At 46.6% G+C, this 1,153,433-nt stretch overlaps 3 protein-coding genes across 27 annotated transcripts in view; 1 reads left to right on the plus strand and 2 right to left on the minus strand.

Moving 5' to 3' along the window:
* The window catches only part of kcnip4 (Kv channel interacting protein 4), a 1,191,104-nt gene extending 1,093,526 nt beyond the window's left edge, over positions 1-97,578 (plus strand). For all 7 annotated transcript variants that reach the window (XM_038791487.1, XM_038791491.1, XM_038791492.1 and 4 more), the window contains 6 exons: positions 27,848-27,917; positions 66,587-66,657; positions 78,173-78,280; positions 83,481-83,585; positions 87,259-87,321; positions 96,945-97,578. In XM_038791487.1, the coding sequence (XP_038647415.1) occupies positions 27,848-27,917; positions 66,587-66,657; positions 78,173-78,280; positions 83,481-83,585; positions 87,259-87,321; positions 96,945-96,992 (465 nt within the window). In that variant the 3' untranslated portion in view covers positions 96,993-97,578. The remainder of the gene's footprint in view (positions 1-27,847; positions 27,918-66,586; positions 66,658-78,172; positions 78,281-83,480; positions 83,586-87,258; positions 87,322-96,944) is intronic.
* Positions 97,579-114,624: 17,046 nt separating this feature from the next.
* LOC119963029 (PACRG-like protein) lies at positions 114,625-168,569 on the minus strand. Of its 3 annotated transcripts, none has more exons than XM_038791496.1 (8): positions 168,415-168,569; positions 163,820-163,986; positions 148,949-149,016; positions 146,008-146,098; positions 136,460-136,594; positions 130,806-130,913; positions 128,734-128,814; positions 114,625-114,893 (listed from the first exon to the last, which is right to left on the minus strand). In XM_038791496.1, exons 2-8 carry the CDS (start codon positions 163,964-163,966, stop codon positions 114,837-114,839), a joined length of 687 nt encoding a protein of 228 aa, XP_038647424.1. In that variant the 5' UTR covers positions 163,967-163,986; positions 168,415-168,569; the 3' UTR covers positions 114,625-114,836. The 3 variants fall into 3 exon arrangements, with proteins under 3 accessions (XP_038647424.1, XP_038647423.1, XP_038647425.1); XM_038791495.1 differs by having other exon boundaries at positions 168,374-168,519; XM_038791497.1 differs by lacking the exon at positions 130,806-130,913 and having other exon boundaries at positions 168,374-168,520.
* A 114,093-nt stretch (positions 168,570-282,662) lies between these two features.
* slit2 (slit homolog 2 (Drosophila)) lies at positions 282,663-820,210 on the minus strand. Of its 17 annotated transcripts, XM_038791508.1 has the most exons (42): positions 819,114-820,210; positions 817,255-817,326; positions 816,048-816,119; positions 791,465-791,536; positions 509,923-509,994; positions 492,412-492,483; positions 489,899-489,970; positions 488,296-488,459; positions 487,275-487,286; positions 485,440-485,584; positions 457,116-457,187; positions 453,458-453,529; positions 447,308-447,379; positions 434,156-434,299; positions 431,328-431,491; positions 430,961-430,984; positions 425,701-425,718; positions 424,204-424,354; positions 419,634-419,708; positions 413,277-413,420; positions 403,917-404,060; positions 400,230-400,396; positions 393,983-394,115; positions 376,960-377,028; positions 375,313-375,384; positions 375,058-375,129; positions 371,928-371,999; positions 369,680-369,843; positions 369,341-369,373; positions 367,966-368,090; positions 359,768-359,865; positions 352,880-353,019; positions 345,698-345,724; positions 333,862-333,955; positions 322,085-322,222; positions 315,456-315,696; positions 314,678-314,808; positions 297,358-297,512; positions 296,277-296,565; positions 288,611-288,822; positions 287,802-287,890; positions 282,663-284,434 (listed from the first exon to the last, which is right to left on the minus strand). In XM_038791508.1, the coding sequence occupies exons 1-42, from the start codon at positions 819,296-819,298 to the stop codon at positions 284,342-284,344; spliced, it is 4,632 nt and encodes a 1,543-aa protein (XP_038647436.1). In that variant the 5' UTR covers positions 819,299-820,210; the 3' UTR covers positions 282,663-284,341. The 17 variants fall into 17 exon arrangements, with proteins under 17 accessions (XP_038647436.1, XP_038647426.1, XP_038647427.1 ...); XM_038791498.1 differs by lacking the exon at positions 287,802-287,890; XM_038791499.1 differs by lacking the exons at positions 287,802-287,890; positions 487,275-487,286.
* Between the last annotated feature and the right edge of the window lie 333,223 nt (positions 820,211-1,153,433).

Below are 1,153,433 nucleotides of genomic sequence, written 5' to 3' on the forward strand. Positions count from 1 at the left end.
TGCCCAGCCGAAGTGAATGATAATCTACAGAGCATGTAGTTTTTAAAATAATCAATTATAGAACAAATTGCGTGGTAAGATAACTAGGATATATTAATTAACAAACAACTAACACTAAACACCTCTCCTTGAACTACTGCAAATACGTCTATCTCCCAGCAAGACCAACTCTCAACCCCCAGATCACATGGTGAGTTTACAATGTCACTTAGCGGTCGGAGATCATGCATAACATTATGTTAAAAGTTATGCATATCATCACATCCCCTTTCCTTTGTAAAAAGAAAATTATTTACAAACTTTGAACGTACTTTTTAACATTTCAACATGATATGCATAAATATATACACGTGCCCCTGTATACAGTTCACTACACATTCAGTCTTTCAGAGTAATGCCATCTTCTCGTTGGTCTCCTAAGCATTGATCGAATATGTGTTCTTGTTCCTTTTTTCGAAAGACCGGTTTTCTTTCTGGTGGTTGAATCATCAATTCTTTCAGCCTTTAGTTCAGCCTTTTGAAATTATGCTTTTTGTCTTCTCCTTTTCTTCTAGGCTTTAGTGCCATCATCCGTGAAATTGGTACGGTCCACACTCACATCTGCCTGTGCACCCAGAGCATCATTCTTGCTACTGCTCACAACCATCTGTTTCTGGATCTTCTGCTATTAAAGTAGTTTCTGGAGCCTTTGCTGGATTGAGGAGTTTTGGTTGATCCATGGTGCTTGCACTCGAACGCTGTACTGCATGCCCATCAACTTGTGATGCATCTAATGTCAGCATACCTTTGGACGCGTTCAAAGTTGCAGGCAAGTGTGCGACTTCAGGAATGATCTGTAAACCCTCGGATTCTGGTATCTGAGTTAGATCAATGTCCTCAACATTAGGCATTTCTTCGTCAATTTGTGGTTTAGCCTCATTTAGTGTTTCGTCCTCATCTGATAAAACGATACATGCTTCGTCTTTTGCGAGAGAACTGCACGAAGATGTATCCATCCGGTCTTCCTGCAAATATTTTGATGGACTGGCCTTGAGTACTTGGGAATCCATTGCAAGAGATAATCCATAAGCATAGGATTAATCGCCGTGCTTCTCTGGATCCAATTTCTCGAAAATGGGGATTATTTCTTCACTTTCCAGTTGGCTGTTCGCAGTTGATGTGCTGCAGCTAATTTGTCTCCAGTTGCACTCCTATTTTCAGTCTCTGCACACTCCATCTTTGAACTTTCACACTGATCGTTGTCCTCACAAATGGGATGCTACTTGTTATCACCTCGTCGTGAATGGCAAATACACTAAATAAACTTTCAGTCTTCCTCTTCTGGCTCCTTTTTTTTTCATCTCTTTTCTCTTCCTCCACCTTGATTTTTTCTTTCATTTCATCTAATAACTCCTCCACTTCATCTTGTTGCTATTTGCATTCATCCTTTGTCGTAGCGCTGTCTGGAATGTACAGCCGCCCAACTAGCTCCAATGCCTCACACCCTTCTGCTCCTATGATGGACTCTTGGTCCGTGTCCAAAATGGAAACTGGTATGGTGTGAAGTCTGTTGTGTATCCATGCTTTGAGCTCACATGTGCCTAATATTGAGATTTTGTTACCATTATAATCTTGCAATAGTACTGTTCTGGGAGCTATTTTTGGCTGAATTTGCAGCTTCTTAACATCAAACAGTTTGATAAGGTTGGCCGTCGCACCAGTGTCAAGCTTGACTTTTATTACTGTGCCATTTATTTTTAATGGCACCATCCATTTATCTGTATAATTATCTGCCTTCAATTCAGTATTGCATCAGATTGGAACAAGTATATTTCTGTTTGATATACCATCAGTCACTTTGTCTTTGCTGGAGATCACATCTAAAAAGAATGTGTTCTCTAGACACACCTCATCAATGGCGCCGATACTCTTTGTTTCTTCAAGCCTTTTTCTTGTATAACATTTTGGTGCAAAATGATTCCTGACGTTACAGATGGCACATGTCTTTCCATAAACAGGGCATTGCTGTGGCATATGCCATTTGCCGTTTGCCACATCGCGGACACAAAACGGAGGATCGGGTCGGCTGCTCAAAATCGCCACTCGTTTGCGGCCACAGAATCTCCTGTCTGTCCCTCTAACTACCGAGTCTCCTATCATTGCGGTCCTTTTTACCTTTACCCTTTCCTGCTGTGCCCCAGAGCCAGTCGTGGTGCCACAGATCTGGCTACTGCTGTTTTCACCTGAACACCGCCAAACAAATGAGACAACGATACTACGCCACTTATATGCACACCAAGAACAGGAAGCTTGAGAAACTCGGCATCACCACCAGCAGCAACCAAGCTTCCTCTGGTACCACAGTAGAAAACAATACAGGGAAATCTATTGTCAACTTGTCGGACTACACCCTTCAACCAGACGAAATCGAAGTCCTCAGCAGAGGGCTCAATCTCTGCACCACCACCAAAATGGACCCCATCAGACGAATGAGGCTCCGGGAATTCTTCCACAGACCCCAAAAGGCCGACAGCGAACCCAAGGAGACTACCAATGAATCGGAACAGCAGACCGAGAGATCTGCGGTGCGTCAACTGAAGAGGAAAGAGTCGAATTGGACCCCTCCGAAAGGCCGCTGCCCGAGACTCGACATGTATGCTCAAGCCGTCAGGAGTCGCGTCAATGCCAGATTCATCAGTCGCATTCACAAGACAACAGCCCCGAACATCACCCAAGCACACCGCCTCTCCTCCACCGTGTTCAGCCTGCCAGGGTGCCACTCTCCTCACTGTCACCTTATTGACTGGGATAAGTGTGTTTGGGGAGTGCAGTGTGTATATGTGGCTGCAGCTTGTCAACCTCCCAAGTGTCAATCTTGGACCCAGCGAATCCTGCACCATTTCTTATTGGAATCGATGGTGTTCCATGTGGCGCTGGTGCTCGTCCCTTTAACAGTCGCTGAATCGGTCCAGGTGTGGCGCCAGTTTTGCTGCCCTGGAACTCCACAAATCCTACCCTGGCGTCTACAATTAGTCTCAAGAACAGAGAATCCAGCCAAAGGTGTTTTCTGCAGTCTTCAGCCAAAAGAGCCAAGTTGATAATCCATCTCAACCTCCTCTGGAAGTTCCCAGCATCACAGATTCCAATTCAATTCACATCACTTTATATCAAGAAATGGTTGAAGGCACTGGATACTGCAAAGGCTATGAACCTTGACAACATTCTGGCAATAGTAGTGAAGTGTTCCAGGGGAGGAGGTGGCGCAATGGTATTGTCACTGCATAGTAAACCAGAAGCCTAGGGTAATGCTCTGGGGACCCCGGTTCGAATCCCACCATTGCAGATGGTAACATCTGAATTCAGTAGAAATCTGGAATTATAAGCCTAATGATGGCCATGAAGCCATTGTAGATTGTCAGAAAAACCCATCTGGTTCACTGATGCCCTTTAGGGAAAGGAAATCTGCCATCCTTACCTGGTCTGGCCTACAAGTGAGAGCAATATGGTTGACTCTTAACTGCCCCGCTCAAGGGCAATTAGGGATAGACAATGAACGAATAAAAAATAACAATTGCCATGCCGCTAGCCAAGTTGTCTCCAGTACAAGCCTGGATAATGTCTTCAGTATGAAAGGAAATGAGAATGTTGCTGAACATTGCACAATTAGTGAACATTCCCACTTCTGACCCCATCAACACCGAGGTCCCGCCGGCTCAGAGGATGTTAGAACGGCGCCGGCGGGACTCGGCTTTTTGATGACGGCTGCTAGTCCCATCCGGGCCGGAGAATCGGCGTGCCGGCCCGGGCTGGAGAGTCGGCGCATACCCCAACCGGCGCCATGCCGACCACACCGGCCCCAATGGCGCAGCGGAGAATCGTGCCCTGGCACCAGGGCGGCATGGCGCGATTCGCGTGGCTCGCCGCCAATTTTCCAACCCAGCGGGAGGTCGGAGACTTTCGCCCAGGGTGTATCATGGCTTTTTGCGGATGATACAAAGCTGGGAGGGAGGGCAGGTTGCAAGGAAGATATAAATAGTTTACAGAGAGATATTGACAGATTAAGTGAATGGGCACAACATTTGCAAATAGAATTCAATGTGGGAAAATGTGAGATTGTGCATTTTGGAAGAAAGAATGTGAAGGCGGATTTTTGTTGAAATGGAGAGAGGCTGCAGAAAGCTGTAGCACAAAGGGACTTGGGTGTCCTTGTTCATGAAACCCATAAAGCTAGCATCCAGGCACATAAGGTAATAGGGAAGGCAAATGGAATGCTAGCTTTATTTCAGGTGGCTAGAGAATAAAAGTAGAGGTATTGCTGCAACTGCACAAGGCACTAGTGAGGACCCATTTAGAATACTGTGTACAGTTTTGGTCCTCCCATTTAAGGAAAGGTATATTATCATTGGAGGCAGTGCACAGGAGATTTACTAGGATTATCCTGGGTGTGGAAGGGCTGCCAAATGAGGTCAGATTAACCAGGTTGAGTCTGTACTCCTTGGAGTTCAGAAGAATGAAAGGTGATATGGTTGAAACATTTAAGATTCTTCGGAGTTAGACAGAGTAATTGTTGGGCTGATGTTTCCTCTAATGGGAGAGTGTAAGACCAGAGGGCATAGTCGCAGAGTAAGGATGTGCTCATTTAAGACAGATTTGCAGAAGAATTTGTTCTCTCAAAGAGTGGTGAATCTTTGGAATTCTTTACCCCAGGAAGCTGTGGAGGCCGAGCCCTTGAACATTTTCAAGGTTGACATTGGTGTATTTTTACAAAGGTTTTATGTTGTTACACTGTACATTCATTAAAGATACATGAGATGGTTACAATGTACAGGTTGTTCTTTATTGGTGTCGTGCCCCCCGCCCCCCTATCTCCCTTGTGTGAGTGATGAAGTTGTTGAAAAATATCAGGTAACAATCCAGGATGATGCCTGCCTTTACAAACAACTCAAATAAAAGGAAAATATTGCGAATGCTGAAATTTGAAATAAAAGCAGAAAATGCTGGATAATCTCAATGGGCGGGATTCTCCGACCCCCCCGCCGGGTCAGAGAATCGCCAGGGCGGGGTGGGCGGGGACAGCGTGAATCCCGCTCCCCGCCGGCTGCTGAATTCACCGGTGCCGGAGATATGGTGTGGACGGGAATCGCGCCGCGCCAGTCGGCGGACGCTAGCAGTGCCCCCCCGCCGATTCTCCGGCCTGCAATGGGCCCAGTGGCCGCCTGTTTTCGGCCAGTTCCACTGGCGTATGTCACACCAGGTATTTGCCAGCGCGACCTGGCTGCGCGAGTGGCCTCCGGGATCCTCAGGGGGGCGTGGGGGTATCTGGCCCCGGGGGGTGCCCCCACGGTGGCCTGGCCCGCGATCGGGGCCCACCGATCTGCGGGTGGGCCTGTACAGTGGGGGCACTCTATTCCTCCGCACCGGAGGCTGTAGCCGTCCGCCATGGCCGGTGCGGAGATGAACCCCTCTGCGCATGCGCTGGGCTGACGCCAGCACACGCTGGAACTCCCGCGCATGCACCAACTCGCGCCTACCCGCCGGCCAGCGTGGCGCAAACCACTCCGGCACCGGCCTAGCCCCTGAAGGTGTGGCGGATTCTGCACCTTTGGGGCGCCCTGATGCCAGAGTGGCTCATGCCACTCTTCGGTGCCGGGACCCCCCGCCCTCCGGGTAGGGGAGAATCCTGCCCAACACGTCTGGCAGCACCTGTGGTTATATGACCCTTTACATCTTCCCCTTATCCTCCCCATCAGCATTCTGCAGGGAACACTCCCTCCGTGCAAATTGGTCCACATCGCCATCGCACCCAACCCTTCATCCCATTCCCACAGCGCCTTCCCATGCAATCCCAGAAGGTGCAACACCTGTCCCTTTATCTCCCCCCTCATCACTGTCCAAGAGCCTAAACAGTCCTTTCAGGTGAAGCAGCTCCTTCAGTTTAGTCTCCTGTATTCACTGCTCCCAATGCAGCCTCCTCTACATTGCAGAGACTAAACACAAGCTGGGTGACCACTTTGTGGATCACTTTCGCTCCATCCACAAGCATGACCCCAACCTTCCAGTTTCTTGCCATTTCAACTCAGCATCTTACTCTCTTGCCCATATGTCCATCCTCACCTGTTGCAATGTTCCAGTAATGTCCAACGCAAACCGAAAGAACACAACCTCATCTTCCGATTAGGCAGGTTACAGCCTTCAGAACTCAACATTGAGTTCAAAAACTTTAAACTGGGAACTTTAGCCTCCATCTTCACACCCTCAATACAACCCAGCCCTCCCCACCAGGCCACCCGCCCCTTGTTGTTCAGTTTTTCTCCCACTGAACACTGCCCTTTGTTTTCCTACTAACACATTCTGCTATCTTACCATTTGCCACCACTAGCTCTCTTCAGTCCATAAGGGCACCATTGACACCCCCTTTGTCTTGTGTCCATGGCATCGTTGTCAATCTTTTCTTTATTGATACCTATCCATGTCCTACTATTCTGCCCCACCTCCACCAACTATATGATTCATTACATTTCTATTCCTCTTCAGTTCTGTAGAAAGGTCATATGGACTTAAAATGTTTCCTTTGTTTCTCTCGCCACAGATGTTGCTAGTCCTGCTGAGTTTATCCAATATTTTCTGTTTATATTTAAAGATGACTCTCTGGTAGATGCTTAGCTTGCCTCAATAATGCCAAAATGGTCCCTTTTCTTTGTAGATACGCTGAATTGGATCAAGCCATCTATCTATTAGGGGCCTCACGGTAGCATGGTGGTTAGCATCAATGCTTCACAGCTCCAGGGTCCCAGGTTCGATTCCCGGCTGGGTCACTGTCTGTGTGGAGTCTGCACGTCCTCCCCATGTGTGCGTGGGTTTCCTCCGGGTGCTCCGGTTTCCTCCCACAGTCCAAAGATGTGCGGGTTAGGTGGATTGGCCATGCTAAATTGCCCGTAGTGTAAGGTTAATGGGGGGATTGTTGGGTTACGGGTATACGGGTTACGTGGGTTTAAGTAGGGTGATCATTGCTCGGCACAACATCGAGGGCCGAAGGGCCTGTTCTGTGCTGTACTGTTCTATGTTCTATGTTTTATCTATGATGGTTGTCTACAGTTTCTGCAGTGTAGACGCTTCTGCCATTTCTTCTTGCAGTTGCACACATTTGCGTTGAGCAAAACGTACCAGATCAATTTGTGAAACAACTTCCAGTTCAATGCCAGTGAAGTCAGCTGTAGATCCAAGAATGTATTTTCCATTATCTCCATGTTAGGCAATCTGCACAGTGTATCCTGTGTGACTATCAAGTTGCCTGACTTGTACATAACCTCAGGTATAACCTTGACTCTTTATCAAGAGGCATTGCAATTTTGACACTGCACTGGTCAATTTGCCAAATCATCTCCAATGGCCTGTGATCAGTGTGTACTTCAAATCTTTTGCCAAATAGATGGGGATGAAAGTACATGATTCCAAAGACAATAATTCCAGCTCCATGTTGAAGTATGTCATTAGAGACAGTATCATCTGAATGTGGCACAAAATGTAGTAATCACTTGGGACTTCTCTGCAAGTTGTGTTGAACTGTAACCATGCTTGGTGTCAAGCTTTGAGGAGAATATTTTACCTGTAATAATCAGATTTAACTTCAGTTTTTGTTTTTTAAAATTATTTTTATTCATTTAGCCTTAGCCCTCTCCACCGATACTGTGTCTTAGATACCCGAGTTATTCCCCTCCTCCGACCCTGCGAACGAAAGAACCCTTTCCATTAATGACACCACAATTAATGATCGAGTCAGACTGCAAGAGCCCAAATCTTCCTAACAACACCTCCAAACTCTCAAGCCATCCCTCCAAGAACAGTTCTCTCATTCCTTCCAACCCCTTCTCTTCCCATTCCCCGAACATGGCATCCAGCCTTGCAGGTTCAAACCTATGATTCGTGCAGATCAAAGCCAGCTTCGATACCATCCTGAATTGAAACCGTTGTCGAAATTGTCTCCTGGGGCGGGATTCTCCAACTCCCCGCCGGGTCGGAGAATTACCGGGGGGTGGCGTGAATCCCGCTCCCGCCGGCTGCCGAATTCTCTGGCGCCGGTGATTTGGCGGGGGCGGGGATAGCGTCGCGCTGGTCGCTGGTAGCGCCCGCCCCGCCCCCCCCCCCCCCCCCCCCCCCGGCGATGGGCAGAGTGGCCGCCCGTTTACAGCCGGTCCCGGCGGCGTATATTACACCAAGTATTTGCCGGCGGGACCTGGCTGTGCGGGCGGCCTCTGGGTTCCTCGGATGGGCGCGGGGGGATCTGGCCCCGGGGGGTGTCCCCACGGTGGCCTGGCCTGCAATTGGGGCCCACCGATCCGCGGGCGGGCCTGTGCCGTGGGGGCACTCTATTGTTCCGCTGTGGTCCGCCACAGTGGCCGATGCAGAGATGAAACCTCCCCCTGCGCATGCGCTGGGATGACGCCAGCATATGCTGGCGCTCCCACGCATGCGCCAACTCACGCCGGCCGGCGGAGGCCCTTCGGCGCCGGTTGGCGTGGCGCCAAGCCCCTTCCCCGCCGGCCGGCACGGCGCAAACCACTCTGGGGCCGGCCTAGCCCCTGAAGGTGCGGAGGATTCCACACATTTGGGGCAGCCCGACGCCGGAGTGGTTCACGCCACTCCGTCCTGCTGGGACCCCCTGCCGGGTCGGGGAGAATTCCTTCCCATATCTTTAGGGTGGGGACAACCACTGGATTTGACAAATATTTCGCCGGTGAGAACGGGAATGAGGCCATCGCTAGTGCCCTCAACCCATACCCGCTACATAATTGCAACTCCATCCATACCCAAGTAGCCTCCGGATCCCCACACTAACCCAACACCTTCTCTGCATTTGCTGGCCAGTAATAACATAATAGGCTTGGATATTTTGTGTATTTTGCAAGGCTAACATTTCAAAAATGCATTTAAATGTCATGGAGTGAAGTCTACTATCAATTATCTGTCCTTCTTCATGACATGTGATTGAGTTGCAACAATCTATGTGCTTTTGTACTCTTCTGATGATTTTACCTTTCTCCATTTTGTCTAGTTCGGTATCCAATATGTCGTGTATGAGGATGCTGCACCTATGTAGCAGATTAATTGCATTCTCCTTCAAGTATAATTTTGCAGCTCTCTTGAAACTGCCAATTTTGTTGAACATTCTGAATATTTCGAAGTTCAGTCGTGAACTGAGGTGATAGGAGTAGATTCTGAGGTTGATCTGTCTTGTGATGCCTGTCATGATATACAGGCAGCTAATGAACAGAGAGAACGGGACATGACCAATGAGCAGGCAGGACACTCAGGGGTGGTATCTTACTAAAAAGGCACAAGGCACTCACACTCCGCCTCTTTCCACTGATGAACATCTACAAAGGGAGTCAGGGTGTATGTATAGTATCAGACCTCCAGCACGTGGCTAAGAGCTAGTCTGGTCCAGTCAGACAGAGTAACCACACTTAGGTTAGCAGAGAGTCGAACTCATAGAGAAGTGTGATAACTGTGCTACTGGTTCAATAAATCAGATTGAACTAACTTCAAGGTCTGGAGTATATTTTGGTTAAAGTGCATCCAGTTGCAGTCAGTGTTATCCCAGAGTACATAACACGACAATGCCTGACTGATTAAATGGATTGTGAATTGTATGAGGTCTCGACATGCTGGTAGGCCAGTGATCACTGGGCCTTTAATGTCCACAATGTAGAACATCTGTGACACCCAGGAGGATTGATTGTACTTGCTCTCTGGAATGATGGATCCTGCCCATGGAATTAGTGAACAGTTGAATGCAGAAGTAGGTTTTGCCATGGCCTTCCACGTCTGTGGATACATGTCTTTCAGAATTCAAAGAGTTGGGTATGTTGGCACTTTTCCGTGTGTCAATCTCAGCCAATAACGAATAGTTACTTAGAGCAGATAATCTGAATTTTTGGAAACACTTCAGACGGTGTGATAGCATTTAACATTTCCATGAGATTGACGGTGTTAAACATATGTTGATTGTTATTTGTTTCATTGTGCACATTATCGTTATTTTCTCGTTTGCCAGTCATCTCATGTATATGTTTCTGACTGGATACCTGATGGTCAATCTTATTGCTGAAGGTACCTGTTGTGTACCATCTGTTTGGATCAGTGCACAGCTCTTCGTAGCTACATCAGCTTATGCTGTAGTCCTCTGCCACTGCCAGTGATCCTTTCTGCCAGGTACCTTGTTGGTTTTGGGTGTTCTAGTAACGGTATCAACAATTGAGGTTGCACTTAGGACCTGTAAGCTTTGTAACCTGTGAGGGTCACTTTGTACTTGTGTCCATCCTGAATTAGCTCTTTGATGCTATCAATTTTGGGTTTATCCAGAAGATCTTTTTGGAATGCTTCCATGTGAGTGGATGCGATCAACAACAATTCTTTCTGATAGTTCTGTGTCTGAAAAATCATAGTACGTCGCCTTTTCTCTGCATCTGCTGACAAAGTGGTCTATGGATTCTGTAGGCTGTTTTTGAAGTGACACAAACATGAGTCAATGAATATGGAAGTTTAATCTGAATCTGAACCAGGCTTGAAACCCATGTCTTTTAGTGATCTTTTACCTGTTCTTCTGTTAATCCTGACATGTTCAGCCTATAGATCTTTATTCCCAATTGCTAGGTAAATGTTTATGGCTTGCTTGTCTTGTTCAGACCTTTCTGAATCAAGAAACTGTACGCTGTTGAGCCATTTTGAATTTGTATAGTAGGTCAGCTGCATCCCAATTCAAACTGGGAAATGTTGGCGGACATTTACTTTTTCCTTCTTCCTTCTGTAGTATCTGGATGAGTATCACTGTGGCCACTTTCCAAAGCCCCACTCATAGAGATGGGGTGTAATGCGAACATACCACAGAGTAATGATGTCTTTGCTTTTAACTTAGTTATTGTTCAGCAACTCCAGGAGCCAGGTGTTATTCGCCATCTTCTCTGGCACAATTTTTATGATGGTTTCTTTGCTTTTTTTTGTTTGACTCTCCTACTCACTATCAGTCTACCCACAGTGGTAACTTGCCTTTCTTCTCAACACACTCTCCCACTCACTGAACCAACACGTTATGTGCTGCAACCTTGCCACGAGGGATCCATCTGCTTACAGCTCTTTATTTGGGCACGAGCTGAATACTATATCTTCAAAGCTTTTCTTCGCAGGCACCACACTGTGTTTTCAACCCTCTCCGGTTCTGCAACTCCATTGTGATCTGACCACAACATAAAGGGTTGTCTCAGGCCATGTAACATGAACTACGGCTGTTCGCCATGTTGTGCTTGTACTTACTCTTGCTGCCACCTGTTTTTCACCAATACTGATCATAATGTCATGCTATTAGAATGATATAATACCGAATCGCTCATAAGGGAATGGGTAAATGTGTTGTGGGTTCACTTAATAAGATTAGGCACATGAGAACAATTGGACATCGGTATAGAAGACGGTGCAAAGAAACAAATCCACGTGTTTCCCAACCGAAACCCTGGATGAACAGGGATATCCACTGCTTGCTGAAGTCTAGGTCTGAGGCGTTCAAGTCAGGCGACCCTGACCTAGACAAGAAAGCCAGATATGATCTAAGGAGATCCATCAAAGATGCCAAAAGACAGTACCAGACCAAGCTCGAGTCCCAGGCTAGCCACAAGGATCCCCGCCGACTATGGTAAGGTCTGCAATAATGAGCTACAAGATGAAGGCATGTAAAATCACCGGCTCCAATGCACCCCTCCCTGATGAGCTCAATGCATTCTATGCCCGCTTTGAACAAGAGGTCAGCGAGAGCAAGCCCTCCACCCCAGAAGCCTCGGATGAACTTTTATCTGAGATCACCACTGCAGACGTCAGAGCAGCATTCTTGAAGGTCAACCCTCGGAAAGCCACTGGCCCGGATGGGGCACCCGGACAGGCACTCAGGTCTTCCGTGGATCAGCTGGCGGGTGTATTCACAGACATCTTTAACCTCTCTTTACAACAATCTGATGTCAATATCTGCTTCAAGAAGATGACCATCATCCCTGTACGAAACAAAAGCCAAGCAGCGTGCCTTAATGTCTATCGTCCAGTGGCTCTGACATCCATCATCATGAAGTGCTTCGAAAGGTTAGTCATGACACGAACCAACTCCAGCCTCCTAGATTGCCTTGATCCACTACAGTTCGCCGACCGCTGCAACAAGTCCACAGCAGACGCCATCTCCATGGCCCTGCACACGACCCTGGAATACCTAGATAACAAAGACACCTATGTGAGACTCCTATTTATCGACTACAGCTCAGCCTTCCACACCATCATTCCTACAAAACTCATCTCCAAACTCCATGGCCTTGGCCTCGGCTCCTCCCTCTGCGACTGGATCCTGAACTTTCGAACCCACAGGCCGCAATCAGTAAAGATAGGCAACAACACCTCCTCCACGATCATCCTCAACACCAGTGCCCCACAAGGCTGTGTCCTCAGCCCCCTACTATACTCCTTATATACCTATGAGTGTGTGGCCAAATTCCCCTCCAACTCGATTTTCAGATTTGCTGATGTCACCACAGTAGTGTGTCGGATTTCATACAATGACAAGACAGAGTATAGGAATAAGATAGAGAATCTGGTGAACTGGTGCAATGACAATAATCTCTCCCTCAATGTCAACAAAATGGAGGAGCTTGTCATCGACTTCAGGAAGCGTAGTGGAGAACATGTTCCTATCTACATCAATGGGAACAAAGTAGAAAGGGTTGAGAGTTCAAGTTTTTAGGTGTCCAGATCACCAACAACCTGTCCTTGTCCCCCCATGCCAAAACTATAATTAAGAAAGCCCACCAACGACTCGACTTTCTCAGAAGACTAAGGAAATTTGGTCGTCACCTACGACTCTCACCAACTTCTACAGATGCACCATAGAAAGCATTATTTCTGGTTGTATCACAGCTTCATATGGAGCCTGCTCTGCCCAAGACCGCAGGAAATTATAAAAGGTCATGAATGTAGCCCAGTCCATCACGCAAACCAGCCTTCCATCCACTACTCTATCTATAATTTCCGCTGCCTCGGAATGGCAGTCAGCATAATTAAGGACCCCACGCATCCCGGACATACTCTCTTCCACCATCTTCCTTAAGGAAAAAGATACCAAAGTTTGAGGTCACGTACCGACCGACTCAAGAACAGCTTCTTCCCTACTGCGATCAGACTTTTGAATGGACCTACCTCGTATTAAGTTTATCTTTTCTCTGCACCTTGCTATAAAGTAACATTATATTCTGCAGTCTCTCCTTCCTTCCCTATGTATGGTATGCATTGTTTGTACAGCATGCAAGAAACAATACTTTTCACTGCACACTAATACATGTGACAATAATAAATCGAATCGAATCAAATAAAGAAACAGACATCAGAACTCTATGTCTGTGCTCTGTTCGAAGGAATATTGAAACTAAGAATGGATCATATGTCGCATTTCCCGTCTAGTGATGTTATCCCTTAAAGGCATATTACAATAGGAAATACACATTCAATCTCTCCTCATAAGTCTCCTCTGTACCCCTTCCAGTGTGATTACATCCTTCCTGTAATGTAGTGACAAGAACTATATTCAGTACTTTCGTAGTGACCTAACTGGTATTTAATACAATTCTAGCAGTACCTCCCCCCTTTTATGGCCTGTGCCTTAACTAATGAAAGGAAGCATTCCCAAATCCCCAATGCTTTCCTAACACCTTATCCATTTGTCCCACTAACTTCAGGAATCAGTGGACATGCACTCTCAGACCCTCCTGCTCTATTACAATTCTCACTATCCTACTATTTATTGTTTACTTCCTTGCTATATTGCCCTCCCCAAATACACTTCTCCTGACTGAACTCCATTTGCCACCTTTCTGACTACCTCACACATCCATTGATATCTGCCTTCAGTTTTCAATTTCCCTACTCACTATTAACTACATTTTTGAATCAGCTGAATGTGTTCTGATCATGCCCTTACCTTTAATTCTAGTTATTGATATGCAATAGAAATGTAAAGGGAATCCGACAGATTTGTCCAAGGACACGATAGCCCCTGATAATTTTTTGGAACAAAGCAAAATGATTGCGAATGCTGCTGGATTTTGTTAAAAGTCCAACTGATTTATTCACATCCTATGGGAAGATACTGCTATGCTATTGTACCTGATCTATGTACGGCCTGTCTCACACCATATATATGGCCCTTACTATCTTCAGTGTAACTAGCAATGGTAAATAGATACTGCAAAGATCAAGTAAAGTAAATATAGCTTTTTAAAAAATGAGCAGTGTGCATTTTCCTACAAATCAGCTTTAACAATGATTGGTTTCATTGTTCAAATGAGGCAGTTTGTGATTTGAAAGAAATTCAAAATCGCTCGTCTCTTAAGTTCTGAAGAAGAGACATATGGACTCAAAACATTAACTCTGTTTCTCTCTCCACAGATGCTGCCAGACCTGCTGAGTTTTTCCACATTTTTTTTGTTTTTATCTCATTGCTATTGTAAATGGCTTGTTCACCTTTATACAGGGGGAGGCGGTGGTGTAGTGGTATTTTCACTTGACTCGTAAACCAGACACCCTGGTGACCCAGGTTCAAATCCTGCCAGTGTAGATGGTGAAATTTGAATTAATTAAAAATCCAATAATTTTAATAAATCTAATAATGCAAAAGGAGGCCATTTTGCCCATCGAGTCTGCACAGGGTCTTTGAAATAGCACCCTACTTAAGCCCACACCTCTACCCTATCCCCTATAACCCTATAACCCAGTATCCCCGCTTAGCCTAAGGGCAATTTAGCATGGTCAATCCACCTAACCTGCACTAACCACACAAAGATGTGCAGGTTTGGTAGATTGGCCTTGATAAATTTCCCTTAGTGTCCAAAGGTTAGGTGGGGTTACTGGGTTGCGGGGATAGGGTCGAGGCATGAACTTAAGTAAGGTGCTCTTTCCAAGAGCCAGTGCAGACTCGATGGGCTGAATGGCCTCCTTCTGCATTACTAGATTTCTCTGCACTGTAAATTCTATGATCTATGATCTTTGTACTGTGGTAAGAAACCAGAGGAAACCCACGCAGACACGGGGAGGACATGCAGACACCGCACAGACAGTGACCCAAGCCGGAATCAAACCTGGGACCCTGGTACTGTGAAGTAACAGTCCTAACTACTGTGCTACCATGCCGTCCATAATGATGACCATGACACCATTGTCGATTGTCACAAAAACCCATCTGGTTCACTAATGTCCTTTAGTGAAGGAAATCTGCTGTCCTTACCTGGTCTGGCCTACATGTGACTCCAGACCCACTGCAATGTGGTTGACTCTTAGCTGCCCCCTCTAGGGCAATTAGGGATATGCAATAAATGCTGGCACAACCTGTGACGCCCACGTCCTATGAACTATTTTTTAAAGGCTTTTCTCCCTTTGGGGAATAATGGGATGGATTGGAGGCTAATTATCAACCTGTTGGAATCCATCACAAACACTTCTCCTGTAGTGGGACTTGAACTCACAACTTTTGCTTCCATGGAGTCCTCCCACTGACTAATTGCGTATGCACATGCCGTTCATACTGTCGCTGCTGGCACATGTGCATCTTTTCCTATCACTTTTTCAAATGAGGGCCAGAGTTTGGATCAATAGAAAAGAAAAACTGATGTCTTTCACACTACATTGGAGCCTGCAATGGAACATTTCCCATGGGAATTCTAATGTTAAAATATAAACTTATATGTATGTATGTTGCCAGTAATATTGCCAAATGGCATTACAATGTGAATTCCCCTGTGGCATTTCTTTGTGGCTCTATAATAAATAGAAAAACGTGATTTGCTGGCAGCAATTCAGCTCAGATCCCATCTGTTAAGGGATCACTATCTCTATGAGAATTTTGAATGCTGCCTCCTTAAGCTTGATCCAGTGTATTAAGATTTTGTGCAGGGAGCCCGGGTAACTCATTTGATATATAATGTGACACTTAACCCCAAGACCATCATTTCAAACCCCAGATTGGATAATTAATTTTTTACTTAACTATTTTAGTCAAAATACTTCTTTTGTTGATTTTTACAAAAAGGTTTAAGATCTCCTTAAACTAAATATAACAATTAATTTTCCACATTGGAAGATGACAATCTCATCCACTGAAATTTCATGATTATAAATCTTGACCAGGTACTGAATCATCCACATGATCATGTACTTGATCATCCACAGAATGGATCGCATGAAGGCCTCAGGCAAGTCGAAAGATGGGGGTGTTTGCCTCCTGATCAACACCTCCTGGTGCTCGGATGTGGTGTCCCTGGTGTGCCATTGCTCCCCAGACCTAGAATACCGAACTGTGAAGTGTCGCCCTTTCTACCTCCCACGTGAATTCACCTCTGTACTCACCACAGCAGTCTACATCCCACCCCAGGCCCACTTGACGAACTACATTCCACCATCAACAACCAAGAAACAAATCACTCCGAAGCCCTGACAATCGTGGCTGGAGACAAATCAACCAGGCCAACCTCAGGAAGGTCCTACTCAAACGCAACCAACATATCTCCTGCTCCACCAGAGGTGCAAACTCCCAGGACCGCTGCTACACAAGCATCAAAGGTGCCTACCGCTCCATTCCCTGACCAAACTTTGGCAAATCCGACCACAAGTCGGTATTCCTACTTCCGGTTTACAAACATCAACTCAAGAATGCTGAGCCAGTCAAGAAAACTGTGCAGTGCTGGTCCGAGGAATCTGAGGACATCCTCCGCGACTGCTTGGAGACTGTGGACTGGACCATATTCAAGTACGCAGCAGCTAACCTGGACGAATACGCAACCACCATCACAGACTTCATCAGTAAGTGTGTCGAGGACTGTGTACCAAAGAAGACAATGCGGGTATTCCCCAATCGGAAACCCTGGCCCAACCAAAGGGTTCACTCCCTGCTGATGTTCCGGATTGAGGCCTTCCTGACGACCCTGACCGATTAAGAAATCCAGGTACGATGTACGGAAAGCCATCAGGGATGCAAAAAGACAATACCGCATCGAACTAGAGTCCCAGGCCAACGACACTAACCCATGACGACTATGGCAGGACCTACACAAGATCACAGGCTATAAAGCAAGGCCAGGTGGAATATCTGGGGCTGGAGCATCCCTGCCTGATGATCTGAACAGGTTCTATGCCCACTTTGAGCAGTCAGCCAATGTATCAGTGCCACCCGCCCCAACAGCCCTGGACACACCCATACCCACTATTACAGCCTCAGAGGTAAGAGCTGCCTTCTTGAAAGTGAATCCACGGAAAGCAACGGGCGCTGATGGGGTCTCTGGGCGAACACTCAGAGCCTGCGCAGAGCAGCTGGCGAGTGTACTCGCAGATATCTTCAACACCTCATTCCTCCGCTCTGAGGTCCCAACTTCCTTCAAGAAGACCACCATAATAGCAGTACCACGAAGAACAAGGTAGCGTGCCTCAACGACTACCGACCGGTGGCCCTAACGTCTGTTATCATGAAATGCTTCGAGCGGCTAGTCATGAGACGGATCATTGCCAGCCTCCCAGATGGTCTCGATCCACTGCAGTTTGCCTAACACCGCAACCGGTCCACAGCAGACGCTATCTCACTGGCTCTGCAATCAACACCTCGACAACAAGGACACCTAGGTAAGACTGCTGTTCATAGACTACAGTTCCGCCTTCAACACCATTATCCCAACAAGACTAATAACCAAACTCCGCAATCTTGGACTTGATCCCTCCCTATGCAGCTGGATCCTTGACTTCCTCACCAACAGACCGCAATCTGTCAGGCTGGGCAACAGCACCTCCTCCTCAATAGTCCTCAACATCAGGGCCCTGCAAGGATGTGTGCTCAGTCCTCTACTGTACTCCCTATACACACACAACTGTGTGGCAAAATTTAACTCCAACTCAATCTATAGGTTTGCAGATGATACGACTGTGGTGGGCCGTATCTCAAACAACGAAGAATCAGACTACAGGAGGGAGATAAATCACTTGGTTGCACGGTGTACCAAAAATAACCTCTCTCTAAATGTTGGAAAGACCAAGGAACTGATCATTGACTTCAGGACGCGCAGCGCAACGACAGACTCCCATCTGCATCAATGGCTCTGAAGTAGAGATGGTCGATAGCTTTAAGTTCCTGGGGGTCACCATCACCAACAGCCTGTCCTGGTCCACTCACGTTGATGCAACAATCAAGAAAGCCCAACAACGTCTCTACTTCCTGCGGAAGCTAAAGAAATTTGGCATGTCTGCATCGACTCTCACAAACTTCTACAGATGTGCGATAGAGAGCATCTTATCCGACTGCATCACAACCTGGTATGGCAACTGCTCGGTCCAAGATCGCAAGAAACTGCAGATGGTGGTGAACTCAGCCCAACGCATCACACAAACTTGCCACCCCCACGTTGCTTCTGTTTACACCTCTCGCTGCCTCAGGAAGGCAGACAGCATTATCAGAGACCCCGCCCACCCAGGCATTGCTTTCTTCCAGACCCTTCCATCAGGCAGAAGGTACAGAAGTCTGAAGATTGCACATCCAAACATAGGAACAGCTTCTTCCCCAGAGCGACAAGACTCAACAACTCCCCCTCGGACTGATCTGTTCGCTGTAAGAACACTATTCACGACACTCTATGCTGCTCTTGCTCATGTATTTGCTTTGTTTGCTCTGTTTGGTCCCTTGTTCCGCACTGTAACCAATCACTGTTTTGTCGATGTACCATTTATCAATGTTCCCTGTTGATTATTCTTGTGTCGACTATGTACGTACTGTGTACGTTTCTCAGCCGCAGAAAAATACTTTTCACTGTACTTCGGTACATGTGACAATAAATCAAATCAATCAATCGAATTGTTAGAAGCATGTTATGCCAAGTTAACTAAATCCAAGCTGCGGTATTCTTCGTCGGCGGGATTCTCCGTTTCGCCGGCAGCGCACCCATGCCCACAGGTTTCCCGACGGCGTGGAGTTGGCCACAATGGGGAACCCCATTGTCTGCTGCTGGTGGGGACACACCACGCCAGAAAATGAGGCTGGTGAGACGGAGGATCCCGCCCATGAATTTCCAATTGGTAAAGAACTCACAGACCTACAAAAGGAGAACTGGAAGTCAGTGTCAAGCCAACTTATTTTGTTTTAATCAACACAGCTTCCACCCTGACAGCCCACTGAAATTGCAACTTCGCGTACGCAGTTATGTGTTGAGCCTCGGGCTCAGGGGCATTGACAGCACCCACTGAGGATTATGACCTCCTTCTTGTAAATAACTAATTGCCCAGCAAGAGGATGGAAACTAATTATTGAAGAGACAGAAGAAATGAACACTTGCTTCTTTTATGATGGAACCGGTCAGGACCACTGGAAGGGTTGGCAGAAAAAGCCAATCTCATTGGTTCATAACTTCCTAACTTCCTCGGAGTGGAAACCTCCAGAAGATTGCCACTCTCGACGGACTAACCCACTCTGGGATTCCAAAGCCCCTCCCTCACCTGTACTTTCTCACTCAGGCTGCGTAAGACAGAAGCAGCAAAATACGGCCCTGGCTGTATTGGTATCGAGTAATTGGGTTGCAGAGAGGTAAGAAACACCCCCATTTTATGATACTGGCTGCCATAAAGGAGGTGTGTAAAGGGACAATTAGAAGGTAATGATCGGACAGCGGGGTGGGGAGGGGTGGTTGGGAGTCGAGTTGGGAGCAGGGGGCTCAGGTCTGGTTGGGCTGGTGGTGGGATGGGCACATTATTGGGCCAAGGTGGGGGGGGGGGGGGGGCTGTTGAGGTTCGTGTCAGGAGGGGAGTCAGGTTGGACTGGAGGGGTGGTCAGGTCAGGGAGGAGAGTTTGGGTTGGGAGGGTGGGTCAAGTCGGGCGTGGGGGTGGTGTGATGCTTCCCTTAGTGGATCGTACATGGAGGGTTGCCCCATGCAAGGCTGGGATGGGGTTTTTAAATGTTATTCCAGAGTTAGAAGTGTTTTTTCCCCTCTAACTCTTTCAGAGTAACTACGAGGGTAAAACCGGCAGAACCATTTGAAGGTGGAGATTCAAATAATTTCTGTCAGATGGGTCCCAGCCCAGCATAATTGCCCAGAGGAAGTTAGCACTTCAGTGCAATCCCTTCAGGGTAAACCCTTATGTAGGAATTTCCCAGCGGGATAGCCCAACGCATCATTGGGGTCAGGAAATTATGAGTCAATATTGTGCCCATCAGCATGGAGATTGCAGCAGATTTATTCTTTTTTTTGCAAGGGTTAAAACTGAATTTAAGAATAATAATCTTCATTAGCATCACAGGTAGGCTTACAGTAACACTGCAATGAAGTTACTGTGAAAATCTCCTAGTCGCCACACTCCAGCGCCTGTTTAGTACACAGAGAGAGAATTCACAATGTCCACTTCACCTGACAAGCACGTCTTTCGGGACTTGTGGGAGGAAACCGGAGTACTTGGAGGAAACCCACGCAGGCATGGGGAGAACGTAAAGACTCCGCACAGACAGTGACCTAAACCAGGAATTGAACCTGGGAACGTGGCGCTGTGAAGCAACAGTGCTAACCACTCTGCTACTGTGACACCCATTTAGATTGGAATATAATTGTATTTATTCTGTTTGTTCACTTAACAATTTTAAAATAGTTTGTTGACTTAGATTTGGTTTCATCTCACCAACGTGTTAATTAGTTCACCTTTGAGAAGCTCACGTGATAACTGTATATTAATTGCGTTTAATGTTAGGCAGGTTTATGGACATTAACTGGGGATTCATTTCTGTCCCTAGAAAGTAGACTGATTTCACAATAAGTGGGCATCAGAGGGACTGGCTTGCACCATGGACTTTGGGAATGCCATTTTAATTTATTTCCTTTTGAGTTTTGATTTGTTTTTGTTTTGTTTCTTTTTGTTAAGTGGTTAAGAAAGGGACACTTTATTGATAATAGGTTCTACAGAAGAGGTATCAGTAGACCAACATGGGCAGCACGGTAGCATTGTGGATAGCACAATTGCCTCACAGCTCCAGGGTCCCAGGTTCGATTCCGGCTTGGGTCACTGTCTGTGCGGAGTCTGCACATCCTCCCTGTGTGTGCATGGGTTTCATCCGGGTGCTCCAGTTTCCTCCCACAGTCCAAAGATGTGCAGGTTAGGTGGATTGGCCATGATAAATTGCCCTTAGTGTCCAAAATTGCCCTTAGTGTTGGGTGGGGTTACTGGGTTATGGGGATAGGGTGGAGATGTTGACCTTGGGTAGGGTGCTCTTTCCAAGAGCCGGTGCAGACTCGATGGGCTGAATGGCCTCCTTCTGCACTGTAAATTCTATGATTCTATGAACTGTGGTTGTTGGGTGGGGGTTGCTTGTTTGTAATCTCTAACTGTGTCGGTGAAGAATTATAAAAGCGTGCCAAGATTGGTGAACTGTGGTTGTTTGGTGGGGGTTGCTTGTTTGTAATCTCTAACTATATCGGTGAAGAATTATAAAAGCGTGCAAAGATTGGTGACAGTTCTATCCTTCACAAAATTGTTTTCTGGAGCAGAACAGTTGTTGCTGAATAGCGTGGAGAGATATTGCTAGGATTCTGCAGCGGCTTGAAGGATAGAGAGAGAGATGGAGGAAGGAAACTTTCTGAGCTGCTTTGCTGCTGACTGTGTGTATGTCCTCCTAAACATTATCCAGGCTGCACAAAAAAACCTCACCTCCCCATTGCCTGACCCGGGACAGTTGAAGCTATTTGGCTGGAGTTTCCTTTAATCTCGTCAATAAGAGGAAGTGGAAAGGATGGTGCCTGGGCATCACTCGCAAGAAGATTACCATCAGTAACTTCAAAAACCACCAATCGTGCACCCCTGCAGTAGCCCCCACCAACCCACTGAGCCTGACCTTTGATTGGTGTCCTACCCAATAACCTTCCCCCTTCCCTTCTTTTCCCCTCCTTTGTTTTCTCACTCGATCACTCTGAGAGGCAGCTGACTTGACCCCTTTGGCCTCCTCACTAATTATTGTTACACCTTAGAACTACACATAGGGGAGAAAGCCACTCTCCCATTCCAATCAAAGGAAAGGGTGGTTTTCATTTTTCATTGGCCTTCCATCTAGACGAAGGCTGCATTCAGCAACAGCATGCCTGAGACTTGTGGTGGCGACTGCTCACAAAACTTCAATGCTAACTTGTTCCTCACTGGCGGCAGGGTCTGTGAAGGCCTCAGCAAGAGTGGCAGCTTCTGCTGCCCCTTCATCATTTACACATAAGTAACCAAAAAACCATGGGGTGAAAATCTACACTCACACCAACACAGCAATTGAGACACGTCAGAGATATGGCTGGGGTTGTCGGTCCCTCAACCACGACGGCCTTGATGATGCGCAGGGTGTCTGTGTTCCTTCTGAAGGTGCCCTTGATCATCCCGAGGTGGCTCACAGTGGACGGGACCCTCATGATTTCAAATGTCCTGCCCTTTATTCCGGGTGTGTCCCTCCTCTCCACCTCCACCAACTTGGGGAAGTGAAGTCCGGGATAGCGTCGATCCCACAGGCCTTCGGAAAAACAGGCCTTCTGGCAGTCTTTCCTTCCGGTGCCAAGTCTTTATACAGGTCAAATTTTCTACCCAGCACCAGGAGGCTACTGGCCATGTCTTCTGGACATTGAGCAATGTGTGGTACCATGTCTGTTAGGAGGTGGAGCACGTATGGAAAACCTGCCCCATACCGACGCTACTAAAATAACCCAGATGACCAAGCATGCCATTTCCACTCCTGCACCCACTCCAATTCCAGTGTCCAAACCACCCGGCATGCAGCCAGAATCAGTGGCCAATGTCACCAGAGCTGCTGGAGGAAGGAGGAGGTTGTTTGTAGGCAGAGGAATTATATGGTCAGAAACTAAACCTTCGAGATGAACCAAGAGTGGTCCCTGCACCCACTTATGAAAAATGCTTATGCACCTGTGTCCATGAATGAACCCACATCTGTCCCCATGACCACACATGTCCTGGTCTGTGCGAGTGGTACCACTTGTGTCTCCCATGCCTATGCTTGCCCCTGTGGCCCAATGATCTTGCATGTTTTCCCACGTGTGACTTTTTAAGCGTGCCTGTTTTGGAAGAACGTACAGACACCTTGGCCAAGCTTGGGTGTTAGAATGAGAGAGGGTGCTGAGGTGACGACATTGACAGATGTGGAGGTCTCCTTCTATCTGCATCCTTCCAGAAAAATGACGGTCTATTCCTTGGAAGCAGGCAGAGGCTGGAAAAGCAATCATTCTCTTGGAAGTGGGATTCCGTAACCATCCTCCCCACCCCCCGCCCCCACCATGCACACTCCCCACCCCGCACAATCTCCATATGCTGCCAGAAGATGTCTATCCCTCAGGGAAGGGGAGACTGTCGGGCATCAATCTCCTGGGGATAACATGGGGTAATTTCCTGTAGGGGATGGGGGTGCTTTGGAGCATGCACCTAGTTTGACCCAGTCACTCATTGCCAGGTGGCAGGTTGGATATCCATGCGGCTCACATGGAAATGGTTGATGAAACTGAACCCCTTGGTCTATTGACGACATTCCTCAGAATCTGATCGACCTAATGCAGGATTTTAATAAAATGACCTCAAACTCTGGGTCACTGGCAGGTGAGTTGAAGCTCCCCATTTGCCATATCTTACATTGGCATAGGGTGAACTGATACTGGGGAAGGAGAGTTCCCTGAGCCGCCATGCGGTCCAAGATATTAGGCAACGCTAGGCCTTGAGCCACTATTGCTCTCCATCCAGACCGCCCCAGAAGAGTATAGGAAGGACCCTTATGTCATTGAACTGGGGGGTGGGATAATGATGGGGGTGGGATAATGATGGGGGTAGGACTGAATACTGTGACTTGGTTGCCCAGTGCATCTTGGTGGGTGGGTTGATCGCTGACAGTGACTTGGTGGAAGGCACCAGGGATGATTTAGAGCACTTTGCCAGTAAGGTGGTGGACACTCTTGGGCTGCCTACTGAGTATCCCCTTGTCCACCTAGCGGAACATTGAGAATCCCTGGCCGATGGGTTGGACCACCATGGCAAAGTCCAGCTGACCAATGGTCCGAACTAGTGCTGCTCCTCAGGTCCATCCACTCTGCTCTGAAGACTGCGAGCATGAGCAAGGACATGAACCAACTCGAGCTGTGCTGTGTCAAGTCATTCCTCACCAGGCTAATGAGGGAATGGAAGAGCGCAAGTGACATTGCTCCCTCTCCACAGTATGATGATGCTGGTGGTTGCACTACACCAGATGGGGAATGAAGACAGCCACAGACAGCCTGACCATCTATGGCAGCAGAGGGGCAGACTGCAAATTTTCAACTTCTCGCTTCTTGAGGAAGGGAATACGTAGTGTGCCTCTGTAGAAGATCCATGTCATTCTAGAAGACAAAACCACATGGCTCCTGGGGTGACAAGGATGGCTCTACATGAGCCAATCTGCTTCCAATTCAGGCAGGGTGGTTATTTTGATAGCTCCATATTTTCGGCTGGTGTGACTGAGAGGTCATGGAGCCAGTGCCAAACTGCTTGCTCTGTCTCACCCTCCAGCTGGGGGATGTGCCACTTCACATACAGGGAGATTTCAACTCTACCCTCAAGGTTAGGGAATTCCGCATTGCGGAATATCGATGGGGAAGTTGTGGGACTTAGGGCGGGATTCTCCGACCCCCCCAGCAGGTCAGAGAATCGCCGGGGTCAGCGTGAATGCCGCTCCCGCCGTCTTCCAAATTCTCCAGCCCCCCAAAAATCGGGTGAGCGTGAATCGCGCCACCCGCCTCGGAGAATGGCGGGTCCGGAGCAACTCAATGGGCCCCGGGGCTGCCCGAATTCTCCGGCCTGTAATGGGCCGAAGTTCCGCCCGTTTTTTGCCAGTCCCGCCGGCGTGAATTGGAGTAGGTCCCTTACCGGCGGGACCTGGCGGCGCGAGCGGCCTCCGGGGTTCTTAGGGGGATCTGGCCCCGGGAAGTGCCCCCATGGTGGCCTGGCCTGCAATCGGGGCCCACCGATCCGCAGGCGGGCCTGTGCCGTGGGGGCACTCTTTTCCTACGTGTCGGCCGTGTCAGCCTCCGCGATGGCCAACGCATAGGTGACCCCCCCCCTGCGCATGCGCGGACTCTTGCCGGTCGGCCGAGTCCCTTCGGCCCCGGCTGCCGTGGGGCCAAAGGCCTTCCACGCTGGCCGGTGCGGCACAAACCACTCTGACGCTGGCCTAGCCCCTGAAGGTGCGGAGGATTCCGCACATTTGGGGCGGGCCGATGCCAGAGTGGTTCACGCCACTCCGTCCTGCCAGGACCCCCTGCCCCGACGGGCACGGGAGAATCCTGCCCTGTGTCTTTGTAAATGTCTGACAAAATCTCCATCCCGACTCCAGCGCTTGCACTTTTGTGAGGTCTGGTGGAGGGCAGTCTGGAATTGGTCACCTTTACAATTCTTGGGCAAACAATTCCTGCATTCCAGCAGCTTCCATGCTACTGGGCCCATGCTCTGTCCACTGCCTGATGTAGGCAGAACTGGTTCCAATGCACACATGGATGGGGTCTACAGACTGGCATTGTAACTACACGCTGCTGGATGATCAGCAGTTCCAGCTCTTAATCGCTTAATTCTGGACAAATTGGAGAAGGAAAAAGGGAGGCCAGGTGGGATGGGGCAATGCTCACATTTGTGTATTCTGTCAGGATTATGTCAGGGGGTCATCAAGGTTGGAGTAGGAAGTACTTGACCTGGAATCTCGTCGCAAACATGCTGTTGAAGGTTTGACTCTGCGGAAGGTGTACACTGGGAAAAAAGGCGCACTGAGGGACTGGGGCTTATCTGGTTCAGAAAGGTGTCTGTGAGGTCCTGTAGGGCCTAGGCCGGGGTCCCGTATCTTCTACTCACTGGAAAAAAGGCAAAGGGCCCATATGCAGTTCTTAGGGCTGTTGCCTGATGGCAGATCCCTGGAACTGAAATAAATGGCATCCAACAACCACAACTTTTGTTCTATGTATCGCTCAAGCCATTGGTGTGCTTTCCCTCGGTTCCCAATGACTTCAATTTTATTCAGGCTCCTTGATGCCATACTGGATCAAATGCTGACTTGGTGTCAAGGGCAGTCATTCCCACCTCACCACTGGCACACAGCACTTTTGTCCATGTTTGGATCAAGGCTGTAATGACATCAGGACTCAGTGGCCCTGGTGGAAAAGGTGAGCAGGTTATTGTTGAATAGGTGCTGAGAGTTGTATGTAAGGTGCTACCATTCATACAACCATAATGCTGTTACACGTTTCAAGAAGGAACGGTGCAATCCAAGAAAGTTTCCTCAAGAACTCTCGTTGCAGTTTACTTCAAAGTAAATAATTGTTTCAACGGTCTGATTTGGTTTTGTAGCGTACGTCCCAGAAGGAGAAATGGGGAAAGATGAATACCGGTGCAAACTGTTCTTTCCACTGACACTACAAAACATCTATTGCTTTTTTCCCTTTTTTTTTGTCCTTCTGTTAGGTATCTCCACAAGGACAGTAGTTAATCTGCTTCCTGAGTTCTGTTGATGTCCTCTATGAAGTAGTCACTTGGAGTTCGAGAGCAATACGTACAGTCTTAATCTCCATCTTCTTCTCCTCAATTATGTTGAGGAAGTATCTTGACTTTACACCTCAACTCCCTGATGATCAGAGATCATCTTGTTTTTTAGAGCATCTTGTGTGTAAATTGACTTGCAAACACCTCATAAAACATCAACATATTTTGCCATATGCCTAAAAACGCTGCCATCTTAAGACACCTTTAGAAGCCGAGAATACCACAAGTCAACTTGATAACTGCAAAGTTAACTGGAGCTCAACAATTGCTTTTTATAGTAGTGCATGCGTAAAAGACTAAAGAAAAGTTTTATAAATTTAAAACGAAGATTAATAATTAATTCAAGAGTAAACTACTGTAGATGCCGGTAATCTAAATTGAATACAGAAAATGCTAGCAGTAATTGCCAGTTCGGCAAATTCAGTTGATGGAGAAACAGAGGAAATGTTTCAGGACAACCACCTTTCATTAGAAATTAATTGTTGTACGATCATGAGAAATATGAACATGTCTATCTTCAAACATAACACTTCCCTGTCAGTTAAAAATGGTGTTTTTTTTAAAATTAGCTTTCTGTGGATGTTCCCACAATTTATAATCACCTTCTGCAGTGACGGTAGAGCAAATAAGATGCATAGTGAGAAAACATCTACTGTGGTTAATAATTTGTCCTCCAGAAATTTAATTGTCATCTCAGTTTTTGGTTCAAGTGAAATGTTTTTGCAGGCAGCCCAGCACAGAATCCCTGCAAGATATTTGTGCATTGTCTTAAAATGCCAGTCAAAGTCCTGATGCAGAAAATGTGTCTGACATAATGGAGCTTTCATTTGTTTGAAATCACTGGATAATTGTAATTGATTTGCACAATATATTTTAGCTGTACTAGAAATATTTCACTTGCTCGGTAACATTGTAGGTAATTTCACAATTTGTCAAACCAGTAACTATTTGTTGCTATTAATTTGGAGAACAGGAAAAGGCAGTACTGCACCAGGAGCAAAATCAATATTTAAATAGCAGCCTGATCCTAGTGCCAGACAAGAGAATTAAACTTGACATTTTAGACATCACAACAGCATCAGATAATTTCTAATGTTACCCATCTTTTTCTTGGCTATGAGCACAAACACTGATGCATAAAGTGCACATTTTACTGTGGTTGTGAAGTTAATACACAAATAAATGTGGGATTATACTTGGTTTTAGCATATAGGATTTATTCATTTTGTTTGTGCTTATCCACAGGAATGTCCCAGTGGGATAGTCAACGAAGAGACATTCAAAGATATTTATGCACAGTTCTTTCCCCAAGGAGGTGAGTATTTATATTACTAACGCCAATTGTTATGTAAAAGAAGGAACTTGTATTTATATGGCACTTTTCATGACCCTCATGTGTCCCAGCATTATTGCTAATGAAGTGCTTTTTGAAGTGTTTTTCATGCCTGCATTATGTCCCAAGGTGCTTTCTAGCCAATTAAGTACTTTTTGAAGTAAAGTCACTGCTGTAATGTGGGCAAATGTAGCAGTCAATTTGTGCACAGCAAGATTCCACAAAAGCAATGATAGGCAGGGTTTACCCACCAACCCGTAACGTGTTTTTCAACAGCAGAGGCGGCCCACCAACAGGATCTGCTGGCCCCGCCGTTGTCAACGGGATTTCCCGTTGACTGCACTCCTCGTCGGCAGGAAACCTGTGCACTGGCATGGGATCGGAATATCCCGCCGGCATGAGCAGCCAGTAAATCCCACCCAAAGGCCCACATATTCCAAGCAGTGGCAATGATCATCCAATTGTCAATGGTAAATGGACAGGGGTATAGGTGGGTTAGTGGATAGGTGGGTGAGGTTGGTGAGCTGATTAGGTAATTAGTGTAGGTGAGGTGGTAGCCTGGTAGGGTAACAGGTAGGTAGCGTGGCAGGTGAGTGAGGTGGCACATGAATGAAGTTACAGGTGGGTAGAGTGAGTGCAATGGTGGTCAGGTGGTCACGCGTTGGGAGGTAGTCAGGTTGGACAGGGCAGGATGGAGCAGGCAGATCGGGGGATAGTCACTTCATGTCAGGTCGTGGATTGTTAGGTTCGGGTGGAGCAGTAATTGGATCAGGGTGGGGGGTGTACTCTGGTCAGGTGAGTCCGGGGAGTAGTCAAGTCTGCAGTGCAGTCAGGTTTTCTGGGGTTATAGTTGGATCGAGCCGGGGAGAGTGTGGTCAGGGGGTGGGGTCAGATGGGGTGATGGAGGAGTCAGGGCGTGATTGGAGTGTTGCTTTTATCATTACCCAAATGTTAGATTTGGGGAAGGATTTTGTGCCCACCCTCGCCCCGCACGCCCTGCATTTTTTTTTCTGGCAGTGGACTCACCATTGGCCACCAGTGGGATCTTCTAGTCCTGCTGATGTATATGGCATTTTGCGTGGCACGACCATCCCACCATGGGGGGACCAGAATATCCCACTGGCAGGAAGGGCCAGAAAATCCCACCCTGGGGGCGGAATGAGTCAGGATGAAGGAGGAGTCCTGTAGGGGTTCTGAAGGCTATGGTGATTGCTCCGCTGCCCCTGGCTCCGGGGAAGTATACGGGGAGCCCAATGGTACAGTCGATGGTTAGCGTATGGAATCAGCTATGGAGATATTTTAATTTGGAGAAATGTTCGTGCCAATGTGCGGGAATCACAGGTTTCAGTCGGGGGAGATGGATAGAATGTAGAGGAAGTGGAGGGAGGCGTGGCTGGTGAGGGCGAGGGACTTATACATAGAAGGGGAGCTTACAGGTCTGGATGAGTTGCTGGAGAGATTTAGTTGCAGAGGGGGGTGAATTTAGATTAAAGCAGGTGAGGGACTTTATGCGAAAGGAGTGGAGGGCATTTCCCAGGTTGCCAGTGTACACCTTATTGGAGCAAATGCTGCTCCTGGATGAGTTGGGGGAGGGTAGGATTGGGGATATATATGGGTGGTTGGGGGAACGGGGTAGGGGACACAAGCATTGAGGAGCAAGAAAAAATGGGGAGAGGAGTTGGGGGAAAAATAACTTGGGAACTATGGTGTGAGGCGATGCAAGAGTGAATTCAACCTCCTCTTGAGGGAGGATGAGCTTGCTCCTGTTTAAGATGGTGCATTGTGTACATATGACCTGGGCGAGGATGAGTGCGTTCTTCCAAGGGGTGGCCAATGAGGCGAGAAGTGTGGGCGAGGGCTGGTGAATCATGCACATATATTTTGGGGTTGCGAGAAGCTGGAGAGATACTGGGAAGCGGTGTTTGGGACATTATCTAAGATTGTGGGGGTTACGTTCAGGCGGGACCCAATAATGGCAATCTTTGGGATATCGGAAGTGCCGGAGCTGCTGGAAGGAAAGAGGGCCAATGTTGTGCCTTCGTCTCCCTTATTAGCAGGCGATGGATCCTGTTAAAATGGAGGTTGGATGTGCCGTTGGGAGTGGTGGCCTGGCAGGGGACTTGAATGATTTTCTCCGGTTGGAGTTAAGTTTAAGTTGAGGGGGTTAGCAGAGGGCTTTGAGACACGGTGAGGGTTGTTCATGACAATGTTGAGGAACTGTTCATCGTGGCGCTGAGGGCTAGGGGAGGGGGATTGTGTGGGGGGGAGGGAAGGAGGTAAAAAGGAGAAAAATTGTACAAACTGTGGACCGTGAGTTTGTGGAGTGTGGTTGTGTATGTTGCTTTCTTTTACATATTTGGAATAAAGTACATTTTGTAACCTGCAATAAAGACAATCCCACCCTGGGTTTAAATCTGTCCAACATTTCCTGAAGAACTATCCTGAAGAATTACTGCAGAAAGAGCAAAGTTCTAGCTTAGAGTTGACGCCATTCACAGAGAGTTCCAGTGAGCAGGGGAATTGCACTTCAGAAGTGTATATTTCCTGGGCAATTCCAACATAGGTCAATAGTGCAGCATTTCCGCAGGCCCCCGACACTCCTCACAGTCTTTTGTCTGGTCTCCAACAACCCAGAGATCATAACATTTGAGGCATTATATCTACACATGTCTGTTTTCATGATGTTGGTTGAGGAATAAATATGGTTCACCCGATATCTGCTAAATATTTACATTGTGTAGTTATCATATGTCCAATGTTTTAACATGTATGGAACGATCTGTCTGGACTGTACGCAGAACAATACTTTTCACTGTACCTCGGTACACGTGAAAGTAAATTGTAGTAATCCACGGGAGGCAGGAGTTCCGTCACCACACCAATATTTATTTACAATAACGATATTACAGGAGCAGCTACAAACAGTGCTGCTAGCAGTCCAGTCAACTTAAGACTGGCTCACAAAGCCTACACAGGTGATTATATGGTCCCCCTCAATGAGCTATCATTGAGGGAGCTCATACTCCAATTGGCCAACCAATAAAGCCAATTGGAGTTCATTACATAACTCAAATCTAATCCAAATCAAATCCAAATATTAGCCAGGACTCTCGGGAGGTTGCTTTTCAAATAGTACACAGGGGTTGGATTCTCCGCCAGCGGGGTAGTCCGTTGAACCAGCAGGGCACCGCCGGCGTGGGATGGCTACAATGGGAAATCCATTGGCAGGTGGCGGGAACTGAAAATCCCGCTGACGGCGTGGGTGCGCCATCCAGGAAAACCCGGCTGGCAGACTGCAGAAGCCAGCGAGTAGAAAATGCCTCAGTTTAACGTATCATCTGAAAGTTTCTGACAATGCAGCACTCTCCACTAAAGTGACTGCCTGAATTAAGTGGCCGACTCTATGGAGTGGGATTTAAGTGTAGAATCTTCTACTTCAGATGAAGAGGAGTCTGTTGCCACTAGGTCAAGAGTGGGGAATTGTAAGACTGTAAATGGATTAAGTCAGGAATGGAACATATTCGCTGGGGATGAGAATCACTTGATACTTACTGTGTTTTACCAATGGTAACTTAATTTAAATATATATATTTTTATTAGAACATTTTCGATTCTAAAGTACACAAAGGTCAAACAGATTTCATAAAATCGCTACAATGCAGAAAGAGGCCATTCGCCCATCGAGTCAACACCGACTCTCCGATTGAACACCCTATCTTGACCCAATTCCCCGCATTATGCCCATAATCCCACCTAACCTAACACTCAGGGCAATTTAGCATGGCCAATCTACCTAACGTGCACATCTTTGGGCTGTGGGAGTGTGTTATTGTGGTAGTCACCACTGTTTGTTTAATGTGTATATCAGAGGTAATATGGTAAGGCTCCTGCACTATAGGCACCGGGGTAGATCCCTGTCTGCTGGCTCCGCCCAGTAGGCGGAGTATAAATGTGTGTGCTCACTGAGCTGCAGCCATTTCAGCAGCAGCTGCAGGAGGCAACACATCTCTGCTTAATAAAGCCTCGATTACTCTCTACTCTCGTCTCGTCGTAATTGATAGTGCATCAAATTATTAAGCAGAGCTTTTACAGCGATGGACCTTCGCATTCAGCCAGATTACCTGCAGCCGCATCCTCAAGCAGACAACGCCACGTCGGCCTTCGACCACTGGCTAGCTTGCTTTGAAGCCTACATCGTATCAGCTACAGAACAGCCCACAGAAGCACAGAAACTCCAGATCCTGTACTCAAGTGTGAGCTCCGATATTTTTCCCCTTATCCGGGACACGCCCAACTACACTGAGGTCATGGCGTTTCTGAAAGGGAACTACATCCAGCCGATCAACAAACTCTATGTCAGGCACCTCCTGTCCACGAGGCAACAACTCCCCGGTGAGTCATTAGACGATTTCCGGCGTGCCCTGCACATCCTGGCAAGGAACTGCGATTGCCAGGCACTTTCGGCCGTGGAACACACACAACTCTTAATCAGGGACGCTTTCATTACAGGCATGCAGTTGGCGTACATCCGTCAGCGCTTATTAGAAGGGGGTACGCTTGACCTCGCGATGACCAGGCAACTAGCGAATTCACTAACAGTAGCCTCCCGCAAGGTACAGTCGTACGCCCCTGACCACACGGCATACACCCCCGACCGCACAGCGCCCTCACGGACATCATGGGGCCCACCAGCGGCCGCCCCCAGCCAACCCCAAGCCTGCGCCGCGCGGCAGCCAGCCAACCCCGGGGGGCCCCAAGTGCTATTTCTGCGGGCAGACAAAGCACCCCCGACAACATTGCCCAGCGCGGAGCGCAACCTGCAAGACCTGCGGAAAGAAGGGACATTTTGGTGCCGGGCCCGGTCGATCGCCGCTGTACCCAGGCCCATTGTTCCTGCACCCCCCACGTGCGACCCGTGGGCACCGCCATTTTCGTCCCCGCAGACCACGTGCAGCCCGTGGGGGCCGCCATCTTTGACAATGCCTGTCATGGGCGCCAAACCATCGTAGAAGCTGTGCAGCATTGGAGGTATTACCTGGCCGGCAGCAGATTCACTCTTCTCGCTGACCAACAGTCGGTTGCCTTCATGTTCAATAATATGCAGCGGGGCAAGATCAATAATGATAAAACCGTAAGGTGGAGGGAGGATCGAGCTCTCCACCTATAATTACGAGATTTTGTATCGCCCTGGTAAGCTCAAGAGCCCCCGATGCACTATCCCAAGGTACATGTGCCAGCGCACAAGTGGACCAACTTTGGGTCTACACGGCAGCCTCTGTCACCCAGGGGTCACCCGGTTCTTTCACTTCATAAAGGCCCGCAATGTGCCCTACTCCATCGAGGAGGTCAGGGCTACCACCAGAGACTGCTAGGTCTGCGCAGAGTGCAAGCCGCACTTCTACCAGCCAGACCGTGCGTGCCTGGTGAAGACCTCCTGCCCCTTTGAACGTCTTAGCATGGACTTCAAGGGGCCCCTTCCTTCCTCTGACCGAAACACGTACTTCCTGAACGTGGTCGATGAATACTCCAGATTCCACTTCGCCATTCCATGCCATGATATGACGTCTGCCTCAGTCATCAAGGCCCTCAATACCATCTTCACTCTGTTCGGTTTCCCTGCTTACATCCACAGCGACCGGAGTTCCTCCTTTATGAGTGACGAGCTGCGTCAGTTCCTGCTCAGCAAGGGCATTGCCTCGAGCAGGGCGACCAGCTACAACCCCCAGGGAAATGGGCAGGTGGAGAGGGAGAACGGGACAGTCTGGAGGACCGTCCTGCTGGCCCTACGGTCTAAAAATCTCCCGGTCTCCCGCTGGCAGGAAGTCCTCCCCGACACGCTCCACTCCATCCGATTGCTACTTTGCACTGCAACTAATGAAACCCTCCATGAACGTTTTCTTGCCTTCCCCAGGAAGTCTACCTCCGGGGTCTCACTCCCAACGTGGCTGGCAGCTCCACGACCCGTCCTCCTCCGTAAGCATGTGCGTCTCCACAAGGTGGACCGGTTGGTCGAAAGGGTACAGCTGCTGCATGTGAACCTGCAGTACGCCTATGTGGCGCACCCCGACAGCCGCCAAGACACAGTTCACTCAGGGACCTGGCACCAGCTGATTCCCCACCCCCCCCCCTCCAATTGCCCCGGCGCCACCCATCCTTCCCCAGCGCACCTCACCATAGCCCCCACTCCAGGACGATCCGTCCTCCCATTGATTCCACCCGGGAATGAAGATGAGGACTACATGCTCCCGGAGTCACCGACGACCAAGCCGGCGCCTGCATCACCACCAGGACCGAGGCACTCACAGCGAAGGATCAAGGCACCTGACCAGCTAAATTTGTGAACGTTCACCAAACTGTACACTTTAAAATGCTCACATACCATGTAAATAGTTTTCCACCACCCCCGCTGGAATCTTTTTTTTAACAGGGGATGAATGTGGTAGTCACCACTGTTTGTTTAATGTGTATATGAGAGGTAATACGGTAAGGCTCCTGTACTATAGGTACAGAGGTAGGTCACTGCCTGCTGGCTCTGCCCAGTAGGCGGAGTGTAAATGTGTGTGCTCACTGAGCTGTAGCCATTTCGGCAGCAGCTGTAGGAGGTAACACATCTCTGCTTAATAAAGCCTTGATTACTCTCTACTCTTGTCTCGTCGTAATTGATAGTGCATCAGGGGGAAAAACAGAGCATCCAGAGGAACCCACGCAGACAACGTACAAACTTTACACAGTCACCCGAGGTTGGAATCGAACCCAGGTCCCGGGAGCTGTGAGACAGAAGTGCTAAGCACTTTGCCATCGTGCCACCCATTATATAATTTACACAATTTTTATAAATCAATGCCCACAACCCAGCCCCACCTTTCCCGTATTTACCCAGAACCCCCCAGCCCCTCTCTCCCACCCCCACCTAACCACCCCACCCCTGTAATTGCTGACAGCAACCAGAAGGTAATGAATGGCAGCCACCTGGAGTAAAACCCCTCCTCCAAACCACTTATGGCATACTTTATCTTTTCCAACTACAGGAATTCCGCTAAAACCCACCACCATGCTGATGCATTAGGTGGTGACGATACCCTCACCTGAGTAAGAATTGCCTCCGGGCTATTAGTGAGGTGAAGGCAAAGACATCAGCCTTCTACCCTCCGCAGTCCCGGCAAGTCTGACACTCCAAAGATCACCATCGTTGGGCACGGCTCCACTCTGACTCTCAAAATCAGGACCAAAACAAACGCATGTAGTTCGCCGCTCAACGCCCCCCCCCCCCCCCCCCCCCCCCCCCACTCCTAGCAACGCTCAAATCTGTCCTCTACACCTGGAAAGAGCCCACTCATATGTAACCTGGTCATGTGCACCCTACGTTCATGCTCAGTCTTGCACACAAGTATGTAAAATTGATTATGCAGAGCCTCGTTCCACCCCCCCCCCCCAAGCCAAACCAACTCTTCCTCCCATTTCCACTTTACTTCCTCCAGTGAAGCGCTCTCCTTCTCCATCAGCTGCCCATATATATCTGATATCCTCCCTTGCCTTATCTCATCAAAAGACAGCACCGTATCCATTAGAGAAGATGCTGGTAACCGACAAGACAAAATGAAGAGAGTTCCTTTTGCACAATGTTCCATTCGTGCAAATACAGAAAACATTCCCTCCCGACAACTCCTCTAGCCCAGAAAACCTACCCTCCATAAACAAATCCCTAAACCTCTCGGGCCCTCCCCGCCCAAACAAAAGTCAAAATTGACTGGTTAATCCTACTAAAAAAAGATTGAGAAAGAATGGAAGACATTGAAACACAAACAAGATCTTTGGAAGAATGTTCATCTTAACTCTCTGAACCCTTCCCACCAAGGACAATGGGAGGGCATCCCATATCTTCAAGTCCGTCTTCACCTCCTCTACTACAATGGCCAGGTTCAACTTATGTAATTATCGTGAGCCACCCGTATTCCCAGGAACCTAAACGTAGACCCGGCCAGCCGGAGCGGTAGCATCTGCAGATCAGCTCCCTTCCCCGAAGGGTTCCCCGGAACAACCTCATTCTTGCCCACGTTCAATCTATATCCTGAGAAGCAACCAAACTTTCTAAGCATCTCCATTATCTTCCCCACATTAGAGAGAGAGTCTGTGATATACAGCAATAAATTGGCCATGTACAGGTACACCCTATGCCCCTACCTCCCCTCCTTTCCACCCAGCCGACAACCTAAGTGCGATGCCCAACAGCTCAAGTGCCAAAGAAAACAGTAAAGGGGAAAGTGGACATCCCTGCCTTGTACCTCTACACAATCGTAAGTATCCCGAACTTAATGCACTGGTACAAACGCTCACAGTAGGACCTTGTCAAAAGCCTATCCCAAAAATGAAATTAGGCCCAAAACCAAAGCTGTGCAGGCTAGGTGGATTGGCCACGCTAAATTGCTCCTTAATTTGAAAAAATGAATTGGGTACTTAAATTTATTTTTAAAAAGTGAACACTTCACACAACTCAAGTGGATTCCCGTGGTGGGGGGCCATGTAGCTTGTGGGAGTCATTGTCTAGCATCCCAATCCGACCGCGATGCCTAGATGCTGAGCCTGAACACTGCGGGAGGCAAGATTACACACACAGCAGCCAACATCTGGACACCCAAGGGATGGGACAACTCCGGGGACATGTCCATGGCAGGAGGATGGGTGACGCAACCGGGAGGGAACCAACACCCGGTCCAGGTGGCGTTACATGTTATATCTGGGGTACAGGGTCTGTCTTCCATCACCCCAGTCACCTCCAGGGTCCATTCCTCGAATGTGGTGAGGATTCTTATGTTTGGCACCCCACCGCCAGTCGGGGCCCTCTCCTGACGACTGTGGGAGAGCTTCTCCTGTGGAGACACAGAGACAGCATCATTAGTCGAATGCGTGGTTCACAGTGGTCAAGGCAGCGGGATGTGCAGGAAAGGTTGGGGGGTTTTGAAGGGAGGATGAAGGGATGGTTGGGGGCTGCGTGACAGGTTGGGGGGTAGATGCTCGTGGGAGGCGCAAAGGTCTCAGTGCAGCGGGGGGGGGGAGCAACTCACCAGTGCCACTTGGTGTGGGTCGCTGACTTCCCTGCGACACTGGAGGCCAGTCCTCCTGGTCACACACCCCAAGCTCAAGGCCGCTGCCACTTCGTCCCAGGTGGCACTCGTTGCTTTGTAGCTCACCCTCCAGGACCCTCGGGGAAACAGCACATCCCTCCATCCTCCACCACTCCGAGGAGCCTCCCCAGGTCTGCATCTCCGAAACTTGGGGCCGGTCATCTTGACACCATGGCTGTGAGCTGAGTGGGGCTGGCTGTGCAAGTTTAACTGCTGCACAACCTTCTTCGTGGGGACAAGGGGGGGGGGGGGGGGGGGGGGGGGCGGCGGGGGAGCGCAGTCCTGGCAAATTAGCTGGTGAGCCTTCATTTGTGAATAGCATTTGTGAATAGAATTTGTGAAAAGCTGGTGGCGGTTCCCGCTTGCTACCACACTTCGAAACCTTTCCGGAAAATCGCGCCCTAAGTCTCACTTTGGGTGAGTTTGGTGGGGCATTTTCTGTCACAGTTTTGGGTGAGATTCAGACCAGTGTTCACCCACACTTAGTTTTTTTGGGCCGTGGGGAGTTTGCCCCCGGTCTAGCCCACGCTTGGAAATATTTTCAGCTGCGGGGAGCTGAACCCATTGGCGAGCCCGTCTCCTCAGAGATTGGGGTGCCCTTTTGAAAGGGTGCCCAATCATTAAGTGATCTTGAAGGTCTCCCATCACCACCCACCATGGACAATGGCAACTCCCACAGACATAAAACTTACCAGCCCCCGCCCCCCTCGCCAAGTGTGCATACCCCACTATGGAGTCACTGTCGGCTCTTTCAGCCAGACCACCTTTAGGGACCCTCACTTCGACCCCCCCCCCCCCCTCCCACCCTTTATACCTTCCCTCCACCTACTCCCAGCGCAACAAGATCGGTGCTGGCTGCACTGTGATGGGACATGCACGCCCCGCATTTATTTATTTATTTTCATTAAGTGGAAATTTTACGTGGCCAATCCACCTACACTGCACATCTTTGGGTTTTGCAGACTCCACACGGACAGTGGCCCAGGGCCGGGATCGAACCCAGGTCCTCGGCGCTGTGAGGCAGCAGTGCTAACCACTGCGCCACCATGCCACTCTGCACCCCACATTTATTGAAAATGTGTTCAGTCTCTATTGTACTTTCAGGTCTGAAAGGCTCATGAGACCAATAATAAGTCAAATTTGTGTCAAGATTGTGCTTTAAGATTAGAAAAAACATCAAAAGGTTTTAGTTTCCAGGGACACAGGAGCGGATCTGTATAATTTGGGACATGTACCAGCTGGATAGGTTGCACTAGAACAGAACCAGGATGAGTATCTTTGCAAGGGGATATTTTGCTGCGATTGAGGAAGGTTTAAAATATTTGGCAGGGATGTGGGAACCAGGAGGCAATACCAGAGAGTGATATCAAAGTACACCAGAGATTGGGACATTGGAGTAGGAAATATTAAGGTGGGGGGAGATTAAGAGAGAATGTAATAAGGATTAAAGTAAGTTTAGAATGTATGGGTGGAATCTACCGGTCGAGTGCGCCCAAAAAGCAGCGCGCCGCAACACAACCAGTAGATGCCAGGAGATCCAATTGCCGGGATCTACCCGGCTCACCACGCTCACCACGCCTCGCAAGATGTACCGCGATCTCGTGAGATGCTGCGATGTGAATCCAGCCCATTGTGGACGGGATCACTTTCTGGCAAATCTGCATATTAGAGTGAGACAGCTAGTCTCAATCTAATATGCAAGGCATGGGATCTAACTTCCAAGATTCTCTTAAAGTCAATGTGCAGGTTCAGTCGGCAGTTAGAAAGGCAAATGCAATGTTAGCATTCATGTTGAGAGGGCCAGAATTCAAGACTAGGGATGTACTTCAGAGGCTGTATGAGACTGTGGTCAGACCCCATTTGGAGTATTGTGAGCAGTTTTGGGCCCCGTATTTAAGGAAGGATGTGCTGGCCTTGGAAAGAGTCCAGAGGAGGTTCACAAGAATGATCCCTGGAATGAAGAACTTGTCGTATGAGGAACGGTTGAGGACTCTGGGTCTGTACTCGTTGGGGGTGGATGAGGGGAGATCTTATTGAAACTTACAGGATACGTCGAGGCCTAGATAGAGTGCACGTGGAGAGGATGTTTCCACTGGTAGGAAAAGTTGGAATCCAAGGGCCTCAGATTGAAGGGACGACCATTTAAACTGAGATGAGGAATTTTGTCAACCGGAGGGTGGTGAATCTGTGGAACTCCTTACCGCAGAAGGCTGTGAAGACCAAATCACTGAGTGTCTTTAAGACAGAGATAGATAGTTAAGCACCCAAATTGTAATGTTCTCATTGGATGGCCTTATTTATTACAAGAACACTTGTAGTTAAAGCTATAAATGATTTATTAACACTAAGTGTGGGTAAACTATATACAAGGGAACAGATGAAGAAACAGTTAAATCATGCACAAGGAGCTTCTCTCTTTGACTTCCTCTAGCCAGTCTGAAGGGTCAGCTGACTTTAACATTCACTAATATACTAGTCAGACTCCTAGTGGCCAGTCAGTAAATTACAACACAACCATCAGATCACTGCATCCCCTTTCCTTTGAAAGAATAAATGAATACTTTATCATCCGTATACTTACGTGTGATATCATGAGCCTATGAGTCTAACAGTGTTAGCATAGAACATAGAACCTGGATGCCGAGATCTCTCTGTTCATCTACACTACCAAGAATCTTGCCATTAGCCCAGTACTCTGCATTCCTGTTACTCCTTCCAAAGTGAACCACCTCAAACTTTTCCGCATTAAACTCCATCTGCCACCTCTCAGCCCAGCTCTGCAGCTTATCTATGTCCCTCTGCATCCTACAACATCCTTCAGCACTATCCACAACTCCACCGACCTTCGTGTCATCTGCAAATTTACTAACCCATCCTTCTACACCCTCTTCCAGGTCATTTATAAAAATGACAAACAGCAGTGGCCCCAAAACAGATCCTTGCGGTACACCACTAGTAACTGAACTCCAGGATGAACATTTGCCATCAACCACCACCCTCTGTCTTCTTTCAGCTAGCCAATTACTGATCCAAACCGCTAAATCACCTTCAATCCCATACTTCGTTATTTTCTGCAATAGCCTACCGTGGGGAACCTTATCAAATGCCTTACTGAAATCCATATACACCACATCAACCGCTTTACCCTCATCCACCTGTTTGGTCACCTTCTCAAAAAACTCAATAAGGTTTGTGAGGCATGACCTACCCTTCACAAAACCGTGTTGACTATCGCTAATCAACTTGTTCTTTTCAAGCAGGAGAGGATCTCAAAGAAATCACTCAACGTCCAGGGCTACTGGTCCTCACCGGCGGGGAGATGATGTCTGTTAAAGTCCCAGACCATCTCTCCACTAAACAAAGGAAAACATCCTTCCTAAAATTTATCAAAACAGCTACACAGCCCATTTAGGCTGGACCTTGTCCAATAATACTGTTTATAGATTACATACATTAGATATATATCCAATTAAATTTGACATTATGTGAAATGGGTCGGTATCTTACCAGCCCCTAAATTCATGAGGAAGTCACTCATACTAACTGTTAAAGTTATGTCTCCTCCCTGCACCTGGAGACTTGAGCTGGTGAAGATACATAATGCTCTCCATCCTGTGGAGCTATCACAGTGGCTAGTAAACTATTCCCTAGAAACTCCCATGTCTGTGTCCCATTCAATGCCTTGATATAAATCATTCCTGCCTCCCTAACTAACTCTGCTGTCTGTAATTAAATTATGTTGTTTATACCAGTTTGCAAGTAACCCAGCTAATGATGGTCCAGGAATGTGGCTAATTCAGTTAAAAGCCATTTTGTGTCTTTCAATATTGCTAGCTCAGCTAACAGCCGTTTTGTTTCCTTTCTGATATTAGTAATCCTTAGGTTATAAAATCACGAGCATTGTGTAAACACCATCTATTCCTACACATTGCTCCTTATACAAGCATCTAAGCCAACGGGTACCTTTTGTCGAAAAACCTTTCTCAATCTGACTTCAACAAACAGTATGATTTTTTTTTAAATTGGTTCAGCAACTAACTATACATACATATATATATATATATATATGTATAGACACAAGAACAGCACGCATCATGTGTACAAATAGTCCAAATCTACAAATTCAGTCGATCAGGTTTTCTTCTCAATCTGGTTGACCTTGCTGCTCAGAACTTGTCGATTCAATGTTCTCCCTGACATCCTCATGCTCAGGAACTGCTGAACTATCTGACACTGCAGCTTGCGTTGATTCTGAAGGAGATTTGTCACCCATCACGTTGTTGCGAATGCCTTCTCTGGTTTTCAAGAGTGCGCAATGATTAAATCCAACCCTTCCTCTGGCTGTACATTATAGGAACAAGGTGCTACTTATTCAAGTACACTGGCTTTTCTCGACCTAGTGCCTGAATCTTCTATTCTCACAATGTCATCACTACTCAGAGGTGATAAAGTTCTAGACACTCTATCATAGAACTGCTATTGTTTTGCTTTAATGTTTTGCATTTCCTGCGGTACCATTGCATTCTCTTCCTCCTTTGCCAAGTATGGAAACGTGGTACAAACCTTCTATTCATGAGTATCTCTGCTGGTGACCTACCATGTGGTTTAGCTCACTCGGCTAAATCGCTGGCTTTTAAAGCAGACCAAGCAGGCCAGCAGCACGGTTCGATTCCCGTACCAGCCTCCCCGGACAGGCGCCGGAATGTGGTGACTAGGGGCTTTTCACAGTAACTTCATTGAAGCCTACTCGTGACAATAAGCGATTTTCATTTTTTCATGTGACAATGGTGACGCTCTGTAACTCAATAGTGCGCAATATGGATCAGATTGGCTGTCCATTGCTTTTTTCAAAAATCACTTAACAATACGTACACCTTTTTTAGCTTTTCCACTGGCTTGAGGGTATAACGGATTCAACGTGATGTGATTGAAATCTTACATGATTGTGAAGTGTTGCCACTCTTTACAGCTAAAACAAGGACCATTGTCACTCACGGCGACTTGCGGAATTCCGTGTCTAGCAAAAATTCATTTGGTATGCAGTATTACACTGCTTTGTCGTTATGCTTGACAGTAGAGCCATTTATGGATAGTTTGAAAAATAGGCTGTGACCATTAAATAATCTTTCCCTCGTAGGTGAAAGAGATTCAGAGCTACTTTCTGCCATGGTGCCGGAGGTAAATCAGATATTTGCGTAGGTTCTCTTGTTTGCTTGCAATGATGCGTCTGGCATGTGTCACAACAACTGACCATCCTGTCATTATTCTGGTTTATACCTGGCCAGTAAACAGGGCCACAAACTCTGTTTCCTTTTTTCAATCCCAAGATGTCCTTCATGTATCCTCTTTAATATATCCTTACAAAGAGATTGCGGTGTGACTATTGTGTTCAAACAACGTTCCACTCCATTAATGATACTGAGTTCTGATCTCATATTGTAGAACTCAATACATTGACTTCTGGGCCATTGTGAGTTGATGTTCCTCCTAACCTCTTGAAGAGTTTGATCCTTCCTGGCCTCTTCTTGGATCCCATGTAGTTTTGCATCTGATACTGGTAGCTGTGTGGAAATAAGATTGACATGCAAGTCTACATCCTCAGTAATCTCGCCACCAATACTTTGCATCGGCGCTCTCAATAATGCATCTGCTAAGAACAAATATTTACCTGGCGTGTAGATGAGATTGAAGTCATAGCTTTGTAACTTCATTATCAATCTCTGAATGCATGGAGACATTTGGTTGAGATTTTGTTTATGATATTAACCAAAGGGCGATGATCTGTCGCAACTGTGAAAGTTGGAAGCCCATAGACGTAGTCGTGGAATTTCTACGAGCTCACAACTAAACCCAGGCATTCTTTTTCGATTTGAGCGTACCGTACCTCTGCTCTGTTTTCGTCATGGATAATGATGCGTATGGGACTGGTTTCCACTCGTCATGCTTGACACGAACTGCTCCCAGACCATTTTTGGACTCGCCTGTTGACACTTTAATCTGCTTAGATGAGTCAAAAAAGTTAGAACTGACGTGGTGGTGAGTGAAGTCTTGAGCTTCTTCCATTCTTGGTCATGTTGCTCAGTCCAAGTGTTTAATACCTTCCAGCCCCTGTACCATGTAACTTGCCCGTCGGATGGCCTTATTTATTACAAGAACACTTGTAAGTAAAACTATAAATGATTTATCAACATTAAGTGTTGGTAAACAATATACAAGAGAACAGATGAAAAAACAGTAAAATCATGCAAAGCAGCATCACTCTTTGATCTCCTCACTTATATACTAGTGAGACTCCTAGTGGTTAGTCAGTGAATTACAACTCAACCATCATATCACGACACCTGTGATGAAAATAATTCTAAGGGCACAAACTACCGGCCATGCTGTGGCTGAAAAGCAGCGCGCCGCGACGCAGTAATGCTTCACGAGGGAGCCGGGAAACCCGGTTCGATTGTGGCCCTGTGTGCAGTTTGCACATTCTTCCTGTGTCTGAGTGGGTTACCTCTGGGTGCTCCGGATTCCTTCCACAGCCCAAAGGTGTGCAGGTTAGGTGGATTGGCTATGCTAAGTTATCCCTTAGTGTCCAAAGGTTAGGTGGGGTTATGGGGTTATGACGGGGAGTTCAGCCTAGGTAGGGTGCTGTTTCAGAGGGTCGGTGCAGACTCGAACAAATCTGCATATTTGAGCGACCCAGCTACTCTCACTTTAATATTCAGTTCCCTGAGGTAACCAAGACGTTGGGAACTATTCCCCTTGTCTTGGAGTCCTCTGGCGAGAGCAGTTCAGTGATGGTCTCCACAAACGGGGAGCAGAAGGAAAAGCATTCGGGGGGTCTCTCAGGGGATTGGAAGCCCCCAGGTGCTTGCCCTCTGGGCATGGTGGTGCCCTAGCACTGATGGTGTCACTTGGGCACCCTGGAATTGCCAGCCTGGCACTCTGGCTCTGGCAGCCTGGCACAGTGGCAGTGCCAACGTTGTTTCAGCCTGCCACTGCCGAGGTGTCCAGGTGGCACTGCCAGTTGACAGGAGCACTGCCCTTACAGTGAATTGGGATTGGAGGGGTTTGGGGGCCACGTAGGAGGCTTGAGAGATCGGGATGCCTTTTGAAAATGGTCTCCTGATCTATCGCTACACTGAGGAGTTCCGCGCTGAAAACGGAATTAATTGCGTTTATGCCAGGGCATTCCCCATTGGGGCCCCGAATCTAACAAGAGTCAAGTTATATAGAGTTGTGTTTCTCGCTACTGCGAGCACCAGGAAATAGTGGCTAAATGCACTCACTATGGGACATAGTTCCCATTTGGTTAGATTGCGCCCTAAGTGTGCCCTCTCCCCAAACCGGCGAGAAACTCCCCAGGGCCCAAAAAAGTGACTCAGGATTTAATTAAATGGGAACAAAGTTCCATAACGAGTGCGTTTAGCCACATATTTCCCAGCGCTCACAGTGCCGAGAAACAAAATGCTATTAAACCTCACTCGGATTAGATATGAGGCCTCAGCGGAGAACACGTGACTGAAGTTGTACATAGCCCCGTTTCCTGCACTGAGAAGCTTCACTCATCGGAACTCCTCTGGCGAGAGGTCACAATGCTATTTAACAATGATGTCCTGATCCCTGGAGCTCCCGACATTATCCTCGGACCCTCCTAAGCTCATCTCACTGTGAGGAGGGGACTGCATGACAGCCAGGCCTGCAATCGGGGGCTACCGATGCATGTTCCGGCACTGAAACTGCCACCACGCGCATGTGCCGGCATGGAAACGGCCACCATGCGCCAGCGCGGAAACAGCCACCACGCACATGCGCGGACCTGTGCCGGCAGTGCAGGGCCATGTATCGGCACTCTGACGCCATGCTGGACCCCTGTGGCCCACTGAATCGCTGGGCCAGGAGGCCCATTGACACCGGCGTGCAACACTCCAGTGTTTGGAGAATCCCGGTAAATAGAGGATATCTCAAATGAGTTAAGGACAGAATCTATTTTGTGGAATTAAGAAATAATAGGAAAACCATTCCATTGCTGGGTGCATTGTAGAGGTAATCAACTAGTGGAAAGTTATGGAGGAATGAATTTATAAATATGAAGATGCTATAGTGGGGCTGTCTAAAAGCACTGGACTCAAGAGATGAGGTGAGAGGGACTGCCCTTGACATCAAGGCAGCGTTTCACTATGTGTGGCATCTCAAGGAGCCCCAGCAAAACTGAAGTTATTCGGTGTCAGCGGAAAAACTATCTATTGGTGGGTGTCAAAGAAAGATGATTGCAGTTGTTGGAGGACAATCATCTCAGTCCCAAAGTATCACTGCAGGAATTTCTCAGGGTAGTGTCCTGGCCCAATCATCTCAGCCTCTTCTTCAATTATCTTCCTTCCATCATAAGGTCAGAAGTACAGATGTTCACTGATGATTGCACAATTTTCAGCACTATTCGCGATTCTTCAGACACTGAAGAAGAGCATGTCCAAATGCAGCAAGACCTAAACAATATCCAGGCTTGGTCTGATGAGTGGTATCATTCACAGCGCACAAGTGCCAGACAATGTTCTAACTCCAACAAGAGAGAATGTAACCATCTCCCCATGACATTCAATGACATTATCATCACTGAATCCCCTACAATCAACATGCTGGGGTTATCATTGAGCAGAAACTAAACTGGACTAGTCACATACATACAAGAGCAGGTGTAAGACTGGGAATTCTGTGAAGAGTAACTCACTCCTGACTCCCAAAAACCTGCCCACCATCTACAAGGTGCAAGTCAGGAGTGTGATGGGATACTCCCCATATCTGGATGAGTGCAGTTCTAATAATACTCAAGAAGCATGACACTATCCAAGACAAAATCGCCTGCTTGAGTGGCATCCCATCCACAACATTCACTTGCTTTATCACCAATACACAGTGGCAGCTACAAGATGCACTGCAGCACCTTCCCCCAGGGCAATAAATGTTCTCCGAGCCAATGACACCCAAATCCCATTAAAGAAAATTTTTAAGCAAAACTGATAGCAATGGGAAATAGACCATCTCCTTAAATTCATCAGCTTTAATATTTTTAGCCAGTGCTGTTTCTCACAAGGGCTTTAGTAGGCGTGATGACCTCTCCCCACTGGGCCAATAGAGGTTAAACCACTGCCGTTTCGCCAGTACATTCCTGTACATAAATCCTTTCCTAATACGCCACCAGAGATCAGTACAATAGCCTCCGTGCCAAATCCTTGCAATAAGACATATGCCATTAGGTTACCAGAGGTCCACTCTTCTATTTTTATAATTTCTCGAGTTCTTTATAATGTTGTTTTGTCGAATAGTTTGAATCTGAAGCTGAAGGGGACAGTTTTAACCCTATCTTCCCCACAGAAACCAGGCAGCTTGGCAATTTGAATCAATTCCAGTCACTTGCACTCTCTGGAGTCTCCAGAAGCTAATCCATCGTAATTTTAACCTGCTTTCTTTTTTGACATGAGCATGCTGGGTACTAATGACATCATCAGGCTTTCACTTGGGTGGCCTGAATGAGAAGGGCGAGGGAGCTTCTCGACAAGTCAATAAATGGGGAAATGGATTAGGGCCAGCGAAGACCTGTAAATGTAATTTTAATGCCATTTTACTTCTAATATAGACTGGGAAAACATACTGCTGAAAATATGGAAGGAAGGAATTTCTGATATGTGCAAAAGAGAATTTTCTCAATCAATAGGTCTACTGTTCAACAAAGCAGTCATAGAAAACAAAGTGGGAGAAGTGGAATGTGTTACAGTGGTCAATCATCTCGCGAACAGTTACCTCAAAATAATTCAGTTTAATGCATTCCTGCCAATCACCACAGTCCCACAGCCATTTAACTTTCCGAAAGCATTAATTGGCTGGAGAAGGGACTTCTGCTGCACACTCAGGGAGACGTCCAATCAGAGAAAGCTGTCAGCCAATCTGGTTAGCCAGCCCTCCCTAATTCCAGCAGTGCTAGTGAAAGTAGTGGATATGACCAGGACTACAAGCAGCCCTGGAGTCCAGGAGCAAATAAGTCCAAGAGAATGTTAGAGCAAGAGTAGGCCATTCAGCCCCTCGAGCTTGCTCTGCCATTTAGTAAGATCATGACTGATCTTATCAGTCCTCAAATCTGCATCCTGCCTCCCTGATAATCTAGCATCACTTGCTTACCAAGGATCTATTGAGCTCTGCCTTAAAAATATTCAAAGACTCATTTCCACCAATTTTTCAGGAAAAGAGTTTGAAAGTTGCACGACATTGAGTGAACATTTTTTGCCTCGTCTCCATTTTAAATGGGCAACCCCTTATTTTTAAAATGATGACCCATAGTTGTAGATTCTCCCACAAGAGGAAACATCCTCTCCACACCCACCCTGGCACGACCCCTCAGGATCTTATATGTTTCAATCATGTTGCCCCATACTCTTCTACATTTCAGCAGACGCAAGCCAAACCTGTTCAACCTTTCCTCATAAGACAACTCACCCATTCCAGGTATTAGTCTGATAAACAGGGGAGACAGTGGCAGAGTGGTATTGTCACTGGACTGGTAATCTAGAGACCTGGGGTAATGCTTTGTGGTCCAGGGTTTGAATCCCACCACAGCAAGTTTGAATTTGAAATCTAGAATAGTCTAAAAACCATTGTCATAAAAATCCATCTGGTTCACTAATGTCCTTTAAGGAAGGAAATCGACCATCCTTACCTGATCTGGCAGCAATGTGGTTGTGGTTGAGTCTTAAAGTCAAATCAACTCAGTTCAAGGGCAATTAGACTTGGGCAATAAATGCTGCCCCAGCGAACATTTCTCTGAACTGCTTCCAATACATTTACAACCTTCCTTGGATACTGCATACTGTACACTAATGTGGCCTCACTAGTGTCCTGTGCAACTAAAGAATAACCTCCCTATATTTGTATTTAGTTCCCCTCAGAATAAAGGCTTCAAATGCATATTCAAGTGTTTTCTTAAATACAATGATGGTTTCTTCCTCTATTACCCTTTCGCAATGAGCTCCAGGTTTCCACCATCCTATGGATGAAAATATTCTCCTCCACCTCCCTTTAATCCTTCTGCTAATTACTTTAAGTCTATGTCCCCAATTAGTGACCTCTCTGCTCCATGCAATCTACCTAAACCCCTCATAATTTTATAAACCTCAAATTAAATCTCCCCTTCGCCTCCTTTGTTCCAAAACAACACCAACCCATCCATTCTTTCGTCATAGCTAAAATTCTCCATTCCGAAACATCATTTTCATTCATCGCCTCTGAGCCCACTCTGATGTGAAAACATTGTTCCATTAATGCAAAACCTTAAACTGTATGCAGTAGTCTAGCTCAGGCTGAAGAGTTTTAACCTCTCTGCTCTCCTAGTCTACAGGTTATTTTTAAAACAGCATCACATTGGCTTTCTTGGTCGCCTCATTTATTTGCCCTGCTATTTTCTGGTGTGCACTCCAAGGTCTGGAATACCCTACCTGTAAAGGTGGTTGAAATTGATCCCATAAATAGTTTTAAAAAGGAATAAGACAGGTAATTGAGGCTGAGGAATTCACAAGATTATATCTTGGGAACGTGGAAATAAGCCCAACTGCTCTTTCAAAAAGTCAGCAACGTCACAATAAGGCAAATTAAGTTAATCTTCTATGATTCCCATTTTTTTTATAACTTGTGCAGCTAGAGAAGCAAAGTAATCCTCCAGACCCCACATGGAAAGCATTGGTTTCCTGTGTCGCAATCCCAGCATGCACCTCCTGATTATGGGCATCCGTGAGGGATGGCCTCGTAGATTCAGGTGTTTAAAAACTGGAAGCCACATTTTTGCAGCGGAAGGTGAGTTTTTAACTGAAGCCAAAACACAACTACAGAAAATTGGCCCTCAGAAAGTTTGAATTTTCAGAAACCTGAGGTGCTTTTGCCCTACATCTAATGTCAAATAAATTCTATCCAGTTCTGACCAGTGTGGATCAATTCCTCCCACTATTCCCTGATTAATCTCAGCAGTAATGGTTCACTGGTGGGACTGACTATCATAACTCACCAACCTCATTATAGCAGTTTCAGGCTTCAGGGCTGTGTAGTCACACACCAGCACCAGTGAGCCACTCTCCACTTAATCATCTCATTCCATATCAAACTGAAAGAGCCCTGGTGTGACCATTAAGCAATTACTAGCAACATTTGGTAGGAAATTCAGAAGTATTTGAGTGATGCTTCTATGGGGCTAATCTGTAGTGTTCTTTCTGAATCAGATTTACCTCAACTGCTGACCTGACTTCTCATACAACAAATGTGATGCTATTGTCAGTTGTACTGGTATTGTACTGTAGCAATAAAACTAAAAAAGAGACAACAAAAATATTAATTAATTCCCTATTCAGTCGATTTGTGAATTCTACATCAGGTAACCACTTCTCTCCCAATTTATTAAAGTAAAACATATTCGCAAAGTGGTGAATAAAACACTCCGGCTGAAGCTAAAGGTTAATGCAATGTTTGTTGATTTCAGGCCAATTTTAGTTTATCTTTTCAGACATTGGAGATGATTTACATGAGAAATTAAAATCATGATTTCAATGTTATGATACAAACTTTGAGATGACTAAATCCTAAATCACTGTGTCAGGGCAACACAGCAGAAGAGTGTCCCCTGGCTTGAGGGACCAATTGGGACTGAGACTGAATAATCACCCCAGGGGGTGGCATTCTCTTAGGCAAGAGGCATCCAGAAGACATGTAGGGACTGGGGAAGCCGGCTGGGCTGTTCTAGGACAGCCGTGAGACTGTTGGCCTCTGTATAGTTTTTCTTATTGATAAATAACTTTTGTCTTTCTAAAGGCGTCTGTGAATGTGCATCACTACATCCCTTTAAACCACATGGATGTTTGTTCAGCTAACATGAATATTCATGCGTGTTCTTTGTGGGTGAGCGGGTGACATTGGGCACATCCTGGTGGTGTCAAGAGTTTGAGTTGCTGGCAGAGGAGTCTTGAGGCAATATATGCCAGCAACTGCAATGCTCCCTGTCTCTGCCATTAATGCTCTTGAACCAGGTCCATTAACTTATCAAGGCACAGCGAAGGAAGTGCATCCTTAACCTTTGGGTCTCTCTGATGCTGCCTACAGGTAAATTTGCTCCTCAGCCATTAGTATCTAGAATTCAATGGATCTCTGACTTGAACATATCCGATGACTCAATGGCAAGTATATATTCCACAGGGGACCAAAATATACTCCAGGTGTGGTGTAATCAAGCAAGGCATCTTTACTCCTATACTCAAGTCCTCTTGTGGTAAAGGCCAACACACCATTTGCATTCCTAATTGTTTGCTGCACCTGCATGTTGTCTTTCAGTGACTTATGAACTCAGGTCACTTTGGGCATCAACATTTCCCTATGTCCCACCATTTAAGAAACCATCTGGTTCCTCCTATCAAAGGGGATAATCTCACATTTTTCCACATTATATTCCATCAGTCATGTTTTAGTCCACTCACTAAGTCTGTCCAAATCGCCTTGAAATCTCCTTGCATCCTCCTCACAACTCGCATTCCTACCTAGTATGCTATCATCATATAAGGGGACCTTCCTGTTGATTCCCTTATTTCCCCTTTCTTTATTTTTGCTGTTATCACTTTCGATCCATGGACACTTAATGGACATATATCTTTAAGTCAAACAGCAGAGAGAAGGAGGAATTTAAAAAGTTGCAACATAGCATTTGGTACTAGTGTCCGAACAGGAGAACTCAAAATTTGCGGCACCCAAGAAATAGGGTTGGACTCAGTTCGATCGGTTGACTGGTGGCCAATGAATTGGCCAAAAGGCCATATTTTGCCTGGTAACAGGAGATTAACCCTACCAGAGTTGGATTCCTTTCAGAGTCCTAAGGAAACTCAGTTTGAGTCGTAGACGCTGAGAGACAAGGATCTTCTCTCTCTCTCTCTCTTTCTTTCTCCAAAAAAGGTGCAACGGTGTTCTGTTGTACAAAGAACCTGAATGAGTAAATCTATCATGAAAACTGATACAGACCTCAGAGACCTTGACCTGAAAGGTTCATTTGAAGGAAGATGTGCTCAAAGACAACCATGTGAAAAAAACTCTTTTCTTTTTCCTTATTATTTTCCCCGCTCACTTCCCTTCTGTGTTTGTCCGTCATGTGTGTATGTAGTGGGTGGGGAGGGAGGGAAATTAGATAATAATTAACCAGTTGTATTTGCTGCATATTTAATCATAGTTGTTGTTTAATTAAATAATGAAAAGTAGTCATTTAGTTTTTAATTTTCAGCTATTTAGAGGCACTTCTAAATGGCAATTAATCGCCAGCCAAACATCTAACAGTTTCCTGTGGTGTCACTGTTTGATTCGTTTTTCCAAACCCAACCAGCTCCTGAAAGGCACGGCTCCTCTCGTACTAAAATCTCCCTCTCCCTGAAATCATTCTGGCCCTGAAATCACTCCCGTCCAGAAATCTATCCCGCCCTGAAACCTCTCCCTGCCCCAAATCTCCCAGCCCCCAAATCTCTCCTACTATAAAATCTCTCCCACCTTGAAATCTCCCCGCCCCAAAATCTCTCACCCCCCCAAAATCTCCCCACCCCAAAACCCCATCATCCCAATCTCCCTGCCTCTAAATCGCCCGCCCCCTGAAACCTCTCCTGCCCCAAAATCTCTCCTTCCCAAAATGCCCCGACCCAAAATCTCCGCAACCCCAAAATCTCTCTCTCCCCAAAAAAATCTCACCTCTTTTCATCGTTTCTTTCACCATAAAATCTCAGCACCTTTTAAGGTTTGGAGGGAGCATGTTGGTTGGTGGTTTAATGTTATTTCTGTTACATTGTGAACCATCTGTGTGCTGTTTATTTAATTTATAATGGGCCCTGCACTGTCCTGTTTTCTCCACACTCCCAAGCTCCTTAATAGGAGCTGCTCCATTATTCTATTGATGATGTCAGATATCCCTGCCCAGAATGGATGGCATGCTCAAATACCACACCATCCATTCTAGAGAAAACTGGTCCTCAGCTACAAAAGGAATTTGTGTGGCACTGTAGGCCTTCAGCAGCAGCAGATTTTTATTTCACCACAATGAAACCTCATTGCCGAGCATATTCTTTACCCGAACATTATGATCAAGCAAATGGATGAACCCTGGTTCAATGAGGAGTATAGAAGAACATGTCAGGAGCAGAAACAGTGGTAGCTAAAAATCAAGTGCTGATTTGGTGAAACTACAATATAGGATTACATGCATACTAAAGAGAGTGAATGCAACGTACGAGAGACAGGGCTAAGCAATCCCACGACCAACAGACCAGATCAAAGCATGGTGGTCCCGTCAAATGTAGTCCTGAGTTTCGGTAACCAATTAAACAACTACAAGGAGGAGGCGGTTTCTGGACATATCTATCTATACAGCCACTTTCAGGGGTCTGTGCACATCTATTCCTCTATACCTTTCAGAATCTAAGCCTTTAGCATGGATTTCCTTGCTGTGTTTGCGTTCCCCAAATGTATTATCTCCCGTCTTTGGATTGAATATCATTTGCCATTCTTCTGCCCACCTAACCAAACCATTAACATCTTCCTACAGGTTACAACTTTTATCCTCATGGCCAATTTTAGTCTCATTTGCAAATTTCTTAATAATAGCCCAAATAATTTATCTCCAGTACTCATTATTGAGCCCTGAGAATCCCCATTTCAAACAGATTTCCAGTTGCAAAAACAGCTGTTGCCATACCTTTTGCTTCCTGCTTGTGAACCAATTTTTGATCCAACTTGACACTTTCCTTTGGACCCTGTGAGCTTTCACTTTTTTTGAAGTTCATTTACAGGATGTAGGGCTTGTTGACTTGGCCGGCATTGATTTCCCATCCGTATTGGCCTTGAGAGGTTGGCAGTGAACTGCCTTCTTGAACAGCTGCAGTCCCTGTTCTGTAGGTGCTGTTAGGGAGGGGTTCTAAGACTTTGACCATGCGACAGTAAAGAAACGGCAATATCTTTCCAAGTCAGGATGGTGAGCAACTTGGAGGGAAATATCCAGGTGTGGTCTGCTACCCTTGTCCTTCTAGATCAGGGGTGGGCAAACTATGGCCCGCGGGCCGCATGCGGCCCGCCAAAGGTTTTTATGCGGCCCACCAAGTCATTAAAAAAAAAAATTTTTTAATTTTTTTTTTTTTTTAATTTTTTATTATTTTTTTAAGGTTAATGGGGGGGCTGTTGGGTTACTTACTGGTATAGGGTGGATACGTTGACTTGAGTAGGGTGATCATTGCTCGGCAGAACGTCGAGGGCCAAAGGGCCTGTTCTGTGCTGTACTGTTCTATGTTCTATATGAGGCGCCCAGAATCATAACCGGGTGAAGTAATTATTTTACTTAATATACTATGCGGCCCTTTAAAATTGTGAATTTCTGAATGTGGCCCTTGCACGGAAAAGTTTGCCCACCCCTGTTCTAGATGGTAGCAGTAATGGTTTTGGAAGCTGCTGCCTGAACATCCTTGGTGAATTCTTGGCCGGGATTCTCCCCTACCCGGCGGGGCGGGGGGTCCCGGCGGGATGGAGTGACGTGAATCACTCTGGTGTTGAGTCGCCCCAATGGTGCGGATTTCTCCACACCTTTAGGGGCCAAGCCCTAACCTTGAGGGGCTAGGCCCGCGACGGAGTGGTTGGCACCCTGCCGGCCGGCGGGAAAGGCCTTTGGCGCCACGCCAGCCGGGGCCAAAGGGAATTTGCCGGCCGGTGGAAGTCCGCGCATGTGCCGGAGCGTCAGCGGCAGCTGACGTCATTCCCGTGCATGCGCAGGGGAGGGGGTCGCTTCCGCCTCTGCCATCGTGAAGACCATGGCGAAGGCGGAAGGAAAAGAGTGCCCCCATGGCACAGGCCCGCCCACCGATCGGTGGGCCCCTATCACGGGCCAGGCCACCGTGGGTGCACCCCCCGGGGCCAGTTCGCCCCGTGCCCCCCCCCCCCCCCCCCCAGGACCCCGGAGGCCACCCGCACCTCCAGTCCCGTCGGTAAGGTCGGTGGTTTGATTCCCGCCGGCGGGACCGGCATGACAGCAGCGGGACTTCGGCCTATCGCGGGCCGGAGAATTGCCAGGGCAGCGCCCACCGACAGGCGTGACGCGATTCCCGCCCCCGCCGAATCTCTGGTGCCGGAGACTTCGGGAGATGGCAGGGGCGGGATTCACGCCCCCCCCACCCCCCCCCCCCCCCACCCCGGCGATTCTCCGACCCGGCAGGGGGTCGGAGAATCCAGCCCCAGCATGTTTCTGACCAATCTACCATCTGGGATCTCACCCAAAACCTCACTATCATCTATATAGGCTACATCAAATGCATTATCCTCATTGATTATCCTTCTTAAATCAGCCACGAACTTCCCTTAATCAATCCATGCTGACTGCCCTTGATTAATTTGTGCCTAAATGATGATTTATATTTTCTCTGTGTTTTTACCAATAATTTAGCCAGCACTGGAGTTTATGTTACTGGCTTGTAATTGTTTTCCCTATCCTCTCCTCCGTTTTTAAACAACTGTGCCTTGTTTCGTCCCTTGGCAAATGTTTTCTAAAATACAAATATACCACTTTCACTGGCTTCCCCCTATCTATCCTGTTTGTTACACCCTCAAAAACTCTGATAGATTTTTTCACAGTTACCTTTCATAAAACCATGTGAACTCTGTGTGCAAATTAATTAATTGACTGTCAGGCTGTTATTGAGGAGATCCAGACACAAAATGTTTTTCCAAAAAATGCTTTGGAACACCCTGAAGTCGTGAAGAGATTTAACACTTCACTGTTAATAAATATACATATTTTTGGAATGTTCAAGTTTCAAACCCCTTTTCATCTGACAGAATATGAACACAGTAGGTTTAAAGGGGGATGTAATGATGGGGTTGGGGAATTGATTGAGGATGTTGCAAACATTCTTAGTAATGTGACAGCAGCTTGGGAAGATTCCAGACATGGAGGACAAGAAACTAGTCAAGGTCAATTTCAAGCATGGTTGTCATGATCCGTGATTGGTTCACACCCATCCCCAGGCTAGACACAACTGGCACTGTCTCCTCATCCAAGATTGTTACACTGGACTGAGTGAGATCCATGCAGCTAGCTGCCTCAGCACTCAGCAGGGGGACATGTAGCATGTGCTGATAGTACATGATGCATACAGCCTGCCCTTCCTAAAGGCAGTCTGTCCCTCTTAAAGGTGAGCTGCACTCAGTGGAAAGAAGCTACTTCGAACTTTGTGCACTGACACTGGCTGCAAATGGGTGCTGCACAAATAGGGCAGCAGTAAAGAAGCAGGGCTTTTAGATTCACAGATATAGCAATGGTGGCCTCACTGGTGATCAAAAGAAGGAAAGTGTTTTAAAATCATAGAATCCTTACAGTGCAGAAGGAGGTCATTCGGCCCATCGAGTCTGGACCGACCCTTCGAATGAGCTCGCCATCCATTTATGAGTGTTCATCTTGCCCTATCCCCATAATCTCATAACCTAACCTGCACATCCCTGGACTTTAAGGGGCAATTTGGCATGGTCAATCCACCTAACCTGCACACCTTTGGACTGTGATTATATATTGTATGTTTTGTTTTTCTTGCTGAACATTGAAAGCCAATGCAATGTGGGATCACAGAATTCATGGTTTCTTAATAACTCAACTGAGACAGCAATGAAGAACAGTTGCAATGTTAATCAGTTCCTGCAGCTACTTGTGTGCTGATTGAAAGGTAAAAGGACCAAAAACACAACAAACTGGCAATGAGGATGATGGATCTTTGCCTAATGTTCCTTGAAAAGTGAAACTAAAGTGAGGAAACTTTCATTTCCACCTGAACCACATGTTGGAACTCAACAGAAAAAAAATGGTGGTTAAATACAGGGACCTGCAGTGTTGCAACAACAAAAAAACCTGCAGACGTTTAAAAAAAGGAGCCTGCAGAGTGTAGTAAAAAAAAAAGAATTGCAGCTGTTTGGAAGATTTAAAATAAAATGGCAAACAGAGGCCCTGTTTCTTTTAGATAACATAAATCCAGGACATTAAAAAAAAACAGCAAAAAGCTTGTAAAAAGAAATTAGGAATGGAAAACGGCTGGCAGTAGCAGAAACATTAAGTTTACAAAATATTGAGGATCGTGAAAAAGCATGGAAAACCAACAACAAAGGAATGCAAACAGGTCCCGAAGTAAACAAAACCCAGAAGAAAGCCTGTAGTACTTTGGAAAAATAAGTGAGAAGTCCTTAAAAAAATAATTTCAACGCAGCCACGATTGCAGGTCTCCCAAAGAAGCTCAAAAAGAACGCAGATTCAAATGGCAGCTGCAGAGACAGCTGAGGAAAAAAAAGTGAGTCTTGAAGAGGCAATATACTTAAAGTGGCAAAACATTCAAAATGGCAACACAGCAGCTGACAAAAAAGAAAAAAGAAAAGGCCAAAAATGGCCACATTTATAGGATCTCTGGAACATTTCAATGAGGCTGTTGAATAGTGGAGCTCCTACACTGAACATTTTGAGTTATTTGTCTTTGCAAATGGATTTGAAAATTATAGCAAGGTGGCAACTTTCTTCAGTGCAATGAGACCTAAAACCTTTGGCTTATTTGTTTGTGCTGCCTGACAAAGCTGGCACAAAATCATGTGGGAACAGTGCAAATGTCCTGGAGATGCATTTTCCCTGAAGCCACTTGCCATAGCCTAAAGATTTAGGTTTCACAAAAGAAAGCAAGAAGAGGGAGAAACAATTGCACAGTATGATGCGAGTACTTAAAAAGCTCTCTGAACATTGTGAATTTAAAGAAGTAGTGAACAATATCCTCCATCACAAGTTGGTCTGTGGCCTTCCTAGTGAAGCAATTCAGAAACATCTCCTGACAGAGGCCAACTGCACTTTTCAGAAAGTAATAGAGATTACAGTCTCGGCGTAGCTGGCTGCAAAAGAAGCACAGCAGTTGAATGCATCAACTTGACTACCTAACGTGACAGTTGATCATGCACACAAGATAGCAATTAGCCTGGAATGTTACTGTTGTGGAAAACCTAGCCACCATCCATCTGAGCGTTGGTGCAGAGACTTTGAATGCCATCAATGTGGCAAGAAGGGATATGCTGAGTGTACATGTAAAAACAAAAAAAGAAGCACTGAATCTGAAGAGTAAACCAGAGAAAAAGCCATCTGCAGTCCGGTGTAACAAGAAGAAAAATCCATGTGTCATACAGCAGGAACAGGAGGACCAAAGTGACACCAAGGACGCGATTCTCCGCTCCCACGCCGGGTGGGAGAATCGCGGGAGGGCCGCTCTGGCACCCCCCGCGATTTTCCCACCCTCCTCCCCCCCAAAATGGCGTGTCGCGTTTTGCGACAAGCCGCTCGGAGAATCGCAGGCAGCCGTTTTTCACGGCGACCCGCGATTCTCCGACCCAGATGGGCCGAGCGGCCTGCTGTTCCCGACCAGTTCACGCTGGCGGGCGGCAACCACACCTGGTCACTGCCGGCGTGAACAGCGCGCCAAAGGTGAGTATGGGGCCTGTGGGAGGCGGAGAGGGGAGTGAGCACCACAACCGTGCTCGGGAGGGGACTGGCCCGCGATCGGTGCCCACAGATCGTCGGGCCAGCGTCTCAAAGGGACGCACTCTTTCCCCTCCGCCGCCCCGCAAGATCAAGCCACCATGACTTGCGGGGCAGCGGAGGGGAAGACGGCAACCACACATGCGCGGGTTGGCGCTGGCGAACCTGCGCATGCGCGGCTGACGCCATTAGGCGTGCCGGCCGGGTTATTCTCGCCGCGCCGGGCCTTGACGCCAGCGACAAGGCCCCGCGGCCGAGATTTACGGCACGGCCCTCCTAGCCCCCCCCCCGGGGGGTGGGGGGGGGGTAGAATAGGTGGCGAGGAGCGGCCTCCGACGCCGTCGTGAACCTCTCCGGGTTTCACGACGGCATCGGACCTTGCGGAGAATTCCGCCCCAAGTCTGAAGAAGAAGGGACCCTTCCACATGTTTAATCCCTCTTTACCTCCACAACTTGCAAATGACCCGCGTCGCCCGACTGACCCCCCAGCAGAACTTTCCAATCGCACCCTTCCAACCAGAAACCCCAATATCAAACAGCTGGCTATGATTGACAGTTCCTGACCACTTCAAAAGCAGGGAAGTGCTTTCTGCTGAGAAAAAGGAGTGAAAGCACTTAGCTTCTAGATGTTTATAAATATTGTAGTTAGGTTCAAAGCAGGTTACTTGAGATGCATTAAAGCCCAAAGGAAAATTAAAATAAACAATCCAGACACCTGGCTGTCTGGGAACTATTATCCTGTGAATCTCACCCTGCTATTAATGATGGAGAGGGGTCTCTGATATGGGGGTCTCAAATGGAATGGGGTGGTCACTGATATGGGGGGTCTCTGATGGTGGGGTCTTGGATATACCGGTTTGATAGGGGGTCTGATGGGAGTCTCTGATGGGCACTTGTGATGGGAGTATCTGATGTGAGTTTCTGATGGGCGTCTGATGGGAGTCTCTGGTGGGGGAGTCTGAGGGGCTGGTCTGATGGGGGGACTGGGGGTGCAGTGGGCAGGATTTGTGTTCTGGGGGGAGGGGGTCTCCGATGGGCTCAGGGGGCAGCTACGTTAAAAACGTATCCCTTTGACCCAACGAGAGGCCCATAGCATTAGGGCCACGCTGGTAAATACTTGCACCAATCCACGCCTGCCTGAATCTCGGCCAAGAGTGTCGGAGCATCACGGAGGCATTGAGAATCAAATGTCCAGCCTGTTAATAAGATGCAAATGGATTAAAATTACCCATTTGTATCCTCTCGCCGCCACGGGAGCTCAATGCCATCACCAGCGGGAGACAGGCGCATTACAACAGGGCCCGACGCATGATTCTCCGCTATATCGGGATCTCTACTACCTGTGGTGGAGAATCCACTATATTCCGTAAGTTCTCAGTAAGTAGGCAGTCAATGTAAACCAACAGGCCAACTGTGGTTAGACACACCACACTCTGCAAACAAGTGGCAGGCACCATCCAATATAACTTAGAACATAGAACATAGAACAGTACAGCACAGAACAGGCCCTTCGGCCCTCAATGTTGTGCCGAGCCATGATCACCCTACTCAAACCCACGTATCCACCCTATACCCGTAACCCAACAACCCCCCCCTTAACCTTACTTTTATTAGGACACTACGGGCAATTTAGCATGGCCAATCCACCTAACCCGCACATCTTTGGACTGTGGGAGGAAACCGGAGCACCCGGAGGAAACCCACGCACACAGGGGGAGGACGTGCAGACTCCACACAGACAGTGACCCAGCCGGGAATCGAACCTGGGACCCTGGAGCTGTGAAGCATTTATGCTAACCACCATGCTACCCTGCTGCCCCAAATGTCCAGCCTTTGATGAAATAGCCAACTTCTGTGGCTATTTCATCAAATTCCCCCAGATGATTATCAGATTGTGAGTCAAGTGGTCTCATTGGAACTCATTTCCACATGTGTTTCCAAAATCCATTCTTAAAACATGCCTTAGAATCTTCTCCCAAATAACGCTGTCTCTCAGATGCTTCACCACTGATCCACATCCAAGAATATGACCTCTCCTTTCACTATTCCTCTGCCTTGAGTGGCCACATGCATTCAAGTTTCCACATAATCTCTAAGGCACCCAGCAGTGCCAACAGAACACTACTGCTTCTCAGCCTGCATTAAGATAACACTAACGTCAGGATTACTTCAGATATCTGGCTTCTCGCTGGTCAACTTCACCAGGTCTGCACCTTGAAGCTCTGTCTTTAACTGGGAGTCTCTCTCTCTGCCCCTTCCTTTAACTTCAGTGAACAGTATCTTGTTCAATCTACAGTTCCATTGGCTTCAATCTTCCTGGGATTTCTCTTTTTATGCCTTGGTTTCCAGAACTAATTGTTCTTTAGCTTCTGCAATTTGCTTTCTTCCCATTACTTCATTGTTCTATTTCTCTATTTCTGTTGGCTGCTCCTGTAAGAGTTGCTTCTTCTCCAGCTAGCTGGCTCCAACTGCTACTGGCTTCAGTTTAAAATAAAACTCAAAAATGCTCTCTAACTTATAGTGACCCCTGGTTGCTAAGCAACAGGCTAGTCTTCCTTTAAACTCTGTTTTCACTTCATAAACTCGCTACTCATAATGCAACCACAGTTTGTATAACCCCCCTGTACATGCAAGCACCTTTGTTGACTGTGAGTCTAACCAAAGTTTCAACCGTTTCATGCACAGAAACACACAGTTAAACTCACGTAAGTCTATACCGTGTTTCTAGTACCCAAAAATACAAATATAGATTACTTAAAACTACCTCTGTTTCCTGATAACATTGAGGAAATCAGTGTTGGACCATAGAAACATAGAAAAGTAAAAAATAGAAGCAGGAGGAGGCTATTTGGCCCTTCAAGCCTGTTCCGCCATTCATTATGATCATCAAGTGCAATAGCCTGATCCTGCCTTCCCTCCATATCCCTTGACCCCTTTAGCCCCAAGAGCTAACTTTGATTCCTACTTGAAAATACCAACTGGATTCAGGACACTGTGGAATCGTTCACATGAAAGAGATCACCAGAAACTGCTTTTGGTGGCCTTGCCTGGACCAAGAAATTGAAAGCAAGCAGGATCTTGTGCTTCATATCAGAGTGTGAAGAACATACCTCAATTGGCACCCCTCCATCCTTGGCAGCACATCCACATCGATTTTGCTGGTACATTGGAAGGAACAGTGTTCATGGTGGATGTGAATGCTCATTCCAAATGGCCAGAAGTTTCAGTGATGTCCTCAATTACTGCGGAGAATATAATTCAAAGGTCAAGAAAAATGTTAAATTATTATGGATTACGAGAACAACTTGTAATAGACAATGGATTTCAATTTGCCTCGCAGGTGTTTGAGAATGCTTTGAGGCATAAAGGAATTATTCATCACCTCTGCACCCTACCACCCATCCACCAATGTATTAGAAGAGAGATTTGTTCAAACCATGAAATACACTTTAAGGTTGTTGCAAGGACATTCCTTGATTCAAAAGTATCTAGACACATTTCTGCTGACATAACGAAACACGCCACAGCTGGAATTGTCAGTTGCTAGTTCACCCTGCTACCGCTGTTAACGGAGATGGAGAATTTGACGCTCAGCCTAATCTCCCATTCAGTGCAGCAGGAGAATCTCGCTGCCATGAACGCTGGAGAATCCCACCTTACATGTTACAACCAAAGCATCTCCAGCATTCCTACTAATGGGATGGGTAACTGCGTACTCACAAAGATCTTCTGAGACCAATGAAAACATGACAAGATCAAAAGCATGACCAAGTGAAAAGAAGAGTACAAAATTCAAAGACAAGAATTTTCTGTTCGGGACAAGACGTTCTAGCTCATAATTATGCTGCTGGAGTTAAATGGGTTCCTGATACTGTGATTGCTCAGACAGGACCTGTTTCATACACAGTCCAAACGGCGAATTATCTCACCTGGCGGAGACATGTTGACCAGCTATTGCCAAGTCAAGCTCCAACTAAGGATACACCACTTATGGAAGAGCCTGATTTCACCACTCCCACTGAGCCCTCTCCAAATCAAGGAATGCCAACTCCAGTCTCACCTCCTCAGCCTTATCGACTGAAGTTGAAGTCCTCACCTTCACCGGCATTAGATAAAACTTCAAATTCAGCTACAAGTCTTAAATTGACATCAGTTAAATGAACATTACTCTATAAAAGCATCAGAAGTCCCCCATAACACTAGAGAAGACCTCCTGAGTGTCTGAATTATAGTTAAGGTGATCCAAAGAATAACCAGGCAACATGCCTCAATGACTACCGTCCGGTGGCCCTGACATCAGTCGTAATGAAGTGCTTCGAGATGTTGGTCATGAAGCGCATCACCTCCATACTGCCAGATCGCCTTGATCCACTGCAATTCGCACACCGTCACAACCGGTCCACAGCAGATGCCATTTTCCTGCCCCTACACTCATCCCTAGAGCATCGCGACAAAAGGACTCCTACATCAGACTCCTATTTATTGACTACAGCTCCGCCTTCAACACCATAATCCCAGCCAAAGTCATATCAAAGCCCCAAAACCTAGGACCTGGCTCCTCACTCTGCAACTGGATCCTCGACTTTCTGACCCACAGACCACAATCAGTAAGAATGACCAACAACACCTCCTCCACAATAGTCCTCAATGCCGGGGCCCTGCAAGGCTGCGTACTTAGCCCCCAACTATACTCCCTGTACACATGCAACTGTGTGGCAAAATTTGGTTCCAACTACATCTACAAGTTTGCTGATGATATGACCATAGTGGGCCGGATCTCGAATAACGACGAGTCAGAATACAGGAGGGAGATAGAGAACCTAGTGGAGTGGTGCAATGACAGCAATCTATCCCTCAATGCCAGCAAAACTAAAGAGCTGGTCATTTTGACTTCAGGAAGCAAAGTACTGTACACACCCCTGTCAGCATCAATGGGGCCGAGGTGGAGATGGTTAGCAGTTTCAAATTCCTAGGGGTGCACATCTCCAAAAGTCTGTCCTGGTCCACCCACGTCGACGCTACCACCAAGAAAACACAACAGCGCCTATACTTACGCAGGAAACTAAGGAAATTCGGCATGTCCACGTTAACTCTTACCAACTTTTACAGATGCACCATAGAAAGCATCCTATCTGGCTGCATCACAGCCTGGTATGGCAACTCCTCGGCCCAGGATCGCAAGAAACTTCAGAGAGTCGTGAGCACAACCCAGTCCATCACACAAATCTGCCTTCCATCCATTGACTCCATCTACACCTCCCGTTGCCTGGGGAAAGTGGGCAGCATAATCAAGGATCCCTCCCACCCGTCTTACTCACTCTTCCAACTTCTTTCATCGGGCAGGAGATATAGAAGCCTGAGAGCATGCACGAACAGACTCAAAAACAGCTTCTTCCCAGCTGTTACCGGACTCCTAAACGACCCTCTTATGGACTGACCTCATTAACACTACACCCTGTATGCTTCACCCGATGCCGATGCTTACGTAGTTACATTGTGTACCTTGTGTTGCCCTCTTATGTATTTTCTTTTATTTCCTTTTCTTTTCAGGTACTTAATGATCTGTTCAGCTGCTCGCAGAAAAATACTTTTCACTGTATTTCGGCACACGTGACAATAAACAAATCCAATCCAATCCATTTTTTTAAGGCAGTTTGCCCTCTTTAACTAATTCAGAAAATGTTTTGTTAAACTGAGATTTCCAATAAGGGAGACGGAATATGTTATGTATTGTATGTTTTGTCTGGCTTGCCATACTTTGCAAGCTAGTGTATTGTGGGGTGGCAGGATCTATATTTTCTTAATCGTCTTGCTGAGGCAGCAGTAAAGAACAGTTACAATGTTAATCACCCCTTGTGTCTACTTGTGTGCTGATTGATCTTGAAAGTTAGCAGTACCAAAGACGCAACAGAAAGGTGTCATGTTTCAGCGGTAGGGGCCTGGAGGATCTTGAGGAACAACTTCCAAAATGGCTGGAATTCGGTGGCAAAGCTCAATGCCCAGTGTTTGGTCCTGAGAACCTGTAAATAATGTTGCATGAAGTTCAATGACCTCATGTGAATAGTCAAGGTCAGTGAATGCATTTTTGCATGACATCTCTTACCCACTACAGCACCAACCCCTGGCACTGTTGAATACACTGCACACCCATCAGCAGTCCCCAGCAGTCAAGATTCACACCTAGCATATAGATACTCTACCCTCATCTTCTGTATCGCTTGATGCGCAACCTACTGATGCTGTGATTATGAACCTCATACTTTCCAAATCAACCCACATCCTTCATACCATCTTTTCCCTTCTGATGTTTTGCTTTCAGACATCGAAAAACTGTCACCCACACAGCAACCTATGGAAGAAGGGCAGGAACAATACCATTGATGAAGAAGCACATCACTTGATTCCACAGCTACCAGCCCAGATAACGGCACCCTCCACAACCTTTAAAGAGTAGTGTAGGATCGGGATCAGCACATCACGAGGCAGGGAGCTGAATAGGCTGCATTCAAGCTGGAGGGAAAGGATAGTTTGTGTCTTAGCTTCCCAGAGGATGAGTCCATGTATGAGTTCTGCAGAGAGGACTCCGCTGAGGACTGTGATGGGGCTGCCAGGAGGTGAGGCGGATGAAAATGCACACCAAGATACTTGGTGCATTGGCAGACCTGTCATACAGTGTTGTCATAGTCAAGGAACATGGAGGAGTGTAGCTCCAGCAAGGCAGAGATCACCCTTTCCATTGTAGAAGTGGTGGCCAACTCTGTGGCATCATTGGCGACCAACGTATGATTGGGATCCTTGTGGCAAGTATCTCAGTTTCCGTTCCAGCAATGGTGGGAAAGACCCAACATCTCAGTTCTACAATGGAAGCTCAGATCACGATCATGAAATCCATGCTTGCTATCAGGCAGATTTAGACTGCTGTCATCATGGTTGTGGATCCCAGCACTGAAAAGAGTTCTTGAGGTAGTCCAGCAATCTGACCTCCAATCGATTATTAGTATTGCTGAAGCACTGGGCAGCAACACCAAGCAGTGGGAGCTTGCTGTCCTCTCTCCGTAACAGTGTCCTTGTTATTACTATTAGCCAGGTGGCTTAGCCAACAACATGCCCATGCAGTCCGAAGATGGGTGCTCAGGCCCAGAGCAGCTTGACCATTTGCAGTCTGCCCTCACTGTAAGTCAGCTGCCTTCCACTAATCTTTCTGCAGCCACAGGGGGAGCACTGTTTGAAATACTAGGCCAGGCAAAGACACCCAGAAGTCAGACATTACGGGAGTGCATATGGGCGAATTGTTCTTTTTTTGCTTTTATCATTGGACCTGTTGTCTGAAAAATATGTTATGATAAGGTTCTTGTTGGTGAATTTATGGCGGAGGTTTGATGGGATATTGCACTCGAATGGCAATATGCGATATAGTGCAGCAATGGGGGTGAAAAGAAGCCCTCAAAAGACAATTGGAATTTGAGTAGGTGCTAATGGGCCGCCCTTCTCAAGTGAAGGCATCCCAGATGCCTCTTCCTTATTTTCTCCTCTTCCTGCTCCTCACTCCATATAAATCTTCCCTTCTCTGCAACACCTCTTTCACCTCCCTATTATGTTACAAATCTAGAAGCATTGCAGTTGCAGACCCCGTAACACTTTGACACTGTAACAGCCTTTATGTGGACAAGTCACCAATGCCTCTGCTGTTCCTGTGAGTCTGCAGCAACACTCCCTGTCAAATCCAGCAGTTCACCACACCATCTCCAAAAACACTCCACAGTGCTCCCATAAACTTTCCAACAGCAGCAATTACTCAAGGTTACCTCACCTGAAAGTTGTATGTTTGGCCACTTAAATGGAGTGGTGGGGTTTTGGGGGGGTGGGGGGGGGGGGGGGGGGGGGGGGGGTCACAAGCAAATGCATTGAGTGGACCTGATTATTCAACCTTCCAATATGTGTTGTCAAAGCTATTGCTATAATCATTGCCAGGCCAGTTGGGGAATTTCGGCACATCCACAGCATAGTTGAGTGAGCAGTCTTCTTGCAAAAGAAGCAGCTGAACACACTGAATTCCCCATTTGAAGAGCCTCCATCTTTTGTAGCACAGTGTTACGGAGCCAGATTTTTGAGCGAGAGTAACAGAGTGTACCTGTTTCTTCCAAAATTCAACACAGTTAAAGGGGATTGCTTAGAATGTGTAGGATAATTTTATACGGTTAAATTGCAAATTGAAGGCAGGTGTTATGGGGTTACATGTAATCTGTTGTGATATCACATGATCTTTTATCGCAAGATCAAAACTCTAAGGCACACGTTCAACCTTAATTGTTCACTCTAGATACAAGGCCTTCCAGTGTCAAAAGTCTCCATCATCACCCCAACTTCCTGAGACACAGATTCCCAAATAAGGGTTAGATAGAATTTCTGCCCCTTACTTAGTCCTGTTGGGATTCCCAGACCAGAGAAACCCTTGAGAAATTTCAGCCGCCTGGTATGTAAAAGCTAGATTAACCACAGACTACTTAAAATTCTCCACGTCTCCCCAAAAACTGCAGACCAGCCTTGTTTTAACAATACATTTAACTAACACAGAAGCAGCAGTGTCTACGTGATGGATAATTCATTAGTTTGTTGGCACAACAGACATTGTAACATCCATCAACTCAAGAAAGCATTGTGACTCTGGTTAATAGCACCTGATAACTTTTAATAGAGCGATAATGAAAATGTCAGTGACCAAAAAGTGATGAGTTAGAAGGTTGATTTACTTCCCAACGTGAAATTAAAAATATACAAGGTGCGAGAGAGTCAGTGTTCTCTTTGTTTTCATTTCTCTTCTGTTTATATGTTTAATATTATGTCAATTCGCTTTCACATCAAATCTGCTTAAATAAAATTTATCGCAATTGGAGATTTTATAGCATTTTTTTTAACAGGATTATTGAAAAAGTTACTTTTTTCCATTCCAGATGCATCCACATATGCACACTTTCTGTTTAATGCCTTTGACACAGATCACAATGGTTCAGTAAGTTTTGAGGTGAGTGTAATTTTATTGTTATGCAATTTAATAAATTTTAGTAAGCCTGAATAATTGCAGCCTTTGCTCAGGAGATCTGCTGTAATTTTCGTTCTAGTCCAAAAGGGTTCAATCCAAGGGTGTGGGGATTGAGGGAAGGGGCTGGAAGGGGCAATTGGAGGTTTTATGGGGAGATTAGAGGACTCAGTGGGGACATTAGGTCAGAGTTCAGGCAGGGGTGAGGACGGAAACCTCATTGAGGGCAAAGTCAAAAACTTGGAAGGGGGAGAATTGAAATCTGGAGATAAGAGCCTGGGAGCATACTGGACTGAGCCAATAGGTGGAGAGGTACTTACTGGCTGGTTTAATAGCCAGTGTGGTGGCGATGGGGACACCTCTCGAGGCCTCCAAGACCTGGCCATCCACAGTTAAATTCTACATGGTGAATACAAATAAGACTTATAACCTCATTATAATGACTACTCTCCCTGGAAGATCGGTATATTTGCTCCCACCCTGTTAAAACCAGGCAGGTTTGAGTCCAGATTCAAATGTTAACGCTTTTGAGCAGTATTCTCTATCCCGCCGCGTCACATTTTTGCCCCGACCGGCCAGTGGGATTCTCTATTACGCCAGCCGGTCAATGGGGTTTCCCATTGTGGGGCAGCACCACACCATCAGGAAACCCCCGGGCGCCGGTATAACGGAGAATCAAGCCGGCGGAGAATCACACCCTTACTATGCCACCTGAGCCAAACCTGTCCATGTTTTGTTACAATAATTAGAGAAACGGAGAACGAGAGGGACAATGCAAGGCAGAAATGAGTGAATGATCTGGAATCAAATGTGGATTCTGAGATATATGCTAAAAATTTCACATACATGCCAAAAGACCACAGAAGTGACGCTTGGAATTTCAATAACTCTAAAAAGTGACATCCAGAAAAGAAAATGTCAGTGTTTTGGTCATTTCATCAGAGCTGAAGAACTACAGAGACCTCCTCTCAAGGGGGACAGCACGGTAGCACAGTGGATAGCACTGTTGCTTCACAGCTCCAGGATCCCAGGTTCGATTCCTGTTTAGGTCACTGTCTGTGCGGAATCTGCACCTTCTCCCCGTGTCTGCGTGGGTTTCCTCCGGGTGCTCCAGTTTCCTCCCACATGTCCCGAAAGATATGCTGTTGGGTAATTTGGGCATTCTGAATTCTCACTCCGTGTACCCGAACAGGCGCCGGAATGTGGCGACCAGGGGTTTTTCACAGTAACTTCGTTGCAGTGTTAATGTAAGCCTACTTGTGACAATAAAGATTATTAAATTAGAAGGCAAAGTGGAGGACAACAGAAAGCAGAGTCGACCTATTGGAGCATTCAGGGCTAGTTGCTTATTGCATGTGTGGACAAATTCTGCAATTAGAACGTCCAAGTTGACAACAACATCAGGGTACACGAGGCCACTAAGTGGAGGGAGGGATGAGTAACGTTGAAGCAGCATGGGATATAACAGAGGCCTGAGCGAAGGTGCTGTGTCTGCAGTGACAGCCCAAAGGTCTGAAGGCTGTGTTGCCTGGTTCTGCACATCTCCTTACAGCTGGAGATGAACTTGGAGGAGGATGGGGGATCCAGTCGTCATTGTCGATGTAGAAACTAACCATATAGGTAGTAGTAGGAATGCGGTTCTGCTGAGGGAATTTGAGGAGCTACGATACAAATTAAAAACAACAAAATCAAAGACAATAATCTCTGGATTACTAGCTCAGCCACGTGAACATTGGCATATAGTCAAACAGATTATTAGAAAGTTAAATGCATGATTGAGAAAGTGGATTGGAAGGCTTAAATTTCATGGAGCACTGGCACCCGTACAGTGACTGGTGCAAATCCACTTAAACCCAGCTCATTCAAGTATTCTGGATATAAATATGGCAGTGGGTAGGGTTTTGAACGAATAGATTGGCGAAAATGGTGGGGGGGGGGGGGGGTGTATGGCTGGAGGGTTTAAATAAGGGGAAATTTATAAATCTTATTTTTTAATTTAAAGTACTCAATTATTTATTTCCAATGAAGGGGCAATTTAGCATGACCAATCCACCTACCCTGCACATCTTTGGGTTGTGGGGGCGAAACCCACGCAAGCACGATGTGCAAACTCCACATGGACAGTGACCCAGAGCTGGGATCGGACCTGGGGCCTCGGCACCATAAGGCAACAGTGCTAGCCACTGTGCTGCCCGGAAATTTATAAATCTAAATTTGGGGCAGCACGGTAGCATTGTGGATAGCACAATCGCTTCACAGCTCCAGGGTTCCAGATTCGATTCCGACTTGGGTCACTGTCTGTGCGGAGTCTGCACACCCTCCCCGTGTGTGCGTGGGTTTCCTCCGGGTGCTCCGGTTTCCTCCCACAGTCCGAAGATGTGCAGGTTAGGTGGATTGGCCATGATAAATTGCCCTTAGTGTACAAAATTGCCCTTAGTGTTGGGTGGGGTTACTGGGTTATGGGATAGGGTGGAGATGTTGACCTTGGGTAGGGTGCTCTTTCCAAGAGCCGGTGCAGACTCGATGGGCCGAATGGCCTCCTTCTGCACTGTAAATTCTATAAAGAGGGAGTTAAGATTATATAGCAGAGGGCGGCACAGTGGTTGGTGCTGCTGCCTCACAGCGCCGAGGTCCCAGGTTCGATTCCGGCTCTGGGTCACTGTCCGTGTGGAGTTTGCACATTCTCCCTGTGTTTGCATGGATTTCACCCCCACAGCCCAAACGATGTGCAGGGTAGGTGGATTGGCCACGCTAAATTGCCTCTTAATTGGAAAAAAATGAATTGGGTACTCCTAATTTTTTATAAGAAGGATATGTAGCGGAGTAGCAATTTGGACAAACTCAAGTGGAATGTGTAGGCCGATTCCGTGTCACCCATGTGCCGGATAGTTGTGAGCTCAAATCCTAATTTAGAAATTTGACAACAAAATGTAATCTAACATTCCAATGCTGCATTGCGGGATGTGAACTGAGATGTTAAACTGTGGCCTCATCTGCTCTCTCAGGTAAACACAAAAGATTCTGTGGCACCATTTCAAAAAAGAGGAGTGTTATCCTGGCGCCCTAGCTATTATTTATCAGTCACCATCACCATGAAGAAGAGATTTTCTGATTATTGTCACATTCCTGTTTGTTGGACCATACTGGGCACAAACTGGCTGCCATGTTTCCTGCATTACAATAGTGACTACTTCATTTACTGTAAAACAGTTTGGAATATCCTGAGATTATGAAAGGTTTTATGTAAATGTAAGTCAGTCTGTCAGGAATGGACAGACTGTACAACAAAAGTAATAGGGCATTAGTGACTAAGTTACAAGTCGTTAAAATTAAAGACATTTTATCTGAATATGTGAAGTATTCGTAACAAGATGATGAATCAGTAGTATAAATGGGTTTGAGTTAGTCGTCATTATAGCGACAACTAGGAAAAAGTCCGGAGTGATTTTACCCTGTTTTCCGGTGGGCACTGGGACTTAGTCCCCCAAAGGGAGAATCCAGCCCCCTATATTGGGTGCTAATATGCCAGTCTGCCTTTGCCTTTAACCAACTAAATGTCCAAAGAACCATCCAGGAATATGGGAACTCAATGCTGTTTATTTTTAACAAATTTGATATGTTACTGGTAGTAACTTACGTAGCAGTAAACATCGAAGTATTGCAACAACAGTGACTTTTTCTTTGTCCCATTGGTGGTAAGCCACTCAGAAAAAAGAAATGGCAAATATCTACCTCACACATCAACCGATGCTCAGCCCAGATATTGCTGTTTGTTTCTGGCAATCCAGCACAGACGGGTGAAAATTCCATTTCCAGCAGACAAAGGAAAATGCTGCTCCAAAAATCAGTTGATAGTGCTCTTTATCAACTAGATTCACTTCTTTAATTCCGGGAGGAAGGGAGGTACATGTGCATTGTTGAATTTTGTTTGTGAATACTCCATTGAGTAACACAAGTCATTTGCGCATTAACAATACTTTGGGCGCGATTTTCCAGAAAGATGGTAGTGAGCGGAAATAGCCGCGGGCTTCCCGACGCTTGGCCCAGCGAGGCAGGCAAAGCTATTCAAAGTTACTTAATGAGGCGCCACGGGCACCTTGCCACAAATGAAGCTCGCCAGCTGATTTGCCGGACTGTGCTCACCAACCCCCACTGTGAGCACCACGTTGCGGCTGAGGAACATTAGGTGGAGGCAGGAACCTCCAGGAGCGACAGCAGTCGGAGGTCTGCTGGATCCCAGAACCCAGCTGGACCCCAGCCTGATGCTGAGCCTCTGGAACAGGGTTACCAGGAGCTGATGGAGACGTTATGGTGCAGTCAGCACATTCAGAGGGAGATGTCAGCTGATTAGAGGAGTCCCAGAGGCTGTGGGAGCAGGAGATGTTACCGACAATACATGGCACTGAGGCCAACACTGCTAGGGTGACAATCGCATTGGAGAGCCTGGTGCACGACGTCGGCACCATGAGTGAAGGTGTCCAAGGCATCGCGCAGTCGGTAACGGCCAGGGCTGAGGGGCTCGGCAGAATGTCCGACTCGCAAGGGGATGTGATCCAGTACCAGATGGACCTTGATGAGATGCTGCGGGACATGTCCCACTCTCAGATGGGAATGGCCGAGGTGCAGCGGAGCTTGTCCCAATTGCAGGTGGGCATTGCTGAGGTGCTGCGGAGCATGGCTCAATCACTGAGGAGCATCGCTGAGGGCGTCAACAATTTGGTGCTGACATCGGGGTGCCGCCAAGGTGGCAGAGTCAGATGATGCAGGGACAGCTGGGCTGGAACCAGCTGGCCCTCCATCCCAAGGTGAAACCCAAACCCAGGGCCCTATGGGCACCGACCGGGAGAAGAGGGCACTGAGTGCCAACCTAGACCCATCCCAAGGAATGGTGATGGTGGCCACCAGCTCCCCCGAGTTCTACACTATCTGATGAGGTCATGTCTCGAGGTCAGTGCGCGAGTTAGGACAGCACCGCTGTGCATGTGCCGTCAACAAGTGCACCAGGGCTCTCCAGCCCAAGAGGACGCCCACCATGGGCTTCAAAGACCATGGGATCAAAGACCATGGGACAAGGTAAGGTCAGAACACCCGGAGGCCTTGTTCATCGTGGCCGGAGACTTCAACAAGTCCAACCTCAAGAGTGTACTGCCAAAATTCCACCAGCACATCTCCTGTCCCACCAGGGGCGAAAACAGTCTTGACCACTGCTACTCAAAAATCAAGGGCGCCTACCGTTCCATCCCCCGACCGCATTTTGGGAAATCAGACCATAAGACTGTGCTCCTTCTCCCGGCTTATAAACAGAAACTCAAGCGGGAGAAGCCAGCTAAGAAGGTTGTGCAGTGCTGATCTGAGGAGACAGAAGAGCTCTTACGTGACTGCTTAGAGACAGTGGACTGGTCCATATTTAAGAACTCAGCGACTAACTAAAATGAGTATGCCACCACCGTCACAGACTTCATCAGCAAATGTGTGGACGACTGCGTGCCAAAGAAAGCAGTACGTACGTTCCCCAACCGGAAACCATGGCTCAACCGCGAGATTGACTACCTACTGAAGGACAGATCTGAGACGTTCAAGGCAGACGACCCTGTCCTATACAAGAAATCCAGGTACGACCTCCGCAAAGCCATCCGAGATGCCAAGAGAGAATATCAAACTAAGCTAGAGTCACAGACAGACTCTCGGCAGTTGTGGCAAGGACTAAACAACATAACGGGCTACAAAGCGAAGCCAAGCAGTATCTCTGGCAGCAGTGCACCCCTCCCGATGAATTTAATGCATTCTATGCTCGGTTCGAGCAGGTAACCAACAATCCACTGTCGAGTGCCCCAGCTGCCCATAACTCACCCATACCCACCATCACAGCTTCAGAAGTCAGATCGGCCTTCCTGAAAGTGAACCCATGGAAGGCGACGAGCCCGGATGGGATCCCTGGTCGTGCACTCAGAGCCTGCGCAGACCAGCTGGTGGAGGTATTCACAGACATCTTTAACCTGTCCCTACTCCACTCCGAGGTCCCCACCGGCTTCAAGAAGACCACCATCATACCGGTACCAAAGAAGAACCAGGCAACGTGCCTCAATGACTACCGCCCGGTGGCCCTGACGTTAGTTGTAATGAAGTGCTTTGAGAGGCTGATCATGAAGCGCATCACCTCCATACTCCCGGAACGCCTTGACCCACTTCAATTCGCATACCGTCGCCACCGGTCCACATCAGACGCCATTTCCCTGGCCCTACACTCATCCCTAGAGCATCTCGAAAACAAGGACTCCTACATCAGACTCCTATTTATTGACTACAGCTCCGCCTTCAACACCATAATCCCAGCCAAGCTCATATCAAAGCTCCAAAACCTAGGACTTGGCTCTCCACTCTGCAACTGGATCCTTGATTTTCTGACCAAAGACCACAATCAGTAAGAATGAACACCAACACCTCCTCCACAATAGTCCTCAACACCGGTGCCCCGCAAGGCTGCGTACTTAGCCCCCTACTCTACTCCCTGTACACACACGACTGCGTGGCATAACTTGGTTCCAACTCCATCTACAAGTTTGCTGACGATACGACCATAGTGGGCCGGATCTCGAATAACGATGAGTCAGAATACAGGAGGGAGATAGAGAACCTAGTGGAGTGGTGTAACGACAACAATCTCTCCCTCAATGCCAGCAAAACTAAAGAGCCGGTCATCGACTTCAGGAAGCAAAGTACGGTACACGCCCCTGTCAGCATCAACGGGGCCGAGGTAGAGATGGTTAGCAGTTTCAAATTCCTAGGGGTGCACATCAGCAAAAATCTGTCCTGGTCCACTCACGTCGACACTATCACCAAGAAAGCACAACAGCGCCTATACTTCCTCAGGAAACTAAGGAAATTCGGCATGTCCACGTTAACCCTTACCAACTTTTACAGATGCAGTATAGAAAGCATCCTATCGGGCTGCATCACAGCCTGGTATGGCAACTGCTCGGCCCGGGACCGCAAGGAACTTCAGAGAGTCATGAATACCGCCCAGTCCATCACACAAACCTGCCTCCTATCCATGGACTCCATCTACACCTCCCGCTGCCTGGGGAAAGTGGGCAGCATAATCAAGGATCCCTCCCACCCAGCTTACTCACTTTTCCAACTTCTTCCATCGGGCAGGAGATACAAAAGTCTGAGAACACGCACGAACAGACTCAAAAACAGCTTCTTCCCCACCGTCACCAGACTCCTAAATGACCCACTTATTGACTGACCTCATTAACACTACACCCTGTATGCTTCATCCGATGCCAATGCTTATGTAGTTACATTGTATATCTTGTGTTGCCCTATTATGTATTTTCTTGAATTTTGTTTAATTCCCTTTTCTTCCATGTACTGAATGATCTGTTGAGCTGCTTGCAGAAAAATACTTTTCACTGTACCTCGGTTCACGTGACAATAAACAAATCCAATCCAATCCAATCCAATCCAGAGCACCTCAGGTGTGCATCCTAGGGAGACACCTAGATATGCGGTAGAGCAATGAAGGCCAAGCACATCAAAATCATTGAGTGCACTGGGGGAGGGGACAGAGGGTAGAAAGGGAGTACGTAGGGGGTGAAGGGGGGGTAGGGGGTGGTGGTGAGATTGGGCTGACACCATCGGTTGTGGGAAATTGTATGACACCTGTAACACATTAAAAACCCTTGAGTACAACTTGTATGATGCCTCTGTCACTTTCCTCCGCTATGCTTCCGACCTCCGAAACCTTGGCCCATCTTTCCAGGCATCGCGCTCTGCCCCTTAGCACTCGCCCACTCTCTGGCCCCTAGGCTTTTTGCCTGTGAGCAAAGATGGCTACTCACCACCTCGGCTCCCCGTAGAACGCCATCCACCACGTTCACATTTTTCAAAAGGACTACTAATTGGCACCAGTGTGACCACTTGCTGGGAGGACTGATGAATCATGGGAGGCCATTGGATATGGGGTCCCTCCCATTAATTGTATGGAAATACGGCCTAAGTGGTGCTAATTGGTTTCTAACCATGCTACGGTGAGATCCCGATTTCACCCAGGGGAGCAGCCGGTTGCATCGCAAACTGTTTGGCACCTGGCGCGGTTCTCGTTTTCGGGCCTCTCCCATTAGTCACTGGCGTAACGCGGCTGGAAAATCACGCCCTTCAAGTTAATGCTGTGTCAGTTAAACATGTTTAAATCAAAGCTGTATGAATGTCTGGTAAGTAGAAGAATAGAAGGTTGCAAGGATAAGTGCAGGTTCGGATAGTCACATGCTGTATGGAGCATGGTTTCCGAATTATGGAAAATTTGCAAATACCGTGCCCAGGTCTAGGATGCATTGTACTGGATAGATATCCTGACACTTTGCTGATTTACCATTTAAGAGGTGGAATGTATTTTTCAGAATCTTTGCTCAGAGATTGAATTGTTTGAATCATCTCCCACAGTAGAACAGATTATAAATTGTCTGTGGAAGGTTCAGGTTTCATGATCATATCATTCTTTTAGATAACTTTCTTGAAATGAAGACCATTGTTTACAGAACAGCTTATCATGGGCGGGATTCTCTCAGCCCCCGAGGGGCCAGGCCAGAGAATCCCTGCGACCGACGCGAATCACACCACGTTCCCCGACGCCGGCACGCGATTCTTCGCAGAGCGGAGAATTGGCGCCGGCATGGTTGGCACGGCGCCGGTCGGGGGCCACTCTACACAGCCGGCCCACCGATTCTCAGCCTGGGATGGGCCAAGCGGCCGTTGTAAAAACACCGAGTCCTGCCGACGCCGTCCACATCTACTCTCAGCCGGCAGGAACTCGGCGTGGAAGAGTCGGGGGGGCAGCCTGTGGGAGGAGGGGGGTCTGACCCCGGGGTGTGGGGGCCTCTCTAGTGGGTGGTGGGGGCCCTCGTTTCTTCCGCGCCAGCCCCTTTAGTCCTGTGCCATGTGTCGGAGCCGGCGCATTGAAGGAAGGCACTGCGCATGCGCGCGTTGGCACCGGTGCCACAGCGCATGCGCGGATCCCGCGGCGCCCAGTTCGTGCCGGGATCAGCAGCTGGAGCAGCATGAACCGCTCCAGTGCCTTGCTGGCCCCTTTTGCGGCCCAGATTTAATCGTGGGGTTGGCCCGTTTACGACGGCGTGGACACTCTGCCGCGGGATTAGAGAATCCCACCCCATAGCTCTGGGAACTGTCTCAAAGTTCTTAACATGCAACAAATAACTTTGAAGTGCATTATCTGCTATGTAGGAAGTTACAACAGTCAATTCACCTGAATCTTTACTGTCCAATTGAATCACTGGATTATCATTTTTAAAACTAATGATCTCTGCAGTTTATTAACAGTATTATCATATTTTATGCATAGTATTATCTTTTTTTAAATAAATTTAGAGTACCCAATCATTTTTCCAATTAAGGGGCAATTTAGAGTGGCCAATCCACCTAGCTTGCACATTTTTGGGCTGTGGGGGCAAAACCACGCAAACACGGGGAGAATGTGCAAACTCCACCCGGACAGTGACTCAGAGCCGGGATCGAACCTGGGACCTCAGCGCCGTTAGACTGCAGTGCTAACCCACTGCGCCACCGTGCTGCCCTGCATAGTATTATCTTGAATGTTTCTTTTCATCATAGAATTTCCACAGTGCAGAAGGAGGCCATTTGGCCCATTGAGTCTGCAGTGACCCTCTGGACGAACACCCTACCTGGGCCCAGTCACCCGCCCTGTGCCCATAACGCCACATAAACCGTACACCCCTGGACACTAAGGGGCAATTTTAGCATGGCAAATCCAGCTATACTGCACATCTTAGGACTGTGGGAGGAAACCGGAGCACCCAGAGGAAACCCACACAGACACGGGAAGGAAGTGCAAACTGCACACAGTCACCCAAGGCTGGAATTGAACCCGGGTCCCTGGAGCTGTGAGGCGGCAGTGCTAACCACTGTGCCACCTTACCTCCATATTTCTACTATATGCATTACTGTATTTCTATACTGTCTACTATATTCTATACTATACTTCAACTAGAGATCTCCCATGGTGTTGCTCAAGGCACGTTAGAAGATTTATTATTTTAAACCAATATATTTATTCCATATGACTGAATAAATCAAATATCACTCTTCTCAAATCTTATTTTGGTGATTTGGGGATTGAATTCCACTGTTGCCCAATGTACGTGAGAAGTGTCAGTGAGTCCCCTTTGCGTTCTGCAGACGCAAGTCAACTGCCCACGGTGTTGCACACAAGGAGTCAAGATTATGTGCAGCTAAGCAGGAATGAAAAATAGTGGGAAGAGAGAACAATGGCATGAGCAGGGCTGGAGGCAAAAGGAATGGGGGAATAGATTAGGGAGAGGATGGACAGTGGAGGCCACGATAAAGAATTAAAATAAACTGAAAGAATGAGAGGGAAGACAAGGAAGAAATAATTGAATAAAGTTGTTGTATTAATAAATTGAAAGGGTTCTTCGACACTAATGTTAAATACGAGCCAGACCTTGACCAATAAAATTAAATATTAACGTCAGGGTTATTATGAGAAGAGTTAATTAAATAAAGATTAATACTTGTCTGCGGAAATATATTTTAAAAATGAATATAGAATGGTTACAGATCAGAAGGAAGCCATTCAGTCCATCATGCAATGCTGGCTCGCTGTAATAGCTACAAAGTTAGTCTGATTTCCTGGCTCTTTCCATTTAGCCCTTAAAATGTTTCCTCTTTAACTGCTTCTTTAATTCCATTTTGATGAGTACAGGAAAGTGCAGTGTGATAATTGACTTCCACCAAATGGGTTGACAGGCTGGGGGGCGGAGGGGAGGGGGGGAGGGAGGGGGGGGGGGGGGGGGGGGGTGGGTGGGGGGGGGGGGGGGGGGTGGGGGGCGGGGGGCGGAGTGCTGGGCGACTGAGGCAAGTTGAGGGCCTGGCAGCAATCAACAGTCTGGTGAGGTCACCATGCAGGCCATCAGATAGGCTGATCAGCAGATTAGCGAGCAAACAATCAAATCAGAGTATCCAAGCAGCTGAGAAGACAAGAGGCAAGGTGGCCAAGTGGCCGCAGTAGCTATCTAATAAACACTGGAGAGAAAGGGGCAGCACAACAGTAACCAATACTGCGGCAAAAGCAAAGGATTTGGAAAGCAGAATAGATTCCAGAAGTGGAACTCACAATTGTTGGCAAAAACCGGAGCAGGAAATAAGCAAAAAGATGGATCTTTGTGGGCGCGGAATTGAGTACAAAGGAATTGTCATGACTTAGCTTGAGCTAGGTGCCTGCCTGCCACAATGCCACTCTGTGGTGAATCTTAAGTACTGCATTTACAATCGACATAAATAACTTGAGCTCAATTGATTGACAGTGACAACATGTTCGATGGAACAAGGTACTCTCACAGAGCCACCTACAAATATAATGTCATTAGAATGTTGAACTCACTGTTTTTCATGTATAATAAATAGGTTGAACATGTCTTAAACTTTTAATTCTTTGTTATTTCAGGATTTTGTTATGGGTCTATCTGTCTTACTTCGTGGAACGATACAGGACAAACTTAAATGGGCGTTCAACTTATATGACATAAATAAGGATGGATATGTAACTAAGGAGGTATATTATGTAATGCACTTCGCTTTCTGAGAACTTTTGTGTTGAATAAGTGATTCTTGGCACACTCACAGTGATAAACAATGAATTGTATTCCCTCCTTTTATGTCGAGTAATGTGCGGAGATTTTCCAGGATGTTTTGACTCGCTGCTTTGATTCTTTCTGAGCTTTTGAATGAGATGTAATAAAACTGTTGGATTCCATTCAAAACATAAAATCTCCCAGTATGCACAATAAACCTTCTGCCTGGAAGAAAGCTGAACATGAACAAATAAATGACTTAGAATGAGACAGCCCTGGCATAATCTGTCGAGGCAGGAATAAATAAATAAATAAATATAGCCCTTCAAGTAGATCACAGTGGAGAATATTATCATCAAATCTAAATTGCAGCAAAGATTTATATTCCTGGTACTTTGGTAATTATACTTTGATTTTTGTAACATATTTCTGTAATCGAGTCAATGTCTGATGTTTCCTGGCCGCCAAACCTCATCCTCCCCCACCCCCCTTTTTAAGGTGGCAGAGTATCTTTACTGTGAGTATCTGCAATAGCCTGTAATTAGAATGAATCCCAAACATTGGTAACTGCGTGAATGGGAACGATATTGCCAGAAGCAGTGAAACTTTACAGCTAATTCCTAATTGATGCATAACCAGCATGCCAAGAAAATGTTCTGCTTATGTTTGGCATTTGCATCAGGATTTCTGGAAACAGCAGACAAAATAACAAGCTTAAAATTTTTTATGCCATGCTCATGTAACTCCTCAATTAGCAGTGTCTAAAGCTGTTTCACCCTGAAGGCTGTCTTTGTACCCATCCCTGCCCCTTGAAATTATACATTTCCAAGATCAGGCAGCCGTATACAATAGTGGATGTGGCAGTCAGTTAGAAGGCACTCGCATGATGCAAAACAAGGAGACAGAGGGCCGTCTGAATCCCAAATGATTTCTGTCAAAATTCATCAGTCAATCATCAATCATCCTTCCATTCATCAGTTTGTGTTACCTGTTCAAGGAGCTAATTCTGCCTTTACTCTAACACTGCCGAAAGGTGGAAAAGCAGTGACAATAAGGAGCAAGATTAACCTGCAACCCTTGTCGACATTTAAATGTGATGTGCAAAGGATGGCCAGTGACCATCTCTTTGCATATGTTGGGAAATAAATCGAGATCTAGGTGGTGAGGTGGAAGTAGAACAGCTTTCTCTTTCGTTGTCCCACTAATTTCAGGCACAGGGTTGGAGACAGTCTGGAACATGTTCTCAACACTCTGCACTCCTTGTCCAGATTTGTCTCTGTTCTTAGCACCTACCCAGAGCAAGCTCACAAGATATTTAACTTTGTCATGGTTGCCTCTGGCAGTATCCCGTTCCTTTGCCAGCTCATATACAAAGAAAAAATCAACTGCATTGACAAAAGCATTAATATGTGTTTGTGGCTTCCTGGAGGCATTTTGTTCCAATCAATAAAAAGATTAATGTGCCAGAGAAGGTTCAATTGATAGCTGATGTCGTTGTTACTGATTTGTCTATCAATTAACTTTGGTTCAAAATAAGTTGTTCGCACTTGAATTTCAAAATGTTCTGAACATTAAGGAAATTAGGATTGATCTGTGTTCAGTAACTTATGTTAAAAGGTACATGAAATGTGTTCAAATATTTGTGGGACAACTTAAATTAGGAAAGTAATAATTTTTATTCTCACACGTAGGCTTACATTATCACTGCAATGAAGTTACTGTGAAAATCCCCCAGTTGCCACACTCCGGCGCCAGTTCGGGTACACAGAGGAAGAATTTAGAATGTCCAAATTACCGAACAGCATGGGCTGGATTCTCTGGTCGCCAACGCCGAAATCGCGTTTGGTGACGGGCCGGAGAATCCAAATTCCTGACAGAATCGGGGACGGGGCCGCTTTCGCGATGCTCTGCTGAGGCCATTTCCTGAGGTCTGCCCCCCAATGCTCCGTCCCCGACCGGCCAAGTTCGCGCAGGACATGTGTGGTCTTATCCATCGGGAACTCTGCGTGGCGGCTGCGGACTCAGTCCAGCGCCGTCACAGTCGGAGGGGCGATCCGCGGACGGGGGGGGGACATGTTCGGGGCTGGGGGCACTGTGGTGGGGCAGTCCGGGGCACTGCCGAAGTGGGGGACAATTTTGCAGGCTGGGTCTGCGAGCCGCCTCTGCCGTGTAGCACAGCGTGGCAGCTGCAGGCCGTCGCCATGCGCGTGCACGGCTATGGACCTGGCAATTCTCCAGGCCGTATCGGCAACTAGAACCGGGTGCTCTATGCTGCCTCGCTGCTAGCCCCCAGCAAAACGGGGCATCGGTGGCCACTTTGCGCCAGTTTTCCTCAGTTCCCACGCCGATGTGGTGACATAGGCTCCAAATCGGAGAATCCAGCCCCACGTCTTTTGGGACTTTGCGGGAGGAAACAGGAGTGCCCGGAAGAAACCCATGCAGATACAGGGAGAACGTGCAGACTCCGCACAGGCAGTGTCCCAAGTCTGGAATCGACCCTGGGACCCTGGCGCCGTGAAGCAAAAGTGCTAACCACTGTGCTACCATGGAAAGTAATATAGAATGAAAATTTACAACAAAGATAAGTTAGAAGAATTCTGATCATAGAGCCATTAAAACATGACGGGCTGGATTCTCCGCTGTCAGGATTCTCTGTTGCGTCGGCAGCCCGGGGATTTACCGATGGCGTGGGGCTTCCCACAAAGGGAAACCCCATTGGCTGGTGAGACGGAGAATCCCGGGTGCACACTGCAACAGATATCATGTGTAGTGGACGGTGAATCCCGCCAATCATATTTCACTGTAAGCAGTTAGACATTCCAACGGCAGAGCCTTGCAAGCAGTGGGTGTTACAAGTACAACAAAGTACCGAGAGCACAGAAACAGACCATTCTGTCCAACAGCTCTACGCTGGTGTTTATGCTGCCCACGAGCCTCCACCCATCATTCTTATAATTACCACAGGCAGGTATCTTGGATGGTGGGGTTTTCCATCCCAGATGGCAAGATACAGGGGAACTGATCCCTGGTGATCACAGCAGTCCCACATCGATTTAACACACTGGGAGTATCAATTGGCTGGAGACGCCCTCACTCAGGCAGAGGTACTGCCTCAGAGAGCCAACCTCAAAGAGCCCAATCTGGAACGGGAGCCATTGAGGGAGGTACCCTCCCACCCCTCCTCCTCTTTGTGCATGGGACTTGAGAAGGGTGACCTGCCAGGTGTCTTCTCATCCTGGAACCTCTTCTCCAGCCTCAACATTGAGGCTAGGTGAAAATGAATGGCCAATAGTTGGATGTCTCCCTAATCGTCATCCACCTCACGGACAATTGTAGATAATTCAGGGAAGGGCAGGACGGAGATGGCAAGGTCACACAAAGTATTTTACTGATATGTTAAGGGCGAATTACCTTGCGTTTTTTGATGAAGATAACATTGCTGATTTGGTATATATGGGGCGGAATTTGCCGCTCCCGCGAAAAATCGGGAAGGCCGTCGTAAACTCGGCCGAGTTTCACGACGGCCTCGGAGGCCGCTCCTCTCACCATATTCACCCCCACCCAGGGGGCTAGGAGCAGCGCTCCGTAACTCTTGGCCACCGGGCCTTGACGCCGTGCCGAGAATGACGCGATGGCGGCGCCTAAGTGACGTCAGCTGCGCATGCGCAGGTTGGCCGGCTCCAACCCGCGCATGTGCGGCTGACGTCATGACAGCTGACGGCTCAAACCCGCGCATGCGCGGTTGCCGTCTTCCCCTCTGCTGCCCCGCAAGGCGTGGCAGCTTGATCTTGCGGGGCGGCGGAGGGGAAAGAGTGCGTCGCTTTGAGACGCCGGCCAAATGATCGGTGGGCACCGATCGTGGGCCAGTCCCCTTCCGAGCAAGGCCGTGGTGTTCAATCCCCTTTCCGCCCCCCACAAGCTTCAAACGAGCATTTGGCGCCCATGTTCACGACGGCAGCAACCAGGCGTGGTTGCCGCTGTCATGAACCGGTCACGAACGGCAGGCCGCTCAGCCCACCCGGGCCGGAGAATCGCCGGTCGCCGTGAAAAACGGCAGCGCCCATTCCTCCGAGCGGGGGGGGGGGGGGGGGGGGGGAGAGAGAATCGCAGCGGGTGCCTGGGGGGGCGTGTCATGAGTCGCCCGGCCCTCCCACGATTCTCCCACCCGGCGTGGGGAGCGGAGAATCGCGCCCATGGACTTCCAAAAGGCATCTGTTAAAGTGCCGAACAACAGACTCGTGAGTAATAGTAGAAATAAAAGTAACAGCAGCTACATGTTTATGAAATTGTCTGGTGGACTGGAATTGGAATAGTGGTTCGCATTGTTTTTCTAACTCAAGGAATGTTTAGAGTGGAGTTCCCTGGGGCACGGTATTGGGAGCCTTGCTCTTCCTGGGCATTTAACGCATTCCGTGCATCTTCAGAACTTCAAACAATAAGTGAAGAAAAAAGAACAGCTGTGTCACACCCCAGATCATGCAGGATTTCTCCAATTGAACAGCGTTCTGGAATTGACTGGAGTCGGGCTATCATGTTCAGCTCAATTTCTTTCAGCTTAGAAAGTGGCGGAAAGAAGTCAGGTGGCAAGGTCTACTTTTGCATCCCTGCCCTTACAATTTCCCTCCTTACACTTCTGTAAGTTAATCAACTGCTTCTTCAATGCCCTGCTCCAAATCACTAACAGCAAAGGCCGAGAAAGCAAGACAATTTTTGAACCCGACCTCTACTTCCTCCAACTCCAGGCACTTAAGACTTTTCTTCTCTCGTATGTTCCCCCTTTAGTGCTGACACCCCATAGGAACCAATACTGTATTCACAGGAACGTCCAACACTGGAAGAGGGTTCAGGGTCACATTAGATAATTTCTGCCCCAACCAACCGGCGGGATTCACCGTTACGCCGGCCGGTCAATGCGGTTTCCCATTGTCGAGCAGCCCCATGCTGTCGGGAATTCCCCGGGCACCGGCATAACGGAGAATCATGCTGGCAGAGAATTCCGGCCATTGTGCGCAGCCAGAAAAGCGGGTGAATAATATTTGCATAAAATGTAATAATAATAATCGCTTATTGTCACAAGTAGGCTTCAATGAAGTTACTGTGATGTAATCATATGTATAATGGATAACTTTGCACATACTGGCTTTATCTAATCATATGTCTTTTAATCATTATGGCTTGCAGGAGATGTTGGACATTATGAAATCTATTTATGACATGATGGGAAAATATACTTATCCTATTCTCAGAGAGGAAACGCCTCGACAACATGTTGAGATTTTTTTCCAGGTTTGTGATGAACAATATTTTAGAGAACACGGAAACAGCACATTTAACCGAGAAAACGGAGGAAAATGCAACAATTAGTTCTTTCCATAGCAGTTCATTTTATAGCATTCTTTCAAAAGTATTTTAGAAATTTTTTATTCAATGAACATAGAAATCATATCAGCAATCAGATATATATGCACTATGTACGTTGCCAACAATATATGGAAGTTAATTCAAATTAACAAGAGGCTGATTCCCAATATCAGAGTCCTGAGCAAAGACTGAAGAAACAATGGGTTTTCAATTTGGAAGAGAGACCAGAGAGACCATAAGATCTAGGAGCAGATGTAGGCAACTCGGCCCATCAAATCTGTCCTGCCATCCAATGAAATCATGGCTGCCCTGATATAATTACTCCACATTCCTGCCTTATCCCTTATTTGCTGATTAAAAATCTGTCTATCTCAGACTTGAACATGATTAACGGCCCAGCATCTACAGCTCTCTGCAGTAAAGAATTCCACAGATTCACTACCCTCTGGGAGAGGTAATTCCTCCTAGTCTCTGTCTTAAATGGGTGACTCCTTACTCTGAGATTACGCCCTCTGGTCCTAGACTCTCCCTCAAGAGGAAACAACCTCTCAGCATCTACCCTGTCAAGCCCCCTGAGAATCCTATGTGTCTCAATAAGGTCGCCTCTCATTCTTCTAAACTCTAATGAGTACAGGCCCAACCTACTCAACCTCTTCTCATAAGAAAATCCCTCCACACCCTGGATCAACCTAGTGAATCTTCTCTGGACTGCCTCCAATGCCAGTACATTTTTTCTTAGATAAGGGGACCAAGATTGCTCACACTTTTCCAGGTGTGGTCTAACTAGTGCCTTGTGTAGTTTTAGCAGGACTTCCCTATTTTTTGTCACGGCACCCTGGGCTACTGCAGAGGTAATTCCAGCCCCACTTGTCCCGGAGTCACAACATAAGTGAATTAACCAAATATTCAAACTCTTTGGCCCTTGGCTGCCGAATAATTATAGTCACCAGATTGTTAAACGTAAACACAATTACTTGTTATTAATCGCAAATATGCAGCAAATACAACTGGTTAACCATTATCCAATTCCTAATTCCCCGCTTTAACTTGCCCCCACCCTCTACACATACACACACAAAACACAAACACATAAGAGTGGAAAGGGGTAAGAATAATAAGCAAAATGAAAAAGAGTCTTTGTTTCAGGTGATGGTTTCTCGCACACTTTCCTCCACAGCAAGCTTGTCCTGTGATGGTCTTCTCTGCAGATTTATTCATTCAGGTTCTCTTCAGTTTGAGGAATACAGAACTCAGGTTTTTTTTTTCTTGAGAGAAACACAGAAGGGAGAGAGTAGCAGGACCTGGACTTTGTGCTGCCAGGATCAAACAGCAACTCCTTGGGACTCTGAAAAGTATCCTACTGGGATAGGATCCAATCACCCCCCATTACTGGGCAGTGTATAACCTTTTAGGTCCTTTCATTGGTCACCAGCCAATCAAACCAACCCTCTCTACTGCCAACGCGTCTGAAGCCTCCTGTTCAAACCAGCAGGAACTAGTATTCCCTCCTGTAACTTATGAATTCTGCTGCTTAACTTAAAGATACATGCCCATTAATCATCCATGATCACAAATAGCAAAATAAAAGAAAGGGGAAATAAAGGAATAAACAGGAAGGACCCTGTGCGCGATTCTCCAATCGCGGGATAGAATATCCGCGCCATCGTGAACGCCGTCGCATTTCACGATGGCAGAAAATGGGTGCGGGCATTAGCGATTCTGGCCCCCACAGGTGGGTGCGACACCAACCCGTGCAAGCGCAGTAGCTTTACGGAATGCGCCAGCCCTATCGCAACATGGCGTGGGGTTTCTGGGGCCAGACGCACAATAAAGTAGGCCCGGGGGGGGAGGAGAGGCTGACCTGCCCCGATCGCGGGCCAGATCCCATCGGAGACCCTCCCCGGGGTCGGAGACCCCTCTCCCCCCTGACCCTTCGTGCAAAGTTCCCACCGGCAGCTCGGCCCATCCGGGCCGGAGAATCGGCAGCCCGGCCTCGTTCAGCGGCCCGTGACCGCGCCGCGCCAAACGCGCCGGCGCAAATGGCACCAATTCTCCGCATCTCGGAGAATCGCGCGCTGGCGTCAGGCCAGCGTGTCGTTGTTGCGCCAATTCTCCAGCCCGGCATGGGGCTGGGAGAATCGCGAGAATCGCACCACCTCACTTTATACTCCATTCCCTTTTAAATAAAGGCCAAAATTCCATTTGCCTTCCCAATTACCTGCTGAACTTGCATGCTAGAGTTTTGTGATTTATGCACGAGTGCCTCCAAAATCCTTTGTGCTGCAGCTTTCTCCATTTAAATAATATTCAGCTCCCTACCAAAGTGCATAACTTCACATTTTCCCACATTATATTCTATCTGCCAAGTTTTTGCCCACTCACCTAACCTGTCTATCCCTCTGTAAGCTTGTCATACTCACCACTTGCCTTTCCACCTATTTTTGTGTCATCCACAAACTTGGCAATAGTGCATTCACTTCCCTCGTACAAATCATTGATGTATATTGTGAATAATTGTGGCCCCAGCACGGATCCCTGTGGCACTCCACTAGATGTGCAGGGTAGGTGGATTGGCCACGTTAAATTGCCCCTTGATTGGAAAACCAGAATTGGCTGCTCTAAATTTTTTTTTGAAATGGAAGCAGAGCAAGAGCACCTTAGGGCGACCTGCCCACTGGCTGGGTGGAATGGAATGTTTCTTGGTATACCTTAAAGGTCAAAGCCCTGGAAATCCTCGACTGTTGCAGTGAACTTCCATGAGAGTTCCTGTAGGAATCCTGCAGAATGTGAACTCCAGCCGAATCCAGGAATAATGCTGACATGAAAGGAGTAGAGCTGATATTGGGAGTTCATGCTTTCCTGACCCCAAAGGGATCCAGTGTGTGTTTGAAGGCTTGTACATTGAAGGATGAGGCACATCGACCTCCTGAATGGTATAAAGATATCACACTGTGAACGCCCACGCCAAGCGGTGGTCTGGAACCCTGAAGGTTCAAAGTGGCTTTTTGTTTTATTTTTACTTCGGATCCCTTGTAAATTATGCCCTTTGGATTCTGATTTCTATATTTCCAGAGGAGCCAATACAACTTCCCTCCTAAACAGGCAAAGGCACTGAACATCCTGGCTCTAGGGGACAGATTGGGGTTCCTAAAATGCACCTGCAATGATGTGCATGACAACTGGATCCACACAAATTAGGTACCCCTCCCCCTAATCCCACATCCTGTTGATCGTGCTGAGCGGGAATAGTTGGGGTAAGTGCCAGTATTTGAGACCCACTGGAATTTGGCACTCAGAATCTTACCAATATAATCAGTAATAAGTACACATTTGCATCATGCTGTTGTGTGGCACACAGGCATCTCTGCTCGGTTATTTATGTGGCAGAATTGAGAACACTTTCAGCATCCCAAATATTTAAATAACCAGAAATGTGTTACTAAATATAAACTGTCATGCTTACTATTCTTCTATGTTTTTTTCTCAAAATTTTAACTATTTCCATATGTTACAAGGGATTATTTCTGGCTGGACAGCTTTATGTTTAGTTGGTCTTTTTTTGTCATAATGTTGTTTTTTTGCTTGATTCTTTTAACAGAAAATGGATAAAAATAAAGATGGGGTTGTCACCATTGATGAATTCATTGATACCTGCCAAAAAGTGAGTTGTTCACCATTTAGTATTGTCCATAATCTTGAGTGTTTCCCTGTCTCTTTCTCTCCCTCATTCTCACACTCAGAGTTCAAAGCGCTAACTATGGATGCTTTAGACATGTTGTATCGTGTGTTCCAATTGTAAATTTAAATCAACATCGATTTGTATTTATATAGTACCTTTCGTGCAGTAAATTCTCCCAAGGCACCTCACAGGAGTGTTATGAAATAAAGTTTGACACCCAGCCAAATAAGGATATATTAGAGCCAATGATCAAAAGGTCACAGAGGTAGATTTTAAAGAGTGTCTTTCTTTATTCATCCATTGGAGGTGAGCATTGCCAGGCAAGGCCAATATTTGTTTCCCATTACCCTTGAGAAGGTGCTGATGACCCGCTTTCCTGAGCCTCTGCAGTCCATGTGGTGTAGGTACAGGAGTCTCGGTGATACATCCACAATGTTGCTGGGGAGGGTGTTTCAAGATTTTGATAAAATGGCAGGTAAGGATGAGTGGTATCTTTTAAAATCAGGATGGTTAGTGGCTTGGAGAGGAACTTGCAGGCGGTGGTGTCCCCATGCATCTGCTGCTCTTGTCCTTCTAGGTCGCAGTGTGGGTTTTTTGACTCGATCAGGATTTAGTTTGACAAGACTAAAACCAGTAAGGCGACAAGTGACACTTTGATCTAGTAAATCAATACATTTATTAAGAAATGGAAGCTATATTTAACAAACCAAGACAGTGGCATGACAATTCATTGGATCTTTACTCTCTATCTGAGCCTTGGGCAGGTACACATGCTTCACTCTCATGTATTCATGTATTCACTTCTTTGTTCTGCAATGCCATTTCCTGGAGCTTCTCTGTTTACCAAGTTCCACCTCTGAGCCCTCTCCTTGTTCCTGCACACTGCGGCATTGTGGAACCTGACATTTCACTCTTTCTAATCACACTACCTTGCATTTGCCTGATGACTGGCTCAGACTTTATGATGTCAGTTGCTATCCTATATTCTTTGGGACTTGGAGTGAAGTGATAGGACACCTGCCAGCAACTGTGAAAGGCTGTATTCATGCAGGTTATCATTCTTTTGTTCTGACACATTAAATTTGTATTGAGTTATAGAAACTGATCCTTTGAACATCTACTTTATTAAAGCTACATTCAAGCTCTATTTTCAAGACAAACAATTCAATACACATCGAATTCAGATAACTCAATCAAGGTGTCATTAATCATGACTGAAAACTGACTCCTTTAACTATGGTGTCAGTATCACAGGCTGGATTCTCCAGTTCAGAGACCATGGCCGGGATTCTCCGACCCTTCGCTAGGTCGGAGAATCCCCGGGGGGAGGCGCGAATCCCGCCCCGACGCCGGTTGCACTATTCTCCGGTGCCGTTTTCCGGTGGCTGGCGGGATTCCCGCCAAGCCGGTCGGGGGCTGTTCACAGTGGCCCCGCCAGTGATTCTCCCGGCCTTGATGGGCCGAGTGGCTGTCCAGTTTTGGCCAGGCCCGCCGGCGTGAATTACGTGAATTACGTGTGAGGGCGGTCCTGGGGGGGGCACGGAGGGATCCGACCCGGGGGGTGGGCGGGGGGCACGGTGGCCTGGCCCGCGATTGGGGCCTACCGAACTGCTGGCGGGCTGGTTCCGTGGGGGGCCTTCTTTCCTCCACGCCGAGCCCCTGTAGGGCCCTGCCATATTGCCAGGGGACCAGCTCGGAGAAGAGAACCCCCGTGCATGCGCAGAAATACGCTGGCCGGTCTGCGCGTGTGTGGAAATACACCAGTCGGTCCGCGCATGCGCGAGATCACACCGGCCGTTCCGCGCTGGAGCAGTGCCAACCACTCCGTTGTCAGACTAGTGTCCGAAAAATTGGAGAATTCCTCACCGGTGTGGTTAGCACCGGTTTTCCCACCGGCGCTGGAACATAGCCCCATTTTCACAGAATCCCGCCCTAAGTGTTGACGCCGGGACGCAATCGGTGGACTTCTACGACAGCAAAGTTGGTGCTGTTCCCGGACCAATTTATCAGCCCTTAATTGACTAGTTCTGGTGCCACGTGGAACACAATAGATTCCAATGAAAATGGAGTCGGATTCACTGGGGTCAGGATGTACAGTCGTGAGGCTGATAAGTTGAAGCCGCATATTAGCACTCCATTCCCCACACACACTCATCCCAGGCAAGCAGATGGCAGCACGAAAAGCGGCACCCCAGTTTGCAGTGGAGGAGAGACAGTGGATGTTCCCGGGGGTAGGAAGGAGGTTGCCAACCACCACCATACACCAGGCTTGGACGCAGGTGGCAGCGGTCGTGAGCGCCGTGGGCCCCATCGCTAGGACCAGCCAGCAATGTTGGAAAAAACTGCACAACCTCCTCAGAAGGGCCAGGATGAGTAGGCAGCACTGTGCCCCTTGCACCAACCCCCACCCCACACACCCATAACCACAACCCCCTCCCGGAGGGCGACGCAACTCCCACCTTGCACCACATGCCAGCACCCAAGCCAGTCGTCATGACCAGGTGTCCTGGCCACGAAGGCCACCAGCTACACATCCCCTGTGCTGCATGCGTCCGATGTCTAACACTGTGCATTTTCTGTCTCCCCCGCCTCCCCACCCCCAGTAGAAGGCGGCCCACAACCGCCATGAGGGAGAACCACTGGACCTGCAGCCCCTTACCGCAGCAGAGAGGGCGGTCACCAGGGCAGGGGTCAGCATCGGGTGAGACCCCGCTGAGTTGTGGCTCCCCATGGTACATGTTTATTATAGAATTTACAGTGCAGAAGGAGGCCATTCGGCCCATCAAGTCTACACCGGCTCCTGGAAAGAGCACCCTACCCAAGGTCAACACCTCCACCCTATCCCCATAACCCAGTAACCCCACCCAACACTAAGGGCAATTTGGACACTAAGGGCAATTTATCACGGCCAATCCACCTAACCTGCACATCTTTGGACTGTGGGAGGAAACCGCAGCACCCAGAGGAAACCCACGCAAACACGGGGAGGATGTGCAGACTCTACACAGACAGTGACCCAAGCCAGAATCGAACATGGGACCCTGGAGCTGTGAAGCAATTGTGCTATCCACAATGCTACCGTGCTGCCACTCCTACCACCATCCCCACATCCCTCCCCAAACCCCACTCCACCACTACCACCCCTTTACCACCACCACCCTCACATCCCCTTCCTACAAGCCCTTCACCCCCACACCCCCTCCCCAAACCCTCCACCACCAAACCTCAAACCCTCACCAAACCCCCCTCCACCATCACCCCAACAACCCACACATCCCCGCACCACCCCTCCACCACCTCTACCCCCACACCACCCCTACACCCCCGACCAACACCACCCGCAACCGCAACCTGCAATCCAATCATGCGTCATGTCTTGTGTCGTGCAAGATCTCCTGGCGATGAGGCAGGCCCCGCCCCCGACCACAACGCCAACATTCTGGAGTCTCTCCTTCCTTTCCTATGTACGGTATGCCTTGTCTGTATTGCATTGTATTGCAAGAAAGTGTTTTACTCTGGTTTTTGCACCCGTTCCGGGACCCCATTCTGTGGACCACAGTGGGGTAGCATGGCGCTGGAGTGGTCCACGCCGCTCCAGCTGCCGATCCCTGCCTGAACCCGGCACCGTGGGGTCCGCACATGCGCAGTTAGGCTGGCGCCAACTGGCGCATGCGCAGTGGCCTTCTTCCCCGCGCCGGCCCTGATGCCAAATGGCGCAGGGCTACAGGAGCCAGCGCGGAGGAAAGGGGCCGGAGGGCAGAGAGGCCGGCCCGCCGATTGGTGGGCCCCGATCGCGGGCCAGGCTACTACGGAGCCCCCCCCCCCACCCCGCCACAACAGGCCGCACCCGGCCCTTTCAGCACCGAGGTCACGCTGGCTCAGAGGAGCTGTACTGTGCTGTGCTGTACTGTTCTATGTTAGTACAGCGCCAGCGGGACTTGGCTTTTTGATGACGGCCGCTTGGCCCATCCGGGCTGGAGAATCGGCGCGCCGGTCCGTGCGAGCCTGGGGTAGAGAGTCATCGCGTACCCCAACCTGCGTCGCGCCGACCACGCCGGCCCCAATGGAGCGGCGAATTGCGTCCCAGCATCGGGGCGGCGTTACGTGTTTCGCGCGGCCCGCCGGCGATTCTCCGACCCGGCGGGGGGTTGGAGAATTCCACCCAATATTTTCACTGTATACTAATACATATGACAATAATAAATCAGATCAAGTCAAACCAAACCTCAAGTGGATAGCAGCGCGGAAGAGGACATGGACAGAGCCGAGAACCCTTGACCCGCAGCCTGAGACACCCGGGAACACCAGCCCGGGGGCAACACTGACTTCCCAACACACCTGTCTCCAGCACCCTCCACCACCCCAGAGACAGTCATCTCGGTCCTCAGTTGGGCACTTTCGTGAAGATGCTCCTGGGCACCATCTTTTACGCACCACACATGCTGTGGTACAGCAGAAGGTGGTAGGAACCACCGAGGGGGTGGACGGTCGGTGGGCGGCCCAACCCCAGGAACTAGCTGCCGTCCAGATGGATTTTAGGCATCTGGAGAGGGCGGTCCCATTGATAGTGGAGATGCAGTCACAGAGCCAGGGTCTGCATGAGGGGTTATCAGCAACCTTTCAGCGAGTGCAGCTGAAGTTGGAGGAGTCCAACATTGGCAGGAGCTGGTGCTGACCATGCGTGCCACCCAGGCCAAGATTGCACGGGCGACATCCGTGGTGGAGGTCTTGGGACGAAGGTATCGGCCATGGGACGAGATGCCCAAGACTGGGAGCCTTCTGTGCGGGCAGTGGCCAAGACCTAGGATAGGGCTGCCCTGTCATAGAAAGCTATTTACCAGGGCCAGTCACAGCGGGTCATGACAAAGGGCATTGCTGGATTCACCTGGGCGCTGGCGATGTGGCAAAGACCCAGAAGATGGTGGCACTGTCACAGGGTGATGTGGTAGTCCCAGAGGGAGACGATCCACTCCCTGTTCTCTATTGCCATGAGCATTGAGACCGTGGTCGAGCGGGGAGCAGGCCACATGGACTGGCAGCGGAAGCTGGCTTGGGCGCCTCAGGGGTTACCTCCACTCACACCCCCATCCCAAGGAGTAGCCCATGGGCCATCGGGCACCACATCGGGCACCACGTGAGAGGAGGAGGTGATGCCATTGACTCTCGCAGATGAGGTACCGGAACACCACAGTGCCCACAGTGCTCCCTCTCCCCACCCTGTCCTTGGTCCATCTGATAGGCAGCAGGCTCACTACCACAGGGAGTGCAGCCCCATGCCACCTGGGAAACCTGAACAGCAGCCAGGCCCATCCAGGCCCGGTCGCCCATGAAGCCTGAAAGGCCAGAAAGATAGACACCAGTAGGGTTGGCACGGGTGCAGCAGACAGTATAGCATTAGGGACGAGGGCATGGATCTGTTGCACAATAAACACATGTTCACAACGTTTCAACCAGCTCTGTACTCTGTCAGACAGGTGTGAGGGATGTGCTAGGCTGGGCTGGGCTGGCTACAGATGGAGCGCTGGGGTGGGGGAGGGGAGTGATGGACGGTGGGCTTGGGTCAGGGACCCCAGTTCAGCCAGTGCTCAGTGCACGGCTCCGGTGCCCCATCCCCATCCCTCTCCATCCCATGGGACCATGTGTTGGAATGGCCAGCCCGCATGCAGGAATGACCCAGCTGGACGGTGGATAGTGCTACTGAGGGACAGGGTGTCTGTGTCGCTGACCAAGGCCACCTAGTCGGTGAATCTGGAGGTGATTAGAGCGCCCCATCAGCCCTGGCGCACCAATACACAATACGGCCAGTGTCATTCTGCCCGACCACAGGCCATGGAGGGCGGTCAGTGGGTGTGCAGCAAGCTGGCTGCTTTGCAGGCCGCAGCAATGGCGGTCCGTGCTTGGGTGCCTCTGTCCCAGGGACCATCAACTGATCACCCCTCAGTGTCTCCTCCATCCGCACCCCCCCCCCACTTCCCACATCAGGGGCCTTGCAGATGTTCCCCCCCACCCCACCATCACCACCAGCTAGCCCTGCCAGTGGTCTGACGGCCCACGGTTGTGCCTCTACATGTCCTCCCTCCTCTCTCTCTCCCTCATCGGCCTGATTTTGAAACCACAAGTGAAACCCGCCATTGATAATTCCTGCCAACAGAGGTGGAGCATTGCGGAGACTCCGGAGAATACCGGGTCAGGCTTGCTAATGATATGCAGATGGTGTTTACTGTTCATGTGGAGTAGAATGTATTGGCGCAGTTGTCGAGGTACTAGAGCATGGCATTTTGGCGGTTGCCCGGCGCCAGGCACGGTTTTGACCTCACGCCTGACTCTCCGCCCAATCGCCTTTCCTGATTCCGACCTCGACGGTCGGAGATTCCTGCCCTTTTTTTAAAAAGTAAAATGAAAGAAAGTTCTAACCAACCCCTTCAGCAGCTGGCTTAGTTCTAAATATCACTATAGAACATAGAACATAGAACAGTACAGCACAGAACAAGCCCTTCGGCCCTCGATGTTGTGCCGAACAATGATCACCCCACTTAAACCCACGTAACCCGTATACCCGTAACCCAACAATCCCCCCATTAACCTTACACTATGGGCAATTTAGCATGGCCAATCCACCTAACCCGCACATCTTTGGACTGTGGGAGGAAACCGGAACACCCGGAGGAAACCCACGCGCACACGGGGAGGACGTGCAGACTCCACACAGACAGTGACCCAGCCGGGAATCGAACCTGGGACCCTGGAGCTGTGAAGCATTGATGCTAACCACCATGCTACCGTGAGGCCCCTGTACTATGTACAGAACATTTGGAAGGTTATGTCGAGAGAGGCTTGGCAGTAGCTGGTACTATCCATGGTGGTGGAGAATGTGAATGTTTAATGTGGTGATGGTGTGACAACCAAGTGGGCTGCTGTGTTCTGGATGATGTTGAGCTTCTTGAGGTTTGTTGGAGCTGCTCTCATCAGGCAAGTGGAGAGTATTCCATTACAACTTGTGCCATGGAGATGGTGGACAGGCTTTGGGGAATCAGGAGGTGAGTTACTCATTGCAGAAATCTTAGCCTTTAACTGTTCTTATAGATACAGTATATATAGGTCATATGGCACAGAAACAGGTCATTCGTCCCAGTCAGCCTATGCCAGTATTTATACTGCATTTATACCTCCTCCATATCTTTTCTCATTTAAATCTGCCATTGTAACCATCTATTCGATTGTCCCATTGTATGCTTATCTAGCTTCCTCTTAAATGTCTACAACACTTCAACCTCTCCCTGTGGTAGTGAGCTCCACATTCTCACCACTTTTTGGGTAAAGAATTTTCTTCTGAGTTCCCTATTGGATTTCTCAATGACTAGCTTATATTAATGGCTTCTAGTTATGCTCTTCTCCACAAGAGGAAACATTCTCTCTGTATCCACTCTATTAAAGCCTTCCATAATTTTAAAGATCTTTACTCAATCATCCTTCAGCCATTTATTTTCAAGAAAAAAATAAACTCAGCCTTTCAATCCTTCCCTCAAATGTATACCCCACATTTCTGTGATTACATAGATATAGAACATACAGTGCAGAAGGAGGCCATTGGGCCTATCAAGTCTGCACCGACCCACTTAAGCCCTCACTTCCACCCTATCCCCGTAACCCAATCATCCCTCCTATTCTTTTTTTTAGTCGCTAAGGGCAATTTAGCATGGCCAATCCATCAAACCTGCACGTCTTTGGACTGTGGGAGGAAACCGGAGCACCCGGAGGAAACCCACACAGACACGGGGAGAACGTGCAGACTCTGCACAGACAGTGACCCAGCAGGGAATCGAACCTGGGACCCTGGTGCTGTGAAGCCACAGTGCTATCCACTTTTGCTACCATGCTGCCCCCATGATCATTTATAAATCTTCCCTACATCCTCTCCAATGTCTTCATATCCTCTTTATCATATTGCGACCAGAACTGCACACAGTACTCTTGAAGATAACTTTCCTACTCCTCAATTCTAAATAAACAGTATTTATATGACTGGTCTAGTTAAGTTTCTGGTCAATGGTAATCACCAATATGTTGATGGTGAGGGGATTCAGCAATGGTAATGCCATTGAACATCAAGGAGACTGTTTGGATTCTCTCTTATTGGAGATGTTTATTGCCTGGCACTTGTTTAACTTAACAGTGGAAGATAAGAAGCAAGGCAGAAGAGTTCAGGGAGGAATTCCCGGGATTAGGCCCTTGGCAGCTGAAGGCAAAGCTGCCAATGGATTCTCAAGAGACCAGCATTGGAGTGAAAAGATCTCAGGCAGCTTAGGGCTGGAAGAGAATACAGAGAAAAGGATGGGCAAGGTCAAAGATTGATTTGACAACAAGAATGAGATTTTTAAAGTTAAGGTGTTTATTCAGGCGTCAGTGTAGGTCAACGAGCAAAGAGGTGATGGATGAACTGGACTTCTGGCGAGTTGGGACATGAGCAGCAGTTTTGGATGACCTCAAGTTTACGGAGTGTGGATGTCAAAGAACGGGAGTGCATTTGAATATCTAAGTCTAGAGTTGACAAAGTTGTGGATAAGGATTTCAACAACAAATGAGCTGAGTCAGGGGCAGAGTCAGTCAATGTTACAAAGGTGAAATCAGGAGGTCTTACCGATGCAAAATACAATAGCTTGATATGTTACTAACAAGTGGTTCCATTTTAAGAACTGGCTATACTTTGATGCCAAGCACCAGATATCCATAGTTGATTATTTTGGTAGCATTGACTGTTAGGCAAGCTAGTTATTGACAGTTTTTTTGTTCTCTTTATTCCTGGTTTGATGTTAAAAATTGATTAAAAATAATAAATATGGTGGCCATTGTTCAGTTACAAATGAGAACTACTGTGCTCACTGCAAAAGTGTTTTCACTTTGTCGACAGTTTCTCCATGTGAAGAGTCTTGTTCTGGTAGTACTCTACAGATTTAGACATGGGTATTTACATATCTACTATGTATACTCTTAAAACATAGTGCCCCTAAATCATTTTTATATCATCTGAAATATCTGTGGTGCATAAATGAAACTTTATTCAAAAATACAAGGTGCCTACAAGTCCTGGTGAGAAGACTGTTCACTTGGATATGATTAATGTCCAAGCTATAGTCAGGAAGATGGTCACTCTTCTTATGATTCATTCACTCAAATTATGACGGGCTGGACCTCTACCATGTCTCTCGGAAGAAGTTCTTGGTACTTGCATTCACAACTGCCTTTGCCAGACATCTATCAGACGAGAAATTAATCTCCATTTTAGTAATCAGGTGAAGAGTTTCAAGGATGTGAAGGGCAACTTCAGACAGAGGGAGGAGTGCTTCTTTATAGAGCGACTGATTCACAGTACGAGAGGGAGGTACGAGAAAGTGAAGCTGAAGGCTGAAATATCTTAGACTGGATTTGTAATGGGGAGATATTTGTAATGGGTAGAGTTAGTATTCCACAGGGAGGAGATCAATGAGCTGAAGATATCTTTTAAAGATTCACCTGGCAAGGTTTTGTTCCCTTGGATTTACTGCACAGTGCACAACAGTTTCTGCCGCAGGTCAAAACTACATTGTCTTCTGTTTTCTTCTGCACAGGATGAAAATATCATGAAATCCATGCAGCTCTTCGAAAATATCATTTAAAAACAGCAACAATCAAGCACTTTAATGGACAACTTCACAGATTCTATGTTAAAGGATGAGTGACTGTGATCAGTGACAAAACCACTGCAACTAAAACTGAACTCAGCAACAGCTGAGATAATGTATTATGCAAACGAGCTTTGGTCAGATGTAAAGCTTTCAACTAGTAAATATTTTTTAGAGTTATGAACATATACATGTCATGAAATTAAGAATGGAGTCTATTATTTTAATATCTTTTTGAGTTAATTGCACATGTAGAATGCATGCTTTCCCAAACTAAGGCTCTGACACTTCTGAAAGATAACAAAGTCTATGGTTATGTCACTACTGTGGATGAGAAGCAGATTTTGTATGTGTGTGTATGGTTGTCCATGTGTATGGGTGTGTGTGTGTATGAGTGTGCATGTATGGTTGTGCGTGTGCACGGGTGTGTGAGTGTATAGGCGGGCATGTGTATGTGTGTATGTTATGGGTGTGTGCATATGGGTGTGTGTATGTATGGGCGTGTGCGCATGGGAGGGTGTGTATGGGTGTGTGAGTGTGTGTGCATGGATGGGTGTGTGTGCATATGGGTCTCTGTGCATATGGGTGTGCATGTGTGTGTATATTGGAGTGTGTGTATGGGTGGATGTGTCTATGGGTGGGTGTGCATGAGAGTGTGTGTATATCTATAAAAGCAAATTACTGCAGATGCTGGAATCTGAAACGAAAGAGAAAATGCTGGAAAATCTCAGCAGGTCTGGCAGCATCTGTAGGGAGAGAAAAGAGCTAATGTTTCAGGTCCAGGTGACCCTTTATCAAAGGTAAAGACAGATAAAGTGGGAAATATTTATTCTGTGGAGTGAGAATGAAAGATGAGTCATAGCCACACAAACCCAGGGAAACGGGATGCCGATAGAAATTAGCACCCTATTAGCACCCTGTTTCCCTGGGTTTCTGTGGCTATGACTCATCTTTCATTCTCACTCCACAGTATAAATATTTCTCACTTTCTCTGTCTGTTAGCTTTGACAAAGGGTAATCTGGACTTGAAACGTTAGCTCTTTTCTCTCCCTACAGATACTGCCGGACCTGCTGAGATTTTCCAGCATTTTATCTTTGGTGTGTATATCTATATATGAGTGAGTGTGTGTGTGTGTGTGTATGGGTCTGGGTGTGTATGTATGGGTGTGTGTGTTTTTATGGGGGTGTGTGTGTATGGTGTGTATATATGATTGTGTATGGGTGTGGGTGTCTGTGAGTTTGTATGGGTATGTGTGTGTGTATGGATGTGTGGGTGTGTGTATGGGTATGGGTGTGTGTGTGTGTATGGGTATGGGTGTGTGTGTATGTGTGGGTGTGTATGGGTATGGGTGTGTATGAGCATGTGTGTGTGGGTATGGGTGTGTATGAGCATGTGTGTATGAGTGTGTGGGTGTGTATGGATGTGGGCGTGTATGAGTGTGCTCGTGGGTGTGTATGAGTGTGTATGTGTGTGGCTATGTATGAGTGTGTGTATATGGGAATGGGTGTGTATGTGTGGATGTGTATGAGTGTGTGTGGGTGTATATGAATGTGTGTTGGTGTGTATGAGTGTGTGTGTGTGTATGTATGAGTGTGTGTGGATGTGGGTGCGTATGGATGTAGGTGCGTATGGACGTGTGTGGGTGTGTAGCTATGTACCGCAGCACCTCTAACTTGCTGCAGACTGTGTGGAAATGCAATAAGCAGCAGACTAAACAAACATGATCCAATAGCCCATTTCAATGTAATTTTAATAATGCATTGAACAAGTTGGAGAAAAAAGAGGCAAATGAAATGTAACATGCTATCCATTTTACATCATGGTTTCTTAACTAGAATAAACCAGTACCTTTAATCGATAAGGTAGGAGACACATTGCTATTTCAGGTATATGGATGTACAAGCTGCTCTGATTAATTCACAATGTAAAAATTGAGGAACAGTGCAGCCCCATTACATCTAAGATTTACGACAGTGTCTGTGTATTAATAGGTGTACATTTTGTAAAACAAACAAAAGTCCACAACAATAAAGAAAGAAAGTTTATCAAAGGGAACTTTCTGGTGTGATTTGTTTCAGTCCATAAAAGCCTTTGAAGATATTGCAACGTTAGAATACAAGGTTTATCCAAATGCTGAACACACAGATTACCTCAGAGTACGAATAGTGTTGAACCAGTGCAGGTTAAAATTGTGTTGTCTTCCTGCAGGGTTTTCCAATGGGCTCGGCTGCTGGATGTAAACATAAATCACTAGCTGTTGAAACCACATTTTGCAGATAGATGGGAAAGTTGATTATTTTTTGTGCAATGCATATTTTACCATTTGCATAATTTCAGATCTGTTCCCATGGCTATGCTTGCTCTAATTATTTTTTTTATTGTCGGGGGGGAGACAGGTAAATCTCAGTTGTCAAAGTCCCAGATGACCATAGGCTGCCTACCCCTTTTGAGGGAAAGAGATGACAGGTGGTGCTTTAACCTGAGGGTCACCACACCTCAGGCGAGGAGCAAGATTGAGAAGGTGGGTCTTCATGAATGACTTCAGTCGGTACGGGAATTGAACCCGTGCTGTTGGCCTCACTTTGCATCAGGGAACAGCCGTCTAGTCAACTGAACTAACCCGGCCCAGTTTAACACAGTTGGTTGGATGGCTGGTTATGGGCAGGACCCAGATCGGGACATCTCGCGAGATCTGGTTAGATATTGCGAGACATAACGGCCGTCGGGAATCCCAGGTAGGCCTCTCCCGGGATCTACCGGCCACGCCACGCCCGGGTTCCAGCTTGGTTTGTTGAAGACTTAGTTTATTGTGTGTTTACAACAGCTTACACTCAGCTGGAATCTTAGTCATAGAGTCACACTCATATGGTATACAGTAAGGAAAGAGGCCCTTCATCTCATCACGTCAAGGCCAACCATCAAGCACCTAACTATTTTGATCCCATTTTCCATTACCTGGAACTATAGCCTTGTATGTTACAGCATTCCAAGTGCTCATCTAAATACTTCTTAAAAGTTGTGAGGGTTCCTGCCCCGACCACATTTTCAGGCAGTGAGTTCCAGATTCCAACCACCATCTGGGTGAAAATGTTTTTCCTTCACATCTCCTCTGAACCTCCTGCCCGTTATATTAAATCTACACCCCCTAGTTATTGATCCCTCCGCAAAGGGAAACTGTATTTTCCTATCCACCCAATGTTCCCCATAATTTTATACACCTAAGTCAGGTTCCCCGTCAGCCTTCTCTAAATAAATGAACCCCAGCCTATCCAGTCTCTCTTGGTGACTGAAACACTCCAGCCCAGGCAACATCCTGGTGAATCTCCTCTGCACCCTCTCTAGTGCAATCACTTCCTTCCTATAGTGTGGTGCCTGTTAACTCTTCAGTTCAGCTCTGATGTGAACTTTTTCCTGTAGAACATCTACCTTCAGCTCATGCATTTCATTCCATTGATGTGGCTGGCAACCACCTTGTGGTTAACATGGATATTAGCTCCCGCTCTCTGGGGACTTCTGCCTCCCTCACTCTGGAGTCTTTTGTTTTCCTCTATCTCAGATAATTTTCTGCCCTTTCTCTGTTGGCATGTGCAAGGTTACCAACCCAAGCTATAAACATGCTCCAGCTGAGATGAGTGGCCATTGTGCCCTGTCTATGATTTAGAATTCAAGATTTTTCTTCTTGCCACTGCATTGAGTTGTCATATTAGTTATCTTCTCGGTATGAATATTGTGCTATTATGTAGCTTCAATCTTACTTTGTGGCTTTCATTTTCACATCTCTATGTTGAGCTACTTAACACAAATCTGTGAAGGTCATTGTGTTGCATGACAAACCTGTATCTGACACTTCTTGTTTGATGTGTTGGCTAGTGTAGACTTGAGAGATGAACAGACACTTCCAACACTGATGAAGGTTCAACTCAATTTTATTAACTACTTCTAACTAACTAACACACGATGACTGTGGGCTAAATAATGCTAACTTAAACTAGAGACCTAAGCCTTGTCCGAACCAGTTGATTCTCTCAGCACGTGGTGTGAGTCTGTGCTGGGCTGGATGAGTTCTTGTTACACTGACAGGCAGCACCCAGAATGAGCGGGAACCGTGGTGCCCTCTGCCTTTATAGTGTGTGTATTCTAACTGGTGATTGGCTGCGATGTTTGTACATGTTGATTGGTCCCTGTGTGTCCATCAGTGTGTGTCTGCATCGTGGTATACTGGTGTATATTATGACATCTGCCCTTTTATAAAAAATGTTGATATAGGCATGTGATAATAAATATTGTGGGTGTGTAGAGAATGTACCTAGCTACGTGTGAGGTGCGAATACATATGTACAAAGCTATATACAGGGTACAAGACTATTTACAGAGGAAGGTGCCTGGTACAGATGACTACCATGAACTGGAACAACCAACAAATCTATTTACAAATCACTGGATAATGAATGCAACAATGAAGGATATAGAAAAAAAAAACATTTCAGAAAGTTCACGTGTACAGAGTCCATAAATTCAATCTCTGAGGTGGGTGACGAACTCTGTTTGACCGCCTCAAGGGTGGGGCAATGGCTGGCGCATCAGGAGCCGGGAGGGCTGCAGCACCATCAGGGGCAGGCAGAGTGACCGGAAGCACCACACAGTCCATGGCGGGATCAGTAGAAAAGCTGGTCAGAGGATCCCGTGACGACCCTGGAACCAGGCGAAGAGCACGCCTGTTGCGGCGCCGAGTGGATCCATCCGGTAAGCGGACCAGGAAGGAGCGGGGGGCCACCTGCCTTAGAACGACAGCAGGGGCAGACCAGCCACCATCCGGGAGGTGGATGCGAACCTTGTCGCATGGATGAATGTCGGGAAGGTCAGCAGCCCATGAGTCGCAGGAAGTTTTCTGCTGCAGTTGAGACATGTGCATGTGGTGGAGCACGGAGACATAATCAAGGTTGGGAGTCAGAATCGATGGCACCCTCGTCCTGAGGGTGCGGTTCATTAGTAGCTGAGCAGGCGACAGGCCAGTGGAGAGCGGGGCGGAGCGATAGGCTAACAGAGCAAGATGGAAATCTGAGCCAGCGTTGGCGGCCTTGCTGAGGAGCTGCTTGACGATGTGGACACCCTTTTCCGCCTTCCCATTGGATTGGGGGTATAGGGGACTGGACCTAATGTGCTCGAAGTTGTAGTGTCGGGCGAAGCCGGCCCATTCCTGGCTCGTGAAACAGGGGCCATTGTCTGACATGACCGTCAGCGGAATGCCATGTCGGGCAAATGTCTCCTTACAACCCCTGATCACAGCCGAGGATGTGAGATCGTGCAGCCTGATGACCTCCGGGTAACTGGAGAAGTAGTTGATGATGATGACGTAGTCCCTGCCCAATGCATGGAACAAGTCGATGCCCACTTTGGACTAAGGCGATGTGACAAGCTCATGGGCATCAGGGTCTCCCATGGTTGGGCGGGCTGAAATCGCTGGCAGGTGGAGCAGTTGAGCACCACATTGGCGATGTCATCGTTAATGCCCAGCCAGTAGACGGCTTCTCTGACCCTGCAGCGGCATTTCCCGATTCCTAAATGGCCTTCATGGAGTTGCCCCAACAGTAGCTGGCACATGCTTTGTGGAATGATGATGCGATCCAATTTCAGGAGCACCCCATCGACAACCGCCAGGCCATCTCGGACGTTGTAAAATTGCGGGCATTGGCCCTTGAGCCACCTGACATTAGACGCATCACCCGCTGCAGAAGGGGATCAGCCGCTGTCTCGCGTCGAATTTGCATCAGTCGTGCATCCGAAGCTGGCAAATGGGAGGCTGCAAACTGAACTTGAGCATCTATTTGGCAAATGAAGCCGCCGTGATCACACGGAGTTGTGATTGACCTTGAGAGGGCATCGGCAATGGCAAGGTCCTTGCCAGGGGTATAGATCAGTTGAAAGTCGTACCTGCACAGCCTGAGTAGGATACGCTGGAGGCGAGGCGTCATGTCATTCAAGCCCTTTTTGATAATATTTGCAAGCGGGCGGTGGTTGGTTTCGACCATGAACTGCAGAAGTCCATAGACGTAGTCGTGGAACTTCACGACTCCAGTGAGAAGGCCGAGACACTCGTTCTCAATTTGCGCATAGCGCTGCTCTGTGGGGGTCATCGCCCGCGACACATACGCAACGGGGGCCCATGACGAGGCCTTGTCTCGTTGCAGGAGCACGGCACCAATCCCCGACTGACTGGCATCAGTAGAGATTTTGGTTTCTTTAGTGGGAAAGTCGAGAAAGGCCAACACTGGAGCCGTGGACAGCTTGGCCTTCAGCTCCTGCCATTCACGCTCATGAGCGGGGAGCCATCGGAAATCTGTGGTTTTGCGAATTAGGTCTCTGAGGGCCGTGGTGTGTGAGGCGAGATGCGGGATGAACTTCCCGAGGAAATTCACCATACCCAGGAACCGGAGGACTGCTTTCTTTTCCTTGGGCGTCTTGATGGACGTGATTGCTGCAATCTTGTCCTCGTCCGGACGCACCCCCGGTGGGAGATGTGATCCCCAGAAACTTGATACTCAACTGTCTGAAGGAGCATTTGGCCCTATTGAGGCGGAGTCCGTGTTCATGGATGCGCCTGAAAACGCGCTTAAGGCGGGCAATGTGTTCCTGCGGGGTGGTTGACCAGATAATAATGTCGTCGACATCTACCCGGACACCGTCGATCCCCTCCATCATCTGCTCCATGATCCGATGGAAAACTTCGGATGCAGAAATGATGCCGAATGGCATCCGGTTGTAGCAGAACCTGCCAAAGGGTGTGTTGAATTATACAGCTTCCTGCTTGACTCATCTAGTTGGATCTGCCAGAAACCCTTCGAGGCATCCAGTTTTGAGAAGAGTTTGGCGTGGGCCATCTCGGACGTGGGCTCCTCACATTTTGGAATCGGGTAGTGCTCCCGCATGATATTCTGATTCAGATCTTTAGGATCAACACAGATCCGCAGCTCGCCGGACGGTTTCTTGACACAGACCAAGGAGCTTACCCAGTCTGTGGGTTCCGTGACCCTAGAGATGACTCCTTGATCCTGGAGCTGTTGCTTGAGGCGGTCCCTGAGCGGGGCTGGGACTCTGCGAGGTGCGTGAACGACAGGCGTGGCGTTGGGCTTGAGTAAGATTTTGTATGTGCACGGGAGCGTGCCCATGCCTTTGAAGACATCATAGTATTGCTGGATGATGGAGTCGAGTTGCACCCTGAAGTCTGTGTCAGAGGATGCAGACACATCGCTTGAAGAGAGAGACTGTACTCTCTGCACGAAGTGGAGCAGCTTGCATGCCTGTGCACCAAGCAGGGAGGCTTTTGAGGCAGCAACAATCTCAAACGGGAGAATGGCTGTGTGAGCATGGTGTGTCACCTCAAGGCGGCAGGAGCCGCTGGCGGCAATGGCATTGCCATTGTAGTCCAGCAATTTACACGCAGTTGGCAGGCCAGCAGGCTGTACGCAGAGCTTGTGAAAATCAGATGACTCAATGAGATTGGCAGAAGCGCCAGTGTCCAGGTGGAACCTGACAGGGGACCGGTTGACCATAAGGGTGGCACACCACTCATTATCCTGGCTGACGATGTGGACGTGGACGGGTTCAGTGCCACGCCTGGGGGACATCCTGTTCATAGTAACGACGCCGATTTGGAACGGAACCTGTGGGTCATCGCAGGCACAGTCGGAAGCAAGGTCTGGAGTAGGTTCATTGATGGCAGGCTGGATAGTCCTGACGTCTCTGTGGGGCTGGGTGGACCTCCTAAAAGCAGCAGGCATGGAAGATCTGCACATTGCAGCGTAGTGGCCTCTTTTGCCACACTGCAGGCAGCATCGGGACTTCGCGGGACATTGCCGCTTTAAGTGGGCGGAGCCGCAGATGCCGCATGCCGGAGCGTCGGGACGTTTGTCGTGCCACCGCACATGTGCGGGGCGATCCAGCGTGACGCGCTCCTGCGCGAAGCGGTCCATTACGTCAGCATGCTCACTGCGTGTAAGCGCGGGACTCCGCGAAAAGCGCGCGAAATGATCCCCGTCATTCAGATCGAGAGCTTGAAAAGATTTAATAATTTGGACCCGTTCTGCCTCATAAGGGGCTTGCCTCGCCGTTTCAGCAGCCTGGATGCATCCAAGTTGGGATTGGAAGATTTACTGCAGCCATTTTTACTCACTCAGTAATTTTCTGGCAACCTTTATTTGCGTTTTGTCCTTTTTTCTGCAGCCAGGGACACTGCCAGGATACCAGGCTGGCAATGCTAACGTACCCTGGTGCCAAATTGCCCTTGACAGTGATTGGCTCCATGGGTGCCCTGCTCTTAAGAGGTGGGGTGGGGGGCCAAGGACCCCCTAAGTGGTAAGTTAGACCAGTGGGGTGTGTGGAGGCCACAGTATGCTGTCCGAGGGGGGTTGAGAGATCAGGCAGCATTTAAAAATGGCGCCCCAATCCCTTCCTGCTCGTCAGTGCAGGAAATTAGGTAAGTGCGGCCCTGGTGGAGCATTCCTGACCGAGGCCAGAAAAAAAAGAATCTCGTCTGATAGCTGGGTCGTTCTCAGCGCTGCATACGCTGAAAAGGACCGTGCTATACACACCCAAAGCAGGACTCTGTTTCTGTGCGTACTTTGTTTTTGTGCATAAATCACGCCCAGAGTATTTTATTTAAATGTTCATTCAGCATTCAGTAAATATAAAGAAAGGATAAAAGCAAAATACTGTGGATGCTGTAAATCTAAAATAAAACCAGAAAATGCAGGAAAACCCCAGCAGATTTGGCAGCATGTGTGTAGAGGAGAAGAGTTAGCAGGGGAGGAAGCGTGGCCGGATAGCGTGACAAGCCATTCAAATGCCTATTAACTGCATCTGGACTGGAAAATTCCGCTGGTGGGAATGGCCACAGAATTCCACCCAACGCTCCGAGTCCATATGAAGAAAAGACAAGGAAGTCTGAATCAAAAGGATAATTTTCTGTTTTTGTGCTCCTAATATGGGAAGCTCACCTCGTGAAAGCACAGGAAATATGGTCATCGATAGTGCAGGATTAGCTAACCATTTATTTCCAACATGTGACCCAGGTGGGTGACATTCCCCTACACTTGAAAAGTTGGAAAATTCTCTAAATATCATGCAGTCTAGATTATTGAGACAAGCAATTGTGATCAGACCTAAGTATGGACATATTTTTCACTTGCAATAAGAACTGTCATTGAAAGTTTTTTTCAAAATTAATACAGCAATTTAATCTGACAATTTTGTTGAATAATTGTGAAACCAGCGCCAGAAAGTAGCAGGATCAATCACAAGCTGCTCAGACACTTCAGTTTGATTAAACTTTCGTTCTCACCCATGAAGTTAACATTTCTTGTGAATAATGAGGTTCATTAAAGTAAACAAAAAGACGTCCATTTCCCTCCATAACAGATGCAGTTCTTATTTTTCTGTCTTCCATCATATATCACACAATTCAAGAGTAATATTTCACATTTTTCAGGCTATTATGAATTCATTTCTTCCAACGAAAGTGGTGCCCGAATGGGCAAAAGGATATAGTTAAAATGACTGAATGTGGCATTGTATTATTGCTAAATAAAATACATGAAATGGAAAGAAACAATGGTATCAACCACGACCTAAAGACATATAGTGCCGAGTAATATATATTTGTAAAAACACTGAGGACAGCCTCCTCATATCCTAGTGTAAATGTCAAGGATGAGCCTGCCTCAAGTCTGCCAGCTCCCCCCACCTTAATCTTTTGGCCAACAGAGACTTTTACCCGTCTCCAGGAGGAAGTTCCACCTCATAGAAGGCATCCCTCCAGTACTGACAATGCCACCGAGAGTGGTGGTTATTGCCGGTAGTACAGCTAGGTCAAGGACCAGGCATTCAGTGATGAACTTAGATCTCCAGTTAGGTCTGGGATCTTGTCGGGGCTGGGCTCAGAGGAACAGTGAGGGGGATGGAGACCATGTTGGAGAGTGTGGGAGAGAGGATGGAAATAGGGAAGGAAAGGTGGTTGGAGAGGGCTCTGATTGGCACCAGGGACCATTTAAGGTGCAGCCCTTTCCTGCCAGCTGTTAAATTCTGAGCAGAGGCAGAATTAAGCCTTCACGTGAGCATTAATTTCCCTCTTCAGGGCCTCAATTAGGCCACCGGCAGGCAGCCGACTCAATAGCTTTCCCACCTATCGGAAAATTGCGGTGTGGTACGATTGATGGCGGACATACTGTTGATGGTATGGAAGCACAGAAATCTACATAACAGGTTCACGGTATGCAGAATTAACCAGCATTTGCTGACTATGGAGGTTATCAAAGCCAACATTTGGAAATGCGGAAGCTATGGCTCCTCAGTGAGTACCCCAGGATACTCAAGTTGTTCTCCATCCCAAAAACCATCTGGATCAGATTTCTGAGTTCTGTAATTTTTTATTTTATTTGTTCGTGGGATGTGGACGTCACAGGCTGTGGCTTAATTGTACCTTATATGATATAGATATATATTTATTTTTTAAATATAAATTTAGAGGACCCAATTATTTTTTTTCCAATTAAGGGGCAATTTAGCATGCCAATCCACCTAACTTGCATATTGGGGTTGTGGGGATGAAACCCATGAAGACATGGGGAGAATGTGCAAACTCCACATGGATAGTGACCCGGGGCTGGGTCCTCAACACCATTGGCAGCAGTGCTATCCACTGCGCTACCATGCCTCCAAATATAGATATATATTTAAATATAAATAAAATCCTCATCTTTCAAGTCAAGAGTGGTACACCGTGAGGGAATTCTTGTTTATAGCTCTCACGCCTTTGCAGAAGAGGGGGAGTTACTGAATTCCCTGACTAACTTTATGGATATTCAATGAGCCAACTGCACATTAATATCCACCATTCACTTCCAAAGTGAAGATCAGTTTTCTTAATTTACATGCTTTTCTATGGTTCACAGGATTTTCTGACTACATTTAGAGCTCCACTGAGTAGCTGAATTTGAAGGAATATGATGCATTGCATTTGACCAATGGGAATTACATGTATCATGATATTATAAAATAGCCCAAGGAAGGAAGGCTCAAATCCGATTTAGATATTGGGCTTGCAGTGGAAAAATCAGATTCGGCCAATCTGACATTATTTACACATTCATTCATATGTGGTATACAAATAGCAAGTATATCCACAACACCTGTTATTATAAACAACATGTAACACGAAAATAATATTTTTGGCATGGTGGCACAGTGGCTGGGTGGGAGAATCGCTGGGGCGCCGAGCGAGTCCCGCCACCCACACGCGATTCGTCCACCCCCAAACCGGCGTGGCGAGATTCACGGCTGGCCGCTCAGAGAATCGTCACTCGCCGTTTGTAATGGGCGAGCAGCGATTCTCTGGCCCCGGTGGGCCGAGCGGCCTGCCCAATACGACGGGTACCCACTGGCACCGTCCACACCTGGTCACTGCCGGCGGGAACGCTGGACGGGGGTGGCCTGTGGGGGGGGGGGGGGGGGGGAATCCAGCACCGGGGCGGGCCTCAAAAGGGGTCTGGCTTGCGATCGGTGCCCATCGATGAGCAGGCCGGCCTCTCTGAAAGAGGAACTCCTTTCCTCCGCTGCCCTGCAAGATCCATCCGACATGTCTTGCCAGGCGGCTGCGGGGAGGACGATATTCCGCGCATGAGCGGGTTGGTGCCGGCCAACCTGCACATTCGCAGGTGACATCATTTACGCAGCGCCGCTTTTACGTGGCGCCAAGGCCCGTAAATGACGCGGCCCTGCTCCTAGCCCTTCCAGCCTCGGGATTTAGTCTCCTGATGGGAGAATTTTGCCCCAGAGTTCAATTCCCGCCTTGCGTCACTGTGTGTGTGGCGTTTGCACTTTATCCCTGTCTGTCCGTGGGTTTCCTCCGGGTGCTCTGGTTTCCTCCCACAGTCCAAAGATGTGGAGGTGTTAACCTTGGGTAGGGTGCTCTTTCCAGGAGCCGGTGCAGACACGATGGGCCGAATGGCCTTCTTCTGCACTGTAAATTCTATGTAAAAAATGTGCAGGTTAGGGTGGATTGGCCATTCTAAATTGTCCTTTAGTATCCAAAAGGGTTTGGGGGGGGGGTTACTGGGTTATGGGAATAGTGTGGCGGTGTGGGCTTAAGTAGGATGCTTTTTCCAACAGCTGGTGCAGACTCGATGGAACAAATTCCTCCTTCTGCACTGTAAATTCTATGATTCTATGATTAACACAGATAAGAACATTTAGTGATTTGATCATAATTAATTACAGACACCAGAACTGTTAGCACTGCCTTGCAGGGGCCCTTCTCCTATTGCCAATGGCTACGAATAAGCAATAATCTCAGATATATGGCGTGATTTAACCATCGCGTTGCACCCGGCCCCAATCTGGGCAGGCCGGTTAAATAGCGGAAAAGGCCAAAATCGAGATCAGTTTGCTATTTAACCAGTCCACTTCCAAGGACGAGTTCCGGATCACGTCCCAATATGGCGAGCATATCATTAACCCTCAGTTGCATTAATTTCCATCTCATTAGCAAGACTGAAGTCAAATATAATGGCCTAACAAGAATTAACCGACTCCCAGCGAGAAATCATGTGGGCAACGTTTACTACTCCGTGTTAAAAACGTGAAGCTGGCGGCAATGGCTGCTGAGGGGAACTGAAGAGGTGAGTAGCCATTTCCAAGTGCTATATTTAATTCCTTCTTGAAAACAATGGGTGGAATTCTCTGATAATGGGGCTATGTACCCACGGCCTCAGGAAAACGGGCGCGAATCACTCTGGACTTTCCTGGAGAAAGTCCAGAGAGATTCTCCAATTTGCAGGGGGCGAGCAGGGCCCTGTAGTCCACGCAGCTCCGGCTGCCAATATGGCGCCCTGCACTTCCGGCCGCGGGTCCGCACATGCGCACGACAGCCACTTCGCGCAACATGGCAGACCCACACCGCGGGCCGGCCCCAACAATTCAGGTGGTCCCGATCGTGAGCCTGGCTGTCCTGGAGGCCCCCCTCAGTGACGCATCAGAGTGGCAGCCACCACTCCGAGCCCCCGCCGGGTGGAACCATAAGTGAACCATGCCAGCAGGAACTCGGCCAGTTGTCGGGGGAGAATCGCACGTCTGACACCCATTCTCCGCCCCTGCGCCGAGCCCGATTGTGGCGCGGAGGGTCGGAGAATCCCGGCCAATGTTTCGGCCGCAACTGCTTCCTGTGGTAGTGAATTCTCCAGACTCATGACTGTCTGGGCAAAGAAAACTTTCCTCACCTCAGTCCTAAATGGTTTACTTCATATCCTTAAGACTATGAATCCTGCTTTTGGACTTCCCCATCATTGGGAACATTCTTCCTGCATCTATCCTGCCTAGTCCTGTTAAACTTTATAGGTTTTTATGAGATCCTCCCCCCCGCCTTCATTCTTTAAACTCCAGCAAATTAAATCCTAACTGACTCAATCTCTACTTATACATCAGTCCCGTCATCCCAGGAATCAGTCTGGTAACCCTTCTCTGCAGTCCCTCAATAACAGAAACTTCCTTCCTCAGATAAAGAAAGCAAAACTGCACACAATATTCCAGATGTGGTCTCACCAAAGTCATGTATAATTGCAGCAAGATATCCCTGCTCCTGAACTTGAATGCTTTCACTATGAAGGCCAACATACCATTTGCCTTCTTTACTCCCTGTTGCACCAGCATGCTTACTTTCAGCGACTGGTGTACAAGGACACCCAGGTCCATCTATTGGCACAATTAATTAATCCACATTATTACAAATGCTCCGCGCATTTAGGCACAAAGCCTTGAGGCTCGTCTTTTTAACATTCCTTGTCACGTTAGCTCTCACTGTGGCCCTGTTTGATTCTGGTCCTTGATTTCTCTATCACTTTTCTAATTCCCCTTTCTGTCTTTTGTTCTAGTTCATGCTTCAAGGGGCTGGTTTAGTACATTAGGCTAAATAGCTGGATTTTAAAGCAAACCAAGGCAGGCCAGCAGCAGGGTTCAATTCTTGTAACAGCCTTCCCAAACAGGCGCTGGAATGGGGTGACTAGGGGCTTTTCACAGTAACTTCATTTGAAACCTACTTGTGACAATAAGCGATTTTCATTTCATTTCAATTTTCATTTTCTCCCTCCTCTGACTCTTTGCATTGGTTCTGATTTCCCTGCCATTTTAGTTGAGACAAGTTATTTAGGTGGACGTCTGCAACTACAAAACGGACAATGAGCATATTTCAAACCGATAAAAAAAAATGTTCACAATGGATAGTTTGGACACATGCCAAATGAGAGCCACTTTCTAAGCCAGAGTATCCATTGCACTATAGGCAGCATGATTTATACCATGGAGCTTCATGGGAAACATACTAGGTGAAAATGAAAATCAGGTGAAATGTATAATGGGATGGCTGCTCTGATATCACTGTTACTTCACACAAGCATCCCAGTCAAAATTACCCTCAGTTAAACTCAAAGGCAATGTGAATTTTCTTCAATATTTAAGTGCAGTGTACTTGGATTTACCAACCAAAAAGGAGAATTAAGATAAGTCCTTTCTAATCCTCTGGTCTCTGAAAACTAAAACCAGAATGAAATCGACAAGTAAACATAGCAGATTACTATGTGAAGTTAAAGCGCATGGCAGTGGGTAATATCTTGAAATGGATAGAAAGCTGGTTAGCAGGTAGGAAGCAAAAAGTTGGAATAAATGGGTCTTTTCCAGATTGGCAGGCAGTGTCTGGTGGGGTGTCGCAGGGATCTGTGCTAGGACCCCAATTGTTCACATTACATATTGATAATTTGGACGAGGGAACTAAATGTATTATCTCCAAATTTGCAATGATACAAAGTTGGTTGGGAGGGTGAACTGTAAGGAGGATGCAGAGATGCTTCAGTGGGATTTTGAAAGGCTGAGTGAGTGGATATATGCATGACAGATGCAGTATAATGTGGATAAACGTGAGGCTATCTGCTGTGGTAGAAAAAAGTGAAGCAGGTTATTATTTTGTTATGGGCCAGGATTTAAAAACTCCAAAAGTATATTATGGAGTTCACCTGACCTATAACATTTGTTGATTTGGCTAGGATGAGCAGAAGAGCCTGCATCTTGAGGCTTATTCAACAAACTTCTTAGGCGCTTTTAATCAAAAAATCAGCTTTATTCTAAGAATTTAGTTCACATTTGTATAAACACACAGCAAGAATTTTATCAACTACAAATATAAAGACCCCACATAACTACAGTAATCTATGTATAACTCTTAATGAATTCCGCTTTAACTGCTCCAATTCATTAACAAAATCCAAATAAAACCAAAAACCTCTTTTCAAAGGCGTGGCCCAGCACACGGCATTCTCACTTATACAGGACCGTTGTTATTGACACTCTTGTTTCCCTTTTCAAATAGCAGGTTTTATTTCCTTCCAGAAAGCAATTATCTCTTTAAGTTACCAAGCAGTCTGGAAACAGCTTTTAAAATGTAGAGACACTTTTTCAAACTGTGCAGTTCAAACCAGTCCAAAAACCTCAAAGCAAAAGTAAAACTTTCTACACCCCAGCTCCACCCATACAATTACATCACCCATGTGATAAGACAAAAACATTTCTTAATGGGACACTCCCATGACATTATGAAAACAGGTATAAATTGAGGGGAATATTCAGCGAGATCTTAAGTGTCCATGTGCATCAGTCACTAAAAGTAGGCACGCAGGTAGGGCAAGCAGTAAAGAAGCCAAATGATATGTTGGCATTCTTAGTGAGAGATTTGGGTATAAGAATAGGGATGTTTTACTACAATTGTATAGGGAATTGGTGAGGCCACATCTGAAGTATTGTGTGCAGTTTTGGTGTCCTTATCTGAGGAAGTATGTTCTTGCTATGGAGGGAGTGCCCCGAAGGTTTACCAGGCTGCTTTGTGGGATGACAGGACAATCATAGGAGGAGAGATTAAATCGGTTAGGATTACATTCATTCGAGTTTAGAAAAGCGAGAGGGAATTTCATAGAAACTTATAAAATTCTAACAGGATTAGATAGGGTAGATTCATAAAGAATGTTCCTGATAGCAGTGGAGTCCAGAACTAGGGGTCATAGTTTGAGGATAAGGGATAAACCTTATCTGTGGAATTCACTACAACAAAATGTATTTGAGGTGAATTGTGTAATTTTAAGAAAGAATTAGATATAGTTCTTGGGGCTAAAGAGATTAAGGGATATGGGGGTGCGGGGAGGGACGAGGGATCAGGGTATTGAATTTGATGATCAATCAGACTATGACCTTAATAAATGGGAGAGCAGACTCGGAGGGCCAATGACCTCCTTCATCTTTGTTTTCTATGTATGTTTCTATGTAAACATAAATGTAACTGAATTAAAATCAGTTATTTCTGTGGCGAGAGAAACCAAGTTAAGTGTTCCAGATTGCTGGCCTTCCATCAGAATTATTTAGAAATGTAACAGGTTTTCAGCAAGTACTGAGGAAGGGAAAGGGACAGGAGGAAAAAACAATGGGGTTGTTTGTGCCAGCATGAAACACAGAAGAGATTAAATGACAACAGTGATGATGTTGCAAGGCAAGAGAGGGTGGTAATGGGACAGGGGTCTTGAGGAGATGTAAATGGAAATAGCAGAATCATTATCAACAGCTGCTGTCCCAAAAAATACGAGCAGTGGTTATATTCTGAAATTATGGCACTCCATGTTCAGTCTGGAGTGCAGTAAAACACTTAATTGAAGAGGAGGTGCCATTCCCCAAGTTTCCAGTGAGCTTTATTAGAAACGTATAGGTGGCCAAGGATAGAGAAGTCAGAGTGGGAGTAGTTCAGAGGCTTAAAATAACAAACGACTGGAAGATTGTGATCATGCATGTGGACTGAACGCAGGTGTCCAGAAAAACATTTGCTCCATGTTTCGTCTCCCCAATGTGGAGGAGAATAGAGTATAAAAAGTTGAAAGAAGTGTAAGTAAATTGCTGCTTCAATCTTAAAGAACGTTTGGAGTCCTGGATAATGGAAAGTGAGAAGGTAAAAGGCAGGGGCTACATCTCCTCCAACTTTTCCCTGTCTTTGTCCATGATTATAATCAGTCACATTTCTAACATTTTTCAGCTTTGATGAAAAGTCATTGACTTTATATTTAACAGTTTCTCACTTCACAACTGTTTGCTGATCTGCTGAGTATTTCCAACATTTTCTGTTTTTATTCCAGATTTCCAATATTTTGCTTCTGTACAAATATAACTGAACTGCCTAGCTTTGAGAGTTAGATTGTGAGGGCCCAAGGGTTAAAAATGGCCTGGAGGTTGTAGTTTGGAGTCTAGCACTGTGTGCAATGAATTTGTAAATTGTATTTGCGATCTTAACCTTCTGTTATGCCTTTGAAAGGCAGTGCTTCATTATAGCTGGCCACACCCTATTAAGGATGGATTGCAGATATTTCCATATTTAATAGCAGATATTATTCTTATCTATTTAAGTTTATTTGTTAATTATCCACCCCAATGTTAGATATTTCCAAATATTCCTGAAGTATGGCACAGGTTGAACTTGGTGTTATGTACAAATTCAGATAACTTGTAAAATACGTAATTCTTCACAGCAACGAGAAAAATAAATGGTTGACCAAGTCGACACAATTTTCTTCTTTATTAAAGAATAGTGTGACTCACCTTCATTTCAACATAATTTCTGTAAAGATATTTATTGGATTTCGTCTTCGAAACTACATAAAATTAAACAGTACATCACATTATTAGATAAAACTGCAAGATGTTGTCATCTATGATTTCTGTCTGGATGCAGAGATGTACTGACCGAAGGCAGAAGTTTTGCCTTTTTCTCAAGTGTAAATAGAGCAATAGGTTGGAATTTTGGATTTAATGATGACCAGACTCTCCTGCAACAAAAATGGAAAATCAGTGGAATATTTTAACGAATGATCAAACAAATTCTCAACCCACCCTCATTTCACATGGTTCAGCCAATGCCGCTCTGCAATTAATCACTCAGAAATGTGCAAAAACCCAGGTTCACCCAATTTTTCTTTACGTACTTGGCGATTTCCCCAATTAGCAGCACTAGTTTTGGCAAGAAGTAATACAAAAATCAAATAGTTCCAAAATCCTTCATACTGCAATTTAAACATATGTAAAAGTATGGGTGAAAGAATTTTGATCATCACAGTTAGCAATCAGCCATGAAACAACAATCTAACATTTTTCTACCAAAAGAGAATGAGAGAAAGGAGGACAATCAAACCAAATATTAAGAGGCCATTAGGTCCATAAAATAAAGTGAAATTCAGTTATGCCAGTGGAAAAAATGTAAAATACTAAGGGCGCGATTTTCCGCACACACGACGGGGCGGAGAATAGCGGGCGGCGCAAATTTTTACGGCGACGCTGGTCCGACGCCCTCCCGCTATTTCCCCCCCCCCCCCCCCCCCCCCCATGCCCGCCCCCCAACACAATTCTCCCCTGGCCGATTTCCAAGGCCTTTACGGCCGTTTTCACGATTTTTAATACACCTGCTATACCAGTTCGTGAAAACGGCCGCAAAGTGCCGTTCTGCACAACCATGCCACCGATTGGCAAGGCCGTGCCAAGGGTGGCATGGGCCCGCAATCGGTGGGCACCGATCGCGGGCAGCGGGTCCGATTCCCGCCCACACTTTCTCCCTCCGCCGCCCCGCAGGATAAGTCCGCGGGGCGGCTGAGGGGCATCACGGACCGCGCATGCGAGGGTCTGAAGCATATGCGCGGATAAGCCCGCGGTGCCGGAGTTCACGGGGCCGCGATGCTAGCCCCGACCGGGGAGCAGAATCGGGTCCCGGGAGGGGGTGCGGAGGCCGCCGTGAAACACAGCCGGTTTCGTGGCAGCCTTCACGACTCTCCGCCTTTGCGGAGAATCGCGCCCTAAATACTTCCCATTGCTTTAAAATGCTAAAGGCTGTAATATATTCTCATGATTAATGACTGAAACAAATCAATACCTTTTTCACAGAACCACAAATGTATGAAATATTCAGCAATTTGACTGAAACTAATTTCATTTAGAGATGCACATTTCTATTGTAACTGGAAAATTCATGGGGTTGTAAAATTTAATAGAACTAGACTTGGATATTTAAACTGTAATTTTAATCGATTTTTAAATTTAAAGAACCAAAGAATTATCAATGCTGCAATTCATTTTTGAAATAAATTTAGACGATGAGACCCACGCAGACACCAATGTGCAAACTCCACACAGACAGTGACCCGGAGCCGGGATCGAACCCAGGTCTTCTGCGCCGTGAGGAAGCAGTGCTAGCCACTGTGCCACCATACCATCCAAATGCTACCACTCTTATAGAATCACAAAATTGACAGCGCATAAGGAGGCCATTCAGCACCAGCCTTTGGAAAGAGCACCCTACTTAAGCCCATGCCTTTACCCTGTCCCCGCAACCCAGAAACCCCACCTAACCTTCTGGACATTAAGGGACCATTCACCATAGCCAATCCACCCAAGCTGCACATCTTTGGACGGTGGGAGGAAACCCATGCTGACATGGAAAAAAGTGCAAACTCCACACAGACAGTCACCCGAAGCAATTACCAATTAGAGAGGACAAGATGGTGGTGAATTCAGAGTGTAAAAAGCCAGGAGATGCAATATGGCGACTGAAATCACAGAGGACAAGATGATAAAAGAAAATTACTGCGGATGCTGGAATCTGAAACAAAAGAGAAAATGCTGGAAAATCTCAATCTCAGCAAGTCTGGCAGCATCTGTAGGGGGAGGAAAGAGCTAACATTTTGGGTCCAATGACTCTTTGTCAAAGCTAACAGACAGAGAAAGTGGGAAATATTTATACTGTGGAGTGAGAATGAAAGATGAGTCATAGCCACAGAAACCCAGGGAAATGGGGTGCTAATAGCCACAGAAACCATGGGGAAAGAGTGATAATGGCAGTCCCCAGAGAGAACAGAAGGTGTGAAAGGCCAAACAGCAGAGAAAAAAACATCAGAGGGTAAACTGTGACAGATGTAGGGGGAGGGGAATGGGGAAGCAAAGGGGAGAAAGGGCAAGGAAAGGTGGCTAAGATGGGGGTGGTATAAATATATATGGCAGGGTCTTTTGTTAAAATGGCAAGCAACAGGAAGGTCAGGGTCCTGTAGGTGCTCAGCAAAGCGATCACCCAGTCTGCATTTGGTCTCTCCGATATAGAGACCACATTGGGAGCAGCGAATGCAGTAGACCAAATTGAATGAGGTGCCAGTGAAACGCTGCTTAACCTGGGATGAGTGTTTTCGGCCTGAGATGTTAAGCATGGACGAGGTAAAGGGCAGGTGTTACACCTTCTGCGATTGCATGGGAAGGTGCCATGGGTAATGAGTGAGGTACTGGATATGGTGGAGGAGTGGACTAGATTATCTCAGAGGGAACGGTCTCTGCGGAATGCTGACAGAAGGAGTGAAGGAAATATGTGTTTGGTGGTGGCATCACTCTGGAGTTGGCGAAAATGGTGGAGGATTATGCTTTACATACGAAGGCTGGTGGGATGAAATGCAAGAACGAGGGGGACTCTATCCTTGTTCCGATAGGGTGGGGAGGGGGCAAAGGTAGTGGCGCGGGAGATGGACCGTGTGTTTGGTGGTGGCATCACTCTGGAGTTGGCGAAAATGGTGGAGGATTATGCTTTACATAGGAAGGCTGGTGGGATGAAATGCAAGAACGAGGGGGACTCTATCCTTGTTCCGATAGGGTGCGGAGGGGGCAAAGGTAGTGGCGCGGGAGATGGACCGCACACTGTTGAGTGCCCTGTCAACAACCGTAGGTGGGAAATCATGGTTGAGGGAGAAGAAACACATGTGCGAAGCACCATTTTTGAAAGTGGCATCATCGGAAAAAATGCGACGCAGGTGAAGGAGTTGAGAGAAAGGGATGGAGTCCTTACAGGGTCTTGAGTGCGAATAGCGAGGACAAGATGACAATAGGTGCAAAGGAAGATAGAAGAGAGGAATGTTACTTTAATTGCAACATTTAATGAAAGGATAATGTGTTGGATAAATTTACATTTATATTTAGGCAGAGTTACTTAAAGGGATAACAGTGGATAGGCAATGGCAAACATTCAAGGAACGCATGGGGGAACTGCAGCAATTGTTCATTCCAGTTTGGCACAAAAGCAAAATGGGTAAGAGGGCCAATCCATGGCTTACAAAAGGAAATTAGAAACAGTATCTGATCCAAGGAAGAAGTATACAGATTGGCCAAGAAAAATAATAGGTCCGAGGATTGGGAGCAGTTTAGAATTCAGCAAAGGACGAAGGGATTGATTAAGAAGAGGAAAATACAGTACGAAAGTAAGCTTGCAGGGAACATAAAGATTGGCACAAAGAGTTTCTATAGATATGTGAAGAGAAAGAGATTGGTGAAGACAAATGTAGGTCCCCTACAGACAGAAACAAGGGAATGTATAATAAGGGACAAAGAAATGGCTGAGCAATTGAAGATGTGCTTTGGCTCGGTCTTCACAAAAGGGGATACAAATCAGATCACCAAAATGTTGGAGAATGAAAGGTTTAGTGAGAGGGAAGAACCGAGGGACATTAATATTAGTAGAGAAATGGTGCTGGGAAAATTAATGATATTGAAGGTAGATAAATCCCCAGGTCCTGGTAATTTGCATCACAGAGTGTTTAAGGAGGCTGTTCTGGAAATAGTGGATGCATTGGTGGTCCTCTTGCAGGATTCTGTAGACCCTGGAAGTCCCTGCAGATTGGAGGGCAGTTAATGTCATTCCAATATTCAAAAAGGGGGGGTAGAGAGGGGGCCAGGCAATTATAGACCAGTAAGCCTAACATCGGTAGTGGGGAAAATGCTCAAATCCATTATCAAGGACTTTATGGCGGAACATTTAGAAAGCAGTGGCAGGATCAGTCAGAGTCAGCATGGATTTATGAAGGAAAATCATGCTTGGCAAATCTGTTGGAATTCTTTGAAGAGGTAACCAGTACAGTTGACAAGGGGGAACCAGTCGATGTGGTATATTTGGGCTTTCAGAAGGCGTTTGACAAAGTCCCGCACAAGAGATTATTGTGCAAAATTAAAGCGCATGGGATTGGGGGAAGTGTATTGAGGTGAATAGAAAGCTGGTTGGCAGAGAAGAAACAAAGAGTAGGAATTAATGGGTCCTTTTCAAATTGGCGGCAGTAACTAGTGGTGTGCCACAGGGATCGGTGCTGGGACCCCAGCTATTCACAATATAATTATTAATGATTTGGATGAGGGAACAAAATGTAACATCTCAAAGTTTGCAGATTATACCAAGTTCGGTGGGAGGGTGAACTGTGACAAGGATGCAGAGGTTTAATTTTTTTTTTCAATTTACAGTGCAGAAGGAGGCAATTCAGCCCATCGAGTCTGCACCGGCTCTTGGAAAGAGCACCCTACCCAAGGTCAACACCTCCACCCTATCCCCATAACCCAGTAACTCAACCCAACACTAAGGGCAATTTTGGACACTAAGGGCAATTTATCATGGCCAAGCCACCTAAGTTGCACATCTTTGGACTGTGGGAGGAAACCGGAGCACCCGGACGAAACCCACGCACACATGGGGAGGATGTGCAGACTCCGCACAGACAGTGACCCAACGGGGAATCGAACCTGGGACCCTGGAGCTGTGAAGCAATTATGCTATCCATAATGCTACCGTGCGACCGTTCCTACAGCATGATCTGGACATGTTGGGTGAGTGGGCAAATCAATGGCAGTATAATTTGAATAAGTGTGAGATTATTCACTTTGGAAGTAAAAACAGGAAGGCAGATTACTACCTGAATGGTTGTAAATTGGGACAGGGGAGTGTGCAGCGGGGCCTGGGTGCCTTGAGCACCAGTCGCTGAAGATAAGCATGCAGGTGCAGCAGGCGGTAAAGAAGGCTCATGGTATGTTGGCCTTCATTGCTAGAGGTTGAGTACAGGAGGAGGGATGTGTTGTTGCAATTATACAGGGCCTTGGTGAGGTCACACCTAGAATATGGCATGCAGTTTTGGTCTCCTTTTCTGAGGAAGGATGTTCTTGCTCTCGAGGGAGTGCAGCGAATGTTCACCAGACTGATCCCAGGGATGGCGGGATTGGGTTAGGATTGCTGTCGCTGGAGTTCAGAAGAATGAGGGTGGATCTCATAGAGACTTATAAAATTCGAACAGGACTAGACAGGGTAGATGCAGGGAAGATGTTCCCAATGGTGGGTTGTCCTGAACCAGGGGTCACAGGTCTGAGGATTCAGGGTAAACCATTTTGGACAGAGATGAGATGGTATTTCTTCACCCTAAGAGTGGTGAGCCTGTGGAATTAATTACCACAGGAAGTCATTGATGCTCAAACATTGAATATATTCAAAATGCGGCTAGATATAGCACTTGGGGGAAATGGGATCAAAGGTTATGGGGAGAAAGCAGGATTAGGCTATTGAGTTGGATGAAGAGCCATGATCGTGATAAATGGTGGAGCAGGCTCGAAGGGCCAAAAGGCCTCCTCCTGTTCCTATCTTCTGTGTATATATCAGTTTGAAAGATGTAACTTTGCTCAAAATATTGTTCAGAAATCATTTTGAGCACGTTGCATGGGGGCAATAAAATTGCAATCATGTGGTGGCAGTGCAGGAAGCTGTGACAGGTCCTTCTTCACAAAAATAAGTGGAAATTTAAACATTAAAACTTCCATAGGAAATTTTCACAAAGGAATGTCAATGGAGTAAGGACGGCAGGGTGGCGCAGTGGTTAGCACTACCACCTCACAGCACTGACGACCCGGGTTCGGTCCTGGCCCTGGGTCACTGTCCATGTGGAGTTTGCTCATTCTCCCCATGTCTGCGTGGGTCTCACCCCCACAACCCAAAAGGATGTACAGGATCAGTGGATTGACCATGCTAAATTGCCCCTTAATTGGAAAAAAAAACTAAATTAAAAAAAAAGGAATGTCAATGGAGCATCTGACCTATATAAAGAAACACATTACAGATGGTAGAAAGAAAACATATTAGCTTGCATAGTAAGTTGGTTGATAGAACATAAAGGAGTGGATTTTAACTTACGGACAAACTGAATGTGGGAGGGTTCCAGAGGTATGAGAGGGTTCCAGAAGTGTATAAGTAATCCAAAGTAAGTTTTTCTCATCAGCTTGTGGCACTATATCATATATGTCAAACTCAAGGCCCGCGGGCCAAATCCGGCCCGCGGTGGAATTATCTTTGGCCCGCGAGATAATATCTAATGACTTTTTAAAAAAAATTTAGATGAGCCAATTATTTTTTCCAATTAAGGGGCAATTTAGCGTGGCCAATCCACCTACTCTGCACATTTTTGGGTTGTGGGGGCGAAACCCACGCAGACACGGGGAGAACGTGCAAACTCCACACGGACAGTGACCCAAAGCCGGGATCGAAACTGGGACCTCAGCGCCGTGAGGCAGTTGTGCTAACCACTAGGCCACCGTGCTGCCCTAATAATATCTAATTACTATTAAAGCTGGCCCCAGCAATTGAAGCGCCTATGGCGTATGATATGGCTGATGCCGAGTTTATTCAGGTATAGTGTGAATCACAAAGTGTTGGCCTGTGGAAAAATGTTTTCATTAGAAATTACTCTGGAAAAGCTCCAGATAAAGCAATAAGAAATAAATGCAACTAATTTTTTTATTTATTTATTATTTAATGTTGTTTTTATAGGCAATAACCTAAGCTTTATTAGTTCCAGGTTCAATAAGTTCATTTCAATAAGTTTTGCAAAAAAACATTGAACCAGTTTGGCCCTCGACTTGTCCCGTATTTTTTATTTTAGCCCACGGTGTATTTGAGTTTGACACCCCTGCACTATATTAATGTATTATTTCTGGGTTTCCTGAACAATTCAGTTAAGCGGATGAGTTAATGACCAGTATTTAAAGGGATATGGCAAACATGAAATTTGATGGATTCTAGAATTAGGAGAACACATGGAAGTGACAGAATAGAATGTACATACTACATCTCACTTATTAACACCTTCCTGGATGTGATGCTGGGCCCCATAAGAGTCCACAGGAAATGCTATTTCCTATGACAAGAAGAATATGCCTGCCAATGAAACCAAGAAGGCATGCATGGTAGCAGCAGAGGAAACTAGCAGTTGAGGTGCAATGCCATGATCCTGGATCCAATGGCCTAAAGAAGCCAATAACACATTCAACAACATCATGCGTGCAGCACACTAACCCCTTTATTCTGCCTTCTGAAGCTTACTCCAGCACAATACTCCTCACACCCACTTATTTTGCAGGTGCAGCCATTCCTATGTCTATATACTTCCACATCTCTATCTGTCCATTTCCCATTAAACTCACATTTATCTCTACGTAATGTCCTGCACTCACTCATAGCAACCATCAACTAAGGTCTCCATCCATCTGGAGACTACATGCCATTGTTGTCATTCATTGGTTTCGGATTTCTCTCTTTGCAGAAAAGAGCACAGAACACCAGGGAGTGGCAAAATTGGAAGTGGCTCTTCAGCCATCTCACAACTGACCGCTGTTAGGAGAGCATGCAATGGGCAACACAGAGCCTCATAGTCCTTGGTCACTGGAAATAGGGACCTCCTGGTTACAAAGGTGCTGGTTTAGCTCACTGGGCTAAATCGCTGGTTTTTAAAGCAGACCAAGCACGCCAGCAGCACGGTTCGATTCCCATACCAGTCTCCCCGGACAGGCGCCGGAATGTGGCGACTAGGGGCTTTTCACAGTAACTTAATTGAAGCCTACTCGTGACAATAAGCGATTTTCATTTCATTTCATTTTTCAAAGTGACAGAATTACATATTATGCAATTACTCATCAACACTCACTCATTTATATTGAAGTCAGCAGTGAATGAAATATGAGCACGTGTATAATAATCTACTTCATTAAAATCTCTTAGGGGTTTTAAGCATCTCGAAGGTGATGGTGCAGGAGAATGACAATACTCCTCAGAGGTCATTCCTCTGAGGAAGTACTTTACCAGAACTGATGCAGGCAATTCAACGGCTCAGATACTCACATTTGATGGGACTCGTAAGGAAGATGATTCAGTTTTCACCTGGCAACTCATATCACAAGTGTGCAAGAGTAGGCGGTAGACAAGGATAGCATGGAGAATAGGTATTAGGGGACACAGGATGCCCCAAATTCCACTCAGATGTTGAACCTTGGGAGCTATCAACGAGAAATATTCTATTGTAGTTCAACAAGCTTCCAGCTACACTGTCCCATGGGTGTCAGTATGGATGTTCACAATAATAAGACAGAAGTTAGAAGTGGGTTCAATTCTTCTAACCTCACAAAAACCCAATAAAAAACATGTATAAAAAAAAAATTCTTCTAACATTTTCTAACTGTTGATGCAACTCTGGCAGAACTATCTGAAGTTTGCAATTTAAATCACATTTTTTGGATAGTTCCAAGCGCACAGCAATTGTCCAGAGGAAGTTTGTACTGCTAGGTAATTGCTGTGCAAATGCTCATCTCGGAGAGGCAGCATCCTGAATGAACGGGAAAAGTGATGCCCTCTGTCTTTATAGTGCGTGTGTTCTAACTGGTGATTGGCTGTGGTGTTTGTGCATGTTGATTGGTCCTAGTGTATGTCCATCAGTGTGTGTGTGTCTGCACCATGATATGCTGGTGTATATTATGACAGAAGTCAGCAGGTTGCAGTCAGCTGCCTAGACCACTGTCAATTTCTCCAGGTTTTAGCCCCACTTGAGGAGGCAGTGGTATTGTCATTAGACTAGTAATCCAGAGACCAAAGGCAAGATCTGGGGATCCAGATTCCATTCCCACCACAGCAGATGGTGAAATTTGAATTTAATAAGTCTAATGACGACATGAAACTATTGTCATAAAAACCCATCTGGCTCACTAATGAAAGCCAGATCCACAGCAATGTTGCTGACTCTCAAATGCGCTCTGAAATGAAAGGCAGTTAGAGATGGGCACTAAATGCTGGCCAGCCATCAATCGAAGGAGTTAGATGATCGGATTGAAAGTGATATTGAGTGCTGAATCTATGTTCATTCTGTGTAGATAGCAGGATTTAAACTTGGGCATGGTGAGCACAATTTTGAAATTTTCTGCTGACACAAAAGTAAGAGGTTTGGCAAATTGCAAGAAGACTGTAAAACCAAGACAGGAATCGGGAGACTGATGCAAATGCAATAATATAAACATGCAGGATATTTTTTTTGGGGGGGGGGGGGGGGGGGGGAACAATAAATGGGAATACCCGCATAATAAAAAGACATTGAAAGGTATAATCACGCAGACAGGTTGAGTGGTTTAAACATGAATTTACCCAACCGTGTAGGCATATGTACACCAACAAAATAGTTCAACAGTATTCGACATTTATTATTTCAGGAATAAATATGTGACTAAAAATAATAATAAATTAGCTTCAGTTAGGAGAATTTGGTTCAGTTTTAGAAAGCGGCATTAAGTATATACAGTGTAGGTTCAGCAGGCTGATATGTTTCACTGGAACATTGAAAAATGAGAAGATTTAATGGAGAGTTTTAAAATTGGGGGGGGGGGGGGGGGGAGGGGGAGGTGACTAAGGAATGACTACTCCCTCTGGTCAATTGCAAGGGGCCACTAATTGTTTTAAAAATTAGAAGAAAATTCTGTACACAGAGGGTTGTTGCAGCAGTGAACACTTTGTCAAGACCACTAAATCCAGTAAAGAAAAATAGGATAGATCTTTGAAGGAATGGAAGGTACAAGGCTGAGAGAGGCAGGGGCAGTGTGATCACTTTAGATTGTTCTAGAGTGAGGTAGTATAAATCCAATAGAGTCAAAATAATTTAGTATTGTAAACTTTTATGGTTTCACTAACCATTCTACTTTAAGCATGTACTAAAACAGTCCGTCTCTGGAATAAGAGAAAAATGGATCTCTGTTTCAGTCATGTTGTCTGTTCATTTACTAGCCCTGATAACTTGTTACTGTGAGATATAGTTTTGGCCCATCCATGACAATTAGCTGGTTGCTATAGGAGGAAAAAAGTAGTCTTAAAAATATAATGGGCTGGATGCTCCCGCCCGCCACTAGACTGCCACCGAGCCGCGTACAACGGAGAACTCCATTGACCTCTAGTTGCCAGGCGAATGCAGCCAGAGAATCCTGCCCAATGTAAATAAAAGAACTGTGACAGGGAAAAGTGATTTCTACATATAACTGCCTTCTATTTACCTTTTTATGATTCTTTTAATCAGATTTTATGCACTGGCATTAAAGTAAAAAAAGAAATGAGAATAAAAGGAAACAGTGGTAAAATCACCTCAGCACAAATAAACAACCCAAGAGGTGCTATCGTAAATAAGTTCAAGATGGCCCATTAAATTGGGAAGCACGAGTGAAGGTTCACAGTAACATTATCAGATATATATTTATTGACTTTATTGCACTAAATTTCCAGCTCTGCATTTGTGGTGGTCAGTCCATCAGCGGAAATCTGCACAATGTGCATCCCGATTTTCAAATTGTGAACTCAACGATTGACATTCCCTGTTATTCACAAAATGACCCTTTATTGGTTAGCTTGGAGTTGAATAAAAGTTTGAACATTGGTTTTTGAACTGCAGAACAATAAAATTTACGGAAAAAGTACAGGTTCTAACAGCACCCCAAGGAAAAATGTGATGTATGCAAAGGATATTTGAAGTAGCCATACTAAACAGCAACAAAAATACCAAAATTATATGCAAAATCACCCTTGAGGCATAGGATAAACAGCTGCAAGAACACATGCGAGGCTCCTGGTAAATGTGGGATTGTTAACAGGGCTACATAAATGCAATAATTAGAAAGGTTTCTAAACCAATGTCACGCTAAACCTTAAAATGTGACCGACCAAGAATAGACTTTGCATCATCAGGTTAAGACAGCAGACTGCCTCAGCCTGCAGACTATTCTTAATTTGGTTTAAATAAACATACACCTGTGATTAAAGAATTATGAGTGACTGATGGTTATTCTTCAGACAGCCACACAATCCCCATCAATTACTTCTTTGGCCCCAGGAATGGTAATGTGGTGTGCAGGTGGATTAATTGTAGCTCAACACAAATGATAGTAGTTGAATTATCTGGATGCAGTTAATGAATAACATGCAAACGCTGAAGAGAGCAAAGATCAGGCACTGTTGAAATATTTCAAGACAATGCCAAATTTTCAGTAGTTTATAAAGTGTTTAACATTCACATTGTATCACACAATGTTAGCCATGTGACTAGCAAATTATAAATGCAGAAAGACGCTCCACAAATAATAACAGGTGCAATTTTCAATTATTGTGCAAATTGTTCAGGCTGTGAGCAGGACATGTGCAACTGATAATATTGATGTCTTTAAGCTTCATCATTTTCATGGCTGAGCCTCATTTCAATTTCATAGAATTTTTTACAATACAGAAGGAGGCCATTCGGCCCATTGAGTCTGCATCGGCCCTTGGAAAGAGCACCTTACTTAAGCCCACACCTCCACCCTATCCCCGTAACCCCACCTAATCCTTTTGGACACTAAGGGCAATTTATCATGGCCAATCCACCTAACCTGCACATCTTTGGGCTGTGGGAGGAAACCGGAGCACCCGGAAGAAACCCACGTAGACACGGGGAGAACGTGCAGCCTCCGCACAGATAGTGACCCAAGCCGAGAATCAAACCTGGGATCCTGGTGCTGTGAAGCAACTGTGCTAACCATGCTGCTCAGTAAGTTGTCACCACTGGTAACGCAATTGGCAACTCCCAAATCTGGGCTGGGGGAATCCATATGCTCCTCCATAGAAGAGATGAGGGGGAAAGTAATCCTGCAGAGTTGGGGGGGGGGGGGGGGGGGGGGGGGGGGAAATGACCACAGAGAGAGGAACTGGCAATGTGCACGAGATCAGTGTGTGGGGCAGCAGCATGCTCCATCTAGCCCCACAAAATCAATCAGAAAAGCTGTTGAGGGTTGTTGATTTGGTTGATCAATGTTCAGTTCCAACAATAACATCACTTGCATTTATACAGCACCTTGGCCATAATAACAATTTTCATAAGTGTTACTGAACAAATTTGACAGCGAACTACATCTGGATACATTAAACAGGTGACAAAAGCCAGGTCGTAAGAGTAGGTTTTATGGAGGTTAAAGGAGGTAAGAGGAGAGAGATGGAAGAGTTTAAGGAGGGTATTCCAGAGCTTCGGGCTATGGCATTGAAAGCATTGCCTCCAGTGATGAAGTGATTAAAAAACAGAAATTCTCAAGAGGCCAGAATTGTAGCAGCAGAGAGTTCAGTGGGCTGCCGGATAGATATAGGGTAGGCTGCAGGTTAGACAATGGGAGGGTGAGGCCATGGTGCGATCTGAAAACAAGCATGACAATATTAGCAAAAGGACATTGCTGAGGTGGTAACCAATGTGAATGAGCAAGTAGAGGGGAAATAGGTGAGTACCATATGGAAAGCAGGATCTTGAATAACCTCCAGCTCTCGCAATGCACATTCAACCCATGAAAAGGCAACATTTGTATCAGGGTCTGAAACACTTAGATCTCAATTTAAATAATTTAATCATATTCCCAGCTATTTTTAGCAGGAACTCAGTGCCTAAATAGTAATTCAACAATCACATCAAGCAGACCTCAGGCATGAAAGTGGCAGAAAGGTTTTTAAAAATATGAGCAACTAGCTCAACACAACAAAAAAACAAGGTGCTCGGAAGACAAAAATTATCCCCTGTAAATAACTAATTGTCAACTTCCATTCAGATCCTAAAACTTTGTTCAATTTAAAGTAGAAAAGACAATTTAAATCAAGACAGTCACAGTAAATAAAGCAATCTTAGCCTGTAAACTGAACATGAATAATTTTGTGCAATTATGGCAGAATCCTTTAACGATGCAGCAAATATTTCCAATTATCAGACAATGAAAGAGTACGCATACTAGAAAAGAGGAGGCTGTGGTATACCAATTGTATGATGCTTGCATAATGTTTGAATCAGATATGCTTTTATTTTGTACAACTGTGATCATTCTACTTCAGCAACAAGTTGCAGGCTTTCTTTTTCAGTAACAAACTTCACTAATAATCCAACATGCCACGAACATCAAAAAAAACCTCTTTAAATATCAAGTGCTATACTTAGAACATTGCTTTAGTTTGGCTCCAAATCAGCATCTGCCCTCTCCCTCACCAGCCCCCCATTTACCCCCCACTCCCCCGCCCCCACCCCTGCTGCAAGCAAGGTACAAGCCTCACTTCAATTTATCATAAGGTTATTTATTTTTTAAAAGCATGCATGACATGCAGAATGGAACAGATGCAAAGCACAATTGGGAATTGTTCGTAATAAATCTATTGGCAGGTGCTAGGTAATATGTACGCACTTGTTGAAATCAACCCAGAGTGGTGCTGCTTGGGCACAGTTTTGGCATTTGTAAAATGTCAAGTGAATTGCTGTATTTAGGAAAGTGGATTTCAAACCAATTTTCAGTCTGACCAAACTTCCAAAGCTTGTCAAATACAACATTTATGGCTGATCACCAACAGTTTCAAAAGATCTTTGAGTGACAAGGATTTGATTAAAATTTATATATTGGCAATTAGCTGACTTTTTGAATAGTTCCACTATAAAACAAGGCAAGCTGAAATAATTTGGCTTGTTTGGGACCATGAATGCACACACTTACCTTCCCTCCATGCTGCTCTAGTCTCTGCAAAGCATCTGTGATCAGCTGCTTAAGTTTTTTGTCCATCAGTCTTTTTGACAGCTTTAATACACATCAAAAAAAATTTAACATTCTTTGAGTTTTAAAATTCAGACCAACAATTTCTCAACAAGATAAGTAAAAACCTGTATGATTGTTAAAAGAAAATTCAATGCAATATCAATTTACTGAATCTGTTGAATCATCAAACGAAACTGTCCCAGTTCGGATATTAACCCATATATTTGGCTGGATTCTCTGCTTTTGGGATGCTCCGTTTTGCCGGCAGCCCGGGAGTTTCCTGACGGCGTGGGGCTGCCCCACAATGGGAAACCCCATTAACCAGCCGGCGAAACGGAGCACCCCGCCAGCGTGCTGAACCAGAAATCTGGCGCGGCGGGACGGAGAATCCAGCCCATTGCGTTTGGTGCAATAATGATATTTCAGCATTTAAGCAACGATGTACAGTTTTAAAGTAGGTGGAAAGTAGCTGAAAAATGACAAATTCCAATTTGCAAACAACTCTGTATGTTAATAGCCTCAGCAACTGTATTAGCGTGGCACACTTCTGGCGTCATCAAGAAACTTCAGGCTTCTTTAGGAGCAAAAGGTATTTATTGATAAAGAGAAACTTTGTACAGGGGTTTGCAACTCTAGGCTGCCTTGGCTGTTCCATGGACTTCACCTTATGGAGTGATCACTCACTCTTCAGTTCCATTGTCCCTCAATCCAGGTGACCCTCTTCTATTGGGCTGTCTTAAAGAAACAGACTCCCCAATCATTACTGCAATGAAGAGTGCACTCTTTCCCCTAGGTTTCTGTGGCCATTAGCACCTGGTTTCCCTGGGTTTCTGTGGCTATGACTCATCTTTCATTCTCACTCCACAGTATAAATATTTCCCATTTTCTCTGTCTGTTAGCTTTGACAAAGAGTTATCGGACTCAAAATGTTAGCTCTTTTCTCTCCCCACAGATGCTGCCAGACCTGTTGAGATTTTCCAGCATTTTCTTTCTTGCCCAGTATTGACATCTGTTGGGATTGTAGCACCTTCCAAGGTCGTTGCACATGATCCCCCAGGTCCCTCTGCCCCTGCCTACTCTTGAGAACTGCTGTGTATCAAATCCCATCTGCTACTTGTCTGCCCATTCTGCAAACCTATCTATGTCCTGTTGCCATGATTATCATCCTCAGTGTTTGCCACACCTCCAAATTTGGTGTCAACAGCAATTTTTAAAATTTTACTCTGTATTCCAATAACCAAGTAACTGATATCACAAAAGCAGTGGTTACATCACTCATGCTTGGGAAACACCACTGTAAAATTCCTGGGTGACCTATTTCCTGCTTTCCCACCTACCGTCTGCACTTTTATCTGGGCTGGGCAAGGCCCAGCCTGCCCACTTTCCACCCAATTAAAGTCCTTCAGGGGTGAATCAACCAGTAAATGGCTATGGTTCATTCCTCAGGGCAATGCCTTGACCATTGAGAATCAAGTTGTCTGGTTTAAATTTTCCACTAATACTTGGCAGTTAATGGTCAGGAACCATTAAATGGTGCACTCTCCGTGGCAAGGCCTCTTATCCATCAGAGTCCACTTGCCAACGAATCAGGATTCTCTTCTCAGACAGTATAAAGTTGTTGTTTCCCCTGACATTAGTATTCTTTCAATTGCCCTGATGAAGGCAAGACAAAGTTTTGACAAAATGTCATTTTCCATTCAATGCTCAAATGCTGTACAACTCTTATTTAAAATTTAATCTTTAGAAAGGAGCTGTTTTAAAAGCCAAGTTTTAGATCTCGTTGAAGTTACACCTGATGCAGAGTCAAAACTAAGTAGTGGGAGAGTACTTCCTGCAAGGAGACACATGTTACATCTCACTGAATTCAGGTCTAGTTTGAGTCAGACTCATATGTAACTCCAGAACCGAGGTGCAGACTGCTTTGCAATGTAAACAGATCCTTAGCTGCCCGAAGAATCAACATTAAGATGCTTAAGCACAATCGAAGCCCACAGCAACAGATGTCATTTTAGAATCCAAATGTAAATACTTACACTAGTTAACAGATGTTTAAGATGGCCATTTACTGCAGGACCAACAACAGAACTCAGCTGGACCAAGGCATGCAATCCTCTCTCAAAAACCTCAACATCTGAATGTGCCTTTAAGGAGGAGAGCAGTAATGGTAAAAATATTGCTCAACTGTCGAAGGCTGAAAATTAATTAACTTTTTATTAGCTACTGTGCAATCTAATTGCCAAATTCGCTCCTTTTAATGTTATGCAAAGAGTAATAAAACAGAAATACTTAAAATTTCATTTTAGTTCACATACACCAGTTAATGAGCACTGGATATTTTTTAAATAAGGGAATAATGCATTGCCATACAGCGCAGAAGGAGCACCCGAAGAAAACCCACGCAGGCACGGGAAGAACATGCAGACTCTACACAGACAGTGACCCAGTAGAGAATCGAAGCTGGGGCCCTGGAGCTGTGAAGCCACAGTGCTAACCACTATGCTACCGTGCTGCATCAAACTAAGTTATGTGCAACTTCCGCTTCTCTTGTCTACACAAGCTATGCCATTAGTTCCATATTAGGGAAAGTTTATTCATATAGTACAAGATAATTCATCCATCCACAGAGAGACAAATGTGTACCCATTTGGACAGCCCATTGTTTCTAAAATGTTGCGTAGTTTTTGTCTCCACTAGAGGTAGGTTCTTTACCCAGAGAGTAGTGGGGGCATGGAATGCACTGCCTGTGGTAGTAGTTGAGTCGGAAAATTTATGGACCTTCAAGCGGCTATTGGATAGGTACTTGGATTAGGGTAGAATAAGGGAGTGTAGGTTAACTTCTTAAGGGCAGCACAGTAGCATTGTGGATAGCACAATTGCTTCACAGCTCCAGGGTCCCAAGTTCGATTTCGACTTGGGTCACTGTCTGTGTGGAGTCTGTACATCCTCCCCGTGACTGCGTGGGTTTCCTCCGGGTACTCCGGTTTCCTCCCACAGTCCAAAGATGTGCAGGTTGGGTGGATTGGCCATGAAAAATTGTCCAAAATTCTATGATTACACCTAGGACAAAAGTTCGGCGCAACATCGTGGGCCGAAGGGCCTGTTCTGTGCTGTATTTCTCTATATCTCTATACTCTATCTGCATTTTGCTTCCACATTAATCACACTTAAGCGGAAGAATCATTTTCTGATACCAGTCCTAAAATTACCTCTTGCTAATTTAAACCCATGCCCTTAGGTAACCCACTCTGTGTGTCTCCTTAACCCAAACTCTGACCTAATTGCTCTGATGAGCTAGTTTCGGATCCATTCCCAGGGTTTACCCTGAATCCACACAGCTTTGAGTTTAATTAATAATCTATCATGTGATACTTTGGAAGTTGAAGCTTCATAGCTTACTGTAGTCTATTCGGGCTGTCACATCCTCAAAGAAATCCCCATCATGATACGATGGAGATTTATAGCCCACAACTATCACCCTTTCTCATGTTGACAAAAGTCAAAAGGCTTTAGATAAGATACAAAATGTAGTTGAAGATAAAAACTGCTTTCTCTTGTTTTCTTGTAACTTTAAAGTGCCCTTCACCTTACCATGCCAATGTATACTTGGAGCACTTATACAAATCATACAGACTCACAATGTTAGATAAAAGCAGCCGACAGATTAACTGCATTTTACATTTTAATAGGAAGTCATTATGGCTAAACAACATTGGTCACAGCTATGTTTTGAATGCTTATTACTTAAAAGCCCATGTTGCTCCAGTCAAGTTGCACAGAATCCAAGGTGCTGGTGCAGTTGTTGTGTTATATCTAACACACATGATGATGGAAGAATTCAATGTCAGATCGTACCATTAAGAATCACCTACTATAATTACAGGAAAAAAACTCCTGGGATGCTCCAGGAATGGCAGCTGCAGGTTAATCAAATGTGACAATCAACGGAGATGTAAAACGAGTTCTGGGTTTTGGAAATCTAAATAAATCACGTCCACTGGTTCTCCTTTGTCTAACTTCCTTGTTACCTCCTCAAAGAATTTGAACAGATTTTTCAGACATGACCTCCCTTTGACAAAGCCGTGCTGACTCATTCCTATTTTATCATGCACTTCCAAGTACTCCGCGACCTCATCTTTAATAACAGGCTCTAAAGCCTAACAATGACCAAAGTCAGGCTAACTGGCCAATAATTTCCCGTCTTCTGCCTCCCTCCCTTCTTAAACAGTGGTGTTACATTAGCCATTTTCCAGTCCTCTGGAACCCTTCCTGCCTCCAGTGATTCCTGACAATTAACGGGAGTGACATGAGCGGGGTGATAGCCAATGGACCCAGTGATCAATCGACCTCCTCAGCAAGTGGTCACGCTGGCGCTGATCACTATTCCTTCTGAAAAATGTGAACCTGCCAGAAGAGTATCTGCGGGGAGCCGAGGAGGTAAGTAGCCACCTTCGCTCACAGGCAAAGAGGCCGGGGGCACTGGGCTTGGCACCCCAGTGTTTGTCAGGGGGTGGCACTCTCTGGAGGGTGGGCTATCATGGGAAGGGGAGGGGCTGGGGTTGGGCAACCGCTTGTGGCACTAGCATGCCAACCCCTGGATCATGTGTATTCGTTCCGTGGGCAACCATAGCCCCACTGACCACCCATAACCCCCACCAACTGCAGAGGCCTCTGGCCGTGCGACTGAAGGCTACTGCGAATAGGGAATTGGCAATTGGATTTAAGTGAGCATTTCACACAACCCAAGTGGATTCCTGTGGGTGGGCGGGCCATGTAGCCTGTGGGAGCCATTACCTAGCATCCCTATCACTCCTTGATGCATGGATACTGTGCTTGAACACTGCGGGAGGCAACACCACACATGCAGCAGCCAGCATCTGAACACCCAGGGGATGGGACACAGCTCCAGGGACATGTCCACAGCCTGAAGGCGGGCAGCACGGTAGCACAAATGGTTAGCACTGTGGCTTCACAGCGCCAGGGTTTAAGGTTTGATTCCCCGCTGGGTCACTGTCTGTGCGGAGTCTGCATGTTCTCTCCGTGTCTGCGTGGGTTTCCTCCGGGTGTTCCGGTTTCCTCCCACAGTCCAAAGACATGCAGGTTAAGTGGATTGGCCATGATAAATTGCCCTTAGTGACCAAAAAGGTTAGGAGGGGTTACTGGGTTACGGGCATAGGGTGGAAGTGAGGACTTAAGTGGGTTGGTGCAGAGTCGATGGGCCGAATCAGCCTTCGGCACTGTACGTTCTATGAGAGCTACAGGAAGCAGGAGATGCCTGGTTAGATGGGCCAAAGCTTTGAACGTTGGCATAGATTACGGAAGGAGGTGGCAGAGGCATCACACTGGTTGTAGACAAGGGTGTTTATTGTGTTTAACAATTCCCAACTCTTTCGAAGGTTCCGCCCCCCCACCCCCTCCTCATGCCCTACCTACTCTTGTGCTGAATGTGAGACGCAAACTCAGAAGGGTGGAGCTTGGGGGAGCTGATGACAACTGCTGACACTCCATGGGATGGGTTGGCACTCAGCGCCCCCCCCATCCCGGTCAGTTGCCACAGGGATGGAGGGGCAGCTGGTTTGAGCCCCGGCCCCAGCAGCTGCTCCAATGGTCAGTGAAAGAATGGGCTGCAGCGATTTCATAGTAGAGCTGCTCCCCATCGCTCTGACTGATTGCGGATTACCCGGGGCTCCCCTCTGCATCATCTAGCTCTGCCAGTCTTGATGGCTCTCGGCTGACCGAACTATCGTGCCAATACCCTCGGCAATGCTCCTTAGCGACTGAGCCATGCTCCACAGCACCTCAGCAATGCCCATCTGAGGGCAGGACATGTCCCGCAGAACCTCATCAAGGTCAGCCTGGCTTGGGAAACGTCCCCCAGCGAGTCAGACATTCTGCTGAGACCCTCAGCCATGGCCTTCACCAACTGCGCGACGTCTTGAACACCTTCACAATGGTATCAACGTCATGCACCAGGGTCTCCATTGCAGTCACCACCCTAACAATGTTTACCTTGGTGTCACGCGTTGCTGGCGAAATTTCCTGTGCCTGTAGCCTCTGGGACTCCTCCATTCGGCTATTTTGCTGGAGTATCACTGACATCTGCCTCTGAATGTCCTGACCGCTCCCCATCATCCCCATCAGCTCCAGGAATACCTCTTCCATGTGCTTAGCATCAGAATGAGACCCAGCTGGGTCCTGGAATCCAGCAGATCACCGACTGCTGTCTCGCCTGGGACTTCCTGCCTCAACCGGATGGAGATCAGGAGCTGTGTGATGCTCACTAGATTGTGCCCCAGATGCCTGACCACTACCATTTCCCATCGAGGTGTGTGTATGTGTGCTGGTGGAGGGTGGGGAATGATATCCTTGATCCTGTCTTCCTCGGAGCTCCCCTTTGAGATGATCTCCTGGGATTCTGGAGAGGGGGCCACACAGGATGGGCCAGACCCGTTGGCTTGAGGACCTGTGGGAGAAAGGACATGTGGTGAGTGGAAGGATGGGTCTGTCAGTCAGGCAGCAACAACTCGCGTTTCACCAGTCCTCCGGGTGGAGGCCGGTGGTTCCTCACCTCTGCGGCGTCTGCCAACCACTGTTGATGACCGCCCTGTCCTTGCCATAATTGTCACCTCAAGAGCCCGCTCCTTGAAGGAGGTGAGGATTTTTAAGTCCAGCACCCCGCCGCCAGTCTGGACCTTCTCCCGGCGATTGTGGGAGAGCTTTTCCTGAGGAGACAAAGAGAAGGCATCGTTAGCCACATGTGTGGTTCACAGTGTTGGTGGTGGTTTTTGGGGGGGGGGGGGGGGGGGGGGGGAAAGAGTGGGGTGTTGCGGTGGAAGAGTTTGAGGGGTGCATGGAGAGTTGGGGGGGTGGATGCTCTCATGGGGGTGGAAAGGTAACAGTGGGAGGCCTTAGTGTCTCCTCACTCGTGCTGCCCGGTGTAGGTCGTTGACCTTTTTTTTTTTAAGCACTGGTCACACTCCGGAGCTTACAGCCGCCATCATCTCGTCCTAGGCAGCGTTGGCTGCCCTGTTGCTGACCCTCTTGGACTCTCAGGAGGGCAGGACACCTCTCCTGGCGTCCACTGCTTCTCGGAGCCTCCCCAGTTCTGCATTCTCACATCCCCATATCTTGGGGCCGGTCTCCTGGGTTCCATTGTTGCAAGCAGACTGGAGTTGGCTTGACCATGTGAGCGGGGGGCTGGCAAGCACGGTGCCAGCGAATCTGCTGGGGAGCCTTTATTTGCGGCGAGAAGCCCCTGGGGCCTCTATTAACGCTGAATGGAGTTGCCGACCTTGCTGGACCAAGGGCCAGGAAGCTCGCGGCAGTTCTCACTCGCTACCACACTTTGAAACCTTGCCAGAGAATCCCCCCATAGTCTCACTTTAATATGCAGTTTCCCAAGGCACCCGAGGTGTTGGGATCTACCTCCTCTTCTCTGTCATAAACAAAGAATCCTAATATTTAAACTGTGACCCCTCATTTTATATTCCCCAGAAGAGGAAAAAACCTCTCTGCATCTCCCACATCAATCTCCCTCAAATCTTATGTTTCAATAAGGTCACCTCTCATCCTTCTAATCTCAAATTCCAACAAAATACCCACATAGGAATACATATAAAATTACAAGATGCAGAATGTCGGCAGTGATTAGAACGACTGACTTTTGTGAAGGTTTTACTAAAATACTTACCAGAGCAGCTTTTAATTTTGGAATCACCTTTGGAACTAGTGGAAGAGCTTTGTCAGCAGCATCTTCAACCTCCAGCAATTCTTTGAAACCTTCCTTGGCTACAAACGTGTAAGGATGTCTCGTTTCTCTTAATCCCTATGTTGGATAACAGGCAAAACATTATGTAAAGCAGGAGATTGGCTTTTTTTAAACACAATTTGTACTTTGATTCAACAAGGCATAGTCTTTAGAATACAACACCCCCACCCAGTGGTCAAAACAAGTATAATACTTTAATGGCATTCTATATATTGCAGCGGGCTGATGCATCCTTACATAGAATGATATCCAACACAATTGCAATTAAATACTGGGTATGAGAGAAAATGTTTTCTAACAAAAATAGTGGACACTCCATAATTCATTTATCAAAAAGGTAACGCATGACTGGTATGTTGCTTCATTACTTCGGCCGGCGGTGCCTAATGACGTCAGCCACGCATGCGCAGGTTGGCCGACTCCAACCCGCTCATGCGCAGTTGCCGTCTTCCCCTCCGCTGCCCCGCAACACGTGGTGGCTTGATCTTGCAGGGCGGCGGAGGGGAAAGAGTGCGTCTCTTGGAGACACTGGCCCGACGATCGGTGGGCACCGATCGCGGGCCAGTCCCCTCCCGAGCACGGCCGTGGTGCTCTATCCCCTCTCCGCCCCCCACAGGCCCCATACTCACCTTTTGCGCCATGTTCATGCCAGCAGTGACCAGGTGTGGTTGCCGCCGGCGTGAACCGGTCGGGAACGCAGGCGGCTCAGCCCATCCGGGTCGGAGAATCACGGGTCGCCATGAAAAACGGTGACCCGTGATTATCCGAGCGGGTGTCTCAAAACGCAACACATCATTTTGGGGGGGGGGGGGGGGGGGGGGGGAGAATCGCGAGGGGTGCCAGAGCGGCCCTCCCGCGATTTTCCCACCCGGCCTGGGCAGTGGAGAATCACGCCCAATGTCTATAATTAACAAGTCCACAGGGAACCCTCTTAATATAAAACAGAAATCCATTAGCCCAAACATTTACCATGTTTTAATTACACCTCTGGCTCCCCAAAAGCTTAGCTGTCTTGCAAACCAGGATTTTTAAAAACACTACTGCAGCAGTCATACATACACTAATCCAGGCTTTTAACCCTTAGTGCACCAAATATATATATAATATTTTGAAATCCCTACATTCATCACACTAGCGTAGACCTGTTGGGCCTGATGGTCTATTTTGCCCTGTATATTATCATAGAATCCCTATAGTGCAGAGGGAGGCCATCAGCCCATTAAGTTGAGTTATAGGATATTAAATTACATAGCATAAGGGTGTCAGAGGCATTAGCAAGTATACTTTATATTACCACAGCCATAGTGTCCCCAACATAAAAAGCACAAGAAAACTGACAGGTAAGGGAGGTCCCAAATCGGTTATTGTCCCCATTCTTGAAGTCACCACTGATCTTGGATGTGTCCACCAGAAAGTCAGTAGATTCAAAGCCATAGTTCTGTGCTGCCACCAAAAGCAGTTTGGAAACTCAAAATAAATTGAGCTCTGGATGCCACCAAGACCATCATTTACTTGACCACACAGGCAGTATATCATTGAGACTAGAGTAGTGACACAATGCCAGAATATCAGAAAATACATTAATCACCTGGTGGAAGGAACAGAATATAAAGTTTCCAAATTTGCCGAAGATATGAAAATAGGTGGAAGGGCATGTTGTGACAAGGATATTGTGATTCTGCAACGGGATATAGATAGATTGGGTGAAAACCTAGCAAATGGACATTAATGTGGGAAGTGCAAAGTCACAGGAGGAATCAAAACAGAGATTATCTAAATGGAGAGAGTCTGTAAATGAGTGAAGTACAGAATGATCTAGGTGTTCTAGTGCACGAGTCACAAAAAGCTAGCAGACAGGTCCAACAAGTGGTTAAAGTGGCAAATGGCATTTTGGCCTTTATTGCAAAGGAGGTGGAGTTTAAAAATAAGGAGGTCTTGTTTCAATTGTACAGAGGTCTGGTGAGGCCTCACCTGGAATACAGCATACAGTTTTGATACCCTTACCTAAAAAAGGATGTAGTAACATGGGAGGCAGTCTAAAAGGAGAGTCACTAAGCTAATTACCGGGATGAGAGATTTGTCCAATCAAGAAAAATAAATAGTCCGCACCTGTATTCCTTGGAGTTTAGAAGAGTGAGGGATGACCTTATTCAAACTTGCAAGATATGGAGGGGGCTTGGCCGGGTAGCTGGTGAGATGTTTTCACTAGTGGGAGAGTCTCGGACATGAGACACAGCTACAAGATAATAGGCTGGTCATTTAAAATTGAGGTGCATAGAAATTAACCCTTACCAACTTTTACAGATGCACTATAGAAAGCGTCCTATCAGGCTGTATCACAGCCTGGTATGGCAACTGCTCGGCCCAGGACCGCAAGGAACTTCAGAGAGTCGTGAATACCGCCCAGTCCATCACACAAACCTGCCTTCCATCCATTGATTCTATCTACACCTCCCGCTGCCGGGGGAAAGCGGGCAGCATAATCAAGGATCCCTCCCACCTGGCTTACTCACTTTTGCAACTTTTTCCATCGGGCAGGAGATTCAGAAGTCTGAGAACACGCACGAACAGACTCAAAAACAGCTTCTTCCCCACTGTCACCAGACTCCTAAACGACCCTCTTATTGACTGACCTCATTAACACTACACCCTGTATGCTTCAACCGATGCCAATGCTTATGTAGTTACATTGTATATCTTGTGTTGCCCTATTATGTATTATCATGTATTTTCTTGAATTTTATTTAATTCCCTTTTCTTCCATGTACTAAATGATCTGTTGAGCTGCTTGCAGAAAAATACTTTTCACTGTACCTCGGTACACGTGACAATAAACAAATCCAATCCAATTTCTTCTTGCGCAGGGTGATGAATCTCTGGAATTCTCTGTCCCAGAGGGTGGTGGAAGCTGGATCGTTTAAGTACTTAAAGTGGATAAACATTTTAAAGATCGATGAAGAGAAAGAAATGAGGAAATGGCACAGAAAAGGAGTTGAGGCCATCATAGATCAGCCATGATCATATTGAATGGAAGAGCAGGCTTAAAAGGGCCCAGTGGCCTACTCTTGCTTCTATTTTATGTGTTCTTGTTTACTGGGCACTCTTCGCGCAAGCGATCAGAAGTAATGCAATACAGTGACTTCCATCTTACTAGCTTTCTTTTTCTTTAATATTTAAATTTTTTTTACAAATCTCACAACAAAAAGAAAGTAACTATCAATGCAAAACTGGTACAGTACAGAACAGGAATTATTGCAAAATCAGGACAAATTAGCCATGATGAATTTAGAACAGATTTCTTAAGGAACTAGTACCTCCAATTTTCATACTGGCAATAACAGGTTAAGGAATGTACGGCCATACAAGTACGAAAGGATAACAATTCAGCAAACACTTTCATGTATTATGAGATCAAGACTTATGGCAAATGGACAGCCCAACAGGATAATTCAGACAAGGTGAAGCCTACAAATTTAAGATAGGGGTCCCATACTTGACTTAATGCATCAGACTTAGAACAGATCACACAGTCAGGTATTCCATAGGAATACAACTAATTTATGACAGTTTTGAATTGAAGGGTATTTGTCACTAATCCAACAGCAAAGGATATTCTTATGAGCTGTAAAAGTCAGAATATTGTACAGGCTTTTTTCATTTGCATCAGTGATTCTGGAAAATTAGGAACATAGGATTACGATCGACAGCTCTATCGAAAATCTTCTACAGCTTTCTGACGACACCAGACCAATAGGATTGAATTTTAACACAGGCCAACACGCAGTGCAAAGAATCAATCTTGACTACCAGGCCCTTTAGGCACATCAGGGATATAGCATGAGCAAACTTATGTCTAAGACGAGGCATGACATGCAAGCGGTGCAGTATCTTCAATTCAGTCTCTTTCATTTTATTGCAAACTGAAATTTTACTGGTATAATCCCAAATACTACCGCAAGGCTCCTCATCCATATTAATTGCCAAGTCTTTTTTCCAATGTACTAATGCAGGATCTAGAACACAAGCAATCCATAAGGAGCTGGTTTAGCACAGGGCTAAATCGCTGGCTTTGAAAGCAGACCAAGGCAGGCCAGCAGCACGGTTCAATTCCCATACCGGCCTCCCCGACAACAGGCGCCGGAATGTGGCGACTAGGGGCTTTTCACAGTAACTTAATTTGAAGCCTACTTGTGACAATAAGCAATTTTCATTTAATTTCATCCCTACAATGCAGAAGGAAGCCATTTGGTTCATCGCGTCCACACCAACTCTCTGAAAAAGTACCCTCTCTTGGCCCATTCCCGCACCCCATCCTCGTAACCACACCTAACCTGCACATCTTTGGACTGTGCATCCAGAGGAAACCCACGCAGACATGGTGAGAATGGACCAACAGTCACCAAGGCCGGAATCAAACCCGGGTTCCTGGTGCTGTGAGGCAAAAGTGCTACCCACTGTACCGCCATGACATGAGACATGGCATATGGTATGGTTCATATTAGCTTGGACGTACAGCACAAGATCTTCTGGCTGTTCATTCTGGAGAGGTCTTCTGGTCTCATCAACGGCCGCCACAGGTTTCCCGACAGTGGGGCGTAGAGTGAGGGGGGCGGGGGAGGGATAGGATGGGAAATTCCATTGACAGCAGATGGACAAGATCTCATAGGGCTCGTTTAGCTCAGTGGGTTAGACAGCTGGTTTGTGACGCAGAACAAGGCCAGCAGCGCGGGTTCAATTCCCGTACCAGCTTACCTGAACATCACTGGGACCACATCGACTGATCTCCCCAAGGGGCTCATGGAATACAAGCTTTCCTGCTGGTGAGCAGAGGCCCTCCCAGCCTTTAATTTATTAAATGTTGCTTAACTTACCTTTTCGGACCTCCTGAGCTTTTATAACAAAATATGATAAAACTTGCTGATCAACTGTTTAGGCTACACAGGGTTCAGGATTATTCTACTGGGAAAACAGAGGAGTGGACACACAAGTTTGTCATATTAAGGATAAAGTCACTAAGTTGGAATGTCAAATATCTTGGAATGTCAAATTGTTGGCGTAGTTGCTCAAAGGATGACAAGGGAGCATCTATGATCATGTCTCCCAGCCTATAAATGTCTCTATCCCTCCATGTATTGAATCCCTAGTACATAAGATCCGATGGGAAATCTGCGCTGCCCTGGATACGAGAGAGAATGGATGCAAGTTTAGATCTTCCTACTAATTGGCAGATCAATCTCCACTCAAGTGTATTAATAATAGGATTATCACATTCAGCAGAACCTGCTTTTTTCTGTCTCCATAAATAACAAGACCTGTAGAGGATAAGCTGACTGGTCTACTTCAATATCGAGCCAAATGGAGGTAACCTAGTACCTTATGAACCCACGGTGAGAAGCCAGTTGATACAGCCTAATACTTGGGGTGCCCAGACCCTGCTTAGTCCCCAGGAGGTGGAGCTTGTTAAACTTCAAGCGAAGCTTCTTCACGTTCCAGGTAAATAAACTGATCATCCCGTTGATCTCCTTTCAAAAACTTTAGCTGACGGCAAGATTCTATAATGAACCAGAAACATGCTCATTTCAATCAAGGCAATCCTGCCCACCTATGAACCCAGCAGGGATGACCAACAAGCCAAATCCCACCAAATAGAAGCAATCAACAAAGGGAAATTGGCTCCATATAGCTGCCTTATAAATGGGGGTAATCGTGACACCCAAGTACTTAAATCCCAATGGGGACCACCTAAAGGGGAAATTAGCAAGGATAGGGGGGAGGAGGTCTACCCTTCAGCTTCCCACAGACATAGCGTCTGACTTTGTAAAATTAATGGTATAACCGGAGTAGGCACTAATCTATCCATCACATTAATTGCTAGGTTTTTAATGGGCTGATGAGAATACAGAGAAGACCGACTCACAAGTTGCTGTCTCTACTGGAAAAATATTCTCCCTCTGCCTTACTATTAACATAAACACGAGCTCCTGCCAATGCAAGATGGTTGGTCTGCACATGCCAATGACGTCATTCTGCTGCGTCCAGCCTGCCAGTACACATCTGCACATGCACAAATAGTTTTGAAGCTCTACATCTGTTTGTAAGAGACTGCCAATAAATAAGAGGGCAAATCTCAGAGTACAGTTCAACCATCATTGTTTTACAAAATGTACTCAAACATGGTTGACTTAGAAGGTGAGGAAGAGAAACAGATGTTTTATCGATTGTGGTTTCTTTATCTATTGTTAAGAACCCCGCTGATGTTAAATGAGAGGGCATCCCACATTTGGGAAATCCCTCTTTAGTTTCAATGAAGGCGTAATCTTCTTAGTTAGAGTTTTGATTCTTAACCGGATGCCCGTTTAGCAATAACTTGTTTTCGGAAGAATGTTTCTGAAGCTGGATGTGGCTGTGATGGTAGCTGCTACTGGGTCTCTTTCTCCAGTTATTGTGCAATGGATAGATCACTCGTCCCCTTTGATGTTACCCACCTTGTTGATCTGGTTTTTAGCATATGCGTGTCAATTTCTTTATTTTTCCACTTTGCATGTACCTCTTCTATACCCCATTGTTTCCCCAGAGTCACATAGGTAAACACTTGCTTTTCTCACTGATATGCTAATTCGCATTTCAAAATCTCTTCAGACAGCTGCCCTAATCAACACCTTTTTAAAATTTATCCTAATTTCATTTTCTAATCTTAATTTTTTCCAATTCTGAACACGAGAAGGTGTTGTCACTTCGACCTCGCTTTCAATATTATTGGGGCTCAGTGGCTGAACACAAACTAGCTTAAAACCTTTCAAAGATTTAGACAAATAATGACTACTGGGAATGATGTCTGTAAATACAAAATTCAAATATAGGGGTGAAGTAATGGATGTGCCCAATAACTCAAACCTACCAGGTCAAAGGGAGAGGGGAAAAATGCAGCTATGATTATTTGAGCAGCACCATTTTGGATTCTGGCTGCTGTCAACTCTGTTGCTCTGTCACATAACAAGAGCAACAGAATCGACTGTGCAGTTCAGCATTGGCAGCAAATAAAGCCCAGCATAAAAGAACTCTGCAATGATGGTGCAGAAGAAATTAAGGAAATAAATCTGCAGAATCCAATAAGGATCTCAATATCCAATATTATACAACTCTTATGAGCTGAAACTTGTAAGTTAAATCTTAAAATAGGATTTTAATAAAATAGAGTTCTACAATCATACCCAAATCAATAGACGTATTGAGGCGGAATAGTCCACAACAAAGAAAATCATGGAATGTTATTGCGCTGCTGGGGTCACAAATTATAAACGCAGGGAACTGTGCACTATGTTTAACAAAATCACAAACTATTTTTTTTTTAAATGGGTTTGATATTTTTCATAACAAAGAAAATGTTCCTCCTTTGAAAGTTTCCTAACTAGTACAAATTAATAAAATTCAAACAGCATCTCAACATGACACAATAATCACAACATCACAGCTAGAATTCTCCACACCAATCCCAAAAGTATCAAATCCAGATTTGCTACCCGTGCAAAATCCCAAGCTGAAGAATAGAACATACTCAGAGCTCAATGGAGCTCATTATTTATGTTCAGAAATTAGTCTGCTGTTGCAAAAACGACCTGCACCAACTCAAAGGAACCACAATATTTTGGATGCACAATAGAATACTAAAAAGGAGGTCCTGATGATGTCTCTGATAGCCGAATTAACTAAATTTTGTACACACTACATCTCAGCAACAGTTTCATTTGGAAAGTAAAGCCATCCACAGATAATGCTCCTTTATGAAATGCAGATGGAAATGCATCTGCTTGTATATTCTGGTGCTGAGGTACTGACACACTGTCTGTGCATGAAGTGCGTCCATATCATCCTCATAAGGAGAGATGCAAGGAATTTTAAATAGGACTATGACTGTGCTTTGTCTGGAAGGAGAGGGAGAAATGCACAGAAGAGTAAAATTAGAAATCAAAGAGAACAGATAGGATCATCGGTTCAGAGGCATAGTAGAACAATAATAATAACATTTATTATTGTCACAAGTAGGTAAACATTAACACTGAAATGAAGTTACATTCGCCACACTCCGGCGGATGTTCAGGTATACAGATGAAGAATTCAGAATGTCCAGTTCACCTAACAAGCACGTCTTTCAGGACTTGTGGGAGGAAGGATTATGGGCACGATTTAGCCACCACATTTCGCCTGGCATGGATGCCGGCGCAACGAGTGAATCGTACGATAGCCGCAAATGGGGCTCTGTGCCGGGACGATCGCGAGTCACCCGAATCGCTCCACCCAGCGCAATCGGGATCTCACCTTGCTGGACGAGATCCAGATCTGCATGTTTAATTAAGCCATACCAAGACGCTGGATTCACCCGGCGCCCAGGACTCAATTTCCATGGTCCACACAAATGTGGACCAGGCGTAACGGCTCCTCAGGGGAGTCGCGCAGGTCATTGGAGACCGTCACATGATCGGGAATATGACAGTACCCTGGCATGCCATCCAGGCACCCTGGCAGTGCCATCATGGCACTGCCAGGATGTCCAGGTGCCAGGTTGGCACCATCAGGGGTCATTCCCAGGGAGGCCTTGCCCATGGGAGAGGGGTTCCCATTGCCGGTCAAAATGTCCCAATCTATGAACGGCTGCTCCTGCTCCCAAGATCAGCTCATGAGCAGGAACTCTCTTCAAGTGCGGCTCGGCAGGGAGAAACTCCCAAGGCCAAAAGACAAGGCCTTGTCAAAGTCCTGGAACTCCTTCACTAACAGGACAATGGGTGTACCTACACCCCATGGACTGCAGTATTTCACTACCACCTTCACAGGGACAATTAGAGAAAAGGGAGTGAATTAAAGTCAAATCAAGAATAGAGAAATAAATTAGAGGGAAAAAATATAGGATTAGGAGAGAGTGAAATAAAGAGAAAGACAGAAAAATAAAACAAAAAAACAAAAAAGGGAAATTTTTTAAATTGACATTTTTTAAAATCTCAGTACAGTACCGTGGGAAAATAATTAAACTCCAGACTTTTTCTGAGCCAGAGGTCGATTGTCATTCATTAACAATTATCTTGCAGTTAAAGGTACTTAGCCTATTAATCGCTAGACTTAATAAATTGCTGGAACTTCACACGACTAACAGAGACAGGTGACCTCTTCTAAGCTAACAGGAGACAGTACAATTATCCAGCAACCTGTGATGATTCCAATTCACATATTTGCACATTAATATCACATACATAATGTTTTCACAGATTCTGGCCCATTCTGCACGAGGGGTTGCTACACAAACAGGATATGGGTTTGTTAGCTAAGGTTCAAGGAAATGGCTGAACACGAGAAGGTACTAGTTACTGAAGTGTTGTCAGGTTGAGGAGATTAACTGAGTGGCATGCAACAAGAATTTATGCTGGAGCCTACACGGTTAAGTATAGAATAAAGGAACAGTGAAATTGGGCTGGTCTTACCTCAGCTAAGATAGTAAGAAGAGGGTCAAAGCAAACTGTCTCTGGCGGTTGATCCCACTGCAGTCTATGACTTACTGAACCATGAAACAACCTGGTGGAAAAAGGTGTACATAACAAAATATTTAACAAATTTGGATTTTAAATATTATCACAAATACTTTCATCTAACACATCAAATTGTTTCAAAGTATGTCATACAATAATCACTTCATAGGATCCCTACAGTGCAGGAGGCAATTCAGCCCCATTAAGTCTGCACTGACCCTCTGAAAGAGCACCCTATCTAGGCCCACTCCCCCGCTCTATCCCCGTAACCCTGGATACTAAGGGGCAATTTTAGCATGGCCAATCTACCTAATCTGCATATCTTTGGATAGCTTTCATAACTGTTGTTTTATGGTTCAAAGTGGGAACCATTTTGTGCAGAACAAGATTTCACAAATGGCAATGAGATGATTTGATCACGGGTAATCTTTTTGTCGACTAGTGGAGAGTATTTTTGATGTCTTTGTAATAGCTGCAATTTACAAATAAATCATTAACATGATTTTCACACTCAATTGTTGTGCATATAGTACCATTAGAACACATTTATTTTTTAAATTCTGTAAAACAAATGGAAAATCCATACATCCATATGTAACACCGATTGGTAAATGTGTAGTATTTGCTCTTCTTAAATATTAGTTTTCTGAATTTGTGTGCTCATTCATTGAGAGAAATAAAACACATTCTTCATTTTAATCCATCAGGTTTAACATGACAAACAGAATACCATTCTGTCCATATTGCCCACATCAAGTGGTTTGCCTCCACCTGTGATAATGGCCAAATGCGCCATATGATATGATTTCTTTCCAATTGTCTCTTCACTTCTACAGATGTGGGATAGAGAGCATCCTATCCGGCTACATCACAGGTTGGTATGGCAACTGCTCAGTCCAAGATTGCAAGAAACTGCAGTGTGGTGAATTCAGCCCAATGCATCACACAAGCTTGCCACCCCCACATTGATTCTGTATAAACCTCCCGCTGCCTCAGGAAGGCAGACAGCATCATCAGAGACCCCGCCCACCCAGGCATTTCCTTCTTCCAGACCCTTCCATCAGGCAAAAGGTACAGAAGTCTGATGACCCGCACATCCAGACACAGGAACAGCTTCTGCCCCATAGCTACAAGACTCCTCAACGACTTCCCCTTGGACTGACCTGTTTCCTGTTTTTACACTATTCACGATGCCCTATGCTGCTCTTGCTCATGTATGTATTTGCTTTGTTTGGCCCCTTGTTCTGCACTGTAACCAATTACTGTTTGTCGATGTACCATTTGTCATTGTTCTCTGTTGACTATTTTGTCCACTATGTACGTACTGTGTACGTTCCCGCGGCTGCAGAAAAATACTTTTCACTGTACTTCGGTACTTGTACATTAAATCAAATCAAAGTAGGGACTCAAATTCAAAGGCTATTGTGCACAGTTTTATGTTGCAGACTCCCTATCGCTGCAAACTACCCTCCCAGTTGAGTATTTTGCAGCTGATGTTGATCTTTCAATCAATACTTTGGAAGTATTTAAAGCCAAAGATAAAAGGCCAATATTTTACCCAATTCATTTCTTTTAATGTCAGTGATAGAATAACTGTCAAGTGTTTTCATCAATGTTCAGAGACCACCCGAGGAAATTAATGAGCAATACACACTAACCAACACAGATAAATTTCAGAGATTAAGGGGGCAGATGGTGCTGTAGACCACGACCTACGCGGCCTGCAGTGATCCTTATTGGTATAACTGAAGAATGCCACATGGATCACTTGCCTGTGTAGTGTACTTTTTAACATTTTTTTTCCTCTCAAGTGCATACCAAATGCAATACATGTCCACATCAATATGCCATAGGGCCACTATTTCATGTACAAGCTCATTATGTAATAATGGGATCAATATTTTACTTTGGTTACATAATACAACTGTTGGATTTTGTTTAAACCTAGTTATAAGCACGTAGGTGTCAGAGGATGCGCATTACAAATTAAAATTTATGAAAAATTCCATAAACTTCCATGTCAGCAGTAAGTTTAATAAAATCTACCATTTTGTTCCTTCTTTGAACAGACTGTGACCAGTATCATTGCAAAACAACAATAAAGTGATTACAGTTCATTGCAATTTGTTGATGAAAATATCATACTGATTAACAAGTAGAGCTATATATGCAATGATTTACAAATGTTATTACCCTCCTGTATTCCCTGCACAATAGGATTGAATGCTCAAATCTGGGCAGCAGGGTAGCATGGTGGTTAGCATAAATGCTTCACAGCTCCAGGGTCCCAGGTTCGATTCCCGGCTGGGTCACTGTCTGTGTGGAGTCTGCACGTCCTCCCCTTGTGTGCGTGGGTTTCCTCCGGGTGCTCCAGTTTCCTCCCACAGTCCAAAGATGTGCGGGTTAGGTGGATTGGCCATGCTAAATTGCCCGTAGTGTCCTAATAAAAGTAAGGTTAAGGGGGGGGGGGGTTGTTGGGTTACGGGTATAGGGTGGATACGTGGGTTTGAGTAGGGTGATCATGGCTCGGCGCAACATTGAGGGCTGAAGGGCCTGTTCTGTCCTGTACTGTTCTATCTATTTCTATCTATCTATCTCAATGTGCTAGGTATTTTAGACAGCTTTAACACTATCAACTAAATAAAGGATTTAAAATACCTGAGAGCACAATATAGAATTCACTTATTAAATTTATTGATACAATTGAACAATATTATAATAATTGTCATCATCACACAAAATGACACTTCAAATCTATAAAATTATCAGCAGACATTATACAAAATAAAAGCAACTAAGGAATGATACAATCATTTCTTTTTAAGTTATTTCTGATATTATCTACAACTGTCCATTAGATGGCACTGATTATTAATTATTCATTTTTAAGAATTACCTGCAGGGAATCTCTCTTTTAGCATATGCTGCGGCAAATACAGATTGTTGACACAAAGGGTCGCTGAACTGCAAGAAAGATGTCATTGTAACAGATCATATCGAATCATTACAATAAAGTTCATGTCCAACACAATACAATATGGTATGCAGCGTAGCTACTTCAATGATGTTACCTTTCTCTCAAGACACGAAGGGCAGTATTTTTCACATGTAGTGTTTCGTGGTGAAGGAAGCGGCCCGCCATTGGCGAGTCAACGGGTTTCCCGTTCTATGCACCCTCTGTTGCCAGGAAACCTGTGACAGAGGTTCATTGGCAGCAGGACTGGAAGATTCTACTGGCGAGAACGGACGGACAGTTCCCACCATAATGTAAGATAACACACTGGATATTGCCACGAATGGCCACAATATTCAGTTAACAATATCGCAATGCCTCCAGCAAAATAAACTGAATAAAGGCTAGATAACTGGTCATTAAGAATTTTATATTTATGTGAGCCAGAGGATATGCTTTTTTTTTAAGCAATCGCTAGCTAAAACATATTGCCCAGATTGTGCTGGTGTGCAGCATCTCGTGCTCTGCTAGTTAGACCTTTACTCTCATCCATCAGCTCTAAAAGCTTTTGCCCTGCAAGCTGCTTGAACTTCAAGCTGATAATGGCACTACAAAAACAATGGAGTCTCTGGGACATTGATGAGTCACTATTCTAGTTCCTTAAATCGATTAAATTAATGGATTGAGAAAGAAATAGAGAAGCAATGGAGGAGAAAGTAGCCATAGCAGGTGAAGAAAAATAAAAGGAAAGAACATTGGGGTTAAAAGATGGAAAAAGGGAAAAAAAAACAAGAAAATCTTTGAAAAAAATATTTCAAATTGTTTATCATCAGGAAATAAGCCGAGAGGCATTGCAGAAGCATTTCTATCAGATATCACATAAAAAAATAAGTTATTGTTCTGCAGTGAGTTTAATTTATAATTAATGTGCTAATGCGGCAACTTCATGAGGCTTGGAGAGATTGAGGGCAAGCCATCATTTCTGTGAGGCTAAGAACAGAGGAGCGTAAATCAGTAACTTGTGGTGATTCGCAATTCATGGGTATTGATCTCTTCCTCACCACAGGTTGATGGATATTGTACACATAAAAAATGAACTCTACTAAACTCATCATGATTTTTCCATCAGAATTTGGGCCAATGTATGGTCAGGTTAGAGGACATTATCTGGTATTCAGCAGGATTTTAGCAGCACTATGGTAGAGACCATGGAAGTTGCAGCAGAGGCAATGGTTGTGGTTCGACAATGCTCAGGAGGGAAACTGGAATTTGGCAGAAAGAAATCCACAGCTCCATAAATAAGGATGCAGGTTTTACTCCTGTGTTTGCTTCTCTGAAGTAGTAAATGAACAGAAGGCTGTGTTAATAAAATCTATTTTTATTTTCAGTTGACAAAGGGGTCAGTAATTATTTCACTTCTTCTAAAGAGGGTGAAAATTACAGCAATTTCTACTTTAATCTCGCCACAAAGATTTTGAAGAAAAAAATAGATGCTGTTAGAAGCAAAAGAGAAGAATTGTCACACGAGCAAACCAAATGCTACTAATAAATCTGAGAAATTGTCATTACATATGCTCAGTTTGGCTTCCACTAAGTTACACTGCGAGGTTAAACATCAGCCGGTTTCCTCCAGTTGGCAGACTTCAGCAGGACTGTCCTAATACCCAACAATATGAAACCACCACAAAAGGTGCCACAAGTTCTTCTCAGAAACCATGTCACCGTGCCTTAAGGGCAGGGTTCCCCCAGTCAGAAAGGTGGGCAGGGTTCCCCAGTCAGAAGGGTGTTTCTGCTAGTGGAACCACCACCACCCCACCCACATGTCTTCATTTATGTATTCCCCCTGCTGAGGTTAGGCGAGAAATTGCCTCAAATGGTCATTAATTTACCATTTCAGGGTCTCAATTGGCAAAGTGCAACAGCTGTCAAAGGTTAGTTCCCATGATCCCTGCAGGTTATGACCTGGAAGAGGAACACCAGAGTCCTGCAGTGGTATTGGGGCACTGACAAGTAACAGATACAGCAGAAAAAAGTCACATCTTACAAGTAAATCTCCAGCATCACATTACATTCATATCGCTGGGTCCTTGTGCATATTTAAATAGGATGGTACTAGGTGAAGAGCAACAAGTGAACAAAAGGATTGAACACAAGAAAGGAGGCCCTACTTAGGCCACAGATGTGCTCCCATGTGTCAAACTTGTCCAAGACAGTGTGGGGTCAAGGGCTGAGAATGGAGAAGTCCATTCACTTTATGTGCATCATCATGGCTCAAGGCTTTGAATATGAGCTCCGACATTGAGAGAATGGCCAACCTCATGGAAATCCATGTACAGGAATACTCTTAGTGTTTGCAAAAGCAGTACACTGACATTCACACAATGCAAGTTATATACTGTACCATGGACCAGTCAGTGGTGCTAATGGAACACAGGTGTTTGAGTTGATGGCATTTGTGCCCCAAGTGGTGCTCCCCTCTATCCAGAATGCCAGCCAGAGACTGAAGCACACAGAGGCGGTTGTGAACGCCACCCTCATGGGGCATTACCAGAGACAGAGACTGCCCCTGTACCGACACAAGTGCAGTGATCTTTGGTGATTCCCCCATTGGAACATGATAAGGAATAACTACTATATGCATCTCACCATCAGCATAGAAAAGTGAGCAGGCTGTCGCCACCTCATCCATGGCCACGCAGAAGTGGCCGAGAACAGAGACCACTAGAGTGGCTGGAGCACTGAGTGGGGCACTGGAGTTTGTCTCAACTGTAAATGTGCATTTGAAGACGCTATAAATATTGACACATGACACGGGACATGAGAGCTTCCATTCTTTAACAGTGAGACTGGAAAAGACGAACAGGTGGTAAAAGAAAGGGTAATTGAAGGTGGACAGTAAAAGCTCTGAACAGATCTGCATCACTCATTGGCGACAATATTGAATCTATTCCAGGCTGTGTCTTCAACAGAGGTGCTCTCACAGGCAGCTCGAAGTGAGTTCCAGTTCAAGCCATTCCCCTGGCTTACAAGGGATCTGCTGAAACATGCCTGGATCAGATGATCTCCATCATGAACACCATCCTGATGGGAGTCACATCCTGCATCAAGACCAGCCAACTCGCTGTGTAGCCTGGACACCAGTGTTCTGTATTGTCCTTCTCCTTATCCTCCAATGGGCTATGTTGTTCCAGCGATTTACCCATATCAAAGTCCACATCTCTCTGGAGGGCAAGATTATGGATAATGTGGCAGAGCACCACAATATGCAAGACCATTGCAGGAGTGTGCTGCAGGACAACAGCCAAATGGTCCAGACAGCAGCACTACTCACTGGCCTGTTCATGGTAGTACTTGTAATCAGCTAACTTCAGTTGTAGGACCTATGTGCCCTCGGTCTCAAGGTCATGTCAAGGGCATCCTTTTAGCAGCCATCGCTTCAACGGATAGCCCTCGTCTCTTAAAATCCATCCATGAAGTATACGGGTAGAATCAAGAGCTGTAACAACCTGGTCTCCCGGAGGATGGAGCCATGGAAGCTGCAAGGAAAGTGAGCACACACGAACAGAAAACTTTTTGTGGTCCCGGACCAGTTGAACAATGAGGTAGTGGAAGCCCTTCCTATCAATGAAGGCTGGTCAGTCGAAGGCTTGATGCTCATATGTTGATGCAATTAATGACACCCTGACCCTAGGGGAGTATCATGATGGCTGCAAAACCCAATGACCTTTGCACCTGTGAGGCCTCATCTGTCATGAAATGAATGTACCGTCCAGCTTTAACAAACAGGACTTCAGCGACATACAAGATGCAACCAAGGTATGCAGCTGATCTATAGAACGAGCCAGAGGTGAAGAAGTTGAAGGGCACAATGACATTGATGGCTAATTGCAGGGCATGACAAGAAATGCTGCGATTTCTTCCATCAGGAGGGCAAAACTCTGACCATCTGTCTGGTGCAGTCTCTTTTGGCACTGGTACTCTGACGTGTCCACATCGATCAGGCTTATGGCCTCCATTGCCTTCCTGCCCCTCATAACTCTCCTCTGCCCTCTTCAAGCCTGAGGCTGTACTTCTGCTGCTGAGGAAGTTGATAGTCATTGCCACTAGAACACTAGACTCACCATTTGAGAATCGTGCTACCATTATCAGCATTCGCCTTCTTTGTGCTCAGCTGGACTCCCAATTATGTCCGAAAGCCTTACTCCCTCTCCTTTTGTGTATGTAATGGAACCTACGAGGGAACAAGCGGTCCTAGATCTGGTCCTGTGTAATGAGACAGGATTGATTAATGATCTCATAGTTAGGGATCCTCTCGGGAGGAGCGATCAAAATATGGTGGAATTTAAAATACAGATGGAGGGTGAGAAGGTAAAATCATACACTAGTGTTTTGTTCTTAAACAAAGGAGATTACAATGGGATGAGAGAAGAGCTAGCTAAGGTAAACTGGGAGCAAAGACTTTATGGTGGAACAGTGGAGAACCTTCCAAGCGATTTTTCACAGTGCTCAGCAAAGGTTTATACCAACAAAAAGGAAGGACGGTAGAAAGAGGGAAAATCGACCGTGGATATCTAAGGAAATGAGGGAGAGTATCAAATTGAAGGAAAAAGCATACAAAGTGGCAAAGATTAGTGGGAGACTAGAGGACTAGGAAATCTTTAGGGGGCAACAGAAAGCTACTAAAAAAGCTATAAAGAGTAAGATAGATTATGAGAGTAAACTTGCTCAGAATACAAAAACAGATAGTAAAAGTTTCTGCAAATATATAAAACAAAAAAGAGTGGCTACGGTAATTATTGGTCCTTTAGAGGATGAGAAGGGAGATTTAATAATGGGAGATGAGGAAATGGCTGAGGAACTGAACAGGTTTTTTGGGTCGGTCTTCACAATGGAAGACACAAATAACATGCCAGTGACTGATAGAAATGAGGCCATGACAGGTGAGGACCTTAAGATGATTGCTATCACTAAGGAGGTAGTGATGGACAAGCTAATGGGGCTAAAGGTAGACAAGTCTCCTGGCCCTGATGGACTGCATCCCAGAGTGCTAAAAGAGATGGCTAGGGAAATTGCAAATGCACTAGTGATAATTTACCAAAATTCACTGGACCCTGGGATGGTCCCGGTGGATTGGAAATTGGCAAACGTGACACCACTGTTTAAAAAAGGAGGTAGGCAGAAAGCGGATAATTATAGGCCAGTGAGCTTAACTTCGGTAGTCGGGAAGATGCTGGAATCTATCATCAAGGAAGAAATAGCGAGGCATCTGGATGGAAATTGTCCCATTGGGCAGACGCAGCATGGCTTCATAAAGGGCAGGTCGTGCCTAACTAATTTAATGGAATTTTTTGAGGACATTACCAGTGCGGTAGATAATAGATGTGGTATATCTGGATTTCCAGAAAGCCTTCGACAAGGTGCCACACAAAAGGTTGCTGCATAAGATAAAGATGCATGGCATTAAGGATAAAGTAGTAGCATGAATAGAGGAATGGTTAATTAATAGAAAGCAAAGAGTGGGGATTAATGGGTGTTTCTCTGGTTGGCAATCAGTAGCTCGTGGTGTCCCTCAGGGATCAGTGTTGGGCCCACACTTGTTCACAATTTACATAGATGATTTGGAGTTGGGGACCAAGTGCAATGTGTCCACGTTTACAGACGACACCAAGATGAGTGGTAAAGCAAAAAGTGCAAAGGATGCCGGAAGTCTGCAGAGGGATTTGGATAGGTTAAATGAATGGGCTAGGGTCTGACAGATGGAACACAATGGAATACAATCTTTAACCTGTCCCTATTCCACTCCGAGGTCCCCTCCTGCTTCAAGAAGACCACCATCATACCGGTACTAAAGAAGAACCAGGCAACGTGCCTCAATGACTACCGTCCGGTGGCCCTGACTTCAGTCGTAATGAAGTGCTGAGAGATTGATCATGAAGCGCAACACCTCCATATCCCCAGAACGCCTTGAACCACTGCAATTCGCATACCGTTGCAACAGGTCCACATCAGACGCCATTTTCCTGGCCCTACACTCATCCCTAGAGCATCTCGAAAACAAGGACTCCGACATCAGACTCCTATTTATTGACTACAGCTCTGCCTTCAACACCATAATCCCACCAAACTCATAACAAAGCTCCAAAACCTAGGACTTGGCTCTCCACTTTGCAACTGGATCCTGAATTTTCTGACCAATAGACCACAATCAGTAAGAATGAACAACAACACCTCCTCCACAATAGTCATCAATACTGGGGCCCCGCAAGGCTGCGAACTTAGCCCCCTACTCTACTCCCTGTACACACACGACTGCGTGGTAAAACTTGGTTCCAACTCCATCTACAAGTTTGCTGACGATACGACCATAGTGGGCTGGATCTCGAATAACGATGAGTCAGAATACAGGAGGGAGCTAGAGAACCTAGTGGAGTGGTGTAGCGACAACAATCTCTTCCTCAATGCCAGAAAAACTAAACAGCTGGTCATTGACTTCAGGAAACAAAGTACTATACACACCCTTGTCAGCATCAATGGAGCCGAGGTGGAGATGGTTAGCAGTTTCAAATGCCTAGGGGTGCACATCTCGAAAAATCTGTCCTGGTCCAGCCACATTGGAGCTACCACCAAGAAAGCACAACAGCGCCTATACCTCCTCAGGAAACTATGGAAATTCGGCATGTCCATATTAACACTTACCAACTTTTACAGATGCACCATAGAAAGCATCCTATCAGGCTGCATCACAGCCTGGTATGGCAACTGCTCGGCCCAGGACCGCAAGAAATGAATAAAATGAAATGAAAATCGCTTATTGTCACGAGTAGGCTTCAATGAAGTTACTGTGAAAAGCCCCTAGTCGCCACATTCCGGCGCCTGTCCATAGAGTCGTGAATACCGCCCAGTCCATCACACCTCCCATCCATTGACTCCATCTACACCTCCCGCTGCCTGGGGAAAGCGGGCAGCATAATCAAAGATCCCTCCCACCCGGCTTATTCACTCTTCCAACTTCTTCCATTAGGCAGGAGATAAAGAAGTCTGAGAACACGCACAAACAGACTCAAAAACAGCTTCTTCCCCACTATCACCAGACTCCTAAATGACCCTCTTATGGACTGACCTCATTAACACTACACCCTGTATGCTTCATCCGATGCCAATGCTTATGTAGTTACATTGTATATCTTGTGTTGCCCTATTATGTATTTTCTTTTATTCCCTTTTCTTCCCATGTACTGAATGATCTGTTGAGTTGCTCGCAGAAAAATACTTTTCACTGTACCTCGGTACACGTGACAATAAACAAATCCAATCCAATCCAATGTTGACAAATGTGAGGTTATCCATTTTGGTAGGAATAACAGCAAAAGGGATTATTATTTAAATGATAAAATATTAAAACATGCTGCTGTGCAGAGAGACCTGGGTGTGCTAGTGCATGAGTCACAAAAAGTTGGTTTACAGGTGCAACAGGTGATTAAGAAGGCAAATGGAATTTTATCCTTCATTGCTCGAGGGATGGAGTTTAAGACTAGGGAGGTAATGCTGCAATTGTATAAGGTGTTAGTGAGGCCACACCTGGAGTATTGTGTTCAGTGTTGGTCTCCTTACCCGAAAAAGGACGTACTGGCATTGGGGGGTGTGCAGAGGAGATTCACTAGGTTAATCCCAGAGCTGAAGGGGCTGGATTATGAGGAGATGATGAGTAGTCTGGGTCTGTACTCGTTGGAAATTAGAAGGATGAGGGAGGGGATCTTATAGAAACATATAAAATTATGAAGGGAATAGATAAGATAAATGCGGACAGGTTGTTTCCACTGGCGGGTGAAAGCAGAACAAGGGGGCATAGCCTCAAAATAAGTGGAAGTAGATTTAGGACTGAGTTTAGGAGGAACGTTTTCACCCAAAGGGTTGTGAATCTATGGAATTCCTTGCTCAGTGAAGCAGTTGAGGCTCCTTCATTAAACGTTTTTAAGATAGAGATAGATAGTTTTTTGAAGTATAAAGGGATTAAGGGTTATGGTGTTCGGGCCGGAAAGTGGAGTCCACAAAAGATCAGCCATGATCTCACTGAATGGCGGAGCAGGCTCGAGGAGCCAGATGGCCTACTCCTGCTCCTCGTCCTTATGTTCTTTTCTGCGCCCAATTGCATACAAGTCTCTTTACCTGCAAACTCCAAACACCTGATGACACCCGAATGCCCTTAATGTCATGGTACAGCCGTGGCTGGCACGTCAGAGAGTTGCCAGGTCCTTGCACCTGGTATGTCCGTGACCCAGCATGCAACCCCATGAAATGTCCCAAACACGCCCTCAATGAGCCGACAAAAAGTCTCTCAATTGGCTTCACTGACGTTATTCCAAAATAGGGATTGCCAGGCCCCTTCTTGCACCCATCCCTTTTTTTTTAATTTAGAGTACCCCATTATTTTTTTCCAATTAAGGGGCAATTTAGCATGGCCAATTCACCTAACCTGCACAACTTTGGGTTGTGAGGGTGAAACCTTAGCAGACACGGGGAGAATGTGCAAACTCCACACGGACAGTAACCCAGGGCCGGTTCTTGCAGCTATCCTGAGGGAAATTGCAGGTAGCAGAGATGGTGATGGATAACTGGCTGGAACTACTATGCTGAGCTCCTTCAATCCAGGGCAAAGTTAAAGCAACCAAAGAGATTGTGGGTTGCGCAAACCCGAGCATGGCTCATTACAAATGTAGATTTCAGCTATGGATAGACTGGTTATTTGACACTGTTGTCATCCTAAAGAATTACTCTTAAAGAACTCTCACTAATGTATTACTTCAGATCAGTATCCATGATTACTACTAGTTATTGCCCAGCAACCATTAGTACCGATTATAGTGTTACACAGAACTACAACTTGTTTTAAGTAACATTGTCCATTAATGATTTGTTCTGTCGCCACCGAAGCTGGCCACTTCCCGACATAAAATGGAACATTGAGTTGCATGCAGGGAAAATTGGACAATGACAGAGAAGCAAGCAGGTTGCAGAACCTCTCTGTGGGTTCTGTCTGTGAAGAAACCAGACAGCATAGAAACTAGCAAGCTGCGCATATTAATTGAGCGATTCCTGGTGATTCCCTGGCACAATGGACACAATTAAGAATAACAAAGGCCAAGCTAGACTCCTCAGCACCAGCAGGAGTCCCGGACAATAAGATACAAACAGCCCCAAGAACCGCCCAGTGATCGAGGAACAGCCCCGTTATTGGGGAAATTCAAATCAATCGATTGGGAAGAGACCCAATCGATTGCAAATCGTCCATTTGGGTGGACGATAGAGGGTCCACCCAAATGGGCATGAAACCCAAAACAGTATAAGACAGAGACCCCGACCCCAGCTCTCTCTCTTAGCTGGCCCTCCCAGCAGAACACCTTTGCAGCAGCTCTCCAGGAACTTGGACGCGAGAAGGAGAGGCCTGGCCAATTGCTACACTGACAAGTAAGTGTCATACAACGCACGCTACAAGAGTAGACACTCCTGACCCCTTTAGTCCACGCCAACTGGAAGCCTGCGGATCCAGGACAAAGGAAGAGGCCATTGTTCCCTGATCCGGCAGTTCCCTTATTTTAGATAAGTATTGGCCTAATAGTGGTAGGAACAGTTTAGTCTTAGTTTTATATGCATGTGTAGCAAATAACTGTGTAATAATAAACGTGTCTTGTTTGAACTTACTAACTGGTGTATTGAGTCATTGATCTGAACTTGAACTTGAACCTCGTGGTGGTATCAGCAAGATACCTGGCGACTCTAGAGCTTAGGAATAAAACAGAGCCAATTGAGTGTAAAGCACACTCACCCAGAACGAGGAACAGTTCTCAGCTTGTAAGTAACTTATACATCTATTAAGCACTTATGCATTCAGCCTTAATTTAAAGCTGAGATTTGTGACCAATAGACAGGATTTAGAATAGAACATAGAACAGTACAGCACAGAACAGGCCCTTCGGCCCTCGATGTTGTGCCGAGCAATGATCACCCTACTCAAACCCACGTATCCACCCCATACCCTTAACCCAACAACCCCCCCTTAACCTTATGATTTGTGATCTGGTTTCTTCCAGATTGATTTGACAAGAAAGAGTTAATTCACTCACTCAACAGTGAGAGCAAATTATACGAAAGGTACTAAATTAAATTCACTTAATTCCAAAAATAAAGAAAACTGTGAATTCTGGATATCTGAAATAATAATTTCTGGGTATACTGGAGAGAAACCAGCCACAAACCCGAATGTTGGACTGAATTAAGTTGCGGGCTTCGACTTCCCATTTGGGTTCCGAAGGGTCCTGAGCCTGGACACAAGATCAGCAGAGAAATACTCCCAGATGCAGCTCCCTATTTGGCCAACTCCATGCTCGCCATCCAATTAGGCACAGTGGGCAGGCTCTCAAATGTTGCCAGCCCCTAATTGCAGTCTTCTCACCTCTGAGGAGCGTGAAGCTGATCCGCTTCACAGGCCTCCTTTGATTATTCTAACCTTGGTCCTTCCTATCTATTTGCCTCTAAGCACATTAGCAGAGAGCCAGGAACTTCCGGTGGCGGACATGAGCGGAGCGGTTGCATGAAAGGTGGCTCTCTCCTAGAAACTTCTGTTTAGACCTTTTAAACCCGTCAAATGGGCATCAAAAGTACAAAATGTTCCCCAGCTGGACCACTATTCGCTACTTGACTGACAAGCCTGCAAACCAGGTCACAAAACCAGTAAAAGAAGGCAGTGGGAATCCTCAATCACAAAACAGGGAGATCTGCGGGGTGGCCCAGACAGAACATGGTGGACCCAACGGATCGCCAACGCCAACCCAGCCAACGATGGAGAAGCTGACGGAGTTCATCACAATGCAACTCCAGAAACAGAGAGAAGCGATGAAAGAAGATCTCATGCTGCCAATGATGCAGAATTGGCCCCCATAAAGGAGGCAATGGACAAAATGTAGCAGAGACTGGGGTCCCAGAAGTCAACTATGCAGGACCTGAAAAAGGCAACCACGGACCAGGGGTAGCAGATCGCCTCGCTCGAAGCCAATGTGGCAAGCTTGGTGAGGATCCAGAAGGCATTTAAGGGGAAGGCAGACGACCAGGAAATCAGGTCCCACTGGCAGAACCTATAGATTGTCGGTCTACCGGATGGTAGGATCCCAACCCAATTTGTGGCGCGATGCTCAGAAAGCTGGTCAGGAAGGAGGGCTTCACCAAGCCCCAGACTGGGCCCACAGGCCACTCCAACAAGTCGGGAGAACCACCATGGGTAATGATAGTAAGGCTCCACAAATTCCAGGACAAAGAACAGATCTAGAGGTAGGCGAAGAGCTCAAGGTTGTATAAGTGGGAAGTACACACCATTCGTTTCTACCAGAACATTGGAGCGGACGTGGCTAAGCACCAGGCAGAATTTAAAAGGGCAAAAACCACACTGTTTAAAAGAAAGGTGCTGTTCAGCATGTTGTATGCGGCTAGATTATGGGTCACATACAAGGGAAAAAAACACTATTTCAACACAATGGAGGGGACAAATTAGTTTGCCCAAAAGAAGAACGAGCTCGGGAAGAAGCAGCGAGGTACAATGATCTTAATGCAGACTTCCATATCGAAGGGGTGAAAAGGTTAACTGTACTTGGGGACTGGCGAGGGGGTGAAGTCAGATGGATTGATGTAAAGAATCCATTTCCGGGGTGCGGAGAGCCACTAGCGAGCAAGCTAACCGGAGTCTTCACCCATCTTAAGAGCCTGATGGTCGACATAGTCGTTTTATAGCAGACACATGTAAGAGAAGGACCAACTGAGGGTGAGGAAAAGCTTGGTTGGACAGGCACACCAGACGTGCTTCGACAAGGGGGATGACTATAATAGCAGTTACAGCAATGAACATCATGGTGAGGGGGGACCTCACCTGTGTGCCAGGCCCAAAACCAGGCATATCCAACCCAAGGACGGAAGCCAAATCAGGAATGAAAAGAGTGAACCACCTTCATGGAGCAGATGGAGGAATGGACCCATGGAAGTTTAACCACCTGAGGGAGAAGGCGAACGTCTTCTCCCATGTACACAAAGCCTATTCCCACATAGACCTCTTCGTAGCGAGGTTGGTGCTTCCAGGGCTGGTAGGGTCGGAATACTCTGCAATAGTAATCTCACACCACACTTCACACTACACGAGCGCAAGGTTGGAGATGCCCAGTGGCCCCCCATGGAGACTGGATACAACCCTCCTTGTCGACAGGGAATTCTGCAAAAGAATGTTGCAAGCCATCAACAAATATGTAACCTGAAACCAAAATGAAGATCTCACCTTCCACATTCTGGGAGGCATGAAGGCAGTGATCAGGGGGGAAATAGGAGCATATAGGGTGCTTCGAGACAGGAAGGAAAGGGCAGCTATGCAGTGGCTGATCGACTCCATATTGGAAGTGGATCGGCGATATTCCACAGCACCGACCGTGGAACTACTGGCGGAGAGCAAAAAACTACAAATGGAACTTGACCTGCTCTCCACTGGGGAAGCAGTAAACCAGCTCCGCCAGACACAGGGTCACTTTATGAGCACAGAGACAAGGCCAACCGCCTAATGACATATCAGCTGAGGAAGCAGGCTGCCACAAGGCAGCTAGCACAGATAAAGAATGAGAATGGTAGGGTGGTCACACCTCCAGGTCAGTCCAACAGAGCCTTCACAAACTTTGACCAGGCACTGTACACCTCAAGAGTCCACGGAGGGTGACTTGAAAATGAAACAATTCCTCGACGAAGTGGACATACCAGTCGTGGGGAGGAAAGGAGACAGGAACTGGAAGCACCACTAGGACTGGAAGAGATCATGGAATGCATTGATTCTGTGCAGTCAGGGAAGGCACCGGGACCAGATGGGTTCCTGGTAGACTTCTAGAAGATGTTTGCAGCAGCACATCTGGGGATGCTGCCATTTAAACTGGCCCAAACCAGGTTCAGGTACATAGTGATATAGATAACTCATGACTGAATGCGGCACTGTAAATGGAATCTGTCCAGCCTGGTGGGGAAGGTGAACAGGGATCTCGAGAGATGGGGCTCATTCCCACTCTCTTTCGCGGGAAGAGTGCAGACGGTAAAAACAAACGTGCTGTCAAGATTCCTCTTACTCATCCCCAATTCCTTCTTCACCAGGGTGGATAAACTGATCATGGCCTTCGTCTGGGCAGGAAAGAACCCGAGGATAGCGAGAACCGTCCTGCAAAGAGGGCGGCACATGGGGGCCATGGCTCTGCTGAACCTCCTATTCTATCACTGGGCTGCAAGCACAGAGAGGGTTCAGAGGTGGTTGCGAGAGCCCGAGGTGGAATGGGTGCAGATGGAGGAAGTCTCCAGTACTGGGATGTCCCACTGGGTCCTGCCCACCGCCTCACTCACATTCCCCCCAGCCAGACGCTCGAGGAGCCCGGTGGCAGTAGCCACATTACGGACCTGGAACCATCTCAGAACCACTTCAAACCGAGTGGCATGTCTGTTGCAGCCCCCATCTGCAGGAACCACAAATTTATCCCAGCGAAAGTAGACGGCAACTTCAAAACGTAGAGAGAGGATGGAGGGATGTTGACAGTAAGAGACATGTACATGGATGGCAGGGTAGCGACCCTGGCGGAGCTAACAGAGAAGCTCCAAGTCCCGACAGGAAACAAGCTCCAGTACGAGACTTCCTCCGCAAGGAGACCACGACATTTCCCTGGATACACCCGACTGGACAAACTACTAGCATCCTGGAATTGCTAGGGGACAATAAATGTGATGACATATACAGACGATTGTTAGAAGAGGTAAGAGCCCCACAGGACGTGACACGGGAAAGATGGGAGGAGAAACTGAGCATGGAAATAGTGGGAGGACTCTGAATCGAAGCTCTGCACAGGGTAAACACCATCTCCTCATGCACATGGCTAAGTCTAACACAGCTAAAGGCAGTGCACAGGGTGCACCTGACCAGGACATGGATGAGCAGGTTCTTCACAGAGGTGGAGGTAAAATTTGCACAACGCACCGAAGGGTGTGGGTGCCCATGATGTACGGAAACACAACAATGCTGCCATACAAGGGCCTAACCACCATGCCAGAGCTCATCGCCTGTTCGCCTGGGGTGGGGTACTCATTGGGTATCCACCACCTTAGGCCACAAAGGGGCAACTCTGACCATATCTACACTACGCTGGTCACTACAATGTAAATAGACCACTTATCTCTTTTGTCAATTTTTTTCTTTTGCTCCCTGTTCTTGTTTGACAACACCAATGTAAATTTCGACCACATATATAATAGTAAATTATTTATTACTCGCAGTTATGATTAATGCAACTGTACAACTGAATCCTATGATAACAAACTCCAATAAAAACATTTTTTAAAAAGAGCCAGGAAAATCAGTTTTTAACATTGCTTCTCTCTTCTCAAGTGCTGACAGATCTGCTGAGTATTTCCAGCATTATTTTGTTTTTGTTTTACTTCAATCTAATCTGGTTAGTGCAAGATGATCTGGTAAACTAAATCATGCATCAGTCATTCCTAAAGTTACACTGGGAGCTAACAGCCCAGATGGTCCCTTAGTAAGCTTTCCTCTGGTTTCTTAGTAGAAATTTGTCAAGATACCAAACTCCAGCTGTCTTAAAACCAGCCCCCATGGCCTTACTCATTTGCAAATGACAATCTACGTCATCATTGGGAGTAGCTTTTTCCAACACTGCACTTTTCAGATTGAATTTAACCAGCAATAAATGGAAATTAAGGTTAGCCTCCAAAAAGAGCCAATGGAAACTTGCTGAAACTTACTGGATTGATGGTTTTTGGATTTAACCGGTCACTGGGCCTTGGATATGGCTTAACAGTGGCAGTGGTGAGATTACTTGTTGCTGACTCTGATGTCTTCTTTCTTTGTGCTTCAATTTTAGACTTCTCACGAGATGACGACAACGACATTCTTTTCACATAACTTCCAACTGCATGAAGAAGAAAAAATGCCTATTTATTCCAATGAAAAGCAATCTCTTCCTATTACTTGATGTCCTTTGTACCTGTGGCAGATGAATTGATTGCTCCCCATTACTCAGGCAACGCAGAGCCAAAAGGGATCTAAACTTTTCCAAGTGACCTTTAAGATAACTTTGTGATTTACTGATTTCAAGAAGCATTCTGTAACAGTACAGCAATAATCACTCTTCCTGTGAAAGATCTATTCAAATGCTTGGGGAGTCATCAATTTCAAATTGCTCCAAGAGTAGGAGGGCATAGAACAGGGAAATGTATTCACAAGTTGGGAGTGTCAAGTCCCTGCAACATCATACCTGCGTCATTTCTACAGGATATACAAGTGGAACAATGCCTTCACTTTCTGCGCCGAGGGCAGTTACCACAAAGGGGGCAAATGGCCTCTGCGCACAAAGTGGGTAAATGGCCTCTGGTTATGGCCTCGAGTCTCCCCAGATTTCTTCTCTTTGGAATCATATTTCAGCTTGAAAGGCATCCACCAAAGCATCATTAAATCTGGGAGCCCCCCTTCCCCTGCTGCTTACAAGCTCCCAAAGATACATGTTCCTGCCTCATTGGTGAAAGGTTTTTCTGCTCCCTGTTGAAAAGTGCATGTTCCTTAAATGATCTGTAGCATTTTAAACATTATTGAATTCTGCTCTTTCCAATGGTGGTAAACCAATAAGGATTGCTATCCCAAATACACAATCAGGAAACCTTCTAAGGAAATTTGAACAGGTGAGCAGCATCATGACGTGGGAATGGAAATCCTGCACTGCTGGCCACTAACCTGCCAATCAGAGTAAAATCTACTTGTCCTAAAAATGCTGCTCAAATTACTGTTGTATGTTCCTTACTTCATTACTGCTAACTCCATCACTAATTCAGGAGCAGCGCAGTCTCCACCTTACTTTCATCTATTCTGTAGAGGCAGTAGAACTGAAACGATAAAGTAAATGTGACCGTGGCACTGCTGGGCACAAACAGATTAGAATAGTTAGGTGCTTGACACAATGGGCTGAAGGACCTCTTTCCGTGCTGCAAAACTCTATGGCTCTATGAGACAACAAATTCAGCTTTTGTCTACAAATCAGTGACCAAAGGATCTTCCACATGCACACAGAAAGGTCCAGCAGCTGGAAAACAAAATGCAAGTTACAACTTGAAAAAAACTGTAGATACACATTTGTCCATCTATTGCTGACAATGCCATGCAACCTAAATAATGCCAACTGCAGTTGTTCTAGCACAATTAACAGAGCCACTTCCACTCCAAATGATACAGCTTAATATATTTAACCTGGTGCTGTAAGACATCTTACTGTGCTTAATTTATTGTCCTGAAAAGAATAATAGAACATTGACCAACTTCTCAAATTAAATCATCTCCCAAAAGTTGAAAGCTTGTTCAAAGTTGACATGAAAGAATCAAGCAAGAGTGACCAGTCAATAAATTTGAATATGTTCAAGACTGAGATCGATAACATATTAAAAACATCAAGTTATCTGGAGATACTGCAGGAAAATGGTATTGGAGGTAAAAGATCAGCCACGATCTCACTGAACGGTGGTGCAAGCTCGAAGGGCTGAATGGCTTACTCCTGCTATTTCTTATGTCCTTTTTTTTCCTGATGTAGCTACTTCGGTAAGGAAAGAAAATTGAATATCCATGATCGCTACTTGATCTCTAGGGAAATCAGGCCCACGCTGCTATCAGACATTTCCATTAAGAACAAACTGCTACCAAGGCCACGTATTGATTAAGAAGACTAACTCCTTTGATATGTGAGCATCTTTAGAAAGCAATAAAAATCATAAATACCCTTTTGGGAATAAATGCACCACTGTCCCTTAAGTCAGTGCCAAATAATTCACTCATAATTTCAAAAGGCATAATTCTTTAAAAGACAAGATGGAGAATAAAAAAACATAATATGCTCCCTACAGATGCCTAGTATAACAGAGTTGTGCTAGGGTTTCCCATTCATTGTTTGGCCTTCCTCAATGATTTCTACGAATAAAAACCTTGTCACAAAAGACTGAAGGATTACATTTTGAGGTTTGATGCCATCACATGGACAAACAATGTACTACTCCTTAAAAAACTCCCGATAACAACCGCATGGATTTATATAGTGCTTTCAAAGTAGAAAAATGTGCTTCAAAGGAATATATTTAAGATTAATATTATTATTGGGTGCAGATGGTCAAAGACCTATGTTTTAAGGAAGGTGCTAAAGTCTGTAGAAACAGGGGTGTTTAGGGCCAAGACAACTTGAAGGGAAGGCTGCTCAATATTGAGGTGATGAAATGGGGAGTTCACAAGGATCTGGGATTGTAGGGCTGGAAGAGGTTACAGAGTTAGAGAGGAAAGGCCAAGGAGATATCTGAACACGAGGATGATTATTATTAAATTATTGCATTCGTGGACCAATGTAGATCATGAGCACAGGTCAACAGAATTTGGTGCAAATGATATAAATAGAAACAGGAAAGGCAAGCCCTACTCAACTAGCCAACAGAGAAGAGGCGTTTGAGGTGTATGGTGCAGTCAGTCAGTCATGTCAATGTTGCAGAGAAGTTGAGAACGGTGAAAGATAGTGAACCACAGTCAGTCACACTGGATGTAATTTGTAACTTTTAGTGTCATTTCAATTATGTGCTGGGGCAGGGACAGTAATCCGATTGTAAAAATTCAAATATGTAATTGCAGGAAAATGGGCAGGGATTTGGGAAAGCAAATAGAGGTTAGATGTAGGACAGTATTTGTAAAGAAAGATCAAGGGTGGGTTATTCGAGGAAGAAGGGAGTGATTCGGGCACATTTGAAAGAGTGGGGGGGAATTTCTGAGTCAAGGGAACAGTGTATACCATCAAATAGAATGGGAGAAAGGACATTTTGTGGTCATGCTTTCGTGGGAATAGGATCAATAAAACAGAAAAAGGGTCTCATACACAAGTCAAGCTCAGAGAGAGCATGAAGGAAAATAAGAGAGAAACTAGAGGAAGTTGTAGTGTTGGCGCAGAGTGGAACTGGCTTGGAGGGATGCGAGGCAATTAAACAGATGGGTCTCAATCTTCTGGTGATATACCTGTGCACAGTTCTGTATATAGTTTGTGATGTGACCTCCAACCGATAGATTTCTATCATGTGACTCGAGACACCCACCAGTTTGTAGTAAGACATACAAGAGAAAATGGCACTCCTTAAGAGTAGCTCCAGGTGAACTCACTGAATTAATTTAGTAGCCACCGTCTGCATTTTAGTTTGTTAGTTATATTTTGACGTGTTTGTAAATAAATCATTATTCTACTTAAACAACTAGTTGGTCTGTGTACATCATTACCATGGTCATAACACAGAACACAACATGGTACCAGGTGTGGAGAACAATTAAAAATAACGACAGTGAAGACAGGGCAAATTAGGCTGAAGAAAGAAAAGAAAAAAATGCTTCCGCCGACCTGGTGAACTACGGCCATCTGGAACTCAATGCAATAAAAGATGGTGAACTTAAGAGATGGAAGGTCTGAAGGCACCAGACCAGCTTAAAGGCCACATGTTTGTTAATAAATCATCTTTCTAGTGAAACATCATTACCATGGTCATAACACAGACCAAGACAAACCTTAATGACAAATAATTCATCAGCTCTATGGATTCTTTGAAGGTGAAAATGAAAAGGGCAGAGGAGTTTAAGGAGGCAGTCAATAGTGGAGAACAGAAACTGGATTGCCATTGCATTTCATATTGATCCTGGAAATAGCGAACAATTTTGGAAGAGGAGAGTAGGACATGATGCATCCAGCCAGATCTGCCAAAGAACTAGAACATTTGTGGGTCAAGTTATATTCAAGTCTGTTCATTTTGGGATTAATGAAGCAAGGATTGGATCCACACAATGGGGGGGAAGGATAGGAGACAGCACTTCCTTAATACTCTCCAGCAACACCATTTCAATCAAAAGTCCACATTTAATAGCTTTGCTTTCAAAATAAATGAAATTATCGAAAGGTAGGTTTCTTTGGCCATCTTTTCAATGACTGAGATACTCTTTACTGATAAGAGTGGTTGAAACTTTAAACACCAAAATGGAGGCAGAGGAAAGGATAGGATCTTGTACAGAAATTACTCAATTAGACATTTCGCAATCAGCAACTCTTGTTCTCACACCCCCTCCCCCTCCCCCTCCCCCTCCTTGAAAATCTCTCCCCAGACCACTTGTTTGCATTTCTATCGTTATTACTGAAACCCTCCCACCTTCCCCTGCCTCTCTCCCACCCCGCCATTGTCAGCCAGTCTCTCTATCGCTCTCTCCGTTTAACATCTGTATTTTTACTTTCCTCCCCCCATTATTACCTTCTCTCTTTCTGGCGTTGAAACTTTTTCTTTATTATTACCTTCTCTCTCTCTCCGCCGTTGCCAGGCAGCCACTGTCTCCCCTCCTCTCTCTCTCTCTCTCTCTACGGAAGCCGCCGTTTGTATCCGAAACGCGAGTGTTGGAAATTTCAACGTGTGTCCGGCGACTTCTCTCACTCGGGGCTCCGTGTTTGCAACTTTATTGGCTTCGTTCACGCATCAGAAAATAATTAATCCCCCCCATGCGTCTGCGAAGATGTATTTTTGCTGGATTATGTTTAGAGCGTTTTGTAAATATCTCCTTCCTGTGGAAAATTTGGCCCCAGTCTCTCCCCCTGCCCCCCACTTTAGCCAATGTGGTAGCTTTCCTCCCACGGACACAGCGTTGAGTGTGGGTTCCATGTGAGAGTGCCAGGCCTCCACCTCATTTCCACCAACAATTTGTGCTGAGACAGTGCCTTTAATATAACAAAATGTCCCAAAGCACTTTACAGAAGCACTGATCCTGGTCCTTCACTTTGAGGATGGCTTCTACTCACAAGTCACAAGTTTCTGACATGAGTCTTGTGACTGAACAGGCCGATTCTTGACCGCAGTTCTTTAGGCACATGTGGCAGGACATCCCACGAATTAGTGGGATCCAAAGTTAGGATTTGCTACCTTTTTTTCGTTCTCTGCCAGGGAATTGAAATTGCTGCTCATAAGGAGGTAGCAATGAGTTCCTTGAGTCCTTTAGAGGATGAGAACACAGGGAAGTTGCAGGCTTATCTGAGAGAGAAGCAAGCCAGGGACAATAGCAAGAGAGCAACAAGGTCGACGATTGCTGGAGGGTTGGGGCAGGAATTTGGGAGAGTGGAGTCCCTGTGTGGGGAGAAATGAAAAGAAACATGATAAAATGAGAGGTTAAAAAAAGTGGATAAAAAGAGTAATAAAATATTAAAATACTTCAAATGAAGTGGTAAACTTCTCATTATTGGAAGATGTCCAGGCAGTAAGTGACTTAATCATTTTCTATAGGTCCTCTCATAACAACGGTCCATTGAGAGATTGTTATGGGCATCTACAGAACTATCCCGTTCCCCCTTGATTTAAATATTAGCTCACTGGGCTAAAATCGCTGGCTTTTAAAGCAGACCAAGCAGGCCAGCAGCACGGTTCGATTCCCGTACCAGCCTCCCTGGACAGGCGCCAGAATGTGGCGACTAGGGGCCTTTTACAGTAACTTCATTGAAGCCTACTCGTGACAATAAGCGATTTTCATTTCAGTTCATTTATTCTTCACTGCCTATTGAAGAACAATAGACATTCTTGGGGGGGGGGGGGGGGGGGGGCTACTTCAGTTGTGCCACCACTTGTCATCTTCTAGGCACATGGGATGTTGCGCGTTTGATGTACATGTTCCTCAAAGCATACTGGACTAAATTTTGTGGCTTGTCTCCACATGGGTCAATTGGCTGCATTGTTTTCTAAAGAAAAGTGGTCTGCAAGCAGGTTATTTTTTAGAGTGTTCTTCAATTGTACTGCCCACCATGATGTAATTTGTCCTGAAACTGTAGAAGGTGTCCTTGAGCATTCTGTAGCCATGTAGTCATCCATGATGGAAACATAGTTTGCCCATCAAGTTGAATTTTCTGGTCTCCATTCTGTGGAGCAAGAGTCTTGTGGTTTGCGATTTTGTCCTGCCATAGAAAAGATCAGGTATCTTTGGGGAAAGTGTTCCAAGCTTTAATGTAGCATCTGTAGAAAACCCAGGATCCTATGCCAGATAGCATGGTAGCATGGACAATGGCCTGGTAGAGTTTGATTTATTCTTCAGTTTAAAACCATGCTACTACCGGACATGATCACAGAATCAACCATAGGCATAACTTGCTTTCTGGGTGCGTGCCCTGAATGCCTTCATCGTTAGAGGTATCTCTGGAGAGTCTGATTTTCAGACCGAAATTTTTGTCAGCGTTCAATAATTTGCCATATTATGAGTGTCATCCTTGTCGGCAGCTCGGGCACATTCAGCTGTAAATAGAAATTCTCTGATTACTGTCTCTGTGACTTTAGGGAAGGTATGCAGTTTGGAGAGGATGTCTGAGGCATTGCAGCGAAGAAAAGATTGAAGAGTTGGAGAGCCACAATGCCTCAGTGCTTTACACCACTGGCTATCACAAAGGTATCAGACATTTCCCTACAGACACATACATTCAATAATGCCATCATGTAATAGGCACAAGATTTTGACCAACTTGCTTGGGTGTCCTGGCTTGGAGAAGAAGTGCAATTGACCAGGTTAACTTGCACTATCAAAAAGTTTGGTCTATGAGCAGCATATATAGATTCTGATGTTGCTCTCTACACTTTTCCCGTAATTGTCTTGCTAAACACTGGATCAATTTCCCCACAGCTCATTCTAAAAGCACACTATGATTCTGAAAGGACATCATCTTTGAAGCTGTCAGGGCAGCACGGTGGCCTAGTGGTTAGCACAACCGCCTCACGGCGCTGAGGTCCCAGGTTCGATCCCGGCTCTGGGTCACTGTCCGTGTGGAGTTTGCACATTCTTCCCGTGTCTGCGTGGGTTTCGCCCCCACAACCCAGAAATGTGCAGAGAGGTGGATTGGCCACGCTAAATTGCCCCTTAATTGGAAAAAATAATTGGGTAATCTAAATGTTTAAAAAAAAATCTTTAAAGCTGTCTAGTAGACAGTCTAATAGGACACACGTTAATACTCTTTCTTAGAATTGAGATAAAACTAATTTCTTAGGAGTTACCACATACATTTCTGCATCCTTACCATTTCCAGGTGCTGATTATGTTGACTTCCTTGAGATCCTGTGGAACCATATTCCTAATCCCAGATACACTTGAAGATGGCTTCTTGACAAGTTCTGTACTGTTACAATTTCAAATCTCTGCTGGAATGCCAGCACCAGGGGCCTGTGTTCATTTCCCGGCTTGGGTCACTGTCAGCGCGGAGTCTGCACGTTCTTCCTGTGTCTGCGTGGGTTTTCTCCGGTGCTCCGGTTTCCTCCCACAAGTCCTGAAAGATCTGCTTGTTAGGTGAATTAGACATTCTGAATTCTCCCTCAGTATTCCCGAACAGGTGCCGTAGTGTGGCAACTCAGAGATTTTCACAGTAACCTCATTGTAGTGTTAATGTAAGCCGACTTGTGACACTAATAATGATTATTATTAAAAGGTTAGGGACCTGGTTTTGTTTGGTTGATTTGATTGCTTTTATCACCTCTTCCGTGTAAGGAGAAAGAGAAAGGCTTTCTTTCTAATGCAGCTGCTCAATTTGCTGCAGTGAATCTACTGAAATATAGGCATCTCTGTTGAATAACTCGGTGAAATGCTCACAGTACCTCACCATCACAGGGCACAGCTAGAGGACTGTGTGCAGTCCCAGTCAGCACACTATAGGAAGGATGTGATTGCATTAGATAGGATGCCGAGAAGATTCACCAGGATGTTGCCTGGATTGACGCGTTTCAGCTATGAAGAGAGGCTGGTTAGGCTGGGTTGTTCTCCTTCAAGCAGAGAAGGCTGAGGGGGAACCTCATTGAGATATACAAAATTATGGGACACAGATAGGAAGAAACCTTTCCCCTGGGTACAGGGTCAAAGGCATAGATTTAAGGTAAGGGGCAGGAGATTTAGAGGAGATTTGAGGAAAGACCTTTTCATCCAAAGGGTGGTGGGAATCTCAAACTCATTGCCTGAAAAGGTGGTAATCCTCACAACGTTTAAGAAGCATTTCTTGAAACGCCATAGCGTACACGCCATGGGCCAAGTGCTGGAAAATGGGCTAAAATAGATAGGTGCCTGATGGCCGGACACGTTGGGCCAAACGGCCTCTTGCTGTGTTGCAAAACTCTATGACTCTATGTGGTGCATGGGGTGCCAATCAAATGGGCGGCTTTGTCCTGGAAGGGTGTTGAGCTTTTTGAGTGCTGTTGGAGCTGGACATCCAGGTGAAGAGTATTGCATCACACTCATGACATGTGCCCTTGTCGATGGTGGGAAGGCTTTCGGGAGTCAGGAGGTCAGTTTTTTATGGTCAAGGAGATGCCAATGCTTAGATCATGGGTGTTCTCAGGTTGTCTTCTATTTTTCCTTTGAGGCTAAACATGTATTGATTATGAAAATGCCATGCTTGGCACACAACAGAGTTCCCTTAGTGTTTTCCTTTTTGTTGACCAAGGAAGCCTGCCCATGTGATGTGATCATGTTGAACTTGGCATTGAAATAAATCATATGAATAATTTTGTCATCTTTAGGAATTGAACATGAGAGATGGTCCAGATTATCATAAAACAGTTATTTTACATTAACACTGCTAATCATTGTGGGAGCATATGCACTTAAGAATGTTGTATTCTCTTGTGTTATTGCAGAGGATTGCATAGGCTCTTCAGGTCACTGATGCCTTTGGGAAGGTTTCCGAGATTCTTTGCAATCTCTGTTCTGTTGGTGAAACCAACCTCTGCCCTTTTACATTCTGTAGGAGGTAAACCGCTCCAGAAGAAAGTGTATCCTGCTCCTAATGCTTCAATTTTGTCTTCTCCCACAAGTCTTGTCTCAGTAAGGTCAGCAATGTCTGCATCATACCAGCTAAGTACCCTGGCTACCTAGGTCTATTGCTGGTATGATGATCAAGTAGACTGTGTTCGTACCACCAAGTAATAGTTGGTGACTTTATGTTCGTCTTTGCTTTCTGCTATAGTTCATGCCACTGGATTGTGCAGGAAGCAGGCTTTGTTTTTGGTCTCTTTTTTATTGGCCTCTCCAATTAAAACTGGCTAGCTGTGAATCCTTTAATAGGGCAACTGGGTCTTCACATAGTGCTGCCTGTTGCTAATTCTGTTTCTGGGTAGATCTAGCAACCAACGGCCATCTAAGGGCCACCCACATGCAGGTTGAGGACTCCGGCTTCCATTGTGACTGTGCCTGTCATTTTGCCTTCTTCGGATCATTGAAAGACTTGTTTCTATGTCGGCAAGTCACACGTCTCTGTCTGCTTTTGCATGATCCCACTGCCTGAGGAAATCAAAGATGTCTTCTTAGTTTGACAGCTACAATAGGGCATTTCTTTGATTTTTCCCTTTCCAAAGTCCACACTGTAGCATTCTGCCACATCCACCAAATATATCAAATACTTGGAGAAACCACCATGTCACAATGGACTTTGTTTTGTCCTTCCAACATCTGTCCTTCCACTGTGAGCTAAAGGCGAACAGGGTTCACCATAAGAGGTATACAGGACTTGAAGTAATAGGTTATAGAATTGATAAGAACTTCCGGTCAGAGATCATCCTCTTTTCCACGAATGAAGCATTAGCTAGGACCTATCTGGTAAACAAAATGAGAGGTGCCTCATAACCTTTTCACCCCAACTGTAGAGATCTACCATGCGGTTCAAGTGCAGTCTCGCAAACACTATAGAACGCGGTAGAAATTTGAGTTACACTTCTTGGATGTAAGTAAGAATTTTTTATTGGCTCGACTGATTACAATTGAGAGAAACTTAAATCTATTCTCAATAAAGCCTTGCCAGCAAAATACTTAAAGAGAAGTAATTTATAAAACAAATCTAACTTTCAAAAATAATACAGAAATAGTTTATTGCTTAAAGCAAAACAGCTTGCACGAACTTCAAGAAAGATAGCAAGTAGTTAGATCAAAGTAGAGTGATCCTGGATAGAAAATGACTGTCTGAACTCTCATGTTTAAGAAAAATGTTATCAGTCTGAAGTCATCTGTCCATACCTCTAAGCCATCCTAATTGGTTTGGGTGAGTTTCAAATACATTTGATTCAATGGTTAACTGTCAATCCTCAATGTGCAACATAAGTTTTAAATGTTTCATGTTTGAATATTTGTGTGTGCTATGGAATGTGATTTTGTGCTGTAATCAAGTCTGGTTTTTACTAGTTTTCTGCTGACTTTCACTTTATCCATATTCTGAACAATAGTGGCTTCATATTGCTATGGTGCTTATTTTGACCTTGATCGTGATTACTGGTACAGCACATTTCTTAATATGAAACTTACTTTGACGAACAATAGTCCGTTCATATTGTCAGTACAAATGTAGTTTTTATCTTCAATTAGTTTGTGGATGTGTCAAGCTTTGTACCTCTGTTTAAGTTATGTGTTTTGTCATGACCTAAGGCTATGAATACTGAAATCCTTATTTAAAAATGGGTATTAAAGACTGGGCTTTAATATTTACATTAAAATGGCCTTTTACTTATCAGAAATAGCTGATTTCCTTCACCAACTTAAAAGATAACATTTACAGCCGAGCTATCACATTTAAACAAAAGAAAAATGTTCCTTTGCAAAAGTGAGACACATCCAACAGTACTGGGTGGTGTTTGTCAGTTCTAATGAGTGACTTTCCTTTCACTAAGTGACCACAGGATTGTGGCCACTAAGTGACCAGGGGATTGTGGCAATGAGGTGTATGTGCAGTGAGTGTAGTGACTCTGTTCCATTGCAATGACATACGTGCAATTTGTGCTATCTAGTCAATGAATGACTAAAGAAAGGTGACCAAGTGACGTTATAGCTTCTAATACAACAAGCACTGAAAAACACTGCAGCAATTTTCTGAGAAGTCTGTGATTTTTACTACTCTGATTTTCTGGCTTCCGTTTCTCCTGTTGCTGGAGGTTTGAGCAATTTCACAGAACAAAATTCCAAACCTTTGCAGTAAAACTTTGATTTGTTCTTCAATAGCTTGCACAGTGCCTACCAAGCTAAATGCGTGGAAATCTGTGTTCCCCACTGTGACAAGTGGAGGCCATACATTCATACATAGTGAAAATCAGGTGTCTCTGCTGGAATCTGTCTGAAGCAATTCAACAAAGCCAGTAAAATGTTTCAACTACTGACTGAACTTGACCCTGAAATCATTTAACTTAGCTTACATCATTTTAGCTAGAAACCAAGTGTTCTCGGTCAAATAATTATCTTTGAAGGCTGCCAATTCAACTAAATTCCCCAAATTCAACACAAGTAAATGATGTATTAGATCTTCAAAAATAAGATGGACCACTCGTCATTCAAAATTTTATTCAAGAAAATCCCTCAGCTAAAGTTTCCATTTTGTTCTCACTTCCACACCTTCTGCCATCCATTAATCTCAGTTTCATCTTATTTTAACCAGTGCATTGCTGCCATCTGTTGCTGTCAGCAATTATTCCATTCGGCTGTTCCAACACTGTGATATCGAAATACCATCTCACTCTCCTGCCTTCAACCCAAGATTTATCTGTTAATTTGCTGCTGAATTGACTCAAGATGACTCCTGGCTATTCAGATCCTGAAGCATGCATTTTCTTTCTGTGCAGCTCTATCCTTGACCATCTGCTGCCATTCTTTGCCTCTTCAATTGCCTTTCTTCCATTGTTTGCAATTCCCTGGCTGTATTAGTCAGAACATTTTAGCCCTAACTACAAGTTGACTTCTAGATTAAACTGCCACTACCCAATTTTTGACCATGCCTACTCTTTGTTTTGTCCTCTCAGTGAGCAATTATATATTTCTACGTATTTGGCTTCCATATTTCTGCACATCAACACTATACTTCAGTATTACATTGGACTACACCATAAGACCTAAGCCACTATTAGCCAGATTTACTCCTTAAAATGAAATGAAAATCACTTATTGTCACAAGTAGGCTTCAAATGAAGTTACTGTGAAAAGTCCCTAGTCGCCACATTCTGGGGCCTGTTCAGGGAGGCTGGTACGGGAATTGAACCGTGCTGCTGGCCTGCCTTGATCTGCTTTAAAAGCTAGCGATTTAGCCCAGTGTGCTAAACCCGCCCCTAGAGTTAGAAACCACAAGTCGGACCATTTTCCAATATTATGCTGCCAATATCCCATGAGATTTTGGTCTCCAGGAGTAGGGATCAGGCGGGAGTTGGGAATACTTCCTCCAAAAGCAAGCTAAAAGTGTCAGTGAAGGCATGCAGGTGGCAAGGAAGACTGGGTAGAAGGCATGTTGTACATGGCCCTCACTTCTGTCCCTCGACTCCACTCACGTGTGGACCCCCTCCATGCCACCGGATACCCCCCATGCCATCTGGAAAAATAGATGCATGATCATCTGTTCAGCCTGCTTTTATTGATACAATTGCCAGCTGCCCTCATTATGAATGATTGGTAGAGATTCAGGACTAACTAATGCATTCAGACTTGGAAGATGGAAAATGGCCATTCACATCACCTTGTGATAATTAGTTCCTTCATAACTCTTTTTGCAAAGTTTTGAGTTTACAGACATTAGTTGGAATTCTCCAATTATTCGCTGATAGCAGAATTCTCTGGTCCAGCCAGCAGTGCATCCCTGTCCATGGTTTTCCTGGTGGCATGGGATGGCTTCACTTGGAAATCCCATTGACAGCGGCGAGAAGAAGGTATCCTGCCATCAGCAAATGACGCGCCGCTGAAAAGCACACGGCTGGGAACATTATTGGGAACATACAGTGCAGAAGGAGGCCATTCTGCACATCGAGTCTGCACCGACCCAATAAACTCTCTTAACCTTTTTTGGACACTAAGGGACATTTAGCATTGCTAATCAACCTAACCTGCATGTCTTCGGACTGTGGGAAGAAACCGGAGCACCCGGAGGAAAACCATGCAGACATGGGGAGAACGTGTAGGCTCTGCACAGACAGTGACCCAGGAGGGAATCGAACCTGGGACCCTGGCGCTGTGAAGCCACAGTGCTATCTACTTGTGCTACTGTGCTGCCCACATAAGGGAGGCTGAATAATCCCACCCATTCTGTCTAAAGGGCTGTTGTATTTGAGTTCTTGTACATATCTAGACAAACAAATGACCTCACATTTTGAATGTATTTTCAAGGGAGGGTCTTTACATTTACATTTTCACGACTTTCAAGAAGCATGTTCAGACATAAGTTGATCCTTGTCTGTCTAGAAATCACAAATAGTAGTCTCCTCACTTTATGGCAGCCATTTTGAGAGACTACAGTGTCCTTTATCCATGTTCCTTCACTTTATTTTTAAAAATACAGAGTCCACATTTAATAGAGTTTGTAGCTTAAAAGTCAGGAATGTGACATTCATTTACTGGGCATGGCACTATTCCTGTGAAGCATCTTTGGATGCCTATTACATTAAATACATGGTGTTGCCGTTGCTGTAGTTGTGGCTGTTAGATGGTTTAAGATTAACAGAGTAGAGCTAATCACGTTCTGTATTTTTCTGATGGAAGGGTCATTTACCTGAAACATTAACACTGTTTCTCTCTACAGATTCTACCTGACCTGTTGAATATTTCCAGCATTTTCTGTTAGTAGTTCATGATGTATACTATACTTTTAAATTGTGAATGGTCTTAACATCATCATCTATTATCAACTTATTAATTTCATACCCTGATAACTGATCAGTGGGATGTCACACCTAATTCAGGTAAACAAGAAAACAAAGTCTGTGTAAAAAAAACAGCTGGTTGAAACCAATGAATTAATTAACAAATAATAAATGTGGCAGGCAGGTGATGTGTTGCACCTGCAGAATGTGAGAGTTCCTGGGTACCACCAGGGTGATCTAGAGAAAACACATCTTTTAGTAAATGTCGAAGACTTGAGGAGCTTCAGTTCAGAGTCATTGAGCTGGAGGCTGAGTTACCGACACTGTGATGTGTTAGAAGGGGAAAAGTTACCTAGCTACTTTATACCAGGAAGAAGTCACAGTGCTTAGAATAAGATCTTCTGATTTGGTCAGAAACAGGAGGGTGTGACTTTGAATGAGGCAGGTATGGGCACCCAAAAGGTAGCAGCGGAGGACCTCAGCCTTTGCAATTGTCCAAGTGTGGAGGTCCTCCAGCCTATATTGGTGAAATTTGTGTGCAGAGTGGATGTGTAAGTTGGCATGGCAACATGGTACAAGAAGCAATTCAAGTGAGGGGTGCAGTTAATAGAAATGCAGTGGTAGTTGGGGACAATATAATTAAATAACACTGTTCTCTGCAGCCAGAGGCAGGAGTCTAGATGGCTATGTTGTCTGCACAGTGTGAGGTTTCAGGACATCTGCTCTGGGCTGGAGACAAATTTACAGTGGGACGGGAAGGATGACCATGGTCCACATAGTACCATCAACATAGGCAGGACTAGGAAAGAGGTTCTCTTGATGGAGTATGAGCAACTAGGGACTAAATTAAAAAGCAGAACGTTAAAGGCAATACTCTTCAGGTTACTATCAGAGCTACAAGCAAATTGGCACAGGATAAATCAGATTAGAAAGTTAAATGCATAGTTCAAAGATTAGTGGGGGTGAAATGGGTTTCAATTCTTGGGGCAATGGCACCAGCACTAGGTAAAGTGGTTGCTGTATCATTGGTATGGTCTTCACCTGAACTGTGCTGGGTCAAGTGACAAATGATGATCAGAGCAAGGCAAGAAACAATAGAGTAAACAAACCAAAGAGTCTACCAGCACATAAGGCTAAAGATTACAAAGAGAGTAACAATACAGAACTGAAGGCACCGTACCTGAATGCACATAGCATTCATAATAAAACAGAATAATTTTTTTTTTAAATTCAGAGTACCCAATTATTTTTTCCAATTAAGGGGCACTTTAGCGTAGCCAATTCACCTATCCTGCACATCTTTGGGTTGTGGGGGTGAAACCCACGCAGGCACGGGAGAATGTGCAAACTCCTCATGGACAGTGACCCAGGGCCGGGTCCTCAGCGCCGTAGGCAGCAATGCTAACCACTGTGCCACCGTGCCGCCCATAAAACAGATTAATTGACAGCACAAATAGAAATAAATATGTTTGAGCTGATAGTGATTGCAGCGACATGGCTGCAAGATGACTAAGTCTTGGACTTGAATATTCAAGGCTACATGACATTTAGGAAGGCCAGGAAGCGAGGAAAAAGTGGAGGGGTAGCTCTGTTAATTAAGGATAACATTAGTACAATAGAGACCAGTTCTGGAGATCAAAATGTAGAATAAGTTTGGATAGAGAAAATAAATAAGTGATTTGTGGGAGTGGTTTATAGGCCCCTTAACAGTAAACACACTGTAGGATGGGATGGGTATACAGGAAGAAATAATGGGGGCTTGTGAGAAATATATGGTGATAATCTTGGTCTTTTTAATCTACATATAGATTGGACAAATCAGGGCCGGGATTCTTCCCTACCCGGCGGGGCGGGGGGTCCCGACGGGATGGAATGGTGTGAACCACTCCGGCGTCGGGTTGCCCCAAAGGTGCGGATTTCTCCGCACCTGTAGGGGCCAAGCCCTAACCTTGAGGGTTGGCGCCTGGCTGGCTGGCGGGAAAGGCCTTTGGCGCCATGCCAGCCGGGGCCGAAGGGTCTTCGCTGGCCGGTGGAAGTCCACGCATGCGCCGGAGCGTCAGCGGCTGCTGACATCATCCCCGCGCATGTGCAGGGGAGGGGGTCACTTCCGCGTTGGCCATCGTGAAGGCTATGGCCAACGTGGAAGGAAAAGAGTGCCCCCATGGCACAGGCCCGTCTGCCGATCGGTGGGCCCTGATCGCGTGCCAGGCCACCGTGGGGGCACCGGCACCCCCCGGGGCCAGATCGCCCTGCACCCCCCCCCCCCAGGGCCCTGGAGCATGCCCGCACTGCCAGTCCAGCCGGTAAGGCGGACTTCGGCCCATCGCGGGCCGGAGAATCGCCGGGGGGCCCGCCGACCAGCGCGGCGTGATTCCAGCCCCCGCCGAATCTCTGGTGCGGGAGACGGTGGGGCGGGACTCACGCCGCCCCCCCGGCGATTCTCCGACCCGGCGGGGGGTCGGAGAATCCAGCCCCAGATTGGCAAATGCAGTGTGGATGATGAGTTCAGAGAATGTTTTCTGGACAATTTTCTAGAGCAGTGCATTTGAGAAATAGAAAGCAGTATATACTAGACCTGGTAATGGACAATGAAATAAGATAATCAATGGCTTCATAGAGGCTCCGCTAGGTAGCAATGATCATAATATGATTGAATTTCACATTCAGTTTGAGGTAGAGGAGTGAATCTGAGCCTAGTGTTTCAAACTTAAATTAAGGGCAATTGTGAGGGCATGAAAGCAGAACTAGCTCAAGTGAGCTGAAAAAGTAGGTGAAAGGATAAGTCAGTCGAGATACAGTGTCAGACATTTAAGGAGATATTTCAACACACTCAGGAAAGATACATTCAAGTGAGGAAGAACGGCTCTAAGTGAAGGGCACATCATACATAACTAACTAAAAAAAATAAGGATTGAATCAAATTGAAAGAAAATGCATTTAATTCTGCAGAGATGAGTGGCAAATCAGAACATTGGACAGAATATAAAGAACAGCAAAGAATGATTAATAGATTAATAAGGAGAGCAAAATTAAAGTATGAGTGAAAACCAACCAGAAACATAAAAACAGTAAGAATTTCTACCGATACTTAACAAGTAAAATAATAAGTAAAGGGAGCCTTAGTTCTGCAGAGAGTGAGAATGTGAATTAATAATGAAAAATGAGAAAGGCAGATGAATAAAGCCGGAACTTTGCGTCAGTCTTTTACCCAAGAAGTTATGAATAACATTCCAGAAATAGTTCTGTATCCGGAGGTGAAAGAGAGGGAGGAACTTCAAAATAATCACAATCACCAGGGGAAGGGTATTGAGAAAATTATGAGAACTAAAAGCTGACAGGTTCCCAGACCCTGATGAACTTCATCCTATGGTTCTAAATGAAGTGACTGCTGACGTAGTAGATGCATTGGTTTTAATTTTCCAAAATTCCCTCAATTCTGGAAAGGCCCCATCAGATTAGAAAATGATAAACATGACGCCTCTATTCAAGAAAGGATGTAGACTGACAGCAGCAAACTGCAGGTGAGTTACCCCAACATCTTTCATAGGGAAATTGCTGGAATCTATTATTAAGGAAGTTAAAGAGGGAGCACTTAGAAAATCTCAATGCAATGAAGCAAGTTGGCATTGTATTGTGCAAGGGAAGGCATGTTTGACTAATTTGTTGGAGTTCTTTGAGGAAGTAGCAAGCAATGTTGATGAAGGGGAACCTTGGGATGTTTTCCAGAAGGCATTTGACAAGGTGCTGCATCAAAGGTTATAATGTGAAATACGAGCTCATGAAGTAGTGGGTAACATAACAATATGGATAGAGAATCGGTTAGCTAACAGCAAGCAGAGTTTAAAAGTAGGTATTTTTCGGGTTGGCAAGATGTGATGTGTCGGGTGCTGCAGGGATCAGATCTTGAGGCTTCAACTATTTACAATTAATGTCAATGACTTGGGTGCAAAAACCAAAGGCATGGTTGTCAAAATTGCTAAATAGGTAGGAAAGTAAGGAGTGAAGAGGAAATAAGGAGCCTGCAAAGTGACATAAATCAGTTAAGTGAGTGGTGAGTGGGAACATTTTGATAGATGGAGCATAATGTTGAAAAATGTGGACTAAAGCACTTTGTCAAGAAAATAAAAAAAACTGAATATTATTTAACTGGAGAGAGATAGCAGTACTCTGAGATACAGAAGGATCTGGGCATCCTGGTATGTGAATCACAAAAGGTTAGTATCCAGGCAAAACAAGTGATTGGGAAGGAAATTGAATGTTGTTCTTTACAGCAAGGGAAATGGAATATAAAATTGGGATATTTTGCTCCAGTTGTACAGGGCATTGATGATACCACATCTAGGGTACTGTGTACAGGTTTGGACTCCTTATTTAAGAAATAATGTAAATACATTAGAATCAGGTTCAGAGAAGGTTTCCTGGGAGTGGAGTATTTTTTACGAAGAAGGATTGGACAGGCTGGGATTGTATCCATTGGAATTTAGAATATTGCGAGGTGATCTTATTAACCTATAAGATCCTGAGGTATTCAACAGGATGAATTCTGAAAGAATATTTCCCCTTGTGGGAGAGACTAGAACTAGGGGACATGATTTACAAATTCGGTGTCTCCTGTTTACGATGGAGATGAGAAGAATTGTTTTCTCTCAGAGAGTTGTGTACCTTTGCAACTCTCTTCCTCAGAGAGTGGTAGAGGCAGGGTCAATGAATATTATTAAGGCAGAGGTAGATACATTTTTGACTATCAAGGGAGCCAAAAGTTATTGAGGGTGGGTAGAATATGGGGTTTAGGCCACAGTCAGATCAGCCATGATCTTGTTGTGAATAGCGGAGCAGGCTTGAGGAATCGAATGGCCTACTCCCGCTCCTAATTCATATGTTCGTAGTCAGGGTGCGGTAATGTAACAATGGTTACTGACTGGATTGTGACCCACTACATGGAGGACACCAGGTACAGTGAATCAAGTATAATGTATTAAGCAATAGTGTACTACTTAACAAAGGTGATTAACACCACAATCTTTGGTTCTTGCTTCCCAAGTCATCATGGCACAGGTGATGTCTTTGTTGGCCTCTTCTTTTTGTTTCTTGTGTGCCTCTTCCAACTGTGCTAATAATGGGCAGGAATTTTCTGCAACACCCCCTTCTTTTTGGCGGTTTTCTGGGGTTGGAGATGGTTCGCCTTTGATTGGTGATCCGGGCGATGACTATGGCAATTTGCATGGCTTTCTTGTTCAGCTGCAAGTCCTACTGAGGGGGTGGAGGGGTGTGGGTGTGGGGAGGGGGTGGGGGGGGGTCACAATTGGTGGGACTGGAAGATCCTGCTGCAGGAAGGTCTGGAAAATGCCGCCCATTATTTTTCAGCTTCCTTTGTTTATCTCTCTTTCCAAGTTCCTTCCGAACCATATTTGACCATCAGTTGGAAGGAAAACATTCAGTTAAAAGCATTGGAAAGGGTGCAAAGGACATTTACCACGATGCTGCCTGGTTTGCAGGATAGGTCTTATGACGAAAGGTTGAGGGAGCTCGGGCTTTTCGCTTTGGAGCGGAGGAGGATGAGAGGCGACTTAATAGAGGTTTATAAGATGATGAAGGGGATAAATAGAGTGGACGTTCAGAGACTATTTCCTCGGGTGGATGTAGCTGTTACAAGGGGGCACAACTATAAGATTCAGGGTGGGGGATATAGGAGGGATGTCCGAGGTAGGTTCTTTACTCAGAGAGTGGTTAGGGTGTGCAATGGACTGCCTGCTGTGATAGTGGAGTCGGACACTTTAGGAACTTTCAAGCGGTTATTGGATAGGCACATGGAGCACACCAGAATGACAGGGACAGGGAGATAGCTTGATCTTGGTTTCGGACAATATTCGGCACAACATCGAGGGCTGAAGGGCCTGTTCTGTGCTGTACTGTTCTATGTTCTATGTTACTTTAGAATTTAATACACCCAGCTAAACCTGGAGACAAGTCATCTGATGGGTCAATGACTATCTTGCAAGTACATTTCTCTCCACGTCCACTATTAATAGCTGAAATATTCCACTTTCACATCACTGCAAAAGCTAGCAAAGTACTGTGAATTTGGCCAGACGTTGGATAATACACTTTGCGATTGATTAGTTTATGGCCTCAGGAAAGAAGCCACCCATAGAATTATTACAGCGCAGAATGTAGCCACTTGACCCATTGTGTCTGCATCGGCTCTCCAAACAAGCATCATGACTTAGTGCCATTCCCCAGGTTTTTCCCTGATTATCCTTTCATAGCCTCCTTACTCCCTCATCACAATTTACTTTCTTATCTAACTTTGTGTCATCAGCAAATTTAATGACCATACCTTCAGTCCCATCATCCAAGTCACTTATATAAATTGTAAAAGGCAAAGGCCCTTGTGGCACATCACTAGTTTCTTCCCATTGACCAGAAGAAGACCAGCAGACCTGCATACTGCAATCTTTCTCAGCTCAGTTGGAAGAAAAACATTCAGTTAGAAGCATGGCTACTCTCTGTTTCCTGTTAGCTCGGCTATCTTCTATTCTTACCAATATGTTTCCCCCTGCACCATGAGGTTTTATTTTCCACAATAACCTTTGATGTGGCACTTTATTTTCCTGAGTTCCTCCCTCTCTTCCACTTACTGATTTACAGATGTTTCTGGGATGTTACTTGTGAACTCTATCCTGAAGACCAATGGTGATCAGTGGGTAATAAGATTGGAGGTGTTTAGGGAGACAAGGCCATATTGTGGAGCCATGATAGAGAAGAGGGAGAGTGAATACGTATTTGTCAAGACTCAGAAGAATGGAAGGTTCAAGCTGTGGTATAAAGCTGAAGGAGTTTGCATAGGCAGGGTTGTCAAGGAGAAAGCTTGTTACAAAAGTGAGGATTATGAATTCATTCATCTGGATTTTTGCTCCGGAAGTTGGTTTGCAGAACAGAGGAATCTCCTACACCTACTTCAGGAAAAATGTTCTTCAAATGGAGGGATATTCATACTTCATGGAGAGGAGTTGGGTGATGGAGTCAGGCCCGTCGCCCCTGGATGCAGTTTGGCAGCAGCCACAGTGCTTGCTAAGTACCAAAGTGGGCTGCTTAAAAGACCTGCCTCGGTTCTCTTGGCCTCACCCCTCACCCGACACCCCTTCCACATGCGCATACATGCTAACTCATACTACACCATGCCCCCACTCTCTCCATGACCCCTTGTTGTTCGGATGTCAACTTGATGCCAACTAATACCAACTCAAGCCCTTTCCCCTCATACCTTCCATGACAACACATCCAGTATCGATCATGGGCAGACCCCAAGCGCTATGTGAAATTAAATAAAAGAAAGTTCTTTTACAAACTTAACTAGATAAAAAATAGACTCAATTATGAAATCACATTCAATACATTTATATCCCCTCAAGTACTTAATCCATTATGAAAAAAAACAAAAATTGGTATTCATAATCTGCCCAAACTCCCAACCAAACGCTGTGATAAAGTAAAGTTGTGGGATGCAGTCAACCATTAATAATGATATAATAATAGTTAGGGTTATATCGAAAATAGCTATTGAAAATGCTCGGAAAATGTTTTCTTTTTTTAAAATAATTTTTATTGTAATTTTTTACAGAAAATATAAAATATAACAACAAACAATGAAATGCAACAAAATAACCCATAACAACTGTAACACCCCCCAGACCGTATCAACGCATCAAGTCCCCATCCTGGCTTGACCCTGGATCCCACCACCCTTGACACCGTCCTCGCCACCCCCTTCCAGAACTCCTCCAGTGCCGGGCATGCCCAGAACATATGGGCATGGTTCGCTGGACTCCCTGAGCACCTGACACACCTGTCTTCACCCCCAAAGAACCTACTCATCCTCGTCTCAGTCATGTGGGCCCGGTGCAGCACCTTGAATTGGATGAGGCTAAGCCGCGCTCACGAGGAGGAAGAATTAACCCTCTCCAGGGCAACAGCCCATGTCCCATCTTCGATCTGTTCCCCCAGTTCCCCCTCCCACTTAGTTTTCAGCTCCTCTACTGACGCCTCCTCCACCTCCTGCATAACCTTATAGATATCAGATATCTTCCCCTCTCCGACCCAGACCCCCGAAAGCACCCTGTCACTCACCCCCCTCGCGGGAAGCGAAGGGAATCCCTCCACCTGCCGTCTAGCAAATGCCTTTACCTGCAGATACCTGAACATGTTTCCCGGGGGAAGCCCAAATTTCTCCTCCAACTCCCCCAGGCTCGCAAACCTCCCATCAATAAACAGGTCCCTCAGCTGTCTGATGCCCGCTCTGTGCCAACCCTGAAATCCCCCATCAATGTTCCCCGGGACAAACCTATGGTTCCCCCTTAACGGAGCCTCCATCGAGCCCCCCACTTCTCCCCTATGTTGCCTCCACTGCCCCCAAATCTTGAGGGTAGCCGCCACCACCGGACTCGTGGTATACCTCGTAGGAGGGAGCGGCCACGGCGCCGTTACCAGAGCCCCCAGGCTTGTATCTCCACAGGACGCCCTCTCCATCAGTTTCCATGCTGCCCCCTCCCCCTCCATCACCCACTTGCACACCATCGACACATTGGCCGCCCAGTAGTACCCCGAGAGATTGGGTAACACCAGCGCCCCCCCCCCCCCCATCTCTACCCCGCTCCAAGAAGACCCTCTTCACCCTCGGGGTCCCATGCGCCCAAACAAGGCCCATGATGCTGCTGGTCACCCTTCTAAAAAAGGCCCTAGGGATAAAGATGGGCAAACACTGGAAGAGGAACAAGAACCTCGGGAGAACCGTCATTTTGACGGACTGCACTCTACCCGCCAACGATAGCGGCACCATGTCCCACCTTTTAAATTCCTCCTCCATCTGCTCCACCAGCCTGGTAAAATTAAGCTTATGGAGAGTCCCCCAACTCCAGGCCACCTGCACCCCCAGATATCTGAAACTCTTCACTGCCCTCTTAAACGGGAGCCTCCCAATTCTCTCCTCCTGATCTCCCGGTGTACTACAAATACCTCGCTCTTGCCTAAATTTAACTTATAGCCCGAGAAGCCCCCAAATTCCGCTAACAGCTCCATCACCCCCGGCATTCCCCCTTCTGGATCCGCCACATACAACAGCAGGTCGTCCGCATACAGCGATACCCGATGTTCCTCCCCACCCCGCACCAGACCCCTCCATCTCCCTGACTCCCTCAACGCCATAGCCAGAGGTTCAATCGCCAGTGCAAAGAGCAAGGGGGACAGGGGGCACCTCTGCCTGGTCCCACGGTAGAGCCTAAAGTACTCCGATCTCCTTCCATTTGTAACTACACTCGCCATCAGAGCCGTGTAGAGCAGCCTCACCCATTTGATGAATCCCTCCCCAAATCCAAACCGCTCCAGCACCTCCCACAGGTACCCCCCCTCAACTCTATCAAACGCTTTCTCTGCATCCAGCGCCACCACTATCTCCGCCTCCCCCTCCACTGCCGGCATCATGATAACATTTAGCAGTCTCCGCACATTTGTGTTGAGCTGCCGTCCCTTGACAAATCCTGTCTGATCTTCGTGTATCACCCCTGGCACACGATCCTCTATCTCTTTACCAGCAACTTGGCGTCAACATTGAGGAGCGAGATAGGCCTGTATGATCCACACTGCAAGGGGTCCTTATCCCGCTTTAGGATCAGAGAGATCAGTGCCCGCGACATCGTCGGGGGCAAAGCCCCCCCCCCCCCCCCCCCCCCTCCCATGCCTCATTGAAGGCTCGCACCAACAGGGGACCCACCAGATCCGCATACTTTTTATAAAATTCCACCGGGAACCCGTCCGGCCCCGGGGCCTTACCTGACTGCATTTGTCCAATCTCCCTGACTAGCTCGTCCAACTCTATCGGCGCCCCCAGCCCCTCTACCAGCTCCTCTTGAACCCTTGGGAAACATAGCCTGTTCATGAAGCTATCCATTCCCCCCTCTCCCCATCGGAGGTTCCGACCAGTACAGTTCCTCGTAGAAGTCCCTAAAGACCCCATTTACTTCTGTCCCCTTCTGCTCTACATTCCCACCCCCATCCATCACTCCACCAATTTCCCTAGCAGCATCTCGCCTACGGAGCTGATGCGCCAACATCCTGCTCGCCATCTCCCCATACTCATATACCGCGCCCTGCGCCCTCCTCCAATGTGTCTCCGCCTTTCTGGTGGTCAACAAGTCAAATTTGGCCTGCAAACGACGCCGTTCCCCCAGCAACCCCTCCTCCGGTGCCTCCGCTTATCTCCTGTCCACATCCAGGAGCTCCCCCACCAGTCTCTCCCTCTCCTTCCTCTCCCTCCTTTCTCTGTGGGCCCGGATGGAGATCAGCTCCCCCCGGATCACTGCTTTCAGGGCCTCCCAGACCATCCCCACCCGGACCTCCCCCGTGTCATTGGTATCAATATACCCCTCAATACTTCTCCGGACCCTCCTACACACCTCCTCATCAGCCAGCATCCCCACATCCGGGCGCCAGAGCGGGCGCTAATCCCGCGCCTCCCCCATCTCCAGATCAACCCAGTGCGGAGCATGGTCTGAAATTGCTATGGCCGAATACTCGACATCCTGCACCCTCGAGATCAATCCCCTGCTCAGGACGAAAAAATCTATTCGTGAATAAACCCTATGGACATGAGAGAAAAAGGAATACTCTCGCGCTCTCGGTCTCCCAAACCTCCAGGGATCCACCCCTCCCATCTGGTCCATGAATCCCCTCAGTACTTTGGCCGCCGCCGGTCTCCTACCCGTCCTTGAACTGGACCGGTCCAGTGGCGGATCCAGCACTGTGTTAAAGTCTCCCCCCATGATCAGGCCCCCTGCCTCCAGGTCCGGAACGCGGCCCAACAAGTGCCTCATGAAGCCAGCATCATCCCAATTCGGGGCATATATTTAACCAGCACCACCTTCTCTCCCTGCAGCCTACCCTTCACCATAATATATCTGCCCTCCTTGTCTGACACCACCTCAGCCGCCTCGAACGCCACCCTCTTCCCCACCAGAATCGCCACCCCCCCCCGGTTCTTCACGTCCAATCCTGAGTGAAAAACCTGCCCCACCCACCCCTTCCTCAGACGAACCTGGTCCGCCACCTTCACGTAGGTCTCCTGGAGCATAGCCAGGTCCGCCTTCAACCCCTTCAGATGAGAAAATACCCTAGTTCTCTTAACCGGCCCATTCAGCCCCCTTACGTTCCAGGTAATCAGCCGGATCAGAGGGCAACCCGCCCCCTCCCCCGCCGGCTAGTCATAGCTTATCGACTGCTCGCCCCAGGCCAGCTCGCCCCGTCTGACCCGTTCCCCATGGCGATAACGCCTCTCCTCTACCCCCCCCCCCCCCCCCCCCCCCCAGCCCACACCAGCTCCTTCCTGACCATTCCAGCAGCAACCCGGTATCCCCCCCCCCCCCCCCCCCCAAGGCTAGGACCCCTCCTAGCTGCGACGCACCCTCCATGGTACTTCCGTGAGTCAGCTGACTTCTGCTGGCCCCGGCAGCGCCCGCCAAAACCCATCCCCTCCCGGCATGGGGGCATCCCCCTCTTGCCACACCTCCTTGGCACCGCTTCAGCGCGGGAAAGAAAACCAGTAGAGGCCACGCCCCCACTGCCAGCTCCGCCCCCCCTGCCCCGCAGCGCGGACATCCAGAGGAAAGCCCGCGCTTTCACACTGCCACACCCCACCCTTCTGACGCAGCTCCCCAAAATCCAGTTTCACCCCAACCCCCAGCCCCGTACAGAAGAGAACATATAAAATACAAACCCCCAACATTCCCCACATACCCCACACCCATACCCAACAGACAGACCCACCCGGAAACAGAGCAAAAAGAAAACCAGCATAAAAAACACACATGTCAAAGTTAAAGAACAGCAACAGCGAAAACAGCAACGGCCATAGTGTGTCCCCAGACCCTAGTTCGAGTCCAGCGTTTCCGCCTGTACAAAGGCCCACGCCTCCTCTGGGGTCTCGAAGTAGTGGTGCCGGTCCTTGTATGTCACCCACAGGCGCGCAGGCTGCAGCATTCCAAATCTGACCTGCTTGGCATGCAGCACCGCCTTCGTCCGGTTAAACCCGGCCCGCCGCTTAGCCACCTCCGCACTCCAGTCCTGGTAGATTCTCACTACCGAATTCTCCCACTTGCTGCTCCTCTCTTTCTTGGCCCAGCGCAGCACACACTCCCGGTCACTGAATCGATGGAACCGCACCAGCACCGCCCTCGGGGGCTCATTTGCCTTAGGCCTCCTGGCCAGCACTCTGTGAGCTCCCTCAAGCTCCAGGGGCAAATGGAAGGACCCCGCCCCCATCAATGAGCTCAACATCGTGGTCACATACGTCGGGAGACCGACCCCTCCAGCCCCTCCGCCAGGCCCAGGATCCTCAAATTCTTTCGCCTCGTGCGAATGTCCAGCTCCTCCAAGCAGTCTTGCCACTTTTTGTGAAGTGCCTCGTGCAACTCCACTTTCCCCACGAGGACCACGGCCTCCTCCTCCCTCTAGGCGGCCTGCTGCTGCAACTCTCGAATGGACGCCTCCTGGGCCGCCTGGGTCCCAAGCAGCTTGTTGGTAGTCTCGTTCAGGGAGTCCAGCAGCTCAGCCTTCAGCTCCGCAAAACAGCGCAGAAGAGAGGCCTGCTGCTCCTGCGCCCACTTCCACCAGTCCTCGGGTGTTCCGCCTGCCGCCATTTTGTCCTTCTTCCCCCGCTTTTCTTGGGGAGCTGCTGCAGCTTTTTCCTTTGCCCCCACTCCGGGTGAGCACCATAAATTATGGGGAATGCTCCTCTAGACACCTTCCCCCACCGGAATTCATCGAAACAGCGCCATTTGGGGCCCTCAAATCGGCCCAAAAGTCCTTAAGTAGCGGGAGCTGCCGAACGTGCGGCTTAGCTCCGCATAGCCGCAACCGGAAGTCTCGGAAAATGTTTTTAACTCTCAGCCACAGGTATGCTTTTTACAATTTTTAAAGGGCAGGATATTTTAAAAGTCGGCAGCTCAACACATCTACAGACATTTACAAGAATAATTTCCACTCTGCAGGTTAAGGCCCCTGCTCTGTTGAACATGGGATCTGTTTCAACTCAGCACTGAGTTCAAATGATACTACTAAGTTCAAGTTTCCCTCATGTGTGAGTCATGCCCTTCTGAGTTCACCACCAGTGAAAATAGGATCTGTTGAAAATGTGGGCACAATTTCTGCATTTGGCAGTCAATCACCAGTTGTAAAGGTCTCTGGAGTCTCCATGACACCTCAAAACCAAAGATATCAAGTTGGGAGCAGGCAAATCAATGGAATTTCTTGAGGACATGGTACCTTGCACTGGAATAAATGCAGTTCAGTAAATGGTATGTGATTGGTCAATAGAACTTAGTACTGGATAAGAGGAAGCACAGAAAGAACTGAGTGGTTGGTTAGTGCGGTCTAGTACGGAATAGGATGGAATCCTTTGATATGTTTGTTTATATCCTTCAGTTAAATTGAAAGCAGATGAGATTATCTCATTAGAAACGTCTTTGAAAATGTTTCATTTTATGGATTTTAGGAGCAATTTTGTAAAACATTTTATGGAACCAGTAATAGTCATTAATTTGGGCAACTGCTGCATTCAGTAATTCGTTGTATTACAATGATTTAAAAAATGTTTGGAGTATTGCATGCATTAATCCCTGAGGTCCGCTTACAACTGACAAAGCTCAACAGCAGGAGCAATATATTATAAAGTATGCCTCTTGATTGGATTTTTAGCTTGTTTCAATAGCAACTCACATTGGTTGACAAAAGAAGTACACTTGCAACCTCCAATTATATTGAATGTCTTCAACCTGATGCATCCTGTTCACTTGAATGAAAATCCAATCTCCGATAACCGCGTTTACACATCACTCAGTACTGGAACAGCTTCTGACATTCTTTGATAAGAGTTAATGTCTTGTGGCCCAAAGAGATTTCCAAACCTTCAATATTTGAAGCAAAACAAAGGGCACACAAACTCATTTAAAAGCTGCTGCGTTTACAGAAATTCAAAAAGTTGTACAATATTATTTTGTGAAAATTCAATTTGGATTCACAGGAGGTTCGCTGCATCAATCATCAAGCACTTTGATATGCAGGATTCTCTGATGATTTTATACTATGATCATTTCAGTCCATCTGATCAGTCCCAGGATTGAGGAAATGTCATATTTCCCAATGGACACAAATTGGCTGCCAGGTTTGCTACATTACAAGTGGCTCGGCTTCAAAGTTACTTTATTGGCTGTAATGTGCTTTTGGGATATGTTGCCATTATTCTTTTTACTTTAGATAGACTGAGAATAGTATCCAGAATAGTTTAAAATTAAACCATATGTTGATGCTGTTATGATTTTGATTTTACTGCTGAAGACGTTTAAGAAAATGTGTTGATGTACTCTCTCATTTAGCTGTGACCAGCTGGATACATATTGATTTTCAGGACTAAATGAAGGCATCATGATCATAATGCGGAGCCCACAGGGAGTCAGCAGCAAAAGAAGGCGAATGACTAAAGCTATTTTCACTGCTCCTGCAGAGGTTATGATAATAACAGTGTGACTCATTTTAAAGTTCCTATGCTGACATATGAATTTGATGAACATATGTAGGCAGTTAATCCATCAAGTCTGCCCCATACCATGAAGCCTGGAACATCATGACTAAGCACTTCTTCCCTTCCCGACCCACAGCCATTTCCCACATCCCTGCAGATGTTGGGGTGCATTCTCCATTGCCCGATGCTGGTAATGGGATTCCTTATCGGTTGGAGAATGGATCATTGAGGGAACAAAGAGTGTGCCAAATCTGCTGTGATGCTCCGATCGATCCCTGCACGTTACCCATCCTGCCAGGGGGACGTAAATCACTGATCTGCACACCCCCCCTCCACTTTAAGAACTGACTCCCACAATCGGAAATTCACTGGCCGACCTCTGATGCAACATTTATGAAACGTGACCCTGATGATGTGGACCACGAGCTGTGTCAAGATAGTCACTACATAAATGAGGTGCCTCTCGAAGGACCCCCCTCCCCACTATGCTAATCCTGCTCGCCCCCCCCCCCCCCCCCCCACTGATATTGTCTCTCCCACCACAGGAATAATGGGTCACCCCTTCCACAGCATGTATGCATGAGGGTGACCTGACCCGACCTCATCAGAAACCTTCCCAACAGAGACCCCCAACAGAGACTCCAGTCAGAGACCCCCATCAGTCACACCGGCATGAAATCTGAAGAGCAGTCCAGGCAAAAGAGTGCAAAATCACTGCATTTTCCCCTACCTTCCCTAACATCTGCTGCCTCAAATAAAAGTGTTTAAAGCGGCTGCTGTTACAAATGTCAGAGGCCTCCTCCAAAGCCAAGTGCACTTGAAATGGCTTCAGACCCCTTGACAGCCTTTGAAATGCAAATCTTCCATTTAATTTCATACAGCAATACATTTCACTCGCCAGTGATTGACAGCTTTACTGATCTCTGTTGGGGTTTCTGATGAAGATCTCTGAGGGGGGGGTCTCTGATGGAGGTCTCTGACGAGGGTCTCCGATAGGGGTCTCTGAAGGGATCTCTGATGGAGGTCTCTGACGGAGGTCACTGACGAGTGTCTCTGATGGGAGTCTCCGATGGGGGTCTCTGATGGGGGTCTCTGATGGAGGTCTCTGACGAGGGTCTCCGATAGGGGTCTCTGATGGGGGTCTCTGATGGCGGTCTCTGACGAGGGTCTCTGATGGGGGTCTCTGATGGGGGTCTCTGATGAGGTTCTCTGATAGGGGTCACTGAAAGAAGTCTCTGATGGAGATCTCTGTTGGGGTCTCTGATGGTGATCACTGACGGGGTCTCTGTTGGGGTCTCTGATGGAGATCTCTGTTGGGGTCTCTGATGGAGATCTCTGATAGGGGTCTCTGATGGAGGTCTCTGAGGGGGTATCTGATGGAGGTCTCTGACAGGGGTCTCTGATGGAGGTCTCTGAGGGAGGTCTCTGACGAGAGTCTCTGATGAGGGTCTCTGAGGGGGGTCCCTGATGGAGGTCTCTGACAAGGATCTCTGATGGAGGTCTCTGACGAGGGTCTCTGATGGGGGTCTCTGATGGGGGTCTCTGATGAGGTTCTCCGATAGGGGTCACTGAAAGAAGTCTCTGATGGAAATCTCTGTTGGGGTCTCTAATGGTGATCACTGATGGGGTCTCTGTTGGGGTCTCTGATGGAGATCTCTGTTGGGGTCTCTGATGGAGATCTCTGATAGGGGTCTCTGATGGAGGTCTCTGACAGGGGTCTCTGATGGAGGTCTCTGATGGAGGTCTCTGATGGAGGTCTCTGACGAGGATCTCTGATGGAGGTCTCTGACTGGGATCTCTGATGGAGGTCTCTGACAGGGGTCTCTGATGGAGGTCTCTGATGGAGGTCTCTGAGGGGGTATCTGATGGAGGTCTCTGACAGGGGTCTCTGATGGAGATCTCTGATGGAGGTCTCTGATGGTGATCACTGACGGGGTCTCTGTTGGGGTCTCTGATGGAGATCTCTGTTGGGGGTCTCTGATGGAGATCTCTGATAGGGGTCTCTGATGGAGGTCTCTGAGGGGGTATCTGATGGAGGTCTCTGACAGGGGTCTCTGATGGAGATCTGTGACGGGGGTCTCTGATGGAGGTCTCTGAGGGGGTATCTGATGGAGGTCTCTGACAGGGGTCTCTGATGGGGGTCTCTGATGGAGGTCTCTGATAGGAGTCTCTGATGGAGGTCTCTGACAGGGGTCTCTAATGGAGGTCTCTGACAGGGGTCTCTGATGGGGGTCTCTGATGGAGGTCTCTGATGGAGGTCTCTGAGGGGGTATCTGATGGAGGTCTCTGACAGGGGTCTCTGATGGAGATCTCTGATGGAGGTCTCTGATGGTGATCACTGACGGGGTCTCTGTTGGGGTCTCTGATGGAGATCTCTGTTGGGGGTCTCTGATGGAGATCTCTGATAGGGGTCTCTGATGGCGGTCTCTGATGAGGATCTCTGATGGAGGTCTCTGACGAGGGTCTCTGAGGGGGGTCTCTGATGGAGGTCTCTGATAGGCGTCTCTGATGGAGGTCTCTGACGAGGGTCTCTGAGGGGAGTCTCTGATGGAGGTCTCTGATAGGAGTCTCTGATGGAGGTCTCTGACGAGGGTCTCTGCGGGGGGTCTCTGATGGAGGTCTCTGACAAGGATCTCTGATGGAGGTCTCTGACGAGGGTCTCTGAGTGGGGTCTCTGATGCAGGTCTCTGATAGGAGTCTCTGATGGAGGTCTCTGACAGGGGTCTCTGATGGAGATCTGTGATGGGGGTATCTGATGGAGATCTCTGACAGGGGTCTCTGATGGAGATCTCTGAGGGGGTATCTGATGGAGGTCTCTGACAGGGGTCTCTGATGGAGATCTGTAAAGGGGGTCTCTGACGAGAGTCTCTGATGAGGGTCTCTGAGGGGGGTCCCTGATGGAGGTCTCTGACAAGGATCTCTGATGGAGGTCTCTGACGAGGGTCTCTGAGGGGGATCTCTGATGGAGGTCTCTGATGAGGATCTCTGATTGAGGTCTCTGACAGGGGTCTTTGATGGAGGTCTCTGACTGGGATCGCTGCTGGAGGTCTCTGACGAGGGTCTCTGAGTGTGGTCTCTGATGGAGGTCCCTGATAGGAGTCTCTGATGGAGGTCTCTGACAGGGCTCTCTGATGGAGGTCTCTGATGGAGGTCTCTGATGGAGGTCTCTGATGGTGATCACTGACTGGGTCTCTGTTGGGGTCTCTGATGGAAATCTGTGACGGGGGTCTCTGACGAGAGTCTCTGACGGGGGTCTCTGATGGAGGTCTCTGACGAGGGTCTCTGAGGGGGGTCTCTGATGGAGGTCTCTGACGAGGATCTCTGATGGAGGTCTCTGACGAGGGTCTCTGAGGGGGGTCTCTGATGGAGGTCTCTGATAGGAGTCTCTGATGGAGGTCTCTGACGAGGGTCTCTGAGGGGAGTCTCTGATGGAGGTCTCTGATAGGAGTCTCTGATGGAGGTCTCTGACGAGGGTCTCTGAGTGGGGTCTCTGATGGAGGTCTCTGATAGGAGTCTCTGATGGAGGTCTCTGACAGGGGTCTCTGATGGAGGTCTCTCATGGAGGTCTCTGATGGAGGTCTCTGACGAGGATCTCTGAGGGGAGTCTCTGATGGAGGTCTCTGATAGAAGTCTCTGATGGAGGTCTCTGACGAGGGTCTCTGATGGGGGTCTCTGATGGAGGTCTCTGACAGGGGTCTCTGATGGGGGTCTCTGTTGGAGGTCTCTGATGGAGGTCTCTGACGGGGTCTCTGATGGAGGTCTCTGATGGAGGTCTCTGATGGAGGTCTCTGTTGGGGGTCTCTGATGGAGGTCTCTGACAGGGGTCTCTGATGGAGGTCTCTGTAGGGGTCTCTGATGGAGGTATCTGACAGGGGCCTCTGATGGGGGTCTCTGATGGAGGTCTCTGATGGAGGTCTCTGATGGTGATCACTGACTGGGTCTCTGTTGGGGTCTCTGATGGAGATCTCTGTTGGGGGTCTCTGATGGAGGTCTCTGACGGGGGTCTCTGATGGAGATATCTGTTGGGGGTCTCTGATGGAGATCTCTTATGGAGGTCTCTGATGGTGATCACTGATGGGGTCTCTGTTGGGGTCTCTGATGGAGATCTCTGTTGGGGGTCTCTGATGGAGATCTCTGATAGGGGTCTCTGATGGAGGTCTCTGAGGGGGTATCTGATGGAGATCTCTGACAGGGGTCTCTGATGGAGATCTGTGACGGGGGTCTCTGATGGTGATCACTGACGGGGTCTCTGTTGGGGTCTCTGATGGAGATCTCTGTTGGGGGTCTCTGATTGAGATCTCTGATAGGGGTCTCTGATGGAGCTCTCTGAGGGGGTATCTGATGGAGGTCTGTGACGTGGGTCTCTGACGAGAGTCTCCGACGAGGGTCTCTGAGGGGGGTCTCTGATGGAGGTCTCTGACAGGGATCTCTGATGGAGGTCTCTGACGAGGGTCTCTGAGGGGGGTCTCTGATGGAGGTTTCTGATGGAGGTCTCTGATGGAGGTCTCTGACGAGGATCTCTGAGGGGATCCATGATGGAGGTCTCTGCCGAGGATCTCTGATGGAGGTCTCTGACGAGAGTCTCTGACAGGGGTCTCTGATGGAGGTCTCTGATAGGAGTCTCTGATGGAGGTCTCTGACGAGGGTCTCTGAGGGGAGTCTCTGATGCAGGTCTCTGATAGGAGTCTCTGATGGAGGTCTCTGACGAGGGTCTCTGATGGGGGTCTCTGATGGAGGTCTCTGACAGGGGTCTCTGATGGAGGTCTCTGTTGGGGGTCTCTGATGGAGGTCTCTGACAGGGGTCTCTGATAGGGGTCTCTGATGGAGGTCTCTGACAGGGGTCTCTGATGGGGTCTCTGATGGAGGTCTCTGTTGGGGGTCTCTGATGGAGGTCTCTGAGGGGGTATCTGATGGAGGTCTCTGACAGGGGTCTCTGATAGCGATCTGTGACGGTTGTCTCTGATGGAGGTCTCTGAGGGGGTATCTGATGGAGGTCTCTGACAGGGGTCTCTGATGGAGATCTCTGATGGAGGTCTCTGATGGTGATCACTGATTGGGTTTCTGTTGGGGTCTCTGATGGAGATCTCTGTTGGGGGTCTCTGATGGAGGTCTCTGAGGGGGTATCTGATGGAGGTCTCTGACAGGGGTCTCTGATGGAGATCTGTGACGGGGGTCTCTGATGGGGTCTCTGATGGGGTCTCTGATGGAGGTCTCTGAGGGGGTATCTGATGGAGGTCTCTTACAGGGGTCTCTGATGGAGATCTGTGATGGGGGTCTCTGACGAGAGTCTCCGACGAGGGTCTCTGAGGGGGGTCTCTGATGGAGGTCTCTGACAAGGATCTCTGATGGAGGTCTCTGACGAGGGTCTCTGAGCGGAGTCTCTGATGCAGGTCTCTGATAGGAGTCTCTGATGGAGTTGTCTGACAGGGGTCTCTGATGGAGGTCTCTCATGGAGGTCTCTGATGGAGGTCTCTGACGAGGGTCTCTGATGGGGGTCTCTGATGGAGGTCTCTGACAGGGGTCTCTGATGGGGGTCTCTGATGGAGTTCTCTGATGGAGGTCTCTGACGGGGTCTCTGATGGAGATCTCTGTTGGGGGTCTCTGATGGAGGTCTCTGACAGGGGTCTCTGATGGAGGTCTCTGTAGGGGTCTCTGATGGAGGTCTCTGACAGGGGCCTCTGATGGGGGTCTCTGATGGAGGTCTCTGATGGAGGACTCTGATGGTGATCACTGACGGGGTCTCTGTTGGGGTCTCTGATGGAGATCTCTGTTGGGGGTCTCTGATGGAGGTCTCTGACGGGGGTCTCTGATGGAGATATCTGTTGGGGGTCTCTGATGGAGGTCTCTGATGGGGGTCTTATGGAGGTCTCTGACGGGGGTCTCTGATGGAGATCTCTGTTGGGGAAGGCTCTGGGGTGTTCTCTGTTGGGAGGTATGTTAGAGGTTGCTGATGGGGTTTTGAGGATGTCATGGGGGCAGATTGGGTCACCCTCATGTATGCGTGTTGTGGGTGGTGACCCGTTATTTCCATGGTGGGGGAGGGGAGGATGCTCCTATTTTCCATAGGGGCACAGGACTTCTGTTGTGGGGAGGGGGGCCTGCTATTAGAAATTGTTATTGAGCCCACTGCTCAAAATTACAGCCTTATACAGGGATTCTGATGGAATGTGAAGAGCTCTCCCACATATGCATAAATTATCATGGTGAAGGACAGAGATTCGTATACTAAGCCCTACGCCCAGCCTCAGCACAGACCAGTAGCGATTCTTTTCTTAAATTGATTTATGGGATGTGGCCGTTGCTGGCTAGACCAGCATTTATCGCCCATCCGTAGCTGCCCTTCAGAAGGTGGTGGTGAGCGATTTTCTTTAACTACTGCAGTCCCTGAGGTGTAGGCACACTCACAGTGCTGTTAGGGAGGGACTTCCAGGATTTTGACCCACTGACGGTGAAAGAACGGTGATACATTCCCAAGTCAAGATGGTGAGAGACTTGGAGGGGAATCTCCAGGTGGTGGGGTTTCCAAGTAACTGCTGCCCTTGTCTTTCTAGATGGTAGTGTAGTGGGTTTAGAAGGTGCTGCCTAAGGAGCCTTGGTGAGTTTGCTGGGGGTCCTAGATGCCATACTCGGTCAACTACTGCCGTGATGTCAAGGGCAGTCACTCTCACCACCTCTGGCATTCAGCTCTTTTGCCCATGTTTGAACCAAGTCTACAATGAGGTCAGGAGCTGAGTTGAGTGACCCTGGCAGAACCCAAACTGAGTATCCATGAGCAGGTTATTGCTGAGTAAGTGCCGCTTGGTAGCACTGTTGATGATTCATTCCATCACTTTGCTAATGATGGAGAGTAGACTGATAGGTTGGTAATTGGATGGGTTGGATTTGTCCTGTTTCCTGTGTACATGATACACCTGGGCAATTTTCCATATTGCCGGGTTGATGGCAGTTTGTAGCTGTACTGGAACAGCTTGGCTAGGGGTGCGGCAAGTTCTGGACACAAGTCTTCAGTACTATCGCTGAAATATTGTCAGGACCCATAGCCTTTGCAATATCCAGTGCCTTCAGGTGTTTCTTGATATCACGTCGGAATGACCAGCTCGGTCCGTTCTGGTACTACTGAGCCACTCTTGGTGATGGACATGGAAGTTCCCACCCAGAGCATATTCTGCACCCTTGTCACCCTCAGTGCTTCCTCCAAGTGGTGTTCAACATGGAGGACTATGGATTCATCAGCTGATAGAGGCTGGTTGGGATTGCCACTGTCACTCGAAATCAGTGAACCACTGAAGACATTTTTAAATCTTTATTATTGTCACAAGTAGGCTGACATGAACATTGGAATGAAGTTACTGTGAAAATCCCCCAGTCGCCATACTACGCTGCCAGTTTGGGTACACAGAGGAAGAATTCGGAATGTCCAATTCACCGAACAGCCTGGGCGGGATTCTCCCCTACCCGGCGGGGCGGGGGGATCCTGGCGCTGAGGAGTGGTGTGAACCACTCTAGCGTCGGGCCGCCCCAAAGGTGCGGAATCCTCAGCACCTTCAGGGGCTAGGCCGGCCCCGGAGAAGTTTGCGCCGCGCCGGCTGGTGGGGAAGGGACTTGGCGCCACACTAACTGGTGCCGAAGGGCTTCCGCCGGCCGGCGCATGCGCGGGAGCACCAGCGTGTGCTAGCGTCATCCCAGCGCATGCGCAGAGGGGTTCGTCTCCGCACCGGCAATGGTGGACCGGTACAGCTGCCGGTGCGGAAGAATAGAGTGCCCCCACGGCACAGGCCCGCCCGCGGATCGGTGGGCCCCCATCGCAGGCCAGGCCACTGTGGGGACACCTCCCTGGGGCCAGATCCCCACATGACCCCCCGAGTACCTCGGAAGCCGCCCGTGCAGCCAGGTCCCGCCGGCAAATACCTGGTGTAACATACGCCGGTGGGACTGGCCAAAAATGGGCGGCAACTCGTCCCATAGCGGGCCGGAGAATCGCCGGGGGGGGGGGGGGGGGGGGGCGCTGCCAGCAGCCGCCGACCGGCATGGCGCGATTCCTGCCCCTGCCAAATCCCCAGAGCCGGAGAATTCGGCAGCCGGCGGGGGCGGGATTCAGGCCACCTCCCCGGCAATTCTCCGACCCGGTGGGAGGTCGGATGAATCCCGCCTCATGTGTTTCGGGACTTGTGGGAAGAAACCGGAGGACCCAGAAGAAAACCCCCGCAGACACAGGGAGAACATGCAGACTCCGTACAGACGATGACCCAAGTGGGAATTGAACGTGGGACCCTGGCGCTGTGAAGCAACAGTACTAACTACTTTGCTGCCGTGCCACCCATGAATGGGAATGGCAACAGTGGCAAGCCCATATTTATCGTCCATCCCAGGGCTGAAGGGCCTGTTCCTGTGCTGTAATTTTCTTTGTTCCTTGTCTCGATAACGTGATGATGGGTCTTAACCTTGCATAGGTGCAGTCGATGTGATGATATTGCTCCCATGATGGTGTTAGATAATGACTTGCAGGAATTTGATCTAATAACATTGATTTAACAAAGGGAGATATCTGAGGGGGATGGTATGTGATTTGTTGTGTTTTTCTTTCAGCAACAACACATATTTCAAAAAGTTCTCAGCAGTTCTTCAAAATACTTGCCACAATATTTATTTTGGTCGTGTTTGTCTCATTCGCGTTGTGTTGAAAATGGAGTTTAATTCTATTATTAAATTGCCCTACAGCTTGCAACTTGGTGAAGTAATCTCCTGAAGAATGGTAGCGATAATAAAGAAGAGCTGGCTCACATTATCATGTCACGCAACCTCAATGCATTGTGAAGAGGGAAAATAATTGAAGTCAAATTTAAAATCTTTTTTAAAAATTTAGTCTTTACATGTTAATACTGTGGCAAAATTCATCAGATACCATGGTAATACTACATCAATGTTCATCTGACACTATGGCAAAAATATAGCAATATTCATCGGTATACCATGGTAATACTATAGCAATGTTTGTCAAACATACGTTGCTTTTGTAATTTATCATTCCATGGGCTTTATACTAACCATTCCACATGATGGCGCTCAGACCACTGCATTTCAGTGCACGTTGTTTATTTTAGATTACAGAATGCTTCCATCATTTTGCACACTGATTCAGCTTCAGTATTCAGCATCCATTTACTTCAAAAAATAAAATAAATTGAGCTACAAATTCACTGACCCTGTTTTTTTTGGCAGGGTGCAGGGTTCACGATTTGCAACACCCTTGTATGGTTCCGTTGGAGGTGCAGCACGCAGACTTGGTGTAGCCACTTCATTACCATGGTTGTAACAGGCGGCCAAGTGGTTCTGTTGCTTGCTGACTCTGAGCCACTGCTGCCTGCTTCTGCACTCAGCAGGGGGACAAGCAGCATTGTGCTGAGAGCACATTGTGTAGCCAGCTATCACTCTGAAAGGAAAATGAAACTGAATAATCCTTGAATTTAAAACATGGATAGTGGAACACAAGGGCAGGAGGAGGCTTCCAGAGGGATCGATGCAGTGCTGGAAGCATTAATAGTAGAAATGAGAAGAAGGAGTAATGTAATTGTTCCTCGAGGGCCAGGAGATGGCCAAGGACCACCCTCAGAAGGAAATGGGAGCAGGTGGCCAGGAAGGTTAACTTCCAGAGACAGGCTCTGAGAGCCTGGCAACTGTGACGCAGAAAGTCTAATGAGCTCATGAGTAGTCAAGGTCAGTGAATGCATCTTCATATATTTCCTACCCACCCTTCCACCAATCATTCACATTGTTCAATGCACCAAATCTCATCAGTCACCCAGCAACACTCCCTAATACTCAGGACTCACACCTCCCATCCAAATACTCCACTTCAGCTTTACTTGATTGCACGCCTCACATCCACCTCTCACTACCTCTACATATCTCCAGTCATTCAGCTGTGGCAGACATGTCTCTCAAACACAGCACTACATGGTTTCTGACATTCTTCCCTCCCTCTTACAGAGCAAGATAGCACACAGTGGAAGGGAGAAGAGCAGAACCATTGGAGAACATGAACTCCTGCATTTCCTGAGCCTTTGGAGGAGCTGGATCTCAGCATTATGGGGCTAGGAGCAACAGAACCTCTCGTATCTGTTGATATTGAGAACGTTGCAGATGATATGTTCCTGCCTTATGTCCCTATTAAACTTTCACTTCCCCCTCATCCTGCCATAACGAAAATCTGCTGATGGTGTGACCATAGTTCACACCTCAAACTACTCCCGCACCCCATCTTCTCCATCTGATTTACTGCCCAAGGGCATCCTGCAAAAACAGTCCGAAGAGGAAAAATGAGAGCAACAGCACTGCATTAAATCAATCTGACACTTGTAGCCACCGACTCAGATACGGACACTACACATATCTTGGAAGCTAGTATGGAGTTGAAATTAGCATATGGCAAGGCAAGTGGTCAATGGTAGGCCATCTGGTAGCTTATCAAAGGGTGAGATCACAGACAACTGAAGAGGGCTCAGGTAAGGACATTGATGGGGTAGCACGGTGGCACAGTGGTTAGCACTGCTGCCTCACAGCACCAGGGACTCGGGTTCCATTCTTTTTTTGAAATTTAGAGTGGCCAATTATTTTTCTTTTCCAATTAAGGGGCAATTTTGCATGGCCAATCCACCTAACCTGCAGATCTTTAGGGTTGGGGGATGAAACCCATGCGGACATGGGGAGAATGTGCAACCTCCACATGGTAAGAAGTCTTACAACACCAGGTTAAAGTCCAACAGGTTTGTTTCAAACACGAGCTTTCGGAGCTCTGCTCCGTTGAACCAGTTGAACCAGGAACATTCCTCGTCACAATGGATGTCTCGGCACTCTACACCAGCATCCCCCATGATGACGGCATTGCTGCAAAAAACCGCACCGACCTCCTCCGAAGACAAACACGGGACATCACTGACAGAGTACCCTTCATCGTCCAGTACTTTCCTGGGGCGGAGAAACTACAACATCTTCTTCGCAGCCTTCAATACATCATCAATGAAGATGAACATCTTGCCAAGGTCATCCCCACACCCCCACTACTGGCCTTCAAACAACCGCGCAACCTCAAACAAACCATTGTTTGCAGCAAATTACCCAGCCTTCAGAACAGCGACCACGACACCACACAACCCTGCCAGGGCAATCTCTGCAAGACATGCCAGATCATCGACTTGATACCATCATTACACGTGGAAACACCACCCACCAGGTACGCGGCACATACTCGAGCGACTCGACCAATGTAGTCTACCTCATGCGCTGCAGGAAAGGATGTCCCGCAGCGTGGTACATTGGCGAGACCATGCAGACACTGCGACAACGAATGAATGGGCATCGTGCGACAATCATCAGGCAGGAATGTTCCCTTCCAGTCGGGGAGTACTTCAGCAGTCAGGGGCATTCAGCCTCTGATCTCCGGGTAAGCGTTCTCCAAGGCGGTCTTCAGGACACGCGACAACGCAGAATCGCCGAGCAGAAACTTATAGCTAAGTTCCGCACGCATGAGTGCGGCCTCAACCGGGATCTTGGATTCATGTCGCATTACATCCACCCCCCACCATCTGGCCTGGACTTGCAAAATCCTACCAACTGTTCTGGCTTGAGACCATCCACATCTCTTTAACCTGTGATTATCCCTCTCTCTGGATCTGTAATGATTTGATTACCTGCAAATGTTCGCATTCCAAGCATTGTCCAGCATCTCTGACTTTGTCTATATAAATGTTTCTGGAACATACCTCTCCATTCACCTGAAGAAGGAGCAGTGCTCCGAAAGCTCGTGTTTGAAACAAACCTGTTGGACTTTAACCTGGTGTTGTAAGACTTCTTACTGTGCTCACCCCAGTCCAATGCCGGTATCCCCACATCAAACTCCACATGGACAGTGACCCAGGGCTGGGATTCGAACCCGGGTTCTCAGCGCTGCAGTCCCAGTGCTAACCACTGTACACATGCCACCTACGGGGTTCGATTCTGACCTCAGATGATTGTCAGTGTGGAGTTTGCACGTTCTCGCCGTGTGTGCGTGGGTTTCCTCCGCGTGCTCCGGTTTCCTCCCACAGTCAAAAGATGTACAGGTTAGGTGGATTGGCCATGCTGGTTTAGGGACTGGTTTAACACAGTGGACTAAACAGCTGGCTTATACTGCAGAACAAGGCCAGCAGTGCGGGTTCAATTCCTGTACCAGCCTCCCCGAACAGGCGCTGAAATGTGGCGACTAGGAGCTTTTCTCAGTAACTTCATTGAAGCCTACTTGTGACAATAAGCGATTGTTATTATTATTATTATTATTATTAATAATAATAAATTGTCCCTAAGTGACCAAAGGTTAGGTAGGGATACAGAGATAGGGCGGGGATTGGGTCTGTGTAGGAGGTCTTTGAAATGGGCGGTGCAGACTTGATGGGCCAAATGGCCTCCATCTGCCCTGTAGGAATTCTATAATTCTATGAAAATGTTGAGGGGAGGCACTGGACTAGTAATCCAGAGACCCAGAGTGCTCTGGGGTCTCAGGTTCAAAGCAGATGGTGAAATTTGAATTCAATAAAAGTCTGGAATCAAAAGTCTAGTGATGACCATGAAACCATTCTCTATCGTCGTAAAAACCCATCTGGCTCACTAATGTCCTTTAGGGAAGGAAATCTGCCATCCTTACCTGGCCTGGGCCTACATGTGACTCCAGACCTACAGCAATGTGGTTGACTCTTAACTGCCCTCTCAATGGCAATTAGGGATGGGTAATAAATGCTGGCACAGCCTGAGACGCCCATGTCCCATGGACAAATAAAAAAATGTACATACGTACCAAGATGCTGGGTGCAATAACAAAATAAAATGCTGGAAATCTTCACAGCTCAGTAAGTATCTGCAGAGTTAACAGGCAGAACTTAATATTGGCAAGGGCGATCTTGCCCATTGGCTAGAAGAATTGCAGAAACCCCCTCATCACCTCCCTCCTGGAAGGCATGTCAGAATTAAGTGCTCATCATGTCCTTAACTGGTCAGCATTCATCCTTCTCCCAGACTTAGGATGCCAGGGCCAGAAATCCCGACTCCCGAGAGTTTCCAGTCAATCAGAGTCCAGCAGTTTTCAATTGCCCATCACCACCACTAGGAATGGTGGCTGCTGCCGGCAATGCACTCAAAAGAGGCCTGGAATCAACAAGGGTACCTGGACCACAGATGGGTGAGACTGGGATGGGGCCAGGTGTTGGGGTCATTGGCGCATGCAGGAGGGGGTTAAAAGCAAGGGAGTGTGTGTGGCTCTGAGCAGGCCCCTTCATCATTCCCAATGCCAGCTCCCTTGATGTAGCACTGAGTGCCTTTGAACAAATGACCTCCCCTCCCTCACATCATATCCTGCAACTGCTTTTCTGGCTCCTTGCATGGCAACTCCACAGCTTGTTGCTGGTTGAACAGCAGTGGCAGCTGAATGAGACCCACGTAACTGGGCATTATTTGGGCAAAGTTGGCAAGATGGCAGGTTTTACTTCCGGCACCCTTGTGCCCCATTAACTGTCCTCCTCCTCTATGCCTGCCCAATGTAAGGTGACAGACATGAAATATTGAGTTTGTTTTTCTCTCCACAAGTGCTGCGTGATTTGCTGAGTCCTCCGTCACCTCCTTCAGGTACCATTCCCTCAAAGGGCATTGGCAATCATGGATTTCCATTGGATTGGTTCATCATTCTGCAGGCAAGGCACAGTATTGGTTTGCCACTGCCTTCTGCAGTATGGCTAACCAGAAATCTCTAGTGGAAGGGAAGGTCTGCAGGCCAACAATGAACATGTTTGACAATGCTATGAATGCAGACTTGCTGAGCAGGTTCAGCATTTTTTAAATTTTAGATTTTCATGATCTGCAGTATTTTGCTTTTGTGTTGGAGATGCTGTGTGAATTGGCTGACCTGCCAGCCAGCCTCTCATTGTTAAAGAGTGTGGAGGACCCCAGCTCCAAGTTGATAGAGTGTATTGTGCGGAGTTGCTCTGTCCATAGCCTCTACTCCGTCTCCCTGTTGTCCAGAGGTTCTGTCACTGCTGCTTCCATACCTGTTGCAACCTTTTGGTGGACTATCACTTGATGATAGGGGAGGCAAACAATACACCATTCTCAGGAGGGTACTCCTGCGTGAACCATGCAGTACACTATGCACCTAAAATGCAGCAGTACATTTCCCTAGACTACAGCGATGAAATTTGTGCCAATTGTTTTAAAATACATTTATAATTCTACTTTGATCGTACTTGGTATAACAGTATCATTTACCATTTATCATTGTGATGAATGTAGGCATTTCAGATATATTGTATTGTATGTATTTGTTGCAGTAAGGGCTAAAAGTCTGGGTTAGTGTATATATGACTGCTACAGTATATTTTTTTAAAATCCTGGTTTCAAAGATTTTGGGAGGCAGAGGTATAATTAAGGCATCATAAAAGCTTGGGCTAATGGAGTTTTGTTTGGATTATGGAGATTCTCTGAGGAGTTAATTAGATACATTGGGCTGGATTCTCCCACCCCACCTGCCGCAAGTATGCTACGGGCAAGACGCCGACAATGGAGAAATCCATTGACATGGGCAGGATTCTCCGGTCACTGGGCAGATGCGGCCGGAGAATCCCGCCCATTGTGTTTCAGCTTGGTAAATTGATGTATTCAATGGGAGGAGCTAAGGTATCAGGCATTTTGTAAAAAAGTAGTTTAGTTGAGTTTTAGATTAGAATGTGAGCAGTGATCACACATTGGCTCCCACTGCAGTTCACGTAAAGGTATGTCTGTAGACAGGTTAGCAGTTTATTTCCAAGCAGCTCAGAGTTGTGTGGCTGGAAGGTGAGCTAAAACAAGCTGAGAAGCAGCTGCTGAAGAAATACAGTCAGAGTTTCTGTGTGGTTCTGACAGGATTCAGGCCTTTTCTTTAAAGCAGGGTCAAAAGATCTCTCTTTCTCAAAGTAGAGTATCCAAACATCTCTGTATAGCAGGTATTTCTGATTGCTAACTGTATTTGAAAGTGGATTAAGAGCTGAGATGGTTTTGTTGTTTGAGTGGAAATAAATAAATATATCAGTTAAGAATAATTGTGTTAGTGTATTGATTAACATTGTTTAATGGGTAATTGTAAACTATTTTTCTTGTGTGATGTTAAAGATATTTTAATACTGTGTTAGTAGTAAAGTTTGCTTTAATATACCATATCCCCATTTTGCATGAAATCACTCCTACAGCGAGGTATTCTTTCCTCACAGTCTTGCAAAATAAAAATAAAAATTTGGGTTTCTGTCCTGTATCCTAGCCACTGTTGGGGTTTGGTTTGGGTTCATAATAATTATTTACAAAAATCAACCTTACTAGCAAATTTTGATAATCAAATGAAATAAAAAGATTGATATTTAACAAAAAAGGATTTTTGGCCTTCAAATTTATTCTGATGATTAAGGAAACTTTTACTTTTAGTAGGAACAAAATAATCCTAATGATCCTCTCACCCCTGCAAAGAAAAATCACTCGTTTGTGGCCAAACTGAAAAGCGTGGTGTAACCAGAATACAAATTGTGTAAATTGCAACTTACATTAGATATTCATTATTTTTGAATAAAAGAGACATGCTGTTGCTGTTTTTTGTCTTGCACTCATGAGGACAGACGCAAGAATGCCAAAGTTCAAAGGGAACAACATGAGAAAAGTGGTGACTTGGTAATACATATAGGCGGGATTCTCTCGTACCCGGCGGGGCGGGGAGTCCGGCGTCGGGTTGCCCCAAAGGTACAGAATCCTCCACACCTTCAGGGGCTCGGCCCGTCCCGGAGTGGTTTGCGCCCCACTGGCCGGCAGGATAGGGGCTTGGCGCCATGCCAACCGGTGCTGAAGGGCCTTCGTCGGTCGGCGGGAGTTGGTGCATGTGCGGGAGCGCCAGCGCGTGCTGGCGTCATCCCCGTGCATGCACGGGAGGGTTCATCTCCGCATCGGCCATAACGGAGGACCACAGCGGCCGATGTGGAGAAATAGAGTGCCCCCACAACACAGGCCCACCCACGGATCGATGGGCCCCGACCGCGGGGACACCTCCTGGGGCCAGATGCCCCCGCGACCCCCCAGAACCCCGGAGCCCACCCGCGTCGTTAGGTCCGGCTGGTAACGGACCTACTCTGATTTACGCCAGCGGGATTGCTACAGACAGGCGGGACTTCGTCCCATCGCGGGCCGGAGAATTCGGGCGGCCCCGGCGGCCATTGAGTCACGCCGGACCCCGCCATTCTCCGAGGTGGGAGGCGCAACTCACACCGAGCCGTTTTTTGGGGGACGGGAGAATTGGGAGGACGGCGGGGCCGGGATTCACGCCGACCCCCGGCGATTCTCTCACCCGGCGGGGGGTCGGAGAATCCCGCCCATAATCTTTATTATTATTGTCACACGTAGGCTTACAGTAACACTGCAATGAAGTTACTGTAAAAAAGAACCTCGTCGCCACATTCTGGCGCATGTTCGGGTACACTGAGGGAGAATTCAGAATGTCCAATTCACCTAACTGCATGTCTTTGGGGACTTCTGGGAGTAAACCGGAGCAAACCCACGCTGACACAGGGAGAACATACAGACTCCGCACAGACAGTGACCTAAGCTGGGAATCGAATTTGGGACCCTGCTCATCACTGTGCTACCATGCCGCCCATTTGCTCTGATTTGTCAAACTGTTGTCATGACTGATGCATCAGGGAGATATTGTCTCCCATGTTTTTATTTATTCAAAAAGGGTGCAATGTCTGGGCATATTAATTTTGCCTGCGGAGGACAGATCCCTGCATATGAAAATATGTAACTTCTAAGTGTAAGTCAACTACTTTGCAAACCTAACTGCCAATCTTAAATTGGTTGTTTGTGTACCAGATATAAAAAAAGCATGGGTTGGCGAGCATGGTGGCAATAGGCTCCTGGTGCATTCACCATGGCAATGTCGTGATCATTTGGTTGTCAACTTGCCAACCAATCAGCCTTTACTCATGCAGTATAAATTGTTGTTCCCTTTCAAATTTGGCAATCTTGCACCTGTCCTGGTGATTGCAAGGCGAAAACCTGCTTGTCTCTTTTTTCAGCAATACTCAAGTTCTGTACTGCCAAGTGATTATTATAATGATCATGCTATTACAAATAGCAAAAAAGCTGCAATCCTATTTGTATTGAAACGTTAAGTGAGACATCACTGCCTGAAGCAAGAAGGTCATTGGTTGGACAATCCATCATATTTGATAGACTGCACAAGCCTGCTCGCTCAACATCTGTGAGTAACAGACTTTGTTTTCTCGTTGATACATCAAGGTAACTCGGAGTTAAATGAATTATCTTTTTTTTAATCCTCTGTAGCATTTTGCAGTAGCCAATGATTCACATGTGGAAGAGAGGATTGACAAGAAAGAATTCGAAATTAGATCCGGATATCTGTGCCGTGTGAGAACATGGTACCCCCTAGCAGTCAAATGTTTATTTGTCCTACTGAAAATCAGAATGACAGGATCAGTAGAGGAATGGATAGCAAGTGACAAAACAGAAAACAGACCGCAGTTTGCAAAGGAAATTACATATCTGACAAAAGGTAGGCTCCACAAGGGTCTGTGCTGGGTTGCCAGCTGTTAACTATTTATATAATGATTTGGACTTGGGATTCAGAAGAATAATATATCAGTCCGTGAACAATGCAAAGTTAGGGGATCTAGATAATACGGAGGACTAAAATATAAATAAACATTCAGAATGGGTATGTAATTAGGAATATAACCTGTTTAATTGACACCCCATCCTACACTTCAAACATTCAATCCCTCCATCACCAGTCCACTGTATCTGCTGTGTGTGTCAAATATAAGTTGGCCTGCAACAACTCACCATGTCTTCTTTGACAGTACCTCATAGACCTGTCAGCATAAGATAGTAACCAAACAAATCAATAGGGATTTCAGATGAAGCTTCTTTACCAAGATAATGGTTAGAATATAGAATCATGGAATCCCTACAGTGCAGAAAGAGGCCTTTTGAGTCTGCACCAGCTCTTGGAAAGAGCACACTAAAAAGCCCACAGCTCCACGTAACCCAGCCTAATCTTTTTTGGACACTAAGGGGCAATTGAGCATGGACAATCCACCTAACCTGCACATCTTTGGCTATGGAAGGAAGTCGGAGCACCCGGAGGAAACCCACGCAGACGTGGGGAGAAAGTGAAAACTCCACAGTCACCTGAGGCCAAATTGAACCCGGGTCCCTGGAGCTGTGAGGCAGCAGTGCTAACCACTGTGTCACTGTGCCACCCACAGAAGTACCTTAGGCTAACAGCACAGATACATTTAAAGGGATGTTAAATAAACATGGGTGCTATGTCTTTTCGTCCGACGTCATTTCGTCCAACGACACTTCGTCCACGTCTTTTGGTCCAACGTCTTTTTGTCCGCACGTCTTTTGGTCCAACGTCATTTTGTCCGATGATTTTTTTCGTCAAAGACTTTTTGTGACTTGTTACGTTTTTTTGTTGGATGATTTTTTTTGTCAGACTTTTTGTAACTTGACTTATATTGCCAGAGTTGATCTCTGCATGGATTATTGAAATAGGGATTATATAAACAGAACATTTACTCAGTCTAAATTTGATCCGGCTCTGTAACTAGCAGTGGGGACATCACTGAAAACCGATGCTGCAATTTGTCATAATCACGCCATTCCTTGTGATACACCTTTCGTATGTGTTTTCCACAAGAAGGGTGTTTGCACTTTACCTAGCAGAGGGTTGAAATCTTATATTGAATAATGTATATTCTGATCATGTACGGATTGATTCAGATTTTGCTGTGTTAGTGTACTTACGGGAACCAAGTTCCTTCCGACAATCAGTTTAATATCTGCGAAACGCAAAGCTGTCATTTCACATTTTGCAAAGACCTTTGCATTAAAATATGCCAGGCGCCAGTGCCCCAAATGATGGATATATTTTAAAATGTCAATCACCGGAATTGACATTTCGGTGTCACCCTGCATATGCCCCCCTTAATGAACTATCAAACGTTCATTTAACAGAAGTTCACAGGCGTGAGGTGACAACGCTCTGCATGTCCCTCGCAGATTTTTAAAAATAAATTCAATCGGCTACATTTTATGAAGTTTTGTGGGAAAGGGTTGGTCCCGTTGATCAGACATTGGCCTTTCACCTAAACGCAACCCCAGTGCTGTCAGATGTAATGAGCTTGTAAGGGGCCAGGCTAAAGAGAGTTTGGGCAGTCTCCATTCAGTATCCAGTTGGCACGGACGTGTACCACAAAACTGTCTCTAATTGGGCACTAATTGGCAGCTCATTCCGAGAAGCCATGAATTTTAGTGTGGGAAATGGAGAAACTAATAATCTTCGCGCAGCAGCACACGCTGTTGGGACAAAATAGAAATAAGCTTTAATTCCGACCTGGAAGTGTTTGATGCTGACACCGGATGCCAAAAGCGAAAACAATTCAATCCCCAGCACAAACATGTATAAAACGAAAAGTAAGTTTTTGTCACCGGGTTTAGATTTAGGAATGTGCTTCGTAGTTACTAATTTAAATGGATTGGTCGTAGCTGACATTTATCGTTCAGAAATACTTTCTAGTTTCATGCACTTAACAGTCAAATAAGAGCATTCGAACTCTAAACAAGTATTTCTAACAATGTTTGCAATGTTTTCCATATTGTCTGTGTTACTGCACTACATCGAAGATAATTTGCAGTTATTTCTAGTTAAGAAAAATCACCAGGTAAGTCCAGCTAAATTTGTAATTGGATAATTGGACAAAAAGACGTTGGACCAAAAGACGTGCGGACAAAAAGACGTTGGACCTAAAGACGTGGACGAAGTGGCATTGGACGAAGTGACGTCGGACGAAAAGACGCGACACGATAAACATGTTAAGGAGAAAGGAATTGTGAGATATGCTACTAGGGTGAGATGAGAAGGGTGAGGAATTGTTCACCTGAAGGACCAATTGGACTGCTTGACCTGTTTCTGTATTTCATATTATATGTAATTTCACATTAGGTATTAACTACACGCCATTGACGAAATAGAAACCTATTAACATTCTAACTTGAAGAAGTCTTAAACAGTTGATATAGTAAGGCAGGGAGCTGGATTCTCTGGCCCCATAGCCACATGTTTCTTCATGGTCGCCATTCGCTGGTGGTGGGATTCTCTACTCTTGCTGCTTGACAATGAGGTTTCCCATTGAAGCCGCCCCTCACAGCTGGAAAACAAGTTGGGAGGGTCTGTGCTGCCTGCTGGAAAGGAAAATCCTAACAGCCGGAGAATTCCAGCCAGGGTTTCCCAAATGTTTCCAGCCGCAGAACCCTGACAGAACACCTAAGGAAAAATAAGTACAAACATACAAATCAAATTTATAAAAATCTTTTCTATTTCTTATTATGCATACATAATGGTTAAGCTCAGTGGGCTAGACAGCTGGTTTGCGATGCAGAACACGGCCAGCAGCACGGGTTCAATTCCCGTACCAGCTGAGAATTCTCCCTCTGTGTACCCGAACAGGCGCCGGAATGTGCCGACTAGAGGCTTTTCACAGTAACTTCATTGCAGTGTCAACTTATGACAATAAAGATTATTTATTTATTTATTTTATTTATTTATTATCATTAAAAAGTTATCTTATTCAACAAAATACTTAAGGCTTACCTTTTGTCATTTGTAAGGGAGGATTTGTGGCTGCTTCTTTTGCTCACAAATTAGTTTAATATTAGGAGAGCTGCTGGAGAACTGGATTCCCATTCAGACACACACACATACTCTTGTTCTCTCTCTCTACATACTCTCACAAACATTGTCACTTCTCCTCTCACACACAATCACATACATACACACTCAAATTTTCACAACTCTCTCACGCACGCACTCACTATCACATCTCTCTCTCACACACGCTCACCTCTCTCTCAGATACACAAACACTCACCTCACACTCTCTTGCACACTTACACTCTCACGTCTCTCTCTCTCACACACACACTATAACCTGTCCCTTTCTCTCACCTCTCTCTCACACACACATCCATCATATTCATGCATATATACACACATTCAAACACTTCCTTCCATCTCTCACACACACACATACTCACCCTCTCACCTCCCTCTCTCTTCCTCTCACACATATGCAATCACCTCTCTCTCTCTCTCTCACACAAACACACACGAACTCTCACCTCTCCCTCTCACCATTCACACACACACACTCTCACCTCTCACACACACTCTCACCTCTCACGCACATTCATATTCTCACCTCACACACACACACTCTCACCTCTCTCACACACACTCTCACCTCTCTCACACACACTCACATTCTCAAGTCTGTCGCACACACATACACACTCTCAGCTCTCTCTCACACACACACTAACCTCTCCCTCTCACACATACATGCTCACCTCTCTCTCACACACATATTCACACCTCTGTTACTCACACACGCACACTCACTCTCTCACTTCTGTCACCAGTAAACACACTCACACCTCTCCTACTCTCCATCACACACACACACACTCTCACCTCTCCCTCTCTTACACACACACACTCACCTCTCTCTCACATACACACTCACACCTCTGTCACTCACACACTTACAATCTCATTTCTCTCATACACACTCTTACCTCTCATTCACACAGGCTCGCACTTTCATCTCTCTCTCTCACATTGACACACTGACCTCTCCCTCTCACATTTTCACTTCTCACACACACTCACACTTTTGCTTCTCTCATACACACACACCCACACTCTCATCTCTCTGACACACACTCACACTATCACCTCTCCCTCCTTCACAAAGACACTCTCACTCTCACCTCCCTCACATACAAACACGCACTCACACTCTCACCTCTGTCATGCAAGGTCACACTTCTCTCTCTCATGCTCATTCACACTCGCACCTCTTCCTATCTCACACACATATTCACCTCTCTCACACACACACGCACTATACTTTCATCTCTCTCATGCACACACACTCACCTCTCTCTCACACACACTCACACCCTCACCTCTTCCTCTCTCATACACACACTCACATTTGTACATCTCTCTCACACGCACACTGACCTCACTCTTCTCACACATACAAACACACTCATACACTCAACTCTTTCTCTCTCCCACACACACTCACACTGTCATGTCTCCCCCTCCCTCACATACACACACTCACCTCTCTCTCACAGACATATTTACCCCTCTCCCTCTCACACACACTCATCTCTCCCTCTCTCCCAAAGACACTCACATGCACACACTTCACTCTCAGCATGCTCATTCAAACTCGCACCTCTTAGTATCTCTCACACACCCATTCACCTCTCTCTCATACACACATATATCTCATCTCTCTCTCTCTCACACTCACTCCTCCCTCTCTCACACAGCTACTCACACTTTCACCTCCCTCTATACACACACACTCACACCTCTCTAATGTACACTCACCTCTCTCCCATGCTCTCACCTCATAAACACACTCACTTTCTCACACACAAACTCTCACCTCTCCCTCTCACTCTTACACGCACACATATCCACTCACCTCATTCTCGCTCACACACACATGTTCACACACCTCTGTCACTCCACATACACTCTCCTCTCTCACACACACCCTCACCTCTCCCTCTCTCTCTCTCTCATATGCACATGCTCACACTTCCACCTCTCTCTGTCAAATACACACGGTAATGTTCTCTGGATGCACGGATGGCGAGGTCTTGTAGTTGAAGTGATCAGAGAACATACGGCTTTGTAAATGAATAAAACTGTTTATTAATTAACTAAAACATTAAAGGGTTTCTATGATGTTTACTAAGATTACAGTTGGATACGACGGCTAAATACAAACAACTATAATTAACTATTATTAATTAATGTTGACTCAGGAGCTGCTCAATCTGTGACTGCAGACTGTGCTGGCCAGGTTCTGTGTGCCATGTGGGTGTCTTCCAGTGACCTTCGCCTGTTGCCATGCCACCTGTGGTCCGATACTAGAATACGTCCTGTCTCCCACATGGTTGTCTTCCAGTAACCTACTCCTGTAGCCACACCACCTGTGGTCGGATGCTGGAATTATAATCTATGCATGCAGGCACTAATGTTTATATATAGTTTGGTTATTATGTTATAGACACAAATGATATTCTACATATAATTATGCACACACTGACCTCTCTTTCACATGCACACTCACATTCTCACCTGTCTCCCTCTCTCATACACACACTCACCTCTCCCTCACATACACATTATCCTCCCTCTCACTCATGCACACATAGTCACACACTCACCTCTCGCACGCACACACTCACATCTGTCTCTCACACACATACATACAACTCAACTCTCTCTCTCTCTCTCATACATACACTGCCCCTCTATCTCACATACACACACATTCACAATCCAACTTCTCGCTGTCTTACACACATACCACTCCCTCTCACACAGGCACTCACATTTATACTTCTCTCTCACACACAGACTTTCCCTCTCCCTCACACAGATCCTCTCACCTGTCTCTCACATACAAATTCTAACCTCTCTCTCTCTCTCAAATCCCACTCTTCCTCTCTCATACAGACATCACACTCTCACTTCTCTCTTATAGACAATACACACACTCACCTTTTTCTCTCTCACACTCGCACTCACATCTCCCTCTCTCATTCAGATACTCACTCTCAACTCTCTCTGATACATATATTCACACGTGCACATCTCTCTCACACACACTGACCTCTCCTCACTCATGCACATACATTCACATTTGCACATCTCTCTCACACGCACTCACCTCTCTCTCTCTCTCAGACATACACACACAACTCTCTCTCTCACATATACACACACTCACACTCTCACCTCTCTCATTCTCAAGCACACACTCACTCTCAGCAGTCTCACAATCACACAGTCACAATCTCACCTCTCTCTCTCTCACAACCACACACTCACACTCGCACCACTCCCTCTCTTTTATACACACATACTCACTTCTCTCAGACATACACATTCACCTCACCCTCTCTCACAGACACATACACACAATCTTGTCTCTCTCCCTCTCTGACATACACTCACTCCTCCTATCTCACACAGGCAGGCTCAATCTCACCTCCCTCTCATACACACACACTCAGACTCTCACCTCTCTCATGCATACACTCACCTCTCTGTCTCACGTGCATATTCACACTCGCATCTCTTCCTACCTCCCATACACACATTTAGCCCTCTCACAAGCATACTCACATTCTCAATTTTCTCACACACACATACGCACTCACACACCTCTCCCTCACACACACACATACTCTCACCTCTGACATACACTCACCTCTCTCACATACACATTCACGTCTCTCTCACACACACACTCACACTCTTACTTCTCTCTTCTACACACACTGCACTTTCACCTCCCACACACATATGCACACACATACACTGTCACCTCATTCTCTCACATACACTCACACTCTCACCTTTCTCTCTCTCTCACGTGCACTCATAATTTCAACTTTCCCTCTCTCATACACTCACACTCGGTACTCTCTCACACACACACTCATACATCTCTCACACATTTGCATTTGCACCTGTCTCTTACACACTCATGTCTCTCTCTCACATATTCACACTCTCACATCTCTCTCTCTCTCACAATCACATACACTCACACCTCTCTCTGTCTCTCTAACTCACACTCACCATTCTTTTACACATACACTCATAGTCTTACCTCTCTCTCATACACACAGACACATTGAGATACCCTCAATCACGACATAGGAGAGAAGATAGGTGATTCAAAGGCTTTAATCATCTGAGAACTATACAGCAGCCGAGAAGTGTGCTCATCACATGTTGCCTGAGTGAGCCTTATCTTATATACCGTTTCCTGGGGGCGGAGCCAGAGGCAGAGTTCCCCAGGGTTCCAATCCCGGTCTTAAAGGGCCAATGCATTAAAGGTAAGGTACCATTATATCAGCTACTGATAACATTCATCACATTCACCCCCTGTTTAAAATAAAACACATAGTCCGTCGGGGGTAAAGTGGAGTAACAATTCAGTCTTGCGGGTGGTTTGACCATCCGTGCTGACTTTCTCTGCTCCGGTGGTGGTGCCGTGGATACGGTCGGTATTGATGGTGGTATTTCAGGGAGCACGGTTGACTGAGCCTTTGCCCGCCTTGGAGGGGGGGGGGTAAACGGGATGACTAGGGTGATCGGTGCCGGCTGGGGGGCAGGGGGCGCTTTGGGGGGGCACTGTCGGGGTCGGCAGCCGGTGCGGGGAGGGGAGCATCGGTAGGGGGGGGGGTCGGTGGGGATTGCGTCGGGGTTGGTGGGCGAGCCAGCGGGGTCGGTGGGAGAGCCAGCGGGTGCCAGGTCTCGCAGGGAGACGGTGTCCTGCCTGCCGTCGGGGTGCTCGACGTAGGCGTATTGAGGGTTTGCGTGTAGCAGTTGGACCCTCTCGACTATGGGATCTGATTTATGGCTCATCACTTGCCTCCGGAGTAGAACTGGTCCCGGAGTCGTCAGCCAACGTGGAAGCAAGACCCCAGAGGTGGACATCCTGGGGAAGACAAACAAACGATTGTGGGGGGTCTCGTTCGTGGCCGTATAGAGGAGCGACATAATGGAAAGTAGGGCATCGGGTAGGACCCCCTGCCAGCGGGCGATTGGAAGACTCCTTGACCGTAGGGCTAGAAGGACAGCCTTCCAAACTGTCGCGTTCTCCCTCTCCACTTGCCCGTTTCCCCGCGGGTTATAGCTCGTCGTTTTGCTCGAGGCGATGCCCTTGCTGAGCAGATATCGATGCAGCTCATCGCTCATGAACGATGTGCCCCAGTCGCTGTGGATATAAGCGGAGAAACCAAACAGTGTGAAGATGCTGTGCAGTGCCTTGATCATGGAGGCCAAGGTCATATTGGGACAGGGGACAGCAAAAGGGAAGCGGGAGAACTCATCGATCATGGTGAGGAAATAGATGTTGCGGTTGGTGGACGGGAGGGGCCCTTTGAAGTCCACACTTAGTCGCTCAAAGGGCCCAGAGACCTTTATCAGGCGGGCCCTGTCTGGACGATAGAATTGCGGTTTGCATTCCGCACAGATCTGGCATGCCTTAGTCATGGCCTTGACCTCCTCTGTGGAGTAGGGAAGGTTGCGGGACTTGATGAAGTGGGCAAGCCGGGTGACCCCGGGTGGCAGAGGTCATCGTGGATGGCTCTCAGGCGGTCTTTGTGCGCGTTGGCGCATGTGCCGCGGGACAGGGCATCTGGGGGCTCGTTGACCTTCCCTGGGCGATATTTAATATCGTACGTGTAGGTGGAGAGCTCAATCCTCCACCTCAGAATTTTGTCATTCTTTATTTTGCCCTGTTGTGCGTTATCAAACATAAAGGCGACCGACCGTTGGTTGGTGACGAGGGTGAACCTCCTACCGGCTAGGTAGTGCCTCCAGTGCCACACGGCCTCCACTATACTTGTGCCTCCTTCTCGACTGCAGAATTTCCGAAGCGGTGAGGGTTCGGGAGAAGAACGCTACTGGTCTGCCCGCCTGGTTGAGGGTAGCAGCCAGGGCGACGTCTGATGCGTCGCTTTCTACTTGGAAGGGAATGGCTTCATCCACCGCGTGCATGGCGGCCTTGATGATGGCGGCCTTGATACGGTTGAAAGCCAACTGGGCCTCAGCCGTCAGGGAAAAAACCGTGGTCTTAATGAGTGGCCGGGCTTTGTCCGCATATCTGGGGACCCACTGGGCGTAATAGGAGAAAAGCCCCAAGCACCGTTTGAGTGCCTTGAGGCTACGGGGGAGGGGGAGTTCCTTAAGGGGACGCATACGGTCGGGGTCTGGGCCTAGGACCCCGTTCTCCACGACGTAGCCGAGGATGGCTAGCCGGGTTGTGTGGAACACGCATTTCTCTTTGTTGTACGTGAGGTTGAGGGTCCGGGCAGTCTGGAGGAACTTCCTCAGGTTTGCGTCGTGGTCCTGCTGATCATGGCCGCAGATGGTGACGTTGTCCAATTACGGGAAAGTAGCCCGTAAGTCGTACTGGTCCGCCATTTGATCCATCACCCTCTGGAAAACGGAAACTCCGTTTGTAACACCAAAAGGGACCCTGAGGAAGTGAAACAGCCGACCGGCTGCTTCAAACGCCGTGTAGGGGCGGTCCTCTGGGCGGATATGGAGTTGATGATAGGCCGATTTTAGGTCAACCGTGGAGAATACCCGATACTGGGCGATGTAAGTCACCATTTCTGCTATGCGGGGGAGTGGGTAAGCATCGAGTTGCGTAAAGCGGTTTATGGTCTGGCTATAATCCACTACCATTCGTTGCTTTTCCCCGGAGTGGACTACCAATACTTGAGCCCTCCAAGGGCTGTTGCTGGCCTCTATAACCCCCTCTTTTAGTAGCCGCTGAACCTCTGACTTGATAAAAGTCATGTCTTGGGTACTGTACCGGCGACGGGCTTACAGTCGTGAGTGAGGTTTGCGAAGAGGGGGGGTGGCGCAACTTTGAGTATCGCCAGGCTGCATACCGTGAGTGGGGGCAGGGGTCCGCCGAACTTCAGTGTCAGGCTCCGGTTGCTGCACTGAAAGTCCAGACCGAGCAGCAGGGGAGCGCAGAGTTGAGGGAGGATGTAGAGTTTAAAACGGGAGTATTCAGCGCCTTGAATTGCGAGGTCAGCGACACAATACTCCGTGATTTGGACCGAATGGGATCCAGAGGCGAGGGCGATAGTTTGGGAGGCAGGTTGGGTGTGCAGGGAGCAGCGTCTTACCGTGTCTGGATGGATAAAGTCGAATAGGCAGGGAATGTTGTAGCCGTTGATTTGCACCCGCATCATCGAGTTACGCAGGTGTTTCGGCCGCGATTGATCGAGCGTGATCGCTCCTAGTTGCGGGCAGTCAGAGTCCTCGGTTAAGTTGGACTCACAAAATGGCCGACTGGAGTCACAAAATGGCCACCGCCATCGGTCGCATGTGTCGGGGTTCGAAGATGGCCACCGCCAAGATGGCCGCTCCCATGACTCGCACAAGGTCGATGACACGTCGGAATTGGGCATGTCCGGCCGCCGTGCAGCCGCGTTGCGGGGCCTGTGAGACCGGGAGCTTAATTTCTGGGCCTGGTGAGGATTTTGTTTGTGGCCTTTGGGGCCAGCCAGACAGACTTTAGCGAAGTGCCCTTTCTTCCTGCAGTCGTTCCAAATCGCAGAGCGGGCCGGGCAACGTTGCCGTGGGTGCTGACCTTGCCCACAGAAATAGCATGGGGAACCCCCGGAGTGAGCAGATCGCTGCGCGGCGCAGGCCTGTAGTGTGGCCGAGTCTGGGGGGGATCGAGAAGGGTTTGCAAGGTCCGTGGAGTAAGTACGGAGGTTACGGTGGGCTGTTTCTAGGGAAGAGGCGAGCGCTACCGTGCCTTGCAGATCCTTTGCCCTGTCTTCTAGGAGCCGCTGTCGGATGTACGAGGACCTGATACCGGACACAAAGGCATCGCGAATATGCAAGTTCATGTGGGTTTCTGCCGTCACTGCTTTATGGTTGCAGTTCCTCGCGAGCACAGTGAGTCTCTCCACGTACTCATCTAGAGTTTCCCCGGAACGCTGGCTACAGGTTGAGAGCAAATGTCTGGCGTGTACCTCATTAATCGGCTTCACGAAGCGTTTCGTCAGTATCTCGACCGCAGCTTCGTAATTTTCCACGTTCCCGATCGCGGAGGAGAGTCGGTGGCCCACCCGGGCATGTAGTAAACACAGCTTGCGAGCGCCGTCGACCTCAGTCGCTGAGGAGTCAATATAGTCCTCAAAACACCGGAGCCAATATTTAAAAATTTCCGGGGCTTCTGGAGACCGAGCGTCCAGGTTGAGTTTCTCCGGCTTTAGAGCGCTGTCCATCTTGATGTATCAGATGATTAAATTGAGATACCCTCAATCACGACACAGGAGAGAAGATAGATGATTCAAAGGCTTTAATCATCTTAGAACTGTACAGCAGCTGAGAAGTGTGCTCATCACATGTTGCCTGAGTGAGCCTCACCTTATATACCGTTTCCTGGGGCGGAGCCAGAGGCAGAGTCCCCCAGGGTTCCAAGCCCGGTCTTAAATGGCCAATGCATTAAAGGTAAGGTACCATTATATCAGCTACCGATAACATTCATCACACACACATTCTCACCTTTCTGTCTCACACACACTCTCACCTCTCTCTCTCACAAAGACACTCACATTCTCACATACACATACACGCATACACACACGCTCTTCCTCTAACACACATTTTCATCTCTCTCACTCACACATTCAGTGTCACCTCTCCCTCTCTCACAGACACACATGCCTCTCTCTCTCAGACATACACATTAACCTCTTTCTCACACACACATACACTCTTGCCTCTCTCTCATGCACCCCCCACCCCCCCCCCCTCACACAGGCCCTCATACTCTCACCTCTTACTTCTCTCTCACACACACACTTTCACCTCTCACTCACAGTCACCTCTCTCTCTGTCACACACACACATACTAATCTCTCTCTCTCATACATACACATACATTCACCTCTCTCACACAGACACACTCACACTTTCACCTCTCCTCTCTCAGGGACATATACTAACCTCTCTCTCTCATACATACACACACTCTTGCCTCTCTCTCTCTCTCACACACACTCTCACCTCCCCCTCTCTCACAGACAAACTAACACTCTCACCTCACCCTTTCTCACATACATACATTCAGACTCTCACCTGGCAGAGGCACCGGGGGTGACGAAAAAAGTGGGTGGCATGGCTGCACATTGGTTAGCACTATTGCTTCACAGCTCTTGGGTCCCAGGTTCGATTCCTGGCTGGGTCACTGTCTGTGTGGAGTCTGCACGTTCTCCCTGTGTCTGTGTGGGTTTCCTCCAGGCGCTCCGGTTTCCTCCCCAAGTCCAAAGATGTGCAGGTTAGTTTAACTGGCCATGCTAAAATGCCCCTTAGTGTCCCAAATGTTGGGTGGGGTTCCTGGGTTACGAGGATAGGGCTTAAGTAGGGTGCTCTTTCCAAGGGCCGGTGCAGACTCGATGGGCTGAATGGCCTCCTTCTGCACAGTAAATTCTATGTTATCTATGAAATCTATACTTCGCTCACACGTACACAGTCACACTCTAATCTCTTCTTCCCTCACATACACACCTCTCACTCCCCCTCTCCCACTCTGACACACATACTCATGCTCTCCCTCTCTCATACACACTCTTACACCTTTCTCTCTAACTTATACTCTTACCTCTCCCTCTCTCTCACACACACATACACAAACATTCTCACCTCTCTCCCTCTCTCATACTCACACTCTCATCTCAATCTCCTGCACTCCGTGGCCTTTTCCCTCCCACCCTCTATGGCTGTTTCCTACCTCGCTCCGCCTCCCGTTCTGCCGGCCGCTCGACTTCACTCTTGCCCTTGTCTGGAATTTTGAATACTGGCTTTGCTTCTATTTTCAGCTCGCCCAATCGGAGGCCAGCTTTTAAGTGCATTGGCACCTGATAGGCTGACCAGTGTGCATAACTGTCGCCAACACAAGTTAAAACCTCCTCCAAATTGAATAGTTGGAAGGACAACCTTACTCAATTTACAATGCACAGATCTACTGCAGAACCCCTGGATGCCTCCAATGGAACCCAATGGTTCCGCGAAACCCAGTTTGGGATACAGTGGGCGGGATTCTCCCAATGGGAGTCTAAGTGCTGACGCCGGAGTAAAAACTGGAGTGTTTTACTCCGGCATTGGCGCCCATTCCCAGACCCCATTCTGGGGCCTCCGTGGGGCTGGCAGGGGCATGGCATGATTTGCAGGGGCGGGGCCTTGGCACGGCATCGGAGACCCGGCACCTTGGGTCCGACGCATGCGCAGTTGGCCAGGCGCCAACTAACGCATGCACAGTGGCCGTCCTCCCCCAGGCCGGCCTGCACAAAAATGGCGCAGGGATATAATATTGATGGCGGAAGAAAGGAGGTCCGCTGACAGAGAGGCCGGCCCGCCGATTGGTGGGCCCCGATCGCGGGCCAGACACCATCGGAGCCCCCCCCCCCCAGGTGAGGGAGCACCTCTCCCCCCACAGGCCGCCCCCTGAGAGTTCCCGTAGGGTTCCCGCCGGCAGCGACCAGGGGTGAACGGTGCCAGCGGGACTCTGTCGTGTCAGAGCGGCCGCTCGGCCCATCCGGGCCGTAGAATCGGCGGCACATGCCAAACAAGCCGCCGCAAGTGGCGGCGATTCTCCGCACCTCGGAGAATCGCGCGTCGGCATCGTGGCGTCGTGGCGCGGTTGCTCCTATTCTCCAGCCCGGCACGGGGCTCGGAGAATTGCCCCCAGTGTACTAAGATATGCTCAGCAGTAAGATTGTCTTTTAGCCTGATCAGTAATTCAGTGCTTTGGAATTTAATAGATTGTTATAGACGGGTTCTCTAAAAGTTGGGCAATCTGTTCTGCCAGGATACCGCCCAGGTGAGGAATGAAATTGTAGTTTGATTCACCTGACATCCATGGTTCCAAGACAAAAGCTTTTTTTCCCAGTTGCCTCTAAAGACATCACTTTCTCCACAATCTTATGGCGGATCTTGTTTTCTTAACCTGTTTAAATTTCTGACTGCTTTTTAATACAGCTCCAGTGTCCCGGGTTCAATTCCAGCCTTGGGTCACTGTCTGTGTGGAGTTTGCACATTCTCCCCGTGTCTGTGGTGCCTGTGTGGGTTTACTCCGGGTTTTCCGATTTCCTCCCCAGTCCAAAGATTGCAGGTTCGGTGGATTAGGTTAGGTGGATTGGCCGTGCTAAATTACCCCTTAGTGTTGAAAAAGGTTAGGTGGGGTTACTGGGTTACGGGGATAGGGTGGAGGCGGGGGCTTAAGTAGGGTGCTCTTTCCAAGGGCCGATGCAGGCTCGATGGGACAAATGGTCTCCTTCTGCACTGTATATTCTATGAGTATGCTGTAATAATTAAATAACATGGGAACTGCAATGTCACTGCTACATCCCTATATCTCAGTTCACTGGAAGTCCTTCTGTGCACAATAAAAGACTGCATCTCCAAACAGCACTCTGCACTGAGCTCTGTGAAGCTGAATGAGTAGAAAGGTTTTACTGCCAGATAGCAAATCTGGAAAAAATAAACTTGATCTCATTTTGCAAATTACTTTTGCGGCGAGTGGGCCGTGATGGGGGGAGGCAGACACTGGCATCCTGTAAATTTAAATTAGCTTTGTAACAAACAAGTAATGCATCAACCTTCTATCCTACTGTTAGACATTGAATGTTTCACTTCACATTTGTGCTGGAAATTTTCAAGATAACAAAACAACAACTAATTAATTCTGGACTGCTATAAAATCTGACCAATAACCTAGGGTACAAGTTTGTATATCTGGTTCCCCAACATTCCATGCTTTTAACTTCAAATTTACTGCCAGATGGTGACAGATGGTGACCAGTTATGCGCATTGACAAAACTGAGGCTCTCTCAGTGGTTTTCTTGATGTCCTACCATAAAGGGGTTCTATCACCTCCCGAGTGGAAACCTCAGCAGAATTGCCAAATTTGCTTCAATCAATGGCAGAAATGTTTCAACATCATGTTGTGAATGATTAGAGATGGGTCTAAACCTTGTTAAATAGCACACTATCAGACATTTTATAATCAAACAGATATTTGTGAATAGTCTCTAATTTGTTTTCTCTGTGCTTCCAAAAGAGGGAGCTGTTACACTGCAGAATGGATAGTCTCCATTTATTTCTCCCATTTGGTCATGTTATAGAATGGACTTGCTTTCCTCCCGTTCAAAGGACATACATTCATAAGAGATAGCAGCAGAAATAGGCATTCCGGCCCATCGTGTCTGCTCCTTCATTCGATCATGGGTGATATAATCCTGGCCTCAACCCCACCATCCTGTCTATTCTCCATAGCCCTTCAACCCATTACCAATTAAAAATCTGTTTAACTCCTCCTTAAATTTACTCACTGTCCCAGCACCCACCGTACTCTGGGGTAGAGAATTCCACTGATTCATAACCCTTTCGAAGAAGTCGTTTCTCCTTTACTCCATTTTAAATTTGCTACATCTTATCCGAAGACGAATGCCCCACAATAGGAAGCATCAGCTCCATGACTACTTAATCCATACCTTTTGGCATCTTGCATACCTCAATTTGATCTCCTCTCATTCTTCTAAACCCAAGAGAGTATAGGCCTAAACTGTTCAATCTCTCTTCATATGACAAGCCCTCATCTCTGGAATCAATCTAGTGAACCTCCTCTGAAATGCCTCCAATGCCACTACATCTTTCCTCAAATAAAAGGACCAAAACTGTGCACAATATTCGAGGTGTGGTCTAACCAATGTTATGAGCCAGGGTTTAGGGAATCCCAAAGTGTATCATGGAGTTCACCTGACCCACAACTTTTAATAGATTGTGGTATGGGGAGCACACGGCTCACTCTACAGGTATGGTGCAGCAGAAATGGACGATTATTTTTGAAAACAAAACAATGTTTATTCTATGAACTCAAGTTAACCTTTTTAAAACAAACAGTGACTATCTTAGCAACCATTAATTCAAATACGACACCAAAGACTACAACACTAGGTAACCCTTTTAAACTGTTCTTTTAACATCCAAAAGACTTAACAAAACTTCAAACAGGAGCACATTAGGTTTTACATTCAATACTGATACCTTTTACAATTCTGGGTTCACCAAATGATCTATAGATAGTCTTTGGATGGCAGAGAACGGCAGTACATCTGCTTTGTCTCTTCAGATGCAGCTCACTGAAAAACACAGACACACCCAAGCTTTTTCTCAAACAGAAACTAAAAAGCAGGAGTAGAGCTCAGCTCCACCCACACTCTGACATCACTCCAGGAAGATAAGCAGCTCCATTTCTTAAAGGTACATTTTTAAAACACCCATTTCTTAAAGGGTACGCTCACATGACACCAATGTCTTGTATAGGGGCTTTAGGGGCTGGTTTAGCTCACTGGGCTAAATCTCTGGCTTTTAAAGCAGGCCAAGCAGGCCAGCAGCATGGTTCGATTCCCGTACCAGCCTCCCCGGACAAGCACTAGAATGTGGCGACTAGGGGCTTTTCACAGTAACTTCATTGAAGCCTACTCGTGACAATAAACAATTTTCATTTTTTCATTCATTATAGTTGCAACAACACTTCCCGGATTTTATACTCTATTCCTTTAGCTGTAAATGCCAACATTTCATTTGCTTTCTAGTTTCCTGCAACTCATGAATGAGGATGTCTGGATCCCTCTGCAACAGAGTACCCCAAACTCACTCTCCATTTAGATAAGTTGCCTTCCTATTTTTCTGACCAATATGCATGACTTCACACTTATCCATGTTAAACTCCATCTGTCACATTTTGGCCCACTTTCCTAACTTATCTAAATCCATTTGCAAGGTTTTTATTTCTTCATTGTAACTTACTACCTCACCTATTTTTGTGTCATCTGCAAATTTGGCTATAAAATCTTCTGACCCTGTATCAAAGTCATTAATATAGATTGTAAAATGGTGCAGTCCAAGAGCCAAACCTTGTGGAACCCCACTAGTTACATCTTGGGGATTACGTGGAGCTTAATCAGAATGGGGAGGTGTCAGCGGCCACGTTCTGGGAGGCGTTGAAGGCAGTGGTCTGAGGGGAGATTATCTCTTTCAAGGCGCACAGGGATAGAAGGAGGAGGGAGGCAAGTGGACGCGATAGCCCAGGTAGACAGGGCAGCTCAGGGGGCCCTACTAAAGAGCAGTTGGCGGAGAGGAAGAGGGGCAATTTGATAGGTTGATGATGGGAAGGGCAGTAGGGAAGCAGCGGAGGGTGAGGGAGGTGCAATATGAATATGGGGAGAAAGCGAGCGGTATGCTGACCCACCAGCTGCAGAGGCAGGCTGTGACCAGGGACATTTTAAGGGTGCGAACAGAGAAGAGGGAGGATAAACGAGGTGTTCAGGGGGTACCATGAGAAACTGTACAGAGCTTAACCGGGTGGAGAGGAAAAGGATATGGGATGATTTTTGGATGGGCTGGCGTTTCCAAGCTTGCAGCAAGAGAGGAGGCAGTCGTTGGAGGAGCCACTGGGGCTGAGAGAGGTGATTGAAAGCATTAGGGAACTGAAGTTGAGGAAGGCTACAGGGCGGACAGTTTTCCAGCAGAGTTTAATCAGGTGTTTGAGCAGAGTTGGCACTGCATCTGTTGAGGATGTTGAGTGAGGCGTTGGAGAAGGGGGAGCTGCCAGTGACACTGACACAGGTGCCGATCACACTAATCCTGAAGAAGGGGAAGGATCCGTTGGAGTGTGGGTCGTACAGGCCCATTTCATTGTTGAACACAGATGTGGAAGTGCTGGCTAAGTTAGTGACGGGAGGATGGAGGGATGTGTGCCAGGGGTGGTCACTGAGGATTAAATGGGTTTTGTATAGGGCAGGCCGCTCTCTAGTACCATCAGGAAGCTGTTTAATGTGGTGATGACTCCATCAGGGAGGTGGGCTTCGGTGGTTATTGTTTCTATGGATGCAGAGAAGGCTTTTGATCGGGTGTAGTGATATTTATTTAAAATCTAGGGTAGGTTTGGGTTTGGCAGAAGTTTGTGGCCTCGCTGCATCTGTTGTGTGTAGCCCCAGTGGCAAGTGTATGTAGAAATGAGATGAGCTCACAGAATTTTGGACTGCATAGGGGAATAAGATAGGGGTCCACTGTTGCTGTTGATGTTCAGGTTGGCGATGGAGCCCTTGGCAATGGCCCTTTGGGGTCTGTGGAGTGGTAGGGGATTGTGAGGGGGAGCAGGGAGCACCAGATGTCAATGTCGTGGATGACCTGTTGCTGATTGTATCGGACCAAATTTTGGTAGGATTTGTCATGATATGCAAACATGCAACCAATGAACACTCAGAATAGGACACAACCAATGTGCAGTCAGGACACTCAGAGGTGGCATCACCACAAGGGGGCATGACATAAACACTATAAAAGGGATGAGGCACTCTCACCCTGCCTCTTTCCACAGACAGACATCTATAGAGTTAGACAGGGTTGATCAGCAGCATCACACCCCAGCACATGGCTCAGAGCAAGCTGGCACAGTTAGACTGAGTTACTACAGTTAGATTAGCAGAGAGTCGAACTCATTTGAGAACTGTGTTAATAGTTCAATAAACACGTTGATCTCCTTTCAGAGTCTGGAGTATCCTTTAATTAAGATTGCATCAAGTAGCAGCCTGTGTTATCTGAAGCAGCGTAACACAACATGATACCAGGAGTGACTGTTCAATATATTTAGTTCAACTCAGCAAGATTGTGACAACCAGCTACTGCATACAGGCACAATGGACAAGGTTCAGGCTCCTCATCAGCTCAGGACCACCTGCAATCTTAGTGCCAACTGGCAATCATTCAAGCAGAAATTTCAACTATACTTGGAAGCATTCGATCTCAAAGGCGCGACCGATGCTTGGAAGAGAGCTCTTCTACTCACCACTGCGGGTGACCATGCGATAAAGATCTTCAACTCCTTTCACTTTTCCGAAGGGCAGGACAAAACGAAGCACCAAACCATCCTGGACAAATTCGACAGCCACTGCGAGATGGACACCAATGAAATATTCGAGCGCTACATCTTCAAGCAGAGGATGCAAGGTAAAGACGAATCCTTCACCTCCTATCTAACTAACCTCAGACTGCTAGCGCGATCCTGTAACTTTGGTGATATCACTGACTCCATGATCAGAGACCAAATCGTTTTTGGAGTCCATTCTGATCCTCTGCGAGAGCAATTGTTGAAAACCAAGCACATGACCCTGCCAGTCGCGATTGAAATGTGTACTGTGCATGAGCACTCTAAAAATCGCTATTCACAGTACAAAATGGCAGAAAGTAAAAAACAAGCCTCCCACAAGGTGGAGAGTGTTCAGGCCACCTCCCGGATGCAGCGCCTCCACATTGATGAAAGTGGCCATTTTGCACGCTTTTCCCAGGACCCGACGCATGCGCAATGCGATTGGGAACACAAAGTGGCCGGAAACTACACTGCGCAGGTGCAGACGTCCAAGAACCGCACCGCGCATGCGCAAGGTTAAGGGGGGGGGGGGTTGTTGGGTTACGGGTATAGGGTGGGTTTGAGTAGGGTGATCATGGCTCGGCACAACATCGAGGGCCGAAGGGCCTGTTCTGTGCTGTACTGTTCTATGTTCTATATTCTAACGCCACACTGAGCGTCATGACGCCGACGTCATGACGTGTGCGAACTGTGGCACCGCCCATTTTTTAAAAAACTGCCCTGCAAGAGGCAAATGTTGTTTAAACTGTGGGAAACCAAACCACTATGCAGCCCTGTGCAGATCTGCAACACCAATCAGGAGGCAGCGCTCCCAATTCCGACAGCAGCGCATCAGAAGTGTGCAACACTGAATGCATGACCCTGATCCAGGCAGTGCGATAGATCCAGATGATGAGTACCTGGACAACACTTACCGAGTGGGCGTTATTACGAAGTGTGAATACGCCACACCGGACACATCGCAAGTCCAATCAATTCTGGGCCATGGATTCCGAGGACGAATGGCATGCAGTGATGAAGGTCAACCACTGCCCCATCCAGTTCAAACTGGACACAGGTGCCTCTGCCAACCTGATTTTGCAGGTGGACTTCAAGAGAATCAATAAGCCCCCCACAATCCTTCCAGCTGCCTGCAAACTCCTGGACTATAGTGGAAACACAATCAAGGCACTGGGGTCCTGCCATCTGCAGGTATCCAGCCGACACACACAGGCAAGCTTACGCTTCGAGATTGTTAAACCAGACAGGGCGTCCCTGCTAGGTTCGCACGCCTGCAAGCAACTGAACCTCGTTCAAAGGGTCTACACCATGACATCATCCCATTCAGATCTTCAGGCCAGCATTGACGACATCCTAACCCAGTACCCAGATGTATTTAGCGGGATGGGCACGCTGCTGTACGAGTACAAGATTCTACTGTGGTCTGATGCCACGCCAATGGTCCACGCACCACGACGATTCCCTGCTCCACTGAGAGAGCGTCTGAAGGCGGAGCTCATGAATCTACAACAAAAAGGCATCATCTCCAAGGTCACTGAACCAACCGACTGGGTCAGCCCGATGGTGTGCGTAAAGAAGCCTTCGGGATACCTACGCATCTGCATTGACCCCAAAGATCTAAACAAAAACATTATGCGGGAACATTACCCCATCCCAAAGAGCGAAGAAATCACGAGTGAGATGGCACACGCGCTTCTTCACAAAATTGGACGCATCCCAAGGATTTTGGCAAATCCAACTTGAAGAATCCAGCAGAAGGCTCTGCTCCTTCAACACGTCTTTGGCAGATTCTGCTACAACCAAATGCCATTTGGCATCATCTCAGCATCAGAGATTTGCCATTGCATCATGGAACAGATGATGGAGGGAATAGAAGGGGTTCGTGTCTATGTTGACAATATCATAATGTGGTCCACAACCCCAGAGGAATATGTGTTGCGACTCAAGAAAGTATTCCGCCGCATACATGAACATGGCCTCAAGCTAAACAGGTCCAAGTGCTGTTTTGGGACATCCACGCTGAGGTTCCTGGGTGATCAGATTTCGCAACACGGTGTGCGCCCGGACACAGACAAAATTAAAGCCATCGAGGCAATGAAAGTCCCCAAGGACAAGAAGGCGGTACTCCGCTTCCTGGGAATGGTCAATTTCCTTGGCAAGTTCATCCTGAATTTGGCCACACACACCACGGCCCTACGCAACCTGGTAAAAAAATCAACCGCCTTTGAGTGGAAGGCGGAGCACCGATAGAATGGCTGGAGCTGAAAGCCAAGCTCACCACTGCACCCGTCCTTGCATTCTCTGACCCAGACCGAGAGACCAAGATATCCACAGATGCGAGTCAGGATGGCATTGGGGCGGTGTTGCTTCAAAGAGATGACACGTCATCCTGGGTACCAGTAGCATACACGTCGCGGGCAACGACACCCACTGAGACAAGATATGCGCAGATTGGGAAGGAGCGTTTAGGTCTTCTCACCGGCATCCTCAAATTTCATGATTATGTCTGCGGCTTGCCAACATTTACTATTGAGACGGATCATAGGCCTCTGGTCCACATCATCCAAAAGGACATGAACGACACGACACCTCGTTTGCAGAAAATTCTGCTCAAACTCCGGAGGTTTGATTTCAATTTGGTGTACACACCTGGCAAGGAGCTCATCATCGCCGTGCATTGTCCTGCTCTGTCACCTCACCCAGTGAACCACTGGAGATCATCCAGCACATTACAACTGTGTTCAAGCACTCTCCCAGCAACAGATGAGAAGATTGTTCTCATCCGAGAAGAGACGGCCAAACACCCCCTGTTGCAGCGAATCATCCACAACCTCAGCAATGGCTGGCAGAGAGGGCAATGCCCTCAATTCTACAATGTCAAGGACAATCTGATGCTGATCGACAGCATCCTGCTGAGGCTGGACAGGATAGTCATCCTGCTATATCTCCAGAGCATGGTGCTGCGGCAGATTCATGAGGGACACCTGGGCGTAGAGATGTGCAGTCGCAGGGCCCGGCAAACTGTCTACTGGCCCGGCATCAACCAGGACATCACGGACATGGTACTGAACTGCAAAACCTGTTAGAGGTTCCAACCAGCGCAGAGCAAGGAGACGCTCCAACCACATGACCTAGAAACCTCTCTGTGGTCCAAGGTTGGCATTGACCTATTCCACGCGAATGGTCGCGACTATATCTTAATCATCGATTACTTTTCAAACTATTCTGAGGTGCTGAATCTGCCAGACCTCACCTCACGGACCGTCATCAAAGCATGTAAAGAGACATTCTCGTGGCATGGCATCTGGAACACCGTCATGGGTGACAATGGCCCGTGCTTCCACAGTCGAGAATGGTCCACGTTTGCCAAGAGCTACAGTTTCAGACATGTCACCTCCAGTCCGCACTATCCGTATTCCAATGGCAAAGTCAAAAAAGGGGTGCACATTGTTAAGCAGCTCAGCCGCAAGGCCTCGGACTCCGCTTCCAACATAGACCTTGCACTACTTGCATACCAGGCGACTCCCTTGTCAGCTCAACTGCTAATGAACAGGGACCTGTGGACGACGCTTCCAGCCATACACCTGCCCAACCTTGATCACCTCCCGGTGCTGCAGAAGATGCAGCAGCTTTGCGACAGCCAGAAGCAGGGCTATGATGTACATGCCACCGATCTGGATGTGCTATCCCCGGCAGACACGGTCAGGATCAAGACAGCGGATGGTGGGTGGTCTGCTCCGGCTGTCGTTGTTCAACAGGCCACGCTCAGATCCTATGTCATACGTATGACTGATAGCTCCATTCTGCGACAGAATCGAAGGATACTCCGAAAAGTTGCTTGCTCACAACCACTTTCCCCTCCATTTCCTCATGTTGAATTGCCACCTCCAGACACCTCGAACCACGAGGCCACCAGTCGTGCCTCCCACTCACCTGTCAAGACACCGTCATCCCCTCCACCACCTCTCCGGCAGTCGACGAGGATCAGGCGCAAGCTTCAGAGATTGGACTTCTGAGCATTTGTTTTGTTTGTTCTGTTCTGTATTCCTCAGTCAGTCACATTAGACAGACACATTCTCATGTATGTACATCTAAAAAAAACAACAAAAAATGGGGGAGATGTCATGATGTGCAAACATGCAACCAATGAACACACATAATAGGAAACAACCAATGGGCAGTCAGGACACTCGGAGGTAGCATCACCACTTGAAAGGGATGAGACACTGACATCCTGCCTCTTTCCACAGACAGGCATTTGCTCGAGAGTTAGACAGGGTTGATCAGCAGCATCACACCCCAGCACGTGGCTTAGAGCAAGCTGGTACAGTTAGACTGAGTTACTACAGTTAGATTTGCAGAGAGTCAAACTCATTTGAGAACTGTGTGAATAGTTCAATAAACACGTTGAACTCATTTCAGAGTCTGGAGCATCTTTCAGTTAAGACTGCATCGAGTAGCAGCCTGTGTTATCTGAAGCACCATATCACAACAGGATTATGGAATATTGAAGATGTTTGGAGCCTTCTCTGGGTATTAATTAAATGTTGGGAAGAGTGAGGTGTTTCCAATGAATACGGCGGGGTGGGGGTCCAACTTGGGGGTGTTTCCCTTTAAGGTAACTAGGTTTAGTTATTAGGGATTCAGGTGACGGGGAAATGGGCTACGATGCACAGGTGGAATTTGACTACATTGGTGGAGGAAATTAGGGGTGATTTTAAGAGATGGGTTACATCACACCTGCCACTTGCAGGGAGGGTGCAGGTGGTAAAGATGAATGTGCTGCCAAGGTTTCTGTTTGTTTTCCAGACCCTCACGATCTCTCTCCCTAAGGCCTTCTCTGGAAATTGGAGACAGTGATTTAGGAGTTTATATGAAATGAAATGAAAATCGCTTATTGTCACGAGTAGGCTTCAATGAAGTTACTATGAAAAGCCCCTAGTCGCCACATTCCGGCGCCTGTCCGGGGAGGCTGGTACGGGAAATGATATGGGCAGGGAAATTGCCGAAGGTAAAGAAGGCCCTGTTACAGAGGCAGAGACAGAAAGGAGGGTTGGTGTTCCCGAACCTGCTACACTATTATTGGCGGCAGATGTGGAGAAGGTGAGGTGATGTTCAGGGGGTGGGGGGAAGTAGTCCAGGTGGGAGTAGGAGTTCCAGTCTGGGGATTATGGTGACAGCTCCGTTTCCACTAGCTCCCAGGAAGTATACGGAGAGCCCTGTGGTACAGTCGACGGGCAGGGTATGGAATCAGCTATAGACATATTTTAAGTTGGAGGGGATGTCGGTGTTGACACCAGTGAACAGGAACTATAGGTTTAAGCTGCGGGAGATGGATGGGATGTATGGGAAGTGGAGGGAGGTGTGGCTAGTGAGGGCGACGGACTTGTACTTGGAAGGGAGGTCTACAGGTCTGGATGAGGTAAGGGAGAGCTTTGATTTGACAGAGGTGGAGTGAATTTAGATATATAGTGAGGGACTTTGCGTGAAAGCAGTGGAGGGCATTTCCCAGGTTGCTGGGATACACCTTATTGGAGCAATTGCTGCTCCTGGCAGAGTTGGGAGATGGTAGGATTGGGGATATATACGGGTGGTTGGGGGAGCAGTGGGAGAGATGCAGGTGGTGAGGATCAAGAACAAATGGGAAGAGGAGTTGGAGTGGAAGTAGGCTGGGGACTGTGGTGCAAAGTGATGCACAGGGTGAATTCAACCTCCTCCTGTGCGAGGATGGGCTTGATTCCGTTCAAGTTGGTGCACAGGGTTCATGTGACCCATGAGAGGATGAGTGGATTCCTCCAAGTGGTGGCGAATGAGTGTGAGAAGTGTGGGCGAGGGCTGGTTAATCATGCGCATATGTTCCGGGGTTGCGAGAAGCTGGAGAGATGCTGGGAAGGGGTGTTTGGGACGTTATCTAAGATTGTGGGGGCGGAGGTCAGACCAGATCCAATGGTGGTGATGTTTGGGGTGTTGGAAGTGCCGGAGCTGCTGGAGGAGAAGGGGCTGTTATTGCGGCCTTCGCCTGTCTAATTGCCCGGTGAAGGATTTTGCTAAATTGCAGGCTGGATGCGCCGCCAGGGGTTGTGGTCTGGCTTGGGGACCTGTATGATTTTCTCTGGTTGGAAATGATTAAATTTGAGTTGAGGGGGTCAGCGGAGAGCTTTGAGACGCAGTACGGGTTGTTCACGATAATGTTTGAGGAACTGTTGATTGTGGGTGTTCAGTGTGGAGGAGGGGAGGGGGAGGAGAGGGGCGAAAAGGGGAAGAATTGTACAAGCTGTGAGTTTGTGGAGTGTGTTTTTGTGTATGTTGCTGTTTTTTACACATGTTTGGAATAAAATACATTTTTTAAAAAACAAATGGCACTCGTCCTCCACCGTGAAAACTGAGGCAAAGTAATAATTTAGCATCTTTGCCATTTCTGTGTTCCCTACAACCCTACGCTATACGTCCAGAGCTAGAATCTGAACTAATGAGACTTCTGGATACAGGAATCTCAGAACCCATCACAACCAGTGATTGGGCAACCGCTCTCCAGTTTCACATTTTAAGTGTCCACCATTCACATTAGCGACTCTCTTCCCTTAGCGACTCTCTTCCCTTTTATATACTTACAGAAGCTTTCGCTATCCTTTTTGATATTTTGCGGTAGGTTCCTTTTGTAATTTATCCGAGCTGGTTTTATTACTTTTTTAGTTTCCCTCTTATAGTGGAAAAGGCCTTTATGTGTAATAATGGTGAGCAGGTGTTGAGATTCAGCTGCAATATCAATTTGTAGATAGGCCTGTGATAGATCAATCTTGCGGAACGTCAGTTTTCCTGCGAGGCCGACAAACAAATCCTTCAATCAATGGTAACAGGTATTGATCTGCGCCGAGAATCGGATTGATGGTTGTTTTGAAATCTCTGCTGATGCGAATTGTTCCATCTTGCTTCCTTACAGGCACAATAGCTGTTGCCCAATCACTGGTTGTGATGGGTTCTGAGACTCCTGCATCCAGAAGTCTCATTAGTTCAGATTCTCCCTCTGGACGTATAGCGTTGGGTTGTGCTTTAACTTTGAGATATTTTGACTGGTTATTTTGCTTGATCTTTAATGACATTTTTATTCCTTTCATGAAACCCAGTGTATCCTCAAATGCTCTGCAATATATTTCTAGGATGGTCTGTAAATCTGTTTTTGAATCAACTAAGTCATTTGCTGAAATCCAGTTTAATTTGTTTTTTTTCCAGCCAAGAGCGGCCAAAGGGAGCTGGAAAACCTCCTCAGACCACATGAAGAGGCAGCTCCACAGTTTGCCCACTTAACTCTACTTTGTTTGGGATTCACCCACGTAGTGGCACTATTTCATCAGTACAGGTCCTCAGGATGATATCTGCTGGCTTCAATGATAGGTGATTCAATTTCTGCTCATAAAATGGGTGGCACGATGGCACTGTGGTTAGCACTGCTACCTCACTGTGCCAGAGATCTGGGTTCGATTCCGATCTCGGGGGACTGACTAGGAGTTTGTACATTCTTCCAGTGTCTGCGTGGGTTTCCTCTGGGTGCTCCGGTTTCCTCCCACAGTCCAAAGATGTGCAGGTTAGGTGGATTGGCCATGCTAAATTGCGCCTTAGTGTCCAAAGTTTAGGTGGGGTTACGGGGATAGGGCGGGGGAGTGGCCTAGGTAGGGTGCTCTTTCAGAGGACTGGTGCAGGCTTGATGTGCCAAATGGCCTCCTTCTGCACTGTAGGCGTTCTATGAAATGGTCTCAGGAATTAAGGAGATGATAGCCCCTGTATCAACTTCCATTTTTACAGGTTGTCCATTTAGTTTTGGATTTACCCAAAACCGATGTAATTCACCTTGTACAGACAATACATTCAACGTCAGTTCCTCATCAGAACCATGTGCTGTATTTTTGTTGTTGTATTTCTTATTTTCTTCTGTATCGTGAATTTTCTTAGTTGAATTAATTTTGCTTCTTCTTTCAGAAATGTTCTGTGTTTTGCCTTGTACGTTCTTCTTTGGAGAAGTTATTTTACTCCAGCAAGCTCTTGCTGTGTGGCCTTTTCTGCCACAATTTTTGCAATGGCTATCCTTGCTCCAGCAATCAGCCTGTGAATGGTCTGTTTTTGCATATTGATGACTTGCCTGTTGCTTCTTAGATGTTTTCTGGACAACAGCCAGATTATGGATCCTCGTGCTAGCTCCAAGCTGAGAAGCATTTATAGCAACAAGCTCCATTGCAATGGCAATACCTAATGCTGTTTTATAAATTTAGATTTTATTCCGTTAATAATCTTCTCCGAATGGCCTCATTTCTCAACCCACAAATCAAGCGATCTCAAATGGTATCATCAAGTGAGTTAGCAAATTTACAAAACCCCACAAGGTGCTTAAGGTTAACAACAAAGTCAATGCTTTCCCGCTCTAGCTGACTCCATCAGTAAAATTAAAACATCTCCATAATAATTAATGGCTTTGGTGCATATTGGTCTTCTAATATTTTGACCAATTCGTATTAGGTTTGTCACCGGTTTTCTCAGGTTGGACCAAACGCGTGAGCAAATTAAAAGTTTTGCTTCCAATTGTATGAAGAAAAGCAGGGATCTGAATACCTTCTGAAATGTTACTGGTCAGAATATAATAGTGGAATCTCTCTGCATATGATTTCCAGTTTTATGGGTCTTCATCAAATGGACCCATGTTGCAAACTTTTCCCACCATTTTTCAGCGATATCGGAATGCTATTGCAACTTCTCTTATATCAATGGCCTATTTTAACTACAGTAAAAAGCCAATTGTATCATCTCGCAATGCCTGAATTTTTTTTCTTTATTTGCCCTCCCTACCTTTGTGTTTTACTCTATTGCATGTGATGAGCTCTGCAGCCTGAACTCCTTGGATGCTAGATTAAATTCAGAATCGGCCTTTCTGTTGAATTTATGCCCAAAACCTTACCGGTTCTGATGTCTGGTGCAGGCAGCTATGTGAGAGGTGCGATTGCTGACCCACTGTTGATCTGCCTCAATTTTTCACTTTGAAAAATATTTTTATTCCTGACCTGTTCCTTGTTGTCAGTTTAATTTTTTGTGTTGTGTACTGTGCTTGGAAGATAAATGAAATGAAATGCTCAAGCACTTGAGTTGAACACAATAATCAACAGAGGATTACTAGATGATTGTTAAGTGTGCTAAGGCAAAGTTTAGACTAACTATAAACCCTCAAAGTAGCCAATGACACTATGGACTCAATTCTTAATGAGACCATGCAACTGCACAACAATATCTTTTCAAACCAATTTTCCAATTAAGGGTCAATTTAGTGTGGCCAATCCACCTACCTTGCACATCCTTGGGTTGTGGGGGTGAGACCCACACAGATACGAGGACAATGTGCAACCTCCACACAAACAGTGACCCAGGATCCTCGGCACTGTGAGGCAACAGTGCTAACCACTGCACCACCATGCCGCCCCTCACAACAATATTAACCCACATATATAACAGTTAGTTTCCGCGTGACAATGCCATCGAAGAAGCACAATGTGGAAGGTGTGCACATGCCATATTGATAGCCACAAGATTCCAGGAGGAATAAGGTGCAGGCAATGGGAGACAGCCACATTCCTCCTTTTCCTTAGCACCGTACCAGTGAACTGAAAGGTCTTTACAACCAGTAACACTGAGTATGTTCAGCATTCGGACTGGCACCTTTAGCCTTCACTTTTCAACATGCCCTAAGCTTTGGAAGGGTCAATGGTGAAAATTGTGCCCCTACGGTCATTGAAGAGAAAATGGCACAACAGCGCAGATGAATTTGATGCAGACATCACCACTCCCACAATGGGAACACACATAGATACATATGGATGATGATTTCCAATAACAAGACCATTCTCATGAATTTCTAAAGTAGTTATAAATGTGCGTGAGATATATAATGATTGAACATCTGTGATCCAGAAGTAATGTCAACATTTTTTCTTCTTCCCTACTGCTCCACCAGGTTGCAGCCCCAACACCCATACAAAACAGGTGAAGGCAACCTACTGACTGCTATGCCCTATTATCTGAGATGACCTTGGTGAGCATCCTGCGGATGTCCGACGCCTCAAGGGCCCTAGCATGATAAGGGTCCCCTCCCTGCTCAGGTGCAAAGGCAGAGGAGATTCAGTGAGGACACCCTTGGAATGTCTTGTGCGAAAGCCTCTGCGGTGTCCAACAGATGCTCATCTCTGTTGACGCCCAACAGCCCCTCCCTGACTCCTTGAAACCACCTGGAGGGAGGTCAAGATGCCCCACCTCCCCATTGCCTAGCCACTGATGGATCCTGCCAATACCTATAATGATGGAGTGCAGGTCCAATGTCTTCAAGCGACTGCCACCCTTGCCATGGTGACCTGGGAGCCACAACATCAGTCAGAGCATGGATTGACTCCTCCATCCATTGGTCCAGTCTGTTAACAGCCTCTCGCTACTCTACCTGATGTTCCCCCAACTGTTGTTGCATCACTAGTATTCCTTTGGCAGCAACTTGCAGAGGCTGATCACCTGACTCACACTCAGTAGGTGCTTGTTCTCCAGCAGCCCTTCAAATGCCAGGGTGGTGGGCTGGCACTGCCTCTGACTGCCGTGGAGACATTTCAGTGAGGTGTACTCCAGCAAGTAACCACGAGCCTAATCTAGAACTATGAGGCACTGAGGTGTGTATCTCTATGCTGGTGGAGGGTGCAATGACAGGTCTGCTTCAGCTGGCTCCTCAACTTCCTCCAGAGGTGGGTTGGGGGATGGGCTGATGTTGACATGCCTGGACCTTTTGGTGCCTGTAAGAGAGAGAAGATAGATTGAGTTGATGAACAAACTGAATACAAAATCGCAAGTTACTAACTTTGAATTTCAGGATATGATAAGCTCATGGAGGGCTCACCTGCACTATGTAGGAGAAGCTGCTCTCTCCTCCCCGGCAGGAACGATTCCTGTCCTCCCCTGCCAGATTGGTGATAGCATCCTCAAGCTTGTGAGCTTGATGTTGGCCATCCCTCCTCCACATGAAAACAAATGGATGCAATGTGATGGGAAGGGATGGAGGACAGGTTGGGAAGCATGCATGCCTCCTGTGTGTGGTAAGCCCTACCCAGCAAGGGCTGAGGATGGAGTTACTGCTTGCATGATAGATGAGATCCCGATGATATGAAAGTGCTGATGTGTCTCCCACTGATATTGTATGATATCACTTTGCCGTGTAGCCCTTTGAGAGCATGAGGCCATGACGAGAGTGTGAGATTGGAGTGAGCTGAAGATTGACATAGCTTGGCAGAGTGGATGAAATCATTCTTATTTTTCCCACACTGGTTGGCGTTTCTGGGCAGGTACCCAACGATGTAACCTCCCTGGCAAGTCTCCTCAGCTGGCAAGGTCAGATTGGTGGGCTTCCTAGAGTTATCCCTGGAATAGAGGACATCTCACTGTTGGCAGGCAGCTTGAGGGCATTGTGGATAAAGCACAGATTAGTTTGCTGATGCAGCCATCTCGAAACGGTTCCTGAAGACAGCTGGGCTGCAGAGAGTGGATATGTGTGTTTAGGTGATGTTTAAATGTGGCACCTTGACCTTCAACCCCATTAGGTAATGGTAGGTCTCAACCGATGATTTGATTTGGAAAGATACTCACCTATGCATAATTAATTAATTTCTGACCGTGAAATCAGATGCAAGTTCCCGCCACTTCAACCAACGGGAAATACGCCACAGAACCTGTCCACCACAGCACTTACTTTCAAAAATAGAAAATTCTGCCCAGTGAAAATCATGGGAAATACACCAGCATTCCCGTCCCAATTTCCTGCACACTCAATTTTTATTGGTGTGGAATAAGGGTGATGTACCTGCACACTAAATACTCAACCTGACTGGCTCCATTATTCCATCAGGGGAAGGCACCTTCTAGCTCAACAGTTTTCCTGAAGTAAGGTTAGGTCAAAAGTTCTTAACCATGCCTTCTCCATGCCAACTCAGGCTCTCCACCCACCCACATAGCCCCTCATAACCCACATGCCCATGCCTACCCCCAATGGCCCTCATATGCTTCAAGCCAACTCATGCTCCCCCACCCAACCCCTCTGGTGCCTCATACCATCCATACCAACACATGCACCCCACCCATCTCAGAGCCCCTCATACTTTCCATGCCAGCTCATTGAAGTTGCATGCCTGTTCATGTAGTGTATGCTCCCTACAGACTCAATGAACCCTAAGCAACAATGGCATGTGTAGAATTACTTAGAAAACAACTATTCACAATTTTCTATAAAAAGAACTGGGGTTGAATTCTTCACTGTCGGGATTCTCCATTGCGCTGGCAGCGGCCCCACACTCGGAGATTTCCTGCCCACAGTGGAAAACCCCTCACAATAATAACATTCTATTTGCTTTTCCTATTACTTTCTGCACCTGTATACTAGTCTTTTGTGCTCATGCACTAGGATACCAGATCCCTCTACATTTTAGAGCTCTGCTATTTCTCTCCATTTAGATAATGTGCTTTTTTTTTTCTTGCCATGAAGAACAGTTTCACATTTTTCCACATTATACTCCATTTGCCAGATTTTTGCCCATTCAATATAAATATATATTTTTGTAGCCTCCTTATGTCCTCTTCACAACTTACTTTCTTACCTATCTTTGTGTATTTAACTAATTTTGCAACAGTCCCTGCAATCTCCTTATTTAAGTCATTTTATAAATTGTAAACAGTTGAGGTCCCAGCATTGATCCCTGTGGCATACCACTCGTTACACCTTGCTAACCTGAAAAAGACCCATTTATGCCAATCTCTGCTTCCTCTTTGCTCTAAAACATGTTGGGATGAAATATAGCAAAGTTCTAAATGTCTATTACAGCCTTCAATATATGTTTTAAAATTCCAATTCATGAAAGCCCATCCAAAACTTTTAAACCCCCTCAATTGCCTCATCCCTTATAAAACAAACACCTTTATTCATAACCCACATCAAAGACAATTTTAATAGCCTCTTTGAAATTTTCTTTAAACTGTGAATTTAGGACTCCCTGCTGTGACAATTATAACTTGAGAGATGCAGACAAGCAATAGTAATGAGATAATGATTCTTTTGGGGAAGTGTCAACAAACAGTCAAGCTGGTTCAAAGGCCTGCCTCGAATCTCTGGGTATTTGTTTCAGTTGTTTCATTAAGCAGTTAATTGCTAGAAATTTGTCAACTCCCATTGACACAGGTAGTAAGTTTTCTATTTTTAAAGGGCTAGCGGTTTAAATATCTTCACATCATGATAGTTTTACAGACCTAATCTGTCTTCAAGACCTGCAGGAAGATTTAGATCTACTCTGAAAGAAATAGTGGGCATGATCTAACTACCATGTTGTACTTGGCGTAGATCCATGTGAGCTGGTTAGATTGCAGGAGAGACCAAAACTGGGATCTGCGCCTGGCGTGATTAAATATTCCTTGATGTCAGGGCAGTCACTCTCACCTCACATCTGACATTCAGCTCCTTTATCCATGTTTGAACCAAGGCTGTAATGAGATCAGGAGCTGAGTGACCCTGGTGGATCTAAGCATCAGTGAGCAGGTTATAACCAAATAAGTGTCACTTGATAGCACTGTTGTTGAGCCTTCCATCACTTTACTGATGATTGAGACTAAACTGATAGGGCGGTAATTGGCTGAGCTGGATTTGTCCTGTTTTTTGTGTGCAGAACATAAGAGGGCAATTTTCCAAATTGCCGGTTGGATGCCAGTATTGCAGCTGTACTGGAGCAGCTTGGCTAGGGGCATGGCAAGTTCCGGAGCGCAAGTCTTTAGTATTATTGCCAGGATATTATTAGGGCCCATAACCTTTGCACTATCCAGTGCCTTCAGCCATTTCTTGATATTACGTGGGATGAATCAAATTGGCTGAAGACTAGTATCTGTGATTCTGGAAACTCTGGAGGAGACCGAGATGGATCATTCATTCGGCACTTCCGGCTGAAGATTGTTGCGAATGCCTCAGCCTTGTTCTTTGCACTAATGTGCTAGGCTCCTCCATCATTGTGGATGGGGATATTTATGGAACATCCTCCTTCAGTGAGTTGTTTAATTGTCCACCATTATTCACGGCCGAATATGGCAGGACTGCAAATCTGATCCGATGGTCGTGGGATCGCTTAGATTTGTCTATTGCTTACTGCTGTGTTGTAGCTTTATCAGGTAGTCACCTCATTTTTCATTATGCCTACTATGCCCTCCTGCACTCTTCACTGAACCAGAGTTGATCCACTGGCTTGGTGGTAATGGTGGAGTCGGGGATATGCTGGGCCATGAGGTAACAGTTTGTGACTGAGTACAATTCTGCTGTTGCTGATGACCCACAGCGCCTCATGGATGCACAGTCTTGAGCTGCAAGATCCTCTTGATTCTAACCCATTTCACATGATGGCAGTGCCACACAACACAATGGACGTTATCCTCAATAGGAAGATGGGACTTCATCTCCACAAGGACTGTGCGGTGGTTACTCTTACCGATAGTCTCATGGACATATGCATTTGCAGCAGGCAGGTTGGTGAGGATGAGGTTAAGTATGTTTTCCCTCTTGTTGGTTCCCTCACCACCTGTCATAGGCCTAGTTCAGCAGTTATGTCCTTTAGGCCTCGGCACCTTGGTCGGTAGTGGTGCTACCGTGCCACTCTTGGTGAGGACATTGAAGTCCCCAACCCAGACTACATTCTGCACCCTTGCTACACTCAGTGCTTCTGACAAATGGTTTTCAACATGGAGGCGTACATATTCATCAGTTGAGCGTGGACGGTACATAGTAATCATAAGGAGGTTTTGTCATGGGAGTGTCCCTTTAAGAAATGTTTTTGTCTTATCACATGACTTTAGTGATGTCATTGTGTGGGTGGAGCCGGGCTGTGGCGCTGGGGTTTTACTTTCGTTTTGAGTTTGAACTGGTTTTGTTCTGTACAGTTTGAAAGAAGGTTTTTTTTCCTCTATCTGCATTTTAAAAGTTGTTTCCAGACTGCTTGATAACTTGAAAAGAAATAATTGTTTTCTGGAAGAAATTCAAAGCTGCTGTTTTGGAAAGGACACAAGAGCATCCAAACCAGGTCTTGAGTGCCGTGTGCTGGGCCACACTTTTGAAAAGGGTTTTCTGGCTTATGGCATCTTGTTATTTAAGTGGAACAGCTTAAGGGGGAAATTTATTAAGGGTTATATATAGAGTACTGTAGCTGTGTGGGGTATTTATGTTGGTAGATGATAAAAATACTTACTGTGTGTGTTTATAAAAATGTTAACTTAATTCGTAGAATAAACTTTGTTTTTGATTAAACATGCTAAAGGCCTCTGTTGAATAACACCTGAAAGGCAGGCCCTTGTGCTCATTGTAACCAAAATAAATAAACAGTTGGAGGTCAGGTGAATTCCAAGATATACTTTGGAGTGTTCTAAACCCTGGCCCATAACAGTTTCCATATCCATGCCTTCATGGGATCCAGAGTCAATGTTGAGGTCTCCCAGGATAATTCCCTCCTAAATGTATACCACTGTGCCATCACCTCCGCTGGATCTGTCCTGCCAGTAGACAGGGATGGTGACAGTGGTGACTGGGACATTGTGGGTGGGATTCTCTGATTGCCGATGCCGAAATCGATCGCGTTTGGTGATTGGCCGGAGAATCCGTTTCTAGGTCCAAATTGGGGGCGGTGCCGTTTTTCGAACGCTCCACCCCGTCAAAAATGCAAAATCACTGAGTACGCCGTACAACGTTGGAACGGCCTCAAGACGTCACCTGAGGCCCTCCCCGATGTTCCGCCCCTGATGGCCTGATTTCCCAATGGCATTGGTCGCGTGTCCTCTCAGTTTTCGAGGACCTCGTGTGGTGGCTGCGTACTGTGTCCAGAGCTGCCACAGTTGGCGGAGTGTGGGGGGGGGGGAGCCGTTTCACTGACTGGGCGGTTTTGGAGGGGCTGGGGGGACTGGTGTGGGTTGGTCAGGGGGTGGCGAAGGAGATTACAGGAGAACGCCATCTGGCAGGGCGGCTGGGTCCACGCGCGGCTGGCGTCAAGTTGTACGGTGTAGCCGCCGCAGATTGTCGCCATGTGCATGCCCGGCCATTCACCCGGCCATTCTCCGTCCATATCTGCAGGTGGGCTTTTTGTGGCACAGCTGCTAGCCCCACACTGGGCGGAGCATCGGTGCAGGGGCGATACTGCCTTTTTGGTCATACGGCCAGGTGCTTCCTCCGGACATAGCCGCGAAAGCAGAGAATCCAGCCCTGTATGCAAGGTACGTATGATTATGTGGGGCTGTTGCTTGACCAGTCTGCAAGACAGCTCTCCCAATTTTGCCACAAGCCTCCAGATGTTAATAAAGTGGACTTTGCAGGGTCGACAGGGCTGGGTTTGCCATTTTTGTTTCCAATGCCTAGGTCGATGCTGAGTGGTCCGTCCGGTTTCTTTCCTTTTTATTGACTTTGTAGCAGTTTAATACAACTGAGTGGCCTTGTTAGGCCATTTCAGAAGGCATTTAAGAGTCAGCCACATTGCTGTAGATCACATGTAGACCACACCAGCTAAGGCTGGCAGTTTTCCTTCTCTATGTGGGTGAATCCAATGACCATGTTGTCCTGGCTTGCCTGGTCCCAGTTCAGGTTGATGTATATGTGGATTCTTGCATCGGTGATCTCCCTTAAGCACTTGTGCATGATTGACTGGGGTATCCCACAAATGTCACCCATGCAGCCCTGAAGCAAGCCACTTAGATACAAGTTCAGCGCAGCAGTAACTTGGCCAGGTGATGTGGTGTCACTTCTTGCATCATCTGGCACAGGTGTTGCACTGTCCAGCGGGACAGATGCAGTCGTCTCCAGCACTGGTGCTCTGACATCAGGAAATAGGAAGTTCAACATTGGAAGACTCATGGTTGCTAGTGTCTCCTCCGATACACCACTATCTGTGGCCCTGCTCACGAAGTGCAATGGACCCAGCCTTCCCCTCCTCTGTAGGGTGCTGTTCCTGGCCACATGCAGTGACACATCGACGTTGCTGCTGCTGGTTGGTTGCTATCAATAGAGTAACCAAATTGACTGGCACCCTGATTCTCCAGAATCATAAACTGAAGGAAAAGAACATCACAAGAGCGATGAGGATTCCTGACAGTGCCCTGCGACTTATCCGTCACACCCACTCGTGTGCTTCCCCCTTTTTATGTGCCTTTCAACTAAGCCTCACTCCCCCCCCTGCCCCCCCCCCCCACGCCCCCCCCCCCCCACGCCCCCCCCCCCCCCCCACGCCGCCCCCCCCCCCCCCCCCCCCCGTCACACAATAACCATTTCCCCACAGTTGTTCTACTCAACTCCAGCTGAATGATTCTTGAGAGTTTCAGCGATCCCTAACCGCTCCCCCCTCAGGCATGTGGTATTAGGGAAGTTGAGCACATTCAATGGACCAGCATTCTACCCTCATGGGAAATCAAGACGATGCCTCCTGTCATTGTCTTGAACGGAGGAATGATAAGCAGATTCACCATAATGCCTTGCATTGTGGGCAATATGTATGTCATCTCTCTGTTATGTAGATGTGAGTAGGAGCCTTGGGGCAATGCCTCCAAAAGGTAATGAATTGGGCGCCATTCAGTGACAATGCTGACTTAATTGGCACAATTGACTCATCAAGGAAGGGTCAAAGAGCTGATCAGTTGACTGATTTCCTCAGAAGAGTCACACTTGATACATGTTCAGACTGCAATTAAACAAACCTTCCAGCTGGAACGGCCAGCCACCCACGCACTAATCCCTAACTATCTGGCCTCCATAACCAGTACTGGACCTTGATCCTTCTGACGTCTCATGCCCTCTGGCTTCACACTGCTGCCTGAGTGTGAATTCATTCTCACTGCAGTCATCCTCCCCCCTATGTGAGGGTCTTCAGGCCTCAAGAGGTCTTTCTTCGAATCCCCCACTCTGCCCATGCAGCCAGGCATCGCATAGGACCACACCTAGGGACCTCACAGTCATTGCCAGTGCTGAACCTGTGGATTCACATCCTGCCACCCACTTTACTGCTGCCGCTCTGGAAGGGCAATCCCTCAGCAGTGATATAGTTACAAGCTCAGAAAGCAGAACATTAGAAGCAATGCCGACAAACCAACAACCATACCCCTGTCAACCTAGAAACTCACAGCCATGAAAGGCTGCTAAGGCCTGTGAGTGGCCTCGCCCCTTGAGCCAATATTGAACCCCCACCCCTCACAACCCCCAGCCCCACGTTGCCCTTATCTGGGTCCCCTGCGTATTCTCTGCTGCCCACTCTGCGACTGGTATGGCATTGGCGACCTGAGCGCTGACCTTTGATACCCCTTCGGAGATAAGGTTGCCAGGTCCTCAGTATCATACAGCTATTCTAGATCAAGGGGCCTGCAAAACCGATCTCGCCAGAGAGAATCGCATTTTCCGATTCTCTGCGAACTTGCCACCCATGTCACTGTTCTTACTGAAGGCTCACAAGGGGAACAAAATCACCCTCATTGGACACTTGCATTCTAGGATCCAAACTGAGTGAAAGGGGGAACCAACATTTAAAGGTTCAATTTAATCATGGGACTAAAGATGGCAGAAGAAACGAGAATTCTGGAAATTTCCACTTCATGGCAGAGCTCCGGCAGAGTGGGGCATCATTCTATCTCGTTGAATCAGGTTAAATCTTGATCCATTTCCTTGGGTCAGAATTACAGCTGCCAAGAGGAAGTCAATTGTTCGAAGACTAGAATCTCAATGGTGCCAGCGAGATTCAGAGAGGTGGAGAGGTTTGGTGCGAGGTGGGGAGGAACATAGGGTGTCGTTGTATGCCGATGACCTGTTACTGTTATGTGGCGGACCCGGTGGGTGGATGCCGGGGGTGATGGAGCTGCTAGCTGAGTTTGGGACCTTTTCAGGTTATAAACTAAATTTAGGCAAGAGTGAGGTGTTTGTGGTGCACCCTGGAGACCAGGAGGAGGGAGTTGGTGGGCTCCCGCTTAGGCGGGCAGGGGAGAGTTTTAGGTACCTGGGGGTGCAGGTGGCCAGGGACTGGGGGACTCTTCACAAACATAATTTCACCAGGCTTGTAGATCAGATGGAGGAGGAGTTCAAGAGGTGGGACATGCTGCCATTGTCGTTGGCGGGGAAGGTGCAGTCGTCAAAATGACGGTGCTTCCGAGGTTCTTGTTCCTCTTTCAGTGACTGCCCATCTTTATCCCCAGGGCCTTCTTTAGGAGAGTGACTAGAGTATCTTGAGCTTTGTGTGGGCACATGGGACTCCGAGAGTGAAGAGGGATTTCCTGGAACGAGGGAGGGATAGAAGCGGGCTGGCGTTGCCCAACCTTTTGGGGTACTATTGGGCGGCCAATGTGTCAATGGTGCGTAAATGGGTGATGGAGGGGGGAGGGGCGGCGTGGAAAAGAATGGAGATGGCGCCGTGTAGAAGTACGAGCCTGGGTGCCATGGTAACGGTGCCGTTGCCGCTCTCCCCTAAGAGGTTTACCATGAGCACGGTGGTGGCGGCGACCCTAAGAATCTGGGGACAATGGAGACGGCATAGGGGGGAAACAGGGGGCTCGATGGAGGCTGCATTGGGTGGCAATCATCGGTTCATCCTGGGGAACAAGGATGGGGGATTTAGGGGGTGGCAAAGGGTGGGCATCAGTAATTGAGGGACCTGTTTATTGGCGGGAGGTTTGCAGGCCTGGGGGAACTGGAAGATAAATTTGGGCTTCCCCAAGGGAGCATGTTCAGATACTTGCAGGTAAAGGCGTTTGCTAGGCGACAGGTAGAGGAGTTCCCTTTGCTGCCCTCGCGGGGGGGCGATGGACAGAGTGCTTTCGGGGGTGTGGGTCAGAGAGGGGAAGGTGTCTGACGTCTATAAGGTAATGCAGGAGGTGGAGGAGTCGTCAGTGGAGCTGAAGGCTAAATGGGAGGGGGAACTCGGGGAGCAGATAGAGGACGGGACTTGGACGGATGCCTTGGAAAGAGTCAACTCTTCCTCTTCATGTGCGAGGCTTAGTCTCATCCAATTTAAGGTGCTGCACTGGGCCCACATGTCCGGGACTAGGATGAGTAGGTTCTTTGGGGGTGAGGATAGGTGCACCAGATGTTCGGGGAGTCCAGCGAATCATGCCCATATGTTCTGGGCATGCCCAGCACTGGAAGAATTCAGGAAGGGGGTGGCGGGGACGGTGTCGAGGGTGGTTGGATCCAGGGTCAAACCAGGGTGGGGTCTCGCGATTTTCGGAGTTGCGGTGGAGCCGGGAGTGCAGGAGGCGAAAGAGGCCGGTGTCCTGGCCTTTGCGTCCCTAGTAGCCCGTCGAAGGATTCTGCTACAATGGAAGGATGCAAGGCCCCCAAGTGTGGAGACCTGGTTCAATGACATGGCGGGATTTATAAAGTTGGAAAGGGTCAAATTTGCCCTGAGAGGATCAGTACAAGGGTTCTATAAACGGTGGCAGCCTTTTCTGGACTTTCTGGCTCAAAGATAGGTATCTTGGTCAATAGCAGCAGCAACCTGGCGGGGGTGGGGGAGGGTGGGGGGGGGGGGGGGGGGGCAAGTGTTATGTAACTTAACATTGTATTAATTTGAGTTGTTGTTAATATGTTGGGTTGTTCATTGAGGATGGGCGAAGGTTTATGATTGTTGTCATTATTGTTATTGTTGGTATTTTAGTATGGTTTGATGTTGTATAAATTCAAAATTTTTCAATAAAAAATTTTTTTTTTAAAAGAATGGTGCCAGCGAGAGAGTTTAAAGATGGAATATATATTCCATTGAAGACCTTGACTTATCTGCAGGCAGGCAGGTGCTTGGGGGTGGAACAGAAGCAGACGAGGCTGCAACAAGGAACTTTTCTTTAGAGGATATTAGAGTTAACCGCCATCTTCCCAACGATGACCCAGGAAGGGCAGTAACACAAGCAGACAAGGGAAATTTGTCAGGAACTTTTTTCTTTTTCTTTTTTAAAATAAATTTAGAGTACCCAATTATTTTTCCAATTAAGGGGCAATTCAGCGTGGCCAATCCACCTATCCTGCACATCTTTAGGTTGTGGGGGTGAAACCCACACAGACATGGGGAGAATGTGCAAACTCCTCACGGACAGTGACCCAGGGCCGGGATTCGAACCCGGGTCCTCAGCGCCGTAGACAGCAATGCTATCCACTGTGCCACCATGCTGCCCCATTTGTCAGGAACTTAAGTGACATCCCTGCTTTTCTATCATTTATATCTGGTCTGAGATCGTAATGGAGCAGAATTGGGCCATTTGGCACATCGAGACTGCTCTGCCATTCAATCATGGAAGCTGTTTCTCATCCCCATTCTCCTGCCTTCTCTCCATAACCCCTGATCCCCTTATTAATCAAGAACCTATTTATCTCTGTTTTAAAGACACTCAGTGATTTGGCTTCCACAGCCTTCTGCGGCAGTGAGTTCCACAGATTCACCACCCTCTGATTGAAGAACTTCCTCCTCATCTCTGTTTTAAAGGATTGTCCCTTCAGTCTGAGGCTGTGCCCTCGGGTTTTAGTTTCTCCTGCTCGTTGAATCATCCTCTCCACGTCCATTCTATCTAGGCCTCTGTGGGAACAGAGTTAGCCAGAAATCAACAATGGTCAGCGAGAATGTGAAGGAAAAGAGCAGCCATCTTTGTTCCCAGCCTAGGAAATTTCCTCAGAAGTGGGAAGGCACCAGGGAGCCACCTCAATGCAGTTTCCACCTATTGTCCTGCCCTCCAAACTTGTATCCATGGAGTTGGGAATATTTAACCAATTGTGTGAGGGACCTCTACCTTGGCTGAAGTTAGTCATTCGAAGATGCATTGAGTGAATTCCGCATGATAACCTAAAAAGATTCCATGTGTGCCAACTGTGAACGTTGTCAGTACATTGAGCTCTGACTAAGCCAATCTCAACCAATAATGCACATGATGCACATGTAAATAAAGTGAAACCAATGTAATGTGAAATATATACAAGTGAAATTTAATTTTGAAATACATCCTTTGTACTCGCAATTCTTCTGTTAATAGCAATGTAGTTGGGCAGGAAAGCTGTGGCATTGGTGCAGAGCGTCCCTGTTTGACAAGGAAGCTCACTAGTCCACCTAGATATGCAGCATTGTCAGCTGACAATGGTTTTCGCCAATTAAATACTTGACCCGCCGCTAAATCACAGGGCTGGGATTCTCCCTTTTGGGGACTAAGTCCCCATGCCCACTGGAAAATGGGTGAGAATCACTCTGGACTTTTTCCTCGAAAGTCCGGGTGATTTTCCATTTTCCAGGGAGCGTGTGTCCCGCAGCTCTGGCTGCTGGCGGGGGCTCTGCTGTCCACACAGCAGGCCTGTGCGGAGGAAGGTAGCTCACCCCCATATCGCGATGGCCCGCTGATCGGTGGCCACCGCTGAGGCCCCCAACCAGGACCGCCACCACGGCCATGGGTCCGAGTTCCCGCCGGGTGGTATCAGATGTAAACCACGCCGGCGGGAGTTCGGCCCATTGCCCGCGGAGAATCGCCCCCAACCGGCGCCGCGGCGACCGGAGAATCGGCAGCCCGGCGTTGGAGCGGCGTGGCAGGAATTTCCCGCACCCCCGGCGATTCTCCGACCGGGCGAGGGCTCGGAGAATCCCGGCCCATGTGTTTGCCGCGTAGAATTTTAATTATAATCTTTTGTCCAGTTACAACATCAAGAATGACACGCTGTTGACAAAATTTCAGCCCTTCTTGCCATCACTTGCACATTCTGTGCTGATGGGAAGGGCACATTTCTGGTAAACATGCCCTGTTTGCACTGATATTAATTAAGTTCCTGACACTGTCAGGCTCAATAACTGCCCCAAAGTAATTTCCCCAGTGATGTTATTATTCCAAAGAATGAAGGATAATCTATTTTTTTTCCAATTGTTATAACATAATCCTAATTTATGCATTCAAAGCTTTGGCAGCAAATTAAACATAAGACGGGATTCGGCATTCCCCGCCACTAAGATCGGGCAGCGACTCCTGCGTCAGGACAAAAACAGCATCAGCAGCAGGCACAGTCCCATCCTCAGTCTCCACTCCTGCCCCACCGGCCGAAGCGGTCTTCTCATCCCGAGCCAGCAGGAAAGTGAAAACAAATGATTTGCATGGATCACAATACAATTAATGGGCTGGAAGCCCGAATCTTCGGTCCTCCGTTTCTGCTCTGACCCCTCCCTCCAGCTGGAACTCCACTGGGCAGGGTTTGGTTTGGCAAAGCGCAGTCCTGATGGCGGCACAGTAGCACAGTGGTGAGCACTGTTGCTTCACAGTGTCAGAGACCCGGGTTCGAGACCCAGGAGTTTGCACATTCTCCTCGTGTCTGTATGGTTTCCTCCGGGTGCTCCGGTTTCCTCCTACAATCTCGAAAGACGTGCTGTTAGGTAATTTGGATATTCTCAATTCTCCCTCCGTGTACCTGAGCAGGCGCCGGGGTGTAGTGACTAGGGGCTTTTCACAGTAACTTCATTGTAGTGTTAATGTAAGCCTGCTTGTGGCACTAATAAAGGTTATTATAGTGCAATGAGCCCCAGTGGGTCAAGGGAATTAGCCCATTGCTTATATGCCCCTCCTCCACTGCCAGGCTGCACAGGGTGGGTCTCCCAATGATCCTGAGTTGGGTGGGCTCAGGCAATGGGTAGGGTGTAGACACCGGGACCCACCCCAGGATGGGGGTCCTGGGTCTGGACTGACCCTTGGACCAGCACTGTGAAACCTGAAGATCATTCTTGGCATGTTGATCCCAGGCAGCCCTCAAAAGCATCATCCTGGTTTGACCTCTTTAAACTTCGAAGTGGCCTTCTCGCTCTGAGCTGCTCTGCCTGACAGCTGTAGAAACGTTCGGACAGTCCGTTGAAGATTGAAACCAGGAAGACTTCCCTTTTCCTCTAATCTGCTCCCTCAGCCCAAAGCTTTTAAAACTGCTGCTTTTTGAAGTGTCAGAGTCTTCCTAGAAAACCCACAATAGGCTTAAAAATCGACAAAAGGCTTAAAACCACCAGAGATTCTTTGAAATGATCAGCATTCATTTAATTTCACCTAGCAGTACCTTTCACTCGCCTTTGATTGACAGTTTAAAGGTTTAAACAGAGCTGCAGAAGGTTTATTTATTGATCATTACCTTAACGCTCAACTGAAATACTCCCATTGATTCTAATCCTGATGCTTGTCAACATTTTTGTTATGATTGACAGCCCCTGACCACATCAAAGCAAGGAAGTGATTTCATTTCCTTTTTTTGAACCGCACCCGAGCCCACTAAATCACCAGGAACCTGGCAGTGGCAAGGGAGCAATGAGCTCACCTCCTTGACCTCATTCGGTGTCCATCATACCAGGCTATGGTGTCACCACCAGTGTGTCAATGCCATCGTGCCATGGGGTAGTGCCAGCGCCGGCCCTAGGGTTGCTGGCGCCCCGGCAAGCTGAACTTCGGCGCCCTTTGGGGGGGGGGGGGGGCGGGGGGGCGGGCCCGAGGAGGGCGGGGCTGAGGCGGGGGGGGGGCTGAGGCGGCGGGGGGGCGGGCCAGAGGCGGGGGGGGTGGGCCGGAGGCGGGGGGGGCGGGCCCGAGGCAGGGGGGGTGGGCCCGAGGCGGGAGGGGGCAGGCCCGAGGCGGGGGGGCCGAGGGGCGGGGCCGAGGGGGAGGCGGACGGAGGGGGGCGGAGGGGGCCGCCCTGGGGGAGGGCGGCCACCGCGCATGCGCTGGTTGGCACCGGCCCAACTGCGCATGCGCGGGACCCGAGTCTCTGGCGTCCCCTAGCACATGGCGCTCCGGGCGACTGCCCGAGTTGCCGGTGCCTTGGGCCGGCCCTGGGTAGTGCACTGCTTACAATGCCAGGGGGTGGTGACGGAAGGGACGGCCTGTGGGGGTGCCCTGGGGAGGGGTGGCTGGAGAAGGGTGGTGGCTGAAGGGGAGGGTAGAGGGGGGGAGAGTAAGGGGATCAGCTCACCCTCATGCATGTGTGGTGTGCCGAGTTGTCCCATTATTCCTGTGGTGGGGGAGATAGAATACCCAATCTTGCTGAGGGGTTGGGGGTGCTCCCTTTGTCAGCAGGGGAGGGGCGGTCAACATTTACATTGTGGGTGCGAGTGGGGCCTAATGCTGGATGTTGGGAGTGGTGCGCCCGTTCAAAATGGCGGCCCGATACCAGGAAGGGAAACTCGTGCGCTTGCTGCCATGCATAAATTTGCATGGCAAAGGTATGTGAATAGCAACGCTCCTAGCACCAGCGGGGATCAGTGCCAATTCTCTGCTGATGGGCGCTCTTAGACAGAGGAACAGAGTTTCGCTCAGCATGTATAACATGTCAATTTTGGTGCATATTTTTCTTGCTCGTAAGAAAACCTAATCTCTTTTGTGAGAGGTAAATTGTAATTTTGCAGCGAACCATGAGGTGAAGTAGCAGTTTTCATCTGTTTTTCACAGATCAGTGCTACATTGCTGTCACAATGCAATGCGTATGCACACAAAGTAATAAGAATCAGACAGCAAACCAGTGACTGGTAGCCCTGGATATAAATGATGCAATCCATATGCTATCAAACAGAACCAATTTGTCAGAATGTAACTGCTCGGATAGATTTCCAAACCCCAGCGGAGAATTATTAGGGGTTTTTCTCTTGAACGTAGGATATTTCTCAATTTATGGGCTGTGGAAAGAGATAGATTTTATTAAGCTTTATTGTGTAATTGGACTTTGAACTTGTATCATTGCCACTCTTGTTCCCCAGCCTATTTATTGAGAACAGACCTGGAGTTAAAAATGATTTTACCCTGTTTTTTGGGTGTGGGGCGGTGACTCGTGATATGCCTGTGCCCGTTCCATTCAAGTTGCTAATTCTGTGCTGGCATCTCATTAGCATGATTGTAGTGTGAGGCTGAGCAACTGGCCCACTGCTGGCTGTCTGGCTGCACAGAATTCAGGGGTTCAATAGCATGTCGGCGCTAGCCTCCAGTCCTTAAAGGTAGACTGCCCCCCTCAAAGGAAAACTGCACTATTGTGCTGAAAGCGGACAGAAAGTGGTTTTAGAACACCGAAGGTCAAGTAAATCGACGCACCAGAAAAAGACGGAGAAGATTCCAACAATGAGTGACACTGCGTTGGAGGCACTAGTGACTCAGGAAGCAGGCCATCTTTCCTCAGGGAGCCACAAGGCCCTCTTACAGCAATCTTTGAAGGGAGTGCATGGAGTCTGACAGTGGTGCTACAAGAAGTTTAATTACTTCACATACCTGGTCGAGATTAGTGAGTGTATTCTCAAATGACATATCCTACACATCATATCATAAACCTCTCACACTGCTTAGTGTACAACACCCCCATTACTCACCCAGCAGAAGCCCTGAGCACTGAGTTCACACCTAACATTCAGGTACTGCGCCTTGCCCACAGACATCTTCCAATGATGCTGCAGGGAAAGATCATCCCTCCAGTAGGGAGGCACAGAGAAGCAGCAGTGGCAGGCATGGCTAGGGGAGGTTGTGTGGGATGGTCAGCACAACTGCAAACACTGAAGCCCCTTGTGGAGCGAGTGCTGTGAATCATGGAGCTGGCAGCAACAGAGGCAACGGTGTCCACAGACCACCCAGGATGATGTTAAATGGCCGTCTTCCCCCCCCCCCCCCCCCCCGCCCCAACTTCTCAACTCTGTCATCACCCTCATCCATGTGGCAAGAAGTGGAAGCAAAAGTTAGTACTTTTATCCGCACAAACAGCCAATGCTCACCCGAACCCTCCCCTTCTGCTTTTGTGCTTACAAGTGCCCAAGAACTTCCTTCTGAACAATGCAACCGGTTGAAAGATAAAAAGCAATCTTACACCGTCTCTTAAGATGACACTCGCAGCCACCAACTCAGACACTGGCACTGTGTTTAATTTAGAAAGTAGCAGAGAGATGAGATCGGCAATTGATGAGTCATTGGGCACTAGGGGGTGACAGTCAGGCCAGCGAGAAAGGATAGCACAGGTGCCAGTTCCCCGGGGGGCAGGATCAAACGTGAGTTCTGCTGCAGAGGACTCAGCTGAGCACTTTGATGAGGCAGTGTATAGAAAATAGTTGGGCATGCCCACAGAAATGCTTGATTCAATGACAACTCCGCCAGACAGTCTCCTGTCAATGTCAAGGAACATTAAAAAAAAACCAGCTCCAACTGGCACAGGGCTTCACACAGAGTTTTGAGTGCACCCTTCCCACTGTGGAAAGCTGGGCTGACTTTTACAGGTTAGCTTAGAAAAGTCTGTTAGCTGTTAAATGCTTGGGCAGAATAATACCGACAAGACAACAGCTGCAGAGAAAGGCTGTGTTACCTTTTAAGCACCGAGAAGTTTAAAGGTCTTTCCAAAAAGCCCCCAGCTTGATACCAGGGGCTGGATTCTCCCCATCTTGATGCCGAAATTGCGGCCGACGCGGGGCGGAGAATCCACTTTCCTGCACGGAATCGCATCTGGCGGCCGTTCCCAGATTCTGCAAGCCCCAAAAAGCGGCATACACGGGGAGTACGCCGCGCTGCATAGGACCTACCTGGGGCCATTGCCAGAGACCCGCTCCACCATTTTCCACCCCACACTGGCCGAAGTCCTGATGGCGTGGATCTAATGTGGTCCAGCCGGTCAGGATACTCGCGTGGCGGCTGAGGACTCAGTCCGCGGCCACCCTGGTCGGGGTGGGCCGATTGGAGAACAGGGGAGGCCTTATAGGCGGCCAGGAAATGTTTGTGCGGGTGTTGAGGATTGGGCGGGCGGCCGTTTGAGGGGTTTAATTTTAGGGTCCAGCTCTGCGGTCTGAGTCCACCATGGAGCACAGCGCGACCACTGGACGACACCCCCGTGTGCATGCACGGCCTCCGACCCGGAGTGGACAGCCCCACTTGATACTCAATCTGCCCATTTTTTATCTGTAGCAAAAGCTACGAGATCTACGCCGAGTCCCTGCTAGCCCCTTGCAGGGCTAGGAATTTGTGGCCCTTTGATGCCAGTTGTTCTGACGTGAAACCACCGTTTTGATGTCGGCGTGGGGATATAGTCCCAATAAAGGAGAATTCAGCCCTTTGTTCTCCCGCTGGAGTTGGATTGCATCAGTTTTACGATCCCCTTGCGGTCGTAAAGGAGGATGCAATTCAATATTCCATGCCATGCATAAATATGAGGGATTCCCGGCCGCTAGACCTCGCTATTGAGCCGCTTGGTCAAGGTAACAGCCAACACCCCCCCCCCCCCAACCGCACGTCTGCCCCAACACCCCCTCCACCGTACAGCAGCCCCCTACCCCGGATTGCCTGGGTGACCTCCACCACCAAGTACAGGGGGTGACCTGATCTCCCCCCTCAAGAAGGACCCCTCAAGGACACGTGTAATAGGTGAAACACCCCCCCCCACACCCCTCCCCCCCAATCCCCAGAGCGACCCCTCTATAGTGGGGGGCCCCCCACAGGGATCCCTGTCTAAAGGAACCCCCTTCACAGATCACCCCCCCCCCCCCCCACACACACACACACACAGACCCCCACCACACAGAACCCCCTGAGAATTTGGGGCTTTCAGTTTATCTCTCCTCTCCTGTCTATAACAATAGGTATGAATGCAAGTTGTGAGGAGAATACAGATTCTGGCAAGGGATATAGATTGGTTAAGTGAGTGGATAAAAAATTGGCAGATTGAGTATCAAGTGGGGTTGTCCACTTTGACAGGAAGAGTAAAAAAGCAAAATACTTTAAATGGATAGAGAATAGAGAATGTTGCAGTATAGAGGAACCTGAACATCCTTTTAAATGAATTACGAACAGCAAGTCATTAAGAAAACAAGGGGAATGGAGTATAAAAGAAGGGAAGTCTTGCCACAACCGTACAGGGAATTGGTGAGTCCACACCTATGGTATTGTGTTCAGTTTTGTTCCCATTACTTAAGACTGGTATATACTTGCATTGGGGGCAGTTCAAAGAAGATTCATTCAGCTGCTTCCTGGAATGGTCGTATGAGGAAAGGTTGAGCAGGTTGGGCTTATACTCATTGGAGTTCAGAAGACTGAGAGGTGATTTTCTTGAAACATATAAGATTGTGAGGGGCTTAACGGGATAGATGCTGGATGGATGGTTTCCCTCATTGAGGATTCCACAACTAGGTGGCACAGCTTAAATATAAGCAGCGGGATTCTCCGTTCCTGAGTGTTGGCGTCGAGGCATAATTTGTGGACATCCACGACAGCAAAACTGGCACCGCACCTGGACTGCTTCAACAACTGTTAATGGGTTAGCACCAGCGGCATGTGGAATCCAATCAATTCCAATGAGAAATGGTGCCGGATTCACCGGTTTCACCGGATTCGGGATTGACTCTCAGGAGGCTGACAAGCTCCCCACACACATCATCCCAGCCAACAAGATGGCACTGCCTGTGCTGGAGCATGCCCATCCCACTGTTGGATTGCCTGGGTTCAGAGGGCACCTGGGGTAGTGGCCTGGGAGGACACCTATACGGCCTGTGGCCCTAGGTTCACAATGGGCAGTTAGCGGCATGCGCAGCTGTATGGCTGGCTCGCAGGCTGTGACAATGTTGTTCCATGCCCTTCCACCTCAACCCCACAGCCCATCTACCGGCCAACCCCCACTACTCTCCCCGGCCCTCGAGAGACCCTGCGCCCCCCCCCCCCCCCCCAACCTCCGGCCAGCGGCATGACTGTCAGCAAATTATGGTGATGTTGGGCACTTTCCGTACCTCCTCTCTCTCTCTCAGCAGCCATGGCGCCTGTTTCACGATTTTTAAAAGCACAAGTGAACCTCGCTATCGGAAATTCGCCGCAGTAGAGGTGGAGAATCGAGCATGTCCCGGAGAATACCGGGTCAGGCCCACTAATGATATGCCGAAGGTGTTTACTGTACGTGCGGAGTGGAATGCAGTGTCGCTGCTGCCGAGGCACCGGAGAATTGCGATATGACATGAAACCGGCGCCCACCACGATCTGGGCGTCAAAACCGATTCTTCGCCATGTGAAATTCATGGGATATCTATTCTTCATCACAAATAGTTGGGGTTCCTAATGAACTCATAGTGATGGACATCATGGACTCTACACTATTTTCCCAGCAATTTTGGGGCCAATGCGATTAAATAGTTTTTTGACTGTCTGAATCATTATTAACTGCTCTAATATTCAAAACTGATGAATGGTGATGTTTAATAATCTGTAGGTAACAATTAACAAGTCCAGATTGGTCAGAAACATGTCTTCTGCGGAAGGTGAATTTGGTCTTTGTTTCCTTAGAGTATTGCAATTTAGCCCAAATGAATCATCCTGATTCACTTTATCTTTTGGCATGCACTATGGAAGGAAGAGAGAAGGGCTTATTTGTTCAAGTCGGTAAAATAAAACTTGGTGACTTAACTGTAAAGGATATTTTTCATCATGCAGATAGCCTGTCATGTAACTAACAAATTATCTTTATTTCTTGATAAACACCATCAGGCTGTAACAGCAGTTCAGTCTGGGCAAATTGCCTGTCAGAAAGAGATGAAAACAAGTGACTTTAAATAAACAAAACTACATCCTGATGCATTTTTACAGAATTCCCCAATACTATGATGAGTGCTCTGTGAGTTATGCCATTTTATACTAATTAATGGATGGGATGGCTTGTCTAAATGTAACATCCAATCAATTTGATGATGATGATAAATTTGCATTTGCCTTCTGTTGCCGTTTCATGCATGCAGGCACAAGGAGAATTCAAAAGCAATTCTTCTTTTTCCGTTCTCTGACTCATGTAGATGTAACTGAAACATTTCTACATGCCACGTTCGCACACATGGGTATTGTTTCCACCTATCCCAAGCTATGATGATGTATATCTTCTTACCAACTAATTGCATCCACCCAGTTTATAATCCCTCTGTGTTTATCATACTCCAGTGTTTTGTTATTTCAGTCTGTTCTAACAAAGAAATGTAATATTCATCCTTGATTACACTTGATAGTGAGTATAATATTTCAAAAGACGTTCAATTGATCACCAGAAGTTTTCATGCACCTTTCTGCAGTAAAATCCCAACACCTGGATAAATGAGTGATACATTAATTCATATTCTGTGCTGTTGGAGCAGACTTGAGCAGAGCTCACACTGATGGAGTTAAAACCTCCTTTTCTTGTCTGTAATAATTCTTTTTTCAATATCAATTCAGTTCACAGCCAGTGCGGGTTCAAAGCAGAGGCTAGACATTCAGTATTAAATGGTAGTAAATTGGCTATCCCACTTGGGTAGCTAGATTGGAAAATGGAAACGCCACATTGGTTGGGCCCTCACAGCTTAATGACTGAGGTTAAAATATATCACTGTAAGATTGTAAAGCAGGTTTTAAATTGCTTCTAAATATACCTTACCAGGATTATAAACACCATGGGCGGAATTCTCCATCACACGAGCCCCGTTTTCCAGTACGCGCATCCCCACCAGCAGCGGAATTCTCCGTTCCCACAGCCGGACAATTTGGCTTCCCATTGAAGCCATCCCCATGCCCTCAGTAAACCCGCGGGTGTGGGTGCACTGCCGGCGAAGTGGAGGATACCGCTGATGCAGAATGCCACAGCATACGTGGAAGAATGTTCCACTACCCAGCTTAGTGGATCATGAATAAAATGGGAAATTCAGAATTTGGTGAGTGGAAATTCCCTGAAGAGGCAGAAGAAAATGCTTCTTTTTGCCTTTAACACTTGCAGCAATTTGTGGAAATTTCATGCAATAAGTATTTAAAACGTTTGTGATATTTTTAAAGGATAGTCTTGCAGACCATAAAGATACAAACAAACAAGAGCTTTATTGGATAGGTGTTTAATCCACAGGCGTTGGGATAGACTACCCATTTGCTCGATGATGTTATCAATTCGTCACAAGATTGGGCTCATAAAGTGACCTTGTTCCATCTAGAAGCAAACATGAATACACAGCACTTTCCTCCCTCTTTACATGAGGGGTGTCTGCAATGAAACACAATATAACATTAATAATCAGAATTTCCAATATGAACAATTAATAAACGTAACACCAATATGTTAAACGTTTGGGAGGACTTTGACATCGTGCGGTTGTTGGCGAACTTCAGGTGTCAGCTTTTATATATTGACTGTAACCTCCGGTGTTTTTGTTCAGTTTGGACACTGTCTGTAGTTGTCTCAATCGGAGTCGACTTAGTGTTCGGAGGTTGACTCGGTGTTGAAGTGTCCTCACCTGTCTTCCACAGTTGTTTCTGGTATTGCCAGGTTCTCAAAAATGTCTAGGTCTTTACTTGGCACAGATTTTACGGACCATCAGTTGACTTTGTCCCTGGAAACTAGTTCTAGTTGCTAAAAGTTGATCAGCTTGAATTCTCCACACAACATCATCCTGATTATGAATGGTGTAAGAAGCCGGTTCTGTCTGTGTTAATATGATGGCAGGCATCCACTTCTCACTGATGCTATAGTCCCTTGCCAATACTTCCTGATCTTTCTAAAAAGCCCTGTTCTCATGTCGGAAAACCTGACTTTGCTGTTTTCTCTCAACCATTTCTCTTGTCTTTGGCGGCTTCAGCAAATCAACGCTGTGTGTAACTGACGTTTTACCATGAGTAATGCTGGAGAACTTTGGATTGCCGAGTGTGTTGTCATCAGGAATTAGCTTAGTTGTCGACAATGATCCTTGCTCATCAGTCATCTTCAAAGAACGCTTCATTGTTTGAACAAACCATTTAGCCAGCCCATTTGTAGCAGGATGATGAGAAGCAAATGGATGTGTTGGAATCCGTTCTCCTTTAGATAATTTGTAAATTCTTATGAAATGAACCCATTGTCGCTAACAAGTTGTTCAGGGTAACTGAATCTTGCAAAAATCTCACCCAGTCTTTCTATTGTTCTCTCCAAAGACTTCAAGCCATTTCGAGTTTCACAATGAAAAACATTCCTCTTTTGAGTAGTCTGGTATAATCTATATAAACTCTTTGCCATGGCCTTTCTGGCCATTCCAATGGGTGTAATGGCGTGAGTGACAGGTTTCGAACCTTTGTACAAGCTGAACACATGCCTGCCCTCTCCTCAATTTCACTATCGAGCCCTGGCCATCAAAAATAGCTTATGGCTATCTCCTTTATCCTTACTATCCCACAATGACCTTCATGAAGTTGGTTTAGGGCACGTTTCCTTAATAACGGTGGAATGATGACCCTTATTCCCCAGAGGAGACAACCAACCTGTATGGATAGTTTGAGTCTTCAAGTAACATATAGCTTCAGCTCTGGGTTTGCTCTCACAGTCTTGTCAAGAAGTACCATGCCCATATCTTCTGACAGTAGTGGATTCATAAGTCGCAGTGCAAAGTAGTAATCGGATGGAGTGGAGCGCGTCGGGGAGGACTTCCTGCCAGCAGAAGACCAGGAGATTTTTAGACCGTAGGGCCAGCAGGATGGCTTTCCAGACCGTCCCGTTCTCCCACTCCACCTGCCCGTTTTCCCTGGGGATTGTAACTGGTCATCCTGCTCGAGGCAATGCCCTTGCTGAGCAGGAACTGAGGCAGCTTATCACTCATAAAGGAGGATACCCGGTCGCTGTGGACGTAAGCGGGGAAACCGAACAGAGGGAAGATGCTATTAAGGGCTTTGATGAATGTGGCAGACGTCATATCGGGGCATGGGATGGCGAAGGGGAATCTGGAGTATTCATCAACCACATTCAGGAAGTGTGTGTTTCAGTCAGAGGAGGGGAGGGGCCCTTTGAAATCCATGCTGAGGCGTTCAAAGGGACGGGAGGCCTTCACCAGGTGCGTTCGGTCTGGCCGGTAGAAGTGCGGTTTGCACTCTGCGCGGACCTGGCAGTCTTTGGTGACCGTCCTGACTGTGTTGTTCCTTGTGCCTTAATAAAGCTCGTTGTCTCAAATTTGGAGTAGTTGCTTTATTGTGAGTTCGTTCTGTGAGCTCGTTGCCCGAGAAGAGAGCAGTCACCGATAATGAGGTTGGCTTGCACCAGAGAGGTGAGGATCTACTGCCCCTTCATCCAGATGACCTGTCCCAAGTCAGTTGTTAATGTCCCACACAATTATTCTTCCCTCTCACTGACCACATGTCCATCTCATGAGGCCGGGCCATCCGGAGTCATGTCTCACCTGCCACCCAAGAGAATACGTTGAAGGAGAGCTCACAAGCGATGCATCACAGCTATCATTCCCACCTTTCCCCAGCGCACAGACACACACCTCGGTGGGCGACGTGACTGGATAGGCTTCTGGGGAACTATCTAGTGAGCTCCACACAGTTGCTGATGGACATCAGGTGGAGACAGGAACTTGCAAGAGAGACAGCAGTTAAAAGTCTGCTGGATCCCAGGACTGAGCCGAGCCTCTGGACTAGGCCCCCCCCCCCCCCCCCTCCCCCCTTGCCCATGCTGATGCAGATTATAGGACACAGCCATGAGATTCAGGAAGGGGGGTCAACGATATTCTAGTGACTGCAAAGCGGATTGGAGGTGCGCCAGAGCATCAGGTGCAGGAGACGGTACCGGCAATGTGTGGCACCCAGGGCAACACTGCTAGGGTGGCGACGCAGTGGAAAACCTTGAGCATGATGAATGGTGGTGGCCAAGGCATGGCTCAGTCTGTGACGACCATGGCTGAGGGCTTAAACATCATGTCCTAGTCAATTAGTGGCATGTCCCAGATGCAGGTGGATATTGTTGAGCCACTCCAGAATGTGTCCAAGTCACTGAGGACCATTGCTGAGGGTGGCAACATCATGGTGCAGACAACAGAGAGCCTTCAGGATTTGGATTTGGATTTGGATTTGTTCATCGTCACGTGTACCGAGGTACAGTGAAAAGTATTTTTCTGCGAGCAGCTCAACAGATCATTAAGTACATGGGAAGAAAAGGGAATAAAAGTGAATACATAACAGGGCAACACAAGGTACACAATGTAACTACATAAGCATTGGCATCGGATGAAGCATACAGGATGTAGTGTCAATGAGGTCAGTCCGTAAGATGGTCATTTAGGAGTCTGGTAACAGCAGAGAAGAAACTGTTTTTGAGCCTGTTTGTGCGTGTTCTCAGACTTGTGTATCTCCTGCCCATTGGAAGAAGTTGGAAGAGTGAGTAAATAATAATAATAATAATAATAGTAAGCCGGGTGGGAGGGATCCTTGATTATGCTGCCCGCTTTCCCCAGGCAACGGGAGGTGTAGATGTATTCAATGGATGGAAGGCAGGTTTGTGTGACGGACTGGGCTGTGTTCACGATTCTCTGAAGTTTCTTGCGGTCCTGGGCCGAGCAGTTGCCATACCAGGCTGTGATGCAGCCAGATAGGATGCTTTCTATGGTGCATCTGTAAAAGTTGATAAGAGTTAATATGGACATGCCGAATTTCTTTCGTTTCCTGAGGAAGTATAGGTGCTGTTGTGCTGTCTTGGTGGTAGCGTCGATGTGGGTGGACCAGGACAGATTTTTGGAGATGTGCACCCCAAGGAATTTGAAACTGCTAACCATCTGCACCTCGGCCCCATGGATGCTGACTGGGGTGTGTACAGTACTTTGCTTCCTGAAGTCAATGACCAGCTCTTTAGTTTTGCTGGCATTGAGGGAAAGATTGTTGTCGCTGCACAACTCCACTAGGTTCTCTATCTCCCTCCTGTATTCTGACTCGTCGCTATTCGAGATCCGGCCCACTATGGTCGTATCGTCAGCAAGCTTGTAGGTGGAGTTGGAACCAAATTTTGCCACGCAGTCGTGTGTGCACAGGGAGTAGAGCATGGGCTAAGTACGCAGCCTAGTGGAGGCGCGGTATTGAGGACTATTGTGGAGGAGGTGTTGTTGTTCATTCTTACTGATTGTGGTTTGTTGGTCAGAAAATCGAGGATCCAGTTGCAGAGTGGGGAGCCAAGTCCTAGGTTTTGGAGCTTTGATATGAGCTTGGCTGGGATTATGGTGTTGAAGGCGAAGCTGTAGTCAATAAATAGGAGTCTGATGTAGGAGTCCTTGTTGTCGAGATGCTCTCAGGATGAGTGTAGGGCCAGGGAATTGGCGTCTGCTGTGGACCGGTTGTGACGGTGTGCAAATTGCAGTGGATCAAGGCGTTCTGGGAGTATGGAGGTGAAGCGCTGCATGATCAACCTCTCGAAGCACCTCATTACGACTGAAGTCAGGACCACCGGACGGTAGTCATTGAGGCACGTTGACTGGTTCTTCATTGGCAGCGGCATGGTGGTGGTCTTCTTGAAGCAGGACGGGAACTTGGAGTGGAGTAGGGACAGGTTAAATGTGGCCGCAAACACCTCTGCCAGCTGGTCCGCGCAGTCTCTGAGTGCACGACCAGGGATCCCGTCTGGGTCTTTCGCCTTCTGAGGGTTCACTTTCAGGAAGGCCGATCTGACTTCGGAAGCTGTGATGGTGGGTATGGGTGAGTTATGGGCTGCTGGGGCACTCGACAGCGGATTGCTGGTTACCTGCTCGAACCGAACATAGAATGCATTGAGTTCATCGGGGAGGGGCGTGTTGTTCGAGATGCTGCTCGGCTTCGCTTTGTAGCCCGTTATGTTGTTTTGTCCTTACCACAATCGCTGAGAATCTGTCTGTGACTCTAGCTTAGTTTGATATTCTCTCTTGGCATCTCGGAAGGCTTTGCGGAGGTCGTACCTGGATTTCTTGTATAGGTCAGGGTCGTCTGACTTGAACGCCTCAGACCTGTCCTTCAGCAGGGAGTCAATCTTGTGATTGAGCCATGGTTTCCGATTGGGGAACATATGTACTGCTTTCTTTGGCACGCAGTCGTCCACACATTTGCTGATGAAGGGCGGGATTCTCCCCTACCCAGCGGGGCAGGCCGTACCAGTGTTGAGGAGTGGCGTGAACCACTCCGGCGTCGGGCCGCCTGGAAGATACGGAATCCTCCGCACCTTCAGGGGCTAGGCTGGCGCCAGCAGGGTTGGCACCTTGCCAGCTGGTGCCAAAGGGCCTCCGCCGGCCGGCACGAGTTGGCGCATGTGCTGGGTTGATGCCAGCACACGCTGGCGCTCCCGCTACGGTGTTTCCACTGGCAGCAACACTTAGCCGCACTTTTAGAGAATCCCGTCCACTGTTTGTGTTCATGGTTGATGCGCATTCAAAGTGGCCAGAGATTACCACCTTGAAATTGAAAACAAAGGAACGGACCACAAGTTACCTGCAAGATTTAGGTGACCTAAATAGTTCTGTGTTTTGTTTTATCTTTCTAATTCTGTGAGCTAAGTCGCGATGTTCGGGAAGAAAAGGGGGGGTGTTTTTCTCTTGTGCAATTTGATTTTGATTTATTGCTTTATGTACTTGATTACAAAGGGAAAAACTTTTAATTGCGACGGGGCTGGGGGGGAGGGGTTTCTGTGAGAAAGATGGTTGATTCTTGCATGCATAATTTTGCTTAAGCTACCTGAAGCTTCTTCTATTGTGCTTGATTCTGTTTGAAGGTGATGAGACTGATGAGAATCGGTTAAAGGGGGAGGGCCCTGTTGCCTGCGCGTTGGGGGATGGTGTGTTTGCTTATGGGGATTGTTGTTACCATGTTGAGTGCTTGTGCTATGTTTAGGGGGGATAGGATCTGGCAGATGGCAGGTTTTTTGACGGCAGAGGGTGGTAGCTGATGGTCTAGCTGGACAGCTAGTTCACGGGAGCAAAGTGGGGTGAGAGCTGAGGAAAGACAAAGTGGGGAGGGTGCGGGGGGGGGGGGGGGAATGCTGACGGGTAAGGGACAGCTAAGAGACTGGAGATGGAGATCAGATGTTAGTCTTCGCCAAGGGACAGATCAAGTGAGGGGCTGGCCTAGGAAAGATCATGGCTGATCAACAGGGGAGGGGGGCAAGGCCTCTCCCCCATACTGACCAGACTGGTTACATGGAATGTTCGTGGACTGAACGGGCTGGTTAAGAGAGCCTGTGTGTTCGCACACCTGAGACAGGTAAAAGCGGACGTGGCCATGTTACAGGAGAGACATCTGAAGCTGGGAAACCAAATTAGATTAAAGAAGGGATGGGTCGGGCAAGTGTTTCATTCAGGACTGGACTTTAAAACAAGGTGGTTGGCTATCCTGATTAACAAAAGGGAGACATTTGAGGTAGGGAAGATAGAGGCAGACCCGAGACGCAGATTTTTATGGTTAGTGGGAAGCTGGAGGGAATGGCAGTGGTGCTGGTGAATATATATGCCCCAAACTGGGATGATGTCACGTTTGTCAGGAAGGTGCTGGGAAAGATCCCAGACCTTGACTCGCACGGCTGATCATGGGTGGTGACATTAATATGGTCCTGGACCCAAGATTGGACCGGTCGAGTGCTAGGTCGGGGGAACTATCAGCATTGGCAAAGGAACTGTGGGGGTTCATGGAGCGCATGGGAGTGGTAGATCCTGGAGATTTGAGAAGCCAAGGAGCAGGGAATATTCATTCTACTCCCATGTACATAAGGCGTACTCCAGGATAGATTTCTTCATGCTAGATAAAAAACTGTTAGCAGGGGTTGAGGTCACTGAGTACTCAGCAATTGTGGTTTCAGATCACTCACCACACTTGATAGACCTACGGGCAGGCATGGGAATGCCCCAGCGCCCACAGTGGAGACTAGGTACAGGGGTATTAGTGGATGAGGAGATCTGTGAGCGAGTAAGAGAGGCCATTCGGGGGTACATAAAGATCAATGACACAGGAGAAATTGTGGCTCGGGTGGTCTGGGAGGCACTGATAACGGTTATTAGAGGGGAATGCATTTCGATTCGAGCCCACAGGGATAAAACTGAGCGGTCGGTGGCGCAGTGGGTTAGCACTGCGGCCTCAAGGCGCTGAGGTCCCAGGTTCAATCCCGGCTCTGGGTGACTGTCCGTGTGGATTTTGCACATTCTCCCCATGTTTGCGTGGGTTTCGCCCCCACAACCCAAAAATGTACAAACTAGGTGGATTGGCCACGCTAAATTGCCCCTTAATTGGAAAAAATGAATTGGGTACTACTAAAAAAAATCTTAAAACTGAGCGGTCGGAGCTGGACAGCAGGTTGATAGGAGAAATCTTACAGGTGGACAGGAGATATTTGGAGTCTCCAAATGAGGAGCTCCTGAAGGAGCGTCAGAGACTTCAAATGGAATTTGGCCTCCTTTCCACTGGCAAGGCGGAGGGTCAGCTGAGGCGGGTAAAAGGGTCAACACAAGAGCATGGGGAGAAAGCCAGCAGGATGCTGGTGCATCAGCTGAGGAAACAGGAAGCGGCGAAAGAAATAGGGAAAATAAAGGATATGAGGGGGAAGATGGTGACGGACCCGGGGGCAGTGCATGAAGTGTTGCGGGTATTTTATAGTCAGCTATACGAGTCGGAACCCCCGGTTGGGGAGGAGGGCTTGAATCAATTCCTGGGGAGACTAGAGTTCCCAAAGGTAAATGAGGAGCCCGTGGAGGCCCTGGGGGTCCGATTGGGCTTGGGGAGGTGATAGATGGACTGGGGGCGATGCAATCGGGTAAAGCCCCGGCACCTGATGGATTCCCAGTGCAATTTTGTAAGGGGTTCTCTGGGTTACTGGGGCCGCTCCTGGTTAAGGCTTTTAACGAGTCCAAGGAGCTGGGAGTACTCCTCCCCCCAACGTTATCACAGGCATCGATTTCTTTCATCCTGAAGCGAGACAAGGATCCGAAGAGCTGGGGATCGTACAGACCAATTTCCCTCTTGAATGTAGATGCCAAATTATTGGCAAAGATCCTGGCCACTCGAATAGAGGATTGGGTCCCATAGATAATTGGGGAGGATCAGATGGGATTTGTAAAGGGCAGGGACCTGACATCCAACATTAGACGGCTTCTTAATGTAATTATGATGCCAGCAGAGGGGCGCGAGGCTGAGGTGGTAGTCACTATAGGCGCGGAGAAGGCTTTCGACCGGGTGGATTGGAAGTATCTATGGGATATTTTAGGCAAGTTTGGGTTTGGGCAGGGATTTGTGGAGTGGGTCCGGTTATTGTATCGGGCCCCGGTGGCAAACGTAAGAACTAACCGAGTTCGGTCGGAATACGTTAGTCTATGTCGGGGAACAAGGCAGGGATGCCCACTCTCCCCATTACTATTTGCCCTGGCCATAGAACCCTTAGCAATGGCTCTGAGAGCAGCGAATGCCCAGCGGGGTATAGTCAGGGGGGTGGCGGTGGAACACAGGAGGGTCTCTCTCTTTGCGGACGATTTGCTGCTTTATGTCAGGGTGGGGGGATGACTGGAATGAAGGAGGTATTAGGAGAATTTGGGCGATTATCAGGCTATGTTAAATATGGGAAAGAGCGAGATGTTCGTGATTCAGGCAAGGGGACCGGAAAGGAGGCTGAAGGAGCTACCTTTTAAAGTGGTTGGGAAGAGTTTTAGGTATCTGGGGATTCAAGTGGCCAAGGATTTGGGGCAGCTTCATGAGTTAAATTTGGGCAAAGCAGTGGATCAAATGAGAAGGGATTTTCGTAGATGGGACATGCTCCCGCTGACGCTGGCGGGGAGGGTTCAGGCGGTGAAGATGACTGTCCTTCCGAGACTGCTTTTCTTTTTTCAGTGTCTCCTGATTTTTGTCCCAACAGTTTTTTCAGAAGTATGAATGCGGCAATATCAAGGTTTATATGGGCGGGTAAAACCCCGAGAGTGGAGTCTTTAAGGTATAGCAGCGGGCAGGGATTGAGAGATTTGGGGATCTATTTATCCAGGAGGGCTTTCCGACATTGGAGACATTAGAGGAGGAGTTTGATTTGCCAGGTGGGAACAGGTTTCGGTACCTTCAAGTGCGGGACTTTGTATGGAGACACGTCCCAAACTTTCCTCGCCTCCCCCTGAGGGGACTACAGGATAAAGTGCTGTCAAAAACAGGGGTTGGAGGTGGGAAGGTTTCGGTGATATACAGGGAATTGTTAGTGTGGGAAGGGGCCCCTATCAGAGAGGTGAAGAGGAAGTGGAAAGAGGAGCTAGGTGGGGAGCTGGAAACTGAACTGTGGGAAAAAGCCTTGAAAAGGGTAAATGCATCCTCGTCCTGTGCTAGACTTAGCTTGATTCAGTTTAAGGTAGTCCACAGGGCCCACATGACGGTAGCTCAGATGAGTAGGTTCTTCAAGGAGGTGGAGGACAGGTGAGGACGGTGAGGGGGTAGCCCGGCCAACCATGTTCATATGTTTTGGGCATGTCCAAAACTGAGGGAATTCTGGCAGGGATTTGCAGATATTATGTCAGATGTCCTAGGAGGTAGGGTAACTCCGAGTCCAGATTTGGCACTATTTGGGGTGTCAGAGGATCCGGGGGCAAAGAGGGGGAGGGAGGTCGATATTCTGGCCTTCTACTCCCTGGTGGCCCGGAGATGGATCTTGCTGAGATGGAGGGACACGGAGCCCCCGAAATCAGGAGTGTGGGTCAGCAATATGGTAGGGTTTCTCAGTCTGGAGAAAATCAAATTCGCTCTAAGACAGGAATTCGCCCGGAGTTGGCAGCCGTTCATCGATTTCTTTAACAAAAATTGAATGTCAGCGGTAAAAGGGGAAAGGGAAAGGGGGGGGGGGGGATAGGGGAAAATAGGAGGCATGGTAATGTTAAATAAGGACAGGGAATTTAGTATACGGGTAATTGGGTTCAGGGCAGAAGTGAGGTACGTGGTTTATTGTTTGTTGTTCTTTTAGGGTGCATTTTGTGCGTCGACCTGCATGGTTGTTTTAGGATTGTCAACATGTTAAATTGTGAAAATTACAAATGCTTCAATAAAATATTTTCTAAACAAAAAAAGATTGAGGTGACCTGAACAACCTGTGGTTGATAACGGTACTCAGTTCCCATCAGCCAAATTAAAGGACTACCTAAAGGGATGTGGCATCTGCCATATCAAATCTGCCCCCAACCATCCAGCTACCAACGGCTGAGCTCAACATTTTGTTTGCAGTGACGGTTTCGAGGAATAAAGGTTCTCTACCTAAACATGTCAATAGCTTTCTAACGGCATACAGGAACACTGTGCATTCAACAACACAATGTTCACTGGCTACACTGATGTTCAAAAGGAAACTATGCCCACAGTTCAACTTTTTGACTTCCCCCTTCAACTTCAGAGATAGTCAGGTAAGCATCAGACCCAAGTGGCTCGAAGGTAACAACATTCCAAAAGCAGATTCTTTGACCGTGGGGAACGTGTTCTTGTGAGAAATTACACCTCAGGCGATAAATGGACTCCAACAATTGTATTAGCCAAAACGGGTGCGAACTGATGAATAAATTTGGCATCGGCACGCTGACTAATTAATGTCTGCAAACAGTGACAGTACAGAATCTGTATCAGATGTTTTCACCACAGAGTACAAATAGCGATATGCCTAATTTGAGCACTACAACTGCCGAAATGACAAAATCTGTTCCGACAGAATTATCCACATAAGCACAGACAGTTCCTGAGTTGGTTTCGCCAGATGTAAAACTGACCAGTGTAGAGGAAGACACTCCTCGTACCGCGAAGAGCCAAGTTCCTGAACATTGTGTTCTGCCAAAACAAGACAGATGTCCACCCAAAAGACCGTCATTATTAATTAATGGACATATGTATCCGTAACATAACATAATGTGTTGGATCTGTGTAAAAGTGTTTAGTTAAGTAAAAATGCCGGGGACACTAAAGGAGTGAAGAGGGAGGGCTGTTATTTATTAGAGTAGCACCATTGGCTGGTGTAATGTCACGTGTTATGCAATTACATCATTGGAGCATTTTGCAAGCTTTGTGGAGTTCACCATTGTACCCTGTTTGAGCAGCATTTTGTAAATAAACCCCTTTCACTATGTTATACAAACTCGATGTGTACCACCTATAATTCATTTTTTTGTGGCTACAAGAAAAATCATAACAGTATGGCTTGAGGGGTTGAATGGCCATCTCCTGCTCTTATTTCTTATGTTCAAAATTAATAGTGTCACTCCTCCTTTCTTTTCTTCCCTTCTTTATCTTTCTTGGACACTTAGAAACCAGAATGTTTATAGATTCACGGGTGTTTACAGTACAGAATGAGGCGCTCCAGCCCATCGTGTCCATGCCAATCAACAAAGATCTGACTAAACTCATCCCATTTTCCAGCGCTTGGCACATAGCCCAGAGGTTACGGCAGTGCAAATAAATATCCAAATATTTCTTAAATGTTATGAGAGTTTCTGACTGACTCAACCACCCTTTCAAGCAGTGAGTTCCAGGCTCCACTAACCTCTGGGGAAATGTTTTGTCCTCAACTTCCCTCACAGCCTTCTACCTCCTACTTTCAATCTATGCCCGATGGTTGTTGACCCTTCTACAAATGGAAAAAGTGCCTTCCTATCCATCCTATCCATGCCCCTCATAACCTTATTTTTTAACGTTCTAAACATATAGGGCTGGATTCTCCGAGCCTCCATGCCAAAATCGCGTTCAGCATGGGAGCGGAGAATGTCCATTTACCTGGAAATCGGGACCGGCGCCACTCCCGCGATTCTCAGGCCGCGAACTATGCGGTGCAGGTAGGGGGCAGAGAATCCCATGATTCTCCGCGCAAAACTGGCCGTGTTCCCAACGGCGTGGTTCTAACCACCTATCGGCCATCGGGACTCTTGCGCGGTGTGTGGGGACGCAGTCCGTGGCCGACCTGGTGGAGGGCAGGGGGTTCGATCACCAGGGGGATTGGGGGTGACCTCTGGATGGCCAGGGGAGCGATCAGGCATCACGGACCCACGGGCATGTGCAATCTCGGAGGGGCCTATAATTTTGATGGTGCTCCGACGGGAGGTGCGGGGCCCCATAACCGCAGCCAGAGCCCTACCCGCCCCCTGCAGGTTGGAGAACCGCTCAGGGCTTTCTTAAGGAATGTCCAGAGTGAAACGCCAGCGTAACCCTGGGGTAGCCCTGGGGATCCGGTTTCGATTCTTGAATTGGCAGATGGAAATTGAATCCAATAAATATCTGGGGCTGGATTCTCCGCAGCCCCGCTCCAAAATCATGTTGGTGTGTTAGCGGAAAATCGAAGTTCCCAACCGAGGGCCCTGGAGAATCGCTCACCCGTGAATTACGCCGCGCGGCTGGGGGGTCCATTGCCAAAGGCCCTCCTAGCGTTACTCCGCTCCTGACCAGCCGAGTTCCTGACGGCGTGGAACTAATGTGGTATGGCCGGTCGGGACTCTCGCCCGGTGGCTGCGTCTTCATCCGCGGCTGCCCTGATGGGGGGATCGAGCACCAGCCTTATATGCGGCCAGGGCAGCGATCGGGCCGGTCCGATGCAGCAGCGCGTAGCAAATTGTGGGGGGGGCCTACATTGTCTGAGTTGGTCCGTGATCCGAGTCTGCCATGGCACTCGGCGCGGCCGCTGGAGGCCGCCTCCGTGCACATGCGTGGACTCGGACCCAGAAGTGCAGAGTCCCGTATCCACAGCCAAAGCTGTGAGCTTCACGAAGGATCCCTGCTAGCTCCCTACAGGTAAGAGAATCACCTTTTATTTTGCGGAGGAAAGTGGGGAGTGCAACGCCAGCGTTTTTTCACTGGAGAATCCAGCCCTTGGAATTTAAAAGAAGTCTAACGATGGCCATGAAACCATTATCGATTGTCGCAAAAACCTGAATGCCTTTTAGGGAAGAGAAATCTGCAGTCCCTTTGAATAACACTAGTGTGGTGTACAAACTATTGTGGGAGAAAAGAACGTTTTGGTGGGTTTGAGAATCAGTGAATTCCACATGACAAAAGTCTGGCCTTTATGTGATTCCAGCCACAGCAATGTTGACTCTTAAATGCCCTCCAAAATGGTCCAGCAAGCCACTCAGTTGTATGAAATCTCTACAAAGTCAGTAAAAAAGGAAATAAACCAGACGGGCAATCCGGCATTGACCTAGACATTGGAAACAACAAATGCAAACCCAATCATGCAAAGACCTCCTTACTAACATCTGGGGGCTTGTGCCAAAATCAGGAGAGCTGTCTCACAGACTATTCAAGCAACAGTCTGCAATAGTCATGATCATGGAATTATATCTTACAAATAACGTTCCAGACACCACTACACCATCACTGGGTATATCCTGTCCCACCTGCACAGTGGGAGACAGTCAGGAGGGAGTTGCCCTGGGAGTCCTCAACATTGACTCTGGACCCCATGAAGTCTCATGGCTTCCGATTAAATATGGGCAAAGAAACCTCTTGCTGATTACCACGTACCAGCCATCAGTACTCCTCCATGTTGAACACCACTTGGAGGTAGCACTGAGGGTAGCTAGAGCATAGAATGTACTCTGGTGGGGGATTTCAATGTCCAATGAAAAACATACTAGACCTCATCCTCACCAGCCTGTCTGCCGCAGATGCATTTGTCATGACAATATTGGTAGGAGTGACCATGACACAGACCTTGGAGAGACAAAGTCCTGTTGTTACATTGAGGATACACTCCATTGTGTTGTGTGGCACTACCATTGTGCTAAATGGTATAGATTCAGAACAGATCTAGCAATTCGAGATTGGACATCCATAATGTGATGTGAGCCATCAGTAGCAGCAGAATTGTGCTCATCCACAATCTATAACATATCACCCATTCTACCAATAGCATCAAGCCAGAAGGTCATCCTTGATTAAATGAAGAGTGCAGGAGAGCATGCCAGTGGCAGCATCAGGCAGACCAAAAAACGATGTGTCAACTTGGTGAAGCTACAACACAGGACTACTTGAGTGCCAAACAACATGAGCAACAAGTGACAGACAAATCTATGCGATCCTACAACCAACGGATCAGATCTAAGCTCCGCAGACGTGCCACATTCTGTCATGAATGGTGATGTACAGTTAAATAACTTATTGGAGGAGGATGCTCCATAAATATGCCCATCCTCAATGATGGAGGAGCCCAGCACATCTGTGCAAACATCAAGGCTGAACCATTTGCAATAATCTTCATCCAGAAGTACCAATGATGTGGAGATGCTGCCATTGGACTGGGGTGAGCACAGTAAGAAGTCTTACAACACCAGGTTAAAGTCCAACAGGTTTGTTCCAAATCACTAACTTTCGGAGCACTGCTCCTTCCTCAGGTGAATGAAGAGGTAGATTCATGACTAATGATTTGGATGAGGTACAAAATGTAATGAAATGAAAATTGCTTATTGCAAACTAAGGGACAAATCAAGAGAGGAGCTCCTTAAAGGCACACTGCATAAAACAAAAACAAATCATAATCCCCTATTTATAAGTGCTCAGAGTACTTAATTAAACAAAGCCCGTCATCTGTGAATCTTAACAATATAATTAACAAAACAGTAACAAGAAACACTAGTCTAGAGTGACATTGGACATGGATCAGATGCAAATACATTGGTCTAATATTAGCTTGTACGGAAGTCAGTGGAACTGAAGGTTGAAGGCGTGATTTAACCATCGTGTTGTGCCTGTTGAAAAGCCCCGAGTCGCCACATTCCGGCGCCTGTTCGGGGAGGCTGGTACGAGATGGTAACATCTCAAAGTTTGCAGATGATACTAAATTAGGTGGGAGGGTGAATTGTGACGAGGATGCAGGGATCCTACAGCAAGATCTGGACAGGTTGGGCGATGGCAGATGCAGTATAATCTGGATAAGTGTGAGGTTATTCATTTTGGAAGCAAAAACAGGAAGGCAGATTACTACCTGAATGGTTGTAAATTGGGAGAGGGGAGTGTGCAGTGGGACCTGGGTGTCTTTTGCACCATTCGCTGAAGGTGAGCATGCAGATGCAGCAGGTGGTAAAGAAGGCTAATGGTATGTTGGCCTTCATTGCAAGAGGTTTCGAGTATAGAAGCAGGAATGTGTTGCTACAATTGTACAGGGCCTTGGTGAGGCCACACTTGGGAGTATTGTGTGCAGTTTTGGGCTCCTTCTCTGAGGAAGGATGGTCTTCCTCTCGAGGGAGTGCAGCTGAGGTTTACCAGACTGATTCCAGGGATGGCGGGACTGTCATATGAAGAAAATTGACGAGGTTGGGATTGTTCTCGCTGGAGTTCCGAAGAATGAGGGGGGAATCTCATAGAGACTTATAAAATTCTAACAGGACTAGACAGGGTAGATGCAGGGAAGATGTTACCAATGATGGGTGTGTCCAAAACCAGGGGTCACAGCCTGAGGATTCAGAGTAAACCATTTCGGACAGAGATAAGGAGACATTTCACACAAAGAGTGGTGTGCCTGTGGAATTCATTACCACAGGAAGTAAATTTTGAATATATTCAAGAGGCGGCTGGATATAGCTCTGGGGGAGAATGGGATCAAAGGCTATGGGGAGAAAGCAGGATTAGGCTATTGAGTTGGATGATTAGCCATGATCATGAGGAATGGCGGAGCAGGCTTGAAGGGCCAAAAGGTCTCCTCCTGCTCCTATCTTCTATGTATCTATGTAACCTAGTGTTGTCAGACTTCTTACAGAAGTACCGAGTGGATGATTTGCCTCGGTCTCCTCCGGAGATCCCCAGCAACAAAGGTGCGAGTCTTCAGCCAATTCGATTCACTCCATGTGATATCAAGAAATGGCTGAAGGTACTGGCTACTGCAAAGTCTATTGGCCATGACAATATATCGACAATAGCACTGAAGACGTATGCTCCAGAACTTGCCATGCCGTTAGCCAAGCTGTTCCAGTACAACTACAATACTGGCATCTACCTGGCAATATTAAAAATTGCCCAGTCATATGCTGTACAGAAAAAGTAGGACAAATTCGACCCAGCCAATTACCACCCTATCAGTCTACTCTCAATCATCAGCCAAGTGATGGAAGGGGCCATCAACAGTGCTATCAAGCGGGACTTAGCAATAACTTGCTCACTGATACTCAGTTTGGGTTTCGCCAGGGTCACTCATCTCCTGATCTGATTACAGCCTTGGTTCAAACATGGACAAAATGCTGAACTCCAGAGGTGAGGTGAGAGTGACTGACTTGACATCAAGGCAGCATTTGATTGAGTATGTAATCAAGGAGCCCTAGCAAAATTGGAATCAATGGGAATTAGGGGGGAAACTCACCACTGGTTGGAGCCATATGTAGCACAAAGGAAGGTGGTTATGGTTGTTGGAGGTCAGTCATCTCAGCCCTGGGACATCACTGCTAGTATTCAGGATAGTGTCCTCAGCTCAATCACCTTCAGCTTCTTCATCAATGACCTCCTTTCCAATGTGAAGATCAGAAGTGGGGATGAATCTCCCACTATCAACATCCTGGGGGTTACCATTGACCAGAAACTGAATTGGACTAGTCATATAAATATTGTGGCTAAAAGAGCAGCTCGGTGAGCAATTCGCCTGACTTCCCAAAGCCTGTCCACCACCTACAAGGCACAAGTCACAAGTTAATGGAAAATGCTCCACTTGCCTGGATGAGTGCAGCTCCAACGACACTCAAGAAGCTCAATGCTGTCCAGGTTATAGCAGCCCGCTTGATTGGCACCATTTCCACAAACATTCAATCCCTCCACCGCAAGTGAACAGTGTGTACTATCTACAAGATGCACTGCAGGAACTCATCAGGTTCTTTTGGCAGCATTTTCCAAACCACAACCTAGAAGGACAAGAGCAGCGGATACCTGGAAACCCCATCACCTGGAAGCTTCCCTCTAAGTCACTCCACATCCTGACTTGGCAATATAGGAAGGGGAAGGTATCCCCTTCCTAATAGCACAGTGGGGTGATCCTACACCACATGGACTGCAGCGGTTCAAGGTGGCAGCTCACCTTCTCAAGGGCAATTAAGGATGGGCAACAAATGCTGGCCTAGCCAGCGAAGCCCACATCCTGTAAAAAAAAATGTTTAAAGTCCCCTCTCAACATTCGCTACTTCCAGGAAAACAGCCTCAGCTTGTCCAATTTGTCCTCATAGCTCAGATCCTCCAGCTCAGGCAACATCCTGGTAAATTGCTTCTGCACCCTCTCTGGTGCAATCACATCTTTCCTATAATGTGGTGACCAGAATTGCATGCAGTGTTCCAGTTGTGGCCTGACCAGTGTTTTGTACAGTTGAAATGAAATGAAATGAAAATCGCTTATTGTCACGAGTAGGCTTCAATGAAGTTACTGTGAAAAGCCCCTAGTCGCCACATTCCGGCGCCTGTCCGGGGAGGCTGGTACGGGAATCGAACCATGCTGCTGGCCTGGTTGGTCTGCTTTAAAAGCCAGCGATTAGCCTTGTGAGCTAAACCAGCCCCAGTTCCAGCATGTCCTCTGTTTTTGTATTCTGTGCCTTGGCTAATAAAGGCAAGTATCCCATATGTCTTCCTAACTGCCTTATCTACTTGCCCTGCCACCTTCAGGGATCTGTGGATATGCACTCAGAGGGCCCTTTGACCTTCAGTACTTTCCTACCATTCGTAGTGTAATCCTTTGCCTTGTTAGTCCGTAACTCACACTTTCCTGGGTACCCTGTCCTGCCCTTCTTTTGAGCCTGGCCTCTGTCATAGTGATAACATCAAATGCTGATGTGCTTATCTGTGCCTGTAACTCATCAACATAGTTATCACGCCTATTGCATTTACTTACACGCACTATAAACCTAACTTCCACCCTATTCCTTCTTTGTCTGACCTTACCTACCTGGCTCTGTTGCTATCTGTCTCTTCCAATCTTTGTACACCTTTTGTTTCTCCTTTCTAACGTTACATCCTGGCTCCCACCCACAGCCAAGTTAGTGTAAATCCTCTCCAACAGCACTAACAAGCTGCCCAATGAGATGTTGGTCCAGCTGAACTACAATTCAGCTGGGCTGCACAGATTTCAACTCCTCCAGAACCAGTCGCAATGTCCCAGTAATGTAAAGGCTTCCCTCCTGACTCCCCAGCCATGCATTCTTGTGTTCTATCCTACTATTTTGATATTCACTAGCTCCTGGCACCAGAAATAACCTTAAGTCCACTAACTTTGAAATCCAGCTTGTTAGCTGACTGAGATCTGCCTGCAGGTCCTCATCCCTCTTTCTACCAATGTAATTGGTACAGAAACGGACCATGACCCCTGGTTCTTTAGTCTTCGGCTGTAGGAGCCATTCAGTTATATCCTGACTCTACCGCCAGGGATGCAAAGTACCATCCTGGAGTCACTTTTGCAGCCCCCCTCATCTTATCCTAACTTTCAAATACCCCCCCCCCCCCCCCCCCCCCACCCCCGCCTCTTTATTTCTCAACTTTCCTCCTCCTACTGTTTAGCTGTGCCAGCTTTGGTGTCATGGATTCCCCAGAGGAACCATCACTTTCACTAGTTTTTGGGACTGAATACCTGCAGCTAATGAGGGAACTTTAGCACTATCTGCCTGCTCCTCCTTCACTGGTTACCCATTTCTTTCGTGCCCCTACTTAATTTTCAGGACAACCACCTCCAGGAACATGCTCTCCATGTAGCTCTTGTCCTCACGGATGCTCCACAGTGATGTCAGCTACTGCACAAGCATGGAGAGCTGGAGCTGGAGCTCCTTTCACTGATGATGCTTCCAGCATATTTAGTTGTCAAGACACAAGACGATTCAGGAGCTCCTAAATGGAACAGGATGTATATTCCACAGGAATGAGGTGCACTTCTAAAACTCTATTTATTATATCATTAAATAACTTAACAGAAATAAACTTTAGGTTTAAAAAAAAACACTCACCATCTACAGGAGCTTTAAAAAAAGGAACAAAAAGCATTTTCAAACTTTCAATTGCATTCTTAACTCTCAGCAACTCATAAGGTCTCCTTTGGTAGCACTTTCCAAACCCGTAAACTCTACCACCTGGAAGGACAAGGCAGCAGGTGTTTGGGAACACCACTGCCTGAAAGCTCTTCTCTATGTCACACATCATCCTTCACTGTCATGGGATCAAAATCCCGTGGGCACGATTCTCCGGTCTCCAATGCCAAAGTCGCCTTCGGCGATCAGCCGGAGAATCCACATCAGCACCGAAATCGGCACCGCTTTTGCGATGCTCTATCCCCTCTAAAACAGTGTACTCCACGCCATCGGGATAGCCTCAGGATGTTACCTGAGGCCCTCCCCTGATGGACTGAGTTCCCGATGGCGTCGATCGCGTGTGGTATTTATTTTCAGGGATCCGGCTTGGCGGCTGCGGACTACGTCCAGCGCTGCCACAATCGAGGGGGAGCCAATCAGTGAGCGGGGGGGGGGGGGGGGGGGGGGGTTTGACAGGGGCTGGGCGCAATGTTGGGGGGTGGTCTGGGGTTGGTGATTCTGGACAAATGGGTCACTATTTGGCAGGCCGGGCCCGCGCGCGGCCGGTGCCATGTTGCATGGCGCGGCCGCTGTAGGCTGCCGCCGTGCACATGTGCGGCCACGGACCCGCCAATTCTCCGGCTGTATCCGCAGCTAGAGCCGAGTGCTCTACGCTGCGTGCTTGCTAGCCCCTCAGCAAACGGAGGATCGGTGTCTATTTTTCCGGTTATAAAACGCCACCGCTCCCACACCGGCGTCAGTATTGAGTCAGAATCGGAGAATCCAGCCCCGGATCTCTCTTCCTAACCACATCAGTGGGCCATGAAGAACCCACCAATAAAGCTCCTCAGAATTTCTCTTTGGACCAGACAGTCAGAGAGTGCAGCATCCATCTTTCCCCCGCTTCAAGTACGAGTACAGGTACAATCACTTCAATGGGTATCCATTTACAATTCAACAAATGCCTATTCTTTGTTGCCTTGGAATCATGGAAGTTGTTGGCATATTTAGCTCTTCTTTCTCAGATTCACTGTAATCCTCCTGCTGTTGCACCTCCATGTCTTCCTTAGCTGATTCCATGGTTGTGCTATTTAAAAGTTTGAAATTATTTTGCAGACGGCTTACCTGAATGGGGAGACTCTCAGACAGAAGGATGACTCCTGACCTATCCGGGTAATGTAACCTCTTGCCAATTGTCTGTTCAATTAGAACTGTAGTGCAGTTGTGACTGATTATGTTGCTCCTTATTTTCTGAGACTGTACTCAGGCTATTAGAAGTGCCATGATCCATGAATTTATGGGATACCCTTTGCCCTCGAGCAGTTAGCTTGTTTCTTGATAATCTGTGTTGATGTGAAGATGAACTGCATGCTGGCAATCGATAAATGCATCATGACTACTGCAAAGAAACCAGGAACAGTTCTGCATGATGAACTACCTATTCTCCTATCATAGTTGCACATTGAAAGAGTGGAACCCTTTCTGTCAATGAAGATACTGGGCTCTTTGTATGGATTATGCAAAAGAAATGCGAGTACTGTCATTTGACCTTGCATTTATGGGCAGCCTCCAATTATGGTAAAACTCAAAGCTCTTACTCCTTGGTTTGCTGCCACCAGGGGAACCTGATAAATTTGTGCTGCTCAGTGAGGAGGGCACCTGATACAACAGTGGACGGCAAATAGACTTGTGTTACTAATGTTACCAATTGCAGCCTGGAGTGACCCTTTGTGTAGCAATTAGGGGCTGAGGTTAGCTTTACAACCACTGTCAGAAATGCATGTACCTTTGGATGGTAGTTGGTGCTGCAAAAGGTGACATGTCTCTATCACAGAATCTCTGGTGAAGCAGAGCTGCCCGAAACATGGATTTTCAGTTACACTGAGGTAGGATGCCTATCTTTGAAAGACCCATGTGATATAAGCCTGCTGTACCCTTTCCTGTTTCACTCTCTTCTGCCATCAGCTTTTGGCAGCATCCCTCCAATTTCATAGAATTTACAGAGCAGAAGGAGGCCACTCGGCCCATCGAGTCTGCACCAGCTCTTGGAAAGAGCACTCTACCCAAGGTCAACACCTCCACTCTATCCCCATAACCCAGTAACCCCACCCAACACTAAGGGCAAATTTTTTTGGACACTAAGGGCTATTTATCATGGCCAATCCACCTACCCTACACATCTTTGGACTGTGGGAGGAAACCGGAGCATCCGGAGGAAACCCACGCACACACGGGGAGGATATGCAGACTCCGCACAGACAGTGACCCAAGCCGGAATCGAACCTGGGACCCTGGAGCTGTGAAGCAATTGTGCTACCTGCAATGCTACCGTGCGCTGAAGTCCCTTCACAGAATGAATCTTGTGCCTCCAAAAATTAACTTTCCAAAATTTTATCCAGATAAAAAGACAAAGGTCCAGTGGCAGCCTAGAAAGCCTAGCAAGAAATGTAACTGAATGGAGACAGAAATCCCTTTAATTACCACAGGTGGTGTATTAAGCTACTGTTGGTGACAAGAGCATCTGCGGGGGTCTTAAGTTGGAGTCTTAAGAATCAATGAATTCCACATGACAAAAGTTCAGTTTGGCATAAAAGGTTTAATACTGTTGTAGGACCCTAATTTTAATGATTTAATGAGAACACTGCTTACTGGCAGCTACCCAGGACAATTAAAATTTGTCTGATCCAATGTGGTCAGAACCCTTCCAGGGAGATTGGGCATAGGAAACCACAAACTGAAATTTTTGACCTTAATGCTGATTTAATGCTCAAAAGATGGGTGAACTAAATTTAATTTCTCCCCCCCCCCCCCCCCCCCCCCCCATGCTTCTTCTATCAAGCTGTTAAACTAGTAATCTAGTCAGCAAAACGATAGAATGATTCAAAAAGTGTGTTGGCTCTTACTTTTTAACCAACACGCAAGGTACTACATAACCAGTCAATAAATGCAAGGGTCAATCCAATTGAAGTTAATATCTGATTTAATTTACAAACATCAGTAACATTACCGATATCAGTCAACATGTACATCTAACCAGTTGTAAAAAGAAAGAAATCAAAGGAAACCAAGTTGTATTTACACAGGCGTTCCCCGACTTTAATTTGTAAAGAGCACAGCCCAACTACTTAAATTTATCAATTCTAAATCTGTGGTTTAGCAGCAACAAGTTACTGGAGGAGAACAAAGGGCTGACATGTAGTTTCAATAGTAAGAAAAGGAGACAATTCTGAACTTTACAGTCAGTCAGGAAGCTGAGGAACTCCAAACAATATCCTGATATGTAAAAACTTGTCCATCTTTAAGGGAAATGACATGTGTTTTAATTTTCACTTTGACTAAATTTCAGGGGATTGGGGGGAGTTGGTGGTTGTAACAAATCACTTCTATAACAAAAAGTCTAGTTTGTCCAGGCAGGTTCAAATTGAGCAGAATTCACAAAATATACACTGGTTTGTTATACCTGACATGGTTAGGCTGAGGTTATTTCCCAGGCTTTGTAAACCAAAACAATGTCATTGGTCAAAAGTACAGGAAACACAACTGATCAAAAAGATAACAAGACAATTCACCCCAGAGGACATGCTAGGTTGTTAGTTACTCTATTCCCCCCCCCCAAAAAAAAATAAAAAAAACTGCAATCTTTTTTTTAAATGTTTTTAACATACAAAAATATGAGGACGAAATATAAATTAATATATATTAAAGATTCAAAATGGAGTGAAAGAGAAGATCTAGCAAAGTTAGGTACACGTTTTTTGATACAATAAATACTTCGTAATGATATCTTGAATACTGCGTAAACTCATTTCAAAAAGAAAACCACAAAACTTTATCCAACTAAGTAATCCATACATCAATTCTCTATTGGTTGTATAGTCCCCCATTTATAATTATATTACAAAGAATTAATACTGGAAACAAGGCTTGCTAAAACACTTTGTAAGCTCGTATACGCTATTGTACACATTATACTGGGGAAAAGAAAATGACTGTTCACATAATCAAGATATGAAATGACAGCGGAGGTTCCAGGCTTCTTCATCGATGCACACTCTTGATTTCAGTTCCTTAAAGCACAGTTAAATCTATATTCCTGTTTCAAAGATGAACTGACATGACTGGCAGCTTGTCATCTTCTTCAAGCGGACATCGCCCACTTTCAGTGGTACAGTCCTCCTTTCCATTTCGCTTTTCCTCTCCACTGGATGTCAAAATATGGAGAGCTTCCTTTATGCCAAGTCAGGAAAAGTCGAAATCCAGTCCAAAGCGGTTTGGCATCTGACAGACACCTGTATGCATTTTGCAACAACTTTCAGTCAAAAGGACTTGAAACATTTTTGTAAATGAAGAAAATAGTCATTTTCTGATAATAAAAATAAGTCTGTTCTGTATTTTACAATATAATTCAAATATCTCCACCACGGAAGCAAAATACGTCCCACACAGTCACCAGGTGCACATAGTTTTGAAAAAGGGCGAGCGTTTGAAGCTTTTACAAAGAACATCGTGAGCAGCCGCATTTCACGACTTTTTCCACCTCCTCCACAAACGAAGAGCCGTCAGTGCATTGAAAACTGTATTTCCGTCGCTTGCTTCTCAGAGGTCCACAGCACTGTCTGTTGTCACATCCACCTCGGCACTCTAACCGCGAGACCTTTTTGGTTGTCTGGCAAGCGGCATAGCCTTGCTGCTTCTGGTAGTAATCTCGGATTCGTTCCCCTCGACAGGAGATTTCTGTAAGTGAGAATGAAAGGACCATTATTTGCTTCTAGTGATGACACCATCTAAGTGATGTATTTAGCTTCTTAGGCTATTCATGGTCTTAAATCAACAGGATCAATTAGCTTCTGTCTAAATGGTTTAGCCACTTGTGCAAGTATCAGTTGCCAAAACGGGACAAGATATTTGCATACTTAGAATGGAAAATAGAAACTCCCCTATCTAGGCTGCTGTTAGCTATGGAAGGCATGCTTCAGCACCAACCATTACCTTTCGAAGTCTGCATGTCTCATCATATAGAAAATATATACTACTGGACTGGTAAACTGTAAGTTATAAGTTCCCAGTTTGGGGAATCTTGGAAATCAAATGCAATTAATCTGGTGATTTGCAAAATGATCCTAAATGCTCTTGCAATCATAGCAGTTATCAGCACAGGCAATGATAGGTGATAAATGTGATTTTGCACTCAAGTCTGCTGCATTTGGCAGTTATATGGTTAAAGTGGAAGATTTATAACTGACTGCAGAATGAAAGGAACATGAGTAAAGTTTATTTCAATATCATTTATTGGGAATGGTGGTACGATGGTATTGTCATTGGACTAATACTTCAGACAGCCAGGTTAACGCTCTGGGACATGGACTCAAATCCCACCATAGCTGCTGGTGGAATTTAAATTCAATTGGTTAATAAATCTGGAATCAAAAGCAACTTTTAGCAATGGTGATGTTGTAAAAATAGATTAGGTTCACTAGTGCCCTTTAAGGAAGGAAATCTGCCCCTCTTACCTGGTCTGCCAGACCTGGCCTTTGGCAAATGGGGAGGGAACCATCCAGAGGGAAAACCTACTTGACCTTGCCCTCACCAATCATTGTCATTGATGGACCTGCCTGTGGCAACATTGGTAGGAATGTACACGGCACAGTCCTTGTAAAGGTGGAGTGCCCCGTTCACACCGAGGAAACCGTCTATTGAGTTGTGTGGGACTACCAATATTCCAAATGTGATGGATTCAGAACAGATCCAGCAGCTCAAAACTGGGCATCCATGAGGCACTATGGCCCATCAGGAGTGGCAGAATTGTATTCAGTCATAATGTGTAATCTCATGGTCCAGCATATCCTTCACTCTACCATTACCATCAAGCCAAGGGACCAATCTTGATTCATTGAGGAATGCAGGAGAGCATGCAAGGAGCAGCAGCAAGCATACCTAAAACACAGGACTGTAGGCATTAAGCACCCTGCTGAGGACAGAGCTAAACAATCTCACCAGTGGATCAGATTTAAGCTCTGCTTTGTTGCCACACCCAGTTGTGGATGATGGTGGACACTTTATCAACTAACCAGAAGAGGAGGCTCTTTAAATATTCCCATCCTCAATGACTGAGCTCAGAACATCAGTAAAAAAGGTAAGACTTTTGCAACCATCTTCAACTAGAAGTGTTGGCTGGATTCTGTATCTCAGCCTCCTCCTGAGGTCCCCAGTATCACAGATGTCAACCTTCAGACAATTCAATTCCCGCCATGTGATATCAAGCAAAGGTTGAGCACACTTGACACAGCAAAGGTTATGGATCCTGACAATCTAATCTTGTAGCTGTGGTGCTGAAAACCTGTGTTCTAGAATTAGCTGTGCCCTAAGCTAAGCTGTTCCAGTCAAGCTGCAACACAGGCATCTACCTGAAAATGTGGAGAATTGCCCACCATGCGTCCTGTCCGTAAAAAGCAGGACACATCCAATCTGGCAAATTATCACTCCATCAGTCCACTCCCAATCGTCAGCAAAGTGATGGAAGGTATCGTCAACACTGCTATCAAATGGCATCTATGCAGCAATAGCCTGCTTGCCAATGCTTAGTTTGGATGTTACTATCACGACTCAGGTCCAGACTTCATTTCGGCCCTTGTCCAAACGTGGAAAAAAGATCTGAATTCCAAAGGTGAGGTAGGAATGACTGACCTTGAAATCAAGGCAGTATTTGACCAAGTATGGCACCATGGTAGCCTTGCAAAATTGGTATCAAGGAGAATTGGAGAAAAACTCTCCACTGGCTGGAGCCAAACCGACCGCAAAGGGAGGTTGTTAGTATAGTTCAAAAAGGCAGCTCACCACCACTTTCTCAAGAATAATTAAGGATGGACAAAAACTGCTGGCCTTACCAGTGGTGCTCGCATTTCATGAAAGCATTAAAAAAACCTCATAAAATTAGGAAATTGATTATTCATACAAACCCTGCGACTGATTACTTAAGTAAAGTAATTTTGGAACCTGGGATACCCCAAAAATTCAAGATTTCAGTGCTTCAAGAATTGTTCTGTTAGTGGCCAGTTAAATAATTGGAAGTATTAATGTACCATCTATACGTGAAATATTTGTTAAGCGACACACTGGTTAGCACAGCTGCCTCACAACACCAGGGACCCAGGCTCAATTCCAGCCGTGGATGACTGTCTGTGGAGTCTGCACATTCTCCCTGTGTCTGCATGGGTTTCCTACAGGTTCCTTTCACAGTCCAAAGCTTGGGTTAGGTGGATTGGCCATGATAAATTGCCCTGATGTTCAGGTTAGGTGAGGTTACAAGGATAGGGTGGGGAAGTGGGCCGTGGTAGAGTGCTCTTTGGGAGGGTCGATGTGGACTCAATGGGCAGAATGGTCTCCTCCTGCAATGTAGAGATTTTGTGACAAGTTCTTTGAAAATACTGTCAAATGGGAAACAAATTTATCCTCGCACTTAATTATAGAAACAAACCACCCAGTGGAATTGAGGTTATACCCAGTTTTGGCACTTATGAGGGAGAGCGTCACAACTTTGTGACTTCTAAACTCTTTTTCACTTGCGGAACAAAACTGGGTAGTGACTGTTGACAAATACTCTTTTAAGGCTAGTTCTGTTAAATATATTTTGGATGAGCCATTACGATGTTAAATGTTATTCTAATCAGAGACCGCAAACATTGTGCTTTTCAGTAAAATATTGCAGCTTCATATGTACATCATGAACGATGAGCACAAGCTCCCTTCGCACTTCAATCTTTCCATGAGTTGTTATGGATACAAAAGGATTGATTTTTGCAACACGTTACACATTTATTGATTGACTATGCCTTTAGCCGTCTAATACGGAAACATGAACCAACAAGACATGGAAATAACTATCACTGACTGCATGCTTTAACACTTACAACAACAGAATAAGAAAACCAAACTCTACAAGGTAAAAGGGCAGGGTAAAGCTCTGAGCCAGGATCACGGGGGGTAAATAGATTTTATTGGATTCAAACACGTGAATAAGAAAGGAAAGGATTTTTAGAAAGGGTAACTAGCAGGAAGAGAGAGAGAAAAAGAAACGATTCACCCCTTTTCCCATTCGTCTCACCTGCAAGAGGTGCTGTGATTGGTCAGTTGAAGCTGTGAGGTCAGAGGTAGAGTTTGTACTAGGGTTAAATGCGGAATCATTGGATTTGGCTGCTCAGTCCAGGAAGATATAGAAATGTTAAAAGTGAGATAAACAGCAGTGAGGTTAAAGCTGATAAATGAAACCTATTTAAATGAGGGCTTTTGAATTCATTTAATTAAAGCTCATAATACGAAAACCGAATTAAACTGAGGCATACATTGACGCAAACAATAGTATTTGAAAGTGTGATGTAGGATACAAACATGCCCTTATTAGCATTCGGTACCATTCAGCTTGAAGGTTTACAGAGTGATCTGTCAATATTCAAAAGGAGGGAAGAAAATACAATTTGTAGACACTCTTTCTCACAGAGCAAAGAATAACTACTTCTGAATGAGCCATCAGACTTCAACTTGTGGAGGGGTGGAATACAGTGAATGATAAACATTTCTGTCACAGCCTTGTCATTAATTTTGAAAAAGTATATTATTCTGTATTGATGTTCGTCAAATTGCTTTATTGTGTATAACATACAATGTAGGCATTATTTCTGGACAGAGGAATTAAATCAGTCACAAAAGTACACAAACAATGGAAGTAAATTATTTCTGCACTGGTTGCTTTCACAATCTTGGAAATGCTTAAGTATAAGGAAAGCAAATGGTAGAGTAGTTCAAAATTAATGGTGGATTGAAATTACAACATTTCAGAAAATGTGCTTTGGTTAAACAAGCAGGCAAACAATAAAATCTATATTCAAAAAGTTACTTAAAATGAACTTCCCCTACCTTTATCACAGTTCTCTCCAGTGTATCCACTATTACATTCGCAATAAGGCCTGTTGACAGCTGAAAGCCTACATTTTCCATGCTTACACCTGATGTTCTGACAGGGGTTAAACAGTTCTTCTTCCTCATCACACAGTACATTTTTGAAACCCGTCTGGCATTTACAGCTGTATGAGAAGGCATTGATGGGCACACAAATACCATGTACACACCTGGAAACAGATTAAAATGCACTTAAATAATCAGCAAATTTAATCATTGCTTTTTCTCTTACAGTTCCCACTTTATTTTCTCTCCTTCCTGCCGTGTTTCATAATACTACTTTCTGCTACTCAAAGAGCGGGCAAGCAATATTAGTTGCCCAGATAGAATGTCTCACTCCCATATCTTAATCCATCCTGTAGTGGATTGTGAAGGAACACAACTGAGGTGGAGAAATTTGAGCAACTGCCTTGAACTGAAGACCGTGTGGGAGTGAACAAAATTCAGGTCATATTTTCATCTACTGCTAACTTTCTTTATCTGCTCACCTGTTTGAATGGTCTAGAGGTGAGGTACCACCAGTATGATGTGCCATAGTACAACATGAATCCCTACCCACAGTTCTGCAATACCAAATTCTCAATAGAAGTCAGGCCATCAGTTGGCTGAAGGCCCTTGGGGGTTTAATTTCCTTGCGCCATGCTTTTATGTCCTATTTTATCACAGTCATTGTTTCATTTGAATTATGCATGGAGCAATTTTGCAAAATGCATGAAGTAGTGCATTGTTAATGAAAATTAAACCTCCAGGTGAGGTACTGTTCCACATAAATCAGAAGCTCCCTCCTGTATACCTGTTCGCGGTGACTAACAGAACAGCAAAGGCCACATTGCTGACAGAATAGCATTAGTTGGGCACAAATTTAACAGTGAGGTTTTTTATCTGATGTAAATTCTCATTACTGAGTCTGAGTGCTGCAAAATTATACCTTATCTCTTTATTCATTAATGACAGTTGTGAGGAATGTATAATAATTCTTCTCCTTTTTCATAATGTCATCATTAATACCATTTGCATGTAATTAATGAGTCTTTATGTCGCAGCACCCACACAGATCTTTCCAGCCAAAACCAACTGCTTCATTCAAACAAGTTTAGTTTCATTCTGGATCAATGCTTCCAAAATCCAAAAATCACAGTAATACTATTTGCAGTGTTCCAATTAAAATAACCGACCTGAAATCTAGCAGTTAATTTTTACAGTATAACTTGCTTATTAGATGCAGAAAATCATTTAAAATATTAATTCCAAGATTGGGTGCATTCAAAAAACCTCAGTAAAAATGTGCTTTTGAGGAACAAGCAAAGCTGTAAATGTAGTATGGGAGCTTTATTGCACCTGGTTGCAATTCAAAACTATTGTCTTTTTTTTCTGTCAGTATTAATAACGTATATGTGCTCAGAGGAAAAGTGAGGCATGATAATTCCAAACTTCCTGCTTGAAGTGCTTCAAATTCCTCATTAGAGTGTACTAATCAGGTAAATTATTTGTTTGGATTTCTTGATTATGTTTCCAATATGTCTCAAAGGAACAATTAGCATCAGCTATACTTGACAATCAGGCCTAAATGAAACACTAGAGAAAAGTCCACACCAAATCATCTTAATAATAAACTTTGTGAAAACCTACGGTATATTACTTATTTCCTGATCATTTTCAAATGCATTTAGTACCATAGTTGCATTCTGAGAATATTATTAACTTTAGAGCATTCACTATAGGTTTGACTGTTGAGTTTCAGTTTTGCAGGGAATTTCACAGTAGCGATAATGAACTATAATGATGATTAATTGCTGTTAATTAGCCTTGCTTTCTAGTCATCTCAAAATCTCTGCATTTTACTATGATGTCCTCCTTCTTCTTCACTATTATATAGTTAATTCAGCGTATAATTATATTTAATTTCTACTTTCACAGCAGCATAAAGAAAACATGAATCATTTTCCTAGTGTACAGAAATAGGAAATATAAAGTATGATTTGTTTCTTATATGTAATCTTATAGGAGTGTTGTAAAGGTCCGCATTTAGATTAAAAACACAACACTGGACTTCTATTTCAATGAGACCAAAAGGGAACAAATTTCCCGAGCGACCGCATTTAGCCGCGTGTTTCCCGGCACTCACAGTGTCGAGAAACATGTGGCCATTCAACGCGACTCACTTTGAATAAGGGGCCTAAACGGGAAACGCACGGCCGAGGCCCCACATAATCCCCTTTTTTACAATGGGGAGCTCCGCTCGCTGGAACGCCCCGTTGTATCGAGAGACTGGGACGCCAGTTTTAAATCCCCAACCTCCCCCCAGCCTGAACGCAACATGGGAGATCCTCCGGCTCCCTCACCACCTTCGGAACACCCATGGCAGGCAACCCTGGCCCGATCACAGACACGCAAAAATGCAGCTTGGCACCTTGGCAGTGCCAACCTGGCAGTACCCCTGCCAGCATCACCTGGGCACCTGGGCACCTTGGCACTGCAGATGGCATCAGCAGTGCTAGGGCACCACCCTGCCCAAAGGGCATGCAACTGGGGGCCCCCATGAGTGCTGTTCCGTCTGGTCCCCATTTGTGGGGAGCAGTACCAAACAGCACTCACCTGAGGTCTCCAAGGAAAGAGGTTGAATTCCAAAGCCTCAGGTACCTTGAGAATCTGCACATTAGAGTAAGGCTTACTGCCTCGCTCTAATATGCAGATTTGGCAAAAAAACTGATCCCGCCCATTGTGGGCGGATTCCCCTTGCAATGTCTCGCAAGATTGTGTTGAATCTTGCGAGGCGTACGAGCTGGGTAAATCCCAGGATCAGGGTCTCCCGGATTTCACCGGCCATGCTGCGCCGCGGCGAGCTGCTTTTCCACTGCAGCGTGGCCGGAAGATCACACCTCAACTTCAAATCGTGAGAATTCCTTGCTCCGCAAGCCCAATCTTTAGAAATGGCTGCCCACAGTTCCAATTTCCCGGTTCAGATGGTTTGGGGGAGTGTGGAGAAGAGATGGGATTACAAGTAGCCCTGAATGGGTTCAGATACTGCTGGTTGTGGAGGTGGGATGAGCGGCGAACCTGCCTCTGTGCTCCAGCACCTTGTTGAATTAATTTTTAAAAAATGAAACAAGGTCATCCAGGCCTCAACCCAGACCCCCCCAACATACACACATTTCACATGTATGCCAACCTATGCTACTTCATTACCCTACCCACTCCCATTCAACATGCCTCCTCATACTCCCTATGCCAACTCATGCCCTCTACATAACACTCTTGGCCCTTCCTACTTCCATGCCAACTCACCTTGTGACCTTTGATATCCATGGCAGTTCTTTGATAGTTTTAACTGTTCCAATGGGTTTATGCGCTTTTTATGCACCATCATTTTTACTTTTAACAATCCCAAAAGATACCTCACCTATCCCAAAGGGTGCTTTACTCATCCTAAAGGGTTCCCAACTTCCTCCAAAGGTGGCCTGAAGCCCTGTTCAAAGGGGTACCTTACCTCTCTAAAGAGGTACCATAGCTATCCAAACAAATCCACCAAGTTCAGACCTCCTCTTAACTGGTTTAATCTGCACACTCCCGGGGCTGGATTCTCCGTTTTTGGGACTAAAACCCAGACCGTGAAAACTGTGGTCTTTTACCACAGGAAAACTGGCGTCAAAGGCCACAGATTCCCCAGTTTGCTGGGGGCTAGCTGGCAGCCATCATAGAGCTCGCAGCGCTAGCTTTCAATACGGCCTCTAGCACTCCGGGTCAAGGGCACGCATCTGCATGACGGCGGCCTCAGCCCGTGGACCTGGGCCAGCAAAATAGTGCCCCGCATCGGACGCTCGCATGCCCCGGACCGCCCGCACACATTTCCCCCAGCCCCAAATGAAGCCCCCCCTCCCTGCACGTCGATCGGCCCTCCCCGATTGTGGCGGCCCCGGACTGATTCCGCAACTGCCATGCAAGGGTCCCGGATGGAGGGACCATGAGAGACCCACGCCATCTGGAATTCGGCCGGTCGGAGACGGAGTTTTGCGGGGCGAGCCTCAGGAGGTGGATACTCGACGCGTTGTACTCCACAAGTACGCCGATTTTCAGGACGTGGAGAATTTAGAAACCCCTGCCGCTTCCCGATTTTGGTACCAAAATGGATTCTCCACCCCATCGCCGAAAGCGATTTCAGTACCGGGGAGCGGAGAATCCAGCCCCCGGTCTACCAAAATTCCAATTCAGTAGAGCAGCTGCCTCCGAACAGGCTTGAATACTGGCGTGGGCAGCACGGTAGCATTGTGGATAGCACAATTGCTTCACAGCTCCAGGGTCCCAGGTTCGATTCCGGCTTGGGTCTCTGTCTGTGTGGAGTCTGCACAAATTCCCCGTGTGTGCGTGGGTTTCCTCCGGGTGCTCCGGTTTCCTCCCACAGTCAAAAGATGTGCAGGTTGGGTGGATTGGCCATGATAAATTGCCCTTAGTGTCCAAAATGCTATGATAATCTATGATTAACCTAGGACAAAAGTTCGGCACAACATCGTGGGCCGAAGGGCTTGTTCTGTGCTGTATTTCTCTATGTTCTCTATGACTCTAGTCCCACTCCCATAGGAAGTGCCAGGTTAGGATTTCCAAGCTCGCCATGGTGGAGAGGCTCTCTGTTGTGGCAAATGTCTTGGCCGAAGACAACCATCATTGATTTTGGACACTAAATGAAGCATTTGGCAACAGATTTCTCCAGCTTGGAGTGGGAAGCCCACCGATTGGCACAGATTTCAGCTTCCTGCGGCCACCTGGCTGACAGATCATGGAGTGAATCTGCCATGTGCAAATATCTAAACCCACATCTGCCCAAGCTGAAGGACAGGACAATTGTACTGGGAAATTACAAAGCAATTGTATAGTTTACAAAGCAAAATTTAAAACAAGAGCAAGAGCGGAAGCTAACAAAAATAAAAGTCTGTTCGCCAGGATTAGAGGGGTCATTCCTGGCTACAAGTGCCAGGAACAACCCCGCTATCTAATGACACTGTTTTTTTCGGGCTTCAGCAGGGAGCGCCCCGCCCAATCTGCACTCAGTGGCATTTCCAGCACTGAGGAACTCCGACGAGCAGAGCTCCTCAGTGCAGGAAAAGATCAGAAAATGGCACCCGGATCTCTTGACTCCCCCCACCCCTGACTCGACCCCAGAAGCCCCCCCCCCCCCCCAATGAAAACACTTACCTGTTGGAAGGTCCTCGATCCCCCTGCACCCCACCTCATATGGCCAGGGCAATCCAGGCCCGATCCCCGGCTTGGGTAAAATGCCTCCTGGGCACCATGGCACTGCCAGTCTGGCACCCTGGCAGTGCCCCGTCAGCCTGTCAGTGCACCCTGTACACCAGAGCAGTGCCAGGCCGGCATTCAGGTGGCACTGCCAAGGTGCCAGCAAGCACTTCCAGAGTGCCAGGCTGACAGTGTCAAGGTACCCAGGTGGCATCAGTAATGCCAGAGTGCCACCCTGATCAGATACCAACCACTCGGGGGCCTCTGATTACCTGGGAGATACCCCCAAGTGCCAAACGGCGCTTGGCTGGGGTCACCTAGGCAAGACCAGTGAATCCTGGGAGCCGAATTGATCTGGCATCAGCATAGTTACGTGAGCTTAACTATGTGGGTGGGATACAGATCGCGAGATCTCATTAGATCTTGTCAGATGCAATGACCGTTGGAGATCCTGGAAGAGGTCTCTCGTGGGATCTACCGGCTGCATCCCATCCCGATTCCAGAGGGATAAAGCCGGTAAATCGCCCCCCAGATGCTGCAGGAGATTATCGGTGTTATTAAAAAGAGTCAAATAATGATGAAAAGGAAATACACAGGATGCTTTGTATTTTAAGATCAATATATTCCACTCCCAACGGTGTATGAAAATGTCTTTACAGTGTTTTTCGACAAGCTATGTTAAACATGACTTCTATGTGTGATGTCCTACTAACAGCATTTGGAAATGTTTGACATGTGCAAAATTAGCATGTTTTAAATGTTCGGTTAATAGTAGTGCATGGACAAGGTTATAAGTATCTGTGGGTTTAAGTTTCCCTATTTGTTATGATTAGCAGTTATCAAGAACACATATAATCTTGCCTCAGTTATTTTAATTAGTTGCTAATGTGCTTAAAACAAAGGGATTACAAACATATGTGACTATATTAACAATTGCATTGAAAATTACATGAAAAGGAAGTTAAGAACACCAACTTCCATTTCTTTAACGCAGTGAAACATCCTGTGAGCTTCACAGAAATGTAATCAGACAAACACCGTCATTGAATCAAAGGAAGTGATATTAGGACAGGTGACCAAAAGTTGGTTAAAAGTTGATTCTAAGGAGCATTTTACAGGAGGAGTGAGATAGAAAGGTAGAGAGGTTGGAGGGGGAATTCCAAAGCAGCTGAAGGCATGGCTGCCAATAGTGAGATTAAGTTGGTGGGGGGTCTACAAGCGGCCAGCATTGAAAGAGTGCAGTATTCTCAAAGGGTTGGCTGGCTGCAGGAGGTTACAGAGGTGGGGGAAGGAAGAGACCCTAGATGAAACCAGAATTTCAAAATAGAAATTTTGGTGAGCCATCACCCAATGTAGGTCAGTGAGCACAACCCAGAATGTCTCCTTGCATGAAATCACTTATGAATTTTGGTTAAGATTTAGTGAAACCCTTCAGAGCTAAAGTCATTAATGATGCATAAATAGACTTAGGACAATCTCCAGTGCATTCAACATCAAAAGCAATCAAGACGAGGGTGAAAAAGTCTCAAATCAGTGAAAAGCTTAAAAAATTTCCTGTTATTTAGATGACAAGTTGGCATTCACAGGCTGACATTTCTATAGACTGGGCTATAAAGGTCAATGGGTGCGATTTACTGACATGTCCTGCCAGAATTAGGATGGAACGTGTCCATTAAATCCTGCAAGAGGCCTCGTCTGGATTCCCGATGGTCGTTACGCCCGGCGAGATCTAACAAGATTATAAGAGGTGTCGTGTTATGGATCCCGCCCACAATGGGTGGGATCCAGACTTGCATTGTTAAGTGAACAGCTCACTTAACTATGCCTATGCCCACAAATGGGCGACCAGGTGGGATGGAATGGGGGGGTTTCTTCCAGGAAATCGGAGGCTGCTGGGTGGTCGGTCGCTTGGCAGAGTGGCACTGGTTGTCGAGAGATCGGGGCACCATTTAAAAATGGCATTCGATCTCTTCCTGTACTGGTCAGCAGAGCTCCTCTGTGGAGGAAAGGCAACTGAGTGCAACCTTGGCGGGTATTCCTCGCCTATGCCCGAAGAATAATAGAGTGCTATTCGATAACAGGGTTCATCCCAGCACTAATTATGCTTAGAAAGGGACTCTTTTTTTTCCCCATTAGATCGTGCCAAATGTTCAAATGTTTTCAAAGTCGTCACCTGGTCAAAGTAAAAGTAGCTGATCTGAGATTGAAAATATACTGGTTGAGAAAATTAAAGGGAATTTTTATCAACAAAGGTCCTAGCCTTTTTCTGGCTGGAAGCACTCGATGTTTCCACTGGAGTCCAAAAATTGGAAAATATTCCCATTTTCCTAAGTGCAAACAATGAGAATTTAACCAATAAAAAAATAAACAAATAGCAGGTTCCACAATTACTTACTTATTGCCCTGACATGGGTCGTTGGTTTGCTGATCACAAAGTGTCCCTGTCCAACCTCCCTCACACTCACAGGTGAAGCTGGACTGGCCAATAGAGTGACAGGTGCCATGCTGACACATCTTCTTCTGACAGGCTTCACAGCCTGGCAGAATGCCAATCTGCATGGGAACTTTCTTGAAGTCCTGCAGTTCATTGTTGATATACAAGTTACGAATGCAGCCATGGAAACTGGTGCCATTCTGGCCGGGTCCTTGGCGCAAAGCTGCAAAGTTTGTCTTGGTGGGCATACCTAAAAAGTAGCAACGTTATAATGAATAATCTGGGGCAGCAAATATACTTTTGAGTTATTACTAAAATCACGCAGCAATAATCAAGCATGTACCATAGATGTGAAAATACTTCTTGCAGTTAATTTCCTCAAATGATTAAATACTTATTAAAAATATCTTGCAACTCTCCTTTTCAGCTTACATTTCCAATTATTTTCTATCTTAGATCCCATTAACAATAATCTGTCAATCTAACCCTACAGTCAAGACGACATGTGAGCAGTATCCATTATGATAAAAACATTTTAAATTGGAGAATCACAGGCAGAAGCGTGAATCACATGAATCACACCACTCCAAGGCACAGTGAGTAGGTGTTCTGGAGAGCAGCCCTTGAGAGTATCGCTTAAACTATCTATAAAGGAGGCAAGTGTAATCACTAAAACAGTGCCCTAGGTAAGGCAGCATTATTTTGTGCAATTGCTTTGGTAAATGTTGCCTCTGCATGCAAATCTGTTGATCCATCAGTAGCCCTTAGCAAGAAAATTATCATGCAAAAGGTTCTGCTTTATTGATTAAACACATCTCTCCAATCGCCAATTTATAACATTTTAATTGTTGTTTCATTATAAACATATTTTTGAGTTTAACAAAATGAGCTGAAATACCCTGATATCTAACAGGATTTTGCTTATTGTGCATCTTGCCAGTTTGCTCTTTGGCCAGAACCGTGAAGGATTACACAAAACAGTCATTGGAAGGAAATCTCTCATCAGTGTAAATGTGAGTAATTTACTGAAAATTCACAATACCTCCAACATAGAGAGGGGAGTCAATGTTGAGTGTGGATTGTCTGGCTAAGTTGTTGATGATCTTTGGATTTCCTCCATCTATCACCAAGCTCAACATCTGATCAGCTGCTACCAGCTCCAGACTGTGAAAGTTACCATCATTGATTGTTTCCACACTGCAGAAAGAACAAGAGCAGTAAGTTACCTGGCTAATGGATACTTTACATTGTATTAAAATCAGAGGTATTTATGTAAATGGCTATCCAGAACATAATAAATATTTGCACTCAATCACATATTGAATGTATATTTTCCTAAAGATGAGGGAGGGATTCTCCGATCCCCCAGCGACGTGTTTCTCGGCAGCGTGCAGTTCGCTGGCAGTGGAATTCTCTCTTCCCGCCTCTTGTCAATGGGATGTCCCATTGAAGCCACCCCATGCCGCCAGGAAACCCATGGGCGGGAGTGCGCTGCCAGCAGGAAAGAGAATCACAATGGCCAGAGAATTCATGCCGAGATATATACTATTGCCTAACATAAAATATGTGATCACTTCAGAGGAATTATTCCCTTAATCCATTGGCAAAAGCTGACATTAGTATTAATCCTTGTCACCACCGATGCTGTCCATGAACTCCACCTCCATGGACAGCCTAGGATGAATGCCCAATTCTCATTACGCCAGAATGCATTGTGGCATGAAAGGGAAGGAGTTATGTTGCAATTTTATATGGCCTTTGTGTTTGCACAAACCAAAGACTATTTATTTAAAAGTAAATCATTCTAAAGTCGGCAGGGAAAAAAAGCAGAAACAAAGTAAACTGAAGTAGCAAAAAGACTTGAGAAACAGAAGCAGCCAAAGGAGAATGCTGAACAGACTGGAATTGCAAATGAAAATGGTAAAACACAAAGTAAGAAACAAATTAAGATCCAGAAAACATTATTTTAGTGACCAATTCAACTTTGAATTTAAATTTTTTAAAGGTACTTTTTCCCTTTGAGATACTGGGTAAGATAGTCTCATTAGAGGCGGGTTATGTCCTTGCCTCTGAATCAGAAGCTCCAGGTTGAAGGCCCACTTCAAGACTTGATGGGCAAGGAACGGACACTTATAATGCAGCTGAACAGGTGTCAACTTATAAATCCTTCCAACATTTGACAATATCAGGCGTTAAGAGTTGGAGAGATCCCTTGTGAGCCATCCTTACCTGAAAAACTTGATATAATTTGCGCTCATTTGATATCATTCGCACTCAAAAGCTATCACTTAACATCAGTTGCGCTCAAAACTAATCATTTAGCTTTCATTTAACATGACAAGTAACATAAGGATATCAATGTCATCAACTGCCCCAAACCATAGTGCTCAAACATTTATGATTCGCAACATCACTTAAGCATTCAAACACCAAAAACGATCATGCAGTTTATTTTCCATATTTCTCAATTTTGATTACTTCACATATTATGAAGCAAATCAAACTTTCGAAAAATCAGGCTCTGTTTTGATGAGTTTTTAAAATGTTTTTCTTCATAGCTTGGCTGCACAACCCTGCCTCCCAACCCCCACTCTGTCCACCCACTCCCTGCACAGGATTACAACAGTTTGTTTTCTTTATTCATGGGATGTGGACATCACTGGCTCGGGGATTAATTGCCCATCCCTCATTGTCCCCAAGAAAGTGGTAGTGAGCTGCCTTCTTGAACTGCTGCAGTCCATGTGGAGTAGTGCTGTTAGGGAGTGGGATCCAGGAATTTGACCCAGTTACAGTGGAAGAATGGTGCTATATTTCCAAGTCAGGATGGTGAGTGACTTGGAGGGCAACTTTCACGCTGTGGTGTTCACATGTGTCTGCTGCCCTGTCCTTCTAATAGTAGTGGTCACGGGTTTGAAAGGTGCTGTTTAAGGAGCCCTGGTGAGTTCCTGCAGTGCTTCTTGTTGATGGTAAACATTGCTGCTCTTGTGTGCCGGTGTTGGAGGGAATGAATGTCTGTGGATGGCTGCTGATCAAGTGGGCTGATTTTTCCTGGATGACGTAGAGCTTCTTGAGTGTTGTTGGAGCGTCACTCATACAGGTAAGTGGAGAGTATTCCATCACACTCCTGATCTGTGCCTTGCAGATGGAAGACAGCCTTTAGGGAGTCAGGAGGTGAGGGGGGGGCAAGAGATGTCAGGGGATTCAGAGAGGTCAAGGGGATGAGAGGTCTAAAGAGGGTCAAGAGAGGTTGGCAGGGTCAAGAGAAGGGAGGGTGTTGAGAGAGATGGATGTGTCAATAGAAAGCAGGGTCGTCAAGAGTGGTCAGGAGTTGGACAAAGTTAGAATTCATAGAATCATAGAATTTAACGTGCAGAACGAAGCCATTCAGCCCATTGAGTCTGCACATGCCCCTACAAAGAGCATCCTACTGTAGCCCACATATCTACCCTATCCCTGTAGACCAGTAACCCCCACTTAACATTTTGTGGACACTAAGGGCAATTAAACATGGCCAATCCACCTAACCCGCACATCTTTGGACTGTGGGAGGAAACCAGAGCAACCGGAGGAAACCCACGCAGACAACGTGAGAATGTTCAGACTCACCACAGACAGTGACCCAGCCGGGAATCGAACCTGGGACCCTGGAGCTGTGAAGCAATTGTGCTAACCACTACGCTACCGTGCTGCCCCTGAATTGAGCCGTGAAATGTTGGAGGGGGCCGAGGGATGTTAGTAGGATCTGTAGTTGGATGGCATTGGTGGGCCCTGATGTATTAGTCAGGCCCAAAGCCTGGGGACTGGAGGACGAGGGAGTTGAGATTGGGAGTGGAGAGTTTAGTTAGACCTTCAGATTAGAGGTGAGGGGTCAGAGTGTTTAGACCCTGAGAACTGTGGGGTGAAGAGGAAGGGCGAGACAGAGGAAGAATGTTTAGATCCTGGGACTGGGGTGGGTGAAGAATTTAAGTTTTGGCACTTGAACCGGGGCGGGGTTTGCAGAAACTTTAGTGTGTAAATTAAGAGCTGACAGGGATCTTGTGGGTGCTCTATAACATGATCTGTATAATGGAACATTTTTTTTGACTAAAATAAACACTGAATAAATTCAGATATTTTAATAGCTAATTTTGTCGTATTCTTCAATGCAGGTTGCTGAGCCCACTGGACAGCATTGAGCCCACTGGACAGCATTGAGCTCACTGGACAGATTTGAGTGTCTTTTGCAATTTACTGATTGCGATCAAACTCATTCCAAATTTGAACACTTGATGCCAAGTTATTGCTGGTCGTTTTTGAGTGCACCGAATGCAAAAATGTCAACTTCTTCAGGTAGGGATGTTATGGGAAACAACTTGAGGCTCTTCCATGACTGCCCATCGGGTTAAGATCCGGAACAGATTCGAATATTTGTTAGGATACCTGACAAGAACTCCAAACATTTATTAAAAGTTTCAAAACGGTGAGGAAAGGATACTTTGCTCCAGGAGTGATTCCCCTGACCTATGGGTATTGTTTATATTAAAACAAACGTAATTCTTAACACAGGATTAAACATATTAACATCACACAAAATAGTTTACAATTAACAGTTAAACAATTCTTAACAATTAAAGGATACACTTTAACTCCTAACTGATACTTTCTCCATCTTCAATTAAGCAAAGCCCATCACAGGTCAAAAGTCACTTAGGAATACATATTTTTTCAAATAAATTTAGAGTACACAATTACTGCCCCCCCCCCCCCCCCCCAACCTTAATTAAGCAGCAATTTAGCATGGCCAATCCACTTAGCCTGCACATTTTTGGATTGTGGGGGTGAGACTCATGCAGACACTGGGAGAATGTGCAAACTCCACATTGACAGTGGCCCAGGTCCGGGATCGAACCCGGGTCCTCGTTGGTGTGAGGCAGCAGTGCTAATCACCCTGCCACTCCTCTTATAAATAAAGTTAACAAACACAGGGATATCTTGATCAAGATTGCTTGGAAAAGACTGCTTGAAGAGAGAGAGAGATACCCTTTCAGGCACCAGCTGCAGGTCCTGCTGTCCTTTGGCGACTACAGCTTAACCTGGCAGCCTAGCAAAAACTAATAGTGAAACTGCCTGCTGCAGACCTGGCTCCTCCCATTAATTACATCATCTTAGCACATTAACTGGGTTATGACCATCTTACTAATGCTAACCACAACCCTTCAAGTATCTAAACCCAAGGAAACCTTTTTATAAACACAATTCCGTGGGCCTTGGATAGGTAAACAATATACATGGGTGGAATGAATGTCAATCTTACTTTTACAACATCTTAATTGCAATTTCTGCAGCCACAGTGCCTGGGAACCTTAACTTAGACTCTTTACTAATATTACTGCAATAGTTATCTATATCTGAACGTAAGCTTTTAAAAATATCACTGCAACAGATATCAAATGTAATATATCCAATTTCTTACATTCATCGTAAAAGTTTGAGGTGATAATATAGATATATAGATGTAAAGGTGGTATGTTTCCACAGCATCTCAGACTCATGGGGGCGGAGGCGGGGGGGGTTGGAGCAGTTGACTCAGCTGGCTGGATGATTGGAGTGGATCAGATAGATGGGGTTTGATCCCTATTCCAGCCGAGGTGGATCTGAGAACTGCGTCCTTGCCCCTAGCTGTGGTGAAGGTCATGGCACTGTGGGTCAGACATGCCTTTGACCAAAGAACGCAAAATGAGGATTACTAATGCAGACTCACAGAATGACACTGAGAGTTAGATTGTGAGAACTAGTTGCATAAATGTGGCTTCCACTCACTTGAGGTTCGAAGGGTTAAAGGTGTTTTAATTAAGGTGTATAGAAGTTTAAAATGTGGGAAGAGTGCAGATGCAGAAAACTATTTCCTTTGGCAAATGGGCTTAGGGTAGTTTGAAATCAGAGGGTGAATTCACATAAGACAGTTGAAACCTGGAACTCAAACAGCTACGGACACTGGAACAGCTGAAATGTTTCAGACGTAGATGAAGAGATTTTTACTTAATAAAGGTGTTGAGGAATATGAGTAAATGGAGCTGAGGCACAGATTAGCCAACATATAATAGAATCAAGCAACAGATCAGAGAGACTCCCGTTCCTGTGATATTTCCATAAATGGTTTCCAGGGTTTCTGTGTAGTGTTCAGGTGACAATAACTAATGTCACATTGTAAATGTGGACAATGAGGAACTAAATGTTTGTGAGAATGCTCATTTATTAAAGATGTGCATACATAGCAATGATTGGCTTTCACGTCTATTCTTCTGCAGAAATGAGCTGTTGAGTATACAAATGACCACTTATCTGATGTATGTAGAAGAATATTAGCCTCTTTTAGAGATGACATGCAAACATATCTGTATTGCCTTTGCTAGCTGCTGATCAGTGGAAGTGTGAAAAGCATTAGAATGGGGTGCTTAATTATGTGGCAGTGCCTCAGGGAGATGGATGTTTTCTATCTCACTCGGACTTAATGGAAGACCATTGTCACAGCAACAATTCACATATGACTGACAAGCACTATGCAAAGTGCTAACCCAGTACCTCACTGTCAACCTTATTCTGACTTTACTGATTAGTGGCACAGCTTGTTGATGTGCCATTTCTATTAGCAGGATGACAGCTTCATTTGTGAGATTAAAGTCTTAGCATATCGTTTAAACATGTCATCATTTTCATGGCAGAATGATCCAGGGCTGACGACAAAAGGACTGATTTGCAGCTTTTGGAAGAATATTCAAGCTTGAATAATGGTAAAACAAACCAGAAAATGTTGGAAATGATCATTACACCAAGCAGCAGTTGTGGTAGGTACAGACAAATATTAACATTTGATCTTGGCTATTCATCAGAAATAGACCTTTGGTATAATGTGTCTGTTCTGTCCACAAATGCTACCTAATCCACTGACTGTTTCTAGCATTTGTTTTTTTTTTCAAATGTCCAGCATGTGCAGTATCATGCTATTTATTTTAATCAAACTAGATCCACCATGCATGTGTAAGTACTTATCCATAATTACCCACATGAGTGTTATACCATACTACTGCTGTGTGACAGCTGTATTGAAAACCCACCATAATGTCGCCATTGACTGAAGTTGTCGTAATGAATGCTAAATGTAAAGAATCGCCGGCTTGTCAAGGCATTCTAATTGAGTTGAGTTAATTATTAGCAGGATCTGTGTGTTATGCAAGCCCACATATTGCCAGAAGGGCCTGTCACTATTCCGTATATGAGTGAAAAATTGGCTAATTAATGCCTTATAGCACAACATTTCTCTTTTCCCCTCTTTTGTGACTCTGCAATTAATTCTGACATCGCCAGTCTTGTTTGGTTGGACGAGTTTGGATGAATCACTGGGAATCAGCTAGTTTCAAGCATTTTGCTTGCAGCCTGTTCCTTTAGAAAGAACATTGCTGCAGATTAATTTCACAATGAATTGTCAAAATTCATTTTTTCCCTTAAAACATTAAAATCTTTCAACATTTTTACTTTTGTAATTGGGGTGCGATCCTCTAATTTCTTCCCATTCCCCTGGTTTTATAAAGGTTTCAGGCGAGTCTGAGATGAGCAATACTACTTGGAGCTGGTGTGAGCATGTCCAAGATGCAGTGCAGTAACTCATCAAGGTTCCGAAGGCATCACCTTCCAAATACATGACCACTGACATCTAGAAGGACAAAAGCAGCAGGTACCTGGGCACCCCACCACCTGGTGGTTCCCCTCCAAGTCACTCACCAACATGACTTGGAAATATGTCGCCATTTCTTCACTGTCACTGGGGCAACATTCTGGAACTTTTCTTTTCTCTTATTCTCTCTTGGCATTGTTGTAAAGTTAACTTGAAGGTTGAGTCATGGCAGGAGATCCCAGACCCGTGTCATGTTCCTCCTGTGCAATGGAAATTCAGGAACCCTTCGGGACCCTTTGGTGTCCCTGACTCCTTCACGTGCAAGAAGCGTGTCCAATTGCAGCTCCTGTTAGACCGCTTGACAGCTCTAGAGCTGCAGGTCTATTTACTTCAGAGCATTCGCGATATTGAGGAAATTGTGGATAGCATGTTCAGTAAATTGGTCACACTGCAGATAAACATTACTGAGGAAAATAGAGAATGGGTGACCACCAGACAGAGGAAGAGTAGGAAAGCAGTACAGATGTCCACTGGGGTCATCTCCCTCCAAGACCAATATACCATTTGGATACTGTTGGGGGAGATGGCTCACCAGGGGAAGGTGGCAGCAGCCAGGTTCAAGGCACCATGTCTGGTTCTGCTGCCTAGGAGGGCAGGGATAGGGGATTCAATTGTAAGGGGAATAGACAGGCATATTTGCGGCCGCAAACAAGACTCCAGGATGGTGTGTTGCCTCCTTGGTGCAAGGGTCAAGGATGTCTTGGAGCGACTTCAAGGCATTCTGGAGGAGGAGGGTGAACAGCCAGCTGTTGTGGTGCATATAGGCACCAATGATATAGGTAAAATATGGAATGAGGTCCTACAAGCTAAATTTAGGGAGTTAGGAGTTAAACTAAAAAGCAGGAGCTCAAAAGGTAGTAATCTCAGGATTGCTACCACTGCCACGTGCTAGACAGATTAGGAATGGCAGGATAGCTAAGATGAATATGTGGCTTATGGGATGGTGCAAGAGGGAGGGATTCAAATTCCTGGGACATTGGAATCAGTTCTGGGGGAGGTGGGACCAGTACAAGTTGGATGGTCTGCCCCTGGGCAGGACTAGATCCAATGTCCTAGGGGGAGTGTTTTCTCGTGCTTTTGAGGAGGGTTTAAACCAATGTGGAAGGGGGATGGGAACTGATATAGGAAGTCAGAAGGAAGTAAGGTGGGGACATAAACAAAAGGCAGTAAAAGGAAAAGTGGAAGGCAGCGAAACCACAGACAAAATTCAAAAAGGGCCGCATTACATCATAATTCTAAAAGGGCGGTAAATGCCAAAAAACTTAAAGAAAGCTAATTTTGATAGTATGAGACATGCATTAGCTAAGATATGCTGACAAAGGATACTTAAGGGGTTGACAGTGGATAGGCAATGGTAGACATTTAAAGAATACATGGATGAACTTCAACAATTTAACATCCGTGTCTGGCGCAAGAGTAAGACAGGGAAGGTGGTTCAACCATGGCTAACAAGGGAAATCAGGGATATGTTGAAGCCAAAGAGGCAGCATATAAATTGGCCAGGAAAAGAAGCAGCAAGACTGAGTACCGGGAGAAATGTAAAATTCAGCAGAGGAGGACAAAGAGTTTAATTTGGAAGGGGAAAATAGATGATGAGAGGAAGCTGGCAGAAAACATAAAAAAGGACTTCAAATGCTTCAGTAGATATGTGAAGAGAAAAAGACTGGTGAAGACAAATGTAGGTCCCTTACAGTTCGAAACAGATGAATTCATAATGGACGACAAAGAGATGGCAAGCCAGTTAAACAAATACTTTGGATCTATCTTGACTAAGGAAGACACAAATAACCTTTCGGAAATGCTAGAGAACAGAGGGTCCAGCATGAAGGAGGAACTGAAGTAAATTGTCATTAGTCAGGAAATTATAGACCGGTTAACCTGACATTGGTGGTGGGGAAAATATTGGAGCCAATTATTGAGGATGAAATAACTGAGCATTTGGAAAGTGGGGACAGGATCAGTCCAAGTCAGCATGGATTCACTAATGGGAAATCATGCTTGACAAATCTTCGCAAAAATTTTGAGCATGTGACCAGTAGAGTGGACAAGAGTGAACCTGTGGATGTTGTGCATCTGGACTTTTAAAGGGCTTTTGACAAGTCCCACACATGAGATTAGTGAGCAAAATTAAAGCTCATGGTATTAGGGGTAATGTATTAATGTGGATAGAGAACTGGTTGACAGACAGGAAGGAGAGAGTGGGAATGAACGGGTACTTTTCAGAGTGGCAGGCAGTGACTAGTGGACCCATGCTGTTCACAATATACATTAATGATTTGGAAGAAGGAATTGCATGCAGTATCTTCAAATTTGCAAATGACACTAAGCTGGGTGGCAGTGTGTGCTGTGATGAGGAGGCGAAGATTCTACAGGGTGACAGACAGGCTGGCTGTGTAGGCAAATATTTGGCAAATGCAATATTATGTGGGTAAATGTGAGGTTGTCCACTTTGGTGGCAAAACAGGAAGGCAGATTATTATCTGAATGGTGACAGTTCAGGAAAAGAGGAAGTGTAATGAGACCTGGGTGTCTTGGTGGAACAGTCACTGAAGGTTGGCATGCAGGTAGAGCAGGCAGTGAGGAAAGCTAACGGCATGCTGGCCTTCATAGAGAGAGGATTTGAGTACAGGAGTAAGGATGTCTTGCTGCAGTTATACAGGACCTTGGTGAGACCATACCTTGGGTATTGTGTGCAGTTTTGGTCTCCTAGTTTGAGGAAGGACATTCTTGCTATTGAGGGTGGCCAGCGAAGGTTCAACAGACTAATTAACGGGATGACAGGACTGACATATGAAGTAAGGCTGGATTGACTGGGCTTGTACTCACTGGAGTTTAGAAGAATGAGAGGGGATCTCATAGAAGCGTATAAAATCATGATGGCATAGGACAGGCTTGATGCAGCAAGAATTCCCCGATGATGGGGACATCCAGAACAAGGGGTCACAGCCTAAGAATAAGGAGTAAGCCATTCAGGACCGAGATGAGGAAGAACTTCTTCTCTCAGAGAGTTCTGAACTTGTGGAATTCTCTACCACAGAAAGTTGCTCGGACCAGTTTGTTGGATAGATTCAAGAGGGCGATGAATGGGGCCCTTGTGGCTTAAGGGATCAAGGGGTATGGAGAGAAAGTGGGGGTGGGATACTGAATTTGCATGATCAGCCATGATCATATTGAATACTGGTGCAGGCTCGAAAAGCCGAATGGCCTACTCCTGCACCTATTTTTTATGCTTCTATGTTTAACTCCCTCTCTCTCTCTAGCACAGCGGGTGTGCCTCAAGGACTGCCTCAGTTCAAGAAGGCAATTCACCACCACCTTATGAAGCTCAATTAGGGATGAGCAACAAATGCTGGCCAAAATGCGATGCCATATCCTGTAAATTATTTTTAAAAAATACATTGAATTGATTCTCTTGCTGGAGAAGTATTTTTGGCTGAACATCATGTGAATATGGTGTCAGATTCAGGCATGATCCCACCCGTGCATTCTGATAGTTGAATAAATTGGCAAGCACATGGATGGAGACTTAACTACTTGGGCAGGGGAGTGGAGTGCTGTTGCTAATCATGGACACAAATCCTATAGTAAACCATCTTTCAGGAGAGGAAAAGAGAGTAGAAAACAAGGGGAAAATAAACAACCTGAAATGACTTCCTCTCATCAAGCATCACAGGAGTCATTTCAGGAACTTTGGAGCCACTGGTGCATGCGTACCAAGAAAGAGTTGCAAGACATATAATACTGTCAACTGAGTGTTGTGCTTCCCAAAGCCACAAGTGGAGATGAACCACATCTCTAACCACACCGATGGAATAAGCGTCCGCACACAGCTGGATGTCTTGGATGGACAGACTAGATGTCGGGATGGACAGGCTGGATGTCGGGATGGACAGGCTGGATGTCGGGATGGACAGGCTGGATGTGGGGGATGGACAGACTGGATGTCGGGAATGGACAGACTGGATGTGGGGGATGGACAGACTGGATGTGGGGGATGGACAGACTGGATGTCGGGATGGACAGGCTGGATGTGGGGGATGGACAGACTGGATGTCGGGATGGACAGGCTGGATGTGGGGGATGGACAGACTGGATGTCGGGAATGGACAGACTGAATGTGGGGGGTGGACAGACTGGATGTCGGGAATGGACAGACTGGATGTCGGGAATGGACAGACTGGATGTCTTGGATGGACAGACTGGATGTGGGGGATGGACAGACTGGATGTGGGGGATGGACAGACTGGATGTCGGGAATGGAGAGACTGGATGGACAGACTGGATGTGGGGGATGGACAGACTGGATGTCGGGAATGGACAGACTGGATGTCGGGAATGGACAGACTGGATGTCGGGAATGGAGAGACTGGATGGACAGACTGGATGTGGGGGATGGACAGACTGGATGTCGGGAATGGACAGACTGGATGTCGGGAATGGACAGACTGGATGTCGGGAATGGACAGACTGGATGTGGGGGATGGACAGACTGGATGTCGGGAATGGACAGACTGGGTGTCGGGATGGACAGACTGGATGTCGGGAATGGACAGAATGAATGTCGGGATGGAGAGACTGGATGTGGGGGATGGACAGACTGGATGTCGGGATGGAGAGACTGGATGTCGGGAATGGACAGAATGAATGTCGGGATGGAGAGACTGGATGTGGGGGATGGACAGAATGAATGTCGGGATGGAGAGACTGGATGTGGGGGATGGACAGAATGAATGTTGGGATGGAGAGACTGGATGTCGGGAATGGACAGAATGAATGTCGGGATGGAGAGACTGGATGTGGGGGATGGACAGTGTAGCCACCTGGGGTGACCACTGCCCAAACACAAAATGGAAGATTGCAAGGAATGCAGGGAAAATGGACATGTTGTAAAAAGCAAGCAGCTTGCAGAGTGCTTGTATATTTGGACTGCTACAGAAACCAGTTTGGCTGTTGCTGAAACCAGACAACACTATGAAAAGAAACAGTTAGCATATTAATTAGGCGATACCGGGCGATCCCCAGGCACAAAAGAAACAAGTTAACACTAATCGATACATTGAATGGAAGGCCAGACGTTTTGGCGCCAAAGAAGCCCAAAACAATAAGTCCCAAGAACCGCCCCAGTGATCGAGCAACTGCCCTGCTATTGGGGAATTCAAATCAATCGATTGGGAAGAGACCCAATCGATTGCGAGAGTATAGAACGTCCGCCCAGGTAGGCGCAAGACCCGGAGTGGAGTATAAGCCAGAGACCCCGACCCCAGCTCGCTCTCTCTGTCAGCCTCTCCTTGACCAGCTAGCCCTCCCAGCAGAACACCGTTGCAGCAGAAGAACCTTGAGCAGGAGAGGTCTGGACAGAAGCCGCCAGCAAGTAAGTCACAACGCACGCTATGGGAATAGACACTCAGAGAACACAGAACAGTACAGCACAGAACAGGCCCTTCGGCCCTCAATGTTGTGCCGAGCCATGATCACCCTACTCAAACCCACGTATCCACCCTATACCTGTAACCCAACAACCCCCCCCCTTAACCTTACTTTTTTATTAGGACACTACGGGCAATTTAGCATGTCCAATCCACCTAACCCGCACATCTTTGGACTGTGGGAGGAAACCGGAGCACCCGGAGGAAACCCACGCACACAGGGGGAGGACGTGCAGACTCCACGCAGACAGTGACCCAGCCGGGAATCGAACCTGGGACCCTGGAGCTGTGAAGCATTTATGCTAACCACCATGCTACCCTGCTCCCCTTTACACTCCTGACCCCTTTAGACCATAACCACTGGAAGCCTGCGGACCCAGGACAAAGCTAGAGGCCGTTGTTCCCTGAATCGGCAGTCCCCTTATCTAGATAAGTATTGGCCTAGTAGTGGTAGGATTAGCCTAGTCTTATAGTCTTATATGTATGATTAGTAGATTACTGTAATATAATAAACGTGTCTTGTTTGAACTTACTAATTGGTGTATAGTTTTATTGCTTTGAACTTGACCTTGAAACTTGTGGCAGTACCTTAATGATACCTGGCGACTCCAAAGCTAAGTAACGAAACAGAGCCAAATTGAGTGTTAAGCACACTCACCCAGAACGAGCAACAACAGACTGAATGTCGGGAATGGACAGACTGGATGTGGGGATGGACAGACTGGATGTGGGGGATGGACAGACTGGATGTCGGGATGGACAGACTGGATGTCGGGAATGGACAGACTGGATGTCGGGAATGGACAGACTGGATGTCGGGATGGATAGACTGGATGTCGGGATGGATAGACTGGATGACGGGATGGACAGAATGAATGTCGGGATGGACAGACTGGATGTCGGGATGGACAGACTGGATGTCGGGAATGGACAGACTGGATGTCGGGATGGACAGACTGGATGTCGGGATGGACAGACTCGATGTCGGGAATAGACAGACTGGATGTCGGCATGGATAGACTGGATGTCGGGAATGGACAGACTGGATGTCGGGGATGGACAGACTGGATGTCAGGGTGGACAGACTGGATGTCGGGATGGACAGACTGGATGTCGGAATGTACAGACTGGATGTCGGGATGGACAGACTGGATGTCGGGATGGACAGACTGGATGTCGGAATATACAGACTGGATGTCGGGATGGACAGACTGGATGTCGGGAAGGGCAGACTGGATGTTGGGATGGACAGACTGGATGTCGGGGATGGACAGAGTAGATGTCGGGGATGGACAGAGTGGATGTCGGGAATGGACAGAGTGGATGTTGGGATGGACAGACTGGATGTCGGGATGGACAGACTGGATGTCGGGAATGGACAGACTGGATGTGGGGATGGACAGACTGGATGTCGGGAATGGACAGACTGGATGTCGGGGATGGACAGACTGGATGTGGGGGATGGACAGACTGGATGTTGGAATGGACAGACTGGATGTTGGGATGGACAGACTGGATGTCGGGGATGGACAGACTGGATGTTGGGATGGACAGACTGGATGTTGGGATGGACAGACTGGATGTCGGGGATGGACAGAGTGGATGTTGGGAATGGACAGACTGGATGTCGGGATGGACAGACTGGATGTCGGGAATAGACAGACTGGATGTCGGCATGGATAGACTGGATGTCGGGAATGGACAGACTGGATGTCGGGGATGGACAGACTGGATGTCAGGGTGGACAGACTGGATGTCGGGATGGACAGACTGGATGTCGGAATGTACAGACTGGATGTCGGGATGGACAGACTGGATGTCGGGATGGACAGACTGGATGTCGGAATGTACAGACTGGATGTCGGGATGGACAGACTGGATGTCGGGAAGGGCAGACTGGATGTTGGGATGGACAGACTGGATGTCGGGATGGACAGAGTGCATGTTGGGATGGACAGACTCGATGTCGGGATGGACAGACTGGATGTCGGAATGTACAGACTGGATGTCGGGATGGACAGACTGGATGTCGGGAAGGGCAGACTGGATGTGGGGATGGACAGACTGGATGTCGGGGATGGACAGACTGGATGTCGGGGATGGACAGACTGGATGTCGGGAATGGACAGACTGGATGTTGGGATGGACAGACTGGATGTCGGGGATGGACAGACTGGATGTGGGGGATGGACAGGCTGGATGTTGGGATGGACAGACTGGATGTCGGGGATGGACAGACTGGATGTCGGGAATGGACAGACTGGATGTGGGGGATGGACAGACTGGATGTGGGGATGGACAGACTGGATGTCGGGGATGGACAGACTGGATGTGGGGGATGGACAGACTGGATGTTGGAATGGACAGACTGGATGTTGGGATGGACAGACTGGATGTCGGGGATGGACAGACTGGATGTCGGGAATGGACAGACTGGATGTTGGGATGGACAGACTGGATGTGGGGGATGGACAGACTGGATGTTGGGATGGACAGACTGGATGTTGGGATGGACAGACTGGATGTTGGGATGGACAGAGTGGATGTCGAGAATGGACAGAGTGGATGTCGGGATGGACAGACTGGGTGCTTCACTTGAATAGAGTGTTTAGGGCAAGAGAAGGTGCACAGGGGGAGGTAATGGGGCAGGTGTTAATCCTTCGGCGATTGCACCGGAAGGGGCCGTGGGAAGCAGTTGAGTAGTTGGGGACAATGGAGGAGTGTATCCCGGAAGGAACGGTTCCTGCAAAATGCTGACAGGGGGTGTGAGGGGGAGAAGTGTTTGGTGGTGGAACCTTGCTGGAGTTGGCGGAACTGGCGGAGGATCTTTAAATGTGGGGCTTGTGGGGTGAAAAGTGAGGACAAGGGGGACGCTATCCTGGTTCTGGGAGAGATGAAAAGGGAGTAGGACTGCAACAAGGAATGTCCACATACCCCATAAAGAGACGGGCTAAACTGGAACCCATGCGAGTACCCATAGCCACACATTTGGTTTGGAGGAAACGAGACATGTTAAAGGAGACATTTTTCAGTGAGAGGACAAGTTCAGCCAGATGAAGAAGAGTGTTGGGATATGGGGATTGTTCGGGAATTGCACGTGTGCCAGCTTCCCTGAGGGTGAGGTTGTGGAAGAGCTCTGCTGCAGAGAAAGGTGAGGGCTTTGGAGTACAGGAAACAGTTGGTAGACGTGCACCCAGAAATTCTTGGTACACTGGCAGGCCTGCAAAAATTGTCTGTAATTGATCTGAACTGCCACCATGGGCTGAGATAGGATCCTTTTACCTTGGATTCTAGGCATGAGATTTGATTCTCAGGCATATTCTGGTATCTGCTTACCACTTGTTTATTAATAGCACTTCTACACAGGTTACAGAGTAGACATGTAGCTCTTAGGTATGATTCCAACCACTCTTGAGAGTGTAACAAGGCTGCCTAGTGTCAGTGGTACATCATCATCAATGTCATGCATCAGCATATCTCATCTGTTGGCCATTTACATTACAGTTGTTATCATCAAGGAGCAGGGAGGAGTCCGGCTCCAACTTACCACATAGCTTCACATAGAACTTGGAGTCTATCCTTTCTGCCTTGGGAATGCGACAATCTCCTTTACAGTTAACGAATGAGAGCAGATTTTCTGCTCGAGGGCTTCAAACCTCACTGACTTCCACTAATTGCAGCAACCTGCAGGCAACTCTAACTTTAATCTTGTTTTGTGCAGGCTATTCATTTAGGTGTGCGGACCCTTTAAATAATCTTGCATCACTGAGCACAGGCAACACCTACAGGGGCAACTTGTGTAGCTCAGAGTGAAGATCGTTCTGTAGCAGGAAAATAATAATAATCTTTATTACTGTCACAAGTAGGCTTACATTAACACTCCAATGATGTTACTGTGAAAAGCCCCTAGTCGCCACATTCCGGCACCTGTTCAGGTACACTGAGGGAGAATTCAGAATGTCCAAATTACCCAACAAGCCTGTCTTTCGGGACTTGTGTGAGGAAACCGGAGCACAGGAAGGAAACCCACGCAGACACGGGGAGAACATGCACATTCTGCACAGTGACCCAAGTGGGAATCAAACCTGGGACCCTGCCGCTGTGAAGCAACAATGCTAACTACTGTGCTAGAAAATCAAATTCACCTCGCCTGAAAATCATATGCTGATGACTTCAAATAACATGAGTGGGGGATCTCATGTAGCTAAACACACGGTCAACCGAGCACATTTAAGATAGGTTTCTAACAGGCCCTGTAAGGTCTGGCAATATATTAGAATTAGACGCTGACTAATGTCCCGATCTGCCACTCTTCATGCATCCAGCACCTGCACAGCAAGCCTGCATTATATTGCATTTTAATAGAATTCATAGAATCCCTACAGTGCAGAAGGAGGCCGTTCAGCCCGTTGAGTCTGCACCGACCCTTGGAAAGAGCACCCTACTTAAACCCACGTCTCCATCCAACCCCTGTAACCCCTCCTAACATTTTTGGTCACTAAGGGCAATTTATCATGGCCAATCCACCTAACCTGCACATCTTTGGACTGTGGGAGGAAACCGGAGAACCCGGAGGAAACCCACGCAGTCACGGGAGAAAGTGCAAACTCCACACAGTCACCCGAGGCCAGAATTGAACCTGGGTCTCTGGAGCTGTGAGGCAGATGTGCTAACAACTGTGCCACCATGTTGCCCCTGTGTCACTGTGCTGCCCGTGCCGCCGTGCTGCCCAAAGATGGCAAATGACGTGGGTTACGTTGAAAGTGACTGGTGGCCTATCTATTGTCAATTATAGCCCATTGAGGGCAGCACGGTGGCGCAGTGGGTAGCACTGCTGCCTCATGGCGCCAGGTCCCACGTTCGATCCCGGCTCTGGGTCACTGTCCGTGTGGAGTTTGCACATTCTCCCTGTATTTGCATGGGTTTCGCCCCCGCAACCCAAAGATGTGCAGGCTAGGCGGATTGGCCATGCTAAATTGCCCCTTAATTGGAAAAAATGAATTGAGTACTCTAAATTTATATTTAAAAAAATCTTTTTCCGGTGATGCCAAAACCAGTGGTGCTGAGGAGCCCAATTCCCTCGTATTACATGAAGAAAAATAAACCTTCTTTAACATGTCTCCTCTCTTTATCACATATTCAGTCTTCATTAGCCAAGCCGCTTCAGACGTTATTTGCAAGAGGACACACTTTTATAACGGAGACAGAGTCCACATTTTCCTCACCTGTAAATGGCTGATGCTGGATAGGTACCCGTGTCATAGCTGACACGTACACGCCCACGGAAAAGCTCCACAGCTATGTGATCACTGTCCCCTTTGTACAGTAAAATCCCATTGTCTTCATCTGTAGCAACCTGAGGAATATCAAATGGAAAGGTCAGCTAATCAGATCTTCATGGAGAGGTTAGGGTAGAAATTAATCTCTTGCAGTGGTACACAATGGGCGATACTGGACCAGCCACCCCAAATACGGAATGCTTGGTATTCAGTTCCACTGCAAGGGTTTCTTCGAAACAAAAGTCTCGGAGATCAAGGTCTCTTTGTCTCTATTTCAGGTAAAAAGGCATTACTGACAATTACAAGAAACTATATGGTAAATCTCTCAATGTTTGTTTCACAATTGTTCCCAGCATAGTCTCTATTGAAGCATAGATGACATTATGGTGCAGGAGAATGACAAATGTCCCTGATTATCATTTTTTGGTTCAGATAGGAGTTTTACTCATGTTAAATCTGAAATGAAGGCATGTTTTGTCTGCATTAAAAATGACTAGAGGCCTGAATACATATTTTGACTAGACTTCTCAAAGAACAGTAACTTTTGGTGCGAAAGGGAAAATGCTGGAAAATCTCAGCAAGTCTGGCAGCATCTGTAGGGAGAGAAAAGAGCTAACGTTTCGAGTCCGATGACTCTTTGTCAAAACTTTTGGTGGCTGCATTGACATAAGAATCTTTGATAAAGATATGAATCTAAGATGACTAATTGTAACATTTTCCTTACCTGGAGAGAGATATTGGGCTGAAGCTGTATGTTTGGTGAGGGAATCTGTAGGTAGGAGTCTCTGTTCACGAAGTTTACACTAACCAATTTTTCGCACTTGTCACCCTCATAACCAGCCAAACACTGACAAACAGGCTCATTTCCAATCTCAATACACTGGGCTCCATTCTGACATTCAAAATGGTCACAGGGGCTGGTGCGAGGCAAAACCATTGGGGGAGTCAGCTCACAAAACAGGCCACTGAAAAGACAATTAAAAAGAAAACCGTTTAGTGTTTTTGGAAAATGATGTGTAATAAAGCCTGCACAAACATGCTGCGTATCAAACGGTCTTACATAATATCTTCACCCAGTGAAGTGATCCTCACATTTACAAAATAGGGAATCTAGAAATATTTTCAACAAGCAAAATGCCCAAGAGTCGAAAAGGATATACTAGACTGGGATTACATTAGCAGGTAGAATTTAATTTATGGAATACACAGATTAGAGAAATTTAATCAGTTAATACAGTCTGTTGAAAATTGGAACTTTAGGTGGTGGCTGTGAACAAATAATACTCATGTTAATCAACGATATGGTCGAGCATTGGTTAAAGTACTTGATCAGCAAGCCAGCATTTGTGTGCAGTACACGAGAAATAGACTATAAAAACTGCTGGATTGTCATTGAAAATTCCATGAAATGTCTTTAAATTTGTAGATTCTATATTAGTAATGAGACCTCTCTGTGCCCCAAACATGGCCATCAGCAAAGGTTTTTTAAAATAAATTTAGATTACCCAATTATTTTTTCCAATTAAGGGGCAATTTAGCATGGCCAATCCACCTACTCTGCACATTTTTGGGTTGTGGGGGCGAAACCCACGCAGACATGGGGAGACTGTGCAAACTCCACATGGACAGTGACCCAGAGCCGGGATCGAACCTGGGACCTCAGCGCCGTGAGGCGGTTGTGCTAACCACTAGGCCACCGTGCTGCCCCGCCATCAGCAAAGGTGGGGAGAATGGGATTTTGCAAGTTCTTGGACCCAGATTCACTGGTTGGCAGAAGAACACCTGTTTTCCAGGATGCACCTGTTCAATCAGCTGATGGGATATTGTTCTTTAAGGTTCAAGCACTTTATAGTGTTGTGAAGGTGTGGTTTATGTTGAAAGTGACTTTATGTACAGACTGAAAATGACCAAGTTTTAAAAGTCTAAAGCAATAACTGCAAAGATAACTGCCAAGATTCAGGTGATTTTTGTTATTTCTTCACAGATTCAGACTTCCTCACGTCTCCAGAAAACACTCACTTAAATGACCATGATTACGATGCCCTCCCTTGAATAGGCTTGCTGGAGACAAAACCGCAGGTGAAATTTACACCTCCAGTTGTCCATGTATTTACTAAAACTCAAAATCCATGGACTCTCACACTCCATTAACCTCCACTGCGATCAGGAATCCCGATCGGAAGGAAAATGAAGTGTCCCCCGATAAATAGACACTAAAGCCTTTGTTGTGCTCCCATCTCCCGCTGTGGTGGTAACGAGCTACACGTTTTGCGCCGATGGGAACATGTAAGTATGCATATGCATGCAATTAAAAGACTTGAAGGCTTGAAGCCCGAGTCTCACGCCTCGCCCCCCACCCCCCCCCCCCCCCCCCCCCCCCACCCCCACCCCACATGTGATGCTCCGATCCACTCTTGGGGCCTCCACCAGGCGGGCTTTCGTGCGAGGTTGGCCAAGTGCAGCCCTTCCGCGGTGAAGCCTGAGAGGGGGTCAAGACATTGATGAAATGCCCCTCTGCTGCTGCCAGGCTGCAGAGTGTTGTGCCCCCTTTCCAGCCCACCCTTCAGTCTCCCCATCACACCCCTCCACTAGAGACCCATATCAGAAAACTTCCACCAGTCTACCCGTCTGAAAGCTGAAGCGCAGTCCAGGTAATACGGTGGAAAATCACTGTATTTTCACTTACGCTTTTGCTAACATTTGCTGCCTCAGAAAAAAACAGCTGTTGCAAGTGTTAGAGGCTTCCTCCAAAGCCAAGTACACATGAAAGGGATTCAAATCCATTGACAGCCTTTGAAATTCAAATTTTGCACAGCAATACATTTCACTCGCCAGTGATTGATAGTTTTATTGGTCCAGGCACAGGGGCTTGGTGGATTATTTATTTATCTTTCCCTTCATACGCTTGAATACATCTCTATTACCCTGCTTTGATGCTAACCAGAATGTTTATAAACAGTCTTGCTATGATTGACAGCTCCTCACATCAAAAGCAGCTTTCTGGTTTCATTTCTTTTTCACTTAGCTGCTTTTGATGTGATGAGGAGTTGCTAATCATGGCAAGAATTGAATGCTTTCATTTTATAAGACAGAGTGATTGTGTACATTGAGGCATGGGAGAGAGAAGACCTTGTTCTACTTGTACATTCACTGTCACTTGGTTTTTTTTTTGTTTAAAACGTGCTGCAAAATAGGAGAGCCAATGCGTGCGCATCTTTCGTTGTCTAATTTTCATAGAGAACCTTAGATTCTTTACAGTGTAGAAGGAGGCCATTCGGCCTATCGAGTCTGCATTGGTTTAATGTTAGTTCAACTTCCAAACACAGACAATTGCAATTGAATTTTGAACCCAAATGTTTATCTCCACCTAATATTGCTATTGGATGACACCATAAATTATACTCTCTAACATCCATTTAAAATCCATGCGATGAAGGAGGGGAAGAGAAGAACGGAAAAACAGAGAAGTTGAATTTTGAAAGGAAAGCCTTGTAGTGAAAGTGGCTCAGTAGATAGTTCCAAAGGGAAGAAGTGGGATAGTGATGATTGTGAGCGAGAGCTATTAAAGGTAATGGGCACAGAGAAGATCAGGGGTGTGATCACAGCAAAGGAATGGGGGAAGCAAGAATGTTTGAGGAAAGGAATAGAGAAGGACGCACTGAGGGCTACATTTTCTTCAGTGTAGCCTGTAGCCATTGGTGTTCCTGTTCCTGCCAAAGCATACCACAATTACCACTTAAAAGTGAAGACAGATGAGAAAAAAGGAGAAAGAAAAGATAATACAAAAGAAACAACATAGAAGTGAAAGAGAGAGGAGAAGCTGAAGAAGAAAGATAGCGAGATGTCAGGAATTTCAGTGGGGACTTCCAGTGGCGGCCATGAGCTGGACGGTCACACGAGCTTGGCCGCCAAGCCAAAAAGCCAGCTGAGACAAGGTGAGGGAAACCTCAGCCTCGGACCGGCAGCCACATGTGGAGGCACGGAACCGGGGAGGACTGACTCCACAGAGCTCCCAGCGCAGAATTTGAGAATCGTAGGGCTTTCACAAGGAACGGAGGGGAGAAATCCCACTGACTACGTAGCAGCGATGCTCGGGAAGCTAGTCAGTGAGAAGGGCTTTGCCAAACCCCCAGAGGTAGACCGCGCTCATAGGTCGCTTCGGCAGAAGCCCAAGGCGGGGGAGCCACCGCAGATAATAATGGTGAAGCTCCACAGATATCAGGACAAAGAGCGAATCCTGCGGTGGGATTTGAATTGCACAAGAGGGTGCAGGTGAGAAGGACATTCCATCTGCTTGTTCCAGGACATTGGTGCTAACCTGGCCAAGTGCTGGGCTGAATTCAACAGTGCCAAATCCACCCTGTACAAACGTGGGGTGTGGTTTGGCATGCTTTACCTTGCCAAGCTATGGGTGACATAGCAGGGCTAGGAACACTACTTTGACACCCCAGTGGAAGCCAACAAGTTTGCCCAGCAGAATGGTACGGGCAAACAAAGATAGAGGGCAATATCCAGAGCATGGGCTGCCAAATGATTAAGAAGGCGGGGCGAAAACAGGCGGAAGTGCAGAGAAAATGGGGGGGGGGGGGGGGGGGGGGGAAGGGAGGTAGACTGCAGGTTAAATAGAGGAACCTGATTAGAAGGAGAGCCACTACACCAGCGAGTAGGCTGGTGTCCGGGAGTACAGCGAAGGAGGAAGTCATGGCGCACCTCATAGGAGAGCCTGGTAGAGGAGAACGGAAAAAACAGAAATTCAGGAAAAACAAAGGACAATAAGAGGGTAGTCAGGGGAAGTGAAGAGGGGGTAGAGTGCTGGTTGCAGTAGACAACATGTGGAAAAGGCGAAAAAGAGGAAGTCGGTGACGGCCATCTTGAATGTCCCATAAGCAAGGGTAAGCCCGGACGAACAGGGCCAGGCCCACAGGGTGAGTATGGTTGACCCCACAGGAAGTGGGGGGGGGGTTCCAGATAGTAACTTGGAATGTGAGGGGCTTTAACGGGTCGGTGAAGAGATCCAAAATGTGCGCCCATCTCATGAGTCTGAGGGTGGACGTAGCCGTCCTACAAGAGACACACATAAGAAAGAGAAATTGACTGAGAGTAAGGGCTGGGTGGGACAAACATTTTGTTCATGTTTCAACACCAGGACAAGGGGGTGGCCATACTAATTAGTCGGGGTGTATCATTCACAGTGACGTGCACGGTGACGGACGCAGGGGAGCGATACGTTATGGTCAGCGGGACCCTGGAAGGGGCTCCTATAGTCTTTGTAAACATATATGCCCAAACTGAGACGATGCTGAATTTGTCAAAGAATTTTGGGCCAAAATCCAGGACCTAGGCACCCACCGACTCATCATGGCAGAGAGGGGACTTTAACTGTGCACAAGACCTAACAATATAAAAATCCAATCCCAGGGCAGGTAACATGTCATATCTGGCATGACAACTGGATGTCTTCATGGAGCAGATGGGGGGTAGACCCATGGAGGTTTAACCACCCAAGAGAAAAAGAATTCTCCTTCTTAACTCACGTGCAAAAGGCCGACACACGCATAGATTTTTTTTTGTCGTCGGGAAATGGTGCTTCCAGGAGGAACAAAGGGGGAAATCTCCGGCCACGCGCCACAATACATAGACGTGAGGTTGGAGAAGGGATGGGCCCATTGCCCCCCCATGGAGGCTGGACAGAGCACTCCCTGCACAAAAATATCCCAAGCCATCATTGGTTATGATTTCTGCAACCTGAAGAGGGAGGTCTCACCCGCTACGTTCGGGGAGGCACTGAAGGTGGTGGTCACGGGGGATATCACAGCCTACAGGCCCCTGAGGGACAGGAAAGGGCAACCAAGCAGTGGCTGATTGACTCCATACTGGAGGCAGATCGTCAATACTCTATGGCCCCAACCGTGGAACTGCTGGTGGAGAGGAAAAGGATGCAGATGGAATTTGACCTGAACTCCATGTGGAAGGCAGTCCACCTCCGCATCTCTGAACGATAGGGGGCGGGAGTCTCCATAGCCTGGCGCCATAATCGTGATCGGCGATTCTGCGGAGAATGGACTCCAATGCCGAAATTGGGGCCGTGCCGGTTTGACGCCAGTCCACCATGCTCCGGCTCCCTCCAAAATGGTGTCATTGTGACGCACGCCGCATGCCAGTTCAGCAGCGTTGGCACATCATTGGCTGGCCCACTCCCGATGGCACAGGATCCGTGTGGTATGAACCGACTTGATGGCTGCAGACTGTGTCCAGCGTTGCCACACTCAGCTGGGATCCTTGCTGTTGACCGGGGAGGGCTTCTGCTAGGGCTGGGGGGGACTGGTGGGGGTAGCCAGGGGGTAGGCTGTGTGGTTGCAGTTGGCGGGCTAGGTTTAGTGCACAGCCAGTGCTATGTTGTACAGCGCGATCGGTGCAGGTTGTCAGCCATGCGCATGCCCAGCCCGGGACCCGGCCATTTTCAGTACGATCTGTGGGACTTTCACTCGGTGCCGGTGCTAGCCCCTCACGGAATCGGTGAGGAGTCGGCGGTGAATTTCCTGTTGTGAAAGTTGACACATTCCATGCTGGCATCAGCACTTAATCTCCAGAATGGAGAATCCAGCCCAGGATTTCCTCATGAGTGACGGGTGGAAGTCTCACCTTATGCCAATTAATGTTCATTAAACGGTGATATAGCACTGGGGCTGCTGTAGTTGATGGGGGTGTGTTCCCCACTGTCTTTCCAGGTGGCGGGGACTAAGACTCTGCTGTCCTAAAAATTTCCCGTCTGCAACATCAAAGTTAGATCAGCAGAAACCAAGCTTATCTGTCTGTCTGCGGTTCACATCAGCTGACTGAAATTACAATGACCAAGAGAGAACAGTCAGCCTGGAGAGGAGCAGCAATGCAAAGGTGGCAAAAGCGTGTAAAAAAGTGACCACATTCTCCCATTAACCATGTACAAAGCACAGGGCATTAACTGGTCCGATTATACATCTGCTGAACATTCTGGCATAACATCAGTGTCTTGTGACTTGCTCAGATGTTGACTAAATCATCTGTGGAGGGTGGTTATAATACCGACCAGTAACAATAACTTGCAGGTGGTGGCCATTCCCTGATTCCAGTTTTGACAACAATTTTGTGGGTAACTTTGTTGTTTTTACAGTCACACAGTACTGCACTCACTGTTACAGCTGACATAAGCCAATCACTGACTTTACCTGCATACTGCAAACACAGGAAAAGGCTGAGATGGAACCAGTTGATGAGAAACAACATTGACAGCAAATCGCAGATTAACGTGTTCCTCAAGTGCTGTGCTTTGCCAAAATATTTTACATTCCCAGTGTCTCTCCAACTCAAACCTACCTGTAACCTTCTGGGCAGATGCATGTATACCCATTCACTGCATCAATACACTGAGCACTGTTTTTACACTTGTTCTCTTGGCAGTCATCATAGTCAATGTCACAGTGTTCACCAACATATCCAGGTGTGCACTCACATCTGTAAAACAGAGAGTAATCTCTAAAGGTCAGGTAAAACATCCATCAGTACAGCACTTCAAAAATCATGTTTTCTTTACAAAAGATGTTTCCCTGAATTAATTCTTCTTGCATGGTGTCAGATACATTTTGGTTGTTTTCCAAGTGTCGCGAGGTTATAGGAAATGTGACTTACAGCACTTGATGCTGTCAATGCCATTTGAGCACCAGTGAGAAAAAGGCCCATCTCCTAAAGCCATCGGTTTGGAGGGAAAATATAACTGGTATTTAAATTTTTAAAAAAGGATTCCGGTTTTGTTGAAGTCTTACGTTTCAAGTGCTGGGATCTCATTAACATGTGTTACATACTCTGTTAATGCAATATCATCAAAAAATCTGTAGGTTCTTCTTGAAATTTCAGTCTCCTTCATTGGAAGGCTAACAGTGACTGCTTAGAATTCGGACTGGCCCAGACAGCCAAGACAGCACATGCAATGCTGCTGGCAGAGTGCACAGTACGCACACCGTGGCACAAAAGGACTTCATGTGTAGGCGTGCAAGTACTATTCTGTACCTGTAGGCAGATAGGAAGTGCTATGGCAGCACCTGCTTACAGCTGGATGATGTCCAAGTTCAACATACAACTGTTGTTTTCTATAATTATGAGCACAGTGGAGAAGATATGCAACTTATTTATTAATATAGCAAAAGTCGTCAAAGGCACTGGGGTTTCCTGGAGAGATCCCCCCCCAACACCCCCTGTCCCAAATCAAAAGTTCAATTAAAACTGTAGAAAACTCTTACTTTCACACAGGCTTCCATTTTGATACACATTGATACGTCTCATTTTCAGTCGAATATTCCTCCCCTCTCTCTTGAATATGCAGAATGTTTTATTCCACAGCGAGCAGCTTCCCACATATATAAACCTATGCAGTGTCAGTAGACAAATTCACCACAGAGGGCATCATAGCTGAACCCTAATCCGTCTTTACCAACATTCATGAATGTATATTTTCCTGCAGCGGTCAGCACATACCAGTCATAGAATCATAGAATTTACAGTGCAGAAGGGGGCCATTCAGCCCATCGAGTCTGCACCGGTCCTTGGAAAGAGCATCCTACTTAAGCACCATGTCTCAACCCGATCCCCTTTATCCCCGTAACCCCACTCAACCGTTTTTGGACACTAAGGACAATTTAGCATGGCCGATCCACCTAATCTGAGCATCTTTGGACTGTGGGAGGAAACCGGAGTACCTGGAGGAAACCCACGCACACACGGGGAGAACGTGCAGACTCCACACAGACAGTGACCCAAGCCAGGAATCAAACCTGTGAAGCAACTGTGCTAACCACTGTGCTACCTTGCTGCAGTCAACCCTGGATTGTTTTTCTCAGGGTTGATAATTTACGATTACTGTTTCTGGGGAGGTCAGACAATTCTGTACAGCTTGGAGATGGAAATGTGAAATCCCACTGTTCATTATGGTACAGTTACCAACTTAATTACTTATTGAGCTCCCTTTTTACTATTATTTTTATAATTAGCCCTGGTTGCCCTACTCATACGTAAAGGTACCTTCAGGAGAGAATTGTTTGGCTGGCAATATTTCAAGTGGAACCATGCAGACTTAAAACCAAACAAGGTTCAGTTGAAATGAAATGAAATCGCTTATTGTCACGAGTAGGCTTCAAATGAAGTTACTGTGAAAAGCCCCTAGTCGCCACATTCCGGCGCCTGTTCGGGGAGGCTGTTACGGGAATCGAACCGTGCTGCTGGCCTGCTTGGTCTGCTTTCAAAGCCAGCGATTTAGCCCTGTGCTAAACAGCCCCTGGTGCACGCCAAGGAAATAACCAAAGGGCTGAAAGGGAGTCACTGAGAGGAATGTCACACAGATCTTGAGAGTGGGCGGGATCACAGTGCATATAGCGATTGCGGGCGCATTGTGGAGCGAAGGCATTTGAAAGGTGAAGGTAATGAGTTCTAGTGTGACGGGGGAAGTTTAAGGGTAACCGATGGGTGGGTGATGGTAACACCGGGGAGGGAGAGGGTGGATGATTATGGGGGATACAGGGTGGGTAAAAGGTGTTTGACATTGTCTGAAAGGTGGCACACACCATCCAGATCAGAATGTTGACGCCCTCAATGTTCAACAGAAACATTTCTCGCTGGGAGGACGGTCATTGGGTGCGTGGAGCTGAAGGTCAGCTCAACTGGACAACTGAAGGAGAACCCTGATATCTTTCCTGGCAAAAGTCTCTCTCTCGAGGATCTAGAGGGCAATGGAGGGAAGGAGAATGATGTGAATGGGAGGCTTCTCGCACACTGGCTTGTATGAATCTTGGCAAAGAGCAATGCCTCCAGGTGCAGACATGATTCAGGGGGACATAGACCCGACTTTGGTTGTTCCCTGTAAGGTGGGGATTGGGGGCGGGGGGGGGGGGGGGGGGGGGGGAGAGGAGGAGGGGGGGGCGGGGGGTTGGGGGAGACAGAAGGAGGAGGAGGAGAATAGGAGAGTGCATACAGGCAATAACACAAACCGCAGCAAGAAAAACCCAGGAGGCCTCCATGAAGTGAAATGATTCACTGACTTATAAAAGTGCTAAAACTTTATACAATGATCGTATACTTGTGCCACCAGTGTTAGGCCATAAGACATAGGAGCAGAATTAGGCCATTCGGCCCATTGAATCTGCTCTGCCGTTCAATCATGGCTGATATGTTTCTCATCCCCATTCTCCTGCCTTCTTCCCATAACCCCTGATCCCCTTATTTATCAAGAACCTATCTATCTCTGTCAAGACACTCAGTGATTTGGTCTCCACAGCCTTCTGCAGCCAAGAGTTCCACAGATTGACCACCCTCTGGCTGAAGGAATTCCTCCTCATCTCAGTTTTAAAGGATCATCCCTTCAGTCTTAGGCTGTGGCCTTGGGTTCTAGTTTTTCCTATTAGTGGAAACATCCTCTCTGCGTCCATTCTATCTAGGAACTTAATACATCTTAATTTTTCATATCCTACCACTGTGTCGAGGTGATACCCCGACATCGCAGCAGAGGTGGAGCAGCCTGCTGACTTCTGTTTCTTCTAGTCTGCAATGAGTTTGGTGGGTGTCCTATCAAGGGCCGAGACCTCGAGGGTCCCAGCCTTCTTTGGGTCTCGTGCTCTGGGGCAGATTCATACTTGTAGTCACAGAGACTGGAGCTGATGGGATCACTGCCTGAAGGGACTTATAATACATGGACACCATTGGAGAGTCCTGGCTGGAAGTCCCAGGGTTGTCTGCCTGATGCTCCTCCTCCCTTTGGGTGCCTCAAGAGGAAAAGAGTCAACTAGAGGTGCTTTATCCACCTCTCACATAGCACCTACGAAACTCACCCCTAGTTACAGTGTTAAGTAAAGTCGTCACAGTCCCAGATGACCACAGACTCCCCTGGGAGAGCTGACTGATGGTGATTTAACCTGAGGATCACCATACCTCAGGTGAGGGGCAAGGTTGAGAAGGTGAGTCTTCATGAATAACCTCAGAATGTACGGGAATTGAACCCATGAGGTTGGCCTTGCTCGGCACCATAAATCAATGGTAGAGTGTACATCTGAGCACATCTCTGGCAGAAATGGATGTTTTGCTGGATTGGATCTTCATCCTCCTCACAGGGATGTTAATATGTTACGTGTTGGAGCCATGTCATCAAAGAGCATGTGAATGCAGTCCTCCATTGCAAGTGCCACTCTGGCAAGGGCCTCTGACACCTCTGCCTGATGTTCCGTGCCACCTCACAAATGTTCCAGTGTCTTCTCCATGACCAATTCCATAGGCTCATCATCTGACTCAGACTTAGCAGAAGGCTCTTCTCCAGCAGTCCTTCAAGTGCCAGAGACATTGACTGTCACTACCTCCTCCTGCTTTGGGCATGTATCTGTGTGCTGACCACCGAAGTGTGAGCCCAACCTAAACTAGATCTATGATCCAGTGCAGTGTGTGCCTCTGGGCTGGTAGAGGGTGCAGATGAATGCTGTGACGATTGTACCAGGTGAGAAGACATCCTTTTCCGAAGTCTCCTGTGGACCAGACTGATTGGCCTCACCCTCTTCCTGCTGGCAATCAGAATGGAGAGAGGAGAGAATGAGTGACTGCCTAGACTGGCTTAAAATTGGCACTCAATAACCTTGGTTTGCCAAGGTTGTTGTTTGGATTACGCCTGCTTCCTCACTAGATGCTTGGGGGATGCTGACCTCGCCCTCAGCACAGACACGGTCCTCCGCATGAGAGCACAGCAGCCTGCTGTTCAAATTGTGTGAGAGGTAGGTCTCAAGCCATCCCCCTCTGCTGTCTTCTCCATCTTTTCTCTGCTTTGCACTGTCTTCTCCTGCACAAAGATAGTTTGATGGATTGTGAGCACTTCTGATACAGGAGTGAGGAATTGAACAAACGAATGTGATATAAAATAGGATTATTAGTTAGAATAATGTAGATGTGAGCCAGTCTGATGGTAGTGAGCTCACAGACAAAGAACAAAGGGATTCAGCAAAGCATGGGGGGGGGGGGGGGGGGGGGAGAGGGAGCCTCGTGCAGGGTGGTGGAAAGGATGCTGGGTAACAAGAGGCCCAGGGTTGAGGAATGCGAAGTGAGCCAATCAGCATATATGGCTAGGTCAGGAGGTGTATAGGATGACCTATGGGAATCTTGTATGTGAAACTTGATGCCATTTGAATGATATGTGCAGAGTTCTCTTTGTCTCCGACTTAACTCGTTCCTGGGGCTTCAGAAGACTGCATGTGTTCTGAATCTCTATAGAGCGGGTCAGCCCTGCAAGTTGTTTAAAAATAAATAATACTATACCTACAAATCCCTCTCAAGTTTTATTGAGGCCAGACTGACGGGTAAAGAACTTAATTTGTCAGGAGCAGGTCACATGATGCTAATTTTGTGACTGATATCTGATCTCCTTGCTCAAGTGAGGGATTTGAGGCAATACTGTCCACTTGCCTGGATAATTGTAGCTCCAACAGCTCTCAGGAAGCTGGACACCATCGAGAACCAAGTGGACCACTTCACTGGTGCCCCACAAAGCACCCTCAACATTCAGGTCCTCCACCATCGACCCATAGTGACCGCCGTGTGTGCTGTGTAAAGGATACACTGCTGATAGTCCTAAAGGCTACTTTGCAGCTCCCTCTAGACCCATGAGATGTGGCAGCTAGAAGGAAAAGGTCAACAGAGGCATGGCATCAGCAGCATCTGCAAGTTTCCTTCTACTGGCTGTGCCTTCAGTATGGCTGGGTCAGCAGCCCGTAGTTGCCCCCCTACCAGCAAACCACATGAAGTGGTGCTTTGAGGCAAAACCCCCTGTATCGTTGCAAGTATTCCAGGGATAGTTGACACAGATGGTGCTTTGCCATTGATGTCCACAGCCCACAAAGATTCAGAAAATTGTGAGGTAAGTAGAGATAGTAGAAGGTTCACTTATCACGGGGATGCAAATTAATGAATTCAGCAGTTTCCTGAACTGCAGGATGGCCCTTGTCCGCTGATCCTTGTGGCACTGATAATCCTGGTGACCTCCTCCCAGGCTGCTGTGCCGAGTTGGGTGGGTCTGGAAACAGGAAGTCTCTCCCATCCTCCCGGGCTTGGAGGACAGATTTCAGGGAGGCATCGCTGAAGTGTGGGCCCAGTGCTTGATGCTTCCTCGAGCTCACCTCAGTGCTCGGAAATTCCTGCATGCTGAATTACCAGCTGTCCGGGTACCTTTTAAATATGACGCGCAGTCATGACAGCAGGGCATGCCACTTCCATCCCACTCCAGCATGTGATGCATCGCGAACCATGCATGCATAATTAATCTAGCAGTGAGTAAAAGCCGCCATAGTCCCAGATGATCATCGGCTGCTTTCCCCTTGGCTGTTGGTGATTTAACCTGAGGATCATCACACCTCAGACGAGGGGCAAGGTTGAAAAGGCGGGTCTTCATGAATAACCAGCAGGGTGTACACAATTGTGTTTAACAGGCCACTCCAGTTCCCGCTCCCTCCACAGAACTTATGTGAGAGGAAATTTCCAGCCAATGAGTTGAAAAAGAAAAGTTGCTTTGTCCATGAATCTCATGTATGTAATAACGTCATGCACTGGCCAAGAATTTACACAGCGATGGCAGCTACTGGCAGGAAGGTTGGAAATAACCCTGGGCTGGATTCTCCGATTTTGATACAATGTCTCCACGCTGGCGTGGGAACGGTGGGATTTTACAACCGAAAATTTGTAGTAAAACAGCCACCGATCCTCTGTTTGGCTGGGGGCTAGCAGCCGAGCAGCATAGAGCACCCAGCTATAGCTGCCGATACGGCCCGGAGAATTGCCAGGTCTGTGACCGCACATGCGCACGGCAGCGGCTGCACAGTGCAACATGACGCTGGCCGCTCGCGGACCCGGACTGCAAATTAGTGCCCCCCCCCCTTTTGGCCGGCTCGCAAATTCCAAACCACCCCCCCAGCAGTATCCTCAGCCCTTGACAAAGTCTCCCCTGCTCGCGGATCGGCCTTCCCCCGACTGTGACGGCACTGGACTGAGTCTGCAGCCGTCACGCTGAGTTCCCGACGGATGATACCACACGCGACTGATGCCGTTGGGAACTTCGCCTGTCGGGGGCGGAGCATCGGGGGGTGTGCCTCAGACAATGTCCTGAGGCCGTTGATACGGCGCACGGCATAGTATGCCTGGAGGGGGCGGAGCATCATCAAAGCAGTGTATATGGGTATTCTACGGCCGATCGCTGAACGCAATTTCGGCATCGCCGACTGGAGAATCCCACCCTCTATCACCATCAGTCGTAGAAGCTCTGACTGAATTTTCCATTCCACAGGCAATTAACTGCCCGAGGACTTGGCAGATGGATGGCAGCTCTCTAGTTCCAGCATTCAAAATTCAAAGCCAAGAATTTATGTTAAGCCTTTATACAGAGCTTTGGTTAGACCAGCGTTTTTCAAACTTTTTTTCCCGGGACCCACTTTTACTAACCGGCTGACCATCGTAGCCCACACCGGCCGATTTTTGTGACCCATGGCGGCCGACCTTCGTGACACACCATTTCACCATTTTCACATACCTTTAATGCGACAGGTGAGCCTACTTGGCCTTCACAATCTCACTTGCTTTGTCATTAAATATTACATTTCTGATAAGGACTTCAGCTGAAGATTTAAGTTCTCGTTGCACCCTTTGAAAAAAAAAATCAAGTGGTTTATCCTCGAATTTGCCGAGCTTAATCTTCAAATGCATTTGATGTTTTGAGGGTTTTAAACTCTCATTTTCCAGTACTTCTCTGCATTTCGCACACATGGGCTTTGCACACTGATTTGCATTAGCACAATTAACAAAGCCATAATTCAAGAAATCATCTTTATCCTGATTTGATCCCAATTTCAGTTTCTTCTTAGTAAGTTGTTCACCAGAGACCCTGTAGCTCTGTATCTAGCCCACGCCAGCACTGCTTTGTCTTGCCGTGGACTCTCCTGTTCAGTTCTCTCCAGCAGATTCAGTTGCGATCCTAGCCTGCTTGTGTCTCTGGCCCTCTCTTCCTTATAACAAAATGATCATCTTCAGTTCTTCACAGTCCTGTCGACTTGCTTGCTCACAGCTACAAAGTGGAGGAATCTCTCCTCCATGATTTTGCGCCCAAAACTCGGATGTACAGGGGCCATGACTTCAGTGTATGTGCCGGGTGCATGACCTGTTCTCTCCCGCTGCTTCTGGCAGGAAATTTGCATCTTTCTATTCAAAAGCTGATGGTTATGCGACCGTCCCAACACCCGTCCATGATCCACCCGGGGGTTTGACCCACAGTTTGAAAAACCCTGGGTTAGCCATACGTAGAGAATAGTGCGCAGCTTTCTAGATCATATTGCAAAAAGGACATGGAAGCAACGGGGAGGGTATCCAAACATTGATAAAGATAAAATCAGATCAAAGAGGGCTCTCTAGAAAAGAGAAGACAGAGAGAGGTGACCGAACAGGCATCTTTAATTTGATGAAGGGTTTCAATAGGGTGGCCATGGAGCTGATGTCTGGGATTTTATCAAGCCAAGGAATGTTTTGCCCACCGGACAGAGAATTGGTGGGGACCACACATCAGTTCCAATGGGAATGCCCGATGGAATAAACAGGGCTGCATCAGGCCTCCTTGTAATTTATGGCCCTGGTGGCAGAAATTCTCAGCCGCTGAGAGCTTCTGGCCAATCAGAGGCTGGTAGCTTCTCTTCCGCCAGCGGTGGCGGCTAGCTGCGATGCTACCACCAGAGGTTCAGGTTCGTTGTGGGCTCCCAGATCAAGGTGAGTGAAGGCAGGACAGGGGTTGTGGGGTGAGGGTAAGGGGTGAGGCAGTTAAAGGCAAGCATTGGTTTTCAGCGGCCACCAATTGCCCAATGCCAGGTTACTTGATCAGGCATGGTGTACCTGTTAGCCAATGACACCCGGGGAGGTTGCTGGCAAACCTGAAGGTGCGGGAAAGCCTTGTGACCTCCATTGAATCCACCACTAAACTGCATTTTCGTCTAGGACATGGGTGTCAGTTGTCTCATTAATAAACCCAACTTACATCCCGCCCCAAGTGACTGGGAGTGCCGTATCAGCTCCTCTGCTATCCAACTCAATGGAGATGCTTCATGCTGCTGGGACATTGGCGTACGGACTCTCTCATAATTAAGTGAGCCCACCGTCATAGCTTTTGCTGCAGTGGGTTGAATTTAATCCAACCCATTGTTTCCATTTAGAGTCGTAGAGTCATAGATGTTGACAGCATGGAAACAGGCCCTTTGGCCCAGCTTGTCCATGCCACCCAGTTTCTATCACTAAGTTAGTCTCACTTGCCCCCATTTGCCCATACACCCCTATACCCACCCTGCCCATGTAACTGGTCTAACTTATTTTAAAAGATAAAATTGTACCCGCCTCTACCACTGCTCTGGCAGCTCGTTCCAGATGCTCACCACCCTCTGTGAGAAGAAATTTCCCCTCTGGTCTCTTTTGTATCTCTCCCCTTGCACCTCAAACCTATGCCCTCTAGTTCTAGACTCCTCTACCTTTGGGAAAAGATGTTGACTATCTACCTTTTCTATGCTCCTCATTATTTTATAGACCTCTATAAGTTCACCCCTACGCCTCCTACGCTCCAGGGACAAAAGCCCCAGCCTATCCAGCCTCTCCTTATAGCTCAGACCATCAAGTCCCGGTAGCATCCTCATGAATATCTTCTGCACGCTTTATAGTTTAACAATATCCTTCCTAAAATAGGGTGACCAAAACTGAACACGGTATTCCATGTGTGGTCGTACCAAGGGCTTGTACAACTTCAACAAGATGTCCCAACTCCTGTATTCAATAATCTGACCAATAAAACCTGGCATGCTGAATGCTGTCTTCACTACCCTGTCCACCTGCAACTCCACCTTCAAGGAGCTATGAACTCGTACCCCTAGATCTCTTTGTTCTGTAACTCTCCCCAACTCCCTACCATTAACTGAGTACAGTAAGAAGTCTTACAACACCAGGTTAAAGTCCAACAGGTTTCCTCAGGTCTGAGGAAGGAGCAGTGCTCCGAAAGCTCGTGTTTGAAACAAACCTGTTGGACTTTAACCTGGTGTTGTAAGACTTCTTACTGTGCTCACCCCAGTCCAATGCCGGCATCTCCACATCATGGCTACCATTAACTGAGTAGGTCCTGCCCTGATTTGTACCAAAATGCATCACCTCATATTTATCCAAATTAAACTCCATGTGTCGTTCATCGGCCCACTGGCCCAATTGGTCAAGATCCTGTTGCAATCTTATATAACCTTCTTCAGTATCCACTATGCCACCAATCTTGGAGTCATCTGCAAACTTCCTAATCATGCTTCCTACATTCTCATCTAAATCATTTATATATATATAACAAATAACGGTGCACTGATCCCTGAGTCACACCGCTGGTCACAGGCCTCCAGTTTGAAAAACAGTCCTCCATTACCATCCTTTGGCTTCGGTCGCCAAGCCAATTTTGAATCCAATTGGATTCCTTGAGATTTAACCTTTTGTAACAACCTACCATACGGTGCCTTGTCAAAGGCCTTGCTAAAGTCCATGTAGACAACACCGACTACAGTGCCCTCATCTACCTTCTTGGTTACCCCTTCAAAAAACTCAAAGCAAATTGGTGAGACATGATTTTCCCTTTACAAAACCCTGCTGACTTTTCCTAATTAGCCCTTGCCTGTCTAAATACCTGTAGATCCTGTCCCTCAGAATACCTTCTAACAATTTACCGACTGCAGAAGTAAGGCTAACTGGCCTGTAGTTCCCAGGCATAGCCCTACAGCGCTTCTTAAACAAGGGCACAACATTTGCTATCCTCCAATCCTCAGGCAGCTCTCCTGCGGCTGTCGATGATTCAAATATCTCAGCTAGGGGGCCGGCAATTTTCTTCCTAGCCTCCCACAACATCCTGGGATACACTTCAGCAGGTTCCGGAGATTTATCCATCTTGATGCGCTTTAATGCCTCCAGACCACTTCCTCTGTAATATGTACACACCTCAAGACATCACTTTTTATTTCCCCAATTCCCTAACATTCGTGCCTATCTCAACAGTAAATACTGACGAGAGATATTCATTTAGGACCTCTCGCATCTCTTGTGGTCTGCACATAGATGACCTTGTTTATCCTTAAGAGGCCCTACCCTCTCCCTAGTCACCTTTTTACCCTTTATGTATCTGAAAAAGCTCTTTGGATTTTCCTTTGGGTTATCTGCCAAGACAATCTCATGTCCCCTTTTTGCCCTCCTGATTCCTTAATTAACTCTACTCCGATAAGCCCTATACTCTTCAAGGGAATTCAAGAATCAGAGCCATAAACGCAAGATAGTCACTAATAAATCCAACCAGGAATTCAAATGAAACCTCTTCATTCAGAGAGTGGTGAGAATGTGGAACTTACTACCATATGAAGTGTGAACAATAGCATAGATACATTTAATGAGAAGTCACATAAGTAAATGAGGCAGAAAGAAAGAGGATACTTTGTTGATAGGGTGAGACGATGCAATGTAGGAAGAGACTCATCGAGTTTGCCTGATCTTTAAAATTATATGCAACGTATAAAAGGCAACAAAATAGAGTAAGGCTCCATGAATTGGTTATAAATATTTGAAAGAATCAGAAACCCTTGGGGGTAGAAATTATTAAGCATTTTGCCCATTTTCTGGGCTTAAAACATGGTGTAACAATTTAAAAATTTAGCATGGGACAATTGGAGTCGCTGCTAAATTGAGCAAGGCGATTATTTTAGGAACCCCCAAACGCCTCATAAACAGATAAGATAGTCTGTCTGTGTGTAAAAAAGAATCTGATGCCTACCTTAGAGTCCCTTCCCAAAATTGTTTGGGATGAACAAAACTGGAGCAACTAATCGTCTCCACTCAGGGTTACACAGCGACCCCAGTAGTTGTCAATGAAACGAAGTCTGGCCAAATTCCACCCCAAGGTATCTCAATCTCTCTCTCTTTCTCAGAATCAAGGATGTAACTACAATTTCTAAATTATTCATTTATGCTCGAGTTAACAGAAGAATTACATGGTGACCAAAAAATGACAAATTAATCATCCAGCAAATTATCATTCCACATACTTGAATCCCTTGACAGTCATGATACATTTGGAGTCATGTTGACAGGCATTCAGCTCCGGGGCACAGAAGTCCAGTTTCTCTTCGCATAGCTCACCTATGACAGAATAAGAAAAGGCTACATTTATCCCCTGTTGCAGCAATGAGACTTGACCTGAACGGCAAAATAATGGAAGAGGGGCCTGAATTATTGCTTGGAAACTCTGAGGTCTAAATTGTAAGAGAAAAATTGCTGAGACATTCTCCATCATCCTTAAAAGCTGCTGATGGAGTTAATGTGATGAATGATTTCATTACACAGAGCTAAATAGTGAATGTTTCTCTTCGTTGATCTTCCCTAGGTGCTTCCTGAAAGTACTGTGTTAGTCAATCCTGTGGAAAGGATGGACTGCACCAAAACCAGAAAAATCTGTAACTCCTGATCGATGGGATTGAGACACAAAACACATTTGAGTTACTAAGTATGTTTATCTACTAGTACAGGCCTATTTCTTTGGACCTTTAAATCTGAATGGTTGATAAATACAACATTTGACAATATAAGTTTCTGTTTATTTTAGTGTTATCACCATCTTGTTGACTTTCATTCTAGATACATACATTTACCACAAAGCTACTGTTGGGTTCTTACGATAAGGAAAGCAGCCACCACTATATATTTTAAAATGTTATCCTTATTGCTATTTATTTTTAAAATTGGTAATTTTCTGATGAACAAAGAAAATCAAGATGGCTGCTACAAGTCACCTGATCACGGGGTTAACCCTCAGTCTGAGCGCTGTCCCCAAGAGTTTAAAGGACAAAAAAATATTTTTCAGTTTCTGGAATGTCACACATTGTTATGCCAAGAGAGATACTACAAGACTCACATCAGAACTGGTACTGTTCAGATCAATTTGAAAGGGAGGTACAGGGATGTCATTTGTATTTGATAATCAACCTTGTTAGTGGAGTCAGTGAGCCTGCTGGGACAATGGCTTCTCAAATGTCAGACACTCAACATAGATTGTGCCACTTTCAACAACTAATAACTGAAACATAATGGGCGCGATTCTCCGACCCACCGCCAGGTCGGCGTGAAACCCGCCCCCGTGGCTGCCGGATTCTCCGGCACCGGAGATTCGGCGGGGGCGTGAATCGCGTTGCGCCGGTCGGTGGCCGCTCGCTATCCCCCCCCCCCCCCCCCAACCGATTCTCCGACCCGCGATGTGCCAAAGTCCTGCTGGTTCTATGCCTGTCCTGCCGGCGTAAATTGAACTAGGTCCCTCATGGCGGGACCTGGAGGCCCGGGGTCCTGGGGGTGATCTGGCCCCGGGGGGTGCCCCCACGGTGGCCTAGCCCATGATCGGGGCCCACTGATCCGAGGGCAAGCCTGTGCCGTGGGGGCACTCTTTTCCTATGCGCCGGCCATGTAAGCCTCCCCATGGCCGACGCGTAGGTGAACCCCCCCTGCGCATGTGCGGGGATGATTTCAGCGGCCACCAACGCTCCCGCACATGCGTGGACTCGCGCTGGCCGGCGGAGTCCCTTCGGCCCTGGCTGGCGCAGTGCCAAAGGCCTTCCACGCCGGCCAGTGGGGCGCAAACCACTCCGGCGCCGGCCTAGCCCTTGAATGTGCGGAGGATTCCGAATCTTTGGAGCGGCCTGATGCCGGAGTGGTTCACGCCACTCCGTCCCACCGGGTATGGGAGAATCCCACCCAATCAGTCCAGAAACCAAAGCCATCTACAGATTTTGGAAAAACATCCCATTTGAAGTCATTGTGAGGCTGGGTGCACTGTGGAGGTGCGGTCCGGGGCACGCGAGCTGGCCGAAGGGGGGTCTATTTTTGCTGGCCGGATCCGTGGGCTGCGTCTGCCACAAAGCACGGCACGGCCACTGCAGGCTACCACCGTGCACGTGTGTGGCCCTGGACCCGGAAATGCTCCGGGCTGTATCGGCAGCTGGAGCTGGGATCTCCACGCTACCTGGCTGCTAGCTCCCCCCCAACCCCCACGCAGGGAAGCGGTGGTCGGTTTGTGCCAGTTTTCCTTGCGTAAAAAAACACTGTTTTCACACAGGCATGGGGACTTAGTCTCCCGAACCAGAGAATCCAGCCCCCCATTGTTGGCCTTCTCAGTGAAACTGCTGTTTTACCATCAAATGGACATAACTCCAGCAGCCAGACTAGGTAAACAGTCTCAACATCTTTTTGATTTTTAAAAAGTCTCTGATCAACACCTGCCAAATTGTCAAAACATACAAAAGTCCATCGTGCAGCAGCATAATTTGTTTCAAGGATTTTCATATTGTTTAGACAACCAAAAACTCATTTGAAGGGAACCCTAGAGTGAACAAAACACCCTCATGTCTCGAACTGGATTCTGGAACTCACATAAACTAATATTCATTTTTCTGCGGTCTTTATAATGTAAAAATACTTTTCTCGACCCTCCCTTTTACTATGTGAATGTACAGTTTGGGAAGTGACAAACCCTCCTGTTTTCCTTCAGGTTTTGACTGTGTAAAATAAACTGAGCAGCACAGTAGCACAGTGGTTAGCACTGTTGCTTCACAGTGCCACGTTTGATTCACAGCTTGGGTCACTGTCTGTGTGGAGTCTGCACTTTCTCCCTGTGGCTGCGTGGGTTTCCTCGGGGAGTTCCGATTCCCTCCCACAAGTACCGAAAGACGTGTCTCTTAGGTTAACTGGCCATTCTATATTCTCCCTCTGTGTACCCGAACAGGCACTGGAGTGTGGTGACTAGGGACTTTCACAGTCACTTCATTGCTAATGTATTGTGACAATAATAAAGTTTATTATTATTAACATTTGGAGTTAATCCTAACTCGGGTTTGCTGTGGATTATTAGTACAATTGGATCCCAAAAATACAAGGAATTCAGAACACATGTAACCACTTATTAGTTTTAAAATATTAATTCAAAACACTTTATGCTTATGGAAAGGTGGGAAGAGGAAATCAGTGCAGTTTGAACTGTTGCTCCCCTGGCCGGAACACTATAGATTCAGTTTGATCAACTAAAACACACGTACATACACACACACGCATTTTGCCATTCTCTTGACACAATCTATGTACTGATGCTACTGAATTGATTTTCCAGAGAAAGCCTGCTAAACTCCTCCAAATTTATCCAACAACCCCTTATTTGATGTTGCATGTTATATCCATATTCTGTTTACCCAGGTCATGCTTAGATGATCTATGATGATCACAGTTAAAGGAATGTTAAGAGTGATTATTCTCTGCATGCCTTATTAAGCATTTCCCTTCACTAGTGACTATGAATTAAAAACTTTCTGAGACAAGACAACAGACTGAGAAGACCCCAACCACTCCCTCACATATGCACAGTCTTATATTTAGGGATAAACTTCAAGCACATGTTATGGGCAGAATTCTCCATTTTTGAGATTAAGAGCAATCACAGGTAGATCCGGAGGCACCTTTCCCACTGGCTGGAATGGTGGTGTCCCACGCCAGATTCTGTGCTTGGAATCTCAATAACTACGCACAGGAGAGTTCCCCTCCAAATCTCATGGCGTTCCGGGAGCTGCCGTGTGCAAAGCTCCAGGTGCCATATTTAAACACCAGTCCAGAAGATGCAGATCACTCTCTCCAGCCCACCGATCTTCAACAGACAATTAAGGATCTCAGCAACCCAGAGGGCAAAGGATAGCAGCCTCAAGGAGAAGTCTGTTCCTCGATTCAGTCACCCTCTCCCCGAACCCATTACCTGTGGAGCGTAATGCCCCACTTGGACCTCTACCCACCACATCAGGAGTCTTCATGCATCACCTTCCAGTAAACTATGTGATATCCTTTTGAGCCCTATGTTTGTGAACTTTTCATGCAGCTTTGTCAGGATCCAGCTTTCCGCTCTTCGGTCTTCCCTCTGCCTTCCATTGCTGTCATCTTCTTCCACCTCCTAACACCTCAATATGCCATTGTGCCCTCATGCAATTCCATCCCTCCCCTTCCATAGCCCTTCTTCCACACTGCCCCCCCCCCCCCCCACCCCATGTCTTTGTCAGCACCCACCCACCCCTGCCCTTACCTCAGACCCCCCCCTCTGGTCAAAGTTCACACCATTGGAGTGGAGGGTCCAAGAGTCCTGCAGCACAATGCTGTCCATAAACTCCAACTCAGCATAGAGCTGTAGGGCGCAACCCAGTCTGCCCCAGAAAAGTGGTGTTCAGTCCAAAAAGAGTGGTCCAGCGCTATGGCAGGTAGGATATGCTGCACTCACCTTGAGGTCTCAAATGAACTGAGATCTGCCTTTTGCATGTCACTCTTTCAAATGGGTTTGACACCAACATGATTTCCTGCTGATTTGACACAAGATTGGAAGGCCTGACGAGATTTTGGCGATCAGTTAGTTTACTGAGCAGTCATAAGACGCAAATGAATGCAAATGGTGTTCATGCCACCAGCGGTCGTACAGACCCACCACTTAGAGAATTGAAAAGTGCTTTTACGCTAGTGGTTAGTGGCTTTTCGGCTCCCTCTGGATTTACCATCCCTGCCCGCCTCCAAATACACCATTGTCACGATGGGAGAATTCTGCCCTATGGATAGAGCATGGTATTAAAAAGACTCGATTTTGCTGGCTTGGTGACAATAACTGAGACCATTGGCAATCACCTTTATGAATAGCTATTCTGCCCAAGCCAGACTGATAGAATGGTAGAATTGTAGCAAAGAGACTCATCAGGTGTTCTCATGACCTCAGCCCTGATATAGGGTCTAATATAAGGCAAGGATGCCCATTGGACATCAGTGACCTCTATGGTGGAAGTGGGTTCATCCGGGGGTACAGGTCAGAATCAAACAGATGTATTTAAGGATTTTGTTCAGAGCAGCTCTCAGATTGCAGCACTGCAGTAAAATGAAGAAATGTTCATGAGGAAGAAGCCTGACACCTCCCTCTCTGCTAGCCAGTACCTAGATTCCAACATCACAATTTGCCACCTTTTGAACAAGACTGGAGTTTTATTCAGGCTTCTAGATGCAGGCAACTGCCAGGATATTCAAATTAGGTGACCTCCCCCCAACCTGGCATACTCCACTGGGGCATGATCCTGATGTAAGTTTCAAGATCACTGGTCCACAGATTGATTTGGGCCCTGATCTTTTTTCCAGATTTCAAAGGTATCTTATTCCTGTGAGAGATACTAACGGGCTGCTGCTGCACACGCTAGTCACATTGTTGCAAAATCTATAGCACAGTTCACTCTTAATCTTACCAGTGAGACGTGGAAAATAACTCGCAGCGGAAACACTGACATATGAAGAATTTCTAATCTATACCTACCCATACCTAAAGGTTTATGAACAACACAAACAGATGTATTTTTTATGTAACCAGCAAGGTACATCTAGTATACCGCTGACACATAATTTAAAATCGTCATTTTTCTATGCTTCAATATGAAGAAAAAATGACCAAAAGTTAAAAACATGCTTCACTATTTTCCTGAACCACCAATGGAACCTTATTAAGCTCTGCAGTGTTGATATGCTTTAAAGTCAGAAGGTAAAAGAGTGACATTTCTCTTGATGCTAATTTGAGGCAGGAAGTCAGCATGTGCATAAAATGGGAAATCCGTTGTGTGCACAATCTGAAGTAAAATGATTCAGAAATGTTTCCCCTGAAGCTGCTAGTCACTGTCTAATTACACTAATTTTAATGCAAATCCACTGTGGAGTATTTCACCTGTTGCTGCCAGGGTTTTGTGCTGGCATATTCCCCACTCCACAATCAAGGATGTAGTTCCAAACAATGACTTTTGTGGCCTAACATTCTTCCGTGCAGTTTTTACTCACTGTTAAGTTGATGAAACGAGACCACCCACATCATACAAATAATCAAGTTTTGATTCAGTCACCCCTCTCTGACTTAAGATGAGAAAGATCCTAAGTGGAATGAGTTGGAGCATTCGCACCCATCTCCTAAACTGCCCACAATCCAGATGTTTCTCACTCAATAGACGATCCAGGGTGCAAAGTAGAGAAATTCACTATGGTGCAGTCGAGCAACTTCTTCTGAGATTGGGGTTAACGCACCTTTTGCAGAAAGGTTGGGAAGCTCTGAGGCTGATTCCGGGCTCCAATTCCCAGCACTAATAACCATCATTCCCTTTTATTAGCATAAAATGATTACTCAAAAAATGATAAATTAATCAGTTAAAAGATGTTGGAGAAGATAGCGCAGTCAGGAGAAATTATGCCGAATGTTTATCTCCTGCTCAAATTTTCTGTAAGTGGGGAAATATTGTTGCATGCAACTCAGGAAAATAACAGCAAGGTTCATGCAGGTGACGACCATCCATCAGGTGCAGATTACTGTAGTGCTCAAACAGCATCATGCAATGTACAATTACAATTCATTAAATATTGAATAGAATTGGAACCATATACTGAATTTATTTAAATGATTCCTAGGCTTGCCATATAGGGTACACCACACTGAAAATTAATCTGTATGCAGTTACTGAAAACTGCTTTTGAAACAGAATCTGACCTATGGCATCCCAATTTAGCACATCATATTGAAGACAGGCAATGTGCTGAACATAAGGAGCACAGCTCTTAACCAGAGGCATTGGGTTAACCTGCAAAGGGAACAACTAGGAAATTTGAGGGGAAGGTTAGCATGTTTTCTGCACATGTGGGTGTTGATGATCCCATTCTACCTGTATGAGAGGACAGATTGTTTTTATTTTATCTGCTTGCTCTGTCTATTGTTAGGATAAATGCAGAGGATTTGTGGCAATAATGTGGCAAAGAGTAGTGGGAAGTCAGAAGATTGGGAAGGCTACAAAAACAAACAGAGGATAACAAAGAGAGAAATAAGGAAGGAGAGGATCAAATATGAAGGTAGGCTAGCCAGTAACATTAGGAATGATAGTAAAAGTTTCTTTAAATACATTAAAAACAAACGGGAGGCAAAAGTAGACATTGGGCCGCTCCAAAATGACGCTGGTAATCTAGTGATGGGAGACAAGGAAATAGCTGAGGAACTTAATAAGTACTTTGCGTCAGTCTTCACAGTAGAAGACATGAATAATATCCCAACAATTCAGGAAAGTCAGGGGGCAGAGTTGAATATGGTTGCCATCACAAAGGAGAAGGTGCTAGAGAAACTAAAAGGTCTGAAAATTGATAAATCTCCAGGCCCAGATGGGCTACATCCTAGAGTTCTAAAGGAGATAGCTGAAGAAATAGTGGAGGCGTTAGTTATGATCTTTCAAAAGTCACTGGAATCAGGGAAAGTCCCAGAGGATTGGAAAATCGCTGTTGTAACCCCCCTGTTCAAGAAGGGAACAAGAAAAAAGATGGAAAATTATAGGCCAATTAGCCTAACCTCGGTTGTTGGCAAAATTCTAGAATCCATCGTTAAGGATGAGATTTCTAAATTCTTGGAAGTGCAGGGTCGGATTAGGACAAGTCAGCATGGATTTAGTAAGGGGTGGTCATGCCTGACAAACCTGTTAGAGTTCTTTGAAGAGATAACAAATAGGTTAGACCAAGGAGAGCCAATGGATGTTATCTATCTTGACTTCCAAAAGGCCTTTGACAAGGTGCCTCACGGGAGACTGCTGAGTAAAATAAGGGCCCATGGTATTCGAGGCAAGGTACTAACATGGATTGACGATTGGCTGTCAGACAGAAGGCAGAGAGTTGGGATAAAAGATTCTTTTTCGGAATGGCAACCGGTGACAAGTGGTGTCCCGCAGGGTTCAGTGTTGGGGCCACAGCTGTTCTCTTTATATATTAACGATCTAGATGACGGGACTGGGGGCATTCTGGCCAAGTTTGCCGATGATACAAAGATAGGTGGAGGATTGAGGAGGTGGGGAGGCTGCAGAAAGATTTAGACAGTTTAGGAGAATGGTCCAAGAAGTGGCTGATGAAATTCAACATGGGCAAGCGCGAGGTCTTGCACTTTGGAAAAAAGAATAGAGGCATGGACTATTTTCTAAACGGTGACAAAATTCATAATGCTAAAGTGCAAAGGGACTTGGGAGTCCTAGTCCAGGATTCTCTAAAGGTAAACTTGCAGGTTGAGTCCGTAATTAAGAAAGCAAATGTAATGTTGTCATTTATCTCAAGAGGCTTGGAATATAAAAGCAGGGATGTACTTCTGAGGCTTTATAAAGCACTAGTTAGGCCCCATTTAGAATACTGTGAGCAATTTTGGGCCCCACACCTCAGGAAGGACATACTGGCACTGGAGCGGGTCCAGCGGAGATTCACACGGATGATCCCAGGAATGGTAGGCCTAACATACGATGAACGTCTGAGGATCGTGGGATTGGAGTTTAGGAGGTTGAGGGGAGATCTAATAGAAACTTACAAGATAATGAATGGCTTGGATAGGATGGACGTAGGGAAGTTGTTTCCATTAGCAGGGGAGACTAGGACGCGGGGGCACAGCCTTAGAATAAAAGGGAGTCACTTTAGAACAGAGATGAGGAGAAATTTCTTCAGCCAGAGAGTGGTAGGTCTGTGGAATTCATTGCCACAGAGGGCGGTGGAGGCCGGGACATTGAGTGTCTTTAAGACAGAAATTGATAAATTCTTGATTTCTCGAGGAATTAAGGGCTATGGGGAGAGAGCGGGTAAATGGAGTTGAAATCAACCATGATTGAATGGTGGAGTGGACTCGATGGGCCGAATGGCCTTACTTCCGCTCCTATGTCTTATGGTCTTATGGTCTTATGGATTGAACCCAATGCACAGATTATGAGCTCCACAATAATGTGGTGTCACATAAGAGTGGATAAGAGTGGTCCTAGGGTGAATGTGCTAAATTGGAGGAAGGCTAATTATAACAATATTAGGCGGGAACTGAAAAACCTAGATTGGGGGCGGATGTTTGAGGGGAAATCAACATCTGACATGTGGGAGGCTTTCAAGTGTCAGTTGAAAGGAATTCAGGACTGGCATGTTTCTGTGAGGAAGAAGGATAAATACGGCAAATTTCAGGAACCTTGGTAAACGAGAGATATTGTAGGCCTCGTCAAAAAGAAAAAAAGAGGCATTTGTCAGGGCTAGAAGGCTGGGAACAGATGAAGCCTATGTAGAATATAAGGAAAGTAGGAAGGAACTTAAGCAAGGAGTCAGGAGGGCTAGAAGGGGTCACGAAAAGTAATTGGCAAATAGGGTTAAGGAAAATCCCAAGGCTTTTTACACGTACATAAAAAGCAAGAGGGTAGCCAGGGAAAGGGTTGGCCCACTGAAGGAGAGGCAAGGGAATCTATGTGTGGAGCCAGAGGAAATGGGTGAGATACTAAATGAACACTTTGCATCAGTATTCACCAAAGAGAAGGAATTGGTGGATGTTGAGACTGGAGAAGGGTGTGTAGATACCCTGGGTTACATTGAGATCCAAAAAGACGAGGTGTTGGGCGTCTTGAAAAATATTAAGGTAGATAAGTCCCCAGGGTCTGATGGGATCTACCCCAGAATACTGAAGGAGGCTAGAGAGCAAATTGCTGAGGCCTTGACAGAAATCTTTGGATCTTCACTGTCTTCAGATGATGTCCCGGAGGACTGGAGAATAGCCAATGTTGTTCCTTTGTTTAAGAAGGGTAGCAAGGATAATCCATGGAACTACAGGCCGGTGAGCCTTACGTCAGTGGTAGGGAAATTACTGGAGAGAATTCTTCGAGACAGGATCTACTCCCATTTTGAAGCAAATGGACGTATTAGTGAGAGGCAGCATGGTTTTGTGAAGGGGAGGTCGTGTCTCACTGACTTGTTAGAGTTTTTTGAAGAGGTCACAAAGATGATTGATGCAGGTAGGGCAGTGGATGTTGTCTATGTGGACTTCAGCAAGGTGTTTGACAAGTCCCTCATCGTAGACTGGTACAAATGGGGAAGTCACACGGGGTCAGGGGTGAGCTAGCAAGGTAGATACAGGACTGGCTAGGTCTTTGCAGGCAGAGAGTAGCAATGGAAGGGTGCTTTTCTAATTGGAGGGCTGTGACTAGTGGTGTTCCACAGGGATAAATGCTGGGACCTTTGCTGTTCATAGTATATATAAATCATTTGGAGGAAAATGTAACTGGTCTGATTGGTAAGTTTGCAGACGACACAAAGGTTGGTGGAATTGCGGATAGCGATGAGGACTGTCAGAGGATACAGCAGGATTTAGATCGTTTGGATACTTGGGCAGAGAGATCGCAGATGGAGTTTAATCCGGACAAATGTGAGGTAATGCATTTTGGAAGGTCTAATGCAGGAAGGGAATATACAGTGAATGGTAGAACCCTCAAAAGTATTGAAAGTCAGAGAGATCTAGGTGTACAGGTCCACAGGTCACTGAAAGGGGCAACACAGGTGCAGAAGGTAGTCATTGGCCGGGGCATTGAGTATAAGAATTGGCAAGTCATGTTGCAGCTGTATAGAACCTTAGTTAGGCCACACTTGGAGTATAGTGTTCAATTCTGGTCGCCACACTACCAGAAGGATGTGGAGGCATTAGGGAGGGTGCCGAAGAGATTTACCAGGATGTTGCCTGGTGTGGAGGGCATTAGCTATGAGGAGCGGTTGAATAAACTTGGTTTGTTCTCACTGGAACGACGGAGGTTGAGGGGCAACCTGATAGAGGGGTCTACAAAATTATGAGGGGCATAGACAGAGTGGATAGTCAGAGGCTTTTCCCCAGGGTAGAAGGGTCAATTACTAGGGGGCATAGGTTTAAGGTGCGAGGGGCAAGGTTTAGAGTTGATGTACGAGGCAAGGTTTTTTACACAGAGGGTAGTGGGTGCCTGGAACTCGCTGCCGGAGGAGGTGGTGGAAGCAGGAATGATAGTGACATTTAAGGGGCATCTTGACAAATAAATGAATAGGATGGAAATAGAGGGATACGGACCCAGGAAGTGTAGAAGATTGTAGTTTAGTCGGGCAGCATGGTTGGCATGGGCTTGGAGGGCCGAAGGACCTGTTCCTGTACTGTACTTTTCTTTGTTCTTTATTCTTCTGTTCAAAGATATTTATTTACGGATTTGGATTCAGCTCTCTAATATTAGGGATATCATGCATATTAAAGCTGTTTACCCTCGAGACACATTTTGTGCTACTTATTGCTGTTTTACTTCATTTCTACTCTGGATGCCGTAATTATGTCATATATCTTGTTTGTTTTGTTATTTTATTCTGGATGGCTAATATGTTATACATTGTACTCTTGTCTAGTTCCTGGTGAACATCAGATAATTGCATATTTGTCTTACTTGGTTACAGTTTGTTTTGCCAGAGGTGAGGCGTAATAATCTACATCAAAACGATCAGCAAGCAACACAGGATCGAGCGCAAACAGGCTCCATTAAGCAGCATCACCCGCAATAATTATGGCATAAGGAATGAAACTAGCTACCTCAATAACAAATACCACATGTCAATGCAGCTGATATATCACAATTGAATCATATTCATCTATCCAGCTGATGCAACAGACAGCATATAGGAAAGATCTAGTTGAATTGGGGCCGGTGCGACTATGATAAAGCAGAATTATGCTTCTGTGCAAGGTAGAAGGGATGCAATTTTTGAACAGCAGATGATTTTTGGCACGTCATGAGGATGAGATCCAGTTATCTCTCAAAGCTGAAGATTTGCTAAAGAGCTGCTTGACTTGATATCCTTACCTACCTCACCATAATGATTTCAAAATAAGAGGGGGAAATGACAGTCGTGTCAGGAGGTGGGGGTGGAAATCATGCACCTCATTTCCAAGGAACAAGCAGGTGACAGGAACAAGAAAAAATGATCTGAGTCGAACAGCTCGTGGGGAAGATAAAAGGGGAGAAACAGACTGCGACTGACCTTTTTCCACCTCATTCAGATTAGCAGCTTGCAGTGACAAGAGATAGAAGAAACAAGAGATTTTCTGAGTTTATTCTTCTTAAATACACTGGAACAATATAATTCATCAGAAAATAAAAGCTTAGTAACTATCTGAGGGTTTCATCATCATCCCTCTATATTTCTATTTTCCTATATTATTTCTGACTTTTTTTATTATCTTTTTATCAGGGACAGTCTACCCTGTAGATCACAGTAGTCCAATCCTCATGAAGTAATTATCTTGGTGTAATTCATTAACTATTTTGCTTTTCTTCATTTTAAATCCATTTCTCACCCACAATTTCCTTCCCTTTTTTCCTAATAGCACTGATTGTTGCTTGGATATGGTTCTGTTGGTCTGGTTATCCTGCAGTACCCCAGGCAACTGACCTTTCGCATGAGCAATGAGTATCAGTAGGATATCCGACCGTGGAGGCCATCGCATTTGAGCCTAATCCTGCTAGTCCCTTAACAATGCATGCGCTTTTCAGCAAGGTTTGTCTAGATCTAGAGCCAGGAGCTTTAGCTGATTTTTCCTCTCTCTTTTTTTGTGGAACTGAGGTGAACTGTAAAAGCAAAACTATCATTTGGTTAAATTTGGATAACTCAGCTCCGGCCAAGAATCTAAATGGAGACTTTCTTGACCTGTATTTACTCAGTAACACACTGAAATGTGCATCTTCACATTAAGCCATTGGGAGAGACAACTTTTCTCATTCCAATGACTGGTCAATGGGACACAATATTGAAGCAGTCTAATCATTCTTCACCTGACAAAGCTGTAGAAATATGTTGACAAATTCTAAAATCTCACCTCTGAATAAACCTAGTCATTCAGTGCTTTCAGCAAGTGTGTTTAAGTGGCGCTGGCAAATTATGGTACAGACCAGTAAACAAAATTAATTGGTTTAATTAGTGGCATACGTTGGTCATTTGATTTCTCTAGTTTCATGTGTTCACCAGATGTCAGGAAATTCCACAATTAGTTGCTATTTCTTTGTCTGTTGACAAAATCCCTAGTGTTGCAAAAATGAGTTGACAAAATGTACAGAACAGGTTCAAGTTACTCACCATTGACTAAGGAGGCCAGTTTAGCTCAGTTGGCTGGACAGCTGGTTTGTGATGTAGAGCGAGACCAACAGTATGGGTTCAATTCCTGTACTGACTGAGGCTATTCATGAAGGCCCTGCCTTCTTAACCTTGCCCCTCGCCTGAGGTGTGGTGATCCTCAGGTCAGATCACCACCAGTCAGCTCTCCTGGTCACAGGGGAAAGCAGCCTATGGTCACCTGGGACTATGGTGACTAATTGCCAAAGTGGTAATGACACTACTGGCAATGTTCTTGGAACTAGTGTTAATGGTTGCCAAGCAATAATTGGTACTAGTACTCTCCCCCTTTCTACAACGATGTGCAAATCTCACTACACAGCAATATTTTACAAATTGACCAACCATTAATGTTGCTACAACTCCATTGTTTTGAAGTACAAAAATGTAATTTTTAAAAATCACAAGAGTTTTAACAAATTGCTACAAGCCACAGAAAGATAATATAAATGGGTGACCAAAATCTTGGTCAAACAGGTAGTTTTTCAACAGCAATCTACAGGAGTGGCAGTGGTAGTGATCACGAGGAAGGATACTGAGGCAGTGAAAGGCAAGGCCACAGAAGGTTTGGTACACGAGGATAAGAATTTTAAAATGGAAGTACTGTCAGACAGCGAGTCAATGGCCAATATAAATCAGTAAGTACAGCATGATGAGTGAACAGGACTTAATGTGAGCTAGGATGCAAGAGCAGAATTTTGGAAGAACTCAGGTTTATAGTAGCTGAAGCGGGCGGCTATCAGTGGAAGGTCAGTTAGGAGAGCATTGAAATAGTCATGTCTGAAGGTACCAGAGATATGGCTGAGGACGTCAGCAGCAGGTTAAGATGAGACACTGAAGAAATGGACAATATGACAGAAATGTAAGGCTGCATTGGTAAGGGATAGGGCATGAGGTTGGAGGTTCAGCACAGTCAAATAAGATACTGAGGTTGCAAACAGCCCAACTCAACCTCAGGCATTTGCTAGGGAGAAGTATGGACTTGGTTGTAAGATGACAGAGCTTGTAGCATCAGATTGGATTAGAGCATTTCATCTCAGTAAATATTAAATTCTGGCTGATAATACAACTGAAATTTCAAATGAAAATTGGACAAGAGGTTTAAGAGTCATCTAAACCAATATTGTCCATTTTACATTTTAATATGAACTCCACCAACTGGAGGAACATAAATATATAAGTAGGAGTTGAAATAGACTGTTCAGCCCTTTGAGTCTGTTCAAACATTCAATAGAAAGATGGCTGATTAAACTTAACTTAACAACAAGCAACCAAGCTGTGTACATCATTTTTGAAATGTGGCCTCCTTAAAGGGGCCTGACCTTCACAAAGAGGTATTTAGCAAAAGTATTTTTCTTGTTGACAACTAGGCAATAACAATAAATATTCTGACACACTTCACTGCATCAGAAGCACATCATGTCTCTCTTCTCAAATGAATAAATTTATACCGAAATTTAATCATGCACTTTTAGGTGCTTACTGGTGCCTATGTTTCTCAGGTGCTGTAACTGAGCTGCCATCATTGGATGGTATGAGGCCAGTGTTAAAGCCCAACACTTTACTGGTGTTAGGCTGCACATGATAACCTAAAAGTGCTGGAGATAGAATATCAGATGCATCAACGAATGGCTGTCAGTTGTCTGATAATACAAGTTTCTGATATGGTGTGGAAGACTGTGCAAGTGGAAGATGGGATCCTGAATAACCAATGTTTCTTTCCTTTTATTGAAAGTGATCCTGCCTTCTATAGTGTTCCAGCCATATGATGTGGAAGCTAATTTATGGAATATGCCAGCCAGTGACCTTTGGCACTAACTGCTCCAAAGCGTGCAGAAGATTATCTCCTTTGCTTAATCTAGGCACCAGTGATCATCCTGTGTGCGTCATATGGGGGAATGGCAGAAAACCTATGGGGTATGCCAGCTCTGTGGGTGTGTGAATCCCAGCTGCTCCTGGACAATACTCTCAGTACCCTATTGGCCGTTTTTGTAAGGAGTCAAAAAGTAATGTTAAAAATTTCTCAATTTTTGAAGGCTCTTTTCAAGATCTTAGGAAGGCCCTTATATATTCGGCTGCAGGGTGATATGCCACCTCTCGCTTGGCCTACTATTGTTCAGTCAAGGACAAAGAAAGTGCCAGCTTGGAATTTTCCTTCTTGGCCATGCTCCCTCTAACTCAGGGGTGGGCAAACTTTTCCGTTCAAGGGCCACATTCAGAAATTCACAATTCACAAAGGGCCGCATAGTATATTAAGTAAAATAATTACTTCACCCGGTTATGATTCTGGGTGCCTCATATAGAACAGTACAGCACAGAACAGGCCCTTCGGCCCTCAACGTTGTGCCGAGCAATGATCACCCTACTCAAGTCAACGTATCCACCCTATACCAGTAAGTATCCCAACAGCCCCCCCCCCCCCATTAACCTTAAAAAAAAATTTAAAAAAAAAAAAAATGTTTAAAAAAATTTTTTTCTTTTTTTTTAATGACTTGGTGGGCCGCAGAAATACCTTTGGCGGGCTGCATGCGGCCCGCGGGCCGTAGTTTGCCCACCCCTGCTCTAACTCCTCTTTGGGGCCCCAAACAAGGCTCAGCAGAAACTGGGGGGGGGGGGCTATAAATTTATGTCATGGCCTATTTCTGGTTCTTCTGGCTTTACGTTCCAAGAGGCTGTAGGGTATTTCGTCCCAGACTCTGCGGTCAGTGCATAGGATGTCATGGATAACTGCAATCTCAGGAGCATCCATTGCTAGATTTTGCCTTTTAATATAGCATTAGTATGAAAATGTTGACTTTTATCATATTTGAATGTATTTGCACCAGAGGTTTAAAATAATCATTTAGTAGTTAAGAAATGGAATAATTGTTGAAAAGAGAGACATATTGCTGAAGGTTTCTGTCTTTCACTCATCAAGACAAAGGCAAGGATGCCAAATTTTAAACAATAACAACAATTTACACGACAGGAGAAAAGTGTGTTGATTGGGTAGCAAGCCGACTCTGATTTGCTGAGGCATCGTCACGAATAAAGTAACGGGGATATACAGGGGCACCAAGCTTGCGCATAATTCAAAGGCAGTGCATGGCTTGAACATATTGGGCGCGATTCTCCGCCCCCCACGACGGGTCGGAGAATAGCGGGAGGGCCTTCCCGACATTTTTCCTGACCTCCCGCTATTCTCCCCCCCCCCCCCCCACGAATCGCTGCTCGCCGTTTTTTTACGGCGATCAGCGATTCTCCCCTAGCCGATGGGCCGATTTCCCAGGCCTTTACGGCCGTTATCACGAACGGCAACACACTTGCTCTCACCGTTCGTGAAAACGGGTGCAAAGTGCCGTTCTGGGGAACCGTGGCACCGATTGGCACGGCCGCACCACGGCCGTGCCAAGGGTGCCATGGGCCTGCGATCAGTGGGCACCGATCGCGGGCAGTGGGTCCGAACCCCGCGCACTCTTTGTTCCTCCGCCGCCCCGCAGGATCAGTCCGCGGGGCGGCTGAGGGGCATACCGGCCCGCGCATGCGTGGGTTTCACGCATATGCGTGATGACGTCATCCGCACATGCGCGGCTGACGTCATCGTGCGCGTCAGCCGGCGTTAACTTCGGCGCGCGGGCTTAGCGAATTTCGCTAAGCCTGCGATGCCGAGGTTCACGGGGCCCCGCTGCTAGCCCCGACCGGGGAGCAGAATCGGGTCCCGGGAGAGGGCGCGGAGGCTGCCGGGAAACACGGCCGGTTTCACGGCAGCCTTCACGACTCTCCGCATTTGCGGAGAATCACGCCCACTCTCAATGTTTGCAGAGGATAGGTCCCTGTGGATGCATGAACATCACTTCTATTAAACGTAAATGTGCCATGTTACGAGTTTGACTTATTATCTTAAATTGGTTGCTGCTGTGGCTGTTAGCGCACTCGGGATTATTCCGCAAATTCTGTCCAATAGCGGAATCATATGTAATAGCAGACAGTTTGTTTCAGGTGTGGGCTAGTTGAGTACAGGCTATATACTGCCTATTATGAACAACTGAAGGAAAATCCTGATCAATTCAAGCAACATGTTGCTTTGGTTATTTGTAATAGGCAGAGTACAGACCATGCTCAACTAGCCCACGCTTGTGAAAGCCAAAAGAAAACATCAACTGTTAGATATGGTATGGTGCTTATACAGCATTTGCTGTATGATCCTGATTGTGCTAATAATTACACAAACAACCAATTTAAGTAAGTCAGTGGAGCTCATTCATGCTTACTAGTGAGACTTAGTCACACACAAGGACTTTTCTCTGCAAACAAAAAGAATATGTTCAAGCTCTGAGCCTTTTTTGAATTACTCAGAAGCTTGCAGGACCTATAGTTCCCCATTGCTTTCTTCATGGCTACACCTCGGTCAATTAGAGTCAACTTGCCAACCAATCAGCACCCCTTTCTTCTGCAGTAAAATTGTAGTGATCACTTGAGATTTGGCATTCTTGCATTTGTCCCAATGTGTGCAAGACAAAAAACCTTGGCAATGCAACTTTCTTTTCAACAAAATTTACATTCGCTGAAATAGCTACACTATCTGCATTATTTAATATTTAATACAAATCTGGAAGTAAAATAACTGCTATTGTATAAATAATTGTTTTAACAATGTATCTCCATGCCGCTCTGTTCCAATTTACTGTTATACATGGTGCATTAGTAATAAGACAATTTTATGATTCCAATGCAGAAGTCAAAACTGAAATCCTGACTTAAAACACCTGAAATCGGTGCAAATCTGAAAATTTCCATCGCAAAGCACATCTTTGGGAATGCTATACTGTGAAATACAGCAGGCAGCTTCCATATCATGCTTGCCTTCAGCTCTATTCCCCCTCAATTCACCAGCAAGCTGTGATATGTTTCTTGTGCTTATAGGAAACTGGATCACAGCATTCCAAATACACAACGGAACAAAGCAGTGCAGAGCTTTGACGTTAAAGTCTTTGTTCCTCTGTTTTTGTTTGCGGTTAATGCATGTGGCACAACTACCTCAAAGTAGTGCGTTGGCATCATCCTTTACTAAATTATTTTAAACTGTGCATCTTCAGTGGTAGAAGCCATCCAGACATCTGCCTCTCAACTCTCCAGATGGCTCCAAGTCTATAAAGTTGTGTATTTTTAAAGGAAACTTACATTGCAGTGGTAAACCAAATTACTAAATTACAACATTTCTTTCATAAACTACCATTTGTTAGACTGAGGCCAATTTTAATAGGTTCCTATTCAAACAACAAAGCAAACAGAATACAAATGGAACAAGGAACTAGAACACAGCTTGCAATAGGTTTTAAAGTACATTCAAACAAAATTACAGACAATGTGAAATTGCTACCTTAAGGTTTAATCATGTCAAACACTTCAAACAGTTAGGAATTTAAAATCTAGAAATTACCGTTTGCAATATCAGTGTCTGAACATTTCACCTAGCATCCTAAAAGGAATGCTTTACATTCACATGTTAGCGTTGCAAATAATAATTTTAGTTGCAAGTTTTACTGCATTCATTTTGGTTTAGAAATGAATGCATGATTTTCTGACATACACACATGTTCCATTCTGTGTTTTAAGTGTGGTATACAGTCTTGGAATGTTCTAGGTCAAATCTCTGGTCTAGGTTAAATTAGCTGATGTCAGCTGGGGTGGTGATAGACAAAACTGCTACAACTGGCCTCACAGGAAGAATATCCAGGGGTTGAATTACTGGAGGATTGCCACAGTTTGTGGAATCATGTCCCCGCAGTGCCTTCAGGAAAGACTAGGTCAGGGGAGAAAATGTGAGGGAAAAATATGGAAAAAGTATTCATTTAACAAATTATTGCACAAGCAGTCCACATTTAAAGAAGGAAAATGCTGGTTTATTTTAATATAGCTTGTTTCAGAGCAGAAAAAGAAACTCTGCAACTGTTGGCAAGTTTCTCATTACGCTTTTCTCACTGAAAGAAACATAATCTTACCCTCATCTCTTTAATATGCATCTATTGTTGGTTTTGGACTAATCAGATTGCCACCACCTCCTATTTCGCTTACCTGTAAATTCAGGCGGACAGAGGCAAGTGTAGTTATTGATCCCATCAATGCAGGTGGAATTATTCTCACAATCGTTGTCCTCGCAGTCATCAATATTTATTGCGCAGACCTCACCTTCAAAGCCATCAGCGCATGAGCACCTGAGAGAACAGGACAACTGACATTCAATCACGAGGAAGTTCAAAATGTAAAGTGTAAAACACGTCAAAATTGTTTTGATTAAACAGAATGGCTTATGCATATCAATGTTTCCTGCACACTCACTGTACTGCAATAGTCAAATCTTCAGAATTAATGGTCCAGTTAATGCAGACACAGGTAAGTGACTTCACTGCAAGTCTCTTTCAATCGTTGACCTAACCTTTAAAAGGGGTGACTAACATTCAGTCAACCAGTCTGCCACTAGACTGGCTACAGAGATCATGAGCTATCGCCATTTCACATTCTGCTCTCCCTTCCATCCTCAGTCACATTTTGTTTCAGGTTTTCCTGTACCCAGACCCATCACTTAATCCTTGGCATCCCTTGTAATTTTCCTATCAGGGACCCATTTAATCAACTTCTGAGCTTCTATTTGATGTGAGTGCATTGACAATAATTTGAATTGTGAGAAGACTGTTTTTGTCTTCCTACTGATATTTTGGCCTTCACAAACCGAAAGGGGTACCAACTTCATGACCGTGCAGCTGGTGTGTGACCACGTGATGCACATCATATACATCTGTGCCCGATACCCAGGCAGCATGCATAGCGCCTTCATCCTGGCACACTTGATAGTTCAGACACCTTCGAGGTGCACCCCCAGGTGAGGGGTTGGCTCTTGGGCGACAGGGGTTATCCAGATATGCCTATCCGGAGGCCACAGACCGATGCGGAGACTCGCTACAATGACGTTCATGTCGTGACCAGGGGCATGATGAAGTGGTGCATCGGTGTCCTGAAGATGCGATTCAGATGCATGGACCTCTCTGGAGGGGCACTAGGAGGATCAGGATAGGTAGAAGATGCAGCCTGGGCAGCCACAGGAGGTCGCTCAACTTGTGCGCCAGAGTCGCTGCGCATGGGATGCTCTAATTGCCTCCAGGTTCATCGACTAGGGGTCTGCCCGTTGGGTCAGCACGAACATCCCGTCCCATGTCCACACTCCTTTCCCCCGACTAACCACCCCTCCTATGTCCACCCTCCCTGCAACATGGCACCATGATTTCTACCTGCCTAACTATGGGGTGCAGGTCGTAGGTTGGCGGTATGAGTGGGTCTGGTTGCTGGGATGGAAGGTGATGACGACCCGATCTGTGATGAGCTCTGTTGCTCCGCATCGTTTGACAATGTTGGACTCCTGATCACATGTGGTAGTATGGCTAGAGAGATCATATTACCAAAGAACCAAGCTGCCATTGGTACAGCAGCCTCGCTGCCCATTGGCCCAGGCAAGTCATGTGCCTCTCTGCCAATTGGTTGTGGCTGGTCATGTGACTCCCCGCCAATTGGCTGAGAGGTTGGTAGCTCCGCCTACAAGGCAGGGTATAAGAGCTGGTACTGGCTGGCAGTCGGCCTTTCTCTGTATGACCACTGCCGGGCTCACATCTAGCGTATTAAAGCCTGTTGTTTGGAACTTCACTGCGACTCGAGTCCAATTGATGGTGCATCACCACAGTAATAATTTCCACGATCCGGATGGGTGATCCCTGCATGCCAGCTGGCCATTCCATCACACCGTTCCATCAAATCCATGGGATGGAGGAGGGGATGGTGGGACTGGGGGGTGGGGGCGAGGAAAGGGGCGGGAGAGGAGCGATGTGCGGTGGCTGACCTGGCAGCCCTGGACTGTGCCCAAGTGCAATGGCTCAATATCACCCCTCTCCCCATCGCCCGATGAACACCCCCCACCCCCTCTGCATCTGGCCCAGTCCAGCCCATCCCTCATACCCTTCTGACAGAGCATTGAGGCAGGTTGGAACGTTTGTGAGCAGGAGCCACCGGATATTCGGCGGGGCTAGGAATCGCGCCGTGCCGGTTGCCCCCCCCCCCGGCGATTCTCTGGCCCGCGATGGGCCGAAGACCCGCTGCTGTAATGCCTCTCCCACCGGCGTGATTCAAACCACCTCCCTTACCGGCAGGACTGGCGGCGCAGGCGGGCTCCGGGGTCCTGGGGGGGTGCGACGGGCAATCTGGCCCCCGGGGGGGTGCCCGCACGGTGGCCTGGCCCGCGATCGGGGCCCACCGAGCCGAGGGTGGGCCTGTGCCGTGGGGGCACTCTTTTCCTTCCGTGTTGGCCATAGCTTCCGCGATGGCTGACACGGATGTGACGCCCTCCCCTGCGCATGCGCGGGATGACATCAGCAGCCGCTGAAGCTCCGGCGCATGCGCGGACTTCCACCAGCCGGCGAAGTCCTATTGGCCCCGGCTAGCGCGGCGGCAAAACCCTTCTACGCATATGCGTGAAACCCACGCATGCGCGGGCCGTTATGCCCCTCAGCCGCCCCGCGGACTGATCCAGCGTGGCGGCGGAGGAACAAAGAGTGCGCGGGGTTCGGACCCGCTGGCCCATGCCACCCTTGGCACGGCCGTGGTGCGGGCGTGCCAATCGATGCCATGGTTCACCAGAACGGCACTTTGCGGCCGTTTTCACGAACTGCGAGAACAGGTGTGTTGGAGTTCGTGAAAACGGCCGTAAAGGCCTGGGAAATCGGCCCATTGGCTAGGGGAGAATCGCTGCTCGCCGTAAAAAACGGCGAGCAGCGATTCGTGTCGTGGGGTGGCCGTGGGGGGGGGAGAATAGCGGGAGGTCGGGAAAAATGTCGGGAAGGCCCTCCCGCTATTCTCCGACCCGTCGTGGGGGGAGGAGAGTCGCGCCCTAAGTCTCTGAAAGGGAGAATCCTGGCACATACGTGAGAACTGACTTGGAAGAGTTACTAAATGAGGGAGTGAGGTATGGATATGGTAGGTTATTCACGGTCCTCAGAGGTCCTATTTCCTTACCTAATGCATATTTGTGTATTTCCCCTGCACTGCAAGAATCAGCAACTCATCCAAACTAGTATCTCCAATAATGTAATCAGCATTACTACTTAAGTAAAGCTGTTCCAGATTGTGTGGTGGTGTAGTTTGCTGCCACATCAAAATGCTTAACCAGAAAATGGTAAGAAGTCAATTTACACCTATGACCCATACAACGTTGGAGAAGAATCAAGTAAAAATCAATCACTTCCCCACAAGCAAACCCAGAAGTGAGTTGATGATAGGTCACCTACTTGCAGTGCAATTGGTTTTACAGCAGAAGCCTAGCCAGGAGAAGCTGAAAGTTTGAACGTTCCTAGAGAGAGTTTCACCACTGAAAACTGGGCCGGGATTCTCCCCTACCCGGCGGGGTGGGGGGTCCCGCCGTGTCGGAGTGGAGTGAACCACTCCGGCGGGAAAGGCCTGTCAGCCGCGGGACTTCGGCCCATTGTGGGCCGGAGAATCGCTGCGGGGGGCCTGCCGACCGACACAGGGGGCCTACCGACCGGCACACGCAATTCCCGCCCCCGCCGAATCTCGCCGGCCCCAGGCGATTCTCCGACCCCCCTTCCACCCCTGATCTCTATTTACCATTCTAACATCACCAAAGATATTTTATTTTCAATTTAGTAAAGGCTTCTCAGAACTCAATTTCACACAAGATGTGATAGAGAGGTTCTCAGCACTGGATCCTTTATCTCCAATAGAGGATTTGGCAAGTCTTCCATTGCCTCTACAGGGTCTACCATAACCGCCAACGGTCTCTTGGATCAGTGGTGGCTGAAGCCAAACGAGTGATATTCAGCAGGAAACAGGGCCACATCTACTCACCATCATTAATTGTGGCAGGGTGATCTGGGATTGTGTAACCTGCAGTTAGGCATTGTGGGGCGGTGAGGGGGAAAGAGGTGAAGGAGGCCCATTGAAGGGTGGTGGGGGAAGACTCAGGCATGATTCCCTCTCCATATTTCCTCACTATTCTCCTCAATTTTGGACGGTCCAGCAAAGGAAGTTCCAGCCCAAAGCAACTGAAAGAAGAGTTTCTCAGCTTTACTGAGAAAAACTTTTTAAAAATAGCCAACATGGTTTGGTATTCACTGGTGACTCACTGCTTGAAGTAACTGTAACCAAACCATAACAAGAAGGCTCAAACCCTAATTTTAAGCCTGTGCTGACTGAGTTAATCTCAGGCAGAAAGGTGCAGATCTTGTGCCACAGAGTTCCTGGTCCTGTCTTATATGTAGGCATGGATGCCCTTTCAGCAGATGCGCCACGTTTACAACTGGCTATCTATTTGCGCAGTGCAATCAATGCCATAAAGTCATTGCAGTTATATACACTAGATTGTACAAACCCATGCAAATCGGTTGATTGTACCACCTATGTTTGAATAGATTTTCCACTATCCTTTTTATCAGTTATGCCCACTACTCAAACATAACCAATTGAAAAACCTATCTTACTGTTTTAGTGGAATAAAATAAATGGGATTATTGTAAATTACCCCATGCAAGCACCATTTAGCATTGCAGAAGATAAGGCAAGCCTATCCCTCAGTCGGACAAGCCCTTAATTGAAAATACATCTCAATGTAAATTTTCACTCTTTCCAGCAGAATATTTCATTAAATAGTTCAGCACATTTAGTAGCGGTAATAGAATAACTGTCCACAAATCAATAGCTACATAAAATCATCCTGCTGCTAAAACTGTAGCCGGTTCATCTTTCCACCCAAATAAAAAAGATTTTTATTATCTTAATGATGTATGCAAGTATGAAGCTGCACGTATACTTAACAACCTTGATGAATTAATTGCCATTCTCATGTGAAATTATTAAACTACGCTAATAAAGAGCACAGCTTCATAATTTATGAGCATGCAGCTGCACTCAGTTTAAGCTTTTATTTATCTGTGACGCTTTGAGGAGGTTTATCTGCTCTGCTGCAGCAGTTTGAGAACGACTTTCTCATCTTCTGTTTCACTGCAATAACATTCTATCAATTCTCACCCGACCATAGCAGAACACATTTGCGAAAGAATACTGCATGTCATTGCACTCTTCAACTGCGAGCATGCACCCTGTGCAGAGCCAGCAGGCAAACAAATGATTTAAAGCCACTGAAAATTCAATTTGATTTATGAGTGGCTGCACAGATGCTGAACAATGACCATCACTTGCACCACGTACAGATATTCCACTTTCGGGGAAACTGGAGCTCTTTAGTGTGGTGGACCTCCTCTAAGTAACAGAGATGCATTTCTCAGCCTTAGAGCTTTTGAAGTTTTTTTGATGGGCTTCCCGGCCTCCATCAGTAATGGAGTCGTGCTGCTGACACCATCATTGTTATCAACTTAAATATAATTGTTCAATTATTTTCATACTTAGTACCTACACAATTGCTTGGCAGTTTAATTTTAAATATGCATCCATGGGCGTGAATTTCAGACATTTTCATATCATTTTAACATGCACTTTTGGCGAGTGCCCCATCATCTCTCATGAAGCAGTGAAGCTTGCCACCCCCACATTGATTCTGTATACACTTCCCGCTGCCTCAGGAAGGCAGACAGCATTATCAGAGACCCCTCCCACCCAGGCATTGCCTTCTTCCAGACTCTTCCACCAAGCAGAAGATACAGAAATCTGAAGACCCGCACGTCTAGACATAGGAACAGTTTCTTCCCCACAGCTACTAGACTCTTCAACAATTCTCCCTCGTTCTGATCTGTTCCCTGTAAGAACACTATTGACGAAGCCCTATGCTGCTCTTGCTCATATATTTGCTTTGTTTGGCGCCTTGTTCCGCACTGTAACCAATCACTGTTTGTCGATGTACTATTTGTCAATGTTCTCTGTCGATTATTCTTTTTTTACGTACTATGTACGTTCCCTTGGCCGCAGAGAATTACTTTTCACTGTACTTCGATACATGTGACAATAAATCAAATCAATCAATCAATCAGCTGGCAGGAAGTGAAGTCAGTGAAGCAAGTTCTGAAGCATTTTGCAACTCACACCTGCTGGAGTGGCACAGTGTCCTGCTATAATTCAATGGAAAATACACCCAAGTACATACCATCTATTCTATAATTGTTAATTGGTTAATAACTAAAAAATTCTTCCCAGCCTTGTTTTTAATAATCAATGAAAATGAATCAGTAGTGGTGTAACAGAAGTCTGAATCTTCAATTGATCAATGGCACACACGCACAGTTTGCTAATGACACTTCCAAAAATGCTGGAATAAAATGATTTTGAATTAGCTCTTCCGTATCCAATTTATTTTATTTGCCGAAAAGTCTGGAATTTTATTTTTCTAATTAGACCAAAGCTTTAGGCCATTTAAAAACAATGATGGAGCGGAGGTGATTATCAGGTTAGAGCTCTGGTTTGAAAAAGACTCTTTAATTTTCTGTTTCACCGCACTATTATCTCATCAGTCCGCTGTTTTATTTCACATCTCTTTTGCAAATTAATCAGATGAAGCTCACTTTTATGGTTTTAAGTTGTTCCTTAGTGAGGCGATAAAATATCCATTTGCTCATCTCTTTTGGCAGTATTTCAATTCTACCTGCATAGCATTTCTCAATTGTTTTGCTTCTTCAGCAATTTCAAGATTTTTATTTATATACATCCATTTGTTATTATTATAAGATCAAAGCTTGCAGCACTGCTGAGATGCAAAACAAAGCTTGCTATTTCTTTTTTAGCTTTACACAAATATTTTATTATTGTTTAAAGTTTGCATTTCCCTCAGAGAGTCACTAATTCCTCAGTTGAGGTAAGTTAGAGTCTGTTGTACAATGGTGATTAGAGAATGCTGAATTTTTATAACATGCTCATCAGAATTTGTGATAAAATAACCATAAATCAAAATATACAAACCAGAAACCATCCTTTTCTCCTTCTTTAAGGTGGCAGGTTCCACTATTTTGGCATGGGCTATTAACACAGGCATGAATGGGAACATCACAGTCTTGTCCCTGTGGAGTAACAGAATACAGAGCAATTAATTACACTGGCTGGGATCTTCAGTGTCTGCCCACTAGAAGCAGGATTCGCAATGGTCTAATCCCGCATTGTCCGAAATCAGGATTTGCGCCAGGTGGCAAACCAGTTGCGTGTCTCTGTGCCCACCTCACTGGCTATAGCAGGTCTGTGAGATGAAGGCAAATGTTATCCCTTTAAAGTGGTGGAAACCTTTTGAATGGTTTTCACACAGTCAGTTTCATTTCTCTTTAAAGTATAGAAGTTTGTGTGTATGACTAGAAGGCTGAAAGCTTTGAACTTATTTGTTTACATTCAATTTCACACTCCATTGCCTGTTGAAAGATTCTTGATTGACAGGGTGAGGCAATGTCAAAGAAGAGAATCAGATTGTTTATCTTAACAACTCAGCAGGGATCCAGTAACTCAGGAGAGCAGGTGTTTTCTTAATGACAGCTTTTTTTATGGGTCTGCCTCTTTGTTCTCAAATGCTTCTAGTCATATTGCAGATTTCCCTGCACTGTTCCAACCTGCCATTTCCAACCTGTTCCAGGTGCAATGCCAGGGGTGGGTTCTCATGGGAGCCACTTGGGGGAGGGGCATTTATGTTTGCTGGGTGGGGGTGGGGCAGTGTGGACAGTTATGGGGCTACTTGCAGGCACGGAGGGTAGCAGACAGGGGGGAGGGGCCTGGACACCAAAGATACTTCCATGGTGGTGGTGGGGGAAGTGCGGAGTGGGGGGGGGGGGGGCGGAAGAGATCCCAATGACCGACGACTATGGCGATTGCCCCGTGGTGGGGAGGTGGGGGAGGGTGCCCCCGATTCCTCTGTGGTGTGGGCTGGGGGTTATTCAGTTTCAGTACTGATCGGGGCACCTTTTAAAGATGGCTTCTCCAATCTCTGTGGAACCGGGTGCCGGCTCTATCAGTTCCTGCATTGCCAGAGTGACAGCATAAACCCTGCCCACTCATTTTTTCTGCAGAGAAAAATGGTCTGTGCAGCTGGAGAGTTGCATGCCGGTTTTCAGTCTGAGCCTGACACTCTGACAGAATATGGTAAGATTCCACCTTATAAAGCTGTGGAGCAACAGTCCAATAGCTACTACAGGAATGGAGACAAGGTTCTAACTTAAACAGTCATTCCATCACTAGATATGACAGCACAGGAACAACAGTTCAACATAAACAGTCATTAGAGGAATGGGTGTGACTGGGAACAGCAACCTAATTCAGTTGTGCCACCAGATTTCTAAGTGAATACAGGGTAGCTGCCTTACCTGCTGCACTGATGACTTCAAAAAATGTTTCATTGCAAATAAAATTAAAACTAATTACACTTCCATCTCGTAAGATGATAGAGTTAATCACCATGACACAATCTATGTTAAGTCGTCCTGTTTACTATGCTGCCTCCTGTGTCATGTTATGATGTGTAGTGAAACTGGAGTATCCTCTCCAGGGCGTAAATCTGAGCAAACGTTTTAGAGATCCTGGCTGCCCAAATGTTAGATTCCCCTTCAGGAACTCCTCGCTGAGTTCAAAAGAATTCAAAGCATTATGTTTGCCACTTGCTTTTTTTTTTGCAGGAGTGGCCAGAAAGTGGCACATTTAGCTAGCCTTTGGGCTCCACTCCAGATTTTTGGCCAAGCTTACTCACTTAGCATTGAACTCTCTTGAGGCATGCACAAGGCAGTTCAGCTATTCGCCTAGAATGGGGAGTTTGTTTCATAAAAACCGGGGCATGTCCACAGACCGGTGGGCCTGTACACTGCTTGAGACTGAACAATAAGACTTCATACTTATCAAAAGATTATTTAAGTGGGTGGTCTGTTTTGACATCTGAAGAGCATATTCACTTTGCTTGATTGACATCTTTAAATTGTTATAATAAATGATAATTTTTTGATCTCTTTTGTCAATGTCCAAAGTATATTCTATAAGATTAGTAAGTGTGAAGTGTTTGAAGTTCTGTTATGGCCCACTGACTGACACTTTTGCAGCATTGTATAAACAGTAGTTTTTTCCCCCCCCAAAATGGTTTGTGAGAGGGTGTTTTTTTCTGAGCAGTTCTACAGATACCATTGTTACTAGATGGCTAATTTGTTTGGTACATAGTGTATACTGTAGCCACCTGGGGTGACCACTGCCCAACACAAAATGGAAGATTGCAAGGAATGCAGGGAAAATGGACATGTTGCCAAAGCAAGCAGCTTGCAAAGCGCTTGTGTATTCTGGCTACTGCAGAAACCAGACAGCACTGTGAATGAAAACAAGTTAGCATACTAATGAGGCGATACCGGGCGATCCCCAGGTGCAATGGAAACAAGTTAACACAAATCGATACATTAAATGGAAGGCCAGACTTTTCGGCGCCGAAAGAAGTCCAAAACAATAAGTCCCAAGAACCGCCCAGGGATCGAGGAACTGCCCCGTTATTGGGGAATTCAAATCAATCGATTGGGAAGAGACCCAATCGATTGCGAGTGAATAGAGGGTCCGCCCAGACCCTGAGAGAGGTATAAGACAGAGACCGCGACCCCAGCTCTCTCTCTCTCTGCCAGCCTCTCCTTGACCAGCCAGCCCTCCCTGCAGAACACCGTTGCAGCAGAAGAACCGTGAGGAGTAGAGGCCTGGACAGTAGCCACCAACACGTAAGTGTCATACAACGCAAGCTATGAGAGTAGACACTCCTGACCCCCTTTAGACCATAACTACTGGAAGCCTGCAGACCCAGGACAAAGCTAGAGGCCGTTGTTCCCTGATCCGGCAGTCCCCTTATCCAGATAAGTATTTGGCCTATTAGTGGTAGGATTAGCCTAGTTTTATAGTTTTATATGCATGATTAGTAGATTACTGTAACATAATAAATGTGTCTTGTTTGAACTTACTAACTGGTGTATGGATTTATTGCTTTGAACTTGAACTTGAAACTTGTGGCAGTATCTTAACGATACCTGGCGACTCTAGAGCTAAGGAACGAAACAGAGCCAAATTGAGTGTTAAGCACACTCACCCAGAACGAGCAACAATACTGTGTGAATGGGCATGAAAAGACCACAAGTTGGCATGGGGCCATGAGGTTGGGTGGAGAGGGCATGAATTGGTATGGAGAGTGGGTGGAGGAGTGAGGGCTAAAGGGTCTAACTCAAGCTCCTTGACTTGGTAGTGGCCCTAATTTACTGTAACAGGACATCTAATGGTGTCTGCTATGAGGTGGACTTGCCCTTGCATGTATGGATTTGAAACTGTTTGTTTGGCAAGTTGCTGATAACGCGGCAGAGTTTGGGCGGCATGTACGGTAGCACAGTGGTTCGCACTGTGGCTTTACAGTGCCAGGGACCGGGGTTCGATTCCCGGCTTGGGTCACTGTCTGTGCGGAGTCTGCACATCCTCCCCGTGTCTGCGTGGTTTCCTCCAGCTGCTCCGGTTCCCTCCCACAAGTCCCAAAAGACGTGCTGGTTAGGTGAATTGGACATTCTGAATTCTCCCTCAATGTACCCGAACAGGTGCCAGAGTGTGGCGGCTAAGGGATTTTCACAGTAACTTCATTGCAGTTAATGTAAGCCTACTTGTGACACTAATAAAGATTATTATTATATTCCAAGATGTCGGAGCAGTGTTGGCGAAGTGGCATGCAGCTTTTAATAAGGCGAAGTCAGTGCTATTCAGGAGTGGAGTTAGGTTTTGAGTGGTGTATCCAGCGAGGCCGAGAGTGAATTTTCAGTCGAAAGTTCACTTTTACAACACGTCGAAGGAGGTGGAGGCTTTTGTTAAGGAGCATGGAGTTGGGCTTGATTGAATGGATTCATAGGCACTTTAATGGGAACGGTTGATTAGGGAGGGGTTGTAGTTTGTATCTGTTGTATGTTTGGGATTGAAGGGGCTACAGTAGTTGGAGGATTGTGGTCAGGGAAACAGAATGGGGAGTATAGTGCCCCCTGGGGGAGTTTAAGTATTGTAAGGGTCTTGGGGGTTTGGTTACTCAGCCGCAGCTGGTAAAGGCTCGCAGGTACAGTTTTTCTTTGTTCTTTTAGCCTACACCCTCTTTGGGGGTTACTTTTGCTAGCTGCAAAGTTTCAGTCACTCTTTGGTTTTAAAATTACCGTCAACAGTCACTCTTCCGTTTTAAAATTACCGTTAAATGTCACACTTCGATTTTAAAATTACCATCAATTGCCACTTTTCTGTTATAAAATTACCATCAATTGCCACTCTTCTGTTTAAAAATTACCATCAACAATCACTCTTTCGTTTTTAAATTACCATCAACTGGGGAAGCATGGTGGCACAGTGGTTAGCACTGCTGACTCATGGAGGCGAGGACCCGGGTTCGATCCCAGCCCCGGGTCACTGTCCAAGTGGAGTTTGCACATTCTCCCCATGTCTACATGGGTCTCACCCCACAGCCCAAAGATGTGCAGGTTAGGTGGATTGGCTACGCTAAGTTGCCCCTTAATTGGGAAAAAAGAATTGGGTACTCAGAATTTATTTAAAAAAAATAAAATTACCATCAACTGTCACTCTTCCATTTTTTAAATTACCATAATCTATCGCTCTTCAGTTTTAACATTACTATCAACTGTCTAATGATGCACTTTCACAGACTTCATTAAAAACACAAAACGATTTATTAATATGAAGAATTGTTCAGCAGCCACGTAGCTGCACCTTCGGCCCCTACGTGTCTCTTGTCTAAGAGAAGACTAACTTTGGGATGATCAGCCATTCTGAGTCCCAATTGGTCACCTAAGCCACCTGACCCTTATTCTGCTGTGTTGAAGGGACAATCACCATAAATCACCTCAAACTGTCACTGTTCTGTTTTAAAATTACTGTCAACTGTCACTCGAGCAATATATTATTTCATATTCGATCAGGAGGATAGACAGCTGTAAGTTGCGCACGATTTGTCAGGTCAATCTAGCAGGCTTACTTGACCTGGCAGAACAAATGAGATACAAGGGGATGGTACCATCTGTGTGACAATGTTGAACAGTAATTAACTGATGTTCAGAGCTATCTTCTTGATGATGCACACTGATGCTTTCTTCAAAAACAAGCTGCTGTACAACACGAATGGCAGACAGCCAATTTTGTTCCCCTGTCACCCAGGATATGACTGAAAATGATATCCTTGTGAGTAAATTAGATTGCAAATACATGGGCACTAAATTCCAGGGATGAAATTCTAGGTTTCAGCCAGGACCACATCCAGTGGAGACCTGCAGAATTCCTGCCGGAATTTACACGATTGGTGCAAGATTGAGTGTGTGGGCCAAGTGGATGCAAGCACCACTTTGGGCCTATCTCTGGAAGCTGCTTGCCCTTGAAAGCCAGAAAGCCCAATGCCTGCTCAGGATAATGGGAAGTACCAAGCTTCCAACCAGATTTGTATCTTATTGGCCCTCTGCAGCAATTTTTGGTTTAGATTTTCATTCCTTCGGGTGTCTAGTTGTATTTTCTGCTCGGCTTGGGCCCCAGCAGTGCGTCAGAATGGGCTGGATTCTCTGATTTAGAGTCCATGGGCGGGATCCCATGACCCCCCGCCGGGCTGGAGAATCGCCAGGGGATGGCGTGAATCCTGCCCCACGGCTCCAATGCTGGCTGCCGAATTCTCCAGCGCCGGTTTTCGGGCGGGGCCGTCGGCAGCGCCCCCCCCCCCCACCCCCCCCCCCCCCCCCCCCGGCAATTCCCCGAGCCCCAATGGGCCGAGTGGTTGCCCGTTTTCGGCCAATCCTGCCGGTGTGGATTAGACATTGTCCATACCAGCGGGACCTGGCTTGGAGGGCGGTTAGCGGGGTCCTCTGGGGGGGCATGGGGGATCCGGCCCTGGGATGCCCCGCGGTGGCCTGGCCCGTGATCGGGGCAACCAATCTGCAGAACGGCCTATGCCGTGGGGGCACTCTTTCCCTCTGCTCCGGCCTCTGTAAGGCTCCGCGATGGCTGGCGCTGAGAAGAAACCCCCTGCGCATGCGCAGGAAACACGGCAGCGGTTCTACTCATGCGCCAGAACACGCTGGCGGTCCTGCACAAGCGCAAATGCGCGGCAGCCGGTGGAGGCCCTTCGGCGCTGGTGGCGCGGCACCAACCCCTCCAGCCCTGGCCTAGCCCCCAGAGGTTGCAGAGGATTCCGCAACTTCTGGGCATCCCAACACTGGAGTGCTTCACACCGCTCTTTGGCGCCAGTACTGTCCGCCCCGCCAGTTCCGGGAAAATCCCAGCCTATGTCCCCTCGCCGGCATGAAAACGGGCAGGAAAACTGGCGCTAAATGGCCACTGATTCCCCGTTTTGCTGGGGACTAGCAGGAAGTAAGTGTAGACCACCTGGTTTTAGCTGCCGATACGGCCTGGAGAATTGCCGGGTCGTGCATGTGCACGGTGGCAGCCTGCAGTGGCCTCACCGTGCTTCATGGCAGACGAAGCCCGTGAACCTGGCCCACGATATAGTCCCCTTCTTCGGCCAGCTCGACGCACTCTGGAACGCCCCACCACAGTGCCCACAGCCCTGAATAATGTTCCCCCTCCCCATGGATTGGCCCTCCCCCAACTGTGGCAGCACTGGACTGAGTCCGCAGCCGCCATGTTGAGTTTCCGATGGGTAAGACCATGAGAGACCCACACCCTTGGGAACTCGGCCGGTCGGGGGTGGAGCATCCGGGGGCAGGTCTCAGGCAATGGCCTGGATATGTGGATATGTGGCACGCTTTGGAGGGGGCGGAGCATCACAAAAGCGGTGTCACCCCCGATTCTGTCAGGAATTCAGATCCTGAGGCCGTCCATCGATACGTGACGTGGCGTACTCTCTGAGTACACGGCTTTGGAGGGCGCAGAGCATCGCAAAAGTGGCGCCTTCCTCAATTTGGTCGGGAACTCTGACTCTGATTCTCCGGCCGATCGCCGAACGCGACTTCGGCGTCGGCGACCGGAGAATCCAGCCCAACATCTTTGCTTTACTGCAAAATCATGTGGCTGATTCTGTGATCAACCTCTCTCAGCAAAGAGTGCTGGTAGGGAAATGTGGGTTTGCAGCTTGTGATTTTCCAAACATGAAATTTAATTCCCACTGGAGGAACAAAGAATCATGATCCGTGTCTTTAATATTTTGTAAGCCATGGTTAACATGAATTTATGTAGTTACCTCTAATTTAAATCACATATTCCCAGGATGAACGGCAAGTATAAAATTAACAAGCCTGCAATGAGACTTTTGATCACAAGGAATTATTTGTCCCTATTGAGTTGTAGATGCTCCTTGATTTTAAAGTAGAAACAGCTGGATAAATATCTGGCAAAGAATAGGATTGAAGGTTATCAAAGGATAAATCCTCGATGGAATTACATTTTTGCAGTCCTCGTGACTCAAGGAATATCATCTGTCGAATCAGGAATGAATAATGTAACATCTATAATGTTGAACCAACATGTGGATCTTTTGCTCGACTATCTTCAGGGAGATGTTTAATGAGTTTTTCCTTCTTGAAACCTACAAGAGATTAAGCAGGCTGGAGGAGTGATGCAACAGATCAAACAGTGTGTGGTATGTTAGGAAAAGTGAACTTGATGGAATAAATGCTTTTCTCCCCTCACTAAAATGACAAATGTTTGTGAAGTCGCTGCTTGGTCGAGGATATGCATCCACATAGGTAACAATTCAGAAACATAAATATTCGTCATTCATCATCCGTTAGTATTTATTTATTTTTTTATAAATTTAGATTACCCAATTATTTTTTCCAATTAAGGGGCAATTTAGCGTGGCCAATCCACCTACTCTGCACATTTTTGGGTTGTGGGGGCGAAACCCACGCAGACACGGGGAGAATGTGCAAACTCCACACGGACAGTGACCCAGAGCCGGGATCGAACCTGGGACCTCAGCGCCGTGAGGCGGTTGTGCTAACCACTAGGACACCGTGCTGCCCTATCCGTTAGTATTTATGCAGCACACAAGATGACGAGTAAACAAATTGTGAGCCTGAATCTGTTGTACATCCAGCATTAAATGTTTGCAAGTTAAATCTCACAAGGAACACAGTGGTGACTTATGATATAACAGACCTGGAATTGTTATTATTCTAGGCAAGATCTGAACATACCTTGAATCCATAAGGACAGGTGCATCTATAGAAATCCACTGGGTCATTGTTGCAGGTGCCATCATTTTTACATGGGTTAGAAAGACAAGGATTACACTTGGCTAGAATGTTGATGTCAATGGGACCTTGAAAAGTAAAATACCTGTGTCAGTCAAGCAATACCTGAAAGCTTAACAACAAAATGTGAGGACTTTACATTCATTTGTCTTCTTTACAGCGCCTTTGCAAAACAATTACTGCAATATCACAAACATTATGCCAAAACTCATAATCCCAAATGATCTGAAATCCCTGAATGGCTAATAATTAATATTGGACAGAAATAAATAACTGCAATTAATGACTGAACTTCAGACTTCCATAGAGTTCAATGATCAGCAATGGTACAAGATGATCAGGGCTCCAATTCTAAACTAAGTAAACAACAATTAACCTCATTTGATAGTATTTTAATAAAATCCTTTTTATTTAAGTTTGCAGAAAACATTTTTGCTTAAACTTCAAAGATGCATATTAACATATCAGCATTGACAAAGATACATCGTCACACACCACAGTGAGATATTCGCTTGGAGAGAATAATACACCAAGGGCACGATTTACCAGCCTCACCACGTCCGAATCAGGCTGGAGACTGACCATCCAGGGGCCTCTGATCGCCACACAAGTGCCATTCTGTTTGGTCCCCGTTTGCGGGGACCAGTGCTAAACGGCACTCAGCTGAGGTCTGCTCGGCGAGGCTGATAGATGCTGGGTGGCCATTCGATCTGGCAGTATCATAGCCAAGTGAGCTTTTAAGCTCTTTTGCCTATGCGAGTCTGGGTCCCACCCAGATCGAGACCTCTCGCAAGATCTTGTTAGATCTCGCAAGGCTTACCAACCATTGGGAATTCCGGGAGAGGCCTCTCTCAGGATCTACTGGCTACGTCACATTCTGATTCCGGTAGGACGCAGCCAGTGAATCGCACCCTAAGTATGGGTGCGTATCGGTGTAGATCTCACCCAAAAAGCCAGAGAGAAACACCACGTCAAACTCGCCCAAAATTACAATGAGAAATATTTTGGTCAAATCGTGTCCTAAATGTGGAATATAATCTTTGTCAACAATAATATTTTTAAAAATACAATAAAGACAATTCAACATTTAAGGAAGACAAACATTTATTTCACACTCATCTTTCAATTTCAGCTCAAACTCATGCACTTCATATTTAAGGTCAGAAGTTGGACTGACAATGTATAAACGTATATTCATATCAAATGGACATTGATTATTAAGGAAACAAGTCTGTTTGAGAGATTAGGGTGTTTCTTGGGATCACATTTAAGGAAAGGCAGAAGGTCTGTGTTCACCGGGGTGGGTCAGCTCTCTTACCTGGCACCAGAAAACTGCAAGGCCCTGGAATCTCTAGTGGCAGGGCATAGGATGTCAAAGGTCACAATTGAAAAATTTAAAAATGTTAAATTGCATGCACTATAGAAAGTCAAATTGCCAATTAACAGTTACATAAAAGTTTCATCAGCAAGTTAAAACCAAATCTCATTATAAACCTAACCAGTCAACCACAACCCAACGGTTATTAGTCAATCATTATACAAAGGCCAATCTGATAGATAATCCACATTTGCAAATTCTGATTTAATCTCCACTCCAAAACAAATACATTTTTTGATGTACACTCAACTCCATAGTCAAACTCAATTGGGACATTACCTTGGCATTCAAATTTCTTTGAAGGCGTAGTGAGCAGTAGCTTATCGGTCATATCACCAGGTCCAGCACAGCGAGCTATGCCTGGCTCTTTATAGCCCGATTTTACCCAGTCTGATAGCCATTGCATGTTACAGTCACAGTACAGGGGATTTGCACCAAGGGCTCTGATAGACAAAACAAATTGATTAATTGCTTTTCTACGCACGGAATAGTGTTCCAAAGTTTGTGATTGTGAATGATGTCAAAAACTGAGAGCAACTTCTGAAGACTGAACCTGCAAAGTTAAACGCAGAAATATAAAAGTTGCTGTCAATGGTTTTGTTCTTTTCCAGAGGTGAACTGTTAATATCCCCACGGGAGATAATCAATTAGAAATGATTGACATTACAAGAATCTGCCCTTTTATGCTCCAAGTCTTTCAGTAAAACCTCAGAAAAGATTGACCCTAGTTGAATATGGCGCAACTGGGTTTTTAATGATGTAGTAAGTTCACAATTACTGCTAAACAGCCTCATTTTATAGTTGTTGAATGTCAAATTTCTCCATTATGACAAATTCCACATTGTTCAGTGGTTGTTAACTTCTGGTTAGCTCTCTGTAATAAAACTCTGCAGTGTGATTCGCTACTTAATAATATCATTGTCGCTAAACATCTGGAAATCCCTTTGACTTGAAAAGGAGAGTCTGCACCATGGAGATTACTATATCTTTGTGGTCAGCTTTTTTCACGGTCAGTGGCAAATGCCATTGCCTCGCCGCTGACTGCAACATCCAGTCCATTAAAAGATCAGAAAAATAAGTACAAATTGGGCGATATGTCCCATTTAACTCATCCTTCCATAGAAACCAGTGTCTCCTCAGCTCCTCCCCGTATCACTATATTCAAATGCCACTAAAAGATTTTCAGACTTTTGGCCTCAACCGCCTCCTTGGAACAACTGGCATTCACTGTCCATACTCTGGCGAAGTGGTTCCTTGCCTCAATCGTGAACATACCTTTTCATAATGTGTGCTGATATTCCTTGTCCAATGGCAGTGCTATTTTCCTGAAGCTATGCCCCAGATTGGCATTTTATATTACAGTTACTCTCTTCAGTTATCGTCATAATGCCCCTCCACATTTGTCTCCTTTTAAAGCTGCAGATCCTCAGAGTTCTATACTTTAACAGGGTGTGACCCAATCAGTATACTGCACAGATTAAGCACGGCAGTCTCAGATGTCAAACAACCGATCTGACAACAATCGCCCAATTTTATGACTGCATGTTCACTCGAGAGCATTTCTTCTGCAGCTACCACAATATTAAGAGACACCCTGAAATGCATATTTTGTGACACATTTAAACGCCCTTTAACTCTTCTTTCTATGTGAGTTCATAACATGTAAGGGGTCAGATCAGATTTTGGGGGAGAGAGCAAATGAGCATCCTGTTTCAAACAGAACCAATTTTCTTTAGAGAACATAAAAACATAAGAAATAGGAGCAGGATTAGATCATACGGCCCCTCGAGCCAGCTCTGCTGTTCAATACAATCATGGTTGATCTTCTGCTGCAAATCCACTTTCTTGTCCACTCCCCATTTATTCTGATACCCGGAGCGCCCAAAGATCTGTCTGCTTCAGCCTTAAACATATTCAGTGATATATTTAATGTTTATCAATCCACAATTCTCAATGGTAGAGAATTCCAATGATCCATAACCCTTCGAGTGAAGCAATTCCTCATCTCAGTCCTAAATGATCAGCCCATTGTACTGAGAACTGTGCCTCTGTGTTCTAAATTCCCCAGCCAGGGGAAACAACCTCAAGTTTGAGGTCGTTGGGTTGAAATTCAAGCTGGGTGTAAAACAGGCTGCTGGTTCATTGTCACCTGCTTGATGCGGCCACCAAAGACCAATTTCACCTCTATATCATTCTGAATGAAGAAATAGCAAAAAACGGTTTCAGATCCTGAATCATTGCACCGCAAAGCTGTATGGTCCATTCAAATTAAATTCGTTATCGACAAGGGAATCAAATTCATTCCATGCAAAATATTATCTGGATAATTTGGTTCAGCAATATAGATCTTAATATTAAATTTTCAGTGCAAAAGGAAATAGCACATTAACTTGTAAAACTGCCAGAACCATTCATCTTCCCTGGTTGTTCCCTGCTTTGAGTTTCATCAACTGAAGGGAAATTCTATTTGCTTCAAGCTCAGAACGGGAAAAAAAAATAACTGGATCTTATTGAAGAATCGACTTACAAATGTGACAGCGATGAAAGGTCATTAAATGCTCCTTCAGGAATAGTGGAGATCTCATTTCCATGCAAAGACCTGGAAAATAGTTTATAATACACAATGAATGCAATCTACCAGAGACCTGCACAGATTCTATTCAGCTTCTCAAACAATAATGAGATGTGTTTCCATCTTAAGTTTGAGTTACATGGTTAGGGTGCTGCCAAACATTTAACAATTGGCATTCATATAGTTTGTGCCTGTACAATTTCTCCCATATTTACACTTCTTTTTTTAAAATTTAGAGTACCCAATTATTTTTTTTCTAATTAAGGGGCAACTTAGCATGGCCAATCCGCGTAACCTTGGGTTGTGCGGATGAAACTCATGCAGAGATAGGGAGAATGTGCAAACTCCACACGGACAGTGACCCAGGGCCGGGATTCGAACCTGGGTCCTCAGTGCCTCAGTCCCAGTGCTAACCACTGTGCCACATGCCGCCCTTACACTTCTAAATCTGCCGTTTTCAAATCAATCACAGGATCGTTCAGTTAATTTTAAACTAATTTGCAGTGTGGAAAACCCTCGGCAATGGCTGGAATTCAGGCCGGTATTTTCTGCCTGGGCTGCGGCATGTTCCTCCATGGTGGAAGTGGCGTGCCATGCAAATGTCCACTTAACTTTGGTGAGGCCAGAAGATCCCAGTGGCAGGAATAGCCTAAAAATCCCATCCTCTAGCTTTCCACCCAGCTCAATAGGCCCTGCATTGACTTGCACACCAAATCAAATTGCATGATTTGTAAAATTAGCATAGCATCCAATCTCAGCAGTTTCCAATGAACACGGGTTAAAATTGTCCCTGTGTGCTACTTTGTTGTGCTGGTAATTATGCCACTGGGAAAAGGCCACTGGGTTTGAAGTATAAACTCAGAAAGCCTGCATATGGGCAATGGTTTCCCATGCTACAAATTAGCAAACATGCCTCTGTAAAAGTGTCTTAACATCAATTAGCATTTCTTCTTGGCAACTCAACCACAACTGGAGAAAAATAAAATCTGCATTTCTGCATGAAGTTCTGACAGTGTGAGCAAATATTTGCAGCCCTGATTTGTCACCACACCTGCATGAGTGCAAATAAAAAGCAAACAGAATTTTTGTCAGATGTCAGCTGTGAGCAATCGGTATTCCTATAATTTGAGATTACTAAATCCACTGTCACCGAATTCAATTTTCAAATCTGTTGGCCTCACTGCAAAATACTGCAGACACAGGAAATCTGAAATAGAAACAGGAAATGCTGGAAAGACTCAACAGGTCTGACAGCATTTGCAGAGTGAGAAACAATATTGATGTGTCAAAACAATTAACTCTGTTTTTCTCTCTCCACAGATACTGCTAAATTGGCTGAGTATTTTCTGATTTTATTTCAAATCCACCATACTTATCAAGCACTGGAACTACATCTACTTTGCTCAGGCTTTTCCAGTACCTCCTGAATCTCTGTCCACTTATTTATTGGGGACAACCTAACTCGCCGGGTTGGAAATCCTCAGGATCAGGTGAAATATTATTTGCTGCAACACAATCTGTTTGTTTCTATGTATGCAAATCACCCCCTGTCCTCATAATTTGGGATTGGCCATGACCTCCTCAGGTAGGTGGCCTACAGTGGAATTTTACGCACAAGTCCATTTGAAATTCAGACAGAGATAGAGAATACTGCCCTTATATTGATTTTGTGCTGTGTTAGTGCCAATGGCTCCTAATGCATTTATCTCCTGTAGCCGTTGCATTTATCTCCTGTAGCCGAATTGCAGATTCACAGATATCAGGTTCAGCAATTCCCTCAGAGTTCATACAATCATAGAATTTACAGTGCAGAAGGAGGCCATTCAGCCAATCGAGTTTACCCTTGTAAAGCACACCCTACCCAAGCCCAGACTTCGACCTAACCTTTTGGACACTAAGGGACAATTTATCATGACCAATCCACCTAACCTGCACTTCTTTGTCAGTGGGAGGAAACCAAAGCACCCGGAGGAAACCCATGCATACAAGGGGAGAACGTGCAGACTCCACACAAACAGTGACCCGAGGCCGGAATTGAACCCGGGACCCTGGAGCTGTGAGGCAGCAGTGCTAACCACTGTGCCACCGTGCAGCCAAGCGTTGTCCCCACTCTGCTGCCATAAATGCTTGAATTGTAAAAATGTTTGCGCACATGAACAAAGTTACGGCAGCAGAGTTGGAATAACTCCAAGGACATTTCTGACTCCGGTCTTCTCAGCAATCTGTCATGGCATGTGGGGTGCGAATCTCCGCAAATACGGAGAATCGTAAAGGCTGCCGTGGGACAGGCCGTGACCCACGGCAGCCTCACGGCCATTTCCGGGGCCGATTCTCCCCCCCGGGCGGGGCTAGGAGCGCGGCCTTGATGACGGTCGTCAAGGCTGCATGTTAAGTGTCACGGCAGCTGATGCGGCCGATGACTTCAGCCGCGCATGCGCAGGTTGGACAACGCCAACCCGCGCATGCGCAATTGCCGTCTTTCTCCTCAGCCGCCCGGCAAGACGTGGCGGCTTGATCTTGCCGGGCGGCGGAGGGGAAAGAGTGCGTCTGTTTTGGACGCTGTCCCCTCCCGAGCACAGTCGTGGTGCTCCCATGCCAATAGGGCCTCTAGATGCCCCAAACAGGCATCTGGTGCCCGTTTCACGACGGCAGCGAGCAGGTGTGTTTGCTGCCGTGGTGAAACAGGCGTGAAGGGCCGGCCGCTCGGCCCATCGGCCTCGGAGAATCGCCGCTCGCCGTAAAAAACGGCGAGCAGCGATTCGTGGCGTGGGTCGGGCGTGGTGGGGGGGGGGGGAGAGAATAGCGGGAGGGCGTGAAAAATGTCGGGAGGCCCTCCCGCTATTCTCCCACCCGGCGTGGGGGGGCGGAAAATCGCGCCCGTGATGTTTGAGGAAAGGGTGGGTAGGCTGGTCACACTAGCATGGCGCAGGTCCAATAAAAAGACGACTAAAGTTATAGCATTGATTGGTAGAAGGGGCTGGGAAACTCTAAAACATTACTTAAGCTGACATAGATGCTGGTAAAGGTTAGCTGCAGCATTTAAAGTAATGGCAAAAGGAGCCATCTGATCTACTCGTGTACTTACAACAAACGTAGGGACTTCAAGCCATCGAATGTTCGAACTGGAATACATCTGAGCCGGTTATAACTAAGAATTCTATGAAAATAAAAATTAATGTTAGATGAAATATGGCAGCTTGTAAACATAAGCAAGCTGAGGGTAGTGTCAAATATTTCTCTATTTTGCAAATCTGCAATGGAGTTTAATATAGCCAGTTTAATCATTTTTCCTACAACGAACAGTAGTCCTAGTTTAGTGCCAAATAGAGATTATACTTACAAAGTCAGGAGCTCTGTCATATTGCTGAAGCTCTGGTTGTACAAAGTACTGATCCTGTTGTTACTTAAATCACTGGAAAACACAGTGGGTATAATCAGAACAGTTGGCAGAAAATGGCATCTATATGATTTACACGGACAGCAAGGGCCTATAAAGGGATGGTGAGCGCCTGCTGCATCGTACCTTCTGATACTACCGGATGTGAAAGCCTGAGGCCTACACTATGTCTAAGGCAGCTTGTGGTCAATCAGGGTTTGTAACTTGCAGCTTGGCATGCAAACTGCGCACGTGGTTCTTCAGTCACTTGTGCTAATTAGAAGATATTCCCACAGTGTAACCATATAACTTGAGTAAAGCTCCAGTCTTTGTGTGACTCTTCCTTCTGCAAATAACGCTGTGCTGTACAGCCATTTGCCGATCCAGAATTGTGGTTGCAGCAAACATAGATCTTGCTGCCAGCTTGGAGGCAAAGAACCTCCAATATATAAACAAACTTCCAAAGAACACAAATAAAAATGTGAGCTCTCACAAACCCAAAGTTTATTTATGAAAATACAGCTGGTCCCTCTTTAAACAAAGATTTCCAGGTGCCCCAGAATGGCTGCTTTTTTTTTTGAGAAATCTGACTGCACAGTGAGCAAATCACAGAATCACATCTGCGATGTTCCAATCTACTTATTATTCAGCGCTGCTTTAAAATGAATCTCTTACATGAATCGTGTTTAATTTCCCAGCGCTGATCACCAGTTTTGCTCTGGCACCCCCAGGCATGTTGGCTGAAAATCACTTGACCACCTGAATTTGCACTTCTCTAGATTTACATTATGAATGCTGTACACCACAGATTTATTCTGGGAGCTCATCTGATGGCGCAATGATTACTGAGCAACACAGATCAGGAATACCGTTCTGGCTCCCAAATGAAAGTGGCCACTAGAGGGTTGAGTGGACTTCTCCTCAGGGTTCCCAACTAGTGATTCAGCAGGAAAATGAGGCATTATACTGGGAACACCCCATCCTGCTTTGGAAGCAGAGTTGCAACTGCTCTAGGAACTGGACCAACTTACCATCTCGTACCCCAGATGGCCACAGAAATGATGGGGCAACACACAAGGAACCCAGAGCCACCAAGTCACTCACTCACAAGGGTCAACACTTGTGCTTTACATAATTTACCCTTCAGGATACTCAGCACTGCCTGGTACAGACTGTGCCCATGGTCTTTAAGGTCCTTAGCAATGAACATGTGCAGCATGTAGTCAACACTGATATCCATTTTCCAACAATGGTATTGGATTACACCACCACAAAAGTAAGTCTTTGATTCTGAGTTAAACAATCAGTTGTCAGTGACACGCCTCTTGTGTAGAATGAAGTCTGACAAACTGAACATTAAAATTAATCAGAGAACAAATTTCCGAAGGGAATTGATGGAAGGAATAGAAGAAAATGTTTAGTTATTGGTAGGGAATCTAGAACAAGGGGCAGAGCCAGAAGAGAAGATAGGAAGCAGGAAGATTGATTTTGCGAGCCAATTGCATCAAGGGATACAGAGCCAAGGTGGGTGGATAGATTTAGGATACCGATCAGCTATGACCCTGTTTTCAAGTATCAGTCACCTAGCAGCGCAATAAGGAAAGTACTTACATAAGTAATAAATGCTTGAAGGTGGTGAGTTCCTTGGGCACCATCACAAACTGATTTCCATCCAGATATCTGGAACACAGAACATGACATGAGATATGACATCGGGCTATCATGATTCATTAGTTTGTGTTCACCCTTTTAACTTTAAACTTTAAACCAAATAAATCAATTAACACAGTAAAAGCTTCCAATATTGACTAATTGAAGGGCCAAGACCTATAGTGCAGCAAAGCATGACAGGAGGAGAAAAGAGTAATGAGGTAAATCAAGATGCAGTGATTAGGTGACAGCAAGCTTGGTGGATGTCAGGAGACATGCAAACCTGATGGAGAGGTCCCACAGTTTTAATGTCCTGAAAAGGAATGAATTTTGGTTGGACTCAATGAGACCAATTTTCCTGTCCCCTCTACAGCGAGACTAGCTGCCAGATGCGAGTGGGGGGTGGGTGGGGGGTGGGTGCGGTGCGTGCGCAGGATGCCTTCTGGCCCATAGGTTCATGGGAGAACACTCAGAATTGACGTACTTTTCTGGGCTTGTCTTGGATTATTGGTTGTTTAATCAAATTGTTCAAATGGGAGGTGAGCATGAAGAATGGCAGGCATTAGCCTAATGCCAACTTTTGCTGGTACCCCTTATCCTTGCTCTTGTGCTTAGTAAATCAGAACAATATTAACCAATGTGTCAGGTAGAATTCCTATAGATTTCTTCAAACAAGTTCTACAGGCTTTTAGTAGAAATCTACACATTTACGATATGTCCTATAGTATCGAAAAGCAGCTAACACAAAAGTTTTAAAGCCCTGTTGTTTCCTCTCTTCCCAGCCCATTCCTTCCATCCACACACCTGCCTCTCTCCACCAACTGCATAGGAAGACTTTTATTTTGTTGTTTAAAGTTCTAATCACAGTTGCCCTTGGGTAAGCGTTAATTGTTAATGTTTCTGTTTAATAATCATTATTGGTGATTATGGAAGGCTGGTTTTAGCCTCTGTTGTGTTAAAAAATTAATACTGTGCCTTTGTGAAGCAGTAACGTGTTGTTTTAAATATTAAGTACAGCATGTAACTATTCTTAGGCAATCTATGTGTGGACTGGAGGGCGAGTAAGACTGAGATCTGCTACTGTTTGCTTTAAATATTAATCACTGTAGTTTTCCTTTGCAAATAATGATTCTAAAAGGCCCTGAAATTAATTCAAGCCTTTTGCTTTTTGAATATAAGATTGATCAAATAATAAAGGAACTTTCAATAAGAGAATCAAGGTAAATGTAGGTGGTTTTAATCAACAATAACTACTGTACTACTGATGACTCAGTGTGCCATAACAAGATAGAGGGAGGTTTGCTAATCATAATCATAATCATAAGGATTGACCATGCTAAATTGCCCTTAGTGTCCAAAAAGGTTAGGTGGGGTTATTGGGTTACGGGAATAGGTTAGAAGTGTGGGCTTAAACATGGTGCTCTTTCCAAGAGCTGGTGCAGACTCGATGGGCCGAATGGCCTCCTTCTGCACTGTAAATTCTATGATCTCCTTGGCGCAAACGCTAATTCCTGAACTAGATCTTCAGGTGTGATTCAAGCTTCTATATCAGGAAGGCCAGGGACTTGATTTAGAGAAATGCATCATGGGGGAGAATGTTAGTGTGGCACTAACAGGACGGAACTTCATTCGACTGGCTGAGGGGGAGAAAATTTGCACACCATAATTGTGTTCCCCAGCTGAGCAGACAAGATAGTAGGATTGTGGGCGGTATTCTCCGCTCCCGATAAAAATCGGGATGGCCGTCGTGAAATTGGCTGAGCTTCACGACGGCCTCGGGGCCTGATCCCCACATCTAATTCACCCCCACCCGGGGGGGGGGGGGGCTAGGAGCGGGCCCCCGTCGTTCCCAGCCGCGACCTTGTCGCGCCGGAAATGACGCAGAAACGGCGCTTTTCTGATGTCATCCGCGCATGCGTGGGTTGCTGGTTCCAACATCAGCGCGCAGACGGCACGAACCCGCGCATGCGCGGTGCCGTCTTTCTCCTCCGCCGCCCGACAAGACGTGGCGGCTTGATCTTTCCAGGCGGCAGAGGGGAAAGAGTGCGTCCGTTTTGGACGCTGGCCCGACGATCGGTGGGCACCGATCGCGGGCCTGTCCCCTCCCGAGCACAGTCACGGTGCTCCCGTCCAAATCGGGCCCCTAGATGCCCCAAACGGGCATCTGGCGCCCATTTCATGAATGCAGCAACCAGGCGTGGTTGCTGCCGTGGTGAAACAGGCGTGAAGGGCCAGCCGCTCGCCCCATTGGGCTCGGAGAATCACCGTTCGCCCTGAAAAACGCCGAGCGCCGATTTTTCCGAGCCCGGGGGGGGGAGGTGGGTGAGAATCGCTTGGGGGCGCCAGGGGGGCGTAAAAAATGTCGGGAGGCCCTCCCATGATTCTCCCACGCCACGTGGGGAGCGGAGAATTCCGCCCTGTATGTTAGAGATGGTGGTAATGGTGTGTTAGAAACTGTAGTGAGTGTGTTAGAGTCTGTGGTGGTGAGTTAGAGGCTGTTTTGATGGTGTGTTAGAGTCTGTTGTGATGTGTGTTGGAGACTGTAGTGATGGTTTGTTAAAGATAGTAGTATTGGTGTGTTGGTGATTGTGATGAGGGTGTGTTAGGAACTGAGGGAGGGTGTGTTAGGAACTGAGGTACAGTGTGATAGAAACTGTGAGGGTGTGCTAGATATTGTGTTGATGGCGTATTAGACTCTGGCGATGGTGTATTAGAAACTGTGGTGAGGCTTTGTTAGAGGCTGTATTGATGGTGTGTTCAAGACTGTGACGATAGTGTGTTTGAGATAATGGTGCTGGGGTGTTAGAGAACGTGGTGATGGTGTGTTCGAGACTTTGGTAACGGTGTGGTTAAGACTTTGGTGATTGTGCGTTAAAGGCTGTGATCATAGTGCGTTATAAACTGTGGTAATGGTGTATTAGAGACTGTGCTGATGGTGCATTAGAGACTGTGGTGATGGTGCATTAGAGACTGTGGTGATGGTGCATTAGAGGCTATGGTGATGGTGCATTAGAGACTGTGGTGATGGTATATTAGAGACTGTGGTGATGGTGCATTAGAGGTTATGGTGATGGTGCATTAGAGACTGTGGTGATGGTGTATTAGAGACTGTGGTGATGGTGTATTAGAGGCTATGGTGATGGTGCATTAGAGACTGTGGTGATGGTATATTAGAGACTGTGGTGATGGTGCATTAGAGGTTATGGTGTTGGTGCATTAGAGACTGTGGTGATGGTGTATTAGAGACTGTGGTGATGGTGTATTAGAGGCTATGGTGATGGTGCATTAGTGACTGTGGTGATGGTGCATTAGAGGCTATGGTGATGGTGCATTAGAGACTGTGGTGATGGTGCATTAGAGACTGTGCTGATGGTGTATCAGAGACTGTGGTGATGATATGTTAGAGACTGTGGTGATGGTGCATTAGAGACTGTATTGATGGTGTATTAGAGACTGTATTGATGGTGTATTAGAGACTGTGGTGATGATATGTTAGAGACTGTGGTGATGGTGTTTTAGAGGCTGTATTGATTTGTATTAAAGACTGTGCTGATGATGTATTAAAGACTGTGCTGATGATGTATTAGAGACTGTATTGATGGTATATTAGAGACTGTGCTGATGGTGTATTAGAGACTGTGGTGGTTCTGTGTTAGAGACTCTGGTGGTGGTGGGCGAGATCTACTGGCCGCGTCATGTCGGATGGAAGCTCGGATGGAAGTGCGGTGGGGCCGTTAGATGCTGGGTGAAGCCTCCTGCGGGTTTCCCAGCAGCCGGTATGCCTTGCGAGATCTACCCAGATCTCACGATGCGACAAGATCAGAACCCACCCGCAATGGGCATGACCCAGCAGCACTCGCTTCAGTAAGTCTTAAACCTAAGGCCTACTCACTCAGGGTATACTGACTTCACATCATCTAATGGTCTCCCCAGGGAGACCCCAGCTGGACACCGGTCAGTACTGCCCACACCAACATGGACCAGGTGGAAAGGCGCCCGGGGATGTCTCAAGCTATCGGAGGCCCGATGGTTAAGGACAGGGCAGGATGGCCCTATGGCTGTCCTGCTGGAATGTGGGTACCTTGGAACTGCCAGGTTGGCACCTTCACACTGCCATCCTGGCACTGCCAAGGTGCCCAGGTGGCACAGTCAAGGGTCAAGACTCGAGGGGGTCATATCCATGAAAGGAGAGTGGATACGGGATAAGGAGCATGGAGAGGGGGTATGAAGGTTAAGGGGTGCAGGTCTGGTAAGAAGGGGCCTCTGGGAGGTTGGGGAGATGATGGGGGGGGGCATCCTGTAAGGGGGGGTGGAGCATGTATGGGGATGTGGGGGCCAGGGACCACATAGAGGGATGTCCCCAATGGGAGGGTGTGGGGTAATGCCCATATGTGTGGGGAATGACATTGCCCATGGGTGGGGTGGACCCACAGGCTCACTTGGAGATCGGGGCACCCTTTCAAAATGGCGGCCCGATCTTTGAGGAACCGGTCTGGCATGCATGTTCACCTATCCAGTGATGAAAATAATTATGATGTGGAGATGCCGGCGTTGGACTGGGGTGAGCACAGTAAGAAGTCTTACAACACCAGGTTAAAGTCCAACAGGTTTGTTTCAAACACGAGCTTTCGGAGCACGGCTCCTTCTTCAGGTGAATGGAAAGGCTTGTTCCAGAAATGTTTATATAGACACAGTCAGAGATGCCCCGGAATGCGAGCACCTGCAGGCAATCAAATCATCAAAGATGCAGAGAGAGAGGTAACTCCAGGTTAAAGAGGTGTGAATTGTCCCAAGCCAGTTCAGTCGGTAGGCCTCTGCAAGTCCAGGCTTGTTGGTGGGGGCCGAATGTAATGCGACATGAATCCCAGATCCCGGTTGAGTCCGCATTCATGCGTGCGGAACTTAGCTATAAGTTTTTGCTCAGCAATTTTGCGTTGTCGCGTCTCCTGAAGGCCTCCTTGTAGAATGCTGACCCGGAGATCAGAGGCTGAATGTCCTTGACTGCTGAAGTGTTCCCCAACTGGAAGGGAACAGTCCTGCCTGTTGATAGTCGCACGATGCCCGTTTATTCGTTGTCGCAGTGTCTGCATGGTCTCGCCAATGTACCACGCTTCGGGACATCCTTTCCTGCAGCGTATGAGGTAGACTACATTGGTCGAGTCGCACGAGTATGCGCCGCGTACCTGGTGGGTGGTGTTTCCACGTGTAATGGTGGTGTCCATGTCGATGATCTGGCATGTCTTGCAGAGATTACCCTGGCAGGGTTTTGTGGTGTTGTGGTTGCTGTTCTGAAGGCTGGGTAATTTGCTGCAAACAATGGTTTGTTTGAGGTTGCGCGGTTGTTTGAAGGCCAGTAGTGGGGGTGTGGGGATGACCTTGGCAAGATGTCCATCCTCGCTGATGATGTGTTGGAGGCTGCGAAGAAGATGTCGTAGTTTCTCCGCCCCAGGAAAGTACTGGACGACGAAGGGTACTCTGTCAGTGGTGTCCCGTGTTTGTCTTCTGAGGAGGTCGGTGCTTTTTATTGCTGTGGCGCGGTGGAACTGTCGATCAATGAGTCGAGCGCCATATCCCGTTCGTACGAGGGCATCTTTCAGCATCTGTAGGTGTCTGTTGCGCTCCTCCTTGTCTGAGCAGATCCTGTGTATACGGAGGGCTTGTCCATAGGGGATGGCTTCTTTAATGTGTTTCGGGTGAAAGCTGGAGAAGTGGAGCATCGTGAGATTATCTGTGGGCTTGCGGTAAAGCGAGGTGCTGAGGTGACCGTCCTTGATGGAGACGAGTGTGTCCAAGAATGGAACTGAATTTGGAGAATAGTCCATGGTGAGTTTGATGGTGGGATGGAACTTATTGATGTCATCGTGTAGTCGTTTCAGTGATGTCTCGCCGTGGGTCCAAAGGAAAAAAATGTCATCGATGTATCTGGTGTATAGCATCGGTTGAAAGTCCTGTGTGGTGAGGAAGTCCTGTTCAAACTTGTGCATGAAGATGTTGGCATATTGAGGTGCAAATTTGGTCCCCATGGCTGTTCCGTGCGTCTGGATGAAGAATTTGTTGTCGAAGGTGAAGACGTTGTGGTCTAGAATGAAACGGATGAGTTGCAGAATTGCGTCTGGAGATTGGCAGTTGTCGGTGTTGAGGACTGAGGCTGTTGCAGCAATGCCGTCGTCATGGGGGATGCTGGTGTAGAGTGCCGAGACATCCATTGTGACGAGGAATGTTCCTGGTTCAACTGGTCCATGGGTGCTGAGTTTCTGTAGGAAGTCCGTCGTGTCGCGACAGAAGCTGGGTGTACCTTGTACGATGGGTTTCAAGATGCCCTCGATGTGGCCAGAGAGGTTCTCACACAGGGTCCCATTGCCTGAAACGATAGGACGGCCTGGTGTGTTGGCCTTGTGTATTTTCGGGAGGCAGTAGAGATCTCCAATGCGGGGATTACGTGGGATGAGAGCACGTAGGGTGTTCTGAAGGTCTGGATCTAAGGTCTTGATCAGTCTGCTGAGTTGGCGGATGTGTTCCTTGGTTGGATCTGCGGGTAACTGCCTGTAGTGTTCCTGGTTGTCGAGTTGTCGGTATACTTCTTTGCAGTAGTCTGTTCTGTTCAGTATGACGGTGGCCCCTCCTTTGTCTGCTGGTTTGATGACGATGTTGCGGTTGGTCTTGAGAGTGCGGATGGCGTTGCGTTGTGCTTGGGTGACGTTTGAGGCTGCCTTGTGATTGCGAATGATGAATCTGGCATTGACACGACTTCTGACGGCTTGAGCATACATGTCGAGTCTAGGGCAGCGGCCTTCCGGAGGGGTCCAATTTGACTCTTTCCTTTTCGGTTGCTGCACTGCAGATCTCGCGGTCTGCTGTTCCGGTTCATTGGTCGTGTCCCTGGGTTCGCTGTCGGCCTCTTGGGGTCTGTGGAAGAATTCCCGGAGCCTCATTCGCCTGATGAATTCCTCCGTATATGCCGCGAGACTGATGGGGTCCATTTTGGTGGTGGTGCAGAAATTGAGCCCTCTGCTGAGGACTTCGATTTCATCTGGTTGAAGGGTGTAGTCTGACAAGTTGACAATGGATTTCCCTGTATTGTTTTCGACTGTTGTACCGGGAGAAGCTTGATTGCTGCTGGTGGTGATGCCAAGTTTCTCAAGCTTCCTGTTCTTGGTGTGCATGTAGGTGGCATAGTATTGCTGTCTCATCTGTTTGGCGGTGTTCCGCAGCTGGTCTGCTGTGTCCTGAGCGCAAGTTGAGAATATGGCCTCTCTCTTGGTTTCCAGGTTGCGTCGACTGCTGTAGAGTTGGTGTACGGGGACCAAATTTGCACCTCAATATGCCAACATCTTCATGCACAAGTTTGAACAGGACTTCCTCACCACACAGGACTTTCAACCGATGCTATACACCAGATACATCGATGACATTTTTTTCCTTTGGACCCACGGCGAGACATCACTGAAACGACTACACGATGACATCAATAAGTTCCATCCCACCATCAAACTCACCATGGACTATTCTCCAAATTCAGTTCCATTCTTGGACACACTCGTCTCCATCAAGGACGGTCACCTCAGCACCTCGCTTTACCGCAAGCCCACAGATAATCTCACGATGCTCCACTTCTCCAGCTTTCACCCGAAACACAGTAAAGAAGCCATCCCCTATGGACAAGCCCTCCGTATACACAGGATCTGCTCAGACAAGGAGGAGCGCAACAGACACCTACAGATGCTGAAAGATGCCCTCGTACGAACGGGATATGGCGCTCGACTCATTGATCGACAGTTCCACCGCGCCACAGCAAAAAACCGCACCGACCTCCTCAGAAGACAAACACGGGACACCACTGACAGAGTACCCTTCGTCGTCCAGTACTTTCCTGGGGCGGAGAAACTACGACATCTTCTTCGCAGCCTCCAACACATCATCAGCGAGGATGGACATCTTGCCAAGGTCATCCCCACACCCCCACTACTGGCCTTCAAACAACCGCGCAACCTCAAACAAACCATTGTTTGCAGCAAATTACCCAGCCTTCAGAACAGCAACCACAACACCACAAAACCCTGCCAGGGTAATCTCTGCAAGACATGCCAGATCATCGACATGGACACCACCATTACACGTGGAAACACCACCCACCAGGTACGCGGCGCATACTCGTGCGACTCGACCAATGTAGTCTACCTCATACGCTGCAGGAAAGGATGTCCCGAAGCGTGGTACATTGGCGAGACCATGCAGACACTGCGACAACGAATAAACGGGCATCGTGCGACTATCAACAGGCAGGACTGTTCCCTTCCAGTTGGGGAACACTTCAGCAGTCAAGGACATTCAGCCTCTGATCTCCGGGTCAGCATTCTACAAGGAGGCCTTCAGGAGACGCGACAACGCAAAATTGCTGAGCAAAAACTTATAGCTAAGTTCCGCACGCATGAATGCGGACTCAACCGGGATCTGGGATTCATGTCGCATTACATTCGGCCCCCACCAACAAGCCTGGACTTGCAGAGGCCTACCGACTGAACTGGCTTGGGACAATTCACACCTCTTTAACCTGGAGTTACCTCTCTCTCTGCATCTTTGATGATTTGATTGCCTGCAGGTGCTCGCATTCCGGGGCATCTCTGACTGTGTCTATATAAACATTTCTGGAACAAGCCTTTCCATTCACCTGAAGAAGGAGCCGTGCTCCGAAAGCTCGTGTTTGAAACAAACCTGTTGGACTTTAACCTGGTGTTGTAAGACTTCTTACTGAAAATAATTATGTGGGCTTAACAGGAGAGAAACTCCCAGGCAGGGCCCAACTAAGTGACTAGGTGTGGTTAGATAGCGGTGGGAACTCACCGGCCCAGCAAAGCCTGCCACAAAAGACACTTAGAAACTTTTCCATCAGATCGCGCTGGTGTATTCGAGACTATTGTGATAGAAGATAGTAATGAGAGTGCATTGGAGCCTGTGGGGTGTGTTAGAGACTATGGTAATGTTGTGTTCGAAATTGTGGTGAGAGTGTGTTAAAGACTATGGTGATGGTTGTGTTAGGGACTGTGGTGATGGTGTATTAGGGACAGTGATGATGGTGTGTTAGAGAATATGGTGATGGTTGTGTTAGGGACTGTGGTGATGGTGTATTAGGGACAGTGATGATGGTGTGTTAGAGAATATGGTGATGGTTGTGTTAGGGACTGTGGTGATGGTGTATTTGAGGCAGGGGTGATGGTGTGTTAGAGAATATGGTGATGGTTGTGTTAGGGACTGTGGTGATGGTGTATTTGGGACAGTGATGATGGTGTGTTAGAGAATATGGTGATGGTTGTGTTAGGGACTGTGGTGATGGTGTATTAGGGACAGTGATGATGGTGTGTTAGAGAATATGGTGATGGTTGTGTTAGGGACTGTGGTGATGGTGTATTAGGGACAGTGATGATGGTGTGTTAGAGAATATGGTGATGGTTGTGTTAGGGACTGTGGTGGTGGTGTATTAGGGACAGTGATGATGGTGTGTTAGAGAATATGGTGATGGTTGTGTTAGGGACTGTGGTGATGGTGTATTAGGGACAGAGATGATGGTGTGTTAGAGAATATGGTGATGGTTGTGTTAGGGACAGTGGTGATGGTGTATTTGGGACAGAGATGATGGTGTGTTAGAGAATATGGTGATGGTTGTATTAGGGACTGTGGTGATGGTGTATTAGGGACAGAGAATATGGTGTGTTAGAGAATATGGTGATGGTGTGACAGGGACTGTGGTGATGGTTGCTTTAGAGACTATGGTAATGGTGTGTTAAAGGCGGTGTTGATGGTGTTTGGATTTGGATTTATTTATTGTCACGTGTACTGAGGTACAGTGAAAAGTTTTTTTCTGCAAGCAGCTCAGACAGATCATTTAGTACATGACAAGTAAGAAAGATAAAAAGAAAATACATAATAGGGCAATACAAGGTACACAACGTAAATACATGGACACCGGCATCGGGTGAAACATACAGGAGTGTAATATTAATCAGGTCAGTCCATAAGGGGGTCATTTAGGAGTCTGGTAACAGCGCAGAAGAAGCTGTGTTAGAGACTGTGGTGAGGGTGTGTTGAATAATATTGTGCTGGAGTGTTTGAAATAGTAGAGATAGTAGCAATGATGTGTTAGGGACTGTGGTAATGGTTGTGTTAGGGACTGTGGTTATGGTGTGTTAGAGGTTGTGGTGATGGTGTGTTAGACTCTATGGTGATGACAAGTTAGATATAGTGGTGATGGTTGTGTTAGGGACTATGGTGATTATGTGTTAAAGACCGTGGTGTACGTGTGTTAACAACTGTGGTGATTGTGTGGTAAAAACTGTGGTGATTGTGTGTTAGAGAATGTGGTGATTGTGTGTTGGAGAATGTGAGGGCATAGATATGGTGATGCTGTGTTAAAGACTGTGCTGATGATGTGTTAGAAACTGTGATGGTGTGTTAGAGACATGGTGAGGGTGTGTTAGAGACTGTGGTAAGGGTGTTAGAGACTGATGAGGGTGCATTAGAGACTGTGGTGAGGGTGTGCAGAGACTCTGGTAATGGTGTGTTTAAGGCTGTGGTGAGGGTGTGTTACAGACTGTAGCGAGAGTGTGTTACTGTAGTGACTGTGGTGATGATGTGTTAGAGACTGTGATGGGAGTGTATTAGAGACTGTGGTGGGAGTGTGTTAGTGACTGTGGTGATGATGTGTTGGAGACTGTGGTGGGAGTGTGTTAGAGACTGTGGTGAGAGTGTGTTGGAGACTGTGGTGGGAGTGTGTTAGAGACTGTGGTGGGAGTGTGTTAGAGACTGTGGTGAGAGTGTGTTGGAGACTGTGGTGAGAGTGTGTTAGAGACTGTGGTGGGGGGGGGGTGTTAGAGACTGTGGTGGGAGTGTGTTGGAGACTGTGGTGAGAGTGTGTTAGAGACTGTGGTGGGAGTGTGTTAGAGACTGTGGTGGGAGTGTGTTAGAGACTGTGGTGGGAGTGTGTTAGAGACTGTGGTGGGAGTGTGTTAGAGACTGTGGTGGGAGTGTGTTAGAGACTGTGGTGGGAGTGTGTTAGAGACTGTGGTGGGAGTGTGTTAGAGACTGTGGTGGGAGTGTGTTAGAGACTGTGGTGGGAGTGTGTTAGAGACTGTGGTGGGAGTGTGTTAGAGACTGTGGTGGGAGTGTGTTGGAGACTGTGGTGGGAGTGTGTTAGAGACTGTGGTGGGAGTGTGTTAGAGACTGTGGTGGGAGTGTGTTAGAGACTGTGGTGGGAGTGTGTTAGAGACTGGTGGGAGTGTGTTAAAGACTGTGCTGATGATGTGTTAGAAACTGTGATGGTGTGTTAGAGACATGGTGAGGGTGTGTTAGAGACTGTGGTAAGGGTGTTAGAGACTGATGAGGGTGCATTAGAGACTGTGGTGAGGGTGTGCAGAGACTCTGGTAATGGTGTGTTTAAGGCTGTGGTGAGGGTGTGTTAAAGACTGTGGTGGGAGTGTATTAGATACTGTGGTGGAAGTGTTTTAGAGACTGGTGAGGGTGTGTTAGAGACTGTAGCGAGAGTGTGTTACTGTAGTGACTGTGGTGATGATGTGTTAGAGACTGTGATGGGAGTGTATTAGAGACTGTGGTGGGAGTGTGTTAGTGACTGTGGTGATGATGTGTTGGAGACTGTGGTGGGAGTGTGTTAGAGACTGTGGTGGGAGTGTGTTAGAGACTGTGGTGAGAGTGTGTTGGAGACTGTGGTGGGAGTGTGTTAGAGACTGTGGTGGGAGTGTGTTAGAGACTGTGGTGGGAGTGTGTTAGAGACTGTGGTGGGAGTGTGTTAGAGACTGTGGTGGGAGTGTGTTAGAGACTGTGGTGAGAGTGTGTTAGAGACTGGTGGGAGTGTGTTAGAGACTGTGGTGGGAGTGTGTTAGAGACTGTGGTGGGAGTGTGTTAGAGACTGTGGTGGAAGTGTGTTAGAGACTTTGGTGAGAGTGTGTTAGAGACTGTGGTGGGGGGGGGGGTGTTAGAGACTGTGGTGGGAGTGTGTTAGAGACTGTGGTGGGAGTGTGTTAGAGACTGTGGTGGGAGTGTGTTGGAGACTGTGGTCAGAGTGTGTTACAGACTGTGGTGAGAGTGTGTTAGAGACTGTGGTGAGAGTGTGTTAGAGACTGTGGTGGGAGTGTGTTAGAGACTGTGGTGGGAGTGTGTTGGAGACTGTGGTGAGAGTGTGTTAGAGACTGTGGTGGGAGTGTGTTAGAGACTGTGGTGAGAGTGTTTTAGAGACTGTGTTGGGGGTGTGTTGGAGACTGTGGTGGGAGTGTGTTACAGACTGTGGTGGGAGTGTGTTAGAGACTGTGGTGGGAGTGTGTTGGAGACTGTGGTGAGAGTGTGTTAGAGACTGTGGTGAGAGTGTGTTAGAGACTGTGGTGAGAGTGTTTTAGAGACTGTGTTGGGGGTGTGTTGGAGACTGTGGTGGGAGTGTGTTACAGACTGTGGTGGGAGTGTGTTAGAGACTGGTGGGAGTGTGTTGGAGACTGTGGTGAGAGTGTGTTACAGACTGTGGTGGGAGTGTGTTAGAGACTGTTGTGGGAGTGTGTTAGAGACTGTTGTGGGAGTGTGTTAGAGACTGTGGTGGGAGTGTGTTACAGACTGTGGTGAGAGTGTGTTACAGACTGTGGTGGGAGTGTGTTAGAGACTGGTGGGAGTGTGTTAGAGACTGTGGTGGGAGTGTGTTAGAGACTGCGGTGAGAGTGTGTTAGAGACTGGTGGGAGTGTGTTAGAGACTGGTGGGAGTGTGTTAGAGACTGTGGTGAGTGTGTTGGAGACTGTGGTGAGAGTGTGTTAGAGACTGTGGTGGGAGTGTGTTAGAGACTGTGGTGGGAGTGTGTTAGAGACTGTGGTGAGTGTGTTGGAGACTGTGGTGGGAGTGTGTTAGAGACTGTGGTGGGAGTGTGTTAGAGACTGTGGTGGGAGTGTGTTAGAGACTGTGGTGGGAATGTGTTAGAGACTGTGGTGGGGGGGTGTTGGAGACTGTGGTGGGAGTGTGTTAGAGACTGTGGTGGGGGGGGGTGTTGGAGACTGTGGTGAGAGTGTGTTACAGACTGTGGTGGGAGTGTGTTAGAGACTGGTGGGAGTGTGTTAGAGACTGTGGTGGGAGTGTGTTAGAGACTGCGGTGAGAGTGTGTTAGAGACTGGTGGGAGTGTGTTAGAGACTGGTGGGAGTGTGTTAGAGACTGGTGGGAGTGTGTTGGAGACTGTGGTGAGAGTGTGTAAGAGACTGTGGTGGGAGTGTGTTAGAGACTGTGGTGGGAGTGTGTTAGAGACTGTGGTGGGAGTGTGTTAGAGACTGTGGTGAGTGTGTTGGAGACTGTGGTGAGAGTGTGTTAGAGACTGTGGTGGGAGTGTGTTAGAGACTGTGGTGGGAGTGTGTTAGAGACTGTGGTGGGGGGGGGGGTGTTAGAGACTGGTGGGAGTGTGTTAGAGACTGTGGTGAGTGTGTTGGAGACTGTGGTGAGAGTGTGTTACAGACTGTGGTGGGAGTGTGTTAGAGACTGGTGGGAGTTTGTTAGAGACTGTGGTGGGAGTGTGTTAGAGACTGTGGTGGGAGTGTGTTACAGACTGTGGTGAGAGTGTGTTACAGACTGTGGTGGGAGTGTGTTAGAGACTGGTGGGAGTGTGTTAGAGACTGTGGTGGGAGTGTGTTAGAGACTGCGGTGGGAGTGTGTTAGAGACTGCGGTGAGAGTGTGTTAGAGACTGGTGGGAGTGTGTTAGAGACTGTGGTGAGTGTGTTGGAGACTGTGGTGAGAGTGTGTTAGAGACTGTGGTGGGAGTGTGTTAGAGACTGTGGTGGGAGTGTGTTAGAGACTGTGGTGAGTGTGTTGGAGACTGTGGTGGGAGTGTGTTAGAGACTGTGGTGGGAGTGTGTTAGAGACTGTGGTGGGAGTGTGTTAGAGACTGTGGTGGGAGTGTGTTAGAGACTGTGGTGGGGGGGGTGTTGGAGACTGTGGTGGGAGTGTGTTAGAGACTGTGGTGGGGGGGGGGGGTGTTGGAGACTGTGGTGAGAGTGTGTTACAGACTGTGGTGGGAGTGTGTTAGAGACTGGTGGGAGTGTGTTAGAGACTGTGGTGGGAGTGTGTTAGAGACTGCGGTGAGAGTGTGTTAGAGACTGGTGGGAGTGTGTTAGAGACTGGTGGGAGTGTGTTAGAGACTGGTGGGAGTGTGTTGGAGACTGTGGTGAGAGTGTGTTAGAGACTGTGGTGGGAGTGTGTTAGAGACTGTGGTGGGAGTGTGTTAGAGACTGTGGTGGGAGTGTGTTAGAGACTGTGGTGAGTGTGTTGGAGACTGTGGTGAGAGTGTGTTAGAGACTGTGGTGGGAGTGTGTTAGAGACTGTGGTGGGAGTGTGTTAGAGACTGTGGTGGGAGTGTGTTAGAGACTGGTGGGAGTGTGTTAGAGACTGTGGTGGGAGTGTGTTAGAGACTGTGGTGGGGGGGGGGGTGTTAGAGACTGGTGGGAGTGTGTTAGAGACTGTGGTGAGTGTGTTGGAGACTGTGGTGAGAGTGTGTTAGAGACTGTGGTGGGAGTGTGTTAGAGACTGTGGTGGGAGTGTGTTAGAGACTGTGGTGGGAGTGTGTTAGAGACTGTGGTGGGGGGGGGGGGTGTTGGAGACTGTGGTGGGAGTGTGTTAGAGACTGTGGTGGGGGGGGGGGTGTTGGAGACTGTGGTGAGAGTGTGTTACAGACTGTGGTGGGAGTGTGTTAGAGACTGGTGGGAGTGTGTTAGAGACTGTGGTGGGAGTGTGTTAGAGACTGTGGTGGGAGTGTGTTAGAGACTGGTGGGAGTGTGTTAGAGACTGTGGTGGGAGTGTGTTAGAGACTGTGGTGGGAGTGTGTTAGAGACTGTGGTGGGAGTGTGTTAGAGACTGGTGGGAGTGTGTTAGAGACTGGTGGGAGTGTGTTAGAGACTGTGGTGGGAGTGTGTTAGAGACTGGTGGGAGTGTGTTGGAGACTGTGGTGAGAGTGTGTTACAGACTGTGGTGGGAGTGTGTTAGAGACTGGTGGGTGTGTGTTAGAGACTGTGGTGGGAGTGTGTTAGAGACTGGTGGGAGTGTGTTAGAGACTGTGGTGGGAGTGTGTTAGAGACTGTGGTGAGAGTGTGTTACAGACTGTGGTGGGAGTGTGTTAGAGACTGGTGGGGGTGTGTTAGAGACTGTGGTGGGAGTGTGTTAGAGACTGTGGTGGGAGTGTGTTACAGACTGTGGTGGGAGTGTGTTAGAGACTGTGGTGAGAGTGTTAGAGACTGGTGGGAATGTGCTAGAGACTGGTGGGAGTGTGTTAGAGACTGTGGTGGGAGTGTGTTAGAGACTGTGGTGAGAGTGTGTTAGAGACTGTGGTGGGAGTGTGTTAGAGACTGTGTTGGGGGTGTGTTAGAGACTGTGGTGGGAGTGTGTTAGAGACTGGTGGGGGTGTGTTAGAGACTGTGGTGGGGGTGTGTTAGAGACTGTGGTGGGAGTGTGTTAGAGACTGTGGTGGGAGTGTGTTAGAGACTGTGGTGGGAGTGTGTTAGAGACTGTGGTGGGAGTGTGTTAGAGACTGTGGTGGGAGTGTGTTAGAGACTGTGGTGGGAGTGTGTTAGAGACTGTGGTGGGAGTGTGTTAGAGACTGTGGTGGGAGTGTGTTGGAGACTGTGGTGGGAGTGTGTTAGAGACTGTGGTGGGAGTGTGTTAGAGACTGGTGGGAGTGTGTTAGAGACTGTGGTGGGAGTGTGTTGGAGACTGTGGTGGGAGTGCGTTGGGGACTGTGGAGGGAGTGTGTTAGAGTTGGAATGTATGAGATTGTAGCTGGATGTTACTTGGAGGAAATGCAGTTATGATTTTTTTTTAAACAGGCCAGAGAAATGGTGAATGATTTTGTACAGGTTCAGAAATGCATAAAATTGATTTCTTACATGGTAATTATTTCCCTGACATCTTCTGATTGAACCATCTGGTTCATGGGAGTAACAACCTTAATTAAAAATTAGTGAGGGAGAACAACATCTCGAGAATGAGCCTAACATTTTGGGTTTCTGTTCAGCTGGTAGAAATATAATGGGATAGAATTCCAAATATCTGAACAGATCATGTCGCATCATTATCATAATGGGGCCGGGTGCCCTTCATTTTACTTGTGATTTAGAGACACGTCCATTCTGCTGCTGTATGTTGAAGTGACTAAGAGGACTCTGAGAGCAAGGAATGACCTAAGAAAAGTTAAATTATCTCTTGCACCGAATTGAACAGATGGGAATTTTTTGCTGATAATTAATTTTCTTGGAGTCTTTACTCAGCCTTTAATGAAAACCACTCCAGCTTACAGCTAATGAGCATGCCATTGGACCTAATGGACCGAAAGCTCCCAAATTATGGCCATAAACCATTTCCATTTTACATTGATTAATTTTCATTAACATTACAATTTCCTCAATTTTTTAGGTAGAGCATAACAGCAATCCATGAGTGTATTATCTTTCAACCATTAATTTAAATGATCAGAAAATAATGCGCAGCACACACACACATTTCCAATGTGCCTTACATGTGGGAAAACATCTCAATCTGTAGCAGGAAGCCCCATAACATCCTCATTAATGGAAGACACCAAGTTTAGAATTTTTACCTAAACTGTGTCATGGACTGAGAGATTGAATTGTAAAGTGCCTGCTCCTGCGGCTCTGCAGAACACCTACACCTTGCACAATTCAAACAAGGAAAGATAAAACTATATTAAATCCAATGCAAGCTGGACATTGCTTTCGAAGATGTGCAGATGTTAGTGCAATGTAGTTAATCTTCGTATTTCTCTTTATTATGAACAATTACAATTTCCCCCACAAAAGACAACAGTCTGCCTTTTGATGAAGGTCCTTTAATTCCAGATTGTCATGTTTGGTCAGCACCCTTTGGACTATCCTTCATCACTGAAGCTCCCGTAATTATTACTTTGAACATAAGCATCCAAAGGTAAGAGCTAAAAAGCGTGACTTACAGTTCTGTCACATCTTTGGGGAGGCCCTTGGGTAAGGCCTTCAGTCCCTTGTTGCTGCAGCGAACCACAGTATCCAGACAAGTGCATTCAGCAGGGCAACGGGCAAGGGGTGAACAGCTGTTATCATCATTTCCTACATTGTGGACAGAAGAGATTACTGTGAGGCAAACTAAACAGTTATTTTCCTTCAATTCTAAGGATAGTTCAAAAGGATAGCAAGACAAGGAACTTGTTTGAGGTAATAGATTCAAGCTGTTCACATTAACTCACATTGGGGTACAGTAGCATTGATGTACCAAGACGAAACGTGCAGCAAGAATAAAAATTTTATACAGAAAATAATGGATATCTGGCAGTGATTAGCAGTTGGTAATCTAATTGAGTTGTTCAGATGTTATTTCAGGAATACAGACTAGCTGGCAGTAATTGCAAGGTAGTAATCTAGTCAAATCGGTCAGATGACATAGGGAAACTGTATTAGTGAAGTTGCAATGAAATGAAATAATAAGCACTTGGCACCATGGATAAGATGACTTATTCCCATGTAAGTCAACCAGTTGCCATGTCTAGATCATAGTCGTGCATTGCCTGAGCTTTTTTGAATCATAAAATCAACAGTGCAGAAGGAGGCTATTCGGCCCATTGAGTCTACACTGATCCCTGAAAGAGCACCCTACCTAAGCCCACACCTCCACCCTAACCCAACCCAACCCAACATTTTGTACACTGGGAGACAATTTTGCGTGTCCAATCCACCTAACCCACACATCTTTGGACTGTAGGAGGAAACCGGAGGAAACCCACGCAGACACGGGGAGAACATGCAGACTCCGCACAGACAGTGACCCAAGCTGGGAATCGAACCCGGTCCCTGGCTAACCACTGTGCCACCATACCGCCCCTCCCTATATCACACGACCCAAATCTCTTGATTCAATTTTTGTCTTTGTTTAAATAATGCAAATCAAAAAATATATTTATATGATACACAAGCACTTAATGCATTCATATGGAAAAACTGAGCCTGTTATTTAAACATTATTCTTTGTTCACCCTTTGGAGTAATTTACATTGGTGGTGGGAAGAAGCCACATAAAAATATCATTGAAGTAAAGGACTCCCGGTTATCCTCAATTTTATAGAAACAAAAGAGCTACCATTTCCTGTCAAGGTCCATTTGCCCTTTACCCTGTTCAGGCCTGCAGAATGCCAAGAATGAATCTTGCCTAGGTGATACTGCAGTCTAATAGTGGTAGGCAGTGGTACGTACACTGGGCATCATAGAAAGGACAGAGTAAGTTTAAGCTAAGTTCATTGTATCAGTTTATGTTGCAAATTACAAATTATTTGCCCCAAGGACATCACTGGCACCACTGAATTTTCCAATGGAAATCTAGCATGTCTGAAAGAAGATGTTAAACTACAGAGGGTTGCTATAAGACTATCTTAGTGATATTCAATGCTAACACAATGCAAGCTACATGCCCATGCCCACAGAGAGAGGGAGCCAGACCTTGTTCTGATAGCGTTCAGTGTTTGTAGTGATGCTACTGATGGTGTCATGGAAAAACGGGAATGTCCCATCAATTTTAATGCTGAATGTTTCCTCAACAGCATCTCAAGCACAGTGTGCCGAACTTACAGTGACAATGGAAGGAATTCCAGCCTAGCCTAATAATGCACATCTTCCAAGGTACAACCATATATTTATGTCGGTCATGGCATGCCTATCCAGCAATGGCTACAGGGAACTGAATTCCCAAGGTTAGCAAAGAGGCAAGTGCAGAGATCCTACTATCTGCTGCAAATTTACCTGTAGCTACCATACAAAATGAAGTTGGTGCATCCAGTTAAGTTGTGAAATTTGGTTCTATCCCAATTACAAGCATACTGCAATGCAGACAGATATGAATGGTGCAGAGAGGAGTGGCAACCAGCCTCACAGTGATATGGTTGCACAAAGTCAAGATCTACTGTCAAGTATGTTCCCAAAACTAGACGGAAACTGCAATTGAGGTTCTGCTGATGAGCCAACCACATAAATTGGACAAAGACACATTTCCATTGCAAACAATCTGAACCATGCCGCTTAATGTTCTCACAAAGTATGCCAACAGTAGAAAATTGAGGTACCTTGTGCAAAAATGAGCAAGCTTTTCATACACAGTGACAGTAAGTCTCACACCAGCTCGACAACAACTTCATCAACATTAACTGAAGTACGGGAGGGGGTGGGATCAGAAAAGATCGACATTTTGGGAGTATGGTCCCCAATATGAACAGTTTATTTTTTGTTCTCCCAGTGATGCATACTTGAAAATCCATCCTTACAATTTGCATCCGGAAGCGATTTCCAAGCTGTCAGAGTGCTCAATGTATTTATTTCCTGGAACAGGTATTCCAGCTGCACCTGCAATGATTTCTACAGTCCATCACTGAATATAAGTCTGTGAGATTCACTCTGCAGATTAGACTGGAATTGGCTCAGCTCCAGCTGCTCTAGGAAGTAATACAAATAGAGCATAAGGACTGACAGCTTGAAAACTTGTTTCCTGACAGAAACTCTACTGTTCTTGGAGGGAGGAAAAATGTGTTTTCAAACATTTGTCATTGAGAAGAGAAACTCTTGCTGTTGCAGCTGACAACTAGAATGCAAAAACATTTAAAAACACTTTTGTTTCCACAAAGCAAGATAACTCTGGCACAAGACAGGAATGTGAGATTTATGTGATATTGCTCAAAGTTTAATTTTGAACCACTGTCAAAAGCAATGCATGCTCAAGTTTTTTACGGGCATCATAACAGGTGAGGCCTCCATTTAGGAATGCAAAGTCAGGAAGTTACCTCAATCGTATATACAAAAATGTGGCAGAAACAGGAAATGCTGGAAGCATACAACAGATCCCATCAGCATCTTAAAATATAAAACACAAATTCATTCTTCAGGCCAAGACTCTTAGTCAAAATGGCAGAGCTCTGACAAATGGCCGACATAAGAAATTAAGGATGTATTCTCCAAGCGGGTCATCATGGCAATCTCCGGGCCTCTGGGATGAAATTCAAGCAGTGCAGTTTTTACAAGCGTCGAACCCTATTAGAGGTGTCAAATTGAGAAGTCAACTCTTCTTTCATCCTTATGGGAGTTGACAATATATAGCACTGAAGAAGGCCATTCAGCTCATCATACTCGTGCCAACTTAAGTGTACATTCAATTCTCTTTTGAAAGTTTCTACTGAATCTAATTACACAACACTTTCAGGCACAGGATTCTAAAGCAAACCTTTTAAGTAAAAAAAAATTCTCCTCATATCTCCTCATGAATCTTTTGCCAATTATTTTAAATCTGTGTCCTCTAATTACTGACCCTCTGCCTAGTGTAGTCAGTTTAAACAAATTGAGCATTTCCAATATTTTGTTTTTGTTATAGATTTTAATTTATTTTTGTCTCTAACGTCCAATCTGATCTGTGCTGGTGTGCCACAGTTTACTCAGATTCCGAGTTGCTGCGGCAACATAAACGTTTACATGCATGTTGTACTCTGGAACTATGGATAGCAATGGTAAAGACTCCAACATCCTTTTCATCAGATGGATGAACCTCTCCCACTCTTACAACCTGCCGTTGACGTGCATTTGAAGGGTTTGTAGGTCAATACTCAACCTGTTTAGCTTTGTTCTGAACACACCTTCTTGACCATCAAGTCCTGTAGTAAAGCTCAAATCCGGAGCTTTAAGCCCAGAGCCAGGGATGCAGCCTACTGCACCATAAGACCTTCATTTAACCTGAGCCACTTCCAGATGCAGGTTAATGACACAATGAAAAAGGACACTACATTAAAGGAGCATTGCTTGAACCTCACATTTCCATTATTTTCTTTCTGGACTTCTTCTGCCAGTGCTAATGCAACAACCATAGTATCTCAGAAGCTTTCACTGTTTTGGAGGAGGCGTTAACTACAGGAGATCTCAAAACAGTGCCAACTCTCTTTTCCTAAATGGTTAGCTTGTGATATCATTATTAACATAAACAGAAAGTTGGCAAAATGAATATAGGATTGATTCAATGAATTCAGGATCAAAACGCAGTGAATGAGATATACACGCCTGTGCTGTGCCATCTGTCACAATGCTGAGTAATTTTCAGTGCATTCAATATCAGCCCCAGTCACCTCAAAAAGCTAGTTTGTACATTTTATGGATTCCTGAACCTGAACAACTGTGCGAACGTGGAAGTTGAAGGCAGGCGTTTGGGATGAATGCAAGGGGTAAAAGTAAGTAAAGTCGCCAGAGTCCCAGATGACCAGGGGCTGCTTTCCCCTTTGAGGGGGGGAGGACTGATTGAGGATGATTTCACCTGAGCATCACCACTCCTCAGGGGAGGGGCTGAGAAGGTGGACCTTCATGAATAACCTCAGCCAGTACGGGAATTGAACTCACGCTGCTGACCTTGCTCTGCATCACAAACCAGCTGTCCAGCCAACTGAGCAAGGCATAGGGTGCACCAGAAAAGATAGAAATGGAAAGGCCAGCAATGGGATAATGCAATCATGGGATGGCAGCAGAGGGTGAGACATAGAAGTAGAAATGAGTGGGGGTCTTCAGTTTAACCTAACCTATTATTGGGGAAACCGACAGGATCAGATAGAATTCTATTTTGTATCCCTTTCCATTAATTCTCCATGAAAGGCACTTGGGAGTTGATTATGTGGGAAGAAGTTAGTCTTGGGAGAAACGGTGATTTTAAACATAATTGAAAGCATAACAGAAGAGTGCGAAAAGAAGTGCTACATTTCAGGATATTTAAGTATGTGCAAAATTTATAATATATTTGGACAACTCAGTCGCTTAAAGCAATAGGTGGCATTTGATTTTGAAGCCAAGAGTGGTCAGATGGCTCCAGAGGTCCCTGCCAGTCTGGCTGTTTCTCACTACTTGGGTAAGGTCTGCCAGTCTCAAGCAGCCAGGCAAGTGGAATGCTATACGGAGCAAAGATTGCTCCATCAAAGTAAGAAATTGACCGGGGGGGGGGGGGGGGGGGGGGGGGGGGAGAGAGAGAAAGAAGAGGGCAATCTCTATGCTTGCATCACACTTCAGACCAACTGATGCAATGCAAACCTCCAGACTCGAGGGGGAGATTTACAATTGGTTTTGGTGTGAGGAGAATCAAGGGGAAAACAGCTAAAAGTACTTCTTAATTAAACAGTGACTACTGTCAAAGTGGAAGAAACAGATGGTCCAAATTCTTCAAGTCTTTGGCCACCCGGTATGAAACCATGTGTTTCTGTCCATCTCACAGCATTACTCCCACAAAACAGATGCCCAGTAATGGAAAATTGCACTTTGAATTAGTCATCTACAATCCAGATGTGTTTTACATGCATGTATTTTCCACAAATCGATTCTCCGTGGCCCTTGGAGCAAATACCATTACCATGTTATCCTGGAGGGAAAGCTGTGGCACAGTGTCAAAGCACAGTCACAAACTGCATCCAATGTTTTATTCATGGCACTGAATTAATGCAGGTCGATGCCCAAGATAAGCTTTCCAGGAAATCACAACACTAAACACACACATCGACATGCATGAGCAGCGTGTGACAGGAAACACAGGCATGAATAAACAGTTACACAGCTCCACAGATTGCTCACGGACATCGCACTCCACATGAGACACACATCATGCATAATAAACGAGTTACCCGCACAAATGCAAAACTCTCAATTCACAGTGAAATACTTTGGTGTTATTTATATACTGTATTTATATAGAGAGAAACTTTATTCTGGTCAATGATTAATTACAACAGTTGGATTCTTTCTATTCACATAATGAATCAGCAGTCACACTTCAGATGATTTAAGTGCTGTACCTTGCAGACTACAAAATGTAACTGTATGTCTAAAAACAGGGGAGGCATATGGAATATGTTGTCAAGTGCAATTGATTTAGATTAGATACTGTTCGCTAAAAAGCTGTTGCATTCTGAAAGTTTAGTCTCTCGGTAAATAAACTTCCAGTACAAAAAAACTCACAACATTTTAAGAATCAAAGATGAGATCACTGCGTTGCCGTCACCTCAAATTAAGTCCTTATTATAGGTCCAAGTTCCAAATTACATTAAATTGTAGGTGTTATGATGAGCTTCCTGCATAACGAGCAACACTGATATAACCAACCATTTTACATACAGTCAAATCTTGTGTTAGACTAAATGCAGTACGTAATAGAAAAAGAGCAAGGCTCACCATCATCACATGTGAAGTCCTGGATTGCCACGTCCTGGATGGGGATTTCCTTCAAGAAATAGGGCTTCTGACAGCGAGGGTTTCCAGTGACTATGCGTTTCTTTCTCAGCCACTCACCCAACCAGACCAAATGGCAATTGCAGTTAAAGGGATTGGCCAGCAGATTTCTGAAGAGACCATGAGAAGATTAATCATTGAGAAAATGTCCTTAGTTTCAGTGTAACTCATCTTAAGTCAACACATAATATGAACATATTACTCCAAGGTCTGGCTTTTGGCATACCTCATGCCTTTGTCTGAAATCTTGTTTAGGTGACAGTGGTATTTGTGCAGTACATTTTATTTGAATTACTAAACATGATGTATATGATGCAAAATCATTGTTGATAGTTTAGTTAAACTGCCCTATGTAGAATCAAATATTAATGGCGATGTGAGCAATAAATATAATCAGGCTAGAAATGACCAAAATTATTTAATTCTCAATATTTTTCCTGTTGTCCAATATCATCATACAATACAGTTGGCATCCTGTAATCTGACGCAGCCCAACCACATCATGGTTCATGGTACAAGGCCCAGTGTAAATGCAGATAAGATTGAAGTCTGTCTGCATCAGGGTTTATATCAATGAATGGGTTTACTGGCATTACCATTAGTGAAATCTCTACCTTCTCTACATTTTGTATCAAAACAATCTTTGGATATGGGCAAAGCACACAATAGACTACTGAGCGCAAAATGGACGACTGGGATTGAAAACAGTTGAAGGAAAATCAAGGTCGTTCAGGATGCAGCGATTAAGTGACACCAGACTTGGCTTTAGAGGTTTGCAGATTGCAGGAGGAAAGGAAATTAATGGGGGCAGGATTTCCATTTTTATGGTCCAGCAAAGGATGGGCCAGTTAAATGGAAAATTAATCAAGATTTGAAAACTGTGAAGGTACAAGGCAGTGGAAAAGAATATTGGATGCCATTTTTACTGTTTAGAATAAACAAGGTGGTAAAATTCAGAAGAGCACTGAATTGCCATTTACTGTATCAATGAAATAGAGCATGGCAAGAACGCCTGACAGAGAAACTGGAGTTTGGAGCTGAGAGAAGGCTTTCCATCAACTGACAAATTTTGTTCTGATGTCCGGGACTGTGAGAAGTGCGAGAAATGTCTCCCAGATAAAGAAGAAATATGAAAGGCTTTGATGGATTTGGGATGGTGGGACATTGAAACAAAGGAACAGGAGTAGACCATTCATCCACTTAAGCCTGTTCTGTCATTCAGTGAGATCATGCCTCATCTTTGATCTAATTCCATGGGCGGAATTTACCGGCTGTTCACGCTGGTGGGATATTCCAGTCCCACTGACGATGCACCCCCGCCTCAGATTTCCTGGCGACGAGGGGTGCATTCAATGGGAAATCCCGTTGGGACCAGAAAGTATGGCTGGCAGGCCACCTCCGCAAAATGTGCTGCGGGTTGTCAGTACGTCCCGCCCTATATATCTACCATTGCCCTGTATCCCATAAAACTTTGGTTAACAAAATATTATCAATTCAGATTTAAAACCAGTAACATATCCAATATCAATTGCTGTTTGTGAAATAAAGTTCAGAGCTTTTACCACTCACTGTGTATTGGAAGTGTTTCCCAACTTCACACCTAAAAGAACGGACTCAAAACATTAATTCTGTTTCTTCTCCTTCCACAAATGCTGCCAAACACGCTGGGTTTTTCCAGCATTATCTGTTTTTATGTCACTCCTGAAATGTTTGGATCAACTTTTTAGATTATGTCCTCTTGCCCTGGACACACCAATGGGCAGAAGTAGTTTCTCTTTTCCTATCTGTCTCCCGATACCTAAATCAGCCCCATACCTTCTAAATTCCAGAGAATACAGTCCACATTGTGTAATCTCTTCTTGTAATTTAATTCTTTAAATCCAGGTTTCACTCTGGTAAATTTACACTGCACTCCCTTTAAGGTCAATACATCCTTCTTAAGGTATGATGCCCAGACCTTCTCAAATATTCAAATTGCAATCTAACCATGGTTTTGCATAGTTGCAGCATTTTGTATTGTTCGTTCATGCGTTGCTGGCTACGCATCCCTAATTGCCCTTGAGGGGGCAGTAAGAGTCACCCATTGCTGGGGTCTGGAGTCAAATGTAGGCCAGACCAGGTACGGATGGCAGATTTCCTTCCCTAAAGGACATTAGTGAACCAGCTGGGTTTTTATGACAATCGACAATGGTTTCAGGGTCATCATTAGACTTTAAATTCCAGGTTCTTTTAATTGAATTCAAATTTTGCCATCTACAGTGGCAGGATTCAAACCTGGATCCCCACAGCATTACCCTGGATCTCTAGTTTACTGCTCCAGTGACAGTACCACCCCACCACTGCCTCCCCCTCATATTCCAATCCTCTAGGTATTAAGATCAGCATTAAGACCACAAGACCATAAAACATAGGAGTAGAATTAGGCCACTCAGCCCATTGAGTCTGTTCCACAATTCAATCATGGCTGATATGTTTCTCAGTCCCATTCTCCTGCCTTCCCCCCATAACCCCTGATCCCCTTAATAACCATTTCATTAGCCTTTTTGATTATTTTATGAAACCTGTTCATAATGCCTTAATGATCAATATTCATGGGCCCTCATGTCCTTTTCAAGTTCCACTGTATCTTGCTTTTCACCATTTAGAAAGTATCTGTTCTAACCGTTCAATTTTCAGAAACATGTTTGAGTATTATCAATCCAACATCTTACAGGTGCAGGCTCATACAGCTCAAAACTGCTACTTGGAATCTACTGCTACAAAAGGAAACTGTTGAGGGGAAATCTTTTTCTGTGATTGGGATGAAGGTACATTGTGCTATACCTGATCTTGAGGTGCTCAATACTGGTGCTGGTTGCCCAACATGGAAAATCGCTTCATTCACTCACCTTACTTAAGACAACATTTTGCATGAGAAAAGAGTTGAGACTCTTTTGAAGGAAGGGCCACATGGATTTGAGCTGAGCGGAGTGCGAATCATCATACAATCGTGGAAGCACACAGGAAGGGTGGCCCAGATAAACTTTGCTGGGATGAATGGCCTTTCCAGTCACAAACTTTTATTGCACATCTGTGACATGCTTTCTTTAAAAGAGCCCATCCAATCCAGAACATAATGCATTATCGGTTACAGCTCACTTAGCTATAATTCAAATTGTCAATGAGCTTTAGCACATTGTCAAACTGAGCTGAACTAATAAAAAGGTAATTCAATCTGAAGATGAAAAGGGGAAGCTGCAGTGACTTACTCACAGATTGGATTTTGACTTTACAAGGGCCATTTCATTAACATGTCATTCCCAGACCCCCATCACTTATTTGCACAAACAAATAGGCTTCCCTTTGGAGATGACAGCTGCACTGATTATACTGATTACATGTCACTTGCAAAAAATGAATTTCCGACTGAAGTTCCATTGCCCTCGATAACCACTCAACCCTCAAGCCAGAAAATCTATAATGATTATGAATAAACATAAAGAATGCTTGTTTCCTTGTGCAAAATTAGATTACAGGTTAAAATGCTTTGGCCTGAATGCAAAGGACACAAGTCATCAATACTAGAAATGAAATGCCAGTTTGCTGAACTGTCCATCCTTTGGCTTCTCATCATATCTCTTGACAACTTACAGCGTGGACAGAGAATGCAGAGTGTCAAACGCTCCTGGAGAAATGGTAGTTATCTGGTTGTCGTAGAGTGAGAGCAGACGAACAGAACTCAGGCCTGTGAACGTGTTGTTGCTGACACAACTAATCTTATTGCTCCTCAGCATCCTAAAGGACAGAAAACAGAATTATTACAAGATGGTCAGAGATAGCTTTAAGAAATGGACAATCCGCAATCCAGCCCATTAACTCACAGAGACAAACTCTTGAATCTAAAACTGTGGTCCTTCATTGTCAGCAAGTAAATAATATATTTAAAGAAAATAATTGCTTTAAGATTTGAAAATTTAAAATTGGTTACAAAATGTCCAAGAGTACTTTAAAATGGTGGGAGGAGCCTTAACCAACCGCACCCCCCCCCCCCCCCCCCCCCCCCCCCCCCCCCCCCAACGATACTAATGGCACTGTATGAACATAAACTGCCACATAGACTGGAAGCACTTTACTTTTGATAGAAATGAATAGACCGCAGGATCTTATAAATATCAATGACATTCAGGAGTACTGAGTGTGCTAGATTATAAGAGCAAAGTAACTTCATGACATTATCTGTGGAATAAAAAAACAGCCTGCGCTTTGGAATTAACTCATGTCCTAAAGCCCATATGGTCAATGTGAGGCATTGCAGCATCACAGCACCTTCAGGAACACCCTTTTACATTTCTAAAAGGAAAACAAATGATGCTTCTAAATGGCAACTAAATTTCTTCATGCTAACCCCTTCCTATTCTACAGATGTATTAATAATCCAAACATTCAGCTCACACTGAGAAAATCCAGCCCTCCATCAGCATGTAGGTCCCAAAGCTTTTTCTACATACTCTGACCTTTATCTCTGAGCTCAACCAGAAGTATCTTTCTGGCTGGAAGGATAACAGATTAATGGCAGTGACATTTGTAAGTTCAGTATTCATTTTTGCAGATTAGGCATTTTGAAAACCTAAAGCAGAAGCACATCTCTTTCAGCAAACTATCCATGGCTAACCATGCCTTCATGACATATTCTGTGACTGTCACTTCTGGTTGGAGAACAAGTTCTTAACTGATTGTTCCCCCCAATTTGTTCTCTATTCTTCTCCTGAAAGCAGATTGTCATCTGTCTGCTGATGACTCTTCCTAAAACTATGACAACTGCCACCAAGAAGGACAAGGGCATCAGGTGCATGGGAACTCCATTGCCTCCAAATTCCCCTTAAGTCACTTACCACACTCATTTGGACATGTATTGCGGTCCATTACTGTCACAGTCCCTTGTAGGAGAGTCTAGAACCAGAAGGCATCATCTCAGAGTAAGGGGTCACCCATTTAAGACAAATCAAGGTGAATTTATTCTCTCAGAGGGTAGTGAATCTGTGGAATCCTTTACCGCAGAGGGCTGTAGAGGTTAGGTCATTAAACATGTTCGAGGCTGAGATAGACAGATATTTAATCAGCAAGGGAATCAAGTGTTTATACATGCCACCTGCTACAGACCTCCTGATCCATCAAGCACATGGTTCACAAAGCTCTCTGTTTGGCCGAGCAGGAAACGATAGCCCACAATAAACGGGAAAGGGCCAAGATGGGGTGGCGGAGTCCCATAGATTCGAATCTTCACCCCCTGTGAGGAACAGACCCTGGAATTCGAGGGTTGCCCGAGGAGGGAGCAGTCACTGACAGAGAGTTTGCCCGTGCCGGACAGGTGAGGATCCACTGCCTTTTCACCCAGGTGACCTGTCTCAAGTGAGTTGTTCATGTCAGAAAAAATTAACCTTCCTCTCACTAGCGACATGACCATTGTCTCGCAGGATCACCATTTGATGAGGATGGGCTATTCAGAAACGTATACCAACCGACCCCCGTCACCCAAGAGAACATCTCAGAGGAGAACTCCAAGAATCAAGAATACCACTGGTGAGGCATCATGGGCGCGATTCTCCCAGCCCCGCGCCGGGCCGGAGAATCGCCGCAACCGCGCCATGCCACCCCGATGCTGGCGCGCGATTCTCCGAGGTGCGGAGAATCGGCGGCATTTGCGCCTGCGTGTTTGGAGCGGCGCCAATGGTGAGCGGCTGATGTCCACGGCCGGGCCACTGATTCTCCGGCCCGGATGGCTGCGCGGAAACGGCAGAGTCCCGCCGCCGTCGTTCACCCCTTGTCGCGGCTGGCGGGAACTCTGCTCGAAGGATCAGGGGGCGGCCTGTGGGGCAGGGAAAAGTGCTCCTTCACTGGGGGGGGGGGGGGGGCCTCCAATGGGGTCTGGTCCACGGTCAGGGCCCACCAATCGGCGGGCCGGCCTCTCCCCCCTCCCGGGGCTACTTTGTTGAGCGTCTGGCCCCAGAACCTCCACGCCATGTTGCGTCAAGGACGGTGCATTCCGTGAGTTTAGCGCGCATGCATCGGTTGGCGCTTCGCCACTGCACATGCGCGGGTTGGCACCGCCCCCAGTCCGCACCAGGATGCAAGGCTGGAGCGGCGTGAACCCCAGTGGAGGCTTGAATCCCTACTGCCCCCGCCCCACAGCTTTCACCTGTATCTTCCACCAGCGCAGAGACACATATCTCGGTGAGTGACATCAACGGACAGGCTTCTGGGGTGCAATCCGGTGAGCATCACTCAGTTGCCGATACATATCAGCTGAAGTCAGCAATCGGACGTCTGCTGGATCCCAGAGCACAGCTGGGTCCCAGTCAAATGCCGAACCTCTGGACAAGATTCTCCCTGAGCTGTGGTGACATGGATATGTGGTGACATGGATATGGGGTTCGGATGCAGGAAAGATGGTTCCGTCCTGGACGTTTGAATTTGTCACTTTTAGCCCAAACATAGGCTACTAGGTTTACGAAAAATGTCTCCAATCCTCCTTCAAGACCGCCACAGCTACTGTTAAATGCCCACAAACAACTCTAGGGGCAGGGGGAAGGATCACACTGGGCAGGAGAAGGTAATGATCGCTTCCTGGGGGCAGTGCCACCACACCAGCGAGCAAGCTAGTGCAGGGAAGTACGGGAGAAGGGGGGGCCACGGCATAGCTCCCGAGAGGGAGGGAGTGCCTAGTAGAAGTGTGGTGGTGGGGGGGGGGGGGAGAAGAGAAAACTTCAGAGAGGGGGGAAAGATGAGGGGGGGGCCCACTCATCCATGGGGAAACCAGGGGTGGGGTGGAGGAGGTGTGTGTAGAATGCTGGCTATGACAGAGCACACACGGCAGCAACAGAAACAAGCACACCAAGAACGGCCAAACAAAGGGGAAATCTGGGGTGCAGGGGCCGGTCCACATGGTGAACCTAGCGACAATGGTCATCTTGGATGGCCCCTGGACAAAGGGAAACTCCGAAGTGCAGGGGCCTATCCACATGGCTAATATGGCGACAACGGCGATGTTGGATGGCCCCTGGATTAAAGGGAAACCCCGGAGTGCAGGGGCGCATCCACAAGGTAATGAGGGCAGCACGGTAGCACAAGTGGATACCACTGTGGCTTCACAGCGCCAGGGCCCCAGGTTCAATTCCCCGCTGGGTCACTGTCTGTGTGGAGTTTGCACGTTCTCCCCATGTCTGCGTTGGTTTCCTCCGGGTGCTCCGATTTCCTCCTACAGTGCAAAGACGTGCAGGTTAGGTGGATTGGCCATGTTAAATTTCCCTTAGTGTCCAAAAAGGTTAGGAGGGGTTGTTGGGTTATGGGTATAGGGTGGAAGTGAGGGCTTAAGTCGGTCGGTGCAGACTCCATGGGCTGAATGGCCTCCTTCTGCACTGTATGTTCTATGTAAGTATACCCCACAAGCTGGGAGTAGGGGGGGGGGGGGGGGGGGGGGGCAGATACCTTCCATCGGAATAGTCACCTGGAACATAAAGGGGACTTAACGGACCAGTGAAAAGATCCAGAGTCTTTGCCTATCTGAAAAGTCTGATGGCCGATGTTGTCTTCCTTCAAGAAACGCAACTGAGAGAGAGGGACTGACTGCGGGTAAAAAGAACTGGATGGGACAGACGTACCTATCATGTTATGGGATGAGGACTGAGGGGTGGCCATACTGCTCAAGAAGAGGGCAATTTTCATGCCGACAAAGATGATAACGGACCCAGGGGGACATGACTTCATGGTTGCTGGTGTCCTGGAAGGGGAACCAGTGGCCCTCGTAAACATGTACCCTCCCAAGTGGGACGATGTGGTATTCATAAAACTCATGGCAGAAATCCCCCAACAAAGACGCACAGTGTCACATTATGGGTGGGGGGGGGGGGGCACACTTTAACTGCATATAGGACCCATGAACAGACAGATCCAGCTGCGAATCAGGGAAACGATTAAACATGGCGAGAGAGTTGAACAACTTCATGGAGCAGATGAGAGCAGTAGACCTCTGGAGGCTCACACACCCAGGAGAGAAGGAGTCCTCCTTCTTCTCCAAGGTACACAGGGTCTACCCCAGTATTGATGTCTTCGTAGTGGGTAAAGTGGTGCTTCCAGGGATATTAGGAGTGGCCGCAATCGTGAACTCCAACCACTCACCACAGTACATGTATGTGAGGTTGGAGACGGGCCAGGCACATCGCCACCCATGGAGCAAATTCCGCAATATGGGAACTCAAAAAGCCCATGAATGGACACTGATCCACATGTGAAGAAAGTGAAGAAAGTTAAAAAGAATTTGCAAAGGTGGGGTTCACTCCCACTCTCCCTCGCAGGGAGAACAGAGACAATCAAGATGACCGTGCTGCCCAGGTTCCTCTTTCTGTTCAGATCCCTCAAGTTAATTGAAAAGCCCAGTGGTAGAAGCCACGCTCCCAATGTAGACTCAAATGAGGCAGCAGTTCGGACTAACTAAAATGTCCATCATGGTCCCAACTGCAATACTCACGGGTTCATTCCCGCAACAATGGCACCTCCTTAAAGAGGTGGTGACAGGATGAGGGGACACTGATGGTTAGGGACATGAACCAGGACGGTAGAGTAGCCACCCTGGGGAACTCACGGAGAAGTCGCAGTTCCTGAGAGGGAACGACCCGAGGTCAAATTTTCCTCCGCAAGGAAATGACAATATACGCCCAGATATCAGGACATTCACTATTAGAAAGACTACTGAATGTGAGCGACCTGGGGGGGTTCCGGGGGGGGGGGGGGGGGGGAGAGAGAGAGAGAGAGAGAGAGAGAGAGAGAGAGAGAGAGAAAGAGAGAGAGAGAGAGAGAGAGAGAGAAGGAGGACATGTATGGACAACACTCACCCCTGGACGAGAAAAAGAAAAACTGGGAGGAAGAACTAAGCAGGGAGATTGGGAGGCAGGACTAAGATCGAAGCACTGAACTGGGCAAACGTCATCTGCACATGCGCAGGGTTGAACTTAACACAAATAAAGGTGGTGCACAGGACGCACCTAATGAAAATATGAATGAGTGGGTTCTTTCCGGATGTAGAGGACAAACTTGAATGGTGCCAGGGAGGCCCAGCCAACTGCACCCACATGTTCTGGGTATGCGCCAGACTTGTTTGAGGCCATTCATTGAGGCCATGTCCAAGGTTGTGGGAGTGAGGGTGGAGACGTGCCTCATGGTTGTCTTCAGGCTATCAGAGCAGCCAGAGCTCTTTGTGGGGAATGGGCTGATGCTCTTCGCCTCCTTGATCGCCTGCCAGAGACTCCAGCTCAGCTGCCGTTCGGCAGCACCACTAAAGGCTGCAGATTGGCTGTCTGATGTGGCGGCATTTCTCCTGCTCCACCTCCTCCTCTTCCTCAGATGAGGCCACATGTCCCTCCGCCTCCTCCAGCATGTCTCCGCAATGCTGTGCCAAATTATGGAGGGCACAGCAGACTAGGACAAAGCAGGAGACCCTCTGGGGGCTGTACGGCAGCACACTGCCAGAGCAGTCAAGACATTGTAACCGTATTTTCAGCAGCGTGATCCTGAGGTAATGGTCGCAAACGATCTGAACATTCAGGGAGTTGAACCTCCCTCCTGTTAATATAGAGCACTCCTGATACCCCAGAGCTCGCAGGATGTTATGCGTGCCATCAATTGTCCCCTTGACCTGGGGCATCCTGGCAAAGGCAGCAAATCCTGCAGCTCAGGCATCCTGGTGGGCCTGGCCCAGGTCAAAGGTGATGCCCGGGCATACAGAGCATCTGCCAGCTCCCGGATACACCTGTGAGCTGTAGATTGCAAATGCCAATCAGGTCCCCACTTCAGCACTGGAATGAACCGGTGGCAGAGACGTTGAGGGCTGCGGTAACATGTTTGGCCAGTAGGAGCGAGTGTCCTCAACCTCCATGAATGCCATGTCCGTGAGGATGTGGCAGAGGTGCCGTACTGTCTCCCTGCTGAGACGCGGTCTTGTGCGGCATATGATGTCCGTTAGTTCATGGAAAGACCAACAATGCATGTAACCGTGGGTCGTCACGGCCCTCCCCTTCTGGCTCCTCAGCCTGATGGGTGAATGGGTCTGCAGGATGTGCGGCAGCCTGGGCACATGGGGTGCTGCCTCCAGTCTGCATTATTATTGCTGCCTTCCAAGGAGTCTGTCCGCCTCGGCTACCACAAGCACAGCCTCTGTGGGATCCACACCAGAAAACAGTTTCACCTGGAAGGAATTGGAGAAGCACAGAGACCAAGAATCCATTGGGGCTTCCATCCCGGGACCTTCCAGTTCCCCAAGTCTCTCCCTCCCTTACCATGGCTGATACGTATTCTCTCAGAGTGCCATCCAGCAAGCCAGATGCGCTGGATAACCTTGCTTTGCACGCTTATTCCTGGCCACATCAGGAGCCTCTGGACCCCAGACCTTTGTTGGGAACATTAGGGAGGCCATCTTCAGCTGCCCTCTGCTCATCCACACACTTTTTAAAAAATTATTTTTATTGGCATTTTCAAAATTGTCCACACACTTACCCTTTGGCTGCGAGAGCATCCTCAGTGGTGAAGCCCTGCTCTTTACTGTTTGATTGTTGGCAGCTGCCTCTATGGTGCTAATGCTCCCAGAGTTCAGGCCCACTGTTCAGGCTTCAAAGGTTGCTGGACATGCAGTGCACTAATTATCCTCTGAGATATGGCACCTGTGCCTTCGAGGAATCATGTGGGTGTTCAGGAGCGTGAAGTGCTATCACAACTAACAAGGCTAATCCCTCCTTTGAGATAACCTTCAGCTGTGAAGCTAAAGTAAAAGGGAGTGAAATTGATTTTCAGGAGAGAAGTTGTAGCAGGGCCCAGTCCTGGGAGAGTTTAGTAAGACAGACAGGCTGCAGCTGTGATTGCCCCTGTTATAGGTCTTCACAATATTTAAAGATGGTTTGAAGACCTCACAAATGCTAAGCCCCTCACCCCCCCCCATCCCGATCCAGGGGCTACTCCCTGACCTGGAACACTTTAGCCCCCCGACCATATCCAATCCCCCTGAGGGGGCCCCCACTCCCCAAGCACTGGGGCAGTAGCTCCAGTGTCCTTGAGCAGCATGCCGGAAAATGGAAATGGCTACTCACTCCTCAGAAACCATGGTGCCAGCTTCCTGTTTTTGAAAAGGAGTACTAAACGACTCCTGCGTATCTTCCCACTGCGGAGTCAGGTAATTCCCAGAAGGCTGCTGCATTCGACTTCAATCTCATTAGGATTGAAATACCGCAAATTAGGGTTAATTAAGGCCATTTTTGGGTGAGATCTGGAACTCGCCATAGTGAGCCAGTCAGGTGAATTGCAAATTGGTTCACATCTGGCATGAATCTCTATTGTTCCCTCTCCCACTATTCACCCAGTGCACCCCGATCCGCGCTGGGCGCAATGCAGTCACTGAATCGCACCAATACCTCAAAATGCAGCTCCTCTTCATAATTGCACTAAAATATCAACATACCTTAAACACTCAACTTTATGATTCAGAAGTAATGGTGCAACTACATAATCCAGGATTATACCAATAAATACTCCCTATCATTTACTGATTTAACATAAAGCACTTTTACAGAGTACAGTGCATTTAAGTCATCCAGTTTTCATAATCCTATCGACTTTAAAATGCCGCACTCTCCTGGGCCATGTAAACATTTTTTAAAAATAAATTTAGATTAGCCAATTATTTTTTCCAATTAAGGGGCAATTTAGCGTGGCCAATCCACCTACGTTGCACATTTTTGGGTTGTGGGGGCGAAACCCACGCAGACACGGGGAGAATGTGCAAACTCCACACGGACAGTGACCCAGAGCCGGGATCGAACCTGGGACCTCAGCGCCGTGAGGCGGTTGTGCTAACCACTAGGCCACTGTGCTGCCCTGGGCCATGTAAACATAGGACAGAATGCAGAAAAGCACTTCCCCATAGGAAACTCAAACCATCATAATGCTGCTGTGATTAAAACAGATTTTAAACTAGTGTGCTATTCTCATAAAATCTGAACATAAATGTAAAAGTGTATTTAATACCTCCAGCGTAAGGTCTGTGAGGCCATGATTTTTTGTGACTCTGGACCGGATTCTCTGGGACTGCCCGCTAGCCGTCGGGTTCGCAATGGCCCACGTTAGGCCAAACGTGGGATACACGCCAGGTGTCAAACCAGTCGCGAATCTCCTGACCCCCACCAGTCGGCTATAACGGGTTTCCCGACATCCCTCGGACTGAAAGGTGCCAGGTTGGGTGTGCCCAGGGCGGGAATAGAGAAGGGGGAGGTGAGGGAGGGATGGGGTAAGGGGGGAATGAGGGAGGGCTGAAGGAGGAAACTGGGGGGCTGAAGAGGGGTACTGGAGGTGGGGGTGGGGGGCATGTCAGCGATCCGGGGGGGCTACAATAACATTTAAAATCGGGTGCCCATTAAACATGGCACACTAGTCTTTGAGGTGTGGAGCTGACAGTGATTAGGGCTCGCCCTCTCAGTTCCAGCATATGCCTGGTGTGGCACTGAAAACCCATTTGAGGAAACAAAATGTGCCAAGTGCCATTGCGTGGCACTTCGGGGTCGTTCCGAACGCTAGCAGGAATCACTCTTGTTTGCCCGTTGGTGGGAACACTTGGTTATGGATCGGGAGAATCAAGCCCTCTGTCTCCATTTGATTAGTGTTCAGGCAATTTATTAAGGTCAGTGTGCTTTGAATATATTTATCAAAAATTATAAGTGCTGATTACTTGATTAAATGTAAACAGATCCAACTCTTTATTCTGAATGCATAGCTGAATTTTAGTCTGCATGCACATAATCTAAACCCATGGGAAAAAAAATGAGCAAAGCATCCAAAGAGATAATGGCATTATCAGTAATGAGATTGTTTACATTGTGTCAATAGAAAAACTCAGGAGGCAGTTGTTATAATCGACAGTGACGCACTGTCCAGTTGTGCAAAATGGAGAATTAATGAAAAACTTGTTTTACTTACAGTGTTTTAAGACTATCCAGTCCTTTGAACATTTTCCGGTGTACAGTTTCTAGGCGGTTACCCGTCAATAGCACTTCATTCACACCTGTAGCTCCCTCGAACACACCCTCCTCAATATCTGTAATCTTATTGTTGCTCAAATTTCTAAAAGACAAAATGTGGAAGGAATTCAGAAAGTTACAATCTTAATTGAAAGTACTTACCTGGGTGGGCTTAGATGCCAGGTTTATCACATGAGCATTGCCTTATATGGATATATGAAACAAATATTAAACAGAAAGCATTTTTCTCAGTCAGCAATCTGATGGAGGTGTTGAAAGTCAAGCCAAATAAATTCTATTAATGCAATCAGACAGCAGATTGAACCCGGTCCCTCCCCAATAAACACATTAGGGAGGAACATGCACCCTCCGACAGAACACAATTCTGGAGTCTTGTGATATAAATTATTGGAATTTGGAGCAGAATCATGATCTGGTGGACTTCTGCCCCATTTAAGTTGAATGTAAAATTGTGCTAATGAGAGTGTTTCTCCTGTCTGCTTCAGTAACACTGTGACAGTAGCTTGAAGTGTGTCTCAGGAACTCCCAGATTATTATAGAAACCCCCAGATGTACTCCTGAGAGGCCCACTGGAATCTATATCAACAGAGAGCAGTCATAGGTTCTATTCTAAGCTTGAAGTAGGCTGCAAAGTTAAAAAGTCTGAATGCAGTAGGATCGATTGCCATTGGAGCAAGATCTTGGAACAAAAGATACCGTGAGTGGCACGGTGGGACAGTGGTTAGCACTGCTGTCTCACCGCACCATGGACCCAGGTTCAATTCTGGCCTTGGGCGACTGCATGGAGTTTGCACTTTTTCCTGTGTCTGTGTGAGTTTCCTTTGGGTGCTCCAGTTTCCTCCCACGGTCTAAAGATGTGCGGGTTGTGTGGGTTAAAGGGATAGGGAATGGGCCTAGGTAGGGTGCTCTTTCAGTGGGTCGGTGCAGGATCGACTGGACGAATGGCCTCCTTCTGCACTGTAGCAATTCTATGGTTCTTAGCCTTCCCCACCCATTGGCCTGAGCAACCTCTTCCGTGCCCTCTCAGGCTGGCAAGCTGCTCCTCTGAGATTGCCCTGCCCCCACAGGGAAGATGTCACTGCTGCATTAGGTACAGATGTCCATCCCTACTACTTAAATTACTCTGTTCTTTGGATTTAGGACGTGGTCACCCCAGATTAAACGTGAGCAGAATTTCCACTTCATGACATAGTAGCAAAAGAACAAATTAAGTTCACACTTTCTGGCATTTTTCTTTCCGGCATTCAAACCAAAACATCCTCATGCACTGTAAAAGGGGCAGAATTCTCTGACCCCCCCCCCCCCCCCCCCCCCCCCCCCGGGCCGGTGTCAATCCCACCCCAGCTGTGTACCGAATTCTCCACCTCCCGAGATTCAGCGGGGGCGGTAATTGCGCCGCGCCAGTCGGTGGGCCCCCCGCGGCGATTCTTTGGCCCGTGATAGGTCGAAGTCCCGCCACTGACAGGCCTTTCCCGCCGGCGTGGTTTACCACCTCTGGTACCGGCGGGATTGGCAGTGCGGGCGGGCCCCGGGGTCCTGGGGGGGGGGGGGGCGCGCGGGGCAATCTGACCCCAGGGGTGCCCCCACGGTGGCCTGGCACGCGATCGGGGCCCACCGATCGGGGGGCGGGCCTGTGCCATGGGGGCCCTCTTTTTCTTCCGCCCCTGCCATGGCCTTCACCATGGCAGGGGCGGAAGAGACCACCTCCCCTGCGCATGCGCCGGTATGACGTCAGCAGCCGCTGACGCTCCGGCGCATGCGTGGACTTACGGCGGCCGGCGAAGTCCTTTTGGCCCCGGCTGGCGTGGCGCCAAAAGCCGTTCACGCCAGCTGGCGGAGTGGAAACCACTCTGGCATGGGCCAAGCCCCTAAAGGTGCGGGGAATTCCGCACCTTTGGGGCGGCCCGACGCCGGAGTGGTTCACGCCATTCCGACACGCTGGGACCCCCCGCCCCGCCGGGTAGGGGAGAATCCCGGCCAAGGTTTTGATTCCACATATCATCTGCAAATGGTTTTGTATTATTCATTCTGAGGGCATTATTTATTGCCCATCCCTAGCTGAGAAAGTGGTCGTGTGAGTTCTTCTTGAGCTTTAATTGACCTGCCCACTTAATTGTGACAAGATCCAAGCGCTTATTGAGTAATCAATTAAAACTAGTGTCTTCCCAAAGTGCTAATAAGTCATACAGACCATACAGACTTCGAATGTTTCAGTCTTAATGTTGGATTTTTGTAAAAATAGAGTAATGGCATCGATATTTACTTGGAAGCAGAAAGAGAGTGATGGGGGGGGTGTTCAGGGGAGGGGGCAAGGATGGGGGAAGAGGAGAAACCTGGGACTTTGTGGCTGGGTGGGTAAAGGCCCTTGAGTGGCCATTAAGTGGCCACTTAAGGGCCTTAATAGATGAAAGAGTGGGTTTTCCACCGAGGCCTTGCCCGCCCAACCGTGAAATTGCATATGCAGGGGCTAGCAGGGTCCCAGGGGGCGAATTACATCCGTGCAATTCAACAGTCCCCCCTGCCTCACATCCAGCCTTGGAGGAAGCGTAAAATTCTGCCCCAGATGCGGTGTCGCAAATGTGTTCTACAGCAGTAGCAAGAAATCCCTACTTTTACACTCCAACCTGTCTGCAATAAAAGCCAACATTTCATTTGCCTTTCCAATCACGTTCTTTTCTTGCAAACTAACGTTTTATGATTTATGTACAAAAACAAGCTGCCTCCGTAAGGCAGCATTCTGCACTCGCTCTCTGCTGAAATTATACTCAGCTTTTCTGTTCTTCCTGCTAAAGTGGGCAACTACACATGATACTCCATCTCCCAAACAGTTGCTCACTCACTTAGTCTATATATATATCACTTTTCAGACTATTGGGTAGAAACCGCCAGCCCTTTCTGCCGGTGGGATCTACTGGTCCTGCCCAAATGACCCCCATTGCAGATTCCCTGACAGTTGCACGGATGTGGACTGTAAAACATCATCGACTATGGTGGAACGAGAAGATCCTGCCTCCGGCTGATGGCGTGCTGCCTCTGCTGTGGGAAAATCTGCTGTGGAGGACTGGAGAATTCCACCTTTTGTACCCTTTCAACCAAGTCATTGTAAATAGTTGTGGCAGTCCCCTAGTTATCATTTGCCAACCTGAAAATGATCATTCATCCTGTTACTTTGCCACTCCTCTATCCATTCTAACATATTACCTCCAACACCATGAGGACTTTTTCAGTAACTTTTTACATGGCGCCTTATCAAATGCTTTGTCAAAATCCAAAAACATTAGGGGCAGCACAGTGGCAGTGTGGTTAGCACTGTTGCCTCACAGTTTCAGGGATCCATGTTCAATTCCGGCCTCGGGTGATTGTCTGTGTGGAGTCTGCACATTCTTCCCGTGTCTGCGTGGGTTTCCTCCTGGGTGCCCCTGATTCCTCCCACAGTCCAAAGATGTGCAGATTAGGTCGATTGGTCATGCTAAATTGCCCCTTAGTGTCCAAAAAGTTAGGTGGGGTTACTGGGATACAGGGATAGAGTGGGGGCGTGGGATTAAGTTTGGTGCTCTTTCAGTGGGTCGATGCAGATGAACTGAATGGAATGAAAAATGAAAATCGCTTATTGTCACGACTAGGCTTCAATGAGGTTACTGTGAAAAGCCCCTAGTCGCCACATTCCGGCGCCTGTTCGGGGAGGCTGTTATGGGAATGGCCTCCTTGTGCACTGTAAATTCTATGGGCGCGATTCTCCCCTCCCACGCCGGGTGGGAGAATCGCGGGAGGGCCGCTCTGGCACCCCCCGCGATTCTCTCACCCCTCCCCCCCCAAACGGCGACCGGCGATTCTCCGGCCCGTAAGGGCCGAGCGGCCTGCCGTTCCCGACCGGTTCACGCCGGCGGCAACCACACCTCGTCGCTGCCAGCGTGAACATGGCGCCAAAAGCTGTTTTGTGGCTTGTGGGGGGGCGGAGAGGGGAGTGAGCACCACGGCCGTGCTCGGGAGGGGACTGGCCCGCGATCGGTGCCCACTGATCGTCGGGCCGGCGTCTCAAAGGGACGCACTCTTTCCCCTCCGCCGCCCTGCAAGATCAAGCCGCCACGTCTTGCGGGGCAGCGGAGGGGAAGACGGCAACCGCACATGCGCGGGTTTGAGCCGTCAGCCGCATATGCGCGGGTTGGAGCCGGCCAACCTGCGCATGCACGGTTGACGTTATTAGGCGAGACGGCCGCCTCATTCTCGGCGCGCCGGGCCTTGACGCCAGCGACAAGGCCCCGCGGCCGAGATTTACGGCACGGCCCTCCTAGCCCCCCTGGGGAGGGGGGGGGGGGGTGGGGGAGAATAGGGGGCAAGGAGCGGCTTCCGACGCCGTCGTGAACCTCTCCGGGTTTCATGACGGCGTCGGGCCTTGCGGAGAATTCCGCCCATTATTCTATGACATCTACCGGTTCTACTTTATCCAACTTGTTTGTTACATCCTCAAAGAATTCTAATAATTCACAAAATCATCTTGATTCTACGTGATTTTATTATGATTTTCTAAATGTCCTGCTGCTACCTACCACCTTAATAATGGATTCTAGCTTTCTTTCATTGAAAGCTGCTAGGGTAACTGGCCAACAGATTCCTACTTTCTATCTCCCTCCTTGCTTGTATAGAGGTTTTTCAATCCACTGGGACTTTTCCAGATTCAGGGAATTTTGGAAGATGACAACTGTTTCTGGATCCACTTCTCAAGACCCTAAGATGCAGGGTGCTTATCAGTCTTTAGTCCCATTAATTTTTCCAGTACTTTTTCTCATGATGATGATTGTTTTCATTTGCTCCCTCCCTTTTCTCCCTTACTTTTCTATTATTCTTTGGATGTTTTTTTCTCTCATTTCTTTGTGAAGAAAGATAGAAATTACTTGTTCAAAGCTTCTACCATCTCCTTTCCCCCCATTATTAATTCCCAGTCACATCCTCTGTGGCACCAATGCTCACATTAGCTATGATTTTCCTTTGTAGAACTTGGTAGAATATATTTGCAGAAGATTTTACTGTCTGTTTTTATATTGCATACTAGTTTTCTCTCATACTCCATTTCTCCCTCTAGTATTGATTCACTCATCCTTTGTTATTCTCTAAAATCTTGCCAAATGTTCTGGCCTACCACTAATCTTTGCAGCGTCTTTCAATTTGATACCATCCTTAACTTCTTAGCCATAGATGGTGTATCCTTCTCATAGACTGTTCTTTCTCAGTGGAGTACATCTATGTTGAGATTTATGAAAAATCTACTAAAATGTCTTTGACATTCACTTGAACAGTCAGGTGAGGCTTCATTTTAAAGTTTCCTCCAAAGGAGTTCCCTCGGTACTGGACTGGACTGTCAACCTTCATTTCTCTGCTTAAGCCCTAGAGTGAAACTTGAACCAAAAACCTTGTGATTCCGAGGCAATAGTACTATCAACTGAGATACACAAGCTGATGAGGAAGGCTGGGATGCAGTATATCCCAGCACATCGCCTAGGCTGATTCCTGCCAACCATATGGTCAGAATGCAGCAGAATGCTAGTCAACTTCCAATATTTTTATACTGATGTATTTCTGGAAACTCTTGGTTAAATGGGCACTTCCTTCATATCGACTTACTGTTTACACTGTGTTGAATTACATTCCAGTGTTCAAAATTTATTATTTAATTACTGCTACTTGTCAGGTTTTGGTACATGCAAATGTGACATGAAAATGCAAATGATCCACTTGTCGCCCTGCCCTATTTTAATTGCCCGATCAGGAAGTGAACCAAAACTTTCAAGTCATAATCCCATCCTAGTAAAACTTTTTTAAATTGGTTACCGATACTTAAATAGCAGTTACTCGAAAAAAAGACTAAAATAGTCCTTTGTCCTTGATTACTAAATGTGACATTAATTTGTAAAATCAGAGGCCTGTGCTATATATACTGAAAGGAGACAGTAATTTGGGGAGTGCTGCACTGGGAGTTAGGGGAGATTGCTGATCCTGTTTTTGGCTTAAAGGAGCTGGCAGTCCCTGCTGTGCTGGCAGAAGAGGTCAGCTGGCTGAATGTGAAATTGAGGGAGATGCCAGTGCTCGACTAATGAAGAGTTGCTTTTGACAGCAGTTTAGCACACAGGAGCAACCTGCCAACTCCGATCTGCCTCACTCACCACGCTAACAGTATATTACAGGTCACTTGTGGAATTGTCTTAAACAAAATGTCTTTCACAAAACAGAGCTCACAGAGGTGGAAGCTGCTCATCAGCTGCATTTGGGAAAACTGTTCTAAGGTGCAAGTTCAACTTACATTTTGCGGAGCTGAGGAAGTTTCTTGAAGATCCCAGTGGCTTCCAAGACTGTAAATTCATTGTTGTTAAGACGCCTAAAATGTTCAAGTGGAAAATAAAGAAATTAGAAAAATGATATTGCAAGAACGTTTTTAAGCTGAACGTTTCACACTTAAAACCACACGTTTTCTTTTTCCAACCTGAACCTGTTGATTCCTTTGAGATAGCTTTGGTCAATTTAATGTTGAAGAATTTACTTCTAAATATTTTCATTTGAAGTTGGACAGTTGAGAGTAATACTTTTTTTTGATTTCACCTAGTTTTATATTAATTTTTAACCAGATGGGGATCTGAATACTGTGTCACCTTCAGTTTCCCTCAAGAGCATGAAGGTGACCTGAAGGGAATTGATTTGTCCGCCGCTAATTATGAACATGGGGCTGAAATACACCACTATGACTATGGACTATGTTACGGCAGTCGTACAACCTTGACTTGGGAGTGAGAGTTCAGATTGAGCCACCTTTACCCTGAACGAAGATTAAACAAGACAGAAATGTTGGAATTCAAACCACCCTCACTGCAACTTCCTCCCTTTTCTCCTGAAGGGGCTGAGCGATGCTGATATTCACTAGGCACCAGTCTCATGCCATGCTTTACGCATGTACTTTGACGGGGCTTCTGGTCAATTATTTGGCAGGGTGACATTACCAACGATTCTTTCCTCAGTTTCAACAGAAGTGCATTTTCCAGCAGGATTTACTGGAAAGCAATCAGGATGGGAAAGCCAGGCAGCAAAGTTAACTTCATAGCCCAGACTGGGATCAATCGTAACATCGAACTGATTATCCGGATGAGTTGGGCTTACCCCTATCTCATACCTCCAATCCATGTGTGGCAATGCCTTTACCAAATGACAATTGCAGGCTCACAGCATAAAAACAATTAAACTTAAGCCATTCAATTTAATTTTGCGAGAGAAATACTGCTTTAACAAAAGTAGAGGCTGCTGTAGCTAGGCTATATGGGTTGTGTGTTACAGTTTTGCAATTCCAGCACAGACCTTGGCATGACAAATTTGGGCATGGGCTTCATCAGACCTGATTCACAACGGTCACAATTTTCCATCGGCAAATCACATGAGCGTGGGAGAGCGCGGACTGCAACCAATGAGGAAAAAGGAAAGGGCACTGGGAGCGAGGCCCTGGGCAGAATGGACCTGGGAGCCAGAGAGTGAAGACTTATTTGGTTAAGAATAAACCATTGTTCGGTTACACTGGAAATATTGCCCCCAGCTACCACATTGGTGACAAGTGTAAACCAGATCGAATGCAAATCTTTTGTACCTCAGAATTCAAGGGGGAAGGGAGAAGTCTCCAAAACAAACTGAGAAATCAAAAAGCGTCGACGGAATCATAAAACATTGAGTGAAAAATGCCCATGAGTGGGTAGCTTGACCCATTCAACCAGGGGCCGAAGGTTGGAGGCAGCATATTGAGCGGCTCCGTTACATTTTAATGGTGAACAACATAATGGGGGAGGGGAGACGGAAGGTTATTCTATTAACGGTTTGTGAGGCCCTAACCTACAGCCTCATAAGGAAGTTGACGTTTGTCCAGTTGATGAAGCTGGTCAGGGAGCATTTCAACCACAGACCCTCAATCATACTCCAGTGCTACAAGTTTAAATTGGTTGTCAGGGACCCTGGAGAGACGATCCAAAATGGCTGAGCACTGTCAGTGCGGCATAGCCCTCAGCGACATGCTGTGTGACCATTTAGAATATGGTTTTAACAACATAAGTGTGCAAAAGAGGTTGAAACAAAGATCACCTTAGACAGGGTGATCAAAATCGCTCAGGCAACCCAGTGTGCCGAGGGGGGCTCATCAGAGCTTCAAAGTGGGGCCAAGTGGGTGAGGTGAATCAGTTGTGGGGCAGTATGGCTGCAAGGGGAGCAGCAAGGTCGACAGGCACAGAGGAGGTTCAGCCAAGGTCCCAGGAACAGGATCATAGTCAGTGGTCAGGGAAATAAATGGATTGTCAGCCCAGATGCCAAGACAATTGCTCCGGATGTGGGGAAGACCACCCCGAAGCAGTGTGCTGCTGCAGAGAATTTGTTTATTTTCAGTTCAATAAGAAGGGCCACATCTAGGCATGTTGTCATGCCAGGCAGAACGCACAAAATAAATAATGGTCATGGCTCCAGTAAACTAAGTGGAGAGGAATTCAGATGAAGAACCTGAAAAGTACAGTTTAAAGATGGTGAAAGTGAGCAAAACAACCCCAAATGAGATAGTCCTCACACTAAATGGAAGACCACTAAATTTGGAGGTTTGCACCGGGACGTGGCCATAGTTGTAGGTGAACAAACATTTAAATATCTTTGAGAAGGAGCTGAATCTTTGAACTTAAGGAGTTGAATCTTTGAACAACGGCCAAGTTGGCCACATATGGGGTAAAATGCGGAAACTTTTGGGGCAACCATGATACTAGTGTCGTATCGATAACAGGATGCCGAGTTATCTATGAACAATGTTGAGGGACATCGACCGAGTATCATAGGACGAGATTGGCTTTGCCAAATCAAGTTGAACTGGTTGGAGATTTTCTAAATTTTGGATAGTTTTTGACAGTACTTACGTAAATAAGTTCAGAATGTTCCAGAATGATTTGTTTCAAATAAAGGGAGTAAAGGCCAAGATTTACATCAATCCATATATAGTAACTGTACATAAACTGCTCTGTAAATATGTGTTGAGGGACTTAAGAAGGGAGTGGGTGAACCCCAACCAATGGGGGGAAAGCGTAGCACTCTGAGAGCAGGGTCCCAGGCAGAATGGACTTTAGAGTCAGAGAGTGAAAACCTGTTTAGTGATTCTGTGCCACTGTATAGTTTACCTTCACTTGTTACCAATAAACTGTTGTTCAGTTTTACTGGAAGTCTCGCTAGTATTGCCACAAGCCACCGCATTGTGTTATCCTTGAGATTTGCACTGGGTGTGTTATCCCTGTGGGTTACACTGGGTGTGTTATCGCCGTGGGTTACACTGGGTGTGTTATCCCTGTGGGTTACACTGGGTGTGTTATCCCTGTGGGTTACACTGGGTGTGTTATCCCTGTGGGTTACACTGGGTGTGTTATCCCTGTGGGTTACACTGGGTGTGTTATCCCTGTGGGTTACACTGGGTGTGTTATCCCTGTGGGTTACACTGGGTGTGTTATCCCTGTGGGTTACACTGGGTGTGTTATCCCTGTGGGTTACACTGGGTGTGTTATCCCTGTGGGTTACACTGGGTGTGTTATCCCTGTGGGTTACACTGGGTGTGTTATCCCTGTGGGTTACACTGGGTGTGTTATCCCTGCGGGTTACACTGGGTGTGTTATCCCTGCGGGTTACACTGGGTGTGTTATTCCTGCGGGTTACACTGGGTGTGTTATTCCTGCGGGTTACACTGGGTGTGTTATCCCTGCGGGTTACACTGGGTGTGTTATTCCTTTGGGTTACACTGGGTGTGTTATCCCTGTGGGTTACACTGGGTGTGTTATTCCTTTGGGTTACACTGGGTGTGTTATCCCTGTGGGTTATACTGGGTGTGTTATTCCTTTGGGTTACACTGGGTGTGTTATCCCTGCGGGTTACACTGGGTGTGTTATCCCTGCGGGTTACACTGGGTGTGTTATTCCTGCGGATTACACTGGGTGTGTTATCCCTGCGGGTTACACTGGGTGTGTTATCCCTGCGGGTTACACTGGGTGTGTTATCCCTGCGGGTTACACTGGGTGTGTTATCCCTGTGGGTTACACTGGGTGTGTTATCCCTGCGGGTTACACTGGGTGTGTTGTCCCTGTGGGTTACACTGGGTGTGTTATCCCTGTGGGTTACACTGTGTGTGTTATCCCTGTGGGTTACACTGAGTGTGTTATCCCTGTGGGTTACACTGGGTGTGTTATTCCTTTGGGTTACACTGGATGTGTTATTCCTTTGGGTTACACTGGATGTGTTATTCCTATGTGTTTTAGTGAGTGCGTTTTATAGCGGCGTTTTCCACAATGCATCAACTCCCAAGTGAGACCTATGGCTTGAGGAATGCAGCTACACGCACCAAACTGAAAAATTGACCTCCACATCATTTAATGTCTCTCAACCACCCAGACACAAAACACACTTTATTCAGTGTTAATGAGTTGGCACCTCAATCACATGGCATCAATGTAGGGCAATGGTTTATGGGTAACAAAGTCACTCTGTAACGCAATACATGAAAACCAAACCCTGTTTCATACAATGTGACCACTGCTGTCTAAATTCTATTTGATCTACAGACCAGAGCCAACAGTGGCACAGTTATGAACACTTGCTAACAGATATCCATGTGATGTTTCCCCTTTCCTTTTTTTCTAATGTTTATGTGCAACCAATAACCCTTCTCCCATGAGTGTACCTTCTTTCTTTCAGCTCAAGTGATGTGGGCCTACTGCCTGAAGCTATTTTCTAAATGTATTCTACAGTTCTTTGTTTTGCTGCCAAAGTGTAGATGAGAAAGACTAAGCAAGTATGTTTGGAGTCGTGGGCTTGCTCTGCCAACTTACAACTCTGCAGTGTACTGAGGGATGTGATCGGGAATTTTCGTAAGCCTTTGATTGGAGCAATCCACAGTGGTTCCCTCGCATCGACATTTTTCAGGGCAAGCAAGGTCCAGGAAGCAATCTCCACTGAGTTTGGATCTGTAATCCTCTGTGCCTGCAGATTATTTGAGTCAAAATATGCAGATTACTCAAGTCGGCAAACAGAAGCACAAGCATTTTAACAGGAGAAGTAGAACTATGCAATTAACAAGCAAAAAATAAATATTTTGGGTAGATTTTACAAATACCATACAGAAAGCAAAATTTCAAGGAACTAAAATATAATAACTCAATCTTGAACTTTATCACACAGTAAAGATAAGAGCAGAGGTAACATTTACAAGCTGACCTTTCATTGCAGACGCCTTCTATTGCAATTTCTACTCCAAAGCTAACTGCCTTTTCACTGCTCCTGCAGCTAGCTCATAATGTTGCTAAGCTTTATCTAATCCAACTTAGTGCTCCCACCTGAGCCATTTCTTTGAAATAGTGAGTGGAATCCAAAAAGACTGAACACTTCCAGGCCAATAGTAACACATCTGCTACATTCATTACATTTGTTCCTTCACCTGTTTTTCCTACATCAAACCTTGTCTGTCCTTTTTATCCACTTTCCTTTATGGGAAAATTCAATCAGCCATGGCATCAATACAAATGTCATAAGATTGGTCTCTAGCTCTGAAAGCCTGTCTGCAGAACTACCATCCTGTGGTTTGTTGGCCTTTAATCAGAGAATAACACACTGCCTCTCTCTAAAATAGTTCTATTGTCTCTCGCTTGGCATGCTGTAGAAGGCATACGTGACGCTCCATGGTGCTTGACAGAACCATGTTTTATTCGTACCTTGCAACCACATGGTTAGATCAAGCACAACGGAAAATCCCGCTCAGTTTCAGAACCGCATCAGCTAGGCCAGGTAAAAGTGTGAGGGAAGATAGTAGAGGAAAGAAGGCAGAGCATTCTACTGGAAGAGGTATAGAATGTAGCAGTAGGGAGCCGGGGTACAACAGCATTAGTATAAACAAGGGTAACTTTTTTCACAAACAGTTAATGTACAACAGAACAACTATTGTGAATTATATGCTGAACACAAGCAATACAAATGCCTATATGAAAGAATAGCTCTGTCCATTTGGATATTGCTTAAATTCAGTATCTGATGTCACTAGCCAACTAAGCAGTACTAAAGACCTGACATGTTGGGACACGTGAAGGTTTGGGGAAGGATGGGGGTGAAGGGGGGGGGAACTTGTGATTGAGTGCTGGATGGTTTCTTACATGATGCCAACAGGTTGAGTGTGAGGCATCAAACATAGCAGGATAAAGGGAAAAATAACTGTGGGGGGGGGGGGGGGGGGGGGGGGGGAGTGCGGGGTGGGGAGTGTTGGACCAGATCTGAAAGAGGGGCAGGTGAATGTGGGCAGAGGTAAAGTATTAGGGAGCACATAAATTTGTACTTACAGCCAAAATGGTGAATTCCTGCAAAAAGTAAAGAAGCACAGAAGGAAAAGAGAGACAGAGCGATTGCATTTATACTCAGGAAAGCAAAGAAAGCAGCCAATCCATTTGTGCTGACTCTGCAGAGCAGTAGCTTTTAATTAGGATAAATAAAATGAATTATCTGTGGGGATAACCTCGATTATCAGATTGTACCCAGGTAAAGTACAATACTTAAGAGAACAAGGCAGACAAGAGACCTAACTCACCAGGAAGAATTGCAGTGTCATTGCACTAAACCCCCTTTTAATTATTCAATCAATAAGCTGAACAGATTGAACTATAACCAAAACAAAAATGATGGAAAATCTCAGCAGGTCTGGCAGCTTTGTCAAAGGGTCACCTGGACTCGAAACATTAGTTATTTTCTCTCCCTCCAGATGTTGCCAGACCTGTTGAGATTTTCCACCATTTTCTTTTTGGTTTCAGATTCCAGCATTCGCAGTCATTTGCTTTTATATTGAACTACAGGCTGGATTTTGTGATCTTGACGAGAGTCCTACCCACTGGTTGGAGACCTAGTGGGAAACCTGTGCCACTTCTGCAGGGGATGTTGTGGCTCCTGAATTTAAGTGTCAGGTCTTCTTGAAGATTTAGGATCTTGGTGATGGAAATTCAGTCCATTGAGATCTGCCAACCAATCAAAGGCAGGCAGCTTTGCATAGCCCTTCAACACCACTGGGAGTGGTGACTTTTGTTGGCAATGCACCAATGAGAGAGATCTAGAATCACTGAGGGACCCAGACCACAGGTGAGTGATGGCAGGGTGGAGGTCATAGGGAGGGGGTCCTGGTGAAGGGGGACGGTGTAGGAAGGGGTTGGATTCATGGGCAGGGGGTGGCTGTCAGTGGGTTCCCCTCTTCCCACTGGTGGGTTCCTTGATCATGGAATAAATGCCTTTGAAAGAGTGATGCCCAGGGAGGCTGCTGGCAAATCAACAAGATTTGCTGGACATCTTTCAGGAAACCCATACTGGTGAAGAAGAATCGCTGAACCACCATTAAATCCCAGTGGAATGAGAGATAATGGCCTTTAAGTGGCTCGCTAATGAGCCTAATTAACCAGTGGTCAAGTTCCCAGCATCAGCCCATTCCCACCATTGACCTAATCGGCGTTAGTTTTCCTGCTGGCAGGAATGAGAGCCTATTTCATGATCATGCAGAGTCACCCATTCTGACAGGCTCCACTAAATCCAGCTCTATGGCGACAAGTTCAAAGTAAAACTAAGTGTTTTGATAATGATGGGAAGTACAAGGAATTTTGTGAAAAAGATTTGAAATTATCCACGGCCAAACATTGTGCCGACAGCATTTAATTATTCTTTTATTTACTGGACACAGATATTTAACAAACACTGTACACATTATATATTCCTTATACTTCAACAAAAATGTATTTAACAAAAGCAGTTCCTGTTCTTACTCTCAGCTATTGCTTGAGGATTTGTTCTTTGGACTGATTCCAACACGTATATGGGTTTCAAACTGGCAAATCAGTTGTTTGCACAACACTACATTCAAACATACACATCACAGTTTATCAACTGACATATAGGTTATGAGGGGAAATAGCTGAAAGATCATATGAAAGTGTGTTTGGGAACAATCTATTCTTCATTAATTATAGCAACAAAAGACACAGCTACACAGTTGCCAAAGGTATGAAAATGGAATGAAGGGTGATTCTACAATCCGGTGCTCATCACAGGAAGTCTAGTTCACAGGCAATCTTTCTTGGAAAATGGCAGGGGGAGAACCTGCAATTTTCCAAGACAACATTCCTCTCAAGTGCTGCTTGTCACTCAGAGTCTCAGACCCAGAATCATCCCTGCTTTTTGCTCAGTGGACCTACACTTGCTCAACAGTAGTTGAAAACGTGAAGAATTGAATCCCCTCTAGTGCTTGTTACAGCAAAGTTTCTGGACACTGGAGTAGTGGGGATGCTGCATGATCTTCACTTGCTACATTGCTGCTTGTCCATTTAAATACTCAGTCAGACATGGCTTAGTTGATAAGACATCGCACTTCTGAATCAAAAGGTTGAGTTAAGTCTCGCACTTGACCCAAATTGACACTCCAGTGCAGTATTGAGGGAGTGTTGCAAAGTCATAGGTACCGCCTTTTGGATGAAATGTAGAAGATGAGAGAAGAGTAGAGGAATTATTCCCAATGTTCTGGTCAATATTTTCCCTCAACCAACATGAAGAAAAAGCAGATTAAACGGATTATGCGGTCATTATCTCACAGGTGCTTGTGGGATCTACTGTATGCAAATTCCTACAATCTAACAGTCGCTCTGCATCAATAAAAGAACTTGAATGTCTGAAAAGTACTTTAGGATGTCCTGAGGCTGATACAGATTCTACATAAATGCAAAAGGTATTCCTTCTATTGCAACACCATGGAGAATCGCCAATGCATCAGCCAATGCTTCAACATCAGGCACTCTCCTGAAGGAAATTCACATCAAGGTCACGTAGAGTTAACTATATGAATGGCTAAACCGATTGTTGTCCATATGACTGTGGAAAGGAGCAGTCATGAATCAGACAGAGAGCTTCCTCTACAAATTTTTACGGATTACAGATTTTGATGGAAGAATGAAAGTACACCTGTAAAAAATGAAAAGGCAAAGTGCGACTGAAACATTTTCCACAGCTCTCAGATAGTAAACTTTGAAATCCCAGAAAAATGCCCACCTTAAACAAAATATGTAAGAATGAACACTCTGATAAAAGGGGTTAAAAATACTTTGTGGTTCCTCACTTTAAAAAGGATTAGAAAACAGATCTAACAACAATGGAGCTTCTGTCAATTCACAAGCTGTACCTATATAGCACTTTTAATGCAGTAGAATGCCCAAGACATTGCAGAAAGGTGTAATCAAAAAAAAACGATAGTGAGTCAGAAAAGGAGATATTAAAAAAGGTGAGTAAAAACTTGGCCACGAGAGTATTTTACGAGGGTTTTAAAGCATGATTTAAAGAAAGAATTCCAGACCATGTGTGGAATTTTCCCATATTTCTTTTACGAGTGGCAGGCTATGAGTGAAAGCTGACGTGTAGCTCGGCAGCTGCACAGTGGAGGTTTTAGCCCAGATCTGGAGCTACGCCTGAAGCAGATCAGGGCTGTGATCTGCACAGAAAATGAATCCTCCCACTCCAGTCTCTCCCGCCTACTGCATCCCATATAAATGGGGGTGACTCCCTCCCCACCTCCAAAAGCATTGCGATTCCCCGTCCCCCCAATCAGTATCGTCTCTCTCACCTCCCCTCCACCATTAGGACTGGGGCTTTCTACCGCCGTCCCCCCGCGCCCTCCCCCCCCCCACCACAAACATCAGCATTGGGGCTCTCATCCTCCCCTCCTGCAAACACCACCATCAGTATCGGGGGCTCCCGCCACCGACACCACCATCAGCATAGCGGGCTCCCCCACCCCACCACCCCTTCCCTACCACTACTATCACAGAACCCCATAGAATCCCTATAGTGCAAAAGGAGGCCATTAATTCTATTTTAATCTGCACCAAACTCTCTGACAGAGCACCTTATCAAACCCACACTCCTGCCCTATTCCTGAAACCCCAAAAACATGTATATCTTTGGACTCTTAAGGGTAATTTTAGCATGGCCAATCCACTGAATCTGCACATCTTTGGACTTCGGAAAGAAACCAGAGCACCCGGAAGAACCCATGCAGACATGGGGAGAAAGTGCAAACTTAAATAAACAGTCATCCAAGGACGGGATTGAACTAATGGCCCCAATAACAAGGGGCTGTGAGGTGAGGGTGTGAGGCTTAGGTGGTTGAGGGGAATGTGGTGGGGAATGGGTGCAGGAGCAGCACGACAGGCCAGAGTCAGATGAATGGAGAGGTCAGGCTGCGGCACCTTGAAAGGATTCAAATGAAACTAGAAGAATTTTAAAATTGAGGTGTTGGAGGATGGGAAGCCAATGTGGGTCAGCGAGAGCAAAGAGGGACGATGAGGCAAGGAGGCATTAGAATTTTTGAGTCTCGAGATGTCAAAGGGATGGATGGAAGTTGCAGCAGCTATTGCGATGAGGATGAAATGAAGACACGTGATGATATTAGCTGGAAATAAGACATTTTTAAGGAGACTGGACTGAAGCTTAGATCAGGTTCCAACATTCAATATTGAATAAGCCAATTTTCTCCAGTTAAACATCGAGAAGATGAATACCTTCAGCCACCACCTCCCACCCCACATTTTACTTCACTATTGGCAAATTTTCCCCTCAACTATACAGGCAGCATATGCAGGAAAGCTTCCTCAAATCCTTCTTCCTTTCCACATCACTCTTATCCTTCAAGCCCTGCTTAAAATCTACCTCTGTGGCCTCCTGACATTTCCTTTGCCTCTCAGTCCATTTTTTCTCTGACTGCACCTCTGTGAAGTGCCTTGGACAATTTATCTACACCTGGAGCATTATACAAATGCAAGATATTACTAATGTTGCAAACTAGTTCCCCTCGAAGGCAACTCCAAGATTATGACAAAACAACAGCAGATAACTCACACAGCCTCTCAAACAACAAATGATGTGTGGTTTTGTGGCTACCCAAAGTACTTTCCTGTTTTGGGGGTGAAGCTTTAATTTTATTCGTTTCAAAACTAAGTGGATTAGTTTATGATTAGAGCACACAAAATATTTTCTTCTGGTATAAGTGACAGTGATGGCTTCCAAAGTGCCATATGAATTAAACCTTGCTTCCTTCGCGAAGGGAATTACAACAGTGGAGGTCAGATGATGTTGTTATCAGTATTTCTCATTTGACTTTAGGTGTTAACTCCATCCCCTTTCCAAGTAATATGAACAAAAATAATTTGTTGAAGCAATAATGTATGAAATGCAATAACAAATGTTTAACTTCACCAACATCTGGAATTAATCATGTGCTATTACCTTCAAAAAATAGTGACCTTAGACCAGAAGTGGGAATAAAACCAAGGAACAATCAAAATAACTCTAATGCATGGCAACTGCATAGCTGACACAAGGAAACATGGGCTTAATGATTCAGCTATTTGGATTAAAAGGGTTCATGCAAAGCTCTTGGTAGGAGCAGATTCAGCTACTGGAAGATGAGGAAATATGTAGCTGTCTATTGGTGAGATTCACCAAATGACTACAACATGCAGCACTCCACTAAATCCTAAGGGAAATTCACAGCTGGTCAGTTCTGCTGCAAGACAAACCTACCTGGAATGAAATATTGTTCTTTTGCTATAAACATAAAAAGAGAGAGAAAGAGAGAGAGAGAGAAAAGACAGAAGAGATGCACTTGAAAGTTAGCAGCTGAAGGAAAATTAAACATTTTATTTCACATTAAATCCACAGGTTGCAACTCCTCAACAGTAAAACGTGGCAAAGCAAACAGCACAAGACTGATGTGCTGCAGTTATCACCAAGTCAGAAACAAGAGTTAAAAGCTTCCGAGAGCTTTAATAATTCACAGCACAACAGATGAATTTTCAGAATCTGTAAGAGAATAGCTTTCAGCCAAGACAGTGTAATTAATATTACTATATATAAATAAATAAAAACACAATTCCAGTAATCCAATTACCTGAGCAGCGGAACTTCTTGCTCTTGATCTGTCCGATCCTCTTATTTGCCAGTCGACGAGGACTAGTGCAGCGGGCGCCGCTTGTTTCAATGGGGTTTGCATGGAGATAATCCGCAAGCCATTTCAGATGGCAATCACAAATAAATGGGTTCTGAGCCAAATGCCTTTTATGAAGATTAACAACAAAAAACAGAAAAGTCAAAAACAATAGTAATGACCCTGTCAAAAGAATATTCAGCAGTAGTGCAAAGAGCTCTTCAAAGCAAGAGGTAGAGCAGCTAATGGATCCAATTGTTAGTTGCATCTGTAATGCATTTACAGGGACCCTGATACATTAAGAATTTACAACGCATGACTTAGCATTCAATACAGTGACTGTTAGTCCTGCATCACATTCAAAACTGCTTATTACCTGAGTAGATGAGATATGGTAGAGCTGCAATGTTTCCTACTGAATTATTTAAAGCAGACTGGAGCTGTTGAAGGCGTACATTGCTTTCATTACGAGAGATGTAAAAGCTGCATTATTCATGTATAACTTGTATTATTAACTATGGAAATAATTTTTGAAAATAGAAATCATGAGCCACGTCATGAAGCAAGTGGTTTCCTGGGGAAGGGGTAGGTTAAAATTACAAAGTGAAGAAAACACAAATGGTGGTTATTGGAGCATCTATGGCTAGAAAAATAGATAGACTTTTCTGCAGCTGTGTTGGGGAATCCTGAATGATACATTGCTTCCTTTGTGCTTGGGGAAAGAATTAGAAAAAAGGCTGGAAAGGGTTGTGGAAAGAGAGAATAATCAGCCAAGAATTCCAGTTCCAGTAGGATAGGGAAAAACAGGATGGAGATTCGCAAAGAGATCTTGAGGAGTTAGGAGATGTCTTAAAATCTCAGTCTGTTATTTATAGTAATAAAAGGATTAAAGTGTGTACCAGCTCAGATTAGAAACATCAGGGTATAACAGTGTAAAACATCAGGACAGTTAGTGTAAAAGGGAGGATTTAACATTTCTGGGACTTTGATGCAAGATCTCATGCACTTAAACTATGTTCTTACAGTGAGGTCAAATAGACAACTGGGGATGACCTAAGAGGAGATTTGAAGTTTCCATCCAGAAAACTTGGCAAGGAGAGGAAAAGGAACCATTCTCATGAATCTTTACTGCATCCTCTCCGATGCCTTCACACCCTTCTAAAGTGTGGTGCCCAGAACTGGATGCAAGACTGAAGCTGTGGCCAAACTAGTGCCTCATACAATTTTAACATAACCTCATTGGTGTTGTCTGCTACGCTCATATTAATAAAGCTGAGACCACTGTATGCTTTATTAACTGCTCTCTGAACCTGTCTTGGTACCTTCAATCACTTATGCCCGGATAGATGCCGGAATGTGGCGACTAGGGGCTTTTCACAGTAACTTCATTGAAGCCTACTCGTGACAATAAGCGATTTTCATTTCATTTTTCATTTCATTATGCACGTATACAGTCAGGTCCCTCTTCCCCTAGATAAGTTTAGAATGGTACACTTTTTAAATATTGTCTCTCCATGGTCTTCCTGACGTCACTTCACATTTCTCTGCACTGAACTTCATCTGCACCTGTCTGCCCATTCCACTAACTTGTCGATGTCCTTTTGAAGTTCAACATTATAATAATAATCTTTATTATTGTCACAAGTAGGCCTACATTAACACTGGAATGAACTTACTGTGAAAGTCACCTAGACGCCACATTCCGGCGCCTGTTCGGGTACAGAGAGGGAAAATTCAGAATATCCAATTCACCGAGCAAGCACGTCTTTCAGGACTTGTGGGAGGAAACTGGAGCACCCGGAGGAAACCCACACAGACACGGGGTGAAGGTGCAGATTCCTCATAACTCACAATGCTTCCGAGTTGGAATCAACTGCAAACTTTCAAATTTAGCCCTGTACCCCAAGGTCTAGGTGATTAATACGTATTAGGAACAGGGTCCCATCACTTGGGGAACTTCAGTACAATCCTCCCACTAGATCAAAAAACATTCATTAACTACATAGAACAGTACAGCACAGAACAGGCCCTTCGGCCCTCAATGTTGTGCCGAGCAATGATCACCCTACTTAAACCCACGTAACCCGTACACCCGTAACCCAACAATCCCCCCATTAACCTTACACTACGGGCAATTTAGCATGGCCAATCCACCTAACCCGCACATCTTTGGACTGTGGGAGGAAACCGGAGCACCCGGAGGAAACCCACGCACACACGGGGAGGACGTGCAGACTCCACACAGACAGTGACCCAGCCGGGAATCGAACCTGGGACCCTGGAGCTGTGAAGCATTGATGCTAACCACCATGCTACCGTGAGGCCCTAAACTACGACTCTCTATTTCCTGGCACTCAGCCAACTATTTCTTTAATTCCATGAGCTCTAAATTTTACTCAGAAGTGCTGTATCAAATGCATTTTGGAAGTGCATTCACACCACATCAACAACAGAATCTGTCTGTAGATTGGAATATTTGGGCCAATGTATTTTCTTTGCCCTCCATAGGCTACGCGGTGGAGAGGTGCAATGTAAGTCTGCATCCACAATTACCTATGCTACATCAAGAGGACAACTGCTTCTCTATAGGTAGTGAGGTAAACTGAATGTAGAACCAACTGAAGTTGGGGTTGCTTATGCCTGGTGTGGACACAGTGCATATCTCAGAGGAGACCAGAAGAAGGGTAGAACATCTTATTTTCTTTTAAACTGTAAAAGTACCATCATTTAATTAGTGCATTAATTTGACATTTTCACAAGATAGAAACTTTCCATTCTGTAGGAACACATACAAAGTCTGGATGACACGCAGAGGAGCAAAAGTGCCTTTGGCAATGGTCTGTAACTTGTTGTCGTATAGAGAGAGAAGGTTTAAATTATGGAGATCCTGAAAAGCATCCACTCGCAGGCAGTTAATCTTATTGGCATTCAGCAACCTGTCAAACAAAGAAATGAACACTGCATAAAATATATAAACACCTTCTGCATAAAATGTGAACAATTCCAATCAGAACAAGATTCACAACACCTGGTCCCAACAGATTTCAAACAGCTGGAAGAGAAAGCCATTCTTTCTCATTGTAAGTGTTTCATGATACAATTTAACTTTTATTTCCTGTTATTTCAATGTCTTGATATTTGCATTCTTAAATTCTGACTTTTCTCCACCATAACTGTTTTTCCTGTCTTTACATGCAAGCTGTCAACATCAGTGAACTGTTGAGGGTGATATTTAGGATCAGTAAAATGTAGTAAGATAACAAACTCATGAATCACACAAGGGTCGATTTCAACCATGCAATAATATAAGACAGATGATACAGAATGGTGGGCTGAGACAGCTGGCTTGTAATGCAGAACAAGACCAGCAGTGCGGGTTTAATTCCCGTTCAAGCCTCCCCGAACAGGCGCCAGAATGTGGCGACTAGGGGCTTTTCACAGTAACTTCATTTGAAGCCTACTTGTGACAATAAGTGATTATTATTATTGTTAGAACCAGCTGCCCATTTTATGGCCGGGATTCTCTGGCCTCCCGGCGATATGTTTCTCGGCGACAGGAGGCAGCCCGCAGTCGGCCGGTGGCAAGAACCTCTGGTCCCACCGCTGTCAATAGGGATTCCCATTGAATCCACCCAATGCCGTCGAAAAATCCGTGGCAGGGATGCATCACCGACGGGACCGGAAGATTCTGCCGGCATGAATAGCCAGAAGATCTCACCCATTATTTTTCCTGTTGGCTTTAATCAAATTAAAAATGGGGAGAGATAAAAGATGGGGGGAGATAAAAAATGGGCTGTCAACTTGCTGTCACCCATTTTACACTATTGAACAAAGCGCAAAGTCAAAATGACCCTCAATGAGTAGTATTCACTTTATAGAGCGTTACATTAAAATAATGACACTTCTGAGTTAATTTTAAATTAATCTACCAACAGGAAACTGACAAGAACTAATGGATTACTGGTTTCCAGTGACTTCAATAGCTGTAAGATCAGCATTGTATCCAATTTTACCAGTTTCCTGATGGGCGGTTTGTGTTAAAATCTCCATCTTTGAAACAAAGGGCTTGAAATGAATTGTTTCCTTCTCTATGCCATTGCCACTGCAGCTTTGTGCCTAGTGAACAAGTTACAGTTTGAGTTCTCTCACAGAAAGCACACTGCTACCACCAAATCCACCCTCTCATTGACCATTTAAGGCATCTTTCAAAAATTATGCTAACTTCATTGAGCAAAAGCAAGTGTCAGGCCCTGTGTTTCAATCTATGTTGCTGCTTTGGGACGAGCTTTGGTTGGTCCATTCTGGCAGTTTTTAAATCTTCTGATCCGGATTATACAAAAGGAAATGGAGATTTCTGTAGTGCATTATCATTGCAGACTCAGAGGAACAATAAGGCTAAGACGGGGAGTTCTGACTCCTGAATGGTTTTTTTCAAAATAATTCTATTGGAAATTTCAAGGGAACGTCCGAAGCATGAAACTAAAAATTATGGATACATTCCTCAGACTTCTAATGCTGACTGACATAAGCCATGGCAATATTCTTCTCCCTCTTTTATGCTTTCTCACACTATACAGGGACCCCTAAACTGCTTGTGTAGATAAAGCCAATTAAAACTCGACATTCACACATTCTTCTGCTGATCCCAAAAATAGCTTCAATGACCAAAGTCTAATTATTGCAACAAGTAATGGTTCATGCATGTGTGAACTATGCAAATCACCAATTACATAAATCCTATTTATTCACATATTTGCTCCTTCCTATGATTTTTCAAGCCTGACAGCTCACATCTCAATGTAGAATTCCCAGTTGGTCACCAGAAAATCTGATGCAACAGGCTGGATATTTGTTAAGGTGCAGAGGTGGGCTTGGAGGCGAACATGCTTCTAATTGTTTGCGGTTCCCACCTCTGCTCCAGGAGATGGTGACGTCCAACTGCCAGCCAGAGTTGGGTAAACAATGATGCCTATTAAAGCCATTCTTTAGACATTGTCTAGAATTTTCCAGGCAGTACGTGGACCTACCCCACTGAGGCACAATCCGATGGATGAAGATGACTCTCCAGTGGAGGCCCAGAGATTTCTCTGTTAAATCCACCCCATCCACTCACCTCCCTCTCATCCCTAGCCATGAATGACAGTGGGCCAGAGCTGAGGTCATGTGCCATCCTGCAGAGGGATTCCCCCTCCACAATGATGGCTTTGCAACTGTGGCCACTACTTATTTTTAAATATTAAAATTGTGTTCAGAGTACACCTCCAGCTTGAGACGTCCGGTCATCCTTCAACCTTTATCAGCAGTAACCACTTCTGATTTTGGAGTTACCCATCTTCCAGTGCTGGACAGCCTCTTATTAGACCTCCTGATTTGGAGCTCAGTAGCTGTCCTTAATAATTGGTCAGGGCTCCTGAAGGTGGTTACTTGATTGGCTGTCTTCTCCAATATCCCCTTCTCGGTCCCCAAATAGGCATTTGTAGGTTCCTGACTTGCATTTCATCCCAATAACATGGTTAGGATCTGGACACGAATATCCAACCAAATATCTTAGAAAACCGACTGGATCTAGAAGGATTGGGAAATCAGATATCCCCCAGCACATGCTGGTAGGAGTCTAACTTCCTTCCTTCTTACACAATTCAATATGAGAGCTAGGGTTGCTATTGACAGAATGCAAATTAAATACTTCAGTATACCACTTCTCTTTCAAACAAGGGCCTGCCCTCAGGCTCTTTTCTGTAGTATCTTTTGACAGACTGTGCTGTTACCCACGGTTTCCAGCTAACCCAAGCTCATCACTGATCATGTCTGACAATTGAGATAAATGTCCTGTCACCAGAAGCCTTTGCTTTGCCTTATTCCACATTCTAACAGTTACCTGTGACAGAACTTCCAGTAGTTGGAATGTCGGTGCCAAACATTAACCAAACCATAAATAGCTCACTGCACACGACACATTCCAAGAAAATAACTTTGGACAGATGTCCAGTACTCTGTGCTCAAGCTCTTCATGAGAAACAAAACAAAACAAATAGCAGAAACTTCTTGCACAGACTAGTCAACTGAAGGTTGATACATTCTTCTGTGGTGGGAAGGTTTGCTCGGCATGGGTTCAGAAGTGGAGATCCTACTAATACAGCAACAACACCTCATCTCTAATACATTTTTCAATGACAAATCCTTGGTACATTACTCGTCTGTCAACTGCAATGATCAGCTCCTCAAGCGTTGTATGGTTTGAGAGAGGTTCTATTGGTGTGATAGAACCTTAGTCCCATTGGTAGTGCGCTGAGTTGTGAAAATTCATGGTTTGATACAACCATCTGTGGAGAAACAACCCCGAATGGTTAGATTTTGTTTCAGGCAGAGCCTGTGCATGCTGGAGTTGGGCCTGCAGCCCTTAAAAACAGTGCGGAGGGAGTCACAATGGGTTCACGAGTGCCAATATAGGCTGTTTAAAAGGTCCACCATAGTGCTCTTGTATTTTGTCCCAATTGTAATAAAAGTAGTTAGGCCATCTGGCCCTCACCCACTTCCCATGTCCATCCATACCGAGTCATGCCCCTTTACCCACATCGATGGGTCCTTCATACCCTCCATGCCAACATATATCCTTTGTACAATTCCCATGGCCCCTTATATCCTTCCTGCCAACATATGTCCTTCTGTCTACCCTCGTTCCCTCCATACTAATCTATGTTCCTCCATCCACCCCATGGTTCCATGCCAACATCATGTTAATTTGTACCAACACACACCCCACCCACTACCCGATGCCCTTACACCTTCCATGCCGTCTCCTCCAGTATCCACCATGAGCCATGCTGAGATGGAATAACGTTCTCAGTATCCATTACTGACTTCATTATATAAAAATACATTCATTGATAAAAGCTCATTCATACATTTCAATTCTTTCAAATGCTTAATCCCTTAGAAATGTTTGAATTCAAAGCCCACGTCAAAGACAGCTAATCACTCATAATCATTTGCTGTTCTTAATTAAACTGTGAATTTACAGCCCCCCTCTCTGCTAATGATAGGTTGTGGAAGCAATCAAGCTGTAATAATATTGTAACGATAGCACTCAGGCTAATGTAAACAAACAGCTATTAAAATAACAAGCAGCAATCGTGTTTCAATTCAGAGGCATAGCACAGCAAGCCAGGTTTTTTTCCATAATTTATACAGCAGGGGATTTATATAACTGGACAGTTCCACATACCTTCTCCACCTTTCGTGCACATTCATATTGACTCTTAAAAATGAAGTCATGCAAAGTCAAAGAGACAAAGTCAACAAAAATGAGGTCCATTTGAATTGGCTTGCTGGGTTTGGGTTTTCTATATGTACATGTGTGAATCACACCACACCCCCTCTAACCTAACGACAAAAATAGGATCCATTGGAAATGGGGATGGGACTTCATGATGCGAGGTCCCAGCACCATTTTGGCTAAGACATGTAGTCTCCATGACTGGGCCTTGGTTTTATTAGTTTTAGATGACAGGACATGGATTTTTGCAATAATGGAGAGCCTCTGTACCATTGTGAAATTGGCAGAAGAGATCAAAATCTAAAGCCCCGCCCCCAAACGTGCTATTTACCATTTTTGCAAGTGGGAATGGAAGTGGGTTGTGTTTTGTAGATGCACGTTTCTTGTAGGCAACTGTCCATAAAAATCAGTAGCTGTCTCCACTCGTGTCTGATTTTTGTGACCTGACTGTGTGAAACATGATCTGCGCACATTAGAATTATTAGAAGCAGGTCTGAACTTTGTAGATTCCATTTAGAGATGTAGGGTAGTCCTTTGGATATGGTTCCGGGGAGGTGAGGTGGGAGCTGCCCTTTGGGAACAGTAAGGTGTCCTTTGGGAGAGGCAAGGTAACCGTTGGGGTTGTTAAAAGTAGCCGTGAGTGTGTGAAAAAAAAGGTTGATGAACTAATTGGAAACATCAAGAGATCTGTCAAGAGGAACTGCTAAAAGTGTCACGAGGAACTGTCAAGCTGTAGTCATTTAAAAAATCTGCCCCTTAAATTTTTGAAAAACCATTTTTTTCAAAAAGCATTAAAAAATAATCAGTGCTTGCTATTACACTCTGTCTATTGACATTAGCTTGAGGGTTATTCCTGGATTTGTGGTGCATAACCAATTTCACAACCCTTCATTATCACAATGGGATGTTTTCTATTTCAGTTTGATTCACAGCTCTAAGCGGCTATAGAATCTTTGAAGTGGGACTATGGGACTATGAATTCCAATGCTTGTTTTTATAAGAGATTAAGAACTTTATAAGAGATTAAGGACTTGAATGAAATGTTTGTTCTTTGAAAGAATCATGTATTTGAAGGAATGTAAATACAGTGAATCATTTTTTATGACTTTTAACAAATAAAACCTGCAATAGACATTATAATTCTATTTAATTTCAGTATGGCTCCTGATGTCTGCCCATGATAAATACAGAGTGAGTTGGCATGGTAGATGTGAGGTCAAAGGATTGTGGGCACAGGCATAGCTTGGCATGAATTAGCATTAAGTTGTCATTGGGCTATAAAGGATGATGGGGTGGAGGGCATGTGTGGACACGGAGGGTATGAAGAGTTATGTGGGGTGGGTGGAGGGCATAGGTTACCATGGAATGTATGAGGGGCCATGGGGATTGGTAGAGGGCATAGGTTGGCATGAATGGGGCACTTGGAGTGTGTGGAGTATGAAGGGAGGTGATGTGTGAGGGCTGATTTTTTTCTTATAATGCTTATAAAAATTCACAAATTGCCGGTGCACCGAGGCAGACCTTCTGACCAGCTCACCTACACAGCTGAAAGTCTTCTCACTCATTCCAGCATCACGTGTCCTGACTCCCAGAGAACCCTGTCACCCCAGAACAAAAATCCCAACTTCTGGGTACTTTCACTTGGGTTGGGTTTGCGGACCTGGGTAATGTGCTCCTGAGCTGGGAGTGAAAATTCTGGCCAACAAATCCGATATTAACTCTGGGAGGGTAGGTTTTGAATAGATTAAAATTTCAGCCGAGACAGGACAATTCACTTTTTTTGATGGCACCATCACAAATCACTGGCCTCCCATAGTCATGCCCGAGAGAATCCCTGCAGTGCAGAAGGAGGCCATTCAGCCCATCAAGTTTACACCAACCCTCTGAAAGAGCACCTAACCAGGCTTCTGCCCCTACCCCTGCAATCCTGTAACCCAATTACTCGCAGATTTCTGAACACTAAGGGGTAATTTAGTATGGCCAATCTACCTAACCTGCACATCTTTGGACTGTGGGAGGAAACCGGAGCACCCGGAGGAAACCCATGCAGACACGGGAGCAAAGTTCAAACTTCACCCAGTATTGAACCCAGATCCCTGGCGCAGTGAGGTAACTAACCACTAAGCCACCATGCCGCCCTATACACCCATCAAATCAAAGCCCAAGCAGTAAACTTTTTTAACCGACCGGATGAACAGTACTTTCTGAACTCAACATTCCTTGCAATCCGAGAGCGCAGTGATTCTCATACAATTTTACTGAATTTTTCTTCAGCCATGTCTGGCAGTGGGGCATCTTATTCCTGCTGCTTGCTTTGACAGTGTGTGATAAACATATCAAATTCTTTCACACATGTGGAGCAAAAACTAAGACATCCAATGGTGCTGTGGTCAACAAATATGACAGCTCCCACAAAAGGATCACCCGGTGGAGATTGAGAAACAAAATTCCACAAATTCTCCACACTTGCTTTGTGCATACTGTACAAACTCACTGGAAATAAAAGTGCTTTGACCCCGAACCAACACTCTCTACATGAATCGCACATTATTTTGCAGCATTCGCGAGAAAACCTTTCGAGTTCTTTGGATTAAGGGATGCGTTTCCGGCAATCCAATTCCCAAGCCTGAGTTTCTCTGAATGTTCATTGCTTACGTTTCATTTCTAATTTACTCACTTGGCAGTCAAACAGACCTGATCAAAATTCCTTGAGCGGCACGGTGGCACAGTGGTAGGCACTGCTGTCTCACAGCTCCAGGGACCAGGTTTGGTTCCGACGTCGGGTGACTGTGTGGAGTTTGCACTTTCTCCCCCTGTCTGCGTGGGTTTCCTCCCACAGTCCAAAGATGTGCAGGTTAGGTGGATTAGCTACGTTAAATTAGCCCTAAGTGGGGTTACAGGGATAGTATGGGCTTTGGGCCTGGATAGGGTGCTCTCTCAGAAGGTCTTGCAGACCCAAAGGGCTGAATGGCCTCCTTCTGCACTGTAGGGATTCTATGACTTCTAATGAAACAACACTAAGACCTACCATTTAAGCAGCGTGTAACATTACCGCCCCACCTGTCGCCGTGATTTTCCAATCCCCTGAATTCAAAGGACCTTTGAAAAGCTCACCGCATTTTCCGGCCCTGCCCTTGCCATGATGGAGGCCAGAAAACTTTGCCCACCATTTCGAAAAATGACAGGGATGAGAGGCCAAAGTGAAGGCTTCAATGGTTTGGTATCTTGAATGGGGCAAGCGAAGCGGATCCAACTTTAACTCGGCAAATGTAATGTACAGGGCCCGTATGGCTGTGAAATGCTATATTTATCTTTTGATTTGTCATTCCAATGTTTCAGGTCAGACTCCCACACGAGCCTGGAGGGATCAGTTACCCGATTGCTGAGTAGGAGTAGGATTTGTTGCAACAGGATGGAACATTGTCTGGCATTAATGTGAGGGGATCTGGATGAAATCACAGATGGCAGAAGGGAAGATCGACCTGTAGTGGAGAAGGTTCCACTGTGTGCGGAAACTGGAGAAGAAATACTGTTCATTTTGCCCCAGAAGGAAACAAACAGCAAAATATTTTTACTAATATTTCAGGGTCTCTTCTGAACCCACTCTTTCTTGGTGCCAGCATTCACTGGAGGATTTGAAGCTCAGTGTGACTTGTTCATCCCTGAGTTAAAATAGCATTGGGCTTCTAACAATTTCATATGACCCCTAACCTATACACAGTTGCGGCCCTTGCTCACCTGTGGCAAGTACCTCTACCGCCTCTCAAAAGCCAGGAATGGAAGTACCAGCAGGCAGGAGTGTGGGATGAGCAGATAGTAACACCAACCCAACCCTTACTCAACTTTTGTCAAGCAAGAGGGGTTAAAATTGGAGCTTTTGGTTAGGTTTTGTCAGCCCCTCTTGCTCAGGTCACAATAAGGTGCTTCCGACATAAAAACAAACCAAACTCCAGCTTTATGCCTTGGTGGTAATTTAGGAGATGGCAGGAATGAATTTCCCACAGGACTAACTGCCTCACCATGTTTCATCATCAGCAACTGTAACAAAAAGTGATTTTACTTTTTAATAATTGTAATCTCAGAATCAGACAATTTTTACATCGTAGAAGGAGGCCATTTGGCCCATTATGTCACTATCAGCTCTCCAAATGAGCAATTAACTTAATGCTGCTCTTCAGCCTTCTCACCATAACCCTCCATTCCTTATTATGAAGTTTAATTCCCTATCGAATGCTTCAAATGAACCTGCTTCTGTCTTAATCTCCAGTGCATTTCACACCTTCACCACTCGCTGCAGAAACAAGTTTTTCTCACGTCACCTTTGCCTCGTTTGCAAATTATTGTAAATCTATGCCCTCGCGTGCTTGAACATTTCACGGGTGGGAACAGTTCCTCCCTGTGAACTATGTCCAGACCGCTCATGATTTTGAAAAACCTCAATCAAATCACTTCTCAACCTTCTTTTCCCAAGGAAAACAGTCCTAACTTCTCCAATCTATCCCCATAAAGGATTCACTTTGCGTTTCTCCACACTGAACTTCATCTGCCACCTCTCCGTCCATTCCACCATGTGATTTTGAATTTCTATACTATCCTCCTCACAGTTCACAATGTTTCCAAGTTTAGTAATATCCACAGATTTTGAAACTGTGCCTTCTGCACCAAGGCCTAGGTCATTAATATAAGGTCTGGTTGCATTCCCCAGGTGAACCATCATTCTCATCAGTATTCAAGACTGGAGAATGGGATGCATTCAGAGAATTCCTGCACTATTGTTTGTTCCTTTTTGGCTGCCTGGTGGTCACCCATTTTCTCAATCCCTCCATATTCTTAAACTGCAGCATGACCAAACCCAGGTCCTCAGCGCCGTAAGGCAGCAGTGCTAGCCACTGCACTACCGTGCCGCCCGTCCGTACAAATATCTAATACGCCTCATCAGTGGTAATAAACAGAAGACTCACAAGCTACTCACTTGTTACCTAGAACATAGAACATTGAACAGTACAGCACAGAACAGGCCCTTCGGCCCTCAATGTTGTGCCGAGCCATAATCACCCCACTCAAACCCATGTGCCCCCTATACCCATAACCCATAACCCAACAACCTCCCCCTTAACCTTACTTTTATTAGGACACTACGGGCAATTTAGCATGGCCAATCCACCTAACCCGCACATCTTTGGACTGTGGGAGGAAACCGGAGCACCCGGAGGAAACCCACGCACACAGGGGGAGGACATGCAGACTCCACACAGACAGTGACCCAGCCGGGAATCGAACCTGGGACCCTGGAGCTGTGAAGCATTTATGCTAACCACCATGCTACCCTGCTGTTACTTCTTATTAAGTTAATATTTTTAACATTTGTTAAACTCCCAGTTGGGTAGAGTCGGGCTGGAATTCTCCAGTTGCTGTGATTCACTTTTCCCGCCAGCAGCGCATCCCGCCTGCCGGTTTCCCGGCATTGCAGGGTGGTTACAATGGGAAATCCTACTGACAGGTGGCAGGAAGATAGAATCCCAGTGCTGGTGAACGCTGCACCACTGAGAAACATGCGGCTGGGGTACCGGAGAATCGTGCCCTTAGTCCCCAAACAGGGGCGAAATTCTCCGACCCCACGCAGGGTCGGAGAATCGGCCGGCAGCGGCGTTATTCCCGCTCCCGCAGGGTTTTTAATTCTCTGACCGGCCAAAAACCGGCGCTGTGCAAATCCCGCCGGCAGCCTCTGAAAACAGCTGGCGCCGGCGGGATTTCATTATATTTTTGTTTCCACAAATCTCCGGCCCGGATGGGCCGAAGTCCCGCCGACGTGGCCATGGGTCACGTCGGCGAAAATCACAGTAGCTTTAAAACGGCGTCAACCATTGATGATGGTTGACGCCGTTCAGTGTCGGGGGGGGGTGGGGGGGGGGGGGGGGGTGGGTTGCGGCATCGGGGGGGTGGGTTGCGGCATCGGGGGGGGTTTGTGGCATCGGGGGGGGGGTTGCGGCATGGGGGGGTGCGGCATGGGGGGGTTGCGGCATGGGGGGGTTGCGGCATCGGGGGGGTTGCGGCATGGGGGGGGGGTTGCGGCATCGGGGGGGGGTTGCGGCATGGGGGGGCAACCCCCCACCCTCAACGCCGCAACCCCCCACCCTCAACGCCGCAACCCCCCCTCATCGCTGCAACCCCCCACCCTCAACGCCGCAACCCCCCCTCATCGCCGCAACCCCCCACCCTCAACGCTGCAACCTCCCCTCATCGCCGCAACCCCCCCTCTCAACGCCGGGTCCCCCCCTCTCAACGCCGGGTTCCCCCCCCCCCCTCACGCCGGTACCCACACCCCGTCCCCCTCCCTCTGAAGGCCGGTACCCACACCCCCCCTCCCTCTGAAGGCCGGTACCCACACCCCGTCCCCCTCCCTCTGAAGGCCGGTACCCACACCCCGTCCCCCTCCCTCTGAAGGCCGGTACCCACCCCCCGTCCCCCTCCCTCTGAAGGCCGGTACCCACACCCCGTCCCTCTCCCTCTGAAGGCCGGTACCCACACCCCGTCCCCCTCCCTCTGAGGCCGGTACCCACACCCCGTCCCCCTCCCTCTGAAGGCCGGTACCCACACCCCCCCCTCTCTCTGAAGGCCGGTACCCCACACCCCCCCCTCTCTCCTCCTCCCCCCCCCTCTATCCTCCTCCCCCCCTCTCTCCTCCTCCTCCCCCCCCCCCCCCCCCCCCCATGCCAGTCTGTCTCTCTCCTCCTCCTCCCCCCCCCCCAAATGCCGGGTCTGTCTCTCTCCTCCTCCTCCCCCCCCCCCCCCCCCAAATGCCGGTCTGTCTCTCTCCTCCTCCCCCCCCCCCCAAAATGCCGGGTCTGTCTCTCTCCCCCCCCCCCCCCCAAATGCCGGTCTGTCTCTCTCCTCCTCCCCCCCCCCCCAAAATGCCGGGTCTGTCTCTCTCCTCCTCCTCCCCCCCCCAATGCCGGTCTGTCTCTCTTCTCCTCCTCCCCCCCCCCCAATGCCAGTCTGTCTCTCCCTCTCCCCCCCCCCCCCCCCAAACGCCGGGTCAGTCTCTCTCCTCCTCCGCCTCCTCCCCCCCCCCCCCCCCCCCCCCCCAAACGCCGGGTCTCACCACTTCCGCAGCTGGTGAAACTGACGCGTATCGCGTCAGTCCGCTGCTGGCCCCTCCGGGAACGGAGAATAGCCGCCTAAAAGAAGGCCCCCACGCCGGAGTCATCTACTCCAATTTTGCTCGCCGGAAATCGGCGTTACGACGGCCTGCAGAGAATTTCGCCCCAGAAATACACACCAGCCAACTAACTTGTGACTTTGCTGTGATGTTACTATTCACCTTTTTTTTAAAAAACAAAGTGCTCCTGAACATTATTCCAAAGATCTGTGCTGGCCTCACTCCTTAGGCTTTATTTAGCTGGGCCCCAGTCTGTGTTTCTCCCACTGGTCATATCTGTTTCTCTCACCAAAGGACAAATAATTTTTTTAATGCATTCAACCCTAACCCTAATGTAGGTATCCCTGGCTAATCCAGCATTTATTGCCCATCCTTAATTGTCCTCGAGAAGGTGGTGGTAAGCAGCCTTCTTAAGCCACTGCAGTCCATGTGTTGTAGGTACACCCACAGTGCTAAATGTGTCACCTGCCCCACGAAGATCGACATATTGACAGAAGGAGTGAGTACTGATGGAACTTCTATCTGAGACTGAATACTCTTAATCCGCACAGCGCTGATCAAAACCTCACTTTGATCGACATGTCTCACGTGTTTTAACTAGGCCCACTTGCTCTTCTTCAATTTAGAAGTGTCTCCAATTATATTATGAGTGCTGGACTATCTACACCACTGAGCCCTTACGCTAACACTGAAGCTAGAAAATAATTATTTCCCTTCACGATGAAGACCACACATACTCATTTGTTGCAGTGACGCTACAGAATTAAGTTGAATTCCAATTACTCCAGGGTGCGAATAAGTATGGATGATGTTCCCGTTCAGAGCCGGCAGCAGAAAGGCCCTGTGCATTGTGTAACAGGCAGCATCATTAACAAGCTGTTGTCATCTTCCCATCAAAAGGGCTCAGCAGGAAGCAGCTGTCTGCTTATTAAATTTGTGCATCAGGGAATCACCACAGGGGACTTGGGATGTGCGCCCTAGCACAAGGTAGGTTCACGGAAGGGAAATGCCTGTTCAAGGAGATGAGAGGAATATCAGGACAGGGGCGGTATAGGATTTCCTAATGGGGCCTAATGGAGTGCTTTTATACCTCTTGGCCCACAAGGAAACGGAATAAAATTCAGAAACGTTTCATTTGCTGGACCATTCTTGATCCTGGCTGGTGTTGCCGGCAGGCTTTGCTGGGCAGGGAAGGCATCACTGTTACTCTGCTCAGGCCTCAGATCAGACATCATAGGGCATCCAATCCGCACAACAAAAGAGGATCTTGCTGGCTTGAGGTGGGGTGGGCATCACTGCTGCCTGCAATTTAAAAATGTAGTTGTCCAGATTGGGTTGGGAAAGTAATGAAAGTAAGTTAATTTTAACTATCCTTAGTTTCTGTCAGGCGGAGATGTTAAACTCAAGACCAGTAACAGTTTCAAGAATTGCAGAAATGTAACAATCATCAAGTGCCTTGCATTCTTTTCCCCCAATCTATTTTTCCAGGAACTGGTTAAACATACTTACAGTAACTGCAGAGAGAAGAGGCCTTCAAAGAGACCTTTAGGCAACTCTGTGATTTTATTTCCATACAGCACACTGTGTGGGGAGGAAGTAGAAAACTGTCAGTAAAAACTTATAAAGAAACAATGGTCGACATTCTCAGCTTAATTTTGACAACCTATGTAACCTTTCATTCTCTTTTAAAAAATTGGTGGTCAAGCAGCACAGTGGTTAGCACTGCTGCATCACGGTGTCGAGGTCCCAGGCTCGATCCCGGCTCTGGGTCACTGTCCGTGTGGAGTTTGCACATTCTCTCGCGTGTCTGCGTGGGTTTCGCCCCCACAGCCCAAAGATGGGCAGGGTAGGTGGATTGGCCACGCTAAATTGCCCCTTAATTGGAAAAAATGAATTGGGTACTCTAAATTTAAAAAAAAACTGGTGATATATATCAGCCTGAATCAGGTAGTTATCCTACCCTCATTTAAATTAATTTACTATTTGTTGAATAAAATCTATTCTCTCAATGCTAGAGGCAGGTCTGGTATTTATCATCCAACACAAGTTGCCCTGAAAAGTGGTGGTGAACCTCCTTCTTGAACCACTGCATTCTACATTTTTTGTAGGAGTCTGATGCAACTAAGTAGCTTACTGTGCCTGTTTGAGACTGAAAACATAGATAGATATGTGTGGCTGTTGGTGCGTTTGAAGACAAGGGGCCTGGTAAAATTCATTGGGTTACCTTCCTGTTGCCTGCCTGCCTGCCCCCCAACCTGTTCGAAAATTTACAGGGGGTGAATTCCAGGCCAGCCCGCCCACTTTAACCCCATTGAGGCCCCGGTGTGTGCAATTAAAGGTTACTTTCTGCCCGGCTGCAGTTTTGAGACCAGAAGAGAAGGTCAAGGATGAGTGGATGCCCAGCAGGTTAGTCTGCTTGGGTTTCGGGTGAGTAAAGCTGGAGAGGACGGAGTGTCCTATTGCTCAAGGTCTGCAGCTCCAGGTGTTCCTGCCGCTCTAACCTTTCCAAACCGATTCAACTCCTTCACCTTTCACCACCCCGCTCCTGTCCCTGTCTCAAAGGCCTCTGCATTCACCTGTATCCTGGGGCTCCCACCACTTAGACTCATGGGACTAGCTTTCATGCCAGCAGTGGTCTACTTTCCTTGTGGTATTCTGAGACGACAGATCTGCTGGTCAATCAGATCAGCCGGCAGTTCTTTGAATCCAGACTTCCTCCTGAGTGAGGGGCGGTAGCCTTGCCCCCAGCTACAGGTTAAATGGCTGATGGGCAACCAATATTGATGAAGATTCTGCCCATGAGTCAGGTTGGGTAAAGCAGCATGTCTAGAGAGAACCAATTTTACTGATATCAACTTTTCTTTATTTCCAAAATTTCATTAAGCCAAATTCAAATTTTGAAAACTGTCATGGTGGCATTTGTGCTCCCGATCTCTGGATTATTAGTTTAAATATTAGGATTATTTAAGTAACATAACCACTAACTACTGTAATCAGAAATGATGTGGTCATAGTTACTGCATTGAATCAGAGAATGGGGTCAAGTTTCAAGAGTAATCCCTGTGTAAATGTGAACGAGACTGAAAACTTTAAAACAGGCTGTAACTACAGAGTGTCTCTCACATAGTCCAAACTGCAGTATTATCTGACAGGCACTCTTAAAAACTGAACTGTGTTATTTGACAGACAAGGGCATTCTCAATTGTCCACAAATTTTATATTTGCTGGTTCTTCACAAATTTGTAATAGTGGGCCATTACTGAGCAGTGCTGGTCATGCAGACAAGGGTTCAAAGGAGTGTGGGATAGCAATGGGTAGCACTGAAACTTGTCGGCTTTCTGTAAGTGTTCCAGGTATTGTACTGAAAAGAAACCAGTGTAAAGTTTTGAATTGAATGTGTTGCACAGGGAGCCCCTGTTTATAATAATGATTGCATTGTCTGATTATCGTCCCCAACTGTGGCTTTGTTCTGAAGTTTAAAGCAGCTTCACTGTTATAATTCTGTATTTTCAGCTTGATTTTCAGATTAAATTTAAAGTATTAGAGCCTTGAAGACTACATGTGATGGCATTGTGCTTTATTGTGTACATGTAATGATATTTATGTTTGATGCTTGAACTTTGTATATCTTGTGGTTTGGAAAAGGGCATTTTATTATTTACTTCATTGGTAGACAATCCTAAATTGAAATACCATCATCTTCCCTGGGGCTGGTTTAGCTAGGGGCTGGTTTAGCTCACTCGGCTAAATTGCTGGCTTTTAAAGCAGACCAAGCAGGCCAGCAGCAGGGTTCGATTCCCATACCAGCCTCCCCGGACAGGCGCCGGAATGTGGCGACTAGGGGCTTTTCACAGTAACTTCGTTGAAGTCTACTCGTGACAATAAGTGATTTTCATTTCATTTTCTCACACGAGCAACTAGAGACAAATTAAATGGAACATGGATTTAAACTTTACGCATAGCCTCCAGAGTTCCCTGCTAACCACCTACACAGTTACAAAAACAGAAGCTCTGACCTGAACTGCAGTGTTTTACAAGTCTCCTGTACAAACTAAACTGCAATGTCACCTAATACAGCACGATCTCTCTCTCCTACAAGCTCCAGTCTACTTTAACCATCACAATTTAGCATTTAATCACATTGATACTTGAGCGGAGGTAATATACTCCCAATGACCAAACTCTCTCCATCGGCAGAAATGTCGGCACTGATGCAAGTAGGGGTGAGCTATCAATGTGACACCTGGAAAAAAATGTTGCTTATAAAGGTATGCCTCACTTAGCACAATCCAGACACTACTTAGTCGAAACTAATCACAAACATACCAAGAAAACTTTCAAATGAAAATTGGCAAATCAACAGAAAGAACTTGATCCTTTAATGAGAAAGATCCCAAAATGATTGGTGTGACACTGCAGATTAAGGGGTGCGATTCTCCAAGCCCCGTGCCTGGCCGGAGAATGCCGCAACCACGCCACGACACCCCGATGCCGGCTCGCGATTCTACGAGGTGCGGGGAAGCGGCGCCATTTGCGCCGGCGCGTTTGACGCAGAGCCGGCCATGGGGCGCTGGAATCAGCGGGGCTGCCAATTCTCCGGCCTGGATGGGCCGAGCGGCCGCTCGGATACGACAGAGTCCCACCAGCGCCATTCACCTCTGGTCGCTGCCAACGGGAACTCTGCACGAAGGGTCCGGGGTGGCCTGTGGGGGGGGGGGGGGGGGGGGTGCTCCGATGGTAGTAGTTTGCAAAGGAGGATATCACTTTTAAGATTAGGCAGATTAGATAGCAAATTTTCATTTTGGAGATGGTGGGCCATTAAACAGCTGAAAATTCTGGCCCTTGTTTTTCTGATAAACAAACAGTATTTTGCAGCATTTGTCATCTACGGGTTGGGAATATGGTCACAGATTACAGGAAATGGATAATGAACAAAAACAAATATTAAAGGCAGCACTTGGTCTCCAGGGTTGTTTGCAGTTTGCATTTTGCGTGTGTCAATGACATTAACTTTCACAGAACATCAAAGTGGCTTTTGCAGTCCCTGTGAGACGTTTGCTGAAGGAAATGTTGGCTTGCAAATCACATCCGCCTCAGCCTTGCCTCATTAATGTAACTTCAGTAATGCCTATAAAAATAATTTTCAATTGCTTACAATAAAGCCCTAACATAACTTAATAATGTGGCAACTAAACATTTGTGCTTTTTAAAAAATATCAAAACCATATGTTGTTTGAATTGATATATTTTTGGCTTTTGGTTCAGCTTCCACCATTTAAACTCCACTAGAAATTGAACTGAGCCTTGCTATGACCTAAGGTAGATCTGCATTCTTGGTGTTGACAGTGTTGTAACCCATCTGCAGAACAGTGCTGGTCAGGGTAGCATTCAAACTTTCTGCCTTTCTGGAAATGTTCCAGGTACTGTACTGAAAAGAAAGCAATGTAGCATTGTGTATTGTACACGACACATAGGGAGCCCTATCTGTCATAATCATTACTTTGTCTGGTTATAGACCCTAATTACTTTTGATTTTGGCAAGCTCAACTTCATTTACAACAAAGGACCGGGGGGGGGGGGGGGGGGGGAGTTAATTTTTTTTAAAACCTGTATTTAGCAGCGCGTACAAGTTGTACAAGCTTTAATCAACAAGCAATTTTTTTTTAAAAATGTGGTGCATTTCATATGATTGCATGTACGTGAAACCTGTTTCTGAGGAACCTGCCACAGTTATAGCCACTTTTGTAAATGATTTCTCAGCTCAAAGACTTTTATCTGGGTATAAATGGAAGAACAATTATTAAGAGTTGAACATATTTTTTAAAACTTCAACTTTTTTTAAGATGGTCAAAAAATGGTTGAAAATGTCAGTACTGAAATAAACTTACTGGCCATCAGCCATACTGGCTTCAGCAAACACTGAGGTTTCCATTCATGCGGCCTGGTGTTGGCTTGTGCCAGCAACGCCTCACACAGTAAATTTTAATCTCAACTGTTTACACTCAGGGAACTCGCTCATGGGAAGTGGAGGAAGTAAAACTTGGTGGGAAAGTCAAATGATAATTTTTCTACATGTACAATTAACCAGTGCAAAGCACGTGGACAATCAACCACGAAATATTACGAAACAGAACCAGTCGCACTGCATATGTGAAGTTTGATCAGTCACTGCCATCAGGCCAGCTTGCCCATTCCTACTTGGCCAATTTGCCTTCAGATGGTATGGCTCTGTCCATTTATTTTCAGTCCTCTTTTATTACTTTCTCAAAATATATCCTCTCTTGCTGTGCCTCCATTTATGTCCAGATCCATTTTACATCCTTCTAAATGCATGCAGCTTTCCTTTGTGCCCATCCCTCCTTGCAATATGTTTTGCTCAGGGGCTATGGGCACCTTTTCTACATAGAATTTACAGTGCAGAAGGAGGCCACTCGGCCCATCGAGTCCGCACCGGCTCCCGGAAAGAGCACCCTACCCAAGGTTAACACCTCCACCCTATCCCCATAACCCAGTAACCCCACCCAACACTAAGGGCAATTTTGGACACTAAGGGCAATTTATCATGGCCAATCCACCTAACTTGCACATCTTTGGACTGTGGGAGGAAACCGGAGCACCCGGAGGAAACCCACGCACACACGGGGAGGATATGCAGACTCCGCACAGACAGTAACCCAAGCCGGAATTGAACCTGGGACCCTGGAGCTGTGAAGCGATTGTGCTATCCACAATGCTACCGTGCTGCCCATTGTTAGCATAGGTCAGTGAGGCATAAGGGAAGCCATCACCCTGTCAATGTTAAAATTGGAGATATCATGTACCCACTCCTGCGTGGGATGATTGCTTCGGACAGCTCAGGAACTTGGTGGCTAGCAACCCATTTGCACACCTCAACGTTCAAATCACCTGAATGGCAGAAAATAGGGATCTGCAAATCCTAATGGACACAGTCTATTTGGCCATTTTGACCACTGAGACAGTAAAATCAGCAGGGCCGAGGGGAAAGGTTAATGAACCATAATCAGTAAGGGAAGGGGAGAAATAAAGGGAAAGGAAGAGAAAAATATAAACCACAGTACAAAAATAAAACCCACACTAACGTGGGCTGCCACCAGTTTCCTTTCATGTTTGCCTGTGTAAAATTCTCCCAAACCTCAGGCACCAGCTTCATTTAGGCTGTGTGGCTACAACATTGCTGAAGTTATTTCTGGAAGTTTTGAACCTCTGCGGGAAATTGCTTTTGGTTTACCCAAACATATGATGGGCAAAGCTTCTCTCATGTCCAATTGAAACATGAAAGCGTGCAGTGAAATCTGGGCTGTGCCTGCTCTCCCACACTTCCGTTAATCCAAGCTTCCACTCTGTCTTTGATTTTTGCAGGTCTATTTATGCACAATAATCAAAACTTTGTGTCAAAAAAGTTTAGATAGGGCTAAATGGAGAATTAAATCATGGTATTTAAAATTAAAACACCCATTTTAGTGTAATTGCTTTTTGAACCCATATGCAATTTAAGAGTCTGTTTTTTATATGTAATTAGCACAAATTTTATGTTACAACCACTGGCAAACACATTTTTTAGAGTTTAACATGTAATGAGGAGGATAAGTTACTCTAAAAACAATCTCAGGCCGTCCGAAAAATTTCCAAGAAACTCACAGGGAGTTAAGTGATCTCAGTCCCTGGAAAGCATCTGGTGCAATTTCAGAGATGTGGTTGTTGCTCAGGTCTCTGAAAAGAAGAACAGTGCCATAAAAGGTTAATTAAATATTAACTGCCATCTCAAAAAGCTGTTGTAGGCCAACTGGCCTGCTCATTATATTCAAATGCTCATAAGTATTCAACACCGCTTTCTACTTTGGCACTCCCAATACCTTACATCTGTTTCTCATGACTTCTTTCTTCCTTGAATGCTGATCGACCACCACACTAAAACCTGCACAGGTGACTGAGATTCATGGTCAATGCATTACGTTATTAAAAGCTTCCAATGTCAGGAGCTATTTGCTTGAAATAAGCTTTTAGTTGCTACTTCTGTGTGTTGGGCATAATGACTATACAGGCAGACCTTGATTTTACGATGTTCGAGTTACGGCAAATGGGTCTTATGACATTTAAAAATCGACACCCTGTTTCAAATTTACGACGTCAGTTTCAACTTTACGATGCAATGTCAGTCCATCTTCTATATTTTTATAGTAAAATTAATACATTTGATAGGATGTGAACGAGTCTGGGAAAGTTGTGAAACCACCAGATGAAACACCGGTCCCCTTGCACCCTTCATTCAACAGGTCATTAGTCTGAGCTGGAAGGTCACTCTGGAGAATTGTGACTGTGTCCTGCAAGCAGCGTGCTACCTGGCCACGCTAGAGCCCAGAAACTGACAACCAGGAAATGAGGCCGCAATTTTCTGGTGAAAATCCTGCTGGCTGATCACCCATTGATTACAATGGGATCTTTCTCATCTGCGTTATGAAGTCTTTTGCTTGGCTGGCTGCAGAGAATGCTTGCTGTGGCCTGCCAGTAGAGGTCTGAATGCATCAGGGCAAATATCTAAAACCTGCAGGAAATTAGGTTGAAATTTACTGGTAAAAATGCTACTTTGCCCCTCTGATGGGACCAATCCCCCATTTTTACTATGGAAAAATTGGTTCCAACCTATGACGTTTCCGCTTGCGACGTGGCTTCCAGGAGCCAATTTTATCAAAGGTCTGTGAGCTGTCTGGTATAAGCGGAAAAATTGGAGTGTTTTTTCTTTTTTCCCTTTTCTTCACATGCATCTAATCTGCCAAGAGTGCAAAACAGAAACTTTGGAGTTTTCCACCAGTATTTTAAATAAACCAGAAAATTATGTATTTCTGACATCCACCTTCAGTAGGTGAGGCCTGGAAATTATTCCTAATTTCTGAACTACAAAATCCTGTATTTATACTTGAGGACTGGCTGTTCCATTTTGTAAGGCCGTGGTGTTACTCTGAGGGTGGTGACACCTCGAGAGGTTATTATTCTAAGGCAGACACACTAATAGGCAATCGTATGTTCATTTCAAAGGCCTCCTTTTTTTTTGTTACTGTAGGATTGTAACTGGTACTGTGCTTTGCTGAGATCTGTGAAGGAACATGCCACTATCCCCCTAATGAAATACTGCTGCCACTTCCTTTGGAAACCTCTTCCAATTGGCCTCTTATGAAGTAAATTCCATTGACCTGAATTTAACTGGTCTCTGAATGGCAGGAATAGAGAAGAAGTGGTCAGTAAAATAGGGGGCTAAACCACTTTGGGACAGTTTCCCGATGTCATCTCGCTGCTTGAGAATTTTCCCACCAATGGGACCAGAGGAGGTCTGAATGTCCAATTAAGGAGCAACGTACCACAGTGATGGGGTTCCCTACCATAAGGGGAGGCTACCAGATTAATAGAGGTGGCCTCCCTGTTGCAACCTGGGGTGGGGAGGGGCAGGGGGTGAGCCAGAAACTTAATTGGACAAAGAGAGTGCCACAAGCTAGGATGGCCTTTCCCGAGGCCCTGGCAATCTGCCCGCAGAGAGTGCCCCTCCAATCTTGAGTGTATCAGTCATGCTCACCACTCCTGGTGGCACTGCTGAGGTTTCAGAGCTGCTAACCCTCTGATCAGGAGCTTCAACTGAATGGCAGGCCCACAGGTGGCCAATTAGGAGGTTATCTGTGTTAAAATTATCTGGGCAGTCCCACTATTCGTGTGGGTGGGCCCATGACCCACCCTTCACCCTAATGTTGGAGTCCCAAATCCCACAGTAAAATTCATGCTGCTGTTCAAAAACGAGTGAAATGGACAGCAGCAGTGCCCAGAAGGCATCAGTGGCAGCTGCTAGAACTACGGGTAAGAAGTGGAGCCCAGGGCAAGGGATCCCCGAAATAGGTAAGTCTGGGGTCAGGAACACTTGAGCGCATTATGGAGAGGGGCAGTGGTGGGGGAAGGTTGGGCTTAAGAGAGGTAATGAGTAGGAAGGAAGCGAGGGGTTCAGTCTAAGATAGGCCTCTCAGCGATTGGCAAAGGGCCACCCTCAAAGATTGACCCCTCTTCTTTCCGCCCTTTAAGTTTTAATTTTTTCCAAAAAGACCGTTCGTTTATAAATCAAGCTTCCCGTTCCTGCCCTACTGCCCATGTCAAACATATTATTGTGTGGGCAATGTATTATTAGAATCAATAGGCTTGAGTTTAATTGTTCGTATAAATACGGCAGAAGGGTGCCAGTTTCAGGGCCTGTCTGCCTCCATATTATGTGGATAAGCTTGAGGATGGGTGGGAAGGTGGTGGCATTGGCACCTACTCTGTTTTATGTGCCCCCTCCACGGGAAACATACCCACCTGGGGCACATACAGTTCAGCCCCTTGAGTGAGCATAGGTTGCAGCTTGGCATGACATATTCCATGACAGTGTACTGAAACACACTAGCACCCATATTTATGGAGTGGCTGGTGGCACTCTGAAGTGGCAGGGTTTGCAAGGAGTGGTTTGTGGTGTTGAAATGACGGGAATTTCCGAAATGAGCAGGTAAGTAAGATCACAGATGCGAGTTTGCTGGGGTCATTATAGATGGCAATTTGTGGATGGAAGAATGTAGGTGATTGTTAATGGCAGGTATGAGGTGGCAGGGTGGGGAGTGCATGTGGCGGGATTTCATTGGGCTGGCTGGAGGTCATTCATAGGATCGGTTGGGAAGCATGCTTGTTCCCCTTGGTCCACAAGCTGTGCTGAAAAGGCACTTGGCTGCTGGATTCAGCCATTTTCAGCTGGGTGTTTTCCAAGCCTTGGAAAATTTAGCATATTGGAATTAAATGTAAAAGCTGAAATTTGAGGCATGAGTTTCATTATCATACATAAATGACTGACTGACCTCAAGAGCAAGTATTGCCGAGCCCTCCAAACCCTCCTCCATTTAAACAAGACGTTTGGGGTCATGATTCCAGTTTTCAACATTTTAAGCCATGCCCATCCTGTGTAGGCTCATGTGAAGAAAACCACTGGAGCAAGTGACCAAATGCTACTGGCATCTATGTAACCAGATCAGCATATGCCTTGGGAGGACAGGGGAGATATAAGATCGGGGAGGTCATTGGGAGAGTATTGAAGGGTTTCAATTCAATCAATTTTAGTGAAGGATACAAAGAAAATACTTTACAAATTGAAAAACACATTCATAGATTTGAGCTGCAATTCCGTTTGGACCAGTCATCCATTGCCGCCTACAGGTTGTTAAACACTCGAGCTTTTCCTGGTGGAACAAATGCTGAATAATCTTCTAAAGATTTGGATACATTTTCTTCTACTCACATTCTTCGCAACCTCTTGTAGGGTGAGAAGGCTCCAGGGGGGATGGTTTTGATTGAGTTTTGCTCCAGACGTCTGGGGAGAAAAAATAATTTGCTATTGAAAGTACATTCCTAAAGTAAAGCACACAGCAGCGGTGGTCCACACGCAGCCTCTTGTCAACACTCAAACACTCATGTTTACTCAGACCACACTATTTGGACTCTTGTTAATGTTAATGTGAATAGCCAAATACCAATGACCTTCCCTCTTTGTCCAGCAGAAATTCATCTCTTAGAGCTGTACACATTAAATACTTTATCGTATAGGAAATCTAATTTCCTTCACTGTAAAATAAAACTCGGCTCACGTAGTGTTTGACCAGTTGCTTCTTGCCTCATGAGGAAAAAGACCATTTTTTGTCTCATTCACATAACTAAGTGATATATGATGATGGCTTGTAAGCAAACAACTTATTAAAATTTATGTCATGGTAGTGTTACTGCTGCAGGAGCTACGAGTTTAGCATTGTCAAGTTGGTAGTGGACATATTGTACCCAAGGTGATTTTTACATTAAACATCCTCCTGCACAGTCTCAAGAGTGGAATAACACAGAATTATAGTCGCGTAAGGATTCCACTTGAGACTGCCGTAAGCAGTATAATGATGTTTCACGTTAAATGTGCTGTCGGCTGGTTCTGTTGCCTGTTATTTTATTAGACCAGTTTCACAGTGCTGTCTGCAATAATACTGCAATAATTTCAGTGTGCTGGGTCACTGTCCGTGTGGAGTTTGCACATTCTCCCCGTGTCTGCATGGGTTTCACCTCCACAACCCAAAGATGTGCAGGATAGGTAGATAGGTAGACTAAATTGCACCTTAATTGGAAAAATAATTGGGTACTCTAAATTTCTAAAAAAAAAATAATAATTTCAGTGTGGGTTGTATGAGACATGGAGGGCAGGCTCCCGACACCCTAATATAAATGTCGGGAGTTAGCCGCCCTTGGCTGGATCATCCTGCCTTAATTTTTCAGATGATTGGTCTTTAATCATTATGAAGCGACGTTTCTATCCCTCTACAGAAGGAAGTCCCACCTCATAGAGCTGCGATCAATCAGAGGCCAGCAACATCACTAGGAGCAGTGGTCATGTTGGAGACTGGGTGAGTTGATATGGAGGGTGTAAGGGCAAAGAGTGGGGCCAGAAGCTGGCACTAAGTTGGCTTGGGGGCTATAAAGGGCCATGATGGTGTGGTGTCATAGGTTGGCATGGAGTGGCTGAGAGAACATGGGTTGTACTGAGGGGCATAGATTGGCATGAATGGGGAATGTGTTGGGGGGATGAGGGGTGAAGACTAGGTGGCTGTTTTTTTGGGTTTTTTTGGCAGCTGGGACATTGAGGTTTTCCACCCAGCTCACTCTGCACCCCACAGCCCTGTGCTGCCTCAAAACTGGTTCAGGGGCTGGCAGGCATGACTCCAGTTACAATCCGACCCTGGGTACGATTCTCCGAGACCCGCGCCGGGCCAGAAAATCAACGCAACCGCGCCACGCTACCCGATTCTCCGAGGCACTATTTGCGCGGGCACGTTTGACGTGGCGCCGGCCGCTGGAATCAGCGGGGCCGCCGATTCCCCGGCCCAGATGGGTCAAGTGGCTGCGCTGAAATGGCAGAGTTACGCCGGCACGGTTCACCCTTGGTCGCTGCCGGTGGGAACTCTGCGCGAAGGGTCAGGGGGCGGCCTATGGGGCGGGTAAAAACACTCCTTCACGGGGGGGGGGGGGCGGGCCTCCGATGAGGTCTGGCCCGCGATCGGGGCCCACCAATCGGCGGGCCAGCCTTTCCCCCCAGGTCTTTGTTGCGCGGCCGGCCCCTGAACCCCCATGCCATGTTGAGTCGGGGCCGGCGCGCTGAAGAAGTCCCTTGCGTATGAGCGTGTTGCAGCGGCCCAACTGCGCATGCTCGGGTTGGCACACCACCCATATTCCCCTGGGAAGGGAGGCTGGAGTGGCGTGAACCACTCCAACGTCGTGCTGGCCCCTTATGGGGGCCAGAATCAGTCGTCCCCGTACCCGTTTGGCACCGTTGTGAAGCGCAACAGCAGTCACGATGGCGCGAACACTTAGTCTCCATTTCGGAGAATCGCGCCCCCCCCATTGAATGTAAATCAGAACTTCTGCGGATGCTTTTCAAGAGGCGTGTTCATGGGACTAGAAACTCTCCCGATTCTGTACTCCTGACCCAGGACAGGAAATTCAGACCTATTTCTCGGTTTATGAAGCCAAATTAAATTCAAGTATTTCCCTCTTCTTAAAACCGTTACCATATGTTGCCTGAAACCAACATGAGAGCTGGAATTAGTTTGGGCCCACCTGTGTCTGATTTCATAGATTTCATAGAATTTACAGTGCAGAAGGAGGTCATTCGGCCCATCAAGTCTGCACCGGCTCTTTGAAAGAGCACCCTACCCAAGCCCACACCTCCACCCCATTCCCATAACCCAGTAACACCAATTTTGGACCCTAGGGGCAATTTAGCATGGCTAATCCACCTACCCTGCACATCGTTGGACTGTGGGAGGAAACCGGAGCACCCGGAGGAAACACACGCACACACAGGGAGAACGTGCAGACTCCGCACAGACAGTGACCCAAGCTGGGAATTGAACCTGGGACCCTGGAGCTGTGAAACAATTGTGCTAACCACTGTGCTACCGTGGACGGAGATCCAGTGGGGAATCATTGTCAGTTCCAGTATTTCATTGTTGGGCCTTCCCAGTGATTCAGGACCCTGACATGTAATTTACACCTGCTGAGGGCCAGCCAGAGCCAGCAGCTCTCCTTAACATCAATGTTACCGAAGGGAGGATGATGAGCAAGGGACCAAGACCGTATGTGAGTGAGTATAAGAAGTGGGTCTGAGGACAAGGTCATGGGAAAAACCCAATGCTGGGTCCTTTGATCAAGCACATAGAGCAGGACCCCCCCCCCCCCCCCGCCCCGCCCCCTGCCCCCCGCCCCCCGGCACTCATCCCAGCCGTTAGGCTGCCGGAAAACCAACAAGGTTTGTTGGGTGGCTTTGGAAGCTGTGGGAGACTCGCGCGGCCACAAAATTGTAGTGAACTCAGGGATAATGGGTGTCAACTGGCTCATTAATGAGCCTGATTGACATCCTCCCGCCAGGGGCCGGGAATCTCATGTGTCACCCACTTTCACCCTGCGACTTAATTGGGGGAGGTTTTGCTACCGCCAGCGAGACTAACGTAAGGCTTCTCACATGATTAAATAGGCCCAGCCGCCAATCCCCCTGCATTAAATATATCCTCACATTTATCTATCTGCAAGTAACATAATTGCACAAGCCTTCAGGTACTACACATGGATAGAAATTTGCATTACATTAATTAAACCACATGGGAGGAAACTCTCTTCCCCTCTCATCCAGATATAACCCGTTACATTCTAATCATCAACTAGTTTACTTTGGACTTACAAGCTGTGTAAAAGGAACAGTCAAGTCATAATTATCAGCTGCACTATGCTGGCTATTCAGCCTCATTCTTGGCTGTTACAGTGATGATGCCATTATTCATGTTGTCAGGGACAGGGCTATTTTACCCCATACCGCTCACCCGTCAGTCCTTTGCTCGTTGACCTACATTGGTTCCTGGTCTGGCAATACTTCAATTTAAAAATTCCTATCCTTGTTTTGAAATCCCTCCATGGTCTTTCCCCTACGTATCTCTGTAGCCCTCCTCCAGCCCTAAAATCATCTGAGATCTCTGCGGTCACTCACTGGTCTCTTGCCCATTCTTGAATTCAACCGCTTCACGACTGGCGTTCAGCTGCCCAGGCCCCAATCTCCGGAACTCCCGACAAATCTTTTACTTCTTCCTCCTTTAAGATTGTCAATATCTCCTTATGTGGCTCAGCATCCAATTTTGTTTGAAAACATTCCTGTCAAGCAACTTGGGACGTTCAACCATATTAACGGAGAACAGCATGTTGCTGTTCTCGTAAATTCTTTACCCTTTTCAGTTACTTTTAGACCATGTTGGTTCTATCAGCTTTCAGAGGCATTGCATCTCATGCAGCCAGATTTAAGACCACTGGGATAAAGAAAGAAAATATATTTTAACACTCAGCTGATCATGCAGTATCTGTTATTATAATTATGAGGATTATAAGATTGTTATTTTGGGGATTATGTTGTTAATTTAAGATAAAATGAAGTGGTCTTGTGACCTGTTCTAAAATCAGCGTGACAAACAAGCCTGGATGGTTTGATTGGTAAAGGTTAAAAGGGGTCAAGATTGTTTTGCTGTGAAGAAGCTGCAAGGTATTTACACCTGGAGACAATGGCTGCAGCCTATATGTGAACAGTGGATAAACTGTCTCTAAGGTCCTAGAAAAGTGTTAAGAATGACGGATTGTAAACAATTGAGCTTTAAACTGTCCATTTACTTCCAAGTGTCATGTTCCAGTATATTATGAGCTTTCAGGCCATACTACTAAAATTTATTAAAGTTTATTAAAATTGCCAATGCATATCATGTGACCTTTCGCATTACAGGCTCCAGATAGTCTTGAGTCTCCAGCAAATACCTAATTAAGTATGGGCATTCACAATCCAGCCGGTATATTCACACATCTCTTTGTTTAAGGATGTACTTTCAAAAACGTAACTATACCATTCCAGCCAAAGCAACCTTATGTTTCACATGGACAGAAGAAATATCAGCTTGGCTTTTGAGCAGCGTCAATAATGGTCAGATCCCCACTCTGCTTCTACTTTTCTGTGCCATGCCGGAGCTCCTCTTGTCTGGCTGGGACTACCAATCCTGGCAAATACGGGTCGTAGCTGAATTGGAACTGCTTCTGTGTAGTGCTAGATCATTGGGGAAGACAAGCCACGCTTGTTTTCTAAAGCACAAGCTTCCATGTTCTGGTAAGTAAAATGCATAAATGGCTCCAAGCTTATTTGAAAATGTGGGTAGGTGACAGGTGGGTAGGATGGCAGGTTGGCAACTCGGTGGGATGGGAGGGTGGGTAAGGTGGCAGGTGGGTGAGGTGATAGGATGGCTGTTGTTGTGGTACAAGAGTTAGTTCAAAGGTGTAGGTGGGTGAGGGTGGCATGTGGGTGACTGGGGTCAGGGGTAGGCATATCTGGTCAGTAGGGGGTTGTCAGAATAGGGACGCAGCCAAGTTGTTGTTGAGTTACCTCAGCGATCAAACTCTGGTCACTCAATTTGTACTCAGAGAACTCTGGCAATATGGTGATGAAGCCCAAGGCCAGATTTCACATGAATCTTGGGCCTCCACCGCACTCTTGTTTATTTCAGGCCCAAAAACAGTAAACAAATTTCCACATGTACAGGGCTCTATGCCCATGAATGGAACTGAAATCCATTCCATGTCCTTCCACAGAGAGAAGGATGTTTTTATTTCATTATTTCTTGAATGGATTTTTTTATAAGTGCAATATATATATATATATGTATATGTACGCACAAGTAGGTTTCTACAATGGTACGGAACCTCAAATACAACTGCCAGACTCCCATTCACAGCTGGTCTCGCTTAAAACTGCTTTAACTGGTACCAGGTTGTGATCGGAATTTACATGAGGTTTTAACAACCTGAAGACAGTTTCAGCTGTAAACATAGCTCAGTACAATTTCAGACCTTGAAAACTGAATGAGGGTCAAACAGAGTCTGAAATCCACCAATAAATGTAAATTAAAAGGATCAGCCTATACCACAAACTTTCAAATTCTGTCAAGTTTGCTTTTACTTGCCAAAACCAAAATTGTCTGTTCCAGCAGCATATACTTTTTTATGAATTAGTTTTTGACTTAATTTCTATAACTATGTGCAGAATATCTGAGAAATGCATGTTTCAAGTGGTATTAGTTTTCTGCATTCCACTGAATTGCTGTAAACAGGTTCATTAATTTGCCACATAATTGATTTCATTGTCGGATACATTTAGGAGGAAATATTTACAGTAAAATGTTCATATTCTGTTCTGCTGCCAAATCAATTTTCCAGGTTGGTCTTTAAGGGCAGCCTATTTTATTGTGTATTATTTCCACAATTGTTTAAGGCGCTTTGAGTCTGTTCCAAACACATTTTGCCGCACACAGAATGAATGACCTTGTCCTTGGGGCTGCGACATATGCCGCGTGACTGAGGGGCCATTGCCAGAGACCCTCCCAGCGGTACTCAGATCCCGACCGGCCGATTTCCCGCTGGCATGGTTCTAACCATTTTTGGCCGGTTGGAACTCACGCGCGGCAGCTGCGGACTCAGTCCCCGGCCGCCCTGGTGGGGGGGCGGGGGGATCAAGCACCCGGGGGGGGGGGGGGGGGGGGGGGGGGGGGGCCTTATGGGCGGCCGGGGCAGCAATCGGGCGGCCGGATGAGGCGGCGCGGAGCCAATCGGGGGGACCTCCTTACTCGGTGATGGTCCACGGTCCTGGACCACCATGGCGATCGGCGCGGCCGCTGGAGGTCGGCACAATGCGCATGTGAGGACTCAGAACCAAAGCTGTGTGAAGCTCCTCGGGTCCCTGCTCCCCTAAAGGTAGGTGAATTGCTCTATATTATTTTCAGAAAAGCCTGCAGGAAAACTCCAGCATTTGTACGGCGACGTGGTGACATAGCCCCATTTTTGGAGAATCCAGCCCCTTACTTTAGCTCCAAGTGCATATATAGGGCCAAAGGTTGTGTGGTGAATCAAAAATCCCACTTGTCGGCTGTGGTTCGGGTTGCAGGTTGAAGTCCCATTGCCGGCCTTGAGTAAATTTATTTTCATTTCTTCCATCGATCCGTTTTCCCCTTACCATTGTCTCCCCTCCTTGCACCCCACTCCACCAGGGGATCGTTCCTTGTTCCGATTTGTCCTTTGGCTTTGACAAAGGGTCATCTGGACTCGAAACATTAGCTCTTTTCTCTCCCCACAGATGCTGCCAGACCTGCTGAGATTTTCAGCATTTTCTCTTTGGTGCTTTGGCACACTGCTTACCTTTTTTCTTCCATTCGCACATTCTGGTCTTTTAATATGCCAATATCAGCACCCTTCTGACCCATGATCACCACCATTTACATTCCCTTTGTCTTTCTGTCCACGTCATCTTTGTTAATCTCCACCTATCGTTGGCCCATTATCCAGTCCCACTGCTCCACGCTTCCCTGCCCCCAACAACAGTGTAAATCTGACCCTATTTCCAGTTCTCTCTAACCTTGACAAAGAGGCATCCAGACTCAAAACACTAGCTTCCTTCTCTCCCCAGATGCTGTCAGACCTGCTGCGATTGCCCAGCAATGTCTGTTCTCATTAATTCTCTGCATTGATGATAACTATCTCCCGACCTCAGCATTTCCTATTTTTCTTTTACATTGCAGTCCCCACAAGTGATTGACCTCATCTAACAATCTCATAACAGCGGGTCACTTGGCAACAATTGACCATATAAAGTATGAACATCCAAGTGTGGAGGAAATAATAAACAGTACCACAATGAGAGGTTTTGACAGCACAGACAGGATGAGAACGGTTTTGCTGGCAGGAGGATTTGGATAACCAGAGCGTACAGATTTAATGTAATTGGCAAAAGAACCTGGGGGAGGCGGAGGATAATTCTGGTAAAGCAGCAAGTTATTAAGATCTAGAATGCAGAGGATGGCAGCGTGATGGAAGCAGATTCAATAACATTTCTCAAAGGAAATTCAATATAGATACTTGAGAACAAAATATTTGCAGGGCTATGTTGAAAGACCAGACACGTAGGATTAACTCATAGAGGGCTGAATGTCTCCTTCTATTCTAAGATTCTACGAGGAAGTGTGTTACAGAAGAGGATAAGCGGAGCGACACAGAGCAGAGTCGCAATGGTTGAGTAGATGAGACTATTTCAATACCAGAGACCTGGAAAGATGGTTGATATAGAATCTATGCTTACATATTTATTTGAAGAGCATGCACCTTAAACTGGGCCTCAGAGGCTGTCATTCAGGGAGGCCCTGGAATTTTGGTATTAGAATAAAAGGTTCTTTGTGGTCAGGATGAAATGTGAATTCCTACATCATTTCAAAGTTTTAATAAGTAAATGAATGCGCGGAGGGAAAAGTTTCATTGTGAGATGAGGGTATTTTTGCCCTGAAGGAATCAAAAGGAATCAGTGCACACTTCTGCTGTGATGTTGGAACATCAGCTATGCACATGTGCTTCTAACAAAAATATTCAGTCAATTGGAATTAAGAAAACTCACATCAGGTCAGGGTTTGACTTTGAAACTTGTCTTCATGATGGATTTTTAGACAAGCTCAGGCACCACCAAAAATAAATTTTTAGTACGAGGCCAACATTGAGTTTACACAGACAAAGAGAGAGATTTTGTTAGTAATAGTTTGAAACAGTAAACACTCAAGAGTAACCTTCACTGTTCCATGCAAATGCAGAAAAATGCAGGAATTGTATCTTTTCCAAACTCGTACTAATCAGATTAGAACTTCTTTTTAAAAACGTAAAGTTGGCGGAAGGGCTGCTGCGGGTACCCAAGTAGGTGAGTAACCATCTTCACTCACAAGCAAAGAACCCGGGGGCACTGGGCTTGCTGCCCACTGCTCGGAGTGGAGGGGTGGGGGGGGGGCAACAAGTGCGTCCAGCCTCAGTTTGGGTGGGCCTCCATGGGGGCTGAGCTGGGGCAGGATTCACCGTCTTGCGTAACAAAAGCACCTGTTAACTCTGTGAAGGAGCAATTCACCTGGGTGCCAGTCCCCTGCCTTCTTCCCATAACCCTATAAATTCTGCCTTCTCAGATAATAATCCAATTCCCTTTTGAAACCCCCAATTGACCTTGACGCCACTTCACTCACAGTACATTTCAGATTGTAACCACTCGTTACATAAAAACCCTAACCCTCATGTAGTCACTGTCTCTTTTACTAATCAATCTGTGCCCTTTGGTTCTCAACCCTTCCATCATTGGGTTTCTTTCTTTTGTCCCGGTTGAGATGGAAGAAAATAAAACATATATCAGTATCAGCCTGGCTACTTTATAATTTTTTTCTCTCTGTTTTTCAAAATGGATAATTGCTGGGTTGATAAAATGGCTCCAACTGATCACATGCTGAATTCTTGAAGTTTCTGATCAGTCTGAAAACAAGCAAATCTCTTATCTCTTACCTTTTACCTTTCCAGGTTTTAAATCTAAGAGTCCCATAAGAAAGATTAAGTGCAATGTCAGCTTTAGAAGCATGTATAACCAACATCTGTACACTTCATGCTGCAAACTAACAACTTGCTCGCATTTTGCCAGCTGTCCTGCACAGAAAATTGGAAAGCGTGTATGAGCAAGCTGAAGGCTGACTGTTAAATGAGAGTGGGTATTTATCGCAGCTTCTGTGCTGAACATACATCTTCAGATTGCTGACATGCAGGTGTAATCCACTTCTGTAGAAACAACCTCCGTGATTGTGATAAAGTCAGAAAGATATACAAGGAAACCAATGCTTGATACTGGTCCGGATCTGGAGATGTAACAGTATGAACAGACTGAATCTGAGGATAAACACTGGACAAGATTTAGTGGCCATGTTGCACTAGTGTGAGATCGCAACGACGCTGCTAAATAGCGGGAGAGGCTAAAAGCAGAAACCGCGCCAGGTGCCAATCCGTTCGCAATCCAATCAGTCCGGTCTCTGAGGCAAAATCGTGATCCTGCCATAGAATGGCGAGAAGCCGATAATCACCACTTAAGCCCATTCTCCATACAAATAATGGGAGCCGCCCCCTATCCAATGGCCCTGTGATCTAATCACCTTCCCAGCAAGTGGTCACATAGGTGCCAATTAGAACTTCTTTTTAAAAATGTGAAGTTGTCGGAGGGGCAGCTGTGGGGAGCCCACCATCTTCACTCACAGGCAAAGAGCCGGGGGGCACTGAGCTTGCTGTCCAGTGCTCAGAGGGGGTTCGGGGGGCAACCAGGGGGTCCAGGCTCGGTTTGGGTGGGCCTCTATGGGGGCTGGGAGTATCGGAGAAGGGGTGGTCTCGACTTGCGAGTCTGCCACATAAACGTTGACATGGACAAAACCCAACAGGATGCCCAGGCAGCAGGATTCGCCACCATCAATGAGATACCCAAGGTCCAGGGGCTCATAGATGGCAGGCATGTCTCCTTGCGCACACAGGGTCATCTGGGGGTGCCCTACATCAACTGGAAGGGTTCCCACTCCCTCAACATACAGCTTGTGTCCAACAACTACATGAGGATCATGCACGTGTGTGCTTGCTTCCCAGGGAGTATGCATGACAGTTACATCCTAGGGCAGTCAGGCATCTCCAGCCTCTTCGAGGACCACCTCAGGATGGTCAGTTGGCTCTTGGGAGTATAAGGGGTAGCCGCTGAGGATCTGATTAATGATGCGAACATGAAGGCCGGTAACCCGGGCGAAGGCCAGGTACAATGAGGCCCATGTGAGCATCCGGTCTGTGACAGACCGGTGCTGAAAATACAGCTCCGATACCTCGTCCGCTCTGGTGGTGCACTGCAATACACCCCCAGAGGGTTGCCCACTTGGTGGTGGTCTGCTGCCTCCTCCACAACCTGGCACAGCAGAGGGGTGGCATGCTGGAGGTGGAGGGGGGAGGAACATGCGGCCACCTCCGAGGAGGGTTTGATGTGCTCAGCTGGAAACTGACAGCATTTAACTCTCTTTGAAGTGGTTGATGTTTGTAAACATTATGGTCAGAGCACTTCAGAGTTACTGAACCATGAAAAAGATGAATGAAGAAAGGCTCACAGTTGTGTCTGTAGAAGCTGTCAATCATAGTCCACTTGGGGAAATTAATGAATTGTTTGCAGCTCAAGGATCTGAGGAGTTTAGATATAGGTCACTGATTTTTCTTTCCAGGAATGGACACGTGGTGCTCCTTTGTTTGAGCCAGCAGGTATATACAAGGGGCGAAATTCTCTGACCCCCAGCAGGGTCGGGGAATCGCCCGGGGCCGCCGAAAATCCCGCCCCCGCCATGTCCAGAATTCTCCCACCCGCAAAAAGTCAGCGTGCCGCCAATCCCGCCGCCCGCCTTGGAGAATGGCGGGGGCCAGCGGGAGGCTACGGGTTCTGTGCTTCCGTTATTCTCCGGCCCGGATGGGCGGAAGTCCCGCCGCTGAGAAACCAATCCCGCCGCCGTGGTTTGAACCACCTCTGTGCCGGCGGGATCGGCGGCGCGAGCGGGCCCCCGGGGTCCTGGGGGGGCGCGGGGCGATCAGACCCCGGGGGATGGCCAGGCCCGCGATCAGGGCCCACCGATCGGCAGGCGGGCCAGTGCCGTGGGGGCACTCTTTTTCTTCTGCCGCCGCCACGGCCCCCAGCGCGCATGCGCCGATGGTGACGTCAGCGGCAGCTGACGCACCAGCGCATGCGCGAACCGGCGAAGGCCTTTCGGCCAGCCCCGGCGCCGGGCGTCAAAGGCCGTTGTTGCCGGTTTTGGCGCCAGTCGGTGCGGTGCCAACCACTCCGCTGCGGGCCTAGCCCCTCAATGTGAGGGCTTGACCCCTAAAGGTACGGAGAATTCCGCACCTTTGGGGAGGCCCGACGACGGAGTGGTTGGCGCCACTCCGCTACGCCGGGACCCCCTGCCCCGCCGGGTAGGGGAGAATTTCGCCCCAGGTGAGTGATAAAACAGTTGTTTCCTTTCACTGCTTTTGCTTGGGCTGCTCTCTAGCTTCCAGACTCTAGGGGGTGTCCTGACAGGGGTCTCCTTCCTGGGAGGCTTCCTGACATGTTTCCCTTTTCTGGGGGACTTCCTGACAAGAGTCTCATTTTTGGAGGGTCTTCTATTTAGAGGGTCTCTGTGGGGTTTTTTTGTAATCGCTTATTGGCACGAGTAGGCTTCAATGAAGTTACTGTGAAAAGCCCCTAGCCACATTCCGGCGCATGTCCGGGGAGGCTGGAACGGGAATCGAACCGTGCTGCTGGCCTGCTTGGTCTGCTTTAAAAGCCAGCGATTTAGCTGAGTGAGCTAAACCAGCCCCTGGTTTATAGGGGTTCCCCCCTATTTAAGGGGTCTGTGGTGATATGACTACGAGGTTTACGGTACCTATCTGCCATTGGTGCAGAACATTCGCTGCCCATTGGCTCAGGACGGTCATGTGCCTCTTGGCTGGTTGGTTGAGACTAGTCATGTGACTGCTCACCAATTGGTCGGGAGGCAAGTAGTCCCACCTACGAGGCGGGGTATAAGCACCCGTAGGACCCGGCAATCGGCCTTTCTCTGTAAGTCGACTGCCGGGCACACAACTAGTCGATTAAAGCCTAATGTTTGGATTTTCATCTCGACTCGTGTCCAATTGATGGTACATCAGGGTCTTTGTGAGGGTCTCCCCCATTTAGGGAGTCTCTGTGGTGCCTCCCCTATTTACAGGGTCTTTGGGGGGGGTCCTCCAATTTAGGGGGTCTCTGGGGGGGTCAATGTATCGAGACACCCCTATATTTGGGGGAAGGGGAGGGCCCAGGCAATCTGGGGTAGGGGGCTGTTTTGCAATGCCGGGGGGGGGGGGGGATGTGGCCAACCATGGGTCCTCACTATCGGGCTGCCCGCTCAATATGGCGGCCCAATAGAGGGAGTCCCACGGGAATCGCTCGCAAACCTCGCCGTCCATAAATTTGCATGGTGAGGGATAGTGAATTGCTTCCTGATCCACACTCCAATCAGGTGAAATTCACCTCCAGTAGGAGAGCATAGCCTCCCATATGGAGAATCCAGCCAACATTTTACCCTCAAAAGTGATTATCATAATTCCACGCTGCACCATCCCTGCACCACCAGCATGCTCATTACCAAAATCAAATGAACAGTTTAGCATGACACCAGAACTTGACAATGTAAGCACTAGGCTTCTCAAGAAAGTACTTTGACCTACTAACATTGGTAAGGGCAGCACAATGCATGTATCATATTGTCAGTGTTGTAATCTCTTTGCTGTGTGGGACTAAACTAGTCAGGGAAGATGTTGAAAGAAATCTGAATGTGAGGCTTAACAGTGACCCTCTCCAGTTATTGTAAAGAAGCATAAAATGATGAGCTAAATTACTAAATGAGTAAAGTATAGGGACATATAGGGAAGATTTTGCACCTTTACATTCCCAACATTGAGCACACATTAGGAATTCAGATGCAAAGATCAGCATGTTATAATGGATGGAAAGTTCTGAGAGTCGGTTGACCTCCTCATCCAAATGTCCAATAAGCACTCCATGCTGGGAGCGGGTATTTGTAAAGTATGGCCTGATAGTCCAAGGGCATTGCGCTGAAGCTATATAGTGCTCTGGGAAACCTGCCCCTTGGATACTGCTTTAATTCTGTCACCAAGACACAAGGAAAACATCAAGACCCGAGCCAAAGTGCAAAAGACAATTACACCAATTCCAGAGACTTCAATTATGAGGAAAGATTAGAAAAATGTGGGGCGCGATTCTCCACACCCGCGGAAAATCGCGAAGTCGGCCGTGAAAACGGCTGACTTTTGCGACGGCCTGACATGGCCCCGTTCCCGACGTATTCACATCCGGGAAATGGGCTAGGAACGGGGCCATGCCAATCATGTGCGCGATGACGCCGGAACGCGACGACGACACGAACATGCCCACGTGATGCCGCCCGACGCCGTAAAAAGGTGCGGGCGAGCACAGAAACTGTAGGTCAGGATGTCGGAGCTAAGGAGTGCAGCCCCGCGATTCGTGGAGGCTGACGTGGAGACGCTGCTCGAATCAATCGAGCAGAGGAGGGGCATCATCTGCCCGCGTAGAGGGCATCGCCACCCTGCCAGCGCGGTGCGCAAGGCCTGGCGTGAGGTGGCTGCTGCCGTCAGTGCTGTGGGGCAGACCTCTCGCTCTGCAGAGCAATGTCGGAAGAAGATGCACGACCTCACCAGGGCTGCCAGGGTAAGTGCCAAGAGGGTGCCCCCGGGTCACAACCATCCCTCCCCCCTTTACTTAATCCCCCCCCCCCCCCCCCCACCCGGCACGGTTGAGTTGAGGGTGGTTCACAAAGTAGTCACAGACCCAGCGCTCTGGCCCCCGTGGAGAGATGCAATGGTCTTATTACAACTTGACCCCCAAACTGTGCCAGTATCTGAACGGCCTGCTGATACCTTCCGTATTGTAATGACCTACCTATGCCCCCTCCCCCAACAGGACAAGACTGCTCACAACACTCGTGAGTGGAACAAGACTGGAGGGGGTTCGCCCATCCTGCACCCCCTCACCACGTTTGAGCAGAGGGCACTGGATCTTGTTGGGGGATCTGCCACCCGGGAGATCGCGCAATGCGAGGTTGGCGGAGCTGCAACAAGTGAGACAACCCTGCATGACAAACACCCCCCCCTCCCCCATCCTCTGTCCCTTCACACTCTGCCCCCTGGCACACCTCCCCCATCCTCTGTCCCTTCACACTCTGCCCACTGGAACACCTCCCCATCCTCTGTCCCTTCACACACCCTACCCACTTGGACACCTCCCCCATCCTCTGTCCCTTCACACCCTGCCCACTGGAACACCTCCCCCATCCTCTGTCCCTTCACACACCCTACCCACTTGGACACCTCCCCCATCCTCTGTCCCTTCACCCTGCCCACTGGAACACCTCCCCCATCCTCTGTCCCTTCACACCCTGCCCACTGGGATCGTCCAGCGTCCGAGCGTCTCTAAATAACCCGTTTCATTCTCTTCCCTTGGACGTGATGCCGAACGACCAGGGACGTCTGCCTCCAGGCGGACACAGGCATATGCCCCCACCTCACCCAGGGCCGCACGACAGAGGGTGCCCGATCAGCGGGGAGTCCCATCCTCCCCAACCGAATCTATGGAGCAGGACACCCAGAGGGTGGCGAGAGAGCAAGAGAAAGAAATGGCCCGCGAACGCCCTGCGGCCTCTCAGTGGGCCGATGACATAGAGGAGGCGTCCACCCAAGACGACCTCGAGCTTGCGGCACAGCTATCTCCCACACCATCCACCATCCCAGAGACACTCACCCCGGTTGGCCTATTTAGTGATGAGGCTCCTGGGTCACAGTATGGGTCGCACATCACAGCTGAGCAGGTACAGCAGGTGGAGGTCAGAGCAGCCGAGGTCCCGGACTGGCGGAGGGCAGGCCAGGCCCAGCATCCAGCTGGCTCCCAGACGTTTTCCGAGTTCCTAGAGTTTCTCAACCCACCCGCACAGCCGATGCATCAAGAAACCCAGGGACACAATGACGGGATGAGGGCTGTCTTCCAGACTCTGCAGACGCTGTTAGAGGAGTCGAACCGCGCCCACGAGCAGGGAGTGGTGCCGCTCATGGCAGCAACCCAGGCCGACACCGCACGGGTGGCATCCGCGGTGGAGGCAATGGGTCAGGTTATGCAAGGCGTTGGGCTTAATGTGCACGAGTCATCCTCGGCCCTGGACAGGGTTGCCCTCTCACAGGCAGCAATGCGCCAGAGCCAACACGACATTGCCGGCGCGCTGCGGGCCTTGGCCGAGTCTCAGCAGGTCATGGCCCAGTTGCAGCACGCCATGGCACAGTCACAGCAGTCGATGACACAGTCCCAGCAGTCAGTCGCGGAGAGCATCAACCGCCTGACACATGTGCTGGATGGCGTCGTGCACTCACAGGTTGAGATCGCACAGTCCCTGGCGGGAATGTCTAACTCCCTGGACTCCGTCTCTGAAAACCTTCGGATCCTGGTGGATACCGTTGCAGGCCTCCAGGACTGGCAGCGCCAGGTGTCGTTGGCGCAACGGGGCACCTCCCCGCTCGCACCTCTGTCCCAAAGTGAGGTCCGGGGGCCGCCGGGCTCCCCGAGTGAGGAGGAAGTTTCGGGGCCCGTCCCATTAACTCCATCACGGGACGTCCCGGAATTCTCGGCCTCCCCCCGTCCCATCCCTGGTGCATCGGGTGGGCAGTAGGCAGAGCAGGGTGGCACAATGTCACCCAAGACGCCCGCAGAGCAGCCTGGCTCACCAAGGCCGGGTCGCCCCAGGAAACGCTTGCCGAAGGAGAAGGGGGCGATGCGCAGCAGTCCTCCTCCACTCCTGCTGTATCATCTGGGGAATCACTTAGACGTAGTGGTAGGGCCCGTAAGGCAACACAGAGAGACACTGAGTAAGTTGGCACGAGTGAAGGGCACAGTTTAGTTTTAGGGGCTAGGGCACCTGTAAATTATTGTTAACATTAAACGCACTGTTCCACCTTACTTGTAATACCGTGTGATTGTTCCACAGCCACAGGAATCGTGATGGTGACCGAGTGTCGCTGGGGTTGACGAACGGTGAAACTTCGGTGCCGGGTGTGCAGTCCCTGCCCCCCCCCCCCCCCCCCCCCCCAACCCCTCCCACAGCTCGCCCACGCGGGCACGTGATGGAGTGTCCGTGACGAACTCAGCGGCCACCAAGGTGGATGGTTCAGCTATTGCCATGGGTCAGACTCTCTCTAACGATTCTGAGCTCACAGCTCATCGCAGAGCGGGCTGTCATCATTCCACATGGCACTGATCACACCCGCTGACACAGCCATCAATATTGTGCCATACCGTCTGGACCCAGTGGTAAGGGTGCTGTCGAAGTGGAGCAGTGTACACTGCCTCCTCCTCCTGTGCTGGCACCACTGCCACTGGCTTCTCCCTCCACCTCCTGCAGCAGGTCATCTCCCCTCTGCATCGCGATGTTATGCAGCGCACAGCAGACCACAGCAATGCGAGCGACCCTGTCGGGCTGGTACTGCAGGGCCCCTCCGGAGCGGTCCAGGCACCTGAATCTCATCTTCAGGAGGCCAAGGCAGCGCTCCACCACACCCCTGGTTGCTGCATGGGCCTCGTTGTATCGGGTTTCCGCATTGGTCTGAGGCCTCCGTATCGACATCATCAGCCAAGACCTCAGCGGATAACCCCTGTCGCCTAGCAACCAGCCCCTCGCAGGGATGTACGACTGCGCCAGTATGTAGGAGTCATGCACACTCCCTGGGAACCTTGCACAGACGTTCATGAACGTCATGTGGGGGTCGCACACCACCTGGATATTCATAGAGTATGACCCCCTCCTGTTAGTGAACACCTCCCTGTCACCTGCAGGCAGGCGCATGGGGACGTGAACACAATCGATTGCCCCCTGCACCATCGGTATCCTGGCCACGCTGGCAAATCCACGAGCTCGTGAATCTTGAGTTGCTCGGTCCTCGGGAAAGGTGATGTAGCGGTCCGTGATGGCATAGAGGGCGTCGATCACATCCCGGATGCACCTGTGGACCGATGACTGGGAGATCCCGGAGAGGTCCCCGCTCGGAGACTGGAAGGAGCCAGTCGCATAGAAGATGTCCGTCATTGTTAGGAAAGAGATCCGGACACGGTACACCCTCGGCCTTGGTCGTCGCCTCTGGTGCCGTGGCTGCACCCTCACTCTCTCCTCCTCTCCCTCCTCCTCCTCCCCCCATGCTGCTCGACGACTGGCAACTCCTCGGCCCTTCCCTCTGCTGCTGCAGCTGGCCCTGCATCCACTGCGGGTTGTGGCTGTGGATGCTGCTCGCTCTCCAAATGCAGTGCAGCGGCCCCAACCACTGCGCAGAACATAGCCGTTCTGTTCGCAGACATTGTGCTAACCTACAGAAGGGTGGTGGGGGGCTGAGAAACGGGACATGTTAGACGGAGGTTACTCTACACCTCGGCAGCCGCCTGCCACGGGATACCTGTGTGTCCCGGTGGCCTGGTCGCGCTGCTGACACGCGGGCAGCCTAACCCGTGGTCACTTTCTGCATCCAGCGGGCAGTTAACTACGTCCTCTTCACCGGTGCGTCAGCGGCCTTGTTCTCGTGACCGGCACGCCATGGCATGCTGGCAGACATTTTGTAACCGGGGTTGGACGAGTCACTCGCTCACTCTCTCCCTACCCCCCCACTCCCACTCCCCCTACCCCCCCTACTCCCACTCCCCCCCCCCGTCTCCCCCACTCCCCCCTCCGTCTCCCCCACTCCCCCCTCAGTCTCCCCCACTCCCCCCTCAGTCTCCCCCACTCCCCCCCTGTCTTCCCCACTCCTCCCTCAGTCTCCTCCACTCCCCTCTCAGTCTCCCCCACTCCCCCCTCAGTCTCCCCCACTCCCCCCTCAGTCTCCCCCACTCCCCCCTCCATCTCCCCCACTCCCCCCCTCAGTCTCACCCACTCCCCCCTCAGTCTCCCCCACTCCCCCTCAGTCTCCCCCACTCCCCCCCCCTCAGCCTCCCCCACTCCCCCCCCCCTTCAGTCTCCCCCACTCCCCCCCCCCCCTCAGTCTCCCCCACTCCCCCCTCAGTCTCCCCCACTCCCCCCCCCCCCCGCTCTGGAAGGCATCCCCGAGAACGGGAGGGGGTCCCGTTCTCGGGGATGCCTTCCCCGTTGTGGCCAGACTCCAGCAATGCGCTGAGCTGTGCGCTGAGCGGTGCGCTGACCTCCTCGAAGCTCTCTTCAGCCAGCACGACTGGTTGACGAACTTCAAAAGCAGGTGTGTTGGCCGGCGTGAAAACATGGCGTGAGGACGTCGGGACTTCGGCCCATCTGGGCCGGAGAATAGCGGGGGGCCAATAAGTCAGGATTCTCGTCGTGTCGGGGGGTCTTTCGAAGCCTTTGCCGGGAATGCCGACGTGTAGTTTGTGCGGGGTTCGGAGAATAGCGGGAGGGCGTCGGACCGTCGTCGGCGTGAAAATATGCGCGGCCCGCTATTCTCCGAACCGGCGTGAGAGCGGAGAATCGCGCCCGTGGTCTCTTCAATCTTGAAATTATGCAAGAGGGTAGATGGGACCTTATGAAGGTAGAGGATACTAAGTGGAATGGAAATGTTAATACTGAGCACCACAGCAAGTTAAACAAGTTCAGCTATTACTGAAAATTGAGGAACAAAAGAGAGAACCAGTAAAAGAGAAGTTCAAGACTGGTTTATTAAATGCATATCAGTGAGAATCCCTCAAACATTACTAATGTGGATTCCAAATTATGTCATGGGAAGCCATTCAAAACTAGAATTTACAGGCGCATGTATTGATCTTCCTTATTGGGTCATGATGGACCTGAATAAATAATTTCAATACTTACATCCACCTTTTATTTAATATCAGAATCACATTCATGGTTAAATGGATAGCAACTGTAAGTTATATGTTGTTATTGCCGATTGTGCCTTACAATGGGTAATACAGGGTTAAAGAGACACTAAAGCAAGAAAAGTTGAGCGATGGGGAGGATCCAGAGATTTTCTTTACTGCTCAAAGTGATTGTATGGATTTATGGACCCTACCCAACTGTTTTCTTAATAGTAACAAGCTCAGTGGCTGAACATGTGAGAAGGATTTCACCCATCTCCAGACATCCTTTGCACACTATCCCACTATCAGGGGAGAGAATTCCCTCAGATAATGTGAAAGGAAATCGAATTATGCTTTTCATTTTTCTGACAGATTGTTTGTTCTAGGTTCTTCTCTAACAAAGAGGCACATTAGTAACAAACTCGTGCATCGCATTTTCATAATCATCTTACTTTTTGTTTTGAACCCCTCAAGGAAAATTCTCAGAGGCGCAACTAGTCTTGCGACTATAGATATATATACAAGCCTTTTTCTGTCTCCGTATATATTTATTGGAGCTACATTACTTGACCTCTTCAAACTCTTCATCCTCATGTTTTTTTCAGCTCACAAACATAAATCACCAGTGTAACTTAATTTGGTCGTGACTATTAAGAATTGGAATCGTGCGTGCAGTAAATCAGAGTGACATGAGGTCATATTGTAAGATCAGGTACTGCAACATGCACAAAACAGTGAACACTACGCACCTGATAAATAGATGACATTGGTTCACAGCACAAAATCTAGAGCTTGTCAGAACACCTGTCACGGTACCACCATTATTTAGGCCACCCTTAAAGCATCTGTCTACCAGTTCCAAATACAAACAGAGAATTTCTGGCAATATTTCCATTAAACAAAGATTTCACACGTCTCCTGAGGTTGGAATTTGCTGGAATTTTATGGTCTGCCGGGGACAGGATGGTAAGCCGGGCAGGATGGGAAAATATAATTGGGTGCCATACCAGTGTGTACCCACCCCTGCCCATTGCTGCTGCACTTTTACTAGCAGCAGGGGAGAAACTAGGCAACTCACTTGCCACCTCTGAGATTTTAACCCATGGCAGGTGACGTTGACGCCAAGTGTCTCGGCTGCACAGGTGAGACTTAGCAGGCTGTTGCCCAGGGGTGCCTCCCTCTTGTGCTCAACAGGAGATCCCATAAAGGTATTCGGCCCTCACCCCTGTGTTTCCCATTCCCACTTGTCTGCCCCAGGTTCCCATCTCCCTCAATGGGGCGTGCTGCCAGCCTGGCAACAGTGAGACCTTAGACTTACCTTCATCTCGGTTACATAGACTTCTCCCCTTCTTTGGAAGATTCACTGTAATCCCAACAATGGTCACTGCTCCCTATGATGCTTCAGGAATAAGAGCTGTTCGTATATGAGCCATCCCTGAGAGCAACTGCAAATCAAATGACGGAAGGCCCACCACAACCTAACTAACAGCCCAATCATCAAGGTGTCCAGAACAAGGAGACTTCCGGTTGCGGCTATGACCAGCTAAGTCGCACGTTTGGCTGCTCCTGTTAGGAAGGTGTTTTCGGGCCGATTGGAGGGCCCCTAACGGCCCTGGAACGGCAATTCCCAGTGGGGGAAGGTTCCCAGAGGAGAACCCCGTCAAATTTATGGTCGTCACCCGAAGTGGGGCAGGAAAAAAAGCGGCAGCAGCTCCCCGAAAAAAGCGGGGGAAGAAATCCAAAATGGCGGCCGGCGGCGCACCCGAGGACTGGAGGAAATGGGCGGAGGAGCAGCAGGCCGCTCTCCTGCGCTTCTTCACGGAGCTGAAAGTGGAGCTGCTGGAGTCGATGAACGCGACGACAACCAGGCTGATGGGGGCACAGGCGACCCAAGAGGCGTCAATTCGGGAGCTGCAGCAGGAGATGACTGTGAGGGAGGAGGAGGCCACGGTCCTCGTGGGAAAGGTGGAGGTGCACGAGGCACTCCACCTGAGATGGCAAAACCGATTGGAGGAGATGGATACCCGCATGAGGCGGAAAAACCTGAGGATCCTGGGCCTGGCAGAAGGGCTGGAGGGGTCGGACCTCCAGGGGTATGTGGCAGAAATGCTGGGCTCACTGATGGGGGCAGGGGCCGTCCCTTCGCCCCTGGAATTGGAGGAGGCCTACAGAGTAATGGCCAGGAAGCCAAGAGCAAACGAACCCCCGAGGGCGGTGCTGGTTCGGTTCCAGCGATTCAGTGACCGGGAGAGGGTGCTGAGGTGGGCCAAGAGAGAGAGGAGCAGCAAATGGGAGAACTCGACGGTGAGGATCTTTCAAGACTGGAGTGCGGAGGTGGCAAAGCGGCGGGCCCGGTTCAACCGGACGAAGGCGGTGCTGCATGCCAAGAGAATTAGATTCGGGATGCTGCAGCCAGCGCGCTTGTGGGTGACCTACAAGGACCAGCACCACTATTTCGAGTCCCCGGAGGAGGCGTGGGCCTTTGTCCAGGAAGAAAAGCTGGACTCGAACTAGAACCAGGGGATACGTGGCGGTCGTTGCCGCTCTGGTACTTTAAGCTGGACACGTGGCTTTCTGTTGGTTGGATTTTCACTTGGCCGTATTTTTGGACCCTTTTGTTCTCTATACCAGTTTTTTCTCTCTTTTTCCTGTTATTTATAATGTTATGGTGGGGGGGGGAGTGCCGGGGGTATGTGTTTCTTGTGGGGTTTTTGGTTGTTTTGTATTTATCGGTGGGAGATCGGGGACGGGGGTGGAACTGAAGATGGAGGGGCGGGGAGGGGCAGGGCGAAAGCGCGGGCTTTCCTCTGGTTTCCCGCGCACGGGGCAGAGGAGGGAGGGGGGTGGGAGTAAGGGGCGTGGTCAGCAATGGCTCCCTTTCCCGCGCTGGAGCGGGGTCAAGGAGGGGTGGTAAGGGGGGGGACGTCCCCCATGCCGGGAGGAGCCGGAGTGTGGCAGGGGCAGCCGGGTCAGCGTAAACCAGCTGACTCACGGAAGTACTATGGAGGGTGCGTCGCGGCTAGGAAGGGTCCTAGCCTGGGGGGGAGGGGGGTGGGGGGGGGGGGGGGGGGGGGGGAGGGGGAGGGGGGGAAGGGGGGGACAATGGGTTGCTGCTGAAAAGGCCAGGGAGGAGAAGTTGAGGACTGGAGGGGGGGGGGGGGGGGGGGTGGGGGGGCGCCATCGCCATGGGGAGCGGGTCAGAAAGGGAGGGCTGACTCGGGGCGAGCAGGTGACAGGATATGGCTAGTCGGCGGGGGAAAGGGGCGGGCTGCCCTTCGACCCGGCTGATCACTTGGAATGTGAGGGGGCTGAATGGGCCGGTCAAGAGAACGAGAGTAATCTCGCATTTGAAGGGGCTGAAGGCGGATGTAGCAATGCTACAAGAGACCCATTTGAAGGTGGCGGACCAGGTCCGCCTGAGAAGGGGGTGGGTGGGACAAGTGTTCCACTCAGGACTGGACGCAAAGAACCGAGGGGTGGCGATCCTGGTAGGGAAGAGGGTGTTGTTCGTGGCGGCGGAGGTGGTGGCGGATAAAGAGGGTAGATATGTCACGGTGAAGGGTAGGCTGCAGGGGGAGAAAGTGGTGATGGTTAATGTGTATGCCCCGAATTGGGACGACGCTGGCTTCATGAGGCGCCTACTGGGCTTCATTCCGGACCTGGAGGCAGGGGGCCTGATCATGGGGGGGGACTTCAACACAGTGCTGGACCCCGTGTTGGACAGATCGAGTTCAAGGACGAGTAGGAGGCCGGCAGCGGCAAAAGTGTTAAAGGGGTTTATGGAGCAAATGAGAGGGGTGGACCCCTGGAGGTTTGGGAGGCCGAGGGCGAGGGAGTATTCCTTTTTCTCCCATGTCCACAGAGTCTATTCTAGAATTGACTTTTTTGTATTAAGCAGGGGACTGATCCCGAAAGTACGGGAAGTGGAGTACTCGGCCATAGCGGTCTCAGACCACGCGCCACACTGGGTAGATTTGGAAATGGGAGAGGTGCGAGACCAGCGTCCGCTGTGGCATCTGGATGTGGGGTTGCTGGCGGATGAGGAGGTGTATAAGAGGGTCCGGAAGAGCATTGAGAGATATCTGGACATTAATGACACGGGGGAGGTGCAGGTGGGGATGGTATGGGAGGCCTTGAAGGCGGTGATCCGGGGGGACCTGATCTCCATACGGGCACATAGGGAAAGGAGGGAGAGACAGGAGAGGGAGAGGCTGGTGGGGGAGCTTCTGGACGTGGATAGGAAATATGCGGAGGCACCAGAGGAGGGGCTGCTGGGGGAACGGCGCAGTTTGCAGGCTAAGTTTGACCTGTTGACCACCAGAAAGGCGGAGACACAGTGGAGGAGGGCGCAGGGCGCGATTTATGAGTATGGGGAGAAGGCGAGTAGGATGCTGGCGCATCAGCTCCGCAAGCGGGATGCGGCTAGAGAAATTGGGGGAGTGAGGTAGAGGGGTGGGAACATAGTGCAGAAGGGGCCAGAAGTAAATGGGGTTTTCAGAGACTTCTATAAGGAGCTGTATCGGTCAGAGCCGTCGACGAGGGGAGGGGGGATGGAGGGCTTCTTGAACAAACTGAGGTTCCCCAAGGTCCAAGAGGAACTGGTAGAGGGGCTGGGGGCGCAGATAGGGCTAGAGGAGCTAGTCAAGGGGATTGGGCATATGCAGTCGGGGAAGGCGCCGGGGCCAGACGGGTTCCCGGTGGAATTTTACAAAAAATATGCGGATCTGGTGGGCCCTGTGCTGGTGCGAGCCTTCAACGAGGCATGGGAGGGGGGGGCTCTGCCCCGACAATGTCGCAGGCACTGATCTCTCTGATCTTGAAGCGGGACAAGGACCCCGTGCAGTGTGGGTCATATAGGCCTATCTCGCTCCTGAATGTGGATGCCAAGCTGCTGGCAAAGATCCTGGCTACCAGGATAGAGGATTGTGTGCCAGGGGTGATACACGAGGACCAGACGGGTTTTGTGAAAGGGCGGCAGCTTAATACGAACGTGCGGAGACTGCTAAACGTCATCATGATGCCGGCAGTGGAGGGGGAGGCGGAGATAGTGGTGGCATTGGACGCGGAGAAAGCATTTGATAGGGTGGAGTGGAAGTACCTGTGGGAGACGCTGGAGCGGTTTGGATTTGGGGAGGGATTTGGGTGAAGCTGCTCTATTCGGCCCCGACGGCAAGTGTAGTGACGAATGGTAGGAGATCGGAGTATTTTGGGCTCCACCGGGGGACCAGACAGGGGTGCCCCTTGTCACCCCTGCTCTTCGCACTGGCAATTGAACCGTTGGCGATGGCACTGAGGGGCTCAGGGGGGTGGAGAGGGCTGACAAGGGGCGGGGAGGAGCACCGGGTATCGCTATACGCGGACGACCTGCTGCTATACGTGGCAGACCCAGAAGGGGGAATGCCGGAGGTGATGGAACTGCTAGCAGAATTCGGGGACTTTTCGGGGTATAAGCTAAACTTGGGTAAGAGTGAGGTATTTGTGATACACCCAGGGGACCAGGAAGAGGGAATCGGGAGACTCCCGTTGAAGAGAGCAGGAAAGAGTTTTAGATATTTAGGGGTGCAGGTGGCAAGGAACTGGGGGACTCTCCACAAGTTGAACTTCTCTAGGCTAGTGGAGCAGATGGAGGAGGAATTTAAAAGGTGGGACATGGTGCCGCTGTCGCTGGCGGGCAGAGTGCAGTCCGTTAAAATGACGGTCCTCCCAAGGTTTTTGTTTTTATTTCAGTGCTTGCCCATCTTCCTCCCTAGGGCCTTCTTCAAAAAGGTGACGAGCAGCATCATGAGCTACGTGTGGGCGCACGGCACCCCAAGGGTGAGGAGGGTCTTCTTGGAGCGGAGTAGGGAGAGTGGAGGGCTGGCATTACCCAACCTTTCGGGGTATTACTGGGCGGCTAATGTGTCGATGGTGCGCAAGTGGATGATGGAAGGGGAGGGGGCAGCTTGGAAACGAATGGAGAGGGCGTCCTGTGGCAGCATAAGCCTGGGGGCCCTAGTAACGGCGCCATGGCCGCTCCCTCCCACGAGGTACACCACGAGCCCGGTGGTGGCGGCCACCCTCAAGATCTGGGGGCAGTGGAGGCGACACAGGGGGGAAGTGGGAGGTCTGATGGAGGCACCGTTAAGAGGGAACCATAGATTCATCCCGGGGAACATGGACGGGGGATTTCAGAGCTGGCACAGGGTGGGTATCAGGCAGCTGAAGGATCTGTTTGTAGATGGGAGGTTTGCGAGCCTGAGAGAGCTGGAGGAGAAATTCAGGCTCCCCCCGGGAAACATGTTTAGACATTTGCAGGTGAAGGCATTTGCTAGACGCCAGGTGGAAGGGTTTCCCTTGCTCCCCAGTAGGGGGGCGAGCGATAGGGTGCTCTCGGGGGTCTGGGTCGGAGGGGGGAAGATATCGGACATATACAAAGTAATGCAGGAGGCGGAGGAGGCATCAGTAGAGGAGCTGAAAGCCAAGTGGGAGGGGGAGCTGGGAGAGCAGATAGAGGATGGGACATGGGCGGATGCCCTGGAGAGGGTTAATTCTTCCTCCTCGTGTGCGCGGGGGGTCGGGCGGGGGGGGGGGGGGGATATCTGTTAAGAGGGAATCTTGTGTAATAGTTTATGGTTAGGGGGGGCAAATATTTTCATGTAAAAAATCTCTTCAATAAAAATTATTTAAAAAAAAAAGGTGTCCAGAACACTCAGAGACATATATAACACTAGAATTTAAAAAAAAAATTTAAAGTACCCAATTCATTTTAGCGTGGCCAATCCATCTACCCTGCACATCTTTTGGATTGTGGGGGTGAAACCCATGCAACACGGGGAGAATGTGCAAACTCCACACGGTCAGTGACCCAGAGCCGGGATCGAATCTGGGACCTCGGCGCCGTGACGCAGCAATGTTATCCACTACGCCACCGTGCTGCTCTGACAACACTAAAATGGGGAATAGCAAGTTAATAGATGGGATAAGTGAAAGGGAGAAAGTATTAAATTCCAAATCAAGGTTTCTGTGCAAGTGTCAGGTGGGTGAATAAGATCAAAGATCAGTTGGGAAGACATTTAGGGGACAATGATTAATGTATAACTACGGAAAAAAAATCAAAGAAAAATCAGGAGTAAGAATAATTAACTAGGGGAAAGCAAACTTCAATAGGGTAAGAACGGATCTAGCCCAAATTAATTAGAGCTCAGTGGATGACAAAGAGATGGAAATTGAGTAAAGAAGAAAAAAGTGTGCTGATCACAGATGTCAGGAGGAAAATAAAATGGAGAAACCAGGCTAAATATAGAGGTCCAGGGAGGACATGAAACAGCAAATCGGAGAAGTAAAGAAGGAGCATGAAAAGAGACTGATAGCTAATGTAAAAGGGAATCTGCAGGCATATATAGTAAAAGGGTGGGAAAGGAAGGGTGGGCCAAAAAGGGGATTTAAACATGGAGACAGAGGGCATAGCTGAGGTATAAAATTAATATATTGTATTTGACTTTACCAAGAAAGAAGCTGCTGTGTAGGTAATGTGAACAAGGAGGCAATTCAGACTCCAGGAGAGTTTAAAATTGAAAAAGTGGGTACTGGATAAGCTTTCTGTACTTAAAGTTGGTAAAGTTGGTGAGATGCAGCCACATAAGGAGATATTAGGGCAGATGATAAAATGTTTGATCAAAGAGGTAGATTTTTATGAGCTTCTTAATGAAGGAAGGAAAGGTAGAACGGCAAGGAGCTTTGCAGGTTGGGTGAGGAGGTTGCTGTAGTTCCAGAGTGTAAATCGGCAGCAACTGAAAGCACAGTCATCAATTGTGGAACAATTCAACTCAAGGTTGTGCTGGAACTGAGATGCCCATTTTCTAACTTTGATAAAGAGTCATCGGACTCGAAACGTTAGCTCTTTTCTCTCCCTACAGATGCTGCCAGAATTGCTGAGATTTTCCAGCTTTTTCTCTTTCGTTTCAGATTCCAGCATCTGCAGTAATTTGCTTTTATTTAGCTTTTGCCCATTTTCTAAACTCCAGCACCCATCCAGTGGACTGTGTCTGACCCATTTCTAGCCAGTGGAGTTCAGTCTTTTAATCTCTCATCAGCAGGAGATGCTGATCTGTTGTTGCGGTGTAGGGAATTTAAAAATGTGACAGGCAATGCTGCAAGTTTTCTCAGCAGGATTTCACTGAATCTATTTTTATCTCAGATTCCCAACATCTGCAATGTTTGCTTTTGTTTAATGCAAATAATATATTTGGGTTACATTTGATCTGAGAAGTAGCCAGGAAGTATACACAGTGAAATAATGCCATTAAAAAAAATCTTTGTTTCAAATGTTAGCAATTATTGAGTGGAAAAAGTCAGCTGAAAAAGATTTCAGAGCGCAGCTTGAGAGATCATAGGCAGATTCTGCAACCTCAGGCTGCTATGAAATAACAGGTATTGTGTGGCTCACACTGAACATTTTAATACTGAAAATTTCAATCATTAATCAAGCAAAGGAGCAGCAGGTACTGAAGGTTCTTACAATGGAGAAGTATTTTGGCGGTAATGTTGTGAAAAGTATCTCCTGTTTGCCGGTTACATAACCTGCCCGATTTTTATTTCATTCATTTGAATCCACTACACCAGATATGCAGCGCGGGCAGCGAAGACCAAAAATGACCCCAATAATTTAGCAATGAAACTGCTTATGCAGCATACCATATTTATAGAACATACAGTGCAGAAGGAGGCCATTCAACCCATCGAGTCTGCACCGACCCACTTAAGCCCTCACTTCCACCCTATCCCCGTAACCCAATAACCTCTCCTCACCTTTTTGGTCACTAAGTGCAATTTATCATGGCCAATCCATCTAACCTGCACACCTTTGGACTATGGGAGGAAACCGGAACACCCGGAGGAAACCCACGCATACATGGGGAGAACGTGCAGACTCCGCACAGACAGTGACCCAGCAGGGAATCAAACCTGGGACCCTGGCGCTGTGAAACCACAGTACTATCCAATTGTGCTATTGTGCTGCCCATTTATACTATGTTCATGGGTGTATGTAATTCAGCTTTCTGGTAACTTTATGTCTCCCTGATATAATAGACTAAATCTACTACCAGAGCGATCCTTTCTACTTTGCTGTGCAAGAGAATATATCTGAATTCCCCAGCTCTCCATGGCGATACAAATGACAGCAGGTAATGCCCTTAACTGAGCAGTCAGATATTTGTGAGGCAAGTACACTATAAGATCGCACATCGGTTTTGTAAAGAAGCTAGGAGCTTACATTTCAGTGATGCTCTCGGGAAGCTTGCTGGATATCTCAGTGAGGCTCTTGCCACGACAATCCACAATACTGTTGCTACATGTGCAGACTGCTGGACATGACTTTGAATGGACACTGCAGGACTGTGTTGTTAAACTCTGGTGCCCTACAGGGGTGAAGAGAAGAGCAATGACATTATGGAAAACTAAAGTCGTTACGAATTTCTCCCCTCTTAAAAGTGTGCTCCACTTTATTTAATAACTCAGCTGGCAAGTTTGAAATGAGTTGTATCATTTTAGTGTCTCAACAAGTGCAAAAGGTTAAAGCACAAGTGACTGCAAAACATTAAAATAAGATTTAAATGACTGACTGCTCTTAAAAATCAAGAAGTAGAGTGAAGCAGGGTTACTTTATTCCTATTCTTCAGTCAGAACTTATGCAAAAGAAATATGTGGTTGCTTTGAATATGACTTACACAAACAAATTCACTTACAAACATGGCCACATTTATTACATTTCCCTTGTATTTTATATTATTGATAGGCAGAAGAATAAAAAATGTTTTATTTACATTTTTTTAAAGTAGCCAATTCATTTTGTTTCCCAATTAAGGGGCAATTTAGCGTGGCCAATCCACCTATCCTGCACATCTTTGGGTTGTGGGGGTGAGACACACGTAGACTTGGGGAGAATGTGCAAACTCCACATGGACAGTGACCTGGGGCCGGGATTGAACCCGGGACTTTGGCGCGGTGAGGCAGCAGTGCTAACCACTGCGCCACCGTGCCGCCCTAGGTGAATAAAACATAATCAAAATACCAGAGCATCCAGCTAAACAGTTCCAATTGTAGTACATGCAACAACCCCAGCGAGACAGATTTACTTTTTCCAGTATATTACTTCATATTGAATTACAAGCACACTCACTTTAAATGGATGCAGCAATTACTTACCAGATAATATTTCTACATGAATACTAATTGTAATTGGACTTGTTACTCAAAACTTACAAGTCCGGTGAGCATAAAGCACAATGTTTAAGTCCTGAAAATTCCACTCTTGATAACCAAAGAATGCAGCAGGAACTGTGCATGGAACTGATGAGAAAGTGAAAATGCCCGCTAACTTAAAAAAAAAGCTTGATGTGTAACGGTGAGGTGGAAATGTTGCCCCAAGAATCTATCCTCTTCACTTTTACATTTGGTCCTTCCCAGCCATGTGCCTATGTCAGACTTGTATTTGGTTAGGTGGGGAATAACTGGGGCAACACCTGGGAAATCTTTACCAGATGGAGGATAATGAAAATACCCGGTACTAAAGCAGGGGCTAAATATTTTGTTCAATTTATCTCAACTCTGATTCAAGAACATCTTTTGTTGCTATGTAATACAATATTTTTAAATGGCAACAAAAATGCAAGGTGTAAGTGCAATGGAATTATGAAGAAAATGCACCAACTCTTGCATATTGCAAATATTAACAGTGGCTCTCAATGAAGTAGAGGGCAAAAATCCAATGCCCGGGTTCAGGTGATGAGCAGAACACTTTACTTTCATTGTTTAGGACATGGACCAGACACCTCAATTGGATTACATGCATCTAACTCATTAAACTGCATCCCTATTATTTACTCTGCTGTATTATAATAAATCTGAGTTCGTATGACAATAGTGACAAATGAGGAAAATAAAACCGATTAATTAGCACCTTGATTGCACATGCACGATTTGAAAAGCACTAAAGGGAATGCTTTGTATATCAGGACAGAACTCTGGAGATCAGAATGCAATTCCATCAGATAGCATTCCGGCCAATATCTAACAAAGTGTAGAATAGGAAAAGAGAAGTAAACTTGCCTTTATCGTCATCTGGAAAGCGGGATGAAAAAAATGATCAAAACACAATGAGATTAATACCATATCTTTCCAACAAAACCACTAATGTTTGTCAAAGGTTGTAAACCATTACTGTTAGCAGCTTTCTTGGAAGACTAGAGCTCAACAACGGAATTTAAAAGTAATTCAAAAAAGCATCTTTGGCTTAATAAAAAATAAGAGGAAAGGTGTTTGATACCCAAGGTAGTCACTCATGGAAGTGCCATAAGTGCACTGTGAGTCTGTGCAAGCAAGGTCGGAGCACCATTTCACATCTAGTTGCCTGAATGAAGACAACATCTCCATATAATACACGTTCAAAGCACTTGCAACATCACCAAGAATGTTAGGGTGCTAATTTTTTCTTATCCATGAGTAAGACAGAAAGGAATCTAACAATAAGTGAGACCGTCTTTCTCTTACATTCCTCTGGAACCACACATCCAAAGATCTAAGCAATAGATCTAAGCAGAGTTTGCCACTAGACTTCACACAGAGACACTGCTGCAATCATCACTCAATACCTCCAGCATTACTATTTCAAGGAAACATATATAAGAAAAAACAATTATAAACAGGTAAAAACAATTGCTATTAAAATATTCTGCAACGTTTCAGCTCACTACTGGTATTATACTGTAACAATGGGTGTATTAGTAAACCTGTTGGAAATATATATCGTATTTTTATATTCAATTAATTCATCATTTTTCTAAGTACATTAACAATAAGAGCAGGCACATATTACTTCTTCATCTTAAAGAAATACATTTAATGATTTCAAAATTTAAACTGTGGCGAAAAACTCAAATAATTGTACACATTATTGAGCAGTTAAATAATTAAAGCCATAATCCTTTTACTATTTCTGTGGGCAGCATGCACCGGATGACTGCAAAGTGGCAGCTTTACTTAGAAAAGCATGAGCAGATTAGTTTTCACATTTTATATACATTCGCTTTGACCAATCTATTTTCAATACTTCCTTTTTTTCCTCACTTACCAGAGCAAATAAACTCCTTCTTTTGTACTTCTGCAACATTATGGCCCCTCAGGTGCCCAGGACCCGTGCACTGAGTGTAAAGCCCAACCCGAGGGCGCTGCCGCAACCAATCAGCAAGCCATGCTAAATGGCAGTCACAGTACAGGTTGTTTGAATGGAGCCGGCTGGAATAAAAAAGCGAGGAACAAAGTTACTGCATTTAAATGAACAAAGGAGAATGAGCCACAGAATTTCAGAGATCCATGGTTTATGTAATAAGGAGAGCAAATGAGGAATCAATCCTTTAGTCTCATCTGTAAATTTAAGGCTCCCTGACAGGACCATTTCCAATCCTTCCACCCTTTTTCCCAGCAACATTTGTGTGACAGCAGCCTTTTAGCTAGAGATTAATTAATTAATAAAAGTTGGCTCAGTTGTCACAAAATCAATTCAAAGCGTCCCCCCTTGACTGGATTACGAGCTCAGCAAACACCTAAGAGCCAGAAACCCAATTATGGAATTCAGAAGCCTAAGTCTAGCCAAATGATAAAAAAAAGTAAATTGCACCACAGTGGTAGCATACCGTACAGTCAGCAAGAAAAATAATGCTAATAGAAGCTTTGGCTCTCAATTAAAAATACCAATATGTCTTGGCATTATTAGTCTCTGTAAAAACTGACTTCAAAAACCTTTTAGCAGATGACATTCATTTTCTGCTGAACAAGACTGAAAGTAACACGATATAAAATAGTCCTTTCATATCAATTTTTTTTCTGGTTTCCTCATTTCTTGTTTAATCACAGAAAAAGGATTAACAGATTCTGGACCCTTGGGACCTGTCCTCAATGCAATCTCCGAAATTAAAAGACGCAAATGGCAGTGAGCGGGGGAATTGAATGAGCTGTTTTTCCTGACAGGACCTTCTCAAGAACATGGCTCCCAGCCAATAGGCAAAAAGCACCTTGCCATTAATAAAATATCAGACAAATGTATCCTCTAAATTAGGCAAATTACTTCAGACTGGCTTTCATGTTCCTCAAAGTAAAATAAAGGATGACAAAAGCTATAAATCAAGCTGCTGTCTGGAATCCTGCATTGACTGTGTAATGTCATTTCAGCAGAACCTTTTAGTCAATGCATTCAATCCTAACAAAATATACCCTAATGGATATTGAAATGCAGAATGCCATCCAGCATGCTAATTTTCCATTTAGGAAATGACTGGATAGACAGCTACTTTTAATTAAATACTGTACTTTGGAATACATTTTGGAACATATTCTGCTCCATGTGCCTCTCAAGGTAGCACTGCAAATTAATTTGTTTATAAAAATAAAATGAGAAAAGCACCTGGAAAACAAATACCTCCAGGATTTGTACTTCATCTGCCACAAGCTTAAATTCACCTCTAGCCAATGTCCTTACATCTATTATAACATCTATTTTTGAGAAGCAGTACCAAGAAATGGAAACATAAGAGTATCGCATTATGCATTTTGATGCAGGTTAGGAACCCTGTCACTATTAAACCGTTTCGCTTTATCACTAATTCGGTCTGTACTGAGGTTCAGGAATATGATAAAAATTACAGTTCTTAGCAGTACCACATTTCCTTTTTACTTACAAGGTTCTAAGCCTGGGCATGTGGTTGAAACTTGCCACTGAGAGTCGCGAAATGTTGTTATTGTTAAGTGTACTGTAAAACAGAAAGGTAAAATATAAATTTTACAAGATTATCAAACTACTCACACTTGTTAGTCGTTTTAATAGCATTTTGCTGTTGATGTAGCTGTGAATCTCTGACTAATGACGTGAGGGAATAAATGTATTCTCTTTCTGTGGGAAGTTCAAAGAGCTATAAACAGACCGCTTCTTCTGTGAGAAGTCCGAGTATTTGATGTAAGATCATTATTCACAACTGTATGCTTCATAACAGAATGGAAATGTGAGCTTTGAAAATGAGGAAGAGGGGAGCCACTGACACTGACAACCCTTGTGTATTCCACTATATATCACTTTGAAATGTTGATGGCAGCTCTTTTCTTCCAATCAATGTTTGCTTACTTGGCTGAACAGTGCAACTATGGTTCAGGTAAGATTGAAATGTCACTTTGTGAGGACATATAGCTTTACCCATTTGTTACATGGTCTATAGTAATGTTAAGAAAAAACACAAAATTCATGTGATAAAATTGTGGAAATCAGTGCTATATTTCCTAGATATTATTTTTGATAATGGCTGGAATTTTCCAGCCTCATCATGTCTACCGAAGAGACACGCTGCCCAGACAAAAGTCCATTGACTCCCAGTGGGACCGGATGATCCTGGCGGTGAGCGGGGGCAGGAAGATCCCGGCCAATGTCAACCATGTATATTTTTTTGAGAAATACAATTGCTATTAAAATAAAGTATCACCCTTTATTGTGGGGTTGAGATGGTTTATTCATTGCTGTGCCCAAGTGGAGATTGAGCAGCCCTGGTGATTTATTTTAATAAGCTAAATCATTGTATGAGCAGTATCTGCTCAAACCAAGTAAAGGTGGCAAATCAGAACTTCAAACACAGATCAATAAACACCATTTGAGTTTAAGCAGTTTTATTTCTAGTTTCTTTAGGAAGATGTACCTCCAGACGGAATTGGGTGTGAAAGGTCAGAAATAATCCACCCTGATTCTAATTGCCCTTTTCCTCCCTCTAAGCCACGCCAATTGCTGTGCTCTCCCACTTACAATAATTTACAGAAATTACTCTTGCAGAATGCTTCCAATTATTAGTAGACTAGTGTACATTATGATTGGCAAAGAACATATAAAGTGAAAAGAAAGATTAATTTCTTAAGGTCTGCAGTTTACAACCCCTCGCTAGATCACCTAGATGGACTGTAATCTTCAAGGACAATATTGTAATGTTGTTTTATAGTTATTTTCCGAATACAATAGATTGAAAACCGATGTCAAGATTTTTTTGACTGGTTATCATGGAAACCAATAGTTTCCCAGATGTATTAGCTGCAGTTTAAAAAGACAATACAATTGCAGTGAGCACAGACAGTAAGCACATTTGAATATTGCTTCTATAATGCTGGGCAAACTATATTCGAACCTGCCTGTCGAAAATAAATCCTAGTCTTTTAAGAACCACAGCCAATGCAAACCACCCTTCTTCCAGCAGACGAAGCAGACATTTTAACTACATGCTGTAAATCAGCTGCTTGAAAACCAAATGGGTTGGGGTTAGTTAATATGTGCAATTTCCTGAAAGGCTCTTCCTTGTCTATAGCAAAAGCTGTAGCATTAATTGACTCAATCTTTAACAGCTATTGAAACCAAGCAATGACCTCAGTCGTTCCAAAACAAACTGTGCTGAGAATCAAGTAAGTTGATCCAAAAATCTAAGCAGTTACTCAGGACGGAGTAGTGGAGCTAGTCTTTGTTTCGAACATCTGATGATCAAAATGTTTGCAAAAAGTGGAACTTATTCTTGGCTTCCTCACATACCTAGAAATATCTGAAGAATGTGAAGCATAGAGACCCAAGGCCAAACATGTCAAGAATGTGCTAAGTGCTTCAAATTCTCTGAGGCTTTGCTATTCGCTTGACCAGACTTCACTACTACATTAAAAGGTCAAATCTTAATAGTTAAGTTTCCTTGGGTGCCTCCTTAGCAGTTTGTTGTAAACTATCTCTGGTTTCAGGCACTGCTGCAGTACCTTATGTCATACTTAATTTAGAATTGCTAGGACTGGTGCTAAGCTTTCCATTACACCGATAGAATGTGAGGGGAGTCTCTATGAGCAATCCAGTTTGTCTGTGCATATACTTAACTAAAAACAATTTTACTTGACATGTTGTAGAAAACAGGTAGCTACCCTACCATTTAACCTAAGATAGTACCATCCCGTATGCACATTTACTGAGAGGTAGATGGTCCATTGAAGATTAAATAAAGTAAAATGTTGTTTACAAATCCTAACGTACGGAAGAAAACCTGACCTAAAACCAGCACAAACTGTTCCCCAGCTCTCAGGCTAATGCTGAATACATTCTTTGCTGCAAGAAGTGCAACCTTCATACCAATACATGCATAATCCTTGAGCAAAGATGTACCCTTTAGAGACAAATTTTAGCACTACTCACAGCACTTCCAGGTCACGCAGAGCCCTGAATGCTCCATCCTCAATGCAGCTGATCTGGTTGTAATCCAGTTGCCTGTTGAATAGATTAGAAAGATAAACTTAAAAGAAGCAGAATATTAGCAATGTTATGTACCACAAAGCCTCCCTTAAGGCTTTTCTGTAAGTAGGCCTGTCGAATGAAATGCGCTTACAGGTGCTCTATCAATCTTTCTCCATCGCTCGCACACACATACACTGACACAGACACTCATACCCATCCGCTTTTAAAATACTTTGGCCTTTGATATTTATTCATCTCTCTGTAATAACCGTCTGAAAATGTCTTTCCTCGGACTAGGTGCAAGCAACTGCAGTTCGGGAAAGCTCCAGTAAATAATAACCACACCTTATATTAAATGCCGACGGAATACAATTTCATTACATCAAGAAAACCTATCCATTAAAAGCTTTCAGCATCATCTCACTGAAACAATTTCATTAAAGGAAAAGGACTGTAAATCACTTAATGTCACACTGTTCCCCTCGGTGACCTAACTGAATCCATTTATCAGAGGAACCCGACTGCATGCTAATTCCACCAACCTCAGCAAACATCAGACTTCTTCATTCAAAGTGCAGCTTGGGCATTAGTCTCTAAAAAGTACCACACGGTATCAAAAGTCAACAAAGAAAAGAAGCAACCAACATCTAATTTTCACTGCAGTTAAATTCATAATCAAACACAGATTCCGAAGAAAAAGCTAATCTTTCGGGATCTTTTTAATAAACAGATCTTCTACAGAAAAGAAAAATAGTATAATATGCTTCTTCTAAATGAAAGCAATAGTGGCTATCAACCGCTGGTGCTCCAAATAGCAACTGTTCCTATGTTCTGTTGGTGGTGTGAGCTTATTGAAGACACCAGCAGCAATGTAACAGCTTCTAGAAACAGAAACGTCTGAATTTTATACTTTCCTTGAAATAACTAGAGCTAAGTGACAAAGTGGATGGGCTTCAAGCGTTTTGGAAGATCCAGCTTTAATGCTTTCTTCCCTTAACTTGTAAGTTAATAGAGATAAACATGTAGGAGGAAGTAGGATCCCTTCCCCAATTAAAACTGTCCTTCGGTTGTCAAAGGCTGTAACCGTTGGTGACCAAAGCCACAATAATGGATTGAACTTCTGAATCCAAAGGGATTCACCATAAAGAGTTATGGTAGTTTGAAATTGGGCTGTGTGGGAAATGAAAATTAGCTGGTGTGGATCAAGACAAATAGATAAATGGCACCAGAATCTGGCTGGGTTGTAAAGTGCTTTGCTTTTCTGTCACCTTCTGACTCATAGGCTAGAAATTTAAGGAACAACTGACAGAATTCTCTAATTCATTCACAAAATTGTCCTTTCCTGGGCTATTTTTTGCACTTTATCTGTGTTACTTTTTTCCTAGGACTGTTATAGAATTAAAGAATTGAAAAGACATGCTGTTAGGTGAATTGGGCATTCTGAATTCTCCCTTTGTGTACCAAAACAGGCGCCGGAATGTGTGCCATGGGGCTTTTCACAGTAACTTCATTGCAGTGTTAATGTAAGCCTACTTGTGACACTAAAGATTATAAAAATAATTGTTACAGTACTGAAGGAGGTCATTTGATCTATCCTCCTGTCTGTGCCAGCTCTCTTAAGGAACAATTCACCTCGTGCCACTCCCTTGCCTTCTCCTCATAGTCCTGCACTTTCTTTCTTTTCAGATAATAATCCGATTCCCTCTTCAATGCCTTGATTGAACCTGCCTCCGCTACACTCTTCAGTGATGCAGTTCAGACCTAATTACTCGCTGCTTAAAAAGGGTTTTCCTCATGTTGCCGCTGCTTCTTTTCCCAATCCTTTAAAACCGACGTTCCCTGGTTCTTAAAATTTCCACCAAACTTTCTCCATCTACTCTGCCCAGACCCCCTCATGATTTTGAATACCTCCATCAAATCTTACTCTCAACCTTCTCTTCCCCAGGAGAACAGTTTCGATCAAACTACGGAACAGAAGTTCCTCATCTCTGGAACCCTTATTTCTGCACTCTCGCAAATGTTTTCAAAACCTCCCGAAATTGTGATGCTCCAGAACTGGTGAAATATTCCAGTTGAGACCAGACCAATGTTTTACACAGGTTCATCATAACTTCCTTGTTATTTGTGATGGGCAGCCTTTGGTTACTTCCACGAATAACCATGCTTTAATCAAAAATAGTATCGGCAGGTTAAATGCAGGAGGGTATCACAGCTAAGTCCATCATCCAGTGCCTGTACCTTTACATGTTTTCACAGTGATTTCTGAATCGCCAGCATCGACAAGAACTCTTGACTGATTTCACTCTATCTAATCCAGGGCTGGGATAACTCATGCTGATCCTACTGCCATCTCAACTGAGATCAGTTAACTCAACACACTGCCGGATCTGAACCTTTCTAATCAGCTATGCTCAGTACTGCATCCGCCAGTACACTGAAATGCCAAGGCACTGTGGAGTTATCACTTTGCGAGTTTCTGATGGTATTGTTCAGAGACAAACTTTTATATGGAGAACATGGGCGGGATTCAACGGCCTCTTCGCGCCCAACCTGTTTCAGGCCTTGGCCATTGATTCTCACGTGAGGCCAAGGCTTGAAAAATCTTGCGAGCCGTGAGATCTGGATCTCACTCTTACCAGGCGAGATCCAGATATACAGATTTAAATGAACCATTAGGCTGATTAGTCCTGGCCCACACAAACGTGCACCAGGCATTATGCAGAGTAGCACCCTGTAAGCCTGGCACCTTAGCATTCCCATCTGGGCACCCAGGCAGTGACACCATGACACTGCCAGGGTGCCAGCTGGCACTGTCAAGGTGCCCGGGTTCCAGGTCGGCACTGCCAAGGGTCGCCCCAACCATGCCCATGAATTGGGGGATAATGAACATGGTTCATAAAGCTTAGTGGGTCCTGAAAGGGTTGGGGGGGGGGGGGGGAATAGACAGGTGGTGGGGCTCCAAAAGGAGGGTCCCTTAGTGGGGAGTCCTCACTTGGGTGGGTGGGGGGTGGTAATGCACATGTCTGCGGGGCTGGCATTTCCCGTGGGTGGGGTGTGTAAGCGCACTGAAGAGATCGGGGCACCCTTTGAAAACAGCGCCCGATCTCTGAGCAGTCGGTCACGCCATCGAGTTCAGCTCCCCACTGCTGAAAAATTTCTAAGAGTTGGCTAGACTGGGGAGGAACTCCCGAAGGCCCCAAATAATGACTTCAGGGCGCGTTTTAACAAAAAAGTTTAGAAGGACAGGATTTACTGACCACCCCGCCGCATGTGTTTTGGTGGCAGAGGTGGCCCGCCAGTGGGATCTACCGGTCCCGCTGTTATCAGCCGGATGTCCTGTTCCCCGAGGGGGTCAGAGGGTCAGTCACAGTGCAGCTAGTGCCACCTGGGATGAAGTGGCAGTGGCCGTCAGCTGGGAGAGCACCGAGAGCCGTGAGATCAACAACCTCCACCAGGCAGCATGGGTGGGTTGGTATTGGCCCCTGGCACTGCCCCCACCCCACCCATGAGTATGTGCCTGACACCACCCCCACCCCACTCCCGCCCAACAGCGTCCCGGCTAACACATGTCCAGCAGTGCTACCCAAGCCGGCCCCCTCCCCATCCCCCCAAAACACCCCTCCCGCTCGCCGCTCCCCCCCCCCGCCACCATAAACAATGCATGCAGCTCACAACACCCCCTCTGTGAAGCCGCTGGAGAAGTCGGCCAATAACAAACGGGAGAAAGCCCAGATGGGCGTCAGGGTGCCAGACATCCGAGTCCTCACCTACTACAAAGAACAGGCCCAGGAGGTTCCAGCGATGGCCGAGGAAAGATCTGCCACCGACATAGAGGTTGGGCCATGGCTCAGTGTAGAGGATCCACCGTGTCTCACCCAGATGACCTGTCTTACGGGAGTTGTTAATGCCATATAGAATAACCTATCCCTCCCAATGACCACATGTCCATTCTCCCATAGGATCTCCATCCGATTGTGCTGGCCCATCCGAGGTGGTTTCCCCGCCCCATGCTTCCCTTGAGAACACCTCAGAGGAGAGCTCCGAGATGACCACTGTATTCGTGGCACAGCTGAAATTCCCAGCCTCCTCCAGCGCAGATGCACACACTTCAGTGGGTAATGTTAGTGGTCAGGCTTCTGGGGCACATTCTGGTGAGCACCACACAATTATTGATGCACATCAGGTGGAGGCAGAAATGCCCAGGCGAGATAGCAGTTGGAGGTCTGCTGGATCCCAGGACCCAGCAGGGTCCCAGTCAGATGCTGAGTCTCTAGACCAGCTTTATCCGGAGCTGATGCAGTCGGTAGGGTGCCATGATATTCAGAGGGGGATGTCAATGACATTCCAGCAGGTCCATAGCCGATTAGAGGGGCCCTGGAGGCTACAGGAGCAGGAGGTAGCACCGGCAATGCGTGGCACTTAGGATAATACTGTTGGGTGTCGACCGCAGTGGAGAGCCTGGTGCACAATGTCAGCAGCATGAGTGATGTCCGAGGCGTGGCTCAGTCAGTGCCGACCATGGCTGAGCTCCTCAACAGCTTGTTCCAGTCGCTGGTGGATGTGTCCCAGTATCAGGTAGACCTTGATGAGGTGCTGCGGAGCATGTCCCAGTCTGAGGTGGGCATTGGCGAGATGAAGTTGGATCCCTTCCTGTTGATGAAGGGCTCTCCCTGATGCCCCAGTGAGCGCAAGGAGACATGTGAACCATCTATTACCTATTATATGGGCAGCACGGTAGCATGGTGGTTAGCATAAATGCTTCACAGCTCCAGGGTCCCAGGTTCGGTTCCCAGCTGGGTCACTGTCTGTGCGGAGTCTGCACATCCTCCCCGTGTGTGCGTGGGTTTCCTCCGGGTGCTCCGGTTTCCTCCCACAGTCCAAAGATGTGAGGGTTAGGTGGATTGGCAATGCTAAAATTGCCCGTAGTGTCCTAAAAGTAAGGTTAGGGGGGGAGGGGGGGGGGGGTTGTTGGGTTACGGGTATAGGGTGGATACGTGGGTTTGAGTAGGGTGATCATTGCTCGGCACAACATCAAGGGCCGAAGGGCCTGTTCTGTGCTGTACTGTTCTATGTTCTACCTCCTGGACCTGGGGCATCTGGGCAATGGCGAGAATCCTGCTCGGGCACCTTGTTGGGCCTGGTCCATGTCAAAGTTTATATAGTTTACTACCTGAGCAAACAGGACATCCGTGACCTCATGGATGTACTTGTGGCCTGTAGCATATGAAATGCCGCACAAGTCTCCGCTCGAGCCCTGGAAGGATCACAGCTGTGGTGACCTTGGCGGTCACCGGGAATGGGTATCCTTCACCTCCAGATGGTGCCAGGTCGATGAGGATACGGCACAGGTGCCGCACTGTCCCCTTTTTGAGGCGAAGCCTCCTGCAGCACACGCTATCCGTCATCTGTTTGAAAGACCAGCGACGCCTGTACACCCTGGGCCATCACTGGCTTCCCCCTCTGCACCCCACCCTGGCCTGATGGGCAGCCTCAGGGTGTGGGGCAGGCCTTGCAATGGGCCGTTGCTTAGAGCATCTGTCAATGCTGCTGCCTTCTTCAGGCCTGATCGCCTGCCTTGTCAGCAGCATCATGACGGCAGTTTCCGCAGGGTCCAAGATATCATCCATTCTGTGTAATATCTGTAGATAATTGGGGAGGGTATCTGGCAACCAGCAGTGTCGCCACCCCAGGACCTTCCATTCCCCCATTGCTCCCTCGATCTGCCCCCCCCCCACCCCACACACACACACACATCCCCTGCCATCCGACACACCCTACCCATGCACCCTCAGGCGCAGTGGGGGCCCCTGATCACCGAACTCCACACCCTGTACCCCAGACACCCACGTGTAATGTTACCTGTACCCGTCACCGGTGTGCACACATCTGGTAACGGAAACGTCCCCAGTGCTGGGTCCCAGCCGCTGGGTATTTGGATGTTCACTGCTGCGTCCATGGGTTTCCTTCCTGCCGTGCTCAGGTACAATGTTCTGCTATCACCGTCTGATTGCGATGCTGGGCTAAACATGCTATGTGGCACCCCAACCAATGGGAATCACCTTGGGAGCTGTGAAGTGCTCAATTAACTGTGATTGCCAATTCCCTATTGGCAATAGCTTTCAGCCGCACGGCCAGAGACCTCCACGGTCATAGAAGTTACAGTGGTAGTTATGGGTGGTCGGTGGGGCAGATGGGCAGCGACTGGGGTTGCCCCTGCAATGGATGCACATGATCCAGGAGGTGGCCTGGCGGGCCCGCAGGCGCTGAGATATTCCCCTTCCAGCCCCTGGGCAACCCTGCTGCACAGATGGCAGTTCTCCCTGAACAAGGCTGGCCCCCACCGGAGGCTCACCCAGCCGCCCCCCCCACGAGCACCGAGGCAGCAGCCTCAGTGCCCATGGACTCATTGCCTGGAAGCGAAGGTGGCTCCTCACCTCCGCAGGTCCCCTTTCAACCATTCAACCAGTTTCACCTTTTTAAAAGGGAGTACTAATTGCCACTCGCGTGACCACTTGCTGGGGAGACGGTTAGATCACGGGAGGTGGATAGATCGGGGGTCCCTCCTGTTACTTATGGAGATTGACCTTAATTGGTGATTATTGGTTTCTCGCCATGCAGGATCCCGATTTCGCCAATGGTAGGAAGCCGGTTAGATCGCAAACCAATTGGCTCCCAGCGTGGTTCTCAATTTTGACCTTTTCCACAATCTAAAGGCCACGGCGCGCTCTCGCTTAAACGCAATGTGGCCATTAAACCGCGTCCTAAGCGAAGGTGAATACTGGTCTGGATCCCACCCAAAAAGCAGGAAACATCCCGGAAAGCCCACCGAAAATAACACTTGGAAATGTTTTGGTTGAATCGCGACCCCATTTCTTTGAAACTGTTTAGATAAAAAGTGCTACTTTAAAAAGGAAGTCATGTTGGTACTTTAATCAATTTTAGATATTTTAAATTGACTTCATTTTATTCACCGGAATTTATGACTTACTCGCTTGGAAAGTTACTGAATTGAAAGCGCTCCAACAAACTACTGACGTCTTGATTTGAGCCCACCAAATTTTGTTACCAATTCCAGAGGATGACTCCACAGGTTTCAATGAGAGCCAACTATTGTCATTCATAATAAATCTAACCTTGTAATACTGCATAAATTGTTCATGCAATACAAATGAGGAATGGGTTTTCTAAATGCACATTTCGGGATGAAATTCAATTTTGCCGATTGCGCATGATGGGCAAGAATGAGTTGGTAGCTGGTTCACCTGACCCCTCAAGGAAAATCATGCCACCAAATTCTGTGAAGTCTGAGGTATGTTGATGTAATTGGTAATTAGCTTTGTTAAGATCGACAGAACTCTTCATTGAACAGCATTCCAAATCATAGACATGGGGTTGGATTCTCCGTTGTCGCAGCTAAGTGCCAGTACCAGCGGAACATGTGTAGTCTTTTACAACCAAAAACTCAGCGCCGACCCCTCACCGATCTCGGGACCGATAAGCGGCTGGCACCAGCGCGGGTAATACTCCTGCCTCCCGGGCCAAAACCGTCCGGGTCCTGGGCCGTGCATGCAGATGGCTGATGACCTGCAGCGGTCGCGCTGGCCGTGCACGGCCCTGACCCGCCATCTGCGACTCCACAGCTCACCAACTGTCTACCCCATGGCCCATCAGCTCTCACGGAAGCCCCCCCCCCCCCCCCCCCCCCCCCCGGCCAGCAGAATAGATCCCAGCTGAGTGTGGCGGTGCTGGACAGACTACGCAGCCGCCACGCTGGGTTCCAGCATGCCTGAGACCACACGTGTCCCGTGCCATCGGGAAATTGGCCCATCAGGGGCGGAGTATCGCGGAACGGCCAGATGATGATGCGTCAACACCGTTGCAACGGTGCGCAATGCGATGATGACATTTCTGAGGGGGCGGAGCATGGTTGGCCAGCATCAAACTGGCACCGGCCCTAATTTTGCCGTTGGAGTCCATTTTCTGCCCGATCGCCGAACACAATTGGAGAATCCCACCCCATGTTTCCCATTTTAAAAACTGTTTTCTTTAGTTGGTTCTCACCCATAGGTCTCCTGCAGCTAAATCATATAGCCTCCACATGCTTTTGATGAGTGAGCTCCAGGTGTTCACTGCACTTGGTCTGAAAATGCACCCTGATTTCACTCCTAAGTAGCCTGCCTCTAATTTTTATATTATGTTCCCTTTATCCATCTATTGTTCTAAACGCCTTGAATAAATCACATCATAACATACAATAGAATACAAGCCAAGATTAGGCAACTTGTCTGCATATTTTAACCCCTTAAGCCCTGATATTAGTTCTGTGAATCTGCATGGCACCCCTTGCAAGGTGTCCAAGACCATTTTGTTTTTGCTAAATTTTGCCTTCAGGCCATTTAAATGGAGCCATTTTACCCTGAATTAAGCATTCTGAGCTACTCAGCAATGCTTGTTGATGAGTAAATTGCTACTTTGGAGAGTCGAATGACTAGAGTGTTAAGGTGCTACAATTTATCTGTTCCCAATATATGTAAGCCAGCTTTCATAAATGAATTTAAATTCAAAATACTGTGGATGCTGGAAATCTGATATAAAATGCTGGAAAGACTCAGCAGGTCTGGCAGCTTCTGTAGAGCAAGAAACAGAGTCAACATATTGAGATGTTTAAGAAGAGTCTAACGGACGCGACACATCAACTCTGTTGCTTTCTCCCACAGCTGTGCATCCTTCCAGCATTTTCTGTTTTTTATTTCACAAATGAATTTACTAGGCTACTCGTGGTTCTTCTTCCATTCCACATGCAGCGAGAAGCTACAAGGATAGCACGGTGGGACAGTGGTTAGTACTGCTGCCTCCCAGCACCAGGGACTCCGGTTCAATTATGGCATTGGGTGATTGTGTGGAATTTGCATGTTCCATAGAATCCCTACAGTGCATAAAAAGGCCATTCAGCCCATCGGGTCTGCAGTGACTATCCAAAAGAGCACCCTACCTTGGCCCACTTCCCCACCCTCTCCCCATAACCCTGTAAACCCATCTAACTAAGGGGAAATTTAGCATGGCCTATGCATCTAACCTGCACATCTTTGGACTAATATTCTCTCCATGTCTTCTCTGGGTCCTCCACTTTCCTCCCACAGTCCAAATATGTGCAGGTTAGGTAGATTGGTCATGCTAAATTGCACCTTAGTGTCTAAAGATGTGCAGGTTAGGTGGATTGGCCACAGTCAATGTATGGTGTTAAGGGGATAGGGCAGGGGAGTCAGCATAGATAAGAGTGCTCTTTCGGAGGGTCAGAGCAGACCTGGTGTGCTGAATGGCCTCCTTTGGCACTGTAGAGATTCTATAGATGCAAAAGATGACAATGTTCTAAATCAGATTGGAGTAGAGTTTTACCTTTACCCTCAATGGAAAGGAAAATTTGTTGGGAATGCTCGCATGCCTGGTATATGGACAGAGGTGAGAGAGAACTGAAACCCCTGTTTCCTTACTGTCCATCATCAATGTGTCTTTCAAAATGGAGAGGTCTGTGCTTCTTAACCCAGAGTGTCTGAGCAGATGGAGGTAACCAGAAGCAATCTTTTTGTGGGTTTAAATAAAGACAATTATTTTGTTGCACGTAACCCCAAAAACGTAATACATCACTCTCTCACTCACCCAGTCACACACAACAAACACTCAAGGAAATGAAATGAAATGAAAATGAAAGTCGTTTATTGTCACAAGTAGGCTTCAAATGAAGTTACTGTGAAACGCCCCTAGTCGCCACATTCCGGCGCCTGTTCGGGGAGGCTGGTACGGGAATTGAACCGTGCTGCTGGCCTGCCATGGTCTCTTTTAAAAGCCAGCGATTTAGCCCTGATCTAAACCAGCCCCTGAAATGCCAGTTAAAGAGAATAGTGCACTTTGACAAGTGATAAACAAATTAATTGTTCATAATTCATGTTATTGGCTCATATTAGAAAACACATGGTGCAGGCCTGGTGGCAAAGACGTTTGTTTCACTCCTGAAGTGTAATTTAGTGAATTCAATAGCCAAACCCATATTTCAGAGTTATTGCAGGATTCTTTCAAAGAGGTGACTTTGTAGAGGTCACAAAGTAAGTTTCCTGGAGGTTGGTTTTCTGTACTGGTGGACTAAAAAGAGAACAGGTTTGGAGACTTTATTATGGTATGATCTCAGCTTTTCAGGCATAAGTGTTGCTACCCTTTCTGCTGCTGCTGGTGGTTATGCAGACAACAATTAAAGATTTAAGAAAGGGAGACCAGCATAGTTGCCTTACCATGTGGTTTCTCACAATCTCCTTTTCCAAATATGGGGCGAAATTCTCCGACCCCCACGACGGGTCGGAGAATAGCGGGAGGGCCTTCCCGACATTTTTCCCGCCCTCCCGCTATTCTCCCCCCCCCCCGCCCAACTCCCGACACGAATCGCTGCCGCCGTTTTTTTACGGCCGGCAGCGATTCACAGCTGTTCGATGGGCCGAAGTCCCAGCCCTTTACGCTGTTTTTACGAACGGCAAACACACCTGGTCTGGCCGTTCATAAAAACGGCGGAAACAACTCGCTTTTTATAATCATGGCACCGATTGGCACGGCAGTACCACGGCCGTGCCAAGGGTGCCATGGGCCCGCGATCGGTGGGCACCGATCGCGGGCAGCGGGCCCGATGCCCGCGCACTATTTGTCCTTCCGCCGCCCCGCAGTATCCATTCGCGGGGCGGCTGAGGGGCATCCCGGCCCGCGCATGCGCGGGTTTCGCGCAAATACGCGATGACGTCATCCGCGCATGCGCGGGTTGGAGTCTTCCAATCCGCGCCTGCGCGGCTGACGTCATATGACGCGTCAGCCGGCGCTAACTCCGGCAAGCGGGCTTAACGAAATTCGTTAAGCCCGTGATGCCGGAGCTTGCGGCGTCGGGCTGCTAGCCCCGACCGGGGACCAGAATCGGTTCCCAGTCGGGAAGGGGCGCGCTGGCGTCAAACCCACCCGGGTTTGACGCCAGCCTTACGATTTCTCCCGTTTTGAGAGAATCGCGCCCATGGTGTTTAACCTCAGTTGATTAGCCACAACCTCGGCTACTGTTTGCAAGCATTCACCTTGGGTGTTTAAGACAACCACCGCCTTGTTTAGAAAGACCCATTTAAATCAGGAATGCAGTTTGGATGGTTTCAGGCTATGATTATTGAAACTTCTCAGTCTGGAATTTGTTCTTTTGAGGCAGTGTAGCAGGTTTTTGTCTCCACAGGCAGGCAGATGGTTGGAAGCCATCAGGAAACTATTGGCAACTTTATCTTTGTCTCACTCTTTCATGTTTTCCCTTCCTCTTGCCCTCTCTCCCTTGCATACTTTCATTCTCTCAATCCCCTAATCCTTCACTTGGGTGAGGTAAGAGTCAGGTAACCCTCAGCAGTCATATTTTGCAGCCCATCTATGTCCATTCTAAAATAAAAGTCAGATTCAGAAGATTTCATGTTGGGTACAGCTAATACTTTAAAAGTTGGGAATATGATATGCCTTTATTGGGCATGAAATTCCTCTTACAAATGTAACCAGATTTTCTTTCATTAACTTCAATGAAAGAAACCAAGTGAAGGATTAGGGGATTGAGAGAGTGGGCAGCACGGTAGCATTGTGGACAGCACAATTGCTTCACAGCTCCAGGGTCCCAGGTTCGATTCCCGGCTTGGGTCACTGTCTGTGCGGAGTCTGCACATTCTCCCCGTGTGTGTGTGGTTTCCTCCGGGTGCTACAGTTTCCTCCCACAGTCCAAAGATGTGCAGGTTAGGTGGATTGGCCATTCTAAATTGCCCTTAGTGTCCAAAATTACCCTTAGTGTTGGGTGGGGTTACTGGGTTATGGGGATAGGGTGGAGATGTGGACCTTGGGTAGGGTGCTTTTCCAAGAGCCGGTGCAGACTCAATGGCTCCTTCTGCACTGTAAATTCTATGAAATTCTATGAAAGTATGTAAGGGAGTAGAGCAAGAGGAAGGGCAAACATGAAAGAGTGAGACGAAGATAAAGTTGCCAATAGTTTCCTGATGGCTTCTAACCATCTGCCTGTCAGGCAGATTCTGTGCCACCTCCGCTCCTAGGCTGCCTGGTGGCTTATTCCCAATAACCTTGAAAAGCATTCTAATCACTGGCTAATAACCTGTGTTACATTTAGTTACACTGTCCCATAATTTTCTGAGGTGTATTTTAATACCTTGCCTCTTCACCAAGGCAAGAGATAGTTAACTAATGTTAAAAAGCTTGATTTTTTTTAAAAAGGTGATTTTAATAATCATTCAGCTAATAGCTTTTTTTAGATTTTATGTTATAAGATTTATCTATAACATTATTCTTTAACCTCAAGCTTAATTTATCAAAGCAATTTAAATTACTACAATGGCACAAACTGGACTCCTGACACAACACAAAAGAGAAATTGGTACTTGACAAATTGGAAATTCTCATAATACCATCAAATTTGCTTAATGTGGTCTGCAGGTTAATTTGGAGAAGAGTGAATTGCATGTTGGTCTATATCTAATTTTCCTGAGCTGTCATTGTATAAATCAGTGCTGCCAAAGCTCCCGCCCCACTCTTTAATCATCTCTGCTAGCCAGGTACGAAAGGCAGCAGCTTGAGGGGAAATAGTTAGCAATGCACTTCTCAAATTAGCTTGTTAAAAGGGGGCTCCTCTTCTGCAGATTATCTTTATCTTTTTTCTGTAACATTTAATTATACATTTCTTTAAAGGTCTTATTCCAGTATCTCTCATCAAGATAACAATGAAGCGTGTCCACCCTTGAGTGAGAATGATTTATAGCTAATGATGGCTAGTGAAGGCAGAAATGTTGGTATCAATATCCAAGAGGTGAGGGTGAGGAAGTTTTCTGATATTGATGTACATTCTTTCAAACCCATGCAGTTCAAAATAAAGGGGTTCTATGTATCACATTCAAACCCGTGTCATGCTATGGCTTAATGCTGGCTTGCTTCATTTTTAACTGTGGACAGAAGCCCTCATTTCCTCGACTGAGTTTCAATAACAATTGATTAAACAAATGGTTGTAGAAATACAAATGATATGACTAAATGACCAAATGGAAAAATAAAGGATGTCCAGATTGTAAAGTAAGCAAACTTGTCAGTTTGACAATTGGCTTGTCAATTAAAAGAATGTGCTCTTGTTGAATTGTACAAACCAGATGGGATGTGACAAGTGGGAGGTTAAGGCCAGGTGCTGACAATGCAGTAGGCTTCATCGGGCTTGAGAAACTTTAAACATGAACTTGGCAGTAAGGTGGTGCTGAAAGAGGCAGATTTGTTTAGTCGGAAGGGAAACGGTTTCTGTGACAAAAATGTCATACTCTCCATTCCTGTTCATTCATCTGAGACTCGAACAGAATGCTATCAGAAAATCTCCAGGGCAAACATGGAAGCAAGTTATTGATAACAAGGAGATTTTTCATTCTCTTTCAAGGATCCTCAGTCAAGAGGATGAGCTGGGAACTCAAGTGCCTCAGGGCACATGCCTCTTTAACAAGGAAGAACCATTGCATTTTCCTCAGCAGAAGAAATATCCCAAGGAAATAGAAAAAACTTGAGGAACAATGAATTAAATTAGATCATTCTTTAAGGAATTGTAGCATATCCATCTACTCTTGTCATATCCAATAACTGTACTTTCAGTAAAACATCAGATTGATCATGGATTAAAAAGAAAACGAGGCACAAGGGATGCATGTACTGATATTGGAATAAGTGTCTGAAAGGGATCACTGCAATAGGAAACACAATGCTAGCCAAAGTCTGCATTTGAATTAGCAAGAGAACATAAGCTATGCTACCACCATTTCTTGCAAAGGATTTTTTCACCAGCACCAACACATTGGCTCAAGTAAGTTTTTCAAATTAATCTTGAACATTTTCCTCTCTGTTTAGAACCATGGGCTTTCACTGCTGTGTCTCAAACCACATCTCCTTACATATGTCTTGGCGAAGGGGAATAAGTGAGCATTGTGCTTGATGGTTGCAAGTAGCTATTTTGCTCCATATAACAATTGGTACATTTTAGCGACAGTACTAATACATGAATGGAGGAGGGGTAAAGTGCTAATTGTCATCATCACACATACTCACATGAACATTATCATTAATATTAAGAAGGGCAGGTGACATAGGCAAGGGACAGAGTTTCAGATAGGAAACACTTAGGTCCAGGGGCTAAAAGCTACTGGTGACCCGTGGGCAGGACAATAGGTGGGTAGACCTTTAAATTTGGACACTGTATCATCGGCTGTGTACCCGCTGCTGGTACACGTGAATCTGTCTCGCCAAAATGATAGAGGTGGCCAGGGATGCATCGGTTTGGTCACCTGTAAGTAGGCCTTCAGTTCGCAATTAATGCCAAATTAAGGGCCTTATCCCACTGATGTTCTAATATAACAGGCAGTTGGAAAAACCTGTGCCCAACATGTAGCCCAGCAGGTTTAACCCCACAGACTGCTGGTCAGTGACAGGGGTTGGTGGGGAGTGGGGTTGCCTCTTTCCCGAGCCCCTTCTGCTCAGAGGGGAGTCAGAGACCCAGCCTCAACAGATGTGCCTCCGCATGTCCACTTTATCCAACATGCCTCCCACCCCACATTGCTGGAGCCACCAGACCTGACTGTCTGGGTCCATCACTGGCCATCTCCTCCCTTCCTGCAGCAACAGCTGTGGCCACCATTTCTGCTTGGTGCTGTCACTTTGCAGGGGTTTTGGGCTCTAATTGGTTAGCAGCTCTGTTGGGTGAGTCATTCCCCTAGAAATAGACACGGTCCTACCTCATACTAATTAAAGGGCTGTTGCCTGAAAAATTCAAGTTGGACAAGTTGGCTAAGCAGAGGCAGGCTCGCCCCTGAAATTTACACCCAGATGCAGGGAGCCCATCCTCAGCGCAGAATCCGGACCCAAGTTTCTCTAAAAGCTATGTTTATTTATTCCTGCACAATGCCTGGCCTGGGATGGGCAGGGGTGAGGGGGAGGAATTGTCCGATCCAAGGTGAATGGTTCCAATTCCTGATTCAGGAGCCTTTGTATGATGGGGATCTGATGGCAAGTAGCTTGGGGATGGAGGAGAGGAATCCCTGTTCTCCCTTGGCCACAAGCAGTGCTGTCCAAGAAGCTGAAGTCAGCGTCCTTCAGCTGCCCAGTTTTCTGAGGTCTGGAACATTCAGTCCACCACCCCCACGATAAAATCTGCAAAGCAACTTAAATCTGAGGCTTCCAGACTCATAAGCATATTCAAAGTGCCAATCTTCCTCCTGGGAGAGAGATAGTTGCCATCTCTATAAAATTAAAATTGAAGATATGGAGCCACCTTCCTCACAGGGCAGCAGGGTAGCATGGTGGTTAGCATAAATGCTTCACAGCTCCAGGGTCCCAGGTTCGATTCCCGGCTGGGTCACTGTCTGTGTGGAGTCTGCACGTCCTCCCCCTGTGTGCGTGGGTTTCCTCCGGGTGCTCTGGTTTCCTCCCACAGACCAAAGATGTGCGGGTTAGGTGGATTGGCCATGCTAAATTGCCCGTAGTGTCCTAATAAAAAAGTAAGGTTAAGGGGGGGAGAGGGGGTTGCTGGGTTACGGGTATAGGGTGGATATGTGGGTTTGAGTAGGGTGATCATGGCTCGGCACAACATTGAGGGCCGAAGGACCTGTTCTGTGCTGTATTGTTCTATGTTCTATGCCTGCAATTTTTCTTGGTTTAATCCACTCACCTGCAGCCAAATCCATGTGCTATCCAGTGTGGAAGGAGATGAACTGCTGGCCCTGAGGAATCAGTCATTTGTTTGATTTATTACTGTCAAACAAGTAGTTGATACTGCAGATGACCCTTACGCTAATCTGCAATTGATAGTCTAGACCCTATACATCAGAGGGCACTGCCTGCATTCATTTGGTCATTGTGAGGTTGGTATGCGGTGGCCTACAAATATGGTTGGTGACATAATGATGGCTGTGGCCCATTCAGCTATGTTGGCCGGCGTTCTGTGTCTTCAAGTGTGAAGACCTGTGATAAGTGCGACAAAAACAAATCTTCTCGGTGAGAAAAAATGTTTCGTTCAAATGGGTGGCGTACTTTAAAAGCTGCTTGACCATCTGCACACCGACAGCCACTTCAAATGGATAGATTTAACACAGGGAAGATGTAACCCTGGGTGGAAGTTCCACTCAATACAGGAAAAGCTGAGGGCAATGACCTCTTCAACCAGAGACAATCTCCCCATAATGAAGCTCTTGCATGTTTTTTGCGAATGCAAAGACAACTTGCAGGAGATATTGGGTTGGATTTTTCTAGTCTATTTCTTATATTCTTATGGTCTCAGGTGGCAGGCTGGGATTTGGGAAGACCTGGGAAAATCGTGAGGAACCGCAGCAGGATGGCTTCCCAATGCATCCCTGACACTGGGAAGGTTTTCCAGTGTTGAGACCAAGTGGTCAGTCGAACTGAGGCAGACAGTCAATTTAAATAATTAAAGGCATTCTTATGAGAATTTTTCCCAGATCACCAGCATTTTTCCAGCAGTGGAATGGCTCCACTACCATGTGGAAGGTGTCCACAGGGAGTGCATTTGGAGCAGGAGGCTCCATGCCCCAGAGAGGAGGCTACAGAAGGGGAAGCCTGGCCCCAATGGGCCATCCGGAAGAACCTGTTTGCTTGGCTCCGCTGACTTTTACGTGGGAATTTCCAGTCCCCACCCACTGCCGGACTGGAAATTTTTGCCTGAAGTTAACAGACCTTTTGCCGGATGGTCAGGGTTTCTATCCCTCCCATGATGATTCCCAAGGTGAGTGGGACCAATGGGCAGCACGGTGGCCTAGTGGTTAGCACAGCTGCCTCAAGGTGCTGAGGTCCCAGGTTCGATCCCGGCTCTGGGTCACTGTCCATGCGGAGTTTGCACATTCTCCCCATGTCTGCGTGGGTTTCGCCCCCACAACCTAAAAATGAGCAGAGTAAGTGGATTGGCCCTGCTAAATTCCTCCTTAATTGGAAAAAATAATTGGGTAATCTAAATTTTAAAAAAAGGTGAGTGGGACTATAAAATGTAAGCCTTACATACCTGTCCAAAGACACCTAAAATCTCAATCTCCAACCTATTTTAGTGGTGCCCAGCTCCTCCTGTTGAGGCTGCTCAGGTTTCAGAACTGCCGGCACTCCAATTGGGTTGGCAGAATCTATACCCCACCCACTGTGATGGAAAGCCTGGGCAGCCAAATAGGAGTCTGCGCCCAGTTAGATTGCTGAGCCAGTCCTGCTGCAAACAGGTGGTCATGACTGTTCCCGTCATGTATAAAACCCTTCATTCATGTACAGGCAGTGTAACAATGAAGGGTATTGAAATACATGCTTTCAACCTTTATCGGGTACACCTAGTACATCAAGACAGTGGAACAATCAATCACATTCAGAGTCAGACAGGTCCCAAGTCACAAAGATACTCACAAATTTTTAATGTCAACAGCTCCTCGGAAAGCCTTCCTTGGAATAGCGTGAATATGGTTTTCGCTCAGATCACTGTAATAAATTAACAACAGAAACAGAATGAATATGGGACACAGCGGGTGTTTAGTTAGATGAGAAAGATTGCATACATGGAGTGACTTCATTGGGTACAATGCTTCTTCACCATTTCCCTGACACCACATCATCACCTGCATGCCTCCTTGCTTATTTTTATCAAATATCCGTACAGTTCCTGAGTCACATTGCAATGCATAAAATTAATATGCACAAAAAGGTGATCACACTGTCAAAACAAAAAGAGACAGAGATAGCGCAGTATTGAGCTTTGTGTACTTAGCAAAATGAAAAAGAAAGCTGTCTGAATATTTTGGATGTTTGTGACCCCCAATTCTTTGGGAGAATGAAGCACCTACAATAAGCAAAGTGAAATATAAAAGGCTGGTTGCGTGTGCACTTTTGGCGTGATGAATGTGCACAAAGAGATGGGAGCTGTTTGCTCTGATTCAATTTTCAAAGCACTTTAAGTAATCTGTGAAATGCAATATGACTTCAGAAGTCCTGACAATAAATCGTACACCTTCAAATGAAATAAGACCAAGTCATTGTTATGATAGCTCAAGGTAAAAGGATTAACCCTTTCTGTTTCAAAACACAATTCTAAGTTCTAAAGCATCCTGCAGTTTATTTCTATTTCCAATGCTCCTGCAAGAATAATGCATTTAATCAGAACTATTTAAAGAAGTGCTTGATAAATATCTTATTATGTCAATGTGATAACCCATGAGGTCTATCCCCAAAGGTTACATCACAGGGTGGAGGTTTTGGAGGGGGGGTGGGGGGTGCGGTATGCTCACTCACTTGCTTCGTGCATTGGGAAATCTTCCACCTATTTATTTTAATGATGAACTATAAATACTGTATCTAGTCACTGCTAGTAGACATTCAATGCTTTGCCCAGGTAATCCTTCATTGTGTATGAGCATAGGTATGTAATGTTGGCAGGCTAGATCACAGTGGGAGCAATTACAGTTGAACCTGATCCTGTACTCACCAAACTACAGAACAAACAGCAGATTGCAGTCAGAAGCAGGGTGCCTGGCTGACTTGACCTCCTTACTTGTCGTAGGGCTGCTTAGATCGAGCAGTGAACACTTGGTGCTACCCTGACCGAGGTCAGCTAACTCAATGAATGTCAGCATTAATCGTGGGATCATCCTCGTTCATCTGCCATTAACACATTGAACCTCAGGTGCAGTGCTTAAGAAAAGTCTTAGACTTCAACATTTTAACACGTCCACTGTGAAGTTTCATGTGGTAGGCAATATTGGTGTTTCCAAATTTCCAGCTAGTAGATTGGCTGAATGTTTGGAGTGACATAAATCAGGCAAATTAACCTGTGTTGCTGACAATCCAATCTGCATTCCCACTTAGCAAGATTGCTGAAGTATCGAGTGCGGCAACTTCAGGGCTTTGGTGTGATTAAGGTAAATACTAGACATGGGCCTGAAGTTTTCACCCGTTAGGTACGCACACTTGGCGGGTCCGTATGTTGCTGTAAAACGGGTTCCCGGTCGGTCGCAGTTGGCCCTGGTGCACAATTTCACGCTGGCTGGCATTGTGAAAGGGTGAATGCTTCTGGTAGGGTGGGCACCGGGAAAAGGGAGCATGAGGGCTGACGCTTTCAATGATCTCCCTCAGGGGAACACCCTCTGTGGAGCTGTCTCAGCAGCTGCTGACCTTTAAACAAAAAATTGAGATGGAAAAACTATTCAATAGCACCGGATAATCCCGCCAGCAGAAGGGTAAGGAGAATATCGCCCCTAGTTTTATTTTGCCATCAAGAGTTTGCTGTTGGGTTATTTTTAACATTGGATCTCATAAACCAGGGTTTGGGAAACATACCACAGCCCATTTCAACAAGGAAAAGGATGATAAGGGAAACAAATTCAAGTAGAAATTAAATGATCGCTGTCACAGAAGTGACAATATTTAAATTTACTGTGTCCTCATGTCTATAACAATAGAATAAAGCATACAAAATGAATTGGAGTGGACTATCTTCAATTGTCTGGTCAAAAGAGATCAACAATACACTTGTGGGTACAGTGTGTGTATATTTGTGGGTTTTACTTACAATCACCTAAATATATAATTTTTCACAATGGGCTGTACGACAGGATGGCAAAAATTCAACAGCAGTGCAAATTTTGCTCTCAAAAGGTGTGAGAGGCTAACAATTCTCCAGTCATGTGAACTACCAAAGAACCAATTCTGATACCTCAATGGCAACGAGCGCTGAGTGTGTGACTCTATCACAGAGTGGAGTGTTCTGTTGGAATTCAAGAACTAAGTGTCCGCGCCGTCGTGAATGCTGTCGCGTTTCACAACAGCGCAAAACGGGCACGGGGGCTACCGATTCTGGCCCCCTGCACGGCGTTGGAGCAGTTCACGCCGCTCCAACCTCCCTTCCTGGCGTCAAATGGGTGCCGCGCCAACCCGCGCATACGCGGGGGACTTCTTCAGCACGCCAGCCCCGACCCAACATGGTGTGGGGGTTCAGGGGCCAACCACGCAACAAAGTAGCCTGGGGGGGGGGGGGAGAAGAGAGGCCGGCCTGCAAATTGGCGGGCCCCGACCGCGGGCCAGACCCCATCGGAGGCCCCCCCCAGGTGAAGGAGCGCTTTTCCCCGCCGCAGAGGCCGCCCCCCAACCCTTCGCGCAGAGTTCCCGCCAGCAGCGACCAGGAGTGAACGGCGCCGGCGGGACTCAGCCGTTTCCGCCCGGCCACCGGCCCAAGAATTGGCGGTCCGTGACCGGCGCCGCGCCTAACGCGCCAGCACAAATGGCGCCGATTCTCCGCATCTCGGAGAATCGCGCGCTGGCGCGGGGCGGAGTGGCGCGGTTTCGGTGATTCTCCGGCCCGGCGCGGGGCTGGGAGAATCGCGCCCCAGGTTTTCCGCATTGCCCTCCTGAATGACAGACCTAGCAGAATGACAGCAGCCCAATCCCACCTCTACTCAACATGAATTCCACTGTGCAATGCATCTTCTATTGCATTGGCCTCTTAGACAATACCTCCTGACCGTTAACCCAAGGGTATTTCGAGAGGGAATTCTCTCTGGTTATTCTGACACCGTCTATTGTTTTCTTATTCAAGCAGACAGGAATCCAGGAGAATTTGATCCCTGGCTCACTCTCAAAATGCTAGATTACTGTATGCCAAATGAACGTCAAATGATAAAATGAAGTGTCTTCTGTTCCATGCATATAATTTTCTATTCATTAAGCAAACACTACTGTTATTATCTAATATCCTGAATGAATGCCATTTTGGTGCCAGTAAACATAACTGTTGTTTCATTGTTTACTGCAACAATGTACCTTTTCATTCAGTGTGATACAAAAGTGTAAAATACAATTAGTGCATGACAGTTTTAGACAAGTTAGAATAAGCTACACTTATATTGAGTAAAGCAAATGATTGCTACTTCATACCAGAAGAAAAAAGTTAGCTAGTGCTAGGTTTGCCTTTCCTTTAATGAAATTCACTTCAATAAGAGTAAACTAGAAAAAAAGAAAAACTATGAAGGCTGGAAATCTGAAATACAAACTCAAAGTGTGGAAAATGCTGAGATCAAGAGGATTAATTCACTTTTTCATGTAGCCCTCTGTTAGAACTTTCTTTCAGGCACTGATTAATTGTGCGTGAAGCATTTTCTCTTTTTGTTGCCTCATTAAGTTAACAACAACGTGTCAATATCTTCACCATTCATTAATCAAATGGGCTTCAAAAAAGGAAAATGTCTGAGTCTTAAAAAAATATCTAATGTAACAATTAGATACCTAGACGGTTAGCAAGATATCATTCCTTTTGAATTACTCGAGCAATATTCACATTAAACGCTGGAACATTTTCCAACCAAGCTCCAAAAGGAAAAAGGACCATTTCATCTTTGCATGCTGCGCTTAAGTTGGAATTCATATCCGAGATGCTTAAAGGACTTTGTGAATCAAAGTTAAGTAAATACCAAGGAAAATGAAAAAATCTGATAGCCGAGTTCTAACATTCTAACAGTCTCTGTACTGTCCACCTCAGCTTCAATACAAAATTGTGGGTTTATCACTTGTGTAACATCATGCAGAGTAGACCATTAGTACTGTAATTCAGGACTAATGCAGGAGGCCAATAAGATTGAAATCTGACACTCAAATGAGCCCCTCAATCAAATGCGTGAATATCTGACTTTTTGACATATATTTGTAGGGAGAATCTATGCAACTGTTGCAGTCATTCATGGCCTTCTCTCCTAGAATGCTACACACACATGCATTAGGTTTTCTGCACTTCATTATCATGTGCAGATGTAATGGAACAGTTAATCATTAGAAACATTAAAACAGTATTCAAATAGGAACACCATTTCTGAATATACGGGTATATGACAGAATCACAGAAGTGCCAGAGTGCAGAAGGAGGCCATTCAGCCCATCGTGTCTAGACCCACTCTCCAAATGAGCATCACGATTTTGTGCCATTCTCCTGCTTTTTCCCCGTATCCCTGCACATTGTTTCTATTCAAACATTATTGAATGCCCTCCTGAATGCCTCAATTGAACCTGACCGCACCACATTTCCAGGCAGTGCATTCCAGACCCAAGCCACTGGTTGTGTGAAAAGGTTTCTTCTCACATCACATTTGCTCCTTTTGCAAATCACTTCAATCTGTGCCCTCTTGTTCTCGATCCTTTTACAAGTGGGAACAGTTTCTCCTTATCTACTCTGTCCAGCCCCCTCATGATTTCTATCAAATCTCCTCTTTGCCTTCTTCTCCCCAAGGGGAACAGTTCTGACCTCTCCAATCTAGTCTCAATACTAAAAGTTCTCATTCCTGGAACCATTCTTGTAAACCTCTTCTGCACTCTCTCCAATTTGTTCGTGTCCTTCCTGTAATGTGATGCCCAGGACTGTACACAATATTCCAGCTGAGATCTAACTAGTGTCTTGTATAATAAGTTCAGCATAATCTTCTTGCTCGTTCCTTTAGTTTTGAGTTTTCGCAAACAGAAAATGTATGGAGGGATGTCGTCCCTGATGCATAACATCCCTTCCCCTTTCTTCTTCAGCACAACAAGAACCTAACTTACATTCAACAGACCCAATTATGTTTTATCTCTCTCTCTCTATATATATATATATGTATATGTACATACACAAGACATATTATATGTGTTTATATATACATACCTAAGACCTTGGAAGTGTCCTCTTTTCCTTCCTTCCCGGGATGTTACTCCATTATCCATCTCTATAGGTATTGGGGAGTCCTCAGAAACATAATCTGAATTTGTCTCTGCTTTTAGTCTCTGTTTTGAAGTATTGCTGTCTAAATTGTCCATGGAAAATACTTGTGAGAAATTCCAGCGATTTCACTTCATGAAGCTAGTAGCTGGTCAGTATGATGTCTCCAAACTCTTTCATCATCTGTCTGCATGGTGTATGATATTGTTTTTGCCAGGATCACAGCAGGCATCCATTTGTCATTACTGATGTAGCATCTGGCTAGCACTCGCTCTTGATTGAATACTCACTTTTTTGAGTTCTGTTCTCTCCTCGCAATCTGTGCTTGTTGTTATTTGAAAATATCTGAAGTATCAGGCGGTATCAGAAGATCACAGGGTGTTCTCAGTTTCCTTTTGAACAGCGGCATTGCTGGTGAACTCTGTGTTGTTGCATGTGCAGTGTTCTGGTATGACATTAAGAATTTGTTCACTCTTCCTTCGATGCCTTAATGGAATGTTTCAATGATGAATGAAGAGTTCAGCCAATGTTTTTGTTGCAGGATGGTTATGGAGCTGATTTGATGTGCTGTATACCATTTCCTTTCAGGTAGTCCCTGAACTCCTTTGAAGTGAACTGAGAGCCGTTTTCACTTACGACCTGCTCTGGTGCACCAAATCTTGACAATATTTTGTCCAGCTTCTCAATGGCCTGTTATAGTGTTGTAGATTTCATAATCATGACTTCCGGCCATTTAGAGTGTGCATCCATAATCACTAGCTACATGTGACCCCCCCCCCCCCCCCCCCCCCACTGCGCCAGCGTAGTCTGTGTATTCTCTGCCATGGCTGTGTCGGCCATTCTCATGGATGCAATTGTTGCCATGGTGGAGTGATTCTTAGTTTTTCACAGGACTGACATTACCCTACTTTCTCAACAATTTGAGCATCCAGTCCTGGCCACTAAAAATAACTTACCACACCAGTATGTCCTTCATGCAATTGGTCAAGGATTTTATTATGCAAGCACAGAGGAATGATCAATCAGATTCTCCATAATAAAATTCCATTCTGAACTGCCAACACAATTCTTTTGTGTTGGTGAGCAGCTGGCTGCCTCCACCTCAGATGTGCATCCTGGGGACACACCTAGACGTAGTGTTAGAGCTAGGAAGGCAAAGCACATCGAGGATCACTGAGTACATCAGGGGAGTGGTTGGGCAGTAGGTAGGGGGTGAAGGAGCTGTGGGAATTGTAAAACACAATAAACACAGCCAGTATAATTCCTCTGTCACTTTCTTCAGCAATGTGTGCCAACCTCCAAACCCTTGGCCCATCTCTCCAGACACCGCCCCCTCCTTCTCATGGCACTCGCCCACCCACTGGCCGTGGACATGTCCCGGAACTGTGACCCATCCGCTGGGTTTTCTGGTTGGCTGTTGCGTGTGTGGTGTTGCCTCCCGCAGTGTTCAAGCACAGTGTCCAGACATCAAGGTGTGGTTGGGATGCTAGGCAATAGCTCCCAAATGCTACATGGCCTGTCCACCCAAAGGAATGTACTTGGGTTGTGTGATGTGCTCACATTTAACCATGATTGCCAATTCCCTATCAGTAATAGCCTTCAGCCGCACAGCCAGAGACCCTGGAAGTCTGTGGGGGTTAAGGGTGATCGGTGGGCAGGAACAGGAGTTGCCCCGGGAATGGTACACATGATGCAGGAGTTGGCATGGTGGTGCCACGTATGGTTGCCACCCCCCCTCCCCCCCACCCTCCCATGGATGCCAAACACCACGGAGGGTTCAGCACAAATTTACCAAAATAATTGATCAATCCTAAAAACGACCTAAGTTTCTCATATTTTGAGGAAGTGGTATTTCTAAGATTGCTGTCAGCTTCTTCAGCTCCTTGTGTAAGCCATCCTTATTGATGGTGTGGCCCAGGTAATTCATGGATGTCTTGAAAAAGCCACACATTACCTTATTATCTTGGCAATTACGGCGTTTTCGACATTTTAATGTAGCTTCTAAGTTCTTCAACTGTTCCTGTAAATTTTGAACCATAATGAGAATGTCACCTAAATAACATTGCACCCCACTTAGCCCACTCTGAATCTGAACCATGGACCTCTGAAAAAGAGCAGGAACAGATGGTATTCCAAAAGAAAGTAATCTGTAACAAAACAGGCCTTTGTGCGTCATGATGGTGAGTAGCAGCTGTGATTTTGCAGTCACATTCATTTATAAATACGACTGTGAAAGATCAATTTTACTGAATCTCTGTCCTCAGAGAGTCCAGCAAACCAGTCTTCAAACAATGACTGCGGATAGGGATCTACGCAGAATACCGTGTTAATAGTTGCTTTAAAATCTCCAAATATTCTCACTGGGCCATCACGTTTCAGTATAGGAATTATTGGTGTTGCTCAAACACTTGAGCAAGTGGTTCAATGATTGTGTTTGGACTAGCCTTTCTAGTCCCTCTTCGACTTGAGGCTTGATAGCATGTGATACTGTTCTAGCTTTGGGACGTTTGGGTGTACGCTTTGACTTGACCTTTAGTTGTACTTCAACTCTGGTCATTGAGCCTAGTGTATCTTCAAACATCTTCTCATACTTTTTTTTAGAAGCTATTGCAGGTTGCTCTTTCAATCCACCAGTTGATTCACTGCTCCTCAGTTGAGTTTAAGCCTTGCCAGCCATGTTCAACCAAATAAAGCAGGAAAATTTCCACGGAGAACATGAAGAGTCTACTTTCACCATAATGCATCCTTTTAATGGTATGACCTCTTTTGTGTACGGCATTAGGATCACACTGATGGTTTTAAAGGCAGATGCTGCAACTTTTGGTAATAAATTATCTCGCATCCACATCTGTTTTAGTTTCATACCTGCCAAGTTTTGGAAATGCTCAGAAACATTGTTAACCGCCCCATGCTGACAAGACACCTAAGGCGGAATTCTCCGCAAGGCCCGACGCCGTCGTGAAACCTGGAGAGGTTCACAATGGCGTCGGAAGCGTCTCCCGGCCCCCTATTCTCCCCTACCCGGGGGGATAGGCGGGCCGTACCGGGAAACTCGGCGGCTGGGCCTTGTCCCTGGCTTCAAGACCCGGCGCGCCAAGAATGACGCCGGGGCGGAGCCTAATGACGTCAGTCGCGCATGCGCGGGTTGGACAGCTCAAACCCACGCATGCGCGGTTGCCGTCTTTCCCCTCAGCCGCCCCGCAAGACGTGGCGGCTTGATCTTGCGGGGCGATGGAGGGAAAAGAGTGTGTCCCATTTAGACGCCGGCCAGACGATCGGTGGGCACCGATCGCGGGCCAGTCCCCTTCCGAGCACGGTCGTGATGCTCGATCCCCAATCCGCCCCCCCCTAGGCCCCATACTTACCTGGCGCGCCATGTTCACGACGGCAGCGACCAGGTGTGGTTGCCGCCGTTGTGAACAGGTCGGGAACGGCAGGCGCTTGATCCATATGGGTCGGAGAATCACGGCGGCCCGCGTTTCTCCAAGCGGCGTGTCGGAAAACCGGACACGCCATTTTGGGGGGGGGGGTGGGAGAATAGCAGGAGGTGCGGGAGCGGACCCCCCACTATTCTCCCACCCATTGTGGTTGTGGAGAATCGCGGCCCTAGTTTCAGCTGCTGAAGCTGCTCAGGTACGTCATCCTCTCAGTGGTCTTGAACTTTGTCTCCTAATTTATAGACACGACTCGTCTGTTTTTTTACTTACACATTCTTGGTGTTGGAGAGGTTTTCTGAGCCCAACATGCCTTGGCAATATGGCCCTTTTTGCCATGGGGCTTGCATTTATTTTCTCCACTCCGCATTCCCCTGCTTAGTGACCAACCTGTGTACATCGGTGCCATGGTTGTACACTTGCAGACTTGTTTCTTGTGGTATCGATTTTGTGGATCTTCACTCCAGCCCCTATTTGTGGAGCTTCTGTTGTTGCTAGCTCCCTAGACTTGGCAACTCCCACAGCACCCTTGAGAGTTAAATCACTTACAGTAAACAGCTTCCTCTGAACAGCTTCACTGCAGATCCCACAAACCAACCTATCACGAAAGGTATCATCAAGGATTTCACTCAACTTGCAATATTTTGCTAACTTTCTTAAAGTCACTATGAATTGTAACATGCTTTCACCTTCTTCTTGACTATGGCGGTGGAAGTAAAACCTTGCTGCACTTAACAGCGGTCTAGGTAAGAAATGTCTTTCTAAAATCTTCATTACTCACATAGAAGTTTTACACCCTGCCAAACTGCGAAAAAATACGACCTTTAGGTCCTCTGGTGTTTGATTCGCTACGAGATATAATTGTAATCTTTCCTTATGAATTCCATGTCCACAGTCTTCATCAAATGCATTAATAGCGCCTGTTTTTCCCACCATTCTGGATACCGGCTTCTAGGGACTATAATTCAACCAACTCCCTCTTTTCCAATTCTTCTGGATGTATAACACAAGCCATCGACAGGGGACATGTTAGGCCTGTCCTCGAGTGCTCCACTGAAGATTTTCCCGCAAGCATCTGTTCCCAGTCAACTTTGGCCAGTTCCTGCCTTACTTTAGTAAAATCCAAAACTGTCTTTTGTAGGTCATTTTTGCCCTTGTCCATAATAAAACTCGAACCGTACCGTGCTGCGGTCACTATCACCAGTTTTGTTTCCCAGAATCAGATCGAGCACTGCTTCATCTCGTTGGTCCTTCTTCATATTGATACAAAAAACTCCCCTGAATTCATTTCAAGAAATCTGTCCCTTCTATACCCTTTACACTCTGACAATCCCAATTTATGTTGGGGAAATTGAAATCCCCCAGTAAAATTATCCCATTATTATTCCTGCACACTTCAGTAAATTGTCTACATATCTGCCCCCAGTGACTCTTTAGGGCCTATAATACATTACCAGTAATCTATTATTCAGTGCATTAAAGTAAAGACCAGCCAGCCTCATCCTACTCTCTTGACATTCAACATAGCTGAACTCACTCTGACTTGCTTCCTTTACTATAGCATGATGTTTTTCTATTTTACTAATACTCTGTGTCCCCTCTCCCTGTCAGATTAAGTTTAAACTCCTTCCAACAACACTAGCAATCCTACCTGCAAGGATGTTGGTCCCAATGTGGTTCAGTTGCAGACTATCCCTCTTGCACATGTCACACCTTCCTCAGTCATGACTCAAAAGTAAAAATTTATGCCTTAGACTAGAACAAATATGGAAGTAATAATTTTCCCAACTGAATTACTTTTTTAAATCTGTTTAGACACAGTCCCTAATATTAGTTACTCACCAACCTATCAGTTTCCTGTGACCTTACTCTTGGATTTTGTTTTTCAAAGTCAGTTTGCTGTGTGAACAGTGGTTGTCCCTCGCAGTTCCGGTGCTCTTGGCTGCCTGAAGATGAGTCAGGCAGCCAATCTTAGCATATTTTGTATCGACATTGCTGCCGTCCCTTTTATTTCAGGAGTCCTAGTACTAAGGATCTGCCCTCAATCCCAGTCCTTTTAAATTGACATTGAACTAAATTACTGTTAGTTTTCCCATTTTTTTTAGTGTAACAATTTTTAGTACATTGGAGCCTCTCGGACACCTATTTTAAAACACAGGGCCGGATTCTTGCGGTGGGCAGGTTGCAGACCAGGTAAAGGTCCATTGACCTCGGGCAGGAAGTTTCGGTCGTAAGGCGGGCGCGGCCGGAGAATCCCGCCCACAATAAAAAGTGCATGTTACCAGAAAGTTATATAAGCTAGAGAAGATACCATAAACAATGAGCTACATCAGAGGGTTTAGATTATTGGATAGTGTAACAGTGAGGAGCAAAAGCTGCAATTTAAGAGAAGTGATGGAAATGTGCAGAGTTTTACTTTTGACTGCTTAATATCTATCTAGAGTGGATGCAATAGGAAAGCAATCTCTGAAATTCTAGACTTAAGTGAATCTTATTGTGGTTTTGTCAGTTTAACCCTCTGTGAGGAGAAACTCTCACAACGCTCCTATCATGTTATCAGTGGGACTGTATTGGTTACTAACACAGCTTCACTGTTCTTTGAACTCTGTCACAATAAATCTTCAGTAGATGTTAACCTGCCCATAAATTTAATTACTATTTTCCTCCAAGGCATGTCCCAGGACTCTGAATGGTGCAAGCATCAATCTCCACCACTATGGATTGTTTTCATAAATACCTTTAACCAGCTAAGTTTTTTGTGACAAATTGCAAAAGCAACTAAAGCGGGCAGTAATAGGCCAGAACGTGATGCACAAAATAGTACAGTGGCAACGGTGGTACTTGCCAATGCTCAAAAATCTGTTCAAGAAAAGGTTCCAATTTAGAACAGGTGCTGGACTGAAATAATCTTCGCACAACACTCACATTTCCAATCCACAGAATCCCTACAGTGCAGAAGCGGGCCATTCACCCCACAAGTCTCCACCGACCCTCCGAATGAGTACTCTATCTAGGCCCACTTTCCCGCCCTATCCCCATAACCCCGTGCATTGATCATGGCCAATGCACCTAACCTGCACATCTTTGGATACTAGAGGGCAATTTAGCATGGCCAACCCAATAAAGCATAAATTAAATTTGATAAGGATTTTTCTCCACAGTAACTCCCAAATTGTCTTTACTTTCGTTTTATGACAATGGTTCCTCATTGTATTCCTCCAATCAGCTTGTATACACCTAAATATGTCCTTATTGATTACTACGACACTGACAATATGCTCAAATGAGGTATATGTTTAATCTTGGCAGAAATGCAACATTTAAGTAACTGGCACTTCCATAGCCCTTCCTTCCCATGAGAACTAGCTGTTTGGACGACTTGCCTGAATTATAAAGAGGTCACCTAGCTGCTGCAACCTACACTTCCAGGAAATCTCTCACTCATTTAGTGAGCGGAGGGAATGCAAGGACAAAGTAAAGCTACTGTCTTTAAAAATGCAAGAGTACAGCATGCTCACTGCGCAGCTAGTGGAACTGGTACCTATATTTTTATAGCCACACCCCACAAGTTACTGGATTCCATGTAACATATTCCTACAGGAATAAACTAAACATTTGTGGTGGTTTATATCATACAGACTATACACAATTGTTATGTGCATGTGCAGCTGCTAATGCTGCTTTATGCAACTGTTTTTGGTAAGCTGGCCAATGGCTGGGGAAGGTTTGCCCAAATCGCCAAACTGTTTTGATGCCTTTTGCAGTGAACCTGAGTATGTTACCGACTGCAACCACCAGTTGCCAAAAAAAGAAACCCACCTCCAGTAGCAATGTAATGTTTTCTGGGTTTTTTGCTGTTGCCATGAGCAGTGTTAGTACTGGGAAATACCAGCACTTTTTACATGCCCATTTACACTGCCAGTTTCCCATTGCCATCACTAGCAACGTAAACGTGACACTAGAAATCAATGTTATACTTTTAACCCGACCATCATTTCATCTTGTTAAAATCCTGTCAAGTCTGGACAATGATGAAAGACAGCAGATAAAATTGTCAGTACATGTGGATGGTGAAATGGAATTCACAATGTGACAGACTATAAACAGTACCTTTCTCAATCATCATACGCCAGCAGCCAACTGACAAGTAACTTGTTATACTCCGTGCTGCAGCTCATCTCACTCTTCAGACTGCATCACTGCAGTCAGCAGCACCACAATGAAGAGTCACTGAATGTAGATTTTTAAAATACCTGTCCCACAATTAGGATTAAATGAAAACACTTTCCATTTCCTCCTTCATAGATTTATCAGCAATATCATCTCAGCTGCTTTTTTTCAAGGTGCAATTAGGTGACTGACCATTAGCAACAGGTCCTGGAAAATGTACAATCTGTCAAATACAGGCTTCACATGATTTCTGTTTTGTCACAGTCATGCTAAAACAACATTAATTTAAAAATTCCTAAATTTATCAAAAATTTACTGAGTTATTCCCTCACTGGTGCAACAATTAGCCTTTCACATAATGGGGTAGGTATAGTTAGAGCCAAATAAAAATGTAATTGTCCCCCATTTTCTCAACAGATGCTAGCACATTTTCAGTAACTTATGGCTATTACTGATAAATGAGCCAAAACAACGAGTTCTGGCAGCTATTCAGTGATAGGTAAGCCCGATCTCGTCCTTGTCTGGTGTCCATGTGTACATTCCAGCAAGAGCCACTGGATAGCAATCAAATGTATGATCCAAAAGCAATTTTTGTTTCCCCAGCATACTGAGGCTAATAGTAGTAATCCCCCCCCCCACCCCCCATCTGAGGCCAAAAAAAATCAGCATTGACCAGGAACTGAATTTTCTGATCTGTGTGATCCAGTAGGTGGAATTTGTCATCCCCCTCCCACCACCACACACAATGCAGATCCAGTGCCAGTCAAGTATTTAGCTGGTGAGCGCCTGGAACCTTTGTCATATTCAGGGTGGAGATCCTAATTCTGAGAGCTGCTGATCAATCAGAGCCCAGCAGCTCTCTCCAGCAAGAGCAGTGCCACTGGGAACGTTGTCCACTGTCAGAATTGCAGTAGACTCAGGCTGTAGGATTGTCACTGGAGACAGAGCGTAGGTAGGTTAAGTGGGCTCCTGGGCCGAGTTGCGGAGGGCTAGGTGAGGATGGGGCAGGCCTCCCATGGGTGGCCCATACCTCCGGCGGTTCTCTTTGTGCAGCATACGTCTCCAACAAGCCACAGATATACCCACCAAGGTTTACCAGGTGCATTATCCAAATGTCATGGACCCCGCCCATCTCAATCTCTGTTGAAAACTTGAGGGGGCTGTCAGAAAGGCGTTGGAGTCTCCATCCAACACTTTCTCATCTGATTAAAGGCCCCCACTTCCTCACAGCCTACCTCCGAAATGTGTGTGTGTGGGGGGGGGGGGGGGGGGGGGTTTGGGGGGGGGGGGGGGATAGGGGGGGGTTTGGGGGGGGGGGGGTAGGGGGGGGTTTGGGGGGGGGGTAGGTTGGAAGTATTCAATTCCAACCAATGAGTGGGGCAGGGTAGCACAATCAGTGCCATAACTAAGATTTCAATTAAACCTAATAATGACCATACGGAAATTTGCATGCCGTGTCCACTTAAACTGAAACAAAAACAGACAATAAATATAGATATATTACTGATAGTAAGATGCAGAGGCCTAGAATTTCCCAGGGGCTCCCTGCTGATCTGTTGCTGTAACTTTGATGGCTGATAGGCAGTCCTCAAGGATGTCTGGCACAAATGATCATTTGTGATGTATCCTTGGTGGTTTTTCAAATCTTTCAACGTGAAGTGCCTGTGAAAATTTCAGTCAAAATGTTTCAAAGACACAGCAGCTTCAGCAGCCGCAGAAAATGCATTTCTGGTTACAGTTCCATTCCTGAGTGTGGAACTACCGTGAGAAACTTGAAGTAAAGAACTATTGGTGCATTGGCCATACATTAAAATGTATAACTTCAAATGCAATTTTTCTATTCGGGATTTGGTACCAATTATGTTTAATAAACCTTGGGCACAATTAATTAGTTTTTTTAAGTATCATGTCTTGATGACACAAGCGAGTAAATTTTTATATTGGCACTGCCTCTGGATGCAAATCACCCCAAAGGAATGCACCGTGGTCAACATGCACGCCCATGTACATATGATGAATGTTCTAGACTTTGTCATAAAAATTGTCTAAATTAAACGGGAGCTCTTGCCTTTATTTCCTAATAACACAGCAGCTGAAGACAGTTTACTGATTTGAAAAGGGTTTGTGACCCTCATGAACAGGGATGACACAGTCCACTAATGTCCTCCTGAAAACCACCTGGTGTCATTCAGAATCATGTTCTGCTGTGCTGCAGTTAGGTCCTAATTCATGGCGCTGCATTCTTTATACCTGTAAATGTCATTGTAGGCAGAGTCTGTCAGTAAAAATCAAATCATTGAGGTGCATTCCTTTCAAGTATTTGACTGTGATAACTTTTGTAGCCTGTTTGCTTTGTGTACTGGTGAAAGTTTGTCGCAAGATGATTATTGTGGTCAAAGATGTGAAAAGTGCCTTGTGTCATGAATTTGCCTAGCAACAGCAGTAAACAAAACATAATAGGATGTGAGATGTCCAGCAACAGGTAGAAATCTGCCTTGGGACAGCAGTAGATAGTATTTAAAATGCCCCATTGTGATGCGCCTCTACCAATTATGAGATTAGAAGGTCGTTTAGATAATAATCTGGTGTGACTATTTTATGAGAAGCATCTTCTAGATAACACAAGGTGCATATATCTTAATGTTGTGTCAAGGAAGTTGATAGGGGCAGATTGGCCTAATACACAGAAGGCATAATCAAAGAGGAACAAAGGTATAATTGACCAGATCCTGAGAAGCCAGGGAGGCAATTAACATCTAGCAGTCTCAGAAAGCAGACAAGCCAGTTTCTAGCTTGAAGGCCAAAGTTTTTCAGCTAGCAGCCAAGAGGTAAAGTTTGTATGTAACAAGCCTCAAATTCTTTGAGCCATGCCAGGATTAAATGTCTTTGCTGGACCAGGAAAGGACATTTCCCAGATTGAGTATTATCTCTGTATTGTGTAGTAACTATAAACTGGTTTTTAAATTTGGATGTTGTTTGGGGAAACGGGAAAATCTTACGGAGTTCCGGTATCGTAGATGTATTTTGGAACAAGGGGTACGCTCTATATAAACTGTGCGTGTGTTTAGTAATTCATACATCTTAATTGCATGAGAATAGAGTGGTCCTGTTTGTGTGTATTTGTATTTTCTTTACTTTAATAAATAGTATATTAAAAAATATATTTACTCAAGACATTTTCAAATTATTTACAAAGCAAAGAACACAGGTAACCATCATCCATGAACCGTAGTCCTACTACCAAACCCCTCTATGTCACAATCCAATCAACCTTTCCTTTATAAAACAAAACACACAAAAAATAAACAATACAGTAAAAACAGCCCCAATTGTAGCCATCTGGGATGGCTACTTCCAACCAGGCACAAAGAAACTCGCAAAGCCTGGCGGGTAAAATGGACAAGCCAAGAATTAGGCAGGCTCAGAGCCTGAAATGCATATTTGTCAGCAAAAGTCCAGACGGAATCGAAACTCCGTCCAATTAGCATTTTAATGGAGCCGATTAGCATTTGATGGCCCATCTTCTCCAAGACAAAGGACTGGTACTCGAGCAACCAGGACAGTCCCAGACATTTAGGCGACACTCCCTGTTCAGGGGACGCGTAAACAACAGTCAGTGACCGCTTGGGACACGCCCGCCCATCCAGATCCCCGTCCACTTATTGGTTCGGAATCGAACGGAGTGATCAGGGATCACCCAATTAGTAAGGCCCAAATCGAAGGACCGCCCAAAAGAGTGCGAAAACCCCCTGAGTATAAGAAGAAGAGTTCGCCATATGTTCGCTCTCTTTTGGCCTTAGTACCCCGGTCATGGCCATCGCCAATCGCAGCAACACCAGAAGCGAGTCCAAGTTCAACGCCCGCTACCAGACAGATGAGCCCAGCTGAGCAGCAGTTAATCCTTCGAACCCGAGAGATTCAGAATTGAACAGCGGTCACTGTTTTCTGACCTAAGCCGGGTGCCCGAAGTTAAGTACAGGTTGTCTTAGTTGATAGGTGTAGTTAGCTAGTAGTGTTTATGTTGCATGACTAATTGTGTGTAAATGAAGTACCCTTGACCCTGAACTAACTAACTGGTGTTTGGTTCTTTGATCGATAGCCGGTTGAAACTTGTGGTGGTATTCGATACCTGGCGACTCTAAGCATTAGGACATAGATAACACAGAAAGAAGGGCAAACGTTTTGATTGCTATAATTGGAACAGAGCCACAGAAAAGACAAAGTAGAAAAGAATCGGCAACACCACCTCCCCCCCCCCCCCCCCACCCTGCTGAGATTTACCATTCCTTAAAGAAGGCGATGAACTGCCGCCTCTGATCTCCCAATAGCAAATTTATTATTTCCAAGAGGAATTCTGCCAAGTTACTGACCCACCCCGCCGCCTTAGGCAGCTCCACATCCCGCCATCCTAATATGATCCACCTCTGGGCTATCAGGGAGACAAAGGCCAACACGTCAGCCTCTCTCCCCACCTGCACTCCTGGATCCTCCGAAATCCCAGATATCACCACCCACGGGCTCTGAGCCATCCTTATCCCCAGAATCTCCGACATAGTCCCCACAATGGACTTACAGAACTTCTCCAGCTTCGGGTAGGCCCAGAACATATGGGTGTCATTGACCAGTCCTTTTGAGCACCTCCAACATAAGAACATAAGAACATAAGAACTAGGAACAGGAGTAGGCCATCTGGCCCCATGAGCCTGCTCCGCCATTCAATGAGATCATGGCTGATCTTTTGTGGACTCAGCTCCACTTTCCGGCCCGAACACCATAACCCTTAATCCCTTTATTCTTCAAAAAACTATCTATCTTTACCTTAAAAACATGTAATGAAGGAGCCTGAACTGCTTCACTGGGCAAGGAATTCCATAGATTCACAACCCTTTGGGTGAAGAAGTTCCTCCTAAACTCAGTCCTAAATCTACTTCCCCTTATTTTGAGGATATGTCCCCTAGTTCTGCTTTCACCCGCCAGTGGAAACAACCTGCCCGCATCTATCCTATCTATTCCCTTCATAATTTTAAATGTTTCTATAAGATCCCCCCTCATCCTTCTAAATTCCAATGAGTACAGTCCCAGTCTACTCAACCTCTCCTCATAATCCAACCCCTTCAGCTCTGGGATTAACCTAGTGAACATCTACCCTCTACCCCAGAAAAAACTGACTCATCCACGCCACAGTTCTGTGCACTCTGTGTACCACTTTAAACTGAATGAGACTTAGCCTCGCACACAAGAAAATTGAATTCACCTTTCGCAGGGCCTCATTCCATAACCCTGTCTGAAATACCCCCAGCTCCTCCTCCCACTTCCACTTTATATCCTCCATGGATGCCCTCTCCCTTTCCATTAATTCCCCATATATATATATAGATACATACATACATACACGAGACCCTACCCTCCCTATCTCGTCCTTAGGCAGAATTCTTTTGTGCAACCTCAGGAACATGGCCACTTCTTTTCTCACAATATCCCCGATTTGCAAATACCAGAAACCATTATCTCTTGGCGACTGGAAATCCTCATCCAACTCTCCCAACTCCACAAACCTATCCCCACGAACAGGTCACTAAAAAACTCTATCCCTGCCCACTAAATGTAGAATCCATTAAGTCTATGATTGCCACAGATTGGCGCCCACAATGATGTACCCTTCATCTTAAAATGTTGCCTGCACTGATTTCACACTCGGAGTGATGAAACCAGCACTGGGCTTGTGTAGCACCTGGCTGATGAGAACGGAAGTAACAGTAACAGTGCCTTCAAGCTCATCCCTCTACATGAGGCCTCCTCCATCTGCCCCCACACCAACCTCCCCTCCATCACCCACTTCCGGATCTTTTCAACATTTGCCGCTCAGTAATAATTCAGCAAGCTCAGCACTGCCAAATCCCCCCCTCCACCCGTCCCTCAAGAAAAACGTCCTCTTAATCCTGGGTACCTTACCCACCCATGTAAACTCAGAAATTACCCTATTCATCCTTCAAAAGAAAGCACAAAGATCAGGAGATTCTGAAAAATCAGCAGAAACTTCGGCAAGACCATCAGCTTTACTGTTTGGACCCTCCCAGCCTGCAAAAGTGGGAGAACATCCCACCTTTTAAAATGCTCCTTCACTCCCTCCATCAAGTTAGCCAAATTCAATTTATGCAATTGGGCCCAATTATGCACCACCCAAATATTGAAAACTCGACTTGACCAGCCGAGACGGCAACTTCTCCAAGCCTCTCCCCTGCATCCGTGCATTAGCCGGGAACACCTCACTCTTTCCTACATTGAGCTTATACCCTGACCCAAATTCCATCAATATCTTCATAATCGTATCCATACTCTCCATCGGATCCATGATGTACAACAACAGATCGCCCGTATACAGGGCGATCCGGTGCTCCATCCACCCCCCCGCAATAACGCTCCACCCCCCCGAAGCCCTAAGCACCATTACCAAAGGCTCGATCGCCAATGCAAAAAGCAATGGAGACAATGGCCACCCCTGCCTCATTACCCAGTGCAGACAGAAATACCCGGAACTAATATTATTCATGCAAACACTTGCCATGGGGTCCCTGTACAAGGACCTAATCCAATCCTCAAATCCCTGCCCAAATCCAAACCGTCCCTGCACCTCGAACAAATGTTCTATTTCAACCCGGTCAAACACCTTATCCACGTCCATAGACACTATCTCCTCCATCTCCTCACGCCCCAAGAGCATCATAATCACATTTAACAACCTCCTAATATTAGCTGACAGCTGCCGCCCTTTCAAATACCTCATTTGATCCTTATCTATCACCCCTGGCACATAACCCTCGCATCCACATTCAACAACGATAGGAGGGATTACTCGGTTACGGGGATAGGGTGGAAGTGTGGGCTAAAGTGGTCGGTGCAGACTTAATGGGCCAAATGGCCTCCTTCTGCACTGTAAATTCTATGTTCTATATCAGATGATACGATTCACAGTCCTCTGGATCCTTATCCTTCTTCAAAAGAAGTGAAATTAATTCCTGTGGGCAGGAGCTCTCCCTTGTCAGCTGACTCGTTAAACATCTCAACTAAAAGGGGTCCCAATTCTGTGAAGAACCCTTCATAGAATTAAGCTGGAAACCCATCCGGACCTGGATTGAGTGAGAGGGAAGAATTGAGAGTGATCAATATTAGTAGAGAAATGGTGCTGGGGAAATTGACGGGATTGAAGGATGATTAATCCCCAGAGTTTGATAATCTACATCCAGGAGTACTTAAGGAAGTGGCTCTGGAACTAGTGGATGCATTGGTGGTCATCTTCCAAGATGCTGTAGTCTCTGGCACAAGTCCATGCAGCTTGGAGTGCAGCTAATGTCACTCCAATATTCAAAAAGGGAGATAGAGAGAAAACAGGGAATTATAGACCAATAAGCCGAACGTCGGTCGTGGGGAAAATTCGCAAATCCATTATTAAGGACGTTTTAGCGGAGCACTTAAAAAACAGTGGCAGGATCAGACCGAATCAGCATGGATTTATGAAGGGGGAATCATGCTTGACAAATCTATTGGAATTCTTTGAGATGTAATAAGTAGATTTGACAAGGAGGAGCTAGTCGATGTGGTATGTTTGGACTTTCAGAAAGTGTTTGACAAAGTCCCGCATAAGAGATTATCGTCAAAGATTAAAGCGAGTAGGATAGGGGGAAGTGTATGGAGATGGATAGAAAACTGGTTGGCTGAAAGGAAACAAAGAGTAGGAATTAACGGGTCCTTTTCAAATTGGCAGCAGTAACTAGTTGGGTGCCATAGCGATTGGTGCTGGGACCCCAGCTATTCACAATATATATTAATGATTTGGATGAGGGACCAAAATCTGACATCTCAAAATTTGCAGATGATATCAAGTTGGGTGGGAGGGTGAACTGTGATGAGAATGCAGAGATCCTTCTACAAGATCTAGACAGATTGGGTAAATGGGCAAATCAATGGCAGATGCAGTACAATTTGGATAAATGTTCACTTTGGAAGCAAAAACAAGAAGGCAGATTACTACCTGAATGTCTGTAAATTGGGAGAGGGGTGTATGCAGCGGGACCTGGGTGTCCTCGTGCACCATTCATTGACGGTAATCATGCAGGTGCAGCAGGGGGTAAAGAAGGCTAATGATATGTTGGCTTTCGTTGCGAGAGGTTTAGAGTACAGCAGCGGGGATGTGCTGTTACAATTATACAGGACTTTGGTGAGGTTACACCTAAAATATTGTGTGCAGTTTTGGTCTCTTTTCTGAGTAAGATTGTCTTGCTGTCAAGGGTGTGCAGCGAAGGTATACCAGGCTGATTCTGTGGATGGCGGGACTGACATATGAGAAGAGATTGACTAGGTTAGGATTGCTTTTGCTGGAGTTCAGAAATCTCATAGAGACTTATAAAATTCCATCAGGACTAGTCAGGGTGGATGTAGGGTAGACCATTTAGGACAGTGATGAAGAGATATTTCTTCACCCAAAGAGTGGTGAACCTGTGGAATTTATTACCACAGAAAGTAGTTAAGGCTAAGACATTTAATACATTCAAGAGGCGGATAGACAATTCACTTGAGGCGATTGGGAACAAGGGTTATGGGGAGAAAGCAGGATTAGACTATTGAGTTGGATGATCAGCCATGATCGTGATGAATGGTGGAGCAGGCTCAAAGGGCTGAATGGCCTCCTCCTGCTCCTATCCTGTATGTTTCTATGTTTCCCTTCATCCATCGCCAATGCATCTCAATGGGATGCTTTGAATACTGTCTACTGCTGTCTCTAGACAGATTTCTGCCTGTTGCTGGACACCTTGCATCCTGTTATATTTTGCTAAATTTGTTTACTGCTGCTAGACAGATTCATGACATTTGTTTGAATCTGGATTGCTCCACAATGCACAATACAGACGACCATGAAATTTGGTATGCAAATTGCTTGGGAAATAAAGGTAAAAACAGAAGTCAAATTCTCTTTGTTCTGCTACCACAACAAGAATATGATGGCATGTTTATACCAACAGATTGCTTCAAAGAGGTAGTTTTGTCGATCCCAGCTGTTGGGACTCTAGAATCTTCTCCAATTAATTTCACCATTTATCTAAAATAATGACCGCAACACAATGATGATGTGAAACGCTGTGATCTTGATTGTGACCAAATACTGAGCTTCCCCCATCTTGGAGAAGATCCACTGAGACCTGTATATCTTAGAGGACTGCTTTATCCACCCCGACAAGTTAAAATGCAGAATAAAAGGAAAGCTGCAAATGCTGGAAATCAGAAATAAAAGCACAAAATGGGAAAATACCAAAGAGGTCTATCAGCTGCCAAAAGAGAAAGACTGGATAATATTCTGAGGTACTCAAGGCTTCTTTGTATTATAATTTGTTTCTTTGGATGTAACTACATCAAATGTCCATTTCTTCTAACACGTCAACCACACTTTGAACCGGAAGAGGCTGTGAGACCTCAGGCAGCCAGAGCATGTAATTATTCCGGTTAAAGCTAATCTGAGAACTAACCTCTTAGTAACTTGACGACAAAAAAAACTCACAATCACTGTGAACCCTGTGCTTTACAAGACCCTCCAACATTAAAACATCAAAACCATTCAGGAAACTACAGGCCTGCCACACAGAAGACCAGATATCGTAAATCAGAAACTGGGAAAAACCTGTAAAAGTGTGTGATTTTTATCTGTATCTAGTCTTTGTGTGTGTGAGAATGAGCGTGCCTTACATTGGGACAAGTGTGTGAGAATAAATAACCTTATTTACTTTTAAACTTGCAAAAGCTTGCTGCTGAACAGCATAATTGGGGTTTACCCTCAAACAGGATAAGAAAAAGCCACACCTCTTTCCATACAAAACATGAAGATCACGGGAGTAAGGGAGCATGTATATTTTCTCAGTGACAGAAGACAAAGGACAAGCAGGGTCATTTTTACCTTGTGCTATAATATAAAACTGGGTAACAGTGAAGCATCAGTGCATGTTACATTTCCCCATGTTTATTTCTATCACCCCACAAGTGCGTTGTCATACATTTGACATTATAACCCAACATATCAATAATCCCCAGAATAGAAGTGTGTTTAACTTTGTCCTGCTCTGTTATATTTTACTCTTCTGTGTATCTCTTAGGTGTAATGGTTTTGACTGATGATTTAGCCTGAAATACTTGGTCTGGAGAGTATTTTCTTATAGCCTGGTGCAGTTCATCCCACTGAAACAAGTATGAGGGCATATGAACTATGAATTATCGTTCACTCAATAAAAAGAATGCAATCTTGTAGCGAACTATCCATTTCACTACACTGCAAAAGGTTGCCAGAGTGAGAACACAGAAAGGAGAGGTCTGCCGATGGATACCATCTTGGGGTATAAATGTGAGGATTTGGAAATGCTTAAATTGTGAAAACCATTTGGAAGCAGACATTTTGGATATGCATGAAGTATAAATCATTATATTTTGTCTTTCTGAAGCTCTGTATCTCCAGATAAATTGGCCTGCATTAGCAGCAACTGTATTTCTGCCTAAGTCAAGGCTCCCACTGATGGCAGTGGCACATTCACAGCACTAGGAGGTCACTATCATACTCTCAGGCACTTTCTTACATTGATGAACATGGAGATATTAAACCAACCACAAGCCACACCATATAAAATACCCATAAACTATGTTCAGTTAATAAATAAATTTATATTTTTAAAGATGCAAGAATTTGGAATATTAATTCTTCAACAATTCACACTACCTCAATGATAACACATGTTACAGGTAAAGAATTCTTCCCAGGCTGTTTTAGTTCAGATTGTGTGCCTTGAGCACAAAAATGTCATTTCAATGGGCAGTGAACATGAAATTGATCATTTTCCTGTCTTTGCACAAAGGATTAAATCCAATTAAAACTTCATAAAACAACTTTCTAATTTAACCTCTTCACACAATGACTAGTTTGATTTCAAATATCAATTAATAAAAATATTCTATGTTGCGATAAAACCTGTTGACTACTGGCTGCAACAAAAAGGTTAGAACCCATTTAGCACAAAACAATATGGGGCGGGTTCTCCGGCCACATTCGTCTGGCAACCGGAGAATCCTGTCCGAGGGCAATGGATTTTTCCACTGTCGGCGTCTCGCCTGTGGCGTTCTTGCGACGGGCAGGGTGGAAGAATCCAGCCCAATGTGTCCAGGACCGACCCAGCAGGGTGCTTCTGACTGAAAGTGAAATACAATTTCCCTGGGTGGGGGGTTTCCTGTCATAACTTTAGCACAGGAGCGATGAAACTCTTAGAAAAAAAGCATAAATTGCAATTTGTAGCTATTTACGTCTGTTCTCCCGAGGTTCCTGTAAGCTGCAGCAAGATATTGGGAGTATTGTGGAAATTGCAGCTTTCTTCCTGTTAAATGCACAACACTAATGTATAAACCATTGGCAGTTTTAAGAAGTCTAAACTTCCCACAAAAGTCTGCAAATAATCACTGGTAGATTTCTCTTTTTAAAGAAAATCTGCAACAGAATTGTTGAAGAGTAAGCTAGCTTTGGCATATCACCAAGAGCCTTATGAATAGGCATCCTAACTATTCTTTGCTTCACACTTAAGAAGTGTATAATGAAGTAGAATGTGTGAGACAGTGTTCTAACAAAGGAATTTGAGGGCTGGATCAAACATATGCCTATGCGATGAGTTTATTTCTACATGATAAAATGCTTCCTATAGAATATATCATTTGTTCCCGGCCCAATTTTCATTTTGTTCAATTGTGGTTATCCAGTAAAAATGACATCTGATTATCTAATTCTTCTCCCTTCTCCAAATATTCCTTTTCAATTTCCTCCCCTTTCTCCACCTCGGCTGAAGCCTTTAATTCGTATTGGGTTGTGGTTTGCCATTTAGCAGCAACCTCCATTACCTCACTCTAATGGCCTTTGAAAGAACTGCAATCTAATGGACAAAATACCTGCCATTGAATTCAGTGTAGCTTGAGAGGATGGATCCTGTGGCTCTCCAATGTACATTAATGAAGGTTAAGAAAAAGCCCAGAATCTTAATGTCAAGTTCAGTGAAATTCATACTTTGCTGCTTAACTCTGATTTTGTAACATGTATAAGAAGAAATTACATTTTTTTAAAAATAAGTTTAGAGTACCCAATTCATTTTTTCCAATTAAGGGGCAATTTAGCATGCCCAATCCACCTAGCCTGCACATCTTTTGGGTTGTGGGGGCGAAACCCATGCAAACACGGGGAGAAGGTGCAAACTCCACACGGACAGTGACCCAGAGCCGGGATCGAACCTGGGACCTTGGCACCGTGAGGCTGTAGGGATAACCCACTACGCCACCGTGCTGCCCAGAAATTACATTTTCAACTGTGTTCAGTACCCTACAGAGTTCTTGACAATGAGAAAGCAGGAGAGAGAAGAACAACAAAATCTCCTGCAGCGGGTCCCACAACATGGCAGTGCCAGAAAATCAAAAAAGAGATATGAGTGAAATAAAGAAATTGGGAAAGAGAAAGGCTGCTGCCTTCATTTGTATTTGGAAAAGATGCCCAACATTACTGTATTTACATTAAAAATGCATGTTATTTTTCCAGCATAAAATCATAGTTTAAAAATTTTACCATTGAGGGAGAGTGGGTGTAGGGGTCTAAGTGAAACAATTTTTGGCAACAGATATGCAATCTGAAGTGGAAATCAGATTTTCAATTAACCTCCCCCCCACCCCCAACTCGCAGTAGCCACCTCTGAACGTATGTTTGTAAATTGAACTCAGTGCAAACCCTCACTGCTTAGATTTGCCAGTGCAAAACCACAAAAGAGCTCTTGAGGTTTGTCCAGAGGATATTTCCAGGAATTCAGTTTGAGTTTCCTCGATATGACAAGTGGGATCTGCACCTGGTGAGGGTAAGTGTAGGGCTTTCACTTTGTGCAAAGTAACAACCCAGTCAGAGGACAAAATGAATATTTTGATCCGAAAGGGACTGAATGTCCTTACATGATTCTTTCTTCTTCACCAAGGTGATTGTGAAATCTGTGCTGTTAATTTTCATTGGCCCAATTTAAAACATTGTGTGGGTGCCTCTTGAAGCAGTACAGTGCTACTCTGGTTTCCACTTTCTCCACAGGTCAGAGACCTGTGCTACGTGACCTAGGGTCTGGGTGGTTCATATGTTCCAATTTTGAGACCAGGCGAGGAGCACAAGAAATCAGTAGAAGAGTGTTTCACTATACGTTTTCTATTTCCAAATGCCTTGTCATATTTTTCTTTATATATTTTTTTTATTCTCCTCCTTTTCATATTTTCTCCCAAATTTAACCCAACCATAAACAATAATCAGTAACAAATGTAATTTCAATCCCAAAATCAATAACAACGATCCATCCTCCCACCAAACCCCAAAGCATTAGCCCGCAGTTTAACGTAAACAAATGACAAATGGAATCAGGAATCACCCATAGTCACCATTAACACAGACAGTCCCTCTCCCCTCAACCCTCCCAGCCTCCCTAATGTTCAATGTGATCCAATTCACGAAAGTGCATAATGAATAACACCCATGAATTGTAGAACCCCTCTATCCTTCCCCTCAGTTCAAATTTGACCTTTTCAAACGTCAAGAATTCCAGCAGGTCCCCCCACCACGCCAGGGCACAGGGTGGAGAGGTTGATCTCCATCCTAACAAGGTCCGCCTTTGAGCGATCAACGAGGCGAAGGCTACAACATCTGCCTCCGCGCCCGATTACAACCCCGGCTGGTCCGACACCCCAAATATGGCCTCTCGAGGGCCTGGGTCCAGTTTCACGTGCACCACTTCAGAGTTTACCATAAACACCTCGTTCCAGTAATTCTCCAGCTTCGGACAGGACCAAAACATATGAATGCGATTTGCGGGCCCCCCCGCGCAACGTTCACATACATCTTGTACCCCCTCAAAGAGCAGGCTTATCCTCGCATGGTCATGTTTTTGACTTATTAGATTATTTTATTTGGCTCAGGGACAATACCTGACACCCACATCCATGTTTTTGTGATTAGAAGATTAGAATTAGCAAACATAGGAACATCTACCTCACTGATGCTCAAGAGCCTGAGGGAGCAGATGTTAACTCATTCAAATTCAACATAGCCCAGATCTTCCAGTGTCCAGATCCACTGATCTTCAAAAGTCACAGTTCGTTTGAAGAAACTGTTTATTTCCCATCCAGGCACAAAGATCTTGCACACACATTCATACATTAGTCACATTGGTATCATTTTGTATACTTGTTCTATCTTTTGACAGTAAGCTCCTTTGATTTCAAAACAAAATAAATATAAAACAGTTAAAAAATAGTTTATTAATATTCACAGTTTAATAATTGTTTAACACCGATGGACTGATGCTCTGGGCTCACTTCTATTTGTATAGATCTTTAAAGCATCCTCATGCCCTTTATACAATTAAGCAATTATTAACTTTGACATTTTCTTTCTATTAAAACTAGTTATTTTTATGTGTTGAGGTTTGGTGTTCACGGTGGAGGTGTCCAATAACAAGAGTGCATAATTAATTTTTCTAATCCTTCATGAGATGTGAGCATAGCTGTCAAGGTCAGCATTTGTTGCACATCCTTAACTGCCCTTGAGGAAAAGATACAACAAGCTGAATGAAATGGAACAAGCCCAAATAAAGGAATAAAATATAAAAAACGGATTTTAACCCTGTTTGCCCAAAGGAACTGGTCCATGTGCATGCCCATGCTCATCCATGCCAACCCATGCCCCTAATCGCCCACTCACCTCCCCATGCCCCTCATACCTCCTATGCCAATCTATGCCCCTCCACCCACTCTCAGCCCTTTATAGCCCCTATACCACCCTAAGCACACCCATGACCCCTCATGCCAACCTATGCCCCCCCCACAACCACCCTTTGCCCTTACACCCTCCATGCCACCACCCAGTATCTATCATAGGAAAGCCTTAGAATCCATGCTTTGATTAAAGTTATGAATTGTCTAATGGTGAATTCACTATATAAAAAACACCTCCCATTGATTTAAAACATTTACTACATTTAAGCACATAGAGCTGTCAGTCACACTTGTGAACTGATAGGTACTCCACTGTGATAATGACAGGTTGTGAAATCAATCATGCAAAACTGATGCTGCAATGGAAATCCTCAGGCTTATGATAACAGAAAGAGTGCAAAAGCAAGTACTGATTTTTTTCAACACTGCAGAGTTTTTCTTTCAAATATTTAGCGGTCAGGAAATTTAAATTCCTTGACAGCTTGACAACTCCCTTTGACATCTCCCTTGACTATTTCAATGCGTTTATCCACTTTCTCTGCACATTCATGTCTAGTTTCTACAATCCCAAAGGGCACCTGACCTCTCCCAAAAATGTCCCAGGACCATATCCATAAGGGTACTCTACCTCTCCAAAAGAGTGCCTACCTCTCCAAAGAACTCCAATAAGTTTAGACTTTTTCTACCAGCTCTAATATTCCCACGCCATGGGCGAGATTCTCCACAAATGCGGAGAATCGTAAAGGCTGCCGTGGGACAGGCCGTGACCCACGGCAGCCTTCACGCCCACTTCCGGGGCCGATTCTCCCCCCGGGGCAGGGCTAGGAGCACGGCCCCGTGCGTCACACCGGCGCGGCCTTGATGACGGTCGTCAAGGCTGCACGTCAAGCGTCACGCCGGCTGACGTGGCAGATGATGTCGGGTGCGCATGCGCAGGTTGGACAACGCCAACCCGTGCATGCACAGTTGCCGTCTTTTCCCTCAGCCGCCCCGCAAGACGTGGCGGCTTGATCTTGCGGGGCGGCGTAGGGAAAAGAGTGCGTCCGTTACGGAAGCACGGCCCGTGATCGGTGGGCACCGATCGCGGGCCTATGCCCCCCTTGGCACGGCCGTGGTACTGCCGTGCCAATCGGGCCCCCAGATGCCCCAAACGGGCATCTGGCGCCCGTTTCACAACGGCAGCGAGCAGGTGTGTTTGCTGCCGTGTTGAAACGGGCGTGAAGGCTCGGCCGCTCAGCCCCGGAGAATCGCGCTCGCCGTAAAAAACGGCGAGCGGCGATTCGTGGCGTGGGTCGGGCGTGGGGGGAGATTAGCAGGAGGGCGTGAAAAATGTCGGGAGGCCCTCCCGCTATTCTCCCACCCGGCGTGGGGGGCGGAGAATCGCGTCCGAGGGCGTTGGATTACTAGGAGGTTGAGTAGACTGGGACTGTACTCGTTGGAATTTAGAAGGATGTGTGGGGAGCTTATAGAAACATATAAAATTATGAAGGGAATAGATAGGATAGTTGTGGGGAGGTTGTTTCCCCTGGCGGGTGAAAGTAGAACTAGGGGGCATTGCCTCAAAATAAGGGGAAGTAGATTTAGGACTGAGTTTAGGACGAACTTCTTCACCCAAAAGGTTGTGAATCTACGGAATTCCCTGCCCAGTGAAGCAGTTGAGGCTCCTTCATTAAATGTTTTTAAGATAAAGATAGATAGTTTTTTTAGGAATAAAGGAATAAAGGGTTATAGTGTTCGGGCGGGAAAGTGGAGCTGAGTCCACAAAAGATCAGCCATGATCTCATTGAATGGCAGAGCAGGCTCGAAGGGCCAGATGGCCTACTCCTGCTCCTAGTTCTTATGTGATAAAGTTTGATCTGCTCCCGTTCCACCCTCTGCAAAAATGGTGGGAGCCTGGCTCAGGTGTTGGACTTTTGGACTTGGACATTCAGGTTCATTTTCGCTATGATGGATTTCCCACCTGAGTGAGAATTCTGGCTTAATGTTCCCCGTCTTTCACTATAACTGTGGGTTTCATTTATGTTACCTTTCCCTTCTGTTCACACGATAGGTAATCCCATCCATGCAGTACCCAAATCGATAGTCTTGCAAAACAGTGCCAAGTACATTTGCTGTAAGATTTTTAAATTAGAAATAATAGAAAATATGACCATGAAGAAACCTAATTTTTATGCTGCTGCTGCTGTCCCAGGTTTTAAGAGCTACTTTTCAAATGTACCATTAATCTGTCGAGGGAAAACAAAGGAAAATGAGTAGTGTTTGCTTTTAGATCAGGTAGGGTGTGCTAAACTGTAGGTTTACTGCCTCTTATGCAATCTTACTGAAAAGACGACAGATATTATGACAGCCCTAGCTTTGCCTAATTAAACAAAACTCATAGAAGATATATGATGGCACAAGTTATCTTAAAATTGACAAGTGGAAAACAGTCAAAAAGCCATTATATAGTAGCAGAGATTTACAATCCCTGACCATATTTAGCTCTCATATCTTTTCACTGACATTAGCTATGAGACCTTGGATGCCAAATCAATAGAAAAAAGCACCCTATCCAATATTTTAGCATCAGGATGAAGAGACAGCTCCCTGTGGTTTTGACCTAAAATCCTTTGATGAAGCCTAACTGCATCCAGGATGACTGTGTCCCAACATTAAATTAAATATGCAGAATAAAAATAGAAAATGTTGGAAAAATTCACCAGGTCAGACAACATCTGTAGAGAGAGAAGCAGGTTAATGTTTTGAGTCCAATATGACTCTTCAGAACTAAACATCCATATTTTTCCTTCCACTGTAATTTCTGTTAACCACAACAGAAACTAGCCAAACAGATTGGAGATTATTTTAAAATTCCGATTCTCCCAGAGCAGCAAGATCGATAAAAACATGTCTGCATGAGAATTTACCGAGAGCTAACTTGTACTTTATACATGATTTTCTGCTCTTAAAGGTGCTTTTAGTCCCTTACTCTACTATTGCTGCCATTTATTTAATTTTTTCGAGCACCTGAACTGAGATATATTGACATTTTTAGTTTTCCAGATTAGCAAAGTAGCATTTATATAAAAGATCAAAATGAAAGTACAGGCGATGTCTGCTGTCTTCATGAAAAATATACTTGCCGTATTTTTCCAGTTTGTTTACAAACACATGACAGGAAAGTGTGCATTACTTTGAAATATAACATTATATCACTTGCCTTTGATTTCATCATGGCAGAAATAATCTGAGCTCTCCATTACCCCTATTATCAAAATAACTTTTGTCAAATGCTTTTGCCGAAGGCCAGTGCATTTAACTAGAGCACTTCCTCAGTTAGAGCAGTTTGGGTAAATTCAAATATAGATCATTATACAAATATGTCATGTTGAACAATGCTGCAATATTCAGTAAACCTACTGGCAGTGGTAGATGTTTATCATAGAATTATGAAACATCAGTAAACCTTCGAAAACACCTCTTCCAACTCAGGAATGGGAAAATATGATTTTATTAATGGATTAATTTTTAGCATAGAATACAACAGCATGAAATTTCAGAAAAGTAGCAAATATTAAACTAATGAGAGTAGAGTTTACATCGTGGTGCTCCTGGCATGTATGGCAGGAGAATACATTTAGATTTGAGTACAAAGGTCAACAAGAGCTACAGGCTTTGGAGCCCATCAACGACTGCACCTGAATTCTTGACAGGTGGTTCCAATGCACAAAACTATGTGTTGGGGACACAAAATCTACTCTGTAGAGTACTTGGAACAAACAAAGTGAAATACGCTGTTGTAGGGATGGTGTGCCACAGGACTACAACAATCACAAATTGTATACTTACCGCAGCATTCACAATTATGTTCTGTTTATTCAAAGAACCATCTCTGAATTTCCCAATGATCAACATTCTGGAGTGTCAGCACTAACCAGAAATGTAACGAGATCAGCCACATAAAAAAGAATAGTTTGGAGGCTGGATATTCTGTGACAGGTAACTCATTTTTGACTCCCCAAAGCCTGACCAACATCAACAAGGCACAGGTTAGCCATGTGATGAAATACTCTTCACTTGCCAAGGACTAAATCGTCTCTTTGATTGATACACCATCTTAAACATTCACTCCCTTTACCACCAGTGCACCTCAACAAGATCTTTTTGGCAGCACCTTCCACACCTGCAACCATTACTGCCCAGATGAACAAGATCAGCAGGCATATAGGAGCATCAGCATATGTTTCCCTCTAAGTTACACCCTTTACTCGGAAATATACCAATATTCTTTCATTGTAACCCTTAAAATCTCTCTCCAACAGTACTGTGGGTGTGTCTGCCCAGATGGACGCAAGAAGTTCTGGAAAGCAGCTCACCACTGCCTTCTCAAGGGCATTTAGGAATAGGTGATAAATGTTGGTTTTGCCAGCGTCTTATGAATGAATAAAATAAGATGAATGGGACACTTTGAAATTTAATTTTAAATGTAGCATACTGGCTAGACAATTAAGATGATTATAGTCTTTTTTTAATTGTAGTTAATTGTGATGTTCCTGGGCCAACATAAAAAATAAACAAGAGTTGGCTCATATCAACTGGGATTGCACCTGCAACTTTAAGAAAGCTTTAAGTATGGTTTAGCTTTGAGGGCCAAGTTTGAGGCAGTATGGACACAGTTTAATTTTTCTAACTTAGTCAAATAATCTTATTCATCAACAACTTTCTTAATATTGGACCACCAAGATGATGAAAGGCGAGTGAGGTGGATCTTGGTCTTTTTCACCTTGCAATTATTACTTTCCTACAGCTTTCAATAAACTCTTCAGCACATCACTCTTATATTTAGCAGGATCAATTTTCCAAGTGTGTGCCAGCAGTGATGAACTTCATCACAGACGTGGGCATCAAATTTAGGGTGAATTCTGGGTTGAGAAGCTGGAATAGCGAGTAGCGGGATGCGATCCACAATCTCCCCGGAAGTGGACTATTAAGAAGTCTGGTAGCCCCATCCAATTACAGGCAGTGGCCGGGTTCCAGCATCAGGAGGTCCAATCATCTCAACCTGTGGAGAAGGAAGTGTGGGTGATGCCTGGCCATCAACAGGAACTCATCAGTGTCATGGAAATACCTTCAGTAGAAGGGTAGTGGCCAACATTGAAACAGGATGAGCATTAGCAGAGATTTCAGACTCTCTGAAATGTGTACCAGCAATAATGGTGGGCAGCACGGTAGCAAAGTGGTTTGCACAGTTGCTTCACAGCTCCAGGGCCCCAGGTTCAATTCCTGGCTTGGGTTGCTGTCTGTGCAGAGTCTGCACGTTCTCCCCGTGTCTACGTGGGCTTCCTCCAGGTGCTCCGGTTTCCTCCCACAGTCCAAAGATGTGCGGGTTGGGTGGATTAGCCATGATAAATTGCCCTTTGTGTCCAAAAAGGTTAGATGGAGTTACTGGGATAGGGTGGAGATGTGGGCTTAGATAGGGTGATCTTTCCATGGGGCGGTGCAGACCCGATGGGCTGAATGGCCTCCTTCTAATCTGTAAATTCTATGATCTATGATCTAATACATATTGGACCATTGGTATCAGTGGAGTCAACTGTGGCTCAGTAATAGTGCTCTTGCTTCTGAGTCAGAAGGTCGTAAATTCACAAGTCCCCTCAATAGACTTAGTCTGGATTAAGAGCTGAGGGAGAGATTCCCGCACCCCAGTTGAAAAGTAAGGGACAAGCCTGCCTTGCTTTTGCCAGCTAGCTCTGCTTTAAACTTTCAGATGACAACCCTTTCATTAGCATGTGGCAGGGGTTCCGTGTATCTCCAGAAGGAAGTCCTACCTCATGGTGGGACAGATAGGTCAGCAGTGGTCACAAAGCCTGATGCTCAGTTCCCTAGCTTATGAGTCCACTCGCCAGTTTTCCATCCATGTACAGCCCATGATATACAGCCCATGGGTACAAGCTGACACAGTACTGATGGAATGCAACATTGCTCGAGGTACCTTTTTCCAGATGATATATGAAACTCAGGCTCTGTCACGTAAATGTAAAAATCCCATGGCCCTTTGATTGAAGAAGCGCAGGGGAGTTATCCCGATTACCTTGTCAATATGTATTCCTCAGTCAATATCACAAACTCAGAGAATATTTATCATATTGCTGTGTGCAGGAGTTTTCTGTGTGCAAATTGGTGGCTGTGTTTCTTACATTACAGGAGTGACTATGGTTCAAAAGAACGTCATTGGCTGTAAAGTGCTTTCAGATGTCCTGTTGGGGTCATAAACGGTGCTATATAAATGCATGTCATACTTTCTTCATGGCACTCCTTTGAAGAAGAGTAGGGCAGCTGCACCTCCTAACCAATAGTTATCCTTCATTTATTTTAGCATGTGCAGTAATCACCAAGCAGACAATAGCTTCCACAGTTGCTAAATGGAGCTCTCGGACCGGCTCCCCACTGAATTATGTCAGGGGACAGCATTCACTGATATGAGTCATTGATTGAGGTGCACCACAGCTACAGTCCGGGCTCCCTGCACAGCCTCACTCATGTTGATTTGTTGGACAAAGGTTCTGATCAGTGCAGAAACGGTTGAGGAGTTCCCAATGTCGGTGTGGCTGGTTGACGCTGGGTGGGTGGGCTGTGGGATTTGTGATGGGGAAGTGGTTTTTAATATTGGCATGTTGTTTCCATTCCTGCTGCCACAGGGCCTCTGCTATTATTCCTTGGTATGGTGGTCTCAGCCATATAGGCTGGTGTGATGGGAGGCAAGCAGCAAGTGATTGGTCAGGGCCTTGGTAGTGGTAAACTTTCTCCAGGAGCCTTCTTGTTGCAATCTCCCTCCTGATGTAAGGGGGCAGGATGTTACTCAGGAACGGGAGCCAGGGGAGTTGAGTTGATCGGAGGGTACCTCCGCTGGATATCTACAAAACCGATCTGGGATAAGTTGTACCATACTGGTGCAAAGTACTCTGCAGTCGAATAGACAATGGCAAGAGCTGAGATCCTTACGGTTTGAGCATCTGCACCTCATGAAGAGCCAGGAGGTTTGCTGAAGAGGTTGTTTCCCATTTTTATCTTTGCTGTTGTCTTGCCCAGATGTATTCAGTATTCAGCCAAAGGTAACATGAATATGAATGGGATGTTTTTCATGATTCAGTCTCCTGCCATTCAAGGAGTTGTTGAGTTCCCTCATTGGGGCTGCCGATGTGGATGTAGAGCATACTTGAGACGGTTTTGTTGCTGCTGAACTAAAGGCACCATGTCTTAAAGTAGTTGGCTAGCTTTGCAACATCGTTGTTTAATGTTTCCTCTAGTCCAGAAGATTTCATAGAAATATCTTTGAATGCTTAAAGTGCAGGAGGCCACCATTTGGCCCATCGAATCTGCACCGACCCTCTGAAAGAGCACCCTAACTATGTCCATTCCCCCGCCCTATCCCCATAACTCCACCTAACCTTTGGACATTAAGGAGCAATTTAGCTTGGCCAATCCACCTAACCTGCACATCTTTGGACTGTGAAGTCTGAGATGTTCAAACCCGAGAGGCAAAAACCCGAGAGAAGGAGTATAGGAGTATATATCATCAGCATAGATTAACTTCTGAGACAGAGTTGGAGGCAGATCTTTGATTCAGAGATTGAAAAGGGTTGAGGCCACAACAGATCCCTGAGGAAGCCCATTTGACCCTTTCCTCCAGGTGCTTTTCTCATCACCCATGTGCACCCTGAACTTAGAGCTGCTGCTTCACAGCGCCAGGGACCTGGGTTTGATTCTAGCATTGGGTGACTGTGGAGTTTGCACTTTCTGCCCATGTCTGTGTGGGATTTCTTCCGGGGGCTCAGGTTTCCTCTCAGTCAAAAAGATGTGCAGTTTAGGTGGATTGGCCTTACTAAATTGCCCCATTGCATGGGCTGCCCAAATTATCAGGCTGTTATCACATTGCAGTCTGTGGCAGGTTGCTGTGCAGAAATTCCCTGTTTTCTATATTACAACAATGACTATCCTTCAAAAGCACTTCATTGCCTGCAAAACGCTTCAGGACACAAGGTTAAGACAGCCACCATATAAATGTAAGGTCTTATTTTCTTTTAATTTTCCTAGTGTATGCTGACAGTACAAATTTAATCTTGCTAGATTTTTCTGATATGCACCAACAATGTGGTTTTCTGAAAACATGACAATGATTCAAGGCCTCTGAAAATATAATCTTTGCGGTTTTGAAAGGAAAGCTACATTGCAAGTATGAATTGCAATTGTAGTTGATTTAATGGGGAGAGTGGGTTGGGTTTCTCCGAAAGTCATTGGCTAAGCGTGAAGAATCGTCCTTGATTCATTTACCTGCTTTGTGCCACAGGTCAGGGTACTTTGGCAGCAACACCATCAATGAATAAAGAGCAGAGGGTGGTAATGCTTGTGGCATCCAAAGTCACACTGCATCTCAAAAAACACTTCCGAATGGGAAGTGGGCCAGAAACAGACCACACAAGTGGGATAAAAAATTGCAGCTCATTGTCAACGTGTCTACAATTTCCTTTAATGAACCAAACGCCTTTTGTTGGAGACTGACAGTGTTCAACAATCTACAAAAGTAAAATAAAAATTAAATAACTTCACCACAAATACTAATGAAAGGAAACCTAGACAAATGCTAGAACTCTTCTCTTTTCACTGTTTTTGAATTATTAACGGCTGCTGACCTTTATCCTTTTTCAGTTACATGCCCATACAATACTTGACATTTTCCATTCTATCTCAACTTACAAAGCTTTCTCAACCAAAGCGATATTTCCAGGTCAGCTGCCCCATACTCTAGTTGAACATAAAGATGCTTTAACGATTAACAACACATTGCCAACAATCGTCTTGGTCCACTGATTGCCGGAGAAGTACCAACCAAGCCAAAAGGTAGCTGGATGTTTGAATGCAAATGGGATCTGGATTTTTGAGTTTGTAGTAGGTTACTTATATTGTGAAAGAAACTGGTTCACTCAATAATATTCAGAGTCAGAAGGGAATCAATGGTGTAGTGGCTTTGTCACTGGCCTGGTAATCCAGACACCCAGGTTAATGGTCTACGAATGAGAGTTCAAATCTCAGCATGGCAGATGTTGAAATTTCAATGCAATTAAAATCTGGAATTAAACATCTACTGATGACTAATGTTAAAATTGTCATAAGAACCCACCTGGTTCACTCATGTCCTTTATAGAAGGAAATCTGCCACCGTTACCTGGTCTGGTAATGACTCCTGACCCTCAGCAATATGGCTGATTCTTAACTGCCCTCTGAAATGCAAGAGGCAACGAGCCATCCATTTCAGGAGCAATCAGGGATGACAGCGATGCCCACATCCCATGAACTTCACTTGATAGTATTTAATGGATGATGTCAGATTAACCACCCCATTTTATTTTGCTCCAAACAATAGCACAGAAGTTAAGATTACACCAAACCTTTCTGGTCCCTTTATATTACAGCACTACAGCTGACAATAGCTTTTAGATCTGCAGCATAAGAGTGAAATAATTGCTAATACTACCCAAATATTTCTGAACTAAATCTGCTCTCAATACAGTGCTGTTGGTCCTGACCACCATTACGTCATCCCATACAGAGTGACTGGGATGTTCTCATCATGCATCCAATCAGCATAGCCCAATAGTACACCTAGAAACAAGTGATGTTAGTTTTGGAACTTTCAAACATCTCTGGATTAGCACATGTGCATGTGCACATTAATTTGTTTGTTATCTTCTTTGGAGTTCAAGAATAAGCACTATGATTCCCACGAACACAAAAGAAAATCCCATGCACTCATCTGAAATCCCATAGTCGCTGATAAGTGGCAAGTAATATTCACACCATATAAATGACAGGAAATGATCATCGCCAACAAGAGAGAACCCAACCATCTCACCTTGATATTCAATGGCATTACCATGACTGAATCTCCCACTATTAACATCCTCGGGGTTACCATTGACAAGAAAATGAACTGGACCAGCCATATAAAAATGTGGCTGCACTCACGAAGCTTAACAAAAAGCCTGCTTGATTGGCAATCCTGTAACCTTAATCATTCACTCCCTCCACCTCTGACATAAAGTGGCAGCAGTATCTACAGGTCAGGAGTGGAACGGCATACTCTTCCTTGCCTGGATGAGGGCAGCTTCAACACACGAAAGTGAAAGAGAAACAAAGGCAGTAATAAAAGAAAGAACAGTAAAATGCAAAAACGGTAGACAGGATAATCAGGGGCAAGAGGCAAATAGGGCCACAGTACAAAGAAAAGTTAGGATGATTAAAAATGGCAAATAGGCAAGCCTAAAGGCTTTGCATCTTGATGCATGAAGCATTCAGAATAAGGTAGACGACCTGATAGTATAAATCGGGATAAATGGATATGATCTCATAACCATTACAGGGGATATGCTTACAAGGTGATCAAAACTCGGGACTTAATATTCAATATATTTGACCTTTCAGAAAGACAGGAGGGAAGGAAAAGGTGGTGGGGTAGCATTGTTAATAAGAGATGAAATTAGGACAGTTGTGGGGCATGATCTCGACTCGGATGATGTAGTGTCAATTTGAGTGAAGGAGAAAACTGCAAGGGAAAGAAGACATTGGTAGTAGTAGTGCATAGACCCCCAAACAGTAGCCACACTGTGGGAAAGAATATAAATCAACAAATAATAGGAGCATGTAAAAAGAACTGAGCAATAATTATGGGTGATTTTAATCTTCATGTTGACTGGGTTGATCAAGTTGGAAAGGGTAGCTACGATAATGAATTCATAGAATGCACTGGGATAGTTTCCTATAGCAATATGTCGTAGAACCAACCAGGGAACAAACTATCTTGGATCTGGTAATGGGTAATGTGGCAGGTTTGATAAATGCCCTCAGAGTAAAGCATCCCCCAGGAAGTAGTGATCAGACCATGATAGAATTTATTATTCATATTGAGAGTGAGAAACCTGAGTCGGAAACAACTGTGTTCAACTTAAAAAAAGGGAGTTACAATGAAATGAAGATAAAGTTAGCTAAAGTGGACTGTGCAGATAGATTAGCAGGAAGGACAAGAAACAAGGGACGGGATTCTCCAATATTGGGGCTATGTCCCCACGCTGGTGTGAAAACCGGCGCAAATCACTCCGGCGTCAACGGCCCCCGAAAGTGAGGAATTCTCCCTTTTCAAGGGAGCTAGGTTGACGTCTGAGTAGTTCCCGAAGCTCCAACCGGCACCGAAGGGCCGGTGCAAGTTCGTGCATGCGCGGTACGGCCGGCGTATTTTCGCACATGCACATAATGGCTGCCGTATTTCCACTCATGGGTGGGGGTTCCCTTTTCTGCACCGACCCCCGGCAATATGGCGGAGCCCTACAGTGGCTTGAACCTGCAGAGAGGTTTTGAGACCTGGACGAATCTACAGTGAAAACTATTAAAGATTCAAAGCACAAATCTTCAACTTAAGGTTGAGACTTAAGAAAGGTATACTGGCGGACATCCATCGGAAAGTGACTTTTAACCTTTTTACTTTTCATATAAATTTTTCCTTACATCCATCTTTCCCCTCTGTGTTTGTCTGTCTTTAAGACTGAGATGAGAGGAATTTCTTCTCTCAAAGACTTGTGGGTCTTTGAAACTCCTTGCCATAGAAAGCTGTGGGGGCAGAGTCCTTCTGTATATTTAAGGCTGAGATAGATTTTTTAAAATCATTTTAGAGTACCCAATTGTTTTTCTTCTAATTAAGGACTAATTTAGCGTGGCCAATCCACCTAGCTTGCACATCTTTGGGTTGTGGGGGTGAGACCCATGCAAACACGGGAGAACAGGAGAATGTGTAAACTCCATATGGACTGTGACCCAGGGCCAGATGGAATCTGGGTCCTCAGCACCGTGAGGCAGCAGTATGATCCACTATGCCACCATGTCACCTGATATTGATTTTTTGATCAGTTAAGGGAATCAAAGGACAGGAAGGTGGAATGTCAGGTCTGCCATGGTCCCATTGAATGGTGGAGCAGGCTCGGGGGTTGAATGGTCTACTTCTGTTCCAATTTCTTATGGTCTTATCGTTTAAGAAGATTGACACCATCCACAGCACCACCAAACAGCCCATTTGACTGACACCCCATCCACAAATATTGACTCCCTCTACCAACAAAGCACAGAGGCAGCAGTGTGTATCATCTACAAGATGCACGGCAGGAACTCACCAAGGCTTCTTCAGACACCATCTTCCAAACCCACAAACTCTCCCATCTGGAAGAAAATGGGTGGCAAACCCATGGGAACACCAACATCTGGAAGTGTTCACAGTAATTTCATTGCAATGTTAATGTAAGCCTACAAGTGACACCAATAAAAAATATTATAATATTATTATTCCCTTTCCAAGTGTCTCAACATGCTGACTTACAGCATTGATGTTAAAATGAAATGTTTGAAACAGTAAGACACGAGCATGTGCATTATGGTAATTATAAATCACTAAAACTGAATCAGCTTCCTCTGAAGGTTAAACAAGCGGATCTACAAAGAGTCATGGTAATTCAATGAATTTGTTGGATGCTTTTGGCACTGAGTTTAAGATCCTCTAAAAGATTATGACCTCTACATTATTATTTTTTTCTGTTCTCAGTTTAGTAAGCGTGTACATGGTTGAATTGCCACCTGTAAATATCTGGAGAATAAACTCTTGTTGTATAATACTACATCACATTTCTTAGAAACAAGAAATGCAAATCTTAATCCGAAAAACGAGATAATGATCAAATAATCTGTTTCTTTTCGGTGCTGTTGGTTAAGGGACAAAGATTGGCAGGACACAGGGAGAACCATGTTGTACTCTATTGAATAGTACTACGTAGGTTCTGTTTGAGAGGGGAGGTGGGCCATTGAGTTAAAGTTTCATCCAATAATACAGCATTCCCTCAGCCTGGATTATGCGTTCAAGTCTCTGGAGTGGTACATGAAGCCATCACCTTGTGTAAGCTCCTATAAACAAGAATGGCTGATTAATCTGTTCCTATAGTTACATTGGTTGAAATATAAATGTTGACCAGGATACCAGGTTGTATTCTCTGTTATTCCAGCAGTGCCACTAAATCTTTAGGATCCATCTACCTGAACTATTGGAATCGGCAGAAGGGTTTACCAATTGAATGTTTCATATGATACAGCTCTCCCTCAGTATTAACTAGGTTACATGCTTGAATCTTAAAGCAGGGCTTGGATGCACAATGTTTTGACTTAAGACGGAAGTGCACGACCAACAAAGCCAAACTAACATATTTAGTTCAGACTGCATGCACCAAGTAATGGCTAATGCAATATGTCTATCACATTGGCCGTTATTTTCAAAATGTAATGGTCAAAGGGCCGCATTCATTTTCAGAGCAAATATCCTCTTGTGGCAGAGCAAAAATACTGAGGTAAATTCCTTTCTGACATTAAACAAGACAAAAAGAACACTTGAAAAATGGCGAAATAAAATTTTGTTCTTAATGTTCCCAGCAACAAACAATGCTACTGATGCATAGATGAACCATTAATACAAAGCAGAGAGGGCACTGCAACTCAAATGTATTATTACCTCGTTGCAAACAATGAAACTGGTCATACACTGAGAGCTTTTTTGTTTTCCTAACATTTAATGCTGCCGATTCTGCTCAGAGGCCTCCCCCAGGTGACCCCATTCCAAAACTTTAAACGTGAAGTTGTCAGTAACTTGTCAGCCAATGCTGCTCTCCTTGGAGTCCGTGGGAATGAGCTGTGACATTTGTATCATTATCTGTTCATTTACACCGTGGAATGCAGGAGTTCCAGACTCAACATTAAGGTGTTGAAAGGAGCAGTAATGTGGACTTCCACTAAAGCTAAAAATTCACAACTCTGCTGTTGCTGAACGGTGTGCAACATTGATACTGATCCACCTACCGTAAAGATTTAATAATTCTCCATTTATAACAAGACAGCATCCCACCATTTAGTCATTTGACTCTCTTTGTTCCAACAATGGACTTAGAATAAAGCCTTTCAAAGAGTAAGAACTATTGAAGGATTCTCAATAAACTCGATTAACAAAATCTTTCAAACATATATAGCGGATGTCAACACACAATAATCATCAGTTCTTACTGTTTGCATTAAAAAGTAAATCACGCTTCTTGCCTAAAACAAACACCAGTACCCTCCAAATCTTTTTTCGTCAAAATGGTTAGCAAAGGATATTCCACAAAATCGCACTTCATAAATACACTGTTGAGTTTGAAACTAAGAGTTAATGTTCTTCCACTGCTTGCCTGGTGCAAGGCAGCACATGCCAGGCCACAGATGCCCCCTTCCCTTGATTTCCAACTATTAATTTTAATAGCTGAAAAATTATGAGGGAAGGAGGGTGTGTGCCCAAATCTATGGCATGTGCCCTCAACAAATGAACCTTTGTACAGTGAGCATTGAAGCCATTCAAAGTAGGATGTTTCCAGGTTTGATTTCCAGTCAGTACTATTCACCTTTGTCTCTTTTTAACTTGCTGCTGCCATGTGCACTACTTACAGTCCCTCCGAATTTAGTGTTGTCCATATTCCGTGGTCGAACAAATTGGACAGGGAATGATTTAAAACAAAAGTTTGGCATGGCAATCAATGAAATCGCCTGTGAGTTCAAGAATTTGGTGTTGGCTATTCGCTGCACAACCATTTATAACCTCAGGCTTCCAAAGGGGCACAATTCTTACATGTGGTGCCAAATTGTTTTATGGTATAGACATTGCTGTGATCTATATGACAACTGTGTACAACAAAAAGACTTAAAGACTGCAACACATGCAAGATTGGTATCATATTAATCAGCATGTCCATTTCAGGTACAAAACAGAACTATACATCTTGTCTGTAACTGTAACGCATGGTCCCCATATGTGCTACATATAACAAATTTCTAACAGAGCACAGGTGCAGTCACAGATTCTAGTCAGTTGCTTTCTTATCCATCAAATGGACAACACAATTATAGGACTGCTTGAATTGGGGGCGGGATTCTCTCATCCAGCGGCAGAATGACCACGCCATCGTAAATGCCGTTGCCCAGGACTAATTCCGGCCCCTACAGGGGGCCAGCAGGGCGCTGGAGCGGTTCATGAGAAAGAATAGCAAGAAGCCCATCAACACCTTCTCAGGTACCAAGGGGTGGGTTGCTCATGGTACTGAGGGGTGCGTTCCTCATAATACCGAGGGCTGGGTTCCTCATCATGCAGAGAGATAGGTTCCTCATTAAACGGAGAGTTGGGTTCCTCACCATACCAAGGAGTAGGTTCCTCATGTTTGGAGGTGATGCCAGAGTGTGTATTGAGAAAGAATATTATCATCTGATTATATGCCATGAGGGAATGGAATGTACTTAGGTGGGGCTAATGCCAAGCATGTTTAAAGCATACTGGCCTTGGAACTGGAGAGGGAGAGAGAGAGAGAGAGATGGGGGTCTGGATTGTATGAGCCTCAGCACCGAATTCGAAGATCGGCGCGGAGGGGGAAAATGGGCATTTACGCCAAAATCCGGTCCAATGGCACTCCCGAGAATCGCTTAGGAGTCTCTCGTGCGCGAACTACGCGGCGCGGGTAGGGGGCCATTGACAGAGCCCCCCCCCCCCCGCGCAATTCTCTGAGGAAAACTGGCCGAGTTCCCGATTTAGTGGGAACGGCCACCGGATGGGGGGGCGATCGGGCATCATGGATCCACGGGTCGCGCAATCTTGGGGGGGGCTTATATTTTTGCTGTCGCTCCGCGGTCCAAGTCCGCAATGTGCCACGGGGCGGCCGCTGCAGGCAGCTGCAGTGCGCACACCTGGACTCCCGACTGGAAGTGCGTATCCTCAGGCAGAGCTGCAAGAAGCACTCTGGGGCCCTGCCGGCTCCCTGCAGGTGGGCGAATCACTCAGGACTTTCTTAAGGAAAGTCAAGAGTGATTCGCCAGCGTTTTTACTGGAGAATCCCGTCCCTGGTGCATGAGTATCTAAAGGTAAAGCCAAGGCAAAAGGTTTAAATGTCACAGGATAATTTTCAAATATATAACCAATTCCTTTTCAAAGGTTACAATTGAATTTGTTTCCACTTCTTTCAGGCAGCACATTTCAAATCATTTTTAAAAATTGCTGCATAAAAGAAGTCCCTTAGCTGCCCTCTGTTTTTTTTGCCAGTTACCAACCCTCCCATCAGTGGAAATTATTTCTCCTTATTTACTCTAATCAAATCCCTCCATAAATTTTTACACCTCTATTAAATCTCCTCTTAAACTTCTCAACTCTAAGGCGAATAATTCCAGTTTCTCTCCATGTAATTGAATTCCCTCAACCCTGACATGATTTGAGTGAATCTCCACTACAAAGCCTTGACATCTTTCCTTTAATGTGATACCCAGAATCACATACAATATTTGAGCTGAAACCTAACCAGTGATCTATAAAGCTTTAGCATAACTTCCTTGATCTGTACTCTATGTCCTTATTCATAAAACTCAAGATCACAGACTTATCAATTAATGCTGCCACTTTCAAAGATTTGTATATGTGAATCCCTAAGTCTTTCTGTTCCTTCATTAAATTTAAAAATATACTGTTTAGTTTATATTGCCACTCCTCATACTTCCTTCCAAAACGCATCACCTTGTACTTCTTTGTAAAATTGATCATAGTGTGATATTGTCTTTAAAATTGACACATAATTAGAAGCCCACTCTAATTGAAAATGAACTATCAGTGAAAGGAAAAGAATCAGCCCAGGTTAACATATTTTTGTGTAATATCTTATTAAGCATGTTATCCCCGGTCCATTTCAGAGAGAACGTAGGCACCCAGATGATTATTGTTCCTTGTGGGCATTGAAGTGTCTTGATTAATAACTGAAAATAAAAGCAGGCTATCTGAACCACTGAGGCCATCAAATTCAGTTACAATCTTGCTGACTGGCAAATAAGACTGAACTCAAGAGAACAAAATGAGAATAACCTTCAAGATCTGCTCAGTTCAATACATTACAGTATAATTCTACAATATAAACCTCTCAACATTTTACTGGTTCTACTGTGGAATAAAATTTCCTAAAATTAGAATCGAACTGAAAGCTCTATTTGTCACTATAGTAATGAGAAACCGGATAGAATGTTACTTGCAGACACTATGGAATTAGGTTTATAAAGGAACATGAATTATATTGCTTCAATGTTTGTGAATCATTTAGTGTCAATTTATTATGTGCACACATAGGGCTGAATTTTGCCACAAACGTTGGTAACTTGATGTTGGGTCATTTCCTGGTTGTGAATCCGCTCAAGGCAGCAGCATGCCTTCCAGCTGAATTTTACCAAGAGGCGGCCAATCAATAATTTACCTCTGGATAAAAGCAAATTACTGCGGATGCTGGAATATGAAACAAAACAGAAAATGCTGGAAAATCTCAGCAGGTCTGGCAGCACCTGTAGGGAGAGAAAAGAGCTAACGTTTAGAGTCCGATGACTCTTTGTCAAATTGACTTCTATTGGCGCTGTCCAGGGGCAGTGGGTAGGCTCAAGAACAGAAGCTGCGGACACTGTGATCCACTACAAGGGAGACCACCATCCTTCACTGTGTGACTGGTGGGAGTGCTCCCAAGACCAAAGCAGCAGGGAAATACTGGAGCCACCATCAGTAACAGAGAAGTGGCGGAGACCTCATTCGGTCCATGATGATCAGAGACACACATCTTCAGGAATTCCATGCTCCACAGCAAAGCTGTGGAATGGGAAGAATACAGTCTTAACAATTTCTGCCAAAAACATTTTGATCTCTCTCGATTTTGTGCAGATACCTCCTTTCACCTGCTGGGGTGCTGCCATAGCTTGGGACCCAAGTGATGCTGGAACAATTGTTGTGCTGCTGCAATAGTCACTGTTAAGTGGCTCCAAAATTATCTTGATGTCATTCCTCCCGTTGTGGGTGGGGTTTCCATCAGTACTGTGCACCTGCCTCCAGAAAAAGTGCACATCAAGAATCCTGCCTGAAGAGGTTTAGTACGATTTTCCTGGTCCCCCACAATTTAAACCACCTCCATAGGGCTGGGAATATTCTGCCCATACATTTGAAACTCACTGGGAGGAATTTTTCAAGGCAGGATTGGAGTGTTGCAAGCATGCAGGAATTTAAACCCTGGGTCAGGATCCCTGATTCCTTACGGGTTTCTTTGGGGTGGGAAGAAGGTAAGTCGAGTGATGAATTAATGCAATTAAAGATACAAATAACAACTGATTTAACTCTCATTTCAGAATTTCCCAGCCAGGGAACCTCGTTCCTGAGCTATCAGTAATTCACCAGAGCCACAGTGGGAAAAATCTAATCAGTTACTCTGTGCAGCTCCAGCCATGGTCATTGAGATATTGCTGTTAAAAGCATTGCTTCTCTCAGAGGGTGTTTCCACTGTTTGATAGACTATTACTAACTTCATAGAAATCACTTTACATATCTATGAATTCATTCAGCTTTAGCTGCACTTCGCTGCTGCCAACCTTCAGTGCTCCATTGAAGCAGCTTATGCTGGTCCACCTTGACTTCTGCTGAGGGCCAGAACCAGAGGCCACATTACCACCAACAGCAGGAAGAGCAACACAGCAGCAACACCATCTGGCTCCTCTTCAGCTTATGTATGCAGCTGCACAAGGCAGATGCGACGGACACCAAGATCCAGCTGGAGGGAGGCGGGACCCCAACACTGGGTCTATGGCCAGAGGCTCAGCTCTCTTGATGTGTCTGAGCACTAATGCCCCAAAAACTCAGGCTGTCGCAGCAGGTTGTTGCTGATATTGCTGTCTCCTGCCACAAGACTTCCTTCACCGTGGACCAGGTGGGCACTGTATTGACATTGGCTATCAAAGTGCTGCAGTTAATTCATTCTGAATCCAGATGTTGAAGCAGGAAACCAGAGCCCAGTATTTTTACTTAGTACTAGCTTTAATTGTAGGATGCATCACTACATAGGTCTGCCTCCTCCCAAAGTTTCTTTATATTTGCTCCATCAAAGCACATTCACCTTTGTATCCTTAACCTTGATAATACAATGTACGCACAATTAACATCTATCAATGGAGGGCATTCCCCTCCAACCCCAAGACTTTGCCCATTGCCAAGTTGTGTCCACTTTTCACCTGGAAGGCGAGAAAGCAAAGAGATGAGAGTGTTCGGCCTACCCAGGTCACCTCTCCATTTGTGTAAAAGCAGATTACAGTGGATGCTGGAATCCGAACACAAACAGAACATGCTAGACAATCTCAGCAGGTCTGACAGCATCTGTGGAGAGCGAACAGAGCTAACATTTAGAGTCTGGATGACTCTTTGTTCAAGCTCCCTTTGTGTGGCTGCTTCCAGCCTTCAAGATCTAGCTGCTGGTGAACTGTTTTAATCCATGCCATGGTCCCTTTAAATAGAAATTCTTCCTTTGGCAGAAAGGATGTATCGTCTTGCCTGCTCTCCCTGATTCATCAGAATACCTGGTGACAGGTTGCTAATATTGTGGCTGAGTTAAAAAGCTTTGGCAAAGCCATTCCATTAGTTAATTGGGTTCCTGACCGGGAAATGGTCCCGCTGTTTTGTCAGGGACTAAGCACAGATGATTTCATCCTCTGAGCCTGCATGAAGACAGTTGCTTATTTAGCATGCTTGAACTGCACTTTAATGTATGGGGATTTAACCTATCAATGTCAAATGAATAGTGTGGCTTCACTACAATGTCAAGACAGGTAGCACAATGTTTAATGTGTTCAGTCCAAATCCTCGACCCACCTCTCAGGTTGTCAATTTATACTGTTGCTCTGTTCTGCAATGCAGTAGGTACCTTTGTCAGACAGATACAATTTTATTAGCCCGCATGACATTGAATCACATTTTTGTTTAACTTTATAACTCCACATTTGTTTGATTTATTGTACCATTCAAACACAGGACAGACAGAAATGGTAATCAAGGGTTTGATACTGGAAAATAACATCGCGCCCTAATCTCAAGGCTTGGCACACTATTCTTTTCCCTTATATTATTCTGTGAATTAGTTCCGCAAAATCACTACACTTAAATCAGCACCTTCATGCCTGTTTTCATCTGCCAACTCCCCCATTCCTGCTCTCCGCAAGATATTTGGATCCCCATTAATCCCCGTACCCCCATCCCCAGCTGGGAGGGTCAGCTTCACATGAATACTTTTCTACGGCAACCGCTTACAGCACTCAATGTTCTCAGACAATCTGGGGGAAAAAAGTATATCTATGTGCAATTTATTATTCAAACTATTCAATAAAAATAATGTAAAAGAAAGAGACGAATTGACAAGTATATAGCGTGAGTAATAAATGTTTAAATGCTTCATGTATTTAGACATGTTAACCTTGAACATAAAAATAAGCCGGGATGTGAGTGATGCTGGTAAGATGCTATATACTGCTCATCCTTAATTGCCGTTAGTAGGTGGAGGTGGGCCGCCTTCTTGAACAACAGCAGTTCTTGCGCTGATGCTTCTCCGTAATGATGTTAGATAAGGAATTCTGCAGTTTGACCAGTGATAATGCAGCCCTTATTCTACTGGGAAAAAAACTAAACAGTGAAGGTGATGTTATGGATAGCTAGAGAATTCTATCTGACTGTGTTGTGGAATCAATCTACATGGCACAGAAAGCTAGTTATAGTCTCCAAAGAGACTAAATCCACTTCATTTCTGAAGGCTTAATTAAAGTAAAGTGTTGCAAAGTACCAGAGTAATTTACAAGTATATGCTTATCACAAAACATTCTGACCTACAAATTTAGTGAGGTAGATATTTATATCCTCCACTCCCACCACAACTGACTCAATGACAGTAAAGATTGGACAATTGTCTGTGGAGCTCAGGGCTGTCCCAAATTTCAGGTCATTCATTTTCCAGACAGCGACGAGAATTTCAGAATACCAGAATTTCAGAATATTTAACTGATTGTTTTCACAAACATACATTTCCCAGGCTTCCTGGTGACTCACCAAGTTATCCAGAGACTGCCGAAGTTATACTAACCAGTAAGATCCCATAACCATTTCCTGTTACCAAAGAGTAAATGCTGGAAAATCTCAGCAGGTCTGGCAGCATTTGTAGAGAGAGAAAAGAGCTAACGTTTCGAGTCCAGATGACCCTTTGTTAAAGCTAAAAGACAGAGAAAGTGGGAAATATTTATACTGTGGAGTGAGAGAATGAAAGATGAATCATAGCCACAGAAACCCAGGGAAACAGGGTGCTAATAGCCACAGAAAACACAGGGAAAGAGTGCTAATGGCAGTCCCCAGAGAGAACAAAAGATGTGAAAGGCCAAACTGCAGAGAAGCTAACAGCAGAGGGTAAACTGTGACAGATGTAGATGTGGGGGGAGGGGAAGGGGGCAGTAATATGCTTTTATCATTTCCTGTTCCCTGCTGAATGAGATCATTCCCTGTTCCCTGCTGAATGAGATCATTCCAACCAGGATGCTAATAAGGAAGTTGCATTTGTGCTTCTGTTCCCTATTAGGGATGAAAATGTCAGCTGGAGAACCTGCTCCTTATTCTCACTCAGTGCTAAACTGGAAATATGTGTATGTGGACATCAGGTCAGGATTGAATTGAGCTTGTTTTGTTGTCTCCTCCTCCTTACAGAGATGGATTTGCCTGCCGAGACACATACATAAATAATCGTAATTTGAACAAGTACCCATGGGACAATGCTTCTTCAGGGCCGAAGGGGGAGGAATAAAATGGTACACAAAACACAGCCAAAAAATTCAAATAAAATACGGTCTGAATTTTCACACTTGCCTTGCGTGTGAAGTTGGCAGGCTCAGAAGTGGAATCTACTCTCAGGCGAGATCGTGTTTTAAACCCAATTTCATGCTGGATCGCCAATTAACGTTTGGCCAGCATGATATGCATCTTCCAATTGGCCTGACAGTGGGGGCCGGGGTGGGAATGAATCAGGTATCAGTTGGGTCCAATGGTATCCCGTCAGGACTTTGGTAACTTCAATTAAACTTACAGTGGAAAAACAGATAGGTCCCACAATATAGAAATGAACTTGGTGTTAGTACTGCAGCTTTTTAACTATGAACGGATCCTAACTAAAACTTTCACTGATTCAATGCATTTGTATTAGTAGCTCTGAAATAAGCCTTGAAAATCTATGACCCTGCTGGGTCAAAAAAGCAGCGGTGGGGGGGGGGGGGGGGGGGGGGGTGATTTCTGCCCCGCCGCTGGCTGCCGAATTCTCCAGCGCTGGGGTTTTGGCGGGGACAGGATTCACGCCGCGCTGGTCGGCGGCCGCTAGCAGAGCCCCCCCCCCGGCGATTCTCCGGCCCATGATGGACCGAGTGGCCGCCCGTTTCTGGCCGGTCACACCGGCGTAAATCAAACCAGGTCCGTACCGGCAGGACCTGGCTCTACGGGCGGCCTGCGGAGTCCTCGGGGAGGAGGGGGGGGGGGGGGGGGGGGGGGGCATCTGGCCCCGGGGAGTGCCGCCACGGTGGCCTGGCCCGTGCTTGGGGGCCACCGATCTGCGGGCGGGCCTGTGCCGTGGGGACACTCTTTCCTTCCGCGCCGGCCGCTGTAACGGTGTGCCATGGCCGGTGTGGAGACAAAACCCCCTTGCGCATGTGCTGGCATCATGCCAGCATATGCTGGCGTTCCCACGCATGCGCCAATCCGCACCGGCCGACGGAAGCCCTTTGGCGCCGGTGAGCGTGGTGCCAACCACTCCGGCGCCGGCCAAGCCCCGACGCCGGAGTGGTTCACACCACTCCTCGTCGCCGGTGCGGCTCGCCCCACCCTATAATTCCTGCTCACATCTGCCACTGATCCAACTAAACTTTGTGGCAGCAGTGAGAGAGCTGTTAGTGGGGAGACAGGGAGGAAGAGTTGGGGAGGGTGTTCCTTCATCTACTTAGAATTTAGAGTGCAAAAGGAGGCCATTGAACCCATCGAATCTGGCCCTTGGAACGAGCCCTTATTACTTAAGACCCTTACTACTTAAGCCCACATCTCCACCCTATCCCATAACCCAGTAACCCCACCTAACCTTTTGGGCACTAAGGGGAAATTTAGCATGGCCAATCCACCTAACCTGCACATCTTTGGCCTGTGGCAAGAAATCGGCGCACCGGAGGAAACCCATGCAAACACGGGGAGAAATTGCAAATCACACACACAGACACAGACTCACATCAGTGAAGAATGAAAAGATAACAAATAAGCATTTCTCCAGCAGTTTTCAGCAGTTCCCAGAGTCCCTTTCCGTTTGTTTTGAAGTGTGGTCATTGTGTAATGCAGTAAAAGTCCTGGCCATCCACTTTTTGCACAGCAAGATCCCATGGGCAGCAATGTTGAAACTGTTACATCCATCTGAGAGGATAGACATGGTCTCTGATTAACATCTCACCTTAAGTTTGGCACCACAAACAGTGCAGGAATTCACTGGGACTGTAAACCCTTGTGCTCAGTTTTCAGGAATGGAATTTGAACCCATAACCTAGTAAACTATAGAGAATTAAATGCTCCAACATGGTAGACACTCACATCATCAAAGGTGCTTTTGGTCCACCTGCTAATCATAGAATCCCTGCATTATAGAAGGAGGCATTGACCCTCCGAAAGAGCATACAACCTAGGCCCTCTCCCCTGCCCTATCCCCATGACACCATGCATTGATCATGGTCAATCCACCTAATCTGCACGTTTTGGACTGTGGAAGGAAATCAGAGCACCTGGAGAAAACCCACGCAGACACAGGGAGAACATGCAAACTCCACACAGACGTTCACCCAAGGCCAGAACCCAAGCAGCTATGGACTCTATGGACTGCCTGGCTGAGATGGCATAGCAAGGCTAATGGCCATGGTGACAGGGGCAAAGTGAGGGAGGGGGTGCTGAGGGCTGGAAAGGAGTGTGATTGTTCTCTTTTGTGGTGGAATTCTTTAAAAAACAACTGTTGAATGATACAGGGATCTGGCAAGATTCTACATCCACTGTTGGGTCAGTTAGGATGACCTCGGATGACAAGCTGGGTCAAAATGCTGGGTCGTAATCAAGGCCTGAGTCATGGGGAGTCCAATGTTCAGAGAGCCCCTAACCTCAGTTCAAACCTCCCCACCTCCCCATATAATTACAGTGGCAATATACCAAGACCGTTAGGTTTCGTAGACATCAATGTTCCCAATGATTTGTACAGACTGTTCTATTTTGTTTGAACTTTGACACAGATTTGTTGGTGAATCAGCTTCGAAAGTGTCTCTGGCAAAATTCAAATATGACAGCAGCAAAATCACAAATAAAACAAAAGTGCCTGTGGTTTATCCCACCCTTGGATGACAAATTGATAAAAAATGTAACCCCTTTTTTGCCTGTGTGATGGACTCAAAATCTCTTGGGCAGCTTAAAATCCCAGTCAATACGATTTTTAATGGACTTAATTGGCCACTTAATTGTTGACATTGGGATCCATGCCCAGTATCACCTCATGCAATTTTACATGCTTTCGAATGGGGTGCAAGCCTGGCAGAGTGCTATAAAATTCTGGCCCATACTATCCTATCCCTATCTCTGGAACTATTCAAAAGCTAACATTTTTCTTTTGAAGGGCTGTGGAAATATGGTAAATCCTGAATGAGCACCGAGTGGTAATTTGCTGGACACATTCCTTATTCAATGTTACCTTATGCCCTGCAAAGAACAATAAATCATTTTATTGAATCTATAACCTATCCCTCATTCTGATTTTACAAAACGTTTCCTGGTGTGGCCATTTCATTCCCTCTGCTCCCTGGCCAAAAGGGTTAGAATGTGCCTCAGCTCGGCATATTGCAGACACTGGTGGAATATTTCTGAAATTGGAAATAAACGCCTATTAGTGAGATGTAACCCTGTGATATAAGAGAGATGGAATATAGAAGTACACCATGACCACTTAAAGAAATGAAAGCCAGATGCTTTTATAAGCTGAGTGCTCCAGAGATCATAGCCTTTCAGCAATTTCTCAACAATCAGCATAAGTTATTTCTCATCCAGATCCATTTCCCTGTGTTCATCTTCTTTCTACTTGGTAACACTATTTTTGAACTGGATACTGACAGGGACAAGAGTTATGATTTGCTGAGAGATAAATATTAAAAAGGACTGGGGTTTGAAAAGTCTTGGGGCTTTGTTTGATTCCTTATCATTTTTAGGCCTCGCACTTTTCTGTTAATGAGTAGTTTAATCAGCTGGCCACCTTGCTAAGCACTTCTTTCTGCCTTCTCCTTCACTGCTCCGTTGTCAATAATATTCTTAACAATACAGCTCCTTGTTTGCCCTCATTTATAATGGGAATGGCCCGACATTTTCTCAGGAATATAAATCTCAATTTGTGGTGCGCATTTTACAAACCTGAAGGAAAGAATATGGTCACCCATGAGAAACATGAGTAGTTTTATTTGCTCTGCAGTGTTGGGAAATGCGTTGTATATATTTTACAGAACCATGTTTCTCCATTGCGTACAGTCAGAAAATGTCACCCCGATTTCCGGTGGCGGCCATGGTGTGAGTGGTCGCACATTTGGCAGCTCCCGCTCGTGGTGGTTTTGTTGGCCTTTTTCTTCGATTAACGGGCGGATGTTTTGACAAAAAAGGTGCAGGAGTAATAGGGGAAGTCATACTCCACTGCTGGATGGATTCGTGGACCAGCAGTGGTTTTAGACGAAAGGAGCTGTTGGAGCAAGAAACATTTCCAGCGACACAGGGGAATCTGACGGAGGGCAAGGGATAGACCCTACCATCTTAATAGTCAATGGAGCAGCTGGTGGACTTCTAGAATGAGAAAGGAATCTCTGGAGGACTGGCGAAGATGGTGGACCCCTGAAGGCAGGGATCGATCGTGTAGAGCTGAGATTGGAAACCCAAAGGCAGGCGATCCTGAGGTGGAGGAGACGGTGAGGGAGCATGAGGAGCAGCTTGCTTCTTGGCAACGGAAGCTGGGATGTTGAAGGATACCCAGAAGCGGCTCAAAGAGAAAGTGGAAGATCTGGAGAACCGTCCCCAGAGACATAAATTGAGGGTTGTGATGTTGCCAGGGGCATTGAGGGAACAGACGCTGGCTCTTATGTAGCCAAAATGCTGGAGAAGTTGCTGGGGGACGAGCCTTCAAACGGCCCTTGGAGGTGGATTGGGCACAGAGGATGCTGATGAGGAAGCCACAGGTGAACGAACCGCCGAGGTGGTGAGATTACAGCAAACCTTGATAAGGAAAGGATCTTGAGGTGGGCCAGGCAGACGAGGCGATGTACCTGGGAGGGTAACGAGCTCCGGGTATATCAGGACCTGGGTGTGAAACTGGCCAAGAGGAGAGCCGCTTTCAACCTAGTGAAGTCTGCCCTCTTTAAGAAGGGGGTGAAGTTCGGGATGCTGTACCCGGCACGCCTCCGAGTGACCCACAATGGTCGCAAATATTATTTTGGTACACCGGAGGAGGTGATGCATTTTGTTAGAGACAATGGACTGGCAGGGGAAGGAGGACAATGAACTTTGGAGGCGGTGTTTGGGGAGTTTGGCTCTCTCTGCCCCCCCTTGCCGGGAAGTTTGTCTTTTTGTCCCCTGGGTGGGGGAAGGGGGGTTCTTTTTTATTTCTTATTTGGATGTTACTGTTGTAATTTTCCTGTCTCTCTGTTGGGGGTGCGGTTGGGGGAAAGCCTCCTTTGTTTTTTATTTCTTCACTCAGGATTATTTTTTGACATGCAGGGTGAGTGCATTGGTTTTGTTTTTCCTCCGAGTGTTATTTTCCTTTTCTTTCTTTCTTCTAGTGTTGTTATTTCTGTTTGCGCGAAGGGAGTGTGTGAGCGGAGGGAAGGGGAGTCATTGGGGGATAGGATGCTAGGCGCCATGGGCAAGCTAGTTCACGGGAGCGCAGTAGGGGGTGAGCAGGCGATTAGCGTGTAAATAGGGGTTGGGATTGTTGTTTTGTTTGGGCGGTGGGGACTGCTGAGAAGGGTGGGGCTTTCGAACTACGATTCGAGGGGGGGTTGATGACAGTGGAAATCAAAGGGCGGGCCTGGAAAGTTGCATGACGTGGGCTGGAGGCTGGCCCAAGAGGGGCTATGGTTGATCCGCAGAAGGGGGTGGGGTAACCCCCGACCAGGCTGATCATGTGGAATGTGAGAAGACTGAATGGGCCGATCAAGAGGTACCGTGTGTTCGCGATTTTGAGGAGTTTAAAGGTGGATGTGGCATTCTTTCAGGAAACACACCTGAAGATCGTGGATCAGACCAGACTAAGGAAAGGGTGAGTATGCCAGGTCTTTCATTCAGGATTAGATTTGAAGACGCGGGTCGTGGCGGTCCCGATAAATAAGCGAGTAGCGTTTAACGTGGGGAACATAGTAGCAGACTCAGGGGGGAGGTTCATAATGGTGAGTGGGAAATTGGAGGAGATGCTGGTGGTCCTGGTGAACCTTTATGCCCCAAATTGGGACGATGTTGAATTCATGAGTTGGGTGCTGGGGACGATCCCGGACCTGGACTCGTACTGGCTGATAATGGGAGGGGATTTTAACAGGCTCATTGAGCCGAGATTGGATCGGTCGAGTCAAAGTTCGGGGCGGATATCAGCATGGGGAGGGAATTGGAAGGGTTTATGGAGCATATGGGAGGATTGGACCCGTGGAGGTTAAGTAGGCCGAGGGCAAAGGAATGTTCGTTTTTCTCCCATGTACATCGGTGTACTCCCGGAACAATGATTTCGTAACAGATAGGACTTTGTTGACGGGAATGGTCAGTTAGGAGTGCTCGGTGATTGTGGTCTCGGACCACGCATCCCATTGGGTGGACTTGCAGTTAGATCGGGGGAGGAGGGCAGCGCCCGTAGTGGAGGTTAGATATGGGATTTTTGTGAGCGGGTGAGGGCTTCTACTCAGCGTATGTGGAGCTGAATGACACAAGGGAGGTTTCGGCCGCCACGCAATGGGAGGCACTTAAAGCAGTAGTTAGGGGGGAGTTTATATCAATACAGGCATATAGGGACAAGGCGAAGCAGGCGGAGATGGCGAGGCTAGTGGATAAGATCCTGCATGTCGATAGGAGGTATTCAGAGGCCCCAGAGGTTGGGTTGTTGAGGGAGCGGCAGACACTCCAGATGGAGTTTGGACTGATTTCTACGGGTAAGGCGGTGGGGCAGCTGCCGAGGGCCAGGGAGGCAGTCTATGAATATGGGGAAAAGGCGAGTAGGATGTCGCCAAAATCGTGGGTTTGGGTGAGCGACCTCGCGGAATTCCTCAGATTGGAAAAGATCAAGTTTGTCTTGAGAGAGACTGTGGAGGGGTTTGTCTGGAGATGGCAGCCATTCATCGACTACTTTGAAAACCGTTAAGGTGTCAGCAGTGGGGTGGGGGGGGGGAGCAGGGTGTTGGGGTTAAAAAGGAGGTCAGAGAGGTGGAGGGCAATGGCAGGGAGGAGGATGGTGAAGTGTTAAATATCTAAGTATTTGTTATGTATATTCCTGTTTGCTTTCTTTTTGCTTTTAGTTGTGTTTGATGTATATCTATAAATGCCTCAATGAAATTATTTTTCAAAAAATAAAATGTCTCCCAATAATATTAAATTACTAGAGTGGAATGAGGGTAATAAAATTCATCTTGTTTAAAACATGGCCATCGCAGCATGCATTCAGTTAATTTGGTGATTTTCTTCATTGTAGTTTGTATCAATACAATAACCCAGGCGGTAAAGAGAATGTAGGTTAAATATTTTAATAGGCAGAACCTCCAACACCGTTTGGCAAAATATCATTTTCACTTCATAAGATGCTTTCATCTTCACAATCAGCCCGCATTCATTTTTCAGAAGAGCAATATCCATACAATACACTCTTACTTGCACACTGACAGTGGGGAACTGTGCTGATAAGAACGTTGAACTCTGCTTATACATGGTGCTCAACAGACAGTAAACAGATGCGGCAGATTCCCAGTTGCTGCACTGTTATCCCAACATTCTTTATCCAGCTGGGTGGATCCGAAAAAATCTCCAATTCAATGATTTCAACAGGATGAGGGAATCAGTTCTCTTTGCAGCATGTAATGCAGTTTTCTCTCCATTGGCTGCAATCATCAGCAACTTTTATACTGCTGCAGTGCCAGGGCCTTTGTATCTCTATGTGTAGCTGAGTACCACCGAAGGACTCTTGTTGGGTTCTCTTGAGGCTGGGGACCAGACTGTCAGCCATAATAAATTTGGGATGTTTGTTTTAGGAATGCCGTGGGATGTATCAGACTCATATCTTAGGAGCCAGAGGTACTGGTACTGCAGTATAAAACAGTTTCATAGTGATAAATCTCATATAATATTGCTATCTTTACAAAAAAGGAAGCAGCCTGGGTGTGGAGGGTTAGAGTTGCGGGGAACGAGACTGTATATTGCAGTGGGTATGCATAACCATTTTGCTGCTGGGCCCCAGCTTTAAATTCCACACCAAAACTGAGGAATCCTACTTTAAATGAAGGAAAGGGTACTATCCAAGTGTTAGGAGTATAAGCAATTACAGCCCAGTTTCAATTGTGGATCTCTAATAGAAAACGGTTTTGAATTTGCCGATCAAGACTGTAATGGAGGTTAAATTATCTCCCTGGGGATAAAGGGTTTTCTTGAGAGGAAATCACTGAAGGCACAGACTTGCATTTACAGGAGAGGGCAACCAGAAAACCTGCTGAAACCCTGCCACCTTAAAAGATCCCCCAACCCTTAAACTAGCCAATAAGGCCACATTTTGAAATCTCTCGGGCAAATGGTTGCCTGAGTAAGGTCCACAGAATTGCTGGCCACATTATTCCCCTGATTCCACATAGTCTGCAGGGCAGCTGTGACCAGGATCCCAGAGCAAGAGCAGGATCATGGCCTGTGACATTTTGGCCCATTGTCAGGCCAGAACAGAGTGCTTGATCTGGATATAATCTTAAAGGATTTATATTTGTATTGATAAACAGTAGAAACAAGGTATAATTTTAATTGGGTTTAATTTGATGTTTCTGTGCCTGGAAATATAAAACCTATATCTAGATTCATGCCGGATAAGGGTGTTTGTATGTGTGGGGTTGGTTAAGTTCCAACAGTGTTTCTATTGTGCTTAGAGGGGGCTACAAGGTAGAGATTAAATAAACTAGAAGTGGTTCCTTAGCAACAGGGGACCACTTTCCAGGGAGAAGTGATTTCCTTTGTTTCAGCTGAATTTTCTGGGAGCTGGAGACACGGATTCTCCGTCGGCCAACGTCGGAATCGGGAATGGCGATTGGGCGGAGAATCGGCTTTGATGCCAAAACCGTGGCCGGCGTGGGTTCACACCAAGTTGCGATTCTCCGCATGTTAATTAAATTTCATTTGCATATCATTAGCGGGCCTGACCTGGTATTCTCTGGGGCCTCTGCGATTCTCTGCCTCCACTGGGGGGGAATTCCCGACGCCGAGGTTCTGCTTTTAAAACTGTGATACAGGCGGCGTGGCTGATGAGGGGGAGAGAGGCAAAATGGAAAGTGTCCAACATTGCCATTGTGTGCTGACAGTTGTGCTGTAGGCCGGGGCGCTACTGCCAGGACTGGGGAAAGTAGCAGGGGACAACCAGGAGGTGGGTCGTGGGGCTGGTAAGGATGGGCACTGAAAGCATTGCCGCAGCCGGAAAAGCAGCCATGTAGCTGCACACGCCATTGACTGCCCACTGTAAACCTAGCGCCACAGGTTGTATGGGTGTCCCCCCAGGCCATGACTCTTCAGTACCCTCTGGCACCAGCCAACCCATCAACAGGTTGGGCATGTTCCAGTGCCATCTTGTTGGCTGGGATGGTGTGAGTGGGGAGTATATGCGGCTGCAGCTTGTCAGTCTCCTGAGTGTCAATCACGGACCTGGCAAATCCTGCACAATTTCTCATTGTAATTGATTGTGTTCCACGTTGTGCCAGTGCTAGCCCCTTAATGGCCGTTGAATTGGTCCAGGTGTGGCGCCAGTTTTGCTGTCGTAGAAGTCCATGAAACCTGCCCCGGCGTCAACACTTATGGCTGTGTTCTCCGATTTTGAGGCTATGACCGGAGCATGTGTCTAGTCTTACGACCAAAATGTCGGCGGCGCCCCCGCACCAATCCTCCACCCGGTGGGGGGGGGGGGGGGGGGGGGGGGGGGGGAGCAGGCATGTCACATAAAGCCTCCTACCTGCAGATACGGATGGAGAATTGCCGCGTCTGTGGCTGCGCATGCGCATGGTGGCGACCTGCAGCGATTGCACTGTGCAACAAGGCGCCGGCTGTGCGCGGACCCGGCCTGCCAGATAGTGCTCCCCCTGTAACTGCCCCCTGGACCACCCCCCACCAGTCCCCCCAGCCCGTGCCAAAGCCCCTTGGCCTGTGGAACGGCTCCCCCACTTCCTACCCTGGCGGCGATGGACACAGTCCGAATTGTGAACATTTTGTATCACAGTAAAGACAAAGAAATCTTAAGGGGATTGGTGTAAAATACTGAATTGGATTTGCTGTTAAAACTGAAGCAAAAGCTTTGTTTAAAATTATACTTCAGAAAACCTGGTCTGAATTTTGGAACGTAAACCACTCGGGGAAAGCAATATTATCAGAGAAGATTTTAAAGCAATTCTGGAGACTTTCATGTGACAATCTTCTTGGGGAATTCTGAGGAGAAAACCACAGACATGAACTTGAGTTCAGAGCCCAGTGTCTGCATTTGACCACAGACAATCGGTGTATTTAAAAAGGACTTTGTGTTAATGGGACCACTGTAATTTAAATGTACATTGTAATCCACATTATCCTTAAAACCTGTGTGTATTTGTTAAGCTAACAGGGGAGTAAAGGTGTATTGTATAATAATCTAACTTATCATGTTTAATTAATGCTTTTCCTTGTTGTTAAAACTATTTAGCAGTCATGTGACTCTGTTCCATCACATTTTATTTTAAAAAGTAGAAGCTACGGTCTTTTGAGCCAGGGTTCCATTCTGGGATCTTACCATCCAGTTATAACATCAATTGGGATTGGAACAGTACAAGCATATTATAATGGAAATGGTCAGTACTCAAGGTTGAGAGTTATTGGAAAAGCAATACAAAGTTTTCCATCTTGCCTTATTCTGAGCACTCAAAATTCACCAAAAATTCAGAAGGAGTGTTAAATTAAGAAAATGTCATGGAATATTTGATAGTTAATGCTAAGAAGAGTATCCTGCTCTTAAGTACCATGAAAAGCAGATAAACATTGAACACCTGTGACTTTCAGGGCTGACAACCAAAGCTGGACAACCTGGGGACTAACGAGAGTGAATCCAATCCCAACAGTACAAAGGTAACAAATGATGCAGCATGCCAACTGTTTGAGGGGAGGCTAAGTAAGCATTTGAAATGAAATGAAAAAATGAAAATCGCTTATTGTCACAAGTAGGCTTCAGTGAAGTTACTGTGAAAAGCCCCTAGTCGCCACATTCCGGCGTCTGTTCGGGGAGGCTGGTACGGGAAGAGAACAGGTAGCACAGTGGTTAGCACAGAGAGGGCAGCACGGTAGCACAGTTGCTTCACAGCTCCAGGGTCCCAGGTTCGATTCCCGGCTTGGGTCACTGTCTGTGCAGAGGCTGCACGTTCTCCCCATGTGTGCATGGGTTTCCTCCGGGTGCTCCGGTTTCCTCCCATAGTCCAAAGATGTGCAGGTTATGTGGATTGGCCATGATAAATTGTCCTGAGTGTCCAAAAAGGTTAGGTGGGGTTACTGGGTTATGGGGATAGGGTGGAGGCGTGGGCTTAAGTCGGGTGCTCTTTCCAAGGGCTAGTGTAGGCTCGATTGGCCAAATAGCCTCCTTCTGCACTGTAAAATTCTATGGAAAGAATAGAAGGATAGTAAGAGACGGTGTGCAGCACAAACACAGGTCTGGAGCAGTTAGATTTCCATGCTGTAAATTCTACGTTCCAGCACTGTGGTTTGTGATCTTGTGAAAGCGATCTTCAATTACAGCAAATCTGATACGAATTGCAATCTACAACATTCAGCAGTTAGGTGTTAATCTCTATTTATGATTTTCAGCAGAATGTCAGAAACCGGCCATCAATCCTAACTTCCTCCAAGATGAGCTCAACAATGGCCTACGTTTCACCTTTCACACTTTTAATGCGGAGTTCTGTGCACTGGATGCTCATGTCCAAGAATCAGATATGTCCCTGATTTGCAACACTAATTAAAACTAAATGGCAGAACTTTCAAACCCATTAACTGTGTCTGCACCAAAATACTTGAAAGTATTAATTTTGAATTCTGGCCTGCAAGTGTGAAGGGTGTCTCACCCACGGGCAATGAATATTGAATATGTATAAAACATATTTTTGGCTATCATTTTAATGATCAAAAAATTGTGGACAGTATGGAGCAGGTGTGCAATAATTAGCCTTCGTTCCCAGGAAATCCAGGAATCTAAGTCTCAATGGATACCCAATGACTTGGGCGAAGTCCTTGAGGAAGGTTTGTACCAATAGGTCTTTACTCGAGTATCTTTCGGAGATAGAGGGAAAACATGGAATCCCTACAATGCAGAAGGAGGCCATTCGGCCCATTGAGACGGCACCGACCCTCTGAAAAAGCAGCCTCCCGAGGCCCAATCGCCCACCCTGTCCCCGTAAATCCACCTAGGGGCAATTTAGCATAGCCAATCCACCTCACCTGCACATATTTGGACTGTGGGAGGAAACCAGAGCACCCAGAGGAAACCCATGCAGACATGGAAAGAATGTGCAAACTCCACAGTCACCCGAGATGGCCATTCTAAATTGCACCTTAGTGTCCAAAAAAGATGTGTAGGTTAGGTTAAGGGGTTATTGGCATATGGTGGGGATGGGCTGAGGTGGAGTGCTCTTTCAGAGGCTTGGTGCAGACTCAATAGGCCGAATGGCACTGTAGGGAATCTATTGATATGATTCTATGAGTGGGAACAGTTTTTCCCTACCTATTCTGTCCAGACCCCTCATGATTTTGACACCTCCATCAGGCCTCCTCTCAACCTTCTTTTCCCGATGCAAGAGTGAAGAGGGATGGAAAAGCACACAGATTGCATTAATCATCCTCATATTGTTAAAAGTGGTGAATGTGAACTACTAAAAATTATATTTCTTTTAGGCCAAGTTCAATTTTCCAATTATATTCACAGTGCACAAACATATGTGTAGTTGAAATCCAATAAAGAATTCAGGATAAATTTCTTCACCCAGAGAAAGTTAGAGGGTGGAACTTGTTACCAGGAGGAGTAACTAAGGTGAATCGGATTGATGTTTGAAAGGGAAGCTAAGTAGATACATGATGGAGAAAGCAATAGAAGGGATTATGCAGATAGGGAACGACGAAGAGTGCAGTAAAGAGGCTGGTGTGGAGAATGAACACACAGCCTTTAGGCAAACTGGTCTGTTTTTGTGCTGCAAGCAAAAATAAATTTCTACGGCGTATAAATAAATGAAATGCTGATAAAAGAATCCCCAGCTGTGAAACATCCAGCAGCTTCTCACACAAGGTGGCAACTAAAAGGGTTATTCTTTTTTCAACTTTCAATCCGATCCAGAAGCAGGTATTTTGAACAAAATATTGTTTTTTCTTCCACCTCAGTTTCAAAATGGGTAATACCCTAACCTTTCTCTTCTCCACACCCACCACTTTCCTCCACCCCCCCCCCCCCCCCACCACCACCCATAATATTTCAATACCACCACAAAAAAGCCCCAGGGGTGCACGTCCTATGGAGATGCTGGGCAAGTACATAACAGAGGATCCTGCTGAGTCTTCTGCCTAGTCTGAAGGAGTGCTGTCGCCATGATGCGCAAGTCAGGCCTGTCCACTAAAAAATTCTGGAAGCTTTGATCAACCTAATGGCTAATACAAGATACTGAGTCAAAAATGTGGGTAGAACCTATGAAGTACTCCCAGATGGTTGTCTGCACACCAAAGCATACCACACGCAATCCCACAACATATTATAGTCTTTAGAAATCTCCTCTTTTCCAGTTCATTCAGAAGCACCATTCAATAGACAAAGAGAAGGAATGGGTCACAGTCAATTCTAACATCCTTCAATTTGTGCTGGCTATTATTGCCACGCTTGAATTGCATTGCATTGTGTTAAAGGATGTTTCCAGCAGCACCACCACTTTCTACGTTCTCCACATATTTCAGCCAAAACGAGTTCTTCGATTGAACAACTGGAAAATTTGGTGTGCCACAGGTCTCTCCCACCCGCTGCACCCCGCCCCCTACCCAGGCCTCACCACACCCCACTCCCACTGCTTCCATAACTTTAGCCTCAGTCACCCTTTCTTTTGCACGCCCTGTGACTTAGCAGAAAGCAGAGGGAGAGAAGAGGAGGGGGAAAACTGCAGAGAGTGAAAAAGGAGAAATAGGCTGCAGTAGAATTAATACTGTGAGAGCTTTCTTCAAGTTCAATGTTGATCAAGGCCCCAGCTGAAAGCCTTCACTTAATTTCCCACACATTTTCTGACCCCTTTTGTGTCTTTTCTCAGAGGGATTTTGCCCATTTTATTGCGAACTAAGCAGTAAACTAATTATCTTGTTCAAATCCCTTTGTAACGCCCCTAATCCTATTAGCTGTAAGAATGTGTGAATGGCAATTGTGCATCAGAATATTTCAGACCGGCACGATCCAGGAGTATACTTCAGTTGATTCATTTGACAGGGACTTGAGTGGACACCCAAGGTTACTTGTTTCGAAGAACAAGAAAAAAAAGGCTCACAAACGTGAAAGAGAAAGACAGCACTGTATCTTCAGTGACAGTTTCCTGCAGTCATTTACATCTACTCAAGTGTTACAAGCACCATCACAAATAGTTCACAACTCTACTTTAAATAGGCCCTCCCAACCTTTGACCTCACTTCACAGTTAAACTGAGCTTTTCTCTTTCCTTTCTATAATGAACGTTGTAATGAAGAGGCTAAAAGTATTACAATGTGTTAAAGTACAGGAAATGAATAACTGTTAGCAGCAGCCTCTCTGGATCCTTTGAGTCCAATTTCTTTTCTTCACAGGGTCCTTGATTAAAGTTCCCTCTTGCTCTCTTGAAGATAGAGTGGTGGCTCCCTCCTGCTGCCCAGAACTGTGTGAACTTTAATCACTTTTCCTTTTTTCCTCACATAAAATTTAGAGGCAGGGATCCATGAAAAACCCATAGTCACAGTACACACTCAAGTGTGTGAAATTCATCTGACTTCCATAAACGATGAGCCCTTCCTCTCCTATTCCATTTGTCATCCTGACTGTTTCGGGGGCTGCAATGGTCTTACCCAAGAACACATATTTGCTTTAGCTTGGGGTGTATAATGCTTGCTGGGAACATTCAATCCTCCCCTCCTCCTCCCCCATGCTAGAACTAGCCAACGCTTCCTTGGTTCAGAAGTTGTGAGACTGGCACCCAACACCCATCAATTGATGCTTCATATGTTATTTTTAGACACAATTGTTTCACTTCAAGGTGAAAAGTCTCTAACTCTAAGCCATTGTAAGAGATTTATGTTTTGCAGTGGTTTCCGTGGAAACACTGTTTCCGAGCAGTACCTCGCATAGATTTAATTAGTACCCTTTGTACATATTTGACAAAAAGGATGGAATTAATACAAGAACATACACACATGGTGGCAGTCCAACAACAAAAAGAATAATTTTATGAATTTTCATTCCTGGTGTGGATTCTTGTTTGCTGGGAGAACATGTAGGAAATTCAGGCACACATAAGTCTACGATTTTTAAATAATAATAATCTTTATTGTCTCAAGTCGGCTTACATTAACACTGCAATGAAGTTACTGTACAAAGCCCCTAGTCGCCACATTCGGTGTCTGTTCGGGTACACTGAGGGAGAATTCAGAATTTCCAAATTACCTAACAGCACGTCTTTCAGGACTTGTGGGAGGAAACTGGAGCACCCGGAGGAAACCCACCCAGACGCGGGGATAATTTGCAGACTCCACACAGACAGTGACCCGCGTGCTGCTATCGGACTATTCTCAAGGGTAAGGCTTTAGAATCTCCCCTTGAAGTGTCAGCCTGCGACAGAATGTGGGGATGAAAGAAAATGAGAAAATGCTGGAAAGGTACAACAGGTCGGTTTGAATCACAGCAGAGAAAATAATCAGACTTCAGTAAAGACTCATTTCAATTCAGAGCAGCACCGGAAATATTTCTTTGTCTTTTCACTTTCCAGTTTCTGATGGATCTGCTGTGCATTGTCAGCATTTTCTGGTTTGCATTTTAGATTTCTACACTTGGTGGCCCTTTTTATATCCACATGGTGGCAGGCTCCAGGGTCGTGTCTGCATTTCCCTAGATGGTGAGCTTTCAATTGTTAGTCATGATTTCCAAAAGGGACAGTCAGGTAGAAACCAGATACTTCCCAACAGGATGGGAAAAGGAAGCTGAAGGGGTAGCCCATAAGTGTAGCTTCTGTACCTCAAATAAATTGCGAGGTACATTGGCAGGGGCCGGAAGCTATGAATACATTCTACCTTTTCAGTGAACAATATACAATGTCAAGAGTGGAATTAGACAAGGAACTAAAGAACACAAGGATCATAGTGGTTTTAAAATATCATAGAATTTTTTTTTACAGTGTAGAAGCTCCCTACAGAAAATATGCTCCCTACAGAAAAATAATTTTTTACAAAATATTAACAACTGCACAAAAGGTGAATGACATGGGCTGTCTTTTACAAATATCTGGGACGATATTCTCTCAGCCCAGGGCCGGGCCGGAGAATCCCCACGACCGGCGCAAATTGTCCCAAGCCGCCCCGACGACGGCACTCAACACTCCGCAGAGTGGACAAAACGGCGCCAATGGCGTGGTTGGCGCGACGCCGGTCGGGGGCTGCTCTAAGCGGCCGGCCCGCCGATTCTCGGGCCAGGATGGGCCAAGCGGCCGTCGTGTAAACGCCAAGTCCCGCCGGCGCCGGCCACACATGCTCTCAGCCAGCGTGAACCGAGCGTTGAAGGGTTGGGTGGGCGGCCTGTTGAGGGGGGGGGGGGGTAGGTCTGACCCTGGGGGATGGGGGGGGCCTCAGATGTGGCCTGGCCCGCGATAGGCGGGTTGGGCCGGGGTCGGTGCGGACAAGGGAGACACCGCACATGTGCGGAAATCGCGCCGATGGGGCTGCGCATGCACGGGTTCGCGCCGGACCCACTGCACTTGCGTGTATCCCCTGGGGCACATTCTACGGCCGGATCAGCAGCTGGAGCAGTGTGAACCGCTCCAGTGCTGTGCTGGCCCCCTGAAGGGGCTAGAATTGCTGATCATGGGGCCGTCCGCTCCAGTGCTGTGCTGGCCCCCTGAAGGGGCCAGAATTGCTGATCATGGGGCCGTCCGCTCCAGTGCTGTGCTGGCCCCCTGAAGGGGCCAGAATTGCTGATCATGGGGCCGTCCGCTCCAGTGCTGTGCTGGCCCACTGAAGGGGCCAGAATTGCTGATCCTAGGGCCGTGTTGACGCCGTCGAGAAATGCGACAGCATTTCCAATGGCGTCAACATTAGCCTCAGGATCAAAGAATCCCACCCCAGATAAATTTCATGCTATTTAGCATGTGACTATGAACTTTTCACAGAGCGCTAGCCCTATCATCAGTCACTGTAGATGGCTAGTTTCCAGAGACAGTAGCAGAAGCTTGAGTGCAGGTTGTATGCTAACACTATTGGCTGGGGAAAGGTTTACGACATGTGGTTGGGGGTGGTTTTGGGATTGTGGTGAGGATGGAAACCTAAAGGCAGCTAGAAAAATATTTTGAAACCGAGGCTACACATACAGTAGAGTAAAAAAAAATCACAAAAAGAACTCCTTAAATAGTGAAGTGATTAAACAGTACAGCATACAATGGGCGGGACTCTCACAGCCTATGCTGGGCCAGAGAATCGCTGGGCCGGGCGCGAATCACGCGATGTCGCCCCGACACCGGTCCGGGATTCTCCGGAGAGCGGTGAATTGGCGCCATTGGCGTCGGCGCGGCGCCGATCGTGGGCCGCTCTACGCGACCCCTCCCCGGGGATTTTCCGCCCGGGATGGGCTGAACCGCTGTAAAAATAATCCGAGTCCCACCAGCGCCGTCCATGTGTGGTCTTACCCAGCGGGACCCCAGCGTGCATCCATCCGGGGGCGGCCTGGTGAGGGGGAAAGGGGGGGTCTGACCCTAGGGGGGCCGCCGCTGTGGCCGGGGCCGACCATTCGGCAGGCCGGCCTCTCATGTTGGCGGCCTCCTTTGCTCCGCGCCGGCCCCTGTTGCCCTACGCCATGTTGCGTCAGGGCCGGCACGGAGAAGGGAGCCACCGCGCATGCACGCAATTGCATCGGTCACACTGCGCATGTGCGCATTGGCGCCGGTCGCAGCGTGCATGCGCAGACGCCCATTTGACGCCGGTATCGGCAGCTGGACTGGCATGGGTCGCTCCAGTTCCATGCTGGCCCCTTTAGGGGTCAGAATTGCTGCTCCTGGGGGCATGTTTACGACGGCATTTACAATAACGTCAACACTTAGCCTCAGGATCAGGGAATCCCACAAAATATATTTTATGTCATGGCCAAAGATCAATGTTAGAAAATGTAATAATATTGAGATAAGGGGATTTTGGTGGTAATGGTAGGGCAGGGGTGCTGCAGGATATAGTCTGTCCCATTTACCCTAGAGGCCGAGCACTGACAGATGAGAGAGTGCCAAGGTGGGCTGAGTTAGAAGCCCACTTCAGTTCTCCGGGACTTGGTACCAATTATTTTTTTAAGAAATTGTTAAGCCATCGAGCGTTCCTCCCCCGTGGCCCCTCATACTCTTCATGTCACCTCCACAGCCACTCACTCAGTATCCATATTGAAATTAAAATCGTTTATTGTCATGAGTAGGCTTCAATGAAGTTACTGTGAAAAGCCGCTAGTCGCCACATTCCGGCACCTGTCCGGGAGGCTGGTACGGGAATCGAACCGTGCTGCTGGCCTGCTTTAAAAGCCAGCGATTTAGCCGAGTGAGCTAAACCAGCCCCTTAGCAGACCACTGGAGCCATATGGAGATGAAGTAACTTCAAATAATCTAATACAGCTGGCAATTCTATGAACTTGATTATGAAAAACAATCCCATTCATAAAATACATTCAAAGCTTTTAAATCTCAAGTGGTTGATCTTCTATAAAAAACAAACAAATGTCTATTTGGACCCAACATTAAAGACAGCTAGTCCTTCAATAGACTCTTTAGACCATTAACCAAACTGTGAACTCAGAACCCGCTACACAAATAATTGTAGCTTGTGGAACTCAGTCAAGTATTCATAGTGACATAATTATATCCCTTCAATCAAATCAATCCAGCATAGGTTCATTTTTAAACTCTCACTGACAGCTATCGCCTTTTTTTAAATTTAAAGAGCAGGGAAACTTCTGATCATGACAGTTAGACAGACCTCATTCATAAGTATTTGAAGTCTACTCCATCAATTTGTGGCTTCAACCAAAATGGGTTTGGGTTAGTACTAAGCTCAAAAGGCCCTGCTGAGTTCAGATCCCACTCCCCCCCCCCCCCCGATTAAATTACCATCCCACCCCCATTCCCCTCCATCAAAATTGGTTCTGTTGAAAATGGGGGCGAGGCCTCTGCATCTGGATCCTGTCAGCCGTTTTTAAAGGACTGTGCAGTCTCCCTGACTTCACACCAATTTGGTTCTTATTGGTTACAAATGCAAAAAGCTGCTGTTATTCAAAATGTTTGAACCTCAAATTAGCTTGTGTCTGGATGGGAAATATTTATAAATTAACCACTGAACCATCAGTGTGGAATCAATGTTACCTGGACCTTAATCGTCTGAGAAATAGTTATTTTTAAAACTGTTTAACCCTTGAGGAAATGAGTATAAAACTATTGGCACATGGGATTGAACAACATTACAAGAAAAATGATCCACATTTAAAATAATTGAACATGGACAATGGTGCTTCCCGTGCCTTTCATCTTACCAGAAATTAGCAGAAAAATGCTTTTAGAAAAATCAGAAGAAAAATACTATGAAATTACAGGGCAATGTATCGTTATTGCAGGGTTGCGATTTAAAAGAAAACCATTTGGCCAATATAAATCCGAACAAGCACATTCAAGATTTTTTTTAAATAACCTTTCTGCCAACAGTTTACTAAAATATTAAAATAAACTGCTAAATGGGTTCAACATTTGAAGGTTTCATCTTCTTGTGGCAGTTGCTCCTTGACAGTATGAATGCTAACATTTATTTTCCACTGTCATTGTGCTGTTCCATATCCAATCTAATCTTTGATTCTCTTTGACAATACTAATGATGAGTACAAATTAAAATCGTAAATAGGAGAGATGGCAGCCGGTGCTGTCCCTTCACTGCGTCAGTATTCCCAGATTCAGAATTAACAACTTAAATAGAAACATGGAAAATAGGAACAGGAGTAGGCCATTTGATCCTTCGAGCTTGCTCCAACATTCATTATGATCATGATGATCATCCAACTCAGTAACCTGTTCCCGCTTTCCCACCAAATCCTTTGATCCCTTGAGCTCCAAGAGCAATATCTAACTCCTTCTTGGAAACATACAATGGGCGCAATTCTACCCCGTTATGTATGTCGCACCTTCCCTTATTCCTGGAGAATAGCTGGAGAGACCCTGAACAGGGTTTGTGGTAGATGCCGAATGGAGTGTAATGCTCCCAGCCCAGGGCACCCGATGCGATCAGGTTCACACCCAGGCTCGCATACTTAAATGAGGCTTTAAACTCATTTAAATATTCTCAGGCTGTTCAACTTTGCCCTAACTTTACCACACCTGCAGGCACAGCGTGAGGCCGGCAGGAATCACTACTGAATTCCAAAAATGGAAACCAGACTTGATGGCCACAGAGGGGGACTTGGAGACCATTGGAGCCCTTGGTAGTCAGGGACAGGGCAGAGACGTTGGCACTGCCAGGATGCAGGTCTTGAGATTGGGCATTGCCATGAAATAGGTTGGGGAAATTGAGGGGAGCATGAAAGGGGGAATGAAGGGGGTGCATAAATGGGGGTGCTGAGAGGGGGACCTTAAGAGATCTCATTGTTAAATGTGAGGTAATGATTTATTCCAACCACTTATTGGTTGCAGATCAAGGGCTAATGGAATTGTGTTTTGATTGCTGGAAATTCCCTGGTGTGTAGACAATTTATGAGGGAGTGGTGTTTAGTCCATGCTAAGCAGATCATGGAACTTAGTGGGATACAGATTATATAATTAATGGGAGGAACCAGGTCTCTCTGTACTTTTGAAGTCTGTTAGAATAGTTTTAAATAGGATTTGAGTCTAACAAGACAGATATGTACTGGATCTGCTCTTGAATGGGTCACTCTCTAAACATATCTACACAGAAAACCGCAAGTAAACTGTTGTGTGAACTTTATTTATGAGTGGCACTTAAACTGTATTGGGTTGCTTAATTGGAATTAGTGACAGATGTAGATAGTAGGTTTAAGTGTTTAATTGAAAATTGTAAAGCTATTTCTTTGATGTTATTGTGGTTAATTCTGTGTTTAAATTAAAGCTTGATTCAACATAAAATATACCTATTGGTCAGAGTCATCATTCCTGGACTGAAGTATCCTTTCTGCACAGTTTTACAAATTTCAACATTTTTTTGGCATTCTTGTCCAGTATCCAAACAAATTTCTGGCATTTGAACGGTAGTGTGGGGGGACCTTCAACTTAACTTTGAGATTAGGGCACCCTTTAATAATGGTGCACGGATTTCTAACCTCCTCTTTTTTCACAGCAGGAAGCACTTAGCTGCCTCTGATGTGGTGAAGGGCTGTCAATCATAGCAAGTGTGCCTATAAACATTGTGGTTGCCATTAAAGCAAGGTAATGAAAATGCATTTAAGCATGAAGGGAAAGATCAATAAACAATCCACCAAGCAGCTGTCTCTGGAGTAATAAAATTGTCCATCATTGGCTAGTACAATACATTGCCATGTGAAAATGAATGGAAGATCTGCATTTCAAAGGCTGTTAAGGGATTTCATGCCCTTTGAAGTGTACTGCACTTTCCAGGAAGCCTCTGACACTTGTATCAGCTGGTACTTTGAACATATTTGTCTGAGGCAGCAGATGTTAGGAGAGGATAAGTGAAAATGAAGTCATTTTTAACCTTACTGCCTGGACTGCTCTCCAGCTTTCAGGCCGGGGTGGGTTCTCTATTGTGGGTCTCATTTGGGGATCTGATCGGAAGATTTCTGCTGGAGGTCTGATGGGAGGGGTCTCATTTGGGCGTCTCTTTTTGGGGCCTCTGTCAGGGGCTTGAAGGGGAGTCTGTCAGGGGTCTGATGGGGGATCTCTGTCAGGGGTCTGTGTAGGGGTCTGTTGGGGGGTTGGGCGATTGGGTGGGAATGGGGGCCCTCCGATAGACTTGGGGGGGGGGGGTGGAACGTACATAACATACTTACTACCTTGTCCCAGAGTGGGGTCCACTGGGCCAGGGCCACACTCGACAACACTTGCACAAATCCCAGCCGAGAGGGTCGGAGCATCACTGGGTGTGGAGAATTGGGCTCCCAGCTCATTAATTAGATGCAAATGGGTTCAAATGATTCTTTTGCATCTTCCTGCTGTCACGTGGCGTATAGGTCGCTGCCAGCAGGTGACTGGCGCATTGGAAAGTGTTCAATTCTCCACCGGATTGGATACCCTGCTACTGGCGGCAGAGAATCCACCCTTTCCAAAATTTTTGCGAGAATCGCCTGCAATGTTTTGGCCTCAGCTGCTTTCTGCAGTAGCAAATTCACAGGCTCACCATTCTCTTGAAGATATTTCTCCTCATCTCACTCCTAAATGGTTTACCCCGGCTCCTTAGATGTGACCCCTGGTTCTGGACTCCCCCACCATCGGGAACATCCTTTCTGTATCTAACCTGTCCAGTCCTGTTCGAATTTTATGGGTTTCTAAAAGATTCTCCCCTCATTCTTCTAAAGTGCAGTGAATAAAATCCGAACCAACTCAATCTCTCTTCATACATCAGTCCCGCCATCCCAGGAATCAGTCTGGTAAATCCTCGCTGTTCCCCCTCTACAGCAAGAACATCCGTCTCAGATAAGGAGACCAAAATGGTACACAATATTTCAGGTGGTTGTCCAAGTACCTATATAATTTAAACAGGCAATTTCCCACCCACTCAACTTGTCAAATTACACTGAAGCACCTCTGCATCGGCCTCACAGCTCACCTTACCACCCAGCTTTATGTCATCTGCAAGTTTGGAGATAAACGTTTAGTTCCCTAATCTAAATCATTAATATATATTGTGATGTCCATACATTACTAGAACTCACTAAACAATAAAAAGCACCCATGAAGTGATACTCGTTCTTGAGAATGTAGAGCTTTTACTATGACCAACCAAACAATATGCTGACAGGTTAAAATGCATAAATCAGTGCCTGCACTTCTCCATTTGTCCACCCAGAGGCATTCTAATGCCTTGGAAGAAGTGAACCATTGTGGAGCTGGCCAATAAGGTGTTGTTGGAGCACCTCACATAGTTTGGCATGTTCAACCTCATGCAAAATTGTGAAAACTTTAAATCAGCCCTTGCTTTTTATCTTCAGAAGGAAACACAAATGAATTGTAAATAGTCGGTGTAAATTGATCTTCAATATTATACATCTATTCTGAATCAACTGTAACATTATTCTGAGCACAGAATGGCAATGTAGATTAACTAAGTAAACAGATATGTGTTCATTAATTGAATATGTTGATTCATTTGGCCATGATACCCTTTCCAATGATTATAAAGTACAGCCAAAGTTATGTCTTTTCACTCTTGAAGCATGGATCACACCTTCAGTACTCTGTCCAAGACGCACTTGTCAGTCTAGATGTTGAGATTAAGCAGGCTAGTCAATCACCAGGAGCATCGCAGCCAAGCCTAAATCTTGGGCAGCATGGCAGCATAGCGGTTAGCACTATGGCTTCACAGCGCCAGGGTCCCACGTTTGATTCCTGCTTGGCTCACTGTCTGTCCGGAGTCTGCACGTTCTCCCCGTGTGTGCATGGATTTCCTCCGGGTGCTCCTGTTTCCTCCCACAGTCCAAAGATGTGCAGGTTAGGTGGATTGACCATGCAAAATTGCTCTTGGGTTAGATGGGGCTGGAGGATTACAGGGATACGGTGGAGGTGTGAGGTTAAGTAGGATGCCCTTTCCAAGAGCTGGTACAGACATGATGGGTCAAATGGCCTCATTCTGCACGGAAATTCTATGAACTCTATGTTCAATTAGATAGTGATAAGGAACAGGAACCTTGGCTGAGTCTCCCTTCCCAGGGCCTCAAGGTCAACTGTAGTCCCTACTGATGCTTCAACTCAGAATGAGATAATTCATCACAGATTAGGGATTGAACCTTAGATTTTTGTGCTCTGTGGGGTTCAGCTCCTCACTGAATAAACTTGCTGAGCAATTGAAACTATCACAGCCACAAGTCTTAACAGCATTTCAAGAGGGTGCAAGAGTTATTAATCGATGTTTAATGAAGAGAAATAAGCAAGTAACTTTAGACAACTGTGTTGACCACTTCCTTAAAGTAACAGCAGCATATAATTAACTGTGAAGAGTAGGTGATTTTTGAGACTCCCAGGGCTTGGACAGAACTGCTAGCTGAGTGCAAAAAAATCTCCTCATGTTACACTCACGGCCTAATTACATTAGTGCAGTATCGTATATTCTATGTTTGTTATCTCCATTAGCAAGACTGTTTCCATTTGCTGCTTTAATTGCATGCGGTGCTAGTTTTGTTGTGGCTACTTAATGCACTATTTGAAATCCTAACAGTTGGACAGTGAGGTGCCAAACAGCTGTGCATTTTCTGAATCCTCATTACGGCAATGCCTAATCCACAACCTCTTGTGCTAAACCCAAATGGCTGCAATCCTTGTTTCATTATGCCTCCGTCATTTTACTTCACTTTCGAAGGAAATCTAAAACATAAACCTGCGGTTGAATATTTTAATGCTCTTTAGCCCAGGCTAACCTTACTTAACAAGCAAACTGCAGACCTGCTGCTTTCCTCCTGTGGCCAACTTCACTTGTTCAAAGGCTCTGGTAATCTTGGAACTTTGCATTAGCTTTCAAATGAACTGTTGCCTGCAGCTGTTATTAACTAGATTTGGCTCCATGGATTTCCATTGACAAGTGCCTCATATAGAGGGTAAAAATTGTTAACACATGCTCCCAATTTTTATTTGCCCAGTTTCAGGCTGGTGGCTCTCCAGTGGGACATCTCTCTGTACATTTCAGCAGACATTCAGAGGCTTGAATGGGAGCCTCCTGACACCCTGGCATCATGATTACGAAAGCTAGATGACTACCTTCCAAACTCATTACAATTTTGTGAATTGACAGGAACATAAGGAAGTTCCAATTGAGAAATCTTCTCTGACAATAAATGACTGCTTTCATTGTACTTTGCTCCTTTTTCAAGCTTTCTTCCAAATATTGCACACTGAATAGATGTCTGACCTCAAGCAACCCAACGTTTAAAAGGTTTCCATTTCCTTAGCTGACTGCATAACAATTAATAATTCTGGCTTCTAAACCACACAATAAGAGTTGAAGACAGAAGGCAGTATTAGAGAGAAAGTAAAAAATCATGATGAATTAAAAGTAATCGACAAGACTCTTGTACTCAGGGCACTTACATGGCAGCAAAAACTATCAACTGAATGGTGGGAAGTCCCTTCACTCAGATGTACCATAGTTCTCACAGGAATTCCAAAATTGCTTTTGTGTGCTCTATTATAAAATGATAAAACCCCTGTTGTGCTCATTATCATATGTGCCAGGCTGAGAGTACAATGCCATTTGATTATTGCACGAGTACGATCGAGCATTTACACTTAGACTCGTTACAGTTGGCGGATGGTTCTAATTCTAATTTAAACGCGACCTTTTTCCCAGTAATTGACGATCTGATACCTCTTCTTCACTTCTTCAATTACGCCTCTATGTAACTCCACTTCAAGAGCACCCCATGACCAACTGACCAGTTAATAAAGGTGGCAATTGTTCTGTGTGCACACCCTCAGGTTAGCTGCCACTTTGCCCAATTGTTCTCCCCCACCTCCTCAACCACCACTATTCTGGCTGATTGGAGGAAAAATTCCACAGTTAATTGGCAATCCTTCTGTAATTTCACCATATAGCTGTTCTGCATTTGAAGTCTGAGTTTCAACGAGACATTCGAATATGGGACCATTGTAGCTGAGCTCAAAGCTGTTCCTCCATGAAGCCTGTTTACACATACTTGGTACAGGGGGCAGCAAGAGTTTTTTTGGGGGGCAGGGGCCTAGCCATCTAACCATCACTATTAATATCTAACCAAGCTGGTGCCATTAAAGTTGCAGAATTGCCAATGCAAACAGTACCATGCAAATCAAAACTAACAGATCAGATATCACTTTTTTCACAGGATAATTTGCTGTATGAAGAAAAAAAACCTTTCAAATCACATTCATATCTGGCATGAAGTTATGTTTCACTATTATAGAAAACATGAACCCACTAAATGTGTGAAATGACATAAAATATTCTTTGCAACTCTTGTAGGTAAGTATGTTCAGGGCACGGCTATATTCTGTTATTTTGAAAAGGTTAATGTTTTTATATATTTTCTGTACTTATTTTAAACTCATGCATTGTTTTATATCTGTAGTCGCAGAGCCTGGTACATAAAGGGTTAATGTGGGACTTCATACAGCACTGCCCACACAGTGCTATAAGAAGACACATATCCCGCAGCCAGAGTCAGTTTGGAGTTGTGTTAAGACCTAGAATGGGGTCAGCTCCATATCCTGTACCTTCTACTGTAAATTAGTATACAGTTATGAGTTGTTCATAGAGACTTGCAGTTAACATACTCCAGACTAAAATCCTATGGGGCGGGATTCTTCGGAAACCGGTGGAGCGGGCAACTCTGGCGCGAAGGAGTGGCGTGAACCACTCCGCAGTCGGGCCGCCCCGAAGGTGCAGAATCCTCCGCACCTTCAGGGGCGAGGTTGGCGCCGGAGTGGTTTGCGCCGCGCTGACCAGCGTGGGAAGGGGCTTGGTGCCACGCCAACTGGCGCCGGAGGGACTCCGCTGGCCGTTGCGAGTTGGCGCATGAGCGGGAGTGCCAGAATGTGCTGGCATCATCCCAGTGTATGCGCAGGGTGGGGTTCATCTCCGCACCGGCCATCACGGACTGTTACACCGGCCGGCACGGAGGAATAGAGTGCCCCTATGGCACAGGCACGCCTGCGGATCGGTGCGCTCCGATCGCAGGCCAGGCCACCATGGGGGCAACCCCCGGGACCAGATCCCCCCGAGGACCATGGAGGCTGCCTGCGGAACCAGGTCCCGCCGGTAAGTACCTGTCGTAACATACGCTGGCGGGTCCGGCCGAAAGCGGGCGGCCACTCGGCCCATCGCGCGTCGGAGAATCGGCGGGGGGGGCCACTGCCAACGGCCCCCGAATGGCGCGGCGTGATTCTCGCCCCCGCCAAATCCCCGGCGCCGGAGAATTCGGCAGCCAGCGGGATTCACGCCCCGCCTGGCGCTTCACCGACCCAGCTCGGGGTCAGAGAATCCCGCCCATGGTGTCCGAAACAGGATTCTTCAATGGTCATTTTAGGGAGTATTTCTGGAGTTCTGGTGGTTTGTTACAGTTCACTCTGGGAGTTTGAGTTGCTTTAGTTAAAGGTAATTTTACATGTATGTTGTGGTCTGAACCTATGGACAGTGACGGTAGAGGTTCTTCCTTTTTTTTCATCATATGACTAACCAGGAAACATAGAACATAGAACAGTACAGCACAGAACAGGCCCTTCGGCCCTCAATGTTGTGCCGAGCCATGATCACCCTACTCAAACCCACGTATCCACCCTATACCCGTAACCCAACAACCTCCCCCTTAACCCTACTTTTATTAGGACACTACGGGCAATTTAGCATGGCCAATCCACCTAACCCGCACATCTTTGGACTGTGGGAGGAAACCGGAGCACCCGGAGGAAACCCACGCACACACGGGGAGGACGTGCAGACTCCACACAGACAGTGACTCAGCCGGGAATCGAACCTGGGACCCTGGAGCTGTGAAGCATTTATGCTAACCACCATGCTACCCTGCTGCCCCAAACCTTCTTGCTATTGCTGTCTACCAGTGACATGTCTTGGAAAGATTTGCAGGTTGATAATCTTGACCATCATGTCACTGCATGGGATTTATACCCAGACCTCCTGGGCCAGAGCAGGGATGCTACCCATTGTTCCACAAGACCTCCTCCATTTATAGAATAGGCAATTGAAATTCAATAAGGAAATTTTTGTTCTTCCTTCCATAGAATCAATACAGTGCAGAGGGAGGTTAAGGGCGGCATGGTGGTGCAGTGGTTCACACTGCTACCTCACAACGCTGAGGACCCGGGTTCGATCACAACTCTTGGTCACTGTCCGTGTGGAGTTTCCACATTCTCCCAGTGTCTGCGTGGGCCCCACCCCACAACCCAAAGATGTGCAGGGTAGGTGAATTGGCCACACTAAATTGTCCCTTAATTGGAAAAAGAACGAATTTGGTACTCTAAATTTTTTAACATTTGGCCCATCAAGTCTGCACTGGCCCACTGAACAAGCACCCTACCTCTGCCAATCACCTGCTCTATCCCCGTAACGCCACCTGACCTACACTCTTTGGATCTTAAGTGATAATTTAGCATGGCCAATCCACATAACCTGCACATATTTGGACTGCGGGAGGAAACTGGAGCATCCGAAGGAAACCCACAAAGCAACGGGGAGAAGTTGCAAATTCCACACAGATAGTCACCCAAGGCCAGAATTCAAGCTGGGTCCTGGCAGATCTTCAACACTACAGAGTGGGCTGGTAAAATCAAGAGACCAGGAAGCATCTGGATGAATTTGGAACTGAAATCAAGCTGAAAATTCAGAATTACAGGATTAGGGTTGAACAAATCAACATGACTACAGGGTTAAATGAACTACCCTTTGGAGCTGGCAACTGACCAGGTCAAACCAGATTTTGAACAGCCATCAGCTAATTTCTTGATTGAGTTAGGATTTAATCAGCCAGACAGTACAATATGGGCCATCAAAACAAAAATCGTAAGACGTCCTGCATTGACACATCATGCAGGCCCCTCCTATTCAAGCCGATTAATTCTAAAATGCAAGAAAATAGAAAGACTTTCATTTACATAACACAATACTGGATGTTTCAAAGCACTTTGCAACATTGAAGTACTTTTGAAATGTAGTTAATATTCTAATATCGGGAACTAAAATTAATCAAACCATCTGAAGCTGCCAAATGCATTACAACAGGGCCGTTAACAAATTATCAACTGAGCAACTAGTTTTGCCTAGCTCAGGCTAAATTTCTAAAGAATGTAGCAGATGGAAACAGATATGAGGAATTTACTCTTAAATCAACATTATTCTTGACCAATGCCATTTCATGCTTCTCGTGTGAGAATTAATTATTATTCAACTGAAGATTATTCAACTCATGGACACAATCTTTTTCTAAGCTTTATCTGGTTGCCAAGAAAGTTACAGCAAAGGTGCATTGTCTAGTACATTCAGTGAAGACAGTATACAACATTATCTGCCTGACCAATCACAGGTGCAATTAAAGGGTGTGGCACGGCATCCTCTATAAGGATTGTACTGGTGGAGTGTAACTTTGGTTACCTATATGCACCTAGAGTTTCTAATCCTCTAGGAATGTCCTGATTTCTGTGTAAATTTAAGATTATTCCCTTGGACGGCGCTGAGGACCCCGGTTCGAATCCCAGCCCTGGGTCACTGTCTGTGTGGAGTTTGCACATTCTCCCCGTGTCTGCGTGGGTTTCACCCCCACAACCCAAAGATGTGCAGGTAGGTGGATTGGCCACGCTAAATTGCCCCTTAATTGGAAAATAAAAAATAAAAATAATTGGGTACTCTAAATTTATTTTTAAAAAAGAAAAGATTATTCCCTTGGATATTCCTGTGAGCAGGTCACTAGAAAAATCATCGGAAGGCAAAAGCAAAAACGGTGGACCAGTGATGTTGGGCGCCTTTTAAATATGCCGCCCAGATATGTTAGGGGACGTGCTCCATCATGCGCGCCCTGCCATGGAATACGGTGCTAAATCCCCAGGTACATAATTAGTTAGGTCTGGGCTGGAAGATACAGCGTGGTTTCCCCCCGGCCTCCACAACAGGAAACTATGCCCTGTTCCCATTCCCGCTCCGGGGCTTTGTCCTGGATGGGAGCATTCTGCCCATTGCATCTGTTTGATTGAGTTCAAATGGCCCTGCCATGTTTGGGATAGACTCATGTGAGAGCCATGTCTGAGCCCCTTTCCCTTACTGGTAAAAACTGTTTCTTTTGGAAATGGAAGCAGGACATCTGAACCTGGGTCCCACCCATTATTTCTAAAGGTCTGTAGAGTCCTGACTCAGTGATAATCTAGCCCTATGTATGCAGCTGTTAGTGATTGAAGAGTAGCAAATGTACAGAGCAGGAATTGGGTCAACATTTTGGACCAATATTTTATCATGGGAAAGGGACTTGCTACTAGAATGGACAAAGATTATTCAAGTCAACGAGCTTGTTCCTTCCACTGTCATGTGCAAGCTGCTCGTCATACATTAAAATAGCAATCAAGCAAAAATACATTTTTCAGTTTACTCTTCCTCATTCAACGTTTTGTACTTTTACTGTATTAATTAAACTGTTCAATTTAAATGGCTGGGTAACTTTTGTTTCTGTCAGAGAAAATTAAGCCTGAACCAATGAGATATCACCAGCTACAATCTTATGCTATTTAATATAAATATAAATAATAGCCGGCTTTCTTGGCTGTGAGAGGTCAACTGGGGTGAACAACAGAAAGCATTTTAAATCAATTAAAAAGGACTGAATAAGATACATTGCAGTAAACACAACATCTTAAGGCAAAATACTGTACACAGAGGGATCATCACAGAATTGCCCTGGAGTTTGAAACAAATGTTGACCAAAGACTAATGCAGCAAGAACATACCAATAAAAATAAAGCACTCCAAAAGAATTGTGTGTTTTTTAATAATTTGGTAAAAGACCACTTTTGATTGTATAAGGCATAGCTCTTAGCAATAAACCGTATGTAAATTCAATATTCAGCAGAAATAACAATATTTGGAATTCAGGGTGGAGCAAGTCAAGAGAAGAATATACAGAACCCAAATGTAACATTCTCGCTATACCAATAATTTTGCAGCACATTCTTACATGGGATAATGCTGCCATTTATTTTCTAAATAAGGATAACAAGATGGTTAAGGTATGGTTATTATAAACTGCAAGCTATTGAAAGACTATTTATTGCATTGTTTTTTAAAAAAACTTACCATTCCCATCTAGAAATATCTAGGGCGGGATTCTCCGACCCCCTACCAGGTCGGAGAATCACCGGGGGACGGCGTGAATCCCGCCCCGCCGCTCCAACGGCGGCTGCCGAATTCTCCGGCGCCGGTTTTCGGGAGGGGGCAGGGATCGCGTCGTGCCGATCGGGGTCCATTGGCAACGCCCCCCCCCCCCCCCCCCCGGCAATTAACCAGGCCCCAATGGGCCAAGCGGCCACCTGTTTACGGCCAGTCCCGCCGGCGTGGATTAGTCATGGTCCATACCGGCGGGACCTGGCTTGGAGGGCGGCTAGCGGAGCCCTCGGGGGGGTGGGGAGGGCACAGGAGGATCCGGCCCCGGCCCCCACGGTGGCCTGGCCCACGAGCGAGGCCCACCGATCTGCAGGCAGTCCTGTGCTTTGGGGGCACTCTTTCCCTCCTCGCCGGCCTGTGTAAGGCTCTGCCATGGCCGATGCAGAGAAGAAACCCCCTGCGCATGCGCAGGGCACACGCCAGCGGTTCTGCGCATGCGCCAGAACACACTGGTGGTCCTGCGCATGCACCAACTTATGCTGACTGGCGGAGGCCCTTCGGCGCCAGTTGGCGTGGTGTCAACCCCTTCAGCGCCAGCCTAGCCCTCTGAAGTGCGGAGGATTCTGCAACTTCCGGGTGGCCCAACGCCGGAGTGGTTCACGCCACTCTTTGGCACCGGTACGGGCTGCCCCACCGATTCCGTGAGAATCCCAGCCCTTCTTTTTCATTAGACCTAATAATGCAATGTGAGTTTGTGGTGTTTGTCCCTTAAAGGGAAACACAGCAGCCTAAGGGTCCTATGGACTGTGTGACCAATCAGGACTCAAGAATGTGGAATCACCCATGGTGAGACAGGCTCCAATGCAAAGAAACATTTTGGGAGTTAGCTACAGACATGAGGATGCTGTTTTATTAGTAAATACCTTTTGGACGCGATCAAATGGCCACGCAGCGCCCAAAAAGCAGCGCACTGCTGCGCAACGTGGCCAATAGAAGCTGGGAGACCTAGTCTCACTTTAGCTAGTCTCACTTTAATATGCAGTTTCCCAACAACCCAAGGCATTGGGATCTAGTCCCTTTGTCTCGGAGACTGGAGGCAAGCGTCGTTCAGTGTGGTTTCCACAAATGAGGACCAGATGGAATGGCACTTGTGGGGGTCTCCCAGGGGATTGTCCCCAAGGGGTATGCCCTTTGGGCAGGATGGTACCCTGGCAGTGTCACCTGAGTGCCAGCCTGGCAATGCCAAGGTACCCAGGTGGCACTGGCAGGGGCACTGCTAATGTGCCAAGCTGGCATTTTTGTCCTGGTGGTGATTGGGCCGGGGTGGCCTTTCTGGTGTTGGAGGGATCTGGGGGGGTGGTTAAGGTATGGTTATTATAAACTGCAACTCATAGTGAGTTGTGGGGGAGGTTGTTACACTGAGGAGTTCTGGCAAGCAGAACTCTTCAGTGCACAGAACAGGGTTATGTGCGGTCTCGTCTGCGTGTTCCCCGCTGAGGCCCCCATCTAACCTGTGCCATTCCATAGCATTGTGTTTCTCCGCACTGCAAGCGCCGGGAAACACTGCTAAACGCGCTCACTCACGGAACTTTGTTCCCATTTAGTTAAATCGCACCCTCTGTGTTTCTAATGAAGCCCATGAAAGTGGTGTTAACCAAAAGTTATACTCTGGTGAATTGATGCACACATCACAATGTCCACTGCCATTGGAATCCTATCTTCAAACTGACCCATTAAAGACCTGAAGATAATTCCTGCGGGACTCTGATAAATCATGATGGCTCTTATCTGAACCAGCACTGATTAGCTTGGAGGCTACACAAATGATCCATTGCATTCCCTATTCTGGACTCAACTCAGAATTGTCAAAAACAGAAAGAAATTCCCTCAGGGGCCTATATAAAATACTTAATACTTCCTGTCCTATGTCTAAGATAGCTCGGAGATATATTTTGTTACTAAGTATTTAAGTTGCACAGCTCTAAGTGCCCTTTTCTGTCTTCATTTTTAAACAGTGATAAGATAAGCTTTTTATTTTAAACAGTGATAAGCGTTTGCCTTTAATGTCTGTTTTCACAGCACTGGAGTTTAGCACAGCAAAATCAGCTGCAAATAAGGAATAGAAGTGATAACAGTCAGCTCCCTCAATAAAGGGAAGCAAAGAGAGGTGGTGACATAGTGGTAATGTCACTGGACGAGTACTTCAGAGGCCCAGGCTCTGAGGAAACAGGTTCAAAACTCACCATAACAGCTGTCAGTTTTGTTAATTAATAAATCTGATCGCTTCTCGGCCTTTTGGCTAAGATGAGTGTGAGGTCAGCTGTAATCCCTGGATCTGGTATGTCTCTTGTGGAGACCATGAATTAGATTCAATTTGAATTATTTTTTAGAGAAGGCAAGGAGTGGATTAAGGGTGTGTCCCTGTCCACACTCTGAGCTCTGGCTTTGTAACTCTGATAAAGTAATAAAGAATTATTTTTTTTAAAATTAAAAATTAATTAATTAATCTGATATTAAAAGAAGCTAGTCATAGTATTAGTGACCATGAAACTATTGTCAATTATCATAAACACCCTGAGGGAAAGAAATCTGCCATCCTTACTTGGTCTGCCTAGATGTGACTCCAGACCCCATTTAAGTCACCCAGTTCTATCAATCTGCTATGCGACAGAAAAATCAACATCTTCAGAAATGACGATGGCATATCCACCCTCCTTACTAATATCTGGGGTTTTGTGGGGAGCTGTTCCACAGACTAGTCAAGAAACAGTCTAACAAAGTCATATTCACCGAATAATACCTTATGAACAATGTGCCAGACATCACCTGGTATGACCTATCCCATCATACAGTGCAGCCAGAGGTGGCGGCAGTGTTAAAACAATCAGGAGGGAGAATCCCTGGGATCCTCAACATTGACTCCATACCACATGAGGTTTCAAAATCATCAGGTCAAATATGGGCAAGAAGGCCACCTGCTAATTACCACCTACATCCCTTTGTAGGATGAAACGTCATCTAAGAGCTGATTCCAGGTGCCTGTACTCCCATTGGGGAGCCATGCAAGTGGGCAATGTTATTTGGCAAATCACAGCTATTTCAGTCCATTACGCTGAATGGATGGATATCATGGACGACTATCTTGTCATTTCTAGTATTGCACTGCAGTAACTAAAATCCCCACTGAGAGGAGAAGAATGTGACATCAGCCATGTAGTGATTTAACAGGGTAGAGAGAGAAAGGCATATAACATGGGAAGGAGAAAGGGTGACACAGACACAGAAGGAAGACCTTTGTGCTGAAACATAAATTGTACAACAAAAAAAATCGATCTGACAAAGGAAAATATCCGGATTAATTGTTGAGGGTTACTGACAATAACAGAAAAAGAAACACTTTATATGTCACAAGATCATATGAGAAGTAAGTGAAAGGGATAACAATGTACAGGCAATATAATTACTTAAAAGTAAAGGGAGACAAAGACTTGAAAATATCCAACAGGTTTTTGGATTTTAGAAATAAAAGCATAAGGTGCAAAATTATACAAAACATTGATTAGAGCACAGTCCGAATAATATCTGGAGTTCTGGCATCCATTATAGAAAAACCTGAATTTCTGCTCCCTGGGTCAGAAAAATTCCTGGCTCTGTGCACTCAGCTCCTGAAAAGTTGGCAGAAGCTCCGGTTTTCTTTCCTGGGGGTGGGAGTGGGGCGTAATGGGAATCTTCCATGGCAACTTACCCATTATCTACCACTACCTTTCCAAAAGGCTATACTACTTCTCCAAAGAACTACAGCAACTTTAGACTTTCTCCTGATAGGTCTGAAGTGCACAAGTTGTGTTTCGGACAACCCACTGGCCAAAATTGGATCTGGCTGAAGGCAGTTGCACTTTACCATGTACAGCTGCCTCTATGAACCACGGATCTGCAATGTATAACCTATCCCCTTTCCACATACCCACAACACCTCCCCACAAAACTGATGAAGTTCAGGACATCTTAGGCGGGATTCTCCCCTACCCGGCGTGACGGGGGGTCCCGGCGTAGGGGAGTGGCGCCAACCACTCCAGGGTCGGGCTAGCCCCGCGCCGGAGCGGTTGGCACCAGAAGACTGGCGCAAAAAACTGGCGTCCCTGGCAGCGGGACTGGCCGAAAGGCTTTCGCCGGTCGGCGCATGCGCCGGCAGTGACGTCACCGGCGCATGCGCGATGTGGGTTTCTCTTCCGCTTCCGCCATGGCGGAGGCCGTGGCGGCCGCGGAGGAAAATAGAGCACCCAGGGCACTGGCCCGGAGTCTGAGCGGGGGGCCACGATCGCGGGCCTGGCCACCGTGGGGGCACCCCCCGGGGTCCGATCGCCCCGTGCCCCCCCCCCCAGGACCCCGGGGGCCCGCTCCCGCCGCCGATCCCGCCGCCACCAGAGGTGGTTCAAACTTCGGCGGCGGGAGAGGCCTCCCAGCGGCGGGTCTTCGGCCCATCGCGGACCGGAGAATCGCCGCAGGGGCCTGCCGATCGGAGTGGCGTGATACCCGCCGCCGCCACTTCCCGGGTGGCGGAGAATCTCTGCCACGGTGGGGGCTGGATTTTCGGCGTCCCCAGGTGATTCTCCGACCCTGCTGGGGGTGGGAGAATTTCACCCCAGATGGGTCTCTCGCGCAATTTATGCTACGACAGAGAACCTCTCCATCTGTGCCAAACTTCAGGCCATAGACCATTGAGATCTACCAGGATTGTACAAAATGATAGCAATGGAGAGAGATGTTGCCTATTTCCACAAGAACAGATTTCAGATTAAGAGAAGGTTTATCAGTGGTTTATTTCAAAATTATGATTATTTTTGGTAGATTGAATAGGAAATGGCTATTTTCTCTGGCTGGAAAGCCACTGACGAGAAAGGTCATCAGTTTAAAATTGAGGTGAAGAGAGTGAGGAGAGAGGTTAACAGATATTTATTTTATATTGAGAGTTGTTGGAGTATGCATTGCCTGTCGGCAGAGAATATTTCATCTTCTCAATGGAAATTGGTTAAATATTTGAAGCAGTCAAAAATACAGGTGAATGACAACCTCTATTTCTGCCCAATAATCTTGAGAAGAGCTCCTTCTAAATCACTTGCTTCAGAGCTCCACAGAAACTAACCTATCTACCCAGCTGCATATTTGTGCACAATTCTGTTCTTCCATACCATGACAAATTAAGGTTTAAAATGACCAAAAATATTAAAATATATCTGAATAGACTGGAGGTTTATTTCACCGCATCACACCTTACGCATAATATTTGGGCTGTCAGCGTAAGGCTACCAATCAAATTGATGATATGCTCCTGAAATTGATTCCGTATACTGAAGCTTTCTATTTCATTTTGAGGGGAAAGGAAGATGAAATTGATGAAGAAAAATCACATTGTATTGCTTGGGCGCAGTTGTCTAATGGAATTTCAGCAATCCATCTTGACAAACCTAAACTGTGATTTGCCAGCTCTCTTGCACCAGTGGACAATTACCGATAATAGACAATTAAAACAAATTCACCAATCATCTCTTACAGTCTTTCTTTTTGATCATTTGGTGTTGTATAATGTCCCTTACATGCTCCGGAATCAAAATGTAGATCTGATACTCTAATGCTCTGAGGGCATTAAGGGCAGCACGGTAGCACAAGTGGATAGCACTGTGGCTTCACAGCGCCAGGGTCCCAGGTTCGATTCCCCGCTGGGTCACTGTCTGTGCGGAGTCTGCACATTCTCCCCATGTCTGCGTGGGTTTCCTCCGGGTGCTCCGGTTTCCTCCCACAGTCCAAAGATGTGCAGGTTAAGTGGATTGGCCATGATAAATTGCCCTTAGTGACCAAAAAAAAGGTTAGGAGGGGTTACTGGGTAACGGGAATAGGGTATGAGGGCTGAAGTGAGTCGGTGCAGACTCAATGGGCTGAATGGCGTCCTTCTGCACTGTATGTTCTATCTATGTTCTATCATTCTCAATGAACTTGTTGATGCATCACTGGATTCTGTAGTGCCTGAACACCTAACAATCAATAGAGACACACTGTTCTGTTAAGTGTCAGTTTGTGAAACTTTGAATCACCAAACAAGTTTAATTCTGAAGCCACAGGTTTCTGCCTGTTGAGCCAGGCACCCCCCCCTCCCCCCCCCCCCCCCCCCCTCCCCCCCAGTATCACATACACACACCAATGGTGCTGAAGGCCATGTTTTCATTCTGTTATTGGCGAGATAGCTTTTTCCAAATGGGATGGTAGATTAAGCTCTATGATTGTTACTTTCTTAGGAAATGTAAAAATAAACTCGGGCAGAGTTCCTGCTCCTGGTCAATAACAGACCTGGCATTTCCAGTAACAATGTAAATATGTGGAAATGGGACGAGAGGTAAAACCAGTGGTGAAATAGCTGGGTTGCTACTTTCCATAGTCAAATATCTTGCCAACGCTCACTGCCCCAGTTTACAAAATGAAAACTAGCCACTTGATCGAGTTACCAGAAGCTGCTATCATTAATGGTGGCACAGTGGTTAGCATTGCTGTCTCACAGCACCAGGGTCCCGGGTTTGATGCTGGCCTTGTATGACTGTCCCTGTGATGTTTGCACGTTCTCCTGTGTCTGCGTGGGTTTCCTCCGGGTGATCCCGTTTCATCCCAAAGTCCAAAGATGTGCAGGTTAGGTGGATTGGCCATGTTAAATAACCCCCAAGTGTCAAATGGTTATGTGCGGTTACAGGGATAGGGCAGGGCTTTGGGCTGAGATTAGTAATAATAATAATCTTCATTAATGTCACAAGGAGGCTTACATTAACACTGCAATGAAGTTACTGTGAAAATCCCCTAGTTGCCACACTCCGATGCCTGTTCGGGTACACAGAGGGAGAATTCAGAATGTCCAATTGACCTAACCAGCACGTCTTTTGAGACTTGTGGGGAGAAACCAAAGCACCTGGAGGAAACCCACGCAGACACGGCGAGAACGTGCAGACTCCACACAGACAGTGACCCAAGCTGGAAATCAAACTTGGATCCCTGGTGCTGTGAAGCAACAGTGCTAACCACTGTACTAACATGCCGCCTACCCAGGGTGCTCTTTCGGATGGTCAGTTCAAAAGCGATGGGCCAAATGCCCTCCTTCTGCACTGTAGGGGTTACTACAATCTTATGATTCCATGATGCCTGCAAGTGAGGAGGAGAGGAAAATATGTTTCTTTTTAGAAAAGGAATAATAATTTGAAAAATGCCTCAAACTAAAAGCACCAATTAGAATCTCAGATTAGGAGCTGAATTCTCGGGGAATTGGGAGGATTCAGTCCATCTTAAAAGGGCGGACGAGACCTGGATGTGGGAGGCCCATTTCTGACCGGTTCAATTTTTGCCAGTGGGGGAGCAGTGGGGTATGATTCATACAAAGGGGATCCCCAAATTCAATAGGGCCACTTGAACTCAGTGCTGAGTTCAAACATACCACATTTTGTCTGTTGAAAGGGCCTTAAAGCACAGTGTGAGTGTCAAAATTTATGGATAGGCTCATGAAGGGTTGATAAGGTCTGTTTAACTGTCAGGTGAAGTTATTTAGATCCCCAGCTTGATAAAAATGAATAAAACTGGTTGCAGCTCTCAATGAGAGTTTAAAAAATTTGGATGGAATTTTCCATTTAAAAAAATTAATTTATGGGATGTGGGCGTCTCTGGTTTGCCCAGAATTTATTGCCCATCCCTAGTTGCCCTTCAGGTGTGGTGAGTTGCCTTCGTGAACCGCTGCAGTCCTTGAGGTATACATACTGTGCTGTTAGGAGGGAGTTCCATGGTGTTGTCCCGGCGACAGTGAAGGAACAGCAATATATTTCCAAGTCAGGGTGGTGAGTGACTTGGAGGGGAACCTCCAGGCGGTGGGGTTCCCAGGTATCTGCTCCTCTTGTCCTTCTGGATGGTAGTGGTCGTGGGTTTGGAAGATGCTGTCTAAGGAACCACCTAACCTGCACATCTTTGGACTGTGGGAGGAAACCGGAGCACCCGGAGGAAACCCACGCAGACACAAGAAGAACGTGCAGACTCCGTACAGACACTCACCCAACCCGGGAATCAAACCTGGCACCCTGGAGCTATGAAGCAACAGTGCTAATCATGGCGCTAAACTGGAGTAAGGTTCTAAAGTAGTATTCAAACACAATAAGAACATGCCACGGAATCAGCCTAAGACTTAAATTTCTGCACATCTGTGAAGTCCTAAGGAGCCATGATTTATTATCATTCAAAGGCATGATTATCCCTTTTGTCCTGTTTGGTTCAGTAGAGTTGAACTCCATGCTGGCATAAGAGTGCCAGCATGTCATCGGAGGTTTCTTGTTCAGTGCTTCACACCTCCTTCAGTTCAAAGTCTCACTGTGGGCCACATCTGGCTGTGGTTTGGGTCTCCTCCCTGCAGACCTCTTTATTCAGAACTCTGACCGTTGCATACCTCTTTGAAGTTCCATATGTTTCCATGGGTATTTTCTCAAAGACCAGCTGCACTCAGCGTTTAATTGTGAAGATGTATCTGGTTACTCTTTGTGGTGTCTGTTTGGTTTACTCTAGGCTTGCTCCTGCTGTCATTTTAACCTTCAACACTGTTCCAAATCAGGGAGGGGCACTGGCCAAAGACTTCAGGACAATTAAATGTTAAGTATGTTTGACTTTAATGGACAGAACAAAGTATGTATATTTAGCTAATATGTGAATAAATAAATGTGTGCAGAGATTTTATATTATAATCCCCCCAGTATATTCTGACTGTTCAGTAGAAGAAATCTGTAAGCTGAGTTGCCATCTGAAAAATATCAGATGATTAGGGAAACGACAGTGTCAGATGTTTATCTAATTTTCTTTATTTAAAAATGCCAACAGTGAGATAAATCAAGAGAACGTTTGAAATAACTGTAATAGCAATTAAAGCTATTACTTTGTAAATTAGCTAATCAGTGAATAATTCATTTTCCTACAGTTTCTGCAACTTTGTACTGGTTGCAAGACAGCGGGTGTGATTTTCTTCAAATAGATTAGAATTTGTGGGGATATTTAAACCTAAACAAATGGCCAGGTTCCAGTCAAATTGGTGGGGTGGGGGGCTGGTTGAAGTCTTATAAATCAGCCATTCCCAATCCAAATCCATCATCTTTGCCTCCTCCATTTCTGGCTTTAACTGAGGTGATAAGGTGAAGGGGCAGCATACACAGTTGAAGGAGGCAGATGGGTACTTTAAACACCAGCCTCATTGTCATTCATCTTTTCTGTGTTTAACTGTTAGTGGTCAGGTTTCTTGAGCATTGGGAAATCCTGTGTGCAGGGAAGAGCTTGGCAGATTCAGGAAGTGAATGCCTTCATACCTTCCTCCAGTATGCCTGCCTGAGGAACCTCACGATCAGCATCTCAATACCTCTTTATTCAGAACTCTGCATTTTAAAATGTAAAATGCAGGAATACCTTCCGACATTTGACTCCACCACACAAATCTTGCAATAGACTGCCCTCAACAATGTGACTCAGTAATATAAAAGCACAATATTGCAGAAGTTGGAATTTTCAAGTAAGAATAGAAAATGCCGGGAAAACAAAATCAGCAGGTCTGGCACCATCTCTGGAGAGGGAAACAGAATTATTGGCTGGAATTCTCAGGCGGTTGGGATTCTCTTTTCCCGTTAGCAGCATACCCACCCCGCCTACAGGTTTCCCAGCGGCGTGAGGTGGATTAAATGGGGAATCCCATTGACGAACAGTGGGAAGAGAGAATCCCGCCTCCAGTGAGCAGCACATCTCCGAGAAACACGCTGGGGACCGGTGAATCCTGCCCATCATTTTGTGTCTGTATGACTCTTCTTCAGAGCACTTATTATTGTGACTCAGTAACTTTACGTTGGCTATTTACAATGATGCTGCTAAGCACTTCTGAAATATTTGAATTTAATTTATAATTGAAGTATTCATTTTCACATCAGTTGCAAGTGATCTCTCTTCAGGTACCATGCCCTGTAAGAGGTCGGAGAGCATGGGCATCCATGTTAATCTTGTACTTTGCATCTTGGACTCCAAACCACTTCTTGTCCTAAGTAGTGGGGATAGATGCTAAACAATACTGAACATAGATGTCTCTCAGTGCCCTACACCGCACAAGCTGTTGAGATTGGTGGCACATCTACTGATGTAGGATCCTGCCCATCATTTTGTGTCTGTATGACTCTTCTTCAGAGCACTTATTATTGTGACTCAGTAACTTTACGTTGGCTATTTACAATGATGCTGCTAAGCACTTCTGAAATATTTGAATTTAATTTATAATTGAAGTATTCATTTTCACATCAGTTGCAAGTGATCTCTCTTCAGGTACCATGCCCTGTAAGAGGTCGGAGAGCATGGGCATCCATGTTAATCTTGTACTTTGCATCTTGGACTCCAAACCACTTCTTGTCCTAAGTAGTGGGGATAGATGCTAAACAATACTGAACATAGATGTCTCTCAGTGCCCTACACCGCACAAGCTGGTGAGATTGGTGGCACATCTACTGATGTTGGATATGCCAATTGGGGCAAATTGACAATTTTACAACATGTGAAATACTTTATCATTTTTTCTTATCTTATTAATGTTAGAATGCCAGATTTCAAACTCTCCCCCTGTTTTATGTGGGTTATGAACTACACTCATATGATTCAGGATTGAAGTTTTACTGCTAAAGTGCAAACTGCTAGCTGCAATTTGCCACCTGCTCCTGTGACGTTCTTAGATTTTTAAGATGGCACTACTCTGCTCATTATTTAGTAGCCAGCTGATCCTCAGCTGGTCATCCTCATCCTCCATTTATTTTGACACTGCCATCACTGCCTAAGTAACGGGATCACTGCTCAGAAGGAGCGTCCCGCATACTCTTAATTGCTTGGTTTACCAACATGCGTATTATTTTTAAATGACATAATAAAGCCTCAGGTGTATGCAGAAGTGTCAAGACTTAAGGAAACTTCTGCTGGAAAGACATTCTCTTCAATCCAAGCTAAATCAAGCTTCAGGTTAAAATGGTGAAACAAAACACGAGCACGAGCTGGTGGTTAAACCTCTGCTTCCAGAGGATAAGGAGTGCCAAAAGAAGGCAAATAGCATAGAAAACAAATCGGGCTTTTCCAGTTTATTTTTGTCCAACCACTTTTTGGCTTCATAGTTAGACTGCAAATAATGGAAGAATAAACCAAATTCAATGAGCCATGACGCTGTTCCACCTCAATGCACAGCACTGAATAAAACACAGTTTTTTAATGATCCATAAGACAGTGGTTCGTTCACAGGTAGATGATATGAACAAGCCTAAGCCTATTTTCTACAAGTACTTGAATCAGGTTACCTATGCATTGTAGACAGTAATGGCCATTAAGAACATTTAAATAAAAACATTTCCATCACCTGAAGCCAATTTTGTGAAGTGTAGAAGTATCAAATTTGAAATCAGCCATCAGCCGAACATTAATATTGCGGTATCACTGTTAAATAGAGTCAGTCCACAGACAAATCCACCTATATTTCAAGTTCAAGCACCTGTGTAACATGCTAACTTCATATCAGGCCACTGGCATCGCTGAACAAATATCAATATGCTCTTGCCATTTGGGTGACACAATACGGAAAATGAAAAAATGAAATGAAAATTGCTTATTGTCACGAGTAGGCTTCCATGAAGTTACTGTGAAAAGCCCCTAGTCGCCACATTCTGGCGCCTGTTCGGGGAGGCTGGTACAGGAATTGAACCCATGCTGCTGGCCTGCCTTGGTCTGCTAAATCGCTGGCTTTTAAAGCAGACCAAGGCAGGCCAGCAGCGCGGGTTCAATTCCTGTACCAGCCTCCCCGAACAGGCGCCGGAATGTGGTGACTAGGGGCTTTTCACAGTAACTTCATTGAAGCCTACTCGTGACAATAAGCGACTTTCATTTCATTTCTTCATTTTCAGTTTTGTTCATTCCTTTTATACAAGGGCTGTGATTTTCAAAGTAATAATTACACTCAAAAGATGCTCCCATTCAAGGTTGCAAATTCCTCTTGTTTTTCCACAGCCACAAAAATAATTGTTATAAAATGGTGTTGCCATTGGTGTGTGCTGGACAAAGACTGGATGGGAAGTGCCTAGCAAAGAGCTCAGTGACTAGGAGCATAGATTTTAAGTGACGGGTAGAAAAATTAGAGGAAAGTTGAGAAAAACATTTTCCATCCAAAAAGAGAATTGTGGGGGTCTGGATCTCGCTGACTGAAAGGATAATAGAGACAGACAGAAACCCTCAACTCATTTGAAAGGTGTCTGGATATGTACATCAAGTGCTGCAACCAGCAGGGCTACAGACCAAACACTGGAAAGTGGGATTAGGTTAGGTGACTCATTTTTCCGCTGATACAGAGACGATGGGCCAAATGGGCTCCTTCTGTCCTGTAAAGTTTCTTTGATTCTATGATTCTAAAAAATAAAAGTGAATCCAAAAAGATGAAAACACTCAGCTCCCTTGTACTCTTTTCAATTAAAGCCTAAGCAGTGTGCAGCACATTGTATTTTTAAAAGATATCCCGTACCAGCCTCCCCGAACAGGCGCCGGAATGTGGCGACTAGGGGCTTTTCACAGTAACTTCATTTGAAGCCTACTCGTGACAATAAGCGATTTTCATTTTTCTTTTCATGAGTTCAAGTCCTTATCTAGGACTTGAGCAGATAATCTAGGCTGACACTCCATTATTAATATCAAGGAAATGCTACACTGTTGCATTTCAGATGACATGTCAACTGAGGCTCCTTCTGGCAGTTTTGCTATTTGAAGAAGAGCAAGAGAGTATTCCTACTTCCATGACCACCATTTATTTCTCATTCAACACTGGCAAAAATAGATTATCGGATAATTTACCGTGATAATATTTGTATTCCCTTGCTTTATTTACCTACCTAACAACAACAACTATACCTAAAATTCATTGGCTGCAAAGCAGATTAGGATATCACCAAAGTGAGGATGCCTGGTCAATGTGCCTAAATTTCTTACTTTCAGCTTTTGGTGTAGTCATTATGAAGCAGGCTCTACTCCAGGGAATGAGGTTCGGCAAGTTGATCAGGAGAACATTTAAGGGACGGTGATCATAGTGCCATAAAGTATTGATTAACCATGGAATAGGCAATGGAGCAAATGAGAATAAAATTAATTGATGGAAAAGGGCCTCTTTCAATGGGATGGGAACAGACCTGGTTGAGGTAAATTGGAATCTGAGATGGGTGGACAAAACTAGATGAGCAATGGGCTGCTATTAAAGGGGAGAAGGTGGATGGGATGGACTGCAATGTTCCAAGAAGGCAGCTCACCACTGCCTTCTCAAGGGCAATTAGGGATGGCAACAAACTCGGGCATTGCCAGTGAGGCCCACATCCCATGAGAGAATAAAAAAGATTTAGGTACAGTCAAGGTGGGGTAAAAGCAGTCCCACCAAAACCAGAACGTCTTGGATGATAAAAGAGATAGAGAACAAGACAAAGCACACAAAGGTGGAATAGCCGGCACACGACAGATGGAATTTAATGCAAAGACGTGTGAAGTGATATATTTTGGGAGGAAAAATGAGGAGAGGCAATATAAGATAAGAGATGGGTGTCGGAACAGAGGAACACAGAGGTATATGTGCAGAAACTGTTGAAGGTGGTAGGCCAGGTTGAGAAAGTGGTTTAAAAAAACCTATGGGATCCTACACTTCATAGATTAAGGCACAGGGTGCAAAACCAAGAAAGTGATGAAAACATTTATTAAATGGGGACTGGAGAATCGCGGAAGCAGCATCGGACCGGATTTCGGCGTAAATGCCAATTCTCCACCCCTGCATGGACTGCGGTTTTGGCGCGGAGGATCGCACAATCCAGCCCTATATTTTTTTTTGATTGATCATTTTGGGCACGATTCTCCAGAAAGATTTATTTTTAAAAAAATATAAATTCATTTTTTCCAATTAAGGGGCAGTTTAGCATGGCCAATCCACCTACCCTGCACATCTTTGGGTTGTGGGGGCGACACCCACGCAAACACGGGGAGAATGTGCAAACTCCACACGCACAGTGACCCAGAGCCGGATTCGAACCTGGGACCTCAGCACCGCGAGGCAGCAGGGCTAACCCACTGCACCACCGTGATGCCCTTAGAAAGATGTCTAAGCATGGTAGTGAACAGGTATTGCCGTGAGCTTCCTGGTGCTCGGCCTGCGAATGCTATTCAATGTTAATTGGTCCACTTAATGAGGCCCCACGGGCTTCTCACCACAAATGAAGGCTCACCAGCTGATTCATCCACACCACGCTCACCAGCCCCTGGCTAACAAGATCGAGCAGCACTTGAGCTGCTCTTGCTCAGCCAACCCCAGTCAGCTCAGAACAATGGTGTCGAGGAGACCAGCCCCAAGATTTAGTGATGCGGACCTCAGGGGCTGCTAGACACCGTGGAGGCCAGGAGGGATGTCCTGTTCCCCCGAGGGTCCTGAAGGATGAACCATAGGGCACCCAGTGTGACCAGGAGGACTGGCCTTCAATGCTGGAAAAAGGTCAATGGCCTACAAAGGAGTGAGAGACACCCCCCCCCACCTCACCCCACCCCACCCCGAGACATTACCGCCCCCGCATGAGCACCCCCACAACTCTCAATGCGGCCTCCAACCCTCCCTTCACCGCCTCACTCCCTCACCCTTCAACCCTCCTCCAACCCTTCCTTCACACGCCCCCCTCCCACCACTGTGAACCACGCGTGTGGCTAATGATCCCTCTCTGTGACTCCTCAGGAAAAGCTCTCCCACAAACATTGTGAGAGGGCCCAGACTGGCGGAGGTGTGCCGGACATATGAATCCTCAACTTCTTTTCGGACAGAGCCTTGAAGGTGATGGGAGTGGCCGAGGGCAGGGTGGTCACCCATGTGGAGATGAGGAACCACTAGGCCCCACCCAGAGGACCTATCAAACGTGGGTTGGTATTGCCTTACTAATGACCCATCCCTCCCACTGACCACATGTCCATTCTCCCAAGGTCCTCCAGGCGCTCAGGAGATGTCCTCGGAAGGGAGCTCCAAGGAAGACATGATCAGGGCATCACAGCTGTCATCCCCACCGTCTACCAGTGCAGGTAAACAGACCTTGGTGAGCAATGCTAATGGTCAGGCTTCTGGGCACAATCTGGTGAGCACCACTGCTGATGTACATCAGGTGGAGGCAGGAACTCCCAGGTGCGACAGCAGTCAGATGTCTGCTAAATCCCAGGACCTAGCTGGGTCTCAGCCTCATGCTGAGCCTATGGCGCAGGGTTACCCGGAGCTGATGGACAAGTTAAGGGGAGGTCAGGACATTCAGAGGGCGATGTCAGCGACACTCCAGCAGGTCCATAGCCGATTGGAGGAGTCCCCGAGGCTGGGGGGCTGGATATATTGCCGGCAATGATTGGCACTGAGGCCAACACTGCTAGGGTGGCCACCGCAGAGGAGAAATTGGTGCACAATGTCAGCACCATCAGTGAAGATGTCCAAGGTGTAGTGCATTCGGTGACGGCCATGGCTAAGGGTCTTGACAGAATGTCTGAGTCACTGGGGGATTTGACCCAGTACCAGACTGACCTTGATGAGGTTCTGCGGGACATGTGCCGCTCTCAGATGGAATGGCCGTGGCGCTGCCGAGCTTGTCCCAGTCACAGGTGGGCATTGCCGAGGCGCTGCAGAGCAAGGCCCAGTCACTGAGGAGCATCACCGAGGGCGTGACCCGGTGGTGCAGACCATGGGGAACCATCACAATTTTGGGGCAGCTGGGGCTCGAAACAGCTGCCCCTCTGTTCTAAGGTGAACCCTAGAGCCCTATGAGTACCCACCTGGAAGAGGGGGTGCTGGGTGCCCACCTGGACCCATTCCAATGAGTGGAGATGGTGGCCACCAGCTCCCCCGAATTCCACAGCTCTGATGAGGCCGGGTGCCATAGTCAGCACTCTGGTCAGGGTGGCACGGCTGTGCATCTGCCACCGACAAATGCGTTGCACCCTCTGGTCCCAGAGCCCCCAGAGGACACCAGCTATGGGCATCAATGGCCCAGGATGAGGTAGGCAACTGGCTGCCTCCACCTCTGATGTGCACCCTGGGGAGACACCTAGAAGTAGCAGTAGAGTGAGGAAGGCCAGGCACGTCGAGGATCACTGAGGGCCCCGGGGGAGGAGGGAAATGTACTACATGTTAAACACCCCTCAGCACAACCACGGTCACTTTCTTCCACAATACGTGCCGACCGTGGCCCATCTTTGCAGACATCTCCCCCCATCCCTGCCCAAAGTGTAGGCTATCAAGTCCTGGAGATTTGTAGGATTTTAATCCCTTAAGTTTCTCAAGTACTTTTTCTTTGCTGACATTAATCATCACAAGTTCCTCACTCAAATTGGACCTTTGTTAGCCTTTATTTCTGGTATGTCATTTGTGTCTTCCTTCTACTGGAAGACAGATACAGCATATTTGTTCAATAACTGCCATTTCCTTATTAAACATGCTGCCTTCTCCTGTCTCTGCCTCTATGCTTTACGTGCTAGCTTATCTTCAATTACTAATTATTCATTTTTATCAACAAATCCTTTTCTAAGACAATTCCGAACCTCAGGCTTCCGACTATTCTTTGCAACAATAATAAGTTTGTTTCCCCACTTTGCAATTTCGTAAGAGATGTATGAGGCGCCTGAACAAGGAGACCAATCATCCTGGATGAAGAAAGTAAATTGGAGCTCCAGGCTGCTTGCCGAAGCCAAACTCCAGTCATGGGAGCTCATGATCTCCTGTGGAAAACCGAGATGCCGCGCGTCCTGGATGTAACAATTGACGCAGCAACATCGAGTGCTGCTAACTAAATTACACACTGATCAGGAAGGAGATCTTTCACTTCCTTAGCTGAGCGACATCAGTTACAGTGCTAATATCCCCACAGCCATCTGTCACCATACCTCCTGACAGATCAAACCTAGGACCTTTATGGTCCACATATTTCTTTACTACACTAAATAACACATTGCTCGTTAAGTTGTCGAAAGAGTCATTTTCATTAAGACAGTGCCCTTCATATCAACAAGGTTTAACTTAATAAGTAATAGCTTTTTGGAAGTCAGTCATTAATTAACAGGAAGGACATTAAATGGGGAAATGTACCAGCCTGCTCCATTCATTTTGGTTGTTAAACCATTTCTAATTATCACAACCATAACAATGAGGGCGATTCTCCAAAATGGAGCACAAGTGTTTGCGCCGTCGTGAACGCTGCTGCGTTTCACGACTGCGCAAAACGGGCACGGGAACTACCGATTCTGTCCCCCATAGGGGACCAGCACGGCGCTGGTGTGGTTCACGCTGCACCAGCCTCCCTCCCCAGCACCAAATGGGCGCCATGCCAACCTGCGCATGCGCAACCGATCGCGGTCCAGACCCCACCGGAGGCCCCCCCCCCCCCCCCCCCCCCCCATCCCAGGTGAAGGATCACTTTTGCCTGCCCCACAGGCTGCCCTTCGCGCAGAGTTCCCGCTGGCAGCGACCAGGGGTGAACGGCGCCGGCAGGACTCTGTCTTATCCGCGCGGCCGCTCAGCCCATCTGGGCCGGAGAATCGGCGGCTCCGCCGATTCCAGCAGCCTGCGGCCGGCGCCGCATCAAATGTACGGTGCAAATGGCGCTGATTCTTCGCACTTTGGAGAATCGCACGCCGGCATCAGGGCGTCATGGCACGGTTGCGACGATTCTTTGGCCCGGCGCGGGGCTCGGAGAATCACCCCCAATAGCTGCATTACAAAGTGTACAGAACTCCTTATTTACTTCACTTTAAAATAAATCATAATACTTTAATGATTACAGGCAACATTTGAACATTCCTGGGGCTTATTTTTTACGTTCAGTGTGGTCGGGTAAGCTGGTAATCGGAGAGCAGCTGCCCACTATACGTTGGCCCAGGTTTTGTTTCCACTCCAGTGGAATTGAATTTCAGATGAGGTATATAATTGGTGAGCAACCCACAATCGGCAGTTTCCTCCCCACACCGAATATGAAAATCACTCCCCAGCTCTCTGGGAGATTCCGCATGAATTCATTATTCTAACCATGCAGAGTGGCTCTGGGCACGTAACGATGCGGTGGCAAGGCGCAGTAAATTATTTTGAATAAGTTAAAGGTTCTTTACTGCCACACACTGGGGAGTTGCAGCGATTCATCGCATTTGTTCAGTGCTGGGAAGTTTTGGGTGCCTAAATCTAAAAAGGATACTAAACATATCGCAAGCATCCAGCATCGTTCACCATGCTAAACTATAATTATGAAGAAAGAGGAGAGACCTGTTGAAAATCCCTTATACAAAATGCTTGGGGCCGAGTGTGTATCAGATTACGGAATATTCTACACATGTGCGAATATACTGAGCATGTTTGGAACTGCACATGTGCGCCGTGCATTGGAAACTGCTCATGTGCGGAATGTTGGGAACTGCACATGTGTGGCGTGCGGTGGGAACTGCGCATGTGTGGTGTGTGATGGGAACTGCGCATGTGCGGAATGTTGGGAACTGCACATGTGTGGTGTGTGATGGGAACTGCGCATGTGCAGAACATTGGGAATTGCACATGTGTGGTGTGCATTGGGAACTGCGCATTGCCCGGGAGCCTTGTGGGAGTCTACACTCGTGATGTCATGTCAGCGCTCAAAACAAAGTGCCTTTTTCAGAGTTTCAGATAAGCGATGTGCAACTTGTACTGCACTATTTCCAGTATGACAGAAAAGGCTGTCAGTAGATTTAATTGATACTTTTTGAACACTGAGGGTATCAAGATATATGGAGATGCGGGTGGAAAAAAAGAATCGAGTTAGCAGAGCGGTCACAATCTTATTGAATGATGAAGCAAGCTCGAGTTACTCTATGGCCTACTCCTGCTCTTATTTCTTACGTCCTTACAGTGTATTAAGTTTTGATAGGCTGTTAGGAAAGGGCTATTTTGCCTCGTTGGGGAGCTAGTGATGAGAAATTATCAATTTAAAACTGTAACTAAGAGAATGGAGAGCAAAGGAAATAGAAAAATGTCCTTCTGCAAAGGGTTGCAGAATGCTTTGTCAGGGTAAGTGGTTGAAGCAGTGACTGTTGCATCCTTACAGGGACAATTGAATAAATATGTAAAACAGAAGAAGCTATGAAGAAAGAGCAGGGTAATGGGATTAGTTTTGGATTACTCTGGGAAAGAGCTGGCATGGACACAATATGCCGCAAATGTCTGTTGCTCTATATACCTGGCCATTTTTGATACGTCACTGAGTAATTTGTAAAGCATTAGTTATTTTTACCATTGGAGATTCTGAGGTTTAGATTGTGAGGTAGGGACATGCTCACTGTCCAGGGCATTAGCAAACAAATGAAAGGGTCAATTGTACCAAAATAAACATGGAGAGCTAGTGCACACAAGTTACTTTCCCACAATCCAAACCACAAAAGAAAGTAACAGGTAGTCCAAGGCCCTTCTCAGACTAATGCAATAGGCTTAACACATCACTTCCATTCCGTCATTTCAAGTATCTCTATGGCAGCCAAGTAATTTAACTTTTCGACAAGGGTGCTGTTTTATTCTTAGAAACATAATATTTTAAGATGTCTACCCCTCCCTCCTTCTTTCCTTGCCAACTTGAAATTCATCTTGGCAGCTGGAGGTGAACTTAAACATTCCATTTTTAAACACCTCAATAATATTCAGCGTTTCCTGCAGGCTTACTCTCTCGCCTTGTCAGGACTTGTGCCACAAGCACTTGTGAACCCTCCATATGTCTGTTCCCATCTGCCGGCTACATTCAGCGCATGGTGCCAAAGTCCTGACCCAGCTTCTCAAGAGTCATTCTCAAGATGCTATCAACTGATCATATACTAGCATTTAGGAGCTAAGATTCCCAAATTCACAAATCAAACTGGGAGCACAGCATGAGTGCCGCAGAGCCACTGCATTGCCTCGAGACAATGCAGACAAAAAAACTCTTGTAAAATGGAAACAGCCAGTCTTTAACTACCTTTCAGAAACAGTTCATTGGTGCTTACAATTTCTGATTGACAGAATTTATAGCCACGCACAATTTAGTTTCTTTTGGAGAATCTAAGATGAGAACAGATATTACAGTCTCCCACTTATTTTTACAGCAATGTTATTTTTTTAAAGAAAACACTCTGCTCGCCAAGGAAATATTTTACATTAAGTATTCAGCACTGTTAGTGTACAACCTGTGGTGGGCTTGTATATCGGGTGAAACATTGCATAATTGCCAAGTTGCTTGTTGCTTGTATCAAGTAATTTTTGGTCTGTAAGCCAGTAATTCCTGACACTATCACACTTTAAAATAATAAATGGCTGCTGCCAGATAAACTGACACTAAGGAATGAAATGGCAGCTCTCTAGTTTCCTGTAGCTTTTAGTGCAGAGGCTCAAAATAACTGTTCTAGGTTCTTAATTTTGACCATACCCAGAAAGGATGTGTCTGGAATATTGTTACCGTGGTAACATTTTGTCTAGAAGGAAGAAGTGCAATACCGGTGATTGACATCATAGAAACAAATGTATTTTGATTTAGATTGCTGTTTTACTAAAATAAATTAAATGTTAAACTGTTCGATGCGAAAGAATGATGCTCTCAGCTCCCCATGCCTTATGAATGCTCAGCCCTGTAATAGCTTTTAATGGAATTGCAAATGCTTTAGAGCTGACATTCAATAAAACGATGTTTTGCCATTCACTTACGGCACATACTGGCCTGGGCTCCATTCCATTAGTGGCTGCATAATTACGTCAACATTTGTCAGAGCAGGCCTTGATGCACAAAGGTTTAAATTAAAGTGATCATTTAACATTAAGATTTCTACCAAGAGGATGAAAGTTTAACTTTTCCACTGTAACAAGGACACAGACACACACACCCACGCCAGCAAAGCCCCAAATAACTGGCACACAGTCTCTGAGCCCTGAGTTGAAGCAATCACAGCTTTTCTTTAGGTAATGACAGGCAGATCAGATTTCATCCTAATTTAGCCAAGCCTTAATGTCACAGATTGTAAATATATATCCCTTGCACGGCTTCCATCTGATGGGCCAAAATCTGTGAAAACAAATCTCTCTACTCACCAACAGTAATGCCTGTCACAACCCTTTTAAATGAAAATCACCACCACTAAAATATAATTGGCAATAATTTTGAGGTTCACTGAGGGAACATCACATGTCCCTAACTGAGGATTAATGCCCTGACACTTGAGATCAGTTATTTCTGCAAATTAAAGCATTCACGATAATCAAAGAATTTTGGTGAAGTTATTGTTCGGTTGTAGGCTGATGGCACTCTGAAAAGAGAAAAAAGAATACAAAGCAACCACAAAGCAGGCTGGAACTAATTGACTGAAGGCTAAATGTATAGAAGATTTTTAAAAAGCTACCCCCCCCCCCCCCCCCCCAATCGTTTGGACCATGAGCAGATGTTTTAAGAACAGCTCTAGCTCTGTGTTAACTTCTCAGTTTTAGGGTGGCATGGTGGTGCAGTGGTTAGCACTGCTGCCTCACGCCGCTGTGGAACTTGATTTGATCCCGGCCCCGAATCACTGTCCATGTGGAGCTTGCAAATCCTCCCCATTCCTGCGTGGGTCTCACCCCCACAAACCAAAAACTATGTGCAGGATAGGTGGATTGGCCATGCTAAATTGTCCCTTAATTGGGGGGGGGGAAAAAAATTTAATTTTTGTTTAAACTTCTCAGTTTTGAACACGTCTCCAGAGAATCTACATCTCCACAAAATCGAAGCAAACAGCACCCCACAGAGTTCACTTGCCGACAGTCCCCTCAAGTGTCTCAGGAAAGTGCCCCAGGTCATATCTGCACCAATTCACCAGTGTGATATTATTTCATAAATAATTCTGGACAATAAGGGAGCAAATTTCTTTAAAATGTTTCATCCCCTTGTTTCTTTTTTCATATTTGCGTCCCCTTTCTCTTCGGAAGGTGTTACCACCTTGTGCAGATGTTCTTCCATAGGAGCCAGCAGTGCTCCTGTACTACACCCAAGTGCAGTAAGAAGTCGTACAACACCAGGTTAAAGTCCAACAGGTTTGTTTTGAATCACTAGCTTTCGGAGCACTGCTCCTTCCTCAGGATTCACCCTTGACCAGAACCAGTGTTATGCCTCTGTCACTTCCTTCCGCAATATGAGTTGACCTCCAAACCCTTGGCCCATCTCTTCCAGGCATCTCCACTACCCCCTCGACCTGTGGTATCCCGGCGATGAGGGAGATCCCTGCTGCCCGGGCATCCTGTTGGGCCACATCAAAGTTGATATAGTTTTCCACCTGGGCAAACAGGGCATCCATGACCTGATGGATGCAGCTGTGGGCTGTGGCCTGAGAGATCCGTACAGGTCCCCACTCAAGCCCTGAAAGGATCCGGAGACGTAAACGTTCAGGGTAGCGGTGACCTTGACAGCCATAGAGAGCGGGTGTCCTCCTTCGCCACATTGTGCCAAGTCCGCGAGGAGCCTCCTGCAGCATGCACTATCCGTCATCTGCTCAAACAATTAGCGACGCCTGTATACCCTGGACCATCATGGGACTCCACCTTTGGGTCCCTCCCTGGCCGGTTAGCTGGGTGGGTCCTCAGGTTGTAAGGCGGGGTCTGGCACGTGGGTTGCCGCCTTGAGCATCTGCAGATGCTGCCGTCGTTTCTGGCATCTGGCCGTGCGGCCTAGCAGCAGCACCACAAGGGCAAGTTCCGCTGGGCCCAAAATCCCTTCCATAGCGTTCAACGGCTTCCCCCCCCCCCCCCCCCCCCCCCCCCCCCCACAGGAATCCAATTGGGTTGTGTGAAGGGCTTTTAACCACTGTAGCCAATTCCCTATTAGCAATAGCCTTTAGCCGCACGGTCGCAGGTCTCAGTAGGTGATGGGGGTTATGGGTGGTCGGTAGGCAGAGACAAGGATTGCCTTTGGAACAGATACACATGATCCAGGGGTTGGCATGGTGGTGCCACATGCAGTCGCATGGGAGTGGGCCAGTTGCATCGCAAATTGTTTGGCACTTGGCGCTGTTCTCATTTTTGGCCTCTCCCACTATTCACTGATCTCGTTGCGTCCAGTATCTCAGGTTTGATTTTTCCCTCCTTACACCAGGAGAACTATTAAATCATTGAGCAATAGGCGCAGTCCCTACAACTCAGATCAGCTGATTCAATGCAAACTAATCTTTGAACCTGGGAACTTGCTGGTTTGTATGGTTCTGTAACTTGTGCACTAAGAACAAAGAACAAAGAACAAAGGAACGTACAGCACAGAAACAGGCCCTTCGGTCCTCCAAGCCTGCGCCGACCATGCTGCCCGTCGAAACTCAAATCTCCTACACTTCCTGAGTCCGTATCCCTCTATTCCCATCCTTTTCATGTATTTGTCAAGATGCCCCATAAATGTCACTATCGTCCCTGCATCCACCACCTCCTCCGGAGCAGCAAGTTCCAGGCACCCACTACCCTCTGTGTAAAAAACTTGCCTCGTACATCTCCTCTAAACCTTGCCCCTTGCACCTTAAACCTATGCCCCCTAGTAATTGTCCCCTCTACCCTGGGAAAAAGTCTCTGACTATCCACTCTGTCTGTGCCCCTCATAATTTTGTGGACCTCTATCAGGTCGCCCCTCGACCTCCTTCGTTCCAATGAGAACAAACCAAGTTTATTCAACCTCATCTCATAGCTAATGCCCTCCATACCAGGCAACATCCTGGTAAATCTCTTCACCCTCTCTAAAGCCTCCACATCCTTCTGGTGGTGTGGCGACCAGAATTGAACACTATTCCAAGTGTGGCGCAACTAAGGTTCTATACGTGGGCAGCATGGTGGCGCAGTGGGTTAGCACTGCGGCCTCACGGTGCTGAGGTCCCAGGTTCGATCCCGGCTCTGGGTTACAGTCCGTGTGGAGTTTGCACATTTTCCCTGTGTTTGCGTGGGATTTGCCCCCACAACCTTGCAAGCTAGGTGGATTGGCCACGCTAAATTGCCCCTTAATTGGAAAAAATGAATTGGGTACTATTTATTTGAAGAAAAACTCAGGTTGTGTACAGCTGCAACAGGGCTTGCCAATTTTTACTCTCAATGCCCCGGCCAATGAAGGCAAGCATGCCGTATGCTTTCTTGACTACCTTCTCCATCTGTGTTGCCCCTCTCATTGACCTGTGGACCTGTACACCAAGATCTCTCTGAGCAAACAATTGGGAAAGCAAAACAATGTTATTCATGAATTCATCTCATGAATTCGCTTGATGCTATTGGCTCCACTATTAAGAACTTCCAGCAGGCTCATCATACTCAAACATTGATGAAAACCTAGAAAATAATTGATGTGGATCTACTTTATATCACCATTAAAAAGACATTGCGCACACCAAGCATCCAGTGTATTGGTGACATGACTGATGCTCATGACCAACTTACTCCACCTTGAAGTAAGTCACACCTTCGTACTTTACCAGGGGCGGGATGCTAACCGGCGGGGCGGGCTGTACCGACGCCAAGGAGTGGCGTGAAGCACTCCGGCGTCAGGCTGCCCGGAAGGTCCAGAGTCCTCCACCTTCAGGGGCAAGGCCGGTGCCAGTGGGGTTGGCGCTGCGCCAGCCGGCGAAGGGCTGGCGCTGTGCCAATTGGCACCGAAGGGCCTCTGCCGGCCGGCGCGACTTGGCGCATGCGCGGGAGCTCCAGCGTGTGCTGGCCGTCATCCCAGCGTATTCGCAAGGGGGTTCTTCTCCGCGCCGGTCATGGGGGATCGTAAAACCAGCTAGCATGGAGGGAAGGAGTCCCCCACGGCACAGGCCTGCCCGCGGATCAGTGGGTCCCGATCGCAGGCCAGGCCATCGTGGGGGCCCCCCACGGGCCAGATCCCCCCCGCGCCCCCCGAGGACTCTGCAGGCCGCTGGCAGAACCAGGTCCCGCCTGTAAAGACCTGGGGCGGGATTCTCCACCCTCACTGGGTCGGGGAATCGCCGGGGGGCGGCGTGAATCCTGCCACCGCCGGCTGCCGAATTCTCCGGCGCCAGGGATTTGGCGGGGCGGGAATCGCGGCGGTCGGCGCAGCCCTCCCGGCGATTCTCTGGCCCACGATGGGCCGAGTGGCCGACCGTTTTGGCCTGTTCCAACAGGTACTTACTGGCGGGACCTGGCTGCGCGGTCGACCTCCGGGGTCCTCGGGGGGGCCGCGGGGGGATCTGGCCCCGGGAGTGCCCCCCACGGTAGCCTGGCCCACGATCGGAGCCCACCAATACGTGGGCGGGCCTATGCCGTGGGGGCACTCTATTCCTCCAAGCCGGATGGCCGACGCAGAGATGAACCCCCCCTGCGCAGGTGCTGGGATGACGCCAGCACACACTGGTGCTCCCGCGCATGCGTCAACTCGCGACGGCCGGCAGTGGCTCTTCGGCGCCGGTTGACGTGGCACCAGGCCCCTTCCGCGCCGACTGCCGCGGCGCAAATCACTCCGGCACCAGCCTACCCTCTGAAGGTGCGGAGGATTCTGCACCTTCGGGGCGGCCTGAAGCCGGAGGTTGTCACACCACTCCTTCGCGCCGGAGTTGCCCGCCCCGCTGGTTTTCACAGAATCCCGCCCCTGGTGTATTTCATGCCGGCAGGACCGGCCGAAACCGGCAGCCACTTGGCCCATCGTGGGCCGGAGAATTGCCGGGGGGGGGGGGGGGGGGGGGGGGGGGGGGCTCTGGCAAGATATGTACAACAAGAATATAGACTGGGATTCTCCCTTCTGGGGACTAAGTCCCCATGCCGCCGGGAGAGCCGGTGCCTACCATTCTGGTGTCACCAGCCCCCGAAAGTGCGGAATTCTCCGCACTTTCGGGGCTGGAGGGATGGTGGATGTTGGAGCGCTGAATGGACGGCGTGGGTTCTGCGCATGCGCCGAAGGGCCGGCGTGATCTCACGCACGCATGGAACTGCTAGCGTGATTCTGCGCAGGCGCAAACCGGCCGGCATATTTTGGCGCATGCGTGGGTGTTCTCTTCTCCGTGCCGGCCATGGCGGAACCCTACAGGGGCCCGGCACAGAAGAAAGGAATGCCTCCACGGAACAAGCCCGTCCACAGATCGGTGGGTCCTGATCGCGGGCCAAGCCACCATGGGGCCCCCCATAGTGGTCGGATTCCCCCTGCGCCCCACCGAGGATTGCGCCCGCCGTCTTACCTGCCAGGTCCTGCCATGTGTGAGTTGAGTGATTCACGGCAGGACTGGCCAGAAGTGGATGGCCGCTCGGTCTATTGGGGCCCGGAGAATCGCCTGGGGGCACTGCCAACGGCCCCTGACCAGCGGGGGGGGGGGGGGGGGGGGGGGGGTCGGTGAATCCCACCCATTTAGTTCAATTGCATAGTGTCCAGATTGAATTCAAAGATGTTTAATATTTATTTCTGTTACTCTGGAAGAAACAACTGTATGATTGGATTATGTGTGTGGCACATTTGTATGTTATAAAATGAAAATCTTCAATAAAAATATATTTTTAAAAAATTATCATAAATTACTAAGTGTTGTGGCCACAAAATAAGAGTAAAGGAATGCAAAGCAGGATATTTATCATTATGTAGACTAACTAACATCCTATGGTTATTGAATTCACAGCAAGTGCTGACTTTCTCCGACATTGGTAGCTTACCCGTGCGTCATCGGTGGGACCGGAATATCCCGCCGACGTGAACAGCCGGTATATTCTGCACTGGATCTGCAATGACCAGTTGCAATCATTGTTGCAGATGCTAAGCTCCGCACTTCATAAGTTATATCTATTTATTTGTATCCTGTAAAGTGCATTTACATTGGATATAAGAACAGAAGCTGCTACTCCCATTAACATCACATATGGTGAATTCTCCATTATTCTTTGTCACAGCATTACATGCCCTCATCGGAGAATTACGTTTCAAACCAAACTTAATTCAGAGGCCGTACAGTGTAAACACCATCTGCACCTGACCATGTCACAGCAACCTGCTCCTCACTTGGATTATGTCCTTTACAGCTGACATAGGCGGTATCACCAGAACCTTCCACACGCTTGTTAAAGATGACTAAACAGAAGCCTAACAGTGGCAGGGCTAACTGCACTGAAGTTGGGTTTGAGAATGCTAGTTTTAAAATGGATTATGCACAGGAACGCAGGTGAGGCCTTGTAAGCAGCACTGGAAGAATGAAGCAAATGTTTCAAAACACAAAGAAAGAACTTGTGTTTATATAGTGCCTTTCACAACCTCAGAATATCCCCAAATGTTTCACGGCCAATTAAGTATTTTTGAACTGTAGTTTTTGTAGCAATGTAGGAATTTAGTGATCACTCTCTGCTTAACAATGATTTTACAGGGACGGATATGGGCAGGGAATCTAATGTACGGGTAGTTAAGGTTTAGGGATCGGGGGAGTTGGGTGTGTTTTTCCGTGGTTCTAGCATGTGTTGGATCTCTTTGTTTAAAATGTTGAAAATGTTAAAACTATAAATGCCTCAATAAAATATTTTCTAAAAAAAACCAATGATTTTACAGTGTTGCTGTCTCTGCCTTGTCTCAACTGCTGTGAATCAATGAATGGACTCAGAACTACATCTGTAGGATGAAAATATTATTTAGGCAGCATGAACATTACTGGCAAAATGAGGGGCTGGAATCTATGCTTTCCCAACAGTGGGTATCAAGACAGGAGGAGGAGGGGCACATAAAATCCAACAGGTGGCCTTCCCATCACATACCACCTGGCCTGCCTGAAGTCAGCAAGGGAAGTATCGGGTGGCTTGCCTCTCCTTGGGCCGACTGAAACACTTAAGCAGCCAATTAATGATCAATTAATGAAAGTTTATATCAGCTTCAGAGCGAGCATTCACAATATCCTGACTACTTTCTGTATGTTCCCGAGCAGGAACATAGATAGATGCACCGGGTGGTGCGTGTATATATAGTGTGGGAAGAGTTCAAATTTGACCTTGTGCTGGATTATCTCATGATGGCAGTTGGAGCACTCCCACCAAGCGTTGCCAAGCTCTCTGAGCTATAAAATATTCAGGCTTTGCTGTCTCTCAACTCGCATCACTGAAAATAGAAAACTTATCAATGCATCTCATTGCTGTTCATGGCAGGTTGTTATGTGCAAATTGGCTCCGTCATGTTTGCTTGCTGATGGATAAATAACTTGCAAAATATTCAAACACATACATATACAAAACCAAGAATGGTGTCAGGCTTGCCAGCACCATCCCTGAGTATGACTCCGTTTTTTTCAGAAGAGAGAAATAGGAGAACGATGAATGTCAGTTTTCAGAAATTACATTATCACATCATCCACAGTGGGAGCTCTCAGTTTAGTGCTCAGATGGTACTGCTCCTCGGCATCAAAAAGCTGCAAGTTCAAACTCTGCTCAAGACTAGGTTACCACTGTGAGGGGACAGGGGTTGGCATTCTTCGCATGAGATGTTGAATCGACTTCTGTCTGTCCCAGTGATTGAGATGAAAGTCCTACAGGAATCTGAACAACATTTTCCTTCGGGCAGATGAACCAGTGAATCATCCCATTGCTGTTGTTGGGGCTGTTTTAATTTGTCAACAAAACTTTAGGAATTGTTTTTCAAATTAATTCTTTGCATGAATAACTCAGACACATGGGTTGGAATTTTGAGTCGCACTAGCTGTCGGCGAGAATGGCAACACTGCCGCAACATCCCTCAAGAATCTGTATACGTAATTTGTGCCGGTGAGATCGCATTTCCTGATTTTCCAGGGCCCTTGCCAGTGACGCGAGGAAGGACAGAATGCTAATTTAAATACATCATAATATAATTCACAGGGGCAGCACCATGGCGCATTGGGCTAGCCCTGCAGCCTCATGGCACCGAGGTCCCAGGTTCGATCCCGGCTCTGGGTCACTGTCCGTGTGGAGTTTGCACATTCTCCCAGTGTTTGCTTGGGTTTCGCCCCCACAACCCAAAGATGTGCAAGCTAGGTGGATTGGCCACGTTAAATTGCCCCTTAATTGGAAAAAATTAATTGGGTACTCTAAATTTAAAAAAATAATAATATCATTCACAGGTCCTCCCGCTGGGACTCCTCCTCCATCCCCAACTAAATATTCATTACAGGTCGACATGAACGATTTACAACAGCTGGACAAAAAGAGGAACGTGGCGACCTCACCTCCAAAGGAGGAAGACCCCGGGCTGCGCTCCTGCTGATCCTCTTCTCTTCAAGTGCCTGGAGGCTCCTGTGCTCCTCCATTAATTAGTGGGATAGCTGGAGTGAGATCCAGAAGCCCCTCCACTCTCTAACGCTGACACTCATGGATTCCCCTAGTGCCTGCACCATGCAGTTGAAGCCCCACATCATGGAGCTCATGCCCTCATCCCCATCATAACCTCAATGATGGAGCTTGCATCACCTTCCACTTAGTGCACGTCCTGATCAACATCTCCACTGTGGATGCCACCCTCGCAATTTTTAAAAATAAATTTAGAGTACCCAATTAATTTTTTCCAATTAAGGGGCAATTTAGCGTGGCCAATCCACCTACCTTGCACATCTTTGGATTGTGGGGGCGAAGCCACGCAAACATGGGGGGAAATGTGCAAACTCCACATGGACATCGAACCAGAGCCAGGATTGAACCTCGGCGCCATGAAACAGCAGGCTCTGCGCCACCGTGCTGCCTCACCCTTGTAATGTTGACATTGTTGTGTTGAAGTGATGGCACCAGGCGGGATTGGCGAATTTGCTGACAGGAAGCTCGCCCGATCGAGTGTAGAGGATCTCCCGTCTCTGCTCGACCCCGTCAAGAAGTTTGCTGAGGGTTCCCCTCAATGAAGCATGGTGTCGTCTTCCAGGCAGCCATCTCCCCGACTGGACTTGGAACAAATGCTGGGGAGGCATTTAAATGGTGAGCCCTACTGATTGTCAAGATTAAGTTGTGGTGGGGCGAAGGAATCAGAAGCAGGCTGCAATGGGGGCGACATGAATCTTGTGGGGAAAAAAAGAGGCTGAATGTACAGCAATGGTGCTGGAGGGGTCTCTCCAATTTACTTGCCGAGACCGATACTTTGTAAAAAAAGCGGAAAATTCTGCCCGATAGTATAATTTTAACCTTCACGGCTTGTTAGCAAAACAATAGGACAGATCACAGGCCAATGATAGAAATGACCCTGTTAGGTTACTGAACAAACAGTAAAGATTAATCTTTGAAAAACACATCCTGTATTATGTTTTCATGTGACTTCGTATGTCAAGATCTGTGAAACTTACTGAAAAGACTGTGGAGGTTTAAGTAAATTATGCATATTTTTAGTGAATCTTTTTAGACTTAAAAAAAAAAATGACTGTCAACTCTCTTGACGAACAAGTCACTAAGGAATTAACAGAAGGCATTTTTGATTTTGCCCGATAACATGAACTGGGTACTGAGAAAAGAGCAGGGGTGTGGGATGAATTTAACAGCTTTTTCAGAGAGCTAACCCAGGAACATAGGTCAAATGTCCCCCTTCAGAGCTGTATGAATCTATATTGTTTCCACAGTCTGTTCACAAGTTCTTGGATTTCCATTTCTAGCTGTGAGATGTGTATAACAAGTAGCTCAATTAATATTGTCTGTTTTACACTATCACCCAGAGTTAAAAGGACCCTGGCCGAGGTGCCCTGAGATGTTTCAACTTGGTAAAGAGGTAAAATGAATATCTTAAACTGCCAAAAAAAGACTGCCTTTGAACTAGCATGAGAGCCCTGTTGATATCTGTTCTAACCTACATAATGAAGCCCTATCCTGTTTTATTCACTGGAACTACTAATGATTTGATATCTGAAAGCCAATAACATCCTCATTCCCTGCTGAATGGCAACCTCCATGCGAGTTGTTTGAACCCTTAAACCCATCACTTCCACTTTTTTAAACAGCTTTCTGATTTTTCTAACCAAGTTCATTCTCCTTCATTCTTTTCTAACTGTGATTGCAACTGGACAGGCTGATTTTCTAATTCATTGTTATTTACATCTGTTCTGGCTTTTACCAATGCCATCATTGTAATTAGCCTAAGAAAGTGTTTTGAATGATTGGTTCAATATGTTAAAGTAAAAAAAAACATTTTGCAAGCCTCTTGCGACAATCAGCTCACAGACATCTTTCACAAATTGCAAACTATGCATCTATAGTGTCCATCATAAGCTGTGTTAAATCTGAGCAGAAAATGGATAAGTGCATCAACTTCATGTCTTACTCAATTTATACCATGTAAACTGACAGCAAATTAGGTGCATTGTCAACGTGTAACAGTTAAACCAGCAGAATCTCTTTGGTGGATTTAACAAAGCCATATTTCACAACTATCAAAATGTATCTAATGGGACTTCCATAACTGAAAGTCACATAATTTTTGGATTCTGCATGCTAGTGATTGGAAACCTCTTAATGAAATTTTTGGAAATGGGAGGTGAAGAGTTGGCCTGGAGAAAGTTGATGGGGGAGTTGGTTACAGTCTGTAGCAGCTTGGTTACTGTCTATGGGGAGTGTGGTCACAGTCAATGGGGAGTTTGATTACAGTCAATGGGGATTTGGTTGTAGCCCATGAGGGTTTGATTAGAGTTTCTGGGGATTTGATTACAGTCTTTTGAGAGTTTGGTTACATGCTATGGGAATTTGGTTACAGTCTATAAGGATTTGGTTACAGTCAAAAATGTTTGATTAGTCTATGGAGATTCAGTTACAGTTTATAGTAGCTTGGTTACAGTCTATGGGGAGTCTGGTTGCAATCCATAGGGAGTTTGATTACAGTCTATGAGGATTTGGTTAGAGTCTATGGGGATTTGATTAGTGCCTATTGGGGTTTGATTAGATACTCGGGGGATTTGGTTACAGTCTATGAGAGCTTGGTTGCAGCCTATCGGGATTTGGTTACAGTCTAATAGGATTTAGTTACAACCTATGGGGCGTTTGGTCACAACCTATGGGAGGTTTGGTCACAACCTATGGGAGGTTTGGCTATAACCGATAGGGAGTTTGGTTACTGCCTATGAGGAGTTTGGTTAGTCTATAAGGAGTTTTGTTACAACCTATGAGGTGTTTGGTTATAGGCTATGGAAAGTTTGGTTAGAGTCTATGGGAATTTGGTTAGTCTGTGGGGATTTGAATAGAATCTATGGGGATTTGAATAGAGTCTCAGGATTTGGTTACAGTCTCAGGATTTGGTTACAGTCCATGGGGACTTTGGTTATAGCCGATTCAGACTTGGTTGCAGTCAATGGGAGTTTTGTTATATCCTCTAGGAGGTTGGTACCGTCTATGGGGGTTTGGTTTCAGTCTATGGGGGTTTGAATACAGTCTGTGGGAGTTTGAGTACAGTCTATGGGGGTTTGAGTACAGTCTATGGGGGTTTGAGTACAGTCTATGGGGGTTTGAGTACAGTCTATGGGGGTTTGAGTACAGTCTATGGGGGTTTGAGTACGGTCTATGGGGGTTTCAGTACAGTTTATGGGGGTTTGAGTACAGTTTATAGCCAATGGAGAGTTTGGTTAGAGTCTATGGGAATTTGGTTAGTCTGTAGGGATTTTAATAGAATCTATGGGGATTTGAATAGAGTCTCAGGATTTGGTTACAGTCTCAGGATTTGGTTACAGTCCATGGGGACTTTGGTTATAGCCGATTCAGACTTGGTTGCAGTCTATGGGAGTTTTGTTATATTCTCCAAGAGGTTGGTACCGTCTATGGGGGTTTGGTTTCAGTCTATGGGGGTTTGAATACAGTCTGTGGGAGTTTGAGTACAGTCTATGGGGTTTGAATACAGTCTGTGGGAGTTTGAGTACAGTCTATGGCGGTTTGAGTACAGTCTATGGGGGTTTGAGTACGGTCTATGGGGGTTTGAGTACAGTTTATGGGGGCTTGAGTACAGTTTATGGGGGTTTGGTTACATACAATGGGGAGTTTGGTTACAGTCTATAGGGCTTTTGTAACAGTCCATGGGAATTTGAATACAGTCTATTAGGAGTTTGGTAACAGCCTGAGGCATTCAGTTACAGTCTTTAGGAATTTGGTTTCAGTCAATGGGGGTTTGGTTACAGCCTATAGAGAGATTGGTTACAGTCTATAGTGAGTTTGGTTACAGTCTATGGGAATTTTGTGACAGTCTATGAGGATTTGGTTTCAGTCCGTGGGGACTTCGGTTACAGCCAATGGGTAGTTGGTTGCATTCTATGGGAGTTTGGTTATACTCTATAGGAGTTTTGTTATTGTCTATGGGGGTTCCGTTACAGTGTATAGGGAAATTGGTTACAGTCAAGGATTTTGTTACAATCTAAGGGGGTGTGGTTACAGTCTATTGGAATTTTGTCACCGTCTATGGGGAGTTTGGTTACAGTATATAGGGTTTTGGTTACAGCCTATGGAGCGATTGGTTACAGTCAACGATTTGGTTACATTCTATGTGGGTTTGGTTACAGGGTATGGGAATTTGGTTATAGTCTATATGAAATTTGGTTACAGTCTAAAAGGAATTTGGTTACAGTTTATAGGGGTTTGATAACAGCCATTAAGGAGTTTGGTTAGAGTCTATTGGGATTTAGTTATAGTTTATTGTGAGTTTGGTTAATGACTGTATGAGGAGATGTATACCATTTCTTGCCTGCAACTCCTGCTTGAATCTCTCCATCCACCATTTATAGAAACACAGGAACAGGAGTAGCCCATTTGGCCATTCAAGCCTGCTCCACTGTTTAATTAGATAATGGTAAACCTCCACCTCAACATCATCTTCCCGCTCTATCTCCTGCTCCACCCTTCCCACAGCACTATAGCAACCCCAACCCTAGCGATTACTGATTTTGTTTTTTTGTAATAGTCCCCTATCCTGCCTTATCTCTCAACTTATTTACAGCTTTGACATGGTTGTCCATACCCTTCTCCTCCAACACCTTTACCACTTTTTCTCAGTTTCACCTTTTCCCAGCCAGAACATTCACAGTAGTAGCTTCTCTTCCCATCAGAGTACCTTCACCTCAGGACTTCTTGAAGGAATTATTCTGATGGCCTCCTCCTCTTCCATTTGTTTATTACCATTGATGCCATCATCTGTTACATATGTGAGTGTCCACATGTATGCCGATAACAGCAAGCTCTATATCTCCATTATTTCCTTCAACCCCTCTACAGTCTCTCTTTTACCAGATCACCTATCCAACACCCAACTTGGATGAGTCACTATTATCTCCACTGAAGCATGGGAAGATCAAATGTTAAATTTGATCTCTCCCGAAAATGGGTGGTTTGGATTGGAATGAGATGTATAAATGTTTAAAATCTCAAACCTAACTTCAACTTACCTTCTATCCGCCCACTCCCAATCAGGTACCAAATTCACCCCAAGAGATAAATGGGTTAGCCATTTAAATATTACTGAGGTGGCAGAATCTCACATTTAACTTTCTCAATAGCTTTAATCTTGGTCAGCTGGGTTTCCCAAGCTACAGCAAACTTGGCAACTCGAGGTGGGCAAGGACAGTTTAGGAAGCATTTCCTGTCTCCAAAACATATCTGCTTCCCTGGGACAACTCCCCCATCCTCTGGGATCAGACAACCTCCTGGGCATGGGATCAAACCCCACCTCCCTCCCACACACACTCTCCGTAGCCAATGCAGGATTCCCTGGCTGTGGCTGCAGCCTACACCATGTGTTCCTTACCTAATTGGAAGCAACGCCTGCCAGTTAGGCTGGCGCCCTGGGTGGGGATGATCCTGTGGCATATCACACACACTAGACACAAAATCCTTTTCCTTTCTTTTGGCCATGCCTTCAAAGATCTGTTTTTTTTGGTTTAGTGTCTCTTTGTTTTGTATGCCCTCCATGTGACACCTTGGAACATTTGCCTTCCTTGAAGTTTATAAAAGAAAGTTATTGGTGCTAATCATTCAGTGCTAGTTCACCTTTTCCATCTTCTGCTCATAAACCAGCTTCCTTTTCTTGCTGTTTTATGAAGTGGATGACAGATAGGTTTATTGTATAGGGGGTTGCAGATAGACACATCTTGCCAATGAATAAAATTGCTGCAAGGTTTTTCTTGAAGTTCATAATTACACACTCAAAATTTCTCACTTCGTGTGAGCGGTTTAATTTATTTTGATACAAGAATGTCACTTTAGACGAAAAGAATATTTTCTTACATCGTTCTTTTATTAACTATATCACTGGCTGTATAACAGATAGTAACAGATCAGTGCAGGCTATAACCCTGCCTGGCTTCTTATCCATAATAATACTGGCAGTAAAAAAAAAAATCACCGACCTTTACTATTCTTGCATGTAAATTGTATTTATCAAGCAATGTTCTACTGCACCATCATTTCCCATATATATACACATGTATGTAATATATATATGTATAGCAAGCGAATGAAAAAGATAGCCCTATATTTAATGAAGAGTTTTGGACAAATTTACTTTTTATTTTAAACTGGGGATTGCAGATTAAACTACCTCAAAGCCTCAAACAGGGATAAACCAAAGTGGAGATCAGCACAAACTACTGGTGCTTTACTTCTTTACTCATTTCTTTGTTTGAGGACATTGGTAAAGACACACATTTCACCATCTTATTTCCCAGAGAAAAGCACCTTAATTCCATTGAAAATCTGAGGGAATAGTTTGGATTATTGTGAGGCGCACATAGCAGCTGTGGCATGGGTACCTTCAGAGAGTGTACACTAGCTTGGTTCCCATACCATAATGCCAGCAAAAACACCACAGAGTTTACATTGGCATTAAAAGATTTTTCTGGAAGGAAAAGGGTCAAGTTGAAAGCCATGACAAATTTTCTCAGCAGCATGCAGTTGGGAATCTTGTTTGCGCTGCTAAAACATTGCCGCCCTCCACTTTGGGCCGAATATTAATTGGCCGTTACCAAGAACCCACTATCGTCCACCGGTGTGGTAAAATATTCACTCTTCCACAACACATCAATTAGACATAGGCTGCTTTTGTTTTTGTGGTACTACTTCCTCAGGTATCGCAGGTTTCTCCAGTTCTCTCCTACTTTGTGGAGGTGAATATAAGTTATAAATGACTAAGATATTGCTGAAAACAGGCGCAGTGACAATCAGATACTGATACAAAGAGAAAAAGAAACTTGACCTCGAAAAGCTTCAGATGACAAAAAGCATTCACTCAACTCTCTGGTCACCAAGCATTTCTCCTTTTCAGATTAACATGACAAACATTGACAAACACCCACAAAAAATATGTATTTCCTTTCTGAAAGCTCTTCTATGGTCCCACTTGTACTCATTTATTCCATTAGACCGATACACATAGACATTGGTAAACTTTAGGTCTGCATTTTTGCTGTCGTGTTGACAGCAGAGAGTTGGAACTTTTCCCAGCTCTGCCAATCTGACCTGGGAAAAAATGCCCTGGAAGATGTGATTTTCATTCCGAGATGGCCGAGCTCTCTGGGAGGCAAACTCCCCACTCCAGAATGTGGTGTAGAGAGGGGCCCAGGGTAGAAGACCTGCCTCTCTACTTCAACACTTTGTCCAAGATTTGTTAAAAAGCAGTGAAGCAAAATCTGGCCTTCAGCCACAAATCCACACACTCCCTATGTTCCATCGATGCACTCTCCCCACCCCATGGTCCCTCATATCCTCCATATCAATCTATGCCCCTCCACAAGACACCAATAACCTCACATAGACTTCATGCTGAACTATGCCCCTCTACCCACCGTTATGGCCATTTATAGTCCCGATGCCAACTTTGTGCCAATTCATGTCAGTCCATACTTCACCACCTACCATGCCAATTCATGTAGTTTCAACCATGGGCAGATCTCAGGAGCCATGATGAGTTGAACTAAAATAAAGTGCTAAGTATTTATTGATGAATTTACTATTTTAAAAACTACTTCTTCATAAAAAAAAAACTTGTATTCCTTCAATTACATCCTTAAAAACCAAAAAATTCATTCAAGAGCTTAATCCTTTGTAAAAACAACCACTGGAATTCATAGCTCCAATTCAAAGAATCTATAACCAGTTGAAGCTTTCAGTCAAATTGTGAAAGGAAGAAGGTTGCAAAATCGGTCATGCAGCACTAATCCATTAATGATAACCCTCAGGCTTATGCCAATAGAGAGTGAAATAGTAAGTTATGATTATTTTTTAATGCTCCACAGTTTTTGCAAAGATTTGAAGATTAAAATGTTAAATGCCATGACAGCTTGACAGTTGCCTTTGACAGTTCATTTTGACATATTTTACAGTTGCTTATGGACAATTCATTTTGATATTTGTGACAGTTCCAATGAGCTTTATTGAGTTCCGATATCATTAATTGTGTTTATGCACTATGTACATACAATCATGGCTACGTTTAATAATTCCAAGGTTCACTTGACCCGAAAGGTGCCAGACACCTATGCAGTAACCCTGGCCGACTTATGTTATCCTTAACTTAAAAGATATTGCATTTAATTGTAGGTTTCCTGTTGCTACCCAAACTAAGAGCAACAGAGCAACTATCAAACCTGTCTGGCTCCACACCATACAAGTCAGTGTGTTTCCCACGGCATTGACACACTGTACTTTACACATTTTCTTTAAATTTGTATCCTTGTTTCTCAAATCACAATTTAAGCACTTCAGTCTGCAATTGTTAGCCGAGCACTTGCTGGATTAGTAATCCAGAAGTTTAGGTTCATAATCTAGAGACCGCCAGTTCAAATCCCATCATGACAGTTTGAGAAAATTTCAGTTTTTAAAAAAATCCTGATACCAGTTAAAGGGACTATGAAGTTGTTAGGGAAAACTCAACAGGTTCACGGATGTCCTTTAGGGTAGGAAACCCCAAATACCACCTTGGTCTGATCTACATGTGACTCCACTCTCATACCAACATAGTGCCCACAGTAAGCAACTTAGTTATGGGCAGGTAAGAACGGGCAACATATACTGGCCTTGCCAGTTACATGCACATCCCAAGAGTAAATGTAATAAAAGATGCCATGTAGCATGTTAGCAGGTCAACGGAGCCATAGATGGTTAACTGGTTGATATTGACTTTCAGAAGGCCTTTGAAAACTGGATTAAAAGAAGTGCACACATTAAGCTTGGAGCTCGGTTCTCATCATACAAGTGGGATTTTCTCATCAATTAAACAGCAGTGAGTCTGAAGCAGGAGGAACACATTTATGTTACTGTTATTTAGGTGGGAGGTCTGAGCACCAGTCACACGGCTTGAGCCAAAACAAATACTAAAACAGAACCCAGGCCTGTCCAGAGAAATCGAAATCCGTTCTCACAAAACCACAAATAAATCTTCCAATTTTATTTCATTACACTCAGGCAAATCATTTGGCCAGAGCCAATGCCAGTTTATTTCCCCTTTAAAAGCTGCAGAGTCAACGAATTGCTATGAGGGATATTTTGATTTAAGGAAAGGTTTCTAATCATTTAGCAAAGTGCTGCTCAGCCAAGGTTGTCTTTCTGCCATTGAATGGCATTTCTGTCACTACACCAGACAGATGACTAACTACAGAGGAACCCTAGCCTCCAGATCAAAGGGAGGCAGAATCCATTCATAAGGTTCTGCTTTACAGTGTGGCAAGCATCTAGGCAGCTTGACGCTGAAGCAATAAACACTGTATGGAATGAAATAGGAAATATGAAAACTACATATTGCACAAGTTGTTGAAAGACAGATAAAAGGGATCAACTTCTCTGAAGAAGAGCCAAATCCTTGAGTCACTGTATCAGTGCAGCAGTTCATAATATCCATCATGATGGCATGGAAATATCCTTACAGTAACATTTCACAAACATTTCCCTTGCCCCTGCCCCACTCCCTTATTTTCCTCATAACAAAAAACAGAATTGCTGGCTCTCAGCTTTGCGCCATTTTAATTCTAACTTTGTTTTCCTGATGAACTTTTCCCCTGCAGTCAGGCAGTGTTGCTTCAAACACCATGCATTAGTCTTCTTCGGTCTGTTCTCTGAAACTCGGGTGGACTGAAGCAACTTTGAAGACTCTCTGATGTGACACAGAAGTAAGTGGGAAAGTGGGGAAACCTTCACATTGCAAAAATGAATTAAAGCAAGCGCAGGACAAGGAGACTGGGTCTTCTGTCAGCTACAAGTCTTAACAGTTGCCTCAAAACAATAGTTTACACTTCAATATTCTGTAACAATAAATTGTCCTCTTGGTGATATGAGGACAGAAATTGCAAAGTATGATTTGAACATTTGAAATGGTCGCTTTTGTTTGATCTTTTAGTTAATAAATTTAGAGCATCCAAATTTTTTTCTTTCAATTAAAGGGCAATTTAGCATGTCCAATCCAACTACCCTGCATATCTTTGTCTTGTGGGGATGAGATCCACTCAGAAATGGGTAGAATGTGCAAACTCCACACGGACAGTGATCCGGGGCCGGGATCGTACCCAGGTTCTCTACGTCATGAGGCAACTCTGCTAACCACTGTGCCACTATGCTGCCCCTCCTGTTTGTTCTTCGGTGTGTGTGGTATATATCAGTTGTTTTCCGAGGGGAAAAATTACCCATGTTGTACCAAAAACAGGTTCTCCTCAGACACTAAGCATCGAGGCAACCACCCATATTCCAACTTCACTTTTCATTTGGTCTCAGTTGTAGAAAAACTGCTTGCATTACCAACCGCCTCGTATTTCTGAAACTCAAACAGATTTCACAGACGTTATAATTATTATTCCCAATTATTTTTTTTAAAGTTTCACCTGCTTTTAAACTAATCTATACACGATGCATAAAGTGGGAAAGAAACACTAAGGCAGCAAAGTTTCTCAAAATCAGTTATAGAAAACCTAGCACTAATTTTATTTCAGCCAAATTCCACCAACGCAGAGATTTGTTTCCCGGCATAAATGGAGCTGTTCAACTCAAAATATAAATAAGAATGCTTTGTCCGAACCAAACTGTAGTACTGTATTTAACTAGTCAGTGCCTAACCCTGTGTCCTCGTCACTTCATTTGACTATTTTCTTCCATTCTCCCACCTCTTCTCCTCCCTCCAAATTAAAAAAAAAATGCTGTTTGCTTTGGTAGAACTTTTAGTTGTTTTGTGAAATTCCGAAATGCCACGTCAAGAGAATTTTCACAGAAATATCTATCAGAATAAAGGGCAATCATTATAACAGGATTTTTTGGCATGAACAGGAGTAAATTATTCTGCAATTTCATCTTTTCTCCTCTTTCTAGACATTCCCTTGATCACAGAACCACATATCATGGAAGGAGGCCATTTAGCTCATCATGTTTGTGCTGGTTGTGTGTACAATTAGTCTCATTCCTTTATTAATTTTCCCATAACCCTGCAAATATTTTCCTTTCAAATGTAATTTAGTATACATTTCTCACCTGCTGGAACAAAAATTCCAACGGGACACTCAAAAGTCACCTTCAACCAGTGAGTGGGAGACAGAAGACCCTTGAGGAGAGCATGAAGTGACCCACCCGCTGGCTCAAACCTCAGAATTTCCTGGGCCTCTAATAACCATGTCAAGAGTTTATTGTATGCAGAACTGAAAATCATGAACCTACGTCGCATCACTTGATAACAGAACATACTCATGTGTCAGGCCTGCCAAGCGTCTTTTTAAAAAAAAATCATGTTTGTGTGTAGACAAACGATATTCTTTGCAGGTTGGTACTTGATGCAGTCGATATAAAATGCAGCTTGAAATTACAGTTTTCTTGAACTTGCTCAAAAGGCTATAACAATTCTCATTGTGCGAAGGTCAACAGCAATTGGTGTCCCATACACATTGGAACACTACAAACCATACTGTAATCATTGGAAAAGTCAGTTATTCTCTCCAATAATTTTAAGTTACGGTCTGCAATCGACCTAGCAATCCCCGCCTTTTGATTGCATCTGTCCATTTTGTTTGCACTCCAGCTACAAGAGGACAAATTTCACAAAATAAATTTAAAAGGTTAAAAGGTCAATATTCAGAATATGTTTTGAAGAAGCTCAAGCAAAAGAAGGAATGCCTGTTGCTTGGAAAGACACACCTGGCGCCAATCCATGCACGATCCCACTCATGGATGGAATGACAGAAGTGAACAGAAAGGAAATGAAGCAATAAATTGTCCTCTTGATGATACGAGTACAGACTAGTTCCCACAGGGAGTCCCAACAAGTCAACTGGGCTGGTTGGGCTAAAAGGAAATTCAATCCGGAAGCCACCACTACATTTAGAATAATGCACAAAAGGGAGTCTCAAAGCCTGCTGGCAGATGATAACTATTATGTGGGCAGGGACAACTTTCAGCTGGAACATGCTCAAGTGTATAAGACTATCTTACAGGAGCACAGTAACTGAATCAACAATTGCAAAGCTTTGAAGGGAAGTTGCATTTGATTCTTGGCCCAAAACAGCATTTTGCTTTAGCAGACATGAATGGCCATAATCCTTTTACTGTACTTGAGTATTAACCAACATGGCTTCTTGTTTCAATGCTGCAATGTCCAAATTATGCATCATGCTGCAAATTCTTTTATTATTATTAATAAGTATGATATCTCATTATACCCAGCTATGGTTTGCATGGAATTCGAATTGTCACAACAACTCAGAAACTCGCCATCTTGCTGGTTTACATTGCGTTTTTTCCTGCTCAGACGAAACAGCAAACAAATTCAATTTAGCTTTGAACTCACTTTTGAAATATTACATGGTGTGCACTAGGATGTGGGTCTATAGAGTATATCTAGTTAAAAAATTACCTTTTGAAAGTGGGTGAATCAAATATATCAAAATGCATTTGTCTTAGAGAACAATCCTCAGATGCTCAGTTACTTGTCTGATTTTTATTCCACACATACATCATAATTGTCTACATTTCATGCAAACAATTAGAGATTTATTTGGGGAAAGGGTGAAAACAGATACCAAATGGGAGCTGTGCTAATAACGTATGCTTGTTTAAAAGTTTGATTTTAGCACACCATTTTGTCTTAATTGCTGAATATCATAATTCAAAATTCCATGTAGGTACTAAAATAGGGACACTAGCAGGTTTAGCACTCAATCTCCGATTAAATACTTTTATCGTGAAGCTTTTCACCACTTCCAGTGAAGGTGTAATGGGCTGCACACAAACTGATGTTTTAGGTAGGGGACCGAGGGAGGTCCAGGTGGAGGATGTTCAGAGGAGGAGGGAAGTCTTGCACACACTGGGTGGAAGGAGTCCACCCATTTCTTGTTGCGCTCTCTTGCAGCAGCTTCGCTGTTTGCCTTGCCTGATGTCATCCCCCTTTCATTCTGGGAGCAATGAAGAACCCTAATGAGATTCCCAAATCCAAACACACCCTATGTCTTGGTGACTCCTTTAAGGTGATTCAATAAGATAGAGTCGCACAGTACTTACCTGTTTTAGCTGACGGCTTAAGAATTGTCAGAATAAATAATGTTCAGGGTGTCTCTTGCTTGGATATGGCTCCAAAAACACTCAGGAAGCTTAACACCATCTAGGATAAAGCATTCACATCCAGCAACTTAAACATCCACTTCCTGCACCACTGACACACATTGGCAGCGTACAATATACAAAATGCATTGCAGCAACTCATCAAACGTCCTATTACAGCACCTTCCAAACCATAACCTCAGCCAATCAGGAGAATAAGGACACCAAATATGAGGAAACACCACAACCTGCAAGTTCTTCTCCAAGTCACACACCATTCTGACTCGGAACTATGGGTGCGATTCTCCCAAAAGGTCCCCTCGCAAGTGTGTTCAGCTGCGAGATTCCCGGAAAGGCTGCACATAGCCCCGTTTTGCGAAGTGGGGAGCTCTGCTCGCCGGAACTCCCCAGTATAGCGAGAGATTGTGACGCCATTTTAAAATGGCATCCAGATCTTCAAGGCCTCTGAAACAATCCCTGACCTCCCACCCCAGCCCAAACACAATACGAGAGAGTCCCTGACGCACCCCACCCCCACCCCTCCCAACACCTATGCCAGGCAACCCCGGCACGATCGCGCACACGCAAATATTCCAGCTTGGCACCTTGGGAATGCCAACCTAGCACCCTGGCTGTGCCCATGTAAGCTGGCAGTGCCAACAGGGCACCTTGATAGTGCCAGGCTAGCACCCAAGCGATGCTGCAGGGTGCCATTGCCAGTGTGCCAGGCTGGCACTGCCAGGGTACCCAGGTGGCACCAGCAGTGCCATGGCAACCACGCTACCAACAGGCAAAGGGCATGCAGCTGCAGGCCTCCAATCCCCTGGGAGACCCCCATGAGTGCCGTTCCATCTGGTCCCCATTTGTGACGCTGAACGGCACTCGCCCGAGGTCTCTGAGGTGAAGGGGTTGAATCCCAAAGCCTCGGGTCCTTAGGAATCTGCACATTGGAGTGAGGTTTCCTGCCTCGATTTAATATAGAGATTTGCTAAAAAGTAATTCCGCCCATTTTGGGCTGGATTCACATTGCTACGTCTTGCGAGATTGCGTTAAAACTCGCGAGACGTTGCGAGCCGGATAGATCCCGGGAGTAGGATGTCCCGGGTTTCAACGGCCATGCTGCGCTGCAGTGAGCTGCTGAAGGACAGCACCATATCGACGGCCTCAGGACGTTGCCTGAAGCCCACCCCCTGATGCGCCGCCCACAAGCAGTCGAGTTCCCGACAGCGTTGGTCGCGTGTGCTATCATCTGTCGGGAATTCGGTATGGCGGCTGCATACTCTGTCCAGCGCCGCCACAGTCGGGGGAGGGCTGATCCGTGGGCAGGGGGGAACTTTGTGAGGGGCTGGGGGCACTGTTGGGGCATGGTCCAGGGCTCGCTACGCTATTTGGCAGGCCGAGTCTGCGCACGGCCGACACCATGTTGCACGGCGCCCCCAGTGCAGGCCGCCACTGTACACATGCACGGCCAGTGACCCGGCAATTCTCCAGGCCATATTGGCAGCTAGAGCCGGGTGCTCTATGCTGCCGGCATTCCAGCCTTCAGCCAAACGGACGATCGGTGGCCGTTTTGCGCCGAATTTCCGGGCGTACAACGCCACCGTTCCCATGCCGGCATGAGGACATAGCCTCAGAATCGGAGAATTCAACCCAGGGATTATCAGTTTCTGAGACTAAGTGTTGATGCCAACGGAGAATCCGTGGACTTTTATGACAGAAAAACCGGTGTCGCGCCTCGACCGATTCTGCTACCATTGAGGCGCTAGCACCGGTATCGCGTGGAACACTCTCGATTCCAATGAAAAATGCTGGGTCTGTGATCGACACTCGGAAGCTGACAAGTTGCGGCCGCACACACACATTACATTCCCCACACACACTTATCCAAACCAAAAGGATGGCACTGGTTGTGCCGGAGTACGGCCACACAGTTGATGAGTCATCTGGGGCCATAGGGCACCCAGGGAGTGCCTTGGGGAACACCTACATGACCCGTGGCACCAGGTTCGCAGTGGGCTGTTTGCGGCGTGCGCAACTGCATGGCTGCCTTGTAGGCTGCGGCAATGGTGTTCCGTTTCCGTCTACCCTGACCCCACAGCCCACCTCCTGGTCTCCCTCCATCAATCACCCCCACCCCACCGGGCCCTGGCAGAAGTCCCCCGGGCAGCGGCACAACAGTCAGCACACTATGGCCATGCTGGACACTTTCCGTACCTGCTCTTTCTCCCTCCACAGCCGCCATGACACCATTTTCATGATTTTTAAAAGCACATGTGAACGACACCATCGGGAACACAGGCCATCGGAGGTGGAGAATTGCGGAGGCCCTGGAGAGCACCGGGTCGGGTCGCCAATGATACGCAAACAGCGCCTATTGTGCATGTGGAGTGTAATGTTTTGACGCTGCTTTCAAGGTGACGGAGAATCGCGATTTGGCGTAAAATCGATGCCGGCTGCAATTTTGGCGTCGGAAGCTATTCGCGCCAAATCGCATTTCCCGATTTCACCATCGGTTAACGGAGAATCCTGCCCAATCTGTCCAGATACTGTGCCTTTTTTTTAACTAAACAAAAGCTTGTGCGACAGCCACTTCCTTGTTCATTCCTTATGACAATGCCTTGCTCAATTGGAGTCAACTTGCCTTGTTTGAATTTAAACAAAAACTTGACAGTTAACTGTTCCTTGGTGCAGTTTCCAGAGCAACACCTCTAACAATCAAAGTCCACTTGCCAACCAATCACCAACTTCTCATGCAGTAAAAGTTACTGTTCCCTTCGAGATTTGGTATTCTTGTGATTCTTTCCTGAGAAGTGCAAGATGAAAAACTTCAACATCACATCTCTTTTTTCAGCAATACTCAAATACTGTACTTCCGTGCAATTGCTATTTGTAATTTTTAATCTGTTTAGACATTGCAATCCCAGAGGTGTGAGCGACATGGAACCAGTTCAGAGAATGTTCACTCGGATGATTCCTGGGATGAAGTGGTTGTGATATGAGGCATGCTTTTCTGCTCTCCTTATTGAACGACACCAGCAATAAGAATGACACCAGCAAAACGTTTTTCCCATCCTAATGTTTCGGCAATTTTTTTCTCAAAAGGATAAGTTAAAAATATAGAAATCGTTTGTTATGCAGCTGACCATTTTCTTTAAGAAGGAATGCTGCACAACCAAAGAAAAATCAATATTCACCAAAATGTGGACCACAATGGTCACAGTAGGTATGCTACGTTTTTCTAAACAAGGAAGATTCAGTTTGCTGGTGACTGGGGTCAGACTGATACTAATTCTGAAATGTAGCGCAAAAGTGAAAATGCATCAAGTAAGTGCTAATTGCTCCATTTTTATAGTGGCAACACAAATACTACTCACATTTCTGTATGACAACTAGAATATAATGACTCAATGTATGTGTGTGTGTTTGTGTTATGTGTGCAAGTTTGCGTGCACGCATATGTGCACGCATTTTTAACTTTTATATGCACAACCAGCAAAGCATATTGACTGCCCGCCCATTACAGAAGCAAGAAGATAGGAGCCATATTGTGGTCTGCTCTCATTTAAATAGAACCAGCATATCTTTGGTGCCAAGTGTGTTTGGCGCCATAGGAATTTTAACCAGTTCTGTTGCTGAGTAATTTTGCACATAGGTCCACAGAAGTGGTGGGGAGTGTTTGGGCTGAGCCAGCAGAGATTGACAGTATTTATGCACGTCAAGATGCAGTAAGGTTGCATAAAATTGTAATTTGCATAACATTTTTATTACTACCAGCTGTGGCCCCTTTAAGACCATAAGATTTAGGAGCAAAATTAGGCCATTCGGCTCATCGGATCTGCTCCGCCATTCAATCATGGCTGATATGTTTCTCATCCCTGTTCTCCTGCCTTCTCCCCATAACCCCATATCCTCTTATTAATCAAGAACATATCTATCTCTGTCTTCAAGACACTCAGTGATTTGACCTCCACAGCCTTCTGCGGCAATGAGTTCCACAGATTCACCACACTGTGTAAGTAAAGCAGGGGCTGGTTTAGCTCACCAGGCTAAATCACTGGCTTTTAAAGCAGACCAAGCAGGCCAGCAGCACGGTTCGATTCCCGTACCAGCCTCCCCGGACAGGCGCCGGAATGTGGCGACTAGGGGCTTTTCACAGTAACTTCATTGAAGCCTACTCGTGACAATAAGCGATTTTCATTCACACTCTGGCTGAACAGATTACTCCTCATCTCTGCTTTAAAAGGATCGTCCCTTCAGTCTGAGGCTGTGCCCTCGGGTTCTAGTTTCTCCTATCAGTGGAAACATCTTCTCCACGTCCACTGTATCTAGACCTCGCAGTATGCTGTTAGTTTCAATAAGATCATCCCTCATCCTTCTACACGCCACCAAGTACAGACCCAGAGTCCTCAACCGTTTCTCATAGACAAGTTCTTCATTCTGGGGATCATTTTTGTGAACCTCCTCTGAACCCTCTCCACAGCCAGCACTTCCTTACTTAGATAAGGGTCCCAAAACTGCTCACAATATTCCAAATGGGGTCTGACCAGAGCCTTATAAACCTGAACAGTACATCCCTGCTCTTGTATTCTAGCATCTCCAAATGAATGGTAACATTAAGGACAGCTGCTCAGCTCACTTAATTGCTGGGCACACAGTCGATTGTGTGCAGCTCTTGCTTTGTCCAGTTGTGCCTCAAAATTGCAACCTGGAGTTCTAATGAGGGTATAGCACCCAAAGTTTTATAGCACAGAGGCCAACTACCTGAAACAGGTGCGTGTTCCGATCACCTATGAAAAAAATCCCTTTAAAAATAGCAACAGTGAAAGCATGGGCATTAATCAGGCAACTAGTCTCCCGACCCAACCATGGTGCCAGTACTGTCCCACACATGCAGACCATGAACACATATGTAGGTTATTGGTGTGAGATAAGTGAATAATAAGGTAGAATCAAACTGGCTTGCTTTACTATTGTACCATCAGTTATTGTCATATTAGATGTGCCTGCTTTACTTACACAGCTCCCCACTGACGAAAGAGAGTACATCGTAATGAGTATACAATGCTTTTGCAAGATTGTCTTGAAAGCTATTTTCACAAAATCCCTTCTGGCAGCAATATTTGGATGGATGCTGACAGTCACTGGGGACTGGCACAGATGCGCTTTGTTTAACCATAATGGATTCTCTCTTCTGAGCGACGCAGAGCAAGAATAAAATGCCAAAATCTTTGAATCACTCGAGAAGTAGCATCCATCTTCAGCTAGGGAGGCACTTCCGCACAAATTAGATTTACTTGAGAAATTAGGCAAGATTTCAAATTAAATAGTTCACCTTTAGCTTCAGGATAGTTTGTCTGCAGTACCAATATGTGATTAGCATCTCGGGAAACTCAGTTGATGCCCCCTGCTGGTGATGGAGAAGGAAACATTTATTTCAACCAATCCCCGGGACTCCAGTAGACCAAGACAAGGCCACATATCTTTCAGTGTTGGTACTTCTGTGCCATTGCCGAAGCACTTACTTTCCCTTTTTGCGGTATTTGCAACAAATTTGGAATTCGGTTTTCTGATCATAAACTAGCAAAAGGGTTGATAGAGAAACAATGGTTACCTAACAATTACCACTCAAACAACATGTAGATGTAGGGAGATGGATGTCTCCAAAACATTAACCAGAACAACAAAGATAAATATAACTGAATAATATATATTATATTTATGCATATGTTAATAGGTGTGCATTTAAATATAATTAAAGCACAATATCCAAGTGGATAACATGTACCTCCTGGGGGGGTTCTGACTGAAATGTATGTAATCTAGGTGCTGTCTATTTCTGTAGATGTGGGACTCCTGTGAGAGAGGGAATCGGTTACTGTTCAGCCATTCAGCCTCAAACTCTGTGAATGAATGACTTCCCTGAATCACAAGATCAGCTTCTGAGCTCATGATAAGCAGTCCAATAAGGGCCGTGTGGAGCTCAGCTCAGAATAGTGTGCAGGAGATGTTAATTGTTTGTGACATGCCTAATCATTAAATATACATTTCTGACTTCACCCCCTCTGAGGATTTCCTCGGTGCTGAGTAGATGTAATCAAAGTGTTGTAATGGTCGTAATGTAAGGCGGTAGGACCACATGGTACTGTATAAACATAGCATAGTGCTTTTAATATACATGATTTCACAATTACATTCTGCATGGTCTGTGCAAGTGGGTTATTGGAGGTCAGAATATAAATCATAAAGGTGTTAAGAGACTTCAAATGTACAGATGCAGCCTAGTCCTCTGGCAGCTAATTCCTATCTTGTTCTCAGTCTTCTAACCAGCTCTGCTAAGACTGACACCAGCAATAAGTTTTTCCCACTCACAGAGTTTTACAAATAAGCATACTGCTCAACCCTGCAAAAAACCCTGAGAAATGGGAACCTGGCGGAAGAGCTTCTGTGTGGAGTCGAGTTGGTAAATAGTCATTTTTCCTCACAGGCAGAGAGACCGGGGGCGCTGGGTTTGTCACCCCAGCTCGGCAGGGGTGGAGGACTCTCGGCTGGGGATGGAGGACCCTCCACAGGGGTGGGCCGTCATGGGGGGGGGGAGGGGATGGGTGGTAGGCGCTGGGGTCACAACAGGGGGCCAAACACTCGTAGCACCACAATGCCAACCCTGGATTGTCTGTATCCATTTTGTGGGCGTCCCTTGTCCCTGCCCATCTGCCCCACCGCTCATTGAGAAGCCTCACAGACTGCTGAGGCTTCTGGCTGAAGGCTGAAGGCTAATAGGGAATTTGCAAACGTGCTGAGGTGAGCACTTCACACATTTCAAGTGGATTCCCATGGGTGGGCGGGTCATGTAGTATGCGGGGATCATTGCCTAGAATTCCGATCGCACCCGTATGCCTGGACATTGTGCTTGAACATTACGGGAGGCAACACCACACATGTAACATCCGAATGCCCAGGGGATGGTGCACAGCTCTAGGGCCATGTCCATGGCAGGAGGTTGGGTGAGTGCCACGGGGAGGAGGGGGGGGGGGGGTGTGCTGCGACTGTAATAGTTGCATTCTCGGGGCTCTCCTCCGAGGTGTTGTCCTCGGAGTCAGGAGAGGGGACTACCCGAGATGGGCCGGCTCTGTCTTCTGGAGGGCCTGCAGGAGAATGGACATGTGCTCAGGGGGAGGGATGGATCACTCTAAGACAATCACTACTCATATTTGACAGGTCCCCTGGGTGGGGCTGGTGGTTCCTCACCTCTGCAGCGTCTGCCAGCCTCCACATGGGTGACCGCCCTATCCTTGGCCACCCCGGTCACCGGGGGGGGGGGGGGGGGGGGGGGGGGGGGGGGTGGTCTCCTCGGCCCGGGGGGGGGGGGGGTCTCCTCAGCCCCATTATTGCAAGCTGGCTGGGATTGGCCAATCAAGTGCAGTTTAAATGTTGTTCGACCTTGTTAGAAGGGGGCGAGCGAGCGCAGTCCCGGCGAATCAGCTGGCCGGCCTTCATATGCGATGAGAAACCCTTGAGGCCTTGTTAAGTGGACCAATTAACATTGAATCACTGTGCCGGCCTCGCTGGGCTGAGCGCTGGGTAGCTTGTGGCAATTCCCGTTTGCTACCACACTTAGAAATGTTTCTGGAGAATTGTGCCCTAAATCTCACAAGACAACAATACTCTGAAGAGGAGCCATACAGGCTCAATAACTGTTTCTCTCTCCGCTGATGCTGCCAGACCTGCTGTGCTTTTCCAGCATTTTCTCTTTTTATTAGAACCCCATGTCGTGCTGCTGTAAACTCATATCTATCACTCCCATATTGGTGCCCAAACACTCATGGAATTTCTGCTCAAGCTTTCTAATCATATAACTATAATTTTATGACTCAGATACAATGAATCATACACAGTGGTTGACTCCCAAAGCTGACTGTCATTTGGATAATTAGTATATGTTGTTTCTAACTCGGCTCACATTGATGCCATTGTCAACAAGTGTGGTAAAGGACATTATATGGATCATTGTCAAAGCTGCCAAAGTTAACTTGTCACTTAGGATTGAGAGTTATTACAGCATTGTTCAGTGATTTAATAGCTTGAATGACAGCCACCAACAAGTCTCAAGATTTTGGACCCTTTGACAACCAGCGCTCTTGGATGATAAGTATGTAAAGCATATTAGGAATGCTTTCAAATTGCTCTTCAGATTTTATGCTTTTAAATATTGTTTTAGCCCCCAAAAATGTTTTCTCAATGATTTACTTACATTGTAGAATCACTTCATTATCGAGTCCCAATTTTGATTCCCGGCTTGGGTCACTGCGGAGTCTGCACGTTCTCCCCGTGTCTGCATGCATTTCCTCCGGGTGCTCCGGTTTCCTCCCACAAATCTCAAATATATGCTGTTAGGTAAAGTGGACATTCTGAATTCTCCCTCCGTGTACTCAAACAGGTGCCAGAATGTAGCGACTCGGGGCTTTTCACAATATCTTCATTGTAGTGTTAATTTAAACTTACTACTGATCGGCGGGCGGGCTGGTTCCGTGGGGGCCTATTTTACTCCACGGCAGGCCCCTCTAGGGCTCCGCCATATTGCCCGGGGGCCGGCGCTGAGAAGGGAACCCCTGCGCATGTGCAGAATCACGCCAATCGTAGCGCGCATGCGTGGAAATACGCCGACTGTTCCGCACATGCGCAAACTCACCGTTCTGCACTGGCTGGAGCTGCGGGGACTACTCCGGCCCCAACCTAGCCCCCTGGGAAGGGGAGCATTCCCCATTATCGGGGACTGTTGACGCCAGAGTGGTTGGCGCCGCTTTTCACGCCGGCGTGGGAACATAGCCCCATTATTGGAGAATCCCGCCCAAGAACCCAGACTTTCTGGCACCCGAGAGATTTGATTTGATTGGTTGGCTGGTAGACTATGGATAAGCCAAAGGCTGTATTCTGTCTGGCGACAGACTGTGATTGGGTCCTACCAGGTGGGATGTTTCCAGCGATCCCAGGAAGCAAAACAAAAACCTGTCCAAAAAGCGAGATTAGAAGCTGTGAATTATCCTCTCTCTCTCTTTCTCCAAAAATATTTCCTGCCTGCTAGTGTTTGAGTCTGCAGAGAAATCTCGAGATCCTGATGAATCTACAGCGAAAACCATTACAGACTGAAAGCAAAGACCTCACCCAAAATAATCAAAGTGGGAAATGTCCATCTGAAACAGAGATTTTTATCCTTTTAGTCTTTGTGTTATTTTTTCTTTATACCTCTTCCCCCTCTCGGTTTGTCTTGTGTGTGTGTGTGTATAAAGGGTGGGGCAAGTCAAAGGAGGAGGATTAGGAATTAGATAATAGTTAACTAGTTGTATTTGCTGCCTATATAATTATAGTTACTGTTATTATTAAAAATTAATTGTGTTTAAATTTACAAACCCGGTGACTGTAATTATTGGGCACCTAAAGGCCAAAGACTTAGGGTATTTTCTAAAAATGAATAGTTAATTTCAATTGCATTGCGACTTTGAGTCAAGTGGAACTAAAATTGACTGCATACTAGCCCAGGGTATGCAACAATATTGCGCAAATCTTTATCATCACCGATTTTCGTATCCTCTTTTCCTGAACACGTTGATCATCTGTGGCACCATGTTCCATGGACGTGGTGTGTCCTCAAATTCCTGATCCTATATTCATTTATGTTGCATGTGCCTTGACACTGACTCTGCACACATAGCTTTGTGGAACTATGGACAAACTGGCCACTGACTATTTCATAGGGGCTGTTTAGCTCACTGGGCTAAAATGCTGGCTTTGAAAGCAGACCAAGGCAAGCCAGCAGCACGGTTCGATTCCCGTAACAGCCTCCCCGAAAAGGCGCCGGAATGTGGCGACTAGGGGCTTTTCACAGTAACTTTATTTGAAGCCTACTCGTGACAATAAGCGATTTTCAATTCATATTTGTTCATAGGACATGAGCATCACTGGCTAGGTTGACCATCTTGAGATGCCCTTGAGAAGATGATGGTAAGCTGAACTTTCTTGAACCGTTGCAGCCCATGTGGTATACCCGCAGTGCCGTTCGAGAGGGAGTTCCAGGAATTTGACCATATGACAGTGAAGGGTGATATATTTCCATGTCGGGAAGGTCAGTGTTCCCATGTATCTGCTGTCTTGTTCACCTAGATGGTAGAGGTCACAAATTTGGAAGGTGCTGTGAAAAGGAAGCTTGTTGAGTTCCTTCAGTGCATCTTGTAAATAGCACACACAATTGCCACTGTGCATCGGTGGTGGAGGATGATAATGTTTATTGCGGTGGATGGTGTGCCAATCAAGCAGGCTGTTTTTCCTGGATGGTGGTATTGGAGCAGCACCGATCCAGGCAAGTGGAGAGTATTTCATTACGCTCCTGACTTGTGTTTTGTAGATGGTGGGCAGGCCTTGGGGAGTCATGACGTGAGTTACTCTCGGCACAGCTCCCAGTCTCTGACCTTCTGGAGTATATATCCTAATATACTCCATTTACCTGCTTTCATGCCAACCACAATGTTTATAAACACTTTTGTTAAGCTTGACAGAACCTCACCACATCAAAAGCAGCTTTCCGCTGTGAAAAAGAGAAAGTCAAAGTACTGTGGTGAGGAGATGACAATCATAACAAGAGTGTTTAGAACATTATGGTTAACATCAAAGCAGGGTAATTGAAATGCATTCAAACGTGAAGGGAAAGGTAGATCAACAATCCACCAAGTAGCTGCCTCTGGAGTAATCCAACTGACAATTGATGGCTAATGCAATGTATTACTGTGTGAAGTTGAATGGAAGTGTTATATTTCAAAGACTGTCAAGCGATTTCAAGCCCTGTGAAGTGTACTGGGTTTTTGAGGATGCCTCTGACACTTGTAACAGCTGCTGCTTTAAACACATTTGTCTGAGGCAGCAGATGTTAGGAAAGGGTAAGTGAAAATGCAGTACTTTTTCACCCTACAGCCTGGAATGCTCTTCAGCTTCCAGGCAGTGGTCTCTGATGGGGGTATAATGTGGGGTCTGATGGGGGGTGTATTATGGGGGGCAGGGGGTCCTTCTGATGCACTGACCCCCCTCGACGCGGCACAGGGTCAACTGCATCAGGCACATGAATCCTGGCTGAGAAGGTTGGGGAAGGTGGAGGGGAAGTGCTGGTGAATTATTTTGTTAGCCCATTAATTGGATGCAAATGACTGATTTACATGGTGCCGCCGGCACTAACGGCAGGGGATCAGAGCATCAGAATGGGATCCCATTTCCCGGCGACTCTGGATTCCCTGCAGGATCGGGAAACCCCCTACTGGCGGCAGGCAATGGATAATCCACCCCGGTCTCTGTCACCCAGACCTTCTGTCTAACTTAACCATGGAAACAGGCACTTCCACCTCAGCTCTCTGCTTCAACTCAGCCAAAATCCTAAAAGGTCACGGGCAGGATTCTCCCAACGGGAGACTAAGGGCGGAATTCTCCGCAAGGCCCGACACTATCGTGAAACCCGGAGAGCCCGGGGGGCTAGGAGGTCCGTGCCGTAAATCTCGGCCGCTGGGCCTTTCCGCTGGCGTCAAGGCCCAGCGCGCCGAGAATGACGCGGCCGGCGCGCCTAATGACGTCAGCCGCACATGCGCGGGTTGGCCAGCTCCAACCCGCGCATGCGCGGCTGATGTCACGACGGATGACGGTTCAAACCCACGCATGCGCGGTTGCTGTCTTCCCCTCCGCTGCCCCGCAAGACGTGGTGGCTTGATCTTGCGGGGGCGGCGGAGGGGAAAGAGTGCGTCCCGTTGATACGCCGGCCCGACGATCAGCGGTCACTGATCGCGGGCCAGTCCCCTCCCGAGCACAGTCGTGGAGCTCATTCCCCTATCCGCCCCCCACAAGCCACAAAACAGCTGTCGGCGCCATTTTCACGCCGGCATCGACCAGGTTTGGTTGCCGCCGACGTGAACCAGTCGGGAACGGCCAGCCGCTCGTCCCATCCGGGTCGGAGAATCGCGGGCCGCCGTGAAAAACGGGGGAGACTAGGAGCGGCACCGCGTCATTTATGCACAGCGAGCCTTGGCGCCGCATAAAGGTGGCGCCGCGTAAATTATGCAGCCGGCGCCGTGTAAATGATGTCACCTGCGCATGCGCAAGTTGGCCGGCGCCAGCACGCACATGCGCGGTTGCCGTCGTCCCCACGGGCGCCCCGCAGGAAATGTCGGAGTGATCTTGCGGGACGGCGGAGGAAAGGAGTGCATCTTTCAGAGATGCCGGCCTCCCGATCGGTGGGCACTGATCGCGGGCCAGACCCCCTTTGAGTGCCCCCGGTGCTCGATCCTCCCTCCCCCCCCCCCCCCCCCCCCCACAAGCCGCCCCCACAGCGTTCCCACGCTGTTCACGCCGGCAGCAACCAGGTGTGGTTGGAGCCGGCGTGAACATGTCGTATTGGGCAGGTTGCTTGGCCCATCCGGGCCGGAGAATCGCCACTCGCCCATTACAAATGCCGAGCGGCGATTCTCCAAGCGGCCAGCCGCAAATCTCGGCGCGCCGGTTTGGGGGGGTGGGAGAATCGAGTGCGGGTTCCGGGGCGGGACTCGCCCAGCGCCCCCGCGATTCTCCCACCCGGCGTGGGGGGGGGGGGGGGGGGGGGATTGCGCAACAGATGTTTGGTGAACTATACTCACAAGCTTTCCTCTTACTCAACCCAGCTGCTTCCTTCTCGTCCCTATTCACCTGGATCACTGATCAGACAGGCAGGGGAAAATATGTAACTTCTGGCAAGTTGGCCAATGTCCAACTGTATGGAAGGACAAAGGAGAAATGTGCCTTTCTTATACCCTCTTTACATGTGTTCAAAATCTGTGGCAATCAAGGATTCGGTACTCCCTGCATGGTCAGCTCTGTGAGTAGGCAAAGGTGATGTCTCCCTCATGGACATAGCCTGATTAATTGTTTCATAATGCCTCTTTCAACAGTTCAACAGTCCCAAGACCCCCTCCGAAAAGGCTTTGCATTCCACAAAGCTGATGAGCATCATCTGCGTGTATCTTCATACTGCTTCAAGGTCGCCATTCCCCGAACCACAAAGATAACCCCATGAAATAAGAAGTTGTTTCAAAATTCCTTCGTGAGATTTTCCCTGGCACTGTCTTGATAGAGGTATTCGTACCATTGGCATGTTTCCTGACCTCTATATACAAGTTTTTGGTCTTTTTATTACCTATATCCTGTCTTAAGACATTCCATATGGGAGGTTAATTGACATGGTTCACCTTACTATATTTTAATTTCCTTAACCCTTGTGTTACCACAAATTAAACAATAGCCAATTTGATTTAACCCCATCGTATCTTATATACATTCTCACAGTACAACAGGCATAACTATAGTCACAATATGCAGCTGAAGATTAACTAGTTACATTGACATTTCAGGCTCTTCAGTCCATCTCACAGATTACTGTTATGGAGAAGTGTATCGATAACACCGCCTTTGAGGCTAAACTCTGTCCTTGAATATAGATGCAAACCAGCAGAAACCATTATTATTGCATAACTTAACTTAACTTCATCCAAAAATGAATGCTTAACAGAGCACTGCATACAAATGTATTGCTAATTTTTTTTTAATGTTCTTAGCTGAAATTTCTTAAAAATCTAGGCTATATGTTTGCCCCAGAGCTTAAGCTAACCTCGACATGTATACAAAATACATGACAGCACATCATATATTCTGTATTTTACAGTAAATAGAAATTTAAAATGATAATATGTATTCTAACCCCTCTGGATGGGTGTTGTGGTTTAAAAGTTATTCCTCCCAATTATATTTCACTATTTTTTTCCATCTGTGAGATCCTTTCCCCTCAACACATCCACCTTCAGCTGAGAGAGAGAGAGAGAGAGAGAGAGCAGTGCAATCTTCCCCACCAACATCATCGTATATATGACATGAAACAAATTTTCTTCCTGATTTTCCTTCGCTTTGTCAGGAGAATATTTCTTGTTTTATACAGTGCCTGGGTTATATTTCCCACTTTGTGGCAACCGATGCAAGATCGTGAATGATTTTATGGTGTTAACATATACATGCACACAACCAAACATTCACATTTATTCCTAATAGCCATCGAGAAAGAGAGAGCAAGAGAGAGAGATTGGCATCCATTTTGTCAGTCTCTTGGCTTGGATTCAAACCCCAGTTCCACTCATTGTTCAGCTTGAATCCAGAAATCTTACAGATAACTTATTTGGTGCAAGATTATTTTTTGCTGCAGAATTTGAGAGTCATCAGTTAAATTAAACAGTATTATGCCAACTGTTATATTAGTTGAAATTATCGTAAAAACTTTACAGAGGCTGTCACATTCTAATGCAAATTCTTTTTAAAGATCTCCCAATGGATTAATGGGTAAAAGTACCAAGCGAAGTGGAACTGACACATACAGATCATAAAGCTCAGCCCTTAGCCAATCTCATATGAGGAAACAATTGTGACATTTTGGCGTCTCCAAGTTCAGGAAAAGAAAATAACATCAAGCATGGTTACTGCCATGGAGGTCATCCAGGCAGATTGGGTTCAATACACAAATACAATTCTCTTGGCATGGCAGCAAGGGTCCACAATATATCCAGATTTGTGTTACCTTCAAAAATAGAGTTGAAATCAGAGAAATGTTTTGGAAAGAATCTTATTTCACTTTTTAAATCAATACATAAGAGATAGTAACCGTAGGTTTTGCAGTCGGCAGCAATAGAACAAAGCTTGCCATCCATTATGCTTAAGCCCACAGACATTTGGGATGAGGGGGACATTTGTTCAGTAATTTACAGTAATTAGAAATTAATTTCAGTGCGGCGCCTGCTAGAGGGGATCCCAGACAGGTCGAGCAACCTTCTTAAATAATATTTTCGGTGAGCATGCAGAGTCTAAACCAGGAAACATGAATTTGAATATTTAATTCATTGTAAAATCAAGTACAAGAAAAGAAAGATAGGATGAATAGAAAAAGAGGAGAAGAGGCAGAGAGTAAAAGTAAAAAAGAAATAGTTTTGAATCTCCAACAATACTCAAAATCTGAGGGAAAGAGACTTCACTCACAAAGTACATTCTCAGTGCCAGAGGGATTATTTGACAATAATTAGGTCTTAATGCACAAGCCCTAACATTTTCCGGGTGTTTAGTGGGTTAACTACATGCTACAACTAATTCCCTCAAAGAGGTATCAATGCCAGACCTCTTGCAGAGAAGAGCAAGGTAATATGGTCAGCAAGTTCCAGATTTTCCAAGATGCTGGAAGTTGAAGTCCAATTTAACCAATAATAGGTTTGCGGTGTTACCTCTGTTCCTAAATCCAGGCCAATGTTGGGGTTAAATTCAATGTCTACATTTACCTGGAGGGAAATAACTGCTGTTGGTGCTGAGTAGATGTAAGTTCTTGAAAGTAAAATCACCAACGCCCTGTGCGATGAATGATTTCACTGGTGTGATTTCCCTTGAAACATATATTTTATTTTGCAAATGACATAAGATGAAGATACCTCCAAAAATACATTTCTGAGCAGAAATCCAGCTCACACGATGGTACTTGTTGCCTTACAATTATGATGTCCTTTAGCACCTTGATAGGTGGTCCACAAGTGTCTGCCCGGAACACTGTAGCAATTGTCTGCAATGTTTGTTTGATACAATAATTTACAATTCAAGCTGGATTAGTCACATTGTTTTAAAAGCAGTGCTGCCAAAAACAGCAGGTAGCTGGCAGAGTGGCAAGTATCCATTTAATGTGGATATTTTAACTCTTTGATAATTCTCCATGTAATCGGCTCTGGTGGATTAAGTCACACGCTCATTACTTGCTGCATTTTGTAAATGTTAAAAGCTAGAAGCCAGAATTTCATCTCCCCTGTCGCTGGGGGGGGGGGGGGGGGGCATTGAATTGAAGGGATGGGGTTTGCTTCGGATTTGCTTGCCCCAGCCATGCAGAGATTTTACACTGGGGCAGGCCAAGCCTCAGGTGTGCGGGAAACCTTGCTCCAATTGAGGCCTTTAGGTGGCCAATTTTTGACCATTTAAGGGCCGTTTCCCAGCCTCCGTTTTTAGTCTGGCGGAAAGATTTACCTGGCTTGAGGAAAGCCTGGAAAGGAACAGGCCTAGTCCTCATGCAGGTTGGGGAGTTGGGGGCTCCTATTTGCCTCCTTCTGACTGCAGGTGCCACCAGCCACCCTCCCCCGCTTCCTCAGCAAGTTCAGTCACCAGCGGATTCTCCAACCCTCCCGCCGGGTCGAAGAACCCCCAGGGGGAGGCGCGACTCCCGCCCCGACGCCGGCTGCCGTATTCTCCGGTGCCGTGTTCCGGGTGGGGTTCACGCCACGCTGGTCGGGGGCCGTTGGCAGCGCCGCCCCTTCTCCCCCGGCAATTTTCCGGGCCCCGATTGGCCGAGCAGCCATCCGATTTTAGCCAATCCCGCCGGCATGAATCACTCAGCTCATGTACTGGCGGGATCTGGCTGGTAAGTCGGCTGGTGCGGTCCTCGGGGGGGGCGCGGGGGAATCTGACCCCGGGGGGCGCCTCCACGGCCGCCTGGCCCGCGATCGGGGCCCACCAATCTGCGGGCGGGCCTGTGTCGTGGGGGCACTCCCTCCTTCCTCGTGGCCCCTGTAGAGCTCTGCCATGGCGGGAGCGGAGAAGAGAACCCCCGCTAATGCACCAAAACACGCCGGCAGTTCCGCGCATGCGCGAGATCACGCCGGCCCTTTGGCGCATGCGCGAACTCGCGCAGTCCCTTCGGCACCGGTTGGACCAGCGCCAACCCCTCCGCCGTCCACCTAGCCCCCGGAGGTGCAGAGAATTCCGCACTTTCGGGGATTGTTGACGCCGGAGAGGTTGGCGCCGGTTCTCCCGCCGGCGTGGGGACTTAGCCCCAGAAGGGAGAATCCCGAAAGTAGAATCATAATCACACATTTATGCCACCAACGAACACTTCTTTGCATAAGTGTAGTGCAAAGAAAGCCATGTGCTTAATGGAAGTACGTTTCCATTTTGTTGCTACAGGTCAGAGATGATGTTATCATCATCTCAAATCAACAGGGTCAATGACAGCCACTTCAAGCAACTGAACAAATTGCTGATGTATTTCACATACGCCTCTTTCAATTTAAGCCTGTAACTCTGTTTAATTCAATTACCCCCATTAAATCTGCAATATGTATCATAACCTGTGTCCTGGTAATTTTTGGTGCTTTTGCCACTTCTTTGGGCACAGCAGGAAACTAACACAGCCTGAGATACAGACCCTGAGATGAAGAATGAGATGAAATTATTTTGGCCCAACTTGAATGGTTTCTTGTTCTGAATTGGCAACAATCATACAATATTGAATATCTCCTCTGCAACTGCACACACCCAGTCTTCAAAATAATTAACTACTTTGAGTTTACATAAGGTTATAAAAACAAAGCTGGATCACCTTATTTTACTTTTGATATGCCCATTCCATATGGTGGCACAGAGGTTAGCACTGTTGCTTCACATTGCCAGGGACCCGGGTTCGATTCCTGGCTTGGGTCACTGTCTCTGCAAAGTCTGCATGTTCTCCCCGTGTCCGAGTCAGTTTCCTCTGGGTGCTCCGGTTTCCTCCCAAAAGTCCCAACAAATGTGCTTGTTAGGTGAATTGGACATTCTGAACTCTTCCTCTGTGTACCCGAACAGGCGCTGGAATGTGGTGACTAGGGGATTTTCACAGTAACTATTGCAGTGTTAATGTAAGCCTACTTGTGACACTAATAAAGATTATTATTATTGTTGTTGCAAGTCATCTAGCATGACGTCTGAGGAGGATAAGATTGTAGAATGGCACGTGTGGAGTACTTTTTTCATAGAATTCATTCATAGAATTCCTACAGCGCAGCAGGAGGCCATTCGGCCCATTGAGCCTGCACCAATCCTCTGAAAGAGCACTCTATCCAGGCCCAAACCCCTCACCATCCCCCCAACTAGGCTAAGTTATCATGGCCAATCCACCTAATCTGCACAGCTTTGGACTTGTGGGAGGAAACCGGAGCACCCGGAGGAAACCCACGCAGACACGGGGAGAATGTGCAAACTCCACACAGTCACCCGGGGTGGGAATTGAACCATAGTGCCGCCCATAGTTGCAGTGAATCTGGGTCTTGGAGACTAATGATCAGTTGAAGAGAACACTCAAAACTTTTCCCAACAAGTTCCAACTCTTGCAGATCAACTGTATTAAATACACACATTTTGTGCCCTGAGATAACGGAGCCTGAAAGTATCACTCATATATTTATTACTCTAAATGAGGAACTACAAATGGTTTAAGCACAATAAAATGAGGCACGTTTTAATCTTAAATTCTTCCTCCAACTCTTCCAACTTTTTCCATCGGGCAGGAGATATAGAAGTCTGAGAACACGCACGAGCAGACTCAAAAACAGCTTCTTCCCCGCCGTTACCAGACTCCGAAACGACCCTCTTATGATGTGGAGATGCCAGCGTTGGACTGGGGTGAGCACAGAATGCTGTGGTCAAAATCTGAAGAGTAGTATTCTGATGGGAAGATGTTCAGCCACTTGACTTTTCCATTCATGTTTTTATGAATGGAAACGGCAAGTGGCTGAACGACGCTAGTAAAGCCAGCTGGATGCTATGTGACTTATCTTGGCCAGCATTTCACACCCGCCATATTTGTACCTCGCGTATCATGCAACCCCCGAAATTTAGGCTTCAAATTAGGTGCTCAAAAGTCGCATGTTACGCGAGTATATACGGTATTAAAACAGAAGGAGAACTAAATTACTTAAAACTTCAGTTTATCTAAAGGAGGAAGTAAAATGCACAAATTTAACACATTTGTCAATGGGAGTCCTTGCCTATATTTATCAACATTCACTGAAACACACACCCTGAAATTTATAAACTCCACACCTGGTGAATCTCACTGGATGTGGACATATGTCAGAAGCTTCCCCATGGACAGCAGTACACATGACTCTCTGATGTTTTCTCCTGCCCATTGAGACGCCATGCCTGGAGCAAAGCTTTGGCCTGAATTCTCAGTCCATTCATGCCGGTGGGTTCTCCAGGTCTGCTGCAGTGAATGGAATTTTGGCTGAGCGTAACATTCTCTGTTCTCTGTTCTCGCAGGCAACAATGGCGGGGTGAACTCAGATTGGACAACCTCAGCTCTTACAATTTCAGAGCTCTGGAATTTCGGTTTCACTCAGTACTTAAGCAGTGACAAACTGAACAACTTTTCAAAATACTCTAAATTCCAAGGGCATTTTGTCTTCAAAGTCGAATCTTTGTTGTCTTTTTTTAAAAAAATACTTTTTTTCAACAGTTTTACAATTGACAAAAACCCCACACATCACCCCAGCCCACCAAAACACCCGCATCAACAGTCAACGGTAACCAACTCCCAAAAGTGCATGGTAAGCAAACCCCAACAGTTGTAGAACCCGTCACTCACCACCTTTTACAGCACATGTCACCTTTTCCAGGGTCAAAAACTCCAGAAGACCCCCTGCGATGCCAAAGCACAGGGTGGAGAAGCTGACCTCCACCCCAACAAGACCCGCCTGCAGGCGATTGGTGAGGCGAAGGCTAAAACATCCGCCCCCACATGCGCCTGCAGCTCTGGCTGATCAGACACCCCAAATATGGCTTCTAGGGGACCGGGTTCCACGTCCACATGTAAAACCCCTGAAATGGTGCTGAACACCGTCCTCCAAAACCTTTCTAGCTTTGGGCAGGACCAAAACATATGTACATGGTTCACAGGGCCACTCCCACAGCACTCACAGACATCCTCCACCCCCTCAAACAGCCAGGTCATCCTAGATATTGTCAAGTGCACCCAGTACACTATTTTCAGCTGTATTTTCCCCAGCACCACCCCAACTCTTCCTCCTACTTCACCGTAACCCCTTCAATGGACACCCCTTCCTCCTCCAAAATCCTCCCGTAAATTGCCGAGACAACCCACCTCCCGCTGACAGCACTGCCTCCAGCAACGATGAGGCAGGCGCTATCGGGAAGGTTGGGAAGACCTTCCTCGCAAAGTCCTGCGCCTGCATAGAACTCAAGCTTTCGGTCCCCGCCAGCCTAAACTCACCCAACTCTTCCAAACTCGCAAATCGCCTTCCAAAAAACAGATCCTTCATTTCCTTAATCCCCTTCTCCTCTACCCCGGAACCTAATGTGCATCCTCCCCCAACTCAAATCCACGGATCCCCCTAATCAGCATCCTCCCGACCCAGTTCCCAACCCAAAATGCTGCCTCAAATGCCTCCAGATCTTCAACGTAGCCACCACCACCGGACTCACCGAATACTGCCCTGGGGCCATTGGGAGCGGCTCCGTTGCCAGTGCCTGTAGCCCCGATCCCCTACAAGAGCCTGCCTCCATCCTAACCCATAAAGACCCTCTCCCTGCTCCATTCCCGAATCTTCTCTGCACTTGCCACCCAAAAACAATACATCAAATTTGGGGTGCCTAACCCTCCGCCACCCCCACCCCCCAACCCCCCCACCACCCCCCCAACCCCCCCACCACCCCCCCACCACCACCTTCCTAATCCTAGCCATCTTCCCCGTCCAGACAAATGGGATCAGGAATCTTTCTTGTCCCCGTTTCTTACACTGGAGCATTGTTCTCAACAACAACAGATTTCTGGGAAAGTTTTATTTTTCTCTTTACCTTATGATCTCCACTTCCGCTTGTGTCAACTGTGTCTCAGTTAGTAGCAGTTTTGTCTCTGTGAATCCTAAAGTTGTGGATTCAAGTCCCACTACTAACTTGAGCACAAAATTCAAGGCTGACAACCCAACACAGCACTGAGAGTGTGCAACACAGTCAAAGGCGGCTGGTAAAGCGCTTTTTGACAATCAGTGGCCATGAAAGAATCGCAAGTCCCTCTTTCTTCTCAAGGGGTTGACTCTGGGTGTGTGGTTCCAGGAGAACTGGTTGTCCTGCAGTGCACCTCCCAAATGGCTAGTAATCATGTGTGAGTGCTACTCACGTCTTTCAACCTTGACAGGGCCAGGTGGGCGAGTAGATGGCAGGGAGAGGGGGGTAAAGTGAGAATGTAGAATAGCACTTGAAACCGGGGGGGTGGGGGGGGGGGGGAAGAGAGGGAGGAGATAGTGTATACAGGAGGTGGAGGGAAGTGGGGCTGGTCAAGGTGAGGGATTTGTATTTGGAGGAAGGGTTCGCCATTCTGGAGGAGCTAAGGGAGCAGGTAGAGCTGCCAAGAGGTAGTGAGTTCAGGTATCTACAGGTTTGGGACTTTGCACGAAAGGTCTGGAAGGGGTTCCCTAGATTGCCAGGATACACCCTGCTGGAGCAACTGCTGCTTCCGGATGTGGAAGGGGAGGGGAGAATTGGGGATATATATAAGCGGCTGGGGGAGCAGGGAGGCGAGCGGGTGGTGAAGATCAAGGAGAAATGGGAAGACGAGTTGGGAATGGAGATCAATTGGTGAGCATGGAGTGAGGCACTGCGAAGGGTAAACGATACCTCCTCTTGTGCAAGGATGAGCCTGATACAGTTTAAGGTGGTGCATAGTGTGCATATGACTCGGGCGAGAATGAGTGGGTTCTTTCAGGGGTAGCAGATGAGTGTGAGAGGTGTGGGCGGGGGCCAGCGAATCGTGCGCACATGTTTTGGGGTTGTGGAAGATTCTGGTCGGGAGTGTTCGCGATTTTAGCCAGGATAGTGGAGGAGGGAGTGGACCTGGACCCTTTGGTGGCGATATTTGGGGTTTCAGAGAAGCCGGAGCTCATGGAGAGGAGGAAGGCTGATGTCTTGGCCTTCGCCTCTCTGATTACACGGCAACAAATTTTGCTGGAGTGCATCGCCACCGGGGGGAGCAGCATGGTTGGGTGACCTGTATGACTTCCTGCAGTTAGAGAAGATAGAGTATGAGTTAAGGCGCTCAGCAGGGGAGTTTGAGAAAAGGAGGGGAATGTTTGTGACCGTGTTTGAGGAGCTGTTCGTCGCAGGGGGGTAGGGGGGGTGAAAAAGGAGAAAAATCTGTGCAAACTGTATAGTTGATTGTTGGGAAGAATGTTTCCTGGGGTGTTTATTTGCTGTAACCTACTTTGATACAAGTTTGAATAAAATGCGTTTAAAAAAAAAACTGAATTGCACCTGAAACTGGACCTCATCTCAACCCTTATCCAAACACCCACTTTCAGCAGCTGTCTTTTCATGGTAATTATAGGCAAGGGCCCTAATCAATGCTTACTTTCTCCAACCTTCATATCCCTCCTGCCATCTCATTTAAAGCAGCACAAACCAGGGCCATCCTAGTATGCATGTCTTAGCTACTTGCTCAGTAAATTTAGTGAGCTATCAGCCAACTTGATAATTATTTTTAACACTTTTATCATAATTTTAGTATAATCTAGGACTCACAGAAAAAATAATTTAGGTCCTTGGGAAGAAACAATTTTTAGAGCATTTGGACGGCACTGTGGCACAGTGGTTAGCACTGCTGCCTCACAGCGCCAGGGACCCAGGTTAGATTCTGGCCTTGGGTGACTGTGTGGAGTTTGTACATTCCCTCCGTGTCTACGTGGGTTTCCTCTGGGTGCTCCAGTTTCGTTCCACAGTCCAAAGATGTGCAGGTTAGGTGGACTGGCCATGCTAAATTTCTCCTTATTATCCAAAGGTTAGGTGGGGTTATGGGTTAGGCTTGGGGAGTGGGCCTATGTTAAGGTGCCCTTTCGGAGGGTCGGTGCAGACTTGATGGGCCAAATGGCATCCTTCCATGCTGTAAAAATTCTATGATTCCTCCCCCACCCCCCTACCTAATACAGGTACATTTCCAGAATCAAGTCAGACCATCATCCACCGAATGACAATGTAACGGAATATGAAAACAATAGATTTTAGAATCTTAGAATTTTACAGTGCAGAAGGAGGCCATTCGGCCCATTGTGCCACTGTGCCACCCCTTTGATGCAGCCCCCTCATGATAATCTCTTTAATCAATTCAATCTAGACCTCAACAGCGGAATTCTCCATTGGCGGGATCCTCCAGTGTACTGGCACCACACCCATGCCCACGGGGTTCCCGATGGCGTGGGGTGGCCACAATGGGAAACACCATTGGCTGGCTGCCGGAATGGAGAATCCCGCTGCTGACAGGGGCGCACTGCGCTGGAAAACACGGCTGGAGGGCGGGAGAATCCCTCCCCACATTTTATAAAACCTGAAGTCTGTTAAAAAATATCAAAATTGGATCCTGAAAACTGATCTTCTGCTAGTTAAAAGGCTACATGTAGCTTTGCCATTTTCCAGCACTTTCTGTATATCAAAATAAAATACTCAACTTTAACTGCATGACAGCAACATTCAATCAATTTTCCATCGTGTTCACTGTTTCTCCATCTGTCAGTCCAGCTCTGTTGCTCTCTAATTTTACTGCATGAGTTTCCATTTAAATTGAATCAGGGAGAATTGCACTCAGTGTACGGTGGTTATCAGGCCTTCGGGTACAATCATTTTATGCAAATTGCATTTGCAGTAATGATCAAATTTGCTACTAAGAACAAATCATCTGTTAACCCTTCTTGCAGGTGCATGTATTTTATCACATTTCCTTCTCACTGGTAAAAACAGACCAGAAAATCTAAAATGATGAGGAATCTGCATTATTGCATACAATGAGCATTAGAACCAATCCCAACAAATCTCTAAAGTCACATCACTCCTCGAGGTGTACAAGCTGTCGGATATGACTTGATAAATTGACAGTGCCCAGAACAGAGTCCTCCACTGGGAATAAGTGAGCTGTGTTTTGCTGAAAAGCATGACAGGAATCTACTATGTTATTAAAGCTTGCTGGATTTTTCAATGACAAGGTGACATTTGTTCATAACATTTCGCAGCTCTAAAACAATATATTTTACATTATATCTGATTGCAGTCCAGATAAAACCATGTCAATATGGTCCAGAAATTAATTTAAATGACTACAAAATCATTTTCAAAGTCTCTTGCGCATATTATTGATATTATTTATTTGATATTATTGTCAATTCATTAATTTAAGGTTCAGTGAGAAGTCTCACAACACCAGGTTAAAGTCCAACGGTTTATTAAAAAACACAAGGGGGGGGGGGATTCGCCGGTCCGCATGCCGCGTACGAAGTGCCCGCGCCGTCGTGATGGCGTCGCATTTCACGATGGCGAGAACAGGGCTGCGGCACGACCTATTGGGGCAGCTCAATCCTACGCATGCACAGTTAGACCGTGCCATCCTGCGCATGCGCAGGGAACTTCTTACACGTGCCGTCCCCGACACAACATGGCATGGGTGTTCAGGGGCCGGCCACGGCAGAGTGTAGACCCATGGGGGGGGGAAGAGAGGCCGGCCCACCAATTGGTGGGCCCTGATCGCGGCCAGACCCCTTCGGAGGCTTCCCCCCCGACCCCCACAGGCCACCCCCGAGCATTCCCACAGAGTTCCCGCCGGCATCGACCCTGTTGTGTCGGAGCGGCTGCTCGGCCCATCCGGTCCGGAGAATTGCCACTCGCCGTTTGCGGCGATTCTCCGAGCGGCCCGGCGCGATTCAGCAATGCTGGTTTCGGGGGGGTGGGAGAATCGCGTATGGGGGTCGGGTGGCGTGGTGCAATTCGCGCGGCACCCCAAGATAGTCTTAAATTCCCATGGCCCATGCATTGCCAGTATGACTCGGACACAGGCTGTCCACTTGACTGAAGGTGAGGTTGGACTACAGGAAGCCTTCACAAGTGTAAACAACAGAACCACAGGACATATCTCAAAAAGCAGGAGAACAAAATCTTTGAAAAGCAGTATCTTATTATTGTGCTATTACAATCTCTAGCACAGAATCCTTCCCTATTTAAATCTGACCACTAAAACATGTCAATCCTGTTGTTGATTAAAAGATTTGTGGACAGTACTCGGCGCGGTAGTTAGCACCGTTGCCTATGGCGCTAAGTCGATCCTGGTTCTGGGTCACTGTCTGTGTGGAGTTTTCACATTCTTCCTGTGTCTGCATGGGTTTCACCCCCACAATCCAAAGATGTGCAGGATAGGTGGATTGGCCACGCTAAATTGCCCTTCGTGTCAAAAAAAGGTTGGTTGGGTTACGGGAATAGGGTAGAGTGTGGTCTTAGCGAGGGTGCTCTTTCCAAGGGACGGTGCAGACTTGATGAGCCGAATAGCCACCTTCAGCACTGTAAATTCTATGATTCTTCAGGTAGCATACCTTGAAAGAGCATTGGCAACCTTGAACTTGCGTTAGTCCATGGTCATGCCTGGCAAGGTACTGTAGTAATTTGCCATTGCCTTCTACAGATGGCTGACCAAGAAACTTTCCCACTGTTACTGCCTGCCAAAGGCATCTCAGAAGGCTTTACAGATAAACCTGTTTAGACATGTTATGACACACCTTCCTTGACCATCAAGTCCTGAAATGGGACTTAAACCTCCTGGCCCAGAGGTAGGAACACTGCCAATGAGGCACAAGACAACCCCAGTACACAATCGTCACAGTGCAGAAGAAGGCCATTCAGTCCATTAAGTATGCGTTCTACCTAGTCCTACACACCTGCCTTATCATTATAAGCTTGCATATTCTTTATTTTCGGATAGCAATCCAATTTTCTTTGAATGCCTCTGCCTCCACCACCCTCTCAGGGGTTTTGTCCCAGATTCCAACCACCGTCCGAGTGAAAATAAATTTCCTCACACCAATTATTTTGAATCTGTGCACTCTAGTTCTTGATGCTATCTTGAGTGGGAACAGTTTCACACTATTTATCATGTGAGTGCTGAGGAGGATGTTAAGGGGCTTCAAGGTGATGTAGACAAGTTGAGAGAGTGGGCAAATACATGGCAAATGCAGTATAGCATGTTAAATGTAAAGTTATCCGCTTCGGATGGAGAAACAGAATGATAGAGTATTATTTAAATAGTGATAGATTGGGAAAGGTTGATATTCAGAGGGACCTAGGTGTCCTGGTATATCAGTCACTGAAAGCAAGCAGGTAATAGAACGTAGTACAGTGCAGAAGGAGGCCATTCAGCCCATCGAGACTGCACCGACCCAATTAAGCCTTCACTTCCACCCTATGCCCGGAACCCAATGACCCCTCTTAACCTTTTTGGACTCTAAGGGCAATTTATCATGGCCAACCCACCTAAGCTGCTCGTCTTTGGACTGTGGGGGGAAACTGGAGCACCCGGAGGAAACTCACGCCAACATGTGGAGAATGTGCAGACTCCACACAGACAGTGACCCAAGCTGGGAATCGAACCTAGGACTCTGGTGCTGTGAAGCAACTGTGCTACCCACTGTGCTACCATGCTGGTTACAAAGGCAATTGGATATGCTGGCCTTCATTGCAACAGGACTTGATTACAAGGAGCAAGGATATCTTACTGCAGCTGTACCAGGGCTTTGGTGAGACTGCACCTGGGCATTGTGTACAGTTTTAGTCTCCTATCTAATAAAGGATATATTTGCCAAAGAGGGAGTGCATCAAAGGTTCACCAGCCTGATTCCAGGGATGGCAGGATTGTCTTATGAGGAGAGATTATGTTGATTGGGCCTGTAATCACTAGAATATAGAAGAATGAGAGGGAATCTATTTTAAAAGTATAAAATGCTAACAGGTCTGGATAGACTGGGTGCAGGGATGTTGTTTCCCCTGACTGGACAGCCCAGAACAAGGGTTCACAGTCTCAGGATATGGCGTCAAACATTTAGGGCACAGAAGAGGAGAAATCTCTTCACTCAGTGGGTGGTGAACCTGTGGAATTTTCTATCACAGAAGGCTGTGGAGGTCAAGTCTCTGAATATGTTTAAGAAGGAAATACATATGTCAAAGCATATGGGAAGAGCACTGGAGTATGGCATTGAGTTAGAGGACCAGCCTCGACTGATTGAATGGCCTACTTCTGCCCCTATTTTCCATGCTTCTATATACTACTTATTAAATAATTCATGTGCAAAGCAGAACTCCTGCATTAGTGAATGCCAGGAGACCTTTCCTCGGCTCCATCTGATGGAAGCTCTCCTTGAAAGGAGAAACAAAACAATAAAATAAATGCTCTTTAAATATTTGTCCAGTTCTGGCAAATTATCAATAACTGAAATTATCCAATGAACAAGATTTGAAGATGTTGATAAATAGTTCATGCTGAAGCAAACTGCAGTATAGCTTATAGACTGCTTTGCTTAATTATTTAAAGCTTTATCTCTATGATAATTACCCAATTTACACATTTTGGGGTGCATTTACACAGTTGATATGTACACAAACAGGGCCAAACAAACACCTCCCAAATCTGTAAACAGAAGATCCTTAGATCAAGCTTTTGGCTCCAGCAGGCTTAAGTAACAAAATGCCTCAGGACCTCAACCATTTAGATGGAAGCTAGATACCCAATTAAATATTCTGTTGAGCCATTGTTAATATTTGTATTTTTTTAATGTAATTCTTCTCTTAATTTTCTAGCATTATTACTATGTTATCTCCCAACGTCAGGCATTAAACTGAAAACAATTCTGTGACAATTTGCAGCTAAGGGATGTCTACAGAACTGCAGTGAATTTTCCTCCACATCCCAAAAGTTAGATAAGGCTGAAAAATCAGAGGAATGTCAGTGCTAGTCGCATTACCCTAAGTGTATCCGACAAGATTTTCTTAGTTCCTTTTAACCTGAGGCGACACTGTAACAGGTGAAAATTGAGGCCTCAGAACTTTATTTTCCCTGAATGGGGAATGTCTCTTTAATGTTTTTGACAATGGGAGGCAAGTTTGACAAAATAGGATGTTAACAATGAAAGAGTTGAAACGATGAGGTAAATATTGGCTGGGACTCTGCAGCTCTCCTGCCGGGAAATCTTTTATGCCCATCTGTGCGGGAAGACAGGGCCTCAGTTTAACATCTTCTTTGAGAGACAGCACTTTTAACAGTACAGCACTCAGACTTTATGTGCAATTTTCTACAGTGTGACAATAATTCCACAATCCTTTATCTCAAAGCAGGAGTGTTATGACGGAACCACGGCTAACAATTAAATAATTCAGTTTGTTCTTCATTATGGTCTGCGAGAAAACATTTAAGTAAAAAGTGAATTTTACAGTAACATTTCTCTAAAATGTACAACCGTTGGTGGAGCAAGTTTATGATAAATATAAAATAAAAGTTAGTAGAGGGAAGCAGATAACCATTTCAACGTTAAAACACAAGTAAGCAATCAAACTGCACAGTGCTCATAAACCCAATGTGTTATGTATGTGAAAATCTACTCTGATGTTGAATCTTGACACCCTCAAGAGAAGTTGCTGAAGGGCTGTTTGAAGTGCTGTTGGATGTCAGTTCACATCCAGCATTCATGGAGAAACAGCAGCACTTAGAAACCAGTTAATGTTCTATCCCACTGCGCACTGCTGTATGGTTACAATCAGACCACGTAAATTCAATAATCCCATTTTTAACCATCATATTATTCACTAATAAATAGAAAAGTTATGATCAGTGCACCTTGAAATTGCCTGCTAAGGTGGGACTGAGTGGACACCAGACAGAAGGATGTTTGGACAAACTCAGTATGCCATTGAACTCAGACACTGTAATGGTGCACAACAAAATATTATCAACTGTCTTATTCACTGGATCAACAAACAAAAAGACAAGGAGAGTAACTGCATACAAGTCTGACCTCAACACCTAAAGTGCGGAAAATAAAGTTATTTTTGAGACTTGCTTGAAATACTTATCCCCTTAAAACAGCCAGGAATTGTGTACACAATGCAAAAAATTACCCTGAACACTTAGACTTCTTGGTTTCTGCATCAATAGCTTTCAGTGTTTAATTGTTAGATTCCACTTATCCAGTTCCACAAACATTCCCGAATACACAAATCCTTCACTGCAGTTGAAGAGGTCATGTCTGTTGATTTAATCCGCAATCTCACCAAAATGCGACGGAATATTGGAATGACAATTATTCAATGATAATATTGAGTAAAGGGAAATGGTTAAAATTGGATGTGCTGCAATGGTGTTGTATGATAGTACAAAGAACAAAGAAAATTATAGCACAGGAACAGGTCCTTCAGCCTCCCAGCCTGCGCCGATCCAGATCCTTTATCTAAACCTGTCTCCTATTTTCCAAGGTCTACTTCCCTCTGTTCCCCGCCCGTTAATATATCTGTCTAGATGCATCTTAAATGATGCTATCGTGCCCGCCTCTACCACCTCCGCTGGCAAAGCGTTCCAGGCACCCACCACCCTCTGCGTAAAAAACTTTCCACGCACATCTCCCTTAAACTTTCCCCCTCTCACCTTGAAATCGTGGCCCCTTGTAATTGACACCCCCAATCTTGGAAAAAGCTTGTTGCTATCCACCCTGTCCATACCTCTCATAATTTTGTAGACCTCAATCAGGTCCCCCCTCAACCTCCGTCTTTCCAACGAAAACAATCCTAATCTACTCAACCTTTCTTCATAGCTAGCACCCTCCATACCAGGCAACATCCTGGTGAACCTCCTCTGCACCCTCTCTAAAGCATCCACATCCTTCTGGTAATGTGGCGACCAGAACTGCACGCAGTATTCCAAATGTGGCCTAACCAAAGTCCTATACAACTGTAACATGACCTGCCGACATTGAAGATTAACCATTCGGAAAACGACCAGCAGAAATGAATGATTCCCAAGTTAGGATTAAAGAGACACAGCGGGTTGGGTAAATGGTGTTACCATAGTTCTGGGCTCAGTTAGCCAGGTAATAATATCTGCTCCAGTAATTTAATGCTTACCTTTCTCTTTGGTGATCTGATTGGCATTGACCGATCCATCAGAAAAGTAGCACAAAACCTTAAACTCACTACAGAAAGAAAACTTAACAAGAGAGATAAATTAATCACTGGTCACAGGATTACCTAAATTATAGTTGAAAAGTAGACTTTAGTCCATCAGATCTGCACTGGTATGTAGTCTCCAACTGGGAATATTTTATTTCCTGATATCTCGGTGTCATTTTATATTCTTCATTTATTCAATTTTCCAATTCATTTAAGTTGGGATCTGGGAATTCAAATGATGTTTATAAAGTTATCAGTTTCTACAGGGATTATAACAATTCGCAAGTGTGAGTTTTGATAGTTTAGTGCTGGTAAGCATTTAAACCATAGAGAATTTACGGTCAAACTCAATCCCGTTGATATATGGCTAGTTTTCAGATCAGATGACCAACTTTAAGGGGTGGTTCAATTGTTCTACTTGCTAGACCAGGGGCAGGATTCTCCAACCCGGTGGGGGGGGTCGGAGAATCCCCGGAGGGCGCGAATCCTGCCCCACCGCCCAACGCTGGCTGCCATATTGTTTGGTGCCGGTTTTCGGGCAGGGTCAGGATCATACCACGCCGGTCTGGGGCCGTTGGCAGCACCACCCCCCGGCGATTTTCTGGGCCCTGAAGGGCCGAGCAGCCGTCCATTTCTGGCCAGTCCCGCCGGCGTGGATTGGACATGGTCCTACACGGCGGGACCTGTCAGGTAAGTCGGCTGGTGCGGTCCTCAGGGGGGTCGCAGGGGGACCCAGCCCACGGTGGCCTGGCCCGCGATCGGTGCCCACCGATCTGTGGGTGGGCCTGTGCCACGGGGGCACACCTTCCTTCCACACCAGCACTTGTAGGGCTCTGCCATAGCTGGCGTGGAGAAGATAACTCCCTGCGCATGCACCAGAATATGCCGGCCGTGCAGAACCACACCAGTGGTTCTGCGCATGCGCTAACTCACACAGTCCCTTCGGCGCCGGCTGGAGCGACGCCAACCCCTCCAACGTCCACCTAACCCCCGGAAGTGCGAAGAATTCCGCACCTTCGGGTCTGGTGATGCCGGAATGGTTCACACTGGTTTTCCCGCTGCCGTGGGGACTTGGTCCCCACACAGGAGAATCCCGCCTCACAGATCTGAAATAAATTACACTGACCCCCATGGCCATCCTGCCTGTGATCAACTCATCCAGTACAGAGTAGTTGCAATGTGGGTATTCCTACAATGCAGAGATTGCAGTGGTTCAAGAAGTGGTAGACCACCAATAAATCTAGCCAACAACACCCACATCCCATGAACAAATATAAAACAAAGTGACAATCAAAGGTGGGCCTCATAGATCCATGGTTTTCCACAGATTGAGAAAATTTAAGAATGAATGAAATTGAACAATGTTATACAAAGAAATGCATAATCAGTAGCTTTGTGGTGTAATATACTGTATGCCATGCCACTACATTATAATATCAGCATTCCTAGCGTGACAATGTCTGTAGTTACATTTGCACAAATCTGACTACCTCTGGGCAGGGGTTTTACCCAAATGGGTCATCAACGTCATGCATGGCCAAGAACAAAGGGGCTGTTTAGCACAGAGCTAAATCGCTGGCTTTGAAAGCAGACCAAGCAGGCCAGCAGCACGGTTCGATTCCCGTAACAGCCTCCCCGAACAGGCGCTGGAATGTGGCGACTAGGGGCTTTTCACAGTAACTTCATTGAAGCCTACTCGTGACAATAAGCGATTTTCATTTTCATTTCAAATGTTATGTGGATAGCATAAGAGTATTGGACTGTAAGGCGCGAGGTGTCAATTCTGTCCAAGTTCTGACTGGCATGCAAATTTAGCGCCGCAGCAGGTAGGTTTCAGTTGGAGAAGCAAGATGCTTTGTAAATGGGTAGAAAACACTAGCAATGTCAACACCGCAACACCAACTCCACAATTAATCAACAAGTCAGACAGTCATGTGGAACTTTGGCTCTCGACAGTATTGGCTGACGGGAGGAAGGCAACAACAGGCAGTATAATAATAATAATTTTTATTGTCTCAAGTAGGCTTACATTAACACTGCACTGCAGTTACTGTGAACAGCCCCTAGTCGCCACACTCCGGCACTTGTTCGGGTACGCCGAAAGAGAATTCAGAATGTCCAAATTACCTAACAGCATGTCTATAGGGACTTGTGGGAGGAAATCAGAGCACCCGGAGGAAACCCTCGCAGAAACAGGGAGTACGTGCAGGCTCCGCACAGTCACCCAAGCTGGGAATTGAACCTGGGATCCTGGAGCTGTGAAACAACAGTGCTAACCACTGTGCTGCGCACCACATCACGGTAGCCACATCAGAGAGGACTCTGATAGTGAGCACAAATATGAGGGCCCAATTTACAGGCAGTCCTCAGACTTACACCCTAAACTGAGTCATATATCAAAAAGTCATAAATTGGAACTGATTTTCCCAATGTTATAATGGGACAAATTTATAATTAAGTGATTGATTCCTGAACCCTGTTTTCACTAAAAAGTCATGTTCCCTTTCCATTGCCCTGTGGCTGCGACACCCTGAAGAGAGGTATAGAATCACCCCTTATTTGATGTTTGGTAGCTTTGACAAGGATTCAAGTTTACATTGAGTGTTGAATAAACTCAAACTTTGTGTAAAACTTACCAGACCCTGCTTAATCAGTTAGTTTTAAACTGGCGGCTTTTGTCACTTTAAGGTTTGCGAGATCTTCTATATCTGAGAAACAATTTTCCCTTCCCGAGGATGTGAAAGGCAGGACGTAGCAATTGGTAAAGACCAACCGTTTACTGGTGTGGCATCATAAAGTCGAAGTCAGCATTGTAATGCAGAAATAGAGTGTAAATCTATAAATGTAAGTACCGTTCATCATAACTCGAAAATCATAAAGTCGAAGACTGTCTACATGTTAAACTACATTACACCCACCTAGAATAATAAATTACATAATTCGCAGAGCCAGTATATCACTATATGCTGTAGAACTAGACCCAAAGATCCCAACATTGTGAATTAGGTACAGAAATATTTCTTTAATTCCAAGAAAATTAAATAACAATTGAAACAACTTTGTTTTATTTATCTTGGAAGTTTGAATTCATTTTAATCTTTCAAGTGTGGTTTTTGCTTAAATGATTCAATGCCCACAGAAGAGTATGGTCTCTCACTAACGAGGAGTCAGTAGCTCAGGTGGCTGGGCGGTTGGTTTGTGATGCAGAGTGATGCCAATAGCATGGGTTCAATTCCAGTACCTGTTGAGGTTATTCTCAACTTTGTCCCTCGCATGAGGTGTGGTGATCCTCAGGTTAAATCACCACCGGTCAGCTCTCTCTCTCAAAAGGGGAGAGCAGTCTATGATCCTTGGAACTGTGGCAACTTTCATTTCATGGTACTAAATGATCTGTTGAGCTGTTCGTAGAAAATTACTTTTCACTGTACCTCGGTACACATGACAATAAACAAATCCAATTTCTCATCACTTAATGCAAATATTACTTCTCAAATCCTCAAGCTTCAAGGGGGTTGAAGCCAAAAACAATTATTGTGCAACATCCATGAAATAGACTTTCTTCTGGACTGCTGATGCTGGGATAAACAATAATGCCCAATGAGTTGGCAGATCCAATCCAGTGCTTCAAACAGTAATTATAGTCCGTTGAGCGGGTGACCAGACAGACCAGTGCATGTGCAGATGGGGATTGGTGGCCATCTTGTATTGGCAGGAGACACACTGGGTGCGATTCAAAGCAGCTCGCCAAGGCGCAGCGTCACCGATAAAAGCCGTGGAGTGCGATTCTCCGCTCCCCACGCCAGGTGGGAGAATCGCGGGAGGGCCGGGTGACTCACGACACGCCGCCCTGGCACCCCCCGCAATTCTCCCACCCCCCACTTGGAGAATCGCCGCTCGCCATTTTTTAATGGCGACCGGCGATTCTCCGGCCCGGATGGGCCGAGTGGCTTGACGTTCCCGACCTGTTCACGCCAGCGGCAACCACACCTGGTCGCTGCCGTCGTGAACATGGCATCAAAGGTTCGTTTGTGGCTTGTGGGGGGCGGAGAGGGGAGTGAGCACCATGGCCGTGCTCGGGAGGGGACTGGCCCTCGATCGGTGCCCACCGATCGTCGGGCCGGCATCTCCAAGGGACACACTCCCCTCCGCCGCCCCGCAAGATCAAGCTGCCACATCTTGCGGGGCAGCGGAGGGGAAGACGGCAACCGCGCATGCGCGGGATGGAGCCGAGCAACCTGCGCATGCGCGGCTGACGTCACGTAGGTGCTGCCGTCGCGTCAAGGCCTGGCGTCCGAGATTTACGGAACACTGCTCCTAGCCCCCTGGGGGGGGGGGGGGGGGGGGGGGGGGGGGGAAATAGGGTGCGAGGAGCGGCCTCCGAGGCCGTCGTGAAACTCGGCCGAGTTCACGACGGCCTTCCTGATGCCGCGCGGGAGCGGAGAATCTTGCCCGAGAGACCCCGTTCCCGGGGTCTATCCGGCTCGCAACGCCTCGCAAGATCTAATGCCATCTCGGAGAATGTTGCGATGCGAATCTCGCCCACTGTGGACGGCATGAATCGTTACCAAATTTGTGCATTAAAGCGAGACCGCTAGTCTCACTTTAATGTGCAGATTCCTGAGGTATCTGAGGCTTTGGGATCTATCCCCTTTGCCTTGGAGACTTCAGGTGAGTGCCGTTTGGTGCTGGTCTCCACAACCAGGGACAAGCTGGGATGGCACTCGTGGGGCCTCCCATGCGATCGGAGGCTGCAGGTGCATGCCCCTTGCACTGCTGGTGCCACTTGGGCATGTTGGTAGTGCCAACCTGGCACCCTGACAGTGCCACCTGGGTGACAGTCTGGCACTGCCTAGGTGGCATTGGCAGCTGGCAGTGGCACTGCCTAGGTGGCACTGTCAAGCTGACATTTTTTGTGTGTGCACAATTGGGCTGGGGGGCTGCCATACGTGGGGCCCCCATAGTGTTTCCGAGCTGGGAGGGGTCTCTTTAGAGGCCTCCGAGTTCGGTATGTCATTTACACTGGGAAGCTCCGTTGAGTGGAGCTCCTCAATGTACTAGATGGGGCTATGTGCGGCCTCAGCCGTTTGTTCTCCGCTGAGGACCCTATACAAAGTGAGTCGCGTTGTATAGCCATGTGTTTTTGATGAGCGCCAAGAAACACAGGGTTAAACCTTTTATTTGTTGAATCGCGCCCGGTGTAATATATTTAGCAGCTTAATCTGTAAAGCAGTTCAAGTCACTGCTATTGATCGGTGCCTTTTTTAAAGAGAAAAAGAGAACCTTGCCTACATATAATGACCACTGGACGTCTCAAAGTGCTTTACAGCCATTTAAATATTTTTAGTCACTGTTGTAATGTAGAAAATGCAGCAGCAAAACTTTTACAGAGCCAACTCCACCGAACAGCAATGTGATAATAACCAGATAATCTGTTTTATATTGTTGTTGATTGAGGGATAAATACTGACCAAGATACTGGAGATAACTCTCCTGCTCGTGTTTGAAATAGTCCCATGGGATCTTTCACATTCACTTGAGCTGGTAGATGGGGCCTTACTTTAATTTCTCAACCAAAAGACAAAAGTGCAGTACTCCCTCAGTATTGCAGTAGCATGCTTCCTTTAACTTATGTGTTCAAGCCCTGCCTGGACCGAGATTTGAACTTAAAACTTTGAGTCTCAGGGGTGAGATTGCCATCCGCACCTAATGGCTCCATGAAATGTCTATCGCATTTTACTGAAATTAGATTCTTGTGCTCATTCAGAGCCAGACTCTTAAGTACATTTGCAATGTCCATGCTACAACCACCATTTGAGTTTTAAGCAGACTCACGAGCAGTCTTTAAAGGAATGAGCTGAGACTGTTTCCTGGCACCCTAAAAACATGGAAAGTCCTTTATATTATGATTTTACGGAGTTGGAAGGAGCAGGAATGCTCCATTTGGTTTCACAAATGTCTGCAAGATGCTAACGACTGGTCCTCATCCGCTCCCCAACCACTTATCAGCCCATCCTAAATATACACCCTTAGGACAGGGCTATGTTCGTAAGACCCAAACAAGCAAGTTGTTCTGGATTGGTGCCCACAGTTTGCCTGATTTATACTGTTACGGCCCAGGACCTCTTCGTTAGTTTGAGGTGTGAAGGAACTTAGTGCCCATGCGACATGAACACTTCTAAATCTCATTTTGTAAAGATTTTCTATATCTGGGTTGGTGAAGTTGTTAGTTTTGGAACAGCTCAGGATGTTTTAAGTGTTTTGTGTAATAGATCACTCCAACTTGCAGGTATCTTTAATTCTACTAACCATTTCCCCCCCCCTAAAAGATTGTGACAAAAGCAAGTATAATGTTTAGAAGCATTTAAAATGACAAACACCTTTTTTTTAATTGCCATTATAAAAATGACCTCATAATAGTTTGCTGAAGTGACTACATTTATTCATCATTACTACTGTTTGCACAATAATATCAACCATTACTAAATTAGAGAAGATTATACAGCACTACACTGAGTCAACCTCGTCCTTCATTTTAATTTAAGTATGGCACTAATGACAATTGGTGCATTAGGAAAATGCTACATTATCATGAAGCAGTGAACCATAATTACGGTCTATACTCTAAGATCCATAAATCATGACATAATGCACAGATGGAAAGCCATGTTTTAGACAATTCCACTGCCAAAGGGTTATTTGTATTTCAAGTAAGGATACAAATTAAAGGAATTAATTTATTTCTAAAATTTTAAATTAATAAGGGAGGCAAGGAGAAATAGCAGCAACTGTCATCCAAGAAGGTAAGAAAGTAGTTTGTCATAGCCAATATTCCACTGAGCACTTTGTTTCCCTGCTGCATCCCATTCTTACTTTGAAGTTAAAAAGCAATAGCTAGCCTTTTCCTGAGTGACTACCTTTCACAACCCAGCACACTTTTCATTTTGTTCAGTGCTGCAGACTAAACGTAAAGCCATAACTTTCATCTGTGTTTACTTCAGCTAGATAAGACAAGAGCTCTGCAGCTCACAGGATAGCAGCAGTAATGTAAGCTCATATCTTTCAGTGGCTGAAACATAGAACCTGTGAACTAGGTTTATCGAAGAAGTTGGAGTCATTTCCAAAAGATTTATATGTGTTTAAATACTTGTCAGCATATGCAGAGCAGGCTTTGTTCAGTGCCATAAACATACCTCAGGGGTTAGTACAAGTCAATGCTGCACTGAGACATACAAGTAAAAGAAAGCAAGATCTGCATTTATATGGCACGTTTCACAGCCACTGGATGTCTCAAAGGTTTTTAGAGCCAATTAAGTACTTTTGAAGTGTACACACTTATTGTAATGTAGGAAATGAGACAGGAAATTCACACAAAGCTATCTCCCACAAACAGCAATGTGATAGCGACCAGATAATCTGTGTTTTTTGTGACGTTGACTGAGGGATAAACATTCACCAGAACACGGAGGATAATTCCCTGCTCTTCTTAAGAATAGCACCAAGCAGATGGATCCTCAGTTTAACGATTTATCCAAAAGATGGCACCTCCAACAGTGCAGCACTCTCTCAGGACTGCACAGGAGTGTCAGCCTTAGTTTTTGCACTCAAGTGAGACTTTAACCTGAAACTTTGTGATTTAGAGTTCTACCAACAGCTAAGACAACATGCAACATCTTCTGCAAACGTCACAAGGGCTGAAGAACATGGGAGACCTGAAAATGCTGACACCAAGGGCTAGTTTTCCAAAAGGGCCATGAGATCTTGGCCTGGTACAGACAGGATTGAAAATTATGGTCCTGGAGATCGGGATACCAACACCTTTGCGACATATTGCAATTTTCAAATGTTGGCCGGGTAGAGGGAGCATAAACCTACTTGCTGCCAATCAACTCCTTAAGGAACCTATCTGATTCAGAATTGAGTTTTTAAAACTTTATTTTGGTGAACCTGAACTGTTGAGTGCACGTTAGTGCACAGCTGTTGAACTCGCCACGGGGTCCAATTTAAGTTTCTCAGTCATTGGTTTTTACCGTTTTTTTTAATGGGACCTACTTGCACTGGATCTTAATTTCTTCTTCATGACCCCTGCTAGTCTCTCCAAACGAATGTAGCCACTTCATTTCAAACCCTTGCCGATACCTGAAGTTAGTTAATCCTTTGTACCGAGGCGTCTGTGACAAAACTGTACACAAACCTCAGAATGACTTGCAGCAAGGCCTAAAGTTGCTTGGATGTTCAATTTAACATAAAGCTGAAGGAAGGAAGTGGAAGAGAAATAAATCTTCAACATGAAACAGCAAAGAGATAGTGATTTTCTTGATCGCCTCTCCCCCTTCAGCAACATTAATGTGCAAACACCAAGGACTAGCAGCTTCAGAATTAAATTCCTTTCTGATAGTCTGGCATTTGTGATTTAGTTCTGCACCACGGCTTTCACTACAGCTGTGACTTTTATTCAATATCTTCATTTCTGAGGCTGCTCCAAGCCCCTCTTTCCCTGTCCAGCTTCAGTAACCATAACTCAGGAAAGCAGCTGACAGGATTGTGTGAGGACTTGTTTCAAATGTGAAGCCAAATCAATACATACTCTGTTTACTTCTAATGACTTCAGTCTAGGGATTTTGTCCCAATTCAGTCCCTCTTAAATCGATAAATTATTCAGAGCCACCTGACCAAAGATGACTGAGTGAGCAACTGTGGCTAGGGCATCGAGGTCGAGTTTAATTTATTGCCAGGTTCACCGAGGTGTGGTCACGACATCCCAGAACAGTATAACATGAAAAATAGTCGTCCACTGTATTGCATCCAAGCTTCGTAATCTGCCAACATGTCCCAGTTGATTTGCGTTTCTCAATAGTGCACAGACATAATAAACATGTGAAATAGGAGCAGGAGTAGGCCATGTCATCCCTATAATCTGCTCCGCCATTCAATAAGATCATGCCTGAGATCTCAACTTCTCTCTCTCTCTCTCTTCCCATAAATGTTCACTCTTTATTGTTCAACAATCTATCTCTCAGCCTTGAATTAAATGACTCAGTCTCCACAGCTTCCAATGATTCACAATCCTCTGGGAAGAAATTCCTCCTCATCTCCATCTAAAATACGTGACTCGTCATAGTGAAACTATACCTCCTTCTTTACATTCCTCCACAGGTGGAAACATCCTCTCAACATTTATCTTGCAAAAGCCTCCTCAGAATCTTATGTTTCAATAAGATCATCTCTCATTCTTCTGAACTCCAATGAGTGCAAGTCCAACCTGCTCAACCTTTTCTCATAAGACAACCACATCATCCCAGGAATGAACCTAGTAAACCATCTCTAAACTATCTCAACCTTGAGTGTGTAGCCACCGAAGTTGGCCATTCCCTAAATACAAAATGGAGGAACGCAAAGCTTGCAGGTTAAAATGGACAATGTTTGCAGCACAAGCAGGCTGCACCAAGCCAATGTGTATTCTGTCTGCTAAGAGAGCAGACAGCACCAAAACGAACATTCTGCATACTAATGAGGCAATCTCCGGGATAGTTAACATAGCAATGGAACGATCCCAGGGACAATGGACACAAATAGAGAAGTGATTGCAACAGTGTATGGGAAACCAGACACCCCGGCACCAGCGGGGTTCGAAAACAAAGCACCTGAAGGCCCGCCCAGTAGCCGAGAGATAGCCTCAGTATTGGGGGGATTCAAACAAATCGATTGGGAAGAGACCCAATCGATTCCGAGCAGGTAAAGGGGTCCGTTGTAGCCCTCTAAGATGGACACCAGTCTACAAAATGGAGAACTGCTAAGGCTGCAGGGACAAACAGCCATAGTAAGGACACACAGCTTGCAGAAGCATTTAGCACGTACAAAACCGGTTTCAAGGCAGTTGCAGAAACCCAGCCAAAGGTGCAAATAGGAAAGCGATCTGCATACTAATGAGATGATACCGGCCCAGTCCCAGATACAATAGAAACATTTTAAGTATCGATTGATACTTTCTATAGCTACCCAGCCAGAATGGCGCCAGAGAACCCAGGTCAATGACCCCTAGGAACCGCCCCCGCCATCGAGGAACGACTCCAGGATAGGGGAGTTTGAATGATATCGATTGGGAAAGACCCAATCGATACCTAGCAGGTGAAAGAGCCCGCCCCAAGGGGCACGGACCTCTGGGGACCTATAAAAAGAAGGTCAAGCACATGATTCGGTCTGTTGCTTCCTGACTCCGGCCTAGGCTGTTGCATCCTGACTCCAGCCTCCAGATCCTGTCTTTCATCACCGGCCATTGAGCATCAGCCATCTATCAGTAAGTGCCAAACAACGATCGCTACGTGGCCCAGGCATTGCTTATACTCTTGCCAACTATTAGTGAACAGAAGGTGCAGACCAGAAAGGAAAAAAGGCCTTGTCCCCTGACCTTGCTGGTTCCTACTTAGATAAGTATTTAGTCGTTTAATAGTAGAAATAAGTATTAGTCTTTTAGCGTGTGCATGAGTATTTATTTTATCTGTTATAATAAACACTAATTGTTTAGACTTACTGATCGGTGTTTAGACCTATTGCTTTGAACTTGACCTTGATAACTTGTGACGGTGTCTCTTACGGCACCTGGCGACTCCTGAGCATAGATACAGATACAGAGCCAAACCAGTGTTAAGCACATGTCCTTTAAATGGAGGCGTGTTAATCACACTAACAGTAGAACGAGCAACACCGTCCAAAAGGGTGCGAAGCCCTTGGACCTATAAAAGACAGGTCCCACACTTAGTTCGCTCTTCTTAACCAGCCCTCCTCTCTGGACCAGCATCTCGACCAGCTTTTGCCAAAGAAGACCTTGAACGAGAGAGAGGAGAGGTTTGGGACAGCAGCCGCCAGCAAGTAAGTGTCTCACAATGATCGCTACCAGAGATAGACACTCCTGATCCCTTTTTAACCCGTACCAACCTGAAGTCTGCAGACCAGACCAGAGCAAGAGGCCTTGTCCCCTGATCCGGCAGTTCCCTTTGAGATAAGTATTGGTTTATTTAGCGGTAGGAATAGTTTAATCATCTTAGCGTGTGCTTGGGTAGTATTATAATTGTATTATAATAAACTCAGTTGTTTGAACTTACTAATTGGTGTATGGTTTTATTGCTTTGAACTTGACCTTGAAACTTGTGGCGGTATCTTAACGATACCTGGCGACTCCAGAGCTAAGAAATGAAACAGAGCCAAATTGAGTGTTAAGCACACTCACCCAGAACGAGCAACAAGTGTCCAGTCCTCCAGACCTGGTTTCACCAATGCCCTGTAAAATTGCTGCAAGGCTGCTCCAATTTTATACTCCTTCTCCTTGCAATAAAGGCCAACATTCATAGATTCATAGAATCCCTACAGTGCAGAAGAAGACCATTCAGCCCATCGAATCTGCACCGACCCTAGGAAAGAATATCCTACCTGGCCCACACCTCCACCCTACCCCGGCAACCCAGTAATCCTACCTAACCTTTTTTGGACACTAAGGGGCAATTTGCCATTTTACGAATCACGCAACGCCGGTCCGCCGATTCTCCGGTCGGCGCGGCGCCAGTCGAGGGCTGTTCAACGCAGCTCCCCCGGTGATTCTCCCTGCGCGATTGGCTGAGTTCGGCCGTCCCACTGACGTTGTTCTCGTGTCGTGCTACCCGGCGGGACCTCAGCGTTCATGCTGCCGGGGGCGGCCTGGTGGTGGGTGGGGGGGGGGGATCCGACTCCGGGGGTCTTCCATGGATGCCTGGCCCGCGATCGGGGCCTACCGATCGGCAGACAGGCTTATCCCAGTGGGGGCCTATGTTCCTCCGGAGATGGCAACCCACGCACATGCGTGGACCCGCGCCGCCTGTGCTGACGCCTGTATCGGCAGCTGGAGCAGCATGAGGCTCTCCAGTGCCATGTTGGCCCCCTTTGCGGTGCCGAATCACTAATCCTAGAGGCCAGAAGACGCCCTCGTAAAACACTTCGGTGTTTATGACGGCGTCAACACTTAGCCCCAGGATCGGAGAATCCTGTTCAGCAGACTTTAACTCAAGTCCTCTGAATCACGGCTATTGCCTCTCTCCTTATCATTAGCATTATTAATAGCTAAAAGTATACTAAACGTGTTGGCACCAAGATATTCAAATGTTTCTTTTCCAGTTTGATCCTTTCTCCTGCAATAGATAATTTTATTGGGATGATGACATCCCATCTTTCTTCGCAGATGGACATAACATGGCAATATTTTGAAGAGATGGGGAAATCCCCTCAGTGTGTCCATATTTATTATACCTTATATTGACATCCAAACTAACATCACAAAACAGATCATCTGCTCATGATCATGTCACAGCTTGTTGGATTTTGCTGTGTGCAAATTGGCTGCCACATTTCCTACATTAGAACAGAGACTACACTTCAAATTCTCATGGGCTGTAAAGTAGTTTTGGGTGTTCTGAGGTTGTGAAAGGTTCTATTTAAATGCAAGTTAGTTTCACAATCATTTTAGTATTCCCGGAATACCCTATAAGTGACTGCACTTTTCAGATATAAATAGGGCTATGACACTATTGTTCATCTTCTCCAACCCTTGGCCCTACCTTGAGAGTACGTTTCCAAAGTCGAGCCTCGCTGAATTTGTCTTCATGTTTCATGCAGTCTGCTAATGTAAAAACTGCATTTCATTCAACATCCTTGGAAAAAGTGATGAGCTAACACAGCTGAAGTTTTCATTCAAGGTGGACATAAAGATCTCCCATTGAAAAGAGAAATTAGCATAATCCACAGAATAAACAGATAAATTAAAGCTTATTCTGTGTGACAGACGGTTGATATTCCAGCTGCCACATTGTTACTTGCCGTGGCCAGTATCAGCAGACAGAAAGGTGAGGAGCTTTATTAAGACTTTTGATGGAAGAATGCCCCTGTACACATGCAACCTACACTGCAGGCAACTTGCCGCAACACTGTCATCAACATCTTCCTCCGACCTCTGAACGCCATGTCATGTCCTCAAAGCAGAATAATGAAAGAGAACTGCAAATGACGGGGCCTCAACCACGTGCTGAAATTTAAAGGATCAGGGATTCTATTGCACACGGGTGGTGCTGACAGAAAATCATAATCTGCTGTGTGGTGTCAGTGTTGACATTCTTCGAGGTGAAGGGAAGAAATGGAACTGTCTGTTTAACATGGTAATTTGGGTTTCAAAATTTTACAACTGGGCAATGTTTGTCTTTCTAGAAATGTCTCCCTATGTTACATTTACCCCTCTGGTAAGGTCATGTTCTTGTCCTGACTCTAGGACAAATGCATTTTTATCAGGAATTCGTCGCCAAAGCAAAACAACTTCTTTGAGTTCGAGGTAATCATTAGATTTGGGGACCAACAGCCACTTTCGGGTCCCCTGTATTATCCAAATGGACTTTCATGTGTCAACAAAACTCAGAGGTTTAGCAAACTCTTTGACCACTGCTGCATCAGTACCATGCCTAATCTGGCCCTCAACTGACATCCGCATAGATAGACCCTTCTGGAAGATTTTCCAAAAGTCAGTTCCCAGATGGCTAATTCCTAAAGATACACAAGTCATCTAGGATATTGAGTCATTGTTTTAATTTGTGTCAATTAAAGTACCAAGGGAAGCACGGTGGCGCAGTGGTTAGCTCTGCTGCCTCACGGTGCTGAGGCCCCAGGTTCGATCCCAGCTCTGTGTGGAGTTTGCACATTCTCCCCATGCCTGCATGGGTTTTGCCCCCACAATCCAAAGAAGTGCATGGTAGGTGGATTGGCCATGCTAAATTTGCTCCTTAATTGGAAAAAATTAATTGGATACTCTAAATTTATTTTGACATTTTTTAAAAATTAAAGCACCAAACAAAACAGCCATTAATAATGTTGCTATATATATCACGTTCGTTTTGAGATAACAGGTAGTCATTGACCACATTCCACCCCTCTTTGCATCTTTAGTGGTAGAATGATTTTGATCCAATATGCTTGGTATGCCAAGATGGGAGTTGGCACAGAGGAGATGTTACAGCCCAGAAATCCATTTGGTGAAGGGCATAACTGGAGCAACTCTCTATACGCTTTCATAAGTATTTATTTACATAGTTACAAATTACAAGCAAACACCTCCAAATCCAAAAACTACAATTTAAGTCAGTCTATTTATGCCAATAAAATTAACAAATTAATAGTTAACAGGGCTAAAGGGACAGTATAATAAAAACAATGTCTAAAGGAAACTTATCTAATCAAATTGCATTGTCTGATGATGCACACCAGCCCCTGCAGCATCCATGGGATGCCTTAAGCACATTTATGGGACACCTAGGCATGAACACAGTCACAGATTAGGCTCTAAAACGTCCCCCCACAGCCTGCCGCCTGAAGCTGTTCCACTTTGGCCAGATCCAGCGGACCCACAAGAAGGTCCTTCCTTCTTCCTACACTCTCTACACCTGGTGAACAAGGATTAGGAGCATTGGGGCTGCAGTGCAGCAGAATTTGAGGTGCAGCCTCCTCAGATAGTGGAACCAGGGGCTGCAACCTCAATTAACCTATGTAAACATGGAACACAAACCCCATGGGGTCGCAGAAACCCTCATCTCTTTTTACTCTTTTAGTAAAATAAAAGATCTATTAAATGATCAATGTAACTAAAATAAAACGTCAAAGGCAACTTAACTAATTAAACCAAAATGTAATTACATGGGGTGATGACGCACCCCAGCCCCTGTGATCACATCCGGTCCTGGAAATCTTGCTGCAGCATGCCGGTGTACACCACATGCTCCCTTTGCAAGGAAACCCAGCTGTAAACAAAGCGGCGGTAGACAGGCAGACCAGGCAACTCTCCTCCCCCCCCCCCCCCCCCCCCCCGCCACCCATGTCCTGACCACCTGCTGCCTGGGATTGCTATTAGGACCCGAGGAATTAGAAGCAAAGGATGGCAATTGCGCCCTTCGAACTTACTCCGCCATTCAATCAGATCATGGTTGATCCTTTCATAGAATTTACAGTACAGAAGGTGGCCATCGTTTCTGCACTGGCCTTGGAATGTAACCCTACTTTAGTCCACCCTATCCCCACAACCCAGTAACCCCACCTAACCGTTTGTTCACGAAGTGGCAATTTAGCATGGCCAATCCACCTAACCTGCACATTTTGGGACTGTGGGAGGAAACCCACGCAGACATGAGGAGAAAGTGCTAACTCCACACAGATAGTCACTCAAGGCTGGAATTGAACTGGGGTCCCCAGAGCTGTGAGGCAGCAGTGCTAACCATTGTGCCACCCTGTCTCAAATCCACCTCCCTACCTGTTTCCCATATCCCTTTCACCCATTTTTAAAATCAGAAGTATATCTATCTCCTTCTTGAAACCATTTAATGACTCAGATTCCACCCCACTATGGGGCAACGAACTCCACAAATTCACCACCCTCTACGAGTACTTCCTCCTCCTATTGGCCCACTAGGCCAGACCCAGGAGCGGGTCGATTAGGATGTCCCTCCTCTTCCAGCCAACCCCTTTTTATCACAGTGCCCAAGGATGAGGAGCATGGGGCTTAAATGCAGCCTGAATTTGAGGAGCAGCCCCTCTCAAAAAGTGGAACAGGGGCTGCAACCTCATACAACCTATGTAAACACAGAACATCAATGCCGCAAGATCGCAGAAAACCCTGTCTATTTTATGCGTACAACTGAATCCCCAGTTAATGCCCACCATCTGCCTACTATAAAACACAGATAAAACAAAATTAACAGGGAATTACGCTAAACAACTTCCACATTAAAAAAAGGGATCTTAAATTTGATGCGGTAATTCTGACTGGTGGCTTTGTAAGCCAGTCTTCAGCAAAAGGACCCAAGAGAGGAGTCAGGTCATGAAATAGTGACAGAGAGGATATGAATCTCTTGGCTGAATCAAAACCGATCTGCCTTGTAACATAGGAATAGCAGTAGGTCATTCAGCCCCTCAAGCCTGTTTTGTAATTCTATTTGATCAGAATTGGTCTGTATCTTAACTCCATCTACCCACCTTTGTTCCATATCCCTTGGTACCCACATCTAACAAAAACCTATCATTCAGTTATAAAATTTTCAGTTAGTCTTAATGGTTCTGGATGAGAGATTTACAGATTTCCATCACCCGTTGTACGAAAAATTGTATTCTGACATCACTCCTGAATGCTCTAGCCTTGATCATCTTAAACATCTCCATCAGGTCAACTCTTAAGGGAATGCAAGTCAAAATGAGAAAACATTTGTTCCTAATTCATGCCTGTTAATTTTTGAATAAATTTAGTTATTACACAATTTTGTGATGTTTTACAGTGTGCAAAATTGGAGCCAATGGGAATCAGGGGGAAATTCTCCATTGCTGGAGTCATACCAAGCACAAAGAAAGACGTTTTTGGTTGTTAGAGGTCAATCATCTCAGTCCCAAGATATCACTGCAGAAGTTCCTCAAGGTAGTATCCTGGGCCCAACTTCAGCTGCTTTATCACAATAACCTTCCCTCCATCCTTAGGTCAGAAGCAGGAATGTTTGCTGTTGTTTACACAATGTTCAGCATCATTCACGACTCCTCAGATGCTGAAGCAGACCCATGTCTAAATGCAACAAAACCTGGACAACATTCAGCCTTGGGTGGATAAGTGGCAAATAACAATTGCATTGCACAAATGCCAAGCAATGAGCGTCTACAACAAGAGCGCATCTAATCATCTCCCCATGACATTACCATCATATAATCCCCATTATCAACGCACTGGGGGTTACCATTGACCAGAAATTGAACTGAACTAGCCATATAAAGACTGTAGCTACAAGAGCAGTACAGAGACTTGGAATTCTGCAGGAAATAACTCACCTCCTAACTCCACAAACTCTGTCCAAAAGCTACAAATCACAAGTCAGGGGCGGCATTCTCCCCTACCCGGCGTGACGGAGGGTCCCGGAGTAGGGGAGTGGCGCCAACCACTCAGGGGTCGCGCCTCCCCAAAGGTGGGGAATTCTCCCCACCTTTGGGGGCCAGCCCCGCGCCGGAGTGGTTGCCACCAGAAGACCGGCGCAAAAAACCGGTGCCCCTGGCAGCGGGGCTGGCCGAAAGGCTTTCGCCGGTCCGCGCATGCGTCGACAGTGACGTCAGCGGCAGCTGGCCGCTGACGTCACTGCCGGCGCATGCGCAATGTGGGGTTCTCTTCCACCTCCGCCATGGCGGAGGCCGCGGCGGAGGCGGCGGACGCGGAAGAAAATAGAGCAGCCAGGGCACTGGCCCGGACTCTGAGGGGGGGGGCCCCGATCGCGGGCCAGGCCGCCATGGGGGCACCCCCCGGGGTTCGATTGCCCCCCGCCCCCCCCCCCCCCAGAACCTCGGGGGCCTGCTCGCGCCGCTGAGCCCGCCGTTCCAGAGGTGGTTTAAACCTCGGCGGCGGGAGAGGCCTCCCAGCGGTGGGACCTCTGCCCATCCGGGCCGGAGAATCACCGCAGGGGCCTCTCCGATCGGAGTGGCGAGATTCCGCCGCCACACCTCCCGGGTGGCGGAGAATCTCTGCCATGGCGGGGGCGGGATTTTAGGCGCCCCCAGGGGATTCTCCGACCCTGCTGGGGGTCGGAGAATTTCGCCCCAGGAGTGTGATGGAATGTTTTCCGGATGAGTGCAGCTCCAACAATATCCAACAAGCTCAAAACCATCCAGGACAAAGCAGCTGACTTGATTGGAACCCCATTCACAACCTAGAATGTTCACTCCCTCCAGTCCACACTATCAGCCGTGCAAGATGCACTGCAGGAATTCACCAAGGTTCTAATTCATTTGCCTCAAGAAAAACAGGGCTCAACTATTGCACTCAGGATTATGTGGCTTACACGTGGCCTCACCAGCAATTCTTAAAGAGACCAATAATGTTGAGCACCCAAAATTAAAGTGTTTTTACAGTGTCCTGAATTTTGTGGTAGAACTGTTGCCGCTTCTCTGAAACTGCAACATTTAGAATCTGTTCTTGTTCAGTTAGAAGGGAAAAATCCAAAAATTCCTGTCAGTGATTCTATGCTTCTTCAAAGAGTGTGGCATTCAGATTTGCAGAAATGCAATCAATTAGAAATTACTGAACTGATGAGAACTTTCACTCTTGTACTCTCTAACTGTAAATTGCCTCAAAAAAGGCAAACCTTGTAGGAGGAGGTAGAACTTCATGCTGCCACTCAAAGGTGTTTACTCTTGTAAAGCTTGACTGAGATGTGGAACAAAAAAACAAAAATCAAATATTTGCAATAAGGTTTGAATGGGGGTGGGGGGGAGGGAGGGGCAGCACGATGGTGCAGTGGTTAGCACTGCTGTCTCACGGCACCAAGGTCCCAAATTCGATCCTGGCTCTGGGTCACAGTTCGAGTGGAGTTTGCACATTCTCCCCGTGTTTGCGCGGGTTTCGCCCCCACAACCCAAAGATGTGCAGGGTAGGTGGATGGGGCACGCTAAATTGCCCCTTAATTGGAAAAAATGAATTGGGTACTTTAAAATTTTTTTAAAAGGTTTGAATGGTAACCATGGCCTAACTTTAGATTCAAAAGTACAGGAGCCTGCCCCTGGCATTGGGGAGTATTACAAATGAGATGCAAATTTTTATCTCAGTTTCTAAGTCAGTAATACTTTTTGTAAGAAAATGTACTTTGGAGAACCCCTGCCTCTCTCAGACTGACTGCAGTTACTGACAAACACTTTTAAAGTTATACAGTACTATCTTGGGTGACTGTGTGGAGTTTACACTTTCTCCCCGGTACTGTGTGGGTTTTTCACCCGGTACCCTGGTTTCCTCTCACCATCCAAAGATGTGAAGGTTAGATATGGATTGTCCATGTTAAATTGTCCCTTAGTATCCAAAGATGTGAAGATTAGGTAGGGTAATGGGGATGGAAGGGGGTGCGGGGTGACAGTGGGTCTGGACTGGGCGTTCTTTCAGCGGCTCGGTGCGAACTCGATGAATGACCTTCTACTGCGCTGTAGGAATTCCATGATTCTGTGGTATGTGAAATGTTTCCGTTCATTATCTATAGATATGTTAAGCAATATCTGATCAGCAGCAAAATTCTATAGAATGTGCTGAATCTGAATGAACTATTAGATATAAATAGCAGCTTGAATGATGGAAAAATCAGTACTCTCTGATCAATAATATAAAAGAGTTATAAACGTAATTCATTTGAAAATAATGGATGCCATTTTATGTAAAAATGGTGCTGGTCTGCATTCCTGTCCAGGCTAAGGCCACATATACCATGATTGGGAAAATGCAATTGGTACAGATTTCAGAAAGAAATTTGATCCTTCCGCGTGGAGTTGTAGCTGGGAAGGGGTGGCGCAGTGGTTAGCACTGCTTCCTCAGAATGCTGAAGACCTGGGCTCGATCTAATCCCCGGGTCACTATCCGTGTAGAGTTTGCATATTCTTCCCATGTTTGCGTGCATCTCACCCTACAACCCTAAGATCTGCAGGGTAGGTGGATTGCCATGCTAAATTGCCCCTTAATTTGAAAAAAAAATTATAAAATAATTGTCACTTGGTACAATAGTTCGAACTTATGTGGGATAATGTTACTTGGAGTTGGAATTCACTAATATGACCATTGATTTAATAAAGCATTCAGCACCCTGGTCTTTATCAATAGGGGCATAGAGTACAAAAGCCAGGATATAAACCTGTATAAAATACTGGTTTTCACTCAATGGAGAATTGCATCCATTCTGGCCACCACAGGCGGGATTCTCCGTTGCCCGATGCCGATGTCGTAATCAGCGATCGGACAAAGAATTCCTGTTTATGACGGAATCGGGGGTGGGGCCTGTTTTCGGATGCTCTGCCATTTCTAAGACAGCGTAATCGAAGAGTACGCCGTACATCGTTGGGATGCCCTCAGGACGTTCAGCGGCATCGAGGAGTACGCCATACACCGTTGGGACGGCCTCAGGACGTTACCTGAAGAGGCCCCCCCGATGCTCCACCCCAATGGGCCAAGTTCCTGATCGCGCAGGACACGGGTGCTCTCAGTTCTGTGAACCCGGCATGGCGGCTAAGGACTGTGTCCAACGCCGCCACAGTTGGGGGGGGGGGGTGGGGGAGGCGAGGGGGTGTCCAGGGGGGCACTATCTGGCAGTTCGGGTCCGCGCGCCATGTTGTAAAGCGTGACCGCTGCAGGTCATCGCCATGTGCATGTTTGGCCACGAACCCGGCAATTCTCCAGGCGTTTATATAGGGAAGACCGTGCGTTTTATGTGGCGTGGCTGCCAGCCCCTTACCGGTCGAAGCATAGGTGCGGGGGCAGCACCAACTTTTTTGACGTATAACTAGACGCAGCCTCTGGACATAGCCTCAAAATCGGAGAATCCAGCCCCACACTTCAGGAAGGATGTGAAGGCATTAGCAATGATGGAGAAAAGATTCACGAACATGGTCCCAGGGATAAGGAACTTCAATTACGCGATAGATTGAAGAAGAGATGATTGAAAGGAAATTTGATAGAGGCATTCAAAATCTTGAGGTGTCTGGACAAAGTAGATAGAGAGCAACTGTTCTCATTGGCAAAAAGATTGCGAACACGAAGGCACAGAATTAAGGTAATTGACAAAAGAAGCAATGGCGGCATGAATAAAAGCTCTTTATGCAGGTAGTGGTTAGGATCAGGAATGCATTGCCTGAGGGTTTGGTGGAGTCAGCTTCAACTGAGCCATTCAAGAGGGAATTGGATTATTATCTGAAAAGGAAGAATGCACAGACCTATGGAGAGTAGGCAGGGAAGTGACTTAAGGTGAATTTCACCTTTTGAGAGCTAGCACAGATCCAACAGGCTGAATGTCCTTCTTCTATATTCTATAATTCTGCCTTTCTTTGATTTAGAGGTGTCAACACTACTTGGCCATCAATTCCTTCCATTCTCCTTCCCAAACATAGAAGTTCCTGTTGCACAAGAATGACCAGATGTAACTTTAACTGTTAATTAGATTACAACATGGAGAGAAAATTTTATTTATATATCACAGAAGCAATATTGAACAGAATTTGACACCAAGACACATAAGGAGATATTGGAACAGGTGATCAAAAGCTTGGTCAAAGAGATAGGCTTTTAAAAGAGTCTTACAACAAGGAAAGAGGAAGAGAGATGCTTGTGGAGATAATTCTGGAGCTTAGAGCTGAGACAACTGAAAGCATGGAAGCCAATGGCAGAATGAGGGTAATTGGGGATGCATAAAACAATTGGAGAAACGAAAAGCACTGAGGGTTTAAGACTGGAGGAGGTCATAGAGACAGGAAGGGGTGAGGTCATGGACATTTGTGCCCAAGGGTTTTAAATCCAAAACATTGATGAACCAGGTGCCGGTGTAAACCAATGAACACATGTATATGGGGTTTGGAGCGAGTTAGGATGAATACAGTAGATGCTTGGATGAACTGCTGTTTACAAAAGGTGGAAGAGCATTGGAAGAGTCTAGTCCAAAGGTAACAAAACCACAAAGGGTTTCGGCAGCAGGCAGACTGAGGCAGGGTGGGAACGGGCAATATTAGAGATGGAAATACGTAGTCTTCCTAATGGGGAGGATATGGCACCAAAAGCTAAACTTAAAGTAAAATAGGGCACCAAGGGTATGAACTGTCTAGTGTAGAACAGTGGCCGGGGAAGGGAAAAAATAAGTGGCTGGAGAAATGGGGTTTGTGTTGGAGGCTGAAGACACTGGCTTCAGGTTTCCCAATATTTCATGAGAGGATCTTTGCTTGTCCAAATCCGAATATCAGACAAGCAGAGTGATAAATCTGGTGCAAGAAAACATAAACTTTAGTTTATGCTTTTTTTCGTTGCCAGGGTCTAGCTTTTATGGATTCCATTTAATAACATGACAACAAAACTTCAGAAATTTGAACAGTTTCTATTTCTGGTACAATCTGCTCCCGGTGTTTGAACTCGTTTCCCAGTACAGCTAGCTTATTTCCCCATACCATTTTTGCTCTTCAAAATCACTCAAACATCAGAATTGGAAGAGAAATAATATCGTGACAGTATGAAAACAAGTTAAGTTAAATCATTGCATTTAGTGTTCATGCTGGAGGAAATGGTAAAATTTGTACATTGTTTTGCAATCAGTTCATTGAAAACTGAAGGGAAGAAAATGCACTGAAATAGTTTTGTATCAGAGTCTTGCAGAGGACTGACAGGAAACCTTCATCCTATGTGCATGATTTAAATCTAGTTTCCAGATGTGTGCTACTCCATGTGCATTTCTCGGAGTTTATTGCTATTACAATTAATAAAATAATTTTGAAACGGTATCTCAAACATACATACACCAATGGAGAAAAAGACAACGGTCAAAATTCTCGGTTTGGGAGGCTCAGGCTGAAATTCTGGGAGAATCGGGCGTCCAGCCAAAATTGAGGTTTGCTCCAGGCCCATATAAAGGCTCCATGCTCCAGCCCCTTGCTGGTGGCAATAACGAGATGTACGCCCTGTGCTGGCGGCGGTATACAAAATCAGCATTTGGGTGCATTTAAATGTGATTAGCAGGTAGGACTCCGCCCTTCCGCAATGCTCCGCTCCTCTCAGGCGGAGGCTCATGGGCACAAATTAATACAAAAATGGACTGGGTGTAATAATAATAATAATAATAATAATAATCGCTTATTATCACAAGTAGGCTTCAGTGAAGTTACTATGAAAAGCCCCTAGTCGCCACATTACGGCGCCTGTTCGGGGAGGCCAGTACGGGAATTGAACCCGCGCTGCTGCCTTGTCCTACATTACAAGCCAGCTGTTTAGTTCACTGTATTTAACCAGCCCAATAAACCAGCCCCAGCCCCGTGAAATGAAATGAATGAAAATCGCTTATTGTCACAAGTAGGCTTCAAATGAAGTTACTGTGAAAAGCCCCTAGTCGCCACATTCCGGTGCCTGTCCGGGGAGGCTGGTATGGGAAGGTACCATACAGCTGGTATGCATGGCGGAGGGGGAGTGGGAGGCTAAAAAAACACTGAAAAAAATTGGAAAACTGTCAGGCTTGCTGGGGGATGGCTGCCCGGGCTAGGGGCAGTAGCGAGGAGTGACTTGGTGCCAAGTCCATGGACTTGGGGTGTCCCACTTGGGAGCGGGGTGGCCTGGCTCAGACCGCCATTGCTGCCATCTGTCTTCTAAATGCACCCTTTCAATGTTACTTACAGGCTCCTGGCTACTCACACTGCTGAGTGCTGCATGAGTTCTTTTAATGCTCAGAAGATCTCTGGTCATCTGGGAGCCCACCCAGGCCGTCCCTCTGGACAAGGGGAACCAGACCATCGGAAACTTTTCCCCAATGCTGGATTCTCTGCCACAATGGGAACTCCGGGACCAGCAATGGGTGGTGGTGAATCCAACCAGTTGTAATTAGAAAGCAAATTTGATCGCACATGAAAAATTCTGGTGAAACAATGGTCATCACTTGAGTTTAATGAACAAGACTAGGGAAGCTGTGATCGCTCTCTTCATAGCAGAGAAGGTTAAGGGGGATTACATAATGGAGCAGTTCAAAATTATGAAGAATTTTGAAAGAACAAATAAGAAGGAAACATTTCACTGTCAGGAGCAGGAGGGCCAATAACCAGGGAACACAAATTTAACTGACAAAAGAACAGAAGGGAGATCAGGAGAATTTTTTTAAAGTAATTTTTATGATCTGAAATGCTTTGCTGAAAAGGAAAGTGAAATGATTCACGAGCAACTTTCCCAAGAGAAGTGAATAAATACTTTATTTTATGTATCGGAGTGACACCATTTGCTGCTGTAATGTCACGTGTTACTCAATGATGTCATTGGAGCGTTTCACGGGTTTTTGTGGAATTTACCGTTGTATCCTGTTTGAGCAGCATCTTGTAAATAAACCCCTTGCACTATGTTATACAAACTCAACATGTACCAATGCTGATTCTTTCCCTTTTCCGCTACAACAAATAACATAGGGCGCGATTCTCCCAAAACGGGAGAAATCGTAAGGCTGGCGTCAAACCTGGGCGGGTTTGACGCCAGCGCGCCCCTTCCCGACCGGGAACCGATTCTGGTCCCCGGTCGGGGCTAGCAGCCCGACGCCGTAAGCTCCGGCATCACGGGCTTAACGAATTTCGTTAAGCCCGCTTGCCGGAGTTAGCGCCGGCTGACGCGTCATATGACGTCAGCAGCGCATGCGCGGATTGGAAGACTCCAACCCGCGCATGCGCGGATGACGTCATCGCGTATTTGGGCGAAACCCGCGCATGCGTGGGCCGGGATGCCCCTCAGCCGCCCCGCGAATGGATACTGCGGGGCGGCGGAAGGAGAAATAGTGCGCGGGCATCGGGCCCACTGCCCGCGATCGGTGCCCACCGATCGCGGGCCCATGGCACCCTTGGCACGGCCTTGGTACTGCCGTGCCAATCGGTGCCATGGTTATAAAAAGCGAGTTGTTCCCGCCGTTTTTACGAACGGCCAGACCAGGTGTGTTTGCCGTTCGTAAAAACAGCGTAAAGGGCTGGGACTTCGGCCCATCTATCAGCTGTGAATCGCTGCCGGCCGTAAAAAAACGGCGGCAGCGATTCGTGTCGGGAGTTGGGCGGGGGGGGGGGGGGGGGGGGGGGGGGGAGAATAGCGGGAGGGCGGGAAATATGTCGGGAAGGCCCTCCCGCTATTCTCCAACCCGTCGTGGGGGCGGAGAACCGCGCCCATAATGTTTGAAAGGAAACATTTGCCAGGATATGGGGGAAAAGCAGCGGTTGGACTCATTTCATAGTTCTTTCAAAGAACCACTGGGCAGGTGGCCTTCTTTTGTACTGTAAGTTTCTATGAGCAGGTTTTTCCAGCCTTGCCCGTTGCAGGACCGAAAGTTCCTGCCCAAAGTCAACGGACCTTTTGCTGGTCCATCAAATTTTCCGTCTCACCCCCGATGATTCCCAAGGTGTGCGGAACCGGAACATCCCATCCAATGATTCTATGAAGTTTCCAACCAAGGCTATTATGAAATTCTTCTTGCAATATGGCTAATGTTCAACAAAAAATCACTGGGATTTCATTTGAGGCCATGTCATCAGTTTGCAACAGTGCTCAGACTGGACTTGTTCCATCACGTTTCACTGCAAATACCAGGGTAGCAGCATATTTGACAAGCACTGTTCAACAAGTACTTCAGAGATAATCTTCAAGAAACATAACCTTGTATGTGCAAAGCAAACATTTCACAACCGCAAACCATCACCCATCACTTTAGGAAGATTATTAATTTTTTTAATGTTTTTGTCTGAAGCCCTCCAATGCTGACATCTAATGTGAGTTCAATTAACCTACAGTTAAAGCTAGAACATCCTGATGGATAAACAGACATCCATAAGGAGGGAAAGTTCAATACTTGTCACTACTTTTCTAAAGTTAGTCAAAATGCAGAGTTTCGAAATGGAAAACTATTTCCCAAATGTTCTCCTGTTTCCTCCTTCCTCTTTGGGGCAGTAACTCATGCTCGGGTAAGGTTCGATAACCCTCAACTCCCTCAAAGGGGTCACTGTTTATATGTGTGCCTCAATAATGGTTGCTAGCAGCCTTATTGATAAGAGGGGCATAACATCAGGCCTGATCCTGCCTTCATTCACAGCCCCATATTTGAATGTTTATTATTATTATTAATATTATTATTACTATAATGTTTTCCAGCAATGGTTACCAAGACAGTAACCATCGTTGATTATCTCTCTCTCTTTGAGATTGGATATTGCTGCCAACTGCAGGGCTTCATGGTTGCCATGGTGAATTTTGGCTAACTCAATAAAATGAGAGTTTGAGCATGGAACTTCCATTCTGGAATAATTTATAACTACCCTTTGCACCATCAAGATTTTACTTGGGAGAAGGGTATTGGAACTGGTTGATGGTGTGCAGCAGTCATCCATTCAGGCCACTGCTGTGCCAACAGTATGATGATCCTTTTGTGGGTACATATCTCTCACGTATTCCATGGATGTCAGTGTTCATACTCCGAGCAGACTGATCCAGGTCACTGAAGGAGGCTTGCACTCTTTCCTGGCCAAGATGTTGCCCTTGCATCCACTCCGAGTGTTGCTTCATGGGTCTGTCCCCGAGACAGGCTGATCTCTCAGGCTGAGCTCATGCGGCTAAGGAGCTCTTGATGGTGATGGACTCCTCTAAGAATTCCCATTGCCTCAGGGAACGCCATTAGACGTCCACACATCGGCTGCTGATTATCTAAACACTGTTTCCCAAACCGGGCTTCCTTGGCTCCACATTCCTGGCCATTGGAGTATTATTGTGTTTTTCCTCCCTCCTCCAATGGGACTGTGTGCAGATGTCTCTGACATCTCCTTCTGCACTTTGGTGCAGTGAATTTCACCCAATGCCACTGACTCTACACGTGCGCTTCGTCCTTCCAATGTACTGGTAGCCGAGTTGGCAGAGAGTGGGCTAGTATGCTGTGACACTGCCTCCTCGGATATCTCTTCCTCCTCTTAATACACAAGGGACAACCTACCCAGGGAGGGGTGAGGGAACAGAGCTGGAACCTGGGTGAGACACAAAAAGGAGATATATAGGTACAGCTCTTCACATAGTGAATTCAGCACACTGATGCATGCCGTTGTGTTTAACCATGCTCGCGTTGCCCTTATGATTTAAACCCATCATTGCACTCCCCCTCATGTCTCCTTGTGCTCAACGAAGTGACAGCATGACCTCCACCACTGTAACCATGTAACAAGGCCAATAAAGATTCTAAAATCTAATGCAGCAAGAAGAATCTTCATTTATGCACTTGCCTTGAAGCAACGACCTTGGTCACGAGGTATCAGTATGGCTACCAGTTTGTTCTGAGTTGTCCGCATTTTTTCCTCAGCTGTTTGTCAGATCTTTTTGAGCTTTATGCATTTGTATGCGTGAAGTCATTTAAGAAGGTTGATTGTGTAGCCCCCTCTAGTCGTATTGTTGATTATTTTACCTGTTAAGTGTACTCATAACAAAGTATATTGGGACAAACCCATTGAAAGAATGCTGACTCCCTGTTTTGACTGACTCCTCACTTTTTGGTTACAATTTTTACATGCAAAGGTAAACCATGAGAACTTTTAAAACACAACTCGGATTATTTTTAACTTCGCTACTTGGGGTAATAACCAGCTGGCAGGTGGAGTGAAAACTGAATGAGTTCCAGATGGGGTGGGTGGTCAGGTCTGCCCCATTCCTTCTGCTGAACCTGTTCAATTTTCACCCATTCACCAGATCACTGTTCAAATGACAAAGTTGTAAATTAACCCCCAAAGTGTATGAATAAATAATTGGTGGTGTCACAAACTGATGCCGGTTACAGTTTCTCTCAGTTATCAGTCCATGGTTTTCCTGGCCTCTGCATCTGATTGAATGTTCTGCTCCAAAATGGAACTACAAGGAACCAGGAAAAAAAAGGACAGGAATTGTTCTGGGAGAGTTGTGTTGTGTTACACTGATTCAGATAACACAGGCTGCTACTTGATGCAGTCTTAACTAAAGAATGCTCCAGACTCTGAAAGGAGATCAACGTGTTTATTGAACTATTAACACAGTTCTCAAATGAGTTCGACTCTCTGCTAATCTAACTGTAGTAACTCAGTCTAACTGTGCCAGCTTGCTCTAAGCCACGTGCTGGGGTGTGATGCTGCTGATCAACCCTGTCTAACTCTCTAGATGTCTATCTATGGAAAGAGGCAGGGTATGAGTGCCTCATCCCTTTTATAGTGTTGATATCATGCCTCCTTGTGGTGATGCCACCTCGGAGTGTCCTGACTACCCATTGGTTGCGTCCTATTCTGAGTGTTCATTGGTTGCATGTTTGCATATAGCTACTGTACGGTCGCGTTCTGGAGTAGACACATACTTTTCCTATCCCATTAATGTTCACAGGAAAAAGGAGAAACAGAAAAGGCCATTTCTGTTCATCAACAGCGGTTCACGAGGGTGGCATAATTTCATCGGCTAAAACAGTCCCAGGCATCAGCAAGGTGCAGTGAGCAACAGAGGTGTGAACTCTGGGGATTGGAGACATCTTCACAGAGAAAATTGGATTGTAAAGAAAGCTATGTTTTAAATTGATAGCCGCGCACCTGTTGCCATGACTATGTGCAGCTAAGGTATCAGCTGGTCTCCCCTCCTTTGCTGAGCAAAATGCAGTGAATGAAAGACAGATTCTGCTTGAGCCCTGTAACTTAATATCAGCCAATTACAGCTACAACAAAATAAAAAGAGAAAAGCAATGTTGCTGACTGGTACCGACCGGGGTTTCACTCTTCATGTTATCGGTTAAGTATTTTTAATAAGCTCAGTTTCCTCCATTCTGTGTTCCAGCAGCCAGAAGGGATGGCTCCGGAAAATTAAATGGTGAGCAGTTGCTGCATTCAGAAGAGAGAGCAAAAAAAAAAAAATACGAAATAGGAGTTTATTGAGAATGTGTTTTATTTGAAATAAAGAGGATTGAAAGGTCGTAGTGACTGAAAACATTAGTGGACGAATTGAAAGGTCTGAGCCCGGCCCCTGATTAAAAGTCTGCTTGATCCTGTCTGTATTACAAGCTTGCACTGCCCCGGAGGCATTCAATCACTGGCTGTGCACAGATTAGACCTGTCAGGTTGTGCCTGCGACTTTACGGTGAGTGCTTGCCTGAGTGCCTTTAATCCTGCAAGGTTTTTTCAAATGTCAGAACTATCTTGAGGGAAAGTGGGCTTCCTGCTGGGTCCCACTGACCATAAATTACTTCATCAGAAGGAGTGAGAACAAAAGACTGGAACAAACAAATATTTAATGAGAATTGTTCTCTTCCACAAAATGGACAAACCAACATGATAGCCTAACATAACCCACAACACTGGCCTGAGCCTAACTGGGAGGGTCAAAACCAGTAACTGAGGCACACCTAAATGTGTGCAGACATGTGGAAAATATGCCAATACAGATTAAACATACAGCACTGTTTAATCTCCGTTTCTAGCCTAGCCTCCAGAAACGTTAAGTGACAATACTCGGCACATGGCGGATTGGATATTTATGGTCTCCAGGCAATGGAAGAGCAAATGGCCTTGAACTTGCTTTGTGGCCTACATGAGGAACCATAAATCAAAGGCACTCATCTCTACACCGGAAGCACTGAAACATGAAATTTATTCCCGTATGTTCTAATGTGTCCTCCGTATCATTCCTTCTCCCTTGAATTGCAGAAAACAGGTCGCACACTCGAATTCTCTCACTTCAGTAACAGAATACAATAAACAGATGATGAGATTACGGTTCATGGGTACATAACGATAAAAAGCTTATTGCAACAAATCTAACTACTAATAAAGCTACTGAACTGCAACAATCTGCACTCTTATATCAATCACTACATCGTACTTTCATGGAGGTGGGCCGATGACAGGTGAGCTCGGAATACTGCTGGCAAGAGAACAGATTTATATTTGATCATTTTGCTTGCCAAGAACCAAATTAGTGCATCTCATAATCAATATTTTGACTGTTTTTCCATTAGTTTATGCTAATCAGGCATTTCTGCATCAGAAAATTGTGTTTAAATCATGTGCTTATTAGCAGGACACAACATGGTGAGAGGAGAATTATGCAATTGTACTTTATTTTTTAACTTCAATTTCTGCCTTCTGATGAAAGCATCAACTTGTACTGAAGCAATTCACAGGAAGCAGCAGCCCTCTGTCACCTCGACTGTTTTCGTGACAATCAGTGGCTATGATATTCACCCCCACAGAAAGTGGGTGGGATTCAAGGGGTTAATAATTAACAAATGAACAACGCATCCCCAATCTACTGTGTATAGACTGTAATGATATGTATATATGTAGACAAGTAAAGGGTTAATTATTACATCTCAATTTAACACAACCACTAGAGGACACCACTAGTTCCCACTATAAATATAGGGGGCTAGGTTCTCCAATACTGCGCCGGGTCGGAGAATCATCGGGGGTGGGTTGAATCTCACGACGCTGCTCCAACGCCGGAGAATCACTGCCGATGACACCGTCACGGTCGCCGGTCAGGGACCATTCAACGCGGCCCTCCCGGCGATTCTCTGCATTCGATGGGCCGAATGCTCGCTATGTTCGACCGAGTCCCGCTGGCGTGTGGTCCTACCCAGCGGGACTTCGGTGCTCTAGCTGCGGGGGCCATCCTGGTTGAGGGGGGGGGGGGGGGGGGGGGGGGGGGGGGGGGGGGGGACTCCGGGGGGGGGCCTTCACGTTGGCCACACTCGCGATCGGGGGCTACTTATCGGCGGGCGGGCTAATTCTGTGGGGGGGCTTATGTTCCTGTGCGCCGTGTCCCTGTAGGGCTCTGCCATGTTGCCCGGGGGCCCGCGCCAGCCGTGGTGCACAGGCGCGAACCCGCGCCGCCCGTATCGGCAGCTGGAGCTCCAGTGCCATGCTGGCCCCCTGTGCGGCACAGGATCGCTGCTCCTAGCGGCCAGATGACGCCGTCGTAAAATGCTCCAGCGTTTACGATGGCGTCCGCACTTAGCCCCATTATCGGAGAATCGCACCCAGGAACTCAGGGGATCTTGGGTATTCTAACCAGGAGATTCTAAACTGTAGAGTGTAGGAGAGATAGATCACAGCATTGTTAAAGCAGTTGTTGTTTAAATTAGTTATTACTTTAATATAGATTACTTGATTACTAGTTATAATTCTGTGGCGTGTGCAAACTCAATTGTTATTCAATAAATCAGTTTTGCTTTAAGTTAGAGATTGGTGGTTTATTTATAATCACACCATCAGACCATTCTGGGTTGCGAAGCGAAGAGTAACGATATATTACCAAAGGGTATATAGCATAGACTATTGATCATTTTCTGGCAGCAAATTTGCTTTTGAGCGCCGAGCTGTGGAGAGAATAGCCACTGCTTTCACATCTTTAAATCCGACTCCCGCTGTGTAAAGCAAAGCCGTATTTAACTTTAACAATAACTGGATGAGTTCAACAGGGCTTGGAAAACCCAATAATAAAAGGGAGACTAGAGCTGCCAACCCAAGAAGGTAAGTAACTTCTACAGCACTCTCTTGTGGTCTAGGAAGAATCCAAGAGGTTCTCCACCTGGTCTCTCAAAAAAAGGATTCAGCCAGTCCTCTGCTGAAGCCTATCTCTACTCCCCTGCCATGATCATCAAGCCCTGAATTTACACTCCTGAGCCAGGAGTGCAGAGCCAGGGAAATTTGAGTATTTCCATCCTGGATCCCTCCATAATGATCATAACACGCACATGGGCGGATGTTTCTGTTGCTTAGTTTAGAAAAGGGAGGCCAATTATAGCACGTCTACTGCCAGCCTAGCTTGTTGAGGTGATCTGGTACCGGCCCAGGGTCAAAGCCGAGACTCCATACCATATTTTGTGCCTTTATCCATGAACCATTCAGAGAGTTTGTAATTGCACATATGTGAACAGGGTCAATAAAGTTGCATCCTCCCCCTATCTTTCAATACTTTGGCTTTTACAGGCAAGGCTCACATATGACCAATGACTCTCTAGAATGAGGTATACAAAGGCAACTATTGCCTGTGGAACTGTATTCAGACTTCAAGAATGGTGGGGAAACTACTGCGAGAACATTTGAGAGAGGAAAAAAATCAGAATGAAAATTAAGTCTCTAGTTTAGCCAAACAGCACAAAGTGGTGGACAACAGCTGGACAATGACTGACCGATCACCATGAAAGCATAAAGCCCTAATACATACAATCATAGAATCCCTACAGTGCAGGAGGCTATTCGGCCCTTCCAGGATGTTTGCAAGCCCAATTATCACACCCTAGAGTCGCTAGCTGATGACAGAGGAAAATGGTGACATCTCATTTAGGCTGTAGTGCACCACCATGATGACCAGTGGTTACAGCAGCTTGGCAACAGAGGCCTACACCAAAAAGAATAACCCACAATGACACTTGGCTGCTTTGTGTTCAGCAATTGCAGTAGAACCTGCCTCATAAGGATTTGCCCCTTCAGCCAACTGCAAAGGCACACCACATGTAGCCACAGCATCTGAAGTTGATTGTGTCCTGTGGGTCCACCATCTTTCGTAGATTGAAGGATGACAACAATGATACCATCAGCAACCTCTCAGTGGAAGCATTGCCTATAAGATCGATGCATAAAAACAGAATCTTACCTTCTTCCTCCTCAGCTTCAGGTTTCAGTTTTGGCTTTCAGTATTTTTTAAATGGATGAAGTTATTGGACCCAATAGTCTTTCCAATTCTCAAAAATGTTCAAATTCATTCGGAATTTACAAGTGGTGACCCTTTAAAGCATTAACTTGCAGAACACTTCATTAAAACCTCTTCTGAAAGTAGATGCTTGAAACAAAATGGACAAAAAAAAGAAAGGCAGATTAAGAAAAGATTCTGCCTCCTCTGTGCAGCTTAATGGCCGGTGTCGCCAGGACCCCCCCCCCCCCCCCCCCCCCCCCCCCAGCAGAGAGTGCCTGCACAGAGATATGATCTGCTGGGTAACAGATACATAGTGATGACAGAAACGAGGATATATAAAAATGCTCATATCAGAAATGATAACTGGAGAGAACTACCTAACAGGATATGAGCTATTTCTGACTGACTACAGCATCCTCAAAATAAAGCGGACAATGTCAGTTCGCCAGGATGTATCTCTTCAGCTTGACAAGTGAAACACCGTCTCGAATTACCCCAATAATTAGAGGTTATTATATCCGCTAATTTTATGTTTCACCAAGACACTTTATTGACACATTCTAAACAGACCTATAAAACGTGTCAGGCTCAATTGGCCATGACCACATTCTGGCAAGATTAAGCGAGTTAACTCCGAGATAAATTAGTTTTTAGGTTCAATAATGTTGCTTGGATTAATGTATTGAACCTTTCAGCAAATATCAACAAGCATAAAAAAGTGATGTACAATTCAAAAACAATTCATGTTTCCTGTCTCCTCAATATCAGTTTTTCACCTTGCAGACCACATTGAGAACAATATTATAGTTCAGAGCGCTGTATTTTTATTGACAAGCAACATTTGCCTTTTTGAAGAGACAAACAAGTTTATGCATTGAACATTCTAAAGTCAGGCTGCATCGCTGGCACAGTCCATTTTAAAGAGTCAATATTTGGGTGCAATACCAATTATGCCTGTAGGTGGCAGTGGGATAGGCCTTTTAAATGTTGAAAGATCTCCATTCATTGCATAATCTATTACTGGCACTGTGTGCTGACTCTTGGAATTAGCAATTTCTCTATAAAGATGCTGAGCACCATTACAGGAATTCTTTAGCTGTGGCCAGTGTATGAGTTCTAGACCATTTGGGTGGGGGGGGGGGGGGGGGGGGGAGGTGGAGGAACTAGTGGTCTGAAACAAACTTTGAATAAATTGGGAGTTCTCCCCTCTGTTGAAAATGAAACAAAATACAGCTATTATTTTGTAAAGTTTAACCCAGCTGTTTACAGGACCACAGGAAACCCTCTTACCCCAGTGATAAATTTTATTGCTCACGCTGACCGTCTCTCCTCTGCTCAATAGTTTTCTTAACTTGTTTTAACCATCCCTTTCCAGTTTTGGATGATATTTGAGCATTCACTACTTCTTAATTTTTCTGTTATGAGACCTCTGAGCCATTCTGGCCATCACTAGACATGATTGCATCCATTATTCAAACATCCTGACCCCACAAGTGGTTCCACCCCTCCCACTGCGAGCCTAAATTTTGAACTCGAGCTGCCTGAATCCCCACTCCCCATTATCATGAGATTGTCTGGAACATTATTCAACTCTCCCTCTTAACCTCCTGATTTGATTTTTGAATGTCCTGTGGCCCTTTCTTCAGTCGTCCTTAACCCATCCCACCCACCTTCAACAGCCCATAAACCCACAATAATCTCCCAGCGGTATATCCGGGCATACACCCTATTCTTCTGCTAGCCACAATCCATCCTATTCCTCCTATTTTGGCTCCGCCTTTCTCTGCCCCACCCTCCATCACCTCTCTCTTTGCTTCCTGCCTCCTATACCGAATAGTTCTCCCTACCTCTTGTCATTGTTGCAACCTCATTATCCTCCTCCCTCCTATCATTAGCTCCCATTTATCCTCACCCTTCTATCCTGTCTCCCTCTTCCCCTTCTTCCCCTTTCCCCTCATCCCTCACTCTCCCTTCTCTCCTCTTCTTCTATTTGTTTCTTCTGCTGTCCTTGTCCAGTTATCTTCTGCTGAGTATTAATTGGGTCCTGATTTACTGAACATCAATCAGATAAAAATGTAACAAATGAACTAGAAACAAATCAATTTTACATTTCCTCTAAAAGTATTTCACTGCATAATCAGAATTCTTTCAGGATTATCATAAATAAGATCCATAAATGTTATTGCAAGCATTCTCTCATGGTTTGCATTATTTATGCATCTGGCAGTATAATTATGAACATATTTAGAAGCTTCTTCAGTATGTTTTAATTGGCACAATGTCTAACTTTATCCAGGCCCTCTATTCACTGGCCACCTAGTTACACTGGATATCTGTCAACTATTTCTTATTCTACTTTTCTGAGTATTCAGAGTTCATGCTTTGCCTGCCTTCTGTTTCTGCTCATTACAATGATATTGCCAGCAGAAATGCAGAGAAACCCCATAACAAGCAGAGAAGATTATCAGACCCAAACCTGCATTTCTGATATTTGGGTTGTTTGCTAGATTTAGTTAGCGTATCAGCACCAAATTACCACATGAGAAAAAAACGTGCTCAGGTCATTATTCTTAAATATGAACCAGGTTTAAGATATTGGATGGAAGATTGTGGGCTAGGCCTGGGGGTGGGGGTCATAAAGTGACCCCTCTAATATGTTGACTTTAATTCTTTGCCTGAGGTGAAGAGTAGTAACCACTAAAGTTTTATCCTAATGCTGCATGACTCAAAATACTATCTTCAGAGATCATTTGGATTTGAAAGGACCTTATCTACGTTTCAACTGAACCTGAAATCCCAATGACAGCACAATTCATAAGAAGTACAAGTTTTGTACAAATAGCTTTATATGTTCACCAGCACAAAAGAAAAAATTTGGCCTCGCATATATTAAAACATACATTTTTTGAGAGACAAAAATGGTTGTTATAGGTTTCAGTATTTATATAGGTATCAAACAGGAAAGCTTTCTCAAAGATCCGTGAACTAATAACGAGCTGCCCGAGAAAACTAAACTGTCAAGAAGTTCCTTTTATTTCAAACATGCAGCCGCTCTCACAAACTGCCTGCTGACAATGATCATAGTGTTAGCTGAAGGAAACAGATACCTGCACATAGTGTCAAGGGAGCAACTAAGCTCTAACTGCAGTACTCAAACCATAATTTACAGGAGAATGATAGAACATAAAGAGACATCAGCTGGAGATTGTTCACCGTCTATAGGTCTTCATTAAAAGGAGTTGAGCGGCAGATTATTAGCTTGTAAACTAAAACCTTGTTAAAGAACATCCTGATTCGGAACAGTGTGTTAAATGTAATGTAAATGAGCTCTGCAGTTATACAGAGCAATTATATATCAAATAATGTTACATCTGACATTTCTTTCAACAGTTAGCTGAAGAAAAATAGAGTTCTCCGAATCAGCTTTAGCATTTCCTGTGGTGGTGAGTTTGACTGCCCATTAATACTTTGCACTATATAACTTCTGCCTGCCTACCTGCCCTGCTTCTCAATCCTAAAGATTGAAAACCCCTGTGGGTGTTTAATGTAAATTGAGGTCAAGTTGGTAACACCCAACCTGTCTTAACCAGTTCTGGGGTTACCTTAAGGCCAATTCAAAGCAGATCTTAATATCATTCAGAGAGTATAGAATGAGATTGGCCACTTGCCACTTCAAGCCTGTACCTGCCATGTCTACTCCACTTATTTATTTTGCCGAAGGAAAGGTTCTGTTAATTTTATTTGCTCCCAGGGAAATTGAACATGACTGTAGAATATCTACACTAAAGCAGTCACCAGTTAGGTGTTTTAAACCCAATACCACTATCTCACTTTTCTTTTTCTCTTCTCTTCACCTAAGTACAAGTTGAAAATCTAGAGAATTAAGTTACTTTGGGGATGGGTTAGTAGACTTCCACCCCTCCAGGAAACATACTGTTGGATATGCCATGATCCGTACAGTCTAAGAGGGTCTTTGAAAGTTTTGATCACTGGTCTATGCTGTCACCAGACCTCAGTTGGAGCATCGATTAGACGCGACCCCAGTTTGATTACTAGAAATGGGAGAAAATAAATACTTCAGCTCTTGTTCTTTCTGGGGATCACTGATACACATTGAAAAGAGATGATAACACTTGTAAACATCAGCTGAAGCCAGATTTCAACTTTGCTACCCACCATGATCCAATTGCCCAGTCAACCCTTACTGTCTAGAATGTAAAATAGTACGATGAGAAAATACAGATGGGCTCATTGAATCCTATCACAACATTACACAAGTGACTATATTGATGCCCCGGTTTTGTGACTGGTGCTATATAAAGGCAAAGGGTGGGATTCTGCCATTCGGCAGCAGAGTGTCCACGCCGTCAGAAACGCCGTCGCATTTCACGACAGTGTGACCGGGCCCTACAGGGGGCCAGCATAGCGCTGGAGCGGTTCACGCCACTCCACCCTCCCATCCTAGCGCGAACTGTGCGCCGCGGGATTCGTGCATGCGCAGTGGCGCGGCGCCGACCCGCGCATGCGCAGTGGCCTCCCTCAACGTGCCGGCCCGACGCAACATGGCACGGGGGTTCAGGGGCCGGCGTGGAAGAAAATAGGCACAGGGAGCAAGAGGCCGGCCCGATGAATGGTGGGCCCAGATTGCGCGCCAGGCCCCATCGCCCCCCCCCCCCACCCCCCAGGTCGGAGTCCCCCCCCCTCCCACCACCCCTCCTCCCCCATAGGCTGCCCCCCGACCCTGCGCGCAGGGTTCCTGCCGGCTGCAACCAGGTGTGGACGGCACAAGTAGGACTCTGCCTTTTTAAGAGTGTCCGCTCGGCCCATTCGGGCCGGAGAATCGCCCGCCCACCCGTCAAAAACACTGCCGCCAATTCTCTGCTCCTCAGAGAATAGCATGCCGGCGTCGGGCGGCTTGGCCCGATTGCGGGAATTCTCCGGGAGAATCCCACCCCATGTCTTTCTTTCGCTCGTTTATTTTTTTCAAAAAATATATTCATAAAATTTGTCAAAGTACATTCCAAAATATTCAAAATTGAATATTATAGGGAGTGCAACAGATTTCAACTTTTCTCTGTACTGCACATACCCCTTACAATAATTTAACAAGAAGATGGTAAAAAGAAATAAAGAACTTTTATTTATATATCTTTCATAAGCTTAGGATATCCACACCAGATCACAGTCACTTTCAGAGTGTGGTCATTGTTGTTTTGTAGGAAAATGTAACAGTCAATTTTCACCTCGCAATGTCCCATAAACTGTAATGAGATGAATGTCCAGATATCTGTTTTTAGTGTTGTTGGTTGAGGGATAAATGTTGGCTAAAGCAGAACTTGGGTATGGGCACAATCCCCAGCTCTTCAGTGAATAATGTCATGGCAGACAGAGCTTCGATTTGACATTTTAGTAAGGTAGCATCTCTAATAACGCTGCAACCTCTTGAAATTTCAATCTTGATTCTGGGTTTGAGTCCTGGAGTAGGGTTTGAACCCATGACCTCCTACCCCAGGAGGGGAAAAAAAAGTCTTGAAAAGTTACTGATTTAAAAAAAAAGTTATTTGGCCCCGAGGTTCTTCCTGTCAGTGTGAAGACAGTGTGTATATCCTACAGACATGTTCTTTGCTTGCAGGAATACATCCTTTATTTGGTATAGACAGTCATAAGGGTTCTCCTCACAAACTGGGTCCAATTATTGACACACATGAAAGGAAAGCTCCAGGCCCCAAACAACTTCCAGTTCATTTTGTCCTTTCATCTACAGAGGATGGCATTTCAAAGTGAACCATTTTTCCCCTTGCCTGACAACAACTATTAGCCACCCTGCAGAGCTTGTTAGCCATGATGTTTCTTTAGAAGATGGAAGTCAGGATGCCAGTCACTGCTCAACATATTTTATGGGAAACTGGGAGGTCCAGAATCACAAATTTCCTATAGAGAAAGCAAGATGGCTAGGATCATACAGAAAATATTTCTTTTTTTTTTAATTTAGAGTACCCAATTCATTTCTTTCCAATTAAGGGGCAATTTAGTGTGGCCAATCCACCTAGCCTGCACAACTTTAGGGTTGTGGGGTCAAAACCCACGCAAACACAGGGAAAATGTGCAAACTCCACACGGACGGTGACCCAGAGCCGGGATTGAACCTGGGATCTCGGCGCCGTGAGCCATCAGAGCTAACCCACTGCACCACCATGCTGCCCTGAAAATGTTTCTTAAGACCCAAAAATAAAGATATTTTTGCAGATATTTTTAAATTATAAAATGGATAAAACTCTCATGTTGCTATTTCTAGTTTCCCATTTACCTTTGTCAGCTAGGTCAGGGAAATGTTTGGCAACACTATAGATGAGGATTCTTGATTTCAAAAATCATTGGTCGCATCTTTTCTGGCAGCTGACACAAAGACAAACATTGACAGCAGTTATTGAGCAATGGGACCAGAAAGAATGAAGTAGGCATGGTGGGTTTGTCCATTTGAGATCTAATGAGTATCAGTGAAGTAACAATCTGTTCAGAAGTTAACCACATCTGGAACAGGAAATTTCTAGAGCTGATTAATACCAGCATGTGTTGTGGAATGCAGCTTTGCAAAGAGGTCAGCAACATGTGGTGAAACTTCAACAAGGCATCTTCAATTTGCTAACAAAAAACACTAACATTAACCAGTGACTGATGTTATCATTTGTGAAGGGGGAAGTTAGAGATTGTATTGGAACTTAAAAATCGTTTTTTTTTAATTACTGTGGAATTGTAACTGCAGGATTTTTTTAAAAAAATCATTTATGAAGATGCAAATATACCAGTACCAGTAAGATTGCATCTTACAAAGCAGCCAAGAGGTGGCACAGTGGCTAGCACTGCTGCCTCACAGTGCCAGAGACCTGGGTTTGACGGCACTGCGGAGTTTGCATGTTCCCCCTGTGTCTGTGCGAGTTTTCTCCCATAGTCCAAAGATGCACAGGTTAGATAGATTGGCCATGCTAAATTGCCCCTAGGTGGGGTTACAGGGATAGGGTGGCAGAGTGGGCCACGTAGGGTGCTCTTTCAGAGGGTCCATGCAAACTTGATGGACAGTAGGGATTCTATGATTCGAAGTGCAGTAAGGCTGTTCTTACTGCAAGGCTTGAATGATCATCATTTGTAAGTAATGTTTCCAAATTTAAAAATACAAATTCACTGACCTGGTCGGCTAGGAAGCTGAAACACAGTAAAACTGTTCATTTGCAGACTTTTCATATGCAGTAAGTAGAGAGTCTCATGACAAGTGCTAAGTCATTTCCTTGGATTTTCATCGCCCTCTGGAATACCTGTTTCTTCCACTTTGTTGCTGTTGATGGTATTTAACTACAATTTTGACTGAGTTCACTTTAATGCTGAGATCACCTGTCCTGACCACAATTTCTACTAATTTAATTCCGTCCTATCCTTAAGATACCGATTTCCCTGATTTCCGTGTCACATAGGCGTAGTCAAAGTGCATCCATCCTGCTGGAGCTCTGCTGGATCAGATCTCCTTCATTCCTATCCCTGCTCTTTTTGTATTGACCCTAATCATTGCTTATTATAACACTGCACAAACTCTTGAGTCCACACTGCTTTGATGCTCCTATACGGAAACATTTCATAGCTTCCAAGCTATATTGCTGGCACCCTTGAACCTCGGTGTACCACCTTCAGTTATTTGCTCTTACACAGTTCAAGCTGAATGTTTCAGAATCAAAATGGAGTTTCAGCATGTCAGAAGCCATTATAGGATTAGTGTAGAAGTACTGAAGTTCTGACAAATGGCTTATTGCACGATAAGGGAAATGGAAAAAATCTTGCCAACTTTGATGGCTAATGTACAGAAAAGGACGCTAAAGGCATTCTGGATTAGTGCCAATCTGAGAACAGTGTTCTGCAGGAGATAGTAACTTTCTGGTCAAAGTAATGGCTGCTTTTCTCCTGGTACTCTACAGTAGATGCACTGCAGCATATGTGATCTGACGTGATGAAAGTTATTTTACAGTCCAAGTATGTCCCTGGACGGCTTGTGAGCAATCAATCCTCCAGCAAAGACCAGGCGTGCCCTCAAGAATTACACACTGACATTTTGCCAGCAGCTACAGGATTCTTGGATTTGATGTCTGGAGCAGGCAAATATATACTATTCCCAGAAATGAAGCTAAAGTGAGAAGACTATTACTGATAGCAAACAGTGGTTGCCAATAGTGAGAGCAGAGTGTTGAGCCTGTAAGACTAGAGGAATCAAAGTTAATATACGAGGATCAGTGGTGTGCACAGAGTAACATGTCAGCTGCAGGCACTGTCAACCAGCGCATAAAGTACCACACAAGCATGTTAAAAGAAAATCAGTCTTTTTGTTCCTATACATTCTGACATGCAACTCAGAGCAGACATTTATAAGTGAATCGATTTCAAATGACACACTCCAGGTATCGAGGAAGGCTACTGAATAACATATAAGATGCTGGGGCAATCCAGCTTTCCCTGTATTAAGGATCAGTTTGAATTATATGTTGATTTTTGCACATACATAAATACCCAACAATATTAAGTCAAAACAATTTTGAAAATTTCACTAATTGCATTGCCACCAATCTGTAAATCACATTTATCCCCTCTTTAGGTATTTTCTCCACACACACAATTGTAAGGCTGATAGAAGGAGCATGATCTATTCGCAGACAAATACCACAGGTGCTCCGCAGTCTACAATTTTACAGCATTTAATTTTCAATCAGGGTTGATGCTCATCCCAACCTTCCAAAGATACCCAATTTTCTCCTTCAAATATTCTAAATTAGATTAGCACTTTTCATGAGACTCTCTACTTACATAATGTTACTCACAGTTCATGAAAACAAAAACCCATATCAGAAGAATTAGTGTCAAGAAATGAAAAGGGAAAGGCAATCGGCGGGTTGGCACAACCCAATCTGTTGTTGGGATAGACAGTCAGGGGGTGGGGGGGTTGGCACAACTCAATCTGCTGTTCTACAACTGGCTTCACGTGACATCCAGAAGCACGTCACAACCAAATGCAGGTTGTCAATGCTGTGTGGGAACATACAGCAACCCTATTGCACACTGCAAAGTCCCACAAACAGCAATTAGATTAATGACAAGTTAATCAGCTTTAATGATGTTGGTTGAGGTACAAACATTGGCCAGGGTACCAGGACAGCTCTCCCACTAGTCTTCAAATAGCATCATGTGACCTTTTACCGCCACTTGAGAAGGCATATAGAAATTCAGTTTTAATTCAGTATTCACTCAATAAATACCAATCTAGATTGCACACAGGCTCAGGAACAATGCTCAAACTCACAAACCTATAACTGAAATGCGGGGAGACTGCCACTAAACCAAGGCTGACACCTATATATGATATCCATGGGCGTATGTACGTGTGTGTGGGTTTAAATAAAAGCATATGAGGAGGAAGGAAGAGCTAACATAACAGTCATAGCTGAAAAGCATCCAGAAATTGGACACCAGCCTAGTACATTTTGAGATCTGAAACTGTGAGATGACACAGTCAAGTCTGTAACTGCTATACTGTTTAATTAGTTCTGAAGTACGGTGACGAACGTAGAAGGCCTCGTAGGTCCACAGCAGTGTGTAGTGAGCGTAACAATTCAAAGTCACAATTTGACAATCTGGCGGCACTTATCACAAACACAATCTGACAGATTAAACACTGTTGCTTCAAATATTATTACATTTTGCGCTGCTGGAAAGCTGAACATTACACGTGCTCTTTTTGTCAGATAGGCTGTGGTTGCTAACTGCAGCTTTCTAATACCCTGAACAACTTCACAGGAAAAGAAGGATGACCAACATGGCTCCTTCTTAGGTCAGGCCAAAAGAGCCATTTTGAAGTCTTTAGCAGTCAAAAGAAAGTAGTTCATATAAGCAATTCAATCTTAATTAACAATGAGAAACCAAACATGTTTTCCAAGCTCATATTGATCATGAAAACATTTAAAGCATTATATTTAAATTGATTATTTGTCTCTGGCTAAATTGTAAGGCTCAAAATCCAATTTGTTTCAGGACTTTTTTTGTCAGCAGAATCCGTGAAGGATTGCTGTTTTATCAAACCAGTGGAACGGTGATGCCTCTGTAATTTGCATTTTTGAGAACTCAAAGAAATCCGATCCATCCTTGCTCAGTGAAAGCAGTTGGGCAAAACTAAATAAACCAGGGAGGTCCTGAATTCAAGTCTTAATCTGTGCAGTTACCGGATCCTACCCTAGTCATTAGCAGTGTGATACAACAATAGATCTCAGCATCTTTGTGCTAAATAGGGCGGAGTGGTCGGGAGGCGGATTCAGTCAACTATCTCACAGTGAGTGCTAAAAGACGTAAACTTGGACACTGGCTGAAGATAGGATCAGGACTCAACAAGGACAACCCCATGGTCAATAAATCACCAAGATTCGCACATGAATCCTGTGCCGTGTGCTGCAGCTACTACTTTACCCATGGAGACCATAGCCCAGCGTTTGTCTCTGCCTTCAAGGGAGAGAAAAATCAGGGGAAAATAATAGAAAAAATATTTTTGAAAAAGTGACTGGGCGCGATTCTCCGCCCCCCACGACGGGTCGGAGAATAGCGGGAGGGCCTTCCTGACATTTTTCCCGCCCTCCCGCTATTCTCCCCCCCCCCCGCCCAACTCCCGACACGAATCGCTGCCGCCGTTTTTTTACGGCCGGCAGCGATTCACAGCTGATAGATGGGCCGAAGTCCCAGCCCTTTACGCTGTTTTTACGAACGGCAAACACACCTGGTCTGGCCGTTCGTAAAAACGGCGGGAACAACTCGCTTTTTATAACCATGGCACCGATTGGCACGGCAGTACCACGGCCGTGCCAAGGGTGCCATGGGCCCGCGATCGGTGGGCACCGATCGCGGGCAGCGGGCCCGATGCCCGCGCACTATTTCTCCTTCCGCCGCCCCGCAGTATCCATTCGCGGGGCGGCTGAGGGGCATCCCGGCCCGCGCATGCGCGGGTTTCGCGCAAATACGCGATGACGCGTCAGCCGGCGCTAACTCCGGCAAGCGGGCTTAACGAAATTCGTTAAGCCCGTGATGCCGGAGCTTACGGCGTCGGGCTACTAGCCCCGACCGGGGACCAGAATCGGTTCCCGGTCGGGAAGGGGCGCGCTGGCGTCAAACCCGCCCGGGTTTGACGCCAGCCTTACGATTTCTCCCTGTTTGGGAGAATCGCGCCCACTGTTTCTCCTCAGTCTATGTATAGGCATTGCCATGTCTTTTCAAACAAGTCTGTCCGATTAAATGATTTCCAAAATGATCCAGAAATAGAAAGTATGTTTATATTTGCCATTATGTCACATTTGAAGATCCATTTCACAGGGAGCATACACTTTCAGACCATTTCCTAAAACAAATTCCGTTAGTCCTTTGTTTTTTCCCGGCAGTTTAATGCCCCTACAAGTGCTGAAAGCTGCCCTCTGAACAGGTGCATGATGTGCACAATTTCCCCACAATGACTGTTAGTGTAAATTTGATACCTCAGAACTCAACGCCAATGATTAGTTGAAATAAACCATCCTTAATGAAGGATAAGCAATATGCTCCAATTTTTAAGGTACTATCGACCATACACACCTGTAGTGCGCTGTAAAGAATGGCACACTGTGAAGCTGAAGCATTAACAAGGGCAAGCTCTGGATCACCAGAGAACTGTGAAGGCCATATTCACTATTATCATCGAGAGGTGCTAAGCTTTCTGAAATGCTTTCAAAAAGTAAACATGAAATGTGAACTGCTATTTTATTCCAAAGGAAGGAAGAGTGGAGATGGTACATAGTCGTGTCATTGTTTATTTCCATCCCAATCTGTCAACACTGTAATAAATCAGCGATGGATTTCATGCAAACTTTGGAGATAAGGTCAAAGAGTTTATACAATGCGTGTGTTTGAGATTCAGGTAGACTTAATTGCCTCACTATGTTACATATTGATTTTATTTAAAGAATGTTAATTTACAAATAATTGATTACTGCTCTAACATTAAAATAATAAATAATTATAAAACTAACTTCATTGTGATGATAACCTTATTTCCATATGATGCCACAACCCTTTTGTACAGCAGTCATTGTGATAATCCTGTCATTATACTTGTGCAATGAAATGTAATAATAATCTTTATTATTGTCACAAGTAGGCTTACATTAACACTGCATGAAGTTACTGTGAAAATCCCCTAGTCGCCACACTGCAGTGCCTGTTCGGGTACACTGAGGGATAATTCAGAATGTCCAATTCACCGAACAAGCACGTCTTTCGGGACTGTGGAAGGAAACCGGAGCACCTGGGGGAAACCCACACAGACATGGGGAGAACGTGCAGACTCCACACAGACACAAGCCGGGATTCGAACCCAGGTCCCTGTCGCCTTGAAGCAACAGTGCTAACCACTGTGCTGTGTGTGTCAGAGTTACTCAGTTTGTTTCAACCTACTGAGGTATTCATACTGCATTCAAAAAAATAAGATTACTGCATTTATTAATTATTTCAAATATCTTCCCCCGCCAAGTGAGATCAGCTTTATTCAGCATATCAGACAGCTTTGAAAACAAGTGACACACAGTGAATTATTGATCAAGAACGTCCAGGGATATGAGCGATTCTAGGGATTTGTTACTTTGTTTTGATCAAATTAGTTCATACCAATCTACATAATGCAATGTTTTGTGCAACACTATCATGAATAATTCAGCCATTGAGGACACTGGATATTCCTTAGTTGAGCATATTAAAGTGCTTCATCAACACAACAGATATAAATGATCAATTAAAATTAACTGTCCTTTTTATGAGGCAATCACGATTCTTAATAGTTTTCTAAGAAGCTAGGAAGCAGGTTTTTGCATCAGTTCCCAAGATTCCAATCTGATACCATCCTTGTTTAAAAGATGCTAGGGCGGATTCTCCATTTGAGAGACTAAGTGCTGACACCAGAACTGAATCACGAGAGTGCTACGTGGACGTACGAGGTGCTGGTCCTGGAGTGATTCAGGACATCTTAATGGGTTAGAACAGGCGCCACGTCGAATCAGTGCAATTCCTACTTTTTTTTAATTTAGAGTACCCATTCTTTTGACCCCAAACTTAGCGTGGCCAATCCACCTACCCTGCACATCTTTTGGGGTTGTGGGGGGTGAGACCCACGTAGACACGGGGAGAATGTGCAAACTCCGCACGCATAGTGACCCGGGGCCGGGATCAAACCTGGGTCCTTGGTGCCGTGAGGCAACAGTGCTAACCACTGTGCCACACTTAGATCTAGTGCAATTCCAATGAACGCTGGCGTGCGATTTGCCAGGGTCGGGAGCAGCACTGGAGAGCCTGACAAGCAGGAGCTGCATATAGGCACTCCACTCCCACACACCCTGATTCCAGCCAAGATGGCACTGGTTGCGCTGGATCACACCCATTCCATTGGTGGGTCACCTGGGCCAGAGGGTACGGGGGGGGGGGGGGGGGGGGGCACCCATACAACCTGTGGCACTCTGTTCAAAGTGGGCAGCCACCTGGCTGTGGTAATGGTGGTTTGTGCCCGTTCACCCGTTCACCAGTGTCCTGGTCGCCGCCTACTACTCCCCCAGGCCCCAGTAGAAAACCCCTGGCCACCGACACAACTGTCAGCCTACTATAGCGATGTTGGACACTTTCGTACCCCTCTTTCGCTCTCTCCCTAAGCAGTCACAGTGCCTGTTTCCCGATTTTAAATACCTCAAGTGGAGATCGCCCTCAGTAATTTCTCCTGTTGGAGGCGGAGCATCGCAGGGGGGGGGGCAGCAGGAAATTGCCAGATCAATTTAGCGTGGCCAATCCACCTAACCTGCACATCTTTGGGTTGTGGGGGAGAAACCCACGCAAACACAGGTTGTGGGGGCGAAACCCATGCAAACACGTGGAGAATGTGCAAACTCCACACGGACAGTTACCCACAGCCGGGATCGAACCTGGAACCTCGACGCCATGAGGCAGCAGTGCTAACCACTGCGTCACCATGCTGTCCCCGTTCCCTCCTTATAATCATCCATTCTTGAACTTAAACCGGCCTTTTCACCGAGTTTTTAGGACCCTTCCTAATCTTTCTTTCTTTAGTTTTGTGATCATACTCATCAGATTACACACCTCGAAAGCATATTTAGAAATCTTGGTCAATTTTAAAATGTTGTTGTTGTTGAGTTTCTATTGCCAATGTGTAGCCTCATCCAACAATTGTGCAATCTCTTCCCTCTAAAGCCAGACTCAGTGGTCCATTACATAACTGAGTTACTTGGGCCAAGGTCTTCATTTTGCTAGGTTAGCTGAATGAGTGACAGGGAAAAATCAGTCAACTTCTTGTGGCCAAGTACTCCTGGGGACCTTTCCTAGAAAGTGTGTATGGGGATGAGAGGGGTGGTCTGGATTGGGCTTGGCTATCACAGGAGCTGCAGTCAAATTGTCTATATCTGTTCAATTATGTTTGCCAGGTTAGACAAGAGATCAACCAACAATCATGGTGAAGCAACCATAATGGAGTCAATGCATTTAGAAGGGAAGTGGAGAAGAGAAAATCAGAAAGAAAAAATAAAATTTTACTTTGACCTTTGCAGAGCCTAGGCATAACACATATGAAAATTCAGCTAATCAATCAATGAAAGGAAATAAGTCAAATGAAATAAAGCATATCAAAACAACAAATGACAAAACTGTCCTGTGTCAGATCAGTCTTTTACAATTCTGCCATTCGATATGAAGTATGGCACATTTGGTTGTAACACAAAGCCTTTTGGAAACTCTTCCCTCTGAATCCCGCTCAGCCAAAACACTGCCACTTCATTATCAATGTCAAATCTCTGCCCTTATTTGTGGAATCAAGGTACACAGTGAACAATGCAGCATGATCATACAACTGCTGATCTTTAGCATCATTCCTTTCATATTTTCCATATTCCCATCTTGCGAAAATACAAGTTCAAATTAAGTGACTTAGAAGTAATCTGGCGGTGAGCCCCACTGTGCCACCTTCTTCAGCTACCCCCACCCAGTGGCTCAGAGTTCTATGCTGTGTGGGACCAAACATATATTAACAAGCTATTTTTTAACCTGATATTAGCTGGTTTTCTGTTTGTCAGATTCCGAACATTTACAATATTTTACTTTTTTTTGATGTTGGTGCTTTACACAGGCCAGAAAGACCATGGTCAAGCTGTGGAGTTGGCAGTGGCATGGCATTAGCAAAGTTACCTAGTCTCGAGACTATGCACTGACCTGGGCTGGAAAGAGCATGTATTTGGATGTTAGCTGCAGATAAGTTAAGAGTCAGCTGTGAAGTCCCCCCATGATGAATATTTTATTAACACTCAAACTATCCAAACCTCTCCATGAAGAATTGTAATTTGAGCTGAGGTCAGGAATTGAATGTCAAAAAGAGGCTGGAAAAGAGAAATGAGAAATCTCATTGCGTGTGTGGGTAGGGGGTGTTTTTTTGGCTGGATAATAGATTATCTTTAAGAAGGGATGATGATCTATTCTCTACTGGCCCAGATTTAAATTTTCACTAACCCTTCCGGTGCTTTGAGCTTCTGTTGGGTTTGTGTCATTTGTTTATTTGTCTTGGGCAAGGGAGGAGCATTTTCCTTCTGATGTTTTAACATGGGGATTCCACATCAACTTTCATCCAGATGCATTTAAACTGAAGCAGCAACAGTTGGCGTCCAAGTTATCAATTGACCCAATTGGACTGTGTTTTAAAGTTCAAAAAGCCCCCGTTTGGTTTATGATGTGAAATTGAGTAAGATCACCAATGTCACAATCAAAGCCAGGAAGTCATGGCGTCCATCGATAAACGTGGTCCCCAACTGATCAAACATTAAAATCTAGTACACTAAGACCCACTCATCAATCACGAAGATAAGTTAAAAACAAATTGACGAAATGGTCCATTGCTGAGAGCACACACAAAACTAAAGCAAGTGGAAAATATCCAACCAGCTTTTGGCAGTTTTGTTGCAGGTTAGGAACACTAATCTGTTCTCCTGACTCAAATTTACAGAACAAGTATTGCTTGTTGCTGTCACAGAGCTGTTCAGTTTCATCCTTTGCACCACCAGTGTCTTTGAAGTGGCCAAGTTGGTGAAAAAGAATGGTTGTAACTATAAAATGGCAAACTGATCAAACTGGTCAAGTATGTTTATCTTGGGTAATATTGAAAATATAGTAAAGCACAATTTGAGACCTAGAAATATGGTGGAATCCTGTAATCCCCACCTTAATTTCCAGTGTGTGCGTTACACAGGGGTCGAAATTGGTGAGCAATTTACCTGTTTCTCAGTCATGAAACAGCCACAAGGTTTATCACCTAGCCAGTGTGCCCCCGATCCTCAGAGAATTTTTTGAATCAATCTTTATTTGGCGAATCCTGATTTCTTGTCCTTTACAAATTTGGTTTGTTCAGGAAATTTGGGCGATAACATCACCATTTCAGCCTTCGGGTTTACCAATCCAAAGAATATTATTCCAAGCAAAATCTTGGTGTTTGAAGAACCAAGGTATAATATTTTGAATGTGCTGCACGTTCCAATGATTAATAAACCCTGTGGCTCAATGGGTTAACAACAGGTCCCACCAATGGCACCTCTACATGATTTAAGATTTATGTTTCTTCAGGCTTCATATTTTTGAAAATGAGGGCCAATATGGAAGAGAGAGAGCATCCAGTAGATCCATTACTCAGAGCTAAAATTAAAAAGCCCAGATGAGCAATCTCTATGCAATTAATTACATAAGCTACTGGGTCCAGCAAACCAATAAGGCCTAAAACTCGATCTGTTTCCAGGAATAGCGTAAGGCTTCTCAACAGGTACACTTCATTTGGACCGCTTGTGCTTAAAGCCCTGGCAATCTATTGCCTATCAGTCTGTGTGCAGTATGATTGCTACAGCCTGAGTGCTGGATTCCAGCAGAAATTTCAGGTTTATTTTTAGCCCCAATAGCTCGAAGGTCACAGGACTATGCTACAAAATACGCTTGATGACAGGCGATTCCGTTCATTAGCTTTCTCCACAAAAACCACAGCTACATTCACAGAACTGGCTCGCCATTTCAAAATTGCTTACAAATTTCCAATTATTTCTAAAGTGACATTCTGTCGAGAAATGTAATGAGCCATTGCAGCTGTTTAAGGATATTATGTTATCAAATAACAGATAAGTGTCGGGAGCTGTTGATTAAAAATGTGCATTTAGTGCTCACTGGGAGCTGATAAAATCATTCTTGCAGTACAGCAGAGTAATGTTTTTTTTCCAGAGGGAGTGTTCCTTTTGGTTGACTGTGCTGCTGTGTGACCAGACAAAGTTGGCAGACAATTTGTCATTGAGGTTCATTAACTGATACCAAAGTGGAGAGGATTTAATTATCAGGAATGGCTGAAAAGGCTTTTCTCCCAAAACGAAAAAGCTGAGGAGTAACCTACTAGGGATCTTTAAAATTATGAAGTGGTTTGTTAGGGCAGACGTGGGGAAGATGTTTCCACTGTACGGAAGTCCAAATCTGCAGGACAAAAATGCAAAATAATTACTTATTAGTTCAGTAAGAAATGCAGGAGAACCTTCTTTACTCGGAGAGGGGTTTCGATGTGAAATTTGCTACTAGTCTGGACTGGTTGAGATAAGTAGCAAAAGATGCTTGAAAGGGAAGCCAGGTAAGTACATGAGGGGGAAAGGGATAGAAGGACATCCTGATTGGGTTCGCTGGAGAGGATGGGAGGAGGCTTCTGTTGAGCATCAACACCATTAGGGCTGAATGGTCCATTTCTGTGCTGCATTCTATCTCATTCTATGGTCTGCATTTTACAGGACACCATAGTCCCCACTCTCCCACAGACCCCAACCCCTCCAAAGTAAAAAGTCTGGGGGAGTCCGCCAAGATTCTTATGGTTGTCCGGCAGCAATTTAACTCTGGAAGCAGTATTAATTGCTTAAAGGCGAGACATCTGCCCTTTTCTTAAGAGAAGGTCTTGCCTTGGAGAGCTGCTCGCCAGTCGGACTGCAAGTAGCTCTGTAGTCCCAACAGCAGTTGCAAGGAGCTGTGGTCACAGGTCGGACTACAGGCTTTCCACCACGCTGAGGAGCCTAGGTCAGAGATCTCAGCAGTGGCGGTGGTGGTGGGCCTGATTCAGAGGGTTAAAGGGTGTGATGACTTTGGGAAGGAAGTGACTCCAATGGGCCCAGGAAATCCACAAATTACGTTCATCCCTGCACTTTGCTCGACACCAACACACACAGTTAAAACTGTCAGGCTTTCCACAGTGGGCCTCCCTCCACTGTAGGGGGGAGGATAAGGCCCTTTATTGGGCATTAATTAGGCACTTAGGGGCTCCAATGAGTCCAAGGATGGGTATCTGCCTGAGCCTCCCTCATCACCCGTAAAAAATTCAGATATGTCAGGGGTGGGTGGGTAAGCAGAAGGAAGATCATGAGCTGGATTTTATATACCCCCCCCCCCCCCCCCCCCCAATACACACACACACACACTCTCTCTCTGGAGAGAGGAAAGCCTGCCCCATGTTTCCATTCTGAAGTCTCCAAAAATATTTAGGAATTCCTGTGCCAGTTGCTGACTGCTCTTAGATGATTTCTGTGCAAAATAAAAAGGTTGAATTGAACTAATGATTAGCAAGAAATTAGTGCTGAATTTTTTAATTAGAATGCTTTCACTACAATTTACTTCTGCCTCTCAGTTGAGGCAGTTGCAGTAACTGGAGGTGTAATCCTTCCCTGATACCAGCAACCCCTTTCATTTTACTGTCCAAACATTTCACCTTGTGCCAGCACACTGGCAATTTAAAATCCCACCATTTTACTCAGGAACATTTTCTTGTCAGTATCCAAAGCAGCACATCCCTGAGGCGCAAAATATTTGGCACAGAAATGTACAAAGAATTTTGGGATGGAACTGAATGGGCAGTAACTGGGACAGATTATTCACTGATCAAGTTCTCTCCCAGTCATATATTGAATGGCTGCTCAATGGTTCTCGGGCTTCCAGGAAACCCTGGCAGGTAATTCTGACTTTGCGCAAAACAGGCACGAGTAGCCCTTTTTAAATCTTTCCTTTTAACTTCAATGGAAATAAAAAAAGGTGAGGGATATAAAACTGGCTGCCGATTTGTTGTCCCCCATTTTATAACATTGCACAAAGTCAAAATTACACCGCCCTGGTGTTCAGGAAAGTACCCTTTAAGAATTTGTTTTTAGCAGGGACAACTCAGCCCTGACAGCCTGTGACCATCACAGTTTTCCAAAGCTGGTAAAGGGGAATTCTTCCTGGGTGGAAATGAATGGTCCAAACTAGCAGTGATGAGCATATATAGGATCCAAATTGTTTTATAGTGTGAGCTAAATTTGAAACACTGTCAACCAGGCAACACCTATTTATCATCAAAATAGGAGTGTGACTGCTGTGTCAAGATTTTTCAATTCAATATTTTCACTGGATAAAAAGATGTTGTTAAGTCACACAGCAACATGGGCAGCATGGTGGCACAGTGGTTAGCATTGCTGCCTCACGGCGCTGAGGTCCCAGTTCGATCCCAGCTCTTGGTCACTGTCCGTGTGGAGTTTGCACATTCTCCCCGTGTTTGCGTGGGTTTCTCCCCCATAACTCAGAGGATGTGCAGGGTAGGTGGATTGGCCACGCTAAATTGCCCCTTAATTGGAAAAAATGAATTGGGTACTCTAAATTTATAAAAAAAACGTTACACAGCAACACTTTGGTAAATGGTTGATCAGAAGTTGGAACCCCACGCCACTTTGTATGCCAGTTCTGCTAATTTTATGTATACATTTTGCCGGGGCAGTAGGATGCACAGAGCTTTCAGACCACAGCAATGCAATATTCTATAATTGTCTAAATCCTAGATTGCTATTGCAAAGTGCACATTTCAGGGGTGATTTTGAGCCTGCTCAAGCCCTATGCGGGATAGGCAGTGTGGGCCCAAAATTCAGAGAGAATCAGAAAATGCAAATCTCTCCGACAAGATCGTGAATTATGACTTTCAACCCCTTCGCTGGCGGAGAAACACAAAACATGTCGCAAGAGCCCAGGAACCTCATTTTAATACATTAACATGTCATTAGCGAGCACTCACTCCAGGACTTTCCGCCCATCCCCCTCACTGAATATTCATTGGGTACCGGCAGGATGTCAAACCGGCGCCATTTACAACAACTGTACATAAACGTGAACCTGGTGACCGCATCTCCAAGGCGAATTTCAGAGCTAAACGCTCAGGTAGCCATCTCCTTTCACCTAACACAAGGGTTGTGAGAGGGGGGCGCCATAGTGTGAGAGGGGAGGATGTGAGGCTTAGTGGAGAGACACTCACTAAGAGGGAAGCAAATAGATGGATGTCCCAGAATGCTGAGGATCAGGGCTCTGTCAGGAATCCTCAACACTCACTTTGGTGGTCTCTTCTTTTTAGTTCATGATTCTGGAGAATTACAGAGCCAGCTGAATTGGTTTTTCTACTCATAGGAATTAAGCAGCAGCGGAGACATTGACATGCCGCTGCACCTGGCCTGGACCAGCACCCTGCAGAGAAGGGGCCCGCAGCTGTTCCGTGGGTAGCACCACAGGTGATGGAGCCTGGTAGGAGACACTACCGGCAAAGGGTCTTCCGACATTGGACATCCAACCAGCAAATGTCACAACTTCAGTGAAGACTCTGTCTGTCCCGGGGACGGTGAACCACCACTGCCAGGTCCTGCAACAGCTGGCACCACACCCACTGCCCGGGGCCCTTACAGTTACTGCCACTCTGAACTTTTATGCAAGTAGCTCATTTCAGGGCAGCACTCTGATCTGTGTGGCATTTCCCCGTCAGTCACACACAAATGCATAAGGGAAGTAACAGGTGCCCTTGATGCAAGAGCCCACATGTATATAAACCTGGACGGGGAATAGACGAGCCAGGATACCAGGGCCATGGACTTTGCTGACTTAGCAGTCATAATCCAGGTGCAGGGTGTAATAGACTGCCCCACATTGCTCTGCTACCTCCATGGCATCAAGCAGCACCATTCATGAACTGCAAGGGATACCAAGGGATAGGTGGACTGGCCATGGTAAATTGCCCTCAGTGACCAAAAAGGTTAGATGGGGTTATTGGGTTACGGGGATAGGGTGGAAGTGAGGGCTTAAGTGGGTCGGTGCAGACTCGATGGGCTGAATGGCCTCCTTCTGCACTGTATGTTCTATGTTCACACCCTCCATGTCCAACTCATCTGTGAACACACGATGAGCATGATTAGGCATGTGTCTGTTTTCATGGGAACATCCATGACACTTACATCTCAGGGCATTCGCAGATCCCAGATGTTTTCGAGGGAGCCTACTAGTATGGCAGGGGGGTGGGTACCGGAGCAATAGGTCAGAAATGAATGAAATGAAATGAAAATCGCTTATTGTCACGAGTAGGCTTCAATTAAGTTACTGTGAAAAGCCCCTAGTCGCCACATTCCGGCGCCTGTCCGGGGAGGCTGGTACTAGAATTGAACCGTGCTGCTGGCCTGCCTTGGTCTGCTTTAAAAGCCAGCAATTTAGCCCAGTGTGCTAAACCAGCCCCTGGTTGTGAAAGCATTGAGGGAGAACTAGGAAATAGGGCCAGTATGGCTCTGAGGAAGAACAGACAGGGACATGTTGCTGCAAACAGCGGGTCTGGTGGCTTGAAGTGCATATGTTTTAATGCAAGACGTATTACGGGTAAGGCAGATGAACTTAGAGCTTGGATTGGTACTTGGAACTATGATGTTGTTGCCATTACAGAGACCTGGTTGAGGGAAGGACAGGATTGGCAGCTAAACATTCCAGGGTTGAGATGTTTCAGGCGGGATAGAGGGGGATGTAAAAGGGGTGGCGGAGTTGCGCTACTGTTTAGGGAGAAAATCACAGCTGTACTACGGGAGGACACCTCAGAGGGCAGCGAGGCTATATGGGTAGAGATCAGGAATAAGAAGTGTGCAGTCACAATGTTGGGGGTTTACTACAGGCCTCCCAACAGCCAGTGGGTGATAGAGGAGCAGATAGGTAGACAGATTTTGGAAACAAGTAAAAACAACAGGGTTGTTGTGATGGGAGACTTCAACTTCCCCAATATTGACTGGGACTGACTCAGTGCTAGGGGCCTGGATGGGGCAGAGTTTGTAAAGAGCATCCTGGAGGGCTTCTTAAAACAAAATGTAGACAGTCCAACTAGAGAAGGGGCTGTACTGGACCTGGTATTGGGGAATGAGCCCAGCCAGGTGGTAGAAGTTTCAGTAGGGGAGCATTTTGGGAACAGTGCTACCCTCAGTGCTAACTAACAATTCAGTTAGTTTTAAAGTGCTGGTGGACAAGGGTAAGAGTGGTCCTAGGGTGAATGTGCTAAATTGGGGGAAGGCTAATTATAACAATATAGGGGCAGGCTTAGCTCACAGGGCTAATAACTGGCTTTTATAAAGCAGATCAAGCAGGCCAGCAGCACGGTTCGATTCCCATACCAGCCTCCCCGGACAGGCGGCGGAATGTGGCGACTAGGGGCTTTTCACAGTAACTTCATTGAAGCCTACTCGTGACAATAAGCGATTTTCATTTCATTTCATTAGGCGGGAACTGAAGAACCTAGCTTGGGGGAGGATGTTTGAGGGTAAATCAACATCTGACATGTGGGAGACTTTCAAATGTCAGTTGAAAGGAATTCAGGACTGGCATGTTCCTGTGCAGAAGGATAAATACGGCAAATTCCGGGAACCTTGGATAACGAGAGATATTGTAGGCCTCATCAAAAAGAAAAAGGAGGCATTTGTCAGGGCTAGAAGGCTGGGAACAGACTAAGCTTGTGTGGAATATAAGGAAAGTAGGAAGGAACTTAAGCAAGGAGTCAGGAGGGCTAGAAGAGGTCACGAAAAGTCATTGGCAAATAGGGTTAAGGAAAATCCCTAGGCTTTTTACACGTACATAAAAAGCAAGAGGGTAGCCAGGGAAAGGGTTGGCGCACTGAAGGGTAGGCAAGGGCATCTATGTGTGGAGCCAGAGGAAATGGGTGAGGTACTAAATGAGTACTTGGCATCAGTATTCACCAAAGAGAAGGAATTGGTGGATGTTGAGTCTGGAGAAGAGTGTGTAGATAGCCTGGGTCACATTGAGATTCAAAAAGGCGAGGTGTTGGGCGTCTTGAAAAATATTAAGGTAGATAAGTCCCCAGGGCCGGATGGGATCTATCTCAGAATACTGAAGGAGGCTAGAGAGGAAATTGCTGAGGCCTTGACAGAAATCTTTGGATCCTCACTACCTTCAGGTGATGTCCAAGAGGACTGGAGAATAGCCAATGTTGTTCCTTTATTTAAGAAGGGTAGCAAGGATAATCCAGGGAACTACAGGCTGGTGAGCCTTATGTCAATGGTAGGGAAATTACTGGAGAGAATTCTTCGAGACAGGATCTACTCCCATTTTGAAGCAAATGGACATATTAGTGAGAGGCAGCATGGTTTTGTGAAGGAGAGGTCGTGTCTCACTAACTTAATAAGAGTTTTTTGAAGAGGTCACAAAGATGATTGATGCAGGTAGGGCAGTGGATGTTTTCTACATGGACTTCAGTAAGGCCTTTGACAAGGTCCCTCATGGTAGACTGGTACAAAAGGTGAAGTCACATGGGATCAGGGGTGAGCTGGCAAGGTGGATACAGAACTGGCTAGGTCATAGAAGGCAGAGAGTAGCAATGGAAGGGTGCTTTTCTAATTGGAGGGCTGTGACTAGTGGTGTTCAGCAGGGATCAGTGCTGGGACCGTTGCTGTTCGTAGTATATATAAATGATTTGGAGGAAAATGTAACTGGTCTGATTGGTAAGTTTGCAGACAACACAAAGGTAGGTGGAATTGCAGATAGCAATGAGGACTGTCAGAGGATACAGCAGGATTTAGATCATTTGGAAACTTGGGCGGAGAGATGGCAGATGGAGTTTAATCCGGGCAAATGTGAGGTAATGCATTTTGGAAGGTCTAATGCAGGTAGGGAATATACAGTGAATGGTAGAACCCTCAAGACCATTGAAAGTCAGAGAGATCTGGGTGTACAGGTCCACAGGTCACTGAAAGGGGCAACACAGGTGGAGAACGTAGTCAAGAAGGCATACAGCATGTTTGCCTTCATTGGCCGGGGCATTGAGTATAAGAATTGGCAAGTCATGTTTCAGCTGCATAGAACCATAGTTAGGCCACACTTGGAGTACAGTGTTCAATTCTGGTCGCCACACTACCAGAAGGATGTGGAGGCTTTAGAGAGGGTGCAGAAGAGATTTACCAGGATGTTGCTTGGTATGGAGGGCATTAGCTATGAGGAGCGGTTGAATAAACTCGGTTTGTTCTCACTGGAACAACGGAGGTTGAGGGACAACCTGATAGAGGTCTACAAAATTATGAGGGGCATAGACAGTGTGGATAGTCAGAGGCTTTTCCCCAGGGTAGAGGGGTCAATTACTAGGGGGCATAGGTTTAAGCTGCGAGGGACAATGTTTAGAGGACCTGGCGGAGGGTGCGGGTAATAGATGTGTGTGTGTGTGTAAGGAATGGAGGTGTTGGTATCTCGTGAGGTGCCAAAACTTTGGGGTGCAAGGGGAGGGGTGTGTGAGGGAGTTCAGTGAGTGAGTGGAAATCGCAAACTTACCCTGACTGCGTGAAGCAGCTCATTCATTTTTTCGCGGCGTTACTGCCCCATCTTCTTCTGCAGTGGGCTGGCCCTGACTAGGGCTACCACTGACTCCCAGGCGGGGGTGGCCGCCTTGTTGGATCGGTGTCTGAGCGACCGTGGATAGAGGACATCTCACCTCTGCTGCACACCATCCAAGTGTCTGGTCAGGGCTCCCTCTGAGAAATACACTGCTGGCCTCCTGGCTGCCATCCCCTCAAATAGATCTGGAACAAGTGCTGGGGAGGTGTTTATATGGAGCACCCCACTGATTGCGAAAAATTAAATTGACCCAGGGTGAATGAATCTGTGGGAGGCTGCCACGGCAAGGAGTGATTCACGTGGCAAATATTCCGTGAGATTTCCCACCGATGGTAGGAACCACTGGTGGGGTTCGCAATGGTTTTCTCACCGCAACCAACACTTGGCTAAATTTTGACACGATTCTGCCCTCCATGTTTGAAATGACTGTGACTCTAAAATTATATAAAACTATGAATTTGCAACTTATATGTAACAATCTCATTTACAGTTACACAATTGTAAGGTATTAAGTTGTTTATGGCAGTCAAACGTTCAATTCATCTTTTCTCTTTTTCCCACATCAATCCGTTCCTCTAGAACTCAAAATTCCCTGCTGCCTTCCTTCAAACAGAACAGAAATAGTGTTTTGACAAATTATGTCACTTGGCTAGAATTTGGGTGTGAAATATCTTATCGTTGCCAGTGTCTTTGAGATCCAATTCAAAATTACTTCATATATCAACGCTCCAGCACAGCCACCCGCTTTCTTCCGAGAGACCTATAAAGTTTACAGGCTCGCGACGGAGTCCAAAATTGACACTTTGTTGCCAGAGGGAAAAGGCTTTAAACTTAACACCTGTCACTGACAACCACCAACAGCCCCCCTCTCTCACTCCTCTGACAACCCCCTAATTGCTGAGGTTTGGCGAGAACAGAGGGAGAAGAAGGAGGCCCCAGTGCCAAATTACCAACACTTTAAAACGACAAAAAAAATTTCAGTTTCTCTTGTAACCCATTAGCGACAAGTTCTCAAAATGATGTAATTTCACAATTACAGCTTCTGCAGCAGCTCACTGTTTGCAACAGTGGTGGGAAACTTCGCCAGAGGTTTGTTTTGAAAAGCGAGTCTTAAAAAGGCAGGCTTTGAAAGTCGGACGAAGTTTGTGCGAGTTGTACTCCATTCAGGTTGTTTTCATTCACTTGCAGAGTTTTTCCTTTATTCTTTTAGAAGACTGCAACGTTCTCAGCCATTAGTGGAGTCCAGCTGCAGACAGACTTAGCCATGCTAATCCAGTAAGTTCCCGCCTGACACATCAGTGCAAGACGTGGAGTTCCTTATAATAGACAGAGAGGAGGCGACCACTCCAAACTCATGGTGACTAATAGTGACGGTTACTTCAGACAAATAAATATCTGAAAGGAGGGGACTGAACATTTACAGACTTAAAAAAAAGTCAATTAACCAAGTTGCATGATTATCTTTTTCCAGGAGAGGAGAAATAAGTTTCCCTCTTGAGACACCTTTTTTTGATCTCCCATGCCTGTTGAAGACTTACTTTTCATTACATTGCCCGAACGAGAGGCAAGATATTTTAATGTGGAGTACGAATAACAAAGTCCTTTAAAAAACATCCAAACAGTTACAAGGTATTATTAACTCTCAACATTCTTGTCTTTGTCAGTCATTTTTGTGTATTTCTTTTCAAAAGAACATTAAAATTGAAAGTCCGCACTTTCGTGTGACTGTCTTCCCTTTCAAAAGGGCAGACTTTTAAACTCTAAACTAGACCAATGACGATTAGCCAACAAAAATTAGGTCTGATCGTCTCAAAGAATGAAAAGATTATCTCGTAAAGAAATCAATTACTTTTGCTCCTGCACGGATGGAACTTTGTTTAGTCCAAGGACATAATCAATTCTTGTCCACAGCAGGCGTAGGTCGCACTGGACCTACTAAAGGAGCCCGTGCCAGATACTTATAGAATTCACAGTGCAGAAGGAGGCCATTCGGCCCATCGGGTCTGCACCGGCCCTTGGAAAGAGCACCCTACCTAAGATCACACATCCACCCAATCCCCGTAACCCAGCAACCCCACCAACCTTTTTGGACACTGAGGGCAATTTAGCATGGCCAATCCACCTAACCAGCACATCTTTGGACTGTGGGAGGAAACCGGAGCACCCGGAGGAAACCCACGCAGACACGGGGAAAACGTGGAGAATTCACGCAGACAGTGACCCAAGCTGGGAATCGAACCTGGAACCCTGGAGCTGTGAAGCAATTTTGCTAACTACTATGCTACCATGCCACCCTTATCACAGTCCCAAAGTCTTTTTTTGGCTTCAGAAATGCCCAGGTCCCAGCCAACTGGCAATCTGTCAGGGAACCTTAGTCGCAAATTCGCTGGAACCCCCCAGGACCCCATATTGCAACCATCTTGGCAAAAGCTGCACTGAAGCTCTGCCCCCTCCTAGCTAAAATGACTATTTTCAAGTATTAGATGAGTGGGTGGCACAATTCCCCAAGTTCTGTTAACACATAAGGAAGGAAGAAGCAATAGTAAATGGAAAAAATACTTTTTTCTGTATGAATTTTGTTCAACCTTTGTCACATCTACAGGTATTTAAGGAATTCATTTTGGAGCACTACAATGCATTTGGGCCTGATGAGAATGCAGTATTTACATGGTCTCCCACAGCTGTCAGCTACAAAGCAAATAAATGTTAATTGTTATTTAAGGTGTACTTGCCCCTAAGGTTTCTACTACATCTACAAAGTGATTGCTTTAATTGCGAACTGAGAGAAGATTGCAGAGTTGATCTGGTGCTCCAGCAGATGGGAATACTTGAACTATCCACCTGCAAATACCAGAGTACACTTAACACCACTAGGGGTTCTTGCTCCCAACATTTTATTAACTTCAGCATAGCTAAAAGCATACCTGCCATTCAGGTCACTGATCAAGTGACCACTTGGGATTGAAGTGATGAATAATGAGACACTTTCCACGATTTAAAAAAATCATAATTTACAAGTAGCTGACAAGCTTGCAGGCCCGCTAATCTTGGCAACCTGCTGCACAGCATTCATCATGGCAACCGGGTCACCCATGACTTTAGCTCCTGGGTTACCTCTGTGCTGACCTTCCAGGTGTTCACCATTTGATTCCCCTTCTGGGTGGCTGCTCTCCTGAATGCTTTCTGCGCATCTACAGCACCCAGTAATCATTCCCCTCTGAAGCGGCTTTCTACTTAAGAATTGTGGCATTAATCTTGTGCTGGTAGCCCCCCCCCCCCCCCCCCCCCCCCCCCAACCGTGTCACAGAGGTTGAGCTCAGGCACACCAAATCACCGGCAGTCACTGCTTACCAGCGGATCCCACTTTCTACAAAGAGAATAACTCAAGTTCAACACTTTGTCACCTGCTCTTAATGCACGCACTAACTTCTCATTTTCTACATTTGGTAAATGCTTCTTGGTGTGCACAGAACAAATACAATAAGCTGATCTCCATCAGAGTAAGCGCTGAACAAAGTCAGTCAGGTCAGAAGTAATGCACGAGTGTTCTGGAATGTTAGCACGTTCCAATTAAATGTTTACACTTTTTATTTTGTTCTAACCATGTTCATGACCAGGAATACCCAATGGCCATCCTTTCACAAGAAGCAAGACTTAATTAGGGTTCGATGGTGCTTGTCCCTGTGAAAACTATGAAAGCAATTGCTGTGATTTTAATTTTGCTTTGTGTCTAGTTGTAGCTATTGTCAATGTTGTATTTGGTACATTTGGTTTCAGTCATAATGGCCTTGAAAGCAGCATAGTATGCAGATACATGCAGTTGTGCCATACACCTGAAACAAAACAGGTGCTTGGCTGATATGCCAGAATGTTCCTTCCACATCACCTGTGCAATTGTACAGGTAGTTGGGAAGGTAGGTTTTCCAGAGTCTCACTTAGATAAGGACTCACTTTCCAGGGCATATTATCAAGGGGGGATTCTGTTTAGTAGGATTTCACAGACTTGCCAGAAAGGTTATGCTGCAAAATCAACTCTTGTAAATCCATGCTTTTAAGTAAAGACATTAAAGAAACCCCAGTAGCAACTATTTAGCAATAAGTGCAAAACAGAATGTGAATTCACGTCAGAATTTTTAAAAACTGGGAATTCAGAACTGTGGCAAATGGTCTGTGTTCTTGCAGTTTACTACTCGGAATGTAGCATTCATCAGTTCTCTGGATTTTTGCACATCTTTTACCAAAGTGTAGCTATAAACACCTTTCCCTGCATATTTTTCCTCTGGGCTTTCAAAAAATGAAATACAGTTTAAAATGTGAAAATATTACCGTTGAGGAACTGACGCAATGGGCTGATTGGCCTTCTTCTGCAACATAACAATTCTGTGTTTGAGATACTAAATAAACACCAGTATTTGAGTGGCTATCAGTTGAAGTTAATTCATGCTTAAAACGTTTTTCCCCGCCTACATCCATTTGTTGTTCCTGAGTCAGGATCATCTGCTAAAAGAGAATTGATTTGGACTGATGGTGATTGGACTAGGCCCTTATACAGCAAATATTCAGTATACATAAACCTGAGAGCCTTGAAACATCAGCAGAAACTCAGCACTCCTTGAAAAGTGCAAGGGAAAGAATCCGGAAAAATACTGTGGAATTATTTTCAAAGTCTTGTATGTTTGAACCGGAACGAGGAGAACATTGCAACTTTTTTTAAAAAACAGTTAAAATCCAGTTTATTTTATCACAAAAAGGATCACCCAAACAGAGACGAATATACACTAAAATTCAGGTCTCACACAAACAAGATTTTTATAGCAATCTGATCTTATCAGAAATTCTGATAACTTGGCTCTATGATTGTTATATAGAAAAGATAATAGCATGGAAGTCATCAGCATGCACAATGCAAGCACTGAGGCTGAAGAATCATTGCAAAACTCTGCAGCACTCAGAGCAGAAACCCTACTATACTACAAGCTTGACTAACTACACGAGGCCAGATGGTATACTGCACCACACTCAAGAGACTGAGCAAAGAACACATCAAAGCAGGCAAAGATTATATTGACATCTGTTCAGACATGTCAATAACAGTCACAAAGCATTCAGTAATGACCTCTTAGATAGTTAGAGGAGAGTGAATTAATGCTGCCTATATAGCAATTGTCCCGAGAGGCTCGATTGGGATTGGGGTAGATAACAGCTACTTGGGATCTACAGCTGAATCATTTTCCTTTCACTCCATTGCCACCTTTTACAAGTCAGCTATTAGAGGCAAAACCTTTCTTCAGAAAAACCTGTCGTCAACATGGTCCAGTAAGCAACCTGTTCTACCAGTATACAACTACAAAAGGCACACTGAGGCCTTACTACACAGCCCAGGCATTTCGCTTTGGTGGGGTGGAGGGGGGGAGAGGAGGAGGTTGAAAAGCATGGGGCGGAGAACTGGCAGTCATGAATTTCAACAACTTACTCTGCTGTCCCCTTTGCATCTGGTTCATGACTCTGTTCGTGAAAGCATTTGAAAGAAAGCAATCGCTGTAGTGACTGGTTAAAGAGATGTTAACAGACAAGGCTTTTGTGCAACTCGCTAAACACGTGCGATGATCTATCCCCTCTGTGCACCATTGCTGCTTGATGGAACATGCACCCATGCATGGGAAGGGGCGGGGGGAAAGAGTGCAAGGGCTGCTAGTTTGAAGCGAAGAAGAAATAAGACTGATCTGGGTGTGCAACCTTGGCAGACCCAGTGAAGCACATTTTGAGCATTAGCTCAAACACTGGCTACAAGAATTGTCCGCTTCCACAGATAAAACTATCCACAAGGAGGTGCATATCTCTGACTGAACACACTGCAGGTCACACTGCAAAGAATTTTCTGTGAGGGTGAACTGATGTTGTGAAATGTTAGGGATACTAAGAAATTTACATGAACACCGTAACCATTTGTGATTTCACCCAATTTCTTCTTAACAATTGTTTTGCTGAATTTTGAATTGAGTTAAGATTTGATTTTTGATTTGATTTATTATTGTCACATGCATTAATATACAGTGAAAAGTATTGTTTCTTGCATGCTGTACAAACAAACAAGATAGCTTTATGCTAGGGTTATGTAAACTTGCCTTTCTCAGGTACCCTCGGAGTTGGATTGGGGGGGGGGGGGGGGGCGGGGTGTGGGGGCGCGGATATAAGGGAGGCTAAAATTCCTTCCATTGAAAATGTCAGCCTGAGTACAAAATGACAAATTCGGTTTTGTAGCCATGGCAACTTTTTGTTATATTTCCTTGACAGGATGAAGATCGACCTTCACCACCACAACCCTCCCACCTCCTCTTGCCCAGGGCAGCATGAAGCTCTCCTTGGGTCATATATTGCATCACTTCGGTAAAAAGAGTTAATAATTCCATTCTTTCGAGGGCTTAACGACCGCCAATCAAAATAACGCACGCGCAAAACTTTCCTGTCAATGTTTTTGTGAAATTCAAATTCATCAACAAGAACAAAAAAAAAGCCTGCCAATCACAACCTGCGTGTTATCAAGTTACTTTCACATCCCTGAAGCAGGTCGACAGCCACCTAACAGGTACAAGTGACTGAAAGTTTAATAATCCATCCACGGCATTTGCAAAACCTGCAGGACAATTGTGTAAATGACAAATGGATTTCGGAATATATAGGAGTGAAGTAATGTATTTTGTTTGGAGGAATAATGAGATGATATATCTCTTAGAAAATAAGAAACTAATGAAACGGAAGAGCAAAAGGATCAAGGACTACTGATTCACTAAACATCAAAAGTAGCAATGCCGGTTAACAAAACTATAAACAATACAAATCAAACATTGGGGTTCACTTCACAGGGCAGAAAATTGATAAATGTAATTCTTCAAAAATGCAGATGACCCTTAAAACATTCCAGTCGGTCAGAATTAAGTATAATTTCCTATTCCTCATCACGGTATGCTAGTTTTTATTACAAAGAACTTGGATTATCTGCGTGAAGAGGTTTTACTGCACCTGGTTAGGGCCCTGATGAGCCCACTGTGTAAGCTTTGTGCCCAGATTTTCACCACAATGGAAAGCCTCTCCATCGTGGCACAAATTGCAGAAATGGCCGAAATTTTGAAGCCCGGCTCCCAATCCCGACATTTCCCATCTTCCTGGGAGCAGGAGTGGAGTGGTAGTAGGGTTTGCATGTGCACAATTCAGAAAGGCAGCTGGCTATTTTAATCATCAACTACCTCTACTGAAATGGGATTTTGGTTGTCCTGGAGTGTGAAGGTAAGACCAGGTCTAAACTTGGTGGATTCTAATGGATAGTCAGGGTAGCCAAAGTAGGCCTTAGTAGACATTTGTATATGGTCCCAGGGCATTTTTCGGAGAGCACAGTAAGAAGTCTTACAACACCAGGTTAAAGTCCAACATGTCCGTTTCAAACATGAGCTTTTGGAGCACTGCTCCATCCTTAGGTGAGGAAGGAGCAGTGCTCCGAAAGCTAGTGTATGAAACGAACATGTTGGACTTTAACCTGGTGTTGTAAAATTTCTTACTGTGCTCACCCCAGTCCAACGCCGGCATCTCCATATCATTTTTCGGAGAGGCAATGCACTCTTTGGGATCATTAAAAGTTAACATAATTGTGCACTTTTTTTTGCACAAACTCATTGGAACTGTCCATCTGTTAAGAAAGTGTTAAAGCTGTCAAGGATGTATCCAAGAATATGAGTTGAATTGGTATAGAGGGAGCAAGGACAAAGGGTGGTGGGTGGGCACACAACAAAGATGTGCAGCTGTTATTTGGAGCTTTTTATTGCCCATGCTCAAACACTAAGTGCACCCAGGCAGAGGGCATCCATATTGCTTTAATGGCATCAATAATAGATGCAGTCTGAGCAGGTTCCAAAACCTGGAGGCTAAAGCTTGGATGAAGGTTGATAGATGTACAGATTCCAGTGCTTGCTGAAAGATTGCTAAATTTATAAGAAATCACTCACACACACTTAATGGGATTGTGTTTCAGTGCTGTCAGCGAAATAAATAACTTGCAGCAACTTCTGCTTTGGTTTTGATTTATTAAGTGGAGTTGGGATGCTAAGATCACCCAGGCCAAGGATCTTTGGCTCAAACCTGATTTCTTCTGTTCTTGGCTCAATACAACAACATGCCATCAGGTCACTTTGCTCTCACATCCCAAGATGTCCCTATAAAATACACTTATTTATAGCCAGGTAAATAATTTATTTACTCATCATACATTTTTAGCAATTACCTTTGAGGGTTGGGAAGAGGTTTGGAGAACATGCAGTATTAGAAAATAATGAGAAGAAACAATAATTAGGCACACACAGCGACCCTGAAGATATCTTCAGTTTTGCCAGGGCCTCAGATTCATAGATTCTGGGGTACCTTTTTTGCTCAGTACATAACTCTTTTCTATGCCCGATGCAACAGCCATTGTGCTCCAAGTGTGCACCTGCGCCATGTTTTGAAACCATGCATTAAGTTGCTGAGCTGCACTGTGTGTAAGTTATTCTTCTAGTGTCAGTGAAGAAGTACACGACATCTCTAAACAATATCAGAAAGTACCAATATAGACAGGCGATCATAATGCTAGAGTGACCACCTTTTTTTAAAAAATAGCTCTGTTTCTCACAATGGTTAGCACTGCTGCCTCACAGCACGTGGGTCCCAGGTTCAATTCCAGCCTTGGGCGACTGTGTGGAATTTGCACATTTTCCCTGAACGGGTTCCTTCCACAGTCCAAAGATGTGCAAGTTAGATGGATTGGCCATGCTAAATAGTCCCTTAGTGTCTAAGTTAAGGGATTCTTGGGATAGGACGGGGGAAAGTGAGCTTCGGTGGTGTACTCTTTCAGAGGGTCGGTGCAGACTTGATGGGTCAAATGGCCTTCTCCTGCACTGTAGGGATTCTATGATTCCATGTCAGTTCAAGGACAATCAAGGCGAGGAATTGACTGAAATAAAGGCTCACAATTCTAGCTCCACTGGGCCAAGAGTTAGTGAAGGGGATGTCAAAAGGCATCACATCTCACTCAACAGAATAAAATAACAAAATGAGGGCAATTCTTGGCAGCTTTTCCAAAATGGGATGTTGTTTTGATGTACACATGCCTTGTTTAGCTTTCAATTTTCTCCCACAGAGGCATTGCCATGGCTGTTACAACCTGCAAAATGAGAACAACTCTCCTCGCGTTTCATTATGTTCTTGCACTTAGTGTTTGTTACTTTCTTTAAATCCTATATGCTGAATGCAGCTAAAATGGCATTTTACATTCAAAAGGCTTTATTAACAGTGTGACATGATGACTTGGATTGATTTTGTTTGGGTTTATTAGCATGTCAAACAGATAAAACTCCCTAATAGCTACTGTTGTTTCTGCCTAAGTGATTATAAATGCAATATTCAACTGCATTAAACCGCATTAAGTTGAAGTTGCCTGGATTGTTTAGCAAATCAGGGTCAGCTTTACTGGTTTTATCCAAGCTTATCCAGTCCCATCAACAAGCTTCAACTCTGCAGTCAGTCTTCAACTGATCTGCTACTTACCACTGTTCTGTAATATACATACAGCCTATGCTTTACTGTATTTCCCCTTTCTTCTATAATTCAGTTTAGGCCATGGCTATGTGATGTGGACAAAAGCCATGCCACTTTTCACATTCATCCACCATAATGAGGCAGCAGCTTCTGAGGAGAACGGTACTGGCCAAATAGAGTGACCTAATTGCTCAACGTCTCTCTCTCCATTTAAACCACGCTTTTGAAGTTGTGGGATGTACTCTAACTTTGCACTGTGCAGTCTGGCTGGTGATATAACCCAAGGGTTTATATCATGCTTCAGAATAGTGATATTGCAAAATATCACACTGCTAAATGCTGGATATAATGGACTGGCATTTCTTGCTGAGTGTGGAGACCAGTGACATTTAAACTCCAATACGGGAATGAATGCACACTTCATGGCCAGATATTTTGAGCACTGTTGCTTCACAGATTGAAGAATCATCTTCATTAAACAGGAATATAAAACTCACATGCTGGAGGAGTTTTATTACTCCGCTGATCTTAGAATCGATAGAATCCCGACGGTGCAGAAGGAGGCCATTCAGCCCAATGAGTCTGCACCGACCCTCTGAACGAGCATCCTACCTAGGCCCATTCTCCTGTCCTATCCCTGTAACCCACCTAACCTACACATCTTTGGACACCAAGGGAAAATTTATCATGGCCAATCCACCCAACCTGCACATTTGTGGAATATAGGAGGAAACCGGAGCGCCCGGAGGAAACCCATGCAGACACAGGGAGAGCATGCAAACACCACACAGGAAGCCACCCAAGGTCGGGATCGAACCTGGGTTCCTGGCACTGTGAGGCAGCAGCGCTAACCACTGTGCCACCCTTAATCAGTGTCAAGCTCCCCAAATCCAAGCACTTACAATTCATGGAAGAACAGCTGCAGTTTTTTCTACTTCTGTCAATTTTCCTCAATTAAGCAATTAAAGTTTTTCTCTCTCTCTCTCATAACCGGAGGAAAGGGTAGAATTGTGAAAGTCTGCCGTGGTAGATTAACTATGTTATTATCAATTCCCTGTTCTCCCTTTCTAATAGTGGAGCGTGTTATTAACATAACTCTAAAAGGGCTTCCAGCTATTTCCAAACAATCAATGGGAGTTCCTGCTGTTAGCTCTCTCAAGCCTGACACTACAGAATTAGAAAGAGACAGTAGCCAGTCCCTCAACTACCACAAACCCCACACACCCCTCCTCCCATTCTTCAAAGAACCTGGTATATCCTTTGCTTCTGTTCACTGTCAAATATTCTCAAAGTCAACATTTCCGTCCTTTTACAAGTATGTCAATTGTTCAATGCCTGTTCATGGTGTGCTATTTCTGGAGTACCCTGATGGTTCTGCCAGTATATTCACTAAATAGCCCAGGCAGACAGAATAGGAGAATACTAGATTTGATCTTTAATTTGTTCTCGGTTAACCAAGGCAGGTATACTACAATTGGTCTCAGGAATTAGAGTGGGAGGAAGGGAGTATGTGTGACAGCTGTAGCTCAGTTGGTAGCACTTTGATCTCGAAGTCAGAAGACGGCAGGTTTAAGTCTGACTCCTGAACATGTGAGAAAAATCTAGACCAGCGTTTTTCAAACTTTGTTTCCGGGGACCCATTTTTACCAACCGGCCAACCTTCGTGACCCACGCCGGCCGACCGTCGCGCCCCATCATTTTTGCTTACCTTTAATGTGACGGGTGAGCCTGCTTGGTCCTCATAATCTCACTTGCTTTGTCATTCAATGTTACATTTCTGTATGTGTCCCTCATCAGAGGTCCTGGAGCTCACACCGGCACTGCTCTGTCCTGTTGGGGACTCTCCTGCACAGCTCACACCAGCACTGCTCTGTCCTGTTGTGGACTCTCCTGCACAGCTCACACCAGCACTGCTCTGTCCTGTTGTGGACTCTCCTGAACAGCTCACACCGGCACTGCTCTGTCCTGTTGTGGACTCTCCTGCATAGCTCACACCGGCACTGCTCCGTCCTGTTCTGGACTCTCCTCAACAGCTCACACCAGCACTGTTTTGTCCTGCTGTGGATTCTCCTGAGCCACTCTCTCCAGCAGTTTTAGTTGTGAGATCCTGGCCTGTTTTGTGTCTCTGGCCCTCTCTTCCGTAATACAAAGCGATCTATTTAAAATTTTACAGTCCTGTTGTTTGTTTGCTACTAACAAAATGGAGGAATCGCAATTGCGCCCAGAGCACGTGACGACGGTGTTCGAGGCTCGTGACCTGGGGCGAAATTCTCCGATCCCCCGCAGGGTCGGAGAATCGCCCGGGACCGGCGAAAATCCCGCCCCCGCCGTGGCCGGAATTCTCCGCCACCCGGGAATTGGCGGGGGCGGGAATCACGCTGCGTCGATCGTCGAGCCTCCTACGGCGATTCTCCGGCCCGTCATGGGCCGATGTTCCGCCGCTGGCCGGCGGGCTTTCAAGGCCGTTGGCGTCACTTTTGGCACCAGTCGGCATGGCACCAACCACTCCGGCGCGGGCCTAGCCCCTCAATGTGAGGGTTTGGCCCCTAAAGGTGCGGAGAATTCCGCACCTTTGGGGCGGCACGACGCCGGAGTGGTTGGCGCCACTCCGCTACGCTGGGACCCCCCGCCCCACCAGGTATGGGAGAATCCCGGTCCTGTTCTCTGAAGTCGCTTCAGGCAGGAAGACTGCATTGAATTAAAAAATACTCTTCTCCTGGGTCAGCGCACTGACGACATGTGGAGGCAGTGTTTCTTGCTGGACTCCGGGTATGCACACTGATGAACGGGTACGCATGTGCAGCGCACCCGCATTTTGTAAGCCGATCGTGGCTGTTATTTTTAAAGCCGGTTGCAGCCGGCATTTTTAAAAGCCAGCTGCTGCGGCCGTTGTGCATTAATTCCTATGATCGGGAATGCCACAATGGATGGCTCCGCGACCCAGCCGCGGTTCGCGACCCCGACTTTGAAAATGACTGATCTAGACTAACAGTCAATACAGTAGTAAGAGAGGACTGCACTGTCAAAGGTGCTGTCTTTTGGAAGAGACGTTAAAAAACTTGCCTTCTCAAATGTATATAAAAGATCCTCGGAGAGTATTTCAAAGAAGATCAAAGGAGCTGGGCAGCACGGTAGCATAGTGGTCAGCACAAAAGCTTCACAGCTCCAGGGTCCCAGGTTTGAATCCCGGCTTGGGTCACTGTCAGTGTGGAGTCTGCACATTCTCCCCGTGTGTGCATGGGTTTCCTCCGGGTGCTCCGGTTTCCTCCCACAGTCCAAAGATGTGCAGGTTAGGTGGATTGGCCATGCTAAATTGCCCTCAGTGTTCAAAAAGGTTAGGTGGGGTTGCTGGGTTATGGGGAGAGGGTGGAGGTATGGGCTTGGGTAAGGTGCTCTTTCCAAGAGCCGGTGCAGACTCAATGGGCTGAATGGCCTCCTTCTGCACTGTAAATTCTATGGAACCAACGCTATGAGATATCTTGATATTTATCCCCGTCAACATCTGACGCTTTTGCGTGCAAGTTCTGTGGCCATTATCACAAGGCTGTTTATAAGAGCAGGTGTGCAAATTGGCTGCTATGTTTCCTACATTACAACAGTGACAACATTGCAAAAGTATTTCACTGGCTGCAAATGCTCTGGGATGTCCAGTGATCGTGAAAGGCACTGTATAACTGCCAGTCCTTCTATTTCTGCCAAGTTTGCTGTTTCTGAATACAAGGCAGCTGCTCCTCCAGCCAGTGTGGCTATTTAGAGAGATCAGGTTTGTTGTTCCCTAACCCCCAACACTGCCACGCCCACCCCTGTCTCCAGTGCAGTCAAATACCTGCTGACACAAACAATCAAGGCTCCTACCTAAATAATGTTCATTTACACAAGATACTGGAGCATGACCAGCACTGATTCAATGGCTTCAAATGAAGTTGGAATGAAGGAAAATTAACAAAGAGCTATCAGGGAATGAAATGAAATGAAATGAAAATCGCTTATTGTCACGAGTAGGCTTCAATGAAGTTACTGTGAAAAGCCCCTAGTCGCCACATTCCGGCGCCTGTTCGGGGAGGCTGGTACGGGAATCGAACCGTGCTGCTGGCCTGCTTGGTCTGCTTTCAAAGCCAGCGATTTAGCCCAGTGTGCTAAACAGCCCCTTTGGTACCTGAGGTACATGGATTTAAACAACGGAATATCAGTTTCATACATTGTATGACGAATTGACTTCATAATCTGGTTTCTCCCAGCGCAATTGCAAATACAATTGTATTTTACAAAACAAAAACACATTAGATACAGTACTAATGACTTACTTCTAGCTTGTGTTGTTCGTATGTCAATCTATCATGGCAATTTGTTTTTAGAAATATTATTAAAGGCGTGCACCAAAGATGATAAAAAACCTGGTGCCTCAGGAAAAAGATGAGAGCTCCAGTTTTTTTTGCCTATGGAATATAGTATGAAAGGAGCATCAAAGAAATATGGCCATCACACGAGCCTTAGAAATCTTTCATCCCACTGCACCCTTCCCAAGAATTACTTTGTTCAACCTTTCCTGTGAAAATGTACAGTTCACCAGCAGCAACACAACTTACACCTTGTTTAGTCAGAAGTAGCATCTCATAATGAAAAGGAACCAACAAAGAAGGCTCAGTGAATATAGATGTGTTCAGCTCACGAAGGACAAATCACACTGGTCACAACAGGTTCTATGTGCCCCTATTATGCACTACCAACCAACAAAACACATTTGCGGTCATTGTAATTTGGTCAGTTGTATGCACTGTATTAGCATCCAAGGGTTAATGCCAAGGGAGAAGATGTTTAAAAATTCACATTACCGAAGAGGATTACATTGCATCTACTGAGAGGATCAACAATGTAAGCCTACACTAAGCCATTATTTCAGAAACAAAGCTTTCATTTTTAAGCCTTTGGAAACAAGAATAAATTGCACAAAAGAAAAAATTCTTCTGATGTGAGAACAAGGGCAAACACTAAATGCTTTTCATACAAACTTGGATTTACAGGGCGCAAATGACCCAGCGTGCCAGATGGCATCCAGGGATATCGGTCCCAGTTTCATCCCAGTCAAAGTCCTTAACTCAGAATGTTTTTAGTTTCAACAAATAAGCAGCAAAGCTTAAGAAGTCAATAGCTACAGTTCATTTGAGCTCACATGGACACGCTATCTCTTGGTGACTGTGCCATATATTTATGAAAGGTAGTGAAGTGTCTCCCTCCGTTGTCTTAAACCTTGTACTGACTGCAACCCCGATAATAATAAGGATCTTGCAGCGTCATGAATGTGGTTTGCCAAAACGCTGCCATGTCCAAAACCCACAACAATTGTGTCATCTGTTCTTCCCCACCGTGAGAGCCATAACAAACAAGACAATCCCAGAAAGTGCAATAAATATTGTGAAGTCTTTTGGCAGGAAAAAGTGGGGTTTCTGAAAGAGTGCTAAAATCAAACATGCAACGCAATATTCTCCTTGAGACTTCCAATTCATTGTTTTTCCCTCTGGTGTTCAATGGATGGCAAGGTGAGGAAATACACCACGTGGTGAACCACTTTGTTATACAGGCCAGAAAAGGTCCCGCAGCTGACTACTCACAGAAATTCAACCCACTTAAACTGACAAGCATGGAAGGCCTCTTTAGCAAGGTATTTAGGTGTTTACTGGTACCCATGGATTTATGCCACAGTAAGTCACTTCTCTCAGAACAGAGGAAACAAATGGGCTGTGATCTTTCGCTCCTACGCGCTGTGCATGGAATCGGCAGCGTGGATGGAAAGTCTCACGAGAATCGGGAAACACTGGGCGGGATTCTCCCAACGGGAGACTAAGTGCCGACGCCGGATTGAAACCAGAGTGCTTCACTCTGGCGTCAGAGGCCGCTCCTCGCCCCCTATTCTCCCACCCCCGGGGGCACCGATCGCAGGCCAGACCCCTTTTGAGCACCACCCCACCCCCACCCCCTCCCCCCCCCCAACCGTGCTCGATCCCCGCCCCCACAGCATTCCCCGCTGTTCACGCCGGCAGCGACCAGGTGTAGTCGGCGCCAGCGGGAACATGTCGTATTGGGCAGGCCGCTCGGCCCATCTGGGCCGGAGAATTGCCGCTTGCCTGTTACAAACGGCGTGCAGCGATTCTCCGAGCGGCCAGCCGTAAATCTCGGCGCGCCAGTTTGGGGGGGTGGGAGAATCGCGTACGGGTGCTGGGGCGGCATGGCAGGACTCGCCCGGCTAGATTCTCTGGGTGGGTTGCCAGCGAGAATTCGGGGCGGGGGTGGCCTGGTAGGATTCCAGCTTTAAGTAAGTTTGATTTCAATATGATGAAACAGAAACTGTCCAAAGTAAACCAGGTAAATCTGTTAATGGGATACAACAGAAGATTGGTGAGAGGGGTTGAAATGTGATACAGAACAAGTTTATACCCAAAGCGTTCTGCTTATTAAAGAAAAAGGCATGCATGACTAAAGAGGTAAGAAAATACAAAAAAAAATGACAAAAGTGCAAGAAAACAGATCCTGGTGAATGGAAAAGGTACGCAGAGCAGCAAAGGGTGACAAAACAGATAGAATGGTACAAAAAGAGAGTAGAAAAGCAAGGGGTATCAAAATCACTTGAAACATGTTGCACTTATATTAGGAAAAATAGAGTGCGCAAAAGCAATGTAGGTCCTTGAAAACTGACAACACTGATATTGCTGAAAATAAGGAAATGGCAGATATATTCAATAATTACCTTGTATTAGTATTTACAGTAGACAATGCGGTCAATATACAGATGTCCCAAGGAAATTAATGTTGAATCCTGAACTTGCCAAAATTAACATAAGCAAAGTATCAGAAATGAAGAAAATAATGGCAATAAAGAGTGACACATCCCTAGAACCAAATATTTTCCATCTCAAGGTTTTAAAGGAAGTAGGCAAGAAAATTGCACATGACATTCAGCTATTTAAAAAGGGTCAGGGAGAGAAACCAGTGAGCTACAAATGAGTTATCCTAACATTTTTTATCAGGAAATAGTCTATAATTGAGGGACAATCAACTGACCACCTTGAAAACTTTCTGCTGATGGTACAGAGTCAGTATGGATTTGTAACGGGTAAGTTATGTCGAACAAATCTGTTTGAAAAATGACTAAAATAATGGACAGGGGACATGGATATTGACTTCAGGAAGGCACTTGGTAAAGTTCCTAATGAAAGACTATATAGCGAAACTGAAAGCTCATGCAACTGAAGGCAGCTTGTAGACCGAGTCAGAAAATGTGCTTGTGTTCCGGGAGAGAACAGGATAATGGACGGGTAATCTAATTGGAAGGATGTGATCAGTAGTCTCCCACAAGGATCTGTGTTGGAACATCAACCAGTCATGGCATTTATGAATGACTTAGCTGATGGGATGGAAATCCATATAAACACTCTCTAAATAGACTGTTATAAGAAGCCTCACTTAGTGAAAACACATCTAAAATACACAGTGAAAGGTAAAGCACATGATGACAATATAGTTAAGTATGAGCCTTTTCTGTTACAGCATCGTTTCCCAGGTTTCTTCTTTGGAAGATTCAGGTTGACATGGACTCTGGGCAATGGCTCTGTTTCACACCCTCAACACTGCTGAGACTCTTTCAGCACAATTCCTGTATTTAGGCAAAGAATTTTCTTTGCAAAGCATTCCATAGCAATAGACCCCAAAATGTCTCTGGAATGTCTCCGGCCCAACCACTTGAAAGGTGTCAGAGATGTTCAGAAGTGGTTTTTAATGCAGCAGGAATCTTCACTTTGTTCATTAAATACAAGGCAGACCATTCTAATTTAAAATAGTAATTTTGCTCAAACAAAATGTATTTGGCTTCTGAACAAAAAAAGGGAATTGGGCCAAGAGGCATAGAAATCCAGTTCACCTCAAGTTACCGCCTTGGTGTAGGTAAACCACTACTGTATAATGCCAGAGTTCTCCCACTTAGCCTCAAAATATGCAGTGTGGTGAAATAACATGACATGTGCCTAACCACACATACCAAGGTTTAATTTAATAGAGATTGACTGCTCCGAATTTACAAAAACCTTATCAGTCTACTCTTGTCCTTAATTCTGATCCAAGGTTTATTTTACTTCAATTACTTTTAATACTACAATGTAAAGGAATTATCTTTGCATTCCAAAACACTGACTCAAATTTAGGAAAACATTCCTTTTTGCCGAGGTGACAAGGGAAAACTGCATGTAACATCACGCTCAACCCTGGAATCACAGAAAGCAATGAAGCAGTTATATAATCTGATGCGATAGCCCTCGGCATAAATTTTAAGGAAAAGTTGAGTGTCGTCCTGGTGTTGTCCCGCACCAAGTTTACCACCAAAATTACCAACAGAACAAATCTCAATTTCTCTGTGATTGAATTTTTTCCCACAACATCTCAGTAAACCCAGTATAGAAATATAGGAGTGGGTTCTGACTGGGAAAATTAAAAAATATCTAATATCCAGAAATAACCTAGTATAAAAATATAGGAGTGGGTTCTGACTGGAAAAATTAAAAAATATCTGATATCCAGAAATAAACCAGGGCAGATTTAATATGGACTTCAGTTTATAAATAACGTAGCTAATGTACAATGGTGAAGGAAGTGTGCTATCCCACCTGAACCGCACTGTCTGATATTTGCAGGCCATGCTCCGAATCGTTATGCAGACCGCATGTGTCTGAGCTTCAGAATCTGCTAGCATTATCTGAAGTGGGCAGGAAACGTTGCAATGGTACTCATGGCTACTGACAGGTTATCAAACACTGACTTAACCATCATATCAAGGAAGAGATTTTCTACGTGAAAAACAAATTGTGATTCACCTGGTCCAAACTTTTTCAAACATTACCTTAACATAGCTGAAGATGCACGTATACAAAGCACACACAAAACCCACCTCCCAGCGCAATATTAACATTTCCATTTAAAGGCAAGGAATGGGAACGTGTCCTGTTCCCATTAGGCTAATAACCATGACAATTTAGGTTTCACATGAAAGGCACAAGCAAGCATTAAACAGATTATGCAAGGTTGACCTTAAAAAAAAATCGGCGTCACAGACTTGCGTGCACTTCAGCTTCTGTCAAACGTCTGAATTCATGCTGTCCCATGTCCCCATAACAAGGCCTCAGAAATCCAAGGATTACCACATTCAGGAAAGACAATGAAGACAAAACTTTCCTAATAAAGCCTACTTCTTAGTTCCAGACAAAAAAAAAAATCCTTTTTCATGAATAATTTTTGGAAACAAGCCAAGATTATGTAACACTGCTGTCTAAACTTTTAAGTATCCTCCAATTCTTAATTTGTGTACACTTCAATCCCATCTAAAATGTGTGGTACTTCTATATAAAAAGAAGTTCTATGCTGAAGTGTCTGCATGCCAAAGATAATTAAAGAAGAAACAGCAACATAAAGACAGACTAGGAATTGTAAAATAACTGTCTATCAGACAGAGTTCTGAGAACGTGCAGTGGTTTCAAGCTTTCTGCCTGGTTTTCCACCTGGGGTTTGGTTCATTTTGCTGGTGTTCCTCCAGAATACACTGTTCATTTGACACACCGTGATTAGCAGAAACAGTGGTCAAATCAGAGCTAACATATTCAGGTTTGTTTTTGGTTAAAGGTTTACTCAACTACTCCTAAAAAGGCAGCATAATCACTCAAAATGGTGGAACATGCCAATACCCGATTCTAGGAACAACTAAAATACTAAAGGGATATTAAAGAGGTGACCAGCTGCTTTTTAACTACTTCTGTAGCTGGCACTTCAAGTGGAATTCCTGTCGTGCTCCCAGAGCAGACATTTGACTGTAGTGTCATAGGATTATTTAACTTCATTAGGTCAAGGACACATGCAGTGCAGAAGCTAGACGCTGCTCGGTTGCTAAGTGACAGCTCCAATGCACCCAGCCAGTACCGCAGGAAGTCACCCATGCCTATTACCTGCAGCTGCCCTGCAAGCATCAAGAGTACAATCCAGGCATGTTACCTCGGCAAATTGGGCTTTCCCATTGGCGACGTATGCAAAGAAGGTTTATCACATGACCTGCAGGCAGGACTGCCTGTGAGAAAGCTGTCAGCCTCTGCAAGACATCTTAAGCAGTTAACATTAATTGTTGGAAGGGCAGTTGATATGGAGCTTTATTATCAAATGTATTAATTATGGTTCAGTTAAACTGACATGCCTGACAGGGTTCTCTCCTCTGAAGAGTGTTAACAACAGCATGTCATTCTTTGCACTATTATAATAATAGTTTTTGTGTCTAATCTGCAAACATAATCGTTCCTTTGATTTGTTCTATTATCGGTCCATCATGTCACGGCATTATACTTTTATGAAAGTCTCTTCAACTAAATTTTTTTTCTGCAGACAGGATTTGTTGTTGAGTTGCTTTGGAGTAACAGATTAGCTTTAAATCATAAATACATGTATTTAGCCATGGAATTGCACCATGGATTTGGGAAAAGGTAGAGCAATAGGACTAAGTAACTAACTCATTCGGCGAAACTGCGGTCTGCAATGACAAAATGACTCCCTTTTGCACTGTAGAATTCTGATTGTATGAAGTAAAAAGTTTTAGGTAGTTTGGTCTTGGCTATGAGGGTTTAGTGAGCTTACTCAATAAAATTCCAATGGACTGAAAGTTGTGAAATTGACATTTCTTGTGACATAACTGAATGAACATCTGAAAATGGACTGCAAAAAGATCATTGATATCAAGCCTGTTGTACGTGGTCATACAAACAAACATATGAATATACAAACTAGGAGCAGCAGGAGACTTTTTGGCCCCTCGAACCTGGTTTGCCATTTATGGCTGATCTGACTGTGACCTCAACTCTACTTTCCTGTCTACCCCTACAAACTTTTGACTCCTGTGTCAATAAAGAATCTATTTAAACCAGCCTTAAAAATATTCAATTACACTGCCACCACTGTCCTCTGGGGAGAGAACTCTACAGACCAACTGACCTGAGAGGGAATGTTTCTCTTCACCTCCATGTTAAATGGAAGACCCATAATTTTTAAACTCCACCCCCCAGTTCTAGGGCGAAATTCTCTGCAGACCGTCGTAACGCCGATTTCCGGCGAGCAAAATTGGAGTAGATGACTCCGGCGTGGGGGCCTTCTTTTAGGCGGCGATTCTCCGTTCCCGGAGGGGCCAGCAGCTGACTGACGCGATACGCGTCAGTTTCACCAGCTGCGGAAGTGGTGAGACCCGGCGTTTTTTGGAGGAGGAGGAGGAGAGAGACTGACCCGGCGTTTGGGGGGGGGGGGGGAGGAGGAGAGAGACAGACCCGGCATTTGGGGGGGGGGGGGGGGGAGGAGAGAGACAGACCCGGCATTTGGGGGGGGGGTTCCGGCATTTGGGGGGGGGGGGGGTTGCGGCATCGGGGGGGGGGGTTCCGGCATTTGGGGGGGGGGGGGTTGCGGCATCGGGGGGGGGCAGCGGCGTGCAGAGAGGGGGGGCGACGGATGCCCGGGGCCAACACACCGTCGCCCCCCCCTCTGTACGCCGCTGCCCCCTACCCCAACCACCCCCCCTCACCACCCCTACCTCCCTCCCGACCACCCCTACCCCCCTCCCCACCACCCCTACCCCCCTCCGATGCCGCCCCCCCATCTCTCGCAACGCCGCAACCCCCCCCCTCAACGCCGGGTCCCCCCCCCCCCTCAATGCCGGGTCCCCCCCCCTCAACGCGGGTACCCACACCCCGTCCCCCTCCCTCTGAAGGCCGGTACCCACACCCCCCCTCTCTCCTCCTCCCCCCCTTCCTTCCTCCTCCCCCCCTTCTTCCTCCTCCACCCCTTCCTTCCTCCGTCCCCCCCCTTCCTTCCTCCCCCCCTTCCTTCCTCTGTTAGTGGGGGGGGGTGCGACGTTAGTGGGGGGGTGGGGGGGGTGCGGCGTTGGAGGGGGGTAGGGGTGGTGAAGGGGGTAGGGGTGGTGAGGGGGGGTTGGGGTAGGGGCAGCGGCGTGCAGAGGAGGGGGGCAACGGATGCGCGGGGCCAACGCACCGTCGCCCCCCCTCTGCACGCAGCTGCCCCTACCCCAACCCCCTCCCCTCATCCCCTCACCATCCCTACCCCCTTCACCACCCCTACCCCCCTCCAACGCCGCACCCCCCCACCCCCCACCCCCCACTAACGCCGCACCCCCCCCCCCCACTAACGGAGGAAGGAAGGGGGGGAGGAGGAAGGAGGGGGGACGGAGGAAGGAGGGGGGACGGAGGAAGGAAGGGGGGGAGGAGGAAGAAGGGGGGGAGGAGGAAGGAAGGGGGGGAGGAGGAGAGGGGGGGGTGTGGGTACCGGCCTTCAGAGGGAGGGGGACGGGGTGTGGGTACCTGGCGTTGAGAGGGGGGGGGACCCGGCGTTGAGAGGGGGGGGACCCGGCGTTGAGAGGGGGGGTTGCGGCGATGAGGGGGGGTTGCGGCGTTGAGGGTGGGGGGTTGCGGCGTTGCGAGAGATGGGGGGCGGCGTTGGAGGGGGTAGGGGTGGTGGGGAGGGGGGTAGAAGTGGTGGGGAGGGGGGTAGGGACGTTGGAGGGAGGTAGGGGTGGTGAGGGGGGGGTGGTTGGGGTAGGGGGCAGCGGCATACAGAGGGGGGGGCGACGGTGCGTTGGCCCCGGGCATCCGTCGCCCCCCCTCTCTGCACGCCGCTGCCCCCAAACCCCCCCCCGGATGCCGCAACCCACCCCCCGATGCTGCAACCCACCCCCCGATGCCGCAACCCACCCCCCGATGCCGCAACCCACCCCCCCCGATGCCGCAACCCACCCCCCCATGCCGCAACCCCCCCCGATGCCGCAACCCCCCCGATGCCGCAACCCTCCCGTTGCCGCAACCCCCCCCCCGATGCCGCAACCCCCCCCCGATGCCGCAACCCACCCCCGATGCCGCAACCCACCCCCTCCCCCCCCCGACACTGAACGGCGTCAACCATCATCAATGGTTGACGCCGTTTTAAAGCAACTGTGATTTTCGCCGACGTGACCCGTGGCCACGTCGGCGGGACTTCGGCCCATCCGGGCCGGAGGTTTGTGGCAACTAAAAATAAAATGAAATCCCGCCGGTGCCAGCTGTTTTCAGAGGCTGCTGGCGGGATTTGCACAGCGCCGTTTTTTGGCCGGTCAGAGATTTAAAAACCCTGCGGGAGCGGGAATAACGCCGCTGCCGGCCGATTCTCCGACCCTGCGTGGGGTCGGAGAATTTCGCCCCTAGTCTCTCCCACGAGGTGAATCATCCTTTCAGCATCCACCTTTTCCAGTTCCCTCAGGATCTTATATGTTTCAATAAAATCACCTCTCAATCTTCTAAATTTCAATGGATACGGGCCCAGCTTATCTTCCTCATAAGATAACCCCATCATCCCAGAAATCAGTTGAATGAACCTTCGCTGAACTGTTTTCAATGCAATTATACCCTTTCTTAAATAAGGAGACCAAAACTGTACAGTTTTCCAGTACTCCAATGCCTTGTACAATTATAGAAAAGCGTCCTTACTTTTATACTCCATTCCCTTGCAATAAACAACATTCCATTTGCCTTCCTAATTCCTTGCTGTACCTGCATTCAAACGTTTGTGATTCCTTTGTCAGGAAACCAAGATCGCTCTGTTACCTCAGAGTTCTTCAGTCTCTCTCCAGTACTGCTTTTCTATTCTACCTGCCAAAGTGAACAAGTTCATAATTTCTCACATTATTCTCCAAGTGCCAATTATTTGCCCATTCATGCAACCTATCTATATCCCTTTTACAGTTTCCTTGGCCTGAATTTTCATCCTCAAGCGGGAGCCGGGAAAATTTCCAGCTTGCCCCACCCATCCCGCAAAGGCAGGATCTTCAATGCCAAGAGGTGGGGTAGGGCTGTTTAAAAGTTCACCTCAGTGCTGTGGGACTAGGTCACATTTGAAATAAAAATACAAAGGACCTCCAGCCCTCGCCGCTCACACCCCGTCACCATCCAAACACTCATGTCCCATCCATGCCAGCTGATGCTCCCCACCTACCCCCCATGCTACATCATGCACCCATGCTAAGCTTCCATGCCCATTGACCTGCTATCAATCAAACAATGTATTCCTCTGGGGAGCAGGTGTTTTAGTGCTCTAATGATTATCTGGATTCTCAGCCAAGCATCCATAATGAGGCTTGGCTGAACCCAAATAACCATGAGGTTTGTCAAAACAGCTATACCCCAGAAAAAAAATATTGTTTGTTTGACAGCTCAGGCTTTCTGGACTCTGCTGTCAATTTCACAATTTCAACATAGGTGAAAGTTATGAATGAATTAATTACCGTTTAAAGTTGTTTTTACACATCCCACAATACACACATGGTTCTAAACAGTTTATTGTGGTTCAAGAGGCGTGGGACATAGCAGGCATGAAGGGCCATAAGGGGTGAGTGGAAGGGCAGAACCTATCATGGGGGTATGAGGAGAAACTTTTAAACTTAACCTTTAAAAGGACAAACATGTACACTAAGGTTCACAACACTTCTGATGAGCAATAAACCATGGGCGGGATTCTCCCATGCCACGCCGTTTGGGAGAATCGCCATTCGTGCTGGATTTTCGCACGACTCCAGTCCGATGCCATTCCGCCATTCTCCCAACCGGCAAGAACGGCGTCATCGAGATCGGCACCGTGCCTCCCGGAGAATCGCCTGAGGTACGTGTTGTGATTCTCCAGGCCCCCCACTAGTCCCGACGACGTGACACCAGGTCATGCCATCACGGTTCACCCCTGCAAAATAAATTCGTCAGCCAGTCGTGCTTGCTGACGATGCAGAGTGATGAGGTGAGCAGCTGGCGTTTTCGGAGGCAGCATGTTGTGGCGACTTCGGCCGGTGCTAGCCGGGGAGGGGGGGGGGGAGGATGAAGGGGGGAGGAGGAGCAGGGGAAAGGAGGGGAAGGAGGGAGGCAGAAGAGGAGGGGGAAGGAGGAGGGGGGGAGGGTGCAGTCATGTTTGGGAGGGGGGCGGGGCATGTTCCGGGGAGGGGTGTGGGTTTCTGCGGGAGCAACACGCCAGCCAGGGCCTGCCATGGCAGGACGGTGGTGAAGCCACGCCTGCAAGTTGAGGTCATGCTGATGGGCAAAGGCCACTGGCGCCGCAATCCAGCGTGGCCACACGCCTTGACCTTGGGTCCGCCCAGCCCACCTCCCCCCCCCCTCCCCACACACACAGGTGCCGCAACACCCAGCTGATGGAGACCACCTCTGGGAAGGCTCAAGGTGACACACATGCCAGCCCCCCTGAGGGCATGGCCAGCCCACAGTGGCGCAATGAGGAGGGACGGGCAAAACTGGGCGGTGGACGGACACTGTGGGTAGGGGTCAGGGTGCCTGCATGTCTGTAGCGACACCAGCAAACCGGGGCACACATGTATCCCATGGCACCTGGCTGTCGAGGTGTCAATGCACCATCGTTAAGCATGTTGTATCTCCTCCCCCCCTCCTGCAGATCGTAATGTTTGGGCACCAGCCAGCAATGTTTGTCACCGTGGCGGGAGCCGCTGCCCTGCAGGTGACCCTTCGGCAACGTCGACGCAGGCGGCTCAGGGCAGCGGCGGCTGCAGACAGCATGACCAATCCACTCACCATGCACATATTTTTGGGCTGTGGGGGTGAGACCCACGCAGATACGGGGAGTATGTGCAAACTCCACATGGACAGTGACTCGGGGCTGAGATCGTACCTGGGTCCTTGATGCCATGAGGCAACAGTGCTAAACACTGCACCACCATGCCACCCTCTACCTTTGTGTTTTCAGCAAATTTAGCAACCGTACATTATTCCAAGTCATTGATGTAGATTTTAAATAGTTGAGGCCCCAAAACCGATGTCTTTAGTACTTCACTAGTTACAACTTGCCAACCTGAAAATGACCCATTTTCCCTGACTCGCTGCTTCCTATTAGCTAACCAATCCTCTATCCATGCTATTAAATTACTCCCTACACCATGAACTCACATTTTGTGTTGTAACTTTTGATGTGGCACCTTCTCAAATGCCTTTTAGAAAAACATGTATATCACAACTACAGGTTCCTCTTTATCCACTTTTCTTTTATTTCCGCAAAAACTCCTAATAAATTAGTCAAACACAATTTTCCTTTCGGGAAACCATATTGAGTGATGTGCTGGGTAAGCTGGGTCTGCGAGGACTGCGTTTACTGCAGTAGTGAGAGAGACCGGCTTCCAACACTTGAAGAAATGCAACTCGATTTTATTGAACTCTTAACTATCATACATACTTTAACTGTGGGTTGACACTATGCTGAGTTGACTGGAGACCTGAGGCTAACCTGACCAGACTATCTTACTACCACATGGTGTATGTTCTAGTTGTTGCTCACGGGCTCTGACTGTCTCAGAGGCTGGATCCCAAGAGAGCGGGAAAATTAGTGCCCCCTGGCTTTATAGTGATCGTGTCCTGTCTGGTGATTGGCTGCTGTGTTCTGTGTGTTCATTGGTCATCCTGTGTGTCAATCAATGCCTATCTGTGCACCATCATATACTTGTGTGTATATTATGACATTGAGTTTGCCCGATTGCATTATGATTTTGTAAGTACCCTGCCCTTCATAACAAATTCCAGCATTTTCATTATGACAGACATTAGGCTAACTGGCTTCTAGTTTCCGGCTTTCCAGCTCCCTTCTTCCTGAAATAAAATCATTAAATTCACTATTCCCAATCTGATGGGACCTTCCCAGAATCGAAACAATTTCAAAAAGTTAAAGCTTATGCATCTACAATCTCAGAAACCACGGGCGGGATTCTCCGTCCTGCCACACCTGCTTTCCGGTGCCACCGACCCCCCCGGACCGGCAACGGGATTCTCCATTCCAACAACCGGCCAATGGATTTTCCCATTGTGGGCACCCTCACGCAGTCAGGAAATCTGCTGCTGTGAGTGCGCTGCCAGTATAGCAGAGGATCCCGCTGGTGGAGAATCCAGCCCCACTTTTTTTTAAACACTCTAGAATGCAGACCATCATTCAGTCGTTGGTTCTAATAATTTTCTCAGTACCTTTCCCTGATGATTGCAATTGTCTTGAGCTCCTCTCTCTGTTTCAGCACTTGATTTACAAGTATTTCTGGGATGTTGTTTATGTCTTCCAAAGTGAAGGCAGATACAAAATATCAGTTCACCATTTCTGCCATTTCCTTACTTCCTATTACTAATTCTCCTGACTCAGTCTCTGGAAGATCAATGCTCACTTTTGTTACTGCTTTCCTTTTTGAATACTTGTGGAAACACTTACAATCTTTTGTAAAAAAGATTTGACAAAAAAAAGCATAAAATAATGCCACTTGAAAAACTAAAACCTTAGGGCAGCCTGTGGGTTGTGCTCTTCCAATGTTCTGTAAGCCACTATGGTGTAGCTCAGTGAACATTTTTCAGTGGTAATGATACAAACAGCCATTGGGTTCCGACCCTAAACACAAGTAATCAAACAACATGGTTTTTCAGTGCCAATTATTTAAATTGAAAGAAACAAAGTGAAGGGCAAGCTGTCATAACACAAGTTTATTCCAAATATGCAGGCTCACCAGCAGTGATTTATAGGTTTGAGTGGCCATTGTCGGAATTGTTTTGAGCATCATATAATATATGTCTCAGCACTCAGAACTTTACCGTTTCTTTGCATAAATAATTGGTATACTGCAGCATTACTAAACAATTACTAAAAATAACTTAGTTTCAGTGAATAAAGCACAATGCAGACTTTGTTTGTAAAGATAAAACACTAATCCATTTAACAATGAATTAGGTTTGCGCCAATGATTATTTCTACCTTTTCCAAGTGTGCATCTGTGGTTTTATTGTTCTGCAGTAGACCACAATTGTCATTCGATTATTATTTAAGTTTCAGAGTTAAAATAATGTTATGATGCCAGTTGATGTTATAACTGGATGGGAAGAGACCAGAATGGGCACAAAAGACAGTAACTTTACTTATTTTTATATAATGTGGAGGAACGGAGTCATTTTTATTTATAACAACAAGGACAAGACATTCATTAAACATGGAAAATAATTGGACTGATACAATACAACATTACAGTCCCTCTTACTTAACAATTACACACAGGTTTTAGGATTAATACAGATCACAAATTACATCTTAATCTACGATGGTCTCATTAACAGAACGGCCCTTTTAAGCACACAAGATGACTGTGAGCAAATATACTCTCCACGCTCTCCACTCTAAAACCCAAGTGAATGTTTGTGGATGTCTCCTTAGAAACTCCCCAAGGTGATCATCATGAGAAAGTTTCCAAACTCCACTCCTTAAAGCACATATAAAAATCTTCTCTCAAAACTAGGCTTTCTCTTAGAAGTTGACATTACAAAATCCAGACCAGGTTTTCCAAATGACACTTTTAAACAAAACTTCTGCTCCACTTTTAACAGTGAATCCAGCCCAGGATTTTGTACCAACCCCTTTAGGATTTTTTGTCTTCCCTGTTTTTATACAAACTCAGAGATCCAGCCATTCATTTCCATAGTTATTTTAACTTACGTTCTACAGGCTGTAGTAGAATCTCACAAACCTGAAAATCGCTTCAGATATCTTTCTGGCATCTCAGCTTTCTTCTTCTCAACTCTGTCTGCCTTTACTGAACATTTCTCCATTGTAGTACATTTAATCTCAGACTTTTTGGAAACTTCTCTTAATTGTTCTAGTTTCCTTAACTTGTTGTTCTTCAGGGCCGGGATTCTCCCCTACCCGGCGGGGCGGGGGGTCCCGGTGTGGCAGAGTTGCGCCAACCACTCCGACGTCGGGCCTCCCCAAAGGTGTGGAATTCTCCGCACCTTTGGGGGCTAGGCCCGCGCCGGAGTGGTTGGAGCCACGCCGACTGGTGCCAAAACTGGCGCCAATGTCCTTTGACGCCGGCCGGCGTCGGGGCTGGCCGAAAGGCCTTCGCCGGTTTGCGCATGCGCCGGAGCGTCAGCTGCTGCTGATGTCACCACCAGCGCATGCGCGGTAGGGGGGTTCTCTTCCGCCTCCACCATGGTGGAGGCCTTGCGGCAGCGGAAGAAAAAGAGTGCCCCCACGGCACAGGCCTGCCCGCCGATTGGTGGGCCCCGATCACGGGCCTGGCCACCCCCCAGGTTCCGATCGCCCCGCGCCCCCCCCAGGACCCCGGGGCCCCGCTCCCGCCGCCAATCCCGCCGCCACCAGAGGTGGTTGAAACTACGGCGGCGGGATTGGCCTCTCAGCGGCGGGACTTCAGTCCATCGCGGGCCGGAGAATCGCCGCAGAGGGCTTGCCGATCGGCACGGGGGGCACGTGATCGGCGCAGTGCGATTCCCACCCCCGCCAATTCCCGGGTGGCGGAGAATCCCGGCCAAGGCGGTGGCGGGATTTTCACCGGCCCCGGGCGATTCTCCGACCCTGTGGGGGGTCGGAGAATTTCGCCCCAGATCTCTGCACTTGTTTTCTTAACCATTACTCCATGGTATGGCTTTTCTTCTAACAAAGCTGAGAGGGATGTTCCCTCTCTATCTTGCTAAACCAACTGCTTCTCACAGTTTGAGCTGCCTCCTCTCTCACTACCTATTTCTCACTGCAATCAAATTGTGAAACTAAAACTTAAATGCTTCCCTGCCTTACAAGACCCCAATTGCTAAGCAACATCCAAACATCTCTGCTGGTCTACCCTATTCTTTACCCCAGAGACTTCCCTAAACACAATAGAAACACAGCTGGAACTTAACCAACACCCACACACACAAATACCTTTGGCCATAATGAATCAAACCATAGGTGTCCCCTTCCAATCACAGAAATATTAAATTAAACACACTTAAAACTCTACCATATTTCTAATATTCATCAATACATGTATAAGTCCCTTAAAACTATCTTTGTTTTCCTAACAGAAAATAAAATTAAGAAAATTAAACCTGATTTATTTCAAACAGATTTATTTTACCTCAGAAATAATTTATAATCCCATGTTTAGTTGCATTCCTTGAGAATTAACCTCGAGACCAAGGGTTTTTAATATTTGCTTTTAATCCACAAACAGTTTCCCAGTTCAAAGAGCCTTTCATGATCCCGCTTGTAGCCATTAGCAACCAAAAGTCAATGAGATAATAAAGAATGTGTAGTCTATTTTTTGCCCATCCTCTTGTTTACTGCGGTTGGACCAGCCTTGTCCATATACATGTCTTCTCCATCTCTGAGGTGACGTCCCAGTGTAGTTATGGCAACGAGAGTGACCCCAGCACAAAATAAACCAGTGTCAAAGGAAACTGTTTGTTTCTGTATTTTTTCAACAAGGAAATTCATGGTGATGTACTTAAGATTGGCGAAAGCCAGTTGCTGATATTTACTAGCACTGGGTTTGGACCCTTTGACAAATAAAACCGCATCTGGGGAAAAAACTGTTTACTTAGAAGTCAGGATTAGTAAAAGTCCACAAACCTCAAAATAACACCTCTTCTTCAAAACATAACAGACTTGATTAAATAAAACCACAGCTGTGAGCAATGTGCAAGGTTCCTTAAAGGCTACATGGATCGTTAACAGTGCTTCAGAATCTGGGCAGTGGATTGAAGTCACATGCTCTCTTGCAAAGAGAGAAAAATGAGACTTTAAAGTATCATCTATGAAGTTTCTTTGATCTGTGCTATTGGATTGTAAGGAAATAAAGTGTGTGTGTGTATTTGTGTTTATTTGCGTGTGTGTATTTATACAATTGTCTTTCTCAAATAACGAGGGCATAATAAATGACCAGACTCCCTCAGCGAGACAGGCAGTAAATTAAGAAAAACCAGACACAAAAATGGGAAGAGCAGAATGAGAACACTCTGTGGTTCAGACTTTTTTATTTAATAAAGTGAAAGGCACAAAGAGACTGATAGTTAAAGTAGGTTGATTTTCTGACTAACACACAATGTATAGTGTTAGCAAATTGGTTTCTGCATAATTACAGCTACATTGATCCAGCCTCCAGTTATTCAATTTGCTTATTTTATCTGCATACTATTTTCTCAGGCTACAAAGTCATTTGACTATAAAGCCACAGATAGACAAATGGAAAGATGTATTTATAACTAAGGCATGGAGCTGATTTTTCCCCTGCTGGTATACTGTGGGATTCTGTCATGTCAAGTTTCTGTAGCATAAAATAGTGACTCGGAGACCCCCTCCCCCATCCAAAGCATATCTTCAGCCCAGGCCAGATGGAAAGTCAGAACGGCAACTATCTGTTATGCCTGGTTCCAGGAAAAATACACAGCCAGAATGGCAATGTATGTTATTGTCTTGTTTAAAGTCAAATGATCTAGTGTGGACATAATAAATGAATTGTAAAGTTCTTTGCGAGACAGAGATGCAAAGGATGATGTATAATTGGTATCCCTACACCTCAGCCATTAATGGATAATCAAGGTTGGCTTTAAAGATTCAACTCAGTTGTCAGAATATGAGACTTTCTTTCAAGCCATTTCTTCAACAAACCAGCTGCAAAGAAGACAATTTTGAGAAACTAAGAATTGGCAGCATTACACTTGATAACTCAGTTTAGATTTTGAAACTAATTAGTCATCCAAAATTCTGTGCCAAAGATTGTCCCACGGAATGAGATCTGATCACATCTATAGTGGAAGCTAACAATTAGTGCAATTCTGCAGCTCATGTTCGTGTGCTGAGCAGGAATGTGGTGGTAGTGCAGTCAACATGGTAACTCAGAACTTGCTGCTCAGCAATGGTCAGCTCCCATCACACAGGATTCCATCCATTGAAACAAACCACATGAAAAGCTACTCACTGAGTGAAGCAATGAGGTGCCTTCAGTCCACAAAATTCCTACAGTGCAGAAGGAGACCATTTGGCCCATTGAATCTGCACTGATCCTCCGAAAGAGCACTACCTAGGCCCACTCCCTTGTCCTATTCCCATAAACCTGCACATAGATCATGACCAAACCACCTGACCTGAACATCTTTGGACTGTGGGAGTAAGCCGGCGCACCCAGAGGAAATCCACGCAGACACAGGGAGAACATTCAAACTCCACACAGTCACCTGAGATTGGAATTTAACCATGGTTCCTGGTGCTGTGAGGCAGCAGTGCTAATCACTGTGCCACCATGCCGCCCATACCTTGCGTACTCCAGGGTGGAATGGAAACAGCCGAGACCTGCTCCCATCTCGTTTTGTACCTGCGCAAGAGCATCTTTTGCATTTATGAAATACTGATATGACAGACAGTTCGGTTACATTCTGAGGATGTGAAGGGCAGTGCAGAAGCCAGCGGATTGGGTTTTGCTGCCATGCAACCACTACTGTGAAGCAAAAGACCATCACACTACACTGGATTGTTAGATCCTCTTGGCACCGATGTGTCATGTTTGTCAGTACAGCATTAATGTTTAAAATTGATATAATAGCAAGAATTGTTCACTCATCAGCTTCGGAAAAAAATGAGAAACAGAAAATTAAATCAAATAATAAGAATAAAAACAGAAAGGTCCGCTAATCACAGCAAGTCTGGCAGCATCGTTGGAGAAAGAAACAAAGTTAATGTTTCAAGTCCAATATGACTTATACCAGTCATGTTGGATCCAAAACATTGGGCGCGATTCTCCCAAACCGGGAGAAATCGTAAGGCTGGCGTCAAACCCGCCCGGGTTTGATGCCAGCCCCCCCCTTCCCGACCGGGAACCGATTCTGGTCCCCGGTCGGGGCTAGCAGCCCGACGCCGTAAGCTCCGGCATCACGGGCTTAACGAATTTCGTTAAGCCCGCTTGCCCGAGTTAGCGCCGGCTGACGCGTCATATGACGTCAGCCGCGCATGCGCGGATTGGAAGACTCCAACCCGCGCATGCGCGGATGACGTCATCGCGTATTTGCGCGAAACCCGCGCATGTGCGGGCCGGGATGCCCCTCAGCCGCCCCGCGAATGGATACTGCGGGGCGGCGGAAGGAGAAATAGTGCGCGGGCATCGGGCCCGCTGCCCGCGATCGGTGCCCACTGATCGCGGGCCCATGGCACCCTTGGCACGGCCGTGGTACTGCCGTGCCAATCGGTGCCATGGTTATAAAATGCGAGTGTTTACGGCCGTTTTTATGAACGGCCAGACCAGGTGTGTTTGCCGTTCGTAAAAACAGCCGTAAAGGGCTGGGAACTCGGCCCATCTATCAGCTGTGAATCGCTGCCGGCCGTACAAAAACGGCGGCAGCGATTCGTGTCGGGAGTTGGGCGTGGGGGGGGGAGAATAGCGGGAGGGCGTCGGAACAGCGTGGCCGTAAAATTTTACGAGCCACGCTATTCTCCGCACCGTCGGGAGTGCGGAGAATCTCGCCCATTAACTCTGTTTCTCGCTGTGCAAGTACTGCCAGACCTACTGAGTTTTTCACCACTTTTTGTTTTTAATTCAGGACTCCAGTATCTGCATTTTCACTTTTATTTAGATAGTGGTTAAGGTTGAAGTTCAATTAGCCTTAAATTAATGCATGTGGAATTTGCCCAAGACTTTGTACCAATTTCCAAATGATTGTGCCTCCTTTGCAACTCTTGCCACCTTTCCGAGATGCAAAGGGCAAGCAGGCTGGTTGTTCCCTCACCTTTGTTCAAATTATTCTTAGGTCAAGTGGCAAGAGGGGTTTATGAGCGGGCAACTTAACTTGCTTTCTTGATTTGCTCTTGTTACCTCCAGGGAAATACTTGGCATATACCCTTCATGGAACAGCGGAGATCTGAAACCAATCATGTTGGGAAGGGTTAGCTAAGTGATACCACTTCTGGTTTCCTTTGTGTTCTATCAGTACCCCAGTCCTTCATATAAATGATATAGTCCAACATTGGAAATCAGCAATCGCATTCCAATAAAGCAATATATTTCAGTTCATGCTCAAATGCTGCAGTAAACTTTGCAACTTATATGACTATTTCATATTTGTATGCCAATTCATCAAAGTTATAAAATCTGAAGCATCAGAATAGTATCTAAGGTCTCTTATTGCACAAAAATTCTTAGCCATTTCTGCAGTATAACTCATGTCCATGTCAATAAATCTTGAATCACAGCAGCCTGTAGCCATCAGTCCAAATTTAGCTCCTGTCTCCTTTTTGTCTTTGTCCTTTGGTAACAGTAATGAGTTGTACTTGTCATCACTTAAAGGCCAGACTTATTCAAAACTCCTTACCATCATCTCCCCTCTTCTCGCTGACATTTTCATTATTCAGACCTATAGATTCCCTGACACTTCTTCTCTGACCTTTGATCCTTCCCTTAGAGGCCACATTCAAGCAGAACAACAAAACACGTTTATTGCCAACCCAGGTTTGTCTGTGATCTCTCATAAATGACCAAAGATCAGAGTTCCTTTTCTCAATCGACTGGCACTAATGAAAGATAAAACCTCCTTTTCCTTCTAACGACTCCCTTTGCTCAACTTCAATGTAACTATCAGCAGAGACTGAGGCGCCCATGTCCAGGGCTCTGGCTGTGCTATACATCCACAGCACAAGTGAGACGCGTCAGCATTAGGTAGTTAGGTATTTACTTCTGTTAGCTTTCCTGTTGATTTATGTTAAAGGTCTTTCAATTGATCGACAGAATGTTGGGGAAAAGGAAGAGCATTTGTGCTGAGCGACACAAATAACAGAAGCTAGTGTTTAACAGCATTCTGAAAGATAGGGGCAGTTCATGGGAAGACTGATCCATGTAGATTTAACCAAGTAAAATTTGTATTTGTTAAATATTCAGCATCTTTGGGTATTTTGCCAAAAATTTGTAGATTGAACTATAAAAGTCTAGTTTACATAAAATTTATTGACTATACTGCGTTTTCAATAAGCAATTGGCATGACATTGAACTGCATGTCTGAATCTTGATGTGATGAAGCGGTGTTCAGAAAAAGAAATGCCATGAAGTCATTTGATCATCTCTGCACTGTGTAATTTAACCATTGTACTTACAGCATTGAACTGACAAATGCTTAAAAGTACTCCTGCCATTATCTAATGGTTTAATAGATCTACAAACATTGGTTCAGTAGGGAATCTGAACGAATAAATGTGCAATCAGATATTGAATATCTTTGCATAGCATATCAAATTTAATGGTAGAACAAGATGGAATAAGAGGATTTAAAATCAAGCATGAGATGGAGAATAAAATTGTACTGCAAAAACTTGTTTGTGCACTTGTTTATCTGGTTCTCCCCACATGATTCTTCAACAATAAAAGAAAATACTGAATTTTCAATAAATAATAATAATAATAATCTTTATTATTGCCATAAGTAGGCTTACATTAACACTGCAATGAAGTTACTGTGAAAATTCCCGAGTCGCTACACCCTGGCGTCTGTTCAGGTACACCGAGGGAGAATTCAGAATGTCCAAATTACCTAACAGCACGTGTTTTGGGACTTGTAGGAGGAAACCGGAGAACCCGGGGAATACCCATGCAGGGATGGGGAGAACGTGCAGACTCTGCATAGACAGTGATCCAAGCCGGAATCGAACCTGGGACCCTGGCGCTGTGAAGCAATACAAAACTATGCCAGCATTCCTGAACACCCAGCTGATGATTTGGGACAATTAACCTAATCTTTTCCAGCAAGGATGCAAAACTTGTAGTCACATTGAATGTACAGGCATCATGAATTATTCAGCTTAAATCCCTTGGATGTGAAACCATAATGTGAACTTCCAGAAAGCATTTTTTTCGCATTCCAGAGCCATACTAAGTCTCCAGATTGAAGCTGATAGACTCTTGGTTGCTTTTGGGAAGTTTAGTTCCTGTACCTGGTGCCGAATGGTACATCATAGAGAATTGTGCACTCATTGAAAATAACTTTGTGGAAGTAATGTGTTGTTCACTTCATTTTAAAGCAAAGCAAAATTGCAGATTGACATAGCATAGTGCAAGCCTGCTATGTGCTATAAGCAAGTCAGCATTTTGTGAACATTAATTGATTATTAAAAGAAGTCAATACAGCACATTTTTGTAACAAAATTTGTTTTTTTTTTAAAAACTGCTTATGTGACTTTACATTGGCTAAATCTAATTGCTTTTGTAGTGGATGTAACGGGGTCATGGGCCACTCGATCTCAACACTCGGCTCTTGTACAAGTGATGGCAAGCACAAAGTAAACTTGCTCTAAGTTGCAAGAAGAAGAATATGATCAAACCAAACATAAAAAGCAGCTGATGTGAATAGTTAACATCTTTGCAGTGGTTAGAATAAGCTGCAATTTAAAACAATAGGACACTGATTTTTCTACACTTTGCACTCCATTGGGTGCACAATTTGGCTTTTTTTTCTGTCAACGCATTTTATTCAAACTTGTATCAAAGTAGGTTATAGCAAATAAACACCCCGGGAAACATTCTTCCCAACAATCAACTATACAGTTTGTACAGATTTTTCTCCTTTTTTCAACCCCCCCCCTCCCCATCACCCCCCCCCCCCCCCCCCTCCCCCCACCCCCCTGCGACGAACAACTCCTCAAACACGGGCACAAACATCCACCACCTTTTCTCAAACTCCCCTGCTGAGCCCCTTAACTCATACTCTATTTTCTCTAACTGCAGGAAGTCATACAGGTCAGCCAACCATGCTGCTACCCCCGGTGGCGATGCTGACCGCCACTCCAGCAAAATTCGTTGCCGTGCAATCAGAGAGGCGAAGGCCAAGAAATTGGCCTTCCTCCTCTCCATGAGCTCCGGCTTCTCTGAAACCCCAAATATCGCCACCAAAGGGTCTGGGCCCACCTCCTACTCCACTGGCCAGGACCCCGAACAACTCCGCCCAGAATCTTCTGAATCTTTCACAACCCCAAAACATGTGCGCATGATTCGCTGGCCCCCGTCCACACCTCTCACAATCATCTGCTACCCCCTGAAAGAACCCACTCATTCTCGCCCGAGTCATATGCACCCTGTGCACCACCTTAAACTGTATCAGGCTCATCCTTGCACAAGAGGAGGTCCAGGCTCATCCTTGCACAAGAGGTGTCCAGGCTCATCCTTGCACAAGAGGAGGTGCGCAATTTGGCTTTTGATAAACTGTATAGAATATGCATTGTGATATGCACACTTGTTTGGATTAAACTGAAATACATTCGCAGAATCTGCAGACGTTTTCACGCAATCCAATAACTACCCGCTCAAAATCATAATGAGATATATTCTAGAGATTATTTCACATGCAGCACCATTTGCAGAACAGTTTTGAACATGTTGCAATTAGCATTCAAAAATGATCTTCTGTAAGAATGATTGAGACTCATTTAAGTCCCTTTTAATGAGAATGCCCACAGTTTGTTTTGCCATCCTGTTTCCTTTTAGTGCAGATCTGCACAATTCTTTTTACAGATCCTTTCAGCTTCCATCAGAGAACTGCTGCGCTATCTGCAAATGAACTGAAAGACTCTGGCACTTTTCATCCACTAATTAAAGTGCTGTTTGCACCCATTGATCCAAATAACTTTTAATAAAAATTGGATTGTGGCTATTTCCTCACGCTTGTGTGATATTCTGCTTCTTTTGAGGCTCACAGCATGTATTATCAGAGCACAGTAGGACTGTTTACCCTGTCAATCACCTGTCAATCCTCAGAGGGTTCTACAAACACTCCCTGTGGCTGGCCACTGTCTCTCAGAATACTGTAATTATCATTTTGGCATCTTCGACTGTCAATTCCATTTCAGAAACCCTTCAAACATTTTGAAGCCATCTTCCTGCTCCTCGACTTATCTGTGTAACATTTTTGCCTGCTATATTCTGAATCTGATATGGTGCTAACTGGAAGTGTTAATGTTCCCACTTTGAAAAAAGCTTATCTTAAACAGACATGGCTCAAAGTGTTAATGCAGGCTTCAAAGCTGCCAGATCGCTACATATCCAGCCACTGGGTTCCAACTTCGGCGAGCGAACACCCAGGTGTTGGCACTCAGTGCTGAAGCAGCAATCTACAATTAGTGATAATGCATGCGTTGTTTAGTCATTAGGAATTGCTACCTCCGCCAATGTTTTCCACGTCAGATTGTGGCACTTGGCACTCTCCTTCGTGCCTCTGGCTCACTCCTCCAATACATTCATTTATAAACAGGATAACAGTGTTTATTTCCCTTCCACAACCTGGCATGGAAGGAAGTGTTGGTGGAAAATTTGCAGCTTCTCACCAGGAATCCATAGTGTTCCCTCACTCTCCTGGTTCTTCAATGGCACAAACATCAATCGCCTTTCTGCACAAAAGGCAAAAACTGGCAAAGTTTTCCAGCCTTGACTATTACGTCTCATTCTTGGCAGAACTTGCTACTTTGACCAGCTGGTAAAACCTATGGTTACATTTTGGTTGACTGCATGAACTATCTAACATTTGCCAATGTCCGATTAATATTTCTGAGCACCATGCTTATGTTTATTGTTACACACCAATTTGTCCAGCCACCTCCTCCTGTCTCTTTCAGGACAATTTAATTCTTCAAGCTAAGAATGCTTCTTGTGAGTGCAAACAAACTAAGGACCAAGACTGTTATAGGTCTCTATGTTAAAACTAAAACCAAGCACTTACTTAAACTCAGGATTACTCTGGATTTGAGACGAGCATTAGAGTTAACCCAGTAATGTAACTGAACCAACACACATGCTACTGAAATTATCAAAACCATTGCTCAGCAGGGGCTGTACTGGATGCCTCTGATGGAAATTAATCGTTGGTAAAGCTAAACAGTCATCAACGCTGCCTGGAATAATAAAAGACCTGGCACAGTGTCACCAATGACATTTTGTTCAATTGTGCAATTGTAGTTTATAATTTCTGAGGAACAGCTTTCACTGGAAAAGGAGCATTAAGGACATGTGTTTTTTATCAGGCAACATTCCTTTCGGACTGGCCACCACAATATTACTATTGCCAATAGAAGTGGACCAACATTTAGCACAACATTCGGATAGCAGTATTCAGTCTATTATTTTAATGTGTAGAACATTTCAAATTAAGGGCTTAATGGGCAGCGGTAGGTCACACAACATGTTAGAGATTCATCTACTTTTACTGCCAATGGTCATGTTCTCCCTTTAACCTCATGACCTAGGACATTCTTCCAGTACTATATTGAGAGTGTGCTGCACTGTCAGAACTACATCCTTTGGTTAGAATGTTAACTAAGGCCCCATCTGAGTTGGTCAGATGAATGCTAAAGAGCTTAGTGACACTATTCAAAGAAAACATAGAACATAGAACAGTACAGCACAGAACAGGCCCTTCGGCCCTCGATGTTGTGCCGAGCAATGATCACCCTACTCAAACCCACGTATCCACCCTATACCCGTAACCCAACAACCCCCCCTTAACCTTACTTTTTAAGGACACTACGGACAATTTAGCATGGCCAATCCACCTAACCCGCACCCGCACCCGCACAGACTGCTTTGAAAAGCACGGAGTTCTTCTGGATAACAAATCTCCTTCAGCAAAACATAATAAAAACAAAGTAACTAGTTACTGTTGGTAAAGATAAATATATAAAAGTACCATAAATAAGTAAATAGTTCAATTAAGCAATTATTTAAGGATGGCAGTACAGGTGATATGTCAAGGCTGTAGCATGTGGGATATCCTTGATAACATTGTGATCCAAGTCAAACACGCCTGCAGCAAGTTTGTAGCTTGAGGAATTTTGGGGAGCCATTAAGTTGGAGGTTGAGCTGCAGACTCTGCAACACATCAAGGAGGGGGAAGGTTACCTGGATGCTTTGCACCAGAAGACAGTCACACCTCTGAGGACAGGGTCTTCTGATGTGGTTTTTTTCAGCTTGTTTGGATGAGAGTGGGGGCAGCAGGTTGGATGAGCAAACTGACCATGGTACAGGAAGACATTAAAGTGGGGGAGCAAAAGGAAAAGTAGTGGTAATAGGGACAATATAATGAGGGGGATTGGCACTGCTCTCTGCGGCAAAGAGAGTCCAGACGGCTGTGCTGCCTGCCCAGTGCCAGGATTCGGGACATCTACTCAGGACTGGAGAGAAACTTGCAATGGTAGGGGGATGGATCCAGTAATCATGGTCCATACAGGTACCAATATCAACCGTAGAACTGCATAGAGAATATGAGGAGCCAGGCACTAAATTGAAAAGGAGAACCTCCCTCAATAACCCCGGGATTATTACCTAAGCCATGTGCAAAGTGGCAAAGAGTATACAATATTAGAGATGTGAATACGTAGCTCAAAGACTGGTGTGAGAAAAGCGGGGGCTGAATAGTTGGGATGGTCTACTCCTGAACCGTGCTGGGACCAGTGTTCTAGCGAGTGACATAACTAAGGAAGTAGAGAGGGCTTTAAACTAAATAGTGGGGGCAAGGGATCAAATGTGGAAAGATGTGGCTTATCCACGTGCAGAAACAAGGGAAGAGAGGAGATTCGTAATATGAGAGATTGGAGAATGATAGGAAGGGACAAAGAGAAAAAAGCTAAAAATGCACAAAGAATCAAGGCTAATGTTACAAAGATAGAAAAAAGACTAAGCTAAAAGCTCCGTGTCTAAATGCATGTAGCAGTGATAACAAAGTAACAGAATTGATAGCTCACGTTGAAGTGAATAAATATGATCCAGTAGCATTACCGACACTTGGCTGCAGGAGGTCAAGGATTGGATCCAGAATATCGAGGGGTATATGACATTCAAGAAGAATAGGGAACTAGGTAAAGATGGAGGAGTAGCACTGTTAATCAAGTATGGCACTGGTGCAACAGCTGACCTTGGTTCAGGAGATCAGGATGTGGAATCCGTTTGGGTGGAGATGAGGAATAGGAGGGGAAAGAAGTCACTAATGGGAGTGACCTACAAGTCTCCTAACAGTAACCAAAATATAAGGCAAGGTAGAGAAGAAGAAATATTGGGTGCTTGTGAGAAATAAATGGCAATAATCATGGATGACTTTAATCTACAAATAAACTGGAAATATTTGATTTGCTGTGGTTGTCAGATAGACGTCCTTCAAATGCTTTTGAGATAGTTTCTCAGAGCAGTACGTCTGGAACCAGAGTGCAGGTTATATTAAACATAGTATTGTGTAATGTGATGGGATTAATTAATTTTTATTTTAGAAAATATTTTATTGAGGCATTTATAATTTTAACACTTTTCAATAATAACATCCAACAGAACCCACAACGAAAATAACCGTCAACCCCCCCAAACACAAACCCCAATCAACATGACTTATAACGACACACCGCCAGCCCTTCCCATCCCTCCCGCCATGGGTTTTCCTACCCATATTCGTCACTTGATGGGATTAATTAATGACCGCAGGGTAAGGGTAGCAGTGACCAGAATATGACTGAATTTCACATCCAGTTTTAAAGGGAGAAGAGTTTGTCTGAGACTCATATTTTAAACTTAAATCAGGACAACTATGTGGATATGAAAGCTGAGCTAAGTGAAGTGAATTGAAGGGTTACTAGGTCAGGGGATTGATCAATGGGCTGAATTTTCCAGCCCGTCACACTGCCGGGATCATCCCATTCTGATGGCGGCCCACCGTGGCATATTCCCCGGCAGCGTCACTGGCGAACAACGGAAAATATTGTTAACATTGGCGGAACCGGAAGATCCTACCACCAGCCAACGGCAAGCCGCCTCTGCCACCGAAACTTTGCAACTCTCTGCCTCAGAAGGGGATCACTGAATATTTTTAAGGCAGAGATAGAGAAATTCTTGCTGGGTAAGGGAATCAAAGGTTATCAGTGGTAGATGGGGAATGTGGAAACACAAAGTGATCAGCCATGGTCTTATTGAATGATGGAGCAGGTTCGAGGGGCCTACTTCTGCTCCTATTTTGTATGTCGTATGTTTGTTGTATTGTTGTTGGTGGAACATTGCTGCACACAATTATTTGGTATTCGCTGCACTTCCAAATGAGGTGTTTTGACATGATAAGATGCTGTCCAAATGCAGGTATTTTGTACTGATTATACCATGCAAGTGAGGCAACAACTTTTTCACTAAGGGGATATGTGTTTGACATTAGCTGCACTGTCAGTCAGCTTGCAGGTTTTGGTGAAGGAACTGCAAATTTCCAAAGTAAAGAGAAATTCCCTTTAAAACACATGCAAGGGGATAAAATAATTATCAGAGATCAACATGTAGAAGAATACTGTCCCTTCAGAAACAAATATCCAAATATAAGTGCTTATCTATTAATAGCCCATAACTAATAAATCAATGACTGTAATCAATCAGCATTTAACATTTACAGGTTTTTAAAAAACCTAACGTGGCTTTATTCAGTAATCCAAGGCATCAGGAATTTTGAGCATTAAAATAGTTTTAGGTTCTTCGTGCCTACAATAAGAATTGCCGGGGGGGGGGGGGGGGGGGGGGGGGGGTTGTTGGGTTACGGGTATAGAGTGGATACGTGGGTTTGAGTAGGGTGATCATGGCTCGGCACAACATCGAGGGCCGAAGGGCCTGTTCTGTGCTGTACTGTTCTATGTTCTATGATTTGAAAAAGCTTTCCACCAAAATGAAATATAACATTGGGGAGTTATCCAATAACATCCTTATAAAAAAAGGAGATAGTTTGAAGAAAGAATAAAACAACATTTATCTTTCATTATCTTATTATGTCTTAAAATGCTTCACAGCCAATAAAGTACTTATGAAGTGTTGTCACTGTTGTGATGTAGAGAAACATGGCTGCCGATTTGCACACAACTTGTCCCTGCCAACAGCAATGAGGCATTATTTTAATGACAATATAAACACCCTCATTAAAATGGTAGATAGAGGAATTTCATATAAATGTGTTAGTATTTTGATTCACTTTGACCAGGGCAATTTCAAATTCTAACAGAATAATAATAATCTTTACTGTCACAAGTAGGCTTACATTAACACTGCAATGAGGTTACTGTGAAAATCCCCTAGCCGCCACACTACGGCGCCTGTTTGGGTACACTGAGGGAGAATTCAGAATGTCCAATTCACCTAACAAGCACATCTTTGAGGACTTGTAGGAGCAAACCGGAGCACCCGAGGAAACCCACGCAGACACGGGAAGAAGGTGCAGACTCCTCACAGAGTGACCCAAGCTGGGAATCGAACCCGGGTCCCTGGCAGTGTGAAGCAACAGTGCTAACTCACTTTCTTACTGTAGTAGCAGGGAGAGTTCAGAAGCGAACAAAAGTTGTTGGTATTGTTGTAGTGTTGATTTGTACCAGTTGCACGTAATGCTTGAAACCAGAGCAAAATAAATGCAAATGCAGCAGCACATCATGTTACAAGATGATTGCCAAAATGGACGGAAACCCCTATAACAGTACACAAATTTACTAACAACTTAGTATATAGAACATAGAACATAGAACATTACAGCGTAGTACGGGCCCTTCGGCCCTCGATGTTGCGCCGACCCGTGAAACCATCTGAAGCCTATCTGACCTACACTATAGAACATATATGTTGAATATATGAGCATTAAATGCAGACATTAATTACCTGTATCAGGATAATAAACTTGTAAATTTATCAAAACCAAAATTATTTGATGTAATAGCAAGCATGTAACCCGCAAGTATGAAGTTGCTATTTCTGCTTTTTTAACAAAAACACTGCCCTTCAATTGAGCACTAGTTTCAACAAATCAACTCCTTCCTTAAGAACAGAGGATTTTGAAATTAATTAATCATGAACATGCTCCAAATATAATTTTGCACAATTTCAAATGCAACATGTTTATGAGTTAGGTTTGTTATTCAAATATGTCTGTTGCATTATGTAGCCTATCAGTAACAGGTTCAGGTGTCTTTTTGGTACTGTATTGATAGTAACACAAGTGCCATAATGTGCTGCACTAGAATTATATAGGACAGATGATAAGGGGCAAATCCTGAAAATGATGAATTCACACATAATTCAATGTTCTTAATTCAATTCAGTTCTGTTGAAGAGTCCCTACCCTGATCTTTAATGTATCTTTTCTCTAGCTGCTGGCATGCTGGCTGTACATATCCAGAGTTTTGCTTATATTTCAGAATTCCAGGTTAACAATTTTGTTTTATTTGAATTGCGCGAGCGTGAAGAGTTTGCAGGTCGACAATGTCCCGGGTTTTAGGAGATAATTAACAGTGTGCTGTGCAAGCTTCTTCTGGCCTTGGAGGCAAGCAGATCATGCTACATGACATCACTTGACACATGCAACACAGACACACTTGACAATGTGTTAATGTGTACATCTGTTTCTCGCCTGCAGCCTGAACACGATAAAAACTATTTCGTTCAAAAATTATTTTTAAAACTCAGATTTTTCCACATATCCATCCCTGAAGTTCAATTTTGTTGAAAGTATGTCCTTATTCCTTTTCCGAGGGATAAGTACAATGTATTTCAGTATATGTCGCTGCCAGAATAAAGCTGGTCATCGGAAAGGTAGGAATCTGTATCTTAGTTTCCACTCCCGAGTTGCAAGTGGACATCTTTCATGGTGCTTAGCACTTACTGTCTGAGTTACTTGCTGGCTCTTGACCGTGCTAGATTGAATTACCATGCAAACAAGCTGCCATTTTGAAATGCCGTCTGGATTTCACTTTAACATTTCACACAGGGAAAACTGATCAGGCAGCCACAAGGCAACCAGTGAAATTATCTCCAATAAATTGAAACAACTGCCTTCACTTTGGAAGGCTAAACAGCTTTCACCACAGCTCCACGTTATAAATTAAGAATCACAAGATTTCTGTGGCAAATAAATATCATTCTACATTTTGCTGCTTTCATTCAATTTCAGAAGTGAATTTCCTTAATGTTGGAATAAATAGCAGTTCTTTCTGATGATTGCTTGACCATCCACTGAAAGCAGGTACTGAAGGAGAATTTTTCGTTGCCGCACTGAATGCAAATGCCCTTGAAACTACAATATTGGTTTTCCTCAGGTTAATCCTCTCTGTGCATTTCTTCATTATAGTCAAGATATAATGGCATTTCCTCAACAAACGGGTAGTTCATTTGCATGGGTACCTTGACACATTTTGGCAATTCAATAAGGAAGCCCTTAATTGCTTCATGTCAAGCTCCTGAAATGCATTTCCAAAGTCAGCAGCTGGGAGACTATACTGAGATCTACTGCCCTTGTGTTCTTTATATCACTTTCCACAAGTCTGACTCTTAAGACGACCTTCACCACAGTGCTGCTACTACAGCTTTACTCGGAATTCATGCCACTATTGGGAAAAGCATAACCCACATTCTGTCATACATACTGCAAATTTGGCACTGAGATCATGGTCCAGATTTGATATCAAATTTCTAGCGTTTGCTAGCACAGAACTTGCAATTTTATCTTACTCTTCATTGTAGATTTGTGAAATGAACCCAGTCACAGATCAGATCAACTTTATTTAAATCCTCTTGCCAAATGTATCCAATTGCATGCACACTTATTGCTTTCAAAAGGAGTCAGCCACCTACATAGCCTCATTATCTAATAAATGATGGCCCTTTGTCAACACAGTGCGGCTGCTGAGTGCTTCCTGACATCAGTGACAAAGCTGTAATATAAATAGAGCTACCTCTGCAACAGTCAACAATCACATGGGACAACTAGAAAATGGCCACTGCAAGTGCAGCATATTATGTCAACACATTGTTTTCCCAGGATCCTCAACAAGCAGCAGTGTTACATGAGGTGACAGAAAATCCTTCCTGTCATTATCTTCCATTTTAATGGTGACAAAATGCCTGTATAGGTGAGCAATGCAACTGTTAAATTGAGGAAGATCCAAAGCCAGAAATTGTGATTCATGTCTTTTGCACAAAGGCACTTGCACAGTGTTTCCCATTGTTATTGGTACTGCAAATGCTAAAGGGCCACATATTACAGTGCCCACAACTCCCATTTCCACTTGAGATAGTTATTTTTTGCCCGTTGTCAGTTTTAACATAGAACATAGAACAGTACTCTTCCCTCTTTTCTCCCTTCCTCCTCTCCAGAAGGCATGCTTCTAAGTCTCACAGATATTAGGATCCTCCAGAACTTTCCAAAAGGGACCATTGTTCATAGGTGAACCATGGCGGTGAACATTAGTAGTTTTATGGCTGGTGGTGTAGGGGAGGTGGCATTTCACTGGATTCTGATGCTGCCCTTCCTTCGCAATGTTGACAACCAATGCATGTCAAGCACAAAATCACTGAATTGCAATCAGGAGTAGGAGCCTTAGTTTGTTTTGCACTCACAGATCCGAGAGTTTTAAGACAAACTGTAACTTCCCTTTCTGCCGTTCGAGCTGAAATCAGATATGTTTGCACAGACCAAGACAAAGTCGGGTATCTCCCTGAGAACTGGAGAAACATATTGAGCTATCAGGAGAACCTGGCGATCCTGGATGCGAAATGAGAGGTAGAACAGTTAATACTATACCACCAAGAGAAAAAGTTAGCTAACTCGGCAAAGAGAACTTACTGGGTCTGTATTACTCAGTATCGGACTCAGTGGCACATTCACACAGCAAATATTATAGGTTGATGCTTTGTAGTTATCATCAATGCAGCTTGCTTTATTATAAACATTGAGAAATGAAAAGAAAATCAAGGAGACCTGAACAATCTGCAAACCGGGGAATTAAAGCTGAGGATGTGTACTGGAAAGTTTGCATAATGAATCAGAATGCAACCCCAATTCTTAGAAGAAAGCTCCATTTTTAAACAGGGCAGCAGAGCAAAGAAGGACATTCAACCTCCTGGCCAACCCAACAATAAGGGCTACTTATTCCACACACAGTTATCGTTCAGTGTTAATTAAAAATCATTTCAATCTTAAATTGTAGTGCTCTCATCCTGAAATTGGTGTATTCTCTCTGCTTCTCCCCAGGAGACAACAGCATCCAAACAAAAAGTGAATGCGAACATTTTGTACAAAGTTCCCACCACCCTCTACAGAAAGCTTTGTTACATCTTGGGTTAAACATCTAGACACAAGACAAAGATGCAGCCAACTCGACTTCCAGTTCAATTTTCCCATCACCAAGTGACCTAGGTTACATTCTGACCAATACAGAATAAATTGAATTTCTTCAGCATTTTGTGAGGATTAGAAGCAATTGTTAGCCGGCAATGACTTTTTACCCTGGCTCCTTTCCGACCAGTGTATTCTGCCACTCCACAGAAAAAATTCAGATGGTCTAAGACACAGAACAAACACAACATGAATTGAGCCTTTTTTCATCAATTTGAACTGTAGGAGGGGAAGCAATCAACCTTTCTTCCTGCTTTTCTCTGCTATTCAGTTACTTCAAGGTTTAATCTTTCTCTGGGAGAAGGGAAAAAGTTTCTTCATTGTGTGGTCCTGCAAAGATTTATTTCTTTCTGGCCTTTATCCTGAGCTTGTTTATTCCTCTTTTCTTTTCGATTTTAATCAAGATGGTTTCACCCAATTTCAGAGTCTGCTGAATGAACTTTCTTGTCACTCACAGATGTTCCCTTCATGGTTCTCCATGGATTTTCTTTGCTCACAGAATGTTGGTATTACTTTGACATGGCTCTTTGCCTTTATTGCTTCCTTCATCAGCATTGAGATTTGGCCTCACTACAGGACCATCTAATCGTGTGTGTTATATCACTATTTATGAAAGCTTTCAAGGTTAATTGGTAAACTAACCATCGGTAATGTAACTGGTTATCATATCAGCCATTACCCAAGGGCCAAATTCTTTGGTGAGCTCCCGCCCGGTGCTGTTGAGCGCACTTACCCCCTGGCTAAAATCCAGTAGGGAGTCCACTCAGAGTAAGAACGACTGTCCCAATTGTCATTTAACGGTCAACTGACTGCTAATAGTCTGGAGTGGGATTTCCACCTCTCAGCAATAGGACGTCTCACCTCAGAGAGATGCCAACCATTTGCGCTGTAGCCCCAGCAGCACCAGGCCACTGCTGGGACAGAGACAGTCCCCAGTGGAGATTGTTGCAGGAACCGGATGCCAAGGTAAGTAGGGGGACTTTTGCAGCCGTCAGGCTAACAGGCCCCAGTGAGGGGGCTGAAGGGGTTAGGCGGCCAGCTTGAGAGGCCAGCAGGATGATAAAGAGGGTAGTGTGATCTTGAATATGGTCGGGGAAGGTGCCTCTGGTAGGCACACGGAAGTGAAAATGTGTTCCCATCCCCCACCCTTTTCTTGACAACAGCTCGCACAGACAAAGCTGTCAGACTTCTCACTCTCACCCTGGGAAAAAAAAATTTCAGGGGTGAGATAAGTCTCTTCAGTGCCTATTAATTGGCAACTTCCCGGGGGGAGTGCTTGGTCCTAGCTACATCACAAGGAGATAGTAAATGAACTTCGACTATTTTCAGGTGAATGGCCCAATATTGGCATGAATGACATATCATCCAAACTGCTTCAGAATCGTAAGTATATGGCTCAGAGTGAACAACATAGCAATTTCCCCGAAATAGACATCATGTAATAGCAATAGAAGGTGATTCACCAAAACATTTCGAAAGTGTTATTTTAGGCACATTTGGTGGGGTGTTTTTCGTGAGAAATCCAAGCTGGCATTTTTTTGCGCGGCAGTGATTAGGCTGGGGGGGGGGGTCCCTATGCAGGTGCAGGGGGGCCCTTGGACCACCTTATAATGAGTTGGGGCTTGGGGGAGGGAGTTCGGGGCCATGTTGGGGCATTTTTAAATGGTGTCCCGATCTCTTGCTGCACTGGTGAGTTCCAGTGAGCGGAGCTCCTCCGTGCAGAAAACGGGGTTACGTGTGACCTTTACAGGGCAGTGTCCGCTGAAGCCCCTTATCTAACTGGAATCACTTTAAATAGCGTTGTGTTTCTCAGCACTGCAAGCGCCGGGAAACATGCGACAAAACGGGTTCTCTATGGGATATAGTTCCCATTTGATTAGATTGCGCCCTTAGTAATTTTTTGGGGGCCTTGGGGAGTTTCTGCCCAGTCAAGTCCACATTTAGAAATGTTTTCAACACTGGGGAGCTGAACACGCCCATGAAATAGGCTCCTCAGAGAATGGGCCGCCATTTTGAAAGGGTACCCTGATCTCAAAGTGAGCTTGAAGGTCCCCCACACCCCCACCAACGGGCAATGTCACTCCCTGCGCACATGGGTAGTGAGGAAATCCTGTTATGGAGTTGCTCAGGGCCCCTCCCTTTCAAGCCTCCCCACCTTCTCTTTCGGGCCACTCTGCCTTTTCAAGACCCCAAACTTTAATCTGGCCCCCAACCTTTATGATGCTCTATACTCCTTTATTCCTGTCCTTAACCCTCCCATCCTTCATATTCATCCGCATCCCCCCTTTCATGGGCATGGCCCCTCTCAGCCCCAACCCTTGGCAGTGCCACCCTCCACCCTGGAACTGCCACCCTGGCAGTGCCAAGGTGCAAGTCTGCCAGAGAGAGAGTCAGGTTCAACCATGTTCTGTTCCACACCATCCAGGAGACTCCAATGGCCTGAGAAATCCCCTGGTGCCGTTATTTCTGGCCGACATTTGTGTAGACCAGCATTAAATGGTGCCCGGTCCAGGCCTCGCTGGTGAGTTCCCGGGTGCAGACATGTTTAAATGAACCATATGACTCTGGAACTTGCCAGGCAAATTGCAGATTGCGAGGTCTCACATAACTGGACAATGGGTCACCTGAATGCTTGCAGGTGAGTACATTTTGCAGGGAATACTGAAAAACAATTGTCAGGGACGTATTAAAGTCTTTAATTTAAAAAAATTATTGTACTCTGTAATTGTTATTCTTTCCTGCTCTTTCAAAGAATCTCTGCAAGTGGTTTCAAACCCTCAGAAAATAAGAAGTTAGCCAGTTCCTACTCCCACTCTGACCCTCACCCCCAATCCCCATCAACCTCCCACAAATAATTTCTTACATTTCTCAGGATGTAGCTTTAAAAGCCAAATACTCTTGTTCTTACACATCCTACTTTTGTTGCTCGAATTTTTAAAGCCTTCAGTGACTGTGAGGATATACTGCCTTTAGAACCAAAAACAAGATTTCCACTGCAGCAGCACCACTTCCCAACATAGACTGACTGTCCATACTCGTGCACACTGATGTAATAGACTGACACAAATAAAAGGCAGAATGGAAGGTACAAAACAGCAAACAAGGCGCTGCATTCCTAAGGCAAGCTCTCCTTTACCAAGCAGCACTCTGTGACTGGACTCTTTGTTTTTTTTAATTTAAAAAAAAACCTGAGGGCAGGGAAGAAAGAAAGGGGGAAAAAAAAGGTGTCACTTTCTGTCATAGTCTATTTGTCTTTTCAACTTGTGCGTTCATTTACAAACAGGAAATTTGTCAAAAGTAGAAGAAGGGAAAAGGTAATCATAAAGGGCCAGGCTAGACCAGTTAAATATTACATTAACATGTGGGAGGATGGTGGTAAAGTTGCTCCCTGGCCATGGATATCAGAGCTGTGTGGAAAAAAAATTATTCAATCAGTAAAGTTAATGACAAACTTGAAGTAGGCCCCAATGAGGACAAACCAGCTTTTGTCTTGTTGGGGGCTGGAGAAGAATAATGCTCTAATGCAAGCTTAGCTGCTGCTTTTTACTCTGATGTTCACTTCTAAGACGTCTCCTATGCAGGAAAGAAGAGATAGCTATCATCAGAAATGATGCATTCACTACATTGAAAGGGGGAGGGGGTGGTGGAGGGAGTGCCGAATGTTACAGTGCACAATGGTGTAGAGTCTCAGATCTCATTTACATTGAGATTAGGCATCCAATTTGGTCTGGGTATTTCACTGCTGCGTTGCTAAACAGAGGGTTCTCCACTTATACTGTGTACTGGCATTGGCGGTCTCACCCATACCTACGGAGGCTCTCCAGTGTGCAGCACATGTGCACTGGCATTAAGTCACCTTCCAGTGAGGACATAATCTCAGCTGCCACTAAGGAGAACTGACCATCCCTCAAATACTGCAGAATGTTAAAATGTGGCACTGTTTGCCTGTTCTGGTGGATGTAAAAGTTCTCACAGCATTATTTGAACATGAACAGGGTTGTAAAGGTTCGCACAGCATTATTTGAAGATGACCGGGGTGGGGGGTAGAACCATTCATTGGGGTGGCACAGTGGCATAGTGGTTAGCATGGCTGCTTCACAGTGCCAAGTACCCAGTTTCGATTCTGACCTTGGGTGACTGTCTGTGTGGAGTTTGTACATTTTCCCTGTGTCTGCATGGGTTTCCTCCGGGTGTTCCAGTTTCCTCCCACAGTCCAATGGTGTGCAGATTAGGTGGATTGGGCATGATAAATTGTCCCTCATGTCTAAAGGTTAGGTGGGGTTACAGAGATAGGGTGAGGGAGTTGGCCTAGATAGGATGTTCTTTCAGCGGGTCAGTGCAGACTCGATGGGCCAAATGGCCTCCTTCTGCATTATAGGGTTTCTATGATTCTACGAAAAGTTTCTACAGTATTATTTGAAGAGCAGGGGTGTTTGAGCCATAGAAAAGTTATAGCAGTGAATGAGGCCATTCAGCTCTTTGTGTCTGCATCAGCCAAGAAAGAGAGAAAAAGGAAACTAGCTCTTCATTTTAATCTCACTTTCCAGCACGTGGTTCCTAACCTTTGCAGGTTGCAGATCTTCAGGTACAGATCCAGGTACCTTTTAAATGTTGAGCATTTCAACTTCTACCACCAATTCGGGCAATGAATTCCAAACACCCACCACCCTTTGCGTGAAAAGATATTTCCTCATTTCCCTCTAATCCTTCTACAAATCCCCTTGAGACTATACTGTGCTAGGGCAGCACAGTAGCACAGTGGGTAGCACTGATGCTTCACAGCTCTATGTTCCCAAGTTCGAATCTCCCTCCGTGTACCTGAACAGGCGCCGGAATGTGGCGATTAGAGGCTTTTCACAGTAACTTCATTGCAGTGTTAATGTAAGCCTACTTGTGACAATAAAGATTATTAAAGATTATTAAAAAGGTCTAAACAGTGTCGTTGGTAATTTTCACGTGGGTTCTCTTGATTGGCCACACTATCTCCAGCAGGTATCTTGTTAATGCAACTTTACAGCAGCCAATCAGGAGATCCAGCAAGGAAGTTTCAGCAATAGTGACATCGATGCCAACACAGCAGAGATTAATTCTGTTGTCAATCTGATATTTCCTTTACCTGTTTATAGTCATTGGTCAAAAACAATTGACAGGACAAAATAGATTAAAATTCAGCTAAATATCAAGTGATGATCATTTTTCCCCTTCTAATTATTTTCCCTTTCATTTTAGTCCTGCTGACTGCCATTGAGTGTGATATGGTGAACTGAAGATTCCAGATGTGCACACCCTGTCACCTACTTGTTAGATGCAATTGACACGCTGTGTCTTTGAACAATCTCAACTCCCCTATTCGCTACTCTGTCACACAAGAGGAAAAAAAACAGGCATCAGTACATCTTTCTTCTAATAGATTCCAATTCACCTCCCTCCCTGGACCGTAGTGACAGATTCTTACTGTCACCAACAGAGTGGACGGATAAAATCAGTGAACCACGGTGATTTCTTCGTAGACATGTATCTGGTAACCACTGAATAGTAAAACATTTCTTCTGTGGACTATTTCTAGCAGTTGTTTAAAGACATTCTAAAAAAAATAGAGAGCAGAAGCAATCTCCACCATCCTTGGCAGCTCCATTTCCACATTCCAGGCTACTTCCAACAGTAAAACCCAGACTAACGTTTCAAAGAGGCATAACGAGAGATCCACTGATGTGATGGGATTCGTACTATGGCGAATAAAGGGCATTAATCACAGCACAGCACTCATTTGAGTACAGTCTACAAGTTAACATCTGGTGTTAGCTACGTTGAAATCTGCATCATTTTATTGATACATTAACAAAAATCAACCAATAGGGGTTGTTTACTCAGCAATATCTGCGCAGCAAGTGCTTCCAAATGACTTCATTGCATTCGCCTATTAATACAAAGCAATGGGAAACAAGGTAGAGAGTGGGTACCTCAGGGGAGGTTACTGAAACATCAGACATTCGAACATTCAGCCTGATAACTGCTGAAAGGTGAGCTCTGAAAATTCAGCAACACCCATTCCTCTCACACTACTATGCTTACAGACCAGTATCCATTGAGAGCAGACCTCAGGGTCCATTCATATGAGAATAATGTTCTTAAGTATCTATTCACCATTTCAGAAAAAAACTTCTCACTGACAAAAATCCAATTGTTACATTTAACTTCCTTTAATTCCTATAAAACAAGTATTTGGAATTCATAGTCCCACTTCAAAGAGTCTATAACCATTCCGGACTGTCAATCAAACTGTGAAATGGTAAGCATCCCACTCTGATGGTGGAAGGTTGTGAAATCAGTTCATGTAGCAACAATCCAACCATGATAGGTGGGGTTACTGGGTTAGGGAGATAGGGTGGAGGTGTGGGCTTAGGTAGGGTGCTCTTTCCAAGGGTCGGTGCAGACTCGATGGGCTGAATGCACTGTAATTATATGATTTTATGATAGCCCTAAGGTTTATGTCCAAAGACAGAGTGAAACAGCAAACAATTACTTTTTTAAAACACTCTAGCTTTTTATCACTACGCCAGATAGTTTTTATTTTCAAATAGTTAAAGAGGATCCTTAAAAGCCTTGACAGTTCCTTTTGACAATTCCAATGAGCTTGACAGTGTAGAGACTGTTTATGCACATTCATGTCTAGTTTTAACAAGCCCAAAAGACACCTGATTTCCCCCAAATGTGCCCAATGACCATACATCTTATCTGTCCAAAAAAGTACCCACCAATCCAAACAACTCTGTAAAGTTTACACCTGCGGCAACTAAATCGTGATTCCCTGGCTAATGAAAATCAGATATGCTGGATGAAGCTGCTGTTTTATATGGGCAGTTGCTTCTGTGAATCACAGGTGTGCAATTTGGAACCTATTCCCAATTTCTTCCCCTCCACCCCACGATAAAAGCAAAAGCCATTTTTTGGGGGCAGAACTTCCAGATCTGGGTCCCCAGTGAGGCTCTCTCCATCATTGCAAAAATTCAAGCCCGTGTAACCATCGGACATGTCAGTCTGGTAGCCATTAGTTTCTTCATCCTAGAAACATCAGACACCTCATTTAATTAACCCCTAGTAATCATCAGGAACCTTGTCCTAGTAACCAATGGATATGTCACCCGAACAGCCAACGGATACTTCATACAAAGTAGTGTCTTGGTGTTTATAAGTTTACACGGTGAGTATTGGCAGTGTTACTCAGCTGGGTGTCACAGCCAATCCTGACCCCATCACCACCTGATGTTCACTCATGTGCACTTTATAGCTGGTTCACGAGTCAACAGGATTTATTATATTAAAAACAGCAATTACGTATTGCCCTATTTTTAATGGAGAACTGTTGTCCTGTTATAACAGCAGTGATTTATTTCATACAACTGTCGCTGCTAAAAATTGACTGCTTAAGGGTATAAAATAAACTCAAAGTCTAAACATTGCATTGCAGTAATCCGTACAGTAACGATTCTGTATGTGTTAACAAAATAGCCAGCATGTCAATTATAAATTTAGAGTCTCGATGTCCAACTTTCTCAGTTGCAACACTGAAGATAGATCAAACATTAGAACCAAGAGTATTTATCTCCACAGTCAGAGAGCACAGGACTACATTCATTGTTCCAGGTGAACGTAGATAATTCAGCACAAACCAAGGACTGAACCAAGCTCATTTCTGGTCTCGAAGCAGAATAGATGTTTACGTCAACCCTTCTGACAAAATGTTAGTCCACAGATGCCGATTGGCCTGTTGTGTGCTTCTGTCCTTTTTTGTTTTCTGTTTCAAGTTTTCATTATCTATAGTTCTGTTCCTTTTTATCTTCCTGGCCTGCCTGCTCCAGAATCGAGACAGGGCATAAAGCTGGTGGGGATCAAAAAGTGCTTTAACATTCTAATAATGTCAATCCAATTAGGCAACAGATAAGGCAATGGTCTGGACTGGTCTGTGCTGCTTGAAAAATGTAATATTTAACATTCACAGAACACTCTTTTGGTATGTGCTGTATGCTGGAACATGTGAGAAAAAAACCCCTGAAATGTTCAGCCTGTGTGCAACACTCTCCTTTAGCAGCCAAGTACTGAGGAATGAATCAACCTGTCATGTCTGCTCTTCCCTCCGCCTAATGTTTATACACACTTCACCCAGTATGTAATTATATACCAAGTGTAGTCTATAATTAATGAAAGTACGATTCAGTTAAATGTGGCAATGTTTCCTATTCCCACTTTAAATGTCTAACATGCTTGCCATCCCATACACATCGTGCTGGTGACATGGTTACAGGCGGGGTGATATTTTAATTTGAGCAGTTTTCAGTGCTTTGGATGCTGAAAGTTTATGCTGGCAGTGTGTTAAGTAGTGTTCAGAAACTGAAACATACTGTAACTTCAGCCACATCTGTTTTCATTGCATCGTAACATAAGAGCACCACATGGATACAGACTTTTATTATTCACACCAAATAAGGAGAGAGCTGCACAGCTCGTTCTAGCTGTTTACACCATTCAGAAAGCATTTCCTTTGAATCTTTCTACAGATACTGCACTTGTCATGGCTAAGTTCATGGTTCTTGATTTGTGTGACTGTCTTCTCCTGCAGTTATCATACACAATGTTTTTTATTTCATTTTGTGTGAATTTTCAAATGAGATTTCCCTAGCACGCTGAGTCAGCTATTTGCTGATAATTAGTTTGGTCTTTGCAACAAAAATTGATAATACATTAAATGACGGCAGCCGTGATATTCTTCTCCTTCCCTCTTCTCCTTTCAGGATGCACTTTCAACGGCACCCAGGACCCACTGGTACTTTGCTCAGAAGGGATCTTTGATGTGGGGACTGTGAAAGTGTTGCAGGCTATTTGGCTGGAGAGAGCATCACAGCTGGATCCAATTCTATCTTAACCTGATACCAACACACATGCACTTCCCTCAGGGGCCGTTCAATCAGGAATGGGAGCTCTGACTGAAATTCCCCTTTCTACTGTGGGAGTAGAGAAGCAGCACTTCTATATTACTATAGCTACGGTCAGCACTGACCTGGGATTGTAACCTGAATCTTTTATGAATCTTTAAAACTCACCAGCTTGCTGGATAAAGTTGCTCAGCTACTGGCAGTCGTGGTGTTGATTTTACTGGGAATTGAATAAAAATGTAAACTCTCACTTATAGGTTGGCAGATAAATGCTAAATGTGCACTTTGCCTGACTATTGCAGAGTATATTTTGAAATAATGTTTATCCAGATTTGGAAAAATTGACACAATTGAGCCCATTTGTTCCTATTTTGCATTAATATAGGAAAGTATTAATATGGGAAATGATAAACAGGCTGTGGCAGGAAGGGACAAAGAGTATAAATCTCAGAATAAATCAGCAGAGAAGGGTAGAGATTACAAAAATAATAAAAGGACGAAACATAAGACTCTATATCTGAATGCACACAGCATTCAAAACAAAACAGATGAACTGCAAATGGAGTTTAATAAGTGCGATCTCATAGCAATTACAGAGGCATGGCTGCAGGATGGTATAGATTGGCACCTGAATATTAATGGGGATGTGGCTGGTAGGAAGTTAGGAAAAGGTGGAGTGGCGATTCTATAAATTAAAGATAACAATAGTTCAATAGAGAGGGAAAACCTATGGTCAAGAAACCAGGATAAGGGCATGATTCAGCAGACTCAAGTTAAAGTCTGCTGAACAACGAGTTTAGCATGCAGCGCCACTAAATATCCACTATCCAACGGCACTTTGCCATTTTTTGGGCCTCGGAGAGTTTCTCCCCACCAAGAGGAATTTAGAGGAATTTCTTTGACGATCTCCCCCATCCCACTCCTTTGACCTCCTCCAACCTTGGGGAACCCAGGATCGCCCCCCTCACCCTACCTGGCAAGACCTTCTCCCCCACTCCCCCCCCACCCCCCACCCAGGCCTGACCCCTGGCACTGCCAATCAAGCACCCTGGCAATGCCAGCCTGGCATCATCAGGATGGCACAGCTATGGTGCCAGGATGGCAGTGCCAATGTGTCCAGGAGCCAGAGGAATTGCCAAGGTACCACCTTGCCCTGTCCCTGACCAACCAGGGGTCTCCCATGGCCTGGGAGACACCTCCAGGCGCTGTTACAACTGGTCCACATTTGTGTGAACCAGTACTAAACAACGCCCTGGCAAGGACTCCCAGCCTCAGCCAATGAGTCCCGGGCACCAGGTGAATCTGGAGTCTGGGTATTTGAATGAGCCCTGATTCACCCGTTGCCCCCCGACTCATGCCAGGTCCAATGGGGTCACTGACTCATGCCCATAGAAGCAGTTTGGTTAAATATGAGGAATGATAAAGGCAAGAAGTAATTGTGCGAGTGGCAAACAATTTTCTTGACAGTAATCACATGAAAGAACATGTCGTAAAGGGACAGAGATTATCACAGAGGATTTTAATCTGAGTATAGACTGGAAAAATAGGATGGGTTAAGGTAACCAGGTGACAAATTTATAGGATTCTTTGGAGATAATTTGTTATAACAGCACATTCTGGAGCCAACCATGGAGAAAGGTACACTAGCTGTTGTTTTGTGCAAGGAGATAGGATTAATTAATTACCTCATAATGAAGGCACCTCAGGTAGCAGTCGTCACATGACTGAATGTTACATTCAGTTTGAGGGAGAGAAGAGTGGGTCTGAGACTAGTATTTTAAACTTAAAGAAGGGCAATCATGAGGGCATGAAAACAGAGCGAGCGAAAGTGAATGACCAATTTAGGTAAAGGGATAGGTCTATAAAGATGCAACGGCCAATATTCAAGGGGATATTTCAGAATACACGAATACATTCCAATGAGAAATAAAAGGTCCAAGGGGAGTATCTGCCATCTATAATTAACTAAAAATGTTCAAGATAGTGTCAAACTTAAAAGAAAAAGCATATAATTGCGCAAAGATAGGTAACAAAACAGAACATTGGGCAGAATATTAAAAAAGCAAAGAATGACTCATATCAATAAAAAAGGGAAACGTTTAGAGTACAAGAGAAAGCAAGCTGGAAATATAAAGACAGATAGGAAGAATTTCTACAGATATTTAAGAAAGAGTTGACAAGGTGTGTGTTCATCCTATGGAAAGTGAATCTGGGAGTTAATGGAAAACAAGGAGATGGCATATAAATTCAACAGGTATTTTGCATGTCTTTACTTGAGGATACAAATAACATACCAGAAATGGTTGTAAATCAGGAATTGGAAGGGAGGGCGGATTTCAAGGAAAGTAAAAGCACCAAGGAAGTTACACTTAGCAAATCATTGGAACTGCAGGTTGACAAGTCCCCGGGAAGGGGATCCAGTGGTTTTAATTCCATTGTTTAGTTAGCGAAACCTCAGAAGTGGTCCATACTAAAATAATACATTTTCCTCATTATCAGTCCCTAAACATCCTTATTACCCACTTCTTCCAGGAAGGTGCAATGCAAAGGGCTAGGGACCTCTCCATTGCTACTTGTCAGTGCTGTCCCTTCAATGGTAATTTAACATTTGACCTTTAGGTTGTGAGTCAAGTGCACAATTGGCTAAGATAGTAGCTTGTCTGTGTACAAGCCCTTTTCTCCACAGGGATTAGGCCACTTTGTGCATTCGCATTGTCTGATGTCTTATTTACAATGTCATCGGCTTCTTTAAAGACCCTGCTGCAAAGTCGGTCTGCTCTTTTGAAGCTCTTCAGCCTGGCACCGAAGGACATCATGAGCTGCCAGCAGCTTTGATGACTAAGAGCAAAGCATTTTCCCATTCATATAACAGGGTTTTACCAACTCAACTACTTCAAAGATACAAGTAGTTTTAAAAGAGGTCATAATGTTATAACCAAAATGTCAGGGCAAATCAACACTGAGGTATAATCCCTGACTAGAACTGCAAAAAAAAACTTTTAGTATTACAAAGTTTACCAAGTCATCGCTCTCTCAGGTTTCCATGACAATTAAGAGCCAAGGTTGACAGAGAAAACTTACAGGGACTCAACAGCTGTCTCATGCTAGCAGAGCCAAGAGATTAAAATCCACCTCACAGAACACAGTCAAGCTACTTCCCTCGCGTCTGCGTAAATTATCTCCAGAGTCTTCCTAGTGTTGAAACCAGCAATAGTTATCATGGCAGCTCACAAGATGAGTAATGGTTTTGATTTGACAAGGCGACAGTAACCGTAGCAACAGTAACCTGTGAAGCCTGCACAGCCATTGTTGGATTCAATGCAGCAGAGGCCAGAGAGGCCAGGAAGAAAATGAAGCCAAGAACTATGGCATCTGACACATCTAGTGTCCTGCACTTTAATCATAGCTGGGAGAAATTAATTCCGGAGGATTTTCGAGATGGTTCCCTGTGTCGCTCCTGCTTTTGTTATAGGCTGCAAAACTCTCAATCCTGCCAACTGCTCGGCTCAAAGAAAATATTTTCTATTTCAGGAAACACTCTTTCAGAATGAGACATTTGTCTTCTTCCTTTTACAAATCACTTATCTATTTCACTTGCGTGATCATGTTATGTCAGCATTAAAAGAAAAAGTCATTCAAATTTAATAAATGAAGGACATTTATAAATTCTTTGTGATTATGCTTCTTTGAGGACTTTTGTCTCCTTTACTTCCTTAAAAAGCCAAAGATGGTGACTTGCACTGGCACAACGTTCTACAGACAACGGCAGCCTTATCATCATCTCTCAAATGTGCATCTAGAATATGAATTTTGGCAAATTGTTGAAACATCAACAGTGTCACCATCAAGGCCAATCTGGTCTCTGCATTCATGGAGTAGAGCGGTGCTGGATAATGTTCAGGAGTAGGAACCCTGATTAATGCTTCCACTCCCTAGTAAAACAACATTAGAGCTAAACCTACTGCAGCCTAAACAGCAATCAGTTTCCAAATGTTCATTTGAGTGGTAAAGAAAGCAACCAAGAGCATACATTATACACAGAATTAAGAAACCAAATGAAGAAAAAAACATTTTATTCAACACTTTTCACAGCTACTAGGCATACTTGTAAAATTCTGCAGCCAATGAAGTACTTTTTGGACTGTAATCACTGCTGTAATGTAGGAAAGGAATATCACAATATAATCTAAATAAATAATTGTTATATTAACCTAGCTTTGCAGTATGTTCAATGTGCCCCCCTCCCCAAAGTCTCCTATTGCACAAACTCGACAAATTTTTAATCCAAATCTAAATTTGAATGTGGCAAGTAATAATTTGTGACGGAGAGAGAAGTGGTCTGGCCCAGCTCTGTTAGTTATGAACATGCCTGATGCAGTCGTTCTGCAGTCAGTGGGACAGGAAAACAAATGGTGTTTGGCTTCTTAAAGTCTAAAACAATAAAAGGCAGAGTGTTGATCTTGCTCAGTCACTGCTCAGTCTTTTGTGGATTCCTGCCCAAGCCGGGACTCATCAGCTGCACCTCATTTTTCTGACAGCGCATGGTACAGGGATGAACACATTAGGTTGAGTACACCATTCCATCATAGGGTGAGAAAGTCAGCAGAAAAAAATCTATTGCATTACAAAAGCATGGGAACCTCCTGCTCCATCCGTCTTGAGCAGCACTGCTTGCAACCATAAGAGAATTCCACTACCTAAACGGTATCTATCCCTTGAATGAAGGCAGGAGGGTGGTGCTGAAAGGATCAGTTGCTTGTATGCAGTTCTCCTTCCAATTCAATCAGTGTGTCTTGAAATCAAGCAACCGCTGAATCCATTGCTGTGTTTGGATCTGACTTTTGTACATCACTGAGGCATTATTACAACATTGACACATTTCTCGAAGAAGTCTGCTCTCGCAAACACTTGGCACATCTATTCCATTGAGCACCAGCCTACATGTAATTGTCCCACCTGTCTCCCTCACTGGAAGTGGTTGGTTCTACAGGAATGCATCTGTGAGAGTGCCGAGACTCCCAAAAGGCAGAGTTTCCAGTGTTTCAGGTCTAACACTTGGTGCAATGCAACACAGCTGAGCAGAAAACAACGATCACTGAACTGTGATCCAACAAGGCAAATTAAACAGTCTAAATCCATTTGCCTCAGATGAGCAGTCAGCAGGCTGTGAACAATGTGCTTCTCAAGAGATATATGCGATTTTGGCAGGGCAGCATTACTTGTGAACGAGAAATTGGGGGGACGGGTAGGTAGGGTGCTCTTTCAGAGGGTCGCTGCAGACTTGATAGGCCGAATGGCCTCCTTCTACACTGAAGGGATTATACGATTCTATGAAATAGCTTCAATTCTGATCTTTTTTATTCAGCCACTTTCTAAGCCGGGCAGCTGCAACCCAGCAGAGAACAAACAAAGAACGCAACTTTTATTATTCAAGAAATATTTGAAAAATCAAATCAAAATTGAGATATTAAACTTAGATGTTACGCTGTTTCACTGTAAAATATAATTTTCCCCCCTCCACCACCACCATAAACACACTCACACAGAGATAAACATACACACACACTTCTTGTGCTGAACAAATATCAAAAGAGCCCAAATATATTTCCCCAGAGACTCCCCTATACCACTTAAATCAGTGTTTAATCTCCTGTGGTCTTGTGTGGTTCAGCTCAAAGTATTTGGAAATATTAAATTAAAGAAATTACCACTGGGGCAAATAATAATGCTGAAAAATTACTTTCCCTTTACTCCATTACAGTATTACATTGTGAATGTGAATGAGGTAGTACTCAACACCATTGCAGCTCGAACAAATCACTTACCAATAAAGAAAATTAATACCTACTCCCAATTCCCACAAATCAACAAGCTAACCAAGAGGTCAAACACAAACATAACAGGCGTTCTGTTTGGACAGGCATTCATTTATTTAAAGTACTTTTTTCTTACATTTCTAAGTCACGATTCAGAAAATATTTTAATTATTCACTGTTTTAACCCACAAAATCTTCAGAGTATTCTCTGTCGTGGTGCGTATCAAGATCATTATGACACTGCCTATTAATTTTTTAACTAGTTCCAAGAACATGACATATGGTGCAGAATTTTGATCTGGTTTCTAAGAAGTTGTCAGCAGTGCCAAGAAACATCAGACCTTAATCTTGTGTTCTTCTCAAAATGGAGGCCTAAGTTGCTTTCTTTTTACATGTTCTAACACATGTCCACCATGGGTCAGTTTGCTTTCAGTTACCAGCTTTGACATACATCAGACAACTGCGCACAGAAGAACAGAGTATCCAATGCAATTGCACAATGCTGCACCATGCGGACCGACACAAATGCAGAATTTAGCCCTTTAATGAAGCACGGGATTGGGACTTTTGGGCAAGAGCCAGTATGGTATTAGAGAAACATGCAATCACTCCAAATGCAATGGTAACTAAAATCGGATGTGTTCAAACTGTTGGCTTTTATAATAATTCTGAGAAAATTATAATAATGCATCCTGAAATAGGCAGTTGGATGATTCTAAATATCTACATATTATAATAATAATCTTCATTGTCACAAGTAGGCTTACATTAACACTGCAATGAAGTTACTATGAACACAGGCACAAAGAACCTCTTCAGGTTCTCTCCATCAGCCATCATAGCTATGAAGGTCATGTTAAAATGATTTATTATTTCTTTGGGATACAGGCCACAATCTCAGTTTGGAAGATTGTGTGTGCTTCTGCTGTTTAGTGCATAGTGTTCAGTGCATGGTATACTTAGTCTCATGAAGCATACCCATTGCCACCTTTACACCAGGTCCTTTTGAGAGCCAGACACATGAAACGCCTAATGTAGAATCCTTGGGTCCACCTGTTCTGTGGTGGTTGTCCCATTAAGGGCAACACAGCAGAGTAAGGGCCACCTGGCGTGGGGGTACCAATCGAGATGCAGAGTGGGATTTCACCCTGGGGGGTGGAGTCCTCTTAGGTAAGAGACATGTACGGACCTAGGATAAAACATCATGACACTGCTTCTGGCCCGACGACTGTGAGTATCCAGTTTTAATGGAAGTCTGAAAAAGTACTCATCAGAATGCCTCTCTATGGATCCACTTGCCACACCCTGAGTAATTCAAAATCTGAAAATATGGACAGTTACAAGACACGTAAGCAAGGAAGAAAACACAGCAAGACCCTTGTCTCAGAACCACCAAGAAGGGTGAGCAAATATAGAAACGTACCTCTGCTTGCAGTGGAGGCTAGATGGGGTCCAGGATGCTCAGTGCATTAAATAAAGAAAATGAAAAACAGGCATAGAAAAATTTACCTATAAAATTGGCAGAATCAAATGTGTCAAAAAGAAATGTACAGAGTAACAAAAATAAGAGGAGATGCCCATGCGGAGCTGCCAGCTGGAAGTGCTGTGGCTTCAAATTTAAAAAGAAATTTGGAAAAAAGGCAAAGAAATGCAGCAGCTATAAAAGTTCAAAAAGCATTTTTTTAAATGGCTGGCACTATTAAACAGTGCTGCAGCTTCAATTTAAAAAAAAGGGCCAATATGAACAGCAATGTGGTGTCCCGAAGAGCGGGAAAAATCATGAAGCTGAAGCTGAGTGGCAGGCCCCAGACATGCAGGGTCAGGGAGAGCCTGTGCTGGGTTCCATGGCAGCAATCACTACACAGATGAACTTCAAACAAGCTAAGAAGTTCCCAACTTCCTTTAAAAAAGGAAAGTTAACAAGTTTTTAAAAACAATGTCTCCGACCAGACCATGAGAGTGCAAGGTCTCCAAGTGCGGGAGAAATTTTAAAAACCTGGCACATAAAATTAAAAGGGAAATAATTGACTCTTCAACTGACCAAAAGAAAGAAAACTCAAAATCAGTTAAAGGGCTTTCCTTTGATAAAAGGAGACATTTTAAAAGTTCAAAAAAAAGAACAGCCAGGTTTGTGCCAAAACGTGGGAAAAACACAGCGAGAAAGCTGACAACTGCTGACAGCTGAGTGAAAAACGATGACAGTCTTCAAGCAGCAATACCCTTAAAATGATTATACATTTAAAGCAGCAACCACAAGAAGAAACAAATGGCTACAGACTGGAAAATTGAAGAAAACTCCAGATAGAAAGCACCTCTCAAAAAAGATCTATAAGCATCAAAGGCTTGAAGGAATAGGCAAGGGAAGACTTCAGAGGAAGCAATGAAGATCTCAAAGAAGAGGCAACAAAAGACCTCAAAGAGAAGCCAAAATAGAGCAACATGAGAGCCCAGAAGGAGGGAAACATGAGAGCCCAGAAGGAGGGCAACATAAGACCCCAGAAGGAGGACAACATAAGACCCCAGCAGGAGTGCAACATAAGACCCCAGAAGGAGGACAACATAAGACCCCAGCAGGAGGGCAACATAAGACCCCAGAAGGAGGACAACATAAGACCCCAGCAGGAGGGCAACATAAGACCCCAGAAGGAGGGCAACATAAGACCCCAGGAGGAGGGCAACATAAGACCCCAGAAGGAGGGCAACACAAGACCCCAGAAGAAGGGCAATGAAAGATCCCAGAAGGAGGGCAATGAAACACCCCAGCAGGAGGGCAATGAAAGATCCCACAAGTGGGGCAATGAAAGACCCCACAAGAAAGGCAATGAAAGACCCCACAAGAAGAGCAATGAGTGAATTGCAGATTGGGAACAAGTTAACACTTCATTGGAGAGACACCTGATCAACAGTGAAGCCACAAAGATTTGGCTTAAGTTAATTTTAAGCAGAAATGAAAGTTGTGTGAAATGTGTATGTCCAGTAAGAAAATAATGGATTCCCCTCAGGAGAAACACAGAAATTAAAGGCTTCTGAATAAACTAGGAACTGTTGAACATAAAGAAGAATCAGCAAAAAGAATTAAAGCTCTAGAGAAGACATTAAACAACAAGATGAAGTAACTGACAGCAAACTTGAGAGTAAAAACGGTTGCAACATTTCACAAAATTAAGCTAAGAAGGAGAAATTAATGAGACAATGTAGAATAAGCTGAATTCCGGGGAAAGAAACAACTAGAAAATAAGAACAAGTGCAGTAAAGAATTGAATCAGGAGAAAAAGGAAAAGGAAGCTTGACAAAGGGAAATTAACTGACGAGGTAAAAACATTGAAATTGACAACAGACTCAGCAATTCAGACAGAGAAAGAAACTGAGATTACGTGCCAGAACAAGATTGTTGAAATGGTCACATTAATAGAAAAGCACAAGAACCAATATGATAAAATGGTTGATGAAAATGATGCTGAATTGAAATGCTGGAAAGAGGAGAAACTTCATCACATGACTACCAGAAACGAAGTACCATGACACTTCCTTCAAACGTGACAGACTGTGATGGTGAACAAACTATCAAGACTTAAGACTGTTGTATTATGATAATATGTGCCTGCACGTATTATAATGTAAGGTACTCGGCAGAGCAAGGGACAACATGGGACAGGAGAGTGGCACCGCCCACAGAATGATGTATGTAGTCACATGGTCAGAGAGCAGTTTAGGACAGAACTTGATAAGCAGCAAGCCTACATGAATAGCTCCATGCAAGACCGTATTTGGAACTGTACATAGTTAAAGCCTACCAAAAAAACTGTTCATGTTTAAATACACAAGCGGGACAAAGTCTTATCAATGAGCCATGTAACATAACAAACCCATATTATGTACATAACATGACATGGTGTTATAATATGAAACTTCGGTAGTGGACCAAGTTAGATTCCTGGAATTATTGTCTCATACCAAGTGGATGTGGAGGGACGGATCGTTCATAAACAAGTGGACCACTTGAGGAATAGAGACACTTCAGCAGTCAGTTTTGCCATCAAGAAATGTTTTCAAACCCATAAGCACCAAAGTACCTGATCAACCTGTTACAGATATAACTGATGTCTCTGTGGAAGCAAGTAGAATAAACTACCTGTGCCAGATGAAGTACCCGTTATTGTAGTTCTTGGTAATATCGATCCTATGGAAGCATTCCAAACCACAGAATTACATCGCTCTATTAGAAACAGGGAACCCCCTCAAAGCCTCTATAATTGTCCAACTCATGTATACAATGTTTAGTTAGAAATTAAGACTGAGTAACTTAGTTAATGAAGATTGTATAAAGGCACTTAAAGTTACAGCAGGGGTTCTCTGGTACAGCTGCGGATTTTGGTCTATGCATACATATATGTGTAAACACTGCTGTAACTATACCACATATAGGCAGGACTGATGAATTTCCTTTTCACAATCACTGCCATCAAGTTGGTTGAAGTGGCTTTTTTGTTCTTTATGATACTGTTCACATTCAGGTGGCTAGCAAAAGCCTGTTTCTTTTGTCTACTTATGCCATCAGAGTGGAATGGAGTCCATAATGCAATGAAGATGGATTTGGGCTTTATGATATTAGTACAGAGATAGGCTCACACATCTACTTTCTCATTTTTGAATAGTGTGAATTCATCTCATAGTTAAGTGTGTGCAAACTGTCAGCATAATGTCTTAATCAATGTAAAATCTCCCTTCTTGGTCTCTGTGCTTCAAATCACGTCCTTCTGATTGTTATCAGAGGGGCAGGACTAGTTATAGGAATGAACTGGAACTTTGAGATACACAGCCAATATAAGCTTCTGTTCAGCACTCCTAGCACAGAAGTCTAAACTGTGGCACGGCACTTGTGATGCAGACTCTTCAGAATTCCCACGCACCATTATTACAGTGCACAGTCTGCCCTTGGAGACTATCAAGGATAGTAGTAGTCATAGCTCAGCAGGTACCTGGGATTACAGAATGGCAGAATGGTGAGTCGTATAAATTGTGCTAATGATATTTGAACTGGTATCCTAGCCCTGCAAACACAGCTGTGACTATACTACTGTTACAGAACAAATACCTTGACCTAAGCTGTGATGCTCCCAGCTTGCATAGTTCCCTAAGAGAAGCCACACAGCAGATAGTAAGAGTGAAAAAAAATTCCCTTGGTTGCTGTTAGTAACCAACTGTAACTAATCTCACATACTTCACATGTCCAGTTACTCAGGTTGTTCATCGGTGCCAAACAGATACAGAAGTAGCTGCCCACCTGTAACTTATAGACTAGTCATTGGATTGCATTGAACAGTCTGATACATGGACACATCACTCAAATTAAAGTCACTTTCCACTGCACATGCACAAAGGAATTAGACTGTCAATCATTGCTAATCTGTGATTCAGGGATATTTTGACAAAGAAATTTAATAACTCACTTGAGACTGGAACAGAGTGCCACAAAATGCTAATCATTCTTGGCATGCAGAGTACAACCTGAGAAAACATTACTGGAGACTTTGATAGACGTGTTTCCTTAAAGAAAATAGATAACACAACACAAATTCTAATGTAATTTCATTTGGCACTGATATAAGCAGTCTGTAAGGCAGTTCAATTGTTTCGAAAGAGTTTTATTTTGAGCAGCATTTCACACTACAGTAAGTATTCAAGTTTCTGATTATCAGCATTATTATAACTTGCAGTCACTTAAACTGTTGAATTAAAATCAATTTTATACAAGGTTAAAGAATAAAGCATTCTACAGAAAAAATACAGATTTAGTAACATTGCTAAACTAAGTCATTATTTGTGAAGGTCTACATTAGCCACACACGCAGATGCTTGATTTCACGGTCTGTTCAACAATAGCCTCTGGGCAAATATTTCAGTTTCCTTCTCTTCTTTACATTGAAATCTTCCATTTCCCTCACAGTATAAAGGGAGGGATTTTCTGGCCATTCTCGCCAGTGGTATTTTCTTCCAGTCCCGCAGACAGTAGTGAACCCCTGCTGCGGGTTTCCCGACGGCAGGAGGTGGATTCAATGGGAAATCCCAGCGGCAGGACCAGAAGATCCCGCTGCCGGCCAACAGTGGGCTGCCTCCCTCTGCCGAGAAAAACACTGGGATTGGGGGTTGAAAATCACTGTAAAGTCTATGATATCATAGCTTCACATGGACTAATGTTAACAGATTGGTTGCCCGTACTGCACCTTCTTGATTGGTTCTATCCACTGATCATTGGGCAAGTTGTACATTGGGTGTGGTGTAAAATGAGCTGTAGCTAGGCAGCCAGCAAATCTCCATCTGTTCAGGCCTGGCAAAGCGCGATAGGACAGATTGCAGTCTTACTGGATGAGGGATAGGACAATAACAATTGCAGCCCACTTCTCCAGCTTGCAATCCTGTCAAGAGGGGTTCCACTCCTCTGGAGCACACGCGTACTGAATATCCCCTTTTATGCATATTTTATCTTTATTTCAAAGTTAGAGAGGAAGTCTCCTCTGATGGCTCAGCCAGCAATATCAATGGATGGTCAAGCTGCACAGAAAGGGAATACCCTAGCTTCAATCCTTAGTCTGTGTTGAGTTGGTAGTAAAGGTGCCGCTGTAGCCCTTCATGTCTCTTGGTTAAGGAGGAGGCAAAGACAAAGCTGCCAATGGTTTTTGATCCTGATCGCCATCGGCAGTTAGAACGTGCATGCGCAGCCTTTGATTGAGGCAAGAATAATGGCGATGGTGCCTCCTACAGTCAAATAACCCATCAACACTCAGTATCTAGACTCTTGCATGAAAAGTCACAACTTTGGCAAGATAACAAACACGGACCGGCATCAGCAAAACTGTTCACCAACACCAACCAACACCTTCAGATTGGGAAATGAATATTGTGCTGTGGGTTCTCAAAATGCGATGAACTAACATGCATTACTGCGAGGGAGAGCGGGGTCAGGTCAGCTTCTGGCAATCTTAACTAAGTTGGTTTCTTACTGGCTCCGCCTGCTGATAAGCTAGAAGTCCACATTCCATTTACAAGCAAGTAATGTGTGCTACAGCATTGACTACATGCTGAGGTATGGAAGTGTAACTTACCTTTTGTGAAGATTGCCCTTTAACATCAGCTGAGCCAAAGACTAAAATTGAGCTCTGGATAAATATGAACTAAGATCAGCTTTTTAAAAATCATTTTTAATTTCACAGAAACCAAATGACTCCTATAGGTTGCCTCGTGCTCAGATCCATTATTAATTCAGCCTAAATCTAATTAAAGTTGAGGCAGATCCTGAAAGAAGAACAGCAGAATCCAAGAACTTAATTTATTTTATTAACAGGATCATTGTCACTAACAGTACATTACAATGCTGCACAAACATATAAGATGCACTGAATAGACTAGCAATGTGCATTTTGGCACTAGATCGCTGCATATCGTGCAGGATGCAAAGTAGTGAGTGGAGCTATTTCTTTCTGAATTAAAGACGGTCAAAACCTTTGAAAAATAAATGCAGTTAGAAAAAACCCCACAGTAAACATGGTTATCTTTTGGGGATAAAATGATTCATATAAGCTTTAACTAAAATATAACATACTATGCAGCAGGCAGCCTTAATGAAATATCCCTCAGAGAGAACCATAGCTTTAAGTAGATAGAATGTTTTTTTTAAAGTAGGTTGCAGGCCTGAATAAAACATACAGCTGCAGAACTCAGTAGTTCAAAGTTTAAAATATCAATTGAAAATGTATAATTATTTTACTCAGCCAAGTAGTGCACTATTTTCACGCTGCTATTTACAGGATCTTATTTGGAGAGCAATTGGAAATTGCTATCAAAGTGGTTTTATTAATCATCCTCAGGCAAAGAGCTTCATGAGGTGTTTATGAGATCTTCATAAGCAATCATGCTGACACCATCAGAGATGGTTCTGGGCAGTTTTCAGTGAGGAGATGCAGTTGCAAATATTTATGAAATAAAATGATCCACTAGTCTTGCAATTATATTGTTGTTTATCACACAAACACATTAAAGTGCTTTGCATATTTGCTTTCAGAGCACACGTGTCATTGCTACGTAACCCAATATAGCAGTCTTTACCAACAACATCTACGAGCAGTCATCAAGAGAATTACCCATCAAGTTGCTTTTGTTAATATTAGTTAAGAGAGGAATTTTTGTGAGGTTTCAATCGAATCTGCCTCCACCACACTTCCAGGCAGTGCATTCCAGAACTGAACCACTCGCCATATGAAAAAAACATTTCTCACATCGCATTTGCTTCTTCTGCAAATCACTTTAAATCTGTGCCCTTTCATTTTCAATCTTTTTACGAATGGGAACTGTTTCCCCTAGTTACTCTGTCCAGCCCCCTCATGCTTTTGAACATCTCTATAAGATCTCCTTTTAGCCTCTCCTCTCCAATCTATCCTCAAAACTGAAGAATCTCATCTCTGGAACCATTTTTGCAAACCTCTTCTGCACTCTATCCAATGCATTCACGTCTTTCCTAAAGTATGGCACTCGGAACTGTACACACCATTCCAGCTGAGGTCTAACTAGTGTCCAATACAGCTTAATCTCCTTGCTGTTGTATTCTATGCCCGTATTAATAAAGGCCAGGATACTGTATACTTTATTAACAGCTCTCTCCACCTGTCCTGCCACCTTCATTGACCTAGGCATATATGTCCAGATCTCTATGCTCCTGCACGCTCTTTTGGAGTTATATCCCTTATTTTATATTATCTTGCCATGTTCTTCCTTCCAAAATGCACCACCTCACACTCCTCTGCACTGAACTTCATTTGCCACCTATCCGCCCACTCCACCAATTTATCTGTGTCCTTTTGAAGCATACTGTCCTCCTTAGTTTTCAATACATCCAGGTTTTGTACCATTCACATTGAAATTGTCCCTTGCACAGCAAGATCTAGATCATTATATATCAGGAAAAGCAAAGGTCCTATTACCCGGGGAACGCCACAACAAACCTTCCTCTAGCCCAAACAATATCCACTCACTGTTTCCTGTTACTGAATCAATTTTGTATCCATTTTGTTACTGTTCATTTTAATTCATGAGCTATAACTTTTCTCACAAGTCTAGACAACGTTTGTACTTCCAATTGCTATCCTACAACAGTGCACCCCACCACTACCTCCTTGGTCCCAACAGCATTTGGTCAGGTGAGCGCAGGTTCAAGCTTAAATAATAACCTTGCAATAAAGCTGCCTGCCAATGCTGACTGTCCAGGCTAAGGCACTCAGCACGGACGCTGAGGTGAGGTATTTCAGAGTGACAAGCATCAATCGCCTCATACCCTGGGAAGGGGCCAAAGCTTTTGGGAGAGAAAATGGGTCAAAATTGGAGGAACACAAGAGGATGAAAAGAGGAGTGAAAAGTATGATTACCACTCAGTGTTGCCTACAATTTGAATCCAATTATTTACGGCACAACTAAATCTTTTGAAAGTAATTTCAAATGTTTTTTCAGTATACTGATAAACTGCTAAAAGCTGCATTGGCAAGATTGATGTTGATCTGATGTTTACACTGATTTATACTAACCTAGAAATAATTGAAAGGAATCACAATCCACATCAAGATCACTCTGAAATTTGTCATAAGAATATGGGATGGATGACAGTCTTGTAACAAAATGCGCACAAATTATATTTCTGCTTCAAGTAATTCTGAGAACCATGACTTCTCCCCACAGAACAAAGAAATAGGAACTAAGGTGATTAGTTCTTCAAGTCTCACTTTGAGTGGCAGCACATTTAACAAGGTAGTCGTACCTGATAAAGAGAAATGCTGCACCCACAGTCAGAGGAATCCAGTTACTATTAGAGGAGTTACAATTAAAGGAGGCCCCTCAGACATAAACCACTGTGTATTTGCCACCATTCGCTATGACAACTAAGATAAATTCAGCCGCAATTTACATTTTCAGCTAATATCCGTCCATTAAGCGAATCAAAAAGCTTTCAAATTTCAAGAACTGAATACATCAGCATTTCTGCCAAGAAATTGAAAGTAAAACGAACCACAGATTAGTTCAGAATCAAATCCCAGTTTTGGAACATTATCCCATTAGGCATAGAGAATTCCAAGTTAACCATAACTATGTGAAACCATACCAGACATGACCTTCATCCTGTACCTTTCTGAAGCTGTTCACTTCTCAATGGCTTTAGAATGAACTGTTTTCCTTCTAAATTACCATCAGGACGGCATCTGCTTGCTTCAAAGTGCCTGAGGATAACTCAGAGTTTAAGCTCTAACTTTGATTTATGATTTGTAAGAAAGCACAAAGCAAATTACAACTCTATCCTACTGGTTCCCTCAAAAAATATAGCTGTAAGGGATTTAGAAAAATTGTGACAATTAGTCAAAAATAAATTCACTCTTCAGACAGCCGTATAACAAAATATCTATAATTATAGAGCCATTTGCAATGTTAGGTTAGATTGAAGAGCAAGTTACCAAGAGTCAAGCTGTGCTGATGTGGTGCAATTGGTTCAGGAGTAGCCACATGGCACTGAAATCATCCAGGTGTCTTTTTCATTGTCAAATTTGACAGGTTTAAGGAAACTTGACTACTCACAGTCTGTAGAGCTTTGGAGTTCCCAGGAAAAGTAACTCTGGCAAGACCTGTAGATTGTTTCTATTCAGGCGGCTGGAGAGGCAGAAAGTGGAAAGAGAAATAGTTGTGAGAAATATATTATCGCCCAAAAATCACCCCTCAATGTTCAAATGCCTCCTTCAAGGTGCAAATTCAATAAATACTGTGTAATCTCCAGTACCTCAGCTCAGTGATATCTTTCATTTCTGAACCTAGATCATAAAGGCAAAGTTTACCATTCCCACACTCTCAGCAGTTCGTGGCACTGGAGGGATCAACAAATCGAAGATAGAGCTTCACTACTTTAGCTTCCTTTCAGTGTTGCTCAATGCTAAGAATGAGGAACTAGTTGATTTACCTGAGTTGTCAACAGGCTATTTGACCATGAGAGGGTCACTACACGGACTGATCATGTGCTCACCAAAACAGGATACAAAACAAAACTAAACAGGAGTGAGGACCCTGACTGGCATTTCCTTTGCTGAGTCCAGATAGAGAACCTTTAACTGTTGCTCCATTGAGATCAATGAGCTTCACACAAACTGGATTGCAAGTAAATTGAAGAGCAAAAGATACTTCATTTTAAACATTCTTGTTGATTACTCAGAAGCACGCCAAGAGTTCCACTGTCTCGTTTTCATGCAATAAGAACATTGTGTCTGTTCTTAATATTCTTCATATTGTGCCTGTCAAAGGCTGGCTTTGTGTGTTTATTAAAGGTCCAAACTCTAATGGACACAGGTGCTACACATGCATCAAATGAAAAATGTGTTATATATTTGGCCAGGATATGATAACAGCTTGTCAACTCCACAAGGTGGTCTGCAGCGTTTACCCAAGACATTATAGAATGTTAAAATGTTCCCTGTAGGCATGCAAGTGAGTCAGGAATCCATAAGTCCAGTGAGAGGCGATGAGAAGCGAAGCTAATGAGAATGTGAAACCTGAACAATTCTTTCCTGATGTCCCCTGGTGAATTGAACTTTATTGTTTTTAACCTACTCCAGAACTCTCACATATTTATTGAAAGCCCTGTAATTACATCAACCTTTCAGTTATTGCTAACTTTCAAATCATTGTGTTAGAGGAATCCATAGATTTAATGCTACCCTGTTGTTTCAAAATTGTGATTTGTTTGTTCTTAGCTAATAGAACAATTTGCCAAAATTACAAAAACAAACAAACACGATTTTCCATGCATCTGGTTTCAACATACCTAAAATTAAATAAACCTCTATTTCAGGAAGGGCCAGGTTGTTCTTGATCCTTTCCAATCACAATAACATCGAAGCATGTGACTGACCCATTCATTCAGGTGGTAATTTGCAGTCATATTTTCACTGACATTACTGAGATTGATCGCATTTCAATGTCTACATATACTCAGTGATGTGCGTTAAACAGGTTTTTAAATACTTTCAGTTGGTCTGAACCCCCATGAACTTCAGTGGGGAAGAATAATCTACAGTGCCTGCTGAGGATGTTGTCTAATAACCTCTCTTGAAAAGTTTGACTGCGTAGTCTCCAGCTCAGGATAGGATCAGGCCTGGTTGTGATGCTTCCCTCAGTCAAACAGCTTGACAAAACTCACTGTCGAGGCTTGAACACGAAGGACAATCAGTTACGTAATATACTTGTTACCTCCTAGCGTTGGTGAGGTATACCTAAGCAAGTTTCACTATTTTAAGGAACGGTGAAAGTAAAATTACTTGGGATGAGGTAGGAATTAGAATATGAAAATTAAATCAATGTTGCGATTTCTTTTAAACAAAGCGCATCCATTCAAGCCACAGTTTGAAAGCTGTGGGGCCTTTCAGTCTTCAACTACAGACAGATGACAGCTACTGTTTTTGTGAAATACAGTCCAAGCATTGTGGGCTGATAATAATAAAAGTGGCGCCAGAGGACTTGGGAGCTGGGGGGGTGGGAGCAAGCAATAGTGTGTGTCTTTAACATTTCGAAACATCCGTTCAAACTGGCTTCTCATTTCAGGAGAAAGTAGAAGGGCCAGCATCCAGCAAACATTGCCACAAAGAACCAGCGCAAAACAGATGTGGGAAAAACAAACAGCAGCTTGCCATCTGAATTAGTAAAAAGGTCCTGCTCAATGCAAACAAACCCCATTCCTCACTTCAACATCAATAGCCATAAAAAGGTCAGGCAAAACCCAACCCAGAGCAAAGGAGAGACACTGAGAACTCTGCAATAGTAGTGGTTTCTGCATGGGCAGGAAGAAACTGTGGTAGCAACGGGGAATGGGAAAAAAAACCTTTCCATTGTGATATTTAAGCATTAAAGACAAAATGAGTTAAGGAGCTAACACTCATACACATTGGACTGGAACACTGATGTGGAACATGGCTCTGATAACTTGCCACAGATCTTGTTAATATTGCAATTATTTATTTATTAAGGTGCAGTCAATCCTCGCTGTTACACTGTTGCTGCAACAAAACATGTGGTAATAGGAAATATGTTATGCTTAGTGCAGGAGGACTTGGACTGTATGGGTGTACTTACTCAGTGTTAATGGTTGTGTACATAATCTTGTCCCAATGGAGAAAATGCTGATTTTGACAAACATCAAGATAAAACAATCTTGTGTCACATTGGATGTCATAGAGATTAGTACAGACAGTGATCTGTACATCAAATAACTTGGGTATCACTGAAGGTCAATCTTGCCTTGTCATCAGATAATTATGAATTTGCACGTAAAGCCAGGTGTTCCTGAGTATAACTATGTGCTCACTAAGTAGGAAACCAGGTCCAATGTGAATAAAATGTAAGGCTCTCATAATGTTCACAACATTTTTTTGTTTCTCTTCTTTCCCTGCAATAATGTACAAACCTGACTGTGAATAACTACTTCAACATTGCCTTGATGAGGAACATAACTTTGCATTTTAAGCCAGTCATGCACTGCACATTTTAAGCCATCCATGTACCACCAATGTTAGCATATTAAACAAAAGGCTTGCATTTATACAGCGCCTTTCATGATCTCAAAATGCTCAAAAGAGCTTTACAGCAAATTATGTGCTTTTTAAAAATAAATTTAGTGTACCCAATCATTTTTCCAATTAAGGGGCAATTTAGAGTGGCCAATCCACCTAGCTTGCACATTTTTGGGTTGTGGGGGCGAAACCCACGCACACACGGGGAGAATGTGCAAACTCCACACAAACAGTGACTCAGAACCGGGATCGAACCTGGGACCTCAGCGCCGTGAGGCCGCAGTGCTAACCCACTGTGCCACCGTGCTGCCCGAAATTATGTGCTTTTAACGTGTAGGCACTATTGCAATGTACAAATTGTGGCAACCAATTTGTGCATATCAAGGTCCTACAAACCACAATGAGTTAATGACTGAGAAATTGGGCTCTTTTAAAACCATTTTTGGGCACTAGGAGTGCCCTTAGAACTCTTAAAATGCCATACACGGTGCGCACACACACACACCCACCCACCTCTGGGACAAGACAACCATGTTTTCCTTTTATTCTTTCAAGGGATCTGGGTTGGCCAGCATTTATTTTCCATCCCTAATTGTCCTTAAGAATGTGGTGGTGAGCTGCCTTCTTGAACCACTGCAGGTACACCCACAGTGCTGTTAGCACCAAGTCACAGTGAAGAAATCGCAATACAGTTCCATGTCAGGATGGTGAATAGTTGGAGGGAACTGCAGGTGATGGTATTTCAATGTATCTTCTGTCCTTCCCCTTCTAGATGGTTGTGGTCATGGATTTGGAAGGTGCTGTCGAAGGAGCCTTGGTGAGTGCATCTTGTAGATGGTACACACTGCTGCCACTATGCATTGGTGGTAAAGGGAAGGAATGTTTGTGGATGAGGTACCAATCATAGAATTTACAGTGCAGAAGGAGGCCATTCGGTCCATCGAGTCTGCACCAGCTCTTGGAAAGAGCAAGGTCCACACCTCCACCCTATCCCCATAACCCAGTAACCCCACCCAACACTAAGGGCAATTTTGGACACTAAGGGCAATTTAGCATGGCCAATCCACCTAACCTGTACATCTTTGGACTGTGGGAGGAAACCGGAGCACCCGGAGGAAACCCACACACACACGGGGAGAACGTGCAGACTCTGCACAGACAGTGACCCAAGCCAGGAATCGAACCTGGGACCCTGGAGCTGTGAAGCAATTGTGCTAACCACAATGCTACCGTGCTGCCCAAATCAAGTGGGCTGTTTTTCCCTGGATGTTGGTGCGGCCTTTGGCGTGTGAAATGATTGTCCATTGGAAGGAGGCAGAGCTGGAGGTAAGTGTTGATGTAATGCTGAGATGATCCAGCATTGCCATTTTGGAGTTCAACATCATGCCTTAACCTCACACTGGGGAACACACGTTTAATCGCATGAAAGACCAGCACTATTTCAAGTGATTATTAACTACTTACAGGTTAGTTGCTGGTTTATTTCTTCAGGTATTTCTTTGATTGTATACATTTTGGCACTTTGTATGATTGTTACTAGATGCAAAAGACAACAGGGTGCACTGACATCTGTGCTTCTGCAAAAGCAGTTGCTATTAGGCATTGGTGCTCCATTTGGCATTTCCCTTAGATTACAGCATTACTTGGAGAATGAGCAGAGGCAATTCAGAGTAGGACAAGTTACTGGAAGTGGGAGGAGGAGAAGCAGCTGAAAGGCTCTCAGTAGTAGAGCATATCTGCCCAGGATGCCTCAGGGAGCAATTCTCCAACCTGAAGACAGTGAACATCAATGTTTGTGACACCTTCATTCAAATCTCCCACAATCATAACGGCAGCCGCAGAATAGGGCAAGGATGGCATGAATTTATGTATCTCACTCCCTCCAGGCTGGAGTTAGAGGTATTTGAAACATCTCAAATGCATGCCATCCATTGTTGTGTAAGGGGACTTTCTAGCTAAAGAGAACTAAATATATTTTTTTGCTATCTTCACCCAATGTGCAGAACGTCACTAGTGACGCACATTGCTTTTTGGATGCCACATGTCAACTCTGACCTATATGGAAACCGAAACTCAGCACCCAGCTGCTGTATGATGAACAGCAGTGCATCATGCAGGTCAATGCCCAGTATCCTGACAGCAGTCCTGATGCCTTCATGCTGTGGTAGCGTGCTGAGCTCACAACATTAGAGCCACTACAGGATACCAAGGCCACTGGCTACTGGGTGATAGCTCATATTCAATGAGACCTGGCTCATGAATCTACTGTATGGCCCATGCACACATGGCACACATGGACAGTGTGTGCACACAATGAAAGCCATTACACCACAGAAAATGTGATGGAACGGATATTTGCAGGCGGGGAAAAAATGTTTCTGCTGCCTGGAGCACTCTGGAGGAGCCCTGCAGTACTCAGCAGAGAAGGCTGAAAATTTGAGGTAGCCTGCTGTATGTTGCACAACCTTGTCACCATACAACTATCTATACAACAAATGGCTGAGGAGCAGGAGCATAAGGAAATAGAAGAAGAGCAAGAATTGGGAGGAGGCAATCTCAACGGCTCCTTTCCATCTATACCGTCTGTGAAAAACTCATCCATGTAATACCAGTAACCACAATCCAAATTCCCCATTCACCAACAGTCCCACATCTTACCTTCCTTCACAGACCATCACAATGCCTGCTTGGCCACAATGAAAAGATAAAATAAAATCCATCACAAAATAAAAATTCCAAACCAAATGTTTAAATTAAATCATCCAATGTTCCATACAAAAGTCAATTAACCACCTTTGTGCCTTTTCCTATCCTAATACTAGTAACACTGGGGACTGGTTTAGTTCAGTTGGCTAGACAGCTGGTTCATGATGCCGAGTGAGGCCAGCAACACGGGTTCAATTCCCGTCCCGGTGAGGTTATTCATGAAGACCCTGGGCGGAATTCTCCGCTCCCGGGAAAAATCGGGAGGGCCGTCGTGAACTCGGCCGAGGTTCACGACGGCCTCAGAGGCCGCTCCTCGCCCCCTATTCTCCCCTCTCGGCGGGGCTAGGAGCGGCGCTCCATAACTCTCGGCCGTGGGGGCGTCGCGCCAAGAATGATGCGGCCGGTGCGCCTAATTATGTCAGCTGCGCATTCGCAGGTTGGCCGGCTCCAACCCCCGCATGCACGGGTGACGTCATGACGCTGACGGCACGAACCCGCACATGCGCGGTGGTCGTCTTTCCCCTCAGCCGCCCCGCAAGACGTGGCAGCTTGATCTTGCGGGGCGGCAGAGGGGAAATAGTGCGTCCGATTTGGACGCCGGCCCGCGATCGGTGGGCACCGATCGCGGGCCTGTCCCCTCCCGAGCACAGTCGTGGTGCTCTTACCTTTCTAGGCCACCTACAGGCCCCAAACGGGCTTCTCACTCCCGTTTCACGATGGCAGCGATCAGGTGTGTTTGCCGCCGTCGTGAAACGGCCGCGAATGGCAGGCCGCTCGGCCCATCCGGGTCGGATTCTTCCGAGCCGGGGGGGGGGGTGGGAGGGGGGGGATCGCGGGGGGCGCCAGGGGGGCATGAACTTTGTCGGAGTGGAGAATCGCGCCCCCTATCTTTTCAACCTTGCCCCTCACCTGAGGTGTGATGTTCCTCAGGTTAAATCACCATCAGTCAGCTCTCCCTTTCAAAGGGGAAAGCAGCCTATGGTCATCTGGGACTATGTTAACTTTACTTTACTTTTACTGTAAGGCTGTATTACTGCAGTGTCTTGCAGCATGCAAGCTGGAAGGTTGCTAATTTTCAGTAGGGGAGATTGCAGGTGGCCTTGGAAGAATATACATCTTACACATTGGAAAGAACAGGCACCAAACTCTTCACATTGCCTTTGTGCCAACAGACCCTGCTATTAATCTACCCCAAATTACGTGAGCTGATGGCTATGAGTGTGAAATCAAGTGATGGAGTCTTGTCTTCATTGTCAGCTTGTCTTCTTGGCGCTCCTCCACTATCTGCTCAGGTTACATCTCTTGAGGGAAAAGGCACATACATAACGTTGTGATAAGGGGAGCAGAAATTAAGAGGTGCCTGCTTAAATTATCTGCAGCTTGTAAATAAGAGTGTGGGATGAGGGGGAAGTGGGATGCGAGCAGGAGGGTGAGGTGTGAGGATGCCGTCTTCATTGATGGTTTCAGCCCCACTGCTGCCGACCCACTCAGCCATGGCCATCTCTCAGTCTCACCATCCCCTTCATGGGAGTTCGGACATGCAAGTGTGCCTCTCCTCCTAAGGTTAGCTCCTGCTGTCTCTGGTTGTGCAGAGGGAAAGAAATGTGCCGGTGAGTGTTGTGCAATCCGTTCGGCTGATTGGCTAGCTGGCAGACAGCCTGTGAATGGTGGGTGTCAGATTAACAGCAATGCTGAGTATATAAGGCTGAGGTGAAACAAACGAATGTCAGGTATGAGTTTGCATTGTTAGAGATTGTTGTGGTTGAGTCATCTGGATGTCACGGTTTGAGCAGGGGCTGAGCCTCGTGGTCCAATTGGCAGGATATGAAAATTGATGGTGCACTCACTGATTTCAGCCAGTCAGTTAGGTAATTGAACTACATCCAGTTCATTGTGGGTTGAATACGAGCAGTAACTGCCATGGTTACCTGCTCTCATTGACTTTTGATCATGTGTCTGTGGCATCTCCATCTCCCATCGTGGGTACAGGAGGTTTCCTCGGTCTTCCATTTCCTCCACCAAGACTTCTAGCATAGCTGCTGAGAACCTTGAAACCTACTCTCTTGTATGTTGTGCCATCCCTCACCCTTTGCCAGGTCATGTTCTCTTCAACCAGGACTCTCAGCACCTGTTCCAGCCATAACACACCTCCCCTTTAAGAAGTGCAGATTAGTTTCAGTGCAGGTTAAGTGGTGCTAGCCAATCATGATACTGGCCCCTTGCTGACACCAATGTACAGTACAGTTATTCATCTGTGTTGTCCACTTCAGTAGCTGTCCAATTTAGCCCCATGTCTGTTTTAATGCCATTGGTGAGGTGTGAATATTGGTCCGGACATTCAGGAGAAATTGCCCTTGTTCCTCTGAGACATAGTTGACATTTTAAGAACATGATCCTGTGCCAATAGGTTTTTGGAAATCTTGAGCCAGCTAATGTCAGTTTGATTGTATCTTCCAAGAACAACATGAAGTAACCAGGCACATCTCCATACGGGATAGGGCAGATGGATCGGGCACAGATGAATCATTTCAACCCCTCTTCATTTGTCCAGCTCTGGGGCGGGATTCTCCGTGAATCAGCGCGATGGCCTGAACCCGGCGCCAAAAACATCGTGAATCACTCCGGCGTCGGGTCTCTCGAAACGTTGTGAATTCTCAGGCCGGGAATAGGCTAGTAGCTGCGTGACGCCATTCGCGATGGCGTGACCCGTCGCGGACATGCGCAGCGTCACTGTACAAAAGACGCCCCCCCCTGGAGACCCGGTAAAATGGCCGCCCGCCGCGCAGCGCCACGTGTGACCACCCACTGCCTGCCCCCTTACCACCTTCCCCCTCCTCCCTTCCCCATATCCCCATTCCCCCTCCCCATATCCCCCCTTCCCCATATCCCCCCTTCCCCCATATTTTCCCTTCCCCGTATCCCCGTTCCCCCATATCCCCACCCCCATATCCCCCTTCCCCATATCCCCCCTTCCCCATATCCCCCATATCCCTCCTTCCCCATATCCCCCTTCCCCCATATCCCTCCTTCCCCATATCCCTGTTCCCCATATCACCCCTTCCCCCATATCCCCCTTCCCCATATCCTCCCTTCCCCATATCCCCCTGCCCCCATATCCTCCATATCGCCTTTCCCCCATATCCCCTGCCCCATATCCCCCTCCTCCATATCCCCCATATCCCCCCTTCCCCCATATTCCCCCTTCCCCATATCCCCCTTCCCCCATATCCCCCCTTCCCCATATCCCCCCATATCCCCCTTCCCCCATATCCCACCTTCCCCCCATATCCCCTTCCACCATATCCCCCATCCCCATATCCCCCTTCTGCCATATCCCCATATCCCCCTTCCCCATATCCCCTTCCCCATATCCCCCTTCCCCCATATCCCCTTCCCCCATATCCCCCTTCCGCCATATCCACCATATCCCCCATATTCCCTTCTCCCAAATGCCCCTTCCCCCAGATCCCCCCTTCCCCCATATCCCCCTTCCCCCATATCCCCCTTCCCCATATCCCCCCTTCCCCCATATCTCCAAGCCCCATATCCCCCTTTCCCCATATCTCCCATATTCCCTTCTCCCATATCCCCCCTTCCCCCAGATCCCCCCTTCCCCCATATCCCCCCTTCCCCCATATCCCCCTTCCCCATATGGGGACCACCCGTGTGCAGGAGCAGGTAGTGGTGCCGGTCATGCATGCCACCCAGGCTGACACCGCACAGGTGGTGCCCGTGGTGGAGGCAATGGGTGCGACGGTGTCAGACATGGATCGCAGTATGCAAAGTGTGGGGCTTTCCGTGCAGGCGGCCCAGTCTCAGCAGGCAATGGCCTAGTCTCTGCAGGCCTTTGCTGAGGGCATCGGCGCCATTGTCCCTGTGCTGTCCGGCATCGCACAGATACAGACAGGGATGGCCAATTCCCTGAGCTCCATGGCTGCAAACATGCAGACCCTTGTTGATACCAGGGCGGGCCTCCAGGACTGGCAGCGCCAGGGGTCGGGAGGGCGTCAGGAGCTTGGTCCGTTCGCATCCCCGACCCATGTAGAGGCCCGGGAGCCATCGGGCACCCGGAGGGAGGAGGAGGTGCTGGGGCCCGTTCCAGGTCCATCTGTAGGGGAGGTCCCAGAACACTACGACACCTCGGACTCCCCCCCTTCGGTCCCGGGTGCATCTGGTGGGCAACGGGCAGGACAGGCTGGCAGCTCGCCATCCCAGTTGCCCGAGCTGCAGCCCTAGGCCAGGCCGCCCCAGTAAATGGCCGCCAAAGGGCTCCCTTGTAACAGGGCAGGAATCACAGGAGTCCACCTCCAGTTCTGCTGTACCATCTGGGGAACCATCTAGATGTAGACATAGGGGCCGTAAGGCCAAACAATTAGACACTGAGTAAGTTGTCACGGGTGCAGCGCACAGACAAGTTTTAGGGGCAAGGGCACGTGTACGAACTGTTTGTCATTAAAATCACTTTCACACCTACAGAAGCTGCCTTGTGCTCTGTCCGATGCGTGCGGGGATGTGGTGTGAGGTGAGGGCCAGTGTGTGTGTGAGGGGTGATAGAATGTTGGCCTCAGGTGAGTATGCCCCTCCTGCCCCCGGGTCGGTACCATGCGCTGCAGTGTCACGGCCGCATGCAGGGACTGTCCGGGTGGAGGGTGGTACTGTGACCACGGGTGAGACATTATCCAATGATGTAGAGCCCAGAGCTCATCGCAGGGCGGGTTGTCATCATCCTCCATGGCCCATTCTTGGTGATTCCCACGCTCCCCTAGCCCATGAACCGGACGGCTATCAGCCTGTCCCATGCCCGCTGGCCCAGTCAGTAATATGGGCAGCCTCCCGTCCATGTCCAGCCCATCTGTCCTGACCATTGCCCCCAACCTCCTCATCTGGGGAGGTCTGTGCCTTGCCTTGCTGCTCCTCCCCTTCCCCCTCCTCTGCCTGCAGCACATCGCCCCTCTGCTGGGCTATATTGTGCAGGACGCAGCAGACCACAATGATGCAGCCGACCCTATCTGACGGGAACTGGAGGGCCCCTCCAGAGCGGTCCAGGCACCTGAAGCGCATCTTCAGCAGCCTATGCCACCTCTCTATCACACCCATGGTCGCTGCATGGGCATCGTTGTAGCAGTTCTCCGCGCCAGTCTGTGGCCTCCATATAGGCATAATCAGCCACGACCGCAACGGGTAACCCCTGCCGCCCAGCAGCGCGGGGGGGGGGGGGGGGGGGGGGGGGGGGGGGAGATCCCTCGAACGTGGTGGGGATGAAAGATTGCGCCAATACGGATGAGTCATGTACACTGCCCGGGTACCGGGCGCAGACGTGCAGGATCGTCATGCAGTGGTCACAGACCACCTGCACGCCCGGATGCACCGGTGCACCAACGCCTGCGAGATGCCAGACAGGCCCCCACTTGGCGCCTGGAAGGACCCCGTGGCATAAAAGTTCAGGGTCACCATAACCTTGACGGCCACGGGGAGAACGTGTCCTCCCCCAGTGCCATGCGGTGCCAGGTGTGCCATCAGGTGGCAGATATGGGTGACGATTTCCTGGCTCATCCGGAGCCCCTCCTACATGCCCGGTCCGTAAGGTCCTGGTACAATGAGCGGAGCCGGTACACGCAGGGCCTCATCGGTCATCTCCATGACACCACCACCACCTCCTCCTCCTCGTCCTGTCATGCGGGTGGCCCTCCAACCTGGACGGCTGCCACCTGCCTCCTCTGCGGTAGCCTCCGCCGCCTCCCTGGCACCCTCCTACTCCAGCTCCTCCAGGGCAACATGTAGAAGTGCGACTCCCGCCACGGCGGCCAACGTTGCTGAGTGATGACCAAACATAACGGCCTGCAGGGGGTGGGGGGGGGAATAGAGAATATGTCACCATTGCCCATCCCCCCCCCCCCCCCCCCCCCCCCCCCCGCAGCCAGGTGCCATGGGCTGCATGGTCGCGAGTGTTGCCAGCTGGCACATGGCCAGGCATGACTGGCTGACACTGTTAAATAGATGGTTTGATTTACGCCAGCGTGACCCGTGGTCACGTCGGCAGGACTTCGGCCCATCCGGCCCGGAGAATTGGGGCGGCCCTGGGGCCCATTGCGTCACCGGTCCTCGACATTCTCTGTGGCGCGATTCACGTCAATGGGATTTGGTGGGGGGGGGGGGGAGTATATCGTGGGGCAGCCGGGCACGGGATTTACATCCCCCCCCAAGTATTTCTCCGACCCGCCGGGGTGTCGGAGAATCCCGCCCCTGAAGTGACATCTGCCCCATTTTCATTGTCCTGTCATTGCTGTACCAATATGGGTCAGTGTAGAAATGGAAAATTCAGGTTAATAACCATAAAAGTGCGTTAAAAGAAAACTTTATTTTATTTTCAAAACTGCACTTATGTGTTTGATGCACCATAAAAACGGGATTTACTGAAAACCCTCAAGATGCACAGTTCAGAACTCACTTTGTGCCAGCAATGAAATAGACAAGCATTACCCATCACCAGGAAAACCCATTTCCACCGACCTTCCTTATAGCTGTATGGAAATGGTATGTCCCAACACCACCTCAGAGGCAGCTTCTGTGCTTCAGTCAGGTGGGAGTGGCTATTCACATTGCTCTCTCTGGGAGAATATCACCATCTATTGTGGTTTCTTTCTTTAAAGGATTCAGACAGATAAAAGAAATGTTTCTTTTCCCACCAGGGTCTTTCCTCTGAAGAGTTTCTACAGCAACACACCCACTCTGCCCTTTATAAAAAGACTCTGAGGATTTTTACTGCAAGATATGAGTGACAAATAACGAATGAGCTGCACAAAATAAGAAACCAGTTGATTCCCTCATGGTCAAATCCTTTGGAGTACAATATCACCTTTTTTAATGCAGCAGACAGCAATGCTTCAGGAAAAAATAAAGCTTCATTTCAGGAACCCTGAGTAAGTTTTGAAGTGGGGAGGGGGCAGCTTTTGTCATAATTAGTGTATCCCCATCCCCCTTATTCAAATATTGTTCTTTTAAAACTATCACCCCGCTAAAACGGTGGTGATTCTCATCCTGGTATTCAATATAGGGTATTCCTTCGAACTGTTGTTCATCCCTCCACAACCCCACTCTCCACTTCCCATAACAAGACTATGGCAGACAACCTGAGATTGCCGAAGCTGCTGCCCTTCATTCAGCTTCCACTAATGAATCAAGAATAGGCTGGTTTAGCTCAGTGGGCTAGACAGCTGGTTTGTGATACAGAACAAGGCCAGCAGCGCGGGTTCAATTCCCGTACCAGCTTACCCGAACAGGCGCCGGAATGTGGCGACTAGGAGCTTTTCACAGTAACTTCATACTTGTGACAATAAAAGGTTATTTTTATTAAGTGTCAGAATATTTCACTTCTTGTTGGGCTTTAAAGCATTATCTCAGCACACTGAGATGGAGACGAGATTGCTTCCTCAACTTTTTGTTTTCAAACCCTCTTGAAGCAATCTTTCCACATTTCAGTCGAGTCCTTGGAATTTTAACAATGGCTGGATCTCCTCCCTGTTTTTAATGATGATTCTATCCAAACAATTTAAAGGGCCAGTCTTGTGTTTTGCGGCTGTCGGCCTTCTCTGTAACATTGCAATCAAGGATTCCATCAATATTTATATGTGAGCGAATCTCATGCCTGACGACAAACTCCAGGTCACAGGGAAAAACTTGGTCTACAATACTGCTGCCTGACTGAAAGCCGGGGTCAGTAATGTCAACATGGAAGAGAGGGTTACTAAACCAGATCTCCATAACTTGAATGAAACACATTGCCAGAAAAGATGGGCAGGACTTTTCTGGGCCTAGGTTGGCAAGAACAGCAGTGGGGGCATCAAGAAAATAGTAAAGAGCTATGTCGGGGCATCTCCCCAAAGTATTCCCGTGACTGGGAACGTTTCCCAGTGACAGGAGCAGATGCAGAATGGTTGCCTGCCGAACGGAGGCGGCCATCTGAGAAAATCAATTATAAAGCCCGATGCAGCGCCGATGTAGAGGGCTCACTGGAATTATGTCGGTGGAAAAGTGGCCCCCAGCCAAGTGTGGAAGCCACCAACTTCATGGAGTCAGTCTCCCACTGGCAGTCTGTGGGGCATAGGGGCCAGAGGTTCAATGGACATTAAATGGACCACATGAGGGAAAGGCAGCCTCCACAGCTCAAACATTCCTCCCGGAAGGATTTCCCCTCCATTTCTGGGGTCTGTCCACCGGCGGCCATTCAATATTAAAAAAATATACTGACTCCATGTTGAGGGGAACTCGTGATCTCGACACCATCTCAGGAGTGCCCATTGGGGCTGCTATGGCTTCAGAGGTGCCAGCCCTCGCATAGGGCTAGCAGCATCAAAATCCTGCCAGCCACCTGTAATAGGACAGTGAGTTTAGAGAATGTCAATTAGGAGGCCACTGCCAGGAATATCACTGTTTTGGTCTGGCTCCCAACAAATGGTGGCTCAGGACCCAAATTTGGTCCCGACATTGGGATCTTGAAGCCCAAAATGAAATCCTGCCTCAAGAAGAAATAACACCGAAGTATCTTATTAAACAGCTATCAAAGTGACAAATTACAACCTATGTGGCTGTGTCAATGATAAACTTTCCCTCCTTGTTAATCTGAACCAGTCTGCAGACTTTGACATAATCAAGGCATCTCCATTGTCATCCAGCTGGACGGGGCTTCTCTCACTAGGTTCCATTTTTATCTATCCAAATGTGACCAAAGTGTCATTTGCAATGGCTTCTCTTTCTGCTCCCACACCATTACCTCTGGTGTCCCCAGAAGATCTATCCCCCTCTTGGTCCCCTCCTATGTCCAATCAACATGCTGCCCCCGAGCGGCATCATCCAGAAGCAATGCTAGTTTTCACATGCATGCTACCCATGTCTGCGTGGGTTTCCTCCAGGTGCTCTGGTTTCCTCCCACAGTCCAAAGATGTGCAGGTTAGGTGGATTGGCCATGCTAAATTGCCCTGAGTGTCCAAAAAGGTTAGGTTGGGTTACGGGGATAGGGTGAAGGTGTAAGCTTACGTAGCGTGCTCTTTCTAAGGGCCGGTACAGACTTGATGGGCCAAATGGCCTCCTTCAGCACTGTAAATTCTGTGAACACCAGCTCTATCTCACCACCACCTTTCTCAGATCTCCAATGTTACCAAATTATCTGATTGCTTATCTGACATCCAGTACTTGAAGAGCCTGGCCATGGGTGGTAATGGGACTTAAACATGAGCTCCTCTTCGTCAGGATGCCTTGTAGTCCCAGCAGTGGCTACCACTTCCACCAAGCACTGTTGGGACTACAAAGCTGATGGCCATCCAATTTGCCAGCACCACTCAAAGGTGGAATTTCCTCACAAGATATTGGCAGAGTCTCGCCATAAAGCAAGTAACGCCGCTCCCATCAACTTTTGAGCCGTATTCGGGGACTGCGGCGCCCTGTAACATTCAGGTCCTTGTGTGGTTTAGTGTCATATTCTTTTTAATTTAGAGTACCCAATCATTTTTTTTCCCAATTAAGGGCAATTTAGCATTGCCAATCCACCTGGCTTGGAAATTTTTGGGTTGTGGGGGTGAAACCCACGCAAACACGGGGAGAATGTGCAAACTCCTCACGGACAGTAACCCAGAGCCGGGATCGAACCTGGGATCTCGGTGTTGCCCTATATTTTGTTTTGAAATGCTTTTGTGAAGCACCTTGGATTATTTTATTGGGCGGAACCTTCTGCTCTCACTTTTGATAAGCTTGGTGGTGGGTATGGCATTTAATGAGGCCGAATGGTGGTGTACCTGAACTCTGCCACCTTCCTGTGCCTACCAAAATTATGTTCTGGGTGGGAAGGCCCATGGTTGACATTCCCACCCCACCACCAATTGAGGCTGAAGTAATCAAATACTGACTACTGCAGGGCCTTGTCCTGCCACTGCTGGTATTAACCCAGTGCAGCCTGTCACCATGCAGTGTGCACAGACTGTAAAATTGTGCAGCCAGCATGCCACTTCCTGGGAGGTATCCTTAGATCAAAGGCACTCAGTGCCTGCTCAAGCAGCTGGACATCAGGAGCAAGGGTTCTGCTGAGACCTACACCCTTTGCTTGCCACCAACACTGCAGCACCAATCTCCTGCAGGCCCCATCCCAAATCATTCGCCTATGGTCTGGCTCAGTCCGCTATCGTGCAAATCTGATGCCTCTCCTTCCAGCAGCAGTCACAGCTTATCCAGTGGTGCTGCTGAGCACAAGAGCTGCCAGTTTCTGATTGGCTGGCAGCTCTCAGTCGGTATGATTTTTTTGCCACCGGGGTCTTGAGTCCAGGGGAAGGCCCACCGCTGGCCTCGCCACTGCCTGATTGGCTTTTGGTTCGTTGGGCAGCTCAGGTTTCCCTCCAGCCGGCAGGCGAGACCCCCAATGCCTCAACAAGATTCCGTCCATTATGTTAAAAGTGCTATACAAATTTAAGCTGTTGTTGTTATTGTTGTTAGCTGCGCTAATTCCCAAAGCAATCCCACATAGGCTACAATAGTCATTCCATTGCACCACTCTGCTGTTGAATCTCACGCTGAGCAGTGCTATTCATCTGTTTATTTGAAACACTGGCATACAAATCCAAAGGTTATTACCAAATGAGCACTTTCTATTCTTTTTACGAAAGATATTCTATTTGTCACTTTCAGTTAGCTGTCCCCATTGAATAAGGTCTTGTTTAATTTCCTCGTCAGCCCTTGTTGTGGATTCAGGCAATGGCTTGGAATTCTTGGTTTTAAAAAATTGGATTATTTCGCTGCCATTGACTGTCTGACACTTTTAAACTACATAAAAGAAAGTCATTAAAGGAGTGAAAGAAAATAATTCAAGGTCCATTATAACCAGAAACAAGCAGTACACACAGCAGATTAGCAGGCAGCACTACTGAGTGCTTTTTAAATTGATGTCAGATCAAATTAATTTCTGGTTTCTCAAGACGCTGTTTTATTTATTTACGAGCTCTTCCCCTTTTTTTCTTTCCTTTTCACAGTGCTATTGCTGTGTTTTCTTTCCAAGCCGCATCTTCTAGTTGAGAAGGTGCAACATGTCCCTGAATTACAGAATACTTACAATAAAGGAGTCAACCATTCGGCCCATCATGTCCTCGTGCCACTCCCAGCCTTCTCCTGTAACCCTGTACATTCTTCCTTTTCAGATAACAATCCCATTTCCTCTTTTTTTTTAATAAACTTACAGTACCCAATTCATTATTTCCAATTAAGGGGCAATTTAGCGTGGCCTATCCACCTACCCTGCACATCTTTGGGTTGTGGGGCTGAAACCCACGCAAACACGGGGAGAATGTGCAAACTCCACACAGACAGTGATACAGGGCCGGGACCTCGCGCCATGAGGCAGCAGTGCTAACCACTGCGCCGCTGTGTTGCCCTCCCATTTCCTCTTAGCCTGCCTCCGCTACACTCTCAAGCAGTGCATATCAGGACCCAACACTCACTGGGTGAAAACGTTTTTCCTCATGTTGGCTTGCTTCCTTTACCTATTATCTTAAATCCGTGACTTCTTGATTCTCGATCCTTCAGCCAACGGGATCAGTTTTTCACTATCTACTCTGTCTAGATTCCTCATGATTGTGTATACCTCTATCAGATCTCCTCTCAACTTTCTCTGCTCCAAGGAGAACGGTCCCACATTCTCCAATCCATATAGTTAACAGAAGTTCCCCACTGCAACCATATCCGTGAGCCTTCTCTGCACTCCCTCTAATGCCTTCACATCTTACCTAACGTGAAGCGCATCCCCCCAGATTTGTCCGCAAGTCTTCCAGACGCTGCTGCGCATAGCCAGGAGAAAACCACTGGGGTTTCAAGACCAAATGTGTATTTTTGTCATTTTCTTCGAACTCTTTCATGAGTTATAAAAATAGAAGAGATGGGAAGAAAAGACTGTCTGATTGGGTGGGGCAGTTGGAGGCATGCGGTCATATTGTGAAACCTTTAGGAATACACCTAACCAGAGTTGGCAATCTTAGGTGCTTTTGTTTTACAATACCGATAGCTGGCAGGAGGTTAATTTCTGTGCTGCAATACCCAACTACTGAGCTGTGTTGTCAGATCACAAATGGTGAGACTCACCCAAGGGCAATTAGAATCTCATGATGTTTGAGACTAGAATTCAAGCTCACAGCCTTGCTGTTAAGATCATAAGAAAGGATCATATAAACCAGGAGTAGCAGTAGGCCATTTGGCCCATCAAGCCTGCTCTGCTTAAGGGCTTCCATCCTTTGAGTCCAAAGATGTGCGGGTTAGGTGGATTGGCCATGCTAAATTGCCCGTAGTGTCCTAATAAAGTAAGGTTGGGGGGGGGGGTTATTGGGTTACGGGTATATTACGTGGGTTTGAGTAGGGTGATCATGGCTCGGCACAACATCGAGGGCCGAAGGGCCTGTTCTGTGCTGTACTGTTCTATGTTCTATGTGTGTCAGTTGTCAGCTGTTAAATGCATGTACATGGATGGTGAATATGGCACACACATGCTTGGCTTTGTAGCCTGCATGGAGCGAATGGCCTACCAATGCTCACTATCCAGATCAACACATGAAGAACAGTCACTGAGAATCATGGAATCACTACAGTGCAGAACAAAGCCATTCAGCCCATCGAGTCTGCACCGACCTTCCGAAAGAGCACCTCACCTAATCCCTGTAACCCAATAACCTCAACGAACATTTTGGACACAAAGAGGCAATTTTGGCCAGTTTGCCTAACCTGCACATCTTTGGACTTGTTTGGGGTTCCACACTCTACCAGCACAACATAGAAATGCACTACAGGATGTGCCAGTTGAGTTCAGAAGGGAAAGTAAGGGGTAAATAGCAGAGAGAAAAATGGGAAAAAAAACAAAGCATATTTGTTTTAAAGTCACAACCAACATTGTCAGCGAGCAAAAGACCAACTGCATCCAGACTGACATTTAAGAAAAAAGGATAGGCTATAAATAAACAAGGTGTCAGATGGTTTTCCCTTTTGGTGTCCTCAATTAATGATACAGTAGATGGGAACATACACAAGTTGACAGGGCTTGGGGTGGGAAACAGTCACAATTTTTTCTTTGTTTTCACACAAAAGTAATCTTTCCCAATGGTGAAAAATAGAATAACTGAAACATAATTCTAGTTCAGAATGTTTACCAGCCAATGCAGTCCACAGCCTAATATAATTGCTATAATTTGAGCAGAAACTTGATGTTCCAACTCTACTTTATTTTGATATCTGGCAAACCTAATCGTTGTCAGATACTGAAAGAAGCCTGCGTGACCTTGTTTAATGTGGGGGACTTGGGGTGCTGTTATTCTCCACCCAATCCTGATGGGTTGATGACGAATGAGACCACTTTACCATTGCAGCCTTCTTCTGCCTTTGCAACCGGTGAGATATATTTCTTCCTTCGTCTGTTCTGCCGCTGAGGGGATTTTGGACAGCACTTTGACATCTTCCACCATGGGTGGCCCTACCAGCAGCATGGAGCTCCCAATGGCATTGCTCATGAGAAAGTCGGAAAACGCCAGTTTCTCCACCACGTCACAGTGGCAATTCTCAGAGAAAATGAACAAAATGTTGCTACTTTATGCACCAAGATTTTCCTTTTGCCTATGTTCTCTAATAAATTTAAAATGTTTAACTCTGAATGATACTCTCTTTTGGTTTTACCTGCTTGAAATTGTATTCCCAAAGCGAGTGAACAGAAATGCGAATTGCTTCCAAACAGGTGCTGATGCAACTGTAGTAAATAGAGCCAGCTTTATGACAGTAGACAGAGACAGCATTAAGAGACTGCCCACAGCTTACTTTCTGTTTCCATCTCTCCCAAACAGGGTCAGAATATAGTATGCTGCTGAAACAATTGACAGGGGCACCAAGTCTGGTTTCGAAAATAAGCAGAAAATCTCCTCAATCTAGTCGAGGCAATTGCAATAATAGGAGGTGATTTGCTGCTGAAATTCCTTCCCTCCTATGGAGAAGCCTTTTGCCCCCTCTCCACTTCCCCTTAATATCCCAGTCAAGGTCAGGGAACTTGCAATGTGAAGCAATCGTGGGAACATCTATTCTATGTTAAACCCAGACTGTGCAGGTGAGCAAGTAGTTACCGCACTGGGAAACAACCCCTCAAGTCAAAAATGAAACTTCAAGGGATTTTTAGACACATCACTTCGAAATCACAATTCAATTTGTTTCCTTCTTGCAGTGAAGATGAAGAAATATGACGAAAACTCATTACAGATTAATACAAACTTCAAGAGAATCTTCTTGTGGATTCCATAGACACTTAAGAGATAAATTGCTTGTCAGATAACAATCTCTTCACATCAGGTTGACTTGACAGCCACTAACAATGGGAATTTCCGCAGATTATTCTGAACAAATATGAAATATTTGCTCTGGGGCTGACAGCTGTGACTGCCTAGAGGTAGAGGGGGCTCAGTGCTAAATCATGTTGCACAATTGAAAGTCAGCTCAATTCCCCACACTTCATTCACGCCCCTACCAGCTATAGATCAACAGTTGAGGCAGCCAACCTGAAGCAAGCTAGAGGGCTGTATAGAACACCAATGGAAAACACCACCTCTACTAACTGCAATTATTTTCAAAGACTAATATTCAGTGCATTCACATGGGATGGTGGGTTCTGGTTCATGATGTGCAATTAATATGCTAGAGCTCCCTGAGGTGGTATGAATGAAGGCTCGTCCTTTCTGGCAGGAACACAGATACATCAAACCTGATCTGTACTGAATTTGTTTGCATCAACATTGCAGAGCAAGGCTCAGGTGACTTTTTTGAACAGCAAGTAGCATGTCAGGTTTCATTCTTTGCAGTCTTAGAAAGGCAATATATAAAGACCACAGGCCACAAGAGTAAATATAATTACTATTGCTGCAGGGTTCGTCAGCAGCACAATTAGTTTGGGGGAGGAATAAAACAAATTTGTTGTTTTTCAGACTTTATTCTGTATTTACACAACAGCCATGTTGATAATACAGTGCTTTCATGTGCTTTAGTAACCAAACAACAATGCTTATAACTAGGAAATCACCTGGACAGCAATGTGATAATTGCTATTATAAAAATGAAATAGTGTGGATACTGGAAATCTGAAAGAGAAAACGGGAAGTGCTGGAAATACGCAGCAGGCCTGGCAGCATATGTGGAGACAGAAACAGAGTTACGGCTGAGTTGATTATGACTCTTCTGCAGATTACAGAAGCTCTGAAGAAGAGTTACATTCAACTTGAAACATGAATTCAGTTTCTCTCTCCACAGATACTCCCAGACCTGTTACGTGATAACTGCTTGTGTCACAGAATAAAACGTGGCTTTTGTGTTTTTTGGTTCTGAAGTTTTGTCTGCCAGAAAGTACAGGCGTTTTTTGCAGAGGCAACTTTGTAATTTATATTTTTTTTACTGAGTGGTGCTGCAGCTTGCTTTTGTACCAAACCTGTATGGTGTTAGTGCAGCAGTTTTTCTGAAGCGTGAAAGAATAGTTCCTGAATAAGATGAATGTTAGTCAGCAGTCGCATGCTGTTATATAATCAACAGATGCAAAGTTTTGGAAATGCATTATGTAAACTGGACACAGTTGATCATCTGTTTTCACGGGTGACAGCTATAATTTATTTTATTAAATACTTTCACTGTGAATTTCTGTGGGGGTTCTACCTGGTCTTCTGCCATAACTTCAGAACAAGAGCAGCAGAACACCTGGAAAAGTCATTTATTTCTCAAAGCCCCTGACGAACCTTGGAGGCAGATCCAGGATCTTATTGAAAGTTTCTCCTGGGTGTCTGTAGAAATGTACACATGTAGAATGTAGGATTGCAGTGAGCATCAAACATTGTCCTGGCCAATATTTGTCCATTAACCAACATCTCTATTAAAAAGCAGCTTGAATGGTCATTATGTAACTGGTGTTCATAGAACCTTGCTGCGAATCGGCTGTCATGTTTCTTACATTAACAACAACATCTATCAAAGTATTCAATTGACTGCGAAGCAATCGCTATAGAAATGTAAGTGTTTCTTTCTATCTGATTGGTCCACACAGTCACAACACTACAATCACAGGAGAAAATGGTAAGCAATAGTTATTTCTCCTTGCCACTTACAAATAACGATTAGACATAATTCACACATTATAAATTCAGTAAATCAGAAATATAAATACATATATATTGCCATCCTCCCCCTCCTGGGCAAAAGAAACAGCTTTGCTTATGCAGATATTATTCCATATTAGCTGTACTAGTCCACATATGCTCTTATATTCCATTGTCAGCCACAACACCTTAAACAGCAACAGGAACCACTCATGCCGCTGCTGAATACTTCATTCACCAGACCCATTTGATAGCACTATTGCTTCCAGGTCAAAATATTACAGGTTCATGTCTCAATTTAGCATTCAGCACATAATCCAGTCTGACATTGCAGGGCAGTACTGCGATGCCACTACCTTGTGGGAATAGGTGTCAACAGCTCATGTGCAAACTCCAAACAGTCACCCAAGGCTGGAATCAATTTGCCTGTTCCAGTAGTTTAGATAGGTGCTAATAATCCCTGAAAAACATTCCTTTGAAACTGTCATCACTAAAAGCAGGCTGATAGGTCCTTCATCTCATTGCAGTTTGTCAGACTGAATGTCCATTGTGTTTGCCTTTATTTCTGAGGTTCACATAAAGGTGTTGGATAAAGGCACATCTTTGTTTCCCTACCTATTTGTTGCTATGAACTTTACCATTTTATGCATCCCCATTCACTCCCTGCCACAACTTTCTGGCCTTACCCTCTTTCACTTCTAGTCCCTGAATTCCTGGAGTCTAGTCCCAATAAGAAAAAAGAAACAACGATGCATCAAATACGCAAAAGAGCATCAAAGGAAGATATGCAAAGAGACAGAAGCTGTGAAGATATCTCTGTCCTGAAAGCACAAGACTCTCCATAACATATACCAATAGAGTCAATCCAATTTAACCCTCACATGGACTTGGAGTCTGCCATTGAGTGGTGCCATTTCTCACCATTGCATTGATAGATAAATAAACAGTTTCAGAGCCAACTATAAAACCCCATGAGAAATCAAGCAGCGATGCTCGGTCAGTAAATGTGATATGTACAGAATACTCACTCTATGCCTGAAACTTATACAATGCCATGAGAGATCTAGATTTTTAATACAGATTGAAGTACGGGGTGCAATGAAAATACAGGGTCCTCTATACCACTGCTCTGAACACCAATTTTATAATGTAGCTTGAAATGTCAGCCTTTGAATTGTGAGCCTAACAAGGGGTGGAATCTAGTTCCCGGAAGTGGGAAACAAGGTAGTTAATTCTGCAGGAGGTGAAAAGTCAGCTGCCTAATGACGGGTTTAAAGTTGATAAGTATAATGCAGACAGATTAAAGACAGATTGTGGCTCCTGACAGTAAGAGGCAGGAACCAATTTTTAATGAATTAGCATGTCGTGCATACTTATTAAAAGTGGCGGAGTAAATTGTGCCTTTGTGATTAAGTCAGCTGCAAACGAGAAACAAGTGCCTTCTATGTACGACTGTTTCAAGGCGGCATGCAGCGGGTGAAATAGTCTTCCTGGTGGATTTGGAGTGAGTAAGGGCTACTTTTCTAGTATGGAGCACTTTGTTGGACCAGGGAAAAGGTGATTAAGCCAGTGGAGACTCTCTAGCGAGGTCATGGCATGGTTGTCTGAGGGAGGAGGTTGGATCATGACAGCCTTAAGAAGGGTCATGGAGAACACAGGGAGGGAACTAGATGCCAGAGATGCCAAAAACAGATTCAGCATGACAGAGGGGAGATCAAGAGTTATAGAGGACAGATCAATGTTGAGGCTGGGAAAGTAGAGGGTAAACCAAGGTAGGTCTAAGGTAAGGGATGTTCATGGCTGACGGTTGGCAGGTCAAGAGTGGCGGGGTGGCAAGCTCAGAGTGCTGGGGAGTAACTCAATCAAGGGTGGCTCAAGAAACACAGAAGATAGATCTAGGATGATGGAGAGATGGTCAAAGGTGATGGAGGGAGAATGAAAGGTAATGGTTTGCAGCTCCAGGGGCCCAAGTGTGGCAGTGGGGTGAGGTGACAGCAGTTCAGTTTCAAAATCTTCTTTCAGACAAGCAGAATGATGCTGCTCACTTGAAGGGAATAGAAGCCTGCCTGGGCGCCATTTAAAAATGACGTCCGGACCTTTAACCCCATGAGATAATGACAGGGTTGGCGACATCCTGCCTCCCCCAATCATTGGTTGAGGCCCTCATCTGTGCATTAGCTAATTGTATAGATTTGTATTTTTCTCTTCATGACTTGCATTTATATAGCACAAGACATATAGTAAAATGCTCGAGGGTGCTTTACAGGAATGTTATGAGACGAAAGAAAATTGATATTGAGCCAGAGGATATTGCAACACGTAACCAAAGCTTGGTCAAAGACACAGATTTTAAAAGGAGAGGGAGGCAGGGAGACTGAGCAAGGAAATTCCAGAGTGTAGGGCTTAGACAGCTGAAGGCCACAAGTTCAATATGTGTATAAAGAAATGTGTCTGAAGTGTTTCTAAACAACTAGATTTTTAAGAAGTTCAAACTGAAGATATTGCACTTATTGAAACATTTTGTTGGACTGATCCTGTTCTAAATGATAGAACATTGCAACACCCAGATACTGGAAGCACCCAGGAAAAAACAAGAGACAAGTTGATGCAAAAATAAACTCACAAGCTCATGAGATTATAAAGTGGGAATTGTGTTCTGTTTGTTTCCTGTATTTGATTTCTTCTGGCTAGGTAACACTAATGACCAAATTTGAATTCTAAGTTTACTGGGAAGTTGCCTTCTGAGGTTCAACTACTGACAATACTCACAGTCTTTCCAGCTCCTTCAGATCCTGAAAGGCTCCCCTCTCAATGGTGGTTATTTGGTTTTCCATGAGCTGTCTGTGAAGCAGATGACAGAATATTGAAGTCATGGCATCTTAATGTAACGAACAAGCAGGCAGCCATTAACAACATTAATCGTGGGCTGTTTTGTCTTTATTCACAGCATAGCGTTCTGGAGTTCGAGATTTGACATCCAATTTGCCCTGCTTGATACTGACACCTGAAACCCATCTGGCTACATGAATAGCACAGAAAATAAGAATGGGCGAGTGAAGGCATTTCACCATTAAAAATATATTTAAAATAAAATGTGCTTTAAAAGTTTTGTTTCTGGGCCAAAAGCAAAGCAGAAGAAATATGAAAATAACACAATTACCAATAACAGAGCACCTCCAAGTTGTCAGAACAGAAAAACAGAGGCAGACTGAATGAGTGCTGCTGTTGAGTAAGTGTCCATGCTGTTACAGAATGACAAGTCAACCAACAGTTAAAAGTATAACTTCTGAGCAGTGCTTCCAGGAATAATGTTCTTAATATATTTAATTTGGGGAAATGTATAAAGTATTTGTAAAATGCTTGTTCAAATATAGAAATATTTGTTAAAAAGGAGTAATATTGATGCTTTAGTTCCAATCTTTGAGATTTTCACATGCGAAGTACTTGACACAGGCTGTGTCTCTGTGGCTACTCAAAAGAGTAGCATTTGGTTGTGCCAATTTTCAAAGACTGGTGAATACTATTATCCATTCACAACGAACAAGAGAAATAAAAAAATGTTAAATACGGACTCAGTATGGCCCAGTAGAGTTTGCCAAGTGCTCTGTCACACTGTGCTATTAAACGTCAAAACAGCAAGTAGCTTGAAGCATTGAATAGGTGCTGGATAAAATATTCCATGGCATCATTAGTTTTTAATTTCTAAAATCAATCACATTTTCCTGTACAAAATGGAATGCCAATATTCATTGGGAGAGCAGCATTAAGACTGTTATGGTCTAGATCTGTGGTTTTTAGTCACTGCTGATTCTGCCTTGTGCTAATTCATACAACGTCTTATTCTTGCATTTCATTCATAAAGGGTAACATGCGATATCAAATTGTATTTATTTTGTAAATTACACAAGCTGAAGTGTTGGCAGTAAATAGCAGCAGAAACGTTTTGGTAGACAGTGACAGGAATATCTGGACTTACAGAACTCGCATGTGTCTCAATCCTGAAAAGGCTGATTTGGTGATTCTTGTGATGTTGTTCCCATTCAAATCCCTGAAAAGAGACAATATCAAAGTGTTTGACAGTCAAGCGAGGAGAGGGAATATGAGAGACTCATTATCATTTTCTAAAGCATACCCAAGTGGTCAAATCTACACCCAGTTTTTGATATTTCACTTGGTGACATTTTTCAATCTGGCTGGAATGTTTATACGTCCCCCCCCCCCCCCCCCCACCCCACCCTGAGAGGGGGTGAATGTTTGGGAGTTAAATACCCTCCCAACAATTCACTCCCAATTGTTAAAGTAAGAGGAGCCAATAAATAATTAATAACCACAGAAATATGAACATGGCTGAAGAAATACTGACCCTTCTCTCAACCACACTGAAAAGCTGTGTCTATCTGATGTTTTTAGCACAGCTGTAAGCGTGGTCCTTCACATTTGGGATCAAGAACTGCCTCAGCAATTGGGGGCCGGGGTGAGATTAGGGGCAGAGGGCGGAGAAACCGTCAGAGAAATGGGTTCCGTGGAGGATTTGTGAGGTGGGGCACTCATGAATGGGATCCTGAATCTCAATGACAAGAAGGGGGCAGGTAAGAGTGGTAACTGTGGCCGTTGTCCGCCAAATAATGTGCACGCTTGCTGAAGGTTGCACATTTGAGACCAGAATAAATATCAAAACGAATTTTTTATCTGGGGAATTTTTCGTACCACGACTTTTTTTTTAAGTGAAAGGTACGGCAGACGAAATGCAGAAAACTTCACCGGCATGCACTGATTCAAAAAGGAATCAGTATTGATGGAAAAGTGTGTGCGTCCTAATGCTGCGTGCAAATGTAGACTTTGACAGCACAGCAAGCTCTTGAAATCTAATCCCACTAAGCATCTGAGACCACTTATACACTCGCCAACTAAGCTCAATAAGGGCACAATTCTTTCAAACCCACTCCAAGCTTTCATGCCCTTGCACAGATCGAACCGCTAAAATAAAATGCCCTACTGCAGCTTATAAGCGAAATATCCTCAGCAATAAGGAGGGAGAGCTGCTGGAAGAGGTACAGCACCCAGAGCTGCACTCTCCCTCCTCTAACCCGGACCAGATTTGTTGTTTTGTGAACAGTTGAGAAATCTGTTCTGATCCTAAAATTTTTAAAAATAGTCCAAGAAACAACCTCAGCGCCCCTGAGGAATTGTGTATTCCGGATGACCGCTAGGTAGGAATATGTCCTCCCAGAGTTTAGCAATTAAAATTATACCGTTACGGGTGAACACTTCAGCCAAATGTGTAATAAGGCGAAACTAGGGAAAATGATCCCTACTGATGGGGTATTCTGCAGAGCGTGACAGTCAGCAAGTAATAAGTGTGCATTCAATGTCATTTGGATATTGCATCCGACTGCCATTCTTCTACTTCTCCCAGATGTTTGAGGCTGGGTCTGTTTGACCTGTGCAGGATCATCCCCACTCTCTCGTGCAGCCAGGCTCCCGCTGGCTGGCTGCAAGTCCCTCCCGCAGTGCCCCTCTCCTCAAACCTGTCAGCATTTCAAGCACAGGCAAAAATGAGGCTTTTGAAGCCAAAGATCCCCGCAGGCGGCTTTTTAAAGCTGCCGGTTTGAAAGAGCAATGCGAGTCCTTCCTCTAGCCTCCAGGTGAAATCTGGCCAGAGTTCCTCGCATCACATTGAAACGACCTAGGCACCATTCACCGTTCCGATCCCTGTCTAGGCTATTTCATTCAAATCGGGGATTCACAGAATGGAGTATGCCAATTCTATGGGAATGTTTCAAAGGCCTTGCCAGCTAGCTGGGAAATAGAGGTGAGGAATGGGGTTGTACTCACAGTCTCTCGGTGTTCCGAGGGATGCTTTTAGGAACTGAGCGGAGCCCCAGTCCATGGCAATCCACAGCCGTCCCAGCACAGGTACAGTGATTCGGGCAAACTTGGGCAGCAACTTCTCTCCAAGTATTCGTCCCGATCACCAGGAGAAAGCAGCAGGAAACCCTCCAGAATCCAAACGCGCTCATTGCTGCTTTTTGTGTGTGTGTCTTGGTGGGGTAAACTTTCGTTTCTTTGAAAATAACAAGGCGGAAAGCTTTGGAGTTGTTCGTTTCAAATCTGCCTCCCAAGTGAGACCGATTGGCTGTCCCAACTTTCTGTTCTCTGCCCCAATGCCAGGGTGTCGGGGTGTGTGCAGAGGTTTTCGAAGCAGCGATCGCTCCAATCCCTGCAAACTCACAAGAGCAGTTCCCAGACAATAACACGTACCGCAGCGCCTTCTTTACCGCCACGAGACAGGCTCCGGATTTTCAGCAAATGCCACCCAACCAAATGAATTATCTTGTCAGCGAATAGCTTCGGATCGTTCGACCAAGGCAGCCCAGATGATTCAACAGACAGCGCCGCATACACCGCCAGATATTGATTCCCTTCAAGCATCCATCAGGCTGTCATTATTGACAAGCATGAGAATCACTGAGGATGTGGGCAAAAGCGATCACACAAGTCCTGATTCAAACACAACGACAAAAACTACTCATGTGGATTTAATTGCTTAAAGTCTTGCCAACCTGCCTGTTTTTAAAGTCCAGATTCCAAGTAATCAATGAAGGAGTTCTCTTTCTCTGTCCGTCCAGGACTGATTTAAGACCAGATTTTAAAAAAAAAATCTCTTATCTTCGATTTGCCCCAAAGACCTGAAGGTAGGTGAGCACTGAAACAAATGTTTGCATTCTTGTAACTCTCAGCACCTCTCTCTCTAGTTGCATCAGTCGCACGACGGATGGTTGCTTGGTTTGGGTGTTACAAGAGAGAATTGGAAGTAGCCAGGAGCCCGGTGTTGTGTGTGTCCCTCTCACATGCTGCCTGCGAGGAGCTGCTGCTGCTGCTGGAAGCTCGCCTCCGCCACCCTTCCACACTCACAAACGTTGCAACATTCAGCGCGTTGGGGCACACGCTAATGTAGTCAGGTCCTAAGCCCCGCCCCTTTCTCCGCCCGATCGTCTCATTGGATCCTGCACGCCGGCTCATTAGCATACGGCGGAGACGCGGCGCGGCCAACAATGGAATGAATGAACAGGAGAGTCCCCAGATCCTCAATCGGCTCCTAACCTAATTGGCACTAACACTGCTCACTACTCAAACAGTAATCAACTCTTTTGTCTCTTTCTTTGCTGTTCACGTTCCCCACCACACCCCCCTCACCTCCCCACCTCTTCTTTCCAACGCTGCTGGCACAGGCCAAGCCCGCCCCCCCCCCCCCCCCCCCCCACCCTTCCCCTTCTCCTCCTCCCCAAAATTACTGAATTTTCGCAGCCATAGAAAAGTGAATGGCACGAAAGATGTTCCAGAGTCACAATTCAATAAGTTTTTTGGCCAGGTAATTCCTCACCCGTGCAAATGAGCATCATTTTAGGTGTGAAACCGCATTCTTTGGTGGGGTGTTGTCATGCAGTAAACAAATGAATGAATTGTGGAAGGCATTCTTTTGTTTGGAGACTGGAGCTACAAGAGTCGTGCGTCATTTTCCAAGCCGTGCCCAAAGTGACAGAATGATGTCTTGTCATATAATTAACCTCAGCGTGTTTGCAAACAGAAATAGGTTGGCAATGACCACTTATAAAGGAGATTTTACAGACACATTGACAAACAAGGCTGTCAACAATAGCGTAAAACTTAAGAGTTGTAAGAGAAAATCAGCAAAATATTGAGAGAACTTTACAAGAATCACCCCACTCCTATTTAGCTTGGAAATGGAGATAATGTTCGTCGATAGTCTGAAACTTTAATTTCTATGCTTAAGATACTGTGGGTAATTTACCCAATTATTGCTGAGTAAAATAGCTTCTCTCCTTTTCAGACTAATTGTATCAGTTTTATTTCGCACCTTTGTGCTCAGAATGATTTATGCAATCTTCTAAAATTCTTGCACTTTGAAGCTGGTGCCAGGTTTCAAGTGAGATGAGAAAGAGCTGAAGATCAGATCTGTCACAGACTCCCCTAAAAGAGAAGTAGAAACATAAATCGGTATTGAAAAGTATTCATTTTTAGGGGAGGGGGGGGGGGGGGGGGAGAAACTTAGCATAACGAAAAAAAGCAATTCAACAAAAAAACCAAGCCAATGACACTTGTGTGGTTGCTGTGAAGTAATTTCCCAAAGATAATATAAGAACGCTGATTTGCAAATACGGTTCAGCGTAAAGGAGATTTGTAAAAGATTGACACCATAAGACAGGGGAGTCCGAAGCAAAATACCGCGGATGCTGGAAATCAAACAGAAACACACAATACTGGAATAGTCCAATATCTGTGGAAAGGTAATCGACTTTGTTCCTTCCTCGCCAGCTGCTGCCGAGTATTTCCAGCATTTCTGTTTTTTTATGGGAGTAAAGCGCAGGGGGGCGTGTGGAGGAGCGATGTTGTGAAATGGGCTGTCCCGGTAGTTTGGTGATGGACGAAAAGAGAATAATTTGTCAGGGGATGTGACAAATCAGGGATATATAGCCACTGATTCAAATATGTCACAAAAAACAATGTAAATAATGGAATGTCTGCAGGAGTAAACTTGGAGACCAAGTAAACAAGGGTCAATGTGTTGGAGTTTCAAACACTGTTGGGGCCGGGGTTGGAGGCGGAGGGGCAATCTGAGGGATTCCTCCTTCAGGGTACTCTCCCAGAGCGGCTGGCCGGAGGCAATGTACACAATCAGTCCATTTTGTACCGGCATCAGTACTTCACTGCCGTTGGAGTAGCATCACCCCTCGCTCTCCCACTGTGTGCGGAGGCCACCAGCTCACTGGCGGCGGTCTCCATGGCACCAGAGGCTCTCTCCATGTGATGGAGCCAGTAGGATGATAGGCGCCAAGTTGCCCTGTCTACGAATAGGCCCCCTGCTGTGGGCCTGCAAGCCTTCGGGAATCCCACTGCTGCCCTTAGTGGAACTGGATGCGTGCAGGCAGGAGGCCGCCTCCTGGACGTTTGCAACAGGTGCGCCGGGGACATGGGTCGGTTCAGAATCCCTGGGCCTCTGCCTGGGGTGGGTGGCTGGAGAAATCATGCCTGGCCCACCTTTTTGATGAAGTGACACTCGAAGTGAAATGTGGAAAGATCGAAAACATGGTGTTAACTAAATTTCCAAAAGTGATTTGACAACGTTGCAAATACGAGGCTGATAATTGAACTCAAAAGTTCTAGGAATTTAATAGAAAGGTCAGGAATGGGCAAATAGTTGGCTGTTGGGTAGAAACATACATGTAGTTGTTAGATTAATTATGCCAAGGTGGGAAGTTGTTCCCCAGCAATTGTTATCTTGGCCCTTCAGTGTTTTTAATTTACATCAATGACTTAAATTCAGAACACAATGCATATTAGTCATATACAAATTAGACAAGCTCAGAGGACATAGCTCTAAAAACAACAAAAATATTTCCACAAAATATTCAACTTGGCAGAACAGTGGTAAACGAAATTTAACATAGACATGTGTAAAGTCCTAAGCATCTTAGTAGACTCCACACTCATCATTTTTGACAACTTCAGAATAACAATCGCCAAAGTTTTTTTAAATTTAGAGTACCCAATTCATTTTTTCCAATGAAGGGGCAATTTAGCGTGGCCAATCGACCTAGCTTGCACATTTTTGAGTTGTGGGGGCAAAACCCATGCAAACACGGGGAGAATGTGCAAACTCCACACAGACAGTGACCCAGAGCCAGGATCAAACCTGGGACCTCAGCGCCGTGAGGCTGCAGGGCTAACCACTGCACCACCGTGCTGCTCCACAATCATCAAAGTTAATAGAATGTTGAACTAAATTTTCCAAAACTATAGAATAAAAGTCAGAGAAATCATGTTAAAACGATGTAAGTATTGTGGTCAGACCAAATCCTGATTACCAGGCCTAGTCTGGTAATCAAATCATAGGGAGAGATTCTGCAACATGTGGCGGTGCAGAGGCCAACCAGAAGGTTCTTTCCTCGTGTTAGGGTCTGAATTATGGTGAAAGACTAAGTTACTTGGGCCTTTGAGCCTTGAAAAGAGGCATCTAATAGAGGTATATATGATTATAAACAATAAGCAAAGGTAAATCCTGACACACAGGCTCAAACTAGTAAGAGCCAAATTTAGAACTGAAACTGTATTCAGAATGACTCCTTCACACAGATTGATTAACAAATTAAACAGACTTCTGGTCAGGTTAGTGGAGCAAAAACCCCGGGAAAAATAAATGTTTCAATAGGGGACAGTGGGGTCTCTCTGCTTGGATGAACAAAGATGGGTCAAATCACCCTCCTCATCCGTCATTATGTCTGCACAAGTGTGAAAGTTTGCAATACCAGCAAAAGATATGGAGACACAACAAAACTGAGTCTTTGTTATCACTTGTTGTAACCAGGTCAATATGTTTGTCGTGCCAGTGGCTGTATGACAGCCAGATGTCAGGAACCAATGACTAATAACGTAAAAGCTCCTTTACTTAAAGTCTGCTGTTTCAAAGGCAGATGCACAATCACTGTAGCTACTGATCCCGAAACCTACAGTAGCAGTAGCTACTGCTACTTCGGGCAGCACGGTAGCATGGTGGTTAGCATAAATGCTTCACAGCTCCAGGGTCCCAGGTTCGATTCCCGGCTGGGTCACTGTCTGTGCGGAGTCTGCACGTCCTCCCTGTGTGTGCGTGGGTTTCCTCCGGGTGCTCCTGTTTCCTGCCACAGTCCAAAGATGTGCGGGTTAGGTGGATTGGCCATGCTAAATTGCCTGTAGTGTCCTAAAAAGTAAGGTTAAGGGGGAGCGTTGTTGGGTTACGGGTATAGGGTGGATACGTGGGTTTGAGTAGGGTGATCATGGCTCGGCACAACATCGAGGGCCGAAGGGCCTGTTCTGTGCTGTACTGTTCTATGTTCTATGATCAACAAAAAGCAGTTTTTAAATGTTAGACTATGTGCTGTCCAATATTCCTACTTTGTTAACAGGGCCTCATATGTTTGACCATGGCAAAGTACCATTTTATAGCTGCCAGCTGTTGACTGTGATGGTGACATTAGCATGGTAGCATAACAATATAAATACAGTACCTCTAAAGTTGATCCTATTTTATACTGGCAGAAGACGAGCAATTCACTTGTCCCACAGATTTGAGTGCACAGCAGCCATTAGAGTATAAACCAGCAATATTAAAATGGCAATTATACAATGCTTCTTGAACACAAATAGTTGGTACAGTCTTGTTTAATTATCATAAATTAATTTCAGCAAGAGAAAGTTGGCGGCACGGTGGCACAGTGGTTAGCAATGCTGCCTCAGAGCGCCAGGGACCAGGGTTCAATTCTGACCTTGGGTGACAATGTGGAGTTTGCATATTCTCCCTGTCTCTGCGTGGATTTCTTCCGGGTGGTCCGGTTTCCTCCCCCAGTTCAAAGATCTGCAGGGTAGACGGATTGACCATGCTAAATTGCCCCTTAGTGTCCAAAAGGTTAGGTGGGGTCATGGGGTGGGGGTGGTGGGGTGGGCCTCGCTAGGGTGGTCTTCCCAAGGGTTGGCGCAGACCCGAAGAGCCAAAAGGCCTCCTCCTGCACTGTAGGGATTCCATGATTCTAAGTTCAAAGGTAGAATTAATTTCATACATCTATTGAGATATTACGAAAAGCTAAGGACTATTTGAAAAACATGCCACAAAGGCAGATTTTCCAACTACTTTATGTAACAAATTCCAGTAGGCTGTGTCATTGCAGGTTAATGGTTACATTGTATAAGGAATTTAATTGTTCAAACTTGTTTTGTTTAAATGCCTTGTTCTCAACATTTCGTGGGAATGTAATCGTACAGTTCGAGCAGATATTCCAAAATATATTCTTGGTTTTACTCTTGCACCATAAATCTACAAAATGTTTTGACTGAGGTTAGCAAAAAAATCTAGTTGAGATGCATTTTCATCCTTTTCATGACTGCAATATCTTATTGCAAGTGTCATGTATTGATTAAATGTTTGATTTGGTGATTTTATAATGTAAGCCATTGTGTGTTATTAATATGTGCCAATAACCTTTTTGACCCCAGTAACTTAAAAAAAAAACTTTCTTGCAACCACTGAAAAATGTCCATAAATCTTGTTGTAGCACAGTATAGGTAGTTCTCCTGCTTCCTCTTGTCACTTGAAGGAATTCCAATTATCTGCATTTGAAATGCTTGTGATTCTAGGACAGCCATGAGGTTCCACCAAAGTTTAGGATATTATAAACCTGTGGGCATGTGACAATCCAAAGCTTGCACTAAATTTACACATAATGACCCAAAGAAAGTAGCAACTTCTAATCATTTATTTTAAATTATTTTCATATTTTTAGCTACAGAGGAACACTGAGGAAAAACATTTGGTAAGTTAATTGTTTAAGAAGTAATTATTTTGATGAAAAAATTTAATAATAAATACACAAATTGTGTTTATGTCTGCCTATGAGTATGTCTGCGTGTGCTTTTACATTGACACCCATTTGTGCTCCATGCATGTAAGTATGTCTCTGAGTCTTACTGCATAGACTCTATAGATGAGTATCTGTCCTGCACATATATGTGTGTGTCTACATGCATGTGCCTGTGTTTGCATGTGTGTGTCTGTATCTTCATGTGTATGAGACAAAGAGGCAATACAAGCTCCATTAGAATGTATCAGGAACAATAAGTTATTGGGGACGTGCTTAGGCTGTGGCTGTGTGATAATGGTAGGGGCGGCAGTTGTGACGGGTTCTACCTCTTAAATGTGGGAGATGAGTGAAGAATGAGAGTAGTTCTTGGGCTAGAGAATGATGACTGGTTCATGGACATGGAAAGAAAAGTAACAATACTGTTAAGATTAATTATTTGATTGAAGGGGCGGCACGGTGGTGCAGTGCTGCCTCACGGTGCCAGGGACCCGGGTTCAATCCCAGCCCCGGGTCACTGTCCATGTGGAGTTTGCACATTCTCCCCATCTCTGCATGTGTCTCCTCCCCATAACCCAAAGATGTGCAGGGTAGGTGAATTGGCCATGCTTATTTGCCACTTAATTGGAAAGAAATTGTGTGTTCTAAATTTATAAAAGAAAAAGTAATTTGATTGACAACTTTCTTACATTTCAAGGAATTATTTTATCTGAATACTCTATCAGTATTTAGTTTATCACATTTTGCATGAGTATAAATTCTCAGCTGAGTATAATCTACCTACCTTGTTCATCCTTCTCATCATCTTGGATGTTTGGCAGGGTTCTGGTGGGCATGTAGGTGACAGTAAGGTTGTGGCCTGCATCTGTACAGTTCTGCTGCAAATAGGACAGAATATCACAGACAATTGCGTTTTGGCTGAGTTGTCAGCTCTGGATTTCCTCCCCCTATGCTTTTCTCTGTGTGTCTGTCATGCACTTGTTTTCGATGGAAACCATTCCATTTTATATTTAGTTTGGTGTTGCATGAACGGGAAGCTACACAATCGGAGAAAACTCCAGGCATAGACTAAGGTCGCCAAGAACACACTTTGCAATTTCCCACTTGGTGATGACTGTGGACGAGCTACTAGTTCAGAACTGGACATGCAACGTAAATGGATGTGTTCTCCAATGCATATTACAATTTCAACCCAATGATCAGCGCAAAGAAAATGGGTAAAGTACTAGCCTGCCCAGGAAAGCCTTATCTCAAGTCCAATGTTTCATTCCATTGCCATGGTCATCAGTGGATAAGTAAATTTACCTCAGCAGCATACTCTCTCAAGCTGTCTAAATTGACAATGAGACAGTCCGTATTACTGATCAAATCTGTCTTTCCAGAACTATTTTACATTCATATAGATCAGCCCTGATCTAATTGCTATGTAGCACAAGCTCCTGGAGACATCCACTCTTGCTGCAATATAGTGCACAGCCACCCCCTGTAATGCCCAGAAAGTGGCCAGCCATCATGTGTTGACTAAACACTAGAAGATGGCAGCAAACTATTTCACCCTGGCTTGCATTACACTCAGGCCCATCAAACCCTAGCATGTCCTTACATGGCATCCATACTCTCACAATGGTTGGATACTGACAAGCAGCAGGGTACATGTTCAGCGATTCCCTGTCCCTCAATGCACAAGTCAGTTGTACTGATCTACATTCACCATGTCTGAGATTAGGTACTACAATATATTCTGGGGATCAGGGTGGGGGCATTCCTGGCCTATGTCGCTCAGTGTTGTACTGGCTAGGACACTTACTGTATAGAGAGATCAATTATTATATGATTCTTCCACCAACAGATTATAATTGATGCAAGCGTTACGATCCCAGTTGATGATATAACTGGACAGGTAGATCCCAGAATGGAACCCTAGCTCAGAAGACCATCGGCTGGATCCTCTGTTCCTGAGACGAAGTGTTGACCCTGGGGCAGGATTCTTGGAGTTTCATCACAGCAAACTGGCGACACACCTGAACTAATTCACCGACTGTTGAGGAACTAGCACTGGGGCCATGTGGAACACGACCAATTCCAGTGCAAAATGGGGACGGATTCGCCAGGGTCGGGTTGTCACTCGAGATGTTGACAAGCAACAGCTGCATATGAGCACTCCACTCCCCACACACACTCACCCCAGCCAACAAGTAGACACTGGTTGTGCTGGAGCACGCCCATTCTGTTGATGGGTCGCCTGGGGCCAAATGGTACCTAAGACGGGTGGCCTGGGCGAGGGCACCCATATGACCTGTGGCACTAAGTTCACAATGGGCAGTCAGCCGCATTCGCAGCCACTTGGCTGTCTGGCAGGCTGTAGCAATGATGCTCCGTGTCCATCCAGCCCAACCCCACAGCCCACCTCCTGCCACCCCTGCTATTTCCCCCAGCCCTGGAAGAAGCCCCCCAGCAACACAACTCTTAGCACACTATGGCGATTTTGGACACTTTCCGTGCCCCCTCCACTGCCACGGTGCCTGTCTCCCGATTTTATGAAAGCACAAGTGAACCTCGCAGTCGGAAATTCCCCCCAGTGGAGGCGGAGGATCACAGAGGCCCCGGAGAATATCGGTCAGGTCCGCTACTGATATGCCAAGGGTGTTTACGTGCAGAGTGGAATGAATTGATCCCACTGTTGAGGCACCGGAGAATTGCGATTTAGCATGAACCCAGCGCCCGCCACAATTTTCATGTCAGATTCTCCGCCCTTTCGCCTTTCTCAATTCTGGCGTCGGCTGACGGAGAATCCCACCCCACAACCTTTACTTTTTTTATACAACATGGATGAAGAGTCACAGGATCGCTAATTAGTTTTAACAACAAGATAAATACATTTATTAAGCATGGAAAAGTTGGGAGAGGCACAGTGATTAGTACTACCTCACAGCACCAGGGACCCAGGTTCGATTCTGGCCTTGAGTGACTGTGTGGAGCTTGCACTCCTCCCCATGTCTGCATGGGTTTACTCCGGGTACTCCGGTTTTTTCCTGAGTTCAAAGATGTGTAAGTTAGGTGGATTGACCATGCTAAATTTCCCCTTCGTGAACAAATATGTGCAGGTTGGGTGGATTGGCCATGATCAATGCACGGAGTTATGGGAATAGGGTAGGGGACTTAGGTACAGTGTTCTTTCATAGGGTTGGTGAAGACTCGATGGGCTGAATTACCTCCTTCTGCGCTGTACGGATTCCATTGGCCAATAGAATACTTCTTTACTCCTCCCCTAGTTTAACAAATAAACATAGATTTTAAGGTTAACATGGATTACAAAATATATCTAAAACTACAATGGTCTCAGTAACATAATGTCCCTTTAAACACACAAGTTGTCTGTGGCCAAATACACTCTTCACTCTAAACCTCCAGGGAATGTCTGTGGATTTATCCTCAGAATCTCTCCAAATGATTGGCATTTGAGAGTTTCCAAATGACACTCCCAAAGCACGCTTTAAATCTTCTCTCACAATAATGCTTTCCCTTGGAAGTGTGCATTCAGAAATCCAGTCAAATTTTCCAAATGACACTTTTAAATAAAGCTTCCCCTCCACTTTTAACAAGGAACCCAGTACCAGGGGAGGTGGTGGCATAGCGGTATTAACACTGGACTAGCAATCCAGAAACCCCGGATAATGATCTGGGAACCCGGGTTTGAATCCCGTCATGGCAGGTGGTGGAATTTAAACTCAATAAAATATTTTGAATCTGATGACTATGAAACCATTGCCAATTGTCGTAATGTCTTTTCGGGAAGGAAATCTATCACCCTTACATTGAGGATACCCTCCATTGTGTTGTGTGGTAGTACCACTGTACTAAATGGGATAGACTTCGAACAGATCTAGCAACTCAAGACTGGGCATCCATGAAGCGCTGTGGGCCATTAGCAGCAACAGAATTGTATTCAACCACAATTTCCAACATCATGGCCCACTACCATGGTGGTACTACCACACAACACAATGGAGGGTATCCTCAATGTAAGGATGATAGATTTCCTTCCCGAAAAGACATTATGACAATTTCCAACATCATGGCATATCTCCCATTCTACAATGATGACCAACTCATCGATAGTTCATTGAAGAGTGCAGGAGAGCATGCCAGGAGCAACACCAGACATATCGAAAAATAAAACATCAACCTGGTTGATGGGATGCTATAACTTAAGACTACTTGTGTGCCAAACAGCATAGGCAGCACGTAATTGAACAACAAACAAACATCAGATCTAAGCTCTACAGTCCTGTCACATCCAGCCGTGAATTAAACAACTCATTGGAGGAGGAGGCTCCACAAATTTCCTCATCCTCAATGATGGAGGAGTCCAGCACATCTGTGCAAAAGACAAGGCTGAGGAATTTGCGACAATCTTCTGCTGGAAGTGCCGAGCGGATGATCCATCGCGGTCTTCTCTGGAGGTCCACCGTGACAGATATATGTCAGTTTTTAGCCAATATGATTCACTCCACATGATATCAAGAAGTGGCTGAAGACACAGGATACTGCAATGGCTATGATAGGCCCTGACAATATTCCGGCAATAGTGCTGAATACTTGTGCTCCAGAACTGGCCGCACCCCTAGCCAAGCTGTTCCAGTTCAGCTACAGCAATGGCATCTACCAATCAATGTGGAAAATTGCCAGGTGTGTCCTGTACACAAGAAACAGGACAAAACCAACCCAGCCAATTTCCGCCCTATTAATCTACTCTCCATCATCAGCAAAGTGATGGAAGGAGTCATCAACAGTGCTATCAAGTGGCACTTACTCGGCAATAACCTGGTCACGGACGCTCAGTTTGGGTTCCGTCAGGGTCACTCCATTCCTGACCTCATTACAGCCTTGGTTCAAACATGGACAAAAGAGCTGAATGCCAGAGGTGATGTTAGAGTGAGTGCCCTTGATATCATGGCAGTATTTAACCGATAGTCAACATTTGGGTGGCATGGTAGCACAGTGGTTAGCATGGTTGCTTCACAGCTCCAGGGTCCCATGTTGGATTCCCGGCTTGGGTCACTGTCTGTGTGGAGTTTGCACTTTCTCTGTGGGTCTGCGTGGGTTTCCGCCGGGTGCTTCGGTTTCCTCCCACAGTCCAAAGATGTGCAGGTTAGGTGGATTGGCTATGCTAAATTGCCCTTAATGTCCAGAAAGGTTGGGTGGGGTTGCTGGGTTACGGGAGTGGGGTGGAGGTGTGGGCTTGAGTGGGGTTAAGGGCTGGTGGAGGCTCGATGGGCTGAATGCCCTCATTCTGCACTGTAAATTCTATGAATATGGCATCAAGGACCCCTAGCCAAACTGGTGTCAGTGGGAATCAGGAGGAAAATTCTCTACTGGTTGGAGTCATACGTAGAACAAAGTAAGATGTCTGTGGTGGTTCAAGGTAAATCATCTCAGCTCCAGGAAATCACTGCAGGCGTTCCTCAGGGTGGTGTCCCAGGCCCAACCATCTTCAGATGCTTCATCAATTACCTCCTTTCCATCATGAGGTCAGAAGTGGGGATGTTCGCAAATGGCTGCACAATGTGTAGCACCTGCTCAGATACTGCTTGGCCTGACAATTGGCAAGTTACATTCATGCCACACAAGTGCGAGGCAATGCCCATCTCCTACAAGAGAAGATCTAACCAACACCCCTTGACATTCAATGGCATTCCCATCGCTGAATCCCCCACAATCCACATCTTCAGGGTTACCATTGATCAGAAACTGAACTGGACTAGCCATATTAATCCTGTGGCTACTAGGGCAGGTCAAAGGCTTGGAATCCTATGGTGAGTAACTCACCTACTGATCTCCCCAAAGCCTGTCTACCATCTACAAGGTACAAGTCAGGACTGTGATGGAAACTTTGCACTTGCCTGGATGAGTTCAGCTTCAACAACACTCTAAAAGCTCGACACCATCGAGGACAAAGTGGTCCACTTGATTTCTCCCCCTTCCACAAACATTCAAACTATTCAGCAGTGTCAGCTGTGTGTGCTATCTACAAGATGCACTGCAGTAAGTCACCAAGGTTCCTTAGACAGCACCTTCCAAATCCACGATCACTGCATCTACAAGGGCAAGAGCAGCAGAAATCTGGGAACACTACCACCTGGAGATTCCCCTCCAAGTTACTCACCACCCTGACTAGGAAATATATCGCCGTTCCTTCACTGTCGCTGGGGCAAAATTCTGGAACTCCCTCCTAACAGCACTGTGAGTTTGCCCTCACCTCTGGGACTGCAGCAGTTCAAGAAGGCAGCTCACCACCTCCTTCTGAAGGAAAACTATCGATGGGCAATAAACGCTGGCCTAACCAGTGACACCCGCATCCTTAAATTAATTGTTAAAAGTTTTTCCACCATTCATTTATGGTTTCCTTTTATTTAATTGGATTTACACAAACTCAGAGATCCAGCCACTGATTTCCATTGTTATTTCAACTCGCATTCCACAGGCTCACAAACCTCACAAATCGGAAAATCACTTCAGATAGCTTTCTGGCCTCTCAGCCTTTTTCGTGGCTCAAACTGTCATTATCTAACATTTCTCTGTTCTAGTACTTTGAACCTTGGACTTCTTGGAATCCTCTCTTCATTTCTCTGGTTTCCTTAAGTAGCTTATTTTCAGATCTTGGCATTTGCTTTGTAAACCATTACTCCATGACATGGCTTTACTTCTAGCAAAGCTGAGAGAGCTGTTCCATTTGTAAGCTTCTAAACCAATTAGTCTAGCAGAGCTGTGAGAGCTACCTCTCTCCAACTACAATATATCCAGCTAAAATGAAAACTTAAAAAGTTGTTATCTCTTAAAGGGGCCTCCAGTTGCTAAGTAATATCCACACAATTATGCCTTTTATTTATTCTTCATGCTATAGCCCTCTCGAAGCACAATCTAACACAGTTGGAACTTAACAAACCCCCACCCTTCCAGGCACAGAAACATGAAATTAAACAAATTTAAAACCATGCCTCATTTCTAATGTTTATTAATACAAATATAAATCCCTTAAATCTACCTTTATTTTCCGAACACAAGGTGTCCAATTTTCCTTTGTGATCCAGTAAATAAAATTAAATATCAATGTAGGTCAAGTCATGTAGTGAAATAGCACTTCAATTCATATCATGTAATTCCATCAGTGGATTTGTTCACTGGCTGTGCAACCACTACTAAGAAAAACAAACTGATCCGGGACAGAATTACTTTCCCATCTCCCAAAAATCCATATGTACACCATCCCAAAGATGATACTGTACAGTATGTTTCAAGGGTGGAAAACCTCTTGCTTTCAAATGTCATTGACAAATTCATGATGCCTCATTCTCAATCTTAATAAATTACCTGAGTGTTTTGAGATATTCCTATTTTACCACACTTAGTCAAGGGTTGTCCTAAAATTAGATAATGATAGAGCTCAGAATAAGTTAATTCTGATCATCCTACCTCTCCCTGCTCTTTCAAAGAGCGAGCCAATTCGTCCCACTTGTCCACTCATTTTCCACAGCTCCCAGTTCCATTTTGAAGGTTAATATTGTATTTTCTTCCAGGCCATGCATTCCAAAGCATTCCCATACATCAATGAAAAGGTATGGCAGCAATTACACTTCTAACATAGTGTTTATTTGTAAAGTTATTAGATTTATGAAGAATACATTTATTGTGTTAAACAAAGTCATGTTTGGAGCTGATACATATTGACATCTGAATAAAAATATTTTTATGTTTTTAATTTACAGAGTTGAGGTCAGTTTATGGAATTGATGATTGAATATTGAGGTAATTCCATGCTTCGCTTGCAGTTCCAAACTACAGCCCAGTTCATTTAGTGCAGTGGAATTTGCTTGCTTTAGAGTGAGCATTCAGCATTAAAGAACAAATCTGACTTTCCAGAACTATTTTACATTTATGTACATCAGCCATTATCTAATTGCTATGCAGCACAAGTTCGAGGGGCTGAATGGCCTCATTGGTTTTCAATATTCCTAGTTATTTGTACTCCGTATTATGATCAACCAGTTCTATGAAATTCAATTTTCATCCTTTCAATGTTTCATAGCCAAGAAGGAATATCATAGCTCATGCAAATGTTAAATGACCAATCACTCGCTGAAAACCACATTTCTGCACTTCTGCGATTGGCAGTCCATCAAGAAGTCGCACTGAATCAAACATAAGAATAAAGCTGGGATTTGCAGCAAATTAACGGCTTTTGAAATAATGTCATTTACATTGTTTCTCTGGGGGCTTTGTGGATTCCCTACTGAACTGAATGTGGGAAAACCAGAGAACTCCTGTGTCATTTCCAAGCCTGTAGCCCCAACATTGCAACAAAGAATCTCACATGAGGTGACCACAATTGCTGGAAAATCATGAGCACACCAAACAGATGCCGGAATGTGGCGACTAGGTGCTTTTCACAGTAACTTCATTGCAATGTAAGCCGACTTGTGACAATAAAGGCTTTTTTAAAAATTTAGAGTACCCAATTATTTTTTCCAATTAAGGGGCAATTTATCATGGCTAATCCACCTATCCTGCACATCTTTTGGGTTGTGGGGGTGAAACCCACGCAGGCACAGGGAGAATGTGCAAATTCCTCACGGACAGTGACCCAGGTCTTCAGCGCCGTAGGCAGCAATGCTAACCACTGTGCCACTGTGCTGCCTGACTATTGTTATTATTAATGACCTTTAGCAACTCTTTGATTCAATTTCAGGGTTTATTAGTGAAATAAAATCAGAAGTGGTGTGGAAACGTTTGTTCAAAAGTGCTATGAAATGGAAAAATTGCTTTCAATTGTAAAAATGGAGAAAGAACTGACTCATAATGTTACCTAGCACACATTTTAACACTTATCCTGGTTCTCTGTTCAAAAAACTGAACAATGGAGGAGAATTACAGGCACTTGCTATACTGCCAACTATTTAGAAAAATGTATTTGCATTGTTTGTTGGATTTAGAATGTTTTTTCTGTAAATAAAAACCAAACAATCAGTTCCACTCCATTGCTTTGATAGTGTCACTCTCTGGTGCAAAGAAATCTAGGAATTTGCATGTAAGGATCAATCAGATATAACAATCAAAAGGAAGCGTGCTAAAATTGATCACCATTATGTAATTGTAACACACCCTATTAAGTCTGTTCCATTCGGTCAGAACAGTAAGAATTTTACTTGTTGCTTACTGAAATGTTGTTTTGTAGGTTAGGTGATTAAGTTACCAATGGCATTGACATCAATATTTCACTTGTCCAATGAATGGAGCAAGAATACAAATGTGGATGTAAACACATTAGCCTACATTAAGCAAAATGTTCAGCAATTTTCCTGTCCCCTAACATTCCCATTTTAGTCACTGGCAACATGCGCAGCAATAATATTGCATACAATTCTTGTATGCAGTCTGGAGAACCATTCGATCAAACAGGATTGCTTAACGACATGCAATTAATACCAGGCAAGCCAGTTTTGAATGCCAGCAGAGTACATTCTTGATTTTTTGTAGGATTTCAAATTTCAGTGTAATTGAACACCATAACTGTCTTTTGCTGCACTGCCTCCAACACTTACCACACCGCAGGCAGATCATGAAAAAGGAAATGTACATCTGCACTTTTCAAATAGATGTTCAAATAGATAAGTGGTTCAATCTGCACTATAGAATGTGTTCTTGAATCTTAATTTGACTGGTAGTTGAACTCAAGAAATGATTGCACCAGTGTTTGGTGTGCCCATTAGGTGGTGTATTTTACGATAGTAGTGTCCCATCCTCCAACGCAGAGGGAAGCTATTACGGATTGCCTTCAGCTCTTACAGAGCCAGTAGCACAGTGGGTAGCACTGTTGCTTCACAGCTCCAGGGTCCCAGATTCGATTCCCGGCTTAAGACCTTGTCTGTGTGGAGTCTGCACATTCTCCATGTGTCTGCGTGAGTTTCCTCCGGGTGCTCCAGTTTCCTCCCATAAGTCCCAAAAGACGTGCTGTTAGGTAATTTGGACATTCTGAATTCTCCCTCTGTGTTCCCGAACAGGTGCTGGAATGTGGTGACTAGGGGCTTTTCACAGTAACTTCATTGCAGTGTAAATGTAAGCCTACTTGTGACAATAAAGATTATTATTATTAAAATGTTAGACAGCTTCAGATAGCCATGCATCCCAGAGTTGTACAGAGTTCAAACTGGAGATCTTACTCAGCTTCAACTTGACGTTTCAATCTTATAATGTAAATTGCACATTGATCAGGGCCGGGATTCTCCCCTACTCGGCGGGGGGTCCTGGCGTGTCGGAGTGGCGTGAACCACTCTGGCGTCGGGCTGCCCCAAAGGTGTTCAATTACACTGAAATTTGAAATCTTACAAAAAAACAAGAATGTACTCTGCTGGCATTCAAAACTGGCTTGCCTGGTATTAATTGCATGTTGTTAAGCAATCCTGTTTGATCGAATGGTTCTCCAGACTGCATACAAGAATTGTATGCAATATTATTGCTGCGCATGTTGCCAGTGACTAAAATCGGAATGTTAGGGGACAGGAAAATTGCTGAACAGTTTGCTTAATGTAGGCTAAGTGTTTACATCCAGCCCCCGGGTCAGAGCTCCCCCCCAGGACCCTGGAGCCCACCCGCGCCGCCAATCCCGCCGGTCAGGTAGGTGGTTTAATCCACGCCGGTGGGAGAGGCCTGTCTGCGGCGGAGAATCGCCGTGGGGGGCCCGCCGACCAGCGCGGCGCGATTCCCGCACCCGCCGAATCTCGGGAGGCGGAGAATTCGGGACACGGCGGGGGCGGGATTGACGCCGGCCCCGGGGGGGTGGGGGGGTCGGAGAATCCCGCCCCAGATGTTCACAGGTCCAGGGAGCGTCACATTTTGTTTTGTATCGCTACTGATTAATTGTTAAGGAAAGTTGGGTTGTGAGCTGGAAATGTTTTCTGAAGGATAAGGATGCAGTTGGGAGATATTTCTAGAATAACTCAGTTTGTGTGAACAAATCTATGTCAATTATCATTTCAGTTCCTGGAGGTGTAACAGATTTTTTAAAAAGAGAAAGAGACAAAGTAGCCAAAGAAAGTGTTAATTCTATAGAAGTGAGGCTGGTGAAGGAGGGAATGTTGTGGTGTTTAAGTGCTAATAGATTTCTGGTGGAATCTGTTTGTTTTGGTAAGATTCCCACCTGTCCGAGGCAGAATGAAACCATGTGATTTTAATCACCAGAAGGGGTTGGGATTGCTGTTGTGCTTTGGAAGTTTGGGGATCCCTTAATCACCTGCCACTATTCAGTAAGGTATGGGAACTGAGGCTCTAAAGCTAGTTTCAAGATGTGGGAGAAGGGAGAAGAGTCTAGGGTGGGGTAGGCCGAAATTTTCCTTGTGGAGCTGAGAGGAGGGCTCCTGGGCCTGCAAAGGACCATTCAGCTTACCCTGGATGTCCACTTTTGCTTCATGTTCTCTTCTGACCTAAGGCAACAAACTAGCTTCCCTGCTCAGTTCAGAGTCGAAATAACAGTTGGGGCCCAATGACATCAAGAGATCCTTAATCTGCATAGATAAGGGAATCCCTTATGGTTTCAAGCAGGCGGGGCGGCACGGTGGCGCAGTGATTAGCACTGTTGTCTACGGCGCTGAGGACCCGGGTTCGATCCTGGCCCTGGGTCACTATCTTTGTGGACTTTGCACATTCTCCCCCACAACCCAAAGATGTGCAGGTTAGGTGGATTGGCCACGCTAAATTGGCCCTTAATTGGAAAAAACTAATTGGGTATTATAAATTTATTTTTAAAAAATGGTTTCAAGCCTGCCCGGTAGAGTAGGTTATGGCTTAAGAATGCCGGATCCAGGCATTAACAATGGCGGGTCAGCCACACTGTCACTTTTAACTGTCTACCTATCAGACGGACATGTTTAAAATCACCCTAGTGTTACATTAATGGGGACTCAGAGGCTTGGCTGACCAGTCATCCTAGAATTCTTGGAAAATAATGTGGCAGCAAGGACTAAAAGTGAGGGGGTTGGGGAATGAGAGTAAAAGTACAAAACAAAGCTGTGCAGAATTCAGCAGAGCTGGCCATCATTTAATTTTGTTCTTCTCTGCCCGAGAACAATATTGCTGTTTCTTTTCCTGTTGGATTATTTGCTTCCTTTAAACTTCACATCCTTGGACAGCCAAGTGTTAACGTCGACCATTTTATTCTAGTCCCATTTGTCAGTCAGTTACTGTTCTATGGGATTGCTTGCTATTGATTATTGACTGCAAATTTACTTTGGACCCACCTGGACATTACTTCAACTGCAGTCAACACCTTCTGCAGCCAACCTGGCATAGATTCAGAACTCACTGTGGACTGTGGAGAGCTGCCATAACCTAGTATTATACTCCCAGTATAATGCACTAACATAGCATGGTACAAACTGTCTGGTGATTGTGTTACTGTTCAGTAATGACTAGTCTGGGAAGGTCAAGCCATTTACCTTTAATCCAAGACTTTTGTGGGTTCTCTTCACTGATATATTTTTGACAACTCTTCTTGAACATATAAAATTTGCTTGACCCAATCTTTTATGAAAAGCATTTTTTTTTTAGCTTTTTGAACCTTTGTACTCTGTCAAAGGGAGATGCCCGAGAGAGACCTCGTGGCAAGTCAGCAACAAACGATCAGGTAAAAGATAGAAATTATTCGCCCATTCCAGTGTACTCTTATTGTAACTACAATTGATTCTGTCAATATTGCAGTAAACTCTGTCCGAAGCTGGATACATGGTGGAGTTTCCAGTGGTTCTGTTTGGGGCAGAACTACCTCCTGCTCAAGGCTCAATGGTGTTATGAAGGAAGGACTGAAGGCAGGGACTGCCAATGCCAGGGATCTGAGCTTCCTCAGCTTTCAAAAGAGAGCCAGCCTGTGTCGTTTTGGAGGCTTGATATGCCGAGTGAGTTGAGGAAAACTGTTTTTCTGAAGCATCCATAAATTTTGAGCCAGGGAAGCCGAACAGACTCTCAAATTTGAGGGAAGATTCTTTCCATTTAATGAATTATAACTTTTGCACAAAGTGGGAGGGGCGATGAGTCGAGAAAATGGCCTTTGTGGGATGAATGAAAGTTTGGGGTATCTGGGTGCATTCTTCCTCAGATGATAGAAAGTATTGGAACTTGTTGCCTGTGTGCAATAGTGGGTGTCTAATGACCAGTCACACACCAGCTGCAAGTAGATGAGGTGTCCTTCTCTGGCTGGTATGCCGGACGCTCATGACAGGGTCAAGGTCCAATATGTGGCTGCTGGAAAAGCATTGCCAAGCAACTTCAAAGACCTGAGATACAGTTTAGTCTATTTTTTTATTTTTCTATTTTTTAAGGAAGATGGGATAAGCCTGAATTAATGGTACATTGTAGTACGTCATTACTTCTGTCCACGCATTTGTTCCGTAGAGTAGAACTTGGGCGTTTATAGCTTAAGCTGCTGTCTATTGAAATGGTGACTCTATTGCTTTCCAGAGTAGAGAAGATGGCACAAGGGCACATGATATAATCAGCTGTGAAACACAAGAACAGAACTCCTCTGTTTGATACCCAAGCCCACTACAATAGACCAAAATTGGATAGGGAAAGGTACAGTTTTGATCATTGGAAGTGAGGGCAGACTAAGGAAAGGTCTGAGATCAACAAATTTAGCTACAATAATAGCTTTAAAATAGAATAGCCTCTCCAGACAAAATGATTCTGTATCTATTAGCCAAACAGTGCACTGAACAGGTCAAGCTAATTTACCTTGTGATTTTACTCTTGTCACTCAGTGAGGAAGTGTGGTTCATACTGCAAATGTATTGCCACTGGAATTATGCCATGGACTTAAATGGATGAATGCATAATGCATTTATATGGAATTCACCTCATTGCTATTTTAATATGGGAGTGGGATAGATGAGTTGTTCTTGCAATGTACCAGCTCAGACACAACAGTCTGACAGGCCTCATTCTGTACTGTGCTTTTCCAGGATTCTATAATTTTGTTTAAAATGGATATATGAGCTTGTCTGCTGAAATAGTGGGGTAGAAATTTCAGCCAACCACTTGAAAGATTTATTCACAAGCATCCTTTCAGGACTATAGTATTAGAAATAACATCAGAGTTCCCAACATGCAGTGCCCACTCCTTTCCCTACCCCCTCCTTTTGTTCATTTGGGTATTTTACTGTGTTAACTTCTTAGTAGACCAGTAGGGGGCATCCAATCCCTTATGGTCTATTGGAGATTATTTGACGCATGATTCTAGAAGTTTCTCTTAGTGCACTATTCGGTGTTTTAACTGTGGGTGATTAAGGTTTAAAGGCAGGTATCTTGTCTGCCCATTAACCCCTAATATTATTATTTGCAGCGTAGTTCACCTGATCTTCCTCCTGCCTAGCATTCTATCCACTGGCTGTGAAATTATTATTTTATTATTTTTGGCCATGTTCTTCCAGCACAGAATATAGCCCTCCTCGTGTCTTTTGGGTGAAAATTAGAGTTTGCCAAATCAAACATTATGATAATTGATAACTCATCACTGGAGATTCTATGAAGTAGCAAAGGAGGGTTATCTTGGACAGGCGAAAAGCGTCCCTTCTTCAAAAATGACGGGATAAGCAAACATAGTAGCAAGATTGAATGACCCAATGGACCTTTGCAGATCTGGAAGAAGATGATTGACCCGAAGAAAATTGCCAAAATAAGGCTGTAGCACATGTTTTGCTGTAAAACAAGATCCCAACATTTGTTAGGATACAGACAAGAACTCCAAACAATTGTTTTAATTTGTAAAATTGAGGGCAGGGCACTTCACCCCAGGAATGATGACTATGACCAATGGGTATCTTTTATGTGAAAACCAACTTTAATTTAAACAGAACTAATCACATTAACATTAAAGAAAATAACTTTACAATTATCAGTCAAACAGTACTGAAGTACAAGGAAAAACTTAAACTTACTATCTATACCTGATACTAACTTCAATTACGCAACCCAATACAGTTCAAATGCCACTTATAAATAAAGTTAACAAACACATTCCTTGCTTAGTTGTGTCAACCTTTGGAGAGAGATCCTTTCAAGAGCAGATTCAGTACACTTCTGTTCAACCTAGTAGCATGTGGAAAAACTGCTCTTCAACATAAAATCCTCTGTCTTGTCAGATTCAAAACCTATGGCAATCTGCAAAACTACAGACAGATCTGGCTCCTCCCATTAATTCCATCATCTGTATCCTACCAAGATGTCACATGCCCAGCTTAGCTGGGACTAAATACAACCCCTTATAAATTATCCATTCTCCAAGGAATCTTCAGCAATCATAACAATATCCCATTAGCCCTATATATGTCAACAAGTAAATGGTTAGAATCAGTCATGATCTCACCGTTAATGACTTTTCAATTACAGCTTTAGCAGACACATAGTCTGGCTACCTTACCCTAAGATCTTTAATAATATTACTATAACAAATATGTTTCTTAACCCAGGCTTTTAATAACATTACTGCCACACACATAAAATCTAATATATAACAATTTCAATATTCATCACACAAAGCATTTATGCAAGTACTTTCCCCAAGTATGCATGTCAAAAACATTCCCCATATCTTCATTTTACTCTGACCCAGACTGAATTCACAGAACTTCATCCTGTACAATGCTGTCCTGACAAAAGGATTTCACTGAACATTTGACTGAACTGCCGCATGCAGCAAATCCATGCATCAGATTGTTATTCGACATCTTAAAGGCATTTGACACAAGACATTGCGATAAGATAATCTAGACGCATATTGAATGTTGCCTTAGGTGGAAACAAGATACCGTATTTTACTATGTGCTCCTTAAACTGCCAAACCTGAAGACCACTGGTGGGATTTCCTGCTACATGACCTGTGGATGGTAGCAGAAAATGGATTGAAGATTCATTCTATCAGTTCTTGCTCACTTTTAAATTCTCAAACATATTTGAAGAAAATGAAAAGACCACCAAGTCCTTCTGATGCCAACATGAGGCAATCTACACATCCCTCTCTCCCACAGGAATGATTTGTTTTTCAGGGAGAGACAAAATAAGTTCCCAATGAAGTCTGGGAACATTGAGAGAATTAGTAACAAGAAAGTGACAAATATGGTGGCATATTGCATCCTTGGAAGCTGCAACTGGCCTCTCTTCACTTCTGATATCATCACATCCTTTTGTCTTTGGATATCTGTCTGAGTTTTACCATGAGTGCTTTCATCACTCATCACTGACTGGTCATTGGTGGCCATGATGTGGAGATGCCGGCGTTGGACTGGGGTGAGCACAGTAAGAAGTCTTACAACACCAGGTTAAAGTCCAACAGGTTTGTTTCAAACACGAGCTTTCGGAGCACGGCTCCTTCTTCAGGTGGAGTTTTGCTGAGAGCTCATCCAACAATACCTATGTGTGTGTTGGCCTTGGACAATGCACAGAGGTTAATGGCAAAAGCATGTTTCAGTGGAAGGTCCACCCTGCCCTGTTACAGTACTGCTAGCTTTATGGTTGAACAGAAAGATCAATCCTATTTAAACCCTGGAGAAGGGTGTTAGGGGGATATCCCAGGCATTTCAAACTCATCAGTCCATTTAAAGGACCTCATATAAAAGCAAAATACTGTGAATGCTGGAAATTGGAAATAAAAACAGAAATGCTGGAAATACTCAACAGGTTGGGCAGCAGCTGTGGAGAAAGAAACAGAGCTAATGGACTGAACTTTCCTGGTCCATTGGAGATGTTTGGGACTTCATATGGCTGGCAATATGGTGGGGCAAGGCATCAGGAGGGAAGCTTGATGTTTTCCTGCAGTTTATGCCTGCGAGAGAAACCTTAGCTGTTCTTGAGACATTTAGTAGCCCAACTAAGGATCTCCCCCAAGTGCATTTTACCCACCTTGGGAGGGCCTGCCGCTATGTGTCCAGACCATTAATTGAACCTGGCGGGTTCCTAGTAGACTCTTCCATAATGGGTGCTCTGGTGTGAATGGCTGGTCCATGTCCAAGGCACCACCGACATAGCAAATTAACTTCAACATTGAAGTGCCCTCGACCTGGTGATGCAGCCCCAGCAATGGCCACCATTAGCAGAAGCAATACAGGAGCTGTTTTTTTTTTAAAATATAATTTTTATTGGAACTTTTTACAGAAAATATAAAACATAACGACAAACAATGAAATGCAACAAAATAACCCATAAAAGCTGTACCACCCCCAGACCGTATCGACGCATGTATCCCATCCCCCACCCCCCCAACCCCAATGAACAACAAAAGAACTTAAAAATAAATTTAAATTAAATAAACAAACATAGTCATCGTCCGCCCCCCACCCCTTTCCCTCCCCCTCCCCCCCTTCCCCCCGGGTTGCTGCTGCTACTGTCCCCGTACCCTATCGTTGAGCCAGAAAGTCGAGAAAAGGTTGCCACCGCCTAAAGAACCCTTGTACCGACCCTCTCAGGGCGAATTTGACCTTCTCTAGCTTAATGAAACCCGCCATGTCATTGATCCAGGTCTCCACGCTTGGGGGCCTCGCATCCTTCCATTGTAGCAAGATCCTTCGCCGGGCTACGAGGGACGCAAAGGCCAGCACACCGGCCTCTTTCGCCTCCTGCACTCCCGGCTCCACCCCAACCCCAAAAATCGCGAGTCCCCATCCTGGCTTGACCCTGGATCCCACTACCCTCGACACCGTCCTCGCCACCCCCTTCCAGAACTCCTCCAGCGCCGGGCATGCCCAGAACATATGGGCATGGTTCGCTGGACTCCCCGTGCACCTGACACACCTATCTTCACCCCCAAAGAACCTACTCATCCTCGTCCCAGTCATGTGGGCCCGGTGCAGCACCTTGAATTGGATGAGGTTAAGCCGCGCACACGAGGAGGAAGAATTAACCCTCTCCAGGGCATCAGCCCATGTCCCGTCTTTGATCTGTTCCCCCAGTTCCCCCTCCCACTTAGCTTTCAGCTCCTCTACTGATGCCTCCTCCGCCTCCTGCATAACCTTGTAGATATCAGATATCTTCCCTTCTCCGACCCAGACCCCCGAAAGCACCCTGTCGCTCACCCCCCTCGCGGGAAGCGAAGGGAATCCCTCCACCTGCCGCCTAGCAAATGCCTTTACCTGCAGATACCTGAACATGTTCCCCGGGGGAAGCCCAAATTTCTCCTCCAACTCCCCCAGGCTCGCAAACCTCCCATCAATAAACAGGTCCCTCAGCTGTCTGATGCCCGCTCTGTACCAACCCTGAAATCCCCCATCAATGTTCCCCGGGACGAACCTATGGTTCCCCCTTAACGGAGCCTCCATCGAGCCCCCCACTTCTCCCCTATGTCGCCTCCACTGCCCCCAAATCTTGAGGGTAGCCGCCACCACCGGACTCGTGGTATACCTTGTAGGAGGGAGCGGCCACGGCGCCGTTACCAGGGCCCCCAGGCTTGTATCTCCACAGGACGCCCTCTCCATCCGTTTCCATGCTGCCCCCTCCCCCTCCATTACCCACTTGCGCACCATCGACACATTGGCCGCCCAATAATACCCCGAGAGATTGGGTAACGCCAGCCCCCCCCCCCATCTCTACCCCGCTCCAAGAAGACCCTCTTCGCCCTCGGGGTCCCATGCGCCCAAACAAAGCTCATGATGCTGCTAGTAACCCTTCTAAAAAAGGCCCTAGGGATAAAGATGGGCAAACACTGAAAAAGGAACAAGAACCTCGGGAGAACTGTCATTTTGACGGACTGCACTCTACCCGCCAACGATAGCGGCACTATGTCCCACCTTTTAAATTCCTCCTCCATCTGTTCCACCAGCCTGGTAAAATTAAGCTTATGGAGAGTCCCCCAACTCCTGGCCACCTGCACCCCCAGGTATCTGAAACTCTTCACTGCCCTCTTAAATGGGAGTCTCCCAATTCCCTCCTCCTGATCACCCGGGTGTACTACAAATACCTCACTCTTGCCTAAATTTAACTTATAGCCCGAGAAGCCCCCAAATTTAGCTAACAGCTCCATCACACCCGATATTCCCCCTTCTGGATCCGCCACATACAACAGCAGGTCGTCCGCATACAGCGATACACGATGTTCCTCCCCACCCCGCACCAGACCCCTCCATCTCCCTGACTCCCTCAACGCCATAGCCAAAGGTTCAATTGCCAGTGCAAAGAGCAAGGGGGACAGAGGGCACCCCTGCCTGGTCCCACGGTAGAGCCTAAAGTACTCCGATCTCCTTCCATTGGTAACTACACTTGCCATCGGAGCCGCGTAGAGCAGCCTCACACATTTGATGAATCCCTCCCCGAATCCGAACCGCTCCAGCACCTCCCACAGGTACCCCCACTCAACTCTATCAAACGCTTTCTCCACATCCAGCGCCACCACTATCTCCGCCTCCCCCTCCACTGCCGGCATCATAATAACATTTAGCAGTCTCCGCACATTCGTGTTGAGCTGCCGTCCCTTGACAAATCCTGTCTGATCTTCGTGTATCACCCCTGGCACACAGTCCTCTATCCTGGTGGCCAGGATCTTCACCAGCAACTTAGCGTCAACGTTGAGGAGCGAGATAGGCCTGTATGATCCACACTGCAAGGGGTCCTTATCCCGCTTTAGGATCAGAGAGATCAGCGCCCGTGACATCGTCGGGGGCAAAGCCCCCCCCTCCTATGCCTCATTGAAGGCTCGCACCAACAGGGGGCCCACCAGATCCGCATACTTTTTATAAAATTCCACCGGGAACCCGTCCGGCCCCGGCGCCTTACCTGACTGCATTTTTCCAATCCCCCTGACTAGCTCCTCCAACTCTAATGGCGCCCCCAGCCCCTCTACCAGCTCCTCTTGAACCCTTGGGAACCATAGCCTGTTCATGAAGCTCTCCATCCCCTCTCTCCCCATCGGAGGTTCTGACCGGTACAGTTCCTCGTAGAAGTCCCTAAAGACCCCATTTACTTCTGTCCCCTTCTGCACTACATTCCCACCCCTATCCGTCACTCCACCCCCCGGTTCTTTGCGTCCAATCCTGAGTGAAAAACCTGCCCCACCCACCCCTTCCTCAGACGAACCTGGTCCGCCACCTTCAAGTGGGTCTCCTGGAGCATAGCCACGTCCGCCTTCAGCCCCTTCAGATGAGAAAATACCCTAGTTCTCTTAACCGGCCCATTCAGCCCCCTCACGTTCCAGGTAATCAGCCGAATCAGAGGGCAACCTGCCCCTCTCCCCCGCCGGCTAGCCATAGCTTATCGACTGCTCGCTCCAGGCCAGCTCGCCCCGCCTGACCCGTTCCCCATGGCGATAACGCCTCTCCTCTACCCCCCCGGCCCACGCCAGCTCCTTCCTGGCCATTCCAGCAGCAACCCGGTATCCCCCCCCACCCCCCCAGGCTAGGACCCCTCCTAGCCGCGACGCACCCTCCATGGTACTTCCGTGAGTCAGCTGACTTCTGCTGACCCGGCAGCTCCTGCCAAAACCCATCTCCTCCCGGCATGGGGTCATTCCCCTCTTGCCACACCTCCTTGGCACCGCTTCAGCGCGGGAAAGAAAACCAGTAGAGGCCACGCCCCCACCTCCAGCTCCGCCCCCCCCTGCCCCGCAGCGCGGACAACCAGAGGAAAGCCCGCGCTTTCACACTGCCACACACCACCCTTCTGACGCAGCTCCTCAAAATCCAGTTTCACCCCAACCCCCGGCCCCGTACAGAAGAGAACATATAAAGCACATACCCCCAACGTTCCCCACATACCCCACACCCATACCCAACAGACAAACCCACCCGGAAACAGAGCAAAAAGAAAAGCAGCATTAAAAAAACACGTGTCAAAATTGAAGAACAGCAACAGCGAAAACAGCAACGGCCATAGTGTGTCCCCAGATCCTAGTTCGAGTCCAGCTTCTCCGCCTGTACAAAGGCCCACGCCTCCTCCGGGGACTCGAAGTAGTGGTGCCGGTCCTTATATGTCACCCACAGACGCGCAGGCTGCAGCATTCCAAATCTGACCTGCTTGGCATGCCGCACCGCCTTTGTCCGGTTGAACCCGGCCCTCCGCTTTGCCACCTCCGCACTCCAGTCCTGGTAGATTCGCACTACCGAATTCTCCCACTTGCTGCTCCTCTCTTTCTTGGCCCAGCGCAGCACACACTCCCGGTCACTGAATCGATGGAACCGCACCAGCACCGCCCGCGGGGGTTCATTTGCCTTAGGCCTCCTGGCCAGCACTCTGTGGGCTCCCTCAAGCTCCAGGGGCAAATGGAAGGACCCCGCTCCCATCAATGAGCTCAACATCGTGGTCACGTACGACGGGAGATCCGACCCCTCCAGCCCCTCCGCCAGACCCAGGATCCTCAAATTCTTTCGCCTCGTGCGAACGTCCAGCTCCTCCAAGCAGTCTTGCCACTTTTTGTGAAGTGCCTTGTGCAACTCCACTTTCCCCACGAGGACCACGGCCTCCTCCTCCCGCTCAGCGGCCTGCTGCTGCAACTCCTGGATAGACACCACCTGGGCTGCCTGAGCCCCAAGCAGCTTGTTGGTAGTCGCATTCAGGGAGTCCAGCAACTCAGCCTTCAGCTCCGCAAAACAGCGCAGAAGAGAGGCCTGCTGCTCCTGCGCCCACTTCCACCAGTCCTCGGGTGTTCCGCCGGCCGCCATTTTGTCCTTCTTCCCCCGCTTTTCTTGGGGAGCTGCTGCAGCTTTTTCCTTTGCCCCACTCCGGGTGAGCACCATAAATTATGGGGAATGCTCCTCTAGACACCTTCCCCCACCAGGATTCGTCGAGACAGCGCCGTTTGGGGCCCTCAAATCGGCCCAAAAGTCCTTAAGTAGCGAGAGCTGTGGTGCGGCTTAGCCGCAACTGCAAAGCCGATTTTCTGACCGCTCCACTCCTAGTCCAGGCCATCCACCGGTGGAGAATCTGAGAAGGAGTGTTCCCACACAGGGAAAAGTCCAAACAGCACCACTACGAGCCCTTAAAGAGCCCCAAAGTCTGAAAATAGTGGGAGCCACTGAACGTGCGGCTCAGCTCCGCATCACCGCTACCGGAAGTCCGTCTCCGCTTTTTCAATGGCCTTGGTGAGATCTTTTCACAGTTCTTCCCTCTGCTGCTAGAATTCAGCTTTCATAAAGGCCCTCAGGTCAGCTTGAGATCTATAAGCCGGCCCTTCCCCCGCTAGCATGCTTGCAGAGGCTTTTGTTTGCTGCTGCTTCTGACAAATCTTGCACTGTTTCTGAGGGTCTGATAACCAAGAAACATCCTATTCCTGGGGGAAAATACTCCTTGAACATTCACCCACGCCTTTTCATCGAAATTCCAACCCGTGCTGCCCAAAAAAGAGCTCTTTTCTGCAACCTTAGGCAGGAGCTGCCTCTGTGTGATCACTCACTCCATGATGCACACCGGAAGTCTCAATACAGGAGCTGTTGATTGGGATGGAAGCTCTTGGAGATGGACCCAACTCTGATAACGACCTATTAATCGGGATCCAGGGACCCGCCCGAGCGGGGTCAGCTCCTGGGTTTCGACCCGATGGCGGATCTTCAACTTTCAGTAAAAAAACCTGCACAAAATTACAGTCCTTCAATCACTGACCTTTAATCAAAACTGGGAAAAGTTAGAATTGTAATGGGTTTCAAGAAAGTAAAAGGGGAGGATGGGAGAATGGTCAAAAGGGAAGGACAATTACTTTTCTAACATTTCCCAGCTCTGAAAAGACAAAAAGCAGAGAATGGGAATAAAGTATAGTTATTCTGAGTGGCAGATGGTGGGAAGTAATGTTCCATAAGATATCAATGCTGAGAAATCTGCTGTTCATAATTACTTTAACTGTATGGACTTGGGAATGAAAAACACAATTCCTAAATTTGTGATGACACCAAATTGGTGGGACACTGAGGACTGTAAGAAATTACAAGAGAACATTAGTAAACTTGCAGAATGGGCAAATAACTGGTAAATGAAGATCGATATAGATAAATGCATGGTAGTACATTTTTGTAAGAAAAGGGAGCTCATTGATTACATGGAAGATACAGGTGGGACAGAGGAACAAAAGGATGTCAGATTATAAATGCACCAATCACTAAAAGTTACATAATGGGGTTTAGAAAATCCATTAAAAAAATCAAACCCAGCACTAATTTTTATTTCTAGATTATTGAATTGAAAAGTAGAGAAGTTTTGCCAAACCTGAATTGAAGCCACTTAGAGTGGCTCTGAGTGCATTCTGATGCTCATACTGTAAAAAGGAACAAGCACTGGATAGGGTGCAGAGGACATTGAAAAAGGATGATACCAGAAATCTGTAGGTATACAGATCAGAAATTGACAAGCTGGGTCTTTTTTCTCAGAAACAAAAAAGGCTGAGATGTAATCTAACAGAAATCTTTTAAATTATGAAATGTTTTGATAGAGTGGATAGAAGGAAAATGTTTCCTCTTATGGGGAAGTGCATAACAAGAGGCCATCAATATAAGATAGTCACAAAGAAATCCAATAGGGAGTTCAGGATGAGAATGTGGAATTTGCTACCACAGGGGGTGGTTGAAGTGAATATTATGTGCACGTAAGGGGAAGTTCAAAAAACATTGGGAAAATTATAACACATTCAGACAGAGTCACCATGTTTTTGTGAAAGCAAAATTGTGTTTGACAAATTTATTAGAGTTCTTTGAGGAATTATTAACAGGGTGGAAAAAGGGGAACTAGCAGATGTAGTGCATTTGCATTTCCAAATGGAATTCAATAAGGAGTCACATAAAAGGTTACCGCAAAAGATAAAATCTCAGGGCACAATTCAATGGAAAAATTTCTAAAGTGTCATTTTGCGCATGTTTGGCGGGGTGTTCCTCGACGGCCACATTGGCAAAATCGTGGCCTGTATTCAACGGCACTTAGTGCCGAAAATGAGTCTCGATTTAACTGGCTGCCTCACCGTCTGATTCGCCAGACTGGTGTCAAAGTGTTTTGCTGCTAACAAGGGGGAAAAGCTTTTAAATGCTCCCTCAGCACTCACTCTCAGTCAACACACAAGCATGGCAATGTGTCGATCTGATCCTCACTTTGATGATGCTGACCTGGCCAGGCTTCTTGATGCGTGATGGGACACCTGTCTCCCCGAGGGAGTCGGAGGCCAAACAGCAAGGTCAGCAATGCTGCATGGGAGGCAGTGGCAGTGGCTGTCGGTGTAGGCAACATGACCAGAAGGACCATTTCCAGTGTCGGAAAAAAACTAATGACCTCCACCAAGCTGCAAGGGTAGGTTACCTCTCACCTGGTATCAGTTCTCCTTGCCACTCCTCAAATTCCCAAACACCCACACCCACTGATTACTGGTTGACACCTTGCATCCTCCCCACACTGATCTTCGTGCTTCTTCCTCCGGTAATCATAAGACCATAAGACATGCGAGCAGAATTAGGCCATTCAGCCTTTCGAGTCTGCTCAGCCATTCTGTCATGGCTGATATGTTTCTCAGCCCTATTCTCCGAGCTTCTCCCCATAACCCCTGATCCCTTTACTAATTAAGAACCTATCTATCTCTGTCTTAAAGACACTCAGTGATTTGGCCTCCACAGATTCACCACCCTCTGGCTGAAGAAATTCCTCTTCATTGGGCAGCACGGTAGCATAGTGGTTAGCATTGTGGCTTCACAGCACCAGGGTCCCAGGTTCAATTCCCTGATGGGTGACTGTCTGTGTGGAGTCTGCACATTCTCCCTGTGTCGGCGTGGGTTTCCTCCGGATGCTCCGGTTTCCTCACACAGTCCAAAGACGTACAGGTTAGGTGGATTGGCCATGTTAAATTGCCCTTAGTGCCCAAAAGGTTAGGAGGGGTTATTGGGGTAAGGGGATAGGATTGAGGTGAGGGCTTAAGTGGGTCGGTGCAGACTTGATGGGCTGAATGGCCTCCTTCTGCACTGTATGTTCTATGTTCATCTCTGTTTTAAAGGATCGTCCCTCCATTCTGAGGCTGTCATTCCAGGGGTCATTCTTCTGAACCTCATCTGGATCCTTTCCAAGGCCAGCACATCCTTCCTTAGATACGAGGCCCCAAAACTGCTCACAATACTCCAAATGGGGTCTGACCAGAGCCCCGACTGAATCTGCATGTTAACCTTAAGAGAACATGAAGAAAGGGCAGCATGGTGGCACAGTGGTTAGTTAGCATTGTTGCCTCATGGTGCCAAGGTCCCAGGTTCGATCCTGGCTCTGGGTCACCGTCCATGCGAGTTTGCATATTCTCCCCGTGTTTGTGTGGGTTTCGCCCCACAACCCAAAGATGTGCACGTTAGGTGGATTGGATATGCTAAATTGCCCTTTAATTGGAAAAAAAGTGAATAGTCTATGCCTCCATTCTTCCTACCAAAGTGCATAACCTCACACTTTTCCACATTATTTCCATCTGCCACTTCTTTGCCCACTCTCCTAGCCTGTCCAAGTCCTTCTGCAGCCCCCTTGCTTTGTCAATACTACCTTGCCTCTGCATATCTTTGTATCATCTGCAAACTTAGCAACAATACCCTCAGCTCCTTCTTCCAGATTGTTGATGTATATTGCGAAAAGTTGTGGTCCCAACACTGACTCTTGAGGCATGCTACTTGTCACCGGCTGCCATCCTGAAAAAGACCCCTTTATCCCCACCCTCTGCTTTTTGCCAGTCAGCTAATCCTCTATCCATGTCAGTAGCTTACCTTAACACCATGGGCTCATGACTAATTTAACAGCCTCCTATACGGCAACTTGTCAAAGGCCTTCTGGAAATCTAAATGGATCACCTCCACTGGTTCTCCTTTGTCTAACTTCCCTGTTACCTCCTCAAAGAACTGTAACATATTTGTCAGACATGACCTCTCCTTGACGAAGCCGTGCTGACTCAGTCCCATTTTACCATGCACTTGCGAGTACTCCGCAATCTTATCTTTAACAATGGACTCTAAAATCTTACCGATGACCAAAGTCAGGTAACTGGCCTATAATTTCTTGAATTCTGCCTTCCTCCGTTCTTAAACAGGGGTGATACATTAGCCATTTTCCAGTCCTCTGGGACCCTCCCTGCCTCCAGTGATTCCTGAAAGATCACCATCAATGCCTCCACCGTCTCCTCAGCTATCTCCTTCAGAACCCTGGGGTGTAATCCATCAAGTCCAGGTGATTTATCCACCTTCAGACCTTTCAGTTTCCCCAGAACCTTCTCCTTAGTGATGGCCACGATAGTCACCTCTGCCCCCTGATCTTCTGGTATCTCACTGGTGTATTCCACCATGAGGACTGATGCTAAATAACCATTCAGTTCCTCTGCCATTTCTTCATTTCCAATTGCTACTTCTCCAGCCTCATTTTCCAGTTGTCCAATGTCTATTGTTGCCTCTCTTTTACCTTTTATATATTGAAAAAAACTCTTGCTAAATTATTTTATATTACTCATTACTATTGCACTCATGTTTCATCTTCTCCCCCCTTATTACTTTTGTAGTTGTCCTCTGCTCACTTTTAAAGGCTTCCTAATCCTCTGGCTTCCCACTAGTCCTCGCCACTTTGTATGCTTTTTCTTCTGTTTTTATGCTGTTCTTGACTCCCCTTGTCAGCCATTCTCTCATCCGCTTCTTAGCGTGTTTCCTCCTCCTGGGGTGAATTTCTGTGGGGCCTCCCGAATAACCCCCCAAAACTTCTGCCTTTGCTGTTCCACTGTCTTCCCTGCGAGGCTCCCTTTCCAATCAACTCTGGCCAGCTCCTCCCTCATGTATTTGTAGTTACCCTTATTTAATTGTAATACCGTTACATCTGATTCTAGCTTCTCCCTCTCAAACTGCAGGGTAAATTCTATCATATTGTGGTCACTGCTCCCTGAGGGTTCCTTCACCTTCACTTCCCTAATCAGGTCTGCCTCATTACACATCACCAAATCCAGAATTGCTTGTACCCTAGTGGGCTCTACCACAAGCTGCTCCAAATAAAATCTTGCAGACATTCCACAAATTCCTTTTCTTGGGATCTGCTACCAACCTGATTTTCCCAGTCCACCTGCATATTGAAGTCCCCCATGATTATTGTAATATTGCCTTTTTTACATGCTTTTTCTATCCCCTGATTTATTTTCTTCGCCGCATCCTGACTACTGCTCGGGAGCCTGTACATAACTCCCATCAGGGTCTTTTTTCCTTTGAGATTCCTCAACTCAACCCAAACAGATTCAATGCCTTCCGATCCTATATTGCTTCTTCTTGCTTCTGATTTAATTTAATTCCTCACTGACAATGCAACCACGCCCATCTGCCCATCCTTGGATATTTAGATCCCAGCCCTGATCCCCTTACAGCCATATCTCTGTGATGCCCACAGCACCGTACCGGCCAATTTCAATGTGCGCAACAAGCTCATTTACCATGTTCCGTATACTGTGCGTATTTAGGGGGGCGGGGGCTGACATTGCCAAATATGATGAATTACTACTGGGTGGCGAATATTGCTATGGTAGGAAATAGGCTGTGAGGGAGGGGTCATTATGGGGGCAGATGGAGGCGGCATTTTGTAGGGGTACATGTTTAAGGACTTTGTTGCTGCCACCTTTAACATTCTTGCCAGCCAGCCACTCTGTGAGCCCAGTGGTGGTGTCGGCCCAAAGGATGTGGGGGCAGTGGCGGCAGCACCTGGGTCCAGAGGGCCCATCGGTGTGGGCGTCAATTTGTAACAACCATAGGTTTTCTCCGGTGGGTCCCTGGAGCTGTGAAGCAGCAGTGCTAACCACTGTGCCGCCGTGCCGCCCCTCGTGCCAACCAGCACCGGTAGCGTGCACCGAAAGAAAACACAAAACAGGCAGGAATATAACGAGGATACCAGCTGCACAACAAATACAAAATTGAGACAAAAGAAACAAAATAATACAATACCACCAGCTGCTGAGCCAGTGCATGCACACCCATCCTGCCCCCACCCCCACTCCCCCCATCCTCCATTTCCCTTGAGCAACCTGCGAGGGGTGATCCCCTGTGTTTGTTTTTTTTTGTAAAAATGAGCTGATATAGCTTTGTATTCGTACCAATATGGAACAACAACATTTCCTTATTGTTTAATGTGATATGTGAAATGTTACATCGTTGATTTTCAAAATTTTGTTACTGTTGACCGTTTAATAAACAAAATGTTCTCAACTCTCAAGTGCCTACTCCAAAATACACGTGCCATGATTCAGAGATGCACAGCATCTCAAGGAAACTTTAAAGCCTGTGAACATTTTGAGCACTGTGCTTGAACTCGAGAAGCACCATAGAAGCAGCTGCAGACAATCAAACACAAAAGAGCTGAGGTCAGCAATGTGGATCATCTCATGACCAAAGGGTGAGTGTATATCAGGAGAGGACACTGGAGCATGGCCTCCCAAATGTTCCCGGCAGAGATCTGGGGTCGAGGGGCTCCTGATGTGGCAGGGGGTGAGTGTGCAGAGCAATGTTTGCCAGCACAACTGGCTCGCTGGATGCACTCTGAGAGAAGGCGGGGTAGTCATGGTCAGGGGGTTGCTGGGGGGCTTGTTGGACTTGAGGATCCCGGGATGGAAGCCCAGACTGATTGTTGATCTCTCTCTTTCTCCTTCCTGATGAAAAATGTTTGCCCAACGTTTACAGGTGTTGTTGGTCTTTTGATCAGATCAGGCACAGCATATGTCGCAGGAGACTCCTTCTCAACAAAGACACAGTGGGGCACCTGTGCCACCTCCTCATGGTCGTGGCACCCCGTGGAGGACGAGGACACCCTCTCCTGGTGAAGATAACCGCAACCAGATCAGCCCAGGACTTGAACAGAGACCTGTGTGGCATTTCTCATGATACAGCCGACAGGTGCATCCAGGAGGTCACGGGTGCCCTGTACGCCCGGGCACCCAATTACATCATCTTCAACTGGACCAATCCCACCAAGGTGCCCGGGCAGCAAGATTCTCTATAATTGCCAGGGTGCCTCAGGTCCAGGGGGCAATAGATGACACACATGTCGCCTTGGGTGCACTGAGGCATCAGTGAGTGCCCTTCATTAACAGGAAGGGGTTCCACTCCCTGAATGTTCAGATTATGTGCAACCACCGCCACTTGTGTACCCGGTACCCGGGGAGTGTAAGTAAGCCCAAGTGGGAGAGGCAGCAGGTAAGCAGAAAAGGCAGCAACTAGCAGCAAATCAACTCTCAGCTACAGCAGTCTCCAGGTATTTGCAGACACCAGCAGGAGTAAGCAGCAAACACAACCTGCAGCTGGGCAGTGCTCTCACAGCAATCAAGGCTAATTTGTTATTTGCCTTCAGCTGTGAAACTAGAGGCTGGTCCCAGTGAAAGAGAGTGAAATTGAATTTCAGTATTGAAGGCACAGCAAGGCTCTGTTCTGGAAATATTTGGTAGGACAGACAGGCTAAAGCTGCAGTTTGCCCCTGTTATGGATGTCCACAATATTTGATGACAGCTTGAGCGCCTCACAGACACAAAGCCCCTCACCATCCCCCCGGCCCCAGGACAACCCACGACCTGAAACGCTTCAACCTTCTGACCAACCCCAACACCTGTGATTTAACCCGTGCGCCCAGATCTGCGCCGGGCGCAACGCGATAGTTGAAGCGCGCCCTTGATGTTGGGGTGGTGTATTAGCTTTAACAGAGGATTGGCGAACTAACCAGAAAAAAAGTGTCGGGATAAATATTTTCAGGTAGGCAAACTGTATTAAGTGAAGTCCGGCAGGGATCAGTGCTAAGGCCTCAACTATTTATATAATAGTTATAATAGTTACAAATGTGGTACTATTTATAATCAGATAAGGACTTGGATGAAGGGGTCAACTATAAAGTAACAACATTTACTCATGAAACAAAGATAGGTAGGAAAGCAAGTTGGGAGGCGGATGCAAAGGAATAGGTTAAATGAGTGGGCAAAATTTGAGCAAAACAAGTATAATGTGAGAATTATAGTTTATAATGTATAAAGTTGTGATTTTCCACTTTGGAAGGAAGAATAGAAAAGGAGAGTATTATTTAAATGGAGAAAGACTGCAGAATATAGTAATACAGAGGGATCTGGATACCCTTGTAAATGAATCACTAAAAGTTAGCATACAGTTATAACAGGTAATAAAAAGTGCAGATTAAATGTAGACTTTTATTGCAAGGGGTATGGAGTATTAAAGTAGCTAGCTCTTGCTACAACTGCACAGCATATTAATGAGGCCGTGTACAGTACGGCATATAGTTCTGGTCCCCTTCCTTAAGGAGGGATATACTTGCATTGGAAGCAGTTCAAAAAAGATTCACTAATTCATGGGATGAATGATTGCCATATGAGGAAATGTTGAGCAGGTTGAACTGCAGGGTGCGATTTTGAGCCTTTACTCTCCGCCCATGAGAATATCAGCACTGGATCAAAATCCAGAGAGAATCAAAAGCACAATTCTCTCCGGTGTGTTTGGGTTTTGGAATTTTCACCTTCCCTCTCCAGTGGAATAGTGCGAATCATACTACGGAGCCCAGGAAGCTCATTTTAATACATTAGCATGTCATCAGCAATCACTCGCACCAGACCTCCCCGCCTCACGGAATATTTGCTGGGTCACACCGGCATAATTTGTAACAGGGGCTGGATTCTCCCAAAATGAGGCTATGTCCCCACGCCGGCGTAAAAACGCTGGCGTTGCACTCCGGAGTTGACTCAAAAAATATTAAACCAATTTACTCACCTTCAGGGGGCTGGCAGGGACCCGGAGTAATTCACGCAGCTTCAGCTGCGGAGACGGGCCCCCGCAATTCCGGTTTCAAGTCCATGTATGTGCACGACGGCGGCCTCCAGCGGCTGAACCGAGCTCCATGGTGGACTCGGACCGCGGAGGCAGCTCCGAAATGTAGGCCTCCGTGATCACCCACACACCCTTGCATCAGACCATCCCGATCTATCCCCCAGCCACCCATAAGGCCCTCCTTCCCCACCCCCGGTAACCGATCCCCCTGCCCCCCCACCAGGGCGGGCGTGAATTGAGTCCGCAGCCGCCACATAGGTTTCCAAATGGCAATAGGTGATTAGAACCATGCCGTCAGGAACTCGGCAGGCTGGGAGTGAAGGATCGCTGGGTGGGCCTCTGTCAATCGCCCCCCCCCCCCCAGCTGCGCAGAGTAATTTGTGAAAATGGCGATTCTTGGGTCCTGGAGAATCGTTGGACCGGAGCCGGGCCCTATTTAGGTGCAAAAGTTGATTCTCCAAACGCGATTTTGGCACGGGGCTGCGGAGAAGCCAGCTTCAGGTCTCTCTAACAGGACTAGACAGGGTAATTGCAGGAAGGATGTTCCCAATGGTGGGTATGTTGAGAACCAGGGGTCACAGTCTGAGGATAAGGGGTAGAAAAGTTAGGACTGAGATGAGAAATTTCTTCACCCAGAGAGTGTGGAATCCATTACCATAGGAAGTAGTTGAGGCCAAGACATTGTATGTTTTCAAGAAGCAGTTAGATTTGGCAATTGGGGGGGGGGCAGCATGGTGGCACAGTGGTTAACGTTGCTGCCTACGGCGCTGAGGACCCGGGTTCGAATCCTGGCCTTGCATCATTGTCCGTGTGGGGTTTGCATATTCTCCCTGTGTCTTCGTGGGTTTCACCCCCACAACCCAAAGACGTGTAGGATAGGTTGAATTGGCCACACTAAATTGCCCCTTAATTGGAAAAAATAATTGGGTGCTCTAAATTTAAAAAAAACATTTGGCAATTGGGACAAAGGATATGGAGGGAAAGTGGGATTAGGTTATTGAGTTGGATGTTCATCCATGATCATAATGAAAGGTGGTGCAGGCTCGAAGGGTTGAATGCTCTCTTCTTGCCCATATTTTATATGTTTCTATGTAAAAGTGTGAACCTGGGGCTTTACCTCTCAGGCGGATATCTGAGGTGAGTGCTCAGGCAGCCATGGTTCTCCAGGCTCTTCGCTGCTCAGGATACACCGGAGACGATGTGGGGGTACAGATAAGTTCAACCCAGGGCCAGGGCTGGGTTAAGTCACTAAATCTTGTGGGGAGGAGTCGCTAGCAGGTCTTCCTTTCCATTAACCTCAGGTCACCCCTTGCTTTAAGGGGGTCTAGTAGCTGGCATGCCAGCATTGCTTTCTGTGTCTTCATTGCTAGGCTTGTGGCCAAATCACTGCTGAGGGAGTGCCTGACCTTAATGGGAGCTGGAAAGTGGGCAGGAGGAGGAGGTGAATACAGAGGTTTAGCATTGGGGGTGACTATGAAGTTCCTGGGGGGGGGGCGGTCCCATGAGAGGCTCGTATGCAAGGTCAGAGTGGGGTTCTCAAGAATGGATTGCATCTCTGCCTCATGTGGAACGAGCACCCTCTCACTTGGGGAAGCACAATTGAACTTTGAGTAGAACCTCACACTCAGGCAGAACTCTGAGGACCAAGTGGTTAAGGTCCATTGAACATCAATTCCACTTGTCCAGGTCTGAGAAGTTTGTCTCTCAGGAAGTGTGTCGGGCTGTAAATTGGGAGAACGAGAGTGTCCTCTAGATGTGTGCTTGTCATGCTAATTGCAGGCTTCACTCTAATCAGCTGGACCTCTTCTGTCACAAAATGCATTCATTAGCTTGATGTGCAATGTCATTCTTCAGTGACAAGTCAATTGTGCCAATGAAATATGCAGAGTTTAAACTCATTGCCACTGGGAGGTGGTGGTGGTGTGATGGTATTGTTGCTGGGTTAATAATCCAGGGAAACCTGGGTTTAAATCCCGCCATGGTAGATGGTGTAATTTGAATTCAATAAAGCTTTAAGGGGCTGCTGCATTTAATTTAGTTTATTTGGTTCAATCAAAATAGTTGGAGCCCCAAGCATTAAACCCCAAGCTCACACAAGATTGATTTCACTGAGGAAACACTGAGGTAAATCCCAATGCAAGGCTTTTAAGGTAAAGTCCATCATCATTGACCCCATATGACAGCGGACTTCTCAAGGTGAGGTGCAATGCCGTTTCTTGTCAGCTTGGATCTTATCTGTCTCTCAGGGACTGGTTTAGCACAGTGGGCTAAAGAGCTGGCTTGTAATGCAGAACAATTCCAGCAGTGCCGGTTCAAACCCTGTAGTGGCCTCCCTGAACAGGCGCCGGAATGTGGCGACTAGGGGCTTTTCACGGTATCTTCATTGAAGCCTATGTGTGATAATAAGTGATTATTATCATTATTGTGGGGACCATGAATTGGCTTTAATCTGAATTGGTTTTCAACTGACACTTTGTCATTTTTTGGTAAGATTCTGTTCATATTCATTGGAATTTAGAAGAATACGAGGTGATCTTATCGAGACATTATTTTCTGACGGGGCTTGGCAGAGTGGATGTTGAAAGGATGTTTCACCCTGTGGGGGTTTCTAGATCTAGGGGATATAGTTTAATAATAAGGAGTCTCCCATTTAAGGCGATGAAGAGGAATTACTTCTCTCAGAAGAATTTGGAATTCTTCTCCACAGAGAGCAATGGAACCTGGGTCATTGAACACATTCAAGACTGAGTTAGGCAGAATTATGATTGACAAGATAAAAAGTTATATGGGAGACAGACAAGAAAAGAGAGTTCAGGTCACAATCAAATCAGCCATGATTTCATTGAATGGTGGATTAGGCTCGAGGGCCTGAATGATCTGTGATTCTTATCACTCAGGTGCTTATGAATAAATGGTTATGATGGTAGATTTTGGTGACACAGTGGTTAGCCAAGGACCCGGTTCGATCACAGCCCGTTTCACTGTCCCTGTGGAGTTTGCACGTTCTCCCCATGTCTGCGTGGGTTTCAGCCCCACAACCCGAAGATGTACAGGGTAGGTGGATTGGCCACACTAAATCGTCCCTTAATTGGGAAAAAAATTAAAAGAAAATGATGGTAGATTTAAATGAGAAAAGATAAGACGTGGCTCAGTTTTAAATGACCGTCCCTTTATCTTGTAACCTTGTCCCCTTGTTTAAGACTGTCCCACTACTGAAAACATCTCACCAGCTACCCTGTCAAGCCCACTCAGGATCTGAGAGGATGAGAGGATTACATGTTTTCTTTCATAAATTTACAGTACACAATTGATGTGACCATCAATTCACACGAAACCAGGAGTAGAAGTAAACTGTGGCTTTAATCAATTAGAACAGTGCCTGCCTGCGGCTGGTCTGCTATTGGGAGCCGCCTACAGGGCGACTGCTCTTTATACCTCCCCTCAAGGGGTGGAGAAGGGGCAGAGCCCACACAGGCCCCAGCATGCTACATTATTGGCAGTACCATACAATGGTCCATAGGTGGAGCCCACATGGGCAACCGTGTAATACAGATAATCATATGGTGAATTGTTACAGCAATACATTCACCACAACAATTCATTTTCTTTTTCCAAATTAAGGGGCAGTTTAGTGTGGCCAATCTACCTACCCTGCACATCTTTGGGTTGTGGGTGTGAGACTCACACAGACATGGGGAGAATGTGGAAACTGCACACGGACAGTGACACAGGGCTGGGATCGAACCTGGACCCTCAGTGCCGTGAGGTAGCAGTGCTAACCACTGTACCACCATGCCGCCCTAGGATCTGATACGTTTGAATAAGGTCATCCCTCATTCTTCTGAACTTCAAGGAATACAGACCCAGAACTATTTAGTCTCTCTTGATAGGACAACCCTTCACCCAAAGAATTAGACTGGTGAATCTCCTTTGGATTCCAATATTACTATATCCCTTTTTAGGTAAGGGGACCAAAACTGTATGCAGTATTCCAATTGAAGCCCCACCAACATCTTGTACAATTGCAACAAAATCTCCCTATTTTTAAAGTCCAACCCCTTTGCAATAAAGGCCAAAATGTCATTTGCCTGCTTAATCACTTGTTGAACCTGCCCGCTAACATTTTGTGATTCATGAACTAGATCTGTGCAGTCTCTCTCCATTTAGATAATCGGCCTTTTGATTCCTCCTACTAACTTCACTCTTCCCCACATTAACCTCCATTTCCCAGGTTTTCTCCCAGGCATCCAACCATCTACATCCTGTTGCACAATACCCTCATCACAACATGCCCTTCCACCTATAGGTACAGTCATCAGCCATTTCATCCCTCAAACCTACTCCACATCAGATTTTGGCGGTAACGTTACTTTCTGGCCTGCCCCATAACCCTTGACTCCCTTGTTGGCCAAAGCTCTGTCGAACTAAGCCTTGAATATATTCAGTGACACAGCTTCCACTGCTTCTTGGGATAGAGAATTTCAAAGTCTAACAACAATCTGTGAGAGGAATTCTTCCTCATCTCTATCTTAAACGTTTTGAAACTTTGGTCCCTAGTTCTAGATTCCTCCTCTCAGCATGTCTACCCTGTCAAGCCTAGAGAGGTTATGCTGCAATTGTATAAGGTGTTAGTGAGGCCACGCCTGGAGTATTGTGTTCAGTTTTGGTCTCCTTACTTGAGAAAGGATGTACTGGCGCTGGAGGGTGTGCAGAGGAGATTCACTAGGTTAATCCCAGAGCTGAAGGGGTTGGATTACGAGGAGAGGTTGAATAGACTGGGACTGTACTCGTTGGAATTTAGAAGGATGTGGGGGGATCTTATAGAAACATATAAAATTATGAAGGGAATAGATAGGATAGATGCGGGCAGGTTGTTTCCACTGGCGGGTGACAGCAGAACTAGGGGACATAGCCTCAAAATAAGGGGAAGTAGATTTAGGACTGAGTTTAGGAGGAACTTCTTCACCCAAAGGGTTGTGAATCTATGGAATTCCTTGCCCAGTGAAGCAGTTGAGGCTCCTTCATTAAATGTTTTTAAGGTAAAGATAGATAGTTTTTTGAAGAAAAAAGAGATTAAGGGTTATGGTGTTCGGGCCGGAAAGTGGAGCTGAGTCCACAAAAGATCAGCCATGATCTCATTGAATGGCGGAGCAGGCCCGAGGGGCCAGGTGGCCTACTCCTGCTCCTAGTTCTTATGTTCTTATGTTCTAAGCCCCTTCAGGATCTTAAATGCTTGAATAAGATCACCTTTCATTATTCTAAACTCCACACCTAATTATCTACCCCACAGGACAAAAAGAAAGCCAAAGGGTAAAACAGGCTACCATTGAGATCTCACCCATCATGTGCTACCACCAAAGCCTAATTCACCACAATAATCTGCTGTCCCTGAATTTCTGCAGCGGTTTCCCTGATCTTCTGCCATAACCTTTGGTGAGAAATTGATGAAACCCACACACCCACACCTCCGCCGACAAGTGGAATAACTTCAGTGAGGGATCAGGATGAGGAAAACTCCTGTTAGCCTAACTTGCTGGGTGGGAAACCCACAGGATTGGGTGGACTATCATATTAGTACCACACCCAATAAACATTTCCAGTAACTTCAATGGAAAGTATAACTTGATGTGGTGTAAAGCCAGTGATGCGCCTAATCCTGTCAGATTTCTAAAGGATGGTTTAGGTTAAAATATCCTCCTCAGAGCCAGTTATTTTGAATCACACTGTAATCAATGATTCATCAGAGACTAAAGCCATAAATGACTGTCGGCAATATTGGGAGATGAACACATTGCACATTCCTCTGTCTGCAATTTTGCCACAGATATTAAGCTATTTAAAATAAATAGTTTAATATCTGTACAACATATCTGGATTCCATCTGGATGCATTAACAGTTTATCTACTGTCCATAACAGTAATTTATCTGTTTAAGAAAATTCAGTGAAAACAAGAAAATGTTGTCTATTATTTTGCTGATAAACAATTTTCGTAATGCATCATTGTATTTGTTTACTATCTAATGTAGTGAGGTAATGGAAGATAAGATAATTGGCCAGAGTGCACAAAGGACCGCAGACGCCCCCTCCAGAGACAACTGTTTTTAAAAAAAATATTCGTTTGAGCATTGCTGTCTAGGCCAGCATTTATTATCATCCCTATTGCCCTTGAGAAGGTGGTAGTGAGCTGCTTTCTTGAACCGCTGCAGTCCATGGGGAGTAGGTACACCCACAGTGTTGTTTGGGAGGGAGTTTCAGGATTATGACTCAGCAACAGTGAAGGAACAACAATATATTTCCAAGTCAGGGTGGTGTGTGACCTCGAGGTGAATTCCCAGGTGATGGTACTCTTGTGCGTCTGCTGCACTTGTCCTTCTAGATGGCAGCAGTCATCAGTTTGGAAGGTGCTGTCTAAAGGAGCATTGGTGAGTTCCTGCAGTGTTTCTAATAGATGGTGCACACTGCTACCACTGTGGTCAGTGGTGGAGGGAGTGAATGTTTGTGGATGGGGTGCCAATTAAGTGAGATACTTTGTCTTGGATGATGTTGAGCTTCTTTAGTGTTGTTGGAGCTGCACTCATCCAGGCAAGTGGGGAATATTCCATCAAATTCCTGATCTGTGCCTTGTAGATGAAGGACAAGCTTTGCGGGGGTCAGGAGGTGCATTACTCACCGCAGGATTCATAGCCTCTGAGCTGCTATTGTGCCACAGTATTTACATGGCCAATCCAGTTCAATATCTGGTCAATGGTAACCCCCCAGGATGTGGATAGTGGGAGATTCAGCGATGGTAATGCCATTTAATGTCAAGTGACATTGGTTAGATTCTCTCATGTTGGATAATATACATAGCTTGAGGGGCATCACTTTGCAATTGTGGGGCAAGGCATGAACTACCACAGCCAGTATGGTGATTGAATCTGCACCATTGAAATTATTTTGCATCACACTCTGACATCTAAGCTAACCAACACCATTCTGATTTTGGGTGACTGTCTGTGTGGACTTTATGTGTTCTCCCCATCTCTGCGTGGGTTTCCTCTGGGTGCTCCATTTTCCTCCCATAGTCCAAAGATGTGTAGGTTAGGTGGATTGGCCGTGCTAAAATTGCCCTTAGTGTCCAAAGGTTGGGTGGGGTTACGGAGATGGGGAGTGAGCCTAGGTAGATTGTTTTTTCAGATGGTCAGTACAGACCCGATGGGTTGAATGGTCTCCTTCTGCACTGTAGGTTTTTTATGATTCTGTGATCTCACCTGCTCTCCCCCCCCCCCCCCCCCCCGCCCCATCCCCATAGCGGTGACATGTCACAAATGGATTAGTGTTGCTGAAAAAACATTTTAAAAATCAGCATTATTGGGAACATGCCTCACACCTTCTCAAAAACAAAACCTCCAGATGATATATATTATGCTCTCTCAACTATACGCACATACACCTGGAGAACATTGAGAACCTTGCACAGTAACAAGACAACTATAGATGAGGAAACTATTCAACTCAGCTCAGTACATCTAGCCAGAGAAATCCTTCAAAAAAAGTTTAATTTAGAGTATCCAGTTCTGTTTTTTTCCAATTAAGGGGCAATTTAGCTTGGCCAATTCACCTACCCTGCACATCTTTTGTGGTTGACATGGGGTGAATGGCAAATTCCACACAGACAGTGACCCGGGGCGGGGATCGAACCAGATAAATCCTAACCCTTCACCACACATTGTCACATTGTTTCTTAAATGATTCCAGGATTTTTGTCCTCATACTCTGTTTGGAGCCTATTCCATACATTGATCATTATTTTTGTGAAGGAGAGCTTCCTGATATCAGTTCTAAAATTACTCTTTACAAATTTGGACCGCTGCAGAATTACCACCGTTTAATTTAAAATAATATTCCTGCTTAACTTTTTCCATGTGTTCAACATTCTTATACAACCAGTACCACTTCCCCAATGTCTCCTTTCCAAGTTGGATATCCACAGTTTCTCCAGAATTTCCTCATAACTCAGACTGTAATCTGGGCATCGGCCTTGTGGCCCTTCCCTGAACTGTCTCCAGCAGTACTTCACTTGTTGCTAAATGACCAGAACTGGAATCATCATTCAAGTTGCAGTCTGATCAGAGCAACATCAATTTGAAGATTATTTCCTATGATTTATGTTCTACTGTTTTGACTACATAGCTTTACATCCTAAATACTAGGCTACATATCCTAAACTAAACACTAGCGAGACTCCATGGATGAATAAAGACCTGAGGGAACTACTGAGGGTTAGGTCAGAGGTCTACATTAAGTACATAGACGGATTGCATGTTACGAGAGAATATGAAGAGCAGAGGACAGTAGTTTAAAAAAAGGAAGTCAAAGAGGGACTATGAAATTAATAGCGCAATCTAATGGATTTTGTTCTAAGTGTGATAGCGAGTGGGAGAGGGGGGGAGACGGCGTGCAAAGCCACATTCTATGTGCAGCGGTAAGGATGAGGGCCTCCCTGGCTCTCCAGGCATGACAGACCCAGGCCACTGCCACTGCTTTTCCCCCGTCCTCCGGCTAGTCCCGTGGGTCCTCCCTGGGCTCATCCTCCAGCCCTTCCAGGTCCAGCCCCTCCTCATCCTCCTCCTCGGAGGTGGCTGCATGTTCCTCCCCCTTCACCTCCAGCACATTGCCCCGCTGCTGTGCCAGGTTGTGGAGGGCACAGCAGACCACCACAAAATAGATGACCCGCCGGGGGATGTACTGCAGTGCACCACCAGAGTGGTCGAGGCATCGGAATCACATTTTCAGCAGTCCAGTGCACCACTTAATGACAGCCCAGGTGGCCACATGGGCCTCTTTAAATTGGGTCTCTGCATCGGTCACTGGCCTCCGTACTGGCGTCATTAGCCGGGTCCTATGTGGGTCTCTTACCTCCCAAGAGCCAACCGGTCACCCCAGGGTATCCCTCAAAGATGCTGGGGATCTCTGACTGCCCCAGAATGTAGCTATCATGCACACGCCTTGGGAAGCGTGCACACACATGCACAATGTTCATGTGGTGGTTTCACACAAGTTGGACATTTAGAGAGTAGAACCCCTGCCTGTTAGTGAAGGGCACTCCCGGACTGCCCGGAGTGCGCAAGGTGACATGTGTGTCATGGGTCATCCCGGCGACGGTGGAGAATCCTACTGCAACGGAAATCTTGTTGTGCTTGGTTCAGGTGAAAGTTCAGTAGTCGGCTGCCCTGGCAAACAGGGAATCCATAATTTCATAGCTTGTGAACACACAAGTCTCAACTCGAACCCAGGAATGATCCTGAGGTGTAGAAGTTCAGGGCTGCGGTGACCTTGGCGGCCACCGGGAATGGAGATCCTCGTCCTCCAGGTTGTGCCAAGTCTGTCAGGTAATGGCACGGTTGTCGCACTGTCCCCTTGTTGAAGCGAAGCCTCCAGCGGCACATGCTGTCCATCATCTGACAACCTTGGTTCATCGCCGGCCTCCTCCTCTGGGTCCCTCCCTGGCCTGATTGGCTGCCGTGCACTGAGGATGTGGGACGAGCCCCTGCACATGAGCTGCTGCCTTGAGCCGCTGTTGAAGCCGCTGCCGCTGCCTTCTCCGGCGTCAGGTCATCTGGCCTGCCACCATGATGGCAGTTTTCGTGGGGTCACCATATCATCCACAATGTGATATCTGTAAGGAATTAGAAAGGATGTGAGATTAAGGAACAGCTGTGGCATCCAAACCCATGGCCCTCAGATCCCCCAAGCGTACCCCCCTCACATCTCCTGCCATTCCTCAGGGTGCCATCCAACCCACCCTGAACAGCCCACCCCCCCAACTGCAGCAGGGTCCCCTGCACTGGACCCTAGACGCCGGACCCCAGACACCCACTGGGAACATTACCTGGAATAGACGCTGGTTCCCTCCCCGATCTACATACCCACCGTCTGATCATGGGATGTCCTCGGTGCTATGGCCCAGCTCCTGGGTGTTGGAATATTGGCTGCTGTCTCTGTGGCATTGATGCCTCTGGAGTTCAGGCAAAGTGTCCAGGCTTCACAGTCTCCTTGGGATGCTGGGAAGTAACAACCATCTGCGACATGGCACATGTACCCATGGGGATCCACTTGGGAGCTGTGAGGTGCTCGCATTACTAGAGTACTAGAATTGTCAATTCCCCATGAGCGATAGCCTTAGCTGTGCAGCCAGAGGCCGTCAAAGTCAATGGGAGTTGAAGTGGCCATCACTATATTACCACGGTCAGGGCTCTGTCCTGGGTGTGTTCGGTGGGACAGTTAGGCAGCAGCTGGAACTGCCCACATTCTGGGTATACATTATCCAGGGGAGAGGGGGCATGCTGGACCCATGGGCGCAGTTCATCCCCCAGCCCAAGGGCAACGTCTCCTCAATGGTGGCGGCCCACTCCCCAACTGAGCCCGTCCCCCTAGGAGGCTCCACCACCAACCCTCCCCCACCACCTCCCCTTCCCGGGCGCATAGGGGTAGCAGCTCCAGTGCTCCCGGGCTGATTACCCGATTTCCAAGATGGCTGGTCACCTCCTCAGATTCCCACTGAAGCTTCACGATTTTAAAGAGGTACTAAAAGGTGCCTGTGTATCCGCTCACAGAGAAGGCAGTTCGATCACAGGAGGACATTCAATATGGGGGTCTACCTGGGAGCCTCAATGGAATCTCTCAATGGAGATTGGTCTTAATTGGTAATTACTGGTTTCCCACGACACCGCAGCGGGATCCTAATCTCGGCAACGGGAGTGGGCCGGTTAGATCGGAAACCAATCGCCACCCAGCGTGGTTCCCGATTTCAGCCTCTCCAGCTTTCTAACCGGCCCGTTCGTTCTCTCGCCCAGTGTGACGTGGCCAGTAGGTCGCACACTATATCATCAAGGAACATAGAACAAAATAGCAAAATATTTTACAGGCAATCAGTAAAAAAAGGAAATCTGGGATGAGAATTAAACAAATCAAGGATAGACAGGGTAAAACCACAGCTAATAATAGAAAGGTACCAGAAATATTACATAAATATTTCACATTGGTATCGGCCAGGTAAATATGATGTTGAATGATGAGATGAGCAACGATATAAGTGCAAATAATAATTAAAAGGAATGTATTTAACAAACTAAACAAACTGAAAGAAAACAAAATCCTGGTCCAGCTGGGTTGCATCCAGTATTTTGAAATAATCTAGAGTTGAGCAAACAGAGGCATTGCTACACATTATTAATAATTCGTTAGAAAAAGGTGCAATGGCAGACCACTGCCAGATGACTAATCAAATTCCTATATTTAATAAGGGGGACAGAACATGTCTTGGTAAATACAGAACATCAGTGATAGTAAAATTAATGAATCCTTTTAATAGGAGAGAAAAGAAGAACACTAAAAATGAGAAATATAACAATGAAGAACCAGCATTGATTTCAAAAAGGACAGTCTTCTTTGATTGATTTTCTTGAGGTGGTAACAGAGAGAAGAGATAATGGCAATGCAGTAGATGTAAATTATTTGGATTTTCAAAAGGTCTTTGATAAGGTGCCCCACAATACACTATTGAGTAAGGTTTGAGAATGTGGTGTCAGTGGTCAAGTGTCAGAATGGATTTCTAGTTGGGTTTAAGTCAGAAAGGGTAATTAAGGAAAGCCAGCATGGATTTGTTAAGGAAAAATCATGGGCGAAATTCTCCGACCCCCCGCAGGGTCGGAGAATCACCTGGGACCGGCGAAAATCCCGCCCCCGCCGTGGCCGGAATTCTCCGCCACCCGGGAATTGGCGGGGGCGGGAATTGTGCCGCGCCGATCGGCGTGCCCTCCGTGCCGATCGCCGAGCCCCCTGTGGCGATTCTCTGGCCCGCAATGGGCCGAAGTCCCGCCGCTGAGGCCTCTCCCGCTGCCGTGGGGGCACTCTTTTTCTTCCGCCGCCGCCACGGTCTCCACCATGGCGGAGGCGGAAGAGAACCCCCCTACCGCGCATGTGCCGGTGGTGACATCAGCGGCCGCTGACGCACCGGCGCATGCGCGAGTCGGCGAAGGCCTTTTGGCTATCCCCGACGCTGGCCGGCAGACGTCAAAGGCCGTTGGCGCCGGTTTTGGCACCAGTCGGCGTGGCACCAACCACTCTGGCGCGGGCCTAGCCCCCAAAGGTGCGGAAAATTCTGCACCTTTGGGGAGGGCCGACGCCGGAGTGGTTGGCGCCACTCCGCTACGCCGGGACCTCCCGCCCCGCCGGGTAGGGGAGAATCCCGGCCCATGTTTAACTAACTTGCTGGAGTTTTCTGAAGAGGTAACAGAGAGGGTTTATAAGGGTAATGATGTTGAACGAGGAGGTCCAAAGGCGTTTGATACAGTGACGTACAGCAGACTTGTACGTATAGTTATAGCTCATGGAATGAAAGCGACAGTAACAATATGGATACAAAATTGGCTCTGTGACAGGAAATAGAGTCGTTATAAATGAATGTTTTTTGGGCCAGAGGAAGGTTTGTACTTGAATTCCCCAGGGGTCATTTTTGGGATCGTTGTTCTTCCTGATATTATTAATGCCCTCGATCTTGGTGTACAGGGCACAATTTCATATGGAGAAACAGTATAAAATAAAGTTATACTCTAAAAAGGGGTCAGGAGCAAAGAAAATTAAGTGTATGTGTGCATAAATCATTGAAGATAGCTGGACAGGTTGAGAAAATAGTTATTAAACCATACATTATCTTCGTCTTTATTAATGGGGGCATAGAATACAGAGCAAGGTGGTTATGTTAGTCTAGTGTAAAACATGGTTCAGCCTCAACTGGAGTATTACATCCAGTTCTGGGCACCATGGCCGCGATTGTGCTGATTCGCGACTAAGTCCTTCCACCAGCAGGAAAACCAGAATGATTCCTGCTGGCATTGGGAGCAACCCTGACATTCAATGCAATTGTACTTTGACATTTCTTTTTCCTAAAACGGGTTTTCAGTGCCATTCCATTGCACACAGGGGTCTGTGCTGGAACTTAGAGGGGCGGGACCAAATCGCTCTGACAGGTCCCACACCTAAGAGGCCAGGATACCATGTTTATAGGGTGTCCTGACCTCAAAATGGTGCTGCAGCCCCCCCCCCCCCCCAGATTACTGGAAAGGGAGCACCCCACTATAATTGCATACAAGGTCCCCCTCATTATCCCCCCTTCAACTCTCCCACATCCCCCCCCCCCCATCTCCTCAATCCATCTCTTCAGCCTAACCTCAATCCCCCCCCCCCCCCTTTTAGGTCCAGCACTTGGCAGTGACAACCTGGCACCTTGCACTCTGAGGGGTGGCAAGCAGATAAGTACCCTTCCAATAATTGCCTCCAGGATGGTGGGGTCAAGGGGGCTTGTGCTAGGCTTGAGGGGCCCAGTTCGGGGGGGGGGGGGGTTCTTTCCTGAGATGGGGTTTGTTTGACTGCTCTCCCCATCTGCAGCCTTTAAACGCATTAAATAATCAGTCAATATCTCAGAATTACACATCTCTCATAATAAAGTGAAAGTGATCCCATCTGTACCCCAACCCTTTAAAAAGTCTGTCAGTATGCCAATTTTAAAGGTCTGTGAGATTGAGGTCACATTAATTCCTTTAAAGTGGTGGAAACCTTTGAAGTGGTTTTCCTACAGTCAATTTAAATGACCTTTAAAGTATAGAAAACTGTATGTATGATTAAAAGGCTATAATTATATCTATATTCAATGTCACACATCATTGCCGGGCAAAAGGTGACTAGGGGCTTTTTACAGTAACTTCATTGCAGTGTTAATGTAAGCCTACTTGTGACAATAAAGATTATTTACATTTACAAAAGCTTTTTGATTGACAGCTTGTTGCAATTTTGGATTGTTTATTTATGTAGCTCTGCAGGGGCCCATTAACTCAAGGGAACAGGTGTTTCCCTAACCATGCATTTTTTAATGAGGCTGTCTCTTTGTTCTCAAGTGTTTCCTAAAAAGCACAGCTGTTCCAACACGGGACTCAGCAGGTGGTCCTGGACAGTACCGGCCTATAATTTATTATAATGCGGGCATTAGAGAGAGTGTAAAAAGGACTCACATGAATGGTTCCAGTGATGAGGAACTTCTGTAATGTTGAAAAATTGGAGAAATTAGGACTGTTTTCCTAACAATATTGGCTCAGATTGAGAGGAGATTCGACAGAGGGATTCAAAATCATGAGGGATCTGGACAGAGTAGATTGAGAAAAATATTTCCCATTGGTGGATGGATCGAGAATGCGAGGGAACAGATTTAAAGTAATGGGCAAAAATAGCAATGATGACATGGGGAGAAACGCTTTCATGGAATTACTTGTTGAGATCTATAATGCGCCTGTCTGAGAGTGTGGTGGAGGCAGGATCAATCAAGGCATTTTTGAGGGAATTGGATTATGATCTAAGGAGAAGGCGGGATATGGCACTCTCTCAATTGTGCATTGAGAGAGCTGGTTCAGACACAATGGGCTGAATGGCCTCCTTTAGTTTGAAAAAAATCTGTGATTCTGGGGATAAAGGATAGTTGTTCTGAGGAGTAGAAGGTAAGAAGTGTTATTCTACAAGGATTAATGCGGGTACCATGGCTGTTCGCCATTTATATTGACAATTTGGGCTTTGGAATCAAAAATACCATTTTTTACATTGAGGATCACATCAAATTGGGTGGAATAGTTAATACTGAGGAAGACGGCAACAATGTTAATAAACATGCAGAGTAGGCAAATAATTGCCAAATGAAAGCCAATTCAGAATAAATAGGAGAGAGTACATTTTGTAGAAAAATAGGTGAGGTAGAGGAACAAAATAATCTCACAGTATAACTGCATCAACCACTAAAATTGCACCATAGGTTTGCAAGTCCATAAAAGAGCAAACCAAGCACTAGGTTTTATTTGGAATAGAATTGCGAAGTAGGAAGTTATAATAAATCATCTGCAATCCAGTGCAATCCTGTGTTTCATGCCCCATGTAATCCAGTGTAATAATGTGCTGCAAACTCTATGTAATCCAGTTTAATTGTGTGCTGCCGGCCTTGAGTAATCCAGTGTAATCCTGTGCTGCAAACCCTATGTAATCCAGTGTAATTGTGTGCTGCCGGCCCTGAGTAATCCAGTGCAATCCTGTGTTTCATGCCCCATGTAATCCAGTGTAATAATGTGCTGCAAACTCTATGTAATCCAGTTTAATTGTGTGCTGCCGGCCCTGAGTAATCCAGTGTAATCCTGTGCTGCATGCCCTATGTAATACAGTGTAATCTCGTGCTGCATGCCCTCTGTTATCCGCTGTAATTCTGCTTTGCATGCTCAATGTAATACAGTGTAATCCTGTGCTGCAAACCTCATGTAATCCAGTGTAATCCTGTGCTTCAAACCCTATGTAATCCAGTGTCATTGTGTACTGCATACCTTGTGTAATACAGTGTAATCCTGCACTGCATGCCTTATGTAATGCAGTGTAATCTTTTGCTGCATGTCCTCTGGTATCCAGTGTAATCTTGTTCTGCATGCCCAATGTAATCCAGTGTAATCCAGTGAAATCCTGTGCTGCATGCCCTATGTAATCCAGTGTAATCTTGAGCTGCATGCCCATGTAATCCAGTAAAATCCTATGATCGTGTTCTATGTAATCCAGTGTAATCCTGCGATGCATGCCCTGTGTAATGCAGTGTAATCATGTGATGCATGTCCTCTGTAACCCAGTGTAATATTGTGCTGCATGTGCCATGTAATCCAGTGTAATCCTGTGATGCATGCCCGATATAACGCAGTGTAATTCTGTGCTGCGGCCTGCGTGCCCTTTGGAATCCAGTGTAATCCTGTGCTGTATGCCCTATGTCATCCACAGTAACCATGTGCTGCAAACCCTATGTAATCCAGTGTAATTGTGTGCTGCATGCCCATGTAATCCAGTGTAGTCCTGTGCTGCATGCCCTATATAATACAGTGTAGTCTTGCGCTGCATGTCCTCTGGTATCCACTGTAATTATGCTCTGCATGCTGAATGTAATCCAGTGTAATCCTGTGCTGCATGCCCTATGTAATCCAGTGTAATCCTGTGCTGTATGCCCTATGTAATCCAGTGTAATCCTGTGCTGCAAACCCTATGTAATCCAGTGTAATTGTGTGCTGCATGCCCTGTGTAATATGGTGTAATCCTGCGCTGCATGCCTTATGTAATGCAGTGTAATCTTGTGCTGCATGTCCTCTGTTATCCAGTGTAATCCTGTGCTGCATGCCCAGTGTAAAACAGTGAAATCCTGTGCCGCATGCCCTAAATAATACAGTGTAATCTTGAACTGCATGCCCATGTAATCCAGTAAAACCCTATGATACTTGTTCTATGTAATCCAGTGTAATCCCGCGCTGCATGCCCCCTGTAATCCAGTGTAATCCTGTGCTGCAATCCCTATGTAATCCAGCGTAGTCCTGTGTTGAATGGCCCAAATAATCTAGTGTAATTCTGTGCTGCATGCCCTACATAATTCAGTGTAAATGTGTGCTGCATGCCCTCTGCAATCCAGTGCAATCCTGTGTTTCATGCTATATGTAATCCAGTCTAATCATGTGCTGCAAACTCTATGTAATCCAGTGTAATCCTGTGCTGCAAACCCTATTAATCCAGTGTAATTGTGTGCTGCCGGCCCTGAGTAATCCAATGTTATCCTGTGCTGCATGCCCTATGTAATACAGTGTAATCTTGTGCTGCATGCCCTCTGTTATCCGCTGTAATTCTGCTCTGCATGCTCAATGTAATACAGTGTAATCCTGTGCTGCAAACGTTATGTAATCCAGTGTAATCCTGTGCTGCAAACCCTATGTAATCCAGTGTAATTGTGTGCTGCAAGCCCTCTGTGTAATACAGTGTAATCCTGCGCTGCATGCCTTATGTAATGCAGTGTAATCTTGTGCTGCATGTCCTCTGTTATCCAGTGTAACCCTGTTCTGCATGCCCTATGTAATCCAGTGTAATCCTGAACTGCATGCTCATGTAATCCATTAAAATCCTATGCTCTTGTTCTGTGCAATCCTGTGCTACATGCCCTCTGTAATCCAGTGTAATATTGTGCTGCATGTCCCATGTAATCCAGTGTAATCCTGTGATGCATGCCCTATATAACCCAGTGTAATTTTGTGCTGCATGCCCTTTGCAATCCAGTGTAATCCTGTGCTGTATGCCCTATGTCATCCACAGTAATCCTGTGCTGCAAATCCTATGTAATCCAGTGTAATCTAGTGCTGCATGCCCTATATAATCCAGTGTAATTTTGTGCTGCATGCCCTATGTCATCCACAGTAATCCTGTGCTGCAAATCCTATGTAATCCAGTGTAATTTTGTGCTGCATGCCCTAAGTAATCCAGGGGACAGCTTCCCTTGGACTTCGGTTGGTGTGACGTGTGTACCCTGTCGAACCCCAGTGGCATGCGGGAGCTGTCCTTTCCGACCAAGTTGCCCAGCATCTGGGCCAGGTAGCCAGTCGGGTGCTGCCCTCGATCTCTTCTGGCAGGCCCACTATTCGAATATTTTGATGCCAAGGCCGGCTCTCCTGATCCTCGACTTTCCCCTTCAGGCTCACCTGGGTCACTACCAAACTTTTTTAATGCGGCCTGCAGTGCAACAATCCTGTCGCTCTGGTCAGTCAACACCTTTTTGAGCTCCTGCATCGTCTACCCCTGAGCTCCAGCTTCTTCTCCATTCCGTCAAGCACCATCCGCATGGTAACCAATGCCTTTGCCACCGCCTCCTTGACTGCCACCTGGATCTCTATTTTGATTGCGTCCCTCATTGCGGGGAATTCCTTCGTCAGAAATGCCTTCCATCCCTCACCAAGTGAAGAGGGGAGCCCAGTGTTCAGGTCATCGGTTTCCCTTTCTCAGATGGCCAGGGACCCCTCGCCTCATGGGTCCACTGACTCGCCCACTGTTCCTATCCTTTTCCACCGCTTCTACCTTCCCTGTGGCTTCTTCAGCTCCCGCCAGCTGGCATATTGCTCTTTTGCTTATCCCTTCCTTTTTACGGATAGAATGAGTCCAAAGTTTTGGGCTAAATTAATCTAAAAGTGCATATTTTACTGTGTTCTGGAGGAGAACCACCAGATGCGCGACTGCTCAGCACATCGCCGTCACCGGAAGTCCCAATCTTGACATTTTTGAGTTTAATTATAGTTTTGTTTGAACCCTTATCAAAAATTGAGGGAAACTGTGTTTTAGGATTTATTCCAGTCCACAGGGTTTTGCACATTCTCAAGGAAGTTGATCTGGTTGGTCAGTCACGATGTAGCTCTTTGGAATCAGTTCTGACTGCTATCAACTTGTTTATTGACTCACAGAATCATACAGTACATAAAAGGCCCTTGGGCCGATCACGTCTGCGCTGGTCATAAACAACTATTCTAATTCCATTTTCCCGCACTTGGCCCTTGTATGCCTTGGGATTGCAAGTGGACATCTAATTACTTCTTAAATATTATGAGGGTCTCTGCCTCCACCACCCTGTCAGACAGTGAATTCTAAACTCCCATCATCCTTTGGGTAAATAGTTTTCCCCTCACCTCCCCTCTGAACCTCCTGCCCCTTACCTTAAATCTACGTACCCTGATCGTTGATCCCTCCACCAAGGGGAAACGTTTCTTCCTGTCTACTCTACCTATGCCCCTCATAATTTTATACATCTCAATCATGTGCCCCACTCAGTCTCCTCTGCTCCTAGGAAAACAATCCAAGTCTATGCAATCTCTCATCGTAACTAAAACTCTCCAGCCCAGCCAACATCCTGGTAAATATCGTCTGCACCCTTTCTAGTTCTATCACATCCTTCCTATAATGTAGATTCCAGAACTGCACACAATACTGTAGCTGGAGCCTAACCAATGTTTTATACAGTTCCAGCATAACCTCGCTGAACTTAAACTCTGTGCCTGGCTAATAAAGGCAAATATGCCTTCTTAACCACTGTAGGCACTCACTCTACTAGCTTAAGGGACCGGTGTACATGCACATCAAGATCCTATTGATCCTCGGTGGTTCCCAGGGTCCTGCCGGTTATCATGTATTCCCTTGCCTTATTTGTCCTGCCCAAGTGTATTACCTCATACTTATCTGGATTGAATTCCATTTGACACTGACCAGCCCGTCGATATTCTCCTGTTGCTATTGTGCAGTTGATCCCTGAGTTTACATCATATAATTGAGTCCATTATTTTACACGAAATGGAAGTAAGCTCAGTGATAATCAGTTTGTAGTTGCCTTTATCAATAACTAGTGCTTGAGGAGATAGGAGCAAAAGAATTGAGCAAGTGATTGCAGCAGGCACCTGCTGGCTGGAGGGTCAGCATAGTTCGTCTCTCAGGTTACAGTGTTCAGGAAACCTGATTTCACGGGAACTGCTTAGAAAGGATTACCTTTTTTTTCTTTATTCTTTCATGGGATGCAGGCATCGGCGATGGGGGCCAGACATTGTCACCCATCTCTAATTGATCTTGAACTGAGTAGCTTGCGAGGTCATTTCAGAGCCAAGTTAAGAATCAACCAGATTGTTGTGGGTCTAGAGACACATGTAGAGCAGACCGAGTGACGATGGCAGATTTCCCAATCAGATGGGTTTTTACAACGATCGTTGATAGTTTCATGATCACCTCTACTGAGCTTTATGATTCCAGATTTATTAATTGAATTAAAATTTCACCAGCCACTGTGGTGGCATTTGAACCCACATCCCACATTTGAATCCGTGGGCAGCACGGTAGCATAGTGGTTAGCACAAATGCTTCCCAACTCCAGGGTCCCAGGTTCGATTCCCGGCTTGGGTCACTATCTGTGTGGAGTCTGCACGTTCTCCCCGTGTGTGCGTGTGTTTCCTCCGGGTGCTCCGGTTTCCTCCCACAGTCCAAAGATGTGCAGGTTAGGTGGATTGGCCATGCTAAATTGCCCTTTGGGTCCAAATTGCCCTTAGTGTTAGGTGGGATTGCTGGCTTATGTGGCTAGGGCGGAGGTATGGGCTTGAGTAGGGTGCTCTTTCCAAGAGCCGGTGCAGACTCGATGGGCCGAATGGCCTCCTTCTGCACTGTAAATTCTATGAAAAATCCTCCGAGCATTCACCTGGGACTCTCGATTAACACTCCGGTGACATTGCCATTATGCCACCATCTTCCCTACTAAGTACCTACAGGAGTCATTCAGTCTAAATAAATTACCCACAAGCCATGTCGAGTGGAGAATCCCATCAGTTGAATCTGCAAACGAATGGACAATCAGTTGTCTGCCGTGCAGCCTGCCAAAGGTTATTGTGGTTGTTTCTGAGCATCTGCAGTGAGTCTTTTGGAAGTTCATACACAAAATGTCAGCCACATTACCCTCATCAACTTTCTCTGTTACCTCATCAACATGCTGCCCTCAGATGTGCTCTCACACCAGTCGGTGGATGTACTGAAGGAATTTGTATCAGCTGTTGTCTCTGAGGGCCACATTGCAAATGCCCCATTCAGCATTACTGTACTGATACCAATAATGATGCCAGACAGTGAGCAGAACCAGTCAACTACAGGGGCAGCAGGTGTGGTAGAATCTGTGGCAAGGTCATCTAAGGAAACACCATAAGAAGGGACAAAGCAACATGTATTTCTACTGTCTAATGTTGAAACGTACCAACCAGCCAGACTAGCTACTCCTATCACAAAGGAGCCAGTTACACCATAGATTATTGATTACAGAGTGCATACAATTGACAAGGGAAAGCACCGAGGGAGATTACACACGTATGATGAAGTAGTACAATGAATCGATTCAATTTCAATTGACTTTGTTCAGAGATTTTGTTTGCACCTGTACGGTACAGCAAAGAGTGGCATGTCTGAGGCGATGGAGAGGAGAATGTCACAGAAACTGCTTGAATCACTTTTTGAGAAGATATATTTTATTCCAAACAATATCAAAGTTTCCACAATTGTATAAAAAACATAAAACCATATTACAGTTTGTCATTTTTATATCTTTGTCAACCAACTTATTTTACCCCCAGAACAAACACCCAATCCCATCCCATCCTCTCCTCCCCAATCCTCCCCCCATCCCCTCTCCCCCTTTAATCGCTGGGGACAAACAGATCCTTGAAAACATTGATGAACGGCCTCCACCTCGAAGGGAACCCTTTGTCTGATCCCTTAATGGCAATCTCAATTCATTCCATTTGTAGAAACTCTGCCACATCCCCCAACTATGCCCAAGCCCTAGGTGGCACCGCCGACCTCCATCCAAGTAGGATCCATCGCTGGGCATTCAGGGAGGCGAAGGCCATGACATCAGCTCCCTTCCCCCCCCCCCCCCAGCAGTCCGGCAACTTCGATACGCCGAAAATTGCCATGAAAAGTCACGGCTCCAATCTCACCACCACGATCATCAACAAAGTCTCAAATACTGATGCCCAGAACTTGACCAATTTCAGGCAGGACCAAAATATTTGCACATGATTCGCTGGCCACCTTGAGCACCTCTCGCACATAGTCTCCACATCAGGAAGGAACCCGTTCATACGCGCACAGTCATATGAGCCCTGTGAACCACTTTAAATTGAACCAGGCTCATCCTGGCACAGGAGGAGGCCGAGTTCACCTGATACAGTATTTCAGTCCAGGTCCTTCCCCCAGTGTCACTCCCAGCTCCTCCTCCCACTTCACCTTTATCTCTTGTAACGGAGTCTTCCCCGCGTCCAGTAACCACCCCTTTATATCTGAGGTCTTCCCTTCCCCCAGCTCATCTCATGATAATAATAATCTATCCATCAGCCTATGATTCGGCAGCTGAAGGAATGAAGGAAACTCTTTGTGAACAATGTCCTGCACCTGCATGTACCTAAATCCGCTCCCCCTCGGGAGCTGGTATTTTTCCTCCAGCCCTGTGACCCTACCGTCCAAAAACAGAATCCTGACCCTTTCGACCCCCTCCCTCCTCCATCTCCTGTAAATTGTGTTCATCTGCCATGGTGCAAATCTATGGTTTCCACAGATTGGAGCCAATACCGATATTCCCCCATCCGAAGTACCGGGCTCGCTGTATACCTGGCTGGGGAGAACGAGAGAGGGGCAGTGACCAGTGCTCTTAAACATGCTCCAACGCAAGAAGCCTCCTCCATTCATCCACACCCCAACCCCGGCTTCCCCCCACCACTGCCGCACCTTTTCAACATTCATCACCCAGTAATAATACAAAACATTTGGCAGCGCCAGCTCCCCCCCCCCCCCCCCACCCCCACCCCCTCCACCCGATTGGTGTCCCCTCTGCAGAAAGGCTCTCCAGATCCTGGGTGCCTTACCTGCCCAAACAAAGGCCAAAATTAACTCATCCACCCTCACAAAAAACGCCTGAGGGAGGAAGATTGGGAGAGTCTGAAACACAAACAGGGACATCAGATGAATGTTCATTTTTATCATCTATACTCTATCCACCAAGGAGAGCGGGAGAACATCCCACCCCCTCAGGTCCCCACACACCCCCTCCACAAAGCTGACCAAGTTCAATTAGTGCATCGTGGCCCACTCATAATACTAAGATACCTGAATCTTGTTTTGGTCAGTGTGAATGGTAAGGTTCCCAAGTGTGCGCACCTACCTAGGGAATTTACCGGGAAGACCTCACTCTTGGCCACTTTAGTTTTGTACCCTGAGAAGGATCCAAACGTCTTTAACAACCTCATTATCTCCCCTATATATGATAGAGGGTCCAAAACGTACAGCAACAAATCGTCCGCGATAAAGGGACACCCTATGTTCTCTCCCACCTTTTCAATGCCTCTCCATTCCTTTGATGACCTAAGTGTGATGGCCAGGGATTTGATATCTTGCGCAAACTGAAACAAGGACATCGGGTATCACTGTCTTGTGTCCCTGTGCAGCTGGAAGTATCTCAAGCTCACTGCATTCATCTTAACACTTACTCTGTAGGCATTATATAACAATCTCATGCAGATGATAAATGCAGATCAAACTCAAAACGGCCCAGTGCAGTAAGAAGTCTTACAACACCAGGTTAAAGTCCAACAGGTTTGTTTCAAACACGAACTTTCGGAGCACTGCTCCTTCCTCAGGTGAGGAAGGAGCAGTGCTCCGAAAGCTCGTGTTTGAAACAAACCTGTTGGAATTTAATCTGGTGTTGTAAGACTTCTTACTGTGCTCACCCCAGTCCAACACCGGCATCTCCACATCAAAACTGCCCAGGAACTCAAAAAGAAACCTCCATTCCACCCTATTGAAAGCTGACTTTTCATCCGTAAAAATAATTAATTCTGGCACCTTCCCCCTAGATGTCGTCATTACTATTTTCAAAATCTGCCTAATGTTAGTCGACAATTATCACCCCTTGACAAAACCAGCCTAATCCTTGGAGACCTCCTCCAGAACACACCCCTCCAGGTTCCTCACCAGAACCTTTGCTAGCACCTTCACATCAATGTTCAACAAGCAAATGGGCCTATAAAACCCACACTCCACCGGGTCCTTATCCTGTTTTGGAATCAAGGAAATAGACACCTGCAGCACCGTGAAAAGCAATTCCCCCAGTGACAAAGGATTGTTATACATCCCTAATAGATGTGCTGCCAGCGATGCTGCAAATTACTTGTAAATTCACCGGAAAGGCAACAGGCCCCAGTTCGTCCCCGATTGCATACAACCAATGCATTCCATTATGTCCTGGAGGCCTAATGGCACCTCCAGTCCCTGTCCTCTCCCCCTCTCCACTACCAGAAATTCCAGCCCATCTAAGAACTGCTCCAGCTCCAAGTCCTCTGCCAGGTCTTGGACCTATACAGCCCCCGGAAAAATGCCTCCAATGTTCCATTGATTTTATCCGGAGCCATTACCAGCCCTCCCCCCTCATCCTTCACCTGAGCTATCTCTCATGTAGCCACCTGTCATCCTCAACTGGTGAGCTAACAGGTGGCTGTCCTTCTCCCCATACTCGTTTAACGTACCCCTCGATCAACGCAGCTCGTTCACCGCCTTCTCTGTCAGTACCAACTCAAATTCCACCTGCAGACTTTTTCTCTCTGTTAATAGCTTTTTGTTGGGGCCGCTGAATACTGCTGGTTCGCTTTCAAAATAGCATCAACCAATCTCTGCCTTTCCACCCTTCAGAATTCTTGTCTCTGTGAGACTTATATGAAATTAACTCCCCTCTAACCACCGCCTTCAGCGCTTCCCAAACCGTGGAGAGTGAAACCTCTCCATTCTGGTTAAACTCCACATAACTCTCTATGGCCAAGGCTACCTTCTCGCATAATTTCTTGTCGGCCGACTCTAACATCCAGGGAGGCAGCTGGGCTTGATCTGTTTCTTTTTTTTAAATTTTAGATTACCCAACATGGGAGAAGAATACAAACTCCCTCTGTCCCAGCTGCCTAAACATCCATGGGTCCACCACCCCATATCTGTACCATGAGTACCCACAGTTTTTTCACCATTCTCGACATTAATGACTCAATGATCTGTTTCTTTTAAAAAAATTTTTAGATTACCCAATTATTTTTTTTCCAATTAAGGGGCAATTTAGCATAGCAAATCCACCCAACCAGCACATCTTTGGGTTTTGGGGGTGAAACCCACTCAGGCACAAGGAGAATGTGCAAACTCCACACGGACGGTGACCCAGGGCCCAGATTTGAACCTGGATCCTCAGCGCTGTAGACAGCAATGCTAACCATTGTGCCACGTGCCGCCCCTTGCATGATCTGTTTCTAACGTTACTTCCACGTGATGTGATTCATGATCCGTTTTCACTATTGCAGTATATTCTGCCCCCACAATCCCCAGGAGTATCAATTTCCCCACCATGAAATAGTCGATTCTGGCGTATACCCAGTGCACATGGGAGAAGAATACAAACTCCCTCTGTCCCAGCTGCCTAAACCTCCATGGGTCCACCCCCCCATATCTGTACCATGAGTACCCACGGTTTTTTCACCATTCTCGACGTTAATGACTTAAGGCTCGATCTGTCCACCCTTGGGTCCAAAACATAGTTGAAATCACCCCCCATGATCAACTGATGTGAGGCAAGGTCTGGGATGGCAGCCAATGCGTTCTTAATAAATTTTGTGTCATCCCAATTAGGTGCATTGATGCTAACTAAGATTACTGAAGCCCCCACCAATACTCCACTCACTATGCCGGCCACCATAAAAGCCACCCTCTTATTCAACAGGTTCACAGCCCCTCTCAACATTGCATCAAAGCCTGAGATAGCGTCTGCCCCACCCATCAGCCTCGTCTGATCCTGTAAGAAGACACTGTCCACCTTCAAGCTTTTCAAATGAGTAAACACCCGAGATCTTTTACCATTCAACCCCCTCACATTCCATGTCACCATCCTCACTGGGGTACTTTTAAGATCCGCCATCCCAACCTGATAAAAAGATCCTGCTAGATCCAGTACCACCTCGCATTCGGGCCATCCAAAATGGCCACCACCTCCGCCCCATCTAGCCACAAGGAAACTTGCATCACTAGCTTACTACCTTCCACCTTCCTCACCCCTCCTTGAACCCCTCCCCCCCCCACCCCCATCCCCGTTACCCGGTCCCTCTTCTCCCGTTCGAACTCTCCATCACACCAACCACCTCCCAAATGCACACCTCCCCCCTCCTGAGCCAAAGGAAACCCCCCCGGCACCCTGCCCTCCCCTTGAACTGCACACCCACCCCCTCGCTCACGACCCCCTCCACCGGCTCCCCCCACCACCCCAACTCCCCACCCTGGCTACCTGCTGCAGCCCCCTCCTCCACACTGCATCCATTTACTCACATCCCTGCTAGCTTAGGATTCCTAAGAGAACTTAGACAGAAAGAACCCCATCCACATAAGCCAAACTACCCTTTTCCTCACTCCACCACCCAAACTAGTACATTCTGGAAAGAACAAAGCCAACCCCCATCTTGCCGAAGCCTCATCCCCCAATATCCCAGCAAGAGAAAACACGGCAGCGCGGTAGCATAATGGTTAGCACAGTTGCTTCACAGCGCCAGGGTCCCAGGTTCGATTCCCCGCTGGGTCACTGTCTGTGCGGAGTCTGCACGTTCCTCGCGTGTCTGTGTGGGTTTCCTCCGGGTGCTCCGGTTTTCTCCCACAGTCCAAAGATGTGCAGGTTAGGTGGATTGTCCATGCTAAATTGCACTTAGTGTCCAAAAAAGGTTAAGTGGGGTTTACTGGGTTACGGGGATAGGGTAGATACGTAGGCTTGAGTAGGGTTCTCTTTGTAAGGGCCAGTGCAGACTCGATGGGCCGAATGACCTCCTTCTGCGCTGTAAATTCTATGATTGTAATCCCAACATCGACCGTCGTGAAAAAACCAACCACACAATCCAAACATTCAAATTACAAAAACTTCAAAACTGTACATTCTTGACATTAGTCCTACCCCAAACCATTCTTCCCAGCAGTCATTCACCTCCTCCGATATATTGAAGTAATAGATGTAGAGGGATCTGATATAGTTTGGATGACGGAGACATGGCTCCAAGGTGACCAAGGATAGGAACTAAACAATGAGAGCTATTCGGTTTTTAGGAAGGACAGACAGAAAGGAAAAGGTGGTGCAGTTGCATTGTTGATTAAAGAAGAAATTGATACAATATTGAGAAAAGATATTAGTACAGGTCATGTGGAATCTGTCTGGGTCAAGTTAAGAAACATCAAAGCGAAAAATCAATTGTATGGGTGGTATACAGAACACCAAACTGCAGTGGTAATATTGGGAATAGCATTAGACAGGAAATCAGAGATTCATGTGATAAAGGGGCATATGTGATTATGGGTGACTTTAATCTGCACATAGATTGGGTAAGTCAATTAGTCACAGTACAATAGAGGAGGAATTTCTGGAGTGTATATGGGATGGTTTTCTGGACCAATATATTAAGGAACCACCAAGGGAACAGGCCATCTTGCTGGACGTTGTGCAATGAGAAAGGATTAGTTGGCAATCTAGTTGTGAGAGAACCCTTGGGGATGAGTGACCGTAATATGGTAGAATTCTTTATCAAGGTGAATAGTGAGGTAGTTGTTTCTGAGACCAGGGTCCTGAACCTCAATAAAGGTAACTATGATGGTCTGAGGCATGAGCTGGCTATAATGGACTAGGAAACATTACTGAAAGGCGGGACAGCGGACAGGCAATGGCAGGCATTGAGGGAATGAATAGGTGAACTCCGAAAGTTGTTTATTCTTAATTGGTGCAAGAGTAGAAAGGGAACTGTGGCCAAACCATGGCTTACAAAGAAAATTAGAGATAGTATTAGATTTAAAGAAGAGGCATACAAATTAGCAAGAAAAAACAATGTACCTGAGGATTGGGAACAGTTTGAAATTCATAAAAACTGACTGTAAAAGTTTCTATAGGTATGTAAAGAGAAAAAGATTGATTAAAAACTAATGTAGGCCAATTACAGTCAGAAACAGGGGGCTTCATAACAGGGAACAAAGAAATGGCTGAGGAACTAAATTCATACTTTTCTCCTGTCTCCACAAAGGAAGACATGAATAATGTACCGAAAGTTCTGAGGAACACAAGTTTTAGTGAGGAGCTGAAGGAAATTAGTATCAGTAAATAGATGGGCTTTGCGGAAATGAATGGAATTGAAGGAGGACAAATCTCCAGGGCCTGATAATCTTCATCCCAAAGTACTTAAGGAATTGACCCTTGAAATAGTAGATCCATTGGTGTTCATTTTGCAAAATTTTTTGGACACTGGTGTGGTTCCTACAGATTGGAGGGTAGCAAATGTAACCCTGCTATTCAAAAAGGGAGACAAAGAGAAAACTGTAGACCAATGAGCCTGACGTCAGTAGGAGGGAAGTTGTTGGAGTCCATTATCAAGGATTTCATAGCACAGCATTTGGAAAACAATGGTGTAATCAGACAAAGTCAGCATGGATTTACAAAAGGAAAATTATGCTTGACAAATCTACTAGAATTCTTTGACGATGTAACTAGTAGGGTTGAACAGGGAGAATTGATGGATGTGGTTTATTTAGACTTTCAGAAGGCTTTACATAGGTCTTACATAGCCAATTAACATGTTAATTTAAAGCGCATGGGATTGCAGGTGGTTAGCAGACAGGAAGCAAAAAGTTGGAATAAATGGGTCTTTTTCTGATTGCAGGCAGTGACTAGTGGGGTGTGCAGGGATCTGTGCTAGGACCCCAACTGTTCACATTATATACTAATGATTTGGATGAGAGAACTAAATGTATTATCTCCAAATTTTCAGATGATGCAAAGTTTGGTGGGAGGGTGAGCTGTGAGGAGGATGCAGAGATGCATCCATGGGATTTGGACAGGTTGAGTGACTGGGCACGTACATTGCAAATGCAGTATAATGAGAATAAATTTGAAGTTATTTGCTTCGATAACAAAAATAGGAAGGCAGATTATTATTTGAACGGATGTAAATTGAGAGATGTGGATACTCAGTGAGACCTGGTGTTCTCGTGCATCAGTCACTAAAAATAAGCACTCATGTACAGCAGTCAGTAAAGAACGAAAATGGTATGTTGGCCTTCATAGCGAAAGGATTGGAGCATAAGAGTAGAGATGTTTTACTATAATTGTACAGGGCATTGGTGAGGCCACACCTGGAGTATCGTGTGCAGTTTTTGTGTCCTTATCTGAGGAAGGATGTTCTTGCTGTGGAGGGAATGCAGTGAAGGTTTACCAGGCTGATTCCTGGGATGGCAGGACTGTCATATGAGGAGACACTAAATCGATTAGGATTATATTCATTGAAGTTTAGAACAGCGAGAGGGGATCTCATAGAAACTTATAACACTCTGACAGGATTAGGCAGGATAGATTCAGAAAGAATGTTCCCGATAGTGGGGGGAGTCCAGAACTAGTTTGAGGATAAGGGATAAACATTTTAGTACTGAGGTGAGGAGAAATTTCTTCACCCAGAGAGTGGTGAATTTGTGGATTTTGCTCCACAAAAAGTAGTTGAGACCAAAACGTTCTGTAATTTCAAGAAGGAATTAGATATAGCTCTTGGGGCGAAAGGGGTCAAGGGATATGGGGGGAAGGCAGGATCAGGATATTGAACTTGATGATCAGCCATGATCATGATGAATGGCAGAGCACCTTTGAAGGGCAGAATGGCCTCCTCCTGCTTTTATTTTCTATGTTTCTAATGTTCTTTATTCTTGAATGCGTCCCACAGTTTTGCTGGGTACAGCATCCCAAATCGAACCGTGCTTCTAAAGAGCCTACCTAATGTTTGGCGAGGTCCTGCCACAATGTCCTGACAAATGTGTATTGGATACAGCTACAGTCTTGTGTGTATTTCACCCACCCCAAAATCCGCTCCTTCTCCCGTTACTTATGCAATCAGATAATCACCGCCCGGGATGTTTCTCCCACTTTTGGTCTAAGACGCTGCAACCGGTGGGTCTGATCCATCTCTGGCGGTTTCTCAAAAAACCGCTCCGTGACCAGTTTCCTGAACATTTCCACCACGTAATCAGTGGCGCTTATGGCTTTGAATCCCTCCGGCAGTGCAACTATTCTTAAAATTTAACGCCTGGCTCAATTCTCCTGGTCATTCACCCTGGCTTTCAACACTTTGTGGGCCTCCGGCAGCATTATCACTTCTGCCTCCAGAGACACGTTCCGGTCGCTGTGATCCAAGACCGCCTTCTCCTCTCCACCTCTTCAATCATCACGTCCTAGGACTCCATTCGCATCTCCCCCCTCTCCAAAGCCCCGCAAAGTAGAGATACTGCTGCCTCGATCGCCCTGGACTGGTCCTCCTGCATCTCCTGCTAGTGCTTATTAAATTCCCCTTTAATAAACTCCATTAACTCCTCCATAGGCAGCGGAGAGGACGATGCCAACATGGCAGGTTACGCCATACCTTCTGCTGCGCCGTGAGAGTCATCCAACCCTTGAGTGGGGGTTTTATTCGATTTAAGCCTGGTATTGCAACCCACCAACATCCCACATCAGAGAAGAAACCAACAAGTTTCAATTGCCTTGTTCTGTTTCTCATCAAAACATCCGTTAACCATGTAGAAAGGGTCAAAACCAAAACCTCCAAGCTGGAGACACCTGGGACTGGATTCTCCGATTCTGAGACTAAGTGCGATGCCACAGTGGGAACAGTGGCGTTTTACAACTGGAGAAATGGCGCAAATCGGCCATCAATCCCCCGTTTTGTGGGGGGCTAGCAGGCACGCAGCTTCAAGCCCCTGGCTCTAGCTGGGGATATGGCTGGAGAATTGCCGGGTCCGTAGCTGCACATGAGCACGGCAGTGGACTGCAGCGGCCGCACCGTGCAACATGGCGCCGGCCGGGCGTGGACCCGGCCTGCCAAATAGTGACCCCGAACCACCCCCCACCAGTGCCCCCAGCACCCGCCAAAGCACCGCTGCCCACGGATCGGCTTCCTCCCCCCCCCCCTCCCGACTGTGGCGACGCTGGACTTAGCAGCTGCCATGCCGAGTTCCCGAAAACAAATACCATGCATGACCAGCGTCGTCAGGAACTCGGCCCATCAGAGGCAGAGCATCGGGGGGGTGGGGGGGGGGGAGGGCATCAGGTAACGTCCTCATGGCACGCGGTGTAAAAGTACACCGTTTTGGAGGGGGAGGAGCATCTCAAAAGTGGCACTGCCCCCGATTTCGGTGCCAAAGTGGATTCTCCGACTGAACACGATTTTGGGGTCGAAGACTGGAAAATCCTTGTGTGTAACCGATCATTACATGGTCGCCATTGCAAGTCCTTAAACCATTTATGATCATGTTTGCAGATAGGTCCCAAAAAGCAGCACCTCGTGCATCCAACTCCAGCATATTTATCTTGGATGAATGCCTGGTCTTTAGTCTTCTAGCGATATTGATATCATAGGAATTTACTCAGCTCAATCACTGTCTTTCTGCCTCCTTTTCTACTCATTTACAGGATGTGGGGACCGTTGGCAAAGCCAGCATTTATTGACCATCCCGAATTGCTCTTGTGAACATGGTGGTGAACCACCTTCTTGAATACAACTGAATGGCTTGTTGGGCCATTTCGGTGGACAGTTAAGGGTTAAATACGTTGCTGTGTGACATGAGCAGACTTCCATCCCTGAAGAACTTTCTTTACAAAATGTATGAATTTTTCTGCCAACCTGGTAGTTTCGGAATATGATATTAGCTTTTCATTCCAGATTTATTGAATCAGTTTACTCCTAAAAAAAGATACATGTCAAAGCTTTTAATTTTGTACACATCAGGGCACTTTGCAAGAATAATAACAATCTTTATTATTATCACAAGTAGGCTTACATTAACACTGCAATGACGTTAGTGTGAAAATCCCCGAGTTGCCACACTCGGGCGCCGGTTCGGATGCACTGAGGGAGAATTCAGAATGTCCAATTTACCAAGCAGCATGTCTTACAGGACTTGTGGGAGGAAGCGAGAGCATCCAGAGAAAACACACACCGACACGGGTAGAACGTGCAGACTCTGCACAGACAGTAACCCAAACCGGGAATCAAACCCAGGTCCCTGGTGCTGTGGTGCAACAGTGCGAACCACTGTGCTATCATGCTACCAATATAAGGGTAAAACAACAATTTATACTGTATGAATGAATGCTGATTGGTGGGCTAGTGCACTCTGATTGATAGAGTCAATGCAATGGAGAATGCACCAGTTGATGGTGACTGACAGATAAGTGCCAAGCATTAGGGGGAGGCGGTGGTGTAGTGGTTTTGTCATTGGACTAGTAAACCAGAGACCCAGAATAATACTCTGGGGATCCAGGTTCAAATCCCGCCACTGGAGATGGTGAAATCTGAATTCAATAAAAATCTGAAATTAAAAGTCGAATGATGACCATGAAACCATCGTAGATTGTCATAAAAACCAATCTGGTTCACTAATGCCCTTTAAGGAAAGAAATATGCCATCCTTCCTTGGTCTGCCTACATATGAGTCCACAGCAATGTGGTTGACTGTTTACTGCCCCCTCAATGGCAATTAGGGATGGGAAATCAATGCTGGCCCAGTCCCATGAATGAATTTTAAAAAAATTATTTGGAATTTAAACCAGGAAACTTGACCTTGATTGGTTACGGCATTGCCCTGGGGAATGAATCAAATTATGGCTGTCACGTGTTTTGTTTAGCTGAAACAGATGCAACGTGTGTACATGTTCTTTCTGTCTGCACAGAACAGAGCTTCATGCATTCAAATGGGTAGCTTCCAGTACTTATAAATGCACCACATTGCGAGTCCAACAAATAGTCTTAATTGGGTCCAAGCATAATTCTTTGCACACTGAGGATTATTCAGCAAATGTTGTCCAATTCCAGAACCACATCTAATTTTGGACACTGTGTTTTGAGTTTTGCAACCACAGTCTGGTTGGGTGCGGTCTGTACCTTGACCATTGCGAACAGTGGCTGAGACATACTATTTGATATGATCCATCAGTCTTTATGATGTATCGCGTACATACTGAGGCTCACATTGGCATTGGAATTCATAGACCACATGACCCATTTGTGTGATGGTCAGAATATATTTTGGCTTGACAGCAGCTTCCTCTGAGTGGTGAGTACCACTGGTGTTGCTACTGCACAGTAGCAGCGTGAAACAGTTAGCTTCACCTGTTGCTCAATTCTTTTGAGCTACCTTGCCCTTTCAAGTTAATCTGGGGTGACTGGGCACTTTTCAGGGCAAGAAATGATGGCCTTAGACCAGCTCATGAGTTTGTGTGATATACAGTGTGGAATAATCTGATCAGGGTAGCCATTATTCTGCAGGATGCCTTTGAATGCACCCTATTTCAGCATCAAGTTTGCACAGTAAGCAAATGGCTCATGCCCTATTTACAAAGTTGCCAATAGGACCAATCTCATTGCATGTAGATTGGATTGGACTTTGTTTATTGTCACGTGTACCAAGGTACAGTGAAAAGTATTTTTCTGCGAGCAGCTCAACAGATCATTAAGTGCATGATAAGAAAAGGAAATAAAAGAAAATACATAATAGGCAACACAAGGTATACAATGTAACTACATAAGCTCCGGCATCGGGTGAAACATACAGGGGTGTAGTGTTAATGAGGTCAGTCCATAAGAGGGTTGTTTAGGAGTCGGGTAACAGCAGGGAATAAGCTGTTTTTGAGTCTGTTCGTGCGTGTTCTCAGACTTTTGTATCTCCTGCCCGATGGAGGAAGTTGGAAGAGTGAGTAAGCTGGGTGGGAGGGGTCTTTGATTATGCTGCCCGCTTTCCCCAGGCAGCGGGAGGTGTAGATGGAGTCAATGGATGGGAGGCAGGTTTGTGTGATGGATTGGGCTGTGTTCACGACTCTCTGACGTTTCTTGTGGTCTTGGTCCGAGCAGTTGCCATACCAGGCTGTGATGCAGCCTGATAGGATGCTTTCTATGGTGCATCTGTAAAAGTTGGTAAGAGTTAATGTGGATATGCCGAATTTTCTTAGTTTCTTGAGGAAGTATAGACGCTGTCGTGCTTTCTGGGTGGTAGCATCGACATGGGTGGACCAGGACCAATTTTTGGAGATGTGTACCTGTAGGAATTTGAAACTGCTAACCAACTTCACCTTGGCTTCGTTGATGCTGACAGGGTTGTGTGCAGTACTTTGCTATCTGAAGTCAATGACCAGCTCTTTAGTTTTGCTGGCATTGAGGGATAGATTGTTGTCGCTGCACCACTCCACTAGGATCTCAATCTCCCTCCTGTATTCTGACTCATCGTTATTCGGGATCCGGCCCACTATGGTCGTATCATCAGCAAACTTGTAGATGGAGTTGGAACCAAATTTTGCCACGCAGTCGTGTGTGTACAGGGTGTATAGTAGGGGGCTAAGTACACAGCCTTGTGGGGCCCCGGTATTGAGGACTATTGTGGGGGAGGTGTTGTTGTTCATTCTTACTGATTGTGGTCTGTGGGTCAGAAAGTCGAGGATCCAGTTGCAGAGTGAGGAACCAAGTCCTAGGTTTTGGACCTTTGATATGAGCTTGGCTGGGATTATGGTGTTGAAGGCGGAGCTGTAGTTAATAAATAGGTATCTGATGTAGGAGTCCTTGTTGTCGAGAAGCTCTCGGGATAAGTGTAGGGCCAGGGAGATGGCATCTGCTGTGGACCGGTTGCAGCTGTATGCGAATTTCAGTGGATCAAGGCGTTCTGGGAATATGGAGGTGATGCGCTTCATGACCAACCTCTCGAAGCACTTCATTACGACTGAAGTCAGGGACACCGGATGGTAGTCATTGAGGCACGTTGCCTGGTTCTTCTTTGGTACCGGTATGATGGTGGTCTTCTTGAAGCAGGTGGGGTCCTCGGAACGGAGTAGGAAAAGTTACAGATGTCCGCAAATACCTCTGTCAGCTGGTCCGCGCAGGTTCTGAGTGCGCGACTAGGGATCCCGTCTCCTTCCGAAAGTTCACTTTCAGGAAAGATGATCTGACTTTGGAAGCTGTGATGGTGGGTATGGGTGTGTTATGGGCTGCTGGGGCACTCGACAGTGGATCGTTGGTTTCCTGCTCGAACTGAGTATAGAATGCATTGAGTTCATTGGGGAGGGGCGCGCTGCTGCCAGAGATACTGCTCGACTTCGCTTTGTAGCCCGTTATGTTGTTTAGGCCTTGCCACAACCAGCGAGAGTCTGTAACGCTAGTCTGTGACTCTAGCTTGGTCTGATAGTCTCTCTTGGCATCTTGGATGGCTTTGTAGAGGTCATACCTGGATTTCTTGTATAGGTCTGGGTCGCCTGACTTGAATGCCTCAGACCTGTCCTTCAGTAGAGAGTCAATCTCGTGATTGAGCCATGTTTAATGAGCTGGTTTACAGAACTATAAGAATCCCATTATGTATACTGATCAGTGTAGGTAGACTTATGGTGGACCATGGTGGAGAACCCTCGGGAGATTTCACAACTAGTATGTCAAGTCAAGGCGTTTAATTTGACTTCTCCGTTTCAAATGTGCATTGGAGCGTAGGATGGAACCCATTAAGATAGGCAGCATGGTGGCACAGTAGTTAGCACTACTGCCTCACAACTCCAGGGACCCGAGTCAATTCTGGCCTCGGGTGACTATCTGTGTGGATAGTCTGTGTGTCACTAGATAGTCACTATCTGTGTGGAGTTTACACTTTCTCCCCATGTCTGCGTGGGTTTCCTCGAGTGCGCCAGTTTCCTCCCACAGTTCAAAGATGTGCAGATTAGGTGTATTGGCCATATTAAATTGCTCCTTAGTGTCCTTAGTGTCTGTTTAGCACAGGGCTAAATCGCTGGCTTTTAAAGCAGACCAAGCAGGCCAGCAGCACGGTTCGATTGCCGTAACAACCTCCCCGAACAGGCGCCGGAATGTGGCAACTAGGGGCTTTTAACAGTAACTTCATTTGAAGCCTACTCGTGACAATAAGCAATTTTCTTTGGGGCTGGTTTAGCTCACTGAGCTAAATCGCTGGCTTTTAAAGCAGACCAAGCAGGCCAGCAGCACGGTTCGATTCCTGTACCAGCCTCCCCGGACAGGCGCCGGAATGTGGCGACTAGGGGCTTTTCACAGTAACTTCATTGAAGCCTACTCGTGACAATAAAGCGATTTTCATTTTTCATTTTCAAAGGTGTTGGGGTTATTGGGTATCCACACGTATAGGGTGGAGATGTAGGTATGTAGGATGGCCTTTCCAAGGGCCAGTGCAGACACGATGAGCTGAATCGCCTCCTCCTGCACTGTAAATTCAATGCTGTAAGACATATAAGGAAATTATTGCGGATTCAAATATAGCAAACGTATCACCCACATATCAGTAATATGCAAGGGGTTGGAGTTAGATGTCATTCCATCAAAGACACGTTTCTCATGGAACCCAACAAATTTATTTGTGAGTGCTAGGCCTCGGCCTCGAGGGGATCCCATGGCAACGGCATCTATTTGGGCATACGCGATGCCATTAAAACTGAACTTAACTGTGTGAGTTGCCGAGTTCATAAGTTTATTGAATACTGATCCACACAATTGTGGCCAGTCTAGATTGCCATTATATAGTGCTGAAGCACAAGTATCTGTGGCTTCCTTAAGTGAAACATTGGTGTGAATATGCTAGCAAGTCATAAACACATGGACACAGCATTGCTCTCGATATACAAGTTCTGTATGGTCTTTAGTTGAACCAAATTTATTTCAATTCCCCACCTGCAATAGTGGGATCAGAAAACTCACAACTCCAGATCATTAGTCCTGGATTGCTCGTCCAGTAACACAGCCACGAGGCCATCCTTCTGGCCTTGACTTTGAATTGGTTTCTTCCTCCATTGTTTGGCATTTTACTTTCTCAAAATTAGGCAGCATATAATATTGATTGGTGGTCCAGGGTGAATGCACTGAAAGGCACCATAGATCTGTCCAAACACCTGAAACATTCCTTCACACTGCCGATTATAGAGGCAATAATAAATCTGGTAGCTGGGTGAGCCTCAATGTACCTGCACTCTGCACCTTAGCATTGATTTTGCTTATAGTTATTAGGTAGAGCTGAAGAAAGTAATCTTGATTTCTGAAGAACTATCCTTTCATTCTCCTTGCACCTCCAAGTAAGTCTGCTGCAGGGTATTGATGCAGATATAAAAAATCATGACTACTTCATGGGACCAGTTGTACGGTGAAAAAGTCAAACCGTTTCGTATTCATGTAGGCTATTGTACCTCAGAGCCTGACTTGTCTTGTCGATGCCATCAATCACCCCTTGCACTTCTGCAATTTGACAGCTGTCATACTACTGTTGCTAAACCTTGAGAAAGCAGATACATTTTATGTCATCTGATCATACTTGTGGTAAACTAATTGGTTCACGTCCTCTGCACGAGCTGGAATCATACACAGATGTCAAATTTAGTGCAATGACCAGCTTTGAAGGTCATGATATGCTTTCTGCTATTTCCATACCAGAACGTTGGTGACGTCATTAGTTTGGAGATTAAAGCTTCGCAATATGTTTTTTGACTATGCCCAGTTGAGAATATAGCCCTTTCCTCGGTACTATAGCAGGATTGGAAGATGTATCCATATTGCCTGTAATATGAGCGTGATCATGAAATAATCAACTAGTGGTGTTGTGGACACCCAAATAAAAAAAACTTGAAAGGCACTGGTTAATTAGTGATCCATCTCTGAGATACCAGTTGACATTCTATTTTACAAACTGTTACCAATGTCCTTTATCGAATGTCTCTTGATAACAAGGATCAAATAGAAACAAGAATTATTCACACTGGACCAAATGAATAAAGTGGATAACCATTAAATCTTTGTAGTTCGAGGTGGTTTGTTCCCTGTTCTGGCTGTCTAATCATCTTTATCTGCAGTTTCAATTTGTGTAAGATGTGAAAATTAAGATGTGCTCCAATTAATTTCCATTAAAAAACTAGTGAAAGTTTGAATTCCGAACAATTAAAAAATGAAAATGCTTAGAAATGTGAAGCAAGTCAGTCAGCATCTGAGAGAAAAATAGGTTAATATTCTGAGTGTGAACTTCTGTCAGAACGTGCAGCGTAGTGTGCAATGGACTGAAATATAAGACTAATTTTAGGCATGTAAATGTGTGTATGTGTCAGTATCATTAAGTATTAATGGATTACTGCAATGGTTCAGTTAGATTAATAGATTGAAATGTTGGCTGTCTAAAGGACGAAGGAAAATTGGAAGGGCCAGTTGACTCTAGTCACTCATAACATGCCAAAGTCAACAATTAAAGAGATACATTGACAGAGTGTAGGAATGAGCCACAGGCTATTCTCTATCAAGTTAGTACACGAGTACATGGCACAAAAAATGTTATATTGAGAAGTAAATACTTGAAATAAACGACATGGGTTTATGGAGATATACTGAAGGTCTAGATTCTCACTATTTCCTATTGCGTTTTAAAATCCTCAATTCAAAGTAGAGTAAAATGATGTGTGGTGGAGATGGAAAAAAACAAAAGAGAAAGTATAAAGCTTTATTTTAGTGGTAGCTGAAGCAAAGCCATGGCTCTTGGGACCAGATGTCGGATGTGGACTCTGGTGCAAATTTACAGAGTACCTTTATAGAAAATGCTTCTTCTGAAAATACTGTTATTAACATGGGCCCTGAATTTCCTCAGACCATTGTAGCTTTACTGGAAATGTGGCAAGGCTCCTGTTAATGGCATAAATGAGTTGCCAACACAATATCTGTGAAGTTCGAATTGGGCACCAGCAGACTGTCTGTGGCAATTAAGGTCCATTACTTTACACATAACTACGTCTGCAGGCAAAATGTTCGTGCAGACATAAGATCAGCAACTTTAATCAGATTAATAATTTCATTTATATTATACAGTGCAGTCATGCCACACATGTTTTGTGGTTTCTGCTTCACATCAATGCAAAATCAAAAAAAGGACTTCAAACATCGAGATTTTTTCCCCCTAATAGACGAACAAGTGTTATAGAAGTCAGGAGTGTCCAAACTGTGCTTCAAGGGTCACAAGCTTGTTTCCGAGCTCCAGCCTCAAAATGCTACCAACACATTTCAACTTATGTCTTGCTCTGCTCATATTTATCAAACACGCCTTTGCTCTATTTGAAAGCTGTAGGCCTGGAGGTTCTGAGTTACTTTTTGTTACATCAGTTGAGCAATTCTAAATTAAGGCATCTAGTTTTGCCAGAATTGATAACTTGAGATACATGTGAACTAATGATAAAATGGATTTACATTTATAATGAGACTTCATGTTATGAGCAATGGGACCACGAAGGGAAAATGTGTATGAAGACAACATTTTAAAAAATAAAATAAATTTAGAGTACCCAATTATTTTTTCCAATTAAGGGGCAATTTAGAATGGCCAATCTACCTAACCTGCACATCTTTGGGTTGTGGGGGTGAAACCCATGCAGACACGGGGAGAATGTGCAAACTCCACACAGACAGTGACCCAGGGCCGGGATTCGAACCCGGGTCCTCAGCGCCGTAGGCAGCAATGCTAACCACTGTGCCACCGTGCTGCCCCGTATGATGCCAACATTAACCCCACAAGGGCAATTTTAATTTAGCTTGCCAGAGTCCAGGTGGAATATTGATTTTACACACCACCCAAATCCAACGAGCTGGGTAAAATTGCCCTGATAGAGTTTGGGTGTGACAAATGCTGACACATGAGTTTTGTCACCTTCAGGCAATGCATCGCAGCTGCTCAGTAGTTGCAGATTTTAAAATAAGGACAACATTGATGTTCATTAAACATTGCTGATTGTTCGATGACTTTTTCGCTTTCAGCATAATCCACTCTTGTCAAATGTATAATAATTATTTCAAGCATGCGCTTGAGAGGAATCTATGCAGAATGTGATCAACTGCAAAACTTAATTTAAAATGCACTTTTCTTCATATAATAATCTGGTGGATTAATCATGCTTCAAGGGTCTAGCATCTGAGAGAAACGTGTAGCGATACATGATAATTAGATCAGTACCATACTACTTACGGCATTTATGATGAGTAGAATGAGGGTACGGATGACTCGTCTCATCTTCCCTCTTGTTCATTCTTCAAGAGGAAGATTTCCCTTGTTTATTATCTGGTGTGTTTGGCAGGGTTCCAGTGGGTGTTTAGGTAATGGTAAGGTTGATCGGTGCCCAGAAGGCTCTGCTGCAAAGAGGACAGGATTCTGCAGAAGATTGAGCTTTGGATGAGTTGCTGACTCAGGGTTTCCTCTTCTAGTGTTTTCTCTCTGTCGCTTATATGTGCCTGCTGTCGCAGGAGGCTGCAACATATTTTATTTGGCTGCACCAGGTGCAGCCATCCTGGGCAAGGTTCTCCCCTGTTCTGACTCCTCCTATTCCTTCATGGTGTCTGCAGTCAATTCCCAAAGCTGACCATTATAAAGCTCTGAGCACTTTCTGCAACCTTCCTTTCCCAGCATCATCCCTTCACCAGAAGATTACACAAGGCATACCCTTGCCTACTCCTTTCACAGTTTATCTTTTGTTACGAGAAAATGCCTAGAAATAATAAACCGGGACAGAATTGGCCAAATGCAGGTAATTAAGATAATCCAGCATGAATTTGTGAAGAAGAAGTCATGTTTAACACACTTTCTGGAGTTTTTTGAAGAGGTAATAGAGAGGACTTTTGAGGGCAATGCTGCTGACATGCACTCCCAAAAGGCAGTTGATACAATGCCACATGGCAAACCTCTGAGCAAAGGTAAAACTCATAGAATAAAAGGGACAGTCGCAACATGGATACAATATTGACTGAGAAGAGAAAGAGAGCAGTGGTTAATGGATTGGAGGAACTTTTATCATAAACTTCCCCAGGGGTCAGTGTTGGGAGCTTGCTCTTCCTGATATATATTAATGACTTAGACCTTGATATACACGGCACAATTTCAAAGTTTGCAAATGGTTTGAAACTTGGAAGCATTGTCAACTGTGAGGAATGTGGTAGAGAACTTCAAAGGTATGTAGACAAGTTGACAGAACGGGCGGACAAGCAGATGAAATTCAATGCAGAGAAGTGTGGAGGGATTCATTTTGGTAGGAAGAGAGACAACATAAAATACGGTTAAAATTTAAAAGCGATGAAGGGGCAGAGGGACAGGAATGTATATTTGCATATATTCAAGGTAGCTGGATAGGTTGAGAGTGGTTATTAAAGCATATGGTATCTTAGGCTTTAATGATAGGGGCATAGAATACAAGTATAATGAGGTTATGCTGAACTTGGATAAGATTCTCAATCAACCTCAATTTGAGTATTATATTCGATTCTGGATGTCACACTTTGGAGAAGGTGTGAAGCTATTGGAGAGAATGGTTCCAGGGGTGAGGAACTTCAGTTATGAAGAACGATTAATAATAATCTTTATTATCACAAGTAGGCTTACATTAAGACTGCAATGAAGTTACTGTGAAAATTCCCTAGTGCCACAGTCCGGCGCCTGATTGCGTACACTGAGGGAGAATTCAGAATGTCCAAATCACCTAACAGCACATCTTTTGGGACTTGTGGGAGGAAACCGGAGCACCCGGAGGAAACCCACGCAGACACAGGGAGGACGTGCTGACTCCGCACAGGCAGTGGCCCAGCGGGGAATCGAGGCTGGGACCCTGGCGATGTGAAGCAAAGAAGTTGGGACTGTTTCCAAGGGAGAAGAGAAGGCTGAGAGGAATTTGATAGAGATATTCAAAATCATGACTGGTATTGACAGAGTAGCCAGGGAGAAACTGTTCCAATTTGTGAAAGTGCCCAGAACAAGAAGGCGCAGATTTAACGTAATTGGTAAAAGAAGCAAAAGCAACATGAGGAAAAAGTATTTCATACACCAAGTGGTTAAGGTCTGGAATGCATTACTTGAGAATGTGGTGGAGCAGGTTCAATCGAGGCATTCAATAGGGAATGAGACTAATATCTGAAAAGAAAGAATGTGCAGGGTACAAGAAGGGGATGGAGGAATGGCACTGGATTAATAACTCATTCGGACAGTGGGTGCAGACACAATGGACCAAATGGCCTCCTTCTGTGTTGTAACAATTCTGTGATTCTGTGATACTGCATGCTGCATTTTAGTATTTTCCAGTAGTAATGGATGGTATCCTGATAGATGGTTTTTGAAATAGGACATGCTACCAATATCAACTGCACAATGCATGCCTGCTTAGAGGACAGTGAAAACAAGAGGAGTATTGTCCAGATTAAATGCCCATTCCCCATTGTTATAACTCAGATAACCAAGCAGTGAAGGATATAACTGGAATTTACTCTTTATGCACTTCGCTATTGTCTTCTATTGAGTGACATAGGCAACCATGGTCTTCCATACTTTCTGATCATATCGACAGTGGATAACCTTGTTGTTGAGCTACTTTCTTTGCTGTCAGCCTCTTGCTTTTCTTCCATTAACATTGCAGTGGTGATTAGGCACGCCACCTCTTCTGCACAGATAAAATGTCTGAAGAACTCTATTTTCCTTCTAGTTCTTTTGTTCTTCCTCTTAATTCAGTATTTCTGTCTTGGTTCTTTTCTCCACCAGCTTTCCTTTCAGCGTGCAACATCACAGTAAATGGAAGCAGGTTAGAACATGTCAATCAATTCAGCTCCCTAGTAAACACAGGAACATCCAATGTCAAAAGCAGCACTGAAATCCAAAAAAAGATTGCGCAAGACAAAAAGGTTTTTAAAGAATTAAGTAACATTCTAAGAAAAGGCAGCCAGAGTTTGTAAATGAGAATCTGTACACTAAACTGTCATGTCTGCTTGGTAATGAATTGGGAATGTGAAGCTCGGAAGATTGGAAAAGAAGGAAAAAAAATTAACAGCTTCAAAATATGGGCCGGGATTCTCCGAGCCGGCATGGGCTCGGAGAATCGGTGTTCACGCCGAGACGGCCCGCGACGCCGGGATGCGAACCTCCGCACCGGGTGAAACCGCGTGAATGCAGCAGGTGCCATGCGACCCGGAGCATTTCTAGAAGTGGCCCAACGTGCGATTCTCCGGGTCCCCAACGATACTGTGGCTCAGCTCAGGCATCCCGGCCGTTCAGATGGGTGCCGCACCCCCCCCCCCCCCCCCACCCCAAAACAGCCGGTCGCACCCACCGGCGGGTAGATCCCGAGCAGCACCCACGGCAGCCCCCACAGTGCCATCAAACGTTGGCCTTGGCAGGAGGGATGGGCGACAAGAGTTGAGGCACCGAGGGGATGGGGGTGGGGGTCATCCGTGGATGGGGCGCGAGCTGCCAACCAGGCGACCATGTAGCATATGGCACCTGGTTGTGGAGGGGGGTATGTGCCAGGATGAAATTTTGTCCACCTCCACCCCCTGCAGATCGTAATGTTTGGGCATCTTCCAGCATTGTTGGCCCCCGTGGCGGGGGCCGCTGCCCTGCATGAAGCCCTGTGGGAGCTGGAGCAGGGCCGTGACAGGGAGGTGGCAGAGGCTACAGCAGCGGAGCGGGCTGCAGTGTGTCAGGTGCCAGCTGCTCAGGCTGGAGGGCCGCTCGCCCGACAGGCGCAGGAGGAGGAGGAGGACCATGACGAGGGGGAGCCACAGGATGAGATGCCAAGGAGGAGGAGAAGGAGGAATAGGGGAAGGAGGAGGCGATGCCACAGCCATGGAGGTGCCCGATGAGGCCTCTTGTGTGCCGGTGCCGCATGTCCTTCCAGGACCTCCCGGAAAGGGCATGCAAGAGGAGACTCCAGATGAGTCGGGAAACCGCACCTGGACCGCGTGAGACTGGGGTGGACATCCTCTCCCGGTGGCCGTCAAGGTGATGGTCGCATTCAACTTCGACATGACAGAGTCCTTCCAGTCGCCAAGTGGGGACCTCTCCGGCATCTCATAGGCATCGGTTCACCGATGTATCCATGCAGCGACTGACGGCCAGTATAACATCGCAGACTGCTTTATTCAGTTCCCTGTGGACCGCGCCCACCAGGACGCCCGGGCAGCGGGGTTCACCACGGTCACCAAGATATCGATGTTCCAAGGGGCGATCGATGGGGTGCACGTCGGATAACAGGGCGATGTTCATGAATAGGAAGGGGTCCTACTCCATGAACGTGCAGGTGGTCTGTGACCAGCAGATGGGGATCCTGCACGTCTGTGCATGGTACCCGGGCAGTGTACATGACTCGTTCATATTGGTACAATCGTTCATCCCTGGCATGTTCGAGGGACACCCCCCCCTCCGGCTGCTGGGCTGGTTGCTGGGTGTCAGGGGTTACCCGTTGCAGTCGTGGCTGATGACGCCTATACGGAGGCCACAGACTGAGGCGGAGCACCGCTGCAATGATGCCCATTGTGTGACCAGGGGTGTGGTCGAGAGGTGCTTTGGGCTGCTGAAGATGCGCTTCAGGTGCCTGAACCGCTCCGGAGAGGGTCGGCCGCATCATTGTGGTCTGCTGCGTCCGCCACAACACAGCACAGCAGAGGGGTGATGTGCTGGAGGAGGAGAGGGAGGGTAAGGATCACGATAAAGGGCACGCCTCTCCAGCTGAGGAGGATAGGGATGGGGTAGTAATGTACGGGACATGGGGTCTGGACAGGGACGGCAGGTTGCCCAACATCACCAGTCAGCGAGCACGGGAGGAGTTGATAGTTGCATGTTTCACTGACTAAGGCGGGGGGGGTATTGCTGAGCATGGGTACGGAAAGCACAATACAGCACCACCTCACCACCGATCCCCTATAACTAAACTGTGCCCTGCACCCGTGTTAACTTACTAAGTGTCTACCTTTCTGGCCTTATGGGCCCTATGACTATGTCTCGGTGTTTCCCCAGACGGTACAGCAGAAGTGGAGGCAGACTGCTGTGACTCCTGCCCTGCGACCAGGGTCTCCTTTGGTGGTCGTTTCCTGGGGCGGCCTGGCCTGGGTGGGCCAGGCTGCGCCTCAGGCAACTGGGATAGCGTGCTGCCACCCTGTTCTGCCCGCTGCCCACCAGATGCACCAGGGACGGTAGGGGGGGGGGGGGGGGGATCTGAGTGCCACAGTGTTCCAGGACCTCCCCTCCAGGGGGACCCGGAATGGGCCCCAGCACCTCCTCCTCCCTCGGGGCGCCCAATGGCCCCCAGGCGTGTCCATGGGTCGGGAGTGCGAGCGGATCCAACACCCGAGGCACCCCTGGCACATGCTGCCAGTCCTGGAGGCCCGTTCTGGTATCAACCAAGGTCTGCAAGTTTGCAGCCGTGGAGCTCAGGGAGTCGGTCATCCCTGTCTGGGTCTGTGCGGCGCTGGTCAGCACCTGGGCAATGGTGTCGATGCCCTCAGCAATGGCCTACTGAGACTGGGCCATGGCCTGCTGAGACTGGGTCTTGGTGCTGACCGCTGCTGTGATCTGCAGCTGGCTGTGGCTCATGGCTGCCTGTGAGTGGGCAGCCCGGTCCTGGGCCATGGAAGCCGCGTGTACAAAAAGCCCCAGGCCTTGCATACTCCGACCCATGTCGAACACCGTCGCCCCCATTGCCTCCACCGCAGACGCATCCATGCGGTTTCGGCCTGGGTGCCATTCCCTGCTCCTGCACGTGGTTGCAATCCTCCACCAGCGTCAGCAGGTGCTGGAAATCGGCCATCATCCCCTTCTCTCATCCCTGGGTCTCTGACTGCATCGAGTCACTGGGTGGGTGTGGGTATTCCAGGAACCCGGGACCCATCTGGGTGCCAGCTGGTTGCTGGGGCTGGTCTGCCCTCCAACCGTCCGGCCCCTCAGCTACTCCTACCTCCACCTGCTGTGCCAGACCAACTGTGTGGTGCTCACCAGTGAGTGTCCCAGAAGCCTCATCGCTAAAGAGCCCAACCGAGATGATAGTCTATGCGATGGTGGAGGGTGCAGGAGGTAGCAGTGGCGTAAAGTCAATGGCCTCATTGGATCCGAGCTCCGGGGTCCCTTGGGTTGTGGTGTCATGTCTGTCTGTCCCCTGTTTGCTCGTCCCCTGGGTTGTGGTGTCATGTCTGTCTGCCCCTGTGTTTCCTTCCCCTGGGCCGTGGTTTGCTGGCTGGACTCGGCCAGAGGGCTTTTGTTGCGGATGCCCTCCCCGTCGCTGCTTGAGCCCTGGGGGGTGGCCACCCTGATGCTGGCTGGAGGCGAGGTGCACCTGATAGGCCGGGTCGATCGACGGATGGCCCTGCAAGACACAATACAGCATGTATGGTGAGACACTCGGACGGGGGTGAGGGGGTGGATTGCCCGGTGGAGTGAGGGGTGGGGTGAGGGATGGATTGTGGGGTGGAGTGAGGGGTGGGGTGAGGGGTGAGGAGTGGGGTGAGGGGTGGGGTGAGAGGCTGGGGCCAGGCAGGGGGGTCTCACTTGGTAGCACACCCCCGATCTCGGCACGGGCAACCTCCTGGTCCTCGGATCCACCATTGACGTCCAGTGCCCTCTGTTCATGCACAGTGAGGGGGTGCAATTCAGGTGCACCCCCTCTGGCGTTCTCCCGCTCTCTACGGTTGTGGGCGCCCTTGTCCTGGGGGAGGGGGGGGGGGGCACATAAACATCACCAGTGTTAGGCGATCCGACGCATGCAGCCCAGCAGTTGGGCCTATGTTGGCATAGGGCATCCGGCCAATGCAGCTGGCATGGAAGGGTTGATACAGCGGGGGTTGTATCGTTTCCCTGGGGAGGGGGGTGGGCGGTGTCACATGTGTGGGAGATAGGGGTGTTGGTGTCATGGGCACAGTGCGGGGTACTCACCCTGGTTGCCCTCAGTAAGTCGTTCAGCTTCTTGCGACACTGCTCGCTTGTCCTGGGTGTCATCCAGCCGGCGCTCACAGCATCGCCCACCTCCCTCCACATACACCGGACGATGTTGCGTGTGATCCTGCGGCCTGGTTGGGGTACAGAAGACCCCTCCGCTACTCGACGGCGTCCAGGAGCGTGTTGAGGTCAGCATCCCGGAACCTTGGCGCTGTGCATCGGGTGGCCATCTTGCAAGCGCCGGCTGTGTGTGGGGGTTTGTGTCTATTTGAGTGCGTCGGTCTGGGGCTGCGCCCCTGCGCTTCCCGTGCTGCTCTTGCTGGCCTCATGTGGGCTGCAGAATCACTGGGCTTTGGGGCCTATTGACGCCGGCGTCAACACACAGCCGGCGTTTCTGAGAATCCCGTCCCCCCCGGTGCCTGACAGGGATTCTAAGGGAAGTTGGGTGCAGAAAATAAAGAAGGGCTGAACGAGGCAGGAAGAATGAGACAACACTTTACACATATACAAGCTTTTAGTTACAGAGATGCACATTACACATCATCCACTTCCAATCCAGCAACTGCAGTTTTCAGCCTGCTCCTCTATAAATAAGCATAAGGTTGCAGTCCCTGTTCTATTATACGACAGGGCTGCACTTCAGCCCTGATCTTAGGCCACCTGGTGTGGAGGGGGACAAACAAATTGGGTCTACTACTAGGCCTCACCAAAGTGGCCATTGACAGATCCAGGAAATGGGTCATGGAGGGGATCATTAGCTCTGGCTGCCTGCCTCACTTCTGCAGCTATGTGCCCGCCCGGCACCCAGGTGTCCCTGTGGAGGGAGCACGGCATGTCCACTGATATGTTGGAAGTTTGCCATGCCCAGTCGGTGCTGCAAGGACTGGAGTGCAGCATCAGCCCTGAAAATCATATTTTAATTTGATAAGTTTCCTTTGACAGTTTTATTTTTGTGTTGCAGTGTCCCTTTAAAGGGCTTTCAATTATTTAATTCATTTAAAAAAATTTGTTTTATAAAAGACAACGTATGAGCACAAGTGAATTCCCAGTTAATGCGTGACTACAATTAAGCACGGGGCCTCACGGTAGCATGGTGGTTAGCATCAATGCTTCACAGCTCCAGGGTCCCAGGTTCGATTCCCGGCTGGGTCACTGTCTGTGTGGAGTCTGCACGTCCTCCCCGTGTGTGCGTGGGTTTCCTCCGGGTGCTCCGGTTTCCTCCCACAGTCCAAAGATGTGCGGGTTAGGTGGATTGGCCATGCTAAATTGCCCGTAGTGTAAGGTTAATGGGGGGATTGTTGGGTTACGGGTATACGGGTTACGTGGGTTTAAGTGGGGTGCTCATTGCTCGGCACAACATCGAGGGCCGAAGGGCCTGTTCTGTGCTGTACTGTTCTATGTAAGCACCATCTAATATTCAATTTACATCCATTTGAGGAGTAAGCTCATAACATTCAAGATCGAGACTTGGAGAAGTAAACAGGCAACAGAGAAACTGAAAGATTTATTTTTCTCTTACATTGACCAACAGCTCAAAGCCAGTAGTTAGCCAAAGACTGGCACAATAATGCAATGATGGCCTATTATCGATCCTTTTCTCTTTCTGTGTCTGAGGATCATGTCCGGTCCTCAGAGCTCGAACCATTATGAATCTCTCATAGCACCACGTCACTCAATCTCACACTGGTAAGCTGTTTATTCACCCTCTGATATTTAGTGAGATTGAGGGCCTAACACAATGATAACCATAGAACATATGTTAGCCAGAACAGGTGGAGTTAGGAGAAGAGGAGTGGGAAGCTCTTGACCAGAGGGTCATCACCTCTGTTTACACTCTCTGTTTACACCTAATGACAGAAGGGGTTCTGATCATCAGGGCCCATTTCTTTAAAGGAGTGCTTGAGAAATGCAGCAGGGTGATGAAGTTGTTAGAGCTTTCACCATGCAATTGCGATGATTTGATGTGTGACAATAAAATTGCAACCTATATCGACTTCAGTGGTAAAATAAATTGGGCGCAGTGTGGTCAAAACAGAAAATGCTAGAAAAATTTCCGAGGAAAGGTCACAGACCTGAAACATTGGGCAGAACATTAAAGGGGTAGAGCAAGGGGAGTGGGTGCTGGTAAATGACTTAATTCAACATAGATTAATGAGAACGTGTGGGTATTCAAAAGGGAGTGGTGAGAAAAAACTGCTCGAAACCAGTAGTACAAAGCATACACTTGTGAATAGGCAAAGCAAAATGCTGTGGATGCTGGAAAACAAAAATAAAAATAGAGAATGTTGGAAATACTCAGCTGGCCTGACAACAACAGTGGACAGGGCAACAGAGTTAATGAGCCTCATTTTACATGCATCGCCAGGTTTATTGCTGACACAGGGAGAACATCCAGACTCCGCACAGACAGTGACCCAAGCCGGGAATCCAACCTGTGACCCTGGCACTGTGAAACGACAGTGCTATAAGCGACAGTGCTAACCACTGTGCTATCGTGCCATGAATAAGTAATCAAGGGTCAATCAGGCTTGTTACAGAGCCAATTGACCCCTATAGTACATGTCATCATATGCACTCATGCACATAATGATATACAGACAGGCAGTGACAGACAAGCCAGTACAGCCAATCAACACACAGAACAGAACGCAACCAATCACCAGGCAGAACACGAGAAGGCGCTTTCCCACTATAAAACACACGCGGCATCAGCACTCTGCCTCTTTCCACTGGTGTCAGCTGTAGTGACAGACAGGGTGTATATATCAGTTAGTATTCTACACGTGGCTCAGAGCTCGTCTGGTCTAGATAGTTATAGTAAACACGCTTAAGTTAGTAGAGTATAAACCCACAGCGAACTGTGTGCACTGCTTAGCAGGCTTAATAAAACGTATTGAACGAACATCAATGTTTGGAGTCTACTTTCAAGTATAACAGCATCCAGTTGCAGTCCGTGTTACCTCAGGGTGATTAACACGACATGGTACCAGCCGTCTACTTTCTCTAAGCGGCTTACCTCGAGTGATTCCGTGCCAACCAGCAAGTGCCTTCCAGCGGCATGGTGAAGATCCAGGCCCCTCCACAGCTCCGGATCTCCGGCAATCTCGGCGCCAAGTGGCAGGTCTTCAAGCAGAAGTTCCTCTATCAGCAAAATCTTCTCTCAGCAGCAATGAGAATGTGCTGCTGACTTGGAGGCTGCATGCTGCTTTTGAGAGTATACATTGAACACAAGACTCAATAATTTAAAGCATTTTCTTGTGCCAGGATATTTTGTTCTGTACTGAGAATGATTTATACCACAACAGGCCAGACTTCCATCAAAATGAATAATGCAACACTGAAGTACTGCATTTCCCAGTACTACCCTTTAGAAAAGCCACAAACATTCCCACAAAGGAAACAAATGCTTAGAAAAGTGTGCACTGAAATATGTGTTTTCATATTGGGTAGCAGGGTAGCATGGTGGTTAGCATAAATGCTTCACAGCTCCAGGGTCCCAGGTTCGATTCCCGGCTGGGTCACTGTCTGTGTGGAGTCTGCACGTCCTCCCCCTGTGTGCGTGGGTTTCCTCCGGGTGCTCCGGTTTCCTCCCACAGTCCAAAGATGTGCGGGTTAGGTGGATTGGCCATGCTAAATTGCCCGTAGTGTCCTAATAAAAAAGTAAGGTTAAGGGGGGGGTTGTTGGGTTATGGGTATAGGGTGGATACGTGGGTTTGAGTAGGGTGATCATGGCTCGGCACAACATTGAGGGTCGAAGGGCCTGTTCTGTGCTGTACTGTTCTATGTTCTATATAATATGGGAAATTTAAATTACAATTTGAAGGTTTATTTGTTATTATTATCTGCAAAAAGAACAATTATTTTTAAAGGATCTACATGCAAAGAAATGCACTAAGATCATTGGATGTAAATGTCCATGTTCTGAGGAGCAGTAGCTGCCCAGTTGTTGGAAAGTTGAATCCACCTCGGTATGGAAGAAAAAAGCAGTATTTTCTTGTTGAGTAGACGCTCTGACCTCACAGTTCATATGATTCCCCTCTTAGGGCTAGAAATCTAAAGGCTTTACAGGATACTGGGCTCATAGCGTGATGAACTAAGCTGTCAGGGAGGCAGAACGATAGAGAGAGGGACACCCCAGTCAGCTGATCCCAGACTGATGATAATGTTGGTGCTTGTGCCAGTGTCCCATAAACAGGGACCAAGCGGAACAGCACTAGTGGGGTCTCCTAGGAAATTGGAGGCCCCTAGCTGCATGCCCTTTGGGTAGGGGGGTGCCCTGGCACTGCCGGTGCCATCTGACACCCTGAAAGTGCCACCTGGGTGCCAGCCTGGTACTGCCAAGCTGCCCATGTAGCACTGCCAGCTGGCAAAGGTAATGCCAGGTTGGCAGTGCCAAGATGGCATTTTTTGCGCATGCATGATCAGGCCTGGTGTGCCTTATGTGTTTTTTTTGGGTGGGAGGCCGGGGAGGGGGGGGGGGGGTGGGGGGAAGGGGGTTCAGGTGAGGAGGGAATCGCTTTGGGGGTCTTGGAGATCCGGGCTGCGATTTGCCGGCACCGGGTCGAAGAAACCCGAGGGGGGTACGGGAATAGTGCTCCACCACTACTGGCTTCCCCATTCTCCGGCGCCGTTTTTCGGGCGCTGGTGGGACCATTGACAGCCCCCCCCCCCCGGCGATTCTCCGGGTCCCGATGGGCCGAGCGGATGACGTGTTTGGCCGAGTCCCGCCGACATGGATTACTCACCTCCCACACGGCGGGACCAGGAAGGTGAATGTGCGGGGGCCGTCCTGGAGGGGAGGTGGGGCTTGGGGATCTGACCCCGGGGGGGAGGGGGGCACGATGGCCTGGCCTGCGATTGGGGCCTACCGATCGGTGGACGGGTTAGTTCCATGGGGGGCTACTTTACTCTGCGCCGAGCCCCTGCACGGCTCCGCCATATTGCCCGGGGGTTTGCATGGAGAAGGGAACTCCGTGACTGTGCAGAAATACGCCGGACGTTTCGCGCTTGCGCGGGCCGTTCCGCGCCAGCTGGAGCTGCGGGGACGACTCCGGCGGCAACCTAGCCCCCTAAAAAGGTAAGAATTCCTCACTTTCGGGGACTGTTGACTCCGGAGTGGTTGGAGCCGGTTTTCACGCCGGCGTGGGGACATAGCCCCATTATTGGAGAGTCCCGCCCCCGGAGTCCCGTCTCGCTACACTGGAAGTTCTGGTGAGCGGGGCTCCTCAGTGTACAACGAAAGGGAAAATGCTGGAAAATCTCAGCAAGTCTGGCAGCATCTGTAGTGAGAGAAAAGAGCTAACGTTTCGAGTCTGATGACTCTTTGTCAAAGTCATCAGACTCGGAAACGTTAGCTCTTTTCTCTCCCTACAGATGCTGCTAGACTTGCTGAGATTTTCCAGCATTTTCCCTTTCGTTTCAGATTCCAAAAGCATGTGCGCCATGGCCGGCGCGAGTCCATGCATGCGCGTGGGTTCCCGTCTCCGCGCCGGCCCCTGGGCAATGTGGCGACGCCCTACAGGGTCCCGGCACGGAGGAACATCGTCCCCCTGTGGAACTAGCCCGCCGGCTGATTGGTAGGCCCCGATCGTGGGCCAGGCACCGTGGAGGCCTCCCCCCGGGTCGGACCCCCCCCCCCCCCCCACCTCTCCACCAGGATGGCCCCCACAGACAGAACTCCAAGGTCCCGCCGGGTGGGACAATACGCAACCCACGCTGGCGGGACTCAGCCAAACTCGGCGGGCACTCGGGGTGGGCGGGGGAGGTGGGGGAACACGCTTTCAAGGCCTCTGACCAGCGCAGTGGCAATTCCTCGGGCGCCCGAAAATCTTCGCGCTAACGACGGGGCGGCGTGACGTGATTCTCGCGCCCTCCCGACGATTCTTCGGCCCGGCGCCGGGTTCGGAGAGTCCTGGCCATCATCTTTCCAGCAGGAAATCTCTCTGAGTGTGGTCTCTGGGGGGAGAAATTCCACAAGGCCATAGATTAGTGGGGTGATTCTTGGAGCTTTCGAGAAACACCCCTCCAAAAGACACCCAAGAGTGAACTTTAACTTCTGCTCGCTGAATCGCACCCCCCATTTAAGATCATGGGTTGGACTGAAACTTTGTTTTTTCACATGAGTTTATGTAATGCTACGATCCCAGCTGATGTTACTGCTGTACTGTCAAGTCCCAGAGCAGAACCCTGACTCAATAGGTCATAACATATATTTTTGGTTCAGAGACATGAGTGAACAGAGTTTAACAAAGGGATAAAACATTTATTAAACAACAAATTATTTAACTATATTCCCTCACCCCAGCGATAGCTTGACTGTTATATATAGATTTATAAGGATTACACAAATTACAAAATATATCTTCTATTCAAGTGCTCAGTAGTACACTGTCCATGTACAGCAGTGGGTGACATGTGGTCAGACACCCCAGACTCTGAAACCAAGTGACAGATACCACTCAATATAATCTCCTTGGATTCCTCATCATTTCTTCCCAGATGCTGTGAGCCAACTGGGCTCACTGGAACTCTGGCTTTCACATGAGGATTTCCAAACTCCGGTTTTGAAGAACACTCTTGATCTCCTCCCAAAAAACACTTTTTCTTGGATGCCTTCACCAAGTTTCTATATTCAGGATTTCAGCTTCTCCTTTCAGTATTTCTCTGCCCTGGTCAGCGCCATCAGCAACACCATCTGAACCGGCCTGCACGACCTCCTCAGGGCGGCCAGAGTGAGTAGGCAGCTCTGTGCCCCTGCCACAAACCCCCGTCCCACCCCCCCAACCTCCCCCACCAAGAGGGTGGTAGAACCCCCACCTTGCATCACATGCCGGCACCCATACCAGCCACTAAGGCCGGATGCCCTGGCCACTGAAGTCACCAGCTATCCAACCCCAGGGCTGCATGCATCGGACAGTCATTTTCTGCCACACTGTGCATTTTCTGTTCTCCCCCCCCCCCCCCCCCCCCCCCAACCCCAGGAGAAGGCCGTTCATAACCGCAGGGAGCGGGAGAAAACTGTAGGAGTACCGTCGGTCCTGCGCCCCTCACCGTGGCAGTGCAGCAGGCCTGGATGTGATCAGCGGGGCCCGAGGAAAGGGCAGTTGACCGAATGGAAATTGGCCTCGAGCGAGGAAGTGAGACCCCGCTAAATTTCAGATCCCCATGCCACGTGTCAGCCAGCACTGGCAGTTTCAGTTCTCAGTTCCCTGGTTCCATCTGAACTCAAATGCTTCTCCTTTTCAGTGTGGACCTCTGGTTGCTAAGCAACAGCATATATCTTTTTTTCAACTCTGGAATTTACCGTGAACCTTACATTGCAACGTATGCAAATTTTAAAATGAAGCTAAAAAGGTAGGGAAAGGCAGGATGTGCACAAGTCTTGAGTGTTTCACTCTCAAACCATTCTCAGCACAAGAGATTGCTGACAGTAATGACATCTTGAAGGACTGCAGCTCAGACCATGGCACTAATGGGCACTGGAGGGAATAACATTGAGCAGATTTTTCAGTTACGGGTACAGAGAGACATTTCTGTAACTGTCATCATGAGGCCTGAATGGTGTGTTCCCTGATGCCAGGATAAGGAACATCAGAGAAAGAGGTTGCAGAATATTCTGTAGGGGAAGGGAGTGAGCCACAAGTTGTGGTACATGTTGGTACCAACAACTTAGGGAGAGTAGGAATTGAGATCTAACAGTCAATTTTTCAGGTGTTCGGGAGGAATTAAAAACCACGACCATAAAAGTTGTAATCTCTGACAGTGGCACTGGCACAGACTAGCCAAAGAGGAAATAGGAAGATTGGGGGGTGGGGGGGGGGGGGGGGGGTGCAATGGCATATTGCAGGAGGGAGGACTTCAAATTCTCGGGGCATTTGCATTAACTTTGGGGAAGGAGGTACCTTCCTGAAAGAGCAAGATATAGAATCAATTTTGGTAGAAATAAGAAATAGGTGAAGTAAGAGGTCATTTTTGGAAGTAGTTTATAGACCTGCTAACATAAGTTACACTGTATTATACAGGAAGAAATAAACAAGGCATGTTAGAAAGATACTGCAATAATCATGGGGTCTTACATCTACATGTAGGTTGGATGAATTAGATTGGCAAAGGTAGCCTGGATAATGAAGTCATAAAGTTTACGCAGCAAAACTTCTCAGAGCAGTCTGTTCAGGAAACAACCAGGGAGCCGGGTATTCTGGATCTGGTAGTGAAAAGGGAGACAGGATTATTCACTGACCTCATGGTAAAGGAGCCTTTCTGTGTCAGCGATCATAACATGATAGAATTTCATGCTCAGTTTGAAGAGATGAAGTGTGGGTCTAAGGCTAATGTTTTTGTCATAATATCCACTCATGTATATCATGAGATGCAGACAGGCAGTGATTGACACACAGGATAACTAATGAACACACACGACACAGAACAACCAATCGCCAGACAGGACACCACCACTATAAAGCCCACAGGGCATTAAGGCTCTCTTTCTCTCACAGGACACGGCTAGGGAGATAATCACAGTGCACAGGCCAGTGAACATCATCACCATGTGGCAGAGAGCTAGTCTGGTCAAGCCAGTAGGAGGTTATCAGTTAGGTTAATAGAGTGTCAACCCACAGCAGATTGTGTACAGCAATCAACAGGTTGAATAAAACAGTGTTGGACCATCTCCTGTGTCAGAAGCCTGTTTCTCGTTTTACTGCATCCAGTTGCAGTCGATGTTAGACCAACACAGATAACACATCAGTTTTAACCTGGAGTAAATATAAAGGGGATAAATGCAGAACTAGATAAAGTGAACTGGGAAACTAGGTTGAAAGGAAGACTTTTAAAGAGATACTTACCTCACTAGAGGTCCAATCTAAGACAGTATAAACAGCACCATGCCTGATATGTTAGAACAAAGGCCCAAAGTGTATAAAATGACCTCCAATTTATACAAAGCTACCTCTCAGTAAAAGTACTTTTCAGGCGACCTCATGTACTAGAGTCAAATGCATATTTGAAGGTAATGGTTTAGAATCGACCTTCCAGAGCAATAACAATTTTGTCAGCTTTAAAATCCCACGCACCCCAGATCCATGCACGTTTCAACATTAAAATTCAGTCCATCTTTTCTGTGCCCTTTTGCTTCCATCCATGTTACTTTTGCAGTACTGCTTATTGGAGGGTGACACTCTCCTCTGAGTAAGTATTCAATAGCTAATTGTTCTGTCTCTGACCATCTTTAACAGCTTATCTTTGTTCCTTTTTCAATTTTTCTGTTATATTTCTTTGGATTGCTTTATGTTGCCTTTTGCTAAAGCTTTATCCAAACTATAATACCTGCTCTTCAAAGTCCACATTTGTGTGCAGGTCAAATCTTACATTTGAATGTAATCGGGAAACCAGTAATTAATGTAGCCTGCTTATTACAATCTGTGTTCATCTACTTTTGACTCCTTGACTTACATTCTCAGGAGCTGTAATTTGTATTAAAGTGACAGTTTTGGTGCAGGTAGATTCTTGCTGTATTAATTCATCTACTAATAGCATTGCATTTCAGAATTCATACGAATGGCACCATCCTTGTCTCTGCCTTGAGGCAAATCCATTGATCTATTACATTTCATTTAATGACTGCTTGTGTTAGGTCACTTCCTTTGGGGAAAACATTCTTCCTTAATGAGTTTAGATCTACACCAACCAATCTGCCACGGAGAGCATTCAGGACCATTTTGCCAGTACGCTGAATCTCAATCAGAGATGAGAACAGATCCAGATCAATTGAGAACCCTGGCGTGATTTGAATTTACCTGGTTTAATAAAATTGCAACAATCCTAAATGTCTTTAACGCTATTTGTTGCTTTCAATAACATTTACCAAAATAAATGGCTCATGAATCCAGGGCGGAATTCTTCGACCCCCCACAGGGTCGGGGAATCACCCGGGGCCGGCGTAAATCCCGCCCCGCCGCGGCCGGAATTTTCCACCACCCGGGAATCGGCAGGAGCGGGAATCACGCCCCGCCGATCGGCAGGCCCCCCGTGGCAATTCTCCGGCCCGCAATGGGCCAAAGTCCCGCCGCTGACAGGCCTCTCCCACCGGCGGGAATTGGAGCACCTCTGGTGCCGGTGGGATTGGCGGCGCGAGCAGGCGCCCGGGGTCCTGGGGGGGGGGGGGGGGGGGGGGGGGGGGTGTGGGGCGATTGGACCCCAGGAGGTGCCCCCACGGTGGCCTGGCCTGTGATCGGGGCCCACCGATCGGCGGGCGGGCCAGTGCCGTTGGGGCACTCTTTTTCTTCCGCCGCTGTCACGGCCTCCACCATGGTGGAGGCGGAAGAGACGCCCCCTACCGCACATGCGCTGGTGGTGACATCAGCGGCCGCTGACGCACCGGCGCATGCGCGGACCGGCGAAGGCCTTTCGGCCAGCCCCGACGCTGGGTGGCGGGCGCCAAAGGCCGTTGGCGCTGGTTTTGGTGCCGGTCGGCGTGGCGGAAACCACTCCGGCACGGGCCTAGCCCATAACCTTTGGGGAGGCCCAACGCCCGAGTGTTTGGTGCCACTCCGCTACGCAGGGACCCCCCGCGCCGCCGGGTAGGGGAGAATCCCGGCCCCATTCTCCGTTAAGATGTCAAAATGGAATAGTTGCTTGAATTGCTTTGAAACAATCTCATTCTAATGTTTTTCTGCCTAAACCACGTGCTTTCAAATACAAGCATTGTACTGCAAGTAAGAGTAAAATAATTAATATCTACAAAAAGGCTCAGCTTTCTGATATAGAAATATGTAAGTTTGATACAAATTTGTTTTTTCTCCTGACATCTATCCATCCCACATTTCTTTCTTGCCCCTAATGCCACACCTAAGCAACCTATTAAAGAGTGCTTTGGAATTGCCTTAGGATGATGACCCTTGAAGTCTCCTTCTATCCCTGAGGGAAAGCATCTGTTCGCGGTTTAAAACTTATCATGCAGCTTGGAAAGAAATACAGCAGCGAACCTATATCTCAGTGTTCCTAATGTTACGACCCCAGCTGATGTTAATACTGGCCAAGTCAGATCCCAGGATTGAACCTGGCTTGAAAGATCCTAACTTTTATTTTTTGTTTAGAAAAGTGGAAGGCGACTACTGAACAGAGTCATAGGAGTCAGCCGATGAACGTTTAACAAAAGAATAAAACACTCATTAAGCAAGAAAGGATGAACGACAATCCACTAATCCTTCACCGACCTATACCGTAACAATATATACAGATTCAAAAGGAAAACAGAAATTACAAACTCCATCTTATACTCTAATGTTCTTAGTAAATACACAGTCCATGTAAATAAATGGTGAACTGTGGTCAGATATACCACACTCTGAAACCAAGTGACAGATGCCACTCAAAACAATTGCGACAGATCCTCATGAATTCCTCCCAGAGTCTTGTCACACTGTGAGCCAGTCTCACTGGAACCCTAATGTCCATGCAAGCGTTTCCAATCTCTGCTCTTGAAGAACAATCCTTGGAATCTTCCCCCAAGTCAAGCTTTCTCCCAAATGTCCTCCCAATGCTCCCCTTCCTGGGTTTCAACCTCTCTTTTATGGTTCCTTCCCTGGATCACCACATGCATTCAAGCTTTGCCTTGCACACACTCTCTCAGATATCCAGCCATGCCAACAGATGTCCACTGCTTCATAGTCCTGTGGTAAGGAATCACCAACCTTTGGGTCTCCTTGGATCTATGGCTTCTGACAAGACCACTTTGCTTTCCATCTGCTTTCAACAGATTTGCCTTTTTTGATTACTGTCCTTGTTGTTGCCTTCATAGTCATTCCTGCCTTTCTGTCCCAAAAGAGAAAACACTGCAAAATCTCAGCAGGTCTGGCAGCATACGTAAGGAAAGAAAAGAGCTAACGTTTCGAGTCCAGATGACCCTTTGTCAAACACAAAGGCATAGAAAGTGGGAGATATTTATACTGTGGGGTGAGGCAAAGATGAGTCATAGCCACAGGAATCAATGGAAAACAGTTATAATGGCAGTCCCCAGAGAGAATAAAAGGTGTTAAAGGCCAAACATCAGAGAAACTAAAATCAGAGGTGACAGATGTAGATGTGGGGGGAGGGGGGACATAGGTGGGAGAGCGGTGAAATGAGAAAAATGGAGGACGGGGAAGCAAAGGGGAGAAAAGGTAAGGAAAGGGGGAATAAGTGAGTGGGAAAAAGTGGGGGGGGGGGGATACGTATAAAGGAAGACAAGAAAGAAATAAAAGGTAAAAGACAGTTCAAATGAAATGGAACGGGGGAAAAAAGGGGTTGAGATGGGGTAGAGCTAATCCCCACCTTCAGATGACTTCACCCTTTCTTAACACACAGATTAAGCTTAAACTTTAAGCTATAGGTTATGCCCAACACACACAAATACACATGTAACTTACTTAAAACTTTATCCAGAGGGCAGCATGGTGGCAAAGTGGTTAGCATTGCTGCCTCACTGCGCCAAGGTCCCAGGTTCGATCCCAGCTCTCGGTAACTGTCCGTGTCGAGTTTGCACATCCCCCCCCCCCCCCACCATGTTTGCGTGGGTTTTGCCCTTACAACCCAAAAAGATGTGCAGGGTAGGAGAATTGGCCACACTAAAAAAATTGCCCCTTCATTGCAAAAAAAAGAATTGAGTACTCTAAATTTCTATAAAGAATAGATTTAGATAAAAAATAGCAACTTTTTAAACAAAGGTTTTAAAGGTATGTAAACATTTTAAAAAGTTATTTTTGCTCTTTCTTTTAAACAGACAGTCCTCTTGATTCTTTGAAAGTAATATTTAGTTTTATTTTTTATGATTAAAGGTGATTATTTACAAGTGAACATTGGTTTACTTATTTGTTTAAAAGCTGTGAAAATATTTAAATCTGCTCTATATTATATAATTTAATGCTTAAAAATGTTCACATGCTTTAACTGAGATTATGGTGATAAGGTTTGAAAAGCGCCCCATGGCTTTTTGCTGTCACTGTCCTTGTAACGTCTGGTTTTTTAAAATTAATATTTATAGAATCACTTCAGTGCAGAAAAAGCTCTTTGGTCCATCAGGTCTGCACTGACATTTCGAAAGAGCACCCTACCCAGGCCCACGTCCCCGGCCTATCTCCACATTCACACCCAACCTTCGGACACTGAGGGGCAATTTAGCATTACTAATCCGCCTAACCTGCACACCTTTGGACTGTGGGAGTAAACCAAACCACCTAGAGCAAATGGTGGCAGCATGGTGGCATAGTGGTTAGTGCTGGTGCCTCACAGCGCCAGGGACTCCGATTCAATTCCGGCCTTGGGTGAATGTCTGTGTGGACTCTGTACATTCTCCCCATGTCTGTGTGGGTTTCCTCCCATGCTAATTTGCCCCTTAGCACCCAGGGATGTACAGGTTAGGTTCCGAGGATAGGGCAGGGATGGACCCAAGTTGGTACTCTTTCAGAGGTTCAGTGCAGACTTGAGATAAAAAATTAAGTAGTAACTGCCAAATTGCACATCCTCTGTGACAAATCTATATTTAGATCCTAAAACCTGAAGCTTGAGAGTGTTCAGCCAATTTGATTCAGTCCATGTGCTGTTCCTTGATTTCTGAATGAGGATGACTTCGAAGTGTAGTGTCTCACAAAGAACATCAAGCAATGAATTGAACAAAGCTAATTTATTTACACTGCAACTAAATAGATTTGACTTGCTTGATAAGATATGAAAGATAACAGATTGACTAAAACTATGATTCTAACTACAGAGCTCCTGATAACACGACTATTCTCTATCTCGCCTAACAACCTTCTCCCCGAATCAAGAGTATCGCGTGATCCATCGAAGGTGCTGTTGAAGTAGACTTGGCGAGTTGCTGCAGTGCATCTTGCAGATGGTACAAACTGCTGTCACTGTGCATTGTTGATGGAGGGAGTAGATTTTGGAAGTGGTGGATGGGGTTTAAATCAAGCAAGTTACATTGACCTGGATGCAGTCAAGCTCTTACAGTGTTGTTGGAGTTGCACTTATCCAGGAAAGTGGAAAGTATTCCATCACACACTGACTTGTACCTTGTAGATTGTGGATAGGCTTTGGGGAGTCCAAAGGTGCGTTACTTGCCACAGATTTCCCAGCCTCTGACTCACAGTATTTATATGGCTAATCCAGTTCAGTTTCTGTCAGTGGTGAACCCTCAGGATGTTAATAGTGAGGCATTTAGGGACGGTAGTGCCAAAGAATATCAAGGATGGTGGTTGAATTCTCTTTTGTTGGAGACAGTCATTTCCTGGCACTTGTGTGACGTAAATGTTACTTGTCACTTATCTGCCCATGCTGTCCAGGTCTTGCTGCATCTTGGGAAGAGTTATGAATGGTGCTGAACATTGGACAATCATCAGAAAACATCCCAATTCTGACCTTATGATGGAGGAATAGTCGTTGATGAAGCAGCAGGATGTGGTTGGGCTTAGGACATTACCCTGAGGAACTCCTGCAGTGATGTCCTGAGATTGAGCCGATTGACCTTCAACCACCACAACCATCTTCCTTTGAGCCAGATATGACTCCACCCAATGGGAAGTTTCCCCATGATTCTCATTTACTCCAATTTTACTTGGGCTCCTTGGCTAAATGTTACTTTGATGTCAAGGCCGTCACTCCCACCACACCTCTGCGGTTCAGCTCTTTTGTCCATATTTGGAGATCAGAATCTGAGTGGCCTTGGCAGAACCCAAACTGAGCAACAGTAAACTGGTCCTTGTTGAATAAGTGCCACTTGATAGCACTGTCGACACCCCTTTGATCCTTTGTCTGATGATCGAGAGTAGACTGATGGCATAGTAATTGGCTGGGTTGCATTTCCCTTATTTTTTGTGGACAGGATATATCTGTAAGAAGTCTTACAACACCAGGTTAAAGTCCAAAAGGTTTCTTTGGAATCATTAGCTTTCTGAAAATAGCTCCTTCATCAGGTAACCAGGTGTTGTAAGACTTCTTACTCTGCCCACCCCAGTCCAACACAGGTATCTCTACATCAGGTCATATCAGGAGAGTTTTCCACATTGCTGGGTGTCTGCCAATGTTGTAGCTGTAGCTTGGTCTCTGTAACAGCTTGGCTAATAGAACAGCTAGTTCTGGAGCACTAGAGTTCAATACTGTTCCTGGAATTCTGTCAGAGCCAATAGCCTTTGCATTATCCAGTGTTTTCAGCTGTTTCTTGATATCACATGGAATAAATTCAACTGGTTGAAGATATGGGCATTTCAAGCTGTCTTCCAGCATTTATTGCCCATCCCTAATTGTCCTTGAGGGTGGCAGTTAAGAGTCAACCATATTGCTGTGGCTCTGGAGTCACATGTAGGCCATGTTGAAGAAGACCCATGCGCATTCACGGGTTGGCGCAGCCCAACTGTGCATGCGCCAACCCGTGAATGCGAAGGGGAATTCTTCAACGCGCCGGCCCCGATGCAACATGGCGTGGGGGTTCAGGGGCTGGCTGCATAATAAAATAGGGCCGGGGCTGGAGAGGCTGGCCCGCCGATCGGTGGGCCCCGATCGCGGGCCAGACCCCATCGGAGGCCCCCCTGGTGAGGGAGTGCCTCCCCACACCCCCCCCCCTCACCCCACAAGCCGCCCCCCGATCCTATGCGCAGAGTTCCAGCTGTGAACGGCGCCTGCGGGACTCTGCCATTTCCGCGCGGCCGCTCGGCCCACCCAGGCCGGAGAATCGGTGGCCTGGCCTCGTACTGTGGCCCGCGACCGGCGCCGTGCCAAACGCGGCGGTGAAAATGGTCCCGATTCTCCGCACCTCGGAGAATCGTGCGTCGGCGGCGTGGCGCGGTTGCGCCGATTCTCCGGTCCGGCGCGGGGCTGAGAGAATCACGCCCAGAACTTTGCAGGCAGTTTCCTTTGAGGCCAAAGTTGAGCAGTATCACTTCACGACTGACTTCAATATCTGGACCATTATTAGTTTCTCTGTATCATAGAAAGTATTCATGAATGCACTTACAGCAAAACTAGAAATTAGAGTTAGTTTGAAACGAGTTAGTTTGGTTCCAATAAAACAGTTTAACTGCGCAACTGTTGAGCTGTAAAGATTAGCACAGCATAACTGGGAAATTTCAAGACCTAAATGTGCAATGCTCCTTCAAGTATTAAGTATTCCTTCCCAGCCACTGTAAGGGCCATTCCATACAAGTGTGCTCCCAGCAGAAAGCCTCTTGCACCAAAAGAGAATATTGGGAAATTGGACATGCTTTCCTCATTATTTTATATCTATAACAGATTAAAAATTGAGATGGAAATGATTGCAAGTGCATGCCTGAATGGATATGTACTGCTGGCAGGCAAAGCACCCCACAGGAATGTAAATTTGGAAAACCACACTCGCGTCTTTTCTTGTTCAGAGTTTGTAAATGTTTTGCTTTTGGCACTTTATTATTATCTCATAGGCAGCCTTTGTGGAATCCATTTAGGTGTTGGTATGCTCTCTGCAGGAACTAATCCCAGGCCCCATAATTGATGAATTTATGCTATCCTTATCCAGGATTCCTATTGATCCTTTAAAAGTACATCAGTGCATAATGAAGTATAGATTAGGAAAAAGACATTAAGTGCTTTAAACTCACTCAGTCCAAATTAAGATGTCCATGACAATAAAATTCTGCACTCTTTCCTTGACCCGAAAGATAATTGAGAGAAAATCAGTCTATCATTCCAATGAGCGTTCCTCATTATTCAGACTTTCGCTTGTCATAATATTTTGATCCTGCAGGTAAATCAAAGAAAATCACTCAAGCTCTACATTCACATATTTAAAACTAACAGAACTAAATTCACCACTGAACACTGTTCCAATGCTAAGTGAATAGGGGTGGGAGTGTGGATTCACTGTTACATGCTCCGTAACTAGAAAACCTCTGTTAGATCCAAAGGAAATATAGAGGAGAGAAGGCAGGTTTTATTGAAGAAAAGGGCATGATGGAGATAGATTTGGTCAATGTTCTTTATCCTATTCTGGGCCAGGGTTTAGAGAACCCCAAAGTGTATCATGGAGTTCACCTGACCCACAACTTTTAATAGATTGTGGTTATGGGGAGCACACTGGCCTACCTTATTGGTGTGATGAAACAGAGATTTACAGTCCTTTTAAATTAAAACAATGTTTATTTATGAAACCAGTTAACACTTTATAAACGCACAGTAAACATCTTAACAACTATCAACACCAATAAATCCCCAAAGAATAGAATACCCTAGAAGTAACTCCATAAGACAAAAGAAAATAACCCTCTTTACAGAAATACATCAGGTTTAACTTCACTACTGAGAACAGTTGCCACTTTGAAATCACCAATTGAGCTGAAGTCCGTCTGTAGCCTGCAGAGAGAGATCCTTACAGTTGCTTGCTTTGCCTGCAGCTATGCAGCTCTCAAAACTAAACTAAACACACCCTGTAGCTGCGACCCCTAAGTGAAAGTAAAAGCTGACAGACAGACCAGCTCCACCCACACTCTCACATCACTGCAGTAATGAACACCCATTTCTTAAAGATACACCCACTACAGCTATTCTATAAAAAACACCCATCTCTTAAAGGTACTCTCACATGACAATCCCTATACTTGCGTGTGACAGTTTCCAGGGCATAATACTAAAATGTCCTCTTGCTGGTATTGTGGTGCATTGATCACTGTCAGCAGTACGGACAACCAGTTCCAATAAGAAAAACATATATTTAATTTCTACCTTGATCTTATCTACAGTTTTAATCAGAAAAATACAATGTTGGGCCACAAGATTTGTTTTGCTCCAAACACCAGCTTCGGAGGCAGAATGCAAATCTTATTTTGATCGGTTAATATTTTCTAAGGGCACGATCAAACCACCAGACTGTGCCTGAAAAGTAGCTTGTTACGGTGCAGCGTGGCTGTTGAAACCCAGGACACCCCGTTCCCTGGATTTACCCAGCTCGCAACGACTGGCAAGTTTCTATGCGATCTCGCGAGATGTTGCGATGTAAATCCCACCCACAATGGGCGGGATCACTTTTGGCAAATTTGCATATTAGAGCAAGACAGTTAATCTCACTCTAATGCGCAGATTCCAGAGGTATCTGAGGCTTTATGATTCATCACCTTAACCACGGAGATCTCGGACAAGCACTGTTCAGCACTGGTCTCACTGGTTCCGTGAGAATTCAATAGTTCAATAAATGGGGACCAGACAGAACGGCACTCGTGGGGGTCTCCCAAAGGATCGGGGGCTCCCAGCTGCATGCCCTTTGGGAAGGGTAGTTCCCTGGCACTGCTGGTGTCACCTGGGAACCCTGGTAGTGCCACCTACGTGTCAGCTTGGCAGTGAACTGGCATGGGCACTGTCAGACTTCCAGGTTAGCACTGCCATGGTGGCAAGCTAACATTTGTATTGCATGGCGATCAGCTGGGGTTGCCTGGCGTGGGTAGTGGGGGTGTGCGGGAGGAGGGGGAGGGGGGGACCGGACTGGGACCCTCTCATAGTGCGTTCGGGCTGGGGCCCAGGGACCCTCCCACAGTGCATTTGGGCTAGGGGGAGTGCCAGGAACACATGGCGAAACATGCTTGCTGGGGGACTTTGTTCCCTTTTGGGAGAATGGTGCCCTAAGTGTGTAAATGCCCCTATGGACCATACTTAGAAAATAGTTTAATAATTACAGTGAAAGACCAATTTGCCACTTTAGTCGACCTTTTATTTAAATGCGTAATGTGTTTACTGAAATAACTACAGAGAAATTTGATTCAAAATGTTAACTAATTCATTCAAATAGCCTTCAGAGTAACCTCTATCCCACAAATCATGCAAATTTTCAAACTTGATTAGTGACAAAGAATATAGCAAATTTAGTGCTGTGCAAGATTCATAACCATGGGGCGTTGGTTACACTGCATGTGTTCAAGGTGAAACTACTATTAATGATGTCTCCCAGGCAGAACTAGCAATGTTCTTTTTGGCAGACAAACCATTTCAAAGCAGGATCTCCTTAATGACCTCTCCTGCTGAATCTCTGCTGTGACTGGATAACCAATAACCATTATTATGGTTGCAGTATTACTTTCAGTCCCCCCTTTTCAGTTTTCTTGAAAAATGTAGCTGAGGGAAATTCTAAACACAAATTGCAGTGTTAAACTGACGATAGAAAATACAGCTGACAGTTATTCTTACAATGAATAGGAAAATAACTTGGTACTTTTATAAATTAGTCTTGTGCTCACCCCAGTCCAACACCGGCATCTCCATATCTTGTATCAATTGTTAACACCTTGACAAGGCCTGGGGAAAATGGCATTAACCATTTGCCTTTATCCAAGGCTTCAATTTCAGTAACACCACATTCAATATATTAAGCACAATATTTTGGGCAGGTCAGATCTGTTTTCTTTTCATACAGATGTGTTGGTGACTTCCTCCATGGCTAATTTTATTATTAACTCCAACCATAGGTAGTGCAAAATGTGCTTGGACTCGGTGATATTCTTTAACAGGTCCCAATCTTTACTCTGAGCAAAACAGCCAAAAATAACTACTATGGTGCATTTTTAGGATACACATAAATCATTAATTGGTAGATTGATAGATTGAGCTTTAAAAATATTTGATACAGCCAAACTCATAATCCTAACATACTCATGGCAACTTCTCATGTATGGTGCAACATTTGCCTTTTCACGTCACCTTTTCCCACCATTCAGGATTCCAAATACGCTTCACAGGTGATGCAACAATTAGTTTGCACTTCTTTCAATTAGGTATGTTACATACTCTGCTCACAGTGCAGTCCCATCTATGTTGGGGAGGCCAAATGCAGATCAGGTGGGCACATTGCTGAATACCCCTATTTGGTCTGCATCCTATTCCCACTCACTGACCGTAGCCTTATACACTGTTCTAACGTAGGTTAATGGAAACTCGAGGTGCATGAGGAAGCGATCACCTTATGTGTCCTCTCCCCGGATGAGGTCATTATTACTTTCAACAGGCACCTGATGTTTGCTGTTAGCTGTCTGCCCTTGACAAACCTGGTCTGAACTTCCGCAATCACTTCTGATAGGCAGCTGTCCAGGCGCCTCGCCAGAGCTTTCACTCGGATTTTTCCTTCAGTGTTTAAGAGCGAGATGGGTCTGTATGATCCACAGTCTGTCAAGTCTTTGTCCTTATTGGGGATCAGTGAGATTGAGGCCTGGGCCAGTGTGGGGGGCAAGGTCCTCATTAACAGTGAGTCATTGAACATCTCCCGCAAGTGCCGGGCCAGCGCTGCTGGGTCCCGGCACTTTCCCTCACTGCATGCACTTCCATTCCATGATTTTGCTCAGCTCTCTCGGTGCTTCCAGACCCTGTTTCCTGTCTTCCCCCACCACCGGTATATCAAGTATGTCGAGGAACTGCTTCATCTCCAAGTCCCCCTCCAGGGGTTCAAAGGTGTACAGACCTTAGTTCTGGGGCTTTCTGTACTTCTAGTGCCCGGTTTTGGGGGTTGAAGGGCCTTGGTCGATGTTCTTAGGCAAGAGTCACCTTTTGTGTGACCTCATAACTCATGGCCACCACCGGAAGTACCAACAGACAATTTCTAAGACAAAGCTCCAGACATGATAACACATTCTCAGGCTTATCCTCTGTTCCTGTTGATGAACCTGCAAGGGGTGATGCAGTGTGTTTTTGTGAAAATTAGCTGATATTGCTTTATCTTGGTACCAATATGGAATGGTGATGTTTCGTTGTTATTTACTGGTTATTGTGATATGTGGAATATTACGGATTTTCAAATCTTTGTTACTGTTGACCATCTAATAAACAAATATTCTCAAGTGGCTTCTCGAGGGTACACGTGCCATGTATCAGACGATGATTATTGCATTGCATTTCAATCAAACTTTGAAGCCTAAACAGTTTGCATGAACTTGAGAAACATCAGCACCACAGAGGCGGCTGCCAACAATCAAACACTCAAGGGCTGGGCTTCAGCAGTGAGGATATCCACGTGACCAAAGGGTGAGTGTGTGAAGCAGGGAACGGCTCCTGAGCGAGCACGGTCTCCGTAATATTCCCAGCAGGGGTCAGGGGTCTAGCGGTCCTGATGTGGCCAGGGTGAATGTGCAGACAAAATACCCAAAACATCTGTCATGGGCAACCTAATCTCCAACTTACAAAGTCTATGGTAAAGGCCTCTAAATCTCTTGACCTTACCTGGGGTAGTGGCCAACCTGCCACTTGAGTCCTTCACCTGTATTATCTCCCAGGAGGCAGCTTGCTGCCTCAGCTGGGACACTAACTGGCAACTGGCCTACTCCCCGTATTTATAAAATGCCCCCTAGAGCGTCATAGCTGGTGCACTGCCTTGCCCATTGAGAGCAGCCCAAACTCCATCTGTAATTTCTTCTGGAATAGAAGCCAACAACTTTTTTTCAATTTAAAGTACCCATTTTCCAATTAAGGGGCAATTTAGCGTGGCCAATCCACCTACCCTGCACATCTTTGGGTAGTGGGGGTGAGACCCATGCAAACTGGGGAGAATGTACAAACTCCACAAGGACAGGGGACCGGGATTGAACCCGGGTCCTCAGCCTCGTGAGGGAGCAGTGCTAACCACTGCGCCACCGTGCCACCCCTGAAGCCAACAACTTGTTGACGAAAGCTGTATTATCACAGTTCAGTGCATACAAATTAACAGGAACACGGGAGTCCCCCCCAACAACCCACTAAAAATCATGTACCTCCCATTTAGATCCATCAAAATTCTTCTCGCCAAGAACGATATTCTCATATTCATGAAAACCATAAACCAGCCCCTCACTAATATTCAAATTTAATAGTTAGAAATAAAACACCAAAGAAGAACAATACCATCCCACAAACCAACAGGAAAAATACAACTGCAAACTCCAAACTGCCCAAGAAACACCCCAATAAATCCCAAACACCACACACCAAATACATCTCGCAAGAGATCCAGTTCACAGTTAGCTCGACCACAGCCCCTGCTTCTGTACAAATGCCTTAGCATCCTCCTGTGCTTTCAAATGGTAATCTGTCGATTTGTAAGTTACTTGGAGGAGTGCAGAGTACACACAAATCGAACATTGCTCCTGTACAACGCAGCCTTGGCCTTGCTGAATGCTGCACGCCTCTGAGCCAGCTCCGCTCCCACATCCTGGCAGAGCCTAATGCCGTGGCCCTCCCATTTATAGTCCCGGTGGTACTTTGGCCACCGCAGGAACCTTTCCTTTTCTTGGTATCTGTGAAAATGCACGGTGATCGCCGCAGTGGTTCACCAGCACTGGGCTTCTGTCTGAGCGACCTATGAGCAATCCAACTTGGGAGAGGAATCCATTTCACCCTCCCCCACCATCTTCCCAAGCAGCGGCAACATATATTTAATTGGACGCAGACCTTTCAGACCGTCCGGCCGACCACCGACTCTCAAATTCTGCCTTCTGGAATGATTCTTCACATCGTCCATCTTTGCCCTGAGTGTCTTCTTGTCCCTAGCCACCCTTACCATCTCCGCTTCCAAGGAGGTAATCTGGTCACTCGGCCTCAAAATGGCTGCCTCTATATCCTTTAGCACAGCGCTATGTGCTTTTACCGTCAGGTCTGTTTTTTCCAGTGCTGCATGAATAGGGGACAGGGCCCCTTTGATTGCTCTGTCGAAGTCTATAGAGACAGCCTATCGTAGATTCTGAAGTTCCACCACCAAGATGTATGTCCGCATTTCAGCGGTTAGTGGAGCAGCCGCAGACACAGCAGGAGCCTCCGCCATTTTCTCAGCAAATGTAGCTTTCAAAGCTCCTGAGTCCAATGAAAATCTCCACTTTTCTGCTGCCTGGTTTTATACTTATTGGGCATTCCTTTTACTTGGGTCTCTTATCCCATCAAACTAACTAAATTCCTCCCCAAATACTGCCCCCGAAAACTGGGCATAAAGGCCAAATCAAGGTACTCTGGAAGGAGCCACCTTGTGTGAAACTGCTCTCTCCATGTTGCTACCAGAAGTTCCCCAGCCCCGGCCGACATACCGGAGTCACAGGCGTCACCGTGGCACCCAATGCTGTCCCCAGCCTTTGAGATGCACTGGTGTCAGGAGGGGGAATTCGGAGGAATTGGAGACCACCGTTGTCTCGTTAGGGACAGACGCCGGGGAAGCCTCCAGAGCTTCATCCTCCCTGACGGTGCCCGTCACACTCTGGAGTGTCCCGGCAATGCTGCACCTGGGACATGGTCCCTCAGTGACTGAGACATACTCTGTAATACCTCACCAATGTCCACCTGCATATGGGCCATGTCCCTCAGCGACTGGGTCATGATATCGAAGCTCTCAGCCATGATTATCAGAGGTTGAACCATGCCTTGGGACACCACCACTCAAGATGCTGACTTTGGCTCCAAGCTTTCCACTACGGTTGTCATCCCAGCAGTGTCGGCAGCAACTCCTGCACCCGTGGCTTTTGGGTCTTCTCCAATTGGCTATGCATCTGCTGGAATGTTGCTGACATCCTCTCTTGAATCTCGCGGCCATGTCCTAGCATCAGCTCTGGGATAAGCTTGTCCAGAGGCTCGGCATCTGACTTGGACTCAGCAGAGAAGTGGGATCCAGTAGACCTCCGACTGTTGACTCCCTTGGATGTTCCTGCTTCCACTTGATGTGCCTCAGCAACTGTGCCCGAGAAGCCTGTCCAATATTGCCGCCCAACGAGGTATGTGTCTCTGTGCTAGTAGAAAGTGGGAATGAAAGCTGTGACATCTCAATGGTGGTCTCCTCGGAGCACTCCTCAGAGGTAGTCTTTTGGATGGTGGGGAGGAAACGGCTCCGGATGGCCCAGCCCCATCAGATGGAGATGTTGAGAGACAATGGACATGTGGTCATTGAGAGGGAAGAATCATTTTGTATGACATGAACAACTCACTTGAGACAGGTCATATTGGCGAAGGGGAAATGGATGCTCACCTCTGCGGCGCAGGCCAACCTCGCTGTAGGTGATTGCTCTATCCTTTGTCCGCAATCTCCAGGGCCCATTCCTCATTGGGGTTGAGGACTGGGATCTCTGGTGCTCCTCTCCCATCTTGGCCCTTTCCCACTTATTATGGGCTATGTTCTCCTGCAGGGACAAAGAGAGGGCTTTGTGAGCCACACGCTGGATGGGTTTGGGGGGGTTCTATCACAGATAGCAAGTGTGGGCATCGCAGCTGAACCTGAAGAGGATGTGTGGGCGGGCCCCAGGGGTTGCTGAGGAACGAAAATTAAATGTGAGGAAGGTGCGACGTGTCAGCCAGTGATTTGTCGGGCGAGGGGTTAGGAATTTGAAGGCGAGCAGGCAGAACTGATGCCAGGTGAGAGGGGTAACCTGCCTTTGCCGCTCAGCAGAGGTTGTTGGTGTTCTTCCAAAATTGGACACTCTTCCTTCTGAGCATGCTGCCTGCACTGACAGCTGTTGCTGCTGCCTCACAGGCGGCTTTGGTGATCCTACTGTTGGTCCTCTGAACCCCTTGGGGGAATAGGATGTCCCGTCTCTCATCCACAATGTTAAAAAAACCTGATTATGTCCGCATCGCCAAAGCGAGGATCAGGACTGTGCGCTGCCATGTTTGTGTATTGACTGGGAGTGAGTGGCGAGGGAGCATTTAAAAACAGCTCCTTCTTAGTGGCGAGATTCTGAGGCACAAGTCTGGTGAATCAGATGGCGAGACATTCATTAATGGTGAGATATTCATGGGGGCTCATTTTCGGCGCTTAGTGCTATTAAATATGGGCCGTGAACCCGCCAATGCGGGTGTTAAGAAACACTCCGCCAATCACGGCCAAAATGACACTTCGAAATGTTTCTGTTAAATTGAGAGCTACGGGTTCATTATGGGTGTTTGATGGCTAGCTAAGGCCCAAAACCAAACTGTAAATAAATGCCTATAAACATGTGCCTTGGCCATATTGGGGAATGTAAAATATGTATGCCGGCTAAAGGGGGCGGCCACAGTTGTTATTATGAAGATGCTTACCTGTAAATATACATGTTAATTTTTGCGTGTTTTTTTTTGTTTTTGTTGTTTTCTCTCTCTCTAATAATTTGTTGGATATAAAATATGAAAACTCAATAAAAAACATTTTATAAAAAAAAAAATGTTTCCGTTAAATTGTGCCCTTTATTTTCTTTATAAAACTGCTGTCCAGGCATCTCAAGAAATGTATGTTTTCTCAATTTATAAGATAAATTAGATTTTGCTTGAAAGTGTGCAACAAACATCAATGCGAGAAAATCATAATCTGGATGGCTTTTTCCAGCATAAGTTTTCATTTTGTTTATTTATTCATGGGATGTGGGCGTTGCTGGCTAGGTCAACATTTATTTCCCATCCCTAATTGCCCTTGACAAGGTGAACTGCCTTCTTGAGCTGTTGCAGTGCACAGTGCTGTTCAGGAAGGAGGTACAGGATTTTGACCCAGTGACAATGAAGGAAGAGTGCTATATTTCCAAGTCAGGATGGCTTAGAGAGATAGATGTTTACAGCATGGAATCAGGCCCTTTAGCCCAGCTTGCCCATGCCGCCCAGTTTCCCTCTATACCCACCCTACCCATGTAACTGTCTAACTGTTTTTAAAGGAAAAAATGGTAGCCGCCACTACCACTGCCTCTGGCAGTTCGTTCCAGATGCTCACCACCTTCTGTGTGAAAGAAATTCCCCTCTGGTCTCTTTTGTATCTCACCCCTCTCACCTTAAACCTATACCCTCTAGTTCTAGACTCCTCTACCTTTGGGAAAAAATGTTGACGATCTAGCTTATCTATGCCCCTCATTATTTTATACACCTCTACAAGATCACCCCTAAGCCTCCTACGCTCCAGGGAAAAATGTCCCAGCCTATCCAGCCTCTCCTTATAACCCAGACCATCAAGTCCTGGAAGCATCCTAGTAAATCGCTTTTGCACTCTTTCTAGTTTAACAATATCCTTCTTATAAATAGGGTGACAAGAACTGAACACAGTATTCGATGTGTGGTCTTTCCAATGTCTTGTACAATTTCAAAAAGACGAGCCAACTCTTGTATTCAATGTTCTGACCAATAAAACCGAGCATGCTGAATGCCTTCTTCACCATCCTGTCCACCTGTGACTGTGCCTTCAAGGAGCTATGAACATGTACTCCTTGATCTCTTTGTTCTGTAACTCTCCCCAACTCCCTACTATTAACTGAGCAGATCCTGCCCTGATTTGATCTACCAAAATGCATCACCTCACATTTATCCAAATTAAACCCTATCCGCCATTCATCGGCCCACTGGCCCAATTGGTCAAGATCCTGTTGCAATCTGATATGACCTTCTTCGCTATCCACTATGCCACCAATCTTGGTGTCATCTGCTAATCATGCCTCCTACATTCTCATCCAGATCATTAATATATATAACAAAGAATAGTTACCCAGCACCGATCCCTGAGGCACACCGCTGGTCATAGGCCTTCAGTTTGAAAATGAAACCCTCCACAACTACCCTTTGGCTTCAGTCACCAAGCTAATTTTGTATCCAATTGGCTTCCTCAGCCTGGATTCCGTGAGAATAAAGAACAAAAAGTACAGCACAGGAACAGGCCCTTTGGCCCTTCAAGCCTGCGCTGACCACGCTGACCGTCTAAACTAAATTCTTCTACACTTCCTGGGTCCGTATCCCTCTATTACCATCCTTTTCAAAATTTGTCAAGGTGCCCCTTAAACATCACTATTGTCCCTGCCTCCACCACCTCCTCCGGCAGCGAGTTCCAGGCCCCCATTACCCTCTGTGTAAAAACTTGTCTTGTACATCTCCTCTAAACCTTGACCCTCGCACCTTAAACCTATACCCCCTAGTAATTGACCCCTCTACCCTGGGAAAAAGTCTCTGACTATCCACACTGTTTATGCCCCTCATAATTTTGTAGAACTCTATCAGGTCGCCCCTCAACCTCTTTCGTTCCAATGAGAACAAACTGAGTTTATTCAACCTCTCTTCATAGCCAATGCCCACCATACCAGGCAACATCCTGCTAAATCTCTTCTGCACCCTCTCTAAAGCCTCCACATCCTTCTGGTAGTGTGGCAACCAGAATTGAACACTATACTCCAAGTGTGGCCTAACTAAGGTTCCATGCAGCTGCAATATGACTTGCCAATTCTTATACTCAATGCCCCGGCCAATGAAGGCAAGCATGCCGTATGCCTTCTTGGCTACCTTCTCCACCTGTGCTGCCCCTTTCAGTGACCTTTGGACCTGTACACCTAAATCTGTGAGATTTAAGCTTATGCAACAACCTACCATGCGGTACCTTGTCAAAGGCCTTGCTAAAGTCCATGTAGACAATATCAACTGCAATGCCCTCATATACCTTATTCGTTATCCCTTCAAAAAACTCAATCAAATTCGTGAGACATGACTTTCCACTTACAAAGCCATGCTGACTTTCCCTAATTAGCCCTTGCCTGTCTAAACACCTGTAGATCCTGTCCCTCAGAATACCTTCCAGAAATTTACTCACTACAGAAGTAATGTTAACCGGTCTGTAGTTCCCAGGCTGACCCTTACAGCGCTTCTTAAACAAGGGCAGTTTTGCTACCCTCTAATCTTCAGGACCCTCTCCTATGGCTGTCGATGATTCAAATACCTCAGCTAGAGGGCCAGTAATTTCTCCCTAGCCTCCCACAACATCTACTGACGAGAAATATTCATTTAGGACCTCTCCCATCCTTTGTGGATCTGGACATAGATGACCTTGTTTATCCATAAGAGGCCCTACCCTCTCCCTCATCACCCTTTTGCCCTTTATGTATCTGTGAAAGCTCCTTGGATTTTCCTTTGCCGTATCTGCCAAGACAATCTCATGTCCCCTTTTTTACCCTCCTGATTTTTCTCTTAACTCTACTCAGACAAGCCCTATACTCTTCATGGGATCCACTAGATCCCAGCTGCCTATGCATGTCATATGCCTCCTTCTTCCTTTTGACCATGGCCTCAATATCCCCACGTTATCCAGGGCTTCCTCCTTCCACCAGCCTTACCCTTCACTCTAAGAGGAATGTGCTCACCCTGAACCCTCGTTAACACCTTTTTGAAAGTGTCCCACTTACCAGCTGTCCCGTTGCCTGCAAACAGACTTCCCCAATCAATTTTTGAAAGTTCCTGCCTAATACCATCGAAATTGGCCTTGCCCCAATTTAGAATTTTAACTTTTGGGTCAGAACTGTCATTCTCCACAGCTATCTTAAAACTAATGGAATTATGGTCACTGGACCCAAAGTGATCCCTCAGTAACACTTCCGTCACCTGCCCTTCCTTATTCCCCAAGAGGAGGTCAAGTTTTGCCTCCTCTCTAGTCGGGCCATCCACATATTGAATGAGGAATTCTTCCTGCATACACTCGACAAATTTCTCTCCAGCCAAATTTAAGTCTGGAGGCAGCATTTGGATTACTATTCCAAGGAATTCTCAGTTGACATCGGGTACAGTTGTCCAGTGCCTTTGGAAAGAAAAATTCTTGCAGTAACTGTGGGTGTTCAATTTGAAAGAACTTGCAGGTGCTGCTGCAGATCCTGAACTCATATTGCATCCCACTCCACATTTGTTCTCACTGTGCCACACAAAAAAATACTTTATTTTAAGCTTCTGCAGCAAATCCTTCAGAAACACCAGATTGGGCTGTTTCTCGGCGGTACGCTTTCTGCTGGTGGAAGGATTCTACACTCCCGTTGCTTGTCAATGGGATTTCCCATTGAAGCCACCCCATGCAGCTGGGAAACCCACGGACGGGGTGCACTGCCAATGGGAAAACTGAATTGCAATGGCCGGAGAATTCTGGCCGTTGCTCCAAAAACAGTGAATAGGCGACAGGGATTGTGTTTAGCGCTTGTAGCTTACCTAATACATTTATGAGGGGTGAGAGGGAAATCATGTTCTCCTCCTGATTCCCTGCCTAATGCCTGCTCATTTATCAATAACTCCCATTGTCTCATTCCCTCTGTTAACTGAACCATTAATGGATGTGTCTGAGTCTCACTCCGCTGCTCTGATACATATGTACCTATTTTGATACTTGGGAAATCAGTATCCATGAAAGCATTATATTAAACACAAAACTATTCGAGGAATTTTGAAGCAGTGCAATGTAAGAATTGAAGTGGGTATGGATTTGAAAAAACTCAAACCCAGCGTGAATTTATTATGTTGTGGTTTGTTAATTTAGATAAACTTGTATATTTAAACTCAATCTACTTTCGATATTCCCACCGAATAGCTCATAGTGGCTATTTGCACAAACTCTGAGTTATGTCTAACTACTTTGTTGCAGCCTCAGTTTCATTGATGGTGGGCGATCTTTAACAAGTTGCTTTCTGGTTTGGATGGTTTAGAATCTGAGTTGGAAAATGAAATGATTGACTGCTTTCCAGCCCCGTGCTTTGGGATTAGTACAATAAGTAACTACCATCCGACTGGATAATGATAAATGACCCAGATACCCACTGGAAATAGAAGTAGTGACATCGCTGGTGACAGCGACCATGACATGATTACATTTGACAAGACCCAGCTGTACAACTTTAAAAGGGACAACTTTAAGGGGAAGAGGAAAGAGCTTAAACAATTAGGAGGTCATGCCACATTGAATGTTAGAACGTTTATTGTGCACAATTTCTGAATTCCCTGACGTCTTTAGTCAAGTTTTATATGATAGCTTGTTACAAAGTCTTAAAGCAGTAAAGTAGGTAAGTAAGGTAATAAAATTTGGGCATCGATAAAGAGTTATCTGAAGGAAAGGAAATAGCAGAGCAATGATTCCAGACTGGGGGAAAATGCAACAGTAATCCACTCTTCAATTGATGCTGGGTTGAATATTGTTTCTAATCTATATCAACAACTTGGATTCAGAAAAATAGGGCAGATCTAACTAAACGGGCACAGTAAGAAGTCTTACAACACCAGGTTAAAGTCCAACAGGTTTGTTTAAACACTAGCTTTCGGAGCATTGCTCCAGGAAGGAGCAGTGCTCTGAAAGCTCGTGTTTGAAACAAACCTGTTGGACTTTAACCTGGTTTTGTGAGACTTCTTACTGTGCTCACCCCAGTAAAACGCAGGCATCTCCACATCATAACTAAATGGGAACCGAGTCCCATAGCGAGCGCATTTAGCTGCGTGTTCCCTGGTGCTCGCAGTGCTTTTTACGCAGACCGCTGGTAGATCATGTACATAATACAAATTGGTTAGATTTGGTGATCATGGGCGGGATTCTCAGATCCTGAGGCTAAGTGTTGATGCCGTAATAAACGCCGTTGAGTTTTATGATGGTGTCAACAGGTCTCCAGGAACAGCGATCCTGTGCCATACAGGGGGCCAGCACGGCACTTGAGCGCCTCACGCAGCTCTAGCTGCCGATACTGGCATCAAACGGGCGCCATGGGTCTGCGCATGTGTGCTGCTACCGGCGTGAACTCGCGCATGCATAGAACATAGAACATAGAACAATACAGCACAGAACAGGCCCTTCGGCCCCCGATGTTGCGCCGAGCCATGATCACCCTACTCAAACCCACGTATCCACCCCATACCCCCAACAGCCCCCCCTTAACCTTACTCTTTAGAACACTACGGGCAATTTAGCATGGCCAATCCACCTAACCCGCACATCTTTGGACTGTGGGAGGAAACCGGAGCACCCGGAGGAAACCCACGCACACACGGGAAGGACGTGCAGACTCCGCACAGAGAGTGACCCAGCCGGGAATCGAACCTGGGACCCTAGAGCTGTGAAGCATTTATGCTAACCATCATGCTACCGTGCATGCGTGCTACTTGCCTTCTCCGCGCTGGCCCCAATGCAACATGGCGGAGAGCTACAGGGGCCAGTGCGGAGTAAAAGAGTCCCCCAGCAGGAGAAGCCGGCCAGCCGGTCGGTAGGCCCCAATCGCGGGCCAGGCCATGGTGGAGGCCTCCCCCCCCCCCTCCCGGGGTCGGATCCCCCCTCCCCCCCACCAGGCCACACCCCCCGCAGGATATACGCCGAGGCCCCGCCAGGTAGGACCACATGTGAACGGCGTCGGCAGGACTTGGCCTATCTCGGCGACCACTCGGCCCATCCCGTGCAGAAATTGACCGGAGCTGCGCCGACCGCGGCGGCGCCAATAGCACCGATTCTCTAGTGACCAGAGAATTGGCAGACCGGCGTCGCGTGAATCATGCCCGCCCATGACGATTCATCGACCCGGCTGGGGGTCAGAGAATCCCGCCCCATTAATTGGGTGGTGAGATGGGGGCAGGCATTGTTGGGGGTGGCTGTTTGCACTAAATTGTTGTTATACAGATAAATGAAACATCCAAGTTGTGCATAGAAGGTCTAATGATTAGCAAAAGAACAAATAGGCTGTTCATCTATTTTTGGTTCTGTCAGCTACTTATTCAATGAATTGCATTGAACTTCCATGAAACCATCCACAGAATCCCTACAGTGCAGAAGGAGGCCACACGGTACATTGAGGCTATATGCTCATGAGCCTCTGAAATAGCCCCCTCCCCCACCCTACCCTGTAATCCCACACTTTACCTGCACATCTTTGGAGAAAAAAGGGCTATTTAGCATGGCCAATCCACCTAACCTGGAGGCTTAAAGAGACCTTTAAGTAACAGTAAAATCATCAGTTGTCAGGTTTACACATTGCAGAGTAGCCTTTCACAAAGCGAACAAAATTTTGAACTGTGTTATGAGATCAGTACAGGACTGAGGCTATAATCGCCCAAGCTCTGCAGTTGCCCTGCATTCACTTCTGCTCAGTGAGGTAGAAGAGACAGATCCCAGCTCTGACAGCAATGCTGTGAAATGCCATCAAGTGGAACCGTGTGTCAGAGAACTGAATTATGGGAAAATGTGAGGAGAACTTAGATTCTTTTGTCTTGAATAAGAGGAATCCTTAGAGAGGTATGGGGGATATATAAGATTATAAGTTGGATAGAAGAGTTTGACATGGAGAATCATTTGAAGGCAAAGGCAATGGGTACAAACAAGTTAAAGTCAAGTTCAAAATTTAGATCAGGAAGTATTGTTTGTTGGGATATCAGGACTATGGTTTCCATGGAAGTCAGCATCAAATGAACTCATGGCTTCCTGCTTCTGTAATTATCTTTGTAAGCACAAAGCCCTTTTTCAAGCTTATTAACTCCTTTGCATCAGAATCTTTAGGTTGTAGAAACTGTGATGCAGCACTAGTCGAGAAAATGGACTGTTGACAACAAGTGTCGTATATAACAGTTAGATGGACATAATGCTACAATACAAAAAAACCTGGCCTTACTTCTGTTTAATTGGAATTTTGCTTTATTATTTGTTCTTGGGATATGATCTTTGCTGGCAAATCCAGCATTTATTTGGGAAAGGTGGTCTTGAGGAGTAATTCCAGGCTTACCAGTGCAAGCCCTGATTGTTATCCAGGTCTTGTTGCCAGCCTCAGTATCTGAGGAGTTGCGTGTGGCAATGCTGCTTAGGAAAGCCTTAAGGTGGTTACATATGAAAAATGGAACTACGACTGATAAAGTATGGGATCTTCTTCTCTATGATTGGGTCTGAATACTAATTAAAGTTGCAAGAGGTACCAGGTTGGAACTACTTTCTCTATGTAAGGAATTGAAGTTCCATATGCAAAGTGTGTATGGATAGATTTTACCTGGGGTGGGGAGGGAGTTGGGGTGGGGAAGGGAGGAGTGGGGTGGTGATGGAGGTAGGGATTTTATTTACAGACAACTCGACACAATGATATGAAGGTTGTGGGAGACCCCTGTTACAGTTGCTGAACTCAGTCACAATATTAGCACCCATGTTGTCCCTAATTTAATTTCACCACAATCTCAATTTTATCCTCAGTTGACTGGTTATTACAGTATATCGCCTCCACAACCTCCACTCTTGGTCTACATTGCATCAGCTCAGTATTACAGACCCTGGCTCTCTCTGTCTTTAAATATGCAGAAAATACAAACACTTGGACCTCAAACAGATAGATGTACATTTTAGAATGGCACAAGGCTATCTTTTAAAACAATTTTGTGTACCCAATTCTTTTTTTTTTCAATGAAGGGGCAATTTAGCATGGCCAATCCACCTACCCTGCACATCTTTTTGGGTTGTAGGGGTGGGACCCACGCAGACACGGAGAGAATGTGCAAACTCCACATGGACAGTGACCCGGTACCGGGATCGAACCTTGGTCCTCAGCGCCACTGTGCTTGGCACAAGGCTATCTTGGAGAATGACAGATTGTCAAAGGGACCTTGGTGATTTGGGTTATCTTGTGACATTCCACAGATATTTCCTGTTTCAACAGATTCTGCAACTATTTTCTTTTAACCATCAAATCAAATCATAAACTTGAGGTGAATTCTTTAATAAACCCTTTCCTGTTAGCATTCCTAACGGCAAACCGGCCACTCACCCCAACAACTCCCATGTTCCTCCAACTCGGGCAGTACGGTGACAGCAAGATGTGCAGGGTAGGTGAAAGGGCCACACTAAATTGCCCCTTGATTGAAAAAAAATAGTTGGGTACTCTAAACATTCCCTTTTGGTGCAGGATTCAGGCCCTTGGTGTTCATTCTGCTGGCTACTCACTGTGTCCTATAAATGTTTGGAGAGCCTCTGGTCATCTGGGTGCCCACCCAGTCCGCCCTTCTTGGAAACCCTCAGACCCAGGCTGACCCATCAAGGAGATGGGCGTGGCCAAGCTCAATCAGCGGCACACCAGGTGCTGCCACTCCTCAGTTAAAAGAAGCACAGCCCCACTGTAGGGGAAGCAGGGGAATAGCTGAGCTCACCCCAAACAGGGCAGCATTGTGGATAGCACAATGGCTTCACAGCTCCAGGGTCCCAGGTTCGATTCCGGTTTGGGTCACTGTCTGTGCGGATTCTGCACATCCTCCCCGTGTGTGCGTGGGTTTCCTCCGGGTGCTCCGGTTTCCTCCCATAGTCCAAAGATGTGCAGGTTGGGTGGATTGGCCATGATAAATTGCCCTTAGTGTCCAAAATTGCCTTTAGTGTTGGGTGGGGTTACTGGGTTATGGGGATAGGGTGGCGGTGTTAACCTTGGGTAGGGTGCTCTTTCCAGGAGCCGGTGCAGACTCGATGGATGCACTGTAAATTCTATATGATAATATGATTCAAACGAAGGAAACATGTGCCATGGCTTTTGGCACCCACACTGGTTCACTGCCCCTCTCAGGGCAGAGGCCTCACCAGTGACACTATCAGCAAGCCAACGCCGCAGGGCCACCAGCTGTCTCCAAGTCTTGCCTGCCTACTTCGCCCCTGCTCCCATCCATCCTACCCCCATACAGGTTGTCACACCCAGAATCCACATCACACTGCAGCTAAGCTCCCAGGAAACGCTCACGTCCCTCCCTCACCCCCACCTCCCCACACACAAGCTTCAAAGATTGGTGGCACATGGTGACCATCTCCACCACACAACCAGGTGTCACCCTGCTGGTGGGATTACATACAGCCCACACAATGAGGACACCCACTGGGCAAACAGGGCAGGGGGCACAGAGCCTATTACTGACACGGGTAGCGGCAACCACCGGTAACCCTGTTGACAGGGACAAGTGGTGAGGATAGAGGCTCCCCATATCACACACCCGGTGCCACTCACTGATGGGGCAGAGTGCGGACAACAACATATCAGGGGGTGCGATTGAGGGGGTGGGGGTGGGTTTTGGGGAGACATATGGAGGGTGGAACTGATGTGCAACTCAAGGTCACCATGTAGTCTGTTGAATTTGGATGGGCAAGGGAAAACTCATCTTGCTAACATGTCTTTTCTTTTACCCCCCTGCAGAAAATGAATTTTGTAGTGCAGTCAGGAATCATACAATTTACAGTGCAGAAGGAGGCCATTCGGCCCATCGAGTCTGCACTGGCTCTTGGAAAGAGCACCCTACCCAAGGTCAACACCTCCACCCTATCCTCATAACCCAGTAACTACACCCAACACTAAGGGAAATTCTGGACACTAAGGGCAATTTATCATGGCCAATCCACCTAACCTGCACATCTTTGGACTGTGGGAGGAAACCGGAGCACCCGGAGGAAACCCACGCACACACGGGGAGAATGTGCAGACTCCGCACAGACAGTGACCCGAGCTGGAATCGAACCTGGGACCCTGGAGCTGTGAAGCAATTGTGCTATCCACTATGCTACCGTGCTGCCCACGGTATGCTTGCTATCTACCTGGCCACAGCTGCCATTGCAGCTGCATGGAGGCTGGAGGGAGAGGGTCTGCTTGGGGAGGACTCTGCATTAGAGGAGCCTATCCCAGAAAAGACAACCAGTGAAGTTTGAGTGCTGGGCGTTCAATAGGCCAAGGAGGAGTGTGAAGGAGGTGCTACATCAGGCCATGTGTATACTGTCAGTGCCTGTCCTTCGAGAAACTGCTGCACTGCCTGTGCCACAAAGACATTGGCTAACCAGGGAGAATGTGCACCACCTATGCCAGATGGAAATTCAAATAGTACGAGCTAGTTACAAGTCAGTGCCTTTGCTTGCTTTTTAAGTGTCCTTTTAAATAAGTTAAACATACACTTGACCAGCTGATTTAATAAACAATAAAGTTTAATACTCCTCATGCACACATCACATCTTCATGACAGTGCTCTTTACTTACTGATGACACTTCAGTACCAAATGTAATCCAATATACCCTGGCTCAAGTAACTGTTATAATTCCTTTAAAAGTACACCAAACTGACTGGGACATAGTAGGTCTCCCTTCAATTTCCAACAGGTTTGAGAGCAGAATATTAAATTGGAATTATCCTTCATTATGACCTTGTATCAAATATAATCATTCTATTTAATGTAACAACTATGGTTATCCTATTTATACTCAACATTTGGTGCTTATATTTGATATTGCTTAAATTACAGATTGCCTGTTGCAGATGATGAACAATTGTTACACAACAAATGCATGTCATGCATGCAGGGAGTGTTCACAAAATGTATTTAACTAGTTGTCTGAGGTGGTCAGTTGAAGAAGAGAGTTCATATTTTAATGACATGATCATTTATTTGTAAATGTTAATCAGTCATCAGTCAAGACACACAGGCAAGTTAGCATCATGGTAGCATGGTGGTTAGCATCAATGCTTCACAGCTCCAGGGTCCCAGGTTCGATTCCCGGCTGGGGCACTGTCTGTGCGGAGTCTGCACGTCCTCCCCGTGTGTGCGTGTGTTTCCTCCGGGTGCTCCGGTTTCCTCCCACAGTCCAAAGATGTGCGGGTTAGATGGATTGACCAGGCTAAATTGCCCTTAGTGTCCTAAAAAATAATGTTAATGGGGGTTGTTGGGTTACTGGTATAGGGTGGATATGTGGGCTTGAGTAGGGTGATCATTGCTCGACACAACATTGAGGGCCGAAGGGCCTGTTCTGTGCTCTACTGTTCTAAAAAAAAAATTAATCTCATTAAGTTTGGACACTAAAACAAAGGGAGTCAATATGTTACATGATCACCTACATGTCCATAAAGTCCAAAAGAAAATCATAGAGTTTTACAACCTGTGGCCCATCGCGTCCGCGTCGACCAATTCTAATCCCATTTTCCAGCATTTGGTCCATAGCCTTGTATGCAATGTGAGTCTGGGGAATTAAGAATGGAAAATGGAGAGATGGTAGGTGAATTGAACAGGTATTTTGCATTTGCCTTTACTATAGAGCATAAAAGTAACATCCCAGAAATAGCTGTACATCAAGAAATGGAAGGGAGGGAGGAGCTGAAAAAAATTACAAACACGAGGGAAGTGGTACTGAGCAAATTGTGGGAGCTGTGGACTGACAAGTCCCCGGTCCTGGTGGACTTCATCCCAGGATCTCAGAAGAAGTGGTTAGTGAGATAGTTGATGCATTCATTTCAATTTTTCAAAATTCCCTAGATTTGGGGAAGGTTCCACTCGATTGGAAAATCGTGAATGTAACTCGTTTATTCAAAAAGGAAGGGAGTCAAAACAGGAAGATACAGGCCAGTTAGCATAAAACCTGCCTAAGGGACTATGACTAAAGGTGTTATAGCAAGGCATTTAAATAAATTCAAGGTAATCAAACAGAGTCAACATGGTTTTGTGAGAAGGAAATTGTGTTCAAACAATTTATTGGAGTTCTTTAAAGGAGTGACATGTGCCATGGATAAAGGGGAACCAGTGGATGCTCTGTACTTAGAGGTCCAGAAGGCAGTTGATAAGGTGCCACAGCAAAGGTTATTGAGGAAAATATAAGATCATGGTGTAAGGGGAACATATTGGCATGGATAGAAAATTAGCAAGCTGACAGGAAACAGAAAATTGGCAAAAATGGGTCGTTTTCTGTTTGGTAAGATGTCACAAATGGTGTCCTATTGGGATCAGTGCTGACATTTTACAATTTATATGAATAACTTGGATAAAAAGGATTAGCCCATTTTAATGGTTGAAGAAATATCATCAAATGGAAGAAGATAGGAAGGTACCAGTGTGTCAGGTGGTAGAGGTAGTGGAAAACGGCAGAGATGGTAAGAGTGAGGTAGGGGAAGAGGTTGACAGTTCACACAATGATATTCTGTGGTACGACTAACAAATACAGTAATACTAGAACAGTGAGATACTGAGTTTGCATTCTTAAAAGGAGAGCAATTAAAAAATTTGAAGGGACACACCAGGGTGTACTACATTAACTGAACATAATGTAAATGTAGGTGATTCCAAACCAATTAAACAGCATTCATATCAACTAAACCCACAGAAACTAGCTCAGTTAGAAGTGGAAATCCAATACATGCTGGAGATGAATTTGTATCCAATTCCCAGGTTGGAGGACAGTATCAATAGGATAGACAGTACTTCATGCCTTTCAAAAATTGATTTGTGCAAAGGGTAAAGAGTACTGGCAGGTTCATTTAACGCCCAGGGCTAAATAAATATTTGCCTTTGTGACTCAAAGAGGATAATATTAGTGTAAAGTGATGCTGTTCAGATTTTAAAATGCACCAGCTTCATTTCAACGACCCATACATCAAGTAATGGCTAGAGTGCCTAACTGCATGGTCTATTTCGATGATGTGGCAGTTTCCAATAAAACATGGAAGGAATGATGTGGAGATGCTGGCGTTGGCCTCGAGCGAGCACAATAAGAACTCTTACAACACCAGGTTAATGTCCAACAGGTTTGTTTAGAATCACTAGCTTTCGGAGCACAGCTCCTACCTCAGGTGAATGAAGAGGTGGGTTCCAGAAACATATATAGACAAAGTCAAAGATTCAAGACGATACTTTGAATGTGAGTCTTTGCAGGTAATTAAGTCTTTACAGGTCCAGACGGAGCAACTGGAGAGAGGGACAATCACAGATTAAAGAGATGTGAATTGTCTCAAACCAGGACAGTTGGTAGGATTTTGCAAGCCCATGCCAGATGGTGGGGGGTGAATGTAATGTGACATGAATCCAAGGTCCCGGTTGAGGCCGTACTCATGTATGCTGAACTTGGCTATAAGTTTCTGCTCGGCGATTCTACGTTTTCGTGCGTCCTGAAGGCCGCCTTGGAAAACGCTCACCCGAAGATCAAAAGCTGAATGCCGTTGACTGCTGAAGTGTTCCCCGACTGGAAGGGAACTTTCCTGCCTGGCGATTGTCGTGCAATGTCTGTTCATCCATTGTCACAGCGTCTGCATTGTCTCATCAATGTACCACGCTTTGGGACATTCTTTCCTGCAGCGTATGAGGTAGACAACGTTCGAGTTTTAATGTTTGTCTTCTCAAGTGGCTGCAGTGATGTCAGTGTGTGGGTGGAGCTTGGCTCTGGCTCTGCTTTTTACTTTTGTTTTGAGCTAGAAGCTCTTTTTGGCTCTGAGTTTTAGTTTTGTTTTCAGTTGGAGAGCTGCATTCAAACCAATGAGGTGTATGTTGGCCTCTCTCTCTGCATGCTAAAGAATATCTCCAGATCGCTTGATGATTTCAAAATAATACCTTTTCTGTAAGGAATGCATACCTACTGTCTTTGTTAAAAAGGGTATTTGACTTATGGATGGTGTTAGGAAAGTTATTAAGGGTTACCTATAGAGTATTACATCTGTGGGGATTATTTGTGTTGGTAGTTGATAACATTTTACTGTGTGTTTATAAGATGTTAACTGGATTCATAGAATAAATATTGTTTCGTTTAAAAAAACTTTAGATCTCTGTTGCATCACACCTGTAAAGTGGGCCCCTGTGTTCCGCATAACCAAAATCTATTAAAAGTTGTGGGTCAGGTGAACTACATGATATACTTTGGTGTTCTCTATACCTTGGCCCATTATATAAGGTACATCTATGACAGGAGAATGGCAAGTGAAATTAAAAAAGGAAACAGACCTGGATAATGCAACACTTTTTGCAACCACTGGACATCTCAAAGTGCTTTTCATTAATGTACTTTTACTGTTGTAATGTAGGAACAGCGGGCAATTTGTGCAAGCTCCCACAGTACGGTAATGTGATAATCACCTTTTAATCTGCTTGTTGATTGAGGACTAAATATTGGCCAGGACACCTGGGATGACTTGCCTGCCATTCTTCAAGATCGATTCAGGAGGGTTGACAAGACTTCAGTTCAATATCTCATCCAAAGAACAGCATCTTCAGCTCTGCATCACTGCTTCAATATTGCACTGGAGTGTCAGACTAGATTTCTGTGCTCAAGGAGATTTGAACTCACAACCTTCTGACTGAGAACCAACTAAGCCACAGCCGAATTCAGAGTTACCAAACCTCCGGCATTTTCCCAGTCGGGCTTTCATTGCAAATATGCTGACAGAAAGAAAAATCTGCATTTCTCCAAGACCTTTTATGCCCATCTGACATCCCAAACTCCTTCACAGCCATTGAATTAGTTTTGAAGTGTCACTCATGTAATGTAGGAAAGTACGATGGACAAGTGTGGAAGACAAAATGAGAGTATTGATTCTTATGTCATGACGTCAGAGTTTGTAAGTGAGAAAATATGATGAAGAGATATTAAACTGCCTTTCATGATAAAATGTCTTTTCCATATATTGCACTTTGAACTTGGATCATTTATGTTACATTGAGCTTCCCTGAAGTGTAGAATTCGAATAGTGTTAAAGTTTTAGAATATGAATAGGTTTCCATGATAGATTTGTGAGCTAAGGAATTCGAGGTATTGAGCTAAATAGTAATGCCAAGAGGTAAGAATGTGTGCAAGGAGGTCCAGTTGTCAACAGTCAATAGACTGTGTGTGGAGTGGAAGTGCAAGAACCAAGAGCTGAAAAATAATCCTGAGACAGTAAATGTGAGCACTCATAATGTAGAGGGGTAATCACTAAGAACCAACCAGTGTGGTTCTCTCTGATGAAGAACACCTGAGAAATGAGCCAACAAAGGCTTTTATCTCTGACAAGGAAACACTGAGATGTGTAAGTCAGTGAGGGTATGTAGGTATTAGAATAGAGGCAGACTAACAGGTTTACCATATATTTATTATTGGAAACAGGGCTCTGTCTAATTCAGACATCATAGGGCATGCAGGGCAGCACGGTAGCATAGTGGTTAGCATAAATGCTTCACAGCTCCAGGGTCCCAGGTTCGATTCCCGGCTGGGTCACTGTCTGTGTGGAGTCTGCACATCCTCCCCGTGTATGCGTGGGTTTCCTCCGGGTGCTCCGGTTTCCTCCCACAGTCCAAAGATGTGCGGGTTAGGTGGATTGGCCATGCTAAATTACCCGTAGTGTCCTAAAAAGTAAGGTTAAGGGGGGGGTTGTTGGGTTACGGGTATAGGGTGGATACGTGGGTTTGAGTAGGGTGATCATGGCTCGGCACAACATCGAGGGCCGAAGGGCCTGTTCTGTGCTGTACTGTTCTATGTTCTATATCCTACTGGATGACTTTACAATGTCAGGTTGCAAGGTTACTGGAATAATCAGTGAAACAATAGGGACAACTTGACAGAGAAAACATTCAAAATTCTTAAAAGTTCAACTTCGAAATGAATCTTGTCAGGAATCAAGTTGTTAAAGTTATGCTCAGGATGTGGGTATCACTAGCTAAGCTAGTTCAGAAGCTGCCACATTTGATAAGAATATTAATGAACCAAATGGGTCTGAACAACAATTTTCATGTTTGCTGCTCTAATTTTTATTTCCAGGTTTGTTAAACCACATTCAGCACTTGAATACTTGAGCGCTTATTACCTGGACTGGCCACTTAGGTTGTTCATTAAAACTCCATTAACACACTACATCACCAAATGGCCAACATTATTAAGTGTACTCTTAAGTCCTCAAATTCATTCTTTTTGATTATTTTGGGGTGGCCATAGTTACCATCATCCATTCTGAGACATTTGAAGAAATTACATTCACAAAATGCCCTTGAAATTTCTCCCAGGCTGCTTTTTGACCATGAATGTAATTTATCCAGGGATGCACCCGTCTCCCGCTAGAGAATTTCCAAGTACAAATTTTGAACGCTTCTCCCATGGGAATGGAGCATAGGAGGCAGATTCCAGTTTTGATGAGCGGAGAGGATGGAAGGGCGTTATTGGAACTCGGAGCTATCAGAAGGGCTTGCTTACCAGGTGTGAGGATAAATCATTGACTGAACCTGCAAATCCACAGGGTTATTCCAGTGTTAGGCAGATCTCACCTTCACTGGTTAGTGGCTTCGAATTATGTGCCACCATCTCCTGCAACCGAGGGGAAAGTGCATCGTTGAGTGTGGTGCAAAATACTTGGATGATGTGGCTGTCACGGTTCAACCGCTTCAAGCGTCCGCAAGCTGTCAGATGTGTTTTTGAGGTTTGCAATTTTTAAGTGGGCCTGTAAATGAGTAAACATCTGAACTGCATGGAACAGTCAGGAGGTTGCTTGAACTTGTAAAATGGGGCCTACATCAGTTGTCAGACATCAATTTAATTATTTAAGCATAAATGGCATGTTTTAAGCTATGCACTCTCCACCCTATTACCCCCAGGCATTGAATGACCTAACTAGTGGCCTTAAAAGTGAGCACAAGAGCAAACTTAAAAATTGGGTAAGGAAGCTTTCAGTTTTTTCCTCAGTGCTCCATAAAAACTGACTTTCTGTCAACATCTCAAAGCCCAAACCGCCATCACCCCACCTTGCCTCCCTCCTCCATTTAGCGCTAGCAGTACAAGTGGACTATACATTTGCTCCCAACTCAGCAGTGCAAAGTCAGGAAAAGTCCCAACTCCCTAAATCCGACTCAGGAAATAAATCCCTGGATATTTAGATTTTTATTCTTGGAGGCAGGATTTCACCCCTCCAGCCCCTGTTCACAGCGGCGGGTGGGAGTGGAAAATACGGCAAGTTCACAAAAATCGGTTTTACATTGGCTTAAAACCGGTTTGCGATCGTCCACTCTACCGGTCAAGGGCAGGTCGTGTTTCCCGCTGCGGCAGGTCAGGAACGTCATTTTACTTTATTTGTATCTCATTTTAAGCCGCGCTCATTGGAATCATTCCGCTATGCTGGATCATTAGGCCACGTCAGTGTGAAATTACACTGATGTGTTTCACAAAGGTATATAGGGCAGCAGGGTAGCATGGTGGTTAGCATAAATGCTTCACAGCTCCAGGGTCCCAGGTTCGATTCCCGGCTGGATCACTGTCTGTGCGGAGTCTGCACGTCCTCCCCGTGTGTGCGTGGGTTTCCTCCGGGTGCTCCGGTTTCCTCCCACAGTCCAAAGATGTGCGGGTTAGGTGGATTGGCCAGGCTAAATTGCCCTTAGTGTCCTAAAAAAAAATAATGTTAATGGAGGTTGTTGGGTTACTGGTATAGGGTGGATTTGTGGGCTTGAGTAGGGTGATCATTGCTCGGCACAACATTGAGGGCCGAAGGGCCTGTTCTGTGCTGTACTGTTCTAATTCTAATTCTAATATGCAACATATACCCGGTGATCTGCACTTTGCTTTGGATGTTGTGCTTCGTTCACCTACTTTGCTTCTGGCAGCGTTCACGGTCATCAGCACCAAGATTCTAAGGCAGCACTGCATCATTCTCGGTGCTGGAAGGGAGTGGGGGTCTCACAGGCATGCCTCTACCTCCCAGACCAGAGGTAAGGCTGAGGTAGCCTTTAATGGGCTGCAGGTCTGAGACACTGTACTGGTGATGCGACCATCAATTCAACCAGAGACACGAGTTGGAGTAAACTGTGGCTTTAATCGGCTTACAACTGAGCCTGCCTGCGACTATGCTGAACTGAAGGCGGACTCGCAGGACCGCAGCACTTATACTTCCTGAAAGGGGTGGACCTGAGGGCGGAGCCCTGTACATGCTCCTCATCTCCCCCTGTGGGCAGAGCCACGCAACGGCTCACAGATGGAGCCCACAGGGACACAGTAATGTACAGTGTGAATTATAGTGGTTACACATTCACCACATTCACCCCTTGTTAAAAAAATCAAGTCCGGCGGGGGTGACGGGTCTACAAGTTCAGTCGGTCCGGCTGCCAAATCGTGCGTTGCGACCGCGAAGCACCAGTGTTGCAGCCGTCTCGGATGGCTGTGGAAGGATGTTAGGTGCAGGTCCGGGGGTGGACTCCGGGGATGGTTCTTCCTGAGCTTTGTTCCTGCGAACCGGTGTGTAGGGCGGAAGGGATCACGGGAAGCAAATAGGCGCAGGGGCGCAGGGCATGGGAAGTCGGGTAGGGTGTAGTGTGGGAGGTACATCGGCGGCAGTGGTAGTTAAGCCTGCGGGTTCCAGGTCCCGGAGGGAAACGGTGTCCTGTCGGCCATCGGGGTGTTCAACGAACGCGTAGTGGGGGTTCGAGTGCAGGAGTTGGACCCATTCTACCAGGGGGTCTGTCTTATGTGTCTGAATATGTTTTCGGAGGAGGACAGGGCCCGGTGTCCTCAACCGGGGCGGAAGCGAGAACCCCTTAGTAGTTTCCCTAAGAAGGCAAATAAGCGATCATGAGAAGTCTGATTCATGGCCGTACAAAGGAGGGACCTAATAGCATGGAGCGCATCGGGGAGGACCTACTGCCAGTGGGAAGTCGAGAGATTCCTGGACCGTAGGGTCAGTAGGACGGTCTTCTAGACCGTCACGTTCTCCCTCTCCACTTGCCCATTTCCCTGGGGTTATAGCTGGTAGTCCTGCTCGAGATAATGCCCTTACTGAGCAGGTACTGACGCAGCTCGTCGCTCATGAAGGACGAACCCCTGTCGCTGTGGATGTAGTTAGGGAAACCGAACAGAGTGAAGATACTGTGCAGGGCTCTGATGACTGTATGGGAGGTCATATCGGGGCATGTGATGGCAAACGGGAAACGGGAGAATTCATCTATAACGTTGAGGAAATAAATGTTGTGATTAGTTGAAGGGAGGGGCCCATTGAAATCGATGCCCAGGCATTCAAAAGGCCGGGATGCCTTTACCAGGTGTGCCTTGTCTGGTCTATAGAAGTGCGGTTTACACTCTGCGCAGATCGAACAATTCCTGGTGACAGCTTTAACCTCCTCAGTGGAGAAGGGCAGGTTGCGGGCCTTGATGTAATGCGCGAGCCGGGTGACCCCCGGATGGCAGAGGTCACTGTGGATTGCCTGAAGGTGGTCGTCTTGTGTGCTGGCGCATGTGCCGCGGGACAGGGCATCTGGGTGCTCATTCAGCTTCCCAGGACGATATACGATATCGTAATTGTAGGTGGAGAGTTCGATCCTCCACCTCAAGATCTTGTCATTTTTGATCTTGCCCCGCTGCGAATTGTCAAACATGAAGGCAACCGATCTTTGGTCGGTGATGAGGGTAAACCTCCTACCTGTGAGGTAGTGCCTCCAGTGCCGCATGGCTTCCACAATGGCTTGGGCTTCTTTTTCGACTGAGGAGGAGGAGAGGGTTCGGGAGAAGTTCGGAGGAGGAGAGGGTTCGGGAAAAGAACGCTACTGATCTGCCTGCCTGGTTCAGAATGGCAGCGAGAGCAACCTCAGAGGCATCGCTCTCCACCTGGAATGGGACAGACCCGTCTACTGCACTCATGGTGGCCTTAGCGATGTCCGCCTTGATGCAGTCGAAGGCCTGGCGAGCCTCAGCTGACAGTGGGAAGAGGGTGGCCTTAAATAGAGGGCGGGCTTTGTCCGCATACTGGGGGACCCACTGGGCATAGTACGAAAAACATCCGAGGCACCTCTTGAGGGCCTTGGGACAGTGAGGGAGAGGGAGTTGTAAGAGGGGGCGCATACGGTCAGGGTAGGGTCCTAGGACTCTGTTTTCCACGACGTAGCCGAGGATGGCTAGCCTGGTGGTGCGGAAAACGCACTTCTCCTTATTATAGGTGAGGTTGAGCTTTTGGGCGGTCTGGAGAAATCGGTGGAGATTGGCGTCATGGTCCGACTGATCCCGGTCGCAGATGGTGACATTATCCAAGTACGGGAAAGCGGCCCACAGCCCGTACTGGTCCACCATTTGGTCCATTGCTCTTTGGAACACCGAAACCCCGTTTGTGACGCCAAAGGGGACCCGGAGGAAGTGGAAGAGGCGGCCATCTGCCTCGAACGCCATGTAGTGGCGGTCCTCCGGGCGGATCGGGAGCTGGTGGTATGCGGATTTCAGATCCACCGTGGAGAACACGCGGTACTGTGCGATCTGGTTTACCATGTCCGCAATCCGGGGGAGGGGGTACGCATCAAGGTGCGTGAATTGGTTAATGGTTGGCTGTAATCAACCACCATCCGAAGCTTTTCCCCGGATTTGACGACCACTACCTGAGCTCTCCAGGGGCTGTTACTGGCCTCTATGACTCCTTCACGCAATAGGCGCCGGACTTCAGATCTGATGAACACCCTGTCCTGCAGGCTATACCTCCTGCTACGAGTGGCCACTGGCTTGCAGTTGGTGGTGAGGTTAGCGAAGAGTGACTTTCAGTGTTGCTAGGCTGCATATAGTGAGTGGGGGCAGGGGCCCGCCGAAGCTGAGTGTGAGGCTCCTGAGGTTACACTGGAAATCCAGTCCTAGGAGGAGCGGGGCGCAGAGGTCTGGGAGCACGTACAATTTGAAATTCGTGTAACTGGCGCCTTGTATCGTTAGAGTCGCTGAGGTGCACCCTTGTATTTGGACTGAGTGCGACCCTGAGGCGAGAGAAATTGTTTGCCGCGTTGGGAATACCGGGAGCGAACAGCGCCTTACCAGTTCCCAGTGAACGAAGCTCTCGGCGCTCCTGGAGTCGAAGACTGTCTCGGTGTCTCGTAGCTGTTGATTCGGACAGCCATCATGGAGCTGTTGAGGTGCTTGGGCTGTGACTGGTCCAAGGTGATGGCGCTGAGTTGAGGGTAGACTGCGGCGTGGTCGGCGGTGCTGGAGTGGCCTCGCGATGACTGTTCGAGTTGGGTAGCGGGTGATGGCCAAGATGGCGGCCCCGTTGATCGCACGTGGCGGGCGGCAAGGAAGATGACGTCCAAGATGGCCACCCCCATGGATCGCATGTGGCGGGCGGCGAGGAAGATGGCGTTGAAGATGGCGGCCCCCACGGAACGCACGTGGCCGGTCGTGTGGGGGAGGATGGCCAAATGGCGGCCCCCGTGAGTCGCACATGTTGTGCCGAGGCGGAGGCAGCAGACACGCTGCCACGTTATGGGGCCTGCGAGCCTGAGAGTCGGAGGAGCTAGTGTTCGAGTTGGGGTTCGAGTTTTTTGATTTGGCCAGGCAGACCTTAGTGAAGTGCCCTTTTCGCCCACAGCTGCTGCAGTTCGCGTTGCGGGCCAGGCATTGCTGTCGGTGGTGTTGGGGCTGGCCGCAAAAATGGCACGATAGTCCTCCGTGGTGGGCGGGTGGCCACACGGCGCAGGCCTGGGGCAGTCTTTGGTCGGGGGTCCACGATGGGGGTCGCGTGATCGGCCGGGAATGCAGTTAGGCTTTGGAAAGCGACCGTGTCCTCAAGGTCTTTGGCCCCTTTCTCAAGAAATTTGAGACATAATTTGATCGGACCCCCGCAACGTACACATCTCGGACGGCGAGTTCCATGTGCTGAGAGGCTGTCACGGCCTGGAAGTTACAGCCGTGTGCTAGGGCTTTGGGGTCACGTAGATAGTCTTCTAGGGACTCCCCAGGGCGCTGGCGATGAGTCGTGAAGATGTGTCGCGCGTAGACTTCATTCACGGGCCGCACGTACAGGCGGTCGAGCATCGCGAGGGCCTCAGTATAAGAGTCAGCTTCATTAAGTTGAATAGAAATACGATGGCTCACCTGTGCGTGGAAGAGACTGAGTTTCTGTTCATCTGTAACAGAGGAGGTCGCCGACGCAGCCAGGTAGGCCTTGAAGCACTGAAGCCAATGCAAAAAAGTTTCCTTTGTTTCTGCGACCTGTGGATTGAGTTCCAGTCGGTCAGGTTTGAGGGCTGATTCCATAGTAGTTCTTTAAGCCGATTAAATTGATGCAACCATCAATTCAACCAGAGACACGAGTTGGAGTAAACTGTGGCTTTAATCGGCTTACAACTGAGCCTGCCTGCGACTATGCTGAACTGAAGGCGGACTTGCAGGACCACAGCAGTTATCCTTCCTGAAGGGGGTGGAGCCAAGGGCAGAGTCCTGTACATGCTCTGCATCTCCCCCTGTGGGCAGAGCCGCGCAACGGCTCACAGATGGAGCCCACAGGGACATAGTAATGTACAGTGTGAATTATAGTGGGTACACATTCACCACAACTGGGAAAGGGGGATGGGGGGAAGGAATGTGGCCTCCGGTAAGAGAAGGGGGTGTTGGTGTCAGATGCACCTGCATTGCAGAATGTTCAGGGAATAAAAAAATGGATATCCACCACCGACGCAATGGGATCAAGGGGGTTAGGAGGAGGATTAGAGGTCTTTGAGAGGGGGGGGGGGGGGGGTAATCTTACTATTAACTTCTGGTGGGAGGAGTTTCCATACTTGACGAGGGTGGGGTTGTGGCTAGTCTGGCAGTGAGAGGTCGGCATTACTATATTTAAACCAGTAGCCATGGTGCAGTTCAAAATTAAAATGAGGACAACTTTGCTGCTGAGTGCTCTGCTGACAGCTTGAACTCCAGCAGCATACATTGCGGGGGCAAGAGGGGGCTGGGGAGAGGGGGGATTGAACAGGAAGGCAGCTGAACCGTGCACTGCCACATGATGAGAGGGGCACATCTGAAACATGTTCCAAGGAATCACTAAAGTGAGGCACTGATGCACATTCATGCTTGACTAATAATATAAACTGGCACTAATCGTTCTCCTTGGTTCACCTCTCTCTCACAGTGTGAAAATTCCCCAGAGCGATAAAGAACCCCAGAGCAATTGGACAAGTGGACAAGCTTCAGAAGTGTCTTGCAGTAGTCACGCTAAATGGTTCACACATGAGATGTCTCAGGTCACCTTATGGTAAACCACTGTTACACCTGTATTAGGTGATGTAAGGTGATGCACTATAGGTTCGCTGGTAGCCCCTGCTTTCTGGCTCCGCCCAGTAGGAGGAGTATAAATACGTGTGTCATCTACTCAGCAGCCATTTCGTCAGCTGCTGTGGGAGGCCACACATCTCACTGCAATAAAGCCACAGTTGTACCAATCTGAGTCTTTGTACAATTGATTGTGCATCAATTTATTGCAGTAAGATTTTCTAAAAGATGGACCTCCGAAACAAACCACATCGCCTGCAGCTGGATCCGCAATCAAGCGACGCCAAAAAGAACTTTAATCACTGGCTAGCTTGCTTCGAGGCCTATATCTACTCAGCGACCACCCCTCCGATGGAGGCTCAGAAGATACAGATCCTGTACTCAACGTTGAGCTCCAACGTGTTTCTGCTGATCCAGGAAGCCCCGAACTACGCAGACGACATGGCGCTCCTCAAAGAAAACTATGCACAGAAAACGGACACACTCTTCGCCAGGCACGTATTCTCAACTCCCTGGTGAGTCCATAGAAGACTTCTGATGGGCCCTAATCCCATTCGTCTGGGATTGTGACTGTGAGGCCGTTACGGCCACCGAACATTCCAACCTTCTTATGCGCGATGCGTTTGTAACGGGGATTGGGTTGGACCTCATACGCCAAAGACTGCTAGAAGGGGCCACACTCAACCTAGCTGAGACTAAAATGCTAGCACTCTCCATGACGGTCGCCTCACGTAATGCTCAGGCCTACCCCTCCAGCTACGTGGCCCCCCCTCCTATCCCTCGTGGACCCCACAGAGGCCGCCCCAGCCAGGGTTTTACCCAGCCAGTACGCCTGCACCAAACGCCAGCCCCGCACCCCGGGAGTCCCCGATGTTACTTCTGCAGCCAGCAGAATCACCCCCGCCAACGCTGCCCGGCCCACACTGCCATTTGCAAGGCTTGCGGCAAAAAGGGGCACTTCGCCGCGGTGTGCCAAGCCCACGCAGTCACCGCTATCGCCCCCGCCTCACTGACCTACACACAATGGGGCCGCAACCTTCGTCCCAGACCATGCGCGACCAGTGGGCACTGCCATCTTCACCTCCCAGGGCTACGCGCCACCAGTGGGCACCGCCATCTTCACTTCCCGGGGCCGCAAGCAACCAGTGGGCGCCAACATCTTCCCCCCTCAATCCACGTGCGGCCCATGGGCACCGCCATCTTGTCCAGCCCCTGCAACGTGCTGCCCATTGGCGCCGCCATCTTGACCAGCCCCCACAACATGCGGCCCATGCGCGCCGCCATTTTGTCCCCCGCAAGATCTTCAGGTGCCGCCATCTTGTCTTCCCCATGAGGCATGGACACCAACAGCATTCCATGACCTGGGCCCCCCACGCTCTCCACCTTCTGATGCCAACGACGACCGACCGCAGCTCGCCTTAGTGACAATCGACCAGTCTCGTCCGCACAACCTGGCCACCGCTTTGACCAGTGTGAGAATCAACAGTCACGTGACCTCTTGCCTGCTGGACTCTGGGAGCACCGAAAGCTTCATTCACCCGGATACGGTAAGGTGCTGCTCCCTCGCGGTCCACCCCGCCAATCAAAGAATCTCCCTGACCTCCGGATCCCATTCTGTCGCGATCGGGGGGTTCTGCATGGCTACTCTCATGGTCCAGGGCGTAGAATTCAGCGGCTTCCGCCTCTACATCCTTCCTAATCTCTGCGCTGCACTACTACTAGGCCTCGACTTCCAGTGCAATCTCCAGAGCCTTACCCTCAAATTCGGCAGGCCTCTACCACCCCTAAAGGTCGACCCACCCTCCCTCTTTGCCAATCTAACTTCGGGTTGCAAACCCATTGCCACCAGGAGCAGACGGTGCAGCACACAGGACAAGACCTTCATCAGAACCGAGTTTCCAGCGGTTGTTTCGGGAAGGCATTATCGAGGCCAGCAACAGCCCCTGGAGAGCCCAAGTGGTAGTCGTTAAAACTGGGGAGAAACACAGAATGGTCATGGACTACAGCCAGACCATCAATCGGTACACGTAGCCCGATGCGTACCCCCTCCCACGCATATCTGATATGGTCAATCAGATTGCGCAGTACCGGGTCTTCTCAACGATAGACCTCAAATCTGCTGACCACCAGCTCCCAATTTGTAAATCGGACCGTCCATACACTTCTTTTCAAGCGGAAGGTCGTCTCTATCACTTCCTCAGGGTTCCCTTCGGCGTCGCTAACCGGGTCTCGGTCTTCCAAAGGGAGATGGACCGAATGGTCGACCGGTACGGTTTGCGGGCCACCTTCCCGTACCTAGACAACGTTACCATCTGCAGCCATGATCAGCAGGACCATGATGCCAACCTTGCCAAATTCCTCCACACCGCCACTCTCCTCAACCTCACCTACAACAAGGAGAAGTGCGTGTTCAGCCATCCTCGGCTATGTGGTCCAGTACGGAGTTCTGGGGCCCGATCCCGACCGCATGCGCCCCCTCATGGAGCTTCCCCTCCCCCACTGCCCCAAGCCTCTCAAACGCTGCCTGGGGTTCTTCTCCTACTACGCCCCGTGGGTCCCAAACTATGCGGACAAGGCCGGCCCACTCATTCAGTCCATCTACTTTCCCCTGAAGGCCAAGGCACAACAGGCCTTCACCCGTATCAGAGCCAAGGCTGGAATGCACGCAGTAGATGAGACACGCCCTTCCAAGTAGAAAACGACGCATCAGACGTCGCACTTGCCACCACCCTCAATCAGGGAGGCAGAGCTGTGGAATTTTTTTCCTGTACCCTTCATGCCTCAGAAATTCGGCACTCGTCCGTCGAAAAAGAGGCCCAAGCTATCGTTGAAGCTGTGCGGCATTGGAGGCATTACCTGGCTGGCAGGAGATTCACTCTCCTTACTGACCAATGGTCGGTAGCCTTCATGTTTAACAACATGCAGCGGAGCAAGATAAAAAACGATAAAAGCTTTGTGGTGGAGAATCGAGCTCTCCACCTGCAATTACGAGATTTTGTATCGCCCCGGCAAACTCGATGAACCCCAGACGCCCTATCCCGAGGTACATGGTCCAGCGCACAAATAGACCGACTCCGGGCCCCACACGACAGCCTTTGTCAACCGGGGGTCACATGATTGTACCATCTTGTCAAGGCTCGCAATCTGCCCTACTCCGTCGAGGAAGTACGGACAGCCACCAGGGACTGCTAGATCTGTGCGGAGTGCGCGCCGCACTTCTACCGGCCGGACCGTGCGTGCCTGGTGAAGGCCTCCCGTCCCTTTGAACGCCTCAGCGTGGATTTCAAAAGGCCCCTCCACTCCACCGACCAAAATACATATATTCTCAGTGTGGTCAATGAGTACTCCAGATTCCCTTTCGCCATCCCATGCCCCGATATGATGTCTGCCACCGTCATCAAAGCCCTAAACAATCTTCGCTCTGTTCGGTTTCCCCGCCTACATCCACTGTGACAGGGGATCCTCATTCATGAGTGATGAGCTGCATCAGTTCCTGCTCAGCAGGGGTATCGCCTCCAGCAGGACGACCAGCTATAATCCCCGGGGAAACGAGCAGGTAGAGAGGGAGAATGGGACGGTATGGAAGGCCGTCCAACTGGCCCTACGGTCCAGGAACCTCCCAGCCTCTCGCTGGCAGGAGGTCCTCCCTGATGCACTACACTCCATCCGGTCACTACTGTGCACCGCCACGAATAACACACTCCATGAACGTCTTTTTGTCTTCCCCAGGAAGTCCACATCTGGGGTGTCGCTCCCGACTTGGCTCGCAGCTCCAGGACCGGTCCTGCTCGGTAGGTGCGTCCGACTCCACAAGGCAGACCCGTTGGTGGATAGGGTGCACTTGCTGCATGCCAACCCCCAGTATGCACCCGACGGCTGCCAAGATACTGTCTCCCTCAGGGACCTGGCACCAGCTGGCTCCACCCATACACACTTCTCCGGCCCGGCGCCACCCTCCCCTCCCCCAGCGCTCTCAACATTAACCCCATCAGGACCATCCCTCCTTCCCCTGCCCATGCCAGAGGATGAAGAGGGTTTTGACACACTCCCGGAGTCATCCAACATCAGGCCAGCATCAACATCGCCAGCATCGACATCGCCGCCACCGCTACGTCGCCCCCAGCGGAACGTCAAGGCACCAGACCGGTTGAACCTCTAACTGGCACCGGACTTTCAAAGAACATTTTTTTTCCCCTGATAAAGCACTGCACATAAATTCACGACTGTATATAGTTCTCCACCACCCCCGTCAGACTCATTTTTACCAGGGGGTGAATGTGGTAAATCACTGTTACACCTATATTAGGTGATGTAAGGTAGGACCTGTACTACAGGTTCGCCGGTAGCCCCTGCCTGCTGGCTCCGCCCAGTAGGAGGAGTGTGTCCTCTATTCAGCAGCCATTTCGCCAGCTGTAGTGGGAGGTCACACATCTTACTGCAATAAAGCCACAGTTGTATCCAACCTTAGTCTTTGTACAATTGATCGTGCATCACCCCTCAAATAATTTTGTTTCCTCATCTAAACATTGACACTCATGTATATTTCAAAGAATGCAGAATTAGAGTGCAGCAAATGGAGATCCCAGCACCTGGGCTGAAAGCAGCACATTGAAGGGCCTGGCCCAAGCATTTGCTCGTGTAAAGTGGGTGAGGGGGCGGGGCAGTGGGTGCACCTTAATATATGTTCCCACATTTAGTGTTGAATCATTGTCAGATTTTGCTGACTAATCCAGACTCTCTTCTGTTTCTCATTCATTCATACTGCAGAGAAAACCAACAGGAAGATGGAGCCTGGATTTATTGCAGCCTACATGCTTGCAAACAGGCATGAGAGACGAAGGGGAAAGGTGCGACAAAGATGCCTGGCTGACCAAAAGGAGGAACAAAACTCAAGACTAAAGGGGCAATAGGGCCCCCTCCTGATACGGACGATGTGGAGAACTGAAATGTCATACATAGGTGCCTAGCTGGACCCAGGGTGTATGGAAGTTGCATGTCCTATCTGCAGATGAGCAAGAACCAGGATCACCGATGCCTTCACATGTCCTGGGATCCGAGACTCATATTTGTCACTTTCTCCAGGAACTGGTGCCATGGGGTCTTGAATAATTGCCAATAGCTTCCTGTCGGTCCTTCCCAATACATGCTGCTGGAGCCCAAGCATCATTGCCAGTGACATTGGAAGCAACAACAGCACTCAATTACTATGTCACTGCCACCTTCCAGGGCTCGACTGGGAACCTCTGCATGATCTCTCAGGTATCCACACAGAAATGAATGCATGAGGTTACAGATGCCCTTTTTGCCAAGGCCCCCAATTATAAGGCATTCCAATACATAAACAGGAAAGGCTACAGCTCCCTCAATGTACAGGGGTCTGTGATGATAACAAATAAATCCTGCAGGTTTGCACCAGGTACCCAACAAGTGTCCATGGCATATACATCTTGATGCCGGCATGGTGGCTCAATGGTTAGCACTGCTGCCTCACAGCCTAACGGACCCGGGGTTCAATTCCGGCCTTGGGTGACCGTGTGGAGTTTGTACTTTATCCCTGTGTCTGCGTGGATTTCCTCCGGGTGCTCCAGTTTCCTTCCACAGCCCAAAGGTGTGCAGTTAGGTGAATTAGCCATGCTAAATTGTCCCTTAGTGTCCAAAGATGTGCAATTTAGATGGGGTTACAGGTTTTTGGGGTTAGGGCAGGGGAGTGGGTCTAGATATGGTGCTCTTTCAGAGGGTCTGTATGGCCTCCTTCTTCACTATAGAGATTCTACGTTTCTATAGGTCAGAGAGCTCTGAAATCTTTGAGGGACCACATAGGATGTAGCACTGCCTTCTCAGTGACAAAACGTAGCTGCAAAGGATGTGGCTGATGATCCCCATGTAGTGGCCTCAGATTCCTTCAGAGAGAATGTATGAGGTTTATTGGTGAAGCACAACATAAGGATCCTAAAGATGTGACTCTGATGTCTGGATAGATCTGGTGGAGAACTTCAGTACGTTATCCAACATCCTGGTGGTTACCATTCATGAAAAGCTGGATGAGACTAGCCATATAAATACTGTGGCTATAAGAGCAGGTCAGAGGCTAGGAATCCTATGGTGAGTAACTCACCTCCTGACTCCCAAAAGCCTGTCCACCATCTACAAGGTTCAAGTCCAGAGTGTAATAGAATACTCTCCACCTGCTTGGATGGTACCACTTCCAACACTCAAGAAGCTTGACACCATCCAGGTCAAAGCAGCCCACTTGATTGGCACCCCATTTTCAAACATTCACTTCCTCCACACTACCAGTGCACAGTAGCAGCCATGTGTGCCACCTACAAGGTCCACTGCAGCAACTCACCAAAGCTCCTTCTTATTGTCTTTCGGGACTTTATATTGAGTAAAGCAGTCCTGGGCCCCAGACATTGAGGACTGTATGCGAGGCTGCAGTTTAAATAAGGCACCCAGAGTGAGGAAGTAGTCACAGCATGGCAGGCCAATTAGAGGCCTCCTGCCAGTAATATGGCATGTTCCCCATGTCTGCATTATTAATGCGATGGGAAGTGAATGGTGCAGAGTGAAATCCCACCATTGCCGCCAACAGGAAAAACAAACATATCTCTGTCCATTATGAGTTGGTGTTTTAGACATTCTTTCCTAGTGTAATTCAGGGAAAATCCAGCCCAAAGAGTCCATAATTACTTGGAGCTGTTAGTTAAACTGTGAAAATGCTGGCCGCCTTCTTTAATAATGTAATGTGAAATCAGTCATATAGCATTCATCCAGCAGTGGGAACACAAAGACTTGCGTTGCTAGGGGAAGGACAGGGTTAAAATACAACCTACTGGAAATTTAAAAAATAATATTAATAGCTGCTGATGTAATTTACTGATGAATGTGATTTACTGAAAACTGGAGTGCTGGACAATACTTTAGCTGATACCAATAATTCAGCGATAACAGGCACACATGGAAGATTGTAATATGTAAATTAATGATAACCCATATGGATGCATGCATCACTTATCCTCTAAAATGCCTGTGATCACTTGTATCTGTAGACCACTGATTCTCAGATCAGTTTCCCCAGCATGTGTTGAATAAACCAACTCTCTCCAGACTCTATGAGTAACTGATATATTCCACAACAATGTCAACAGAGTGAAATAGCAAGCGATTTAAAAAAAATATTCCAGATACCTCTTTCAAAGAGTTAAAGGGCAAGGGTTTTAAATTCCTTGATAGTTTGACAGCTCCTCTTTGACAGTTCATCTTGACACTTTTGATAATTCTTTTGACAGTTGCGATGCGTTTGACAAGTTTCAATGAGTTTATGCGTTTTTAGTGCATATTCATGCCTACTTTCAGCTGTTCCAAAGGCACCTTACCTCCTCTAAACACCACCTGACCTCCTCCAAAGGGCACCTGACCTAAGCGAAAGAGTCCATTCATTCTACTATATCAGAGGCTTTATAACCACTTGGAGCTGTTTGTCAAACTATGATATCTGTGATAATGATATGTTGCAGAATCAGTCATGCAGCACTAATCCTATAATTATATCCCCCAGGTTATGTCAACAGGCAGCTAATGAAATTGCAAGCAATAATTTTTTTTAACTGCAGGTTGATTTTTCTTTATCCAAAATGTAAACAGCTTGGGGATTTAAATTTCTTGACAGCTTGGCAGGTGTACTGAATTTATCTAGTCTTTTATGCATATTCATGTCTTTTAACAATCCTGAAGGGCTTTTGACCTCTTCCGGGCCTCCCCTAAAATGCATCTGACCTCACTCAAAGAGAACTTTACCTCTCCAAAAGAGTAGCTTACCACCCCAAAAAGGCACTCTACCTCTGCAAATGACTCCAGCACCTTTTGACCTTTTTTCTCAAAAGCCCACGAGTTGTGTGTTAGACATCCCAGTCATAAAAATTGCATCTCTTTGAAGGCAGCTGCTGGGTTTGGGAGCAGGACTTTGGAATTGGGGCTTTAGCACCATTTTGGCTCAGGGGTGGATCGTTCCATCATTGCGAAAATTCGGGTCAAGCATTTCTGCTTAACCTGGGCCCGGAGAAACAGAAATTCCAAATTTCCTGGGCTGTTTTATGTGCCTCTTCCAGTGGTCCCTTTGACATATGATGCCATTATCTCAAGCTCATCTTGTGCTCCTGAGTCACATAAAAATCTCATATCCGTTGTTTTATTAAAAACAGGCAATGCTATTCAAATGGTAAGTAAAAATATTGGGAGGCATTATAGTGTCTGAAGCAAGCATGCTGAAGTTATAAATACATTTCCTGTTCTATTTCCAACAAAATATTCCTATTTTTATCTCCTTTCTTCATTTTCCCCATTCTATTTTAGGACCCTATATATTGGGAGCTGATGAAGTCTGAATAACAAGACAGACAGTGAGCAGTTCCACAAGGACTGCAGAGTACCTGAGCTGGGAGCTTAAGAGGAATACATTTTAAAAAAGTGTGTTTTGCAAATGTTTTGTCTGGCTTTTTTTTTTACTGTATTTTTCTTGGCAAATGTCTGTACAGAATATATTCCTTAATTTTTTCATGTATGAATTCAAAACATGGCCAAATAATATCGAAAGCAGAAATGAGAGTTACTGGAGGCTTAGGTCCTAGCCTCTAGAATTTCCTCCCTAAACTTCTCTGATTCTACCTCTCTTTTTCCCTATAAGACTCCATTTAAAATTTCTTTGACTGAGATTTTGATGATCTGCACTAAGAGTGCCTGATGAAGGTTGGTGACTAATTTTGCTTTATAATACTCATGTGACGTACGTTGGAATGTTTTATGATGTTAAATGTGCTAGATATTTGCATATAGTTATATTTTATTTGTAGTCAAATGTTTGTATGAGATTTCTCGAGTTATTTTTTTAACTGAAGTATTAACCGGCCTAAATGCTTAATTTAATCATCAACTGGTATCTGTTGTGTTATTCACCCTGGGGTAACACGGACTGCAACTGGACGCAGTTGTACTGTAAAGCAGACACCAAACTTAGACGTTGCTTCAATACGATTTATTGAACTTCTGTAACAATGCATACAGCTTGCTGTGGGTTGACACTCTACTACTCTAAGTATGCTAACTCTAACTAACTAGACCAGGTTAGCCCTGAGCCACGTGTAGAAGGTGCTAAATGATATATACACCCTGGCTGTCACTACAGTTGTCACCGGTGGAAAGAGTTGGAGTGCTGATGCCTCGTGTGTTTTATAGTAGGAAGCCCCCCTCTAGTGTTCTGCCTGGTGATTGGTTGTGTTCTGTCCTGTGTGTGGATTGGCTAACCTGGGTGTCTGTTACTGCCTGTCTTTACCTCATTATGTGCATGAGTGCATATTATGACAGCATCTTTAACAATAACTTCTTTCCCCTTATTTCATATTGTATGTGAAATATGCAGTAAATATTGCAGGAACTTGCAAGTGTTTTTATCAGGGAGCTACAGTTTCAAAATATAAAGCATCGTGAATCTGTAGGCAATAATTTGTAACACCTTGCGCAATACCAAGGTACCCAAGCTAATACCTTCAGCACGAGTCCAACATTCCATCTAATCATGCCTTGTAAATTCAATCCACACTTAGATCCTATGCCACAAAATATAGTATTTGTTCGGGGTTTACATAAGACCTGTTCATCGGGTGTCTTTAATTGAAAAAGATGGCGACAATACAGAACTGAAATGATAAGATGAATGGTAAACTGAAGGTACAGACCATTTAGCAGCTGTTATGTACATTACGATCGAATGAAAAGACAGTAATCTAACCTGTGGGTTTAAACGTTGAACACAAAGTTACATTTATAACATCATCTCAATCACTTGATTGGATTATTGTTTCATAATTCGCCAAGCAGAATCTATTATTCCGTATATGCTGGACACTTAAAATTTGATATTATTACTGTGCAAAGAGTTCAAAAGGAAAGTAAAAAAATGTTCTTGGCACAGCCATTTCTTGATGGTTGGGTGACTCGTCATTCAGATTTCCTGAGGGGTGGGAGTCATTATTTGATTCCTGTGCTGAGGGTGAATGGATTGGCAGTTCTTCTGAGTTTATCTAGTTTTTTATGGATTTTATGTTTAATTTTAGAGAGTTCATAACCCTTGCATATCCCATGAAGCTTGCACGATAATTGCTCATTGTCTGCTACTTCCCAATTTCAAATTAATGCTTGGACTGCTGCAAGCTGCGAAGTTTGCCATACCACCATGCCACATGGATTTTTCAGTCATCTTAAAACTCCATGGCACTCATGTTTCAATATTTATTTCTCTTCAGTACTCAAGTCTGAAAAGATTGTTCAGTATTTTTGTAGTTAGTTTATATAGGCTTATATCATAATACTTTTTCAAAACATCAGTCCCACTGACACTATTTTTCATGCACCACCATTTGGCTGACAAGTAAATCTTCATGATTCAGTCCAGGCACCCGAAGCGCATCTTCAGGACCCCGAAGCACCTTGACCACCACCCCGGTCGCTGTATAGGCATCATTGTATCAGGTCTCCGCGTCGGTCAGTGGCCTCCGTATAGGCATCATCAGCCACAAACACAACGAGTAACCCTGTCACCCAGCAACAGCCCCACAGCCGGGGGGAGGTCCCTTGAACATGCTGGGGATCACAGATTGTGCCAGCATGAAGGAGTCATGCACACTGCCGGGTATCAGGTGCAGATGTGCAGGATCCTCATCTGGTGCTCACAGACCACCTGAATGTTCATGGCGAGATACCCCTTCCTGTTGGTGAACAGCGGCCTGTTATCCACCGGTGGTCGCAGGGCAACATGCACCTCATCGATTACCCCCTGGACACAGGGCATCCAGGCGATGGCAGCGAACCCCGCTGCCCAGGCATCCTGGTGGGCGCGGTCCACAGGGTACTGGATGTACCGGTCCCCCAGGGCATATAGGGCATTAGTGATGTACCTGTCCACCAATCTATGGAAATCCCTGACAGGTCCCCACTCAGCGACTGGAAAGACCCTGTCGTGTAAAGGTTCAGGGTGATCGTCACCTTGACGGCCACCGGGAGCGGGTGTCCTCACCCATTCCCATGCGGTGCCATGTGTGCCATCATGTGGCAGATATGTCTGACAGTCTCTTCCTGCATGCCGGGTCCGGGAGTTCCTCAAAGACATGCAGCACCGGTACACGTGGGTACTCACCCGGCGCCTCCTTTGCACCACCTCCTCCTCCTCCTCTTCAGCCTGTCATGCGGGCAGCCCTACAGCCTGAGCGGATGCCACCTACCCATCTGCAGCCTGCGCCTCTGCTGCAGCCTCCTCCTCTCGGCGCTGCCTCTGCCTCCGCTGCCACAGGGCTGCATGCAGGACAGCAGCCGCCGACACGGCGGCCAACATCGCTGGGGTTGGTGACCAAACATAATCCTCTGCAGGGGTTGAGGGGAAAACATGTCACCATGGCGCATAAACCCGTGCACAACCAGGTACCCATGGGCTACATGGTGGCCCCGATTGGCACCGTGTGCCCCAGCCATGCATGCCCACCACCCCCGCCCCATCGATGCCTCTCACTATGAAGGCCAAAATACCATTTGCTTTTTTAAATCACTTCTTGCACATGCATGCTTACCTTCAGCGACTGGTGTATGAGCACACCCAGGTCTCATTGCACATTCCCCTCTCTCAATCTATAGACATTCAATTAATAATCTGCTTCCTGTTTTTGATGACCTCACATTTAGCTACATCAGGCTGCATTTGTCCACTCACTCAACTTGTCCAAATCACACTGAAGCATCTCTGCATCCTCCCAGAGCTCACCTTCCCACCCAACTTAGTGTCATTGCAAATGGGGAGACATTACATTTAATTCCCTCATCTAAATCATTAATATACTTTGTGAGTAGTTGGGATCCTAGCACTGATCTCTGCGGTACCCTACTGCCACTGCCTGCCATTTGGAAAAAGATCAGTTTATTCCTATTATTTGTTGCCTGTCTGTCAACCAGTTTTCTATCCATCTCAATATACCAAATGCGCTTTAATTTAACACGCTAGTCTCTTATGTGGGACTTTGTCGAAGGCCTTCTGAATGTTCAAATAAACCACATCCACTGTCTCCCTCTCACCAACTCTACCAGTCACATCCCCAAATATTCCAGCAGATTTGTCAAGCATGGTTTCCGTTTCCCAAATCCATGCCCATTCTGTCTGATCCTGCCTCTGTTTTCCAAGTGCTCTGCTATTAAACCTTTTGTAGTGGACTCTAGAATTTCTCCCACTACTGACCTCAGGCTAACTGGTCTATAATTCCCTACTTTCTCTCTACCTCCCTTTTTAAGTAATGGGGTTACATTTGCTACCCTCCAATTTGTAGGAACTGCTCCAGATTCTATGGAATCTTGAAAGATAACTACCAATGTACCCACTATTTCTAGTGTCACTTCCTTATGTGCTCTGATACGTGGACTATCAGGCCGTGGGGATTTATCAGCCTTCAATCCGATCAATTTCCCCTACACCACTTCCCTCCTAATGCTGATTTCCTACAGCTCGTCCCTCTCATTAAATCCTCGGTTCCCCAACCTTCTGGTAAGTTATCTGTGTCCTCCTTTCTAAAGACAGATTCAAAGTATGTTGGTCAGGATATCTTTGTCCCCATTATAAATTCCCGTTTCTGACTATGAAGGACCTATATTTGTCTTCACCAATCTTTTTCTCTTCACGTACTACAAAAGCTTTTGCAATCAGTTTTTATATTTCCCACAAGCTTGCTCTCGTGCCCTATTTTCCCCTTCTTAATCAACCCCTTTCTCCTCCTTTGCTGAATTCTAAACTGCTCCCAATCCTGAGGTCTGCTGTTTTTCTGGCCAATTTGTATGCCTCTTCTTTGGATCTCTAATTTCCCTCGTAAGCCATGGTTTAGCCACCTTTCTGGTTTCATATTTATATTTGCGCTAGACAGCAAGGAACAATTGTTGCAGTTCACCCACGTGCTTTTTGAATGATTGCTATTGCCTTTCTACCATCATCCCAAATAGTTACATTCCCCAATCCATCATAGCCAACTCGCACCTCATATCATCATAGTTTCCTTTTTTTAGATTCAGGACCCTAGTCTTAGAATCACCTACATCACTCTCCATCTTGATGAAGAATTCTATCATATTATGGTCACTCATCCCGAAGGAGCCTCACACAACTGGATTGCCAATTATACCATTTTCATTATACAATACCCAGTCTTTGATGGCCTGTTCTCCAGTTGGTTCCTCAACTTATTGGTCCAGAAAATCATTATGTATACACCCCAGGAATTCCACCTCCACAGTATTGTGACTAATTTGATTTGCTTAATTTATATGCAGATTAAAGGCACCCATAATTACAGATTGCTTCATTGCATACATCTCAAATTTCCTGTTTAATGCCATTCCCAACATCACCACTACAATTTGGGAGTCTATATACAACAGCCACTTATGTTTTTTGCCACTTGGTGTTTCTCAGTTTTACCCATACAGGTTTCACATCATCAGAGCTGATATTCATCCTCACTAATGATTTAATTTCCTCTTTAACCAGCAATGCAACCCCACTGCCTTTTCCTTTTTGTCTGTCCTTCCTCAATACGTAATATTCCTGGATGTTCAATTCCCATCCCTGGTCTCCCTTCAGCCATGTCTCCATAATCCTAACTATATCATGCCTGTTTACATCTATTTGCATGAATAATTCATACACTTTATTACAAATTATCCATGCATTAGAGCGCAAGGCTTTAAGGCTTGTCTTTGTTCCAATTATTTTTCACTGTTACTTTGTTTGATTCTGGCACTTGATTTCTCTCCCTGTCACTTTTCTTATTCCCCGTCTTTTGATTTTGTCTGTGTTTCAACCTCCTCTGACTCCTTACATAGGTTCCCATCCTCTGCCATGTTAGTTTAAGCCTTCCCAACCATTCTAGCAAATTCTCCCCCGGGACATCAGTCTTGGCCAGGTGTAACCCATCCAGTTTGGACTGGTCCCAGCTCCCTCAAAACCGGTCCCAATGTCCCAGGGATTTAAAACACTCACTCGTGTCATGTGAGAGTACCTTTAAGAAATGAGTGTTTATCAAATAGCTGTAGTGGTTGTACTTTAAAGAAATGGGTGTTTATCAAATAGCTGCAGTGATGTCACAGTGTGGGTGGAGCTGAGTTTTGGCCTGTGGCTTTTTACTTTCGCTTTGAGCTAAAAGCTGGTGTGTCTGTGTTTTAGTTTCATTTTCAGAGTTGGAGCTGCATCCAGCCAAACAAGGGTAATTTTGATCTCACTCTGCATGAAAATAATGTCTTCAGATCACTTGCTAATTTAAAGGTGATAACTGCTCTCAGTAGAGAATTTAAACCTACTGTCTTTGTTAAAGAGGGTATTTGTCTTATGGATGTTGCTGGGAAAGATTATGGGTTACTTATAGAGTCCTGTATTCTTTGGGGGGAGTATTTGAGTTGATAGTTGCTAAGATGTTTACTGTGTGTTTAGAAATTGTTAACTGGATTCATAGAATAAACATTGTTTTGTTTTAAAAGTACTGGAGATCTCGATTGCATCACACCTGTAGAGTGGGCCCTTGTGTTCCCCATAATCAAAATCTATTAAAATTTGTGGGTCAGATGAACTCGATGATACACTTTGGTGTTCTCTGAACCCTGGTCCATAACACTCGCATCATCTCTTCAGCCATCTAATATATTCTGCTTTTTCGGCCCTGATAGCACATGCCACTGGCAGTAATCTTGACATCACTATATTTGAGGTCCTACTTTACAATTTATTTCCCAGCCCGCTTTGTTGCAAGTCTCTGTTTGAGAGGCAGCTATTTTTACTCAGTCTTCCTCCTCATTGTTGAGTTGTGTTTATCATGTTATTTCTTCAGTAGGTCTGGCATCGGCCGCAGCAGAAACCATCATCAAGGCTCCGATGTAACTTCTGACGAAAGGGAGGGGAACGCAGAGGGATCTTATTATTTTTCCACACCTAATACCAGTTTTCGGGACTTCATGCAAGAAAATCAGAGCACCAGGAGGGGAATGTGCAGACTCCGCACAGACGGTGACCCAAGCCGGGAATTGAACCCGGGTCCCTGGCGCTGTGAAGCAACAGTACTAACCACTGTGATACCATGCCACCTACTGTGCTACCGTACCACCCACTGTGCTACCATGCCACCCATCACAATCCCACCACTGATCCTGCCCCCAAAACCAGGAGAGAAATTGCACTCCCAGCACTAAGTGCATTCCAATCACTCAAGCTGTGTAATTTCACTGTACTTACCTCTCTTTGATGTGGTCAATGTTTGTAAATATTTGGGTTTCACCACTTCGGCCACTGACCATGAAGGGATATGAATGAAACAAAGCTGCAGGTGGTTTGTAGAAGCTGTCAATCACAGACCGCCACTAGAAAGCTATTAATGGACACGAGAAGTTCAAAATAAGTTTTACTGCTGTAATTCTTCTCACTACTCCTGACTGGACTGCTTACCAGCTTCCAGGCAGGGTTTCCTTTCTGGTGGGGGGGGGGGGGGGAGGGGATCTGTGTGGAGGGGGTCTGTGGAGGGGGTCTCCTGAGAGAAGGGGTCCCTTCGGGGGGTGGGGGTCTTCCCAGAGGTTCTCCCCAGTAGAGTGGTCCCAGGGAGGTCCTCCACTTACAGGGGTCCCTGGGGAGCGATTGGGCCTAGGTAGAGTGCTCTCTCTGAGGGTTTGTGCAGACTCAATGGGCACAATGACCCCCTTCTGCACTGTAGGGATTCTATGATTCTATGGATCTATGGATTATTGGGCGCGCTGACGTGGATTACCTTCTGGACATCATCAAACCAGTTCCGGATAATATGGCCCACGGTTTGGGTTAAAAGTCCGTCTGCATTATTTAAATGTCATTAAATGGGGTTATTTAAGCGTATTAATCAGGCAATTGACTGGGATAATACATAATGTGAGCAATAAAATGCTCGCAGGGTGTGTTTCACGCCAAGTTTGTTTCCTGTTTTTCTATTAGGCAGCTTGTTAGGATGGGTTTCAAGGGTTCAGCTCAGAGTTTCAGTTTAACAGTCCAGAGTTCTGTGACTGCTGGAAGTGCTTCATAGAAGAAGCAGAATTTACATTTAAAACTTATCTTAATTGGAGACCTATTTCTCCCACTGAGAGGTGCATTAGACGTTGACCATCACCTTCGCCTTGAAAATAGGGGTGCCACATCACTCCATCACTTACCTGCAGATTCCTCTCTCCTTGCCATTCATTTTGTTGTTCAGTCTCATCTTTTGAACCTTTAGAAACGCTGGCAGCAATCTTCATCTTCTATTAGTTTTGAAATGGCTGCAAAATGTTTGAGTCTTCTTGGTAACAATAAGCAGTATCGAATATCATGTGAATCCCAGATTAAAAACAATCCCATCCTCCTACCAAACTCCCAAACATTAGCCCGCATGTTAACATAAACAAATGACAAAAAAGAATCAGGAATCACCCATAGTCACAATGAACACACACAGTCCCCCTCCCCCCAACCCTCCCAACCACACCCCTCCAATTAATGTTCGCTGTTATCCAGTTCTTGAAAGTGCATAATGAATAACGCCCATGAATTGTAGAACCACTCTATCCTTCCCCTCAGTTCAAATTTAACCTTCTCAGGATTCAAGAATTGCAACAGGTCCCCCCTCCGCGCCAGGGCACAGGGTGGAGAGGTTGCTCTCCAAACTATCAGGATCCGCCTTCGGGCAATCAACGAGGCAAAGGCTAGAATATCTGCCTCCGCACCCATTTCCAACCCAGACTGGTCCGACACGCCGAATATGACCTCCCGAGGGCCCAGGTCCAGTTTCACATGCACCACTTTAGAGATTACCCTAAAAACCTCCTTCCAGTAATCCTCCAGCTTTGGACAGGAACAAAACATATGAACGTGATTTGTGGGGCCCCCCTGCAATGTTCACACACATCTTCTACCCCCTCAAAGAACTAGCTCATACTCACCTTTGTGAGGTGTGCTCTATATATCACCTTCAGCTGTATCAGCCCCAACCTCGCGCACTATCTGGAGCACCTCACACCAGAACCCCTCCTCCATATCCTCTCCCAACTATTCCTCCCACTTTGCTTTGATCCCTTCCAGTGGTGCCTTCTCCTTTTCCAAAATAGCCCTGTAAACTGCTGACACTACCCCCTTCTCCAGTCCCCTTGTCGTCAGCACCTCCTCCAGCAATGTGGAGGCCGGCATTCTCCATAGTCCTTGTCTGCCCCGTGCATGTTTGTTAATATCTGAATCTGCAAAATGATTTTATTGTATTTTGTGTTTTTTTAAATTATAAACTAAATGTGAACATTTATAGATGCTAGTTGATGTCAATTGCTAGTGCAGAGGACCTTGAAATATTTGGTGGGGGGTTGGGATGGAAGACTGTTATCTGAACAGTAATAATTTCTTGATTTGAATTTAAATTTCAATTGAAATAATACTTTGGGGGAAGCTCTGTATCTCCTTCCTGGCAAAATCTCAAACCTGCATGTATCTAAACATTTCCCCCTGCTCCAGCACATACAAGGCCTGTGTATTGAGTCGGCTTCCATGTGGGTTTTTCTCTTCTAGCTCAACTCAGTACAAAGAACAGGAATGGACAACAGGCAAGTGTCGTAACAGTTCCTCTTTAACTCGGGGGCGACAGTCTGTATGCCATTCCCTAATGCGGCGTCTGAGGCAATAGAGTGTGATAACAGCTGCAAAATTACAACAATGTGCGATATAATACATATTCGTGGATGGATATTGGTATTCAGTCCCCAATTCCATATTTTAGAGAAAAAGTTCCGTCACTGAAATAGTTCCGCTGCCTTCTCGGCATGATTCTGGATGAGGTCTTTGTTCCGGAGGTGGTCAATTTGCGTTGCCTCCAACTTAAGTCCTTCCGAGTCGGCCCGCAAATGTGGGATGCGTGGAAGTCCCTCCTGGACGTATCGGTGAATCTGTTGGTCATCGTCAGTTCGTTCGACGTCATCTGCTTCCACGATGGACACATCCCTGTATGGAGTCAGTTCATGTTGGCCAATAGTAATAGACTCAAATAAATTGGTTGGAACAACATTATGTCCAGGCAATTCACTCACAATGCCACGCTTGGTATAGTTGTGGTATGACGTCACAATGTAGTAATTGTTCAAGTATTGAGCACGATTAAACACAGACTGATTGTTTCCTTTGACCGATAACATGCTGTTCTCATATGTAGTACACCCGCAGTAATCTTTCGTACTAATGGCTCTCTCTGGGCACAACCAGTTATTTCCCCCACCCCCTTTGCATACCCGGAGGTCGATAGAGAATATCCTACCTGCCCTTTGGATGGCATGTGCAGGGGCATCCTTCAGTGTAACTAACACACCATTCCCATAGTGTCCCAAGTTGTTCAGCTGAAGAAGTTCATGAGTACTGTTCTCCCCCACCCTGGGAATATGCAACATCATTCCCACTAGGAGGGTGTGGTTATCATTGGCAAAGGGAACGTGACTGGCCAAAGTCAACTCCCTCAGGTGTTCAGGATCTTGGTGGGCAGTTTTGACCCAAGCCATCAATTGGTCCTTGCTCACCCAATTAGGTACTCGGTGTGCAGCCAGCTGGAGTAGGTTGGCCTGAAGGCTTTGTAATAAGTATGTTGGATACATATTACATGCCTGCACGTGGTACACCACCTTCGAGATAGCACTCTGTCTATCAATTAACTCATTAATCATGGTCTGATATGGTTGTAACTGTTTAAGTTCTCTCCACACTATTGACTTGCTGGCTAAGGTCTGTAGGAATTTCGGCATCCTGGTATATGTCCTTAACTGCAGCTCTCATTTGCCCTTTCATAACCTAAATCTCCTCACTTATCTCAGCAATGTCAAGGGCGTTGACAGTCAAATCCCCTGCCCCATAACCTCCAACTGCCAGTTCCACTATGCCTCTCTGTCATCACTTCTGTGTTGCCAATCCACTCCCATCCAGAATCTCCCTCTCCAAGACTACAAACAATCCTTGCCCATAGCAATAGGCTGCAAAGTGTAGACTGGTGAGATTAACCATAATGTTCACATGTTCATATCCAGGTACTATCGTCACTAATTTGTCAGAGGGGGTCAGAGCTAACCCGAGTCCCATCGTGTGGCTAGTGATATACTCATCACATTCGAGCTCAGGGGTTGTCCTTGGACTCGTGGTTGCATTCGAGCCAGAGCTCACCGGTGTCACAGTGGTGGTGGTAGGCTTCTGCCTGGTCCCCACCGTATTCCGTGGCATCCATGCTTCCTACAATATCCCACCCGATTCCTGGGCTCCTGTGCTGACTGACTGCCTACCGCACTGCCCTGATACAAATCTGTTAATCTGTCACATATCATCGCATGATTTTCAGTACAGTTAGGTGCCTGGCAGTGATCTATGCAGTCAATTTCCAGACGGTCCCCCATTACTTTATATTCACAATTGGGCGATTTGGGTCATCGATGGCATTTAACTTTCTCTGAACTGTCATCTTAAAAGACAATGTCACTTTGCCTGGGGGCAATGGTCCTGCATCCCAGCTTTCCGTATCACCTGTAATTCCCTTGATCCTGGGTTCCCAACTGATATAGGGCCTAGGTATTTCTGAAATGCAAGTAATTCGCATAAGCTGCCCCGCAGGAATTTATAGAGTCCCGTTTGTGCATACATCCTGAGTCATAATAAAAACCCATCATAATGAAAACCTATACCAGTCCTCCCCTTTGCATCTCTTATAACTTTTACAGCAGCCCGATGCACCTGCGTGATATTGGTATACATGCGATCATTGGTTCTTGTATCCGCAATATCCGGCGCCTTCTGCGTCCCTGGCGAGGTGGTCGATGTTGATGGCTGTGTGGTGGTCACCACTGTTTGTATATATTACGTATATGAGATGTAATACGGTAAGGCTCCTGTACTACAGGCACGGGGGTAGATCCCAGGCTGCTGGCTCCACCCAGTAGGCGGAGTATAAATGTGTGTCCTCACTGAGCTGCAGCCATTTTGGCAGCAGCTGCAGGGGCAACACATCTGTGCTTAATAAAGCCTTGATTACTCTCTACTCTCATCTCGTCGTAATTGATAGTGCATCAATTTATTAAGCAGAGATTTTACAGCGATGGACGTATGTATCAAGCCAGATGGCCGGCAGTTGCACCCTCAAGCAGACAATGCCATGTCGGCCTTCGACCGCTGGCTAGCTTGTTTGAAGCCTACATCGGATCAGCGACAGAACAACCCTCAGAAGCACAGAAACTCCAGATTCTGTACACATGGTTGAGCTCCGATATTTTTCCCCTTATCCGGGATGCGCCCACCTACACTGAGGCCATGGCGCTTCTGAAAGAGAACTACTTCCGGCCGATCAACAAACTCTACGCCAGGCACCTCATGTCCACGTGGCAACAACTCTCCGGTGAGTCATTGAACGATTACTGGTGTGCCCTGCACGGCCTGGCGAGGAACTGCGATTGCCAGGCAGTTTCGGCCATTGAACATACTGAACTCCTAATCAGGGACGCTTTCGTTACGGGCATAGGGTCGGCGAACATCCGCCAGCGGCCAGAGCGACGTCTGATGCATTGCTTCGACCGTGTGCATCGCGGCCTTGGCTATGTCAGCCTTGATCCGGTTGGAGGCCTGGTGAGCCTCTGCCGTCAATGGGAAACCGGTGGAGTGGATGAGTGGGCGGGCCTTGTCCGAATAGTTAGGGACCCACTGGGCGTAGTACGAAAAGAACACCAGCATCGTTTGAGGGCCTTGGGGCAGTGGGGAAGGGGGAGTTCCATGAGGGGGCGCATGCGATCGTTCATACCAGATTGTGAACCACATAGCCGAGGATGGCTAATAGATTCGTGCTGAACACACTTCTCCTTGTTGTAAGTTAGGTTGAGGAATTTGGCGGTGTGGAGAAATTTGGAAAGGTTATCGTCGTGGTCCTGCTGGTCGAGGCCGCAGATGGTGGCGTTGTCCAGGTACAGGAAGGTGGCCCGCAGTCCGAACCGGTCATCCATTCGGTCCATCTCCCGTTGGACGACCGAGACCCCATTGGTGACGCTGAAGGGAACCCTAAGGAAATGTTAAAGGTGGCCGTCTGCTTCAAATGCGGTGTAGGGGCGGTCCGACTTGCGAATGGGGAGCTGCTGGTAGGCAGATTTCAGGTCCACTGTCGAGAATACCCGGTACTGTGCAATCTGATTGACCATATCAGATATGCATGGGAGAGGGTACGTGTCGAGTTGCGTGTTCCGATTGATGGTCTGACTGTAGTCAACGACCAGCCTGTTGTTCTCCACAGTTTTCACCACTACCACTTGGGCTCTCCAGCGGCTGTTGCTGGCCTCAATGATACCTTCCTGCAGCAGCCGCTGGACCTCCGACCTGTTCTGGGCACTACACCGTCTGCTCCTGGTGGCGACGGGTTTGCAATCCGGGGTGAAGTTTGCAAATAGGGAAGGCAGGTCGACCTCAACGGTCGTGAGGCCGCAAATAGTAAGGGGTGGTAGGGACCCACCAAATTTCAGGGATAGGCTCCGGAGGTTGCACTGGAAGTCCAGGCTGATTAGCAAGGCAGCGCAGAGGTTGGGGAGGACGTAGAGCCGGAAGCTGCTGAACACTATGCCCTGGATGGTGAGGGTGGCTATGCAGTACCCCCAGATCCCCACGGAGTGGGATCCGGAGGCCAGGGTGTACTGCGAGGGAGCAGCGCCTTACCGTATCGGGGTGGATGAAGCTCTCAGTGCTCCCGGAGTCCAGAAGGCAGGATATCTCGTGCCCGGCGACCTTCACCTTTGTCAACGCAGTCACGAGGTTGTGCGGTCGAGACTGGTCGATCGTGATGGAGGCGAGATGCAGCTAGTCGTCGGCGGTTGCAGGCGATGAGTGGCCCGATGACGTGCCCGAGGCAGGTAAGATGGCGGCGCCCACGGGCCGCACGTGTCCTGGGACAGGCAAGATGGTGGCGCCCATTGGTTCTGAGGCAAGCACGATGGCGGCGCCCACGGGCCGCACGCATTGTGGGTGGACCAAAATGGTGGTGCCTACGTGCCACACGTGGTCTGAGGAGAGGAAGATGGCGGCGCCCACTGGCCACACGTAGGGGGTGCAGGGACAATAGCGGCGATTGAGCCTGGCACACTGTAGTGAAATGTCCTTTTTTGCCACAGGCCTTGTAGAGCGGGCTCTGCGCCAGGCAGCGCTGCTGGGGTGTTTTGTCTGTCCGCAGAAATAGCACTTGGGTCCCCAGGGGTTGGTTGGCTGCCGCACGGTGCAGGCGTGGGGATGGCTGGGGATGGTCGCTGATGGGGTCCACGATGGAGTGGGCCATGCGGTCAGGGGCGTAAGTCTGTATGTTGCGTGAGGCGATTGTGAGCGAGAGCGCTAGTTTTTTGGGCTACGCGCGGTCAAACATGTCCCTTTCTAAGAGGCGTTGGCGGATGTAGTTCAACCCTATGCCCGTAACAAACGCGTCTCTCATTAGCAGGTTCGAATGTTCAGAAGCCGAAACGTCCTGGCAATCACAGTCTCTCACCAGGGCAAGCAGGGCACGCCAGAAATCTTCCAGACTCACTGGGAAGTTGGTGCCACGTGGACAGGCAGTGCCTGGTGTAGATCTTGTTGGTCTGCTGAGCGTAGTTCTCCTTCAGTAGCGCCATGGCCTCTGCGTAGGTAGGCGCGTCCCGGACAAGGGGAAAGACGTTGGAGCTCAGCCGCGTGTACAGAATCTGGAGCTTCTGTGCCTCTGAGATTGGGTCTGTCGCAGACCCGAATGTATGTTTCAAAGCAAGCTAGCCAATGTTCTAAGTCCTTTTTGGCATTGTCTGCTTGAGCATGCAGCTGCAGGCGGTCCGGCTTGATGCGGAAGTCCATCTTTGAAAAGTCTCTGTGTAATAAATTGATGCACTATCTATTACGACGAGACGAGAGTAGAGAGTAATCGAGACTTTATTACACAGCGATGTGCAGCCTCCTACAGCAGCTGGAAAAATGGCTGCTGTTCGGAGAGCACACACATTTATACTCCGCCTACTGGGCGGAGCCAGCAGGCAGGGATCTACCCCCATACTTGTAGTACAGGGGCCTTACCGTAATACCAGTATATACAATATAATACAACAGTGGTGACTACCACAGTCCCCCAGGGGTCACCTGGTTCTTCACTTCATGAAGGCCTGCAACCTACACTACTCCATGCGGAAGTCAGGGCTTTCACCAAAGACTGCCAGGTCCGCGCAGAGTGCAAACCGCACTTCTACCGGCCAAACTGAGCGCACCTGGTGAAGGCCTCCCGTCCCTTTGAACGCCTCAGCATGGATTTCAAAGGGCCCCTCCCTCCTCCAACCGAAACACACACTTCCTTAACGTGGTCGATGAATACTCCAGATTCCCCTTCGCCATCCCATGCCCCGATATGACGTCTGCCACAGTCATCAAAGCCCTCACTAGCATCTTCACTCTGTTGGGTTTCCCTGCTTACGTCTACAGCGACCCGGGATCCTCCTTTATGAGTAACGAGCTGCGTCAGTTCCTGCTCAGCAAGGGCATTGCCTCGAGCAGGGCGACCAGCTACAACCCCCGGGGAAACGAGCAGGTGGAGTGGGAGAACGGGACAGTCTGGAAGGCCGCCCTGCTGGCCCTACGGTCTAAAAATTTCCCGGTCTCCCGCTGGCAGGAGGTCCTCCCCAACACCCTCCACTTTGCACTGCGACTAATGAAACCTCCCATGAACGTCTCCTTGCCTTCCCTAGGAAGTCCACCTCCGGGGTTTCGCTCCCAACGTGGCTGGCAGCTCCAGGACCCGTTCTCCTCCGCAAGCACGTGTGGCTCCCATTGGTCGAGAGGGTACAGATACTCCATGCAAACTCGCAGTACGCACGTGGCATACCCCGACGACCAACAAGACACAGTTCACTCAGAGACCTGGCACCAGCTGATTCCCCCCCCCCCCAAATGCCCCAGCGCCACTCATCCTCCCCCCAGCGCACCTCACCACAGCCCCCTGCTCCAGGATGATTCCTCCTTCCCTTAGTCCCACCCAGGGATGAAGATGAGGACTACACGCTCCCGGAGTCACCGGCGACCAAGCCAGCGCCTGCATCGCCACCGGGACTGTGGCGCTCACAACGGAGGATCAAGGAACCCGATCGGCTAAATTTGTGAACTTCCCCCAAACTGTACACTTAGAAAATGCTCACATTCATGTAAATAGTTTTTCCACCACCCCTGCTGGACTCTTTTTTAACAGGAGGTGAATGTGGTCGTCACCACTGTTTGTATAAATTACGTACATGAGAAGTAATTTGGTAAGGCAGCTGTACTACAGGTACAAGGGTAGATCCCTGCCTGCTGGCTCCGCCCAGTAGGCTGAGTATAAATGTGTGTGTTCACCGAGCTGCAGCCATTTCGGCAGCAGCTGCAGGAGGCAACACATCTCTGCTTAATAAAGCCTCGATTACTCTCTACTCTCATCTCGTCGTAATTGATAGTGCATCATGCTGCAACCAGAAATGAAGTGGGGCTTCAACGTGGACTAGCAATAGAATCCTATGGGAATAAACAAACACCTTTCGGCGCTTAATTAGCATTATATCATTCGATTCATCTTCACTCCTTCCTCGTATTTGTCCAATATCCTGAACCACTCTGGTGGCCCGTCTACAAATCCAGATAAGTTCCATTACAAGTGCCGCAGCTGACAATGCCATGGCTACTCCCCCGCTCCTTGGGTTCGCCGACCCACCGGAGGGATCTCTCAATCCTTGTGACTATGGGACTACTCATGAGGATGTGGCTTCAACTGCGTCCAGTGCCCCCACCGCAGACCGGGTTTCTCGTCTATTAGGGCACATGTTTGTCCAGCAATGATTACTGCATAGGCTCCCTCCCATCGAACCCCTAGTCCCTTTTTATCTGTCATGAGTTTGACCATTACCCTATCCCCTGGTGTTGGTAATTTTGGGGTATCCTTTCCAGTCAGTTTGGTCCAAATTCTATGCTGTTGCTGTGCAAATACATGACCCTTATGGGCATGCAGTCGGTTCACCAGATCTTGCTTGCATTGGAGTACAGTTCCTTTGCTTATCTCAAGTTCCGCCCCTCCAGTTGTCACCTCCTCCGGGAGGCGCATTGCTCTCTCGGGAGTCATTAACTCAAAAGGGGTTAGACCCGTCCCCGGGCGGGGGTGGCTTTTTGACGCAACAATATTGCTGGCAGGGCCCGTTCCCAATTATTCCCTTCCTGCAATATAGCTTTGGCCAGGCTGTTTTTTAAGGTCCGGTACATCCGCTCTAGCATTCCCGAGCTTTGAGGATGGTGTGGGATGTGGAATCTTCGCTGGATTCCCAAAACCTTTCAAGCCTCCTTTCTGGCTTTTCCCGTGAAATGGGCCCGTTGGTCAGAATCCAGTTGGAGGAGCACCCCCCACCTTGGTATTATATCATTCGCCAATATCAAAGCCACGGTACTAGCGGAGGCGTCCTTACATGGGAATGCTTCCACCCACCGGGTAAATTGATCAATGCCCGCAAAACAGTATGTGTTACCCTGTACCCGAGGCAAAGGCCCAGTAAAATCTAATTGCAAATTATCCCATGGTCACTTGGCCGGGGCTGACTTCCCATTTTTATCTTGCAGGGACGGCCTGATTCCACCAGGGTGCACTGTATGCATCGCTGGCAGAATGTGGTCACATCCCTGCCCATTCCCTTCCACCATCAACATTCGTTTAATAGTTTGATCATATTGCCCCTCCCTGTGTGCACTTGTCCTTGATATATGTTAAACAGGGATTGTTGCACAGCCTCGGGGGCTATTATCTGTCCCTCTCTCCTCCATATTCCATCATGGCCTATCCATCCCCCGTTCTTTCTCCACCCCTCCTTTTCCTCCACTCGTGCTCGTTTTTGCACCTGCCTTACATCAATATCAGCATTGCCTGCGGCCTCCATGGCTGCTATTCCTGGAGTCTGCATCCCCACCCATTCCTGCTCTAATCGTTCTTTTGCTGCCTGATCGGCCCAACTGTTACCTTGCTGAGCAGAATTCTTAATTCTCCGATGGGCTTGGACCTTAATCACGGCTGCTTCGAAGGGCTGTCGGGTGGCCAGGATCAAGTCCTTGATTAAATTCTCATGCTGTATGTGTCCTCCGCTGGAGGTCACAAACCCACGCTTACTCCAAGCTGTCATGTAGTCATGAACTACACCAAAAGCGTACCTACTGTCCGTGTACACATTGATTCACTTTCCCTTGCCCCATTCCAGGGCCCTTGTTAAAGCTATTAATTCAGCTATCTGTGCTGAGTGGTTGCCTTGTGGTAAGCGGGTCCTGGTGTACTGCTGGTTCCCCACTGTAAAAGCAAACTTGTACTGATGCTCCTCAGCTAGGGGATTGACCAAAACCCGTTAGCTATGTCTAGAACTGTAAATATCAAGTGTTCCAGCCCTTTAGTATTAAGAGTACTCTCCGAGTTTGCGACTATCAGGTATTCCCTGTTTGCATGACTATTTAGGGCAGTGTAGTCGATGGTCAGTCGGTAGCTGCCATCTGTTTTTTTAACGAGGCATGTAGGTGAATTAGTACAGGAGGAAGTTTTAGTTACAAACCGTTGCTGCTCCAGATCAGCAATGATGCCTTTGACGGCTTCCAATGCTTCCGATTTAATAGGATACTGCTTGTGTGGAGGGTGAACTCCTCCAGGGATTGCTATGGGGTTGATGGCAACGTAACCGCAATCCTGCTTGTGTGTGGCCCAGACCTGGGGGTATTTCCCCAGACTGTTCCCTTCTCCCAACTGGGCAGAATAGTCGCTACCCGGGAGATTGTACATCCTTTCCGTTGCCCCTACCAGTCCCGTCTTTAGGGTTTGTTCCACATTATAGAGGCAGCCTTTGTGTCAATTACAGCTCCCAGCTATTCTAATAAATCTATCCCCAGAATGCTGCCTTCCCCAGTCGAGCATTGTGGTGATGTGATTTGCATAGCTGTCTGCCATTGGTGCAGAACACCGGCTTACCATTGGCCCTGGTCGGTCACGTGCCTCTCGACCGATTGGTTGAGACCAGTCATGTGACAGCTCTCCGATTGGTCGAGAGGCTGAGTTAACCACGCCTCCTTACCGAGGTATAAATAGTCGAAGCACCCGGCGGTCGTCCATTTTATTGTAGACAACCGCAGGGCTAAGTTCTAGCTTATTAAAGCCTAACTTTTGTATAGCAACTCGTCTCTCGTGCAATTGATGGCTCATCAAGCATTTCCAAATTTGAACCTGTTCTGCTTGACCCCTATTTCTAAAGCTATCGGTTCACTTAAGATTGCTGTTCGTGTTCCTCCAGTCACTCCCTGTAGTTGCATACTATAATTAGTTGTCGGCAAGGGTAAATCTGCCCCGGTGTCTATCAGCATTTTACAATGCTGACCCCCCAACACCGCGTCCACATACATTCGGGGATCCCTGCCCTTGGTTCCCAGGGCTGCTAATTGTCATTTCTGTCCCAACAACTTCTGTAATTCGGACACTGTGATTTGAATCACTGGCTGAGGCCGTGCTGAGACGAGGCTGCTAGGGAGGAACTCTGTGCCAGTCTTTGATTGTTTGTGTCCCTGTCCTTCCTTTCCTCCCCCTTTCACCCAGCAGTCCCGTTTCTCGTGGCCATTCCTCTAACAGTTAGTACATCGAATTACCCTCCCGGCGGCCCTGTTCTGACATTCCCTCACAAAGTGTCCTTTCCTCCCACATAAGAAACATTCCCCTTTTGCTTTGGGTTGGAATTCCCCAGTTTGAATTGCGGTTCATTTGGAGATTTTCTGGCAATTTGCCTCAGCTTTCATGGCCCAATTCATAATTTCCTGATATGTATTTATCAGGAATATATATATATATTTCGTACCGAGAGACCCGTTTCTACTATTTTAGTTAGGGCTGGACTGAACCTGTCCTTTAACATATTTAAAAATATCTCATTATCTTTCTGGGGGTTAACTATACTCTCCTCATCTACATAACTTCGGAACTTCCATTCCCCGTATTCGTCTGTTGTTTCTTTGGGACCTTGTTTAACGAGTGTCACCTTTGTCTAGTTAGCACTACCGTGTCCGAAGGCTCGCCCCAGGTCCCGCTTAAAATGATCATATTTCTGCTGGTCTGTTCTGCCGGCTGCCGTTATCCAGCCCCTGCTTTGTACATTGGCGAGTAACATCTGCCAGGCTGAACCAAGTAATTTGCCCTTTGTAAACAGTCTCACATCATCCAGGGTTAGATTGTGGGTTTCCCTTAATAGATCCATGGTTTCCCAAAAGGCTGAATTAGTATGGTTTCGGCGCAATGGACCGAGTTTGTCCATGAACATTTGTTTCTCCGCTGCAGTCAGAGGCATTGCTTGAGTGGCCGTTATGGCCCCTCTTCCACCTGCTGCGGTTTTGAATGTAGTTCGAATTAGTGCCATGGGAGCGGATGGGATTTTTGAACTATACGGGGGTGGATAGTCATTATACTGGGCTGCTTCGTCAGCTAAACTTCCCCAGTTTATTTTCCCCTGTTCTCCTTCCTCCTCAGGGAGGGAGGGATATAGTGGCTCAGCCACCATCCTTCCCTGTGGTTTGTTAAGTCCCTCCTCCTGCGCTTTTCTGATGGAGGCTGCTTGTTTCTGCTCTGCCTCAGTGTTGAGGTGATTTTTCATCAGAGCAGCAAGTATTATAGCTGCCATCTCTGCCTTATTTTTAGTCTGCCCTAGCCACCAAGCCTTTTGTTCAGCTTTGTGCGCTTCTGAATCATTTCCTTTCTCAACCATCTTTTTAATCAACTTCCTATGCTCAATAGCAATTGTATCATACTGTCATCAGGTCCCCACTGGGGGCTCCGTGTTTTGGACTCCATCGAATCGTCATGGGGCCCAAACCTTTCCAGTCTTCTTTTTTTTAACACATGTGGCGGTTTATCCTGCACTGCTCCTTGGCGTGGTACAAAAGTCCATCTTTGTCCACCCAATATTAGCATGTTCTCAGTGTTGCTTGTGTCTGCCACTACCTGCTCGCAACTTGCACCCCTTGTTCGAATCGCATAACTTATGGATCCGACCATGACCTCTATCTACTGGGTGGTAAATTAAAATGTACTCACCCGGGGAGGCATATCATTCTGGTCAGAATCCTGTGGACAATAATGCTAGCAGCGCCAAAATATGTTGCAGCAGTTTCAAGGTCTGTGTATTGAGTCGGCTTCCACATGGGCTTTTCTCTTGTGGGTCAAATCAGTACAAAGAACAGCAGACACATCAACAATCTGAAGATGGTTTAATATTCTACAACCTTTCTTTCATGTACATGAGAGATAAGACCTGGAAAGCTGCCAAGGTCCCTCTTCAGATCAAAGACACAAATTCAGCATATATACAATATTCAAAAATCAATAGCACCTCCCCAGTTGGATGTGATCTAATCCCTGAAGTTGCTAAATTTAAACTCACCCAAAAGAATTGCAAGCAATGTTTAAACTCATCCAATAGAATTGCAAGCAATGTTTAAACTCATCCAATAGAATCGCAAACAACCCATGATTGATGCCAGGATCCTCATCCTGACAGCTATGTGCAATCGCAACATCCTGTGCTGTTTGTTTGTGAGAAACAGAACAACAGAACCAACACCCTGGATTGCTACATGATTGATTACTTATCACTGCTATGTCCTAAAAATACATGTTTGATGGTTAATAATGATTACTTGGTACGCTTCCTATAATTCATCTCAATCCTTAATAAAGTAATTTATGTAAAACTAATCTAGTGGCATGCTAACTATTTAGTTTAAGAGGTATCATCGCTGAACCCCCCCAATCCCGAGCAACCTGCACCCAAGGTATCTAAAGTGAGTCCCTGCCCTACAGAATGGCAGCCCCCCCACCCCTGCCCCCACCCCCAAGCCGAGACACCACAAAATACTCACCCTTGTCTCGATTTAACTTGTACCAAGAGAAAGACCCAAACCCCCAAAGCAGCTCCAATATTCCCCCTATTGACACACTCGGTTCTGACATGTATAACAACAAGTCATCGGCATATAAGGACACCCTATGCTCTATTCCCCCCCCCCCCCCCCCCCCCCCCCCCCCCCCCCCCCCCCCCCCCCCCCCCCCCCCGCACTATCCCTTTCAATACCCCTTAACTTCTTAATGCGATTGCCAACAGCTCAATCGCAAGTGCAAACAACAGCAGGGACATAGGACATCCCTGCCTAGTCCCACGGTGGAGAGAAAAGTATCTCGAGCTGATGTTATTTGTGCGGACACTCACCCTCAGCTCCTTATATAGTAGCTTTACCCAGTCCACAAATCTTGCTCCAATCCCAAACCACTCCAGAACTGCCATCAAGTACCCCCATTCGACCCGGTCAAATACCTTCTCTGCATCCAATGCCACAACCATCTTTCTTTCCTTTCCCTCCGCAGGGGCAAGAACCACGATCAATCCCCTTCTAACATTTGAAAAGAGCTGCCTCCCTCTCACGAACCCCGTCTGATCCTCACCTATCACCTTCGGGAGGCACTCCTCCAGTCTACCCGCCAGTACCTTCGCCAATACTTTTGCGTCCACATTTAAAAGTGATATGGGCCTATACGACCCACACTCCATCAGATCCTTATCTTTTTTAAGCAACAGGGAAATAGATGCCTGCCCCAAAGTTTGAGGTAACGCCCCTTCCCTATCGCCTCCTCAAACATCCCAACCATCAGAGGTGCTAGCTTATCCTTTAATTTTTTATAATATTCCAACGGAAACCCATCCGGCCCTGCCACCTTCTTCCCTCCCTAGTATTGATGTTTATTCATTTACTTGGTCACAATGTATCCCTTAACATTTACTCCTTTAAATTAACCTATATGGTGCAGTGTGCATTGCAATTTGTAGCAGAGGAACACAATTGCAGAATGTGATGAATGTAGGAATTTCAGATATATTTGGTGCAGTAAAAGTTAAAATCCTCGTTTAGTGTGTGTATGACTGCTGCAATAATGTTTTTTTCAAATCCTGGTTTTCAAGACCAACAGGCATTTGGGCTACAGAGGTGCAATTAAAGCATTGTAAAAATGAAATCCTCAATTATTCCAACAATGTATATTGTTACCTGAGGTAGGACAAATGGAATTTTGTTTATATAAATAAGGGTCCCTTTGGAGTAGAGAATTAGAGACATTGGGTGGATTTCTCCGTAGCCCCATGCCGAAATCATAATCGGCGATCGGTGGAGAATTGATTTGGACGGCGGAATTGGGGCCGGCGCCGGTATGGCTCCGGTGTCCGCCCCCTCCAAATTGGCATCACCAGGTTGTGCGCCGCGTGGCATTGCAACGGCATGGCATGTAATTGGCAGGCCCTCCCATGATGCTCAGCCCCTGATGGGTCGAGTTCCCGGCAGTGAGGGACACGTGTTGTCTTAGCAGTCGCGAACCTGGGGTGGCGCCTGAGGACTGTGTCAAGCGCGGCCACACTTGACCGGGATCCGTGCCGCTGGCCAGGGGGGTTTCCACAAGGGCTGGGGGGCCACAGATGGTGGGCAGGTCTGTGCTCGGCCAGTGCCATGTTGTTTGGTGTGACCACTGCAGGTCATCGCCGTGCGCATGTGCGACCATGGACTCGGCCATTCTCGGGACATTGGCGCGGGAGTCGGGAGTTTCATCCGGTACCGCTGCTAGCCCCTCGCCAGTCCTGGAATTGGTGAGGGGTTGCCGCAGATTTAGCCACAGAAACGGAGAATCCAGCCCATTGTGTTTAGCTTTAGCAAGGTGATGTAGTTAACCAGGAGGAGCCAGGAGCTGAAGCACTCAAGTGTTGAGTTTCTGAGTTCAGTTAAAGATTTGACTGTGGACAGACCAACTATTTCTCTCAAAGCAATTTAGTTGAAAACATTTTGCCTGTGATCAGAACATCTATTTCTGAAAAGGCTAGCAGGTTCACGGTATTTTGACACAGGCAAGAATCTGCAAGCTGGTTCCTGAAGGATTATCATTCTCAAAACGTTTATCCAAGACATCTGTCTACAGCAAGTATTCCTGGGTCTGCTAACTGTATTTAAAAATAGATTTTCACCTGAGGTGTGTTTTGCCTGAGTGAAGATAAAAGGAAGCAGTTAGGATTTTGTGTTTCATTGTCATTTTTAAAGTTTCTTTAACTGATTATTGCAAGCTTTTTCTTCATGATATTTAAGTTAGTGATACTGTGTTAGTAATAAAGTTTGTTTTAATATACCTTATCCCTATTTGTACGTGGAATCACTCTTGAAGCGAAGTATCCTTTCCTCACAGTCTTACAAATTACATAAATATTGGGGTTTCTGTCTGGTTTCCGAGCAACAGTTGGGGTCTGGTTTGGGATCATAATAAGAGATTAATTGAAGTTAGTGCATATAGCACCAACATTCACTGTGCTACCTCTGTCCGAAGCTGTCTTTTTGTCAATTCCCAGACTGGAAAACACTCTTAACTATTATGTTTAATCTACAGGATTAATACATTTTCCAAAATGATTACTTACATTGCCTCTGTACGGCTTGATAAAAGGTAGTTGTGCGATAGGTTCTTAGTTGAACAGTAAAGCTCCAGTGACAAAGTATTCTTTATGGAAGGATTATTCCTGCTGTGGGAATTCTGATTATATCAACAAAAACATAAATGGTACAAATCCCTCATATTGGCATTTCGCCTAAAAGGCTGCAGACAGCACTGTCAGCAAGAAAAGCAATTCACAGCTGGAAAAAGACTTATCAAAAATGTGAACCTTCATTCTGAAGGGACAGTGAACGTGTCCACAGAGAGTTCACTGTGACAGGAAGAAAAAGATCTGAGGTAAAGGGGATATGCATTATAATTCATTGGTTCTATCGTTTAAACATACAATAATACAGCACTTAAGCGCCATAATTTGTTTATGAACAATATCAGATTAGAGTATATCCTACTTATCTTGTTGAAGAGCAACATCAGATCACACTAGATAGAATATTTAAACAACCAATGTTTCCACTTGTGGAAGAGTCCAAAACAAAGAGTAATAAATATAAGATAGTCACCAACAAATCGAATAAGGAATTCAAGAGAAACTTCTGACTGGTTGGAATGTGGAACTTGCTACCACAGGACTATTAAGGCAAATAACATGGATGCATTTAAGGGAAAGCTAGATATGTACATGAGGGAGAAATGAATCGAAGAATATGCTGACAATATTATATTAAATATAGTGGAGAGGCTTCTTTGGAACGTAAACATTGGCATACGTCTGTTTGGCTGAATTGCAGATTACTTTGCTGAAATTTCCATATAATTTTATGTAAATTACCTTGTTTATGAATTATAACAGATTATAGTCTGTTTTACTGTCTTATTTGCCTGCATACAGTCAGGAATTGAAGGCTGGACGAAATTACCGATGGTATGTCCAATTAAGTAAAAAGGTCAAGGGCCCAAAATCTTCCATTCAATGTCAAACCATCTTTTGGGTCATACATGCGGGGCTAGATTCTCCGCACGAACAGAGGTTCAAGACAGGAAAATTGGCGCAAACCCCTCACCGTTCCGATAACGGTGAGGGGCTAGCACTGGCGCCTTGTGAAACTCCCACGAATCGCGCTGAAAACAGCTGGAGAATAGCCAGGTCCCTAGCCAGGCATGTGCAAAGCTGCCGATCTGCACCGGTGGTGCCGTACAACATGGCGCCGGTCGTGCGCTAACCCTAACCCGCCAACCCCGAACCTACAGCCCAATCCCCAACAGTCCCCCCAGCTGTAGCAGAAGCCCCCGGCCAGCGACACGGATCCCGGCCGAGTGTACTGTCCGCAGCCGGTACGCCGGGTTCCCAACCGATGGGACCACAAGTGGCCTGCGCCAGAAGGACCTTGGCCCAACTGGGGTGGAGCATCGAGGGTGGGCCAGCCAACGGCATTGGAAGGACACGTGGCGCGTGTTCTGACAATGCCGGTTTGGTGGACTGGCGTCAAACCGGGGCCATCCCTGATTCCGCCGTTGGAATTCATTATCTGACCAATCGTCGATCACAAATTCGGCGTCAGGCTATGGAGAATCCGCGGTCTATGATGAGCAGAGGTTTTGGGCGAAGAATGACATTTTGTTGAAGCTTTTCATCTTGCACTCAGTAGGACAATTTGCAAGAATGCCAATGCAAATTTATACTGTGTGGGAAGAGTGCTGGTTGGTTGGCATGTGGACTCTGATTGGTAGGGATGTTACCAGGGAGAATGCACAGTTAATGGCGGCTGACAGTCAGAGTCCACTTGCAAACCAATCAGCACTTCTCATGCAATACAAAATTGTTGTTTCCCCTGATATTGGTATTCTTGCAATGGTGCTGCTGACAAAATATCTCTTTTTTCAGAAATACTCAAATTGTGTGCTACCAATTACATTGTGCCAAGTCAAGCATGAATACAATGTCCTGAAAACTGACTTTGGACATTACTTTATGATAGGAAATATTTAAATTGACTAAAATGAGGTTATTTAATGAAGCAATTTGTTGTGTTTAGCTGTTTGTAAAATGAGATGATGGCGTTATGGACAGGGGAGAGATGATAAGAATGGTTCCCATTTTCTCTGTCTCTTGAACATAAGAACCTAAGAACTAGGAGCAGGAGTAGGTCATCTGGCCCCTCGAGCCTGCTCGGCATTCGATGAGATCATGACTGATCTTTTTTGGACTCAGCTCCACTTTCTGGCCCGAACACCATAACCCTTAATGCCTTTATTCTTCTAAAGCCTATCTATCTCCTTCTTAAAAACATTTAATGAAGGAGCCTCAACTGCTTCACTGGGCAAGGAATTCCATAGATTCACAACCGTTTGGGAGAAGAAGTTCCTCCTGAGCTCAGTCCTCAATCGACTTCCCCTTATTTTGAGGCTATGCCCCCTAGTTCTGCTTTCACCCACCAGTGGAAACAACCTGCCCGCATCTATCCTATATATTCCCTTCATAATTTTATGTGTTTCTATAAGATGCCCCCGCATCCTTCTAAATTCCAATGAGTACAGCCCCAGTCTACTCAACCTCTCCTCATAATCCAACCCCTTCAGCTCTGGGATTAACCTAGTGAATCTCCTCTGCACACCCTCCAGCGCCAGTACGTCCTTTCTCGGGTAAGGAGACCAAAACTGAACACAATACTCCAGGTGTGGCCTCACTAACACCTTATTCAATTGCAGCATAACCTCCCTAGTCTTAAACTCCATCCCTCTAGCAATGAAGGACAAAATTCCATTTGCCTTCTTAATCACCTGTTGCACATGTAAACCAACTTTTTATGACTCATGCACTAGCACACCCAGGTCTCTCTGCACAGCAGCATGTTTTAATATTTTGTCATTTAAATAATAATCCCTTTTGATATTATTCCTACCACAATGGATAACCTCACACTTGACTAACCAAAGGTAGCGTGGTTTTGTAAACTGCAACTGTCATGAACAAATAAATAACAGGTTTTCTTGTAAGTTTTTAAAGAAAAATAAATGTTCATATCCAACACCCAAATACATATGCCACCACACCCAAACTCACTCTTATGCAGATACATACGCACTCAAGAAAAAAGTTTTGGTTACAGAGGTAGCATACGTTTCGGTCTTTAGTTTCAAGAGTTTTGTGTTATACCAGTTTTCTTCTGGGTGGAAATTTTAACGATGCAGGCCTGATATCGTATTTTATTGCCCACTCAAGAAAAGAGACTGGAGGTTGAGGAAGATTGATTTGTTGTTTTATGTTACCAGGAGCTGATCTCTCTTGTTCCACTCAAGTCAAGGTGCAAGAGTGCATCCATGCTGTAATATCCCACTCAGAACTTATGGGGTGGAAATGCTTATCTTCCCCATGCTCCTTGCAGAGTACAAGCTCCCCTGCTAGGGGCGGGTATCTCATTAACCAATGTATAAAAGGTCAGCCAGTAAGGCATCAACCAGAATAGAATACTGGTAAGGATCAACCGGGTAATGTACATATCGTGTGTGCAAATGAAACTTTGCTTCTTATTTTACTCTGTGTGGACTCCATGCATCCTTATTAAACCTGGTATGGTTCCTCATGTAGAGAGTTCAAGGCCAACCTGAGTCTCTGCTTCGTGGTGTTTTTTAGGCAGGGTCTTTTTCCTTCATTGGTGTACATGTTTCTGTTTCTGTCTGAGAAGAATATACTTTATTAAATCTCCAAAACCTAGTTTCTGTCATGTGACCATGACATCTCTTTCCATTATTCTCAGAAATAGTTTACGATGGTTGGGCTATGACCAGACAATGAAGTTTGAGAATCACTAACAAGATTCTATCTTGATTAGGCCGAACTTTTCACACTCATTTTCTGGATTTCATATTTGGAGTCAAAGAGTCTGCAAATAATATTGTAAAGCCAGTTTTTTTAATTAGTCTGAGAAGTGCAGACATTAACCACAGGAAGGATTGTTTGCATTTTGATGACTTCTCACAGTTATGCATAAAAAGTCATTTGCAGTTTAATGATATCATCAAGGCAGATCCAGACGTGGAGATTAATTCAGTTCTGTGTGTATTAGCAGAAAAATGGTCATCTGACCTCTCAACTCCGCCCCCCCCACGTGCTGGGAAACCTGCGGTGGGAGTGCACCATTGGCAGAACCAGAAGGTGTCATCGGCACGAACAGCCGGAGGAGTTCGCTCAATAAGTTATATTTAGCTCATAGGTTGTCTGGCATAAATGTGACAATGAAAATTAAATATAATTGGGGTTGATTTTAACCCCAGTGAAATTTGGGCTTGCAGAGGTGGTGAAAATTTAGAACCCACTCACAGGCTTGAGTTGTAAGTCCTGGGCCTTAGACACATGCTGTCAGTCAGCTGCCTACCACATGGTGTCAGTCAGCTGCCTATCTGAAACGGTAAATAAGAGTCAGGTCAGTTAACCAGCAGCAGGAACAGAAAATTGGATGACCAGAGGCTGCTGCCTGACACTAAATGAAAAGTTGTGACAGGCAAGTAATTCAGGAGGAGGGGGTTACTGTTTCGGGTAGGTGTTGCTGGAGCAAAAATCAGTGTTAGTTCAAGGCAGGGGTGGTTGCTGCGTTCCTGGAGGAACCCTCCTGCTCTGTCCGGTTACACAAAAAATATATTTTCCACTTACACTGGAGAGTATGTATGTCACACTGACCTGTGTTGCTTTCACCTGATGGAAAAGTTGAAGGGTTTAGTAACTTATTCTGGGTTAACAGGCTACATGGTGGCACACTGGGTAGCACTGCTGCCTCACAGAGCTAGGAACCTGGATTGAATTCTGATCTCGGAGTTTGCACGTTTTCCCCATGCCTGCGTCAGTTTTTCTCTGGATGCTCCAGTTTCCTCCCACAGTCTAAAGACATGCAGGCTAGGTGGATTGGCCACGTAAAATTGCCCCTTAATGTGCAAAGGTTAGGTGGGGTTACAGGATGGTGGAGATAGGACAGGGAATTGGGCCGAGACAAAGAACAAAGAAAATTACAGCAAAGGGACAGGCCCTTCGGCCCTCCCAGCCTGCTCCGATCCAGATCCTTTATCTAAACCTGTCACCTATTTTCCAAGGATCTACTTCCCTCTGTTCCCCGCCCGTTCATATATCTGTCTAAAGAACAAAGAAAATTACAGCACAGGAATAGGCCCTTCGGCCCTCCCAGCTTGTGCCGATCCAGATCCTTTATCTAAACCTGTTGTCTATTTTCCAATGATCGAAGGTAGACTGCTCTTTCGGAGGTCAGAGCAGATTCAATGGGCTGAATGGTCTCCTTCTGCACTGCAGGGATTTTATGATTCTTTGAAAATGCAATTGGAGTCCCATTGATTGAATTGAACCCTAATTTGCATTAATATTTGAAGGTCCTACTCACTTTCAACAGCAAATAGCGGCACTGAGTAACTGAATGGTGACCACCCTGATTCTAATGGGAAGAAGGCAATAAGGCAGACTTCTTCATTTTACAGGTCTTGCATTCTCTGCTACTTTTCCACCAGGCAGGGAGTTTCATTGGTATTTCAGTGACTGTCAGATAATTGTTGTTTTAAAAAGTGTGATATAATTATATAGATTATTAAATTAAGTCATTTGAATACAAGTTGTGCCTTTTCAAACTAATGAGGCACATTGTACTGACTTCTGGTTTTCTCATCATTGCAAGAGCATACTCAGCAGATATTTGTACATCTCCTTTCTTTAGTATTCAAAAATCAGTGCTGCAACATATTACACTGGTCCCAAGACATGGTAATGTCACGATAATGTATTTCTTTCATGATCAACTGTGCATAAAATTAAATGCTGGTCGATGGGATCCAGATTCATGGAGTAAGCAATGCATTCTGTCCAGGCCATTACTTCAGGTTCAGGCCATCAATCAGAAATGATGTTTGACCCTGTCAAACATGTTGCTGACATAATGCCTGAGGACAGCAGTGACATACTAGTCTCTAGGTGCATTGCAGATAAGGTGCAAAACAAATAATTGTGCACTGGTTCACTCTTTTGGAAGTATCATATAAGAAATGATTAACTTTACCTGTAAGGCATCAATGACTCTTGAACAATGGTATTGGGGATTATTAATTCACAAAAACAGTTCTGTAATGAGTTCATTAGGGGTTTGTATATTTATTGTAATTATTGTACATCTATGAAGATAAATTTTCTTCTTAAACAGCAACTAAAGATGCATTTTGTTAATGCAGGGAAGCGTTTATTCTTCATGTCCTTCAAGAGTCCCGGATGATTACAGGAGCTAGTGCAATAACAAGTCAAATTTTTATAAGAGCCCAACTGGCCCATCAATGTATTTCCTGGAAGGAAACCTGCTGTCCTTACCCGTTCTGACTCTTAACTGCCCTCTGGAGTGGCACAGTGAGGTACTCAGTTGCATCAAACTACCACAATGGTTGAAAAAGGTGGCCCACCATCATCTTCCCAGGTCAACCGTGGACGTGGCAATAAATGCCGATTTTCCCAAGAATGCTCACATTCTGACAATGAATAAAAACAAATCGCCTTTGTGAGTGATGCGACCATCAATTCACTCGAGACATGAGTAGAAGTAAACCGTGGCTTTTATCAACTTAGAACAGTGCCTGCCTGCGACTGAACCAATGCTGAGAACTGCCTGCAGGTCGACTGCTTTTTATACCTCCCTTCAAGGGGGAGGAGCCATGGGCGGAGCCCACACATGCCCCAACATATTCCCCTATGGATAATGCCGTACAATGGCCCATAGGAGAAGTCCACAAGGGCAACAGTATGGCACAGATACAAATATACAAATACAAGTGCGACAGCACAGATACAAATACACTGATGTATTATTAGTGTAATGCATTCACCACAGTGAGTATGACAGAGGAAGAAAAGCAGCAAGAACAGAAACCCTCACACAGGGTAACATCAAACATCGGGAGTGGATGTGAAAAGACAAGGCATTGGGAAAAACAGTTTTGTAGAGAGACAGAGAAATGTTGCTTTCTCTGCAAAGTGGGCAGAGTTCTGCTGATAACAAGTCTTCATGAGCAAAGAAAGGTTTTCTCTCTATTAAGGAAAGCTGTGTGATTTGCACATTATGAATTTGTTCATACAAGGGCTTAATAATGAACGCTAGATGGCTGGGGAACTTAATTAATAGTTGAACTTCTCTGGTGCTGTTATATCTTGCCCCAAAAGATTAAAGGGGCAGATATGTCGGAAAATAATCTTTAACTCCTGATCCAAGCCGGTGAATTTATTTAAATACATGGTTGGAATGTCTGAATAAGACTTAATTAACTGCAGTGTGTGGACTGCTGGTTCGGTCCTGGGGGTTGAGGATGTTATCATTCATACCAGGGAAGTGCATCTGACAGCCAACATGCCTTCAGAGATGCTTTCATTGTATAATCTATGCTGCACTAAAGAGACACAGAACTCCACTTTGCAAGCGGTTTTGTTCCCTGTCTCTGAAGACAATTGGTAATTATGAAACTTTGACAGATGCTGGGTGAAAAATATTAAATCAAAAACGGGATTTCAGAATAACTGCACATCGATAATATAGCTACAGTCTTGCCACCTTGTAAATGGTTTGTAAGAGGAAATGTGAGATTTTTAGGGGCAGGTTTTTTCCTGTAAGAAGCAAACTAAATAAGGTACTGAGGAAGTATGAAAACAAAAAATTATATTTTTCAAAGCTTGGAGCCTGCGAGAAGGAAAATCTGATTTTGGTTATTCAGCCGTATATTTCATGTCGGGGATTGCTGAGGAAGTAGTAGCTGTAGCTACAACACTTAAGCTTGTTCAAAAGCAAAACTCAGTCCAGTGTCTCATAGCCCTTCATTACTCGAATAGTGCTATCAGGGTATACTTCATTAATAAAACAGTGAAACATTATTCATAAACAGAACAGGAAGTAAGGAGTTCAACACATTGCTGACAAGTGTTATTTTTTTTTAATTTAGAGTACCGAATTCTTTTTTTTCCAACAAAGGGGCAATTTAGCATGGACGGGACCCTAGAGGGCCCGTTCCACCCAGTACAATTTAGCAGCCCGGACTTGTTCAATTTCTCGGGGGAGGGGGGTCAGCGATACCCCCCTGCTTCTTACGTTCTTAGTGGGTTATGGTTTGGAAGACCTTCTGTCACAACCGCTCTCTTTGGGCACCTCTGCCACCATCCCGGACGGTTTCCGGAGTTATTTTTGGGGCCTTCCGGTGACTAGGCGGCGAGGGCGGAGCAGGCGTCTGCACCACCGCCTCCTGCTGGCCCAGGACCCCGGGAGGAGCCTGAGGAGATCCCGCCTGTCGATGATCCCGGTGGTGGGATCAAGGCAGCCCTTGAGTTGGTTGGTGGGCCCATGTCGCATGCCGCACTCAGTGTGGTGGAGGATTCGGGCCCGGAGGGCGACTGTCCGAAGGCTGACAGCCGCCCAGTGCCGGGAGCGGAGGGTGCACATGAGGCTCTCTGCAGTGGGGTGCAGGGCGCACTCGTGCCTGACACTGTGTCGCCGCTCACCCCCTCCGGGGGAATCTAGTACATTATAATTGAAGTTTCTTTAGTTTTTCTGCCTCCATAGATAGTTCAGGCCATGCCATATTGCCCCCTTTCCCCCCACCAACACCCCGACTCCATCCCACCCCACTGCCCTCCTTTCCTCCTCTCCCCACCACCCTCCTTTTCCCTCTCTTCGCACCACACCCCCTTCCTTTCCCTTCTGTTGGTGCAGAGGCGAGGGTATTGGGGGCGGGATTCTCTGATCCTGATGCTAAGTGTTGATGGCGTCATAAACACTGTTGCGTTTCACAACAGCGTCAACATGCCCTCAGGAGCAGCAATTCTGACCCTGACAGGGGGCCAGCACGGCACTGGAGTGACCTACGCTGCTCCAGCTGCCGATGCCGGCATCAGATGGCCGCTGCGGGTATACGCATGTGCACTGCAACCGGCACCAATGCATGCATGTGCAGTGCGACCGCCGCCAATGCATGCATGCGCAGTGCGACCGCCGCCAATGCATGCATGCGCAGTGGCTCCTGTCTCTGCGCCGGCCCCGACGCAACATGGCGTAGGGCTACAGGGGCTGACAGGGGCTACAGGGCCCGCCGATCGGTAGGCCCCGATTGTGGGCCAGGCCACAGCGGAGGACCCCCGGGGTCGGACCCCCTCCCCTCCTCCCAGGTCACCCCCGGATGCATGCATGCTGAGGTCCCGCCGGGTCAGACCACACGTGGACGGCGCCAGCGGGACTTGGAGTTTTGCGTGCGGCCACTCGGCCCATCCCGGATGGAGAAACGCCAAGGGGGGGTGCGTAGAGCGGCCGCCAATCAGCCCACACCTACCGCGCCGACGCCAATGGTGGCAATTCTCCGCTCACTGGAGAATCGCTGGACCGGCGTCGGGGCAGCGTGGTCTGAGAGAATCCCGCCCCTGGTCTCTCCAGCGCAGCGTTTACTGTTTGTACCGTTTGCTTTTTGTCAAAATGTGTTGTGAACTGTTTTAATAATCATAGTATCCACCGCTCCCCCCCCTCCCTGTACATTGGTATTGAGGGGAGGATAGCCTGTCTCTGCAACACAAAATTAGTGTTTGCATTGTTTGGCCTTGTATGTATTTTTTACTGTTTTAATAAAAAGATATTGCCAATCAACCTACCCTGCACATTTTTTGGGTTGAGTTGAGACCCACGCAGATGCAGGGAGAATGTGCAAACTTCACACGGACAGTGACCCGGGGCCGGGATCGAGCATGGGTCCTCGACAGCCTGAGGCAGCAGTGCTAACCACTGCACCACCGTACGGCCCTGCTGACAAGTGTTATAACAGAAGTGACCAAATTAGGCCCTATCCTATGCAGCATTACCCAGCTGACAGTTTTTAAGAGATAGTTCAAGTAATTTTACCATACTTCACTAAATAAATTCCAAAATAATCATCTGTGCTTCCATGCAACCTGGATATGCCAACACAAATCTGCTTCTGCAAGACTGTGGCAGTGTACTTGCACACATGCGGTCTTTGGCTACTCTTCGTGTTTTCTTTTATTCCTGCCACAATCACTTAAGTTGTCTGAAATTTCCCTCTTGTGCGTCTAACTTCAGAGAACTTGATGCTAAGATAGCTGGCATGCAACTTCATTTTCCTTTTTTTTGTCCTGGGCATCACTTTGAAGTTGAATTCCACGCAACCCTTTCTTTTTAATCCCCACTGGGAGTTTTGCATTTTCTGTGGTCACTTGAGTGCCTCCTGATCCATTATCACTTTGAAGTATGCTTCTTGTACATGTGCCCCTTGTTTGCAAATGTGAGAATATGTGTGAACAGTTCTCCCAGCTATTTAAAGACACTTTGTCAGGGGTAACACATTTTTATTCAATTAGGAATCAACATCTGGTAGTGCACCAAACAACTGATTGATTTCTTGCCACTTACTAAATTACAGTTGCATTATTCTGTTTATAGGGCCATTACCCTTCAAATATTATTCATGGCACATTAAATGACAGCACAGAAATCACACTCTAATATTTGTTGAATTGGCTCTGATGCAAATTGCATTTTGTTAGTTTTCAGAGTTAAAATAATATCATGCATACCACTATAATTAAAAGATAGATCAAAATCACATGTTTAGTTTCCAGTTTGATGTCCAGTACACTTTGTTCTCCGTGCCAATGGCTTCATTTGACTGCTATTTCTTGCATCTGTAAAAAGATGATGCTAGAAAGTCCCGCAATAACTTTTCCACTCTGTACTACCGAGATGAATATGCCATCATATAGAATATAGAACATAGAACAGCACAGAACAGGCCCTTCGGCCCTCGATGTTGTGCCGAGCAATGATCACCCTACTCAAACCCATGTATCCACCCTATACCCGTAACCCAACAACTCCCCCCCTTAACCTTACTATTAGGACACTACGGGCAATTTAGCATGGCCAATCCACCTAACCCGCACATCTTTGGACTGTTGCCACTTGGAATCCCAATGTGTCCCCATCCAACTTTATACTTAATTCCATTACACAATATGAATCTCATCTCCTCAATCTCTTCTGATAGTGAAACATTTAGCAGGATGAGCAACCCTGGCCTTGTGAGAGTGGAGGCTTAGAATTGAAGGCAGACAGTTTTATTGAAGGACAAGATCACATCTGAGCTCAACAATCAGACTGTTTGCTTCAATTACAATCCATAGTACTCTTCTGTGTTATCATTTGTTCATACATTCAAAGAATATCAATATTCGAGAATGTATTTTGTAGCTTAAAACAAATCTTTCTGCGAAGCCAGTGGTTTCCGTTGTTATTCCAGGTAGCCTAATTGATCAAAGAGTAGTGCAGAATGGTCCACTGAATGCCGGTGCATCCCACTCTCAAAACAACATGCAGGGTGGGATTCTGCGTTTGCCAATGTCAAAATCGACGATTGGGTGGAGAATAGGTTCCAATGCTAAAACAGCAAATCGCGATTCTCCGTCAGCTCGACAGCGGCGCAAATGCATTTCGGAACGCGCGTACAATAAACAACGTTTGCATATCATTAGCAGGTCCGACCTAGTATTCTCCTGAGCCACCGTGATTCTCCGCCTCCGATGGGTCGAGTATCCGACGGCGCAGTTCACTTGTGCTTTTCAAAATCGGGAAACCGTCGTGGTGGCTGATAAGGGAGATAGAGAGGAGATAGGACATGGAAAGGAGCGACTGCAAGCTGCCAGGTCGGACACTGGCCGGGCTGGTTGGGATGGGGGAGGGGGGGCAACAGGCCGAGTGGCCGGGGAGACGCCGCCACGGGATTGGGGCGGTATACAGGCATGGACCGCTATTACAGTGGTCACCTTGCTGCGCACACACTGATCACTCATTTGGCCCCTGTTTGGCAGAATGACACCGGCTGTATGGGCGCCCCCACCCCCACATCCCACCCTCCGCCACACCACCCCTACCACCCGACTGCCACCTACTGGTGGCCCACCCAGGGTAACACCCACAGTAGCCCCTACATAGTGCATAACCCTGGCGAGGGCAGTGCCAGTCAATGATACCTCAGGCATCACTGATGGGCGCCAGGGCCAGAGGTCCCCACGGTGCCGGCCACCGACGGGGCCAGGGGTGCGGAAAAGGGACATGCGGGGCCAGAACCCGGTGGACCTGGCTGGGCATGGGGTATGTACCATGCTAACATGCCAGCCTTTTACACCCTGCAGATAATGGCTATTGGAATTTGCAGGAAGTCATATCTGCCAGATGATGGCACACCTGGCACCTGGACTTATGTGGGAGGACACCAGCTCCTGGTGGCCATCAAGATGACTTTTACATGACTGGGTCCTTCCAGACGCTGAGTGAGGACCTGTCCAGGATCTCACAGACCTTGGTGCACAGGTGTATCCACACAGTCATGGAAGCCCTGTATGCCCAAGCGGCTCAATATATCCATTTCACTGTGGACCAAGCCCACCAGGATGCCCGGGCAGCAGGGTTTGCTGCCATTGCCGGGATACCCCGTGTCTAGGGGGTGATCGATGGGGTGCATGCCCCTCTATGAGCACCTGCAGATGACCGGCCACTCTACACAAACCGTAAGGGGCTCCAGTCGATGAACGTGCAGCTGATATGTGACCATCAGCTGTGCATCATACACGTCCACGCCGGATACCTGAGCAGTGTGCACGACGCCTTCGTCCTGGTACACTCGATGATTCCTGGCATGTCTAAGACATCCCCCCAGCCCCCTTCCTTGGCTGGGAGGTTGGCTCCTGGGTGACAGGGGTTATTAGCAGCGGTCATGGCTGATGGTGCCTATCTGGAGGCCACAGACCGACGCGGAGACAATTTAGTCCAATGAAGTCCATGCAGCGACCAGGAGAGTGATCGAGCGGTACCTCGGCCTCCTGAGGATGCGGTTCAGGTGCCTGGACTGCACTGGAGAGGCCCTCCTGTATGCTGGAGAGAGGGTCGCTCGCATTGTGGCGGCCTGCTGCACCCTTCACAACATCGCGCAGCGGAGGGGCGATGTGTGGGAGGAGGAGGATAAATGCCAGGCCTCGTCTGATAAGGAGAATGTGGGGAGGGTGAAAGTGGGCAGGACATGGGGTCCAGGCAGGCATGGGAGGTCACACGACGGGTGCGCCAGAGCCAACATGCACAAATGCTCTGATGTCCTCCAGGTTCACTGACCATGGGGGTGGAGGAGAGCACTGACCAGGGGCACTACACCGTATTCCAACACCACACACAGGGGCAGCACGGTAGCATGGTGGTTAGCATAAATGGTTCACAGCTCCAGGGTCCCAGGTTCGATTCCCGGCTGGGTCACTGTCTGTGCGGAGTCTGCACGTCCTCCCCGTGTGTGCGTGGGTTTCCTCCGGGTGCTCCGGTTTCCTCCCACAGTCCAACGATGTGCGGGTTAGGTGGATTGGCCATGCTAAATTGCCCGTAGTGTCCTAAAGAGTAAGGTTAAGGGGGGGGTTGTTGGGTTACGGGTATAGGGTGGATACGTGGGTTTGAGTAGGGTGATCATTGCTCGGCACAACATTGAGGGCCGAAGGGCCTGTTCTGTGCTGTACTGTTCTATGTTCTATGTTCTACACCCTCACTCCCATCCCCAGCCACTCTCCAGCTGCTACTCCCTCCATGATACATACCTGCCACAGTACGGGGTGGGGGCTCTGGGTTGGCAGTAACAGCGGGTCTGGTCCATGGGATGGAGAATGTAGATACTCCGCTCCGCTATGAGCTCTGGTGCTCCGCATCGTATGACGATATGCGCTCATGCCCACAAGGCACTTTCCACCGTCCACCTGGGTGAACCCTGCATGCCAGCTGGCCATTCCATCACATAGTCCCATCAGATCCCTGGGGTAGCGGTGGAGGGGCCGGTCGGGGGTGTGGGAGGAGGGGGGCGGGGAGCATGGGCCACCAACAGGATCCACCCATTTCAACCCCCCCCCTCCCCCCCCCCACCACCCCAGTGTCCTCACATTCTCCCCCTCCACCTCAGAGCACTGAGGCAGGTTGTAACGGTGGTAACAGATGTTTAATGTGTACAAATATATACTGATTTGTGCCCTCACCCCTGTAACTAAACTGTGCCCTGCACTCGCACAACTTAACTAGTGTCTAACGTCCTGGCCTTATGTCTAGATGGTTCCCGGGGGAGTAAAAGAGGCGTGGAGGTGGCCTGCTGTGGTTCCTGCCGTGCGACCTGGGTCCCCGTTGGCAGCAGTCTTCAAGGGCAACCAGGCCTGGATGGGCCCGGTTGCTGCTCGGGTGTCCTGAGTGATATGGTTCTTCTTCATTCTGCCCGCTGCCCACCAGATGCTCCAGGGACAGGAGGGTGGGGGGGGGGGGGGGGGGGGGGGGGGAGTCCGAGGTGCTGCGGTATTTCAGCATCTTCCCTGTGGGAACCACCGGCATGGACCCATCACCTCCTCCTCCCTCGGAGTGCCCGATGGCCCTCGTGCTACTCCATGGGATGCGGGAGCGAGGTGGGCTTCCCCTGAGGCTGCCCCATCACCTGGTGCTGCCAGTCCTGGAGACCCGCACTGATATCGACCAGGATCTGTACACTCGCGGCCATGGAGCACAGGGAGTGGACCATCGCTACCTGGACTGCGCCATATCATGCTGCGACTGTGCCACCACCTTCTGGGTTTGTGCCACATCAGCCAGAGACTGTGCCATCTCCTTCTGTGTCTGCGTCATGTTGGCCAACACGTGCGCAATGCCGCCGATGTTTCCAGCCATGGCCCGCTGTGACTGGTCCACGCTCAGGAGCACTGCTGCGATTTGCAGGTGGCTCTGGCACATGGTCGACTATGTGTCGGCAACCCTGTCCTTAGCCTCAGCCAGTGCCTGCACAGAATGCCCCAGGCCTTGGACATGCTGATCCATAGCCAAAACTGTCACCCCCAATGCCTCCACCATGGACGCCACCCATGCGGTATTGGCCTGGGTGGCACCACCTCCTGCCACTGCATACGGTTGGACTCCCCCAACTGTGCCTCCAGGCCAGGTCCACGGGCGGCTGGCGCCTTGTTGTACTGCTTGACCGCTGCAGGTCGTCACCGTGCGCATGCGTACCACGGACCTCGGAGTTCTCTGGCTGTCTATGTTGGGAACGCCGGGAGTTTTACGTGGCACGGATGCTAGCCCCTCACCGGGTGGAGCATTGGTGCAGGGGCGACAACGACTTTTTCATCGTAAAACTAGACACTTCCTCCGGACAGAACCACAAAATCGGAGAATCTAGCCCTTAGTCTCAGAAATGGAGAATCCCTGCTGTTCTTTTGCCAGAGGGAACTCTACTGGTATTATCTCATTAGCTAAAGGGCCAGCCAGTCAAGTCCCAGATAATGTGATTCAGATCAATGCTGGACAGTAGGATTTCAATCCTTGCCATACTTGTAGTGACCAGCTTAACATATTGGCCACATGATACAAAAAATGTACCACAATAAACCTATTTCCCAATTTTTGGAAAGAAGGTTTGATGTTTGAAACTGTGAGTAATCAAGACCAATACATTCACTGCAAAACCAGAAGAACAGTTTCAAAACAGCTTTTGCTAAAATTGCATGTTTCAAAGCTTCTTTGGCAGCCATTTAGTGTTGTCTGTCCCACCTGTAAAAGGTTCAGTGACCTCATGAGCTCCCATCTGATTGCCATCACTCCCTCACCCTCCCCTCACATTCTCCTGCACAACACTCCTCTGACTTGCACATATTCCCCGTGTCTGCTTGGGTCTCACCCCCACAACCCAAAGATGTGGAGGGTAGGTGAATTGACCATGCTAAATTGCCCCATAATTGAAAAAAAATAATTGGGTACTCTAAATTTAAAAAAAACACTCCTCTGACTGACAGACCTTGCTATTACACAAATCCCTTTTGTCCAGCCTCCTCCTCCAATTTCCATCTCAACGGACAACACTCACACTCAAACTGAATCTAATTATCGTCTGGCTTCCATCCGTAGTCACCCATAAGGGCCACTTACAGACCTCAAATTGTGCAAATGTGGTCTTAGGCCTTACCTGTCCCATTGTAAAACTGCAGACAGATCAGAGTGGATGCGAAGATGGAAGGAAAGCCAGCTGGCGAATTTTAAGGACTGCCCAGACCTGAATACAACCCCACCAAGGGGGAATGTAAGATTCTGCCCATGATTTGTGTTGTGCTAACATGGACACTTATTTCATCAACTGTCCAGCAATAACTCATGTCTTTCATCTTCCATAGGTCCTTTGCAGGTCCCAAGGGAGGTGAGGAGGAAGGAGCCTGAGGAGTCCTCAAAGAAGGACCAACACTCTGAGGGTACACCATGACATAACTCCTGTGCACCCTGCATCAGTGCAATGGTGGGTTCAACATCTCAGAAAGAAAAAATAGTACATGGTGAACAGCACTTCACATGTGAACATGAGCAGGTGCTAGAGACAGGGACAGCAGTGGAGAGTGCCCATCAGAGGGTGCAGACACTCAGCATTGAACCCCAATAGTTATGTACTATGATGGTTATGCATTGTGAATAGGGCCCAGCAAAAAAACCCATAAAAACAGACTATAAATGCTTCTCTAGGTACACAAAAAGGAAATGTTTGGCCAAGACAAATGTGTATCCATTACAGTAGAGTAAGGAGAATTTAGAATGGCGAATAGAGAAATGGAAGAGAGCTAAATTATTTATTTACGTCTATCTTCACTGGGGAAGGTAAGAGGAACCTCCAAGAATTGGAGGTGCAAGGGAGTGGAGTGGATGAGGAATTGTTGGAAATTTTTATTAGTAAGAAGGTTGTATTGGAGAAATTCATGGGACAGAAAGTTGATAAATCCCCGGGATCTGATGGCCTACATTGCAGAGATAGTTGATGAATTGGCGATCATCTTTCAAAATTCCACAGACTCTGTAATAGTTCCTGCAGATTGAAAGATAGCAAATGCCACCCCACTATTTAAGATGGGAGGGGAGAGAAAACAGGGATTTACAGACCTATTAGTTTTACTTCAGTAGGAGGGAAAATGCCAGAATCTATTCTGAAGGATGTGATAAATGGACACATAAATGGAAAATAATGATATGATTGGACAGAGTCAACATGGATTTATGAATCATATTTAATGAACTTGTTGGAGTTTTTTGACGGTGTAATTAGCAGAATTGATTAAGGGGAGTCAGTGGGCATAGAATACTCGGATTTTCAAAACGTTGGTTAGTACTTTTAAAGCACATGGAATAGAAGGTAATGTACTGAAATGGATTAAGGAATGGTTAAAATAAAACAGAGAGTAGGAGAAAACGGGTCATTCACAGATTGGCAGGCTGTGAGTAGTGGGGTACCGCAAGGATCAGGACTTTGGCCCCAGTTGTTCACAATATACATTAATGATTTGATGTGGGGACCAAATGTAATATTTCTAAGTTTCTGGATGACACAGAACTAGGTGGAAATGTGTGTTGTGAGAAGTTGCAAAGCAGCTTCAAGAGGATTTGGACAGGCTTTGTGAGTGGACAAGAGCATGGCAGATGGAATATAGTGTGGCAAAATGTAATATTATCCACTTTGTGGTCAGAGGATGTGCAAAGTATTTCTTAAATGGTAAGAGATTATAAAATGTAGATGTACAAAGGAACCTGGGTGTCCTCGTCAATGAGTCACTGAAGGCTAACATGCAGGTGCAGCAGGCAATTAGGAAGGCTAATGGTATGTTGGCCTTTTCAGAAGAGGGTTTGTGTACAGGAATAGTGAAGCCTTGCTTCAATTGTATAGAACCTTGGTAAGACCGAACCGTGAGTACTGTGTGCAGTTTTTGTCCTCTTACATTACGAAGGATATTATTACCATAAAGGGAGTGCAACAAAGGTTCACCAGACGGGTTTCTGAGATGGCAGGACTGTTCAATGAAGAGAGCCTGGGGAAACTGGGCCTGTATTCTCGAGAGTTTCAAAGAATACACTCAGATCCTGTGTGGACTAACTGGCAGGTGTGTTCGTGAATACCTTCAAACCCTCCCTACACCGTTCCGAGATTAACACCTGCTTCAAGAAGACCACCATCATACAGGTGCCAAAGAAGAACCAGGCAATGTGCCTCAATGACTACCATCCGGTGACCTTGCCATTTATCATTGTGAAATGCTTTGAAAGGTTGGTCATGTGACACATCAACTCCATACTCCCAGAATGCCTTGATCCACTGCAATTCACAGACCGCCACAACAGTTCCACAGCAGACGCTATCTCCCAGGCCCTACACTCATTCCTAGAGCATCTCAACAACAAGGACTCCTACGTCAGACTCCGATTCATTGACTACAGCTCTGCCTTCAACATCATAATCCCAACCAAGCTCATATCAAAACTCCAAAACCTAGAACTTGGCTCCTCCCTCTGCTACTGGATTCTCAACTTCCTGACGAATAGACCACAATCAGTAAGGATACCCAACAACACCTCCTCCATGTTAGTCCTCAATACCAGGGCCCCGCAAAGCTGCATAATTATCCCCTACTATATCCCAATGTACCCACGATTGTGTGGCAAAATATCTATCTACTAGCTTGCTGATGACATGTCTGTACTGGGTCGGATCTCAAACAACGATGAGTCTGAGTACAGAAGGGATAGAGAGAACCTTGTGACATGGTGTAATGACAATAATCTCCCTCAAAGTCAGAAAAACAAAGGAGCTGGTCATGGACTTCAGGAAGCAAAGTAGTGTACACACCCCTGTCTGTATCTGTGGTGCCATGGTGAAGATGTTTGACAGCTTCAAATTCCTAGGTGTGCACATCACCACTAATCTGTCCTGGTCCATCCACATTGATGCTATGGCCAAAAAATTCAGCGAGTCCACATTAACTTTTACCAATTTTTATCGAAGCACCATAGAAAGCATCCATCTGGCTGCATCACTGATTGGTATGGCAACTGCTCAGCCCAAGGCCGTAAGAAACCACAGAGAGTCGTGAACACAGCCCAGTCCATCTCGCAAACCTGCCTCCCATCCATTGACTCTGTCTACCCCTCCCGCTGCCTGGGGAAAGTGGGCAGCGCAATCAAAGCCCCCTCCCACCTGGGTTATTTTCTCTTCCAACCTCTTCCATCAGGCAGGAAATACAAAAGTCGGAGAACACACACTAACAGATTCAAAAACAGCTTCTTCCCTGCTAGTACCAGACTCCTGAATAAGATCAAAAGAACATAAGAACTAGGAGCAGGAGTCGGCCATTTGGCCCCTCAGGCTGATCTTTTTGTGGACTCAGATCCACTTACCCCGCTCGCTCACCGTAGCCTTTTATTCCTTTACTGTTCAAAAATCGATGTATCTTTGCCTTAAAATATTTAATGAAGGAGCCTCAACTGCTTCAGTGGGCAGGGAAGTCCATAGATTCACAACCCTTTGGGTGAAGAAATTCCTCCCAAGCTCAGTCCTAAATCTACTTCCCCTTATTTATTTATTTATTTTTATTTTTAAAAATAAATTTAGAGTACCCAATTATTTATTTTGTTTTCCAATTAAGGGGCAATTTAACATGGCCAATCCATGTTACATCTTTGGGTTGTGGGGGTGAAACCCACGCAGACATGGGGAGAACATGCAAACTCCACACGGACAGTGACCCAGAGCCGGGATTCAAACCTGGGTCCTCAATGCCGCAGTCGCAGTGCTAACCACTGCACCACCGTGCTGCCCTGACTTCTGCTTATTTTGAGGCTATGCCCCCTAGTTCTGCTGTCACCCGCCAGTGGAAACGACCTCCTTGTATCTATCCTATCTATTCCCTTCATAATTTTATATGTTTCTATAAGATCCCCCCGCATCCTTCTAAATTCCAACGAGTACAGTCCCAGTCTACTCAACCTCTCCTCGTAATCCAATCCCCTCAACTCTGGGATTAACCTAGTGAATCTCCTCTGCACACCCTCCAGCGCATCCTTTCTCAGGTAAGGAGACCAAAACTAAACACAATACTCCAGGTGGGGGCCTCACTAACACCTTATACAATTGCAGCATAACCTCCCTAGTCTTAAACTCCATCCCTCTAACAATGAAGGACAAAACTCCATTCACCTTCTTAATCACCTTTTGTACCTGTAAACCAACTTTTTGCGACTCATGCACTAGGGCACCCAGGTCCCTCTGCACAGCAGCATGTTTTAATATTTTATCATTTAAATAATAATCCCTTTTGCTGTTATTCCTACCAAAATGAATACCCTCACATTTGGCAACATTCCCCTATCTTTTCCCTGTACCAGGTCTAATGTAGCTTGCTCTTCGGTTGGCAACAGAAAATGCTCTTGTCAACATTCTATGAACTCTTCATTTATGCCACCTTTAGCCATCTGTTTTTCTCTGTCTATATGTAGATTGAAATCCCCCATGATTATCACAGTACTTTTCTGACAAGCTCATTCCTCTCTAATGTGATAATACCTTCATTAATTAACAGAGCCATCCCTCCACCTTTTATTTTCTTCCTATCCTTCCTAAATGTCACGTATCCTTCAATATTCAGAATCATGCTCATGCACATTTCATACACGTCTGGACTGATCCAATCTCTGTGAACATGTAGCTATGTCTCTGTAATGGCTATCAGATCATACTTCTTAATTTCTATTTTTGTTATCAGTTCATCGCTTCTCTTTAGACTGCTATGTGCTTTTAGATGCAAAACCTTTAGTTTTGTCCTGTTATTATATTTTTAACTTCTAGACTTGTCTCTTAATGTTGTGTCTGAGATTTGTACTCTGTCCCTTCCTCACATGGTCTGTTTATCATTTTAGTGCCTTTTTCTCTTGCCTTTACTCCATTTCTTGATTTTCCACATCTTCACAACTTTGATCCCTTTCCCCCCACTGTTAGTTAAAAACCCTCTCTATTTCACTAGTTATGCGGCCGCTAGAACAGAAGCCCCAGCATGGTTCAAGTGTAGATCACACCAGAACCCCTCCTCCATATCCTCTCCCAACTCTTCCTCCCACTTTGCTTTGGTCCCTTCCAGTGGTGCCTTCTCCTCTTCCAAAATAGCTCCGTAAACCACCAAAACTACCCCCTTCTCCAGGCCCGCTGTCGTCAGCACCTCCTCCAGCAATGTGGAGGCCGGCTCCATGGGGAAGTTCTGTATCTCCTTTCTGGCACAATCTCGAATCTGCATGTATCTAAACATTTCCCCCTGCTCCAACCCATACTTCGCTTCCAGCTTCTTCAATCCTACAAACTGACCCCTAAGAAACAAATCTTTTAATGTCTTAATCTCCTTCTCCTCCCATTTCCAAAAATTTCCATCCCACTTCCCTGGCTCAAATCTGTGGCTCAAACGAGTTAGCTAAAACGATTTGTCCTTAATAAATCCTGGCAAACCTTCCTTAATTAACGCATATTTGTCCAAGTAAGCATTAATCTTGTCCTGACTAATAATAATAATAATCATTTATTGTCACAAGTAGGCCTCAATGAAGTTACAGTGAAAAGCCCCTAGTCGCCACTGAGGTGTACCAGCTGAGTTTTAATTGACTTTGTGAAACTGGATCAGTCCAGATGTGTATCAAATGTGCATGAGCATGCTTCTCACAGACAGCACGCCAGAATCTATCCAGAAATGCCTCATCAACAATGGATGAGAGAAGGTGAAGGAAATCAGAAATTGACAGATAATTTCACTTTTTAATGCGGCCAACAAAATTCGGCCAAAGATCACGACCAATCAGGTCAAGTTGATCCACCCTATTGTTATGGGTCAGGGTTTAGAGAACCCCAAAGTGTATCATGGAGTTCACCTGACCCACAACTTTTAATAGATGGTGGTATGGTGAGCACACGGCCCACTCTAAAACAAAAACAATGTTTATTCTATGAACGCAAGTTAACCTTTTTAAAAACAAACAGTGAACATCTAAGCAACCATTAATTCAAATACAACCCCAAAAACTACAACCCTAAGTAACCCTGTAAGCTGTCCTTTTAACATCCAAAAGACTTAACAAACCTTCAAACAGGAGAACATTAGGTTTACATTCAATACTGATACCTTTTACAATTCTGGGTTCATCAAATGATCCATAGATAGTCTTTGGATGGCAGAGGTCAACAGTACATCTCTTTGTTTAAACTTCAGATGCAGCTCACTGAAAAACACAGACACACCCAAGCTTTTTCTCAAACTGAAACTAAAAAGCAGAAGTAGAGCTCAGCTCCACCCACACTCTGACATCACTCCAGTAACATGAGCAGCTCCATTTCTTAAACACCCATTTCTTAAAGGTACTCTCACATGACACTGTTCAGACCTTTATTGTACCTGGCAGGAAGATCGCTATACCTGAGTGCAACACTATATGTGGGACAGGGTGTTGAATACCTGAATATTCACCAACTTGGACAAGGAAACATCTTTGACAGAATATTGCACACCTATGTGATGGCCATGCTCTCCAAAATGGGATTTTGGGACGAGAATCTGCAATTGCACCCATCTGCTTTGGTACAAAAATCAGTTTCAATCAATGGATAGGAATTGGAAAGCTTTCTGATCCAATCAGGGTCTTACTCATGTGCTCTATCAAACCTTTTGTTAAGTCCATCAGGAAGAATACAGGCATTAGTGTGGTGGCGATCCCAGGCAGTAGAGGTCAAAGGCTTCCTCTACATGAAAGCTGTTGCCATCTTCAGTTGCGAACTGGTCTTGGAAGCCCAAGTAAATTGCAGCAAGATTGAGGTCACATTCTTTGGAACCTGGGCCAATTGATCCTTTGTCCCCTTCACTGTCAAGTCAGAATTTTTGAAGGTATTGGGATTTGGCATAGAATGGCCAGGGGTATGCCAAAAAAAATGAAAGGAGCATTTAGCTGTGGTGAAATATAAACTGGGCTTGTGTAGTGATGTTCCATCTCCATTGTGAGTAAGATACTGGTCACCGGATAGGAGACATTCTTGGTGTATCTTTGTGGTGCAGTTTTTGCCCATAGTCTATGGCACCATAGTGGCCATCTGAGCCATCTTTCACTGGGGAACAAAAACAGACCATGTTCATAGTGGCATGGTGAACAAACGTCTAGATAAAGGGAAGAAAACATACCAAACTTCATCCTCAACCTTGATGTTCAGTTGCATCAAACTTTGTGTAAACCCTCAGAACCCAGGAACACTCCATTCCATTGGATCATAGCATACTATCGATCTCTTCTCAATAGTCAGTGCAGAAAAAGATCTATGACCAAAAGTTCATCAGGCAGTCGCACTCACATAATTTGAAAAAGGTGTGTTTGATTTGTCAGATATTTCCCTGATCAAATGATCAAATGCATTGACAGAAACTTTCAAACCAGCACCAAAATATAACCCAATTAGTGGTGAGAAGGACCCGACACATCAGATCCATCTTCCAGGCCTTAAGTCTCACTGCCTCCACAGACTGCCCTCTTGGTGGCTGAAGTGCAAAAGAGACTAGATCCTTCTGGAATGTACCTTTGAAAGCAGGTCTGGGAAGAGATGCAGTGGTTTTTGTGAAGGTTCATCCTGAGCAGCTCTGAAACACAAGAACTCGGTTCTCTATGGGACACATGCCAAGACAAACATCAATTTCTAATGGAGGACCATGAACTTCTTTAGCCTGTCCGAAACTTGCTGGTTTTCCACTGCAAAAGGCTGTCGGTGACCAAGTGTTGTAGACTGGCATATTTCATGGTCCATAACTGCGTGCTGCTGGATGTACTGAAGTTTGTTGCAGCTGTCACAATGGCTCAATAGAGGAAAATGACTGTCAAAAGCTCGCGCAGCCAATATACCGAGGGACTGTAAACTGTATGTACCAGAGAATGTTTGACATGAAATTTAATTGTAGGTTGTAAGTATAACCTGCAATGGCAATTGTTATGAAACCCCTCATGTATTGTATTAAAGGAAACTGACCTGAATTGTGCTTTCTGTAATGTTGAATTTGAACTGTACTTTTACAAATTTTATGAATAAATTATATTTTTGGTCAGATCAATCAGTATCCCCTGCTCAACTCATAAGCTGTCAGAGGAAAGCAGAAAAGGGTGGACTCATGGCAATATCTGGACTCAATGGATGGATTTATGGCCCTCCCCTTCAGTACAATCTTGTGTTCCAGCTGAAGCCAACCCCTGTAGCGGGTTCTCTGGCAGCGGGAGAAGGCAAGCCATGCAAGGGCCCATAGACGTTGGCAGGACCTGAAGATCCCGCCAGCAGCTTATGGCTGGCTCGCGGCAAGAAAACATGCCTTGGGCAGGGAGGTGGGGGGGGAGGTGCTCCTGAACCACAGCTACCTGGTTGGGAAAATCCTGCCTGTCAAGCATATGGCTAATTAGAGTGTCATATACCTAAGGACTGCTATCCAGGACCAGAAGAACATGAAGTAAGCATCTGAGCCTTCAGCAAATGACCTTCTCACATCCAAAATTTAAGGACATTTATTATCTCAGTGCTCATCTCTCAAAGCTGCTTTTAATAACATCACATTGCATTAAAGATTCATCTGATGCAATGTACTTGAATCTTTAATTCCGAGTTGAATCACACGCATCTTTTGGAGCCGAGTGACATTCTGGAGGGGAAATTGTTTAACAGCAGACCGCCAAATTGTCAAACATAACAGGGGGCACCAGGTAATCGTGTTCCAAAAGAAACAGAAATGAAGGCAAAGAAAGGGGAAAACTTTCCAAAAAAATAAAGTAGCATAAACAAATTAGTTGGCATTAGTTGTACAATCTTATTTTTGAACTTCTTAATACTAATCCTCAATCTTAAATATCTACTTAGTATATCAATTCACCTAATGGTAGGCAAACTTAGAAAGGTACATAGCTCGCTGATAATTAATCAAAACTGTCAAATATTACCTTTGAATTTTCATTATTAATTTCTTAGCTGGAAAATTGTATCTCTTCCTTGGAAATAATCACCTGCTTAATTTTAAACAAGCCAAGGGTGCTCAGCAATTTTAAGGCAGCAGTGTTAAAAATTCATCTCAATATTAAATTAACATTAAGTACCGTGGGTGGCACGGTAGCACAGTGGTTAGCACAGTCGCTTCATAGCGCCAGGGGTCCCAGGTTTGATTCCCGGCTCGCGTCACTGTCTGTGTGGAGTCTGCACGTTCTCCCCGTGTGTGTGTGGGTTTCCTTCGGGTGCGCCGGTTTCCTCCCACAGTCCAAAGATGTGCAGGTTAGGTGGATTGGTCCAAAAAGGTTAGGTGGGGTTACTGGGTTACGTGGATAGGGTGGAGGTGTGGGCTTAAGTGGGTGGTCTTTCCAACGGCCGGTGCAGACTCGATGGGCCGAATGGCCTCCTTCTGCACTGTAGATTCTATGATTCTATGATCAAGTTCAATTATTTGAATAGAGTCTGAGAACACACCAGCCGGCTTTAGAACATAGAACATAGAACAGTACAGCACAGAACAGGCCCTTCGGCCCTCGATGTTGTGCCGAGCCATGATCACCCTACTTAAACCCACGTAACCCGTATACCCGTAACCCAACAATCCCCCCATTAACCTTACACTACGGGCAATTTAGCATGGCCAATCCACCTAACCCGCACATCTTTGGACTGTGGGAGGAAACCGGAGCACCCGGAGGAAACCCACGCACACACGGTGAGGACGTGCAGACTCCACACAGACAGTGACCCAGCCGGGAATCGAACCTGGGACCCTGGAGCTGTGAAGCATTGATGCTAACCACCATGCTACCGTGAGGCCCCCTACTACCGTGAGGCCCCCTTTACTTAATTCCTGACAGGGAATATTGAAAACCCATCGCATTTTGAGATTCACCTGAAAAGTCCACCATGGCAAGAAAATGCTAAGCTGTTTTGAAATGCCGTCTAATCGTTTGAAGAAGTTTATTTAATTTAATATATTAATTTAATACATTTAATTTTCAATTTATCAATGTACAGTTGGAACATTTTTCTCTGATCTTCCCACCCATGGCCACCTGGATTGTTGGGAAGGAGATGAAAGGGAGGCATTACGTTTCTTTTAAAGATGAAATTAGAGGAATGGCTTGCATCCAAAGCAATGTTGCCTTAAGTGTTAATGGTTCATAGATTGGAAATGAGCCAAACAGTATGCTGCAATTATCTCAATCAGCCTTCAGATGATGTTGAACTGGAATGCTGAGGTTGTGCATAAAGTCAACCAATTTACATAACTCAAGATGTGCCAAATTGCCATATTCCGTCAGATTTGTGACATGTAATTTTCCCGATGGTTAGATTCTACTACTGAATTATTTTTATTTTTTTTATTATGGCATTTTGATAGTCTTTTACTCACACTAAATCATTGGATGACTTTAATTTGGTTTGGTGTTATGTGTTTCCATGTTTTACTTCTAACTAGATGCAGTGCACACAATTGCTCTCCTTCTGCAGCAATATCAAAGAATGAAATAATAATATCCACAAAACAACTAATTTAATTACTTCGCAAATGTTTGCTCTTTACAAAAATTTTACAATCCATTCTCATTTTCTATCCCATGCACTGACCTCCCTTCAAAAGAACCTGAAAACATGACCAATTTATTTTCATTCAAGATTCACAAGAGAGAAATCAGGGGAAGGGTTGTTGGTTGATTTTGCTTTCTGTCCCTGGTCGAGGAATACTGAAATTAACACTGTTACTTTAGCTGAGATCAGCAGACACAACATAGATCAGGGATAATAAAATGGAACTCTCCGTATAGGTCTGTAATGCTCCAAGGTTCCTGAGCTGGGCGAGGACATACATTGACAATTACACGTTTGTGGACCCAGCAATTTCTGACTGGGCGGATGTTTGGCAGGTTTTATGCGTCGAGAGCAGAATCCCAATTTTGGTTAAAATCCCGGATTAGAACCAAACTATTTGCATTTGGTAAAATTGTGGGGAAATGTTACTTCACGACAGGAGTGGTGACACTGACCTGCAAACAGCTTTTATATTAAAACGAACGTTAATTTAAACACAAAATTAAACACATTAGCAACAAAGTAATAACTTTACTGTTAACAGGTACAAAATCTTAACTTGCCTTTTGAAACCTGATTCTCTATTCCTATAAAGCAACCCACATATTTCAAATACCACTTACGTGTAAAGTTAACAACCAGGTTTTACTTGCTTATCTTGGAGCAGGTTCCTTGGAGAGAGAAAGCCTTTTTTCTAGGATCAAACTGAAAACCTTTTGCTCAGCTTAGTACCCTGGAAGCAACTCCCATTTCCAGACAGACCTGACCCCTCCCAATAGCTACACCAGCTGCACTCAAAGCACATCGCATTCTTTTGTATCTTGCTACAAGATGTGCCAGGATCATACTGTTGCAACATTACATTTTGGGATGGCATGGTGGCACTGTGGTTAGCTCTGCTGCCTCACAGTGCCAGGGATGTGGGTTCAATTATGGCCTTGGGTGACTGTCTGTGCAGTGTTTGCACATTCTCCCTGTGTCTTTGTCAGTTTCCTCCGGATGCTCCGGTTTCCTCCCACAGTCCAAAGATGTGCAGGATAGGTGGATTGGCCATGCTAAATTGCCCCCAGTGTCCAAAGGTTAGGTGGGGTTATAGAAACAGGGAGTTCCTTCAGAGGATCAGTGCAGACTTGATGGGCTGAATGGCCTCCTTCTGCACTGTAAGAATTCTATGACGATACATTAGCTCTCCACCTGCAAACAGGTAAAAGCTCTTCATCTGCAACAGGTAAAATAGCTTTTAGTCACAGCTCTTCCAGACATACTGGGCGGAATTCTCCGACCCCCCGCCGGGTCAGAGAATCGGTGCGGCACCACGCAAATGGTGCCATGCCGCCCCGACGCAATTCTCTGAAATGCGGAGAATCAGCGCCATTGGCGCCGGCAGGGTCAGCTCGGCGCCTGTCAGGGTATGCGCAGACTCTCCGGCCCGGGCCGGCGCGCCATTTCTCTGGGCTGGATGGGCCGAGTGGCCGTCAACAAAATGCCGAGTTCCGCTGGCACCATTCTAACATCCTCTGAGCCAGCAGGACCTTGGTGTTGAAGGGTCCGGGTGCGGTCTGTGGGGGGGAGGGGGGGGAGGGGGTGTCCGACCCCGGGGGGGGGCTCCGTAGTGGCCTGGACCGCGATCGGGGCCCACCGATTGGTGGGCAAACCTCTCTGCCCTCCCGGCCTCCTTTCCTCCACGCCAGCTCCTGTAGCCCTGCCCCATTTGACGTCGGGGCCAGCGCGGGGAAGAAGGCCACTGAGCGTGCGCTAGTTGGCACCGGCCCAACTGCTCATGCACGGACCCCGCGGCGCCGGGTTTAGGCCGGGATCGGCAGCTGGGGTGGCGGAGGCCGCAGAATGGGGTCACGGAACAGGCGCTGAAGCCGGAGTAAAACACTCCCGTTTTTACACGCCGTCTGCACTTAGCTGCCCATTGGGAGAATCCCACCCACAGTCTGCAAGCATTTTAAACCAGGTTTTGATAAAATTACTGCAAAAATACAATCGATAAAGTATGACAATTTCTTATATTCATCACACAGGGCTCTGATGGAGCGGCAATTTAGCCTTAAATCAATTCAGTTTCAGGAAACATTGAAGAAGTACACTTTTTCAGTGACAGCCACCTGAAAACAATTGTGAAAATGACACTCATCCTAAATTCTATTACTTACTCCTTCCTAACTAAATTGTCCACCAAATTTTAAAAGGCACCATTAAAAAAAATGCTATTTTCATAAATCAACATCAAAGTTAGTCAATGTCCAGATACCACTTAATAATGGAAGTGATTTTACATCTTTGCATTTTTGATTTCTTCTTCATGAATCCCTTCCAATACTTCTATTTCAATACCGAAAATAATCTTTGCCCAATGCCCTTGTCTCGGAATTGGTATTGACCTTATTGACAATTTATTTTCAATTGGTTCTTTGTTGGGTCATCATGGGAGAAAACCATTGACTTTGAATAGTGTTGAAAAAACAGATATGCTGTCGAATTCCGTCTTGCACTCACCAGGACAGATGTAAGAATGCCAAATTTCAAAGAGCAACAATTTATACTGCACGAGAAAAGAAGTGCTGATTGGTTGGAAATTAAGCTCTGATTGGTTCAGACATTGCCGTAATGAATGCACCAGGGAGCTATTGTTCCCCAGGCTTTAGTTTATTCAAGAAAGGGGCAAAGTCTGGACATATTCCTTTTGCCTGCAGCTTCTAACAGGTGTAAGTGAGCTACATTTTAAGACACTGATAATCTTAAATTGCTTGTTAGGGTAATTCTTGGCATGCTCAGGATTGTTCAGCAAGTGCTGCTCAATCACAGAATCACATCTCATGTTTAGATATTGGGCGCAATTTAACAGAAGCATTTCTGCGCAATTTAATGGAAAGGTTTACAAGTGTCATTTTGGGCTCGATTGGTGGGATGTTTCTCGACGACTGCGAGATCACCACAAATGTTAATGCATTTAGTGCTGGAAATGAGCCCCTACGAGCTTCTTGCCATTATTGGCTGTCTTCCTGTCTGATTTCCAGACTCGCACCTCAGTGTCTCGCTAATATCAAGCATAAGCTGCTTTTAAATGGTCCCTCAGCACTCACTCCCAGTCAACACACAACATGGCAGCACAGACCTGCTCCTCGCTTTAGGGATTCCGACCTGGCCAGGTTTCTTGATGCCGTCGATGTGAGACAGGACATTTTGTTCCCCTGAGGGGGCCGGAGGACCAGCAGCAGAGTCATCAATATTGCCTGGGAGGCAGGGGTACTTCGGGCAGTATGAGAAGGAGGACCGCCATCCAATGTCGAAAGGAGACCAACAACCTCCACAGAGCTGCAAGGATGAGATACCACCTCTCTCCTGGCATCAGTTCCGCCTGGCAACCCTCAAATTCCCAATCCCATCACACAAATCACTGGGCACCTCGCACCCTCCCCATATCAGATCCTCGTGCTTGCTCCTCAGAACCCACTGGCACCCAGCAGCACAACCCCTTCATGTCCAGGTGTGGTGCCCACACATGTCACCTGCTACGGACTCCCCTAACACAATGTCCTCTCTTTCTTCCCGCAGGAGAGGAGGGCCCATAATGAGCAGGAAAGGGCCAAGATGGGGGTGGGAGGTGGGGGTGGTGGGGGAGTGCCAGCAAGTCGGGGTTGTCCGAGAAGATCTGAGTCACTGAAAATGAGGCTGGCCTACACGACAGAAGTGAGGATCCACTGCCCCTTCAGCCACATGACCTGTCTCAAGTTCACGTCAGACAGAATGATTCTTCCTTCTCACTGACCACATGTCCATTGTGTCGCAGGATCTCTAACTGATGAGGCCAGACCATCCAGATTCGTCATAGCTATCATCCCCACCTTCCAACAGTGCAGAGACGTAAACCTCGGTGGTTGACATTATAGGACAGACTACTTGGGCACAACCTGTTGAGCACCACACAGTTGCTGAGGCAGAATCATGCAAAAGAGACAGCAGTTGGAGGTCTGCTGGATTCCAGGACTCAGCTGGGTCCCAGTCAGATGCAGAGGCTCTGGTGATGCCGATGAGAGGACATTGCCGTGACATTCCACATGGGGTGTCAGTGACATTCCAGTGAGTGCCTAGCCTATTGGAGGAGTCCCAAAGGCTACAGACACTGGAGATTGTTGCGTTCTGTGATCTTGTCTATGCAATGAATCTGTGACTGAATGAGAATGATGTTTTATTGAGGAACACTTGGTAAGATAACAATCGGAATGCTATACAGACAAAGTTATTGATTGAGTTATATTAGATGCTCCTGGAACTACCCTTATATGCGACTGTACTGGTGTACGACTTACAGGTAGCCGGATGTCACATGACTGATGTCTGATGCTACCTGCTGGTCGGAGGTCGCACCACTGAGTGCTTGCAACATTATCCACAGGCATATCACCACAGAGGTGATGCCAACAATGAGTGGCACCGAGGCAACACTGCTGGGGTGGTGACCGCAGTGGAAAGCCTGCAACACGACATCCGCATATTAAGTGGCATAGCTCAGTCCGTGACGGCCATGGCTGAGGGCTTCGACATCATGTTCCAGCAGCTGAACAACATGTCCCAGACACAGGTGGACATTGTCGACGCACTGCAGAACATGGACCAGCCACAGAGAACCATCGCTGAGGGCGTCAACACCATGGTGCCGACAATGGGGTGCCCCATGACTGGCCAAACCAGATGACTCAGACTCCTAGAGCTTTATGGGCACCGTTAGGGAGGAGGAAGTGCTGAAGGCCAATCCGAGGCATTCCACCAGGGAGAAGATGGCGGTCTCCCCCTTCTCCTGACACCGGTGCATGTCAAGGGCATCAGGCAGAAGAGAGTGGTACGGTGATGCCTGTGACAGTGGTAAATCGGCCGGTGCCCTCCGGCTCCAGGCCCTCCAGAGGGCCTCTGCCAAGGGTATCAAAGGCCATATGGCGTGGAAAGCAGCAGGCTGCCTCTACCTCTGATGTGCACCCTTGGGATACACCTACACCTAGCAGTAGATACAGAAGATCAAGAAGAGAGAGCATCGCTGAGTGGGCACTGATGGGAGGGGGTGGGTGTGGTTGGCATCACTATCTGTAGCTAGTGAAATGGAAATGGCAAATGTTTACTGATAAAACATGTTACACCTGATTCGTGTCTCATAAATCTTCACAGCTGAACTCTCTGTACCCTGACCCCCCTGTTACCCTCCGTCTCCCCTTTGGCCCGGGTACAGTGGCCTAAAATGAAATGCACCCGATGCAGACCCTGTTCAGAGGATGGATGTGAACGCGCTGTCAGCAGGAAGGCAGGAGTCAGACTCGGGGGAAAAACTGAGGAGAACCAGAGCTTTCCTCACAGTGACTTGTCATCACTCTCCTGTCTTGTCACTTTGAGGTGATGTTACATAAATCCTCGGAGGGTGGAATAGGGTAGTCGGGGAGAAGAAGGGATGTGAGGGGAATGAGAGAAATGGGTGGGTTGGGATTGGGGGGGATTGAGTGGGAAGGAGGGATTGGAGGGTAGAGGGATAGGGATGGAAGGAGTGTTTTTCGCGAGGGTTGGATTGCAGGGAAGGAGAGATTGGAAAGAGAGGATATTGGGGGAAGGAGAGGGGGGATTGGGTGGGTAGGAGTGGGGGGAAGGCGGGATTGGTGGAAGAGGGAGTGAGCTCATGGAAAAAGCCTCCTCCTGTGAGAATCGGGTTAGGACGAGGGCCTCCCTCATTCTGTGGGCAGGCCAGATCCTTGCCACTGTCTGTCCTCCTGCAGACACACCCTGGGCTCATCCACCATCCCCTCCTGGTCCGCCTCCTCCTCAGATGAGGCCGCATGTCCCTCCTCCTCCTTCCCCAGCATGGCATCTGTGGTGAATTCATACTGTATTGTAATTCACACTGTATTGCATTGCATTGTATTATGTCCTTGTGGGCTCTGTCTGTGAGCCGTTGCGCGGCTTTGCCCATAGGGGGAGATGAGGAGCTTGTACAGGGCTCCACCCTTGGCTTTGCCCATGGCCCCTCCCACTACCAGAAGTATAAAGTGCTGAAGCCGTGAGCCTGCTCTCAGTTCTTCTGGTCGCAGGCAGGCTCAGTTCTAAGACTATTAAAACCACAGTTTACTTCCAATCGTGTCTCTAGTGAATTGATGGTCACATCAATTTAATAGTCTTAGAAAACTTGAAGAAAACTACTATGGAATCAGCCCTCAAACCTGATGGACTAGAACTCGATCCGCAGGCTGCAGAGGCGAAGGAAATCTTCCTACACTGGCTCCGATGTTTCAAGGCCTACCTGGCTGAATTAAGCACATCCGAGACTATAGAGGAGCAGAAACTCAGTCTACTGCATGCACGGGTGAGCCATCGTATCTCTACGCAACTCAATTATACCACCTCATATACTGAGGCCCTTGCTATGCTCGACCGATTGTATGTGCGGCCGATAAACGAGGTCTACGCGTGGCACATTTTCACTACCCGCTGCCAGCGCCCCGCAGAGTCGCTGGAAGACTTCCTGCGCGACTTAAAAGCCCTTGCTCGGGACTGCAACTTTCAGGCTGTATCGGCCTCCCAGCATATGGAACTCGCTGTCCGTGATGTATACATTGCAGGGCTCAGGTCTAACTATGTGCGCCAGCGATTACTTGAGATAGGGGCCCAGAACGTGGAGGACACTGTAGAGTTAGCAACAACTATGGAGGTCGCGTTCCGCAGTCCGAACTCATTCCCCGCAGACCAAGCGACCCCATCGTGGGCCCCCGACCAGCGACTGCCCCAGGCCTGCGCCGCGCGGCCACCCACTCACTATGGAGCTCCAGCATGCCATTTTTGTGGTCAGCCCCAACACCCACGGCAGTACTTCCCGGCCCGCAACATGACCTGCAGCAGCTGCGGTCGCAAAGGACACTATGCCCGAGTATGCCTGGCAAAATCGAAACTTTCTAACTCCCCCGCAGTCCAGAGCACTCGCCTCCCAAACTCGCAGGCCCGCAGACCCCGTAATGCTGCAGCTTGTCTGCCGACTCCGCCTCCGCCCGACACGTGCCGCCAACTTGGCAATCCTCCCCCATGCGGCTGACCATGTGCGAGTCATGGGGCTGCCATCTTGGACGCCATCTTCCTCGCCGCCCGCCACGTGCAATCCACGGGAGCGGCCATCTTGGACGCCATCTTCTTCATCACCAGCCACGTGCGATCAACGGGGGCAACCATCTTGGCCATCAACCGAACCTCACCTCGACGACTACGACCTCAGCGGACAGTCATCACGGGGCCACTCCAGCACTGCTGATCGAGCCGCCGACTACCGGCAACTCAACGCTCACGTTGGACCAGTCGCGTCCAAAGCACCTCCAGAGCTCAATGATGTCTGTTAAAATCAATGGGTACAGGACACCGTGCCTCTTCGACTCCGGGAGCACCGAGAGCTTCGTACATCCTGACCCGGTAAGACACTGTTCGCTCCCTATCTTCCCTGCACGCAAACTATCTCCCTTGCCTCGGGCTCGCACTCGGTCCACATACAAGGGCGCACCATCGCGACCCTAACGATTCAGGGCGCCAGCTGTACGTACTCCCCGACCTCTGCGCCCCACTCTTACTCGGGCTCGATTTCCAATGTAATCTCAAGAGCCTCACACTCAGCTTCGGCGGACCCCTACCTCTGCTCACTATCTGCAGTCGAGCGACTCTGAAAATCGACACCCCTCCATTCTTCGCTAACCTCACTGCTAACTGCAAACCCCATAGCCATTCGCAGCAGGCGGTATAGCCTGCAGGACAGGGTATTTATTAGAGCCGAAGTCCAGCTGCTCCTACGTGAGGGAGTCATAGAGGCCACTAACAGCACCTGGAGAGCTCAGGTGGTGGTCGTCAAGACCGGGGAAAAGGTCCGGATGGTGGTTGATTACAGCCAGACCATTAACCGGTTCACGCACCTCGATGCGTACCCCCTCCCCAGAATTGCAGACATGGTCAATCAGATCGCCCAGTACCGCATATTCTCCACGGTGGATCTGAAGTCTGCTTACCACCAGCTCCCAATCCGCCCGGAGGACCGCCACTACACGGCGTTCGAGGCAGATGGCCGCCTCTTCCACTTCCTCCGGATCACCTTTGGCGTCAAGGATGGGGTCTCGGTGTTCCAACGAACAATGGACCGAATGGTGGACCAGTACGGGCTGCGGGCCACGTTTCCGTACTTGGACAATGTCACCATCTGCGGCCATGATCAGCAGGACCACGACGCCAACCTCCACCGATTTCCCCAACCCGCCCAGAAACCTCACCTACAATACGGAGAAATGCGTTTTCCGCACTACCAGACTAGCCATCCTCGGCTATGTTACGGAAAACGGAGTCCTGGGCCCCGACCCTGACCCGGACTCTTACAACTCCCTCTCCCTCATTGTCCCAGGGCCCTCAAGAGGTGCCTGGGATTCTTCTCTTATTACGCCCAGTGGGTCCCCCAGTATGCTGACAAAGCCCGCCCACTATTTAAGACCACACTCTTCCCACTGTCAGCAGAGGCCCGCCAGGCCTTCAACTGCATCCAGGAGGACATCGCCAAAGCTGCCATGCGGGCGGTGGATGAATCCGTCCCCTTTCAGGTGGAGAGCGACGCCTCAGAGGTAGCTCTCACAGCCACTCTGAATCAGGCAGGGAGACCAGTAACGTTCTCCTCCCGAACCCTCTCCACTTCGGACCTTCGACACTCCTCAGTCGAAAAAGAAGCACAAGCCATCGTGGAATCAATACGGCACTGGAGGCACTACAGGTAGGAGGTTTACCCTCACCACCGACCAAAGATCAGTTGCCTTCATGTTCGACAACTCACAAAGGGGTAAAATTAAAAATGATAAAATCTTGCGGTGGAGGATCGAACTCTCCACCTATAATTATGATATCATATATTGACCGGGGAAGCTCAACGAGCCCCCAGATTCCCTGTCCCGTGGCACATGCACCAGCGTGCAAGACGACCGCCTGAAGGCTATCCACAATGATCCACAGCGATTATCTGCCACCTGGGGGTCACCCGGCTTGCCCACTACGTCAAAGCCAGAAATATGCTTTTCTCCACCGAGGAGATAAAAGCAATCACCAGGGATTGCACGATCTGCGCGGAGTGCAAACCGCACTTCTATAGACCAGACAAGGCCCACCTGGTAAAGGCATCCTGACCCTTTGAACGCCTGAGCATCGATTTCAAAGGGCCACTCCCCTCGACCAATCAAAACGTGTACTTTCTTAACATCATCGACGAATTCTCCAGCTTCCCCTTTGCCATCCCTTGCCCCGATATGACGTCCCACACAGTTATCAGAGCCCTGCACAGTATCTTCACCCTGTTCGGTTTCCCCAGCTACGTACGCAGCGACACGGGTTCATCCTTCATGAGCGACGAGCTGCGTCAGTACCTGCTCGACAAGGGCATCGCCTCGAGCAGGACTACCAGCTACAACCCCAGGGGGAACGGGCAGGTGGAGAGGGAGAACGTGACGGTCTGGAAGACCGTCCTACTGACCCTACGGTCCAGGAATCCCCCGACCTCCCACTGGCAGGAGGTCCTCCCCGACGCACTCCATGCTATTAGGTCCCTCCTAGGCACTGCTACCAGCCAGACCTCTCACGAGCGATTATTTGTTTTCCCTAGGGGCACTACCACGGGTGCTTCACTCCCATCCTGGTTGAGGACTCCGGGCCCAGTTCTCCTCCGGAAGCATGTCCGGACACACAAATCAAATCCGCTAGTGCTTCACTCGAACCCCCACTACGCCTTTATTGAATACCCTGACGGCCGTCAGGACACCGTTTCCCTCTGGGACCTGGCGCCTGCAGGATCCACCACCACCACCACTACAACCGCCGAGGTACCCCTCACACTACACCCCACGCCTTGCGCCCCCACGCCTATAGGTTCCCTGCCCACGCTCGGCGCCCCCGCGCCTATAGGTTTCCTGCGCCCCCCTTCACCCGTCGCACTGGTCAGGAATGAAGCCCAGACTGAAACATCCCCGGAGTCCACCCTCATACCCACGCCGACCGTCACCACCCAGCCACCCGAAGAGGCTGCAATCCCGGTGCTCCGCCGATCCCAAAGGACAACTCGGCCACTGGATCGGCTCAACTTGTAGACCCGTCACCCCCGCCGGACTTAATTTTTTTACAGGGGGTGAATGTGGTGAATTCATACTGTATTGTAATTCACACTGTATTGCATTGCATTGTATTATGTCCTTGTGGGCTCTGTATGTGAGCCGTTGCGCGGCTCTGCCCATAGGGGGAGATGAGGAGCTTGTACAGGGCTCCACCCTTGGCTCCGCCCCTGGCTCTGCCCATGGCCCCTCCCACTATCAAAAGTATAAACTGCTGCAGCCGTGAGCCTGCTCTCAGTTCTTCTGGTCGCAGGCAGGCTCAGTTGTAAGACTATTAAAACCACAGTTTACTTCCAATCGTGTCTAGTGAATTGATGGTCACATCAGCATCCTGCTGCAATGCCAGGATGCGGAGGACACAGTAACAACCAGAAAACAGGAGGCCCTCTGGGGTGGACAGCAGTGCTCCACCAAGCTGATCCGGGCATCGGTATTGCATTTTGAACAGTCCGATGTGCCGCTCAATGACAGCACAGATGGTAGTATTGGCCACGTTCTATCGAATCTCCACCTCGGTCTCCGGCTTCCACACTGGCGTTTTCAGCCAGTACCTCAGCAGGTACCCCTTATACCCCAAGAAGAAGCCCGTCACCTTGGGGTGGTCCTCGAAGACGCCGGTGATCTCAGCGTATTCCAGGATGTAGCTGTCATGCACATTCCCTGGGAAGCGTACTCATGATGCAGAGCCGATGGTCGCACACAAGGTGAACATTCAGGGAGTGGAATCCCTCCTGTTAATGAAGGGCACTCCCTGATGTCCCGGTGTGCACAAGGCTGCATGTGTGCCATCGATTACCCCAGTATCTGGGGAATCCTGGCGATGGCAGAGAATCCTGCAGCCTGGGCACCTTGGTGGGCTTGGTCCAGCTCAAACTTGATATACTTGGATGCCTAGTCCTCACAGAAGCATTTGTGGACTGTAGCTTTGGAAATGCAACATAGATCTCTGCTCAAGCCCTGGAATGATCTTTTTTCAGGGCTGCAGTGACGTTCACAGCACTCGGGAGCAGGTGTCCTCCTCCTCCATGGGGAGCTAAGTCCGACAGGATGTATTGTCTATTTATTGAGACGGAGCCTCCTACGGTATATGCTGTCCGTCATTTCATCAAAAGGTGCCTGTACACTTTGGACTGTCACTGACCTCACCGTCTGGATTCCTCCTCAGCCTTTTGGGGGGCTGGTTCTTCAGTGTGCGCAGCAGCCCCTGTACATGGGGTGCCGTCTCTAGCCTGCTTCAAATCTGCTGTCTTCTCCGGCATTTGGCCGCCTGGACTGCCACCTGCACCGCAAAGACAACCTATGCAGCACTGACAATACCAGCCATATTTTTATATCTGTAAGAAATTGGAGAAGAAGAGAGACCTACAATCAGTTAGGTCTTCCACCCCAGGATCCTCAAATCCCCCAAGCTTCCCCCACCCTTACGTCTCCAGCTTTCTTCAAAGTGCCATTGACCGTGCCAGTTGTGCTGGAGAATCTCACTCTGCAGCATCACCCCAGGCCAGATCAGGAGCCCCTAAACCCCAGACCCCAGTCCTCTGCCAGGGAACATTAGACAGAGAGTGCTCCGGTACCCTCCCCTGACCTACACTCTCACCCTTTGGCCACAAGGATATCCCCTGTACTGAAGCCCAGCTTTAAGAGTGTTTGATTGTTTTCTGCTGCCTGTATGGTGCTGCCACTCCTAGAGTTCTGGCAAACTCTTCAGGCTTCAAAGTTTGATTGAAAGGCAATGCACTAATCATCCTCTGAGACATGGCATGTGTGCCCACGAGAAACCACTTAAGAATATTTTGTGTATTAGATGGTCAACAGTAACAAATATTTGAAAAGCAACTACGTAATGTTCCACATATCACACTAACCATTAAACAACAAGGAAACATTCCCGTCCCATATTGGTATCAATACAAAGCTATATCAGCTCATTTTCACAAAAATATCCAAACAAACATAGGATATCACCCCTGACAGGTTCCTTAACAGAAATGGAGGATAAGCCTGAGAATGTGTTATTATGTCCAGAACTTTGTCATAGAAATGATCTGTCCATTATTGTGTTACTTGTTCCACGTTTCAGTGCCATTCTCTGTCCAGGAGCCGCAGCTCTGCATGCCGTCCCGCACAGATCAATCTCACCGGAACCAAATCCTGGCATCCACATATTCCACTGGCGATCGAGTACAGTTGAACATCCTTGACTTCCAGTGTGTTTAACCCACGGTGAGGTGCCAGTTACCTGCAGCAGTCACCCACACCAGCACCAGCAATTTGCGAAAGCATTTCTTCAATGGCATTAGCAGGAGGCCCATTTGGAACAATGTCGTGCACCAGGTCTCGCAGCGTCTTCTTGCTTCAAACCGGATTGCCTTCTGGAATCTCGTCCCCCTGAGCCCAGTGTTCCAGAACCCAGAGATCTTTAAAAAAAGTTGTTTTTTTGTCCAGCGACAGAAATGGAAGGAAACAGCAACAGCAGTCTCCAGGCATCCACAGCTGCCAGCAGGAGAAAGCAGCAAGCATAACCTGCAGCTGTGAAGTGCTCTCACAACTAACAAGGCCAATTCTTTATTAGCAACCGCCTTCAGCTGTGAAGCTAGAGGTTGCTCACAGCCAATAGGAGTTAAAGTGACCTTCAGCACTGAACCAAGAACAGGCCTCTGCCCTGAAAGTGTTTGATACACAGACAAGCAACATGTGCAGTGGGCCCTGTTATGAGTCTCCACAATATTTAAAGATGGCTTGAAGGCCTCACAGATGCAAAAAGCCCCTCACCCCACCCCCCCAGGCCCAGGGGTGACTTCCGACTTGAAATGCTTCAGCCTCCCTGAGGCACCTCCCCCCCTCCCCCCACCCCCGCACCACGGGGAAGAAGCCTAAGTGTCCTCGGGTTGCATGGCCAAAAATGAAAATGGCTACTCACCTCCTCAGGTCTCCTTAGCAACTATTGTGCCAGCCTCACATTTTAAAAACTGAGTATTAAACAGCACCCGCCGTTACATTCAACTTCAATCTTGCTAATGAAATGGAAATAAATGCAAATAAGGGTTAATGATATGCCCGCCATATTTGTGAGAGATCTGGAACTCGCCATCAGGAGCGGGCTGGTTATATTGCAAACTGATTAGTGCCCGTCGCAAATCTCGATTTTGGCCTGTCCCGCTATTTAACTGGTACATCAAGACCCTAGCTCAAAACAGTGATTACATTGCATCCATTATATCTGTTGATTGAAGAAGCTTGGGAAATGTGCTTATATCATTGCTAATCACCACTAATGATAATGACACTGAATTGGTTTGTATTTCATTATGCCCCTATTCTGAAAGTTGTATCACACTCAGAAGTGCATTCTTACATCTTAGTCAATAGATAGAAAATTAACTAAATTAATTGAAATCCATAGTACTAGATGTCATTAACTTCTGTGTAAGTTATGCAGTAGAAATTCCAACAAGGACAAAAATATTTTAGACATCTTGGGCGGAATTCTCCGACCCCACAGTGTCGGGGAATCGCCCGGGGCCGGCATAAATCCCGCCCCCACCATGGCCGTAATTCTCCGCCACACGGGAATCAGCGGGAGTGGGAATCATGCGCGCCGATCGGCGTGCTCCTTGTGCCGATCGGCGTGCCCCTCGTGGCGATTCTCTGGCCCGCGATGGGCCGAAGTCCCGCCACTGACAGGCCTCTCCCGCCGGCGGGAATTGGAGCACCTCTGGTGCCGGTGGGATTGGCGGCGCGAGCGGGCCCCCGGGGTCCTGGGGGGGGCGCGGGGCGATCGGACCCCAGGGGGGTGCCCCCACAGTGGCCTGGTCCGTGATCGGGGCCCACCGATCGGCAGGCGGGCCAGTGCCGTGGAGGCACTCTTTTTCTTCCGCCGCCGCCACGGCCTCCCCCATGGCGGACGCGGAAGAGACCCCCCCCATCGCGCATGCGCAGGTGGTGACATCAGCGGCCGCTGATGCACCGGCGCATGTGCGAACCGTCGAAGGCCTTTCGGCCAGCCCCAACGCCGGCCGGCCGGCGTCAAAGGCTGTTGGCGCCGGTTTTGGCACCAGTCGGTGTGGCGCCAACACTCCAGCGCGGGCCTAGCCCCTAAAGATGCGGAGAAGCGGTGGCCGGGAACCCCCGCCCCACCGAGCAGGGGAGAATCCCGGCCCTTGTCATTTTAACATTGTAACAAATGCAGCAACTTGCATCTATAAGACATTCCTTTAGAGAAAAGAACATGCTTTTGTGAAAATAATTACTAAGGATTTCCCATATTAACATTACTGGTACTAATTTCTAAGCCTACATCCTTGCAAATTTGCAACCAATGTGTTCAACCTTCCTATTTTTTGAAACATTTGATTATCCAACATTAATTTAATGAATAGGTTTTATTGAGAAACTGTTCAAATGACTATTCACAATGGACACCGACCACTGGTTGGTAGAAGTCATCCTTTTACTTGTGGCAGTTAGGGATGAAATCTATATCCATTTTGAGATACCGTTCTTTGTCTGCATGGTACACTTAATCGATAAATCAAATACCAAGTATATTAAAGTATTTTTTTACAATATGTGGTGAACCACTGTGCACCTGTATTAGGGGATGTATGGTAGGACCTGCACTACAGGTTCGCCGGTAGCCCCTGCCGGCTAGCTCCGCCCACAAGGAGCCGTATAAACATGCATGACCTCCTCCTGATCAGCCATTATGTCCTCATCAGTATGTCCTCACAACCTGGCCACCGCTTCGACGACAGTGAAAATCAACGGCCACGCGGCCTCTTGCCTGCTGGACTCCGGGAGCACCAAAAGCTTCATTCACCCAGACATGGTAAGGCGCTGCTCCCTCGCGGTCCACACCGTCAACCAACGGATCACCCTGGCCTCCGGATCCCACTCTGTCTCGATCCGAGGTTTCTGTGTGGTCAATCTCACTATCCAGGGTGTAGAAGTCAGTTGTTTCCGCCTCTACGTCCTCCCCAACCTCTGTGCTGCACTATTGCTGGGCCTGGATTTTCAGTGTAATCACCAGAGCCTCACCCTCAAATTTGGCGGGCCCCTACCTGCACTCACCGTTTGCGGCCTCACGACCCTCAAGGTTGACCCCCCCTCCCTCTTTGCCAATCTAACTGCGGATTGCAAGCCCATCGCCACCAGGAGCAGACGGTACAGCGCCCAGGACAAGGCCTTCATCGGGTCCGAGGTCCAGCGGCTGCTTCGGGAGGGTATTATCGAGGCCAGCAATAGCCCCTGGAGAGCCCAAGTGATAGTGGTTAAAACTGGGGAAAAACACAGAATGTTCGCGGACTACAGCCAGACCATCACACGCAGCTTGACGCGTACCCCCTCCCTCGCATATCTGATATGGTCAATCAGATTGCACAGTACCGGGTCTTCTCAACAATTGACCTGAAATCTGCCTACCTCCACCTCCCCATCCGTAAATCGGACTGTCCATACACTGCCTTCGAGGCGGACGGTCGGCTCTATCAATTTCTTAGGGTTCCCTTTCGTGTCACCAACGGGGTCTCGGTCTTCCAAATGGAGATGGACCGAATGGTCGACCGGTACGGTCTGCGGGCCACATTTCCGTACCTGGACAACGTCACCATCTGCAGCCATGACCAGCAGGACCACGACACTAACCTCTCTAAATTTCTCCGCACAGCCACTCTCTTCAATCTTACATACAAGGAGAAGTGTGTGTTCCGCACGCCCCGTCTAGCCATCCTCAGCTATCTAGTCCAAAACGGACTCCTAGGGCCCGATCCCGACCACATGCGCCCCCTCATCGAGCTCCCCCTCCCCCACTGCCCAAGGCCCTCAAACGCTGCCTTGGGTTCTTCTCCAACTATGCCTACTGGGTCCCAGACTATGCTGACAAGGCCCGCCCACTCATACAGTCCACCCAATTTCCCCTCACGGCCGAGGCACAACATGGCTTCGCCCGTATTAGAGCAGACATAGCCAAGGCCAGGATGCATACAATAGATGAGACACTGCCCTTTCAAATAGAGAGCGACGCTTCAGATGTCGCCCTTGCCGCCACTCTAAACCAGGCAGGCAGACCCGTGGCATTCTTTTCCCGCACCCTTCATGCCTCTGAAATTCGGCACTCATCTGTTGAAAAACAGGCCCAGGCTAGTGTTGAAGCAGTGCGGCATTGGAGGCATTAATTGGCCGGCAGGAGATTCACTCTCCTCACTGACCAACGGTCGGTAGCCTTCATGTCCAACAACACGCAGCAGGGCAAGATCAAAAATGATAAAATCTTGCGGTGGAGAATCGAGTTCTCCACCTATAATTACGAGATTTTGTATCACCCCGGCAAGCTCAACGAGCCCCCAGACGCCATCTCCCGAGGTCCCAGCGCACAAGTAGACCAACTCCGTGCCCTGAACAACAGCCTTTGTCACCCGGGGGTCACTCGATTGTACCACCTCGTTCGTCAAAGCCCGCAATCTGCCCTACTCGGTCGAGGACGTACGGACAGTCACCAGAGACTGCCAGGTCTGTGCGGAGTGCAAGCCGCACATCTACCGGCCGGACCGCGCGCGCCTGGTGAAAGCATCCCGCCCCTTTGAACGCCTCAGCGTGGATTTCAAAGGGCCCCTCCCCTCCACCGACCGCAACACATATATCCTCAGTGTGGTCGATGAATTCTCCAGGTACCCCTTCACCATCCCATGCCCGGATATGACGTCTGCCACCGTCATCGAGGCCCTCAACACCATCTTCGCTCTGTTCGGTTTCCCCGACTACATCCACAGTGATAGGGGATCCTCATTCATGAGTGATGAGCTGCGTCAGTTCCTGCTCAGCAGGGTTATCGCCTCCAGCAGACTGACCAGCTACAACCCCCGGTGAAACAGGCAGGTAGAGAGGGAGAACGGGACGGTTTGGAGGGCCGTCCAGCTGGCCCTACGGTCCAGAAATCTCCCAGCCTCTCGCTGGCAGGAGGTCCTCCCTGATGCACTGCACTCCATCCGGTCACTACTGTGCACCGCCACAAATAACACACCTCATGAACGTGTTTTTACCTTCCCCAGGAAGTCCACATCCGGGGTGTCGCTCCTGACTTGGCTCGTAGCTCCAGGACTGGTCCTTCTACGTAGGCATGTCCGACTCCACAAGGCGGACCTCTTGGTGGATAGGGTACACTTGCTCCATGCCAACCCCCAGTATGCCTATGTGGAGTTCCCCGATGGCCGCCAGGATACGGTCTCACTCAGGGACCTGGCTCCCTCAGGTTCCAATCCCACACACTTCCCCACCCACGCGCAGCCCTCCCCTCCCCCGGCGCTCCCAACATTAGTTTCACCAGGTCCATCCCTCCTTCCCCTGCCCACGCTAGAGGACGAGGAAGATTTTGGCACGCTCCTGGAGTCATCCGACTACTGGCCAGCACCAACACCGCCAGCACTGACGTTGGCGACGCCAGCACCGCCAGCACCGACATTGCCGCCACCGTTACGTTGCTCCCAGCGAATCGTCAAACCACCGGACAGAGTTAACCTCTGACGGGCACCGGACTACCAAAATGGACATATTTTTTTCACCTCCCCACTGTAAACTATTTGTAAATCTGTATATAGTTCCACGCCACCCCCGCCAAACTCATTTTTAACAGGGGGTGTATGTTGTGAACCACTGTGCACCTGTATTAGGGGATGTAAGGTAGAACCTGCACTACAGGTTCGCCGGTAGCCCCTGCCAGCTAGCTCCGCCCACAAGGAGCCGTATAAATATGCATGACCTCCTCCTGATCAGCCATTCTGCCAGCTGCAGTAGGAGGCCACGCATCTGACTGTAATAAAGCCACAGTTGTACCAATCTGAGTCTTTCGTACAATTTTGTGCATCACAATATGCCTATTACATTTGTTGGCATAAATTTAAGAAATCCTTAGATATTGGCCCTTGAATTTCAATCTCCAGATGCTTGTACTCTTGAAATACCCCAGAGGATACTTTGCAGGAGCCCTTGAAAATCATAATCCACTGACCAGGCAAGAATTACTGGAGAATCATCTGAAACTCTGAGTTAGAGTTGGAGATCACCTATCTGATTAGTTTCCCATGAAATGCTGGAAGTGTGGTATTCTCAGAACTGTAAGAACTGCAAGGGTTAATGAAGTGTCTAGAGTAGCCACTAGAAGGAGCTACAGTTATCAGTATATAAGGGAATCATGCAAAGCCTTGTGGGAGAGTGTGTGCAGGAGTTAGCTAGAGAGAGTCAGAAGTACAAATAGTGTGAATGAGAGCAGATCACAGTATGTATCAGTATTAAGATTAGCTGTAGATGAGTGTAGTTTAAATGTTGATAATCAACTGTGTATTCTTTAGGAGCACGTGTCGAATCCAAATTAGTAGTGTTAATAAATTTATAGCTTTGTTTAAGTTCAAGCTATTTTGTGGTCTTTTTGAACACTACGCCAACCATCCTGAATTAAGTAACACAAATAACATCACAGGAATGATTAAAACCATTTCAAACTCCAGGGTAACATTATTACTGGCCCTCGACTTCCCCATTGAACACTCCGACTGACTACCTGACTACCTGACCCACAATACCCCCTCACCCCTTGTCTGCCTTCCTAAACCCTCACCCAGCCACTTGCCACTCTACCACCTCGCCTATCAACTTTCCAACCTACGAGGGCAGCACGGTGGCCTAGTGGTTAGCACAACCGCCTCACGGCGCTGAGGTCCCAGGTTCGATCCCGGCTCTGGGTCACTGTCCGTGTGGAGTTTGCACATTCTCCCCGTGTCTGCGTGGGTTTCGCCCCCACAACCCAAAAATGTGCAGAGTAGGTGGATTGGCCATGCTAAATTGCCCCTTAATTGGAAAAAATAATTGGGTAATCTAAATTTAAAAAAAAAAACTTTCCAACCTACCATCTCACCCACTTACCTGCAGTAAATGCCTGTTGAATTCCCAGGTACAGAAGGATCTAGGTATTCTCATGCTTGAATCACAAGAAGTTAATATACAGATACAGATACAGCAAATAATTAAGAAGGATAATGCAATGCTATCCTTTATTCTGAGAGGAATTGACCATAAAAGTAATGATGTTATGCTTCAGTTAACAGGGCATTGATGAGACCATGGGTCTGATTTACCCACCCCATTGCGCCTGGCACCAATCCCATTGCGCCAGGAGAATAGCGGGAGATGCCAAAATCAAGATTTGCGACGGGCGCAAGTTATTATGCAATTCAACCAGCCTGCTCCCAATGGTGAGAAGCTCATTCAGCCTAATTTGCATTCATTTCAATCTCATTAGCAAGACTGAAGTTGAATGCAGCGGCCTCCTGGGAAGTACTCAACTTCCCAGCAGAAAGTCATGTGGACGTCGTTTAGCACAACTTTACAAAAAGGAAAACTGGCGCAATGGCTACTGAGGGGAAGTGAGGAGGTGAGTAGCCATCTCCATTTACCGACATGCAGGTCGGGGCACCGGTGCTTTTGCTCCAGTTCTCTGGAGTGGGTGTGGGTAGGGGGCCCTTCAAGGAGGTTGGGGTTGTTCAAGGGGCTCGAGGGGGCAAGATTGGGGGTCGGCCTTATGCATCGCATCTGTGAAACCATCAAGACATCTTTGAATATTGTTGGGACGCATAACAGGGGCAACCACTGCTACAACCTGTCTGTCCTACCAGACTCACCCAGGACAGAGCCCTGCTGCAGCTTCTGTTATGAAATTCAATTGCACCCCCTTTGACTGTGAACAGCCTCTATCTTCACAGCTGAAGGCTAACTAAAAGGAGGGTTAGCCTTATTGGTTCTGAGAACACTTCACGCTCCTGAACTGTTAAGTGTTTTCTCGAAGAAAATGTTGTCCGGTCTGAGAGGATGATTGGTGAACTGGATATCCTGCAACCTTTGATGCCCAAACAGTGCACCTCTTCGAGCATGAGCACCATAGTGACAGCTGCCAAAAGTCAAACAGTAAAGAGCAGGGCTTCACCACTAAGGATGCTGTCACAGCCAAAGGGTAACAATCTGGATGAGTAGAGGAGGACAGCTGAGTACAATCTCCCTAATATTGTTGGCGAGGTCTGGGTTCTAGTAGTTCCTGATATGGCTGGGAGTGTGCAGAACAAAATTTGCCAGCACACTTGGATAGCACTCTGAGAGACGGCGCGACACTCATAGTAAGAGTGGGGGAGGCTTGGGAGATATGAGGCTCGCGGGATGGAAGAGCTAACTGATTGTTGGTCTCTCTCCTTCTCCAATTCGTTCCAGATATAAAAATTATTGCTGGTGTCGATCTCGTGGAGGTTGCCCTCATTGTGATTGTCGCAGCCGAGTCGGGCAGATGCCAAAGGAGAGAGCAAGACCAACACAAGCTGGAGGCCGCGCCATATGTGCAGGGGCTGCCACACACCCTCAAGATCAGGCTGCCCATCAGGTTGAAGAGGGGGCCAGAAGGGGAGTCCAGAAACATGCCAGGGTGTACAGGAGTTGTTGGTCCTTCAATGAGCTGACAGATAGCATGTGTCGCAGAAGACTACGCTTCAACAGAGAGACAGTGTGGCACCTATGCCATGTTCTCACAGATATGGCACCCCGTGGAGGAGGAGGTTTCCATTCCTAGTGACCGTGAAGGTCCTGGCAGCCCATTATTTCAACACCATTCCAGGACTCGAGTAAGGACCTGTGTGGCATTTCACAGTCATCAGCTCACAGGTGCATCCAGGAAGTGATGGATGCTTAGTATGTCCAGGCATCTGACTACATCACCTTTGACCTGGACAAAGCCCACCAAGATGCCAGGGCTGCAGGATTCACCACCATCGCCGGGATGTCACAAGTCCAGAGGGTCATGGATGGCATGTGTGTTGCCCTGTGAATACCTACGCATTGAGGAGTGCCCTATATTCTAATGATCTCTCACCTAAGCGATGGCAGAGGGTTGAGAGTGGCCGGCAAAACATCAAGTTTTGCAAGTTTAGCAAAATAGTTTCCAGTTGTGGTCTTGCTCCAGATTTAGTCTGCATTTTAAGAATTTGCAGTTACATAGTGTCTTTCACTCTGAATATCCTAAAGTTCTTTAAAATTAACTATTTTTGAAGAGTAGTTCCTGTGCAGTTGAGGGTTTGGTTCAGAGCTTTGAGTTTTGCATAACTCAGGGCATTGAAAGGAATAGCGGGTGCAAAAGGTATAGGTGGTCTGATTAGCAAGTTTGCAGATGATACTAAGATTGGTAGAGTTGCAGATAGTGAGGAGGACTGTCAGAGAATACAGCAAAATATAGATAGATTGGCGAGTTGGACAGAGAAATGGCAGATGGAGTTCAATCCAGGCAAATGCGAGGTGATGCATTTTGGAAGATCTAATTCAAGAGCGGACTATACGGTCAATGGAAGAGTCCTGGGGAAAATTGATGTACAGAGAGATCTGGGAGTTCAGGTCCATTGTACCCTGAATGTGGCAACGCAGGTCGATAGAGTGGTCAAGAAGGCATACAGTATGCATGCCTTCATCGGACGGGGTATTGAGTGCAAGAGTCGGCAGGCCATGTTATAGTTGTATAGGACTTTGGTTAGGCCACATTTGGAATACTGCGTGCAGTTCTGGTTGCCACATTACCAGAAGGATGTAGATGCTTTAGAGAGGGTGCAGAGGAGGTTCACCAGGATGTTGCCTGGTATGGAGGGTGCTAGCTATGAAGAAAGGTTGAGTAGATTAGGATTGTTTTCGTTGGAAAGACGGAGGTTGAGGGGGGACCTGATTGAGGTCTACAAAATTATGAGAGGTATGGACAGGGTGGATAGCAACAAGCTTTTTCCAAGAGTAGGGGTGTCAATTACAAGGGGGTCATGATTTCAAGGTGAGAGGGGGAAAGTTTAAGGGAGATGTGCGTGGAAAGTTTTTTACGCAGAGGGTGGTGGATGCCTGGAACGCTTTGCCAGCGGAGGTGGTAGAGGAAGGCATGATAGCATCATTTAAGATGAATCTAGACAGATATATGAACGGGTGGGGAACAGAGGGAAGTAGATCCTTGGAAAATAGGCAACAGGTTTAGATAAAGGATCTGGATCTGCGCAGGCAGGGAGGGCTGAAGGGCCTGTTCCTGTGCTGTGATTTTCTTTGTTTTTTGTTCTTTTTTAAACGTTAAATTTTCATGATCAGAAAAATTTGTAAATCTAACATACTGATTGTCATGTCTGAATTCTCAATATGTTTCCTGGTGTACAAAACTTCATGTTGGAAGTGTTAAATTATAAAACTTATCCCAATCAACCAAACTACTTCTCACTGACATTTGTAAATGCATTGCTCAAACTCCAAAGTGTTCAATGTTCCCAGGCTAAGCCTCATCAAAACAGTTATTTTAAACCTGTTATTCTTGTGGATATTAATAACACAAATATGTCATTGTGCCATCCATCAGGACTGCTGCTAAAACCTTTTTACTTCATCACCCAGCTGAGGTCAATGCACCACTTTTATCCTGGTGGAACTCAGCTAACTTAACACAGAGCAGGGTTTCGTCTTTGGTATTCTTCCTTAGTATAGCTCAGAACCAAAATCAACCATTATACTTACCCACTAAACTTCTGTCATATGTTTAAAGTATATCTACCCTTTTGTCATTTGCTCAGCCATTATTTACTCTGAATTGAGAAAGCTGCACTTATTTATGAATAAACACAAAGTTAATTAATATATGTGACTATGGTTCCACATCTCTTCTTGTCGGTGGTAGTACTCTCCTCTTTGTCCTCGGTGACAAGGAGTAACAGTTTAATTTATGTGGGCTCAAAAACTAAATGAAATAATTTACATTGGTTTACTGACCAACAACTTCAGATCCTTCAATTTTACAGTAATAAATAAAATACAGATTGTTCTGAATTATTGACAACTGTTTCTATACCAATCAGATATTTTCTTTTTTTTTAAATGTTTTTTAAGGTATATGTTCATAGAAATATCAGAAGATCAAAAATCCACAGGAATAAACAACACCCCCCCCCACACCAAACCAGCAACTCTCCCCGCCCTCTTAATCTTCCCCACATGCCCCAAAACTGCACCCCGCGGGCCCCTCTGACACCTTAATTCACCTTAAAGAAATCAATAATGGCTTACACCTTCGGGTGAACCCTTCCTCCATCCCCGAAAACTTGACCTTCTTCAAATGCAGGAACTCTAAGAGGTCGCTAACCCACACATAAGCCTTCAGTGGCTCCGGGTCCCGCTAGCACAACAAGATCCATGTCTGGACTACCTGGGAGGCAAAAGCAATATATTGGCCTCTCCCCTGCGAACTTTGAATGCAACCAGAACCTGTGGACCCGATTTGCGGGCCCCCCCACGCCATCCACACCAATCCTCCATCCCTACAAAGAACTGGCTCATTCTCGCAACTGTCATGTGGGCCCTATGCACCACCTAAAACTGGGTAAGGCTTAACCCGGCACACGTCCAAAGATGTGCGGGTTAGGTGGATTGGCCATGCTAAATTGCCCCTAGTGTCCTAAAAAGTAAGGTTAAGGTGGGGGGGGGGGGGGGGGGGGGTTGTTGGGTTACGGGTATAGGGTGGATACGTGGGTTTGCGTAGGGTGATCATTGCTCGGCACAACATCGAGGGCCGAAGGGCCTGTTCTGTGCTGTACTGTTCTATAAGGCGTGTTCACCCTCCGCAGGGCGCTGGGAGCGGGTATCCTCCTCCTCCAAGCCCGCAACGACATGGCACAGGTGCCGTACCGTGTCTTTGTTGAGGCGGAGCGTCCTACGGCACTTGCAGTCCGACACCTCCTCGACCGACCAGCGGCACCTGTACACCTTGGGCCATCTCCGGCCTTCCACTCTGTGTCCCTCCCTGGCCTGATGGGTGGCCAGGTCCTCAGGGTATGGGGTGGGCCCCTGCACATGTGCTGCTGCCTTGAGCCTGCGTTAAAAATGATGTCACTGCCTTCTCCGGCATCTGGCCACCTGGTCTCTAATGAATTGGAGAGAGTGAGAGACCAATAATCATTTTCTGCTTCCACCCTGGGGCCCTCGAGTCCCCAGACCCTTCCCACCCTTACATTCCACACCTTCTCTCAGGGTGCCATCCAATGAGTGGCTGTGCTGGGGCACCCTACTCTGCACACGCACCCACGGCCACAGCAGGGCCCCTGGACACCAGACTCCAAAGCCCAGCTCCAGACCCCTGCCCGGAACACTATTTGGACCTGGCTCAGGTTCCCTCTCCAACCCACACACACGCACCCTCTGGTCGGGGAAATATCCCCAGTGCTGAAGCCCAACTCTTGGATGCTTGATTGTTGGCTGCTGCCTCTTTGGTGTTGAGACCTCTGGAGTTCAGGCAAAGTGTTCAGGCCTCACAGTCTGATTGGGATGGAAGGCAGAAATACTCGTCTGTGACAGGGCACGTCTACCACGGGAATCCACTTGAGTAAATTTTAGTTTAATACCAATTCCTTTTTATGAAAAACAGGAAACAGGCAACAATATTCCATACCAACAGTAAGCAAGCATGCAAAAAGATAAAAGGGGATAAGCCAAAACCATATACAACACAACAATGAAGCGCCGTGCCACACCCACACAGGAAGGTCTGCAGCAGCCTGGAAGAGCACAGTGCCAGCAATCTGAAAATAAAACATGCCTCCTGCGCTCTCATCAATCCACACAGTCCAAGCATGCCACCTCCAGGGCTGGCAACAGATGGGCTCGCACTCAGGAAGGTAATGAATAGATCGCAAGAGCATATCATCAGCAATCCATAGGGCAAGCCTCCAATTCCACCATCGATCGGTGCAGTTCAAGTAGATCATTCCCAGGGTTGGCAGCAGGTCATCCGCACATTCTGGATCACCCTCCAGGCTCCGGAAGCGGAAGAGGCGATGGCAATCCGCCAATCGACCGCGAGCAAACTTTCAAGTAAATTGACAAAAATAAAGAAATTGAGAGACAAAACAAAAGGGGTCACCTCCTGATAGGGACACTGTAAAAACTAAGACAAAGATCAACGGAAGCTTAAAAAAGAACTCAAAACAAAACACGGTCAAAGTGGTCAATAAAGCACCCTAGATCCTGCGGTGCCCACCAAGTATGGAAGGCCATTATGGTGCCCATGGACACCACATGCTCCGTCTCAGGGATATCCGGCCGCTAATGAAGCACGGGAGAGGGACAGACAGTCAGACTGGACAATCACCTTCATCACCTGCTGTCTGGACCTGTTTATTGCAAACTTCAGCAGACCCAGGAATAGTTTCAGGAGGAGATCCTCCTCCTTGCCCATCCCTCTCTGCACTGGGTGCCCATAGATTAGGAGCATGGGACTGTAGCGAAAACAAAACTTTAGTAGAAGATTTGATAGGAAGCGAAAAAGGGGGTGCAGTCTAAAACATTTAACATAGACATGGTACACAGACTCCACACAGCTGCAAAAAGGGCAGGCATCAGGGGAGTCGGCGAACTGGTGCCAATGACAGTTGCATGGTACTGCTGCATGCAACACCCTCCACCCAGGTCCCCAAGATTGAGGGATGAGACATCTCCATAGAGGGACCTCCAATGAGGACCTCTGTCGCCGGATGGCAATGAAGCGTGCTAAGGCATGTCCGGGTAAATGGGCAAGGAGTTGAAAGGTTTGCAGCAGCAACCTAAACAGAAACCCCCTCCATGCAGTGCTAATGGGCATGGAGGGCATTTCCTCAAGGCGGCTAGGGTTGTAGGCCTCCGGCTCCCAAGGAAGGTTTCAGGATGTGGGCCTACATGGAATTCCATCCGAACAGGGCTCCGCTCACACAGGAGTTCACTGGACACTGTGAGATTGAGAGTGCCGTCGGGCCCGAGCACGGCCATTTTATAATCATGGTTGGCATTGGCCGCGAGCTGGAAACCCACCGCCACTCGATTTCCAATTCACAGGGTGCTGTCCAATCCAGTCCTCCGACACCCAGCACATCCCAGACCCTGGGGGGACATTGCTGCAGCCACAGCCCTCGGGCCCATCAGCCACTTAAAATGGTACTGGTAGAGGTGCGGGTTCCTGGGTAGTGGCTGTCCTGACGGGGGAGAGCTGCGGCGCGACGCGACCATGTTACAGACTTTGAGCAGGTCCTGGCAAAAGATGGACAGCGCCTGGAGGGAGTAACAAAGACCCCTATGGTTTACGAACAGGAGCGGCACATAATAGTTCAGGCCATGTACGTGGGGAATAAATGCGTCGTCAGGGTACACCATCGTGAAGGAGGCTCAACGTAAAGGTATCGCTGCAGAAGGCGGAAGGTTGCCACCTGGTTGTGAAGCCACACCAGCGCCTGGCCGCCCTCCCGAAGTGGGAGACTCAGAGCCTCAAGAAGCGACCCAGTGGGGTCTCTTGTCCCAGAAGAAGTGAATGATCATTCTGTGGAGTTTTGTGAAAAAGTTAGGGGGAAAGGTCAAAATGACTAGCCGGTACCAAAGCATGGAGGCAAACAGCTGGTTTATGATGAGAACTCGGCCCCTGTAAGACAGCACTCAGAGCAGTCCTGTCCAGCGCCCAAGTGAGTGGTGACCTTGGCCTCCAGCTCCTGCCAGTTAGCCGGCCAAGATTCCTCAGCCGGGCAAAGATGGACTCCCAAATAGAGGATGGTGGTCCTGCTCCAGGTGAAACGCCTGAGCTCCCCTGGGAGGGGAGGACCGACCAGGGGTCCAAACATTTGGCCCAGTTGATCCTGGCAGAGGACGCAGCAGAGTAGGCAGTCTGGCACTCGTGCCTCCTCCGCAGGTCAGCAGGGTCGGTGAACATGAGGAGTATGTCATCAGAGTAACCCGAAAGGACCACCCCAATGTCCCGACCGCGCAAAGTCAGGCCTGACAACCTCCTCTGCAGGAGGCACAGAAAGGCTGTATGCAAATGGAATAAAGTTAGCCAGACAAGGGCAGCCCTGACACACTCCTCTCCCAAATTGAAGGGGCAATGTCAGGGACCCGTTTAGCTCAACAAGACATTCTGCGATAGTGTACCGAAGTCGGATCCAGGCGACAAAATGTGTCCGCAACCCAAATGCTTGCAGAGTCCTGAGTAAATAATCGTGGTCTACCCTATCAAATGCCTTCTCCTGATCAAGGAACAGAAAGGTGCTTGACCGACTAGCTTTCTGGGAGTGATGAATCAGGTCCCATACCAGATGATTATTACCATGAATGGTTCGGCTCGGGACCATGCAGGACTGGTTAGGGTGTATCATGTGGTCCAGCATGGTGCCAAGGCACAGAAACAGAGTCTTGGCTAAGATTTTGTAAACTGTGCTGAGGAGGGAGGGCGGTCGTCAGATAAATGGAGATCCTCCTTCTTGGGCAACAGGGTAATGGTGGCTCTGCGCCATGAAATGTGCATCTCCCTGTAGCGAGGCTTTCCCCCAGGAGTCCAACATAGTCCCTCCCCAGGACGTTCCAGAACACCCTAAAGAACTTGATGGACAGCCCGTCCAGCCCTGGGGTCTTGTCCCTGGAGAGGCTGTCGAAGGCGGCAGTCAGCTCACCCAGGCCTATAGAGACATTGAACTTTGCGGCGTATTCTGGGCTGAACAGCGGCAGGTCCTCCCACAAAACTCTGCAAGCATTCCAGCTGGATGAATCCAAAGAGAAAAGGGCAGTGTGGAAGTTTCGGGTATGGACCCTCATGCCCTCTGGATCAGGGACGAGGGATCCATTGTTGGCCAGCAGCATAAGGAGCTGTTGACGAACCCTGCACCTCTTTTCCAGCAAGTAGAAGAAGGAGGAGCTGCAGTCCAAGTCCATGAGGAGCTGGATCCGCGGCCTCATGTAGATGCCGTGGAACCTGACGAGTTGCAGCGGGCCCTTCTCTCTGTCCACCAGCCGCAGGGCCGGATCCTCATCGGGCTGACCGAGACATGACTCCAGGTCGAGCACCATATTCTCCAACTCCTCAACCCTGGATTTCTACCTCTTTGACAACCCCTCACATACTCCTCACAGAAAGTAAGCACGTGAGTTTTGCCCATATCCCATCTTCGCCTCAAGGAGGGTAAGTCTCCCCGTATCCTTCTGCAACTGGTCCAGAAATGAAGAAACAAGCCCAGGAACCGTGCGTCCTCCAGCAGCAGGTTGGTAAAGTGCCAGTATGCGGACCGTGTCTGAGCAAGAGATGGGGCAAGCCCCGGCGTGGTCCGAGGATGGCAACTGCTGCACAGAAGCCAACAGAACGGGGAGCAGTTAAATCCTTGAAATGTAAAGGCGGTCAGTTGATCCTGGACCACTGACTCCAGATTCACAAAAGTGAACATGCTGGAGTCAGGACGGTGAGTTTGCCAGACGTCCACCAAGTCGACGGACCCTCATCTTCACCACCACCGGTGTGCAGTTGGGCACCAAGGCGGTCCTGTATTGGGCAGCACCGGAAGCACAAGTGGCTAGCACTGTGGCTTCACAGCGCCAGGGTCCCAGGTTTGATTCCGTGCTGGGTCACTGTCTGTGCATAGTCTGCGTGGGTTTCCTATCATATGGTGCTCCCTTTTCTTCCCACAGTCCAAAGATGTGCAGGTTAGGTGGCCATGCTAAATTGCCCTTAGTGTCCAAACAAAGGTGAGGATGGGTTATTGGGTTACGGGGATAGGGTGGAAGCGAGGGCTTAAGTGGGTCGGTACAGACTCGATGGGCTGAATGGCCTCCTTCTGCACTGTGTGTTCTATGTTCTGTGTCTTGAGGGCGCAGTTAAAAATCTACCCCCCTACCCCCGAGGACGATGCACTCGCCCGCGGCGATGGTTCTGAGAACAGTGGACACTTGCTCAAACAAAGTTGTTTGCTGCGTGCCTGGAATGGGAGTGTAGACATTCACAAGGTGAAGCACCATGTCCCTGTCACGGATCTTCAGATGCAGCAGTCGGCCTGGCTCTGGCTCCTTGATCCCTAAGACCTCCGGCTGAAAATGTGGGATCAACAATGTAGCCACCCCACCTGAAGGTAAGGCCAGGTGAGTCCTGAAGACCTCCCCTTCGCCACTCAAGGAAGAGAGGAAAGAATCCCCCTTTCCCAGTCTAGGCAGCAGGCCTCTCCTTCCCCCTTCCTCTCCCTTCCCACCTTCCTTTCCCTTTCCCCAGGCAACAGTCACAAAAATAAGGAGAATGGAATCAGCAGCAACAAAAAACACATGGATTCTCTGTTCCTGAGGCTAAGTGCCGGTGCGAATGGAGAATCCGTGGGAGGTTCACGACAGGATAATCGCCAGGAGACACTCACTGACGTACCGGTAAGGGGCTGTCACCAGTGCCAATGAAACACCTGCGGATCCCGTAGAAAATGGCCGGAGAATGGCTGGGTCCCAGACTGCGCATGCGCAGGACTGAAGACCTCCACCGGTTGCACTGGAAAACATGGTGCCGGCTGTGCCCGAACCCTACCCCGCCATCAGCGACCGCACAACCCACCCGCTGGCCACCCCCACCAGTCCCCCCAGCCCTAGCAGAAGCCCCCCCCCCCAGCCAGCAGCACACATCCCTAATGAGTGTGGCAGCGCTGGACACTGTCCGCAGCCGGCACGTGGGTTCCTGACCGCTGGGACCATACGTGGCTCACACCATCAGGAACACGGCCCATCGGGGGCCCAGCATTGCGGGTGGGCCAGCCAATGAAGGGCCAATTGTTTTGCAATAGTGCGCGGCCTGATGACGGTGGTTTGAAGGGGGAGTAGCATGGTGGACCGGCGTCAAACCGACGTCTGCCCCAATACTGGCATCGGAATCTATTCCTCGGCCGATTGCCAATCACGATTCCGGCGTCAGGCTACGGAGAATCCAGTTCCAGAGCTCTGGCAGCCTGCAGCAGTTGCAAACACAGGTTGGAGCAATCAGCACACGCATCCTACACAGCCACTTGAGGATATTTTGTTTATCAAACGGTCAACAGTAACAAAGATTTGAAAATAAACTACATAACATTCCACATATCACACGAACCATTAAACAGCAAGGAAATGTCACCATTCTATATTGGCACCAATACAAAGCTATATCAGCTATTTTCACAAAAAAATAAACACAGCAACCCTCACAGGTTCCTCAACAGAAACGGAGCATAAGCCTACACAGACACTTGAGAACTGTGAAGTTCTCATGTAAGAAACATTGCCAATTGCTTAGTTACAATAGCCTTCAGCTGTGCTGTCAAAGGCCGCCACGGTCAGAGGGAGTCAAAGTGACCTTCACCATATTACCACAAATGGGGTTCTGTCCTGGGGGTATTTGGTGGGTGTGGTAGTCACCACTGATGTATATATTGTATATAGAGGGTGTCAATGTAGGTGTTTTGTGATAAGGCCCCTTACGGGGCCCTGTATGAGGGTAGTTCCCTGCCTGCTGGCTCTGCCCAGTAGGCGGAGTATAAATATGTGTGCTCCCCATACAGCAGCCTTTTCGGCAGCTGTTGTCGGAGGCCACACATCTTAGTGTAATAAAGACTCGATTGCATCCAACTCTCGTCTTTGTGTAATTGATCGTGCATCAATTTATTACACTAAGTTTTCAGAAGATGGACCTCCGCATCAAGGGTCAAGGATGTCTCGGAGCGGCTGCAGGACATTCTGGGGGGGGAGGGTGAACAGCCAGCTGTCGTGGTGCACATAGGCACAAACGATATAGGTAAAAAACGGGATGAGGTCCTACAAGCGGAATTCAGGGAGTTAGGAGTTAAACTAAAAAGTAGGACCTCAAAGGTAGTAATCTCAGGATTGCTACCAGTGCCACGAGCTAGTCAGAGTAGGAATGTCAGGATAGATAGGATGAATGCGTGGCTTGAGAGATGGTGCAAGAGGGAGGGATTCAAATTCCTGGGGCATTGGGACCGGTTCTGGGGGAGGTGGGACCAGTACAAACCGGACGGTCTGCACTTGGGCAGGACTGGAACCGATGTCCTAGGGGGGGTGTTTTCTAGAGCTGTTGGGGAGGGTTTAAACTAATGTGGCAGGGGGATGGGAACCGATGCTGGAAGTTGGAAGGTAGTAAAACAGGGACAGAAACAAAAGGAAGTAAGGGGAAAAGTGCAAGGCAGAGAAGACATAGTCAGAAATCCATAAGGGCGACAGTACAAGGTACAGTGACTGAGGGGAGCACAGTGAATAGGCCCAGTAATAACAAAAGGAATAAAACTGGAGATGTTAAGATTCAAAACAGAGGTAAAAAAAACAACATAAGTGTACTTTACCTGAATGCTCGTAGTATTCGGAATAAAGTAAATGAGTTGGTGGCACAAATCATCGTAAATGACTATGATTTAGTGGCCATTACTGAAACATGGTTAAAGGATGGTCACGACTGGGAGTTAAATATCCGAGGGTATCAAACTATTCGGAAGGACAGAGTGGATGGTAAGGGAGGTGGTGTTGCTCTGTTATTTAAGGATGACATCCGGGCAATAGTAAGGGATGACATCGGTGCTATGGAGGATAAGGTTGAATCTATTTGGGTGGAAATCAGGAATAGTAAGGCGAAAAAGTCACTGATGGGAGTAGTCTATCGGCCACCAAATAGTAACGAGATGGTGAGGCAGGCAATAAACAAAGAAATAACTGATGCATGTAGAAATGGTACAGCAGTTATCATGGGGGATTTTAATCTACATGTCGATTGGTTTAACCAGGTCGGTCAAGGCAACCGTGAGGAGGAGTTTATAGAATGTAGCCGCGATAGTTTCCTAGAACAGTATGTAATGGAACCTACGAGGGAACAAGCGGTCCTAGATCTTGTCCTGTGTAATGAGGCAGGATTGATTCATGATCTCATAGTTAGGGATCCTCTCGGAAGGAGCGATCACAATATGGTGGAATTTAAAATACAGATGGAGGATGAGAAAGTAAAATCAAATACTAGTGTTTTGTGTTTAAACAAAGGAGATTACAAGGGGATGAGAGAAGAACTAGCTAAGGTAGACTGGGAGCTAAGACTTTATGGTGGAACAGTTGAGGAACAGTGGAGAACCTTCCAAGCGATTTTTCACAGTGCTCAGCAAAGGTTTATACCAACAAAAAGGAAGGACGGAAGAAAGAGGGAAAATCGACCGTGGATATCTAAGGAAATAAGGGAGAGTATCAAATTGAAGGAAAAAGCATATAAAGTGGCAAAGATTGCTGGGAGATTAGAGGACTGGGAAATCTTTAGGGGGCAACAGAAAGCTACTAAAAAAGCTATAAAGAAGAGTAAGATAGAGTATGAGAGTAAACTTGCTCAGAATATAAAAACAGACAGTAAAAGTTTTTACAAATATATAAGACAAAAAAGAGTGGCTAAGGTAAATATTGGTCCTTTAGAGGATGAGAAGGGAGTTTTAATAATGGGAAATGAGGAAATGGCTGAGGAACTGAACAGGTTTTTTGGGTCGGTCTTCACAGTGGAAGACACAAATAACATGCCAGCGACTGATAGAAATGAGGCTATGACAGGTGAGGACCTTGAGAGGATTGTTATCACTAAGGAGGGAGTGATGGGCAAGCTAATGGGGCTAAAGGTAGACAAGTCTCCTGGCCCTGATGGAATGCATCCCAGAGTGCTAAAGAGATGGCTAGGGAAATTGCAGATGCACTAGTGATAATTTACCGAAATTCACTAGACTCTGGGGTGGTCCCGGTGGATTGGAAATTAGCAAACGTGACGCCACTGTTTAAAAAAGGAGGTAGGCAGAAAGCAGGAAATTATAGGCCAGTGAGTTTAACTTCGGTAATAGGGAAGATGCTGGAATCTATCATCAAGGAAGAAATTGCGAGGCATCTGGATAGAAATTGTCCCATTGGGCAGACGCAGCATGGGTTCGTAAAAGGCAGGTCGTGCCTAACTAATTTAGTGGAATTTTTTGAGGACATTACCAGTGCAGTAGATAACGGGGAGCCGATGGATGTGGTATATCTGGATTTCCAGAAAGCCTTTGACAAGGTGCCACACAAAAGGTTGCTGCATAAGATAAAGATGCATGGCATTAAGGGTAAAGTAGTAGCATGGATAGAGGATTGGTTAATTAATAGAAAGCAAAGAGTTGGGATAAATGGGTGTTTCTCTGGTTGGCAATCAGTAGCTAGTGGTGTCCCTCAGGGATCCGTGTTGGGCCCACAATTGTTCACAATTTACATTGATGATTTGGAGTTGGGGACCAAGGGCAATGTGTCCAAGTTTGCAGATGACACAAAGATGAGTGGTAAAGCGAAAAGTGCAGAGGATACGGGAAGTCTGCAGAGGGATTTGGATAGGTTAAGTGAATGGGCTCGGGTCTGGCAGATGGAATACAATGTTGACAAATGTGAGGTTATCCATTTTGGTAGGAATAACAGCAAACGGGATTATTATTTAAACGATAAAATATTAAAGCATGCCGCTGTTCAGAGAGACTTGGGTGTGCTAGTGCATGAGTCACAGAAGGTTGGTTTACAAGTGCAACAGGTGATTAAGAAGGCAAATGGAATTTTGTCCTTCATTGCTAGAGGGATGGAGTTTAAGACTAGGGAGGTTATGTTGCAATTGTATAAGGTGTTAGTGCGGCCACACCTGGAGTATTGTGTTCAATTTTGGTCTCCTTACTTGAGAAAGGACGTACTGGCGCTGGAGGGTGTGCAGAGGAGATTCACTAGGTTAATCCCAGAGCTGAAGGGGTTGGATTATGAGGAGAGGTTGAGTAGACTGGGACTGTACTCGTTGGAATTTAGAAGGATGAGGGGGGATCTTATAGAAACATTTAAAATTATGAAGGGAATAGATAGGATAGATGCGGGCAGGTTGTTTCCACTGGCGGGTGACAGCAGAACTAGGGGGCATAGCCTCAAAATAAGGGGAAGTAGATTTAGGACTGAGTTTAGGAGGAACTTCTTCACCCAAAGGGTTGTGAATCTATGGAATTCCTTGCCCAGTGAAGCAGTTGAGGCTCCTTCATTACATGTTTTTAAGGTAAAGATAGATAGTTTTTTGAAGAATAAAGGGATTAAGGGTTATGGTGTTCGGGCCGGAAAGTGGAGCTGAGTCCACAAAAGATCAGCCATGATCTAATTGAATGTCGGAGCAGGCTCGAGGGGCCAGATGGCCTACTCCTGCTCCTAGTTCTTATGTTCTTATGTTCTTATCAAGCCGGATCGCCTGCAGCTGGATCCGCAATCAGGCAATGCCAAAAAGGACTTTCAACATTGGCTGGCCTGTTTCGATGCATACATCGGATCTGCACCAGACCCAATCCCAGAAGTACAGAAGATCCAGATCCTTTACACACGGCTGAGCTCCAACGTCTTTCCACTTATCCAGGACATGTTGACCTATGCAGAAGCCAAGGCCCTACTGAAGGAAAACTACGCTCAGCGGCCTAACATGCTCTACGCCAGGCACCTCCTCTCCACGCGTCGTCAACTTCCTGGTGAGTCAGTGGAAGATTTCTGGCGTGCCCTGGTTCCCCTAGTTAGAGACTGTGACTGTCAGGCCGTTTCGGCAACTGAACACTCGAATCTGCTCATGACAGACGCATTTGTCACGGGCATAGGGTTCGATTACATCTGCCAGCACCTCTTAGAGCGGTCCACACTAGACCTCGCGGAAATAAAAAAGTTAGCGCTCTTATTCACGGTCGCTTCATGCAACATCCAGGCCCATGCCCCTGATCACGCTGCCACCCCCTGTCCATCATGGACTCCGCAGACGGCCGCCCTATCGTGGACCGCATCAGCGACCGCCCTCAGCCAACACCACACCTGTGCCGCGCGGCAGCCAACCAACCCAGGGGGACCCAAATGTTACTTCTGTGGGCAGTCCAAACACCCCGCTGCCCGGCCCGGAGCGCACTGTGCAACGCCTGTGGCAAGAAGGGACACTTTGCTGTGGTGTGCCAGGCCCTCTCAGTCGCCACTATTGTCCCGGCACCTCCCACGTGCGGCCAGTGGGTGCCGCTATCTTCCCCACCTCGGATAACGTGCGGCCCGTGGGCACTGCCATCTTCCCCTCCTCGGACCACGTGCGGCCAGTGGGCACCGCCATCTTGCTCGCCTAGCGACGCGTGCGGCCCGTGGGTGCCGCCATCTTGTTCCCCACAGGACCAACGAGCGCCGCCATCTTGTCTTCCCTACGACACGTGCGGCCAGTGGGTGCCGCCATCTTACCCAGCCCAAGAATCATGCCCCCCCGGGCACCTCACCCGGCCGCTCATCGCCTGCAATCACCGATGACCAGCCGTTTCTTGTCTCGGCCACGATTGACCAGTCTCTTCCACATAATCTTGCAACTGCTTCAACCAAAGTGAAGGTCAATGGGCACGAGATCTCCTACCTGCTGGACTCCAGGAGCACCGAGAGCTTCATTCACCCCAATACAGTAAGGAGCTGCTCCCTCGCGGTACACCCCACTAATCAGAGAATCTCCCTGGCCTCCGGGTCACACTCCGTGGCGATCCGGGGGTTTTGCATCGCCACTCTCACTGTCCAAGGCGGAGAGTTCAGCGGCTTCCGCCTCTATGTCCTTCCCAACCTCTGTGCTGCCCTGCTACTCAGCCTGGACGTCCAGTGCAACCTCCAGAGCCCAACACTGAAATTTGGCAGGCCCCTGCCACCCCTTTGTGTGCAGCCTCGCGACCCTAAAGGTCGAACCACCTTCCTTATTTGCAAACCTAACCCCGGATTACAAACCCGTCGCCACCAGGAGCAGACGGTACAGCGCCCAGGACAGGACCTTCATCAGATCCGAAGTCCAATGACTGCTTCATCGAAGCCAGCAGCAGCCCCTGGAGAGCCCAAGTGGTAGTTGTAAAAACTGGAGAGAAACACAGGATGGCCATTGACTACAGTCAGACCATCAATTGGTGCACGCAGCTCGACGCGTACCCCCTCCCACGCATATCTGATATAGTCAATCAGATTGCACAGTACCGGGTCTTCTCAACTGTGGACCTGAAATCTGCCTACCACCAGCTCCCCATCCACAAGGCAGACCACCCATACACTGCCTTCGAGGCAGATGGCCGCCTTTACCACTTTCTTAGGGTTCCCTTTGGCGTCACCAACGGGGTCTCGGTCTTCCAACGGGAGATGGACCGAATGGTTGACTGGTACGGACTTTCCCGTTCCACTTTCCCGTTCCTGGACAATGTCACCATATGTGGCCACGATCGGCAGGAACCATGATGCCAACCTTGCCAAATTTCCCCACACCGCCTCTCTCCTCAACCTCACCTACAACAAGGAGAAGTGCGTGTTCAGCACGAACCGCTTCGCCATCCTCGGCTATGGTGGTCCAGAACAGAGTTCTGGGGCCTGATCCAGACCACATGCGCCCCCTCATGGACCTCCCCCTCCCCCACTTTTCCACGGCCCTCAAACGATGCCTGTGGTTCTTTTCTTATTACGCCCAGTGGGTCCCAAACTATGCGGCCAAGGCCCGCCCTCTCATTCAATCCACTGTTTTTCCTCTGGCGACCGAGGCTCACCAGGCCTTCAACCGTATCAAGGCCGACATCGCCAAGGCCGCGATGCAAGCGGTCGACGATACGCTCCCCTTCCAAGTCGAGAGCGAGGCATCCAACGTCGCTCTGGCTGCCACCCTCAACCAGGCAGGCAGGCCCGTGGCATTCTTCTCCCGCACCCTGCATGCCTCCGAAATTCAGCATTCCTCCATCGAAAAGAAGGCCCAAGCCATCGTTGAAGCTGTGCGGCATTGGAGGCATTACCTTGCCGGCAGGAGATTCACTCTCTTCACTGACCAACGGTTGGTTGCCTTCATGTTTGATAACACACAGTGGGGCAAGATCAAAAACGATAAAATCTTGAGATGATCGAGCTCTCCACCTAAAACTGCGAGATTTTGTATTGCCCCGGTAAGCTCAACGACCCCCCCCCTGATGCCCTCTCCGGAGGTACATGTGCCTGTGCACAGGTGGACTGACTCCAGACCCTGCACGATAACCTCTGTCACCCGTTTTTAACATTTCATCAAGGCCTGCAACCTGCCCTACTCCATCAACGAAGTCAGGGCAATCACCAGAGACTACCAGGTCTGCGCGGAGTGTAAGCCGCACTTCTACTGGCCAGACTGTATCCGGCTGGTGAATTTGCTGCTGCAAAGGACCGTATCCGCCCCTTTGAACACTTCAGTGTGGACTTCAAAGGGCCCCTCCCCTCCACCGACAGCAACACATACTTCCTCAGTATGGTCGAAGCTATCTGGAATATTCCAGATTCCACTTCGCCATCCCATGCCCCGATATGACGTCTGCCACCTTCATCAAAGCCCTCAACACCATTTTCATTCTGTTCAGTTTCCCTGCCTATGTCCACAGTGACAGGGGATCCTCATTTATGAGCAAAGAGCTGCGCCAGTACCTGCTCAACAGGAGCATTGCCTCAAGCAGGACGACCAGCTACAACCCCCAGGGAAATGGGCAGGTGGAGTAGGAGAATGGGACGGTCTGGAAGGCCGTCCAACTGGCCCTACGGTGCAGATATTTCCCTGCCTCCCGCTGGCAGGAGGTCCTCCCCGACGCCCTCCACTCCATTTGGTCGCTCCTGTGCACCGCGACTAACAAAACCCCCATGAACGTCTCTTTGCCTTCCCTAGGAAGTCCACCTCCGGGGTTTCGCTCCCGACATGGCTGGCAGCTCCAGGTCCTGTTCTCCTCCGTAGACACGCTCGACTCCATAAGGCAGACCGTTGGTTGAGAGGGTACAGCTACTTCACGCCAACCCGTAGTACGCCTACGTAGCATACCACGATGGCCGCCAAGACACAGTCTCCCTCAGGGACCTGGCACCAGCTCGTTCCACACACACATACACCCCTGACCTGGCGCCAGCCTCCCTTCCCCTGGCACACCCCACCCCAGCCCCCACTCCAGGACAATCTGTCCTCCCCCTGCTCACACCCCCGGGGATGAAGAAGATTTCGACACGCTCCCAGAGTCACCAAAAACCAAACCGACGCCAGAGTCGCCGCCAGCACTGCGGTACTCTCAACGATAGATCAAGGCTCCGGACTGCCTGAATTTGTAATATTATCTGTACTTTTAAAACACATCTTTCTGTACATAGTTCTCCACCACCCCCGCCGGACTCAATTTTGTTAACAGGGGGTGAATGTGGTAGTCACCACTGATGTATATATTGTATATAGAGGATGTCAATGTAGGTGCTTTATGGTAAGGCCCTGTACTACAGGTATAGGGTAGTTCCCTGCCTGCTGGCTCTGCCCAGTAGGCGGAGTATAAATATGTGTGCTCCCCATACAGCAGCCATTTCGCCAGCTGCTGTAGGAGGCCACACATCTTAGTGTAGTGAAGCCTCGATTGCATCCAACTCTCGTCTTTGTGTTATTGATCATGCATCAGTGGGACCAACGGGCAGCATCTGAAATTGCCCCTGGTATGAGCATACGTGATCCAGGGGGTGGCCGTTGGGACCCGAGGGTGCTGAGCCCCTCACCACCCCCCCCCCCCAGCTCAGGGGATAGCGCCTAACCCACCCCTCCCCGAACAGGTTAGCCCCCTTCCTTCCAGGTGTTCCCTCCCTGACAATCCTGGGCTCTGGGGCAGCATCTCCAATTCCCCCGGAATGATTTCCCAATTTCAAAGATGGCTCCTCACCTCCTCCGATCCCCACAGTAGCCTGTACGATAGCTTATGTTTTTAAACAGGTGTGCTGAACAGTACCCGCATGAGCGCACGCTGGAGAGCCGGTTAGATCACGGGAGGCTTCCAGTATGATACAGAGATTGGTCGTAAATGGTAATTATTGGTTTCTTGCCACGTTTAGGCAGGATTCGGAACCCACCAACAGGGGTGGGCCGGTTAGATGGGAAACTGATCGGTGTCCGTCACAGATCTCAATTTCGGCCTCTTCCGTGATCTAATCGGCTCGCATGGATCCGCTCCGGACGCAACTCGGCCGTTACATCCCGCCCATCATTTACTCTTCTACATTCATTCCTTGTTTCTTGTTTTCATGTGGGTAACGTGACAGTTTTCCACAGTAACATCAACCTGTTACTACTTACTCCATCTAAATTGGCCTGGAATATTCAGTTATTTTCCATTCTCCTTGGCTATGTAACAAAGTTTTCTCACCAAATTTTGTAACTGTACTAGAGTCCACCTCACATGTTATTTATAGAGAGTCGTGTGGAATTCCCTTGACATTTCACTTCACTGGCTGCTGGGACATCAGCAGAAATCCTAGATATGTTGTGGTTTCTGCCAATCCTAAATTGAGGTCATGGTGACTAACTGAGCAACACCTCTGGAATTCATGGAAAATGTCAATGTGATGGGATCTACAACAGACTCTGAAAGTTTCTGTCATTATTTTCCCCAAACACAATTTCTGTTTCTCATCATCTGCTTTCTCTTGTTAAAATTATAGTCGTCCTATATTTAAAAGAAAACATCTGAACTTTTTGTAAAGTAACACCATCTAATAAATAATGAAGATTGGATCATCATTTTCTTATCTGAACATAAATGGACACCAGATGAGTACAATTCCGACAAAAAATATTCTAAAGATTGATCATATTTATTAGCTGGATCTGCTACCTTTTTCATTACATTGTGTATTGAAACAGTCAGAGGCTACAATGATAAGCGCAGATGTTTCACAAAAATTGTACTGATAATCGCAGACAGCACAGAAAGGGCGAGATACTTTGTCTTGCCGATGTGCAGCATTTTGCTGTCAAGTGTTTTGGGAGGATATACAGTACACAAGGAGCTTGTTCAGCCCATTTTGCCTGTGCTGATTCATTGAAAGATTTGTCGCATTCCCCTGCAATATGTAATTTTCTATGGGTGCGATTCTCCCCCCACGTCGATCTAGCCATGACGAGAGCATCATGGGAGAGGCTTAAGTCAGGCTTCGTGCCGTCCTCAAATCCTCGCGACTTGTGAAACAACCAAATGACCCTCGCTGGGTGTGATCAGATAATGATATTTAAATGACCATTAGGCTTATGTAAATATATGCGACCTATGTGCAGCCGCATTCTCCTGGCTTCCGGGAGTCACCAGTCTCACCGGTGAGGCCTCATCCAGGTGCCGATTAGTACTGGTCTCCACAGAGGTCAGGCATGATGGCCACTCTGGGGTTTCAGAGACCACGAGAGCCCCACAGGTGGTCGGGGACGGGACAGGGCAGTACCCTGGCACTCCCCTTCACACCCGGGCATTCAGGAACCCTGGCATTGCCAATGTGGCACTCCCAGGACTTCTGGTTCCAGGGGCACTATGAGAGTGCCAGACTGGCAGTGACAGGGTTCCTGGATGCCCAGGTGTGGCAGGATGGCACTGTGAAGTGTCGGGACCCGAGGGGGGCCATTCCCATGAAAGGGGGCATGGGGGGTGGTATTGCCTGTGGGTGAGGAAGTGTGGGTGACCCTCAAGCTCACTTAGAGATTAGGGCACTCTTTCAAAATGGCTGCCTGATCGCTGGTCTCGCTGGTGTGTTCAGCTCCTCCCTGCTAAAAAAATTTCAAAGTGTGGTTCAAACTAGGGGGAAACTCGCCAAGGCCCAAAAAAACGACTAGAGACACAATTTAATGGAAAATTAAATTGTAGCGAGTGGGAACTATTGCGAGCTTCCCGACGCTCGGTCCAGCGAGCCATCACTGCTGTACAACATTAATTGGACTACTTAACGAGGCCCCATGGGCTTCACACCGCAAATGACTGTCCCGCTGCTGATTCGCCAAGACCTCATTTGCCAGCCCCCTGCTAACAAAGGAGAACAGCACTTAAACCGTTCTTGCACAGCCAACCCCACACAGCATTGCCACCAAGGAGTCCAGCCAGAGGATTCAGGGATGTAGACCTGACCAGACTGTTGGACTCGGGCAAAATCAGACGGGATTCTCTGTTCCCCCGATAGTTTTGGAGGGTCAGTCACAGGGCAGCCATGCCGTCTGGGAGGAAGTGGCAGCAGATGTCAGCTCGGGGAGCATCACCAGGAGGCCTGGAACCCAATGCTGTAACAAGGTCAACTACCTCCACTGGGTCGCACTGGTGGGTTGGCACCGGCCCCCTGGCACCAGCCTGAACCCACCACCCCTTCTCACGAGCATGCGTCTGGCACCGCCCCACCTAGCACCATTTTGTCCCCCGGCCCACCCATGTGCCGCACATGCCCCCCCCACCCTGCTATGCTCCCCAACCCACCCCCTGTACTCCCCATCCCCCTGAAACCCATCCCTCACTCCCACGATGAACGATGCGTGCAGCTCACAATGCTCCCTCTGTGTCCACACAGGAGAAGATGGCCCACAAAAGACGGGAGAGGGCTCAGGGGGGCGGCAGGTGCCGGACTTCAGATTCCTTACCCCTGCACAAAGCAGCAGCATGAGTGGAGGTATCCCAGATGTGGATCAGTCAGTGACGGCCATGGAAGAGCGCCTTGACAGCATTTCCCTGTCACTGGGGGAAGGTGACCCAGGCCCAGGTGTTGCGTGGCATGTCCCAGTTTCAGATGGGCATTGTCAAGGCGCTCTAGAACACGTCCCGGTCGCTGGGGGAAGTATGCCAGTCTCAGGTTGACATAGACGAGGTGCTGCGGAGCTTGTCCCTGTTGAAGGTGGGTATTGCCAAGGCACTGCAGAGCTTGTCTCAGTCACTGAGGAGCAGTGCTGAGGGTATTGACACTGTGCTGCAGGTATTGGGGACACACCTACGCTGACAGAGCCGGAGGACACAGCCTGGGTACGATACAGCTGCCCCTCCATCCCGAGGTGAAGCCCAAGGCCCTATGGGAACTGACCTGGTGCTAACCCAGAGCCACCCTACAGAGTGGCGACAGCGGCCATCATCTTCCCCAAGAACAAACCCCCCTGGCAACGGCGCATCTCGCAGTCAGCACCCGGAACAGGGTGGCACAACGGGGCATGCGCTGCTGGCAAGTGCGCCAGGGCCCCCAGAGGAAGCCCGCCAGGGGCATCGATGGCCATGGGGCATGGTAAGCAGCAGGCTGCCTCTACTTCTGATGTGCATCCTGGGGACACACCAATGTGTAGCGTAGAGCTATGCAGGTCGAGGATCATTGTGAGAGCACAGGAGAGTGGGGATTTGGCAGTAAGGGGGGGACCTTACGATGAGGGGGGATGGTTTGGGGGGAGGGGTTGGCAGGGGTGGGTAAGGTGCAGTGGCAGCATTAGGGGAATGAGGCAGTTGGGAACATATATGTACCACATTAAAAAATGTTGCTTTTGAGAAATATGATGCCTCTGACACGTTCTTCCACAATGCGGGCCCAGCACCAATCCCCTGCCCCAGCTCCCTTCCTCTTACCCTCAACACTCCCCCCCAACCCCGTCCACCAGACACACCATGTGCAGGTGATGGGGGTGTGAGCGAGCACGTAACACAGGCAGCAGCTAGATTATCGCTTAGATTGAGAAGCACCAGCATTCAGTTCCTGAGAAGTTCAAAGATCTGTGAGATGAAAATAAAAGTACTCCCTTTAATGTGGGGGAAACATTTGAAGTCCTGGTGTGACAACAGTAACAATGCAATAGTTCCATAATTAAAATCATTGCAAGTAGAGGATCAAAGGCAAACATATTTGATGTGTGTAAAAACTGTATGCCTCCTCATTTCTTTTCCGTTCAGGGAAACCTTTGAAGTGTTTTTTCACAGTCAATTTCATGGCTCTATAATTTTCTGTAGCATGCTTGATTCCTGGAAGCCTAAGAGCTTTGAACATCATTATTTACATTCAATTTCACAGACAATTGTATTTTGCAAACTTTCTGATTGACAGGGTCCAGGCAGTTTCAAAGGGATGATTAGATTGTTTATTTATATAGCTCTGCAGGGATCCATTAACTCAGAAGAGCAGCTGCTTTTTCTCACCGCAGTGAAAATACTGACTCTTTTTTTACCAAAAACTCCCAGCTACTTTCCAGCGACCGGGAGGGGGTGGGGTGCGGGTGCTGGGCTGCTCATAGTGCCAGCGGGACTCAGGGAATCACTCCGCTTTTCCTGCAGGTGGGGAGCACTTATTCTCCAATCAGAAGAATCATGCTCATAGTGTATTTTAAGAAGGCCTGACAATCTATGCTATTTGTTTCCATCCTTTAGGAACCTACTGCAATTTTCTCAAGGATGACATTGATTTTAAGATTCAGCTCGGTTGGTATTTTAATCACTGGCTGTATTTCAGTGTTCACGTGCCTTTCACTGAAACAACCAAATCCTTTGTGAATCTTAGAATGTTATCTCTTTATCTAGATTTTTAATTAAAAATGTGCAGCTCTTCCAAATTTACCTTGCTAAATATTAATTTAGTTGCAAGCCTTTGGCCCAGCAGCCTACTTTAAAGATATTTTTAGCCTAAAAGTTCTCAAAACAGGCCCCTGAAAGGAGAAGAAATGAGGAGGCATTCAGTTTTACACACATCAAATACATTTGCCTTTGATTCTCTACTTGCAATGATTTCCATTGAGAAACTACTGCATTGTTCCTGCTGTAGCACCAGGAGGTCCTGTATTTGAATCTTTTTGATGAAATCCACCAGCGATGCACTCCAAAATTCAGAGAGTTGGTGCAGTGCAGCTAGAATTTCTTTTGATCATTTTCAATTCATCGTGAGAGAAAGCAGCAACTTTTCAATGCCTGAAAGTGGCGCTAATAGGATCAAATTAACCAGAAGTTTAATCTTTATTCTGAATTGTGCCTATACTGTCCCATATAGAATCATAGAATTTATAGTGCAGAAGGAGGCCATTCGGCCCATCGAGTCTGCACCGGCCCTTGGAAAGAGCACCCTACCCAAGCACATACCTCCACCCTATCCCCAAACCCATCTAACTATTTTGGACACTCAGGGCAATTTAGCATGGCCAATCCACCTAAACTGCACATCTTTGGACTGTGGGAGGAAACTGGAGTACCTGGAGGAAACCCACGCAAACACGGGGAGAATGACCCAGTGACCCACGCCGGGAATCGAGCCTGGGACTGTGAATCAACTGTGCTAACCACTGTGCTACCATGCTGCCCATATATGTGCTTGCAGTAGAAATCAATATTTAAAAATTAATAATGTAAAGGTTTTTTGTATATTTTATAAAGATAAAATGAAGCAACTGACCTTGACCTCATAAAACTAGCAAACCATTGTGAGTTCTTGAAATCGAGATAAAAACATAAAGGGCGGAATTCTCTGACCCCCCGCCGGGCCGGAGAATTGCCGGGGGGAGGGCGGCTGAATCCCGCTGCATCGCCCCGACGCCAGCAGCTGGATTCCCCGGCGCCGGTTTTTCGGCAGGGGCAGGAATTGTGCCGCAACAGTCGGGGGCCGTTGACAGCGGCCTCCCCGCGATTCTCCCGCCTGCGATGGGTTGAGTGGCCGTCAGTTTTCGGTGGGTCTTGCTGACGTATATTACACCAGGTCCGTACCGGCGGGACTTGGCTCTGCGGGCGGCCTGCGGAGTCCTCGGGGGGGGGGGGGGGGGGGGGGGGCGGAGGGGATATGGCCATGGTGGACTGCCCCACAATCAGTGCTGTGGTGGCACTCTTTTCCTCCACGCCGGCCGGTGTGACAGTCCGCCATGGCCGGCGCAGAGAGGAACCACCTTGCACATGCTGGCACTCCCACGCATGCGCCAAATCGCGCCGGCCGGCAGAGGCCATTCGCCGCCGGTTGGCACGGCGCCAACCCCGCCGGCGATGGCCTAGCTTCTGAAGGTGTGGAGGATTCTGCACCTTCCGGGCGGCCCAATGCCAGAGTGGTTCACGCCACTCCTCGGTGCCGGTACGGCCCACCCTGCTGGGTAGGGAAAGTCCTGCCCAAAATGCTTGAGACACTCAGCACATCAGGCAGCGTTCGTGGCGAGAGAAGTAGACTTTACAGGCTGCATTTTACCCTCAGTTTGATTCCAGCAGGGTGGTTCATAGAATTGGGTGGGATTTCAGCTCACACCAGTCCCACCCACACGAGAACTGTCTCCCACAATAAAGGGGGTGGAAAGATTTTGAAATCGACCGCATGCCAGAATTATTTAAATGAACACTTACGGATAAATTGAGCTTATTAACAATATGACGCATACTTTATTGCATTAAAAACAGGATGAATGCACCCTAGCTTTGCCTTTTGTAAAATCCTCCCCATAAAATGTATGGGGAAGATTTTACAAAGAAAAGGTACTATGAGTCAGAAATGTATTTCCACATCAATCAAATTACGAAACCCAAACTCCTGCCCTTTATTTGGATTGAAATTACATTTGGGCAGTGATTTACTAACTTTCATTAAAGCGCAGATTAAAAGGTAGTTTTACTTCCATTTGAAAAGTTTATTGTGTTCTATATACAAAATAACTGATCAGTGGTCAACAATTAGCTGTCTCATTCATTCCCCATATGCACAAATGTGTCTCGATCTTTGGCCCTCACTTTTCACAAGCAACAATATTTGATTGCTTTTAGTGCAGGATATTATCACCAAAATGTTATTTGCACTTGTGTATTATTTTAACAATTTGAATTGTGCATTTGATATTGTGGGGCAGCACGGTGGCACAGTGGTTTGCACTGCTGCCTCACAGTGCCAGGGACTGGGGTTCACCTCCGGCCTCGGATAGCTGTCTGTGTGGAGTTTGCACTTTCTCCCCGTGTCTTTCCTATGGGTGCTCTGGTTTCCTCCCACTGTCCAAAGATGTACCGGTTAGGTGGAGTTGGACATGATAAATTGTCCCTTAGTGTCCAAAAGGTTAGGTGGGGTTACTCGATGGGCTGAATAGCCTCCTTCTGCACTGTAGGGATTCTATGATTCGATGATTATAAAAAGGCATTGCAAGAACATTTAGCACAATTTAGACAAGAAATGTTGTAACCTGGTACATCCGTAAACTAATAACTTTGTTTATGATAGATACACGTCCAATTTGTGCACTGCATAATATTAGTACTGAGGTTCTAAGCATACCAATAATCTTTGTTGTTCAGCTGTAGGTAGTGATTTTGAATATCAGTGACTAAATCCAACGTTATCTAACAATAGTACAAAATTACAGAAATAATTCTACTTTCCAAATAAAGCCTTATTTGTTAGTTTTTGCTTCATTTGAAATAGGCATTTATTGTCAGGTAATTGAATGGCAAATTTCTGAATGTTGCAGTTTTGAAGCAAGGTCACTTCTTATGTGTGGGAAATATATACAGTGTGTTCTGTGTGTATGTGTGTGCACCGCTGTCATGTCATTTTTTCAGCCCTTTGGTGAAGCAGCTTAACTTCTTTTTGTCTCCGGTGAAGGTTTTGTCTGCAAGGATGTATTGACAAATCTTGGTGTGATGATCGGAATACCTTGCCCCTTTAAGAGGCTTGTGATGATCGGAATACATTGCCCCTTTAAGAAGCTTGGACTTGGTGCAGCACAATACAGGGACTATGCAAGCTGGTATGGAGTCAGGGATTTCTCAACTCCTCTCTTACTTTGCCCCACTGGATAATTTTTCCCCACTGATCTCAGTGGAATCCACTCCATCGATTGCCTGACTGGACGTTCAATCTGTAAGATTGGTATTAATTTTAATCCTCACTGTCCCTCTAGTATTAAAGCTATTTGTTTTCAGGAGTAACACATGCAGGGAGATTTGACTCATTGATGGCAACAATCAGAATTGGAGGGAAGGCCCCCCTGAATCACATGGGGCTATGCGATGTGTGACACAAAGGCGGCCGCCGCAGGGACCAGATTGAGTGATTTCTGCCTGCGTTATTAGTTGCGGCACAAGGGAAAATTTGGCCAAGAGTTCCTGTACTTTGAGTTTACACTGGACAGAAAGAGTCGATCCAAATGTCTGGAGTCATGCTGTGGCTGTGAATCTGGAACCGGGGAGGTTAAGAGGGGGCGGAAGGAAGGCTGGTCCCAGCATGCTGTGCCTCCTGCTGCTGCTGTTGCTGAATGTTTCTGAGTCAATGTAAAATAAATGCTGACCTTACCACACACTGAACAAAACCTTCTCAAAAACAGGCATTTCAGGGTCTTTGAAACCCAAGGTTACCAGAATCTAAAGCAGCATCAGTATCCTATTCTAATAATAACAAAAACAGAAAATGCAGGATAAACTCAGCAAGCAGCCCAAGACAGGCCAGCAGCACGGTTCAATTCCCGTACCAGCCTCCCCAAACAGGCGCCGGAATGTGGCGATTAGGGTCTTTTCACAGTAACTTCATTTGAAGCCTACTTGTGACAATAAGCGATTTTCATTTCATTTTACATTTCAGGTCAGGCAGCATATGTGGAGAGAAACAGATTTTCTTTTGACAGATTCTGCTCGATCTGCTGAGTTAATCCAGTGTTTTCTGTTTTTATTTCAGATTTCCAGCATCTGCAGTATTTCAGTTTTGTTTTAGTACCCTGCTGATAGTTTGCCTATTGAACGCTAATTCTTTAACTGTGATGGTGTGAAGATAAGAAACACAATATAGTGTTTGTATTCTGTTACAGCTTTTCATGCAATTTATAGCACAGGCTATTTGGCCCACTCCATCTATTTAGGTGGTCATGTTCCACACAAGCTTCCTGTCTCCTTTTTTGATCACCCTCTCAGGGTAACCTTCAGCTTCTTTCTCCCTCATGTGTTTATCTACTTCCTTGAGTGTATCTATACTAGAATCACAGAAAGGTTACAGCACAGAAAGTGGTCATTCAGCAGGTTGTCTTTGTCAGTCCTCTGCAACTCCCATTTAGCGAGTCCCACTCCTCCACCTTTTCCCTGTGGCCCAGTAAAATCTTTTCTCGTCAGGCAATTATTCAGTTTCCTTTTAATAACTGCAATTTAATCTTTCTCCACCACATGCTCAGGCAGTGCATTCCAGGTCCAAACCACTTGTTGCATAAAGGGGTTTTCCCTCATGTTGCCTCTGGTTACTTTGTTAATCACTTTAAGGTTCTTGACCTTCTGCCATTGGGAAAGGTTTCTTCCCAGCTACCCATCTAGACCCCTCATGATTTTGAACACGTCCGATAAATCTCTCTCAACTTTCTCTTCTCCAAGGAGAACAGCCCCAGCTTCGCCAATCTATCTACTTAATTGAAGCCCTTCACCCTCAGAAGTATTCTTGCAAATCTTGTCTTCGCCCTTTCTAAAACCTTCACATCCTTCCCGTTGAGGCTGAGCCAGTGTTTCACTTGCTTCTGTGCTCTGTGCCCCTTTGTATAAAATGCAGGATTCAATAGAATTTATTAACTGCTTTCCCAACCTGCCCTGCCACCTTTAATGATTTATGTACGTATACACCCAGGTCCCTCTGCACTTGCATTCCCTTTAGAACTGGACCCTTTAGTTTCTGTCACCTCTCCTCGTTCTTCTGACCAAATTGTATCACTTCACACTTCTCTACCTTAACTTTCATCTTCCTTGTATCTGCCCATTCCACCAGCCTGTCTGCATGCTCTTGACATCTATCGCTACCGTCCTCATAGTTCACAATACTTCCAAGCCTTGCATCATTTGCAAATTTTGAAATTGTGCCCAGTACACCCAGGTCTCAGTTATTAATATAAATCAAGAAAATCAATAGTCCTTTTATACCATCCCCTCCAGTCAGAAGTAAGTAAAGTTTTCTTTAATTCATTTTTGTAATAGGCTTGAATTAAATAATTAAACTGTTGCACATATAAATTATAGTTATGCTAAAGACCAATGATTCAAAATACCACATCATTCAAATTGAAATGCCTATTCGCATGAATATCTTTCACATAAAAGCATAATTTTACAGACTTTTTGGAGTCAACTGATTAATACACAGGAAAACAACATAATAATAGATTTAGAAATGACATGACCGACACATTTTCTTCGAGCTCTGACAGCCAAAATTTGGCACTACACCATTGGTGCCTCAGGAGGTTCTCATGGTAGATCACTGCTGACATCAGCAGCTTCCTGGAACAAGAACATCTTCCCTGTGGACCTGGTGGGTATGCATTGGCATTACCCATCAAGGTGCCTGTCATTAGAGTGCCAGCTCTCCCTCACCCAGATCCTCCGCCTCTCTCCAAGTCACCCAGTGCTCACTTATCATGAAAGGGCAGGAAGTGGAGAGGCATGCATGTTTATAATGGTTTATGTGGCGAGGAAGGAGGACACCATTTGTGGGGGGTGGTTATGGGGCATGAGTATGAGAGGCTAATAGGTTGGTGGTGAATGTGATTGTTGGCTGTTTGAATGGAGCTATCAGGTACCTGCAAAGGGAGCAATGAATGAAGATGCAAAGTGCTGTGCAGGAAAATGCTGAACATGGCGATTGGCAGCAGGAAGTACAACACCTCTCACCTTTCTTGAGGTCCTGGTTCCTCTTGCTGCACTATTTCCAGATTGGTGGGACCATATCTTTGCTGCTGACTTCCTCAGCCACTTTCATCCATGGCTGCTTGGCTGGAAAGACTGTCCTCTTCCTCCTGTCCTCGGGAATGAACACCACATTGCAGATGATCAAATCCCACAACAGGAGCTCTAGGTAAGAGGAAAGAGTCTGGGAGCAGCCTTCCCAGGTCTCTTCTATATTCTTGTTGTTACTGCAACCCCAAATGCCCAACTGCTGCTGAGTTTATCTGACAAATGTCATAGTCCCTTTGATTGAAAATCCTGGGCGGGATTCACCGTTTCTGAGACTAAGGGTTGACGGCAATGCAGAACTTATGGGGCGGGATTCTCCGACCCCCCGCCGGGTCAGAGAATTGCTGGGGGGCGGCATAAATCCCGCCCCCGCCGTCCGCCGAATCCTCTTGCACTGGAGATTCGGCGGGGGCGGGAATCGTGCCGCACTGGTCGGCGGCCGATCACAGCGGCCCTCCCCCGGCGATTCTCCGCCCGCGATGGCCCGAGTGGCCACCTGTTTTTTTGCCAGTCCCGCCAGCATGGATCAGGCTAGGTCCCTTACCGGCGGGACCTGGCGCTGTGGGCAGGCTCCGGGGTCCTGGGGGGGGGGGGGGGGGGGTGCAGAGCGATCTGGCCCCGGCGGGGTGCCCCCATGGTGGCCTGGCCCACGATTGGGGCCCACCTCCGCGATGGCTGACGCATAGGTGAACCTCGTCCTGCGCATGTGCGGGGATGACGTCAGCACCCGCTGACGAACCCGCGCACAGACTCTCGTCGGCCAGCGGAGTCCCTTCAGCCCCGGCTGGCGCTGCGCCAAAGGCCTTCCACGTCGGCCGGCGGGGCGCAACCCACTCCGGCGCCGGCCTAGCCCCTGAAGGTGCGGAGGATTCTGCACCTTTGGGGCGGGTCGACGCTGGAGTGGTTCACGCTGGGTACGGGACAATCCCGCCCATGGACTTTCATGACAGCAAGACTGGCGCTCCACCTGGACTGATTCAGCTACTGTTAAGGGGCTAGCACCAGCGACACATGTAACGCAATTGATTCTAATGTGAAATGGTATGGAATTGACACTCAGGAGGCTGACAAGCTGCGGCCGCATATACACACTGCACGCCCCACACACACCATCCCAGTGAGGAGAGCAAACCCAAGATTCACCAATGCCATCCGAACCGGCCAGCGGTGCAGGAAAAAAGTGCACAACTTCCTCAGGGCGGCCAGGGTTAGTAGGCAGCACTATGACCCTGGCATCAGCCCTCGTCCCACACACCCGTGGCCTGACCACCCCCCCCCCCCCCCACCCGAATGGGTGGCCAATCCCAACCTGCACCACATGCCGGCACCCATATCGGCTGCCATGACCGGGTGCCCTGGCCACTGCGGTCACCAGCTGCCCACCCCCTGGACTGCATGCATCATCGGATTGTCAAACGCTGTTGTTTTCTGTTTCCACACCCCCACCCCCCAGGAGAAGGCCGCGCACAACTGCTGGGAGTGAGAGAAGACAGGAGGAGGACCGCCGGACCTGCGGCCCCTCACAGTGGTTGAGCAGAGGGCCATGGACATGGTCAGCAGTCCAGAGGAAAGGGAAGTCGCAGAGGTGGAGTTTGGCCGTGGGCGGGGAAGTGATACCCCGCTTAGTTGCGGTCCCCCATTGCACGTGTCAACCCTTGCCCAACAAAACCTCCATACTACCCTCGCCTCCATGCCATCCACACACCCCCAACCCACCCCCCCCTATCCCATGTGCCCATCCCCACCGTCCCTCAGCCCATGGTCTAATCATGCGTCTTGTCTCATGCCTTGCAGGACCTGCTGGTGATGGGGAATGTCAGTCTGACATCCCCCGCCTCCAACCTGGGCCACATTCAAAGCCTCCCTGCGAGCCAAGCAGTGACAGAGATAGCAACTCAGACACCAGCTCTCCACCCAAGACTCAGGAGATCTCGGAACTCGAGTCGGAGGAGGACACCGACTTTCCGTCACAGCTGTCCCCAACACCCTCCGTCACCCAAGAGATACTGACCTCATACGGCACTTAAGTGAAGAGGCTCCTTGGACACTATCTGGTGCTCGCCAGACAGCTGAACTGGTTCAGTAGGTGGAGGTAGGAACACAAAAGGAGGCGGACGATCGGAGGGCAGGCTGATCGCAGGGACTAGCTGCTGTCCAGGCAGGTTTCAGGCTTCTGGAATGGATAGTCCCATCTATAGTGGAGATGCAGTCGCAGAGCCAGGGACTATATGAGGGGTTGTCAGTGAGCATCCAGCACCTGCGTCTAACTGCATACAGGAGCAGGAGGTGGTGCAGACAATGCATGCCACCCAGGGCAACACCGCATGGGAGGTGTCCACGGTGGAGTCATTGGGAGTGGCGGTCATGGCTATGGGTCACCATGTCCTTAGCCTGGGGCATTCTGTGCAGGTGCTGACCGAGGCCCAGGACAGGGTTGCCTCACAGCCAACAGTGGCCCGGAGCACCTGGACATCGCAACGGAGCTCCTGAGTGTGGCCCAGTCACAGAAGGCCATGGCTGGGAACGTCGGCTGCATTGCTCAGGCGCTGGCTGATGTGGCGCAGACACAGAGGGAGGTGGCCCAGAACCAGAGGGAGATGGCGCAGTCACTGGTTGATGTGATACAAACCAAGAAGATGGTGGCACAGTCGCAGTGTAATGTGGCGCAGTCCCAGATGGAGATGATCCACTCCCTGTGCTTCAGGACTGCTAGCATGCGGACCTTGGGAGAATCCATCGTGGGCCCCCAGGACTGGCATTGCCAGGTGGCGGGGGAGCCTCTGGGGATAGCTCCGCTCATACCACCTTCCCATCGAGTAGCCCGGGGGCCCATCGGACACCCCGAGGGAGGAGGAGTTGATGGGCTCCATGCCGGTGACCCCCGTAGGTGAAGTGCCGGAACTCCGCTGCACCTTGGACACCTCTCTTCCTGTGCCTAGTGCGTCTGGTGGGCAGCGGGCAGAACGGGTGGCACCACACCATCCGGGCCACACAAGAAGCAGCCAGGCCCATCCAGACCTGTTCGCCCCAGAAGGTGCCCTCCAACAGAGACCCAGGTAGCAGGGTAGGAATCACAGAAGGCCCCTTTCACTCCTGCTGTACCATTTGGGGAACAACCAAGACATAATGTTAGAGCCCATGAAGCCAGAAAGTTAGACAGCAGTTACGTTAGCACTGGTGCAGGGCACAGTTTAGTTATAGGGGCTAGGGCACAAACCTGTAAATATTTGCACGCATTAAACACGTGTTGCCACTGTTACAACCTGCCTCGGTGCTCTGCCTGATGGGTGTGAGGGGTGGGCTGGTCTGGTCTGGCCAGGGACAGAGTGAGGGTGAGGGGGGGAGATTTGCAGACGTTGTGGATGGGCTGGGTTGGGCTGGGCTAGGAGAGGGTGAGGGTGAGGAGGGAACTGGGCAGACATTGTGGATGGGCTAATCTCCCCTCCCCCTACACCCCACCCCAACCCCCCATCCCTATGACCATCCCCACTACCGTCATCCCAAGGATCCGATGGGACCGTGTGATGGAATGGCAAGCTTGCATGCAGGGATCATCCAGGTGCAGGATGAAAAGTGCTACAGTGGACAGGAGTCAGACATTGGCATCCTGTGCGCATTGGCCCTGGCACACACGTCATGCGTCCTTCCGTGCTTGCCTGGGCCCCATACCCTGCCCATCCTTGCATGGTTCACGGTGGGAGGGGGTGGGAAGGAAGGGTTGGGCTGGTTGAAGGGGGAAGGAGGTGGAGGGAGAATTGGAGGTCACGTGGAGAATTGGGGGGTGGATGCTTCCGTGGGGGCAGATAGGTCTTGGGGGTGGGTGGGGTGGCGTTGGTGTCTCCTCACTCATGCTACCCGGTGTAGGTTGTTGACCTTTCCCTGCACTGGAGGCCAGTCCTTCTGGTCACACTCCCGGCACTCAGAACTGCCACCACCTCATCTCAGGCAGCACTGGCAGCCCTATGGCTGACCCTCCCGGACTCTCGGGGGAACAGGACATTCCTCCTGGCCTCCATAGTGTCTAGTAGCCTCCCTAGGACTGCATCCCTGAATCTTGGGGCCACTCTCCTGGGCACCATTGTTGCGAGCTGACTGGGGTTGGCTTAGCAAGTGCAGCTTAAGTGCTGCTCGACCTTGTTAGCAGGGGGCTGGTGAGGGTGGTCCTGGTGGATCAGCTGATAAGCCTTAATTTGCAGCGAGAAGACTGTTAAGTGGACGGATTAACATTGAATAGCATTTCCGGCCTCGCAGGGCTGAGTGCCAGGAAGCTCCGAGCAATTTCCTCTCACTACAACAATTTGAAACCTTTCCAGAGAATCGCACCTGGCTCGGAAACCTGTGCCAAGTAACTCCCAAAGTCTATCCACCATCTACAAGGCACAAGTCAGGAGTGTCATGGAAAACTCTCCACTTGCCTGGATGAGTGCAGCTCCAACAACACTCAAGAACTTGACACCATCCAAGACAAAGCAGCCCGCTTGATTGATACCCCTTTCACAAACATTTACTACCTCCAGTGGCATGTGTGTACCATCTACAAGATGCACTGCGGGAACTCACCAAAGCTCTTTGGGCAGGACCTTCCAAATCCACCAACTTGAAGGACAAGAGCAGCAGGTACCTGGGAAACCACCATCTGGACGTTCCTGTCCAAGTCACTCACCACCCTGACTTTGAAGTACATCACCTTTCCTTCACTAGTGGTTGGGTCAAGCTCTTGGAACTCCTCCCCTAACTGCACTGTGGGTGTATCTGCACTTCAGGGATGGCAGTAGTTCAAGAAGGCATCTCAAGGACAATTAGGGATGGGAAGTAAATGCTGACCTAGCCAGTGATTAACACATCATCATGAATAAAAAAGTTAAAATATGGATAGAAACACTGCCAGTCTGATTTTTAAGCACAACTGCGAGAAAATACTTTAGCCCAGACTAAAATCTTTAAGCTGCAGGAGAGTATTTAGATGTTATTTTGTTTAACTGAAAGCAAGATGGTCAACTGGATGAGGAAATGTTTGATTATTTTGTAATATTACATGAAGACAAGTTTTATTGATTGTTTGAATACAATTGTTTGCTCTACATGTTCAATTCCTGCCTGTAAAATGAAGCAAATTAATGCATGGCAACTTATTCATGCTTCTGTTGCCTTCAGACTTGACTACTCCAATGCTCTTTTGTCCTTCTAACCTCCAGAAAAATGAATTCACCCAGAAACCTGCCACCAGTATCGTAATTCACAGACAGTTCCATTCACCCATAATCCTTGTGCTCGTGCTAGCCACTAACCCAGTTGAAAGGAATGGGTGTAGTCTTGTTCTGAGTCGCTTCCTATGCTTGACATAAACTTTAAGGAATGGTCATTCATTTTTCTCTTCTTCTTTCTGAGAATATGTCAACTTCCTTGCTTTTAAGCTCCCCATCAGGGTACAAGTGAAATCACGAACTAAGCCATGTTTTAAAGACAGGTTGATGCTCACAGCTAACCATTATTTGGTGAAGTCCATTAAAGCTCCATAACTCTGCTGCCAAGGTGTGTAAAGTCAGCTATTATTAAGAAGAACATTGTCATCACTTCCTACAACAAATGGAAGCAGAAATGTATGAGCATTGACTGAGGCTTGAGCTTTTTTTCTGTTACTTTAAGTCCATAATTTCGAAAATGTTAAAAAAAATGTCCATAATTTCTGTACATTGACCTTTTGGAAAATTATATCAACACCAATTTGCACTTCTATAGTGCCATTATCATAAATAAAGACTTGCATATTTATAGAACATTTACACAAGACTGTTGGATCTGAAAGTGTTTGACAGTCATGAGGATACATGTGAAGTGCGGTCAAAATTGTAATTTTGGATAATGAAGCAAAACATCCCGGGATGCTAGATTTTCATTGATGTCAACAAAAACATTTGTTTTTGTACGAGTGGACTAACAATTTTGATAATAATATGGAAATGTGGCTTGTGAATATTGGATAATGAGGTGGGAATCATGGTGGTTTTAAGCATCAGCAGAATGCCAGGATTAAATTCCTTCCTTAAACCATAGTATTTGTAGAACCATAAATTTATGCAGCAGGTTTTTTTAATGCTGAATTTCAAAACAATAAGCTCCGTGTTGTGGTCACATCATCGATCATACCATTTTGCTTTGCTCTGTTTAACAATCTGGCAAACTGCCTTGGGAGACAGCTGACCACTTGTCAATGCCATTTCAAACTAAGCTTTCTGGAAATTTAAACTCAGATTTACTTCCACAGTAACAATGCTTCACCAACTTTGATTGAACCCCACTGGCCCCTGAGTAATTTCTATCTTTTCTCTTATACAGCAAAAAAAAAGTGTGGTCTGCTTTTCTTTATGAACAAATTATCCACGAAAGCACTTTTTTTGATGGATCAATATAACTCACAAGGAAAATGAGTTCCACTGTAAATCCGGCTAGGAGAAACATATCAGAAACATACACAGAGGAAGAATGATTTTGTTTTCTTATTATCCAAGGTATGTGGTTTCAGTTCTTCTGAAAAGGAGCAAAGTTTGATCAAATTCTGATATTAAACAGATTTTTAAAGTCCATTCATTGGATTGGAGGAACAAGGGAACATGAGGAGCCTCCTCGAGTCTGTCTGCCATTGGTGGGATCACAGCTGATCCACAACCTCATTCCATATATCCACCTTTGCCCCATATTCCTTAATACCTTTGGTTAACATTCATTTTGTATCTTGGAGCTCCACAAACCAACTTTAATATATAGGACCATAAGAAATAGGAACAGGAGCAGGCCGTTCAGTGCCTCGAGCCTGCTCCACCATTCAATAAGACCATGGCTCATCCGACATTCCTTATGTCCACCTTCCTGCCCTTTCCCATAACCCTTGATTCCCTTACTGATCAATAGTCTATTTCAGCCTTAAATATACGCAAGGACTCTGCCCACAACTCAATGTGGCAAGGTGTTCCAAACACTCAGCCCCCTGAGAGAAGAAATTCCTTCTCACCTCAGTCTTAAATTGCTACCCCTTTATTCTGAGACTATGCCCTCTGGTCCTAGGCTCTCACAGGAGGGGAAACATCCTCTCGGCATTTACCCTCGCAGTACTCCAGATGTGGTCTCACCAGTACCTTGTACTGTTGCAGCAGGACTTCCCAGCTCTTCTACTCCAACCTCTTTGAAATCAGGGCCAACATTCTATTCGCCTTCCTGATTACCTGCTGCACCTGTTGTTATGAGCCAGGGTTTAGAGAACCCCAAAGTGTATCATGGCGTTCACCTGACCCACAACGTTTAATAGATGGTGATATGGGGAGCACATGGCCCAATCCACAGTAGTGGTACATCAGAAATGGAAAAGTATTTTTTAAAGCAAAACAATGTTTATTCTATGAACTCAAGTTAACCTTTTTAAAACATACAGTGAATATCTTCGCAACCATTAATTCAAGTACAACCCCCAAAGAATACAACACTAAGTAATCCTTTAAGCTTCCCAAACAACATCTAGACAAAAGAAGCACCTTTTAACAGAAGCACATTAGGTTTACATTCACTACTGAGAACATTTATAATTCTGAATTCATCAAATGATCAAGAGATATTCTTTTCATGACAGCTTCTCTGCCTGGCTTCAGGTCCAACACTGAAAACGGAACTAAAACACACCCTGCAGCAAACAGCCTAAAACAAAAGTAAAAAGCTGACAGACAGCCCAGCTCCACCCACATTCTGACATCACTGATAAACATCCATTTCTTAAAGGTACATTTCTTAAACACCCATTTCTTAAATGTACTCTCACATGACACTGTGTGACACATGCTTTCTGTGTTTCGTGGACAAGTAACCTCGAGTCCCTTTGTGTTGCAGATTTCTGCAGTTTCTCTCCATTTATATAATACAAGTGGCTTGGAGGATTCTGTGGAGCACAATGGTGAGGAATGATGTATTAATATTTATCTGATAAGCATGGAGCTCCCATATGTTAAGATATTGGCCTGTGATAAATGTCGACTTGCGCTTATACTACAACAGCAGCAATAAGTTGCAGTTAAATTGTGCTTTCACCACAATTAGATGGCACTTTTACTGTAGAAAAACTTTGTAAGGCATTTCACAAAGATATTGGGTGAAATTCTCCATTTGGGAGACTAAGGGCGAGATTTTCTGTTGTGAATCTACCTCGCTACTGCTGCCAGTGAAGACTGAGAATTTGGCGCTTAGTCAAATCTCCATTCACAGCAACGGGAACGGAGAATCTCGCCGGAGTGAAGGAACAGAGAATCAAAGTCAAAATGTTGACTCTGGGCCTGAATTGTGTACGATTCGCATTCTCGTTGGAGATGCTATTCAACAACCGAGTCAAGACATGTAAATGGGCCAGCACTTTGCTGGCATGAATTCCAAGCAATTCCCAATCCATCAGGCATTCTGGGGCCAGAGTAAACGCCAAAGATTCTGGCAGCTGGAGCTATTTTTAAGCATTCCACTTACCACACACTTAGTTTAGCCACGAAGATGGTTCAGAGAAGACCTGCCTCTATTACTGATGGTGAAGTGATACAAAGAAAGGACACTAGACTTGGTTTGAAAAAGGAGTGGGTGAAAAATGTACTTACTGAGGCAATGCATCTGCAAGTTCCACTCTAAACCACACACAATCCTGACCTGAAACTATGTCATCATTCCTTAACTGTATCAAAATCCTGAAATTCCTGTCCTAACTGCAAATGTTAGTATACCTACACCAGATGGCTCTCCACCACCTTTTGAACAGTGATTACGGATGGTTAACAAATGCTGGCCGAGCCAACAGTGCCCATGGCTCAATATTGTTTTCAACAGGTCATGGCTGTGGAAGGATCTATAAATAATAAGAATCCCTACAGTACATTGGGCCCATCCAGTCTGCACCAACCCTCTGAAAGAACACCCTACACAGACCCACTTCCCCGCCATATCCGTGCAAACACACCTAGGGATGATTTACCATATTCTACAATCTACCTATCCAATCTACCTAACCTGTAGATCTTTGGACTATGGGAAGAAACCGGAGCACCCGGAGGACACCCACGCGGACATGGGAAGAATTTGAAAATTCCACACAGACAGTGACACAGGGTCAGATTCAAATCCACGTCCCTGGTGCTGTGAGGCAGCAAAGATAAACACTGTGCCACCATGTCACCAAAGAGCATGCAAATTTGTGGATAAATGTGTTGAGAAAAGAGAAACCAGTGGAGTTTAACATGAGCTTGGGTAATAAACAAGAAGTATGGTTAAAGGATGCAGGCGTGTGGTTTTTGATATGTTGGCAATTTTTAAAATCAAGATCAGGAGCCCAGTGAGGTTCACTGAAAGTTCTGAGTCTTCGGTTGACAAAGGTTTGTGAGTTTCAGCAGGGGTGCCATAGGGAACGTAGGGAAGGTTTTTGGAAAGGGAAATAGGCAGTCATTGTGATGGATAGAATTTGGGGCTTGCAATCAGAACAACATTCATTGACAGGTTTAACATGAGCAGCTGGACATTGGAATGGAATTGAGGTCTCGGGTGTGCAGATTTTGGCAGGATCTACTCAGCATGGCTTCAATCTTGCCAGTGTTTGAGGAAAATGTGTGAACAAAGTTATACAGAATTTTCACAGGGATACATGGAGATACAAGCTGCTATCATTACTGCATTAAACCAACACAAAACACTGCAAGCAACAAGAACTACGTAATATATTACGGATGTACCACATGAACCTGACAGTGAAAGCCTTTGTGAAAATTTCAGATTGATGTTTACTTTCTTGAGCAGAATATGGATACTTGGAAAAAGGATTAAGTGCTCCAGTCCAATGGCTGTATGTTAATGGGTAAAACCAGACTTTTTAAACGTCTTCTTACAGAATAATTGGCATAACAATTCTGACAATTTCATTTTCCTTGTTGAGGTAACTCAGCAGGAATGCCAGATGCCCTTTATTCCATAACAATTTAAGATCAACTCGGAAACATATTAGGTCTAGCAGATGGTCTTTCCATTCTCCTCACTGGCAGCCAATGTATCTCAGAGCTCAGTCTGTTAAACTGAGCGAATATTTGTGGTATGGACTTATGGTCCACCGGGAGCTAGAGTGAAATGGTTGGAAATACTTTGTCAAAGATTCTTAAACCATGGAGTTAATGTGGCAAACAGTCCAAGAAACAAACAAAAGATCAGGTGCAAGTGGGGAAAAGGACGCAACAAAACATTCACATGTTTTCCGAATGAGGTTGGAAGTCAAAATACAACATAGAAACATAGGACGTGATCGTACAGCCTTGTCACGCAAAACTCAGGATGCGATGAGGCTGTTACATCATGCAAGAGGCCTCTTGCGCGATTTGCAACACTTGGGATGCCTCACGAGATCTAACGGAATCTGATGAGATATTGCGATCTGGATCGCGCCCTCGACTGGCCGGGATCCAGATCTGTGCATTTATGTGAGCAGTTAGCCTCACTTAAATATGGCTGTGCCAGTGTCTCCCAAGGCTTGGGATCAATGTCCGTGTCTGAGAGACATCGCTGTAGTGCCATTTAGCACTGGCTATGATGGACCGGGAAACATTACTGCGGACAGGCAATGGCAGGCATTCAAGAAATGAATAGGTGAACTCCAAAAGTTGTTTTTCCTATTTAGTACAAGAGTAAAAAGCGAACTGTGGCCAAGCCATGCATTGCAAGGGAAATGAAATATATTATTAGATTCAAAGAAGAGGCACACAAATTAGCAAGAAAAAGCAATAGATGAGATTTTGGAATAGTTTAAAATTCAGCAAAGTAGACCAAGGGATTGATTAAGAAGGAGAAAATACAATTTGAAAGTAGACAAGCAGGGAACATAAAAACTGACAGTAAATGTTTCTATAGGTATGCAAAGAGAAAAAGATTCATAAATACTAATATAGGCCCCTTACAGTCGGAAACGGGGGAATTCATAACAGGGCACAAAGAAATGGCTGAGGCACTAAATGTGTACTTTATTTCTATCTTCACAAAGAAAGGCAGCACGGTAGCACAGTGGTTAGCACAGTTGCTTCATGGCTCCAGGGTCCCAGGTTCGATTCCCGGCTTGGGTCTCTATCTGTGTGGAGTCTGCATGTTCTCCCTGTCTCTGCGTGGGTTTCCTCTGGGTGCTCCAGTTTCCTCCCACAGTCCAAGACGTGAAGGTTATGTGGATTGGCCATGATAAATTGACCTTAGTGGCCAGAAAAAAAGTTGGGTGGGGTTGTGGGGATCGGGTTGAGGCATGCGCTTAGGTAGGGTGCTCTTTCCAAGGGCCAGTGCAGACTCGATGGACTGAATGGCCTCCTTCTGCACAGTAAATTCTATGATTCTATGACATGAACAATGTACTGGCTTGACAAATCTACTTGAATTCTTTGAAGATGTAATTCGTAGAGTTGACCAGGGAGAACCAATGGATGTTGTTTATTTAGGCTTTCAGAAGGTTTTCGATAAGGTCTCACATAATAGATTAATATGTAATGTTCATGGGACTACAGGTAGTGTTTTGAGATGGATAGAAAGTTGGTTAGCAGACGGGAAGCTAAAAGTAGGAATAAATAGGTCTTTTTCTGACTGGCAGGAGTAACTAATAGGGTATCATAGAGATCTGTGCTAGCAACTCAACTCTTCACATTATATATTAACGATTTGGATAAGGGAACTAAATGTATTATCTCCAAATTTGCACATGAATGATACAGAGTTGGATGGAAGGGTGAGCTGTGAGGAGGATACAGAGATGCTTCAGTGGCATTTGGGGAGGTTGAGTGAGTGGCCACGTTTATGGCAGATGCAGTATAATGTCGATAAATGTGAGGTTATCCACTTCGCTAACAAAAATAAAAGGCAGATTATTATTTGAACGGATAAATTGAGAGAGATGGCCACACCTGGACTATTGCGTGCAGTTTTGGTGTCTTTATCTGAGAAGGGATGTTCTTGATATGGAGAGAGTGCAGCGAAGGTTTACCAGGTTGATTCTTGGGATAGCAGGATGGTCAAATTAGGACAGACTAGGTCGGTTAGGATCATATTCATTGGCGTTTAGAAGATTGAGAGGAGGAATCATAGAAATGTATAACATTCTAACAGGATCAGACAGGGTCGATTCAGAAAGAATGTTCCCGAAGGTGGGGGAATCCAGAAGTAGGGGGTCATAGTTTAAAGATAAGGGGTAAATCTTTTAGGACTGAGGAGAAACCCCTTCACGCAGAGAGTGGTGGGATTTATTACCATAGTGTCAACCTGACAGTGCCAACCTGGCAATGCCAACCTGCCAGTGCCAAACTGTGCCGAGGTCAGTGCCTATCCCTCTATCCGGCCACATCCCCACACCCCCGGGGGCTATGCTTACCTTTGCACCCTTAGAGGCATCCCCTCGATTGTCTCACGCCAGGCCCAACCTGATGTCACGTTGGTGAGGTTTGAAGACGTCGTGACACAATGAGGCGCGACCGTGGGCTGCCAGGACAGACACTGGCCAGGCTGGCTGGGGTGGGGGGTTGCCCTGCCCTGCCAGGGCTGGGACGGGGGAGTGGGGAGTGACAGGGATGATCCCCCATGGGAATGGGGTGGTGTCCAGGCATGGATTGCCATTGCAGCGGACTGCAAGGCAGCCATCTTACTGCACAGCCAGCCACCTTGATCCCTGATTCTGCAGAGTGACACTGGCAGTATGGGTGCCCCCCCACCCCACGCCCACCATCCCCACACCCCAGACCCCACTCTCCCACCCCGCCACCTCCGTACCCCACCCTCCACCCCTGCACCCCACCCTCCACCACAACCTCCCCCTCCAACCGGCCTCCATCCGCCAGCGGGGCATTAGGCAGCCCATCCAGGGCAATGCCCACTGTAGCCCTTTCAGGGGAGGCACTGGACGGGGGCCACAGAGCGTACTGCTGGCAAGGGCAGCGCCAGCTGACGGTGCCTCTGGCAAAAGGATGGGTGCCAAGGCCTGTGGCCCCACACTTCTGGCCACTGGCAATTGGACCTTAATAGATGGGGGGGAGGGGGGGGGGGCGGTTCAGAGACCCCTGGTGAGGCTGGTTACGTGGAACGTGCGGAGGCTGAATGCCCGGTTAAACAAACCTGGGTGTTTGCCCATTTGAAAAGTTTAACGGCAGACGTGGTTTTCCTGCAGAAGAGGCACCTGTGGGTGAAGAACCAGATGAGGTTAAGGAAGGTGTGGGTGGGACAGACATTCCACTTAATGTTTGATTCCAAGTCGAGAGGGGTCGCAATTTGTGGCAGCTTTCTTGTGCGGGACCCAGGAGGGCTGAATGTGATGGTGAGTGGGGTTTATGTGCCCAATTGAGAAAATACAGAATTCATTAAGAAGACGCTGGTGGCCATTCCGGGCTCAGACTCACATCAATTGATTATGCGGGGACGATTTCAACTATGTTTTATGTCCCAGGATGGATAGATGGAGTCCAAATCATCGGTAATGCCGGAAATGGCAAAAGAGTTGGGTGCATTGATGGATCAGTTGGGGGGGGGGGGGGGTGAAGGTTTAGGCATCCAGGTGGGATGGAGTAGTTTTTCTTCTTCCATGTCGATCGGGTATACTCCCAAATAGACTTTGTGGTGGTGAAATCTATACTCCCTGGGATTGTGGGAGCAAGATACGTTGCAACTGTAATAGCCGATCACCCGTCACATTATGTGAACCTGAGGTTCGAAACAGGCTGAGCCCAGGCAACCATGTGGAGGTTGGATTCAGTGTTCCTAGCCGTCAAGATGTTCTGCGAGAAAGTGGCCCCCAGATTTAGTCATCACCACGTACAACAGCTGCCTGATCTTGCTTGACAATTGTCGCCCCTTGACAAAACCGGTCTTGTCCTCCAGCACACACCCTCCAGTCGCCTCACCAACACCTGAACCAGCATCTTCACATCAGTATTCAGCAGGGAAATGGGTTCTTATCCTTTTTTGGAATCAAAGAGATCATTGTACATCTCCAGGAGATGGGGTGCCAACACTGCCGTGAATTGTTTAGAACGTTCGATCGGAAAGCCATCCAGCCCCAATGCCTTCCCTGATTGCATCAACCCAATGGCCTCCATTAACTCCTCCAATCCCAATGGCACCTCCAATCCCTGTCCCTTTAGAGGGTGAGAGGGAATCTGAAGAGGTGGGAAACCCTCCCGTTGTCCTTGGTGGGGAGAGTACAGACCATAAAGATGAACATTCTCCTGAGGTTTTTGTTTGTGTTTCAGTTCCACCCATATTCCTCCCCAAGGCTTTTTTTCAGAGGTTTTTTTCTGGGGGAGGGTTAAGTTGAGAAATGTTTAAAAAGGGGAAAAATTACAAAAATTACAAACTGTTTGTACTACGTTTGGAATAAAATATATAATTCTGAAAAATGTCACGTGTCATGCAATGGCATCACAGGAGCGTTTTGTGGGTTTTTGTGGAGTTAATCGTTGTACCCTGTTTGAGCAGCATCTTGTAAACAAATTCCTGCACTATGTTATACAAACTCAATATGGGCCAATGCTGACACTTTCCCTTTGTGGCTAAAACAAAGAATATAACATCTTCTTGGATCAAAGTCAATCTGTTCCAAGATCTTCACCCATGGGTTATCAATCTCTGTTTCTTAAACTGTGGCTTCCAGCGCTTCCACAGTGTTTTAGAACATAGAACAGTACAGCACAGAACAGGACCTTCGGCCCTCAATGTTGTGCCGAGCAATGATCACCTTACTCAAACCCACGTATCCACCCTATACCCGTAACCCAACAACCCCCCCCCCACCCTTAACCTTACTTTTTAGAACACTACGGGCAATTTAGCATGGCCAATCCACCTAACCCGCACATCTTTGGACTGTGGGAGGAAACCGGAGCACCCGGAGGAAACCCACGCACACACGGGGAGGACGTGCAGACTCCGCACAGACAGTGACCCAGCCGGGAACCGAACCTGGGACCCTGGAGCTGTGAAGCATTTATGCTAACCACCATGCTACCATGCTGCCCACGATGAGGTTTTATTGTTACCATAACTGATTGGCTTACTATACCTTCATGAGGCTTTTTCCAAGATATATTTGAGATAGTTTTTCTTGAAACTGATGATTAAGAACTATATACTAAATAAGACTAAATTAGCCTATTCTGCTCTTTCCCTCTTGGAGCCTCTTGGTCATCTGACTTGATTTTAAGCCTATATCATTAATAACACCATGACCTCATCACCATAACCATCAATTCAGTACTGTACACTGCCAATCAGTGCCAGCTTTCTTTCACAGCTAGAAGCTTCTGTATAGCTATTGCTAATGTGTTTGAGTCCAAACAATGTGCAGGGATACGGGGAAAGGCAGGGAAATGGCACTACGTACTGATGCTTATTTGGGGAGCTGGTGCAGACACAATGGGCCAAATGGCATCCTTCTGCGTCAATTGGCTGGTCCTGACAATTTATCTTATACCTGAGATTAATAACATTGAAATGAAGAGAAAACTTACATATAATCCAGCTGCTGAATATCATTGGCTTGCAGTTTACAGGTAGAAGAATAGAATAGAACTATACAGCACAGAACAGGCCCTTCGGCCCTCGATGTTGTGCCGAGCAATGATCACCCTACTAGGTGTGGTGCTCCTCATTGTGGCCCACAAACTATGCTCCTTATTGTGACTTTGCTGGTCCATATGTTTTGACTGCTTACTATTTTAACCAGTTCAGCCATCAAGAAGCCACTGCATTGCTGTTTTTATTTTAATTACCTGTCAAATCCTCTTTTGTTTTCATGAGGGAGAAGAACTGTGACAGTGAATACCGTTTTCATCCTAATGATGTCACGCATAACCAAAATGGTGATGCAGTTTGATATATTGATAAATTATTCATTGTTTTTTCATGAGCATGATGCACATTTTCCATCTGCATTCAGTAATCTACAATCTGAAAGCAATATAATCGCTCAGACTGCTTATCTTGTTATTCTAATGCCTGCAGAAAGGTAGGCTTTCAGTGTTGTGTTTTAGATATTCACAATCCTTCTGTCATCCAATAAAATATTGTGGGTATTTTAAACCTCACCTTATGCTAAGGTCACCCACTAAGAACACAACTCAGTAACCAAACTCTTTCAATCGTTTGGCACAATTGTTTCTGCAAATTTATTGATCTCAGAATTTACATGTTGCATTATTTTCATACACAATATGGTTGCTGGATGACATTGCGTCACTTTGAACAGAGTCTATATATGCTGCTGCATTATAGTGCAATAAGTAAAGGTAAAGTCAGCATAATTCACTTTGAGGGGGAGTGCTGACTGGTGGTGATTTAGATATAGATATAGAACAGTACAGCACAGAACAGGCCCTTCGGCCCTCAATGCTGTGCCGAGCAATGATCACCCTACTCAAACCCACGTATCCACCCTATACCCGTAACCCAACAACCCCCCCCCCCCTAACCTTACTTTTTAGGACACTATGGGCAATTTAGCATGGCCAATCCACCTAACCCGCACATCTTTGGACTGTGGGAGGAAACCGGAGCACCCGGAGGAAACCCACGCACACACGGGGAGGACGTGCAGACTCCGCACAGACAGTGACCCAGCCGGGAACAGAACCTGGGACCCTGGAGCTGTGAAGCATTTATGCTAACCACCATGCTACCGTGCTGCCCCATAAACCTGAAACCCCGTAAACTTTTAACCTGAGGATCACCACACCTCAGGTGAAGGATAAGGTTGAGAAGGCGGGACCTCACCTGGAACAGGAATTGAACCCATGCTGCTGGCCCAATCTGCATCACAAACCAATTGCCTGGTCAAGTGAGCTAAACCAGCCCCCTATGTAATTCTCCGACCCATCCAAAGTGGCTTACTCGGAAAGTATGTCACGTGACTTATCGACGGCCTCAGGACATTGCCTGAGGCCTGCACACCGATGCTCTGCATTCCATCCGCCCAAGTTCCCGGCGACGTGGGTCTTTCATGGTCTCATCCGTCGGGAACTCGGCATGGATGGCTGCGGACTCAGTACAGCGCCGCCACAGCCGGGGGAGGGCCAATCCATGAGGAGGGGGGACTTTGCCAGGACCTGGGGGCACTGTGAAGGGGTGGTCCGGGGCGCACGAACCGGCCAAAACGAGGGCACTATTTTGCAGGCCAGGACCGCGAGCAGCTGGTGCCATGTTGCACGGAGCAGCCGCTGTAGGCCGCTGCCATGCACATGCACGGCCACAGACCAAGCAATTCTCTGGGCTGTATCGGCAGCTACAGCCGGATGCTCTACACCAGTGTTCTTCAAAGTCGGGGGCGCGACCCACGGATGGGTGGCGGACGGGTGTCGGGAGGGTAGCGGAGCCATTGTCCGCGGCACTCCCGACCGCGCAAATCCCCATGCAGCAGCCGGCTTTTCATAACGCCGGCTACAAGCGGCTGCAAACATGTTAAAAAAAATCCACCCGCATTGCACAAGCACGCACGATGATCGGCGTGCATGCGCAGTGTGGCCACTATTTTTTTTAAATGGTTGCAGCTTTTTGTTTTACAAGTTCTGTAGTGGTTTTTATTCATTTATTTTATTTATTTAATTTGTGTCTTTTTCATTAATTTTATTCATTTTTTTACAAGTTCGGGGGGGGGGGGGTTATTCATTTTTTTCATTTATTTTACTCATTTTATTTATTTATTTATTTTTTACAAGTTCGAGGGGGGGGGGTTATTTATTTGATACAATTTTACAGGAAAAGAATTCAGAACTTTGGACAGATGGAGACTCCATACTTTCTGACACCGGAAGGCTTCATCTTCATCCAACAGTTACCATTGGAGGAGCGTGTACGAGGGCCAAAGGGACCCAAAACCATTTCCTCCATTTTTGTCAGCAGCAAACAAGGTCAGAGAAAATGGTGGGTTGTACAGGTCGGCCGGCGTGGGTCGTGAAGGTCGGCCGGGTTGGGTCCCGAAGGTTGGCCGGTGGGTAAAAATGGGTCCCCGGAAAAAAAGCTTGAAGAACACTGCTCTACGCCACTCGACTGCTAGCCAAATGGGGGAATCAGTGGTCGTTTTACGCTGAATCTTCAGTCGTAAAACTCCATCGTTCCCACGCCGGCATAAGAACATAGTCTCAGAATCGGAGAATCCAGCCCCTGATCTTTCAGAGGTGCTGACCTTGATCCTGCCTGGACCCTGCTGGGTGCAACTTCTGCCCCTGTCGGTGAGTTATATTTGGCCGCCCCAAGGCATGCTTTCACTGATCATACACTGAGTCCCATTGATAACCAAGGTTGGGGCAAGATTAGAATCTGCCTCAATCATTGCAGAAAATCCACTGAAAGTTACAGCAGAATTTCACAGGACCAGTTATAGAGTTTTGGGGTCAGCATGTTCAGTGTAAAACATATCCCATGGTACTTTGCAGAAAGAGAAAATCTAAGGAAGCAAACACAGCTGAGGAAGAAGGATAAAACCAAAGAAGTAAAAGTTAGTGGAAGAAGCAGGAACGAAAAGAGATGAAATGTGAGAAAGCGTCTCTCAATGGAACTCATTCAGGTTTGTTTGTTTAAATTCACACTTTGTTGTCCAGAAATATATTTCTGGTATCATCTTGTTGATTCAATGACAAACCAGAAACAACCATCTCTGAGCTCATTCATTTGTTAAATTATGCACCATTGCAACTGATGCATCAGCTCCAAAAATAACTTGCAGGAATGCATGTGGTGCCAATCATGCACCTAATATGTGCAGTGTTCATATGAAAGGGATTGTGTTGTAACTCAGATGGTTGATGAAGTATAGTAGATCATTTGCAATCTAGTTACTGTTTCTTTTTCTGTATTTCACTGGATTGTTCAGATTGCTTTCTTTCTGTCCCTTTTATGGTCTTTTCTCTGCATGCAGCATCCTACAGTCATGAAAAGCTGGCACGTGATCCATACAACACTTCTCCTTTACCAGCAGGGAGAGAGAATACTGCAGGGAGAGATGGCCTACATCACGTTTCCCTTTGCCCTGCAGTAAGAAATTGCACAGCAACAAAATGACCCACCCGCTGAGCAACCCGACAGCTGTCAGAGCGAGTTGCAATCGTCACCAGTGGGCTTATTTTTCTGGGGGAACAGGGATTGTCAAACAAGCAGATCACCTGAACTATAATATTACAGATAGCCGTGCTGCAAACCTTTAAATGGTCAGGATAAGGATGACACAGAGCACTGCCACTATATATTATTATTCGCATGATTAACATTATTCGCTGATTTGTCAACATAACACAATAAATTCCATTGCTGCATGATTCCTGTTGTCCACTCTGATCGAAGAGGCAGAAATGGGCAAATGCGAATTAATGCGACATGCAAAGCATCACAAATATGGGCAGATTCATTCAGTTTGTGCTCCTAAAATGTCGGGAATGTGTATTGGCAATTTGGGTGGGGTTGGGTGGGAGAGGAGAGGTCAGTCGACCTCAGTGTTTGATGTCCATTAATTTCACTGGCACATTGGTAGCACAACATTTTTTCTTTAATAACAGATGAGGGGGAAAATATGGATATTCTACCTCAAACATTGCAATTCCAAATAACGTTTTATTGTGAGACGGAGCTTAGGGAATGGAATGAATGATTGTTGAAACACTAAATGACACTTATTGCTATCCCTCTCCAGCATTCCTGTCAAGGTTGTGGCTACGAAAGCCCAACAGATATATATTTAAATTAACTGTTAAATATTCATTCATCAGTTACTGAATCAAATTTACTTTAGTGACATGGTGCCCTAGGACATGTTGCGTTAATGAAATGTTACCTGAGAGGAAATTAGAGCTTGAAATTACACGGTGCAACATTATATAAATAAATATTTATTTTTCTTTTTTAAAATTCATTCACGGGATGTTGGCGTCGCTGGTTCAGCCAGCATTTATTTCCCAGCTCTAGTTGCCCTTCAGAAGGTGCTAATGCGTTGCCTTCTTGAACCGCTGCAGTCCTTCAGGTGTAGAGAGGACATTCCAGGTTATTGACCCAGCAGCAGTGAGAGAACGGCGATATATTTCCAAGTCAGGGTGGTGTGTGACTTGGAGGGAAACTTCCAGGTGGTGGGGTTCCCAGGTATCTGCTGCTCTTGTCCTTCTAGATGGTGTGGTTGTGTGTTTGGAAGGTGCTACCTAAGGGACCTTGGTGAGTTACTGCAGTGCATCTTGTGGATCAATCAAGTGGGTTGCTTTGTCCTGGGTGGTGTTGGGTTTCTTGGTTGTTGTTGGAGCTGCACTTGTCCAAACAAGTGGAGAGTATTCCATCACACTCCTGACTTGTGCCTTGTACAGGCTTTGGGGGGCAAGAGGTGAGTTACTCGGCGCAGGATTCCGAGCCTTTGACTTGTTCTGGTAGCCACCATAATTTTATGGCTTGTCCGGTTCAGTTTCTGCTCAGTGGTAACTGCCAAGATATTGATAGTGGGGATTCAGAGATGGCAATGTCATTGAATCTCAAAGTGCAAGGTTACATGTATACATAGAAGATCGGAGCAGGAGGAGGCCTTTTGGCCCTTCGAGCCTGCTCCGCCATTCATCACGATCATGGCTGATCATCCAACTCAATAGCCTAATCCTGCTTTCTCCCCATAACCTTTGATCCTATTCTCCACAAGTGCTATATCTAGCCGCCTCTTGAATATATTCAGAGTTTTAGCATCAACTACTTCCTGTGGTAAGGAATTCCACAGGCTCACCGCTCTTTGTGTGAGGAAATGTCTCCTAATATCTGTCTGAAATTGTTTACCCTGAATCCTCAGACTGTGAGCCCTGGTTCTGGACACACCCATCATTCGTAACATCTTCCCTGCATCTACCCTGTCTAGTCCCATTAAAATGTTATAAGTCTCTATGAGATCCCCCTTCATTCTTTTGAACTGCAGCGAGAACAATCTCAACCTAGTCAATCTCTCCTCATATGACAGTCTCGCCATCCCTGGAATCAGTCTGGTAAACCTTTGCTGCACTCCCTCGAGAGCAAGAACATCCTTCCTCAGAGAAGGAGCCCAAACCTGCACACAATACTCCCAGGTGTGGCCTCACCAAGGCCCTGTACAATTGCAGCAACACATCCCTGCTTCTATACTTGAAATCTCTCGCAATGAAGGCCAATGTACCATTAGCCTTCTTTACCGCCTGCTGCATCTGCATGCTTACCTTCAGCGACAGGTGCACATGGACACCCAGGTCCTGCTGCACACTCCCCTCTCCCAATTTACAACCATTCAGGTAGTAATCTGCCTTCCTATTTTTGCTTCCAAAGTGAATAACCTCACACTTGTCCAAATCATACTGCATCTGCCATTGATTTGCCCACTCGTCTAACCTGTCCAGATCATGCTGTAGGATCCCTGCATCCTCATCACAATTCATCCTCCCACCTAACTTGGTATCATCTGTAAACTTTGAGATGTTACATTTTATTCCCTCATCCAAATCATTAATATATATTGTGAATAGCTGGGGTCCGATCCCTGTGGTACCCCACTAATTATTGCCTGCCAATTTGAAAAGGACCCATTAATCCCAACTCTTTGTTTCCTCTCTCCCAACCAGTTTTCTATCCACTTCAATACATTGCCCCCAATCCCAGGCGCTTTAATTTTGCACAATAATCACTTATGCAAACTTTGTCAAACGCCTTCTGAAAGTCCAAATATACCACATCGACTGGCTCCCCCCTTGTCAACTGCACTGGTTACATCTTCAAAAAATTCCAACAGATTTGTCAAGCATGATTTTCCCCTCATAAATCCATGCTGACTCTGACTGATCCTGCCACTGCTTTCTAAATGTTTTGATATAAAGTCCTTGATAATGGATTCAAGCATTTTCCCCACTACCGATCGGATACTATTTCTAATTTCCTTTATAAGCCATGGATTGGTCCTCTTACCCGCTTTGCTTTTCTGCCAGGCAGGAATGAACAGTTTATGTAGTTCTCCCATGTGTTGTTTTTTAAAATCTAAATTTAGAATACCCAATTATTATTTTTCCAATTAAGGGGCAATTTAGCATGTCCAATCCACCTACCCTGCATATCTTTGGGTTGTGGGAATGAAACCCACACAGACACGGGGAGAATGTGCAAACTCCACACGGACAGTGACCCAGGGCCGGGATTCGAACCCGGGTCCTCAGCGCTGCAGTCCCAGTGCTCACCACTGTGCCACTGTGCTGCTCCGCCCCATGCATTCCTTGAAAGTTTGCCATTGTCTATCCACTGTCACCCCTTTAAGTAACTCTCCTAATCTGTCAAGCCCAACTCACACCTCATATCTTCACAGTTCGCTTTATTAAGATTCAGCACCCTAGTCTCCGAATCAACTACTTCACTCTCCGTCTTGATGAAAAATTCTGTCATGTTATGGTCGCTCATCCCTAAGGGGTCTCGTACAGCCAGATTGGAAATGATTCCCTTCTCATTACACAGTACCCAGTCTAAGATAGCCTGCTGTCTAGTTGGTTCCTCCACATATTGGTCAAGAAAACCCATCCCGTATACACTCCAGGAATTCCTCCTCCACGACATTGTGGCTAATTTGATTTGCCCAATTTATGTGAAGATTAAAATCACCCATGATCATCGATATTCGCTTATTACATGCATCTCCAATTTTGTGTTTAATGTCACTCCCAACCTCATCACTGCAGTTTAGGGTCTATATATGACACCCACTAATGTTTTTTGCTCCTTGGTATTTCTCAACTCTACCCAAACAGATTCCACATTGTCAGACCTAATATCCTTTCTCACGACTGTGTCAATTTCCTCTTTATCCAGCAGTGCCACACCACCACCTTTTATTTTATGCCTGTCCTTCCTAAATACTGAAAACCCTGGGACATTCAGTTCCCATCCCTGGTCACTCTGCAGCCATGTCTCCGTAATCCGAATTATATCATACCCATTTATAGCTATCTACGCAATTAGATCATCCACTTTATTGCAAATTGCATTAAGGACCTGGGATTCATGTCGCATTACATTCATCCCCCACCATCTGGCCTGGGCTTTCAAAATCCTACCAACTGTCCTGGCTTGAGACAATTCACACCTCTTTAACCTGGGGTTACCCCTATCTCTGGATCTGCAAAGACTTAATCATCTGCTAATGCTCGCATTCTAAGCATTGTCTGACATCTTTGAATTTGTCTATATATTTGTTTCTGGAACATACCTCGCCATTCACCTGAGGAAGGAGCAGTGCTCCGAAAGCTAGTGTTTGAAACAAACCTGTTGGACTTTAACCTGGTGTTGTAAGACTTCTTACTGTTGGAAGGGATGTCATTGTTGAAACAGCTGAAAATGGTTGGGCCGAAGACACTACCGTGAGGAATGCCTGCAGTGATGTTCTGGAGCTGAGATGATTGGCCTTCAATCACCCCAAGTATTTTCCTTTGTGCCAGGTATGACTGGTACCAGTGGAGAGTTCCCCCCTGAGTCCCATTGACTCCAGTATTTCCAGGGCTCCTCGATGCCATACTCTGTCAAATGCTGCCTTGATGTCGATGGCAGTCACTCTCACCTCACCTCTGGCGTTCATGAATGATTAACAAGTTAGTATCAAATTCCTATGCCCATTTTTTTAATAGAGGCATTAACTTTCTTGGATCAGAAATCAGGTTAACACCTGTGTTTAAATAATACACAGGGGAATTTGATAAGAATTCATTAAGTCTTTGTATGGCAATAGTGCACAGCTTAATTTCCAGATGCATTTAATAAGATTTCTAAAAGCTGTGCCGGAGAGAAGGAATGTAAAACAGCCAGGCATCAGGTTCACCAGAATTATATTAGCTTTGAATTTCCAGGGGGGGCTGTCCTAATTGTGCTCCTTCTTTCAGCCATTTATACTGTTTCTAAATCCATCTCGTACCAAAGTTACAACAAGGCATCAGGACACCAGCTGCAGAAATTCAGTCATTGTATATAATTGATTTGAGAAGTGTTCCTCCTCTGTGTTTAGCCTCCTACCCATTGCCATAGGTGCTAAACCTGAAGAAGAAACACAAAGGCCTGAATTTTCACTTATTGCTTGGGAGGGCAAAGTTGGGACATTACCCAGCTCCCAGAACCCCGCCCGGGAGAAATTGCCCCATAGTTAGGATTTATGTTCTGGGGTGGCGAGGTTCTCTGGGAGTTGGGCCAGGTGATCCTGGAACGAGTGTGGAGGCTGTGAGGTGTGGAGGTAAGTTGGTTGAAAGGCCCATCTTAGTGCACTGGCATTTTGTCAAAGATTATCCAAAAAGCTTTAAGATAAAATTTGCCCTCCAGCCCTCCCTCCTCACACCCTCTCACAACTCCACACACTCCTTGTGCCCCATCCATGTCACTTTATGCCCTCTACCTATCCACCATGCCCTCTTAAATATCCTATTTATTGACTACAGCTCTGCCTTCAACACCATAATCCCAGCCAAGCTCATATCAAAGCTCCAAAACCTAGGACTTGGCTCTCCACTCTGCAACTGGATCCTTGATCTTCTGACCAACAGACCACAATCAGTGAGAATCAACAACAACACCTCCTCCACAATAGTCCTGAATATCGGGGACCCGCAAGGCTGCGTACTTAGCCCCCTACTCTACTCCCTGTACACACACGAGTGCGTGGCAAAACTTGGTTTCAACTCCATCTACAAGTTTGCTGACGTTACGACCATAGAAGGCCGGATCTCGAATAACGACGAGTCAGAATACAGGATGGAGTTAGATAACCTAGTGGAGTGGTGTAACGACAACAATCTCTCCCTCAATGCCAGCAAAACTAAAGAGCTGGTCATCGACTTCAGGAAGCAAAGTACTGTACACACCCCTGTCAGCATCAACGGGGCCGAGGTGCAGATGGTTAGCAGTTTCAAATTCCTAGGGGTGCACATCACCAAAAATCTGTCCTGGTCCACTCACGTCGATGCTATCACCAAGAAAGCACAACAGCACCTATACTTCCTCAGGAAACTAAGGAAATTCGGCATGTCCACATTAACCCTTACCAGCTTTTACAGATGCACTATAGAAAGCATCCTATCGGGCTGCATCACAGCCTGGTATGGCAACTGCTCGGCCCAGGACCGCAAGGAACTTCAGAGAGTTGTGAATACCGCCCAGTCCATCACACAAACCTGCCTCCTATCCATAGACTCCATCTACACCTCCCGCTGCCGGGGGAAAGCGGGCAGCATAATCAAGGATCCCTCCCACCCAGCTTACTCACTTTTCCAACTTCTTCCATTAGGCAGGAGATACAGAAGTCTGAGAACACGCACGAACAGACTCAAAAACAGCTTCTTCCCCACTGTCACCAGACTCCTAAATAACCCTCTTACTGACTGACCTCATTAACACTACACCATGTATGCTTCATCCGATGCCAATGCTTATGTAGTTACATTGTATATCTTGTGTTGCCCTATTATGTATTTTCTTGTATTTTCTTAAATTTTGTTTAATTCCCTTTTCTTCCATGTACTGAATAATCTGTTGAGCTGCTTGCAGAAAAATACTTTTCACTGCATACCCTTCATGCCAAACCAAGCTCTTCCACCCACCTACTATGTCCCTTTCAAGCCCCATATGCCAAATTATGCCAACTTAGTGCCAACCCATGCCTCCCCATCCACCATGCTTTGTCCTTACATCTACCATGTCAACTCATCCAGTACACACCATGGACAGAAGTCTGGAAATGTGCTTAAATGAAATAAAGTTTTCAGTGTCGGTGCAGACATTGGCCTATAACTTTCAATTTCAGGTGGGTCATGATGTGTTGGGTAGGTTGGGTCTATTTGGACAGCGTTTGGTGCAGTGTAGAGAGAGACAGACTTCCAACACTTGATGAGATGCAACACGATTTTATTTAACATCTAACTATATGACATGCTTAACTATGGGTTGACACTATGCTGATTTGACTGGAGACCTGAGACTAGCCTGACCAGACTAACTGACTACCACATGGTGTTTGCACTGGCTATGCTCACAAGCTCTGACTGTCTCAGAGGCTGGATCCCAAGAGAGCGGGAAAACTGGTGTCCTCTGGCTTTATAGTGGTTGTGTCCTGTCTGGTGATTGGTTGTTGTGTTCTGTGTGCTTACTGGTCATCCTGTGTGTCAATCACTGCCTGTCTGCACTCCATCACACACATGGATGTATATTATGACATCTCCCCCCCTTTTTTTTGGTCAATTTTGTGTTCAGGTAATAAATATTGAGGTGCTTGTGCGTGAAGATGTGTATATGTACGTGACTATATACAGAATATGCTAACTTATATACATAGGAAGATGTCGCTAGTACAGATATAGGGCAGATAAAGCAGTAAAAAAAACATATTTACAGATGTCAAAACGATGAGGTAACAAAGTTATGCAACATTCAGTCTATAAGTTTAGTCTCTGTGGCGGGTGACGAATTCTGGCTGACTGCCTCAAGGGTGGATCAGGGGCTGCCTGCACTTGGATAGGCGGGACTGCCTCCAATGCGGTGGTCGTAGAGGTCGGCAGGATTGCTGGTAGATTGGTGGCCTTGTGGCAGGGCACGTCCGGAGGAAGCAGTGTGTGAGGTAGGACGCCACGGTCGGGTGGCGGGCGTGGAAGTCTGCGCAGTGTCCGCCTGTTGCGTCGTAGGAAAGCCATCAGCCATGCGAACGAGGAACGACATCGGGACCACTTGCTTGTCCACCACAGCTGTGGCGGACCGACCACCGTCAGGCAGCTGTACACAAACTCGATCATTTGGGACCAGCTCGGGGAGATCCGTGACATGAGCGTCGTATGCCGATTTATATTAGGCCCGAGACTGCTGCATCTTCTGTATGACTTTGAAGTTGTCAAGGTCTGGAATGTGGATGGCTGGAACCGTCGTTCGCAGTGTGCAGTTCATGAGAAGCTGCGCTGGAGACAACCCAGTGGACAGCGGGGTCGCTCTGTATGCCAACAGCGCCAGGTTGAAATCAGAGCCTGAGTCTGCAGCCTTACATAATAATCTTTTGACGATGTGGACCCCTTTTTCGGCCTTCCCATTTGACTGTGGGTAGTGGGGGCTGGATGTGACGTGTCGAAAGTGGAATAGCCGGGCGAAATCAGACCACTCCTGGCTGAAGAAACAGGGGCCGTTGTCACTCATCACCGTGAGTGGTATCCCATGTCTGGCAAAAGTTTCCTTGCATGCCTTGATCACCGCCGCCGACGTGAGGTCAGACAGTCTGACCACTTCGGGGTAATTGGAAAAGTAGTCGACCAGGAGGACATAGTCATGCCCCTTGGCATGGAACAGGTCAACACCGACTTTGGACCATGAGGAAGTCACCATCTCATGTTGCTGTAGAGTTTCTTTAGGCTGGGCCGGCTGGAATTTTTGACACGTAGGGCAATTGAGGACCGTGTTGGCAACGTCCTGGCTGATGCCCGGCCAGTAGACGGCCTCCCGAGCTCTACGTCGACATTTCTCGACCCCCAGGTGACCCTCGTGGATTTGGCTGAGCACCATAGCTCGCATGCTCTGCGGGATCACAATTCTGTCAAGCTTCATGAGGATGCCATCCACCACCGCCAGATCGTCCTTGACATGGTAAAACTGGGGATACTGTCCCTTCTGCCAGCCATTCGTGAGGTGCTGCATCACCCGCTGGAGCAGATGATCCCAGGCCATTTCCTCACGAATTTGAATGACCCTCTCATCAGAGGCCAGAAAGTTGGAGGCACAGAATTGCACCTGCGTGTTTATTTGACATACGATGTCAGTCTGCTCGCACAGTGTGGTGATAGACCTGGAAAGTGCATCTGCAACAATGAGCTCTTTGCCCGAGGTGTAAACCAGGTCAAAATTGTAGAGGCGTAGCTTGAGAAGGATGCGTTGTAACCGTGGCGTCATGTCATTGAGGTATTTTTGGATGATGTGAACCAATGGCCTGTGGTCCGTCTCAACCGTGAATTTGGGGAGGCCATATACATAATCATGGAACTTGTCGATCCCTGTAAGGATGCCCAGGCATTCCTTCTCAATCTGAGCGTACCGTTGCTCAGTGGGCGTCATGGCTCCAGAGGCATACGCAACTGGGGCCCAGGAGGAGGAGTCATCCCGTTGGAGGAGCACCCCGCCAATACCGTCCTGGCTTGTGTCAGTAGATATTTTTGTCTCCTTGGCGGGGTCGAAAAACGCCAGCACCGGGGCCTTGGGTGAGTTTCGCCCTCAGCTCACGCCACTCTTTCTCATGAGCGGGTAGAAACTGGAAATCTGTTGTTTTTCTAACGAGATGGCGGAGGGCTGTGGTGTGTGACACCATGTTGGGGATGAACTTCCCAAGGAAGTTGACCATCCCTAGAAAGCGGAGGACCACCTTCTTGTCCTCCGGGGTCTTCATGGCGTTGATCACCGAAACCTTTTCAGCATCCGGCTGCACGCCTTGCTGCGAAATGTGGTCGCCAAGGAATTTGATTTCTGATTGACCAAATGAGCATTTGGCTCTGTTGAGTTGGAGGCCATGCTCTTAGATCCTGTGGAACACCCGCTTGAGGCGATCGATGTATTCTTGAGGAGTTGTGGACCAGATAATGATATCGTCAACATACATTCGCACCCCCTCGATACCCTCCATCATCTGTTCCATGATGCGGTGAAATACCTCTGAGGCAGAGATGATGTCAAAAGGCATTCGGTTGTAGCAGTAGCGACCGAACGGGGTATTGAATGTGCACAGCTTGCGACTGGACACGTCCAGCTGTATTTGCCAGAACCCCTTGGAGGCGTCCAGCTTCGTAAAGAATTTGGCATGAGCCATCTCGCTCGTTAACTCTTCTCGTTTTGGTATCGGGTAATGTTCTCTCATGATGTTGCAGTTTAAATCTTTGGGGTCGATACAGATTCGAAGCTCCCCTGACAGCTTCTTGATGCAAACCACGGAGCTCACCCAGTCCGTGGGTTCTGTGACCTTTGATATGACTCCCTGGTCCTGGAGGTCTTGCAACTACTACTTGAGGCGGTCCTTGATGGGTGCCGGCACCCGACGTGGTGCATGAACCACAGGAGTGGCGTTTGGTTTCAGCAGGATTTTGTATCGGTATGGGAGTGTGCCCATACCTTCGAACATGCTATGGTATTGCGCTATGATGTCATCAATTTGAGCCTGGAAGTTTTCATCGTGTCGAGATTGGATTTCGAAATGAGGTTCGCTGAAGCGCCGGTGTCCAGCTTGAAATGATGCGAGCCTTGTTAACTGTAAGGATAGCACACCACTCGTCGTCCGGATCAACGCTCAGGATAGGGAGGTGTTTCACCATCTTTGAGAAAGGCAGCACATGCTTAGTAATGGTGCCCACCCGGAATGGGGATTTGAGGCACTCGGCGTCAGGATCTGGTGGGCTGTCGGGGTCGGAGTCTGGCACGGCACTGCTGTACCGAATGGACGCTTCTGCGCCGTGGCTGGGATTGCTGGATGCTGGGCAGTGGAGCAGATCTGCAAAGGGCTGAGTAGTGGCCAAGCTTGCCACACTGGAGACAATGTCATGATTTTGCCGGACATTGCTGCTTTAAATGGGCGGAGCCACAATTCGGACACGTCATGACGCCAACGCCAGTGCGTTCCGTGCGCCAACGCGCATGTGCAGTGCGCTCGAATGACGTACGCACCTGCGTCGTCGGTCTCGCCGTCCCCTCGGTCGTGGCGGGCATGCGCTAGAGCCCGGGAAAAGCGTGCGGAATGGGCACTCTCATCAAGACTCAGGCCCTGCATTTGTGTGATGGCCTGCACCCGTTCTACCTCGTGGGGGTTTAGCTTTGCCGTTTCTGCCGCCCTGATGTGGGAGTACCGGTTGTTAGCATGCTCGTGGAAAACGCACATTTCGATGGCGATGGTGAGGGTGAACTGATTAACTTTCAGGAGCTGCTGGCGAAGGGAATCGGAGTGGACCCCGAAAATGATCTGATCCCGGATCATAGAATCAGTTGTCGAGTCATAGTTACGTGACTGCGCGAGGATGCGGAGATGGGTCAAAAAGGATTGAAAAGGTTCATCCTTACCCTGAAGCCTCTGCTGGAAAATGAATCGTTCAAAGCTCTCATTCACCCCAATGTCGCAGTGGCTGTCGAACTTCAGCAGGACTGTTTTAAATTTTGTCTTGTCTTCGCCTTCAGCGAATGTAAGGGAGTTGTAGATGTGGATAGCGTGGTCACCATCTGTGGAGAGGAATAGTGCGATCTTCCTGGCATCTGATGCAGCCTCGAGGTCGGTGGCTTCGAGATAGAGTTGGAACTTCTGTTTGAAAATCTTCCAGTTTGCACCGAGGTTGCCGGCGATGCGGAGCTGCGGAGGAGGGCGGACGCTGTCCATGTTACCGGATGGCTGATTGCTGGTCAACGCTGATTACCTCAAGGTGAGTCCGTCAATTCTCAGCATCCAGACCTGGTACCATGATGTGTTGGGTAGGCTGGGTCTATGTGGACTGCGCTTGATGCAGTGTAGAGAGAGACAGACTTCCAACACTTGATGAGATGCAACACGATTTTATTTTACATCTAACTATATTACATGCTTAACTGTGGGTTGACACTATGCTGACTTGACTGGAGACCTGAGGCTAGCCTGACCAAACTAACTGACTACAACATGGTGTTTGCACTGGCTACTGCTCACGGGCTCTGACCGTCTCAAAGGCTGGATCCCGAGAGAGCAGGAAAACTGGTGCCCTCTGGCTTTATAGTGGTCATGTCCTGTCTGTTGATTGGCTGCTGTGTTCTGTGTGCTCACCGGTCATCCTGTGTGTCAATCACTGCCTGTCTACACTCCATCTTATACATAGATGTATATTATGACAGGTCAGACCCCAGAAGATATGCTGCGAGACCTCCCTGGAGGTCCCCACACAAGGACTGTATGGCAATTGCCAAGGAAGTTGAATCTTCTGATTGTCAATTTACCCTGCACTGGAAACCATCCAACACTCCAGTTTAAAGTGGAGACTCTGGATGGTTCCGACTGTCTTACCAGAATAGTTACCCAAGAAAAGATAGAAGAATTAAAATCACTTCCATCCTGGGCAACTATAGAACTAAGCCCCCCAAAGGGTCCCCCCCCCCAACTATCCCTCTTGATTCCTCCCTACACTACCTACTCCCCTACACCTCGACTGAACTCCTTGCCCCTCTGACTATCTCCCACCACTCTACTTTCCCTCCAATCACCGACTGCCTCTTAGCGCCCAGCCCCCTACTACTGAGCACCTGACCCCCTCCCTCCATTGACCACCTTGAAACATCCTACCGCCCCCACTGACCACCTCACCAACCACCCCCCCCCCCCCCCCACCACTAATCCCCCCAATCCCCCACCGCTCCACCCTGCCCACATACCTGACACACTTAACATCTCCCTGGTTTTGCAAAGTAGCTGGGATCTTAAACCTACCTGCTTTATGGCAAATAGAACCATTAAAAAAGTGTTAATGTATTTCTTTCACGGACACTGCAGCCCTGAAGGCCTCAGGAACCTGCTGTATTTTTCTCACTCGGCCCGGTTCGGAAGGTTGGCCGAGAAAGGTGCAACCCCACTTCATTGTCAGTAAAAAGGAGTGGAATGGTAATCTGACCGTGATTGTCACTCTATTTCAGAACAATTCACTGCCTTTACAGAAAATGCCAGCTTAACTCAACAGGTCTTGCAGCATCTTTCGAGAGAGAAATGCTCTGAGTCTGTTTGACTCTTCTATGGAACTGAAGAGAGATAGAAATGCAATTCATTAAATAGCTGGAGAAGGGGTGGGACAGACAAGAAGGTCAGGAAGAGGTCAGAATAAAGGAGACATTGACAAAGATGTCATGGACATAAGACAAAATGGGTGTTAATGGGTGGCATAAGGGACTGAAGGTGTGCTACTCGTGGCATAAGGGTACGATAGCAGAATCCTCCATCTTCCGCATTCAAAGGATGATCCTCCACCATTTCCGCCAACTCCAGCATGATGCTACCTTTAAACACATCTTGTCCTCATCCAACTATCATTATTCCCCAGGGACCTCTCCCTCAGAGACACCTTGGCCCACTCCTACATCGCCCCAGCCCTTCATCCCATTCCCATTTCACCTTCCCATGCAATCTCAGATGTTGCAACACCTGTCCCTTTATCTCCCCCCTCATCACTGTCCAAGGGCCCAAACAGTCCTTTCAGGTGAAGCAGCTCCTTCAGTATAGTCTCCTGTATTCACTGCTCCCAATGCAGCCTCCTCTACATTGCAGAGACTAAACACAAGCTGGGTGACCACTTTGTGGATCACTTTCGCTCCGTCCACAAGCATGACCCCAACCTTCCAGTTTCTTGCCATTTCAACTCAGCATCTTACTCTCTTGCCCATATGCCCATCCTCACCTGTTGCAATGTTCCAGTAATGTCCAACGCAAACCAAAAGAACACAACCTCATTAGGCAGGTTACAGCCTTCAGAACTCAACATTGAGTTCAAAAACTTTAGACTGGGAACTTTATCCTACATTTTGAACCCCCTTCCCTGGTTGTTTAGTTTTGCTCCCACTGTATGTGATGAAGAACCATGAGTTATCATTATTGAGCAAAGAAACATGAGCCTTATTTATAAAGTTGATGAAATAGTGATGAGCAGTCCAGTAACATCTTCAGGAATAAATTCCCACCCTTTTATTCAGGCTTAAGAAAGCGGAAAATAGAATATTACAAGACCCTGAGGGCAATTGCTCAGCTGATATGTCTCTTTATACTGAGGAAAGCCCCGTGCCAATTTGAGAGAAGTCAAGAGAGAGATTTTCAATGACAGGTTAGTCATCCCCAAAACACTTTGGGCATTGCTCTTGGTGGCAGTTTGGGTGCACCAGGTCAATTGTGGGAGAGGCAAAAATGAAGATTATATTTTGCAATTCACCCGGCCCTCTCCTGATTGCAAGTTATGGATCTCACCCAAAAATGGCAAGGAGGCCATTACGCCTAATTTGCAATCATTTCAGTCTTATTAGCAAGATTGAAATCTGAAAGCAGCAGGCTCCCTGGAGTCAACCGACTCCGCAGCGAGAAGTCACGCAGGCATTGTTTCGTACTCCTTTACAAAAACGGGAAGCTGGCACAATGGCTTCCGAGGGGAAGTGAGGAGGTAAATAGCCCTTCCCATTTACTGGCATGCAGCTCAAGGACAACAGAATTGCTGCCACAGTGTTGGGGGTGGGGGGTGTTGTGTTTCAGGGGGGTTGGGGCTGGAGGGGCCCAGATAGGATGCTGCCCCTCGGCGGGGACACGTGAGGGGCTTTGTGGCTGTGGGGTCTTCAAACCACCTTTAAGTATTGTGGAGACCCGCAAACAATAAAGAGCAGGGCATCACCACTGAGGACCTCTCGCGGCTAAAGGGTAAGTATGTGGATGAGCGGAGAGCAACTAAGCACAACTTCCCAAATGTTGCTGGTAGAGGTCTGGGTTCGAGCCAGCACAACTGGCTCACTGGATGGCACTCTGGGAGAAGGCAGGACAGTCATGGTAATGGTGGGGGAGACTTGGAATTTGAGGGTTCTGGATTGGAAGTCCTAACTGATTGTTGGTCTCTCTTCTTCTCCAATTCCTTCCAGATACAAATATGTTTGCTGGTGTGAATCCCGCAGAGGCTTCCCTCACTGTGCTTGTCGCAGCTGAGGCAGGCAGACATTGAAGACAGCAGCAAAGCCATCACAGGCCTGAGGCAGCACCACATGTGCAGGGGTCTGTCGCCTCAAGATCTGGCAGAACATCAGGCTGAGGAGGGTGCAAGAAGGGGAGTCCAGCGACATACCAAGGTATACAGGAGTTGTTGGTCCTTCCATGAGCTGACGGACTTATGCCACAGAAGACTACGACTCAGTAGAGATGTCCTTGCGGACATGGCAAATCGTGGAGGAGAGAGCACCCACTCCTGGTGGCCGTCAAGGTCATTGCAGCCCTAGATTTCCATGCCATAGATTAATTCCAGGGCTCGAGCAGGGACCTCTGTGGCAAATTGCAATCTTCAGCCCGCAGGTGCATCTGGAGGTGATGGATGCTCTGTATGCCTGGGCATCTGATAATATAACCTTCAACCTGGACCAAGACGCCCAGGTTGCAGGATTCGCCGCCATCGCCAGGATATCCTGGGTCCAGGGGATGATTGATGGCACGCTTGTCGCCCTGCGAGCAGTAGGGCATCAGGGAGTTCCTATATTAACAGGAAGGGATCCACTCCCTGAATTCAGGTCCTGTGCGACTACCAAAGCAGGATCATGCATCTGTCTGCCTGATACCCTGGGACCGTGCATGACAGCTGCATCCTGGGGCACTCAGAGATCCCGAGTGTCTTCGAGGGCCACCCCAGGATGAATAGTGGTTCATGGGGGACAAGGGATACCCGCTGAGCTCATGACTGATGGCGCCATTGTGGAGGCCTGAGACCAAGCCAGAGAACCGTTACAATGGGGCCCACATTGCCACCCATGCTGTCATTGAGCAGTGCATTGGGCTGCTCAGAATGCAGTTCCGATGCCTGGACCACTCTGGTGAGGCTCAACAGTACAACCCCAGAAGGTCTCCCACTTTGTGGTGGCCTGCTGTTTCCACCTCAATCTGGCATAGCAGCAGGGTAACATGCTGGAGGTGGAGGACGTGGAGGAAGGACTCATCTGAGTAGGAGGAGGACATAGACCAAATGGGGCTGGAGGATGAGGCCAAGGAGAAACCAGAAGATGGAGAACAGGTGGCAGTAAGGGCCCGATATGAGAGGAGGACCAAGCACACCCTCATTTTCTCCAGATTCTCCTGCGATGATGCTGCATCCATCAGCTGAACCTGCTAGTGTTATGTCTAGGTGTGTCCCCAAGGTTCACATCAGAGGTGGAGGCAACCTGCTGCTTTCTGCACCCTGTGCCTTTGCTGCCCTTGGCGGGCACCCTCTGGAGGACTTGGAGCCAGGGGGGCCTGGTCAGCTTACCGGTGGTACAGGTGTCACCCTGATCTTCCTGCTGCCCTTGAGATGTGCTGTTGTCAGGACGGGGATTCAGAGGAACTGAAGACAGTCTTAGTATACTTAGTGGAAGGTCCCATGATGGGCTCCAGCACTCCCTCCTCACTGGGGATGCCCGTGGGGCCCTGGGTGACTCCATGGGACAGAAGGGCAGCTGCAGTAAGCTCTAAAAGTCTCTGCATCATCTGGTGCTGCTAGTCTTGAAGGTTTCCATTGTCTACACCATGGCTTCTACACCCTCAGCGATGGTCCTCAATGACTGGGCCATGCTCAGGAGTGTATTGGCAATGTCCACCTGTGTCTGGATCATGTCTCAGTAACTGGGACATGATGCTGAGGCCCCCAGTCATGGTCATCACAGAGTTATGCCTTGGCTCTGCTAGTCAAGGTGCAGGCGTTGTGCTCCACATTTTCGATTGCGATCGCCACCCGAGCAGTGTTAGCCTGGGTGCCATATATTGCCAGCACCATTTCATGCGGCTGAAGGCTTTTTGACTCCTCCAATTGACCTTGCAGTCACTGGAATGCTGCTGACATCCCCTGCCCTCCCCCCGGCCCCCTGTTGAATGTGACAGCTGTGTCCTATGATCTGCGTACGATCTGGGAAAACCTTTTCCAGATGCTCGACATCTGGCTGGGCCCCAGTTGAGTCCGACCTCCGACCACTATCTCCCTTGGATGTTTCTGCCTTCACCTAATGTGCATCTGCAGCTGTTTGGTGCTCACCTGGTTGTGCCCCGAAGCTTGTCCACTAATGTTGCCCACCGAGGTGTGTGTCTCTGCGCTTGTGGAAGATGCAGGTGAAACCTATGGCGCATTGTTTGTGTTCTCCCCAGAGCTCAGAGGGGTTGCGATCCCAGATTACCTGGCCTCATCACATGGTGATTCTGCAAGTCAATGGACATGTGATCAGTGAAAGGGAAGGGTCATTTTGTCAGACATAAACAATTCACTGAAGACAGATCATCTGGATGCAGAGACAGAGAATCCTTACGTCTCTGGTGCAGTTCAACCTTGTTGTCAGTTTCTGCTCTCACCTCAGGCAACCCCATGATCTCCAGGGCCTAATCCTCTTAAGGGTGAGGACTCGGATCTCTGGGGTTCCTCCCCACATGTTTGTGCTTTCTCCCTTATTAAGGGCTATCTTATGTGGGGAAAATGAGAGGAAATTGTGAGCCGCGCGATTGATGAATTGGCCGGGGGTTTGTGTGTGTGTGTGTTTGTGTGTGTGGGGGAGGGGGGGGGATCTATAACACGGGGCATGTGTGGGCACAGGAACCTAGACATGAAGGGATTGTGCTGATGGGTGCCAGTGGGTTGTGAGGAACAAGCTTGAAGATTGGATGTTGGAAGGGCGCAAGGTGTCAGCCAGTGGATTAGGGGGAGAAAGCAGCAGGCTCCCTGGAGTCAACCGACTCCACAGCGAGAAGTCACGCAGGCATTGTTTCGTACTCCTTTACAAAAACGGGAAGCTGGCACAATGGCTTCCAAGGGGAAGTGAGGAGGTAAATAACCCTTCCCATTTACTGGCATGCAGCTCAAGGACAACAGAATTGCTGCCACAGTGTTGGGGGTGGGGGGTGTTGTGTTTCAGGGGGGGTTGGGGCTGGAGGGGCCCAGATAGGATGCTGCCAGATAGGGTGGGCAGACGGGACTGATGCCAAGAGAGAGCTGGTAACTGACCATTGAAGCTCCTTGGAGGTCATTAGTCGTCTTCTGATACTGGGTGGTGGTCCTCCTGGTCATGCTGTCCACACTCACTGCAGCTGCTGCTGCCTCTCAGGTGGCATTGCTGACCCTGCTGCTGGTCCTCCGACCCCCTGGGGAGGGGACCAGGTTGCTCCGTCTATCATCCACTGCATTAAGAAGCCTGGCCAGGTCAGCATCCCCAAAACGAGGAGCAGCTCTCCGCGCTCCCATCCTCGTTTCCTGACTGGGAGTGAATGTTGAGGGAGTGTTTAAAAGCAGCTCCCCCTTATTAGCAGCGAGCACTGAGGCGCAAGTTGGGCAAATAAGACGGCGAGGGATTCAGGCATGTCAAGATGCACATGGGGCTCCTTTGTTGCACTGAGTGCAGGTGAATACACGCTGCAATCTCACCATTGCAGCTGCTTGAAACACCCCACCTAACCTGCCCAAAATTACACTTTGAAATTTTTTACGTGAATTGCACCCTTTGACTTGGCATTCTCCAGATAACACATCCACGTCACTTGGCATTAGGAAGTCATGATAAAATGAAAAAAACAAGTAATATGATATTGGGAATATGATCTGGTAGTTATATGTTTGAAGAAAAACAAACTATTTTATAATGGAAATTGCAGTAAAGACAGATTGGTTGAGTTGATGAAACTTGGGTTTTAGTATGTTGATTAACCTTGCAACATAATAAACAAATGTCTACCTGAAGTAAGTTGGTACCAATGGGAAGTAGACTGTCATAAGTTAAAGCAAAGATGGTAAAATTCAAAAGAGAAGGTGAGGTGAATTTTACACTTACAATCTATAAGTCACTTAATAAAAGTAACTAAGAGTGACTTCTGAGAAATTTAGTTCAGGTAAAGGAAGATCAAAAGGATAAACAGTACACCAGAGGCAAGTTCACCCTGTACAAGGGAGCTGTTTTAAGACACAGGCCATAGCAGAAAGCTGTGTCCAACTCCCAACAAGCTGTGCCTAGAGAAAGCTTGTTTCAGAAGCCAGTTGTCTCTATCCTACATCAGTAGTAACACCAAAAGTTACGGTTGTCTGGCATGGTAACTACTGTTGGATTTTGCTTATGCTTTTAAAACCTATGGGATGTTGTTTCAGGAGGTTTAGCTCTGAGGTTGGAACTGGGTAAATTTAAAAGTGCCATGTATTGCCATTAATGTCGTTAAGTGCATTTCTAGTTTATTTTCTTGTTGTATGTTTTACTGTTAATTAAATATTTATTTTGTTTAAAATCATCACAAAAAAATTCTGGGGCATCCTTCACCAATTTTTACATCTTTCTTCACATCCTACCAAATTGAAAATTGCAACATGGCATCCTGGATATTCTGGAGTCAGACACCAGACCTCAGTTTGTTCATGAGCTCACCGCTAAACATTTGTTCTTGCCATCAGAACTTTTAAAAATAAATTATTTTTCCAATTAAGGGGCAATTTAGCGTGGCCAATCCACCTAAACTGCACATCTTTGGGCTGTGGGGGTGAGACAGAAAACATGGCTGGCGGACCAGAGAATCCTGCCCCCAACTCTTTCATCTTTCGCCTTCCCATTGCAATGACATTTCACTTTGATCAGGCTTTTGGACATCTGCACTAATATCTCCTTATATAGTTTGGAGTCAAATTCTCCTTGACAAGACTGATGTGAAATAGGTTGGTGTATGTAACTCTATTAAAGTTGCCATATAAATATAAGCTTCTGTTATAAAGTAGAATACCCTAAATGTGAAGGATTACCCTGTGTTCACCTGCTCCGCTATGTATTATTTATTCTGGCTGTCTTTCCAGGTGAATAACTGTCTTTAAGAACTGCCCAGCAGGAGGGTATTTCTGCAATTAATTTTTCGCAGCCTGTCACATGTAAATCGCTTTGTGCTTCTCTGTGCAAATAATAAGATACTCACCCGCTTTCTTTGGTCTTTCATGAGATGCTGTGGTGCTTCTTGTTGTTGTGAAAACCAAACAGTTCCTTGGATTCTGTGGCTGCAGAGGAGACACATCAGCAGGAGTACCAATTGTAACATTGTGTGTGTGAGCAGTGCTCTGTAAACTGGAGAACTCAGATGTATTTCAGCAGGAAGCTCTGTGGTAGCTCAATTTTCAGTATTCTGCACTGCAAAAGGTAAGTACTGCAGATGCTGTCAATCTGAAATAAACACAGTGTTGAAAATATTGAGCAGGTGAATCAGCAGCTGTGGGGAGAGAAACAGAGCTGACAGGCAGAATACAATGCTCGCCTTGTCAATGGGGGGGGGCATATAATTTTGGCAGGACAGAGCAGAGTGAGATTCTGTTGCTATCCCATCTCCCTCCAATAAATATGGCACAGTAAGTGCTGAGGACGACCCCCCCCCCCCCCCCCGCCCAACCCCCCACTCTCTGCCCACCTGAAAGACCATTGTAGGGTCTCATCTCTTGCCTGAGTAATAATAAGAATCTTTATTGTCACAAGTTGGCTTACATTAACACTGCAATTAAGTTACTGTGAAAAGCCCCTCAACGCCATATTCCGCTGCCTGTTTGGGTACACAGAGAGCGAATTCAGAATTTCCAAATCATCTAACAAGCATGTCTTTCAGGACTTGTGGGAGGAAACCGGAGCACCCGGCGGAAACCCACACAGGTACAGGGAGAATGTGCAGACTCCGCACAGACAGTGACCCAAGCCGGGAATCGAACACAGGTCCCTGGAGCTGTTAAGCAACAGAGCTAACCACTATGCTACCGTGCCGCAAAAGCAATGATGGGCAGGGCCCATGATAAATGGGCAACCTGCCGGGTAAATTCAGGTGGATATATCTGTGATCTGGGAGAGGGTGGCTCATGCCAAGTGAAGGGTGGCCCATGACTGTAAAGGCCAACCACGGTGATGATCCCTGCCTTTTATTGTTGAAACACAATCTCCCATTCTCTCCCCCCCCCCCCCCCCCCCAAACATGCAGTGGCCTCCCTGACTGGCCCTGGCAATCACACCTCACCTACCTTTCCTTCAGGGCTCCAGTGATGGTCGTCAGCCTGAACCTATTGCAGTATTAGCAGTGGGCACCACGCCCCATGGTGCTTCCAGTACTGGAAAGCTGCTGGCCTCTGATTGGGCAGCAGCTCTCAGAAGCAGAACATCGCCCCCGAAGATGCCATGGCCCCAGTTACCAAGCATGCGCCTGATTCGCATTAGATTCAGTTGGAGTGAGGCCTGAAATGGTTGCAGCAGGGTTGATGCTCCAGCCAGTGTATATGTCCACCGCCACGACCACTAAATTCCATCCAACCTTTCAGCGCAATTATCTTTAAGAACTGATGAGTGGACAGGTTGTTTTTAAAGGCCTACATGAACAAAGACAGGGAGGAAGATGGCACAGGGATTCTTCCCCACCCTAAAACAGCAGGCTTAGCTCCTCAGGGCAGCTATGATCCTCCTTAGTCTTCTTCCTCCCCAACAGTGCCTACTACTCAGCTCTAGTGCTAACAGGAGCGATGATTGGCTGACATCTTCTGAGGGTGGGACTTCCTTTCAAGTGAGGAACTGAGGTTTACCTCCTCCCAGCCCCACAAAATGTAGCTCCATGGCTGGGCCAGTAGCCCTCATTTGGCTGCTGTCAGATTGAAGCATTCCTGCACACTCAGTCTGAATTCCATTATTTGTACCAACTGCAACATCTGGAAGAGTTCCCTGATCTATGGAATCTGTACAGAAAATTTGATCCACAAGCAATATCAAAGTGGCAACAGTAAGAAGTCTTACAACACCAGGTTAAAGTCCAACAGGTTTGTTTCCAACACGAGCTTTCGGAGTGCAGCTCCTTCCTCAGGTGAATGTGGCAACAAGTGACGAAGACCTCTGTACACAGCCTGTTGCCCTCTCTGAGGCCCAGTCAAAGACCTGTGCTTTTCTTCCATCACCAAGAGCTCTTGCTGAGTGAGTGAAGTGTTTGCACTCCTCAAGTTATGGGAAGTGAACTGTGGACGATGGCAAGTGTGCAGTCATGCCCACCTGATCACCGCTGTGCCACTGGGGCATTGCCTTCATCTGTCGGAAAAGCACATTGAGGTAATTAGCCCCGGCATGCATGATACTAAATACCTGCAGGCAGAGCATGACCATTGATTCAGAAGGGAGTCTTCTAAAGTCTAAGTAGATCCACTAATCCTTTATCAGGCATTGCTGCCACAGAAACCATGCCACTTTGTAGCTGTAGACGTTATCATCTCTGGGGAGCAAACTACATTGAGCTCAAATAAATCATCCTTACACTCTTCCCTTGGGTGTAGAGGCTACAGAATTAATCAGTCCCCACAAGTTTCTTCTCACGTTTTCGCAATGTTGACCTGCAAGAAGTAGTAAGATCACGGTCATACATATTATGGTGCACATATTATGCATTATGCATATTTAGTAATTTTAGTAACATGTGCCCTGCAGCTGCATACAAAGTCTCTTTTTGCCACTTACAATAGGAAAGAATTAACTGTTTCAACAATTTTATTATGAGTTTGTCGTCTCGTATGTGCCCCAAGTTCTGACCCCAAGAACTCATCAGCTGACTTAATCATAAATGCTGAACTTGTACCTTTTAATTGTGTTTTTTTAATCTTTAAGGAATACTCGATTTAATATCTGTGACTGTAGCAAGCAGAACTCTTCCAGCCCTATTGGCTGAACCAAATCTGATGCTGTTTAATCTTGGGTACAGTTTCCATTGGATATTAAGACCGAGTGAATTATTTTTTAAGCTCTGAATAGATCAGCGAATCTGCCCACCAAACTCCCCACAAGATTCATTTGGTGTATTTAAAGTGGTGTTTTCTATTTATTGTCTGCAATTCTTTTGAAGAAGATTATAGTTTTTTAGTTCTTGCCACAGCCTGTTCCAGTTTGAGCACTATTTTATGGGGACAGTATTGCTTGAACTGATGATTCTTTCCAATATTTGAAATTATAATCTCTTGTTTGCAAAGTGAATGTCTTCCTCGATGTCACTGAAGTTCTTCTGTAAATTCTGCTCCTCCTGGCACTACCCCTTTGTTCATGAGGAAAGCTGATTGGCTTTAGACCCACGAGCTAGCAATTCACCCACAAGGGGCTGGTTTAGCTCACTGGGCTAAATCGCTGGCTTTTAAAGCAGACCAAGCAGGCCAGTAGCACGGTTCGATTCCCGTACCAGCCTCCCCGACAGGCGCCGGAATGTGGCGACTAGGGGCTTTTCACAGTAACTTCATTGAAGCCTACTCATGACAATAAAGCGCTTTTCATTTTCAAGTTCTGAGATAATGCAGTCAGGACGTTGTACTTTTTTTCTTTGAGTAATAACCAAATCGTCTCTCCACAGCTGTTCCAAAGGATAGATGTTTTTATCACAATGATTAAGAGGTGCTAAAAACTTAGTTGGTCCCAATTCATTCATCCATTGTTAAGTTTTATTTTGCTGTTAGCTTGACTAGTGCGAGGAGTTAAAGGGCTAGAAACTGTATCTCATTGAATCTGTTTTGGAGGCCTCAATGACATCTGAAAGATGTCTAATCTGAGATTGGGTCAAGCCACGATTCAGGCACCTAGGGTGGTGATCTAAATCCAGTCTCAAGCCCATTGCATATGCCAAGGAGCAGCCAAATGCCTGTTTGAGAGCACCTTAAGGAAATTGATCTGACCCGTGTGGCACAGGCACTGGTGTTGCTCTGTTCTGGTTTCCAGGTGATACGGGCATGAAAAATCCAAGTTGCTTTTTAGCATTTGATGTGGATCCAGGAGTCTGCTCCGAGATCCATCGCAATCGCAATTGGTTCGGCCAATTGTTCCTTTACCTTATTTTCTGCCATTCTATAATCAGGTCACTGCTGCCAGGCGTAGCATATTCCTATTGTTAGCAAATCTTGAAGATCAATATTGGGAAAAGCACTTGGGTCTATGTGCGTGATACCTACTTCTAGCCTGAAAGCAGGTCAAAGGTATTATTATCCAACAGAACCTTGGGTTGATTTTGGACTGTACACACAACTTCAAATTATTTCCTTCGTTAATTGTGTTACTGGAAACAAGTCCAGAAATGGAAGAATTAAACATGACGTTTTGGCAACAGAATGTTTTCTGACACATTCGACATCATGGCAATAAATGAGTACAGAAAGTGGGTAAAAGGTTTGCTCTACAACTTTGCAACAATATCCAATTAAAGAAATCCCAGTTTATTTACAAGTAAATGTGTAAATACACCATTAAAGCCAGACTTGTGCAATACAAATTTAAATCTATTTGAAGAACCACAGTTTTCTGCATAGGTATTATTCTTAGACATTAACAACTATTACGTCCTGAAATAACAAGCGGGCAGTAATCTATTTTAATTGGCAGTCTTGAATTTTTACTTGGGAGAAAATCCTAAATGTTGTATTTGTGGGAGAATCTTGTTACATGTAATGAGCTGCCAATAGTTGCCAGGTAACTATAAACTTCCAATATTAAATGATTTTAGTTATGCTGTGATGAGAGCTTCAAAGAATTGTTTCAAACCTACTTGATATATAGAAACGGCTCAGAAATTTTCATTATCCACAAAGCGTGATCAGAATGGTTTTTCACATTGGCTGTATTAAAATTGCGATTAACATACAAGCAAAATTTTAACTGCACAGTCGTGCTGTGTTTGTTAACTCAGGGAAGTCAGTCACTATGCTTAATGCTGGCTTTCCATTGATTCCAGATGATGAGGTATGGTGCTGAAAACTATAGGAAAACATTGGGAAATTGAGTTTCCTGAACATTTCAGTCTGCCACTTTGCATCCAGGTTCAGCTCAATCCTACAGCTGAGAAATAAATAAATTAATCACTATGTTTTACAATGCTCCAATCACAGCTTTCTGAATAAACACATATTTTTAATATGAGGGCGTAACGGACATTTATACTCGTTCAACTTCAAACTTTAACCTTTAATAGGAAACTTTAGATGCCCCTCACCCCACCTCAATAAAAACTTCAACTGGCCTTTTTAATTTTCTAGAGAATCTAAAGGGTAACACCAAACTCTCCACTAAACCTATTCAGGAAAAGGACTGCACACTACAGGTATATCGAGGAGAGGTGGATTCAGAATTTTACTGAATATTTCTACGAATTAGAGATAACAATTCACAGTTTCTGTCTTTCCGGACTGCTTTTATTGGTCAATTTAAGAGACGCAACAGCTAGTTGGATTATTTGGTCGGTGGTGCTTGGCCCCGTTGGAGGCAAATGGAGCACAAGGCGAGCTGGAGGGAGTGATTTATGCAGCTGACAATGGTTGGTGGCAGTGGGCTAGGGGCTTGGTGGAGAAAATAAATACTGGAAGGTAAGGAGAGCCCAAAAACAAAGTGAGGCACCCTCAATTACGACGCGAGAGCGAGGTCGGTAATCAAAAGGCTTTAATCTACAGAGAACTGAACAGCATCCGAGAGAAGTGTGCTCACCACATGGAGCCTTATCCTATATACCGTTTCCTGGGGGCGTAGCCAGAGGCGGAGTCCCCCAGGGTTCCAAGCCTCTTAAAGGGGCAAGGTATTAAAGGTCAGGTACCGTTTATGGCAGTTATTAATACCGTTCATCACACAAAGTTACCCTGGCTGGAAAGATTATTATGGTGATGGATAACATGGGAATAATGGGAGGGATGCGAATGACAGAGTGATATAGGGATGGCACCAAAGGGATCAAAGGAAAGTTATGGGGTGTGGTAGTCACCACTGTTGTATTATACACTGCATACGAGGGTATTACGGTAAGGCCCCTGTACTACAGGTACGAGGGTAGATCCCTGCGTGCTGGCTCCGCCCAGTAGGCGGAGTATAAATGTGTGGGCACTCCGAGCCGCAGCCTTTTCGGCAGCAGCTGCGGGAGGCTCTACATCTCTGCGTAATAAAGCCTTGATTACTCTCTATTCTCGTCTTGTCGTAATTGATAGTGCATCATGGGGATGCCGTGGAGAGAAGTGGCATGATATAGGTGGCATAGGAAGGGTAGATGAGATGACGAAACTCGTTAACTTAGGATTTCCTGAACATTTCCGGCCATGGAACCCCTAGTGACCTCCCAAGAACACCGGGGAATCCCAATTCTCATAATTCCGACACCCCCTTTTGCCACAAAATAGGCGAAAACACAGAAATCAAATGTAAACATGTCTTTTCTAGCTATATCTATGCCTATATTACGAATTGGGAAGAAGCACACGGTCCCAAATACATTCGGCATGTCCCCCTCACATTAAGCCCTGGCCAAGTCACCTGCCAATGGAGGATCTCCCATAACATTAACCCCAGGAAGTTGTACCTACTTTAGGAGTGAATAATCTAAAAAGTTCTCTTAGTAAAAAAATATTTAAGTCTTACCTCTAGTCATTTTTAATGGGAGGAGTGATGCTGGAAAACTCATACTCATATCGGACACCTATACCTCTCTCTCCCACACACACACACACCTCTCTGCTCTCACACACACACACCTCTCCTCTCTCACACACACACACCTCTCCCTCCCCCTCTCTCTCTCAAAAACACACACATATCCTCCACTCATACTCACTCTCTCTCTCACACACACACATTTGCTCCCTCACACTTGCTCACTCCTCTTTGGGTGGGATTCTCCCAACGGGTGGCTAAGTGCCGACGCTGGAGTAAAAACTGGAGTGTTTTACTCCGGCGTCGGTGCCCGTTCCGGAACCTCATTCTGCGGCCCACAGGGGGCTAGGACGGCGCTGGAGCGGCCTATGGCACTCTAGCTGCCGATCCCTGCCTGAACCCGGCACTGCGGGTTCCGTGCAAGTGCAGTTGGGCTGGCGCCAACTAGCGCATGCACAGTGGCCTTTTTCCGCGCGCCGGCCCTGGCGCCAAATGGCGCAGGGCTACTGGAGCCGGAACGGAGGAAAGGAGGCCAGGGGGCGGGACAGGCTACAATGAAGGACCCCCCAGGGTTGGACCCCCCACCTGCCCCCCCCACCCCCCTCCACCACAGGCCGCCCCCGGACCCTTCAAGCCGAGGTCCCACCAGCTCAGAGGATGTTAGAACGGCGCCGGCGGGACTCGGCATTTTGTTGACGGCCGCTCAACCCATCCGGGCTGGAGAATCGGCGCGCCAGCCCAGGCCGGAGTGTTGGCTCATACTCCAACCGGCGCCGCGCCGACTATGCCGGCGCCGATGGCACAGATTCTCTGCACTGTGGAGAATTGCGTCCCGGCGCCGGGGTGGCATGGTGGGATTCGTCCAGCATCGCACAGATTCTCTGGTCCAGTGGGAGGCTGGAAAATCCTGCCCTTTATCACTCTCTGAGGCCTGCACTGGAGCCCCCTACCCCCCACCGCCACTCTGAGGCCGGGGCAGGATGGCTGCCTGCTCCGAGGCCTGTTCTGGAAGACCCCACTTCTCCTAGGCCGTGTTGGACAGCTCTCTGCTCTGAGACATATGCTGGAAGCCTCCCAATGCACTGAGGCCCACGCTAGATCCCCGCACACACTTTGGCCCCCGATCCGAGGCCCTCTGTTGTATTGAACTCTGTATTTCAAAAAAATTATCAATATATGTAATGCTAGTACAGGCAATTGAACACTAGAGGCCTCACTATCAGGACCGATATTAATAGCTTTCCCGCTCTTTCTGAAGGAGTGTAGAGAGAACAGACATAGAAAAGCTAGAGAGAGAGAAATTATTTGTTATGAAAGCATTGCATTGCATAATTTAATTAGTTATCTTTACATTTCTTTATTTTACACGTTGAGTATTAATTAGTTTATCTTTACAAGATCTTTACAAGGGGCAGCACGGTAGCATGGTGGTTAGCATAAATGCTTCACAGCTCCAGGGTCCCAGGTTCGATTCCCGGCAGGGTCACTGTCTGTGCGGAGTCTGCACGTCCTCCCCGTGTGTGCGTGGGTTTCCTCCGGGTGCTCCGGTTTCCAAAGTCCAGTCCAAAGATGTGCGGGCTAGGTGGATTGGCCATGCTAAATTGCCCATAGTGTCCTAAAATGTAAGGTTAATGGGGGGGTTGTTGGGTTACGGGTATAGGGTGGATACGTGGGTTTGAGTAGGGTGATCATTGCTCGGCACAACATTGAGGGCCGAAGGGCCTGTTCTGTGCTGTACTGTTCTATATGTTCTATGTTCTAAGAAGATTATTGCTCATTTCAACAACTCGGCTAGTTCAAAAGAGTAATATATATATTACGCAAGGTAATATCACATGGTGCCAGGGTAAATTAGGCTTTTAAGAAAGACTGGTGAAGCCGTCGCAACTTTGGAATCCTCATCGAAAAACAGAGTACCAATGGACCAAGTGCAAGCTCCAAGACATCTAAAGACCATTGGTAATCTGAATTTAAACTGGAAGTTGTTTATACAACAATTTCAACTCTATCTGGAAGCTAGTGATTTAAATGCTGCATTTGATGCAAGATGAATCGCCTTGCTTCCTTCCCTATCAGGACAGCAAGCAATTGAAATATATAATTTGTTTAATTTTGCTGCTTCTGAAGATAACTCGAAGTTTGAACAGATTATCGCGAAATTCGATGACCATTGAAAGACGCGCACTAATGAAATTTTAGAAAATATTGTCGGCCACCACCAAGAGAGGGAGACCGGCAACCCGAACAGTGACCTCCCCCCGCCACCCCCCATCACCTGGAGATGGCTGGAAGACGTTCCCAAGTAAGGAACTGACCGCAATGAAAGACAAGATCAAGGTGGATGTCCAAACCGCGGTCAGGGTGGTGATGGCGAAGGCGCTGGCCACCATGCAGACAACGCATGACAGGATGGGAAGGACGCTGGGGGCCCAGGAGAAAATAATCGAAGAACGCAAAAAGACAGTGACCGACCAGAGTGACCGGATCGTCACCCTGGAGGCTGAAATAAAGAGTTTGGTGGGAATCAAGGGAGCCTGAAGGGAAGGTCGAGGCACAAGAGAACCGGTCCAGGTGACAGAACATGCAAATTGTGTGCTGGCTGAGGGAATTGAGGGCAGAGACCCACCTGACTACTTGGACCAGATGTCGGGCAACTTGGTTGGAAGGGACTGTTTCCCCAAGATGCTGGAGATCGACAGGGCACATAGACCACTCCGACTGAACCCCAAAACCGGGAAGCATCCGAAGGCGATATAGCCAAGCTGCACAGGTCCCAGGACTGGGAAGGGATTCTGCGGTGATTGATTGATTGACTCAGCACTGAGTTCAAATGGCCCTGCTGAGTTTGGGTTCCTGCCTGTATGAGTCATACTTCACCACTTACACCTTCCGGCAAAAATTGAATGTCGGAATGGGAGAGGAGCCTTCATATCAGGGTCCCATCTACCACTTTTAAAGTCCATGGAATCGCTACAATGTGCCAAAGATCTGACCCGAGTGTTTATTCCTCAAATAACGTAAACCTGCATTTTCATCGAGGGAGGAAACAATTCCCAGGTTTTCATGTTGCGTGATGCAAAACAAGTCAAGGCCAGAATCTTTACAAAATTTGGAATTATATTTCTCAGTCTATTTTTAGACATGGGCTCTTTACAAAGTTTCCAAATTCAAATATACCAAGTATTGTTCAATCATCATGTAGGGCATTAAAAATGTATGTCAATTAACAAAATGGCATGAATTTAGGAAAGTGAAAATGAAAATAAAAATTGCTTTTTGTGACAAGTAGGCTTCAAATGAGGTTACTGTGAAAACCCCCGCGTCGTCACATTTCGGTGCCTGTTCGGGGTGGCTGGTACGGGAATTGAACCGTGCTGCTGACCTGCCTTGGTCTGCTTTTAAAAGCCAGCTCTTTAGCCCTATGCTAAACCTGCCCCTGGTTTTTGCTTAAACTATTTGCTTAACTTATTTGCCCGAAGTATTTGCTGAACGCTTGAAAGTCTTTTTCAATTGTACCTGTTCCAATCCTACTATCAATAATAAAGAAAGCCTTTCACATTTGATCTTATTCTGGTAGAATAATCATCTGAAACTAGCTAAATGGGGCGGGATTTTCTGTCGGCCGACGCCGGAATCGAGAAACACGATTGAATCAGGGAATCAGTTCCGACACCAAATTCATGGCGGGCACCAGTTTCACGCCAAATTGCAATTCAACCTCGCCTCAACAACGGCGTCAATGCGTCCCAGAACTCACGTACAATAAACACCCTTGGCATATCATTTGCAGGCCTGACCCAATATTCTCCAGGGTCTCCGCAATTCTCCACCTACACTGGGGCAAATTCCCGATGGCGAGGTTCACCTGTGCTTTTACAAATCGTGAATCAGGCGCCGTGGCTGCTGAGGACGCCATGGTTTGCTGATGTCGTGCTGCCTGTTGGGGGGGTTCTTCCAGGCCCGGGGGGAGTAGCGGGGGATGGCCAGGCGGTGGGCTGTGGGGTCGGAGTGGATGGGCACGGAAAACCATTGCTACAGCCTGCAAGTCAGCCATGCGACTGCGCACGCTGCCGCCTGCCCACTGTGACCTAAGGGCCGCAGGTCGTATGGGTCTTGCCCCCAGGGCACGCCCCTCGGTGCCCTCTGGCCCCAGTCGACCCATCAGTGGGGTGGTTGCGCTCCAGCACAACTAGTGCCAACTTGTTGGCTGGGATAAGTATGTGTGGAGAATGAAGAGGATGTCATAATATACATCTATGTATATAATGGAGTGCAGACAGGCAGTGATTGACACACAGGATGACCAGTGAGCACACAGAACACAGCAGCCAATCACCAGACAGGACACAACCACTATAAAGCCAGAGGGCACTAGGTTTCCTGATCTCTCTGGACCCAGCCACTGAGACAGTTACAGTCTATGAGCTAGCCAGTGCAAACACCATGCAGTAGCTAGTAAGTCTGGTCAGCCTAGTACCAGGTCTCCAGTCAAGTCAGTGTGGTGTCAACCCCCAGTTGAACATGTATATTAGTTAAGACATTAAATAAAATCGTGTTGCATCTTATCTAGTGTTGGAGGTCTGTCTCTTGCTACACTGCATCAAGTGTAGTCCACGTCGACCCAGCCCTGCCTAACACATCAGAGTGTACATGTGGCTGCAGCTTGTCAGCCTCCCGAGTGTCAATCATGAACCCAGCGAATCCTGCACCATTTCTCATTGGAATTGATTGTGTCCTATGTGGCACCGGTGCTAGCCCCTCCAGGTCACTGAATCGGCCCAGGTGGGCACCAGTTTTGTTGTTGTGGAAGTCCACGAATCCTGCCCAGCGTCAATACTTAGTCTCAGAAATGGAGAATTCAGCCACTAATGTTTCAGTTGAAATACAATTGCAGTCAACATTGCAGGCCTGCCAAAAATGTGAGGTAATCTTGTTATTCGAGTTGTTGGTAATGTAATCAGGTGGCCAACTTGGAATCAAGCAGCTACAAGGCATATTGAGGCATGTTTATAGAAGTGGTATTCTGCTTATCCAGTTACTTCCAAATTGATTTTCAACGAACAATAAACTAAAGGTTCCATTATTTTCAGCTAAAAGTCTCTTGTCAGTCAGCTTTAGAAAAAAACTACAATTTCCCAAGCTCACAGAGATGGAATGCACATTTGAAATGAACGAAAACAGTAATTTATGGTGCCAAAACTTTTAAATATTCTGATGCACAATTTTTGAAAAAGAAAATCCTGAATTTTGTACTGTCAGAGCGAGAGCTTGGCAGTCCTGGTCTGGTGTAAAATTGCACGAGGAGATGTCGGGGGTGTCCCGATGTCATCGCACCATCACCATCTTATGATCGGCATGCACACACATATGTCGGAAGTGGGATTTTACGCGCCCACACAATTTCACACAAGGCCACTTGGCCTGTTGGCCATCATGTTTCTCATTAAAAATGGATCCAGGCATGTGGCGCAGTGGTTAGCACTGGGACTGCGGCGCTGAGGACCCAGGTTCAAATCCCATTCCTGGGTCACTGTCCGTGGGGAGTTTTCACATTCTCACCATGTCTGTGTGTTTCACCCCCACAACGCAAAGATGTGCAGCTTAGGTGGATTGGTAATGCTAAATTGCCCCTTAATTGGAAAAAAGTAATTGGGAACTCTAAATTTATTTTTAAAAATGGATTCAGGGCGGGATAAAAGGCAACCTTGGCAAGTTGAGCAGGTTGGAATTCGGCTGTGTTCACTGACAGTGCGTGGGCTGTCAGCTCCGAGTGCAGCCACAGAAAGCCCTGATTCTGCTCCTGGAGCTACGTCTTCATGAAAGCCGCCACTCTTTCTATCGAGGAGGCAGTGCACTCAGAGCTGTGGGCCAACATAGTGCTCACACTCCACATGGACTCCACCAAAATTTAGACCTGCAGATGGAAGTACACCATGGTGAGGGAACATCACAATCTCCTGCCAGTGGCAGAGAGTGCCCAGGATGCTGGCAGTCACATGACTGCTAGAGACCAGGACTATGCTGGGTCCGAGGCTCAGATCTTCACATGCATCCCGAAGGACATCCAGGATCTGACCCCCGATGGACAACTCCAGAGGCACATCATTTGCCTCAGGCTCAGCATGGTCCTGGTCTCCAGCATATTGTGAGGAGGTGCATCTAGGAGAGGAAGAGAAGATGTCAGTTGCTAACATAATTACAAAGTGACTGCATGCATCATGGTGTTTGTGATAATGGACAGCTGCCTCAGTGAGGCACTGTGATTGGATGAGCAATGGGGACTTTTGTTTTGAACATCTCATTTAAAATGTCTGTATCTCTTATATACTCCTGAGTCTCGTCCCTAGCCTCTGGATTCTAATCTTTCTCCTCAACCTGTGAACCTTTCTCCAAGCTTGAATTTCATGTCAAGGGCTCCACCTCAAATTTGGAGTCGATCAGGAGGCTGGGCAGCCCATCACCCATTTGTGAACACTCTTGCACATTATGGTTTCTCTTCTCCTGTACGCACAAATGTTTTTTCATTAGTCTACCCTCCACCTGCCACACTGTACCAGCCTCATGCCACCCCTCCCGCTACATGAGACCCACGTTGAGGTGCCCATAATATTGTCGCACCTCTTCCTTGCACGCTCTCAAGCCAAGTTGTCACATTTCTCAGCCTTGGATGGCACAGGCACATGTGCAATTTGACACTCTGCATCTCACAATCCTGAGTGTCACAATGTCCTGCCACCGACCAAGACATTTATACACAGTTCCATAACAACTCGGTACTTACCTTCAAAAGGTCATAGAACCTTTTCTGGCACTGGATCCATGTGCAGCACACAACATCACATCACTCACCTGTGCAGCCACCTCCATCCATGCCTTCTGGATTTGGTGAAGTGCCCGCCTCTTGCCATACTACAGGATTACGATCTGCTATTGGAGATCGCAGAGTCTGCAGAGTGCGCAGGTACTCATCAGAGAAGCAGCAGGCAGAGTGCCCACAGGCATTCCCGTCTCACCTCGGGGAGGGCAGTGGCTCCTGAAGCTATAACTGCTGCCAATCATTATTTTTAAAGCCAATCTTACACAGCCCCCCCCCCCCGGTGCTCTTTAAATTTGCATCACCGCACCCCCATCCCCTCTGGCAATGCTGAGCCACTGACTGTCAGGATGCAGTTCAAGCTGGCCGGCCATTACATGGACAGCCAGCATTAAATTGGGTTTGGCTTGAGATTGCAGGCGGGAGCGAATATCACATCTGCTTCTGGGCCTGCCGATTGCGCACACACATCTACTGAAACATTCAGGCCATGGTTTACAAATGACTGGATGACGTTAGTGAGACAGGATTGCACCTTACTCACTGCTCCTATTTAAACACATCTACTTTGTAAAGAAATATTTTCTATTCACAATGTTCTGGAAAGATTATTCATGGTGCTGAAATGTAGGGGCTGGTTTAGCACAGTGGGCTAAACAGCTGGCTTGTAATGCAGAACAAGGTCAGCTGCGCGGATTCAATTCCCGTACCAGCCTCCCTGAACAGGCGCCAGAATGTGGCGACAAGGGGCTTTTCACAGTAACTTCATTTGAAGCCTACTTGTGATATTAAGCTATTATTATTATATGTTGTTTGACGCCAATCTCACCATAATAATCTGTGTAATTAAGATTGTTTTACATGAAAGTAAATGACAAACTTTATAGTATTTATTTTGAGATGTGGGTGGTACTGGCAGTATTTATTACTCATTCCTATTTCCCCTGAAGTATGTAAGAGCTAGAAGCACAGCATCACAAGCAGGCCAGGCATGTGGGGTGGCAAATTAATTCCCTGAACAACATTGATGAACCAATATGTTGGTGAGAGAAGTGAAGAATAGAATCATAGGATAGTTACAGCACATAAGGAGACATTATGGCCTGTGGTGTAAATATTGGGGCGCGATTCTCCGCCCCCCCCCACGCCGGGTGGAAGAATAGCGGAGGGCCTCCCGACATTTTTCACGTCCAACCCACGGCACGCATCGCCACTCGCCGTTTTTTTACGGCGAGCGGCGATTCTCCGAGGCTGATGGGCCAAGCGGCCGGCCCTTCATGCCCGTTTCACCACGGCAGCAAACACACCTGCTCGCTGCCGTCGTGAAACAGGCACCAGATGCCCGTTTGGGGCATCTAGAGGCCCGATTGGCACGGGAGCACCACGACTGTGCTCGGGAGGCGACAGGCCCGCGATCGGTGCCCACCGATCATCGGGCCAGCGTCCAAAGCAGACGCTCTCTTTCCCCTCCGCCGCCCGGCAAGATCAAACCGCCACGTCTTGCTGGGCGGCTGAAGAGAAAGACGCCAACTGCGCATGCGCGGGTTGGTGTTGTCCAACCTGCGAATGTGCGGCTGACGTCATCACCCGCGTCAGCCGGCGTAACGCTTGACGTGCGGCCTTGACGACCGTCATCAAGGCCGCTCCGCCGTGACGCACGGGGCCACGCTCCTAGCCCCGCCCGGGGGCGAGAAACGGTTCCAGAAGTGGCCGCGAAGGCTGCCGTGAGCCACGGCCTGTCCCACGGCAGCCTTTACAATTATCCGCATATTTGCAGAGAATCTCGCCCTGGGTCTTTACAAGAGCAGCTCTGCCAGTTAGACTATACTGTCTTTTCTCTATAGAAATGCTGTGGGGGGGGGATTCCCATTCATGCGGTGAAGTGCCGGCTTGAACGGAAAATCCGCGGGAGGGTCAGGTGAAAAAAATCAATGCGACACCTGCACTGATTCTGCTAACATTAGTGGGCTAGCATCTGCGCTACGTGGAACACAACCGATTATAATGAAAAATGGTGCCGGATTTGCTGGGTCTCTACTTTAGGGAACAAACATTTGCTATTCTCTGTGGTGAATGTAATATATGTTAATATATATGTTAATTCGCACTGTTGTTGTAAGCGAAGTAGCGCAGTCCTACCACTAGGGGGAGTAGCGCTGGGGGCACTTAGGAACTTGTACTGGGCTCCACCCTTGGTTCCGCCCACAACTCCTCCCCCTAGTGCAGATGTATAAATACCCATGTCCAGAGTCAGCCTGGGTCACTACGAGTTCATCGACAGGTAACAGGCTGGCTCTGAAGTAAGTCGATTAAAGCCTAGATTCACATCGGAAACACGTGTCTGGTGAATTGATGGTTCCATCATTCTCTTCCTTTTAAATCTCATGCAATCAGTTTTTATATTCTTCGCTAAATTACTCCCAATCTATTTTATAATTTTTGATCGACATCTTGCTGATCCTTTGCTGGTTTCTAAACCATTCCCAATCCTCCAACTTACTACTATTCTTGGCAACATTGTAAGCTTATTTTTTTTTCAATATAATACTCTCTTTGACTTCCTTTTATTTGAATGTATTTTTGTTAAAAAGTTTGAATTGTTTCCTTGAAACAATTGTGGGCAGCACGGTCGCACAGTGGTTAGCATGTTGCTTCACAGCTCCAGGGTCCCAGGTTTGATTCGCGGCTTCGGTCACTGTCTGTGTGGCGTCTACACGTTCTCCCCGTGTCTGCGTGGGTTTCCTCCGGGCGAAAGACGAGCTTGTTAGGTGAATTGGACATTCTGAATTCTCCCTCTGTGGATCCGAACAGGCGCTGGATTGTGGCGACTAGGGGCTTTTCAAAGTAAAGATCATTTTTTAAAAAATGTTTCTCACTGTGTATTTACCAACATACTTTTTTGTCAAAGTACCAAATCAGTTCTCTCCTCACACCTATGTAATTGGTTTAGATCCTTTTTTGGGACTGTCACTTTTAAACTCTATGAAGAGCTCAGTTGTATTATGATCATTTTTCCCCAGTGAATCTTTCAATGTGACATTATTAATTAACCCTCCTCATTGCACAATACTAGACCTGAAATAGCTTTATCCCTTGTAGGTTACACAACATATTATTCCAGGAAATTGCCACACAAGCTGTCTACAAACTCATCCTCTACCACTACATTGCCAATTTATCTGGCCCAGTGAAGATTGCGTTGTCTTTGCAGATATGCTTATTTGGGAATGCTATGTACTTCAGAGACCCCCACATGTTGCAGTCACAGGCACAGCACCTGCCCTGCCATGTCTGCCGTGACTTATTTATTTATCGGAATATTTTACTAAATTAGTAACTCGTTAGCTAAAGTAATGGCAAGTTACAGCCTCCTCGATTAGAAACAAAAGAACACTCCCCAGCTGCTGGGGGTAGAACTTAACAAAAAAACACCTCCTTCCCTCTTTGCAACAACCTCCCAACTGAGCACTTGGATCGTGACGCATTCTGTGCAATAGCAAACACTGTCTACTTCTTGTTCTCTTGTTCCTATGACAATAGCGTGGGAATAATTGACCTTCATGTCTGAAAGGCAGCTTGCAGAATCCTTTCTGAGTAATACTGCTGAGAAAAGATTTTTTAATTGCTTCACTCTTAAGCTGATATTTCAGACAAAGGCTGTGGAGTGTCCAAGACTCTGAATGCAATCACCTCCTTCTTTGACAAGTTGTACAGGTATTTTACTGTTCCTTTCTACAGGCTTAGCTGAAATCATACACAAACCTATTGTAAACGGTGGAGTTTCCAGGACAGGAACTTTGGCTCTCATTATCCTGTAATTTTCTTCGCTACAAAGGGTGGTATCTTTTTCATTTATTCCCAGCTGGAAGGACAGATCACTTTTGGGCTGGGGCCCCGACTTCCTGATGTTGTACTTTCCGAGACTCTTTTCCAGAGCAATGGCATTTGTATGCCAATTCCAGGCTCCTTGACAAATTAGGGAGGGTGTGGGATGACGCCTTCTGGCAAAGGAAGGATTTCTAATTAAATGGACCACGAGCTGGGTTGCAAAGACTCAGCAGCACTTGGATTTTTGAGGCTGCAGCATCAACAGGAACGGGGAAGTATTTTGGGAAGAATGGTCTATGAGAGTCTCACTCTCACTTGCGATGGGTACTGACGGGCTGTGGTGAGTTTAGCACTCCTAAAGATAGAGGGAAGCGGGCAGCCTCTCCAACCAATGGATGGATGGATGTTTCTGAGGAAGTCAAAGAGAACAAAGAATAGTACAGCACAGGAACAGGCCCTCCAAACCTGTGCCAATCATGATGCCCTCACTAAAGAAATAAACTTTCTGCCCTTACGCAGCGCGTTCCATGCCCCATCAACTCTCTGTGAAAAACGTACCCCACACATCTCCCTTTAACTTTCCCCCTCTCACCTTGAACCTGTGCTCTCTTGTAATTGACACTTCCACTCTTGGAAAAAGCCTCTGACTATCCAACCTATCTATGTCTCATAATTTTGTAGACCTCTATCAGGTCTCCCCTCAGCCTCTGTCTTTCCAGTGAAAACAATCGTATTTTATTCAACCTTTCCCCATAGCCAACATCCTCGAGACCAGACAACGTCTTGGTGAACCTTCTTTGCACTCTCTCCAAAGCTTCCACATCCTTCTGATAATGTGGTGACCAGAACTGCACGCAATACTCCACATGTGGCCTAACCAAGGTATTATATTATTATATTGTTGCAAAATGATTTCCCAATTCCTGTACTCAATGCCCCAGCTGATGAAGGCAAGCATGTCATATGCCTTCTTAATCACCTTGGCCACCTCTGTTGCCACTTTTAGGGAACATGGGGCGAAATTCTCCGACCCCCAGCAGGGTCGGAGAATCGCCCAGGGCCGCCGAAAATCCCGCCCCAGCCATGTCCAGAATTCTCCCACCCGCAAAAAGTCATCGTGCCGCCAATCCCGCCGCCCGCCTCGGAGAATGGCGGGGGACGGCGGGAGGCTACGGGTTTCTGTGCTGCCGTTATTCTCTGGCCCGGATGGGCCGAAGTCCCGCCGCTGAGAGGCCTCTCCCGCCGCCGTGGTTTGAACCACCTCTGTGCCAGCGGGATCGGCGGCGCGAGCAGGCCCCCGGGGTCCTGGGGGAGGCGCGGGGCAATCGGACCCCGGGGGGTGCCCCCACGGTGGCCAGGCCCGCGATCAGGGCCCACCGATCGGCGGGCGGGCCAGTGCCATGGGGACACTCTTTTTCTTCCGCCGCCGCCATGGCCTCCACCATGGCGGAGGCGGAAGTGAATCCTCCAGCGCGCATGCGCCGGTGGTGATGTCAGCGGCAGCTGACGCACCGGCGCATGCGCGAACCGGCGAAGGCCTTTCGGCCATCCCTGGTGCCGGGTGGCGGGCGTCAAAGGCCGTTGTTGCCGGATTTGGCGCCAGTCGGTGTGGTGCCAACCACTCCGGCACAGGCCTAGCCCCTCAATGTGAAGGCTTGGCCCCTAAAGGTGCGGAATTCTTCGCACCTTTGGGGAGGCCCGACGCCGGAGTGGTTGGCGCCACTCCGCTACGCCAGGACCCCCCGCCCCGCCGGGTAGGGGAGAATTTTGCCCTGTGGATCTGCACGGCCAGATCTTTCTGTATGTTGATGTTCCTAAGGGTTCTGCCATTTACAGTATAATTCATACCTAGATTTTATCCTTCAAAATGCATCATCTCGCATTTGTCCAGATTAAACTCCATCTGCCATTTCTGTGCCCAAGTCTCCAATCTATTTTTTTTTATTTGCTCATGGGACGTGGGCATCTCAGGCTGTGCCAGCATTTATTGCCCATCCCTAATTGCCCTTATGGGTGCAGTTAAGATTCAACCACATTGCTGTGGATTTGGAGTCATATGTGGGCCAGGCCAGGAAAGTATGGCAGATTTTCTTCCCTGAAGGACAGAGCCAGTTGGAATTTTATGACAATCGGCAATGGTTTCATGGTCATCATTCAACTTTTGATTCCAGATTTTTAAAATTACATTCAAATGTCACCATCTGCAGTGGCGGGATTTGAACCTGAGTCCCCAGAGCATTACTCTGGGTGTCTGCTTAACTAATCCAATTATGCCACCACCTCCTGCCTGTATACCTTGTTGTATCCTCCGACAATTCTTGGACTATCATCAGCTCCGCCAATCTTCGTGTCAACCGCAAACTTACTAATCAGACTACGCACATTTTCCTCCAGATCATTTACAGAGGTACAAACAACAGAGGTCCCAGCACCGATCCCTGTGGAACCCCACTAGCTACAGATCTCCATTCTAATAAACACCCTTCCACCGCTACTCTCTATTACCGAGTAAGTTCTGTATCCAGCTAGCCGGCCCACCCCGAATCCCATGTGATTTTAGTTTTTGTACCATGTGGGACCTTGTCAAATGCCTTACTAAAGTCCATATAAACTACATCCACAGCCCTTCTGTCATAAATTTTCTTTGTCACCTCTTCACAACCTTAATCAAGTTGGTAAGACATGACCTTCCCCACACAGTCTGTCAATAACTAGTCCATTTTTCTCCAAACGTTCATGTATCCTGTCCCTCAGTATCTTTCCCAAAAGTCAGCATCAGAGGCTTGCTTCCTCCAACCTGAAGACAGTGGATCAAAAGGATCCATGACTTCAGGATGATGTGACAGGTGAATTGCAAACAGGTCATACTCTGACTTTCCCAGCATTCCCCTGCACAGCATTCTTCAGAACATCACACCTTACAGCTCCATTCATTGCTGACCCTGAAGGCACCTCTTCTGAACAACACGTCCATGGTGGAGGCAAGGGTCTTGCTTGTTGATCAGCATGTCCTAGGCATGGGGCATTCTGTGCAGGCGTTGGCCGAGGCACAGGACATGGTGCCCTCTCACAGGCAACCATGTGCCAGAGCCACCTGGACTTGCAATGGTGCACCTGAGCGTGGCCCATGGCTGAGAATGTCAGCGGCATTGCCCAGGTGCTGGCTGACGTGGTGCAGACACAGAGGGAGGTGGTCCAGTCCCAGAGGGACATGGTGCAGTCACTGGCTGATGTGTTACGGACCCAGAACGTGGTGGCACAGTCACAGCATGATGTGGCACAATCCCAGATGGAGATGACCCTTGCCCTGAGCTCCATGGTTGCAATCATGCAGATCTGGTCGAGACCAGGGCGGGCCTACAGAACTGGCAGCGCCAGGTGGCGGTGGAGCCCCAGGGGATAGCTCCGCTCACAACCCACTCCCATGGAGCAATTTCGGGGCCATCGGGCACCCCAAGGGAGGAAGAGGTGATGGGGCCCGTGCCGGTGACCCCCGCAGGGAACGTGCCGGAACAGCGCAGCACCTCAGACTTCCCACTCCTGTCCCTGGTGCATCTGGTGGGCAGCGGGCAGAACAGGGTAGCATCACGCCACCTGCGATACATGAGCAGCAGCTAGGCCCATCCAGGCCCGGTCATCCCAGAAGAAGGCAGCCAATGAGGACCCAGGACACAGGGCAAGAATCACAGCAGGCGCACCTGATGTACCATCTGGTGATCCACCTAGACATGGCGTTAGGGCCCGTAATGCAGAAAGTTAGACACCAGTTAAGTTGGCATGGGTGCAGTGCACAGTTTAGTTATAGAGGCTAGGGCACATTAAACACCTGTTCACACGGTTGCAACCTGCCTCGGTGCTTTGTGAGATGAGTGTGAGGGATGTGCAGGTTTGGGCCAGAGAGGGGGTGGGGGAGGACGTTGTGGGTGGGCTGTGCTCCCCATCCTCCCCCGCAATCGTCCCTACCACCAACCCCCACGGATCACTCAGGTGGATGGAAAGTGCTACCATAGGCAGGAGACAGACATTGTCAATCGATACGAGGCACCAGAGCTTATTATAGAGTGGATTGTGATCATCCTCCATCACATGGACCAGACCCGCTGTTACTGCCAACCCATGGCCCACACCCCTGTATTGCGGCAGGTGTGTATCACAGAGGGGGTTGCAGGCAGGGAGGTGGCTGGGGGGGGGGGGGGGGGGGGGGATGTGGTGTTTGATGTGGTGTGACCCCTGCAGTCGGCGAGCCTGGAGACGATCGGAGCGTCCTGTGCACATATGTTGTGTGGCCTCCCATGCCTGGCTGGACCCCATGTCCTGCCCATTCTCACCCTCCCCCGCATCCCCCTCATTGGTGGAGGTCTGGTGTTCATCCTCCTCTTCCAGCACGTCGTCCCTCTGCTGTGTGATGTTGTGGAGGATGCAGAAAGCCCCATAATGCAGGTGACCCTCTCAGCGTCAAACTCGAGTCCCCTCCAGAGCGGTCCAGGCACCTGAACCATAGCTTCAGAATGCCGAAGCTATGCTCAATCGCTACTCTGATCGCTGCATGGGCTTTGTTGTAACGGGTCTTGGCATCGGTCTGTGGTTCCGGATATGTGTCATCAGTCAAGACTGCAGTGGATAACCCAACGTAACCCTGATGCCAACCACCGCGCCGAGGAGGGGGCATTTCGAAGAGGTCAGGAATCGGCAAGTGTCCAGAATGAAGGAGTCATGCACACTGTCCGGGTATCGGGTACAGACGTGTATGATGCGAAGCTGATGGTCACCTATGAGCGGCACGTTCATTGAGTTGAACCCATTTTGGTTTGTGCAGCGTGTCCTGTCATCTGCAGGTACTCGTAGGGAGACATGCATCCCGTCGATCGCCCCCTGGACCCGGGGCATGTTGGTGACGGCAGCGAACTCCATTGCCCGGGCACCTTGGTGGGCTCAGTCCACATTGAAATGGATGTATTGTGCATAGATGCACTTGTTCCCTTAGGTCTTTGAGTTTCTGGACAGGTGCCCACTTGCGCCTGGAAGGACCCCGTGGCGTAAAGGTTCAGGGTGACTGTCACCTTGCCAGCCACTGGAAGTGGGTATCCCGCCATTCCGTCCCCCACCCATGTCAAGTGTGCCATGATCTGGCAGATATGCCACACTGTCTCCCTGCTCAACCGGAGTCTTCGACGGCATGCCCGGTACACACATGGCCTCATGCAGCGCCTTCTTTGCACCTCCTCCTCCTCAATACGTTGGGCAGCTAGCTCTCCAGCTTGAGCTGCTGCCTCCTGTTCCTCCGGGGCAGGCTCCGCTGCTGCACGTTCCGCGGCTGCAGCCTTCTCCTCGAGCAGTTCCAGCTCGTACAGCCACAGGGCATCCCCCAGGGCTGCAGCGAAGCAGGAAGGCCACCATTGCTGGTTGAATTCTAACACATTGATGCCACTGTCAAGGTGATGGAGTATTGCGATTTGGTGTGAAACAGGCGCCCGGTGCCATCTTGGCACCGGAACCGATTCTTCGTCCAATTGCGTTTCCTGAGTCCAGCGTCAGCTGACAGAGAATCCCGCCCTTCGAATTTGGATGTATTGTACTTTACAAATTAACAGTATTCTGGCACAGTAAGAAGTCTTACAACACCAGGTTAAAGTCCAACAGGTTTGTTTCAAATCACTAGCTTTCAGAGCGCAGCTCCTTCCTCAGGTGAATGACGAGGTAGGTTCCAGAAACATTTATATAAAGTCAAAGATGCAAGACGATACTTTGAATGCGAGCATTTGCAAGTAATTAAATCTTTACAGAGCCAGAGAGAGAGGTAATCCCAGGTTAAAGAGGTGTGAATTGTCTCAAGCCAGAACAGTTGGTAGGATTTTGCAAGTCCAGGCCAGATGGTGGGGGGTGAATGTAACGCGACATGAATCCAAGGTCCCGGTTGAGGCCGTACTCATTTTATTTTGGAATACCTAAAACTTGATGGGTTGGCCCATTTATCAAAGGTATGTCACTCATGAACTAGTAGGCACCCTTTGTTAGTCTTTATTGCAAGGAGGATGGAGTGTAAAGGTTGGGAAGCCTTGCTACAACTGTACAGGCCATTGATGAGACCACATCTAGTGTACAGAGCAGTTTTTGTTCCTTACTTGAGGAGTCTGAAGGTGATTCACTTTTTTTAATACTTAATTATAAAATATTAAAGTAATTATACGGGGCAGCAAAGTAGCATATCGGTTAGCACTGTGGCTTCACAGCGCCAGGGTTCCAGATTCGATTTCCCGCTAGGTCACTGTCTATGCGGAGTCTGCACGTTCTCCCCGCGTCTGCGTGGGTTTCCTCCAGGTGCTCCAGTTTCTTCCCACAGTCCAAAGACATGCAGGTTAGGTGGATTGGCCACGCTAAATTGCTCTTCGTGTCCAAAATGTTAGGAGGGGTTTTGGGTTGGGGGATAGGGTGGAAGTGAGCGCTTAAGTGGGTCGGTGCAGACTCGATAGGCCGAATGGCCTCCATCTGCACTGTATGTTCTATGTTGATACTTGCATTGTGAGCAGTCAGAGAAGATTCACTGGACTGATTCCTATTGTAAAGGGATTGTCTTTACAATAAGGGATTGTCTTATGAAGAAAGATATTTTCAAATTCTCTCTGGCCACTGGTGAATACTGCTAATATTCTCACATGATTAAAAAAAGAGAAGTGGGGATAGACCAGGAAGTTATAGGCCAGTCGGTCTAACATTGGTGGTGTTACAGACACCAAACCAGATCCCAACAGTGACTAAGTTATTGGATCAGAACCATAAAGTTATTTTTATATTTAAGACTGCGGAAAGACCGATTCGCTCCAAGAGTTATTGCAGGAGAAATAAGGATTGGCAATTTTTACAAACAAAACTTTATTAGAACAAAAGAAAAATAATAATATTTAAACTTTAAACTTCCACCTAACAAGAACAGCTTACATAAAATAAAAGCAAATTACTACGGATGCTGGAATCTGAAACCAAAGAGAAAATGCTGGAAAATCTCAGCAGGTAGAGCAGCATCTGTAGGGAGGGAAAAGAACTAACGTTTCGAGTCCAGATGACCCTTTGTCAAAGCTAAAAGACTTAGAAAGTGGGAAATATTTATACTGTGGGGTGAGAGAATGAAAGATGAGTCATAGCCACAGAAACTAAGGGAAAGAGTGCTTATGGCCACAGAAACCACAGGGGAAATAGTGTTAATGGCAGTCCCCAGAGAGCAGAACAGGCATGAAAGGCCAAATAGCAGAGAAAGTAACATCAGAGGGTAAACTGTGTCAAATGTAGATGCGGGGGGAGGGGAAGGGGGAAGCAAAGGAGAAAAGATAAGGAAAGGGGGGAATAAGATGGGGGATATCTATATATAAAGAAAGACAAGAATGAAATAAATGATAAAAGACAGTTAAAATGGGATGAGCTAATCATCTGAAGTTGTTGAATTCAATGTTCAAGGCCGGAAGGTTGTAGTGTGCCTCACCGGAAGTTCAGATGCTGTTCCTCCAGTTTGCATTGAGCTTCACTGGAATATTGCAGCAGGCCAAGAACAGACATGTGGGCATGGGAGCAGGGCCTTTTGTTAAAATGGCAAGCAACGGGAAGGTCAGGGTCCTGAATGCGCACAGACCGAAGATGCTCAGCAAAGCGATCACCTAGTCTGCGTTTGGTCTCTCCGATATAGAGACCACATTGGGAGCAGCAAATGCAATAGACCAGATTGGAAGAGGTGCAAGTGAAACGCTGCTTAACCTGGAATGGGTGATCTGAGCCTGGGATGTTAAGCATGGAAGAGGTAAAGGGGCAGGTGTTACACCTTCTGCGATTGCATGGGAAGGTGCCATGGGTGATGGGTGAGGTACTGGATATGGTGGAGGAGTGGACTAGATTATCCCGGAGAGAACAGTCTCTGCGGAATGCTGACAGAGGGAGTGAAGGGAAGATGTGTTTGGTGGAGGCATCACTCTGGAGTTAGCAAAATGGTGGAGGATTATGCTTTGCATATGGAGGCTGGTGGGTGAAATGTGAGAGTGAGGGGGACTCTATCCTTGTTCTGGGAGGGATGGGAGGGCGTGAGGGTAGTGGCGTGGGAGATGGACTGCACACCATTGAGGGCCCTGTCAACAACTGTAGGTGGGAAATCATGGTTGAGGAAGAAGGAACACATTTTCGAAGCACCATTTTGGAAAGTGGCATCATCGGAACAAATGCAATGGAGGCGAAGGAGCTGAGAGAAAGGGATGGAGTCCTTACAGGGTGTAGGGTGTGAAGAGCTGTAGTCCAGATAGCTGTGGGAGTCAGTGGGCTTGTAATGGATATTAGTAGATAGTCTATTGCCGGAAATAGAGACAGAAAGATCAAGGATGGGAAGGGAAGTGTCTGAGATGGGCCAGGTGAAAGTGATGGAGGGGTGGAAACTGGAAGCGAAGTTGATTAACTTTTCTAGGTCTGGACGAGAACATGAAGCAACACCAAAATAGTCAATGTACCAGTAAAGGAGTTGTGGAATGGGCTTCGGGTCAGCCTGGAACAAGGAATGTTCATGTAAGGTACATGTAAGAACAGCTTAGATGTATCTCTTAACCTTAACACATGATTTCCCATTAAACAGCAAGTAAAATGAACACAAAGTTCTATGCTCCACTTACATAGACAGGCGAAAATGATACCTGCACTTACAGAACGTATTCCTGCTGTTAGTGAATGTCCTTCAGACCCTTTTCAAGAGCCTGTTTCTGTGGCAGTATCTTTATGGCCTCTCTTGATCGCTCTCCAAATCCTTCTGCCTCCCACCTGTTCGAACAAGATTCTTTTAACTTTTTGAGCTCCACTCAGCCTCTCAAAGTTTGTTCTGCCCCAAAGTGTCCAGACTTTAACTCATCACCACGATCTGGGCTTTTGATTGCCCACTCCCAATTACACTAAAGAGCAGGGCCATGCTATGAATATGCGACTAAACTCTAATTCATGGACAAAAGAGGCCATCAGATTCTGTAATTGGCTAATAGCTGGTCAGAGCAGATGTCCTGGAGGATTCTTGATCGTGAATGAATCACCCCAGCTGAACAGGGGTGTCCTATTTATTCCCATTAACAAGTTTAAGATTGAATGTGACAATGTAACTCAGGCCACGTTTGGGCATATACCTTTGACTCAGTGTTAGCAATTGTGCCCTCATGCTGGTAACCCCTAAATTGCCCACTTCATCTTGGATCCAATTTCCGAACATCTCCCCATCATCACAGTGGTGGGACAGTTACTAGAAAGAATTCTGAGGGACAGAATATATCTGCTCTTGGATAGACACGGATTAATCAGGGATAGTCGGGATTTACGGGATTTACGGATGGTCATGTTTGATAAATGTAATCAAATTCTTTGAGGTGGTAACCAGGAGTGTTGATGAGGGTAATGCATTTGATGTGGTCTATATGGACTTTAGCAAAGCTTTTGATAAGATCCCTCATGGCAGACTGGTCAAGAATGTAAGGGCCCATGGGATCCAAGGCAATGTGGCACATTGGATCCAAAATTGGCTGAGGCAGGAATCTGAGGTTGACTGCAGAAGGAAGCTTCTGTGACGGTAAGTCTGTTTACAGTGGGGTTCTGCTGGGCTTGGTGCTGGAACCCTTGCTATTGGTGGTGTACATTAATGATTTGGACTGAAACGTAGGGGGTATAATAAGGATTTTGTGGATGACATGAAAATTGTCAGGACGGTAAATAGTGAGGAGGATAGCTGTAGGCAGCAGGAAGATAGCAATAGATTAGTCACGTGGGCAGAGCAGTGGCAAATGGAATTCAGCCTGGAAAAATGTGAAGTCATGCACTTGGGGAGGGCAAACAAGTCAAATGATTACATTATTAATGTTAGAACCCTGGAAAATACTGAAGATCAAAGTGTTGTATCTGTCCAATTCAGGTACTTTTGACCAGTTCACTTCCTCAAGGATTTTACCTGGGAGTCTTTTGATTGCGAGGAGAGCAAAGGAAAAACACAAATACAAGTTCAGCAATCTTTCTTAAATAAAGTTAACCCGTACATTAAACCAAGAATATATACAAGACACACCCAATATTTGGTTATACTACCCGCAAAGGTGGTCTGGTTGAAGAGTGGGTCCGATTCCGGAGTCTCTCTGTCCGTCATCACGAAGATGGGTCTCGCTGGCAGCTTCTTCCTTCCTTCCTCCACTGGTCAGTCTTCGGATGGTCAAGGTCACCTCTCATGTTTTTTTAATGAATTTATAGGATGTGGGCGTTGCTGGTTAGGCCAGCATTTATTGCCCATCCCTAGTTGCCACTCAGATGTATTGAGTCTTCGCTATCGATATGCCCCAAATGTCTATTTTATCCCCTTTTCCTTCGTGCCTCTTTGCCACTTCCCTTGGCCTCCTCTCAATGAGGCCTCGGGAGGGGGGGTCTCAGCACCCAATGGTCTGGTTAATGACCTGTTGACAGGACATCTGGCCCCACCCCATGTGTCCATCTTTGATAGTGTGGTTTGCACGTAACCCATGCCAACTAAGGTAACAGTGGGGACTTGTGGCACCCAGGAGTTTGGCTCAATCTAAGCTGCAGACAATAGACCAGTGCATATCAATAATATGCGATGATCTCTTGATGGCGATCGACAGGGCAGGTCTGGACATGCCCAGGCAGCCTGTCTGAGTTCTGAATGTTCAAACTTTGCCAAGTCCGAATTCCCAGCAGCCATTTTCTGGAGCTGACTGTAGTTTAATTTAAAGTGCCTAATTCTTTAATATAGGATATCCACTTTTATTCGGGATCAAAACTAGGCCTGCTAGATCATCACAAAAGGGACCTTGGAGTGAACATCCACAGATCTCTGAGGTTGACAGGGCAGATAGATAAAGTAGTTGAGAAGGTGTATGGGATACTTGCCTTTGTTAGCTGTGGTCCCATATGCCTTCATGCTGGAACTGTATAAAAACTGGTTAGGCCCAGCTAGAATACTGTGTGTAGTTCAGGTCACTACATTATAGGAAGGATGTAATTGTTCTGCAGATGATGCAGAGGAGATTTACCAGCATGTTGCCTGGGCTGGAGGGTCGGAGATATGGGGCGAAATTCACCGAAGTCCATCGTGACGCCCTTGACCGGCGGCAAAAACGGCGCTGGTGACTCAGGCGTCAGGGCCCGCTTATCAGCCCGAAATCTCCCGTCCCGAAAGGGCCAGCAGCGGAGTGACGCTGTACGCGTCAGTTTCACCCGCTGCGGAAGTGGCGCGTCGGTTGACGTCGGGCGACATCATCAACGCCGCCCGGCGAAACATGATATAAATAGCGCCCCACCACCCCTCCCACCCCACCCCCACCCCCCATCCCCCCACCCCCCACCCCACCCCACCCACCCACCCCCCCAACACCCACCACCCCCCCACCCCCCCCCCCCCCACCCACCCACTCCCCCACCACCCCCCAACCCCCCCACCCCCCCGCCCACACCCCCCCACCCCCACCAACCCTCAACAACCCCCCCACCCCCAACAACCCCCCACCCCCCACCCCCCACCCACCCACCCCCCCACCACTCCCCACCCACCCCCCACCCCCCACCACCCCCCCCCAACCCCCACCAACCCCCCAACCCCCCGGCACTCGAAGTAAGTGATTTCACTCTCTCTCTTCACAAACCCTCCCCCCAACCCACCGGCACTCAAAGTAAATACTTTCTCTCTCTCTCGCTTCACCCCCCACCCCCCCCGCACTCGAAGTAGGTAATTTATCTTTCTCCCCGGCCTGTCACCCACCTCCAAGCTGAGGTGGTCAATGGTTGACGCCGTTATAAACCAACTTTGATTCATCCGGGCTAGAGAATAATTAGGCCTCAATAAACAATGGCATCCCGCCGGCGCCAGCCGTTCTCCAAGGCGGGCGGCGGGATTTGAAGAACGCCGTTTTATGGCGGGTGGGAGAATTTTGAACATGGTGGGAGCGGGATTATCGGCGCCGCCGGGCGATTCTCCGACCCTGCGTGGGGTTGGAGAATTTCGCCCATGATGACTGATTGGATAAGCTGGAGCTGTTTTCCTGTGAGCAGCAAAGGTTGAAATGGTACCTAATAGAGGTGGATAAGACTATGAGGGGTTTGGATAGGGTGGATAGGAAGGCACTTTTTCCATTAATAGAGGGGTCAATAATCAGTGGGCATAGATTTAAGGTTGAAGGCTAAGAGGGGAGTTGAGGAGAAATGTTTTCACCCAGAGGGTGGTGAGTGCCTGGAGCTCACTGCCTGAGAGGATGGCTGAGTCAAAAACTCTCTGAATATATAAAAGTAATTAGATATTCACTTGCACTGCCATAATCTCCAGGGCGATGGGACAAGCACTGAAAAATGACAGCGTAGTCAGATCTTTGTTGACCAGTGTGGACATGATGGACCAAATGGCCTCCTTCTGTACTTTAATCATCTATGAATCTATAAAGGCTGAGCAGTTGGGACTATATTCATTGGAGTTTAGAAGAATGTAGGTGATTTTATTGAAACATATAAGATTCGCGCCGGGATTCGCGCCCTGTCGCCCCGACGCCAGCTTGACCATTCTCCGCCACCGTTTTTCAGGTGCCGCGGGATTCCCACCGCACTGGTCGGGGGCAGTCGATGGCCGACGGGTTTGGCCGAGTCCCACCAGCGTGGATTACTCACTCACACGGCGGGTCCTGGAAGGTGAGTGCGCCCTGTCCTGGAGGAGGGGGGGGGGGGGGGGGGGGGGGGGGCGATCTGACCCCGGGGGGGGGGGGGTTGTGGGGTGGGGGCCCATGGTGGCCTGGCCCGTGATCAGGGCCTACCGATCAGCGGGTGGGCTATTATGTGTGAGTCTGCTTTACTCCGCGCCGGGCCCCTGTAGGGCTCCGCCATATGCCCAGGGCCGGCAGGGAGAAGGCCACCATTCCACACATGTGCAGACTCACCAGGTCTGTTCCGCGCCAGCTGGAGCTGCAGGTACGACTCCGGCGGCAATCTAGCCCCCGAGAAAGGTGAGAATTCCTCACTTTCAGGGGCCGTTGATGCTGGAGTCATTGGCGCCGATTTTCACGCTGGCGTTGGGACATAGTCCCATTATTAGAGAATCCTGCCTCTGGAACCTCAGCGCTGCTTGGCGGGCAGCCATCTTCACGTGTTGCCGTTTCTCTCATGATGGTGTCAATTTAACAGCGACGCTGCGCAGCGTCAATTACGCCGCACGTATCGGTGACACCGTTCGGGTCGTGCCATCGTGCTTCCCGTGACACCCGTGCTGGCCCCTTCTGTGGCTCAGAATTAGTGCACTTTTGCTGGGTCTGATGCCGGAGTCGTTCGCGCTGATTTTGACGCCGGCATTGGAACTTGGATGCGGTAAGGGAGAATCCTGGCCAGGATGTTTCTCCTTATTTGGTCATCTGGAACTAGGAGGCACACTTTAAAAATAAGGGGTCTCCCAATTTAATAATAATAATCTTTAGTGTCACACGTAGGCTTACATTTACACTGCAATGAAGTTACTGTTAAAAGTCCCTAGTCGTCACACTCTGGCGCCTGTTTGGGTAGACAGAGGGAGAATTCAGAATGCCCAAATTACCTAACAGCACGTCTTTCGGGACTTGTGGGAGGAAACCGGAGCACCCAGAGGAAACCCACACAGACACGGGGAGAACGTGCGTACTCTGCACAAACAGTGACCCAAGCCGGGAATTGAACCTGGGACCCTGGTGCTGCGAAGCAACAGCGATAACCACTGTGCTACGGTGAAGAAAGATGAGGAATTTCTTCTCTCAGAGAGTTGTTAGTCTTTGGAATCTTCTTCCCCAGAAAGCAGTGGAGGCTGAGATAATTAATACATTTAAGGCCGAATTTGCAGGAAGCCAGAGTTAAGATCACAGTAAGATCTGCCATGATCTGAATGAATGGTGGAGCAGGCTCAAGAGACTTAATGGCCCACCCCTACTTCATTTCTTATCATAGAATCAAAAGACTTACAGGGCAGAAGGAGGTCACTCGGCCCATCAAGTCAATCTCAATTTCGCCCAATGGGACTTGAACCAACCATCTTCTGATTCAGAAGCATGAGTACGACCAACTGTCACAGCTGACATGTTTGCGAGGGGTTTTGAAGTATACCTTAGAACCGTCTGGGTTAGAAACTTCTCCTAAGAAGAAACAGAATGCAGTTATACAAATGTAATCGCAATGGAGGTCCCGGGATCAGGAAATACATTTTCCCATGACCTTCCCGGAATATAAACTTTCCCTTTAAGGGGGGGGGGGGGGGGGGGGGGGGGGTTCTTCCTCTTTAAGGGGGCGGGGCTTCTTCTCTACAAGGAGAGCATCAACTGTATAAAAGCATTGGCCTAGGTGCAGGTCGGGGGAGGAAATCTTTAGGTGAGTGAAGGAGTATTAGGATTATATTAAAATAAACCTTGTTTGTGATTTCGACTATCGTCTATGTGTTCTACTTATCGCAGGTTCAACAACAATATAAAGCAATAGTAATTCTCCATATTAACTTAATCCTTGCTGAGCAAGCCTTTGAAAGACAGCCTCACCATTCTTCTCAATATTCTCTCACATAAGCAATCCAGCATATTCAATCTAACTTTAAAAGTTTTGTCAATCTTGTCCTCGTCGAGACTCCTGTGAAGTTCTTCAATTATAATAACATTAAAGTAAGTTGAATATAGAACAGGTCTGATTATATCTGAATCTGAAGTCCACCAAGGAACTACCAACTTGCAACTTAAAATCAGCAAAAGGGGTTGCTAAAACTACTGTCATGTTAAACTGAGCCTGTGAGCATCATGCTGAGGACACATGCACAATGAAATACGACTATCCCCTGAGTCATTTCTAATGTGTGTGGATCCAGACATTATTGTCCAAATAAATCACTGGAAAGGCTGTTCAGTAATATAAACAAGCCTTTCCTCCTGCATTTCGTTAAAACAACTGCTTATGTTGTCAGCAAATAAATACAGAATCTTAATTAGGTTTTGGCAGTATTTTCACAAGTTGGATTTTAATTAGCAGCTGTGACATATGCTACCATTCCTGAACATTTCTGTTTGTTAGATCACTGAATCATTCAAAAGCATTTTCTTTTATGTATGCATCTCATGTTATTTATCACAGAAGACAGGGTGATGTTCTGTTGCATGATGATCAGAAAATACCTGCTGTGGTGGACTGACTGCCTTGTTGGGTTAGAACATTGGCTTCCAATCTCTGGAAGCGAAGTTAAAACACAGGCTGGAAAGAGATCTTACACGCCATTCTTTGAATGAGGAATTGAGCTCTCGACCTGAGTGCATGTTCTAGTGGCTCAGTTGCTCATAATGTTCTTTGACAATGAGCACAAAGTTCTTCCAGTGCCTTAGCCAATATTCCTCCATAAAAAGCAGATTAAATTACATCTCACTGCTGTCGTGAGATCCTGTGCCATGCAAAATGGCTGTTGCATTTACTCATATAACTGCAATGTAATTCAATCTACCTATATGTAATGTGTTTTGAAGTTTAAAGTTGGTTTCTTTAGGGCATCAATTCAGGTTACAAAATCGCACCAATATTTAAAGTTAAATTCACCCAGTAGAATTGTTATTGTACAAAACTATTTGAAGTGTGTTCTTAAAATTTTTCAAAGGTTTCATATATTTGGCTTTGAAGCTTTTAGCGATGGTGATTTTAGTGAAATGTAAGCTGCAGTATGAGAGAATACTTTGTGCTACATAGATTCTGAAAATATTTAGGCTGTCAATTTTTGAAGGTGGGGTTTGAACATGTGGGAATTGATCTTGTAGTTTCTGCCAACTTGCTGAAAATTCTACAACATTATTTTCAGTTTTATCCTCAAAACATATGATGCACCTTCACCTTGGCTCCACATAACTTAAGAGATGTGGGAACAATATCTGTCACATCACCAAGTTCACTGACAAGGATGTACAGTCAGAGGTAAGTAAGGTTGAAGTTAAAACATTAACAAAATACTTTCTTCCTGGTTTATTTGAAACTTGCTTGAAGCAAAATAGTCCGATGGAAAATAAATGAAATGAAAATCGCTTATTGTCACAAGTAGGCTTCAAATGAAGTTATTGTGAAAAGCCCCTAGTCGCCACATTCCAGCGCCTGTTCGGGGAGGCTGTTACGGGAATTGAACCGTGCTGCTGCCTGCCTTGGTCTGCTTTCAAAGCCAGTGATTTAACCCAGTGCTAAACAGCCCCTTTGCTCAGGCAGCTGAGAGCTTCCAGGGAGCATGTCGAATTATAAGCGCTGAGTTTTCTTTTAATTTAATAAAAATATGTTTGGGCTGAAGAGTTGGAATTAAATTTGTAATCGACTTCCAAACTGTAAACTAACTGAGCACGTCCAGATGACTAGAAAACTAAAATGTCTGTTAAATATCTTCCCTGTGTTCAATCTTTTTCTTTGGATTTGAAATCACTGCCATATCACCGTGCGTTATTGCATTAGGCAGGCTGTACTTGCTTGTGGACTAATTTGATCCAACTGGTGATGAAATATACATTGCCAGCGCTGGTGCCAATATGTGCAGTGGAGGTTTGGCAGTCACCCACTTTGCGTGTGATGTACAACCTTACAAATTTTTGAACTAACATTCTGGAAACAATTAAACCATGCAAGAAGTTCCTTTCAAATTCCGTTAGCGTTTAACAAATGCCATTTGGTCATCCATGGAATTTGTTTTTTACAAATGGCTTGGCATTTCATGCCCTAACCTTGTGATATCGGTCAGTATTCACTGGCAGCCAATAGTTTAGAGCTGTGGATAATTAAGAAGTTTACAATTTAACACTTTCTGAAGAAGATTTTTTTCTTCCATTCACTTGACAGCAAGGCTTGAATAAAAGCCACATGTGTAATGTTCTGCACATTGAACTGGTGCATTTTTCATAGTTGAAAAACTTTAATTGGAAGAACAATATTGGTGTCAAAATTGGGTTTGTAAGGCTGGAAATAGCTGTCAGCGATGTTATTGTACAAACACTGTGCACTTATGTCAATTATTCCTCTGCTGTTTTAAGAAAGGTGCCTAATGTATGTATTTTAAATAGGTTAGAAACTGTTAAAAACAAGAGAGAGGAATTTGCAATAAGTGCATCATGTTTAAAGGATAAAATGGCAAGGGTATTTTCAAAATGTTCTTGTTCCTCCTTTAGACAATGCTCATAACTGTGACAGGAGAAAACATGCTGCATACTTGATGATTTTAAAACAATCTGGTTTATGTTTCAAATCTCCTGCAGACATTTTGAAGGGCCGTATATTGATGAAACTGATTAAAAGTTACAAAGACTTTTTTTTTAAGAACATGGAATTGTGCCCAGCCTTTTCTTTGAATATAATAAAGATGTGCGTTGTTGAAAGCAAATGAAAAATCTATAAAGGCAAAGAGTAAAGCATTGTGTGGCGTAATGACAGTGGAAACTGGATCTGCCAGCTTTCTACTCTGGTTCATCCTCTTCCAGCTTGGACTCCGACAATGGTGGGGGTGGCAAAGGGGGTGGAGCGTTGCAGGGAAAGCGGTTATGGGTGCAGGCATTACTCTGCTGTCCCCATCTCATTGAGTAACCTTGGGAGCAGATCTGGGGTTATTCTCATATCAGTCAGGAATTCTATCAAACGTCCCCAAAACAGCCATGCTGAAAGAGTTGAATTACTTTCAGCAATGTGCCACTACACTTCCTGAGGTGAATGAGTCTTATATCTCTACTTAATTCGTGTCCCTTCCTCCTCAATGTGGTACGTTACTCCTCGCACCATTTTCTCAGTGTGGCGGTCCCCTCCGTTGCACAACTCCAGGCATTACTGCCAGCCCTGATATATGAAAAACCTCTCACCAAGATTTGGGATAAAGCCACAGTCGGGTCTGGGCAATAAGAACATAGGAGCATTGGAAATAAGAGCAGATGTAGGCCACTTTCCCCCTCAAATCTGCTCAACTGTACATTAAGACCACAATCGATCTGATTGCGGCATAAACTCCACTTTCCCACCTGTCCTCCATAACGTTTGACTCTCTTTTAGATTAAAAATCTCCCTAATTCAGCCTTGAATATATTCTATTTTTTGAAATATTTTTATTTAAAAATTCTCATTGATAAAAAGCGCAACATCGACATCAAACACAGTGGGCGAGATTCTCCCATATGGGGAGAAATCGTAAGGCTGGTGTCAAATCCAGACCAGGTGGGCGAGATTCTCCGCACTCCCGACGGTGCGGAGAATAGCGTGGCTCATAAAATTTTACGGCCACGCTGTTCCGACGCCCTCCCGCTATTCTCTCCCCCCCCCCACGCCCAACTCCCGACACGAATCGCTGCCGCCGTTTTTTTACGGCCGGCAGCGATTCACAGCTGATAGATGGGCCAAGTTCCCAGCCCTTTACTGCTCTTTTTACGAACGGCAAACACACCTGGTCTGGCCGTTCGTAAAAACGGCCGTAAACACTCACATTTTATAACCATGGCACGATTGGCACGGCAGTACCACGGCCGTGCCAAGGGTGCCATGGGCCCGCGATCGGTGCCCACCGATCGCGGGCAGCGGGCCTGATGCCCGCGCACTATTTGTCCTTCCGCCGCCCCGCAGTATCCATTCGCGGGCGGCTGAGGGGCATCCCGGCCCGCGCATGCGCGGGTTTCGCGCAAATACGCGATGACGTCATCCGCGCATGCGCGGGTTGGAGTCTTCCGATCCGCGCATGCGCGGCTGACGTCATATGCCTTAGATACCTTGAGCGAGTGCCGTTCAGCACTGGTTCCCACAAATGGGAACCAGGTAGAATGGCACTCATGGGGGTCTGCCAGGAGATCGGAGGCACCCAGCTACATGCCCATTGGGCAGGGTGGTGCCCTGACACTGCTGGTGCCACCTGTCTGTCCAGGTGGCATTGAGTGGGCATGGGCACTGCCAGGGTACCAAGTTGGCACTGCCAATAGGGAGTTATGGTGGGCGGAATTCGCCACTGTAAAAAAACAGGGTTATGTACAACATCGGCCACGTGTTCCCCATTCAGGCTCATTATTCAACATGAGTCGCATTGAATAGCCATGTGTTTCTCAACACTGTGAGTGCCAGAAACACGCGGCTAAACGTGCTCGCTATGGGACTTGGTCCCCCTTTGGAAAAATTGCGCCCCTTATAACTCCCATCAACACAACAAAAATAACTTAACCTAACAATAATACTAACCCCTCCCTCCTTATAAAAGCTGATGGTGACAAATTTTTTAAAGTATGAGATGAATGGTTTAGGTAGCAACTCTCCATCGATCTCCCAACAGTGTACCTGGCCTTTTCTAAATAAAGAAATTCCATCAGCTCACCCAACCAGGCTGAGGTACTGGGCAGGGTGGAAGATCTCCACCCCAGCAGAAACGCCTCCAGGTTATCAGTGAGGCAAAGGCAAGAACATAGGCCTTCACCCCGGTCTGCAGCCACCAACAGACAAGGCTCCAGATGAAGGTTAAGAATGGCTGACAGGGTGCTAATGAAGGAGACTCAAAGCTTATCATCCTTGGACACGACCAGAAGAAGTGGGTGTGATTAGCGGGCCCACAAGAGCACCGCTCACACTGGTCCTCCAATTCATCAAAGAACCCACTCATCCTAGCCTTAGTTATGTGAGCCCTATTTACCACCTTAAGCTTAATCAGGCTGAGCCCCATCAGGAGGAGGTGGAATTCACCCTACAAAGGGCCTCATTCCACAAATCCTCATCCAGAATGGGTCCTAGCTGTTCTTCCCACTTCACCCACTCCAATGGAGCATCATCCATTGACAAGATTTGCCTATAAACATTTGGAAAGCCTCTGCCGGCCCCAATCATGCCAGCAATTGCATTCTCCCCAGCAGGAGGGTTGTGGCACTAAAGGAAATTTAGGACAAGGTTTACAGATAAAATCACATAACTGATAATATCAAAAAAGGTTGTAATTTAATTGAGAACTCCTCCCAACTGATAAATCATCCCTCCATGAACAGGTCCCTGAAGCACTCCAATTTTTTAAAGTATGAGAAGGAAAGTACATTCCCTTTCCTTCCCACGACTTAAACTTTGCATCCAAACACAAGACATAAACAAATGGTTCCAGCATATGGGGGCCAGCAATGACATGACACTCAGCTTGTGATGCTGCCTAAACTGCCTTCATATCCTTAATGTAGAGATCACCATAGGTTTGAGGACTACCTCACTGAGGAGAACGGGAGCAAAGCCATAACCAAAGTTTGCAAACTCAAACCCTTGCCATATCAAAGAAAATGGGCTAACCCATCAAGTTTTGGGCAATACAAAATGAAAAGGTGGCACAAGCCCTTCATAGCAGAAATCAGCCGAGTGAACCTCTAAATTGCCTCCAATGCAAGTTTATCCCTCCTAAACTAAGGAGGCCAAAACTGTACTCAATATACCAGACTCTAATAAATTTGTCTAACATGATTTGTCTTTCATGAAACCCTGGTGACTCTGCCCGATTGTATGAAAGGTTTCTGAATGTCCCACTACTGCTTCCTTAATAATAAGTTTCAGTGTTTTCCCAATGACAGATGTTAGGCTAACTGGTCTACAATCACCAGTTTTCTGTCTTCCTCTTTGAATAGAGTTGTTGCAGATACGGTTTTCCTAAACGCCGTGACCTTTCCTGAATATAGAGAATTTTGGAAGATTACAACTGATTGTTCCATGACATCTGTAGCCACTTCTATTAAGATGCTAAAATGCAAGCCACCAGGCCCAGTGAACTTGTCAATCTTTAGTCCCATCAGTTTTCCGAGTCCTTTTTCTTTAGTGATAGTTCCTCCATCCTTCTTGTGCTTTGTTTTGCTGTTATTCTTGCGATTTGTTTGTCTTCTACAGCAAAGACCGATAGAAAATACTTACTCAAAGTCTCTTGCATGTTCTTGTTTCCCATTATTAATTGTCCAATCCTCTAAGGGATCGACTTTTACTTTAGCTTCTCTCCTCCTATTTATGTACTTGTAAAATGTCTTACTGTCTGTTTTCACATTTCTTCCTAGTTTACTCTCATACTCTAATTTCTCCTTCTTTATTTTTTTAGTCAGCAATTTTCGCACACTTCTAGCATCTCGATGGTAGTCATGATGTGGAGATGCCTGCGTTGGACTGGGGTGAGCACAGTAAGAAGCCTTACAACACCAGGTTAAAGTCTGACAGGTTTGTTCCAAATCACTAGCTTTTGGAGCACTGCTCCTTCCTCACCTGAGGCATGGTGACACAGCAGTTAGAACTGCTACCTGGACTTCCTCACCTGAGGAAGGAGCAGTGCTCTGAAAGCTAGTGTTTGAAACAAACATGTTGGACTTTAACCTGGTGTTGTAAAACTTCTTACTGCATTGTATAACGTTTCTTCAATTTCATACCATCCTTAACTTCCTTCATTAGCCACTGATATTACATCCTTCTCAAAGAGTTTTTTTTTGCTGACTGGAGTATAACTTCGGTGAGAGTTATGTAATATCTCCTTGAATGTTTTCCATTGCTTCTCTGTGATCTTACCTTTTAAACCATGTTTCCAGTCAACTGTAGCCAACTCTGCCTTTTCACCTTTGTAATTTATTTTATTTAAGTTTAAGACATTTGTTTCTCACTCTCAGACCAAACGTGAAATTATATCATTTTATGATCGCTCTTGCCCAGGGAATCCTTTACTAGGAGATAACTAGGAGATAACTAATTAATCAAGCCTCTCTCATTCAGGTAAAATCCTCATTCAGATGTACCTCTGCCTGCATTAAATGGACAATCGGTAGTACTGAACAGTCACTGGATACAAACCATCTACAACATATAAATTGAACAGGCTATTCAAATCGTGCAAAACACTGATTGAGTGGCTGCAGCTGAAGCATAGCTTATCATGTCTTACTCCCACCCCCCTGACCCCCACCTCACCCACCCCCAATCCTTTTTGTGAGAAAAGAAGGCGAGTCTATTACGTAGTCCTGGAACCTTGTATTTGGCTTACTCGTATGCCTCCAGCATGTGATTGTGCCAGTTGGCTGTGCTGGAGATACTCATGAGTTGGTGTCCTCAGTGTAGATGAATTCAGGCTTCCTTGTGGTATACTCATTAGCATTCAGGCTTGCAGTATTGGCCTTTAGAACATAGAACATAGAACATAGAACGATACAGCGCAGTACAGGCCCTTCGGCCCTCAATGTTGCACCGACATGGAAAAAAAAACTAAAGGCCATCTAACCTACACTATGCCCTTATCATCCATATGCTTATCCAATAAATTTTTAAATGCCCTCAATGTTGGCGAGTTCACTACTGTTGCAGGTAGGGCATTCCACGGCCTCACCACTCTTTGCGTAAAAAACCCACCTCTGACCTCTGTCCTATATCTATTACCCCTCAATTTAAGGCTATGTCCCCTCGTGCTAGCCACCTCCATCCGCGGGAGAAGGCTCTCGCTGTCCACCCTATCTAACCCTCTGATCATTTTGTATGCCTCTATTAAGTCACCTCTTAACCTTCTTCTCTCTAACGAAAACAACCTCAAGTCCATCAGCCTTTCCTCATAAGATTTTCCCTCCTTACCAGGCAACATCCTGGTAAATCTCCTCTGCACCCGTTCCAAAGCTTCCACGTCCTTCCTATAATGAGGCGACCAGAACTGTACGCAATACTCCAAATGCGGCCGTACCAGAGTTTGGTACAGCTGCATCATGACCTCATGGCTCCGGAACTCAATCCCTCTACCAATAAAGGCCAACACACCATAGGCCTTCTTCACAACCCTATCAACCTGGGTGGCAACTTTCAGGGATCTATGTACATGGACACCGAGATCCCTCTGCTCATCCACACTACCAAGAATTTTACCATTAGCCAAATATTCCGCATTCCTGTTATTCTTTCCAAAGTGAATCACCTCACACTTTTCCACATTAAACTCCATTTGCCACCTCTCAGCCCAGCTCTGCAGCTTATCTATGTCCCTCTGTAACCTGCAACATCCTTCCGCACTGTCTACAACTCCACCGACTTTAGTGTCGTCTGCAGATTTACTCACCCATCCTTCTGCGCCCTCCTCTAGGTCATTTATAAAAATGACAAACAGCAACGGCCCCAGAACAGATCCTTGTGGTACGCCACTCGTAACTGAACTCCATTCTGAACATTTCCCATCAACTACCACTCTCTGTCTTCTTTCAACTAGCCAATTTCTGATCCACATCTCTAAATCATCCTCAATCCCCAGCCTCCGTATTTTCTGCAATAGCCGACCGTGGGGAACCTTATCAAACGCTTTACTGAAATCCATATACACCACATCAACTGCTCTACCCTCGTCTACCTGTTCAGTCACCTTCTCAAAGAACTCGATAAGGTTTGTGAGGCATGACCTACCCTTCACAAAACCATGCTGACTATCCCTAATCATATTATTCCTATCTAGATGATTATAAATCGTATCTTTTATAATCCTCTCCAAGACTTTACCCACCACAGACGTTAGGCTCACCGGCCTATAGTTACCGGGGTTATCTCTACTCCCCTTCTTGAACAAAGGGACCACATTTGCTATCCTCCAGTCCTCTGGCACTATTCCTGTAGCCAATGATGACCTAAAAATCAAAGCCAAAGGCTCAGCAATCTCTTCCCTGGCTTCCCAGAGAATCCTAGGATAAATCCCATCCGGCCCCGGGGACTTATCTATTTTCACCTTGTCCAGAATTGCCAACACGTCTTCCCTACGCACCTCAATGCCATCTATTCTAATAGCCTGGGTCTCAGCATTCTCCTCCACAATATTATCTTTTTCTTGAGTGAATACTGACGAAAAGTATTCATTTAGTATCTCGCTTATCTCCTCAGCCTCCACACACAACTTCCCACCACTGTCCTTGACTGGCCCTACTCTTACCCTAGTCATTCTTTTATTCCTGACATACCTATAGAAAGCTTTTGGGTTTTCCTTGATCCTACCTGCCAAAGACTTCTCATGTCCCCTCCTTGCTCGTCTCAGCTCTCTCTTTAGATCCTTCCTCGCTTCCTTGTAACTATCAAGTGCCCCAACTGAAACTTCACGCCTCATCTTCACATAGGCCTCCTTCTTCCTCTTAACAAGAGATTCCACTTCTTTGGTAAACCACGGTTCCCTCGCTCGACCCCTTCCTCCCTGCCTGACTGGTACGTACTTATGAAGCATGTATTTTTATTAGCATAAGGGGCCTGGATTTCAGGCCTGTTATTGGTTTAGATATCTGCAGTAGGTGACGCTGGTTTGTTGCATACTGAACACTGTCTGAGGCAGCGATATAGCTATTTGGCTGGGGGCCATGGCTGTGTACTAACGTCAGTGCAGGGCATAATTCCAAAATTTGCAGATGATCAAAGATTGGAAGTGCTATCAACTGTGATGAGGATAATCTTCAAATTAAAATGACATAGACATATTGGTGGATTGGGCAGACTGGGACGGCATGGTGGCACAGCGGTTAGCACTGCTACCTGACAGCACCAGGGACCCGGGTTCGATTCTGAACTCAGGGAACTGTCTGTGTGGAAATTGTACACCCTCCCCGTGGCTGCGTGGATTTCATCCGGGTGCTCCGGCTTCCTCCCACAATCCAAAAATGTGCAGGTTAGGTGGATTTACCATGCTGAGTTGCCCCTTAGGGTGGAGTTGCAGGGTGGGGGATTGGGTCTAAGTAGTCGTCTTTCGAAGGTTCAGGGCAGACTTGATGGGCTGGATGGCTTCTTTCTGCGTTGTAGGGATTCTATGATTCAATGATTCTATGATCCTATGACAAGTGGCAGCTGGTGTTCAATACAGAGAAGTGTGAGGTGATTCATTTTGACAGGAAGAATGTAAAGAGATAGTGTAAAATAAAGGGAGAAACTCTAAAGGAGGTGCAGGAACAAAGCGACCTCAGTATATATGTAGACAAGTCATTGAAGATGGTAGTGCATGTTGAGAGAGCAGTTGATAAAGCATATGGGGCTGGATTCTCTATCATTGAGACTAAGTCCCCACACTGGCGTGAAAACGGTGGAGTTTTACTCCTGAAATTCCTGCAAAAAAGTTAAACAAATTCTTAGCCCTGCAGGGGGCTAGCAGGAACTTGGAGTGAATCTCGCAGATTTTGCTACAGATACGGGCCCCCGGACTTCTGGGTCAGAGGCCGCACATGCGCAAGACGGAGGCCTCCAGCGGCTGCGCCGTGCTCGATGGCGGACTCGGACCGCGGAGCCAGACCGAAGAAAGAGACCCTACGATCGGTCGCGCGCCCGCCCCTCAACCTCCGCACATTAAATCCTCGGCCGCCTATAAGGCCCCCCCCCGGTCTCCGATCCGCCCGGCCAGAAAAGTGCCCAGAAAATTGCCGAACCGGCGCGGGGCCCAATTATGGCGTCAAACTGGATTCCCCGTCACAGCGCCGGCCGCAATTTCGGTGTTGGGCTGCGGAGAATCCAATCCATGGTATCTTAGGCTTTATAAATAGAGGAATTGAGTAAGGAGGTCATGATACGAAGACCTGTAGAGGGACAGGTAGTATTGAGGAAGCAAGGGGGCTGCAGAAGGATTTGGACAAGCTAGGAGAGTGGGCAATGAAGTGGCAAATGAAATACAATGTGGAAAAGTGTGAGGTTATGCACTTTGGAAGGAGGAATTTAGGCATAGACTATTTTCTAAATGCGGAAATGCTCAGGAAATCAGAAGCACAAAGGGACTTGGGAGTCCTTGTTCATGATTCTCTTAAGGTTAATGTGCAGGTTCAGTCAGCAGTTAAGAAGGCAAATGCAATGTTAGCATTCATGTCGAGAGGGCTAGAATACTGGACCAGGGATGTACTTCTGAGGCTATCTAAGGCTCTGGTCAGACCTCATTTGGAGTATTGTGAGCAGTTTTGGGCCCTGTATCCAAGGAAGGATGTGCTGGCCTTGGAAAGGATCCAGAGGAGGTTCACAAGAATGATCCCTGGAATGAAGAGCTTGTCGTATATGGAACTTTTGAGGACTCTGGGTCTGTACTCATTGGCATTTAGAAGGATGAGGGGGGGATCTCATTGAAACTTACAGGATACTGCGAGGCCTGGATAGAGTGGACGTGGAGAGGATGTTTCCACTTGTCAGAATAACTAGAACTAGAGGACACCATCTCAGATTAAAGGGACGATCCTTTAAAACTGAGATGAGGAGGAATGTCTTCAGCCAGAGGGTGGAGAATCTGTGGAACTCTTTGCCGCAGAAGGCTGTGGAGGCCAAATCACTGAGTGTCATTAAGACAGAGTCAGATAGATTCTTGATTAATAAGGGGATCAGGAGTTATGGGGAGAAGGCAGGAAAATGGGGATGAGAAAATATCAGCCATGATTGAATGGCGGAGCAGACTCGAGTGGCCTAAGTCTGCTCCTATGTCTTATGGTCTTATAGTTGAACTTGTATAAGACACTAGTTAGCCCGCATATGGAGTACTATCCATTTGTGGGCGCCATACTTGAAGGATGTGAAGGCAATGGAGAGAATACAAAGGAAATTCGCAAGAATTATTTCAGGGATAAAAAGCTATGGCTATGAGGATAGATGGTAGAGGTTGGACCTCTTTTCTTGGAGAAAAGAAGGCTGAGATGAGAGTTGATAGAGGAATTCAGGATCCTGAATGCACAGTGTAGTAGTGAGAAACTGTACCCTCTCAAGAGTACATCAAGAACTAGGACCAGATTCAAAATAATGGGTAAAAGGAGTAGAAGTGATGTAAGGAAAATGATTTTACTCAGAGGGTGGTTGTTATAATAATAATCATCATCTTTATTATTGTCACAAGTAGGCTGCAATGAAGTTATTGTGAAAAGCCCCTAGTTGCCACATCCCAGCGCCTGTTCGGGTACACGGGGGAAGAATTCAGAATGTCCATGTTGGAGTCTTGAACAAACTTCCTGAAGAGGTAGTGGAGGCAAGTTCGATCGAGGTTTACAAAAGGAATTGGATTGCTATCTTAAAAGAAAGAAGATACGGCAATAAAGGTGATAAGGCAGGGGGGTGGGATTAGGTAGAATATTTTTTCAGAGAGCCAGTGCACACTCAATGGGCTGAATGCCCTACTTTTGCAGTCTAAAGACTGCATGGTGTGGGATGGGGTAGAGGGGTGGAGAATGTAACAGAGATATTTTCACTGGACATGTGTGCCTAAAGCACGCCTCTATTTTTGTTTTGCTTATTTTGGATCTGATCAATGGCTTTGGTCATTGAGACTGAAGAGCTGTAACCATGGCTGAGCAGAGGCTGATATCCCCTGCCTTGAGCGTATGCTCCCACTACTTGATCGATGATTGGTAGGAGCTTGGAAATCAGTTCACCTTTCCTGGACTTTGTCACGTTCACTACAGCATGGGAACAACTATTGCCATTCTGTCTTGGACTTCTGGGGCGGAATTCTCCGACCCCCCAGGTGGTTGGAGATTTGCCTGGGCCCAGCGTCAATCCCGCCCCCGCCGTGTCCCGAATTCTCCACCCCCGAGATTCGGCGGGGTGGGAATTGCGTTGCGCCGGTCGGCGGGACCCCTGCGCCGATTCTCCAGCCCGCGATGGGCCGAATTCCCGCCGCTGACAGGCCTTTCCCACCGGCGTGGTTTAAACCACCTCTGGTACCGGTGGGATTGGCGGGGCGATCTGATCCCGGGGGGTGCCCCACGGTGGCCTGGCCCGTGATCGGGGCCCACCGATCAGTGGGCGGGCCTGTGCCGTGGGGGCACTCTTTTTCTTCCACCCCCGCCATGGCCTTCACCATGGCGGGGGCGGAAGAGACCCCCTCCGCTGCGCATGCGCTGGTATGATGTCAGCAGCCGCTGACGCTCTGGCGCATGCACGGACGTACGCCGGCCGGCGAAGTCCTTTCGGCCCCGGCTGGCATGGCGCCAAAGGCTGTTCATACCAGCCGGTGGAGTGGAAACCATTCCGGCGCGGGCCTAGCCCCTAAAGGTGCGGAGAATTCCGCACCTTTAGGGGCTAGGCCCGACGGTGGAGTGGTTCATGCCACTCCGACATGCCGGGACCCCCCCCGCCCCGCTGGGTAGGGGAGAATCCCGGCCCTGATGTGGAATATGAGGAGCACCAATACCAACTGCAACAGCATCAGCAGCAGCCTTTTCCTCAGATATATTCCATTCCACAGGGTTGAGGGGATAAACGCAGGGACCCACCTTGAAAGAGGCAAGGCTCCCAACACAGGGTCTACAGGCAGAGAATCCATTCTATTCACATGTGAACCATAGGCTGCTCAGGTTTTCACAGCAGGTTATCACTGACATATTCAGCCTCCTGCAACAAGACTCTTTGCCAGTGGACCAGGTGGGCAGGCATTGCCAGTGGATCTAAAGGTGCCTGTCCCAAGAGCCCCATAGGTCATACAGTCATAGAGCTCTACAGCACAGAAAAGACCTTTTGGCCCATCGCGTCTGTGCCGGTCAGGGTCCCTTCCTCTTCCTGAGGTTGTGAACTCTCCTCCCTTCCAACATGTGAATGCAGAGTTATGAATGTTATAAATGGCTTGTGTGGAGAACAGGGAAGGGTACCATCAACGGAGGTGAATGTGAGGCACATGAGATGGCACAAAGATGAGTGTGTGTGTTAGGTGTTCAGGTGGAGATGTGAGGAAGTGCCTGGAGAGAAAGGAATGAATGGACTTGTGTTGTTCTGATGGGTGCTGTGCAGGAGAATGCTGGGAAAGTCTGAACATGGAGCTTGGCACTTGAAAGTGTTGCACTCCACCTGTCATACTTTCCTGACGTCCAGGATCCTCTTGCTGCATTGTTTCTACATTGGAGGGATCATTCTCCTCCTGATGATTGCCTTGCTCTCTTCTATGGACGTCTGCTTGGTTTGCAAGGCTGGTCACTTCCTCCAGTCTTCACAAATGTCACTTTAAAGCAATCCCTCCATGTACAAAGCAGTGACTGGGGTGCAGGGTGGGTCGGGTAGGGGTTAAGGTAGCTGCCTCAGGTATCCTCTCCATCCTGTTGTTGCTGCTGCCTCAATGTACAGCTCAACCATTCCGATGCTTGCTGGGGTCCCTTTAACATAGAATGCTTTCCTTTGACGACATCCGTACATCATGCTGCCTGCCCTCTCAGTTTGGCTGAAAATCCTTGCTGGGCTGCTAAGCATTGGCGCAGTTAAAGAGCAAAGCCTGCTTCTTTAGCAGACACAATCCAGACTCCATACAAACATGAAGGTCAGTTGAAATAAAATTCCAGCCCAAATATCCATTTGTCTCACAGATAAATGTCCATTTTCCAACAGGAGTCACTGGTCAGCAATTCGGAGCTGGAATCTAGGATTATCTTTCTCTCAGCCAAGTGGTGCTGAAAACAATTATAGTACCTCTCCATTAACCAATCTGAAATCAACAAACTTAGCACAAGGTAAAGAAAAATCTTCACTGATTTTTTTTTCCTGGCAAAGCAAAGACATTTCTCAGCTTGGGATATTTAGGTAATTCTTTCGTAAATTGATTCCATAAACCAGTAAATATGTCAAAAGCCTGGATAGAAATTGATTCTTATTGCATTTATTTTCCAGGTGATAAATGGAGGCAGAAGGAAGCGATCTTGGGGCACAATGGCCATGTTCGATCTACATTACTGACATCGCTTCAATAGGAAAGGCAGCCTTGCAGGTGTTGCAGGTGATCCCGGATGGTCAACTACAACAGGCGTCAGATCCTTATACATGTAACCGAGTGGTGTGATGTACGTGCAAAAGCTGGATTGAATTGAGTCGAGCCGAGATGCTGGATTGCTGTGCTCAAGAATCCACAGCAGCTGGAGTGCTTTTATAACTCCAGACTCCTCACTCCATTCATAATGTCATTCCACCCCTCATCATGGGAGTTACCTTAAAACCACTATTAGTGATAATGTACAACTACTGTAGATTACAAAAGGTTAATGAGCTCTGAGTCTGAGCACTGGTGTAGGTGCACACTGTCAGCCTGTTTCTGCCTGTGGACCTGAATATGAGGTGCAAACACTTGCCACCATCCCCAAACTAACTTTTTATAACTGGTTTGACAATGCCCCTTATTTGCCTGCTTGCGCACTGTATGCAGAAGTTCATTCACTAGCTGACTAGCCATTTAACTTTGAAAGAAATAAAAGACACTTGGAAGGATAGAGAATGATAATTTTGGAACATCAATGACAAGTGAAGTACATTTACATGATTAAATAGGTAGAATTCGTATGTATTTAGGATATTGTAGAAGTCAGGTATTTTAAATACACTTAATATAGGTAAGAAGACTGTTTAAGACAGAAATATCAATTCCCAGTTTTAAAATGAAAGAACCATACAATTTCCAAACTCAGTCATGAGTTTGCAAAACACAGAAGTTTGATAAAAACATCACATTTTCCAAGGGCAAGGGCGGAATCCATAGCAACAAGGGATAAGGATGAAGCATTGTTCGGTTCTCACGCCGCTCGAGATTAGGTTGAATCATATCCCATAAATTATACAAGCTAAAAAAATATCTTGAACTATATTGCCTTGTTTTTAATAAATGGACAGTTAAAACATCGACTCAAATATAATATATATATGTATATATTTGATTCCAACATTCTCAGTGAAACAATCTTATAAAAGACAGTTTGAGTTGTATGTTCTGAAATATGCCTAGCCTAGCAATATGAGATAACATGAGGTCTCCATGGTGGCAATAGGTAGGTCAGCATTAGACCAGTTTTTGCTGGTTTTGATAAAGCACAATATCCCATGAGAAACATACCAATAAGCAACAATTAGAAGTGGCGTTACATTGTCATGATGGACGGCTTGTTATCAAATCAAGTGTGTTTTGAATATAGCTTAAACCAATTAGGATTATATTGGGGTGTGATCGGATCGCTTAAGACAGATATCAAAGAGTATATCCATGGATGATTTGACCACCATTTTTAGTGAGGTGAGGTGAGGTGAAGAGACGAGAGACGAGAGACGAGAGACAGAAGACTAGAGACAGACAAGTCAGAAAGGCAAGAAGACAGACAAGTCAGAAAGACAAAGAGAACAAGACAGAAAGAGAGAGAGAGAGAGTAAAGGAAGAGAATTAGAAAGAGTTCTGTATTCCTATTTCATTTTCATACTTTAACTTCAGCCTTTGACTTTTAAAGTTGTGTTCAGGCTATTGTCTCAGAAGATAATTCCTCTGATTCTTTGAAGAAAATCAAATTGTCTACAAACTACCTTTTAAATCATTTCCAAGTTGTAACCAATGAACTTTGAATAAAACAATTCTTATTTGCACCTGACAAGTTTTTAACTTGAATTTCTACTGAGTTTCAGCAATGTCTCACCAACAACCGGCAACCGTAAATTAAACAAAACTGGAATCAAATCCTTAGAGATACTTCACAGATATCATACTTCAGAATTAAGAAAGTGAACATGTATAGCCATTTTTGCCCAGAAGCCTCAAAGGTTATACATGGGCAACACTAACTGACAGCTTTGGTCTCAACAGGTGTTAAACAGATGTTGGACTGGATTCTCCGCAGCACGGCGGGGGGCGGTGAATCCAATTTCACGCCGATATTTATGTTTCTGGAACCTACCTCTTCATCCACCTGAGGAAGGAGCAGTGCTTTGAAAGCTAGTGGACTTTAATCTGTTGTAAGATTCTTACTGCACTTTAAAATGTATTGTTAAGTAGTTCTATTATACAAATGTAAGTAAATTGGCCAGGTATTATGAGCTGGGTTCTCCAATTTTGAGACTAAGTGCTGACACCGGTGTGGAAACAGTGCGTTTTCCGACAGGCAAAAACGGCACAAAGCTGCACCGATTCAGCTACTTTCAATGGGCTAGCACCATCACCACATGGAACACAACTAATTCCATGCAAAACGGTGCCGGATTCGCCGGGTCCACGATTGGCACACATGAGCCTCACATGCTGCAAGTGCACTTAGACAGTCCATCCCCCCACACACACCGTTCCAGCCAACAAGATAACTGGAAGGAGAGCAGCACCACGGCTTAGGGACGCTGAGCTGGACACCCTGATAGATGCCGTGGAGGCTAGGAGGATGAGCCCGGGAGCAAGGCCGGCAGGTGTGTCGTTTATCATGCCTGGGCGCAGGTGGCAGAGGTGGGCAGCACCGTGGACAATGTAGTGCCGGCAGAAATTCCATGACTTCCTCAGCGTGGCCAGGGTGAGAAGGGAGCGCTGTCCCCCTGGCACTAACCCCGCACCCCCCCCCCCCCACGCACCCGCAACCCGTCCCCTCCCCCCCATGGGGGATGGCCGAAACCCCACCCTGCCCCACATGCCAGCACCCATGCTAGCCGCCATTGCGGGGTGCCCTGGCCACTGAGGCCACCATCTACCTGGGCTGCTTGCGTCGGACCATTTAATGATCGTGCTGTTTGTAAACCCCCCCACCACAGGAGAAGGCCGCGCACATCCGCTGGGAGCGGGAGAAGACCTGAGGGGAACCATCAGAACTGTGGCTATGGAGTGCAGGGAGAGGACCACCTCTGTCTGGGACTACACCGCATCACATTGCGACTGTGCCACCACCCTGTGGGCCTGTGTCACATCAGCCAGTGACTGGGCCACCTTGCCCAGTGTCTGCCCAATGCCGGCCAGTGCCTGGAACGCTTCATTATGCCCGAGCCGAGGGCACTGGACATGGTCGATGGCCCAGAGGAAAGGAAAGTTGCCAAGGCGGAGTTCGGCGGCGGGCGAGCAAGTGAGATCCTGTTTAGTTGCAGATCCCCGTGTCATATGTATGCCCCCTCCCAATCCCGCTCACCACCCTCACCCCCACACCCCCTCAACCCAGCCTCCCCAACCCCCTCAACTCACCCCCCCCCACCCCCTTCAACCCCCACACTCCTCACCCCCTCCCACCTCCCCGCATCCACGCAAGCCTGCCCCCCCCCCCACACCCATCCGGCCTGCTGTCTAATCCTACATTTCGTCTTGTGTCTTACAAGACCTGCCGGAGATGGGCCCGGGTCATCCAGAGTCCCCCGCCCCCAGCCAGTGCCAGAGCCGGTGCCCCCCAGACAGCCGAGCACTGACAGGGAGAGCAGCCCGAAAACCAGCCCTAAGCCCGAGACTCAGGACACCCCGGAGCTCAGGTTGGAGGAGGACACGGACTTTCCGTCACAGCTGTCTCCTACACCCCACACCGTCTCAGAGACTATCACCTCGGTTGGACAAATTAGTGAGGGGCATCCTGGGACACTATCTGGTGCGCACAACACAGTCGATCCGGTACAGCAGGTGGAGGTAGGAGCAGTCGAGTGGCCCCAGGAGCCAGCTGCTGTCCAGGCGGGTGCCGGGCTCCTGGGACATCCAGTCCCAGCCACAGTGCAGGTGCAGTCAGAGACCCAGCGACCACAAGAGGGGATGATGGCGAGCATCTAGCACCTGCGGGCGCAGATGGAGGAGTCCATCCACGTGCAGGAGCAGCGGGTGGTGCCGGTCATGCGTGCCACCCAGGCCAACACCACACAGGTAGCGCCTGTGGTGGAGGCATTGGTGGTGACGGTTTTGGCTATGGATCAGCGTGTCCAAGGCCTGGGGCAATCTGTGCAGTCAGTGGCCGAGACCCAGGACAGGGCTGCCCTCTCAAAAGCAGACATATGCCAGGGCCACCTGGACATTGCAGCGGCGGCACTGCCCAGGCACTGGCCAGCGTCGCGCAGACACTGGGCAGAATGGGCCAGACCCAGAGGGAGGTGGCCCAGTCACTGGCTGATGTAGCACAGACCCACATGGTGGTGGCTCAGTCACAGCGTGATGTGGTGCCGTCCCAGACGGAGTTCATCCACTCCCTGCACTCCATGTCCGCGAGCTTCCAGACCCTGGTCGCGACCAGGCACCACGCCACCCTGGACACCCGAGCAGCGGCCGGGCCCATCTAGGCAGGGTCGCCTCAGGAGGCGTGGGCAGGAGCCACAGCAGGCTGACTCCACTCATGCTGTGCCATCTGGGGAACCACCTAGATGTAGTGTTAGGGCCCGTTAGGCCAAAAAGTTAGACACCTGTTAGGTTGGCATGGGTGCAGGGCACAGTTCAGTCATAGGAGTTAGGGCACAGACTGTATATATTTCTCCACAATAAACATCTGTTAACACCGTTGAAACCTGCCTCGGTGGGTGCTCTGTCTGACGGCTGTGGGGGTGGGCTGGTCCGGGCTGGCAAGGGGGGATGAGGTTGCGGAAGACCACAGCAAGCCCCGTGAGTGGACTGTTCTACCCATCCCCCCCCCCCCCCCACTGTGCCCCGACCATCGCCAGCACCATCAGCCCAGGGATTCGACGGGACCATCTGATGGACTGGCCAACTCGCATGCAGGGATCACCCAGATGGAAGGTGCTACTGGGGGCATGAGTCAGACCTTGTTGTGCGAGATGGAGCTCGGAGCTCATCGCAAAGCAGGTTGCCATCATCCTCCATCCCATGGACCAGACCCGCTGTCACTGCCAACCCAAGGCACCCAGCTCATCGGGCGCAGGTTTGTATAACGGAGGGGTGTGCAAGCGGGCGGTTTGACGGTGTAGGAGATGAGGGTGTGTGGGTCTGGGATGTGGTGTCCATGGTCCTGGCCAGCACAACCCCACCTCTCTCCATCCCCACCCTCCCAGTCGGTGAACCTGGAGGTGATCAGAGCATCCCGTGCGCGCTATCCCTGGCGATAACGTTGTGCCTGTTTGGGCCCCATGTCCTGCTCATTGTTTCACCTCCCCCACATTCTCCTCGTCAGACAAGGCCTGCCCTTCCTTCTCATCCTCCTCCTCCAGCCTATCGCCCCTCTGCTGCGCGATGTTGTAGAGGATACAGCAAGCCACCACAATGCGGGCGATCCTCTCAGCCTCGTACTGGAGGGCCCCTCGAGAGTGATCCAGGCACCTGAAGCGCATCTTCAGGAAGTCAAAGCACCGCTCAATCACACTCCTGGTCACTGTATTGGCATCGTTGTAGCGGGTCTCTGCGTGGTCTGTGGCCTCCAGATAGGTGGCATCAGCCATGGCTGCAGCGGGTAACCCCTGTCACCCGGAGCCAATCCCTCAGCTGGTGGGGGGTGCCCCTCGAACATGTCAGGAATTACCGAGTGTGCCAGGATGCAGGAATGTGCACACTGCCCTGGTAGCTGCCGCAGAGGTGCACGATGCGCAACTGATGGTCACAGACCAGCTGGATGTTCATCGAGTAGTACCCCTTTCGCGGGCTGTTATCTGCCGGTGCCCTAGGGCGGCATGCATCCTGGATCAGGACCATCCCGGTGATGGCAGCAAACCCTGTTGCCCCGGTATCCTGGTGGGCTCAGTACACATGGAACTGGATTTATTGAGGCGCTGAGGCCTGTAAGATCCCGGACAGGTCCCCACTCGGCGACTGGAAGGACCCTGCGGCATAGATGTTCAATGCGACCATCACCTTGCTAGGCTAGGTGTGCCATCATCTGGCAGGTGTGTCGCACTGTCTCTCTGCTCAGCCGGTCTGGCAGGTCCTCGAATGACAGGCGGTGGCCGTACACACAAGGTCTCATTTGGCACCGCCTTGGCACCTCCTCCTCCTCCGCCTGTTGGGCAGCCGGCCCTCCAGTCTGTGCGGCCGCCACCTGCCCCTCTGCAGCCCGGTCCTCTGCTGGCCCGGTCGCCTCTGCTGGCCATTCCGCTGCTGGCCGTTCCGCTGCTGCCCGCTCTGCTGCTGCCCGCTCTGTTGCTGCCCGCTCTGCTGCTGCCCGCTCTGTTGCTGCCCGCTCTGCTGCTGCCCGCTCTGTTGCTGCCAGCTCTGCTGCTGCCCGCTCTGTTGCTGCCCGCTCCGCTGCTGCAGCTTCCCTCTCCTCTTCGAGCGGTCCCCGCTTATGCAGACCCTTGCCACGGTGGCCAGCTTTGCAGGTTGAACGCAAAGCACCATTGTCTGCAGAGGGTGAAAGGCCAGCGTGTCAGCATGGCGCATTCTCCCATGCCCAACCAGATTCCATGGGGTATACAGTGGCCCCAGTTGGCATTGAGGCCCTGCCCATGCATGCCCCTCCCCCAACCTTGCACCCCTGCCCTGTTGATGTCCGGAACCATGAAAGCCCCTGGTCCTGGCGCCCGTCCCTGCTGCCAGGGGTACCGTTGGCTTGCACTGCCCTCACTGGGAGCTGCCGTGGGTGTTGCCCTGGGTGGTTTGCCAGTGGGTGGTGGCTGGTTGGGCGGGGTGTTCTGGGAAGGGAGGGTGCGCTGTGGCCGGAGGTGGGGTGCTGGGTTGGGTGCTTGCATGCGACTGTTGTCACTGAACGAGGGGCTGAGGTGGGTGGTCAGTGGGTGCGCAGCAAGATGGCTGCCGTAATGGCGGTCGGTGCCCGGGCACCGCCCTAGTCCTGTGGGGGGGGATCCCAGCTGCCCAACCTGTTCCCTTCCCCTGCCCTCCCCCAGCCCTAGCAGGTGCCCCCCAGTCACTCCACGCCATTTCCAACCTCCTCTCTCTCGCTCAGCAGCCACTACACCAGGTTCATGACTTTTGAGACCACAAGTGAACCGTGCTGTCAGGAACTCGGCCTATCGGAGGCGGTGAATCTCGGAGGCCCCGGAGAATAGGGTGTCAGGCCCGCTAACGATATGCCTACTTTACTTTTACCGCGTGCGGCGAGCGACACACTTACGCCATTTTCGGAGTGCCGGAGCATTCAGATTTGGCGTCAAACCGGCACCGACCCCGATTTTGGCACTAGAATCCATTCTCCGCCCAATCGCGTTTTGCGGTTTTGCCGTCAGCAAGCGGAGACTCCCACACGCTATCAGGAAAAAGTAAGGTCTCTTAATAGTCACTTTCCTTGGGGGAGAAATGGTTCGCTTTCTCAGACCCAAAATAAGTGTCTGTGAAGTTTCTACCTTGAATTCAGATGATGGTGATTGTGAGGGAGTGCTTCTGATCTAGGATGGTCTATTTTGGGGCCGAGGGTTGTAATCTACTTCACAGGTGCTAGGGATTTTTCAAAATTCAATGTCTTAAGCATTTCAATTCTTTTTGTCTGCTGATATTAATTACTTGAAGTCCCTCACTCTTATTAACCCCTTCCTTACTCTCATATGCATCTTCAATTGTGAAAGGAGACACACAAGATATTTGCTCAACTTCTCTGGCACTTCCTCATTCTCCATGATCAATTCTTCTGTATCAACCTCTGAGGGAACACTGCTTTACTTTAGTTACTCTACTGTCTATATACTAGTAAATTTCACACAATTTTAAAAAAATTCCTGGTTAATTTATTCTTATTCTATTTTTTCCCTTTTCTCAACTTTTACCCTTTCCCTATCACAAAAGCATTCTAAAAACCCATCTTCATGATGATTTTTGCCAATTTGATTTTCCAGCTTATATGAAGAGTAAAGCATCACACAATAATTACATTTTCTTCATTTCAACATCTAATTATTACTTACCTAATGTGCTGCCAAACAATATAATTACAGCTTGCGGTATAAACTATTCCCACCAGTGATTTTAAAAATTCTTTCACAGAATCTGGGTTTCACTGGCAAAGCCAACATTTGTTGCCCATCCCTAGTTTCCCTTCTACTGAACATTTCAAAGTCAACCATATGCCATTGGTCTGGAATCACGGCCGGGATTCTCCACTATCCGGCAGGGTGGGCATTACCAGCGGCAAGGAGTGGCATGAACCACTCTGGCATCAGGCCGCCCGGAAGGTGCGGAATCCTCTGCACCTTCAGGGGCTAGGCCAGTGCCGGTGGGGTTGGCGCTGTGCCAGCTGCCACCGGTGGGGTTGGCGCCGCGCCTACCGGCGCTGAAGGGCCTCCACCGGCCGGCGTGAGTTGCCGCATGCGCGGGAGTGCCAATATGTTCTGACGTGATCCCAGCGCATGCGCAAGGAGTTCTTCTCCACGCCAGCCATGGCGGACTGTTACAGAGAACGGTACGGAGGAAAAGAGTGCCCCCATGGCAGAGAGGAGCAGAGAGATCTTGGGGTCTATGTTCATAGATCTTTGAAAGTTGCCACTCAAGTGGATAGAGCTGTGAAGAAGGCCTATGCTATGCTATGCTAAGCGGTCATTAGCAGAGGGATTGAATTTAAGAGC

Source organism: Scyliorhinus canicula, chromosome 3, assembly GCF_902713615.1.
Source record: "Scyliorhinus canicula chromosome 3, sScyCan1.1, whole genome shotgun sequence".
Lineage (NCBI taxonomy): Eukaryota > Metazoa > Chordata > Chondrichthyes > Carcharhiniformes > Scyliorhinidae > Scyliorhinus > Scyliorhinus canicula.

Bases quoted from the DNA above. Each gene is read 5' to 3' on its own strand.
- LOC119963029 (XM_038791496.1), bottom strand. From the start codon at position 163,966: ATGTCGTTGTCGTCATCTCGTGAGAAGTCTAAAATTGAAGCACAAAGA. The intron at 149,017-163,819 runs GTAAGTTTCAGC...TCTTTCTTGCAG, and splicing joins ATCCAAAAACCATCAATCCA to TTCAGCGACCCTTTGTGTCA. The intron at 136,595-146,007 runs GTAAGACCAGCC...TATCCAACATAG, and splicing joins TTCTTACTATCTTAGCTGAG to GGATTAAGAGAAACGAGACA.
- slit2 (XM_038791498.1), bottom strand. From the start codon at position 819,298: ATGAGCGCGTTTGGATTCTGGAGGGTTTCCTGCTGCTTTCTCCTGGTG. The intron at 430,985-431,327 runs GTAATTGGATTA...TTATGTTTATAG, and splicing joins CAAGAAGTTCCGCTGCTCAG to CAAAAGAACAATATTTCATT. The intron at 322,223-333,861 runs GTATGTGGAATG...TCTGTTTTACAG, and splicing joins ATGACTGTCAAGGGATTCAA to ATGTGAGTGCACACCTGGAT.